Raw genomic sequence first — 1,029,296 nt, 5'->3', positions numbered from 1 at the left:
TAATAGTTTTGGCCCAGTGTTCCAGCCTGACAAGATTATCCTGAATGTTGGTTTTGTTTTCTATGGTGTTAGCTATACCTCCCAGCTTTGCATCATCTGCACAGTTGATAAGCACCCTCTCTACGTCATCACCATTTGATGTTGTGCAGAACAGGGCCAAGGATTGGACACTGTGGCACTCCATTCCACACCTCCCCTCCTGGCTGATGCAGAGCCATGAATACTCACTGGGAATGGTTGTTCAATCAGCCTCAGATCAACCTATAAGTAATACTGTCCAGCCTACATTTTAATCACTGTGTAAACAAAGATATGGGATGCGGGTGGCGCTGCGAGTTAAACCACAGAGCCTAGGACTTGCCGATCAGGTCGGCGGTTCGAATCCCCACATCAGGGTGAGCTCCCGTTGCTCGGTCCCTGCTCCTGCCAACCTAGCAGTTCAAAAGCATGTCAAAAGTGCAAGTAGATAAATAGGTACCGCTCCGGCGGGAAGGTAAACGGCGTTTCTGTGCGCTGCTCTGGTTCGCCAGAAGCGGCTTAGTCATGCTGGCCACATGACCCGGAAGCTGTACTCCAGCTCCCTTGGCCAATAAAGTGAGATGAGCGCCGCAACCCGAGTCGGCCACGACTGGACCTAATGGTCAGGGGTCTCTTTACCTTTACTAAACAAAGATATAATAGGAAATGCTTTACTGTTCTCACAGTATTGTTGCACACCACCCCAATCTCCAAGTGCTGTTAAGATTCCAGAGGTTCCAGGCACTTACCCAGGGTTCGTGTTTTCTTTTGGAAAAGAGGCAGAGTGGAGACTGTGGTGTCTTTATGATATATGGAGGCTACGATGGAGGAGCTCACAGCACCATCACCCCAAGGAGGTCTTGTTTCTCCCAAACATACATCAAACTTTGCTCTTTAACTTTGTTCTCCTCCTATCTCTCCAGCTTGCTGCTTTCCTTCCTAGATCACATAACTGCTCTTCTCTGGCTTTATCTGTTGAGTGGTCCCCACCCATTTGCTGTCTCACACCGAGCCCCTTAATGGCCCCTCACCCAGGTTATCACCCTCAGCAGGCAGCTACCTTGGCCGTTCCAAAAATTAAAAACCTTGATTAAATTCTAACACTTGCTTGATCCAAGGAATAGGAGAGCCCGGCACACATCTTAACAGCCCAAGCTTACAACACTATTTTCACTATCTACCAAACCTGTAAACCTTTCTCTAAAAAGAGAGACAAGAACATTCATTGGGCATGACTTATTCTTGATCAACCCATGCTGGCTCCTGGAAATAAATGCATTATTTTCTATATACTAAAAAAAACCCCTTAATTTGTTTGTATTCAGTGATGGAAGCAGGCAGACAAATAGCAGTGGGTACTGAAACCGTTGCAGTCAGGAGAAACAAATGGTAACCAACAGGATAGTGGAATTTTTAAGAAAGTATTGTCCTAAAGATTGAAGTGAGTGAATTACTTGGTACAACCAGTTACATCTATATAATGATAAAGTTACTAATACTGGATCCAGGGTAGGATTATGAAAGGTCATACTCCATCCTGGACTGCATGGAAGTTTTGCTTTGCTAAAGAGCCATAGGTGCAACATCTGGAACCGATGGTCAGAATGCACAAGGCATCCTCACAAATAAAAGGGTTGCTCTTGACATTCTGTGACCATGGCATGCAGGGAAAAAAGTGAATATGCATTAAGCATCAGTGAAATGGCTTGCAGCAGGGAGCTTCTCAGCAGTATGAGACACATTGAGCCTCAGGAGTTACATGCCTCATCCCAGGACATTTAAGAGTGACGAAGAGGAATCAAATGAAGCACCTTGTGATGATGGCCCAAGTATAAAGCTTTGCCCTTGGCACTCTCTTCCAGTCACATGTTGAAAGCAAGGGTGCCCAAGACATAGGAGGCAACAGCTCTGTCCACAGAATGGTAAAGTCAGATTGCACAATTGACCCTTGGCTCTACTTATAAGAGCACCTCTCCCAATATCAACCACCTCACATCCTTCAACTGGTAAGTGAGGCCTTGTTGGTGATGCTACCACTGGGGGCTGCCCGGTTTGCACTGACCTGTGAAAGGCCTCTTCAGTGCTGGTTTCCTGCTTGTCAGATGTCCTGCTTTTCAGATGTCTGTCTCCTTCATTATCGACTTGCAGGAAGAATTAGAAAACATTCCTGTTTACCCAGGCATTTGATGGCTGAAGAGATACTTTTCCCGAAAAACCCTGAAATCACTGGCTGAGAGAATGCAATTATTTGTAAACTGTTTAAAGACTGTTTTTAATGATAATTGTTTTAATGTGTTTGATGCCCTAGATTCCTTTGGAAGGATGGGTGGGATTTAAATAGGATACATAATAAAGTGGGGTGCATCTTATCGCATTAAGATTTTGGTATATGCCACTCTTAAACTTTGTAGTTCATTGTGGAAAAACTGGCTTAATGCATCAGTGCTGTCCCTGATTACTCCTCAGAAGAGCAGGTTCCTGCTACAGTGCATCATAGCAAAAGTAGACAAAAAGCTGTCCAAGGTAGGTCAAAATGAGTCCTAATGAAAGTAGTTAAATGTTTATGGACAACTTGCAACACCTCACCTCATTCACTCTTGTTGCTATTCATGACTTTACCTCAATTTTGTTTATATGTTTATGGTACTCTCATAATGCATCTCGTATGATGGGCAACAGTCACAAGAAGAGAGGGATATGCCAGCTCTCATTTAACAGTGTCATTCTGTACCTCTGTCTACTTCTCACTGTAGGTGCAAATTGGCCGTATGTTATGGCTGCAGCCCTTGTAAAGACAGAGATGAAATAATATTTATTGGAGATTTCTGTGTATCCTAACATCTCAATTCCCAGAGAGTCCTGGGTTGGGGATGAAAAAATATGAAAAGGAGGGGAAAGCCTTAAAGAAAACAAATGTTTTTGTATGTGTCTTAGATAGTTTCTAAAGAAGGGAAAGTTCTTCTGAAACCTATTGGGCATTTTATACAACCCCTTTCTCATCTGTTTTATTGATATGAAAATATGGAATATGGAATATTGAGGCTTTAAAGCAGAGGTTGAATGGCCATCTGTCATACATGATCTAGTTGAGAGTCTTGCAGGGGGTTGAACTAGATGATCCTCGGGGTCCCTTCCAACTCTACAATTCTATGAGTCTTTGATTCATGCCAGTGTGGTTAGTGATGGCCTAGGACTGAAAAGCCTGGGTTCAAATCCTTGTTTAGTCATGAAGTGCTGTGGGTGGTATTAAGCCAGTCACTCCTCTCAGCCAAACCTATCCCATAAAGTTGTTGTGAAAATAAAAATGGAGATGAAACCATATATGCTACCTTGACCTTCTTGGAGGAATGGCAGGGTATAAATTTAATCTAATTAATAAAAAGAAAACCCAAAGGGACAAGATATACTCTCAAGTTCTCTGTTTTCTGTTATGCAGAAGACTACCAAAAACTACTAAAATCAGAATGATGGTTTTATGGTTTTGACATATGAGAGTTGTATCCAATGTTGTGAGTAGACCCTCTGAAATTAATGAACATTGTGAACTTGAATTCATTAATTTCAATAGATCTGTTCAGAGTAACGTTTAGTTGGCTGCAACCCATATACTGCCATTCAGCAAAATCAACTGGATGAAATATAGCTATAATACCAAACACAGAAAATATATTTCTTCACTTGAAAATCAACTCCCCCTGCACAAAGTTTGGGATTGGTCTCATTTTTTTACAAGCTGCTATTAAATTCTACTCCCTGCTTGATAAACATAGCAACAGATCCATTATTGATAGGAAGCTCGGAAACAGGATTTTCTTTATATACAAGAACAATATATTTACAACAATCAGCTGCAAAATATGTACATACAAGAGGTGTCTCCATGGTAATCACTGTATAAATTAAAATAATAAATAGCACATTCTATTCTTAAGGCACGAAACCTTCTTCCCAAGACTGTACAGGATTGAAATGCCTCCCTATGCTTTTGACAGATCACTGGAATGGTTACAACACCCCTGAGGGAACAGTCATCAGTGGACAACAATACAGACATCAAATGACTTATAAAAACATTTTTCTTTCTTTTCTTCTTTTTTTTTTTACATCACAAATATCTGTTAAGATACAAGGAGTTTTGTGTAAACAGTATTTAATTTACCACACATACTATATTCACCTTTAAATAATACTCAAAAAAAACAATTTTAATATGATATAGGTGGTCAGAGCTTTTCTTTTCAAGAGATACTGGCACTAAGTGCCTCTTTACAGTTCCTATCAGAGATGCAAAATCTAGTGGAATTAATATTTCTTGAGTGTCCATAGACTGAAAATGTGAATATATCCCACTAAGATTAAACAGAATAAATAACTTTGGCTACAATCATCCTATGCACATTTACTTGGAAGAACCATCCGATTGAGCAGGACTTATTTCTGGAGTAAATATGCATAGGATTGTACTGGACATAAGTCTAGTGTTTAATAGCTACACTGAGCTAAAGATGGATATTTTGGGCACTAAAAAGTAATGTCAGCTTTAAAAAAAACACACTGAACCATGCTATTAAGATACAATCCCTTTTTTCCAAAGGAGTTCAGGATTAGCACTTTCTTGGATAAATTCTTTTACATATATTCAATATACCCTTAATGAAATTTAATGGACCCAATACAAAACACTAGCAGGTATGATTCCAGTGTAGCGCCAAGCAAAATAGGCATTAAACACCCTAAGTTTTGTATTTTTCCTCCATGTCTTGTTTCCAACTCAAAATATTTCAAAGATGTAAAATGTCTGATGACCAGATAGTAGGGTCACCTAACGCCTCAAGTGTCATCGTTTACAGAATCATAAACTATATAATGGAAGTTCTGAATTCTCACAGGTGAGATGTCTAGCTTGCCATGCCATTGTGAACAGTGTGCCTTTCCTCCATAGTCTTTTCAAAGCATTTGCTTAGCTAGCAGACACATCTTCCAATAAATACAATCTCTCTAGATACCAGAGGCACAACTTTTGGTAGTTACTCATTTTGCCAACCTGATGCACTGACATTTTTATAAAATGTCTGGGATCCAGGACTCCTGTTTTGCACAAAGAGACCACCATATTTCCAGTTGCAATTAATAGAGTTAGAATGTGTCTTGGAAGTTTCTGACCCTTAGACCCAAAATGCCAAGTGATCCTTACAAAGAAATGCATGTGCTGAAGGGGCAATACAAGTGCAGAAAGTTAATTCCTTGAGAGCACTGCAATGATGCAATCCAGAACTCCTTGCAAATATAGCTCTTATCAAAGGGTGATGACACCTAGCTGCAATACAGACTGCATCCGAGTCAAGGGACTATAGCCAAGCTGGTCCTCTTAAGCCATTTATCTACTCAGGAGCTAATAACGAGAGCATCTTTGCTTCTACATGAGATTTCTAGGAGAAGCACAGACACAAGCACTGTAGTTCATCCACAACAAAAGAATAGAAAATATCCATTTGTTTTGCTGCATCTTTCTCCCAAGTTATCATATGATGGTTTTGCTCCCTGAGAAGTTCGCCAGGAAATGAAAGAGGCTTCCATGTGGTTATCACCATTAATAAAGTGCAGGAATAATTTTTACTATCTTCTGTTTGATGGTGGCAAATGCACACCTACATTAGCATAATAGAAAATGAAAGCACTGGGAGACCGAGTTTTCTGGTGAGTGAATACCTGTGTGCCTTGCAATTTACAATCCTCCAGATTCAGTACAGGGAGAGTAATCTACACCATTAAGGCAAACTGTATCTGCAAAACTGTGGTAATGGAACAGAGCCAGAGATGTAGAACCCAGGTTCAAGATTTCCTCTGTAAATCGTATTACAAGTGTGTCTTCTTTATAGAAAGCTATAGTCAGTGTTCTCCTGTACTGTAAAAGAAATGGCCCAAAAGAAGCAAGACTTGATGGAATGATAAAATAACCACATAAGGGGGAAATCTGTAAAATTCAGTGGATCTACATCAGAATTTGGCAGTGGTTCTCCTAAAACAGAGAAAATGCTATGTACTGTATATCTTAAGCAACGATACACTGGCTTTGCAAAGTCTGGGAAACAGTGATGAAAAAAACACATTATTTTACCCTGCCTAAATCTATGCACAGAAACTTCCTTCATTGTTTCCAGAAGTGAGAATCCTATTATATGTTTTAAAAACTTAGTAGAATCAGAGGCAAAGCAATGTCATAAGGAATTAGTATATTCTCCCATGTTGGATGTACTTCTGAGATTGTTCAGTATTTCTAGGCACTTGATGTTTTAAGCCAGAACAACATGCAATCCCACTCCTTTTGCATCCACAAGCATTACAGAGCAGGAACACAGGAAACTGAGAAAACTTTCGTTTAAGGATAACTTATATCCTTGGAAAGGAAAAAGACTCTGCACTGATATATCACACCACTGTATCTGGCACCACTGAACGAGCACAGACTGAAAAAGAATCTTCCTAATTTGAGGTTGTCCCAAACAGTTAGCTTACAATCTTCTCAACAGCTGATTTTTATCATCTTGCATGCACGAGTGCTTTCATAGCTCTTAATATCTGGCACAATCCTTAGATCACAGGGTAACATTTGCTTCTGTGACGGTCCACAAAAAGTTTTTGGTCCACGGGCTAGTATATTGGGGTTGGCTGAATGAAGTCTAGCATGCAGTGAGTGTGCCCAGGCCTGAGTAAAGGTGTTGAGGAGGTGGTTGTTAAGGACAAAGTAACACTGGCTTTGAATACAAGGTACCACTTGAGTGGATTGTGGTGTACCCCACATCAGAATGGTAGCACCAAGAGAAGTTGGATTTGAGCTCTGAACACTGCTAGCGTTTGGCTGATCCCTTGAGACGATTCTGATCAAGTCTGCTCTGTGAGGTGTCAGTTGTGCAGACATCAGGGGGAATGGTAGATACAGGCTCTGAAAACAGAAGTTAAGCCTCGCTGGCAGGAATATTCCTGCTCAGTTCCTTGATCCCATGTAATATCCTCTTCATATGGCCCACTTTGGTCACTCCTAGGTCCTGAAAAAGAATGCGAATAATAATCTTAGCCCACAAAGAGCTAGTCAAGAGCAGAATACTACGCAGCTGAATATTAAAAATGGAACTCGAGATAAATGACAACATGACAAATGTAGTACCTCAAACACGAAGCAGTAAGGTCATAGAGCTTGACAAAGTAGCAAATAATTATGGAATAAGCTCGAAGCATCAAAAATCATCCATAGACATTCATAGATGCAAAACTCAGTTACTAGCTATGATGATTTGCACAAATCTTAGAAACAAATCCAGCACAACCAAAAACACAGGGCAGTAGTCAACTAAACAGTCCAGTCAGCGCAAGGATGACCACTACTGCAACAGGACTACACCACACCCCCACACCACTCCTGGATCTGCTCCAGAATGTTGGGAGAACTCCTGCAGCAGATTAAGGGGGACAACAGTCCATTGTACAAGGACAGAACTGTAGCCTTGGAACCACATTGAATACAACCCACAATTCAGAAAATCTATTTTAAAATACAGTTTCTCCTGTACCAGAGACACATGACAGATACAATATACAGTTTGTAATTACACACATCTTCCATTAGACAGTTCTACTTCCACATCAGAAGGGCATCACATTAATCTCCTCTAGCACAAACAGCATTTCCCCAATGCTAGATAAAGCTTAGAAGAATGCTTCGTTGGACCCAGTGTTGTATTGCCTAAAGTTGTGTCTGCAGTTTTTGCTGCCACTGCTTGATCATAAGCAGTGGAAGCAAAGCTTGAAAAGGTACTTTGATACTGCAGGGCATATGGTCCACACAATTCCTGAAACCATCCAGATCCTGGAACAATAAATCACATTAGCAGTTGTGCTGGGCTGCTGTGTGGATCCTGCTGCTTATGCAGGTTCGGTTGAACTCTGCATGCATCCAATCTGAAACTGTTCTACATAAGAGGAGCCAACGGCCCATCTAGTCCAGCATCCTGCTCTCACAGTGGTCAAACAGATGCTTGGTCAAACAGAACGGTCATGCAGGCTCTGAGCACAATAGCACTCTGTCCACCTGTGATTCACAGCAACTGTCCTTCTGACAGTGGGTGGAACATGACCATTGTGCCTAGTAGCTATTGACAGCCTTATGCTCCATGAATATCTCCAATCCTTTCTTAAAGCCATCCAAATTGGTGGCCACCACTGCCTCCTGGGGGAGTGGGTTCCATAGTTTAACTATAGTTTAACTATAGTTTAACTAGTTTAACTGGCCGTAGATTGCACCAGTGCAGACACTGCTGGCTCCAATGCCATGTATTTCCTCAGTTCACTCAAAACTGTATATAAACATTTATGAAAGAAGGCCAGAATATTGATATCTTTCAAGTAACAGTATTCAGAAGTTCAAATCGTATAATTCAATGATTAACTGCAGGCCTTGTCTACAACTTTAGAAGGCTTGGTTTGTGGATTTTAAAAGGCTTGGGTTCTGGATGAAGAGTTTTCCTGTCTGATCTGACCCTGCTAACCCACAGCTGTAAAATACTCTTGTTACTCTGTCTAAAGCCACCTAGAACGGAGAGTACGCAGACCAGCTCCAAGCACAGTCAGCACAGACGGCCATGCAAATGCAGATGGCTATTCTTGGTAAGTCGCTCATGAAGTACCTTGAGGTCTCTCCGTTCAAGATGCAGGAGCTCAGAGCCCCGGACGTCATGCCGGATGAAGATATCCTTATACTCACAAAGACTGAGGTGCTCAAGCCAGGCCGCAACCTCCTCCGTTCCCCAGAGGTGAACTGTCAGAGATGGAAAAGCAGGAGTGTGTTGAGTACCCAAAAGCCCAGAGGAGAGAAAAAAGGTGATCACCAGCAAACACCGAAGCAGATCAAAAAGAGAAGGGGAAACAATACTAAACCTCACAGTAGAAGGAATGACAAGTGATTCAACAATTCCAGAGCAAGAGAAAGGAAGCAAGATTACAAGCCAAGACGTGGTTTTAAATGGAGGCTGGATGTAGTGGAAGCTGTTTTTACCTAGGACTCATTTTATGCTACTGATAGTATGCCTGAATGGACGCTTGCCACACGGTCTGACCAGCAACTTAACAGGATAAAATGTGTGAATGTGAACTAAACTATCAAGTAATTCAGCTAAGGTGAATATCAGTTTGCCACAAGACAAATCTGGACATTCACAGAAATAGTGCAAAATCCCATCTTTAAAAGCTGGGATAAGAAAAAGTCTTTTGTCCATGAATATAGCCCCTTCCCCTTCCTTTGTAGCATACATGAATTAAATATGGAAACCGAACAGGGAAACTATGGCTACCAGCTTTTGAACAAGCCAGGATCTTAAACCAATTCCAAACTATGGTTCAGATCCTGGCTTGTTCCAGAGATGGTAACTATAGTTTCCTGGTTAGAACAGATGCTTCCTAATTAGAAGCTACAGTCAACTGGAGACTTGGGTATATTATTCTGGTGTGCTGTGAAGGGAGAAGAGAAGGGACTGCATGCATGGGGAAAGGGATCATTCACACATTCTCTCTCTCTCTCTCTCTCTCTCTCTCTCTCTCTCTCACACACACACACACACACACACCTTATTACGACAAGATACAATAGTCAGAACCCAATCCATCTGTTCCCTAATGCCATGCCCATGAATAAAGGAAATAGAAACCCTGATACTTTTATCACTTCTTTTCAAGGCAGTAAGTCTTGTTGCACATACTCTTGGTTAGCAAACTCATTTGCGTCCCTTATAGGCACAGTGGCAATGCCTTTTTGTTCCTCTAAAGGGAAAGAAGTTTTGTCATGATCACACACAGCCTCTCCACTAGCCTCGAAATAAGAGAAGAGCAAATAGAACCTTAAAGTCCAGAGGAAAGCGAGAGAATACGGATATGCCACAAAATTAATGGGAGAGAGGATGGTACTATTAGCACCATGGAACCAACAGAATTTACAGATGTAAAAGCCAGAATGTTTTCATAAGAAAGAATATAAGTCAACAAATCAACTAACCCAGCTGGAAAGGAAGTATTCTGATACCATTTGAATTATTGATTTCAAGGGGCTATTTTTAATACCATACCAATCAATAAGGATTAAAGCTAGGGATGCACCAGTGATGATGCAGAATTCCCAGACATTTAGACATGAGGACTTGATTGAAGACTGAGAGTGAATCAATGAGAGAAAATCATTAACCAAATCAGTGAGTATTAGCAGTGGAAGATCTGGAGTTATGCGGACTTGGGCTCCACAGTCCTTTTGCTATCTAAAGCTACAAATCCTTGAATGAATTGCCTTTGAAAGTCACTGAAGGTCTCTTTGAAGGATGTTCTCAGTTATTTTTATATATTTTAGTGCTGTACATTTTCTAGGAGAGAACCCAGCAAGTGTGTTATTTTGCTTGGGGATAGCTACCTGATAAAAAAAATGAAAGGGTCAAACACAAAAGAGTGTGGGAGGAGAAGTAGGGAGTGTTCAGAGAGAGGCAGAAGAGAAGGGTTTTTGCATTTAGTGGGGGCGCAGATGTGCAGGTGCACATATGGCTACATGTGTGAAGAAGGGCGAAGAGGAAATACACAGACTGGCGGTACCCGGCAATCCCAAGCTGCTACGAGTTTCTTTATTCTTGTTGTTCTTCTCCTTTTTAAACTTTGTCACCAGACGAAATTTGCCGCTCCGGCTGCGTTTAGAATAATCCAGCATTTGGTTCTGCAGGGCGGGGAGAATAACAATATAGATATTTCATGATAAGGAATGTCTATGAGTAAGTTTTTTTTAGGAGAGAAGTGAAAAATTGCCATCTCAACTAATTAAGTTTAATTCAATTTAGTTACATTAATTAATTAATTAGCTCAGGATGCTTTGAAAGAGGAAGGCACCAAGCCGATTATTCTCACATTCCTGTGCTATCCCAATAACAAATCACAATGAAAGGCTCCCAATAGCTCTACCCTCCTCATCTGATGTTACCTCTTCATCACTGGGTTCCATTAGCTGCCACAGCCAAGGAATGTCTGCTAGCTTCCTCATATGAAAGTCCATTTCTGCCAGCGCTGCTAGGAGCTGCTCCTTCTGTGGGGGATCCAACTGCTGCATCAGAAATAAAGCACACAAGCACACCTAAGAGCTGCACAGCTTAATGGAGAACTAACCACTATCAAGACAACCAGAGAGTCCCTAATTAACTGTAATTTCCTATTTTGTCTAAACAAGGGAAAATATGGTTACCAGATTCAAATACCCAGGATTTTATACCAACTTCAAGATCAGGCTTGTTCAAAAGTTGGTAACTATAGTTTCCTGGTTTAAACGAAACAAGGAACTATAGTTTAATTGCATCTTGTGTGAAGGAAGGACTGAAGGAGCTCTGTGCACAGGCAAAATATGATTGTCCAAATGTTAACACACGTCCTCGTGCTGTAATTTGGCTTTTAAAAAAAACACCCTTCTACTTTGTCAAGCCCAATTACAATGGAGATGTTATTTTGCTGGGTGAAGGGGTGCTGCAGCAGCTGGGTTAGACTTTCCCTTCCCCAGCTGTCATTCCTTCTTCTGGACAAAAGACACTTCTGCCACAATTAGGCTTGGAAGCTTTCTTTTGTTCCAATAGAAGCCTAATTGTTGCAGGGTGTGTGATCTTCCTGGAGATTGGAGTGGAGGAAAGGTTAACTCTGGACTTCTCAGCTACACTGTCCAAGAAGATCACTCCTCCACTACACTACATTTTGCAAAATACACACCCACTGAACCTAACTTCTGACAATGGGAGGAATACATGTGGTTCCAATGTGTGTGTGGTGTGTACACAGTTTCTATGGTTTGCAAATGCGCCCATGGCCCAAAAGGGTTAGCAATGAATTCTGACAAATGGAATTATATTTCTAGAATATATTGGTATCTATTCTTCTAAAGAGCTCTAGCATGTGCTGGCTGCATCATGGAAGATAAAACCATGGATCTAATGTTGCTAAATTGCAGAAATAGGAAACAACAATATTTAGGGACTGGATGAGGGAGGTAAAGGCACTGTCAACTGTGTGAGTGCCTAGCTGTGGACTTGAAAAAACAGGGAGAATTATGTTCTCAGCAAGGGCAAAAAAGTAACAGAAATAGCTAACAAACACCTTTCCTAATATTTATCACTTACCAGGGCCATTTTGCCAGCCAGGAGCAGTTCTGTTTCATTATGCAGGGCTTTAATATTATTCGCCATCTCTACAACAAGGTTGCAGCTCAGGCCCTGTGGAAAGACAATAAGCGTAAGGACTGGAAGTCTGAAACTCCAAACCAATATAAAACTAAATAACAGTCACAGAGCCCAAGCTACAGGAACAAGTTGGGTTCAGGCAAAGAGAAACCCGCCCATACCTCTGTAGACTTGGACTTGGCATATACTTTGTCCATAGACTTGGAGCTGGCATTGACTGCATGAGCAAGTTCTTGTTCCATGTCCTGGTATGACTGAGCTATTTCCCGAATGCTGTGGGTGGGAAGGGGAGAGGTGAAGAAAGCAATAGCATAAACTTTCTGGACTGTTGTCTCATTCTGGCACCACCACCTCCAAATGAACCCGAGAAGAAAAGAAAATGGCCTCACCTGTGAATCAGAGTGCCCGCTGCTTGGCAAAACTGATTGATCTGGGTGGACTCTTCTTCAGATATAATCTCTGGATGCAGGGAGAAAGAAGCAGGGCGGGGCAGCTCACATTTTTGTTTGTCTTCCCAGGACTTTAGGGTGCTCTCAAATGCCTGGAAAAAAGGAAGGGAGGCTATCACTATTCCATGCCATCCGTGATTAATTAGGAGAAACTGATATCTTTATATTATACTTTCTGCATGCAGAGAAACATTTCCCCCCATCTCTGTAAAATCTATCATGATTTTATTTACCAGATTTTTAGACCAACCTTCATCACATGTAGTGATTTCAGGGTAGTTTCTAAAATAACTTATTCCATTCAGCACAAATATATCACATTCAAGAACAATAATATGAAATGCTTAAAACCAATCATTAATAAAATACTACAGGAAAATCCTAAAATATTAGACAGCATCCACTAATTTCCCTTAAAGGCCTGGGAGAACAGATAAGCTTCCATTACCAAGTGAGAACATAGCAAAACTGTTTCCATCTACACTTCCTTGGGAAGGGAATCACACAATCAGGGTCCTCTCCCTCAGTATCACACAGCAGGCTAAGCCCACTGGCAGGATGACAAGAGCAGCCCTCCCAACCACAGAGTCCAGGACTGACGATATTCCACATCAGCCTTGGAGTGGAGGAGCTCAGATTTCTCTTTTGCTTGGCAGGTTCATCTCTCAATGTATAAGAAGGTTCCTCTTACCCTATCTCTGGTTAGTGTCTGTGCCCTGTTTTTATGAACAATCCAAATATATCCTGGAGGTTGGATCCAGGCCTCTCCATCAACTTGCACAGGAACTCCTTCGTCTCCCAAGATTGCTATCTTCACTGTCCGGCACTATGAGAAATCCTTGTGTTAAACGTATCCTAAATCATACAGCATGTCATGTTTTGTTTACAGCAGCCCAAGTATCTCCCTGTGTCCCACGGTAACTAACAGTTTCCCCAGCTTGTTTCCTCTGGTGCTGCTAGATGAGAATTTGAATTTGTAAGTTCTACCCAGCTCAGTGCAATACAGAGAAACCAGTCTATGCTGAATGCTGTTGATCACTGCCTTTATTAGCCTTGAACTATATCAACCACTGAATGCAGAGTTATAGGCTATAGACTTTATGGAACTGATAGTAACTTTTTGGTTCTTTCAAAGAAAAACAGGTAATGTGCAAAATCACCTGTGGACCGCAAGCCAAATAGTAAGCAGCATGGACTGGCTGGATGCAGAGGCAGGGTGGGAGTCACCAGCAGGGGAACCCACAAGGGAACCCTAGAGGAAGAAGGCTCAGAGCCAGGAAACTGGTGGTGGGACAACAATGAGTGGTCAGAGGGAGAAGAAGGGGCAGACTAGGAGAAGGTGGTGTCAGAAGCTGAAGAGGCAACAGGGTTTAGTGAGCAGGAAGAGGCTGGGGCAGAGATCAGTCCAGAATCAGAGGCAGAAGAGGAGGGAGGCCAGGAGACAGATATGAGGGCAGGCTGCTGAAGAATCCAGGGAATTTCTCCCTCCTGCTCCCCTCCCCTCTGGTCTCCCAGAACACATAGAGGAATGAAGAGAGTGGAGCAATGAGAGAATAGATGAAGGAGCCTGAAATTTATTGGGAAAGACCCAGGGGAGGAAGAGTCTTAAGGAGCGGTGGAAAGGCTGGGACCTTCAGTCCTCACAACTCCCTCCTTGGGGCAAGTCCTACTGGGAAGAGTTGCTGTGATCACCAAGCAACTAAAGAGCTAACTTCACTGACACTGGGTGCTTTATTGCTGACCTATGCCTGACTCCCGCTCCTGACAGATACCTGGGCAATTCGGTGATGCTGTAGGTTAATCACACGTGAGACAGCCATTTGCATACTACCAAACACTGCTACCACTTCCAGGATCTTGTCATCGAAAGAAGGAGCTGTAAATGTCTAAGAGAAACAAAGAAAGAGAAACTAATCCAGCTTGAGCTTCAGTTGTAATGGCCTCCTTTGCTTCTCAATAATGGCAAGATACAGCTATATATCCTCCTGGCATCCCTCTCTTCCCACACCCCAACCTAGTTGCTGCTAGTATAGTAATAAATCAAGTAGTGTTGCTACCTAGTGGAGAATAATAATAGTGGAGTAGATAATCAGCAAACATTGGCAATCAACCAAACGAACATATCAGCATTAAAAACCAGGAGACCTTTGGTTGGACTGGTGAATATATTCCCCTCAATCTGACCCATCTTGTGGAGGCAAGTGAGAGTGTGCCTGTACATCCCAGGATCATCTGCCCCAACTCTGATGACATCTGTGGATGTTACATTTGAATATGGTTTACACATACTGAATTACTATATATTCATATAGGGCAAAATTGTGCAACCAATTCCTCAGGAGAAAAACAACATTTGTGCAATCTTAGCCCATCACCATAGATAGCATTACAATGTGGTGCTCATGTTAAAACAAACATGTATCTAAAACCCTCTAGCTACGAGTGTTTCATTTGAAGGTTTTTGGTACTAAGAAGAAGAAGAAGAAATGGAAGGTGAATGACACCTTCATTTGCAAAAAAATTAAAGTACTCACATCATCTTCCTTTGTGCCCCCCCAGAAGTTGGTGCCTCCTGCATAGCTGGGAATGTTGAGTACGGCAATTCCCTGAAGACTGGGCAAGGGAATTGGACGTCCATCACACTGCATGATATAAATAATATTGTATATAGTGTGTAAGATTCCACAGGTTTCAAGGATCAGTAGGTTACTTGCCTTTAAAAGTGCTTAAGAGATTGGCAATTAATCAGAGTTTATCTCAGGGTGAGAAACCTCTTTCAGACACAGGACCTCGTTTTCTCTTGGCCAACCTTCCAAGGGCTGCATGACAGCGGCTTCTGTTGCTTAGACAAAAGTGGGTGTGGCCAAACCTCCCCCAATGCATAGGTATATACACACACAAAGTGTACATGCCCACACATACCACCCCCTGCCCCCCAGCAATTAGACTTGAAAAAAGCATGTATTTATTTAGAACATTTGGAAGCTTTTTAAAACTCAATAGCAAGGGGGAATATTGTTAGAAATTGCACCTGGGGGTGGTTATTCCCTCCATTCCCAGCTGTATTATTCAAGAAGAACCTTCCACCTGCAACAATTAGACTTAAAAACCCCTTTTTGATTGCAGTCCACAGAAGACTTATTTCAGACCTAACTGCAGTTGGGGTAAGGTGATCTGGGGTTCACAACTGGAAAGGGATAATTAATTCTCCCCTCCTCAGCTGTGACCACCACTGTCAAAACAGCTCCTCCACCATTACAATTAAACTTGAAAGAAACCTTCTATTGTAGCGAATAGAAAGGATTTTTAAAACCTAAATGCAGTATGGGGGTTTGGGTATGTGGGTACACAGCTGTGAAGAGTTCACAAGCAACAGGGAGCCCCAGCTGATGAAGTATCAGGGCACGTTAAACAACCAAGCAACAAGAGGCTAAATAACACCCATTCAATTATTTAATTAAAGCAGCTCAGACTAGTAAGAGAACAGTGAAGTTGCCGTGCTAGCAGACAAATCCTGTAATAACTCATAACTCAGGAGCTAAGCTCTAGGGTTAGGAAGCAGGGAAGCATGAATCATACAAGTTAGGCTAATGGTGCATGATAGCAAACAAATAATTTCATGTTTGCATAAACCAAGGAGGTTAAGGGCTACTCATTACCTCTAGCAAAACTTTTTGTTCTAAGTTTTTGTAAGTTCTGTGTAGCAGCTCCTTTGTTCCAAGAACTCCGTACCACATCATGTTCTTCGTACGACTTCTGAAAATGGAAAGCAAAGAATCAAGTGGTGCAATGGACCATAAATTGCACTGTAATTTATACTATGATGTTCAGATGAAACCTCACTGCCTGAAAGAAAACAAAAGCCAGACACTGAAATACTTTATCCACTATCCTACAGCAAGAAGTATTAAAGGAGCAAAAAATGTGGTAAATTATAATTGGTTTCTCTGGAAATAAATAACTTTGAAAAAATTTTTTGTTGGACCTAGCAACACAAATCATCAAAGCACTCAGCCTATGGTTTGCAGTTCTTTAGAAGTAAAAGTGGCCTTATAAGCACATCTGCCAAAGCAGTTGTGAAATAAAAGTGCTGCATCCAGTTCCTATCAAAGCCTGCTTGTTATGAAGAAGATGAAGAAACAAATTATCCAGTATGCTGACATTTCTTTTTAGTTAAATGCTACCATTGAATGGTGCATTGACACAGTCAAGTAGCTTGATGAAATGTGAAGGAGATTTATAACTGTAGTTGACACAACAGGATACAGGTTTTTAAAATGTATAAAACAGCTCCACAAATGATTGATTACCTGCACTTTTCTGGATGCTCATCACGCTTGTTGTTGAAGTCCAAAGAGATCTTTGCATCCAGTCCGATTCCAAAATAGTTATTCATCACACATTTCTCTACGTAACAATCACTATAAAGAGCAAGAGAGACACCTTTGATTTAAAGTGGTGGGATATTTCAGCATTCTCCATATGCCCCTGTGCCCAATATGGCCACTGTATATGAATGAGCTGTCCACCTGTGCACTAGGAATAAAGCCTGTCAGAGGGGGCCTCTGGATTATGTCTCCTATTTCAATAACAAATGACTCAAGAACCTAAAACAAAGAGAAGCAAAATAAAATTCCTTTCCATTTCCTTCTTGGGTACAAAAATAACTGGATAGCTCAGTTGGTTAGAGTGTGGTGCTGATAATACCAAGGTTGAAGGTTTGATCCCCGTATGGGACAGCTGCATATTCCTGCATTGCAGGCGGGGAAATAGATGATCCTCCAGGGTCTAGGAAAAGTTTTAGAAACCCCTCAGCCAGAAGAACATAGCCAGCTTTCTCATCACAACTAGCAGTTTCTGTCACTTAAAAAAACCTGAAACATATTACAGGCAACTCCTTATATACATGCGCTCTATTTTGTGTCCTCTATTTGTGAAGAGGGACGCGGGTGGCGCTGTGGGTAAAACCTCAGTGCCTAGGACTTGCCAATCGTAAGGTCGGCGGTTCGAATCCCCGCAGTGGGGTGAGCTCCCATCGTTTGGTCCCAGCTCCTGCCCACCTAGCAGTTCTAAAGCACCCCTAAGTGCAAGTAGATAAATAGGTACCGCTTTATAGCGGGAAGGTAAACGGCGTTTCCGTGTGCGGCGCTGGTGCTGGCTCGCCAGCCGCAGCTTCGTGACTCTGGCCACGTGACCCGGAAGTGTCTTCGGACAGTGCTGGCTCCTGGCCTCTTAAGTGAGATGAGCGCACAACCCTAGAGTCGGACACGACTGGCCCGTAAGGGCAAGGGTACCTTTACCTTTACCTTTATTTGTGAAGGTGTCCTCTTTGGGCTCTGGGGAGGGTCTCCGCACAAGCCAGAGGGGCAACAGGGCTTCCTCAACTGACATGCAGGGAAGTGGCAACTGTTGCTGTGCTATCCCTCACGTCAGCTGTTAGGCGGTGAGGCTGAGCAGCTCCACAAAGCCCTGCTGTGCCTCCAGCTTGTGAGGAGACCCACCTTGGAGCCCGAAGAGGCTCTGGGGTGGGTCTCCTCATGAGCCACTAGGACTCTCCAGGGTGCCCCCTATTATAGGCAGTTTTGTGTATGCTCGTGGGGGACTGGAACAGAACCCACACGTAATGTTTAATATGAGACCAGCCATCACGATGGAGGGAGGCTTTACTAGAATTCAGATAAGCACATTAGTAAGTGAAGTCATCTCTTTTAAAAAACAGGGCTGCTTTCAGTGTTACCACTTTCTGCAAAATCAAAATACTAGACAAGCTTTGTAGAGACTGTCTTGCCTTGTCTACACTGTAAGAAAAATGTTCCACTTGCTGTTAAAATGATTTATTCCTCAGTAATACAGTGGCAAAGGGAATTCAATTCCCTTCACTCTTATTTGAATACTCACAGATTTTCTGGCTCAGAGTTAAACGGGTCTGCATTGATCAACAACCGGCTGATGACAGAACCTCCAGGTAGAGAACCAGATGCCCCAGCACGGATATCTGTCAACAGAATACAAAACTTACAGGAAGCTGCAAGGAGTTTATGAAGCACACAGGACACAGCATATTTTCAATTGGCAAAACAGGATCTATTTTACCTCCAAAATCAACAGGATGTCACTTCTGGAGCATGAAACATTATCTCACACTTTCACTGTTGCTGAACAATGAGGAAAAAACAGGAATTTAGACCTATGAGTAACTCCAGCCTTAGTCCTTAAATCCTACACAGAAGCAGATTCAAGCAAATAAGTTTTCTAATTCCTATGAACAATTTATGTGTGCCTGAGAAGAAACAGAACTTTCTCTACCATATATTTTGATCTAATGATATCAACCTAGATGTGATATTAAATACGTATGTTGTTTACATTTAACATGCATATTTTTAGAAAATTTAGATTGGGGCAGCAGCTGATGGGGAAGGGGGAGTTTAACCCTTTCTTCTCCAACTGTGGTCCCAACAAAAATAATTTTCAAGCTGCAATGGGGGGAAAATCCTCCGCTGGTGCCAATGGTAGATTTCCTTCCAATACATATAGCAACTTCAAATGAAAAATTTTCTTCAAGACCACAGAAGGGACGAAAGGGTTAACCCCCGAATGACCCAAAATCCTTGTATGCTGCAACCCACATTTATCAGCCACCTTCCCTCTTCAGTAGCTATCCACATTTTAAAATGCACATTAAATGCAAACACAAATTTAAACTTACGTCTAGTTTGGTTAGAAAGCTAGGAAAAATATGCTCAAAATTTTGTTCTGAAGTGGGACCCAATCAGCTTCCCAACTCCTATAAGGAAAATCCTCAGAATTTATATGGAAGTGCATGAATGTGGTCCGAAAACAGAGATGTAAGTAAAATGGGCCACTATAAAGCAGAGCTTGTAAATATTGCTTCAATCCTGCAGTTATTGGCATGTGCCTTTAAATACTGAATAACAGACCTCATTGTTTGTATAGCATAGCTCTTGTTCAAAACCAGTTGGTTTACTTTTTTCTCTCTGAACAACAATTAGCTCTCCTGGTGATGATCAGTTCATCTTAGGAGTAAGATTTTGAAAATCTGGAAATTTTAAGCAGTATACCCTAATTTCATACTTGTTCTCACAGATGGGCTTTAGCTTTACCATACATGCCCCTTTTCCAGTGGTAGATAAAAGGAGACAATACAGAAAAGGAGACAATACAGAAAAGCTAACAAAGAAGACAGATATAAAAGGAGCAGGGGTTAAGTTTGAGAGAAAAGGAAAAAATGGAAAGGAACTTATTTATGTGCCCCCTCCGCAAGAACAGGCCTTTTCTGCAGTGGCTCCCCATTTGTGAAATGCTCTCCCCAGGGAGGCTCACCTGGTGCCTTCATTACATATCTTTAGGCACCAGTTGAAAACATTCCCAGGCCTCTATGGTCTTTTAAACAAAAGGGGGGATAACTGTTTGTTTGTTATCACATTATGTATTTTTGTGTTTTTATACTGCAAACTGCCCTGTGATCCTTGGACGAAGGGCGGTAGATACATTTAATACATAATGAATATATAAATAAAATAATAATAAAGAGAGAGAGATGCTGTACTGGGCAAGGCAGGGAACAAACTGGGAGCAGAGTCAGCTAACCTAGTCTAGGACCCAAAAGTTGGCTATGTGTTCCCTGCCTTTCTGGGGTGGTAGAAGGAGCTAATTTATCAGTAATGGATTACAGAAAAACCATGTTATGTCCTCAGTGCCAGAAGAGGTCATCTCTGGTTTAGCTAGACGGGAAGAGTGTTGTTGCACTCACTGGGGTAGATGATCTTTGCATTCAGCATTGGCAGATTATCCCGATTTCCTGCCTGGGGAGGAAGAGAGGCAGAGCTTCCCACTGATAAAGTTCCTTTACTTATTAATCTTTCACAAGGAGACTTGATAACTACAAAATACAACAAAAATCACAGGTACCATTAGAATGCTATGAAATGATGAACAGAGAAAACTTAGGTGTAGTGGGACATACTGTTTGTTAGTTACAAATTGTGCTATGAAAACCAACATTTTCAGCTAGGTACTCTTAATCTGGGCAGATTCATTATAGGTTTTTATATTGTAGCCAAAGAACAAGCCTTAGCTGGAATAAAGATGTTCTGAAGTGCTCCCAGTTCAAAATATAAAAGAAACTTAAACTAACAAATACTATGCAGTTCTCTCTGCCATAATTTCCTGTGCCCTTCTGTTATTTTCTAACATATTCTAGCCAACACTGAAACTGTTCCAAGAAAGACCCATCATGATGTTGAAGCCAATATTAAAATACTGTATATTCAATCTAAGAAATCGTTGTCATAATTAAAATATCTGAAAGTCCAAGGAGATCTGTAAGTATATGGAATTGAGGACAAGCTTCTATTAAAAACTAAATAATGGGTTCTTTTGGAAACTATACTAAGTTATGCTTTTAACGAAACAAAGGGACATATGAAAGAACTATTAATTACTTAAGTTTGTTATAAATATTTAGAATTCCACAGACTTTGTGAAATTTTGATGCTTTTGAAAAGAAGCTTTTTCTAACTTCTGTAGCTTCCTTTGCCCTACTGACCAATGCATTTTAAAATTACTTATGGTTATTCAGAATAAAGTGAGTCAATAGTATTTCAGGGAGAAACACAGCTGAGCTTATTAACAGCTGCTACTAAACTATGTACTGCAAATCCTGGATCCTAATAGCTTAGCTCCTAGCCCTATACTTAAGGTCATAATAACAACTACAAGCTGGTTCAGGAACTCAGGCTGAGATGATCTATTGCTAAAACAGCATAAAAACTGAGAATTTAAAGATGTATGTCATCCTTTGCTTATCTCACTATCCAACTGATAAGGGATGGTGTAACACTTGGAGCAAGATCTCAGACCCAGGGCTATGGAAATATTACAAATTCCAAGAAGGCTCCAGAAAGACACATATAAAGATGTTGCCTTCAACAAAGGTTAACTAAGGTTTTTACCTTTCCGATGGCTCCTCCCTTTTGGAAATCCATAGTTGCCAGTGTGCGAAGACTGTAAGGAGATTTTATTTTCATTCCTTAAGTCCTTTCCCTCTTCAGCGGTAGAGAGACCCAAGAGGAAGCTCTCCTGCTCTTGGGTTTGAGCATTCTGTTCATCTACAGCTAAACAGTAAAACAGTAACAGAGTCAGACAGACTTGCTAGGTATCACACTGCACTCGGGGAGGGAACTGGGTAAGTGGAAGACAGCAACACTATTACATTTCATCCTAGAACCTTCATCAAATGGCTTTCCCAGATTCTGTAAACATCAAAACACACAGGCCACTGCTCATCTCATTTTTGCAACACCTGATGTAAAAAACAACAGGAATTCAGCTGACTTGCACATTTCACACTTGTAGTTCCTGCCCACAAACTACATCTATGTTCAAGAATGAAGATAAGGAAGACTTGAAGGAGATAGGAGCCTTTCTAATCAAAATCAAAATGGTTCAACCAATGTGGAAAAAGGTGCAATGGTTGCACTTCCAATGATATATTTCTCATGTGACCAAACCATTTCCAGAAGACCTGTCTTTATTTGCAAGAAGCATTTGGTAACCAAACAAATGATACTAAAAATGGAAAACAAATAAAGGACACTAAAGGAACAAAAGGATTTATTCTGCTTATTTACCCTCTGTGTGATGACAGAAAAAGTCATGTGAACCTGGTCCTAAGCCAAGCTTAGAAATACAGTTCCTTAGTTTTCAAATATTTATTGTTAAGGTCAATGACCATCACAAAACAAATGGAAACAAAATAGGAAGCACTTAAACACATACTCCAAATATGTAGAATAGAGTAAAATAAAATAGACCCCAAAAAACCACAGAGCATGGTTTTAGCTACAGAAAGCCAGCATACAAATAAAATTATGCATGTATGTATGCACATCTGAAAGAAAGAAAAAAACATAAGCACTAATTCACATGTTACAATAAACTCTTGGTTTGTTACTCCCAATTTGAACAGAGTGAAATGGGAGTCATTCAGCTGCATGCACTAACATGCTGCTTGTTTATGACTTAGCATGACAGGTGAACATGGTCAGTCAGCTAACATGTTCGAAAACGGTGATCTGATAAATGTTTTTCTTACTTCTGAAAAGCTTTTGACATCAGAAAAAATGGCAGCTTCATGGTGAAAACCCTACACAGTCTACAGAATTCATTTCTGACTTTTGAAAGAATTATACAGCCTATTTAAAAACGCAGTAGTTGAATCCCAATTCTTGTATGTCTTGATAATACAGTAGCATATTTCCTTCCATATAGCACTTGAGGCGCACTCAGGATTTTCTAGTCCTTACCTTTTTCTGCATGCTCTATAATCTGACGAATAGCTTTTTTCAGACTGTTGGCTCTCAACATCAATTGCTCACGTGGACGAAATATCTGAGGACGGGCAGTGCAAGAGGAGCCTACTGAACGCTCACTAGAAGAATCACAAGCACTGCCTGAACCGTCACCATCTTCTGTCTCTTCTGCTATGGTAGGAGGCGGGTTTGGCAAAGATGACAAAGCTTGAGATTCTTCATTCAGTGTTTTCAGAAGGGAGTCGAGCTTCTCTTTCAAAACAGAGCACTACAAGTACAAAGCATAAAGTTTTATGGAAATTGTATAGTGTGTGTGCGCGCGCGTGTGTGTGTTGGAGAGAGAGGAAGGGAGAGAGAGATTTGAATTTCCTTTCCCCCCAAATACCTTTCTGGCCATGACTTCTGACTCCTCAGAGCTTTCTGGTGCTTTCTCGTAGGCCTTCCCTACTCGAGCCACAAAATCCTTCACAGTCTCACAGAGCACCCTAAGTGAAATAGAACAGGTAAGCAATAATTATTTCCCCAACACGCATAATATAGCAGACTTCTTTATACCACCTACCTCTGGAGTACTTACTTGGCTGATGAAATGACCACTGAGTGTTGGTCGGATGTCAAGATTTTGGATAAATGAGCAGCCACAGAATCTTCATAGAAGAGAATCTGCTGTACCTTGTCATAGTCAGAAATGGATAATTGTTATCACCTCATCTGGACTTGCACATTACAGGGTCAACATGGAGCAGTACATGCTGTATTCTTGGCTCCCCATAAAGGTGTAGCCATGATTTCAGTTTACTCTACAGTGAGCACTCACAAAACATACAAAAAAAGTCAAGCAACTTGGTATTCACTTCACTGTGGCATCAGACAAGGGAAATGATTGCAGTAAAACTTAACATTTGTTTGAGCTATGAAAACAATTAAAAATATTTTTTTAATCTGGAGAATGCTTTAGTTTTTAGTCTCTCTGAGTCCTTTCTACATATCTGAGTATAGAAGCCATGCCTTTCCCCATGTATCTATCTCATAGGTGTTTTGCTCTGCTATCATTAACTTTTCTTAGTTCATTTTCATGGTCCCCCCAATGTATACAACTACCTCAGAATCTTCACTGAAATCTTCAGTGACTGTAGAAGCAGATGCTTGTCGAGGAAGTTTTGTTTCATACACCATAATGCTCCACCTATTGAAAAAGAGACATCACAGCATTTAATACAAATTAGATACCCTTAAAAGGGCACACATGGTTTATGAAGAAGCAACAGGAAGTGGATGCTTAAGGCAGATGATTCTGGAAGGAACACACTTTTCCTTATTACATCTCTGTATTAAAAATGAACAGAGGAAATTGATCGTTTTGACTTTTTTTCTGGTTCAGGTGCAACATGTGCAATGAGGCAGGGCCAGCATGTATGGATGCCTTCACACAGAGACAAATCACATCTCTTCAAACTCACAAAAATACTCTTAAACTATTGGGAAGGAAGGAGAGCAACGTTCCTGAAAAAGCAACTCCTCTTAAAATTAGGGAATCCTGGGGTACATAGGAGGAACTATTCAGCACAGTTATTACTATATTGACTGATACAGAAAACAGCTGCTGTTAAAAGAATGCCATACAAAAATCTTTCAGAGATGCCTTCCTCTTTTCCACTGCTTTAGCACACAGCTCGTTAAACACCCACAACCCATTAAACAGACCTAGGGCAGAGTAAAACAGACCCACTGACAAAAACTTCAGACTTTGGGCCATATCTAGCACTAAAGCTCCAGAAGTGCAAGGGACTTCCATGTGCACATTTGGTGATTCTGACTATCACTGTGTTAGGGAACAGGAGCAGAATCATAGAACAGCACCTACCTGTCAAGCATTTTGGTACTGGCCCTTTCCAGCTTTTCCAGTATCTGAGGAAGTTGAGTGTCATCATCACAAGCAGATCCCCAGCCTAGCACACGGGCAAGATCATTGCCTGTGCCCAAGGGCAACACTCCCAACTGGCACTACATAGGAAGGGGAGAATAAAAATAAGACTAGCCCAAAGGGATTCACTGCCCACACCAACTCTGACCACTGAATGTTTTCTAGTTGATTTCTTACAGTAAAGACGATGTGAGAAAATTACACAGTAAAGAGTCCAGTTAAAAAGAAACTATGTCGTTAATATTTCACCCATATTGTTTCACCATTTTCAAATTATTTTGTTGCTTTATTTTTTGCAGATTGGAGTCGCCACACCCCAGATCCTTATTTAAGAATTCCTACCCATTAAAAATATATATATATATAGTTCCCCAGCTTTCCATTACAAGGAATGGTGGCTTATTCCTATTCAAAGCAATTATTTAAAATCTACTTTTTCTTCAAATCTTGCCTTTCAACATCTACAGATCTTTTTAAAAAAATATGGAGACCCACTGCTGGAGTTTACAACAATAACAACAAGAAGGATGCAATGTAGGGCTGGCAACAGTCAAAAATAGCTGATAAGAAATCTGTTTCTAAAAAGTTAAAGTGTGAGAAACAGAGTTCAATTACATCCTTGACATTGAACAATAGTTGAAGGCTTTGTTAAAGATCAGTATTTCAGTTAACCACAAAGTGGTGCTATTGCCATTTTGAAACAAGAATTATTTGTTATCATAAAGGCAATACTTCCATTCCAAGCAAATAGCTATTTCAAGAACTAGGCATGATTTATATGATCAAGTATCAGCCCAACGATAACTTCAAAACTGCCTGCACAGAGGCTACTCTACATGGTTTGTGCCATGAAACTGTGAATTGGAATAAAGGGTTGGAAGACTGCAGCGGCACAGTGAAAGCTGAAAGTTATGCATGGTGAACATCTACACATGAATGAGTTGCTATGCGGAACAGTTGCTATGCTGGACTTAAACAGGGCCTTGTGAACCAGCCCTAAGCAAACAAATACATAAAAGACTATACCATTTAAGACTTCCTGAGACCAGAAAGATATTTGGCTGGGGGAAGATATTGTGATAAACACTAGGTGGGGGCAACACCTACTGCTGCTCTCTTGCAAATGAACCTTACTCACATTCAGTAAACACCGAGTTGGGAATCCCATGTTTGTCATGCAAACTTTCAGTCTTAGATATTTTGTTATTCTAGGCAAAATTGTATTTCATAAGTTCCTCCTTGCTCTCTTTTGTCATTTAGCCAATACACACGTAGAATGGCAACTTAGAGAAATTACCTGTTTATGGAGACTAAGGCTGTCAATTTCAGAGAGAACCCATCCAACGCTTCCATCCCCACCACATACCAGAATTCGGAAGGTGTCGAATTTCTGGAATAAACGTAAACTGCACAGGAAAAAAAGGTGTATCTGCTGTAATGTATTATTAAAATACGAGAGAGTTTAACAACTAAAATCTATTCAACAGGAGTAATAAAGACTTCAAATTAATCAGAATCTGTATTTGCAGGGGCAAAGTAACAGCAGTGTACCAGTTAGCCATCTATGCAACACAAAGACATAAGTTTGGGTACTAGAGTATTTGGGTTTTTTTAAGCAGATACTTTCTTCCCAGAACAAGAACCACAGAGAGTGGTTTGCAATTCAAGAAATAAATGAAAGGTTCTATGGAGCTTCATAAGGGGTACCATATCCCTGCAGTAAATGTAACAGAATGAACACATATATTTTGAGACCATAGCTAAGTGGTTGAGCATGTGTTTACATCAAGAGGTCTCTAGGCTCACTCACCTGGCATCACCAGTTAAAGCAGCAGATAGCTGGTAATGTGAAGGACCTGTGCCCCAAATCCTAAAGAGTCACTGCCAGTCAGAGTAGGCAATAGTGGATTAGATGGACAAATAGTCTGACCTAATAAGGCAGCTTTCTAAACTTTAAATGCGTTCTTATTCAAAGCATAAATTATGGTAAGTCTGCAACTTGTGTGCATTTAACTTGTGCACATTCAGCTGTATGTGCATGCCCCCCCCAAAAAAAGATTTAAACATTTAAAAGGGGGTGGAGTTCCAAGAAAAATGACTTTGGCAATCCCACCCACCATTGACTCCAGTGGGCTCTGACATAATAATAATAATAATAATAATAATAATAATAATAATAATAATAATAATAAATTTTATTTATATCCCGCCCTCCCCAGCCGAAGCCGGGCTCTGGGCGGCTAACAACAATAAAACAATACAGCAGTACAACACAACACAACACTCTAAAATCATTCATTATAAAATTAATTCAAATCAAACCAATGGCAACCATTGGGCCAGAGCTCCGTGTAGATTGCCAAAGGAGGGAGTCAGGCTGTGCCCTGGCCAAAGGCCTGGTGGAACAGTTCTGTCTTACATTCTGAAGTTAGGCAAGACCCCCAGAATGTAACCCCAACTTAAGTTGCAGACCTATCATACAACACTCAGGCATCAAGACTTTCAATATAATTTTCACGCAAGGTACACAACAATCCTAAGTAGAGAAGACGTCCCTAGATATAGTAGCTTCCAAATCTACCTATAAAATGAAATCAAATCCTCATATATCACAAACTTACTGAGAACAGCAGCCTAACTTTTGTTGAAAGCAGCAACAAAGCATAGATACATGAATGTTAATCAATGTGGATATACAACAGATACCTACACCCCAGAATTTGAGAATACTGCCACCGATCACAGATGGATACATTAGAGGTTATATTCTATACCCACATTATAGAGAGCACTCACCCTGTGAGCATTAGGATTCTCTCTGATCCCCTCCTCCTCAAGTAATACAGTCAAGCCTCCGTTCTTCAATGGCTCCGTTTTCAAACATTTCGGCTCCCGAATGCCGAAAACCCGGAAGAAAATGCTCCGGTTTTCGAATGTTTTTCAGAAACAAACATCCCACGTGACTTCCACTTGAGCGCAAGAAGCTCTTGCAACCAACTGAAAGCCGCGCCTCAGTTGTCAAACGTTTTGGAAGTCAAACGGTCGTCCGGAACAGATTACGTTTGACAACCAAGGTTTCACTGTATACACATTCTTTTTCTCCAATATTGCCACATTATATAAGCTCATGCTCTGTCCCTCATGCCTGGGGCCACTCTAAGTATTTGCAGGCATCTGTACATCAAGAGAGCATCTCTTACCCGAGGTGAGGTCCTCCATTCATAAGATCAAAGACCTGTGCAGGATTCAGCAGTTGTTTGAATCTTCGTAGGAACTTTACTCCCTGGTTGTCTCCACTTTTTGAGTTAACAAAGACCAGCAAAGGGCTTGTGCAAGAAGGGGGACAAGTGGCTTTCCAGAACCCTGAAGGGAAAAGCAAAAATTAATAATAATTTAGCTCTATTACCACAGGGTGGCTAACAGTCTGCAGGTCTTTAAGTGATCTTTAACCAGAATATTACATGGAACTATACGGCTGTTTCAATATACTAACTGTTTTTCCCCCTTTTTTAAAAAATTGAAATATTCCAATGGTGACATTTTAATTCTGTCTTTTAAGATTTGGAGAATGGGTTCATTATTAGCACAGTGGCTGCACTAGGTTGCCTTTAGTACAGAATGTTGTAGCATGATGGCTGATAGGATTGAGATTCTCTCAGCATATGAAATTCCTGCTCAAAGATCTGCACAGGCTGCTGCTTTGTTACTGGGCCAAGTTCAAGGATTTACTAATGGCATATAAAGTCTTTAACGGTTAGTGGCCATGGATTGCATTGCCCCAATGTGGTTATTTGACTGCTTTGATCTGCGGACCTTGCACTTTTACAAGTACCTAACAGTTGTTCCAATATCTTAGTGTGACAACACCTATACTAAATTTGAGCTCTACAAATTTGCAGTCTAGGTCTCCCGTCTTTGTGAATGTAAGAAAGAAGATAAGGAACGAAACAAGGAAGAAGGAAAGAGAAAAAGATTATGGTGCACATAATGAGTATTAGGCGCTATAATGAGAATAACTGCGTTATGCCAACGTTGGTTTTTTGAGCTATTTGCTTGATTGGCAAAGTGTGAAACAAACACTGAAAAGCATTAGCTGATACCTACCATCCGAATCAATGCTGTTGAGAGCTGTAGGAGGGATGACAGAAACTTTGCAAAGGCCAAGCGGACATTTGGTTGGTAACAAGTCTCTGCATGAGGTATGTACCTGGGAGGAAAATATATTAGCTAAAGTTTTGCTTCTATTCAGGTGTTTTAATGAAGAAGAAATTCACAGGAATGGAAAGGAAAAGAAATATACACTGAAATCACAAACTAGCTTAATCTTGGGAGTCCAGTCCATGATCTGTGAAACACAGTGGTTACAAGTCCAAAATTAAACCACAGTTTCCAGTTGGGACATAACACAAAACCTGCCTAAGGAAGCCCACAAGGAAAGGAGCAGGGTGGGAGTTCCCAAAGCAGGGCCATTACATCTGAACAGGCTTTAGCCCTGTAGTGTTTTGTTTGCATGCATTTACAAACCTGTGTGCATAATACAGGATGAAATAGTTATATCAACCCTTAGTCTATCCAGCTCAAAGGAATATAAAATCATTTCCCTTCTTACAATACTTGGGACACTTGATTCTGAAAGTTGTATCCTAAGAATACTGACTTACAGATCAAGAGATTGGTGAAGAGTAGGTTTGTTAAACTGGAAACACTGATGAAAATGTAGGCGTAAACAAGAAATTCTACAGTCGACAAGAATAAATAATGAGAGCAGTACCTAAAACAGGCACAGAAAAACAACTGATCTTTCACAGAGGCCCATGGTTTTTTCAAAAGTTTTGCAGTTAATTGCATATCATTTTCCTTAAATAATTCTGTGAACAATTATAAAACATCAGAGGCCAAATGGTTTATCTGGATATCTTACGCTTCCCTGGCTATTTGCTTACATTTCAAATACATTTTCCACACACACTCATGTGCATGTAGAATGCCAAGAAATTCATTATCCTTAGGATTTACACTTAAGAATCAGTGAAGTATCCAAAATAATTCAGTGCTATTCTGCTTGACTGTCAAGGAAAGGCAGGCCTTGCCAAAATAATATACGGCTTGTTAATAAGCGATTCCCAGGATACAAGAAGAGCATATATTTAGGACTCTACATTCTGCATCAGAAAGATCTGTAATACATTTATTATTGCTTTCAGATGTGACCTTTATTTTCTGGCAAAGGACCAGTAAGCAAGCAATCTCTATTAATCTAATTCTGTTTATTCATCATAGTGAAATTTCCTTAGGCTGCTGTGGTAACATCATGAGAGATCACCGACATTTCTACCCATCTTAGAATCAGTGGATAAAGAGCCTATAGATGGCTACACATTTTGCTATGCTTATCCACGACTATGTAAAAGACTGGTAATTGGCAAAAGCAGCATAAAATCTTTTTAAAATATCTAACAGCTGGCTTATTTTAGTTGAAATCTACTAGCAAATAAATAAATAAATTCAGTGGGATGCCTTTGAAACTTTCTCCTTACATAGTAGCATTATAAGAATACACAGGCACAGTGCAGAAAAGGGGAGTAAAATTGAACAGCATTGCAACGTTAACTGACCATTGCTTTGCACCAGAGACAGCGCCAGTCTTGCAAGCGCAGTACACTGCCACATGTTTTATCACACACTGTGCATTTGGCACTCACAGGCAGGTTTCCTTCAAGCCACTGGTGTGGCATTGAAATCTGCAAACAAGCAGAAATTAAATCACTTTCATTATAGGGCCGTTACTAGACTCTATGCCCTTTTTGAAATATAGAGCAACACTCACCCTTCCCATTGCTTTATTATTATTATTAATATTTATTGAATTTGTATACCGCCCTATACCTGGAGGTCTCAGGGCAGCTCACAGAACAAAATCAAAATATAAAACCACAAAATATATAATCAAAATAAAAACAACAACCCAATAACCCCCCCGTACTTTAAAAGTAAGTATACATGTTCCTCTCTGAAGTCTCTAGAGAATCTAGAGAATCTTAGCAGAAGCAGAGGTGTATGTGAAATGCCTTCTATATGCCTGTTAACCTTCCCCACATGAGAAATGGCCTCATACATACCCCGTCTTCATCCTCAATTATATCCTTCCCAATAGATGCTAGTGTTGTCCATTTGCAGTTATTAGTTGCCCGGACAGCACACCTCTTGTGGGCTTTAAATTTGCAGACTAGACAAGCCAGGAGGAGAGGGAAAGGAAGAAAGAGAAGAGTAGATATGAGGTGAGCTGAGCGAACACTCAATTTAAATCTACATGAAACCCAGTGTTACAAAACCCATTTCTTTTCTTCTGCTTTTAGCAGTCTAATCTAAACAAGGCATGTACAGGAAATCTTAAACCTGTTCTAATTAGGAAATAATTATCCTCAGGAAACATTACATACACATTATCAAACTACAGATAATTTTATTTGAATCAGACGTATTTTCTGGAAAATATTCTAAAACAATCCAGTAGGGAATAGTTATGTTGATGAATTACCTGCAGAGAAAAAATAATTCATGTCATATTTCTAAAAGATTCCTAAATTTAATTGTGGACCTTAGATGTATTTCTCTCCCCTTATATCATGTAACACCCTCTAAGGATCTACATTTATTTAAAAACCTAACCTGAGAGAGGTTGCTGACCACAAAGCCCAACCACAGTTATCTTTAGTAGCCAGGTTTCTGCAACACGCAATGAAGATTTGTGAATGTTATATAACTAACTTAAATGTTAGATGCAGGTTTTTTGATTACTGATTTTATTGTACTGAACCCTCCTGGAATCTTTAATATATGCCAACAAAGTTTAGATAATTTTTTAAAAAAGAAGTTATCTTTCTCATTCATAAGGTTCTTAGCTCCTATAATTTAACAAAAGTTATGAAGCACAATAAATGTAGAATCAAACCTAACCAGTTTTATTTTGTACTGTAGCTAATCCTGTTTTGGTATAATTTTTCTCAGTCATTGCATAAGCAGGATTTTTAGATCAAGGCCTATTTCATTTGCAAGATGTCAAAGTCTGGCAGGGAACATTTCAGGATCATACGGTTATTCCCGTCTTGGAATGGTGACCAACCAATGGGGTGCAAGTCTGACCAATGCCTTCTTGGAAGCCTAACAGCTTTATGTTCCAAGCACAAAATAATGAAAGGATTTTACCTTCGCAGGAGAGTCCATGGGACGTGACTCCAGATAGTGCCTCCCGACACACATTGCAGTATGTTGGCCGAGCATGCGAACAGGCGTACCAGTTATGCATCCCTGAGAAATGGTCCATACTGTACTGTGTAGACTGAAAATGAATTTATGGTAAACAAATGAAGATGACATCCCAATGGGACACTGATATAGATATTAAATTGTGCAAACTATATATTTCTGAGGCAGAATCTACACCTGTATAATCTGTGGAGCATTGTAACCACGGAAGAACAGAGGAACAAGAATGCCCTGCTGTATGTGGTGGTAAGGAAATGAGCAATAATCTGAAAAGTACATCAAGGGGTGAAATTGTAAACTTCATCCCATACGGTACAAGCACAATGAGAGGAATGTAGTCTGGAGGCTGTAAGAAATGTAAATGAAATGCCCACCAAACATTTTTGCACAGAACTATGGAGTACAATCGGCTTGAAATGGTCTGGATTGGTAATTCAAAAATTTGCCAGCTATAAGCAAGAAAGATAATAGAATCATAGAAATGTAGAGCTGGAAGGGACCCAAAAGCTAATCTAGTCCAACCCCCTGCGATGCAGGAATCGCAGCTGACAGCTAAGTCCACCACCTTCCAAAGCAGACCAGTCCACTGTAGAACAGCTCTTATCATTAGAAAGTTCTTCCTAATCTTTAGTCGGAATCTCCTTTCTTGCAAATGGCAGGCATGAGGGCACCAGTCCTGACATGTCCTGCAGAGTGGGGCAAAGGCACCTAATCCCCACATCGAGGTTCTGAAATGGATCAGGTACTCTGCACCTGCAATTTGCTAACTGCATGCATGGAGTCTTGCCTAGTTTTGCCCTTATTAATAGTGAGAAATGGTGTCAATACACAATATTCAAATATTGTATTCTTTCTCATACATGTTAGACATTTTTACTATCTTAAGTATTTTAAGCTCTGAATTCTCATGGCATTTATCTGCTTGGAGTTTTTTCTGTGTGTTTACTGTTTTTTAATTTATGTAAATTTAATTTTTTATGATTTTTTAAAAAATTTATTTATCAATCTATAATTTTTTTCCACCGAGGGCACTCTAAAAAAACAGCAGCAACATTACAAAATTACATCTGTACCTTAGAAGTGGTGGTTTCCAAAATAAAAATAGTATTTTTGAAGTTCCAACTCTTTATCATAACTGTACTAATCACAGTCCACCTACTTTACTGTTTGTACTCTTGCAAAATCAAAGACATCACTCCACGTGGTACTCACTTACGGGAAAGTGCAACTTTCTTTCCTGATCTTGGATTACTCATGATGACAAGGCCTGAATGACTAAAGTGAGCAATCACTTTAAATTCAGACAGTTTATATACATGTTCTGATGACCACTGACTTCAGAGAATATTTAATTATAACTGCTGAAACAAGCAGCATAAATGAACAGTAAACAGTGTATGCGTTGGGGGTGAGGCTGTCACGGCATTTAAAAAATAAAGGGCAGATATACATCTATACCTAACCTATTTCATTACCTCAAAATGTTCACGATTCTGTACAGTCTTCAGTGCTGCAATCCAGTCCTCCATTTCTTTTCTATTATCTGCACACAAGATGAGTTTCCGACATGGAGTAATGACCTGTAAGGTAAGAGAATAGTCTGGTACTCTTAACTCCCTGAGATACCAACAGAAGAGGAGGATAGCAAAGAATGACTGTTTCATTCTGACTTAAAGGTTTCTAGAGACATGAGACTACTTCAGCAGATGCAGGAGAAGGTAGAGAACCAAGCTTTGCAATTGAGCAACAAAAGGGAAATAAAACCTAGGGCCTTTCCAGGTGACCAAAATAAAAAATCCTGCGCCAGAGACCACATCTTCCAAAACACTTTAAAAATGGTTCTCTGTGCTTTGATGCTATGTGGTTTATGGAAATTATGAGCACTGAAGGAGTCTATTCAAGTCTTCCAGATGTCCTAACTTTGAAACATTATTAAAATTCTTAACTCTAGCACAGATTTCCCCAACCTTGGTTCCCCAGATGTTGTTGGATTACAACTCCTATAAACCCTGACTACCAACTCTGCAGGCTAAGGATGATGGGAGTTGTAGTCCAGAAACACCTGGGGAATCAAGGTTGGGAAAAGCTACTCTGGGGTAGTTGAGCGACTGAAGAACTTGCCATACGCACATTATTCTCCTGATGTTTCTTAATCTAAGACAATGCAAGTTGGACATCTTTATTTCATAGTTAAGCTGCACACACACAGTCAACCTAGGATATTGAGCCAAGTGATATTAAGAGCTCTAGCAACAGATTTAGTTTGATTTGTTCTAAAATCTACCCATCAGTAATGCCACTATGGGTTTTTTGTTCTCATATAATGAATGGGAAAGCATTAAAACAAGGCTCTGGTTAGATTAGAGATTGTGCAAAATGTCCAGATTCCTAACTGCAAACAAGTCCTTCAAAAACCCAATGAGAGAGTTCTTGTGAACTTTCTCTACACACTTTATAGTTGGTAGCATTCATACCCTGCTCAGAAGTTTATTTCAATATTTTACAAAATTAAATGTCTTTTCTACCCAATATGAAAATGACAAGTTCTAAACAGCAGTTTTATATACACTGAAAGCTGAAACTTTCTAGCTCTTGGGTATGATTGCTGCTGTACCAAATGCCTAAATTTATAGGTCTGAGATGCTATGCAATTAAAAGTCCCTGCTGTTATGTGGGACAAATTGTCCAGTGTGGCCTAAGGAAGCATGGCTAGTTGGAGAATTAGTTGGAGAGGATGCCTTTTGTCTAATATGTACTCACAACATTCCCAGCTGTCCTGTGTCTTTTGTCCCATTCCTCCCCCAAGTGCCCAAAGCTTTCCCAGCCATTCCGAAGACAATTGGAGGCTTGTAATTAGCTGGAGTAGAGGTGCCTATTACACTTTCAGCTAAAACAGATTTAAACTAACAAACAATGAAAGAGGGGAAACTGTAATTGTGTAGACCTAACTAAAAACAGCAAAATTAACAGAGTAACCAAATTATCAGGAACACTAAAACAATACAATTAATTAACACCAACTATTATTGATAATACGGGAGGCTTCATATGGCAGGGAAACCATATACAAAAATACATTTTAAAAAAGAAAAAAATATATATTGAGGATATGGTATTAAGTCTGCATGCAAAGTAAGTGATCTACTACTAAGCTATTCTTCCTCCAGTGAGATATACTGGTCCTTTATAGGGTAGGGAAACACAAAAACTGTAACAGTCCCCATATTAGCTGACTTGAGTTTAGTTTTATAAAGCACATTAGGTACAAAACCCAAAAGAACCTAAACAGAATCGTGTGACCTAGTGGCTGAGGAGTATGCACTGTACCCCTCAAACCAGAAGTGAGCAGACTTCCGGTTTGTGGACTTTTCCCTTTATTTTTGCCACATGAACCAGGATCCACAAAATGCCAATCAAAGTTACCTGATCACAATGCAGCAAACCAAATCCACATCTCTGTTAATACAGATTAGGAAAGCCACACAAAACTTGGTCATAGGCAAACAAGTAAGATTATCATTTCATAGGTGCAGATCACCAACACTGAGAGATAAATGTTAAATCAAAGCCAAGAACTTAATCCATGGCAGCAGCCACCCCTCTCGCCATTTATTTTTTCCCCAGCAGCATTTTAAGTCAGCACTCTTATTTATAACTTAACAAAATTAAAACTGTTTATAATATCATGCAAAATATTTAGTGTTTCTTTTTAAAAATTTGTTGGGTTTGCATGGAATTCTCAGCATCTATGATAGGGCATTATGGGTTTAGCAACATCATTTTAGCCAAGTATGTTGAATGAAACCATGGCTACGAAAGGCAGACTAACACTTTTCACAACCTGAATTAAAGCAGCTACTGTTTCTTTTAGAGCTGTTAATGGGGTAAAGATAAGATAAATCATTGGAAGGAGTAGGGTAATAAATGCAAGGAAAGGAGAATACCTCTACAAACATAAGCAAACAACTCCCATTCAAAGGGTTACTAGTGCATATTGTGTGCCTGCTGCAGTAACATTACATTGAAAACTGAATAGAATGAAGAAAAGGGGAAATGGAAATATGCTAAACCACAGCCTGGAGAAGAGCAACCCTGGCCACAAAATGCCATCCACATAAGTACATCAGACCTGCACAATCAGAAAGCAGGATAATGCATACAGAACTGTATTTCTGTATTCTGTATAATACAGAATCATAGACTTGTAGGATTTGAAGGGACCACGGGGATCATCTAGTCCAGGGGTCCTCAAACTTTTTAAACAGGGGGCCAGTTCACTGTCCCTCAAACACTGTTGGGGGCCAGACTATAGTTTGAAAAAAAATATGAATGAAATACAGAGCTACAAAAACAATATAACAGCAATAATGACTAATAGTGATGATGCACATTAAACACAGGGAAGCCCATTTTAAAACCTGGTCATGGCTTCTAAGAGGAGTAGTATGTGCTTCAAATGTACGGTACTTTAAAGGCATTGCACATGGAGCTGAGAGACATTTAAGGATGAACAACATGCATAGGTGGCCCAGACCAAAGCCCTTTGAAGTCTCACGTGACCAAAAGTCCTTAAAGAGAATTTACATCCTCAGTTTGAGGGTCCAGGGACCCAGCGCTTGCAAGCGGAACAAACAAAAGGGGGGAAAACCCCACTGAGTTTGGACATTGTGTGAAAAACAGCTTTTAAAAAAATAGTAATTCTGGGAAGCGAGGGAAGCGGGCTTGGTGGGTAGAAGCGTATATTGATGACGGGAAATGGGAGAATGAAAAGCAAAATGTGGCGCTCAAAACCAAATGACTGTTGAGGGAATAGTTGAGTAAGAAACTGCCTTTGCACAAGAAAGACGAAGAAAAGGAAACCGGGGAAAGAAAGGGAAGCAAGAGGAGAGGCTTTTTGGTTGAAACTGCCAGGAAGCAAAGCGGGGAGGGTGGGAAGTGCCAAGTGGAGAAAGGAGCGTGGAGTGAGAGAAAACTTTGGGGCTCAGTCCACAACAGCCTCGCCGCTCCTGGGGCTCATCCATACCTCGTCAAGCTAGAGCAGCCTCTCTCCCGGCCGATGGGTCCTCGCCTTCCCCAGCCCTCTGGACCCGCGTGTTCCCTGGCACCGCACACCATGTTCCTGTGCCACTAAAGTTTTGGGCCAAGACCCATTAGACAGTGGCGGGTTCTGCACTTGCCGGGCGGGCTGGGTTCAGGACCCTGGTGTGCCGGATCTGGCCCACGGACCGTAGTTTGAGGACCCCTGATCTAGTCCAACCCTCTGCAATGCAGGAATCTTTGCCCAATGTGGGGCTCAAACCCACAACCCTGAATTTAAGAGTCTCATGTTGTACTGACTGATCTATATGATGGCTATATGCATATAGCCAATGCATATCATCACAGAATTCAGGACAAAAAACAAATTTTAGGAAATATTTTCCTGCTTTACAGATATGGAACTCTATGGCTGAGATTACTCTCAACGTCAGCATGTGAATCTATGATAGAAAACTCAAACATAAACATAACTGCCCTTTATCAGTATTCCCACTCCTATTTTCAGCAGACATCACAGGCACAGGAAACATAGAGACACAAACATTCTGCAGAATAAACACAATCCAAAACTAGCTGAAACTATCAAAAAAGGCATCAAAATAACCAATCCTATTATAATATAAATTATCATAATTTCCAAGTACAATTAAAATTCCAACCCTGTCCTGGTGAGTGCAGTAAAATTGGTGGGATGACACACTGTCACCTCTCCCACTCACGAGCCACTGCTGCAGCAGTGCGTGAGCAACACACATGCACACACAACACACTGATGAAGAGAGCTTACTCACTGTTTTCTTTGCCACTGTCTAGTTGCCAAGCTGCCGCAGTTCACTTCATTACTAAAATGTCCAGAAATAGCTCACTCTCCACTCACCGCTCACCCTGGCATCACCAATCACAGATAAGGAAGACAAGCCCACAACGCCAATCACAGACAAGGCAGCTTGCAGACCTGCCCAGCTATTGCTACCACCACTGCCACTAAGCTCAACACAGTATGTATGTGGGTTCTTCACGCAACCATATATGAATATAATAATAATAATAATAATAATATTCGTGTTTCACTTTTCCAACCACAATATTGATCTCAAAGTGGCTCACAATAATGCCAATAGCATTTGTTGCAATTATCTGACCCTTGCTGTGTCTTTGCAAGGGTCGGAACTCACATGAGATCAGGTTTAGGACAGATCACTAAGCATGATATGAGAGCTCCATTTAAGGAAGGGTCAGCAGTCTACCACAACTCCATCCTACAGTAAACCAGTGGACTGCCTTGCCCCTGTCTTAGGCAAAGTCCTGTCTCTCTAGATGGTGCCCACAATGAACTAATCTTCATAAATGTATGCACTAACAATTTGATTTTCTCACTTCTCCTGGCTAGATGTTATCTCTCAGTATTAAGACATAGCATCCTGCTCTTGGCAAAACTATTCTCATGTTAAAATAAACAGGTTAAGTGATCTGGATAACAACTAGCGAAAATAAGGAATAACTACGGTAATTTTACTTAAGAGCAGAAAAGGTATTCTTCACCAATGAGCCAACTGCAAGCATGAAAATTCATGAAAGCAGCTGTTTTTATTCCAAAACATTAAGTAAATCCCCATGCTTCAATCTCTCTGGTATTTGCTACCTTTTCCTTCACTCGTTTTCGCTATGCTGTTTATATTAATTTCCTCACTTGATTTATATCAAAAGGAATCCTTACCCATTGTTGTCTCCAGGTCTTTCCCAACATTTTTCAGCTGCCCTGAAAACTCTCAAAATGAAGCAGTGACTTTGGCCAAGCATGTAGTGAAATGTCCTTTTATCAGAATAGATGTCACATTGACCACAACAGACAGAAAAATAACTTAATGATACACTGGCTGGGTTTTAGATTAGCTTGAAATACACAGACACATACCAAGAGATAGAGGTGGTCTCAGTGCATCTGCTAAATATAGCTATCCTGATGCAGCATTCTTTTGCAAGCAGCCAACACTGGAGTGTGATAGGGACTGATAACTATAGCTGTTTCCTCTTTACTCACATCCTGCTTGAAAACAGCCCTATGAACAATTTGTCAACCTTGAGCTCCCCAAGAGACTGTCAAGTATTTATAAACAGCAAGAAGCATAACGGAAGCTGCTTATTTTTGTAAAAATAAAAAAAAATAAAAAATCAGTACATATATCCCAGTAATACTAATAGGGCTGAAGAGTTTGTTACTACAAGGTCAAAAACATATATATATGACAAAGCACTTTAATATCACTTGGGAAAATTTGCAGCTTCACTTAACATCGTGCAAAAGTTATGCTTTCAATTTGAATGCACCCCACTAAATTTAACCTTGATGCTTGTTCATAGCTGGTCTGGACTCTGACAGAATCCTATAAAACTGTGTAATATTGTCTTTCCGTATTAACTACTGTTCCTAGCAATGCAAAGCAATGGCAAGCACTGTTGTCACAGATAGAACTTTTATTCACAGGTGACATAAAAATCACATAGCTACTGGAGGATTTAAAAAGATGATACAAATACAATTAAACTGAATTTCTGTTTTCACAAGGCATGCTAACAGTGGATGAGACATGCAAGAGTTCTTTAAATAGCATGTATGAAATCAGTATTCAGTTCAAAATTTCACTCATTTGGGGCTTTATGTTCCAAGAAATATCAATCAGTTGTAGCGCTTAGATTCTTTCCCCCACTCCTGTTCACTTTATAGGCCACCCCTCTGTGCTACCACGGCACAAACCCTGATCCAGAACCTGTAGCTTGAGAACAGTACAAACATAATGGGAAAGAAAAAAGGGGAGCCTGGCTGTGTCTGTGGAAAAGCCAGATACGTCTGTTTTCCTGTTTCCTAAATACAGCTGCTTCCCTGGTTCTACGCAAGTAAAAAAACTGACCATACCAATTCACAGGCAGATTCTGGATTAGTAGTGTGTTTTACTAGAAAAGATGAAATAAAAACAGAAATTAAAATATAGGAGAATGGAAATGGCAGAGCATTTCGCAGTGGAATTGGATAGCCTGGATTGCCTCATTCAGGTTCAGTGATAGATACATGCCATTCTTCGTATCCCACCTAAGGTGGAGGCACTGCTGGTGTCAAGGGTCTTTTCAGTACTTGTCCCATATTGTGGGACACTTTGCTCCATGAAGCATGGATGCTCCCCACCCCCACTCTGCCTCTCCTCCTTTGGCTAAGATTTTTATTCTGGCAAGCTAGTTTGCTAAGGTCATTTGCAATCTCTGCTGTTGTCACTTTCAAATTTTGTGCGTTTTATTGTTGCACTTTAATTTTTTTTATTGCATCGCGATTTTAAGTTGCTGAACAGATGCATGCAATATATAGTAAGCCCTCAGTGTGTGTACATTTAAATTGTGGGCATTCAGCTTTATGCATGTGGGGGGAAAATAAAAATAAAAAGGGGGGAGAGGTTCTGGGGGAAATGACTTGGGCAATCCCACCTGCCATTTAACCCAATGTGTATACGTGATTTTGGCTTTAGGTGCAATCCCCAGACTGTAACGCCCATGCAAGATGTGGGCTTACTGTAAAAATAAAATAAAAGTAGAGGAAAGGTAATATTGGGAAGGCTCCAGACCAGGGCATGTGGTCATTCTACTTGTGGGCAAGAGGCTCCAAGCTGCCTCCTCTAAGAAGCAGCACCCCACACCTCCTAAAAAGCCTTCACAAAATTTGGGAGGCCCTCCAGAGTGGCATCTCATAAAGGATGTTATTGGTAGGCATCTGGGCCTGCACTGAGAGAAGAAGTGTTTCTGCTTGAAATGAGATCTCTCCTTATGTTACTCATCATTATTTATGTGGTAAGTGCTAGCTAACAGGTGCCCACAACAGCTTTTACACACATCTATTTCAGCACTGCTGACCACACACTGCTGCGAAGTAGTTTCATTTTTTCTTCAAGGCACTGCTTGAAATGCTGCATAAACTTGCAAAACTGGTTTGACTGAAAATATGGCGGGACAAAGGGGAAATGAATGTTTGAACAGTAAGTAATAAGGGCTGCACAATGCTACCTTCAGGTCTCTAAAAAGTTATCATCTGCACACTGGCAGAAAAACAAAGGCAGTTTTCTTAAGACATTCTAGGAACAAGTGAAGTAACTTTATGGTTGCTTCCCTTGCTAGTATTTATATGTCAGTCATGTCCACAGATAAAGTTTATATTCCATCTTGCTGTCTCTGTCTCTTTATCTTTTCTGAGGTTACCGTGGAACAGCTGACACGAGACTGCTTTCTCTGGGAAAAAAGTAATCTCCCAACCCAGGGTCAAATTCCTTTCTCCATCTGGAAATTTATTCTGAACAACTCAGAATTTCAACAAATCCAACAACAGATTCATATTTGCAAAAGTGCAATGAAAAGGGAGAAGTTAGCAAAGCAAAAAAAGAAAAGAAAAAAGCAACTGCACTGTTCCCTATCCATGGAAACTAAAATTTCATTTTCAAGTCCCCAAACTGTATTTTGCAACTCAGTCTGAGTAACACAGACCAATCAGGGTTTTTTTTAATGGACTTAGATGTGACATATTCATCATCACACTTCATAAGCATCCCTCCTGCATTCTCCTTTTAATCTCAGCCCTTGACCATGAGGTGGCCACCCAGACCGGTGATCATAATCTGAGGTCCTTCTTCTTGTGCAACACAAGAATGGGCCTTTTCTGCAGTGGCTCCCTGCTTGTGGAATGCTCTCCCCAAGGAGGCTAACCTGGGGCCTTTGTTACATATCTTTAGGCGCTAGGTGAAAACATTCCTCTTCTCCCAAGTGCTTGGCTAATTAAACTATCAATGGCCTTTTAAACTGTGGGGGGTATTGTTTTTGTTTGTTACTATGGTTTTTTGTGTTTTTATATTGTAAGCTGCCCTGTGATATTTTGGTGAAGGGTGGTATAGAAATTTAATACGTAACAATAACCTATTGCTTCCAGCATTCATGGCCAGCATTATAGATCACTGACATTTGTTTTGTACTTCCTAGGACAATGATTCCAAACCACTAGGCCACAGGATCTTAACAGATGAAGTCCTCTGGTACTGGTTATAGAAGGTTGCCTGCTGTGTAAATCAGGCATAACCAAGTGCTAGCAACTGTTGTTGAGCTATTGAAAACACTTTCACTGTCAGCACAGAGAAGCCGAAGCTCAAACATCACTACCGTTCAGAACAAGAGGTGTTATGGTATCTTAGATGTATCTTTAACTGGGCATCCTTCTTATGGGTAGTAGGTTTATTTGAACAGAAAATGTGGCAGACATAGATAACTCCTAAAATAATAACTCAGGACCTCATATTTGGGTTTGTGGGCCAATGGAGTATAAATGAATAGGTGAGAATGCAAAACAGACAATAGATAGCTGAAATGTGGAACATGAATATGGTATGTAACTTCAACCAAACTTTTGCAACAAAAACCACTGGGGCACGACATTTACCTCATTTGGACATAACTGTAAATAATTGTTTAGAGTGGTGATCTCTCTTCATTTACCCCATCCTGCATGGCCACAAGAAGATCAATAAGCATTTACTTCCATTTTCAACTGCTCAATTTTATGTCCAAACTGGGAACTGCAGGTAGTACTTACTACTGTTTATCTGAACAAGCCAGGATTGTAAACCAGTTTGAAGCTGGTTTGTTCAGACAAACCTTAATTAAACTAACAAAAATATGTTCTTGTTTGGAAATATTAATAAAATGGGGTTAGTTGAAACCAGGAAGCAAATGCTTCTGATCTCCTTTCCCTGCTTTGCTCAATCTTGTATTTTATGTAAAACTTTTTGGAGAAAAGAGAAATCCATTGCCATCATTGTAGCATTTCTGTCTCAAAATTCTAGTTGTTGCCTAATGAAAGAACTTCAAATTTTCATCACATTCACCTGTTCATATAAGCAAACAATTGGGACCAAATGTTTTGAAAAACTGAAGTACATTAAAGCAGATTATGTTGAACATAGGTTACCAACCAGCCAGCCATGAACAAAGGCAAAGATTGGGTGTTACATTATCTACCAGTAAAAAAACTTTCCTTTCCAAGAGAATAAAATCTTTCTACAAACAATCTCAATCTCCTTTTCCTTCCCATTTCTTTACTCAGCGCTGAATAACCATGATCCATCTCTTCTTCAGTTTGACGGTTCCTGAAATGTGCCAGAATGGATGATTCTGAGTTGCAAGTTGGATATGCATTCATAGTAAACTGTACAGAAACACCCTTTCAAAAGTAAATAATTCCATAAAGTACTATTGTCAGAGATCTAAAATAATCCGCAGAGCAATTCTTTGGTAAATACTGATTAAATATTTCAACCTTAACTCATGAAACTAGAATTTGTTTACCAAAGGTCTGCCTCTTAAGTTACAACTTCAACAGAAACACTGAGCTATTGAGACTATGCAAATGATAAAACAATATCTAGAAATACTCACATTTACCAGAATCTAAGCCACCTGCACTGAAAACAGTGTAAGATGAAGTCATCTATTTCTAGCCCTGTTATTTATAGACGACAAAAATATTGTGCATATCTTACTACTGAAGTTGTTAATGCTAACATCAAGGATTACCAACTTGGAAATCAAATCCACACCCAAAGGCAATTTTCTGTGGTTCCCAGTGGCTCTACTCTTTTTGAATTAAAGCCATTTTTCAGGTGGTAAGCAACTTTGCTGTTACATCCATCTTTCAAATTTGAATGCAGCAAGTTTGTAATACGTAAATATTTTTATTTTTAGGGGATGCGGATGGCACTGTGGTCTAAACCACAGAGCCTCTTGGGCTTGCTGATCAGAAGGTCGGCGTTTCAAATCCCCACGACGGGGTGAGCTTCCATTGCTCGGTCCCAGCTCCTGCCAACCTAGCAGTTCAAAAGCACGCCAAAAAGTGCAAGTAGATAAATAGGTACTGCTCCGGCGGGAAGGTAAACGGTATTTCTGTGTGCTACTCTGGTTTCGGTGTTCTGTTGTGCCAGAAGTAGCTTAGTCATGCTGGCCACATAACCCAGAAAAACTGTCTGCAGACAAACACCAGCTCCTTCGGCCTGTAAACCGAGATGAGTGCTGCAACCCCAGAGTCGTTCAAGAGTGAACTTAACTGTCAGGGGTCCTTTACCTTTTACCTTTTTATGTGTACACAATGCTATGCCTTACCACAGAGGCTCCAATGGCATCAAATTTATTATGAAACCTGGTCATTTTTTATGATCCCTCCCCACACTACAGAGGGCAGAATGTGCTCCCATCCAAGAATCTATAACCTGTCCATTACTGTTCTATATAACATTACCATATTGTGAAAACTACCTTACATCTTCTCTCTTTCTCCAGGAGAGACTATAATACATATTTTCTGGGGATAAAACACTTGAATGTTATTTTCACAGGAGTTTTATTTTCAAATGGAGAACTATTTTATGGACTTAAAAAGGAACAGGAAAATGTAAAAATGCCTCTGGCCTCTGAGCAGCAAGGGGCCACTTACTATCTCTACACTCCCAGAATTAGGTCAATTCACCAGCCAGCTCCACCCCCTTCCCTGTCCCCCTTCCCCAGCTCCCCAATAATATTTCCGGAGTAGTAAAACAAGTAGTTATACAAGCAAAAATCTTGTTTCATGGTGGCAGAGCCGATACTTGAGTCAAATAATTCTTCCATATCTATAGGTACAGCCTGGTAAACAAAGCTATTCAGGAGTAAATTCCACGAACTTTGTGCCAAACAAGCTGACCAAAACCAGCCCCAAAAACAGATTTGCTGAAGCCTGTCAACAGTGTGATCCCTACTCACCATTCTCCCTCGCAACAGCCAAGGTAGTGTAATGGTTAAAATTCACTGGGTGGCCTTGCATAAGCTACTAACCTACCTCACATAGTTACCCGTAAAGTACCCTAAGCTACATTGTAAGGGAGACTAGAATGTTACTATGAGTTCCTTGTAAGAATAGGATACAAATGTAACAATAAAAGAAAAGAAAAAAATGTAATATGTATAACCAAGAATAAACGAGTGTACTAATTTGTACAGAAATGTGCTCTGTTTGCAAGCCTGAAAACAAATTATCCAGATTTGCCAGAAACAATGGAACAAATCAGAACTTAATGCTCAGTGCTGCTATTTAACATAAAGAAAGAAACCTTCAGTATTTGATTTCTCTTCAAACAAAGCAGAACATATCCATTTCATCAGAGAAGTACTAAAGACCAAGGTCTAATTCAAATGTCAATATACTATATTGCCTACCTCATCCTTACCTAGTTAAATTACATTCAAGATAAGATAAACAGTGAAAACAAAAATGCCTAAGTCCAAGAATAAAGCAATATATAACTTATTCAAGATAGGGAGAAAGTAACAAATTTGATTGCTACAGCCCCTTACGCAGAACTAAAACTATGGCTACTTAACAACAAATGTGCAAAACAAAAGCAGACCCTCACCAAATAAGTGTTTGAACATAGCCAAGATTCTGAAATTGACAGACGCAATGCCTACCCCAATGTAGCAATAAATTAACACAAAAGTAGTCAAACAGTCAGACACCAAGGAAATAGCCTGTGTCACCTCATTGCTTATTTTTAGCATTTGTGAGTCATTTTGAAAAATATTTTCAAAGTGACATGCAAAAAGATAAACCAGTAACATTATATGATTAAAATACTAAAAATCAAGCATTATATAACAAGGAAGGAAGGAAGGAAGGAAGGAAGGAAGGAAGGAAGGAAGGAAGGAAGGAAGGACCAATTTAAACAGCAAACAGCAATCCAATCAAGAGTGGATATTAAAATGCACTAAAACCCTAGATCATTAGGGGTCAGTTAAAAGCCATGTTGAACAGAAAATCTAGTGTCTAAATTAAAAGAAAAGAAGGTACCTCACAGATCTGTTCAGGAAAGGGTAGGGCAGTTCAGCAATATTGGGGGGGGGGTGTCAAAGCCTACCCGACTCTGATTTATAAGGTGTCATCACTGAAAACAACCTCTCCATAGTAGCCACCAGATCAAGTGATATATACCACTGATCCCTACTTCTTAGCAGGTATATTTTAAGTATGTATTTTCTCCATATATTACAACAAGTGGTTATAGGTACCAGTATAGCTTTTGCCTCAGCCTGTTTCCAAAATTTGTTTCTCTCAGATTTCTCCCTATACTGCCCAGGGACTGTACATTTTCAAGATTATTAAGTGGGTAACTTACCAAGTCAAGGACTACTGATTGGCCTCTTAGCAGATTTTGCAGAGGATGAGGTAGGAAACTCAAGCTCAGGGGGTAGTGCTTCAATGGTGTGGGTGTGTTTCCTTCTTTCCTACAGAATATGGAAGTCAGCTAAATGCTGTCGAGATTGACTGGCTCTGTAGGCCGGATTGGTAATTCTGCAGGAAGTAGAAATGCACGCCCCTCCCTGTTGGCAAATATACAGGTATTGGAATGTGCATTATTCTTTGGTGGTGTACAGGATGTGGGCAGACTGAAGGATTTCAACTGACTGGCAACAGCTAGAATAAAGAATTTAGTATTCTGGCAGACATGCCACTTATATTAAAATAGGGCAAACTGCATACTATGGAAGTGGGTGGGTTCCCAAGTGTCTGGTAATAACGGAGGACTATTATTCTATCACATGTTACTACTCTTATCATCTCCCCCACTTGATGAATGTTGGGATTGCTTTCATTGCTGCAGTGAGATTTGGGCATACTGAGGCAAGCAAATTCTGGTCCAGATTTATACTTGAGTGCCATTGGTGACAGGTAAGGGGGTGAAGCACCTTACGGAGAGTGAATGACTAAGCAAGACCTTTCTTCCTCTATGTATCTTTTGAGGACTAGATGTATTCTCATATATCCTGCCACAGCACTTTACAGCTGGAATCATAAACTGGTAGACCTACTCCTGTCCGACAACACAATAGTCTACCCCATTCACAGTTTCACACCATCCCATTCCCTATTCCCATGCATACCTCAATGCCTGGCTCTGTCTTAAAGGGTCCAGCCCTACCCACATTCAGTGATCTCCAGGATAACCAACTTTGATCTCCAGGATAACCAAGCCCCCGAAATGCAATTTCATTGCCTTTCTGCAAATACAGCGGACGCTCGGGTTGCGAATGTGACCCATATGGGATGCACGTTCTCAACCCGCAGGGTTCACAATCCACGTCTGCGCATCTCTGCACGCGTGGGTTGCGATTCGGCACTTCTTTGCATGCACAAATCACGATTCAGCGCTTCTGCGCATGCGCAGCCACCGAAACCCGGAAGTAACACGTTCCAGTACTTCTGGGTTTCGGCGGTCCGCAACCCGAAAAAACGCAACCTGAAGCGTCTGTAACCCGAGGTATGACTGTATACCAATCTCTTCCTACAGCAAACGGTTAAAAGCCCTGAGTATACTCTCATACGGTAAAAGGTAAACGACCCCTGGACAATTAAGTCCAGTCAAAGGCAACTATGAGGTGAGGTGCTCACCTTGCTTTCAGACTGAGGGAGCCGGTGTTTGTCCACAGACAGCTTTCCAGGTCATGTGGCTAGCATGACTAAACTGCCTCTGGTGTGATGGAACACCATAATGGAAGCCAGAGAGCACAGAAACGCTGTTTACCTTCCTGCCGCAGCAGTACCTATTTATCTACGTGCACTGGTGTACTTTCGAACTGCTAGGTTGGCAGAAGTTGGGACAGAGCAACAGGAGTTCACCCCATTGCACAGATTCGAACAGTCAACCTTCCAATCCGCAAGCCCAAGAGGCTCAGTAGTTTAGACCACAGTGCCACCCACAAGTAGCTAAATAGGTACCGCTGTAGCGGTTTCCGTGCACTCTGGCACTTGTCACTGTGTTCCGTCGCACCAGGAAAGCTGCCTGTGGACAAACGCCAGCTCCCTCAGCCTGAAGTTGAGTTGAGCGCCGCACCCCATAGTTGCCTTTGACTGGACTTACGCGTCCAGGGGTCCTTTACCTTTTTTACCTTACTCTCATAGGGAGAGACTGACATGACAGTTTTTTAAGTCCCAGTGAGAGTAGCAAGGCACATAGCACACCCTATATTTAAAGCAGATAAATCTTTTAAACTAAGTCAGGCTTAAGGTAAACAAACAGTAACGAAGATAGCTGTATGCCTTCAGGTTTATTTTTAAAGAGGTAACGTATTTAACAATTTTGAACAAATAAGCAACCACTGATGTTGACTTCTTTTCTGCCACTAATGCATTACAATGCTACAGGATCAGGTACTTTCAGAAAACTCAGGCTGCAGTCCTATACAGTGGTACCTCGGGCTACATACGCTTCAGGTTACATACGCTTCAGGTTACAGACTCTGCTAACCCAGAAATGGTACCTCGGGTTAAGAACTTTGCTTCAGGATGAGAAAAATCGTGCTCCGGTGGCGCAGCAGCAGCAGGAGGCCCCATCAGCTAAAGTGGTGCTTCAGGTTAAGAACAGTTTCAGGTTAAGAACAGACCTCCAGAACGAATTAAGTACTTAACCCGAGGTACCACTGTACATAGTTACCAAGGAGTAAGGCCCATTGTTTACCTGGGACTTACTGTCAAGTAAACATGCATAGGATTGCACTCTCGGAGAGTGAAGTACAGTGTACTCACCCACTAGCCTCGTGGGGGAGGGAAACGGGGGACGGGACACAGCATGTCAAAGTACAGCTTCAGTTTCAAGTAAGAAAGCAGATATTTACTTGCAAGGCAGATATACCCACTTCTAGCACCACTAAGACTGTGGCAGACATTTTGTTTACTAGATTAAAGATAATGGGAAGCCTGCAAGAAAAAAGGAAGGGAGAGCAATTCCAGAGCAGGACCAACTCTAATGAGAAAATTCTAATGAGAGAAAACAACAGCCACATGTTTTTCCTTACACTTCTTTCCACAAATGAGGAAGCTCTCTCATCCCCAAGACTCTGCTATTTTATAGACACTTTCATACACCTCTAAATCTATAAAAACAACTCTTCTACTTTTATCTCATCTGTATGAGAGAAGAAACAAATAACACTGCATAACCACAGTGTTACATTATGAGAGACCCCAAATCTACAACCTTCCTGTGCTGGAAAATATGACAACATTTCTAATTTTACCTCGGGCAGCAAGGTCTGTTCCTGTGTACTTTCAGCCCAGAAAAACATTTACTTATGCAACTGTACAGAAGAGTGAAATGTGTCTCTATTATTAACTTCACTACAAATAAACAGAAAAGAGTCAGAAAGAGCCTGATCAACTTACTCTAAAGTATCTGAATTTCTGACGGTTTCTAATAATAAAGAGCAGTTGCAGTCTTCAGCAGCGTCCGGTGGAGTACTTTCAGTCCACTTCTCTCGTCTTGTTTGTTACCATCTCACACACAGTATTTTTCTAATCCACATGTCTGACCTCATCTATATCTCCTCTTCTTCACAGTGAGCAAGTTCCTCAGAATTTGATGCAGGTATTAATAGGATTATTCCTGCATTCAGCCAATTTTGAGGAATTCTGTGCAACTCCCCACAAGCTGATTAGCTGTCTGCTTAAGGAGGAGCAGGGACAGATTTGCTCCTACTGGCAGCAAACTCAGGAGACAGGCACTGACTGTGAAAACATGCTGTTTCCGTTCTGCGGTAGAGCTAAGAGGCACTTCCTAACTCAAGAGGGTGTATGGAAGTCTCCAGGAGTCTGAACTCCACCTCTTCACCAACTCAGTATTTAGAGAATAGGTCTAAGGTAAGAATTATGATTATTGACAGATCTGCTGCATGCCATGCATATGCAAACTCCAAATAGCACAGGAGTACCAAGCAAACTATCCTGCCCACTCACTTACTACATGTCTCAGTTTTTATCTGGGAACTTTCTCCTACATAATCTTCAACATCAGAGAATGTAAATGTGAAATTGATGTTGTTTTAAAATAGTTTATAATGGAGAGTAAACTGCATTCCAGACAGTATGTTTTGCTGAATTATTTTGAAGGAATCATATTTTAAAGTGATCGCCAAAAATGATTATTTCAGATGAGGATCTGATGCTGGATTAAATGATCATCTGGTTCACCCACTATTTGTAGCAGGTGCTTAAAAATATCTTATAGCTGGAAATATATTTAGCTGCACAAAGGTCTCCTGTTCTCTTAAACAAACTCTGCCCATTCCTCCATGCGGCCTCTTTTAACTAGAACTCCTTACCCAGAACACTTGTGTGGTGCACTTCTCATTTTGAATCCCAGTTCAAGAGTCACAACTTCTGTGAAGCCTTTAACCTATATCAGTGCCAAATGAAATGAAACCTAACTACATGCTACTTCTTAAACGAATTATGTCCTTCACTGTTACCTTCACTGTCCCATTATAATAAATATTACTCTATAAGTCTACATAGAGGAGACAACAGGTGAAGTGGAGGATAAATGAGAAAGAAGTATGTTCAATTCAATTTGACATAGTCAAAACAAAAAAATTTTTTTTCTTCCAGTAGCACCTTAAAGACCAACTAAGTTAGTTCTTGGTATGAGCTTTCGTGTGCATGCACACTTCTTCAGATACCTTCAAATCTGAAGAAGTGTGCATGCACACGAAAGCTCATACCAAGAACTAACTTAGTTGGTCTTTAAGGTGCTACTGGAAGAAAAAAAAAATTTTTGTTTTGACTATGGCAGACCAACACGGCTATCAATTTGACATATTTAGCCTAGGGAATGAGGAACTGGGGATTGTGCCAGAGGTTTCAGGGGGATAGTGGGTTCTGAGGAAAGATTTGAAGGAAAAAAGCATGGCAGCACCACACAGGTGTTCTGGGAAACAGTTTATAAGAAGGAGCAAAAGAGAAAAGGCGGATTAATTTGAGTTAACAAGGCACTTCCAGATGACTGAGGGTGGTATTATTATTATTTATTGAATTTATATACTTCCTATACCCAGAGGTCTCAGGGTGGTTCACAGAAAAGATCAACATAAAAAACGCAATATATATATAATCAAAATAAGAACAAAAACCCAGTAACAGCCCCCCCCAAGAGCCACATTTTAAAAGGGCATAGGATGTCAAGCAGATGGCCTAGCTAAAAGGGAACGCTTTTGCCTGGCACCTAAAGATGTATAATGAAGGCCCCAGAATTGGTAGAATGCTGCTCACGGGCAGGATATGACAGCAGAGAAATGCAAAGATGAAAGATCAAAGTACTGCCAAAGGTGGAAGGGATGAAGTACATAAATCACAGAAGTGATCACCTATCCTTTCCTTTATTGCTTCATGGGTGAAGAGGATCTTCATAAATCACATCACCTAAGTAAATTCAGAATCCCTACTAAAGAAATCTAAGAATGGCCTTTATTTTAGTCATTTAAACATATTTATATGTTACCTTTCTTAGTGTAACTTTTGCGATACATAGCATAAAACTGCTGCCAACACCCCATAATCAATAAGCTAGCAGTAAAACACATTTCTATCATAATAAAAAACACACTATTGCCACAATATTAATAGTTTGAAAACATCACAGTCAAGTGGATTCACTAAGACAGCATTCAACTTCCAGAATCTAGAAGTGGCTGTTTAGCATGCCGTATAAAGCTGAAATCCAGAGTTCTAATTTATTTTGCTAAGCTCACCAGTCAAAAAAAAAAAAGTAAGCTTGGTATCTTCCCCTTTCTCTCCACCAACAATTACTTCTAAGAGAGTCCCATGAACAGCAATGCAGTAGTAGCTCAATAAGAATATTCTACCAATTCCCAAATTAACACTAGAAATGACTTTTAATATCGAACCCAACATGGTGCCAATCAGTGCTCCTGGGCATCTCCCTCTGCACCTATAAAGCTCCTTACCCACCCACCCCATAAAAAACCCTTAAAAGTTCCTACTAAGCAGTCAAGGTTCTTACTTGACTGCTTCTTACTAAGCATAAAAAACCCTTAAAAGTTATTACTAAGCAGTCAAGGTGCACTGGAAAGTCAAGCACAAGCCTCTAGTCGCTATCTTCATTTCCCAAGAATACCTCTGGGCACCATGCACAGGAAGTAGCGGGAGTGATAGGGATCTAGAAGCAATCATAGTGGTGGGGAGGAAAGCTTGCTTAGGAGAATGACAACTTATGAGACGGGAAGGGAGAAGACAGAGATAGAAAGCAGAGTGGGTTTTTTGTGGGGGTCTGTAGTGTATGGTTCTTGTGTCAACAGTGTGTATGTTTGTGTCGGTTTGACTGGTTGTGCGAGAAGCAGACAACAGTGAGCCTAGGTTCTTGTGAAGCTGAATTCAATGCACTGTTATATTCACTTTTGGATTGTGAATGGTTGTTGCAACTGTTTGAGGACATGAGGGTTAATGTGAAATGTCCTATACAGATTTATCAAGACAACAGGTCATGTTTGCTAACTTCAGAGCGTTGCAAGCAAAGAACCAAGTACTTGCAGATAAAATTACTAGTCTTGCATGCTTCCCTCAAATAGGAGAGAAGGAGGAGGTGGTGGAGGAGGAGGAGTTTGGACTTGATATCCCACCTTTCACTCCCCTTAAGGAGTCTCAAAGCGGCTAACAATCTCCTTTCTCTTCCTCCCCCACAACAAACACTCGGTGAGGTGAGTGAGGCTGAGAGATTTCAGAGAAGTGTGACTAGCCCAAGGTCATCCAGCAGCTGCATGTGGAGGAGCGGGGAAGTGAACCCGGTTCACCAGATTACGAGCCCACCGCTCTGAACCACTACACCATGCTAGCTCACTCTCTCCCTCCATGAGCTTATTCCCCATCCCCTGGAGCCACCCTGTAGTCAACCACTCTATGCTAGATTTCAAAACCCCAAATGGCCACCCTATCCATATAATCAGGCTACAGCAACTGGCTCTATAGACTTGAACCAGATGTGCTCTGGACATGTCTTCCAGGTATGCATCAGCTTTGGTGTCACAGTTAACCAACAAAATATACTAACAATACAAATGCACAGTGTCACAGGATTATAGAAAAACAGGCCTTTAACTTGAACTATCCCTTAAGTATTCTTAGAATATACTTTGGTCTGTGAACCTCCAAAATTCTACATACTATAAAAATAGTTCCATCCATCATCCTTTAAAATACATATATACTGCACAGATCCCAAAGGCATGCAGAACATTCAAATGCAGCGGAGATAAAAACAGAATAAACTAAACCAATTTCCTGCCAGCATAAATGGAAACTAACAATATGGCCATATTGAACTGGCTGGAAAAATTCAAGTACCTTCTCTTTTTCTAGCTTATGCTGCCTACATTTGGTTATCTGTGGACATCAAGAAACTCCCAGAGGTTATGGCCAAATGGGATTGCTATGTCAATTTATTTCTGTCTCTTGCACAACCCAAGAAGATCCATCCAATATTTGCTGCAACAGAAAATGATGCTGTCCTTTTACAGAAGTGAATATCAGTACATTTTGGTCAAGCTTTTAACTCTTTTCATCTCACATAAAATCATCTGATATGTCACACTCAACATGCAAAAAGTATTATGTAAAATTCTTTGGAATTCATGTCTGTCTATTTGGAATTCATGACTAGCACTAAAGCATGGTTTATCATCGCAAAAACGAGCTTAGCCCTCCTCACTCCTCTGGCATGGCCACAAGGAGGTTGAAAGCTTTCACTTTTGACTTTCCAGTTATAGTGTGTCCAAATCCTAAACGATGGTAATTTTTACTACAGTTAGGTAAAATAAGCCATTTTCATAAATGATGGTTTGAGGTTAAGCTTGCTTTCACTAGCCATTGACCTGGACTCACTCATTTTTGCAATGCTAAAATGTGGTTTAGCGTTGCACCTGAACCAGAACATTCAGTGGCATACACAAAATTCCAGCTCCCATGTACAAAGTGGGGGCCCCAAGTAATTTCCAGGGGAGAAACAGCAGGTGTGTACTTGACCTTGGCTCATCTACTATTTTTTTCTTTGCAACTCTCTGCCCTAACCATTTTCCCTACCATCAAGTCTAAGTGTTTATTGATTAAAATTGGGAAAATTAGCTGGGAAAAGATATTGCACAAGGAAAATCTTCCCGTTTCTCCTGAAATGCTACCCCCTGCTCCCATTCTGCACATAGGAGGCAAACATCAATATCAATGCCACTTGCTCCCACTATCTCCTATTCACTCCAATAATATTTGCCCATTACAGCTTTGTATATTCTTTGAATAGTGCCTAAAATTCACTTTTACTTTATCAACAATGGAATTATTGTAAATAGAACTGAGATACTTTTATAATTTCATTCCACAAAGTGATGAGTAATCCTACCGTGAAGCTGTTGTTGACATTTTTAGTGCTGGATTCTGCCACGCTGGCATCTGTCAGATCCACCTCATCAAAAATGATTGACTGGGAAAAGGAAAAATAAATGTAAAACTTCAATTAGGTTGTTTGTTTATTTCATAACTGTTACAAATCAAATATATATAATGAAGGGTTAAAATAACTGCCTCTGGTGGTTGGTGCTGGCGAAGAATAAGATGGATTCTGCAAGACAAACAATTGGAGCTTCCTCAAAATCCTGCATGCTGTGTGTGGATGAGGGCAAGGCGAAGAATTTGCACAGCATCTCCCATAGAGGCAACCTATAGCACTCCATTTCCCTAACAAGCCACTGCCGTATGGGGAATTCCTGACATGACTAGCCATCCCTCTAAACTGGAGGGCCTCCTGCACTTCCCAAATTGCACAGTGAAGGTGCACCTTTTTACCCTGACCTCTGACCTCATTATATATATAGTTTTAAACTGATTTTAATATTGCATTTTTAAGTAGCCGTAACCCACCCTGGGACCCTGTGGTGCATGGTGGGCAAGAAATTGAAGAAATAACTATTCATTATTCCACAGGAACTCCAGAAATAAGCATCTGCCAGATGCTTTTAAGTACAGTGGTACCTCGGGTTACATACACTTCAGGTTACATGCACTTCAGGTTGCAGACTCCGCTAACCCAGAAATAGTACCCCGGGTTAAGAAATTTGCTTCAGGATGCGAACAGAAATCGTGCTCCGGCGGCGTGGCAGCAGCAAGAGGCCCCATTAGCTAAAGTGGTGCTTCAGGTTAAGAACAGTCCTCCAGAACGAATTAAGTACTTAACCCGAAGTACCACTGTACAAAGAAGTCCATTGATTAAAATTAAATTAAATTGGCTATGTAATTTTTGATCTGGGGGCATTTTAGGAGATGTCTATTTCAAGCATGGGGAGCCTCCACCCCATGGATCAAATTAGGCCTGGCAAGCATCCTGATTTGGCCTGTGAGGCCGTATTCTCAAAGGCACAATCACCTGTTCCCCATTAGGCATATATGATGTTAGGTGTGAGACAGGTAAAGACACAGCTGAAGTAGACCAATGGGGAGCCTTCAAATGTGCTCCTGACAGTTTGTTGGCAAGCAGGGTTTGCATTCAACACCTTTTAAATTTGGTGCCAAACACAAGCAGCCCTTGGCGCCAAACACACAGGCAACCCCTACTTGCAAGCAGGGCTTCTTTGTAAACATGGCTTAAACCCAACCTGCATGTGCAAATGAACATTTTCCCTTGCATCCTGGCTTGAACTCAAGTCACACTGCAAAGGAGGAGCAGGTGACCTGACATAACAGTAACATCAGGTGCTTGACAGGTGAGTCAATATGACCTACCAAGGGAGGGAGCAGGGAAAATCTCCTGGCTGAATCCTAATCCTCACCCTAATCCTCTGCTATTGAGGATCTCTGCTGAGAAGATAAAAGCAAGGGGCAGAAAATAAAACAAGAGAGAAAGCAGCAAAATGATCCTTGGGCTTGGTAATGGACACACTTGGTATACATAGTTTTGACTGAGGCTCTTTTGAGTACTAACTTTCTCAGTGAAATCCATGTACAGTATATCAAGTGCTTTCACTATCCAGTCACAAGAGACACCTATCCTTTCTGATCCTATGGGTGTTAGGATCAGTGTCAATCAATGTCATGTAGAAAAAAACTTTGGGGAGATCCAGCCTCCTTTTGCTCTTAGCAATATAGGCCCCCTTTAATATATGTAGAACTTCTACTACATATAGAAATGTGATGCCAGTTTTTATTATTTAGTCATATCTTTGTAATAATTTTGGCATCAATGTTCTGCTCAGCGGTAAAGCATCTGCTTTGCATTCAGAAGGCCCCAGGCTCAATCCCCAACATCTCCAAGTAGACTGAGAGAGACTTCATCTGCTGTCTGTCAGGGTAGACAACACAAAGCTAGATAGTCCAATGACTTGACTCTGTATAAGGCAGCTTCCTGTGCTTCTACCCCTCATGGACACAAAGAAAAACAATCTATCAGTACTTAAGTAAGGGATAACCAGTTCCTATTTTAGAATAGTTAATAGTTTTACCAAAGTAAAGCAACAATTATGAACTTCTGAGTAGCAGGTTTGTGAGTGTAAGCACTCTTAGTAGCTAGTAACCCTTGTGCTGTAGTCATACAAACTGGATGATTCCTATTCCTTATTACCCTCCCATAATTTCATGGAGAGCCACATACCTTTGCTGTTTTGGCATAGTATAGAGTTCGTCCTCGCAATTTGAAGTAACGTCTCTTCCAGCGCTGAAATGAGCTGGTCTGTTTCATCAGCATGCCCTCTTTTATAATAGTCTAGAAGTCAAGAAGATATCAAGTCATAGAATCAAAGAATTGTAGAGTCAGAAGGGACCCCAAGGGTCATCATCTTGTCCAACTCCCTGAAAAGTAGGGATCTCAAGTAAAGCATCCAGGACATAGGGCCATCCAACCTCTGCCTAAAAACCTCCAATGAAAGAAAGTCTACCATCTTACAAGGGAGTCCGTTCCACTGTTGAACAGCTCTTACCGTCAGAAGGTTCTTCCTGATGTTTAGTTGGAACCCCCTTTCTTGTAACTTGAATCCACTGGTTTGGGTCCTAGCCTCTGGAGCAGGAGAAAACAAGCTTGCTCCATCTGCCATGTTAGAGCCCTTTAGATATGTTAAGATGGATATCTATCTCCTCTCAGTCTCCTCTTTTCCAGGCTACCAGCTCCCTCAACTGTTCCTCATAGGGCTTAGTTTCCAGACCTTTGATCACCTTGGTCACCCTCCTCTGCACACATGAAGCATTTCTTTATGAACAGCCAATTTTTCTGATTTTACCCCTCCCCAACCACAAAAAGAAGGAAAGTACTGGCTTTGATATCAATATTCTTTATTGTTTGACTGCCCTCTGCTGGAAATATCCAACACATTCATAAAACTGAGCTGCTGATCTTATCTATACCCAAGTGCAATAAACAACAGTCAAACACACAGTGCAGAGATTCCTTTCCTGTGTGAGAGAGATATTATCTTGGTGTGAGAAGGATACAATTCTTCAAACTAGTCAAGGTGATCTTATCAAGCTTTGATGAAGATACAGCAAACATTTTAAGAAAAACCTCAGTGTCTGAAGTCAGAGCTCTGTCCTGTCCAATTACGGCTCTGATCTCACCTGTTTGACTAAAGTGAGCACACAGCAGCCTGTCTCCTGTAAAGCTATCAGCATCTGACTACCACAGGAAATGGTCTGCATATTTAAGGGAGTGTGGAGGGCAGTAATAAAAAGACAGGAATAATCCTTCCAGCTTTTATATTTGGTATTTTTTTTCAGATACTCTTGGCTCTGACTCACTGCTTACTGGCTGGCTGGCTGGCTGGCTGCCATTTCCCAAGGCTAAAGTGCCAAGTCTGTCTACACACAGTTCTGGACATTTTCTCACTGCTCCACATCTAGCCCCACACACTATCATTCACATAATATGCATATCCAGGCTACAAGGCTATGTTTAGCTGACATTCATTTAGTTGCTCTTTATGATACACATTTGTTAACCCAGCTGAAGAACGTAATAAATACCAAAAGATACATTAAAATGCTACCAACACAGAATCTTAACAATAACTGAAGGACTACAAAACGAAAGCAAAGGTTAGAGCTTTAATTCACTACGAATACATAGCTCCTGCCAGTAGCAAGTGTCATGATATGGGGTTTTAATGCTCCATTTAATACACCCCTTTTCCAAGGAAAGCACCATCTACAAGTACTTCAAGTAGTTCAGTGTGGGAAAACATCATTAGGAGAAACTGCTGCAGGGATATCATAAAGCTGTCTGTTAGGTCATTATGTAACCAAAGGCTACAAAAGCAACATACTGTATATAGAGCACAGCAGTGTTCTTAAATGTATTCACTAGAAGCCAGTACGACAATCAAGATACAATAATAACCTTGTTATACAGTCCCTACTAACTTAACATCCCACTTGAGTGATTTGAAAATTCTTCAAGAGATATTAAAAGCTGAAGTAGCTAAGCCTGCTGAAAAGTCAGATTGCACCCCAAAACCTTTGTTAGTTACTTGTTAGAAATCAAAAGTCAAGTTTTTTCCAACTTGCAAAAGCTTTCCTTCCTAGCTAGTCAGAGGCAATTCCTGTTCACCATAGATTATTAGGCAAATGTCTATTTGCAATCATAGGATGTCATAACTTAAAGTGCCTGCCCTCCCTAACAGTTGCAGATTTATTTATGCTTTTTCATATTTTCCTTTGCCAAACTGCTGTTCATCAGCAAAATGCTATATGCCAAAAAATGTCATCTTGGCCTAGCATGGAACTTCTCTCTTCAAAATCAGAATGACGTGAACTATAAAGTGGAATTGCGAGAGAAATTATTACTGTTTTCCTATGACTTTCAGTGAGATTCAACAGATATACAGTGAGGAAATAGGAAAGGTTTGGTACAACACACTCACCACACACTTTACAGAGAAAAATACAAAACAATTTGCAGACAAGTAAATTATAAAATAATATAGGAAGATAGAACCAATAATCTGTGGAGGATGGAATCACTCAATATTGGCACCTTGACTGTGGAATGCTCTCCTCTCACATATTTGACTAAGGTAAAGGTAAAGGTAAGTGAGGTGAGTGAGGCTGAGAGACTTCAAAGACGTGTGACTAGCCCAAGGTCACCCAGCAGCTGCATGTGGAGAAGCAGGGAATCGAACCCAGTTCACCAGATTACGAGTCCACTGCTCTTAATCACTACACCACACTGGCTCAGCAAACTCATCTTCCTACCTCCAGTGAAAACTGAAAGGGATCAAAAAGGATCATAAGTACCTCCCACAAGTCAGTCCACATAATGGCATGCCACAATCAAAGATCGGGTGTTCTACAAAAAAAACCCAGCTGCATGTGACTCAAGCAAGGGAGTGAATTGATGCACTACAGGGAAGAAGCAGAAGAACAGCTGAGCTTAACCATACCTAATTTTCCTATACCTGTCTCAAATCAGTCACAGCATGGCAGAAGAGTTTCACAAGAGTTTCACAATATCAAAGACAATAAATAAAATTAGGGAAAGTCCTAAGTGATCAGGAGAGTTTGTGCCTTCAAACTGCTACTCCTAGAAACATAATGAGCTGAAAGTAAATGAAAGAACTGAAAAAGTGGCAGTGATGGACTCTACCTAAAAGAATGAAAATGATAGGCTACTGGAAGTGGAACTGCCATTTTGTGAGTTCCATGAGGTATCAGGTAAATTACAGAGATACTACTATGGCAGGTTTGAACACATCTCCTAGTTCATACTCTACACCCATGAAAAAATGGATATCTTACATAAAAGAAAAGAAAAACGTATTGGGCAGAAATCTTGAGAATTTTTATTGGTGAGATCCTGTGAATATGTGGCTTCAGGAAATTATGCAAAGAGTCCCAAACTTGGTCTGCAGAATAAGAAGATAAATGCCACTGCGGCTCTTAAAGAAACAACTGAAAATTATTATCCAATAGTCCAAAGACTTAAAAACAGGCTAAATATAGGCAAGGTTTGTGTGGTAAACATGAATAATAGTTTGAAGAACTACTGGGAGTACAACCGAATGGTTCATGATTTGATGAACTAAAACAGAAACAAATACCAGCCCCCAAAAGGGTAACAACAGATCCTAAATTATACAGTTTAGCTTGTTTTCTGGAACTTTCCTACCAACGCATCCTGATCAAAGAAATATTTCAGGCTCAACCAGCAAACTGCTGGTTTGATTTTGTATTTAATCAACCTGCAGTTTAAGCACAAGTTTGTAAGACTGATGCTCTGTACTCAATTCCCATTCTATTCTTTTTATTCATATATTTGTGAACCGATACCCCAACCCTGTTTCCAGTCTATTCAGGGACTGAATTCACACCTACAGAACAAACTCACCTGTGCAAATGATGAGCACTCCTCCATCTCTTTTAAAGAATGCTCTTTCAAAGAAAACAACACCACCCAAAAAGGCTGCCAACATTCTTGTCCCCCAAAGTAAACCAATGCATTTTCCTGCATTAGACTATCTACAGGAACCTCATAGGTACACAACTTAAACATGAAAGCCTAGCAAAAAAAAACCACCTGACATAGTTGTTGGGCTGCCTCTCACACAACACAGATGCTGCTAGGGGAGAGAAAAAGCCTGTAGTTTACAGCTGCCCATCTCTGCAAGAGAGCTGCTTCTATTTATAGGCAGACAGCTTAGTAAAGACTTTGGTGGGTTTGGGCGGAAAGGGCTTGAGATAAGATCAAGATGACTTTATAGCATGTTTTCTTTTTCAAGCATTGCTGCTTTTCTTTGGCTTGATGTTCACTTCCCAGCTAGCATATTGCTCAGTCCTTTTGATACTGGTGAATGCTTCTGAGCAATGAGATCTGATGAAATGGTAACGGTTGAAAGCAACGTGACATGTTCCTTATCCTCCCTTTACAATCCTTACAAGAACTTAGAATCTATCTTCAACATCTGGTCATGTATCATTACGTGAACAGTGATCCACAGCAAATGGCTAAAGGGAGAAATCTTACTCTGCCTCCTCACTTAAAAATAAACTGTCTTATTATAGGAATTTATTCTTAAATCCCATAGCAACCAGTCAGTCATATGAAGCAATGATATTTTAATTATCTGCATCATTACTAGGAATAAATGCATGTACCAGTCAACTAAAAGTTATAACAATTACCAGGAATTAATTTGGAATTCTATAACCTCACTTCCCTCCCAAAGGATGCAATGACTCCTTAAAAGAGGAATGAGTAGTTGCAAAGAGTTGTTCAAACTGCTTTCTTTCCCCTTGCTGGCAGCTGAGTGTCCTATGTGAACCAAAAGACAGAGGCTGCATGGGATTTGTGCCTTCTACCACTTCCTGACAATGCTCAGGATCTATGGTCGCTTTCTTTATTTTATTATTGCAGGTCCATGAGGTCCTGCTTTCTGCCATCTGCACAGGAGTCATCAGGATAAACTTAAACTTAATCAAGTCAGATGGCTCTGATTCAGCTGGTGGTTTTTGTAGACCCATGTACATATTACTGGCTATACACATCTTATCAACAATATCCAGTTGAGTTGCAGGACTTTGCTTGTCCAGCTAATGTAGAGGCAACATTGTAGTGCTAAGAGGGAGTGTTGTAGAAAGGGGGAGGCAGATTCTGTATTCCAGCTGACTGCTGAAACCTATTCATTTTCCAGCCAAACACCAACCCTGAAGTCAACAACAACAAAAAGACTACTGTACTAATATCTAAATCATCATGTTTTAAGAAGAGCCTGTCCATTCAAACACGTGTGATAGATGTGTAAAATGAAACTGGGAATACACCAAAGTTGTGAATAAGCGTGTTAAAAAGTGAACATACTTCAATAAGTACTGCCTCTGGCATGCAGAGTGAGCAGCAAGCCTTCCACCTAGATGTAGAAGTGGGTGGAATCATTCAGGCAGTTGTGTGGCAATCCCTGTCATTTCCAAAGGTGCAAGGAAGGCTGGGGATTGTCCTGCACCTCCAAGGTGAAGGCTCCTGAAGATCCTTAGCTACACAGGGCCAAACCAGTAATTACTTTCCACTCCCATATTCCTGCTTTGGAGCAGGAAAGGTGTGGGGGGGGTATTAGGCACTGTGACCTGAGGGTGCTCTGTGTACCTTTGAGCACTGGCACTCAGTAACACACATTCCACAGTGGCCTTATCTTCAAGAATGAATGGATGCCACTACAAAGCACTTCTGGGATGCCTTATGCAAAAGCAAAGACTTTTCTCCACCACCCAGCTTCTGCCACTCAGGAAAAAATTAGGGTGGATGAGCTGGAGGCTACAATTTTTGGCTTGGCCAGCAAGACCAGCCAAAACCTGTGGACCCCGAGAGCTTGGAGCTGTGCTTTGTCCTCAAAACAACCCTTTAAAGTAAACTGACTGAGACATTGTAACTTGCACCAAGTTACCCACTGAACACTGTAACTTGGTGCTGAATTTGGGTTTTCCACATCCAAGTCCAACACTGTAGCAACTACATACACCTCACTAGCTTTCAATTGCAGTCATGAAAACAGCTTTCTTTCCCCTTTCTGCTAGCCTATGTGAACCAAGAGACAGAGGCTGCATGGGATTTGTACTCATCAATTATTTCTCAAGCTATCACTAAGTCTTCAGGCAATGAGGACCCATTACTCTAAGCATCACATAATCTTTAAAGGAGACTCACAGTCAGGATACTAACTGAAATTATGATAAGAATGTCGCTTTTTACAGTGTGGTAAAGATAAGTTAAATATTAGATTTCAGATATGATGACATCTTGGAAGATGTACTACAGATGAAATTAATCCGGTGGCAGCTTTTTTTTTTGTATTTCCATATTTAATGTTTTCCATATTAAGGAATAAGGAATGAGAATGCACACTATGAGCAGGATCCAGATTAGCTATGGATAGAACACCACAAGACGCTGCGCTGGAGGAGAAGCAATGATTTTTGCAGATTCCTCCTTCCCTCTGCAGACCCCTGAAAACATGCTCTGGCAAGAACAGCATGGGAGGTGGAGTTTTGGACTATAAGAGAAACTTGTCTTCCCTCCTTCCTCCAGCAGGAGCCTTCACTAAAGCTCAGTCCCTTCTGCTTTTGTTCACAGAAATGCAAGTCTGGATCCAACCCCATGTTGTTTGTGAGTTTGGAGGAATCCATTTGTGAACATAAAAATAAATAATGTCTGCTTCCAGACGACGTTTACTGTGCAATTGCTATGGCTTGTTAACTCATATTTAACAGGGGGTCCACATGATGCAGTCATCATTCCATAAATATACATTTTCCCAGTGCTCATTCATCTTTTTTCTTATCAAAAAAAATCTGACCTTGAGTAAAGGAGTGAAATAGAAGAGCAACCTCTCTGCAGTTGTGGTCAGAAAAAATTCGGATTTTGAGCCACATTGGGAGGAGCTGACCTTGGAGTAGGTGAAATGGCATGCTGGGAAAATCCCTCCTTTCTCTATCACAAACTTTACAGTTTCAGTTACAGAGTTATTTCTTGTCCTGCAATGCACGTCATTTTCCCTGAAGAACACAATTCCAATATTACACATTTTGTAAAATAAGTAAATGTCTTGAGGTGCTTAGAACTTCAAATGGGAGAGACACTGCAAAACAAGAGGAACATGAGAATTCTGTTCTCCCCAAACCACATGTCTAGGATTAGAAAGGAGAGATTCCACTAAAAATAGCAGTGTTTACTTCTGAATAAACATGTGTAGGTTCTGGCTCTAATCCTGTAAGGCCTCTTGCCCTGTGCTGCAGGCTTTAATTTTTTGTTGCTGTTGTTAAAAATAGTTTGGAATTATGGAATTGTGCTACAGTGAGTGGCAAGGCACAAGACCAGAAAATTAGGTACATTTTTATTGGAGCACCCATGTAGCAGCAAAATATTACAACTGTCTACTGCCCATTTGAGAAATCAAAGAATATTTTAGGGGATTGTTTCCTCAACTGAAATGAACTGTCCCCAAACTCCTTACTAGTTTGTTTTTTATGGTAGTAAGGGCATGGTTAGTAGGAACGCAGGTGGCACTGTGGTCTAAACCACAGAGCCTAGGACTTGCTGATCGGAAGGTTGGCGGTGCGAATCCCCACGACGGGGTGAGCTGTCTGTAAGCATTCATTTTTATTTCTTATGTAACATATAGCATTTATTTCTTATATAACATAAATGCTAAATATATAAATTTTCACATTTCTTTTTCAGGTGTGCAAGTTGGTGTCATAACCTTCTGAAGAGGCACCAAAACACTTTAAACTAGTCAGTGAATCCATTCTGAAGGATGTCAAGTTCCAAATGATTGTGATGTGCCCTGAAAACATTAATTGAGCTGCACATAAGGCAGGTTCATGTAATGCAGGTGCATGTTATGCATAATGTTAATGGATGAGGAAATCACCATTAGCACATTAAACACCTGGGAGTAGAGAAACATCTTCACCTGGGGCTGAAAAAATGACAAAGTCTGCACTAGGTGGGATCCACAGGTGAAGCATTCCACAAACCAGGGAGAAAATGGGACTACTGAAAAGGTCCTCTGTGGTTTGTTGTTATGTCTGAATTCATATACTATTAACAAATCAATTAGGATCATTGCTTTGCCTCAAAAGGCTGCTACAACAAGGAGGCAAGAGTGAACTTGTGAAGCTGGTTGCTGAGCCAGTGGGAAACAAGTGGGAAACAAGCATACAAGCAACCATGGTTTGTCTGCTACACATCTGGAAGCTCAAACCATGGATACTTGACTTTGGTTAGCACATACCACGGTTTCATATTATGCCTGCATCTGGTCATTTTTTCCACTTTCTAATCATGAATTGAAAATACGCTTCTACAGAAGAGGAACCATTTGAGAAAATCTGGAGCAAATATGACTGAATGTGTCATTGCTTCATTAGCCCTGGTCAACAACACACATACAGCAGTTTAAATAAAAGATATTGTCTGAACTACTTTGTCTCACATTTCTATTTTTAGCTAGCTGGCAACTAGTTTTAAGGTCTTTATTGCTGCTGGTCCTCACCACGTCCTGTTGCACTGCAAACTACAGGTAAACCGCACTGTTAAAAATAGGACAAAGTAATGATGTAAAGAAGACTTCTTCTTAATAAAACAACACAAGCTCCAGAAAACACAGTGAATTCTAAAGCAGCAAAATACTGCAGATTGTAAAATATTATGCAACATAATTAACTGGTTTAATTTTATTTAAAAATCTGCATTAACATTTCTCATTTATACATTTTAATGCACTAAAAGTTTCATAATATTTACCTTTCCATGCAAGGGAAGTAATCATTATTCCCACATTCTAGATGGGTAATTGACCCTCTATTTTGAACCACAGCCAAGACACACTTACAGAACACGTGATCTGCATGGAGAAGATCCCTGGCCTCAAATCTATGCATCTCAGCCATGGTGTGACAACATGACAACCTCAGTGCAATGGAAGCTGGCTTCTGCAACACATTGCCCATTTAAGTTAGACAAGCTCCAACATATATTGTGTTGTTGCTAAAATCTTTCCTACCTCCACAGGGTTTCTCGAGAGGCTTTTCCAAATACTTGTGGGCAGCATCAGATTTCCCTTTGGAAAATGTGAAGGCAGAAATGCTTTTGAATACCAGTTGCTGGGAACCACAAGCAGAGAGTGCTCTAGTGCTCCAATCCTGCTTGCAGATTTCCTACAGGCATCTGGTTGGCCTCTGTGAGAACATGATGCTGGACTAGATGAGCCACTGGCATGATTCAGTAGGCTCTTTTTATGTTATTATGAAGTGTTGTATCTGATTTATTTTGTTATATTTTTATTGTCGTTATACATTTGCTATGGTATTTTGTAATGTTTAGTAGTTTGTAAATATTCCAAATAATAAGTAAACTCATCCAATGACTAAAGGGAAGTCAGGAGCAACATGGAGCCAGTGTTGTGTCTATAACTAACTTTGTACAATTAGTTCCTAAACATTCATATCAATTCACAGAAATGCTTCTCTGGTTCCTGGAACCTGGAAAACACAGAGAGCCATGGGTGTCAACTTGTAAAGTGAACTCTCTTTGGGAAAATCTGAGTCTTTGCTGATCCTTTTCCCTCCAGCCCAGCTTGTGCATCAGCAAAGGTCAGTAAAGACAGGAGTATGAGTAATACTAAGCAGGCTGTACTACAAAATTCAGTGTTTCATAACACCTAACACCTCTCCCAAAATCCTGTCTCTCTCTACAGGTCTGCTGGAATAGTATAGTATAGTGCATAGTGTATATACACTATACACTATATATAGTGTATAGTGCATAGTACAGCTTTTAATGTATAATGCAATATTATGCTTTTACTGAGTCTCTCTCTCACACACAAAACTCTGTTATTAAAGTATTGTACTTCAGATTCACAGTTTTCTTTAACACAGCCAGTCTGCCTTCAGTTTACTGCTTCCATCACTAAGCAAGGCCTGGGCTTAGTCTAAAAGGATCTTAAGGAGCAATGTTACATGCTAGAGCAGGCATAGGCAAACTCGGTCCTCCAGATGTTTTGGGACTACAACTCCCATCATCCCTGACCACTTGTCCTGTTAGCTAGGGATGGTACCACCTGTTCTTTAGTGCACACTGCTAAATAACAGGAACCTTTGATTGCTTTGTGAGTGTGAATAAGAAACTAAAGTAAAAACAGAATCTTCTGGCTAGCCATGTTTCAGGCCTTCAGGATACTTTAGATCATCTTGCCAATGGTTGAAATGCAAGCAAAGCAGTGCCTTAGCACTTGAGATTTATTGCAATGAGCACTTAAACTGTAACTCACTGGATGATTTAGGAGACTAAATTCATAGCTGAGAACTAACACTATTACAATTCCAGAAACTCCTCAAGGCCAGTAATTGTTCAGAGTAACAGCAAGAACAAACCTAAGGTACCTATGTAGAAATATATGTTTAGAATATATTCTTGTGGTTTATTGGAAGCATACTGTCACGTGCATATTTCTCTTTTATTGTTCAAGATCTGTTGAACCTTCCTATATCTTAAATAGTCAACCTTATGTGACTGAGCAGCTATAAAACTCAAATTAACATCAGGGTTGTCCTTTTCCCTGGAATTGCCATCTTTTCTTCACTCACTTCTTACAGGGAATCCTCACAAACCCTGAAAAAACACTGGGCAACAACACAGAAAACAGTGGAATGTAATAATCTGAGAGTGGCTTTTTCTTTTTGCAGCAGCAGCCTGTTCATCATGCACAGGCAACATGCAATTAGAGCTTTTAAGGGTGACTGTTCCTTTAAACAGAAAGCTCCCGTCTGCAGGTTCAAGCCCATTCCATTTCTACCCTGGCCAGTGCAGCTGCAGGAATAGTGCTGAATTGCCCATTTGGCCAATTTCCCAACTCCCAAAGTGTACATTAAATTAGTGGTTTCTCACCATTCCCCACTCTTTTCTTTTCATTATAGTAAAACAGCAATACTTTACTGTAATGGAAAGAAAAGATAAAAAGCTACAATGGAAGAGAAGTCATTAATTTAACACATATTACCGTCAGGGGGTGGGGGCTAATTAAACAGGGAACAAATGAGTATTAGTCCCCAAACCACACTTCCCAGAAAGCAGTAACATGTCTGAACCAGCAAACATGAAGCTTGCCATTAGCAATGTAAAGCATCTTAGCTAGCTGAACTTAGATATGAGTAGACATTAAAGAAGTATCTTGGCCAAGATACTGGGTAACATAATGCTATATTGAGTGCTGTGAAGAATCTGCCTTACTTCCACTACCACCTAATTGCAGAAACACAATTCCTCAGCAGCACTGAAGAGTTCTAGCATGGAAGCAACCCAAGTCAGTTTTGAAGAAAACCCTCAAAATGACATGCACAGTATACACATTAATCATGCATTTGTCTTCCATCTCTCATTGGAAAAGAAAAGGTGATCAAAAGCTAGAGCGGAAGTAAATGAAGAAATGTATACATAATTAAGATAGAAAGTCACAAAATAGAGCAATTGGTAATTCTAAAATTGTTATCTTGAGAATCCAGTACTGCTTAGCTAGAGGTTTTTGTTAGATTAAAGCAATGGAAGCTTAATGGCTATACACAATTTCTGTTTATAATCCTTGTACTTAAAATGTTTATATTCACATAGCACAAGCAGAGTGTTTAGGCTTTTTACAACCACATTGACGTAGGAAATGATGCAAAGCATGGCAAGTGATTAAGTGGGAATTCAGAGCGGAGTTTGGCCTTATATGAACTATGGCAAAATATAAAACGTATCCATCCATGTCATTTCTCTAATTACTGCAATTAAAACATTCTAATTTGGGAAAGGCTCATTTGTTTTTCTCACACCAATGCTTAGAGTCCAAATTTGAGACTGCTGGATCCTTCCCTATTCCTAAGGGAGTCACTCCAAGTGTGCTATTTAAATATGATAAAAGCATTTAAGGAAGCAGAATTTCAAATGTCCATCTTCAAACAAGGTGAAGTTCAGGAATTTTCTCCAAATGTAAATGTCATAATCACCAAAGTATAGATAGTGGCTCTCCATATACAAAGAATTTGGCTACCTGAGGTAAAAAGCAAGTAATCAATTAACAGTTTATGATGTCATTGCCAGTGACTTTAAATCAGTACCCCAGAAGAAAATACTTCAGCATTAATACTACAATGTCAATAGTAGGCTTAACTACATGTTTTATGAGGTTTCCTCCTGTTTGTTTCCTTGTTTGATTAATCAATCAATCTATCTATATATATATATACTATGTATTCATAAGTTTGACCAATGCAGCAGAAATTAGAAGTGATTTTTCTATCTTAAACTTAAGGCTGTTTCCAGACTTAATTTAATAAAGAAAAAAATGTGTCATTCAGAAACTTAATATTGGTTGAAACCCACAGTTTCCCCACAGAGTTCTCTCCAAATATATGTTAACTACGGGGCTCTGCTCACCATTCCCTCACTAATACACTTCCATTTGCTGAATATTGTGCCTAATCAAGCAATCATCCCAGCCTTCTACTTCTAATCTGCAGCCCCATTTTGCACCAAATTTCACCTTTCCTCTCATGGCCATGCCTTCTCCTCCACCCTCCTTTTCTGCAACCCCTATCCCAGAGTCTTCCTCCTCCACACATTCTAACTATCAAGCACCCTTTTACCTTCACCCAGTAATGAAGCCACCGTCCCCTCCTTTTCTGCAGCCCCTTTTGTATCCCTGCTTTCATCTTCACTCCCATACCTATGCCAACTCCTCTTTCCTTTTTCTACAACTCCCCCTTTGCACACACCCTTTTTCATCCCTCCTCTACAGTCATTTCTTACAGTAGGCACTACCCACATTTCCATGCCTCCTCTTTCCTCCTATTCTGGAGCCCATCAGTTTCTGCAGAAACCAAAATCAACGTTTGAAACCAAGATCAATGGTTTGTGCGTAACAAAGAAATACTAGTGGAAAGTGAAACGTGAACACTGTGCAAGTCCTTAGTTCATCCATGTAGCAGAGGGAGAGGGGTGAGCGAGCCCAAGGCTTCACTCCAGCCAATTCCAAATCATGCACACAGCGCTAAACCATGCTGTTGGATTGTTGCAGTTTCCATTACCTCTGACCAAAGGCCATGCTAGTTGGGGCTGATGGGAGTTGCAGTCCAACGACATCTGGAGTGAAATAGGTTCCCCATTCCTGGTTTAGCATTATGTGTGAACCAGCTGAGTTTTTCTCCTCCTGGATGTGAAACACACTGCTGAGCCATTTCAATGTCACACAACATTGTATGATGTAATGAACCTTTACAAGACAATGATTTTTTCATCCTTCATTTTTGCTGTTATTGCTATGCAACCATAGTTGCATAGTTGCAGTACATATAACACTGCGTCAAAGATACAAGTAGCATCCAAGAAGCTTTGTAGGAAGCAAATGCTCCCAGGATTTTGAATGCTGGGTTCACAACTTGAAACATAACCCATTATTTGCAGACTTCTGAGAGATACCAGGGGTAACTCCAATAAGATTCTATTTTTTTTTTCTAGTATGGCTTCATAACCATGTTGCAACATGTAGAAATTCAGTGGTTGCAGGTTTTCCTGGCAACCAGATGCAGCAATAGGAAAAGCTTCCCTGGCTGAATTGCTGCTGGTCATTCAAAATAATCAAACCCGTGCCAGAATAACGGAAATGTTCATGAGATACACAGCAAGGACTGCAGATGCACAGTTCAAAGCACAAGATGCAACACTCTTCTAAATTTCCAAACTCATTAAGGAACAAGAGTTTTTGTGGTAGTAAAATTAAAATGGGTATGGGACACTGCAGGAAGGCCTAGGGAGGGTTAAGTGGGGACATTTAAGCAGCTCTAAGCATCCTGATGCAGCAGAGGAATCTGTGTGTGTGCACACATACAAAGTATGACAAAGACATAGGGCTAGCATCAGGACTCAGCGCTGTCGGGAAGGTGCCAAAGCCCCAACACACTTTGGGAGAGAACACGGGAATTGACCAACTCTCACTGAGGAGGAACTGCCACCTCTGACAGAAGGAAACCCCCTTGGGAGGTTTGGATCACCTTTGAATAGGTAGAGTCCCTCCTCCTTGTCTCTTTGCAGAAACACCTTATCTTCTCCACCTCTACACAGACCCCTCTGCCCAGAGTCACTCATGACTTAAAGCAAAAATGTGACAGTTGCAAGAAGGAGCCACCTCTGCTCACTCACCTGCTCTTTTTCTAGGCTGCAGTAGAGATTGGACCCCTAAGATACCTAGAGGGTGCAGAGCTGAAGTAGCTGTTCCTTTCCACTTCACCACCCAGAAGAGGGAGAGAGAGAATAGAATTGAGCTGGACTAGACCTACCATCAAGGCAGAGTGAGGTGACACCCCTCCTTCATTCCTCCTGAGCCCCTGCCATTTCCTTCCTTCTCAGTTACCAGGGAACAAAGCTTGCTTGTTTGCTAGGCTGGATGAACACTAGGTATCCATTGTATGCTAGGTGAGCATACAATGGAGGTCACATTAGTTGCTGCCACCTGAAAGGCGCACTCACTTCTCATTATCTGCCAGCTAAGACCCCCACCTTCTCTCTCTGGAATGAGTGCTTACCATAACTTCTCACCTCCACATAACTCATTTACCTGCCCTTTTACAGCCCGGTGAGATGAGACCATTGCTCCTTACCAATGTCAGTAGTTGCTCACCTATCCAAGTGATACCTCTGTTAGGCCTAATCACAACCACCATGTTGCCCAGAGAAAGATTGTGCCTCCCCTTGATCACTGTTTCTACTCTTTCTTAAAGTCCACCTCTGCCCAGTGGAGGGCAAGATAGCAGAGACGGCCACCAACTCCAATTAGTTGCTTACACTTTGCATATGGGCTGCACCAAAGTTGGATGCACTAACTTTGGGTGACATGGCAGCTTCTTAACTTACCACCTAGATAAGGAGAGTGAAGGAGAAAGAGATGGTGCCTTGTCACCTCTCACCTGCTTACCTAGTAGCCCCTCTGGGCAATATATTTGGGATATCACTGCCACGTCAGTGAGAGCAGGTAAATGGATTACTTACACTCTCTCTCTGGGTGGCTAGAGCTGAGCCCACCACACAACCCACTGAGAAAGAGAGTGAGAGACAGCATGCTCAGGTAAGAAAGCTGAGATGATGACTCCTTGCAGGGACAGTTGGCTTCACTCACTCCTCTGCCTTCTCCCTCAATTCAGTGTGAAAGCAAGGGCTGGGCCTATACTATTTTTTATATATGCAGCTGTTTTGTATATGGTTTTTTATTGTGTGGTGAAACCGCCTCCACGGGAAGCCATTCGTAAACGAAATACATAACTATCCTGGGCCCCAATCCCAACCACTGCATTACCCAGAGAGCAAGCGCAGTCAAGCACACTGAGCGGAGGTTGGGGTGGCGGCACGGAGCCACCCACCTCTATTGGCTCCCTCCTTCTGGGTGTCGCAAAGCACGCTGCCAACCCCTGCACCACTCAAGAAGGGTGCGCTCGCGCGGGAGGAGCAACAGAAGCATCTTCTCCCCCAGCCCCACCTCCACACCTTGCTCACTCAGGTGGACGAAATGCCAGGGCAGCGCAAGGACCAGCTGCTGCCTTGGCCCTTGCTCACCTGTGTGCCCTCTCGCCCTCCCTCATTGGGAGACCTAGCAACTGGGATAGATGGGAGGATGCAAGAGGTGGATGAGGGGTTCCCCACCACCACCACCACGGGCATATATTTTTTTTTGCCGAAGGCCCTAATAAAACCTGCAAAGCGCAGTAGCCATTTGGGGGGGGGGGGGTTGGCATAGACCATGAGGGGAAGGGCAAAGGGCGATGGAAGTGCCACCCCTGCTGCTGACGAGAGGGCCGGGTTAGGGGAACGCGCTGAAGGGCTGCTGGAGAGCCCAGGCCCTGCACGGCAGCGCCGTTTACCCGGGGCTGGTCTGGGGAGGAGAGAGTGGGAATGAAATGGAGGATGGGAAGAAGGCTGAGGGGAGGGGGAAGCGCATAACCACCTCCTCCTCCTCCTCCTCTCCCCTGAAGGCCCGACCCTTACAGCGCTCACCTTCTGGCGGATCTGGCCGGACGTGGAGACCTTGCGGATGAGTTTTTGCGGGGAGCCGGGCTCTTGCTCCGGCTCGCTGTCCGACGACTCCTCAGTCGCCACCGGAGGGGCAGCGGCGGTGGCCCCGGCCTGGGGCTGCGAGGAGCCCGCCGCCGCCGCCGCCATGCTGCACCGTGAGGAGCAGGGCGGGCAGCACCACCTAGCGCCGCAAGCGCCGCGGTGCAAGCCGGCAGCCAGGGAGGAGGGAGCGCGGGCGGGCGGGGAGCTTGCTGTGGGGAGCGGAGAGGCGTCCGCAGCGGACGTGGCCGCCCTCTGGCGGGTCGGTTCTGCACTGGTCCTGAGGCGACCTCCTCAGGCCCCTAAAGTCGCTTGAAGCGAATAGAGCGGGGAGGAAAAGGGATGCGACGGCGGCAGCTTCTCGGGCGGGCTGTTAGTTCGCACGCGAGGAATTAAGAATGCGCCCCCCCCCCCGCGAGCGCAAACAGACGCCCTACTCGCCCATCTTTTGCACGGCGGGTGTACTGAGGGGTTGCTGACCATGTTAAAATATTGTCGTGTCCTCAGTGAACGTCGCAGCACATCGATCTGAATCTGGCGTAGGAGGACTCAGGGGATAAAGACCCGCCCCATTTATTTACTTCACCCTGTCTTAAAATCTCCCCCCTGTGATAAATCATGCTCGCCTTTACAACTCAGTTCATATTAAAAACAAATATACATTAAAAAAAGACCTGGCGCATGAGGGGAAGGGGATAAAACGGACTAGAATTTGTTCTGGGTTTTCTTTTCTTTTGCTAACAGCAGCATTTTGTTTCGAACAGAAGGGAGCATTAAAAATGAAGTTATTGTACCTGTAATCTGCCACCTCATAAATATACCATATCATTTTGGTTTCAGGTACAGAGCATGTCACGACCACCTCCATTGCCCCACTGCCTTGTACACACATAGTTACAATAACTACTCTGCAAAATAGATATATGAAGGCATGGCACTGTACCCTGTGTTCATATGCTCATTACAGAACTTGTAAGTCATAATCTTTTAGCAAATAAAACCGAAAAAGCAGGCAACCTGCTTGTAGATTATTACATCCAACAACCAATACATGTTCATTTTGCAGTGTATGCAGCTATTACATATGCTGCAGGTTAGAAGTGCCTTCTGTGTAGGAATTTCACAAAGTACATGGGATTCATCAAACGGCATGAAAGGGCACTTGACACAACAGGCATTGTATGGTCCACACCATGAATACCACAACTTCTGAATCGGAGACATAAACCTGAATCATAGAATTGAAGAGTTGGAAGCAGTGGTTCCCAACCTTTTTTTGCCTGTGCACCACCTAAGCATCTCTAAAATCCTGACCCCCCCAGGTGACATATAATCCTTATTATTCAAAAAGAGAACTGCTATTTGCATGGAGGAAGCCTAAAAGGCCATTAACTGTTAATAACTCATTCTTGAATTGACCCCCTTAAAAATATAATTGCCCCCCTGTGAGGTGTGTGCCCCATGTTGGGATCCAAGGGTTTGGAAGGGTCCCAAGGGTAATCTAGTCCAACCCCCCACAATGCAGGAATCTCAACTAAAGCATCCATGACAGATGTTTATAGTGTAAACTATAGCAGCTCCCTAGTGTACATTAACCTGCTCACCTTCCCTCCAAACATAAAAAGGGAACATGGTGGCATCTGCTAGGGCTTATCAGTTGTCCCAATTTGGCTTGCAATGCCACTTTCCCCAAACCGTGCACATCCACTCCACTCCTGACATCATATGTTGAAACCACAGCATTTCCCTTGAAACCACTGCTAAAATTGAGGTTCTCAGGTGGGAGACCAGCATATTTATAGTACAAACAGATCAGATACAAAAACTGACATGCTGTGTTGTTGTTTTTACAAAGATTATTTTCCCTCCATTTATGTGCTACTAAAAAAACAGTGCATGCACACATATAATCTGTTTTACTGGATTTTATAGATCAGGCTTGTAAGGCACTGAATACAGTCATTCACCAGCGCATACATTCTTCCAGATTCTTGCATTTTACGCACAGTAAAATACTCCATACCTCTACCTCATAAGAGATGGCTGGGAACTAGGCCCAGAATGGTTGCATTACAAGTTAAATGGCAGCAAACCTGTATTTGCCACTATATGTACATAAAGCAAGGTGCTGTGGTCAATTGTTGCTCCCTCACACACACCGACAGATGTAATGCCGATGATCAATACAAACGCATGCTTATTGCCTCCAACATATTTAATATTTTTATATGAACACATACAAAATGTAATGGATGAAGCACTTTCAAGTTCCTTCTTGTAGGGTGAATGGTTTCCGTTCGTTCCTTTTTTTAAAGTTCAAGCAAACAAAGTAGCACCCCCCCCAGCCTTCCATTTAATTCAGGGACATGGGTTTGTTATGCTAAGCAGTTTTTTATTTTCTAAACAAATAATACTGGATTCACTCTTCACGCTGCAACTAGATGTTTATAGCGAGGCAACTGATTTAAATAAAAACCACCACCACAATCATCTCAAGTATTCCGTTTCTTTATTCTAAAAACGGGAGGGAAGACCAGCGTTAACTGACATAAAAAAAGAAAACTCTCCTGCTGCTTAATAGAATTACTTCCCTCTGTGTTTGCCATTAGACACAAATTGTGTGGCTTCCATAGCTGGCTCAGCCTCCTTTTTCTGTCATTCATCATTTAGTGATTCCGCCTTCTCATCCTCATCTTTCAGCTGCTGGCGAGAGAACTCTTCAAACATGAGGTCACTAAGAAAAGATAAAGTCTGCTTTCAAAATTGCATTCTTCATAGTATTTGGATACCTCTGCATTGTGAAGCTCTATTTTTCTTTGGAACGTTTAGACTAGCACACAGTCAGTTTACACTTTATATCATTCTCACACAACACAAAATGCATTTTAGCATCTCTTGCAGTATTCATTTATTTAGATTTATAAGACTCCCCTTCATCCAATAAGATCCCAGGGCAGAGCACTAATAGCAGAATCAAATCGAACAGCACTTGCCACTATATATGTAGTATATAGCATAAATAATAAAACAAAATGATTAAACCATGCAACCATTCAGCAGCAGACATAAGAATGCCCACATCAAAGCTTAAACATGTCCCCCAATTGCCTGTGTGAAAAGGTTTCTCATTCTTGGCTCAGCTTCAGTAAGGTTGCTGCAGCATTTCCTCACAATAAGCCATTCCCTGGAGCTTAGACAGAAGTTTAGCAGGTCATCCCACAGAACCCTATCTTCTGACTATAACTAGGGCATTGGGCAACTGGGGCAATATAAGACTAACAGTCCAATTCTATGCATATTTCCCCTATATGTAAATCCCATTAGATTTCATGGAGCACATTCTAAGGAACAAAATGTTTGTATAGACTTTTGTCAGGGAACTGCCATTGGAGCTAGAGGTGGAGGGAAGGCTCCAGAGGGATGCCGGAGTCACGAAGTGAAGGGCTGTCCAGACAGAAAGGGTTCAACCAGGTAACCTAGCCAAGAGTGGCGGCAACTTACGCACGAGCAACCCCTAGAACCATTACAACTTTTTACAGTCCAGTTCTATGCAATGTTAAGCATGATATAATTTTGCTATTTTACTGCAATTTAATACATGCTTACTTGTGAGTAGGTCCTATTTACAGGTACACATATGTAGGATTCCAGCTATATAATATCTATCAACATCTTGTGAGTCAATAGCTGCAAATACTTCACTCTGCTATATCACACAGCTGTAGCTTCTCAGTGTTTGTATAATAATAATAATAATTTATTATGCCTTAAATGCAGAAAGCTCTGAGCTGAATCCAGCTGAGAAACAGAATCAATTTCCACTGTCCTCATTCTGCAACTTTAATAAAGTTTGTTTATGAACAAAGTCATTGCTCATGAAGGAATAAGGATTTCAGGGCAGAGTTGGCTAGAAATATAATGAAACAATACTTACTTTTCTTTTCCTGGTGCGCATTGAAAAGAAAAGCAGGAGAAAGGCTTAACTAAATACGTTGTCTTGATTTTGATTCCTTAAAGTAGTTGGCAAATATTGTAAAGTCCATTTGAAGGGGAAAATATAAGTTACAGTGCCCTACAGGTACAACTATGCAACAGGTGTGTGACCTGGCAATAAGTCAGTGACCCAGGTTCCTCGGGCCATGCGTAAATCTTGGAAAGGAGAGATAACAATCTGTGCCTCTATGTGCACTGAGGTGAAAGGAGGAGAGAGAAAGAAAGAAAGAAAGTCCTAAGAATAAGCAAACTTTTAGCCAGAGGAAGTTTCATTCTCTTCAATGGATTTTCATTGAACCACAAATTTATGGCAATCATGAAGAAGAAGAAGAGTTTGGATTTGATATCCCGCTTTATCACTACCCTAAGGAGTCTCAAAGCGGCTAACATTCTCCTTTCCCTTTCTCCCCCACAACAAACACTCTGTGAGGTGAGTGGGGCTGAGAGACTTCAAAGAAGTGTGACTGGCCCAAGGTCACCCAGCAGCTGCATGTGGAGGAGCAGGGACGCGAACCCGGTTCCCCAGATTACGAGTCTATCGCTCTTAACCACTACACCACACTGGTGTAGTGTGTAGTGGTCTCAAAGCTTGTCCAGCTGCACTCATTGCACCAAAATATTCCTTACCATCAACAAAAATTCAAAAACCATATTTGGGCAATACCTTAATCATGCCAGCCAAAATATTACAAAACAAAGGTTCAGTTTAATCATTGTGCTAGTTGATTTGTAGTAGACCTCAAAATTATTGTTTTATTAGACTTTGAACATTCCATTCTGTTTTTTTGAAGCAGGAGGTGTTATTGTGTGCATTGTACAGATGCAAACTGAAACCTAACTGACTTGTCCAATGTCATACTAAGTTTTGGTACTAACTGTGGAAAGTAATTCTAGAGGAAACATGAAACAAGCTGGGATTGCTCATATGACTGGATTCCAAATTGATTGATTGAAGTTTGAATTCCACCAGCTCTGCGATGCAATTAGAGCAGAGCTAGAGAATTGTTGGCACTCCAAGTGCTGCTGAACTATGCCTCCCATATCTTCGATCATTAGCTGCGGCTGTTGGGAGTTGGAGTCCAACAACATCTGGAGCATCAAAGGTTCTCTGCGCCTTTCTTAATAAGAAAGTTATTGCAAGCATAAATGTGAGAGCACACATACACAAAAGATTTCAGGGTAGAGCAAGCCCCACTGAACTCAATGGGACTTTTGCGGAGACATGCATAGGATTGTGCTTCAAGAGCACAAGAACGTCTACTGGAAAATATGAAAGGAGAACCATCTAATAGCATCCCTCCTTCTACTCCATCTGAAAACACCCCTCCCTGTGATTAAAATCTCCCTTAGAGCTGCTTACCATTTCAATGGAAGAATAATCTTCTAGCTTTTCAAAAAGACTAAGGGTATCATCAGAATATTATAAACAATGCCCCAAGCAAGGGCAATGATATCCTACTGACCTGTTGTGTTTTCCTCCTCTCGCTTGCGGTGCATGAGACGGAAGGGCAGTTCCATGGCCACCTCGCTGTGTGGAGAGAGGAAAGAAAGTAGGATGATACCTACATAGCACCAAACAACCTTAGCAGTTCCCCACACTATTTGGTTTATCCAGTCATTAAAGGTAAAGGTAAAGGTAAAGGGACCCTGGCCATTAGGTAGAGTCATGGACGACTCTGGGGTTGTGGCACTCATCTCGCTTTACTGGCCGAGGGAGCCGGTGTACAGCTTCCGGGTCATGTGGCAAGCATAACTAAGCCGCTTCTGGCAAAACCAGAGCAGTGCACAGAAATGCCATTTACCTTCCCGCTGGAGTGGTACCTATTTATCTACCTGCACTTTGATGTGCTTTCGAACTGCTAGGTTGGCAGGAGCAGGGACCGAGCAACAGGAGCTCACCCCATTGCGGGGATTCGAACCACTGACCTTCTGATCAGCAAGCCCTAGGCTCTGTGGTTTAGACCACAGAGCCACCCGCATCCCTTTATCCAGTCATTACCCAGATCTAAATCTAGGGGGGCTATTTAACTCAGAGTAGTCCTGCTGAAATTAATGAACATGACTAAGTTAGGTCCATTAATTCCAGTGGGTCTGCTCTGAATAAAGCTTAGTTGAGGCATAGGCAAACTCGGCCCTCCAGATGTTTTGGGACTACAACTCCCATCATCCCTAGCTAACAGGAACAGTGGTCAAGGCATAAGAGTCCACGGTGCAGATGGGAAAGGCCCTAGGTCTATTTCTATCCCACCTTTCAATCAAATTGTTCCTAAGGTGATTGTTGCTAACACCTTTTTTATTATGATTGCTTTCCTCCTGCTGCATTCTTTTGCTATTAATTGTTGATGTAGTTTATATTTTTATTTGAAAGCAGTGTTAATTTTACTATAGAAAGGTAAGATATAAATGTATTAAGTGAGTAATAATGATAGAATACAAATACAATAATTAATGACCAGTGCCTGGTTACAGTTACTACGCAAGTGCTGACAATGGGTTAACAAACGAAAATACTTATTATCCAGCTAAATTTGACGAAAACCACTACTAGCATGAAGGACTGTGAATAACTCTGCTCATGCTAGTTTATTGGCAATTTCTTATACAGTAGGCAATTTGAAATGTTCCACCTTGACTGTCACTTTCACTTTTCCACACTGTCTGTAACCACTGAAAGGGCTGGCACTGCAGTTTTCATTTATTACCCAAGAAGCTCCCACCAGAAAATCGTGTCCTCTTGGGGAGGGCATGAAAGGCAAACACACTAAATAAACTCGCCTAACGACACTGGAAATCAATGATCTGGATGCTCAATAATCTGGATGCTCAATAAAAGGAAGTGAACAAAGGGTGAGAATTCAGAGAAAAGGTATATTGTAGAAGTAGTAGTGTTCACTCCTCTGTGAGTAAACATACCTCATATACAGAATATTGGGCCTAGTCCATGGTGGAAGCTCATAGTTATTAAGCTAAGACTGTGAACACATTGTACCTTTAAAGCACATTCAAAGTGCATTCTTTCCCTCAAAGAATTCTGGGCACTGTAGTTTAACTTTCACAGAGTTACAATTCCTAGCAACCCTTAAACAAACTTTAGTGCCCAGAATTCTCAGGGGTGGTGGTGGTGAAGAATGTGCTTTAAAAGGTATAATGTGTAATAAGAGTAAAAATGGAAGATCCATTTTCAGATAAGCCTAGCAATATAATCAAATGTTGCAAGAGCAATTGGGGAGGGGGACAGAGAAAATCTTGCAGATTTACCTGGAAATGAAATCTCCTAGCAGGCTAAGATATAATCAAATAAAATAAAAACAATCAAAGCTTACAAAATTCCTTAGCAAAGTCAGGCATATTTCATATCCTCTTCATGCAGAATGTAGCTCAGAATTATCCATGCTTGCAATGTAGCATTCATGCATTATCCCATTCCACATCACTCAAGTATTCCTTCTTCATTTGGCTTGGTAACATCTACTTACTTTTAAGAAACAACATTCATACAAATATTCACCATTTACAGGATAGCTAATTTATTAAGCATGGAACCAATGTGTTAGAATTATCTATACAGTGGTACCTTGGTTTGCAACCGCTTTGGATTACAACCGTTTTGGATTACAACCACGTCAAACCCGGAAGTGTGTGTCCCTTTTTTTGGATTAAAACCCATTTTTTTTGGATTACAACCAATTTTTGGGGGGGAGGCCCCATTGGCGAAAGTGCTCCTTAGGTTACAACCTGTTTTGGTTTACAACCGGACCTCCGGAACGGATTATGGTTGTAAACCAAGGTACCACTGTATAATCTAAAGCAATGAGGATGCCTTTTAATATATAAAAAAATAAAAAAATTGTCCAGTAGCACCTTAGAGACCAACTAAGTTTGTTCTTGGTATAAGCTTTCGTGTGCATGCATCTCTACTGGACAGTTTTTATATTTTTTTATATACTTTGACTGCATCAGACCAACACGGATACCTACCTGAATCTACACACTTTTAACTACAGGATACTGAAAACCTCTCTTACCCTGAGACAGTGAGCTTCACCTTTATCTTGTAAGCAACCAGGATCCCCAGAACTGTCTTGTCTAGCCCATCTTTAATACTATTGGGGATAAAAAGAGTAGGATTATGACATGCAGTTGAAACAACTTGCTGTCCAACTGGAAGGAGGATCCTCCCAGGGCAGTTAGACTAATTGAGAAGGTTCCAAGGCAAGATTGATCCTAGGGTGAATTCAGCTAAGCATACAGGAAGCTTCTGCACTTACATTTATTGCTTAACACGGCAATAGAAGACATCCTATTTCTATATTCCACAGGCTGTATACACGCAACATATCATTCCAGAATCAGTGGGGATTGAGTAATTGTTTTTTTTTGTATGTAGTACACAAACAATTTAGATCTATTATTTTGACCATGAAAAGTACTTCTGAGGAAACTGGCTTCATTTTGAAAATAAACATTTATTCTGCATTACCCTGCCGTGTGTCCATTTGAAAATGGATGTAGTCAGTACCAATGACGGTACCCAATGACGTTGTGGTCATATGAAGAAGAGTTTGAATTTGATATCCTGCTTTATCACTACCCAAAGGAGTCTCAAAGCGGCTAACATTCTCCTTTCCCTTCCTCCCCCACAACAAACACTCTGTGAGGTGAGTGGGGCTGAGAGACTTCAGAGAAGTGTGACTAGCCCAAGGTCACCCAGCAGCTGCATGTGGAGGAGCGGAGACGCGAACCCGGTTCCCCAGATTACGAGACTACTGCTCTTAACCACTACACCACACTGGCTCTCCAAGTGATATGCCAAGATCGTAATCATCAAGTCCTTCTTCCTTCATTTGGGGCATGTGCAGGGAGAAAAAGGTGTGGGTAACTTAAGGAAGGGGACGATTTTCAAATGCATATCAAGGTAGCATACTCAGGATCTAGAATTAATCTAGATGGAAAGCAGCACGTTGAGGATGAGCATGAATGAATCCAGACTGAGGGGGGAAACCTACAGTTTTCTGCTGCAAATGGGTTATATGTCTATACATATTCAACTCACATGGTACTAGAAGCCAAGTTGGTGTCTTCATCTTTTAACTTCCCATCCAGGGCTATGCCTAGTTTTACTCGATTGTTTGACAGCAAAGGCAGAACTGTTATAGTCTTTGAGATGATGCAGTTGGGCTGTATCTTTTCCCTGGAATGCACATTGCAGGGGATTAAATAGAATACAAGTTTAATTCTGGATCCTTTCACACTGGCCAAAATTCAACCTTCCAACTTCAATAGGATCCAGATGAGGGGCACAAAACATAAGACCACAGTTGAAGAAGGGAGGGAGGGGAAATATACATCTTAGCAGAAAGATGCAGAGTTAGACCTCTGTCAGAGAGAAATCAGGAAGCAACACAAAGTATAGGTGTGAATTTCTATGTTCTAGTGAGGTAGGCAGCTAAAGGGAATGTAACAGAGGGAAAAACTGGCAGAACAGCTTAGGATGCACTCACTCTGCCTCTTCCAGAGCTACTGTCTTGGTGTAGAAATCACTGGAGTACAGGACCACATTGGCAACTTGTTCCACTGAGGAGGGAACGAGATGGGAAATTAACAACTGGAAAACCAAGAGGGTCTAGCCTATTTCCTATAATTCTTCCGAGCATTCTGAAGGAAGCTGTCACTTCTCTTTATGCCTCTGTTCCCCTCTACTTTCGTTTGTGGCATCATATACTAAATTATGGACTGGTAGTACCGGTAATTTTGCTTTGGCAGAGCACAGGGAAACATGGTTCCAAGGCAATAACAATAGCAGTTCTTGGAAAACCAAGTGGAGATCCTTTCACACTGAAAGTGCTGAGTTATCCCAACCCCACCATCACTAGCTGTTATTATATTATGGACCCCTCTAGATTGCTGATTTGTTGCAGGTGTATTCTGCCACATATTCTTGACACGATACTGTAACAGTACATTAGTGGTGGATTGATTCTGCTTTAGTTTGTTTATTGATGCTTCCCTAGGGCTGCCCAGTGGGGCTGTAGTCCAACAAAAGCAGGACAAAAATAAACCAGAACATCTGTGGCATAAAATGTTACAGGATATCAGGAGGAAGTTATGGGATATACACTGATTGGAAATGGAGCAGTGTGACGATGACCCCCCCCCCAAGTGTTGCAGGTGCAAACCATATTGAAAGTGGAATTATGTGTGGCTCCCTCGATAGCATTGTGGGCATAAATAATCATGGATGCTCAATCCTTCTACCCTGCTATTCCCTGATAACAAACATATCATGGCATTATGGGGGAAATTAGCATTTTACCTGATACACTGATCTTCTTAACCACCTTATCTGAATTGTTGATCACAGTCACCGTAACAGGGATTGCCTCACCATGGTAAAAGACCTGGAACAATTGGACTGACTTAGCAGGAGGGTTCATCTCGTCTACATAAGACATCTTTCATCTTCTATGCACTTGCATGGTCAGCCTCTGTAGGAAAGCCTTGGGCCTTGTTTATATCTCCTGAGAGTCAGCAGAAGGCTTTAATACACTGGACATCCAAGGACTGATCCATACCATACATTTAAAGCATATCCCATGAATGTTTAAAGCACATGGTTTCCCCCCTCAAAGAGTCCAGGGAAATGTTGTTTCTCCCCACAGAACTACAATTATCAGCACTCTTAAACTGCACTTCCCAGGAGTCTTTAGGGGAAGCCATGTGCTTTAAATGTGCACTGGATGTCCTTTAAATGTATGCTGTGGATCTGTCCCCAGTTTCTCCCAAGAAGAACTGTTGTTGCAAATAGTTCCAAAGCCCTTGAGCAGTGGTCTCTTAAATAGGAGATCAAATAACTCAGAGATGTAAAATGCACACTTTTAAAAAGCCAGAGCATTAATTTCCAAATGCAAGACCAGCTCACCTCTTTGCTGAGGCATGCCTTCAGGTGCAATGGTTTCTTTGACAGGAAAAAATGCCAGCTGGTCTCTGCATGAGGCTGGGGTCCTGGCACTTCTGGAGCATACTGGACTTTGCGGATCAGCAGGCGTGCGGAGTTCCTAAAGGGGGGGGGAACAGGTTTGTTTCTATGCTGAACTGCTGGCGGTGGCGAGCAGTTGTGGAAGCAGTAGTGCCAAGCTGTGAAATAGGGATGAAAGAGGTAGCACCGAGGGCAGTGACAGAAGGTCTTTACTGCCATTACAAGTCATCCTTGGTAAAGCAGCAATAGGGTGCAGGGAGTGGTACACAAAGTAAGTAGCAGCTCCTCTTATTCCCCTACCCAGAGGTTCAGAGCAGGCTGTTAATTACCGGTAAATATAGCTCCTTATTCAACTGCTCCATTTCCCCCATTTTCCATCCAACATCTGCCAAAAAAAGTTACCTCTTGAGAACCTTCTCTTCCACATTTTCTGTCGAGAACGCTTTGACCTCAAAATCCACCCCGCAGCACTGCAAGGAAAGACGGGGTGACAGGTTATGGCTGTTGGGCTTGAGTGTATTAAGCATCAGCATGCAAAAGAACCCATCCAATAGCCAATTTAAGAGTCAAACTATGTGTTACATTACCTATGTAGCTGTGCTTTTAAGTGCAGTTAAACAAACAAACAACCAAATTGCCATTGTGGGAATCCCAGTAATGTCCGGACATATGGCAGCCCTAGTGGTGGTGGTGGTAGGGGTAAAGGTAAAGGGACCCCTGACCATTAGGTCCAGTCGTGACCGACTCTGGGGTTGCGCGCTCATCTCGCTTTATAGGCCGAGGGAGCCGGCGTTTGTCCGCAGACAGCTTCTGGGTCATGTGGCTAGCATGACTAAGCCGCTTCTGGCGAACCAGAGCAGCACACGGAAACGCCATTTACCTTCCCGCCGGAGCGGTCCCTATTTCTCTACTTGCACTTTGACATGCTTTTGAACTGCTAGGTTGGCAGGAGCAGGGACCGAGCAACGAGAGCTCACCCCGTCATGGGGATTCGAACAGCCGACCTTCTGATTGGCAAGTCCTAGGCTCTGTGGTTTAACCCACAGCGCCACCCGCGTAGGGGTAGGGTGCTTTAACTCTCTGCACCCCAGTATGGCCCCAGTCCATGTCAGGAGCCCCACACTTTCAATTTGCATAGGAATAAAAGCTTCCTATGCATCTGCCATAGGTCATATGCACAGACCTTTTCAATACAGGTGCACATTCACTGAGAAATCCCAACACCATTTCTGCCTAAAACAGGAGACATACCATTGGGCCTTAACTGGAAGGAGATAGGACGTATTTAAAAATAGGTGTGCTCACTTGGTTTTTATAAACTTGTACTCCACCTGAGCACATCACAGAGTACCTTCACATGAGCTTGTTTTGCTGGGCCTGGGAAGGTAAGAAGCAAACCAAACACAGTGAAAAGGCCCTTGCTTAGCTACGCTTTCCTAGGGAGACCCATAATATTATCTAATACAATACACAAACTTTCACACTACATGTTCCTTTTCAGCATTGCCTGATATTTTTTGTTAAGAGAGTGTTGCAAAAGTTATTGTCTTCCTTGCTATTTGTGTCTATTTCTGTGGGACCAGCTGCGTCCAACATCCACTTGGAAAACAGTTCCCCTGAAACAAACTTCCACTAGGGAGCATCATGTCACCTCATCAGCAGTGAGAAAACGTGGGAGCAGATGCTAATTCTTGGATTTTACTTTCTTAGTAAATATATACAATCCTGTTCCCACAGTTCTCACCTTCTCGACATCCTTGGGATGCTGCAAGCATACTGAGCAAGGTAGATAGTCTGGAATCTGTAAGGGTGAGGAAGACAAAAGACACTGGACACAGGTCATTCAACTGCATGCTACAGTTAGTTTAGCTGCTACAGAAGTTTAGTTCTTGAGGCATAGCCACATTCTCCACTGTCAGAAGCAGCAGGCAGTCTGCCTCTGAATGCCGTTTGCTGGGAATCAAAAGTTGGGAAAGTGCTTTTGCGCTCAGGTCTTGCTTTCAGGCTTCCAGTGGGCACCTGGTAGGCCATTACTAGAACAGGATGCTGGACTCGATGGGCCTTAGGCCTGATCCTGCAGGGATCTTCTTACATTCTTAAGGTGCTGCAAAGCACACTGCCTTAGGTAATACAAGAGACCCAGCTGAAGGTCAAACCTTACTCAAACCACCTCCTGTATTCTGCCCACCTCATGTATTCTGCTGCTAGATATGAAGCGAAGAGTTGATATGGGTCGGCGGGGGATGAATGTATGGAGACACCTAAAGTGAAAATATGCTGTAAAGCCACTTTCTAACCACTTTCCTTTTTCCCCACTTAATTTATTTATTATAAATGTTGCAATACATATATGAAATCTTTACATATTGATACATATACATTATATTCGTAAATTCACATTTTCACATTTCATTATGTAACAACATTTATCCATTTCTTATTTCTTACCCTGTGTCTTCCCTCCACCCGTGCGTGACTTCCTTGTTATTATTTTGTGATTTTATTATTGAGGTTGTAATTTTGTATCTTAATAATTAAACATTCAATCTTATATATCTGCTTAGCTTAATTTAACTTAACTTTGTGAAATCAGTCTATACATATCAATAAATTCTTGTTGGAGCGTCTTTTGGTCATGTATTTCTTCTACACATTTCCATTCCTGTTTGAGATTTTGATTAGATTGCATTCTAATTGTTGCCGTCATTTTTGCTAATTCAATCATTTCAAAAGATTTATTATTTCTAACCACTTTCCTATCAAATTGTCAAGTCACAGAACTGAGAGGAGCCCCGCAGAATACTTACTGTTAACACAAAAGGATGTGCGTTTTTACCCAGTTTATTCAGTAGGCATTCCTGCATGCTGGAGAGCGGTCTCTGTTTTTCTAGCGATGGGTATACCTGTACCATGCAAAAATAGAGGTCCTTCCGGAAAGTCAGGCCCATTATATCAATATCTTCTTGCCCATACCGAAAAGCACAAGTGAGTGTCACATACACTAGGAAGAATACACAACGAATGTTAAAAAACACTGTGCTAAACCAACTAGGGGTATCATCTGCTCACATGGAAAGTCTGTGCTTAAAGGTCTGAGAGTGGACACCTGCAAGCTGAGGGCCTGGGACAAAGCTCAAGGTTAAACAAGCTCACTTTATGTCTGTCTCAGCTAGCAAAAGACAGTCAGAAGAAGCTGGGTTCATTTGGTGGCTGTGGTTTTCCACTGCTCTCTTGGGGAGGGCAAGGTGCTGGGGTCAGTAAGCTTTTCGGGCCAGTGGGCACACTTGCAAACCAGCTAAAGTATCATGGGCACAACACACACATGCTGCAGCCAGGAACAATTTGCAATCTGTTATACTGGCTGCAATACAATGCCTCTTTCAAGCCTGATTTTAATAAAGATTCTGTCAGCATGCATCTAGGAGCAAACAGAAAATTGTATAAAATGGACATGTGAATGCATTTGGCACTAATTACTGTGGTTATACTAACATTTGGGACTAGAGGAATTATATATCTGGCCCAATGACATAACTCTTATACTCCTATGAAAACATGCTTGGTAACCAGCAGGGGCCTTTTCTTTTCCTGAGTGGAGTTTATTTGTGTAAATCAAGAGACATTTTAACTTTAAAGCTGGATATTAATACTTAAATCTCCAAAAAACCAATTAAGTCATCTGACCTTTTTTATCCTTTACAATATCAGGATCAAGCAACACCACACCATCTGTATTGAGAAAACACAGAAAGGAGCCATTCTGGGACACTGAATACTCAAGCTTTGTAAAAAGAAGTGTAAAAAAGATTTTTAAAATTTGAAATCACGCTGGGCTTACCCACAGGTTCCACCTCATCTACATGGTCAATGAAATCTCGCTTGCCTATGTAGATCGTAACCTGGAAGACAGGGAAACTCATGATTGGACAAGGCCGCTTCATAGCTCAACTTAAGGATGTCATTCAGTTGTAAACCAATGCCAAGCAAAAAGTGTACCTTCAGAGCAGACAAGACTACTCAAACCTCTTGATGCATCAGGACTCAGAAATGTAATAGAAGTAGAGTGTCTGGATGCATTGTACAAAACAAAATACCGCATTTCCCCATCTATAGGACGCCCCCATGTAAAAGACCCCCACCAATTTTTGTGGACTCAATTTTAGGAAAATGTGGGGAGATGGCCCAAAGTTGCTGAGCCTCTCCCCCCAAGCAGCTGCGGGCAGGAAACATTCCCTAGATCGTTTCCCATGCGCAGCGGCATCAGGGGATGCCACCAGATGCCACCATGTGTGGGAAGCGATCCAGGGAATGCCCGTCGCACACAGCGGCATCGGGGAAATTTGTGCTCCCCCGAGAGCGCAACCTCCCCCGATGCCGTCACTTGTGGGAAACAACCCAGGAAGTGCCCGCCGCAACCTCTCCCAATGCTGCCGTCGCGCACAGGAAATGACCCAGGGAGCGCCCGCCGCATGCAGCATCGGGGAAAGTTGCACTCCCCCCAACGAGCTGGCTGGCAGCGTGCCACTTCTCCCTCCCCGTGCCACTATCTGTGTATTGGATGACCCCAGTTTTTTGACGTGATTTTTGAGTCAAAGAACCTTGTCCAATACACAGAAAAATACAGTATTTAAAATTAAGAATCAGTGTCCAGGAAAACATGGTTAAAAATAGAGATTTGTAAGATGGTCATTACTTTCTCCACAAATTACTTGAGGGAGAGCATTTCAGAGGATGGGTGCTTCCACCAAGAAGGCCTACTTCCATGCTCTCATCTAGTGACAATCTGCTGGTTGTGGAATGACCAATAGATTCTCCTTGGAATAAATTAAAGAACGGCTTGGTCTGTACTGGTTTGGTATCAAAGATTGTCTTGGTCTGACATGGAGGATGAGGAAGCCTCCATTGGTGCCAATGGGCTCTCCCTGCTGCTGCCGCCACCAAACCTCCCCTTGCTGTACACTGAAATCTGAATGAAAATCCCCCAATGCCTACTATTTAATTTTTTTACAACTCTGGTGTGCTTCCAAGCTTAGCATTTGTAGGGGAAACCTACATGGAAGACATTTTGTAGCTTGAGGACATAGTATGAGTTTGTATGATTCATCCTCCCTGCTTATTGGTAGCTTGGGGCTTGGTTTGATTTGTGGTTTGGACTCCAGGGATAAGTAGCAGCAGAATGGGGGAGAGCAGAATGTGGTCTAGTTGCTGGCTGAGGGTCTGCAGGTAGCAGTGCACGAGAAGGCTGATTATGCTGACCCGGTATATTGGCCTAGCTTACCAGGTGGGAGGAATTGAGCTATTAGGCCAGGCCGCATGAGGCCACTAAGGGCCTGGAGTATATACACCATACTTCAATGTAGACTCTGATCAAAAGGGTGCTGTGTACTGGCCAACAGCCGTCTCTCTGTTCTCAAACTCTGGAGCTCCTGATAGCAGAAGTATACCATCTGGTTCTTGCTGTGTTGTTTTGCTTAAAGACTGCTTTGTTTGTGCTGTCTCTTTAATAGGAGCACCGAGGTTCCCTCCATTTGTGCTGCTGTTTGCCAGGGGTGGCCAAAGTCACTTTGTCTCCTGAGGTAAAACATACCCTGTGATGAGGGGACGTGATGAGGCTCTGCAAAGCCTTGCCACGGGGGGGGGGGGGGTATGTCAAACTCTACAAGTGCGTCTGCAACACCTCCCTCTTGCTGTATTGGGGAGAGAGAGGTGTTGTGGAGAGCTTTGCCACTGGCCTGCCTCCACCCCTAGCAATGGAGAGAGACCAATGGCAATGCTGTGCAGCAGAATGTTCTGCTGCCATTGAAGCCTCCCTTATCTGGATTGCTTCTCTGGCGGCAACAAAATTGGTGGGGCACCATGTCTTGTGTTTCTGCCACCTGAGGTGGCTGCCTCACCCTGTCTAATGGGTGAACCGGCTCTGGTTATTGTCATTGAATCCCAAAAGTGCCCTTGCATTTGGCAAGGCAGCATCGCATGTACTTTTGTCTCTTAGAAAGAAGCACTTCTGTATCAGAAGCTTACCACTGAAACAACACACTGCTTCCAGTCCAAACCATTTGTCCTGCTAAGTACTCACAGCTTTGTCATGAGAGGTCTTCTTGTAGACATGAGTCTTAAAAGGCATAACATTCTTCAAAGAAATTTCAGAAACAGAGACCATCTTTGGAGTGTCGGGGCAGCTCATCAATACGGTTATGTGACCTGGTAAGAAGGAATGTTTCTTGCATCAAGGGATCATTAGATCAGCGACACACAGCTACAAGACAAGCTGAGGGCATGCAGAAAATCTTACTAACCTTGTGTGGAGCATTCAACGGTGGCCCAGGAGTCAAAATAGCATGTAGAGCAGGAGTGGCTGGCCTTTCTTGGTCTGAGGGTCACATTTACTTGTGGCATGTCATGCCACTCCACCTCATTCTTGTACACATACTTGCATGCACACAATTCCCTCTCTGCTCCTTGGATGAGCAAGATCATCGGAAGGAACCCTCTATCTACTACACACACACACATATATATATATAATGTAAAGGGACCCCTGACCGTTAGGTCGCGGATGACTCTGAGGTTGCAGTGCTCATATATATAAATTTTATTTTTGATGCCACAACCAAAATTGGTGGAGTCTGGAGTGGGAAGACAGAAAAAATTGCTTGGGAAGTTGGATCATAATCCTTCGCTGGGATTAGCCAGCCCTGTATTAGAGGTTCAAGCTTGAGATTTGAGTGGTGCTGTTGAAATATTAACATAGGCTGCTTCCAGACTATCACTATTTTGCAGGATGGATTCAATAAAGCCGGCAAATGTAGGTTTGTGCCATTAAACCCATTTCATTTCCCCCCCCCCCCCAGTAAGGCAAGTGACAGGTGGCCAGCCAAATGTCCTTTCTGTGGTGTATTCCTGATGAATTGTGCTCATGAGGGTATTTGGGTGGTTATACACAATCCCACTTTCAATACTGGCTGCATTTGCAAATGTTTTGCAGAAAAACTGGAGAAACATTGAAAAGCAGCTTTCAAAGGAGTGTGTGGACAGTCCTGTACAAATCCATTACTAATGCGCTATTATTGCATCAATGACATGTTGCAGAATACGCCCACAGCTCCCCCCACCCCAAAGTCTGGAGGGGCTGGTAGAAATGCACTTGAATGTGTGGAATGGCAATTGAATAATGGAGAGTTGTAGAACCTCTGCGGCAAGAAATCTTAATAACTACTCAATAAGCAGGTAATGTGGAAGCAACCTTAAAAATTCAGTTATCCTGCAGTACTTATGTTCTGCTCCAATACCATATGAGCACTGTCTGTTTATAGTCTACACTACAGTGATAGCCCAGTCTGCAGAAGGGCTGGAGCTTGCCTATGACCCTTGTGCCGCCGCTTGGCACCAAGGGAACTAACTGCAGTGGTCAGGACGGAATACTGGAGCCAGGAGCTGCTGTTTTCACTATTGGCTAGCAATGGTTTGTCTAACAGCTATTCCTCCTTAATGAGAGCTATTTCTTGAGAGATGTCATCAGGCTGGCTCAACAATTATGCTCCAATTAAGGTCCAATTATGATGTAGAAAAACTAATTAAGCAATTCTGAACACATTATCTTTCAGTTACAATTCTATTAATTACAATTCTGATATGATTACATAATCTTATTAGCATACAACTGGTTAACCAAACAGTGTTACTGTCATAGCAATAAGAAATTGCGTTCGCTTTTAAAATGCATTTACATGCTTATCTCATACCTGCCCCGTATATATTCTTTATAGACTTTAAAAGCAGTTTAGATATTATAAAAGATACTCTTTTTGAAAAAGTGAAGTACAATGATTTATAGAATACGTTAATTGCCATCCCTTGTGTCAATGCCGTACATTCAGTAAGGGGGCGGGGAGAACCATTAGTACCTGTATACATGTTGTCATTTTCCCTCTCTCTCCGTCCCAAGATGGAAGCAATCTTGTTGGTTATCAAGGGCATGATCCTCAAGAAATGAAATGAGCTTCTCACCTCCTTTCCATCTGTCCAGGTGAGCCAGACAGGGGTGTCTCTGTGGGGAGTCCTTTGCCCCTGACTGATTCTATATTCACATTATCTTATAAATCAACTTCATCACAAGATTTCTTACAGAAGCATCCCATGCATACTTCTTCTGAAGTAAAGGTGTTTCTAGATTACCTATTTAGAGCATTCATCCACATTTGTTTGCAGGGAGGTTAGAAGACATTGTGTCAAAGCAAGTGTTATCCTACACTTCCCATGCATTTTTCCATCACTTTCCTTTTAGCAAAAAAGTCCAACCTTCTGAGGAAACAGGATTGTTCCACAAGGCCTTCCAAGCAACTATAACAGCCCAAACCTGACTTTGTCGGTATGTGGTTGAATGCAAATGGAAAATGGCAACAGCCTGGAAGCACCCAAAATCTCAATGGGTTCACTGGAGATGAGCATTGCTCGCACCAGAGAAATAAAGAGTAGGACATTTACAGGACAATCGTAAACACTGCTTACTTAGAAATAGCCCACTAAATTCAATGGAGGCATTCTTAGGAATTCTGCCTTAGGCAGCAAATTTGCAACAACAACAAAATATCATACCTGGTGGAATTCCAAATACCCCAGCGGTTGAGGGAAAGAGAAACTTCCAGGAGCAGTAAAATGAAGACCCAACCTAACCCAACATATAAAACAACATAATCCAGGCCGATAGAGCTTGCTTGGTCTTCTGTTCTCTAAGAAGGTGAAGCATTAGGCCCTTTAGAGGCCAGGGTGGCAATTTGTAGCGGATCTGGAAATGGGATTTTAGTGCTTAGGGGGCCAAGTTTCCAATAGCGAATCCAGAGCCAGAATGTTATACCTGGATTATCAGATTGGAAACTGGTTAGATCAGCGGTGCTGGGCATTATCTAAGGGACCTCAATTCTACAATGTCAAGCTTCCCGATTTCACAATGCACATAGACAACACACAGAAGATTTAGCAAGCAGGTTATTGAAAGCAGCTTTATTTTAAACCTCTTTATCTCTTCCTTACTAGGACTGAAAATCATCCAAGCCTGCTAATGAGCTAAAGATAAGCACTTGTTTGTGCATTACCGATTCTGTAATAGTTATAGCATGCCTTTATAAAATGCAAGCACCTTATAGAACTGTATGTGCCTCACTACCATCTCCCCAAACCAAAAATTCCCATTTTGTTTGTGTTTCTCGTTTTTCCAGTCTTAAATTCATTTATCCACATTTCTGCAGCAGTTTACTATGGAGAAAAAATGTGTATTCATGAAAATTATTTGCATTTTTTGTGAATTTCTCCTAATAAACATATTTTTATGTTTATGTACATTTATGTACAAATTTATGCAGGCAATTCCCCCAGTACAATATATCTTTGTATGTTATTTTCACACATATTTTCATTTTTATGCACACTTGCCTATAATGCATGTATTTTTGTGGACAGTGTTTGATTGGAGAACTGCATCATAACATCTGGGCAAGTGTGAAATATGAGAGAAAGTAAAGCAGTGTGTTTGTGGGGACATCAGGGCAAGAACTATTATGTACCTCATGGCTGTGTTCTCCCTGTTCTAATATGACTAGAACAGTAAGAACATTTCTCCTTTACAACTCAATGGGTGCTATGGAGAGCAAAGCCAGGCTCCATGTGCTAAGCCTACAATACATTCCATTTCTTTGTCTTGATAGGCTGTTACAGCAGAATGTGACAGAACCCTGGAATTGTTTTTAGTATATATTGGAAATGAATGTGGCACGTTTCTCTGTGAATAACTGATAGAGCATTTTGAATCATCTGCAGCCTCCTTGATATAGCTATCAGTTTGCCCACGCAACAGTGGATTTGGAAGCAAAGAACTGCTGCACATGTGCGGCACTGTCATTAGCTATGGGCCAGGGAGGGAGGCAGGGAGAAACAGAGAGCACATTCTGAAATACATCTTCTGCACGTGCATATTGGAGGCTGATGTGCACGTTAAGCTGAACTACAAAAATAGATCTGGGTGTGCTCAGCACAGACAGCATTTATTCCTCACCCCACATCATCTCATGTGGTCCCCGTTAACTGCCCCCTCTGGATGGTGTGCACAACCTGGTTAGAAATGCAATCTACTAATAACAGCCCAAATTTTCACTAAAAGAGGTTGCAGTGACATGTTTAATTTCTAATATTTATGACTGCTTGAGACAGTGTGAAGCATTCTGAGGAACAGAACGCACAGAAACTGTAAAAATATAATTCACTCTACTTGGGATTAGCTGAATAATAGCTAGCAACCCAAAAGTGATTGATAAGGAGGATGTCACATCTGAGAAGTACACATTAAACTCACCAATGTTTAATCAATTTTTCGGTGGCTGGAGTAGTATTTTGTATTGCAAACAAATTGGAAGTGGCATTAATGTTCAAAGATTATTTTGAGATTATTTCGAAGAAGTCTTTCACTTTAAAAACCCCACCCCCACATCATAAGGCTCACGACACTTCTATGGAAGGCAAATATGACTTAACTCATGGCAAAAATGTATTAAGCCCAGGGATGCGGGGAGGGAAGCTCCTTCTAATTAGTGCAAACAACAAAATTTCCATAGGGAGGGAGCAATTTGACATATTCCTAAGCATTCAAGTTTGTGCAGACCTCAATTCTTCTGAGTTTTATTCCAAGGCTTGTTGCTGGTATTTAATAAAATTTATAATTCAGTCATAATAAGGCTAAACAATAATACTGAACAATAAAATATGCTCAGTATCCCCTTTCAGTTTTAACTTTCTCTAAAATGAAAGCCGCAGCTCCTTAGTGAGGTGGTGTGTGGAGGCAGCATGTATAATCATAACTCTCCCTATGGAAGGTTGCATTGGGCCCCCATTTCACTAGATCCTCAGTTTTGTAGCACAAGACTAACCCTGCCTAGTTTATTACATTACACCTCACCACTCCCACCTCTGCCTGCACCATTCTCCTCCTTTGGAAACAATGCATAATCCTTAAGTAATCCTTCATCCCACTGATTCAGCACTAGGAACTGTCCTGGGTATTTGCTAGATCCCCAAGGTCAACTATGCAGAGTGCAGATGATAAAGGGCTGTAGCTCAGTGGTGGAGAACATGCCTTCCTTACAAAAGGTCAAAGGTTCAATTCCAGGCAACCCCAGCTAGAATTGAGAGAGCCCTCACCCAACCACACGAAACCCCCAAGTGCCACTACCAGTCAGTGAACAATAGCTAGATGGAGCAACGGTTTGAGGCAGCAATCTGTGTTGATGCTTTCTTAGCCAGGATACGCAATGTCAGATTTTTACTACATGAGGCGTCAAGGCACCAAACATACAGATTCCGTGGAAAGGAGGCAACTGCGGACATTTTGTTAAATCCATCTAACATTGTAACAGGTTTGTTGTCAGGGCTTGCATAGCTCTGTGCAATGCACTTTGCAAACCCTGACAATCCACTGAGTACACGGGTCTTTCCAGGTGACTGCATCTTCACCTGCCCCACGCCTGACATCCTGGTGGGATTAAGCTCTCAGGTCCAAAGTTCCCATTCCTCCTCTAGCAGGAAGAAGACGGAACCCCCAACCACACCCCCATGTTTCTCAGCAGCAGCACGAAACATTGCACAAACGAGAAGGGTGGGGGGGATCCTCTTGCTAAATGGGGAAGACTGGCATTCTCTTTACTACTGCGCAGCCGCTAAGGGCTCTGTGCACAATGGAAAAGCAACAGGCAGCCTGTTAAGCAGGTGAAAAGACAAAGGAGTCACATTGTGGGAGTCCATAGCAGCAACTTTGTTCCCCCGCTGCTCCTAGCCCTTCCTCAACCTAGAGGGTTTAATTCTACCAGGTTTAACTCTCTCCACTCCTAGCCACTGTTGCATATGGAACTGCTGCTGTGAGAAGACACCAGTCAGGTGCCCACCAACCTTGCTTACAGACCAGCTCGACCTTTTTTGCAGTGAGCAGCTTTTACTCTGGATGCTGCCATGTTGATGGTCTTTGGAAGAGGATGTGAAAATAATTCGGCAGCTTTGCTATGGAAACCTGCTGTACTCCAATTCGTAGACAAGAGGTTGTGGAGGTTTGGATCAAGGGAAGGTGCTCCAGGCTGTGTGTGTGGAATTGTCTGTTCCAGTAGACCTGAACTACGTCACGAATTTGTGTCAATTGTTAAATATCAGCTGTGTAGACAGGAGGGAGAGAAATTAAAGAGAGCCACAATGTGTGCAGACTACACTGAAAGGATGCTAAACCTCTGCAAGCTGTGATATGAACTTCCCCCTTTGCAGTATTAAACGAAAAACTCACCTGATCTCCTTACAAACAGATTTCTGGGTAGAATGCTTAGCTAGGCTGTTACATTCAGGTGAAAATTACCTGAGTCATCCCTTCTTCTGCCTCCAGCACCTTCCAACACCAGCAAGACACAACGGTCAGCAGCAACAAGCAGAGCCCACATGTAAAGAGTTTCCTGCTTCCCACCACCATGGTATCCCATCACAGATTTGCAAGCCACAATATTTAAGAGAAAGCCTTCTGCCATCTGTTCAGATAATTTTCTACACTTCCCCGGCCCAAACTGGTTAACAGAAGAAAGGGAAAGCAGCGTGGATTTAGAAGCAGGACACAGGTTTATTTATAACCGGTCAAGTACTAGTGGGCGGATTAATACAATAAATAAGATTTTTGTCCCGTGTCCTGTTTTCCTCTGCAGAAGTTGTCAAAACGAGAGGGGTCCCCTGGCAAAAACCCCGGACATGAATAATTCCTGCTCACCTCTGCCATTCGATAAATACTTCCCTACAAAAACAAGCTTAGGAAGGAAGCAAAATTATAAAGTGCAAATTAAAAGGCAATTAAATGCTGGTGGCTTGTCTCACAGCCCACTGGATGTGGAAAAAGTGTTTGGCTGCATCAATGTTCAGTGCCACAAGCTAGCCCCTCCCCAAACCATATTGTGCATTTGAATGCCGAGGGGCACAAGCCAACCACCCTGCTCCATGGCAGAGAAGAGAGAGAAAGAGAGAGAAAGAGAGCTCGAACACAGGAAGAATATTGCACATTTTCTCAGTGGCAAGTGATCTGAATTTGCCAGCACCAGGACATTTACATTCAGGGCTCTATCCCCCCACCTTTGCTCCTCTGCACTCAAGAGGCTCCAATACAAGGAGGACAGCAGAAGTAACCGTGTATTTGGTTTTGGTGCTGAAGTCTTGCTAGTTGTACATTCTTCATTACAGCAGCAGCGCTTATCATTCTAGCTCACAATTAAAACCCAATACAAACTGGGTCACATTAAAATGCTTCCGTTCCACTGCCACCTGGAAAGCCTTTGGAGGATGCAGCATCTCTGAAAAAAACAACCACCCTAGAACAGACAATTCCCTCAATGGCAAGTTAAGATGATACAGGGCGCTGCGATTTAGTAAATGCTAGTGTCTCCCTCGACGCAACTGCCAATGTCATGGGCTTGTTCATATGAGATTACAGCTGAGCCCCCACCCTTCCTATGTTTCAGGATCCTTCACATCGCATCTTAAGCCAGCCCACAGAAGAGAACACAGGTGACAGTACATGCATAACATCAGGACAAACAGGAACTCTGCTAGAACACTCCAGAGCTTGAAGTGCCACTGGAAAGTAAGGAATTGTTTGGCACTGCTGTCTGGTGTGGAAACTCTTTCCAATGCAGAGATGATACATCTTAAATGACTCCACCCAATGAAGTCAATCCTTGACGGAGGTTGAATGCTAGCAACGTACTTTCGATGGGAAGGGGTTTTCTTCCTTGGCTGATGCATCAGCAGCTCTTTCCCAGACCCAAACTTTTGTGTTTAGCAAAAGACTTTTGCCTGAAGTTAGGCACTGGACTTCTGCCCTGTCCAGACAGATGCGGACCACTGCCCTCCCATGCAGGTTTTTGGCATGCTGGTTTTTGTGCTTTCACGTCAAAATTCAGACCACAGCACAGCCTTGTTTCCTTTGTCCACACTGACCACATGGGCTCCAGATGGTGACCATGCCACAGCATTGATTGAGTTGCTGAAACGAAGCATGAAATCAGTTTATTAGATTGCAAAATACACTCAGAGTCCAGGTTAAAGAAAGAAATGCTATTCAGTCTCAGCTGATTCATTTTTTAAAGCGTGTGCTGCAACTTAGTTGAGCCACTCAAGTTTGCTCGGATGTCATTTCTTAATCTCAATGCATACCAATGATACACTGAAGTAGGGGTTGATCCTAACCAAGTCTACTCAGATTTAAGTCCTACTGAATTAAATGGGGCTTACTTCCAGGTAAGTGGGGTTAGGATCGTTGCCTTAGTCATTAAACCAATCACTGAGGGAGCGTTAAACTTCAGCTTACAGGCTTCTATAGGACTACCTCACCATCACACAAGATCTCTGGCATTCTGACAGCATCATCTTGGCTCACCTGTGATGCTTAGAGAGTACCCTCTCCACTTTCCCAGTAAGCACATTCCAAATATAGAGTGACCCGTCTGCTGAGCCAGCCGCCACATAATTTCCATCAGGGCTGAAGAATCATGAGTTTGGTTCAGGGAAAGAGCAGAAAAAGATTCATTTATTTACCTTTTTGTCAAGATACTGGCCTCCACCACTAATTTATACTGTGCTCATAATGCAAAATCACTATGTAAGCCCACGCACCCAAAGCCTCCCAGAAATGCAGCGCAACAGACATAGTTTAAACTAGAGCTTTGAAGTCATAAGCTAAACAGACTCTCTTCAGAGAGTCAGAAAGGACTATAGTAGTGGTGTCAACACAAATTATTCAACACAAACTGCAGTAGATGAAAGGTGGTAAGGTACCCATGTTGCAGATATTTGGCAATTCATCTGCACTATTTCCAAAATTCCACCCGGCAACGTGACTATGGTAGAACAGCTGCTTGTCTAGCCAGGTGGCAAAGTGTCATAAAGGAATAGAATGATGGGGACACCCCTTCTGTCAGCTTGGGGAAGTGGGGGAAAGCACACATTTAGTTGCAATGCAATAAAGAGTTGATGCTAAATTACTTTCTTCTTGTCTAGGGCACCATAGAGTGTGCTCCACTCACCAGCACTACAAGCTAGCTTAGGGGCTCTAGAATTCATAATTTTTTTCAGGAAAATTAGTCCAGTTTAATGAGACACTCAACCTAAAATCTCTTCTTACTAAACAGTGGGAACAGAATCTTGAGTCCAAAGCTTCATACAAGCACAGAACCCCTTATCTACCTTGAAGGGAGAGTACCAAGTTCATCTCTCCACTTTTGCTAATAAGTTTTATTATGTTTTTATATATGCTAGAAGCTGCCCAGAGTGGCTGGGGCAACCCTGTCAGATGGGTGGGGTGCAAATAAACAACAACAATTATCATCATCACCATAATCATCACCACCACCACCACCCATTGATCAGATCTTTCACTATGTAGCACCCAGTAATCAGCATGTGCAAAAATAATAACATTCACACAAGGAAGCTAAAATTCTGAAGCTAAAACTGGGTAACTTAATTCTTAGAATAAAAAATTATTTTGGAACTCTGGTTACTTGGACATGAAATGCAACATTACTTTTAATAAAGAGGATTACTCAGGATCTTGAGTGCATAAAATGAAAAGTATCACACATCCCTCTCAAGTGCCCTGTAGTTCAATCAACACTGCTGCTTACCTGAATACAGCTCTGTTCCAATCAGACCCGCATTTAAACCCTTGAGCACTGGAAGAAAAAAACAAAAAAAAAAACCCAAAAAGGTTAAATAAAACTCTATCTTTCACATTTTACTTTTAGGGCAGCTATGAAATAATTGACATTTCATCTCTACAGATCCAAATATGAATAACCCAACAACAAGGGAACTCCTCACAGCACCCCTTAGATACACAAACCTGGATCCCTCCTGGATTTAACAAGCTTCTATATTAGTATGAGATGTACAAAATAGAGGTTTTCCAGGACCAGACTAGCCTACTTACTACCTTTGCCAGTTATCATCATGGCTAACCCTGCAGTCCTAGTAGCAACACTACACATACAGCAGGCTTATAACTCCACAACCCACTTGTAAAGCAGTACTCACCTGAAAGTCTGTTTGACAGCACTGACTCTGAGATCAATAATCTTCAACAGGTCATCTCGTGAACAGGTGAGGAGTTCTGTTCTCTCTGGGTTGAGATCTAGAGCTGTAATCCTACCAAGCAATTCCATTTCCCGCACCACACACTCAGTTCTAAAAAACAGAAGGTGACAAGAGTTAGCATTTCTTTTAAGACTACTTTGCTCGGTGCTGCCAGGCATATGAGAATGCAAAGCCTCACTAGTTAGCAGCAGCATACTATAATAAGGGATGGAAACCAGATATCATGGTTCACATGCTATACACAGGATTAGTTAAATTCTGCGCTGTACCACTCGCAGTCTGGAACAGAATTAGTTTTTCCAAGCATGTGAGCAAGAATTTAAAGACAATCATATTTCTAATCTTCATACATGCAGAGGAGTATTTAAGTAGCAGCAGGTGAGCTCATCTCAGTTTGATTCAGAATTGGCTCAGCATCTAAGAATTTTCTTGGAGAATTCCAGAAAAACTCATCTATTTTCCAAGGGTTCTCTCCCTAGCTCATGTTGTTTTCAATAAAAATTATCACCTCCTTTTCATGCAACCCCTGACATTAATAACAACTCAGACACAGGTGCACAACATCCTGCAGGGAACTGTGCAGTCTGAACTATTTGCATAAATCACAGCTCAAGGAATCTCCCATGCCCTGGAAGCAGCGGAACTTCACTGATCACGCTACAAATGAACCAAAGCTAAGTCAGAGGGCCTTTTCAATGTCCCCTTACCCCAGCGCATCCTCCATCTCAAACTTACCTAATATCCCAAAAGCGAATTTTCTTGTCGAAGTGTCCACTCATCACACACTGTTCTGTGCAGACCAGATCATTGCAGCTGGAGCCAGCAAACACTGTTTTTATACCTTAAAAAAAGAAGACAACAACTATAACCCCCACACTCCAACCATACTCTTCTCTCAGCAAAAAAACAGTTGAACCCATCACTCATGCACCAAACACAATTACTGTCTTAATCTTACTGACCAGTAAGAATGCCAGCCCCATAAGCTAACCCCTCTAATCACAAGCAAAGTAGCTCCAAAGACGTTGTGAGCAACCTCACCCTGTCACAAGAATCTCAAGTAGAACGATGACGTGGTGCCCTCTTGCTGAGCATTATGGTAATACAACATGGTAGAACAAACTACTTTTGATTCCAAGTAGATATCAGAATCTTAATAGAAGGGTGATCAGTATCAAGCTTGTACACTTTTGAGAAATAACAAGTCAATAAAAGTTCTGCTCTTGTGCCCTTCAACACATGCGAGACACACAAAAAGCAAGGGAACTGCTATTGTATACGTGGAATAGCTTTCTTACAGACTTTGCTGCGCAGGTCCCACAGTTTGAGGGTTCTGTCGTGACTCCCAGATACAATGCGTGCATTGTCCAATAGGAATTTGGCCGACAAGACTTTTCCACTGTGCCCTGTGAGCGTGTGCTAGAAAGAGATTGACATCCTATTAGTGAAAAGGCTTGGCAACAGTTGCTCTCTTGAGCCATGCCATCCAACCATTTAGCAAGCACAGAACGCTGATAATGTTACCCAGACTCAAACCCGGTTTGAGATCTAAACAATCCTAGTTTGGTCTGTCAAATGCTGGTTTGCCAATCACCTGCTGTATAAAAGACCGCATCCATATCTCTTAGTTGGGTAAGGTGTCAGCAACCATAGAGGGTGGGCCTATGAGCCATGATTGCTAAATGGAAACTCAGCGTTCAGCGGGAGTATATTCCAAATTACCTGGTGCCAGGGATATACAACAGGAGATGGCTTTCACCATTTTGTCCTGCTTCCCAGAGATATATGGCTGGCCATCTTTGGAGATGGAATACTAGTCTAACTAGACTTTTGTCTGATCCATAGGGAACTGCCTTATACCAAGTCAGACCATTTGTCTATCTAGCATAATAATAATAATAATAATTTATTATTTGTACCCCGCCCATCTGGCTGGGTTTCCCCAGCCACTCTGGGCGGCTTCCAACAAAGATGAAAGATACACTAAAATGTCACATATTAAAAACTTCCCTGAACAGGGCTGCCTTCAGATGTCTTCTGAATGTCAGGTAGATGTTTATCGCTTTGACATCTGATGGGAGAGTGTCTACACTGAATAGCTGCAGCATTCCAGGGTTTCAAGCAAGAAACTTCTCCAGCCCTACCAGGACTTGCTGGGGATGGAACTCAGGCCCTTCTGCATGCAAGGCAGATGCTCCAGCATAGAGTCACAGTCTTTCAGGGAAGCAATTCCTAGAATCTTGAGGCCTCCCCCCACCCCCGCAAGTTCACACATATTAGTATTTACAGTAAAATGAAGCTTCTTCTACTGGGTCCCTTCGAGCCTCTAGTCTACTGTCAACTCCAACTAACAGTGGAGGCTATTGCAGCTATCCTACCCTAGAAGATTTTGAACTGGAGTTGCTGGAAGCTGGACCATCTGCATGGCAGAGAGGCAGCAAACTAGAGAGCGAAAGAGATGAACATGAAATGTGTCTTTATGCTTACAAAGACCAACTTCAAAATGCAAAGGAGAAATACGCTACTTTTATCTGATCACCAACCTAGAACTGGTCTGCTTCCACCAAAGCCAATATCATTCTTCAGCAGTGTTTTAATATTAATGTTAAGCAAAATTCTGCAAAGTATAAAAATTTCTCAGGAAGGTTCTCCTTCAGAACCTCTCCTGGTTTGCTGATCTCTCAAACAGTACATTCTACCCGTATCAGCAATCTGCATCTGCCAGGTTAACTGTAAGAGCTCTTTGTAAGTAAAAGAAGAAAAGAGATTAACGAGCCACTCAATTTTGAAAGGTTTCAAGAGCTGCAGTTAAAATCCTGCACCACATCCCTACAAATTTCTAACACTTTTTGATATTTAGAAGACAAGTGAGAAGCAGGCATACATGCCACACCTGTGGGGAAAAGATACTCACCCGTAACCGATGATCATCCACGGTCCAGATCCTACTGGCAAAGTCATTTGAAGCAGCTAATAAATAAGAACCCTGGGGAAACACAATTTTAAACTCTTTCAATTTGATCTTTCTTCTTGTAGAACAAGGATGGGGAACCTCTGGTCTTGCAGATGTTGTATGGACTACAACTTCCAGGTGACCTAACCCACTGTCCACGCTGATCCACCACCAACTGGAGGGCACCTGGTTTTCTCATTGTTGTAGAAATATTTTTTAGAACCACTACCACCTGCATGGTCATTTGCATCGAAGGAATATTGTATCCGCCTGTCGCCATCTTATTTCAGATCACTGCCACATCCTGCTACTTCTTCTTGACCTCCTATGAGGTCTCTTCCTGTCCTCTCTTTTGATGCTGAGACAGTGAGTACCCTTATAATTAAGATTCTGTATTGTCTTTAAGCTGCTTTCTGTTTCACCTTCTTACCTGAAGTTAAAGACCCTCTCATCCAATTTTCTTTACTCATCTACCACTGCTCAGTCTTTTCACACTTAGTGCCCCACCCCATTCCTGCTCCCACTTTCTTCCTGCCGCAGCTGATAACTTGACACGAGCTCTTGAGAAAGATGTTTTGCTGCAAAAGAGGTCTCAGCTAAAAATTTGAGATCATATACCCATAAAGTGGCTCCAATACCTCAAAAACTCCATTATCTGTTTATGTTGGATAACAATGTCAGTCACGTCTACCCAGTGCTCTAGAGTAACACAAACTGAACGTATCTCTATTTATCAGCAAATACTCCCCCAATCATAGCATGTCTAGAGTATGATGGAAGCGAAAATGCTGGGAGCTGCGATGGTAAAGGAGGCAAAACCACTGGGCAAATCAGACCTTTTACTGTTCATCACTGACCTCAGCAAAACACTGTTAGATCTCAAAAGAAGCAGAGATTTATGGCATGTGCCTCACGAGTTATGAAACTATGACATTTCATACCTTGGCAAAAAATCAGTGCATGTTATATACAAAAGGCGTAAGCAAGTCAATCTTACGAAAAGGACAGTATTAATCAGTGCTAAAATGGCTCTAATTTTGTACCTATTTCTGGACGATTGTGTCATTTCCTCCCTTTTGTGCTTACTTCAGAGACATGGGAAGTGCGGTGGGAAACAGTTGCAAAAAAAAAGGCTATAATAAATACTCACCGCACTATCAAACTCTATGCTTGTAATCCCTGCATTACTGCCAGATAGAGAGCCTTTAAGTTCACACTTTTCTGTGGTGCAAGAAAAAAGAAACAAGAGTTAGGAGGCAGGAGAAAGATTGAACCCATGTCTATTTCATTCAGCCAAAAGCAAGAGTAATGTGTATTTATTTCATTTCATTGTTTTCTTAGAGGATTTAAAACTAGTTCTTCATTCAAAGAAATGTCAGGGCAGGGTGCAACAAAAATACACAATAAAACGGCCTGAAAAAATATCAAACCATCACAATAAATCAATTTATCAAGTCATGTATGGAAGGATACTTTGGGATGATTTCTGATGTTGTTATACAGATATTGAAGGACAGTATTTGAAAAAAGGAACATCATAATGAAAAGACACAGATCTGATATTTCAGGATCAGTGACATACAACTGTAAGTCGTATACATTTTCTTGGTGATAGGAAGCTGATCTGCAAACAAGACAGACTACTACTTCTGGCTTACTGGTCCACTGTCTGACTGACAGTGACTCTTCAGAGTCTTGGTGAAAGAGACAGATAGAAAGACAGACAACACAGACAGACACTCTTTCCCAGTTCTGGTACCCAATAGCCTTTTCACTAGAAATGTTTGGGACCAAACCTGGAACCTCTTGCATCCAAAGCAAATGCTGTCCCACTGGAATGATCAGTTCTCCCTTCTCTGAGTAGCAAACAGTTCTGGAGAAGACATTTATCATCACAGCTGAGTGGGGAGTTGAAGATGAGTTTCCTACATCCAAACCCAACATCCTAGTCACCATATGAGAATGGCTCTTTCAAATGTTCTGCACTGTAGCTGCAGATCTTCACAATTATTTTGAAGATGTCAACTATGGGATCAGTCTTAGGAGGAAGCTCATTTGTACCTATTTAAGGAACTTACCTCCACAAACTTCCCAGAGTTTGACTCTCCGGTCCAGGCCTCCTGTTGCCAGTAACCGGGAGCCAGGGCTGAACTGCACCGCATTCACCTCCCCATCGTGCGCATCCTAGGGGGAGGGAAAAGAAACAGGACATGAACAGTTATAGATGGTATCAAGAGACACTCCAGCCTACAAGAGATACTGCAAGCTTGAAGCATGAACCACACTCACACAGTGTAACACCAAGTGGATCATTTGTCAAAACTACTATTTTCCTGTTTGATTTCAACTACATGAAAGCAAGCATATACAGTATAACAACCAGATCTCTAGAATAAACATCCCTAGAACAATGGCTGTAGTCTCTCAACCAACTAAGATGGTTAGGGGACTCCTGCCCATTATATTTTAGATGGAACGTATTTCTCCTCTCACCATTCACAATCACGAGGTCTCAGCTTGAAAACTAAAGATCATGCACATTAAGACACATCCCAAAACTACCGGCTCCTTGGCTCATTTTGTCAGATAGCAGTCGGCGCCAAGCCGCTTACACTTTGGCAGCATGCACTGACTTTATCCACATATTGTCAGCAGCCTCGTAACACCTCACAGCATTACTAAAGTGTGGATGGGAGACAGAAAGCAGAAAGCTGCTGGGAGCTGAGAAAGTAGTGGGTGTGCAATTCACCAGTGCAATCAGAGATTTATGACATCATCACTGACCTCAGCAAAATATCTATTAATGAACGAGTTTGTGACTTGTTTTAGAAAACTCTAAAACCGGGGCCCAATTTCGGGCTCCCCTTGTCAGCCAAGTCAATTATTGTGGGCATCGGGACCCTGCCTCTCCCTCTGCCATGGGCAATTACTTGGCTCCTCTTCTAGGCTCCAGGCCTGTTTTGCACAGCAGCCAGGTTAACCTCTAGCCTTCCTCCCAATCTTGGAGCTGGGGAGGGGTCAGGGATTCCCTCCCACTTCTGCTGCTCCAAAGTTGCGAGAAGGCAGGCTGGAACAGGTCGGGCTCACCAGCGGATGGCAGGACACTCACCACTGCAAGCACGGTGAGTGAAGATGTGAAAGCAAGAGAGGGACACCTACATAAATGGTTACAATTACATAATGACGACATCAGTAAACAAAAAACAGATTTACCTAGAAGTTAAGCTAAGACCTAAGAGCCTCGGACATAAGATTACCAGGTTGATGGACTAGATGGAATGGACAGTAAGGACTGACATAACCCGAGACCAGGAAGAAGAGACGTTGGATGAAGATTGGAAGAAAATTTAAAAAAAAATTATTTTGGGAATTAGTGTAAAATTAACGAGTATTAGGAAAAATGTTGGAATGAAACTATTGGGCTTTAGTAGAAATGATATAAGGAGATATGTACAAATAAATATTAAGTTTTAAGCTTTAAGGTATTTTATGGTAAGATAAGGTTAAAATAAATTAAGGTAAATTGAACGACAGAATATAGTGAAAGATGGAAAGGATTTGCTGAGCTAATTAATAGGTTAGACTGTTAAGATAAATTACCCAAAAAAATTGAGAAAGATGGAAAGAATTTGCTGAAACAAATAACTAAACTAGAATACAAAAAGGGAGGTGTGAGGAGGTCGATGAAACAAGTAAATGAAAGATAAAGATATGGAATATTGGATGTGTGTTTTTTATTGTTATTGTTGTATTGGTTTTTATGTTTTTTCTTTCTTTTTTATGTATTGTAAAGTATGTTTTGTAAATTTTTTTTGTAGTTTTGTTTTCTTCTTTTTTCTGTAATTTTTGAAACTTCTAATAAATATCATTTTTTAAAAAAAAAAAGCTGCCAAGTTCTACATCTAAAGATAATGTCTCTCAAATATACTTACAAAGACACACAGAGCGGTGGTAGGGACTCGCACCTCTTTGCCTGCGCCTGGATGTGCCTCCACGTTATCTTGAGGGGTGGGGCATGAGGATAAAGAGCGTCTCCTGAGAAAGGGCACAACCAATGCATATAGTTAGGCACAGGTGGGAACCAGCTCTGTCTTCAAATTATAGGCAAGGAGATGATCCCGACTACACAATAGGGTAAGAATGGGAGGGAAGGGGCAGAGAAAGTTCAGCCCGATTCAGGTATAACAGCAGTTGGGTGGTTACACCCACAGAGATGGCGTTGCATGGTTGGGACTTCCCTGACTGCTATAATCTTTGCAACTGGCTTCTCTCGTGGACCTGATGAATGGCATGGTAACTTGAGGTTGCTGTTGGCCTGGGGAAGGACTCACCAACATTACAGCAGCCTTATGGAGTCCTGAGTTAAAACTAATCAATTCAAAGATCACTGCTAAGACAAGTTCCTGCAGCTTTTCAATTTATTTTAAAGAAATGTTTATTTTTCTCCCATATAAAGTAAATCCCACTGAATTGCAAAGGTATATACTCCTCAGTCTAAAGCTCACATTGCATTTCTACACCTAGACATGGATGCTCAGCTCAGTGCAGGAAGGAACTACAATGAAAGGCCACAGCACAGTCATTGCAACTACAGTTAACTTAGCAATTAATTTTGCTCTTGCTTTTAACCCAGCCCTCATCTAAGAGGGTAAAGTGCACCTTTTAACAGGGAAGTCTTTTCACTGCTACGGTTAACAACATCAAAACAAGGCAGTTACTTCAACATCCCTCACTCACATGCTGGATTAAGTGTGAATAATTTCAAGCGAATTTTCACCTGGCAGTATCAGAAGAGTGATGTCCCAAAAGGGGAGACTCAGACAGACTGGAGGGAAAGATCAGAGGTCAGCACACAGCAGATGTAAGGAACAGGAAGTTGAAAACAAAAGAAAAAAAGGGGGTGGGGAGGCAGAAGCTAGAAAAAAAGGCTGAGATAAGGACAACTGTTTGCAATCCTTGCATCACCGGAATATTGGTGCATATTGTACTGATATGTAACAAAAGAGGCGAATGTATTCTAACCTACCCAAATATATTAGTGATAGAGTCCAGAAGGCCTCCAGCTGGCTGGGAGTGTCGCTTACTAAAGAGGAGGGGAGGACAGATTTAAATCTTGTTGTTCAAGCAGAGATCAAAAACACACATAGCCCACAGCATGCAACAAGGAGAACATTTCTCCTCGAACCCCAACTTCAAGCAGGAAATTCAAATTCAGGACAGTCAAAAAAGTCACCACGTTGGAACTGAAGAAAAAAAATGCTCGCATCACCAATTATGAATTGAGCGCAATTCATGTTGGCCTAACAGCAGGAAGAGGAGGCACCTTACAGAGGGTTAAGCCATTTAGACTTTGAGAATAAAATTAAGAATTTGTATTAAGAAATAAGTTTTCAGAGCTAAACAAAGCAATCAGGTGGTTATGATCCACAAGAGGAGCTTATACAGAAATATTTTCATAGCTGAATATGAAAATGAAAGAGTAGCTCCGTAAGAAAAGAATATATTTTTATTTGTAAAATAAAAATTGTGATAAGAGCGTTGGCCCACTAAGGGTGGGAGAGATAAAGATCTGTCTCCATCACTCTCTCTGTCCATCAGTCTTCCAAATACTTAAAGCCAGCCTGCTTCCTGCTTCCCTTCCACCTGCAGTTGCTGCCACTATTACAGGGCTTTGCCACACCCAGACACAGAGTGATGGGTTAATTACAGCTCTCCAAAGCTGTGAGAGCCAATTTAGGTAGCTGTGCCATGGTCCTTTCAGTCAAGAGAAGAACTGTCTGCAACAGCTCCACATCATGCCTCCTCTTCATTGGAACAGGACCACAGACCTGACCATACCGCCAGCTCTTGGCCTCCCTTGCATTAGCGCTGCAGTGCTCCCTCCAGTTCCAGGAACAAGAACCAGCATGGCAAAGGGAATTTGTGGAAAACAAGGCAGCAGCTGCTCACACTCTGTTTTCCTGGGAGAACTTAAAAGTCAGGAAATGGTAGTTCTGGGATACTTACATTAAAGTATAATGATATTGTGAAAAAAGAGAGATCTCCCTAGCTAAAAATGGTTCTGTGGAAAAGTGAGAGGTCACTCATACTAAAAACAATTCTGATACTTCACAGGGCTTCATAACTACTGACATTTTGAATGGCATGGGCATAGTTCACAGGACCTTTTCCCAATGAAATGAATGGGAACACAGAACTCCAACCCAACAGGGACTGCATAGGCAATATACTCAAGTACATTCACTGCTTCCTCAGATGCTGGCATTTGTTAGCCAAGAAATCACAAATACATCCATACTGGAAATAACAACTCTCTCAAAAGTATTTTCCCTTTCAGGATACAACAGCAGCAGTTCTCAAACCGCTACACCATTAAGGATATGTGCAATTCCTTCCCCCACCCTTGGAATTCTTTGTTAGCTTCTTGTGGGTCAGGGCAGAGGATCCATTATTTTATCCCCATTCTTCTTACCTGGCTGTTCGATTGACAGCGCGCACCGGAGATGTCTCATCAGCAGGGTCAGAGGTTTCATCCGCCAGCACTTCAATATCGTCATCCCTGGAGGACAGGATTGTGCCTTTTTTGAATCATTTGAGAGTTGAAGGACATTCAGGCATTTGGGCTAAGCAACTCCCTGCCCTCTCAACAGAATTCATAAGCTTGCTTCCTTATATGGCTAAAGGGAAAGTGCACTTTTACAGACACCTTCTTTATGCGCACTAAGGAATTTTGGGAATAATTAGCCTAACAGTAAGGAGAGTTTTGCCACTGATGTTTTATTTGCTTTTTTGTTTTTATTACCTGTTGATTTTTTGAGTATTTTTACTGTGAAGCGTTGGTTTTGCCCAATCCAAACCTAAGTTGCCTTGAGCATCTAAGTAAGGTGGAATTCTACCCATTCTTTTTAGTCAAATTTTGCCTTTGAAATTTAAGCTGAGCCCGCATACATTGCTTACATTTTACAAAGTGTGATTTCTGTGCACTCCAGGGATAATAAAATAAAATGAGAGAAAGCAAATTTGGACTCTATGTCGACGTAACCTCAAGCACAGAACTGATCAGCTTTCACATACTAGTAATTTAGATCAATATTTAAAAATATTTTTGATTGTAGGTTGTTGTTTTTTTTTAAAAAAAATGTAGTAAGTATAAACTAACAGTAGCTTGTTACTTTCCAGGAAAGTAGGAAATTCAATTTGATGTGGAAGCTTGAGGTGTCTTCCCTACCACTGCTTTGTGAATTCTCTCAAATCAGCAAGCCAAGGATAGCCCAGAATGGTTGGCTAGGGGTTCAGAGGTGTGCATGGACCACAGGTTAAGAACCCGTGATGTAGTGGAACATTTCCCGTTTCCGAAGAGGCTGCTGAAGGAGGAGACGCACCACAGCAACAGCTCGCCGGCTTGCTTTTTTGCTGGTCCCCCACTGCATTCCCTAATGCTCACAATGCAGGGACCTCCAGTTTCCTGACCTCACAGGGAAACCCTTCCCATCTCTTATCTATCTCATCCATTTCTACAATCAAGTAATGCAACACTGCCAACTTAAAAGTTATGAGCTTATTTTGCATTCCTCTGTTCTCTTACAGGTAAAATTAAGAACCTTTCCCCCTACTTGACCGCACACTTCAAAGTGCAGAATGCTATAGTCAAAATTTAATGAAGAACATTCAAAGCTTGAACAGACCAGTAATGTTCATTGTGGGGTCTGTGTCTGCTTCCTAGGACTGGCACATGTAAGAATGAGGTGAGGGAAGACTTACTGTTCAATTGGCAGCGGCTCTTTTGCAGCTTCTGCTAGTTCCTTCTGAAGCTTGGCTTGCCGTCTTCTATGAGGGAAAACAGAAATGCTAGGAAATCCTGTCACTGGCTGACATTCTCTGAAGGAGTGTGCAAATGATTCAAAAATATCAAGGGTCCAATAATCAGAGGCTGAAATCCCAACCATCTTACTGAGTTCAGCACAATCACCAAGAAGTGCTTCAGTAAATATCTCTATGTCATATTGATTTCTACTGCCTTTCGAATTCTCTCCCAAAGGAGGCTCAACCAATGTTCACAATTTTTTGCATTGTATCTTTGTGTACCATTTAAGATGTTTGTAGTCATAGAAATTGTTTAAATAAACAAATAAAAAGTACTCCAAGCAACTGAAACCACGTGTACCACCAGTGACATAGCTAGAACCAAGGATGCAGCCAACCTACACACTTGCTCTTTCAGGTAGAGTTCAATCCCATTTTCAGAAGGTCACCTGTCCAATTCTGGGACATGAGAATCACCAACCGACAAGGATTCAGTCTCAGTTTTTTGCCCCACCTCCAGCCCATTACAGTGCCCAGACATCAGTTCAGTATTCACACAGCCTTCCCTGACTCAGATGGCACAAAGAAATACAACTGGGTGTCATCAGATGGTACCCAGCTCCAAACTTCACCTAATGCTTTCACTCAGGAGACAAGATTAGCATTACAAGCATGCATGCAAACGAGGCTAGTGAGGACCAATTGAACAGACACAAGCTGTATTACATAAACCGTTCTTAAATTGCTCTACATTCAGATCGACTTCAATCTCAAAAAATGCCCTTCGCCACGATTCACTGAGTCGTTAAGTGGCCAGGATTACTGGAAAAAATACTGAGATCTATACACAGAGACAGAGTTTCTATGTTCACCCAGAAAAGATGGGGATAACATTTGGGGAAAATAAATTTTGGGGAGGGGCTTCTACTGCACATGTAAGCTCTACTCAAAGGTCTTAACTTGCTGGTATCATACCTGGAATCTTTCTCATTTTCTGCATTGAGCCGATTAGCTTCTTGAGCTTTCTCTGCCATCCAGCGTGTTACCAGCTCTTGGTTATCTTCCGTAGTTTTTCTCAGTTTTTCCTCAAGGGCAGTAAAGGTAATCTGGAGTGCATCATACTCATCCTTAAGAGTCTGATTGGCTCTTTCAAGATCTTGTAGCTTGTTCCGCAGGTCCTGGCACTCTGTCTCTAGTTCAGATATCTTCTGCAAATATTCTACAATCCTTTAAGAGAGGCGACCCATATATTTATTATTTAGGTGGCGCTGTGGGTTAAACCACAGAGCCTAGGACTTGCCGATCAGAAGGTCAGCGGTTCGAATCCCTGCGACGGGGTGAGCTCCTGTTGCTTGGTCCCTGCTCCTGCCAACCTAGCAGTTCGGAAGCACGCCAAAGTGCAAGTAGATAAATAGGTACCGCTCCGGTGGGAAGGTAAACGGCGTTTCCGGGCACTGCTCTGGTTCACCAGAAGTGGCTTAGTCATGCTGGCCACATGACCCGGAAGCTGTACGCCGGCTCCCTCAGCCAATAAAGCGAGATGAACGCTGCAACCCCAGAGTCGGTCATGACTGGACCTAATGGTCAGGGGTCCCTTTACCTTTAATTTACCCAGGCTAATGCTTAAACATGACTCAGGTAGAGCTCACTACACTTAAAGATCACTTAAATAGTATAACAAAACCGAAGGAAATAAAAACAGGCAGGCAGGCAGGCAGATAAAGCACAGTATTCAAAAAAAGACACCAGCTACCTGTCAAGGGCAAAAACATGTCAGAATAAAAAGGTATTCACCCACCAGTGATAGCAGGAGAGGTGGGCATCCAAATTTCACGAGGGCAAAATGCTCCACAAAGTTGGTGTGGCCCCTGAGAAAACCCTCTGACATTATTACAAACTGTGCTTCTGATGTGGGATATAAATAAGGGCTTCTTCACCTGTTCTTAGACAACAGGCAGGTGAGTACAAAATAATTCAGTCCCTTCACTTATGATGGACCCAAGACATTTAAGGCCCTAAAAATAGTCACCAACACTTTTAATTGAGTCCAGAAGCAAAATGGTAGCAAGTGCCGGCTATGCAAGGCAGGTGTAGTAAGATACCAAGGGCATCCAGCCACCAGCCTCCTTGCTGCCACATTCTGGACTACTGAAGCATCTGAATACTCTTAACAGTAGCCATATGTAAAGCACTTTGCAATAATCCAGTGTAACCAAGGCATGTGTTACCACAGCCAGGTCTGGCTTCCCCAGGAAAGGGCAGAGCACGTGCACCAGCCTAAAGTGGGCAAAGACACTCAGTTATAATGAGAATTCAACCAAAAATTGGCATCCAGCACCAAAATCAAATTCTGTAAGTAGTAAATTGGTTCTACTCACTTTGTATTATTCGTTTGCATCTCGCTGTCCTTTTGTTGTATTTGGTTTTTCAGGTCAATCACAGACTGGGCCAACTGTGAAGGAAACTATGTTACTGAGGAAAAGCAACTATTAATACAGTCTACTTTTTGTGTTTGATTTTCCTCTAACCTCAGTGTTTCATTTTTTTCCTGAACACCCAAGCATACATACACCTGCCAACTTAGCATAACATTTCATGCATGCTGAAATCATACTATTATTTATTAAATATTTATTAAAACATTTATTACAAATATTTACTCTAGTCTTTGAAAACATATGGAATATTTGCTAGACCCAAAGAGTTGCATTTAACTAATTTTTACTTAGAGTACATTTACCGAAAGTTATAACTATGACTTAGGTCTGTTGATTTCAATGGGTCTACTCTGAGTAAAAGTTAGCTGAATACAACCTAAGTGTCTTTATTCTTTTTCCTTGAAGAGATACCTGCGTAATTATTAACCAATGTCAGAATATTAGTATACAGTCAAACCTTGGTTCTCAAACAGCTCCGGTTTCGAATGCTTTGGCTCCCTAACACCAAAAACCTGGAAGTAAATGCTTTGGTTTCGAATGTTTTTTGGAACCCAAACAGCTGACGCGGCTTCTGTTTTGAGTTTCCCTATTGAACTGAGGCTTCCGCTTTCAGTTTTAGAACGTTTTGGAAGTCAAATGGTCTTCCGGAATGGATTACGTTTGAAAACCGAGGTTCTACTGTACAAAAGTTAAGTTTTCAAACTTCTGAATCCCACAGTAAGCCTATAATTACTCTGGTACCACTGCAAAAGAACAGTATTGAAATGTTACACATGGATACAATGGGTGCTCCTAACCTCGCCACGTTTCTTGTGCAGCTCTGTCAGCTCCTCTTGATGCTTAATTCTAAGCTGGGCTATTTCTTGCATGTGAGAATCATTCCTTGTACCATCATGTCCTGGACTGGAATTTTCCAGAGGATGAAAAAAGAAAAATTCTGAGTTTTTAATTCACAAAGCATTTCAAACTAGTTTTTATCCAATTTCCACAATCCATTTTTCTATCAAAATTTTTGTTTCAGATGGCTATCCCTATATTTAACATATTTCACTTCATTTAAAAGAGTAAAATTAATGTTTCAATGTAGAACTTAGATTACATAAGCAGAGCACTGTATCTCCATATCAAGATTTTCTTTTTTTCCTGTTCGGTACACCAGTGATTTTATGTACTTTGTTGACCATTTTAGCTATGGGTGAATTGATCTCCAAGATAAATGCCCACAGTTCCTGCAGATATAGTGAACATCCATTCTCTCTTCTAACCCTATAGATATCCTATATGGCTCAAAATCATACTAGCTAAACTTTTCAAAAACCTAGTATTACCAATACATTTAGCGTATCATTTCTATCACTGGATAATAAATAATATGTACCCTTCCTTGGGAGTAAGCCCAATGGTATTGAGGAGTTACATCCAAGAAAATATGTGCAGGGATCAGACAATAAGCATTATAGCAGTTCTTAACAGTACAGTGGTACCTCTGGATGTGAACGGGATCTGTTCCTGAGCCCCGTTCGCATCCTGAAGCGAACGCAACCTGCGCCCGCGCGTCATGATTCACTGCTTCTGCGCATGACGTCATTTTGAGCGTCTGCGCATGCGCAAGTGGTGAAACCCGGAAGTAATGCACTCCGTTACTTCTGGGTCGCTACGGAGCGCAACCCAAAAACGCTCAAGCTGAAGCAACTTCAACATGAGGTATGACTGTAGTTTTAATAACTGCTATACAAGAAAGCTAAAATATGTTCATATATTAAGAACATGAAAGCCTTGCTGCATCAGACCAAACACCCATCAATTCCAGCATTCTGCATTCAGTGTGATCAGCCGGAGGTCTATGGGGAAGCCCTAGAAGGACATGCATGCAACAGCACTCTCTCACTAATACTGGAAGCAGTACATAGCCATTATGACAAATAGCCATCGTTGGTGGAAAGGGAACAACACCAGACACAGTAACCATCACTTGTACTGATTCAGAAAGTACCTGATCTCATGCCGGCTTGGCAAGTCATATTTTTCCACTTGTAGCTTGTCAGCCAGCACTGAATGGAAATCTGACTTCTCCAGGAGCTTGTTATCTAATGAGAAGGAGTTCAGTTAAAAACAAAAGAAACCACCAGTTTTACAATCCAGCAATAGGATAATAATGTTTTACTTACTTTAACCTTTGCACCGGAAAACAACATTATAAAAGCAACGTTCTGCATACATGCTGTTATAAGTATAAGGCCATTAAAACAGGGCTGGCTACTTCAATATAAGAAAATTTCAAAAGACTTTCACCCAGACGACAAGTTGTTTACAATCCCGCAAAAATAACCTTCCTCACACACTATGGCCTCTCACACACAATCATTTGGTTGGCAGTCAGTTTTGAACAATGTATGCTGTTGGGGCTAAGCTGGAGACTTTCAAGCAGCCACCAAAACCTTTACTTACACTGCAAGATAATCTCTTCAAAGGCCTGTCTCTGCAGCCGGTCCCGTCGCCTCAATTCGTCCAGTATGTGCCGCTTCCAGGCGGGGAGGCTCGCTGCCCTGAGTCCAGAAGACATCTTGCCTTCTCAGCCTCCTCAAGAGTTGAGCCGCCGGCCTGGCAACACCTTCTCCCCCCTGCGAGGGGCTCTATGAAAGCGAAACGACGAGCCCTAAGAAACAAGCAGCCAGCGGCGGAGAAAATGAATCAAGCGGGCGCGGCGGTCGGTTCAAGGAAAAGAGAGAGAAAGAAAAGCGAAGAGGAAGCACCAGGAGAAGGCGGCGGGATGGGGAAAGCATGGAGGGTAAAGGGAGGCGTCCAGCTACCCTGAGCCGACTGGGGCGGCCAGCGGGAGAGGGACGGGCGAAGAGCTCACCGCCAGCTACTGAGGAGGAATGGCGCAGCCGCGGAGCTTCCCTCCTCTGCAGGGGCCCTTCGCCATTCTTCCCCCGGGCCGCAGCCCCCATCCAGCCCCACGGCAACTTCCCGCAAGCGCTCTGTCGGTCCCGGTCGTATGGCGTCAAGAGGGACCTTCCACCCCGGAGTCGCAGGTTAATGACGTCAGCACCCTAGTTCTTGCGCTTGACTGACCATTTCAGCGCCATTAGCAGCGTCATCCCACCGTATCTGCACGCCCCTGATTTGCTCTGTTATTGTGTATCCTCCTCCACGCACTCCAAACATCGCTGAGACTCTGCCTCATTTAGGAGAGTGGATTTAACAGACTGGCAAATGCGCAGGACGACTCTGTAAAAAAATGGCCGCGGGCAGAGGGCTTCCCTAAGCTGCTCCGTTTTTTGTTTTCTTTTTTAATAGTCTGTGCACCGACCTCCTTCTTGGGAACGGATGCTGGGAAGAGGCGTCTCCGAAGCCGCCATCTTAGGGTTGGCAAAACAGATTTTGAGGGTGTGGACAATTGCGTAATAGGGGCATTTCAAGCTCTTTTCGTTTGTAGCCATTGTGGTGAGCGGTTGGCGGAGCTTGAGTATGTCTTCCCACAAGACTTTCAAGATCAAGCGGTTTCTCGCTAAGAAGCAGAAGCAGAACCGGCCCATCCCGCAATGGATCCGCATGAAAACTGGCAATAAAATCAGGTACAACTCCAAAAGGAGACACTGGAGGAGGACCAAGCTCGGCCTGTAAAGAGAAGCAGCTCCAATCTTACCGGCACAACCCTGAATGGTCTCTTCCTACCAACCTGGCACATTATCAGGGCTGGAATTCTGTCTTGTGCTGTGCAGTCTCTCCCCTTTGTAAAAATATTTGTTATTACAAATATTAATGAACTAAAAACTGAATGATGGAGGGGGGGGAAATAGGGGAATTTCAACACGTTCTTCGCCTCGCCCGTATTCTGGCTGTCTGCAAATGAAAGCTGTGCCTTGTCCATCTCAGCTGAGCAACTTTTTCCCCATTTCAAAACATGCTTCTTAGTTAACAGCCCCCCCCCACCGCCCAAAGGCTCGGAGCCTAGACAGCTACTCCACTGATCCTCCTCAACAGAAGGAAGCAGTTTTTCCACCCCCACCCAGGTCATTTCACATCAGCCACACACTCCGGATGAGCACAGGCAATGTTTACTCAGAAGTAAACCCTAGTGAGTTTCATGGGACATAGTGCCAGGTAACGGGCTCCGAAGGCGTGACCAACGTGTTAGTCTCTTGCAGCAAAAGCAACAAAGAATCTCGCGGCACTTCAAAGACTAGCAGGACTGAAGTTTTCGTGGACTACAGTGGTACCTCGGGTTACATATGCTTCAGGTTACAGACTTCGCTAACCCAGAAATAGTGCTTCAGGTTAAGAACTTTGCTTCAGGATGAGAACAGAAATCGTGCTCCGGCGGTGCGGCGGCTGCAGGAGGCCCCATTAGCTAAAGTGGTGCTTCAAGTTAAGAACAGTTTCAGGTTAAGAACGGACCTCCGGAACGAATTAAGTACTTCACCCGAAGTACCACTGTACTGTGTACTGCACTTCATCAGATGTATAAAGTGTTGTCTTGAGTTGCAGGTACATACTTACACTAGGGAAGCGGGGGAGAGAGATTGTAAACAGTGTAGTCAGAAGGAAATGAAATGCCATAAACTATAGATGGCACTAACAGTGGCATTCACACAAAAACAGTACAGTTGTATCTCTGCTCCTGAATGCCCTGGGAGTTGAACGTTCCGGCTCCCGAACGATTGAAAACTGGAAGTGAGTGTCCCAGTTTTTGAATACTTTTTTGGAAGGCGACTGTTTGCCGTGGCTATTGGAAGGCTATTGTTGCCGGTGTGTCTGCACTATAGGAAACCAATCAGAAGCCGCGCCTTGGTTTCTGAACATTTTGAAGTTGAACAGACTTCCGGAACGGATTCTGTGTAACTTCCAAAGTATGACTGTAATGGATAACACAGGCGAACTAATGAACACCCATAGTGTAATAAAAACCTGCTGTGTCAATTCAAACCACAAATCACAGCATTGAAACCAATGGTGCACTCAATGGTTTCATGTCGCAGTCTCTCACTTTAATTTTTCTTTGGCTACCTTCAGGTCAGTTACAAAGGGGCTGATAGACGGTAATGTGTATGTATACAAAAGTATACATAAGTTCTGCATTATTGGCCTGAGGTTCCTGTGTGCGCATGACTTGGCCTGGAAGGCCTGGTTAGGCTCATAAGGCTAGAGGTTTCCCACTCCTGCATTAGTGAGTTAGGCAGTCATCTCAGGCAGCAGAAGCTGAGTTGCAGATAATGGTAGTGAGATGTTGGAGGACAGAGCTGTGTGCTTCTTGAGTTGGTCTGCTGCCCTCAAATGTGGTGGAGAACAGTGTCCCATTGCCAGTACTGAAAGAAGGTTCAGCTGCCAGTATCATGGGTTTCTGTATGTGGAATGGAGCAAAGGCACCATCTTGTTCTTTGCATGTCTTCAGCCATGCCAAGCCACTATTTGTAGGTTCTTAAGAAGGGACCAGGCCAAACATTTAATATAAAATGGAATTCTGTGTTATATATCCAAGCTTATTGGACTTGATTTAGGAATCTTTTTATAGGCGCACGCACGCACGCAAACACACACCTAGATCCTTGGCAACCCAGCATACACTTATGTCAGTGTAAAATGGTATACTAGAATTGTATTGTGCATGCATTTGTAATTTGCCAAACAAAAAGTTACCTTAAACAGAGGAAAGGGTGACACATTTCTAAAAGCATTGCCAAATGAGTCTGAATATTGCAAAATGAGTCCTGTGATGTGCAAGGAAATCTTAAAGTGTATCTGTTGCAAAGCAAGCCTCATCGTATTCAGTATACCCAGGTGTGGGTGAACATACTTGCACCCTATATTGATTTTGAAATCTTTGTAATTTCAATAGGACTCTGAAACAATGAAAATGTTTCCTTCCTCCAAGGAGCCAAACAGTGAGCACATGCAGTGGCTTTTGTAGGAATTAATGATGCTTCTAATTTTTAATAGGTGGTGAAAGAACACCATTTCAAGAATCATGACTCAGAGTGTATAAATAGCTCTTCTGAGAGCACAACAAAAGCATTGTCACTGTCTTGCACAGCAGAGTCAGAGTACATGACAGTTTAATGGGTGTTTAGTGCAATAAATAGCTAAATGCATGAGTACCATGAAGCATGCGCTACTTTGCATGAGTTTCAGAGGAGCTGGGGATTTTAGTTGCTACCTTCAGTCTATAATAATATTAAAATATGCTCCAAAAATACTTGTAGGCAACCTGCAAATAAAAGTCCCACATTTTAAAAAATGTCATGTTGGTATCAGAAGAGAGAACCTCACAGGTATTCCCACCTGTGTGAAGAAAGGAATCTTACCTCCTCCTAAGACATGGCAAATGTGGGGAGACAGCAGGGCCTTGTCAACACTGACCCCATTTTTCTGAATATTTCTGAAGCTCTAACATGCATGTTAACCTTAATAGAAGCTGCAGTTTGTTTACCTTGGAATAACTCCCTGGTCCTGAATGGGGTAACTGCCCCTCAAGGACCAGGTGAGCAGCCTGGGAGTCATTTTGGACTCATAGCTGTCCGTGTAGGCGCAGGTTAATTCTGTGTCCAGGGCAGCTGTTTACCAGCTCCATCTGGTATGCAGGCTGAGACCCTACCTGCCCGCGGACTGTCTCGCCAGAGTGGTGCATGCTCTAGTTATCTACTGCTTGGACTACTGCAATGCGCTCTACGTGGGGCTACCTTTGAAGGTGACGCGGAAACTACAACTAATCCAGAATATGGCAGCTAGACTGGTGACTGGGAGCGGCTGCCAAGATCACATAACACCGGTTTTGAAAGACCTACATTGGCTCCCAGTACGTTTCCGAGCCCCTTTCAAAGTTCTGTTGCTGACCTTTAAAGCCCTAAACAGCCTCAGTCCAGTGTACCTGAAGGAGCATGTCCACCCCCATCATTCTGCTCGGACACTGAGGTCCAGCGCCGAGGGCCTTCTGGCAGTTCCCTCACTGCGAGAAGTGAAGTTACATGGAACCAGGCAGAGGGCTTTCTCGGTAGTGGCACCCGCCCTGTGGAACACCCTCCCCACCAGATGCCAAAGGAAAAAACAACTACCAGACTTTTAGGAGACATCTGAAGGCAGCCCTGTTTAGGGAAGCTTTTAATATCTGAAGGACTATTGTATTTTAATATTTTGTTGGAAGCCGCCCAGAGTGGCTGGGGAAACCCAGCCAGATGGGCGGGGTATAAATAATAAATTGTTGTTGTTGTTGTTTGGGTCTGGACAATAAATCTTGCTTGGTTGGAAAAACGACATGCCCAGCAGTGCTAATATGGCACTGGAATCAACCCTACAGCAGTTCTGGGCAGATTTGGAGAGGGGGTAGAGCGCTGGAGGTGGAAAATTAAGCAAGGAAGCAACTCTGTAGCATCTTCCCCTTTGCATCCATTCCACTTCTGCATTTCACATTTTGGGCTGCAGCTGGATGAGTGTTTGCCGATTGCAGCATGAGTAACATAATTTCATTTTTTAAAAAAATAGGTCCAAGAAATTACAGACCTGTCAGCCTTAACCCTGGGGCTAGTGCTAGGAGGGAAAATCTAGATAACTAAAAATAAAGCAATTTGCAGATTAGAAGTACAAGATCCATAATTTATTTGCAACCAGAAATGAAGTGCTTTAGGAAAAATCTTAAAACCGAGGGCTTGCCTTACAAGTAGACTTCAGGGCACCTGGACTCACCTTTAAGTCTGATCGTGTAAATTAATTTAAGTTATCCATATTTTGACTGTACTCTGCTGATGACATGCCATGCCAATTAATGGACTGCAAATATATTGCAAATTCTCTTTTTTAGCCAAGTTCCTTAAAGGTAGTCTCCGCCATTATGGAGCTCTCATTTCACCAATGGATCTAATGGTAGGAGTGTAATGTAATGGTAGAAGTGTAGTGACAGAGGTGTGCGTGTGCATGTTTCAAATTTATTTATTTAAATCAATGACTAGGACAAATATGTTCAGGCATAACAGAGTGCTCCGTATGCTTGCTTATATACAGTTTAATTCTGTCAAAATTTAAGTGTTTTTTAACAACAGCTTTGAACTACACTTCCTTTTTATGTTAATTGTTGTGTGATTTTGATGATACTGAAGCTCTAGCATGCATTATATCCTTAATTGAGTTACTTGGGGCAAAACTGCTTTTGCTTGTTAGGAGCGGAAACAAAAATAAAAACAGAGAAAGAAAAGAACAATTGTAATTAAGCATAAATTCATGCATATCATTCTAAGCAAGGAGATAAATCTGTGTGGGTAAATGGCTTGTATTGTGTGAATGCTTTTATTGTCATTCTCACAGCTTTTGTTGTGCTGCTTATTGAATCCACTGTAGATGTGAATTATAAATAAAATTTACAAGGAAAAGAAGTACAAATTAGCAATTATAGTGTGGATTAGTTTTGTGTCCTGGCCTATGTTGTACTATACTGACTATATGCTTCTGCAGTATTTGACACAGAGCAAGAATACACCTTAAATTGGGGTGGGGACAGTGCTTTCACAACAATATATTTTGAACAAATGTGGCATAAGATTTGTCTTTTAAATTATGTCAAAGTTTTCCACATGCCTAAGAAAACTCTTTAATGCTTTCATCAACTGAAGTAAGCAACCAAGAGGAAGTCTCTGAAAATTACCTATACACTGAACTGTTATTATGAATAATTGCATAGCTTCTTGAGAGAAACTTTAAATGGAGCTCTTTACTAACGGAGAAAAGGGCTTGCTATTAATGGAGAAAAGAAATACTTCAGCAATCAGCTGGGAACAGTGGCTCTACGTGGATTTTAATATAGCACATTATTAATATCTATCTTCATGTCCAAAATCTTTCTATAACATTTTCTCGTCTCATTTAGCAAAGGTCCCCTGCAACGTTAGTTAGAAGCTTCCTCTTTCCAACTCCAACTCACCTGATTACTTCTGTTCAGCACAGTGTTCCTTAATTTTTCTGTAACTTGTCAGTTGTTTCTTATGGGGTGGGTTGTCAATTACTAGCTTCCAGACTTTTAAAAAAAATCATTCACTGCAAAACAGTACTGGTGATTAAAGCCCCTCCCTTCCCCTTGCACTGTTTAAGTCTCGCAGGAATAGCTGGCGACATGAATGCTTGGACTGGGCAACGACACTTGCCAAGTATGGGAGAAAATGGATTTTCCATCAGAAGAGTTTACCTCTTTCCCCATTAGGGACTCTGAAGAGCGCAGAATTAGTAAAATGAGAGCCAGTCTCTTTTTGTCCTTGTTTTTAAGTTCCATCTGTGTATTTGTAACGGGATGGATAGAGATGCAGAAATGGATCTTCCTGCATGTATTGGATGAAAGGGTAACAGTGTGGTAGATTTTTTTATTCTCTCATAGCCAGCAATTTCTTATTTTGAGAACTTCAAAAATTCTCACTAGGCCTGAGAGCGATCACGTGCCAGTCCAATAATAACAATTTTTTAATCACTTGGACTAATACCACCAGTGATAGTTCCTACAGATACAGTAGCAGTGTGTGTGGTGGTGCAGATGGGCCACTGCTGCTGCCTGGCTTCTGATCACAGTGGCCCTTAGCAGAGGGGAGGGATGAGACATGGGACACTTGGTGCTGTGTGGCGTGGCACAGCCCGTTTGACTCTCTTGCTCATGTGTCTGCACAGCACCTCACTCCCTACACCTTGCCCCTCTGTCTCCAATAAGTGCCAACAATATGCCATATTCAGAAGCCAGCAGAGCAGTGGTTTCCCCACCTACTTCACTGCATGGACTGCTACTGTAATTTGAGTCCAAGAAAGCAAACAATTGTGTTGAAATAGAAAAGTGGAAGAAGGAATAAACTAGCTTGCAATGTTCCCCGAGGATATTTTTCTTCGAGAACCATTTTTGACTTACCTGGAAATCGTTGACACAACAGCACAAATAATTAGACTCTTCATGGTTATCTCTAAAGCTGCCTACCCAGTTAAACAAAATAACAAAAGTGTGCTGCTCAGAAATGCACTTTAGCTGGAGCGATAAGGAAATGGGGGCAAGACGATTCGCCAGAAAATGTCACCTATATACATGTGCACAGAGGGTGTAAAAATTCATTGCAATCTACAAGGGATTTGATTTAAATCTTCTAAATTCAAAACATAGCCCCATGCTCTACAACTGCTTTGTCAAGTCTGGTATCTGATTTGGGAGACCTCTGGCATGCAGGGTCTCTGAAAAACTGAGTGGGAGTGGATATCTGTTATGTACTGAGTTGAATAGGATCCAAAAGGCAGAAGTCTGATTGGTCCTAGAACAACAGGATTCAGAATGCAGCAGTCTGAATTAGAAACAGAAGTGCTAGAACCTAAAACTAAAATTATGTCAAAAATGTATAACTTGCTGCTGAAATGGAATACACAGGATGAAACGGTTAAGTCAGCTATGATTAAATGGGAACAAGATGTTGGACACAACATTATGTTTGCTGACTGGGAACAGTTATGGACCACAGGTATGAAATTTACGGCATGTAATGCCTTAAGAGAGAATATTATGAAAATGATATACAGGTGGTAAATGACCCCAGTCAAGCTTGCAAAAATATATCATTTGCCCGATAATAAATGCTGGAAATGTAAGGAGGTTGAAGGTACATTCTTTCACCTTTGGTGGACGTGCCCAAAGATTAAGGCTTTCTGGGAAATGATTTATAATGAAATGAAAAAGGTATTTAAGTATACCTTCTTGAAAAAACCAGAGGCTTTTCTCTTGGGCTTAGTCGGCCATTTGGTGCCAAAGAAGGACAGAACTTTTTTTATGTATGCTACAACGGCAGCAAGAATACTTATAGCAAAGCACTGGAAGACTCAAGATCTACCCACTCTGGAAGAATGGCAGATGCAGTTGATTGACTGTATGGGACTGGCAGAAATGACCGGCAGAATCCGCGACCAGGGAGAAGAGTTGGCAGAAGAAGATTGGAAGAAATTTAAGGACTGTTTACAGAAATACTACAAAATTAATGAACTCTGAAAAGATGTTGGATTGAACTTTTGTGGTCTCTAGCTGTTATGATAAAGATAATAGGGATTAAAATTGTTTAAGTCATCAAATTTAAAAAGTTGAGTGGAAAATAAGGTGTTATTTTAATAAGGAATGTTAAGAGATTAGCATTTGCTGGATTAACAAGTTGAACTAGAAAACAAGAAGGGGAGGTATGAGGAAGTCAAAGAAACATGTTATTGAAAAATTGTTACTGAAATTGACTTGTTTTTAATATTTTTCTTTTTCTTTTTCTTTTTGTGTTTGTGTAAAATTGGAAAATCTAATAAATATTTATATATTAAAAAAAACAGAATGCAGCAGTCTGATTGGTCCTAGAACAACAGGGTCCAGAATGCAGCAGTCTGATTGGTTCACAGGAGCTACCCAATCCAGCTCCAGGTGGAAGTGACTCTGCAACCTGATTAGCCTACAGGTGGGTCCCAGAATTAGCCAATCATGTGGGGCCCATTGTGTAAATAATGTATATAAAGCAGACATTCTGGGGGAACTTCCATTCCTCCTCACCACTATAAGCTGAATAAAGAGCATGAAATCCACTCTCGACTCAGAGTATATTTCGATATCTCTTTGGAACTAAAGTCGTGAGATGGAAACTGGAGTTTTCTTGAGTAGGTAGAACAGTAAGGAATTCCCACAAAATTCTGAACCTGAAAAAAACAATGCACCAACTGTGGCATCTGTTGTCCTATAAAGGGTGGAGTTTTTACACTTTTGAACCCTACAGTCCAGATATGAATGATGCTTGAGTCTGTGCTGATCCACGCAACTTACAGTGAAAATTGTGGCAGGCTCCTACAGCGATTGCAGTGGTGTCCTAGGAAGAAGGTACCTGACTTATCTTTGGGACACTTCCTGCTTTTCCTGCCCTACATGCAGCACTCAGCCAGAAGTCTGGGCAAATAGATATCTAGATAGGACCTTGTTTAAGAAGACGTATTCTACCTAGCTCCCCATCCTTGAGTTTTAGATATGACTGTACAATCAAGGCAGCTCACAGATAAAGCTGATGGCACAGCTCGCATAGGAAATGGACCATTTAAGTGTTTCAGATTGACTGGCAATCAAATCTGGGACCTGCATTCTTTAGGACTGACCTGAGAGTGACAGGTAAAAGCTGTGCGAGCGATCTCTGCTGTGGGGGAAAGCAATCATGCTTTTAAAATGTCATTGCATTCTACATGTTACAAACTGTAGCTGAAAACCTTCAAGCATTCCTGACAGCTGGATCTCCATGGAAATACGGCACACTGAAAGAACACAGCTATTTTAAGAACTGGGCTAAAGTTGGGAAGTGTATCTGTGGGAAACAAACTGCGTTAGAGCACTCACAGTAATTTAACAGGGAAATGGCTGGGATAAGTGGTAGGAGTGTGTGGCAAAAGCGGCGATATTTGATCCTGAGTCTCCTCTCAATCAGATATGACCTTTCTAGGCAAAAAGCAGCAGGAAAGAAAGAAAACTGATTGTCCTTAATATATATTTCAGGTGGCACTTTGAAAGATTCCTAATCGATCTGCCAGTTGGCTGTTTACCTTCTTCTTTTCAAAGCCAACAGTGTATTAATAGGGCTATTTATAGATATAATGTTACTGGTACTGAGCCTTTGGCCCAAACTACATGTTTTGTGAGAGACCCATGGTTAATACCTTCCTCAGAAGAGCTGACTTTTGTGATCTGTGGGGTCTCTAAGATTCCCCATACCCCTCATTCCTCCAGAAACTACCTCCCCATAGCTCTACAGTTTATTTCCCCATGCTTTCCCCCAAGTTGTGTAAGCAAATGAAATAAATTTTAAATGAATATTGATCACCATCGGGGGGGGGGTGTCAATTAGTTTAAAAGCCATTACTTAGGAGGCTTATGGAGATATTAAATAATGAGTGCTAGCAAGAGGCTGCCATCTTTTGGTCTGAGGCACAAATGCTCAGCAGGGCTGGGAACTGATAGCACAGGTGACAGCAGGTTTGTTGAACCATGACAATATATAGCTAGCTGTGATCTTGATGCATTCAATTTATTTTGAAGTGGCATTCCATTTACCTCATTTCCCTTAATTTCAACATAACTTTTGATTTCCTCCAAATCAGCTAGAAGGGCTGTGCTGTCAAGGGGTTGGCTAGTCAATGTTGGTCCCACAAAAGATAGCATTCCCCTCTGAAGGAGCAGATATGTAGCTTGGGGGTCCTTCTGTATCCATCATGGTTGCTTCAGTCACTGAGTGCCTTCCCTTAATTTTGGCTGGTGGTCTAGCTATGCCTAGATTGTAATAGACTAATTTATGTTGTCTATGCTATGGTAACCTCTAGGTTAGTAAAGCAGCTAATTATTATTATTCATAATTTTCATGCCAGTCATTTAATTACTGGTGTTCACACTACATTTTCTGTTAATGTAACTTTTACATAGCCCGTTAGGTAAATGAACACACTCTCAGCATGGAGGACAGGGAAGATCATTGCCTTTTCCTTTCCCTGCCTTGGCATAGCTGTCAACTTTTCCCTTTTTTAAAGGGAAATCCCCTTATTCCGAATAGGATTCCTTGCAAGAAAAGTGAAAAGTTGACAGCTATGTGCCTTGGCCCTCACATCCTCTCTACCAGTATGGGGGCGTGGCATTAGCTAGTACTATGAGTCTGCCCCTCAAATGCTTTACCTAGAAATGTAGCTGTCCCACTTAACAAGGAAGACTGGCTACAGGGCTAGGTCTGGGGGATCACCTGAATGATGTGGGATAAGAAAGAGGGACAGGAAACTGTCCTCCTGTGAATTTCATTACATTGCATGCCTTAGGATGCAAGCCAATCCACTTCACAAAAAGTTGGAGAAGTGCTCCAGGGACAGGTTTATGATGGTTAGCCAGATGCCTTTTGGAAATCCACAGGCAGGACCCAAGCACAAGAACACTCTCCCCTCCTTTGGCTTCCAGCAACTGGCATGCAGAAGCATACAGCTTCCTATTATAGAGGCATGGATAGCACAGCTATCATAGCCTTTGATAATCCGCTCCTCCATGCTTCTGTTCCATCATGCAGAACCAGCTTTTCTCAAGTTCAGCCATGGAGAGAAAACAATTCATTTGGATAGAACATGGCAAGCGTGCTTCCCAGCACCCAAATAATGCTACACCTGTATTTACGTACATGATCATTCAGTATATTTTATATCCAACTTCTCTCCCATTGAAGAACCCAAGGCAGTGCACATTGAGTACCCAGGTGGCAGCTGCAGACCCTTTATAATTATCAGCACATAAAAGCAAATTATCATATTTTTTTATTTTAGCAACACATTTTAACAAAGTAGACATCAGAAACTGCACAATTTTATGACAAAGCTGTGCACAAGAGTCTGAGGGAGACAAGTAAAAAGAAACTAAACATTATCACTGACGTCATGTTCAATGAAGTCAGCATGTATCTAATGCCACTAAAACAACCAGGAAGACATTCTACTCTGCAGTAGGATTGATTTGTTAAAAAATGCTAGACTAACTTCTAGTGGTCATTTTAATTTGCTTCACATTTGTACTTAAAAATGATATTTTAAAAAACCTCCACATTTTTTCCTACTTACTAATAAAAAAAACCACGAGGACAGATCAGATTGCTAAGGCTCTTCTGGTATTAATACCTAGGAATCTTTCTGTACCTAGTAAGGAGCCCCTTTATCCCAATCCATGCTACCCGTCAAACTAACTGGAAGAAAAACTCGATGGCAGATTACTATTAATAGACCTGCAGTTTCAAGGGACACACATACTACCAGAAAATCCATACTCTTTCTGCCCTAATCCTGTGAAAAATACAAAGTTATAGCACTTTTGACAGCATTGTTTGCTCTTGCTTTTCCACTCCACTGAGGGGAGGAATGCCATGAAGCTCTGCCAATTTCAAGATGGTTCCTGCTGAGAAAGAATTGCCCTCATTCAGGTTTGAAATACAATAACCCACAAGCTTGTGTATGCAGAGCACTTTTTGGGTGTACCTAACTTGTGCTTTTCCCCCTTTTCCCATCCTTAGTACCTTTTGTAACACAAATGTTCACAACTCCTTTGCTCTCAAAAGAATTACCAAAGCTGCAATGTAAAAAAATCTATTATTATTATTATTACATTATTATTATTATTTTAACCATTACGGCATTTGCTGGTATCAGACATCTTCGTGTATCTTGGTCTAAAGTAGTCTTGCATGATGTCTCAGGAGATGTGTACTGATAGATAGAGATTATCTCTTTCAAAAAATTAAAAAGAATTCCAGGACTTCGTGAACCAGATCAGAGGATATAGACATGAACTCTCGGAAATGTCCATGCAGGTTCACTTCAGGACTCGTTTCAAGGTCTCATCTGTGAAGTTGTTGTTCACTGCAAAGACAAAAAGAACATCCACTCTTCAGCTTACCTACAGAATAATTATATAGCATTTACACTGCCCAAAGGCAAGGACCCTACATCTTAACCTAATTCTAAATGTTAAGCCAGGCCCTCCACTAAGACATTGTTTGCCTCAAGCAATATCTGCCTTGTAGATGACACTGGGAGCCATTGTTGGTGGATGCATTTTGCATTAAGCCCAAGTTACTGTTTGCTTTGCAAAAGCACTATCTGTATCTGCTCTGGTGATGCTCTTGTGTAATACCTCAGCAGGTACTGTATCTCTGTGCAAAGGGACCCTCAGATATAAGACTTTAGCTCCTAAAGTTTTAAGCAGTCAACAAATACTTAACAGTTGTCTCTGGTGTCATTGAGGCATACAGCTAAAAAGTATTCTCCTTTATCTTCTTCTCACTACCCCAAAGCTACCAGTGCAGCAGAAGACCTGAAATTGATTGGCTTGCAATCAGGATCTTCTCTAAAATCAAGGAAAGGACCAACACCAGCACTTTAGCAGGGTGCATTATCTTGTCCCTAAACTCGCTGCCTGTTACTACTAACATGTTTTTCAAAATAAGTTTTAACCATTGTGTTTCCGGTTATCAGTCTAATATTTGCATTATTAGTTTATTCACAACCCAAAACCACTTTGTTCGTTGGTGGTACAGTGGTACCTTGGGTTACATACACTTCAAGTTACACACTCCACTAACCCAGAAATGTTGCTTCAGGTTAAGAACTTTGCTTCAGGATAAGAACAGAAATTGGGGTCCGGCGGCATGGCAGCAGCAGGAGGCCCCATTAGCTAAAGTGGTGCTTCAGGTTAAGAATAGTTTCAGGTTAAGAACGGACCTCTGGAACAAATTAAGTACTTAACCCAAGGTACCACTGTAAATGAATTGGACTCTCATTTACCACCCAAAGGATTAAGTGGGTTTGGGTTTAGGGAACTGACTGCTTTTAATGAAAGGGCAGGTGTTACGCTGTTTTTATTGTAATTATTGGTATGGTTTTAATAGGTTTTATATATGCATATACAGTAGTTTTACTTCTATCAACTTTTTTCATGATCCCTGTAAGCCGCCTTGAGTCCTGAGACGGAAAAAGGCGGGATAAATATATAATAATTATTATAAAGTAACTATAAATGCAAACACTGTTGGTAAATGAGAATCAAACCTTTTGGTTCTGTGTGGCCTTACAGCAAAAGTAATCACCAAAGCACGGCAGCATCCTGCCCCAATTAAAATTTGGCCCCCAAACTTCAGCAGGCTGTTGAAGCACATTTTCAACAAATGGTAAGTCCCTTTTCACTACAATGATACAACCCTTCTAATCATGGCAATGCATCACACTGGCTTACAACAACAAAAAGCAAAGCTCAAACAAAAAGCTCAGTGACAGAGCACCTGCTTGTTATGCAAATAGCCCCAGGTTCAGCCCACAGCATCTTCATGTGGGGCTGGGAAAAATCTCTGCCTGAAGCGCACTGCATAGCAGCTGCCACTTCCTGCAGTCCTATTCTAAACGTACCGGCATCGTTGTCCGGCTTACAGGTCCATTGTCGTTTTGGTGCTTTCTGTGGTGTGGAAGTTCTGAGCTGTCTCGGTAATCTTTCCCCTTGGTGTTCTGCATGTCAAGCACCACTTGACTCTTGGATGGAAGAGGTGGCTTGCTGTGTCCTACTTCAGACCTTGAGAATTTGACAGGTTTCTTCAGTGGTGGCACTAGGGGGTCTAAGTTGGAACAGGGCTTCTGCTTGCCAAAAGTCTTTTCAGGCCCTGCAGTCTTTCCCTCGGTTTGGTTGGAATAGGTGTGACAACGAACTCTGGATGCAGGGACTGGGAAGGGTGGGGAGGACTGCTGCTTGGATGCCGATTTGCTACTGTCAGGCTCCGGTAACTTGGGGAAAGGGAAGCTCTGGTCAGGGATATTTGGGAGCTCTTTTCGAGACATCTTGGAGAATTCCTGCTCTCTCTTGGACGGCACTTTGTCCTTGGTTTTTGCAAAGTCATAAAGTGGGTTATCAATCATCTCTGGTTTAGGGTACATGTCATCTGGTAGAAATGGCTCTATCATGCTTTTCCTCACCTCGGCATACCTGCAATGGGAAAGGAGTGGGGGAAATATCAAAGGGAAAGCAAGGACAGGTTAAACCAAAGAAATTAAATGAGGCGGGGAAGTAATCAAAATGACTGTGATAAAATACATGAGAATAAAATGCTGGTGAAGACTGAACTTTATACAATAGCAGTGGTATTAAAAACCTGTTCACCACCACGACAGTGCTCAAATTTTAAAAAGTGCCTTCAGCTGGGCTGGAAATGATTTGTTGAAATTAGATGTACCAACTATGCACTTCAGAGAAGTTACTGTGTCTGCCTACCAGGAAGGTGGTGATGCTGGTGGCACCTCACTTAATATTTTCTAGTTTCTGTGGTTCATGGGTGAGGAATCTGATGTCCTCAAAATTTTGGACTACAGCTTTTCTTAGCCACAGCAAGCATAGCCAGTTGTCTGGCATAATAGGAACAACTGGAGTGTCTTAAGTTCCCAATCTCTGTTAACACCTGGCACCTACAACCCAGTCAATCTCTCAAACGCCGATGAATTACTCTGCTAAAGAGAAGGTGAATCTCTAGAGGGTGTGCAAAAACTCACACTTGATCCTTTCGATGAGTTGTAGACTGAGTGGGTGCTCTTGGAGATCCGGGGGACTGGGTGGAAGGTGTGGTGGGAGACTCTAGCCCCATCAGACAAGTACTGTCTTTGGATTGTAGGTCATAGTTCCATGCAGCAGGCAGTTGGTCTGGCGAAGGGATCTGCTTAAGTTGGCCTGTTGCAGGGAATTGTTGAGAGGCAGCCGCCATCCGTAAGTAGCTGGGATTATTGATATCTGTGGACACTGTACTTCTGAGGAGAAAGAGTTGCGGAAGATCAGTCAGGACCAAAGAATAGAGAGTTAGAGAAGTGAAACTCAACCCCTAGCATAGAATATCAGTAGCTGGGAAGTGCAGCTGGGCATGTTGCGCTCATGTCCAGTTTATAAGATTCTCACAAACATCTGGCTGGCCACTGTGAGAACAGGATGCTAGACTAGATGGGCCACTGGCTTGTATTGTATTCTTAATACAGAGAAGCAAGGTTTTTATCTAGAGCAGCTTTTCCCAACCTGGTGCTCTCCAGATGTTCTGAACTCAGCTCCCTATCAGCCCCAGCCACCACAACCAATGGTCAGGGATGCTGGGAGTTGGGAGTCAAGCAATATTTGGAGGCCGCCTGCATTTCCAGGCTCTTCTTCTAGGCAGGAAGAATTCTTTAGTGCATACAAGCAAAGCACACTAAGGTAAAAATCACTACCGCAAAGGATCAGTCTTGCTCGGTTCATCTAGAGAAGTTGTCGCCGTTCCTCGATAGCGGGCAATAGCTGCTGCTTCTTTGGCCATTATATGAGTAGATTTTCTGCTGGAACAAGGCTCCCTTTCAGGGGAAGACAGTGCGTTAGAAGGTTCCATAATCTGATAATTTTCAAACATAATGGTAGCATTTTCTCCATGCAGCCATTTCTCACATCTGTTACTTTATTTGGAGATAGTTTTCAATGCTCTTATTATATTCTCTTGGTGTGCTGGGGAATAATACATGTAAACAACTTTCTTGTTTATTCTGCAGTGCACACAAGCTCTGGCAGATCCATATCTGCCTGAGGGCACGTCACCAGCCAACATGTCAGTCATCTTTGCACACATAAATTAACTGCCTTTATCCTACCTATTCACCGGCTCCCACTCTTTGGCATAGTCTACACAGCTTGAGACCCTCACTGGTTTCTGGCCAGCAGCCTCATCCCGTTCAATCTTCACAAAGTCTAGAGGAAAGACACAAAAGAAATATAACAGTGCTTAGGGCTGCAGTACAAGTTTGTAACATTTAGGTTCTAAATCCCTGAGATGCAGTCTCCAACTAAACGGTTCCACAAGCACAAGGAATTTTAGCCATGCAGTGGAACTTCCTCAGCCTCTCCTCCCCCTGTGTGACTCCTAAAACTGTCCCAGGGGTCCCCACAGGCGGGTTTCAAGACCAGGCCCATCTGCCTCATTCTCTAGTAGAATTTGGGCGGTTAGCTGAATTCATCTCCCCTCACTGCCTACATAGGCCTGAGAGGGTCTCTGTACTTGTTAAGAGTTACATAAATGAAAAAAAAATATCCATTCATCCTCGTGTAACATGGGGGTGGGGTGGGCAGTGCCATTCTCTTGGCAGTACCAGGGCAAAGATGAAGCAATGTAGTGAAGGGGGCGGGTGAGCTCCAGGGCTGGCACTGCAAATAATAATCATATAATAATAAAATTTTATTTATATCCCGCCCTCTCTGCTGAAACCGAAGCCCAGTTCCTCAGTCCTCACCACCACCACCTCTCCTTGCCCCATCTCTGTCATGATGAGCACATTGCTGCCAGGAAAACATCACTGTCTCCACTACCCCTCACAAGCTACAGTAACACTGTGAGAACCACAACTAGTGAAATGGCCCTATGCTGGAGCCACTGGCACTACAGAGACAGGAACAGCTGCACCTTGGAAAAAGTCCTCCTCCAAGTATCTCTTGAAGGTACAGATTGAATATTCAAAAAGGTTTGATATCTGCAGGTCTTTCCAAGCACTATAAGGCATTTAAACAAAGATATTTCTTTTTCTCAAGAAGAAACAAAGCATAGCTACTTCTCTTCCATGAATGATATTCGATAGCAATGCTTTTCTATCAGGATTTTAATTCTATTTCGATTACGTTTGACATCCGGATCAACAATGCCAAAGACCACTAATGTTTTCAAAAAGACAACAGCGATCTGCATTTTAGAGCCAGTTTGGTACCCATTTTTCAACGTATCTGATGAAAAGGAGAGCGAGGGAGAGAGGGAGAGAGAGAGACCTGCTCCCAGAGCCTGATCAGCAATCACATTTAATTTTTCAAAAATTAAATACTACACCCTAGATTGCGATTGGCACCACAGCACATGAGAAAGTTGAAACCTTCCCACCCCAGCCAAATTCTCAGTAAAAATCATACACAGCTCTTTGCACTTGCAGCAATTAGTACTGGGGGTAGGGGAACATAGAAAAAAATCTTTTCAAATGCTTATTACCAGAAACATTCTTCAGGATTTTCACGGTGGTTACGGCTCTTCTCTTTCACACATTGATATTCCCATTACAAGGGGATTATCTCCATATCTCCCTCCAAATATCAAAATGTCTAAAGGGCATTGTGGGTTTTCCTCCTCATTCTAATTGCTGTGCATGGGTGTGTGTTATTTTTTACCAATATAGGTGCTGGGGAGGGAAAATTTAAGCCACCCCTCCCTTGTGATGCTGATGACAACCCACCTGCCCACCCACCCCCAGCACATGCCTGATATTAAATTTTTAAAAGCCTATGACATGGTTGCTAATCATATCATTCATATAATACAGAGTGGAAATTAAGCAGAAGCATGTGAAATCTATATTGCTGACCGTCAGGTAGAGGGCTCCCTCTCGCTGTTCATTTGGTTGGAAGCAGGAAAGAAGAGCTATAACTTTATTCTGTAGATCTCCTGTATATTTGTTTAGACCACAGTGTGGGGGCGGGAATTACTTTTCAACCCCAAAAGCCACAGTGGTTTGTTTTTTTAATGCTTAAACACTCCATTATCAGAGTCAATCTTCAGGATCTTCACAATAAGGCTTCTTCACACGCTGATACTCTCCTTACAAGGAGAACACACAGGAAAACATCTCTCATTATATATATATATATATATCAAAATATATAAAGGGCAACGTGAGATTCTCCTCTGCCATGTATAAAAGATTTTAGCAGACAAAGACTCAAGCTACCCATCACATATTTTCTGCTTATGGATGTAACACACAAACAATGGTTTACCATTTTGTGAATGAACCTTGGATTCATGGCCTCCCTAATTCCGTCTCCTCTGCTGGTGCAGCTATGAGAAGAAGATCAGAAGCATTCACTTCATTATTTTTTTTAACTAACTTTGCTTTGCATTATGTCTGAACCCAGAAAAATTGTGATTAGGCTTAACTATGGCTTACCAAAACAAGTCAACTTCAAGCTGTGGTTTATGAAGCTGGTTTATTTTCATAAAACCTTAGTTAAGATTAGCCACTGTTTAGGGTTTGGGCATAACACTAAACTATGGTTAACTGAAAATGAAGTGAAAGCTGATCTTCTTGCAGACAGGCTGAAACAGGAGAGGGGGGAGCCCATGAGCCCATTGTTTGTTCATGTAACATGCCTTACCATATAGTTTTTCTCTCTGTTTCCCTTCAGATGTTTGCAGCTTGAATTCGCCTTGGAAGATGCCTGTCTTTTCCCCATGGTGTGTGAGCATAGTTTGGATTGGGACTTGGGATTCTGTAGCTCCACTTCGAAGGGCAATGCAGCCTTCACCTAGAGAAAGACAAGGGAACGGATAATGCCAGAAGGACAGGTTTGCACAGGCAACTTGTTGGAGGGAGACTGGATAAATCCATAGTGATTATGTTCCTCGTGTAAAGAACCACAGTCCTCAGCAAAACTTCAAATTACATTTTAAAAATATATGCTGTTGTAAAACGTTGCTATCGTAGAAAAGAGATCCTAGAAACCTAGAAATTCATACATGCATTTTCTCCCACACATTAAACAACTTTGTGGGGAGGGGGAAATGTAAGGAGAGGTTGACTCATGTATAAGCTTTAGAGGCAAAGTCTTACCATAGGATTCATCACTATCTGATGATTTAATGCTGATCAGAATGTGCTGGTCTAGCAGGTACTCTGGATCTGAAATAATTGGAGTCAGCTGCAAGAGAAAGCTCAGAAAGGTCAGTAATACCAGAGAGGGGACTGTATATACAATCAGTGGCGTAGCGTGGGGGGTGCAGGGGGGGACGGCCGCACCGGGCGCAACATCTGGGGTTAGGGCAAATCCACGGGTTAGGGGGCGCAAATTACTTGCCTTGCCCCGGGTGCTGACAACCCACGCTACGCCACTGTATACAATATATATCCCAGAAAGTAGCACATTTCCCTTACAAATGCAATTGTGTTAAAGTTAGCCTCTGTAGTCAGTCAAAGCTTATGCCATCAAAGCTCAGAGTACTATAGGACTCCTTGCTATGGTTTTCGTTACCCTTTTGGAAATTGCAATTAAAGTTGCTATCCTACTTGCGCTTTCATAGGAGTGAGTCCTATTGTGATCAGGGGATTTACTCTCAAGAAACAATGTTTAGGATCTTAACTGAAGGGTAATATCAGAGCTGATTTTGAGTTCCAGTGTTACAACTTTTTACTTGCTGAACAAAAATTACAATGACTGAAGGACCTACATTTGATGGGGTGTTGTAGCCGGTCCTGGATCTCTGATTACTACATTTAGATAACATACAAGTTTTCCGATACGTTCACACGTTGCACTTTAGGTGTACATGCTTATAAATGTGCACCTAAAAATATGGGATATGAAGGAGCTCTCAGAGAAAGGAATGGTGGAAATCCTGTAAGGTATAGAGCTAGTGCAGTGGGAAAGAGACAAAGCTGGAAGATCCCAGTGTGAGCCTTGCCTCTGTGAGATGAAGTCACAAGGTAGTCCTAGGTAGAGATGTCAGGAAATGTGAAGTTCTTGGAGGGTTGCTGAAAATACCTGTACACCTAAAAGACAATCTTATTCACTGTAGAGGGCATTCTGCAGATACCATCTTATCGGGAAGACTGTTTCACACCATATTGGAATCAGGCCTTTAGTGCATTACCTTCCCTTTGGAACTCCTTCCCACTTGATAGCAGAAAGGTGTCTTCTCTATTGTCTTTTCAGCACCTGCTGAATACGTTCCTTCTAAACAAGGACAAGCCTTCTAAAATATTTATCCCAATTGATTTCTCTTGGATTTGAGTCACTTTGATGAATGTGCTGCTATTGTTTCAAACTGCTTTTATTTTTATATTTGTTTTTAACTGATTTTATATGTGCAGTTCTTTTAGCTATTTTTATCTATGCAACTATTATACATGCTGTGTAACCCTAATCTTCATAGGAAGTGATTTAATAGTAATAAATAAAAATAATAAAATAATAATTGACTAAGTTATTGTAACGTGCTTTGGACATTAAAACACACTATATGAATGCTAAGCAAATGTATTAGCATATTTCTGTCTGCCTTCTAAAAAACCACTGATACAGTGGCGTAGTGTGGGGGGTGCAGGGGGGGCCGGCCGCACCTGGCGCAACATCTGGGGGTTAGGGTTAGGGGGCGCAAATCCACGGGTTAGGGGGCGCAAATCCACGGGTTAGGGGGCGAAAATTACTTGCCTTGCCCCGGGTGCTGACAACCCATGCTATGCCACTGCACTAATACGATTCTTTCTGACTTTAATGACTTAGGATGATTTGCATGTGCACCTCTGATATCACAACTCTAAAGCAATTGTAAGTTAAAACATAACATTTTCAGTGAGACACAGTTAACGCTGTGATAAAATAATGCTAGAATTTCCCTGATGATATTGCAACACATGTATTAGCAAAGGTGGAAACAAATATTCCAGCTGAACAACAATGGTTTTCAAGGAAGAAATCCCTGTTATTTGAAGCCACATCATATAATCTCTTTCATCTTGTAGCTGCTTTAATATATTCTTCAGGTTTTTAGAACATCTGGTTACAAATACGGGTTCTGTATCTGAAAGCGATGCCCAACTCCAGTTTCTGAACTGAAAAATCTGTGAAGGTGAGACCATGTATGGCCATCATACATGAAAAAGACATAATACACAGGGTGTCATCATCATAACATCCTGTTAAAGTAGAAGGGAGAATCAGCCATAAGGTCTTGTCCCTTCTTATGCTTGTTATGTAGGAGTCCGGAATGTAATACACCACAAACGGCTAACTGGGGCTACTAGATTTCTCTTGGCAGCCCTTAGCTGCAAGTCCTTTTAAGGACACCAGCTGGAATGTCATTTCAACATGTTCTTCTAAACTATTTAATTACCCATATGTTCATTTAGTATAAGTATTTAGAGCAGGGCCCCTAAGAAAGCATTCTATAGCCTATCTAGAAGAGAGAGAGAGAAATTCAAAAATTGGGAGATCTGAACTTTTGATTATGTGGAATCATAAAACCTTAGTGTTAGAATGGATCTGCACTGTGGGTTGTTGAAGAAGATCTAGAAGTTTTTCTCCCAAGTAGGACTCCTGTTTTGGGGGAACTGCATTTTCACAGCAGTCAAAACTCAAAATGTTGGTGCAAGGAAAATGCAACTTTCACCCCAACCTTGTCATCCCAACACTTAGACGCACTGGGATGTGCTCATCAAGAGTGACTTAGTGACACAATAATATCTTTCCCACATGATTTCATGATTGTGTGTTAATTTTATTTATGTAACTTTATTGTGTACCTTTTATTTTAGTATATCCTCCATCTGGCCCTGCAATCTTAAAATGCTTCCCTGCTTTAGCACTCAAGCAATGGGGAGGGTGCTTGCTGAACTAACAAAAGTGGTGGTATGCACTCAGCAAAATGACCTTGTAATTTTGAGGATTTCCCCCCTAATTATTTTTTAAACTTCCTGTGCACCTCCTCCTCTGTTGCTGAATGTTAAAAAAGAATTTGGTCAATTCCACTTCCCTGCTGTTCAGCAGCAGGGAAGTGAAACTGACACAAACATTTCTGTGCAGCAAGATGATTCCCTTGTCTGTCTATTGAGTACTGGATGTAGCACAATCAGAGACACGTGGAAGGATTGTACAAGCAACAATGGTGACCGAGGATGAACTTTGCGCAATCTTTTGTGCTTTTATATAAACTGTAGCAAAGCTACAGATGGAAGACGTTTGTTAAAATAAGCATGAAACAAGGCTACCTTAGGAAGGGCTTCAACAAACTTCACCACCAGTTCGCCTTCGTTTCCTTCCTCATTTTCTCCCTCCTGGCTCTTTACAAAGCCTGCAAAAGTGTGAGAAAAGAAAAATCATTTGCCAGCTGAGAAATGCACAACAAGCACACACATTTGCAAAACTAAAATAAAAAAAACTTGGCAGCAAATGGAAACTGCTAATTATTCTGCTTTCTGGACACAAAAATGGGAAGCATTTGTGTGTACAAGAATCTGATTCTGCCAGAATGTTTGCAAAGTCTATTTATTGAGTCCACTGAATGACCTTACTATCTTGTCTTTTTATTATTTCCTTTCATTTAATAAAAGTGTTAGAAGTCTCAGTGCATGCGTGGACAAGAGGATAAGGAGAACATAACAGCTCTTCCTACGCCACTCAAGATAGCACATTTTTGAAATTCTAATTTAAGATTCCTAACACATGGTTTCCATAGAAATGTATGCAAATCTCTGTATATTCCCCCCCAATTTTTTGTGTGTGGAGCTGGATTAATCGATCTCTGTGACATGTGAATAAGAGTACAGTAGAGGCATGCTATTTTTCTTTGCAGAGGAAAGAATAGTCAACAGACTTTGGGCATGTACTCTCTCACTGCATAAATGGCTCAGATTCAGGAATTCATACAATTTCCAGCATTGATGTACAGTTCTGCTTACAAAACAAACAAAATGATTGTCTCCCAAGGCATCAACTGATTTTATTGGCTGCAATTCACAATGCGATTAAGCTGCAGCATTCCAATTTAAGTTCTGATAAAATACAAAGCAATTCTCCCAGTCTTGGGAGAATCCATTTACATGGCTACCCCTAATATTTTTCTGCCCAAGTTGCTCTGCGATTGTGACAAAGGAGGCTTTGAATTGCTTGTCATGAAGATAGAAAACTGATTTTGCATGCCACTGCAAGCCTTCCAATTTAAGGTAGAGAGGTTTTGTGCAAAGACTATGCAATCTGGAGACAAGAAAAGCAAAAAAATGACCTCTCTCTTTCTCTCTCTCTCTCATACACACACACGAGAGAGAGAGAGGGAGAGAGAGAGAGAGAGAGAGAGAGAGAGAGAATAAGTTCATTCTCCTACAGTGAATATTGTCATTCCACCAAATGCTGTGTACTACTATTGTACATCACAGAATTAGGTTTAGGACTAGAAATGACATCTGTTGACTGCACTATGCTACCTTGAATGGGTTCAATAACTTGGTATATGTCCAATATAACATAGCAATGATGGACTACACCCACATCACATTTTCTTCCAAGCTCAGACCAGCATGTATAGTATTCCCCCCTCTCTTCTTAACCCTCACAAGAACTGTGTGGTAAGTTCCAGAGCATGGTCTGAAGGTGCATGATGCAGCAACCAAGTTGAAGCCAAGTAGGTCTGGTGAGCGCCAGAATGGGAGGCAACCCTCTGAGAGCTCTCTATATATCACCTTCTATGGTATAACATAAATTAAAATACGTGATTTATGGAGAAATATAGGGATTTGCCATGCAGCAGCAGCAGACTAAATTGCAGGGTCTGTGGCTAGTCTCAGTTGCCTGGCTGGCTTGTGCCCTTTGGATAATAAAATTGTAGGGCTTTTTTTAAAGGTATACTGCATGTATGAAACTTAAGTGATAACAAGAGAAACAGCCCTGATGATGAAATTTCAAGGAAAAGCAACAAATAAAAATTGGCAAAATACAGCAATTAAAACCAAAGAGTTACTACAATAATGAAGTATTTCAAAAGACAAAGTGGATATATTCTGATTCTCTCTCTCTCTCTCTCTCTCCCCCCCCCCCCCGCTTTTGAGTTTGTCAATAGCCCCCTTTCTGCAATATTGTCCCTTCTTGATAACCTAAACGTCATTAGAGCTTCTGTATAATAAAGACAAAAGGTGGAAGAAACAGTACTTTCTAGGCAGCTGGAGTAGAACTCAATGTAGAATTTTGTCTGAGACTTCGTCTTAAGGGTGGCACTGCAGCGCAGAAACTCAATCTGTCCCAGGGAGTCTGTGTACTTATCATCTGGAGAAAGGAGGACACTTGTTCAGCTTAAAGATAATAGTTTTTAAGCAATGAATGAGATTATTTTCTACTACATCTTTATTAAGGGCAGGGAAAGCTTGCATGGCATTTGCTTACCATTCTTCGAGACAAACTGAGAGGTGACAGCAACCTCAAACGTAGCAAAGACCGGACTATGATCACTTGTCATGATGTCACTGGTGCATCCTAAGAGGAAAGTCAGATTCTAAGCACCTGTTTTTCCTGACCTCCCAAGGATGGAGAGAATAATGCAATTGTCTGTCCTATACTCAGAGTTATCTATGGAAACAAGAAGCCCCATCTCTTCAAGGGGGTTGTGTACTAGATGGATCAGTCCATCTAGATGGATCAGTCCATCTAGTACACAAAAGTTTTCTGATACCAGGCTTTGGACATGGTTACTTGAAACACCACATGTTCATGAACAAATCAGTCCAGCTGAGCCTTGGGGACCTTCTTCAGATTTCACTCCTCTCTGAAATAAGATAGGTGGTGGTGGCCAATTGCGGGGCCTTCTCTGTTTTGGCACCATACATTTGGAATCCCTTCCCTAGAGAGGTTTATCTTATACCCATTTTAATTTTCCTGTCATCACCAGGCCCAAATGACCTCAGATTGAGTGTTTGCTGTAGAACTATAGTTTTACGGCATTTCATGTTACAGTTTGCTATATATCATGGTTTTGATAAAATATTTCCTAACTGTGATTTTATTTTGTGTGCGTCGTTTTGGTAAGACTCTGACAGCATTTGCCGAAGAGCTGCTTATAAGCATTTGATTGGGAACACATTAAAAATACATTTAAAAGACAAACAAACCCAGAGACCGGAACTGGGAACCAGGATTAAAAAGCACTAAACCACCAGCAGCCCTCTAATGCTACACAGCTTTTGACTCAGGGGAAATGGGATATTCTACAGGTTACTGACGGTAATGAGGTTCTTCCTGCTTAGTGACAGTGGGCTAAGAAGGTGTTCTAACATCTGCAAGGTGCATTCCCAGTTATCACACAGCCGATTCTCTCCCCACTACACATCCAAGTTTTAGGAGCAAGCATTCCAAGACAGAAACGACAGGGTGCATCCGTTGCTGAGAACTTGGCAGCGAAAGGCAATGCTACAGATTCAGCTCTGAATCATTTCCGTTTAAACCAGCTTTGCTGCTATTCCCAATCTGTTCTCTACCCACCATAAGATTGACACACCACATGCACCAGGGGATATGATTTCCAGAGCACTCGATCACACCAGGATGGCAAATTGTATTTCACCTGCAAACAAAAGGACAATCAATATTGAAAACACATCACTCCACAAGAAGGAAAGCTCTGGTGCCAAAAAGCCAGCAGCTTGTTCCCAATTAGAGTTCTTTCACGGTGCTCCTCTATAGAAAGAGGAGCAGTTCTGGCAACAGACACCATTTGAAACATTGTAATATGCTGGAAGATATGGCATACCCCTGTTGCTTTCTGCTTGGTGTAGACATAATGCTCCCGGGTGTTCCTTTCAAAGCGATAGGTTGGGGCAAATGTTATTTCTTCCTCCTCTGAAAGAGACAGATGTCTAGTTATTGTTTTAACCAAAACCTGGGTACACATGTCAAAGCACATCACGCAGGTTACTTCAAATCAATGTATGGGGCAACTCCTAGAACACAGTTAGCTGTTAGTATATGGTCTCTTCACCATATGGATCGGGCAGTTTTCTTAATGCAAAGAAATCAATTGCATTGCAAAGAAAAAAAGGATTGTCACAAACAAAACATTTACCACATGTGTCAGTTTTTATACAGAGCAATTTAAAGCAGGTAATCACTCTCTCTACTGAGATTACTCTCTCAGTGATTACCCCTTTAGAAGGGTGTTTTTCAATGGCAGAGTAAAAAAAGGCAAAGGAATAGAAGCAGAACTTACCAAACTGCAGAAACACCTTTTGATCCCTCTTTTCAATGAGAAGCTGGTCGTAAGGCAGTAGCTCTGTGTACTGCATCTGTTTGATCTTATGGACGATATTGTCTGCTTCCTGATAACAAGGAAATGTCATAATGGCAGATGTACCACTCTCTTTTCTTAAAAAAAACAAAAAAACCTTCCTGGTTAATAAATAGCACACTAGCATCTGAGGCCACAAAAATCTGTTACTGAGGCCCAACTACATCTGATACTGCAACTGGATCTCCTGACACTTTGATTCTCAAAACTGGTTGATAGCAGCGGTACATTTTCCAATCCAATTTACATACATTTTTCAAAGTTGCTGCAAAGGCTAAGAGCAACTTGGAACAATAGTGATTTAGATCAGGAAAATGACATGAGGAAAATAGGATTTTTAAGTGCCTGTAAGACAGAGTTGTTCTGCCTGGCCTTTGGCTTGGAATCAATTTGATTCCCTCTCCCTCTTTCTTTCTTTTTTCCTTTCTCCTTCTGTGTTGGAACTCCTATTTGGGGACTTCCCTGGCTTTTTTCTGGCCCATGTAGGACCAGTCTGGATAGTTAGCCTTGGTGAAGACTTGACGTTTTCATCCCCAAAAAAGTTTTTAATTTGAGTTTCCACTGAAATGAGGCTGCATTTTAATGTTTTTATGTTGTATTTTAATCTTGTTTTTTAAGCTGTATTGTTTTTATATTTGGTGTTAGCTGCCCTGAGCCCGGTCTTGGCTGGGGAGGGCGGGGTATAAATAAAATTAATTAATTATTATTATTATTTAAAAGGATTTTCAAAAGCCACCCCAATGTGTTCCTGCTCTGATTCCATCTGAAGCTTCCTGTAGCAAGTTTTAAACAACAAACTAAGAACCTATCAGTTTTTCCCTGCGTTTTGTGTAGTTCCTATCCTTAGTTGCAAATACACCATCAAAAATGTTATCACCCTGGAATAGAGTTCAATGGGGCCAGGAAAGTGGATATAGGATTTCAGCCCTCAGGTGTTTAGTTTCCTAGGACCAAAATGTATTTGCTATATTGATCTCCTGATTACACTGCAGCCAGTATCAGCACCCATTACGCTTCTCGTAACTCCCCTAACCATCCCTTGGTGCTTTCCCACATATCCCTAACAGTCTTCTTCCGGCTTTTTCTTCCTGCTTGGTTACTCAGCAGCTGCAAATAGCCACGCTTTCCTTTAGGCTCCATGATACTTGCTTGCTTCAACTTCAGTAGCAACCACATATCCAGAGAAAACACAAGTCTGATTATTGGAAGAACAGGTTTCACCCAAGCTGAAGGGGGTGGTGTATGTGTGAGCAAAATGTATGGAGAATGAGTCTAACGTAGGTTCATCACTAAAATCATGAATGTCTGCATGAACCCTAAGAGTGTGACCTAATTGAAATCTCATCCCACCCAAAAACTCATTAGGTGACAGGGATTCTCTCAGTTTCAGACCTTTGCTTGCTATATGAGGATGGTGTTATATGTTGGGGGAAGCTCGCTAAACCCCAGAAATTAATAAATTGATTATTTGGAGTGTTGAAGGGAAGATTGTGGGCCACTGGAAAAATACAAGCAGTGCCTCACCTGGGATAGAGGCATTAGCCCTACGAAAGGTGTTGATGGCCCATCTAAGAGGAATCTTGCGCCCGGGCAGACAAAGATTGCCAAGGTGATGTTGTGTGGGTGTGAGGTGACAGGAAAAGAGTGCCTTTAGCAATGTGTGCTGGGAAGAAGGAAGAGAAGAGAAAGGGGTCTATCTTGGGAACAAGCCCCTCTTTGAGATGACCAAGCTGTAAGATGGGAACTCCCTCCATGCAGAGTGAAGGTGTAAACATATGAATAAACCACATTTTTAAAAAGTTACGACCATCTCCGCCACGTCTTCCATCCTCCAAAGGAGGATGGGTTCTGGGTGAGTGCCTGGAACCCCCTAGAATTTTGCTACTGCTCAGCAGAGAGTGGAAGTAGTGCCCAACTTTTGTAACAATATAGTAACAGAAGTCTACTTTGCAAAGTTATTGTAAGGATAGCCTGGTCCCCCAGTATGTATGTAGAATGCTCCAAACACTCACAAGAGTTCTGCATAAATGCAAAGTACTACTAGCTAGTAGCAGAGTGCTGGACTAGGACTTGGGAAACTAGGGTTCAAATCCCCACTCAGCCATGAAGCTTACTGGGGGACCTTGGGCCAGTCACTCTCTCTCTCTCTCTCTCTCAGCCTAACCTACTTCAGAGGTTTGCTGTGAGGATAAAACTAGGAGGACAAGGACCATGTACACCACCTTGAGCTCCTTGGAGGAAATGTGGGATAGAAATGTAATAATAAAATGCAATAGTAAATAAACAGGCTCTCTAACCGCTGTGGGTAACTCCAGGCGATAGTTCAGGTCTCCCAGCCAAAAGAGATGAGTAAACCGGTGGGTGATGTTAAATGGACTCAACTTCTTGTCTCCCAGTGACAGAAACCGCAGAATACTTGTGTAGTTCTGGTTCCGCCTATTAAAACACAAGAGCAACGTTCAGTATACCATTTTATTATATGGCCTCTCACCAGCAGCATTATCAGCAGAGACAGTTGGCTCAAGACAACAGTGGACTAGATAAGACCATGAATCTTTCCCTGTCTTGGCTCTGGCTAAACCCTCAGCAATATACAGCCAGACAATCAGTTCTGTATAGCTCATAGCTGTCAACTTTTCCCTTTTCTTGCGAGGATCCTATTCTGAATAAGTGAATTTCCCTTTTAAAAAGGGAAAAGTTTACAGCTATGATATAGTTACTGTATAGGAGTAACTTGTCTCTGTGCCTTACTATGGAACTATCTGATCCAACTTTGGCCACTAGCTTGGCATTGTACACATTTAAATGGAAGACGTAGCTGCTTGGTTGCCAGAAGAAAAGGTTTATGGGTTCTGTTTTTCTGTTTCCTACTGATAGTTAACCGACTGGTGAAACTGGTCTAAACTTGAAGGGTCAGCAGCTTGTGGTATAGTCCGTTTCCTCTAAAGGAAAGCTTTTTTAAAAAAATGACATTCACTGTAGAAAAAAGAGAAAGCACATACTATTTAAATGTATTGAATTAAAAGTAAGAGCTATTTAAATGCCAGAGAAAGAAGGAAACCTTGCACTATTTTTGCAGTATTTTAAAAGGGGCACCTTTAAGTGGAGATATATATATATATATACACACATTTCACTGTAGGACACACACAAATTAAGAAAAACCTTTGAAAATAGCTTTGTGTGTATATGTATGTACAGTCATACCTTGGATCCCAAACGCCTTGGTACTTGGACGTTTTGGCTACTGAATGCCGCAAACCCAAAAGTGAGTGTTCCGATTTGTGAACATTCTTTGGAACCCGAATGTCCGACGGGGCTTCCACGGCTTCCGATTGGCTGCAGGAGCTTCCTGCAGCCAATCAGAAGCCGCGCTTTGGTTTCCAAACGTTTTGGAGGTCGGACTTCCGGAACGGATTCCATTCAACTTCCAAGTTATGACTGCATGTGCATATTTGCCATCAGTAGCACTATACAACAGTTGTCTTAAACACCTGCATACAATGCATTGCAATAGTGCTAGCTGCATTTCTGAGAGCTTCTTGTATTTGCCTCCTGCTGGCTTCCAGGTATACCTTGATTTAAACTGATTGACCAGAGAATATGGTACAATGCAAAAAGAAATGCGTATAGCAGCAATTCAACATTATTGCTTCCAAATCTCTGTAAAGTTGTTGCCTCTACACAACCAAAAGGGCTCTGGGAATAAGATCCTCCATTCAAATGCCCTAATGCAATCAAATCTGCAGAAAAAGTGGCAGCTTTAATTTACCATACATACTGTCTCTGTGTGAATTTATTTATTATTTATTTGTATTTATTTTCTGCTAAGTAGTCAGGAGTGTTTCAATACCTTCAGAGCTACTGCAACATTGGGCCTTGCACAAACAAATGATACGGGACAACCGCCAAGCCTGGGGTACCTTGTTGCGATCTATGAGTGTGCCAGAGGACAGAAGGAAGACCTTGAAGTATGTGTTGCCATGGGAATTTGCAACTGCTTCAGGAAGCAAAAATTGGGGCATGTGAAGACGGAAAAGTACTGCGATATAACACAGCTCGACTCTTCTGCTTTATATTGGCATGTTTGCATGGTTTCTATTTCTGGAGCACACAGCAAAGGGAGGGCTATACATTGAGTCAACAAACAAGCGAGACCTGTAAGCACAAATAGTTACAACCCCTCTGTTCCTGTTTTACTGGAATGTTCCCTTCTAAACCACAGGAAGAAACAACAATGGAAACCCAATCTTCAGCTATTCACTTGTTGTTTTTAGAAAAAGAAGAAATTGTACAATCACAGTTACAGTTCTTCAACTATCTAGCTACAGTTTGTGGCCTGTGTCCATGCCCATGTCTGTGTATTACTGTTATGTTGCACATGGTGGGGAGATGCTGGTGCATTGAAATTTTCACCCCAGAAAATTGAAGACATGTTTCAGGTGCCTAGGACTTACTTATCTGCCAATGTTTGTGAATTTTGTTTACATCACCAGCAGGACTGCAGCCTCAGGTCTTTAGTCCAAATAACCATCTGAGCCAAGATAAATAATCTGTGCCTCTTTGTATAGAAAAAAAAAAGCTTTTTGAATACATTCTATATGTTCCATACTTCAGTGGGGCTTCTTGTTCCAAAGAATGCAGCTCAGGGTCATTAACAGCATGCTTAGCACTGGCCACTTTCCTTTGTCAGAAAAAGCAGCTGCACAGGGCCCCAATCCAGTTGGGACTGCAGTGCATGGGAATAAGTTTTTCTTTTAAAAAAAATCCCCTGTGCAAAATTCCACCCCACACCCTGGTGCTATTTGCTGTCCAAATGTGCTATTTCAGAAACCAGCACCTTTAGTGAAGAGGTAAACAGAGGAAAGGATTATCCCTTTCCATTGGGTTCCTCATCCCTGAACTAGATGGATTGTTGATTTGCTCCAGCTGGGGCCCCTTTATGCTATTATATTCTTAAAATTGGCGGGCGGCACTGTGGGTTAAACCACAGAGCTTAGGGCTTGCCGATCAGAAGGTCGGCGGTTCGAATCCCTGTGACAGGGTGAGCTCCCGTTGCTTGGTCCCAGCTCCTGCCAACCTAGCAGTTCGAAAGCACATCAAAGTGCAAGTAGATAAATAGGTACCGCTCTGGCGGGAAGGTAAATGGCGTTTCTGTGCGCTGCTCTGGTTTGCCAGAAGCGGCTTAGTCATGCTGGCCACATGACCCGGAAGCTGTACGCCGGCTCCCTCGGCCAATAAAGCGAGATGAGCGCCACAACTCCAGAGTCAGCCACGACTGGACCTAATGGTCAGGGGTCCCTTTACCTTTACTTACTAAATGCCTAGAGATAAGACATGCAAGGGTGACTATTTGAAATCCTTCCCATGTGTTTCTTTTCTTGTTCAAATAATACCCAGCACCACTACCAAGCTGTCACATCTAATTTGAATATTTGTACTGATAGGAACCTCTCTGTCAGCAACTGCAAGGCTCTCCAATGGCCCTCAGAATTTTACCTGTGTTTCTTCTCACTTCCTGAAGTCAAATGGCTGTTCACAAAACCAAAGGAGGTTCCATTAAACATGAATGACACCCCAACAGCTCCTTTGTTGCCTGAGAGGTAAAACAAAACAAGAAACAGAGAGATCAATCCAACCCCCAGGGCTAACTAGAACAGCAAAAGACTTCTAAAGTGGAGTAGCGGATGCAGAGAAGAGGAAACCAGAACAGCAGGACTTCACATGTGTAATGCAGAGTTCCACTGAATATTTTCTTCCCAAAGCTTAGGAAAGAAAGTGAAAGATGAATTTCCCTCTGCAACTGAACAAAGTTCTATTCTTCCAGTTACACATTTTTCAGCAGAGCAATAAACCCTACGGTTTTCATTGATGGGACAGTTCCTGCAAATTATTCCTGTGAATAACATTGTAGTGGAAAAAGGATTTATATATATTTGCAAGGATGCAAGGCATTCCTGAATTCCCATCATACTCACATCTGATCTGACTTATGACAGTATCAATGGAATGATTTGTGGGAGCACACCGATGAGCACACCTCTAACACTGAGAGTACATTATTGCATGCGAGTACACTAGCACAAATCACTGTAGGATTATATCAGCTATTATAGTACATTTCCAAAGGATACATACCATACAGTATCAGCAATTTTGCTGACAAAGTTGAAAGAGGAAGCAGTGACTTTCAAGAATGGTCATGAAAAGAAGCATATCTTATGATACTCTTTCATATTCTGTTCAGTCTTTGGCTTCCTCTCATTTATTTGAATGTATAACCTTTGAGATCCAATGTAGGATTTTATTTTATTTTTTTTAAAAAAGGATCTATGTGGCCAAAAAAAGGTAAGCCTGCCCTCCATACCTTCTGCCCCGGTAAGCCAGCAAGGCTTTGGAAGTGGTCTTGCCACTTCACACACAGAGACAACCCCAAATCACACCGTTAGAATAGTGCACAAATGAACCTTTGGCTCGGGTGCATGTTTTAGGGCAGGAAATCCCATCGTGGGAATCGGGTACTGGAAACACCTCTCTGCATATCTTTCAACCTTGGGAGACTTGTTGTGATGAGAGTGTCTGTCAAGTACATTTTGTCCAAGCCTTACCCAGTCTGTTTGCAATTCCTGTCTTCACGTTGTCAATGCAGAGGTGGCTTATGCGATTCTCATGTTCTGGCTTGGCCAGGACAACAATCCTGATGTTCCAGAGGGTATGGATTGCTACCTAATCAGGAAAAAGGAAGTCAGCTGTCACATAGTTTGATGCAGCTGAACTGTAATATAGCCTAAAGCCATAATACAGTGGTACCTCAGGTTAAGTACTTAATTCGTTCCGGAGGTCCGTTCTTAACCTGAAACTTTTCTTAACCTGAAGCACCACTTTAGCTAATGGGGCCTCCTGCTGCTGCCGCACCGCCGGAGCCCGATTTCTGTTCTTATCCTGAAGCAAAGTTCTTAACCTGAAGCACTATTTCTGGGTTAGCAGAGTGCGTAACCTGAAGCATATGTAACCTAAGGTACCACTGTAAAGGTTATTTGTATTATGACAGACAGAGTCTATACTAAATCCTCCTCAAACATACCTCTGGTTCTCATTTTAGGGGAACGGCTGTAGTTCATTGACAAAGTACCTGCTTTGTATGCAGAAGGTCCCAGTTTAACCCTTGGCATCTCCAGGTAGGGGTGGGAATGTCCCCTATCTGAAACCCTGGACAGCTGCTGCCAGTCAGTGCAGACACTATTGAGCTAGATGTACAAATGGTCTGATTCAGTATAAGGCAGTTTTCTATTGTCTAAGCATGCGACCCAAATGAGAACGCTACTGAGTTGTAGGCCACATCCACGCTAAAGCACAATTAAAGCACATGACTTCCCCCAAAGAATCCTGGAGACCATAGTTTGTAAAATGTGAATGAGAATCGTAGCTCTTCTTCAGGGGAAACTTTGCACTTTAAATGTGGGGTGTGGATGTGACCCTCATTGCATACAGAAATAAACTACTGAATGGAAGTTGGGTTCAATATATGCCCTGCTTTTGATAACGACTGGCATAGCATACTCCTCCTAATGAGGAACAGCATTTAGGGCAATAGCATAAATTCAAGTGAAGCACAGGGTGCCCTCCCCATATTATACCCAAACTATATTTTACCTAATATTAGAGATGAGAAGCAGAATCAATTTTGATCTTTAACATCCAGCGTAGAACGATAATTAGTGGCATAAGACTTTTGACCCCAATAAAATATGTGCTGTAGAGGTGGCTGGGGAAACCCAGCCAGATGGGTGGGATATAAATAATAAAATTGTTGTTGTTGTTGTTATTGTTATTCTTGTTCTTATTATTATTAGGTGTCTAATATATGTAACAGCCTTCAGAAACAACATCTAAATTTTCTTCAAGAAGCAAGTATGCAGGCAATGTGGAGGATATACATTGCTAGTGAAGTCTACTATCCCTGTTTTGCTTTAAGCGTCAGAATAAAAATGTCTTTCCTTACCACTTTGAAGCTGATACTTGTAATCTCTTGCAAGGATTGTCTTAGAATCTCTTGCCATTCTTTCTCTCCCAGGGAGTCCTCCTGTGTGCCAATCACATAGATGTCATGTGGAATGTAGTCAGCTGTGTCATCTCGGGTCTTCCCCTGCCCCTTAGAGAGAAACCAGGAGCTGATCTTCTTTGGTGGAGGAGCATCACCTAGATGGACAAATCCAAAACCAATATGAAACTGATCCATCTAGCGCAGTATTGTTTACAGGACGTTTCCCCAGCCCTTCTCAGAGGTGCTAATGACCTTCTGAATGCAAAGTAAGAGCTCCACCACTGAGCTGTCCCGCAACTCTCCACTAGCCCACGAGGAGATAGCTTTTATATGGTTTACTACATGCAGAATCTCACATGGACATACACACATGGATAATATGCTTTGTGCCACATTTTATCTGCATTTCTCTGATGGACAAGTCACCACCTCCTTTCCTAGCAGATATTTAATTCAGCAGAAAAATTACTGTGGGGTGGGTTGTCCTTGTTGATTCCCCCACCCTGTCACCCAGCTCTTAGAAATAGGATCCCCCGTCAGAAAAGGAGTAGCCATTGAGGTGCCCTTGAGATGTTGTTGAACTTCCAACTTCCATCAGCCCCAGCAACACGGTCAGTGGTCAGGGACCACAACATCTGGCAAACACTATGTTTGGAAATTGCAGGAATAGATGAATCTGCCTATCTGATTATTGTCTTATACAAAAGAAGGCAATACATTAAATGACAGAGATGTTCAAGCAATAAAGGAGTATAGCAATGAGCAAGCAATAGCTGGCAAAGCTGTGATATGGTTACGTTAGAACCAAGCAGCACAAACATGCTAAACTTTATTGGAAATTCATTGAGACGAAACTTGTAGGAATCTAAACAGCAAAGATTGGGACACAAAACTAAAATGTATACCCAGGTTCCAGGTCCCAATGAAGATGGTGATCATATCAGGCTCTGGCTGCTCCGAATGCTTATTCTTCATTTGCTGTAAAAGTTGGCAGAAGCCTTCTCTCTTCTAAAAATGGAAGAGCAAAATACAAAGAAACCTGGCTAATAAGATTGCACTTGTTACACGGAGGCTGGAGCAAATCCCTCCCACATGGTGGCGTGCCATGTGGCAAGGACTAGTCATGCTGGGGCTGAATTTTGAAAAATTCAGATTCTTCTGAAGTTAAAAACCAGGATAAGTATATGAATGCTTGGGTCTGGGGCAGCCAACATGGTGCCCTCCAGACCATCCAGTAGAGGTCTAATGACTATTACAGTCTGCAATATCTGGAGAGTACCACATTAGCTATGCATCCGTTCCAGTCATTCTTTTACTTAAACTACGTGAAGATTGAAGGCAGTTCAACTAATTTCCACTAAGCTGCTCCAGAGCTGAAGTTTGTATTCTCCTTTCATCTATTACAATGAATGACTGAGATCTAATCTGCCAATTTCCTTGACCCTGTGCAAACACAAAGGATAAGCATGACTCATATTACTGCATAATTTTTATTACAGACTCACTTATGCTTAGGAAACGTTCTCTGGATATATTCTAGCTTTATTTGAACTGAATGGATGAGAGCCCTTAAAAGACTTCACTTAGTTTTCTCTTTGGTATAGGGCAGGGGGAGCCAATGTGGTGCCCTCCAGATGTTGCTGGACGACAGCTTTCATGAGCCCAGCCAGCATGGCCAATGGTCAGAGATGATGGGAGAGTACTATGTTGCTGGCAAAGGCACCCAAAGATGCCAACATTCTTCTCCAGAAACTCACATATGGAATATGTTATTGAATACCATGTAGGGGTGCCATCTCCTAGGAACGGAACCTTTTTTGGGGGGCCCAATGTTTTTTTGGGAAGGGGCCAGCCCCACAGTGTTCAAACAGGGTGGAGGAGACCAAGCCTGGAACCAAAAGTGGTGTGGCTTCAGTGGCAAGCTCCTTCTCCTCCTCCCGGGGACTGGCAACCACCGCTACACCACTGGCCAGATTCTCTTACTGGGGATGGGGACAGAACTTGATTATTTTCTCTCTTTACTTTTTTCTCTTTTTTACAAAATAGCAAAATAATGTCATAAATAGCCTTGCCTGCGTTAAAGGGCTCAGTGTGCACAAGTACCCATAGTGAGGAATTTACCTTAGAATCAGCAAATACATATTCTTTTCGGTGTGTTTTCTCTTTTTCTGTTTCCAGTACAATTACAAGCTTGTTAGGAAACTTCTGAGACTTGATGAGCTGTAGAACTAAGAAGAAGCAAGAGAACACTGGTTCTGGCAGCACAAATTCTGAAATGAAATGTACTACAATGCTGATACATGTCTGTGTATATGAAGTTGTAAACTCCAGTGCTATTTATAACCTCCTGGTCTATGATGAATAAGGTTAGATTTTTTAAAAATGACAGCAATTTAAGACTGAGCCTGAGGTACAAGTTTGTTATGGTTTCAAGGCCTAACTATTGCTGGAACACTTTCTGGTCATGAAACACTGAAGCTGCTCAGCACAAAGGAATATTGTGTAGGCTCTATGGCCCCAAACGCTTGAAGGGCTTGCCCACACTAGAGTTTATTGAGTGTTTGCAGCTGTTCACTGAATGTTTGCATTCCTCTTTAATTTGCATAGTCCACATGACACCCTCAACCTCAACATTTCACCCCTGTAAAATTGGGTTTATCTGATATGCAGCTAATCCAATAAATTGGGGGAAACCAGGTGCCCAACTGCTCTATTCAGTGTCACAGATTATTTGTCAGGGTGGGGTGTTGGGGGCGGGACTTAATATTCCCTTTCTGCTCTTCCCTTTCCACTACTTCCTCAAAGCTTTCATTTCTTTTTCAGCTGTGTTTTTACCTATTTCCTTTGCACTCATGAATGAAGGGGTATGTGTGTGTCCCCCTCAGATTTGCTCAAACCCAGAAAACTCACAAGTAAACAACTTAAAAAATTGTGCACTGAGAATTTATAAGTGCCATTGTAAAACACATTTCCTGTACTGTTGGCTGCCAGATCTCTGGAATATCAGCAAAAATATTCAGTGAATCCCAGTGTTCTCACCCATCTCAAATGAGCCCAGTATCTTACTTTTATTGTGAGTATAGAACTTGTCTTCAGGGCCATCCTTAGCTTTCTTGATAATGAGTTTTCCTAACTCAACATCAACCTTAAGATGTATTTTGGATGGAATTCCAAGAGAATCAGTTTTCACCTATGAGAAAAGGAAAACATTATTCATAAGTGATCCCCCCTACCATTTTGAATAAGATAACTAGCTCTTAACACAGCATAATTACATGCAAACACACACACACACACACACACACACACACACACATCTATATATATCCAGTATGCAGATTTTCTTGCGGCACTGTACTGTATTGAGGAACTTTGGTTGAGTGAACATGGAATGTTATTTTTTTTAAGAAGCAGAGCACTGTACCCATGAATTAAAAACATGGGGTTAGAGTCAATGTAGGGCTAGGCAGATTGCTCCATCAGCATACAGATTTCTCATTATTCTATAGAATGACCTCCCCCTCTTCTCTCACCCACTACCTATTTGTTCTGCAGTTTTCTCCGAGCCTCCAGAACAGATTTGGGTCTAGCGCAGGACACACATCCTGGGGGAACAACGGTGGGTCCTCTTATGCTAGTCCTAATTCTTGTGCTAACCCACAAATGACATTTAATACCACTCAACGTGCTGTTCTGACAGTCATGGTGCTTCTCTATAGCATTATAAAAACTTACTATACTACTGGAGGGGGAAAATAAAATTCACCTCAAAAGTTACAGGAGGGATAAGTGAACGTCGATGTGTTGAGTCGGGCCCTTCAATCAACAATTTTTTCACCTGTAAAAACGCAAGCACATAGATTTCTATTTGAAAGTCCTAAACTGCAGTTGGAGAGATCCCAGGTTAAGACAATCCATGTCATAATGCGCAGATCAGCAACGATAAATAAGCACCCTGATTTAGTGACAGAAATTCAGACTGTCATATTAATTAGGAAGAAACTGAGACTATTATTACTGAGATTAAATTACTATATCACCCTTCATCCAAGGTTCATAGGGAGGTTTACAATATACAAATGCAAAAATACGCAACACAATAACAACCCCAGTTTAAAAGGCCATATACAAAAATACATACTAATGTAAAGTATGCATTAAAATGCATCTATTAATGAAACTAGAATACAAAAATTCATTACATTTCGGGAAACTGCTTTCCAAAAACGTATATATTACATAAAATGTATAGATTAAGAAAAAAATCACTAAAATGATGATGAATTTTCATGAGGACTTTAAAAATAATAGTGATCAACTGATGTGGAAATGTGGATAACTGAACATAAGATTGGAAAAAATGAGAAACTGAGAGTCATTTGCTAAGGATGCTAAGAGTGGTTAGGGGACCCGTTCACAGAGATGCAATTCCCAGAGCGGTTTTTAACCATCTATCCCTTTCCCCATGGAACTCTTGTAATTGCAGCTCTGTAAGAGGGTCAGTTCTCAGCACCCTTTAACGAAGTACAGCTCCCAGGATTCTTTGGAGGGAAGCCATGACACTTTAAGGTTGTATGATACTGCTTTAAATGCAGTTGGGGCCCAGATCTATGGAAAGAAGAAGCTTGGGGATTTGACCTATGCATTGTTTGAAAGGAAGGAGGCTAGACACCTTACAAGAACTTTTAGTTCCTGGCTAGCAGAAGAAAACAGATAAAGAAAACATAGACATAAGAATGACAGGTGTGTGAATAAAGCTACTGGAAAATAAAGAGGGAGCAATGAAGCTTATTGTTTCCAGTGTTGAACTCATCACTTGCCCTTCAGCAGCTGGTCCAAGAGTGGCTTATAACAGTTGAAAGTTCAGTGTTAAAAGCAGTTAAAACTAATTAAAACAAACATTGCCATACCTTGTCTTCAATGGAAGAAAGCAAGCCAGTCAACTGGACAAGTTTTCCACGGGTGGCGTCACAACATGGCTAATAGAAATAATGCAGAAGAAGCAAAGTGTTAGGTACCAGTGAAGTAACTCCCTCCCTCAGTGGAAGCTTGAAATTGTACCACAAGCATAGATCATCTGTGATACGTGTCAGAAAAAAGAAAGAAAAGCCAGCACTGGAGTGCCTTATATTATGTCAGCAAGTCCCCTGCATCCTGGAATTTAAGCGAATTTGCTGAACAGATAAATCAAAGACAATGCATTTCAAACTTGGCATGTTGAGGCTAGCGAGTGATGCAAAGGCAGTCTAGAGCCAAGCCATGTAGGAAAACTGAAATGGTGACATTTACAGAGCCACAGGTGGAAGAAGTACTTGGAATACCTGATTTATGTGGGCTGATGGAAGGAAAGTCTTGCCAGAGAAATGCAGAGGGTCCATCCAGATAACTGCTTATTTAACATGCATCCTGATTTGCTTACACAGAGGTTGGACCATACCTGAGGATGCCAGGGATTGGATCCAGAACCTCTTGCATGTGCTTTGTGTAGTCTCCAACTGCCTCGAAAATGCCGGGACTGTCATAAAAACCCTTAAGCCGCCATGGCTTCTCACTATGTCATGCAGAGTCCAAAATTCTGCAAGCGGGGAAAGGGAGTGGGAAAGGGCAGGGGCAAGGGGAGGAGAAGGAGGTGGCCCCTTGCAGAGGCAGTGGTCATAGCCGCCAACGGTAGAGACTACATTGCTGATGGAAGCCTCACAGTTTTAGCATATATCATCTAAGGCTCCAAGACATTTGCTGGTACAGTAGTGTTACATACTTCTCTTGGCAACAGCTACTGGGGCAGTTCAGCCAGCATACCCTTTTCCCTGTTCCATTGGCATTACAGTGGTACCTTGGGTTAAGAACTTAATTTGTTCTGGAGGTCTGTTCTTAACCTGAAACTGTTCTTAACCTGAAGCACAACTTTAGCTAATGGGGCCTCCTGCTGCCACCGCACCGCCGCTGCACGATTTCTGTTCTCATCCTGAAGCAAACTTCTTAACCCGAGGTAATATTTCTGGCTTAGCGGAGTCTGTAACCTGAAGCGTATGTAACCTGAAGCGTATGTAACCCGAGGTACCACTGTATATAGGGGCTGCATGGGGGCAACGGTGGAGCAAGCTGATCAGGTGCCTGGGGTGGCACGCATGCCGTGCATCCAGGAGCGGGGCCAGTCGCCCATGGGGCGGGGCGAGCTGGGGCAGGATGCTCTGCAGGGTCTCAGAGGAGTCTGCATGCCTCCTCCCACTCAGCGGCCCTACAGCTGAGGAGGAGAAGGCGGGTGGACCATTTGGGGCAGCGCAGAGCCTGCGGGCGCTCAAGCCACCATGTCACTCCCAGGAGAGACGTGTGGCTTGGGCGCGCTGCAGGCCCAGCGGTGAGTGCCACCCAGCATTTTGTCACCCCCCTCAATGGTGACACCCAGGGCAGTCCGCCCCCACTACACACACCCTTCCTCCGCCCCTGCATGGGGGACACTGTTGTAGAACAAAATGTCTCTATTTTCATCTCAGGAATGTTGGAAGGTATGCTGTATCCCTTCCCTTAAAAGGGTGGTGAAAAACTATACACTGAGAGATGTAACAACTTGCAGTCTTGGATCTGAGGAACCTTGATGCACTTTACCTTATAAAACTGAGGGAACTGAGAAAACAAATGCTAGCACAGTGCAGCTGACCCTGCTCCATCCCTTGGAGTCAAGAAACAAGTTGTTTGGCATAATTATGCAGTAAGTGCTTTCCCACATCCCCTGCCAGTTTGATGCTCTCATTTCAACCTGCTCCACCTCCAGCAGATCATACCTGAGAATGTCGATGGAGCCCTGGAGGCAGCTGCTGGTCAAACACCATCTGTAAGGACTCCAGAGAAGGAAGAGTCCGAGACACCTCACTGAAAGCAGAAAGATATGAATTTGAGATTTGTGGTCATAAGAACCTCTCTGTGTAGTGCTAGACAGACAAGCTGTTGCTAATCAGCCCAAAGGAGACTGCTTGAAATTATGCCATGCTGATTTTCAGTAGCACAAGCTGCAAAGGTCAGTCTTTAGAAACTTGAATTTAGTTCTAGGATGTATTGCTAAATAAGCAAGAAGCTCTAAAAAAATGCAGGTCTTCAATACAGGATGTGACTGTGTGGGCAGAGCTGCAGAACTGATAACAAGAGTTAAGCTGATAGTAATTCCCATGTGTGCTCAAAAGGGAAAGGAACATCTATATTTGTCGGTCAGATTCTGCAGCAAACAGAGTAGTCTCCCACCAGAAGGAACAAGGTTTACAGCAGGATTGCTTCAGTAAACTAGCCTTCAGGAAAGGCTTAACATACAAATTCTGTACACACAGAATTTCCCTGTTAGCTACCAATCGAAATGTGCCTCCAGAGTCCAGACTAACTTGTGTTTACCTGAAAAGTCCTTTGCAAAGTGTTGCAAGCAATTTCTTCAGCTGAGGGAGATTCCAAGGCGCTTGCTGTACTGTCTCAAGATCACTGGTGACATGAACTCGCAAATAATCCTGGATGAGTTTGAAGTGCTCTTCTGGAATACTGTGAAGGAAAGGGGAGAAACTGCTTGGAAGACCACTAAGGCTTATGAGCTTGCAAATGGGCAAAATATCCTAGTGAATGAGAGCTAGTGTGATATCAGACCTGAGAACAAAGGGGAGGGAGGGAAGCAGGGGAGGCAGCTGTGGCAGGGAGAAGGTCCCAATTCTGCTGCTTATCACTTAAAAATTGATGATTTTTTTCTAAGGAAGGGAGGTGTCTGGGGGGGGAAAGCTGCCAACACCACTTCTGTAATGGTAACTCACAATCATATAGTGATTTTGGGAGTGTTCAAACTACTTCGTTCAAACTACTTTTTCAAGGTAGGTAAATAATGCAGATAACAGGGGCAATAAAAAGTGAACAAAAAACTTCGTGCTGTAGGCAAGAATTAAAGCAGGGGCACCTTGATTTGTAGCTCAGCTTGGTCCTATGAACCTTTATTCAGAAGTAAGTTCTACTGAGCCCAATGGAACTGACTCCCAAGCATGTACACAGGCGACTGCAGCTGTGACCACGATGCTCCACCAGCTATTTATCTCTTTCTTGTTCATTACTATGTTATGTATGAGTAACTCCTTATACTGAGGGAAGGAAGGCGTCCTTCCTGTCTGCAACCCACACAAAAACAACCCTTCTAACCTTTTCCTGAGAGGACTCCCAGCCAGCTCATTTAGCTGCCATCTGCAAAATAATTTTGAGCCCCACCCTCTTATCAGGTGGCAGATTTTTGTGTTTGCAGTATTAGGGTTGACAGCCTCCTGTACCTTTTATATAGCGGGGGAAAGAGAATTCCACCGCATGCAAGGTCTCCTGTTACTGCAGCACCTAGTAAAAGGATCTCCCTTGGGGGCCCTATTCAAAATGGCTGTGATAAGCAAAACACAGTAAAATACGTTTCTAGACTTACTGTTGCTACTTCCTCAAATAAATGAATGGCTAGATCTCACCTGCTGGTGTCTTGGTGCTGTAATCGCTGGAGCAGTGTCTCAGAAAGGGATGGTTTGCTCACTTCCACCACCTGGGCATGTTCATTTGGAGAAAGATCTTCTTTTGCCTCAGTTGCCAGAGGTGGTACTGACATGCTGCGTGGAGGTAATAGAGGTGGCACAGGTATAGGATCTGTCGCAAAGGGGAAGGAAAGAGTAAGATCCAAAAGCTCTCCAGCTGTCTTTCCATGCTACTTTTAAATGGCTTTTTGAATTTTCAGTTGGGTGCTATTCTGAGGGTATCTATGCTGTACTCTGTGTAAATCAACAGAATTTACATTGGCTTAAACTAAGCCAGCATATGTTGCCCCGATGTCCTCAGCCTGGCAGCGGGAGAACAAACCTTTAAGAGTTTTACTTATACCACCCTTAGGCTGGCCTAAGTTCTGCTAAGGTTGCCAGGTCATGTGATAGGACTGAAAGAGCTTTGAAATAGGTGTAAGTCTCTCCTTAACCTGCCCCACCCTTGCCCCACCCCCAAAACAGTTACACCCATAGGTTCCACAGGCTTTCATTCCACTGGCTAAGCACTGGCTGAGCCAGACAGCCCAGTATCTGCCTATTCCAAACTCGCTCATCCTGGAAGATCTTAGGTTTTGATTGCACTGTTAAGAGGATTCAAATCCTCACTCAGCCATGAAAATCACTGGGTGACCATGGGCCAGTCACTGTCTCTCAGCTGGTTTATGCCACGGGGATGCTCTGAGCATAAGAGGCAAGGTCCCTTTGGTCCCCATAAAATATTTGAGGGGCCCACTGAAATGGTGTGCATGTACCACATCATGTGATTAATTATGTGGGGTGGGGCTTACCTGCCCCCCCATATTTTATTCAAGTTGGTACCCCTGCTCTGAGGATACAAGGACTGGGGGAACATCCTATGTACTCTTGAGCTTCTTAGAGGAAAAGTGGGATATAAATGAAATAAATCATTTTACATCTCATGGTAGATTGACATCAGCAAACACACCCACCAAGCAGTGGAAAAATTTACATCCTTGCAAAATACATTTTCTTGGGAACCAAATATCAGTGAAGAATTCACAAATTTCACAGCCAGAGCTAGTGCGGCTTTGAAGAGGTTTCACGTATAATGTACACCTTCTGACCACAGTGGAAGTATACAACCTTAATTATCAGCTTCCTTTCTTTATGCTTGCAGAGCAATCAAAATACAGCTGGCATATTAAGAAACTGAACCATTTAAATTTAAGTAGTAGATTAGATTTTTTTTTAATGATCTTGCTAAATTCAAATTGTCAAGAACTGCAGCCATGGTTATGAAAACTTAGCTGGAAGCAATATGGCATTTTTAAAGTAGTGTGGTATTACTTTTCAGACTCTCTCCCCAGCTAACTTTGGTTGCTTCTACCTTAGCTGTTTTGTCAGCAACTGCCAAGCTTCATTTACACACTTTTTACACAGAATATAGATGACCCATTTCATGCCAGGTTTTTCTGTGTTGTCGTTTTTCAGACCTGATTTGTGGTGCTTGCTATCACTTTAGATGCAATAGCAGTGTCAGCATCTTCATTACAGACTGGCAAACGGTTACTGGGTTTTTTCCAGGACTACTGGGTTTTTTCCAGGACTACTGTGCCTTTAACTATATAAGCTTTGTCTTTGTGACTTCTGATCCTGTAACTGCTTTCTGTTCCATGAAGGCACAGCAATACTGAATTGCCTCTCAATTAATCAGTTTCTCTTCCTCAAGTGGGAGAGGGGTGTGTGTGATTGAACTATTGCTTTCCATTTTTTTTTATTCTTATTATTTTGTTTTAAAATGGTGAAATAGTAACTGTTTTAATTGCAGTTCCAAATGACTGTACTGTATAAAAATTATGTTTTAGCAGTACTAAATGACTCTGGTGCGGAAGCTGCCTTCTGCAGCTTAGAAGCACAAAAGAACATTTAAAACTGAAGTAAGAAACTTTAATGAACAAAGAACAATGAGTGTGCTAAGTGAATGAGAAAAATCGGAAATAGGAAAAGAATTATAGATGCAACAAAAGAAAATTGAAAACGACACCTTTGTGGAAGTACTGAGCTAAATATGCCTTTGTTATAGAGAATTTAAAATGCACAGCCAATGAACCTTAAATCCATTATAGGATATGTAGCAGCTTATTCCTGTTACTTAAAGCAATTAGCTGCTGTATAACATTATGTATTACCCTAAGCAATGAGTCTAAGCAATGGTCAAGAGGGCAGATATTTAGAAAATTAAGAACAGTTTAAGCTGTTGTCCTGCAAACTTGCAACAACAACAACAACAACAATATTGCCTAGACCTGCACAAAACTTGTGCAAGGTGAATGCAAGCAAGCAGCAAAATCAGGACATTTATTGAGCCTCTAAGAGGCTGGTCACCATACATGGATGGTAGACTACCTTTCATTCAGTGAGTCAAAATTTCTACTGGCATGGCTTATAGATTTGTGGTACTGCCCACCTGCTCCTTGAAGTAAGTGTGTGTGTGTGTGTGTGTGTGTGTGTGTGTGTGTGTGTGTGTGTAAGAAAGACAGCCTTTATAGTGGGCAAAGGCTAAGAATTTACAATTCCTTCTTCAACTGATAGGTTTTATTGATTAGGTCTGGACAATTTAACACTGTTATTTCCAATAAACTGACAGTCTTGGGAGCACAATCTTCTGTGTTTTGAATTTCTTACCCATATCCTCCTCTGGCTCCTCTGCTGCCTCCTCCTCTTCCTTCTGGACTGGAAATTTAAGGCTCCGGATCAGACCCATATTCTCTTTCTTGTAAAACTCTATCAGATCATCCAGGTTATTGAAATACTGCACCGGAACCCCTTCAGATGCCTGAAAACACCCCACAAAGCACAGATGTCAAATATTGCTAAATATCATTCCCACCAAAAAAAAGAAAGCGCATATAGTGGTGGACAATAGTAAAATGAAAGCTCAGTCCACACAATGTCACATCCTTTGTCATCTTTCCAATTAAGTCTGTGGCACTACAGCAGCTAGGAATGATCAGAAATGGAAACAGAAACAGCCACTGCCACAATTCACATGTTCTAGAGTCAGGAATGGAAATCATGCAATGAATACAAGCAGTATTTGCTATCGTTAATTTTTTTTAGTCCATAAATGTTATGTAACCAATTATCTGCAGTTTGTTAAGAGTTGCTCTGTGAGGGATAAACTACAGTGCCCAGAATTCTTTGAGGGAAGGAATGTGTTTCAAATGTACTTTAAAGGTATGGTGTGTGTGTGTGTGTGTGTGTGTATGCAGACCAAGCATGACTATTATCAGCTATAGCCCATTGTCTCCCCAGGAACAGTTTTAAACAATGGGCAGCTGGTTAACTTACATACAGAGGAACTCTGTCTTCACAAGCGAATAGCAAGATCAAGAGTGTACCCCTCTGCCCTCTTTCGTTGGAAGCATAAAGCCCCATTAAACTCAGTGGGGCTTATTTCAGATGAGACATGGATAGGATTGCACTGTGGGTATATCAGACCAGACAAGCACTCCTGTGTTTCAAATGATACAAACCTAAGCAAAAGCTTCTCTTCAGATGGGCTACATATACAACAAATATTTAAGCACCCCCCAAAGAATCCTGGGAATTCTAGTTGCCCCCCAAAGAACTGTTAACAAACTACAGTTCCCTGGATACAGCCTAAGTCAGCAGCGTACATTTCCCCCTCACACTTGCCTATGCCTTAAAGGAGAAAAAGTAGAGGTTTCCCATAAAATTTTCTGGTACAAACAGATTATGGAACAGCCTTTATGTGCAGTGGAACCTCGACTTACGTACGGCTCTACTTATGTATGATTCCAGTTACGACCTTCAGTAGGTGCTTCGACTTATGAACTTTCCTCTAGATAGGAACAGAAGCCTTGCCGGCAGCCCAAAGCTTGCCCGGCCGGCTGCAGAGCAGCACTGGGGCCTCTGCCGCCGGGGAGAGGGCCCCCATCCCACCCCCGAAGCTGTGGAAGAGGTGCTGCCTGCAAGAGGAACAGCAGGGTGCACTGCAGCCCCAAACCCCGCCGAGGAACTAACCTGAGGAAGTCCAGAGAAGAACCTGGCCTGGCAAGAAAAAAAAGTGCCCCTGGCTGAAGTGAATCAGCTCTTTACTGACCCTTGCCCCACCCCCAGCTTGTAGCCAGGTAAGCCAGTCCACCCTCAGTGCACGTAAGAAAAAAATTAAATGTTTATTTTTTTCATCTACAATACTGTCTTATTTATTTTATAGTACAGTACATTGATCATTGCCTTCATTTTATGGATCTATGGTCTCGTTAGACAGTAAAATGTGTGTTAAACTGCTGTTTTAGGGGGTGTTTTTCATCTAGAACGGATCAATTCACTTTTCCATTACTTTCTATGGAAAAGTGCGCCTCTACTTATGTACGTTTCGAGTTATGACCAGACCTCCAGAATGGATTATGGTTGTAAGTAGAGGTTCCACTGTATAGGCATTTCATTTGAGACAACAATCACAAGAGTTTCAGTTTCTTCATTTCATTGAGAAGGGATTTACTTCCTTGTCCCTTAAATCAGATCACTGTTGTCGTTTCCTGGCTTTCAGCAAACAGAAGCTCATAATCTATGCACCATAATCTTTCTATTCTGGGAAAAAGAGTGCTGTGGCGGCAACCAATCTGTCTGGGCTGACTTCCATTTACTGCTGGCACAATCATTTACTGGTTCGCCCTATTCTCTCTCTCCCCCCCCCCCCGCCCCCTGCTTTTAGCTTCCATTTACTACTACAGTACTAGCATTTTCATTCCCCTTCCTCCATCACTTCTTTTAGACAACCTACTAGAAAAATTACCAGAGCTAAAGCTAGGAAGCGGATCCAAAAAGAAATCTCCTATTTCAGCCACTTCACACCAATATTCTTGGATCCTCTTACATTCCCACCACAAAAGAAAATTGTCAGCATTTGTACTCATGCATCTCCATCATATCTTTGCATTCATTCTGCAGAACGTAATTAATTTTGTAGCCAAGAGGCACCATCCATATGAAACCTTAAAAGAATTGTCTCTCAGACTTGTAGAAACTGAGTAGCTGCTTTCAGTGTGTGAAAATAACTTGCCACATTTCTTCTGAAATTACTGGTTCACAAATATTAACCCTTCTTAACCTTCAGTGTCAATCCCTTTCCCCTTTACATTGGTTCATCACTACATAAAAATAGCTTGTAGACTGTTGGCAAAAGCACTTTGGGGGATTTTAACCTTGACAATATTTTTTCTAGCACACATTCTTGATCTGCTTATGGTGTGTGTCACCTATATCAATCACTCCAACAGCAGCCCATCTATTATGGAAAGTAGGGTACTGCTCTACCAACCTCAGCCAGCCCCCATCTATCTTCCTTTCTTCTTCTTCTCTCTCTCTCTCTCTCTCTCATTAAGGCCACCTTCACACCATAAATTTAAAGCACTGTAATACCACTTTAAACCACCACGGCTTGACCCAAAGAATTATGGGAGCTGTAGTTTGTTAAGGGTGCTAAGAGTTGTTAGGAGACCTCTGTTCCTCCTCACAGACGCACAAATTCCAGAGTTCTCTGTAAGCAAGATGGACTTTTAAGAGAATTGTAATTTTGTGACAGGAATAGGCATCTTGTAAGTTAACAACCCTCAGCACCCTTAACAAGCTGCAGTTCCAAAAATTCTTTGTGGGGAAGCCATGACTGTTTAAAGTGGTATCATGGTGCTTTAAAAGTACAATATGAAAGTAACCTGAGTCTGGCTCCACCTCCTGTTTGGGCTCCCTGCCTTGTACCCTACCAGTCACAATGGGCACCAGCCACCCCTGAATTCCCACCCCCACCAGAGAGATCAGTCCTTCCTCAGTACGGCTTGGAGACTGGAGTGGACATAACAATATTTATCCCATACAGACCCAGTGAAAATACCAAAAAGTGCTATTAGTGTCATCAGGGCTGCAGCAAAATCTTGGGGGAAATATTGATTGCATTTAATATAAACCATCTACGTAGGAATGTGGAAAGTTGAGGGGAAAAGTGTACAACATGGATTCTGGCTCTGGGTGTTTTTACATTTTTAAATTTAATGAGGAACAGAAATGGAAACAAGCAGTGGAAGCAGAAGTGAGAAATGCACAACCGCAGAAAGCAAGCTGGGATGACGGCTGAGGTCCATGAGAGTCACTATCTTTAGTAGTCAAAAATCACAGTTTCAAAAGACAGTCTCTTTTCTCCCCCTCTGCTCATGTTTGAAATGCAAGCCCAAATACATGGGCACAGCACACTTGCTCAATGTGTAGAATAAGGCTTAAAGCTAACACAGAGCAGCCGGTCAGGGGGAATTGCTTCACCGATGTGTTTTAAGGTCATCTAGCCCAAGTAAGCCAGATCACACCATCAAGCACATGGCTTCCATCAAGGAATCCTAGGAACTGTATTTTACAGAGCTGTAATTCCCAGCTCCCTTAACAAACTAGAGTTCTCAGAATTCTCTGGGGAAAGCCATGTGCTTTAAATGTATGTTTTGGATGTGATCTGACTTATTTGGGCTAGCCATGTGTGGATCACTATATAACTGTGAAGGTCCACACTCCTTACCCAAGACATGCATAGGGATATTTGCCACATTGGAGCTGGGAGCCATTAGCAGAACCACTGATTGGCAACTAAAAAATCTCATCATTGCCCACTCCCAATATGCCCCTCTTCCACCACATCATGCCTACTAAGAGAGCTATTCAATAGCAGTCCCAGGTTTCCAGCTACTTACTATGTAACACCCCCCCTTTTCTACATGCCACTGTTTGCTCTCCAAATTCCCCAAATGCCAACATTTGATTCACTGGGTCCACTATCCATTATCCAGACCTTTCAATCTGACTTCAAACCAGGTTTTGGTACAGAAACTACCATTCAGTGCAGATGTAAAATGCATGGCTCCACACATTAGAGCACATGGCCCCCCCACCACAGAATCTTAGGAACTGTAGTTTGTTAAGGGTGTTGGGAACTGTAACTCTGTGAGGGGGAAACTACAGTTCCCAGAACTCTTGGGGAAAGATATGTGCTTTGAATGTACTTTAAATGCATGGTGTGGTTCTGCCCTTGTGGTCACTGGATGGATAGCAGGGGGAATTCCACTCTCTCTGTATCATTGAGACCTGCACTGTAAATTTTTAATAGAATGGGGCGGGGAGTTGATGTTGAGGTGTCCACTAACAGCCAGTTTTCATGGCCCCAAATATCATCTCTGTGGAGTGTAGCTAAACTGCCCCAGACAATGATGCTGTCAGAGCAGGACAGGACAGAGGTCAGGTCTTCCCCTCAACAGAATAAGCAGGAGGGATCCCAAATGCAGCAGAGCTGTCATACAACGGTTCTGAAGTGAAGCAATACACATTAACTTGTAAAAAAAAATAAAGAATCCCTCCCCGAGTAAGGCCACTGAGTTTAAAATTATCTTACTGCTCCACAGGCCAGAGAATGCACTTTAGACCTCAGTAAGCCCCTTGAGCAGAACCCCAAGAGCTGGAGAAGTGAGATCTCACCAAAAATAGCTGTCATAGCCGCTGCTTTGCAAGCACCACCCACAACTTATGTAAAGGAGGCTTTGACAGAGGGGCCTTCGGTGGTGTTGGGACAGCGGTGGGATGGCAGCTTCCTGTTTCACCTCAGGTGGCTAAAAGGGACAGGCCGTCCCTAGGTGCAACAAGCTCTGCCCCCTATTGTGGGTGGGAAACACTGAGATAGCATTTGATTGGAAGTGCTCGTGTGGGTGAACATGCACAAAAAACGCACATGCGCATTAGTAGTCTGGTGAGTGTGCGGCCTCAGTGTGTGTTTGAGTGGGTGAGAGGGAAGGAGCTATAGCTGCCTGTGAAGCAAGGAAGCTGGGGGGTGGGGAGAGAGAAAGCTGTTGGGGAGGGAGAAAAGGTTATGCAGGCCCTGCTCCCCCATCCCCTGCCAGATATGCTTTTGTAAACATCCTTTACTAAATCTAAAAGCCCTGAAACCCACTTTGGGCAAAGCAATTCCAGAAGCCTATCACAGTAATGTGACCTTAAGATGGGACTTGCAGCTGGAAGAAAAAGCTGTTTCCCAAAATACAAGCCAGCCGCAAGTTTAGACTATTTTAAATGCAACTTTGCGGGTGGAAAGGAAAGTGGAACTGAATGAGGATGACAGGGGGAGTGTGAGCTTTGTTGGTGTGGCTGACAGTAAGCTGTGCTCATTACTTGTACTGAGGTTTAGTTGTTCCTAAAAGCCAATGTGTTGAAATCTCATGTTCATGTTTCTACAAAAGTTCTCACTAACAGCAGATGAGGTAAACCTGTTTCTGGGCTGTACCACTGTAGACTGGAGGTGCCAGTTCTCATGGCTGAGTGCTCGAAAATGTCCCTTTAGATAGAAACCTAGCTTTCTAGAAAGAAGTCTAGGCTAGAAACCTTTCCTTTGACATCTATTTTTTTGATAGGGAGGGGATTTTTGTATGCAGGAAAAGTCTGTCATATGAACCCCCGACCTGCATGTACAACCTGAAGTGGGCACAAACGGGAAGCATTTTTCACCTCCTCTGCTGTTCATGGTAATTGGGATAAAACTAAACGCGATGTTTCCTCACAGTGCAAAATAGCACCAGGGGCTGGGCTGGGGGAATGTGATTTTAACTGGGACCGTAACCAGAGTGTGGGTTGGTAAGAGTTAAACTCTTCCTCCCTGTCCGCTGTGGCACCCAGTGCTCCTAGGATCCAGCTGTGATGAATACTTGCATTTTTTTAAAAAAAATGCTCACGTTAAAGAGGGATATAGGCAGCTGCCTTATACCAGTAAGACCACTGATCCATTTAGCTTAGTACTATCTACACTGACTGGCAGCAGCTCCCAAGGTTTTCTGATGGGGACCTTCCCAGCCCTAGTTGGAAATGCTGGGGTTGAAGCCTGGACATTCTGTGCATGAAACATATACCATACCTCTAAGCTACAGCCCTTCTCCATTTTAACATCATATTGAATCTGGGCCTGGTTTAGTCTCAGAGCTGCATTCCCTCCCTTCCAAAGGGCAGATGCGCGTGGGAGGCAAGGCCAGAGGCAAAAAGTGGTCTGAGCAACAGGTGTGCCTCCCACCTTTGAACATTAGTACCTTTTAGCCATGCAGAGGTTTCTGTCACCCATCCAGACAAGTTAAAATGTATTATCACAGTTCAAATATACATTCTAGCCAGGTAAGAGCACAGAGCAGGGATGGTGACTTGCCCAGAGAGATGAGACATGATCAGGGGAGAGTCTCGAGGGCCAGATCGAGAGGCTTGGAGGGCCACATCAGACCCCTGATGTTCCCCTCCACTGCTTCAAGCCTTCATCAATAGCGCTGAGTGATAAAAAGGTCTATAAATAACATTTTTCTTGGTAATTTTCTTCAGCTCCAGGGGTTTGTTTTTTTAATGCAATAAGTGTTTCTTTAAGGTATCAGTTCCTGGGTTTTGGTTTTATTTGGGTGCAATGGCGGTGGGGACACTCTTATTCCTAAGTCCTTATAGAACGCAATATTGAAGACACAAGCCATTGAGATCTTAGAGAAAGATAGAGAATGCAACAAACTCCCTTTTGATTTTGTTTGGGGACATAATTTAAAGGCAGTCACATTAATCTATCAATGCTGGTGCTGTTTTATTTTTTCAGTTATTCATAATAATCATGTTCACAGGATGGTGTGCAACGAAGCTGTACCATTAGTGCAATGATTTCTACCTGCACAATAGGAGTTCCTCTCCCATTCCTCTTCCCATGCCACCCCCTCTCCAGAGAATTCTATTCTAGTGGTTCCCCCAACCCTCTGGAGCAAATCTGGGGTGTGGGGTGCATGTATGGAGAATGGAGAGGGAGAAGTCCCATCACACATGGGTTTTTTTTGCTAGCGGGAGGATTTTGTTGGATACAAACCATTGTTTTCTACTAAAATAAACTGCATGTCATAATCTTCTATCATTTTCAAATTTCCTGTTAAGAGTACATCATGTAGAATATATATCTTAGCTAATTTCTCTTTTCACGGTTTCTCTAATATTGACGATTACCATCACTGCCTTTCCTTTTCCTGACATTAGAGATGCCCAAGGGGTAGCCACATGCAGCTGTTGTTAGTGGTACACACTGCATTTCCTCCCCATTCATAAATGCCAGAAATTTGCTTTTAAAATAAATGTTTTTCACAGGTTTCCAAACAACATCCCGTTGTTTATTGAAATGTTCTAGTTGCCCTGGGTTACCAGGAAAATGGGTGCTTGCATGCTTCTGATAAGCACCTAAAATTTGAAATTAAGCTATTTAGAACACTCTATTCTGTGTATGCCCTAAAACAGTTATGCAGGAGACTATGTGTGTAGTTGAAAAATAATTATCTGCCAACATATGCATTATAGTACAAGTGCACAGCATTTACGGAACATACCATGCCGACATTGTCTAAAATACTGTACTTAGGGAATGGGTAATTAATTTTTAAAAAACATACTGTAATTAAATAACACATGGTACTTCCTCTTTCCAACAAGTGTTGGCATAAAGACAAGTAACACCACTCTTTGCGTTTTCAAGCGGTTCTGTCATTTCAAAAGCTAAAATAGCAGTGGGGTGGTTTTTTTGGCATGCTGTTAATCTGAACTCCTAAATGCAAGACATGAAAAGATTTATATGTAGTAACAATAGCTGTAATGCACAGTGACATATGTAATAAATTGAATCTCCTAAAAGACAGAAGCATCTTCCGAAAGCACTTTGAGATTATTTACACAGTCAGTATCCAGAGGTTATTATTGCAAGATTGTCATACTGAAACAGCAGCCTAAATCTACATGAACCAGGATTGTTTGAGCTGTGCAAGGTTTTCTTTTCTTTTGTATATCTATCCCTAGGCCCCAACTGCACTGTGCATTTAAAGCACTGTTCCATGACTTTCAGCAGTCATGGCTTCCCCCAAAGAGTTCTGGGAACTGTAGCTTGTTAAGAGTGTGGAGAGTTGTTAGGAGACCCCTGTTCCCCTCACAGAGCTACAGTTCCCAGAATTCCCAGGCAGTGGCGTAGCATGGGGTGTGCAGGGGGGGCCGGCCGCACCGGGCGCAACATCTGGGGTTAGGGCAAATCCATGGGTTAGGGGGCGCAAATCCATGGGTTAGGGGGTGCAAATCCACGGGTTAGGGGGCGCAAATTACTTGCCTTGCCCCGGGTGCTGACAACCCACGCTACGCCACTGTTCCCAGGGGTTGATTGTTAAACCACTCTGAGAATTATAGCTCTGGGAAGTGAATAGGGGTATCCTTACAATTCTCAGCAAAAAAAAAAAAGGTGTAGAAAATGCATATGATTTTAATGCATTTTTGGTGCTTAAAAAAAAATCCCACCAAACCCAGGGTGGAACAGACCTATGATGGAGTGTATGCAGAAGTAACACAGAATGCAAACAATTTGATCCATCTATCCCCAACTGACATACAGGCTCATGGGGAGAAAGGCAATCCTCTTTGTATTCCTGCCTTGGGTCGTGCAAATCTTTAAAAGCCAAACTCAGCCATGCATTCTCTTTGGCCATTAGCAGGTCACTATGTTCTTCTATGGAACTGTGCATCACCCACCAGAGGGATGGATCCTACTCATCTATTACATGGCTATTTTCCCCAGGACGCAAGAGAGATAAGCCAGGGGTTCTTGGTCTTGCTGTGAGCAGGTGACTTTCTGCACTCACTTCAGTTCTCCTGCATGTAAGCAATTGTGCTTAACTGGTGGCTGTGTAAAAAGGCTTTCAAATGTGACATTTCCAAAAATGATGGAACAGAATGCCAATATGCACAAGCTGAAAACTGAATGAACTTGGGTTTCAATACTGAAAATATGAAACTGCTTAACACAGTGCTTCGGGCTCCCTTTGGGAGCATACCAGAGTTGTCTCCAGGTGTTTGTGCTCATATGGGCAAATATTGTGAAATGGAATTGGTACAGACAGCATTCTTGCTTGCCTGGGCACCATCTTATATTTGTCACCATGAAGGTGTGACAGGAGAGAATCAAAACTACTTGTATTAACAAATAATAATTGTGTGAGCCAACTCAGTTACTGCTCCTACATGCTGTAAGGTTCCATAGGGCTGCCATATTTCAAAAAGCCTTCGAGCTACAGTGGTACCTCAGTTTATGAACTTAATCCATTCTGGAAGTCCGTTCTTAAACCAAAACCGTTCTTAAACCGAGACATGCTTTCCCTAATGAGGCCTCTCGCCACCAGTGCTCTTCCACCGTTCGGATTCCGTTCTTAGACCGAGGTAAAGTTCTCAAACCAAGACACTATTTCTGGTTTTGTGGAGATTGTAAACCAAATCGTTCTTAAACTGGACTGTTCTTAAACCGAGGTACCACTGTATTTTGAACTATTATTTACGAGAATCAGCAAAAACGGCACTGTCAACATGGCTTGCCATATGTTTGGAATTTCGTGGACATATAGCTGATTTCCGCTCAGACACTGCTTTTGACCATAGTATTCTGTGTATGTCCAGGAAATTCTGGACATATGGCAGCCCTACATTATCTCATGTCAAACAGCCATCAGCTGTGTGCAGGATAGGTCACATAATTTTTAAACAATGGAAGGATAGCTTCCTAAGGTCATTATCAGATGGTTAGAACAGCAAGCTAGGGAGGGTGGACTGGCAAAAATTCCAGTGCACGAACTGGCACACTTCCCAGTATAGCCCTTATTCCCATTTCCACATAGAACTGACACTGGAGACCTGACACTGTGTCCCATTTGCACAGGAAAATAAAATAAAATTCTGTCTATGACGTCAGTGACAAGGTCAGTTGCAGGAAATACAGGATCAATTCCAAGCTGCCATACTAATCATACTAGGGGAATATACTACATATATCTGCACAGACAAGGAGTGGGGGAAACTGGTTTGATTGTTGACTGAATCTTTTTACTTAGGCAGGAGCAAAATTTTCTAGCTGTTTTGTAAGTTATGTTCTGTATGTTTTATATTTTAATGTATTTTGGTTTGTTGGTTTGTTTATTCCATTTGTATACTACCTGTCTGCTAAGGTACCCAAGGAAGTTTAAAGTTTAAAAATACTAAAATTAATAAATTGGAAGGGCCATAGCTCAGTGGTAGAAGGTCCCAAGTCCAATCTCTGGCATCCTACCTAGTGGAAGCTAATATTGATATGTCTGCAAGACCCTTCCAGGACTCTCATAAAACATTAGTTACAATGGCTGAATTCATGGCTTTAGCATCATGCTATCTTTCTCTTTAGCTTGTGGCTATATAGCTCAGTTGGTAGAGCATGAGACTCTTAATCTCAGGGTTGTGGACTTGAGCCCCACCCTGGGCAAAAAAGATGATGACCTTCGTGGTCGCTTCCAACTCTTTAATTCTATGCTTCTATGCTCTTACCTCCCTGTGGAGAGGCATGGGATTGAATTTATTTATTTTTTTCATAATTGGAATTAGTGCGCCTAAACCTGAGTTATTCATTTGGAAAACTCTCTCTCTCTCTCTCTCTCTCTCTCTCTCTGTGTGTGTGTGTGTGTGTGTGTGTGTGTGTGATATCCAAATAGGTTCTGAACACAAGCTCCATTTATTACAATGCGACTTGCAGCCTGGCCCTGTTAACACGCGGCACAGTTTTTATGTTTTCAGTGGGGACTCCAACAGGAAAAGCACCTTCATGTTTATCAGGCCCCATCAACTCTCCAGCAAGCTGATAGCTTCTAGTGTGATAAGAACGGATAAGCATCCTACAGTTTCAGCTTCATCTAGTGAGCAATGAGTCACAGTTGCTGGGCTGCTTTCAAACTATGCACTGTGTGTCATCGATTTCCTGTTACACAGAGTCCCAACCTCATAGGCGGAGCAGGAAAAAAAGTGACCAGATACGCAAAGCTTTCATCAGTCTGTGCAAGGCCAGAAACTACCATGGAATTTTGAGGTCAGGAAGTGCTGAAGGAGAGCAAAATCAGAGCCCTTTTATGCCAGTTATGGGAAGGATATCCTTAGACGACATTGGATGAATGAAGTGCTTATGAATAATGCTGGGCATAAAAGGCCCAGCATTCAAGTGTATGAGCAGCCCAGTCACATCCCTGCTTTAGGTCAAATGATGGAAGAAGAATGATGCATGGCAACAAGTAAAGTAGTTTCTCAACTTACATAAATGGACCAGACATCTGCAACTTTGTCATGCTTGAAATTAAAAAATAAATAAATCATATAATTTCCCCCTATACTCAATCACAGTATGGGATTGCCCTTAGGATGCGCCTCAGGCCTTCTCCTTCCCCCAGAAGACTCACTGAGCAGAAAAGCTGGACTATAAATGAGGCCTTTCCCAAAGGGAAGAAAATACTCCATCTGGAAATCAGAGGCCAAGCGTAGTCAGTGGTTTCTGATGTCCCATGTTGGGGAAAAGGTAGGATTGTGGATGGTTCTACAAGGAATGGTTGAAAGGATTGTGTGTGTTTAGCCCAGAGAAGAGAAGTTTATAGGCTGACATTTATTTATTTTAGACATTTATATACTGCTGAACTATTTGAATTTCTAAGTGGCATGCATAAAAAATTATCCACAGAAAATGGGAGAATAAGGCAATAAAGAATTATCACAAGACCAAACACTACCTTAAAATGCCAGCTGGAACAAGAAAGTTTTAGTCATTCACCTGTAGGTCAGCAAGGAGGGTCCCTGCTGTCAAATCTGTTGGGAGTTTGGGCCTAATTCACTGAATGCATGGCTTCTGGTAGTTATGAGCTGTGCACCTGAGCCATGGGAGACCACCATCAGAGACTGCCCTAAAGGTCTCAGTAGATCAGGAACAGGTGTCCCTTAAGATACCCTGGATCCATAACATTAAGGGCCTGGTTAATTTATACAAGAATGTTGATCCTGGCCTGGTAACATCTGGGCAGCCAGTGCAAGCTTTTATGAGAGCCAGTGTGGTGTAGTGGTTAAGAGCGGTAGTCTTGTAATCTGGGGAACCGGGTTCATGTCTCCGCTCTTCCACATGCAGCTGCTGGGTGACCTTGGGCTAGTCACACTTCTTTGAAGTCTCTCAGCCCCACTCACCTCACAGAGTGTTTGTTGTGGGGGAGGAAGGGAAAGGAGAATGTTAGCCGCTTTGAGACTCCTTAAAGGGAGTGAAAGGCGGGATATCAAATCCAAACTCTTCTCTTCTTCTATGTGCTGGTGATTGTCTCTCCCCATCAACAATCCAGCTGCAGCATTTTGTCCAGTCATAAAGTCTTGAGGTTACCAATGCATGAGTCACCACAACTGGGTGATTCCATGATAGCAGTCTTTCTACAATCACAGAATTATAGAAATGTAGAAGGGACCACAAGGGTCATCTAGTACAACTCCCTGCAATGCAAGAATGACATGTGAAAGACTGTCCTGCAGAAGACAGAGCTGTTTCACAGCAGAACATACTGCCTCAGGAGGTGATGGGCTCTCCATTGCATTATGCACTGAGCAGAGAGTTAGACTTGGTGACCTCAAAGGTACCTTCCAATTCCACGCTGTGCAGTAGAGTGTAAAATGAGACTGCATATGGCTTTCCTGAGCAATCAGCAGCATTTATTGCATAGCCTAGGAAACATTTCCATGGCAATCAGCCGCCCGCAGTTAGGGAATCCACTGTGAATAAAAATACCTAGAGCTACTGACACCAGGGCAACAGTGCACTTCCACTGCACTCCTCAACATTTTGTTTACCAACACACCACTCACTGTTGTATCTGGTTAGTATCATATTTGAGATCCCCCTACAACACGAATGGTTAATCTGTGGCCCTTCAGATATTCTTGGATTAAAGCTGCCATCACCCTTGTCCTCCCTCTTATGATATATTTCTCATATAAGACAATAGAATGTGAAACTAAAGTGCCATATTTAGCATTAAACGGGGGCTTACCTGGATAACTAGCTTATGTTCTTTATTTGGTAGAATCCTGTAGGTATACACACAGTTCCGATACCTAGGACACATAAGAGGAGAGGATGTTAGAAGAAGAAAAGGTAAATCTGGCAAGATATGTTGATCACAGTGTTTATTGTTGTGTTGATAGCCTGTAGGGGTAGAGAACCTGTGCCTCTCCCGATGTTGTTGAGCTCTCATCAGCCACAGCCAGCATGACAAATGATCATGGCTGATGGGAGTTATAATTCAGCAATGTCTGGAGAAACAAAGGTTCCCCGTTTCTGGTCTGAAGCATACACAGCCAACTTGATCAGTCTGAAAATTTTATTTTTATTTTCCCCTTGCTATCTAACTGCCTCGCCTCATTCCTGGCTCTTGAGGTTGCAAAAATAAGCTTGAAAATGTCACATCGATACGTAATCATCAGGAAGGTTGTACAGTGACCCCACATTTATTGTGTTTTCAAATGTCACCATTATTCAAGTCCATCTTGAGATTTCAAAGGCTGTTTCTAGGATTCCAAAATTCTTAGTATACCTGGAATATTGAGTCTGAAGGCTTAATCAGACTTTACAAGCTACAGAGCTGTCCAGTATTTCTCTTTCTCATTTCCACTGATAATGCCTAGTGTTACATCAAGTAAGAGTGGATGTCATCATGTTTCTCCTATGCCACAGATGAGAGCTAATGAACTGAGCTGGGGACAAGGAAATGTTCAGCAAGCTGTTAGCAGTAAGAGAGGAAAAGAGATATGGTGTTGGAATGGCTCCCTATGTATTAGTTTTAACATATTTGAGTTTTAACATCTTGTTGGCCTGGAATTCTATGGATTGGGGCTTCCAGGACAGATGGTTTCCGCTTTCTGGCTTGGACTTGGCATTTACCGGTATCTCTCTCCATCCATTTCCTTCTCTTTTAAAATTTCCATTTAAAAAACAGAACCTCTAAGGGCTTGTGCCTTTGATTGCAAAGCTATGATGCCCACAGACATGGGTCGGGGGGGGCAAGTTTCCATCTTATCGAAAAGTGGAATTAGCAGAAAGACAGATTACTTTACAAAAATCCACCAAAGAACCTAAGACCATTTTTGCATCCACCACTTTTTGGGCCATGGTCAAGCTTAAGGATAAAAGTATCAAATCACAATGTCACTTAGGACAGAAACTGCTGTTTAGCAAGGAGGTTATTTGTTTCAGAATGGGAAACTAATCTCTTACGCAGCAGAGACATACATATAATTGAAAAAATTTCTGTGGCTGCATCAATTCTAATCAAAATACTAGCTGTTGAATGTGCCACTTGTCATAAAGTACATCATCTGTCTCCAGCCATAATCACATATTTTGAAAGACACTGTCTTCTGCAAAAATTTTCAGAGGCAAAGCAGAATTTCTTCTGAGAATGACTAACTGTTCCGTAAAAGACCATGCTATTTGCTTCTTCATCACTTCCAGAAAATAAGAGCAAGCAGATCATCTCAGGATTTGTCAAGACAGTTTTCAGAAATGCCATGGGAAAACATTCTACACAGATATTTCTCCAACACTGCCGCTCTCCCAGTGTGATCGAAAACAGAGGCAAATCCACCAGGCTGAACACCTCAAAGCAAGGAACCCCTAAAAGTGAACTAGTGGTTTCACCTTCTGAGACTCGGGTAAAGAAAGGACTTCTCACACAGAAAGCATATCCACGCCATACATTAAAGCACATTTAAGCACATGGCTGCCCCCAAATAATCTTAGGAACTGTAGTTAACCTTTGCAAAGCTACAATGATCAGCACTTTTAACAGACTACAGTTCCCATCATTCTTTTGGGGGAAGCTATGTGCTTTAAACATATGGTGTAGATGTGGCCTTAATCCCCACATGAACCACAGCAGACTCTATGCCCACTTGCCCACTACTAGAGCATTCCCAACTGCCTGTAAGCTGCTGAGGTAAATGAGGGGAGAAGTATGGAAGGGTCTGTTGCTGTATACACTGGGAGGAACTAGAATGTCATTAAAGACTTTTGCCTCTTTCTCTGAGGTGCCTAATTAAAACCTCTGGCTGTTGAAAAGAAAAGGGCCAGAAGTCATTTGATAAGGAGCTACACAGGGGCCAGATGAAATCCCTCAGTGTATTTGTGCTGGTGCTTATTTTCTATGATAAAGTCATTTTGCTGCTGCTTCTTTCTTTTAAAAAAAAACTTCTCTAAATTCAAGCATTCTTTTCCTTGGGATTCACTGTAAATCTCTGTTTGTGATTGCCTACCATTAATTATTTTATTGCTTAAATGTGCTTTAATGTTTTGCTCTACTCAGGATTCTATGTCATTGAATGCAGTGGGGCTTATTTCCAGGTTTACAACCTTAGGCTGAGAATTAGAAATAATTCATTTCATTTAAATTTATCTCCCAAAGAACACAAAGTGGCATATATACAGTAGTTCCCCCCCCCCCATTATTTTCACAAAAGCCCTGTGAGGTAAATTATGTTGAGAGACAGTGACTGGCTCAAGTTCGCTCAGTGAGATACATCACTGAGTGGTGATTTGAACCCTAGCCTCCCAGATCCTAGTCTGATACACTAACCTATCCTTTTTCAACCTTGGGTCCCCAAATGTTGTTGGACTACAAATCCAACCATCCCTAGCTAGCAGGACCAGTGGTCAGGGAAGATAGGAGTAGTAGTCCGACAAAGGCTAGGGACCCAAGTTTGGGAAAGGTTGCTGTAACCACTACACCAGGATTCCTCAACCTCGGCCCTCCAGATGTTTTTGGCCTACAACTCCCATGAGCCCTAGCTAGCAGGACCAGTGGTCAGGGATGATGGGAATTGTTGTCTCAAAACATCTGGAGGGCCGAGGTTGAGGAAGCCTGCACAACACCATATTAGAAGTGGATCAATCTGTCGATCTCATTTTCTCTATTTCTCTCTCTCTCTTTTTAAATCTTATATTCAGTTCTCCATATTTCTGCATCATTCTGTGAATTTATTTTTAAAGTCCTCGTGAAAATGTGCCAGCATTTTAGTGCAAATTTCTCCCAATGGGCACGTTTTTGCTGGCATTTTTCCCTAATAAAATGCATTTTATATGCTATTTTCACTAATGTATGCACACTTCTGTACACATTATTTGGTTGGAGAATTGCATCATGAAATTTGAAGAAGTGTGAGTTTCAAAAGGTAGCTGTGTTTCGGTTTGCATATTGTTTCAGAAACTGCAAATTAGGTAGGTTCTTCTTATTGAAGTTCAAACCAAACCCAGTTTCTTCCCCATCCCTACTCCCCAACAGCTCATCAGTGGTGTTATGTACTGAGTTGAATAGGATCCAAAAGGCAGCAGTCTGATTGGTCCTAGAACAATAGGATTCAGAATGCAGCAGTCTGATTGGTCCTAGAACAATGCAGTAGTATGATTGGTCCGCAGGAGCCACCCAATCCAGCTCCAGGTGGAAGTGAATCCGCAACCTGATTGGCCAACAGGAGAATCCCAGAATTAGCCAATCACGTGCGGCCCATTGTGTAAATGTATATAAAGCAGATATTTTGGGGAAACTTTCATTTCCTCACTACTATGAGCTGAATAAAGAGCATGAAATCCACACTCGACTCTGAGTATATTTCAAGTAATATGACTGAAGAGTTGAGGACTAGGGAGGGAATTGGATTGCTCACAGGCCAAGATTAATTCTACCCACTGCTCTTTACAGAGAGACCTCCAAGTGTAAAGAACAACATGGGTGTGGAAACAGCATTGCCTCAGCCAGATCCAAAGAGTTTGGGCTGTTTCTGCAACTTTAAGAATAATAAAATGTGGATTGTGAGGTTTTAGGGATGCAACTATAGCAGGCATAGGCAAACTCGGCCCTCCAGATGTTTTGGGACTACAACTCCCATCATCTTTCATGAGTCAGTTTCCAGAGTTGTTGTTTTTAAGAGGATGTTGACTTATATTGGCCCATAACCCTAAGCACTTTTATCCCTGTGCAATATACTTCCCAGTATCAACACCAGACTTGGGGAGAAAAGGATTCAGAGAAATGGATTTCAGGAATATAATGGGGGTGGCGGTTCAGCTCCTTTCATCCACAGGACACTTTTTATGTAAAAATCAGACCTATTACCACCCTCCCTTTATATGCAGTCCTGGCAGATATGTGATTCAACAAATGCAACATTTCACATCTATTTAGGTTCTGAATGTGTGAGACTTAAACTGAATGTGTGTGGCTGCACTCTGTCAATTCAGATACATTCATGCTTTTGAAAAACTGATACAGCGCCTCTGGTCTGCATTGTTATAATGGTTATTTTCCTCGATGGATCCTTAACTGAACACAGAATCAAAACACCACCCGAGATTATTCCCCTTCTGTTCTCTTTCTGTTGTATTATTTTTTTAACTCAGTGCCAAAGATAGAGTTTTATCTGAAGAGTAGAAAAGATCAGAAAGAGCCATTAAAAAAAACCCCAAAACCAACAGCTTTTAGGCTTAATTTCCAGACTTCTATAGTAATGGGAGTCTCACCTCCAAAAAGGACAATTAATGGGATGCTTTGCTTGGGGCTGGAATTATTGAACCAGCATGATTAGAATATCTGAGGGATCTTCACTTTTGACTGTGGGCTTTGATGCAGACAGTTTTCTGAAGGTATTTTCAAACATGACAATTAAATATATTTTTGCAGTTACTGTGGTTCTGTTTGAAATGTAAACCCGCCCTTGCCCTAGAATGTCTATTCACTTTCAGATGTGGCCCTCTCCCATGCTCTGTTCTTTCCTGACAGCAGTGTAGTCAAAGGGCTAATGAATCTTAAGGGCATTTATAAATACATATTTTTAAAACAACAACCTTCTTTTATTTAGCTACAGGCAGTTCTGTTAAAGATAGGAAGAGCTCAGAGAACATACTAGTGCAGCTATCTGTCTCATCTGTCTTCATTCAAATTTTTATTTCCATCTCAGAACATGGTAGGAAAATTACTACTTCTTCCTCACGGTAAGCACTATAGGACCTTTATTCTCTCTTCGTTAAGCTTTGAACACTTTAGCTAGACAAACTAGTCCATTGAAAGGGTTTAGTTAGCAAGCTGTCTCATCCCTGCTTGAATTCTTATCAATAAGCTATTTTGACGTATGTTACGAAACCACATTTTTAGCTTACGCTTTGCTTGTGAACTTTTACAAGAACTGCTGCACTGAAGCATGATTTACGTCACAAACTGTTAAACACTGAATGTCCAGACAGTCTGTTCAGTTCCGAATATATTTGTGTCACTCATTTGCTATCATGATAAAAGTTGCCTACCTAATTCGCAGTTTCTGTAACAATATGCAAAGTGAAACACAGCTACCTTTGAAACTTCCACTTCTCCAAATTTAAGTATGCAGTTGTTTAACCAAATAATGCATATAAAAATGTGTGTATTGAGGCAAGATGTGCATAAAAACAAGTATGTTAATGAAAATAACACCATAAAATAACATAATAATAAAAAAATCATGCCTTGCATCCAACTAAGTCCTGCACAAAGTAGACCCATTTAAATTCATGAACCTGATTTAGACATGTCTGCTCTGAGTAGGGCTAGCATTGGCCACAATCATAGATGTAACCTAAAAGATCATATATATCCAATTCCACATGGGTGACCACATGATCACCCAGAAATTGCTGTTATGGTTGTACAGCAGCCAAGGCAAACATAGACACATTTCTGTGACTTCTTTGTTGTCATTCTAACTAAAATGCTAATTCCTCTGATTTTGCTCAGTTGATGTGCTCCTTCAACAGCAGGCAGAAGAAGCTTTTCTCCTGCTTCCTCACCACAAACACAGCATCTTAAGTTATACGGGATATTTTGATGTCCCATATCAAAAAGTAGAGGGCATAACTGAAACATAGCAATGTTAATCTAGACAGATCAATGAAATAATTTTGCAGTTCATGGTGAAGCTATCAGGAAGCATTCTTAACATTTGCCGTTAAATAAAGATCACCAAACAAAGATATCTCCCACCCACATCTTGAATTTAAGCAACTGAATTTAAGCAACTGACACATCAGAATTTAGAAATCTAGATATCTAGATAAAAGTCATATAACTTGACCACCTGACTAACAAGTAAGCAGTACTGGTTGCACAATCCAATTGAAACACTATGTTAAAACGATTCCTTGAAAGCTTCTCCCGGCCTTCCTAAGCCTGGTGCCCTCCAGATGGCTAGAGTCCTGGACTAGGCTGGAGGAGATCCAGGTTCAAATCATCACTCAGCCAAGATACTCACTGGATATCATTTGGGCAGTTTCTCCGTCTAATTTACCTCACATATGAAATATGAAATATCTTAAATCTATACTATTAAAAGTGACCTAATCATATTCTTATATTTACCAGAAGTACTCCCTTCATAATATAGCTGATGGGGGTACCCCCTGAATGCCAAAAATTGTGTTTAGCACCTTGTTTTGATTGAAATTATTGAAAGGATTTCAAGTGAGGAAGCCCATCAAAAGCCTGTGATTCTGTGGGTTTAGTTTAAGCTGCAGTTCTTAACACATATATTAGGAAATAAGCCCCATTGAACTTGGTGGGACTTGCTTCTGAAGAAACATGCATAAGATAGGTCTTTTAGTTTACAGGATTTTTTTAAAAATGAATTACTTACAACCCCCCATATGCCCTCTAACATTTCAGGACCCACTAATATACTGCTCATTGGATCAAGTTTTTTAAACAGAGATACCTAAAGCAGGGTCTCTATATCCACATTTAAATGTTAGCATGCCAAGAAGTGTTGATGCGTCAAGCAATTTGTAGATCATATGCTTATGTTCTGGAGTCTATAAATGGATTTCGGCTGCTAATTTCGGCCTTCTTTTTTTCATATCTTGACTGGAAATTTTTGTTTCAATGCATGGCTATGGCTGTACTGCAAAACACAAGAAAAGTTCCTGAGAAGCCCAGTTTTCCTTTTTTTAAAAAAAGGAATACTTTTAGGCTTCTACATTTGTGCAGGTAGGTTTTAGAAGGCATGGGGGGGGGATGGCCCACTTTGTAGACGACATTCCACTCCTTGAAAGAGTGCCCAGTCCAAGTGCAGTTTAAAGTTAAATAGCCACAAGGCAGGAGAGCAGGAACCTTGAAGTTCCTCACTTGGACAGTAGACTGGACACCTCATCACCATTTCCCCCCACTGTGGTAAGATATATTTGTAGTTTTATCATAACCATTATTTCTAAATTTGCATATATGCACACAAATTAGCATGTGCACATTTTATGCAAATCTGTGTCCTCATTCATCCTTTTTCTTCTTCTTTTTCTTGTAATGCATTTCCTCTTCTTTGGCAATCTGTAAGTGGCAGCTCTAAGGAGATGTGGTTATGCTGACATTTAAGATAATGTTTTCTCCACTTCCCCAATGCTACAGTGTTGTGTTTCATACGGATGAAAGAAAGTTTGTGGTATTTTTCTAATATTTGTTTTACATAGCAGAGCATAGTGGAAGCCAATAGGCATCTGCAGCAGGGAACAAATCTACTGACTGATCTCAAGATTCCCAAAGCAACAGGGTAGACTCACTTCTAAATGGTTTCCAGTCCAGCTGAATTCCAGCTCAGAAACTGACCAAGAGAAATGGATGCATGTTCTTTGCTGTGAGTAGCTGCTGAATTAAGGATATGAAAAGAACAGGAGAGATCAAAGCTGGGTCATCTAGGTGACTGCAAACAGGCCCTTCACGGAGCAGCTGATGAGCTGTCAGTCTATACCATCAAATAATATTCATATTTCTTTACGATTGGGGATTTCTCTCCAAACTTCTGAGACGCTACCTTCCAGTTTCCAAGGTCCAAGAAATTCTTAATTTAAACTCCCTGAATTTTGCCAAATGTCCCATTCATGCTAAGCCATGTTTTACCTCTGCAACCACAAACTTGGCTTGGGAAGTTTCTGTCTCTGCAACTCTAATTTGAAGTGCCTGTGATTCATCTCCATGCTTCAGCCTTTGCTGGTCTCAACTACTTTGCATCCCTGACAGCAACAGTCAGTTGCACAGTCCATATAGCTGATCTCCCAGTCCCACAGTAGGGTCATATCCAAAACATTCGTTTAATGCATTCATTCCTCTTTAATAGACTTGGCTCCCTCCCCCCAAGAATCCAGGGAACTGTAGTTTGTTAAGGGCGGTGAGAATTGTAGCACTGCAAGGAGTCTCCTAACAACTCTCAGCACCCTTAACAAACGATAGTTCCAGTCTTCTTTGGGGAAAGCCGCAGCTTTTTAAAGCGGCAAAAGAATGCTTCAAATGTATGGTGTTGATGTGACAAATAAATGGATTGCACTCAGGTCCTGCTTGCGGGCTTCTCGCAGGCATCTGGCTGGTCACTGTAAGAACAGGATGCTGGCCTAGATGGGCCATTGGCCTCAGCTTGCAGGCTCTTCTTATGTTTTTATGGATGATCATGAGGTAAACAGATTTCCCCTTCACATCTTCCCAGTTGTACACTGCAGCAGCAGTGGAGCGTATGCCCACACTGCCACAGTTCAGGGTAGGAGACAGGTGAGGAAGCTGCTGCCCAAGCGCCTACTGCTGTGCGCTATCCGGTCAGGCCTGACCCGGGGGCAGAGCTGCACCAGGCACAAGTGCCGCAGCCAAGGCGCCCCCTCTCAAAATTACGCCCGGGGCCGCAGCACCCACAGCACCCCTCACGCTATGCCTCTGCACTGCAGTAGCCTCCAAGACTACGTACATCCTCTAAATATGTCTGAGGAGTTATTCAGAAAACCAGCATGTTTGTAGTATGCAAAAAACCCCAACACACCTGTTATGGTTATATCAACTAGAGAAACAGAGAGGGAGAGAATGAACTGGTAGACTCCAAATTATCAGTCCAGTCCTGTACACGCCTACTCAGAAGTAAATTTCATTCAGTTCAATGGCGCTTACTGTAAAGGACTGCAGCCTCAGTGAATTAATGGAAACCTTTTTTTAAAAAAAAAACAACCCAAAACAAAGCAAACCATAGGTGCAACAAGATGAAACCTTACTACTACCTACATAATTGTTTAAGAAATTGCACTTTAGCCACTGTCTCTCTTTAAATCTGCTCATGTGTAGCAACTCTTCTCATGTAGCTTATTCTGTCATGCCAGCCATACACCCAAGTTCTTTTGCTGCCTCCAGTTGAGCACAGGCATCACCTGTCACATACAGAGAGATCAGACCGTACTTTAGCTCCATGCACGGCTTGCTGCAGAAGGAGGAGAGGAGCCGCTGAGTACAGTGGAGGCACAAGCCATACTTACAGCAAGCACAGGGCGTATGCTGAGGGGATGGACTCACTGGCCCGCACAAGGAAGCTTCCATCCTTGCCTACTTTAGAGAGCAGGTCCTCAGCTCTTGAGCGGGTGATGGTTCCATGGTACCAGCACTGATCCATGCCTTGACTCGCGAGGGAAGGAGCCCGTCCCGAAACGAAATGAAAACAAATGTTAATTTAAAAATAACGATAACCACCCAACCGGCAACTTGTGTGGAGATCCCAGAGCTGTCTGTGTGTAGTGCTCAGAAGCAGAAGCAGCTGCTCACTCAGCTTCCTGTTTCAAATTGTGCAGAGAGAGGGAAAGGAAACAGAGCTGAACTTCCTCATAGAAATCAAGAGAGAGAGAGAGAGAGATGCCACGCACACTTCCCTGGCCCCTCCCTCTGTGCCATGGCACAGCCCACATCAGACAGAAGCCCATTCTAGCCACCAGCTTTGCACAAGTTTGATGGGTACAGTTTGCATTGCAGCCTCATTTGTCCAAAAATGAATCCGACCCCAGTCAACATAGCATTCTTCCTCCTTTCCCTCCAGCCCACCCCCACCTCCATTTTGCATGTCTCTCTGTCCTTGGACACCTCTGACTTAAAACACAATTGTCTTTTATCTGCTTTGCCTGAAGAAAGGCCCAGTTTCAATTCCTGGCATTTCCAAGTAGGCCTGGAAGAAACTTCGGCCTGGAACTCTGGAGAGCCATGGCCAGTCAGTAGAAAGCAGGGGTGCCAGCTCCAGGGGGCCAAACCGTTTTGCCTCCCACCTTCGTATGGAGGCAAAGTGTGGAGCTGACTATGGTGCGGCTCCAGTGGCCGGCACCTTCTCCTTCTCCTCCTCCTCCTGCAACGGAGGGGAAGGTCTGAAGCAGCCTCCTGCTGCTGGCAGCGCCTAGAGGAGGAGGAGCCACCATCTCCTCCCGACATCGTGATGTCATGCGCGTGACATTGGGACGTCACAACATCCACATGTGATGTTGCCCCCCACCCCAAATTGCCCGCGAAAGCTGGTGCCTCTGGTATAGACAATACTGACTAGATGGACCTATGGCCTGACTGGTAAGTAAGCTGGTAAGTAAGCATAGTAAGCTGGTATAAGGCAGCTTACTATGTTCCCTCAGTACAGTGGTACCTCTGGTTAAGTACTTAATTCGTTCCGGAGGTCCGTTCTTAACGTGAAACTGTTCTTAACCTGAAGCACCACTTTAGCTAATGGGGCCTCCCGCTGCTGCCGCGCAGTTTCTGTTCTCATCCTGAAGCAAATTTCTTAACCCGAGGTACTATTTCTGGGTTAGCGGAGTCTGTAACCTGAAGCGTATGTAACCTGAAGTGTATGTAACCCAAGGTACCACTGTACACCACTGTACTGAATATCAGGGGGTCTCAGACTTTGCCGCAGCTAATTGTTGAGAGGAAAGAAATAGTTTAATCCTCCACAAATACAAGCTGTTGCTGGTAGTGGGGAAATTGTGCAAATGATTCTTGCCCTTGTCCTGAACATGTTGGAGGATTTCAGCATGTTGGTCAAGGCTGATATTAGAGGGCAATCTCAGGACCTTCTGGCTTTTGTGAGAATTGTGAATTATTCCATATAATAAATGGACTGACATACAGGTATGTGACAGAACATTCATTAAGTTGTGAAGGTGTTCTCCAATGATAGAGATGGGTGAATCTGACCATGTTGGTTGTTCCCAGCTTTTTATTTTTCACAGTCTTGTTACATTCTCCACATTTCCATATCATTTGTGGCTTTTTAAAAAAAAGTTCTCATGAAAATTCAGCAGCATTTTAGTGCAAATTCCTCATATTTTGCATGCGATTTCTCTTAATATAATGTTATTTCCATGAATATATTTTTATGCACAATTTACCCTAGTATATGCATTTTGTACACAGCAGGAGAACTCCCTGCAAAATTCAGAGAAGTGTGATTTTTTTGAAGGACAGCTGTCTTTTTGATCACATATTATTTTGAAAAGAGCAGATTCTGCAGGTTTGCCTTTAAATGTGAATTGAATTTGTTCCCTGTCCAGTGACTGAGGGTGTTTTGAGAAGACACTATTGTCAAGATCAAACTGACCTTGTGAAAACACAGGTCCCTACTGTTCAATGGCCCTGTCAGCAATGTATGGACTCTCTTTCACCCCTGCTCCCAACCATGCCTGTTTGAAAGTTTGGAGGATTGGTAAGAGGCCTTTAACGTCTTGTGGTCCCTTTGTGTAAGCTCCTTATATTTCTAGCCAGCTAATTATTTATGTATAGCCCAACATGGCTGGCATATATGAACATTAATTAGTATACAGCATTAGCAAATGAACCTTTGATGTAAAACCAACATATGCCTTCTGTGATAAACCTACCACCCACTTTTTGGGCAAAATTGCTTGTATATGGCTTGCCTGGGAGCTGCTTAATTACAGTATTAGTATTTGAGGTATCAGCCTTGCCTTGTTTTTAACCAATTAGTTTCAGCTGGTGTGCTTAGAGGGCTATCTGAACAGCCACTTATGAACCAGTTCCAGAATGTCCCTCCTACTGGTTGGGGTGAACAATGCATTTCTAAGAGTAAGAGCAGCCTCAAATGGATAGTGGATCCATGTATCCACTGTCTTGTTCAAAAAGCCGTATCATTATATAAATTCAGCAGCCATTTCATGTCTTCTCTCCAACTTTCCTTCTTGGGGGAGGTTGTGTTGGAATTAGAGCTCACCAGGTTATTGTTCGGATTTTAGATCTGGGCCCAAACATGGCTTGTGGGTTTGGTTGATGGTGCCCACCTGCCCTGCTAGATCAGACTAAGGCCTGTGCAGTCCAACCTTCTGTTCTCGCAGTGGCCTACAACATGCTTATAGGAAGCCCACAAGCAAGACATGCATACAGTTGCACTCTCTCTTTTAGACCAGTCTCTTGCTTTCAGTTCTCTGAACCATGAAGCCTTGGTGACTTGTCTGCAAGAACTGGCAGGTGTTTATAAAGTCACTCTTGATTTGAGAGGTTCCACAGTTATTCTTGGTAAAAACATCTCAGGGTTGCTGAAAGGCTGAATACTCATCCTCTCCCAGCAATTCCCCAGGTAAACTCAAGAGGCCCCATCTTATCCCTTCTCCTGTTCAATGAATGTATGAGGCTGCCAGGCAAGACCAAACATGGGTGAGAGCTTTGACAAAGAGGTTCCATAGTGTGCTTTGATTTTCAAGCAAACGTGCTATTTTGGGTATGGACATAGGCAGATCAGTAGAATTCATGTAAAATCTGAAGTTTCCCGGCAGATAGCAAAGACTCTGTGCATTATTTAGACATGTGTTTCAAACAGTGATTCCACAGCATAGAATAAAACTAGCTTTAAAAATGCTGGGGAGAATTTTGGCAAAGTATATTTAGTATTATCTCTGAGATAGTACAGCAACCTATCCAAGCCTGATCTGTCATTGACTCTCCTGTCAGTCACTTAAGAAACCCATAAAAATAATTTCCACAGAGAATTCACCCTTCTGTTTAATCGCTGCTACCAGAATGGAGGTTGCAAAGTATGTATATGTGTGTGTGCCTGTACGTTTGTGTATGTGTGAAACACCACAGTCACTATAGATTACTCACTGTTTTTATAGGAAACAGCACTGTACAGCAACAGACCAATTCAGTCCCTGAGACAGTGATCCGAAACAAGCATAAAGCAGAACACCAGATTTAGTTCATCATAGCACCTGTAATATTTCATTCTGATTGAGGGAATTAGGCCATACCTAGAGGTGGGGAAGCTCAAAACCTTGGGATAGTCTCTTTTCTGCAATTCAGTCTGAAGTCTCCATTGTCTGTTGACAAGAGCATAATGTCCAATTACTCAGAGAAAATGCGCAGAGCATCTTCCTGTGGCTGTCACAAGATTTAATAGACAAGATATACCTATGTGCATATGTATGTGACGTGTGCATGTATATATATACACACCCATATATAAAGCAGATACTTTTAAAGGAAGATTTTAGAATATTTTTGGTATTTTATTTTAACAAAATATTTACAGAAGCGTTCTGACGCTGAATAACTATTCTGGTACGGAACACCTTTTAAACGTTGAAAACAGGCTTTGAGAATTTCTACACAGTGGGACATCAACACAGGCATGACAATAACCATCTGGCCACAAGAGGGCGTTCAGACCTTTGCCCATATATGGCGAACTGTCATCCATCCAGCAAAGTACCATGTGTTATATAATGTATTTATCACCTAGCCCAGATTATAAATGGCTTCCTTGGGGAGAGCGGGGGGCAGACTGCTGTGAGATTAAACCATTATTCCAGGGGTGGTATAATAATGTAATGGATGTAATGCATCCAACAGCCTTGCTCATTCTGTGCTTAGATTTTGCTTTGGTTCTTTGGTAGAAATGGTGTTGCCAAGTGTTAGGCTTGGTCCTGTAGCTGTCCTTTGTGGGGGTATAAGTACTTTTTTTTAAAAAAGGGTATTAATTATTACTATTATTATTACAGTTAAAGTGAATATACAGTGGTACCCCAGGTTAAGTACTTAATTTGTTCCGGAAGTCCGTTCTTAACCTGAAGCACCATTTTAGCTAATGGAGCCTCCCGCTGCCACCGTGCCGTCAGAGCACGATTTCTGTTCTCATGCTGAAGCAAAGTTCTTAACCTGAAGCACTATTACTGGGTTAGCGGAGTCCGTAACCTGAAGCGTATGTAACCTGAAGCGGATGTAACCCAAGATACCACTGTAATCAAAACTAAAAGGGGGGAAGGGGGTGGGAAAAGGCTCCATCAGAGTCTGCTGGGATGGGAACCTCATGCAAACAATTCCAGGTACAGACCCCCACTATCTAAGTGTTTATTCTCTTCTTTCCACCTGCTGAAGGTAGCTTTTTTTTCTCCATATGTTGCAATAGTAGATAAGTCTTCTGACAGCTAAGCAATGGGGAGGGGGATATAGGATAGAGGTAGCAGCAGTTAGATCATCAGTTAACAAATTATAATGTCTGCACATTAAACCTTTGTTAAAGGCAGAGGAGCTGGCTAAGCTGCATATGTCCCATACAATTAAAGCACACCCACACACTCACACACACCCTGAACCCTGGGAACTGTAGTTTGCCCCAGAGAGCTGCAGTCTCTAGCACCCTTAGCAAACTACAGTTTTCAGGATTCTGTTGAGGTGCTTTAAATGTGCTTTAAATGTATGGTGTGAACACAGCCAACTGTTCTTTTTCTGGTCACCTGGCAATCTTGAGCAGAAATGGAGTTTTGACTTTTGTATTTTTTGCAATGCTGTACCTGTCTGTGTCTAATCAGAAGTAAGCTCCACTGAATTTAGTGGGATTTAATCCCAGGCAAGTAAGTATAGAATTGCAACATCAAGCTGCTGGCATAATCTGTTGAGTGTTAAATTGTTATTCATTTTTGCTTTTTGTTTCTGCTTTGATTTGTTAGGATTTTATCGCATTCTGCTTTTTTTATTGAGAATGCCCTGGGAACCATTGGTTGTAAGGCCAGTAAAATATGTTAAATAAATAAATAAATAAATAGATGTGGGGGGAATAGATCTAGCAGCTCTTTTATAACAGTTCTCCTGGCAGAGAATGTAGGGCTCAAACATTGCCTTTTAAAATATATGAATGTAATAAGGAACAACGGGGGAATAAACTGTCAAACACTGAGAAACCCACTAAGTAATGTTGATTGATGTACACTCAGACTTATCCCACATGGAACAATTAGTCTTATGTGAGGCATGGAATGGCTCCCTGTGCAGCAACCATGCTTCTTCATGTTGCAGAAAAGCAAATACATTCCCTTCTCCTGAACTTCTACTTAAGCATGTGTTATTTTAAACCATTCCGGGGAGGGTTGCCAAATCAGAAATGTAGAAGAAACACTTTGGGGGGAAAAACAGTAGGCTCCCCTCTCCCCACTGTCTTTGACACTGAATGAAACCTTATCTCATTTCCAACCTTTAAATCCTTGTAGCCGAGATGTTCCACAGTTTGTCTTCTCATTGCCTCTAGCATGCAGTGGCGTAGCGTGGGTTGTCAGCACCCGGGGCAAGGCAAGTAATTTGCGACCCCTAACCCGTGGATTTGCGCCCCCTAACCCGTGGATTTGCGCCCCCTAACCCGTGGATTTGCCCTAACCCCAGATGTTGCGCCCGGTGCGGCCGGCCCCCCCTGCACCCCCCACGCTACGCCACTGCTAGCATGCGCCTGTACTTTACTCAAATTAGAACCCAGTTAGCAGGATATCCTCTGCTTCCAGGAACGGGTGGTGGTGGTGGGGTCACGGCAGTTGGAGTGCTCCATGCACTCAGTGCCTTTGCCTGCCTTCGCATTCCTTAGGGAAGCGGGTGCCACACCTCAGGGCAATCCGCAGGTGATTGTCCATTCCTCTCCCACCCAGAGAAGAATTCAAAAAATGAATTTTCCCATCGTTCTTTGTTTATCTCTGTCTGTTTCTCCCTGCAATGTTGAGGGAGACTTCCATTCCTGGCGCAGGCAGAACAGGAAGCCCAGAGAAGGGTAAAATTTGAAGGATGGCTGCACTTTGCAGTTCATCTGTTGTTTCATACCTAACCCCAAGCCATGAAAGGTCTTAAAAGCCACATCCAATATCTTGAATTGGAATCCACACTGGACCGAGAGCCAGAGAGGATGATAAAACACTGCCATGAGGTGCTCAATATCCAGTGAGGAAAGGCAGGAAATGCAGCAAACTTATTTTCCCTCACCTGCATCCTCCATTTCATTTTAAAAAGGAAAAAAACAATACACACCCCTTTATATGTGAACAAGGCAAACATGTAAATCTTATAAAAAGCATTGCTGAACTTGGCTATGCATTTCTGTGCCAACAAGGAGAGGCTGATGATCAGACTGGAGGAAGGAAGCACATCAGGGTCCTCTAGAATAGCTTTCTCTAGTCTGTGGTTGTTCCTTTCCATTGGCCGTGATGACTGGGGCTGATGGGAGTTGGAGTCCAAAATGTTTGGAGAGCTCCAGGTTCAGGAAAGCTGTTCTATAAGGTTGCTGCCTTTGCACCACATCCTTTGTTTGGTTGCTATTGGCTGCTACACTCCCCAGCTGCAGAGCAAAAAGAAGACTTAAGGACTACTGTTCAACATATGCACAATATGTTGGTGCTCAAAGTCAGATATTACAAGGGGATGATGCACACAGGACTCTGTAAATATCCAGGTTGGTCACTAGATCCTTCATTTTTTCTCATGCAGGAAAAAAAATTGGCTTACAGTGGTACCTCGGGTTAAGTACTTAATTCGTTCCAGAGGTCCGTACTTAACCTGAAACTTCTGAACCTGAAGCACCACTTTAGCTAATGGGGCCTCCTGCTGCTGCCATGCTGCTGAAGCCCGATTTCTGTTCTTATCCTGAAGCAAAGTTCTTAACCTGAAGCACTATTTCTGGCTTAGTGGAGTGTGTAACTTGAAGCGTATGTAACCCGAGGTACCACTGTATTTGTAAACCAAGGTCTTTTGAACAAAGCATTGATGCTGCTTCTATGAGAAGCTTAGCTGAGCAAAATCCATAGTTACATGCAAAAGATTGCTTCTCTCTCTTTTTATGCCCAAAGAGATGTTCCATTGGGATTAACTAATTCTAAAAAGAGGAAGGCATTTTAAAACGTATTGGGAGCAATTAGAGCACTAATGTGCATCTGTAATGGATAGCTTGAATAAAACAAGCAAAGTGGTTCTGTTAATGGCTCGCATTTCCAACTCGGATAATTTCCTTTGTTCTCCTGTTCTTTTCATATGAATTGGAATGTTTGCTTAGTTCCCACCATCCTCAGCCAGCAGGGCCAGTGGTCAGCAGTGATGGGAGCTGTAGGGTATTTACTCACTCTTCGAAGTATCTTTGATGGTTTTACAGTTTTTCTGTTCTGAATTTTGGAATGTTAATTTGGAAGTTTCAATGTCTCCTGTAGACCTCAGGGACCCAAGTAAGAGACCCTGGAGCTTGGAAAGATTGAATTGATTGTAAAAAAGAGGAGCCATTAATATATAGACTGGAGTACCAATATAGCAGGAATTTCTGTTAATTAGCTCCACTGTCTAATATGAACAAAGCTACTCAATAGACTTCCCATTTGTTTTAATGGAGTTTGCACATAACATGTTCCCTGGAACTCTAATTGGATTGTGGTGTGAAGATTCAATTTGGCATTCAGATATGAATATGAGCTTCAAAAGAGTCCAGTAGGGTGTATTAGAGATAGTTTTGGACTTTGGCCAGGGTGATCATAGTTCAAATTCTAACTAAGTCCCAGTGACTTTGGTTCAGCCACACTCTTTCAGCTTACCCTACCTTACAGTGCTTCTGTGTTGATATAACAGGGGTTGCCATGAGCAATTTTGCAAACATGAGAAATCGTTGGGGGTATCCCTTACACACCACAACCACACATGCAGCCCAACCATGTGTGTATGCACACACACACACACACACACACACACACCTTTCCTCCACCCCCGTGAGCATTTAGGCTTGAAAAAATGGTGCAGATTCCCCCCCCCCAAGCCTGGGGAATAGGGGGATGTGTGATCTTCCTGGACAGTAAAGTTGGGGAAGCAAAAGTTAACTTTTCTTCCCCAGCCACAGTCTACAGGGTGATGCTTCCTGCTCTCTCCTCTGCCTGCCTGCAAAAATCAAGCTTGGGGAAAAATCAAGCTTCTATTGTAGCCGGTAAAAAATCAAGCTGAAACTGCAGTGGGGGGGGGGAGGGACCAGGATGATAGCAGGCCAGGCAGTCACAACTGGAGAGGATTTGTTAACCATTCCCTCTCCTGTTGTGACCCCTCCCTCTGAATCTCTCCCCACACTGTATGTTCCACATGCAGTTCCAAATTCAATCCAACACAGTTCCAAATTCTACCATCTTAAAATTGAGGATGCAGAGTTCCACACATTTTGGCTCTCTGTGTTAGTCAACCATTATTTATGGTCACCACTGACCCCTCTCCTACTTTGAGTCATCCAGAACACACAAGAAGACTTGGGGAAACATCTTGGTCCATCCTTCGTCTCGCTCCAGAATTTGAAAGCATTTGGAAGCAACAAGAGAGATTCTGATTCCCCTCTGAATGTTGACGAAGCACAATGCAAAACGAACATCTTCAGATGATCTCTGCATGCGCCAGAAAAATCAGGGGAGGAATGGGGGGGTCTGTTGCTGTGTCACCAGTCATGTAGTGAGAGACACAGAGAACGCTGGCAGAGATGCGAAAAGATTTTGCACTGTCCTTGACATTCACAGGCAAATGCACACTGAAAATAACAATGATATTATTATTATTATTACTACTACTACTACTACTACTACTACTACTACTACTACTGTTCAGTTTATTACTTGTCCTTCATCAATAGGTGCCATCTAGACATATGAGGATTCCTGCACGTACAGCTGAGTAGCACTCCAGCAACGGAGTCGCTTGCCTTCTGAAAGGCTCATCCATCCACATTCATCAGCTACTCCATTAAAGAGATGAAGTGAGTCTGAATCCCCTTGCCTTGTACACAAAAGGAAACGAGCAGCTAGAGTTCACAGAGATTCAACAATTTCCTTCGGAAGACCACCGACAGCATAAATCATCCCCCGTCAACAAGTTACCTTTCCTGCAAAAGAGCAATGCTGAATGCTGTAATTAGCCCTAAACTGTTACTTAAGCTGCTGAAAAGCAGCTTGGGCTTTCAGCTGTGGGCCTGACTCCCCACTTGCTTCATTGGCATAAATCAGGAATGAGTCATTTGGAGTTGCAGTGGCATGGAAGCCAAGTGAGTGAGGGCAGAATCAAGCCCTTCAACGTCAATTTGTTCCTCTGTTGTTCTTACATTATGGTAGTTCCAATGATTTTTTCCCCCACTTATAAAAATGCAAATAAGATGCGTGGGTGCACTAATAAAGGGATTCAGAAATAATCTGGAACGTAATATAATGACAGCACATTGAACAATGAAGCACTCAATTGGAATACTGTGTTCCGTTTGTAGTGTCACCTCTTATGAAAAAGGTATTGGTAGCTCCCAAAAGAAAGAAGTGGGCAGGGGTATGGATGTAAAGTATTGATAAGCATCTGGAAATAGAATAGTAACCTATTTAGAGACATAAAGCTATTTAGCTCTATAATACTGTTTAGATCCATAATGCACCATATCCCTCAAGTTGCATTGACTTATTTGGATTTTTCTTGGAACCTTTCAATGCTACAGATTTCTGGATCTAAGAGATAACCCTTACATATATTTACTCTGGTTGTATTATTGTGATGGCCATGTTTTCCAGACTGTTGTAGCACAACAGTCCCACACAGAGCTACAGTTGCCAGAGTGGTTTAACAATCCATCCCTCTTCCCATGGAATTCTGGGAAATGAAACTTTGTGAGGGGATTAGGCGTTTCCTAACAATTCTCAGCACTACAGTTCCCAGGATACTTTGGGGGAAGCTATAGGCATTTAAAGTGTCATGCTACTGCTTCAAATGTATAGTAGGGCTCATGGGGCACAGATGGGTGGCTCCAGATGGGTGCTTTTTGTGTGGGATCAGTACCACTCACCCATGCAAAATGCCTATACCCCCCACTTCAGTTTAATCTGGGTTTACGATTGCTGTGGAAAATCCACAAAGCGAAAACAATGTGTTGTCAACAACCTGCTAGTTGCATCTGAATAACTCAGTTGTGATATTAAAACCTCCATTTGGAAGCATGCAAAAGAGCGAAGCACTGAATAAACCTCTTGACTTTAGCTCAGTTGCAATGATGCTTACTCACTTCATGCCCCTATTCATAAAATGATTTTTTTAAATAAAAAAAGCAATAATCCTAATTTAAAGGAAGGCCTGACGATTTAAAGCCACTTCTGGCCTGCCCAGGAGGTAGGGTTGCGGGCTTCATGCCCACCCCACGTGAGCGGGGGCTGGTTTCAGCCCCCGTGAGAGCAGGGGAATCCCGGCCGCGTCGTCCACCCAGCCAGCCAATCGGGTGGCTGGGGGGGGCGTGGCCTGCCCTATTTAGGGCCGGCGCGGCCGGGGCTCGCCCTCTTTTGCCGGCTAGCCCCCACGTTTTCCCGCCCTCCCTCCCTTTAGGTAGGTTTCTGACTTTGCTATGGACTTCGGTCTGTCGCCACAAGGGGCATGGTAGGAATTTTTCCCAATTGGCAATTTACAGCCATTTGGTTTTTCGCCTACCTCGTAGCAACTCGTCACAACTCCTTGGCATTGGCGGTTAGGCATTGGTAAGAAGGGGTTAAGAGGATGGGGGGGAGGAACGCCATCACCTCCCCCCAGTGAACGAAGGGTGGTCCGATAAAGGACTCCGGGGGGCGTGGCCCTGTCCGAAGCCTATGGAGGTGTGGGCCTAAGGCACGCCCCCGAGAGGTGACCCGGGGGAGCTCCTAGTTGACGTGCCTCAGCAGGAGACTCCCCCTTTATGGTGTTAACCCTTCCCGTGTCTCCAGCAAATGGGCTGGAGCCGGATAGTCGATAAGACCAATGCTTAAGCCAATGGCTCTCATTCCTGAATTCAATAAAGTTGTGGCCTAATTCGCCCATTTAACCTTAAATTATGGTGTCTGGTGTCTTTATTTATCCTTGGTGGGGGGCGGGAACTCGCCACGCAAACAATCTAATTGCATAACTTTCACATGGCATAACATTAAGTGGCTTTTAGCCAACACTTTGCCACACCATAAAGCTCTTTACTCTTTGACTCAGTCATTTTGCAGCTGTCTGATGTCTGCACAAAGGTTTCAGGTCCTCACCCAGATATTTTTACTATGGGTGTTTGGCTTGACTAAGCCTTGTGGCTATACCTTCAAGCAGCACAAATGACAACTGGCATTGTGTTTGCATTAACGTGCCTGAATAAAAGGGATCTGTTGCTTTAAATCATGTTTGCTGTGACTCTGGAAACTAAGTAAACATTATCTTGGTAAAGCCTTGCATTCTAACACAGCAGGTTGGTGACAGAAGGTGCCGGGGCTGAAGGTCGCGGCTGTTTCAAGCAAGGATTTTCCCAGTCCAGGCCTCAGAACTTCACTGTAAGCTCCCTAAATCACTGTAAAGACGGGGCAGAATTTGCAACTGCGCTGTACTGGATACCCTGTTGGTAGAACTGCCAGGCTAAGAGAGTAAACCAATCGTACAACAATAGGTGAGTAGAACAACAAATGGAAGAAAGGTAAAGAATTATTTGTTCTGTGGGGGAAAACAATCATGGGGCGGAGGATGGAAAGAAGAATATAAATCTGGAAACCCTGGCAGAACATTTGGCGAGGTAAATGGGGCCACTGCATCTGATCGGGCACGGAAAGCCACTGGGAGTTATTCAAGCTGTGGGAATGTCAGATAAGCGGAGGGGGCACATCACTGGCAAAATTATAGTAACTGGGTCACCACGACAAGTAAGTAGAAGATCCAGTATTCACAAACTGGCCAGGATAACACAGTTCACCAGTTCATACGAAGGAGGGACAAACATTCCCAAAGAAACATTCCAAGAAACAATTTGCCACATTATTGTAATTTTGAAGAGACAACAGGATGACAAGCAGTGACTGTTCTTGGGTGCTCTTCAGCACATCTCTTTTTCAAAAGAAACAATTGTCCTTTTTGTTACGGAAATTATCTTTCCCATTAGGGAGCTACAGTATTGTTAGCCCAGCAACAAAAACCCGTTGATCTTCAATTGCCTAGGATCCTGTATAATACTTAATGCAAATGCAAAAATGAGACGTTCCATCTTTTTAAAAAATATTCAGGGATTACTTGGGTTAAAATAAATCAAAAATGGTTTGTTTTTGCTTTGTTGGGTCAAATGGGCTGTACTTTCAATATCTGAAAGCAGGAGGCGGATTTAGTATAAAAACAGAATTTTGAGAACATGGTTTTGAACCTGAGGCCAAAGCAGTCAGTTGAATCCAGATTAATTTTTGATATATGGGAGGAAATAGGCATACCTTCAGATTTCCCCCAAATGTTAGCATCTACCCTTGCTATTAAAGTCGATTTTATAGGTACAGAAGGCCATATATGTTAACAATAACATGTTAACTGACAGAACAGACAATGACAAAGATATTTTGAGAACATAGTGTTCTGACAGCTCTATGAATAATAGGGATTTTTCAGTCCACGCCCATTAACATTGTTAAATAACCCAAAGCCAGGCATGAAGAAAGCCACACCTTTGAAAAGCATTTGTCTGAAAGCAAAGCAATTTTAATTTTTTAAAAGGTCATTATTACTCAGATTGAAATTTTAAAACTGCACCTGCTTGGACAAGATCAGTTGCCAGCATCCTCTTAACTGTACCATTCATAAATCAAGATCGATTGACCAGGGCCACATAAAAAGGGTGCCCTTCCTTTGGGATCTTGCCTAAATTTTAAGCCCAAGTTCTTTCCTCACAAATGCTTTTAAGTGGCTTGTTTGGACAGGGTTAAACCATCCTGGAAACATTTTAATTTCTCATACCTTATTATATTTTGTATATGCATTTTATTCTGTTGGGAAGAAGTTTATTTTTATTTTTTAAAAAATCCAAATAATGAGATAAAAGGCCCACTACTATCCTGCTGCTTCCTTCTCCCTGCCCACCTGCCATGTGCCATCTTATCACCCATTTCCTTCTCCCTGGCACATCTCTCTGTGGCTGTGTATACACCATACATTTAAAGCACATGACTTCCCCCACATGACTGTCATTTGTTAAGGGTGCTGGGAGATGAGGAGTAAACTACAGTTCCCAGGATTCATTGAGGGAAACCATGTGCTTTAAATGTATGGTGTGTACAGTCCCCCCTGCCATCCCCTTCTCACTCATCTCTTTTTCTCCCACCTTCCCCTGTCCTCCTCTCACCCCACTGTCTTCTGCCTGACCCCTTTCCTAAGCAATGTGCTATTTGCAGCAAGGTTTCATTGCGACAGATTACCGTAAATGCAATATCAGAGAGATGACACAGATCATAACGCGATGTAGTCTAAAGTCTTGTCACATTAACTCAGGCATAGGCAAACTCGGCTCTCCAGATGTTTTGGGACTACAACTCCCATCATCCCTAGCTAACAGGACCAGTGGTCAGGGATGATGGGAGTTGTAGTCCCAAAACATCTGGACAGCTGAGTTTGCCAATGCCTGCATTAACTGATCATGTTTCACAGAGGGCAGCCTGCATTTCCCCAATTCATAAATTTAAGGTGCTGCTTATTACCTAAATGGCTTGGGACCACAGTACCTAAAGGACTGCTTCCTCTGGCATGGGTCAGCCTGCCTTAAAATATCATCTGAGGGGGCTGTTTTGTGTGTGCTACTGCCTTCCAGGGAGAATCAGTGGTAGCTACAACAGGGAGGGACTTTTCCATTAATTGGAACCAGTAGTTATGGAAGATCAGCGTGGGGCAGCCCGCATTCAAGCTGGTGTTCCATCATTGCTTGGAATTTTTTTCTTTTTCAGCAAGCTTTTGCTGCTTACATTTCTATTTTAGTCTGGCTCTCTGTTGATTGTTATGTTACACACAACCCCAATCTCCATGAGTAGTGCGAGATTTCCATAAAGTGGTGCAAAATTCTAAGAAAGACACACCTGTTCCAGATGCACATAAGAAATAAGTTAGTAAAGGCATTCAGAACAAATCTTCAAAGCAGATCACAACGCAATGACACTTTTTAACTCAACACAGCCCAGCAACAGTCTTTCCCTTTCTAGCAATTTCCAGTTCATCAAGAATTAATCAGGCTTCTTTCTACCTTCTTGGTGCATACTCCAGCCAGATCTGCATTTCAAATGCAGCTTTCAAACGCACCAACAGCAAATCTAAAAAACCTTTAAACCGACAAAAACCATAAAGCACAGTGTTTCAAAATCCATTGCTAAGCCTTGCAGGAAGAATCCCTGCAGCAAAAGTAAACAGTCTCAGAAATCAGACCCAAACCTCTGCTTCTCCTCCACCAGGCAGCTGCCTGCATAGCCCTTTGTCCTGGGGCTTCCGTGTTTTCATTGAGTTCTCAGTCCAAGTAAATCAAACAGCTACACAGAATTGCTTGTTGTGGAATCTTCACAAAGTTCAAGAAAATTACACAGCTACTTCTGGGCTCCACTCACAGGTTCAGATTCTCCGGAGCCTGTCTATTTCTCTTTGGCCTTCCCTTAGGTTGTGGGTTAGAAACTCTAAACTCACACCCCAGTCCCAAAACAGTTCCTGTAGCACAATTCCAGCACCAGATATCTTGTCTGTCGCAGTCGGCGTTTGGCGCCAGGACCTGGGGAGAGAGGTTGGGGCACTCTCAGGCACAGTGCACCCCCCAATAGCAGTTCACCCTCAAACGTTCAGCACCAGAGGAGGACTTGCAGACCTTCTCTTCTCACCTCTTGACTTGATGTCCGCTGCTCCACCCTCTGACATGGCTCAGTTTTGCCACCTTCCTCTGAGGCAAAGCGGAGATTGTGGCGTCTTTATGATGAATGATTTATTTTCACATATATACAACCTGAGCCTGCGATGGAGGGGCTCACAGCATTAACACTCAAGAGGGTCCTGTTTCTCCCATTGCTGCAGCAGCCTTGAATTCATAAAGAAGTACACCGTAACCCTCTGCCCCCCCTCCAGCTTGCAGTACCACCTTTTCCTTCAGTCAACTGCAATCCTAAACTTTGCTTTGTCTCTGCTAATTGTTTCAGAGCTGAGGGAGTGACCCTCCCTCTGTCAGGGACAGAGTTCCTCTTCACATCTTTCTTAATAGCTCACCACCTTGCTTTTGTTAAGTTAATGACCAGTACTTAGCAGCCATTATCAGGCTGGCCTGGCTATTCCAGCCATTTAATCCCCGCTGGATCCAGGGATTCAGGGGGCTTGATTAAATTATAGCACTTACTAAATCCAGGAATTATGGGCAGTGTGGCATCTCCAAACCCTGGCACTTACAACCCATAAAAATATTGTATTGGGCATCTCCAACTGGACCTGGAAAGCAGGGCATAAATTGTGTTACAAAATAATATAAATAAAACATACTGCAGCTATCATTTGAAAAGCCAAATATGACACTAGGATAAAAAAATGTGGCTATCACAACAACAAAAGCTAAAAGAAGAACCTCATATTTCCCGCATATAGTTCCTTGTGTTTTGTAATCAAAATAGCACGCCATTAAGATGACTCAGGGATGGTAGTTCTTTGAACATCTCCTCCCATTACGCTGCTGTGCCCTTTGTCACAATAACAATATGACTATTCATGAGGATAACTCAGGGTACTTCTAGCTTTGCAGTGTTACTGATAGGAAGGTTTGAAATATAATGTGTGTCCCGCTCTCACCCCCCTCAAAATGATCATAACCCTTTTCTGGCAAAAAAGAAGAAGAGGAGACCATAAGCCAAATGCAATATATAAGTATTCAGTTTGTCTGATCACAGTATAGAAAGGACCTGTGTCAGACTGGAGCTTCTCTGTTGTCAATACATCTTCCTGCAAAGGGGTGTTGTGGAGATAAATTAGATGACGTCCAGGGGGGATTTCTGAAAGGCAGCTCTTTGTCCTAGATCTTATGCAAGTCAATCAAAAAAACACGAAAGCTCAAGAATTTTTAGGTTTGTCTAAAAACAACTTTTGGGTTTTCCTTAAAAGAGCGCATCAATTCTGTGGGTTCCCTTGAAAAGGCACAACTACTTCTGGGGTGTCCTGGTTTTTACTCTTTGAAAATTAGCAACCCTAGGATATGGTCATCATCATCACTTATGTAGCACATTTGAAATTTCACAGTGCTTCACATGCATTGTCGCAGCAGTCTTTACAACCACCCTGCAAAGTAGGCCAACACAATATCCCCATGGTGCAAATGGGCTAAAAATGAGAAGAGTAAGCAGTTTGTACACTAATAATAGACTACAGAAACTACTACTGCCGTTGAAACCTTTTACAAGCACACATTAAGGATTCTGTGCTGCTCTGCAGAACAAGGAGCATAAAGAGAGACAAAACAGGAGAGAAGGAATGCATATGCCATTCCCCAAAGGCAACTGAGGCAGAAAGAGAGATTAAGACACTTGCTGTTGCTCCCAAAGGGTGCCAAACTGGAAAAATATCCACAATTTACAGGCCAGTGTCTTAATCACTGTCTTGATTCCTCTCTCCCTCCCTTTCTTATTATAGAACAAAGTATAGAAGAAAAATAGAAACTGAGGGTGTTTCTCAGAGGAACTGCCATGTTCTAAAAATAGGCTGAGACAGCTCCTAGAAATGTGCCGAAGAAATGACAGTAAAAAAGAAAGAAATGAGAGGCTCACTTGCGAACCTCTTGCCATTTGGGTGTCGGACTGGCAGTACAAATTCTGACCTTGGGAAATAACCCAGCATGACATTCAGTGGGTTGACACTATCAAATTTGATGCAGTCTAGCATCTCTACAGTGTGATCTTTCCACCATACTGAGCACCAGTTACTAAGACAATTCTCTGCCAACCTCATTAAATTTATACAATAGGTCACAGAGCCGTAGATGTTTGCTCTGTGACTGTGGCACTGTAATACAGGATGCTAGTTATGTCTATATCCACCGGTGCCTGTAAAATAGATAGATATTTTCCTTCAAATCATATTTGTAACACTTTAGAGATAGGCAAGCCCACACAAGCGAATTGTGCAGAATAATCTCCCAGGCCTCAATCAGATTGGGGGGTGAGTTGAGTTATTTCACAGAGTGGCTGGAGAATAAAGCCCCCCTCCCCTAAAATAGCCCACAAACCAGGCTTGCCTATAGAATGCTGGCATGCACCAAAAATATCCTACACCAAGGTCTAGGACTGTGGGATAAGCAGTCTCATATAACCAACATACTTAAGTGTAATTAATGTATGAAGGGGTTAAGACCATAAAGTAAACTGTCCTGCCAGGCTTAGCTCACCTTGGGAGAGACTAGGACCTAGGTAATCAAGCCTTTGTTCCACCTCAGTCTACCTGTGAAGACATCTGAGCTGGTTGCTCCAGGCTCAGACTGCATGCCTCTCACAAGCCACTCTTGACTTCCTATACCAATAATTTAGGAACTTTCACCACTGTGACTGAGCCATGTTTTATTGCCTGTGCAACTATTTCAATTTTTTTTATATAATTTTTGTATTTTTTAAAGCACAAGAACTTAAACTTTGGATAATTTGTAAGTAAACCATTTTAACTTACCAAGCATGTGGCCTTTTTCTATGCTGGGGATGAGGGCAAATTTGGAAGGAGCTTGGAAGGACATATTTTAAAGGTCTAACAGCCTATATTTCCACACTTTACTTTGCCTCATATTTTGTGCTTTAAATCTCTGCTGGGGTTCTCTCACCAAAGACTACTTGCCCCAAACTTGGATCTTGGCATCCAGGAATTCTCTTTTTGTACCTATTTTTTCCTTGAACCAACCTGGTGCCCTCCAGATGTTTGAGACTGCAACTCACAGCAATATAAGCTAGCAAGTGTAGTTGGTGAAGGCTAGTCTAGGCCCATCCTTTCCTGTGGTTCCCCCAGGAGTATACAAAGATGGGAACCTCCCATTTGCCAGACACTCCTAGACAGCTCAAAGGGCTTGGATGCTCCTATGTATGTGCACTATATTCAAGGACAGGACCATGGGAACTGTATATGTAGAACCCACTAAGTTTGTAGAAGTATATGATGGTGATAACTTATCATTTATATGCTGCTCGTCTGACTATGTTACCATACAGACTACAGCGGCTGGAGAGAAGAGGTAGCCAAAATGGAGGTGCCTCCCAGATATTTTGGACTCCAAATCCCATCATCCCTAACCATTGGCCATGCTGCCTGAGGCTGATGGTTGTGAAAGGCTGATCTACAAACATCTGACTCTTTTGTTATGGTACCATCATTGCTATTGTGGTTTAACATAAATGTAATATGCCCTTTCTGTTATGTTTCTATGACTCCCCAACCTCATTTTATCCTCTAAAGAAACCCTGTGGAATAGGCTAGGTTGAGAGATAATGACTTGCCCAAGGTCACCAAATGAATTTCCTGTACAAACAGTGATTTGAATCGGGTTCTTCCTAGTCCAGTGATTTATCCATTATTTCATTCTGGATTTCCCAGCCCCATGGCACTACAAAGCGTGCTCCAAAAAAACCCTGGAAATTCCTAGAAAAGTATTTCATCCTATTTTAAACTAAATTGTGGACATGTAGAGAGCCAGTGTGGTGTAGTGGTTAAGAGCGTAATCTGGGGAACCGGGTTCGCATCTCCACTCCTCCACATGCAGCTGCTGGGTGACCTTGGGCCAGTCACACTTCTTTGAAGTCTCTCAGCCCCACTCACCTCACAGAGTGTTTGTTGTGGTGGAGGAAGGGAAAGGAGAATGTTAGCAGCTTTGAGACTCCTGAAGGGGAGTGAAAGGTGGGATATCAAATCCAAACTCTTCTTCTTCATATATTAGAAGCACTGTACATAGTGGGCTAACTCCATGCCTGCTGGAAATTGATCTTTCTTGTTGATCTTTTGCGTGTGGTTTGGTGATTGTATACACACCCATCCAAGCATGATCCTTACAATTATGGGTGCTAGTGGGGGTGCATGGTTGCCGAGCTGCTTTGATTAATACAAAAATGGAGGCAATTGTGAAGAGTGCAAAGAGGAAGTAAAACAAGCATATTTGAGTATTGAGTAATCAACTCATAAATATTTGTGTGGTAGAAAGGAATGATGGGCGGTCAGGTACACACTCATATCCAACCTACCAACACTTTTTATCACAGGGGTGTGGACAGGGTGATAAGCAATAAGACAAAAGCATAAACTTTTTAATACTTTTTCTATCCAACTGCTACCAGACTGTGTGGAAAGAGAGAGAGAAACCAGGTTGAGAATACAACTAAACCTGTATAGATTTATATTTTTTAATTCAGTATATTACCTTCTTATAACAACTAGTCTGATTTTACATGTTGAGGACCATGCCGGAATAAACCAGCAAAACATTGTAAACCCATAGTTTCTGTTTGGTAATAATCAATATTAACAATATTCGATTAAATTGTAAAATGTAGTTTACTTTGAGGTGAAGTTCTTTTCTTTTCAAGTACTCTTTTAATATGCTGTATGGACGTAATTCAATAAGTGATGCTCAGTTTCGAAGTAGAACTTATCCAATTTGTCATCAACTCAACCTGTCTTTGTTCTTTTAGTCCAGCTTTCGCCAGATGTCTTAGACTACAAGGCCCATCATCCTAAGCCCCAGCCAATACAGGTGATGGGCATGATAGTCCAAAACATCTAGAGGGCACTAGGTTGGCAAAGGCCTCTCTAGCCTAATAAATTGTGTTGGTTCAGCCATTATGGCAAACACCCACACCTTATCAAGCCATTTCAATACATAATATTACTGACAGTCTCCACTTCCCCACAGAAATATGCCAGCAACTTTTTTTAAAAAAAACTTCTTTACATTCCCATCTCACCAGGCCTTCAACTAGTTCATTAAGAACATCAGAGCTAAAGAATTTTCATATCCTAAACATGCTTAGATGTTACTTAAGAAGTAGCAAGAAAGAGAAATAAAGTGACAGTTAATAACACACCTGTCTTCAGTTCAGAGATCTACGCCCTCCCATCAGATGTCAAACAGATAAACAACTATTTGACTTTTAGAAGGTATCTGAAGGCAGCCCTGTTCAGGGAAGTTTTTAATGGTTGATGTTTTGCTGTGTTTTAATATTTTGTTCGTAGCTGCCCAGAGTGGTTTGGGCAGCCCAGTCAGTTGGGCAGTGTATTATTATTATTATTATTATTATTATTATTATTATTATTTCATATACTTTAGCTTTTTAGAATTCTAATTCTAATTCTAATTATTGCTTATATCTTCTGGGACTTTTGCAAGCTGAGAGAATTGTTGCATTAAGGCTGGGGTGCTGAACCCCAGGCCTTAGGCCAAATGAAGCCCTCCATTTCTGTCTGTCTGACCCTTGGACTCTATCCAGGCCACACCTCTTCTTCCTCAAGTTACACCCCTCAGCAGCACTGCTTTGTATACTCCTTAAGAGCTTTTGTGTTGCTGGAATGTGTCACTGAACTCCAATATTGCCTCTTGCTTGCATTCATGGATAGAGAGGGGTGTGCAAAGGTAAAATTTGCATTAGTTTGCTCTACCCAGTTTTTGGCTCTTGCCTCTCCAGTACTGGCATCTGACTTCCAAAAGGTTGTCCTGAATGGAATATGACCTTCAGACTTCAAAAAGGTCCCTCACCCCTGCACTTAAGGCACAAAAAAATCCTATTTAATTGTGTTTTTACTAGATCTGGGGCATTGATGATGTAAGTTAACAGCAGCCTTATGAGAAAAAGGTGTTAACATTTGTCCCAGTGAAATCTGGAAATCACCTTGAAGTGTGTAAGATTGACAGCTCTGGCCAATTTAGATTGATTGATGTTTATCCACACAACAAGGAAAGAGAGAATGACATCAAAGCAAGCTGTTCTCCTGACAACTTTTTTATCCTTCTAAAATGGAAGTGGCTTATGCTACTGTAGAATGAGCCAGATCTGGGTTCTGGAATGCTATCATGTTTTACGCTGAAAAATAGGCAGAGGAGGTCAAAGCTTCCTTTAATCCGTCTTTACATTTCATGATAGATTCCCTTAGGTATGGGAACTCTTTACAGAGAAAAGGACCTTCAATCTTAGCTTATGAACTAGCTTTAGGAATGTGAATAAAATAAGGTTAGCCTATAGTTTAATTAGTTCTGAAATCGTATAATGGCAGTGAAAAGGCCTTCTGTTTTCCTTAGTTTTCAATATACCGAAGGCTGACTTTTCCGACATGACAATGACTGCTTAATAGCCCCAAAGGAGCAATCCTACTCTAAGATAACTGCTTTTAGCTGCTTCCCCTCGATGAGACTCATGAGACAAAGCACAGATTTGTGCAGGATGTGAATGATCTAAGTGAACTTTGATGTACTAACTATTATTGCAAACATGTTTTATGAACCCTGGATATCTGCTTTTATTACATAATGAATCAATACCAGAAGTGTGAAAAAGCAGTACTGTGTTAGCACAAATAGAGCAATTCTAACTATAATTTTGCCTTTAAATATGTAACACTTACATGTTCACTTGTTAGCCACATGTTCTAAGATACGACGTTTTAAGAATTCAACATTTTAAGATGGATTTTTAATGTACTATGTAGTACTGTTTACTTCCTTTGATCTATCAATTATGACAATCACAGGCACACATAACTGGCCGAAAACCCTCTAAGGAAGAGAATGTGAAGCACTTTCACAACAGGCTGTGTAAAGCTTCTGTCTGATCCATAGGCAGCATCATGGGAAAGTGCTTTCCCTGATCCTCAATAACCAGTCCTCTATGACTTTCCTTAAACTGCAGGGGAAGTAAAGCTCCTAGTTTAAACCAGGGGTTGGGAATGTGTGGCCCTCCAGAATGTGTGTCCCCATTAGGGATGACGGGAGTTTAGCAATATATGAAGGGCTACATGGCCTCTATCTTTGACAAAGTATCCTAAAAGGGCAAGGAAAGTTTGGGATTGTGTGCCATGAGGTGTGTGTCCGCAGACTCTAATTCCCTGCTAATGCACATATTGGAGACAGGTGTACCAATCCATTTGGGGATTAGGAGAAGTGCTTCCTGCCTAATCTCAAACTTTAGAAGTCAGATGTCTCGTGCTATGGTGCTATGTAGGGGGTGGGATTCCGTTTATACCTTCCAGGACCCCAATTTATACATTCCCAGGGATTGTATCCAAATAAGTCATTTTCAGAGCAGACCCTCTGAAATGAATGGAGTTGAAGTAATTTAAATCCAGTGATTATAATGAGTTGTCCATCAGACAATGAATCCAATGAAGATCTTCTAGTAACTGAAATCCAGCCACTTTCCTCCTCCGAAAGCAAGGACAGCTTATCCTTTGTTTTCCACATCCATGCACCTGACTTTGTCTTTCTTCAAGGGGTCCTTTTGTAGAGTTATTATAAGCCTTTTGATGTTTTAACTGATGGACAAGAGGAAGCCAATTCAAATACAGCAATACTTTCATTGAACAGTAAAGCATATACATTCTTCACATTCTTCAAATTCCTCATCCATTGCCTAGCACTGCATTAATATTTGACCTTATTAGCCTCTCTCTGTATATTATAGAATAACAACAAGAACATTTCGGTATGACTGTCAGCACAGGATTACTAACCCAAATGCAGTATAAGCAGTACAACACTCCAAATGTCATAATATGCTACTGGAGGAGGGGGTTCTGTTCATTCTCCTCACAATAAAATAATGCAGCTTACTGGTCCATAAAGTTCTGATTCTGTTCCTTGTATGTTAACACATTCTCTGGAAAAATTAGTCATATTTTCAGGGTGCAAAGGGAGCTCTGCCTTTTAAAAAAAAATATGACAAATTTCATTAATTTTTAAAGTATCAGTAGAATGAATAATTAATTACATATCCCAAAGTGTAGACATAAAATTATGTCTCCCATCCCTGGCCAGTCCTAACTCAATGTCCCACCAACATCAACAACAATAGAGGAATTTGAAGTGGGGGGTGGGAGGGAAAGGGCTTAGCAAAAAGAAGTGTGAGGCTAAATCAGAACCACACTTCAACGCTGCTTTCGTCTCTTGTTCAAATAGCTCAAAAAATGTCTTCCAGATTTCCCCTGCTTTCATATCTATAATATATATTTGCTCACTTATTGCTTGATCCAGTATGTCTTCTGTCCAACATTCTATTGTTGAGCCTCCTTAGATTTCCATTGTTCCCGTGACCTGATCAATTTAGCATTTGCTCTGGTAGTAATGTGTATGATGTGTACCACCCTTGTTCTCTTAGAATGGCAATGGCACCCAACTGAGAGGTGCCGAAACTGAGTTCCAACAAGTTCTGGCTGAAACAAAGCCCCGGCTTTATTTTCTTTCTCACACAGCCAAGGAAACCCTATTACAAAACAGTTTATATTTCTTGCCTTATTGCAGAGGACTTGTTTGAATGCTGTTCTGATATAAGACACATACTTTGCAATAGACCAACTTAGACATGCCCTCTCCTTTTTTGATCTCATACTGAGAATGTAGTAAAGCTAGGTCCCCTCAGCTATGTAGAATTATATATATATGACAGCAGCAGATTTTGAATGCAAGTCACTGAGGGAAGCAGCAGCTAACCAGCCACTTTTCACTCTGCAACTCCTTCCTCCAGCCACTTTTTTCCAATATGATGTCTGCTACTGGCTAGGGGTGGCTGTGTTAGGGAAGCAACCTTGAAGGAGAGGCTTGTTAAGTATAATTGGTTTAATTGACATTGAAATGGGGATGTCTATCTATTGTTGAAAAGATTTAACATAGGGAAATTCCACTGAAGCTTTAGAAAAGCAAGAAGAGTACTCTGAGCTCTTGGTGAGTTGATAACTAACTGATTGTTGCTTTCTGCTAGCTAACACGTGAGTGAATAACCTTAGATCAGGTGATTAAGGTACTGAGTTGCAAATTTGCCATCTTGGAAAGGTGGTGGCTGCTTCTTTGTTCTCTCTCAGGCTGCATGGAAGGAAGATTTAAATGAAGCTCTCCAGGAAAACAGATATAGGCAAAATGGATGCTGAAGGAGAGAGACCTTTACTTATAGGTCTGTTTGGATTATTTCATATTTTGTAAGATGCTGAGCCTACGACTTCGAATGGCATATGTCTTATGGAACTGTTTGGATGTATCATTGGATGTTTTAATTCTGTTATGAAGAAAGTTCTGCAAGTAAAGTTTGAATAATATTTTTATGATTCGGGACAAAGTTGCCTTCCAAAAGGAGTCAGTTCTTTTGCTTCTAGTCGCTTCAAACTGCACAATATTAATATCTGCAACAGGGCTGTGGTGAAACAGATAATGGAAAAAAGAGTTCAGTACCCCTCTTCTGCCCTCCCTCATTATTTTTTTACTGTGGTTTGACAGCAATCTACATTTGAAGATAAAGATCTTGCATCATGTATATTTCCACCCCCAGAAGGCTAATGCTTCCAAGTCTTCCAAGTTTGAATATTATACTCCCTTCAGCTGCGCCCTGTTGTTCTTCTTGCTGCATTTCTCCTCACCTCTCTCGAGAGCTGTTACACTGTTAATGAGTCATCTTCGCAATTTCAGCACTATTTGTTTCCTAGAGGTGAAGCAAAATGTCTCTTCTGAAAGCACATCATTCATTTTAGTCTTTATGTAGCACCTTCATGCCAGTGCAATTCACCTACTCAATCAGGCAACAGCATATTGCTTCCTATGAGGACATTTTTGGGCTGCCATATCCTACCGCCGCTCTTAACAGGATGAAAGCCACCACAAGCTGACTGATGGCATGGTGACTCATCCTGTGAATGCTCCAATTGGTTCCATCAACCGATGCCTAGCTACTGTATGAAAGCCCTCTCAAAATGTGAGTGGAAAGAGGAGATGAAAGATTATGGTCTCAATAAAGAACAAATAATATTCGCAAGGCCAGTCACAACATTAAAAAAATTAAGCTTGAGTGGCTTTTGCCAAAATGGTTGTATGAATGAGTCTTTTACTTGCTTTATGTTCCTCTACCCATGGCTTCCTAGAGTACTGAATGCAGTGGAAATTGACAATAAGCTTGATTACTATTTCGAAACTCCACAATCTGGTTTAATTTTTGTAAAAATAAATAAATCACTGAGACGTATCCAACTTCAGTTCTACTCAGAATATATCTATTCAATTAAATTGACTAACTTATGTACAGAATGTGGTTGGATACAACCCACTATGTGCAAAGCATTAATATGACAATGGTGGCAATTGTTTGTCACAATACATATTGTTTTGAAAACAAGGCTGGCCTCCCTGTCCTCCATTACCACAGTCACATGCAGTTAGGAAGCTTTTACTTCCATTTACTTGGGAGTAAGGCCTACTGAACTTGATGGGACTTGCTCCAGAGTGAGCCTGCATAGGATTGCACTGTTAGACTTCCATCACATTTGCACATTCTTACTATGTGCTTTCTCCACTGTACACAATCCTCTTGTTTTTTATGCCTATTCTGGACAATGAATGTCATTTTTGTTTTGTTCTGCTACATAAATGCTGCATAGTCCTAGAATAAATTTGATCATAGGGTTAGGGTGCCAGTGTTGTAGTGTGGCCTTTTATATCTCCCAAGGAATTAGTGAGATCTGTAACTGTTCAGCACGTGAGTGTGGGTGAATGTGTGCAGGTGTAGATTGACTGAGGTACAGAATATTTGCTAACCTGGGGCTCTGGGGGAGTGGCATGGCCATGGTTGGTCAGGGGGTGCCACCATTTTCCTACATGGCTGGAGGAGGAGATGGTCACTTGATGCCACCCACCCCTGACCACACCTGTTAAATCATCAAGACAGGAGTGAATTTATGAAGCTAGATTAAAAAAGAAGAAGCAAGCAGCTCTATGCCATTATTTACCTAATGCATGTAGGGAAACACAGATCATTGATCAATCCTAGACTATTTATCATTAGCTGAAACCACAGCTTGGTGTGATGTCTGAAATGAGCTATATTTACATACAGGTCCAGAAAGAAACAAGTTCTGCAGACAACCGAACATTGGCAAAAGTTAAAAAGTTAAAAAGAAGACTGGCTGTTTAGATTATAACTGGATTTAAAAGGTAATTTTTAGTATAAGTGTGTGTGTGTGTGTGTGTGTGTGTGTGTGTATGTATATATATATATAGCGTGTCTTAAGCATATAATTGTATAATTAATGTAATTGTATTCTGAGCTTTTTCTTGATGTTTTATATATTTACTGGAAATCTGTTATATTTAATTTTCAAAAAAGATTATTGAAAACCAGAAAGGGAGTTGTAAGAACCAGGATGGGTGGGTCTTGTTAATAAGTTAATGCATAACTATTTCTTGTTTGTATCTTGGTCTAACCCTCTACACAAGGTTATCAATGATAAAACTTTATTTTGTAATTAAATTTATATTTCACCCTTTCTCCCAAAGGAGCCTAGGGCAGCAAACAAGAAGTGATAAAGCTATAAGAATGCCTTAAAAACAATTCTAATAGAGATGCAAACTGGGAAAGAGCTCAACTGAAAAGGGTTGTTTAAGAAGGAAGATCTATAAGAGGCACTGAAAAGACAGCACTTATTGGCACTTGTCTAATATTTAAGAGAAGTGAATTCCTAAGGGTGGGTGGCTGTCAGGGAGTCTTGATGACGAACGAGCATAGTGGAAGATTTATTGATTTATTAAATAGAAGATTTATTGCAAAAACAGAGTTCAGTGGAATGGCTATCACAGCCATCCGTCTATAAATCAATGATGTAGCTTTTAAGGAGGGTGTTTCCAGCAAGACCAGAAACAGCCAACTTCCTCTTGTGACATATTCTGTCCCATACACCTATACCTTTGATTAAGGGGGTCAGCTCCCACCCCTTCCTCATTCTCTGAAACAGTACTTCCATGGTCCTTCCTGCTCTCTGAGCTGCTTTCGTTTCTAGCCCCTGCATTTTTTCCTTTACTAGCGCACTGGCAAGCTGCCGGCTGACTCTCAGCAATTCTGCTATCAGTTGACATTCCTAAGGGCGGGGGAGTTGGCTCTCTGCTATAACCATCCTGTCTTGCAGCTGGCTGTGGCAACTTAAAAGGATCCTTGTCCAGTTCTGCAGGTGTCAGTCTGGAGGGGAAAGAGGAGGTGCCAAAGGTCCTTCCTGAGTAGAGATGCTTGTAATTTCCTTAGGGTAGCATAAGGGGTCAGGTTCTGCGATCACTGTGCTTACTAATCTCCATCTAGATCCTTTTTGGTGCTTTCTGTTTGTACCATATGGATAGACAATTTAAATGAAAGTGGGAAATTGTGTCTTCAAGGGCGTCAGAGAAGACCAAATGTTTCCCATTCAAAAATAACTCTATTGCAGAGGAATTTGGAGTTTAGCTTGAATAGTTTTTCAAGGTGATCATGACATATCATGTCCCGATGCAGTTTTTTTGAAAGCGTGATAACTCTAATATCAACATTTAAATTAATGTTTCAGACAGTTTGATAACACCTGTGCCAATAACAATGAACCATAATCAGGAACATCCCCTAACCTTCACCCTTGCCATCTTGTGTGTTTATGTATCTCCAGCTGAAGAAGTAGACTTTAGTCCATGAAAGCTTGGGTCATAATAAAATTTGTTAGTACTTAAGGTGCCACAAGACTGTTCATTTTGCTGCAACAGAATGATTAATATGTCTCCCCTCTGGAAATTCTACATTGTTATAGATGAAAATTTTCCTTTTACTGTTTAAATAAACTTTCTTACACTTTGTTTTTAATTCTAAAGCCAAGAGACCTGATGGAATTTATAAAGGTTCCTCGTTGTCTGCTTTGGTGTTATTAAACAATCCAACTTGTTGCCATGGAGACAGAAGAACTAGAAGAGGTGGAAAGACACAGTAGGAAATCAGTCCATGGTCATTGGAAGGATAGTTCTTCGCAGGCAGTATCATGCGTGGACTTGATCTGCGATGATGAGTCAGAGGCTTCTGACCATGTGACTGAGAAGGAATCACAGGCGCACTACATTCCGATTCGAAGAAATTCCAGGTACTACCGCTCCTTCAGACTTCGGAACAGAGGGAAAGCGAGGAGCAGCAGAGAGGTTCAAACTGAAAGTGTTGAAGGTAAGTAGTCTAAGTAGTTACTCTCCCTTCCTTGCCCATTGAGACTGAGAGTTATGGGTAAAAGTATATAGCAAGGGTTGGGGGAGAGGGTTTACAGGAAGAACAGCAAGAGACTTCTTAAGACTCTAGAATCTGGGTCCCTGCCTTCGTACACCGGCTGCACCTACTGGATATCAAGTTGCTGCAAGTCTAAAACTGCAAAAACAAGAGAGGAAGCCAAACGGGATGAGATCTGATGCCATTTCACTTACAATGAAGCTCTGTTTGGTTGGCAAGACCCACAACTAAAGAAGGAACGAACAGCAAGAACAAGCAAAATATTTCATACAAATGATAGTGTCTACTGGAGCAAGAGACATATTAACAGCACAATGCTAGACAAGTTTACACACAAGTCCATTAAGTGCAATGGAACTTACTCTTTAATAAGTGTGTTTAGACTGCAACCTTGAGAACCAAACACAACAAAATAATTGTTGTCTAAACCACACAGCAAAGTAATTAATAATACTTAGCATGTCTATAGCACATTTTAACCATTCAAAATTCTTCCTCTACGTTATCTTGATGATTGTTGTGCTTCTGCCAATAAACTTTTCTTTGACGCCAGGTAAAGACAACTTTTGTTGGCGAAGAAATGGGTTTCTCCCCAAAGAGATAGCTGTTTTTTGTTTCTCCTTCTGGAAATGAGCTTAGATAACAAATTACCCCATCCTAATGCCCTCTCACAGAAGACTGGGCCCATTCTTTCTTGCAATATAACACACAAGGTAAGTCTCTTCCCTTTCTCCAAGCAGATATCACAAGACTAAAAACTTCTACTTAATATGCTGCTCCAGTCATCGTAGTATGGTATATGGACAAAATGAGCTCTTTTGTATGCTAGGGCAGACATTTCTCCACCCAGTGAATGCAGTATGCAGCAAGGCTAACAAAACAGATTTTCTCATTGGGTCACCTGAGCTCAAGAGAGCCTCTGCACCAAACTTGGTGCAGATGAGGAGAATGTGACCTACACACAGCACAGATTCATAACAACTGTAAAGAAAGACATCATTGCCTGTTTCAGTCCCAGCAGAATCTATTTGAAAACAAGCTGATCTGCTACAAGTTACAACTTAAATCTGTGTAGTCTGACCAGTTGCGGTCTTACCCACTCTCTGCTGTTCTATTGCTGAAGCAGCAGCTGCTCACCTAAAGAACTAGAAGAGGAATTCATGACGTCTTCAGAACGTAACAGGACTTTATGAAGAGCCAGGGAACCTCTCTTTCACCTAAGCTAACATTTATTCAGACAACTAGCAGAGAATTATCTTCAGCCTTCATACCTCAATGGGTACTGTGTGTTTCTGTAAAGCCTAAATCTTGGGCAAACGGAGAACCTCATCTTGCAGCACTAGCTAAAGCACACGGACAGCAACGATGGGTGAGCTCTTTTATCTTACATTTGAGATCTCTGATGTATTGTTTGTTTACAGAACTGCGCCAAGCTGATCCTACTCTGTTTATGTAGAACTGGGTCTGGGCATTTGTCCCTTGCACATGGGCTCTGTGTTCACTTGCCCCTTCTCTTATTTTGGGGTTCTGGTGAGAGAAAGCAGTCTGGAGCCAATTGTGGTTATGGGTTTGTCCTCCTATCCCACCCACCCAAATGAACCAGTGAAAAGGCTGAAAGGGCAGAGGTAGCAGCATGATTAATCAGCTGCTTCCTGGATATAATGTGCCCCAGTATCAAGGTCAAATGTCTCATACATCAAATAGCAGGCTGGCTCAGGATTTACACTTTGCAGGTAGAAGAGGGTAGAGAAGGGCAGACAGGAAAAAGCTCCACAATCCATTGGTAGAATGAAATTTGACACAGAAAAAAAGGCAGAATGGTAACTAGAAATTGTATGTAAACTGAATATAGTTATGTATCAAACAAATAGCAGGGGAAAGCTTATCACTAATTTCATCACAAAAAAATATTTACTTGGTCCCCATTAATCCCGTGTAAAAATGCTCATACAACCATGTTCAGTGCAGCAACCATAATAGCAATCAATGCACTGTCTGGGAGAAATGCTACATTTTCCAAATAAAAAATACTGCATTTGCGAAATGTGATATTCTTGCTATGTGAGTGTACCCATCAGACACGAAAGTGTGCAACAAATGAGGGAAAATGCATATTAACAGCAAAGTACTGTACATTATGCTGATAAAATGGTAAAGTGCATCATTTTCATTCCCATCCTCCCAAATTTTAACAAACAGCCATGAATCAGATGAGATCATGTCTGGTTTCTTGTGGGAACTTTTTCTGGCTCATTTTGATGGAAGCATGTAGGAATTTTATCATTCTGTTCCTGGAACAAAAAGCAAATTTAAAGCCAATGCCTGAGAACATATCTCTGAGCCTTCTTTCTCAATAATGAAACTAAGTTCTAGGAAAGCTTCCAGGAAACTAAGGGCTGGGATTTCTGCAAGGTAACAGCCACAAGCTTACCTATATATGTATCAAGTAGTCATGTTTTTGTTAAAAAAAAACAACACTGTGAAGAAATGAATCAGCCACAAAACAAAACTCTCAACCTCTCTTTTTTCTTAATTGCAAATATTTTATAGAACTGACAGAAAACATTTATTTCTTTATTTCAAAGCCTCACTAAAAAATGGTAATGCCAGAAATGAGCTTCTGAACAAAGACGAATTGTTACGCATATTTCACAAGGGCCTGTCTCTACATGTAAAACGAGATATGACAGCCGCAGAAGAACAATGGTTGCAAAGGTAAGGAAGAAAGCAATTTCCCTTGGGATACAGAAGGCAAAAAAAGATAAAATGGGTTTTAAATGAGTATCAAATGGATTGGTCAAATTGCGTGTGGCACTTTCACATTTATTACTTTATTCCGCAGGTTTAATTTTTCCATTACTCTATAAGTATGTACAGGCATCAGTTGCTTGTTTTCTTTTTTATGTAGCCTTTTTGGATAATGATGGCTATAGGCTGCTGTAGAGCTCTTTCTCCCCAGTTAAGAAAGGGAGCAGAGGAGCCAGAGGCCTTCCTGGTACAGCTATGGAAAGCTCTGTGAAAAGTATGGGACAAAAATTGGATTCTGGCATGAGGGAACACTCCACAAGGAAGGGTGTTTAAAAAAGGGTGAGGGGCTGCCAGCTCTGCAGGCAAGGGTTGACATAACTAAGCTCCTAAGCTCCACAGGGGTGCTGCAGAAAGAATGTAGGTGGTTAAGGGAGCCGTGGACTCAAAACAGTTGGAAAACCTCTGGTTTAGGAAGTGGCAGTTCCTTCTCAATGGAATATCCTCTCCTCCCTAACCTATGTAGACCACATATATTGCAGAACAAAGTGTTGGCCACAGACAAGCCTATCATCTATTTAAGATCAGAGAATGTTAGCTTTATAGCTCAATGAAAATGTTGACCCAGCGTGTGGCAGCTGTGGAAAAGGCAGATCCCATGCTAAGGGTCATTAGGAAAGGAACTGAAAATAATACTGCTGATACCATAATGCCATTGCATAAATCTATGCTGAGACAACATTTGGAATACAGTGGTACCTCGGGATGCGAACAGGATCCGTTCCGGAGCCCCGTTCACACCCTGAGAAGAACGCAACATGCGACTGTGTGTCTGTGTGTGCACGGGTCGCGTTTTGCCACTTCCAGGCATGCCTGTGACGTCATTTTGAGTGTCTGCGCATGTGTGAGCGGCGAAACCTGGAAGTAACACATCCTGTTACTTCTGGGTCGCCGCGGAGGGTAACCTGAAAACGCTCAACCTGAAGCATATTTAACCCAAGGTATGACTGTAATGGAATCCTCAAAAAGGATGAGTTTTCCTCGCTTCCTTTGAATAAAACCATTTGCCCACCTCATTTCTAATTCCTTTCATGGAAAAGGTTTAGAAAAAGGCAACCAAAATGATCAATTCCTCTATGAGGAAAGGTTGCTTTGGGAATGGGAGAAGTTCCATGTGCCCAGTCACTTGGTGGGTTTTCTATGAGTGCTAGCAACACTCTGCTTGTTCCCCTCCACATCACTTCTTGGCTGTTATGGGTCATGGAGTACAATCACCTTGTATTAAGATTTGTAAGCTGCTTCATGGCTAAAAGCCACCAAAGTCACATAAAATTAGATAAAATAATGAAGTCCCAGTTATCTGTTTAGTAAGGGGAAGAGAAGGGGACTCTGAATACTCCTGCAACAGAGGGTGGTGGTATCAAGGCTACCGTATTCTTGAATATTTGTTTGAAAAATAATTACTAAAGATTACAAATATTTGCAAAATTGTTACACCGTTACGGTGCAGAAATCAAGCCATTAACTTACTGGCACACTAGGTGAAACTATTAAGCCTAAAGTTAAAATACAGCAAAAAAAGAAGCAAAAAATAAACAAATTCTGCCCACACAGCTAAAAGATAAATACACAATATATATCATGCTCTGAAGGTCAGCAGATTTAGGCTTTATTGAATTCACCAGGGGCATTAATCCTAAAATAAAGCATTTGTAGATAAAAATACCATGCAGTATTTCCTTCTCCATTTCAGATGTCAAAATATGAGTGTCTGTGCCCACATGAACATGTTCTGTCTTTAAGCTGCTTCATCTTAAAGATATCTGATCCCCATCACATATAAAGTTTTGCTTTGATTTCAAGATCAAGGCTGGATTGGCATTCTGTTGTCTTAAACCCAATGGCCAAATGATGATCAAAACTCCATTTCCCATGCCCTTCCCATCTGCCTCACCTCTGTTCCCTCCATCATTTTTTTTTAAAATTGTGTTGCAAATAAATGTAATCTTAGCTATACTCTTCAGCATAAATGCTCAAACTGTTGCCGGAACATGAGAGAAAATCACTGCTAATTAGATTTGAGTGAACCCACGGATAGAAGTAATCACACCAGTCCCCCGAGTGCTTGCAAAGCTATGGGAACACGAAATAGGAAACTAGAAGCTAACTTCAAATTTGTTGCAGAGTTTTTGTCAGCGACTGGAGAAGTGCAGGTGGAGAGACTTGTGTTTCAACAAATTGTGAACACACTTATGTAGAGTGTCAGTGACCAAATTTTCACAGCCAGAGACAACTTTGCCATACAGGAAAGTCAAGTGTCCTGCTTCAGGCAGCACCATAGTGGGAGGATAAGTGAAGGCAGAAATTGGTGTCTGAGTGATCAAGCAAAATCTTTGGCCCAAGCAGGCAGATGGATACATTTGGGCCCTGCTTCTGGCAGCAAAATGTATTGATCTGGCACTGCACACACAACTTGTTTTAAATGATTGGTAGTTTTGTATTAGTCCTTATAAGGAAGCCCTATAACATGCTCCCTAAAAATCTTCTGTTCCTGATTTATTGACTAGTTGCAGGAATAAACAGTCCAAAGTTTAGCTGCATGTCACATTTACTGCAAATCCAGCCCAGTAACCGCCTGTCCCTGCCTTGAATTAAAGACAAAAAAAAAAAAAAACCCTCAGTGCCTTCAAAAGCAAAAGCTGATTCCTCCTGTGGTGTTTTTTAAATAATGTATTTGCCCACAAAAAAGTAAGGACAAGAAAAATGCTATTAGCCATATAAAATTCCTGCATGTTATTTTGAGAAATGGCAATGCCACAATTAAGTATGCAGGAATCCTCCTTCCCAATAAAGTTATGCTATATATCCCTAGCTAAATGTTTCTTTCCACATAATTCCCCAGACGTTTTGCAATAGCAGGAGTCTCCAAATTTGACTTGAACGTGAAGGCAAAATTCAGTGCCAATATAGGGTTATGAGTTGACCCACTCTGCTCTAAGGAAGTTCATTAGACTAAACACTAAAGTACACCATCTTGGCAAATCTTGTTTCTAACATTTCCTTTCTTGCAAGGGGAGGGGGCTCAAGGATGCTTTCCTCCAGCAGGGTTTACTTCAGGTTTCAGAAACAAGACAGCTAGGAGGAATGATTAAAAATGGCCTAAGGGCAACTGAAAGGAGACTTGGCAGGCAGGGAACTGCCTCCCACAAGCTGATTCTCCTCTGCAGTTTCCCTAATCCAGTCCCTATATTAGCATGAAAGGGGGGGGGGGAAGGGGCTAGGAATGTGCTGTAGCATCCTTCAAAATTCCTTAGATGATTCACTTGATTTGGACTGTCCAAATTCACCTCCAAATCCTGCTTTCGGCTAACTTTAGTAACAATCCTTGTTACATGATGTAGATGGAAATGTTCTCATTTAAAAAACAAACAAAAAACCCACCACAAATATTTTAGCATAATTTGAGGTGTATATTTCCTCTTGGTTTGAATAAAAATTCCTTAGAGGAAGTTTTTAACACCTTGTAGGGTGTTTTTTTCCACCCCTTCTAAAAAATTTTTTGCTATTATATCATGACAGATATAAATGAGCTAACCTCAGCTGCTAAGAAAGCTACAGCAAATTACATTTAGCAAATGTAAATAGGATTTTAAAATGTAAATAAGCTGTCAGTTTCACTTTTGCATTGGAAAGAAAAATCCCACATACCTGAAATACAGAGGAACTGATGTCAGAAGTAACCAAATTGTGAAGGAGCTTAAGGACTTACATGCAATCACTGGGGGGGGGGGGGATAAATGAAGATTTTAAAATATGTATTAAGAAAATTATTAGGAGACTTTGAGCTTCTCTGTTGAATTATTTATATAGGTCATATTTAAGCAACTGTATAGGACAGAACCCAAGCAAGAGCATCATAGCTAGTTCAGCTTTCCCATCTCTGCCTTACTCTTGAGAGCTATATTCATTCCCTAAATCTATTATGGATGGGTAGAATATCACATTAATGTCACTGACAAGTTACTTCATATATCATGTAATTGTGGGATAAGTCTGTTGATCATGCAAAAAGAGATGCCTTTGGCTTTGCATAAAAGGGTAGGGTAGATCTGGAGTCAAAGACAATCATTCTTCTAGAAGCACTAGTTATACCAATTTAATTACTTTTTTGAGGTGACTGCTATCTAACCTGCAATATTTATGTATAATAGAATTTAACAGAAAAAAATGCATTACAAAACCATAAAAAGGTCAACCAATTTAGTAGTACATAAACCAATTTAGCAGCACATTGTTAAAGAACTGGCCAAATGCACTGAATTGTTATAAATGTAAAAACTAGGCATCAGTGAATTGAATTTTCCATTAAAGTGTACTCAAGTGCAGAGATTAAAGTTAACTGATCACTTTGCTCAAAAAATGTGTTACTGGATGATAACACTGGAAGAAATAATGTCACAATTCATTATTATCCATTTGTGGTACAAAGGAGTAATAAGGCATTTTAGAAGTAATTTGTTCAAATGCAATGATGCGATAGAATCTTTAAAGAGATCAAGTATCCAAGGTCTAAATAATTTTAAATTAGGTATTGGAAATGATCCTGCTATACAGTGGTACCTCGCAAGACAAATGCCTCGTAAGACGAAAAACTCGCAAGACGAAAGAGTTTTTCGTTTTTTGAGTTGCTTCGCAAGACGAATTTCCCTATGGGCTTGCTTTGCAAGACGAAAACGTCTTGCAAGTTTGTCTCCTTTTTCTTAAAACCGTTAATACCCAGGGAATCCGTGCTTCGCAAGACGAAAAATTCGCAAGACGAAAAAACTCGCAGAACGAATTAATTTCGTCTTGCGAGGTTTCAAATCCAATCTTCTACTGTGTACATTTTTATTTCTTCCACTTTACTATTTCTTCCCTTTTAGCTGGCAGTCCATTAGCTCACAACTTCTATTACTACTTTTGCTTAATCAAAGTCTTCCTGCTTTCTTTTACCTCAGAAAGGAAGTGGTATACTGTACACACCCGTTTCCCATTACCCTATGCAGTACTCCTCAAAACCCAAATTCAGGTAATAGACATTGAATCCAGGTTATGCATTGCAGTCAGGTTGATTCCTGGTTCATCTAATTGGTTATTCGGTTTATTCATTTATTTAGTAGAGGATTCCTTTCTGTTTAGATTCTACATAACCTTTGCACAGCTTCACTCATGCCTATAATCTGAGGTTGGTTCTGATATCAAGATTGACCCCCACAACCCTCTCTTCCATCATATATGTGACTTAGCATTATCTCTGCAGGAATGCTGGCAATATTATGAGGGAGTCTTCATATCTTGTGACTCGATCATTAGGCCAAAATGCTGTTTTTCAGTCTTTTCTAGTAATCAGTGCTTTGAATTGACTGCCAAATTTGAGGTTTCTATATTTTGTGGAAACACAAAGAATTTGGGTACCTTCATCAGTGTAAGTGAAGCCCAAGCATCTGTATGGAGATCTACATTGAATTAATGTACAAATCAAGAAGCACAGTAGCCATATTCAATGAGTGTACAATTCAATATGTGCTACAAAATAAGTAATTACTTCCCAGTCACAGAACCTTTAATTACTAATACAGGGATTCATACAACCTTTTCCTTTGAGCCACCCTTTTCAAATATTAAAGACAGAGGAAATCTGGCTCTGTTCTCCTGCTGAAGGATTGAGGTCTACCACCACAATTTGTCTCAATCTGTCCAAAATTTACATAGGAACAGCCTGCTGGATCAGGCCACTGACCCATCTAGTCCAGCATCCTGTTCTCACAGTGGCCAACCAGAGGCCTGTGAGAAACCTGCAAGGAGGATTCCAGCACAAGAGCAGCACTCTTCCCTCCTGTAGCTTCCAACAACTGATACTCGGAAGCTTGACTGTCTCCAACAGTGGAGGCAGAGCATGGCCATCTTAGCAATACAAGACAAATACCTGTATTGGCATTGTAAGTTAAGACATTTAAAGTCTGTGGGATAAATTAAAAGGGACAGGCTATCGAGGGCCACAAGGCACTCAATTGTTCTGCTTCACCCTGTCTATTCCCTTGAGGGATGATTCATTAAGAACCCTTTCAGGTAAGATGGAGACAGGGCCATCTTTAGCAGATGCGGTGCCGGGGTGCAAATATCTGCCCAGCGCCCCCAAATTACCATGGACAGTGTTGGAGTGGTCATAGCTGCACACCGCCAGCCATCCGGGGGGGGCGCAACTCTCCCCCATGCCACTGCGGGAGAGCGATCCTCGCAGAGGCTTGGGAGTGAAGTTGCACCGCTCCCAAGCCTCCACGGGGATCACTCTCCTCCCAAGGAGGCTTGGGAGGGAAGCTGCACGCCCGCCAGCCTTATGGTTGGTGGGGCGCAGCTGGTGGGCATGTAGGGAAAGGGGAGTCGCCGGCAAAGCCACGCAGCTCCCCCACTTGCTGGGGCGCCCCTGAGAGGCCGGCGCCCTGGCGCAACTAAGCCCTATGGGAAAGACGGCTCTGGATGGAGATTAGATGGAGATTAGAAAGGAAGCCACTGAGGCAGTAACGTCCTTGTCCCTGTCCGCTAGGAGGAACCTCATCTGGCTCTGTCTCGGAGCTGTGGGTCGCAGGCCCAGCATCTTGCTCAGCATCTGTTTGCGGAGTTTGCTGCCACCTTAGCTAGCGTTCATCAATAGCGCTCTCCTCCATGAATTTGTCTAATTCTTTTTTAAAGCCATCTAAGTTAGTGGCCATCACTGCCTCCTGTGGGAGCAAGTGAAGAAAATCTACTTTGAATCCCTGGCCTCTTCATATTCTGCCCCTCATACAGGGTGAGTCCTTTAAAAGAGGCCCCGTGGATACAGAGTACACATGTTCCATGGGGCCTCTTTTAAAAGACTCACCCTGTACTAGGCTGTAGCTACCCACAAACTTGGGCATGCACATATGCCCCTCTATACATAATGCTTCAAGAAATGTACAATGTACCCACATGCTCATGTTTTCTGTCTTTCCTCAAATGCCCTTCCCACCTTACCATGTCCTAGGCCTAGGCCTAGGGTGAAGAATCTCAAGTTTCCCATCAGCAAGAATATTACTAGGGCTGCCTCACTGAAATTTCTTCAACTTAACCATCCAATATTTACTTCCATCCACTAAAATTAGCTGACTGGAACATAAAACTTGTCCAAATGCCCAACCCACCCTGCCCTGCCCCTTTTATGAGCTGCCAAACCCCTCAAGTAGCAAAATCATTTTAACCTCACCACCAACCCTTATTTCTCAATTGCACATACAATATGGGTCAAACTGTGTGCTCAAGCAATACCAGTATACAGCTAAATTGTTCATGTAACTTGACCCAAGTGGATACCAATTTAAGTGAAGTAATTTTATCCAAACTGTTCTAATACAGAGTGCGTGTGTATCTAAAATATTAAAATATAATTGAAAAATAAGTGACTTTTCTTTAAACCCAGGAACACAGATATGTTATGTAACACTATTGCCTATATTTCATAATTCTTATTTCCTACTGTTTGCATAATTTCCAAAGAGGCAGATGAGAACTAGCCATTATACAAAATGTGCCCCATTTCTGAGTTTTTCTTTCAGTTCTCAAGCTTGGAATAAATATCTAGAGGAAGATGTGTTTGCTTCAATTTGGCACATGAAATAGAAATTCAAATGCTGATGTTTGAAAAATATCCCTGAATCAGAACATATATCACTGAAATCCAAATCAAGAAGGGTTTTTGTAGCATGTATTATTTTCCTGTGTTTGTGTGGAATTTCTGCAGAGGTAATGAGGGAGGAGACTGCTGAGATTTTCTAAAATCCCCAGAATTGAAATGTCTTTCTGTAGTTTAGATCTAGTTATCTTTGTATTTTTGGATGACAGTGCATTCAATTATTAATTTTCATTCTGTAAAAATAAGTGCACCAAAATAGAAAGAAATAGAAGAAAATAACTCTACTCCTACACTCCAGCTTGCAAGAGAATGCAAACTGGACATCAGATGAACATTGTAATCTCTTTGCTGGATCAGAGCTAACATCCTTATTATAATCCAGCATTGTGCCTTCAGAGTGGTCAGGCAGATAGCCCTGAGAAACTCATGAGGAAACCTATCTATTGTTGTTTGCCTGCAGATATGTTCTCTTGGAACATGGATGTCTCGTTTTAGCTATCATGACTAATAACAAGTGGTAGACATCTATAAATTGCAGAGTCCTAATAAGAGGCTAACTTCATTCAGGATGAAAAGCCATGTCAATTCATGTGGCAAACGCCACAAACCGTATCTTTGGTTGAACTGCTGCAGTTGGAACATTTTTATATGTAAGCCACCTTGCGTTCCATCAGGGGAAAAGGCAGGGTATAAACAAATATTTAATAATAACTACCATTATTGCCCGATTTTCCACACGAAAATACAAAGGGGGATCCTGAACATAAGTGTGCAATGAAAGGGAGGGGGCACTAAAACCCTTCCTTTTACCATTCCGAGTGTGACTTGTAAGATCATTGAATCCTTTATAGGGTTACGTGTTCCCGTTAACAGCCTTATACAAGTTGTCTGTTGCACAGGAGAGATCTCGGGTCCAATCCCTGGCACTACAGGATCTCAGGTGGCAGAGCTGACTGTACTGACACCTTGGAGAGTCTGCCAGTCAGAGAGGACAATAATGGGCTAAAAGGGTAGGCTAGTTTCTAAGGAACGCTCACTCCCAACCCCTCCCAAGTGTTTCCCAGACTCCTGGGGGAAACAGGTGTCCGCTCTTCTGCGTGGAGATTACCTGTTTTGCAGCGGTGCGCGCGCCTCTCTCCGCCTAGAGATCTCTTTTTGGGGGCGGGGAGGGGGGGGTCTCGTTAAAGACCAGTGCGCGGGGGTGATTGGGACTTTCTCTTGAGTTTGGGGCGCAGCTGCTGCGAGGGACATCTCTGCATGCTGTTCTCCACCGTGTGCGCCCGAGAGAGTGGTCCTTGTGAACAGGACAAAAACTGAGGGGTGTGGGGAGGTTATTTCGCCTTCTTTAGGAAGGTGGCTGTTTGGGGATTGAGCGGAAGAAGTGGGCGCTCGGGAGCTGCTCAGGAGTAATAAGGCGAGGGAAAGCGCAGAGGGGGCGGCAGTGGCGGCGGCGGCCTCCCTCCCCCTCCCTCGCGCGCCACCGACCTTTCTTCTCTCTCTCTCTCTCTCTCTCTCTCTCTCTCTCTCTCTTTTATTTCCCCCTCCCGCGCAGGCTGCTCCCTTCCTACCCCGGTTACCGTGGCAACCGCCCGGACTCCCCCAGCCCCGCGCCTGCTGCGGAATCGCTCCGTAGCAGTAGCAGCCGCTCGCTGCAGGACTCGCTGCTGCTGCCGTCGCTTTCGCCGCCTCGCATGGAGCTCTTGGCTGCCGCGCTCAGCGCCGCCTGCGCCCTGGACCATGAAGGCTCCGCGGAGAGCGTGGCCGGAGCCCGCCCGACCGGCAGGTGAGCCAAAGAGGAAGAGAGCCGTTCGCCCTCCTAGAGCAGGGGGTGCCCCCTTCGACGTAGACCTAAAGACTCGCGAGCGGGAAGTTCGCTGGTCTTGGCGCCAAGCCGCGTGCCCCTCGTGACTGCCCGCCCCCTGTAGGGAATGTGGGGCAGAGCTCCCCTCTGGACTACCCCACAGGCAGGCACCCGTCGCCAAGTCCGGAGGGCTAGTTTCCAGGTCTCCTCGAGGCTGCCCTCCTCCATTTCTCTTCCCGTCCATTTCTCGGACGAGGGAGCGAGGGTTAAAGCAGCCGCTGCCCTCCCCGCCTCACCCCAACTCGGCCACTCACTCCCGCGCTTCTGAGTCGGGGCGTCGAAGTGGTTCCCTCCGCCCCTCCCCTCAGTGCTGTGAGGGACCGGAGTCCAGAACTTCCCGAGGTGGGGGGGGTATAGCACACCAGGGAGTGTGTGTGAGCCCCGGCACCTCTCCTTTTTGCAATGTTATCATTGGCTTGCACCTCCCTAGGAAAGGTTGATTCCTCATTTGCCCTCCTTTCTGTTGCCCCTCGTGAACCCCATCCTTCTTTTCCTTTCGCCTGCTTCACTTCAGCAGGGGCTTACTGGATTTTTCCTTCCTTTCTGGGAGGGAGCCCACTGTGCTCAGTTTCCAGGGACCGTGGCAGTGAGGGCGTGATAGATCCCGGGGTCAAATTTTAAGTTTGGTTTATTTACCTTGGTCCCTTTAAGAGCACTTGCAGCCCATGTAGTCCCTGCAGTTAGCCCGAACTGATTCTGCCAGTAGGGTGGGAAGGAAACAGAACAGGCATCCATACTCCTTGGTTTGTTTTTGTGGCTTTTCTCACCCGAAGTGAGTCTCCTTCCATGGCTGGACCAGTTTCTAGTTCTGAAGAAAGCCCTGTGCATCCCGACTGCCCGGCTGCTTTCCCCGAGGCTCTGCAAGTGATTCATCCCATGACAGCTGACTCTTGGAAAAACTTCATTGAGCAAATAGGTAAGACAAACACTCAGGCTGCAGCCGTGTGTGCTACTAGTTACAGTCAAATGTTCCTCCTTCTGGGAAAGTTATTTTCCTTTTTCTTTTAAAATGGTATTGGAGGTTCTAGTGTGTGTGCAAATGAATCTCACATGACCTTAGCCCATAAATCATATTCACCTCAGTAAGACATCCATAGGATTGTATGGATACATAAACATCCATAGGATTGTTGCTGTATTATATATAGCAAAACAGAGGGCAGAAGAAGTTGGCTTCACGTTTCCCACTTTCCATAAAACTGGATAACACTCTTTGTTTTTCTGTGGGTGAAATTAATGAGTATGTGTTCATATGTCATTAAGAAACATAAAACACACCAGAAATAAATTTGAGATCTGTAAAAACACCTTCCCCACCCCAAAGAACCTTGACACTTTTGAGCAGTATTTTTGGAGGACAAATTTTTCCTCCAAAAATAGGCCATCTAAGCAAGATCGTTTTAGAGCATTTTTCCTGAACTATTTAAGGCACCACCAGCAGCAGTATATGCTATCGTTTCTCATAAAAGAATTGAGCTGGCTGTCTTTGCTAGCATCTTACCAGCTCTCATCATCCTTTTGCTTGTTGTTATCACTTGCAGTGCAGTAGCGTTCATATTGGATGGTGTAAATAAAGGGGGCTTGTGAAGTGGGGACCAAAGCTTGTCTTTCCATGACAGCAGTATAAAAAACCCCCACCCCATTTTACATTCAAGAAAATGATATCTGGAATATCTGAGCAAACTGGTAGCATATATGAGTAGGTAATATCCTGCTTTTTGGTGATCTTCTGGTTCCATTCATACAATTGCAGAACTGGAAGGGATCCTAAGGATCATCTAGTCCAACCCCCTGCAATGCAGGAATATGGAGCTGTCCCATGAGGGGATTGAACCGGCAACCTTGGTGTTATCATCACCATGCTCTAACCAGCTGAGCTATCCATATCCCTATAGAGACATAATTATATCTTTTCAATATTATGACTTGTTTATTAGCTCTCTTGAACTTTATACTGCCTGACCAGCAAATAGTTAAGGTATATGCTTCTCTTTCAGAAAAGAAGCCTTCTCGTAGTCACTTGAGATAGATATATAATTACTGTCTCCAGCCAAAATCACTAAAGTATTATTTTCCCCCATCCCATTCCTTTACCACACTCATGCTTTTGTTTAATGTGAAGCATAGCCTTGATTATTTACAAAAAGAAATAATCAGCTTTTGAAAATATGTAATAACATAGTTCAAGTGGAATTATGCAAGTATAATTTCACTAGAACAGCACAATGCATTTAAGTGTAATCTCTCATTTTCAGTTAAGTGTGGGAAGCTAACAGGAAAGTACATGGTTTCCAAGGTACAGTTTCTCCCATTGCTATTTTAATCCCATTCTGAATAGTGTTCCAGAAAGAAGCGATTACTGAATATACTTACACTATGGGAAAAAGCTTGTTCCTTATACCACTTCCCCATTATAAATCATGTGTATTATCTAAGATTATAAGCTAAATATAGTTTAGTATACAGAAATATTAAAGTACTTGACACAGAGGTATGTGAAGCAGTTCGTGAGTTACAATTTTGATTTTCTTTACATTAGGTAAAATGTAAAATTGTACTGAAATAGATATACTTTTTAAAAAGTCCATTCTCTGCTTACTAGAGCTGAAGGGGAAAGCAATTTTAAATTGCATTTAACTTTCAAATGAAGGGAGTGGCTCGCAAGAAATTAGCACAAACTGGTGTTCTGATTTATTTAAAATAGGATTTATAGTTTTATCTGGTGCAAGATTTTATTCGCCTCTTATAGGGCAGGCCCAGTGAAAATCCAAAATAAATTTTGTCAAACGCTGTGGTATTTTTGAAATCCCATAGAAATAGTGGGATTTGGTTATTACTGTTACTATATATTATTACTATTTTCAGTGGCCTTGTATGATACTAATTGTGAAGTATTCCTCATTTTTCTGCACAACCTGATGCACAATTGCAGGAGCATTCTTGCGCTGCTAAAGTTTGTTTTTTGAAGGTAACGTAGTGTATTATGGGAAGACCTTGTATCTCATTGCGAATTATGGGATACTACAGGTTTCATTATATATTCCTTCATTGTCAACAAGTTGGTGAAGTTGCTGGATCAGATCAAGTGACAATTTGAAATTATGTGCTCTCAGTACAGTTATGTCCCTTGCATCTGTGACCAGAACATTGTTTCTTAGCAGAAACAAAGATTGCTTCCAGACTATGATTTGCAAAGCCATTTCAAACCATGGTTTAAAATAATAGTTTAGAAGCAATTCCTGTTTAGAACTAGCCAAAGTTTGTCCAATTTAGACATCACAGCAGGCTATAATATTGCAAACCATGAAATGGAAGAACATAAAAGGCAAAAGAGGGAAAGGACTATGTACCCATGTGTCCAGCTCATTCCTAATCTCCAAATTATACTCTAGATTTTAGACCAGCATGACAACTGACCTTGGCCTAAGTTGAGCTGTTCTTAATTGTATTTGGTGGCTTTAGCTAGTATGCAATATTTAGTCCTAGATATGTCTAAGAGACTAGAATATTGCAGCCTAAATGGGTGGGTTTTTTCATGCTCAGATTGAGCAGCATATTTGGGACTGGGGAGAAAATTTCCCAGGTTGGATAGGCTAATGACTCGTTTTGGCTTTTCTTTTGCTTGCATCAACTAGAGCTATTTGTTCTGCAGCGATCTTTCAATGGCTTGTATGATGATACTGATTTAAAACACAATCCTGGAGACTAGGTATTTGGAATCACTACTCTAACATTGTTTCAGATTCCAGCTTTCCTTTTTCTAAACTATTCTGGCTGAAGCAGCCAGGATATACAATATTCAAAATTTGTGCAGTAGCAACTACTGTTCCTCGATCAGGACATGGCTCTGGAGGAGTAGACATTCAAAGAACAAATCTGTGTGCTTTGGTGCTTTGTAGGGCTATTGTATCAAGAATATCGGGATAAATCTACACGTCAGGAGATTGAAACCAGGCGGCTGCAGGATTCACAGACAGATGCAGAAGAATGCACAGTTACTGAAGACACAGCATCACAGACAGAAGCCACAAATACCGAAGAAAGCAAGGCTGTTCCCCAGATATGCTTGCTCAGGAATTCCACTTCCAGGTTTAATTTGTGGCAAGATCTTCCAGAAGTCAGGAGCAGTGGTGTTCTGAATATTCTCCAGCCAGATGAGATCAAACTTCAAGAGGTAATACAGCTTCAGGGAAGGGTGGATGAAAGGAGCATTGCACTGTTGACATTTCAGTGGAAAACTCTGTGGGTTGACTCATTTAATACAAAATGACACCGTTTAATGTTAATTTCATTGATATTAGTAAAGCGACTGTTTTGTGAAATCTTTAATTTACTCTCCTTGCTTTTGAAAAGTCATGGCCATCCTGTTTTTTCTCAATCCCTTCCTGTTTCTGCCTCTAGTACAGGGTTGGGCTGCTATAGTAACCTTAATGGAAGACAAAGTCAGGGCTAAAGTTGCTAAAACTGATAATGCAAGTGTCTTTAAGTTCACCAAAAGCAATAAAGCAGACAAAAAGGCACGAGAGGGCTGTAATAAACTCTACAGAAGTGTGACTGAAGGACCATTGGATTATCTGTATATTCTTCTCCATGCGTGGAGATGGAGGCCTTCCTTCTCACTGTGGTATAAAAAAAGCTCTGCTGTCAATAGGCTGTTAGGGCAAGGGATGGGCACACTCCCATTCTCCTGGTACAGCCTTAACAGGCAAGAAAAACTGTACCAGCCCTGAAGGTGGCATAGCAATTTTGCTTCCCATTGAATGCAGGGGGGGCAGGGAATGAAAGAAAAAACCAAAACCAAAACTGATAACCAGGTACAAAGAAAGAGAGTGAAAGGAAAAAGCTACCTCTAAATTTGTGTCCTGGGTGGTATGCTTTTGAACTTGAACCTTCCCTTCCCTCTTCAACCTCTATAAGATTGCTTTTAGGAAGAGAGAAAGAAATTGCAGAGAATGAAAATTAATTAATTGCATCAGTCCTTATTGTGAAAGATGTTGGAAGAAACTCCCTTTCTTTTATTCTGAAATGACAGTTTTTAGATGAACTGAGAAACTAAACCATAATTTAGTCATTCAATGGGAGTGGATGGCTTTCACCAAAGAGTCCTTCAAAATCTCAAATGATAGAATTGTTGATCTTATAATCAAAATACTGCACATAACTTATCATTTAATTATTTAATAATTGGGAGGTAAACAATGTCATACCGTTTTTTTCAGAAGCATGCCAGAGGCTCCAGGAAATTATTAACCAGTCAGAAATTTCTGTGTAGATTGCCTTAATAGTTATTTCCACCAAACATCTATTCATTAATTTTTTTTCATTTTGGGCTATGCAGCTTATAATCAAAGTAAAAGCAATAAAATGTAAGCTATGCAGCAAAATAAACAAAGCAGAGAGCTAAAAATAGAGCCAGCCAAGAGAAAATAATAGAGCTGTTGAACGTATACAAGAAAAATCATTACTGGGGGCGGGGGGAATCAAGGGGAAGTTTTAATGTTCGATGTTTTACTGTGTTTTTAATATTCTGTTGGGAGCTGCCCAGAGTGGCTGGGTCAATCCAGTCAGATGGGCAGCATACAAATAACAAACAAACAAACAAACAAACAATAATGTAGCAATTTTAATACCTGGGTGAAAGATGCAATTTCCTCTCTTCTGCATAACTATTAAAGGTGCAGAAGCCCTGTTTTGTTTAGTACGTACCTCACCAGCTGTTATACATTGAAGTACATATGCTCTTCAATACGGATAATCCAGTGAGCACATTTGGAATACTCTGTATGGATGTAGTCATCTGAAGAAGAATATTTAGGAGCTGGAGGAAATACAGTCTGCAGGTTTTTACTGTGGTACAACGAGTGCTGGGCTAAACAGATCTTTGTTTTGATCTAATGTTCTTTGTTTTGATTCGGTAGAGTCTTTTTAATGTGTGGAATCATACATAGTGTAAATGCAGAACAGCACAATGCAATTGTTGGGAATTCAGAATTCAGCATCCTGAATATTTCAGCTGCTATCGTGGTTTTTAAAGGAAATTTCTAATCTTTATGGTTGTACACATACAAAATAGGCTTAAAATGGTCAGATTTCAGCTTTTCTGGACACAGCATTTTGGTTACCTTGGTGCATTATTTTTAATGGTGGAGAGTACGCATACTTCCACAAGGCACAAAACTGGGGCAATCACTATATATGTCCCCATGGTTGACATATAGCTGCAATCCTATACGCACTTACCTGGGCATAAATGTCATTGAACTCAATTAGGGTTATATTTGAGTAGTGGAATATGACTGGTGTTCATCTGATGTTATGCCTTGCTGCCAAAACTGCAGCATTCCTGCCACAGGGGCCTATTTTTTTCCTGTTTTTGGCTGATTTTATTAAGTCTAAAAATAGCTGAAGAGTTGTAGGAGTAATGACAGGCTCCTAGCTCCAAGAAAGGATTTTAGCTCCCAGGAAAGGTCAACCATTTCTTATTTACACTTTGTACGACCAGCCTGAGCGTTAGTATCATTTCCTATTTAGTAATTCTTAGTCTACAGATGTTTTAAGTTCAAAATCTGAGAGCTTTGAAAGGCAGATATTATGGAATTAATGATGGTGATTATTTTCTTCGCCTTGCTTTTCATATCATAACTGGGGCAGATTGAGCTGAAGTATGGCTTAATTTAAATAGCTTCGTGCCTTATGCTTGTTTATAGTATGTGCTGCAGTTGGAATAGCAATTTTTTTAACAAGTCTATTAAAGTATAGCAATTCAAAATGAATAAATGTCAATAGAGGCAGAAGAGATGCTAGAGCCATTTACAATAAATAGCAAAGTAATAATTGTGAAATAAATATGTATTGTATAAATATACCAAAAAATGCAACAACCCAAAAATGGTTGTTGAGGTGTTGATATTATTTTAAAAAACAAAGTTTAAAGATTTTTTAAGAAGGGGGGAGAACTTGACATAGAAGTATCCTTTTCAGTGACATCATACATAACGTGTTCCAGCCTAATGCATATGTCAGTCAAGAGACGTGGTTATACAGGTCCAATTTTTTTCAAGGCCATAACTTAAGACACTGTGATGGTCCACAAAGAACAATGAAACTAGAATGGTGGCCTATAGCAACTTTTAACAAATTTTTGTTCTAGATCAGTTGGCATAGGCAAACTGGGTCCTCCAGATGTTTTGGGACTACAACTCCCATCATCCCTAGCTAACAGGACCAGTGGTCAGGGATGATGGGAGTTGTAGTCCCAAAACATTTGGAGGGCCGAATTTGCCTATGCCTGTTCTATCTAGGACATGAGAGCTTTCTAGGATGGAGGATGAGGGCTGCTTTTTGTTTGGTGGGGGGGGAGAGCTAACTTTGAAAAAGAGCTATTGCAACGAAGTACAGTAATCAAGGGTACTGTTTAAGGTTTCATAGGGAGCTGCACATAGCGATTGGGGAAGTGGGTAAGATTCACAGCAAGGTGCAAAGGTATATATTCATAATTCAGGATTAAATTAAAGTTAAAAGCATTTGTGTTTTTTTTAAATATATCTTTATTAATTTAAGATACATACATATATGAAAAAACAGACGGACAAACAAGTAAACAAACAAACAAACAAACAACAAAAGAATCAAACAAACCACCACACTATAAGATACATCAAGATTAATATAACCATCATCATATATACTCCTGGTACTGAAATCAATTATAAAACTTATAGAGAAGAAAATTTAAAATGACTTCCAAGCATTTGTTATTTTTTATGCCTCATAATAACCAGATGTGGTTGCCATATGTAATCTGGCACATGTACAGGGGAGCTGACCCAAATGTTGGCCCTAATGGCAACAAGAAAGGTTCTGGCTACTCTGAAATGGGTCAGCATTGAGTCCAAGTGGTACATTTGACAGCACTGGCACAAGGAGGCTCTGGAACTGACTGATTAAAATGATGGGAAATGAGGTTTTTCTGGAGTGGGGTGGCAGTTTGCTTTCAAGCCTCTTGTATCCTATCCCACTAGAGAGTGCTGACTGCTTCTAATACTGCACCTATTGGTATTACCAAATTTACCATTGTTTTACGCAGGGTGGCATTGAAGCAATTGTGGCTCAGGCCTTTATGCGTACTGCAGCAACTACAGAACGAGACGGAATTGGTGTGCCCAACAAAGATTTATACCTAAAACTGTACAGGCCATTCTTAAAGCAACATAGGCAAATTTTGGTTGAACGAAGCTAAGAAAAGGGAATTATATAAGTGTTCTGATTTATAAAGCGTCAAAAGAGCATAGGCAACGAAAAATGAATTGGAATGGATGTTGTGTCCTCAAGCGATGGAAAAAGTAAACTGCTTAGAAAGTAAGTGATAAAGTTATTTTGAAAAGGTCGACACAGGTGAATCTATCACTATCCATATTAGATGAAATAGTGAAACACGCACAAAGGCTGAAAGAATTGACTACGCATCTGTAAAGAAAGCGAGCAAATGTTTGCTAGTACAATGTTCCTAAATCTAGATCTGGATCACCATATTTCTGTTTTTAAGCCTGTCCAAACAGGTTTTGGTGTGAGACAAAGCGGGGGGAATTAGGGATATAGGTTTCCAATAAACACAAATGCTGGTTCTAATTGAAAATTAGAGTAACTGCACAAGATAGTGGGCTGAAATATTTTAAACTGCTAGGGGTTATAAGGCAGGAAAAGGAAAACTAGTGGAATACTGATAAAAATGACTATATAAAACTAATGGAATACTGATAAAAATGACTATATCACTGATGGATAGCTTTAATTATCTAAACATCTGTTGAGAATGAATCACCAATGTCATTCTTGAGCTATATCGAAAATAATTGAAAGATGCAGAGGAGACAAGCCAGAGAGAAGACATTACTCAGGTTCTTGTACTGGTCTAGCATGGAGAATGTGACTGTAATGGAGAAGACTTGGAACAACTATCTAGCAATTATAAGAATTCATAAATGTATTACTATATCGTAAAAATACTTATTCATGATGATGCTAAGCACTGAGCTGTTCAAAGCAGTGAATGAGCTTGAAGGCCAAGAACACTTCTTTTGGCAATTCTAAATATGTTTCTTCCTTCTTGGTGATTTTAGTCTTAATACTTTGTTGTACCCTATTCCAGTTCACATGCAAACTCTGGTCTTTGCTGTGTGCTTTGATTTAAAACTTAGTCTCATCCTGGACTTGCAGCATTACTGTTTCCTGCCACAGAGGATTATCTTTGGAGGAACACATACATAAGATACTTCACCAGAATGAAAATCAAAATAGATTTTTGCAGGGAAGTATGTGAAAATGAGGCTACTAACAAAGACTTTCCCTCATACAAAAGTCATGTGCATTTTCCACCAGTATTTCACTACAGAAGACAAATGTTATGTAAGAATTGGAATTTAAATGTTACATTAGGAGTTGGTCTTCCTTTGCTGCTTTTTCTTGACTGAGTGCAGTTATGCAAGAAACTGATTAATATGAACATTTATTGAACGTTTTTGGAAGACAAAACTATTAGGGAAAATTGATATATTCAAAATGTTGCTTGTAGTGTTGTACCACATTTTTTGCACACCACTATTTGTTGAAGTGGAAAGTCGGGTGTCAAAAGCTCTTTTTTAAATGCCCTCCCTTGGTTGTTGTTTTTTTTTTTTGCAGTTTGGCACTATTTTTCCACTAGTAAACATGATAATGACGCAGCACCATATAGCCTGTCAGATTTAGCTGTGTGACAATGTCACTGACAAAGTCTTTGCAGTGCCGTCACTGATTGGAGAGGAAAGAAGGAATGAATCCCTGTTGTTGCCAAGGAGATTGGCAAAATTCACATTCCTTGCTGTGCTCAGTTTTGCCTCTGCCCCCCCCCACTGGCATGTGGCCCCCAGAATGTGGTGGCCCAGGACTTCCAGAGTTGGCGCCATCGGCAATGGCGGATTCCCTCTAATTTGGAGGGAGTTAGCTCTGCGGAAATCGGGTCTTGCCGCTGCGGCGAAGCGGGGACCCTTCAAAAAACCACAGGCGGGTGAAGCCTGTGACCGTGGGACTCGGCGGGCACCTTCAGCGCCCCCCCAATTTGCAAAGGAACCCAGCTACGGGCTCCGGAGCGAAACGGGGTGAGCGGCGCGGTGCTGAGAGTCAATTGCTTCTTCCGTGGAGTGAAGCCGCACAGCTGTTGTCGGAGAGCGCTGACTTTTTTCCTGTGACAATTTGGCCATCAAAACAACTACCGTGAGTAGGTTGAATTTAAAGATTTGAAAATAAGGGAAGAAAAAGTACTAATTTGGCACCGAAACGGGAAGGCGTAAACAGGAAGTCCGCCTTCCGTTTCTTGTAAACAGTTCAAAGCAAAGACTATTTAAACTAAGACCTGGAAAATCGCTTTAAAAGGACTTAAATCCTAACATCAAGACAAGAGATCTCCCTCCCTGAATTGCAGGAGAGGGGAGGGAAGAGGGAGAAGTATTTTTGCCTGCAAAAAGAGGGGAAAAGAAACAAAGACCACCGCTTAATGCCTGGGAACGGGCTGTCAAGTGTTAATAAGATTGCCGTACTGTGAATTGCGCTGTTTATGGTTATTGTAACCTTTTGACAGTTAACTCTGCAAGAGAGATACTTTTGATTCTAACTGGCTTCTCCGGACTTTAAGGAACTGTAAAGTAACTGAAATTGAAATTGAAACGGTTGTTTACTTTGTTAAATGGGGGACTTGGAAAAGCTTCTTTAATGCAACAAGAATTGACTGTTACTGTGTCCCCCTAGAGGAACTTTGAAATTGTTACAACTGGCCAGGGAATTTTCCACTCTAAACTGGCCAGGGGAATTTTCCACAGCAAAACAAACTCTGGCCGTGGCATTGACCTTGAGCTTCAGATAAAGTGTTATGGCAGACTTGCCTCAGGAAAAAACAACAAGATCTGGTAAAATTCGGCAGCAGCGAAGAGCATCAGCATCTGGTCCTTCTGCACCATCAGGGGCAGCATCTGTTCAAGTTGGGCCAAAAGGAATGGCATCTGAAGATGTTTTAGCTGTGGAATTAGGCAAAATTAATGAATCTTTGGAAAAACTGAGTAAACAAGTAGCTGAAGCATCAACTATAATTGACCAGAATACTACAAGCATCAATAATTTGGGACAGAAGGTGAATTCTAACACAGAATCTATTGAGAAATTGCTGCAGGAATGTACTTTGACCCGAAAGACAGCTGAAGAAGCAAAGGAAAAAGCACTGGCCGTAGAGGAAAAGATACCACCGATATGTAGGCAACTTGAGGACCACAGGTCGATGTTATCCATGATTGAACTGAAGGAAAGACAGACAAATTTAAGGATCAGGGCGGTACCTGAACTTGAGAAAGATAACCTAAGTGACTTTCTTATGCATGAATTTGCAGACTTTTGGAACCTAGACTCAGAGAACCAAGATATCAAGATAGTAAGTGCTTTCAGGCTCGGAAGAGGGGGGAGACAGAACAGGGTGAGAGACTGTTTGATTACCCTCCGAACAAAAGAGGAGAGAGACAAAATATTGAGTCTGCATTTTCAGAAGACCTTGGAAATACATCAATCAAGAGTGGAGATATTCAAAGACATTCTGAAATACCTTCTGGATCTTAGGTCTAACTACGGAGACCTGGTGACCCTGTTGAGAAGTAATAGAATTGTTTTCAGGTGGGAATTCCCTCAAGGCCTATCTTTTACTTTCAAAGGAAGAAAGTTAAAAATAAGATCAGTGGAGGATAAAGAAAGATTTTTGAAAGATCACAGAGAAGATTTGCAGAAAGAATCTGAAGAAGAGCTAAGAGCACTAAAACCAGGAATACTAGACATAGCATCACTATCCTTTGGATTGGACAACTCAGAGAAAGTGATACCACCGACAGAACAAGAACAATTGCTGGGTGCAGTTGGAGGAAAAGCAAAGTAACCACGCCATGGCTCTGCAACTATTAAGTTGGAATATTAATGGTTTTAACTCCCCGGAGAAGAGGAAAAAAGTCTTTCATTTATTGAAAAAGGAACAATTGGACTTGATTTGTCTACAGGAAACACATGTGATAAGGCTACACAGGAAAGTATTGATCAATAAAAGATTGGGTCAAGAGTTTATTTCATCGGATAAGGTTAAAAAAAGAGGGGTAGTGATTTATGCAAAAGAGAGCCTATCACCGAAATTTATGTTTAAAGATGACCAAGGAAGATTTGTGGCAATTGAAATTCAAGCACAAGGAGAGAAATTTCTGATAGTAGGAGTTTATGCACCAAATGAGGGGAAATCGGAATTTTTTAAAAAGTTGCATGAGACATTGCTGGACTATATGGATTATAACATTATCATGATGGGAGATATGAATGGAGTGGTATCCACAAATATGGATAAGGCACAGAGACAGGTAGTTACTAAGGATGGCAGACTACCAAAAACCTTTTTTGAGATGACTGGCAATATGGACTTAATTGATATTTGGAGAACAAAGAATCCCTTGGGTAGAGAGGGAACGTTCTTCTCTGAAGCCAAAATGACATGGACAAGAATTGACCAAATCTGGATAACTAGAGGACTGGCTCCTAAGACTCGAAAAGTGGAAATTTGCCCTAAAACTTACTCCGACCATAATGCTGTGAAAATGGAGATGAAACTAACACCAACTGGTTCCTTCAGATGGAGGATGAATGACACCCTGTTTAGAGATGAAGAGGTTTCCAAGAAGGCCCAAAAAACCTTGAGAGACTATTTCGAGATAAATATGAACACTACCATTGAAAAAAGAGTAATCTGGGACGCAAGCAAAGCGGTTATGAGGGGGTTTCTAATTCAACAGAATGTATTAAAGAAGAGAACTCAAAATGAGAAAAAAGACAAAATTTTGGAAAAAATAAAAGAGGGTGAGAAGAAACTGAGAGCGAAACCAAAGTCACAAGAGATTCTGAGAGAAATAAAGTTATATCAAGTTCAATATATGGAAATGATGAACCAGGAAATAGAATGGAAAATTAAACAGATGAGACAAAGGACATTTGAATCGGCTAATAAATGTGGAAAACTGTTAGCTTGGCAAATGAAAAAAAGACAAAAACTTAGCACCATTACTAACTTGGAAGTGGAAGGAAAGAATATTCAGAATCCAGTGGAAATTAGAAAATGTTTCCAGAGGTATTTTAAACAGTTATTTACACAAGGGCTACAGAAAGAGTTTGATATAGACCAATTTTTAAAAACAAATGGACTACAAAAAATCTCTCAAGAAAACAAGTTAATGTTGAACCATAAAATTACAGAACAGGAGGTAGAAGGTGCCATCCAGAATATGCAGTTGGGCAAATCTCCAGGGCCGGATGGCTTAACCTCAAAATACTATAGATCTTTGAAAGATTGGATAATTCAACCACTAAAGGAGGTTTGTAATGAAATTTTGGAGGGGAAAAAAGCGCCAGAGTCGTGGAAGGAAGCTTATATTACACTTATACCGAAAACTGAGTCTGAAAAGACACAACTTAAGAACTACCGCCCCATATCCCTGCTTAACGTGGATTACAAAATTTTTGCAGACATTTTGGCTAAAAGATTAAAAAAAGTATTAGTGGAGGAGATACATAAAGACCAAGCTGGCTTTCTCCCGGGCAGACACTTGTCTGACAACACGAGAAATATAATTAATATTTTGGAAAAACTGCAAGTGAACATTAATACTAAAGCAGTCTTAATATTTGTAGATGCGGAGAAAGCCTTCGACAATATTTCTTGGAGTTTTATGAAGAAAAATCTTCAGGGGATGGGGGTTGGTCAAGGTTTTGAAAATGGTATAGGTGCAATTTACTCAGAACAAAAGGCCAAACTAATTGTTAACAATGTGGTGACAGAGGAATTTAAGATAGAGAAAGGGACACGACAAGGCTGCCCAATTTCCCCATTGCTCTTTATTTCGGTCCTGGAGGTTTTGCTAAATATGATCAGAAGGGACCAACTGATTAAAGGTATACAGGTCGGAGCCAAACAGTACAAATTGAAAGCTTTTGCAGATGACTTAGTACTGACGTTACAGGAGCCAGAATCTAGTACTAAAAGAGTATTAGAACTGATTCAAGAATTTGGTCATGTGGCAGGATTTAAGTTGAACAAGTTAAAAACTAAGGTTCTAGAGAAAAACTTAACACCGATTGAGAAAGAGAGGTTTCAGAAGGAGACAGGTTTAACATTGGTTAAGAAAGTAAAATACCTGGGGGTTAATATGACCGCTAAGAACTTAAATTTATTTAAAGACAATTATGAGAAATGTTGGTCAGAAGTGAAAAAGGATCTAGAAATATGGTCAAATTTGAAGCTTTCCTTGTTAGGTCGAATTGCTGTTATAAAGATGAATGTATTGCCAAGAATGTTATTTTTGTTTCAATCCTTGCAAATTTTGCACAAAATGGATTGTTTCAAGAAGTGGCAGAGAGACATTTCTAGATTTGTTTGGCAGGGCAAGAAGCCCAGAATAAAATTTAAAATACTAACATGTAAAGGAAAGAGGTGGATTTGCCCTGCCAGACCTTAAACTCTATTATGAATCAGCAGCATTCTGCTGGTTGAAAGAATGGCTGCTTCTTGAGAACACAGACATTTTGGATTTAGAAGGTTTTAATAACGTTTTTGGGTGGCATGCATATTTGTGGTATGACAAGGTTAAAGCACACAAAGCATTTAAAAACCATATTGTCAGGAAAGCATTGTTTAATGTCTGCATAAGATATAAGGACCTACTTGAAAATAAAACCCCAAGGTGGTTGTCACCGATGGAAGCGAAGGCCCAGAAAAAGCTCAATATGGAGACCAAATGGCCGAAATATTGGGAAATTCTGGAACAAGAAGGAGATAAATTGAAGTTGCAGAGTTTTGAGAACCTAAAAGATAAAGTGCGAGACTGGCTTCATTATCATCAAATAAGGGAGGCCTACAATTTGGACAAAAAAATTGGCTTCCAGGTGGAAAAATCAAAATTGGAAACAGAATTGCTAGATCCCAAAACTAAGATACTTTCAAGAATGTATAACTTGCTGTTGAAATGGAATACTCAGGATGAAACGGTTAAATCTGCTATGATTAAATGGGCACAATATGTTGGACATAACATTGTTTGCTGACTGGGAACAGTTGTGGACCACAGGTATGAAATTCACGGCATGTAATGCCTTAAGAGAGAATATTATGAAAATGATATACAGGTGGTACATGACACCAGTCAAGCTTGCAAAAATCTATCATTTGCCCGATAATAAATGTTGGAAATGTAAAGATAATGAAGGTACATTCTTTCACCTTTGGTGGATGTGCCCAAGGATTAAGGCTTTCTGGGAGATGATATATAATGAAATGAAAAAGGTATTTAAATATACCTTCTTGAAGAAACCAGAGGCCTTTCTCCTGGGCATGGTCGGCCAATTGGTGTTAAAGAAGGATAGAACTTTTTTTATGTACGCTACAACAGCAGCAAGAATACTTATTGCAAAGTATTGGAAGACACAAGATCTACCCACCCTGGAAGAATGGCAGATGAAAGTGATAGACTATATGGAATTGGCGGAAATGACTGGCAGAATCTGAGACCAGGGAAAAGAGTCGGTGGAAGAAGATTGGAAGAAATTTAAGGACTATTTACAGAAACACTGCAAAATTAATGAATGTTAAAATGATGTCGGAATGAAATGAAGCGGTTTTAGCAACAATGTTAAAAAGGAGTATGTAAAAATGGCTTGTTAATAGATGAAAATATAAGGCTATAATATGTTAAGATAAAGAACTAAGATAAAAACAAAGAGGGAAAGGATTTGCTGACTTAATCATTCGAAATGGAATACAAAAAAGGGAGGTGAGAGGAGGTCAGGGAAACAAGTAAATGAAAGGCAAGACATTGAAAGATGGACTTATTTTTAATCGTTTCTTTTTTCTTTTTTTCTATTCTGTATTTTGTATTTTTTGTTTTCTTTTTTTCTATTTTCTTATCACCTTTGTAACTTTTTTTTTTTTGAAACTTCAATAAAATATCGTTTTAAAAAAACAACACAGAATGTGGTGGCCCAGGAAGGAATGTGGTCCTCGTGTTCCCCACCCCTGTTACAATATCTTCTGCACAATTAGAAAATTAAGTATTTCAGGTAGCATACTCAAGTTTCAGCTCTTTAGAAAAAGCATTCTGAGGTGGTTGTGGTTGTTTTAAACTTACATGTTCTGATTCAGCTGTAGCTGTACTTTGATTAGCAACTCCAGATGGGATGTTCAGTCCCATCTGCATCAATTCTGCACCCCAAAGTTCATTGTCATCCAGATCCATATGTTGTGGTCTGGCTTGGTAATCGGGGTGGTAACTCTATAGAGCTGTGAGCTTTTGCCCTGTGACTGTGAATACTAGACTTGCCTACCTGTCACTGAGGCTTTCAGAGGCTTCACTTATATTGTGCATCGTTCATGTACAATTTTGGAATTCTTCTGCAGGCCATGTTTGAACTGGTTACCTCAGAAGCTTCGTATTACAAGAGCCTGAACCTTCTGATATATCACTTCATGGAAAATGAGCGATTGAAAAAGATTCTACATCCTTCAGAGGCTCACATCCTCTTCTCCAATGTCCTAGATGTCATGGCAGTCAGTGAGCGGTAAGTCTTTTAGCGATTAAAATGTGTAGGAATTAAATCTCAATTTTGTTGTTGCTGTCCCTGGGGAGGCATAGGTGGGGCCTGTTCGTGTTTTCAGCTTCTGTAAATTATCTTTATAAGTTAGTGTCTCCCCTTTTATACTGTAGAGAAATGTACCATTGTCCATAACAACTATACATTGGTACCTCGGGTTACAGATGCTTCAGGTTACAGACTCCGCTAACCCAGAAATAGTACCTCGGGTTAAGAACTTTGTTTCAGGATGAGAACAGAAATTGCGCGGCGGTGCAGCAGCTGGAGGCCCCATTAGCTAAAGTGGTACCTCAGGTGAAGAACAGTTTCAGGTTAAGAATGGACCTCCAGGGCGAATTAAGTTTTTAACCTGTGGTACCACTGTACTGACTTAAACAGCATCGTTGTTGAATCCCATACATAATCCTTTATTTTGAACCAAAAGCGATTACATATAAAAGGCCTTAAAATCAGATGGAAACACAGTTCCCTCCCTATTATAGGGAGGTGATTGTCCTGGGTGGAAGATGTGTGGGTGTCATCGTAGTAAGTTGCGAATTTGACTGATCGCTGCTGCTCTTCGGCATTACAGTCATGCAGCCTTGCCTCCCATTTCAGTCCAGTGCTGCAGGCCTCTCAGAGCAGGCAAGATATAAAGGATGCCAGGATCAGAGGCCCAAGCATATTCTGTCCTTCTCACCTTTCTTTGGTAAATAGTAATGCCTAGGTATGCACTCATTTTGTGCTGTGGTGACTGGATAAATATGCCAGGGAGAAAATAGAGTACAACTGATCCTTCACATAGCAACAACAGTGTCATGGTTATTATTCAGGTTTGTCCTCATTTTTGGCATGATAGGTTTTGTGGGAAATCTCACCCTTTTCAAGGTAATAATACAGTGAGAATTCTGTGCATACAAATTCTGCTAACGTCTTCATTAATATATGTTTTCAGTGTATATTCTGCTAGTTAGTTGAGGACTAAATTAATTTCAGATCAGTGCTGAATTAGAGACAAGCCATAATATTTATTGCTGTTATGGCATGCAAAAGGCAAAGACAATGGACCCCTGGACGGTTACGTCCAGTCAAAGGCAACTATGGGGTTGCAGTGCTCATCTCACTTTCATGCTGAAGGAGCTGGTGTTTGTCCACAGACAGCTTTCTGGGTCATGTGGCCAGCACTCAACCACTTCTGGTGCAACGGAACACCGTGACGGAAACCAGTGCTCACGGAAACGCCATTTACCTTCCTGCTGCAGCAGTACCTGTTTATCTACTTGAACTACTGTGCTTTCGAACTGCTAGGTTGGCAGGAGCTGGGACAGAACAACGGGAGCTCACCCCATCACGGGGATTCGAACCGCCGTCCTTCTGATCGGCAAGCCCAAGAGGCTCAGTGGTTTAATCCACAGCGCCACCCACGACATGCATGCCGCAGTTGCTTGCATGCATTTATCTACATGCTTATTCCCTTCCTCACCTATACATAGGGAAAAGCTACATTCTCTTCCTGGAAATCAGTTCACTTTGTCTCATGTATACATTTAACTTAAGAAGAGCCTGCTGGATCAGGCCAATGGCTCATCTAGTCCAGCATCCTTTTCTCACAGTGGCCAACCAGACACCTGTGGAAAACCAGCAATCAGGATTCAAGTATAAGAGCCCTCTCCCCATCTGTGGTTTCCAGCAACTGGTATTCAGAAGCATTGCTGCCTCCAGTTGTGCAGGGCAGAACATAACCATCATAGCTAGTAGCCATGGTGTGTCTACAAAAGCGTACACATATAGCCACATATTCCCCATTTTGCCTGATCTCCATGGGGGTGAAGAAGGAATACAGTTTTCCTTCATAAAATGTCATTGCCAAGGATTAATCAATAACTATTTTCAACCACTTGAAATTCTCCACAATTCCCCTAGAGGGTAGCATGTCTCACTCTGAGAAGTTTGTTGTTGTGTTTGTTGGCTATGTCTGTTGCGGACACTGATGTCAATGATTAATTCTGGGTTTCTTATTTAGTTTCCTCTTGGACCTTGAGAAGCGAGTAGAAGAGAACATTGTGATCTCAGATGTCTGCGACATTGTCTATCAGCACACCATTAATCATTTCTCGGTGTATGTAACCTATGTCTCCAACCAAACCTACCAGGAGAGAGCTTATAAGCAACTTCTGTGAGTGCAATTATTCAGTCATGGCTTGCTTATTAAAACCAATCAACCGAGTCAGGCCAATTAGACAACAGATGCCAAATGGTTTAACACACCAGGGGTGGAGGGTGGGAGAATTTTCACCCATGCTTAATAGGAACTTTTCTCCAAAATGCGCTTGGGTGTTCATAGTGTAATCCCATTCCCCACTGGAAAGGAGAAAACTAGGCAGAAAGCTGGGATTTGGTATGCAATCAGTTGTGAGTTATTTTTGTCATTTTGCGCAATTTTCAAACATGCATCTTCCACTGGGTGACTAACTATGTCTAATTGTTATAAATGATCTATTGCACTGGAAGGATAGTTCTGGTTGATGCCATCCTTACAAGACAAATGTATGAAATTATCCATAGTTGTGTCTGTTCTAATGGTTTTCTATTGGGCAAGATCATTTTGAAGCATGTGAATGCATTTATGGCATGTGCAATTTGTCTAAAGATTTTTCAGTGTTGAACTGCCAACCTTTTATGTCCCCCTTGCTTATGATGAAGTGGAAGCAATTTAAAATTACAATCCACTTACAACCTTAATTTATTTCAGCAACCTCACTTCCTCCAAGTTCCATTCAAAGCCTTAAAAAAAAAAAGAAGTGCAAAAGAGGCAAAGTTTCTTACAATAAAGGGAATAATTTCTGATCTGTAACAGATTTCAGATGTGAAACTCCTGGAATTCTTACTTAAAGCTAAGCTTGCTCTTTGAATAATGAAGAATCTTGAGCAGTATGATCCTGTGCATGTTTTTATTCAGAAGTCTTACTGTATTCAGTACCGTTTACTCCCACCAAGTAAATGTGCATAGAATTGCAGCCTTTCTCCTTGCCCGTGCAATCCTGTGTGTGTTTACTTGGAAGTAAATCTCACTTTGTTCAATGGAACTTACTCTCTAGTAAGTGTGTTTGTTTATAGTCTAAAGTAAAGTAAGCTATTAAGCTACAACTATTCTAGTAAGGTGGGAAAAAACCTAATAATTCATCATGCAATTTAGTCATTCCTAGCTTTCATTGTATAGATAGAATTTTAATATGCTCAAAGGAAGAGAGATAAATCCTTAAACGAATTAATTCCCTATAGAAGCAGACCTTGGTGACTGCTTCTAACCAGCAGCTAGGCTGTTTTATGAATGCTAGGAAACGATAGCAATCTTGCTCCTTTTCTTCTCCTCGCCATTCAGTCTTTGTTCTCGCTAAAAGAACTCCTAGTCAATTATTTAATAGTAGGTGACTAGATCAGCATACTTAGAGGTCTGTGATGACAAAGGATTAGAATCCCATTTGCCTTCCGTTTGACAGACTAAATATAGACAACACTGGAAAGGAAGTATGGTGGAGAAGAAGGTGTCAGTAAGACCAAGCATAGACTTAAAAGTTAGCATAGTGCAAGTGCTTCAGCACTCTTTGACATCCTGGTCAAGGCACTGAAGGACAATGAATTGATTTTCAAATTGTGAATGTGAGAGGCACCAATCTACTATTGGGAGCAAAGCAGAAGTTCACCTATGTTCCAGCGTTAATAGAAGGCAATAGCACAACAGGACAGGAATATGGAGTCAGCTTGAACTCTTTCAGAAAAAGCTAATGTAGAAGTTTGGTTCAGTATTTTCTCAGTCACATATGTGGTGAATGGTCATACCATTCTCAGTTCCAGGACCAATTCAATTGCTAGTTCCATTCTTTCCTCCCTCTGCTCCAGAAAAACAAAAACCTTAGCTGGACCACACCAGGAACAGCATCCTCAGTGGTTATTGCTATGCTTTTAACAGTCTTGTGTGCCTCAGGACCACAATATCTCAAGGGCTGCCTCTCCCCACATGAACCCAGCATTCATCATTGGAGGCCCTTCTTCATGTGTTTCCTCTGAGGGGAGATGTGGATGGAGGCAACACGAGGACAGGCATTTTCAGTGGTGGCTCCTTGCTTGTGGAATGCTCTGCCTAGGGAGGTACTCCTGGCACCATAATTATCTATTGTTAGGTGCCAGGCAAAAAGATTTATTCCCCCCCAGACTTTCAGCCCTTAATTTGGAGTGTATCAGGCATACTTGTGCCCTCTTTGTTGCTTATTTTTTAGTGGGGTGTGTTATGTTGGACCTTCCTTTTTATATTTATTATGGATAGGGTTTCGTTTCATTTCGTTTTTTTCATACTTGGTTTTAACGTTCGTAGCATTTTGTGAGTTGCTGTGGGTCGCTTCTCATGAAAAAAGCAACTAATAAATGCAATAAATAGAGCTGGGGTCTGATTGTGGCCTGAGTTGTTTTATCATGCTGGTGCTCGGACCTGTATGCTTCTTCCTATGAACTGTGCTAATTAATCATTTGTGGGTATGGGGGTGTTCCAGAAGCTTCTAAATATTTGGTATTAGTTATGAATATTGGTATTAGTTATAAATAGAAAGTTCCCTCACATTAATAGCCTTTTTGTCAGTGAGAAACCAAATAATCTGAGCTAAAGAGTGTGTGCCTTTCTGTAGCACTGAATTCACACTAGCTGTAGCTGTGACAGATCCTGGCAGCTCTCCAGTAGTCTGAGATGCTTCCAGTTTATGCCAGATGAGTTTTTCCTCTTGTCATTTCCAGCTAGGCCTACCTCGGTTAAATCACTTGATGGAAGGCCTTGTTCCTATGACTCTATGTATTTCACCTTCCTGCAACAATCCGACTGTGTAAAGATATATAATTATGCCTCTTACTCATCTACTTGGACACACACCCCATTCACACCCACCCACACACCCAGCATATGCTGCTAAGTTTGTATGTGCTACACATGTAAAAGCATTACTCTGGCTTGCACATTAAAAGCCTATTTTTCCATTCCCAAATACTATTAATAGACCCAACTTTAAACCAAAATCCACTTAGTGCTAATATGCCCCTCCCCCAAATTGTAAAAAAATGAGAACAAAGCCAAATCCCAACCCTGAGGGGAAGGTAGTGTTGTGAAAATTAAGACACACATAGAACATGTCGGTTACTCACACAAGTTTAAAACTGAATGAAATAACAAAACACCACTCTCCATCTGTCTCTGCTGTCAGCCAGGACAAGCCAGCTTTCCGGGAGGTGATCTCACATTTGGAACTGGATCCGAAATGCAAAGGCCTGCCTTTCTCATCGTTCTTGATTTTGCCTTTTCAAAGGATCACAAGGCTGAAGCTGCTGGTACAGGTATAACAGGGTTTTACTCTTCCCATATATCAGTACCACCTTGCCATGTCTTCAATTGAGGTCACTGAGAGACTGAAGAGCTTTAATGGGGAGGGAAAAGCCACCAAGGAACATTCCTTGTGGGTAATAATAATTATTATTTATTTATACTCTGCCCATCTGGCTGGGTTTCCCCAGCCACTCTGAGCGGTTTCCAACAGAATATTAAAATATAATAGTCTCTTAAACATTAAAAGCTTCCCTAACCAGGGCTGCCTTCAGATGTCTTCTAAAAGTCTGGTAGTTGTTTTTCTCTTTGACATCTGGTGGGAGGGTGTTCCACAGGGAGGGCACCACTACCGAGAAGGCCCTGTGCCTGGTTCCCTGTAACTTGGCTTCTTGCAGTGAGGAAACTGCCAGAAGGCCCTCAGCACTGGACCTCAGAGTCCAGGCAGAACGATGGGGGTGGAGACACTCCTTCAGGTATACTGGACCAAGGCTGTTTAGGGCTTTAAATGTCAGCACCAACACTTTGAATTGTGCTTGGAAACGTACTGGGAGCCAGTGTAGTTCTTTCAAGAATGGTGTTATGTGGTCTCAGTGGCCACTCCCAGTCACCAGTCTAGCTGCCGCATTCTGGATTAGTTGTAGTTTCCGGGTCACATTCAAAGGTAGCCCCACATAGAGCACATTGCAGTCGTCCAAGCGAGAGATAACTAGAGCATGCACCACTCTGGCGAGACAGTCTGTGGGCAGGTAGGGTATCAGCCTGCATACCAGATGGAGCTGATAAACAGCTGCCCTGGACACAGAATTGACCTGCACCTCCGTGGACAGCTGTGAGTCCAGAATGACTCCCAGGCTGCGCACCTGGTCCTTCAGGGGCACAGTTACCCCATTCAGGACCAGGGAGTCCTCCACACCTGCTACCTCCTGTCCACCAAAAACAGTACTTCTGTCTTGTCAGGATTCACCCTCAATCTATTAGCCGCCATCCATCCTCCAACCGCCTCCAGACACTCACACAGGACCTTCACCGCCTTCACTGGTTCTGATTTGAAAGAGAGGTAGAGCTGGGTATCATCCGCATACTGATGAACACCCAGCCTAAACCCCCTGATGATCTCTCCCAGCGGCTTCATGCAAATGTTGAAAAGCATGGGGGAGAGGACAGAACCCTGAGGCACCCCACAAGTGAGAGCATGGGGTCTGAACATTCATCCCCCCCCCACTTTCTGAACATGGCCCAGGAGGAAGGAGCGGAACCACTGTATAACAGTGCCCCCAGCTCCCAGCCCCTCTAGAAGGTCCATATGGTTGATGGTGTCAAAAGCCGCTGAGAGATCCAGCAGAACTAGGAAACAGCTCTACCTTTGTCCCTAGCCCACTGGAGATCATTGACCAGTACGACCAAGGCAGTTTCAGTCCCATGATGAAGCCTGAATCCTGACTAGAAGGGATTCAAATGGTCCGCTACTTCCAGGCGTGCCTGGAGTTGTTCAGCAACCACTCGCTCAATCACCTTGCCCAAGAATGGAAGATTTGAGACTGGGCGATAGTTGGCCATATTGGCCAAATCTAAAGATAGTTTTTTAAGAAGCGGTTTGATAGCCGCCTTTTTCAGCGGGTCTGGGAAGTCTCCCTCACAGAGGGAAGCATTCACCACCCTGCGAAGCCCATCACCCAGCCCTTCCTGGCTAGCTTTTATAAAGGAAATGTATCCTTTTATGCCCATAATGTAATTGTCAAAAGGAAGAAGATTTTGCCGCCTCTCTCCATTTTTCTACATGTGTTCAAGTAGAGCCTGTTTATGGAAATGTATAATAACAACCTTCCTTCATCTTGTACAGAATATCCTGAAGAAAGTGGAGGAAAAGTCTGAACGTGAAATCACTGCCCTTGAGGCTCACAAGGAACTGGAAACAGTAAGTCTCATCTGCCTTGTCAGAATATTCAGGATTTTTCGGAGCAAATGGGACTTCTTCTCTTCCTCTGTGCCCCTCCCAAAGTTGCTGGCCATTGCCATTCAAATGGTGTGTGTGCGCCGTGTCATGTGATTGATTATGCAGGATGGGGTTTACCTGCCTCCCAGTATTTTATTTAAGTTGGCACCCCTGTCCCCCCCCATGTGTTTTGAAGAATCCCCCTACGCTCCAGAGTGGATTTGGGAGTGGGACATGTAGGGAAAGGAGAGGGAGAGGTAGTCCCACTGTGCAGGCATTAGTCCTTGCGTTAATAGGATGACTTTGAATTTAATGCTTAATCATATGTATCTGGTATATGAGGACATATCTGGAAGAAAATATCCAAGGAAGAGTTGCCTCAGATTTCAGAGTGCAAAAGCTGTAGTCAGACACTTGAAGGTGATAGATTCCACAGAGAGCAGTGATTTAATTAGCTGCCACCTGAAGCAGACTGTTAGTAGGTCAGACTTTATCCAAGAGTACAAACTTATTTTTCTGACCCAAAATCACGTGTGCCATAATATACCTTTTTATTAGTGCTTCAGCTCCTTTTGAACTCCATTTCTACGAGGCTTCTTATCATGTGTGTTGCCTGTCTAGTTATATATTTTGAGGTTAGGCCAAGTACAGTATACTTTTAACATGATTCTGAACCAGTCTTACCACATGCAGGGGATTGCATCAGCCCACATAAAGAAGCCACGCAACCTCCATTGTCCCTGCATGTTCACATGGAGACAGAAGATCTTCATACAGCCAATGCACCTAGACCAAACTCATATGATCAATCCCATGGAAATAATCTGGAATGGGCCACACAAATGTTTACTATACTTGGTATACTCACAAATGCAATTAGAGAGGCAACACACAAAGATGGTAAACACATGTTCCCCTCCATGAAGTGGGCCAGATCATAACTCCAGTCCAGTGTCATTGGGATCAAGTGGATCCTGATTCCTCCTGAGCCAAGTTTTAGTGGACCCTCATTTTCTATCTCTATCTGTCTGCTGAATTACATAGGCCCCAGTTTCATACATGAGCCTAGTAGAATTGTTCCTGAGTCTTCAATGGTGCAGCAAGCTGGGGTGGGAAGCCACTCGGAAATGCAGTTCGAAGTGAAGGCAACGCCTTTACCTTCCTTCCATCTGATGTCACAAATTATGCCAGGGGTGGGGCAGATGGACATGGTTTAGGGAAAACTATATTGTGAGCTAAATTAGGGCCCCTGCCCCTCCCCCGGCCCTGCTGTGAGGCTGCCAAAATGTGATGATGTCATCAGCAGTTGATAGCACAAATACCTCTAGGAATGTGAAACACAACCTGCTACATTGTTGAAAGCTTCTGAATTTGTGATAGAACTGATCAGTCTAGTAAATCTGAGTTCTATTCCATTTTGGCTTGGTTCCACCATTAGGACTATAGTAGAATTTGAAAGCTTCTCTAGGGTTTAAATTAAATCAGAAATGTCTTGACTGTATAAAACTATGAAATCCACTGAGCTACAGCCATTTCTCTTTCTAACCAGGAACCAAAGTAAGCATTAGTAAGCCTCAACTCAGGTGATTCTTGCTTACTATTTTATTCATAGTAATTAATAATAATTACTTATTAAGTAATAATAGAGTTGGAACCTATTCCCCTTCATCCGTGGATGCATGTCCTCCCTTATCTTACTGGGGTGAACAATGCTTTGATTTCCTTCACATGAGTTAAGCTAATGCCTCGTCAGTGACACTTACTTTGACGTGAACAAGTTTATTATTAAAATCTTGTCAACGTTGCGCTTTTATTTACAGAACCACTTCTGAATGAAGTTAAACATGCTTTTCTACTTCCACCTCATTCAATCTGTTCTCATTGGGGTTCCAATTTTCAACCCTGAGACAAGGAATCGTGTTTCTGATATACTCTCATTGCTTGGTCTCTTCTAGGTGGTGAAGGCATGCAACGAAGGCGTCAGGAAGATGAGCCGTACAGAACAGATGATCAGCATCCAGAAAATGCTAGAATTTAAGATCAAGGTAAACATGTAGGCTAAGTCCTAAGGAGAGGAACAGATATATGTTACAGGGCAAAATCATTGATGAATTTAGCAAAACGGTTGCCCCTAATGATTATATTAAACAATCACTGATCTAATTTAGTCAGTCCTAGCTTTGGTACCCTTTTTTAATGCAAGTCAGGGTTCAGCCTGCCTGGCTGCTTTACCAAGTTGCCTGGCTACCCATGTTTCCTGCTCCACTGACTGGATCATGCAGAATGCGTGCAGTGATTATGCGTGCTGAGCCATTCCCAGTCACTTGTATTATTTCTAACTCAGTGCTGACTAATATAGCTCTGTGGAGCTCTCCTCCAGCTCCTTTATCTGTTTTTTATTTGTATAATTTTCTTACGAGTGCTGCAGGCCAGCTGTGTGGTGTGAATTTTGTTTAAATTAACCTAAAGAGGCTCTTGAGGCAAGATATGCCAAAACATATCCCACTTGTCATTTTTGTCCTTTTGCTTCGAATGAGACTTCAAAGTTTCCAATGGATAATTTAATTTCCTTTGATGATCTGCAATGATCATGTATTTTGTTCTCATTATATACATCTTCAGAGAGCCAACTTTTAATGTTACTTTTATTAAGTATTTCACAGGTTAATAGGAGGAAAAGGGGGGAATATGAGCATGCCAAAAAGTTATAACTTTTACAATAAAGAAAAGACAACATGCAGTTGGCTGCTGTCGTTAAACTTCTCACTGCTGTGTTGAACAAACACCATCCACAAAACTATCTACTTGGCATTACTCCCTGAGCCTGATATAATTTGTAATTTTGGCAATCTCGGCTATTCACAGATCCTCTTTAAACAGATTTTAAGCCAAGGAGTGACAGCTTTTTTGAAATTCACTGCTAAACTAATTTTGGCTATGCACAGTTGATTTGTAGTAAGTTCTGGGTCACATCTCTGTCTTTCCCTTCAGGTCATACTGGGTCTAATAGTGTTTCATATACTTTGATTCATATCTTTTTAGTTGAATCTTCTCTTCCAGTACCTTGCCTGATAGATACTGCTAAATAGGAACGAAGTCATATTCTTCTCTTTATATATGAACGAAGTCCTCTGCAATAAAGCCACTTCTCCAGACTTTGACAAAAACCACTTTCTCATATTTTGGTATCTTAAAGGGATGCTAAATACTGCTGATCAACATTTTACATTTTTCCCCCAGTTGACAGACACAAATTAATTTTAAGAGAACATTGACAGTTGCTGGAAACCCCAGGAGAGGATAGTGCTCTTGTGTTTATGGTTTCCCCACTGGCATCTGTTTGGCCGTTGTGAGAACAGGATACTGGAGTCGATGGGCAGGCTCTTATTAGGTTCTACCTGGATCCATAGCTTCTGTATAGTTTATTTTTAAAGCTTTCCTTTGCAGTGAATTCAGAGAGATTGCCATAAGATGCTATGTTGCAGTGCTCTTAATTATTATTTTATTTCCTTCGTTAGTCTGTGCCCATCATCTCTCACTCCCGTTGGCTGCTAAAGCAGGGAGAACTGCAGCAAATGAATGGCCCCAAAACATCACGTACCCTCCGCACAAAGAAACTCTTCAGAGAGGTCTACTTGTTCCTCTTCAATGATTTGCTAGTGCTGTGCAGACAAATTTCTAGGTGAGTTTGAAACAGAGAGGAACAGAATTTGAGCTGTACTATGTTTATTCAGTCTCAGTTGAATCCTGCCAGAGATAGTTTCTGATTGTTAATTTAATCTATTGGTGTGCTGCCCAAGCAGCTGTAGACGAATTTTCAGTACTCATAGTAAATAATTAAGCAAAGGCGGATGTTTATTCTGTTGTTCTGGGTTTTTAAAATACAGTGGTACCTCAGGTTAAGTACTTAATTCGTTCCGGAGGTCTGTTCTTAACCTGAAACTGTTCTTAACCTGAAGCACCACTTTAGCTAATGAGGCCTCCTGCTACCGCTGCGCCGCCGGAGTGTGAGTTCTGTTCTCATCCTGAAGCAAAGTTCTTAACCCGAGGTACTATTTCTGGGTTAGCAGAGTCTGTAACCTGAAGCGTATGTAACCTGAAGCGTATGTAACCCGAGGTACCACTGTAGACAATTCTTTACGTTTGCATCCCATCCCCCCTTCAAATTGTTAGGCGGGGTGAAGAGCTTGTGATTCTGCAAAGGCTGTTGGTCTCAGCCAGCACGGAAACTGGTCAGGGTTGATGTCCAGCAACATCTGGAGATCACATGTTCCTCATCTCTAGAATAAAGATACGATGCATTCTGTCCTTGAGAAGAGAAAACTTGCATCAGAGGACGGTCGTGAGGGAAGTGTGTGCCTAACTTTCCCCCTTCTAATCACTTCATGTTTGTAAAAAAAAAAAAGGACTATGGAACACTGGCAGGGTGTTAAACAGCTGGCTTGGGGAAAGTTTCAGAAGGAAGTATATGACTCAAGAAGATTTAACTCCTCCTTTCTCTGCTGTCCTTTTTCAGATGCAAATAATCTCTTCCCGAGCATGCTTAGCAAGATTTTGTTATCCCCAGATAACAGTTTCAGGTGTAGTTTACTCCTTCGACACTAAGCCATACATTCTTCAGAAAGAATATTTTGCCTATGAGAAATGTAGTCACCTATATCTCTGCCCCATCTCTTAGGCCCTGCTTATACCCCAGCCTAGGCTATAACTGGTGTTTCTGACACCTTTCTTTTCTCTCTCAGTGACAAATATCAGGTGTTTGACTCTGCACCCCGAGGACTTCTACGGGTGGAGGAGCTGGAAGACCAAGGGCAGAGCTTGGCAAATGTCTTCATCCTGAGACTGCTGGAAAATGCAGATGACCGCGAAGTCAGCTACATGCTAAAGGCATCATCACAGTAAGCATAACGAGGCAATATCTGGAAAAATTGCAGATTGTGCGCATGATCCCATTGCACTTTCTTACAATAGATTCTGAACTATTATTGCTCTTGGGATGAACTTACCTATCTTTATAAGCAGGCACAGGTATTGTTCAATAGGCATCACGTTTGATGGAGACTGTCTTCTAAATGACAGTGTTGATTGTGAGTTCACTTGCCCCTTGTCAACATCCTGCGTAGCTCTGTCTTCTGCAACACTTTAGGGTAATTTGTTTCCTACCACAATTCTTTACTTATTCTTTACTTATTGGTGATTCTGTCATATGGTCTGCTTCAGTGGCTGCTTGTGTACAGGAAATGCAGTCTCCAGTCCCTCCCACAGAACTAGAATGAATTTGCCCTCCCTACTGCAGACAAAGAGGGAAAGGCAGGCTGATGTCACAGGAGGCTTCTTGTTTGTCCTATTAACTCATACTGTAGCCGTGAACAAAATATTCACGCCTCCACACACACTCCAGTGGTGGAGAAAACACCCAAGGGAGAGAATATATTGAAACACCCAAAGACTGAATTCTGGCCAATTGAACTAATGGCAAAAATATCGCCCCAGGTATGTTGACCATACAAATCTGCATTTGAATTCTGCCTTCCCTCAACTCTGTCCTCATTTTGTCCTGTATGAATGACAATTTGTAGATTATTAAATGCATGGACCCCAGGAAATACTGCAGTACGTTTTCAAGTAATCCTATAGGAATATAAACTGTAACTGCCTATGTGCTAAGCACAATAAATGTTACGTACATAAAATATAACATTGTGGAAGGTACAGAAGCTTAGAAACAGATGGTAGTAACTATCTTGTTAACTGCCCTGAGATCTTTTGATGAAGGACGGTATGTAAATATAATTAATAATAATAATATCCATCCTCCCAGTGTGCAGATGGTATATTCAAATGGGTTCATCCTTCATACTGTTACCCCAAATCCTGCATGATGCAAAACTTTGTATTTCTTTCCAGCACTTCTTCTTTGCAAAATTTCACACCTAGCAGTGCGGGAAGCATTGTTTCTGCTCCAAATTAAGCATGTTGCTAACGATAGATTAAGAAAAGTTGGCACTCGAAGTGTTCTTTCTAGTCCAACACCCATTTGAGCAGAGAATTTATTCAGTTAACGTGCATTACCGACAAACTGTTGCAGATGGAGGACATGGGAAATAGGAGAAAATATTTCTTCCTTTTGTTGTAAAAACCTTGTCCCCCGCTCCCTTCCTGGTTCCCTGGAGTAAGCGACAAAGACAACCACAACCTCAGCTGCCCCTCTGCTTAAACCCGGAAGTGCCTGGCTTGAGCAGAGAAGCAGCAGCAAAAGCTGTCCAGCCTACGCAAGTTGCTGCATGCTTCCCCCCCCACACACTTTTTTTGACCCTAAAGCTGCTCTTTAACTCAGAGAATGAACAAGGAAGGTGGTGTGACGTTAACATATGAGAGTGCTGGAGGTGAAATAGTTAAAACAGGTTACCCAATCAGAACCCAGGGGGTGGAGTCAGAGGGACTATAAAACCAGCTCTGGGAGGGGCGAAGGGAGGAGTTTGTTGGGAGTTGGGTGGTTGGTTGGAGTGGGAGTGAATTGGGATAGAGTCTGTGGGTAGGTTGAGTTAGTGTAGTGTAGAGTCAGGAACAGTTAGGGGCTAGGAAGACAAGTAAATATCTGAGAGGTGGTTTAGTGAGTGAGAGCAGGTAGCGGAAGTTATAGGTCTGGATAGGCACCCCATGAATGTAATTGACCGATACCATTTATGAAACCACACGCTTGTTAAACTGCAATAAATAAACAGAAGTTTATGTTCCAATTTAACCCTGACTGGACTCAGTATTGTACCAGGTAGGGCCTGGGTAGTGGCAGCGAGAAATAAAGTGGTGGCACAGGGATCAATAGACAGTGAAACGTCCAGGGACCCTGTATGATTGCCACGGATGGCTTCACCCCTTGAGCTCAAATTTCATGACTCCAAAAGAACATGGAGAACATATTCCTTTTCACTTTTGTCCACAAAGCTATTACTGGAAAGGGAATTTGGCTCAGGAAACCCTGCAGTCACTGAGACTAACCAGAGACCCCAAACCTATTGTTCTTTAAACTGCAAAAAGGGAGACAAAGAGGGGGTTAAACTTTCTTTCTTCCTGGACCCCTGTTCTTCTCAGGGACATAAGCATCCCAGATCTCCCATATCATATCCACTTTAACCCTAAGAAAGGGAATGACTGTTCCAGGTATTTATAGAAAATAATACATGAAAAACGAAGGTGAAAAATGGGATAGAGGAATGAGTCTTCTGTCAAGGGATTCTGAAACATGGCTGAGCTCTTTCAGTAGAGTTCATGGATTTGCCTTGAACTCCTTATTGTCTTAGCTTGTGCATGACTTTCTAACCAGTGAGTGGGAGAACATGAGTCAGTATGCGTGAATGAGTGACACTTAACTGACTTAGCTGACAGGAAAGGGAGAGAGAACACATGGATTTTACCATTAAAGTAGTGGCAGGGGCAGTAAGACAGAAATGCAGGAATGGCACAGAATGCAGAAAGTGGATTTATTTGTCCTTTATGTTTGTAAATTTTTGCAAGTCACTTGTAGACTCCTATGTGGCAAGTCAGATTCCACGGACCCTTTCCAAATTACATGGAAAACATTGATTGCCGCTCTCTCTCCTGTTTTATTCCCAATGCAGAAGTGAAATGAAGCGCTGGATGATCTTGCTGGCTCCGAATCGGCGAACCAAGTTTGTTTCCTTTACATCCAGGCTCATGGGTAAGGAGGGCAAGGGGGGAAAGGAGGGAATGATAGAAAGTTGTCATCCAGATGGATTCTAAGAGCACATCACTGCTCTTGGTTAGGTTCTAGCAATGTCAGTTCTAGTATGCAAAGGCAGATCAGGTCCTAATTGCAGAACAAAATTCCATTCTAAGCTTCATTTTTAAATTGTGTGCCCTGAAGCAAATTTTTGTGAAGCCGAGAAGTCAGCTGCATATCCCTTTACGGAAAGGTTCAGTAAGAGATTACATACCCTTTTCTTGTCTACAGAATTTTATGCAACATCACTGTTCCATATTTGTCTGCTGCCCAGTCATCTCAGTCCCCCATCAGTACCATTCCATGTTACACCCAAGTGCAAGAAGCTAATCTGAGATCCCTTCCCCTCTTGTATGAGATTCTATGCATTTCTCAAAACCTCTGACTGAGGATGTAACTGTCCCCAAGATCAGCCATTGCACTCACTGGCCCGTTGGTTGAATTATTTGCTGAGATGACACAGCCTAACTAGCTTACCTTTTTCCTCTAAGGTGGTTCCTTTATAGCTACAGTAATACAGGCAACAGAAATTATCAAGGTTATGCTACAGACTTTTGCTATTCTAAGCCCTTGACCAGAGAGGCAAAAGGCCTGGTCGCTATATGCTACAGCAGTTGGGGACACACACACACACACACAAACATTTTAGTAGCAGACACCCTCCCATTTCTCCCTTATAGTATTCATAAAGGGTCCTGCAAACTAGTAATTTCCCTTTTCCACTTGCAGATTGCCCTCAAGTACAGTGTGTCCATCCTTATGTGGCTCAGCAGCCAGATGAGCTGTCGCTGGAACTGGCTGATGTACTTAACATCCTGGAAAAGACAGACGATGGTAAGAAGTGTCCATATTTGGGTTTTAATGCAGGCACAAATGCACAACAAAATCATAACAGGGGAACTGTGTAGGAAGTAAATATCTTGCAGCATTAAGGACTGATTGTACAGTATGTTCCAGTGCTCCTCAGATGGTGGTATATGACCTGTTAATTGGGTTGTCAGGAAATGAATGAGGGCCAATGCATTTTTATTTTTTATTTTTCATACTCTCTTTTTCACTCGGATTGCCAAAGCATTGCGGTCCCAGTGAAGCAGAATTCTTATAAATAAGCCTTTGTAAATTGCAACATCTGCTTCACACGGAAAATATTATGTAACCAGCTTCCCTCAATATATTCTGATATGATTGTTGTATAACTTCCCTTCTTGTACCAGTTTTGAACCTTGCTTGCATTAACTCATCGCTCCTTTACTGAGCTGCCACTATTATGCTTTCTCCACCCACAACCCTCCTTTCTCAAAAAAATCTAGGTTGGATATTTGGGGAGCGTTTGCATGATCAAGAGAGAGGTTGGTTCCCCAGCTCCATGGGTGAAGAGATTATGAACCCCAAGATTCGATCTCAAAACTTAAAGGAGTGCTTCCGGGTACACAAGACAGATGACAGTCAGCGGAGGAAGATGGGCAGCAGGAATAGACAATGATCACTGCACACAGTTCTGGGCAGTTGTATTTCAGAAACAATGAATGTCAGATGCTGAGACAACAGAAGGTGGCACAAATATCATTTTTTGTCAAGCAAGTCCTCTCTCTGCCAAGCTAATGAACTTCTTTGCATACTTGATGCATCATGGATAATATCTCTGAAGAAAAACTTGAAAAGAGGTGAGGCTGCCGTGTGCCTGTACAGAACTAGGAGCTGTAAAATGTAATTTCCTATTGTATTGCAAAGAGTGTAAATCTCTTAACTCTGCATGGTAAGGAAACAGTGAATGCTGATCAACTGAAAAAAAGTACAAGGCCCAAGAGGTTAGCAGCCTGATTCTTTAATATTCCATCAAGCGGCACAAGGTGTAGCATTTGATTTTCCAGTGTGCAATCCAGGCGCACAGGAGCGCACCACCTTTGTGTACAGTATCGGTATCCACACTTCTACACTTAGGAAGTTTCTCTGTAGGAACTGAGTTTGGAGTACCCACACAGGCACATCAACAGGTATCCCTTATAAATAAACACATTGGTGATTCTTTAAATGCATTGGTGATTCTTTAACAGAGGTAAAAAAAAAATTATAGCAGAGCATAGTCTTCTATGCTACAAAATATTCCACAGAATTATTTACACTGCACTCTTGGGCTACCCTGTAGGAAACTGCAGAGGAGAATACTGATGTAGAGAAGCTGCATGGTTTCAAACAGGAGTGTGAGGCCTATCCTAGCTCAAGGGCAGTATTGCTTCATGAGCAACTTCCAGGGGGGCATACAACAAGGATGAACATGGCTATAGACAAAAGTGGGCAGAGCAAAAGCTGGGATGAACCTACATTCCAACTTTACAGAGGTCAGAGGTCCCCTACACATGCTGCGCTCCATCCAGGCAAGGAAGAGGAATTATCGCAGTTGAACATTTCAAGTCAGGCAAAAGCAGTCAAGGGGGCCATAGCTGGTGAAAGTCCCAAGGGTACAGAGGTATTCCACACACCCACGCCCACACCTAAGCATGAGGTTCTCCATCCCTGACCTAAAATAGGAAAGGACTGGAAATTCACTGTTTCTCATAGCCGTGCAATTCACCACCTGGACCCATATCCTAAGTGCAAACTATAATAATTACTAGCAATGCAATCCTATAGATGTCATTTCAGGAGTAAGACCTATTGAGTTCAATGAGCCTTACTCCCAGGTAAGTGCATATAGGATTCCCATCTGACTGCATTTTAGTTTTACAACAAAGTTCTTTGAGAGAGCCAATGGTAGGTATCGTAAACTATGTCTAAATATTGAGAGGGTGGCTGAGTGGATAGTACAGAGTTAGGCCATGAACAAATGCACTGGCAGTATCCCATAGGTATGTTTCACTACTCAGCTCTGTTGCACATACTAAGGAATTTTTCATGGGGGGGGGAGACAAAAAAAAAACAAGGAGAGGAGAGTCAGCTCAAGGCATGCATGACATTCTATAGCCATGCTAAATCTGGAGAGCTAAAGAACTCAGCTAGGGCCAGCAAATTTCTGTGTAATTTCCCTGGTGTATATACGGACTCTGATAACAGTATTTCATATAATATTTCTGTCCAGTTCAGAGAGTTTTGAATGAAATGCATCCTTGTCAATACAAGTGGATTAAACTGATTATGGACCAAATGCTCATTCAAAGAGGAACAGAGGCCACTAGGCAGCAACAACAACAGGCCTGAGGGACAAGATGGCATGCTTTTGTACTAAATGTTGTCTGCAAAAGTTTTACTAAAGCAATAGGAAGGCCTGTTGCATGTCAGCTGGGCATTGATTCTCAGCTGTACACATGAACTCTTATGTATAATACTTTCAAGCTGGTGTATATAAATGCTTACAAAGCCAGGAAATATCTTCTCCTTTGCAGCAAAAGTTACAACTGGCAACAAGATGCTTCTCTGGAAGGGAGAGAGAAGATTCACAATAGAGAACATTTGACTAAGGACAATTATAAAGTCAACCATGAGACAGAGATCGAGAAATTAAAAGATTGTAAAGCACTTTGCATATTAAAAGTGTTACATAAATAATAACGGATAAGGAGTATTTATTTAATAGCAACACTCCCCAATGCTCTGTGTTAAGAGGCTCCTTGCACAAGGGCTTGGGTACACTGCATTTTTCTTTTTCGAGCTAGTTCACAAGGTTATGAATGTATGAATCACTTGTTCTTATACTGTCTTTATACTGAGTCATGCTGCTCCACCCAGCTTTGTACTATCTGCTCAGATTGGTCACAGCTCCTCAAGGTCTCCTACATACCTGCCTTTCAGCTGAAAATGCCAGGGATTGGACCTAGGACCTTCTGCAAAACCTTTGATTCTGCTCAACTATTGCTGTTTTTTTTTTTAAAGATTGCCTTTCATCCCAAATCAGGCCTTCAAGGCAACTTGTATAAGCACATAAACTTAGAAATAAAGGTGCTATTTAGATTTGTTCACAAAAAAATGTAACCAATCAGTCTTCCCACATCTTTTTGGCCCAGGTATATAATCACCATTTGCCCAATGGATAAAGGCAGCTGATAGAAAATGGCAAAGCAGCCAAGGACACGTATCTTGTAAATTTCTATTGGGAACACTTTTTGAACCTCTTTCAGCTCTTACTTACATGCAACTAACTTAATTTAAAGTCAATCCAGTGTGGTGGTGACCAGGGTTCAAATCCCCACTCTGCCATGAAGCTCACCAGTCACTGCCTCTCAGCCTAACCTACCTCACAGGGGTGTTCTGGATATTAAACGAGAAGGTGGTGAAACCTTGTGCTCCTTGGAGAAGTGGTAGGCTAGAAATGCAATAAAATACATAACATTTAAGGCAATGATAGTAACTAACATTCCTGATCATTCAGTCATGCACAGCTTTCACTTGCACTGTTCAGCCATGCCCCTAGCATTACACTATTGCCAGAAATTGAGATTTTTTTACAAATGAATTTTTAACACCCACAGCCAAGGAGTAGCATATTGAACTGTACAAGGCTAAGGTTACCTGATAGCTGAGTTATGGAAAGCAAAAAGCTCCTGGCATTCACCAGACTTAAGCAATCCTGCTAATTTAACAAAATGTCTCAGAGAAACGCAAAAGCAGATTGCTGTAATTTTGAGTGCCGAGTTACACAGTGTACCAATTAACTTCCTCCAGTTACCAGAATTAGGTAGCTTGCTATATTTTTACACACAAGCATAGACCTTGGGATCACAGGCCATTATGACACCACCAGAATGAAATGTAGGAGAGGGAGGTAATATTTTTTCTTACTATGAAAACAGAAATGGCCAAACAAGCAGCTTTCAGTACTTTGATTTCTCCAGCAGCTAGCTCTCACCTACATCACCCTGTAGTCATAAACATGAATGTACTAACCACATGCACATACTGTCCACAGATTTAATTACATTGTATGGGAACGTGGCTTATTTTCCAAATCCGCTTCTTACATTCAGACCTTTAAAATAATATTTTATTGAAGCACAAGTGTACATATTGCAACATGACAAAACAAAGGTGGGTTAGCACATAACACATACAAATGACTGCAGCCACAAGTATTTCTAGACTAGAATGCAACATAATTACATTATAATCTTTCCAAAAGAATAAATACAATGATGGAAAAAGAATCCCTGGCACATATTTATTGACTTGAGAGATGAAAAGAAACCATGTTTTGAAGGAATCTCTTTAACTGCCCTCTCCTGCTGGTCTATTTTGATACATTAACATTTTCAGTTCTATGGATTCAGTTCTGGATTGAACATCTAGAGAAGCTTTTCCAGCATCTAGCAGCCTTCATTCTAGTCATGTAAACAGAATAGGATGATCTCCTTGTAGAGAAGCTGCTGCTAATCCTCTCAATATAATACAGGAAGAACTACTAACTTTTGAGTCAATCGGGGTTATCTATATGTACAATGTGCAATGTATAATCCCCAAAACCTCTTTGCAGAATGTTTTAACAGCTTTACATGTCTACATGTTTATCGGAGAATTTCTTTCCTTGCATCACTCTTTATTAATGGATGGAGATGGATGGGGGTAAGGCAACAACTCTATTCAGCTCGTTAACAAAGGGCCATGGAATCACACCTTTAGCCCGGCCCCCTTGTTGTACTTGTTCCTTCTGCCTTCGCACATACTCATAGCAAATGTGGTGGCGCAGGCTGTACTTATGAAGGCTGAAGGCAGGGCCACACAGACGCTTTGTACTTGAATAGCAACTGAACAGGGCTCTATATATGAGCTTCAATAAAGCTGAGCTGGACCTGAGCAGCTGCTTGGTCCATCCAGAAGACCAATGATGTTCTGCCTTTTCAAATCCAGTTGCTGTCTGCCATTGGGCTGGTTTTTTTTTTTTTTTTAATACACTCTATATAAACAAACATAGATTAAACAATAGACAATATATTTTGCTACCAAAAAAGCAAGAGCCATCCATGCATTTTTCCTCTTGTAACCTAAAAGCCATTCCTGCCAGTGTCATATAGTTCCTGAATTCTTAGCTATGTAGAAAATAAAATAGTGCCAAGCGTCTCAAAAGTCATTGTTTAGCCCCTGGCCTCTCTGATTTGCTTCATTCTTTTTTCTTTCTTTCTTTTTTTTGGCAATGCCTGCTTGCCAAATATAACCATACCATTTATTCAGGTGAAAATCCTCACTGGTTTTCCATGGACATCCAACAGCTTACCTGTCTGCCATCATAAAAAACAAACAAACACAGTAATTTGCTTTGTTGTTAATTTCTTTTGCTAAGGTTGATCTAGTTGAGGCAACATGTTCCTCAGCCACCCCTGTACTACATATTTGTATCTAAGTAAGTAGAGGTGCCTGCTTAACACAAACAGGAGTCAATGCAGGAGGCTTTTTAATCTCGCTTCCCCCACCTCCCTCAAATATTATATCCAGGTCATACTAATAAGGCTTGTTGGTGGCATGAGCCATTAAACGAAAGCCAGAGCAAACAGGGTACAGTGGACACTCGGGTTGCGAACGTGATCTGTGCGGGAGGCACATTCGCAACCTGCAGCGCTGCATTTGTGCACGCACGGGTCACAATTTGGCATTTCTGCACATGTGCAAAGTGCGATTTAGTGCTTCTGCGCATGCGCGAGCACCGAAACCTGGAAGTAACCTGTTCCGGTACTTCCGGGTTCGGCGCGGTGTGCAACCCAAAAACGCGCAACCTGAAGCGCTTGTAACTCAAGGTATGACTGTATTTAAAAGCAAAACAAAAACAAAACACAAGACCAGGCATTTCACAAATAAATAAAATATACCAGGCTCCCACCCCCAGCTACTGCTACAGAAGCTAAAAGTCAATAATCTGATTACAGTTTTATTCTAGCTGTAGCAAGAGCTTGGAAAGATGCATTCGAGGACACGTGCCAAGTTAATGTGACTTTTAAAACAATGCACGCAATTTATCGCATTTGGATTAGTGGCACAAATACATACATATATATATATTGGTCAAGAAACTCTGACTTCACAGCAGCTTCTCAATTTGTGTACACACATCCCTCAGTCCCCACTCTAAATCCCACTTGTGCCATCACTAATGTTTTAAAAGTATTTGTGTTAGAAAAGGGAATCTGATCCCAGGAGGTTAAAAACAGGCTATATATCCTATAACATTTGGAAAACGCAGGTGCTAGAGGAACTTGGTTTTTTCCTTTTCACAGACAGAAAGCAATAACTGCAGAAGAAGGAAAGGGCTCAGACAGGTGTATATTAGGAAAAAGGACCTTTTTTATTGATTTCAGGAAGCAGAAAACTTTCGCAGGGTGATGACGATCAGGGCCACAATCACAGATGTGCCCAGCAGAGCAGCGATCACTATGGCACCAATGGCTCCAGGACCCAGAGACCCTGCAGGTGACAAAGAGGAGGGGAGGGGAAGCAGACAGGTTGAGGAGAACAGAAAAGTGCCTCTGAAAAACATGGGCAGGAAATACACAGTCTTTCCCACCATGCACCTTTGCTAACAAGTACAGCACCAGGAAAACAACACTGGATTGTACTGGATCATTCTCTTAAGTAATGCCATGTATAAAGCCCATGTGCTAGATCCCCTAAGCCAGTGGTTAGCGGGTGGGCCAATCTAGGTCAGAGGATAAGGGGCCATATATGGCTCTTCCCCCTTCTTGACGCATTTGCTGACATCATGCATACTCTCAGTTGCTGGTTGAGGGAGAAAGTCCGAGACTAGAATGCTGCACTGACATTCCTTGGGGAATAGCTGCACAGGGAAGGTAAAGAAATGGCTCTGTTGTGTCATTCTTTACATCTACAGAAGAAACAGATTTGATTTTGGTTGCAAGCAGGAGTGAACAATGATCTCTAATTATACTAGGAGTTTTAAGAATTTAAGGCAGATATGCAGCAGATGACTGGGGTTGTATGTGTTTTGTTCTCTCTATTTATCAAGGATCTTACGTGATTTATTCAGAAAAATCCAAAATCCTAAGTCAGGTGGGTGGGTGGGGGGTTATTGCTTTCTTTTGTCAATGTTCTGGCTTTTATCGTGCATTTTTTGGTTTTATCTTGTAATTTTTCTGCTGTGAATCGCCCCGAGATCTTCGGATGAAGGGCAATATACAGATTTAATAAATAATAATAAATAAAAGTAGTGTCAGCTTTAGATTGCTTGTTTCCTTATGCTATAGTTAACACGAACCACAGTTTGGCTGGGTTTATAGTGAATAACTGTGGGTCATTTAAAGTGGCTGACCCAGAGGAAGTGAAGGAAGAACACGAGACTGAGATTTTTGCACATGAAGGATAAATTATGATCTGGCATTAAGAGTGAATGCAGCCATTATCTGACACCGGGAGTGCCAACTTGGCACCCCATGTTCTTAGGATGTCTCTTGGGCTTGCCAGTCAGAAGGTCGGCAGTTCGAATCTGCGCAACAGGATGTCAGAAAAGTTCCTTCACTGACTTGGGGTGAGCTCCCGTTGCTCTGTCCCAGTTGCTCTGTCCCAGCTTCTGACCACCTAGCAGTTCAAAAGAATGCCAGTGCAAGTAGATAAATAGGTATTGCTGCAGCGGGAAGTGTTTTCATGCACTCTGGCACTCGTCACAGTCCTCCATGCGCCAGTAGTGTTTCAGACACACTGGCCACATGACCAGGCGTTTGTCTGTGGTCATGCCAAGGGAGCTGGCATTTGTCTGTGGACAAACACTGGTCTGGCTTCCTTGGTCTGAAAAGCGAGATGAATGCCACACCCCATAGTCACCTTTGACTGGACTTAACCGTCCGGGGTCCTTTACCTTTTTATCTTTTGAGCAGAAAGTGAGTTTCTTAAATGCCAAAGGAATGGTATTGTTTATGGTGCATCAATAAAATGGAAATCTGTTTCTTTTGTATTTCTGCTTTACAGAGCAATGCAAAACTGCTAGTGGTGGTGGTTGTTTTAGTCATCCATTGCAGTATTTCATGAGACATTTTGCTACTCTTCCAAAATTGTGTTAAAATTTGTTGCATTAGAAGGAAATGGTGGTTTCCAATACAGCCATCCCAACATAGCAAATTTTTGTGACCTCACAGAGCGCCACCCCCCCCCGCCCAAAGCCGTGTTGTTTAGCACCCCATCTCCAATAACATGTACCGTTCCCATTATCCAGTTGGTGCAGATGGGTTGTGTCCTCTGGTTCATAATCAGAAGTGTAAGGTGGGAATCCTGGAGAGTCGGAGAAGCGGGCTGTGGTGGTGGTCTCTGAGGGCCCTCCACCCGATGGCAGCTCTGGTGGGTCATTCCATAGCGTTGGGAGAGGTCCTTGGGGGTATTCTGCTAGAGCAACACACACAAAAAAGCCCAGTTAATCTTTTCAGACTATCCGGACCACAGCCTCTTAAATTCTGGCACTAGAGATTCAACAGGAACCCTGTTTCAAATTCTGAACACCAGCTGTAAGCTTTTCTATTCCATTAGACCTATGCAGGCTTTATCCTTCCATAATAGTCAATTTCTGATTTTAACTATTTAATATGGATTTATGCACAATTATTGTAAAAAACCCCCCACCAAAAAACCCTTTCTTTTTTTTTAATGAATAGTGGTATATAATTAGGTTTGTAAAATAAATTAATTAATTAACACTGGGATGCTGAAAGGCTCATTAAGGCTTCCTACTTCCCTAGGCAATAACAAGTACATCTTAATAAGTGGTAGCAAAAGAATGGGTTGCATTGCCCTCTGCTGGATAAAATCATCAGAGCTGTTCAGTTCTCCCTTGGTTCTGAGCCTGCAACCTCCAGCCACACCTAATGGTGCTTTGAAATATTCATTCTAAACTTTACATCATCTCTGCCCATCTTCTTTCTGTTTGCTCTGTTGACAGTTTGACCAAAATTGGCCCCAGAAGGCTTGCCATTTGGGCACAGTCAGTTACGTTCATGTGGTTTCATGCTCTACCTTTCAATTACAAAAATACGTATTAGCATGATAATCTTACCCATACATGTTGTGGGGGGAACCTTGTTGTACTTGTATTTGCTTTTTGCTTAGGTGGAAAAATGGAGAAATAAGCACGGCAAAGCTGAAGAGGGGAGTACACAGTATTCATATACTTTAAAAATTCGAACCATCTTTTTAAGGGATAAAGGGAACCCCAAGTGGTCCATATAATGGCCACTAGAAACCCTTAAGAACCATAAATATAAAACTTCTTCTACCATGACATATCATGCTTTGCCCACAAACAGTTTTTAAAAGCTAGGAAAAAGAAGGCTGCAATAAACAGGAAATAAGGAAATATGATTGGATAGAAAAGGGTACAGCTTCAGGTAGTTGTGTTGTGTTGTTTAGGCTCAACTGTTCAATGTCTTGCACGAGTCCTTGGAAATCTAGATGGAACTGGAGGGCTTGAAATACACCTTTGATTGGTGGCAAATGTGTTTTTCCACAGGGAGGGGGCATATTTGTCACAACTTTTTTCACTGTAAATGCCTTGAGAAACTGGGCCCAGTCTTTCCATGCAAGGCCTACTTGCAATCTAGAGCCTGCTCTGATCACCTTAGCTTCTCAAGTTTAGACGATACAATACAACCAATTCTTCTTTTGATTTTTGCTCTTGGAGGCTTCTGCCCGCTGAAGAATTTACAGATTGAAAAAAGCTTGCAAATATTTTAAACATCTGGTGAGTCCAGGGAGAGGCCAAGCACTGAGCACAGTTGCAGGATTAATGGAGCCTTTGCGTTGTTGGCAATCTTCTCGCTGCCCACAATGTTAGCTTCTCACTCCCCCGACAGACTTTCCCTGCCAGGACTTTCACAGGCAGGACACACAGCCCTGGAACTAGGATAGACAGGAACCCAGACCCTCCCCTGACGGTGCCCCTCAGATGCCTTCTCATGTGAGATTCCAAGAAAACTACATTTTCTTTGATGTTGCCATTCATGTCCTGTTTCCCCCCCCCAAGCGGGCTCTGGAGGAACTCAAAAGGCCCTTTCTGTTTATATGTGGCTGGACCCAGAAGGCAGCGATCAATGCTCATTTTGTCTGAGCAGGACGAGGCAGAGGCCCCAGCAAGAACTGGAGACATTCTGCAGGGCTCTGTCAAAACCACTGGAAATGTCACACCAAACTGAAAATGTGGAGCAAAACATTCAAAGCTATCTAATCGCATAAGATGATCCCCAGGCCTGAGGGGAAATATAGCTGAGGGCCAAAGGTTTCAGTAGCTTGCCAGTAGACAAAGAACATACAGAAGTTTTGTTTTAAAAAACCGAAACAAAAATGCACAACGCTGTATAAGAAAGTGGGGTCAGGATAAGTCTCACTTCAGGCTAGTGGATAAAAAGACTTATCAGTGGTAGGACCAGTGCTACTTTTCTAGAAAAAGAGGTGCCAAAGCTCACCATTAACTTGTCCTTTGTTCTCTTAGAATGGCAATGGCGCCCACCTGAGCTCTGGCTGGAAAAAAAAGCCCTGGGTAGGACAGTCAGCCTTCACGTGTAGAAAAGCTTCAGTCCACAGCATTGCTGCTTGTAGACTCTCAAGTAGAGGGCTAACCGGTCAGGGTTGATAGGCTTGCATGAATTGCTGCCTTAGTGATCCTCATAAAGGGGTCATTTAGTCTGCCAACAGGACAGTCCGATTTGGTGCACCACATAGTCAATAAGTGTGAATTATACCAGTGGCATTTGGATCGTGCTGAAATTCCATCTCTAACCTACCTTGATTAGTAGGGAAAAACCTGCACACCACCGAGTATAAATAAAGCTGTGGTCAGCAACTGGCCAAACTGACAGCTACAAGTTGGCCTGCAAACTAATGCTGGACCCTTCTAGGCTGTGCCTCACACCTTAATGAAGAAACTACTGTGCACAGAGGAGACAAAAATCACAACACATGAAAGAAAGGAAAAGGCATCTCTAAAATCTCGTGGATAAAGTTTCTTCACAGTTCCCCTCACAAATAAGTATGAAGGTTACTGAAGCCATGTGTTGTGCAGCATCTGTAATAACGCTAGACTGAGGTGAGGAAACTGTGATCCAAGGAGCACATGCAGCTCTTGGTCTCATTTTGTGCATCCCTCAGCCTAGTTTCAAAACTCCACCCACTGCACAAGCCCCGCCCACTTTGGCTCGGCCCACATCACCTATGAGAGTGGTGGCAAACTTTTTAGAGACTGAGTGCCCAAACTGCAAACGAAAACCGACTTATCGTAAAGTGCCCTACGTTTTTGAGGGAAAACGCAGCGGTTCTCGCCATCTTTAAAGCCCTATATGGCCTAGAACCCTTGTACCTATGGGACCGCCTCTCCTGGTATGTCCCATGGAGGACCTTACAATCTTCAAATAAAAACATCTTGGAGGTCCCGGGCCACAGAGAGGTTAGGCTGGCCTCAACCAGAGCCAGGGCTTTTTTGGCCGTGGCCCCGATCTGGTGGAACGCTCTGTCACAAGAGACTAGGGCCCTGCAGGACTTGACATCTTTCCGCAGGGCCTGCAAGACAGAGCTGTTCCACCAGGCCTTTGGCCAAGGCACAGTCTGACCCCCTCCTTCTGTAATCCTCATAGAACTCTAGCCCAATGGTTGCCATTAATTTGACTCTGAATTGATTTTAGAATGTATTTCAATTAATTGATTGTGATTTTATGTAAACTGTGTTATTTTTACTATTGTTAGCCGCTCTGAGCCTGGCTTCAGCTGGGATATAAATAAATTGTTGTTGTTGTTGTTGTTATCATCTCCCTCCCTCTTCCCCCCTCCCGCCAGGCGCTCCCTGGCTAGCTCGCTCTCGGGCTGCTGCGAGGAGGACGGGGCAGCCCTGAGGCCAGGTGGGCAGCGGCGGCCAGGAGGAGAGGGAGAGCTCCCACCCCAGCCAGCCAGCCCAACAGCCGCGGCTGCCTGTCTGCCTGCTCCCTGCCAACAATCCCAGCATGGTCTTCCCCATTTTCCTCCCTCCCTCCAGCAACGTCACTGCAGCAAGGGGGTGAGGCTGGGTTGCACCAGGCACGTAGGGAGGCGGCGGGTGCAAGTGCCCTCCTAGCCCAGGCAGGTTGGGCCCACAGGAGGAGAAGGGCCTGTGGAGGATTGGAGGGGGGGCGGTGGAAGGGAATGGGCGAGGCCTGGCTTGGAGCGGGGAGCTGGGAACTACCATGCAGCACTGAAAAAAGTGCAGAAAAAAAATCACGAGGGTCAAATAATGATCGCTGTTACAACCAATCAGAAACAGCCACTGCCACAGCCAACTGAAAAACAGACCAATCGTTTGTATCATATGTGGTGGAATGTAGAGAAGTTAAAAAATTTTGGGAGATGATATATAACGAATTGAAAAAAATTATGTTTAAAATGACATTTGTAAAGAAATCAGAAGCGTTTTTGTTAGGGATTTTAGGACAAGACCTGCCAAGAAAAACAAAGAATTTATTTATGTATGCAACAACAGTGGCAAGAGTCTTGTTATCACAAGGATGGAAGAATGAGGAAATCCCAACGAAAGAACAGTGGCAAGAAAAACTGATGAGTTATGCGGAGTTGGCAAAGTTGACATATAAATTACATGAGAAGGACAATTGTGACTTTAAGGAAGAATGGGAACTTTTTGCAAACTATCTAAAAAAACAACAAAATGATTGGACTCCTTGGCAGGTTTTGAATAAACATCCACAAATTTATTAGTAGAATATATGATAGATAAGGCAATGATATGTACAATTTTTAACATGCAGAGAATAATATGTACAAACAAATCATAGAGTGGAGCTGAGGGAAGTCCTTAGGGGGTGGGAGAGGGAGGGAAGGGGGGAATAAAAAAGGGGGGAGAGAAATGTAATTGGTTATTGTGACTGATAATTTGTCTGGCTAAAATTGTTTAATAAAAATATATTTTTTAAAAAAGAAAGAAAAACAGACCAATTGCCGAACACAATCACCGGCCAACAGAAAAAATAAAAAAAGTTCCGGGTTTAATCAGTGGGTGCACGCAGTAGTGTGGGGAGGAGCAGGAGCACAAATGGAAAAAAACAACAAAACAGTGCAGATGGGCCGATGGCGTGCGTGCCAGCAGTGCCATAGGTTCGCCACCACTGACCCATGACTTCAAGCACTTTGGCACTGCCAAGCGGTCTAAATCTGATTACCTCAAGGATGCAGCCCTCGGGGGAGGGGAGGTTCCCTTCCCTGCGCCTTAGGCAATAATCCTCCAGCTAGTTAACAAAATTAAATCCTACCACAAATGATGTAAAATGCCTGTTAACTTGGTTCTTAAAGTGAGCAATATACAGTACTCACATTTGGAAAGGTGCCATTTTTGACAACCTTGTGAAGGATCGCTTTACCTCACATGTGTCCGATTGACTGCTTTGATCTGTGGAACTGCCACTTCTGCCAGTGCCACATAATGTTTGTTCTGCACTTGCAAGGAATTAGGCCTTCAGTGTGGCAGCCCCTGCACTCTGAAACTCATGATCTGTTAATATTAGGCAGGTGTCTTCACTGTAACGCTTTCAGCGCCTGCTAAAAACTTTTTTGTTCAAGCAAACCTACCCAGGTGTGTATTTTTTACATGGCATTTATCTTATAATGCTTTTTTAAAAATACTGATTTTATGTTTTGAAAATTCTTAGACCAGTTTGTTTTAAACATCTGATTTTATCAGCATTTTTAATGTGTATTTTATATTGTTTTATGTAACCTGCTTAAAGGTTTTGATGATTTAAATCCTGTTAACACCTATGTTTTTCAAATTGGTTGGGGATGAGTTCTCATTGCCAAGGAAAGGCATCCAAGCTAGGTTTTCCATAAGTAGGGTATTTGCTTGAAATATTTTTTCTGCTTTATTAGAAAACTTTTGTAAAAAAGACATCTGACATAGCTTCTCTCTGTTGTATATTATCTCACTGTGCTGTATAGAACATAACATTCACTTTAAGGATGTTCCTAGCAATATGTTCCCTTCAATCCCAGTCATGACATGATTTGCCTTATGATATTTACTTGCCCCGTGACTAATATATTGGCATAATTTTTGGTCATGAAGATTCATATTCTTTAATACAGAGTATCAAACAGATACTGATTAAGCAATCAAACAGACCTAGCTTTTTCTTCAAGGCTCCTGCTATCAGTTTCATTCAAGATAAACTTTAACTCACTCAGGAGCAACAGGTTGGAGCTGAAGCCTCAAGTGCCTTGGCTAAAAAATCTTCACCCAAAGCAAGTACAGCTGGTTTCAGGCAAACCGGTAGCATAAAGATCCTTGCCAGGCCACTGCTGCAGTTACCCTGAGGTACCTCAGCCTCAATTTCCCGCCTTTCCTTCCAAAGGAGCCCATGGAGGCAAAAAAGAACTGATAGAACCATTGCAATGCAGATGTAGACTGTACTGTTGAAGAGACGGTACCTGTCTAATATTTAAGGAGAAGGAATTCCAAAAGGTAGATGCCACAACACTTAAGGCCTGGTTCTTTACATTGTGTGGGGCAGATCTCCTGCTAAGATGGTATCTGCAGGAGGCCCTCAGTTGCAGAATTCAGTGTTTGATTAGGTATATAAGAGGTGAAATGATCTTTCATTAACCCTAGTCCCAAGCTTCATACACCAAAACCAGAATCTTGAATTTAGCCTGGTTGGCAGCTAAAGGCCAATGAAGAACCTGAGGTAAAACCTATTACTGACAAAATGTCCTTCCCTTGAGAATAAACAGCCATAGTCTGAGGTTGGGGGCTTGAGATATTCATAATCCTCTCCAGAGTTGTCAGAGTGTTTCATTAAATAAAAATTATACCCACTTGCACAGGAAGTAGCAATCTGACTCCTCCCTTTGAGTGATCTGCCCAGTTTGCAAAAGTACTGATATCCCTCCATTGCATGCTATAATGACCAAAGCAGGGGAAAGCAGCTGGAATGCCCATGCTTTCCTCCCTTGTCAATTATAGCAATAGTTTTGCTCAAATTCATAATGGTTGTACATTGAATTTCTTGGCTTGAAAACAAATGGGTCAGCAAATGGATTGTTAGGAGACATCTACACCCCTCAGAGCTACAATTCCCAGAGTTCCCTGGGAAGAGGGGTTGATTGTTAAATCACTCTGCAAATTGTAACTCTGTGAAGGAAAGAGGGGCCTCCTAACAACATTCAGCACCTTTCAAAAAGCTACAGTTCCCAGAATCCTTTGGGGGGGAAGCTGTTTAAAGTGGTATCATAGTGTTTTAAATGTATGCTGTGAATGTGGCCTTTAATTTGGAGACTTTCAAGTGTAACAATGCTTAAATCACAGTGCTGTGAAAAGTTTTGACTTGTGATTTCTCCTATAGATCAAGCAGCTGCTGTTCAAAGCCCAAGGCCAGGCCTGTTTCCCATCTTCATCAGTTAACAATCTTTTCCAATTTGAATGCTGTGAATATAATTTTCCTTCAGCCAAAGTGCTACTAACAAGAGACAACTGCAACAAGGGACGGTCTACTTGGAGTTTAGGCAGCATGTTTACATCAGCTCTCTGATCTTAAACAACTAATCTCTTCTCTCCACCACCCCCTCGCCTCACCCTGCGCTATGTGAAGTGTTGTGATTGGCATTTATAAGCACAGGATAGGAACATTGACTTTGTGCCTAAAGTCTGAAAAAATACATTTTTGTTAAAAATGGCCAAAGCCCACCAAAAGATGACATTTCCAACTCAAATTGCACCCAGGAAGAAATTATTTCCCACATAATTTAAAAGTAACAGAGTGGTTGGGATAAGCAAGAACCCCCACTCTCTCAAAGACTTCCTGATAAACAGGGATTGGTGTTTAATTAGAGTTGATATCGTCTCCCTTTAATTTGAAACTTGTCACAGGCCTCGAACACTGATCTAAGTTAATGTAGCTTGTCAAAGAAACTTAAACTGGGATGACAATTTAATAATGCTGGCAAAGAGATCGTGCTTGGAACAAAGTGCTAAAAGGTCCAGGTTATGTAATATATACTCTGCTGAGAAAACACCACAGTAGTCCCCATAGTATCAGTTTCAAACCAACCATGGTACAAGTAGTCTCTGAAAATGAGGATGCCTCTGAACAAACTGACATATTTTAGTCAAAAATGGGGGCGTTGCAACATACCAATGAATCATTTATAACATCTTGACACATGAACAAAGGCGAAAATAAAATGTCTGAGAACACATGCTTAGAGAACCACTGTGGCTCAGAGATAGTTTATTTTCACCTCACTTCTTTCTCTGGATTAGTTATAGGCTACTTTTTAAAAAATGAGGATCACTTTGCAGCAGCTTCTCTGGAGAAATCAACTCCTCTTCCAAAGCACATCCTATCTCCATAGCCACTAGTCCATCATCCATTTGTACTGGGATGAGTGAAAAAGGCAGCATGATTATTTTAACTGGGGCATTAGCAGACGCTATGACAGTGCAGAGTTGTCTCAGGCCATCTTGTCCCTGCTCTTACAAACATTAACGTCCCGGAAAGCTTGAAACTAATCTCCACTGCTGTCTTCCAAGTGGCCTGATTTAAACATGACCCATACGCAGATTTCAAATCATCAGTGTTAGCCTTGGAGCGTCTCCACCCCCATCGTTCTGCCCGGACACTGAGGTCCAGAGCCGAGGGCCTTCTGGCAGTTCCCTCACTGTGAGAAGCCAAGTTACAGGGAACCAGGCAGAGGGCCTTCTCGGTAGTGGCACCCGCCCTGTGGAACTCCCTCCCACCAGATGTCAACTACCAGACTTTTAGAAGACATCTGAAGGCAGCCCTGTTTAGGGTACTGTATTTTAATATCTTGTTGGAAGCCGTCCAGAGTGGCTGGGGAATAAATAATAAATTATCATCATCATCATCATCATCATCATCATCATCATCATCATCATTATTATTGGTTCAAGTCAAGAGACGGAAGCTTTCATCTGCGGCCGAAAAACTGGTTGATTCTATGCCGTGTATATATGAAGAAACATCTGCATGGCCTCCTGATTCCATCACTTTCATGTAGGTTTGCAGGAAAACTGAGGGGTTTTGACTGTTCTTTCCACATGGATAGTTGTGAGGGGAAGGTGGTCAGGGACTAATCCCTTGGGTTGGTTCTCAGCTACTAAAGATTTAAAACATCAGTAGTACTTGGGGGCTGAGATCAGTATCTCCCTGCTCACTTTGGAGGTTTCTGTTGTGGAAAGCCAGAGGCGCCGGCACAGAAAAGCAGGGACCCAGAAGTGCTCTCAGAGACCAAGAGTGGGCTGTACGGACTCAGGTAGCCCCAGTGGGCATGTGGCCAGTGTGTGGATGAAAGAAGCCCTTCTTCAGAGGCACAAAGGGAAGTCTGTGATGGTACAAGCTCAAGCATGGGTCTACACAAAGCACCATGGTTGCTCTGGATGTTAAATAAACTTGTTTACAAAAAAAAGGCCGGGGCTATGTATATAGCTAAGCACACAAGGGGACTGGCTGTACCCCTTTCATCATTTTGTTGGGACACATGGCAAGGAGTTTTCTTCCTGACTCGTACGTTGAAAGGCAAATTTAAAAACAACCTCCAAAAGGCACAATGGGAATAAAAATGAATCCTCTTTCACAGGGTGTGATATCCAACACACATGTCACTTTTAGAAAAGTTACAACCATATTATAGTATGTTCATTCACTGCCATTTTCATAAACTGAACTGGGCCGGGCTCCTCCTCCTTCAGAAGCCATCGGAACCAACCGCCTTGTGAAAGAGAGAACGTTGGGTTGGAAAGCTGTTTTTTTGTAGGTTCACAAAGACCTGTTGCAGAACTGTGAGCAGCCAACAGCAGCAAGCCCGTATGTTCTTGCCTTGTAACCAAGATCTAGTGCCCAAGTTTGCTTCTCCCTCCCCAATCCTTTTTCCTTTTGCGTCACATATTTTTAAATTGCAAGCCTTGGGGCAGAGACTGGTTCTTTTTTGTACCCTAAAAAGAATGAGGTAAAAATGCTTTACAATTATAAGTAATAAATATTATATGTTGACCTTCTAAGTCACCCTGAAAGCTTTTTAAGGACAGGATAAAAATGATTAACGTAAATTATCAAAGTAAATAAATAATGGAATTTTATCTGGGTTTCACCCATTACCTTTTTAAATGCTATTTATGTTCTAAGGCAGTTCTAAGGTAATAGGGAAATCTAAACAGTCCAATGCATTAACTGCCCTGAGATCTTTTGATGAAAGGTGGGTTGTTTGTTTGTTTGGCAAACTTATAAGGCAGAACTTTCATCCTGGATAAAAGAAAAAAAGGGGCAAGTTCCTAAATGCCTGCTCATTACATCACAAATGCAATATTCAAATGATGAATGACTGCGCAATCACAGATAAAATACAACAGAGAAATTCATTATCTCCTCCAGCACAAAGCACTTCCAACGGTCAGCTCATACATACAGCTGTGAGTCAAGTGTTGAAAAATGCGGGGATAAGACATCAAGGGATGTACCAACAATATGAAGAGAGAGAGAGAGCGCACAAAGTTGATTGTGTAAAGAAAAGTTATGAGATTGCCTGTGTTGAAAGGCTCATTGCTGGATACAGAGCTAAACCAAGAAATAAATTGCACTTTAAAGCGAAATGAAAATGCTAAAATCAATAGCAAGTCCCTTGGTCAATACTCCCAAATATTATCAGTACTGTGGAGACAAAGAAATGCAATGTGGCATCAAACAATGTTGTTGCAACCATTCTGCCAAGTTCCAATAAGGAAAACCAATGCAAATAAAATACTGCAACACACTGTAGAGAAAATGATTAACAGATTTATCACGTATGGGATTCTTCTACCATATATGAAAGCCAGGACGCACATTTTATGGTAAAAATATAATACCCTTTTTGGTCTCGTAAGCAGATGACTTCTTCTGCTGCTTCTGGAAGCGAAGAGTCCTCACACATTAAAACAATATATTTTATTGTATGAAGGGGTACAGATGATGTTCCTAAAGAGGCAGTGTTGTTTGTGCCAAGTCAAAGATGGGGAGATCATCTCACCTTCCCTGCTGTTAATTAGCAAAATATATGTTGACTCCTTTGATGCAACCTACCGAAGACAAAGCATTGCCACTAATGCTCATAGTTATGAATTAAGCAGCTTCGAAGCTCCAGTACTGTCAATCCAAATGCAACAAAGATAGGATGAACATATTGATAATGACTTTTCATTATGGCTTTGGAAACTCTGTTACCATTTATATCTGCAAGTGAAACACCACAAGCTTCTAACAAGCCCTTGTGGCTTGTGTCTGTCTAAAATGTACTGCAAAGGTCAAGAAGTTTTCTGCCCCTTTACTGGGCAAAGAATTTTCAGAGTTTGCAATGAGCAATCTAATGGTGGAATCCTAGACATACATGTCTACTCAGAAGTAAGTCCTATTCAATGGAACTTCCTTCCAGGTAAGGGATATAAGATTGTAGCCTATGAGCCTTGAAACATTAGCAGCAGCAACAAAAATCCCCCTTAATAGAAAGGATGCATGGACCCTATTTCAGTGGTAGCTGCTTTTGACTCAAGAGGTCCAATTTCTGGCACAATCCAGGTAAAGGATCTCAGGTACATTATTTTCCCACATAAGGCTCTGTTCTGCTCCAGGGGTAACCAATCTGGAGACTTCCAGATATTGTTGGACCACGGCTCCCATCACTGGCAGCCAGCAAGGCCAATGGTCAGATAAGACAGGAATTGTAATCAAAACCATCTTTAGGGCCACAAGTTAGCCACCCCTGTTTTATTCAGTTGTCACACGAACAGACTGCCCAATCCAAGAGTGTTTTTTAAAAGGGATTGGGGAATTGCAGTTAGGTTACTTTAAAGCTTACACTTTTAAAATCGTATTTTGCATAAATGTTTTTCTGACACTGAATTCCATTGGTATTCTCAGCATTGAACAAATAGGCACACGTGGATCTTTCCAAAGGGAACACACTGATTAGGACTTGTGTACACACACTATGTGTTTAATAATTAGAATTTTTAACTGATGACTCAAAATCAGCACAAAGAAAAATGATGCCCTACAATTTATGTATGATGCAAGTGATTTGTGATGCATCTTGTATATATGAATTTTGTAATGTTTGCCTACTTCACGTAATTTCTTCTACGAATCAAGAATAGGGGGAAAGACTTGGAAAAGACACTAAAACCTGTCCTCTGGACCACTGAATCTCTTATTCTGCCACTTGTGTAGAGATTTAACCAGTGCAGTATTTCCATACTTTTATTTTTACAGACAGGACTAAAAACTTCCTTTTTTCAAAAAATAATAATTCTCATGTTGCTGAATTATATATACACAATACCAAATTCCACATTTGTATGGTGCCAGCACAAGAGATACAGTCCTAAAAATGCTAATTCAAGCCTAAGTTTGCTGCTGACAACTCTTCAAGGTTTTAGGGCACCAATGTTTTTCCAGGTGCACACAAACTCACTGAAACCTGCTCCTCAGTCCATAAAATGCTACCCATAGCCTCTCTGTTTTGCCTAGATTTTAGATACTTCTCTTACACAGCACTAGCAATCAATACTCCGATTGAATTCCACTTTTTTTGACTGGAGAAGGAACACAAGATGCTTGGGAGAGGTGAGGGAACAAGTAAAGAGGTCAGGGCTGCAATGGTAGTTTGGAAAGAAATCCAACTTACCTGTTTCCACAAAAGGGACCAGAACTCCAGACAGTGTCAGCAGGATGAGACGAAGGACCTTGGTGTGGGGCATTGCCTCCTTCGGGAATGCTCAGGCTCTCTGAAGCCTTTATGAGGAAGCAACCTTTCCTGGAGCTAATGAAAACCTTGTCCAATTAGCTCTCAAGCCTTTTCACATGTGTATATGACAGAGAGAGAATTGCAAATACTCTGCAGAGGCTCAGCTCATTCACACACACAGATTCAGACAGACCTACCTCTTCATGCCAGAAGGCAGCTCCACCCATGTTGTCTTCCACCCCCACCCCACCCCAAATTCTACCGTTGGTCCTTGGAAACCAACCCTCCCCACCAGAGCAAAGCCCACACCCTCTGGCAGTTAGCTGCAAAACCCAAAAGGCGCCAAGGACTGCACCGGGTTTCTAACAACTGGCGTACACATCTAACATCACCATATGTTAAGGACAGTGGTGAATAACAGCATTCATTAAAAATTCTAAACCCGAAGTAGACACATATTTGGATAAGCTGCAGCGTACATCCTGCAAGTATTCAGCCCAACATTTAACTGGGGAATAATGATGACCACAAAACCTTTTGGGTTATCGGAAGTGTTCAGCTGAACACTAACACACACTCAAGGCAAACTGAGGTGAAAACTACTGATATTTGCTGCATTTTATGAAATCCCAATTGATTTAACTCTCCTCTGATCCAGGGTTCCGTAAAGGTTTCTTCTTCGTTCAAACAACTGAACAGTTTCTTCAGCCAGAGACATGGAAAGATTTGAACAAAGACTTGAACATTTCAGAGATCACTCACTGTTGCTTTGAGATACTGATAGGCTAATGATCGCACACATTCACTTTGAAGTGAAGCACCACTGATTAAGTATTTCTTATTCAATGAACACTTAAAATATAGAGACCGGGGGGCGGGGGGACATTTCCAGAGGCAAACCACTTCAGGTTTGAATAGCTACAGTGCCCAGTTTACATGTGATCTCAAAGCATCCAATAGTAGTTGGGCACTTTGAAATCCTTAGCAGCAACGAACAAGTTTGTCCTAAAGTTTACATTCAAACTGCAACATAAACATCTTTGCTCAGAGCATTTTACTGGAAAAACAAGCCAACGATTCAAATGGTTTTCTTTCCCGGGGCAACTGTAGTCCCTCTTCATTTTTGAAAAAAGGGGATGGGGAAAGAGAGAGAAATCAAGAACCAATCTGCAACCACATTATAACTTTACCTGCTATAGTTGTGAAAACAATTGGTTCTAAACTGTTGTTTAGAGGTATCTTTGTAGATGGGAAACCACATCTAGAAAAGTCAGTATTTACTTCATTATTTATATTTACTACAAACTCATTGATGATATATAGAGTTCCAGCTTGTTCTTTAAGAGGCTGCCAGCCCCTTCTGAAGCAACAGTACTATTATATTAAACCCAAATTGTGCAGTTTGTTTCATAATCAAGTATTGGATTGTAATAAAAGTTGCACATTGCAGTACAATGAAGAAGTAGTGTGACTGGGAGAATTTTTGGAAGGTGACAGATGACTACGGTTCTTTCCATCAATCAAAACTTATTTTCTGACAGGATAATTATGTGCACTGAGCCTGTCAATCAGAATACTTTGCACTGTGTCACATATGAACTTTTGGGATGGCTTTTCTGAGCTATGCTACAAAATGGAATTTTGCAGAGACTGTGAAAATGTCTTCCTTTAAATTTGCAAGCCAAATTAACAGGAATAAGGTTTTCTTAAATCCTGAGATTACCGGTAAATAGTATCTAGTGCACCTCATTTTACTCTTATGTATTTCACAGGAATACCATTATACCTTTCCAATGCACACAACAGTTTGAAAGCACATTGGGAACAAACAGAGCTATTAATGTAAACACAGATGGTCATTCGCCAAATTATAACTTTCCATTTTGTGTATGGAGCCACTTTGGGAAGCCCGTGTTGTATTTGGTAGTCTGTATTGCCTTGTCAAATGGTCACATCTGCACATACCATGTTATTTTAAACAAACAATATGAAGTGATTTTTTTATCTTACCCTTTGGACAAAACCATGTGGTAAGCCAGCCAACAAGGCCCTGCAAAGTAGTGATGATAATCTTGCATTTCTGAACCTAATCTGAAATTCAAGGCAGCAGGGGAGTGGTAAGATTTTCCCTACCACTTGGCAGCACAGTAAGAATGCCTTGATTTATGAAGCTGTTCCCATGCACAACACCATTGCATTAAGTTACCATTAAGCAAATCTTTAACACAGGCAGTACACTATAGATGGGCGTGCACAGACAACCATTTGCCTAGATTGTGCATATGACCAACAGTAAGCTGCACTGTCCTCTCCAATGGTAAGGAGATACTTGTCATTCCCATTTCCACGGATTTCAGGGGCAGAAATACAGTACAATTCCAACCAACACCATCATTGGACAAGACAATACAAAGTGTTCCAAGTGGCTACATGTACACTGGGGTTTTATATAATCTACACCCCAATTTTCTACATTAACGTGTACTCAAAGCAGCTTACAAGTTTTGCTTGAGAAAATGTTAAGGGACAAAACAATGCACTTAAAAAAGCCTTGTTATGCTTAAATTATTGAAAGGCAAATGGTAATCTGAAACCATGATACCTTGCCTCCCAAGTGATTTTATTCCCATTGTGGTAAATTACCACTGATTGACTCCAGACCAACATACACCATCAGCAAACAAAATCACCACATACCCATCCTTTCTAAAATGTCAACAAATGTGACACAGACCATTCTTTTCTTCTTTTTACAGCAAAGTGATACTCCTGAAAAAGCTATTCATATATTGTGATACCATTCCATCATGTCAGAGGCTGTGCATGTGTGTGAGCAATAGCAATCCTACAAAATTGTTGAGTTCAATTCCTCAGTGTTGGAGACCTAGGAGGGAATCGCCTGTAATACAACTATGTGTAAAGCTCAGCTCAGCATGTTAAGGCACCTGCATAAGCAGCTGACCATATTTGGTTGGTTTTAACCATGTCACTGTAGATACCCTGAAAGGAAGGGTTGCTCTGGGTGTTTAAAATCTGCTCAAATCCCGTGAGAAGCTGCCCACACAACTTACTACATGTCCATGCATTTACATTACAGGATGCTTTATGTACGAAAAAAGGTCTTGAAATAAGGCACATTTGTGTTCTTACCGTCAATCTCCCACCCTGCTGCAAAGTTTTACTAGAATAAATTTGATTTAGCATGAATTTTAAATTCTTCTACAGCCCAAAATTATTCCTATCCAAGTAAACAAAATGTGGCTACTAGAACAGGGCCTTGTTCTTAGGGATGGTAAAAAATAAGCTACACTTCAATGGTTTTCTAAGAAATAGATGACCAAGACAGATGTTCAGTTATAAACTTATAAATACTGGAGGGGAAGAAAAGAAAAATATACAGGTGAGAAATCTAAAATGTTTTATAGGAAGCCTGACACTTAGGGGTTGATCAATTTCATTTGGTTTGGGTCACTGATCATTTCCTTCACCCCATCGTCATATTTCAGTGTAATTATTTTGAAAACACAAAAGAAGCAATGAAAACTATTCTTGGAAAAAATGTGAAACAAGCTGCCTATGTCTATATTTAAGAGCCACATAAAATCCCCTCTGTCCCTAAAGGCCAGTGTATTCTGGGCTTGGGTTACAGAACCATTGCTTTGGTTTGCAAAAAAATAAAAAATGTTGGGGTTGGTATAGCACTTGCTGTTTTGTTCACAGTGGGCTTATTAATGTGTTTTTTTTTAACATGTTTACAGCTTAAAAAAGAACTAGCCAGGCTTAGTCCTCTTGCATAAACAACACAAGAACATGAATGGGTATGTGTCTGCAGATGAAAGAAGGGAAGAGTGAAGATTTGTCGAACATTTCCAATCTCAACTTAACTGATGTTTATTTTCACCTCTAAAATTATCAAGTAGCAAAACCACCAACATTCCTCCAGGGGTATGAAATAAAGCAGCTGCTGTCCCTCCATGTCCTGTGTACTTGATTGTTACTTGATGGAACAGGCACTGGTAGAGTTCCAGGTCAAGTTTAGCACCGGAAAGGATTGCCAAAGCTGGCTTTGACAAAAGCAAACAATGTGTGCTCAGGTATTAATACAACCAGGTTTTATTTAAGTTCTCTCTTCTTTTTTATTACCCCCATACTAGCAAGAGTTCCGAGGGAATTTAAAGTTCTGTAAACATTAACTACCCCCTTCCCCCCTTTGTAAGTTTACAAAGCAAAGGAGATCAGGAGACCAGATCTGTGACAGCACCTAGCCTCACTGAGCTACCAGATCCAAAAACTATATACAAATCTGCAGCTGTCTCTGTAAGAGTTACTGTACACGTTGGGGGTGGGGGAAAGGGGTAAGAGAGAAGAAAATCAAAAGAAATAAAATCTAAATTAATCTGCTCTGGAGCAACTTCAGTTGTCTTCTTCAGGCGATGATGGCAGACCAAGGTCTTCATACAGCAGCGCAGCTTCCGTGGGCACATTGCAGCCCTGTGCAAGTGGGAGCGTGGAAGGTGGGGGTTTAGAACTAAGTGCAATGGCCACTTCAGACTTTTTAACATTCTGGGGTAAGGAATGGAGAAGGTGGATTACATAAATATATAAGCACAATGGATTGGAAGTAATGGGAGAGTGTACTATATAGTAAAAACCAGCACACCTCGCTTTATCCCCCTCCATGTGATTTTTATAAAGAGACTCTGCCAATGCTCAGATTCCTTGCCTCATTTATTTCACTTTCAAGACGACAGCTCCCTGTTCCTTGGCGTTAATGCTGCTGCAGAACTTACAAAACTCTGAACCACCATCACGTGTGACCAGATGAAATCTGGCTCGGTTTCAGGTTCCAAAGGTAGTGTCAACTCCCACAAAAAAACCAACTGGTGAAGATACATATGGTAAAGATCCTATGCGTCTCTGAAACGAGACAAATTCACAGCAGAAGGGTCCAAAATAACTGGCCCAATCACTTTGGAGGAAGTATAATTAAAGGAGAAAATCAGCCTGAAGGAAAAGATGTGTGCCTCCTCCCACAATTTGAGTCCCCAATTGTTCAGGAAGGCTGGAGTGTGCTGAAGCATGAACTCCAGCATCTTTGACATCACTACCCAATGAAGACAGACTTGAACTCCTCCAAATTCAATGTGCTGAAGAAGGCCTGGCAGGGATGTGCATTGCCAAACCAATCCAAGCTGAATGCTGCCCACCACCACCATTCCCTGCTGTTGCCAGTTCTACAGTTATGAATGCACTTCCTGGTTCGGAAGGCATCTTTTGCCCTGATGGAGCATGGAAGTCAGTATCTGCGTGGCATTTTGGTTCTGAATTACATCTGTTAACCATGAGCTCTCCACTATGATTGCACCAGTTAAATGTGACGAGAATGACAAGAGAAGGAAAGGAAGCTACCATATGTAGACCTCCAAATGGCTTTACAAATAGCTTGGGAGAAGAAATCACAGCACCGTGATTTGCACTCGGCCTCATATATAAATCTTCTTTCCCACCTATCCAGAAGAGAGAACCAGAGGCTGATAAAAATGAAGGTGGTTGTGCAATCCTGGGCAGAAAAGGGCTTGGTTGAGGCTAGAAATAGCAGCCTGAGATGATTTGATTCTGTGATCCATTTGCAAGGCAAAGATGACTGCTGCAGCAGATAGAAAAGTCTCTGTCCAGCAGTGGAGAATGCATGGTTAACAGGACACAGGAAAAGCCAGGCGAGTTGCATATACTCAGTAGTCATCCAAAGTCTCTATTTCTCCCATGTTGAGCCGCTCTGAAGAGGCATTGACAGAGAAACCTACAAAACAAGACAGATTTTTTTAGTACACAGCTTATTCCCAGATCTTACATGTCTTCATAAAGTAATCCATATACATTAAAGACAATATTGAAGGCAGCACCTGCCATCAATCCAGCTATTTTTTCTAGTGCTTTCAGCTCCTGCTTTAAGGATATTTACACAATAAAAGCATGAGTGAGTAATCTACCCAATAAACCCCCAAGTTATACACAAATATTGAAGAAATGTTCATCTTTTATAAATCTGCTAACCATTTCCTAGCAATTTGAGAAACAAGAGAGAAACGAGCAAAGGGGAGGGCTAGTAATCAAGACTAAAATAGACTGACAGGCACGCACAAAACCTTCAACGCTTATTAGCCTGTCTTCCCCCACATATCTGAGTGTGAATGGAACTAACTAATGATGGGGCAAGCAGAGGTAAGAGCTGGAGTGGTGATGTCCAGGCAACACCTAAATCTGGCTACAGCTCCAAGAGGGGAAGAAAGCACCCATCAGCCATCCCTGATTCTGGAATCTTAGCTTTTATTTTCCCCTTCTGACTCTTGCCCCATTTATTTAATGTACCACAAAACTTGCCTAACAAGCTGGGATCTGCTCGAACCATTTTTTGTTTCTTCTTCTTTTTACCACTCTGCACTGCCTCAAAGTTGGATTGCTGGTTGTTGCTCTGATTAGTCTGAAAGACCGAATGCAGTGAACTGTGGTTCATCCCCCACACAGAATCCTGGAACACAAATAAATAACGTATTACAAGCTGGAATCATGCCTTGTGCACTCAGTAAGAGTAGAAAAATAACAATGATCCACTGTCCCAATCATAGGCAGTAGACCAGTAACATTTCTGTTTAGCACACTCGCTGATATCTCTGTTAATTACCTGAAGACACCCTCACTCTCATACCCCTATTCTACGTTATTTACAGAAGATTTTAAGGTCAGCTGCACATACAACACAATAGCTGTCTAATAAGCAAGGGGTGAGAAATCTTCTCTCTATGAAGGGCCTTGTCACAAGCCCCTTGGAGATGTCTTAGAGGGAGTGGTCTGATGGGGAATGGAAAGAGATTGGGAATTTGGTGCAGTCTGACCCTGGGGGCGGACCCAATGGATTGAGAGATGGTGATGAGGACCCAGGAGATCCAAGTGGGTTGGCAGGAGAACGCCCCACTTCAGTGCCACTGGACACCCCAAGTGTAGAGTCTTGGCTGGTTAATGAGGGCTCTGGCACCACTGAAGAGTCATCCCTTTCAGGGGCAGTGCAGAGCAACACATCTGATGGTGAATTGGCTCAATCATCTCTGTTTCCATAAACCAAGAACATGGAGACAACTGTGCTGGCACAGACTTCACACGTTCAGCCCACTTGGAGGATTGCTTGCTTGCATGCCCATTCCCAGCCTTGGTACATCAATCACACAAATGAAGGTGCCTGTCCCGCTCTTCAGAAGGAGAGTTCAGGGGCATCTCAGTTGTTGGGCCAACGTCTTAGTTTAAGTCTAACCATGTGTCTAGAACTCTGCTGTGCTTCCTGTCTTTGGAACTTATGTTTGGGCACTGTATTGAAGTTTGGAATAAAGCCTTTAATTCCAACAACCGAGTGGAGTTTCAGCATTGCATTTCTCTCTCTCTGCCATGCCACCTCACCCCTCACTCCATCCCATCCCACATTCCCTGTACTGCCCTCCCTGCCCTATGCTACACTCGTTTACTATGCAGTAAGTTTAATTGACCATAAGGGGACTTGCTTTCAAATAAATATGCTTAGGACTGCATTGTATATAAACATTAAGGCCACAATCCTAGGCAAGTAAGCTTGTCTAGGAGTGCACTGTCATAGGGAGAGAGTTTTTGTCCTGATGCTTAGATAGTTGTTGTTTCTGAGGTGGTTGCCTAACATTTTGAAGTGGCCATCTGGAGCATCAGTCTGCCCTGACAGATTGAATTTAGGTTTCACTGGAGGGATCCAAAAAGAAGAGCCAATAGCTTATTAGCAGCCTGTTTTGTCATTCAGCCAGTGCCACTCGTTTTTCTCAGGCACACTTGAGGGCAGCTTACCTCAGTCAAACAACATATACCCTCCCCCGCAAATTTTTGCCCAGGGAAAATCCTGCCATTTCTGGAGTTTCCCCCAACTCAGTGATCTCTCTCTCCCACATCCCTTGCTTTGAATCATGCTTCCAGCCAGGTACTCAGAATAGCTCCCTTCATCAGAATTCCTGGGATTCTAAAATTCAGGTCAGAACATGGGAGGGACTGGAAGAAGAAATCTATTCAGTCAAGTTGCAGTGAGAGAGAAGGGAGCACGTGAGAAAGAGACAACAGTCACAGTGATAGTACACATGGCAATCTCTCAACAGGAGTGCCCAGAGCATTTCATGGAAGGGCATTTTGTATTTTAGGATGCATCCAGTCTATGAGCCAGGAGTTCCCTGACCCAGCTGTAAGCCATTCCATAGTCAAGCTTGTCCTTGTTTCAAAACAGATTGCTAAACTCTACATCAACCAGAGAGACAGATCTGTTTTCTCCAGTAATCACAGAAATTCACTTGCAAATATTCTCCAAAGACAGAAGCACGAACCTGTTGCTGCCGCTGTTGGTTGGCTTTTTGTTTGGCACGGCGCTCAAGAAACTGCTTGGCAAATTCCTTGGCTTCAGGGGTATCTCCAAGGTAGGCTCTGATGTAATCATGGACCTCGTATGGAGATTCTACTTCCTTCAAGAAGGACACAAATGTGGGAACTGCAGCCGGAAAGGAAGACAAATCACGAGATACTTACAAAGCCTATAGGTGCATAAGCAAAAAATAAAAAATAAAAAAAAATCCAGAGCTTTTCAATATCATACATTTCCTTACAAACTTTATGTAATACGGTATTATCTTTACCTGCAAGAAAACAGAGAGCCCTTTCTCCTTATTCACTGAGATATGGGATGAATTAATTTCCTCACTAAGACAACAGTCTCTGCTGGATTCCTAATGATCACTTCCTAGTTAATCTAACTTTATAGCAATGGTGTATGCCTTATGGTACAACTTAACAGGAAAGAAAATATTAACTGTAGCATCAGCCCTGATCTGTGTAAAATCAGGAATTTTAAATATTTCCCAAGAATACTGGGGATACCAAACCTTTTGCAATTTCCCCATCTTCCTTAATACTTCTAAATACAATTTTGGACAATGTGCAGTAATGCATCACATGATAATGTGCAGCTATAATGCAGTTTCTCAATGTGTTAGCCTGAAACTTTCACACTCCTTTTTCACTGCTTACCATCCAAGTTGTTGGCTGTGTTGAGTGCATGAAGCATTTGTTCACACCATTGGGTGAATCCATCCTGGGCTTTATTAACCCCCTGGAACAGCTTTAACAACTTTTCTTCTTCTTCCACCTTCTTATTCTGCCTGCTTGTAACACCTATAGATTTACTAAGACAGGCAAAAAGGCAGTGTGTGAGGAAGAGACACGGGTTACCAGGAAAAAACATGCAAAGTATACAAGACTAGAAAATTCAAGCAGCTTCACAAACATTTCTGCCTTCTGTCAGAATCACAAATATGAAAGTATACTGAGATGGGAGCTAAAAGCAAACAGAGGGAATGGAACCATAAGAGATCCTGGCTGCACTGATACAGCACACTGCAGGGTTTGGTGGAAAGGTTCCATCCACAAGACTCCAGATGTTTTGGGTGACAATTCCCATCTGTCCCAGTCAGCAAGGCCAATGGTCAGGGATGGTGTAGCCAAGACATCTGGAGGGCACAAGGTTGGCAAAGGCTACAGCAGAATGATTTAGAGGGCCTGCAACAGGCCTGAGCCTCTACAATGAATTGAAGGGAAGCTCACTGCATCCCAGTTCCTACCTGATGCTAGCATTGCTCTTGTTTTTATTGGTTGAGTTACGAGGTCCAACTTCTTTGACTGCATCGTCCCAGAATCCCATGTTTGAGTTTTTTGTATCAGCATTGCTCCAAATGCTGCTGACAAGGTCTGATGCCCACTGGCTGCTAGGATTCGTGTTTAGAGAGCCCCATACTGAATTGCCAATGCTGGTGTGCAGATTAGAATGTTGCTGGAACAACAGTAATGGAGATACTGTTTATTATCACCAATAGAGGAAAAGCAATACAAATAAAGTTTTGACTTCAACAAGAGTATTATTATTATTATTATTATTATCTGTACTCACTGTAGTGCTGCTGCGGGACCTGCTTTGCTGTTGCTGGTGTTGCTGCTGTTGCTGCTTCTGCATCTGCCTTGCCTCCTCCTGCTGTATCTCCAAGAGGGATTTTGTAGTACCGGCAGGTTTGGCAACATTTCCCCAGCCAGCCAGTTTTTGTTGCTGTTGCTGCTGTTGCTGTTGCTGCTGGAGGGCTTTCATTAGTTCACGCTGCTGACGCCTTTGCTGGAAAACAGTCAATGCAGGACATTCCAGTTCTTAAACGCATACGCATACTTGATTATCTTCTACTGTTTCCCACACATTTTCCTCAAAGCTCGATAAATCTGAATAGGTATGTGTTTCACTGGGGGTACTGAAATTTGCCTCAGACACACTGATCAAAGCCTCTGGTCTTGGAAAGTGCACCTGGACACAAATGCTTTCATATTCTGCTTTGTTTTCCAATCAAGCAAACATTACTCATAGAACAAATTACTTTTCTACCCACCCCCTCATTTTTAAATTCCTAACTAAAACTAGATGGGCAATGAATCTAATTTTAGGCTTTACATTTAAAGAGAATCAGTAGAATTAGCATTTATATTAACCACAATTCTATGTCTTTAACATTGTATCATTAAACCAGGCAAATCTGCAAAAAAAGAAAGAGGCTAGCTTATGAAAATCTCTGCACTTTCAGTCTTGATAATCTAAGACTATGATAATATTTGGGCAATTATAACTTGGGTTTATTAAAATGAGACATGTGGAAGCTTTTTGCCTGCTTGTGCTCTCCCTTCTTCTCCCTTTGTAGCGCACAGCAGTTATACTCAGAAAATATTCAATTAAGCACAATTTCTACTTCATCACTGGGAAATCACAGTTACCAGGTTCATATTTTTTTAAAATGATATTTATTCAGAGTTTCAAAAGTACAAAAAAGGACAAAAAATAAGAAAAAAAAGGAACAAATACATCACAACAAACAAACAAACAAAAAGAAAAAAAGAAAAAAAGACAAATCCCATATTACATCTTTTCATCTGCTTAATTCTTTGACCTCCTCACACCTCCCTTTTTGTGTTCTAATTTAATTCGTTGTTTCAGCAAATTCTTTCCGTCTTTCTCAATTCTTATTTAGATAGTCTAACCTATTAGTTAACTCAACAAGTCCTTTCCATCTTTTGACATATTCTGTTATTCAATTTACCTTGATTTAACCTTGTCTTACCATAAAAAGAAAACCTTAATGTTCAAAATTTAAAACATATTTATACATAACTCCTTATATCCTTTCTACTAAAGCCAGATAATTCCATTCCAACATTTTCCCTAATATTTCATTAGTTTTACACTAATTCCAAAAATAAAAAGAAAATTTTCCTTTTATAGGCTTTTTTAAAAAAATTTTATCCAACGTCCCTTCTTCCTGGTCTCGGGTTATGTCAGTCCTTACTGTCCATTCCATCCAGTCCATCAACCTGGTGATCTTATGTCCGAGGCCCTTAAGTCTCTTCTATGCCTCTTCTGCAGATTTTCTTCTTCTTGTTTATGCTTACACTTTTCCTTATCTTTCGTTGGTTTCTTTCTTAATTTCTTCCCTTTCTCCTTGAGGAGTAGGTCTCTGGGGGATTCCAACCGATAGTTATATCCATCTTTCTTCATCAGACTAGCCCATTCCCCACAGTCCCACTCCCCGCCATCATCATTGTAATCCAAAAAGTAACTATCCAAAAAATAGTTGTCAGCATATTTCCAAGTCCCCCCAAAGTTAAGAGCCTCCTTAACTCCAGGCTCTCCCAGGCCCACTCCAAATTCAATCTTCCAAAACAGCGGCTTGTGCTCCTGCAGGGCTTCGGATCTCTCCATTTGTGTTGCTTGGGGTGCGATCGCAGCCTCCTCCATCTTCATCTGCCCTTGCACTTGCCCGGTCGAACCAATTTCCTGAGTTGGTCGCTGCATAATTTCTATGTTTCCTGTTAATCCATATTCACTGGCTACAGCAGTCATCAAGTCCAACTTCTCCTTCATCAAACCCGTCTTCTCATGCAACTGCTCCAGCAAAGCATTTGTCTTGCAAAAAGCAGACACCAAAACTTCCTCCCCACACATTTCTATTCAAGGTCAAACAGCTGGTCCCACGATCCCAATCTCGCAGCTGTGAGGTCTCCAAGTAAACTGCAGCAACAAATTGACAAGCTCCCTCTAGGGGACACAATTTCTATTTGTATCCATCTTTTTAAAACATGTCCAACAAAATAAAGTTACTTTCAATTTTCAATTTTCAAATACTTTGTTTCTTTAAAATGCAGAAGGCAGCATTGAAGTCAGTTTGGTTCTCTTTTTTAACTATCTGTCAAAATGTTCCACGTACAATCAATGGACGTCTCCGGCAATTTCTGTCCTGACACCCCGTTCCCAGGTTTGAGACGATGGAAACTTATTTTCCTTTACTCCCTTCCTGCAGGCTTAAACAGTCAGATTCCACCCCCCCTTTTCACCTGCTTCCAAGGGGGTTTTGTTAGTTGTAAATGCAGGAAATTCCAACCTTTAAAACAACTTTCCAGGCTATTAGATTGTAAGGTTTTTGCTTCAGTCTATTTACAAAAAGCGGGAGGCAGACTTCCTGTTTTGAACCTTCCCGCTTCGGAGCCTAATTCAAGTATTTCTTGATCCAATTTTCCGTTTTTACTCACGGGTACTTGTTTAGAGTCCAATTGTCAACAGGAAAAAGTCAGCGCTCTCCGGCGATGGCTGTGCGGCTTCCCTCCGTGAAAATAGCAATCAGTTCGCAGCACCGCGCTGCTCACCCCACTTCGCTCCGGAGCCCCAAGTTGTGGTTCCCCGCGAGTAGGGGAGGCGCTCCTGGTGCTCTGCCGAACCCCACATTCCCAGGCTCCCTCCGCCTGGGATTTCTAGCGGGTCCCCACCTTCGCCGCGGTGGGCAGACCCAATTTCCACAGAGCCCGCTCCCCCGATCGGAGGAACTCCGCCATTCGCCGATGGCGCTAACCCGGAATTCCCACAGTTACCAGGTTCAAAACCAACTAGGATTTTAACAATGCTTTGAAGTTGGCTTCAGAGCCTGCTTTGTTCTAAAACTGGTAACTAGTTTCGCAGCTCAGATGATACAGGAAACTATGCTTAATTGGCAACTTCAAGGTTTAACTGCTGTGTTCCATGAAGGGAGGTGAGAATGAGCTGTGTAAAGCCTCCTAGGTATCTTGGGTTAAGCTTATTAAGTGTTTAGAAATTGTCACAGTGACTCCTAGCAGTGACAAGCCACAACTGCACACAAATGAGCAAGCCATGGGCTGTCTAAAGGCAGAACGTAGTGGGAGTTCACCAGATGAATATATCTTTCACAATAGGTGAAAGAATATGTCTTTCATAAAGGTGTAATGGCAAGGAAATTTGACTATTCTATTTCAGCAGCAACCTAAAGCCTCTTTTCCAAACTATGAATTTTACCTCTTCTCGAAGCTGCCGCTCTCTCTCTTCTTCAAGCTTCTGGATTTCTGCTAATGATAACGTTGTTTGGGACTGACATGCCCTAGAATTTGATTGCTGACCCCATGTTGAAGAAGAAGGGAGCTGGGAAGAAAGACATACAAGAAACAGCACTTAAATTTTCTTAATGGAAAGAGTGAATACATCAGGATATATGCTGAATCAGCCACTCAAAAACATGCAAACAGTTGTTATTGTCTGCCACAAAAGCTGCTAATATGCCACAATCTTTATTTTGTCTCCTTGTACTGTAGAACTGCAACCTTTTCCTGCCAGGTGTGTACCCAACCTCCAATTAATCTTTATAGTACCAACAATAGTCATAATTTCTATAGCAATATAATAGTAAGATTCAAGCACCTGACTGTGCTGTGAATGAAATGGGAATTATTCAAAGGAAAGGAAATGAAGCAAAGAAAACAGCTGAGGGAAGAAGGCAGTAGTAGCATGGAGAAACAATGAAAAATGCATTTTTAAAAGTCTGATGCAGAGACCCATGCCATTCAAAACCAACAGCTTCAGCCTCTATTTTTACACGGCTCATCCTCCCAGGACTTGTGTACATGGTACTGACTTCATTTTAGCTTCACACCTACCTGGTGAAACAGATTAGACTGGCCCAAGTTTATCCAGTGAGTTTCATGACAGTGTAATGACTTGAATCCAGGTTTCTCTACTCCCAGTTTTATGCTCTAAATCAGGAGCGGAGAACCTTTTTACCCAATGAACCAGAACATTATTTTCCCCACCCCTGCTGGTCAACTCTGGCAGCGGGACAAGGGGCACCCAGCTTTAAATCATCCGGTGCCATTATGATGTCAAGTCACTGATAGCTGAGTTGTCTTCAGTTCAGTGGACAACCAGCAACACTCCTGCTAATGGTCTCAGTGAATGAGCTGAGATATAAAAGTTCAGGCAGTTGCTAAGGTACCCCAGACCTAAGTTGTTTGGGGCTTGTAAATTAACAAAAGGACCTTAAACCTGGCTCAGTAGTAGATGGGCAGCTAATGCAGATGTTTTAACAATGGTGTCACATGTTGTGGGCTATTTGCCCCCACCAACAGTCTGGCCACTGCATTCTATACCAGCTGAAGCTTCTGGAGCACAACCAAGGGCAGTCCCACATAGAGAGCATTGCTGTACAGTGGTACCTTGGGTTACATACGCTTCAGGTTACAGACCCCGTTAACCCAGGAATAGGTTAAGAACTTTGCTTCAGGATGAGAACAGAAATCGTGCTCCGGCGGCGCAGCAGCAGCAGCAGGAGGCTCCATTAGTTAAGTGGTGCTTCAGGTTAAGAACAGTTTCAGGTTAAGAATGGACCTCCGGAACGAATTCAGTACTTAACCCGAGGTACAACTGTAATCCAGCCTCAAGAATGCAACATGGACTACAGTAGTCAGGCAATCCTTGGTGAAGGATAGTTCCAGGTAGCACTCTGGAAGGGTTTAGCTTAAAAATGAGGCATTACTCAGGATATGTGCACCTATATACATTTTTGGTAGGGTGGCAAGTTGCTCCTCATTGTACTTTCTCAGATCTATAGGTATGGACAGAAATGCACACCCTGAGCAGGGCGGGGGGGGCAGGAATTATGATATGTGTCAAGGAAATCTTAATTTTTCTGTAAATTAGAGAGATTTGCATATCTATGCTACTTTCATGTTTTAGTTATTTATTATTGATTTCAACAACTTAAATATCACTTAGCACTGAAATATCTAAGCAGTGTACAATGAGGTACACTGAGCAGTAAAGAGATAACCTGGACAAACTGGGATGCCACTGATTGAAGTTAGAGCTGCCCATCTCCTGCTTCTGGTGCTCAATTCCAAGAGCGTTAAAAGGCAGGTTCTGGCAATGGTCATGTAAATTTCAGCACAGCTAACAGAGAGCTTCTCTGCTGGCTTGGGCTGTGAGCATAACTTGTGAGAGTGGGTTTGTGGCAATGAGAAAAAGAGTAACATTACGAAGAATCAGTACCTTCATCTGTGCAAGTTGCTGCTGCTGTTGCTGCTGCTGCAATCGGCGCAAAGCCTCCTGCTGCTGCTGCCTCTGCCTCATAATTTCTTTCTGGCGTTGGAGTTCCAGCTCTTTACGTTTTCGTTCTTCCTCTTCATGCCTCTGTCGGGCTGCTTCTTCTTCCATGCGCAGCCGGTTTTCTTCTAGCTGACGCTTTGCCTCTGCTTCTTCACGTGCCCATTTGGCAGCCTCCTCTTCCTTCCCAGAACAGAAAAAATATGAAGAGTCTCTAAAGTGGACTAACCTAGATTAAAATGCTTCCTTTTTGTTTGTTTCAAGATACATAGGATTGCAAAGAATCCTTTGCTTCTAAGAATGCAACCTGTGCTAGAACACAACAATTTGATAAAATATAGCTTTAGAAAATGCCCCAGAGCAGCCATGAAAGCTGTTTGAGCTAATAATGGCTCATTCACTTATGCATTATCACTTGATGTAGTCAACAAGTGAGCATACATGTGCGAACCACCCTCTGATTCTTGCAGGTCTTAACTGCAAAAGATTTCCCCTCTTTTCACCTGTTTACGAAGCAACTCTTCTCGCTGTAGTCTTTCTTCCTCTTCTCTTCTCCTCTCTTCCAGTCTTCTAAGTGCTTCCTCTTGTTGTTGCCGTTCTTCCTCTTCCCGCTGCCGTCTTAGTGCAATTTCTTGTTCCCTCTGCCGCCTTAGGGCTTCTTCCTGAACACAGAAATAAAAAGAAAGAAATTAGCTAAAAGTGTGGATCTGCATTGAAATTCCTATTTATGGTATGCAGAATAGTAAGGGTCCCCTGACCTGGCTGCTCTGATTCTGACCTGAAGCCAGAGGTCTTTTAAATGACATGACAGCAGTCTGGAATGCGTAGGGACAGGGGCTGACTTCACTTTGGGGGTGGAAGTCAGCAGTGGGCAGGGCCATCCTCTTTTCTCACTCTTTCTTTCTGCCCTCCAAATTAATACCCTACCCAGAGATTACCCAAAATCAAATTTTCCTTTTTCTGAAATTATCACCCAGGTGCTCCAAATTCAATTTAGTCCTCCCCCAAATTAACATCCCACCCCAAGAATACTTCTGCCCTCCTGGAAGGCAATACTGAGGCTGCTGGTGATGTGTGTGCTTGCTCTGGAGGCTGTTCATCAGGCCATAAGCCTAGAGCAGACACATGCTTGGTTGCCAAAGATAAACAGACAGAGTCCTTAAACTGTTTTTTTCCAGGTGTCTCCCCCGAGTCACAAAAGTGTTCTAATACAAAAATACAATCTGCCTCCTGTTGATGTAGGCAACTTAGAAGTAATAGGGTCCCTTCAAGGGAAAAACAGGCTTTTGATAAGCCTTGCCCTTGGCAGTAGCCAGGGGATGATGCTGAAGAATGCAGAACCATGGAGTTGTTGCAATGGCAAGAGGCCCCTTTAATGGCTCTCTTCCTGGAGTGTAAGGCTTGGGGGGGGTCATGTCCTGCATTGCAGGGGTTAGACTAGATGACCCTTGGGTCCCTTCCAACTCTACGCTTCTATGAGGAACAGCTCCTGGAACATAACATAGACCATACTTCCCCCACCTGTCCTAAATAAAATTCTTATTTATTTATGTATTTTCTTTATTATGAGCAATTTCTGCACATCCTTCAAATAAATCCCCAGGGTGGCTTCCAAAAAATAAACATGTATGATTGAGCTGAAAAACTGAATACATTTTGGACTTAAAAGGTGGAAGGAACAGGTAAAAAACTTATCCAGCTTCCTTCACAGGACCTGAGAAAATGTGTTCTCTTAAAGATACTGAAATAGTAATTTATGTATTTGAGATGTCACCTGCTTTCTGCGTGCCAGCTCCTCCTCTTCTCTTCTTTTTCTTTCTTCTTCTTGTCTCCTGATCAGCTCTTCCTGTTGCCTCCGTAGCTCCTCCTGTCTTTTCCGCTCTTCTTCTTCTCTTTTGGCCCTCAGTTCTGCCTCTCTCCTCTCCTGCTCTAGCTGAATTAAAGAAGTAACATTAGAAGTAAAGACCTCTTCAACTAGCACATTATTCCCACTAGTTCCATTCACTCTCCTCAGCATCCTCTTCTACAACTACCAGTTTGATTGGTCTTCCCTAAAGTGTGTCCTTGGTGTTTTTTAAAAAAGCCCAATTAAGAATTAGTAAGTTGTGTCCCAGTTACACTAAATCAGTACAGTATTAGGCAATTACACTAAATCAGTATAAGGCATGTCACAGTTACTCAGAAAACAAATGAAATGAAATGAAAAGCGGCAACTGGAATGGTTTCTACTGTTTCTTACCTTAGCAGTTTTGGCTTTTTCAAGCTGCTGCAACTGTTCTAGAGCTGGTCCCTGAGCTGTAGTGTCAATTGGGAGATCCCAGACACTGCTTCCTTCCCAGACTGCAAAAAGGGTGGAAATGTAGGCTATTCATTAATATTTAAATTAGGAGACCACAGAGCCAAGAAGCTAGCAATTCTGTGCACCCAAGCAAATTCACTGGTAATTAAAAAATATCACATCATAGAATCATAGAGTTGGAAGAGACCACAAGGGCCATCGAGTCCAACCCCCTGCCAAGCAGGAAACACCATCACATGCACTATATGTTTTGATCATTAAGACTGTTAAATGACCTCTTTTGTGTACCTTTGGTTTTTCCTTTTTTAGGAAGTAGAGGGGGAGGAAGCCTTCTAAGGATGTGTAGCTAGGCATAAATTAAGGAGGTAGAAATGAGGCTGCTGACAGAAAGAATGAGAATGAAGAGATCACCACTGAGGACCTCTAAGGTACAGCTTTTGTGTTTTATCTGCTTTATACTTGTATCTGTACCTCTCAAAACAGCAGCATCCCAAATCATGGTTAGTGGGCTTTGATCCAGGAGCCGACCATAGTTTTCTCAAGATGTAGTTTCAGATCCTGGTTTGGCAATTATTCACAAACCATGGTTTGTAAGCGACATTCATTTGGATGTCATTTCAGGGCAGTTTGTTTTGTGTCTGAATGCAGTCAATATCAAAACACTGTTTCGTACCTGTAGCTTGTGGGGCTGCTGACTGAAGCTCCCAAATTGAGCCAGTGTCTGGCACTGACACAGACCTTGTTACAGGAGTCACCATGTTCTGCTCAGCTTTCCTGGAATATAAAGAGGAAGATTCAACATGCTACATCAAAAAGCTAGTTCTACTTAGAGGTCACAGGGGTGTTTTCTTTTTATTTTAAAATACAATGCATCTCTTTTTTCTCCTTCTTCAGAACCAGTATTAAAGTGATATTAGGGCATAACTTCCTGACAATTCCAACATTGCTGAGCAAAATCCAGAACTCTTGAGATGCACAAAACTGTTCTTTAATACTGACCAGAATTTGAATGAAAATTTTTGCTCTGGTCAATTAACAGGCTTCATTGAAAACAAATATGAGATGATGACAAATACAACCAACATAAATGGACAAAGTGACAACAGATCTATTTCACAGTCTTAGTGACAGTGACTTGAGGCAATTTTAAACAGGCATAAACAGAGTGCTATATACTCAACAACCACTATCATAAGTAGACTCTATAAGGCCACTTTATACATTATATTCAGTGTTATATTACATGCCCTTTTGATAACGTGAAGTATGAACATGACAGTTATGTGCATGCCAACATTTCCAAAGACATGTTCTCAGGAAACCATTCATGCTGGCCTGAAGTTTACTTTCAAAGTACTGGATTTACTACTGCATAATGTGTGAAAATGGCCCTGAAACTTGCATTCTTACCTCATTTTAAGTGCCTGGAACTGTTGCAAAAGGAGAGCCAGCTGCTGCTGCTGCTGTGATGAGAGAGCTGCTTTTTGCTGCTGTGCCATTACCTGGGCATACTGTTGTCTGGAAAAGAGAATGGGGGAAAGTTCACTCTACTTAGTTACAGAATGACTATAAAAACCCAGAAGAGGAAAGAGCTGCTAGTTCATATCACAACTGACATTCATACACATCAGTGCAAACCAGCACCCACCCACCAAAAATAAGAAATTTTAAAACTGTCATTTGAAGTGGCTATTCAAAACAGCGACACACAACATTTACCTAAATTATAGATTGGATTCTAACTATCCCTTTGTCGTATAGGATTCCACCTTTCCATGGAAAGTTTTCACTGAATGGAGGATCACGATGGTGGAAAAGGAGTTTACTGGAGCCAACTCTCTCTACCCCACAAGCCCTCCAGGGGACACATGGGAATGGAGGGGGAAGGGGAAATAAGTGAACGTCACTTTCTTCCTTCCACTGGCAGGAGCATCCCATGAGCAAGTCTGCTCATGAAAACTCCTGCCAGCAGAAGAGAACTCAGGTTCCAAGCCTTTTATTTAAGAACTAGGCTGGCAGCCTTAAGCAACCAGGAGTTGCAGGCAGGCTGGAGGAAGAGGAATAAAGTGCTCCATCCCTTCTCTGTGCCCAGAATAGAAACCAAATAGGCTGTTAACAGAAAAATTGGACTACCCTGCTCTAGATCATTTAAACAAAGCAAAATGGCCATTGACAAATATTTCTATAGACCAGGGGATGCTAACCTGTGGTGCTCCAGATGCTGTTCCAACTCCCATTAACCCCAGTTGGCATGTGCAATGATCAGGGATGAAAGGAATTATAGTCCAACATCTGGAGGGCCAATGGTTAGCCACCCCTGATATAAACTTACTGTAACAAAAATTGCTGGTACTGGAGGTGCTGCATTTGGTACATGGCTGTGAATTCCTGTTGTCTAGTCAGTCGTTCCTGGTCCAACTCTCCCTGTGGTTGTAAACAAATCGATAGCTGAACTTACATCAAATGTTAGGATTCATGAGCATACGCACAACTCTGATTACAGTGACCTACAACATTATGATTATGAAATACCTTGGATTTGATATCCCACCTTTCACTCCCTTTAAGGAGTCTCAAAGCGGCTAACATTCTCCTTCCCCTTCCTCCCCCACAACAAACACTCTGTGAGATGAGTGGGGCTGAGAGACTTCAAAGAAGTGTGACTAGCCCAAGGTCACCCAGCAGCTGCATGTGGAGGAGCGGGGAAGCGAACCCGGTTCCCCAGATTACGAGACTACCGCTCTTAACCACTACACCACACTGGCTCTATATTTTTATATTAAAAGTTATTAAATGGAACAACATTTTTTACAGCTTACTGTGTTTAGTAAAAAAGTATAAAGGATTGTGTGAAGTGGAAAATAAAGGGGTGTATATAGTTAAACTGTGTCTAGGGACCATTCCTTGGCAAAGGAAACTGGAGCAAATATCCCCAGTGCATAAGATACATGCTCCTCTACCTCGAGGAAGGCCCTATGCTTTCCTACTTCACCTCTCCCAGATATGAAGAAAGAGGGAGAAGCTGTGTGCCACATGCTAAATCAAGCCACAGCGGCAGAAGCAAGGCAGGCTTGTTAGTGTGTGTGCTCCAATCCTTTGGGGTTCTTTTTACTGTCTCACAGCAGAGTTACCCAGAAAGTCTTCCTGTGTCTTCACAGCAGCAGCAGTCCAGCTCTCTATCGGTGCATGCCCGTGAAGGAATAAACACCTCACCCATTCAGTTCTTCTTCAAAGTATTTATTTATATTACAAGTTGCATAACTTTATATCACTACTGGTCTACATAAATAAAACAGAACAATATACAGAGATTTCAATTCTCTCTGCTCCCTGCAGCAATCCAGCTAGAGAGACAGGTTCAGAGACTCTTATAGACAAAGGCAGACACTGAATCTCTCTTCCCCCAGACATGCCTAGATAAAGACACCTGTTGCTGGGGAGAATTCTCGCTGCTAAGCAGAATTGGTTCAAGGACAAATCTGATTCAAAGATCGTCTTTGGACTACACCAACAAGGCTGGAGTCAGGAGGACCACAACTAGTAACATGCTTGAAAAAAGGAGTAAGGGTCAGGGGCCTCAGTAGGAGCTACCTTTTACTGATTGTGGCTTAATTTCCTTCTGCAATTTGCTGTGCATAGAAAGCAGTTCAGCCAGATCCAACTGAAGCAGCATTCGAAGGCTTTTAGGTAAGTGAATTAGTAGCAATGAGGGCTTTTGCTATTTCACTTCTAGCTAAAGTAAGCACTTTTCCCTTCCTGTATGGAAAGCCCGTTCTATTGCGGCTCAGAGTATATGTTCAACATACAGGCAGTCTCTCTAAAGGTCTTTGCTGCTCTGTGCCTGGTAGCACAAAAGCACACAAAACCCTAAAACTGGCATCTCTTAACTTTCTAATTTAAGGTTAACTTTTTTACACATTGTCATATTTACCAAATGCAGAGGTGGTGCTGGACCGGGAGTGAAAGGAACCCTGCCCCACATTTTCATGATGTCTCCAAGCGGCTGGAAGCTCTCATCACATGCTCTTTTCACCAACAGTGACATTGTGAAATACCCAGCCTGGAACCACTCTGTCATCTCTTGGTTACTGAATGGACCTGCAAAATCATCAAGGGATGAAATCCATGAAGACAAGAGTGAAACCTCTACTGAGTGTTGCACCCAACAGTCACAGCCCATATAGAGCCTGGTATCTGGGGGACTGCTCTAAGTATGTGCCGTATGTGTCTTGATCTTACTTATAGAGCTAGACATTTTCTGATGCCACCCTAAGTACATAGGCAGTGTATTGTAATTTCCCTTAATATTTCAGTGAAATAAAATGAACATAATACCAGACTAGTTTATACCTTAAGAGGAATTCCAATTTACATACCAAGCAAATACTTTCATAAAATTAAATCTTTGTTTAGAAAATGCCTTTGGGGCTCTTCAGTTACAAGAATATCTATGCAAAAAATGCAAATACCAATAAAAGGAGGAGGATTTGGGATCCCTGACTTAGAATTGTATCACCAAGCATATTCACTGTCAGGTAGACAATTCTGGAGACCCATAACTAAAAACAACTGTCCAAATTGGGCTTCTTTGGAATATTCCTATGTAGCACCTTTAGAAAGATGGGTAGCACTTGGGTCTAAATACATTAATACTCAAGATGCTATTGAAACAATAAGATTAGTTCGAATGATATGGCACCACATGTCCAGAAAATATAAATTTGACCTTTTCTTCCACAACAAATGACTTTGTGGGGAAACCTGTCTTTAAAAATTGGGAAAGAAATAGTTGTATGGAAGAGGTGGATGAATTTGGGTATATTAATGTTCGAACAGCTGATAAACAAAGAGGATGAATTTTACACATATTCTGTCTTAAGAGACAAATACAGATTACCTACAAATGCTCAATGGCAATATCTGCAGAAAAAAACTTGCTAACCACCATCTACGGACCAGCAGCTTTTACAGCCAGAGAGACCCCAGAGATATTGAAGCAAGTGATTAATTCTTACACAACAAAAAAACCCGGCCATCAACATATATAAATATATGTCACTAGCAAACCAATTTGATATACAGGTACTGAGGGAGAAATGGAAAAAAGAATTAGAGATCTCAACTTCGACCCCACAGTGGGAATCTGTGTTAAGTGCTATAACAAGGGTGTCTCTGGACCTTAAACTGAGGCTCAAAAAACAAAAAATAATATTTAGAATATACTGGACCCCATTACGCTTGTTTAAAAAAGGGCTATCTAAGGTAGCTAACTGTTGGAGATGCAACAGGGATAATGCTTCTCTAAAACATGTTTTTTCATTGTCCTATACTGAAAGATTTTTGACAGAAGGTACCGTATTTTGCGCCCCATAGGACGCACCTAGATTTTTTTTTGGGGGGGGGAGGGAAATAAAGGGGAAAAAATTATTTCCCCCCCAGGTGCGGGGCTGGAAGAACCAGGTCGGGGAACAGCGGGAAGGCGCACTCCGCCTCCCTGCTGTCCCCCGAGCTTGTGGGGCTGGCGATGGCCGCGCATAGCTGTGCTGAGCCCGGGACTGCAGGCAGCTCTGCGCGGCCATCGGAGCCGGTCTCCCGAGGGTTGCGCAGAGCTTCCTGAAGCCTGGAGAGCGAGAGGGGTCGGTGCGCACCAACCCCTCTCGCTCTCCAGGCTTCAGCGAAAGCCTGCATTCGCCCCATAGGACGCACACACATTTCCCCTTCATTTTTGGAGGGGGAAAAGTGCGTCCTATAGGGCGAAAAATACGGTAACTGAAACTATCAACAGAACTATATGGAACAACCTTACATTTACAGAGCAAAATATCCCTTTGAATTATATACCCAGCACATAGAACCTTACAAAGGGACAATATGAGTGGATTCTCCGTGCCCTTACCACAGCAAAAAGACTAAGACTGATGAATTAGAAAAATAAAAATGCGGCTCCCTTCTACGATTGGATGGAAGACTTATACAAACTCGCAACATATGAACAACTTGCATACAAACGCAGACTTGCCATGGACAGATTCAATGATATTTGGAATCCATTCTTACAAATACTGTAATAGGTTAATATCTGATGGAGTGCAATAACAACTTTGTAAAGTATACAGTATACATGGATTTCCCTCCCTCCCCCCCTTTACTTTGCCTTCTACATGGGTGGTGTTTCTTTTTCTTTTATTTATGTCTCACCCTTTTTTAGTGCACATATAACTAAAAAACAACATTCCAGTGAAATAAAAATAAAAAGCGGTAAGGATGAAAGCTTACCCTGAATTTCTCCCTGTGGATCTTTGTAGAACCACTTTTGCATGGCCTCATGGAGTAATGGTACTGAAGTACCCTTTACTCTCTGCTCCTGAAGTTTGGCTGCTAGCCTTTCATCATCCAGGGCACTGTCCTGCAAATACGCCACCATTTTTTCTGCTTGCTGCAGCAAGAGGAGGGGGGGGACATTAAGAACGACTGAGGTTACTACTGCCAGGTTACACACCGTCAGTGGAATAAGGTGAAATTCAGCAGAAAGCCTTATGAATAATACCATCATGGTTGGTGGACTCAGACAAAGGAATGAAAAGGTAAGTTTAAATAATTATGCAAAAAGATAATAAAGCTTGGCAGAACTGCTTGCCGGGAAGCAAGTCTTATTATCTGGTAAGCAGCAAGGATGGTCAGCTTCTGTAAACAGCTGAGGACATTTTCATTCCAACAGGCTTTCCCAGATTGATAAATGAATCTTTATCAAAAGTGTCTGCTTGTTGGGGTTTTAGTCTTGTTTGAAATGTCTCTGTTGCTTTTGTGTTTAACTGCTTTTCATTATTTTACGTGTAAATCACCTTGAGATGGTGGTTAATAGATTAATTGTAATAATTGTAATGATGTCTGTATACATCGTGGTTGGAATTTTACAAGAAATTATTGGTCTTTGGAAATTCAAGTTTCTTGCAACATGTTTAAGCAACATTCAAACTACTGGAAAACGAAGAATTGTTTCTGGAGTCATTTTCAGAATCTATGTTCAGAGTCTTTTTCAGTCTGCATTTTCACTCATTTTTCATTTGCCATTTTTACACTGAGGGGCTCCTATATAAAATCAGCAGACAGGGAAGGGCTCTGAAGATGATCATGTCTACATATCAATGCTTTACCCTTAAAACATATGTGACTGACATGGAAAAGGATTGGCCCTCTGTTCATTTGTATTTTGAAGGGGGGAATATAGTGTGTGTATATTTTATACTTGAGTATCAGCAGCATGAGGTGACTCTCATATTCTCTACTGCGTACACGCATTCTGTCACAATGCTCATGAATGAAGTCAGGTGATTATCTATTTATATTAATGTCGGGGTGTGTGTCCATTTTTCAACTTGATTCACTTAGTACTCACAAAGTTAACCTACTGGAGTTGCATACCAGACAAATATACAAGATAGATTAAACTTTATTTTAGAAAACAGGAATTCCCCTTCTTTAATTAACAAAAATATTAATTTTCCATTTTTGTTTGAGGAGGAGATGGCAGGAACATACAGGTTGAAACTGTTTTAATGAAAATTAAGTTGATTATCTGAAGTATTGTCAAACTGCAAAATATGTTTCATTTTTGCCCATTAATACATCAATATAGTTTTGCCCATTTTCATGATCAGTTGCAGGAAAACATTGTAAAAGCAATTAGTTGCCAGTCCTGCCCAAAACTAGTTTTCCTCTGCAGTTGCCAACTGTTGGTCTATGTGAGGGGTGTGCTAGTCTATAGTTGACTAGGTACATTAGCTCTAGGTTGCATCTTGAACTCCTGTCTCCACCTTGGGTGCATAAGCACTGCTGACTTGTAAAGGCTATTGCTATGATATTCTCAGCAACCGGTCTCAATCCCAAAGCTTTTGCCCACAATCACCTGGATCAGGTAGCTGCAGTTACAAGATAAGTATACAAAAGAATGTTTTCCTTCAGCCTTTGAAGCACAACAACAAAAAACAAACAAACCAGAATTCACGAAGATGCTCTACCTGTTCTAAATGTTTGAGGCCCTCTTCGTCATCAGGGTCAGCAGGAATATTACCCATCCCTGGAGCAGCTGTGACTGATGTCTGAACAGGCCTTAAGGCAGGAATTGGATTTGACTCTGGAGGAGGAAGATGAACAAGGGAAGCTGCATCTGGAGAAATCTGTGGTAAAGGCTGGACAGCAGAAATTGGATCTGGGGATGGGGAAGAATGGACATTAAATTTCTTTAAAGGCCCTTCTTTCTACCAGAACTGTTATTATGTGATAAAATGTATAATCAGACAATAAGCAAGATGGCATGCTTTCAACAATGCTTAAACAATGTATGAATGACCAGTTCATCCTTTCCACCTTGCTTTGTCACTACAGTCTTTTATTTTATTTTATTATTTTTGCATACTTTGCATATACATTATGCCAAACCTGAAATATGATTACCTTCTCTGTTGGGCACTTTGGCTGATGGAATATCCTCCATTTGGTTTTCTTTATCTTCTCTTTTTTCTATTACTTCTGGAACACAGTCTTCCCTTCTTTCAAGCAGGCTTGTAGGTAATGGCTCCTGTGACTGGGATTTTGGTGGAGTACCTGACCTGGTGGATGGTGAAGATTCTTTGACTGTTTCTTCTGTTACTTCTGAAATGATTGATAACTTTATTTAACTGAGCTGGAAGGTGGAAGCAAAACTTAAAAGGATAGACTTGAGAAATCCTCCTTACCTGCTGCTGCTGTATGCTCCGTCTTAACACTTTCCCTTCCATGTGTCTTATCTACTTCTTTGGCTTCTTCATTGTGACTTCCTTCTGAATCAGACCTGTCTTCCCCTTCCTCTACAGGACGGAAATCCATTTCCTGTTCCTCAGGAATTGGTTCCTTTTGAACCTTCTAAGGAAAACACACATGCAAACAACAAACTTTATACTACTGGTTATAAATAATACCGTTAATATTATGACAAGTTCACAGAAAGTTTCTCACTTTTAAGGAGAGGAATGCCCCAGATGAGTCAAAAGTCCCCATTTCTTCTTCTGCATCTTCTAAGCACCATTCAGGAAGGCTATCCCTATCATCATCCATACTTCCACTGCCACATCGCACTCTTCGATAACCCCGCTCATCATCCCGGTCTCGGAAGTCAAATTCAAACCTTCGCCGTCGCTCCATCTGTTCTCTCCAGCCTGCAGAACGAGGGCCGTCTAAGGGGGCGGGAAAGTAACTTTACAAAAGAGTCCCATAGGGCAAGAACTTGTTTGGAAGGAGAAAGGGATAGAGGAAAAGAGGATAGGGAAAAGAGAGGACAAAGTGACAGCACTTCAGAACGCCACTACAGCTTATGGTCCACCTTGAAACACGCATTTTATAAATATATCATCACTATTTCCCCTTTAAACCACAGGCTCTTTGAGCTATATAATTAATGTAAAGGACTGTACAACCCAACTCCATGCAAGTGGGCTTAAAAGAACAAAAACAATTTAACTATGAGTTAATCTCAGGGCAGCCTCACAATCTTTCTGAATAGCAGCCTCACAATCTGTTCAGCCACAGGGGGGCAGCCTTTGCTAGTAAGACCATTCTATGCGGTTCTATGAATCCAGACAAGTACCACTTTATGGGGATTACCATATTTTTATGCTTCTCTTTGAGATCACAGGCAGCATCTATTCTACTAACTCCATCAGTCCTAAAACATCTTCAAAACTGCTTGCCTTCACCCTCTGTCTGCTAGCTGACAATCCTCCTTTCTGGAGTTTGGAGTGTAGTTTGTAATCTGTGGTAATTAATTCTATTTATTTAATCTGCCCTTGTTTTGTATGTCACTATGGTGAAGTGGCCTGCTAGCACTATAATTCTGGGAAAGGATTTGTAGCCAACAAGCTTGTTTCTAAGGGCTGTGCAACTGTGCCCAAGCCTGCATGAGAATGAGGCAGGCAGGCACCAGCAGGTGTTGATGCACCTTTCTACAACCTGGGAGAGGTGAAGCATTTCTAAGCAAGTTGGTGTGAGCGATACTGGGGCTTGAAACGTGGTGATCTTCAAATGTGGCTTGGCATAAGCCACTTATTTTGGCTAACTTGGTTATACTAGATACAGGATACTATTTGTCATCCTGATAGAAATTGCCATTGGAATCAGAAGTCTTGGATGTAGCTGATAGGGCATCAAGCCTGCAGAGCAAAAGGAGAGGAGAGAAGTAGGGTTGCTCTATTACCTCTGCTGAGAGGCCTGCTGCCTTTGACTCTCCCTCCGCTGTCACCTAACAGCAGCCATTCTATCAGGCTAACTGTACTGTTTCCATCCCAACAATAATTAAAAGAACCGTAACCTTTAAGAACTGGTGCCTGAGATTGCTTTCTTCTCTTCCTCTCTCTTTTCCTTTTTCCTTGTGTGTCATGCCTTTCAGATGGCAAATCTGAGGGCAGGGACTGTTTTACTTACTTTGTAAGCCTCTCTGGGAGTCTTGGGTTGCACAGCAGATTAAAAGCTGTTTAATTAATTAATTAAAGCCTCCCTCTCTCTGTACACACAGAGAAAGAACAATACTTTGACCAACCAGTAAGGAACTGAGGGTTGTAGCCCAATACTGTTTTGTGTGACTTCACTTTCCTCTCCTCACTTACCCCAAAAGTCTTCCATATGCTCTCCAAAATCAGGAGTTTGGGAAGTCTCTTGAGATAGGGAGGCCTCTCAAGCAGATTTTTTTTTTGGGGGGGGGGGAGAAATATAAAGTCCTGTTGTATGTGGAAGTCTGTTCATGCAATAATGGATTCCACCTGAGACTACTGCAATGCCCACCTCTTTGATCGAGAACATTCCATTACACAAATGACAATGAGTAAGTGTTATCCTAAAACAGCTATATCTAAATTAAAGAGCAACTACAGAAAAACCCTCAGTATTCTACACAATGCGGCGTTTCTCTACACTTCCTTTAAAGTAGCAAAAATTACCCAATGATATTTCAGCCTCGGGACTTCTGTCAAAAGACAGATGGACTTATTGAGAACAAAAATTTTATTAGCTTGTTGTTCTTCATATGCTAAACAAGAAAATACTAAATGAACTGCAAGTACTTGTCCCTAAGTAAAATCTTCACATCTGATCATGTGGTGCTGGTTCAGCTGTTTCAATACTGTCAAAGTTAGACACACTGCTGCTTTATTGTGCATTTATCAGTTATGTCTGACGTCAGGAAGACACACAATGCTGTATTCTCCATGACAAACAGTTTTTCCACTTATATACAAGTAGCTGGAAGCATATGACAGAACCTCAGCCTCATGATTCAGAGTGATCACTAAAGGAAGCTACGTTTGGTGGAAAAGAAATCAGAACAGGTAAGAAGAGCTGCTTTTTTTCTAGACGTTCTGGAAAAAGTGGGTTAAACAAAACAACCCATTTAAAAAACTAAAAACGATTTTGCCATCATAGAACAAGCCTTTCAAATATTGTTTTAGGAAGTTTTCCTTCCAGACATTGCTGGCTTGCTGCCTCTGACCAGACTGTGCTGCACTTTTCCATATTTCCTCTCACCTGGACTATGAGGGCGCCATCTCTCACCATCCCTTCGCGAACCAGCCAGCCGCCAACCTCCATCATCATCTTCACCATTTTGCTCTTCCCTGAAGATGCGCCAGTTCTCGCTCTCAGAGCGTATAAATTCATGCTTCCTTCCTGCTGCTACGGTTCCAGCATCCTCAAAGTTTGGTCTCACTGCAAGCAAATAAATATGCAAGTATGTAACAGTCATTGTGAAGGGCACCTGGAATAGAATTCAGACCTTATGCAATTTAAGTCATAAGATACTCAGGTGAAAGAAAACAAGAACAAATATATATTGCTTTACTTTTCTTATAGTGATAAATGCTTTTCTTTAAGCTCTTCTTACAGTTTTTGTGGGCTAAAAAACAAATGAAGGATTTCAGACTTCAAAAAGGAGATTTACAAAACAGCTGTAACCATTTAAGAAAGTCAAAAGTTCAATTTGCAACAAGCGATGGAAGAGCATCTGCAAAGTTTGCATAAACAGTTAGATGCCACCTGATGTTCAATGAGAGATTGCTTTACCATAGTTCAGAGGTATCAAGGCACTATTCCTGGTCACATCAAAGTTTACAATGGCACAAGCATTCTGTTGTTGTTTGTATGGGAGGTGTTCTTAAGCACTGCATAATCCAACTCAGTAAAAATGTTCTATTTATCATCTTTAAAATGTAATTCAACATGGTCTTCTATTTACCCTAGAATAGTTAAAACCTACAAGCAGAATCTCTAAAATTTACATTTGGGTCAACAGCAATAAAATAATAATGACCAGTGCCAGATGACTAGCACTAAAACCTTCATTGTCATTAATTTCAAATAACAGAGAATTAAAATAACTGCTTCATCCAAAAAAACAATTGTCATAATGATGCTTAAAGAAATGATTGTCATTTGTGAGCAAACTAGGATAATTTTACATTCTATTCAATCACTTCCTTCCTAAAAAGTACAACCAATATTCACCCAAAGGGTAGATTTTGACTGGCAGCATGGGGATCATAGGGTTGGGCTTTGGCCCCTCTCCTGATGACAAAGGAAGGAGGAAAAATCCTTTGGGGCGTGGATGGCTCCCAATCAGTTTGTGAACTCACCAAGCTTGAACAATCATCAGAGTCTTGTAAGGAAAGCAACACAAAGGTGCCCATGTTCCCAAAGTAAACAAGGTGGCTAAAATGCCGTCAGGTAGAAGATATTGCGTCCCATAATATGGAAAGCCTGTTGTAGGGTGCTGCGGCCAAAGGCAGCTTCAATGGAGACACAAATTCCCATCTTGTAATGCATCATGAATGCACTGGGAGATACCCATGTGGCTGTCTTACAAATGTTCACTAGGGGCAATCAACCCTGGTAGAGTGGGCAGTCAAATTTGTAGGGTGAGATACAATTCACCAAGTTGTAGGCTATAGAGTTTCTACCTAGATAAGGTGGAAGGGTTAACCTTTTTGCCCAGTGAGTTAGGGTGGAAGGAAATGAACAAGGTTTCTGATTGTCTGATCTCTTCAGTCCTGGTAATATACACTTTAAGAGCTCATTGGACATAAAATGAGTGCCATGTCTTCTCTAATAGGTGAGAGGGGTTGGGGCAGAAGGTGGAAAGGATCAAGTTCCTGCTGAATATGGAAGCTGGAAATTACCTTGGGGAGAAAGGAGGGGTTCTTTCTAAGAACCACTTTGCGCTTGTGGAAGATACAGAGATGTCTAGCTATAGACAGGGTGACCAATTCAGAGACCCATCAAGCCAAAGTTATTGCTATTAGAAATACAGTGTTACCTCAGGTTAAGAACTTAATTAGTTCCGGAGGTCCCTTCTTAACCTGAAACCGTTCTTAACCTGAGGTACCACTTTAGCTAATGGGGCCTCCCGCTGCCACCACGCCGCTGCCGCGCAATTTCTGTTCTCATCCTGAAGTAAAGTTCTTAACCCAAGGTACTATTTCTGGGTTAACGGAGTCTGTAACCTGAAGCGTCTGTAGCCTGAGGTTCCACTGTAAGACCTTTCAATGTTGAGAAGTACTTCCTTCGGGGGCTCAAATGGAAGTTTCTGAAGGGTGGACAGCACTTTGTGAAGGTACCAAGAAGGGAAGTGGTGGGCATCTGGGGAACACTGTAGGATTGTTCCTTGTGGGAAGCATTTCATTAGGGGGTGAGAGCTGGAAGAGGTGGTGTGTTTGAGGAAGAAACAGCCGCCGCCTGATGTTTCATCAGAGTGTTGCGTTTTAGACTTTTGCTGAGGCCATTTTGGAGGAATGCAAGAAGATCCAGTACCGTTGCTTTGCATTGCTTCAGGAAGATCTTCCATGTGACTTTGTATATTCTTAGAGTGGATAGATAAGCGAGAACGTAAGATGGTGGAAAATACTGTGCTGGAAAACCAGAGATTCCAGACTATCCGGATATGTGTTCCAATGTGAGGCTGAGGAGGTGGTGTTTCGGTCACTGCATGAGGTGGAACATTTCAACTTGGAGATCCCAGGATTTGGTGATCCCCTGCTTGTTGAGGTAGGATTTCAAGTTAGAGTTGCCCATGCGTAGGAGCACGTTTGATGTGTAGGTGTGGAGAAAAGTGCATCACAGCCAGGTGGGCTGCTCCAGCCGAGTGTTCAGCTTCCTCTGGAGACTTTTGGGCATGGATTATCTGTCCCTCACAGCGAGACCCCAAATGTAGAGGCTGTCATCTGTGGTGACCACTATGAGGTAAGGGTCATGAAAAGATGTGCCCTTCTGCAAGTTTCTGCTAGATGCCCACTTCATCACTACCCACACTTTTGGTGGCATTTTGATGTGGTGATGTGGAATGTGTGTGATGGCCCACTGGTGGAGTACAAGAAACCACTGCAGAATTCTTGCATGCAATTAGAGAGGGTGCTTTGGAGCCAGACGGTCGATAGCCCTGCTTAACTCTGCATTCCAGTGGAGAAGCCATCAACATGGGATAAGATGTCTCTACCACTCTCTGGAAGCTATTTGGATCCATTAAGTGGTGGCGGCAAATCATTCAAATTGGTCCTACATCCCTGCAGAGGGGAAGGGTCACAGAGAAGTCCAGTTGCATCAGGAAGTAATCTGGTCATGGCACTACAGATAATATTAAGTATATGTCATAGAATAATTCCTCTCAGGGGGACTGGTTCGATAGCTGACATGTTGAGACAATGCTGTACACAATTACATATCACCTGTTACTTGAATGGACTGTTGGAGGATCAGGGATGGGAGGAACTGGTTTAGGGGTGCCAGACGTTCTATCATGTATCCATGTGATATAGTATTGAGAATCCAGTGGTCTGTAGTAATCTGACACCAAGAGTTGAAGAAGGCTTGTAGATGATCCCTGACTTGGGGCAGAGTAGCATCATTGGTTCTGCTGGTGGTTATTTCTGTAGGTGTTGGAGGGAGATATCTTGTTGTTCTGCTGCCTGGGTGGGTATCACTGCTGTTCCAGGAGGACTTCTGTCTGTAGTTTCTTCCTTGCCCCGGGGAAAGGTAGTTCTGAAAGGACTGGTTGGAAGATTGGTTGTAACCAGTATCTTTGGGTCACCAGTACCTTCCGCTTATCTTTAGTTTGATCAGGATATTCTTGAGGGCATCCTCAAGCATAAAATTGGCCCAGTCAGCAACTTTGGGCTGGAATGCCATGGCCCATGAATATCAGGTGGCGTGAAGTTGAAAAGTAATCAGGTGCTCAATGGCTTTATTAACGTCCCTGCCTGAGAAAGAGCAGTCAGAAGGACGGATGATAGTAAAGTGGAGATAAATTTCTCAGGTTTTTGTATTTCTGAAAAGGTACAGAAAGCCACAAAAAGGAGGGTAGGAAAGGGTGTGAGGCAGCCGATTAAGAAAATGGTGACAAAAGGTAAAATAAGAAAAATAACAGCCTGGTAGAAGTAGAGAAAATGGGGGCACTAGTGAAAGTGACTGTCCCAAAGAGTTTTTTCCCTCCTGTTTTCATTATCAGTGGAGGAGCCTAAGCCCAGCCCAATGACTCCACAATGCCAGGAGGAAATCATAGAAGAAGGGAGGGGACAGAATATCCATAATTAGGGTTACAGTTCTAGCATGCTCACTAGAGAGAAAGCCACACTGAATTTACTTCTGAATCTAAGGCTATTAACTGTGAAACAACACGGGTGTGTTTGTCAACAGGTAACAACATATTTCAAAGCTTAAGGGTACTGAAAAGAGAAAACACAGAACTGGATGAAATTATGTTTCAAATCCAACTAAGAACAGACCCAGGTATATTACGTTCTGAAGTTATTAAAAATGAAGAAGTAAATAGCCGCTCAGTCAACATTAGTACACACATACGTCAAAGTCTAAAGTATTCTAACGAGGAACGTAGCTTATAACCCTAGCATGTTCATTTCACTTGGTTTAAGTTACTTGGTGTGGAGGTCGGTGTTTGGCCATGATTTCCCAGGATGAAAAGGAAAAAGAAAAAGATCTGTGGCTTTGCCTCAAACTAATTGACTGGACTTCCTGAGGAGAAGGAGCAGTGAAAGGGCACCTGCATTCCATGTCTGACCCCAAGCCAGCAATGGTGTTTATGGAAAAGTTCAGATACAACAAAGACATCCAGCCAACAGAGTCTACAGCTATGTAATTTGAAGTTTTAAAAGGGACTGACTTCAAAGTACTAAAGTGGTGTTCTGGAATACAATCTTCTGAGAACTTGTTTATTGAGAAATTTTTTACTAGAATAGCAAAAAACAGTGTCAACAATCTTTCTATAAGACACTAAGGCACACTCACTCACTCACACATTTCTATTATAAAAATAAGTTTAATTTAGTGTCCGTTTTCAGGATCCTTCAAATAACTTTTAATTGTTGGCTACATAGTTTCTAAACCAAAGTTCCTCGAGTACAAGACAGCTTACAATACTGTGAAAGAGAGAAAGAAAATCACTGCACAACCTTGAATCATGACCACACACAAAGTGACTTAAGAAATCACTGGTCATCATTTTTAGGGTACAGGCAGACTAAAATGTAATCATATTTCATTTTAGTTTTGACCATCTAAACAACTTACCAGAATTTTCCCATGCACAAGTGCTTTTTCCTCCAAGAATTATGCTGTTTTCCTTACTGAAAGCTGAATTTGCACAATTGTATCCATACACATCAGTCTTCCTACCAAAATATTGCACTTCAATAGTCATGCCAACTATCCAACATTTCATGGACAGTATGTCTCACATGCGTTTAAGTTTGCTCTATAGTTCTGCATATGCCACTAACCTTTACAGATATGGCAGAACAGCTTCTTACCTGCATTGTAATATTACTACTCGCCACTCCAATCTTCACTGAAAATTGCATTTCTGAGGCAGAACACACATACTTCTAATATATGGTGAATCCAGTTTTTATTTTAAGATGTTAGTATAGTAATAGTAATTTATTATTTGTACCCCGCCCATCTGGCTGGGTTTCCCAAGCTACTCTGGGCGGCTTCCAACAAGTATTAAAAATACATTAAAAGTATAAAAGTATTTGTATATCATGATCTGTTAATGTTTCTTATAGTAAAAAGAAAAGGCACCATGCTATACTGAGTGAAAAGTATCCCCTTGTCTCCATACCCATGAAGGTCACAAATGCATGTTTCAATTTTAAGGTGCTGTGCCTCAACATGTATTACAAGGTTCTCTGCTAATGAAATGAAGAATTAATGTTTTGTATTTTGTGGAGAGTTTTTTAAAAGAAAAAACATGAGGGAGATTTTAGTTTCTAAGTAGCATTATATTGGTCTACATTAATAATTTTCACAGCAGGTCTTCAGTACTTTTACTGCAAACAATCACAGCCTTTGTTTCTCAGATCCTCTTAGGTCTGACGTTCGATCAAAGTCCTCACATCAGCAGCTAAGGAAAAATGTGAAATGCTGAACTGCACTACAAAGCTACCCTCACAGATCATGCAAGTGATTCTGAAAGGTAGACATTATGGGCCTCTTTTCGGCTCGTTTTTATTAGTCAGCTGTTACATTTAAATCTAATTTGACACAGCATAATGTAAACATCTCCTTTTGGTCATAACCATGTTACATGCAGCAATATCCTACATATTATTTGATGTAATTTAGATACAATCCTATGAGCAATGCTGACTTAACAGTAGAGGCAAAATAAGAGACGCAGTAAAGTTACAGGTCTTGCATCTAAAATTAGGTTGCAACTATGTAAACTATGTAAAACTAATTAGCAACCTTGATCTCTAGGATACCCATATCCTGTGCACCACATGGTACAAAAAACCTAAAAAGAGAAAAGTGAAACAGAAAGCACACCTTCACCTCAAACTGCCTGGTTTTGGTTAAAATAAAATATCAAAGAAATTGTGAACTCTAAATAGCTACCACAAGAAAACTTGAATGGAAAACAGTCCTGAAGAATTTCATTCCTTTGAACCTCCAAGTAAAACCTTTAAGTAAGATTATGCAAACCTAAAAACTCCATCCTGATTAAGATAAAAAATGCACCCCTTTCTCCAAGTAAGTTCGTGTGGATTTCTCCACAGCTGCTAGGGTATGTGTTGGGGAAAGAAAGCTCGAACAAATCAGCATTCTTTTCCACATGACCACAGCTAATTGGCCCCCCTGCAGACTGAATGACCAATCACATCAGCTTCATATGAAAGCCAACCCCCCACATTATAAACTGTGGAATGAGACCCGTAAGCCCATTTTGAACAAACATCCTTCCAAACTAGTTGTCAAAAGATTTTTTTCTTCCTTGGGATCACTATATACAGATACAAGATAGTTTGGTTCGTTTCCAATATCCAGGACATCCGCCTTCCTCCCTTTCCCTGCCAGGTAGATAAAAACTACAAATACACTGGTAAGTACATGATGCTAACATAGCATCACTTTTTTACATTAATATTTCCTGCTTTGTGGTTTTAGACTTTCAAAAACAAAAATGGAGTTTTGGAGGATTTAGACAGACCTGTTTTGAAAAATATCAATTGAAACACCAACTTCAAATATTGCAAGACTTTCTCAAAGGAGATTGTTTTCCAAACGAATATTGCCCAGTGACAACGTCCAGAACCAATTTCCAAAAGGAACAGTTCTGTATAGAAGATCCCTGGAAGTAACTTCAGCATCTTGCATGGCTCTTTAGCTTTTAATAAAAGGCATGAAGCACATCTTAGCTGTGCAATTCTAAAAGAGTATTTCTTTAAAAAGGTAACCATCCTGTGACCAGTCAGATATTGAAGACTGTGTACTTATTCCTGGAGATGTAGTTGTTGTTTTTAATAGTAATGTAGATGACCAGAGTTTTAAATTCAATTCCAGGTTCCAGCAATATCTCATCTTTCTATTTAAAAGTTTTGAAAAAATATGTTATTGCTTTAACTTATATAAAGCATGACTGATAGATGGTAAGTAATTTGCTAGCAATTTGTGTAGCAGTGTAAAGAAACTTCCACTTAAATTCAATTATTTAAAAAATCATTTGAGTGATTCTTTTGATTAGACACAGAGGTTTTCTGGTTGCTCACCACAGAATATCCATTTGAATAGAAATTAAATGTTATGTCACAAAGCAAATTTAAATTTTATTGGTTTCTAACCATATAAACAAACTTTTCGAACATGTTTCTTCATTTGTCTTACACAATGTCAGTGTTTAAGAAACACCTGATTGCTACCGATGTTAAGATTACTCGTTTGCCCAAAGCTATTTTATCTCCTACACATGGAAGATCCTATTTAAGGGGACAAATGATTGTTGTGAAGAATTAGGATATTTCATGCATGGTAATGTTATCTGGGGAATAGTTTTAAACTTCTAGAGAAAATTATAAATAGTCTATTCAATGAAAAAAAAATCAGTACATAATAAAATGTGAAAAGGATACCATTTTTATTTCATTGATACTATTCAAATGTATCACATTTGTGTTTTAAATCCAAAGGCACATGTATCAACCTATTCAGGTTTAACATACCTTCACTTATTTCTTCACTTTGTAGCTAGGTTACACTTAACCCTTAACTATTTTTGCCAATACTCATTTTGAGGCGTGAGACAAATTACAAGATCACACACACGCACACTCCCGCACATTCCATGTATATAAGTCAACAAGACTGCTGTTGGATACCTGCAATGGGGGAGGGCATTACCTGAGAGCAGCAGCGTAGCTTAGAGGTCGCAAGGCACACACCATGCTTTCAACATTTGCCGCCTGCCTAACGACAGACCTGCTATATTGGCACGAGTACACACACTCAACACTTCCTGCAAGCTTTAAGAAGAGTTTGAACAGGAACCTGTTCTTGGGGAGCACCATGGCAAAACTGCTTGACATCAGAAATGATGGGGGGGTGGCAGTGGGCAGTACCCCTTTGGTTGCTTCCTTGAAACAACTGTTACTTGCTCTAGAGCAGCCTTCCCCAACCTGGTGCTCTCCAGATGTTTTGGACTCCTACATCTGTCAGCCCTAGCTGGCACTGCTATGGCTGATGTGAGGGGTGGTCCAGAGCATCTGGAGGGCACAACATTGGGGAAGTCCGCTCCAAGCAAATGGCAAACTGCACAGCTGCAATGAGCAGCACCTAACACTGTTTCTTCAGACTAGTGCAGCATGTTATCTTTTACAAATTATAAGTGATATAATCTATGGCTTTAAACTTTTGCAAGTGAATTCAATTTCAAAGCCTTTATATTAATACTCTGTTAGAACATCTATGGAGAGAATGACTATGATATTCAGCAGTATAGAATACCTTATTCACATCAAATGGCAATATTTTCTAGAGGAATTAATGCACTATTCACTGTTACAAACAGGTACCAAAGTAAATTTTCTGAAGTGAGCTGGATGTCAAAACTACTACAGATTTTATAAGCAATCTGACTTAAATTGAAGGTGCCATTATTACAATGACTATCAATTAGGAAAATATCTACCTATCTATCATGGGATGTTAAACTTATATAACAAATATATAATTTAAGATACATACTTAAATGCTAAAGAAAGTGTATCTACTTTGCAAAAATGTAGTGTGGAAAATTTAAATACATTTGATTATTGCTGGTTTATATAGTACCCACCCTTCACCCTTAGGTCCCAGGGTGGGTTACAGTAGTAAAACACAAATGTAATAACAATTGCCAAATATCACTTTTAAGCAATGTTTTGTTGGCATTAAGAGTCATGTGAAAAATTTAATTGAATAGGAGAGTCCTTGAATCTTTACATACATCTATGTCTTAACTGCTCTTGTAACAAAGCAGAGAAAGCCAAAGGGACAAAAAAATCTGCAACACTGAAATACATTTTTGCTCAGTTATACAAATGAATAAATATTTTCAATTTACACATTTAAACTCCAAATCCAAATGCTTGGAAAACATTCATTTTCTAGAAATGGTTTGCAGTAAGGGGAGGGGGGAGTAGTAAACGGTAGGCGACAGAGTGTATAGGTCAAAGAAAAGTGACCAGAAGCCATGAAGTTGGTGAATGCAGTCAAGTGGAACACAGAAGCTCTATGTCCATAAATATCTGATGTCTTGTATAGATACTATCAATCTGTTTTCAAACCCATCTTCATGAACTCAAGGACTAAAGCAAGGGTAGCCAACTGGGTGCCTGACCACTAGAAGTTGTTTGACTACCGCTTTAATGAAGCCCAGCCAACATAGCATAGGGGAAATAGGAGCTGTAGACCAACAGCATCTGGAGGGCATTACATTGGTTACCACTGGACAAGAGGAGTTATTTTCTAATTGTTAATTAGAAGTTAAGATTCTCAAAAATTTTCACCTAATGCAGAAGCCTATGAACTATGTATAGAACTTGACGGGGTGTGTGTGTCTTATTTTTAGAGTTAGCAAATAAGTGGTACAGTATCCTTTAATAGGCACATATGGAAGTATAATGGTTTGCTAAGCTGAAAGTATAGTGCAGAAGTTTTTGTGAAAAAAGTTTTATTTTTAACTCACTGAGTTCTGGATACATTTGCTGGAGATAGCATCACAGCTCTACAGCTGCACACTTGAGAAGTCATAACTCCAGGTATATCCAATTTATTAAAGTTAGAAATACTTATATAATTCTCGCCACTATAATTTCTCCCCAGATTCATTGATTCTAAATATTTAAACAAGGTTACAGAGAGAAAGCAATGAATTAGTAATCCACTATTCTTCATTTGTTGATTTCTGAACTTTGTTCAAACCACTGCACACGTACAGCCTGTAGAATTTTCAATTTTTTTAAAAAAACACCATCAACTTGCAGGTCTATCAATTTGCACATAAACACATATCAATTCAAAATTAATATTAGAAATTCTCTTAAATGTCTAAAGCAGAGTATGGGGCAGAGCAAACCCACTGAACAATAATGTTAAGAAAAAGGGGAAATCCAGGCATACTTTATTCTAAGTCCTCTTTGTAGCATTTATACAACTATTGCCTTTAAGTAGTTGATTATGCCTATAAATTTCTGAGCACAACATGGTTGCATTCTTGGGAAGACAGAACTCCACATGTTTCAGAACTACAAGTATCCGAACTGGTTGAAATACTCCAGTATACTGAAGTCATAGTTGATTATTTCATTGATATATCTATGAAGTAAGTGGCAGAGACAAAAATGGAAAATTCCATGCTAGAGATTGTTAGGAAAGATATTGCATATAAAATGGTCAGAATGGTCCTTTATAAATCTACACTGCAGACACATTTGAAGAACTCTACAGTTTTGGTTACCCCATCTAAAAAAGGGTACTAGAACTAGAAAATATGCAGAATTGGGCAACAAAATAATACATAACTGAAGCACTTTTCCTGTAAAGACAAGTTAAAGAATTTTGAGATAGTAAAAAAAGGACAGGGCTATTCAAAGCCATTTCCTTTAAAAACAACCAGTTCCCCAAAGCCTGTTGGAATAAAACAGTATTTGCCTGCTGGCTTTGAAGCAACTCCTTTCTCTAGGAAAGGAGTTCCAAAGTTTCGGAGCAGCTACCAAGAAGGCCCTCTCCCATATAGTCCTTCAGATAGCCTGAGCTAAGCTGCATAAGGGCTTTATAGGTCATAAATAGGACTTTGAATTGTGCCTGGAAAAAGACTGGTGTAGCCAGTGGAGCTATTGTAACAAGTAAGGTTCATGCTCCCTGGCGTGCAGCTATTTAGGCCAGTTGGTTTCTGAGCACTTTTCGAAAGGCAGCCCCACATAGAGCATGTTACAGTAAACTATACAGGATGTAATGAAGGTGTGTTAAGTTTATATAAAACAATGTTCCAAAACAGACAGCTCTTGCAACTTTTGCATATGACTACCTCCTGGAAACAATAAATAAAAAGGAATGTTTGAAGAGTAACAAGTCAACTGTTTTTCTTGTCTGAGGAGGTGAATTAGCGGTAGATATAATCCTTTTTCCAACTTTCCCAGTAAGATAATCCTTTGAACACTAGAAGTTCCTTGTCCCTGTCTTTACCTAGTGCACTGGAATCCAAGCCCAGCAAGGCAAATAGCAATTTTTGTGTGCTTCAATTGTAGTTGATCAGGTACGTAGTGGAACTCTTAGCTCAAAAGTGCATTCCGCATACAAAATGAACATTAATGAACATGGGTCAGGCAGAATATCACTATTTCAGTAATAATTATTATGCGTTGTTATTATTTAGATTTCTTAAACATTATTCACTATAAAGTCCCAAGGTGGGTTACAGCAATGTAAAAATACAGTATTATAATCAGTTTTAAAAAATTACAATCAAAAGAACAGGGTGGGTCCTAAAAACACCTCAGTTGTCAAAGGCCAAGGTAAAGAGGTATGCTTTCAATGTATAATGAAACCTATATAATGAAGATGTTGGATGCCAAGTTAAGGTTGCTTTCATTCAGCCGTTAACAGAGATTACTATTAACAAAATTTTAAAGTCCAGAATTCTTACACAGGGCCCAATTATGCTGTTCCTTCCTTTAATTTTTTAAAACTGTGTTTTATTTACCATATTGCTAGTTATAAAAACAGAAACGCTTAAATATGCAAAATATAAATATATAACTACAAAATCTTAAAAAATAAATTCTCACAAAAGGCAATTTAGTGCCTATGGTAGGTTTAATACTTATTTCAAATACCAAGCATCACCTTCCAACAAACCATGTATAAAGTAGCATCTTTGTTTAAAAAGTTGAAACTGTCAGCATTACTATCACAGTAGGATAAAGAATCAATTCATAGGTCTGTATTTCAAAAAATTGTTATTTTTGACGCAGACCCTACCTCCTCTAATGAGGTAGGGACATATGCAGGCAGCTCAGCAGGCTATTACATGTAATACAAGGCATGTGCACACCTGCCACATCACAGTCACACTCAAGCCTTCCACTAGATCAAAGGATGCAATCTTGGAGTTCACGTTATTCCTCTGGTGATCGCTCTGGGCACCACACATGCAGTGGACTGGCTTGAACCCATAACATAAACTTGCATGTTTAGCATGACATTAGGATTGTTTGCTTTCATTTCAAAATGGTATTTTTCTCATCATTTTCTCAAGTCAAGAAAAGTTCTGCTTCTGACAGTCAAAAGTCATGTTCAAAGAGTCTCTTTTAAAATTTCAAATGCAAATTTTATAATTATTTTCTACCAGGGAACAGTTCAAAATGAATACTTTGTTGAACTCTAGCCACTTGCAAACTACAAGCCTCAGTTACCGTGTTTTAATGGGCTATAGAAACATTGTGCTTATATTTATATTTCATTGGCAGAAATAAAATATGATGACTTCACTAATACAATTTTCCGATACATTATCAGAACAGCCATTTTACTTGAAGTGCTCATATGACTTAACAGAATGAAATGACGGTGTGGAATTTTTCCCAAATTGAAGGGAAAAATCTCTTTTTAATAAGAGAGCTCATTTTATGCTGGAATGAAACTGAGGCACTGGTATTCAACTTTGTTTTAATCAGAGCAGACCCATCAAAATTATGAACATGACTTAGAGCCATTGATTTCAATAGGTCTACTCTGAATAAAATTTACCTGAATACTTACTGTCAATATGTTTTGCTAGTACAGCATGAGGGTGAAGAGACAGAGCTGTGGATCATGGAACCCACAGATCAAAAGTTGCCTCTCCGGTGAACAAAGCTTCAGGTCCCTACAAGCAGAATTGGAATAGAAATACTGACCTATTTTACAGCCTACAAAGACAATTACAATAATGTATGTGGAAGACTTTTGAAAAGTCTAAATACATACAGGCTAAGTATTATTACTAGCATTTTTCATTGCCCCATCAGCTTTATCAATCAGTCATGGCCTTGTTCACCAGTGCTCCCAAATCCCAATTATAGACACATCTTGCTCAATCCATGAGACTTCAACTTACTTTTGCTGTAAGTTTAAGCTTAAAATGTTTCTGTTGAGAGAATAGCAGTTCTACACTGTATATTGCATTATTTTTTCATTTATCATCATCATCAATAATAATAATTTTACTTGTTAGTCACTTGCTACATAAAGTCTCTAATCAACCTGAGACATAAGCATGGAACATAACAATAAAAACCATTATAATGACTCATGTGCAAGCTTAGCAAAACAGCAAAAACAGAGTTGCCAAGTACAACATATGCAGGAGATAAGCATCTGATTAGCTCTGCACAATCAGTGAACTCTACTCCACATTTTGTCAAAACTGACTGATTGTAAATATCTTAGGTGCTGTAGTACTATAAAACAGTGCAACTACTTTTGATGACTGGCCCATGACTAATTTGTGTGTTTTTTATTTAACACATTTTTTATATAGCTTGATTATAATTAATCTCAAAGCAGTTTAATACACCCCACCCCAAGGAAGCCACCCTACACATTTGTAAAGAATATATTTCAATCAAATTTATTATCATAACTATGCCTGTAGTAAGCATGTATCAAATTACAATGCAATCATTTTCGCATTTTTCCTGAAGGGGAATACTAATGTCTAAGTATTTGGAAAATGTGATAGCCCCCCACCAGAAGTTGTTATTTTGAAATAAGATATCTGGATCCCATTCAGAGAGAAACAAACAACACACAATGATTGTGCAACAAGATGGACCAAATATGTTTCATTTTACCATCAATATTAGATCAGATCTGCTGCTCTGTGACTATGTCATTCAGCAGTTACCCCAGTTTAATCTCTCTTTTCAAATATGCCAGCATCCTTTCTCTCACATTTTTCATTTCAACCAGTCTCTATCAAATAGGGAGACACCATGATTGAATATTTTGCTTTCTTTTATGTTTGTTAATTTTAAAGCTGTGAGCTTTTTCTGCTATAAGAGAAAAGCTCATAAAAAGCACAGGGATTGATCTTTTATTTTCCGAGATACTCAATATTTGTAACTCCACAGGAACCCAAGCTGCCACACTACAGTATTAGAAACATGATTAAGGACACATAACAAAAGCCTCACTCCAGTTTCCCCTTTGGCAAATTGGGTTTAGAGATGATTTTTTTTTCCTCAGGACTTCTCTCGGCTTATATAATTGCATAATATTTTCCGTATTATTCTCTATCCCCTTTTTAATACAGCTTTACAACAGCACTGGCCTGAGTATGTTCAGCAGAAGAGGCTATATCCCAGGTACCACAATTCTAGACAATAAAAATATCATGGTTCGTAGCAGTAAACATATTTAGGTAGAAAATCCCACAAGAGCTTATAATGAGGAAATTTTAATTTATTATATTTGATATGACAGCCTTCAGATGGCCACCAAAGGAATATATAGAACATTTATAATATTAATAATAGCTTTGATAGTGTGCTTTGCTTAAATATTAAACACATATTTGCTAAAGTTACAGAACACACCTCTGAATTTCAGAAAAGTAAGACTTGCAGTACTCCTTCACTATCAAACTAACCACTAGACCCACAAATAAACCTGAGAAGTCAAAAAGTTTGGCTTACGTTTCTAAATTATCATCAAAGAAGGATCCAACATTAATTTTTGTAGGTAATCATTATCGTACAATGGAAGCAGTGGCAAACCTGGCTCTCCAAAGTTACTTTTCTCAGAACTGCATGTTTAAAGACCCCCTTGGCTAGCTGCAGGTAGCGTCTGGTCCACTGCCAATGTGTCAGAATCTCTGAACATCATCTGAACTACAGATAAACAAGCATCCAACAGTTTTGTTTCTTTTCATTTTCAGAAGATGAGGACAGAAGTGATAGAAGGCAACAACACCAAACCTAGTGCTCCTCTCCTGGCCCAACGATACCCAAGAATGGTCACAAAAGATGGACACAGCACACTACAAATGGATGGTGCCCACGGGAAAGGCCTGGCATACCTAAAAGATGCTTGGGGAATCCTTATGGATATGCGCTGGAGATGGATGATGCTGGTATTTTCTGCTTCTTTTGTCCTCCACTGGCTTGTCTTTGCAGTTCTCTGGTACCTACTAGCAGAAATGAATGGGGATCTGGAGATCGATCATGATTCTCCACCTGAAAACCACACTATTTGTGTAAAGTATATCACAAGCTTTACAGCTGCTTTTTCTTTCTCACTGGAGACACAGCTCACTATTGGTTACGGCACAATGTTCCCAAGTGGAGACTGTCCAAGTGCAATTGCCCTACTTGCTATACAAATGGTACTGGGTCTGATGCTGGAGGCCTTCATCACAGGTAATTACATACAATTTCATAACCTAGTGCTTTTATGTTATAGTTTAAATAAGAGCTTTGTCATAAAGCTACAGCAAGAAAGCAAGGATAGGGCTATGTCACTCAGCATTCTGAGAAATACTGTTCTTTGATGAGGATGTATTTCCATTTTACAGTATGAAAAGAATTATTAAACAGCAACTTGTACTAAACATCTAAATAGGTGGTTCAGTTCTTCCCAAATGCATGCTTTAGTTCAGAAACCTTTTTTTACATTATTTTAAAAAGTGTGATTAGTTAGTAGAATTAACTGCCCATACACATTTGCATAGTTTAAAGCTAACAGATGAATCCTTAGCAGCTTAACCAAGAAATGAACATTTACATAGTTCAATGCAGTATTTCCATAAGTATGCTTAGGACTGCAGCAAAGACTTTTTACTGACAAGTTATCAATGACTATCAGAGAATTTTCAAACCCTGCTATGTTTTATTGAAAATAATTTTAAATGAGTTAATAAATAAAACTGTTCTATGTTACTGAAATAAAATTTGCTATATAATAAATGAAGCTTATAACAAAATAAACCTACTAAGAGATTACTTAGCAGACAATTAGCCTGAAATGCTAAATCAGAAAGCAGAGACTGTGGGTCTTATTTTGTCAAAAGCATATGTCATTATTCAAGTTCACAAAGATGGTGGAAAATATTTTAATGAACACCTGATTTAAAAAATATTTACTATAAAAAGTATTTTTGTGGTTTAGGAAATTAATGTGATGGACCTGAAGAATGTGGGAACATCATTAAAAATGTGAAATACTTATGCTAATAATAAATATTGTGAACCTAATACAGTGCAACTTGCTTTAATTGTGTTTCCTTTCAATATACTATAAAGGGAATTAGGAAACTATAATTACACGCACAATCTATATGTAAATTCTCTTTTTATTTAGGTGCATTTGTAGCAAAAATTGCCCGTCCAAAGAATCGAGCTCTCTCCATCCGGTTCACCTATTCTGCTGTAGTGACACACAAAGAAGGAAAGCCATATCTAATGTTCCAAGTGGCCAATACTCGCCCAAGCCCACTCACCAGTGTTCGGATTTCTGCAGTTCTTTATGAAGAACAAGAAAATGGTCAGTTGCATCAAACCAGTGTGGATTTCCATCTAGACAGCATCACTTCAGAAGAGTGCCCTTTCTTTATCTTTCCTTTAACCTATTATCATCCCATAACTCCATCTAGCCCTCTAGCCATTCTCCTGCAAAGGGAGGCTCATCAACATTTTGAGCTAGTAGTCTTCCTTTCTGCCACACAAGAGGGCACTGGAGAAACATGCCAGAGGAGGACATCCTATCTTCCATCAGAGATCATATTACACCACCATTTTGCCTCCATGTTGGTTCGAGGTGCTAAAGGGGAATATCAGATCAAGATGGAGAATTTTGACAAGACAATCCCAGAACTTCCAGCTGCAGACTCTAAAAGTTCAAAGAGGACTGACATGGAGATCCGCATCAATGGGCAGCACATTGACAGCTTCCAGATCTGTGAGACTCATCTGACTGAATAGACTTTGAATGTGATGCCAGCTTGTTTTCGTTTTCAACAATTGGATTAGACTACCACACCAATGTTTTCACTTTCCTCTCTATTTTATTGTGCTCTTTTTGTTCTCTCAATATCTTTGACTTCAGAACAGTTCACAGAATAAAGAGCATAGCATCCATGTAACTGGATGAGCCACTGGAGTAACTGCACAAAAACAGAGTCAGGGACAAGAAACACTGCACAAATTATGGGAAAACAGAACTGCTACCTGCTGAATTCACTAGACTATGATTAAAACTGCACTGACCCTGAAACAAGAGACTTCCAGACTCAGACAGCTTGTCAAAATTCTAATTAAATGACATTAAGGTAAACACTGTGGCATTGTAGTAGAACTAAGAAAAAATTCACCTGAAAAGGCCAAGATCCTTCAGATTTGTTGAATCAGTCCTCTCGTGCTATACAGTTACAACAGAATATGCTGATGTCTAAACATGCTATGAAGAATGTTGCTAGTATTTTCTGTGGCAATGAAGTTGCAATCCTGCTGTGCTTGTTTATTAAGGAAAATCACAAGCATTTGCTGAAGCTTTGTTCCAGCAGCTAAGAACAAGTTCAACACCCGTAGGCACTTTCGTGATGAAAGTGAATGGCAAGAATTTTTACATGTATTAGACTTAAATATTCTATATTGGAACTATTTTCATACGGAGAAACATGCAATAAATTTAGCAGACAACAGGAATTCATCGATCTCTATTTGCAATTCTCCTCTCAAGGATAATCAACACCTCATATCTCTGCCTTGTTGCAAGTCAAAATCTAATTACTCCTGTCATCAGAAAGATCCACTGCTTCCCACATTTATTGCAGTTTCTTTCCAAAATAACCATTCAGTTAATAAAAACAGAGATAAAATGCATGACTGTGTAAAATAATTGTACAAACATGAATATAATTATGAGACATTGAACATAAGGCTCTATGCCAAGTTGAATCATGATTATTACCAGAACCAATTACAAGAACTAATGGTTGTTGTTTTTTTTAAAAAAATTAAAATGAACCAAGTTTTTAAATGGTCCAGAGGACCACGTTTATGGCTTCTTCACATTTGTTTAGCTAAGGGCACTAACTACTCTGCACTCAAAACCAAGGAAGAGCATCATCAAAATCACTAAATACTTGTATGTTCAAGGATAATTAAAAGGCTCTTCTCAGAAAACATTGCATAGGTATCAATACTTTACTTTAATACTGACTTGTGGTTATGAAGAGCCTGGCGTTTTTTAGCTCTTGAACGTGGATAAACATATTTATATGCATATACTAGTGTGGATGTTAAGATTTGTTACCAAATCATAGAGTATTTTCTAAGAAACTCTCTCTTATTTCTCCCAAATCTAAAAAATGGTTTTGTGCCTGATTATAAAGATTTGGATGTTGTGGTCAACTGAGACATGGTGGGGCTATGGAACAATCAGCTGGTCCCAATGGTGCTAGCTGCCAATTCACAGCTGCTAAAAGGCAACTCAAAGAACCAGCATTTTACTAACATTACTAATGTTGATGTTCTATGTAAGCAATGCTAGAGTAGTCAGCATATACGCAGATGGGAATAAGTGTATTTTTGTAACTGAATGTAAGAAAGCAGGGGGTCATGCAATCTCTGTGTTAGAAATAGTTCGTTTTTGGAACATAATCACATCATAGCACTAGACCCTTGTGATCTCTTACACTGTAAGACACACAGGGTTGTTGAAGTATTTCTTCCCTTGTCTGTGCCGAGGCTTTAATCTTTTCATTCACAGTGTACTGTAATAATGGATTAGCCCAATGCAGAGACCGGATAGTAACAGCAATCACTACCTTGGATTAATATACATTAAATTGTACTTGTACTCACTTTATTCTTTGTCCAGCATAGTCACTTAAAAAAATTATCTCCCTTTTACAGCATTATTAACCTCACATAGTGAAGCTTAGTCTCCCCCCCCCATTCTCTAATATTTAAATTTTTGTGGGAGGTCCTACAGCTTAACGTATTCCATGTGCACAATAAAACTAATGCAAAACTTCACTCAAAAACTGAACAGTCCAGTCAGGATGTAATGTATTTGCAAACTTTTCTACATAAAAAAGGGTATGTGCAGTGCCATTATGGTTTTTTCCTGCCACGTTAGTCCAATTTCTGACTTATATATCAATTTAGAGGGGCAAATTATCCTTGTAAGCCAATAGCTTTGTCTGTAAGGTACTGTAGGACTAATATTATACTACTGCTTCAAAAATTCAGGAAAGACAAGTTGCATATATTTAAGTACAATATACAGCACAAGGTATGCAGTTCAGTTAGACCACTTCAGCACTGAGTACCATGCTAGAAATAAGCTGCCAATAGACAGAACCTACAGCTAACCATCCATATTAAAAGCAAGCATTTTAACTTCCAACAACCATCTGCATCCTACCTCCACTGCACTCTCTGTTGGGACACTGCAAATTGCAACAGGTATCTTACCCACAACTTACTGAAAAAACATGAGCATAGATTGGCAATGTTCACATGTATCACTCAACCATGGCTAAACCATGGTTTAGCATTACAAACTACAGCAAGCTTCAGACTCACCTCTCATCCTCAGGTGCAGCCATGAGGAAGGGTTCAGAAACTTTCATTTCACATTTAGACTTCAGCTTGTTGTGGTCCAAACCTGGACAAACTGTGGTTAGTCTTAGCCATGGTTAGTGGAAACAAGCCAACTTCAAACCATGAGTTATGAAGTTGGATTGTTGTCACTAGCTTCAATTAAGACTGATCACAGTTTGTGGTTCAGATAAAATGCTAAACTGTGGTTAATAAAAACATATATGGAAGCTTCCTCCTAATGGTCATGGAAGAGGAGAAAACACAAGCCCTAGGCTTGCCATGACTTGAACTCATACCACTAAACCAAGGTTAGCTTTACAAGCCATCTCTTGACAAGTTAGATGCCTATACAAAACCCCACAAAGTCCTACGGCTTCAGTGGGATGGACTTTGGGTATCATAATTTTGAAGATTAACCTATCTTATAGAAATGTGGAAGAAAAATTAGAAAAGGAATTGTAAATCATCTTTTGCCCTGAAATGCCTTATAAAAACGATATAAGTTACTTTTAGGAGCCTAAATATTAACTCATAGCTATAGAGAGAAAAATGTTACTAAGTTCAGACAGTGTCCAAGAAACAAAATGATTTAAATCTATGTATGATTGAAAGCCAGAGGAATTGGAAATATGCCTTCTAATTCTGTGTTACCAACGTCGTAAGAACTAAAATAGAACAGCACAACAACATAACTTAGATGCTTTAAAGGGGATTCAAAGGGCATTAAAACAGATGGCGATTCATACAATTTTCAAGTTTTGATCACCATAGAAATCTGGCACTGTTACAAAATTCAGAGTATATATATTAAAAGAATCTCCTAACAAAGAACAGCAAGCTGCAGTTAAGCACTCAAATCCTATTGACTTTCAGAAAGAGTGCTTGGTGGCTATTAGCACCTTTAAAATTCCTCAGAAAAGCCAAGTTCTTTTCTTCAACTTGAGAAACCAGTTCACCAAAAACATTAGGAAAACAACAGGCCCCTATTTCACAATACAAATGACCTAGTTCACACATAATGATAAACCACAGTTTAGCATGATGAGGATGAGCTGCAGTAAGTCTTGGGCTTGCACATTTTTATCTTCCCAAGCATGGCCACAAATAAATGGTATGAGTAATCTATGATTAATGAAAGTAAGCTAGTTTCATAGCTCATGGTTTGAAGTTGTCTTGCATAGTTAACACTAACTTGTAGTTTGTTCAGGTTTGAATGTCACCATAAGCTATAATTAGTTTAAAACAAAAGTAAAAGCCTGAGGCTCACTCTCATAGCACTGTGTAGGGTGAGGTGCAAGTTTCTCTTCTCAATTCCTTTCTCTTTTTTTCAGAGAACTAGGAAACAGGGGGAGAGGCAGGAAGCACAGGCTATCTGCACCGTAGGTTGCCTGTATATAATAAACCAACTCCTATAGACAGCATCATTTTTTGGACTACCTGATCCAAGCCAATGAGTTGTAACTTTTATGCAATTGGGTTAGGGTTATTATGGACTAACTAGGAAGGGGTATTAGAGAATTGTTTTTTAAAATGTTATCTTGCATTACACTGCAAAAATGCTCAGAAAGCAAACTACTTGAGACATAACATGGCATGATCCAAAACTTTACTTTGGTCTTATCACCACTGAATGCATCCAATGGCTTGCCAGAGCAAATTTCAGCACACAATTTAGCAAGTAATTTTTAATCCCATTGACCTCATTACAGCCCAAAAATTGGCTGTGTGGCAGAGCAATCTTGTAGCATGACCAGCTCTAATGGGCATATGATTCACTATGTACCCCAGCCAACTTGAGGTCATGTGAAATGACCCTTAAAATAGCCTGCTGCTTTCAACAAGATGTGTATTATGAAAAAAAAAATGAAAAAAACACCAAAGTTTTTTGGTCACTAAAAAGTAAGAAAAGTTCAGTATTGTGCTTTAAAATAATTATAATGTAACTCTAAATGAAGTAGTACACAATTTATAACTCCCCCCCCCCAAAAAAAACTCACTCTCTCCAATTCATACAGGCCAGGCTCTAATCCAATTCCTAAAAATGTTGGCCTATTTTGTAAAAGCACATATCTAATCCCATTTCCTAAAGATGCTGGCCTATGTTTGCATATGATTTTGATAATTTCAGATTTAGACACTGAATCTCAATTTCTTACTAATAAAACAAAATATAGATATCCATACCATTTAAAAAACAACCCACATACCTGGTTCTTTTCGGCCTGGTTTTTCAAACCGCCTGTCCCCCCTAAAAAGGCAAAATAGCAAATTACCAAAGCATTTGGAAACACTTAAGACAGGGTATGGATCACAATTATTTCTGTGATGTACGAATAACAAGTTGAAATAATGTTTATTAATAGCATACTCTGGACAGAATATATATACAGATATAGGCATCAGAACAGGTAACAAAAGTCATTCTGAAGACAAACCTGTAAAAACGTGTGTTACTGGTATATTTCTACTATCCATTTGCCCTAACGATCAATGTTTTGTTATATTATTGAAGTTCTTAATAATATTTGTTATTGTCAATGCATGCTTCCTATTTTAGTGCATACTAATGTTCCACGAATATCAATCTACATTAGCTTGATGACACTAATTTACTTGTCTCATTTTAAAAAATCTGATCTTGATCTGTCTTCTCATAAACTAGGGTAAGTTTATAAAAATATAACACATATGAAGGGAAATCCCCACTGGTTAACTAATATTTGCTTGTTGGAAAAATATAGCTGATGTTTTCTCTCTCAGCATTTCAAGAAGACATCAGGAAGAATTAATTTGACCTTTTTGAGTCACAATTTGTGTTTTTCCTTATGTGGATCAATTTATTTCAACCCATTAGAATATAGTTTAGTTGTTTTAGGTTAGAATCCACTGTGCTGCTTAAGATCATTCAAATGGTTTGTGCTAGCCCAATACAATTTGACTTGCCCTTGCTCTTTGAACACTTAAATCAAATGCCATTAACACAAACTGCTTTTGAAATTCTCCCTGGTTTCAAAAGCATTGCCTTGAAGCAGAGGCATTTGCTGTTGAGAGAAATAAGTCTAAAGTCCTCTTCTGATTACAGATCTAATTCCTTAGTTCTTTGGATACTGACCATAATCTCTTCTCTCCTAAGCAGGTTCAATTCTTCCTTGTTCTCTTAGTAATTCCAGATAAGTACTAAGCTATGATGTCATGAAGGCTACCAATTTCACATCTTTCTTAAATTCTACAAGGGATAATTATGTTTTGTAACTTGATTTCCTGAATCATCAATATCATCCAATAGTGCCCTGGTTCAGTTAGCTTGTTTAAGCATTTTTATCCAGCTGTTCTTATAGAAGGCTCTGTCACTCATTTTAGATCTTATAACTTCAAAATTTATCGAAATAGCTGGACCTCTGTAGCCGTTCCATACATTAAGCAAGGCAAAACTAGTTTGCTATTAAACAAAGGGGAGTTGCTGCCAACCCTGGCTCCCCGGCAAGTGTAGTATACTCATGCTCATGGCAAAATAGGTCAGTGCATTTGGTTGTTAACCAGAAGGTTGGTGGTTTGAGCCTACCCAGGGACAACTGTAGGCAGCATTCCTGCATTGCCAGGGGTTGGACTTGATGATCCTCAGGATCCCTTCGAACTCTACGGTTCTATGAAATCTATGCTCACAAACATGGTGGCTACATCTGTGACAAGACACCTAGAAGGACAAACTTTAGAGCAGCCAGGATTCTAGCAACATAACAAGTTATCTCAGCTTCACAACAGATGCAGTCCATGCCAATGTATATGTTTACTGAATTACCTTTCCTCCCAGCTCTGGGATCTGTGCATTTCTCTGCCCCCTCCTCGTCCAAATCCACCTTCTACATCATCAAAACTTCTTTGGTAGAAACCACTTTCTCCTCTACCTCTGCCTGAAATACAAAATATGGTTGAGATCTTATAAATTTTACCATTTTCCTTTGGAACCAACAAGACCAAAGCTGATTCTTGCACTTTGGCAAAGTGCCAATCTTCCTTCAAAGCGAGCTCTTAGGGAGACCAATTAGAAAATGCACATTGGTTGGTTTTTCATAAATCATAGGTTTATAGCAAAGCAGGTGCTGTCTTATATGACAGGTAACTACTGGGCCATGGGTGGAATCCGAACCACAGAGAACCATCAGTTGGTCCAGAGAAAGTGTTGAGTGCTCCTGGCACTTGTCCTATTATGACTGGCAATTCTATAAAACAGAATCAATAAATGATGTTTCCTCTTCCTCAGTCACCAGTAAATATTAAGAAAACAAAACTAATAAAGTGAGCAAACACTTAAACAAAACACTGAAACTACCTCTTTTACATCTTACTTGTATACCATTTATTATCACTCCACTTTAGCTGAAGGACTGCAACTTTCCAGTCATACTTGTGAGCTCAGTAAGAATTTAAATTAAAAAAAGGAAACGAATAATCATGTGTGCATTGCTAGGCAACCACAAGAACATTCCTTCAAATTTCTGAGTTACTCCCATTTTCTGCTCCCCCACCAGCATGAACCCTGCTGGAAAGTTATGCAGTTGTCACTTCTCTTAAAAGTAGTGGCAGAAACAGCACTGGAATTACTAGCAAAGGCGTATAGCCCAATGACAACACTAGTAGTACTAGACTGCCAAATACTGTTGCTACAGTACAAGGTTTTAAGTGAGGAGCAATTTAATACAAAATACACTTTTCCCAAGCACACAGTTAGGACACTCTACTTTAGGAACATTAGCAGAAAATACTACAAAACCAAATATGCCCTGGGGAACATCATCAAAGTATGCTTGCAAGATTGAAAAGTTAAGCATAATCACTGCTAGATCATTTCTTTTTCATATCTAAAGATCTCCTGCAAGAAGGTCACAGTAAAAATAAGTAAAGAACAGCACAAGCATGATTCTATAGAAAGCCTACAAAACTGTCATTTGCCATCATCCTTTAAATAAATGCCCATTGAATTTTTTTTTATGCTACCCAGTTTATGTAGACAATTAAGAAAACATATTTCTGCAACAGCTAGTTGATGGTCTATTATTTAAATGCTTACATGGTTACTATTGTGTACAGATACTGTTTTTTATGATATAGCGGATTATAATTTTTTTTTATAAATAAAGAAATAAAAACAATATTATTTAAAGCAGGGATGGTTAACTTATGGGTGACATACAGCCTAGAAGAGAGATACATAACTAGTAAAATGGCCTTCCAACAAGACCCACCAAAATGTTATTTTAAAAACCTGATTGCTCCTATGAATCCCTCACTGTAATGCCATATGGCAAAAAGCTTTTTGTGGCCCCAAGGCACTCTAAATTTTTATTTAAAAAGAAATTCCTAATTTTAACTTTTTAAAAAACCCAAACAAAATTAACTTAATAACCTTTTTTTACAGACTGCTCCCATAGATATCCCACTGTGATACCAAAAGGTTTTCTGGGCCTTCCAAATATCAACGTTTTATTATTATTATTACATTAAAAAAAAATACTGACTACTCCAACAGGTTCCCTGCTGTGATTCTGTGATGCTAAGTTTATAGCCCGCCCCACTACATCCAAAATGTGTTCATTTCTACAATAACAAAAAATGATCACGAATGCTTTGAAGCTCTTTACATTCTTTTAAATTATTGCCTTAAGTAGTTTTTGTTCTATACTTCTATACTACAAATATATCTATGACCAGCTCCATGCAGTCTGTTAAATGAATTCAACTATTATGTCTACATTTCTTGCAGGTTGTTGTAACTCTTTTACATCTGTTCATTCTACTACCTCACACTGCAGAGGAGGTCTAAGATGACTATGTGGGCCATTAAGGGCAGAAATTGTTGTCATTTTCCCGTTTTTGTAATATGCAGATGGCTTGATATATTCTACTTATTTATCCAGTGAACTCAAATATTTTATAGTAAGAGTTGTTATCTCAGCTCCTACCTTAAAATCCACTAAATATTGTTTTCCTTCACTAAATCCAGGAATATTGGTCAAACAAAACACAGGATTTGTACATATATTGAAACTTCCTTAATTACTTTGCAGCACTGCAGCCCTTACCTTCTCTCATGCTAGGCCCAATTCTATCCTATGTGTTTTTGGATAGGTTCTCTCTCTTACTGGCTTACATTTGTTTTTTGTAACATCTATCCCATCTTTCCTTCCAAAGAAAGAAAAGCCGCGGCAGATTATAAACCCCCAACATCTTCAAATGGGGTTAAGCAGTTTAATTCTAAAATGTAACAATGACACTATTTTACGTTCACAAAGCCTCTCACCTCGGCCTCTAGAGGAACTTCGACCTCGAGGAGCCCCTACCACCGTTCCTCCGCCTCGTCCCATCAATCGTAGGACAGCAGCACTATTTACAGACATAGAGAAATTTCTCTGCCGAAAAGAAGAAACACGGTGAGAAAAATATTTTGTAACAATACTATCATAAAATCAGACCTATCTCTCCCCCCCCCCCCGCAAAATTCTAATGTATTATTCAGCAATTTTCAAGTCAAAATAGATAACGCTATGTAAGTATTGCTGGTGAACTTCTGAGATCACAATTTCCTTCAATTTTCAAATATCAAAATGAGCGTTTTGCATATGAATGCTCTAGAATGTTTGAACAGTGTTTGACTCACTAGTAGAATATATGGGAAAGGAAAGAGCCCATGTTCAATCTTGTTTAAAAGGATCTCAGATATACAGCAGGGCTAAGAAATAATTCTGCCAAGAACTTGAAAAGTTGTTGCCAGTAAGAACAGCAAGTACTGGGTCAGATGGACCAACAGTCCGACACACTACAAGATGGCTTCACATGTTCATCATGTTTAGAATATTAATTATGCAGTTACTTTGCATTTGTGTATAGTGGATGTCCCTTAAGACACCAAGGAATGATTTTTCTTTTTCAGATTAAAGAAAGTGGCTTATATTTCAAGTTATAAGAATTACACAACACAGCAAAGCACTTGATTATATGCATATTCAGATACAATATTTGTATTAGGTTCAAGCCTTGGATTAAAGTGCTCCTCCCTTCTCTCCAGCCCTGCTCCAATATGCATAAAATGAGAAGATTGGATTCTGGTTTAAACTATCTATAGTTTGCTAGTACAGTGGTACCTTGGGTTAAGTACTTAATTTGTTCCGGAGCTCTGTTCTTAACCTGAAACTGTTCTTAACCTTTAGCTAATGGGGCCACTTTAGCTAATGGGGCCTCCTGCTGCCGCTGTGCCGCCGCTGCACAATTTCTGTTCTCATCCTGAAGCAAAGTTCTTAACCCGAGGTAATATTTCTGGGTTAGCGGAGTCTGCAACCTGAAGTGTATGTAACCTGAAGCATATGTAACCCGAGGTACCACTGTATGTTGAACTAGGAACTCTCTTAACTGATCTGTGTGTAACACAGTCCCTTATTACCTGTTGTATATGCTATTCATGAAGGGGTTGCATGGGTACAAATGTAGCAACATAAGAGGACACCTAAAAATTATTACTTGAAAATCCCATTGTGTTCAGAAGGACTTACTGTGGATTTTAATATTTATCGTTTAAATTATAATTTTCTAACGGCTTTGGATTTTGTATTTTTAATTGTGAGTCACCTTGAGCAATGATTTGGATCGGCAGGAAATAAATATATCAAATAAAGGAGAAAGAAAACAGCAATACAGAATTCAAGTATAAAACATTATGTCCTCCTGCAGTGTATTCTGCTGAAGCTTACTGTATTTGTGGGGGGTAGAAGGCAACCACTTAGCCTATAAACAGATTTTCAAAATTCCATTTCTAAAGTTTCTGATAATAATTAACTAGTAATTTCACAGCTTAAACAATGGGGAACAATACTTTTTTGCATGTTTCAAATATGTGTTAAAAACTCCCTGGTTTAACTTGCATACTTTGAATACCCTGTAAAATTCTCTCAGCCTAAGATTTCCCAAGCCATAGCAGACATACAGTGGTACCTCAGGTTAAGAACTTTATTCGTTCCGGAGGTCTGTTCTTAACCTGAAACTGTTCTTAACCTAAAGCACCACTATAGCTAATGGGGCCTCCCGCTGCCGCCGTGCCGCCGGAACATGATTTCTGTTATCATCCTGAAGCAAAGTTCTTAACCCATGGTACTATTTCTTGGTTAGCGGAGTCTGTAACCTGAAGCATATGTAACCTGAAGTGTATGAAACCCGAGGTACCACTGTATTTAGAATGAAGCATACCAATATCAATTCCAGTTGAGTATCACCCCAGGGCAACTGCTTTGTATTTTGAGTGCATCTCTCTAAACCTGAAGGATCAATGAGATACAATAGTGGAATATTCCACTTTTCCTACATTAATGAAGTATAAGGCTTACAGTAGTAACTTGGTTCTCAAACGCCGAAAATCCGGAAGTGTTTTCAAACATTTTTCGGAGGCCGAATGTTCAAAGCAGCTGTCAACTATTGTTTCTGGGGCACCTGCACTAATCAGAAGCTGCACCTTGGTTTTTGAACATTTCAGAAGTCAAACAGACTCCCGGAACAGATTACGTTTGGCGCTTTTGTTTTTGCTATTTATTTTGCGTTTTTGAGGCTTTCTTGGTTAATTTGTTTTTGTGACTGTGTGGAACCCAGTTCAGCTACTGATTGATTGATTGATTGATTGATTGTGTGACTGTGGTAAGGGATAAAAGCCCCCCATTCAAAAATGACCATCAGTGCAGGTAACAAAATAATAATAATTTTAATTTTTATCATCTACAATACTGTCTTATTTATTTTATAGTGAAGTATACTGATTATTGCCTGCATTTCATGCATGAATGCTCTCATTAGATAGTAAAATTCATAAAAAATTGCTGTTTTTAAAAGTCTGGAATGGATTAATCCATTTTGCATTACTTTCTATGGGAAAGTGTGCCTTGGTTTTGGAACACTTTGGTTTTGGAATGGACTTCTGGAACGGATTAAGTTTGAGAATCAAGATACCACTGTATAGAAATTCCAATTTTCTGTTTATTCAGAAACCAACCTGTTCTTCTTCTGTAAAAGGTACTAGTGCCAGGGGTGGTAAGGGCTCCTCCTGTAGAATAGGCAGAAACTCCTTATCAAGAAGGTCTGACGGTATCTGCAAGGGAAGAGAGAATGTAGCAAAATACATTGACCCTCAAAACATAAATGCCATGGACAATACCAACAGCCAAAAGAAAGTACAAAGCAAATAATTTTTTTTCTATTTCTTTTTCCAGGTCTCAATATCTATTCAGACATATCTGGAAACCAAAAATGTATACTAATAAAATGAATTATGGGCATAATTCTAGCGACTACTAAAAACGCCTTCAGAACCCTAAGCAACTAATGACCTTTCAAAGAAGTTTAGAGTTTTATGAGTTTAGCATTTTCCCCTTGGTTTCATTAGCATACACTTAAAACTGTGAATGGATTTGCAAGCAATCAGACAGGAACATTCTTCTCCTAACTTACCTTACTATCTTTCAGGAAAAGTGCTAACATTTCTTCTCTCCCATAACGATAATCTGCTAATTTATACTTTGGCAAAGCTGGAGAAAGGGGAGGAGATGTCACACTCCCACCACTAGACAGAGCTCGCAGCCTATAGGGGAACAAATAGGGAAGAGGAAATTAAGACAACCAGTTATGTACTCTGCTGTCAGGACAACAAACCTTCAGACTACAGTGATGTCAAACAGAAATCCCTTTCTATCCTGCAGAAGTAGCTAAAGAAAGCTATTTTTATATAGCTTTAGTTGAAAATGATTCACAAAAGACTCTTAGATGCACTTCACATAGTTTTAATGTGAAGTTCATATGGAGCCAACAGTTGGGATTTTTTTTTGTTTTTGTTCCATTATAACTGATGTTCTGAATTGGCTGTTGCTTAGGCCAATACATCTAAATAGGTCACTATGTCATTCACATTACAATTACAGGTGACACATGTGCAAAGGTGGTTATCAACATACTGACATTGAAGACCTGATACCACCATTCAGCACTGTCAGACAAGTGCTGAATCCCATGTGACCCACATGGACCTGCTTTATTTTTCATTTTTTCTAACGCCTGGCACAAAGGAGCACCAAACTGAATGACTAAAGGTGCTACCAGCTACCCTGAACGCATCTGGGTCCTTCCCCTCAATCATCACTCTGCAATGCTTCATGAGGACTCAAAGGAATTCTGGACAAAGTAAGATGGCAGTGGTTCTAATCACAGTATTCCTCCTGAGATGGGCAGTGCTAAAAGGCACTGCCGCCATCTCACCACAGGTCTCTGCTAGTGGCATTGCCACTGGTCCTCACCACTCCATCTCTCAGAGCCAGATGAACTGCCACTATTCTTGGTCCCATGGTCAGTCTTGGTCCTTGATTCCCAGGAACAAACCTGGCCTTGGCACTGTAATGCATATTCTGTTGATAGTCTATGACTAAATATACTGAAAAGAAAAGCCTACAGTTTGAAGAAGTTGTTGCAACATAAGTATAAGATATACAATGGGCCCAGATTAAAGAACTCTATCTGCCCAGAAGGGTTTTATACTTGCTTTCCCACTAACAGCATTCCTACAGCCATGCTGCGTGGCAAATAGCTTCTGGAAGTAAATGGACGTTTAAAAAAGCTTTGTGATACAGCATGAGAATGTCAGCTGCTCAAAGGAGAAAGTTCAACTTGGCTGGCAAAAACTCCTTGCCCATGTCTAATTAGCTTTTTTTCCAGGGCCTAGTCACAGAAAGCAGTATGCTACTAAGTACTGAAGGATGTACTATGATGACAAATTTGAAGATTTAATTCCCCCCCCCATTCTTTCTATTTTCATCTTCTCTACTTACTTCAGAGACCTGCTCTATACACAGGGAGGCTACTGTACTCTGAACTAGATGGGACCCTGAAGGCCTATCTACCACATATGAGCCTGTCAGAGAACTGTTTAATAAAGAACTATGTATACCGACCCTTAGGGTGAAAGGTTAGTGTGAAAAGCTTTCAACAACATCTTGTAAAAGTTACAGATACTAGCTGACCATGCAGGAAGCATTCCACAGTGCATAGAAATGCTATCCTCTTCCCTTCCTTTACCAGGCTGTTTACCCTCACAGCCTGCTCTACAGTGGATTGCAGCATTAAAGCAGCAGGCCTCCATCCTGCCTGCTGCTTCTTAGCTCTTGAAGAAGGCAGGGTATAGAAGCCTGAACAAACCCAACGTGTATAAAAATCATCCCATGTATTATGTATCCCTTATTCTGATTCTGCACATGTGCCACCACACTTATTCTGAATTGGAAACCAGAATTATTGGGGATGCAGGAAAGTGATCTGTTCTGGATCCACAGCAGGCTTTCAAATAACAGTTCCATCTTTTTTCTTTTTTTTAAGTTTCAGTGTGGTTTTCACTTCAGGTTCAGTTTGATTCTGAGTCACAACATGCATTTTCTAAGGTCTGAATTTTATTTTAGTTACCACAGTTTAATCAAACACAAATAAAGCTAATACCTTATTCAGACAACAACCCCCCCCAAAAAACAAGTGTTTGGAGAACTAGGAATGGGTCACAGGTTTTTACACTCCCTCCTCGTGAATGGATTCCCACCAGCATTTTACAGCTGCTCTAACCAGTTTCCCATAATGTCTCAATTGGGCAACTATTATCAGCACACAACACAATAAGTATTTGCATCTCAACGGCCACATTTTGGTGTGATGTGAAGTGGCCTTTGGCAGGAGGAAGAGTTTAGTTTTGAAGCCAAATAGCTTTGCATTTTGAATCCTAAACTGTGACTAATATTAACTATGGCTTATTTAAACAAGCTGGATTCATAACCAATGGTTGGACGTTGATCTATTTTAAGCAAACTGTTAAGACAATTGTAGTTTCATCAGACAAGATGACAAATGAGCCATTTTTATGCAAAAAAATGGAAGCAAACATAAATGCAGCTTTATTTACATTGTGTGCTTTATATTGTGTGCTTTATATTTTGACAATTCCGTAATTATGTGTCAGAGATCTCCAAGGACAGAGGTTTTCAGACCAATGGCATCATAGCTGCTGTCTGTAACAGTAACCAGTGACTAAGGATTGTGATTTGTTTCTGTGTATATTGTATAAAGTGTAAATTGTAGGTAAATGTAAACCTATCTAAAATAATACTGTTGAATTAAAAGGCAGCTAAACTGAAGTCCAGCATCTGCACAGATCTGAATCTCTTTACAAGTATTCAATAAAAGCTACTGTTAACTAGTGGAGAGCCAGCAATCAAAAAGTTACTCTGAAATATCACAAAAACTATATAATGCATGCAACTTTTCAGATCACTGCTGCTATTTATAATTTAGGAGGATTCAAGGCACTCCAACTAGCAATTTGGGATTAACTCTCATTGGTTTGCTGCCACCATGTGGTAGCACTTTTCATGACATTTAAATAAACATCACTTGTGAATAACCTTCCACTTTTATATGAACCAAGAATCTGAAAAAATAAGTACTATATAATGGATATGAAAGGTATCAAAACAATACTTTCTGAAACTCTAAAGCAGAGGTAAGGAACCTCAGGTCCAGGAGCCAGCTATAGCCCTCCAGGTCTCCAGGTCTTCCCAGGATACACATGCCTTCACCCTTTACTTGTCCTGCTCCACACTCTCAATTGCCTTAAACTGTGATGACTCCTCTTGCTTGCTTACCTAAATGGAGGATGGGGAGATGTGCATGTGGGAACCTCTGGTTTTTGTGTGGCTGGAATGTAGCCTACCGGACAAAGGCCAGACTCATTTCTATAGTTTCTAGCTGAAAGCTGCCCACGAAGTAATGTGGCCCTCAAGTAGACCCCAATCCTGCTCAAAATTAATGTGCCAAAAAGTTACTAAAGATTTTTAATTAAACTAACTGCTATTCTCCATTTTGCTACCGAATGGTTTTTAATGAACGGTTAAAAACAAAAACACACATTAAAAATTATCTATTAGACAGATAGGAAAAAAGAAGAGGATTTTCATAATATAATTTATTGAACAATGCCGTGCATTTGATATATGCCCATTAAAAGCTTATATATTGTCTTATATTGATTTGCTTCATAACTGGAATGCATTTATGGGAATCTAATGCTGAAACTACACATTACACGTAGTTCTTCTAGGGCCTGTTGCTTATAAAATAAAACCAACTGAGGCTGCAGTCTGAAGCAGAGGGGAGATGGAACAAGAGACTTTTAACTCTTTCTACTTGTTCCATTTTCCCACCAAGAATTGTTCCTTAGATTACTTTTAAAGTTTTTTTTTTCCAAAGTGGAAAATGAAACAAAGCAAAGTGGTTAAGAAACCCCCTCATTAGTCTTCCATTTCACATTGCTACCTTCTCAGCTGTTCTAATAGAGAGGCATAAAATGCATAGAGGCCTCCAAGCACTTGGTGACTTTCTTAATTCCAAGTAAAAGCAAGAATAGTGTTATAATGGTGAATTTACAGCAGCAGTTTTTGCTTTGTACCTTCTCTCTGACAAAAACTTCTGCTCAGCAGACTCTCCCACTGGTGGGAGGGGAAACGGGTGATTTCTGCCAATAGCTGCTTCCCTCTGCAGCCCCCTATGCTGCCCTCATCTGATTTTCATTGAGAAACATTTAAGACTAGGAAAGGAGGTTGGAAATTGTTTCAGAGGAGGGAGCAAGGAACGTGCATTCCCAAGATTACTTCCTGCTTTTCAAATCATGGTTTTCAAGAAGCAGGCATTATGTCTGCACCAGGCTAATATGCTTATTAGTAACAGAAGGATGAGAATGAATGAAAATATCCTGTTGAGCTGTGAAGTATTAATCTTTTGAATAATGTACTGTTAAGTATGCACGTTTGCACAAAAAAATGCCATTTCATAAAAAATATAGTATATGAACTATGTACACTTTTCCTGCATGAAGGTATTTTATCAACAGGTAATTTTAATACCAACAGTATTTTTACTGTAAGGAATGGCAAACTTTACTTGAATACGCAAAGGTGATCCTTATCCATTCTTTCCTGAACATCCATACTGGATGTTCTCAAGTCTGAAGATGCTGAGTAACCACTGTGAAGTCAAAGCCATGGGCAATTTCTTTGTAACAATGTCTTACTTGAGTAAGGACATGTTTAGGCACACTTTCAACATGGAATGTACAACACAGTGGGAAGCTCACTCCAATAACACATACACCCTGCATATCACTATGACCCCGAAACTGTATATGGTTGCAAGGAAGAGTGACAATAAGCAGCAAAAGTATTATCTGTCCGTGCTATCTCCTGGTGGGAAAGGAAGTAACTAACATCTATAGCCCTCAGTGCTCCTCTTAAATATTTCTCTCCCTTAGTATCATTCTGATTTATTCTAACTGAAATGTCCTCACAAAAGGGGATTTCTTCAACATTGTGACAACAGGCTCCCGCTTCTTAATTCAAACCAGGGATATAATTAACCAGCTGTAATTAAAAAAAGCTAGTTCAACAACTCAAATATGCTTTCTCATTCACCATTTGAAGCAATGCATCTACAAGCCAACTTTTGTCAAACTCATTAGTGAAAAGTTCACAAGACACAAGTATTATAGGTAACTCACCACTCAGGCCCAAAGTTAAGCGTCTGGGTTTCTGCTGCCATTTTTTTAAAAAAAGTTTTAACCTGAAAAAGAAATGCAAGAACATGAATCAGTAATCTTATATCAACATATGATAAGATAAAACTAGTTGTTCCAATCCAGATGTTCCCAACTGCATCAAGATTTAGAGCTGATATTTTCCCTGCTGATCAGGTGGCATAGGGAGCAGGGGGTGCCTGGAGTTATTTCTCCCTATTCAGAGGGGAAAGAGTGAGGGGCTGTGCCCTCATAGAATCATAGAGCTGGAAGCGATACCAAGGGTCATCTAGTCCAAACCCCTGCAATACAGCAAAAGCATCTATTACAAAAGGCCATCCAACCTCTGCTTAAAAACCTTTAAAGAAGGGCAGTCCACCACCTTCCAAGGGAGTCTGCTCTACTCATATATGAGAAATCCTCCTCCACTTATAGCGCAGAAGAGTTGCTAGATTCTCCCTATAGCCCTATATCCACAGCAAGTTCCTGAAACACAGCCCGAGTAATCCATGTACAGAAACCACTTTTCATTCACAGAACACCTCTCACTGGCCAAAGGCCAATCTTTCAACTTCTAATAAGCAATTAAAATTATTTCAAAATAACTCTTAACAACTTCAGTAAAATCCTGTATTATTACCAGGGGTCCACAAATGTTGGCTTGCCTTACAAGTCAGATATAATTTGTGTTCACCACCTATGCACCCACTCCCGTGTGTGCCAGTGTACTTGGAGGAGGGGAGCGTCACATATCATGCTGGGCTTTGGAGAAGGCAGAAGCAGCAAGTCTCTCATCATATTTCTTCTTGTTTCAAAGCTCAGCAGCATGACATAAGAAAATCTTCCCATGATTCAGAAGATGGAAGGTGGAATGAATGATGTTATTATTATATTGAAGAAGGGCCCTTGGCCTTGGCAAATGGATTTGTGGAGGCTTCAATATTACAAGTAATATTCCTAAATAATTATATTTAGACATTATACACGGCTAACAAAAAGCCACTAATGAGGTTGCTCGCAACAAGAAATGCCTCCAGGCAACCATAAAGCGAAAGCTATGAGACTGAAATAGAGTTCTTATTCCCTTCAAGCCATTTACATACTACAAATGACTAACATAAGAATAAGTGGGTGGGCAGTAACTTACAAGACAGACAGAATCAGTGTGATTATTTTTGCTTAAAGATAAAAGCTACGTTGTAAAACAAGCAACTAAGCATCTTCAGAGAGCTCTGGTTTTTGTAGGAAGCAACAATGCTCTATTAAATGCTATAATTTATTACACAGTATACAGTCCACTTTCCTGTTTTAAGTACAAAGATTATTACAGTGCTCCCTCGGGTTAAGTACTTAATTCGTTCTGGAGGTCCATACTTAACCTGAAACTGTTCTTAACCTGAAGCACCACTTTAGCTAATGGGGCCTCCTGCTGCTGCCGCGCCGCCGGAGCGCGATTTCTGTTCTCATCCTGAAGAAAATGTTCTTAACCTGAAGCACTATTTTTGGGTTAGCAGAGTCTGTAACCTGAAGCGTATGTAACCTGAGGTACCACTGTAATCTGTTTTGCTCTCCTGACCCCTGCACATCCTGCCTAGTAAAAACATTTATTTGTCCATAATGTATGTGTCAGAGAAGGCTGCACATGATCTGGAGGATTGTCTGGGCGCAATGAAGGACTGGATGAGGGCCAATAATCTGAATTTGAACCATGGGAAGACAAAGGCACTTTGGGTTGCTAGCTCCATGTCTGAGACTGGCCAGGTGCCTGTTCTGAAGGGGGTTGCGTTCCTCTGAAAGAACAGGCTTGGAGTTTGGGAGTGTGCTGCTAGATCCATATTTGCCACTGGAAGCTCAGGTAGCCTGGGTGCCTAGGAATGCCTTTTACCAGCTACAGTTGTGCATATAGTGTTGTGAACCAAATGTTATGGATCTCCCTTCCAGCTGAGGTCAGACAGACCTGCTTCCTTCTGAACCTCCAGTGCCTATTGAAGGCTATTTTATTCCAGCAGGCATTTTAATTGAAGTTTGATTTTATAGTTTTAACTAGTGTATCCTTGTAAACTAATTTAAAGACAATTGTAGTTAATTGGTATAAAATAAAATAATTTTTTTTAGAATGCTTTCACATTTTGAACTTTAATTATAGAATCATAGAATTGTAAAGCAGGAAGGGATCGCGAGGGTCATCTAGTCCAACCCCCTGCAATGCAGTGACTTAAAGCTTGCCCAATGTGAAGAAACACATATTGGGGTGTGACTGGAAGTCTGCTGGTGCAATGAGGCATTCCCAGCTATCCTCTCCTATAGCAGCCTCTTGAATCTCTTGAGGAATTGCTTCCAGTGGTTGAGAGATGTTCTGGAAGGCATGAAATGTGACATAGGGGCTGTAGAAGGAGGGGGAAATCAGAAGAAATGTGGGGGCAGAAGTATGTTTTTATTTCTGCTAGTGACTCTCCAAACAGTAAATCTTTTCCTCACACAGCATGTCCACCCAATCACGGCAACTTCAAACGATTACTGTACTTACACATACGAAAATAGTTACTACAAATCACTTGATATCTCATACTTTTCCCTTCCCTTCCCCAGTCATTTTTCTTTGCCCGCATCCTTTTCAATTCATGCCTCCACCTGTTTCTTTTACTCCCTGCTTTTCAGGCAACTAACCATTCTGTCCTAGTTTCTTTAACAACCCTAACTCTTGGGCAGTACCCTGCCTGCCCAATAATCCTATCACAGCCACTTTTCTGGGAAGAGCATGCAGCCTATTTGTCCTTAGGCTTGGTGTCAGCTTTTCGTGTGCATGCACACTTCTTCAGATACACTGAAACAGAAGTCACCAGACCCTATATAAGGTGTATCTGAAGAAGTGTGCATGCACACGAAAGCTTATACCAAGAGCAAATTTAGTTGGTCTCTAAGGTACTACTGGACAATTTTTTTATTTTTATATATATTTCGACTGCATCAGACCAACACAGCTACCTACCTGAGTAGAGAATATGTTTGCTCAGAAATGGAAGCTACTCTTCCACCAAACACAAAAGGCCACAACCATTCACATAAGGTCCCTCTGAAGACAAGTTGAAAGAGCCATCTTCAACTAGCTCTATCAAAAAGATATACTCCAATTTTATTACAAATCAACTACCTCAAATTATAACTACCTTTCCAATAATTTGTTCTTGTTTTTTATTTAAATAGAAGAACAACATATAACTACAGAAACTTGTCCAGTGGTACATTCTTATTAAATTTCATATGCAGTACACAAGCAATAGGTTTATTTATGTATTATCAATTCAAGGAGCCTCTCCACAGAGATTCTTGTGCTGATTCTAGGGTGAAAGAGTATCTTCCATCGCATAATGGAAAAGAAAAGAAGCCAAATCTCACCAAAAGTGTTGAAGTGCCTTTTACCCTTCTGTGGTAAGTAAGACTGTGATCATCAGTTTGATAAATCAGTGGCTGGTTGCTGCATAGACCAAAGCCAAAAGCTACCTGAAGACTGCTAGCTCAGTAAGAAGGCAGGGCGCCATAGCTTAGCACCATGGCTGGTGAGGCAGATGCCACCACAGGACGCCTCCTGGATCTAAAGAGGTGCAGAGAAGGAGGCAGGAAGGTGAGCTGGAAAGCCAAGACTCAGACAAGGCTGGATCTAACACAGTGGGGAATGCAGCAGCTGCAGCCTGTTCATCCCCCCTACCTTTGGAAGTCAGCGGCTACTTCGATCCCTCTTTTTCAGGAGAAATATCCAGGCAGTGAGAAAATACTGCAGGATCAAGCAAGAAAGGCTCTATTACAGTAGTAGCCCAGGCCCTAGCCTGATCTCACCCTGGGGGTGTCTCAACCAGGCAGGCAGGCAAAGCACAGTGCTGACTTGTGCTTGGTCAGGCTCATTTTGCGGCAGAGGATGTGCCACTGCTGAAGCCTTCACCAGTTCTTCCTCATCTTGTGCAGGGCCAGTTCACAGACCCTCTGGGATAACTCCACTAGGAACCACTGCTATAGAAAAAATATATTCAAATCAAAATTAAAAATGCACCATGGAACAGAAAAAGAGGCAAGAGGCTGCTGTATAATACTGGCTTTGCAAACATTCACACTAAGAAGAAAAATACATCAAAAACAGGAAGCATCCAAGGATGGTGTTTAAAGAGAAACCAAACTTACAGAAGCAAAAAGAAAAAGAAAAAAGGAATTGGTTCCTCATTTATACTCTGTGCCCAACGCATTTGGCCAAGGGCTTTTTTGTTGTTGTTTTTGACCGAAACAATCTAAGTTTCTGTTGCACATAAACATTCACACCAAGCAACTAAAATGACTTCTGTATCAAGAAGGATTAATTGAAACACAGTGATATAAATCATGATTTTTAAAGGCCAATTTAAATTAAATTTCCCATCAACATTTCTTCATATATTGCCTAAACATTGGTATAAACATGATAACTAAAACATGTACATTTACAACTAAATAGGGTATTATTTACAATATTTCTTCGTTCTTAAAACCAAGCTTTGCATCTTTTTGTCATGCTGCTTCTGTTTGCACATAACAGTAAGCCGTGGTCTAAAAAAACCCATAGCTTACCACAGACATGAGGAAACTCCAGCCTGTGGGCCAAATTAGGCCTACCACAGATCTTAATTTGGCCCACCAGGCCATTTCTCCCCAACTATGCCCACCTGCCCCATAAGAATGATCATAGCGAACATACTATTATCCTTGAAATTATGAAAAGTACGTATGATAATTGACCAGTCAAATATTGTCAACTGATCACATACCATTTGATGCTGGACAACTACTGTCAAAATTCCTTGCAAACATGAATGTCACCATGTAAGTAGCAGCACTTTTTTGTTTCACTTCATTATGGTGTTGTTTGTTACTTACTTCCTGCCTAGAAGCATAGCAAAGTTTCTCTCACAAGTCACCAGCGAAAACTATAGGCATCTTTAAACAAAATCAGGTCAGAAAGCAGACAGCAGCTGCAAAGGTCACCACTGCCTTGGATCATCTAGGACTCTATCTTGCATGCTTCAGGAACAATCTGCATATGATCTGTCCATTCTGTACAGGTTCTAGGGAGCCACTGGACTCCATTTTTTTTGTAAATGTTTTATTTTTCCATAGTAACTTAACAAATTTGTTTTTGCAATTATTGTAAGCTATCTATGACTAAACTTAATTTTTAACAACATTATCTGGCAATATTTGACCAAATCTTCTTTGCCTTCTTAAATACCCAGTCCTAAAGAGTTACAGGGGGCAGAGGGGGGAGACACATACCTTGATTTTATAATACTAAAATTAAACTAATAAGCCAGAAAAGCACATTACATCATATTCTGCATATTTCCACCCTCATCGTTCAGCCCAGACACTGAGATCCAGCACCGAAGGCCTTCTGGTGGTTCCCTCACTGCGAGAAGTGAGGTTACAGGGAACCAGGCAGAGGGCCTTCTCGGTAGTGGCGTCTGCCCTGTGGAATGCCCTCCCATCAGATGTCAAGGTAATAAGCAACTATCCTATTTTAGAAGGCAGCCCTGTTTAGGGAAGTTTTTAATGTTTAATGCTGTATTGTGTTTTTAATATTCGATTGGGAGTTGCCCAGAGTGGCTGGGGAAACCCAGCCAGATGGGCAGGATATAAATAATAAATTATTATTATTATTATTATTATTATTATTATTATTATTAACACTACTACTACAATATTTCTGAGAAACACAAGAATAGCCTTTAAGCCCCTAAAAAGCAGCCACAAAACATATACACAAATTTATCTAGAACATTATGTGCTAACCAAAGGAAAATAATTTATTTAGGGCAAGGAGTGATACAAGCAAAAAAAAACAAACCATGGCTTCATGTTCACTAGAGATCACGGGTCATTAGGGAGAAGTAAACCACAATTTTGGGCTCGGACAGAAGAACAAGTCAAGACTCCCCATAACTGTTAAATGACTTCAAAGAATTGTAATAATCCACACAAACACAAAACAGTGGTCCTTATGCATGAAAGTATCTCAAAGTTTCCAAACCAATAGTAAGCTTCTGTTCTAGCTTTCATGTTAAAAAAACAAAGTAGAACTACATAACAGAACGACATAAGCACGTGGGAGAATAGCAACCACAGTATTTCCTGGATGAGACATCCTTTATCAACCCATTTTCATCTGCCTTTAGACAAAACTTCCCACTCCATAGTAGGGCAATACCTTTATTAAGACCAACCAAAATGTCACAAAATAGTGAGTAAGCTTTCAATTCTGCAGAACTCTTCATCAGGCTATATGTTACTCAGATTGGCAGGGCCTGGAGGAGAGAGATTGAGGGAAAGTGAAAGCATGGTGGAAATTATTTGTTTGGAGGGTCATAGTGGAAATTTCAACCTGCTAATCCTCTCAAGACATTTACATTGTAGACCGCTACATTTTATCACCTTAGTTGCAATAACTTTCAGCCATCAAAGGGGAAGATATTTACGCTCTTACAGTGGTACCTCTGGTTACGTACTTAATTCATTCCGGAGGTCCATTCTTAACCTGAAACTGTTCTTAACCTGAAGCACCACTTTAGCTAATGGGGTGTCCCGCTGCTGCCGCCGTGCAATTTCTGTTCTCATCCTGAAGCAAAGTTCTTAACCCAAGGTATTATTTCTGGGTTAGCGGAGTCTGTAACCTGAAGCGTATGTAACCCGAGGTACCACTGTATTTAGGCAAATGGAGTTCCAGAATAGCCTTAGGCAATGCCTGCTCAGTGTACTGGATGCCAGAATGCAGTGTTACACAAAGGTTCAGTACTTAACTATGTTATTTAACATTTATACAAAATCACTAAATAAGATTAGTGCGAGTTTTAGAGTCCACTATCATCACTACGCTGGAAACATATAGAGCAGAGTGTTAACTAAGAATCCTATCTCTTTATCCAATTAAATGATTCGACGCCATGATCAAGAAGATGAGATTTAGAAGAATTAAGCTAAATCAGGCAGTGGTGGGCAAGCATGATGAGCTTTTAGAGAAGTTCACAACGGGGAACATGGGGTCTCAATCAATCAGGTAAACAGTCTAAAAGGAACTCGTGGAAAACACATTGGCAGCTGTGATCAGTGAGGCCCAGTGTTAGTTACATACGAACTAAAGATTCAGTCTTTGGTAGCAGTTAAGCATGCTTTTGTAGCCCAAGTCTTGAATGCTAATCTTATTATTTATTTCATAAAATTTATACTCTGCTTGATTTTTTAAAACTTCAAAGTGGCTTACAAAAAGTTAAAACAATAAAACTGAGGAAAAAATCTCAACTATACTTCAAAACATACAAACCTACTAAACCGAATTAAAATTACCTCAACTTTCTAAACATCTGGATAGCCATGTCTAAACAAGAATGCTTTTAGAAGGCACTGAAAAAACTACTGTGAAGACAACTGCTTGTTCTCAATAGGCAGGGAGTTCCAAAGTGCAGGTGCTGCCACACTAAACGACTGAGTTCTTACAAATATGGAACGGGTATTATGTGGCACCTGTAGTAGTGCCAATATGTGATCTATAATAAGTCATCCAGGTTGGACTTCTCTTAAACTTTTCAGAAGCTACTAATACCACAGCCCAGTGCCTGATGGGTGTGGGGAGAAAGAACCAGTTTTGCAGCAACTGAAGTTTGCCAGCATGTTTCTGGGCCCAATTAAGCAGCTGTCATTGGTTTGCAAAACTCTTACAGAATGGGTCTATAAACTTTGAGCACATCTCTTTTTACACATATCCCAGGGTTCACAGAAAGGATCCTATAATTGCAAGAAGAAATAAGTTAGCAGCACAATAGAAAAGTGCTTGTCTGTGTTCATCCCAAGGTCCTGGAATTCCCTATGGATAAAGTATATACAAATACCCATCCATGCATTTTTCCCAGAAATATATCATGTTTTGTCAGACATTGAGGCAGAAGTTTAACTGCTGCTGATCTTAATTATCGATGGCAATGCTAAACTGTCTGTGGATATTATTATTACTACAACAACTATTGTTGTTGTAGGTTATATTTGTTGGGTCTTTTAAAAATAATTTTTATGCTTTTAACACTATACACTATGCTGATCACTGAAAAATGGAAAATCAATTTAGCAAGAAGGGTCATTCCATACCAAGTGATCCAACTTCTTTACCTCATGACACCCAATTTTCTTAATATTCTGTACACTTGTTGAATGATCAAAACTAAGTTTAAATTTCAAACTTTCATTTTTTTAATCTCATCCTGTTTGTGAGTTATGAGGGTTTGAAATTTCAAAAAATTGACAATTTTGGCCTTGCCAGACTATACAAAAACCTTAAAAGCTCAGCCCAGAATTGAGATATGTCAAAACTACTAACACCAATCTCTTCAGAACATCATGGGCTTTAATATGATATGTCACATGATGGGTTTCCTTTATATTATAAATTTAAGTTACAAAATTAAAAATTCCAAAAAAATGTATCATTTAACATTTCTAAAACCTACCTGCAAATTTTCATCTTGAAATCTCAATGGGATCATATTCTAAAAAAATATTTTGTACATACATGTCTGCCTTATTCAGTTCTATTTAGGATAAATGGGTCTTCTTGAGAGTAAAATATAACAGAATAAACTAGACTTCAAACTGTAATATCAGTTACTTAGGGCATTTTTAAAGGATGTTATTCAATTAAAAGTTATCTGAAAAGCTAGTAAGGCTTTTCTTTTAAAAATGTGTTCCAATGCACATCACTTGATCACTCTTAGTTTTGATCATTCAACAAGTGTACAAAATATTAAGAAAATTGGATGACATGAGGTAAAAAAATTGGATCACTTGATATGGAATGACCCAGAAGTTCACTAAGTGAAGTAAAACTACAGCAACAGCCTCCCAGATGTGAAGTCAATAACACTTACCAGGAGAGTTGGTGTGGTCAGGGCTGCATGGGCACACACAGTGGGGAATGCCACACTGGTTCCACCAGTGCACCCACACAGCCCCAATCTCACCATCCCATCCCATCTCCCTTGCAGGCTATTGCTATAGATCCACCTTGCTGGGCAAGCCACTCCTGAAATTCAGTAAAGAAGTAAATGTTAATTCTCTGTCCATATTATCTCAAAGTAACCTGACAAGACAAAATCCATGAAATATAATCTTCCACATGCAGTTCCTAAACATTGAAGAACTGGACATTTAAACAAACTGCCCAGCGAGCCAACCAGTCAAGTAACAGTTTCTCTGGCAAGGATAACTTCAAAATGTGGTTATTGATCTAGGCTTTTTAAAGATAAACTATAGTTAAACAAGTGCTTTTTTTCTTAGAAAAAAGGGTGCTGGTACTCAGCATGATCCCCCCCTTTTCTCTCTCTCTCTCTCTCTCTCTCTCACACACACAGACACACACACTCTCCTGTCACCCCACAATTAATTAAAGCTCCACTTTGTGCACACCCTTCTTCAACCTCCCCCCCACACCTTGCCCAGTCCACTCGTCACACCCACCCTCCCATTTCTCCTTCTCCTCCCAGCCACCAGCCACACCATCCACACTCACCCCTACAGCTTGTCCCGCATCTAGGGGGAGAGTGTGCATGGGGGAATGGTGCAACCTGTTGACTGAGAGCAGAAATACAACCCCAAACAAGGGCCTCCTTTCCTTGCTGCCACCTCAGCCTCCTGCTTTTCACAACCCCCTTTTAGTCATGGTTGCTTGCTTGGTCTCACCACCCTCCATTTACCTTACTGCAAGGTTGCGGGGGGGGGGGAGGTGCCGGTACTGTGCACCGTTGAGTTCTGCTAGAAAAAAAGCACTGGTTAAAACTAATCATAGCTCCTGACTTGAACAGAATGGCAAATTGCATCTAGTATAAAACAAAACCAAATGCTTCTAAACTGCTCCTTGCTGCCTTACTGCTACTTAGTACATAGTTTGGATACAAGTAGTTTCTGCTGTGCCCTGTTCTCACTAGCTTTAGGTTCAGAGGAAAAGGTTGCTAGCAGACCTCTCCTTCTGTATGTTCTTATATATGTGATTGTTGTTTTCCAGAAGAGCTCTCCTTGTAAGAATAGCCTTCTGGTCTTTGAATCTGCTTGCTCAGAGGTGGGAACCTGTGGTCCTCCAGATGGTGATAGAATAGAATTATCATCATCATTGATCACTGGCTATGCTGGCTGAGGCTGATAGCCAATGTAGTCCAAAAACATATGAAGGGCCATAGGTTCCACATCTCTTCAGGTATCTCATAATACAGTCGTACCTTGGAAGTAGAACAGAATCTGTTCTGGAAGTCTGTTCGACTTCCAAAACTTTTGGAAACTAAAGCACAGCTTCTGATTGGCTGCAGGAAGCTCCAAAAATAGTTTGGAAACCGGAACAGTCACTTCCGGGTTTGCGGCGTTTGGGAGCCAAAACGTTTGAGAATTTAAGCTATTCGAAAACCAAGGTACAACTGTATCGCCATGCTTGCCTCACTTTTGCTTCCCGTACAGACATGTTGATGCTCATCCTTTGCATCTGGCCACAAACTTGTTTGTCTACCTGATTGGCGTTCTTGGTCCTAATTTTATTGTGCCTCTTGACCATTCTCCCTACAGCCAGTCCTGCAAAGTCTCTGTGCAACAGCTCCTGTAAGCTCATCAGCAAACACAATTATATTAATCATACTGCTATAAATAATGCAAAGGCCATTTATTAGACTAGTATTTTCTTCAGATCAGGTTATAACCACAAAGTGGCTCACTATCCTGAATAAGCTTCAGAAAACAAATCTGTCTTGCCCGTGTCTACTTTTATATTCTTTGCTTGGTTTATAATATCCAGTGATGGCCAGCTCCATCTTTAATGGCAATAACCTTGAATGTCCAACAGTTGAACGTGAAGTAAGAAAATCTGTAAGAGCAGTGTTTTTGTGGAACTTTGAAACATATTATCAGCTAAATAAAAAAAAACCCAAGATTAACAGTGATACAGTGATTCCAGTTTTTTTAAAAAAATTCAAACTGATGGGAAGTGTATTGGAAATGGATCTCTTCTGAAATTTCTTAAGAGTCACTTAAAAAAACAACTTCAGTGACAATAACAAAAAGTAATTTTGCAAACTAGTATCCCTGGAAATAAGGTTGCAAACATAAGACTTATCCTAGTAACCCATTTGCTAAGGACTAGTAGTAAAATATTTCTGGTCATTTAAGAAATTGTTCTGCTATACCATGTATTATTTTCCAACTGTAAGTAAACTAGCAATTATATGAATTGAAGTTATGTATCATTTGTTCATAACTATCTTCCAGGTTGCTTGTGGGCTTCTTACAGGCATCTGGTTGGCCACTGTGAGAAAATAATGATGAATCAGACAGGCCTTTAGCCTGAAGCACTAGAGCTCATATTTTTATGCACAAATCTCAATTCTACTTCACAGAGAGAATGAATAGTAAGAGACTATTCAAATTAAGATTGCTATCATGCTGTCTAGAACAGTTTGTTACTTGAGAAATGACCAATATATGTTTAACCAGAGTTTCTACATCTTCTACAACCCCCTGTATTTAGTGGAAGTACGTGTCATTTCTAGTGGCCAGTATATACCTTCACTGTCTGAAATCTCAGGAGTCACCAGATATTATCAGCTTCACTTCAAACACCACTATCACCCCACAGCTTTCCCCCAAAGTACACACAACCCTCCATTTGTAAAGCCCTCGTCATGAGTGCCGGTATAATGTGGTATAATGTTCAACTAACCGGCTCATTAGGCAACAGCTGCTGGAGCCTTCCTTCCCCCTTGGCGTTGACAAGTCATGGCCATGGAGTAGGAAAGGAAAGGTCTCTTTCTACAGAACGAGTTGAAGAGGAAATGGTCGCAGGGGGAAGCACACAGGGACTGGGAATAACTGCACGTTCCTCTGTAGCTGCCAGCCAAGGAGTAAGTCAGTATCACCCGCCCACCCGGACCCAGCAGTTCCTGCCAATATGCCGCATGGAGAAGGAAAGGCCCACAGCTGTCTTGTGTCAAGTCTGAGCCAAGGCAGCTCCTAACCCCTCAGAACTTCCTCCCACCCGCCCAGGCACGGCAAACCACCCAGCAGCCCACGCCACAGCTAAGGAAGCCCGACGCCACGCTCAAGCCCGTTTTCCCTCGCCTGCCATGCGCTTCTCCGGACACGAGACATACGGGAGACCGGTGCTCGCCGAGAGGCCTAGGCGTGTTCGCGCGGAAGGGCCGCGACAGAGGGGCAGCCACTTGGACCTGAGGGGAAAGCGGGAACTCAGCGAGGGAGTCGCGCCCGAAAGGGAGGGCGCAGGACGGCCAGGGGGTCGGTTTACCTGAGGTCGCGGACGGAGAGCCTCTCGGATCCAAAGCCAATCCTCAGCACCGACAACACAAGATGGCTGCCGCGCCGCCACGCAAGGTCATGTGACCTCGCTGCCGTGACTCCGCCCCCTTCCTTCCCCGCAGGCCGCGGACCGAGGGACCGGGAGAAGTCGCGCTCTCGAACGCGGGCGCCAACGGCGGCTCCGCGAGCGGAAGCCGCGCTCCCTCGTCTCGGTCTTCTCGGAACGGCGGAGGCGCCTGAGAAACGGGCCCGTGGTCTCACTCTGTGCTACCTACACAGGGATAGCTAGTGTCGGTGCGTGTTTTCTCTCTCACACACGGAAACGGAGTTGCTCCCTCACGCAGAGTCACTAAAACACTCATTAGAAGAACCTCGACCGTCCACAACCGACTCTGAGGGAAGGAACCGAGCCTTGTTCTTGACAGTCCAGAAGGATCATTGGCGGGCAACGAAGAAGACACTTTGATCTGTTGTCACAGGGACACCACCAGCGCCGTGTTTTACTACACGACCAAACACGGGACGGTGTGCGTGTGTTTGTGTCAGTGCCCAGAATGAGATGCCAACCTGCTAGTTTCTTTAAAATTCCTGTGCCACTAGAGGGCATACAATGACAGGAGGAGGAGGAGGCAGAAAAGGGGCCAAAAGCCCTCCTGCTAAATACTGTAGTCAAAGCACACTCCAGTTCAAGAAGCAGAGCGGAGCTTCCTTTCTAGGGCAAATACAGTCATTTTGTCTATCTAAATTTCTATCTTGCCCTTCTCTCAAAGGAGCACAGGGCAGCAAAGACAAAAGTGATAAAACAGTACTTTTTAAAATGAAATGAAAGCCATTTAAAACAGCTAAACACATTTAAGAGTACCTAAATAAACGCAAACATTATCTGACAGCTAATAATTTTTAAGGTTGCCAAGAACAGTGTCTTTCAGCCACCCAATGCCTGGCTGAGCAAGAATGCTTTAAAACCCCTCCTGAAAGTTAATAATGAGGGAGAGACACACCCACCACCAGGGAGGCCTTTCATCAGCTGGAAGCCACTGATAAAGATAAACACAGGTGGACAGAGTTAACCCCCTACTAACACACCCAGCATGGGGTTGATGGGGGTGAGGACCTTGTGGTTCTTTTTTTTTTTAAAGGGATAACAACATCTAATGATCACACATTTAAGATATTGTTTGGGATCAGGATTTTAGATTATCTATACTATCATAACTTGTAAAAATAAAGGCTTGATAGAAGCAGAAATGGGGTTCTTGTACAGTACATAAGTGTGAAGATACAGTATGACAAACTGGGCCTCTCATCCCATACATGACCTCATGTTGCAGGGGCATAGCATGGTGGGAACAGGGGGGCTGTAGCTCCAGGTGTATGGTTTTGAGGAGGCATGCCAACACAGGGATCCCCATCCTGCCCTGCCTGCCATCAGGGGTCTCTGGACCCCAAAGCCACCACACCCTTGGCCCCCTTGATGAATGGCCACCCGGCCAGCATCGGAGAGCTTTGCCCACCAAGGGTTGCATAGGCTGACCAGGTTCCCCTATGTATGGGCGGCGCAGGGCAGCCTTGTGAACCCTCTGTGCCCCACACCCACCCAGCGGTGAGGGTTGGGCACTGGCACAGCATATTTTGTTCACCCTCTGTGCCCTGCACCTACTCCTGCCTGGTGCGCTTATCCCAGGCACCGACAAAGGATGTAACATCTCCTCTCATACACACATCGATATGAGGAACTGTTGGAACGATAGTGCTTCAGGCACCACTAGTGTTTGAGGTAAAATTAGCCCCTACTAGAAATGGCAGCTTTCTTTGTGTTGGCACTTAATACAGTAAGCCCATGACTTATGTGGGGGTTACATTCCAGGAAAAGCACCTAAAGCCAAAATAGTGTATAGTCAGAGCACATTGGGTGCAATGGCAGGTGGAATTGCCATTTTTCCCACTGGACACCCACCCTCTAAAAAAAAAAAATTTTGCCAAACACATAAAGCTGATTGTGCACAAGTTAAATGTGTGCAAGTTGTGAGTGTACTGTACTGTGAATTTTCCTCTTCATTGAACTGGGTAGCACTGCTTCACTGCACGCTTTACGACATCTGTGAAGGTATTTTTTAATTACACCAGGTTTTCCCAGAGTGAAGATTGCTGTTAACATACATGAGGTAGATTGTTGGTGTGCATTTGGTTTTGGCTTTCTTAAGTTTTTTATTATGTTGTATTATTTCATTTAATTATAAGCTGTTTTGCGGGCCTCATGGCTAAAAGGTGCTCTATATTACTTAGGTAATAAAAGGATTCTCCCTGATTATATGGTGAGAATTTCTCAGTACTAGGAAAAGATCCCTATGTTTCAAGCACATTGGCAATGAGCCAGGGTCTGAAGAATCCCTGCACCTAATCTGCTCATTGTACCATACTTTACTCCTTCAGTCAACACCAGTGCAATTGCCAAGTTGCCACCTCTTTAAAAGCCCATTAAAAAACTTGCCTGGTAGCATTATAGGTGTTTTCCCTTCACTACCTGGAGACCGTAATTGCTTTGAAACCTTCTCATTGGTATGCCATGAGTGTAGCTCTTGGTTAAACCCATCTGCCCAACCTAGTTTTGTATCCTGTCAGCACACTGCTTAACTTGTGGTACCACCATAGTTTTTTATTGCTCACTGCTAAAGTCAGGAACTTGTTGAAGGAACTGTGCAGAAGTTTCAAACATAGGTAACACTTCTTAGGAGACACTCAAGGTGTCTAGTCTGAATTTACAATATATATATATTTATGTGAATTGCCCCGAGACCTCTGGGTATAGAGTGGTATATAATTTCAATAAATAATAATATTTACAGATTTCAGCACTGTGCATTATGGAATACACACACAGTCTAAGGGAAAGGAGTGGGGCAGACAGAAAACTGCTTGGACCTGTACCTAGAAAGCCCAGGACAAGCAGAAAACCATTCAAACCCGTGCTTTCTAGGTACAGGAAAAGCAGAAATGTGGATTGGCCCTAATTTCCATATGCCATAGTACTGAACTATACTGCATAATCCTAGCAAGATGGATACTGCCAACATCAGAAGAATACTGTTCCCATGTATGCCTCTTGAGCAGGAGGGGGATTGGAGGCACTGTGTTGAGGGAGCTGTGCTCAGACAGATAGGAGCAAGACCTACCTCTCTGGATTCTTATATTGTATTTCTTAACATTTGTGACAGTTCTGAGACCCTCCAGTAGGTGGTGCTTAAACAACAGGAATGTGTGTCCTTAATTTTAATTAATAGTGCAAAGCTGAAAACCCAAGAATCATTCAATTAAATGTCCTATGATTTACCCTTCATCCTGTCACTGATAGCCTTGTAGTTTCTTTTTTCCATTTCAAGCCCCCGTAAAGGCAATTGCAATAGGCAAGGATAGGTTGTTCAGTGCTTCCTTAACTGAAATTTCATTTTTCCCCTTCAAAATAAAGAAGAAAGTAAAAAGTCTCTTTACAGACTGACTGCATTTGAATGATCTTCTCTTAGCTTAAAAAGTCAGCGTGCAAAGAATAATATTGGCCATGCACACAGTCCCTTCACGTGAGCCAGCAAACAAACCAGGAAGGAAGTATTCCATTAGCTATGGATCTGATCATTGTACAGTATGATGTTTTCAGCTACTTCATTATACACTACCATTATTTGTTTTTCAGTTGACAGTTTATAAATATTCTTAAAAACAAATAAACATTTCCCTATTTCATCCAAACTAGGAAACAGGTAGTTAAAGGGCTTTGGAACAAGTCAGCCTATTAGCCCGAATCCCAAAGACAAGCAGCCACTCTCTCATCAAATAGAAAGCTCAAAATAGCTCCAAAAGTGGCATATTGATCTAGGTCATTTCACAGGAATTTTACAGAAGATGGCGGGGAGGGAAGTTAAATAGTTGGATCTAGGACATTGCCTATTCATAGACTCTCTAGAATAAGGAGAGGGAACTGTTGGCCCTCCATATGTCCTTGGACTCCTATCAGCTGTGTGGCCAGTGGTCAGTGAGAATTGATTTATTACCCCAGTAATCACTTTACACTTTAAAAAAGGTCTCAAATGGATTTACAATACAGTGGTACTTCGGGTTAAATACGCTTCAGGTTACAGACTCCGCTAACCCAGAAATATTACCTCGGTTAAGAACTTTGCTTCAGGATGAGAACAGAAATCGTGCTCCAGCGGTGCGGCGGCAGCAGGAGGCCCCATTAGCTAAAGTGGTGCTTCAGGTTAAGAACAGTTTCAGGTTAAGAACGGACCTCTGGAATGAATTAAGTACTTAACCCGAGGTACCACTGTATATACAATACAATAAAACATATTAAACAAAGCACAATATATATAAAGTAGCAAGTATATTAAAAAATACTAAATCCCGGATCGAGGTTTGTATCTAAAGTAGTACTAAATCACTCATTGCATTAGTGCAATGATTTTAGCTTGCACCACAGAACTCCGCCCCCTCCTTCTCCCATGAAGGATGAGACAGAATAAAAGGATTTCAAGTTAGCCTCCAGCAAGTTAGAAAAGTTTTATTTGCATAACTAAGCAACAGGGGAAGAAAAATCAAACTTTTGCATGTATAAAAACATTTATTATAAATATTTTAGTTAAAACATGTGATTTTTATCAAATATAATCTGTGGTCTTGCAAATACAGTTTTTAAAAATTGTTTAGCAATTTCCCCACCCATTATTAAATATCAGATGGGCTCCCTTTGTTATTCCACACTCACAGTTTAGTGTCACAGTGTAAAAAGCTAAAAGACAGTGAAAATAAAGTTGAGGATGAGAGGTCCAGTTTATGATCAGATGACAAGCTTGGCAAGGAAGAGGATGTTTTCCTTTTCTATACATGAAGAGATATATATATATACACACACAAGTATAAGTTCTGAATATAGTACAAGCTTTCTGAGCAGAGTAACATGCTGCTTTCTGCTTTTGGAATCTATTTTCTCTTGCAAGCAGAACTGGTTGTTTTATGTAAGTGTTAACTCTACAGAAGCTCTTTCATTTGCACCAATGTTTGCAAGAAGATTAAAAATTCCATGGGGTGGGAAGCCACTGTGTCCCCAAAACTGTACTAATCCACTTCACTGAACATCTTATTGATTGATGTTTCCTTGCTTCTTAAAATCCAATGGCTTTAAAAAATAAAAAGGAGAAAGTGGAAAACAGCTATGGACCTACACAGAGAATGCAATGGAATGTGGCCAGAACTTAGCAGTTCTATTTGTTGCTCAAAAAGTACAGTCGTTTGTATACATGGAAAGGGTAAAATTGAATGGTGACTGCTGTATCCCTGAACAGAATCTTTATGAGTTAAAAAATGGCTTGGACCCAGAAAAGCATGAGTAGAGTTCTGCCCACACAACAAGGTTTTCCTGCCACCTCTTTCAAGTCATGGTACCTTGTGTCCCCTTGAAAACCTGCTTGCAGGGGTCAAGGGATGATGGAGGATATGCAATGTGGGGGCTGCATTGGAGGAGTGGGGTGGAATTGGCTTGCAGAAGAATTTGAGGATTGAGTGCCTGCTATTCACCCAAGAAGCTCTTTGGATCTCAGCCAATATTTACTAACTGGGTTTCCCTTCATTACTGGGGAGCTGTTGTACCAGAAAGCTGTCGTCTTTTCCCTCCACCCCCAATAGTGAGCACAAAGACGGAAAAGAATGATACATGAGGAATTGGGGCATTTATTTGCACATGAAAGGATTGTGATCTGCACCTAGAAGAAGGGTCAGCTTGTTTAGAAGCAAGAAATGGTTTTGTAAAATTCAGGAGGAGTCAAAAGGTATACAGAAAGGAAGCCCGAGGGAAATTACAGAGCTATGACACAGAGACATTCAGAAGGACACAAGGAGTGTTTTCTGACCAAGATGCAAATGGTAAGCACTACTATCAGGTGCTTCAATCATCTGCCTCAGGCTAAAGCATTAGGACATTTTGATTCTTCTAAGCAATGCCTATTACAGAAATAAAGGGGGTTGCTTGAACCACTCCTGGTTTTGCATCCTTCTGAATGCCACTGTGTGTATGGCACCCCCCCCCCCCAGCATCTAGGTAGGAGGCTCAGAAAAAGAAAAGAAAAGGCTTCAAATCAGTTTTGTTCCCTCTCCTGGTCCTTCGCCTTGTCAAAGGCAAAACTTGTAAGATTGTACAAAGTCCCTCAGGTGGCCGATAGGTTGCCTCAGTTATTGACTGAATGCAGACTTGAGTTCTCGGAAGGCTGCTCTGCGGTGACGTCTCTCCTCTTCTTCACGTTTTCGCTCATCTTGCTCTGCTTTTATCTCTGCTTCAAACTTACTGGCTGAGGACAAAGCTTGAACCTAGAAATAGAGGAATAAAATTGTAACACAAAGGAAAGATTGAGAGATGGGTTTGTATTACATCTGGGGTAGGGGACCTCTGGCTTGTGCGACAATTTTGGCCTAACAGTGGGTCCAATTTGGCCCATGAGGCCATTTCCCCAAACCACACCCACCTGTCAACCAGTGGGTGCCATGGAGTGACAGCTGATGGGGCAGAAATTTAATTCTGTTGGCTAACTTGCCAAAGTTAGTCTGCAAAGGGCAGGGGAGATATATAAACATCTGGCTTGCAGGGTCAAAAGGATTCCTACCCCTATATTTCCATCATTGGCAACTTATTTCACTTATCTAAGACAGCTAGCTCTTAGCTGCCCTACAGGTGCTGTGAGATCACCAGTTCTAGCCAGAGTTGTACACAGTCAGCTTCCAGTACTGACAGACACTTAATTTCCCCTGAACTTGATATGGGAGAAAGGATGGTGTTTTAACCAAAACCCACAATGGACTCATCCACACATCCTGTTAATGTTTGCATCTCCCAGACTAGCAACAAGTTCAGAAGAGACACGTATGAAAAACTATATGCTGCAAACCATCTGAGCCCTCAGGTTGTTAAGCACAGCTATTTCTCTAGCCTGTACGATGTAGTTCAGAATATGGTTAAATGCCCTGACTGGTTGTGCTCACCTTGATTTGCTGTAAAATGAGAGGGTAATTTAATTTAGGGAGAAAAATATATTGTGACCAAGCACCAGGGGTACTACTATAGAAGAGTTATCAGTACTGAACTTAATAGATGACAGTTATCATCTTCCCTTGCTCTTGGCCCATGAGACTTTACCATGCAATTGGAATTATCTGCAGAGAGGGGCAGATCATGTTGTATATTCACAGCACAGCCTTCGCCAACCTGATGCTTTCCATGTGCTTTGGACTACAATTGCCATCAGCCCCAGCCAGCACTGGACTTATGAGAACTGTAGTCCAAAACACATGGAAAACACTGGGGTGGGGAAAGCTCCCACCATACAAAGATTTGGGGGAGGTGTTACACTACCTCAAAAGTAGCTGACAACATTGACTTGGTGGTTGTTGGTTTTTAAAAAAGAAAACTATGTGGGTTTTGCTTTCATAGTGAGACACAGGAAACGGAACAAGCATTCATTAGATCTGATTCATCCAGTTTCGGTTCCACTTGCACTTTCACCCAATCTGAAACAATTGCACTTTCAGCTTTTAACACAGCACTCTGGTTTACATTAAAGCAGGGAAATTTCCAGGTGCACCACTTTCCCAGTCTGAATCATTAACTTGTGCTCCAGGTGGTATCATTGAGTTGACATACAGCAGAATCCGACACATGGTTATTCAGAAGTAAAACTCCCTGTGTTCAATGGGGCATACTTCCTAGGGTGATTAAGATTGCACCCTAAGACTTATGAACCCCTCCATCACCTGATTCTAAGATATGTTTTTCCTACCTTTGCTTCAAAGAAGTTCTTGGCTCCTTTCACTCCCTCAAGGGCGACATCTATTTCGGAAAGTTTCGCCAAAGCCAGCAGGCCACTGTCTTCTTCAAGCTCCCCAGCTGCAGCTTTGTGGAAAATGAGTAGAAACTATACAAGAAAAAAAATAGTAATTTAGAAAAAAGTAAGAGGATGAGCACTTAAGCCTAAACTTTCATGACTGGGAGCTGTAACAGCTTAGGCAGGAAAATCTGTAATAAAGTACAGTGGTACCTCAGGTTAAGTACTTAATTCGTTCCGGAGGTCCGTTCTTAACCTGAAACTGTTCTTAACCTGAAGCACCACTTTAGCTAATGGGGCCTCCCGCTGCTGCCGTGCCGCTGGAGCACGATTTCTGTTCTCATCCTGAAGCAAAGTTCTTAACCTGAGGTAATATTTCTGGGTTAGCGGAGTCTGTAACCTGTAGCGTATGTAACCTGAAGCATATGTAACCCGAGGTACCACTGTAGTGAACTTATTTAAGGCAAAAATATGTGAGACTCAGGAATGTGCCAACATTTAATTATAACGTAAAAAGAGCTATAGGGGATGAATTTGATCAGAGCAACTGAGCTGGGGGAAGATAGGTTTAATCCGTCTGTAAATCCATTTCCCTGATCTGAAGTCTCTTCCTCACCTGTGCCAGTGCAAAGTCGGTGGGGCAGGAGACCAAAACTGGAGAAATGGCATGTTGTCTCCACCCTGCCACATACTCCACTTTTCTAATAAAACCTGAAGCCTTTCATGATTTAGGTAAACACTAAAATATTAGGAGATCTAATAATGAATTTCCCATATCTCTTCTGTTTTGTCCTCAGGATAGCTTATTTTATATCAATGACCATTTTACTATTTATGTAGATCATCTATATATGAATAATCTGAGTCCAAAGAAGAAACCAAAAGGAAGATAGCTCCACTGCCACTGCTCTGTGCCTACTTGTTTGGTCCGGGAAAATGTAACAACAGCCCTGATAGATCAGACCAAAAGCCACAAAGTCCAGCATTCTGTCCTCCCTGTGGCCAAAGCAATGCCTATGTGAAGTCCATGAGCACATGATGACAACAGAAATGCTCCCCACTCAATACAGTCAGTGTGTGTGTGTGTGTGTGTGTGCGCGCGCGCGCGCATGTGTGCTTTGACTCAGGCCCTTTCACTTGTCAAACAGCCCTATGACACTTGAAGAAACTAGACTGAGCTGGGAAAGCTGGGAGTATATGGAGGCACAAGCTTGTGTGTGACTGGTCTGAGAGGGAGATGTCTCATGCTGCCTCTCTTCCTAATATCTTGCACCTTCTTCATTCTCCATGTCCCCCCCTGCCCCCCATCCACCCCAAGTTACATTTAAAATGGTGAATTTGTGACATAGCACTCAATAGCACCTTATCTATCTGGTCTGCTCATTTCTTCAGGCTGATGCTGAACCCAGTTACTTCACCAGATCACTGACTTCTTGAGATGCCAGTGCACTGTGCCCTAGCACTTCTAATCACTCTGGCTTCATTCCTCCTCTGGCACAAGCAACAAGTCATGAAGCCTTGGCTTGTCATTATATCCAAACATGGGATGGTGGTGGGTTTCCATCTAAAAAAAGCGTGATCACTTTATCAGCATGAAAGGGAGGAGCAATCCCAATTTGGACCTAATGGCAAGCCAAGATTTCATGGCTCCTTGCCCCTACTCAGACCTAGGGGAAGGACCAGAGCCAGAGTGAGCAGGCAAGGTGGACTAGCATACTGCTCGGTCCCAATACACCACAGCTTACTGCTGTGTGCAAACTGGCCTAGTGGCTCCAAACTAAATAGCACCAATACTGCAATACCCCAACTCTTCTTCTATAGTCAAAGGACTCATCTAAGGTCCTAAATAGCATAAAACATCCAAACAGGGAATGCCAGTACTACAGTAATTCAGCTTTCAAATTTTGTATGTGTGTGTGATCAGAGTGGATTTCTATCCTCTGAAAAGCTCACATTCTCTCACTACAGGGCAGCATGCAAGATACCAGAAACTGCACCCAGCTTCTTTCATCAGGAAATTAGGCATCTGGCAGAACCCTTTGTTCCCAAGCTTCCCCCGCATGCCCCCCCCTGCAAGCTCCCAGCTGCTTACTAATTCAGCGTTTTAAAAAAAAACAAAGTTGAAAAATTCCCAAAGTCCCTCAGGGATGGGAGGGGGAGCATTACGAAACTGCTGGGCTCTTTTCTAGCAGCAAATATAGGATGGGTGTGTCCAGCCAAATGTTTGGTAAGTTTTGCTGCCGCAGTGTGCTTGACAGGTCCTTATACTGAATCACATTCCCAGCCTCAACACATCCCTCAAGAGTGACACCACCATGACACTGCCATGACTCACTCCAGAGGCTGAAAACTGGGAAAGGATAGAGGGAAGGGCTCTATGACTGGGCTAACACCCCTCCCACTAGATTCCCTTCTGAGAGTAGCATAATTTTGCTTCCGATACTTGGCAAGTGGCTAAAAGCTTTTCTGCAGCTGGAAAAAAGTATGTACGCAGTTACAAAGCTGCCTTTTATAGAGATACATTAGTCCATCTACAATACCATCTACTTTGCCTGGCAGCAGCTCCCCAGTCTCTAGCAGAGATCCATTTAACAGAGACCGAGGAAGGTGCCAAACCTGACTCTCCGAGTCCTGGGTGTATAAACTGGAAGAAGCTGGTTTTTAATCAGCTGTGCCCACCTGAGATCTTGGTGCAGGACCAACAGAAAAGGGTTGAGGTGATCTGTAATAATTCTATACCGCTTGGCTAGACTTTCTGTCCAGTCCATTGCCAGGTTGGAGGGCTTGTACCTGGTGGTGGGCGACTAGGTCCAAATAAGGATTCGATTACAGTGCCACCTACCCTGCCTGAGATGACAGCGATAATTATTATGGGTTTTCTGGACTTTACCCTACAGAATCACTACTTCCTGTCGAGGGTGGCTCAGGAATATATAAACTTCCCCACTTGACCTGTGAAACCATGCCCACCTGCCCCACACCTTATTGTCATATGTGATGTCAGGTGCTGGGCAAGTCCCAATGTGGCTGCAGAGAAACAGGTGAGAGCTGGAAGCGAGCTCTCAAAGGTTCCTTTGATAGAGCAAGGTGAAGTCCAACTTCTGTTGTCTATGCTTTGATAACCTCTTAGGTTAGATGACTGCAGCGCGTTATATGAAGAGGCTTTGGAAACTGCAGCTGGTGCAGAATTCGGCAGCAAGGTTGCTCAATGGGGCAAGACGGTTTGAACATATTACACTGTTCCTGGCTGGACAGCACTGGTTGCAGATTAGTCTGCGGGCCCAATTCAATTCTTTTTGACCTATAAAGCCTTAAATGGCTCAGGACTGCAGTATCTCAAGGACCGCCTCTCTTCATATGAACCTACCCGGACCCTGAAACCTGCCAGGGAACTGCCATCAGCTCAGAGGCGAGAGGTGGAAGGGCAGTTGTGTTACAGGGAGCCTCCGAAGATCTTGTGAAGCAGTTCTTCCTCTGGCGAGGAGGGAAGCCCTGCCTCCAGTGGGGAAGGGGCACAGGGATCAGAAGATGCTAGGGAGAGCCTCAACACCGAGCCTGAGCAAAGCAGAGGGGAGCCAAGTCCCCCTTTGCCAGCATCCACTCTGCGCAGTAGGTTTGGGGACAGAAAGTCACATGACTGTTATACTGGGCAAGGTATAAATAAGGACCGCCCACTCCCAGATTCTGCTAGCGACTGAGCAGACATGGACTTGAGATGCTCTGCACTGTAAATAGTTTTGTACAGATAATAAAGCCTGGAAAAGACAGCTTGGAGTCTTGCCTGTTTGCTCTCGAGCAACCACAGCAGCACCTGACAGCACCATGCTTTGGGTTGATTAACATCCTATATTCTTTTAAATGTGAGGTTGGGGGAGGGGTGTTACTGGTCTGTTCTTGTTCTTGTTTTTATTATGTATTTTGTTTGATTTTTAATCTTGTATTTTTATGCTGTGAGCCGCCCTGAGATCTACAGGTGAAGGGTGGCATACAAATTTAATAAATAACATCGATTAAAATAATAATAATAATACTAATAATAATAAACTCTGGCATGTCAATTACGTTCACCACCACTGAGCCATGGATCCTCTCAGTTTCAGTGGTGACCTATCAAAGTGATAAAGAAACAGTTACTATATTGAAAGAAGCCTGGTATAAGTAGTTGGTTTTCCGGCTTGTCCATTTTGGTGACCTTTGTGAGCCAGAAGCTATACACAAACAAATTTACGATTTATTTAAATAACAGGTCCAGCTAACTGGGAGTGCATCCCATTCAAGCCATTTGCACCCTTTCCTCAAACACAAGTAAGCACATCACATGCAGAACAGTCTGTTCCAAACAAACTGAAGCTGCAGTTGCAATGTCGCCAATGGAGATCCCCCGGGCTTTCAGATTTTCTGACGCTTGCTTGGATCACTATTATACTAGATATTACTTCCCCCTGTTCCAACAACACCCCCTCACAGAAGAAGCACCCAAAGGTCTATTACCAGCAAATGTTCTGAGATCCAAGACCTACTCTAGTCCAAAGAATGTCAGGTTGGTCCCTGTAAACACGTTGGCATGACCAGCTGTAGCAGAGTGAGCAAATGCTCCAGAGTCTTCTGCATTGGGCAGGTTCCTCCATTTGGCTGAGAAAGGAGGGAAATATGCTGTTGTACCAGCTGACATAGCCAGAAAAGGCATGTGGGAATGACTCACTAAACAGCTGGGAACAAGTCATAGGTGCAAGTTGCCAAGTCCAGATCATCTATGCACATGGGTAGAAGGGACTATTCTGTGTAAATGGCAAATGATTTGAGCACGTTCACATTGTCCGCATGCCTTCTGGAGAGATTCTTCACATTGCTACACAAACTTTTGGGGACATCATCCACAAGGCGTGGGTGTGTTCAGGTTTTGCAAAGTCGTATGCCTACTGCGTGCTCTTCAGAAAGTAAAGAAACCCATACATCCAGCATAGTAGCCAAGCCTCAGAGTAGTGATTTATAGGATGCTTTAGACCACTGTGTGGATGATGGGGCTGAGTCTATTTCCACACAACACAAATTTTTATAAGTAGGAAAAGGGCACGTCCACATGTATCATATACAAATATTGGCCCCATGTTACTAACAGCAGACACTGATACAGAGAAGTTGCAGGCATATTGCTTAAATGCAGAAACTTTCTTCACCTTGGGATCTGGGCTAGAATGGTGTGGAAGCAATTGGTGATATATTGATGGGTTGATAAGTACAAAATTAACTTTATTAAAACACCCCTTGGGAAAGGTACGGCGGAATAAGTAACCATTACAAAAGCAAACAGCTGCACAAATTTCAGAGGTATGAAATGAACCTCCCTGGGGAATTCTTTTTCCTGTAGCAAAGGGCACAAGGTGCAGCCAGAATCAACATGGAAATAAATACGATGCTCAACTGCTGTTGGTGGCCAACAGTAAGAGCCACACAGGCCAAGTAATAGGAAGTAAACAGGGACAAGTTGCTTATTTCTAGGTTGAAACTTCTAGTTGGCTTCAGCCTGTACAGAATCGCATATTCCCCCAGAGAGCAATTTTGCAGCCTTTTATAGGCTTGTTCCTCAGTTGCAATAGATCTGCACAAATCACTCTTTTCATCTACTTCCTTAATCCTATTTTTAAAATGCAGAGAAAGCAGTTCTAATTTCCTTGAATGTTGCATGTCTAATGAATCATCTTTTTTGTGCTGATCTGCAAGACCATGGTGGGCAAGCGAAATGCTCTCTTGCAAAAAGTAACTTTGCACTACACCCTCCTCCTGCGCTTTTAGCTCTCATGGTGCCATCATGATGAGATATAAAAAGTTTCAAACTTATTTACTGTCAAAAAAAGTTATTGCTCTTCCATTTCTTTCCCACTGCAAAAAGCATCACATATATGTTATACTGGAGAAGGAACTGGCAAGCCACTCCAGTATTTTGCCAAGAAAACTCCATGGACATCAAATAGGAGAAGCTTTGAGAAGAGAGAGTGAGTTTCCAAGGCATGCTTTGGTTCATGGCATCACAGAGAGTCGAACACGACTAAGACGACTAAACAACAACATATGTTATACACTCCATAGTATCCAGCGATCTACCTTCATACCGCCTTGCCATATCTCCTACCGCTCAGCTCCCAGCTCTTGTCTCAACACACAACCATTTTGCACCCCAGCAGGGACTGGTTTCACCAACCCCTAGGCATACCTTTAGCTCAATCTATGGTTTAGGCTCCCGGCTTTCTGCCCTACCAGTCACAACGGGCCCCAGCTACCACTGTGTGTATGCATATTCATGCATACAGACACAGACACACACACACACACAGAGAGAGAGAGAGAGAGAGAGAGAGAGAGAGAGAGAGACATATACACACACACACACATGAAGAATGACACATCCTTAGACTGCAGTTCCCTCACCAATCCTGAACCCAAACAAAATCAGACTTAGCCATCCCAATCATAAAACTAGCTGTTGAGTGAAAGTGGCCTTCATGAAGACAAAACAGGCCCCTCGATCACTTTTATTGCATAGTTTGTAATCCGACAAAAAGAAATAAAAGAAGAATGGTTATGACACCTTTCTCAAATTATTTCCGATCATTGCTCATTGTCACAGGTAGGTAACAGGAGAGGCAGAGTTGGAGAAAGCTGTTCTGCCCTACTTGTCCTTCAGTAAGTCAAGATAATACTTCAAGGACAAAGAATGAATCCTCACACATTAAATTAGAACAGCAGCAGCAAAGCAGGTGTCTGGGTTCCATTAAGAGAGAATTAATTTAGCATAATGAGCTAATCAGGGGGTGGTTTGCTGGATGCTTTGGGCATATTTTGAGAGGGTGTGTGTGGAAGGGCCAACGTCCCACAGCTCACATGGCCTGCTTGAAAAATCTTGCTAGAAGAGCAACTGGGGCGTCAGGTAGCACTTCTCTAAATGGTGCCTTTTGGGCCAAAATTGGCAAACAATATAACATAAAATAAAATATAAGCATAATAAAAACATTAAAACAGTAAAAAGGTAAAGGTACCCCTGACCGTTAGGTCCAGTTCCGGACGACTCTGGGGTTGCGTGCTCATCTCGCTCTATGGGCTGAGGGAGCCGGCGTTTGTCCGCAGACAGCTTCCGGGTCATGTGGCCAGCATGACTAAACCGCTTCTGGCAAACCAGAGCAGCGCATGGAAACGCCATTTACCTTTCCGCCGGCGCAGTACCTATTTATCTACTTGCACTTTGACGTGCTTTCGAACTGCTAGGTGGGCAGGAGCTGGGACCGAGCAACGGGAGCTCACCCCGTCGCAGGGATTTTAACCGCCGACCTTCTGATCAGCAAGCCCAAGAGGCTCAGTGGTTTAGACCACAGCACCACCCGCGTCCCATTAGAGCAGTAGTCAAGATTAAAGTGTCATCACAGAATGACATCGTATATAAACAACAATAAAAAACAGGAATTATAGTCAACAGTATTCTCTCTCTCTCTCTCTCTCTCTCTCACACACACACACACACACACAACCAATTTATCCACCAAAAGCAAAAGTAGACAGACTTTGCCTTGCACCCGAAAAGTAACAAAGGCACCAAGCGGATCTTCCTTGGAAGACAGCTTCACAACTGACATGCAACCGTATAACAGGCCTTCTCTCCAGTAGCCGTCTACCTAACCTATGAAGGTAAGGGAACCTAGAGAGTTGTGCTCCGAAACAAGATGGAAGCCAATGAACCTTTCTTGGGCACTATGTACCAGCCAGTCCACATCAATAGCTTGGCTGCCATATTCTGCACCAGATGAAGTTTCTGAACCCTTTTCAATGGTGTACCCACATATATTACAGCCTGAAAGCTACTAAAGCATGGCTAACAGTGGCTAGGTCATCCCTTTCCACTAGAAAAACACAGTTGGCAAGCCAAAAGTTGGGAAAAGGTACTCCAATGCGTTATTTTGAAAACCTATCCTGCCAAATCACACACTAATGAGAAACAATGTTCTTATTGATTAAGTAAATGACATGTTCAAAGATGGTACCACTGGAACTCTACTCCCTACACCAGGGACGTCCAACTCCCAATAGTCTGTGATCTACTCACAGTATAAAAAAAATGGCAGTGATCTATCCATTGTCGTTGGATGGACCAGAGTTGTTGAGCTTTTTTTAGGAAGCCACAGTCGTTTTCCCCTGGGGGACCAGAGATCTACCAGGATCTACCAGGAACACCCCACAATCGATCAGTAGATCACGATCTACCTGTTGGACATGCCTGCCCTACAAGAAGGGGAGGCACTCACACTGAGAAAGGATTACATCAGGCATCCCCAAACTTGGCCCTCCAGATGTTTTGGGACAACAACTCCCATCATCCCTAGCTAACAGGACCAGTGGTCAGGGATGATAGGAACTGTTGTCCCAAAACAGCTGGAGGGTGAGTTTGGGGGTGCCTAGATTACATTTTCTGGCTCTTCCGCCTCTTCAGGCAAGTGGAGCTAGACAATACCCATGTGGTAGTGCTTTAGTGCACACTTGAGAATGCCCCCTTCTATACCTACTGCTACAATGAGGGGAATAATTTATTACAATGTGGCCCTGAACCCCAGAAGTTGAAACATGTAATAGCATTGCTACTAGCAGGTGACATTTGCAAACCATGACATGAACAGCTGAGTGTAGTGTCACAAGAAAAGAAAATTGTTCAGAATTAATTCAGCTTTCTCTTGATTAGGAAAGAAGTTTTCATATAAGAAGAATGAGATGATTATTTCTTAGTTTTTCTACTAGCAACATGGAAAGTTTAGGTTAAAAGTTCTTCTGACCTTCAAGCCTCAGACTTTCAATCCACATAGCTTGTGTCTTACAGTATGCAGAGGATGTCTCTGTATCTAGTATCATGCCACAACACCTGAGCCTGGGAAATTGCTATCTGGTGTTCAATAAGCTGGAGTTTTCCACAGAAGTTAAAGCACAGCTGCTCCAAACAGCATAGGCTTAAAGGAGGAAGTGAGTTGGTGAAGGGACACATTTGTTGTGATAGCAGAAGTTCCACATTTTTATTCCCCATTTGGTTTTGCATTACATTTTATTTTCTGCTGACATTTACCTCACGGAAGCTGAGTTTGCCATCAAAGTCTTCATCCACTTCCTTGATCATGTTCTTCAGGCCCAGATGAGTCTGAGGTGCCCCAAGTTTCTCCATCATCAGCTTCAGTTCCATAAGGTCAATGTAACCATCCTTTCCAGAGTCATACCTTAAAAAGGAAGGGGAAAATGAGAGACATGAGAGATGTCAGAGACACGTAGCTTTGTTGGCTCAAAGGCCTTCAGTTTAAGGAGTGTTCAATGCTCCCTTGTACATAATGTAGTTCCAGCTAGTCAGTGCTGTCTCAAAACATTTTGGTGCCTGGTACTGATCCCCAATAGTGCCCAAAGAATGCTTTTAAAAGCCTCACTGGCACCATTCAGGCACAAATTCCTGCTTTCATCTGTTTACCCACTCCATGTTGCTGCCTGAAGGTGATCACTTTGCACAGCCACATGGCAGGGCCAGACTTGAAATAAGCTACTTCCAGAGCTCTCAAGTCTTTCACGACAGAGCATTCTACAGAGAAAGAGAAATGTAGGTTTAGGTTATCCAGAAAATTATCTGGCACAGAAATTTATACCATTGCCCATTTAAAAATAGTTGATACAGTCAAACCTTGGTTCCCGAACAGCTCCGTTTTGGAATGTTTCGGCTCCCAAATGTCAAGAACCAGGAAGTAAATGCTCCAGTTTTCGAACGTTTTTTGGAAGCCAGACATCTGACGCGGCTTCTGCTTGAGTGCAGGAAGCTCCTGCAACCAATCGGAAGCTTCCAAAACGGATTACGTTCGACAACCGAGGTCTGACTGTACCGGCTTTCCCCAACCTGCTGCCCACCCCCAGATGTTTTAGATTAAAATATCAGAGATGTAGTCCAAAACATCTGGAAGGGGCAAGTTGTGGAACGATGTTTCAAATGGATGAAACACCCATTCAGTACTATCCAAATGTGCACATACTTGATGTTTACTAATTTCTAGTGTAACTTCTATGTAGGCAGTCAAGTGTGCAATCATGGACCACAGACGACTTGAGACAAAAGTAAGTCAGATATCCACATAGTAAAAATAGCTTGACTTTAGAACCTATTTTTTTTGAAAAGATAGTTAAGAAGTGGGCACTCATTTCTGAAAGGAGTGGCTGAGATCCCTTCAACTAAAGTAGTAATATTGATGTTGAAATGCATTTTCCTTTTATCAGCCTATTACATTATTCCAAAGATATGAAGCGCCTTTTAACGGCAAGTGTCTGGCTTCTGATTGCAAAACATGTGCTCAATAGCATGTTCAAACACACACACACAAACAGCTGAACTCAATGGCAGTGAAAATAGATGAACTGGAATCTAAAATTGGATAGCACAGTTCCAAGCACAACAAAGGAGCAGTTCATATATATAAATATATATATGGAAGGTTCCTTATCATGGGGGATGGGGGTGGGATGGGGAGCTGAATAATTACTGAAGCTTCTCTGTTCTGCATTATCCTCCTAACTCTTTGCCACTCTCGCCAATATCCGGTTGCTGCCTTTTTTAAAAAAAGAAAAAGAAATGAATCCACAAGGGCAGAAACCCAGTTTTGCAGATAGGAAAGACCAATATAGAAGGAACAAAAAAGGGAGCAAGGAGCAATTAAGAGGGCCAAAATGGTGTGTGTGTGTGTGTGTGTGTGTGTCTAGGGGCTGGGAACAGACACTCCTCCCTGCCCAATATAGAAACCAAAGGGGCTGCTACAGGACTCCTCCTCCTCTGCACTGGGCTGCTTCAGAAGGGACAGAACTTATGGGCTCTCCACTACCAGTCCTCAGCAGACTAGTAAAAACAGGCAGATAAATTCTGACAGCTTATTTACAAGGCTGCTGTAAACTGTCATTATAACCGGAAACCCCACAAGCAGTGATAGGTACTTGGAGCAGAAAGAAAACGTTAAGCCCCTTTTCCTTAGCATGACACTCCACCTGTGGGGATAGGGGAATTGCAGCAAGGCAGTGCTCATAGAATCAGAGTTGGAAGGGACTCCAAGGGCCATCTAGTCCAACCCCCTGCAATTCAGGAATCTCAGCTAGATCATACATGACAGGTGGCCATCCAACATCTGCTTAAAAACCTCCAAGGAAGGAGAGTCCACCACCTTCTGAGGAAGAACGTTCTACTGCCCATGTTCAAGGCAAGGCTATAGCAGTCAAGTGGATTATTATAATCTAAGGAGGACTCAAGCACTTCCACCTACTTTGTTTGTTTCTTACCTGCACTTTGCCATGAGGTCTCAGGGAGGTTTACAATGATTTAAAAATACAGTATTGAAATCAGTTAAAACAAATTACAGCCACAATTCCAGCAAAGATGGTGGGCACTGCTATGCTCCGACGTAAAGAGAGAACAGATAGCGTACTAAAAAGAAATATATCATGGGGAGTCACAGCACAGAATACAAAGGTATTTCCACAAACATAGGCTTACTAAAGGTATTCTGGAACCTTGGAAGCTGCCTTATACGAAACCAGAACATTGGGTCCATCTGGCTCATTATTGTCTCTATGCCAGTAGTGAGGAACCTTTGGCCCTCCAGATGTTGCTGAACTAGAACTCCCATCAGCCCCAGCAAAAGGATAGCCTAGCAGTGGTAGCCCTCTAGCTGTTTTGGGACTACAATTCCCATCATCCCCGACCCTTGGTCCTGTTAGCTAGGGATGATGGGAGTTGTAGTCCCAAAACAGCTGGAGGGCCAAGTTTGGCCACCACTGGCCTATGAGCAGAGATGAAGGGAGTTGCAGTTCAGCAACATCTGGAGGGCCAAGGGCTCCCCATACCTGCTCTGCACTGACTGGCTGTCACTTTCCAGGATTTCAGATGGGAGTCTCTCCCAGCACTACCCAGAGATGCCTGGGGACTGAACCTTGGACCTTCTGCATGCAGAGTAAATACTCTGCCACTGAGCTACAGCCATTCCTCTAGCTCAAAGCAATGTTCTGAGAGCTGCCCCTTTTGAAAAAGAGGGGCTCGGATGCTGGTGCACAAGGAGGAAGGCAACTTTGAAGGAGGAGCAATAGCTCCACAGGGGTTAACCGAGTGTACTCAGGATTCACAGCCACCGGAGCAAGTCTCACGTATCTGTCATTCCAGCACACAGGCAGTACAAAGCAGGGATTGTGAGAAACTGGGTCTTGCCAGCAATGGCAAAGCAATGCACTATCCCGGCAGTACAATAGGAGTTTAGTGCGCCGTGCCAGAGGCAGCCTTCAAAGCACAGCTTCCCAAAGTTGTGCCGCCTCAAAAAGCAGAGTGGCTATGGAATACTCAATCTGTTCTCAATTCAGCAGGACCTAGGAAGCAGATGAAACAGCTCAGCACAATACAAAAGGAATTAGAGGGAGATAATGTTTCTCCTCCTCCTCCTCCACTGAGTCCTGAGAGGCAGCACTGAGACATTTAAATGGGGGGGGGGGGGAGAGAGAATCTCGTTCTGTGGGTGTGGAGCAAGAAAGACAAACTTGTTTTTCCAGAGCAGAAAGAGCTCAGCACAAATTCCTGCAGGGAGTGAAGGTTGCATCACATCGCTGGCCTGCAGCATTCCCCACAAAGGGAGAAGTTGTTTTAAGGCCCCACGCTCAGCCATTCCAGAGTGACACGGTACCAGGCATTATTATGATCGTACCACAGCAGTGCTTCATCAACTGCACTGGATCCCGGTCCATTTCAGGCCTCAATACAAAATGCTGGTTTGGGGGCTAGCACGCCCATCTTCAAATATGCCTGCCTAGATACTAAGACTTTGATATCTGAGGCCCTTATCTGGGTATCCCTGCCACCCCACCAAATATGCAACAGTTGGCTAATGATTTTTAACAGTATAGCTTCTGATTTTTTTTTTTATTTTGTAAGCTGCCTGTGAAATTGTTTGAAGGGCAAGGGGGGTAGAAGTTATAATAAACTAATTTGCAACACTCTCTTTTACAGGAAGCTGCATGTATAATTTCAGGCATATAAAGACGGCTGAGCTTCCCCCAGAGTTTCAGTAAAGCCTCCTGTGCTTCAATCAGTACCATGGATGAAATCTACTATATGTTTTGGAAAGTTGTTTTTTTGTCTGTCTCCTACGTATTGAACACCTCTTAAGATATCATAACCAAAATTTGCAAGATGGTTCCCAAGATCAAGGAGAAGAGTTTCCACATACGTTTGGATACAACTGAACATCATTTTGAATCAAGATGGCAGACTGGACTTTTCGAAAATGGACTTTTCTTAGAATTCCTGAACAACATTGGGTACAAGGCCTCTAGTAAGTCATAATGCCCTGAGCACCTTTCCTTTGCTAATGCCATCTTTGCCCACAAAGCATCAAGCCAATTCTAATCTCAACTTACGTGAAATTAGTTGTTAAGAAATATCTAGGATTCTAAGTGCCAGTATTTCCAAAGCCAGCCTCTCTTGAGGGATGTGACTGACAGTGCAACCCTAAATAGTAAAGGTAAAGGTACCCCTGCCCGTATGGGCCAGTCGTGACCAACTCTAGGGTTGCGCGCTCATCTCGCTCAAGAGGCCGGGAGCCGGCGCCGTCCGAAGACACTTCCAGGTCACGTGGCAAGCGTGACGAAGCTGCAACTGGCAAGCCAGCACCAGTGCCGCACACGGAAACGCCGTTTACCTTCCCGCTATAAAGCAGTACCTATTTATCTACTTGCACTTAGGGGTGCTTTCGAACTGCTAGGTGGGCAGGAGCTGGGACCGAACAACGGGAGCTCACCCCGCCGCGGGGATTCGAACCGCCGACCTTACGATCAGCAAGTCCTAGGCACTGAGGTTTTTCCCACAGCGCCACCCGCGTCCCATGCAACCCTAAATATCTCTCCTCAAAAGCACATTCTGAGTTAAATGGGACTTACTCCCAGATAAGTGGGCATGGGATTGCAGCCTAAATTTCTTTTTGTAAGGAAAAAAAGAGCCAGAATTAGGGGAGCAAAAACTGCTGGCATCAGTATAACATTGTAAGGAATGCATGATGCTTATCTGTTTAATTTGAGGGATGAAATAAAATTTGAAAAGCAAAACGGAATTTCTTCAGTGCTGATAATGTAAGATGCCACACCAACAAATTCATGCAGACGAAGCTACAATTTTGTTTCAGAGATAGCAATCAATGTGTTAACATTATGTGAAAAAAGAGGGCTTGACCCAGTTCAACAAGCTCCCAGTGATAGAGGGAGAAAAAATGCAGTTAGAAGCCACCCTTTTTGAATATGTTTGTAAGGAGTGTGCGAGAAGCCCTCCAACCAGGACTGATGAACCCAATGAACTGTATGTCCCACTCTAAAGAGGGAGGCCAAGGCTCCATCCAAGAGAGTTACGGTACTTGTTTCAGATGTAACAAAAAAGGACATATAACCAAATTTTGTGAAGCCCCAAAACTAACGAATTCCCCTTCATTTAAGCAACCAAACACAAGGGAATCAAGATAAAGGGAACAGGACAAAGAAATAATTTAATTTTTATCCCCCCCCCGACAAACCTAGTTGTACACAGCTGTGATACAGTATCAAAGGGCTTGGTTTCATCAAGTGTTTTCTTATCTCCCTTATAAAGAGAAAAAGCAATACTCAAAGGAAGTTGCTATTATCTTGGATTTTCAGTGATAGCCCAAACAGTTGTACTTTTTTAAAAAATGACATTAACACAGCAACAATAAAAGACAAGTCATTTATGATTGTAATGCAAAGGACAAAAAAATTTAGACCACGGGGATGGGTGTATGTCCATGTATTTGCAACTGCTATCAGATGGCACTAGGACTACGCAGGCACTGAACAGGTGGAGGAAGAAATGGAACATTTGCTGTCTCTGCCTCCATTGATGCACCTGTTGTCTCAGTCCTCCATGTGTTCAGCAGAAGTGTGAAAGGGGCTGTATGTATATAGAACTGTACACACATAGGATCCTCTTCCATTTGTTCAGGATCCCCAATGGCTCCAGAGTTCCCAAGCAAATGCACTTAACAGTTGTGTATGCAAACAGCCCATTTCAAGCTACACTGAAACCTGGAACATGATCCCACTCTAGGAGTTCAGAGAACCAGAGGGAACGTCTGCAAGGTCCTAAAATGACAGTGAAAAATATAGGCTGCCACCTAAACAAGGATATTATTGGCTTTGTAGTATTTGACTGTAGTACTTACCACATATTACTTTGAGAGTCGAATGGCCTGACCCTAGCAATGCAGGAGCAATTAGAGGCATTCCTGCCTCTTGCCACACTGACCACCTCATAAACGAAACTGAGCTAATGAAGCGTCGTTGCAGGTATCAGCAATGCAAGACCTGAAGGCAGACTCACAAGCTCAATCTTCAGAACTTACTGAAACTAGCAGCTTGCCCCGAGCAGAGAACGGTTTGAAGGTGAGCTGCAATACTGTGAAGAGTTTCTCCAAAACTGTGAGGAACAGGACCATAATAGTTCTGGAAGACTTCTCATAGTGAAACAGCCAGCTAATCACCATATTTTTCACCCTATAAGACGCACTTTTTCCCCTCCAAAAATGAAGGGGAAATGTGTGTGCGTCTTATGGGGCGAATGCAGGCTCCTTGGCTTCAGCGACAGCAACGCAAAGCCTCCGAAGCCTGCGCTCCAGAGGCTTCACGTTGCTTCTGCTGAAGCCAGGAGAGTCTGCTCTTTGAGGCTGGCGGTGGGGGAAAGCAGCGCTTCCCCCATCGCCAGCCCCAGAGGATGGGGGGCAGCGGAAAGGCGCGTGACGCCTTCCCGCTACTCTCCAACCCGGCTTGGAGGCTGGTGGTGGGGGAAAGCAGGCTTTTCTTCAAGGAGGGACAAGGGACTGACTGGCGGAGTCCGTCCCTTCTCGCTCCTGTGGGCTTTTGCGGGGGATGGGGGAATTCCCCCACCTCCCGCAAAAGCAGGCAAAAGCCGTGCGCTCTTTAAAGGGGCTGCGCGGCTTCTGCTGGCTTTTCTAGGAGGTGGGGTAATTCCCCCACCTCGTAGAAAAGCCCGTAGGAGCCGCACAGCCTTTAAAGAGCGCACCGATGAATATCAGGCATATTCATTCATTTCATTTCACATTTGCACAGCGCTTGATTGTAATAGAACCTCAAAGCATAGACCATAGAGGTGGGAGTTCGTATCCCACTTGATCAGGGTTAGCTGAGTTGGTAAAGCATGAGACTCTTAATCTCAGAGTCGCGGATTTGAGCCCCACATTGGGCAAAATATTCTTGTATTGCAGCGGGTTGGACCGCATGGCCCTTTGGGTCATGTCAATTCTGTGACTGTGTATGCTTACTGGGTGAGCTTGGGCAAACCAGCCCAGCCTTGTGACAGTAAAATGAGGGGGTTGGGGAGGTCTGCTGCCTTGAGCTTCTCAGAAAGGTGGTGCAAAAATGTGAAAAGAAAGAGAAATTACTATAGCACTTGTCAAGAACAAAGTGAAATACACCAGGCTTTCCAGCCTCACTCCTCCTACCCACCCTCCAAAAGAATTCCCCAGCATATGCCTCCTACATATCAGCAGACATTTGCTCTAGAAATAGACATATGGTTTAGAAATTCCTGTTGGTTCTTACTGTTGATACAAGAAATGAGAAGGCTGCTGGTCTAAGCAACAGCTACTAATTTTAACCAACAATTAAGGTTGGCTAAAGTGTGCTCTCTTGTAATGTTCCAACATCAGCAACTCAGATTTCATGCGCTCAATGTTGTCAATCTAGAAAATTTAGAAATACCTTTCTCTACTCTCTGTTTTCGAGGCTAGACATTTTTTGTTTCCAAACATGAAAAAACAAACCAGTGGCATTTTTATTTTATATATTATCTTATTTACTGTATTAACTATTCATTAAGGACCAATTCTTATTATGATTTTATTGCAGTTCCATCAGCATGGAATGTGCTTTACAGAATACAAGAGCCCAAGTCCAAAGGGTTTTTAATCTAGAATGCAACATGGGAAAAACAACACAGGAAGGGAAGGGGAACTGCTCTAAATTAAAGAGCTTACCAAATCTCATTTAAATAATCACCCTTAATACACGGAACAGATACCTGTAAATAATACATGAACTTAAACGATGTCAAGCTTCAAGAGCAGCAATATAGTATTCACCAGAAGTATACAAATTTTACACTAGAGAGTCCATTAACAACCAGAGGCATACCTAGGGGCTAGCAAAACCAACTATTAGATGTATTCCAAATTAAGGGTGTCTAATTAGCATAACAAGAAAGAAAGAGTAACACTTAAAAAAATAAAAAGGATTTGGGTACCCGGGCTGGTCCATTTATAGACATACATTTGTGTTTGTTTCAGGTGGGTGTGGGTGTATAAACAGTCAGGCAGCATCTTTGTTAGGACCAACAGAAACATCAGAAAAAGTGAGCAAGCTTTCAGGTTCTCCAGAAAGCTTCATCAAGCTAGATATTTTAAAGAATATCTAGCTTTGTCTTGCCAACCTAGTGCCATCCAGTTGTTTTTCCAAGTACAACCTATCTAGAGGGCAGCAGGATGAGGAAGGCTGTTCTAGCCTGAGGTGGAGTTCTGGGGAGCTTGAAAGTTTTCTCACTATTTTATGATGTTTTGGTTGGTCCTAATGAAGTTGTTGCCCTGCTGTGGATCTAAAGAAACACTGTCCACAGTGGAAAAAGTAGATTAAGATACCATTCCTAATCCCAGCTGAGCCTGTGTTCTACACTAGCAAAAATTGCCCATGAATTCTAGCATCTAGACTGTAACTCCTTTCACAGTGAGGACTTTTGACTATTTTTCAGTGCTTGCAAAACATCTGGAAGTGCTTGGAGGATCAACTACAACTTCCTTTTCTCCAACAGGCTGACACAGGAGGATGACTGATTGCAATGTCATACCACTGCTCCCTTCCTGGCATGCACTAGTGCTGAAAAGAGTCAGGCTTTGGGTGTGCAGATCTGGCACATTCCCTATATAATTAAAGAGGAGTGTTTAATCAAAACAGAAAAGTTAGCAGTAGTGGTGGTAGCAGCAACAGCAACAGCAACAGCAAGCCCTGCTCCACTCTTTCATACAGTGTGTTCCCCCCCCCTTCTCTCTCCCACACACTATCCTGCAATAATTTGACTGAAGGAATGTGCAAATCACACCAACAGTGTACAGAGATTATTTTCAGAGGCTCTCATAATTAAAGTATCTCTGCAGCCGAACCATCACTGTACAAACCTATCCCTTCTGACTATTGCACATGGCAGTCCATTGGTATCTCTGGCAGAGAAGAATGATGGATGAGGTTTTAAAAAGAGGCACTTCCCTTTTCGGTTGGGGACTCCCCCCCCCCCCCCGCAATCTTTCTTGCCAGATTAACACAGCAGTAAAGAACTTTATACTACCCAGAGCAGCTGGCTGAAAAGGCACAAAGGCAGTGGTCTGGCAGACAGGGAAGCAAGCCACAGCACAGCTGGATCACAGCCAAAGATAAAATCAAAAGACTAGGTATCCCTTCAAGAATATGCACTAACAAAATTGTGGCGGGGGGACGACGACTCCCATTTCACAGTCTACACATCACCACCCCCACTCCAAGAGGGTATATTTGTACATGCTAGACACCAGGGAACAGGTCTGCTTACTGAGTGCAGTAAAATCGTGTAAACACAACACAGATCAGTCAAGTTTTGCTGCAATATTTACACATCATGCCAGAGCCAGAAAGGCAGGGTGGCTGTTTTTTTTAAATATGGTCTTGGACAGGATACACCCGCATTGCTCTGATAGGGGCAGTGATTTCTCCTTACTCCTTTAATTTCTTGCCAGTCAAAGAGGATGAACATTTTAAATCACCAGAAGAGAGTAATTTTCTTTGGCGAGAAGCTTGAAACAAATCAGATCATTCAGGCTGAATGATTTCCACTAACAATTATAGATTAGTGATGCCCACATATACAAGCCAATAGATTTGAACTTCACTGGGATTCTGGAGGTTCAGGTTCCCAGATTCTGATATTTGGAAGTTGTTTTGCATGCTGATGCTTCTGTCGAGAAAACACGCAAAATGTAACATATATCTTCCCCACGCAAGCACCTGGAGAAGAATAATTACAAAGCCATTGCATTATTTTCCTAGTGGTATTAAGATTCAACATTGATTCACTCCTGCATATCCATCACTTGTTACTTTTTCAGATCATTATTACTTTAAACAAAAACAAGAAACAGATTCAGAAAAGTATTGTAGCCATTCTTTACAGATGAATGTGTTTTATTCTTCTAGCAATGAATATTAAGTTGTCAATGCTTCAAGATGTCATCCTTCCTTTGTAGAGGTAGGGAGATGGCACCCCCTGGCCTAATTCCAAATGGATGGCAAGTGGGGGGGGGATAACAGTAGAGATAGAGAAAGCAGGGTGCACAACTGACACTTGGTTCTGGCCCCACCCAACATTAATAGTAACCATTGTTTAGTATAATACGTGAATAAAGACTTCCTCCTCAGCTGTGGTTAAGCAGCCGTCACCCTCTAAAAGCTGCAGAGTAGCCTATAAAGAGGAAAACAACAATAACAACAACAACAACAAACAACAACAGCCCACCCTGAAACTTGGATGCTTTTTCTGGAGCTTTTAACTATTCTGTGGTGTAGCAAACCATAGCTGAAGTGGTTGTCTGTCAGACACCTGAACTTTAATTATGGGTTATCAACCATGGTCAACAATGTCTGTGGTTTAGCATCAAATGTAAGCCAACTTGCCATCATGTTAGCCACCAGCCTGAACAGCTTTAAAGGGGGTTTAAACAAATTCATGGACAAGCCAGATGTGTCTTTTGCTGCTGTGCTACCCTGCAGACCCCCTCAATTACCTGGCCAGGCAGGTGAAGATGCTAGGCACCAAAGGTGGTACCTGGACATCTCCATCCAGTCGCAAAAGGCCAGTTGCCAGTCACAAAATGTGACTGCTGCCCAGCTAATTTCTGACTATCCGTTGCTAAGAATCCTGAGTAGCAGAAGGCTATGGACTTCCCATAGGTATCTGGCTGGCCACTGTGAGAGAACAGAAAGCTAGATTAAATGCAGTTTTCGTCTAATCTAGCGAAGTTCTTCTTTATGTTCTTATGATCTGAAATCGCTCTTCTGGATGACTAGCAACGTTAGAACTAGAATGTGCTTTATTATGTTGACGTGCAGGGAGCAAAAGGAAATATTCTTCACAGCACACAATTGGCCTTTGGAGCTTATTTAGTATGTGGCAAACGGCCAGCGCTAGAGCTGGGTTCAAAAAAGGTCAAAAAGAATGAATGAGAACATTGAATGCTATTAACCAAGATGTTCAGGGCAAAGTATCCCACATTTATTCACTGATTGTTGAAGACAAGTCTGGGGAGTGGGGAACAGCATTTCCAGATACGACCACCTGAGACTAAACTATTTTGTTTGTTACTTCTGCTGTCAATCGCTTTTCCTACACTAAAACATAAAGAGTTGGTCACTGGCTTCAGTAGACCACCATGGAGGTTCTGTAAAACTGTTATTAAGTGTTTAAATACAAGTTGGTATAATAATAATAATAATTTTATTATTTATACCCTGCCCATCTGGCTAGGCTTTCCCAGCTACTCTGGGCAGCTTCCAGCAGAATATAAAAACAAGATAACATGGACGTCATTAAACAAAAAACAAATGGATGTTGGACTCTGAAGCCAGCCAAGTTTTCTAAAGCTAAAATTCTGCTGTGTGCATTTGTCAGGTTTTCTGGCAAAACTGAGGAAAACCCTTTTCCGTAGAATCCCCACGCTGAATAATAATTGCTTTGTTTTCCTAGGTGTTATTTGATCTGGAAGACACTCATAACTATTCTTTTCCCTCCTGGAATTATCCGCCGTTTCCCCACCCCAAGATGATTTTGTTTAATTAGCCGCTGTGCCTTCTACAATTTGAAAAATGGTTTTATTCGAAGGTAAAGGCGACTGTGAACAAAGCTTATCAATACCTAATTAGGGCTGAACAAAGAAAGTTGCATCAGCAGTTGTCTGCACTGGCAGATCTCCCCTGTGTGCTTCAAAGAAGCCTCCTCCCCACATGCTACAGTCCTCGAGGTCTCCAAAACCCAACCCAACCAGCTCCTGAGCTTTCTGACAGACCCAAGGTGGAAAGCCAAGCTTGTAGTTGCTGTGTTTGTCCTGTTGACATGTGAAGTGGGGGAGAGGTTTCTTCATATTTATATCAAAAACGCCCCCCTCACCTGCCTTCCTCCCCATACTCAGTTGCTTCAATTGCTTCTCTCAGCTCTGGCATCAGAGCCAGGCTGGGGAAAAGGCATATAATAAGGAGGTAAGCTGGAGGAAGGGGAAAGGTTTAAGCCTCCATCACCTTCACCACACATACCCTTTGAACCTACAAATGAAGATGCCATCCCCAATGTTATACACAACTAGAGCAGACACATCAACAAACAAATGTGACAGACACCTTCAGCTCTAGTTCTACAGAGCAAAATCTCCAAGGATCTGTTGACACAAAACACATTATACGTTCCTATGTTTTTACTAGGGGCTGCTGCCTCTGCTTTGCCGGGCCCCCATTCTCCACACCTGGCCAACCCCTCCCCTCTTTACATCTGATCAAATCCGTTGTCGTCACCCCCCCGCGTCACCCCAAGCCCCAACCACTTTTAAAGGTGGTTGGGAGGTGCTTCAGAGAGTGATTTGCCAAACTTCAATGCAGCCATGTTTAACAGAGAGTGGGAGGCACTTCAGAGAGCAGTTTGGCCTTCCCCATCTCTCTTGAACAGCTCACCTGGGCCATCCACACTGCTTGCTTGCTCACTCACCTGTTGTTCTGTCATCCCCCTGGAGTTGGCATAGCCGCCTACTGACAGCCTCAAATTGCAGCAAGACATGTTTATGCATACTGGAAGAAACGCATAGCCCACTTGTAATATAGTGCCTTGGCACTGAGGGTTGGAGATGTCCTGACTCTACATGGGAGCTGGACTGGAGCTCACCTCTAGGCAGGAAAGTCATGTTGGCAGAATGGGAAGACAGCTGTTACCTGGAAGGTGGAGGCCAAAATCAAGGGGGCATAGCCTGCAAGGTCTATAGCCCATGGGGCTCATATGCATTCAATATTGCATAGGAAAGCTAGATACTACTTTCCTGGTCGCTGCAATGTTCTTATGGGGAGGCGACGTCTCTCTTCTGTACTGTTACAGAGGTCCTTAAAAATCCTAATGAGGCTCACAGTGTTGACATGTAATGGAAGTGGGAAACCAGGCCTTGGACTGATGAGTGGTCTTAGTTAACACCCAGCTTATTTATATCCCTCCCATTATGGCACTAGCAGCTTTCCTTAGAATGGAGGCACAACTGCTACTGTGGTTTAAAGCAGGTGTGGGGAACCACTGGCCTGCCAGAGGTTGCTGAACTACAGCCCCCATCATTCCTGGCCATTAGCCACGCCGGCTGGGGCTGATGGGAGTTGTAATTTAGTTACACCTGGCACCCAAAAGTTCCCTACACCTGTTTTAAAGTGAAGTAAAATACACAGCATTTGCTTCTGTCTTTCATAACTAGCCCACAGACAGTGCTTGTCTTTTTGCTTCTGGTAATAAAGAATTCTGTTAATTCTGCCCTTGGGCTTTGCATTATGAGCAATGCAGTTGCCCTTCAGTGTACTGGTAAAAATGCAGTTATTTCTACCTACCACAAGAAGAGGCACGTGGATGTTATTTAAGAGCAGCGTGGTCTCAGAAGCACTTTCAGTGCTGGGATAGAATCATGGACTTGCAGAGTTGGAAGGCACCCCGAGGGTCATCTAGTCCAACCCCCTGCAATTGCTCTGTGCTGTAAGGCTCAGGTGGGTGGATTAGTAGCAATTACAGAAAATAATGAAGGGTGGGCTACAATTTTTGTTATTAAATAATAATGAAATGAAGTATCAAGCAGCTTCTCCTTAATTCTGAGGTTTCATGCAACCGTCTGATGGGGGCAATCTATTTCAGTTCTTTGTCTCAAGGGGAGTGGAACAGAAAGTGTGCCTCTTTTTCAGTTTCACTGGTTACACAATCTCCACTCTCTTGGCTTGGGATGTGCTTTATGTCTTCAGATTTCTATCTCAAGGATGTGATCAACTTTGTACTTGGTCCCTAGCTCCACCAACAGCCTCTCCTTAAACAAAACAAATACCAATCAGGGGAAAACCATAGTCAAAGTCAAGGGATCTTTGTTGCAACACTAAATGCTGATGGAGTTGTTATAGCTATACACCTCATAATGCGCTGTCCTGCCTCATTACAATGGCTATTTCAGCACCATCATAAATAGCTGTTTGGGGTCACATTTTCTTCCAGGACTACAGGTTTATGGATAAAACAAACCTTTATCAACTAGATAAAAGTAGTGCTAACATACTTAGCATAGTAATAAACAAAAACACCACTACCACCCCAGACAGTTTAAACTACTAGCCAATTACACTGCCTGAATAGTGTTTTTCTAGGAGACAATATTAAACTACAACCTACAACTTTCAGAACACATCAGCCAGTACACTTCCACATCCTACGCATGTTAGGAAGTAAGTCCCACTAAGTTCAGTGGGACACGTAATTGCAACACTGACTTAAGGAAGCTATGCTAGCATAGACTTACTAAGAAAAGGCAGCCCCAAAAGTCCCTTTTCAAAGGGTGCTTAAGCAAGACTGGAACAAGTGACAAATAGTCATATTTCACGACTTAAAAGGAACATGCTAAATATAACTGCAGTTGGCTTTGCAGAGATGGGGACGGTCAAACTTTTTTTGTTGTTGCAGTGTGGCTTTTGAGCATTGCTACCAAGTATAAACTGCTCCAAAGCTAGACCACAGAAGAAAAACAAACCTTGAGATGACTGATACAAGAGGTGCAGTTCACACACAGTGGTCCCAGTTCTGCAAGTTGAAAACGGCAACCTGTTTTACAACTTAGTGAGTGTAAACTTTAAAAATAAAATAAAAATAGAGATCCTTTTTCACTTTTTCTCATTCATAAGACTATACAGTACTGCAGGAAGAGTAGCAAAGGAAAGAAGTGCAGGCACCTGAATGCTACTAACCTGGGGGGTACTTAAAAGCTCTACTTTCCACAACGACCAGGGTAGATGTAGTTCTGCAAGGCTATTCTCAACCTGCTTTGCACAAAATAAGTGAAAACCCAGACTCAGGCGTCTCCAGAAAAGAGCTGCAATTAAAGAACTCCTAGTTAAGAAACCAAGCTTGACATCCATTCTACAGAAGCAGTTCTTGGGTTTAGCCTGCAATCCTATGCACAGTTACCTGGGAGTAAACTCCACTGAACAGAATGGGTCTTACTTCGGAGTAAACATACAGAAGGTCATAGTTCTCTTTTCATTTCATACAACCACTAAGAATGGGGGGGGGGGCGGCGGCGGACAAAATTGCTGCTTCTCAATAGCCAACCACTCACACCTACCCCCAGATCACAAGAGCTTCAAGGCACTTTTCCCGTGGCTACCAAACCAGCAGTCGTGTGAAATAGTACTTGACCGGATTCAGCCCGTGCTTCCAGTGAAGGCTCGGTTGCAGAACGTTTTACTAGTTAAAGGCCGCAACATTAAAGCTGCCATCATACATACATACACACACACACATTTACTGGAGAGTAAATCCTAGTGAACTAAACGGGTTGGGTTTTTTCCCCTGCCTAGAAAACATGCATGGCTTGCATGCAATCCCGATCTCCATCAGCAGAGGAGCTGCTTACTCCGTGGAGCTCAACGGGATTTTCTTTTTTTTACACCTCTGAACTAAAGGCGCTGAGAACCGCGCCGCATCCGTGCAACTCCAAGCGCACGTGCAGCCGCCCGGTTCTACTCCGAAGCAGGCGCCTTCCACTCCGTACAGGAACCCGGGCTAGGGAGGAAAGGAGGGCCGGGGACGGGGCGGTGCTTACAGTCGGAAGAGCCGCTCCATGTCCTTGATCTGCCGGCGGCTGAACTCCTTGAACTCCGTGTAAGGATTGAAGATCTGGGCGAAGCGGGGCCGCGCCGCGCCCACGTTGATGTCCTGCCTGCGACTCAGCTTGGCGCTCAGCTCCGGGTCCGCGGAGGCGTTCACGGGGTTCTGGTCGTCGTCGTCGTCCGGCTCCGCCAGGCTCGCCTCGGACCCCGCGGGCTCGTCGCCGTCCTCGGGAGGAGCCTCCGAAGTGCTGCCGTCCCGCAGCAGCCGGCGCTGCAGCTTCTGGGCCAGCTCGGCCGAGGCCATGTTGCGGGGCGAAGAACGAGCGGCGGCGGCGAGAAGAAAAACCTCCGCGGGGCCACTTCGCTCCTGCGCTGAGGAAAGAAGTCTGCCGGCCCCGAACTTTATTCTAAGACTTGGGCGAATTGGCGGGGAAGGCGAGTCAGGGCCAGGGGGCGGGGAGGCGGAGGGAGGCCGGGCCGGGACTTAAGGAGGCGCCGGGGAATTGGCGCGCTCCAGGCTCGGCCTCGGGAGACTCTGCCTTGCAGGGGAGCCGGAGGTTGTTCTCCATTAGTTCCTCTGCCCCCGCACCTGTTCGCTCTGACTCAACGTTTCGCCTTTATTTCTTCATGGCTGGAAGCCGACTTTCATTATTCCAGAGCGCATACATGCACTCACGCGCGTGTATATATATATATATATATGCAACCAGCAATGAGGTTATCCTCTTCAGTGGGGTTGTCCCAGGACAGTTCACCACACCTTTACACCATCTGTGCTACTGACTGACAAACTTTGTTGAAATATAAACACACACACAAAAATCAAGTTGAGTCGTGTAAAAATAAATAAATTAAGCAATGTACACTAAATTCGCTTCTAGGGCCCCTCTGGGATTAGGGGCCCTGAACTGTAAACTGCATCAGTTTTATAGTGGATGGGCCCCTGACACACACACACAAGCTAAGGAAGCAGCTGCACCTCCTCTAGCTGAAAGCATAAACTTAAACTTCCCTGGGTGAATGCACTCTATATTTCACACAAAGTGGTTCTGTTTACCTCATGCTTTGGATCTTTCTCTTTTCCTACTCCCACCCCCCTTCACTCCATTTTAAATCACCAAGTGAGCCGAGTACTATTTATTTGAGGGTTCAGGAGTGTCACTTCAGATTATGGTGAGGGAGAAGGGAGATTTATAGTAAAAGGTTCCCCTGTCTGGTGTTCTTCAAATGTAAGGTTGTAGAACAGTATGCTGTGGCTATTAGGACATGCACTTTCTCTCAGAAGTGAGGGGACCTGCACTTTGGGTATTCAGGTAAAGTACAAATAGACCCGTATGCAACAGGAACTTGACTGTGTCTACTTGGAAGTAAATCTGGCAGTTTTCAATAGGGTTTACTTAAGTGTGCGTAAAGGTAAAGGGACCCCTGACCGTTAGGTCCAGTCGCGGACAACTCTGGGGTTCTGGTGCTCATCTCGCTTTACTGGCCGAGGGAGCTGGCGTACAGCTTTTGGGTCATATGGCCAGCATGACTAAGCCGAGCCAGAACAGCGCACAGAAACACCGTTTACCTTCCTGACGGAGCGGTACCTATTTATCAACTTGCACTTTGACGTGCTTTCGAACTGCTAGGTGGGCAGGAGCAGGGACCAAACAACGGGCGCTCACCCCATTGTGGGGATTCAAACCGCCGACCTTCTGATCAGCAAGCCCTAGGCTCTGTGGTTTAGACCACAGCGCCACCCCCCTTTAAGTGTGCACAGGTGTGCAGTTTCAACACCTGCAACCCAGTACCCACAGAACTGTGAACTGGCCACAAGTAGAAGCTCCATCAATATATGGATCACATGTTGATCCAAACAGTGGAGGAGCTGCTCCCTGGTGGCCCTACCTTTTCTAAATGAAACTGCTGGCTGTGATTTCACCCTAGAATTGAACTAAATTTTCTCTTTCCAGTTCTTGGTGCATCAAAACACATTGAAGAATTTTTGTTTATTTGCTGTGATTTCAGCTGTTGAAGCAATAGCACCTTACATTTGAAGCACATTGTTTGCCCCGAAGGATTCTGTTAAGGGTTCTGGAATTGTAGCTCTGTGAGGCTTCCTGCTAATCAACCCTCTAAATACCAATTTATGATATATTATTTGTTCCGCAGCTTTGTTTTTAACATTTCAAATATAAGCCATCCTAAATAAATAAAAGCCAGGGTGCAAATTATGATTATGATAATGTTTATACAATTTCTAACAGGGCTGGGAAATAACAAGGAAGGAAAAGAGATCTGTGCATTTCCCACATGTTTAAATTATGAACACTTAAAGCAGTTATGAGGTAAATGTATAGTAAATGATCTACTCCAAAATATGGCATATAACAAGCTTTATTAGTTACGTCCTTGATAACATGTTTGACTACCTTCTAAGGCAGAAGATGGAAATACAATATTTAATTTGATTAAATGATTAAAGAAAGCCCACACTTTCAAAGTATATTTATGTATGGCGTTAGGGCTGTGATTATAGAAGCTGTGGGACCAGTTATTCCATGTTAATTCAGAATAAAATGATGTGATCCATCTTTTACATCTTGCCCCAAGCTACTGTCCAGCTCTGACCCTCCTGTATGGCCTCCTTTTTGTTGGGAAAATCTGCTTCTAATACTTAAGAGAAGGTGTCTTGTTTCCTCGCCCTCATGAAGGCATGAGGTCTTGGAATTTGCCCATCCCAGCATAGAGGAGCCTCCTTAAATTTGCAGTGGCACGCCTCCTCCCACATATCTCCTGGGGTCTAAAATAAACTAGAACCAAGTCCCAAGTACAATGCTATGCTTTGGCTCTCTGTTTTCCAAAAGGGAACCAGCAGAGGTTTTCTTTTCTGTGTGGGTGTGGTCATGTCTCTTTTTAAGTTCTTATTCCACTATTTCCCCAGAGATCTGTCTGATAAGAAGTGATTTATGTGTTCATTTTCTCAAGTGCATTTTTTGTCAGAACAGGAGCTAGTCAATTTGCATGATCAAAAGGGCTTTGTTTAAAATCCTAAATACTTGTTTGTGTCTGTCATGGGGAAGCTTGGCCAGGGGACTTCCAGGCTTTTCCTGCAGTTAAAAGAATATTCAGAAATCCTAAACCTAAGGGCTACATATAACAAACGTCCTTAGGGCTAAGATCAACATTTTTTTCTGACTTGAGTCATCCTGAATGCTTTCTCCCATCTCCAACCACTGCTCACATCTCTATTGACTTTATTTTACTCTGCCTTAGTGCCAAACCACTTGTTGGCATCAGTCTGTCTGAGAGACAATGGAGTGCACCTGTAGGGAGGGGTTGAAGTCAAACTGCTGCATTAGCAGCACTGAAGTGACCTCCTTGGAGGTCCTGGGCTACCCAGAGGACAATATCTATCCTCTCCACCTTGCTGATGTGGTCCAAAGGAAATCAGAGCAATACGTTTGACACCAGCTTAGCTACAGGAGTTGTCAGAAAAAGGTGTACAAGGCACTATCCAACTATTTTAGGGACTACACTCCAGATTTTTGTATGGTTTACTCCTTAGCCTTTCCTTCTCCCAAACATCCTGCAAGGCAGCAGAGATTTAGGATCAAAGGTTTCTGACTTCTAGATAGGTTACCTTCCCAGGTTGACGAGCCCCAACTTTTGATACTCATCAGCTACCCTCACCTGGTTTAGCCGGCCAGTTGAAGCCGTTCTTGGGATGTGGCTGCTGTCACATGCTGACAGTTTCTAGGATCCACAGGTGAGGGCAGGGTGGGGACCAAGATGGACAAACTACCCCAGAAGGAGAACAATGTGTCCCCAACCAGAGGTGCTACCAACACCCCTAACACCCTCCCACACTGTTTTTCATCATATGTGATAATCCCAGATAAAGTAAAAGTAGAACTTTAGGCTGAAGGAAAAACATGAAAGTCTTGTATACCTTAAAAGACTACTAACACATTCCTGTAGCAGAAACAAGTGTAGAAGCATACAAAAAGGACCAGGCCAGGCCATAGTCTGAGCAATCCTTCACCAGGGCTTAGCAATAAACTTGGGGTTTTTTGTGTTTGGCTTATCTCTGGAATATGTAAAGCAACCTGATACTGTCCCTGGCAACAACCAGGCTTATCCATTCCCATAAGTGATTAAGGTATAAGGCCTTTACCTCAGACAGAGGATGTGGCCTCTAGGCAGCCTGGGGGCTTTCCCTTGGTTGGTTGGTTGGTTTGCTTGTTTTTTTTTGCCAGTTAATAACTGAACCAGTCTACTTTATTCCTAAGGTTCATTTGAACAAGTCATCTCAAACTACCTGCTCTGTAAAATCCTTCTGCAGGACACCTAGCTGTACTTCGTATCAATCAGGCAAAATAGCTAGGATTGTGTAGGCTGATTTGTACAGATCATTCTGCTTCATGACAGAGATCTTGGTTAGATAGTCCTTCTAAGATTCCATTTGTATCAAAGCCCTTCTTTAAATACTATTTAAAGATGCAGTTAAATTTAAAAAAACCTTTTGATTGAAGGTGTTCCAATTAGCTGAGCAGCAGTTGTTTGTTTTTTAAGCGTTAATCATTTTTAATTTTATGTATTTATTTATACCCTGCCCTTCTTTATGTATTATCCTGGGGTGTGTCACAACAAACAACATAAACAGAGAAAACAGATACAAATTAATAGCTAGGAAAGCCTGCAGTCCTTCAGGCTGGACCTACAATTATTTAAAGGTATTCACAAAAATAAAATAAAACACCCTTCAGTTGGTGCTGAAGTTTGGAAGAGAGGATATTCCATAGCCATGATGCTAATGATGAGAAGGTCCTTTGGCAGGACAATGTTTTTTGACCTCTGCCAGTGATGGCATCCTCAAGAGGGTCAAGCAGGATTGTATGGGGAAATGTGTTACTTCAGATACTTGGGCCCCAAGCTTAATTGAAGTTTGTCTGTCTGTACCAGAATCCTGAATTAAGCTTGGTAACTAATAGGCAGCCAGTGCAGATAATTTAACAACAGGGGAATGTTGTCTCTTGCAGACATGCTTGTCAATTCACTCTTGCTGCAGTTGCCTGACTGTCTTCAAGGGTAGCCCCATGTAAAGTTAGTTGCAATAATCCAGCCCGTATGATACCAGCGTGTGGATAACTGTGCCCAGGCTATCTGTGCCCCCCTGTCCAGGAATGGCCATAGCTGGCAAACCAGCTGTAGCTGTAAAAAGCCATGCGTCACTGAGGTCACCTGGTCCTCTAGCAACAGAGCAGAATCACACACACCTCCTTGATGGAGGGTGACATTTTGCCTTCACTCTTGAGGCTTCCCATCCCAATTATAAAGGTAATGAAATTGCTGCTTTTTAATTCAGAACTTGTTTTCATCTTTGGCAGAAATGGGGGTAAGTCCTAATTCTATTTATTATCTACTTTCACAAACTTCTCAGAACCTATGTGATGTCCATACTACATGACCTAGTTTGGACATCCCAGTTCTATAAATAAGCCACAGTAATAATGTGTGTGTGTTTCTGCCCAGTTTCGAACAGGGGACCTTTCGCGTGTGAGGCGAACGTGATAACCACTACGCTACAGAAACTAGCCACAGTAATATTCTGGCAGATTCTCTCTTGGTTTTGTATAGCGCCATGAGCACTCACACAAGATCACTAAACAAAATTATTAACTCCTCTTCTTCAACAACTCCCCCATTGCTTCACAATATGGGAAGAATATAGGATTCTTGGATAGTTCTAAGGAGCTTCTAAAGGAATGAGTGACAATTATTGATTATCATGAGAACACTAGATCACAACATTTTGGCTATTAATAAATTATTAGACAAGGATTCGTAGTGTTATGATAACAAATTCAAATAGTGGGGAAAGTTTATAGTTTTACCACCCGGATTATGTGAACAAAATAATGGTTGGAATGTGCTGTATACATATGAATGATGATCCTGGAACATACCCCTGGAATCTTCAATGGGACCTTATGAGAAAATGTGGTTTTAGGATTATTTTATATGCTTGAAACGTTACAGCTCTTATAGCCAAGAAACAGTCTGCAAATGGGCAATTAAGAAAAGAAAAGAAAAGTTATGTCTAATAAACTCAGAGCCAGTATTTCCTTCCTCTAGTATAAAATCCAGAACTCCTAGAGCCAAGCTAAAAAACAAAATTCAAGAGAACTATTTAACATGCGTGCTAATAGAAGTGCCTGTGAGGGGCCAACTATTTATTGGCTGTGGGAAACAACAGTATAGTTGCTCATGTTTTCAGATAAATGTGAAACCCTGAAAGAGAGCCAAAGCTAAATTGCAAAAGGAATGCTGATTTACCCATATGTAAACACAGCTGTCAATGGTGAAATAGCAGTAGAAGTTTAAAATGAAACGCAATATGTTACAAGCAGACTTTGTTCTGATGTATTTGTTAAAACTACATCAACTCAGCTGCAATTTTGACAATGTCTAGCAGACACAGGAAATAGTTGCAACATACAATGATCATTTGCAGGCAACATACATTCATCTTTGAGATTTCATGTCTGGATTAGGAGCGGGGAAGGTTTGCCCTCTGCTGGATATTATATGCAATTTCCGATTCAAAATTTTAAGGATAGCTAACTCTTAAGAGCCTGCTTAAGACATTACACTCATCTTATGCCACATTCACACATCATGGAAAACCATAAATCATGGCTTGTGATGAAAAATATGTACCGGTGCACACACAGCTGAATGACTCCCTTTTTTGTTCCACAAATACTCAAGCCAGGAACAACAAACCACAAGCCTTGGTTTACAATGATGTGTGAAGCAATGCTCATGGTTTGTTTCTTTCCAGAAAAAACTAAGGTGGTAAGACAAGGTTTGTTCTTGGCATATTGATTGTGGTTTGAGGCATTAATGCTTCTTAATACTAGTAACTAGAAACTGTAAGAAGGGAAAGTGCTTACATCCTCATTGCGGATTTCCAACAGGTATCTGATTGGCTAATGTGAGAGCAGGATGCTGAACTAGATTGGCCATTGGCCTGATCCAGCAGGTCTCTTCTTGTTCTTGTGTTAGGATAAAAAAGTGAGTGCTGGTTCCTACATCACGTTAAGCTGATGCTTATTGTTTATTGGCCCTGGCTCAAGGAAGGGGAGAGTAAAATGGGAGTGATTTTGCAGCGTGCAGTATCATGCGGCTTACTCATTATGCCATGAATAATGCCTTATACCACGACAATGTTGTTTTTCTTGTGCGGTGCTACAGGCGGAATCATTGCTTCCCAGAGCGAAGGCCCTTCCCACTAGAAAAGTCAAATGCCACACAACACAGGCAGATACATGCTGATTCCTACGCAGAAGTGTCTTCCACTTAAAGTTGTATAACAATGAATTATTTAAAGTATTTTTTCTGCCTTCAATTTGATGAATGCAAAATAAACACTGAAAACATCATAATGGGGAGGGGGCTTCTTTTTCAAGTAACAGCAGCCTGAGTTGTTGCTAAAGTTAAAGAACTTCGGTTGTAGGCCTATGACACCAATTTGCATACGGTAAGTCATATATATACATGCAAATTTAGGATGACTTTCAAAAGGAAAGAGGAGAAGAGGCAAGAGAGCTGAGGACCCCTCTCTGAGCTACCCTCTAATAATGACCTGACAGCAAGCGTTAAGGAGAACAGAGTTTAAGGCACTATACAGAAAAGTGTATTTATTCAGGGCCTGTCTGGAACACAACTATGCCTTGGTTCTGTTCTCATGATTGCCACCTCACACCTAAACACACATTGAAAAAATATCTACTCTTTTATCAATGAGCTATCCTAATTGAAAATTTAAAAAAGGCAGATCGAATTAAATCTTTATTGTTATGGTTGATGACCAGCATTCAAAGGCAAGTCAAGTTTTTAAAGAGTTTAATAGTAATATTAATTTATATTGTGAATCCAGTTTCAGGTCTTGTCTGCACTGCAGGGTGACTCTCTTCTCTCTGCTGCAGATATTGGTACTGCCTATAAATTATTTGCTTTTGGGGTTGTCAGGCTGTTACTTAGTCTGTGCTCACACTCCTATTTACTATGCATTTACTGTATTTGCAGTGCGGGTTTTTGTTGCTGTTCACATGTTATCTGCGATGCATATGCACCCCCTACTTTGAAATAAAATACTAGTGTTTGATGCACTGTTTCTCAAACTATCTTCTCTAAGGCAGTAATGTGAACACAGTTTTAGAGAACATACATCTGCTTCGGTTCTGCAGAAGACAAGACACAATGGCTTCTTCTGCACGCCCCTCCCTTAGTTCTGTTGCCTGTGTGTTGTTGTCCTACCATAACAAGCAGGGCTCCACAGCAGGTTGTGAGTCAGGCCAATGGCCCATCAAGAACGGTCAAGAGAAGACACAGTAGCCTTGCTTCCTCCTGCAGTGGGGAATGTGAAGATATATCTATGTTTCTCTGAGCTGCAGCTTGGCAACTTTAAAGCTGTCTCATGGGCAGTAGTTTTTAAGGTCAAACAAGCAAATTTAACTGTGTCGGAGAGGAAGCAGGAAGTCACTACATATTTTGGAGCATGAGAGAAATGTGTTCCCAGTGCTCAATCCCCAGTCAGCAGGCCAGCTGCTGCTTTTTTTCATTAGTAAGAAACGTCTTCGTAATTATGAATGGCATCAAAAATAGTTGGATCTAGGAATGCCCCAATAATCTGCAACGTTTGCTTTCTGATACGGATCCATTAGAGTGAAGCAGGCAAGCATCTTGGACTCCCTTTATATCCAATTCTGTCTGATTCAATTTTAATTGGGCAAGATTATCTGTGACTGGATGAGCAAATGCTTGTCCATGCTGTTGGAGAAAAAGGTTGGCAATATAAACTTCCACATGCTTGCCAGAGAAATGTTGAATATGATTGGATGTGCAATTGCATGCAAAGAGAAGGATGCTTTCTGCCTGCCTTGTGCCAAGGAAAGGAGACTCTGAGCAAACCATGCCACAAGTACCTTGCAATAAAACAGACACTGCAGTCAGTAATTAGCCATGCATGGCACTAGATCAGACAGCCTCTGAGCATACTCAGAGTGCCTTGCCCCCCCCCCCAAGATATGTAGTCATGAAGTTGCCTGCATGGTACAAGGAAAGAAAGCCTTTGGGCACATGCCAAATTGAATATAACTAACTGAGTCTGCTTCTGGGCTTCCAGTATATCAATAAACTCATTGGGGGATGGGGTAGCAAATAAGAAGTGAAGTGGGTGTTGAAAACAGAGGGAGTAATGGGTGCTAGCCACAGAGGATACACCCTATGTGTGTACAGATGGCAATGATTTAACAATTGCTCATACTATCTGCAGATTGTGCAGGTATGACTGCTTGTGATGTCTACATTTAGAAAACCCCAAACTGTAATGCCTGAAATGTGTGCCTAGCCACTAACTGAAGGTGGCAGCAACACTTTATAGTATTATCTGGTTCCCACTAGTGAGAAGTCCCAGGGCTGAACAACCCAGTATTAAAGACTTGTGGCATTTGTGTAATATTTTGCTTATTTGCAAATATATAAATAGAGCTTCAGTGAAGGCAAGAAACGTGTGCCACTATCAGATCTGCTACCAGGTATCAGAACTACAGAGAGAAATGCCTTGAACCTAGTGATCTGGGGCATACATTTCCAATTTCTGAAAAGAATGGATGTCAACTGCAAATAAATAAAGAAACCTTGGTAGTTTCGAAGTGTTTAGCTTTACTTACTAAATGCAAATAAATAAGCATCACTCTCTGGGCTATGCAATTTACACTAATTCAAAACTTTCCAGAAAAAACACACCCCACTGAAAAATGCTTCCCATTCTTCAGCTAATCTCAAGTCTGTCTGGATTGTCCTTCACATTCTGTTCCCCAAAAGGTTTTATTTCTCCACCCAACAAACTTTTCTCCTCAGTTTAGACAAGGGTGGGGAATCAGAGGCCCTGGGGCTGAATGTGGCCCTCTGTGTCTTTCAACCAGGCCCTCTGGACATTCCAAAGCCACACCCCTACTCCTGAGTATTTTTACTCTGATTATGCTTTTTCCTTGCCTGGAAGGAGATCTGTGAGCAAATTCACATACCTTCCTCCATCCATAGGATGGGTATGTGTGTTCTGGTGGTTGGGTCTTGCTTTTGGGTTTCTCTTAGGCATCTGGTTGGCAACTGTGAAAACTGAATGCTGGACTAGATGGCCTGATTCAGCATGCTCGTCATATTTTCATGTCCATCCACTTTTGCTTCTGCCTCCTGGCCCCCAGCCCAGCATGCATAAGGTTACCAGATTTTTTTCAATGAATCCGGGGACACTTTTCAACTTCAATGGATTTTGCCAGGGGACTGATTGGCAAATCCGGGGACTGTCCCCAGGGAAGGACGTCTGGTGACCTTAATCATGTAGTCCCTGAAAGATTAACTAATAATAATAATAATAATAATAATAATTTTTTATTATTATTTATACCCCACCCATCTGACTGGGTTTCCCCAGCCACTCTGGGCAGCTTACAACACACATCAATAATTTCTCAATACAGGGCTGCCTTCAGATGCCTTCTAAAAGTCAGATAGCTGTTTATTTCCTTGACATCTGATGGAAGGGCATTCCACAGGGCAGGCACCACTACCGAAAAGGCTCTCTGCATAGAATGTGGCTCTGTACCAAAAAAGGGTTCCCTATCACTGTCACCTTCCAGCCCTCCTTGAACTTTGATAGCTTGCCTTTCAGTGATTTTGCATCAAGAAACCATTTTCTGGCAATGAGCCCCCACATTGACTGGATTGACTTAGCCCTTCAGGAAACACACACATCCCTTTCTCAACTCCATGACTGCTCAACCACAGAGATACAGTTATTCAAAAACTTACGTCAGCATTTCCTCATGATGTGTGAGGGAGAGAATGGACTCTAAGAGATGGTGACGAGAACAATATTTTTTTAAAAAATAAGAGGCATACAGTTCAGAGGTGCCAAGTTGAATGAAATATTGTGGGGGGCCAGGTAAGCCATGCCCCACATAATTGATCATACGGTGTGGTGCATGCACACTATTTGAATGGCAATTCCTATCAACTTTGAGGGGGTTGAAAACCCCACGACCCCTAGGAGTTGGCTTCTATGGTACAGTTCTTCTTATGACCCCCCGGGGGAGGGATAGAGAGGATACTAATCATTGATGAAAAAGGTTGTTTAGTCATTTAGTCATGTCTGACTCCTCGTGACCCCATGGACCAGAGCACACCAGGCACTCCTGTCCTCCACTGCCTGCCGCAGTTTGGTCAAACTCATGCTGGTAGCTTCAAGAACACTGTCCAACCATCTCGTCCTCTGTCGTCCCCTTCTCCTTGTGCCCTCCATCTTTCCCAACATCAGGGTCTTTTCCAGGGAGTCTTCTCTTCTCATGAGGTGGCCAAAGTATTGGCGCCTCAGCTTCACGATGTGTCCTTCCAGTGAGCACTCAGGGCTTATTTCCTTAAGAATGGATAGGTTTGATCTTCTTGCAGTCCGTGGGACTCTCAAGAGTCTCCTCCAGCACCATAATTCAAAAGCATCAATTCTTCTGCGATCAGCCTTCTTTCTGGTCCAGCTCTCACTTCCATACATCACTACTGGGAAAACCATAGCTTTAACAATACGGGCCATGGATGAAAAAGGAGAGGATGTTAATTCTTGATTGTGCTTTCCTTCCTCTTAAACCGGCTAAGCGAGAGGTTTTTTGGAACAGCGAGTCTCGGCTCCCGGCAAAAGCGCCGACTTTTGGAAGAGGAATACTTTCTTTTTTTTATTTATTTTTTATATAGATATTTATTAGATTTTCCAATTTTATATAAACACAAAAAAAGAAAAAGAAAAATATTAAAAAGAAGTCAACTTCAATAACAGTTTTTCAATAACATGTTTCTTTGACTTGCTCATACCTCCCCTTCTTGTTCTCTAATTCGACTTGTTAATTCAGCAAATCCTAATCTCTCAACATTCCTTTTAAAATGACACCTTATTTTCCACTCAACTTTTTTTAAATTTAATAACTTAAATAATTTTTAGTTCCCATTATCTTTATCATAACAGCTAGAGACCACCAAAATTCAAACCAACATCTTTTCAGAGTTCATTAATTTTATAGTATTTCTGTAGATAATCCTTGAATTTCTTCCAATCTTCTTCTGCTGACTTTTCTCCCTGGTCACGGATTCTGCCGGTCATTTCTGCCAGTCCCATACAGTCAATCAACTTCATCTGCCATTCTTCCAGAGTGGGTAGATCTTGAGTCTTCCAGTGCTTTGCTATAAGTATTCTTGCTGCCGTTGTGGCATACATAAAAAAAGTTCTGTCCTTCTTTGGCACCAAATGGCCGACTATGCCCAAGAGAAAAGCCTCTGGTTTTTTCAAGAAGGGGAAGAGGAATACTTTCAGTTTCCTTTCCTCGAGACAGAAATCGACGGGGAGGAGCTTTCCCTCATTCTCTCTTCTTTGTCTTTTATTGGGCGACATCCTGAGGCCGAGTCCATCTGTTTGCTTCAACCTGGTGGTTGAGGAAAAAGGGGAAAGGTAAGTCAAGGGACTGGTTGATCTGCTGCGCAAAGGAAAAGGCTCTGGGCGTCGCCTTCCTCGGGTCACCATTTTGTACTTGATAGAAGGGACCGTCTCTTGATTCCCACCGATCTGTTTTAAAGCGCGCGTGTCGTGCCAAGTGCGTAAAGTATCACTTGCTCCGGAGAGTCCTGGTTATCTCCGGCTCGTGGGCATGGAGGTCCCCTGTCTCCTCGGAGGGCGCACGGTCCCACTAGAAGCCCCTTGATCTCTCTGTCCATGAAGCAGACAAGCAGTCCGGGAGAAACGCGCTTCCAGTCTGCGCTCGGCTCCCTCTCGCCACAGACTCCGGAAGCGCCTCTTAACGCAGCAAACAAATTCGAATCGGTGCTGCGTCAAGAGATCGGGGAGAATCGAGCCTCTGCCTAAGTTTCGTGCAAGCAACTGGGGATGAGGGACGCCCAATAAACTGGGCTAAGGGCAAAACAAAATGAAGACACGTCTGTTGCGTGCAAGATTTGTCTGTCTGCGCGTCCGTCTACCCCTCCCGCGTCACTCCAGTACGAAGGGGCAGAAAAGGGCACCGCGCATCTGAACGCCATTCCCTCTTCCTGCTCTTACTTATGTGGGGCCAGAGCTCTCACATGCTGTTTCAGATCTAAAGAAACAAGTTGTGCTCACTTTCCTCAAGCGATAAAGTCAGTTTATTCCATTTTGGAATAAAAAGCGGAAAACTGCAGGGTGTGTTCATTTCCTGCCTCTGAGAGTACCAGAAGTCCGGTGGCTGCGGAAGTAGAAACACCCCTATCTCTGAAACTAATAAGGCACATCTGAAACAAAGCGAAGTGAATATCCTTGCACCTAGAATGTTCAGAACAACTCAGGAGATAATTCTGAGTAAGGGGTTGGGGGGATTTTTGATACATTTGTCACAGCTACCATCTGAAACGTCCAGCTTTTTATTACAGATATCTGGTCAAACACTAATTTTACTGGACCAAAGGGCTAGCTTCTGTTTGCTGCTGGCAATTCAGACTGCCAGTGTGCCATCAGTGGGCACAGACAGTTTTTAGCATCTCCAAGACCAGAGGGATCTGGTGGCGTGATCAGAATGTTGGACGGCCAATTGGTGCCAAAGAAGGACAGAATTTTTTTTATGTACGCTACAACAGCAGCAAGAATACTTATTGCAAAGTATTGGAAGACACAAGATCTACCCACTTTGGAAGAATGGCAGATGAAGGTGATGGACTATATGGGATTGGCAGAAATGACTGGCAGAATCCGAGACCAGGGAGAAGAGTCGGTGGAAGAAGATTGGAAGAAATTTAAAAACTATCTACAGAAATATTGTAAAATCAATGAATGTTAGAATGATGTTGGATTGAAATTAAGTGGTTTCCAGCTGTAATGCTTTAAGAGAATATGAAAAAAAGGATTATAAATAGGTAATAATATAGTGGTAAGGATTTGCTGAACTAACAATTTGTGGTGGAATACAAAAAAGGGAGGTATGAGGAGGTCCGGGAAACAAGTTAAAGGAAAATAAGCAATTGAAAATCTATGTGTTCTTAAATTTTCTTTATTCTGTATTTTTGTTATTTATCTGTTTTTTCTCTTTTTTATTTTATTGTAATATTTTAAAAAATCTTAATAAATATCTTATAAAAAAAAACAGAATGTTGGACGGCTACTGGGGTGGAGTCAGGCTGAAACCCCGACTCAGACATGAAGGCAATCTTGGGCCAGTCTCTTTTATCTTGACCTAACCTACCTCACAGGGTTGTTGTATGGATAAAATTAATGGTGGTGGAGAGCCTGGTATGCTACCCTTTGCTCCTTGGAGGAAGGGTGCAATTGAAATGAAACTCATGAGCTTTCATTCTTTCTGAGCACTGTTCACCCCCACCCCTAGTTTATTTGTGACTCTTGCTAATCTAAGTTAAACTGAAGCCATCCATGCTCCTAAATTCACATTGGAATCTCACTTTGGCCACAGCTGGGTACTCAAAGTAAATATAGAAGGATACCCATATAAGTTACTAATAGTCACACAGAACACCTAAAGCTGAGTAGAAGTAGGAAGTAGGAAAATAGCAGCACAATTCTGCAGCCTGATCTGAGGTTAGAGATTTATCAAGCCTCAGACATGTTTTTCTTCTTCTAATGGGACCTTTCTGTTTATATGCTATACAGTTCTTTACTTTGAGCTTGAAATTCTTCTTTAAATAGCCATGTCATTTATTGCTTTCATTGACTTTTTTGTGTTGTGTTACTTCTTGCTTTGTTTATAGCATGTCTGCTCCAGGTACTTCAGATGAAATTTTTTGGTGGTACAGATCCCATAAAATACAGATTTCTTTGGCAATCAAAGATACTTTTCCTTTTCTCTATCTCCTACGAGACAAGAAAAGAATATCCGAAGAAGATTTTAAGGTGATTATTATAGGCATTGAATTTATTTTTTAAAACCCTATCTGGACACATGAAGTTCATCTAAACTAAGAGTGTGAAATCTTTGTCCCTACAACCAGAAAGGTTTTCTGGTGGAGAACAGCATGAGAGGCAGTGCAGTATGGTGAACAAGGAGTCAGACTTGGATGCAAAGATCTGGACCCCAACTTCACTCAGTCAGGGTTGGACTAGATGATCCTCAGGATCCCTTCCAACTTTATGATTCTATGAAGAAGTTCACTGGGTGAACATAGGCCATTTGCACTCTCCCAGCCTCGCCTTCCTTACAGGATTCTGGGAGTAGCCTGCACTCATCACTCCTGAGTTTCTTTAGGAACAGTTGGTATAAAAATGTTCTAACAACAAAAAACTTTGCACGGAAGGAGAAACCTTACAAGTTAGTGTGGAGGTGTGAGCCACAGGAAAAAACAAAGAAGACAAACCCCATAACAGCAGCCGATTGTGGCTTGTTTCTGAAGAACAAGTGGCCAAATGCCTTGAGGCTTTCTCTGGCATTGATAAAAAGCATAGGAAAGGACATTAGCTGGTCTGAGGGATGCTAATTCTGCAGGGTATTTGAATCTGGGAAAGGAAGTTAAAACTGCCTTGACAATTTTTGCTTCCTTTGATTGTGCTGGGATAACCACCCAAGTAATCTGCTGTTAGATCTGGGGGGAAATAGGAAAGCTACTTTGCATTTTCTCTCTAAAAAGGTTTTAAAAGCCTGTATTGTTTCTTTCTAGAAATGGTGTGATAAGGTAATTGCACAACCAAATGATATTTCTAAAGTGGTATACGATGTCCTTGAGAGCATTCAGACCAATGTGTTAGCAATAAAGGAGATCTTCTGCAAGGAGAACCTGGAAGCATATCAAAATTTACAGCCATTATACAAAAGCCTAGAAAATGGTAAGTTATCTTGTTGGCTGTGCTAAACCAATCAAATAAGCCTTAAAGATAGAAAAGTCATCAGCATTTACTGAGAAACGGTAGTCAGTCAGTCTTTGGGCCACAAAATCCTGTAGAAGCCATGCATTCATTTTGCCTCAGCCCTCTGCCTGTCTCCTGGGATATAATAATAATAATAATAATAATAATAATAATAATAATAATGTATTTTGTTTATTTTTTCCAATAGATTGCCTTTTATTGTGAAAAATATCAAGGTGGTTTGCAAAGTAAAATGAGTACCCTTAAATAATTAAACATGAACCAGAATATTCAAAACTCAGTAAAGCCAATACTAAGAATTAGTGTCTAGGAATGTCTGTAGTTTTTACCAACAGGTGGTATGTCTGCAAGGGGAGATAATTCCATAATGTGGAGGCCATAGTGGAGAGGGTCTTTCCAGCCACCATAAGGTGTATGCTTGCAGGACATATAATGATTAGAAAAGGCCTTCAGCGATGACAGGGAATGGGCAGGCCCATATAAAAGGCGACACACTTTCAGGTCACCTATGTCAACAATAAAACCTCAATTCAGTAGCAAAAAGGCAACCAATATATGTATATTTTTATGAGCTGAATACAGTGAAAGATTAAAAGCCATGGGGATGTGGAGAGTGTGTGCATGAACTTAACAGTTCAAAGCTGGTGATGCCACCTTAGAAGAACCAAGCACACTGTTAAGATTGTGCCAACCTTACACCTGAACTTTACTTGAGGCTCTCAGCTCTTTTATAAGCTTCAAATAATTTACACTTCATTTTCTCCACTTACCGGTAATTTAACATTAAGGTGGCAATGCCCTTGTTTTCCTAACACGTGTCCTCTTCAGTTCTCCAGCATGCTCAGAATAGTCCTGCCGCAGTACCTGGGAGCAGCAAAGTACTCCAGGGAGAAATGAAGAAACCTGCGTCTCCTGGGGAGCAACAGAGTGAGTAAACAAAAGTCTGTAAATGAGGGACAGAGCATCCTGTTTCACTACTGCATTCTTGATTATTTGTGCTAATAAAGCTATCAGGACAGTCACATGTAATCTTGCTTTCAGTGAGTTTATGCCTGCAAAGGTTTGGGGCAGTCACAGTGTTTTGTTTTCACTCTGACATGAATGCACACTTCGTACCTCATCCTCTTAGCAGGATCATTAATCTGGTAAGACCACTGTCATTCTCTGGAAGGCCAAAACATGGGTATTGTAACAGCTGACATACATTTCTTGATTTCATCTAGGAAAAGGCATGCAGAATAATGAAATACAAGATTTGAGTGTTGAGGTCCGAACACTGAAAGTACGCTGTGGAAGAAGTAAAGGTGTTTTCTATAAGAAAAGATTCATAGCAGGTAACCATTGTGTTGGAATAATATAATTATACATGGGATTGCATCTGCTAAAGGAATGTGATACTAAGAGCAGATGAAAATATTTTGGTTGTGCAATAGCACAAGGCCTGGCCATGTTGCCCAGAATGCCTGGCTTTGAGAAGAAGGAGCCTCTTGGCCTTTTCTCCGTGTCCAAGTGCAAAGGAGATGTTGGAGAAGCCCTGGAGGGACCCCCACCCCACCTATCATTTAAGCTGCTTGCAAAAAGCACAATGCAGCTGCAGGATCAGTGAGCAGAGACTCCAATCCTGCCTGGTCTATGCTATTGCTTTGCAAGCAGTTTCTCTGCCGGGAAGCCTCTAGCAAAAGAGTGCCCTGCAGCACACAGGATAGGTGCTTCCACTGAATAACTGCTCAACAGAGGTGCTAATCCTGCTCCTTTGCAAGCGGCTTCTCTCAGGAAGCAGGCTCAGGTAGCAGGCTCCTTCCTAATCCCAGAAGTCAGGGTAAGTCAGGGTCTTTTATTGTGATTTTCCTGCACGATGTCCTCCTCTCCTTTCTGCCTAATGCCCCACCCCTTGACAACCACTGATTGCTCTGGGCCATCCAACCTGACCTCTAGTGATCTGTGTTTGTTGGTATCTGATTCGTCTGATGCCAGAGTCCCTCCTAATATGCCAGTTTTGGCCCGCGACTTGGTCAACTCTGGTGCACAGCCCTAGTTCATGACACAATCTTTGTTCATATCTTTTTTCCTAAGTACATATTGGAAAAGAATCTCCTGTTGGCGAAATTTCTTTCTCTCTTCAGTGAAATTTGCCAGATGGGATAAGTGAGTCACATTGATCTGACTTATCTGTTTGTCATAGGAGAGTCACGGAAATGTATCAAGGATTCCGATGGAAAATGGTTCACACCATCAGAATTTAAGGCTAAAGGAGGATATAAAAGTTCAAAAGGCTGGAGAAGCTGTATCCGCTGTGTTGGGATTTCCTTAGAAGCATTAATCAAGGTATGCAGTTCAGGTATAAAAATCTGTTGAAAAATCAGTTTTTACTTGTAATGCCAAAGAATTTCAGGTGATAACATCAAGGCTTTCCAGTTATCCACACATTGTATTTTTATGGCTGGTATAATATCCTGCATCACATGTGAATCATTTTCATGGACAGTTGTTGCATGGAAAAAACATTATTCAAGTATGGCCACCTTAAGATCAGTAGCAAAGTGTCCTGGCAGAATGACATGTCCTCCTACTGACTTTTAAACAATGAGTTATAGTAAGGTGCTACTTATGGATCTAATTTATTTTGAGTTCATTTTGAGTGCCTCAGAGTAAACCCAATACATGTGATTGTTTCAGTGGGGAGAAATACTGAAGCCACAACCGGAATCCTCAAGAATGCAGAAGGTAAATAATTACTAAACACTTACCAGATGGTTGTGTTTTCCACATATATGGCACACACATGCACACACATTATTCCTTAAGATATTTCTGTGCCTCCCTGTTGCACAACAGTGGGTTAGGCGGTCAGGTTTGCCACCCAAGGCAAATGGCTTGACCTGACCTCATGGATGGGCTTCACACATACAACATATGAGGGGAGGAAATCCAAAACAGGCAACAGAGAGATCCTCTTTACTCAGAAGCTGAAATGCCAACCATGGCCATTACTAGTGCTACCAATGGTGGTCTATCAGTGGTGAGAGCATTTACAAGGGCACACTTAATTACACACCCTCACCTTAGGGCCCAAGAAACGTTGCATGCATTAGCTTCCTGCGCCTCTCGTTTCCACAAAAAAAATTGAATTGATAAAAGAGAAAAGATCACCTTTAAAGGAAACTACTAGAGGTTATCAGTTGAAGCAAAAATAAAAAAGTCTGTTTCAAATTATTTTTTCTTCCTCACACCATTACATGTTTTGATGATGTTGATATACCTGCCAACTGAATATTCTATATTAAAGTATTTTTAAACCTCCTTTTGGGGAATATTGACAAGAAATACCACATATTACAACCTCTGTCTCTCTCTTAAGCTTTCAATAATTTTATTTTTCACAGTGACAGGTGTTGTATTTTTTTCTTCTCCATTTCAGCCAGATGACCTGTGTGCTGTGTGCTGTGAGGAGAGAGGTCACTGATACACTGCAATTCATGTCCCAGATCTTTTCAGGAAGATTGTTGAGAAAAAGTAGTTCACTTCATGTCACATTAGCAGACATCTTTATAATGCAAAGTTGGTTGTTGACAGGCGATGGTAAAATAGAACTAAATCAAGCAATGATGTCCATTTTTTCAAAGTGAATGTTCTAATATCTTCTCCCTTTAGGGTTTGGAAATTTCAGTAGATGGAAAAGTAGTGGAAGATAAATTTGTTAAGAAATTTTGGGAAGTGTTTTCTTTTCTGTAAGCATTTAGCTTCCTGCGCCTCTCGTTTCCACAAAAAAAATTGAATTGATAAAAGAGAAAAGATCACCTTTAAAGGAAACTACTAGAGGTTATCAGTTGAAGCAAAAATAAAAAAGTCTGTTTCAAATTATTTTTTCTTCCTCACACCATTACATGTTTTGATGATGTTGATATACCTGCCAACTGAATATTCTATATTAAAATATTTTTAAACCTCCTTTCGGGGAATATTGACAAGAAATACCACATATTACAACCTCTGTCTCTCTCTTAAGCTTTCAATAATTTTATTTTTCACAGTGACAGGTGTTGTATTTTTTTCTTCTCCATTTCAGCCAGATGACCTGTGTGCTGTGTGCTGTGAGGAGAGAGGTCACTGATACACTGCAATTCATGTCCCAGATCTTTTCAGGAAGATTGTTGAGAAAAAGTAGTTCACTTCATGTCACATTAGCAGACATCTTTATAATGCAAAGTTGGTTGTTGACAGGCGATGGTAAAATAGAACTAAATCAAGCAATGATGTCCATTTTTTCAAAGTGAATGTTCTAATATCTTCTCCCTTTAGGGTTTGGAAATTTTAGTAGATGGAAAAGTAGTGGAAGATAAATTTGTTAAGAAATTTTGGGAAGTGTTTTCTTTTCTGTAAGCATTTAGCTTCCTGCGCCTCTCGTTTCCACAAAAAAAATTGAATTGAGAAAAGAGAAAATATCACCTTTAAAGGAAACTACTAGAGGTTATCAGTTGAAGCAAAAATAAAAAAGTCTGTTTCAAATTATATTTTCTTCCCTACACCATTACATGTTTTGATGATGTTGATATACCTGCCAACTGAATATTCTTTATTAAAGTATTTTTAAACCTCCTTTTGGGGAATATTGACAAGAAATATCACATATTACAACCTCTGTCTCTCTCTTATGCTTTCAATAATTTTATTTTTCACAGTGACAGGTGTTGTTTCTTCTTCTCCATTTTAGCCAGATTACCTGTGTGCTGTGTGTGCTGTGAGGAGAGAGGTCACTGATACACTGCAATTCATGTCCCAGATCTTTTCAGGAAGATTGTTGAGAAAAAGTTGACAGGCGATGGTAAAATAGAACTAAATCAAGCAATGGTCTCCATATATATCAAAGTGAATGCTATGATATCTTCTCCCTTTAGGGTTTGGTAATTTCAGTAGATGGAAAAGTAGTGGAAGATAAATTTGTTAAGAAATTTTGGGAAGTGTTTTCTTTTCTGTAAGCATTTACTTATGTTCCGTCTTTACACTTGTGAGCCATTCACCCCAAAAGGTGCTAACTTGCTTGCTGTTTTTAAAACCTCTTAACTTTACCCTATGCTTTCATTTTAAAGTTAATGCCTATGACCCAGATAGACTGAAAACTTAGCAGTAACCTTGATACCAAGCCAAAATGTCCTTAGCAACTCTGTTTAGTGACAGCATAATAGAAAGGATGTGTATATGTGTATGCATTTGGAGGGGTTTTTTGTTTGTTTCCACGGGCTAAGAACAAAGAACTGAGCTTGGGGCTGGTAAATGAGAGGTGTGAAGAATCAAGTTGGAACTCTGAGGCAAGCAAATCTGGACTTTGCTGCTTGCACTGGTCTCATGAAACGAGGAGAGGACAACATTAGGACAACCCTGGATTTGGCCAATGGATTTTGCTGCTTTTGCAACATTATGGCATTCTAGATCCTGTTGGAGAGGATGTTGCTTCCCATCTTTGTCTATGTAAAACCTCTGTCTCAGTGCCATTTGGGAGAAGGCTACACAGCAAACCTCTATAGACAGGACCAGGGCTAGACATTTTGACACCTGAGGCAAACCACCAAATGGTGCCCCCCACTCCCTGGCCAGGGAAGAAGGGGTGAGTGAAGATGTACACCAGGAACAAGTGGGGAATAAATATTGACATTGGGATCTGCTACGCCTATGGATCCTGCCGCCCGAGGCAGTCATCTCACCTGACCTCGTGGATGGGCTGGCCTTGTCCATAGCGGCAAATGTCTGCAAAACCTTCTCATGCCTCAGTCTTTTTCTATTTTTGCTTGTTGCAAGGATCACTGGCCGGGATTCTTTGTATGTATAAGTATCACGCCATCCTTGGTATGTGTATGGATTAGGGTTAGTCTGCTTAGATAGGATGACTCCTTCATTCAAATTTTTATTTACCGTTTTCCAGGGTAAATCTCCACAACAGAAAGGATGCCCAGTCTGTAAATGTTTGATCAGGAAATAAAGCTTTTCAACTTTAGTCTGGCTTTTTGTCTATATACTTCCTTGCAAAGAGAGATCCTGGATTGTGTGTCTGAGGCCTGGTCACCTTGGCACACACAGCAATGCTGTTGTTTTAAAGTTCACAATCCAGTTCTGACCCCCAAACTGGGTCATAACAATATGAGCCCAAGGCAGGCTCTTATGCACCACCTTCTGCAGCTTAATCTACACCTTATGTCTGCAACCCACAGGCTGAAGGACCCACAGCTGGGTCATCAGGACCCACATCTGGGTTGTGAGGCCACACCAGGTGGGTCACAACCAAACTTACCACACCACCATGCAAAGCTGCAGCCTTCTCTTCTCTTTCCTATGTGAGGGTTTCCTCCTCACTTTGGACTGCTCCAGCTTTGCCAACCTCTGTTGGAACCATGCTGCTTGGCTTTGGAAGAGGCTATCCAATTTCAGCAGCCTCACTGAAACAGTCAAATCAAATCAAATTTTATTAAACGGTCACAGACCAGATTAACTCCTACAGCTAGTCAGCAAAGCATAACACCGGAAAAAACAAAGGACAATTTCAATACAGATTAGGCCATAACAGCAATTTAAAATTAGACAGCATAAATAAAATTAAGTATTTGCCTTCGCCTGCATATTGGCATTGGAAAGCTCTTGTTTCCGGCGCCTAATAGCGGCTGCACAGAATTTGGCAACATTGATCGTAATTTCAGGAACCTTATCTTCTACCAAGGCTCTCATACGTTGAAGTTCTGGTTCATTTTTAAGCTTTTGTAGAACTGGGGCAATAAAGGTCAGGCGTAGATCCTCGTAGTAACTACAGTGCAGCAATACATGCAGACTTGTTTCCACTTCCGATGAGCCACATGGGCAAACACGTGACTCATATGGTTTGCCCTCATATCTGCCTAGCAGCAGGGCAGAGGGCAGAACGTTAAATCTGGCCAGGGTAAAGGAGTGTCTGTACTTAGGTATTTGTAAATCAGCCAGATAATTTACGGGTGAGAACCCTCTCCCAAAGTCTCTAATTGTGGCATGTTTATCCATTTTGCCCATGTGACATTGCAGCTCTATGTCCCTAATGCGTTGAAGCACTTGACTTCTGGCTCTCTCATATCCTGCCGCTATCAAGATCTGCGGGGAGAATCCCAAGCTTCTTATCTTTTCAAACAGGGAAGCTTTCCAGGTAGAATGAAAGGTGTCTAAGAGTGTTAAAGGAGCCAAACCGGCCGGGGAAAAAATAAGTTTTAACCAGTAGTGTATCTTTAGAATCCACAACCGCGCGTTAACAGGACAGCTATATTAGATACACAGGGGGGGATCCCCAATAAAGACCGATAGAATTTTGTTTGAAATGCCTCCATAGGCGCAAAATTTTAAAAACTGCAAACCTGGGATCCATAAGTGAGTTGTGGGAGTATTTTTGCAGCAAAAACCTGGGAGGCCGCCGGAACGTATTTACCCCCTTTCCCGTGAAAAAATCTTGTAAGGGCTTTATTGGCCCTTCCTGCGTTGGCAATGGCGTTTTTCATCTGTTGGTGCCACGAGACCCTTTCCTGAAAAGTTATTCCCAGGTATTTGAAAGTTGCTACCTGGTCAATAAGTTGACCATTAATTCTCCATTTGTGTTTCCTTCTTTTTTTTGAAAACACCATAATTTTAGATTTACTGTAATTTATTGATAGTTGTTCCGCTTGACAATAGTCAGCAAGTGATCTCAAAAGCTTCCTCAAGCCAACGCGGGAAAAGGAGAGTAGGACTGCGTCGTCCGCATACAGAAGCACCGGGAGGGGCATACCTGCCAGATTGGGAGGGTGGGCATTTTCTTTCGCCATATTTACTGCTAGAGAGTTGATATAAAAATTAAATAACGTTGGCGCGAGGACACATCCTTGTTTAACCCCATAGTGCGTTTGAATTTCTTTAGTTAGATGGCCTGACCGATCGCATCTTACCCTCACCCTGGTGTTTTCGTATAGACCACGGATAAGGCGTAATAAGCCTGAAACAGGGTCATGGAGAGCAGGCTGTGGTGGGAAGCTGAGAAGCCACAGGTCACTTTTCTTCTCCATAGGTAAAAGCAGCTGGAATCAAAAAGAGGATACAACTACAGTGGTACCTCGGGTTACATACGCTTCGGGTTACATACGCTTCAGGTTACAGACTCCACCTCAGGTTAAGAACTTTGCTTCAGGATGAGAACAGAAATCGTGCTCTGGCGGCACAGCAGCAGCAGGAGGCCCCATTAGCTAAAGTGGTGCTTCAGGTTAAGAATGGACCTCTGGAACGAATTAAGTTCTTAACCTTGAGGTACCACTGTATTAAAAAGGGAAAAAATGTTTGACCAACAATACATGAAATAGTGGCTCCCATCTACTGAAAAGAAACCTATGTACCAACCACATATGTGATGAGTGCTAGCATTATTAGGCACGTTATAAACAACAAATTATGTTCCTGGAGGAGCAAAGAAGAACATTATTAGTAGTTTGTCTTGTGTATCCACAAGTCTTGTGAGTGCATGACTATACACAGTCCAGGGACAAAAATGTGTTGTCTTAAAAACTTTTCTCAGTGTTGCATGTGGAGAGGTGAAGTTGACATTTGAAGACAAGTAAACGCAAGCAGAATAAACAGGCTACATTGGATCACTCTCTGGGATGTGAGAAAGGATTATGATACAATTTACCCTAAATTCTGCATCACTGAAAGGTAATCCCATTCTTCAGCTAATCTCAATTTTGCCTGGATCTCATTCACACTTTGCCCCAAGGAGGTATTTCCCCTCAATTTGGACAGTGGATGGGAAACTTGAGGCCAGGGGATTGGTTGTGGCCCTCTATACCTTTCAATCTGGCCCTCTGGACTTTCCCCAGCCACACCCCTTCTCCCTAGATGACACTGCCTCCACACCCTTTTAGAGTTGTAGAATGGAAGTCCGAAATCTGGACTCTTGTGTAGGGGAAAAATACTTTTAAAAGCTATACTGCAGAAAAGCATCTGTCTTAAACACTTAAATGTTACAAAGTAACAAAAAGAACTAGCAGTGGTTCAGTTCTTTAAAACATTCTCCCTCTAATCCTCATCCCAGAGAGAATTTAAACATAGTTTTTATCGCTAAATTCAAAATGCACCTCTCTCTGTTCTCTGCATGCTGGCATCTCACAGGACCTTTGTCTCTCTGTGTGTTGTAAGCGGCTCTAGTTACACATTTACATAGGCAGGTGCTCAGATTTCAGACCTCTTGTTAAATCAGGAGGCTTATAGCTCCAGATGCAGTCACCACCACACCCAGTGGAAAAACACCAGTACTGTCCCCATACAAAACAACAACAACCCACAACAAACATAGCATTATATGTGCATTAAACATATAATCAGGGCTTTTTTCAGCCAGAAGTCGCTGGAATTCTCAGGTGGGCACCATTGCCATTATAAGGGAAGAAGAAAGGCATTCATTGTGAGTTCTGGCACCTCGTTGTCTAGAAAAATAGCACTGCATATAACTTTAACACAGCCCTCCATTGCACACTCCTTGAGTGTTTCTGCCAAGCCACAATGTGTCCTCGAACTCTGATAATGCTTCTTCCCTGCTTGGATGATAGAGAGGAGTGTGCAAGTAAATTCATGTATATATTGCTCCACCACCTTTCCCTCCGGCCTCTCCAACCAATGCATCCGGCCCCTGAATGGTTTGTCTAGCAGGGAACGCAGCTCATGGACTGAAAAGGGTTCCCCCATCCCTGCCAGACTTTTCTCAAACTCATGCAGTGTCTCCCCGTCTGTGGAATGCTCTCCCCACGGAAGTTCACCTGGTGCCTTCATTATGCACCTTTAAGCGCCAGGCAAAAACGTTCCTTTTTAACCAGGTCTTTGCCTGATTGACATCTTAAGGTAAAGGTACCCCTGCCCGTACGAGCCAGTCTTGACAGACTCAAGGGTTGTGCGCTCATCTCACTCTATAGGCCGGGAGCCAGCGCTGTCCGCAGACACTTCCGGGTCACGTGGCCAGCGTGACGAAGCTGCTCTGGCGAGCCAAGACCAGTGCAGCACACGGAAACGCCGTTTACCTTCCCGTTAGTAAGCGGTCCCTATTTATCTACTTACACCCGGGGGTGCTTTCGAACTGCTAGGTTGGCAGGCGGATTGACATCTTATACCCTTTTAAAATGTGGCTCTTTCTTGTGGAGGGGTGTTATTGGGTTGTTGTTTTTGTTTTGGTTATATATACTGTGGTTTTTATGCTGATCTTTTCTGTGAACTGCCCTGAGACATCTGGGTGTAGGGTGGTATATAAATTCCATCCATCCATCCATCCATCCATCCATCAATCAAGGTTCTGCTCAACCATCGCTTTAAGTTCACACCATAGAGATCACCCACAGTCATTCAGAGGCACTGAAGGAACTAGTCAGAAATCCCTGGACTGGATCCCACGCAAGTCCTGCAGGCTGTGGTCATGATCTGTGATGGAGGACGGGAGGGGCCTCTCAAGTCAGAGACTGACAAGAGTAATATTTTTTTTAACGTGAGAAATATCTTATGCACAGTTTTTGGCTCATGGGGCAGGGGGGGACTCATGGTTTATCATCAAGCGTTCCTCCAGTTTCGGTTTTCTTTTCTGATTTCTGTGTCCGTGATGATTTCCTTTCCATGAAACGGGCGGAGTTCCTCACTTCTCCCCGAGCGCAGCTCAGAGCAGGCAGCGCCAGCCCTCGACTGGAAGACGTTGAGTTTCCTTTCGTTTCCTCTCGCTCTTCTGGACGGCGAATTCCTCCTCCTGCTTTCTTCAGCCCCTTCCTCACAGCCCATCTCCGCTCAGTCAAAGCAGAAAGGTAAGTCAAGGGACAGGTCGGTCTCCTCCGCAAGGAAAAGGCGCTCCAGGGGAACCGCGCTTCCCCTCTGCGCTAGACTCCCTCTCGCAAAAGAGCGACAGACTCCGGAGGGACCCCCCTTCTGGCACAGCTGGGGACTCAGATTAAATGCAGAAGAAGACCAGGATAAATTAACCGGGCTGGTGTTATTCGCAAAGAACGCCTAAACCTGCGTCGAAGTGGAAAGAGGAAATCGCAACACAATTATTTCCACAGCCTGATCTAAAGCTAAGGATTCCATGATAGGGTTTCTCATTTTTGGAAACGGAATCATTCTAGATAAACGCTAGATAATGCTTAATTTTGCTTGTTTAAAAACCACATGATTTCCAAGGTCTTTAAAACATAGTTTTGTGTTGTTTGTAGTATGTCTGCTCCAGGTACTTCAGCTGAAATTTTGGAGTGGTTCAGAGCCCATAAAATGGAGATTTCTGCTGCAATTAGAGATTTGTTTCCTTTTCTCTATGGCCTACGAGACAAGAATATAATCTCTGAAGAAGATTTTAAGGTGACTATTGTATCTAACTGATGCAATTATTTTCTGCTTAAATTCCTACTTTGTTGCTCAATTCAATTTTTTAACAAACTTTTTAATGCATTGTAAATTTGCTGTTTTTAATTGATTATAATTTAGTGATGATTTCTTTCTATTGTTGAGGGTGAATTTCTGTTTAATTATTATTTCTGGATACTTTGGGAGTGTTGTGTTTTATTCTAACTGATTATCACATATTCCTTTATTTGATATAAGATATTTCTTTTAAGTCATATTTTTATTATGACTAGTTTGTTTTGCACCGGATTGTTATGTGTGTCCTTGTATATTTTGTTGTTTCTTCATATTGTAAACTGTCTTGTGTATAGCAATATAGAAAGATGGTATACAAATTAAAAGTGAAATGAAATGAAATAGCAGCAGCCTGGATAGCTAAGTTGGTTAGAACATGGTGCTGATAACACCAAGACTGCAGGTTTGATCCCCGCACGGGACAGCTGCATATTCATCCATTGCAGAGGGTTGGACTCAATCATTCTCAGGGTCCTTTCCAATTGTGCAATTCTACGATAATAATAATAATAATTTATTATTTATACTCCACCCCTCTGGCTTGGTTTCACCAACCACTCCCAAAAACACAATACAGCATTTAACATTAAAAACTTCCCTAAACAGGGCTGCCTTCAGATGTCTTCTAAGAGTTGGATATTTATTTATTTCCTTGACATCTGATGGGAGAGCGTTCCACAGGGTGGGCACCGCTATTGAAAAGGCCCTCTGCCTGGTTCCCTGTAAACTCACTTCTTGCAGTGAGGGAACTGCCAGAAGGCCCTTGGTGCTGGTTCTACAATTCCATCCAGGTTGTGGCTTGTTTCTGAAAAAGTGGCGTTGAGTCTTCCTCTGCCATTGGTAAAAGGCATAGGATAGCATATTAGTGTTCAGAGACATGTAAGCTGCCCAAGGTATTTGAACTTGGCAAAGGAGGATAAATGACAATTTCTGCTTCCTTTGATTGTGCTAGGATAAATATCTAACTAATCTGCTGTTAGATCTGGTAGGAAATGGGAAAGTTACTCTGTATTTTCAGTCTAAAAGATGTTTTGAAGACAGAGATCTGAAAAACCTTGTATTGTTTCTTTCTAGAATTGGCATGATTGGGTAACTGCAAATCCAAATGATATTCAACGAGTGGTGTACGAGGTCCTTGAGAGGATTCAGAGCGATCTGTCAGCAATAAAGGAAATCTTCTGCAGCAGTAACCTGGCAGCATATCAAGACTTACGGCCACTATATGAAAGCCTAGAAATTGGTAAATCATATTGTATTGGGGACTAAACCTACCAGTTGAGCCTTAAAGATATATAGCCAAAAAGAAACAAAAATCATTAGCATTTGAGAAATGGTATAGTCAGTGTTTGAGCCACAAAGCCTTGTTCAAGTCTTTTTCCAGCCATGCATTCACTGTTTCAGTCCTCTGCCTGCCACCACAAATGACATAAAGGTAAAGGTACCCCTGCCCTTACGGGCCAGTCGTGTCCGACTCTGGGGTTGCGCGCCCATCTCGCTTAAGAGGCCGGGGGCCAGCGCTGTCCAGAGACACTTCCGGGTCACGTGGCCAGCGTGACGAAGCTGCTCTGGCGAGCCAGCACCAGCGCAGCACACGGAAACGCCGTTTACCATCCCGCTATAAAGCGGTACCTATTTATCTACTTGCACTTAGGGGTGCTTTCGAACTGCTAGGAGCTCACCCCGCCGCGGGGATTCGAACCGCCGACCATGTGATCGGCAAGTCCTAGGCGCTGAGGTTTTACCCACAGCGCCACCCGCGTCCCAAATGACATACTTGTGCATTAATTTATGTATTGAAAATTATTGATAGGCTGGTGTTGATTGTGAAATATAACAATGTGGTTTACAAAATAAAACCAGTTCGCCAGAATGACGATAAAACATAAACCAGCATATTCAAAGTTCAGTAAAGCTGGTCCTAAGGATCATTGCCCAGGAGTGCCTATGCAAATAAGTAAGTTTTCACCAGCAGGCAGAGCAGCTGCATTCCCCTGTAATGTGGGGGCCACAGTAGAGAAGGCCCTTCTCTGGGCCCCCATAAGATGCACATTTTCTGGATGCAGCACGACTAGTAGGTCCTCTTTTGAGTTGTCGTAAGACACATCATGATTAGAAAGCTTCCAGAGATGACAGTGAGCAGGTTGCCTTAGGACTGCTGTCATTTGCTGGCAGCCCAAAATATGGGAATTGTAACCTTTGACATCCGTTTCTTCATTTCATCTTGGAAAAGGGACACAAGAGCAAAATCTGGATTTCCAGGGCACGACACTGCCCGTAACCTGTGGAACAGCACAAGGCATTTTACATACGGATATATTTGCAACAGGTAATCATTTGGAAGAGTAAATGTATAATTACATCTGTTTAAGGAATGTGATACCAACAGCAAATTTAAAAAATGGTGTTTGCATAAATGTGTGGTGTTGGGAGGAGGAGGCATCAATGTGGGTGGTATGTGAGTATCTTTTATTTTCTGGGAATACTTCAAATACTAATATCCTATAAAGCTCTTTAATTATATTCCACAGTATCCTGTGGACCTGGGCAAGCCTAAAATAATTCTATCAGTACCACAATGGTGCAATCAGTGCTTTTGAACTCTTTCCCTATTTATTAATGCATGATTAAATGATTTTATTTAGCTTTAAATGTTTTGTTTTTGTAACAGAACAGTGCCATGTTGATTCTCTTTATCATTAATGCATTAATCTACATTTATACATGGCAGTTATCACAACCCATAAATCTGAATGAAAAGTAATTGGCGATTGCTCCCATTTTTTTCAAAAAATATAGAAACAATTTATTGTGACCGTGTACAAGAGGGACAGGGAGGAAAGCAGGTGTCAGGGAGTCTAGCTGTGGTGATGGGCTAGTTCATTCTGAGGGGCCCTGAAGTTTGGCATTAGCCGTGATCAGCCTGAAGTTTCTTTCCGACTTCCACACCACCATCTTTGCTTCTTTCTCTCTTCAGTGAAGTCTACTGAATGGGATAGGTCAGGCATAGGCAACCTCGGCCCGCCAGATGTTTTGGGACTACATTTCCCATCATCCCTGACCACCATTCCTGTTCACTAGGGATCATGGGAGTTGTAGTCCCAAAACATCTGGCGGGCCGAGGTTGCTTATTGCCTGGTATAGGTGCATAACATTAATGAGACTGTTCTGTTTGTCAAAGGAGTTTCAAGAAAAAGTATTGAGGGTTCCAATGGAAAGTGGTTCACACCAACACAATTTCAGACTGAAGGAGGACGTAAACACTGGAAATGGTGGAGGAGAAGTATCCAATGTGGGAAGACTTCATTAGACACATTAATAAAGGTATGCAGTTCACTTGTAACAGCCGTAATTTTAATGCCTCGTTTTCTTACTTGCAACTCCAAAGGAATTTCAGAAGATACCATTACAGATAAAAATCCACATATTTTATTCTTAAAATGAGTATTTATTTTTAAGCTGCCTTGAGTCCCCTAGGGGAAAAGGTGGGAGATAAATAGATAGATTTATAATGATAGCTTCAAATTCTACACTATATAACTGGAGTTACCTTCATAACATTCTTACGCAATAAAGAGGGAGGAGAATAAAGAGAGAGCAAGAGGAACAGACGGAGCTCGGGTGCTTCATCAAAAACCACGAAGTGTACTTTCCCTGACTATCTGTTATCCCAACTCCACCCTTGCTGACGGGAGGCGTGCAAGGTAGTTTCCTTGTACCTGACAATGAGGTCAGAGGAAAATGAATTGCCATTTGTTTCAATTCAACCCCAAGCAGCAGGTTTTCCCTGGGGAAAGCGGTGGGACAAATAAGTGTGGATGAGCCCTTAGTAATAGAGTGGTACCTTGGGTTACATACGCTTCAGGTTACATACGCTTCAGTTTACAGACTCCGCTAACCCAGAAATAGTACCTCGGTTTTAAGAACTTTGCTTCAGGATGAGAACAGAAATCGTGCTCTGGTGGCGCAGCAGCAGCAGGAGGCCCCATTAGCTGAAGTGGTGCTTCAGGTTAAGAACAGTTTCAGGTTAAGAACGGACCTCCGGAACGAATTAAGTACTTAACCCGAGGTACCACTGTACTGAGTCAATTAACATTTGCAGTGGGCTAAGAAACCACTGTTTCTCTTCAGGCTCAAATGAATGTAATTCAGCAGTTTCACATCAGAACCAACTTTTACATATCATTGTTCACGCATGGCAACTTTAAGGTTAGCAGCAGAATGTCCCAGCGGAATGAAATATTCTCCTACTAGATTATAAACATATATCCGTAGTAAGGTGTCTAATTTCTTATGAGTTCACTTCCTAAATTCAGGTGATGTTTTGGGATTCTGATTATGCCTCACAGTAAACCTAATAATTGTGATGTTTATTTCAGAGGGGACTGCTACCTGAGCCACCACAAAATTCCAACAGGACAACAACGATGGTAAACATTTCCTTAACAGTTTTACTTGATTTAAACTAGCATATGCATAGTTTATTTATTCACTTATGTATTTAGATATTTCCTAACTTCCCCTCACCCAAAATGGTTGTACAGTGGTACCTCAGATTACATACGCTTCAGGTTACAGACTCCGCTAACCCAGAAATAGTACCTTGGGTTATGAACTTTGCTTCAGGATGAGAACAGAAATCATGCAGTGGCGGCGCAGCGGCAGCAGGAGGCCCCATTAGCTAAAGTGGTGCTTCAGGTTAAGAACAGTTTCAGGTTAAGAACGGACCTCTGGAACGAATTAAGTACTTAACCCGAGGTACCACTGTGCCACAGTTTACATCTAAATAAGGCAATACAAAACATAATATATAACAAAGAAAAACAAAAAATGAGAGAGAGGAAGCTTCATGTGTGAGTGAGATTTGCAATTCAATAGGCATTGTGGTGGGAGGCTCTTTGTCCAGCTTGCCTGCCCCACAAAATGATGGTGGCACACATGAAGGACAAAATCTAGTGCCAATGATGACAACGAGGGCTCAATCCCTTAGCCAATTATTTTTTTTACAAAACTCTTACAGTATTGAAACAAGACACGAGAGTGCAATCTTAGTCAAAGGCAGGGATCCTGCTCACAGTTTCTTTGAAATTTCCACTACAAGTGCTCACACTGCCAAAGAAGTAAGCTATGCTTTAAGCTAAGTAATGGGGTACCTTTCTGGCAAATTTTATCTGGCCTCTCCATGTGGGCCAACTTTGGCAGGTAGATGGGACAATCCACATGGCACCATTATGTCACAACATGATTGGCAGGCGGGGTGTCTCATCCCACTGCCAAAGCCCCTTGAATGGGGTTCCCAAGTGCTCAAAAACCAGCTGACAGTTGTGTGCTTGGCAACCAAGCTTAGCTACTAGTGTAGCTAGCCAGAGGCATGGGGGATGGTGGTCTGTGCCAGGTAGTGGCGGTGGGGGGTATCTGTAGGGTGGCACCTGGGTCTGTAGGGCAGCACGGTGTCTTGGGATTCTGGGTGGCAGGGGAGCCTGTGGGTGGCAAGGTAGTTCCTAGGTGTTTTGAGTGGAGCCACTTCCCTTCCCTGAAATTAGCGGCTGCCCTAAAAAACGCTGAACAACTCTGGTCTGCCCCAAGCCCTGGTGGGAGTTGCTACATTGCTGAGTGCAAGCAATGTTGCCAGTCCTGTGCTCAGAATGGGCAACTAGTGAAAGAAGCAGAGAAAGAAGCCTGTATTTTGCAGACATTGGAAGCAAATGGGGCTGCCCCACCTATATGGTATAAGGGGCTTTTCTATATATTTCCAAATGACACTCAGCATTCTGTAATTGATGTACATGTTTAGTCCTGACTGAGCTGATTTGGGGAGGTTTTGATCCTTTAGGGTTGTTCCCTAAATATTGTTTGTACTGCTGCAAATCCCAGGTTTTCCTAAACATGGTGATAACTTCCTCTTGTTTCCCAGTGTCCATGTTTTGGCACTCACTACCTGAGTTCGCTCTCCCCTAGGAGATATGGGAGCCATCAAGGTCAAGCCTATGGTAGCAGTCCAAATAAGGTTGGGGGAAGGTTGGATCAAGAAAATGCAGAATTCCCTGATAAAATAAGCTCAGTTTCACATATGCAACTTATAAAAGGAATAAAACAAAAACAGGAGAAAGAGGAATTATCTTTACTCAGAAGCTGAAAAGTCAGCCATGGCCAGTGAGTAATTTTACAAGGGTACCTTATCTAAACACCCTCTCTGCTTATTATAAAGGTAAAGGGACCCCTGACCATTAGGTCCAGTCGTGGCCAACTCTGGGGTTGCGGCGCTCATCTCGCTTTATTGGCCGAGGGAGCCGGCGTTTGTCTGCAGACAGCTTCCGGGTCATGTGGCCAGCATGACTAAGCCACTTCTGGCGAACCAGAGCAGCGCACAGAAACAAGAAAATGAAGAATGTCCTGATAAAATAAGCTCAGCTTCACATATGAATAAAATATAAACATATGAATAAAATAAAATAATTAAATAAAACAGGGGCAGAACCTGAAAAGTCAGTCATGGCCATTTATTACTGTTACCAGTGGTAGTCTAATCAACAGTGAGTCAACAGTGAGTAATTTTACAAGGGAACCTTATATAAACACTCTCTCGGCTTACCTTTTAGGGTCCAATAAATGTTACTTGTGTTAGCTTCCTGCTCTTCAGGTTGTCACATAAGTACTAAACCAAGAAAATAGGAAGATGCTGAGTATATATATCATGTAATAAACTGAATATATTTAAAGAAAACTACCAAAGGTTATTTGTTGCATCAAAAATAACAAAAGCTGTTTTTTTTTAAATCCAATTTTCCACACCGTTGTTTATTTTGATAATGATGATGTGTCTGCCAGCTGAATATCCTTTTAAACCACAATTCAGGGCTTTTGCCCTCACAAGGTGGTGTACAAGAAACACCACATATTAAAACTTACCCCCCCACGCATTCTGATAAATTTATTTTTTACAGTCACTGTTTTTTCCTCTTTAGTCTGAACATGATGATGTATGTATTGTGTGTAAGAAAGAAGATTCACTGATATGCTGCAGTTCATGCCCCAGATGCTTTCATGAAGATTGCCATATCCCGAAAATATCTGCTGAGAAAAGGTAGTTTCTCCACCTCAATTTCTCTATTAAGCTGATCTATGAAATAACAACATCAATATCTTACAACTAAAGCATCTGCTACATTTGCTAAGTAGTGCAAAGTCACACAACATGAATTGTAGCCCATGACTCAGGCTAAAACTGCATCTATTTGAAGCCCAACAATAACTTGTTAAGCTCTAGGCATCTCAACTGTGGACATCTGAATTAATGTTGGCAGTAGTGTGGTTTGCATTTCACGCCGTTTTTCATATTATTCATATTCATATTATTCTCATGTTGAGTTAAGGTGCAAGTCTGTATAAGGAAAACCGCACAGATTAAAACATCTTGTAACAGGTTAATGAATATTAGCCAAGGTAAACAAAACTATAACAGTAGTTTTCAGTAATATGTTATAGCCAACTGCGTAGCATTACTTTCTTTTATAGAACACCTATCCCATTGGTGCTTAATAAGAATGATTATTATGACTAACCAGGGCTGGCCCACCCAGGAGGTAAGGTGAGGCAACTCCCAAGGGGCCAAGCTGCCTTCAGCCCCCCCAGTAAAAGATGAGGGAGCCGGGCACCCCAAACGTTGATGGCCATTGCCATTCAAATGGTGTGGGTGCACTGAATCATGTGTTCGATTATGCGGACTGGGGCTTACCTCCCCCCCCCCCATATTTTATTCAATTTGGCCTACAGCAGGATCCACAGCGGCAGCTGACCTGGCTTCAAAGGAATGCTCCTTGAAGGCTGGTTATTATGTCCCCTTGGCAGCCCACCCTGTGCCACCTCCACAGCAGTCAGTGAATAGGAGATGCTGCTACTCTCCTCCCAAACCTAGGGAGGAAATGGCAGGGTCTGCCCTCTGGGGTCTGCTGGGGTCTGCACCCACCTGCCGTTAATCAGAGTGAGCCCCTTTCCCCCTGCCCCATGACAGCTTTTGATTTCGACTTCAACCAACAGGTAAGATTGATTCCCTTTGATTCCTATCAGGTATTCTATTTCAAGCATCAGATATGGTTGATTTGATTCCCTCCTAGTTCCCAATGTAGATATTCACTCACCCCTCAGGTGCCAAGATGTATTGGACTGGTCCTGTGACTAAGGCCTTTTCTTCTTATTTGTTCTGATGCTTATTCAGCCAAGGATCTGTTATCCTATGTCTTTTTGTCTGAAAGCATTGTTTGTTTAAGAACGACCTGGTTGTATGGCAAACTTACACAATTAATCATAAAACATTATAATCAACAGCTACCAGTGTGGCAGTATTAAATGCAAATTGCATTCAATGGTATTATCACACTTTGTTCTGCTTTCCAGAAATAGGTGGAAATGCACCTTTTGCCAATGCCCCGAAGCAGCAAGCGACCGTCACCGTGAAGAGCACCTGGTTCTGAGATGGAAGATGCGTGGCAGGACAATTGCGGTGAGCTACATCAACCTTTTTCTGCTTCAGTTAAATGACAGGAAACATAGCAAAAAGAGGGCTGTGACATTAATTGCTTAAAAATCTGGGATGATCGAAACCTTTTTTCCCATTCATTAAGCCTTAGAGGAAACTGCTATCAAATATATATAACTCAAGGTGTTAACACTAGCATAAAAGCCCTAAATGGCTTAGGAACCAAATATCTAAAAGATCGTCTGTCAGGGTTTATGGGTTCAGAGTCAATCCAAGTCCCCCAACAGGTAAGCCCAACAGAGACTCCATCTCCTCAGAGTACTGCAGAAGGATGATGTCAATCAACATTTGATGATCTCCTTCTACCTGTCAACAACAGAAAGTGTCCTTTCATACTGCATCATGGTGTGGTACGCTGGTTTGACATCAACTGATAGGAAGTGCTTACAGAGGGTGGTGAATACAGCATAAGATATTATGGGCTGTCCTGTGAATCCGCTGGATGAAATAGTGGAAGAATGTTGCCTCAGGAGAGTGAGGAAAATTCTCAGGGATGATTTACACCCTGGCCGGCACTTTCTTGATCTCCTGCCCTCGGGCAGAAGATATAGAAGCATGATTAGTTGCACCAAAGAGGGTAAAGAACAGCTTCTATCCGTGGGCTGTTAGGCTGCTGAATGAAAAGATAACAACAAGGCAACTGACTTTCAGGTTTGGTGGGTGTGCATCAGTAAACGAGGGGAATTAAGACTAAGAGAACTGAGTGGGGGGTGCTCGTGTAATCTCACTGTATACAAGTTGTACAAGTGACAATAAAGTATTTCAATGGTGCTACCACCCCCTTCTTACAGAGGATGCCTGTGGCTCACTGAGCCCTTATGAGATTTCAGAAAGTAACAGCTAAATTACCACTTTCTACTGCCTGAAGCCTCCAGCAAAATGAAACACTTACACCAGAGGTTTTCAACCTTTTTGGGTCCATGGCTCCCTTGACCAACTACATTCTTTCTGTGGCACCCCTGTGGGGCTCAGGAGCCCAGTTATGTCACCCCTTGTCTGCAGAGCCAGCAGCATCTCATCCTTTTTCAAACACCCTCCCTTCTGGAGGGGTCCCTCAGTCTCCTCTCCCTTCTCCTTGGGAGTCCTCCGGGCAGCCACTGCCGCTACTCCTGATCTCTGAGCTGCCCCCCCTGCCTCAAAGAGAGGTGCCTCCTCACACTGGCCCACAGGGGCCTGGGAAGCCCCCCCCCCACCAGCCAGCCACAAAGGCACCATTTGCCTGAGGAGCTTGCAGCCAGGGCTGCTGCAACAAACAGCTGCGCAAGCCTTTGGGAGGCAGAGACACAAGAGGGCATCAGAGGAAGGGAGGGAAGGCAAGAGGGACAGAGGCCAGTGTTGCCATGGCACATTGACTGAAAACCACTGACTTACACAAAAGCCAGATGTGACTAAAGAGATCTGAGGCACCGGGCTCCAAATCAACACACAAAAGTACATAATATGTATTTAAGATTACTAAATAGCAGTAATATGGACCAACATCGCTAGCTTTGCTTATGAAAGTTATTGTTACTGCTCTATTAAAAAACAAATATGATGGGCTTGCTAGAAAAGAGGGTCTTGGAAATCTTGGTTTTAGCACCATCATGAAATAGTTGGTCATGTGCTCTTTCAGTGTTGATATTACAGTGTTACCTCGGGTTAAGTACTTAATTCGTTCTTAACCTGAAACTGTTCTTAACCTGAAGCACCACTTTAGCTAATGGGGCCTCCCGCTGCTGCTGCTGCGCCGCCGGAGCACAATTTCTGTTCTCCCCCTGAAGCAATGTTCTTAACCTGAAGCACTATTTCTGGGTTAGCAGAGTCTGTAACCTGAAGTGTATGTAACCCGAGGTACCACTGTATTGCTTTTGCCAAAGTTCTAAAGAAAAACATGCATCAGAGTAAAATAAAATTCAAATTTTATGTTAAATTTTGTTTTGTACATATGCACATTTAATCAGTGAGCTATGCAGGTAAAGCATGATGATTATTTACAATTTCTTAATTGCTAATTAAAATCTCATTACCAAGGAAACATTATCTTGGTTGTGATATATATTAAGGACACTTCTTTGAATACAGATTTCATTGAAATTGCTGGGAGTTATTTCCAATATAACAAATGCATATTTATTAGCATGGGATCCTTATTTTATCTGAGCCCCCTTAAATATCAGTTTCTTTTGTTTTATAGAGATGCGAGTTCCTGCTTTTGAGGATCTCCTGTCAGCCTAAAAGTTTTCTTTTTGTTGACAATCCAGCTACAGTAAGTCTTGCTGACTACAATATTTGGGACATTGATGCAGAAATGGTTCTTTAAAATGTTACAAGTGCTTGAATTGAAATTGCAGGAAATTCTACAAATATTCTTTTCCGATGTGCTGATTTAACAGATACAAAATTGTAATGCCATCATAAAGAGACCCATGTGGCTCAAGCGCCTAGCCGAGAAGTTGCATAAAGAAAAATACAACACAGTGGGAGATTTCGTAAGAGATATGCGCCTGATGTTCAAAAATTTCTGTAAATTTTATAAGGTAAGCTCCAGTCTCTCTTTCCCCTACAGTTCCTTGCCAGTGCATTTTGAAGATGCAGGAGTGGGTAGAGAAGGTAAAATTATATTTCCATTCTAATTGAAATAAAAAACAAAACAATCAGGGTGGGGAAAAGCGAAAGGTGATTTAGTCCATTTTCCATTTCTTCTTTCCTCACACATACTCACAACCTCTCTCACAATGATCACAGTGTCTCATAGTCAGCAATCCAGTACGTTTCCAAGCACAATTCAAAGTGTTGGTGCTGACCTTTAAAGCCCTAAACGGCCTTGGTCCTGTATACCTGAAGGAGTGTCTCCACCCCCATCGTTCAGCCTGGACACTGAGATCCAGCACCGAGGGCCTTCTGGCAGTTCCCTCATTGCGAGAAGTAAGGTTACAGGGAACCAGGCAGAGGCCTTCTTGGTAGTGGTGCCCGCCCTGTGGAACGCCCTCCCTTCAGACATGAAAGAAATAAGCAGCTATCTTATCTTTAAAAGACATATGAAGGCAGCCCTGTTTAGGGAAGTTTTTAATATTTAACGCTGCATTGTTTTTAACACTTGATTGGGAGCCGCCCAGAGTGGCTGGGCAAACTCAACCAGATGGGCGGGGTATAAATAATAAATTTATTATTATTATTATTATCCTCATGCATTTCCCAAGAATCCCACCTGGCAGCGGCGGAGCAAGCCAATCGGGCGCCTAGGGCGGCGCGAGCTGGAGGAGGATACTCCTCAGGGCCTCTGAGGAGTCTGCCTGCCTCCTCTCACTCAGCCGCCCTACAGCTGAGGGGGAGGCAGCGGGCGGACCGTTTGGGCAGGGCAGAGCCTGCGGGCGCTCAAGCCACCATGTCACTCCCAGGAGAGACGTGTGGCTTGGGCGCGCTGCAGGCCCCACCGTGAGTGCCACTCGGCATTTTGTCACCCCCCAGTGGTGACACCCGGGGTGACCTGCTCCACCGCACTCCCGTTCCTCCACCACTGCCACCTGGAACCCCTTTTGTCTTTAAAAGCTTGGTGAATGTCTGTGGTTATTACAGTAAAAGTAACTCGTAACTTGTGTGCATTAAGCTTTATGCACTTGACAACAAATAATACAAAGAAATTAATAGGAGGTGGGCATCTGGGGGGAAATACTTTGGTAATCCCACCTGCCATTGAACCCAATGTGTTTTGACTATCCACGATTTTGGCTTTACGCTCTATCCTCAGAATGTAACCCTGCTGTAAAGTGGAAGTCATCTGTATAAATAACTGAGAATCTACTAGTTCATTGTACTGGTGCATAAGTTGCCAACCAGAACCTGAATTGTCTAGGAGAGCAGGAGAGCAGAAATATTTAAATACATAGCTTCCCTTGTTGTAAGTGTTTTGAAGCAAAATGGTAAAATTTAAACAAATAAAGTAACAAGCTCCAGACATATCAAAGTGAACATTTTAATTCTTTTTTTCTAGGGCAATGACATGGTGGAATATGGAAGAGAAGTGCAAGCTGAATTTGAAAATAGCTTTCGGGAAGTGTTTTCTATTCTGTAACAAATTTCTTAAATTCATTGGTTTTCAGACATGTGAGCCAGTTTCTCAGCTAACCAACTTTCCATGCATTATGTAAAAATTGGATTTCTGTATAAGTAATACTTCATGCCAAATTTTAAAAATGGTGCTTTATATATGTATAACTTAATTTTTATTACTCAGGAGGATACATAATGCTACCTGCATTCTTTAGGATTTAGAAATTGAACTGCCATGGGGATTTTAGGTGGGTTTGCAGGAAGTACAGGAAAAATGTATTCTGTGTATTCAAATTATTTGGCTAAATAGTTAGATTTATAACATGGCCATAGCAATGGTTTCTTCCATTTCCTTAGCTTAATCTAGTGCTTTTTTTCCTTAAAAAATGTTTAGGGGTACTCTCATTTTCCTCATATTGAAACACTGCCCCTCAATGAGGCCAAATTTAGATTCACAAAATGTTTAGGGGTATAGATACCCCTGTGTCCCCCCCCAGAAAAAATGCACTAGCTTAATTCCACCCTCTCCCAACAGCCACTAGCTGTGGACAAGGTGAGAAAAGCAGGTCCAGAGGTTCCAGCTGCTGCAAAACATTGCAGCTAGTGCTAGATTGTTGAGGGGAACAGATTCTCTCCCCCACATAACTGCAGTGCCCAAAAGTCTGCAGTGGCTGTCCATATGCTAGCAGGCCAGGATCAATATTCTTATAATGTAGGCATCCCCCTCACTTATGTGTGTGCCACCTTGTATATGTGTGGTGCTGGGAAATAAATAAATGAATGGAATCATGCCAGGAAAGGATGGGAGAGAGCTGGAGAGTCCTCGTGGCTCACCAGGAGACTCTCTCAGAAGCCTGAAGAGGACATAAGTGAAGGCAGAGGAAGCCCGAAGAGTGTTGAGATGCAGTGGAGCTTTGTTTAGGCTACCTAACAGCAGCTGCCTGCAGCCTCCAACCTATCCTCCAGTCTCCAGCCAGTCCCAACTCTAGCTGAAGAGAGAGTTGGGGAGAGAGAGAGAGATGTAGGAATAACGGAGGACGACAGGAGATTGGATGCAGGTGAGCTGTGCAGAAGCACGCTGGCAAGCATGCTTCAAGACAAGCTGCCGGCTAGCTCTGTAGAGGCTCCTTTTATTAGCACAATATGTAAAACCAGTCAGATACATTTTGGACTGTGACCTTTACACATCTTCCAATCCCAAGATCGAGGGGTGGTACAATGTTATTTTGGCACCTGTTCCCACCATGTCATTTCCCCCTTGAACAATGTATGACGAAGGAGACAAAGGTCACAGACAGGGCACGGCAGACCACTAAGAGAGCAAAGGTTAGATAGAGGGTATGATGTTCAGACAGCTGTGGCTTTGTCTGCGGGCGGAAGTGTGCTCCACACCCGGCGATCATTCATGAGAGAGAGCGCTCAGGAGAGCAGGGGGAAATAGACTCAACAACTTTCGGCTCAACAATTTTGGGTTTTCCTTAAAAAAACCTCAACAACCTTAGGGGTGTCCGGATTTTTACTACTTGAAATATGGCAACCCTAACTACACGAGGGCCCAGAACATTACCTCCGCATAAGTGGGGTGAAACCTAAAATTTACAAGGCCCTTAACAATTTGGGTTCAGGATACCTCCAGGACCACCTAATCCCTTATATCTCTGCCTGATCAGTGTGGTCTTCAGGAGTCACTGTTTATGGCATGGCTGAGATGCATGGCTTGGATTTGCTAGGAAACATGCATTTTGTATTCTGGGTCCAATTTTATGGAACTCCCTTTCAGTTGAGGTCAGACAACCTCCCCTCTCTTGAACTTCCAGCACATACTGCATTGTTAAAAAAAATTCCAGTGGGTGTATCAAAGTATGTGAAACTAAGTAAGAGAGTTAGGACAGCAGATAGAGAGAGAGACTTAGTGACAGAGGGAAGGCAAAAGTTAAGGGAACAGCTACCAGAAAGCGATTCAGCACAGAAAGTATAGAGAGAGCAGGAGGGTCAGAGGCTTAAGAGTTAAAGCTTGCTTAAATAAAGGTTTTTTGTTTTGTTTTATAGTACCCCTGCCTGATCCTTAGTGATAATTAACACCACTTGAAACAGTGGGCATTTTAACTGAAGTTTCAATTATAATTTCAATTGATTTTTATTTTTTTGTACTGCATCTTTGTAAACCACTTAGAGACTATTGTAGTTAAGCATATGTAAATTCTTGAAATAAATAAATAAATTTTTGCTATCTGGACAAACTTTATTTTATATGCATCTAATATCAATATGCAAGGACACCTATTGATTGGTGTCTCAGAAATATGAAAAGATTAAAGGTGATATGGGTGATGCATTTATTTTGTGTCTCTTGCACCAATTGATAATTACAATTTTTTCCCTTTTATTTCCTGTATATAATGCCCCTAGGAGTCCTACAGTGGGGGGGGATATAAATAAAATATTTTAAAATGAATTATGCGTGTCTACAATTCGAAGTAACAATGATAATAACAGACATTTTACAATAAGTGAACTAGCAAATTCACAAGCTATGAATTCCAAAGTACTTTCATGAAATGGAAATGGAATTGCTTCCAGTTAAGGTGCCTAAAATCTGTAGCCACTGCTGAATTCTTGAAAGCATCCTCCCTGCAAAAATTAATTGTAGGATAAATGCTAGCGCTGTGCAACTGATCATTCTGAATACCAAATAATGAACTGATTTGATTTGTGCCAGACCTGAATTTGGTAAACAAAGCTCTGTGCAATCTGAATCGCATAAATATGGAGCAATCTGTTGTGATCCAGATCTCAGAATGGTCTCCAAAATGTTGCACCACCATATTAATTACACCACCATATAAGGAAAATACAAGGGATAGGTGACAGGGGATAGAGAGCTGTACTGGATAGAGAGCTGTTCACTGAGAACTCTACTTTCCAATCCAGGGCTAGAATCTCACCCAACACTCTTCAGACACAAGGCTGGGGCGTGGGCTGAGGTGGTGGTGTAATTATGAATGTGGTGGTACACAATCCAGGGACAAAAATGTATGATGTCAAAAACTTTGGTCGGTGTTGCATGAGGGAAGGTGAAGTTGGTTTTTGAAGACAAGTAAATGCAAGCAGAATAAACATGGTATTATTATTATTATTATTATTATTATTATTATTATTTATTAAATTTATGCCACTCTTTATCCAACAATTGCAGGGCAGCTTACAGCATAAAAACACAAAATGCATAACATATGACATCACCCCACTTTAACATGCTTTGAAAAATACCTACCACCAACTTTACCACTTTTTAGATGCCCTGACAGTGAGGGAAAAGACAGGTGAAGTATTGTGAGGCTTTGCTAATATATTTAAGCACTCTTGTGAATCCACTCCCAGAACATGTATTGCACTGCAGAATACTTCATTTCTTTCTGGTGTAATGTTTTATTGGCACTGACGTGCAGCATTCTAGGTTGCCTAGTACATACACGTCAATTCTGCAATTCTATTATGGTTAATTCTGCATGTTTTTCCCTTCTGATATAATGAGCAGGTAGGAGATGGATCACTGGATGAGAGAATGTAAATACCTATTGTCTGCCTTGTAACGTGGATTTTTTTTTACATCTTACAATAGAATCATAGAATTGTAGAGTTGGACGGGACCCCAAGGGTCAACTAGTTCAGGCCCCTGAATCCTGCCCACAGGTGTCCAACCATGGATGGGCTTGAATCACCAATCTTTTGGCTAACAGGCAGACACCTGGGAATAATGTGTTCGCAATTACCAGATTCTGTCAGTATGCCAGTTGCGTCCAGTGGTCCTTTACCTTGCTGCAGTTTTCCATTAGCAAAAGTCCTCTGAAATGATAAAGGAGAGTAAAAATAAGCTGAAACTAGGGATGGTATTCAATGCTAGTCCTACTCTGAGTAGAGCCAAGGGCATGACTAACTTGTGTTCATTCATTTCAATGAGTCTATTCTGGGTAGGTCTGATGTTACTATTATTCCACTGCTGTGGACAAATATCCTTACATCCAACTTTATCAAAGTAAATTTCCATTGAAAAACAAATGATCAGCAGCAGGATGTGTAAATGTTTGGGCATTTGCTGGAGAAAAGTATATCAGCAACTGGAGGCATATATGTGTGTAGGATGGTCAGATTAAAGAAACAAACAGATGTGGTTTGATATGCCATAATATGCACAAGCTCAGATAATTATATGCATCACTTCAAAAAGTTGAGATGAGACTAGCAAGCTTTCTACACAAAAACACACCTGAGTGGAAGAGTCCTTTCCTGTAATGAGGAAAAGGCGAAAGGGAGAGAGAGAGAGAGAAAATGTGTTAAGTTTACCGTAATCACTGTTTTGCAGAACTGCAAAGGGGTGGAACGAAACTTAGCAGACTTTCTATACAAACATCGCTTGCAGGAAGTGTCATCAGGAAACAGACAAAGCTCAAGGAACAGAAGGAATTCATTTCAGCTTTCACTACTGCTTTTCATATGGGGACTAGAGAATGCAATGAGGACTAGAGAATGCAATTGTTGGTCAGCCAGTGATATTGTACCATAGCTGTCAACTTACAGATTTGAAAATAAAGGACCAGCAGCCTCGAAAATAAGGGATCAGCAGCCAAAATAAGGGATTTTCCGGGCACAGGTATGTTCAGCTTCTGAGCCCCTCCGAGCCAAAGGCAGAAAGCCCAGCCAGCAGCCAAACGAAGCCTCATCAATAAGGGACAGCAGCGGGACATGGCGCTGGGATAAGGGACTGTCCCACCAAATAAGGGACGCTTGACAGCTATGTATTGTACGTGGCTTTATGCATGCAAGATGCAGTCATGAATGTGCTGGCTTTCTGTTATGATGTGGATCGGCTATTCTAAGGTCTGGAAAGCAAATATTATATATGCACAACCCCCTTTTTCAGAATAGCAAGAATATTAAAGCCATTCTGCTACCTTCCTATAGTTATCCAATAATATAGTCAGGAAATACAGAAAAGGTCATTAAAATAAAGAAGCTAGTTTTGCACATCCTAACAGGCTCATGCAAAAAATTAACTAGTGAAGCTCTTTCAGGCATTAACCTAAATGGTAGGAGTAGCTTCACTTCATCTGCTTAATTTCTTTTCAGCCACAGAGGTAGGGACCCCCCCAAAAGGCATCAGCATTAGAACACACTACAGTCCTCCCCAACTTCAGATGCCAAATACATGTGTGAGTGCAAGTGATTGAAAATCTGGGAAATAGGGTGTGGGGAAGTCTTCTCAGCTTTCTCACTGGCTGAAGAATGTGTCAATACAGCAGTGAATCCATTAACATGCTAGTACCCTGACTGTGAGGGACGCGGGTGGCACTGTGGGTTAAACCACAGAGCCCAGGGCTTGCCGATCAGAAGATCGGTGGTTCAAATCCCCACGTTGGGGTGAGCTCCCGTTGCCCAGTCCCTGCTCCTGCCAACCTAGCAGTTAGAAAGCACGCAGTGCAAGTAGATAAATAGGTACCACTCCGACGGGAAGGTAAATGGCGTTTCCGTGGACTGCTCTGGTTCGCCAGAAGCAGCTTAGTCATGCTGGCCACATGACCCAGATGTGCTGGGCCCAGGGGTAACCCGAGTAACATGGTACAGGTCCGGTCCCAAATCCAAGGGTTCCGCGAGGAGTCAGTCCGACAGGGCCAAGGCAGGACACGAGGCAGGAAACCAGGCAAAGTCAGGCACAGGATCACAGGCAGGTCCTGGTAAACAGCAATGTTGCTCTCGCAACCTGGGGTGGGATCCAGCAGCCTTTTATCTCTGTTGGGGTAACGGCCAGTCCTGATCTCCCGGTGACTCCCCTCCCTCTCGCCCAAAGGCAAGCGCTCCTCCTGCGGGTACTCAGGTCTCTCCTTCTCTCAGACCTCAATCGCTGCAGCTCGGGAGATGTCGGTGGGTTACTAGACCCAGAGGCCACCTCAGCCTCTCCTGACCCGACTGGTAGTGGAGCAGCTATAAGTGATTGCCCAGCTGAAGGCAACGAGGTAATCCCCACATCTGGAGCCAAGGCAGGCTCAGGCCCCTGACTCGGCCCAGCTGGTGCTTGTTGCAGGGGAACCTGTGCAGACTGGGGCTCTCCAGAATCAGGCCCCAGACTAGGTTCAGCTGCTGCCTGAGGCAAAGGATCCGGTGTGGACTGAGACTCCTCTGGCTCCGAGTCCGACCCCGAGTCCCAGGCTATCACACCGGAAGTTGTATGCTGGCTCCCTCGGCCAGTAAAGTGAGATGTGTGCTGCAACCCCAGAGTCATCTGTAACTGGACCTAATGGTCAGGGGTCCCTTTACCTTTACCCTGAGTGTGGACAAACAGAAGAGGCTGAATGTGCAGCCAGTGATAACTGTGTCCCACTCTTTCCATCACAGTCAAACGATTTGACAAGCACCAGTATGTCAATCTTGTCTGTGTCAAGCTTCTTCAGCAAGTTCTTCTATAGTGGGATCATCTACAGTTCTGACAAACCAGCACTGTAAGACAGATAAAGTGAGAGAGATTAAAGACTTAGGAATTAGTACTGTATCATGATTCCCAAGGATGTAGCACCTTAGACACATACAGTGGTACCTTGATTCTCAAACGACTTGGTATTCAAACAACTTGGAACCCAAACACTGCAAATCCAGAAGTAAGTGTTCCAGTTTGCGAACTTTTTCCGGAAGCCGAACGTGCTCCATTTTGAGTGTTACGCTTCCGATTTGAGATCCATGCTTCCGTTTTGAGCGCCTGGGATCATCTGTATGTAAAGCGGAGACTGTACCACACAGCTGTGGCCTTTCCCTTTCCTGTGGTTGAGCTCTATCTCTGTAGAACCACTCAAAGGAAAAATATCCCAAATGGTGGGGAGAGAATATGCATAGCTAAAGGTACGGTACACTTGCACAGCACTATTATGTGGAATATATTCTTTTGTTGCACACATCCTATGACAGAACAGTTCTTGTTTCTCCGTCATCTTTTATTTTAAATCATTCCATACAGTTGAAATACCAGATCAAGTTATGCTGGGTAGATCAAGGGATCTTGCTGTAATGGACTGCTGAGTTTTAATGTTGCCTAACAGAGGAATCCAACGCAACAGCTGTACTAGTGGAAACTTGTTGTGCAACTGATTCTGCAATCTGTTTTACCGCAAAGTTACCAGCATCTTGCTTATGCATTTGCTTGCACAACAGCATCCTACCGTTGGAACCCAAACACTGCAAACTCGGAAGTAAATGTTCCAGTTTGCAAACTTGGTTCGGAAGCTGAACATGCTTCGTTTTGAGTGTTATGCTTCTGATTTGAGTTCCACCAGTGGCGTAGGAAGGGGGGTGCAGTGGGTACGGACCGCCCTGGGTGTCATCACTGAGGGGGGTGACAAAATGGCAAAAATATGTGTCTTTAAAATAAAACAAATTGGGCTCACAACACTTTTTTGAAAAAACAACATAATACTTATTGAAACTTTTTAGTTCAGTCAACAAACGCAACAAAACTGAACTCGACGGATGTGTATGTGTGTGTTGACTTGTTGAGGTTAATTAATTGTCAGATGAAGTTATTAAACTTGTTTTAAATATATATATATATTTCTAAAGTGTAATGTTCGGCTTCCAAAAAAAGTTCACAAACTGGAACACTTACTTCTGGGGTTACAGTGCTAAATTGTGTTTAACTGTACTTAAATTGGTTATATGTTTAAACGGAGTTATATGTTTAACTCTAAAAGGGTGTGGAGGCAGTGTCGTCCAGGGAGAAGGGGTGTGGCTGGGGAAAGTCCAGAGGGCCAGACGGAAAGGCATAGAGGGCCACAACCAGTCCCCTGGCCTCAAGTTCACCATCCATTGTCTAAATTGAGGTGAAATACCTCCTTAGGGCAAAGTGTGAATGACATCCAGGCAAAACTGAGATTAGCTGAAGAATGGAAGCACCTTTTAGTGATGCAGAATTTAGGGTAAATTGTATTATAATCCTTTCTCACATCCCAGAGAGTGAGCCAATGTAGCCTGTTTATTCTTCTTGCGTTTACTTGTCTTCAAATGTCAAATTCACCTCTCCACATGCAACACTGACAAAAGTTTTTTTAAGACAACACATTTTTGTCCCTGGACTGTGTATAGTCAGGCACCCACAGGTCTTGTGGATACACAAGACAAACTACTAATAATGTTCTTCTTTGCTCCTCCAGGAACATAATTTGTTGTTTATAATGTGCCTAAGAATGCTAGCGCCTCATCACATATGTGGTTGGTACATAGTTTTTTTCAGTAGATGGGAGCCACTATTTCATGTATTATTGTCAAACCTTTACCCTTTTTAATAGTCGCATCCTCTCTTTGATTCCAGCTGCTTTTACCTATGGAGAAGAAAAGTGACCTGTGGCTTCTCAGCTTCCCACCACAGCCTGCTCTCCATGACACTGTTTCAGTCAGGCTGCTGAAATTGGATAGCCTCTTCCAAAGCCAAGCAGCATGGTTCCAACAGAGGTTGGCAAAGCTGGAGCAGTCCAAAGTGAGGAGGAAACCCTCACTTAGGAAAGAGAAGAGAAGGCTGCAGGTTTGCATGGTGGTGTGGTGAGCTTTGTCGTGACCCACCTGGTGTGGCCTCACAACCCAGATGTGGGTCCTTCAACCTGTGGGTTGAAGACATAAGTGTAGATTAAGCTGCAGAAGGTGGTGCATAAGAGCCTGCCTTGGGCTCATATTGTTATGACTCAGTTTGGGGGTCAGAACTAGACTGTGAACTTTAAAACAACAGCAATGCTGTGTGTGCCAAGGTGATCAGGCCTCAGACACACAATCCAGGATCTCTCTTTGCAAGGAAGTATATAGACAAAAAGCCAGACTAAAGTTGAAAAGCTTTATTTCCTGATCAAACATTTACGGACTGGGCATCCTTTCTGTTGTGGAGATTTACCCTGGAAAACGGTAAATAAAAATTTGAATGAAGGACTCATCCTATCTAAGCAGACTAACCCTAATCCATACACATACCAAGGATGGCGTGATACTTATACATACAAAGAATCCCGGCCAGTGATCCTTGCAACAAGCAAAAATAGAAAAAGACTGAGGCATAAGAAGGTGTTGCAGACACATTTGCCGCTATGGACAAGGCCAGCCCATCCACGAGGTCAGGTGCCTCAGGCGGCAGGATCCACAGGCGTAGCAGATCCCAATGTCAATATTTATTCCCCACTTGTTCTTGGTGTACATCTTCACTCACCCCTTCTTCCCTGGCCGGGGGGTGGGGGGTACCATTTGGTGGTTTGCCTCAGGTGTCTAGCCCTGGTCCTGTCTATAGAGGTTTGCTGGGTAGCCTTCTCCCAAATGGCACTGAGACAGAAGTTTTACATAGACAAAGATGGGAAGCAAAATCCTCTCGAAAAGGATCCAGAATGCCATAATGTTGCAAAAGCAGCAAAATCCATTGGCCAAATCCAGGGTTGTCCTAATGTTGTCCTCTCCTCGTTTCATGAGACCAGTGCAAGCAGCAAAGTCCAGATTTGCTTGCCTCAGAGTTCCAGCTTGATTCTTCACACCTCTCATTTACCAGCCCCAAGCTCAATTTTTCGTTAGTTCTTTGTTCTTAGCCCGTGGAAACAAACAAAAAACCCCTCCAAATGCATACACATATACACATCCTTTCTATTATGCTGTCACCAAACAGTTGCTAAGGGCATTTTGGCTTGGTATCAAGGTTACTGCTAAGTTTTCAGTCTATCTGGGTCATAAGCACTTAAATTTAAAATGAAAGCATAGGCTAAAGTTAAGAAGTTTTAAAAACAGCAAAGACGTTAGCACCTTTTGGGATGGATGGCTCACAAGTCTGAAGACGGAACGTAAGAAATTGCTTACAGAATAGAAAACACTTCCCAAAATTTCTTAACAAATTTATCTTCCACTACTTTTCCATCTACTGAAATTTCCAAACCCTAAAGGGAGAAGATATTAGAACATTCACTTTGAAAAAATGGAGATCATTGCTTGATTTAGTTCTATTTTACCATCGCCTGTCAACAACCAACTTTGCATTATAAAGATGTCTGCTAATGTGACATGAAGTGAACTACTTTTTCTCAACAATCTTCCTGAAAAGGTCTGGGACATGAATTGCAGTGTATCAGTGACCTCTCTCCTCACAGCACACAGCACACAGGTCATCTGGCTGAAATGGAGAAGAAAAAAATACAACACCTGTCACTGTGAAAAATAAAATTATTGAAAGCTTAAGAGAGAGACAGAGGTTGTAATATGTGGTATTTCTTGTCAATATTCCCCGAAAGGAGGTTTAAAAATACTTTAATATAGAATATTCAGTTGGCAGGTATATCAACATCATCAAAACATGTAAAGGTGTGAGGAAGAAAAAATAATTTGAAACAGACTTTTTTATTTTTGCTTCAACTGATAACCTCTAGTAGTTTCCTTTAAAGGTGATCTTTTCTCTTTTCTCAGTTCAATTTTTTTTGTGGAAACGAGAGGTGCAGGAAGCTAATGCATGCAACGTTTCTTGGGCCCTAAGGTGAGGGTGTGTAATTAAGTGTCCCCTTGTAAATGCTCTCACCACTGATAGACCGCCATTGGCAGCACTAGTAATGGCCATGGTTGGCATTTCAGCTTCTGAGTAAAGAGGATCTCTCTGTTGCCTGTTTTGGATTTCCTCCCCTCATATGTTGTATGTGTGAAGCCCATCCATGAGGTCAGGTCAAGCCATTTGCCTTGGGTGGCAAACCTGACCGCCTAACCCACTGTTGTGCAACAGGGAGGCACAGAAATATCTTAAGGAATAATGTGTGTGCATGTGTGTGCCATATATGTGGAAAACACAACCATCTGGTAAGAATGTTTAGTAATTATTTACCTTCTGCATTCTTGAGGATTCCGGTTGTGGCTTCAGTATTTCTCCCCACTGAAACAATCACATGTATTGGGTTTACTCTGAGGCACTCAAAATGAACTCAAAATAAATTAGATCCATAAGTAGCACCTTACTATAAATCATTGTTTAAAAGTCAGTAGGAGGACATGTCATTCTGCCAGGACACTTTGCTACTGATCTTAAGGTGGCCATACTTGAATAATGTTTTTTTCATGCAACAACGGTGCATGAAAATTATTCACACGTGATGCAGGATATTATACCAGTCATAAGAATACAATGTGTGGATAACTGGAAAGCCTTGATGTTATCACCTGAAATTCTTTGGCATTACAAGTAAAAACTGATTTTTTAACAGATTTTTATACGTGAACTGCATACCTTGATTAATGCTTCTAAGGAAATCCCGCCATAGCGGATACATCTTCTCCAGCCTTTTGAACTTTTATATCCTCCTTTAGCCTTAAATTCTAATGGTGTGAACCATCTTCCATCGGAACCCTTGATACATTTCCTTGAAACTCCTATGACAAACAGATAAGTCACATCAATGTAACACACTTATCCCACCTGGCAAATTTCACTGAAGAGAGAAAGAAGTCCTGCCAACAGGAGATTCTTTTCTAATATCTACTTAGGAAAAAAGATATGAACAAAGATTGTGTCATGAACTAGGGCTGTGCACCAGAGTTGACCAAGTCACGGGCCAAAGTTGGCATATTAGGAGGGACTCTGGCATCAGACAAATCAGATACCAACAAACACAGATCACTAGAGGTCAGGTTGGATGGCCCAGAGCAATCAGTGGTTGTCAAGGGGTGGGGCATTAGGCAGAAAGGAGAGGAGGACATCATGCAGGAAAATCACAATAAAAGACCCTGACTTACCCTGACTTCTGGGATTAGGAAGGAGCCTGCTACCTGAGCCTGCTTCCTGGGAGAAGCCACTTGCAAAGGAGCAGGATTAGCACCTCTGTTGAGCAGTTATTCAGTGGAAGCACCTATCCTGTGTGCTGCAGGGCACTCTTTTGCTAGAGGCTTCCCGGCAGAGAAACTGCTTGCAAAGCAATAGCATAGACCAGGCAGGATTGGAGTCCAGCTTAAATGCTAGGTGGGGTGGTGGTTCCAATGTTGATCCAAGGTGGGTCAACCTGACACCCTCCTCCCAAAGCAGAGCTATGGGGCAGATCAGAGGGGCACAGCCCTAGAATGAATGCTGGAAAGGAATTTCAGCATAGGGCTTAAGCAGGGCTTCTCCAACATCTCCTTTGCACTTGGACACGGAGAAAAGGCCAAGAGGCTCCTTCTTCTCAAAGCCAGGCATTCTAGAGAACATGGCCAGGCCTTGTGCTATTGCACAACCAAAATATTTTCATCTGCTCTTGGTATCACATTCCTTTAGCAGATGCAATCCCATGTATAATTATATTATTCCAACACAATGGTTACCTGCTATGAATCTTTTCTTATAGAAAACACCTTTACTTCTTCCACAGCGTACTTTCAGTGTTCGGACCTCAACACTCAAATCTTGTATTTCATTATTCTGCATGCCTTTTCCTAGATGAAATCAAGAAATGTATGTCAGCTGTTACAATACCCATATTTTGGCCTTCCAGAGAATGACAGTGGTCTTACCAGATTAATGATCCTGCTAAGAGGATGAGGTACGAAGTGTGCATTCATGTCAGAGTGAAAACAAAACACTGTGACTGCCCCAAACCTTTGCAGGCACAAACTCACTGAAAGCAAGATTACATGTGACTGTCCTGATAGCTTTATTAGCACAAATAATCAAGAATGCAGTAGTGAAACAGGATGCTCTGTCCCTCATTTACGGACTTTTGTTTACTCACTCTGTTGCTCCCCAGGGGACGCAGGTTTCTTCATTTCTCCCTGGAGTACTTTGCTGCTCCCAGGTACTGCGGCAGGACTATTCTGAGCATGCTGGAGAACTGAAGAGGACACGTGTTAGGAAAACAAGGGCATTGCCACCTTAATGTTAAATGAAGTGTAAATTATTTGAAGCTTATAAAAGAGCTGAGAGCCTCAAGTAAAGTTCAGGTGTAAGGTTGGCACAATCTTAACAGTGTGCTTGGTTCTTCTAAGGTGGCATCACCAGCTTTGAACTGTTAAGTTCATGCACACACTCTCCACATCCCCATGGCTTTTAATCTTTCACTGTATTCAGCTCATAAAAATATACATATATTGGTTGCCTTTTTGCTACTGAATTGAGGTTTTATTGTTGACATAGGTGACCTGAAAGTGTGTCGCCTTTAATATGGGCCTGCCCATTCCCTGTCATCGCTGAAGGCCTTTTCTAATCATTATATGTACTGCAAGCATACACCTTATGGTGGCTGGAAAGACCCTCTCCACTATGGCCTCCACATTATGGAATTATCTCCCCTTGCAGACATACCACCTGTTGGTAAAAACTACAGACATTCCTAGACACTAATTCTTAGTATTGGCTTTACTGAGTTTTGAATATTCTGGTTCATGTTTAATTATTTAAGGGTACTCATTTTACTTTGCAAACCACCTTGATATTTTTCACAATAAAAGGCAATCTATTGGAAAAAATAAACAAAATACATTATTATTATTATTATTATTATTATTATTATTATTATTATATCCCAGGAGACAGGCAGAGGGCTGAGGCAAAGTGAATGCATGGCTTCTACAGGATTTTGTGGCCCAAAGACTGACTGACTACCGTTTCTCAGTAAATGCTGATGACTTTTCTATCTTTAAGGCTTATTTGATTGGTTTAGCACAGCCAACAAGATAACTTACCATTTTCTAGGCTTTCGTATAATGGCTGTAAATTTTGATATGCTTCCAGGTTCTCCTTGCAGAAGATCTCCTTTATTGCTAACACATTGGTCTGAATGCTCTCAAGGACATCGTATACCACTTTAGAAATATCATTTGGTTCTGCAATTATCTTATCACACCATTTCTAGAAAGAAACAATACAGGCTTTTAAAACATTTTTAGAGAGAAAATGCAAAGTAGCTTTCCTATTTCCCACCAGATCTAACAGCAGATTACTTGGGTGGTTATCCCAGCACAATCAAAGGAAGCAAAAATTGTCAAGGCAGTTTTAACTTCCTTTCCCAGATTCAAATACCCTGCAGAATTAGCATCCCTCAGACCAGCTAATGTCCTTTCCTATGCTTTTTATCAATGCCAGAGAAAGCCTCAAGGCATTTGGCCACTTGTTCTTCAGAAACAAGCCACAATTGGCTGCTGTTATGGGGTTTGTCTTCTTTGTTTTTTCCTGTGGCTCACATCCCCCACTCACTAGTAAGGAAGTAGCTGTCTTATTACAAAACAATTTCAGAAATAGACTGGAAAGAATTACAACTTATTACCAAACTTAAAACCATGGAGAGATCTGGTCTGAATAGAGACATTGGATTCTTATCTTATATACATGATAAAGCTATTTTCAGCCATCGCACGGCTTGCTTTTTCCTGTAAGACCAATTGCAGTCGTTAACAGTCGTCAACAGGTTTACCACACCTATCAGCCAATCACCCATTCCCACCACCCTTCTGAGTAATACCCCTCCCCACCCTCTCACTATATATAAGGTGACTTCTGTTTCAGTGTATCTGAAGAAGTGTGCATGCACACGAAAGCTCATACCAATAACAAACTTAGTTGGTCTCTAAGGTGCTACTGGAAGGGGGGGGGAATTATTTTGTTTCGACTATGGCAGACCAACACGGCTACCTACCTGTAACTAACTTGTAAGGTTTCTCCTTCCGTGCAATGTTTTTTGTTGTTACTAGAATATTTTTATACCAACTGCTCCTAAAGAAACTCAGGAGTGATGAGTGGAGGCTACTCAGAATCCTGTGGGGAAGGTTAGGCTGGGAGAGTGCAAATGGCCTATGTTCACCCAGTGAACTTCATCATAGAATCATAAAGTTGGAAGGGACCTGAGGATCATCTAGTCCAACCCTGACTGAGTGAAGTTGGAATCCAGATCTTTGCATCCAAGTCTGACTCCCTGTTCATCATACCGCACTGCCTCTCATGCTATTACCTTTCTGGTTGTAGGGACAAAGATTTCACACTCTTAGTTTAGATGGACTTCACATGTCCAGGAAGGATTTTAAAAAAATAAATTCAATGCCTATAATAATCACCTTAAAATCTTCTTCGGAGATTCTTTTCTTGTCTCGCAAGAGATAGAGAAAAGGAAAAGTATCTTTGATTGCCAAAGAAATCTGTATTTTATGGGATCTGAACCACCAAAAAATTTCATCTGAAGTACCTGGAGCAGACATGCTATAAACAAAGCAAGAAGTATCACAACACAAAAAAGTCAATGAAAGCAATAAATGACATGGCTATTTAAAGAAGTATTTCAAGCACAAAGAACTGTATAGCATATAAACAGAAAGAAACTGTATAGCATATTTCATAGATCACCTTCATACAGAAACTGAGGTGGAAAAACTACCTTTTCTCAGCAGATATTTTCGGAATATGGCAATCTTCATGAAAGCATCTGGGAAATGAACTGCAGCATATCCGTGAATCTTCTTTCTTACTTACAATACATACATCATCATGTTCAGACTGAAGAGGAAAAAACAGTCACTGTAAAAAATAAATTTATCAAAATGCATGGGGGGGGTGAGTTTTAATATGTGGTCTTTCTTGTACCCCACCTTGCTGAGGGCAAATGCCCTGAAATGTGGTTTAAAAGGATATTCAGCTGGCAGACATATCATCATTATCCAAATAAACAATGGTGTGGAAAAGAATATTTTTTTGAAAACAGATTTTAATGCAACAAATATCCTCTGGTAGTATTCTTTAAATATATTCAGTTTATTATATGATATATACTCAGCATCTTCCTATTTTCTCAGCTTAGTACATATGTGACAACCTGAAGAGCAGGAAGCTAACACAAGTAACATTTATTGGACCCTAAAATAAGCAGAGAGAGTTTAGATAAGGTTCCCTTGTAAAATGACTCACTATTGATTAGACTACCACTGGTAACACTAATAAATGGCCATGACTGACTTTTCAGGTTCTGCCCCTGTTTTATATATTTTTTATTCCTTTTATAAGTTGCATATGTGAAGCATAGCTTATTTTATCAGGACATGCTTCATTTACTCGATCCAACCTCCCCCCAACATTTGTGGAGGTGGTGAGAAGCCCTGTCTGAGCCCCTTATACCATATAGGTGGGACAGCCCCATTTGCTTCCAATGTCTGCAAAACATAGGTTTCTTTCTCTGCTCTCCATCACTAGACGTACTCAGCAATGTAGCAACCCCCACCAGGGCCTGGGGCAGACCAAAGTTGTTCAGCAGCTGCCAATTTCAGGGAAGCGAAGTGGCTCTGCCCAAAATGCCCAGGAATAGCCTCGCCACCCACAGGCTCCCCTGCCACACAGAATCTCAACCCCCTAATGCAGCACACACCGTACCACCCTACACCCACCCACCCACACCCCCGCTGCCTGGTACGGACCGCCCCCTATGCCCCTGGCTAGCTACATTGGGGCATAGCATGGGGGAGGGGGGATGCTGCCTTGGGGGCCATCTCTGAGGGGAGTGACAAAAAGGCACACCACGGGGGGCCCGCCCCACCACTCCTGGGCACGCTGCTCTGAGCCGCCACCATGCGGAGGATCACACCACCGCAGCTGTGTGCGAAGGATCACCCCGCCGCTACCGCAGCCGCGAGTGGAGGATCAAGGGATTTTGGCAGTGGGATGAGACAACCCACCTGCCAATAATGTTTTGACATAATGACATTATATGGATTGTCCCATCTGCCTGCCAAAGTTGGCCCGCATGAAGAGGCCAGATAAAAATGGCCAGAAATGTACCCCATTACAGTCGTACCTTGCTTCTCGAACGCCTTGTGACTCGAACGTTTTGGATCCTGAATGCTGCAAACCCGGAAGTGAGTGTTCAGGTTTGCGAACATTTTTTGGAAGCCGAACGTCCGACATGGTTGACATGGCTTCCGATTGAGTGCAGGAAGCTCCTGCAGCCAATCGGAAGCTGCGCCTTGGTTGTCAAATGTTTTTGGAAGTCAAACGGACTTCCGGAACAGATTCCATTTGAGAACCAAGGGTACGACAGTACTTAAAGCAGAGCTTACTTCTTTGTCAGTGTGAGCAGTTGTAGTGGAAATTTCAAAGAAACTGTGAGCAGGATCCCTGCCTTTGACTAAGATTGCACCCTCGTGTCTTGTTTCAATACAGTAAGAGTTTTGTAAAAAAAAAAAAAAAATCATTGGATAAGGGATTGAGCCATTGTTGTCATCATTGGCGCTAGATTTTGTCCTTCATATGTGCCACCATCATTTTGTTGGGCAAGCAAGCTGGGCAAATTGCCTCCCACCACAATGCCTATTGAAATGCAAATCTCACTCACACTTGAAGCTTCCTCTCTCTCTCTCTTATATATTATGTTTTGTATTGCCTTATTTAGGTGTAAACTGTGGTATAACCATTTTTGGTGAGGGCAAGTTAGGAAATATCTAAATACACGAGTGAATAAATAAACTGTGTACATGCCAGTTTAAATCTTGTAAAATTGTTAAGGAAATGTTTACCATCGTCGTCCTGCTGGAATTTTGTGGTGGCTCAGGTAGCAGTCCCCTCTGAAATAAACATCACATTTATTAGGTTTACTCTGAGGCATAATCAGAATCCCAAAACATCACCTGAATTTAGGAAATGAACTCATAAGAAATTAGACACCTTACTACGGATATATGTTTATAATCTAGTAGGAGAATATTTCATTCCGCTGGGACATTCTGCTGCTAACCTTAAAGTTGCCATGCATGAACAATGATATGTAAAAGTTGGTTCCCATGTGAAACTTCTGAATTACATTCATTTGAGCCTGAAGAGAGACAGTGGTTTCTTACCCCACTGCAGATGTTAATTGACTCAGGGCTCATCCACACTTATTTGTCCCACCGCTTTCCCCAGGGAAAACCTGCTGCTTGGGGTTGAATTGGAACAAATGGCAATTGGGATTCCTGAGGATTGCTGTTTGCTAAAGGTAAAGAGTGGGTTTCTCTGGGGAAAGCAGTGGGGCAAAGGCAAAACCTCCTGGCCCCGTGCTTTCTAAGCATGTGCTCTTCTTTTAAATACCCACAACAATGTATTCTGCAGGGAATGAATTGTTACTGTCTGTGGTTTCTCAATGGGCACGGCTGTTGAAAAGCATCACAGTGCTTATTTTGCACACTTGTTGTCTTGTATTATGATTTTATATTTGGAGTGTTTTATGTTTTAATATGTTGGTATTCACAATGGAAGGTAGCCTATGAATAGTGAAATAAATAAAAATCCCAGCTCTAATTAAATCATCAGTCTGTAGGTTTTACATTTCATTTTCCTCTGACCTCACTGTTGGGTACAAGGAAGCAACCTTGCATGCCTCCTGTCAACAAGGGTGGGATTGGGATAACAGATAGTCTGGGAAAGTACACTTTGTGGTTTCTGACGAAACACCCAAGCTCCGTCTGTTCCTCTTGCTCACTCTTTTTTCTTCTCCCTCTTTATTGAATGAGGATGTTATGAAGGTAACTCCAGTTATATAGTTATATAGTGTAGAATTCATTGTGAATATCATCACCATTGTTGTTGTTTTCGTCATTACACACACACACACACACACCACTTTCCCCCCTAGGGGACTCAAGTCAGCTTAAAAATAACATGCTCATATTGAGAACAAAATGTGTGGATAATTATCTGTAAAACCTTAATGGTATCATCTGAAATTCCTTTAGAGTTCCAAGTAAGAAATGAGGCATTAAAATTACGGCCGTTACAAGTGAACTGCATACCTTTATTAATGTGTCTAATGAAGTTGTCCCACACTGAATACTTCTTCTCCACCATTTCCAGTGTTTACGTCCTCCTTCACTCTCAAATTGTGATGGTGTGAGCCACTTTCCATTGGGACCCTCAATACTTTTTCTTGAAACTCCTTTGACAAACAGAACAGTCTCATTAATGTTATGCACCTATATCAGGCATAGGCAACCTCAGCCTGCCAGATATTTTAGGACTACAACTCCCATGATCCCTAGTGAACAGGACTAGTGGTCAGGGATGATGGGAAATGTAGTCCCAAAAACATCTGGCGCACCGAGGTTGCCTATGCCTGACCTATCCCATTCAGCAGACTTCACTGAAGAGAGAAAGAAGCCAAGTTGGTGGTGTGGAAGTCGGAAAGAAACTTCAGGCTTATGACGGCTAATGCCAAACTTCAGGGCCCCTCAGAATGAACCAGCCCATCACCACAGCTAGACTCCCTGACACCTGCTTTCCGCCCTGTCCCTCTTGTACATGGTCACAATAAATTGTTTCTATATTTTTTGAAAAAAATGGGAGCAATCGCAAATTACTTTTCATTCAGATTTATGGGTTGTGATAACTGCCATGTATAAATGTAGATTAATGCATTAATGATAAAGAGAATCAACATGTTACAAAAACAAAACATTTAAAGCTAAATAAAATCATTTAATCATGCATTAATAAATAGGGAAAGATTTCAAAAGCACTGATTGCACCATTCTGGTACCGATGGAATTATTTTAGGCTTGCCCAGGTCCACAGGATACAGTGGAATATAATTAAAGAGCTTTATAGGATATTAGTATTCGAAGTATTCCCAGAAAATAAAAGATACTCACAGATCACCCACACTGATGCCTCCTCCTCCCAACACCACACATTTATGCAAACACCATTTTTTAAATTTGCTGTTGGTATCACATTCCTTAAACAGATGTAATTATACATTTACTCTTCCAAATGATTACCTGTTGCAAATATATCCGTATGTAAAATGCCTTGTGCTGTTCCACAGGTTACGGGCAGTGTCGTGCCCTGGAAATCCAGATTTTGCTCTTGTGTCCCTTTTCCAAGATGAAATGAAGAAACGGATGTCAAAGGTTACAATTCCCATATTTTGGGCTGGCAACAAATGACAGCAGTCCTAAGGCAACCTGCTCACTGTCATCTCTGGAAGCTTTCTAATCATTATGTGTCTTACGACAACTCAAAAGAGGACCTACTAGTCATGCCGCATCCAGAAAATGTGCATCTTATGGGGGCTTTACTGAACTTTGAATATTCTGGTTTATGTTTTATTGTTATTTTAGCAAACTGGTTTTATTTTGTAAACCGCATTGTTATATTTCACAATAAACATCAGTCTATCAATAATTTTCAATACATAAATTAATGCACAAGTATGTCATTTGTTGGGATGCGGGTGGCGCTGTGGGTTAAACCACAGAGCCTAGGACTTGCCGATTAGAAGGTCGGCGGTTCGAATCCCCAAGACGGGGTGAGCTCCCGTTGCTCGGTCCCTGCTCCGGCCAACCTAGCAGTTCGAAACAACGTCAAAGTGCAAGTAGATAAATAGGTACCGCTCCGGCAGGAAGGTAAACGGTGTTTTTGTGTGCTGCTCTGGTTCGCCAGAAGCGACTTAGTCATGCTGGCCACATGACCCGGACGCTGTACGCCGGCTCCCTCGGCCAATAAAGCGAGATGAGCGCCGCAACCCCAGAGTCGGTCATGACTGGACCTAATGGTCAGGGGTCCCTTTACCTTTTTATGTCATTTGTGGTGGCAGGCAGAGGACTGAAACAGTGAATGCATGGCTGGGAAAAGACATGAACAAGGCTTTGTGGCTCAAACACTGACTATACCATTCCTCAAATCCAAATGAATTTGTTTCTTTTTAGCTATATATCTTTAAGGCTCAACTGGTAGGTTTAGTCCCCAATACAAGATGATTTACCATTTCCTAGGCTTTCATATAGTGGCCGTAAGTCTTGATATGCTGCCAGGTTACTGCTGCAGAAGATTTCCTCTATTGCTGACAGATCGCTCTGAATCCTCTCAAGGACCATGTACACCACTCGTTGAATATCATTTGGATTTGCAGTTACCCAATCTTGCAAATTCTAGAAAGAAACATTACAGGGTTTTAAAATCTCTGTCTTCAAAATATCTTTTAGACTGAAAATACAGAGTAACTTTCCCATTTCCCACCAGATCTAACAGCAGATTATTTGGATAATCATCTCAGTACGATCAAAGGAAGCAGAAATTGTCAATGTAATTTTCTTCTCCTTTTCCAAGTTCAAATACGTTGCGCAGCTTACATGTCTCTGAACACTAACATCCTATCCTATGCCTTTTACCAATGGCAGAGAAAGACTCAAGGCCACTTTTTCAGAAACAAGCCACAACCTGGATGGAATTGTAGAACCAGCACCAAGGGCCTTCTGGCAGTTCCCTCACTGCAAGAAGTGAGTTTATAGGGAACCAGGCAGAGGGCCTTTTCAATAGCGGTGCCCACCCTGTGGAACGCTCTCCCATCAGATGTCAAGGAAATAAACAACTATCCAACTCTTAGAAGACATCTGAAGGCAGCCCTGTTTAGGGAAGTTTTTCTGTATTGTGCTGTATTGTGTTTTTGGGAGTGGCTGGAGAAACCTAGCTAGATGGGTGGAGTATAAATAATAAATTATTATTATTATCGTAGAATTGCACAATTGGAAAGGACCCTGAGAATGATTGAGTCCAACCCTCTGCAATGGATGAATATGCAGCTCTCCTGTGCGGGGATCAAACCTGCAGTCTTGGTGTTATCAGCACCATGTTCTAACCAATTTAGCTATCCAGGCTGCTGCTATTTCATTTCATTTCACTTTTAATTTGTATACCATCTTTCTATATTGCTATACACAAGACAGTTTACAATATGAAGAAACAACAAAATATACAATCCAGTGCAAACACATAACATAACAATCCAGTGCAAAACAAAGAAGTCATAATAAAATGTGACTTAAAATAAATATCTTATATCAAATAAAGGAATATGTGATAATCCGTTAGAATAAAGCACGAAACTCCCAAAGTATCAACAAATAATAATTAAACAGAAATTCACTCTCAACAATAGCAATAAATCATTACTAAATTATAATCAATTAAAAACAGCAAATTTACAATGCATTAAAAATTATGTTAAAAAATTGAATTGAGCAACAAAGTAGGAATTTAAGCAGAAAATAATTGCCTCAGTTAGATACAATAGTCACCTGAAAATCTTCTTCAGAGATTATATTCTTGTTTCGTAGGCCACAGAGAAAAGGAAACGGGTCTCTAATTGCAAGAGAAATCTCCATTTTATGGGCTCTGAACCACTCCAAAATTTCAGCTGAAGTACCTGGAGCAGACATACTACAAACAACACAAAACTATGTTTTAAAGACCTTGGAAATCATGTGGTTTTTAATCAAGCAAAATTAAGCATTATCTAGCGTTTATCTAGAATGATTCCGTTTCCAAAAATGAGAAACCCTATCAGGGAATCCTTAGGTGTAGATCAGGCTGTGGAATTGTGTTGCGATTTCCTCTTTCCATTTCGACGCAGGTTTAGGTGTTCTTTGCGAATAACACCAGCCCGGTTAATTTATCCTGGTCTTCTTCTGCATTTAATCTGAGTCCCCAGCTGTGGCAGAAGGGGGGTCCCTCCGGAGTCTGTCGCTCTTTTGCGAGAGGGAGTCTAGCGCAGACGGGAAGCGTGTTTCTCCTGGAGCGCCTTTTCCTTGCGGAGGAGACCGACCTGTCCCTTGACTTACCTTTCTGCTTTGACTGAGCGGAGATGGGCTGTGAGGAAGGGGCTGAAGAAAGCAGGAGGAGGAATTCCCGGTCCAGAAGAGCGAGAGAAAACGAAAGGAAACTCAACGTCTTCCAGTCGAGGGCTGGCGCTGCCTGCTCTGAGCTGCGCTTGGGGAGAAGTGAGGAACTCTGCCCGTTTCATGGAAAGGAAATCATCACGGACACAGAAATCAGAAAAGAAAACCGAAACTGGAGGAACGCTTGATGATAAACCATGAGTCCCCCCCTGCCCCATGAGCCAAAAACTGTGCATAAGATATTTCTCACGTTAAAAGAAATATTACTCTTGTCAGTCTTTGACTTGAGAGGCCCCTCCCGTCCTCCATCACAGATCATGACCACAGCCTGCAGGTAAGGACTTGTGTGGGATCCAGTCCAGGGATTTCTGACTAGTTCCTTCAGGGCCTCTGAATGACTGTGGGTGATCCTTATGGTGTGAACTTAAAGCGATGGTTGAGCAGAACCTTGATTGATTGATGGATGGATGGATGGATGGATGGATGGACAGATTGATGGAATTTATATACCACCCTACTTCCAGAGGTCTCAGGGCAGTTCACAGAAAAGATCAACATAAAAACCACAGTATCTATAATCAAAATAAAAACAACAACCCAATAACACTCTCCAAGAAAGAGCCACATTTTGAAAGAGTAAGGTAAAGGGACCCCTGACAGTTAAGTCCAGTCGCGAACGACTGGGGTTGTGGCGTTCATCTCGCTTTACAGGACGAGGGAGCTGGCGTTTGTCCGCTTCCGCAGACAGTTTTTCCTGGTCATGTAGGCAAGAAGACCAAGCCGCTTCTGGCGAAGCCAGCGCAGCACATAGAAACGCCATTTACCTTCCCACCGGAGCGGTACCTATTTATCTACTTGCACTGCATGCTTTTGAACTGCTAGGTTGGCAGTATAGGCTGTCAATCAGACAAAGGCCTGGTTAAAAAGGAACGCCTAAAGGTGTGTAAGGAAGGCACCAGGTGAACTTCCCTGGGGAGAGCACTCCACAGACGGGGAGCCAATGCCTTTCTTCTTCTCTTATAATGGCAATGGTGCCCACCTGAGAATTCCAGTGAGTTCTGTCTGAAAAAAGCTCTGGTTATATGTTTAATGCACATATAATGCTGTGTTTAAGTCTGTTGTGGGTTGTTGCTTTTTGTATGGGGACAGAACTGGTGTTTTTCCACTGGGTGTGGTGGTCACTGCATTTGGAGCTATAAGCCTCCTGATTTAACAGGAGATCTGAAATCTGAGACCTTCCTATGTAGATATGTAAATAGGGCTGCTTACATCACAGAGAGAGACACAGGTGCTGTGAGATGCCAGCATGCAGAGAACGGAGAGAGGTGCATTTTGAATTTAGCGATAAAAACTATGTTTAAATTCTGTCTGGGATGAGGATTAGAGGGAGAATGTTTTAAAGAACTGAACCACTGCTAGTTCTTTTTGTTACATTGTAACATTTAGGTTTTAAGACTAAAGAGCAGTAATGTTTTTAAGTTTTTTTTCCTACACAAGAGTCCATTGTACAACACTAAAAGGGTGTGGAGGCAGTGTCGTCTAGGGAGAAGGGGTGTGGCTGGGGAAAGTCCAGAGGGCCAGACTGAAAGGCATAGAGGGCCACAACCAGTCCCCTGGCCTCAAGTTCCCCATCCATTGTCTAAATTGAGGGGAAATACCTACTTAGGGCAAAGTGTGAATGAGATCCAGGCAAAACTGAGATTAGCTGAAGAATGGAAGCACCTTTCAGTGATGCAGAATTCTTGACTTAGCGTAAATTGTATCATAATCCTTTCTCACATCCCAGAGAGTGAGCCAATGTAGCCTGTTTATTCTGCTTGCGTTTATTAGTCTTCAAATGTCAACTTCACCTCTCCACATGCAACACTGACAAAAGCTTTTAAGACAACACATTCTTGTCCCTGGACTGTGTATAGTCATGCACTCACAAGTCTTATGGATACACAAGACAAACTACTAATAATGTTCTTCTTTGTTCCTCCAGGAACATAATTTGTTGTTTATAAAGTGCCTAATAATGCTAGCATCTCATCACATATGTGGTTGGTACATAGTTTTTTTCAGTAGATGGGAGCCACTATTTCATGTCTTGTTGGTCAAACCTTTTACCCTTTTTAATAGTTGTATCCTCTCTTTGATTCCAGCTGCTTTTTCCTATGGAGAAGAAAAGTGACCTGTGGCTTCTCAGCATGCTCTCCATGACACTGTTTCAGTGAGGAAACTCAGGAGCGATGAGTGCAGGCTACTCCCAGAAAGCTGTGAGGAAGGTTAGGCTGGGAGAGTGCAAATGGCCTGTGCTCACCCAGTGAACTTCATTACAGATACCATAGAATCATAAAGTTGGAAGGGACCTGAGGATCATCTAGTCCAACCCTGACTGAGTGAAGTTGGGGTCCAGATCTTTGCATCCAAGTCTGGCACCCTGCTCACCATACTGCACTGCCTCTCATGCTGTGCTCCACCTATAACCCAGAAAACCTTTCTGGTTGTAGGGACAAAGATTTCACACTCTTACTTTAGATGGACTTCACATGTCCAGGTGGGGTTTTCAAAAAATAAATTCAATGCCTATAATAATCAGCTTAAAGTCTTCTTCGGAGATTCTTTTCTTGTCTCGCAGGAGATAGAGAAAAGAGAAAGTATCTTTGATTGTCAAAGAAATCTGTACTTTATAGCCTCTGAACCACCGAAAAATTTCATCTGAAGTACCTGGAGCAGACATGCTATAAACAAAGCAAGAAGTATCAGAACACAAAAAGTCAATGAAAGCAATAAATGACATGGCTATTTAAAGAAGTATTTCAAGCACAAAGTAAAGAACTGTAGAGCATATAGACAGAAAGGTCCCATTAGAAGAAGAAAAACATGTCTGAGGCTTGATAAATCTCAAACCTCAGATCAGGCTGCAGAATTGTGCTATCTTACCCTTCCTACTTCTACTCAGCTTTAGGTGTTCTGTGTGACTATTATTAACTTATATGGGTATCCTTCTATCTTTACTTTGAGTACCCAGCTGTGGCCAAAGTGAGATTCCAATGTGAATTTAGGAGCATGGATGGCTTCAGTTTAACTTAGATTAGCAAGAGTCACAAATAAACTAGGGGTGGAGGTGAACAGTGTTCAGAAAGAATGAAAGCTCATTCGTTTCATTTCAATTGCACCCTTCCTCCAAGGAGCAAAGGGTAGCATACCAGGCTCTCCACCATTAATTTTATCCATACAACAACCCTGTGAGGTAGGTTAGGTCAAGATAAAAGAGACTGGCCCAAGATTGCCTTCATGTCTGAGTCGGGGTTTCAACCTGACTCCACCCCAGTAGCTGTCCAACATTCTGATCACACCACCAGATCCCTCAAGTCTTGGAAAAGCTAAAAACTGTCTGTGCCCATTGATGGCACACTGGCAGTCTGAATTGCCAGCAGCAAACATTTGTATTGGAAAGCTCTGACTCAGCCACATTTTTTTTCAGACAAGGGAAATAATTCCAGCATACAATGTTTGTTGCAGATAAACATTCATTTATGAGACTTTGTGTCTGGATTTGAAGCAAGATGGGATTTGTGGCTTTCACATTCCAAGCAGAGAGATTTTGCATCAGGAAACCATTTAAATGAACCAGGCACACGAGTGGCTCTCCTCGGCCTTTCAGTAACATGTACATTCCTGTTCAAATCCTTGACTCCGCGCAACCATCCCTTTACATTCACACCGCAGACACACAGTCATTGAAGACCCACAAAAACATAATCTCAAAATCTGTTTATACAGGCACTGAAAGGAACTAGAGGGGAACTCTTAGGTCATACCAGGACTCAGGCAGTAGCCACAATCTGTGTGTGAGACAAAGGGTGGGGTCTCCAATGGAAGAGATTGTGACAAGGGTAATTATTTTAAAAAGCAATACATCATGCACAGTTTATAACATGATTCACAGGGAGAGGGAAGTTTTGATTTCCTAGTTTTTTTTAAACTTTCGATTCTGCCTTTCTTCCCAGAAATTGGCCAATTTAGAGGTTCCACCCAAATCCGTCTCCCAACAGCCAGTCATGGACCCAGTGGGAGGTCCGACGTGCTGAAGAAGCAATGTTTTGACTTTCATTTCCCTCTCGCCCTCACTTTTTTTCCCCACCTGGCGAAATTTCAAGGTCGATCCTTCTATTTAACCTGGTGCCTGTTCGTGCAGCCTCCACTTTGCGAAGGAAACGCAGAAAGGTAAGTGTCGCGAGCGGTTGATCTCTGCAAGGAAGAAGGAGCCTCCGACCGGCTTGGCGTCGCAGCAAAGAAATCCTGCGCTCGTTCAAGAGATCGAGGAGACTCGAAGCGCTGCCTGAGTTTCGGCAAGCGAACGGGGATGAGGGAGGAATGCCCAAGAAACAGGTCGCCTGCAGCAGGATCGGACTGATGCGTCTCCTCAGGGGGTCTTGGAGTGCTAAGGCTGCAATCCTATTACACGCTTACCTGGGAGTAAGCCCCATAGAACTCAGTTAGGCTTACTTCTGTGTAGAGGCGTGTAGGAGTGAGTAGACCGTTGGAGCTAGATTAGCATGGGTTTCTCACTGTAATGCCGCTTTCTTGTTGCTTCCCATAGTATGTTTTCCCTCCTCATCAGGGGTTGGAGAAGAAAATATTCTCTTCAGCTCTATTCCAAGGGCCTTCTCCTTCCTTGGAGGTTTTTGAGCTGGATGGCCACCTGCCATGGACACTTTAAATATAGCTTTCCCCTTTCAGAAATGGGATCTGCCTATTTTAATTCCATGTAATTCTAGATTTTGGTTGCGACGGTAATGCTAGAACTTTTTCTTCAAATAGCCATCACTTCTCTTGCTTTCATCGAGTTTTTGAAGGTATCTGATACATCTTGCTTTGTTTATAGCATGTCTGCTCTAGGTACTTCGGGTGAAATTTTGGAATGGTTCAGAGCCAATAAAATGCAGATTTCTGCTGCTATCAAGGACTCATTTCCCTTTTTCTTTATCCTGCGAGACAAGAAAATAATATCTGAGGAGCAGTTTAAGGTGACTATTCTAGACATTGAATTTGTTTTTTAAGATGTGCCTAGGTTTTTGGAGTTCATCTAAGCCAGGAATGGGGAATCTTTGGCTTCCCAGAAGTTGATGAACTGCAACTCCCATCAGCCCTAGCAAGCATGGTCAATGGCCAGGGGTGAGGTGATGGGAATTCTAGTTCAGCAACATCTGAAGGGCCAAAGATTCCCCACATCTGTCTGAGCTTTTCCTGGAGCAAAACCTGACATTATAGGACCATTGTTCACATGTCTGCCCAGCTAGTATATAAAGCAAGGGGTGGGAGACATCTTAATTTAACCATCAGCAATGCATAAGAAAGGGGATGTTCAACTCTCACTACCTGTTTTTTAGCTCCTTGAAATCAGTTACTTTTCCCTTTTCCTAATACTTGAAGCCAGCCAATAGGGGAGGAAAATAGCTGAAGGGAAGGTAGGAAGCAAGAGGTGGAAAGTTGCAGCAGCCTTCTCCCATGTGCTGTTTTTAATGCTGAAGTACCCATATTACAGGGACACGGGTGGCGCTGTGGGAAGAATCCCCGCGACGGGGTGAGCTTCCATTGCTCGGTCCCTGCTCCTGCCAACCTAGCAGTTCGAAAACACATCAAAGTGCAAGTAGATAAATAGGTACCACTCCGGCGGGAAGGTAAACGGCGTTTCTGTGCGCTGCTCTGGTTCGCCAGAAGCGGCTTAGTAATGCTGGCCACATCACCCGGAAGCTGTACGCCAGCTCCCTCAGCTAATAAAGCGAGATGAGCACCGCAACCCCAGAGTTGGCCACGACTGGACCTAATGGCCAGGGGTCCCTTTACCTTTACCTTTACCCATATGGCACAGGACAAATGGTTGCAGCTGTGGCATAAGGAGATGTTATACGTGACTCATAACCGGAAAAGTTTTCAGGGTAGCAGGAGGAACATAGCATGAGAGACAACCAAGTGTAGTGAACAGTGTGTTAGACTTGGATGCCAAGATCTGGGCTGAAACTCCATTCAGTCATAGTGTCCACAGAGTGAACCTACGCCAGTGGTCCTCTCCCAGCATAACTTCCCCTCTCCATCCTGAGAGCCTTTAGGAGAGGTTGGGATACAGCAGCAACCATTGCACAGGAGGAGGAACCTTGAAAGTTAGTGTGGGATGTGACCCAGCGAAAAAGTGAAGACGATGCACTCCTTAACAACAGCAGGTTGTGGCTTGTTTCTGAAAAACAAGAGGTCACATGCCTTGAAGCTTTCTTTGCCATTACTGTAATACAAAATACCGGAGAGGGGTTTTAGCTGTGCTGGGCCTTGGAATTTGAATTAGATTTGATTTCTTTGCTTATGCTAGGTTTACCATCTTGGATATGATGGGAAATGGGGTACTTACTATATATGAGTTTAAAAAATGCTTGTGTTGTTGTTGTTTTTTCTAGATTTGTTCTGAGCAGGTATCGTCAAATGCAAATGCTCTTCAAAGAGTGGTATACAGTGTACTTGAAAGCATTGCAAACAATGTGTCAGCAGTAAAGGAGATTTTCTGCCCAGAGAACCTGGAAGCATATCAAAATTTAAAGCCAATATATGAAAGCCTAGAAAATGGTAAGTTATCTTGTTGGTTGTGCTAAATCTACCTGGCAAACATAAAATATAAATAGTCAAAAGGAAAGGAAAATCATCGGATTTTATTGAGAAATGGTGTAGTAGTGAGTGTTTGAGCCACGGAATATTCCCAACCATGCATTCCCTTTGTCTCAGCTCTCTGCCTGCCATCTGCTGGCGAATTTATTATTATTCTGTTTATTTGAAAGTACTTATTGTCTGCTTTTTATTGTGAAAAATAATATGGTGGTTTACAAAATAAAACCAGTACACTAAAACAACAAGAAAACATCAACCAGAATTAAGTTAAGTAATGCCATTACTAAGGATCAGTGCCCAGGAATGCCTATTTAAATTGTAGGTTTTTACCAGCTTTCCCCATAAGTGCTCATTTTGTCTCTAAGGGAAAGTTAATTTGACTGTGTCAGAAGACGGTGCTGTATCCTAGTCATCATAAGACGTATGTCTGCTTGATATGGCATGTTTAGAATATCCTCCTTAGTAGAGGGGCATCCAATTTTGACAGTGAATGGGCTGGAATATGTGAAAGGAGGCATTGTCCTAAACAGTGGCAGAGCTTCATGCTCCAGCACTGGGGGGGGGGGGGGCTGGAGAGCAGGCAGGGGCGGGGCTGGCATGCGTCCTGGGGGCGTGGTGTGCTGCCTGCGGGGGCGGGGCGCCCAGTGCAGGTGGGTGGGCAGCCACAATGGCACCCCACCATAATCTCTCTGCCAGGGGCGGTGCACTCCCCCCGCAGCCCTCTTCCTTCGCCAGTGGTCCTAAACTGTTCAGAGCCTTACATGTCAACATCATCACCTCAAACACAGTTCAGTAGCAAATAGGCAATCAGTGTCATTCCTCCAGCACTGTTGATATAGAATCGTAGAGGTGGAAGGGATCCCAAAGGTTGCTTCGTCCAATGCCCTGCAATTCAGGAATCTCAACTAAAACATTCAAGAAAGATGGCCATCCAGCCTCTGTGATGTGTATGCATGGAAGGATGCTGTACTAAGCGTTTTGCACCAGCTGCAGTTTCTTATAAACCATAAATGATTAGATCAGCGATCTCGAATCTTTGTCAACTACTGGATACATTTTCAATTATGAGAGTGCTAGGGGCACTGGTCACAAAATGGCTGCCATGTGGGGTGTGTCTGGCATAGCACAAAATGGCTGCCAAGGGGAACATGGCATAACACACAGTTAGAGAGACAACCACCCCCAATAATCTCATGCTTAAAATCAGGACTGGCTCGGAGCAGTTTGCAGCTTTGGGCAAAACAGGAAATGTCACTAGCGCCTACTCTTTGTCAGCACCTTGTCACCTGCTCCTCCCCTGTATGCCACACACCCACCCCAAGCAGAAGGCAGCAGGGGAGCAGAAGGCCGTAGAGGAGAGGAGTGGGCAGCGGAGAGCAGGAATGGAGGTGTTGGGTGAGGGTGTCACAATGGGCAGGTAAGGAGGAGGAGGAGGCAGAGGGCAGGAGTGGAGGCTGGATGTACCACCTGATGCATTTGCCTCACCTTACCTCGTTGGCAGGCTGGACCTGCTTACAATGGGAAGTCAGCTGTGTCCTGATGGTACTGATTATGATTATTGATTTTACATATACTGATGCTGTTGCTGTCCATAGTATCATGAAAAATATACAAGGTAGCCCCACCAGTCTTGTTTGCTTAGAAAGCACCTGCACATTTTGTTGCATAACTTTTTTTTTTTAGGAGGACTAGAAACTTACTTAAAACAAGAGCAATGAAAGCTCAAAGTCAGAGGACCTTTCCCCGGGGCGCCACTGGAAGCCTTCCCAGGTGCCGTGCCATGTTGCTGACCCCTGAATTAGATGTTCACAACACATTTTATCCATTTAATTTAATAGTAAGGTGCTAATGCCCTTGTTTTCTTCACACGCTTTCTTTTCAGTTCTCCAGCATGCTACAAATAGCTTTGCCACAGGACCTGGGAGCAAGAACATACTCCAGACAAAGAAGAACAATTCTGAATTCTCTGCACCGAAAGGTGAATTTTACATGGGTCTCTAAATGTTTCTGAGGCATAGACTGTGGGAAGAGAAAAATGCAATAATATATGGCAGAACTCCTCAAACTTTCCACCTACAGGAACTACCTGAGATGGATGAAAATTAGAGACCCTCCAGGTAGCCTTTTTATTGCGCATTCCTGATGATTTGTGCTAATAGGGCTATTGGGACAGTCATGTGTGTTCCTGCTGTCAGCATTGCTTCTGCTTGATAAAGCTTGAGGCAGTTGCACTGTTTTATTTTAAGTCAGTGCATAGCCTGTAACTTCCTTCTGACGTTCTATAACTTTTTATGTCACAAATGTTCTGCTATATTTTTGTGATGCCTTTGTTGCGCTATAGAACCTTTGGACAGCAATAACTTGGTAGCATTAAGGAAACATCACACAGCAAGCTAAAGCAGAATAAATCCACCACTAGTGGACTATTATTGTGTCAAGAACGTGTTGCAGAATACACCCACAATAAAACATCTGCCTGGAGAGGCCCTTACTGAGGCCCACTAGTCTCAAAATGCTGGCAAATGGAAACAGAGTTGGCATAATCAGCTGCCAATTGCTGACATCATTTTCAACTGATACCTAATCCATCTTTGGAAATTGAAAACACCATTTTCCTTATGGGAAGGAGTTCCATATTCCAGCTTTCCCCAAGCCAAGTACAGTACAGCCATTTTCTTAGGAGGTATTGTGACTAGTCTTCTCATTTTAGGCAGAATTTGCTGACCCATAAGAACTAAGTGAGAAGGTTGTTCAAAATTTCCCTTTTTTGTTTCAGGTTTTACCTTTCTCCTTACACCCAAGTTTGATCAAGAAATGGCAGAACCTTATAAAAAAAAATATTTTTCAGAGGGAGAAGCCTCAACTAGCTATCAAGGTATTGCATAAAAATAGATGGAGCAGGGTGGGCACTTCTGAACATAATTTTATATGAAGAGGTTTTTCAGTTTTGATATTCATGTTTCATGGCAATGACGGTATATAAGCATTGGATAAAAGTAGACGAGAATATGTTAAATTTGTGGAAGGTATTATTGTCTTGGGAGGAAAAAGGATACTTTAGATAATGCAATTTTTAAAATAAAAATGGTAATCCAGTTTCCCAGGATCAACTAAGACTGGACACAGGAGATTTGGGTATGTATGGGATGGCTTCACTTACATCAGTTGAGTTAGATCCTGCTAAATCAGGGTATCTAGGCACCGGATCCCTTACCAGATTTGAAACTGTTCTGTTAAACCAAGGATCTAAAGGTAAAGTGTTGGTATAAGAGATTTATGGAGAATTGTTGGAAATTTCATTCAGCCCATTAAGAAGCACGAAAACTATCTGGGAGGCAGACATAGGATGTGAAATAGATGATATAAAACAGAAAAGCGTGTGAACCATTAAAACCAGCAGGGTCTATTTCTGCCTGCATAGTGCAGAATACCACACCAGAGTCTCCCATAGGTGGTACAAGGCTCCAGTTTGCTAGCTATCATGTATTACCCTTTCTCTAGCAGTAGTTTTTTGGCTGGGCTGTGGTCACTCGGTAACATATTTCAATCTCTGATGGGAATGCCTGATTGTCAAAAACTTTTATTCTGACATATATTAGGAAATCAGTAGTATTATTCAGGACCCAATACAAATTACACCCCAATTGTAACTATTTTTAGGACATTAAGATGAACATAAAACTAAACATTTTGCTAATCTTTCTGCTAGTTGCAGCTAGGCTGTCTATCACACAGTTGTGGGAAGCCTTGAAAGACCTAAATATTTCTCTTTGGTATAATAACATTTGGAATATAGTCATATCTGAGAAGCGAACATATCAGTTAAGAGTATTGAAAGGTATTGAAAACCCAGTGACTTTGTGCTACTTGGTGAAACTTGACACTGACTGATGCTTTTAGTATGGGATGCTTATATGTAGTATGTATGAACTTTATGAAGCAATGTATGGGTTTTTCCAGATTTCTCTTTTCCTGTTGTTCCCTGTATTGTGTTTCCTTCCATTGTTCTTGTAATTTAAAAACACCATTTTTAAATGCTTAATACACAACTGCACTGCTGGCCTGGCACTATGAAGGCATTCCATGGCATTTGGGTGGAATCTAGCCACATATTAAAAATGTTGTGAAAATGCTTAAAAAAAATTTTTTTTTTTGAAAAATAAGTTGAATTTGCCATAGCTCACCATCGCCATCTAATGCCACATTTGTACAATGCACTTTACAACACACTTAAAACATTTTATTTGCAGCTGTATAGCTGAGTCCTTGGTTCCTCTTTTTAAAATGAGTGAAAAAGGGATAACAATTCCCTACTAAATGGCTTCTTCTTCTTCTTCTTCTTTTTCAGGACTGAAAGTTGCTGGTGCGACAGAAAGCATGGCAAAAATGTCTCCAGGACCAACTAACACCTGTTTGAAAATGGGTGGTACTCCGAAAGGTAAAGAAGGTGCAATGGTATAGATTCCTCATAGGTTCTCCAAACTAACCCCTTCCACAGTTCTCCAAAAGCAGCTTTGGCATACACCCTACAAACTGGGCGTGGGCGTTGTCCATATGTCATTTACCTGCACCCTGGTTCCTAGCTGCCATTTTGCCCACTTCTTTTTAAATGCCTGCCTCCATTACCCAGTTCCCTGTTTTTGTAGTTGTTTTAACTGCATGCATGCAATGTTAGCCATTACCAATAGTTACAGAATCCTGTTATGATGACTATGGAGCTCCATTCTTGCTATGTCTTGAAACCTGACCCCTTGACCCTATGTGAGCTCAAGGAACTTGCTTCACATTGTGGTTATATGCTGCAACCTGACTTCTCAGTTCCCAGTTCTCTTAAGAGTTGGCACACATAGAGTTGCACCAGGGCATCTGCGCAGATGTGCCAGAATATCTCCATGGCGGAGTCATAATTTGAGTTATGCTGGCAATGTGGAGCTTCCACCATATCCTGTAGCTTTCTAGCCATTGTATCTGTTGGGGGCTGGTCTGAATATGATGCCAGAGACTGGTCTGACTCCGAAGATGGGGGAATGCAGTCACAGACAGAGCAGCCTCTAACAGAGGAGGAGGGGGAGTATTCGCCCCCCCCCGCCTTCCATGTTCCCAGAAACAGAGAGACCAGAAGATTCAGAGGCTGCACAGTCAGGGGAAGAGCTGGACAGCTTTGAGATAGTAGCTAGGCAACCAGGAGGGAGGGAGCATTTAGGAGATTCTTCAATCGAGTAGTGGGGAAATCCACCCCCCCGAACTCGGAGGACTGAAAGGGTCCAGGAACAACGAAGCGCAGGGGCGGGACAGGTGACCGGTAGCGTGCTTCTTGCTGCAGAAGCGGAGTGGATTCAGAGTGAGCAACTGCCATCCATGGGGAGGGTGGTTTGATGCTGCTCTCAATATGTCATTATAAATAAAACGGAGTATAAACCTGCCAGAGGCTCATTACTTTTTATCAGAAGCTACTGGAGGGAGGGGAAACTCCCTTGCCTGCCAACATACCTGACAGTATCTTTGGTTTAGAATTGTGTCCCAATATATTTTCAGGTGATATGAAATGCTACTTCATGCCACATCTTATCAGCAGGATCTGTAACTTGGTAAGACTGCTGTCATTTTCTGGAAACCCAAAATATGGAAATTGCAGCATTTGACATCAATTTCTTGATTTCCTCTAGGAAAAGGTATACAAAATATTAAAAAAGACAAGCCGGTTGTCCAGGGCTCAACAGTGCTTGTTACTTGTGGAAAAACTAAAGGTGTTTTATACAAGGAAAAATTGGCAACAGGTAAACATTGTTTCGAAACAGTTTAATTGTATGTGTAATTACATATTTTAAGGGAATTTTATAGCAATAAGAAGTTAAAATCTTTGTGTTTGTGCCCATGAGTGTGTTGGGAGAAAGATGCATCCATGTTGCAGAATGTGGGTGTAATTGTATGTTTGGGACCACTTAAATAGTCTTGTAGGAAATTGGTTTTTTATTTCCCACTGAATCCTGGGTAACTTGGAGTAATTCTATCTATATCACAATGGGATTTTCAGTACCTTTAAATCCTTCAAATTACAGTTCAGAAATGCATGCTTAAATGATTTTTTCAACTTAAAAAAATTATCACAAAACAGTATTGTATTGTATTCTTCCACTTTAATTGGTGCAGCATATCATTTGTGTATTAGACTATGTGTGGGAAAACTTTGGCCCTCTGGGTGCTGTTAGCCCTGATCACGCTTGCTGGGGCTGATGGAAGTTGTACTTCAATAACATCTGGAGGGCCAAAGTTTCCCCACATTAGACTGCATTAATGCACTGCAGTTACATCAACCCATAAATTGTGAATTGAAAATAATTGGCAATTCCTCCATATTTTAAAAAAGAAAAAAGACAACTCAATGTATTTGGTGCTACAGTTTTCAGGATCATTCTTATTGGGCGGAGAAAATTTGCCCCCGACTTAAATTATAATTATACCAAATGAACATTGGAAGAGAAACACATTTTACACTTCATGTAATTAATGCTATTTTTTACTGGTGGTATTATCAGGCCCAGTGCTTGTGGTCAGCCATGTTGGGCACTGGCCAAAGACTCCAGGGCCTCTGACCAGACCAGCCTTTTGCCCAAATACTCACCTCCATGCTCAAGTAGTGGTATGTGTGCACTGCTTACAGCAAAGGTTGTCCCCATCTACAGTGACTTGCTAGATACTCACCTCACTGCTCAGAGGCGTGCTCTGTGTGAGGTGTCTGAGAAAATGGCTGCACTGTTACAGTAGTTTGCCACTGCAGCTAGAAAATCTTTTAAAGTATTTGTAGCCACCATTGGGCCTTTCTCAGATCTCAGATGTGGAGGAGATGATAGATAATCCACCACCACTTATGCTACTTCAGGGGACAGGGAAGGAAGCAGGAGGGATGGGGGTAGCAAGAGGGAAAGAAGAAGAAAAGTTTGGATTTGATATCCTGCTTTATCACTACCCAAAGGAGTTTCACAGCGGCCAACATTCTCCTTTCCCTTCCTCCCTAACAACAAACACTCTGTGAGGTGAGTGAGGATAAGAGACTTCAGAGAAGTGTGACTAGCTCAAGGTCACCCAGCAGCTGCATGTGGAGGAGCGGGGAAGCGAACCCGGTTCACCAGATTATGAGTCCACCGCTCTTAACCACTACACCACACTGGGACTGGAAGAGGATAGTGTTGCTGTTGCCACAAAGAGAAGGACTGGGACAGGAGTAGAGACCCCGCTTCCCTGTAGTCTGGTGTTGGCCCTGAGCAGGTCCCGTGCTGAAATACATTTCTAGTATTGATTTTTCCCAATGTAAATATTGGAAAAGGAGCTGCTGGTGGCAATTTCTTTCTCCCTCTATTGAACTTTGCTGAATGGGACAAGCTTGCAGCACTGGTGTGACTTCTCTGTTACAGGAGCTACACAAAAATGTATCAAGAATTTTAAGGGAACATGGTTAACACCACAAGAATTTCTGATTGAAGGAGAAATTGGAGGTACAAACTGGAGAAGAAGTATCCGCTATCTGGGGGCTCCTTTAGAAACATTAATAAAGGTATGCAGTTCACTTCTATTGGCTATAATTTTAATGCCTCGTTCTTTACTTGTAATTACAAAGGAATTTCTAATAATGCCACCACGGCTTTCCATATATTTATCCACACATATCGTTCCTGTTACAAGGACAATATCCTGTATTGTAAGTGAATAGCAGTACAAATTGTTTTATGAAAAAGCCATTGTCTAGATTCTAGAGTGCTCTAAGACAAGAGCTGTCCACAAACAGGTGATAGGTTGCCTGCAAAGGCCACCACTGGTTTCCCTGAACAGACACTGCTGAGTGTTGACTTTTCATTTTTTGAACAGTAAGGCTCCAGCTCTTCTAGAAAATCAGTTATGGGACAAAACGTGCAGATACCTTCAAAGCAATTTCAGTGAAATATTTTGAGTGTGGTGTGACTACCTTGTATACATTTCCTGTTGCTGAGGAACGCTCTCTGTTGCTATTAGACAACAACAGCATCCATATGTCTGTAAAATAAAAATTATGTGATCTTCACAATCAGAACCAGTGGGACATAGCTGACTTCCTATGGTATTCCATCAGGTTGCTGGGGATAGCTATCTTATTTTGTTTTATCCCATTCTACCCCACCCACAATGGCAACTATTTTGTGCCCCTAGCACTGTCTCAAAATTTGAAATGTACCCACTGATTCAGAAAGGTTGGTGACTCCTGCCCTAACACAATGTAGAACTGAGCAGACATAAGGATTGTGCCAGCTAAAGGCAAGATCTGTATCCCATGGAACAATGATCTGTGGAAGTTTTATGATTACAATAAAGACTATGTGATATTTATTATAAAAATAACAAAAAAATCTGATGGCACAGACTGATTATAGTATCAGCTTTTCTAGACTGGAGGCCCCATTGTTAGATATGTGAAGTTCAATCCTCAGTTGCAGGGTAGGGTAGGAACAGAATTCTCAGTGGGAGGGATTGTAGGCAATGAGGTCAGTGGGAAATTAAATGCAAAAAGTACAGACCACGATAATTCAATTAGAGCTAGGATTGTTATCTATTTCATTACTTATAGGCCACCTTTCAAGGTTATCTTTCTCAAGGTGACTTTCAGCATACTAAAACACAAAATACTGCAAGCATAAAAATCATAATCTACAAGACAACAGGTGTGCCAAATGAGCACTGTGATGCTTTGCAACAGCTGTGCCCATTCATGAAACTCAGTAACAATCCATCTCATGCAGAATACATTAGTAATGCTGAATTTATTATTATCTGTGGTGGGGTAAGAAACCCCTGTATCTCTTCAGACCAAAATGGGAGTAATTCAGCTTTTCACATGGGTGCCTATCTTTGATGTTCGTTTGCTCAAACATGGGAAATTTAAGGTCAGTAGCAGAGTGTTCCAGCAGAATGAAATATTTTCCTACTGGATTTTAAACAAATATAAATCGTGAGGTGTCAGAATAAGTCTCATTTCCACCATCTAATTCAGATTATGTTTGGGGATTCTGTTGGTTCCTCAGAGCAAACCTAATAAATGTGATATTTATTTCAGGATGGCATGCTACCTGAGCCAGCACGACCTTCCCCAGTGAAAAATAAGGTAAACAAATTGTGAACACTTTTACTAGATTGAGTGTAGACAATGCACCAATCTAAATGGGCATCTACACATTTCATTTGTCTATTTATGCATTAAGACATTTCAGTCTTGATCATCTCCAAAAAAATTAATATTTACTTCAGAATAAGGAGGTACAAAACATAATCAACAAAAACATTAAAGCAGTACTAAGATTCATAAATAGCCTGACAAAAATGCTGAGTTTGTACCTGGTATCCATATGAATATAATAAGGTGGCAAGACTCACCTTAGTAGAAAGGTCATTCTACAGATGCAGAGCCACCACCAAAATCAATTTATTAATTGATTTATTCAGATTTCATAGGATGCATGTCGGTTAATGTACTATCAATATAAATGTATGCTGTACTTTAAACAATATTGTTCTCTGTCTCTTACTCGGAATCTGATCATATATTTGTGTGAGGAAATGCTGAAGGAAAATATCTGCTATCCCATGAAACCTTTTCCTCCTTTATATCTGGTTCAATATAATTTTCATACCCTAATTCAACCCTAATTCAAAAAAGGATACGGGTGGCGCTGTGGGTTAAACCACAGAGCCTAGGACTTGCCGATCAGAAGGTTGGCGGTTCGAATCCCCATGACGGAGTGAGCTCCCGTTGCTCGGTCCCTGCTCCTGCCAACCTAGCAGTTCGAAAGCATGCAAGTGCAAGTAGATAAATAGGTACTGCTCTGGCAGGAAGGTAAATGGCATTTCTGTGCGCTGCTCTGGTTTGCCAGAAGCGGCTTAGTCATGCTGGCCACATGACCTGGAAGCTGTATGCCGGCTCCCTTGGCCAATAAAGCGAGATGAGCACCGCAACCCCAGAGTCGGCCACGACTGGACCTAATGGTCACGGGTCCCTTTACCTTTACCTTAATTCAACCAATCCATCCCTTTCTCAACACCCAGTACAGAAACACAGTGAACTGTCAATGAAAGAAAAGACAGATGTCTTCTTCCATTGGCAATTTGCTGACAGGCCGGATTGGGAGCCTTAATGGGCTATGCCCGTGTCATGAGCACAGGTTCATTAACTTTAAACTGAAACTACTGCTTTAAACTGAGCAGTGACTTGCCTCTTGAACAGTTCCAGTAGCATCTTCAAGTGCCAAATCAGACAGGTAGGTGGGGCTGCCCACTTGTCAATCACAGGGTGTCATTATTATCCCACCCACCTGTCAAAATCTGTTGCAAGGTTCCTAAGCTTCTCCTGCTGCTGCTGTGGGAAGCACGAGAAAGAAGCCTGCGTTTTAAGAAATAAGCAGCTTCTTTCATGCATTTGCCACGCTGGCAGCAGCAGGGAAAGCAAAGAGGAAAGAATAACTTCATGCTTCCCTTTATCCCTCCCCACCCCCACTACTGCTGCTGGTGGCAGTGTGTGGGGGCAAACAAAGAGAAGAATGGTGGGCAGCTGGGAGCATGCCTTGTTCCAGCAAAGGATAAATTGGAAGCCCACTTTAATCTCCCAATTGTTTCTTTGAAGCCCCACCTGTATGACATCAGGTGTAGGGCAAGTGAGTGTGGCTTCCCAAAATGGACTGGGAGGCCAAATGGAGAGGCCTGGCTTGTGAGCCAGAGGTCGGTCCTCCAGCCCTTCTGTGGCCTCCAAATGTTGGACTCGTAACTCCCATCAGCCCCAACCAACATAGCCAATGGTTTTGAGTCATGGAAGTTATAGTCCCAACGATTGGAGGGCACTACGTTGCCTACCGCTGCTCTAAGGCTCTCAGACAAGGCATTCCACTATCCCTCCCTCTTTTCAATTTTTCTTTTCCACCTGATGCTCAACATGGTGCAGCTGCTCTGCATGCTCAGTCCTCATTGGGCTTTTGGGAGTTTGTGTGTTTGTTCCTTAAATATATTTTCTTCTTCTTCTACAAATCCCAATTTCTCCTAAACATGGTGACGGCTTCCCCTTGTTTCCCAGTGGACTTGTTTTGGCCCTCACCAGCTCAGTTTTCTATCCCCTTTCTCCTTCAGCGCACATAGGAGACTTCCAGACAAGCCTGTAGTAGTAGTAGTAGTAGTAGTATAAAAATATGGGTGTGGGAAGGGGAAGGTTGATCAAGAAAACAGGCAAAGCAGCCTGAAGAAACAAGCTCTTCTTCATGTGTGCAATGCATAAAGGGAGAAAATATAAAATGAAGACATTCAAAAATGTTCTTTACTTAGAAGCTGAAATGTTAGCCATGACTGTATAGTGCTACTACTGGTAGTCCGTCCGTGGTGAGTAATTTTACAAGGACACCTTTGTCTACACACCTAGCACAGCAAGATGTGATGCTTTCAGGGTCCAAGAAATATTACCTGTTTGCCAGCTTCCTACACTTCTGTTTTGCCAGACTTGAGAAAACAGGAAGATACCAAGTGGATATTGACTTATTAATTGGATACCTTCAATGATCTCTACATAAACCAAAGATAACTTCTACAAGTTATCTGTTGCAGCAAAAACAAACCAAGTTAGTTTTAAGTTGTTACTGCACACAGGTGTATATGTGGTTGTTGAAAATATTTTATGATATGCCTGCCAACTGAAAATCCTTTGTTAAAGTCTTTTAAAACCACCATTCAGGGCCCATTGTGCTCACAAGGTGGTGTACTAGCAACACCACAGATAAAAAAACCCTCTCACTCTACCGTTTCAACAAACTTCTTCTTTTTTTTACTTTAGCCAACAGATGGCATATGTGATGTGTGTATGGAAGACGGGTCTGATATATGCTGCAGTTCATGCAATAAATCATTTCATCTTTCTTGCCATGTTCCAGAAGAATTGGCTGTGAAAAGGTATTTGCTTTCCTACTCTGAGTTCTAGAGTAAGGTGAAATATTCAAGAAAGTCAGGTGTTGACAACATCACTCTGTAAAGCCCAGCAATAACTTGCTAAACTGTAGGCTAGCAAGATGTAGGCTAGCTCAGCTGTGAACCTTTGTATTATTATAGACTATAGTGCACTTTGTATTGCAAATCAATTTCACTATTTTTCTCACATTAAATAAGGTACAAGTCTATAAAAGCAAAACTACACTGTTTATAAAATCTTGTAATGATATTTCATCTCTCCTGTTTAATGCATATTAGTCCTGGTGAAGCTAAACTATAATAGAACAGTAGCTTTCAGTAATATAGCCAAGTGATATGTTATACCACCACTTCTTTTTGTTCCAGTTCAAGATAGTGTTTAATAAAAATGACTATTATGATTAGCCTTGTCATCGTGTTAGTTCTGGTGCTAAGTATTCTTCTAAGGAATGTTAGTTTAAGAAAGTCATGGTTATGGCAAACTTTCAGAAATGAATAAATAAATTTCTACCATGGCAATATTGTCTGCAAATTGCATCTAACACTACCATCATGCTTTGTACTGCATTTTTATAGGTTTTGGAAATGCACCTTTTGCAAATGGAAAGGTAGCCTTTACAACAAAGAAGACCAAGTTTTAAAGTGGAAAATGGGTGCCAAGCAAAAAAATGTGGGTAACGTAAAACCTTTTCCTATTTCAATTTAATGATGAGCAAAGTAATAAAATTAGGACTGTAACATCAATTGCTTTAAAATTCTAAATAAAAAGTGTCCTTTTAGCAAGGCCAGCCACCTCTGTCATAAGCTTCCCAATATTTTTACCACCAAGACAGCTCTACCTCTCCTTGTGACACCCAAAATTTGTGACCCAAATGTGGGAGGAACCCCTGGCATATTTAAAAGCAGTGCTGTGGCAGCTTTAAAGAGCTTCACAAGGCTTCATTTTCCAGTTTCTCCATCCAGTTCTTCATTGGACTTGGTTATCAAACAGCTTGAGTACTTGGTCTGCTAGACTGTGTGGCTGCTACTATTTGTTGGATGGGCAGTTTGTTTCATCTGTATTGGGAGTCAGGGCATTGCATCTGGCTGGCCATTCTACAGAGCAAGAATGCCATATTAAATATTTAAGCTATAATTAACAGGGAAGGGTGTTGTATAGGATTAGCCACTGATTGAATAATTTATTGAATGGACAGTGTCCTTTTATTTGGGGGAAAGAGGAAATATAGCTGACTACTGTCTTGAGGATCTTAGAAGTCAGGAAGGACCAGTTATCTTTGTGGGGAGGATGGAGGTGGGGGAAATGCTAATGACTGGCCACTGCTAGGTGTACACTGTGTACACTAGGAATACATAGTGATTGCAACTCACACCTTATTTCCTCCCATCTCACATTCGGCAGCTGTATTTTTAATTTTTTGTTTCTGAGATCTACAATGAAAGGTTGTAAATAGATAGCTAGATACGTTAGAAAAGAGGGTGCTGGAAATCCTAGTTGCATGGCAGCTAACTGGTTAATACTGTGTTGCTTCATATTTTTTTTCTTTAAATTCTTCTTTTTCCTTACTAGAACTCATTCAGATGAATAAAATAAAATTGATTTTTTCAGTTTATTTTGTTTGTTTTATACACATGCAAATTTAATCAATTAAGTAACCAACAATAGTTACCAATTACAATTTCTTAATTCCTAAGTAAAATCTCTAAAAGAACCAGTGATAATAATTTTGGTGAATTTGGTGAAAGTTTCATTCAAATAGCTGGGACCTGTTTCTAAATAAATATAATCAATTTATGTCTATCGGCATGGGCTCCTGATTTCATTTGAGGCCCTTGAACATTGGTTTCTTTTGTTTTATAGACATGTGAGTTCTTGCTCCTAAAGACCTGGTGTGAGCCTGAAGGTGCTGTTTTTGCTGATGAACCAGTCACAGTAAGTCATGAGGGCAAGAGTAAAATAACACAAACCTGGAGCACTATTGCTGAGATTGTAGAAATATTTCCAGTACTTATACTAATATTGCTTTCTGGTGGTGCTGATTTAACAGATCCAAACATGTGATGATAACTATCCAAATAACCCCATGTGGCTCAAGAGGATTAAAGAGAAGCTGCATTTAAACCACTACGAAACAGTGGGGGATTTCATTGCTGATATGCGTCTGATGTTCAGCAATTTTCTGATGTTTCATCAAGTAAGCATCAGTCTTTCCCTTCCCTTCAGTTTGTTGCCTATGAATGATAAACACATGCGAGTGAGAAGGTCAAGTTAGGTTTCTGTTATACATTGAAATTAAAAACCCCAAAAGAATAAGGGTGAGGAAAAAGTAAAATATGATTTAGTGTGACTCAGTTTCTCTCTGTCTCTGTCTCTCTCCCTTTCATGTACTCAAACACATAACTCTCATAACGACCACAGTCACTCAGTGCTAAACCATCTAAGCGATCCTCATGTGTCCCTAAGAAAACCCACCTGGCCCCCTTCTTGTCTTTGAATGCTTGAATAGCTGCAAACCTATGTGTGGGAAGATTGCAATATATTACTTGCAGAGAAGGAGTTCTCTTCCGGAGGTCTTGAAGCAGAAGCCAGACAGCTGTCATTGAAATCCCACTATCTTATTGTGATAATCTCATTGTACTTGTACATAAACTGCCACGATAACCTGAAATGGCTAGGACAACAGAAATATTTAAACGTTTCCACCTGCTGTAGACATTTTGAAGAGCAATGGTAAAATCTAAATAAATTAAGCAACAAGTCACACACATATCAAAGCTAATGCTCTATTATATTTCCCCTGCAGGGCCAGTATGTCACAGAAGATGGAAGAAAACTGCAAAATGAATTTGAAAAGAACTTCCGGGAAGCTTTTTCTATTTGTAATTAGCTGCTTGAGGGCAGCCCAAATTTACTAAACAAAATAGTAAGAGCAACTCAACACGAAGTATCCGTCCAGTAACAAAACATAGCCTAGATCAAAATATAAAACAAGTCTAATTTAAATTCATGTCAACACAGTCTCAAATGCAATCTATGTAACACAAGAACTCAGTGAAATGAGTTTTGGCCTAAATGTTCCCATTAGGAGTGGAGGGATTTGTCATTTTCGGTTCTCTTTTTGTCATTTTCCCATTCATAACTTCAGTTCTCCACATTTCTGTAGCAATTTGAGAATTTTATTTTTTTAAATCCTCATGAGAATTCTACAGCATTTTAGTGCAAAATAAGCACATCTTTGTAAGCAGTTTTGACCGAAGCGCATATTTTTGCAAGCCATAATGTATTTTTTGTATGTTATTTGCAATACTATATCCATTTTAATGCAGTTGCCCCTAGTATATGCATTTTTGTAAAATTTCTTTGGTTGGAGAACAGCATCACAAAATTCCCCACAGAAGCCACCTTGAAGCCAGATATTCATGTCCATGGGAGGAAGCTGCTTAGTCTAGAGCTGTTCCATCTGTCAATCCCACTCTGCTCATCTCTACCACAGCAGGAACGAGGAACCAGGAGCAGGTGTTACAAAAGCCTTTTGGTACTCATAAGCTCCTGTGGCCATCATGGCTCAAGGTATTCACTAGATGATTTATCCAGGGGTAGCAGGTCAAGCACCTTATCTCCAAGCCAACTGCTCATCTCTCTGGCCAGGCAGCTTCTGAAATAAGTACTTGGAGTTGGTTGAGACTAGCAACACGGCCTTCAGGTGGTATCACTTCAAGCCAGTTGCTCAACACTAAGGGCTCGTCCATTCTTCACTTGCCCCACATTTAGAAATCATGGGTCTGAGAGTTTTCTGCTTTCTAGGCATGGGACTGAGCCCTTCCACTTTCCCTGGGGAAACCCACTCTCTACCACTGAATCAGAGCAAACATCCATCCACGGGACTCATGCTCCCATTCAGTGGTAAGCAGCAGGGTAAATGATAAGTGGAAGTGTGGATGAGCCCTAAGTCAAAACAGTCAGGCTTCTCACCAACCCACCAGTGATTAAGGACAAGGCTTTCATATCAGAGGATGTGACATCTGGTCTTAGCTTCATTGTAAACCAAACTGACCCAAACCTTTCAGTGCTACATAAAGATTTGGCCTTCATGCCCATGGGAGCTCATATGAAAAAGATTCAGGGGCGCTCATGATAAGTGGTTTGCTTGACAAGCAATAGCACTTTCAGAAACACGTAACACAGCATAAAAGAATCATCAGATATGTCACAAAACATGACCAATTTGACAGAGTAAGGTTTCCATTTATATGTGGGATGGTTTATTGTCTACTCCACTGAGTGAAATACACTCAGCTTAAATGCCTGACTCACTGTTTTCAACCATGTATTGTTTGTAGGTATTTGGGAAATTACAGTCCACACATGTTATAGATAATTTATTACGGTCAAAGACCATCTCACATAACACAATAAAAACAGCGTTCATAAAGATAAAATATACAATCAGAGCAGATTGCAGCAATAGCTCAAGAGTTAAAATTGAGATATATACATACACCTGTACAACTGAGATTTGGGCTACCATAAAAATTGACCCTGGGGCACCCCAAAGGGCGACTTCAGCATTTCCCTAGTAAGCTATTTTATTCTAGAAGATGATCTGTGCCTACAAATCTGGGTGCAGAATCTGGCTACTGGCCAGGTCGCCTTGTGATCTTTGCCTAAGAGGAGAGAATTAAGTTTAGACTTGTCTGAAAGATCGGCGAGCCTCTTCAGCAAAGGATCAATGGTGTCTCTATGAATCTCAACATAAAAAGGACATCTAAAAAATATATGTTCGGGGCTTCCTATTTCCCCTAATGGACAGGCGCAAAGTCTCTGTGCGTACGGGACTCTTCTATAGGAGCCTTCCAGAACCGGTGAGGGCCAGGCCGAGCTTCTAGCAAGAGTGAAAGCCCTTCTTGTGTTTCTGGATGTGGGGAAATAGAGATATGTTGCTGGAGCGGCTACGTGTCTCCCATTTTCTATGATTTTATAATCGGGGACCCTTGTACAGTCCTGTTGTCTCTCTATGTCCATGATTCTTTGCCTAACCATGGATCTAGCTTGGCCCAGGTCCACAGTTATGAGGGTTTGGGGAGCAAGGTCCAGTTTCTGAAGAGTGTTTAAGACTGCTGTCTGCCAGACAGACTGAAACTAGTCACTCAGAATCAATGGGGCTATTCCTCGGGGGAGCAGTTTCAGAGTTAGCCACATATATTGAAGTTAGACTAATATGAGCTTCGACTTTCATCGTCCCTGTTTCTAGTCTGTCCCATGCATTTGAAACGCATCTAGGAACTTGTAGAAGGGCTCTGAGGAGTTTGGATTGCACTCTTTCAAGGGGAATGAACGAGGAGGGAGGCGGGCCCAGAAAGGAAATTACAGTCCACACATGTTAAGTGTTTGTCCTTGTTTCATTATTTTTTTATCACAGTTCTGAAAACAAATAAAATATTTGTTGAAAAGGAAAATGGAAAAGGATGTGGTACCAAAGCAGCCCAGGTCACTTTTAAAAAAATGAATTGTTGGGCCAGCTTCTGTTTTATTCCAAATACACATCTGCATTAATCGTCTCAAATCAATGGCTCCACTTTTCTTTAGTGCAGCTGTACTTTGAAGCAGATAAAAGATGGCTAATTTCTTCATATGAACTGTACTGTTTGATGTATCAAGCTTTCTACACTGCTGCAGGGAGTGGGAGAAGCCCCCTCCCTGCAACAAGGAAATGAATGACGCTCAAGAGAAAGGGGATTTTGCTAAGTTTAATCACTAGCTTTTGCATTAGGACTAGAAAATGTATTTTTTGTTGAAAATGTGAATTGGGTGAGCCACCTGCAATAAGGCACATACATTTGTGCATGTAAAGATGGGAAATATAGAATACTTCATGGAAATAAAATAGCTGGCTTTGCACAACTCTAGTTGACTCTTCTTTTCTTGGCCCTTTTATTTCTTTAGCAGCAAAAAAATTGACACATGCTTTCTCAGTGGTAAAGATAAGTGGCAGGAAGAACATCCCCTGCTTAATTATTCTTTTTAGGCACAGGTTCAGAGGCAAAAAAGAAGCATCTGCATTGGGACACCTTCCAGTCTTCCTACCAACTTGACATCTTGAATATATGTATGAGAGCAGTTGAAGTGAAAATATGGGAAGGGGAGAGTGCTTGTTGGCTTTCTCACTGCCTGAAGAATATGCTGTCATTGGACTATTGTAGGGCTGCAATCCATCTGGAATTTCCAGGACATATATGGAATATAGCTGTCTCTAGCAGTGTCCTGGTGGATATCTGGTAAATGTCCGGGAAAATACGGATGTATGGCAGCCCATGTTGGCAGTGCCGTTTTGGCCTATCTTCCATAAAAATAAACAGCATTTTTTTTGCATTTTTGCTGAAAAAAAATATCTGGGCAAAACTAAAAAAAGCTCAGCATCTTTGCCCCCACCCCAAAAGGACTTCCACTGAAAAGCAACAAGTCCATTAACTTGCCAGCCCCATGTGAAAGTTGAACACGCGAAAGAGACTGAATCCACAATCAATCAACCAATCAATCCATTCTCTCCGCAGAAGTCTTGCGCCCTGCCAAGCCTCTCTATACTCCGATCGTGGATCAAGCGTCTTCACTGAGCTCCCATACAGCGTGCTAACATCCATCGACAACCCAGTAGCGGGACTGCATAAACTAAAACAGTTTATAGAACAGATAGGAATTATCCGCGTCATGATTCTCAAGGCTGCAGCACCGCTTTGACGTATTGCAAGGAGGCAGGCACTTTGGCGAAGGAATTCGTGCGAGTCCTCCTCTGTACAGACGACGCGCACGCAGTGGAGTGTATGCTCAGTTCACGTGTCCTGGAAAGCCCTGGCGGACCACGAGGGGTGGAGGCAGAGCAGAGCTCTGCTAGAACGACACGTGTGCGTCTGTGACAAGAGAGTTCATAACGTTTCATCGAGGGAGACACGCTTTATGGGCAACACCTATTGCGACAGGTGTGGGAGAGCGAGGGAATGGGCATTTCATCTCCTGAGAGAGGGGTTAAGGGCAGAGCGACCAGTTCTCCGCCTCCCCGCGCTAGACGAGTCCGCAAGAAACAAATAGCAATCCTCGTTCAAATTCCAGTTACAGATAGGTAGCCGTGTTGGTCTGCCATAGTCAAAACAAAAAAATTTTTTTCCCTTCCAGTAGCACCTTAAAGACCAACTAAGTTAGTTCTTGGTATGAGCTTTCGTGTGCATGCACGAAATGTGTATCTGAAGAAGTGTGCATGCACACGAAAGCTCATACCAAGAACTAACTTAGTTGGTCTTTAAGGTGCTACTGGAAGGAAATTTTTTTTTTTTGTTTCGTTCAAATTCATTGCGGAAGTGATGTCTTCACTTTCGTTTCTGCTGAATACATCGGCCGAGAAAGACAGTTCGGGTAGTCTGGCGGCGCTCGGCTGTTTTCATGGAAGGTGGCGCTGGTCCCTCGGCGCCTCACGCCTCTGCTCCGACCAGTGCCAAGGAGAAAGAGGGAAGTAAGTGCCCGGTTCATTTCCATACAGGGGAAGGAGTTGCTGCTTCAGTCTCAGACGGTGTTGGCGGGGTCCCCGCCCCGTCCCATAGGCCGTTGTTTTGTAACCTGATTGGAAGCCCCTTATAAGGGGCTCCCTGGCCCTTGTGCGCCCACCATCCGCGTCCTAAGCGAGGCGGGAGCGCCCGCCGGGGAAGCCTGGGAGGCCCGGGAGGGATTGAGCGGGAAATTCGAGTTTGAGCGGGAAACTGGGGGCAGCAGCGAAGGAAGTAAAGCAGCCCTTCTCAAAATGCCAGCCTCCAGAGGATGTGTTTCATTAACAGCCACGTCACAGTTATTTGCTTAATATTATCAGACCCGGAAAGTGAAGATTCTCCTTACATGTGGTGAGCGAGCAATAGTAGAAAGGGCTGCTAATGTGTTTCCTCCAAAACATGGGGGCATTGGCTTCTTTTGAAAATAACGATCAGATTTGCATCCTTGTCACACAGTAAACCCCCCCCCCCATACACAAATGTACAGTACAGTGGTACCTTGTGTTACAGACGCTTCAGGTTACAGATACTTCAGGTTACAGACTCCGCTAACCCAGAAATAGTGCTTCAGGTTAAGAACTTTACTTCAGGATAAGAACAGAAATTGTGCTCTGGCAGGAAGCCCCATTAGCTAAAGTGGTGCTTCAGGTTAAGAACAGTTTCAGGTTAAGAACAGACCTCCAGAACAAATTAAGTTCTTAACCCGAGGTACCACTGTACAAGTTTTTCCTGCCTTCCAAAGTTTGGATGAGATGTGTAAGAATTATTATTATTATTATTATTATTATTTATACCACACCCATCTGGCTGGGTTTCCCCAGCCACTCTGGGTAGCTTCCAGCAAACTATTAAAATATAACAATTCATCAAATATTAAAAGCTTCCCTAAACAGGGCTGCCTTCAGATGTCTTCTAAAAGTCAGATAGTTGTTTATTTCTTTGACATCTGGTGGCAGGGCATTCCACAGGTTGGGCACCACTACTCTCTCCTTGGCGCTTCAAGCTGTGGCAATCTTAAGAGCAGTAAAATACGAAGCATACTCCTTTTAAGCATTTGTCATATTTACAACCTCCTGGGGGGTGGGACTCAAAGTAGTAACAGCTCAGATGGGTGTAGCCAGGATTTATGGTTGGGGGGGGCAGAACCGAGCTATCTGCGACACTGTCAGTTCATTTATTTATTTACTTGATTTAAGGGGGGCGGCTGTCCCCCCCCCTTGGCTACAGCCATGCCCAGATGGTCTTGCTTCTCCCATTGCCACAGCCTTGGATTCAACCAGAAACGAAGCATGGCTCTCCCTCTCAGGCTTCTGCCTGCAGCCTGCTTCTAAATCCTGCTCTCACATACCATGCTGACTTTTGTCCTTCTTACCACCCACTTGCAAAATGACGTCATGCGCAGAAGCAGCGAATCGCAACCTGCGAATGCACAGACATGCCGCTGCAGGTTGTGTTCCTTTCATCCCGTTCACAACCAGAGGTACCACTGTACTAACAACCCATGCAGTACTTTGGGGCTAGTGTGGCCCCTGCCTGGCTACTTCAACAAAAGAATCCTCCATTAGATTGCTGGATCCAGGAATTGGAAGGACTCAGGCAGGAGAAGAAATTCACTGTATTTATTTCCCCCGATGTGAATTGCATTTAATTTTCCCTGGTGGTGATTTCAGGTTTTTTTTAACGTTAATCATTTCCCACATAATCTTCAAGTCTTTATATGTCTTTTCCCAGGCCTTTTTAATAATTTTACATTGCCACCACATATAGTAGCTCTTATGCATTTTACCCTCCCTTCCTGCTTCTTCTCTATCACAGTCAAAGTCTCCCAAATCTCGAGTTGCGGACGTAAACCCTCCCGGAGGCACATCCGCAGCTCGAAGCATTCTTATCCAGAGCGCGTAGTGTTTCTGCGCATGCATAAGCGGGGAAACTGGGAAGTAACCGTCCCGGTACTTCCAGGTTGCCACGGGACGCAACTTGAAAAGACATAACCTGAAGCAGACGCAACATGAGTTATGACTGTAATATCATTTTTGTCTTGAACTACTCTTACTTTCCTTTGTATCTTCCTCATACCTTGTCTCTCTACCATTTTCACGTTGGTGATTTGTGTGTTTGCCTCTTTTAATTGTCTCACAGCCTCTGAAAGTACATTATTACTTTTACAGATTTGAGAAGCTGCCTTATTAACATCTTTTATCTGATCAAACAGTTCTCTTTTCATGACTAAAAGAAAATCATACAATTCATCTCTTAGGTTCTTTTGCATTACGGCCTGGTTAGTTTGTTTTAACATATGGATTTTTTCCTCTGCCATTTCTAGTTTGGAGTAAGGGGGGGCTAACTCCCTGTTTCCCAGCTTCCTCTAGGGTTTACTTTCAAAACAAAAAGTCCTTTCCCACCACTAATAGTGTTATTTTTAGCTTTGTCAGTACTTTGCCAAGGACATTTCATTAGGTTCAAAAGAGGAAACCAGTGCTTCCAACTTTATCCCTTCCCTCTCCCACCTTACTCACAAATATAATTTATAAGAGTTATATATTCAGATCTTTACATCCATTCACATCCAAATCATTTCTATATATTCAATATAATAAGCCTGTACAATTAAATTTTGATTCTAATTTAGGTAGAGGTAAAGGGACCCCTGATCATTAGGTCCAGCCATGGCCGACTCTGGGGTTGCGGTGCTCATCTGGCTTTACTGGCCGAGGGAGCCAGCATACAGCTTCCAGGTCATGTGGCCAGCATGACTAAGCCGCTTCTGGCGAACCAGAGCAGCGCATGGAAACACCGTTTACCTTCCCGCCGGAGCGGTACCTATTTGCACTTTGACATGCTTTCGAACTGCTAGGTTGGCAGGAGCAGGGACCAAGCAACGGGAGCTCACCCCCTTGCGGGGATTCGAACCGCTGACGTGATTCTAATTTAGTCCAGTATTAATAATGGATGTTCTAGTCCTCTTCTTTTGATCTTGATTTTAGCCAGCAAGTGCCTTTTAATAAATTAAATCACAGTTATAATTCCATTAGGTTAGATGTCTTCAGCACTTTTATAGAACATAAGTTTCTCTCTCAAAGTTATAAGATTTCCCAAGTGCTAATCTTCAAAAAAAATATAAAAATGCAGTTTTCTTCCTTCAAGAAACATTGTAATCCTTCTCAGAGTTATCCTGCATTCTACATCAAGTTCAGTCTCACCATAGGATCCAGTCAAGTTCAGATTAAGTTCAAGTCAATATCTTGTTTGAAAAGTCTTGAGATTGGTATGAACAAAAGCTATGCGTATTCCTTTTAGTCTAATCACTTATTAGTTAACTTATCTCCCAAAGTAAATTTCATCCACACTTCGCTTGTATGTATTTGGTGCTCACAGCACCCAGAATGGGAGTGGACTTTCTTTTATCACTCCCATTTTCTTGCCAGATTCGCCAAATTTTATGCTAAGAAAGCTGCTGCACAGGTGATGAGAGAAAGCAATACAGGCTTCACAATTATGATGAATATGCAGACATAGCTTTACAGATATTCAACATACATTAGATGCCATGCTAAAATGTTTTTCTATAGGCTTCCAGGTGGAAAAATCAAAATTAGAAACAGAACTGTTAGAACCCAAAACTAAGATTTTGTCAAGGATGTATAACTTGCTGTTGAAATGGAATACACAGGATGAAACGGTGAAATCTGCTATGATTAAATGGGCACAAGATGTTGGACATAACATTATGTTTGCTGACTGGGAACAGTTGTGGACCACAGGTATGAAATTTACGGCATGTAATGCCTTAAGAGAGAATATTATGAAAATGATGTACAGGTGGTACATGACACCAGTCAAGCTGGCAAAAATTTATCATTTGCCCAATAATAAATGTTGGAAATGTAAAGAAACTGAAGGTACATTCTTGCACCTTTGATGGACGTGCCCAAAGATTAAGGCTTTCTGGGAAATGATCTATAATGAAATGAAAAAGGTATTTAAATATACCTTCCTGAAGAAACCAGAGGCCTCCCTTCTGGGCATTGTCGGCCAATTGGTGCCAAAGAAGGACAGAACTTTTTTTATGTATGCTACAACAGCAGCAAGAATACTTATTACAAAGTATTGGAAGACACAAGATTTACCCACTTTGGAAGAATGGCAGATGAAGGTGATGGACTATATGGGATTGGCAGAAATGACTGGCAGAATCCGAGACCAGGGAGAAGAGACGGTGGAAGAAGATTGGAAGAAATTTAAAGACTATCTACAGAAATATTGTAAAATTAATGACTGTTAGAATGATGTTGGATAGAATTTAAGTGGTTTCCAGCTGTAATGCTTTAAGAATATGGAAGAAGGGTATAAATAGGTAAAAAAATAACTAAAATGGTGTTGGATTGGAAATAAGTGGTATTAGCAACAGAGTTAATAAGAATATGCAAAAATGAATTGATAATGGATGAAAATACTGAGTTATAAAATGTTATAGAGATAAGATAAATGAAAGAGGGTAAGGATTTGCTGATTTGATTATTTAAATGGGAATACAAGAAGGGGAGGTGTGAGGAAGTCAAAGAAACAAGCAAATGAGTTTTAAGTTATGAAAAATAATTGTTTTTAATTTTTCTTATTTTTTCTGTATGTTTACTTATTTTTTTATTTTTTATTATGTGTTTTTGTATATTTGTCTTTGTAAAATCTTAATAAATATTTCTTTAAAAAAAATAAAAATGAAATGTTTTTCTATAGCCAGGCCTTCAGCTGATTATGTAATCTATGGCTTTTAAAATGTGTTTATGCGAGGATGGTTATTGGTGTATGTCTGTTCTTTTGTTATGTATTTTGTGTTCTCATTTTATATTTTTATATTGTAAACTGCCCTGTGATCTTTGGATGAAGGGCAGTATGCAATTTTAATTAATAATAATAATACATTTTTAGTTACCCAGAATGCTGGAAATAACTCTACTTCAGAAGCGAACAGCAGTGAATTATCAACTTCCACAGATGAACATGATCCTGATTACTCCTTAGGAAATGGCCGTGAGTACCAACATGGATATGTAGGGGAGTTTAAGGCATATAGTTCAGGGATGAGAGGTTGGTCATGCAAAGAGCCAGCAAACAAACCATAAAGTCTTTCATTATTTATATTTCCATTTCATCTGAACCAGGAAACTATAGTGAAAAGCTTTGAAACAAGCAGAATATTAAGGCATTGCTTAATATCCTGGCTTGTTCCAAAGCTCTTAAGTGCTGTTTTCTGGTTTGGGTGATGAGAGAAGTTCCATTTAATTGAAATTTGGATAATGTTTCACCAAATTATGATTTAAAATGTGGTAGGGTTTCCAGAACAGTTCAAAGACTTCATGGAGTTCGTCTAGCACTGGGCACTGTCTTTAATGCAGAGTGAAGAAGGAACTAGAAATAAGTGTGTGTAATTAATTGGAAACATTTTCTTAAGGAACAACAAATGCAGTAAAGAGAAAGAGAAAAAGAAAGCATCGAATGCAATATACTGAAAGATGGAAGGGTAGAAGAATTCGAAAAGGTAAAAAGTTAAATGCTGTAGAATGTCACAAACTTTTCATAATGTTGTAAAATTACTAAATAAGCTTGCAGTTTTCTGCTGGCGAAGCCCATCCTTTTCCTCACTGTTTTCTTCATTTATCCTGCCACTCATGCCTTAGTGTTAATAGTTAAGTAATTCATTCCATCACTCTGTTCTAGAACTTCACTGGAGTGGACTGGCAGATTGTAAACTGCTTAGAGGTTTCATTACAACCAAGCAGTATATAAATTCTGTTGACTAGATGAATATAATTAATCTAGAATTATATCTTTTCACTTCTCTCTCAGATTAAAATTTACTCTTACTACAAGTGATCTGAATTACTTTCAGATGATATGAAATATTCTGTGCTGTTGGTGGTCTGGTCATGTTGGTGGTCTGGAGTTTGGTATCAGATTTATTTTCTAGAAGCCCAAAATATAGGAATTTTAACTATTTGACTTCGATTTCTTGATCTCATCTAGTAAAACGAAGGCAGATTGAAATTCAAGAGGAGGATTTGCTGGGCTCCACCCTTCCTGTGCACTGTGGACAAGTTAAAGGTGTTTTGTATAAGGAGAAATTGGCAGCAGGTAAACTGTTGGTTTTGAAGAGTATATCTGTGTGTATTAAATATGTACAAGGCATATAATACTAATGGCAGATTTAAAAATTGGGATGGGAAGGAAGCCATCATGTAGTTAGTATATGACTACCATTTGCATTTGGGGAAGAACGCTTTCTTCTACATATCTTCTCAAAACAGAAATAAGTCCCATTTCATTTATTTGTTCATTTAAAAGCATAAATTCAGTGTATTCAAACACACAAAGCAGGGTCTGGTCTTATGGGTCAGGGAAAGCTTGGGCAAAAAGCTATATCTTTACATGACATCGGTGTTCACTCAAAATCTGGCCACAGTATTCTTCACCAGCTTCAGATTCTTGCCAATCCCAAGGGAAGTCTCACATAGAGTGCATTATTGTAGTCCAGTTGGAAGGTTCCTAGGTAAGTGTATATAGAAGCCCCCAAATTTTCCCCAGAAGACAGTTTATTTTATATTATACATATCCCATTCTGCTTATGGAACCAGGGTAGCTTACAGCAATTACTTCAGTATCATAATGATATTTTCAGTCATTTGAATCCCTCTTAAAAGCACAAGTGATTTCGTCAGCTTTAAGTATTTCAGCATGTAATTTATGAATTTGACTAATTTTTTTTATAGTTTTCACTTCCCATATACTGTGAAGTGAAAAGAAATACCAGTACTTCTCTATTGTCAGAACCAAAAGTGTGCAGAAATGTGATTGTAGAGTTTTCAAATGGATTGCCTCTTCAACCTGCAATTTTACAATGGCTAGCCATGAGACGGTTGCAGTAGCTGCTGCTTCTGCTTCTCCTTTGACGATCATTCGTAGCTGAGTAATACAGCAAATAGAAGGCACCTTTCCTCAGACACTGCTCAGCAACATAGCCAAATAATGTAGACTGAAAAATTACTCAAGGTATCTTAGATTTAATCAAAGCCAGATTGCCATGCTGTACCATTAAAAAATGAGGCTATGCCTGATTCATCTTAAAAATAAGCAATCAAACAATTTTATATACCCAGCATGTACCGTATTTTTCGCCCTATAGGACGCACCGTCCCGTAAGGCGCACCTAGTTTTTTGGGGGGGAAATAAAGGAAAAAAAATTATTCCCCCCCCCCCAGGCGCGGGGCTGGGGAAGCCCGAGCTTCCCCCGACCCCAGCCCCCAGAACAGGCAACTCTCTGCAAGCCGCGGGAGCCCAGCGCCGGGCTCCCGCGCCTTGCGGAGAGCTGCGCGAAGTCTTCGGCATGCAGGCAACTCTCCGCAAGCTGTGGGAGCCCGGCGCGGGCTCCCGCGGCTTGCGGAGATCTGCGCGAAGCCTGGAGAGCGAGAGGGGTCGGTGCGCACCGACCCCTCTCGCTCTCCAGGCTTCAGCGAAAGCCTGCATTCGCCCCATAGGACGCACACACATTTCCCCTTCATTTTTGGAGGGGAAAAATGCGTCCTATGGGGCGAAAAATACGGTAAAGAAATACTGGAAGAGTTCAGCAGAGGAGCTGCTGAAGTATCAAGACAGACTTGTGTTCCCTGATCAGTGATTCTTATTGCATACCTATTTACAACAAAATCAAACACTAAATAGTTTTAGTCAGAAGCACCAAGCCCCATGCAGAAATTTATTGTAGTGCTTGTATCAGAATCTCTGTTCATATGGTTTTTTTCTAAAGTAAAAAGGTAAAGGGACCCCTGACCATTAGGTCTAGTCACGGATGACTCGGGTTGTGGCGCTCAGCTCGCTTTATTGGCCGAGGGACCTGGCGTACAGCTTCTGGGTCATGTGGCCAGCACGACTAAGCTGCTTCTGGCAAACCAGAGCAGTGCACCGAAACGCCGTTTTCTAAAGTATATATTGGATAAATTGTTGACAGATTTCTTACATGATTCAGTGAACTTTGCTGATTGGGATAGGCGTGTAACATTCATGTGACTTCTCTGTTTGTCATAGGAATTTTGCAGAAGTCCATCAAGGGTTCTGATGGAAAGTGGTTCACGCCACCAGAATTTGAGGCTGAAGGAGAACGTGAAAGCTGGAAATCCTGGAAAAGAAGTATCCGCCATAAAGGGCTTCCTTTAGAAAAATTAATAGAGGTATGCAGTTCACTTGTAATGCCTGTAATTTTAATGCTTTATTTTCTACATGTGATCTGAAAGAAGTATCAGATGATACTTTCAAGTTTGCAGACAGTCACGCCTTTCCTTCTTATAATCACAAATACAATATCCTGTCCTTATGTAATAATATAGTATTGTTGTACCTTCCTTGTACCTGCTACAACAATGGGAGGTGTTGGTGGTGAGATAGACACAAAATTAGACTAAAAGAATTGGAAACAAAGGAATTCCTTTTGCTTGCATTTTCTGTTACTTTTTATTCTTACACAGTGGTACCTCGGGTTACAGATGCTTCAGGTTACAGACTCCGCTAACCCCAAAATAGTACCTTGGGTTAAGAACTTTGCTTCAGGATGAGAACAGAAATCGTGCGGTGGCAGCGCGGCGGTAGCAGGAAGCCCCATTAGTTAAAGTGGTACATCAGGTTAAGAACGGACCTCCAGAACGAATTAAGTTCTTAACCCGAGGTACCACTGTATGTTGCTCAGGTGTGTGCCAGTTAAAGGCAAGAGGTGTATTTCCTGGAGCAAAGATGTATTAACATTTTCAGGCACCTATGACAATAACGCATATAAATATATATGGGAGTGATGTGAGCGGTATCTGTGCTAAGAAATAGAGCCAGCTTCTTATATACTGATGTCAAAAAATAGATGTTTCAAAAATAGTTCCCACTTCTTTGTGTGGATTCCCTCATTTCAAATACTATTTTGGGATCCCGCTAATGCATCAGAGTAACTAATTATGTCATGCTTATTTCAGAGTGGATATCTTCCTAATCCAAAACGAATATACGGCAGGAGGAAAAAGGTAACAGTTTATCAACAGTTTTACCATATTGGTGTGTGACAGCCATAGATATTGTCAATTTATTCGTATATTATGTTTTCCACAAATACACCTGTGCTCAAAGCAGTTGACATTTTAAAATATATATAAAAAAGGAACTGCACTATCAGCATGGAAAAAAAACCTTCAGACTATGGATGCTGCCTGTGGGCCCTGGAAAGATGAAATGGTTGAGCCCAGCACCACCTCCCTGTCAATGCTAGTAGACCTGTTGTGAATGGAACTGGAAAAAAGTGTTGTCTCTGGAAGATCTAGGGACTTCTACACATAATTAAGAGATGTGCTGCAATGACTGTGGCCTAACTGTGGGGCAGGCATGATGGCCAGGCAATAGTAGCCGTCACCAATTGGAAGCAAAGCAAGTATGTCCACCCTGAAACTTTTGCAGGCACAAACAGTATAGGAACTAGGGTTGTATAGAGCTGCCCTAATAACATCATGAGCACAAGCACTCATGAAAGCACAGTTAAAAGGATGTCTGGTGAGGGCTTCCGGTTTGGGCTGCCATGATGGTGGCTGCCCATTACATCAGAGCCATTTCGCACGGAATATTTTGAGGATGAGATGGGACTAATCATCCTCCCAACTGCCCCAGGCCCCGGGGGGGGGGAGCAGCTTCACTCGCAGGTCACTCAACACCTGCTCCCAATCTGGGAGGAATGAGGGGGCAGGGGGCACTAGGTGGAAAACACCATGCGTCTCTTTGGCAACTTTCCGAAGTCACTGCCATGAGCAACAAACTCCTGTTTTTTAAGATGAAAATTCAGACTTAATTAATGGGCATGCTCTGAGTGAGGGGAGATAAACTACTCTGCTAATTGATTCAGCCTCTGAGGTGCCAAAAGATTCGACTGGAAGAAGGATTACCAGTACGGGACTGGTATGTTGGAACAGAAGGGGGGTGAGCCTCCTTTGTTTCTTGTTTATATACTTCGTTTTGCTATTTTACTTGGCAAATCTCCCTGGAAGGACTGGCTGCCAGATTGTTTATGTACGCAAGCAGGACTGGAGAGTGCTGTATTCATTGATATAATTTTGGTCTAATTATTAACTGTTTGGAAAAGATTTATGAACTTGCAATTGTGGAAATCAAGGTTTCTTGCTAAAGTACAGGCTTAATTGCTTTGGAATGAGATAAAATGGAGAAGTTTGGACATATGCCTGGTACAACTGGCAGAAAGCCAAATTTCCTCCATTTTGGGATGTGTCGCAGTGGATAATCACAGGCGTGAGGAAGTGAAAGTGAAATGCCACGATCAGATTCAGAGTACAAAGAATAAAAAGAGAGAGAAAAGGAATATAAACACCCACACAGAAATATACTGTATTGATTTAACTCGCTTGCCAGACAAACTTGGAGGCTGTTAAAAACAAATGAAGGATTAACATCGGATTGACTTATGGGAACTACCTGGAAGAACTATGAAAAGCAGCACAAATGTGAGATGATCAGCACTCCCCGACCTCAGAGCATGGGAAGCCAAACAAAGATTTATAATTTGGCATAATATTTGGACTGTTTGATTATTGTATGATTTGGAATGTTTTTAATGTGGTTTTATTGGATTGTTAAAATGGAAAATTTAATAAATATCATTATAAAAGGATGTCTGGTGAGGCCACCAGAGAATGGGTCAGATGAAGAGCAGGATCCAGGGACCATGACTGATAACCAAAGAATGATTTATGGGCCAGAAAACACTAAGGCAAGCTGAGATTCTTGACAGCAGATGAGATGGCCTTTTACTGTATTTGCCCCAAACCAGAGCTTGGTAAACTAGGAAAGAGTATAAACAAAATGGGGATAGGCAAAAGCTAAACTGAGAAAAGGTAGTTGGCACAGGCAGTGCCAAATACACCTGGCTGAGATTAATTTTTCTTACTAATGGCTTCTGTGATTGGATGATCCTTGGGGTCCCATCCAACTCTAGAACTCTAGGATTCTATTATAAAAAATGCAAGACTTGTCTTTCTAGACTGCAGGTGCTGTGTTTTGCTGAATGACACGCAGTTTGACTATGCCTGTTGAATCATCTGTGCCTATTTTTATTTGGCAGGTAAAGAATCCATCGGTATCATTTTGCGAATCAGCTCAGTTCCAGTCATCAGGTCAGTGGAAACTTTCTGTGAGGTATGTATTACAAAGCAGTGAGAGTGTTGGGTTATATGTGGGAAGCCCAGGATCAAATTCATGCCTTTGGGTCCAAGGCTGGCTTTATAATGTGGTTGCACCAAAGGTTGCCTGGAATGCCCAATTTTGTATTGTGGTATTGTGATGTATGCCCTTTGCTGGGTGAATCTTTGATGTGCCTCTCACAGAGATAGGCAAAGTCATTCCCTGTTCCCATTAGAATGCTACCATAATTCAGGACATGGATTCCCTGGATGCCCACATATGCGAACTTCATTGAAGCTTTGACTCTTTGGGGAATGACATGGCTACTGTGAAGAATAGAGACAGTCAGTTACTGAGCTTCATCATCTCCCACCCTAGCTGTGGTCTGTCATGATGACCCAGAAGAGGCCACGCCAGGGCCATCAGAAGAGGCCATGCCCGAGCCATCAGAAGAGGCCACGCCAGGGTCATCAGAAGAGACTACTCCAGTGGCACCTCAGTCACCAGGCAGGACCCCACACAAGCACCTTCGAGTGAAGTTGAGGCGTCTCTCACCATCTGCACTCGCCAGGGCAAGGTGCAACCCACTGGATTCACCACAGGCAAGCCCACCAGATTCACCACAGGCGAGTCCACCGGATTCACCACAGGTGAGTCCACCGGATTCACCACAGGCAAGCCCACCAGATTCACCACAGGTGAGTCCACCAGATTCACCACAGGTGAGTCCTCCGGATTCACCACAGGCGAGCCCACTGGATTCACCACAGGCAAGCCCACCAGATTCACCACAGGCGAGCCTACCGGATTCACTACAGGCGAACCCACCGGATTCACCACAGGCGAACCCACCACCTGTGCTGAGGACACCACATCGGAGATGCCATTGGCGCCGGAGCATGAAGCCCCACACCATGTGTGAGTCTGATAGCCCCAGGCCCTACACCACGGGGCTACAGTTGCTGCATCCTCTCTGCCTTGATTTTTGGTGGGCATGGGGATTTGGGGGAGGTGGCTGGCAGAGGGAGCTGTCTGGGGTTGGATGGCAGATTTTCTCACTGGCATAGGAGGTGGAATTGAAGTAGCTATAGGACTAGGCAGCTAGGCTTCCCTCCACCCACTGGAATGAATGTCAGATGGGCATTGGCTCTGTCTGCCATGTCATTATTGTCTCAATCCTCCTTATGGTCTGGTCTTCGTTTCTGTTTCCCCTCAGCATCCAGCCTAGGACTTGCCATCCTGCGTTCTGTGTACAAAATGAAACGACTATTCCAAAACACCTTTGGGAATCGCAAAGCCTTGCAGGTGAAGCTCCAAGATATCAATGGCCACCTAATTGGCTTGCGGCATCAACATGCAGACCTAAAGAAAGCCCTGGACCGATGCAGTCGGCTTGATGCAGCCCTGGATGTTTTGACATTGCAGAAGCAAATGAACAGCATCACTGAGCACCAGATGCGACTGGAAACATTAGTGCAGGAGATCCTGACAACACTGGGTGTGGAAAGGTCCTAGCCGTAAGGGATGGTTCCCACCCACCCCTCCCCTGTAGAAAAGGAAAATTGTGAAATACTAAGTCTCGCTTGTCATTTTGTTGCCAATTCACTACTTGGAGCTCTTTTCAATCTTCATAAGATGTGATTTTGTTTCCTTCCTCCTCATCTCTAGTTCTGTCTTAGTTATTATCAAACTGTATTCCCATAAACTGAAGAGATGTTCCATGCAGCGTTTTACCATTCACTGATTTATTGGTCCAGGTTAGTAAACCAGTTCTAAAAGAGGTTGGATTTCCTATTTCACTGGTAAAGTATGGCAAAAACTATGCATTTTACATATTTTGCTAATTAAGAAGCAATGATTCATTTGTTTAAATTGCAACCCATCGTCTCCCAAAGGCGATTCCCCAGCTAACTAATGAAAGTTAAAAACAACAATATTACAATAAAATGTCCATGATATTCATGCACTAGAAAGCAATAAAATATTTGCTAGTTTCGCCTTACCCTCCAAATGCAGCCCAAATGGTTCTTACTGTTTCAAGTTGACTTTGGGAAAGCTTCCAGGAGAACAATTTTATCATTTAGGAGCAGCCATGACACCTTTAATGTTTTAACTCAGCATATAACATGAATTGCTACAAGGTGCTCTGCCATTAGTAGCCGTGAGAGACAAGCTATAAAGGACAAGCAGACTCACTCAAGGGCAGTCCACAAACACCTACAATATCACATAATCATAAGCAACACATATTAATTCATATTAGTAAACTCATAATAATAAATAATAATAATAATTTATTATTTGTACCCCGCCCATCTGGCTGGGTTTCCCCAGCCACTCTGGGCGGCTTCCAACAAGATGAAAGATACACTAAAATGTCACATATTAAAAACTTCCCTGAACAGGGCTGCCTTCAGATGTCTACTGAATGTCAGGTAGATGTTTATCGCTTTGACATCTGATGGGAGGGCGTTCCACAGGGCGGGCGCCACTACCGAGAAGGCACTCTGCCTGGCTCCCTGTAACTTGGCCTCTCGCAGTTATAAACTTTTAAGCCTGAAGAAGATTTCTTATATACCAGACATGGCTGGTAACCTGTGGGTTTTTGGATATTGTAGGACAGCAATCCCCATCATCCCTTACAATTGGCCACGCCACGCTGGCTGGCGCTGACGGCAGTTTGAGTCCCTGCCCTCTTGAATACTTTTGGTTCTATAATGTCCCCCTTAGGCAGCTTGGATTCCCCACATTTCAGTGCATCTGGGAAAATCTGCTGTGCTTTGTCTGCTTGTTACATGGTTTTTGCATAGTTTCCTCTTCATGCTGCCTAAGAACTGGAACCATAGCAATGGCTCCTGTAGAACCTCAAAAGTGTCTGATAATTTAATTTGCAGAGTAATAGGGAAAAGCTTCTGGTTAAATCTAGGCTGTAGCACACTATAGGAATGGCATAAAGTAATCTTATTGACAAAGGAAGCATGGAACTTGTCCAGGAAGAATGTTCAGAGGGACTTTGCTTTTGAAGCCCTCATCAAAAAATCTGTGGAAAAAAGAATATACTACAATTCAATTACTATCCCATCACTCAATTATTTGATGGGTGATTACGATAAGCTACTCAGGTACAGACTGAAAATATCAATTCTCTCAATTGGAGATGAGCAGAGAAGTATCAATTTAACAGAACTATATCATTGCGGTAATATAGACTACATGAAAGCAAGTAGTTTTGGGTGCCAATGTTTCAGCAAGAGACAATAGGAACATGTTTGACACAATAGCAAAACTGCCAAATCCAGAGTCCTATGAGAAAAATCCTTGAGTGTCTGACAGTGGACGAGGCATGCTCTGGAATGCCCAGTGCAAGATCCCATCAAAGGTATTCTGTAGGATTAGAGAGAAAAGAGGCATTTCTATTTGTTCACCAGGTCAACAGTACTGAAATAAGAGTAGCAATTCATAGGAGCAAAATGCAGGCAGCAGACAAATACAGAGCTGCTCTCCTGTTTTGAAGTACACAGACTGCACAGGTCCACCAGGCATAACTGATCTGCCATCCTTATTAGCAGCCCGGAGGAGTTTCTGCCGTGTTACTGGATGTGATGAAAGTGCTCTCAAGTTACAACTACTTGCAACTTGAAAGTGCAAAGTATTGAAATTAAGAACAAATTAATATCAAGGGGGACCTAAAATCTCCCAAATTATCTCAAGCACTGCGATGGACAGTTCCAGAATCCACAGACCTGTTCAGCACTGGACAAATTATAGCACAAGAAGATTTGTTTTCCATTACCTCCCCTAAGAGAGAGTCCAGATCATCCTTGTTCAGAAGGGGTTCAGTCCCAGCAGATTCTTCCACCACCTAGGATTCAAAATCTCATCTTACAGTGCAATCCTATGCATGTCTACTCAGAAGTAAGACCCAATTTGTTCAATGGGATTTACCCATTTATTGAATTGCAGCCTTAGTAATTCTCCATTATATAAATGCTGAATAACCTAGTCAACTCTAGGAAACTGGAAATTCCTTCTGCAGGATGTATGTAGCCTACAATCAGGGTAAAGACTGAATAATAGTAATAGTAATAATAATAATAATTTAATTTATACCCCGCCCATCTGGCTGGGTTTCCCCAGCCACTCTGGGCGGCTTCCAACAAAATATTAAAATACAATAGTCTGTTAAACATTAAAAGCTTCCCTAAACAGGGCTGCCTTCAGATGTCTTCTAAAAGTGGTAGTTGATTTTCTCTTTGACATCTGATGGGAGGGCGTTCCACAGGGCGGGTGCCACTACCGAGAAGGCCCTCTGCCTGGTTCCCTGTAACTTGGCTTCTCGCAGCAAGGGAACCGCCAGAAGGCCCTCGGCGCTGGACCTCAGCATCCAGGCAGAACGATGGGGGTGGAGACGCTCCTTCATGTATACTGAGCCCAGATGCAGCTTTCTTTTGCAGGGGAGGGGGTTGGTTTGATGGTAACTGACTCCCAGTGTTGTCCCTAAAAATGGCTCTGCCATCCAAAGTTAAAAGCTAGTGATGTTCAGTTTGCAACTGAAGGACAAAGCTAAGAACTTTCTTTTTATATTATTGCTGTCTTCATCATTATATTCAAAGGATACATACCATGAGATGCACAACAATATCAAATTCAACTCATGTATACTGCAGTTTCCTTTATCCATTCTCCCTTCCTTCTTCCTTTGGCAACTTTTAATCCTCATCTATTGAGGGTAACCAAGTTTTTTGAATGTAACTATTTGCTCACATTCACACCCTCTTCCTGCCTGTTTCTCCTTCCTTCCACTGTATTATTAACACACTGATGTTATAGAAAATTAGCAGGTATTAACAATAACAATGAGAACTCGTATAGTGTACGTCTGATTGTCAGACTTTGACTGGGATGACCCAAATTCAAGTCTCCACACAACCAGTTATCTCTCATCCTAATGGACCTCCACAGGGGAGCTGCAAAGATTAAACTCACTAGCTACTATAAAGTTGAAAAGATTTTGGAAAATCCAGACCTTTACCGCTCGTACTGTTGGGGTATTTGAGTTTGTAGCTCCATCCAAGCTGATGGTCATGGGATGGTTGCTAGTGCAGGATTTGCACATTAAGATTCCACTAGAACAAAACACACAAAGGATCTTACCCTTTGAAGTCACAAACCTATATTTCAGAAAGCACAGATAACAGGTTAAAGCTGGACTGGACTACTTCAGGTCAAAGAGGGGCCTCACACGGTTGAATGCTCTTCCATACAAAAATATTACACCCACATAGAAAACGAGATGTCAGGAAGAAAGTTAGGCTAGAACCTTTCTTCCTGAAACCTAGTTTTTCATATGCATGGATTCCTTTTTGTATGGTGGTTGAGATAGTCATGTGAGCCCCCACCTGTACTGGTACAGGCCAGCCATATGCTTAGCTACTCAACTACTCTGCAGTGAGAAAAAGCCCTAAGAGGAGAGGAAGGAGAAACCAAGCAAGATTGCCTGGTAAAACTCAAGGCTGATTCGTACAATTTAAACTGATGTTGACCGTCCAACTGTATGAGTGAGCCATGAGACATCACTTTTGCTAACATTAAGCTCATTATGCAACCAGGCCCAGCTTCCAGTTGTATGATTCAGATTTTCTAGCAGAGAGCGCCTATTTAAAAAGTAATATAAGGACTTCAACATCACCTTTCATTGGAGAGTAGCTAGTTGAAGTCCACACTGGACACTCCAGGATATAAACGTGGTAAAATGCATGCATTCGTTTAGAAAACTCTGGATTTTGTCTGCTTTGAGATCAAGATGTTGCTTTGAGTAAAATACTAGAACATCTATCTGTGAAGGACTTAGGGTGGTGGCTTCAGGTAAAGTGTCCCCGCCCCCTAGTAAGAATCACCATTCTGGCACACCTGACACCTGTTCAAACAATAAATAGGCCACTCTCCATGTTCATCCTGTTACAGGGTAGCACTATTCAGAAGAGCAGCACTTACATAAACAAAACTCCCATCTTGTGGTGCCTGTCCTCATTTCTGATCTGGTACTATGACACTGGGATGTGGGTGGCGCTGTGGGTTAAACCACAGAGCCTAGGACTTGCCAATCAGAAGGTCAGCGGTTCGAATCCCTGCGACAGGGTGAGCTCCCGTTGCTCGGTCCCTGCTCCTGCCAACCTAGCAGTTCGAAAGCACGTCAAAGTGCAAGTAGATAAATAGGTACCGCTCCGGCGGGAAGGTAAACAGCGTTTCCGTGCGCTGCTCTGGTTCGCCAGAAGCAGCTTAGTCATGCTGGCCACATGACCCGGAAGCTGTACGCCTGCTCCCTTGGCCAATAAAGCTAGATGAGCACCGCAACCCCAGAGTCGACCACGACTGGACCTAATGGTCAGGGGTCCCTTTACCTTTACTATGACATTAAACCAGGCTTAGTAAGCCACCATCTGGCTTACTCTCTCTCTCTCTCTCATGCTCTCTCACGCTCTCACAAACAAGAACTATAAAGTCTGGGGAGCTATGGATAGCTTAATTCTTGGATGTAAATGGCACCTGATTTGATCCGCATGGGCAGGAAAATGGCAGGGCCAGTGGAAAGCCCGGAAACACTTATTGCAGTAGATCAGGTCTCCTGCTTTCCTGCATACTCCACACTTCTCCCCAATGGTCAGCTTCTGTAAAGGGAAAAAAAGAAAGAATTTGGAGTCAGGTTTCTAGCAAATCATGGTCCTCTTCTTCTCCTTCAGAGCTACCATGTGCTGCATGTGACCGTCCCGTCTTATGCTTGTCTGGTCCACTGCAATTGCTTTGATTTCTAACTTACCACTTCCATTGGGGCCATTGTAAGATTTTTCAGGGCCTCAGAAAAATGAACTAAGCAGAGTATAGTTTCATCACAGCAATGTTAGGATCAAGCAGATACTTAATTTGAGACCTAATAGACTCCGCCAATACTACCAGCCCAAGGGTAGGGTAGGAGAAATAAGGCAACAAAATGTTTTGCAACCCACTGTTCTTATTTAAAGCATTTGAAATGGCTAAGCCCAGTGAATGGTGGAAAGTTCCACGGGAGGTAAGATACTGACCAGCTGTTTCTCTGTTCCCACATTCTGCACTGTTGGCGGTGCCACACCAGACACTGGGGTCACAGAGGGCAAAGGCTGCCTGAGGGAGGCACACACAGGTTCCTTGATGAGAACCCTCCTTCCATCTTCTGTTGTTCTCTGGAGATATACAGCTCCCTAAGCAGGTATGCAAAATAAATATATTATATTGACAGACTATATCACATCACTTGCATAAGAAGATTTGAGTTTGCCTTTTGTATTAAAAAAAGTGACTAAGTGTAATAATAACAATAATGGACACACTGAACTTCATTTTTACCATTTTACTTCTATTGCAATAATAAATATGATAGATTGTCCTACAAACGAATTATTAAAAAAAATAATTAAAGAGAGAAATGTCACACCGCAGTAATGGAAAACAGCCACAAGGGGTCACTGCAGGATACAATTTATATTTCAGCAGGGTTTTAGGGTGTTGGTCATGTGAAGGTCTTAAAACACCTTCAGAGACTGCAGTTTTGTTGATATTAAAGATTATTGCATTCCAAAGGTCCGGGCCATTTATTCTCCCTTTTCTCACAAAGGAAAAGTGGACTGCAATAAATGAGCACAAAAAGTCCATAAACAGCTGTTGAAGGAGACAAGAGCAAAAGAGCAGTTTCTTAGAGTTCCTTCATGGAGGACATTTTCCCGCAAGGCAGAGGAAAAGAGAGGATCGTGAAGAGACACAGAGAAATCAAGGATCATAATTATACCTGTGTTTGAGAAAGGGCATTCCTGCTGTTCTCTTCTCCATTGTTCCTGTATTGTTTCGATTGCCCGGAGGAGCAGGAATCGCACCTCCATGTCCCGCTGCTCAGTGTCCCGAGGGGAAAAAGACAGGAGCATGATCGTGAATAGCAAGTAGAGAAAGAGAGGAAGAAATGGATGAAACAAGTTAAGCAAATGTAAACAAAAACAGTCCCCCACCAACTCACCCAATGGAAAATGGCGTATCTACCACCAGTCTCAGACACACTATTGCAAGTGAGGGCAGGAAGACATAAACAAATTGCACACAGGAAAGATCCTGAGAAATAAAAGGATGGGTGCCTTTCCCTTTCCCTCCCTGTTCCTAGAAGAGAAGAGGCTCTGCGCAAGTCCGGTAATCATCTTCATCTGCTGTGAGAACTGTGGTTGGGGTTAGGCCAATATGCCCTCCGAACATGCACAAGGAAGATCAGCTGTAAAAACTGTCTGATCATGGTCCAGATACTTGTTTCAAGCCATTATATCCTGGATTTCTAGCAAGCAAGCATTTAAGGTGGCTTATAATCAAAATAAAACCTGTTCTGCACCCAGATCTTGATGTGATTCCAGGGGGCTATGGAAATACCAGCAGAACTGTCATTACCTGGGAATCTCTGTCAGTGGTGGCACAAGGCAGGTGAGATGAAAGGCCTTGGGGCATCCGTCACAGCAGATCAGCTCCCCACCATCCCTGCAGACGGCACATTCGTCATCGTTCTTCTGGCCCAGCAAAATTTGGGAGAATTGAAATAGAATAAAGACTCCATTTTCAGACGGATTCTCTCGACATGGCATGGGAGCAGCACACCTACAGCCACCTATCCAGATCACCAGCCTCTGCTACTTTCATCATCAACACTTAAAGTGCATAAAATTCATTAAATGCTCTACACAGGTTTTTTTTTTTAAGGGATTGCGAGACTCCAGGATTGGACACAACACAAAAGGAAAAAGGAATGGGGAGGGAAGAGGAATGCAGGAAAGTCCAGGCAACAATTTATGAAGTTACATAATCTCAAGTGCACACATCCACAACCACAACCCAGCCGCTCTAGTCCCACTTCCCTTACAGCTCTGCAGTCTCAGGGCAACAGGGAGTTAGAGCAGAGAGCTCTTTCTGGCAGGCAAGATCCCTAGAAATGGGTGAATTAATTGTAACACTGGAAATACATGAAACAGACAGAATTAAAGGGAGGTTTGCCCTTGCTCTGGCTCTTATTTAATCCTGCTTTGAGACAGAACATCCAAGAAAATAGCGTCAGAACTTTGGTCATTTGTGCAGCAGAGTCTGATGCAGCAGGAATGCTTGACAGTAATAAAGTACAGTGCTGCTTTCTGTAGGAAACAGGGCTTGTTTTGTCCTTTGCGCTTTGCTTCCTTCTTCAAATTCTGCTTTTCCAAAACTTGAGAGCCTTGGTGGGAGGCACAGAGGGCATGCAATAGACATTATAACTGAGCCTCTGCAAGTTTTGCTAATTTGCCCTTATTAAGAGAGATGGCTTCAGAAGCAAAACCCAACTGAGCAGGGGAAAGTGAGGACCAATACTGGCTTTGATGTGCAAGGTGTTCCTTGCTGTGCAATAGCCTTTAACTGTGAAATCTTTGGGGAATTCCATTCTGGCAGGAGCGGCACTAAGCTCTGCCAAGGAGAAATGATTCTCATGGTGAAACCTTGTCCCATGGGTGAATCTGGCACCAATCTAAGAAGCTGAGGAAACCTGGGACTTCCCAAGTGGGGTGAAACTTTCAAGACATAATGAACTATGTGGCTTGGTGGAGATTCATTTTCTGCTTAAGAGCATCAGAAATGCAAGGCAAATGGAAAAGAGGAAGGGTATCTTTTTATATGCGACGGCGGCAGCAAGAGTTCTGATTGCGGCAAAATGGAAGAGTAATGAAACCCCCTCTAGATAAGACTGGACCCAAAAGCTGACAGAATATGCCGAATTAGACGGTCTATCAGAAAAAAATAAAGAATAAATCAAAACAGGAATTTGTTTCAAAATGGGAGGTTTTCAAAGAATATTTGAAAAATAAATATAGGAGTTTAAATTCTGTTGCAGCATTCGAGGAACTTCAGTAATAGTTGCAAGGTAGATATAAGAAATTAGATATAGTAAGAAAAAGTTTAATTATGATAAAAGTGTGTATTGGCAATAAGTAATATGAAATCGAAATATGGAATAGACGGGAGGTTAGGTCTTCAGTGTTAAGACCAATATATGTTTTATTGTTTGTTAAGAAAATTATGTGTCTATGGTTATTCCTGTGTGTAATTTGGTATTTGTGTTTTTTCTTTTTTCTTGCTGTATCAATAAAAAGAAAGAAAGAAATGCAAGGCAAAGGGTAGCACTCAACATGCCTGTGTCAGATGTGCCTCTGTCTAGGACAGCTGGGATGCTCAGCACATCTTCTCTATAAAGAAACACTAGTTTTCAGGCCAAAAGACTGGCTTCGGTGTACTTCTGTCTGCTCCTGTTTTAGGCATGATCTGTGAATGTTGTGACATCTACACCATACATTTAAAACACAAGGCTTCCCCTCAAGGAATCATGGGAACTGTAGTTTACCCCTCACAGAGCTACAATATCCAGCAACCTTAAACTACATTCCCCAGGATTCCCTAGGGGGAAAACAATGTGCTTTAAATATACGGCGCGGATGTGACCTGGCTGTACTGCAGCAAGGGGCTTGCACAGTCTGTGACTCTCACTCTGTCCAGTCTTCATCGGTGTCCAATTTCTGTGGCTTTTACATTTAAAAAAGTGAAGACCATTTCACATTTTCTCTGGCAGATGTGTTTCCAGGTGCCACTGTGTGCATCTCACAACAAACATCACAATGTTTGCCTGCAGTAACCACATGGGGAAGTGTGTCTGTAATCCCAAGAGGTGATGCACCGGGAGTTACGATTGGCTGCCTCCTTTGCAGGTTTCCAGATGTATTTTCCAAAAGCTACAGTGCTGACTGCTTATATGTGGAGCGGCTACTTGGGAAATACACCTGCAGCATAAAAGCACAAGGCTTTTAAAAAAGTTGCTTATGCCTTCAACTTAAAAGTTGCTTATGCCTTCAACTTGTTTGAACAGACAAACTGCCCAACTACCCTCCTTCCACATTTTCTTTTTTCCTCTCTCTCTTTAAATTTAGCACAATGCTGAAAAGACAGGTGTTAAAAATACCTACATATCTGTCCCATTTCATATGTGTGTGCGTGCACATTTGATTATGTTTAATCTCAGGGTTTTCCCCTTCCTGACAATACCCAGTGTGGCGTTTGCCTGTTTGTTTAGAAAATGTCTGTACGGTGGGGGGGGGGGGGGGAGAAAGGGTTAAAAATGTAGACCAATAGGAAATCCGGAGGCGGAGCCTACCTGTTTATAAAGGGCTTAGCACCGAGGTTTGAGTTAGTTGATGGTGGGTAGTTGGTTGGTTTTAGTGGGTTGGGAAAGGCAGTTGGAAAAGCAGTTGGCAGGCAGTTGGAAATAGAGAGACAGTTACTGCAGTGGGTTCTTGTGTGAGGGGAAGTAGAAGCGATAGAGACAGGATAAAATAAGACTAAGAAGGTAAAGAGTAACAACGTTTGGAATGCACTTAAAGTTTGTTTGTGTCTACAGTAAACTACACTCTTCTTTGTTACCTTGAGAACCTGACTGAGACTAAGTGATTTTACCAGGGAGGACTTGGTTGGTGGCAGTGGATTAGTGGTGTATGGGTCAATAGTCTGTGAGACGACCGGGGGCTCCGTACGAACGCCACACCCAGCCCATGAGTTCTAAATCCCATAAGGGTGGAAACTCCACTTGCTCCTATTTGCATGCTTAAAAAGTGTTTGAGTGGATAGCACACTTGAACTGGACTGGGAAGACCCGAGTTCAAATCCCCACTCGGGCACAAAGCTAACTGGGAGACTTTAGGAAAAGTCACCTTTTATCTCTCTGTCCAACCTACCTCACAGGGTTCTGGTGAAGATAAAGTAGGATAAACAATCCTACGTAAACCACCTGAATTCCTTTCCAGAAAGGGTAGAATACAAATATGATGAATAACAAAATAAAACAACGTTGTGTGAACAATTTTCCATGTTACGGGGGGAAAAAAAGCAAGAAATCCCACTATACAAAGAGGTCGAAATATATGAAGAAAAGAAGAAACCCCCTCTGCAAAAAACATAGCCATATATGAAGAGTATTGGCAGAGGGAAGCTGACATACCTTTAGCACAGGAAAAGGAAAATGACATTATTTTTGTTACCTGCTGGGGAGCTGGATCCACAGTGTTGAAAGGGATGGTAGGGCACCTATTCTGCAAGTTTGCTTTTAAATCTCCGTTCTGAAAATCAAGGGAAGAATTATGAACCAAGGAGTAAGTCCACCCCACTGATCGCAGCAGTAGGACTGTCCCAGACCAGCCTTCCCTAACCTGGTGCACTCCAGATGCAGCAGGGGCTGATGGGAATTGTAGTCACAAACATCTTTAAGGAGGCACCAGGTGGGAAAAGGCTGCACTAGATGAAGGTCACAATGCATAGTGTTGGTGCTTCAGTGTGTTTGAAAAGCTAAAATGATGCTCCTCCCCAATGCCACTGGAGATGTTCTTCTGTCTCCTTAAGAAAACTGACAGGTATGGGTCATTCATGAGTCTTGCAGTAAAGTTATTAATTCATATTGTTCTCTCTGATGCTGCCTTTTACAGCAGCTGTGGTGATAACACACGTTTATTTATTATTTAAAAGCTTCTCTAAACAACTTAATATTTTTAAAAATCTCTAAGCAGTACACGTAAACAACATAAAAACAATAAAAGAGCGCCATAAAGGCTTTGCAACAGACATACATTAAAACTCAGCTGATCCAGAACCTAACGACACTGGATCAGCTATAAATTTCTCCTCCGTAGCCTTTGAACTTTGACTGGAATGTGCAGAAAACTCACACAAGCTTCCCCACAGGTAAAAGAGTCAAGCTGAGTTGTGAGGCAAAGAGGCACAAGCCACACCTGAAGGAAGGGTGTTGGTTGGGGTGTTCAGCTGAATAGGACTCCTGCATCTTTAGTAGTTGTGCAGAAGAAGGCATTTCAGCCGTTGTAGCTACCATTTAACCTACTACTCTTGTTGCAATTCCCTCTTCTAAGCAGCTATTAAAAGTGCAGGAGCCCAGCCCTCCTCGTTTCTGTTTGACTCTCAGGTGCAGTACCAGACTAAGGCTTCACTTACGCAACTGCTTGTTCTTTTCTACCAGTAAATTCCCTGAGTGAGGTGGGTGGGTGGGTCATGTGACTCGCTTGCCATGAGCCGAAGCTGCCGGGTTTGCCCCTTAATAGAGAGGTTGGTAATTGCACTCAGAAGTAATTGTGAAGCACCTGGCTGCAGGTGCTGCATAAACAAAAACCGGCAGTGTCTGCCCTTGGTGAAACCAATGCACTCACCTGGCTCTGAAGGACTCTGTGGCCCCCAAAGCTTGCTAGTAACTTCAAAGCAAAAGAGGCAGAGAAAATGTGAAAGGATTAGAAGTATATTGTGTGGCATATGTATTTACAGACCTGGGATTCTTTAGCTTTCCCGCTGGGCTTCAGATCCTGAGCTTTGTTCCTCTCTTCCAGTTTGTCTGCTGCATAAAACTCACCATCAATTTTGATGCATTTCTTAGTGTCACCTGGAAAATGGAAGATCACACTGGATTTATCTCATCAAAGCAGGGACACAGAATTCATACAGTCTAAATTTTTATATCAGCTTAATTGCCCTCGTTTTGATGTAGAACAGGGTGACAAACCTTTGCCTCTCCTGATATTGTTGGGACTTCAGCTCCCATCAGCCCCAGCCAGTGTAGCCAGTAGGCCACAATAATGGGAGATGTAGTCCAACAAAATATGGAGGGCCACAGGATCCTCATCCCTGAACTAGAATCTAAGTAAGAAGAAACAAAGTTTGGTCACTTCTGAGTGAAATAAGTGAAGGTACCGTGTTAGGTCAGTGCTGGATAGATACAAAGAACGGCAAAGTGCTGCACATACCGCCATGAGAAAGGGGATAATGCTGGGTCTCAACATTCTCTGACTTCTTCACAGATTTTGCCTTTGGAAGGGATCCTGTTGATTTATAGGACACGCATTACAATACTGAAAACAAGGCTCCCCCCCCGAATAAACAGCAAGTATGTGTTTAGGACAGGGGTCAGCAAACTTTTTCAGCAGGGGGCTGGTCCACTGTTCCTCAGACCTTGTGGGGGGCCAGACTATTTTTTGGGGGGGAGGGGAATGAACGAATTCCTATGCCCCACAAATAACCCAGAGATGCATTTTAAATAAAAGGACACATTCTACTCATGTAAAAACACGCTGATTCCTGAACCGTCTGCAGGCCGGATTTAGAAGGCGATTGGGCCAGATCCGGCCCCCGGGCCTTAGTTTGCCTACCCATGACCTAGCTCCTAGTATTGCAGCTGAGGTGGCCTCTCCCTCCCTAACCACCACCACCCTGAATGAGGAGAAGGAGAGCTGTAGCTCTGAGAAGAAGGAGATCTAGTTTTCAGAAAGTTCTTGCCTTGGCTGTTTTTTAAAAAATATATTTTTAAACTGATGCTCAGTTCGTTAGCATTGCATGGAAACTGCTTTGCAAAGCTCGCCTGAAAACTGGTATATCAATATCTTCAATAAAACAAATCAAGGTAGTGAAATACTACCAAAAAAGAGAATGGCTTGTGCTGATGTTCTTGAAACTGAAAATTCTCATTCCAGGTCCTTATTTCTTCCTGGAGGAAATCCATTCCTAATCCTCTTTGGCATGTTTAATATCAACTCTTGCATCCACAAAAAGCACAGCAAAACCCCAGCAAATAGTTCTATACCAAGGTGCGGGTCGCCTTTTGCTGAAAGTTGAGGTGGGTGCAAAGCATCTTTTTCATCTGTCGCTTTCCTCTTCCCTTGGGATTTGTGCTGAGTCAGTACCTTAGGACTGGCTGAGAGCTTCCTTGCCCTGCTGCAATACCTACTGAGATCCAGGTCTGAAAAGAAAGCAAATTCTGAGACTGGAGGCATGTCTAGACAGGGCTTAATATTGTAAATGAGGCAACAATGGGTTGCTAGCAACAAGCTTTTCTTATTCTTATATTTTCCCCATAAACGGTAAATACAGATTAAACAAGGTATGATGCAGTGGGAAATATAGGCTGGCATTTTGATGCCAAAGATATGTGGACACTGCAAATAAATGTGTATGCATAAGGAGCATGGATCCACAATAAACACTCATCCATAAGTCTGTTTTGTGGGATTCTCGCCTGATTATAGAAATTGTGCTTCAGGGTGGGGGAAATTGTCCCTGGAGCAGGAAAACACATTATATTATGCAGTAAAATAAACAAGCTAAACAAGAAAGGTGAATAAATAAACGATTCCCAGCTTTTAAACATGAGAGAGGCGTTTCTAAATCTATTTCCACTTATATTTCACTCATCTTCCATTTCTTCATGGCTATGATGACTTCAGCAAATACCTTTAGGAAAGCTGCTTCGAATGGACTGGAGCTTGGAATATCTCTCCAGGTTATAATCCTTGAAGAGAACCCTCCAGAAGTCCCGGATGGAAGAGGAGTCCTGGCTCAACAGCCACGTTAACATGGCATGGAAGGCCTTGTGGCAGCCATCCTTTTCCTTCAGATGGAGAGTATCCTTCGGGGAGAAAGAAAAAGCAAGGCTAGTCTACTTTCCAAACACTGGTAGATTTAACTGCTCCCCTAAATTGCTTAGGTACACTGCAGTCAAATCTGTCTTCTGCAGTTACAGCAAGAGTCTCAAATTCTGGCACTGCAGGTAAAGTCCCGGGGACATATTATAGACTGAAGAACAATAACTGTGAAGTGCCAATAATGCTGAAAAAAGGGGAAACCAATGAATTAAACATGGGCCATCACACAAGCACTCCAGAACTGCTCATCTCATGAACTGCTCACTTTGAAGGTCTACAAAACAATAGTGCTTCCCAAGGCTTAATATTGTAGCTAATGCTAGTGCTACTTAGAGTAGACCCATTGACATTAATAAAACTAAATTAGTAATGTTCATTAATTTTTATTTGGTCTGCTCTGATTGTTCACAGCCCTTAGGATTTTGTGCCATTTGCAAGGATTTTCATACAACACCCATGATCTTTGGTGTATAAAATAATATACGATGTACACTGAGATTCATGACTACAAATTGGTGCTATGATACAAGCAGTATCAACCGCAAATAAAAACCCCTCTCTTTCTACCTGACCTCCCTAACTGGGTTCAGAGAAACAAAATAAAACCACCAGATTAAAATTTCAGAGAACAATAAAAGAAATGAAGGCCAGGAAGGAGTCATAGTTCAGCAGTACACAAACAAAAAAAGGGCAGGTATATATAACTTATCCTCTATACAAATTATATGCATGCCACAAGAGATTGTTCTAGTAGTCAGTAGGAAAACTTGAAGTATATATCATCTCATCATTGTTCTTATTTCTCTCACCTTGAACATCTTTTCCGTGACAATGTCATGATCTGCCAGTCCGTGGAGCAATGGGAAGACATCGTCGACTGCCATGGCGATCTCTGTGCGATAAAGTTTAAGTAATTTCCGCAGGTCTCCTTCTCCTAAAGGTTTGTTATCAGAACCGAACATCCTGAGACAGGGTAACATTTACAGGATTGTTAGAAGCATCCATCTTCCATGCCCATTTCTGGTCACGGTGCAGCTGCTAACCCTTACTAAAAGATACCTTAATTTTGATGTACACTTTCTTGGGTCATGGCAGATGCTGTGAAGGAACATGCATCTTGGGTAGAAGTGACCGTACAAGTCAGATCCTGGCTTATTTTAGAAACCTCACTCTCAAGACCACCTACCTGTGGAAATTCAGATTTGCAAGTATAGCTTGTAAAAAGAAACTCATATTTATATCATTCCTTTTCTATTACGCATTGTCTTTCACTTCTTCAATGACTGCTGAACATCCGGATTAGATTTGTTTTGCTTGCTCTGTCTTTGCTAAACAAAGGAGGAAGGTGGTCTTATTGGCCTCACCTGTCAAAAGGAGATGTTATTTGGTATCTGTATTTCACACGAACCTGTTTTCTATAATTCCCTGTGCTTTTTATATGCTCAGTCTGTGGAGCATGGAGTGGGAGTGTAATGAAAAACCACCACCACCAAAGAACCCTGTTGGTGAACCAATAGAATCGCAGTGATGACCCTCTGATAGATCTGGGAAGCTGAAGCTATCTCCAATTAAGTCTATTTGGCTTGCTTCGTTTTCTGAAAATGCTTGAGAGATTTTCACTCCACCCTACACCATCTGCACACACTTACAGGACTGGAAAATGGAAGGATTATGGGAGGTACTTTTCAAAACAAGACATGGATTGGGCTCTATTGGCTCAGTGTTGGGGCTATGTTAGTGCTTTAAAAAAAACACAGTACAATGTATTCAAAGGTGACGACAATCCATTACACAGCCACCCTGAGTAATAAACCATAGATTCATGTTATGTCAGAAGATATAGTTACATTTGTCAATTTCCAATTTCCAAATTAAAGAACCCCTTGGGTGGGTCTAGAGCAAGGGAGAATCTGGGGTGATCTGGGATGCAGCCCTAATATAATCTAGCAGGTCAATGTCACGGGTGCAGCCAGCATGAAATCCACTGGATCATGATTGGCATTATTGTGGGTGGATCTTGATTTGCAGAAATTTGGGAAAACCCAGATTATATGGTCCATTGAGAGCCTGATATCAGTTTTCTGGTGGAACATGGCTCTACTAGGCAAACAAGTACATTGTTGACTGGCTGGCAGCCCGTAATATTTTCCATCTTTAAGTCAAATCAAGGGATCCTTTATTGCAGATTGATAGGGAAGAAATCCTTAGGTCCACAAATAAGAGTTGCTTCTCCAAATCATTTATGCAAGTAGCTAAGGATTGCTGGTTATGCTGCTAGTAAGATCTGTGGGTTGCCCCACCCTTCCAAACTTCAATGGACTTCCCAGAATTATTTTAGAAACCAAACACTTCTCTTAATTGTTCTCCAGTGTAATTCAGGATGGCTGGCAGCAGTTAATTACAAGCAGTGGGTGGCTTTGTTTACTTTTTACATGCTAAATCTGGGAGAACAAGTTCAGAGATGAAAACTCATGCAAACTCCCAAGCATACCACTGGCTTCAAAGCACCTTGAAACATTGCTGTCAGTGGCAGGATTTATAAACTTTGATACCTAGCTATTATCTCTTAACTGCATGGAACTCTTCCTACTGGATGAAGCTAAAAAAAGGACAAGGCTTATTTATAGTCACGTAAAATAGGGGTACACAACTCCAATTACTCTGTGGTCACTTTGGGGGGGGGCAAATTTAAACCCTCCCCCTTTAAAAATGTCATACTCGTTTAATCACCTTTTCTTCTCCATGGCCCATGGAACTGGCAGAGCAAAAAGCTGAGAGACCAAGTGGAGATGGAGCCAGAACCAACTAATTCTATGTCTGCCCCTATTCTCTTTACCATGGGTAGGCAAACTAAAGCCCAGGGGCTGGATCTGGCCCAATCGCCTTCTAAATCTGGCCCGCGCGTGGTCCAGGACTTAGCGTGTTTTTACATGAGTAGAATGTGTGCTTTTATTTAAAATGCATTTCTGGGTTATTTGTGGGGCATAGGAACTTGTTCATTCCCCCCCCCCCAATATAGTCCGGCCCACCCCAAGGTCTGAGGGACAGTGCACCATCCCCCTGCTGAAAAAGTTTGCTGACCCCTGCTCTTTACTATAGTGGTACCTTGGGTTACATACACTTCAGGTTACAGACTCTGCTAACCCAGAAATATTACCTCGGGTTAAGAACTTTGCTTCAGGATGAGAACAGAAATCGTGCAGCGGTGGCGCAGCAGCAGCAGGAGGCCCCACTAGCTAAAGTGATGCTTCAGGTTAAGAACAGTTTCAGGTTAAGAACAGACCTCCAGAACGAATTAAGTTCTTAACCTGAGGTACCACTGTATTGAAAATCATACATAGTAGGTGGGAAAGCTTATGTCTATGGAGGGCCACTGACTCACAAGTGTCATTTGGGGTCTGAGCCTATGTTGGGTGGAGCCATCTCTTCCTGCCACCCACTTTTTTCTTTCTTCTAATCACCAGAACATGCCCCTGCCCCAAGAGGTGTTCTTGCCTTGCCCCAGATCTCGCACAGCATCTGTGAAGTGCAGCATTAAGTCAGGGACAAAAGGGAGTGCCTCTACTATTCCCCTAAAGTCTGAAGCCAATGGGCAGCAGCAGAGACATGCCGGATTTCCGCCGCTGTACCTGTTGGATGGCTGGAGCTCCAAAGGAAACATACAATGTAGGGTGCCTTCAGACAGCCGCATTTAGTGCCCTAGTCCCACCCCAATCAGCATTTCCCAAGGGGAGATCACGGGGGCCAAGGTGAGTGAGATAGGATAAACCACAGTATGGCTGTTTGGCTCCATAGTCCACCTGTGGAGAAAGTGGTGCCAATGCTATCACATGCCCCTGAAGACAAGGAACAGAGCAGTGTCCATAGAGTGAGGCATTCAGCCACATCTCCAGTTTTTGCATTGGAGACTGTGCTTTGTGCAAAGAAGCTCCTAGGTTTAATCCCCAGTTATCTCCAGGTAAGGCTAGTTAAGACTCCCATCTGAAATCCTAGAACCAATGGTTTGACTTGGTATTTATGCACACCCTTGATGTTTCTATTTGTGAGGAAAGGCTCCAAATGAGTATATGGAATTCTCCATGGGAGCCACAGTCAGCTGCAGTTTTAGCTAAGAGATCAAAAGATAGTCATTCATATGCTTACAGCAGAAGGTTCCTAGCTAAAATTGTAATTATTGTTGAAAAGTTTTGGTCATCCAACAATCTTTTTCTAGGCACTACTCCCCCCCCCCCAAAAAAAGCCCCACTCCCATGGTGCACATCAAGATGATGTAGACAGCCAATTGTAAGTCTCTGAGCAGATCATTGCGAGCTTTTCTCAAGCCATGTAGGATTCAATTTTTTAAAACTTTATTGGGTAACAGAAGCATGCTATACCTGGAAGACGATAGATAGCCACAAGCATACTGTGACTTTGGTACAAGATATCTCCTGCTGCAAGAAGCAAGGCACCACATTTTGCAGCAAAGTAGATTTCCAAGTGGTTGTTAAAGAACGTTATTGCTGCCAAGGATCAAGGACATTAACACCTTATGTTACCTAGGCCTGGTGCTTGGCAACACTTTCAAGGCAGTGGGGCTATTCCCCTGTGCAGTTTAAGCCAAGTTAGGCAGCAACGGCAACAAGAGGGCTGGGGAGAGGACTTCTTATAGTTCTGGTCCCCCAGCACCTCCACCGAGAGTTCTGAAAGCAGAAGCTGCAGCTATCATCTGCCCACTGAGGCCTACAAGACGCAGGTGAAAGTGTTGCATGAATGTGCTTGAGAATAATTTAATTGCTCTCCTTCTAGGAGCTCTTGTTGGAAAATAGTATATATTGTAAATAAATCAAGTCATTCGAGTATGAAAGTAGGAAGAGAAGCCTCAACAGTGGACGGATTTGATGAAAAACCCTCAGGCAGAGCAAGAGGCTTACTAGTCTGTTTAGAAATGCAGTCTTGGTAATCAGACACTCCTATACATGCAGAAGCATCTGACATTTTATGTCATCAAAGAACACAAAATGTCAAAATTTTCAGAAGCAAAAACAATCAACACTTTCTCTTTTGCTGCTTCTTTTGAACATGACCAGTCTATCAAGAAAATCAACACGATCTTTTGGCCGGCCTGCCATCAACAAATTCCAGAAACCTTTAGCGCTGGGCCTGATTATTGGTACTTTTTAAAATAAAATAAAAAAGTAGGATTAATTCAGCAGTAATGCGACAATCACACGCTTACTACTAAATCATATATTCCCCCCCCCCCCCCATTACTTTGAGTTTTAAATGAACCTAACCAATCAATACGAACACATGGAAAAAGAAAAATTAGCTGCTTTTTTGCAATGTATGGAGCGAGGCATTTGTATGTATGCTACAGAACATATATCATTTGAATTACCCCTTCCAGGGAACAAAAAAGATTTTTGATCCCTAAAACATTAAACTCAGAGTGACTGAATCTCATTCTGACAATTTCCTTCATTCGAAGGTTCAAAATTTGCCTGTGCAGAAAATATATTGCAATTTGGGGAGGTATTTAATATTAGGACCAATGAGGGATGATAATTATAGGCATTTGGTTAACTTATCTTGACTGGGAATGGAAACACAACTTCAAAATTAACTATGACTATTGAATGCAAACATTTGGAAATATCCATCTAAAAACTTTAAAGGAGACAAATTTTAATGGAAGCACTGTCACTACCATTAGTGATGGCTCACTTGTTTTCCCGAAAAAAGGGTGCTTTTATTGCTTCAAAGATCCAGTGAAACTGTTTGCATTACTGACATAATGCACATCACCCAATTACATTACAATTAATTGCATTAATCGTCTCTCCAGTCAGCCTTTTTGACATGGTTTTAGAGCGGGGCTACTTCCCATATGGGAAATCAAATGTATAAGCAAGGGCAGATGTAGTAATAAATCATTGTTCCTTAGCTTGACACAACGTGCATATAATGCTGCATAAAGTTACATTTTTGGTCCATATGAAAAAAGGCAACAGTTGAAATAAAACCATTTCTGGCAAAGGGTAACAGAATGATGGCAATTTGTTATTAGGATTTTGGGCTAGACAGGTGCCCTTTGCCTAAAAGTAACCATTTAATATTCTGAAGTACTTGTATTTATGGAAATTATGTGAGCAAAATTTAGAAGAATATTATGGTAACTTTAACAGGCCAGTTATATCGCCCAACGTTAATTCCAACACACAGCATTTTGGTGCACAGTTCACACCTTCAGCCAAGAACCATTAGGTGGTGATAGATCAAGTGATGTACATATATCTGTAAACCATTCCCAATACCCCATGATTTCTAGGATTTAACTACTATACAGCCAATGGGGCAGTGTACTGAGGAATATACTCTTCCCAACATGATGGGAAACATGGGTATGGGTGTGTTGCCGGGTGTTTGTGACTTTCCAGAGATAAGATTACAGCAATTCCATATGTGGATGTCTGTGTATACACCATGTGATCCAGAGGTCATGTAATGTAACAGTACATGCACAGACCATCATACATACAATATGTTTGGATCTGAGACTGTGAAAACTAGCCATCTGTATGCTGGGGGAAAACCAGTGAGGAAAACAGAAGTTTTGCCTAGCTTTGAAAGGGCTGCAATCTGTACTACCAATGCTCACTGCAGGCAGAGCTACACATTTCTCAAGATGGAAGGACTTGCTTCTGTTTCATTATAACTGCAGTGCAGCTACGTCCTTCCACTGTAGCAAACATTGCAGTGCATTCATTTGCAATCCTTACTCAAGGAAAAGAAGAATTAAACACCTTTAAAATAATTCATAAGGCAGTTCCAACCCCATGCTGTTCAGTGCATTATACATGTTTATGTCTCAAATATTTTCAATTACAAATTCTACTTTTCCACATATATTTCTCACCACTGATATTTAATTGCTAAGAATGCAGAAAATATACAAATAGTTGTTACCACCACATTTATACCAAAAGCCATTTTTAAAATTTCCTGACCCTTTTTTTTTTCTTCTCACATGAGCCAATGCTATCTATTCAAAAGCTGCTTTTCAGAACTGTATAGGTATTTTAGGAACTAAATATCTGCAAGATCAAACAGAGGAAACCTATTTTCTTTTGCCTGCAAGCACCTAGTCCTGAAAGGCGCAGAACCCCTTCAAGTCTCAATGAAGTAATGGCAAATTGTATATGGTCAGTCTCTTAAGACCATACAAGTATTATCAAGTATAATACAAGTATTATCAAGGTATGGGGGTGGGCATTACAGGCAACTACTGTACTTTTTAGATAATTGAGCCAATTACTGTTTTCCCTTCAGGTGTGCTTACTTACTTACTGTTTTAACAGGCAGGAAGTTAGCAGTCTATTGTGAGTCTCAAAAAGATCCTGCATTGTGACACACAGCCCCACAACCAAGTTCCCCTTTTAGCTGCCATCTCACTAGTTACCATTTTTTATTTTAATTGTACATGGTCTTCCAGTCTTGGGAGACACAGAGGTTGGAATGGGCAACAGGTTATATAATATGACTCTCCTGCAGGAGAGTCTGCATTTTCTCCTCACACTTCTATTTCGGGCCACTATACAACATTTCAGCAAAATGTTTTTTAGGAGTGTCCAGCCCAACATGAAGACTGTATGAAATGGAGAATGCACCACCTTCCTAAGAAGTCTGTTCCAGTGGTTAAATTGTTATTATATAACATAACCTACTATTGTGCATTTGGTTTGCTTTAACATCCAAACATTGGTTTTTCTGTCTTCCTTTGCTACACTATAGCTTTTTAGTACACAGTACTTTCATCTTGTGAAAGTATCAGTACAGGCCTAAACAAATCTTACTTTCTCAGTAAGCTAAAAGCCCATTTCTACTGGTGCCATTGCTTTGGTGGTGTCGCTGTACATTAATGGAGCCCAACAAAATTATCTACATCAACTTCCAATTAGTCAGGGTATTAAGACCTCCCAAAACTTCAACAGAAACAGATTTTGAATGTTGGGCTAGCAGTTTTCATATTTGTCAAAAGTCTCATAGAACCCTGGTCTGACTTTTCTGATGCTCATACGTATATGTTGACATTCAGGTGCAACTGACTCGCTATAGCTAGTTGAAGATGCTGTCCCAGTAATCCAGCCAGAAGATAGGCGCTTTCTTTTTGCCTTATGTGAAAAGTTCCCAATTCCTTTGCTGCGTCCAAGGCAGGGGTCATCTTTCTTCCTACTGCTGACATCTTCAACTGGCTGCTCATCTCTATTGGAAGTCATTCCTTTACGCTTACATGCATCTTTCTCTTCTTCTGCAATCTTCCTGAAGTGCTCCAGTGATTCTACTTTTCTTCGTCTTTCTATTGTTTCCATTTGTTTCTTGTCCACGAAGTCCTCAAAGTACATTTTTCTTTCACTCCTCTGATCTTCAAGAAATTTCCACTCAATGTCAGTCATCTTCACACCACTGTATTGCTCCAATTTCTCTCTTGTACCTGTGTCTGTACAAAATATGTCAAAAAGCTGCTCTGAACTCCTGTTGAAATCATCCGCTTTCTGTGTAAACAACTCATTTTTTCTTCGCTTTCTGGACTGATATAATTTTGAAAATTCCTCATACACCTTAAGAATATGCTTCTTTATGCTTTGTGTTGCTATGGTATACAAATTGCAAAACAACCAGTGCTCCTGCAGAAGTTCAGCAAGCAACTGGGCAGCATCTTCTTTGGATCGCTGGGCTTGCCCAGCCCTTTTTGGGTGCAATAGATATAGCATGTTTTGAATGACATCCTTCTTGGTAGGCAGAATTCCTTGGGCAAATTCTGATGACTCCACATAATCAACTGTCCCCAGAGTTTTTTTTGCTTTTGCTTTAGTATCCAAAGCCGCCATCATTCCTTTCCAGTGTCTTTTTATACCAAAAGCTGAAATAAAGAGATAGACAGCTGAAATAGAATAGCAACAAGAACGAAAATAAAAACTTAATTATGTGAAGCTAAGAATATGTAAGTCAAGGTGGTCAAAGTGTTCAGGACTGCAGCCAACATAGACAAGTAATTTCTGGAGAGAGCATTACTTAGTTCCACCCATTTGGACTAAGTAAGCTCCTATCTGAAAAACAAAACTGACTTGTCAAGCAGTAAAGCATCAATAAAGTATTTTATTCATGTTAGCTGCAGTCTGAATTTCCCCCATGATCTGTCACTGGCACAGCTAAATCATTCACATATAATTCAGTATGTTCTTATATTTTAATATTTAAAAATATAGTGCAATATCACACAAGGTAGACCCAGAGTACTTGTCCGTTGATTTCAGTGGGTCTCCTTTGAGCATGATTAACATTAGATACCATCTATTAAACCCTATTAGGAAATTCACAAAAAGCCTTCTAGCAATGGCACAGGTGTTTCTCCAATTAACTACAAATCACCTCAACAAGCAGTCTTAATACTTGTATTCTGTCCATTATAACTCAGAAATCTATGGTGGCCAAATTACCTTCAAATCTTAAAATATTTATTTACAACATTTCGAGCCTGCTCTCCCGTCACACAGGTAGCCTTTAACAGATTGCACTGCAACAGTTCCAAGCAGCTGTACCTTTTCCTCAATCTTGCTTTTTCATAGCTGACTGCTGCAATAAGTGCCCTGGTATAATTACATTAATCTTCCTGTCAGTGAAACCTCATGCATATATATTCACAAGCAAGTTGACTACAGCATTTCCTCCCAGATGTGCATAGTGTTGCAATCTGAAAAGGAACAGTATTTTCTAAAGGAAACCTGAATCCCAGAATGGAAACAGGCAAATAAATACAAATAGCACCTGTCAGCATATATACAATGATGCTTCCAAGTTTTAGCATTCAAGCAATTTCCTATTTTCAAACTGTAAGCAAATTCTCAACTGAAGGGCTCAAAACTTGGATCTTTAAGGCGATGCAATCACGGGATTTATGCAAGTCCGCTCTAGGTCCTGGAAACTATGAGCGCAGGTAGTGCAGTAAACCAAAGAGGCTTGAGAGCATAGCGTCCGGGGATCACGTTCTGGAGGTCAACAGGGGGGATTAAAACAGCCCACCGAGAAGGAAGGGATCTTTCTAAAACCTGTCAAGCGGACCAACCCTGCACCGCCTCAAACCACGGGGCTGTCAAGAGCACCAGAGAACACCTGCGCGCCCCACTACCCGTCTGCAAGGCAGGGACCAGGCACTCCACGTACGGCAGTTGCCAGCACTTATTCCTGCCTGGAAAATAACGCCAATGAGGCGAAAGCCGCCACAGGCGCCATGAGGCGGATGGGGGTGGGGCCCTGCCGCCCTCCCTCTCAGCCCCGGCAAGTTCCTCCCCACTCCCAGGCCGAAGCCGCCTGAGGCCCAGGCGCCGTTTCCCCTGCCCGGCCGGCCAACCGTTGAATAGCCCGGCCTGGCCGGCTCTAATCCCGCCTATCCCGTTATCCCCAAGACCTGCCTTCGATCAGCAGAACCAGCCAGAACAGGTAAAGCGTCAATTAAAAGCCCGCGGCCCATCCTTCGCCATCTTGGTGAGAGCGAGCGAGCGAGCGAGCCCTACGCAGCGGGAAAAGGGAAAGCGGTGCCGCCGCCGCCATCTTGAGGAAGGGCAGCGCGAGCAACCCTTCCCCTGTGGTGGTCTCTCATGCCGACGTCTCTATGATCTCAACTGTCATTCACCGAGTTGCTTTGAAAAAATAAACTGGGCGTTGGTAGCTAATATATGGTCCCGTTTTTGCAGCTGAGGCGAAAACCGGGCCTGTGAGGCCTCCTTGTGGGAAAAAATAGACGAACAAGTAACGACGACGGCAAAAAAAAAAAAGACCCAGTCGCCAACTACCGTCAGGTGAGCAGAACCAGTAAGCGAAGCCAAGGCAAATGGACGAAGGGGTCTTGCTTCTTAAGGGGAAGGTCGGAGGCAGGTTATCGTCAGTGCGAGGCAACCGATTGGTTAACTAACGCAGCCGTGCCTTGCTGAGCGCCATTACGCACTGGCGGAGGAGGAAGCTGATTGGTCCTTGAGGAGGCGACCCGCCTGGTCGCGATTAAACTAATAGCCTTTCTTGGGCGGAAGCTGAAGCCACACCAGTACCAGACTCGACCATAGACCAATGCCCTCTTTCGGGAGACTGTCGTCATATTACTAATGATAGTGAGAGTGGGAAGAGAGAGTCAGCGGATGCCCCGGCTCCTGCGTCTACTACGCGTCAACCCGCCTTGCCACTGTCAGTCCGAATTGTGTGGCGCGGATCTGATTTGTCGGTGGCTGGAGTGTTAAGCAGCCTCAGCAGCCAATAGCTACCTGGTGAGTTGGAGGACGCGGATTGGTTCGTAGCTGAAATTATGCCGTAGTAGCCAATAGGTGCGCCGCGAAGTTTGTGTAAAAATGGTCGCGTTGAGGCGGAAGGTTGTGCAGTCCAGTATTCTGTTTTTAGGTGTTCTTGGATAGGCATCATTCTCACCCGGGGGGCGGGAGTAGTCGTATCTTTGCTTTGTCTCTATTAAGATATACGCTCCCTAGTCCAAAGGTAGGTTCAGTTTATGTCTTGTGGGCAAGAGCTGAGGAGAACAGTTCTCCATTTTGTTCAGCACAATTTCAGCAGTAAAAAACATATCAGTGTAAATAAAATAAAAGGAACCAACTTGGCGACTCATATAAATTGTTGGGGTTTTTTTGTATTAATGGTAGTATGGTGCCATCCACATTCATGAGGCTTTGCAACAAAACAAGAAGGAGCTGATAGGTCCCTGCCCCAAGGGGTTCACAATCCAGAAATAGGCAATGACAGAAACGGGAGGGAAGCAGAGACAAGGCTTAGATAAGCAGTTATTTCAGGTACATGTATTTAGGGTTAATTACAGTAGGCCATTGGGATTAGAAGGTTGTGCTAAAATCCTAATGGAAAGGGCGGGGTTTCAGTGCAAAAACAAAGCAATGATAATTACAAACGGAGAGGAACGATAACAACTGTGGATAGGACTGCAAGACATCTAAGGGTCTTTCATATAGTGTGAGGCTCTCCCATTCCACTCAACAACCCTCCATTGTTGAGTGATTAGCTACACAACAAAATTTTATGCTAGAAGCAGGTCTTTGCCCATAAACAGTGCCTATGCATTGAGCCTGTGAGAGAAAATGGAGTAGCAGGTGAAAATTGTAACGGAATAACTACCATCATGAAGGGTTAATCTCAATACTATCTGCACCTAAGCTAACTTCTGCTTTTGTGGTTAAGCAGCTAGCAAAAACCGCAATTGCAAGCTGTGAGCTACTTCCTCTTTGCAATTACTTGCGCTCTGCAAACCAGGAGCTGCGCTCTGCACATGCTCTTTGCTGCAGTAACGCAAGAGAGGAACACACAAACAAGGGAAGGAGGGGGGCTTAGCTAGCCATATGCCATATAAGGAAATAAGCTTAACCTTGCCAGCTGATTGGAGAATTTGAAGAGGTGGGAAGAGATGGGCAGACTCTCAGGTATAAAAATGCTTGTTTACTTGTATCGTTGTAGCCAGTCTTTGGAGAGGACTCCACTGGCTGCCTCTGCGCAGATCTCAATAAATCTCTTTTCTCTGACCAAGAAGTCTCTGGAATTGTTTTTCCCCTCTGGCCACGGGGTTGGCGGACCGCTGGACCTCCGGGTACTGCTAATCTAAGGCTTCATTTGGGGGCTCGTGTCCGGGATGGGTCCCCACCCCACGAAAGGTGGACCGAGGGGCCAGACTCGACCGGGTGAACAGCCCCGGACCGGCGTTTGCGGCTCCAAGTGCGCACCCCTGCCTGTTCGTGGGGGGAGCCGGCCACACCGCTCCGGAGTGGAGACACCCGGTCGAGGGAGAAAAGAGGACGGCCGAAGGAGTCCGCAGCGGAGCAGGTAAGCCCTAAGGGAAGGGCAAGGGACGAAGCCCGATCAGCTTCGCCTGGCAGTGAGCAGTAAAGTGCCGCCAGGAAAGGGTCTGGCTGTCAGCAGGCTGACGCCGGAAGGAGGACAAACAGGGGAAGGGGAAGGGATTTGTGTTTTGTGTGTTGTGTGCCAGATACTCCAGTGGTTGAATTGTCAAGTGTGGGCCGGGGCTTAGCGTCCCCTTGGCCGAGCGATTGCAGGGCTGTGCATTTCTTAGCAACGCGAGTTCGCTAAGTCACAGCCTGTAGTGGTTGGTGTGTGAAAGGATCTTAAGCCCGGTTAGGAGCGGAGTATCTGAAAAAAAAAAAAAAAAGGGGGTCTGGGGCAAGCTAACGTAGTCCTCTGAAATGCTTTTTAACCAACTGGAAAGCAGCTACGAAGCATGATGATTGGGTTCAAATTGAGAAGAGAGAGGATGTTGATTGGCCCACCCAAGGAACTAATTGGCCCTTGGAGGGCAGTTTTAATTTGCAACTAATCAACCCACTATATCAAAATAACTTGAACGTCCACCCAGACCAGATCCCTTATATTTCTACCTGGAAAATCAATGTAGAAAATAATCCACCGTGGCTGAAAGCCTGCCGAGGCGACGCCCCACAAAATACAATTTGTGCAGTCCGACCGGCAGGGAAGTCAGAAAAGCCCCCGGCGATATCAGAGCCGGAAGGAGAAGAAGGAGAAGAGGGGGAAGTCATTAAACCGCCGCCACCCTATGCTCCACCAGCTGCCCCTCTAGCGAATCCCCCAGGCCCAGGGCCCCAGGACCAGGGAGGAGCCGGCCCTCAGCCTGAACCCTCCAAGGTTGATGAATTAGAGAGCGAAGAGGAAGAGGATGATGAGGAGTTTATGAAGGGACTAATTGAGTTAGCAAAGAAAGGAAAAATGTGGACACAGTATCAGACAATTGAGATTGCAACAGTATGTACAACCCTATGCGAAAGAAATGAATAGAAGCAGCAACCAGGGCGTCCCTCCATAAGTCCCATAAGGCACAGAAAAAGGGTGGGACTGCAATGATGCCTCTACGCAGAGTGTATGACCCACCAGCCCCCCAGGACAGGGTGGGGAAGCACCACCATGCACTTATACAGTCCAACATGTGCCTTTTTCAAGTGCTGATGTGTGCAATTGGAGAAATTAGAACCCTACCTTTGAGGAGAACCCAGATGATATTGCCAACGCCCCATTATAAAGGCTGCCTTTGTAGCTCAGCAGCGTCCGATATTCGCCAAAAGAAAAAAATCCAGAAGCATGAGAGGTGCATCGGCCATGGGCTGGAATAGATGTTGAAAATAGCTCAAACCACTTGCAATCAGAGAGATGAGGAAGCCCAGAGAAAAAAGCAGAAGTATAAAACAAAGAAGCTGATGGCATTACAGGCAGCCACACCCACCCCTCAGAAAAGAGGAAGTGCCCGGGGAGGAGGGCGAAGCCGTCTTGAACAGAATCAGTGCGCCATCTGCCGACAGAAAGGACACGGGAGCGGCCAACTCGGTCGTCCCCACCCCCGTTGCTAAACCAACCCCTGAATCCATTACCATAATAGGAGCCACCGGAAAATCCCAGTGGGCATCGTTTCTGCAGCCAGTTACCTGCAAGTTGGGAGGCCAAGTGGTGTAACACAACCTTTTGTATATCCCTGAATGCCCTATTCCATTATTAGGAAGAGACTTGTTGGCAAAGTTGCAAGCCCAGATCTCCTTCCAACCGACAGGCGAAGTAACAATGACCACAGGGCCAGCAGGAGAGTTTTCCCTAGAGGTACCCTTGAGGGAACATTGGCGCTTGATGGTGGTAAAAGAAGAGGAGGGACCCATCCCCGCCAGTATTCTGGAACAAGTGAACCCCGCGGTATGGGCTGAAGGTAACCCCCCAGGAATGGCAAAGAATATCCCACCAATAATTGTGAAGCCCAAGCCATTTGTCAATCCTGTTGCAGTAAATAAGTATCCCATCCCACGAAGGGCGACTGAAGGAGTGTGGGTGCATCTAGAGCGACTGCTCCAACATAGGATCTTGAGGCAATGCCAATCACAGTGAAACACCCCTTTGTTACCAGTGAAGAAAGGAAGCAGGCTATTATCCTGATACCAGAACCAAAGAACTCCGTGGCTTTCTGGGGTCTGCAGGATTTTGTAGGATATGGATATTTAATTACAGCATCATTGCCAAGCCTCTACATGAGTCAACCAGAGGAACTGAGAGAGACCCCTTTGTTTGGGGCACAGAACAACAGCAAGCCTTCTGGATTTGAAGAGGGCACTACAGCAAGCCCCAGCGCTTGGCATCCCAAATCCTGAGAAGCCGTTCTCCCTGTTTGTGGATGAGGACCAGGGAACAGCAGAGGGAGTGTTGTGCCAAAAATTGGGAAGCTGGCAGCAGCCCGTGGCATACCTATCTGAGCGCCTGATGCCTACAGAACAAGGCTTACCGCCGTGCATGAGAGCAGTTGTGGCAGTAGCCACCCTACTGAACAAAGCAGACAAATTTACTTTTGGCCAAGACACTGTTTGTGTGACCCCGCATGCAGTCCCAACTCTGCTTGACATGAAGGGTACCTATTTTCTCTCCCAAGCGAAGATGAGAAAGTGCCAGATGTTACTGCTGCATCCGCGTTTGAAGTTTCAGGTCACCACCGCCCTCAACCCAGCTACCCTGTCCCCGGTAGGAGAAGGTGAGGAGCAGATGCACATTGCATTGAAGTAATGGATGAAGAATATTTTAGCAGGCCTGACCTTAAAGATGAAGCAAACCCCCACTGGCCTTCATGGTTTGTGGATGGAAGCAGCTTTGTTAAGGCTGGACAGCGAAAAGCAGGCTATGCAGTGGTAGCCTTGGAAGACCAAGTGATCGAAGTGCAGCCACTCCCGCCTGGAACGTCGGCCCGGCTGGCATAAATAACAGCGTTCACCAGAGCCCTGACCCTAGTAAAGGGACAGAAGATAAACATTTATACTGATTCTAAGTATGCCTTTCTGACTTTACATGCCCATGGAGCCTTATGGAAGGAAAGAGGTTTGCTTACCTCCAGAGGAAACCAGGTGGCCCACCCACAAGCCTTATTGAACCTTCTGGATGCCGTATGAGAACCTGAGGCAGTAGCAGTGGCACACTGTTATGGACACAAAACTGGACCAGGAGAAGTGGCCAGAGGAAACCGACTAGCAGACAGAGTGGCCAAGGAAGCAGCCCGGGAACCAGCCCCCAGCGTCAGTTATTGGAGCACTGGTCCCTGGAAGGATCTTGAACACCGCTGATAAGCCAATATACACCAAAAGGAGAGGGGCACTGCAGATGCCCAGGGGCTGACCATGTCCAAAGAAGGATGGTACCTTACTCATGATGACAGAATATGGATCCCAGAGTCCCTTTCTCGGCAGATTACTCAGAGATACCATGAGTCCACCCACATGGGACCAGATGCCGCAACCAGACAGCTGAAGCAGTGCTTCTACATAGCCCACCTTTATCAACTGGCAGCCCAGATTTCCAGGAAGTGCCCGCTATGTCAAAAGAATAATCCCAGAACCGGACCCTTGGCTCCCCCGGGGATCCAGCATATTGGAACTGCACCCATGGAAGACCTTGTTGTGGATTTCACTGAATTGCCCCACTGTGGACTATACCGCTACCTGCTTGTGGTGGTCTGCACGTATACAGGATGGGTTGAAGCCTGGCCTACCAGAACTGAGGGGGCGTCCGAGGTAACCAGCTGCCTGTTATAGAAGATCATTCCCCGTTATGGACTACCTAGGTCAATAGGATCTGACAATGGACCAGCCTTTGTCCACTCAGTTTTGCAATAACCCCCCCATGCTAGTCAAAATGTGCAGTTTAATAATTATGTGCAGTAATTCTCCCGAGATTTTCTCTCTGTCTTAACAGGTGGACCCAGGCCCACTGCTGTTAAAGTTGCTGACCTCACCCCTTGGGTCCACCACACTTAAGTGAAGAAGGCTATTTTAGATTGGACAGTTACACCAAATCCTGATGATCCTCTGAAGCTAACCATCTCCAGAAGAGCGCCAGACAACCGCCCTGCTGGACAAGTGGATGGGAGGGATGCCCGCGGGCAGCGTCCCCAACGTAGAGACTTTTTTTTCCCAGCAAATTCTGAGGCACCGCCAGGACTTTTGATATTGGGGCCAGAACTCTTTGATATGGTCACTCCGTGTGTCAGGCCTCTGCAAGGGTGGATATATTCCTGTGGGTATATGTTAATATATGTAGAGGGAGAAGCCCCTTTCGGATACAGTGTGTTGGGGAGAAATCATGAGAGTATTAAGCATCCACAAGGACAGGTGGGAAAATTGGTTAAGATAATAGGCTCCTCCTTAGAGAGGTGGGACACAACCTCCCAAGAAGCAAGGCAGCTGATGGAGCACGAGTATCAGTGGGCCCTTCAGCGATAAAATAGATATGTCCCAGATAATAATGTCAGCATTTCAGCCACCATTGATCACATGGAAACAATGATAGCCAGGAACCCGCTGAAAACTACAGGAGGTGATCTATGGGGTTGGTTATATTTCTGGCTGCCTCATGGCAGTTGGCTCAGGCATATTGTGGTATTATTAGCAAGGCCGCTATTAATCCTTTTGCTTCTTTGCCTCTGTATACCCTGCTTGGTGCAATGCTTACAAGGTGTGATGCAAAAAAAATAAAAATATCATGGCCCTTATTGTTCTTCCCCAGGATTATAAACCCAAGAGACCAGGACGAACCTAGGAGATAGGTTGTCCAAAAGAAGAGGAGGGAATTGAAGGGTTAATCTCAATACTATCTGCACCTAAGCTAACTTCTGCTTTTGTGGTTAAGCAGCTAGCAAAAACCGCAATTGCAAGCTGTGAGCTACTTCCTCTTTGCAATTACTTGCGCTCTGCAAACCAGGAGCTGCGCTCTGCACATGCTCTTTGCTGCAGTAACGCAAGAGAGGAACACACAAACAAGGGAAGGAGGGGGGCTTAGCTAGCCATATGCCATATAAGGAAATAAGCTTAACCTTGCCAGCTGATTGGAGAATTTGAAGAGGTGGGAAGAGATGGGCAGACTCTCAGGTATAAAAATGCTTGTTTACTTGTATCGTTGTAGCCAGTCTTTGGAGAGGACTCCACTGGCTGCCTCTGCGCAGATCTCAATAAATCTCTTTTCTCTGACCAAGAAGTCTCTGGAATTGTTTTTCCCCTCTGGCCACGGGGTTGGCGGACCGCTGGACCTCCGGGTACTGCTAATCTAAGGCTTCAATCACTGCAGATTGAACTACAAATTAGAATTTTTGGCTTTCTATGGGTTTTTAAACTGTGGGGAGTATTGTTTTTGTTTGCTATTATGGTATGTATGGTATGTATTTTTGTGTTTTTATATTGTCAACCACCCTCTGGATGAAGGGCGGTATAGAAATTTAATAAACAATGATACTATTTTCCCCTCTACTATGAGCTTCCTTGGGGACATTAGGCAATTCACCTTTGAGGAAGAGTTGTAGCTTGGTAGTGTAAAGCACATGCTTTGTATGCAAAAGGTCCAGATTCACTTTCAGTCTCTGGCATTTCCAGGTAGGATTTGGGGGGGGGGGATTCTGGAGAGCCACTGTCAGTCCTAAAATATATCTCCCATATACAAATCTTTTGACAATGTGTGTGACTCTTCCTTTGACTGCCTCCCAGCTGGAAACCAGGGAGGATAGCATATCAGTCCTAGGAAGACAGGGAATCTGAGAGATGGGAAATATTTCTTCTAACTTTCTTATGTCCATCTTTGGAAGTACCTCTACAGAATGGTAATGCAATATTCTTGACATAGGTGCCATCTCTATAGGATTGGACCCCCTCAATATTTGTAGGCAGGCCAAGCCCCCCCCCCATGTTGAGGGAGTGGAGGAAGCCTCCCAATGATGTGTATCTAGTCCTTGGGCTCCTCCCACCACCACCATCCTGCCTACAAATGCAGCTGGACCACCTCAAACCGCTGCCGCCTGCCGCCTAACCTCCGCTGGAGGCCTTGCAGAAGAGACCTTGGCATAGCTGCTGCAGTGGCTGTGGAGAGCCAGTGGAGGTAAGGCAGTGCACGGGTGGTGGCATTCTGGTCTGCAGTTGCAAGCAGGGGGCAGTGGTGTTGGGCTTCATTGCATACCCATTGGCCTCACACGTGTGATGTCATGATGTCACGTTGCGCTTGCGTGCAATGCTGGGCCCCTCCAATCTGGGGCTCAAGTCAGTGCCTCTGATTCCTGAAGATGCAGCAGAACGAGTAGTGGTGTCCTTTTGATTAATGGGCAAAGGCATGTCATAATTTATTTGCGTGCTATTTGAAGTCTAATGTTTCATGGAACAAAGTGGGTTGTGTTTTTCTTAAAATAGGTTGGTGGAGAATGGAAGAGAACCAAATGAAGAAAGTATTAGTGAACAAAGGAAATGAGAACAGAGAGAAAATTGACTTTGATGGGGAAGAGAACAACTCATCAAACAGGTTTGTAGCTTCCCTTGATTTTAAAAAAATGGAGACAATTTTTTTACAATGGTAAGTGCTGACATTTTGCTATTTTACCCACAATATACCTTGGGAATGAGTCCTGTTGAATTAAGTGGAACTTACTTCCAAGTAAATGTGTGTAGATTGGATTGCAAAACTCCAAGCAAGTAAAAAAATCTTAGGATTGAGCTCTAGGAACTGAAAGATTATTATAGTAGCCAACTTCTTAAGTGCTAGAATGCTGTGATTTTCAGCAAAATCACTTTAAAGATTAGCAAATGCATTGTGGCATATGCTTTCATGGGCCTGGGCCCACTCTGTCACATTCATGTGAGTGTGCCATATGATGTAGTCATCAAAACTGGCACCACATTTTAAAGCTTGGGGAGAGATAGTGATGTTTTATTTCAAAGCCCCAGTATCATCTTTGTGGTTGTGGCAATGACGACTTCAGAAGTGGTTTGGTTAGGGCAGCATTTTTCATAACCAACGATGCAACTTTGGCCCAAAGAGTGCTAGTGTGAATGTATCTTATTCCCTTTTCTGTTGTAACTATTCTTGCATTCTGTTCCCTTCAGGAAGATATACCTAGATTGCAATGCAACCACCCCTCTGGCTCCAGAGGTGATTGAGACAGTTACAGAAGCCATGCATGAAGCATGGGGCAATCCGAGCAGCTCTTACACAGAAGGTGAGAGCAAGCCTGGATGGAAACATTATATGAAAGCATCCATCTCATTTTTATATTCATCTTGCCTTTTTAAATTCAAGTTACTGCATTGAAATGGCCTTAAAGGAATGTATTACTGCATGTGATCCACTGTCTAGCACTCGCTGAAATAAATGCTCATGCAAAGAACACAGAGCCAAATCTGGCACTTCTTGTTACCAGAAATAATTATTCTGTATCAAAACAATTAAACTCTTCCAGAATTTGGGTGGACTTAATAATTTGTTTATTTGTCACTTTATTACATCCTGGAACTCAAGGCGGCAGTCTTCCCCTAATGCCACCCTTTGGAGACTTCCTCCCAGCTTGCCTTGATAATAAGATAAATGTGCCTTTGATTTCACAGGTCGAAGGGCTAAAAATATTATAGATGGAGCCCGTGAAAGTCTGGCTAGAATGGTAGGGGGACGACCCCAGGACATCATCTTCACTTCTGGTGGGACAGAGGTGAGATATGAGATGCTGCTAGCACTGTTTTGACCTGGCAGTCATTTAAGAGATCAACCCATAACATGCTAGCTGTCTTTTTTCCTAAATGGAGTCTGACTTTATTTGCTTCTCATAGCATTGGTGACTCCATTCTTAATTAGTGCCAAGTAAGACCCAGCAAACACCCATCAGATAAAAAGAAAGTCTATCCCGCTTCTGTTGAATGGCTCTATCTTTTATTTAAAACCTGCGAAGGAGCATGTATTGCAATTTGATTCACTCACATGGAGGTAATGACTACAAATCAGTCCTCTGCCTCTGATCCTTCTGAGACTGAAAGACAAGTCTGGCACTGAACTAGTTTTTGGGTAAGAAATTCAGCATTGTCTACTCCAGAGGACTGCACTGGTAAATCTGGATATTCATATGAACATATGAGATTGGGATTTGTATCCCTCCTTTTTCCATTCAGGCAAACAATTTAGTGATCCACACTGTAGTGAAGCATTTTAAGGAAAGCAACAAGCAAAGTTCTGATGGACCAAGAGAAGATAAACAAAAGACTCTGGGGATGTGCCCACATTTAATTACATCTTGCATTGAGCATGACTCAGTCCGTCTCCCTGTGGAACACCTAGTGAAAGAGCGTGAGGCTGGTGAGTATACTGTAGCGGATAGTCAGAGATTGCTGATAAATTATACGCACTTGCCAGATTCTGCTTAGGCAAAAGGTCTTTTTTTAGCAATTTTAGTTTCTGAGTAGCAAATACTACTTTTTATGGTATTGTTGTTTAGTCATCTTAGTCGTGTTCGACTCTCTGTGACCCCATGAACCAGAGCATGCCTTGGAAACTCTCACTTTCTTCTCAAAGCTTCTCCTTTTTTATGTCCATGGTGTTTTCTTGGCAAAATACTGGAGTGGATTGCCAGTTCCTTCTCCAGGTGGATCACATTGAGTCTAAACTCTTGGCTATGACCTGTCTGTCTTGGGTGGCCCTGCATGGCATAGCTCAGAGCTTCTTGGAGTTATTCAAGCCCCTCGCCACGACAAGGCAGTGATCCATGAAGGGGGTTTTGGGTATACTGTCTCTTTATTGCTTACTCCGAATGTGAGCTGTCTAAAGCTGGCTCAGCAGTACTTTCACTGTGGTGCTAATGTCCAGAATTGGGGGCAGTTCTGAACCTTTAATTCAAATTCATTTATTTGCATCATTTCCTTTTCCTTTTCCTATCCTTTCCTATGGTATCCTATCCTTTCCTTTCCTATCCTATCCTATCCTTCTCGCCTGTCAAAAAGTGACCAACACATGGAGTCAGAGATGGCATTCCTAATCTGGCTGATAAGTGGTCTTATCACTGCGTAGGGAGGGAGGAATATATAGCTTGTGTTCAAACGGTGCTAGGTTTAATCTCTGGTGCTTCTCCAATTGGGCAGGATCATGGCAGAACTCAGTATGAGACTCAGAGCTCTTTGTGGGGGCTTTTGCAAACTGAAGAGACTTAAACAGCATGCAGCATTTCCCCTCAGCTTCCTCCTCTCTTATCTTCCAAGTATCCAGCTGTGCTCCAGGAAAATCCATTTTTGTTCAGCTGCCTCTTTCATTAAATGCTGCTTCTAAGTCAATAGCCACTTCCTCCCAAATTCCCTTATGACAGCCATATCTTAATCTTTCAAGACTAAGGAGCGCTTGCCTGTTGCCTAGCAATAGGTCTGCTATTCCCTGTGACTTTCTCCACTGCTGCCAGATACATAGTAACTGCTGATGAACGCACTGAGCTATGGGATCAACATCTTTTTTTGCATCCTTATTTACAGAAGCCACTTTTGTACCCGTGTCCAAAGTGACAGGACAGGTGGAAGTAGATGAAGTTGTTGCAGCAATCCGTCCAACTACATGTCTAGTTTCCATTATGCTGGCCAATAATGAAACTGGGGTTATCATGGTGAGTTGTGCCTTCAGTTCTTATTACATGTTTAAGGATATGAGGTTCATATATGTGGTCAGATGATCCCAAGGGCCAATGAGAGGGAGCTGATGCTCCCCCAAAATATTTCCACTCTCCTTTCACTCCACCAACTTTCAATCTCAGTATACAGTAAGCCCCGCAACTCCTCCTGCCAACCTAGCAGTTTGAAAGCACGTCAAAGTGCAAGTAGATAAATAGGTACCGCTCCGGTGGGAAGGTCAACGGTGTTTCCGTGCGCTGCTCTGGTTCGCCAGAAGCAGCTTAGTCATGCTGGCCACATGACCCGGAAGCTGCACGCTGGCTCCCTCGGCCAATAAAGCGAGATGAGCGCTGCAACCCCAGAGTCAGCCACGACTGGACCTAATGGTCTGGGGTCCCTTTACCTTTTTAAGCCCCACAATTTACACAGGTGTTTAAGTTCTGGGGATAGTGCATAAAGCCAAAATCATGTATAGTCAAAACACACTGGATGCAACGCCAGGTGGGATTGCCGAAGTTTCCCCCCCCAGATGCCCACTCCTCTTTCTGCCCCCCTTTTAATTTTTTGTTTTTGCCAAGTGCCTAAAGCTGAATGTGCACATGTTAAATGTACATAAATCACGGGTCTACTGTATAGTAAAACCTTTAGTTCTACAATTTTTGTCACCTCATTGCTCACCCAATCTAGTTTGAAATTACAGGTTTTGCTCTCTGGAGACACAGAGACATAGCCCTATGCCGTGAACCATGGTCTCCCTGTGTAGGGTTATGTGTTCTGTGGAGTTTATATGTGGTATCCTTTGTTTGGATGCTGAGTTACACCCAATGCTATCTTCTACCTAGATCACCAAGGCAGGGTAGTTGTACTACATAACAATAAAGCAATATAATATCATCAATAAAAGTTCAAAGGCAACCATCAGCTTTCCATGCAAGTAATTCCACGAAGGCATCATATGCCAGCCAGTAGGGCAGTAGCAAAAGAGAGAGCCAGAACACTTGTGTTCCTGGTGAGATGATGCCTCTTGATGGTGCTTTCTTCTATCAGCCTGTCTCCGAACTCAGCCAACGGATTCAAGCTCTCAATCGGAAGAGAACGGCATCTGGTCTGCCACGGATCTTGGTACACACAGATGCAGCACAGATGATTGGGAAAGGTCAAGTGGACGTGCAGGATCTGGGAGTGGATTACCTCACTATTGTGGGGCACAAGGTATGGTGCTTCTCTCTTCAGTCTACAATGTAGTTTTTACATGCAGGGTAAGAGATGTCCATTCATCTAGGTCATCTCCCAACATGGTAAATCCAATACCCATTGAGCAGAGAGTTGCTGTCAGCCCATAGAGTCATCCTTTATTGTTGATAAAACATTTAGAGAGAGAAATAAGAAAGAACATTCCAGGGCTCCCTGAACACCAGCCATCATTCTGAGAACCAGACAGTGACCATAATCCAGAGGTGCTTTGTATGACAGGAAGCTGGCAGTAAAAACGTTTGGTGTTCATGATTGGTTCTCTCACTCACAGTTCTCATTGTGCAGGATTGCAGACTGGTTCTATTAGGGCGAAAGGTGTTTTTCTTATGTTGTTTAATAAATGTGTCTAATGCTATCTACATCCTGGTTTCCAAAACCTTTTTTTTTCATTTGAAAGTTTGTAAAAACAGTGCATAATATGTACACACAAAGAATAAACAATGAGGCCATCTCACTTTGGCCTTTTGTGAATTTTGGGAGATTCCATGTGCTAGAGCAGCAGTTTCTCAGGTTTTTTTTAAATTGAGAACCATTGTTGATTAGCTTGCTGCTGACAATTGTATTTTGCTACAGCTGCCATGCAGATTGTCATATGGTGACTGTAATGTAAACTCTGCCCTGAACAGTATCTTGGCCCTCTTCTCTGCAGCCCATGCATCTAGCATGGTTGCACAGGAATGCAGAAAGTGTTGTTTAAATTGTCTTTTATTTTCATCGTGAACTCTTGGAACACCTAAAAACATAGTGGACAGTCGATAACTCACTTCTTAGGATGCAATGCAACTCAATTGCTTCTCCACCAGATGGCAATCTGGGAACAATGTTGAGTGAATTTGTCCACATTTTCACATTGCGCAGGAGAGCATGACACACAGCAGGAGATGTCCAGTGTGTCAACATCACTTTCCATTACAGTATTCAAAAACAGCTTTTCATTTTTTTATTTATTTTGCCAGTAGCCAAGTAATGATTCAAGTTAATCTCCAGGCGTAATTAGTTAAATAACTGTGGCATCTGGGAACATGTTTGTCATGTATTTTTTGAAGCACACAAATGCCTGTCAAGTGACACAGAACAGGGGGAGAAAACACAGGAAACTCTTCTGTTATGTGTGAAATAGCACTGAGGGGTAGCAGTGAGCATAGGATTCACCCATATTTCTCTCCCATGGGCAACCATGATTTCCCCAAGGTTTAATGTTTGCTTCTCTGCTCTTGTCAGCCTTACTTCTGTGTGGTCAAAGTACCTCAGTTTCCTGTTGGACACACCTCTTAGTTCTTGTCTGGAGGCATTAGCTTTGTGATTTATCGTTGCAGTTCTATGCCCCACGTATTGGAGCGCTGTATGTGCGAGGCCCTGGTGACACCACTCCTCTCCATCCCATGCTGTTTGGAGGTGGGCAGGAACGGAACTTCCGCCCTGGGTAAGAAGGATGAGGGCACAGGGGGAGCCAGTTAATCCAGGGAGAGGCCAAGTAAGGTGGGAACCTCTCTTGGATGTGGGAGCAATATGTGGGTAGCCCATGTTCCTCTTCTTCACGCGGCTGAGGGGCTGCGAGAGAAGACACCAAGCAGGTTTTTTTGAAGATAAGTTTTCTTTGAGACTCCAAGGATGCATAGATTAGTGAGTGAAAGGCTCAGCTTTTGAAAACCTTCCCCTTTCGTATCATGTTTCTCATTTGGCAATGTGTGAAGAGTTTCAGGATAAGCTGCTGGGAAATGCAGTGTAGGGGTTACGTCATGGGCTGTGGCTGAGTGCTAGCGTGCACACACTTTGCATGCAAAAAGATTCTAGGTTCAGTCCCCAACATCTCAAGGTAGGGTTGGGAAAGACCACAGCCTGAAACCTTGGAATACTACTGCTGGGTCAGTAATACTGAGTTCAGTGGACCAGTGGTCTGACTTGATATAAGGCAGCATCTGAGCTTCCTAAGTCACATTCAGATAACAAGAAAGACCAGATCTCCTCCCCCCACAACTGAGTAACTCAGGAGCAGTAGCTCCTATCACGCAGTAGCACCATTTTCAGTCCCTGCATTATGCTAGTTACCCAAGTAGATATAGCCCCTGTGCTTGTGCCACTTTTATTATGCTTTAGGAATAAATACACACTGCACTTCTCTGTTCTAGGACTGAGAATACACCAATGATTGCTGGCCTTGGCAAGGTAAGCTCAGAAGTGATGAGGGCTAATAATGACAGTTATGGATTCAACAGGAGATGCTGTCCTGGTAGCAAGGCTCAGATTTCAACCCATCATTCTTCTTACAATAATTTAAAGGCAGAAGCAGTGCAACAGATTTCCCCGGGTTTGCTTATCTGTGCTGGTGCTTCTCTTCCCTCACACCCTCGCACTCTCATGCCAGAGGTGGAGTTGCTATTTGACCTATGGAGCAAAAGTTCTAAATCTGTGCACAGTGGGACACTGATAGGAGACAAGGATGCTTACAAATGCTTTACTGTAAACTTCGGTTGTTTCCCATCATTGTGAGGATCTGGTTACTGAGGACTTGTTGAAATACTAGAGGTGGTTCTTCTAGGCATATTTTTCAGAGCAAATAGCTAATCTTTACAGTTTTCCCTGTGGCTCTGTGTGAATAGCATGCCAGAACAAGAAAGGTACATCAAGTTGACCTATATATACACTGGGGTGGGGCGAGGGGAAAGTGTTCTCAGTAACTCAACACCCAGCCACTGTTTGAGGGTCTGTTGGAGAATATGTCCAGATTTTCTCTAGTAGCCCTCTTCATGTGCTGCTTTCACAAAGTGACAACAGATAGCAGGAGCTGTGGGTCAGCATCTTTAGCCCCATGTCCAAGGTTGTGTAGCTCCTCCCAGCTCCTGCTTTTTGGCCAAATGCCTCCCCCCCCCCCAAGTAGTAAACAATATATTAAAACAAAATGCACCATAGAGGAATAGGTTTTAAAGCAGGGAGCCTTTGCTACCTGTGTAGGCTGCCAATGCAATTTAGAACCCTGGTAGATCAGGTGAGTAAACATATGAAGAGAGCTTATGTCACTGAGGTTGCAGGTATATAGTTATATGATTAATGGGTTTTCTTTTAGTTGATTGAGAGTGGTGGGTACCTTGCAGGTGTGCTCTAGAGAGAGAGGCTCGTGCTAAATTGTGCCATGTAGACTTTCCTTGGTCTCTGACAAATCACTGTCAGACCAAAGGAATCACATTATGAGTAGGCACAAAAGGTGATTCCATTCAGATTTCCTACCCATGATCTGTTTTCATCTGTCTGGATGGGAACATTCTATGGGAATCATCATTCCCTTCATGGTTCTGTCTCTTGTTGTAGCCACTGAGAAACATGGTATGCTGATTGTCTTCTTTTGCAGGCAGCAGACTTGGTGAGCAGGCACTGTGAGGTTTATGAAGCTCACATGAGGAAGGTCCGGGATTACCTGGAAGAGAGACTTGAAGTGAGTTCTTTGGGTGATTGTTTTCTGGTTTCACCTGCAACCCTTGCATAGGGAAGGGAGGATTGACCTCTGTTTGTAGATAGAATTGTATGGCACTTTCTTCTTGCTGCCTTCCTTTGTAGGAACGCTAAGCTGGGGGATAGTGAAGTGAGGCCAATCATTAACAAACATTTCTTGAAAGTATTATTTTTGCACATTTTAGGCCGCGTTTGAAGAGCAAGGAGTTTATTTTAACTGCAGGCTGAAAGGCTCAAGGAGACTGTGCAACACCTGTAACTTTTCTGTCATGGGCTCAGGACTAAAAGGTATCGCCTATGGCTCTAAATTTTCACCATTCCTATATGGCTGCTGTCAGTCTACGTTAGGTGTTGTTGGGGGTTTTTTTTGCCTACAGCTTCCTCGGTGACCAACACATGTGTTAATCCTGTCTATAGATCTCAAGACTTCATTGCTGTTAAGATAGTTTCAGAGCAGATGAAAACCAGACTGCTGCTGTGTGAGGGAGAGTGGGGAGATGCTAAAAAATGGTATTGGAAATTGGTTTTCTAGTTGCTCAAAAAAATTACAAATTGTGAAATTTTGAAATTCAGTGGAACCTCGGGTTACGTACCGTCCCCCTTATGAACGCTTCAGGTAACGAGTTCCGCTAACCTGGAAGTACAGTGGTACCTCTGGTTACGAACTTAATTCATTCCGGAGGTCCGTTCTTAACCTGAAACTGTTCTTAACCTGAGGTACCACTTTAGCTAATTGGGCTTCCCACAGCCTCTGTGCCACCGCCGCATGATTTCTCTTCTCATCGTGGGGCAAAGTTCTTAACCTGGGGTACTACTTCCTGGTTAGTGGAGTCTGTAACCCGAAGTGTTTGTAACCCGAGGTACCACTGTAGATACTCCTGGTAGCAACTTTGCCCTGGGATGCGAGCGGAAGTTGTGCGGCGGCGGCGCAGCAGCAGTCCCATTAGCGAAAGCACGCTTCAGGTTAAGAACAGTTTCATGTTAAGAATGGACCTCCAGAACAAATGAAGTTCGTAACTGGAGATACCACTGTAAACAAAGGAAATGAGTTTTAAGCTTTGGCTTTTTATAATTTCAGCATGAATTTCATATTTATCTCAGGAGGGATTCTAATTGTAAAACCCACATCCTGATTTTATCTATTAAACCTTTTTGTCATTAAAACCCTACTTTGCCTGTTCAGATTTGCATTTGACAATTTTGTATGTATGATGTGCATTAACTTTTGCATTTGTTTATTCCCCCCCCTCCAGCTTTAGTGAGAAGCCAGTTCTAGCAAAGTGTAGGTGGGATAAGCACTGAATGGAGTGAGGGGAGGTTGAAAACCGATTTTGTGGGTTCCTTCCTCCCAGTGGCGTAGCGTGGGTTGTCAGCACCCGGGGCAAGGCACGTAATTTGCGCCCCCTAACCCGTGGATTTTAGTAGGGACAGAGAGCTGCGAGTGCGAGCGCCCCCCCCCAGATGTTGCGCCCGGTGCGGCCGGCCCCCCCTGCACCCCCCACGCTACGCCACTGCTTCCTCCACCAGGTCCTTGGGTGTTTCATGGCACGCCTATGTCTTGTGTTTTCTGCAGGTCGGCTGGTGCTATCTCACTGTAGGACTTTGCTTGCCAGTGTTGGTGCCGCATGCCACTCCGAGAAGGGTGACCGGTAAGTAACCATGTTGGGAAACTGGGCATTCTGTGGCTGGAGGGAACAGATCCATCTGATGTAGAAAAGTGAAAGCAAAGGATGCAACACCTGTACTCACCCACCTCCTCAGGGAACTCTGCTTCTTAATGGTAGTAATAGTGTGTGTGACAATAGTAGGATTCACCCAACCTACCCTCTCAGCAGCAGCCCTGCACAAGGACTTGCACTTGCACAATGAAACTTTCCCATTTCCCACTGTTTGCCCCAAAATTGGCTCGGGGAGGGCAGTCAGGAGAACCCCACAACAGTGGGTGGAGATGGTGGGATCGTTTCATCTGGCAAGCTGAAATGCTTGTGCAGGCAGAATGATTGGAAGAGCAGAATGTTGAATTCCACCCTATGACAGTAACACCAGCCCTTACATCTTACAGTCTTCCCTCCTGCCCCCCAAAGATGTACAAAAGGAACGTTTTCCATTTTCAATCGTGAAATCCTCCTGCTTTAGGAGAAGACAGCCAGAGGCATGTGACACCGCCTCCCACAATCTCTCACCCTGCATCCAGGCCATGCCATTTGCCCCTGGACAATGGGCAGACTTAGCTTGTCCCTCCACTTAGCTGTGTGAACTGCCCTTCTCCTGGCTTTAAAGAGCTACTGGTCCAGGACTAAGAAGTGGAAGGGGTTGTATAGTTGCCACAGTGCCAGTCCCACTTTCCCCCCAGGTGGTAAGGGCAGCACAGGAAAGGGTGCTAGCAGTAGGGGGTTACTGAGATAGTGTTGCAGACTGTCGCCGCTTATTCAGGAGCTGAGCTTATTATGGAAGCTGGTCAATCTTAAGTTCATAAGCTGGTTAATGTATTTGTATCTTAGTGGAAAGTGTTTTCTTTGCACTTTTGTACAAGCCAACATTTGCATAAGCTGTGGCCTTTCTACCTTGGCATCCACTCTTTTGGAACTCACAGGGGATAGTTCCAGCTGGGCAGGGAAATAGGTGATCAGCTAAGTGCCTAGGATTAGGATATCATCAAGTGGTTTTCCTTTGAATAGAGAGAGCAGTGTAGTGTGACAGATCATGTGTCTGAGCAGCAACTTGCTCCCCTGCTGTTGTGCGCTGCTTGTTTCAAATACTGGAGAGAGCAGTGGAAACCTAAGTGCCTTGTATTGTATTTCTTTCATCTAAAGATTTTCCTAGAATGCTTGTGGTTCAATTTTATGCCTGAGACCTGCAAAATCATATGAGCATATTGGTATGACAAGCCTTGTGTCCCAATTGATTAGCTGCATAATGCTGGAGCCAAATCTGAGAACAGAATGTGCTAGAATTGAGGCTTTTGCTCACATGCCTGCTCCAGAGATAATACATTTCACTTCCATGTTTCCACATGGATGCGCACAGGATCCCGTTCAAAAGCAGGTTCCTGAATAGCAAGCGTGAAGGGCCAAACAAAATTCAGATGCCGTTCACACAAGTAACAACTGCAGGGATGAGGGGCAAGTCTGGACTGGCACCCTGTTATTGGGGGAGAGAACTGAACCACTCCTCTCCTGCCATGGTGGCCCCAATCTGGATGGGACTGCCTGTGCCTCCTATATGCATGGGGGGAAAGCTTCCACTGGAGAAGATAGAAACATTTCCCCCCAATGTGATTAACAGGGGCAGGGGTCCACAGCAGGGTAAAAGCTCCCTTACAGTACCTCCATGCCAGGGTCCCCATCCAGCTCTTATTGCTAACACTAGATGGTCTTGCATCTAGTTTGGGCTTAAGTCAGATTTATTTGTTTGTTTTTTTACATTTCTTTCTCATTCTTTGATGAGTTCAGAGCAGCATACACAGTTCTTTGACCCTCTTTTGACACCCAACCTGTGAAGAGGTTAGCTAGTCACTAGCTCAAGGTCAGTTAATTATGTCTGAGCTGGGACCTAGGCTCTCCCCAGTTGTAATCTGACACTCTAACCACTCTACATACCAGTAGATGGGGAACCTTTTTTAGCCACATTCCCTCCTGGGCAATATTTCAGAGGCTGCCTGCAAGAGAAAAGTGTTGCCTATCATTTAAAACCAACACTGCAGTGGATCTGTACCTAAGCTGGGGTGACTGCAGCATTCTTAGGAAGAACAGTGATGTGAATGTGCACTACAGAGGCAGAGTTCTTTGTGGCTTATATTGGAAACTAATGAGACTTAGAAATAAGTATAGGACTGCATAATTTTTATTTCCTTCCTCTGTTCACTTCTTGGAACCACTGTAGGGAATTTTAGGAGGTTAAACTTGACTTACTTTATCTTTGTTCACCAGGCCATCCTCTATCCTGCTTAGCTGCGGAATTCCTTATGATGTGGCACAGAACGCCTTGCGTCTCAGTGTGGGTCGTGCTACCAGCAAGGAGGATGTGGACCTGATTGTGGAAGATCTGAAGCAGGCTGTGGCTCAGCTACAATAGGCCAGATTTTCAGTCACCTAGTGAGACAGTTTTGCCCTCTAAAACCAGGAAGTGAGCTTACCTGACCCTAATTTTCCATTTCTCTAGGTGCTATTACATTTAACAGAATGAGGCTAGATAACATTCTAGTCAGCTTCTGGCCTCTGAATTCTTGTTGAATAATCTCTAGTGATTCCCCAGCCCTTGAATACATCAGGCCAGAAATCTGTGCTCCCTGAATGTAGTCACTATGCTGAGCCGGCTCTGCCAGCAGTTTTTACTCACTGAAGTGGGTAAACATTTCTAGTTGGATGTTTAGATCTATGATTGAGGTTTTTGTGTGGGTTCAGGAAACAAGCCTAAATATTATGGTTTGAATGGACAGGTGAATCCCAAAATATTGAAAAATTGGGAGCTTGCCTTGGTACCTGGAAACAGCCACTCTTTTGATGCCACCCTTCTGGGGTATTCCTTACTGGGAATGAAAAGCAATTGCCCTCCATATAAGCACTGAGGGAATATGAATATTTCTTCTTGCTGCAGCAGCAGGTTGTAGCTGCTATAGTATTGCACTGTGTTTAGCATTGAGATGTGCAGTGGGACTAGCATGTGCATTCTTCTAGAGCTGAAGAGGAGAGAGAGAGAGAGAGAGAGAGAGAGAGAGAGAGAGAGAAAGAGAGAAACCTTCATTTCACATTGCTGTGTTTTGTGTTATGAAGGCTGCATAGATACCAACCTCTCTAACCTAGGGCTTATTCACACTTGCATTGTCTTGCTGCTTTTTCTAGAGAAAACTGCTCTTTAGCACTCAATCAGAGCAAATGGCAATTTGGGTTTTTCCTGGATTGCTATTTGTTCTGATTTGTTGCTAAAGAGCGAGTGTTCCCTTGTAAAGGAGTGGGTCAAGCAGAAAACTACTCAAAGGTTATACTTTCTAGGCACTGCACAAGTAGAAGTGTGGATGATCCCCCTACTGTTAAAGGGCTATTTAAGTTATGAAAAGAATCCTACTGGAAATGGTGATAGTGGGGGATTTGAACCAGGAATTGTTACTGCTACTATCTGCCCTGGTTGCCAAGAGGAGGAAATCAATCATAGCTGTCATCTCACGTAGCTCTTGCAACAACAGATCCTGGTTGTAGCTGTTGCTGCTGGTTTACCCTAAATGGAGAAATACTCCAATGATGGGGCAGGTGATGTCAAGAGAGCCAGCATAGCAATCATTTTCCATCAGCAAATTTTAGACAACTGCACGCTGCTTCTCTTGTCTTTGCCTGCCCAGCTGGCTTGCATCTTGATCAAGCCAACAGCAAGGATCTGACTGGCAATGGTTTTCTTTCCCATAAGAACAGGTGGTGGTGAGAATTCTGGCTTTCCAGGCAGTTCTCTTCTGCTGCTCTTTGTCCTGCCTACAAGGCATTCTGAATACCCTGATCTTCCTTGTCAGGATGCATGGCAGGGGTTGCTCTTACAGTGACTTTCCCCCTGCAGGGAAGGACAGGTACCACATGGACCCATTGCTATAACTGCTTACCTTGTCTGTGAGAAGGAGGCACCTATATGCAAGAATATCATGGGGGTTTTTGTCATTTTATATATAGAGAGAAAGTTACAAGCCTGGTGAATCAAGGGGATGCTGTGGATGTAGTGTAGCTTGATTTCACTAAGACTTTCGACAAAGTCCCCCATGAGATTCTTACAGAGAAGCTGGTAAAATGTGGGCTGGACAAGGTTATTGTTAGATGGATTTGTAGCTCCCAAACCCAAAGAGTGTTCAGTAATGGTTCCTCATCATCCTGGAAGAAAATGACAAGTTGGGTGCCACGGAGTTCTGTCCTGGGCCCATTACTGTTCAAGATCTTTATAAACGAATTGCATGAAGGAATTGAGAGGGTGACAGTCAAATTTGCAGATGACACTAAACTTGGAGAGGTACCTAATGCTGCAAAACACAAAATTGGGATTCAAGATGACCTTAACAGATTAGAGATTTGGCCCAAGCTAAAAAAATTTCAATAGGGAGTTGGGCTAGATGACGCTCAGGATCCCTTCCAACTGTATAATCCTATGAAATGTAAGGTTCTGCACTTAGGCAGGAATGGGGGACACCTGGCTTGCCAATAGTAGTTGTGCAAATGATCTAGGGGTCTTAGTAGATCACAAGCTTAACATGAGTCAACGGTTTTGACAAGCTTAGAAGAGGAACTGTTGAGGGAGTTGGGTACGTTTAGCCTGGAAAAGAAGAGAATGAAAGGAGATATGGTAGCCATTTTCAAATACCTAAAGGTCTGCCACCTTGACCTGTGCAGCCTTTCCTAGTTGCCACTGCAGGCACTGTGTTTGGTAGAATGGAGAGTGAGGAGGATGAAGGTTATGACTTCTCACTTATATAAGCAAGTTTGCACATTAAGCTACCATAGTCCATCTCTGTGCTAAACACTGTGTTGCATGGTGCTCTCTTTTCTAGCATGAAAGAGCCAGTACTTTTGTTACAAAGGAGGGAACTGGAGAAGGGGGTGGGGCAAGGACAGAAGAGTGGCAAGGCAAGCAGAGTTCAGATCCTCCCTCCTTTTGGTTAGCACCTTCAGATCTTATCTGGGGTCCCTGGATTGCTGCAGCCTTGATAGGTATTATAAAATAGTAATTTAGTCAGGATGGATTGTATACGCCATAGTGTTAAGGTGAATATTCTGTTGGTGCAAGAACTTCTCCTTGCGCAGCAGAACATTCTCCCCCTGTGTAACACTGAATCTGTTATGGGGGTTCACCCAACCCTCTGGAGCAGATTTGGAGGGGAGGCACAGGGGGAGGAGAGGGGTGGGGTCCCATTGCACTAATGCAACTATTTAGCTGAATACTGTCCTATATTATTTTGTTTGTGGGCAGGAGAAGGGACCAATACATATATATTCAAAGTCCCAGGTGAGGCACATAGGTAGGCTGGTTATATTATTGGAGACAATTGTTAGCACCAGAAGCAAATGCTCACATGCAGTTCCTTAGTTTTGTGCATGGGAAGCTAGTAGGTCTAATTCTACAAGAATAGGAACGATTTTACTCAACTCAGGGAGACAGGAATCATTGTATTTCCTTAGACTGACAAACTAATATTTGTTTCCTGTAAAAAGAGTTCAGAGAAAATAAGACTCTTGCCTAGCATCCTCTTTCCCAGTAGAAGGTGCCTAATGCTTTTAGGGGATTTGTCACATCTGTAGGAACAAATGCTATATTTTTTAACTGGTTAGCCTTTTCCTTTGTTTTCCTGGCACGTAAGCTGATTTTGTAGATCTGTATCAGCTCCCTGAACTGTCTTTTGTTTGTATCCATGAAAAGAAGACCCCAAGGACTACTTTTCAGTTAACTGTCATAGGAAAACATCAGACCTGCTGTGAAGAATGTCTTGCTGGCCCTGTTGATGGGGAAACACTGATAAAATGAAACTTGCTGGATTGGGGAGGACAGCCAGGCACAAATATATGGGGAAAAAATGTCTGTCTGGAAATGTTATGTGTTATGCTATATTATGTGTATTTCTTGAAAGCTTTTGAGTTTCAGAACCATTGTGGAAGGAATTCAAAGAAGGCAATTAAGTAGGGCCCAGGATAGACTTACATCTATTTCAACTTATTTTGCTACACAGATGCAGCCAGTCCAGCTGATAATAGGGATAAGAAGACAAGATCAAGGGTTAGTTTCACGATTCTGTGGCTTTTTATGAATGTGAAATCCCAAGCTATTTGCTGACCTATCAAAATGTTAATCTGGTATGCTGCTGTTTGTCACCTTGTTCTGTGGAGCCAAGGTGGGTAACACTGTAAAACAGATATTAACTTAAAGTCTAAAATACATTAAAATGTGATAAGTTAAAAGTAAGCCTGTATCAATGCCAGCCTGATTTATTTATTTTTTAAATCTTGCTATGACATAGCCTTTTTCGTTATTCACAGAAGTGCAGATTTTACATTGTGAAAGCTTCAGCCAGCCAGTGTATCTGTACTTACCGTATTTTTCGCTCTATAAGATGCACCTAGTTTTTGGAGGAGGAAAACAAGAAAAAAAATATTCTGAATCTCAGAAACCAGAACAGCAAGAGGGATCACTGCGCAGTGAAAGCAGCAATCCCTCTTGCTGTTCTGGCTTCTGGGATAGCTGCGCAGCCTGCATTCGCTCCATAAGACGCACACATTTCCCCTTACTTTTTAGGAGGGGAAAAGTGAGTCTTATAGAGCAAAAAATACGGTACTTTTATCATACTTTAGGGCTAATTTGAAGATTCTATTCTCATGCACCCCCATACTTCCTGCACTGAATACCTCAATTCTCTCTGCTTTGGGGCACTTGAAGAGAAGTAGCCGGAGAGCTGTCAGCAGGATATTTGTGAGCGTCTATTTAGTCATTCTGCAGTCTCTGGGAAAGCCAATCACTCCGAGATCCCTCAACACTTACCTCTTCTCCTTCTTAAGTATGAGTGCTTCCTGTTATTAGCTTTGACCACAGGTCTAGAGACCTGGAGTTCAGTCTTACAGCACCTTGCATGACTTGCCCAGATTGAAAGGATGGCAGTTTCCCTTCTGTCAAAAGGCTGAATTCCTCTTTCTGACTGGTACCACAGTCAAGATAAAGGCTGTATTTACCCACTCATTACTTTTGTGCAGCTGTTCTGAGCATTGCATTTATTGCTCCAGCTGAGTTATTGTGCACCAGAACTTTGTAATCATAGTCCATTATTCCAACCTGATCACTAATAGGGCCAGAGGTCTGGAATTCTGGCCACCTGTGGCTTGTGTATGTGTGTGCGCTCTATCTGTAAAACATTTCATGTCAAAGGCCATCCATGACTATGCATCAGAAAATACATCTGCCCCCTTGGCTAGTGTCTGGAAGATGAGAGTAGCCCACAAGGAGGTGGAAGATGGCTGTCATTGATAGTGTATGAAATTGAAGAGGAGAGAATTTTCCAGCATTAATCTACTAGACTTCAAAAATGTGTGTGTTTGTGGAATTTACAGAGACTTCTATTATTAAGCTTCATGTAATGGTGTATATTCAGCCCATATGCAAAAAATCAAAAGAAGTGGGCTCCATAGTTACCTGCAATTCTATGCTTTTCCTTTGTATTTTTTTAAATAACAGGGTGAAAGACTTCTAGGAGGAAATACACATACTAAGCCACACAGCTTATTTGCTCTACTTGAGGAATTTATTTTATTTATTTGTTTCCTGTCCTTCACCAGCAGGTCCCTGGATGACCAGTATTTAAAATTCAGTATTAAAAACAGTCAAAACAAATTGCAGTTGAAGGGCTAGGGCAGGTCCTGAAAACACCTCAGGTGTGAAAGGCCAGAGTAAAGAGGTGCATCTTCAGCGTTTGTCAAAACCTGTATAGCGGAGGTCAGCAACCTTTTTCAGCCGTGGGCTGGTCCACTGTCCCTCAGACCATGTGGTGGGCCATACTATATTTTTTTTTGGGGGGGGGGAATGAATGTATTTCTATACCCCACAAATAACCCAGAGATGCATTTTAAATAAAAGCACTCATTCTACTCATGTAAAAACACCAGGCAGGCCCCACAAATAACCCAGAGATGCATTTTAAATAAAAGGACACATTCTACTCATGTAAAAACACACTGATTCCCGGACTGTCCGTGGGCCGGATTAAGAAGGCGATTGAGCCACATCCGGCTCATGGGCCTTAGGTTGCCTGTCCCTGCTGTATAGTGAAGCTGACAGGCGCATCCCTGTTCTCATAGGTTGACTAACAACCTATGTCAGGCTTCCTCAACCTCGGCCCTCCAGATGTTTTTGGCCTACAACTCCCTTGATTCCTAGCTAGCAGGACCAGTGGTCAGGGATGATGGGAATTGTAGTCTCGAAACATCTGGTGGGCTGAGGATGAGGAAGCCTGACCTATGTTTTACATGCAGAAGTTTACAGGGTCAAGCTTTGGCATCTCATAACTACAAGAATTTGGGGTAGCCAGCCTAGGGATGACACGGCCTAAGACCTTAAATTGCTGACAAAGGCAGCTCCATGTGTTCATGTATGATCTAGCAGGTGTGGCATAGAATGCACTTTGTCATATAAGATACTGGAAGGGGTAGGTGTCCTATCAAAATGAATGGGGATTTGGGTTTGAAGCCCGTCTTAGCTCAAGTAAAAGTGAACTGATTTGCACAATTATAGGGGAAATATTAGCTTTCCTGTTTACAGCTGTGGTTTTTACAAATTTGATCTAACTCATAAACCATCTCACAGCGTATTTTCTGTGTTTTATCAGTCAATGCAGGAAAATACAGTAGGAACTGAAACACATGCCAATTGCATCATAGAGCTGTTGCTCCTGAAAGCCTGGCTCACATTTTTCAAACGAACACCAAGCTTACTTTATATTTTATCACACTACTCTTTATAACAATTCAGGGTTCAGTGCCACAAGTGGAAGAAGAGTTAATAACATCCCTGATTTTGCCAGGAGCTTTTAGCTGTTGTCTCTCACCGGCCATGTGCCCCTTCTTTAAAAAAACAAACCCTGCAGTACATATGCTTTCTACAGCACCTTACCCGGTAACTAGAGACACATAGCACCTGGCTGATACATAAAACAAGAGACTCTGCGAAAGTAGGACCTTCCAGTGAAGACAACAGCAAGGCTCCCAGAGATGGGAGACCAAAGGGCTATTTTAGCTGCCAAGGAAGGAGACTTGCCTATGCTGGAGCAGCTGCACATCGATGGTACTCTGGACCAGAACATCACTGACTGCTCGGGAGCAGGCCTGGTGCATCATGCGTCACGAGCAGGCAGGCTGGAGTGCCTCAAGTTCCTGGTACTGCAAGCAAAGCTTCCCGGGAATCAGAGAGCAAACAATGGTGCGACCCCAGCACATGATGCAGCAGCCATGGGCAACTTGGCTGAGCTGAAGTGGCTGATCAAAGATGGAGGCTACAGCATGCAGGTAAGGGGTCTGACAAACAGGGATCTAAACAGCGGGAGCAAGGTAGAACGCTGGTTGCAGCTAGACATATTTGCCGTGAGTGGTATTCAATAAGTTTTCCTATTGGGCTCATTTAATTAAGGTAAGTTAGTGATGGCCATTAATGACAATAGGTCTACTCTGAGTAGGAGCAGCATTGAATACCACCCAGTGTTTTTACACAGGTTGCTGCTCTTAGATTAGACTTGGGTGGCAGAGAGTGCCGGCACCCCTTGTCTACAAACAACCCTTGTTGGACTACCAACAGCATTTAACTATTCTTGTCCAAGGGAGACTGTGGTGTTTAGCAAGTCCTTCTTTGTGGTGGGTGTTGTGTTTAAAGTGGGCTTGTTCATTGCCAAAAGTCTGAAGTGAGTTCAGTATACGCTCTTCATGGAGACACTTATTATTATTATTATTATTATTATTATTATTATTATTATTAGGCTTACAGCATATAACGATACATAATAAAACATCAAAAATTAAAAACTTCCCAATACAGGGCAGTCATTGTATCTCCCGCAGGATATTTGTCACTGAGTGCTGGATCACAAAGTGTTAATGGGAAAGGGCAAATTTTGACCCCATGGCAATGTCCCCCAAGTTCAGCTCTTTCCCTACTCCCACATGGAGAAAGCAAACAAGTGTGCTTGGGGACATCATAGGGGTGGAGCATTAACTTGCTCCCTGCCCCTCTTGCTCCAGCTATTTAAAATCAAGCTCCTTGTCTGTGTAGCCGACTTCATGAGTTTTGTTTCTCTGTAACAATGGATTTTTGGGAATTGGCTTTTTGAGAAACATAGTGTCATGGGCTTCCACTGCAAGCTGCAGCATATGCTAGCAAAGGATGCAAATGAAAGTATAACACTGCAGTAACGCTCAGGAAAGCTGGTGCTTGTATTTCTAGTAATAATTACTGCTTCCAGATGTCACCACATAGGAACACTGTATTAAAATCCCATTCACTCATCCAGGGAATGCATGGAGGGGGTCAGCACGGCTGTGCCTGAGGGCTGCCTACACTCATTCAGGTGAATGCATGCCATCAGTGCCACATCCTGTGGACATGGCCCCTCTCCCTCCTCCACTTGTTGAATGAACATGTGGACATAAATGAGTGAAAATAGAGGCAAAGGCCAATTCATGTGCATCCGATTGCACATGCATGCATGGCGCCGAACCCGGAAGTGACCCAAAAATGTACCTGGAAGGGGTGGAATGCTTTACGCAGGCCACGCCAATGCGCATGGGAGTCCAGAACGTAACCCCTGCACAAAGTGAGCATTGCCTGTAGCTTAAAATCATTCTGGGTTCCTGGATCTTTTGATAGGCCAGCTGAGGCAGTTTTTGTTGGGATATCCTGATCTCCTTCAGGATGAGGACATACAACACAAGTACGAACGTATAAAGACATAGCCTGATTTAGCTGCTTTACTTATTTATCAAGATTTCTATCCCGCTTTTCCTCCCAGGGGCTCAAAGTGGCAGCATATGTGGTTTCCCATATTTTATCCTCACAACAATCCTGCGATGTAATTTAGGTCTGAGGTCTTAGTTGCTTGACTAAGTGGGGATTTGAACCCTGGTCTCACAGACCACAGACCAACACTCTAACCACTATGCTACATTGGCTCTTTAATGGTTCTGGCTAGAGGCAGGCTCACAAAAAGGCAACACACTGAAACAATCACCTCATTACTTGCTTTCTAGGGAGATGCTGGATTGAGAGTAGATGACGGAAGTCATGTTTCCTTTTGCCCCACCTATACCCCTCTATGGTTTTTTTAAAAAAAACAAAAGACATGCATTTGTACAGTACTACAGTTGCCTTCTTCCATACAAACTATTTACATCGTTTCCAGGCCATATTCACACTAACACTTCCATTTTCCAAATCCTCAGTATACTTTAACTTCTGTTGTATTCTAATGAAATGGCTGATCGCGAGTGCAGCAGCTTGCTAATGGAGGAACGTAAGAAGCTGCCCAAACTGAAACAGCTCAATATTGTCCACGCAGACTGGGAGTGATTCTTTCATGACGCACTATTGTTACTTATTACATTTATATAGTCCATCAGTAAATATTCCACCTCATTAAGTTTGTCAGTTGTAATTGTGACCCAGAGACCACTTGAAACAGCCTCCTCTGGGGGATGTTGAAAAAGGCCCACAAACCCATTTACCAAAGTGGTCATGAGATGGATGTTAAGGAGTGAGAGTGGGTGGGGAAGAGTTAACCACTACTCCTGAACTGTTTCTTCTCCTCTCCATAGGAGCAGGATGCTTCAGGGGCTTCTCCCCTCCACTTAGCTGCTCGCTTTGGACATCCAGAGGCCATTGAGTGGCTGGTCCAGGCAGGCTTTGACACTGCAATGAAGACAAGGGAAGGTGCCGTGCCAGCTCATTATGCAGCAGCTAAGGGTGATCTCACTTGCCTCAAACTGCTGGTTGCTGCAGACCACAGGTAGGTAAAAACACAGCATACTGATATTCAGTATACTGATACTGCAAGGCACTGTTTCCTCACTTGGAGCTGTCACTCAGGCCTGCACTATGCACATGCAATGCATGGGGATATTGTTTTCTGTGTTTGCCCCAGTGCAGCTACATTTACCACCTCTTTCTGCTGCATGCAATGATGTTCTCAAGACAGGACTTGGGGGCAAAAGTCCAGGGTCCCACTCAGAGGAGGGCTCCCAAGCACAGCAGGGCTAGATAGCCACATTTTGAAGTAATACTACACATAGTCATCTAAGGAACAAATGCACGCCAGTACAATCATTGACCAGAGTTGCTGTGCTACTGCCTGCCTGTGTGGTCTAGAGAACACACACTGTTGATATAAAAATTATTCAGTAAAATGAAATCAGTGTAGATGACCATGATGGCAACACACCCCTCCTAGGCCATTCATGTGGTCAGGGCTGATGGGAGGTATAGTCCAACAACCTCTGGGAAGGGCACAAAACTGATGGAGAAAGTGCTCTGGGAGCTGGGTATGTTTTTGCACAACTTCTACAATTGCAGCTGTGCTTTCTGGTGCTGTTATTGTGCTGTGATCATGGAAGATGCTGCGATCGGGAAATGCTTTCCAGGGCAGAGCATACTGGTGTACTTGCTCTTTGTGCTGGACTTTCTTCCTGCAACAGTACACTGGGACAGCTTGTATGGAGGAAAAAGCAGCTGACAGCAACCATTTTCAGAGTTCTGAGAGTACATAGCTAGGTTAGCCTAGCAGCGTAGAGTTTTCCTTAGTGTTTTGTTTCCATGCCACGGCATTTCCCAGATGCTCTATGTTTGTTTGTTGACAGGACAGAAGGCAGGCGCTTAAGATCTTTGCTGAAGCGGATTGTGTTTCCAAAGGCAGACGCCTCATAACCATCTGCCTGAGTGCATTTAATCTCTTCCCTCATCTACTACAGCCCAGCATCTTTTCCTCCCTCTCTCCCTCCATATATATATATTTTCTCATTTATTCTGCAAAGCCATGCAGAAGCTGTACAGTGCAAGAATGACAGATATGAAAGATTAGCAATGCAAGTTGTGGGTACATAGGGAGCTGTTATAAGGTGGTCCTTTTGACAGATTTTTGCATGGCATCTGTGTGTGCAAATTTAATATACTTAGATACAAATCTAGACATAATTACTACAACGTACATAGAAACACAATGCATCTCACTGTAGTGGGGAAGACCATGCTTTGTATGGTTCTTTATCTTGGACCAGGGAATATTCTCTCCTTGGTCAAGGACACATGGTCACCCTAGTCTTATATCAGGTCAGACTATTTGTCCATTTAGCCCAGTACTGTCTACTCTGACTGCTCTCTAGGATCTCAGGCAAGAGAGGTCTTTCCCATCACTTGCTTCTACCTGAGCAACTTCACTAAAGATTCCAGAGTTTGACATGGGGACCTTATGCACTCAAGCAGGTGCCTTCTTCTCTTGCCTAAATCATCCAGAATTCAAAGAAGTCTATCTGGGAGCTCTTTCCATTCCCTTCTTTCAGTGGGATGTGACCCCACTCAGAGAAACAGGTTCCGTCTGAGGGGCATCTGGTTCTTTGTGTTTATCTGCCACCTTTCCACAGTGAGCTGTGCCCAGTGCGGCCTACAGCAAACACCCACTTATTATCATATACAAAACATTGGTTGGTGAAGGTTGGGGGAGAAAACCGTTAACAAAATGTATCACTAAATTCAAAGAGAAAGATCAACAATTCAGCAAACATAAAGTAAATTCAGTATTACAAAAGAAACGATCTAGACTTAAATGCTTAAGTACAAAGCAATGTGTTCTTGTTATGCTTGAGGCTGTTGCTGCCCAGTCAATGTCTTTCTGATGTGCTTATCGTTTGGGTGGATTTTCCAATATATCTCTGATAGATATTCCCAAAGGGTCAGATTCCTAATTTCTAGAGCCCTCGTGTGTTGTTACAATTCCCTCAAGCTCATCTTTCACACAGAGCCCCCAAAGGCTTGTTATCTGTTAGTATCACTAGACTCCCTCAGCTGTTTACTCTGCTTCCTCTTGGGGAAACATGAGGAGCAAAAATGCTGGGAAAGACAGAGCTAAGGGAGAGGAAAATGTAGAACAACTCATCAAAGCACAGTTGAGGCAGGCTGTGGAGTGCACTAAAGCCATTGGGGTCAATATTTAAGATTGGCTTGTTTGCCCCAAAGGCTGAATACATTGAGAGAAACCTTTTTATACTCACTGTTAGGGATGGAGGAGAAATTAGATAGGCTAGTGTGTGTGTTAAAATGCATGTGTTAGTAAACATGACATACACAAATGCATGCTATTAGAGGAAATTGCTTTGCAAAAATGTGTAGATAGGCAAAATAGAATATAAAGATGTGTAGAAAAGGACAAATGTGCCCTTGAATGCTGATGAATTTCCACGATGACTTTTTAAAAAAAGAAATTCGCAAACTAGTGTGAAATTTTTCAAGAAATGAATTTTAAATTGAAGTGGGGGGGGGAGAAACTAAGAGAAACTGAAATTGACAGATTCACCTATCTCTACTCTCTCTGTGTGTCTTTTCCCTTTTACAGTAGCAATATATAAGGGCAGGCCCTTAATTAGGCAGAGTGAGGCAACTACCTTAGGCAGTTTATTATAGGCATGATGAAAGAGCAATAGTTTGTTACTTATTTATTATTCTAGTATTTTTTTTATTGCTAGGGAGGGGAGAGAGGCTTGTGGGATTTTCTACCTCAGGTGCAAGAATAACATGACAGGCCATGCACCTTGGTTTGTTGGTGGGGCATAGTTGATATTTGCTGCTGTGCCTCAGGCAGCAAAATGTCTTGGGCTTGCCCTGGTACTATGAAATATTGGCTACAGGAGACAGGTCAGAGGGAGGGAAGCTCACTGAGAGGTGATAGGAAGGCTGGCCTAGGCCATTATCACATGAAGGGCGTAGATCACTCTAAGCATTTACCACCTTATTGTTGTTGCTGTGGTGGAGAAAGTGGTGAGGAAGCATTTATAATGAAGCATTCTGGCCAAGAGCAATTGTCCTTTGCATTAACAGCTATTGAAGTAAGAGCCACTTTGAAATCCTGGGTGCAAAAATGTCTTAAGAGTCAACAGCACACCTCTAGTCCAAAGAAGCTTTTTTAATGAATGCAGCCAGCAATCCTATATCCCCCAGCCCTTATTCAGGAGGCAAGAGGAGAGTGATATAAAATAAACATGGTTGCCCTCTGCTGGTAATGGCAGTGACTGAAGTCCACTATAAAACCCCTAAAGTAATTATGTGAACTGCTTCCAATCTGTTCCCTTCACTTCTTGCTTTTAAAGGGTTAAAATGTTTCAGTAAAAAAAAAAGTTTATCTACATGTATCTGAAAACTGTTATTTAGTTATTACAATTTATTCCACTCTTTTTTTCAAGAAGCTCAGGGCAGCAGACGTGGTTCTCTCCTCTCTTCCCCAGACAACCTAATTTTATTTTCACAATAAACTTGTAGGGTAGGTTTGGTTTAGAAGGAATGACGGGCCCAAAGTCACCTGGTGAGTTTCATGATAGAGTGGAGATACGAACCTGGGTCTCCCTTTTCCAACATTAGCTGTTGCACTGCTCTAGTTCTTTATACACACGAGCGTTTTCACATTTAATTCAATATGCATTTTTTGTGTGCGCCATTTCCCCCGAGATACTAAGTCCTCTTGATTAATCATAGGATTCCAATTCGACGACAATTTTGCATTTTTTTGTCCCAAACCTCTATTTCTGCATTATAATAAAGTTACATTTTTGCTGCTACCCCCACCGTGCTGCAGCTCCTTCTGCTGCTATTTCTGTTATTGCTGCTGCTGCTGCCTCCATTTCCACTCCTTTATAACTTGTGTCATATTCCATGTACTATACCTGGTGCCCGGTACATTTCTCAGTGATTTGGGGCTTTGTTGCATTTGGGAAGTTCTCTTTTTTAATACAGCTTTTCAGTTTTCCAATCCCCCATTTCCATCAGGTGCTCCCCTTTGCTTTCATGTTAGAGTATTTTCCCCAGTGTCTTCAATAAGTTATTTCCCTTGAAAAACGTCAAAATACAGGGAAAGTTCTGCTATAAGACATCTGGCTCCTCAAGCTCTGCCTTTCAAATACAGCCTTCAGCCTTGCTCTCAGATGCCCTCATCACCTGGGCTTTTGGCTTGTCACCTTTGACCTGGCAGAGAATCTGTGCCTCTGACAGCTTCATGATATATATAAATTCCATGTGTCACTCTGGGAATGTTCCTGTGTACATGCAAAAATACATTAAGTAAGGAACTATGTAAGTATCACACAGAGGCAATGAATTCCCAACCCCCATCACTTCTAATATTGGCATAATTCCTCTCCTCCAACAGTTGTGTGAACAAGCAAACTCAGAGTGGAGCTACCCCGCTGTATCTTGCCTGCCAGGAGGGCCACCTGCACATTGTCCAGTTCCTGGTGAAGGACTATGAGGCTGATGTGCACCTGAGAGCACATGATGGCATGACAGTGCTCCACGCAGCTGCCTGTAGTGGTCATTACGCTGTTGTCGTCTGGCTGGTAAACCTGTACTTTTATATTTTAGGTAGCAAGTGTCGTTTCTCGACAAGAATATGTTCCTCTGGATAACTGTGCCACTGAAGGCCCCTTCATAATTCCTTTTTATTGCACATTCATGATGTTTTCTGTTCCTTATGTTATTGGGACAGTCACACACAATCCCACTTTTTTCCTTTTCTTTTAAAAAGTATATTCATTGATACTTGTCCAAAGATATACAAAAATTCATACCCATTGTGAACTATCTTTTTATAATGAAATAATATAAAAAAGAACAGAGGCAGAAAGAGTATAAGAAAGAAAAGGAAGAGAGAGAGAGAAGAAAGATAAAAGACTTCTGATTCTCTGTCCTGCAGCTAAATATAGTATTCACTGATTAACGTCCAACCAGTCTGTCTTCCATAAACCAGTATTTTTTTCAATCTTCAAATCCAGATAAGCAAGAAACATTTACATTTTAGCAATGGGAGTATATTATTTGAATCAACCATGACATCATTTTGTCCACTATAGATTGTTCTGCAGTCATATGCCAGCCATGGAGCTCAATATTCCTTTTTTATCATTCATGTTCTTAAATGCTGCATTGTTAACTAATTTGATTGCCACTCATATCTTTAATAATCAGAAACTTCCAGAATACAGAGGTCTGCCACCAAAAGGTTTAATTGCCCTTGTACATCCTTCTGTATTTAATATAAAAGGTTTGCAGTCTTAGTTTCATTAATTTCTAACACCCCTCATGTCAGGCACAATTCTGTGGTATGTATGGCATGCAGTGTATATAGAAAACAAATTGCAGAAATGGAGGGTGCTTCCACGCTATTTATGTGTTTGCAAATTCCCTCTGCTTTCTGTGCTAAAGTACCCAAGGCAGCTGTAGAAATAGGTGAATGAAAAAACAACAGCTCATCTTAAAAAAAACCATTTGGCTTTGATTCCTATGTCACCCTCCTTTCCCCCCCTTCATGTAGGTTACCTTCACTGATCTCGGCCTCACAGCACAGGATGCAGAAGGAGCCACTGCACTCCATTTTGCTGCCAGAGAGGGACACACTGCAATTGTTGACAGACTCCTCCTTATGGGAGCTAACGTGGTGCTGGACCATTGGGGAGGAACCCCACTCCACGATGCAGCTGAGAATGGGCATCTCGAGGTATTTGGTGATACCATGTAGCGAGGGAAATGAGTATTGGATCAGAACTCAATTGATGGCACAGCCGTACTCACACGGTGTGTTCAGCCATGGTTGATCATGACGTGTGCATGCCATCACTCCCCTCTCCTATGTGGCTGACAGGAGGATTTGAAATAATAATAATAATAATAATAATAATAATAATAATAATAATAGTAAAAAGACCTGGAACTGCGTTCTGGTGCGTTCCACCAGAAAAAAGCATTGCTTTCCCCAAACATTTACTCTCCCCCCCCCCCCACCTGCCTCCCAGGAAACCATCCGTGTGGTTACTTAACAGATTCAGAGTAGCCCACTCTTGGCTGTTTAAACAATCAGCTCATGCATCTTGTGTTTGTGTCAATCCAGCATCCATAGTGTTTAAACAGCGTAGGGAGGATTTTTTAAATGGAAGCACAAAATGAACAAATGATGGAGTTCAGTGGGAATGGTTTTTTAAGCAACGTCAGCCTACCTTCTTCAGTTGATGCAAAAAGCTTACCTTGAATAATTATTGATTTATTTGACTATTCTTTGACTGGCAAAAAAAAAAAATAATGAAGAGAAAGCCCCTGTTGCATTCATGATTCCCTTATTTGCTATAAATTGGTTGTACTGATTAGGGTGATGGTGGTTGTTTATGCATTTATTTGCAGTGCTGTCAAACCCTGATCTCCCACCAAATAGATCCAGGCATCCATGACAGGGATGGTTACACAGCGCGAGACCTGGCAGAATACAATGGACACAGGCAGTGTGCATGTTACCTACAGGAAGCAGAGAAGCTGGTAATCTAAACATTATATTTTGATCATGTACAAGTCTTAGTGTTCATGTGAGTCACTGGAGACAGAGGCTTCTGTACTGTTTGCCCGGTGAGCTGGATATGTCACCACAAGGCAGAAGACCACCACACGAGAAAGGTAAATTATCCAGGCTTCCATAATATTATGTATCCCTTGTTAAAAATCAAAGCAGAAACCTTCTCAAAACATTACTCTAAAAAAAATGAGCAGTGTGAACATTTTCAGCTCATGGTCATTGAAAGCTGACTTCCATGAGTCATTAACATGCAGCAGGCCAGTGGACAAGCCAGGGCAGATGTTCCTGATGTTCTAGCTTGCTAGGAGCAAGAGGGTTTGTTTCTTTTCTTTGTTGCCTGGTGCAGTGTTCCGGTCCACTTGTTGAGTGGTGTTCTGAGCTACAAGCACTCATTGAAGCAGGTGGGCAGTGGAGGGGTGGGGAAATAGAGTATCCTGAACGAAGGTATGGCTGGTTGGCTGGCTGGAACACTGAGCAGGAGCAGAGTACATTGCAACTTTGCATAGCAGGCTCTGCTTGTTAGATATATTAGTCACTGGGTGACTAATTAGTCACTGAGCCTGTCCCCTCTGAATCCTTAGATCTGTTTGCCTCATACCCATTCAATCCACATAAATTTATCGCCCTATCTCACCAATCGCCATGTGCCAGACAAATATTAGGAAGTTATGTCATTGGGCTTCCACAATCTCCGCTCTGAAACAAGTGGTTGGCTCCCTTCTGCAGCCCTGATGGAATTCATTCTGTGCTCCTCTTGCCTTTGCAGCTATTTTTGGCATGCTGTTGAGCAGAGTGGAAAATTTCTACCTATTTATGTCCCTAGCACGGGGCAACAAGTGGGCAAGCATGTTGAAGAGCCTCCTGGATTCCTCTGCCAGTGTGAGGACATGGATACTAGACAGCAATTAGCCAGCAACTGATGGTGAGATAAGAAGGGTCTGAAGGAGGAGCTCAGAGGCTGCTGAGTGAGAGCCTTCAGTAGGGCAGCGGCAAGTTTCCACGGCTGAGGCTCTTCAGCAGCAAGAGAGAAGCACCATGGGGCATCGGAATGGCACTGTGGCTAACTTGAGAAGCTGGCTCTGAAATCCTAATCAAGCTCTTAGGTTTCACCGAACAAAGCATAGTAAATCCTTGCCACAGCCCGAGATTTGGAATGGGAACTTTTGAAACCAGAACCTCTTCCCATCACTCAGTTTGCCATTAAAATATTAATGGGGGGAAAAAATCTCTCCAGAACACTCTTTGGCGATGACTAATTAACTCAGTGCTGATGCCCACATGTGGGTCGGGGTTCTGGAGACACAAGGGCCTGTGGACCTCTCTTGCTCAAGCCTTATGGGCTGAGGGAGGGGTAAAGACTAAAACAACTTCAGTCACGGATGAGCGCAGTCAGTTCTGTTCATGCTGTAATTCATAGGCGACGACTCCTAGAGGCCGAGGCAGTTTTGGGGGCCCCCATGTATTTTTTGAGGGGGCCCAGCTCCTCATGTTTGGAGGATCCCCTTTGTTCCTCCTTTTGCACAAGCAATGACTAAGCCAGGAAGTCCCAAGCTAACCATAGTTTCTTATTGTCCAGGAAACGTTTACCAGCTCTGGAACATAAGATTCTGCTTCGTTCCAAAGCGGGTAAACCATAGTTTGTATAAAATGGAAATATATGGTTCATTACACATTTCCTCATTTAATTGCAAGCAGAGACTGAAGGCTCAGGCAAGAGACATGTGCATCTCTTGGGTTAATAAACTAAGATATCATCATTGAAATACTGTTGCTAAATGTGCTAAATGTAAATATAGGTATGGAAGTACTTTCAAATTTCAATCTTCTCCATTTCTAGATTTTCCAATCTTAGTTCAATTCTCCACACTTCTGGATTTTTCTATGTTATTTCTACTACAGTGGTACCTCGGTTTAAGAACAGTCCTGTTTACAAACGATTCAGTTTACGAACTCCGCAAAACTGGAAATAGTATCCTGGTTTGCGAACTTTACCTTGGTCTAAGAACCAAGGAGTGCCTGGCGTGCTCTGGTCCATGGGGTCATGAAGAGTCGGACATGACTAAACGACTAAACAACAACAAAGAACGGAATCTGAACAGTGGAAGGGCACTTGCGGCAGGAGGGAAAATGCGCCTTGGTTTAAGACCGTTTCGGTTTAAGAACGGACTTCCGGAACAGATTAAGTTCGTAAACCGAGGTACCACTGTAATATATTCATTTTCAATGCACGTGCTTTCTGAAAATATACATTTTTCTAAACATTGGTTGGAGGACTATATCACTAAATTTGGATAATTGTGAATTTTGAAGGATGGCTGTGTTTCTGTTCTCATATTGTTTCAGAAAGTGAGAATCTGATAAATTTGATTTCAAATATGAACTGAACCATATTTCTCCTCCATCCCTTATGTGTACATAGCCAAAGTCGCATAATGTATAGAGTGTGTTAGGATGAAATCAACTTTATTTCCCCACCAGCTGTGAGTGTAAGATGGTGCCTGGCTAAGAGGTTGGCTTTTTATGTGGTAGACATTTGCTGGTGTTCTGTTCTCTGCCTGTAATTAGCACCACTGTACATAGTTGCCTATGCTGAGAGAGGCTTTGTTCACTAACATCCTTGGTTAGAATTACATGTCCTTCTCAGCACCTTTGACACACATACTTTGATCCAATTTCCTCCTTGCAAGCACAACCTTTGTTCCTTTATGGGCCTGTTACTTCTTGCATTTGTGCAATGTCTTACAGTAAATGTTAGGGGAAACCTTTTGGGAGGAAGCTGCAAGAGGAGCGAAGTGTGCCAGAACGCCTCCTTCTGGAGAAGTCATCTTTCTCAGCCATGCTCAGAGCTGGAAAGTTAACCCAAAGCACGCTCTTTATCAAATGGCCATCAAATTGTTACTGTTTTAATTTAGTGTTAATGTGACATTTTGCATTTTTACATTCCCCAAGAGTTTGAGATGGGCTTAACACTAGCAGTAAAGTCGGATTAATAGATCAAATGTTTAGGAAACGGAGAGAAGCATTATTTTGGAGTAACACTTGAAAACTTCATCCACTTGAAAACTGCTAGCTGGATGGGGGCAGTAATTATCTCCCTGAACTCTGCGAATAGCTCTGAGTTCATTAGTCTCATAGTTCATTATTTTATTCTAGCCCTCTACTTAAATTACACTTTTGTAATCTATCACTGCCAATCCATTATATCCATATATAATGTATGGAGGCTGATCTGATGAGAGAAGTTATTCATGTAAAGACCATACCACACAGGACATGGGCATTCCATGGTCAGATCTCTCAACTTTTAAAAAAAAGTCATTGAGAGGGCTCCCATTTTGAACCAAGCGATGATGATGAAGAAGAAGGGAAGTTTAGCCCCTTTCTCTCTCTGCTATTCTTCTGAAATAACTACTCTGAACCTGCCATTAGCTCTGCAGCTTTAAAAGAAACAGGCATGATATAAGTGCTCCTCTCACCCAACTGCATAGTTTATAGCAGCTTCAGGCTGGGGGGTAGCAATGTAAATGTACAAAATAGCATGAGGGGAAAGAAAAATCAAATACTCTCTCCACAGTGCTGCTGCTGTGATCAAAATTGCAGTGCTGTGTGACTCCTTTAAGGTTTATTTTCCTTTTTAACAAAAGTCATCACATGATTTATCTTAAGGCTTTGCAGAGGAATATGGGAGAATTCAGGAACTCATTTTCCTCAGGATGCCTGCGGAAACTTGGAACAATTCAGGCAGCCTCTGGGCCTAAATATTTTCTTGACCCTGCTGACCTCTAGGGCTGGCTACCAACAGACAAACGGTTTCTCTCTCTCTCTCTCTCTCTCTCTCTCTCTCTCTCTCTCTCTGTGTGTGTGTGTGTGTGTTGGCTCCACTAAACCCAGCTGAGCACTCTCTTTCCATACAAAACTTATTCATTTTAGAAAATGAATGGAAAAGGAAGAAGGGTGCAGGCAGTTCAGTCTCCTGGTTACAGCTAAAGGTTCTAGACCCCTTGGGCTGCTTTGCCAGTTGCCACCTGATGCCCAGCCTTCAAATATTAATGCAATGCTAATTGTGACTCCCTGACCTCCACCCTTTCTCCTGCTGGCATTTGCCACACAATGCAGTTTCTGGCTGCCTCTAGACCGAGTGGGTTCTCCAGTTTCTCCTCCTATTAAGAGTAGTTATTAATATTCCCTGGTTTGTTATGAAAGTCTGATCTCCCTAAGGGCTGGATCTAATCTGAGCAGCGTTTGTTCATCTTTTCCCTTCCGTTCCAAATGGACCCCACAAAGGACAGGAGGTGAATAACTGGTATGTACATCTTTGGAGCAGTTCCATAAATTTCTGCCTGTCATTTCTGCCTGGTGGATGATATGGGGGCCCCCTGGTGGCAGAGAAGAATTCAGGGCAGTGCGACCAGTTATGCCACACTGGACTGCAGGGCATCACAACTATGACTTGGTGAATTCAGAAGAACGGAAGGGGGGCATGCCAGATTTTGGGCTCACACAGGGCACAGGAAATTTGAAAGACCAAAGTTGACCCCTGCTGGTTGTGGTAGAGTTGGGGGTTAGCACTTTGGGTGTCAATTCAAGAAATACAGAACAAACCTACAGCATGTTAATGTCTTGAACTCCAGCTGTGCTGTGCAATGTTTGTTTTCGACTGATTTTCTGAAATGCAGTGTCACTGATGGAATGTTTCAATATCGGAACACATGTTTCTGTTGATTTAGCTGAACATATCACTAATTTAATTCTAATGGCTTTTAATTCTTTTTATTCTAATGCCTTTAGAATTAAAGGCACACTTGTTTATATTTTTAAGAATTAAAAGTACTAGTGTTTTAGTGTAACAAGTAGAAATAGCATATTATCTCTCACCTCTTTTAATGCCTTTATATTGAGGTCCTGGTGATATGCAAATATACGCCAGTCAAATGAACCAGTTGGTTGTTAAAAGGCAGAGTATTATCAACTAAGCACCTTTGCTGGCGTGGTGTAGTGGTTAGAGTGCTGCATTAGGACCTGGGAGACGAGGGTTCGAATCCTCACTTGGCCATGAAGCTCACTGGGTGACCTTGGGCCCATCACTCTCTCTCGGCCTAACCTACCTCACAGGGTTGTTGTGAGAATAAAAATGGAGGGGAAAATAAGTGTGTATGCCATCTTGAGCTCTTTGGAGAAAAGGTGGAATATAAATGTAATAATAATAATAATAATGTACTGTAATATTTTTTAATTGGATGACAGCCCTTATGTTAACTAAATGCATAAGACTAATACTAATACCAAGCTGTAAAGGGCAAATAGCACAACCATTCAATGGACACGGATACAACGGCAAACTTATACTGACACAGGTCACCCCTGACAACTGTACACAGTCCTCTAAAACAGATCCCCATACATACTCTCCCTGTGCCTAGTCACAAACCAGAGAGTGGACTGCAAACAGCAGAAAGTACAATTAAGCACAAATTTAGTGAATGACAGCATGGTAGATTGAATGATAGGATGCCAGCTAGCTTGTAGGCAGGAGCGCATCTTAGATGCAGTTTGGGATCAGGTTGTGAAGCCAATATATACCTTTCTATCTTAGTTTCTTTAACTGTATGGTTACTGCTTTGCATTTTTCTATCACGCCATGTAACTGAGTCCTTCAGCCCTATGCTTTGCAATTCCTTTCAATGTTTATTCTTTTTCTTCTCATGACTTGTGCTATTGTGCTCTTATTCAGAAAGCTGTGCATCCCATATTGTTCACTACCACCCCCGCCGTACAGCAATGTTTTTCCTCAGGATCATACAGAGCTACAAGGGAGTACTATGTGATGATTTGTTCTGCTATCCTCTACAATTATTGATGCTCTGATTGACTAGAAGGGGAAACGGCAATACAGCCATGCAAATGTGCAAGAAGCTTTTGTATTTAGAACCTCCTGGATGCTTTCCATGGGGCTGATGTAATGATTCCTCTCTTATTATCTATAGTCCACAGTGGATAACCAAACAAACCTCACTGTACACAGACATGCACTTAGAAGCTTGTGCGTGAACTAGTGATCTAGGCCTAGACATGAACTTGCTCATACACAGTGTTCAACATTTTGAGGCCCTGCTCCATGTTCTGCCAACTTTGGAGGGGTGCTTGGTGGGGGCACAGGAACAGGCTTCTTGGTACTGGCACCCAAATTGTGGGACTCCCTCCCAAAAAGGGGTTTGATTGCCTCCTCTTTTGAGCCTTGCAAGGGTGGCAAAGATTTTTTGATTCTACCATGCCTTTAAGCTGCTTGAACTTCCAAACATATTGCTCTGCTTTCCTTTGATCCACATCAGTGAGGCCAAGGAGTGGGTCTTGTCCTCTGAGCACCCCAGGACCTCCATACACACTGCCTGGGCTTGCACTTTGGTGCTGCTAACACAGCAAAATCAATATGGGCGGCAGAGTTACCAATCTCTCACCCCTGGGGGCACACTCCATTGTCTCTCGAGACAGATGGATGCCAACAACAGAACAAACCAGGCCAGAGACAGAAAAAACGCTTTTAGTTTTCAAAGGTTACATCTCTAATCTTCCCTTGTGTATTTTTAGATCCAGCAGCCAATGAGACCTCTTCAATCAGATGTAAGTGCTGCATCAAATATGCAGAAAAAAGATACTAACAGCGCTCTTCATAGAGCACCTGGTGAGTAACGCCACCCAATTAACTTTCTCGTGAAAAATATAAAAACTGAGCATCCCTGAAATTCAGTAGAGTAGACTCTTTCACATGTTAAGTGACCTCAAAGCATTCATATAAAGCTTGAAACTTGACCTTCATAATAGGAGAACCTGCCTTTTACAGGGTTCCCAGTTGTGCAGAAAGAGCCTATGTGTATGCAGGAACCTCATTAGACCTTTTAAAGAAACATGGGGGTTGGTTGTGGAGACAGAGTGTTAGATACGGAGTGTTAGATATGTTCTCTGAACACCTGCAAAAGGCTAATGTGGAGGGGATGTTGTGGGAAAGCCAGTCAGTTTATGCCACAAAGCAGACTGTTTCTTCTCGCAATTTGGGATAGGAGTGACTGTGTAGACCTACATCAGTATCCCATTTGCCACAGAGATGTTAGAGGAGGGGTTATTTATTTATAAGATTTCTTACCCACCCTCCACCATAAGTTCCCAGGGCAGGTTACAACTATAGAATATCCAATTATAAAATCAATGATAAAACACATAAAAATGGAGCAGAACAGTAGAAATTCAACAAGAGGTGGGTCTCACAAAAAAAAAGGTGAGACCTTAACTGTCAGAGGCCGGGGTAAAGATGTGTATATTAGTAACCACTTCGAGTACACATGTATATATGAATAAACTCATGATCATCATCATCTCCAGCATATGGCAAAAGCTGTACAATGAAGTGGCCAAAATGGTCTCCTCTGGATCTTGCTGAACTACATCTCTCATCATCCCTGACCATGCTGGGTGGCTCTGATGGGAGGTGGAGTCCATTCCAGAGATAAAAAAAACTTTGTTTGCTTGTGATTGAGAGTGTCCTTGAGAAAGATTAGTTTAAAACACATTGGATGAGATCTAATAAGATATATTGGATATCTCAAAGAGCAACTTTCCGTGGAAGGTGGTTTCAATCATGTCAAGAGATGGACGATCCCCTGCAGTAACTCCTTTGCTCTTTAAAAACAACAGCGTGGGAGATCTTGTTAACAGATCTCCCACATCATGTCTAGTTTGCCCTTCATATTATGGGGGTAGGCAGGCGTAATTGTGCAATGTTCCTTTGTTTACGTCCTTTGCTGGCATGACAAATACTGTTGTGTGGATGTCTACATAATTTGGAAGGAAATTAACCTGTTCTCAATGGTGCAGAGCAGAAATGTCTTAAGCTTATCAGTGGTCAATTCAATCTTCTAGCTCTCAGTGTGGATTTTGGTGCGTCACTGTAGGATTCCACTATGTTTGTCTTTCTTCCAGCTTCAAAGTCCTTCAACATGGTGAAACCCACTGAATCAGACAAATCACTGATACCCGAGCTGAAGATCAATAAATCTCTGCAGAAGGCGAGAATCACCACATTGTTCTCAAGCTCTGTATGTTGTATGATAATCTACACCTCTTTGTCTCTCATTTGTTTTGTATTCGTAATCCCCACGATCTCTCCTGCGGTTCTCTAATTCCTTTGTTTTACTTTTCTTTCTCTTTTCCTGCTAGATTTAGCCATTTGGCTGACCTGCCTCCAAACACATCCTTTCAGAAGGGTTAAAAATAACCCACAAATGGAGATATATAGCTTTATGTTCCACAACAGGGACAGGGAACCTGTTGACCCTCTGGACTTAGGTGGACTACAACTCCTATCGGCTGACTGAGGCCGGTGGGAATTGGAGTCCAGCAACATCTGGAGGGCCACAGGTTTTCCAGCTTTGCTGTAGGTAGCCCTTCTAATAACTTTGGGCTTCCTGCCATAATGTTTTGAGGATCAATTGTGGTAGATTCATGAGCATCTGTTCTTCTTTAAACTCCTTAAAAGTCGCTAACGTTAGGTGTCCTCCACGCAGGGTGAGAAGAGAGAGACACCAGATGCTGCAGTACCAGGCAACCTGCTCTCAATGCTGGATGAGCTAGGAACATCGGACATTGATGCCTTGGTGCCTACTCATGATGAGCAAGGTTGTTCAATTCCAGAGTGGAAGCGGCAGGTGATGGTGAGGAAATTACAGGCGCAGCTGGCATCCGAAGAAGGGATGGGCAGGAAGGTACCGTATTGAGCCAATAGAAGGAAACTGTGTCACTGTACTGTCTTACCTGGTTCACACGCTGGCCTCCGTTTTGACTGCAGTTAGGTTGCCCTAAGAGCAGACGGGCAAATAATATACACATTTCTGTGTTTTGTAAATGTGCTCTGCTAAGATCTAGGGAATTTGGATTTCAGAGTAATTCCCAGCACTTCCTTTTGCATGACTCCATTGCTCCCGGATCAATAAATAACCAGACAAGACAGTGAATGTAAATTTGGGATCAAATAGGCCACAACTTTATAGATTACAGATGGGAATGGTTTGGTCTGAAGGCACATAAGTTCCTAGATGGGGGATTGTCCAGGAACAACATGTAGTATTGACATCAGGTATACACCTTCGCTGTACTCTTTTTGGTGCCTGCTGTTTAGGCAAGCCTACACAGATATGTAGAATGCTGATATGTATTTTAATCTGCTTTTATCACTGAATTTATTTATTTTTTTTTATTATTTTAAATAGCTGGTTTTAACTGCTTTTACAGATATTTTTATTGCTTTATTTCTTAATAATAATAATAATAATAATAATAATAATAATAATAATAATTTTTGTAAACCACTCTGAGGTGGGGTTTTTTTGAATAGTCAAGCAGTATATAAATTTTATGGAATGAATAACTAAAATAAATAAATACATTGCCTTGGATTCAATGATAGACAAAAGGCAGGTCACATTAGTAAGTAAGTAAGTAAGTAAGTAAGGTATAAGTGTAGGTGATGGTAAATAGTTCTGTGAAAAGATGAAATTCTTTGTTCTGACTGAGGCCAGGACTTGATGATCTGTTCCAGCCCTATATTTCTATGAATCTGTGATGTGCTGAGTCACTTCTCTGACTCTTCATTTTTGGCAGGCTAGGGAAAGGGGCCTGAAGTGATGTCTTTGAATTTAACTGATGGCAGTCTTTCTTTCTTCCCTGCTGCCCCCACCCATCTAGAACAAGGAAAGTTGCACACTGGAGATGGATGACTGGCAATATTCTCAGTCTTACAATGCCATCCTGGGCCCTTTTGGGGAATTGCTCACTGAAGATGACCTGATGTACTTGGAGAAGCAGATTGAGAAACTGCAGATGAAGAAGAAATGCCAGGAGTATGAGAGTGAGCTAGGACGCCTGACAGAGGAGCTGCAGACTGTTCTCCCTGCTCCCGTCGTCAATATTACAGTCAACCGTCAGTTTCTGCAACAGGGCTCAGAGGATGGCAGCCAGGGGCTCCCTGCCTGGTGCAGTCATGTGTCTGGACTGGTAAAAAGCATGTCCATGCTGCTCACCAATGTCAATGGCATGAAAAAAGCAGCTAATGAGAAGCCAGCTCTAAGGGATTCCCATAAGTCAAGCAAGACCAAGTGTATTTCAGGTGGCACTATCAAGAGAGAAATCCTGGAGTGTGGCGTCTCTGTCAGGAATCTGAGGGGCAATTTTGAAAAGCAGGATCTTTGGAGACAAGACAAAGCTTTTGAGCAGCGAGGGTTGAATGCAATTCCCTGGGAACAAGGGACAGCCAAGGAGTCATCCCCTCAAATGTTTCTAGGCACCTGTAAAAACAAGAAGCAATTGGTTTGTGAGGAACATGAGTTTGGAGACATGGAGAATGCCAGTGATTCTGGCATCAGCTGTGAGGGAGCTTCCTCTATGAGTGGTTCTTGCGTCTCAACAGCAGAGTCTAGCAACCTCCGAAAAGAGCGCATTGTGCTTCTTTTTCTCAGTCACTGGAAGAAATCTGCCTATATGCCTTCCTTGAAACTCATGGCCAGGAGGACTCTCGACACCCAGCTGCCTGGAAAAATGGGACTGGTAGACGTGATGGCAGAGCTCAAGAAACAGCAGCCTCCAATGCAGAAGCCCTTGATGGAAATGAACAAGCTTGGCCATTTAGTTCAACAGAGATACACTATCAAGAATCTGATTAGTCACTGGAAAGACATAATCTCCCTTGTACCATCTCGACAGATCAGGCGCCTCAATCACCGGCATGCAATCTATTCTCCAGAACAATTCCTGCCATATGTCAATGGTGAGCCTATTGACTACAATAGCTTAACTCTTGACCTGTTTATGCTCGGCTATTTCCACATCCTAGAGCTGGACCTCTCTCCAGAAGAACGTAAGGCTAGGCATCTCCTTTGCTTCGAAGTTTTTGACCACTTGGGTGGGCATCGGTGGGAAACAGTGCGGGCCTTCCACAAAGCAGTGATTGATGAGATTGCTGCAGGCAAAAGAAGCTGGAAAGACAGTTTTGAGGATATTAAGAAACAATTTTTTGGTAGTAACAAGGACCCAGCTGTGAACATGGAAATCAAAAGATCACCAGTGGAAACAAATCTGAAACCAGTACCCAAAACAAGAGTCCCAAGCCTCTCTCTGGAGGAGGGAGACTCTGCCCCTGGAAAATGCTTTGAACTAGACACCTTTAGCAATGATGAGATCTGCAGGTATATAAACAGGAGTTTTGCTTTCTGGAAAGAAAAAGAAGCAGAGATCTTTAGCTTAGAGGGATGAGGATCTTTACATTAACAGTCTTCATTTGTGAATAGGTGTCTATAAGATTCAGAGTGCACAGAGTGGCCTGTCAGCACTATGACATGGAATAGACAGACATCGACTGTTCATTTTGCAAATGGCTACAAATGCCTGCAAGATTAATTTGCAAAGGGGTAAATGACAAGTGATACAGATGAAGGGTCAAGCCTTCACTTCTTCTCCGTTGCTTCTTCCCTTTAAAAAAAGGAGCAAGAAGTGTCAGTGCTTCATTACATATGGCTTCCCTTGACACAAGCACCCTGAAAAGGGCAAAAAGACTATGCCCACTCTGATGTCAATGCAAGTTTAAAAAATAAATAAACAGAAGGAGAACTTAAAGAAAAAAGAGTGAAAAGCTTTCCTCCCACCAGAGCATTGCTGACAGGGCTTAGGAAGTGATGGGTTCTCTGCCATGAAATATTCACCTTGGGATTGCTTAGTTTGTATTCAGTGTGTCTTTGTAAGAGTTCAAAAAGAGATAATGAGTTTTCCAGATATTTCCATTATATCTATATTTATAAGTTACAAACAGTGTATCAGCAAAATGATCCAACTTGGGAAGGCCCCCAAGCCTGTTTCTTTTGCTGTTTCTCTTCTCACATCTTCAAAGGACTCACCAGAGATATCAACTCTTGTTATTCACTTTGGGCATGTATTTGAGTCTCTTTGGCATCCGCTGCAATTAATCATTTACTGCTGAACCTGACATGCACAGGTCTCATGTTCTGCTACTTGCTTACTAGGCTTCATGGACTTAAAACACCTGAATGGATGTCCAAGTATAAATAATTTCATTTTGTAACTGTACATACATTTTCTATTTTAAATTAGATTGCATGTTTAATAAAAACATTTCTCTCAGTAGAAACAAAAGGTATTTCCATCAAATTATTACTTAGAGAAATCACTAGGTTGTGTGTGTTCTTAAAAAAAAGATCAGAAATGATGCAGAGTTTTTTTACTTGAGAATCTCTGTCTAGAAACACAAAACTAGTGTCTTACATTTCTTACAGAAGGAAATATAATGGGCTTGTTTAGGGACTGCATGAAACCACTCATAGTATACATTTAATAATGATGGCAAATGAGGTATTGCCTGCCCTTCACTCTCAAGGCCCCAGGGCAGGTTAGAACAATTTAAAATACAACACTAGAAATGGTTTAAAAATGTACAATTTAAAATTATGAAATGTAAGGAACAAAATTTCTGTGCTTATCACTGCAGTAACAATTGCTAAGATATACAAGGAAGAGACTGATCCAGTGTGCTGGGAATGGACAAATAGAAGAGATCTCAGGTGCACAAAGCATCAGTCAGGCTGAGTCACCACGGAACCTCCATACATTTCCTTTTGCCTTCCCATTGCCACAGTCAGACCCTTAATTTATGGCGTGATGTGGGACAGTAAAAGTAGCTCACTCTTTACTGTAGGTGGAAATGCTACCCTCTGTGACTGTTGCCCTGGTTTATTTGTGGACATTCTTGGGAAAGCAGCAGGGCACTACATAGGCAACCCACTGCAAGCTCTAGTATAAGCTCACTGGACTATATTTAGCAGCCAACAGTGTGATTGGCAGAAAGGTTTACAGAATGAGAGTGAGTGCTTGAATCATTGTCACTGAATAAATGTGGGGATGAGGTACCTTTCTTTACATTGCTATCCTTTTGTACAGTTTCTAATTAAATAACAGGACATGTGTTGAATCTTATTTCTGGCAGTCCATGGCTCATAAGCTACCCCTCCCCTCCTCCTGAATTTTGCACTTTAGACTATTAGTTCAAAAAGGCACACATCTATAGTGCATTGGTCAGAACCATCACACATTCTCATGTGCTTTTGCATTTCTCCCAGCCTGCCAAACAGGTGTGTGTGAATGTGTGAATGGCTTCACCCCACACTGCCTCTGGCCTCTCTTACTGGAATGCAGACCCTTTCAGGGGTCCAGGGAGGCCCAAATCACTTCCAGATTTTGATGCCTCTAGCAACAGCAACGGCGGCGATGAAGACAGCAACACATGACAACAAACGAAAACAATATAAGGCACGAAAAAGAGTGAGTGGTTTATATAATCATACATTTTGAAAGGGCATGTTTGTAACCCAACCTTGTGCCATCTAAACCAATATATATTTTTTTTCTTTTCTTTTCTTTTGACATTCTTAACTCTTAACTATGACTATGTATCCGCTAACAAAAGAATTATATCTTTTGCAAAACTGAATCTCCTGTTTGCTTTAATTTGCAGCTTTAAGTGAGGCAGCGTGTCACATTTTGATCCAATGCACACAAAAACAAGTTGTGAAACTTACCAGATGCCAAAAGAACCCCAGCAAGTGTCTAAATCTGAGGTCCCTTTGAACATGAGGCCCAGGCCCAGTGCCACCCTCCGCCCCGATTGGCCCTGGGGGCATGCAGCTCCCACCCACTACTGCTGCTGGCCTCAGAGATAAAAAGATTGCCCCCAGCCCCACTAACCACTGAGGCCATGGTTTTAAGTTGGTTTAGCTCCTTTTAACGGTGGTTTGCTGTTACACCTAAATCCAGTATCCTGGCTTAATCCTAATTTGCTGAGTCACTCCATCCCTGCTGCCCACCTGGCTACAGGGGCACAAGTAATGAAAATGCCCCTGCTGGTCCTTTCTGGTCCCTCCAGAACAAGCTCCTTTTTCCCACCCACTTCCTCTTCACTGACAATGGCTGTGTCCACATTACGTTTTATGTTAGAATCAATGGAGACTGAGTACTTGGTTTTTCTGTGGAATCAACACACAATGTAGATTTGTTGCATACTTTTTGCCCCTGAAATGCACTTCTTGAGAAACTGATTTCATTCCGAAAATAAAAACTCGTTGCAGATTGATTCTGCATTATCCCCACAGTGTGCCTATTTGAAAACAGATGTAAGCGCACAATCTCTTGAGCAGCTTCGTATCTGCTTCCCATGGGCACATGACATGCTTTCCTTCCAATGCCCTCGTCTTCTTATCTCTTCGTTGGTGTGTTGCTTTAAGAGCAGGTGGCCTGGAGAGAATAACCGTCAACACACTTCCCAGCCCTCTCTGGCTGTAAGCCTCAGTCTAAATATATATATACATACAGAGAAACAAGCATTGGTTGCCTCCAGCCTACAACGGCCTTAAAAAAACACACCACCCAAACCAACTCAGGGTAACTGCCTCCTCCCAGGGTCAAGGCAAGCCATTCCCCAAGCATTATTTGAGCTCCGACTGTCTGGCTGGATGTAAGAGAAGTTAACAAGGTAAGAACCGGAGGCCAGACGGTTTTGATTTCTGGCAGGGCTGAATGGGACAACATGAGATGAGAGGGAACAAGCAAACTGGATTTGGGAAGGTGGAGCTGTCAAGTCAAAAATAGTGTACAGGCCATTAACATGAGGCATGAGGAGCTGCCTCAGTTATAAGCCATTATCTGCTAGGAAGCTAAGTATCAAACTTTTCCAGAGATCAAATACCAAGAACTTCTTATCAATGCAGCACTGCTGAACAACAAACTACTGAGAGGCAAGTTTCCTGGATATCGGGAAGGAAAGGGGGTCAATATAACCACTAACTAAAATGAGAATATAACCACTAATATTGTTACCGGGGATTTTATTATCGGTAGTGTTTTGCTACTTAATATGGCATAAGTCCGATATTCAATTACTTTCTAGGTCAGCACCAAGGACCCGGTAGAGTAGATTGGGAAGGCAGGAACAAAAAGATACTGACCTGCCTCCCCCACCAAATTTCATTGCTTATGAACTACAAACTGTTCCTTTATTAAGAATGACAACTGGAGTAAGACTGCTTACAATACTGTTTTGTCTCCACACATCATATAGGGGACTGTGTGTGTCATGCTTCTGTGGAAGCTCATAAAAGCACCAAATTTGTTATTGGGGTCATAGGGGAAGGAAGCTTGATAGCAAAGCAATTGCTTTGTGTACAAAATGCCCCTGGTTCAATGCCTGGCATGTCCAGGTAGGGCTGGGAAATCAGGAACCCTGGAGAATTGCTGCCAGCCCGTGTACACAATACTGAGCTATACAGGCCCCATGGTATAAGGCAGTTTCCTAGAAACAGAATTCATCAGCCTTCTGATAACTTTAGTTTTCATTAACACAACAGCCCACCATCACAATGAAGATGGGAATGAAAGTCTTTGGGCAAGGCTGATAAAGCCCTAGATGCCATAGTGGGCTCCTGGAGGGACTTTTGGTGGCCTTCCTTCCTTATAACTAGAAAAAGCAGGATAAATTATGCAAACTAATTTACAGTGAGCAAAGGTAGCTGTATTGGTCGGTAAGTACCTTTATTGGGAAGAACAAAAAAGTCACAAAAATGTGGCAAGCTTTCAATTACTCAGAATGCTTCATGAAGCAAGATGCAGCTTTCTCTGTTTTTGAGAACACCATTTAAGAAAGTGGAGTTTCAGAACAGAGAGATTTGAATAAGGTCTGTAGCTCATTCCTCGTCCTATGCAAGGAAAATGGACAGAAGTACTTTTGGTCTGGAAGCTTTCAGGGGTGGGGGACATCAGTATAGATTTTTCCTTGGTTATCCCTGCAAGTTCCTTGTAGATACTTCGATCAGGACACACACATATGGCACTGGTTATATTCAGTTGTTTTGGGGTACGGGGTTATATGCCTAGTGTTATTATTTGGACCTACTAGGTCACAACAGTTTGCACTTCCTTTCAAGGAGTTCCATTGATCCAAAAATGTCACTAAGGAGATTTCACTTCAAGTCATAGGTTGAGGAAAAATATTTCCGATTTGAAGCACAAAACTTATTTACTTCTTTGCTTTCTGATTAAGACTAGGAAAAGTTTGTTTTCCACTGAAGTCATCTAAGGCCATTTCCCACGACAGGAGTGGAGGACCAGCATGGTGAGGAACATCGATGACTTCGATTTTTGCCTTCCATCCCACCCCCAGTCTATTCTGGAAGGACTTCAGACCCTTCGCTCCAATCCAAAACTCTCAGATGTCACCTTGATAGTCGAGGGACATGAATTCCCCTGCCACCGCAGTATCCTAGCCCTCTGCAGCCACTATTTCAATGCCATGTTTGCTGGCGACTTCTTGGAAAGCATTTCAGCTCGTGTAGAGATCAAAGAGGTGGATCCAGCCATTATGGAGACCTTGATTGACTTTGCTTACACAGGGAAGGTGACCATCAACCAAGGGAATGTGGAAGCCTTAATTCGGACATCCAACCAACTCCACTTCCCCGTCCTCCGGAAAGTCTGCAGTCGGTACCTGAGGCAGCAGATGGATGCGACCAACTGTTTGGGCATTTGTGAATTTGGGGAGCTGCATGGTTGCCCAGAAGTGTCATCCAAGGCCTGGTCATTTCTGCAGGAGAATTTTGAACTTGTGTCTCAACAAGAGGAGTTCCTGCAGCTCTCCAAAGAGAGGCTGGTTATCTACCTGTCCAACAACTTGCTCCAGGTACAAGAAGAGCAGAGTCTAGTTGAGGCTGTGCTGAGGTGGGTGAAGTATGAAAAGTCTGCTAGAGCCATGCACCTTCCAGAACTCCTTGATCTAGTGCATCTGGTTTCATTGCCAGATCAGTACCTGCAGAACCTCTTGTCATCAGAACCACTGATTCAAGAATCGGAGGCTTGCAAGACCATCATCACTAGACATCGTAGCACGGTCAGTTCTTGGAGGCACCACAGTACCCTGATTAAGCTCCAGTTTCAGCCCCAAAGCTAGAAAAGGGGTGCTGTGGTCCAATAGCTATAGGTGTCCTTAACTGGCGTGCCTAGAATCTGTGACTGTTCATCTTGGTATGCCAACTTCTTGTTTGAGATAAGTTTTCATTTCTTAATTAGCTATGAACCGTCACCTTTGATTGGCAGTGGAAGAGTTCCTGACCTTTCCCCACTAGTTCCCCTCTTTCTTCTCCTCTTCCCACCCGCCCATCCATCACTAAGTCCATTGACTCAGGAGGAACAAGGGTGTGTGTGCATGCAGTTTTCCTAGAGATGCCACTGTGAGGAGCAATGACTGACTCCTTGGTGTACATGGATTATGGTTATGTCTCTCCCAAAAACAGTTATAATTGGATCAGTACCAAAAAGGATAGTTTATTTAGATGGGCCTATCTGAATTTAAAGTGATCACAATTCCAGAGAAACACGTTAAATACTTTGTTCTAGCCCTTGTATTTTAAGAAGAACGTTTAAAGTATGGTCCAAGTGTGCCTAAATCAGTGCATCCAAATTAGTCTAAAAGACAGTGGAAAGTGGCAACAACCATCTGTGAGGAAAGCAGCTAGAAGTCCCTGCCATGGTCAGGGTAGTATTTGCAGTGAAGTATCCCAGAGTTTTATCTGAGAATTTTGCTTTACTGAATTACATCATACAAGGTCATTGTATAAAGTGTTGGAGAAAGGGGAGAGGTGTTTGGCTTCCAGAATCATTGTTTTTCCCCTCTTGTCTAAGTTGGAGAACAGGCCATTTGTCCAGCAGAGACTGAAGGCCCTGCCACAAAAGCTTGAGGAGGTGCTAGTGGTGGTGGGAGGCAGAGCTCTGGAAGAGAATGAAGAAGATGACCAGCAACCACTAATCTCCAGGAATTTTGCCTTTTATAACACTAAGACTAGTAAGTACCTGTCCCCAAACAATGTCAGAACTGCACTCTCCAGCTCAGAGCATCTTTACGTCAGGGAGCAACTAGGCTCATGGTACTAGGCACTGCAAGGGGATGGCAACAACTGAAGTGGTATAGCATTTAGAGGTAGGGGAAATACAATCTTCACCTTGGTACCTGTTGCTATCATCTTTATGAGTTGGCCTTTACAGGGTAGATCATGCTTGATGGTGCCACTCTGTAGTGTTTTGGGGAAATGCATGTTTCCAGACCCTTGGTGGTGGGTGGATGGAAAAGATGAGACCTGAATCCCTCAGAAACAAGACAGAGAACTAATTATTGCAGAACAACCAGAATATGAATACAGAGGGCCTAGTATACTTATTAAAGGTATTTAGTTGTATTACATATTAATATTTTTGTAACATTTAAAAGTAAGACTCTAGTTTAGTGCAAGGATAGCCAACATGGAGCTCTCTAGGCTACAGCTCCCATCAACCCAGCAAGTACAACCAATGGTCAGGGGTGATGGAACCGGTATTGCAACAAAATCTGGAGGTCCTGCCAGCTATCTCAGTGATTTTGTGTACACCAGTCAAGTTGTTTTAGCTCCTAGCGAGCAGTTTGGTAGAATATTATGCGTGCTGTTGTCTTTCTATCACAACCCCCCCCCAAAAAACACACACACACACAATGGGCTGGAAGTTTAACTTCATTTGCTCCTTTTGTTTTGTCTTCCTTTACGGAATTCCTCTGGAATCAAGAATAAAACCTCTCACCCTTCCTCCACAGAGTGGTTCCACTCTTTTATTGTTATTTATTTATTTGGTGATTATCCAGTTCTTACATTTGCCTTTATCTTGTGGCTGTTAAACGAAGAAGTTTGAAAAATATAGGTATATAAACATTTAACATTTAGACTTGCCATCTCAAGACACCTACCATTATCCAAAGCCACTTTCTGTAGCAGAAAGACTGTTGAGGGCAGAAGCAACCATGCCTTGGACTTCGACCTAGAATAATGCAGGCACCGACAAACAAGGATTTCAGTATGATGTAATGCTCTGTGCTCTTTTGGCGTTGGTGACTGCTGAGCAGCTGCATTCATCTCAGGCCAATGTTGACGTTGGAAGCTGTCGGGCAGGCCTGCAAATGCAGTGCATTGGGTAGAAAAACTAATTTGGAGAAGAGGACCTTTCTCATCGTTGGCATTATCTACGCAATATGATGCAATCGGAATGCATTCTGATAACACTGTGAACAATGAAGCAGATAATGACCATAGATAATTACCTTCAAACACACGTAGGTTTGAATAGGACTGTTTCAATATGGAAATGTTCCATGGAAAAGAAGTGCATTTGGTCTAATCATATCACTGTCATGGGTCATGGTCTTGATTTAGGGTAGTACTATGGAGTGATGGAACCCACAGGGGGCAAAGTCTCTTCACCTGAGAGCAGTAAAGAGTCTCAGAAAAACTAGAGCGTTTACTGGTTATACTGGTTACCTGGTTATAACACTTTGAGGGCCACTTACATATTTGGTTCTATTATTTCAGAAAGATGGAATGCTCTGCCTGATTTTCCAGACTACAATAAATGGGGTTTTTCTGTGATTGCTCTAAATAATGATGTTTATGTCACAGGTAAGCATAATACTCTCTCCAAGTCTATGTTGTTACTAAGCCTTTGAACCTTTTTGGCGTGTTCCCATACTAAGACATTCTGCTGAGATCTTGGGAGGATGGATTTAGTTGTTTGGCGTGTGTTCTGGTCTAAAACAGATAATTTAAATCAGGGCAGCCAGATTGCATAGTTATCTAATAAAATGTAAACCGAACCACAACCCACCATTTTGAGTCATATTTTGCTGACAGATTCCACAAGATTTTCAAGAGAACCAGAACTCCTAACAAAAATATCATGAGGGTGTTAAAACTGGCAGAGGAAGAGGAGTGTGGGGGCAGCGTGATCCCGGTGGGGTGCCATCATGGCTCCCCCTCCTCCCACGCTGGGCACCATGCCCCACCCCTACCTGCTCTCCGCCCCCCGGTGCCGGAGCATGAAGCTCCGCCACTGGGTGTTAAGCCATAATAATGTATTAAGCCGTAATATTGAAGTGCTTGTACAAAAGTGGCCACTAGGACTCTGTGTGAGTATGATGGCTATTTCCGTTTTCAGGTGGCTCCAGAGGATCACGAAATGACACATGGTCAACAACTCAGTCCTGGTGCTTCTGCCTCAAGGATGGTGCCTGGAAGCCCATTGCACCAATGCTGAAGCCACGAACCAACCATGCCAGTGCTGTCCTCAACGGAGAGATCTATGCCATTGGTGGTAGGGAATGAGATCTGTAACATGGGGGACTCTTGCTTTACGTGCATGGGAACAACAGGCACTAACAAGGATGAGGCTGGTTTAGTGTGGACAATATCATAATGTGCCTTCTGGCCATTCCAAATCCCTATACTACAGCTTGAGCAGAAGAGCCTGCCTTTGTAGGACTGAATTTCATACAGAAGGTTGTGTCATTTATATTCAGAGGACTTGGATGCTTAAGAGCCAGTGTGGTGTAGTGGTTAAGAGCAGTAGTCTCGTAATCTGGGGAACCGGGTTCGCGTCTCCGCTCCTCCACATGCAGCTGCTGGGTGACTTTGGGCTAGTCACACTTCTCTGAAGTCTCTCAGCCCCACTCACCTCACAGAGTGTTTGTTGTGGGGGAGGAAGGGAAAGGAGAATGTTAGCCGCTTTGAGACTCCTTCGGGTAGTGATAAAGCGGGATATCAAATCCAAACTCTTCTTCTTCTTAAGTCCATCAATTTCATTGGTGTACTGTGACTATGATTTAGTTGGAGACACAACCCAGACCCTACATATTAGACTTGTGGGTTATTTTAGCACTAGTGTTGCTCAGTGCAAATATCTGTAGGCCTTGACTGTGCTCAAACCTCCTTTCCCCCCACTTCTCACATTGTCTGTAGGCACCGCGGTGGACGTTGTGGAGGTGGAGTGTTATGATCCTTATAATGACAGCTGGTGCTTTGTGAGCCCTGCCTTGAAGTACGTCAGCAACTTCACCATCGCCGGGTGTCTTGGGAAGTTGTACCTCATTGGCTCTTGTGCTGTCAAATACAACGCATTAACCCTGCAGTGTTACAACCCTGCAATAGGTAAGAAGGAACAGAGGGGAACGTGTATGAATGGCTTTTCCAAAGCAGGCCATGGGCTCACTGAGCAGGCCAAGGGGGTGGGGCAGGTGCAAAACCAGAATCCTTTCTATTCTGCAATCTTGGAAATGGGCCCTGTGGCAGGGGCTTTGCTAGGTACTTAAAAGACCTGGGGCATAGACCCATGCAAAAATCAAAATGGCAGATGTCGGGTCTCATTGGCACTATGCTTTGTAAAATGTCCAGCCACCCTGTTTGCAGGGTGTGTGTGATTGAAAGGGGGGGGAGGGGCAGGAGATCAAGGGCCCAGGGCAAAAGGCCCAGAGCTTGGGCAGCTAGGAATAGGGGAAAAATTTGGTTCAGTTCATACTTAAAAGCAAACTTTGTTTGTACTTTCTGAAACAATTTGCAAACCAAAACGCGACGATCTTTTGAAATTTGCACCTCTCCTAATTTCACAATGCAGTTCCCCAGCCAATAGATGTGCATGAAAATGCATTTACTAGGATAAAATGAGCATATAGTTGCATATATTGGAGAAAATAAATACAAAAACACCTTGCATTAGGCAAAATTGCTTGTGAAAATGTGTATTAGACAAAATTGCATGAAGATGTATATTTAAGGAGAATTTTATACAAAAATGCTGAATCAACTTAAGACTGGAAAAATGAGAGGAAATGAAAGAAAGTGAAACTGATGTGAAAGTGAATTTGCCCATTCCTACTTTTGCCCATTGCCTCCCTTCCCATGCCCAGCAATGCCCCCTGCTCTGGTTTAGCTCTAAATTCCTTGTGAAAATGTTTTTGTCATCATTAGTATTGAAACTGAAGCCATTACTTCCTACCACATGTCCTTAGAAGAATGGGATGTGTGTTGAGGGACACATTACTTTTCCTCTCCCTCCCATTGGATTAAATACTATAAATATAAAACTGGCCGGTTGTTGATTTGCAGGAGAGGCCCTTTTGAGAATGCCATCACTTACAGAGTTTCACTTAATGGGCATGAGGGATGTATTTTGTGTTGCTTGCAGATTGTGAAATGCACCCCCTTCAGAGCTACGATAGTCCCCACTCTCTCTGTTTCTAGAAACAGTGTCAAGAAGACACATACTTTTAATTTGACCTTTTAGATTGCTTTTAGTACCGCTGTTGCTTGTGATGTTTTAAATGAAGCTTTATTGTTTTAAGGTTTTTATGATTATGATGTTGTTTTCATTGGTTTGGTTTGCTTAGTTTGTTTTATTGTTTTGAGTTTTGTTCTCCTTGCAGCTGAGCCACCCCTACCTAAGTGCAGTGCTTTATTTTTTCATTTCTGAGTGAATGCCAACTGTGTTTCCTCCCACTTAAGAATAAAGGTGTGCATTCACGCATGCCTGTGAAGTGGGGCCTACATCTGCTGCCAGCCTCTGGTGATGACAGCCCTTGCGAATCATTCTTCCCCCATCCACAGAATAGCCCCATCTTTCGTTCTGTTTCTTGGCCATGCCAAAGTGTTGTGGAATGTGGGCAGCTCAGTTTTATGTATGCAAATATGAACAGTGGGCTTGCTGTTAATTTCCTGCTGCCCATTTGACCTGTTTGAACCCTGATGCTGCTTTGGTATGGCTTTTTATTTCAATTTGTCTTATGTCCCAAAAGCTAATTTATATGGGGCAGAGGGAGAAGTTGTTAATGGGGTGTGACTTCCTGTACTGGCTCACAGCCCAGAGTATCTTCCGGCAGCTAATGCTAGACTTCATTTGTGTCTTTCTGCTGGAGACACAGCCTACTCCACTTCCTACTTCAGTTTCTGGAGTTGCTCCTAGTGCTCCTTGATCCAGCTGCCTATACAGTGGTACCTCGGGTTAAGAACTTAATTCGTTCTGGAGGTCGGTTCTTAACCTGAAACTCTTCTTAACCTGAGACACCACTTTAGCTAATGAGGCCTCCCGCTGCTGCTGCCGCACGATTTCTGTTCTCATCCTGAAGCAAAGTTCTTAACCTGAGTACTATTTCTGGGTTAGCGGAGTCTGTAACCTGAGGTACCACTGTACTTAGATGTGCAAGTGATCTATTTGCCACGTCTTTTAGAAAAACTCTCAGCTAGCATCAATTTGCTTCACGTAATCAGGAAAGATATTTGGTACGATGTGACTCAGGTTTAGTTGCCTGTGGGGGCCATGTGACAAACTGCAGCACCTTCCATTTTTGTCTCATGATGTTATGCTATATAGGAAGGACGTCGTTGATCCGTTTGCCATGTCAGCTCCCACCCACAAGCCCATCTCAGGATGTTACATAGCAAACACTAATAGTACCTTGGTATTCTTGATACCTTGGATACTTTTAAATGTGGCTTTTACTCATGTTCTCTTACACTGTTACCTGCCAGAAGACCTCATATACTCCTTTGGCTATTAACACAGAAGAGCTGTGGCTCAGTGGTAGGGCTTCTGCTATGCCTGCAGAAGACTCCCTGCCATCTTTAGGTAGGGGAATGCCCCCCTGCCAGAAACCCTTGAGGGCCACTGCCAGCCAGTGCACGCAATACTGAGCTAGTCGGACCAATGGTCTGACTCAGTAGAAGGCCGGTTCCTGTGAACCTATGCAGACGTTGTTTTCCTGTGATTCTCTTGCTTCCTAGCCCAGTAAAGGCAGCAGTGATGACGGGAATGATGTGATCAAAAGTACAACAAAGTGTGTTGAAAACTCACATAAACACACATGTCTATTGCAGCCAGGCTGAAATCAGGACAGGCTGTTTCACTGACGCTGGTTTTACATGTAAACAATCCTGACCTTTGCAGGACTAATCTAGGGCAGTCTCTTGTGACAATCTGCCCCTGCTCCATTTCTTGTCCATCTTCCTTTTTAGCTCCCCCATCCCCTGAGATTCGTATGTCATTCTAATATAGAATGTTTTTAATATATAAAATTATTATTATTATTATTATTATTATTATTATTATTATTACTACTACTACTATTACTGTTATCTTCTAGATGTGTGGAGTGTAATTGCATCCCCTTTCATCCCCAAATACCTCTCTGCTCCTCGATGTGCCTCTCTGCATGGAGCCATCTACCTTATTGGCGACAACACAAAGAAAGTCTATGTGTATGATCCAGATGCTAATATATGGCAGAAGGTGGGTAAGGGAGTAATGTTCTTTCACCACTATGTTTCAGGGAAGGTCTGTGGCTGTAGCACCCATAGAAGTAAATACAGATTTCTGTGGCCTATAGGTTTGTTATGGGGAGCGGGCGTTTTAAAATGCCGTATTTCTTTCCCCTGCTCCCCCCCCCCCCCGGCACTTTTCCAGAATGCGTAACCCAAAGTAATATGTGAACAATGCCTGAAGGATGAGTGCCCATGTTCCAGCATGGCAGGAAGCCTATTCCTTGAGTGAGGATACCCCTGGTAGCAAGCACAGCATGGCCTGTTCCTCCAGCCTGTTTGGCTTCAGTGAAGATGTGTGTAATGTTGTTGGAGGGTTGGTTTACGCAGCGTCACCCTCAAACCCTGCGGCAGCTGTTCGCATGGCGTCAGTGCTCAGCTGACTGTGTAGCGCCCACTCCAGTCCTCAGGACAGGTGCAAAGAATGCCCTGCCAGTCTCTCCATCCCCGTAGATCTATGAATAATGGTTAGTGCCGTCAGTTTCCGGCCTTCCATTGGTTATGCTCTTGAGGGCGGTCTCTTTAACACTTTCATGGCAACATCTTGTCATCAAGCAGTTTCTCAGCAAGCGTTCTGCCTGGTTGGACCCAAGAACTATTCCTCTGCAACCTCGCCCTGCGATCTTTTCATGGTGTTCTGCAGGAGAGGTGGACAGACGTTATGACAAACAAGAATAAAGCCCAGCCTTGTTAATAGTGTAACTACATACAGTTGAGGGAGGGAGACAGAGAATAAAGGAGATGGCTGACTTTTACAATTCAAGGGACTACACCTCTGGTGGCCAGTCTTTTCAGCAGGTGTAAGTTCGCAGTATAGCAGGGGCATTATAGTACACACACAGCCTCCCTTTGTGCTTCATAACAGTTTAGCATCTTCTCTACTAAGCTGGGAAGCAGACAGCAATGTAGTATTAAAGAAATCAGCTGGCGTGCAGCCCTGACCTTGTGCCACAGGCTCAGGGGTCAGCCTGCTACAAACTCCTGCTGCATCTACCACTTCTGGCATATGCGCCCTACTAGATTGGACACCCATTGCTATGCCATATCAGGGATGGCATGTCTATACATGCCTAAACATAGGCAACAAGACCAAGTGAACTCAAGTATATGTAGCATTTCAGATTTGCTTGGCTTAGTAGATAGAAATAAGTAAATGTGTCAAAAATGTATAGTTAAAGTGTGCTTAAAAATGCATACATTCAAGAAAATAGAAGGCTTTCTATTAGGGGAAATTGCTTTGCGTTTTGAGGTCCCCAAGCCACCCCCAATAACTCACACATCACATGTAATTTTTGTTTAAGGTTTTTGGCATAATTTTGGCCACAACTTTATTTAAATACATAACTGTGAGTGGTTGCTTAGGCATTGGTTCCGACTATCTGTCCCACCTCCCAGCGACAGAACTGACTTCCAGATTCCAGTGAAAGCCAGTCAGGGAAAACAATATTGGGGAGAAATTAAGCTGGGCACCAGACCCTCACCTCTCCCCGCATGCTCCCAGAGGCCTTGCGTGGCCCAAGCCCGATGCCAGGGACTTGGACAAAAGCATGGCAAGCCCCTGGATTCCTTTAACGGAATTGCCTTGCAACACCAGCATTTGGAGGGGTAGGCACTTACCCCTCCACCAACCAATTTTTTAACCAATGCCTAACCGCAAACCTTACAAGTTGTGACGATTTGCTACGCAGTAGGCAAAAACCAAATGGCTCCAGCCAATCAGCCAAATGGACAAAATTCCTACCAGGCCCCTGCCCCAAAAGCAGGCAACCCCATGACAGGCATAGCAAGGTCAAGCACAAAATCCCCATTTCAGGGAGGATGGGCGGGTGATCCAATGCACGCAGCAAAAGAGGACGCTCAAAGCTGCGTGCCCAGTATTTAAAACCTTTGAGCCCAACCCACAAATTGGCAACATCCAAATCTCCCCAGAAACACAAGCACCCAATCACATCCTATGGCCATCCAAACAGATCAGCCCAGCAACAGTGGGGTGGCCTGCTAGACCCCACCGCAACATGTGTTCTCTATTAGTGAGAACACGCTTTGTAAAAATGTGTGTATTAGGCAAATTTGCTTACAAAAATGTGAACATTGCAAGAAAATTACACTAAAGTGCTGAAGAATTTCCGTGATGTCTTTAAAAAAAATCTGCAAACTGAATTTAAGCGTGGAAAAACAGAGAAACTGAAATCAATCAGTTCATCCATCTCTAATCCTACAATGCGGTACACACTTACCTAGGAGTCAGTCCTACTGAACTTAATGGGACTTGCTTCTGGATAGACATGCCTAGAATTGCACTGCTAATGTCTTTGGAATTAGAGCTCTTAACTGAATAACGTTGTTAATATACAAATAAATATATCCTGCATTCATGTAATTGTAGATATGTTACTCGCTGCCATTGCAAAGAGCCTCATCCTCCAATCTGAGGATGGTTCACATGCTCCTCCATCACACACGTGTGTCTTGGCCTGTTCTCTGAAGTACGGGCTGCTATAATCAAACTTTTTGCACCCCACATTTCAAGCAAGAGATGCAAAAAGGACCCCATTTGGACTTTTCTGCTGGACAAGGTATCTAAGGCTAGTGTGTACCAAATCCAGCTTTTTTACCTGTTATAGAAATACCCAGACAACAACTTAATAACTCTGCTAAGGAAAGGGTGCAAGGGGTTTGATGATATTAACTTGCACTATATATTTCAGCCACTGGATGGCAGCACAAACCCCCGTCATATGATTCCATCAAGGAACTAGGTGCAAACTGTATGTTGCCAATCTGCTGTCTTGTTTACAGCGGTTTGCTCTGCGGTTGTTGTATATGATTTGCCACATAAACACAGATCCAGATCATGTCCACTCTGTTTGCAGGTGCAACAGCTTCACACCCTCCATGAAAATGGAGGGATGGTACCTCTTGGAGGAAAACTCTTTGTCACCGGAGGATACTGGAAGGGCATGGATGGTGACTATCAGGTGGAGATGGAAATTTATGACTGCACTAAGGATGTCTGGAGAAGGGAAGGAGCCCTCCCATGCTTATGGCTCTACCACAGCTCCTCCTCTATCTTCATGGATACTTCGAGGTGGAGGGAACCTTTCCTAGGAGACCATTTGTGAACAGAGGGTGGAACAAGGCCTCACAGCACAGCAGTTCCTGCCACAAGTTCGGAAAAGGAACAGAGTTTTCAGTATCACACTTGTACACTTCCTTTTGCCTTTTTTGTTCAGACCGTTTGAATGGTTCTATCCCCCCCCCCCCGACTACAGCTCTTGTTGGGCTGAATCACCTTGCCCCCACATAATTAGGATGGATAACTTTGGTCACAGCACTAGCACGAAAACACCAGTGCAGAACGTGAAATGATAACCTGCCTTTATAAATTGCAAGAAGCGAGGGGTTAAAACAAAAAACCCTGCAATGGGCATATCGTCAGAAACAAAAGACTGTGTTAACCTCTACGGTTACACATAGTGCCAGGCTGCCTTGACAAGCGTCTACCAACATAATGTGTGAATTAGGAACTTACAGAACTTGGCCAAGAAAACTTGGCAATTTTAAAAACATTGTTCAGTGTCCGTTCTGGAACGATGCCGCAGCTGAGACCTGTGAGATTCCAGTGCACAGCACATGATGAGTATTATGCTCATTATGCTAGAGAACCTGACTTCCCTGAGCAATGCTACCCACAGTTAAGTGTGCATAAGTCCATTGATGTCATTGATTGCTTCACTCTTTTGGGCTGTGGCCAGAGTCCAAAAGGGGCCAGATGTAACGTGAGCCAGCTGTAAATTAAAACTAGAAGTCTCTCAGTGCTAATTTGAGATCGTGGTGACTAAGATCGATGAGTGACATTAGTGACCCATTTATCACAAGTTTCTCTGGTTTCTCTGGAATTCTTATTTTTATATCTGTTTTTATTGCCCTAGGATTCTTTCTGCACTTCACGAGGCACATTTTCTGTTCAGTTTAAATATCTTGCATGTGGACTGTATGAATTTTACCTGTAAAATGGAGACTCACCTCTTCCTGTTGATTTCTACAATTCATCAGTATGGTCAAGAAATCTGACAATAACTTCATCATCAATTATGTAGTCTTTTCTTTCTACTGTTGGTGCTTGATTAAGTAACTATTTTCTTTTAGGTAGGTTTTAAATGCTGGACAGTCACAGAAGCCCCCTTCCATCGTCATTATAGGAGTGTTTTATATGAATCATACGTATGTAGCTGACACAAAATGCAAAGGAGAATTCAGTATAATGTTGACAGGGGACACGGGTGGCGCTGTGGGTTAAACCACAGAGCCTAGGACTTGCCGATCAGAAGGTCGGTGGTTCAAATACCCGCGACAGGGTGAGCTCCCGTTGTTCGGTCCCTGCTCCTGCCAACCTAGCAGTTCGAAAGCACGTCAAAGTGCAAGTAGATAAATAGGTACTGCTCCGGCGGGTAGGTAAACGGCATTTCCATGCACTGCTCTGGTTTCACCAGAAGTGGCTTAGTCATGCTGGCTACATGACCCGGAAGCTGTACGCCAGCTCCCTCGGCCAAAAAAGCGAGATGAGCGCCGCAACCCCAGAGTCAGTCACGACTGGACCTAATGGTCAGGGGTCCCTTTACCCTTTACCTTTTTATAATGCTGACAAAATTGAGATTGTGGGGTTGAGCACAGCAAGATGAAATTCAATAAACACAAGAGTTCATTCTGGCTTGGCCAGGTGACAACTTAGGAAAAAAAGGGGACATTTCTATTTGTCCAGGTTAGCCTGGGGGAAAGCTTACTTCTATGAAAGCTTGTAGGGTAGCTCTCTAAATTCTTTACCTTGGCTTATGAGATGTTTATGAAATTCTTACTTTGATTTATGCATAGAGCCCCTCCGAATGCTATGACTCATCAAATCCTAATAAAATAATAATAATTAATAATAATAATCCCACATCAATATGACTGGTTTTACTATTTATGTAGGGTTGCCATACGTATGGGAATTCCTGAACATGTCCTCTTTTGGGTGTCCTACATGCCAACCCAGGAGGAATTTTACATTTTAAAACAAATGTCCTGGATTTGGGGTTTAAGTGTGGGTGGGTGACTCTGGCGCAGGTGACTGGGCTCTGCCATGGGTGGAGAGGCTATCAGACAATTGCCTTAAAAAAGCTCAACAGCTTTTTGTGTCTGCATTTTTACCTCTTGAAATATGGCAACCCTAATTTCTGTATTAAGTCTGACTTTTTCAGGGTGGATAACTACATTCTTTTAGGTGGTTTATCTTTCAAACAAACCTATGAGGTAGGCCTCTATCTTTGCTAGTTACAGGTGGAGCAATGTCTATTTATACCCCATCCCCCATATCCTCACTCTTTCATCAACCAAGCCAGGTGGGGTACAAATGATATAAGAATTGTTGTTATTATTATTAGCTGCATGGTGTAAGTTTTCCCCAGTCTCCGATTGGCTTCCAAACAGCTGGAGCCTTTTGATAATATTTATTGGCAGCCACCTGCTAACAGCTGCCTCGCAACACCTGGCTGTGTTCTAACTGGAAGGGAGGAACAGCTGCTGAAGAATCTAGCAGGTGGAAAGGCTGGCTTGTCTTTCTCTTTCCTCCTGACGTCAAAGGACACCCAGTGGATGGGTAAGAAGACCTCTTGCTTTGCTCCACCCCACCCTGCTCCCTTACTTTGAAACTCAAAATGCCAGAAAGATTGAAATTATGTCCATAGTTGTGGTTGTTGTTGGCATCTGTCTGTCTCAAGAGATAATGGAGTTTGCCTCCCTTCCCTCTAGAAACCACCTTTTTGACCATTGGGCCCTCTGTTGGTCTCGTCCACTCAATCCTCCGGAGCCTGTCTTTGCATGCAGGAGAAGTCCCTAACTCTGTGAGGGTTTGAGACCCATCAGCTACCCTTTCTTGGTTTAGTTGGCCAGTCAGAAGCTGTTTGCCAGGGTGTGGCTGCTGTTGCATGCTGACAGCTTCTAGGAGCCACAGGTAAGAGCTGAGTGCAGGGTGGAGGCCAAAGGCGGCCAAACTTGCACATGTTGGCACATCACTTGCTTTTAACTTGCTGAGATAGAAAAACAGGAGCATGAAAAGCTAGGGTAGTGGAGGAAGACATATAAGCTTCCTTGCTGATTTGGTTGCACATAATGTTCCTATAAAATCCTGTCCGGTGTTGTGGTTGTTATCATTTATCATTGCAGAATTATTTAATACTGTACAGTAATCTGTAAACTTGCATCCAGTTTATAAAAAAGAATCATTTTAAGAAGAAAAGTCCTGGGAAGTGCTTATTTTACACTGTAGTTATAATACCGAGCCATATATGTGTTTGTGTATGTACAGTATATGTATACTTTACTCACACCTCTGTTATACTGAATATCATTTTTGCTTGCAGTCAGCTGCCTTGGTGGCCTGAGATCAGGCAGGAAAGGCGGAATAGAAACATTTTAGATAATATGTACAAAAGCAAATTATTTGTAATCAATGCACAGGCTGCAGGGTGTGGCCTTCCAGATGTTGGACTCTACTCCCATTGGCCCTGGCCAGCATAGACAATAGTCAGGGATGATGGGAAGTGTAGTACAACAACATTCGGAGGACAACAGCTTTCCCACCCTTGTCTTACTGGAACAGGCACTTTCTGCCACACAATGGAGCACCAGTGTAAAAATGATTAGATGTGGCTGATGTAACAGAGTTTGCAGTTTTCCGGCAATAGAATACAAGTTATCAGGGAATCTGTATACATTGACAACCCTTCTACACTACATTTGTTTTCAGGAACAGATGGAGTTTTCATTCCCATGACTTCATCCGTGTGGTCCTTCCCTTCACGGAAAAGGAGAGTGAGAGCGAGAGAAACAGCTTGGTTGCATCACTCTGCTGGGAACAGGGGGCCAGGGCAATGACATGAGAGCTCAAGAATGAAGCACAGATTTCACACAAGCGTGGAGAGGAGAGTTGATTTCGTTTCTCCTCTCCCCCCTTCCCTTCTTCATGGTAGTTCTACATCTATATCCCATCAGTAAATTCCCAGCATTTCACTTAAACCTGACCCTAAAAGAACGAGGAGCTGACATCCCAGGCAAAACAGTCCTGTGCATCCATCCTTTAGTTTAGAACACTCGCCTAAGAATGGTAGGTAGATGTGGTGAAGTAGACGGAGTGCTGGACTTGGAAGTCCTGGCTGCAAATCCCCACTCAGCCAGAAATCTCACTGGTGACTGAGGTTTTTGAATGTATGGTCCCGTTCAAACATCACAGTAGCTGGGTTTGTACACGGCACAAAGCAGCGGAGGAATGACAAGGGTGCTGGGAGTTGTTTGGAGAACCTTAACAAATTACAGCTCCCAGAATCCTTTGGGGGAAGTCATGCAGCGGCAGTGCATACCATTTCGCTGCTTGAGGCAAAACAGGAAGTGCTGCCCTCTTCTGCACCACCTCGGCAACTCACCTGCCACTGCCAGCATTATCTCCCTGGAAATCTCACAAGACTTCTCACGCTCTGTGTGATCTCATGAGATTTGGGCAAGACATCACAGGAAATTGGTGCCAATGCCAGCTCCATTTCTCCGCCAGTGGCAGGTGGGCGGGGCACCTGTGGGGGCACTGTCTCGGGGGCTTCTGCTGCCTGCGGGGGTTGCCTCACCCCACATCATGGGTGGGTCTACCCTGAAGCCATGACTGTTTAAAGTGGTATGGTCATGCTTTGGTGCAAGTATGGCCTAAGCTATACTTAGAGCAGGCCCATTGAAATCAATGGTGCTTAAGTCCATTGTTTTAGTGGGTATTTCTCTTGAGTATGGCTCTTCAGAGGAGATCACTTCATGTTTCCATGATCACTTGAACCAAAGCAGAAGATTCCTCCATAGACTTTCATCATTCCATTCTCTAGCTTGTGTTTTAGAGATGTCACTATATGTGCATTTATTGAAGGTCTAAATCAATTTGATCTGCTGGCAACTCTTTTGTTATCATTAATAGTTCTAATATATATATGTACCAGACATGGACAAAGAATTGTGATATAACCTCCCTTCTCCTCCACCCCTTTGGCCCCCCTCAGCATAATGAATTAGGGCTTTGTGTCATTCCACGCACATAAACAAAATTGCTTTGGTGATACCTGTAGAGAATTGTTCTTTTTTTACTAGGCATTTTGCATTTGTGTTTAACTGAGACACAGCCATACAACGTTCTTCTTGTTTAACATTCAGCAGAAATATATTTCCACAACGGCCTTGAAACTCAAAGCTCCTCCAGTTGACCTGTTTATTGAGCATTCAACCAGATTTGCTTGGCCAAACCTTATGTGGAGGTTAATCTGACTTCTGCTCGTCATTGAGCATTCATCCAGATTTGTTTACAGGGAGGTCATTTGGCAATGGAAATTCACCCTTGTTTTCGCATGCAATCGAGTCCTTCCTGCAAAATAGCAACAGTCTGGGGGCGACCCTAAGAATCCTTCCTTCTAAATGCTGTGGTTATCAGAGCATTTTGGTTTTTGTGTGGTATGAAACTCCTCCATTCACTAGGCAACGAAAAGTTGTTGTTTCTTTAAGTGCTGCGAAAATGTGGTACCTCGCAAAGAGAGAGTGAAAGAACATGAAGCGTCAGCTGTTGCTTTTGCTGTTTTTATCGTATTTTGCTGTTGCTGTTTTTATTGCTTTTATTTGCTGTTTTGTTTTTGTTGTTGTTTAGCTGTATTGCCTATATTCCCTCTATGGATTTTAAATGTTGGCATATGATGTCTTGGGAATGGAGGCAAGATATGGGATATAAATATAATGATGATATGTGCACCATAAAATAATTTCACATGTACTGCCCCCCCCCCAAATAGAATTTGAATAGAAGGCATTAGGGAACATAAAGATGTGGCGCCAGATGGGTACAAGTGTGTAGATGAGGTATAGACCCATCCTCCAGAGTCCTTCAGGTAATGGGCGCCAATAATGAGAGCCAACATGGTGTAGTGGTTAGAGTGTTGGACTAGGACCTGGGAGAGCAGGGTTCAAATCCCTGATCTCTTTAGTCACAGTCTAACCTACCTCGCAAGGTTGTTGTGATTAAAAAATGGGGGCGGGGAGGAGAGCCATGTACTCCACCTTGAGCTCCTTGGAGAAAAGGCGGGATATAAATGCACCAGCTAAATAAATGGAAGGACGAATCAAAATAATTAACATTAGAGAGCATAAAAATGGAGGTGGCGCAGGATGGGAACACGTGTAGAACAGGTGGGGAACCTCTGGCTCTCCAGGTGTTGCCGAACTCCAGTAATTAATCTGTATCTCCCCCAGCCTCTCCCTGAGCAGACACTTCCTATGGGAGAAATGGAAGAATTCCTGCTTCCTCCTCCCGCCCCGCGGCATTCGAATTACAACGCGAGCTCCGCGAGCCTCCGGTTGTTGTAGTTGGCGATTGCTGCCCGTAGGTGGCCCTCTAAACCCTCGCCTCAAGTGGACAGAGGCGGCAACTTCTGTGAGGCGGGGAATTCAAGCTCTTTAAAGGAAGGGAAAGCAGCGGCGACCTTTAGAGGGGCGAGGTGGACGGAGGGGCAGCAGCCCGAGGCGTCTCGGAGAGGGCACTGGAGGGGGTGTTGCGAAGAGGGCGAGCCAGGTGCCCCCCAGGCAGCCAGAGCCGCCAGCCGAAAGAACCGCAGGACTTCGGCAGCCTTGATAGGAGAGTTTTGTCCAACAGAAGACCCAGGAAATTGCCCTGTGTCATTTGGTTGGAGCTTTTCAGTCGAAGGAAAAATAGTTCCCCGAGTCCCTTGACTTGTAGGGGACCATCCCATGATATTTTTTCTGCCCGTCCAAAAAGAGGCAATTGATAAATCCACTGGAAATTCCTTGGTGAGGTGTGTGGGTACCATAGTATTTACTTTTCTTTTCATCTTTTTCTATTATTATTATTATTTAATTGAAGAAGCCTGACAGTCTTGATTGGGTCTGCCCTGAAAAAGTAAACAAGCCAGGCATTGCTGGAAAGAGCAGTGGATAATTTCTTCCTGCACTCCATTCTTCCTTTCTGGAATCCCCCCCAGGAATATCGACTGCTGCCCATCTGAAGGTCCGCAGCTTAATCTTTGCCCTGTTCTTCGTGAGGATCTTTTGCCAAGGCCTAAATCCAGGAGTCTGTCTCTATAGAAACTACCAGCGTGCTTGTGTGCCGGAGGATGGCTGGACCCCTCCTTTCCAGCTGTCCACTTCGATTACTAGCCATGGGACTGCTAGCAATGACTTTTTGTGCCAGCTCTATGGAAACCGAAAAACATGGAAACAGAAGGAGCCAGGAGAAGAAATCCGGATGGAATGACTCTCTCACGGGACAAAAAACAAGCAGCCCTCCCTTGTCATCATCCAATGACCCGGTAAGGACAAATGCTACTCTCAGCTCACTATTTGGGGTGTCTTTAACCCATGCCTTAATTGAAGTAAACTTTCCCCTTTGAATTTAGCCCACAAGGGCTAAAAATGGGGGTAGAGAACGGAGAAAAGAAAGTTGTGCCCAAGTAAGAAAGAGTAGGTTTTGCTTTGGAACGTCATGTAGGGGAATATTTGCACAGGCAAGTGTGAATGTGTGTCTCCTTCTTTTGCAAATAGTCTACTCCTATGTGATCCTATGTGCAGGTAGTTACTTGGTAATAGTTCCCACCGAGCTCAGTGGAACTAGGTATGTATAGCCACAATCCATTTTACTTCTGTTTTATGTGTGTTGCCATTTCAATGTGGGTTAAAATACTTCTGTTTTAAAAAGTGGTGGCCCTAGTATGCCCACATGCTTATCTTTCACTGAGTAAAGGAAGAACACTTTGCCCATTTTCCAGCTAGTAGTAACACTTTGAAATACCACTCCTTTCTCTAGATTGTTCAGATGTACAGCTCAAGGGATAGCAACCTATATACTTGAGCAGAAAGGAGAGAGGGTGCTAACACTTTCCTAACTGCCCCCTCGTCCTGCAACATGGGGATGCTCCACTTTGACTGGTCTTAGTCTACAGCAGAGATGGGGAACCTGTGGCCTTTCATCTGTTGCTAGACTACAAGTCCCATCATCCTCTGACCATTGGCTATGCTTACTGAGGAGCTAGAAGTCCAACAACATATGGAGAACTGCAAGTTATCTAGCCATCCTTGCAGGGGTGCCAACTTGAATAATATACTGGGGGGCAGGTAAGCTCCACCCTGCAAAATCAATCACAAGGCCATTTGAACACACACCATTTGAATGGCATGGTACACACACCATTTGAATGGCAATGCCCATCAACTTTGGGGGCCCTGGCCCCTCAAATATTTTATTAGGGGGCCAAAGAGACCTCAGCCCCTAGAAATTGGCTCCTATGCATCCTTGCTTCACAGCAATCGCAGTAGACCAACTATAGAAGATATGTGAATTCTTGGAATTACACTGAATTCTACTAGCAAAGAATGCAGCTGGCCAATCTACTGGCATTACAGGGGGTCAGACTAGATGAGCCTTGGAGTCCCTTCCAACTCTACAATTCTATGATTCAAAGATGTTTTGAAATGGAGCTATTTCCTCTGGTATGAGAGAAAGGCCCAAGACACTTGTTAATATGGAAATCATATAGTCAAGCATGACAGCAGTATGCACTTCTTAACATGTTACCCAGACCCTCTCTGGCCATCTCCCAACCATTCCCTTTCCTAGGGAACTGATTAAATCAATTAAGCAGGGGCATTTGCAAAGACCGAGGGCATCTGCCAGCACAAAAACATCTGGCAAAGTATTCTTGCTGCAGAATAATGTAACATTCAGCTTTCTATAGGCACCTTCAGCAGTAAACCAAATCACGGCAAGTAAGGCAGATGATGGAGTGTGTGTATGGGTTTGTGTTGTAGGAGGGAGGGGGAGATCCTGTAGGGTGCCCCTGCCCTGCCTACTTTCAGTGCATGAGGAAATGCGGCTGTAAAAGGTTCCCCTTCTCTGATGTTGGCTGAAGGAAGCACGATTGACACATGGATACAGCAGACCTTACGAAGATGCTGAGCAAAGATAATCCTCAACGTATGTTTTTGGGACAATGTGGGGTGTGTGTGTTCGTGTTCCTGGTTGTCTCTGCCTTTCACATGCCTTTTCTTTTACTTCTCATGACATAAAGGAAACTGCTGCAGGAAAGATTCGCAGGGATGAATCCCGGGCTGCTTGGATGCTTCTTATGAACAACGGGGTGAACAATAAAAAAAGAAGCAAAAATAAAGCCAAAAAGTTCAAGGTAAGCAATATTAACAGTGTCCTCATCTTGACTCACTTGTCTTCAAAGTCTGTTCAGATAAGGGATTCTGAGACTCTTTTCATACTCTGTTTTCATGTCTGCTGTGCACTCACTGCGTTTCCAGCACAGCTCTTTAATCAGTGTTCACATGACATTATCCAAAATGGATATGTATAAAATATCACTGTTTGATGAGTTGTTTCTCAAACCAGGCTCATGCTGATTGAAATCTTAAGCGGTTCCTAATTCATCTCCAGTCAGGGTGTAAACACCTTTGCATGGGGGGAAACTACAGAAATGAATCTGACACTAATGAAACTGTGCTGATGTGTACAGTGGGTGAGGGGGGCGACTGTGGGTAACCCCCCCCCAAAAAAAATAACCCTTCACTGCACTGCACTGTAAGGTGGTAATGCAAACATGTCCTCAGATTGACATTCTGAGCCTTCCTAACTGTTGGAGCCTCCCTAAATTTAACCAAGACAGTTTAAAGTCCCCCTCCTCAAGCAGTGGTTCATGGCTGCATGCACTTTAAGAGACACAGAGAAATTGCTGCACAGAAATTAAAACCTTGTGAAAGAAAGACTGCTCCCTCTAGTAATAGTGTTTCACCAAATCCCACTCATAGGATCTCCAGCATACAAATTCCTAGAGTATGGTCTGACAGGGATATGAGGAGTGTGTGGGAACAACATATACACCATCTTTGGTTCCATGAGAGAAGAAAGGCCGAATATAAATGTACAAGGTCTGTTGTGTTGTGTTGTGTTGTGCTGGTTAGAGTGTTGGACCAGGACCTGGGAAATGAGGGTTCAAATCCCCAGTTAGTCATTAGGTGACATTGGGTCAGAAACTGTCTTTCTACCTAGCATACCCGACAGAGTTGTTTTGAGGATAAAACAGGAGAACCTATGTGCCGCCTTGAACACTCTGGAGGAAAGGTGGGATTAAAATGCAATAACAGTAAAATAAATAGAAGGTGAATATTTATTTCATGAATGGTTTGGGGAGAGGGAGTCATGTTGATGTTGATGTTGATATGAGACGTATCTTCCCATGTGAACCTTTGCAAGTGAAAAGGACCTTTCTCTTCCCTCCTAGTACTGGAGCCCCTTTCAGGTAATTAAATAAAGCATCTTGAAGCAAGAGCACATCAGACCAGCAGAAGCAGCCTTTAGGAGCCCAGAGACTGAGAGTTGATGATAGCTAGGCAGACAATAGGTTTGGTGGTTGATGTGAATAAATATGGATCTAAAATACTGTCCTCTATTTCTTTCGGTTCTAGTTTGGCATTCCAGGACCCCCTGGTCCACCAGGACCCCCTGGAGCCTTAATCACCCAGGAGGAGCTGCTGAGAGAATTCAGATTGCTGTTTAAAGGTATGGAGGTTGTTGCTCTCCAAGCAAACATACCTTGTTTGCCTTAGGCACAGAATAATGAATTGGGCCCTTAATAATAGGTGACATTATTTTATTTGACATTATTGTTGTCTTAATGTACCTGCTGGGTTTTGATGGAGACTTTACTTTTGGAGTTCTACTCTTGAGGACTAAGATACGCTTAAAATATGATATTAGATTCCTGCATTACAGGGGGTAGGACTAGATGACCCTTGTGGTCCCTGCCAACTCTACAGTTCTATGATTCTCTGTTGTTGGGGTTATTTGCCCTGGCTTTGGATTTCTTTAAACCACAAACATGATTAAACTTGCAATTAAAACTGTGGCTGTTGGCAAGGTCAAGAATATTAATCCAATAAAAATAATTTATTATTTATACTCCGCCCATCTGGCTGAGTTTCCCCAACCACTCTGGGTGGCTTCCAGTCGAGTGTTAAAAACAATACAGCATTAAATATTATCCAAGATTGCAACATCCAAGTTAAAAAGGTATATTCTAAGAGGAGTGCAATCCATGCCACTTTTCTGCTGTTAGAATTCAGATTCAGTCAGTGTTTTGTGTGTGTGATGGTACGTATCACCAGTATAGATTACCAGCTCCCCTTCTTCTGCCGCCCATGGCAGCCATTATGCAGATTCCAAGTGGACCTTCTAGGATACTGGTTTTCATATACAGGAATTCCTCCAAGAATTCTGCTATTACACAGGCCTCTAAGACACCCCCTTCAGTAACTTCAACCTTGCATCTTCTCCAGCCAAAGCTGGTAGGGAAACTCAGAGGTGAAGCATGGGGGTGGGTGGGCAGGGGGCCATGGCCCTGGGCATACATGTCTGATAGGGCACAACCAGGCGCCCCCACTACAGGTTCCTGTGGGGAGGCAAGGTAAGCCAAGCCACGTCCGCGCTGGGCCTTCGGAGCTGGGGCAGTGGTAGTAGTAGAAGAAGTGAAGTTTGGATTTGATATCCCGCTTTATCACTACCCGAAGGAGTCTCAAAGCGGCTAACATTCTCCTTTCCCTTCCTCCCCCACAACACACACTCTGTGAGGTGAGTGGGGCTGAGAGACTTCAGAGAAGTGTGACTGGCCCAAGGTCACTCAGCAGCTGCATGTGGAGGAGCGGGGACGCGAGCCCGGTTCCCCAGATTACAAGACTTCCGCTCTTAACCACTACACCACACTGGCTCTCCTCCTCCTCATAGTGCCTCCTTCTCCTCATTGCCGGTATCCTGATGATCCCCCAGCCCCTGGGGAGGGAGGGTGTAGCATCTTGTGCTCCCCTTTGCTGTCCAATGACTCATCCCCTGGCCACGATGCTGCCTCAGCTCTTCTGGGGCTCCCTGGGGGCTGTGCCCTGGCCCACTGGTCATACTGCTTGTGAGTTGCAGTCCACCATCTAGATTGCCCCCCCCCGTTTCTCCACCCTTGCAATCCAAATTGGATTCTGCCATAACATCATCATGCTCAGATTCACCACTAAGCAGAAGTCAATGAAGGGGAGCCGACTGAGGATGTCATGCACTAGACATTAAGGAGCAGGTGTGGCCTAGCAGTAGTCACGTTTTCCCTTTCCCACCCATGGATCTGAGCTACAGTCACCAGGATCCTAGCAAAGATTTCCACTCTTAAACTGTGGGATTTGTTACCACAAAGATGTAGTGATAGCCACCCATGGAGGTTGCTTTAAAAGGGCCTTAACTTCCATGAATTTGCCTAACAGTTATCACTAGCCATGATAGTGGCTACATCTGATGCTGGTGCCAAAAGTGTCTGTGAGTACCACTTGTTGAAAATCACATGGGAAGATTGCTGATCCTGCCTGTGAATTTCCCTTGGGCATCTAGCTGGCCACTGTGAGAACGGAATGTTGGACTTGTTGGAGCTCTGGTCTGATCCTGCAAACTCTTAAGTCCAGTATTTTTACTGCTCTAGAAACAGGTGAACATACATTCCAACGAGCCAGCTGTCCAAAATAATACAGATTCACAAAGTCTTGGGACTGCCAGTGTTAAGATGGCTATAGGCATATTGACTAGTGTGACCTTGTTGTGTTTGAAAGCAAGTAGGTGCAGGTTTGGACTTACAGAGAACGTGAGTGGGCCCACCTCAGTAACAGGGCTTTGTGTTTTGGCTGTTCAGGTGTAATCAGGGAACGGGAAAGGATCAGTCAGAAAGCCTGTGACAACTGCCAAGAAGAAGATGACAACAGGTCCAGAGGAGAAGATAACTTTCTGGCCCAGATTAGTGGACCACTTCTAGAAAGCAGGGAGCATGGGCGAGTGCAGGCAGCTTTCCACTGTCGGACCCGGAGAAACATTTCAATTGAACGGCGGTCATTGCAAGAACTTCAGTTCTATTACATAGTGAGTAGCTTGGTGTCATTTCTTCTTGCAAATGTCAGCAAAAGGGAAGGTAGTTTTTGCTTCAGTATCCCTAACAAGACAACCAACCCTATAAATCCTGTCTTAACCCCCCCCCCCATCTCGTGATTTCTAAGGGTATTACGAGTGTGTTCTGCAACTGATGATCTAAATAACTGAAACCTGGTTTTCCAGAATTTAAGTTGTCCCTGGAAAAAATGTTTAGATACACAATAAAAACTCTGGAAGCTGCCACCATTGATGGAGAAATATCTGTGCACCAGGCTCTGAATTTGTTTGGCCAAGCTAGACATATGTCCCGTTATAAAATATTGCCATATTTTGTTGTTCATCTCATAACTATGCATCCCTCTTAAGTATGTTCACAAGTGATCCACGTTCGGTCCCTTTTCCCTTTTATGAATGTCTGAACCTTGGTTCTTGAAGGGTGTTCTTCAGCGCTCTATTTCCATGCACCACAGGGAAAGCTGGAACAATTTTCTCCCCCGCTTCATAATCCTTTTGTTGTTGTTGTTGTGCGTAGCCTAAAAAAGAAGAGATGTTCCACCGCGGCCTAGGGCTAAACCTTAACAATGGACAATACATAGCACCTTTCAGTGGATACTACATCTTCACTGCCACGTTGCATATTGGTAAGTGTTTAATTAAAGCAATACCATGTTGGATTCTTCAAGATAGAAATGCTAAGTAATTTGGAGCTGGCAGTTAATTATCCCCACCCCACTCTCTTACCAATGTTTTTAAAGAAAAGTAAAGTGCACATTCTAGAAATAAGAACCTGGAAGCACTATGGAGTTTGACATTATCAACTCTAGATCTGTAAACATCTTGGGTAATAACGTAGCCCTGAATTCAAGGAGAAACGTAGCAGGGGAGGATTCTGTAAGCATCTTTAGTAATGACATAAAAAGTTGACTTTGCAGTGTAATGTTAGTGTTGGAATTTGCTTATCAGTTTCAAGTGGATGTCTGATTTCAGCTGAGCATTCTCTGAGGCAAGCTGAATAGCAGCATAAAGGTTGCATATTGAACAGAGCAAAGTTCAGTGAAGCTCTGAACCTTGGGTAGGCCTTTTAGACACTGTCAGATAGCCTCCAGCTGCTGGTGTCAAGGATTGCAGCCCAGCAGCAAGCCTCCTCTGTCCTCCGGCCTGACTAGTTGCTGCCTTTTGTAGTTCCAGAGGTTCAGCTAAAGAAGAACCAGCCCCGCACCCGCGAACGCCTGCGCTTGCTGATCTGCGTTGAGTCCCTCTGCCGACAGAACATGTGAGTGTGTGGAGTAGAAATAGTATTGTTTAGGAAAGCAGCCAGCTAGAATTTCTTTCAGTTCCAATTCATTTCTACTCTGCTACATGCTCCTGCTTTCTCTGTTTTACCGTATGAAATTCACATTTAATTTCAACTCTGTTGTAAGCTACCCTGAGAACCCTGGGGTATAGGGCAGCCTATAAATGGGGAAATAGTAACTTCCTTCTTGACCTACCTTCAAGGCTGAATATGCAGATTTTCATATATATTCTTACTCTCCAAGCAAACTTATTGGGCTGGTTATGTGCTAAGCAACTAGTAACTGCCTGCAGAGGATCCAAACTATACCTGCAAGCTGACTTCAGAGGGGCTCACTGGATTACAATGAGCCTCTTTGAACTTTGACAGGTGTTAAGGTTGGTCCAGGGTAGGATGAAGGATCTGGCCGCACTCCTGAACTAGTCCAAATGATACACAGTGAACACTGATGAATGAGGTTTCTGACCCACTCACCCACATCCAAACCTAACTCTTTCCAGTGCACCCACCATTCATCAATTAAAGTGATGAACAGCCTACCCTGTTATTTTCTAGGATTGTTCATGTTGATGAAGTTGTCTTTTGCTTTCAGTTCTCTGGAAACAGTGAGCAGGTTGGACAGAAACAATGAACATTTCACAATTTCAATCCATGGAATTCTATTCCTGCAGGTGAGTAAAAGCCATGAAGGAAAGTTGTAAGATGTTGTCATAACCAGCAGTGCTTAGAGACACAAATCTGGCAAAACACCTGCATTTTGTTCTCTCCTGAATAAAAAATGCAGGCTTTCCTATAGCTGTTGAGTAACTGGAGGCCTTTAGCATGAAATTATAAAACAATTTGCTACAAGCAAAGTATGCAACCTCTTTAAAAGGTAGCATAGGCACTAGGTATATCTGAACAATCCTAGGGACGGCACCAATTTTGGCACAGAAATCTGCTTTCTTTGCTTACCCACCTTTATCTTCTCTGTTCCAGGCTGGCCAGTATGCTTCAGTTTTTGTAGACAATGCAACAGGATCCACCCTCACTGTTCGAAGTGGGTCTGACTTTGGTGCTGTCCTCTTGGGCATTTGATCGGCTCACAGCCAACTATTCTGAAGGTGAAACCTTGCTTTTCATCAGCCCCTATGCTACATTCCTCTCATTCAATCAAGTGCCTGGAGCTGGTAAGCACCAAAACAAAGCACTATAGCTGTTGATGCAAAGCTAGCAAACCTCCACTGCTGTTTACTGGTTAAGCATACCAAGGTGAAGAATTGGATTTGAGAAAAATGGCCCAGCATCTAGTAAAACTGATTAAAAGGATGGTGAACAAACTTATAAAAGGAAGCATCAAGTGTTAATGGGGTTGATGCAACTCAGCTAGAAGTTCCTCCTATTCCTGAATGTCTGTTGTTTGATGCTTAAAATTATGCAATCTGTTTGCAGTGGTTCTCAAAAACTAGGTTCTTCATGGAAGCATACATGCTGTTTTGTGCTCAACAGAAAAGCCTTTAGCAAAGGATTATATATTTTTTGGAATATCTTTTAGTATCTCATTGGTTCATAAGTCTTCTAAGTTAAAAGTGCTAACTTTTGTTGATTTTCTGCCTGTCTGGTGACTTCCTCAACCACAAGCAGAATTTGCCTATTGCTTTGTGCTGCATGGTGCCCAATATCCATTGCTAACTTTCAATGAACGGTGGGTAGATTGGCTACCATATTTAGAGCAGGGTTTTAAAAAGAAAGGGAAGAGATGGTAGGCTATTTATTGAGTCCACTGTTAGCCAGAGGCTTTCTATTGCCTTAGGTCAATTAGATTGCACTGTCCATTTAGAATGAAGCCCAATGGACAGAGTGCCCAGCTTTAGTGCCACTTATTTTGAACCTAACTACGTGACGAGGGAAGAGATGGTTATTTCCATTTCTTAGTAACTGTCCTTATTTTCTCTGAGGCTGTGTACACCCTAAAGTACGATATCCAAGAATTGCGAATGCAGCACCACCCTCTTCTTCTATTATTGTAACCTTGGGCACGTAGGCAGGCATTAGAACTGCTCCTGTGTGGTTTTTTTAAGTGTGTGGGATGAACACATACCCTTATCTATTTTAGCCTGAGAAGTTACTTGTGTAACAGGTTGCCCCAGCTGCTCTATTTTATATAATCAGTCCCTGCAAGTCATCGTGGAAATTTTCATAAGGGAGTACCACCTCTGCTTCAACAAGATTTGTTTCTTTGATAATTTCTTACAAGATCAGTTTAAATAGATCAGTTTAAAATAGGACAGTTCAGAATGCAGAAAGCCATGTTTCAGTCAGTACATAGTGCTGTGGAAAAACTGACTGCATCAAGAAATCTAGCAAGGAGTTCTTGATAGCTGAATCTTTCTACATGCAAGGATTAGTTTTAATATAGAGTAACACTGACAAGTAAGCTGCTCCCCTTGCCCTTCATTCCTTTTTCCTCTCGAAGAATAAGGAACAGGGAAAGTTTATTTCCCTCCAAGCCAAAAAAATTCTTAAGAGGCAGAGCATACTGAAAAGGATTCTGGGCAGCCAAATATTAAGTTGTTAGGTTTCAGAAAAGGCAAATTCTCAGTAAACTGTATACACCCACCCCTTTCCACTTTGGAAATGCCACACGGCCTGATAAGGCCACGGTGGTGCCCTGCCCTGCAGCACAATCAGCATTAGCCTTCCCACTGAAGCTTCTATTATAAGCAGGTCTATTTATTGCACTATATTAAGAAATATATTTATGCACTGGCTGTTAAATGCATTTTATTTACTTAGAGAAGGAACATACAAAATAACCAAGGCTGTAAGAGAAAAAGTGGTGTTTTTTCATAGACTTGCAATACAGAATAGTGCTGGAGAAGGTCACACGTACCACACACCCTTAGTTTTAGAGCTGTTCTTGCATTCTCAGACGTGTTTATCTTTCGTTCCGATTGGCTGGGTGTATGTGCATGCACTGACACAAACTGTTGCACCGTGGTGTACTTTCTGTAAATTATAATGGATTGGTTTCAAGACAGTTTCTAATTAAAAAATATATGCTTTCCCTTGTATTAATTGGCTTCTTTTGCTAAAGCAACTGCTACGAACTGTTTAAGACAACAGATCTATGATCACAGAGGACATCTGGTGACTGAACTCAAACATGCTCACCACTTGACTGAAAACATCAAGTGGCGACTTGCATAGGAGTGTGTGCCATTGCTTGCCCAAAGTCAGCTCATTCAAGGGCCAGTGACTCAGTGTAGAAGCCTCAAGTCATGTAGATGCAGTTATAAAGCAGCCTTAAAAACCTCCCAGAGTTCGTGTTTCATCTTTTGCAAACTGCAACCTTTTAAACTCATAATGACATAGCCCTTATTTGCTATGAAAAATATTAGACCCCTCCTCCCAAAAACGTCACATACAAGTCTCAGCATCACAAAAGTGTGGCTTACTTTTCTATCCCCATCTGATCACATAGCAGATGTAGAATCTACATCTAAGAGCCTGGCGTATTCCCATTTACTCAGGAGTGAGTATACTGGTACAAGTGTGCACAACCTTTACTGTCTATTGACAGATGACAACCAAGGTACATACCAGCTTTTCACCATCTTTTTAAGTTTAGCTTTTGATACCTACCTTTTGCCAACAGCAAGAGTATCCCCTCTAAAGAGGTGCAGAGAGCAATCCAGTGGGTTTTGGTGTGAGATCACACCCCAAAAACTTTCCTGCGTCATCCTCTTTTAGCAATTTCCATGCAAAATTTACAGCTGCTTTTTAAAACTCCAGATGGATTATTACAACTGCCTGAAAGGGAAATTCCTGAAAGGCAACTACGAATGCATAGTTAGTTCTCTCAAGCTGTACTGAACTGTTTTGAAATCTGGAGCATCTTTTAACTCATGAAGCTCAATACATCATTTCCTTCCTCTACGTAACCAGCACAAAATGCATGTATTTTGTCCTTAAGGTGCTGGAATACAAAAAACAAGGTGCCTTGTGCAAGTCAAGCACTATGAGCATCAACTGTACACTATTTTATCTAAGAAGTTAGATTAGACAGCCCCATTCCATCCAACTGTGATTCTATGAAACAATGAACCAACTTGAACAGTTAGAAAAAAACCCTTTTATTTACAAATAAGAGCATTCGGGGAGGAAACACAACCGAAACCCTACATACACACATACACACTCACAGGCACACTAACTTGTTCCATTAAATCCACTGCATGCTGCTAAGGACCTCACTTGCACCTATTCTCGGCATCACTGCTCAATCCGGACCACCACAACTGTGACGTTATCTGCAGAGCCTCGCTGCACAGCCTTGTTGGCCAGCCTGTTACAGGCTGCTTCATACCGAGCATCAGCAGCTGATTTGGCATCTCTCGTGGGAATCGTTTTGTCCTGTGGGGAAGCAGAATACACAAATGCGGGGCAGTTTCTTTTCACTTCATTTGCTGAGAGCACTTCAGTGCCCATGTCTCATTCCCAGAGTAACTTCTAATTATTTACAATGTTTGTATATCATTCGTTCACAAAAAAATATCTGGGAAGTATAGGGACTTGTTTCAACACCCACAACCCCTGGTACACTATAAAGTACAAAAATGGGCATAAAGTTAGAAACCCTTTTTTAAAAAAGTATTGTAATAAAAGTAAAATCAGCAGCCAAGGATACAGTAGTGCCAAGTATCTATTAAGCACTAAAAATATGGCTTTAGAACTAGAAAGCTGGGGGGGGGGGTGTATAAATGTCTTCAGCTGGCTCTGAAAAGGCCACAACATAGACGCCAATGGAGTTTTTCTGCGGGGAAGGCATTCCATGGCTGGGAAGTCACCAGTGAAGGGGCTCTTTCCTTCACAGCGAACAACCTCATCTCATTTAAACAAAAACACTCAGAAAAGGGCCTCTACTCAGTCTTGCAATTAGCTACCTGCACTGTCATCTGAAAGGAATGCTTTGGTGTGTTTTTAAACTCGCCACAAGCCCCCCGCCACCTGCTGCTATGGGGACAGAGGGACCATCTCTCTTCTGCCCCCTTCCCACCTGAAACAGCAACTAGACATATATTAAAGTTTACACGGTCCCTGCTTGGTTGAATCAGGGCACGCAACCCATCAAGTGGATGTCTTACATGCCAGCCAAGGAACAAGAGTGAGTTCCTCTTCCATATTCCTTTCCTAACAAGCAGCCCTGTCTCTTCTCACTCAAGCCTATCTTCCCCTTACCTCCAAACAAGACATAATGAAGTTCACAGCTTCATCTGGTGAGAAGACTTTGAAGAGACCATCACAAGCCAAGAGGATAAACCTGGAAGAGCAATAAGTGATAAGTTTTATGGGGGGTGGGGGGATTAGGACCTAGAAACAAAACAGAACACAAGGAGTGATTTAACGGTTTATTCTAAAGACAGCCCACTTGCATTCTCTGCATTTGTGTACTTGTGTCAGGTTTTACCTGTCGTTGTGTGTAAGCTGGCAGCGCTTGACATCTGGCACAGAGATGACCCCAAAGCGCTTGTACTGCCCATCCCCAATGGAGCGAGAGACTTCCAGGACACCCAAGACACGTCCTTCCCTACAAAAGTGGGGAGAGAGAGCCTATTTCAGCATGCCACTGGGTTTAATCCCCAAAGCTGTCAGGCTAGAACAGGGATGCGGAACCTGTGGCCCTGCGGTGTTGTTGCGAGCTCAACTCCCGGCAGTCCCACACAGCATTGCCAACGTTCAGAGAAGATGGGAGAGATATTCCAACAGCACCTGGAGGGCCAAGGGTTCCCCACTTCTGAGCTAGAAGTATTTGGGACCAAGGTGAGTCCAGTTTACTACAGACTCTAGCTAGATGCTTCACAAGTAGTCTACACAATTCCTTTTGCAACTTTACCATATAATTATAGAACTCAAGAGAAAGCAATATGTTTTGATCCCAAATTGGCACTTGAATGTTAATTTGTTAATATGATCTGAACACCTGCCCTAGTTATGCATTCACTTAAAATTTGGTTGAACTTGTTCAGTATGGCAAATTCCCATGTGCCATTGCAGGACTTTTTCTGAGAAATTTAGTCTACAGCTAACAGTTAATAAGAATTTTCCACGGTTCAAATGAGCATTTACATTGGGCAGCCGGAGGGGGCGATTGCAGCTAAAAACCCCAAATGTTGCTGAAGGGCTATTGGAGGAAGAGAAGAGAAACCTGTTACCTGACATTCCCTCCAGCCTTTTGGATCCTCATCCGCTCGTCGTATTGAGTTGGGTTATGTTCTTTACTGAGACTTAAGGCTGTATGTTTCTGACTTTCTTCATTGTAGCGACACAGAAGCGCCTGCACTGACAGAAGAACCCTCATGAGCAAGTAGCAAGGATTGCAAGTCTCTGCTTGGGGCAATATAGGATAACTTTCCATTAAGCAAACCCTTAAACAATTTCTAAGTAAAGGTAAAGGTAAAGGGACCCCTGACCATTAGGTCCAGTCGTGACAGACTCTGGGGTTGCGGCACTCATCTCGCTTTATTGGCCGAGGGAGCCGGAGTACAGCTTCCAGGTCATGTGGCCAGCATGACTAAGCCGCTTCTGGCAAACCAGAGCAGTGCACGGAAATGCCGTTTACCTTCCCGCCGGAGCAGTACCTATTTATCTACTTGCACTTTGTCGTGCTTTTGAACTGCTAGGTTGGCAGGAGCAGGGACCGAGCAACGGGAGCTTACCCCGTCGCGGGGATTCGAACTGCTGACCTTCTGATTGGCAAGTCCTAGGCTCTGTGGTTTAACCCACAGTGCCACCCACGTCCCAATTTCTAAGTAGTGTCACTCTATTGCATGCCTCCAGCCATAATAATAATAATAATAATAATAATAATAATAATAATTTATTTTTATTTATACCCCGCCCTTCCTGGTTCAGAAAACGGGGCTCAGGGTGGCTAACAACAAATTTCAAACACAAAATGGCCAGAGCCTGAAATTGGCTTGAGCTGAGAACATCTTAAAAATTGATGGAAGACACCACCACTGAGTCTGTAACGCCATCTAGAGTTCATCAAGAAAATCCAAGGGATCACAGAGCTGCTCCAAACCACGTTTCCTCCCAACAATAAATTTGGTGGTGCTATAGCATCTTTTGGTGGAACTGAAAAGATTAGCCTCACTCAGTAACAAGAAAAATGTATTAAAACTGGACCCACAACTTCTAGCGCTGCTTACCCTGCTGTCTCCAAGGTTGGCAATATACAAAGTATTATCAATCACCAGCACACAGGTTGCTGTGGAGCCATCCTTCCAGGCAGGCTTCCTGTAAGTACAAGAAAGGGGAAACAAAAGTGAGTTCAAGCAAGTTCCAAATTGTTCCAAGAGTCATGCTGCACAAATATAGAGACTGATAGCCCAATGCAAAAAAGAGGGGGAATTAATGGACCACTCACCAGTTTAAGAACACACCTGTGCTATAGCCCCCCCTTGCATTTTGAAATGGTTGAGTTCACATGGAGGAGTGTACAATTGAGTATGTATACACCCACCCACAGAGACTCCTGCAATGGAAAAATAGTTATCAAATTATTACTATTTATTGCATTTATAGCCCACTTTTTTTTGCCAACGTGCTCAAGGTGGCATAAATGGTTCTCACTGCCTCAATTAATCCTGTGAGGTAGGTTTGGCTGAGAGACAGTGACTGGCTTTAGGTGAGTGGAAGTGTGTGAGGATCTGATCCCAGGTCCTAGTCTGACACTTTAACCACTATACCACACTGGCTCTGCAAAAAAGGCGGGGGGGGGGGCGTTATGAAGGTGGCTTTGTTTTAACGCTACTTGGCAACTTTCTTTCTCATCTGTAGGGAACATCTGACAAGGGGAAACATCTTTTCTGAAGTGATACAGTCCCAAATACGCTTAACACAATGCCTATATCAGGCATAGGCAAACTCGGCCCTCCAGATGTTTTTGGCCTAGAACTCCCATGAGCCCTAGCTAACAAGACCAGTGGTCAGGGATGATGGGAATTGTAGTCCCAAAACATCTGCCTGGCCTATATGCTTGGAAAGTTTACACTTACTGGCTGGAAGCCTGCTTGAGAAACTCCTCATCTGTGTATTTGAAGGTGTCCAGAAGGCATCTTCTTATTGTTTTCTCAACACTGGGCACATCTCCTGTTATGAACACGAAAGAAGTGATTAGCTACTTCCCTCAAAACATATTCTGTGCTAGACAAATCAAAATTCCTGCTCAGGATTACCTGAAATGTTGCTTACAGAACATATTATGACTAAAATACTTATTTCCAGTGTCTGCTAACAACATTCCTGTTTGGCCAAGCCTACCCAGATGCTTAGAAATGCTGGTGTGAACTTTAATCTGTTTTAGTATTTTAACTTATTGTATGTTTTAAGATATTGATTCCCCCCCCCCCCGATTTTGTGGTTTTATCCTTTTGTAAACTGCTCTGATGGTTGTTATTGGTTTTTTCTTTACAATCAAGCGGTGTATAAATTTTATGAAATAAATGAAAATCTGCAATTCAGATTAACCGTTCAGGAAGGGCATTTTGCAACTGGGGTATCGCTGCAAGGAAGGCTGTCTCCCTAGAGGCCACCCACCATCCTTCACTTGGCACAGGACAGGACTGCAGAATAGGACTTCTGAAGGCAACGTCATAGTTTGGTTAAATATATATTAGAGAAGGCACTCCTTCAGATAGCCTGGCTCCAATTTGTTTAGAGCTTAAGCAGGACCCCAGGACTACGGTGTGAAGGGACATTGTGTTGAAGCTCAGCAGGCCTGGGTCTGTCCAATGCCTGAGTGAGAGGCCACCCTGCAGTCACATGTGTGCCAGCTTGGCTTTCAAGGTGGAATAAAGGCAGGATACAATTTTAAGGAAAACAAATAATTGAAACCAGGAGTTTTAATTGGGTTCAGAGACAGACTGGGTGCCAGTGCAGCTTATAAAATTACTGGGCACTGGGCACCCAAACAAGCACATAGTTAGTTTCTTCTGAGCAAGCCTCACTAATGTGCAGCAGCAGCAGCAGCAGCAGCAGCAGCAGCAGCAGCAGCTACACTGCTTTAAAACTAGCGCTCAGGAAGCAGGAAACCCCAGAGAATGATACTGCACACATGCTGCACTCCCCAACCCCCAATTTTACCTTTAGGGAATTTTCTGATCAGGTTTTGATGCAGGTTCTGTGCTGCATACTTTGAAGCTCGAACTCCTCCGTGGCCATCAAAGACAGCAAAGTATGAGACACGGGTACTGTAAAGGAAGACAAGATTGACCCCACTCTCTGAAAGTGGCCAAGAAACTGACAATGTGCTGAACTTGCATCACTAGCGGATCTGCAAAAAGCACAACCTTCCCTCATCCATGTACCACAAGGATAGGCAATCTTGTGTTTAACAGACGCTGTTCGACTCCCAACATCAGCCCCAGCCAGCATGGCCAATGGTCAGGGATTACCGGAGTTGAAGTCCATGAACATGTGGAGAGCAACAGGGTCCTCATTCCCGACATGGATTGCCTACGTACAGGTTTCACATTTCTCTTTAAATTATGAATTTGTCAATGTGTGAAGCAGCCCCCAGTATCAACAAGGACCCAGATCCTAGGTTTTCCAATGCCACTGGTAGAACAGTTACACAATTTGAGATCTTGCCTCTTTAGAAGAATACAGAATAAAAAGGATGGAAAGCATATATCTGACGTGCTCTTTTAGGATAACTTGGGCCCAATTTTCTGCTGTATCTCCCAGAATTACACCTGCAAGGAAAGGTGCATTGAGGTGTGAATGTGTGTGTTCAATAGGAACAGAAGAATCGCACCGAGTCATACCAACTGCCCATTTAGTCTAGCATTCTGTGCCCACAATGGCCAACCAAATGCTTTCTAGGAGCCCAGAAAAAAGGCCTAAGTGCAACAGCACTCTTATGCCAGTGTGACACTCAAAGGCATGTCATCTCCAACACCAGAGCTAATTTATTATATAGATATTATGTCTAATAACCATTGCTAGCATAACACATTTCAAAAAGGAAAACACTATTTCCAGACACCAAATCAACTGGAAAGCAACTTTAAAATTATTGTCCACATATGGCAAAACAGGCTATCCACAGCACAAAGTAGGACTAGGACAGACACACACACACACACACACACAAGTCAATATGCTCATATGTAAATATAATACTCACATCTGAGAGGGGAGGGGGCTGCACTCTTCTGTGATATCATTCAGAATGACATGGGCATCCTGCATCTCTTCTCGCTCTCCTTTCCTCTCTGCCACGTAGCCCTTCAGACCAAGGATACCTGCAGAATCTAAAAAGAAAGCAAAAGATACACACAGGATTCAATCCTTGAGCTCCCTTTTGCACAACATCCCATTAAGTGGCCATTTTGCTTAAGACAGTATCATTCTGAAAACCTCTTGGTAACAAACTACATGTAAAGCTTTAACTAGACTACTGGACAGCAACATTATAGAATAGAACACACCAATTAAGAGTACACTAGCAATGCCAATAAAACAAAAGACTGAAAGCCCCATTCAAGGCAATGTAGGAGCATTCCCAAGTTGTATTCACATTCATAAAGAATCTGCTGGCAGAATACATTCTAATACGAAAAAGCTGTTCAACTGGGGTTAGAACCCTCTGAATATTCTTAATTTTTAAACCTTGTGGCATTACTGTGTTAGCCACAGCACTAGACTGAACAGCTATAGCTTGATCAGGTGCACCAGAGAATACGTCAACATGGTACACTTCTGGGATTTCTACAAATGCAGTTGATGTGAACAGAAGCAGATGTGACTCACGTCATGCCACTGTTGCCACATTACAATTCAGTTGGGAGATCGAAAGATGTTTTTGCTTCTACACTCTAGGTTAGCTTGGATAATCTAAGAAGCCTCCTACCCGAGGCAGATGAGGAAACAGATGGAGGCTGTATGGCATGGCAGCAGTTAGGCCATGTTGCAAAGAGCACCAAGAAAAAAAGCTTTCGTGGCAGTGGATAAAGAGACATGGACACAGGCCTGTCTTCAGATCCTCGTTCATCTTATTAGGCAATTCTTGTTTTGAATTGTGCACAGCACCTTGTTATTGTGAGCCACATTGAGGACTCAGCTGCCTGAAAAGCAACCCAGAATTGTCATGAAAAAGCTACCACCACCAGCCTCTCTCACAAAGTTGTTCTGAGGAGAAGAGGGGGTAACAGACACATACATTGTCCTTCACTCCTTGGAGGAAACATGGCTTACCGATATAATACAGACACAACAGTGTCTGCAAGGAAACAAGAATACCCTTAAAAGCAGGAAACTGCAGAGGTGAGACATTTGCTCATGAGCATCTTATACTCCTCCCCTGCTCATTCCTAAAAATGATCACAACAGGAAACAATCTCACTTTTGCCCTAATTTAAGGCAGCGGTAGAATAGAAAATATGTGGCTTCAGAGTGTCTGAAAACCTTTACAAACTTTCTTTTCCACAAGTTCTTCACTCCCATTCTTCTCTCCCTCTGCGGATTTCCTCTTCTCTCCCTTCCCATGGCTCACGGGAAGAGAAACTTGCTCTGCAGGATGTGAGGCTGAGGAACAAAATGTTGGTCAGTTATTTTATTTATCCAAGTCATTTACTCAAGTGATACTGTGACAGAGTACACAATCCCTGACTGGCTGGGATTATGCAGCCAGATGAGATGGGCCAAATTATGCTGTAATTATGCTGTAACACTGGCTACACTACCCTTGATTTCTCCTTTATATAATCCTAGCTAGAGGAAGCTCTAGTATCAAAAGCAATAAAAGATGGTACCAAAACAGTTGCCAGCTGGGAAGTGAACAACAAGAGCTGAAGAGACAAAGAGGGTGTGGTGTGGAGGGAACACTCCACCTCCTTCAAACCACTACTTTTGAGCCTGAAAATGTTCACCTGTGACCATTTGATGAAGCCCTTCAGTTAACCAACTTCTGAAGCACTCAAGCATGTTTCATTCTCAGGTGTGATCCTATTACAGCAGTGCAATCAACAGCAAAACAGAAATCTTGAGACTACTGCTCACCTGAGTTTCCGCTGCTGGCAGGTGGGAGGTCGTCAAAAAGCAAAGAGCCTCCAGTTCCTAAAACACAAGGAAACATGTGTCCAGAATCCAGGTCCCAGAGCAAACAGATTTCTCAGTTTCATAAAGAACACACAATCTATAAAACAGCACTGCCTAGCTAAAATGTCTGTTCTACAGCAACCAGCCTTTGTATTATCAGCAATGTCTCTGTAATCACTCTACCATTAAACCTGAGTGCGATGTAGAAATGCTGCTTGTGTAGCAAGCTGAAGAACAAAAGTAAACTTAGGCATGTAGCTACACATTACAAATGCAGGCTTGGATGGCCAAGGCCCTGTGCTACAGGAATGGCGCCCATGCTAAACAAAGAGACAGGATTCAGACAAGGGGTAAATCACAGTTGGGACATTAGCACAGCATCTTCCCAATCCTACAGGCACCTTGAGTCAGAGAACTCCCCCAGCCAGAAGCAGCAACTATATCCATCATTATTCACTTTTAAGTGCCAGTCAAAAATGTTCCTGTTTACTCAGGCATTTGGTTCTTAGTGGGGACCATATATGATGATACCCTACCCACATTTTGGGAAACTTTTAGCCTCCAGGCATTACTGAACTAAAATGCCCACCATCTGTCTGGGGCTCACAGAAGATGTAGTTCAGCAACATCTGGAGGATCAAAGGCCCTGCCCTAGTGTGTTGTGGTGTTCAAGCTTTTAGTGAGCCAGGGTAGGATTTGTTTTTTTCTATAATATTGCAGGATGAGCACTTTTGAGTAAATAGCTGTTTATTCTTTTTTATGTTTTAACCTATGTATTTGTATGTTTTTTTTTACAACTGAAAGTCACTTGGAGACATTTTACATAGCAAGTAATGAATGCACATTAATAAATAATAAACACAACTTCTTGCCCAGGAGTAAAGGCCCACTTTGTGATGGAGTTTCGACGTAAATGTAGTAAGTTGGGGCTGGGACAAAGAGTACATATGGCTTAATGAACTGCCATAAAGAAAAACGTTAATCAAGGAGCAATGGTGTCCTGCTTTTCTCAAAGCAAGTTACATACATGAAGAGGATTAAGAGTGCCTGCTAGTCTTCCCCTGAGGCATAAGGAGGGCACATCACTACATAAGGGCCTAACGAACAAAACAAAAGGAGAAAAAGGAGATGACCATGCTAGTCAGCAAAAGACATGATGTATACAAGAATCATACCAAAGTCAGTGCTGCTGACTGACGGAAGTTCATCAAAAAGCAAAATTCCTTTCTGCCCTTCTTTCCCTGAAAAAAAGAGCAACAACAACAGACATCAATTAGAGAACATGTGACTACAAGGGACAGATTGACGACTTCTTTCTTTCTTTTTAAAAAAATAATCATTCAAAGTGTAAATCTCCTGGGGGCAGAATCAGTTGCTCCTCCTCCCTTCCTAGCAGCTAACAGTCAAAACAATACAGTACTGGAAAGTCACGGAAGCAGCAGCAGCAATACCTACAGTACCTCGGAAGCCGTTACCCATGCGTGTGTATGTGTGAGTGCGCGCTAGGGCTTTCACCCAAGGAAAGGACGCGCGTGCGCGCATCCCGGTGTCAATACGCGACGCGTGCATCCGTGTACGAGTTCACACGCGCATGCGTGCTGCACCGTGCTTAGCAAAGCGGGGCTAATCCTGGGCATGAAAAAAACAGCACAGCCCGTGCCTGCACCCACCTGGGGCCTTGGCCGCTCTTCGAAGGGACCATGGCTGCGCAGGTGGCCCCGAGTGCAGGCGGCGCCTTCCCTTCCCCGCCAAGAAATGAGGCGAATTCAAGGCTCCGGGAAGGGAAGGCGGGCGGCTAAGGTCCAGCCCGGCTCCTGCGGCTCCCGGGGACTGAGGCCGACAGCCGAAGGCTCCTTTCCCCCCAAACCGGACGGCGGAGTCCAGGCCCCGAAGGGCGCCCGGGGCGCTTACCTGCCACCGCCTCCACAGCTGCCGAAGGGGCCGCCTCGGGAAGGTCCCCGAACAGATCCATCCAGCCTCGCACTCGGCGGCGGCCGGCCCGAGCCGCGGCGACCTCCTCTTCCTCCTCCACTCGCAAAGGCCCACCTGGATGCCAATCACCGCCGTGAGGCGGAGCTCTCATTGGCTGCTCGCCTCCCTCGGCTAATCGCTCCTTTAGAGGGGCGTGGCTAAAGCACCCTCGCCAAAAAACAACCAAAAGAAACGCGGGCCTTTTCATAGGCCAGCCGCTCTGGAGGGCGGGACTAGAAGGTTGTAAGTCAGGCTCCGTTATTCCTATGGCTCAGGGATCAAGGAGGAGTTGGCGCCTGCCAATCATCCTTAGGGGCGGGCCCGCCAGTTTTTCTTTCGAACGCTCTGATGACGCGCCGCGTTCTGCTACTTTGCTTCCCGGCAGTGAGATGCTTTTTGCAATAGCGGGAGGCGGAAAAATATTGACGGGGCACCAAGAGGACGAGGGTTCTGCGGGGCGGGGGATCTTGCCCCTCATGTTAGCTTTCTAAGAGAGACACGGCCGTGTAGGTCAAATTAATGATGCTCCACAGGTGTGCTTTGAAACAACTCCTCCCCCCGCCGCAGGGATGGCTTGGTTACTTCTTTGTAACAATATGAAGCTGCCACTAGATGATGCCTGAGCGTGCTGCAGGGCAAGAGGAAGTGTGGATGATATGAGACTTGATTTAACGATAAAAAGCGAGTGTTATGTTTTTTTGGCGGGGTGGCAGCAAAGGCATAGCCGCTGGGATCAGAGCATAGCTGTCAACTTTTCCCTTTTCTTGCGAGCAATCCTATTCGGAATAAGGGAATTTCCCTTTAAAAAAGGGAAACGTTGACAGCTATGGATCAGTGCCTAAAAAGCACGAGGCAAGTGGGAAAGTGTGCTTTCTAAGCACAGGACAAGGCAAAGAGAAGTGTAGACAAGGCCCCTAATGGTGGAGGAGCACAGGATGCGGAGTAAACGGGAATCTCAGCAACCTAACTGAGAAGGGGGGAAGCCCATTTTGGTTCTGACCGATCGAGACTCAAAATCTTTGCTGATGAACTGGAATTCTCTCCCACAGAGATCGGTCAGTTGATTCCGATCTACCTTTTGCCCATCCTTGCTCTAGCCGGGCAGGTAGAGGCAAAATAAGACATTGCTACTGCACCTTTAGTAGTTGTGTAGAAGAGGGAATTGAAGTAGCTCTTGTATCACCTAGTTGGCCACTGTCAGAAAAGAATTCTGAATAAGACGGATCTTTGGTCTACTCTAACAGAGCCCTGTCCTCTTTTGCAACTCTCCACCTACCCTACATTAAGTGAATTATGGTTAGAAAAAATATTTGCTCGTTATGTCTTTCAGCTTATCCAGAGGTGCCATAGGCTGCAAGGAATGGTGTCCTGTGATGTTGGGTTGGAGGGGTATTTAATATTGACAAAGTGGTCCATAGGCTCAGTGGTAGAGCATGTGCTTTTATTTATTTATTATTAAATTTATTTCCTGCCCTTCCTTCCAAAGGAGCCCAGGGTGGCAAACAACAAGCAACAAAACAGTAACATATTTAAAACAATTCCAACACAGATGCAGACTCTGAAAGATCTCAACTTAAAAAGCATGTTGAAAGAGGTAAGTATTCATCAGGCCACAACTGCTCTGATAACCCCCATGCTTTCTGTTCTCCTTTTGCCCTAGTTAGCGGTCTTTCCTTTCTTTCATCTCCCTGTCATCCTACATCTTCCAGGCTTGCTCTGACCCACATTGGGTCACATAGTACATAGCCAGGAACTAGGAGAGACCACATTAATGTTAAGTGCCAGTTTTAAAGTTAGTAAAGGTAAAGGGACCATTAGGTCCAGTCGTAGCCGACTCTGGGGTTGCGGCGCTCATCTCGCTTTACTGGCCGAGGGAGCCGGCGTACAGCTTCCGGGTCATGTGGCCATCATGACTAAGCTGCTTCTGGCAAACCAGAGCAGCGCATGGAAACACCGTTTACCTTCCCGCCGGAGCAGTACCTATTTATCTACTTGCAGTTTGACGTGCTTTTGAACTGCTAGGTGGGCAGGAGCAGGGACTGAACAACAGGAGCTCACCCCGTCATAGGGATTCAAACCGCCGACCTTCTGATCGGCAAGCCCTAGGCTCTGTGGTTTAACCCACAGCGCCACCCGCATCCCTTAGTTTTAAAGTTACTTTGCCCCAATTTTTAACAGTATAATATCATTCTTTCTCTCCCCCCTCTTTTAAGATGGTCTATATAATATATAATTGTGCTGCTTGTGCATTTGCTGACCATGGGTGAACGACACAATGGAAGTGTTATAAATAAAATAAATTATTGTCTTAACTGCTTTGGAATGGCGAGTCATATGTTGTGTTAATAAGTTGTAAGCCATGTTGGAGATCGTTGGACATCTTTAAAATAACACCAATGTGTAGAATATGACTCTCATAACTTCTGAAAGCAATTTGAAGGTTAAAAAAAGTGTGTACCTTTGATAAAATTTGGTGGGGCTGCTTAGGGTAAGATAAAATTGTCTTCTGTGCATAAGAAGAGCACCTTTCTCACCTGGCATGTGGACTGCAGGGCATGGACACCAACTGGCCATCAACGTTATAGACACAGAATATTTAAAGGAAAGCTCTCTCGTACAACTGGGAAAATAGTACTTTCCATATTTGTTTACTTCTGAATTGAAATCCCCCCCCCAAAAAAAGAATGCTTTGTTTTGATGAAACAATACAACATTTGGTTAAGAGAACAAGCCAGAGGTCAAGAACAGAGTGTCCACTATTTGCATAAATGCCACATTTATTTCTTTAACTGAACAATGCCTTAAGTGTACACAAACAGTTGAAGACCCTAATTTCCAACACTCAATAGCTTTAAGACATCAAGAAAACTAGACTCGATTACTTCAGTATTGTTATTTATACAGTGGTACAGGGTGTGCCCACAGCAATCACATATATACAAAGCAAGAGAAATGGTCTCCCAGCATTTGGAGATGATGTCACAGGAAGAACTCATTTGGACAAACTAGATAATGGAAGCACAGGCAAAATAAGATTAATAAAAAATAAAAAGTAACCACAACCTTCATTTTTATACAGTAAGTTCTTGATATTGAGTCACAGCTCATGAATGATAGTGATCTTCCCTACAGTTCATTGAACACACAACAGAAAGAAACGGTAAGAGCATATTAGAGAGTTATACATCTTGTGTTGTCACTTTTGCATGTTACCATATGGATAAGCAATTGCCTCTTAGGCCCACAGTTATTAGCTAATTGTGCTGCTTTTACTTGTCTCTCTGCTTTCCTGTTGCTCCTTGATAATTTATAAGACTACTTATACTGGGCTCTGCTATCCCCCTACTGAAGGGCAGTTCAGAGAGCATTTGATACTTTAGGTGAGCTCCTTATTCCCCAATAATTTATTGGAATGGGAAAGAGTTTTATGTGAACAAAATAACGCTGGCTTTTACAGTTACTGAAGACCAGTCTCTAACCAATATATAATCTATGGAATAGGATAAGTATGACATAATCTGAAATTATTTTTCTTGTATAACATTATTTTCTCTCACCAGCCTCCACCTTGAGATAATTATAATGATATGGTTGTGTGAAACAGAGCAGAGATGGAAGTCCATCCTGTCAGTATTTTATGCTTCATTTAATAGGTTCCTTTTCCTGCAGGACTTTCCAAAATATGCTTTATTCAGAAATGCTGTTTTTTGCCCCCTAACAAAGGTCTAGATGATACTTGAAATTAAACAATTAATAAAAGGATCATTCAAAAATCTTTACATCTCAAATTAAGTAAAATGACAGTAAATCAGTGGAGACTCTTCTCATTTTGTCTGAAGAGTGGTTGATAACTATATCAACGTGGCTTGACATTTTGGCAATGGATAAAGCCATAACCAGCAGAAAATACGCCAAACATAATGATATGCTGGGTTATCTAAATAACACTATGATGGACCATTAGATCTCTGTTTAATATTCCAACCAAAGTACTAAACAAACAAATCCTTTCAGGATATCCATGCTAGCTGGAGACTGGATGATCTCCATTAAGCTATTGTCAATTTGTTGAGTTCACAATTCTTTTTTTTTGTGTGTGTGTCATTGCATTTAAGCCCTGATTCAAACATTGCCTTTCATTTTTAGGGGCTTTGGGTCAAGCCTTTGATCCCTAACTCAAGTCAGTCATGTTGTCTGCAGGTTTGCTGGCCCCAGAAACATGGAACGCTTGAGCAAGACCAGACTGTAGCCCAATATTCACACTGTCAGGAACATGGTCTTCAGGTTGGCTGACCTAAGCCATGCCTCTTATCAATCTATCACTCCCCATAAAATGCAGCTCTTCCAAGCTCTACTTCTTCATTCACAAGGCAAGGTTACATATACATTTTTGCATCTCTTGATTGTATGGACAAGGAAGGTACTGACACAACTTCTTCATCCATTGCCACTAACATAATTAAATCTCTTGACAATTTGATATGGACATAAATGAAGTAAAATATTTTTAAAGTTGTGTTTTTGTATGAAAGATAAGTGTTGTGATCCTATATATGACTTCCTTGTTCTAGGACAGCCTTCAATCCTGTGCATAATTACTTGGGAGTAAGCGCCACTGAACACTGAAAGACTTACTTCCAAGAAACATGTTCAGAGCTGTACTTGTCCTGTTCTTTTTTAAAACAAGTTCAGATGATTTCTTCAACATAGCCCAAGGTAGCTTTGAACTTACAGCATGACAATCACTCAGGACATTTCAGAGAAATTCATTAGTTGCTTGCTGTCTGACTGCAAATTTTGTTGTTGAAAGGCTTCTACTAGATCAGACACTGATAAGAGAGTAATAATCACCACTGATTAGAAACAGAGAATCAGTTACGGATTTTAATTATATAATAATTAGACTTAGGCTGGGAAGTTAAAATGAATCAAAGTTGCCACCAAGGGTATTTAATTTTGCTGTTTATGCATAAAGGGAATGTAAATCATGGGGATTAACTACCACATATTGATTTGAGTAGGCTGTAAAATAGGATCCTATATATAAAGAGTTAACAGGAGATGCTTAAAATCAGATATGAGTCATGCTTAATTGATTAGTGCCAAAAAACTATTATTTGTTTTACTCTGTCTTACCCAAATTTGAAATAAAATTGACTATTTGTTTTACCAGAAATAATTAAGATGCAGGTGTATTTTTGAAGGAGACTTTTAACATATCACTAGATACAAGAGTGAAAAGAGGTCTCTTTTATAACACACTGTTCCAATCTTATACAAGGGTCCTATCAGTCTTGCTACATAAAGTAATCTATTTCAAACCTACTTTTCCCTTAAAAGAAAATGACAATGGGTATTTCCAGACAATCAGTTTTGAGTGTAATAAACATACAGTAGTTTTTCACTTATTCTGGGAAGCCCAGGGGTTGTCCCTTGAAGATGCACTTCTGCTGAGCAGATATTGTATTTCTCCCAAGTGTTTCCTAAATACTGTGAGAGTTTTTTATTAAGTACCTTGGAAGATGCAATTCTTCTCTCAGATAGTGCAACTGTTACTATTTCAACTGCTGTGTAGGATGTGGTTGTGTGAGTGTCACAGGAACTTACTGAACACTGCCTGCAACCAGAATGGTGATAAAGTGGCCCAACCTGTTCATCCGATGCCATGAATAATTGCCGATGGGGAAAGGGTGAAGCAAATCCCCCTCCCACCATTCCTTTCTTGGGAAAACATGAACTCACCTCCAACAAAACATCCCTATTAAGATTGAAGGTCAATTTCAATGTTACATGCAGATGCGTGTAGCATCCCACTAATAGATTGGGGAGGGGGTGTTGACTGTTTCTTTAAATGAAAAGCAACCTTGGGGGGTTGCTCATGGGAACAAATAATGCTAATGGAGAGGTCGTTTAATCCCTTCCCTACCAGCTATTCCTTCTGCTCAAAATGGGCATCTGGAAGAGGCTGTTTAGAGAAGAAAAAATACAATGGGAAAAATTCGGTACATGCTTCACCACAAGCCTCACTGCTATTCCTTCACTTCTAATCACAGTCTCCTGAAGCTAGTTTTCATTATATAAAGAAGATTGGGGGAATGTTATACATATTTGCATGTAACATGTAGTTCGGCCCTTAGTTGAACAAAACAAACATTGGCTAGGTGACTGAAAAGAAGAAGAAACCTGCTAGGCAGCAAGCACAGTATTTGAAAGAAAACCAAGATAGGCTCACAGAAAAAGCTGACAGGGCCCTCTCCCATCACTACACTGACTCACTTCCACATCTTTTCTTTTAGCAGAAATGAGATGCAGCATAATGTATGTGCGTAGGTGGAAAAAAACAACACCACATGATAAACAGAATGTACATTTTTCAGTGAAGTAAATAGAAATAAATACTTTATAAATATAATCTCATCCTACTCTTTCTTGCTCTATCAAGTAAAATGTCAATAAGTTATGAATTAGCTGAACACAATCCTATCACTTTTATCTCCTTTGAGTAACATGTTTTATAATGTTCACACTTTTACAGATTCCTTTCTCCTTAAATTGAACAGTTGCTTTAAAAATTAAATCATTATAATTTTTTAAAAAAGACTCTTGCTTTGTTGGTGGTCATATGTCACCTAGGTCACCCAGTAAAGAGATGGGCGGAAGATCACATGTGCACAAGGATTCCAGGGTGTACCAGGCTTCTAAAGTTACAACAGAAATGAATTTGGCCAATGAAACTGTAACTTGAGATGGATCGCTCTGTGGTGCAGGCATCTGGCGGGATGAATGACAGAAGAGATCCAAATTTAAAATGGGGACCGTCAAACAGCACCCATTATTTCACTTGGTTTGATGAGATGGGCGGCCCTTTAGGCTAAATTCTGGTTTGGGCTGTCCTCCGCCTAGACAGTTTGGACCTGTCAGAGAAACCAAGGAAGAAGAAAAATGAAAGGATAGGGAAAAGAAATAAGGTAGAGGAATCTTCAGAATCCCAACCCATGTTCAAAGAGACAAAAAACAAACCCAGACTTCTCAGCTGAAGCCTTGAACGTTGTTCTTATTCTAGATGGTGTTCTTCAACATTGGATCCTCTTATTGTTGGACTACAACTCCCATCATCCCTGACCACTGGCTAAGCTGTTTGGGAATGACGGGACTTGTAGTTCAGCAACATCAGGAGCCCCAAGTTTGAAGAATTCTGGTCGAGAGGGGTTTGGGATTTTAAGCTATTCAGTTACCTTATTGATCCAGCCAGGAGAGGATTAAATGCATACAGCCAATCATGCATATCCTTGTCATTGCTTGCCTGCAACAGGATCCCACGATGTTCAGTGCACACTGCGAATGTGTTGGGGGTCTAAAACGGGTGTAAAGTTGCATGTGAGACTCAGTTGTAGAGGAGAAGCATACAAAGAGGCATACAGTAAAATGCAATGAGTGCATATATTACAGGCCAAACCAGATGGTCCCAGATCCGATGACTGGCATTGCAGCAGCCCCCACCCCCAATAGTTTGTAAGACAATTCAACACTTTCTCTAGATGTGTAAATCACAGTTCCCTTTACAATTGTAGGTGTCAGGCCTGGCTCTCTGTCCTCATCCTGGAGGACACGCCCATTCTTCAAAGTGTTCACTGCTATTACTTACATGGTCTACCTGCAGAATCATCCTGCCCAGATGTTCACTCCACTTCAGCCTTAGACTCAGCTCCTATTTATACTTAAAGCACAACTGGACAGGAGAGGGATAGGATCCAAGAGTTCTTACCTCCCACATCCCTCCTCCTCCCTGCAGGACTGGAGAAATCATGAGCATAGCAACGTCATTAAAGGAAAAAATATATACAGATGTTAAAGAAGTGGGGGAGAATCTCAGATCTGGGGACCAAATGTGGTCACCCAAACCTTTCTATCTGGCCCTCAGGACTCTCCCAGGCTACACCACCCCACATTTCCTCAGGCTCTAACCTGCTGGGCTGCAATCCTGCCTCAAGTTCTTTGCTTGGCTGTAATGTGGGTAATAGCTTGCCTAGGTGTGGAGAGGAAAGATATGTGGGTGTAGGTGACTTTTGTGTGGCTGGAATGTATGCTGTATAAAGAGATGGCCATCTTCATTGCTCTGCTCACTTTTTGTCTTTGGTCCCACTCCTACTCTAAGAAGCAGCAGCACTGCTGTCAAATCATGGCTGAGGATATAAGGATGTACTATAAACCATACTTAAGACATCAAATCTGTTGTCAGTTCATTGGTTTGTTTCTAGTAGACCAAAGTATTAGGTTAACACTAACAGCAATACCTGCAGAATGTGTTTCTAGCTGTCTTGACATGGCTTTGCACCCCTGCACATTCAAGGGAGGAGACTCTGAAACCATCGGGGCAATTGCCCTCAACAGTCACGCTAGATGTAGCTTGTTCAGGAACAGGTCTGGTTATGCCACTTAAGATTCTCTGGCTCTGCTGTCATTCCTTTCTCTGTACTTCACACTCTTCCTGGATTTTAGCCATTGCCATGGCCTCTTCTTTCCCTTACAGCCCAGTCTCCAATAAAGCACTAGCTGCGGATTCTCTGATTTTGCCCAACCTATGAAATTGTCCTTACTTTCAGCATCGCCTGCTGGTCTTCACTGTATTCCACCTGAGCTGATGAGAGATTGAGGACTGCTCTCTCCACAGAGTCCTTGTCGGTGTTGTAGATGTAGACATAGGGACGTCTCACAACCACATAGCGCTTCACCCACCCATTTGTGTGGGGCTCCAGAAAGTGCAGGTAGCCTTTCCTGGAGACAATAGGGCTGTAGAGGAGACACATTGGCATCATGCTTAGTAAATGCATAGAAACTGCACCACACATATTGATTTCTAAAGAGTTTTAGCACCACCAGAATTGTGCCTTTGTTCCTCCCTCTGCCCCAGAAGTTATACTCCTGTGGATGCTCTTGACTTGTTTGCTTCACTTCTCTTTTTCTACATGGAGATCCCTATCATGTGGGGAGGTGCACATGTTAAGTGAGAAGGCACATGTGATGCCATTACTGGACTGTGCAGTTCAGAATAGAACATTATCCACTGACATTGCTCATCCTCCATATGATGTGGAATGTTACACCCCTGAGTTACATTCTAGTTTGGATGTTAATCTGAGCCAAAGAAGAACTCCTCCATTCCACAACCTGCCCTACCAGTGGCTGCTGCTGCTGTTTGGGCAGCAGCAAGGCGGGGAATATAATAATAATAATAATAATAATAATAATAATAATAATAATAATAATAATACCCCACCCATCTGGCTGGGTTTCCCCAGCCACTCCGGGAGGCTTCCAACAAAACACTAAAAACAGAGTAAAACTTCAAACATTAAAAACTTCCCTAAACAGGGCTGCCTTCAGATGTCTTCTAAAAGTCAGGTCATTGTTTTGTATTTCCTCCCCTTTCCCTCCAGGCCACCTGGTTCATTGGCATGGTCATATTCCAGGTGACAGGAAGGGAGGAAGGGAGGAGGGAAAGAAAAGGAGAAAGACACCCCATCCTCTCCAAGCCACCCCTGCCAGAACAGAAGTAACAGCCACTATAAAAAGGTATTAGGGAGCTCATAGGGAGAGAGTGGACACTGTCCCTCTCAAAGAAACAATGGGGTCCAATTTTAGGTCATAACAAAACAAGCTATTTTCTGATCTATTGGAGGAATTGATTTGCTTGCAGGGTCTTGCCCAGAACCCATTTTCATTTCTTAGAAATAGCTCTGCTAAATTCAAAAGGAATGCACTCCTGTTAATTATTGCATTCTTCACCGTGCAACTGCTTCCCTCCCAAGGGAAGAGGCACAGAGGAAAAGAAATGTACCATGTACTTAGGTCAACGAACCCTTCAGTTTAGTCAAGAATAAGATTCTTTCCACAAAGCCCATAACTTGTACCTGACCCGGATCTCTTGAATATCAGGGACCAAAAGGCGCTGGGTCTCCTTTTCATCTTCAGGCCCACAGGTGGGGGATTTCTTTTGTTCTCCTTCAACTGTGGGCTCAAATTCAGGGCTTTCTGCCCTTGAAGAGAGCTGCAGAGTTCTGCAAAGGAAAGGCGGGTAGGTATGTAATTTAAACTCAACTTTGGCCTCCTTAAAAAAAAAGTTGACACAGCGTCTGAAACTGTGCTCATAAATGTGTCTGTAGACTGATCTGAAATTCTTAGCTTTGCCATCTTCCTCACCTGGCATCCGTGCCACTGTACCGTCCTTCAACCAATGATGGGCAGGTGGAGGAGGGGGTCAAGGTGGAGCCACCAAGGGCTGGCATGGAAGGGTCTCTTAGCAGAGTCACTGACATTTCAGATAGCTGTACACGAAAAGAATTAATCACTGAAGCTGCTTGCTTTACCGCAGGCCTCTCTAAACTAAGAAGTACAAGGTGAGGATGAGTATCAAAGTCAATTTCTATTAAAAGTTAATGTCTACTATTTTCAATGGGTATACTCTGAGTATGACTACTTTTGCATACAGCCCAATGAGCTATTGCGGTACCTATGCCTTTTATTTTCCCAAACGTGGCACTGTGGCAAAGGTTTCAAGGTGCATAGGAAGCTGCCTGATACAATTGATCCACCTAGCTCAGTATTGTTTACACTGACTGGTAGTGATTTCCCAGGGTTTCAGATGGGTCTCTTCTAGGCCTACCTAGAGATGCTGGGAGTGGAATATGAGATGTTATACATGCACAGGATGAACTCTACCAGTAAGCTACAGCCCTTCCCCTTCTGTTTGTATGTTCCCTTAGAAAGACATAGTCATGGGGTGCTTTTTCAACAAGCACTTTTATTCCCAACAATTCTGTACTTAAAGAGTCAGCTCTTTGCACCTGTCTGTTCCTGGAAGAAAAGTGCCACAGCTAATTGGCCACTGTGGGTACAGTTTCATACCACCATTTCCATCAGTATTCACACATCTTTGTTGAGTGACAGGGCACCCCACGAAAGCACAGAGTTTCTCTTACCTTGCTCTCACTTGCGCTGACACAGACATGGCTGTGGGTGTACTCTCTGTTGAATGTGTGTGTAAGGAGGCGCAAGCACTGTAGAAAAGATGTTTGGGTGAGGGGTTGGAAGAGAGAGATTAAGAGATACAGGTTGTAATAAGAGGCTTGGCCCTGACCAGGACAGAATTACTGTAACTATTATACTAAACATGCTGTAGAGCAGGAATAGTTAACCCTTTTTCCAGTCTGAGGACCACATTGATGGTCCACTACATCTCTAAGGGTGCAGTATATACATGCATGCACACACATACTCACTACATATACAGCACACATACAGAACACACACACAGTCGACACACATACAGACCACACATGCACCCTCACCATATATACTACACACACAAAATCCACATCTTCATGTATCAATCTACTTAAACAGAGCTGGGCATCACAGTGCCGCCTTGTAACTAGTTGGATATAGATGAAGTGTGGGGATAGTGTTATTATATAGTTTAGCCATAAGGTGACACTGGATCTAGTTGGATCTGGATGGAGACGGGAATTTCCTGTTGCTGTTTTGTTCCTGTCAGAGGGAGACCTTAAAACCCTTGCCTAGCTTTGTAACCGGCATGTCCTCTAAGCCTCCCACGGCAGACAATATCGTTCATGTGAAAAATATAAACCAGCCCAGATAAATTTACGGCAAGACCACAATCTCCTCTGCTCAGAAATCTCATTTTCACTCCCTCTCTCAGCTCCTGCCCGCACTCAGGGAAGACCATCTGTTTCATAAACAAAAGGCAATGCTGAGACCAGCAGTTTAGGCACCATGAGAATGTAGGTTCTAGCGATGCCATTCCCATGCCATGCCAAAGACAAAGATGTAACTGGCATGGTGTTGCCCCAGAATAACATATACCTTGACGGCAAGTTCTTTCTGCCTCTCACTGGGGGTGTCCAGTGGCAAATTCCTCCCCTCAGGGGTACCATCTGCTGAGATTGGAGAGGAGACACAAGATGTACTGCGGGAATCCGAGTCTTCACAGGAGCTTGAGGAAAGGGAATCGAGACCCAAGCGCTGGGTTGTCTCTAGTTTCTCACGCAGAAGAAGGTAATGCCTTGTTTTCTCAACCTGCGGAAATAAACCTCTGGCTAAGTAAGGTCACAGACATCTGCAGAGAGTCATCTCACACAGAGGTCAATCCACACACCTCATGTCTTCCCACCCTTCCCGCCAACACGGACATGGATAAGGACCACTGGGCTTGAGTCTTACTTCTTGCAGGAGGCTCAGTTTCTCCAATTCCCATTGATGATCCAAGATGAGACTGTCGCTACGGGGCCGCCAGCCTGCCAGGTTCTCCTCACCTCGCACATACGCCACAGATGTGTCAAGCACACGCCTTCGTCTTCTTTGCATGCCTGCAAAGGACAAAGTTGCAGGTTGCATTCAGCATTGCTCATGCCCAGTCTGCAAAGCATGTGGGCAGTGTTTCTTTTAAAGCAGATTTCCCAACTTCACATATCAAGACACTCCACAAATAAAAAAGAAGAGAGAAATGAACACAAAGCATGCTGTACTAGTGGTAAAGCGGTTTCTACATAGGAGTCCGTAGTTCTTCTCTACTATACAATAACTAACAGAACAAATGCCTTTGCACAGATTTAAATCCTCATTTGGTTGGCAAGGTCAATTTGACCAAGCCGTGCCCATCTGCCCTCATCAGGTAAAGATGCAACTTTGCAGGGGCCAATGATCAGTTGATTGTCTCTGCTTGCAAAGCATTGTCACCTGATGTTGTCATTGACAGGTGGGACAGCTCAACCTACCTGTTAAAAATGGCCTGTGAGGGTTGGGAAGGTAAGGGTCCAGTCCATTGGCTAGATCTACACCCCTGTTTTAGGGGATCATATTGTTTAGGCATACAGCCTTTCTCTCCCCCTCTGCCCCAAATCCTCAAAATGCAACCAGAGGAATGGTGCATTACTAGTTTTCACAACACTTAGTTTTCACAACACTTCCCCAAAAAAGCATGATGTTTGGGCAGTGTTCAAGTTATGTTGCACTGACATTGCAGACACATATGTTTCTGTGGATGTTTACGATTCAGGTATTAAGATGCAAAGGGCCACCCATATTCATTCAAGTAAAATAAATAAGTCTCATGGCAACAGTCAAATTGACTCTCCTAATGTTACATTCTTTTCCTCTTAGCACAACCCCAGCATCCCCTATGGGCCTGTCATGATGACAGTGCTAATTAGAACCATCAGAAAGTGAAGCCAAACCAAAGAGAAGTTTCTCACCTGGACTGCCAGCATCAGCCACCCGACAAAGGCTGAGTTCATACACCCCAGTTACACGGTTACTACAAGGAAAAAGAGTGAAACATCAGAGCATGGTGTTGCAATAAATGACCTTCATGTGCATGTGGCACATTAAATGTAATGGCCAAGGTAACATCAATTTTTAAAAAGGAATCCAGAGAGGATTCTGGAAATTACAGTCTAGTTAGCTTTACATCTGTCCTAAGAAAACTGGTAGAAAGTACAGCATTGTTAAAGAAGGAATAACCATATAAATATGAGAGAACAAACCTCGTTGAAGCGTAACCAGCATGGCTTCTGCAAGGTTAAGCCCTGTCACACTGGCAAAGGAAAGTATTTCTTTACACATCACAGTGTTAAATTGTTAAATTATGGGATTATTTCCCACAAGGGGCAGTGATGGCCACCAACTTGGATAGAATTAAAAGACAAATTCATGGAGGATAAACCTATCAGTGACTACCAGCCACAATGGCTATTGCCTCCATGGTTGTGCAGGCAGTATGCTTCAAAATACTAGTTGCTGGGAGACTGCTGTTGTGATTTAGTCCTGCTTGTGGTCATTCCATGGGCATCTAGTAGGTCACTGTGAGAACAGGATGCTGGACTAGATGGGTCACTGACCTGACCTAGCAGGACTATTCTTATCTTCTTAACTATAAACATTAGTTGGTAACCCCTATGTTTATATCTAGACTTATATGCATTCTTTCCAATAAATCAAAAGTTTTTCTTCTTTGAGGTATGCTCTTATTCTGCCAGCAGAACGGGAAATGAGACTTCTTTACCTTTCTGAGGCTCGAAGGCTCCCACTTCCAAAAAGATTGCGGATGGACCGAGAAGCAGGGAGTTTGGCATCTCTGGAGTAGAAGACCATGCAGAAATCTTTGGTGATCACAGCTGGTTGGGTGCAGTTCTCCATCTAAAATAGGAGGATACTTGCTAGGTTTTTTTAATTTAAAAAATGCTTTCCTGGGATGCTCTTGGCTGTTGGTACACAATGAAAGGCTCTCAGATGGTGTGAGTTTGCCTTCAAGAGCAAAATGATGTTCTGCAGCAGGTTTCCCAATGATGTCATGCATGTATCCTTAATAATCCATAGATGTTTATATCATTGCTATTTGGAGCTACTCTCATAAAACTACAGTCTTATATACACTTTCCTGTACATACAGCTACATGGAATCCTTGCTTTAGAAACCTGGCACCTAGCAGAGTACTAGTATCCCTTTCTTCCTGTCTTTAGTTAAAAACAACAATGCATATCAGTTAGGTATACTACAGGCAGCAGCGCTTCATTGGTGTTACTCACTGCCTGCCTACCCTTACTCTGCTCCAATAGCAAATGCCTAGGTAGGTATCATATATCATAGAGCTATCATCCAGCATGGCCCACTGTTATAATTTGGATTTGCTAATTTAAAAGATTTTTTTATAACAGCCTTCATTCTTTTTAGAATTTCAAGGCACTCTACATTCAGTTAGATCAAGAATAAAATACAACAATAAAATCATTGTTTTATTGCACTTCTTATGCCAAGAAATATAAGGTCAAATTACACATGATGGTGTCAGAAAGAAAACAAAATTCCCAATAAAAAATAAAAAGCAGTCAATGAAGTCCTCAATCCTTAGCAGAAGACAGCCAGGTAGACAAGAGGTACATAACCCTTTCCCTTCAGGCTCCCTCTCCAAAATATATGTATCTTTCATCAGGGCTTTTTTCCAGCTAGAACTCGCTGGAACCCAGTTCTGGCACATCTTAGGTGGGCACCGTTGCCATTCTAAGACAACGAGGGAGGTGTTCATAATGAGTTCCATCCAGTGGCGTAGCGTCGGTTGTCAGCACCCGGGGCAAGGCAAGTAATTTGCGCCCCCTAACCCGTGGATTTGCGCCCCTAACCCGTGGATTTGCGCCCCCTAACCCATGGATTTGCCCTAACCCCAGATGTTGCGCCCGGTGCGGCCCGCCCCCCCTGCACCCCCCACGCTACGCCACTGGTTCCATCACCTCTTCTTTGTTGAAAAACAGCACTGTCTTTCATCTGAATGACTAAAAATCAGCTGAGAGCGGAAGAGATTTCAAGAAGAAAAATGGCCTGGAGAAGTTTTAAGGGCCTCCCCCACACGCTCTGCAGCCCACCCATTGCAGCTGCATTTCATGTTACTTGCCACAAAAGCAATTATGGGAAATCATACATCATTTTATCATTACATTTAGAGCTGTACTATATTTTAAAACAAGCATCCACTTGCAAAAAGATTTCCGTTGGGAGCAGGGTGGTAAACTCCCGCAAAAAGTAGAACAAGACTCCGAGGAGCTGCTTTCCCTACAAGTGTTATTAAAATAAGACAAGTTTTGGAAACAAGCAGACAGTGACATTTGCTAAGAAGTGCTCTGCTAGGAAGGATGCTCACTGCGTACTAAAAATGGTCCCTCAGGCTCTCTCCCCTGTCAGTCACTGGCAGTCCTTTCTATTCTCTTGACAAGCAGTGGCTTTGGTGACTTCATTTGGTGTGGAGCTAGCTACAGTTTAAGAGTCTACCCTGCTTTCCAAATACTGCTGCTTTTAGTAATAGTTTCAGGGACAATACATTATGAATGCTTTTGTCCAACTTTCCTGTTTAGGGGAAGACTTTCATAAACAGATGGTGACAATGCCCATCATTTATAGTTATCCAAAAGTAAGAAAGTCTTGTGGTCTAGTGGATAGAACAGGAATGGCCAGGTGTTGTTTGACTACTATTCCCATCGTCCCTGACCAATGGCCAAGCTGATGGGAGTTGTAGTCCTGCAACATCTGGAAGGCACCACACTGGCTGCCCCACAGATTGACTTGGATGAGGGAGATCCGAGTCTGAATGCTTGTTAAGCCATGAAGCTCATTGGATGATTTTGAGCAAGTCTCTGTAGGTCCATTTAGTCACTCTTCTATATGTACCTTAAATGCATGGAGGGAAGGACAAGACTGCTGCACATGCTGCCCTTGCTCCTGATGTTGTCCCACCTCTATACATTAGTCTGAAAGAGGGATCTATGTAGCTGTAATTGTGGGCAAGTAGGCATTCTACATGACCTGGAACCCTGTGCAGTTTGAACCCTGCTCAATCAAATTGCATGGTGACCTACTCATGCATAGGAGGTGTGCACCCCATTAAGACCTTCTAACTAATACATGGGAGCAATTCATTAAGACATTCCAGCTCCCCCAAACAAACTTCATGTACACACAGAAACAACGTCTGAATGGATTTTATCACTCAGGGTAAAATGCTGGGCTGGGGCTGATGTGAACTGTAATCCAAAACATCTGGAGAGCACCAGGTTGGCAAATGCTGATGTAAGGGCTTCTTGTATTGCTATGTTAGCCTAGTGTCATCCAAAACCCCATATTAGTTTGAGAATCACAAGGAATTATGGGACTGCTTAAGACAAGGGAGGACTGGAGTAAATCAAGGTGGAAGCCCCTTTCTAAAACTCAGGTCTATTTATAGGAAATGACACTGATGGGTCTTGCCTCAATGTACGCCGAGAGGGTCATGTAGATTTTCTCTCTGTATGGGGTGACACGATTCAGCAGCAAAGAGTTGTGCATGGAGCTATCCCATGCCGCTTCAAACTGGTAAAACGTCCTGCAAAGAGACAGCAAGATGGTTGGTTAAAAATAAACACTACCATCAACCACCAAACTGTGAGAATTGCATCAGCAGCAGTACGCAAACATGCACACACAGAGAGACATATTTGTGCTGAATGGATGCAGCCATCCTGGAGTGCTGTGGCTCAAAAACACCCCTTCATTATGAACAGCAATAGTGAAGGCATCTGTGGGAATCCTCAAGGGAAACTTCTGTGCTGTGAATTCATGGTTGTTGTTTTAAATATTGCATAAGAGCAGAGGTGATTTGGGGTATGTTTTAAGGTTAAAATTTAAGCCATGAGATGATGGGGTGCCAGAAAGACATAGAAAGAGGGACACAGTAATAGAAAGAAAGTTGCATGCAGGTGGCATTCTCTCATCTAGAATTGGCAATAAACAAGTTTCAAGTTGTCTGTAAATATTATGGCTTAGCAGAAAAGTCACATGTTTCTGCTTACATTGCCATGGTAAAGCCAAAGATCTGTTCCATACTTATCGTGGGGTGTAATTTAAACATGCCCTCTGAGAGTGAATGTGGGCAAGGGGAAAGGAAGCAAGAGTCGGGGGAAAGATGAGGAAAGCAATACGAAAACAGAGAGCTTCTCTTGATCCCTGAAACAATTGGGTATTTTCAGATTTTGTCTAAAGCACTCCAGGGCCATATCTCTTCAGTCAAACATAGCACACAGACAATCTATCTTCCTTCCACAGGAAGGAGGTACTAATTTTCAGCAAGCATGTTCAGAAAAGAAAAGAGTGAGGATGCTCAGTGCTGCAGTCAGTTCCATCTCTCCAGAAGCATTTGGCATTGCAGACCTTAAAAGTTTGATATGTTCATAAAAGTGCTTTCAGTGGATTCTCTTTGAAGTTCGTTTCCCACATACAGCTACAGTCACCAAAGCTCCAGAAGAAAACTGACTATTCCACCAATCTCTGATTTATAGGGAGTATTGTGACTCTGAATGATAGGGAGATATAATTCTCTCCAGACCTATCTCACCCTAGCCTTTTCCTGTTTGGTTACTGATATCTCAGAACTACTTCTTGCTTTGTGAAATTAGGTACATAAGGTACCTGAGTTTAGCCCTTTTTTGGGGGGGGGAAGTGTGATCTTTTAGCAGGCCCTATTAAAAAAACACCCAGATTGTCTTTTGAGAACAATAACTGAGATTGTCTACCAGTACTGTGACATACTATCCCACTGAGGAAGCCAGGGTTTCCAGAAAGATCACCACATATGAAATAGAGGTTCAGTTCTTTGCATAATGGAAGCACCAAAGCAGATGTAAGCTCTGATGACATGCAGCAGCAACAGGGCTTCTCATGCCTGAGGGCTGAATGTGCCCCCCCCAAGCCTCTCCCTCAGATTCTCAGGATTCTCCCCAGGCCACACACCCTCTTCTAGTATCTTTGACTTCCTGGAATGTTTATTTGAATGATGACAATTCCTTGTTTGCCTGGATGGAGGATGGAGAGATGGTTGTGCGGTGTTTGTGCATAGAACCCTCTGGCTTTTGTAGCCCATTGTAAAAGTCACAACCATGGTTCCGCCCACATCTGCCTTTGGCCCTGCCCACCACCACTGGAATGCAGCCCCCAGAAGGCCGCTCATGAGCTAAAACAGATCTCATGCAGAAAATGGTTCTCCATTCTGGATATACAGACACCCAAACATGACTCTCATCCCCTTTCAGTAGCCTTTCCCATTATGATGGCATTCCTTTGGTGGAACCTTTTTGGCTCAGCATTTTTGTGCCACTAAACAACAGAAAAGGGTGACCAAAATATTGGGACTTTAATATGTGTCTGAGCATCCTCATGATTCAAAAACATTTCCACATGGACATTCCACTTTCACAGCTCACCAACACTCAAATCAACATAGTCAGAAGTCTCTTTAAAAAAGAAGCCAGGTCTCCTCTTGGGAAAATTGCGCATTATAGTAAGTCCACCTCTCAGAAATAGTTGTTGACTCTTGTTAAAGAGGATCTGACTATTAGTTGATGATGCACAGTTTCTATCCCATTCTAAACATTGCATCTTGACACTGAGAGTCGCAGCATCTTGCCAAAACCAAAACTGAAAGAGCTGAGACCAAGATCACAGAGACACAAGCCACGGGAGAACAGGTAACTCCAATAGGAAGGAAGGAAAGAAGATTAGGAAAGGAAAAGGAAAAGGGGAGAGGAAACAAGGGAGAGGAGAAAGAGAAAAGAGAAGGAGGGAATAGATCAAGCAAGTGTGTGAGAGTAAAGTGAGGTAGAAATACCTAGTGTCATTTCCCAGTGAAATGCTATAAGTGGAAGGCAACCCAAGACAAACACATGTACACATACACACATACACAAAGAAATCAAAATGTCAGAAAGCATTGTTTATATGGTGCCCTGTGGAAAGCTACCCAGAGAGGCAGCTACATGGGGTAGATGGTGATTTGAACAAAGTGCAGCCTTAGATTGTTGTGAATTTGGTAAAGGTGGGCAACAAATGAAAAGCAAAAATACTATTGTCCCTTCACTCTGGGAGCTTCCAGACCAGCTGTTTGTTAAGCATTGATCCTGACACGTTTGCACAGAGGCTTTACAATATTGCCTGTTTATTGAGCATTAATCTTGACATGTTTGCATGGAGTTTATACAATATTGCTACCTAGTGGTTGTTATCCTGCACTTTCCAGGGCAATTTTCTTATCAGACCTTTTCTGGTGAGAAAAGTGACAGGATATTAGCACTAGAAACTGCAGGATAACAACCTCATCTTGTATAAGTGAACAGTCAATCTGGAAGTGCCCTCTCTTGGTAGAAGAATATGGTCACAGAATGAAATTCAGAACATAGTTGTGCATATTCAACACTCTCCTTTCACTTTTTAGTTGAATTTCTAATATCTGTGTCCATCCAGCTAGGCTCCCTTGCACTATTTGTAGGCTTAAGGATCAAGACTCTGTTTTCAGTAGAGCGTGATTCTTATCAAGATTTTGATTCACAGTGTGAAAAATGGACTAAAATGACTTGAGCAAGGCAAAAGCAGAAAGGGGTTCTGGGTGAAATTCGCACAATAGTTTTCAGCCCTCTTCCAAAGAAAACATGCCAAATACAAATGAATAACTGAAAACACATTGCTAAGCAAATATTGTATGTGGTGGGGGTGGGAAGGTGAGATTGTGGGTTCCTTAAAAAAAATAAAATACAGAATTTTGCACTTAATGGGAATGCCACTAGTATGACTTTCAAATCTAGAAGTTAAGATGAAGGAATGCTATTTGGGGGGGGGGGGCTAAGTGCATAGAATTCTGATTATGTCACTTCATTCATTGTTTCGTGATATTTGTACTGAGAACGTTGGGTGTTCATCCATTGCCCTAGACTCATTCACTCAACAATAAACTTTAACCCTATTCCATAGGTTATGGGCTTGTCTACACTGATAAACTAGAAAAAAAGAAATGTGTATGTGTGTGCTCTTAATTATTGGATCTCATGTACCTATCCTTTGACAACACCAGAAATATATATTACTAATACAATCACTTTCCTAAGCATCTGGTATTCAGTTTGGAGAATTTAGAATATATTATCAAGCAGAAGTTGCATATAAGCAGAAGTTGCATTTTTTTCAACAGGCAATTTAGCTCACACATAATACATTGCTAGTCAGATGGTAGGGATGAGAAAAAAGCTTTAAATTCTGTAATCTAGTCTAGAATTTACACTCAAGTATCCAAGATAGTGAGTTAGGAAAATGTATTATCAAAAGTTTCTTCAATTGGTCATTTGCAGGTCACATTTTAGAGAAGTTACTGAATCAAAGCCAGTCTGAATTATATAGAGCTGTTGTGGTGGATCTGGAAAGCTATGAGTATGAACTCGTGCCTCAACCTCTTGAACAGCCTTACTGTAGTGCTACACAAAAACGCCTCCGTGTTGAGCCAGCATAAGAATCGTAATAGGGAGCATTCCCACTGTTTAACCCATGCTGCCAGCTACTGCTTTAAGCAAGGGTGGTTCACGGCACAGGAGGGTTCCTCTAGCAATAGAGTAAGTTGCTTCGTAAGGCAATACAGGACTAGGACAATGTGGGGCATCCTTGCTGGTCCCTGGCAATCCATCCTCCTCAACTGGATTTGGGCCTGAAAGACCAAGGAAATTTGAGGGTACACGGAGAGCAAGTCGTAAGCAAGCACAGTTTGTGACACTGCACAACATTGTCACTGATCACAGAGGCATGCTTGTGAAGACATCTGGCATCACTTCCTATTTCCCAGCTTTGTGAAACTGAAGGCAACATGAGATAACCTTCTGGTCTTAAACCAGCAAGGTTTAGGAATCACTGAATTAAAACATACTATACACTGAACTGTGACGAGTAATGTGCTGCTAAATTGAAAAAGATCAAGTTTTCTGGTCCAGATTACAGCATGCCCTGATAAAGAAAGAGAAGAAGCAAGCAAGGTGTGCCATGCAAAGGTGCTATAGCAAGATATGGAATTCAAGATATAGCAATAATTACTGGTAAATACCAATTGTTGGAGGAAAATCAGCTGGTGTCTCAATTTACATAGAAGTGCTAAAAGTCAATCTGACCTGGGAAAGTTCCTTCCCAACACCAAATACACACAACAACTGTCAAGTTCATCCCAAGGAGAACATTACCCAAGCTCACACACAAACCAATAATGGGACACAGTTCCACCATGCTACCTGGAACAAGCAATAGAACGCAGTGGACAAAACAAACAGAACTGCTGAAGAAGGAACTGAGCTCTGGAATGTTGTTACTAAGGCTAGGGTTGGGGAGCAATTAAATCCACTTCCCATTTAAAGCTGAATTTATCAAATTCACACTTTCTCGAGCAGTATGAGAACCAATATATAGCCATCCTTTGAAATGCACATGCATCTCAATTTTGAGATGCCGTACTCCAACTAGCTAATGCTTACAACAATTCATTTACCTGCAGGTATAGGGTGGTATACAAATTTATTTATTTAATCAATGATGATGAGGATATGCATAAAATGAATATATTCATGAAATTTATACATAAATGCATTATATTAGGAGAAATTGCTTGCAAAAGCCTTACATTAGTCAAAGCTGCATACAGAACTGTGCTTGTTAGGAAATATTGGCTAACTTTCATGTGGATTTTTAAAAAGAAAATTTGCAAATTGCTGCAGAAATGTTGGGACCCAAATTTAGGAATGGAAAAAATGAGAAGCTCAGAGAACTGAAGCTGACGGATCCTTTCATCTCTATCCAAGACGGAAAGGCAGAATCTGAAGATTGAATCTATTTATTAGTTAACACTTATTGATATCTATTGTTATTTAAAAATAGATAGACCCCTGCCTTAAGCATGGGCTGCCTAACTGCACATGTCTAATTTGGTCCTTAGGTATTTGCCAAACACTGACGGTCTCTGAGTTCTGGAAGTACACTTATTCCCTGGAGTTAAAGGCCAGGATAGTGATAACAATGAATGACTGGATGGCATATCATTATTTATTGGACTGCTATACCTCTATAATGACTACCTGCACAAAACGGTGCCTGGCACCAATCAGAGAGCCACATGCAAGCAATAAACCACATATTATTGCTTTGCAGCATCATTGTACAGTATACAAGAGTAGTACAGTGGTACCTTGGTTTAAGAACAGCTTAGTTTATGAACAACTTGGATTAAGAACGCTGCAAACCAGGAAGTAGGTGTTTTGGTTTGTGAACGTTGCCTTGGAAGCAGAACATGTTCCGCTTCCTGTTGAGTGTAAATTGAGTCCCCCACTGCTATGGGAAAGCATGCCTTGGTTTAAGAACACTTGGGTTTAAGAACGGACTTCCGGAATGGATTAAGTTCATAAACCAAGGTACCACTGTATCTCCAGTATAGAATGTCTATTGATTTGGGGGGTTCTTTTCCAATTTGCCTTGTTCTCAGCTACTGAAATTCAATACTGCATCTCTCTCATGATCTTAGAGTTGAAGTTGTTGAAATTATGCAGATATGTAATAGGATCTCTCATATCATTACATTTGAATCAATAGAAACTGTGGGAAGGGGGTAGCTGTAGTTGAATGGCACTATGGTGCTGAGAATTGGGGTGTTCAGCTTTCTTCCTAGTGCTGTTTGCACCCCAAGCACCATTTTCATACTGCCCTCAGGCAAACAGCAACCTGGTGTGTGATTTTAATCAAGAAAATGGTGGTGAGGGAAGGTTTTCCATTCTCCCACCTCCCTGATGCCATAGTCCAGATCACACATCTTGTCTCATCTACTTTGGCCCTCAGGCTGGAGTCACATAGAATTCTTTTCAGAGCTTGAAAGAGGTCTTGTTGCTTATGATATTGTTATAAGTTGGAGGGGGGCAAGACTCCCCTAAAATATCTGGATTCAATATAGGGCTAGAATTTAAGCAAGTGCGGGGGGCAGAGCACGAGGTGGGCCATCTGTTTCATGCTGCAGAGAGGGTCAGACACAGTGTTTGGAGTCTCTTGGAATCTGAGGATGCAGCAATGGAAAGAACAGGACCCTCTTGGGATGTGAATGCTCTGCACTCTCTCCATGTAGGTTCAGGCAAATAATCCGTATATCATAAAGACACTGCAGACTCCACTGTGCCTCACTGTTCCAAAAGGAAAAACAGACTCTGGTAAGCATGAATGGTACCCCTGGAATCTCACACAGCTCAGAGATTGGGGTGGCTCATCCTACTCATTTCATTCCTGAATAACAGGATTTTGTCGTGTTTCAGAATCTTGCAAAATCTCTTTATGTAGAGGTGACAGTGGGAGAAAAAGAAGGTGTGTGCATCCCATATGAAACATCTCTCAAACTCTCTGAAAAGGATGGACTGTTACCAAATCAATCTATCTATGTATCATCACCAGCAGACTGAATAGTTACTCCAGAGGAATCAGAGGACACTTAGCATAGTCCAGTTTATTCCATTTACTCCATGAAGTTTATTTCTTAGCCTATCTACACTTCCCTGAAATGACAACTTTTGTACCAGACTTTCTGAAATAGAAGCTCAATAAGCATGTGCCTCAACATAACCACAATCCCTAGAGACACCTCAGATCAATCAAATACCTGCAAATGACTTGCAATCAAGGTAAGCAATAAAGGTCTCATTTTATTCCTATTCTGCCCATGCTGGACTATTGACTTCTGCAAATCCAAGGCAGCCAAGAACTAAGTCCTGGGCTCTCAATGGAATTCATTCAGAAAAACCAGTAAACTAAAACAAACCTTGATATCCACAATCCCATTTTCTCAGCATTCTCTTCCTTGGCTCTAAATAGAAAGGGAAATCCCAAACACACCTTAGGGGAAGGAGGAAGTCTTCCAAAGTTAAGTACAGTTTTCAGATTGTATGTAAAGATTGTCCACCTTGGATAATATTCTAAACGTCAACCATTCCCGCTGGCTTGGTTTGCATGCAGTGCTAGGCCAAACCATGGCTCAGTGTGAATGCACAAGTGTGCAAGCTTCTGGAGAGGAGGTTGCAGCCACCTTGCTCTTCTTCCAGTCCTGCTGCACCTGTGAGTTAAGGTTTGGTTTAGTGTGTCATCTGAATCCAGGCTCCTGGTTTGTCTCCTCCAGAACTGCAAACCAAGAACAGCTCATGGTTACAGCTCATGGAGTTTTTCAAACCATGAGCTAAAGGTTTAGACAGCATGCTAAGTCAAACAATTGCTTGGCTCAACAGCAGTGCAGCAGCAGGACTGGAAGAGGAGCACATGTGTGCTAAACCACTGTTTGGCTTAGCATTACGTGCAAACCAATCACTGTAAAACTTGCAGACCATTTAATGCTTGAGTTTCTTGGGCTGCGTTTTGCCACACAGTTTTAACAGAAGCTGTTATCACAAGTCTCCTTCCCACGAAGCCTGTTAAACTAGGTTCTTCCCTCATCTCCCACACGGCAATGGCTCTCCTGCACCTCCTTCCCCTTCTTTTCATCACACCCAGCCCAGCTTCTCATGCAGCCTGCATCAGCACACAGCTATCCAAACTTCCTTCGTGCCAGAGCTGGGAGCAAGGGAAGGAGCTTCAGCATGGACAAAGGGTGGGGCAGCATAGTTTTGGCAGATGTCAGAAAAAATTACAACCGCAGCAAAACAGAAAGTAAAACCAGCCAAAAAAAGAACATAGATTTACAATAATATTTTTTTTAAAAAGAGAGCTGTTTAAAAAAAAAAAATAAAGGAAGAAAGAAAGAAAGAAGAAAAGGAAACCAAACAAGGGGTGGGGAGAGAGACCCAAGGAACAAAATGGAACAAAAAGCCCAATGATACAGAAGAGAAGGAGAAAGAAGCTGGTGTATTTGAGTGGGTGGAGGGAAGTTCCAACTGTAGCATTGGTGACCACAATGCTGACTTGGGTAGGGGCACCAGGGAGGAGGTCAAATAAATAAATAAATGGGGAGGGGAACAAATAATACCTAGGCATATCCGAATCAAGAAACTGCCTGCAAAAACACAAACAATCACATGGTTAGTGTGGGTTCAAATGGGTGGTAACAGCAGCAGCAGCAGTAGCAGCAGTTCCATAGTGCAGCTCCTCAAAAGCCCAAGCCCTATAAACAGCACCTCTCTCTGCCCACTGGCAAGCCACAAAAAGCTGCAGTAGAAAATAGCAAAGCATCCAATATCACTACCATTATGAGTAAGTGGAGTGAGTGAGTGAGTGTCCGACACTGACACCGAATATTGGGGCCTGAACTGGGGAGAGCTGAGCAAATCCTGGTATAGTCATGAAGTCCAGTGGGTGCATCACTTTTTACATGCCTACCCAATTTCACAGTGGTCTTGTGAGCAAAGCCCAAGTATGCCACCTTGAATACAAACGTAGTAAGGAACAGGACTACCCTCTTGGTATTGAGATTTGAATCATGTGATGCCAGCCTCATTTATTGCACTAGGATTTACCTTGAGTTCTTGGAACATAACTGCATCAACCATCACCCAATAAAGTTATTAAGGCCCGAATGAGCCCCCGAGGCCATTCTGTCCATGTTAATTCATGCTTAGCCATTACACATTGGGGGGCGGGGGTTAATGCCATAGCGACAAGGAGTTTCCAAGTTCTTCACTGCATTTATAAGAATGAAGGCAATGGAACCTTCTCTAGTATCATAGAGGTTTCAGTGGCCAGGGGATAGAGGGAATGAGACCAAAATATATTGTTATTTAGTCTTTGGGAAGGCAGCTAGGTAACACACAATAGCAAAGCAGTGAGCAGAAGCAAAAGGTTCACATGATGGGTTAGGTAGGTTCCCACCCTTCTCGCTTCAGCAACATCAAGACCCAAAGCAAGCCCCCAGAGCCCATGCAGAACTGAAGGGTGGAGACTCTGGCAGATGGTAAATTGTCCATTGTCTTCCTAAGTTGCTCTAGATTGTCCTCCTCCTGCAAAATCTGGCCATCTTGCTAGCAAACTCTGAGGCATCAGCCAACAATTCAGTTATCATCCATGCAGGCAGCTGAGAATAATGCTCTTATGCCAGGCACAGATCCAGAGAGAAAGAACCAAAACATGAATGCTCTGTATATGTGATTCCTATCCCTCCCCAAGCAACCTGACAGGTGGTTCATGACCCAGGATAAACCTTTTTATTGTTCCTGACACTTTTGAGTTTTAATTGCTTTCTTCAAAAAATGAATTTTAATGAGTTATGCTGCTTTGCCAGAGAAATTGATAAATGTTGTAAATGAAACAAGCCAAACATGTCCTAAAGCATATGAATGCTTTGTTAGTTGATTTGAAAAGTCATGTTCAAGTATTCTGCTGAGAGTCTGAGTAAGACAGAAGCAGAAAAATCCCTTCCCAGAATATGCAGTATAGTGGGGTGGGCAACATGTGAGCTTCCAGTGTTGCTGGACTACAATTCCCATCAGCCCCAGCCAGCATGGCTAGTGACCAGGGAAGATGGGAGTTGTAATCCAGCAACACTGGAAGGGCCACTGGTCCCGCATCCCCACAGTAGAGATATCCAATCCAATATGCAGAATTACCTAAATGGACTGCACATCCAGGATGACTCGGTTCTTTTACTGATCAATATCCACCATACACCTACAGAAAATCTTTAATGTCAGCTTTATTCAGTGATCCTAGAACTTTTGCAGGTGGCTGGCATGCCGACAAGCTGGGCACTTGCAACCCAGGTTTGCTGTGCTTATCCCTAATAGCCAAATGTACTCCCAAGATTGTCACAGGGGGAGCAGCAACTGTTGAGCAAAACTAGGGATGATCACTTTTAACACTCATGACAGCAGTTACTTTTGCTGTGAGGTTCTTCCTATTTTGCTTGTGCATGCGGTGTCTGTTGCTAAAGAAACTGCCATTTGGAAATACTTTTCCATAACTGCATCTCCTCCCTCTTAATCCATGGAGCAGGTCTTTAGCAGCTACTGTTTCAGAGAGGCACTGCTGTATGCTGGTTGGCCCTCCTTTCATTGATTTTTCTGGGCTGGGTTCACTTAATCAGCCCCATCACTGGAACCCCTGCACAATGACTTCTGCTTGTGCAACAGGCTTCCCCCCCTCCTCATCCCACATACCCCAAAATTGGCTCAAGGGGGTCAGGAAAACTTCCACAACAGCACATGGTGGGGGGCTTGCTCTGTCTGGCAAGCTGCAATGTTTGTGCAGACAGAATGTTCATCATAGCACAACATGGAATTCCACTCCTCGGTTTTTTAACATTTCACTTTATATGTCATTTATATATTGCTTGCTTATTTGGAAGAGAAACTCCATTAGAGCTGAATACTAAAAAGAGTCTTTGCTCATTTGTTAACATTAGGAAGTTCACATGCCAGTCTTCCTTGCAGTGTTGAAAAAAATGGGTGAGGGGGTATAAGCTATGGGCTAGCCTTGCCTCCATGACTGACGTGAGCCACAGCTAAGCTGATGAAATGCTTCCCCACCATCCAAACATTCAGACAGCACAGGAAAAGGGCAGAGCTAGCCTGTGTGGCCCCACAACCCCTTTCACCCATTGTTTCAGCACTGGAGAGCAGGCTGAGTGAACCTCCCTACTGCATAACTTTTGTCCTAGGGTAACTCACCTCAGACAATCTGTCTTCTCTTCCAGCATTTCTTTGGCAGCTTCTGTTTTTCACACATCACATACTAACACCTTGCCTCGTCCACAACCCGCATTTTAATTGTTCACAGCTCAACCATACAAGCTCGTGGTGAGTGGTTTCTTTTGCCAGAGGGTCAGGATAAATGATGTTATGTTAAATGTCTGAATGGAGATGAGTATTGAGGGACCAGCCTGGGATGCTTAAGTAAAAATGGAGTAGCCACACAACTACAGGAGACATGGAAAGGGATATTCCCTACCCGCCGCCCAAAAAAGTGAAAGAAACTGAGATTGGAAGCCATGTTGCCTCTTGCCTGGTGTTCTCCTGACATAGTAGCATGAGTAGCCCATCCATGGGACCAAACTCAGTCCTTCATCTTATGAATTATAACTGTTACAATGCATTACCATCTTGGCTGTCTTAGTGCAGACCCAGGTCATTGAACCTGAGCTTTCACAGCTGTCTCCCACAATGAACCACCATTGACAGGATGGGCAGCAACAGCAGCAGATATGTTCTATGCTTATGATAATATTTTATTTTCTTGCTAATTATACTGTTTTATTTAATGTGCATTTTATACTTGACCTCCTTTGTAATGTTTTGTTTTGAAATATTTAAGATAATTACATTAAATTGCTTTGCATCTATACTTTATATTTGACTTTCTTCAGTAATGTTTTATTCTGGATTCTTTTATTTGATGTTTCAATGTGTTGTAAACCGCTTTGAGATATTTTTGTTTAAATATAAAATGATATAGAAATGAAATGGATAATAATAATAGTAATAATAATAGTAATAATAATAATAATAATAATAATAGGTAAAGGTAAATGACCCTTGGTTAAGTCCAGTCAAAGGCACTGTGGGGTGTGGAGCTTATCTCACTTCAGGCCGAGGGAGCTGGCGTTTATTCACAGACAGCTTTCCAGGTCATGTGGCCAGCATGACTAAACTGCTTCTGGCATAACAGGACACCATGACAAGTGCCAGAGCACACAGAAACGCTGTTTACCTTCCCGCCGCAGCGGTACCTATTTATCTATTTGCACTGGTATGCTTTTGAATTGCTAGGTTGGCAGAAGCTAGGACAGAGCAACGGGAGCTCACCCTGTAATGTGGATTCAAACCACCAACCTTCCGATCGGCAAGCCCAAGAGGCTCAGTGGTTTAGACCACAGCGCCACCTGCATCCCAGCATATTCTGAATTTGCCCTGGTGATAATGTGCTTGGTGCAAGTACTGCTATTCCAGCTCCAAGGAAACAAAACATTTCCAAGCAGCTGGTGCCAACTTTCAACAGTCCTGTTCTATCTTTTCCCCAGAAAACCAGCTCTTAGTGCATGAACAAGGAGCAGTGATAGGCAATAATGTGATTTTTGCTAATGTATAAGGAACAGCATACCACAGGCAAATCCAAAAATTCTGTATGTATGGGGTAAGACCATTGATTATTGGTAGAGCACAATATTTGCACACAGAAAGTCCCGGATTCTATGTGTGGCCGTTTAAAATATTGGTTAGCATGTGGTAGGAGAGATCTCTGCCTCAAACCCTGAAGAGAAGCTGTCAGTCATAGTAGACAATTATGGGCTAAATGGACAAATAGTCTGAGCCTAGTACAAAGTAGCTTCTGATATGGTTCTAATTCACTGGACATTCAGTGATAAGGTGATGGATGTTCATGGCCAAGGCCAAACAGGGAAAATTAGGCCTGTTTGGCTGGAATCTTTGCTACCAGCCTGGTAAAACTCTTCTCAATCAGAGGGATGCTTGGGGAAAATATTTTGGACCACTGTTGCTTTCTCTTTCTGCTACTTGGACACTGTAGTCTCGTTACTTAGCTAGCCTCAGCATGGCTTTAGCTCACTGGCTGTCCGTACTGCAGTAAAGGGGTGGGGCTTTCAGAGAAATGACCCCCCTCAATATATATTTAGGTGCATACACTCCCTGAAGATCTACAGGGAGGTCATGTTTGCCTCAGGTTAAATGAGCGGAGCATGCTTTGTGGCCAGACTCACCGATCATCCTGGGAGGGGCGGATGTATCCTGATGACAGGATGTTCAGAGACAGGATGTTGGGGTCAATGAGGGATTCATCTCCTTCTGGGGTGTTCCGAATCCGACCTAAAAGCAGAAAACACCACATACAGTTTATTCCCGAGGGAACTCAAACGCAGGTATATTTTTAAGCCTATCAATGAGGTGATCCTGTCAAGCTGTAGCTATTAAGAAAATCATATTGCTGTGACATTTTTGTTTCTCTCACTATACAGATCCATGCTGCCCTGGAACAAATAAGAGGCAGCAAGCCTACCACACCACTATAATTTGGACACTTCTCAAAATCTGCCTGCATAAGCAACATAAATTCCCTGATATAGTAGCCTCACAGCCCCTGAGGTTCTAGGGGCAGAATAGTTCCTCACAATATATAAATACCATTTTGAATGGTTTTCACTGCACCACATACCAGAATAAGACACAGATCTCCAGAGTACAGACTGTCTACAAGTCAGTAAGAATGCTCAGGGGCCTACTTTGGGTCTCGGAGCACTGCTTTTGATACTCAGCACATAGCATTTGTGTCTATAAACCTCTCTGGAGTCAATGGGAGTGAGGGGCTGCTCGGTTCAGGCAACCATGTGGCCACAACAGGGGTGGAGAACCATTTTCAGACTTAGCATTGCATTCCCTCATGGGGAACCTTCCAGGAGCCACATGCCATTGGTGGGTGGGGCTAGAGGCAAAAATTAGCAGAGCAATGGATGTGACTCTTACTTCTGTACTAGTGAAGGTTGGAACATTTGATCAACTAGGACACTGCCCCACTAACCTCCATCTGGCCTCATCTAACCCCCACCTGCCTGCCTTCTTACTTACAATCAGTCCGAGGAATGGCACCGGCTATCAGCTTTCTATTCCTTAAGACTCAGGGCTGCCCTTGTAGAATTCGGCAGGGAGGAGAACAGAGACAAAACTAAAGCGAGTTGGTTCTGCCTGCCATTGGCTCTGTCTCTACTTCCTGTTGGCCTTCCTGCCTTCTGCCCTACCAGTTCCAATGGAAGTGAACCACCATTGCCCTGTTCATTCCAGCCGCACAAAAGCCACGAGGTTTTCAGCCCTGCACATACAACATCCACACATCTTCACCCTCCATCTAGGCAAACCATCAGCATTATCACATCCAAGCCCATCACAAAGCCAGACCCATGAGACGACATGACCCAGGGTGCATTTTGAGAGGCCCAGGAGGTCATTTTGCACTCCTGGGCCTGAGACTCCAAGCTCAGACCACACCCAGAAAAAAAGGGTAGACACAAGCTTTACTTACCCACAACCAGCTCCCGCACTTCTTTCCAGCGAATGTGGCTCCCTGTCTCATGCACCAGGGTGACGGTGATCCTCCTCTGGATACCCTGTCATCCACCATGCCCAAAGAGAAAGGAGGCAGCAGTTATGAGAACTTCAGCTAAGCAATGAGCAGCACTGTGTGGGTTTTGCCCTTTGCAAAAGGATATGTGCATGAACAGGGGCAAAACTATTGGCCAAGAGAGGGAGAAGGACATGGCTCCTACAAAAGGTCGCCTCTTATAAACTGGCCCTTAAATGAGGTAATTTACAGTGCTAGCCACATAGTTCCCACACCCTCTACTTGACAAGTGCTTTGCCAAGATAGGCAAATAAATACAGTTTGTCTTGAGGATAACCTCATTTAAAGGGGTCATTTGGGCACTGCTCTATTATGCGTATGAGCAAGATATACAGCATGGGACTTCCTACAGGATATCAAAACTTTTGGCTGCTTTCAATTTTGATTCTGTGTTACTCCTCTTTTATTGCACTTTGCTGCATCATAGTTACTAAGGGGGAGGATATATTTTGTTGCATATGTGCTGTTGTTTAACCTATAAGAAGAAAAGCAATAAAAAATACTTTTTTTTAAAAAAGGAGGCATTTTAAAGGAGGTAATCTGCAGTGCAGAGCACAGTTGAACCTCTCCCGTTTCCTTTCCTGACAAAATATTCTATGTACTGCTCAGCATGAAAAACAAATGTATGACAAACCAGTAGAGTGAGAGGGTAAGGTGCAGCAGTGAGCAAGTGCTAACTCAGTCTCATGGCTCCCACAAATGGAATGAAGAAGTTAACCGAGCTAGGAGCAAGGCCAGATATCAGTCCAATATCAGGACACAAAGTTCTAAACCCAACATTGCCAAGATGGGACACACACCTTATTAGCAAGAATTAGTTTTGCAAAAATGTGTAGCCTACAGGTGCACACTCCATAGGGGTTGGTGCACCTGTTCTCACCAGGGGAGGCATCACATGGCTCTGGGAGATAACGCCAGAACCTCCTGCTCCTCTGAATCCTGTTTAGCCACCCCAGGCCATGGCTCTGAGCTCTCTCCAGTCTCTGGCAGCAGTTGAGATTCCTGTTTGACAGGAGAGAGCTTTTTTCCTAACTGTCTTAGCATTCCCACCCCATTCCATCGCATGCACCTCTTCATGTGTCTCCAGAGTCTGCCATTCCAAGTCTGTGCCCAAAGATGCTTAGTTAAACATTTCAGGAGGCTTGTATTTTTATTGGTGTTTCACTACCCACTTCCAGAAATTTTTGGATGTAGAACTAAACCTAACAAAATTATCATTACAGAGAAGAGCTAATGGGCTTGGATATTGGGGCAGAAAATACCTGGTGTAGAAGGAATGTTCCATGGCAGGGCATTCCTCCACGATGATCCACAACAGCAGGGATGTAGCTATAAAAGAAAGCAACAGTGAGACAGGATGTGGAATGTCAGCCCACAGCACCAAGTCCCCCAAACAGTGTAAGTGAAACACACTCTTAGAGATCCTTGCCTGTGTTGCCCATGCTACCATGCCTGTATTTTTTGAACAAGTTCACTGAACATTGTATTTGCACCAAATGCATTCAGCCTGTGTTATGGGATGCCCTGAGCCCATCAAAGGCCCCACATTGCAGACAGGGACAATTGCTACAGAACACACCACAGTGGTCTCCACAACTTCAGGGTCAATGCTAGGTTTATTTGCATCAGTCTATCCTTTGCCTTGCAGGAGAAGGGCCAAAGCAGATAAGAAACAGGGAAACACAGAGAGAGAGGCTTTCAGACTGCTTCGCAGCAGGAGGGCATGCAGGATTAAGGCAGCAAACTGCTCTCGATCCTGCACAGACCACACCCAGAAAAAAAGGGTATGATCATACTGTGTGGCATGTAGGGATGGTGGACAATTTTGATGCAGTATGCATTTAAAGCTGAATCTATCAATTTTGCAATTTCTGAAACAATATGTAAACCAAAGCACAGCTAACCTTCAAAACCTGCATTTATCCAAATTTTGCAATGCAGTTCTCCCAAGCAATGTTTACAAAAATGTACACATTAAGGGAAGGGGGGCAGGGAAATGAAAATCTTAGGGGGGGGGGAATAACACGCAGAAATGCATTATACTGTATTAAGGGAAACTGACTGCAAAAATGTGTATATTAGTCAAAACTGCATACAAAAATGTATTTCTTAGGAGAAATTTGCAGTAAGATGTCAATGAATTTACATGAGGGTTATTTTGGTGGGAAGGAATTGCAAATTGCTGCAGAATGTAGAGAACTGAATTAAAGTTTGGAAAAATGAGAAACAGAGAGAACAAAAATTAAGATTCTTCTATCCATAATGGCATAAGAATACTCAGTTCAATTATTTGTGATGTACAGTAATTATTTGTGATATACACTCTTTTCTCATTAGGCAACTATTCACTCACAGCTTGTTTCTAACTTGCAGCCTTTGGATCAATCCAGTAGGGCTCTTCTTATGCATGTGCACGACTCAGCAAAATAAAGAATGAGAGAACTAAATGAGCGTGTTCCTAAGAAGTCTCCTAAGTCATTCCTAAGACAAGTTGCAAGTAGGATGATCAAATTTTGTCTCCTAGAAAAGAAAGCTATCCCCATCCCACTGATCCATTGACAAATATAGACACTTACTCGCCATTGGCCTCAAGCTCACAGATCTCAAAGAAAACCATCAGATCATACTTGCACTGGCAGGGGCCAATGCTGGGCCTTGTCATGGCACTCAGTTTGGTTGCAGGCACTGCAAAGAAAAGAAATTGGAATTAGAGGCCAAAGATAAGGGCAAACAAGCCCTATCTTCTCAGATTGTAGACTGGCTTCACAACTTGGGCTTGTCCACATTGGAGTTTACAGTGTGTTTGCAGCTGTTTGCATTCCCATTTGATTTATGTAGTCCACATGATGTTACCTTTAAAGAACACCAATCTCAATGCTTCCCCCCTGCAAATTCAGGTTTACCTGAAATGGGGATGATCCAATAAATTGGGGGGGAAGGAATCAGGCTCCAAACAATTGCACTTGGGATTTCAGAATATTTGTTTCAGGGCTTGGGTGTAGGTGGATCAATCATCATTTTCTGCTACTCCCCTTTTCACACCCGCTATTTTCTTAATGCTTTCATTTATTTTCATGCCCATAACTATTTCTGAAGGACTCCTGAATGCAGGAGCATAGCCTTATCTATATTTTTTCTTTGGAACTCTCAAATTTGCACAAAATCACAAGCAAACCACATAATTTTTTTATAGCATTTAATTGGCATAATAGAACCAACAAAGCAGAAGGTGGGGGCAAACACAATAGGGAACTCCTATTGGTATGAACTGAAAAGGCAGAGGTCTAATTCAAATGGCGGGGGGGAGTGGATTAACAGCTAAATAATGCACAAATATGGACAAGGCCCACAGCACAGCAAGGGCAGGACAGCCAGTTCCACCAACACTTACTGTCTAAAATTTAGAAAGAGTCAATGGTAAGATCCATTAATGTTTGAAGAAGGCTTTTGGACCCAGATATACAAAGAAGAAGATGGATGGGGCTCTGTAAGCAAATGCATAAGCACACACAAAACACATCTTCTCCTGCATTGAGATCAGCAGACCCACATATATGAAAACAAAGTCTTAGTTTGTTTTCATCAGCAATGCAGTCTCTCTGAATGACAAACAAGAAGGACTGGGCTTAAAGATTTTCATGAAAGACACAAGACACACAAAGAAAGGGGGATGGTTAATGCTCACGGCATTGTTAAGTGGTGTAAAAGAATAACCATGTATGTAAATAAGCATATTATTAAGAGCTAGAGGCATTTCTTCTGGAGTGGATGTTTGGAAAATATTGTGGTTGACTAGCATACATATAGACAGCAATTCTGCATGCCTGACCTTTGAGACACCCTGAGGAGATCTATTGTACCATGTCCTAGGACTCCCATTAGGCATCTCAAGTGGAACTTTTCATTTCCCTCTACTTGTGTCCCTCACTGGTGAAATTGAAAATGTCTCAAGTTAGGAGCAGGTTTTCTGTCATTGCTTCCCCCCAATGCTATTCTGTAAGGTGCTGTGTACAGTTATTGATTTATATGCATTTATATCCCTATCTTTAAGCATTTTCAAATCTATTGGGAGTGGCCAAACATTGAAGACAGGTATGGGGAACATGGAGTACAGCAGCATCAGGACAGCCACAATTCCCATCAGCCCTAGCCAACATCATGGGAGCTGTATTCAAGCAACATCTGGAGTGCCACAGGTTTCCTCACCCCTTATTTAAGAGAGGAATGAATGGCCCAACACCATCACTGAATCCCCTGAGCTGAACTAACAACCCATAAATAAATATAAGCACACAAGACACACACACAGAGCCCAGAAGAAAGAGGTAGCAGAAAATCACATAGAACACTGCACACAGCAGAATGGAATATCCCGTTGACTCAGGGATCAAAGTCATCCTGTGAGGGACTCACGTATGTTGTGGATTCATTCAAGACACTATACAAACTAAACTTGGGAACAGAAAGCAATGCAATTACACTGCTTTATGGTGTCCCCTTTTTTCCTGTCCTTCTGAGTAGTGCATTGGTGCTTTCTCAGGAGCCCTCCAAGTCAAGATCCCTGAGTCTGGGCCTTCCAAAGCTTTGTCCAGGGACCAACCAGGCTTCTGAGCCTTTTTCACAACACAGTTCCCAAGTAAGAGGGATGGTGTGGTGCTGGGATCCTCCCCCTCTCTGATGAGAAAAGAAGAGGCTGTGCTGGCAGCATACAACATGTGTCCAGAGAATGTTTCCAGGAGCTGGCCAGCAAGCACGTTGGGTATCAGACCCTTAATCATCAGGAGGGATCTCTCTTGTTCTTCACCGGGGAAACAGAGAGGCAAACAGAGAGCACAATACAATATGAAACGATTATGCACAGAAACATGATGCAGCCTAAACAAAATACATAAGCAGCTCATCCAGTGCTTGCAAACCCCTATGCAAACACACTATAGAATGTAGTGTGCCATTCAGAACCACAATGTGGAAGAATGAGGAAGCCAGACAAGCATTTATCACGTTAGACAGATACTCAGGAGTGGGGGTGAGACATATTGGTGACAGTAATGCTGTACGTGGATATCACCGTGTTATCAACAAACCATCTATAGTGATAAAAGAAAGGGATGGAGCAGGCCTAGACAGCATGCACACCATACATTTAAAGCACATAGCTTCCTCCAAACAATCATGGGAACTGTAGTTTACCCCTCATAGAGCTACAATTTCCAGCACCATTAACAAATTAAGGTCCTATGGATTTTTTTGGGGGGGGAGGGGAGTGACTTTGTGCTTTAAGTGTACTCTAAATGTATGGTGTGTGCACAGCTCAAGTTTAGCCTCGCTGCTAGAGAGAGCTGTGGAAAAGGCAAAAACTTAGAAACTTGCTGAAGATGTATATTCCATTGCTGGAACAAAGCAGCATACAGCTTCTGAGCAAAAAAGAGGACACCCCTTCCCCCACTTAAAATGGAGGGTATTCAATATGCCACAGCTATGGGGATGCTCAGGTCACTTCGCTGGCTCTGCTGAGAGACCCGCTCCATCACATTCTTTCATCCCTGGCAGCAGCCATTCCATGAGACTGCAGCTGCTTCTCCTATCCTTTTGGTTCCCACATCTCTATTTACAATCATGCTAAATGAAAAGCAATTTCTCTCCTACCTGGTTTGGATAATGGCATGACCCGAGGGAAATGGCGCCGGGATGGTCTTAGGGGGCTGTAGAGAAAGAAACACTAATTTTAAAAAGGGAACACAGGGAGAAGAAATTAGAATATATCAACGTAGGCCCAATAGGAATTTGTGCTTGGTCAAATAATAGGACCTGAACATGAGCTGATAGGGTACTAAGCAGTTGCTCCAACTCTTTACCCACCCAAGAATCAGAAGTTGCAACCAAGACTTCAGCATTGATTCGTCTAGTCCAGTGTCAGACTTGTACTCTTTAACCAGACCAAGACTTGTTGAGCTCTAACAATGTACCATAATTGTAACAGCAGCATCTGCCCTTATACAATTCCCTGGTTTGGATGATATACCTGAGCATGCTTTAGTTGTTCTACCACACAACAAACTGCAAGGCAGTTCTGAAAATGCACCATCGATCCTTGCCACTGAACACATGAACCTGATCAAAATAAGGCCAATGAAGAGAGCCCCAATGTCCTTACTGCTGCAGCCACAAGCTTTTCGTATTATGGACGTAATCTGGGCTAAGGTAGGGTAAACTCCAAAGCCAGTAAGAGATTAATTCTATGACAATGGCAGTTGTTGTGGAGGTGACACTTACCTGAGGACATCCTTGCAGAGCGGCGGGAAAGGATGCTGTTGATAGTGTCCAAATACCTCAAAGACAATTGGCTGGCTCTTGATATACTCAATGAAAGATTTGGTAACCTCCACTGCAATCTGAGAGACAGGAAAGAAAAGAAGAAAAGTCATTTGAAAAAGAATATCCACAAGGTCCCATTCACTTATTTATTTCAGCAAATTTTATGGTTAACATTGGTTACATGGCAAATGAAAGGCACTCAGTGCGACTACTGCTACTACGAATATCCTTAGTAAAATTATAAACTAAAAGCGGTACTTGGGCGCAGATATTTATTACTTCATTTCACAGATTCATACATGAACTAGATGGCCATTGGTTGAATTCAGCAGGGCTCTAGTCCTGTTTTTATGTTAGGTTCGCCATAGACTGAGCTGGCAAAGTGATGGCCTCTCAGTTCTCTAGCTGTGTGATGGTAATGATGTTGACTTATGAGGGTGAACACAATAAAGATTGCAAAGCTCTTTGCAAATTCTAAGTGTTTATACCAATGATAAACAGAAGCAGCAGCAAGTACAGCATGTGACACAGGGCATGATGTGCTGGTGCAATGGTTGTGCCTCATCTTGAATACTTGTTTGCTGTTGCAGCACATAGAATTATGCAATACAGATTATAGTTAACAAGCTATAATATGCCTACAATACAGCTTTCAGCTTGAATGGCAGTCATTGTTATTGGTGGCTCTTTTTCATCCAGAAAGAGGTCACCAATTATCCACAAAATGAAAAGCTTGCTTCATTCTTCGTATAAGGATGGGACCCTGAATCCAGAACAATGTATTTTTTCATATCCTTGTTAATCAGGCTGTTTCAAGTACTGTTGCCTGACATTAAAGGTGTCACCATCTGCTCTACCAGAGGCTGTTTCCACCCTGGATGCAGGTGCTGCCCATGGAGTTGTCAAAATGAAGCCTTCTCAGATTCTATACTTACGTTTTGTACATGATAGAAGCCAAGAGGTGGGCCTCGGCCAGTGTTCTTCAAGGGTTCTGTGGAAAAGGCCTCGTCATGGCGGTGGATAAAGCTGTGAAGAAATACAAGTTTTGTTGTTGTTGTTGTTGTTGTTAAATATATTTATCACAGGTATGGTTCCATAGTTGCATATTGCTACACAGGCAGAAACCATTAAACACTAGCTCAGTTGTGGTCTGATGGTCACCACTGAGGCTTCCTATACTTTGAGTGCTACATTCCTGTTGGGGGCACTCACATACTGAAAGGCCAGTAGGACAAGGACCTGAGGGGGGATAATCCTCAAAGGGTTCCTCACCCCATCATGCAGGGATCCCTCATAGTTCTTTGCTGTCCTCCTCTTCTCCTGTAATAATTAATAGCTTCCACCAAAGGAAGGTCTCCATCCTTTAGCCTTTTAAATGCTAAAACGTTTTGGCTGTCAGGAATCAACTTCTGTCAATCTAGGTTCTCCCATCTGAAAAGAATGGGATAGCCACCGAAGGGCAAAGGGAGGAGAAACCACAATCTCCTAAGGTTATCTGAAATGGGTAAAGGGCAAATAGAGAAGGAAGGACTGTAACTCACTTAAACTGGCAGAAGATGTCTGCATATTCTGCTGAGATGCTAGATGCCTGCAAAACTGTCACTCTGAAAGTGAAGATGCTGCCCAGCTTCAGGTGCTCAAGGGCTGCCTCTAAAGGCCCATCCACCACAGACTTCTCTGAACTGTCCAGGAGAAGATCCTCAGGGGTGGCTGGGGAAATAGAATATTAAAGTTATAGAGGACATTTCCTCGTTGGTATAAAGCAGATGCTTCCTCATATCCTAAATGGTGCACACATCAAAGTGAGAGCAGAAGAAGACATCCTGGACACTGGAAGGAAAAAGCTTGCTTGTCCCATTGGTGGACTTTCCTGTACAAAATAGCACGGTGGGCACAACAGCTGAATTCTATGGCTTTGCCAGGTAGGGTTCGAATGATTCCTGCCTGAAACCCTGGAGAGCAGCTGCCAGCCAGTGTTTACAATATTGGGCTAGATGGCCAAAGATCTGACTTGGTAGAAAGCAGCCTCCTAGGTTCCTAATTCTCACAAGTGGAACTTTCAGTAACATGCTGTAGTGTCTAATCATCTCCTAGTAGGAGCATTCCTGTCCATGTTTCCTGCTATCTGGCTAACTTTCCTCCAGGATAGCAAAAGCTGTAGCAAGCTCAGTCAGAGCACTCTACTCTCTCACACCAGTTCTCTGTTTACTTTTCCTACTGGAACCTAATATTCTGTAGTTATTGAGCATACTCAGTTCTCATTGGACTGTTTGGGGAACAGGTTGCCTCCGTGTGTGCGTGTGTTTTAAAAAAATGTACTTCTGTTAACATGAGGATTTCCCCTAAAATGCTGATACCTCCCTATTGTTTCTCAGTGGCCTACTTGGGCTCTGTGTTTGTCAGCATGCACCATTAGTGCATTAGTGTTAGTGGGAGTGATGCCAGGAAAAAGCACATCAAACATAACAGAAACACGGCCACACAATACAATGTTTTTCCTCTCTCAGTCAGTATACACACTAGGTTTTGCTTCCAGACAACCTGTTTACTGTGCATTCATACTGATTTGTTTGGACAAAGTCTGCAAGGTTAGACCACACTGACTGTTTATTGAGCATTTATTCCGAGTGATACCGTGTAGTGTCAAGCAAATGTTATCCCACACTTTCCATGCATTTTCAGTCACTTTCCTCGCAAAAAGTCAGATTCCGAGGGGAAGCGGGTTTGTTGAGCAAGAGTGCCAAATGAACTTTAATTGTGCAACCTGAATGTCCTGGCATGTGACTGAATCCCACCCCAAAATAGCAATGGGCTGGAAGTGTCCTGGAAGCCTTATCTTTTTAAAAAACATTCTTCTTCTTTTTAAATCTCATTTGCTTCACTGTTTTCAACCACAAGAAAATATAGAGTGGCTGTTGATGTAGCTTTCCAATGCTCTTTATGAGGAGCTCCAAAAAGGGGCTCAAATCTTTGGCTTTTGCTGCTATGCACATAGTTCCTCAACCCCTTTCTGACCTAAAAAAACCCCCTTCACCTGCACAGGTGTTGTTGTTGACTTCATCTGCAGATGGTCCTATGTCAGTTACTTGTCCCTGTCCCTCTACGATACGCAGCTCCTCCTGTGAAGTTCCAGAGCGGGACATTCCCACTACAGGACAGGACTCAGACTGGAACTACAAGGAAACAAAGGATAGGAAAAGAATACAAGATAAAGGTATGATGGTTCTGGGTGGTGTCATTAGGTTTCCCTTGCAGTGGTGTATTTTGCTGTTCTCCTTTTTAAACTGTGAGGTTAGGGAGATGCAAAGTCAAGCTTAAGATGCAAGTGAAACCAGCTGATCTAAGAAGAGAGGAACTTCTGGGCTATGAAGCTCCATTATTAAATAACTCAAAAGAGTAAGATGAGAACATATAGGACTAACTTATCTCTTCTTAGCTGCTAGAATTTTATTAGCAAGAGAATAAACACCCATTGTGCCATCTATTGAAAAATGGCACAACAAAATATGAGATTATACATCAGTTGCCAAATTATATTATATTTATCAAACCTATAGGCAGGATATTTTCTTGTCTAAATTGATTAAGTTTGTAGAAAACTGTAGTTAATTGTAGGAGATGTTAATTCACACTGTTTTGAAACTTAGCAGTGCTGTTGGAGTTTCTTCTGTCCCTTATATTGCATCTTTCCTTTTTTTCTCAGTTTTTGTATCTCTTATTCTCTTATTCAGACAAGGTAGAAATAAAATACAAATATGATCAAGGAAGAAAGGGGAAAAAACTTGAAAGGGGAAAAAACTTTATATTCATCAATAATAATCTGATATAGTATTTGCTACTAAATAGCAAACATTTCATAGAATCTGGAATGAAATCCAAGACTTCAAAGGTTGCTTATGTCAGTTTCCACGTCACTCAGAAGAAACAAACCAGCCTCTCTGTTTTCCATATGTTAATATATGTAAATTCATGTAAATTTAAGCCATCTTTTGCTTAGCTTTGGGCATAAATTACAAAGAACAGAAGGTATGGCATACAATTGAGCAGGGTAGTTGAACAGAACAGAACAGAAGAGACAACAAGCTTTGTTGTAACTCAGACTCTAAGTAGTCTCTAGAGACCAACATTACTTTGCCACACTACTGAGCCCTCTGAAACTTCTGAATCTGCACAGCAAATTGGTTAATTAATAACCATTTATAACCAGTTAGGTTGGGGTCCAAGTGCTGAGTGTGATCAACGATCTGGCATGATGCTCAGCTAGTTCTGTCTTTCATAGCATACCTTTTCAAAGTGCTGATCATCAAAGGAAATTTTGGCTGTTCCAGATTGCCGCACTCCTGAGCCATAATCTGGTGCTTCCTCATCAGCTGGAAACAGGAAGGCATCAAGAGGTTATAGTAAGGAAAGAGAAGCTCAGACTCCCCAACAGATTGAGAGCCATAGCCAGGAACTCTTAAGCTGCAGTCCTATATCCACTTCCTCATTGGACTCAGTGGGATTCCCTTCTCAGTAGAAATGCCTAGAATTGCACTTTTGCTCACTTATCTTTTCCCATTTATATTTTCTTATGAATACATTTTATCCCACCTTTCCTCCAAGCAGCTCAAGAGGGCATCCAAGGTTCTCCCCCTCACATTAAATCCTCACGGTAACCCTGCGAGGTGTGTTCGGCTGAGAGACAATGAATAGCCCAAAGTCACCCCAAGAACTTCATAGCTGAGGGGGAATTGAACCTGAGTCTCCCCATTCCTAGTACAACACTCTAATCCACAAGAAGGCGCTAGGGCACAGTACAGGGCAAATACAGTCAGCCACCAAGTGTGGTTGCATTTGGACTGGCATCACTCAAAGTTTATTTTTGCATGTGGTAAATTTCTTCTCTGAATACCATTATCCAGCCACACTGTGAGGAAAGAAATATAAAAAGTGGGGATGGTTGGTTATCTGGATGCACCTTGAATCATCCAAATGAATGAGAATGAGGAAAGGTACTGCTGGAAGTCAAACAGTAGATGGTCTAAGTTTCACTACCTCAAGGAAGAGCAAATGCCTCTGCTAAAATTAAGCATGATGCTGAAAAACGTGGAAACAGAAAGCATCAATTAATCCATCTCTTTGCCATCAAAGTTACAATCTTTGGCCAAGCTGCTCTGTCCTTATTTTAGCCCAGCACAAATGTGATTGCACCTCCAGAGAAATGCAGTTGGTTCCCTGTGAAATTTTGCAGGATATGCTTTGACCGATGGCTCCCTGTGAAATTTTGCAGGATATGTTTTGACCGATGGCTCCCTGTGAAATTTTGCAGGATATGCTTAAATTGCACTTTCCTTGTATGACAGAGACATGGGGTTGTGCATTTCTATGTACGATGCTTTGAAATATATATGTTATGTAAACATTTAATTTAAAATATTTTATAGAGTAATAACAAACACCCAGTCTATACATGAACAGGATACAGAGAAGGCACACCTACACAGCCCAGGAACAGTCTTTTGGGCATAGAACAATTATTTAAAACACAGGTTCACGTCTGTTATAGTTGCAAAGGTGTAGATGGGTATGTATGAATTCAGTAAAATCCATATATGCAGTAATACGACAGCATGAGCTGTGACATGCTGCAATGCAGAATAACCCTAGAAATCTTTGAAACAATGTGCCTATGTTTGTACTAATTATAGATAGAGATACGATATACATTCCTACATTCCTATAGATCAAGGTGAACCCAACTGGTGCAGAAATACAATGGACACTGAGGATTCATACCAGTGATTTCTGCACTTGAAAAACAGCATATGTAGCAGCAGTTCCCCACTCCCCCATAATTTTTGATGTTAATCACACTGCATGTCTGGGCTATGCATGGGAGAAGCTCACAGCATACTAGCTTGGGATATTACACTGCCCTGGTGTAATAACTAAGGTATATAAGGTAAAAAGTAAAGGTAAAGGTACCCCTGCCCGTACGGGCCAGTCTTGACAGACTCTAGGGTTGTGCGCTCATCTCACTCTATAGGCCGGGAGCCAGCGCTGTCCGCAGACACTTCCGGGTCACGTGGCCAGCGTGACAAGCTGCATCTGGCGAGCCAGCGCAACACACGGAACGCCATTTACCTTCCCGCTGGTAAGCGGTCCCTATTTATCTACTTGCACCCGGGGGTGCTTTCGAACTGCTAGGTTGGCAGGCGCTGGGACCGAACAACGGGAGCGCACCCCGCCGCGGGGATTCGAACCGCCAACCATGCGATCGGCAAGTCCTAGGCGCTGAGGTTTTACCCACAGCGCCACCCGCGTCCCTGTGGTATATAAGGTAGGGATAGGCAATTGGATGGACTCAACCTGGTCCCTAGAAGCTTCTCAATTGGTCTGAATTCCAGGGACCCGTGTTATTATGTATCGCCTACAAAGGCTGAAACACAGGGCTGCTGTATATTCTTCACTTGATGGCTGCATGTGTATGCTTCACTGGATGACTGCAACTAGAAGTGGTGAGCTGTACCTATTTCTTGTTCTCTCAGAAAACACGATCTTCAATCATTTGTAAGGCCACCTTCTATTAATGACTGTGATTAATTAATTGCTACTGCTCAGCTATAAGGGAGTTTGACTGGATGATTATATTATTACACCTTATGAAATTTTGCACACTGTCTTGGAAGGGCAATCATTGCCTCCAATGCAGTTTATAAAATCATATAAAAATAAAACAATATAAATGTGTGAATAAGTCATTAGAGATTAAGTACCACAGAGAAAACTTATACAACACCTCAAATACAATGCTCTTCAGCGGAGTCAGTTCACACATTCAGTTGTAACCCTTCAAATGCTGCCTAATCAAATTATGTATGAACTGGTCTTTGGTCAAAGGACTTGCCTTACCCACGGTGAACAGCAACAGGTGATTTGGCAGAGCCCTCCCCTTAGTACTAAACACTATGTACCTTAGTTAATAATTCCAACAAAAGGCAAAGGGCTCTTCTGCTCTCAAGCCCTTGTTAAAAATGAGCTGCTTGCCAGGAGAAGAGGGAATGGCTGTATAAATGCAAGTGCCTAGAACAGGCAAGTCCTCTAGCCTGATGCCCTCCAGATGTTTTGGGCTACAATTCGCATCAGCCCCAGCCAGCATGGCCAATGGTCAAGGATGATGGGAGCTGTAGCCTAAAACACTTGGAGGGCACCAGGTTGGAGATGGCCAGCCTTGGCTGTCCCTCCTTCTCCATCTCCAGCCATCTCTTACCTGAGATGGCCTGAACAGCCACGCGCAGGAACCCTTTCACTTCCCCCTTCTCGCTGACAATGGCGACGCGGTGCACCAGAGGTACAGGATACAGCAAGTTGCTGAGATACACAAAGGCTCTGGAAAGAAAAGTGACATAGGAGAGTGGTCACTGCGCCTCACGCACGAGCTTCTCCAAACATACTCCATAGCCGATGGTAGCTGGGACCACAGTTCACCGCTCACATCACAACATGGTGCTGCAAAGCAAAACTAAAGAAAGGCAGCCATGGCCAGCCGGACAGAGAGGGGGAATTCAGCGTGCTTAGAACAGAGTTCCTGTGCTGAGCAGTGAAGCGAAAGTGTAGTGAGTTAGTGAGCGCTAGCATAGCGTACCTCTCGTTCTGTCATCTCCCATGGCTGAAGGGAGGGGAGGGGGCGGTGCTGGTGCAAGAAGGAAACTAGGAAAAGGACCTCTGGCAGGAGAGACTAGACAACTAGTACCCTGGGTGCTGTAATTCGTCCAAGGTCCTGCTGCTGAGTAACAGTGGGGCAAAAGGGACAGAAAAGAGGACAAGCAAAGACAAAGAGGATTAGAGGTTTAAGGCAGGGAAAGCAGAGGGGTGGGGAAGAAAAGGGAAGGAAGGAAGGAGATAGGTTCCTTCTAGAGAGGAAAAACTCCCCAGGACTTGAGAGACACAAATTGTGCTGAATTTTAGGCCTGCTTCAAAGGAGCTGTCAACTAATCAGAGTTCCTTCGTGGAAAGGAAACATGCCTTTAAAGCAGGGGAAGGAGACCTGTGGTATTCCAAGTGTCCTTGGGTTCCCATCAGCTCCTGGTAGCACAGTCAATGGTCAGTGATGGCAAGGAATTGGAATCTAGCAGTATCTGGAAGACTACAACCTTCCCACCTGTCATAAAGAGTATAATATGCTGCAGCCAGCTTCATTCCACCCACTAATCTTAGGGCACCGATGGTTCCCCAAGTACCTGTCTTCCTTGTAATAAACCCATGAACTGGGTGGGGCAGTATCCAATATCCTTGATATAAATAGAACCCCACCTTCCCCTCTCTTCCTGTCTCTACACACACACACACTTACTTTGCTTGGGTTATTTCAGTTTGGAGAAGACATTTAATAAAAATTATAATCTATGGGGGATATTGAATCTTTGACATGAACCTGTGTAGCCTATGCTTAAATATTTACAGTGAAAGTTGTTTTTTGGGAGGGGAGTTTACTGCTGCTGCTGTACTGTTGCAACCAATGGCTGCTACCCAGGGTCATTATGGTCAAGTTGGAGGTAGTACTCAGTGTGAGATGCATGGAGCCAGATACCTGTGTCCCCTAGTGAGCTCTATTTCTCCACAACATCTGAATTGGGAGAGGCTATGCAGGCCCTAGATTAATGACTGGACTCAGTGGTGGGGTCAATACACTGAGCTTGAATCTGGGCAAGATAAAGGCTCTATGGGTGTGGTTCTGGAAAACTGGTCAATTACCTGCACTGGGAGGGGTTCTACTCCCTCTAAAGCAGTGGTGGCTAAACTTGGCCCTCCAGCTGTTTTGGGACTACAGTTCCCATCACCCCTGACCACTGGTCCTTTTAACTAGGGATGACGGGAGTTGTAGTCCAAAAACAGCTGGAGGGCAAAGTTTGGCCACCACTGCTCTAAAGGAACAGGTTCATAGTCAGGGGGTGCTCTTGGACCTAGCTAGCATTATCATTGGAGGCACAAGTGTCTTCAGTGGCCAGGAGTACCTACACCTGCTTTGGCTGGTAAGACAGCTTTGGTTGTTCTTGGACCGCAATAGCTTACACACAGTAGATCACGCACTGTTAGTGTCAGTACCTGATTGCTGCAACATGCTTTATGCAGGGCTACCCCTGGGTTGGGTTTGGAAACTTTAGCTGGTACAGCATGTCAAATTCCTGGCAGGAGGGACTTTCCAACAGCATGTAACACCTGTGTTGCAGGAATTGCACTGGCTGTCTGTATGCTATCAGGTCAGCTTTATAATGTTAGTCCTAGTGAACAAAGCTCTAAACAATGTGGGACCAGGGTACTTACTCCCTATAGGTTGGCTAGAGCCGCTAGAAATTATCACTGAGATTGTCATAGGCTGAGCTTTTAGATGTGCCTTATTACCCATACTCAAATCCCTCTTTACTGAGAAAGGAGCACTCAGTGCAATAGCCCTTGCATTATGGAAGATCTCCCCAGCAGATGTGAGGCAGATATTATTATTATTATTTCAGCAAACATTCCAGTAATGTTAATTTTTATCTGATCACTTTTGCAATAATAGCAATATATGTTTATTTATATTGAATTTCATGTTGGTTTTAGTTTAGGCCAGTGTTCCCACCTGTGAAAATATCATTGAACCTTGTTTCTGTCTTCTCTGATATTACCTATCCCTCCCAGTTACGTGTCTTCTTAAAGTTTGACAAGCATCCCTCAATGCCCTCATCTAAGTCTTTTCTAAAACTTTTAAGCAGCACAGGACCTAGGACACAGTCCTCTGGCACTCCACTCAAAACTTCAGGTTTATGCTGAGCCATTAGTATTGTAAGCATTTGTTGGGTACAATTGCTCAACCAACTATGAATTCACTTAGCAGCAGTATCATATCACTCAACCAACATTTTCTCATCTTGTCAACAAGATAAAATGGGAGACCTTTTCAAATTCTTTGCTGAAATTAAGATATATTGTCTTTGTTGTTCCCATGATCTACAAGACTAATAACTTTATTAAATGAACACATATTAAGAGATTAAGAAAGAACCCATCCAAGATTAGAAATTTATAAACAGCCTTACAGTATTTATATTATTATAACGGTATACAATTTGTTGCATTACTATAATTCTTCACGTCATGGGAATCAATAGGAAGTAACTAGTTAAAGGACTGGGGGAATAAGTCCCACTGAACCAGATGATACATGTCTCAGAACTTGTTGGTAGGGAATGGTGGGCATTCTGGCATTGATTTGGGGTATATTAAGTCTCATATTTGATTCACTTCCCATCTAACTGTGAAAGAGAAATGCACCAGCCTCAATCTGGAAGCAATTCCATTCTCTTGGTGGCATGACTAGTAATGTCACCAATAAATGTGTTGGCATTTCTTCAACCAACATATATCATAGATCAACTTCACCAACTACATACATAAATTTGTCAGGAAGGTTGCCGACACTGATAAACCTTTTAAACTGCTACTGAATTTTTGCTCTGCGGTGTTTTTTTTAACGTAGGGAAGACATACATATGCACTAGGAACTAACATTAGAGATGCTTTCCCCTTGGTCTTAGCAAAATAATCAACATTGAAATATATCTATACTGCAATCAGGCCTTTAACTATGAAAATGTTTCCCCTAACGTATGTGTGATGGGATGTTGAGCTGCTTGTGCGTAAAGTTCCTAGTCCCTCAGTGTTTGGCTAAGTCCACAAACCACTGTCTGTAACGGAGCTCCATAAGCATGGCTCCGTCAGTCGCTGGCAGAATCCGACAGTGGGCGTTTACGGAATTTCTTCCAGCATAAAAGCTCCTTAACGGAAACACGTCTTCTGGACTCTCTACGTGACAGTTTCCGGCGAGGAGTGGGTGTCCCTATAGGAGGTTCTGAAACCTCCCCGCTGTTCTCGCTGGAATTGTCTCTGAGCCATTCTTCCGACTCGCTTTCCCTTGGAGCTCTTTCTCTCCCCCTGCTGGTTCCCTCCTCCGCTGATAAGTCTCTCTCAACCTCTGGGAGCCCTTGCACCACCGGTTCTTCCGATGACAGTTCCCTGACAGTATGTGACAATTGTCATTGTTTCAAGCCATTCTCCTAAATCTGTGCTCATAAGAATAATTTAAAAATGATCATATTACATCAGAATCAGTTTATAGTGTGACTCTCTGGGAAATGTGTGGGTGAGCATGATCCTTAATATTTTGAAAAGTTCCCCTGCAGATTAACACTTTAACTTTAAATCTTGTGAACAAGTGACAGCTCACCTAATACTCACAAATAGGGGTCTGTGCTTGGAAGGAAGAACTGTTAAAAAGAAACCAGAAATTGCTTTCTTCAGTTGAGAGAAATGACCGGCGTAATCTAAGTATGGACTTGTTCTGCACAGCTCACATCCCTGATAAAATAGCACTTTAATAGGTTATTATTTAATAGGGGTAGCCCTTGAAATGCTGCTAGACTGCAACTACTATTACCCCAACCATTGGCTATGCTGGCTGGAGGGCATCACGTTGGAAGTGGCTGCCAGTGAGTGGAGAAAAAGGTGGCAACAACTAGACTTGTTTTAAGTTGGCTGAGTCACTGAAAAAAAGGACACAGCTGAATTTATCTGGGGCATTCAGAATATGAATCCTATTGGCCTCAAGCCATTATTTATTTCACCTTCTCCTTTCTGTTTATCTCACCGTCATCCCCAAATTCTGAACTCTTAGGAACAGCATAGCATAGAATAGCATCATCCCGTAGCATTATGAATCTTACTAAGAAGAAAGTATCAGTTTATTCTTTGCTTTCTGTTTGAAGAGAAAGAAACAACTACTATATTTGAGTTGGGTTTTTTTGATTGATTGATTTTACACAAGAGGCAAGTTTCTATGTATCCTTCCAGATAGCATCACTCAAGCAGCAGTAAATGGGCCTGCCCATAACATGGTTAAGAAATGCCTAGAGCTGGGGTTGGGAACTTGATCTGGCAGGTGGGTTGGTCACCTGTCAATCACCTGATGTCAGGTGACTTTTATGCCTTGCACATGTATTGTACAGTGCATTGAAAAGCACTTGGTAAGACCCAGTAATCAAAATGCCAAGTCTTGAGAAGCCCCTTACAAAGTGCTGTTTTGCACAGAACAGCACTACCCAAATGGGATGGCCTGGTGGACTGAATCGGGCCTATGGGCCAGAGATTCCCCACACCTGGCCTAGAGAAAAGCAATGAACCCACAAACTTCCTTGGAACTGCAAATCTCCTTGATGCTCAAAACCCACAGGCAGATATTCTGAAAGAATTCAGATAACATCACCTTCTCAAATCTAGTCTCTCTTTTATTCAGCATAATCTTCATCTTCTTCATATGAGGTCTGGAATGTCTTGTTTTGAAATTGGATGGCTAAGAGGAAGCAGGAGGCATACATCTGTTGGAGTGCTGTTATGGTGACAGCCAACAAGGGCCCATTATGAAACAGGCCTGAAACCAAGAAGAATGAAGGAACTGGCGAACTGGAGAGGTGGAGAGGCAGAAGCAGTAAGAAGAGAAAGGGGTCAAGTCAGGGACGTTGGGAGGAGACAAAGAGGTAGAGGGATTGATAAAGGAAGGCCGAAAGAGGCTGTGTGTCATTAAAAGAATAGAGTAGGATAGAGGCACTAACCACAAGATTGGTGAGGTGCAAAGATGGCATGCTCAGACCAAAGAAAAGCCTTTCAAAAGGAAGACAAAAGTGAAATAACCCCCAATTTTGCTAAAGCTTTGGAGATAGAGCCAGCAGCTAAAAAAATAATAATAATAAGGAAAAAGAAAAAAAATCAAAGACAAAGATCCAATCAAAGCACACTTCATGAGAAATGTGAACGGCACAGCTGCTGCATGGGGGGAGTCAATTTTGTCTGACTCAAAAGACCCCCCAAGAACAGTTCACAGGATTGGGGGAGAGGGTGTTCCCTCATTGAGCTATTTGGTAGTTTGGCCTGTTTGTTGATTTAAAATCTCAAATCCCCCAGAAAAAAAAGGAAGAAGCCAGCTCTTTCGGTCTGAGACTGCAGGACTCTTCCCCAATCTCCCTCTCTGCCTTTTCTAGGCCCTTTTCCTCCCTTGCTGGCTCCCATTTTCCTGACTCCTACTTAAAAGTGAGGAAACTAAAGCTTAGGACCTCTTGCCCAAATATCAAGGAAAGATCCTCATGTTAATACAAAGTTAAATTAATCCTAGTATAAAGTGAGCAGCTTCTGAGGTGCAGGTTTATGAATGTGGGCCCGTGAAGGGCAGGGCTTTGAAGGTAATGATGAATATTTGGTTCTGCCTGAGCAAAACAGACAAGGATATTGCAAGGACCCCAGTAGGATCCTGCCCCCTCATTTGTACAGAGTATGCATCCATTGCCAGAACGTGGTTGCTTTTCTGCCTTTGTGAGAAAATTGAATAGTGTGATGAAGAATCGTATCTTTCTTAACAGCAAACTCAATTTGCAGTCCCAAAGGCACAAGGATGAAGCCTTTCGCTGCCAAATATGGAAATTAAAACTAACCATGTTTGCTTTCAATGAATAATTTCTCTCCAGTGCTTTTCTCTGCCAAATTGTAATGTAGCAGAAATAGCTTCACTCACTTACTAGGTGGGACAACAAATGGCACTGGTTGGTAGGGTCATCCCAAATCATTATGGTGAAGGACAAGATGGCATCCCACTCCAGTTCAGCTGAATCTTACTTGAAGACTGGTAATGGGACAGAGTCCTCCAGAACAGGCTACATGGCATACACAGCTCTGTCCTTCAGCACCTGCTGCCTGAGGTAGCTGCTTCACTCTGCCTACTGGCAGGGCTGGCCCTGCTGGGTGGCCATACAAAAGCAACTGTACTTTCAAGCATATTCCAGAATTCGTTCCCAGAACTTTATTCACTACCCACTGATCCTGTGTGCTGAAATCCTAGTTTCTATCCTTTGTCAAAGTTAAATACCCCAAATGCCAGTCTTCAGCATTTGCTGAGCAATGCAAACAAGATAAGTTTGCCTAGTTTCTTAATGTTTTCAGCATTTATTTCCTGTTTCTATATTCTAGTCCAATCAACTATCCTTCTCTCTGGAATGATGCCCTAGCGTTCCTTTATTCTAGAGCTAAATCTTAGTTCCCTCCCTGTCTCCTAGATCAGAATTATCAGGGAACTGCATTAAATGCACACTCCTCACATCATACTGTACAGGAGCAGACAATGAAACTAGATTATCCTCCTGTTTTTGAGACCATAGGTATAAAATACGTTTTTTTAAAAAACAGTCCTGAGAGAAGGCGCATAATTGCAGAAGCTTTAACTCTGCAGGCAGGTTCTGGACATTCACTTCTAAGTTGTTTTCTCACAGTATATCTGATTCCTCCTTAGGTATGCTCAGACCCTTACTTTTTTGTTTTGTTGGTTTTGTTGCCCCCTCATTTCTGGAACTTGTTAGAGAGCTCACCTGTCCCTGAGTGCCTTAACATGGGAACAGTGTCAGAATGCAGGTCTCTTATGCGAAAGAGCTAGTTCCTTCCCAGCATGCTCTCCTAAGACCTCACCAACCTTCCTACTAAACTGAACAGGGGGGAGCGGTCGTAAAATGGATCCTGGCCATCATACAGCGGGTACTCCGGAAAGATGTCTTCCTCCAGGTCATCCTCCTCCTCCTCCTTCCCCACGTGCTGCTCGTCAGCAGGCTCGGTGATGTCGGAGTCAGGGTTCGAGAAGGTGGGGGAGGGGGTGAGATCAGCCATGCGCTCGCTCATGCATGTGTTGAAAATAGGAGAGCTGTTGCAGCCAGAGATATCTGAACTAAGGTTAGTACAACAAGATAGGAGACAGGTTAACACCAGCTATTCCAAACACACAGAGAGAGACTAGGCTTGCTCTGCCTTTTCTTTTAGACCAAGCAGCAGTGTTAATAAAGAGGAGGGAAAGGAATGGAAAACCTCCCAGGCCAGATACATCTAACAGAGGAGCCACCAATGCCATCAGCTAAAAATGGTGAAGACCCAATAAATTTGATGCGAATTCCTCCAACGGTTCTCACCAAAACAACTATGGAGCTTGATAAGGTTCTTCTGACTCATTGGTTTGGGAAGAAATTCCATTGTGAATCCTGACAATGGAATATATAATGCCTCAGATGTACCCAGATTTATTAAAATTCAGTGGGAAACCCTTTCTGCCTGGCCCCCAACAATTCCCAGCTGGTGGCATCACATTTGTTTCTAACAGTTGCATGGGAAGCACATGATAACACACATTATATACTGGGCAGTATATAGGCAGATACACTCCAAATGACACACACAAATGTACAAATCCTACAGCAGGGTTTCTTAGCTGCATTCCATCCTACAAGCTATTTTGTTCTTCAGGTACAAGATCATATTACCTCCCCACAGCCAGCCAGAAGGATCTTCTGCATGGTAATACTGTACAGGTGGGTGGCCACAGTCCTCTATGGCATCTATTTGTAATGGTTCCCACCAATCCAGAGGTCACAATCGGCAAGCAGGGAATCCTGCTTGAAGGGCTACAATTTAAGACTTTAGAAGCTAAGGTGGTCCATCCTGGATCATGGAAAGACCAGGCTCTAAAAGCCTCTTTTGACCTTGCTGTAGGAAATTTCAGCCATCAGTGATGGTATTGAGAAAGAGAACATAACTTTGGACACCATGCACTGGACATCATGCGTAGCTTTGTGAAAGGGTGGTGTCAGCATATATGTGCGTGCATGTGCAGCTCACAGTAAAAGAGCTTCTGCACCAATATAAATGGGAAGACAACCCACTCCAGTACATAAATCGGGAGAGCAGAGAGCGATCCCTACAAAAAGGGTGAGATGCTGTGCAATTATCTTGTTGTGTGATCTAATCTCTACCCAACTGTGGAAGGAATGCTAGTGCAGCACAACATCAGTTCTTGGGCCATTTCCTTCCTTGGGTCTCTTCAGTTTGGCATGATATTTTGACAGATCAAAGCTCTCACCTGCCAACCAGCCTGAACCAAGGGAAGCGATCATAAAAGGGGTCTCCGCCTGTCACCACATTGTCACAGTCTTCTATAACACTAGAGGGCACTTCAGCCGCCCGATCATACATCTCCCGCATCAGGTCCAACCTCTGCCTGCAATGGCAGAGAAAACAAATTAACTCACACAATGGTGGCTGAGTAAGCAATTCTCCACTAGGCTACTTGAACCTAAACCATTATCTTACCTGTGTGCCCTCAAAAGCTGGTGCTGAAACCTGCTCTGCTCACTAGAGGCACATTAATACATAGGAGAAATTCCCATCTCTCTTGGGACTGGCAAATAAAAAATGCTTCTCAAACAATAGTGGGAGCCTGTTTATACTGATTTTTGGCTTTTTCACTCAAGCACTAGTGCATGCTCAGAGGAAGTGGATGCATGATTATTCTGGCATGTGCAAAAATCAGAATTTGGTCCAGGTGATGAACTTGTCAAAATGTAGACTGATCAGAGGCATGTCAAATGCAATCTAGCTTTGATACATGTCAAAAGGTTTCTATGAGATTTCTGCATATATAATCACATTGCATCAAATAGCAATGTAAGATAAGGTGGTCATCCTGCATTACGGAGACCATAAGCTAAAATTTATCTTTTGACTTTACCTAGCTATTTCAGATAGTATTGCGAAGGAGTATGCTTTGGAAACCAGGCACAGGTTGTGTTATTTTGCTGACACATGCACAAAACTTAATTCCCATTTCCATACTCGACCCACCTTGCCAGATCATGGCATACTTGAATGCTTATGTATATAAGTCCTAAAATAACCTGTGAAGGCAACATTAACACGTTTATAGATATACAGTCGTACCTTGGTTTTCAAACAGCTTAGTTACTGAATGTTTTGGCTTCCAAACGCCGCAAACCCAGAAGTGGCTGTTCCGGTTTGCAAACTATTTTTGGAAGCCAAACAGTCCGACAGGGCTTCAGCGGCTTCTGATTGGCTGCAGGAGCTTTCAGCAGCCAATCAGAAGCTGCACTTTGGTTTCTGAATGTTTTGAAAGTTGAACGGACTTCCGGAATGGATTCTGTTCGACTTCCAAGGTACGACTGTATCTCCCTTTGTCAAGGGCACAATTGGCTTACTGTGAAATAAGAGGGCTCACTACCATGTCAGACAATCCTATATTCTGTATCACCTTCCTTCCAGATAATCGAAGTTCCTTGACTTTCTGTTGGCCAACTAGTTGCCCATGGTGCTATTAAAATATATTTGCTTACCTGAGTTTCTCCAGAGTCCAGTAATGGGTTGCTCCATTCTTCTGGTCCTGCACCTCCACTGCCACAATAGTCCTTGGGAAAGGACGTTTCTCACGGTCTTTGGCAGCATCCGGAGGAAGCAGGTCTGGAGGCAGAGGTGAGTACAGGGTGTCTGTAAGGAGCACAAACTGAAATTGAACCTGGAAGGGAAAGGAAGGGAAGAGTCATTGTTGCTGGCTAGTACTTCCTCATGCACAGAGGTCACTACTCAGGGCACCCTCTTCTCTCACACCACATATAAATTATGATAGCAGGATCTTCACTCAGACAAGAACCCTCAAAACTTACTTTTCTTTATCCAGGTCACTTGCAGTTGCAGCCAGCTGGTCTGTGGTCACTCCATTTCATATCTTAAATAATTTAATAACAGCAGCAACCACCAGTCCCTGTCAATGGTTATGCAAGGATACTTTTTTGCTAATGTACCTGGGTGAAAATACTCTGGTAAAAAGCTGCTTTTCTGGTAAAATTCCTCCCCCTCCCAAGCTTTTTTTAAAGAGTAACTGCTAGTCAAACAATGTAATATTTCTCTTAACTTCAAGGCCCTGTGTCCCTCCTCTCATTTATATGTTGGTTATTTCAATAACCATAAAAATTACCTTGTAGGATCAAACAAAAGTCCATTTAATTAGTTTGGTTTTAAATCACAGGTAGATGCTTTTGGACATTCACAAATCTGGCATGGCCTTTTCCTGTTCTCCAGAGCATCTGGTAATCAGAGATATTATCGGTTTGTACACTTAAGTTCAAAATAGCTGTCATGGCTAATGACCAATTAATCAGGGCCAGCCACACCATTGGGCAGGGGGATGCTACTTCCTCCAGTGGTAGATGTGGGGGAGTACAGGGTGTTGAGGGTACAGTTGTATGTGCCCAATTCCATCTGGAATACTATTTCATCTGAAGAAACAGCAACAGAATGCGGAATAGACAATGCCAATCACCATTTGTCACTATGACAGAACCTGCTCACCTTCTTCTTCAGCTCCACACTGATGGCATTGGCCTCCTTCAAGAAAATGGCATTGCCCCACAGCTGGTCCCGAAGAGATGTAAACTGGTACCATTTCCACTTCCTGAAGGCCCAGAGCGCCTGCTCAAACTCTCGCTCTGTCCATTGTACTGGTGAGATAAACACTCCACATGGTCACTCTCTTCAAAGAGCAAGTCCTTGCTGACACCCCTTGATTATAGCTCACATTATCTTCTCCTCAAACATACTGTCTACTGCAGCCTTCCTCAAACTCTGCCCTCCAAATATTTTGAGACTACAATTCCCATCATCCCTGACCAGTGGTCCTGCTAGCTAGGGATCATGGGAGTTGTAGGCCGAAAACATCTGGAGGGCCGAGTTTGAGGAAGCCTGGTCTACTGGCAGATGGGCAGAACAAAATCCTGGGTGCAATGGCCTTCAGACAGATCCCCCAAACTCTTTTAATACCTTGGGATACATTCTAGCATGCCAAGCTTGAAAAAATATACTCTAAGGACTGGTTTCAGCGAACCACATTCCCTAGCTAGTTAACTTCCCAGCAGCCCCCCTACAAAGGATCCAAAGGAAACAAGAAGACATTATTGCAATGTGGTTGCTCAGCTTGTTTGCATGAGCCCAATTGCCATTTATTTTCATACCTACCTGAACCTCTAGTTCTGGGGCGGCTAGCACTGTACCCCACATATGTTGTGAACTACAACTCCCATCATCTCTGACTACTGGCTGTGCAGGCTGAGGCTGATGGGACTTGTAGGGTGGAATTCAACATTGTGCTGATGGAACCATCTCCCCTCTCCTCTCCTCCCCCTGTACACTGTTCTGGGGTTCTGCTAACCATCCAGAGTGGATTTTAGAGGAAGGGGGAAATGGGGAAAGGAGAGAGGGGAAAACCCCATTGCACTTCCACTAGAGCACCAGGTTGGCTGAATTCGGTGCCAAATCACCTGGAGAGCACTGGATTGGGGAAGACTGTTCTAGCTCATATTTGATTTCCTGGCTCTGCTCTGACTAAACTTGCTTCTGACTGAACAAGTACAATTTTTTTACAAACACAGCTTGTTACACTATGCAATCACAATCATTCAACAACATGACAAAACAGCAATCCTAACAGAGTAGTCCACTAAACAATGCAGTATTTATATTTATTTAGTTCTTGGAACTGGGTACAGCCAGACTGTAGCAGACCCCTGTCCTGGACAGCCACTTCTAATCAGTGTACTGTAGACATTATTCAGCTTGATGAGCCAAAGGCCTGACTCAACAGCTTATCTGGAATGTATATGCCACATAATCAGGCTTCTATGTATGGGAATAGAGACCTAATCCCAGTGCTTTTTTCCTTAAAAAATAGATGCCAGTACTCCCAATGAAGTTGTTACAGCAAGTGCCACACTTTTTAACAAGAAGAAGAGGTGCTGGTACTTTGTACCCTTGAGAACCCCCTGAAAAAAAGCACCGCCTAATCCTTTTCAATTTATTACTTCCATATAGTGAGTGAGCAGTTCAAAATAACAATAGCTTGTTTGCACTTTATATTAGAATATAAGTAGCTGAATACAACTCACTGAATGATAGGTTTAATAGCTTTTTCTTTTCAATGAATTATTACCTTCATCCTCAGGTTCCTCCTCTTCCTCATTAGCCTCAGGATAATACCTTGAGTCCATCTGCTTCTGCAAAGCCTCCAGTTTACTCTCATAATCCTAAAAGAGCAAACAGATGAGCAGTTAATAATCCTATTGCCTGAGTTTTGATATTATGTGCTGAGTCCAGGTAAAACCAAGAAATTATTCCATTCCCTGATCAATACTTTCCATTTCCTTAGTAATCACCATTTCAGTTTAGTGGTTTGTGAAGTTTCCTGAGATACAGAATTATAAGAAACTATACCTACATAGATTATTCATAATCTTAAACAATGTGGGACATTAGGTGGGGACTATTATGTGGAGTTCTTGACCTTTTACAAATGTGATTATATAAGAATCTGGCTTGCTGGGAGATGCAAATCCTAGTCATTGTTTCTCTTGCAATTTAGGTGGTATAGCGCAGGGGTGGGCAGATAGATTTTATGTAGATAAAGCAGGGATGTCTGACTTCCAACTGTTTGATAATGGAAACAACAAAATGACATCCCCCCTCTAAATTATACTGTAGAAATGGGGGGCGGTAGCACACACAAAGACCAGGAATGGGTGTGTGTGAAAACTGTGAGCTCAATTCTCTCTAGTACTCAAAACAAATTCCTGAGCTCAGAATTCTTTAATTTTTTGCACTTGGCTCCAGTTACTGCTTCTAAGGACACTACTAAAATGCATACACACAGTAGATCCTGCAAGCCTGTGCTATATAGTGTCACATCCTGGAAATGATTGTCTCTCCTACCAATTACAGTACAATTTGTCTGCTTTATGCTACTCTCGTAACATGTGCAAAAAGCAACCTGTTTATTACTTACAAGTCTTTGCTGCTCCAGAAGGTAATTGGCTTCTTCTCTTTCCTTCCGGTACTGATCTTCCAGTTCCTGAAGCCTACATAGAGAAAGGAATGACAGAATGTCCATGCAGTACTGAAAATTGCAGAGAACCATTACATTTCCTATTCCCCTGCCATGTTACGTTCTCCATATCCAACCCCTGCCCCCTCTCGTGTGCGTAAGTGTGAAGTTGCCTTATACTGACTTAGACCATTGCCAGCTAGTCCAGTATTGTCTCCTCTGACTTCAGGATTCTCTGGCAGAGGCCTTTCCTATCACCTGCCAACTGAAGATGCAGGCATTGATTCTGGGACCTTCTCTGCATTCTCTGCATGCAATGCATGTACTCTGTTACTGAGCTACCACCCTCTGAATTATGCAGCCCTGTCAATGAGCTCTTCTGCATTCTTCCTTCCACTCACCTCTGTTCCATCTCCTGCTTCATGTCAATGCCTTGTTTCTCCAACAGCTCTCTTTGGGCAAAAGCCCAGTCCACTGGCTCAGCTGGGGTCTCTGCACATGGAGTTCGCTCCCGCTCCTGGCGTGCCTGCTCAGGGTGGTTAAATCGAAATACATGGCTCTTTCCCATGATTATGCGATTTCCTGTGCAGAGAGGGGAGCATATTTACTAGAGGGGTTGAAATAGGATGGGATTCCAGTAACTGATCAATGCATTGCTAAGATGATGAATTTATGTCCAACTGCAAAGCTTCTGTCCCATGTCATATACAACTCATCTGTCCCTAATGACTTCAATACAAACCATGCTCAACCACCAGTCCATTCAGGACAAAGAGGCCCTCTTTCAGAAAACTATTTCCATGAGCATTATTTTATCAGGGAGAACTTTCCAACCATAAGTGCTGTTTGAAAGTGGAATGGACTCATTCAGAAGTTAGTGGACTCTCCTTCATTGGAGATTTTTAAGCAGAGTTTGGATGGCCACCTGTCATCTCTAACTGAAATTCCTGTATTGCAGGGGGTTGGACTAGATGACACTCAGGGTCCCTTCCAACTGTACAATTCTGTGATTCTATGATTCCACAAGTCTATCCCTCCACGGTAGAGAGCTACCTGATTTTATGGAGTCTCTTACAACACTTTTCGCCTATTCCTGATTCCCTTCTACTGGAGAACGAACCTACCTGATCTTAAGATGCTGGGCTCTGTTACTTTCTTTCCATTGACATAGGTGTCTGCTCCCTCACAAGGTTCTAGAGTCACCACTGCTATGGAAAACGCACAAAGGGAATTGGGAGAGGACAGGGAATAAAACAATGTGTGAGAATTACAGAGAACAACCTTCCCCACAATCTTCTTACAAATACAATCAATAAGCTTGCTGAGAGGGGAACCAAAACCTCTGCATTAAACCTTGATGGGAAGCAACATACAGAAAGCAAGGCAATGCCTTCATTCCAAAAAACAATTTTTGTTAGATATGATACTTTAGACTTGAAGGCATCTGTTCATAATAACACATCAAGATATGGCCCAGAGGCTCCAAAGGAGCTATAGGGATAAGGTTGGACAAAAATATTTGCTGCTTGAGGCAAAGGATAATATTATGCTCATTCCCCCATTACATATACAGATGCAGGCTGGACTAGGGGTTGAATCTTACTTTAACACTCAATGGGACAGTGTCCTCTAATGCTGGGAAGGGGAACCTGTGACTCGCCAGAAGATTTTGGACTCCAACTTCCATCAGCCTCAGTCACCATAGCCAATCAATTATTATGTGAGTTGTAGTCCAACAATGCCTGGAGAGCCACAGGTGCCCCATCGTTGCTCTATAGCAACCAAGGACAACATATATGAAAAACTAGAATGTGTTTTATTCAGTCTTGTGGCAGGACTGTTGTGATTAAAAGCCTGCAGAGGTCAAACTGAGCTGATACAACCGAGAAGCAAAGAGACAGCACTTCCCAATGCAGTTACTTTCCAAAGTGCTCCATTTTGAAAGGCAGGTAGGGAAGAAAGTGGTATTCTGCATACCCATTGGCAGCAATGGAGACAAATGACTTAGAGAAGCTCAGTTCTAACTAGGTAGAAAAGGAAGCCCAAGAATCGTGAGGCTCTCTGTATGGGGATACCTTCACTGCCAGCCTTAGTGTCACTTCGGAATATGCAGTGCTCTTCTTTGATGAAGTGACCGCTAAGAACAATGTCCTGCCTCCTCTCAGCATCTTCTCGACCAACCCTGTTGGGGCAAAACACAGTTGCTGAGGTTTCCAAAACAGCAAAACGTTTTAGGTGCTTTCTGATTAATAACAGAGCTCCTTGGACCAACCCTATTAGGGTCCCAATGGACAGGAAAGCTAGAAGAATGCCTTTGCAGAAAGCATCACACACACCCCAAGTCTTGTTTAGCTGCAGTAGTTATTGGTTTGCTTCTAGTCACAATTCAAGATGCAGGTTATATAGAAAGCCTTAAGCAGGTTGGGCCAAGTCTATCTTAGTGAGCACCGTCTCTCTTATGAACTACTGTGTCCACTAAAACCAACAGATGATGGCCTGTTGGGGATCTCACTTCTGCTCCATATCCATAAGGAGCAGGGCTGTTTTTGTAGTCTTGCTACAGCTCTGAAATGTCCTCTAGGCAATGACTCAGGCCCTAGTCCAGATCTAGTTACACAAAAAGGTACTTAAGAATGAGTCCTTTACCAAAATGTGGGTGAGGTTCAAATACACATCCCACTGAAAGCAAATCTAGGCAGCATTTGCATTCACATGCTTGTGTGATTTACACTCATAGTTACTGTTCCAGCAAATTATATGTATATGGACTGCAGAAGCCTGCTTCCACACATGGGTCTCCTTAGTCTAGCCTTCCCCAACCAGGCGCCCTCCAGATGTTTCAGGCTACAACTATCATCAGCCCTAACCGGTACATAGTCCAAAGTATCTGGAGGGCATCAGGCTGGAAGGCTGCCTTAGCTGAATGGATGTATGAAAGAAGAACTTGATCTGTGAAATCCTTTTAGTTTTGCTACTTTCTGGCTCCTAAATAGTTGGATGGTTTTGGATAATCCATCCTTTTGCTGTACATTTTTGTTGTTGTATTTTTGTATATCTTTTGCTGTTTTCCCTCTTCTTCACTGCTAGATATGCATGCACAGACTTGGAGAGTCACTAAGTTTGTTTTATTACTTTTAGTATTTGTTAATGTTTTGTGCTATACACTGCCTAGTGGGGGTTTTCTTTAGATGGAAAGGCAATGTAGAGATGTTATAAATAACCATGCACACATACAAAAAGGTACAGTGTGCCAAATTCAGTCTGTGACATCTCCAGTTGACATTTGAATAAAAAACTGCTGGTGAAAATCACATCAATGTCCATCTTCTCTGCTAATCCTGGCAAAGTTGTAATTGTTACTGTCATTATTACCTGGTTATTCCATCTTTAATGTAATACAGAAGGCACTCAGACATGAGTGGGTCCTCATTTAGGTTGACCAGATGTGGTGTCTAAGAGAGACAAGAGAGAGGTAGGGCGGGGGAGAGAGATTAACACCCTTTTCTTTCACAGGCCAAGGCCTAGCCTTGCTCTTCTGATAAGTCTGTCCTTTTTCAGAGTGACCTAAATGTGCCACAGCATTGATAGCCCAAGATGTTTTGCTGCCTGAGGAAGGCAAATCCCACCCCCCCACCCCCCACACATATTCCACATATGTGTGGGGGGCTGATGAATCTTACCTGAACACAGGTTGATAGACAGTGCCTGCCACCAAATTTAAGGGGAACAGGCTAGTTCAGCGGGTGCAGGGTAGGCCTGCCGCCGCCACCGCCATGCCTCCGCCCCCACTGCTCACCCTTCCCAACCACTCACTGCTTGCCTGTGCTGCTCACCCTTGCCCCCCCCCCTTCCCACCCACCCTCCCACCCAACTCTCATCCGGCACTCTGGTGATCGTCAACAGAGTCACACCAGAGTGATGAACCAGAAGCCGCTTTGGTGCGACTCTGCTGATGATCACCAGAGTGAATGTCTTTTGGTCAGGCACTCATGACAGAGCGCCAGACCAAAAGAACAGGACATTCCAGGATAGAAACAGAAGCCGGGACTGACTTCTGTGATCTGGAATGTCCCACTTAAAATGGAACAGTTGGCAGGTCTGCTTGTGGCACCTTAAAGACTTAACACATTTAGTATGGCTTAAGTGTTCATGGACTACAGTCTATATCCTAAGATTCACTTCCTCAGTATGATCCAATGGATGACATATGGGGACTCCTCCAATCACAATGGAGAACCTTTTTCAGGCTGAGGGGTGCATGGAAAGTTGTTGGGAGCTATGTCCCAGCAGTAGCAGGGGCCAGATCCATACACCCTTTACACACACTCACCTCCCATGAAAACAGCCATATTTTTAATTCTCAGTAACTCAATTCAAGTTGCATCTTCCATTTTCCTCACATACTTTATTTATAAAATTTATAAGAAGAGGGAAAGCTCTGCTACACCCATTTTCTGTCCTGACTGTGCAAAAAGCAGAACGAACTCACTAATCCCTGCAAAATAATGCAATTAACATCAATGTGTAACCAAACTGCAAGCTCCACCTTAGTTACTCAAGGCCTCAAACTTCAACACGCATTTACATTCCAAAAATGTCATGTATGCAGTTACAAAAAACACTGACACTTTTCGTATTTGCAAGGGCCAGATGTTCACCTCTCTCAGACCCTCCAAGTGTCCCTATTTTCCAGGGACGTCCCTGATTTAGAGAAGCTGTCCCAGGTTCTGATTCAATCCTAGAATGTCCCACTTTTCCTTATGATGTCCCTATTTTCATTGGAGAAATGTTAGAGGATATGGAGTTATCCGACCCCAGAGCCATCTGAGCCACCTTCCTGTAAAGGGAAGGGTTTTTTTAATGTTTAATGTTTTATTATGTTTTTATATGTGTTGGAAGCTGTGCAGAGTGGCTGTGGCAACCCAGTAAGATGTGTGGGGTATAAATAGTAAAATTATCATTATGGAATGAGACGTCCCTATTTTCATTGAAGAAATGTTGGAGGGTATGCTCTCTAAGGTTTTTTCACGTCTGCTTGAGATTCTTGTATCAGATCTTCTTGCAGAGTAAGGAGCAGCAATTGCACAACATCAAAACTCTCCTCCTGCCCTGCCTTCAAACATATAGCTACTTGTCTTAAGAAGTTTATTTCCTTCAATTTCTATGTCTCCTCTCCGAAATGGAAATAACGAGCCATTTTATCAAGCATTTTCCCACACAATACAAAGTGATATAAAAATTATTAATAAAAATGTGATTCATCCTACTGAAACAACATGCTCACGTTACCAAGTGTTCAGAAAAGAAGTACATTTTAATTTTAAAGGTCTCACTCTGCCATGTGCAAGGTCCTAATTTTGGGGGTTCAACAGATGAACATTATGTTAGATCAAATGACTTACAGAACATTACTGCCATTGCCATCATGGAATCCCTTCTTGGAAAGATATCAGCATTGCAATTATCACAGCAATCTGAACACCATGCAAAGTGGACCAGATACCATTTACTCATGCAAGGATTGGAATTCCACAAATAGCAAACATGCGTCCATGCAGTTTTCCACTTGTCCTGTGATTTCTAGGCACAGGTCTGAGCAGTTTTGCCTTTGCCCCACTGCTTCAGCCCCAGAAAACCTGCTCTTGGGTCGGGGGAGGCAATCTGCTAAAAACTCAATTGCCATTTGTTCCAATTTAGCGCTAAACCATGGGTTTTCCAGGGGGGAAGCAGATGGGCAAATGGAAGTGTGGATGAACCCGAAGTTTCAGCAACTGTTCTCAGTATGAAATTATCATCTTCACTGAAAAGCTGTACCTATGCACTTTAAACACTGATCAATCAGTCAGAAGTAAGGCAGTGAAATGATTACAATCAGTTGATTGACAGCCCTGCTTATAAGTATGAGCAGTTACTGGAGCAGGCACGCAGATGCAACCGCCATGCTGAGCTCTGTTCTCCTGCCTCTAAGCAATCAACACCTGAGGCCTCTCTCCAGAGAGGAGGCAGTATGATGCAGAGCTCTTTCCACTACTGAATTAGGCACCATGTAACGTAACATACTTTGCTTGTGACATGGGGCAGAGTCATGGGTGAACAAACAAGCTTATTACATCACCCTTTGTAATGATTTCAATTATGTAATTCATAGAAAACATGCTGAATGTCGCTGTGCCTTCCTTCTCCCTGAACTACTTCTAGTCACCATGTACAGAATTCAGAATGTTTTCTTGGCACCAGGCAGTACAAACCAATTGTCTGAAAAGGAATCACACAGATCACTCCAATACAACCCCTTAACTAACAAGACCAACCTTCTTAGGGGAAAACACCCCTAGACTCTCCAGGAAAACATCCTGGGGTTTAACTGGGGGTTTAACTGGGAGTGGCTACGTGACAAAGGAAGAAAGAAAAGAAAGAATTCAAATGTGCAATATGTCAAAATAAATCATTATCACAAACATATGAATCAAAGTGTTCTACTATAAACTGTTCTAGTAATCATATGTAAATTTTGAGAAATGAAATAAAGACCTAAGGAACTAACATTCATGTTCCTTGCTAGAGTGTTGAGTTCCCCACTCCTTGCTACCTTCTGAAATATGTTGTGCTATTGGACCTGTAATAATTTCACACATACCCAGGAGAACAGGGGTTGATAAACTGTATTAGAATCAGGACAAGGCTTCTTTTGGCTCTGCCTGAGCATAACTAATATGATGTAAGAAGACTAGTTCTAGGCAGTTGGGTTATAGGGTTGTACAAACACCATTAGTTCTACTTCTTGCCTCCCTATGCTGTTGGGTGGGGAAAGTGCCATCAAACAGTCCTCTTTTCATGTTCACTGTACTGAAGAAAAACACCTTTAACATATCTATGTGTTTTAATAGCAAGAGACTTTGATTTAAAATATCAATGAATGAAGAAAGAATATGCATTCATAGAGTTCTTGGTCCTCCAGCAACTAGAGTGGACTGTTAGTGGGGATTAGACACACGCATAGAAGATGGGTCTATCAATGACTATTAACCATGAAGGCTAAATGGGACCCTGATGTTTGGAGGCAAGATGCCACTGACAACTGGTTGCTGAATATCTGTCATGCTCTCCTTGTGGGCTCCCTTGTGCCATCTTGTTGGCCACTGAGTAGATGGATCTCTTCTTATGTTCTTATGAATAAGGGAGTACCCCCAAGTGTAATTACTCAGCAGGACAGGCCTAATTCTGTTTCTTTCAAGCAGCCCAATGGAAACAGAAACAAGCTACTGCTGGATCTTCTAATAGAAATTTAATATGGACTATTGCTATATGAGTACTAATTGTGTAGCAGCAGCAGCAGCAGACAATTCAGAAAGGGGGAAAACATTCATTCAAAATGCTAATGTAAACATCTATGCATCACCAGAGTCTCAGGTGGAGTTTTGTCTCTATATTTATTTGATATATATATTTCGCCATTAGCAGATATCAAAATGCAATTGAGCACAGTGGAAGAGGCAGAAAAAGAATCCTACCTTTTTAGGTGAAAATACTCCCAGTGTACCACCATCTTCTCTCATAGCCACTCCCATTTCTGCAAGCAAAGCTTCCCTGGAAAATACCAAAGGATACCAAAGAATTTAACAACTCTGCCAAGGCCTGGATCTTGTAGAATTCAGAAAGAGACTGCACCATGTTCTCTAAACAAAATTGATGGTAGCAGACGTAAATCATTAAAATGCTGGTCTTGGGGAAGTTTTGATGTTGGGGAAGGATAAACAGGGGTGAGTGGAATAGTAGCAAAGGTAAGTGTTAACAGCAGGCTCTGAGGCACAGAAAGAGCCATGCTTTTGGGGGAAACATGTGATGAAATGAAAGATGAGCCCTCTTCACTTGGCTTTCTGCTGAACTTGATGGGGCAGGGAGAGATTTCTTGCACTCCAACATGCACCATGCATTTTTCAAAAAGTAACATATGAAATGGTTCTTCCTGGTCCAACAATTCTCAGCCTCTCAGGATCTCTAGTTATCATAAATGGGGAGTCTATGAGTTGAAACAGCCTCCATGTGGCAATTGCTCCTCATGATGACTTTAACAAGTGGCTCTCTGCCCATACATGGAGTGTTTCTCTGTTATACTGAGGCCATACTGTGATGAAAGAAAATGTCAAGCCACATAGACTCAGGTGTGAACTTTTATATGAATATAGCCCTCATAGCTTGACTCCTACCTCTCCATACGAATTGCTTCTGTCCTGCGCAGCTTTTCTTCCCATGTTTCATTCAGCTCAGCAATGATCTTCTCAGTTTCCTGCAGTGGGAAAGTTGAACATAAAACATTGAACTAGGAATATATTGCCTGCAATGCATTATGCAGAGCTTATCAACCTTTCTCTAGGACAGGGATGGTAAATCTGTGGCCCTCCAGTTTTGCTGAACTAAAACTCCCATCATCCCCAATCAATGGCCATGCTGGCTGGGGTTGATGGGAGCTGGAGTCCAAGAACTTCTGGAGGGCTTCAGATTCCCTGTCCAGGATGCAACAATCAGAACAACTTTATTCCACTACTGGAATATGCACAGTGCACTTTCACATTTGACCTGATCATAGTTAACAGGTGGCTTCAGATTCTTTCCAACATCATCTGAACAAAGTTATAACATTTAAAGGCAACACTGGAGACTAACAATTTTTGTCTCTGCTATGGTCTCTTTCTACCAAGTTTCCCACCATCAGTATCTCTGTAGTACAAATATGGCATGCATGATCTTGGCTCTTACCTTCAGTCTCTCAATGGCTTCTTCACTACCTGGAGCAAACATGATGCGTTCGTGGAGACTGGAGACCGAAGCAGCTCGGCTGGACAAGGCTGAGAGTGAGGAGGACGGGCTCATTCCTACCAAGGCATTGGTCACTGTGGAGAGATTGTCATGGCGTTGACTCATATCTGCCACTCTACGATTATCATTATTGTTCTGAAAGTCGGACATGTCTAAGGGGTTCGGGAGGGGAGAAAGAAGAGGGAAAGACACAAAGACAAGAAGGAAGGAAAAGATAGAGAAAAGAAATGCAGTTGGGAAATAGCAACATGATGCAATGAGGAGAAAGGTAGAAATTCAACGAAGAGATACACAGACAATAATGTGGGTATAGGTGCCAGGGCAGGAGCCTAACATCAGCTTATATTAAGTCTCACTTTGCTCATGCCTGTGCCTTGGGGGAAATGGACAGCTTACTGAAGATCTTGTCTACAACCACTGTGGACCCCTTCTCCTCTAGCATCATAGGCAGGGGATAGAAAAATTCCTGGATAACATGTCTATTAAGGCCATGCAGGAGAAGATTTCAGGACAGATGGGATCTGGAGTTTAACAAAATGTGGAAGGTCATGGGATCCCTACCCCTGCAACACATGTTCTAGATATGTAATATAGACATCTGCTCTCAAATAAAGGTTGGATCTTTGGCTGGTGTCAAATGCTCCAAAGCTTCCTGTCATTCCACATCTGTTGCATCATTACTATTGATAAAAACCAGAAAAGGCCCCAAAATGAAGAGCATAGAATAAATAAACTTTTTGGGTCTAACAGGAAATTTCAAACACTGTTGAAACAGGTAAAATTAGTATCAGCGTTTTTTACATCCAAGGGTATTGCATGTTAACATCACATTAGTTTTATGAGGTTCATGTCCAAACTAAAACAAATAAATGTTTCCAGCAAAAGTTTAGTGTTTTAAGAGTTAGTGTTAGCATAATATTAATGAGCCCAAGAGCTTGAATTTAGAACCAAGTTTTCAACTTTCCATCTGTTTGTGAAGGTCAGAATGGAAGTGTTGCTTGAAAAAGCAGGACCATAGACACGGCATCTTCCCTATATGGCTCAAAATAGTCATTGAGTATCAGCCATTTCGGTCAAAACTCAAAGAAAAAAGGCAAAGTAGGAGGTTAGCTGTTGGGAATTCTCAAGGCATTTCTTGTTCATTCATCTAGATCACGATAAGATGGCTGCTGTTTCAGTTTTTTTGGCATCATCTAAGATTAGGACAAAAGCTGTGCATATTCAGAGACTCTGAAATGAGTGACCTTCCTGCTCAAAGAAGTCCCCTTCTAATTTTTACCTTTTCACTGCATTTTAACAAGGAATAGGAAACTGAAAGAGTCCAGGGCATGCATCTTTGTAATGCCAAAAAGGCCAAACATACCTGAGATGCATGAAATCCAGGAGAAAACTCAGAGAGTTTTACATGATGTAAATCTCATTTTCTGCTTCCCTAAACATTATAAACAACAATAACCAGGAACACCTTTCTCAGACTGTCCAGGTAAATCTTTTTGCAGCAATGTATAACGCTCTGGCCTTGCAATACAGTTGTCCTCTCCTCTGCAGCTAAATTATCAGCCTCTGTTCAGAGGCCTAGCTAGCAGAGGCCTAGCATGGGGGGGGGGGTTGCTGTCACCCTGGGCATGGTTTTGGGGGGCGGAGTGCCCTCCTGCTGGTCATGATCTGTTGCATCCTTCTCAGGCACTCTCCAGCAGGACGAAGCCAAAGGAGAAGGAAACAGCTCAGGCGTCCTGCGAGCCCTGAGCTGATCACAAAAGGAGCGCGGGGTTGGCGCTTGCCTGTTGCCTCCTTCTCAGAGGCTCTCCACCTGGAGTCTGGAGGGCACCTGAGAAGGGTGAAACAGCTCAGGCATCCTGCAAGCTCAGTGCTGAGCATTGGAGAAGCAACGCTCCCCCTCTCCAATGCTGGGATCCAAGGCTGTGAGCCGGCCGCGCCTCCAAGCATTGGAGATACTGGAATGATCCAGGGCTGCGAGGGCACCCAGAAGGAACACGGCAGCTCAGGCACCCTGCAGGTCCTGTGCTGCCTGCAAAAGCAATGTGGGATTGGCACACGGAGCTGCTTTGTCTCTCCGGTGAGGAGAACGCAGTTGCTTCGGTGGCACGCCCCACCTTCATGGCGCGGCGCTCTCTCTCTGGCATGTGCCCACCAGCCCCGGGGCTCCGCCGCCGCTGGTTAGCCAACACAGCCTGGCAACCAGGCATCACTCTCACACCATTACAATACTTTGTCTGCTTCCCCCATTCCCCACCCTTACAAAATCTCTTTGAGTATGGAGAGCCAAGACTATGGCTCTTGAGTAAAGAGCAGAGTAAATATTGATGCACTATTTCCCGAGGCTATGTTTTAGAAAAGGGCATTGGCAAACAGGTTGGTAACTCAGCATAATTGTTAAATTAGTAACAACATCAGAAATCCAGGTGTAATCAGGTGAGCAGCACTGTTAACTACTCTGATTTGGGTTGGATTTCTGGTTCAATAAATCATATGTTCAATATGTTTAATAATATAAATAGATGTCTTGGGCTTTGTTCAGCAGATGGGCGGAGGGAAGGCAGGACCTGTGCAATCCGGGGGGGGGGCAGGCCCAGTTGGGTTTTTAATGCATGGACACTGGGTGGTTTCTGAGAATATACAAGCCCTAGGAAATTTGGTTCGCCTGCCTGTGGTTTAAATGGGTGTTTTAGATCAGAGTGTAGGCTGCACTGCTCACAAACAAGGCACAGACTGCAGCGCCTTTTAACATGCCAGCAAAAGCCAGTTCATTCTGTCACACCCATCAGCCAATTAACTATTCCAGCAACATTCCTAACAGGTACAACCATACAATCAGCAGGAAGGCCAAATAGGATCACCAGTAACAACTGTGCCACCTGTGGCCTGAAGCAGATACCTTAGTTTCCTTCCTCCTTCCTCCTTCCCTCTCCCACCCAGAACATATTCGTTAGACCCAGTCCCAGCAGAAGCAGAAGCAGCAACAGCAGCAAAAGCAGCAGGAAACACAGTTACAGCATAGAGAAAGGAAACCTCAAGAGCATAGACTGCCCAGAAGATTTTAGCAGGAAAAGTTTCCTGGATAATAAGATTGTGAAAGACAAAGTCAAGGTATGGTGAAGAGCTGCAGGACCTCCAGCTAAGGATGCAGGGCAAAATGGCCTGGAGGAGGTATAGATTGTGAAGTTTATTTTGTCTATGGGTCCATGTGTCAGTCAAGCCCAGAAAAGATCTCATTACAGGATTCTCAGGGTTTGGGATAGATCTTCTCCAGTTGTGAGGAGCAGTCTCACACCTGGGCCTCTTCATGGGAAGAAAGACCATTTCTATGGAACAAGGTTATAATTAGAGTGCAGGACTCAGCACAGCAATCTCTCATTGGTGCTGTTGAAAGCAGTGGGTGCCCATCAAGGTTATGTTTAACACGGTGACTGGATTATCGCTGATGCTTCTTTTTTCCCCTCCTCCCTACAGGAGACTGTATGAATATCAGGTTGGGGAGCTATGAAGGCAACCATGTTCCCAATAGCCTTGCTGAACTGTACTTGGGGAACTGTCTCCTTTCTCATGCTGTAGTTATGTTCCTTAGCTATGACTGAGCCTGTCAGAAGCAGAGAAGCACACAAAATATCAGCAATGGGGAATACACACATTTAGGTCCTCCTGGAACAGGATTGGCTAAGAGAGATAGGAGAAGGGTGCGGGGGGAAGACAAAGAAAACAAGAGTAGGTTTATCTCATAGGTATAAAGAAACAACACCTGAGGGCCTTTCCACATTACCAGAAACCTGGAATTTGTTCTTTTGTACAGTATGCCATGTATTTCCATGGTGCAGGATAGGAATCAGACTGACTGCAAGGGGATAGTCTTCTATCAAACTAGTTTAAATGGGAAGATGTGTGAGCACCTTTTCAGGTGCACACAACATCCAAGCAAATATAGGGGTGTGGAAAATGAAACTAAAATGCTAACAAAATGGTGGTTTTCAGCAATGACACAGTCACCATCCAATAAAGGAAACATGAAACTTATAAGCCCACCTTCTCTGCAGCACTTACACGCTGTAGGTGGTAGATTCCATCTTCCTAGCATCAAAATACTGCTGTTTGATTGCTGTGGGATAAAGAAACCAAAATCCCTACATCTCACAACAAATGTGCTATCTGAGAGAAAGACATCTGGATCCCCTGCATCAACTGAACTTTTTTATTGCTCAATTTATATTATTGGCAGGAAAGGCCCTGAGATGCATATCCTTCACGTCAAACTATTTCTCCCTCATTCACAGCGTAGGAAGCTACCACAGCAATATAATGTGGTGACACAATTCTCCCAAGTCAGACAGCAGGAGAACTGAAATACTGCTATGATCCTGTGCAGTGGTTTTTCCCCCCCTAAAAAAAATGATTAGGGGTACTCTCATTTTCCTACTCATATTGAAATACTGCCCCTCAATGAGGCCAAACTTAGATTCACAAAATGTTTAGGGGTATGTGTACCCCTGCGTACCCCCAGAAAGAAAGCACTGATTCTATGACTGGGCCTGTAAAAAGCTATGGGTCATGTAGAGGGATGTGCCTGAAACCAGGTGTGCAAAGACGGATAATACTTTTAGGGAATCAGGAGGAAACAATGGGGAAGGAAAAGATAAGCAAGTCCAGTAACAGAGCTGCCTTGGGGTCATTTTCCATATTACCTCCATCTGGCAGGTGTGACAACACAGTGAGCTATTCACTTGCAGTAGCTCCATACTTAGATTGAGCAATTGTCACCATGTGAGAGCACATCTTTTGTTCAACAGTTTGTAGTGACACAGCCATTGTATGCAATGACTTAGCTTCCACATGGTGGCTATAACATGTGACCTGACCCTTATACCTTCTTATTGTCACTTTGCAGTAGGGCAGGAGGGCAGGAGGGCTATCAAGCAGAAAGGGAAACCACACAGAGGGTGGATCTTGTTCTATTCAAGGTGGGGATAAATGCCAGTCCCAGTCCAATGCGTAGAAATGTAACATACTGTCAATGATGTCTCCCAGGCCCTGGGCGTACAGCAGGTCTCTCAGGCGAGCCACTTCATCCTTCAGTTCTCTGATCAGTTTGTTGTTAGGATCCTCATTAATGACGGCGTTGCATCTGATCTGCTTAGCTCGGTCAGCATACCTGTAGGAGCAAGATTCATTCTGGGTAAACTAGGAAGGGCTGCTGACAGTGCCATACTGTGTGGCTTCTACGGAAGCACACTGAGGTGAGCTTCCTCATTTCAGTCTCAGAAAACCCTCCCAAAGTTTCCCTCCCAAACTCAGAAAATAGCTCACTTAATTCCAGTCCAATTCTGAGCTATACAAGACCTCGTTCCACACTCAGTTTTGGTAACCAAGGACACACAGAGATCAATTCTTTCGCACATCACCCTGGTGAGCCTCCAACCCCACACCCTTCCATCTACCTACCTGCCCACCTGCCTCCATCACTACACACACACAACACACACATGCCCCCAAGCTGGAGAAAAACATTCAGGGCCATGCCACTTTTTTAATTTTATTTGCAGATTTGTAAATTGCTTCATAAACCAAAGTTACAAAAATGGTGTATAATAAAATAAGATAAAATACCAATACAAATGAAATATTTGAGGTAAGAACTGAAAACTGCCAATATTATTACTTCTACCAGGAAATACAAAATATGATTACACCGCTAGTATAGTAGAGAGATTCTGTAGGGCCCTGGATAGGGGAGCATACTGGGACTTTCCCGGCCTCTACTGCACTCTAAGAGAATCGCCAGCAGAGCTCTTTAGAGTGGTGAACCAGCTGGCCCAGACCTGGGTTGTATCACTGAAAACAGACCAGTCACTAGTCTGCTGTGAGAGATTTGTGGACTACCTTGAGGGCAGAATCACTCAGATCCATGCTGAGCTTGATGCCACAATTGGTCTGGCTCCATTGGAGGTCCCTGGAGCACCATCGAATGACCCCTTGGGGGATTGGTTTCAGTTGCTGCAGCCTGAGAATCTGGCCTCCTCAGACACATCAATAAAGCATCTTAGTCTGGCAGTCTGAATCGAGAGGGGTTGCTCACAAGTGAACAGGGATGTTTCATCCCTCTTATGCAGAGTCAAGCTGATAATAATAGCACAGTGAAATCCCTGAAGGACAATGATATGGACGAAGAAGTGGTGGAACCTCAGACTGTTCCTGTGGCAACAACATTAGTTAACAGCAAAGCATATTCAGTGCCTTCCATAGGAAGGAGCTCTGCTACACTATTAGCAAAGAACTGTGGTGATGTTATTAACGGTGGAAATAGATAGGATGTTAGGAGGAGAACATACATGGATACCTTCATTCAACTTTATTTGCATAGCTCCTATAATAAAGTCAGGCTGTTTTTTCACCATGTGAATTTTCTTCCTGCTTGATGTATCTGATCAAGGTGTATCAGCATGCTTTTCCAGGCTCCAAAAGGACATATTCACCACTGCTGTTATTGTGAAACTACTGTGGGTTAATCAAGTGACCAAAGTGGCAGTAAGTTAATATACGCTCAGTGCTTTTCTGTGGAACCAACTTGAAATTGTTGTGATATGAACATTATATGCAAACCTGCATTTCCAGACTTGGAGGATCCAGATTTTCCATTAAAAAAAATTTTTTTTTTTACTTCATATTCCCAAAATAATCCACTGGGAAAAAGAGTTCCTGTTTACTCAGTATCCAAACATGTTTTCCTCCTGGAACATCTTGAGAGTAGTCTCATACAAGCAACATAGTCTAATTTCAAAAGGGGAATCTTTTACCCCTTGGCCCCATTCAGAGTGTGAGAAAACTTGCATGGGACCTACCTTAAGGTGCTGAGAGTCTCATCATAGTTGATGTCAGCTGGACTGAGAGCAGCAACCATAGCAGTCCGAGAGTTACCACCTGCCCAGGAAATTAACACAGAAAAACAGTGTCTGGTACAAATATAAAGTTACATACCACATCTCTCCTTTGGTTCCCTTCCTTTCCTTTCTAACACTCTTCCTCTATATATAGTATTTCACTCTCATGTTCACCATATCATTTTGCTCACAAGGTATGAGCAAACAATAAAACTGCCCCAAGCACCATGATAGCCTCATCAGTCACCCAAACGTTGTGCAAGTTGGAGAAAAATTGGGTACTAGCAATGCACTATCCATGCTTGACCATATTGATGCAATGAAATTTCTGGCAATGGTGCTGCTTATTGGAGTGTTACCCACCCCTCCAATAGAAGGAGTCTTACAATAAACAACCTGCGGGGCCACTGCCAAGAAATCAGAGATTAAGGATAGATCTAAGATAAGTCATGAGAACAAAGTACCTAGATTTTCTCGGAGCAGCCAGGTAAGTACAGAATCCCGGTATGGAATAAAGTCTGTTTTTTTCTTCTTCTTATTCTACAGGGAGGACAGAACACAATTAAACATATACTTCTGATTCTGAAATTGTTTGCCAATCCAAGGAAGACAGAACATTAAGCATATGTACACCCCTGTTCTTTGAATCCATGTACGTAGTACCCAGAATTCACTTGTTTCTTCTGAAATTCTGCATTTTGTTGCAGTTTCCCCAAAGCCAGTTTCACTCTGCATTCAGCACTGTTTGAGTGGTCAATCCCAGGTACACTCATATGCATTGGAACTGTTTCCTGGGGGTGGTCCTACATGACTGATGACGGGGGCGATATATCGTGAAGGAGCCCCCCACTTCCCACCCACCGCCTATCCTCAGCACAGAAGTAAGCCCCACTGAATCCATGGCAAGTGTGTTAGGATCTAGGTCATTTTATGGGGTGGGAGATAACAATGGGCTGGATCTGTCTCTTCTCGATCACTTTGATTTTATTTAAGGTTCCAACTACCAGGAGAAACAAAGCTGAGAACTTCAGGCAGGCACCATGGAACACATGGGAAAACACCTATGCCTCTCTTGCTAACACCAGCCCTGCTCTCTGCACAAGAGCCCATTAGTTGCACCAGCTGCAGCTGACCAGAAAAAAATATGGTTGGCTTTTTTAAAGGTTACATGGAGTAGCCAGGATTTCTGTTAGGGGGGCAGAACTGACCTGATTGGCCAGTTAATTAAGTATTTCTATTGTTTTACTTAACCGGGGGGGGCAACTGCCCCCCTGCCCCCCTCCCTTGAATACACCCATGCATGGAAGGAAGACAAGTATGTGTGTGTATGTGCAGACCAGGGGTCTGCAACCTTTAAGACAAAAAGAGCCACTTGGACCCATTTCCGAAGAAAAAAAAACTGGGAGCCGCAAAACTCGTCATTATAAAAATAACTTTTTTGTCACTTTTTATTATTTCTTTGTTTGACCCCTCAGAATTACTCCTCCTCATAGAAATAAATGTTAAATTAACAAGTTACCTTTTTTGTGTGTGTGTTCTTCACTCCCCTTCAAAACAGTGACCAGCGTACATGCCCCTTTCAATGCAGTGACCAGCGTACATGCCCCTTACAATGTAGCGGGCGGGCGGGAAGGTGACGTCGGGACGGTGCATGACTAACGCACGCACCGCCCCCATGCGACGTCACAGCCAGTACAGCGCCCGCCACAGAGGGGAGTGTCGGGGCGCACAATGCGCCTCCTCCCCTCGCTAGTATCCGCCCCGGAGCCGCGGCAAAGGTGTAAAAGAGCCACATGCGGCTCCGGAGCCGCGGGTTGCTGACCCCTGGTGTAGACAAAGGAGGGGATAGAAATGCTAACAAAGACTTAGCATGTCAATTCTGTGATGTGCTCATATAGACTTTTCCTCTCTTGCTTGGAAGTAAATTCAATTAGTGTCGTACCTTGGAAGTCGAACACAATCCAGTCCGGAAGTCTGTTCGACTTCCAAAACGTTCGACTTCCAAAGCACAGCTTCTGATTAGCTGCAGGAAGCTCCTGCAGCCAATCGGAAGCTCCGTCGGACATTTGGCTTCTGAAAGAATGTTCGAAAACCAGAACACTCACTTCCGGTTTTCAACTGTTTGGGAGCCGGAACATTCGACTCCCAAGGCATTCGAGAGCCGAGTTACGACTGTACATCTGGAAGATGTATAGGATTGTAACTGCAGCCACAAGAAGATGTGGGCCTCCACAAAACCAATAGGCAAAGTTGAAGCCCTTTGTTGCAGGCACCCACAATCTTTGGCATGAGGTGGCACCTATGTCTCCAAGCTAGTTATGGAAGAGAACAAGGGAGATCAGCTCATTCCTATAACCCCCTCCAAAGCACAGGTATTATTTACCTTATTTGGTCCTGAATCCTGGGGGAAAAAACAAAGATACTGATTAGAGTTGCATAAACATGTATTACCAAAATGGGTCAAATAAAAGAACAATTGGATTTGGGGACTAACTGAAATAAGAAAATGGGGCCAACATCCTGACTTCTCACAAGCCAGATATAATACCCACATGCCCAGATGGAGAGCATTTGCGACGCAATCCTAACCTAGTTCTGTGCGAATGGGAGGGGTCAGGATAAGGTGCAGGGAACTCTCTGACAACTTCCACTGGTGAGGAGAGCTCTGTACTCAGTGTGGCAGGAAACTACCAATAGCAGTTCTCTCTGGCCATCCGTAAAGTGTGGGAACGCCCTGAGACAGAAAATTTGGGGGCAGGGCGATCCAAAGTCCTGAAGATATCCCAACCAATCCTGAGGCCTCTCTGCTGTGCCAGCCTCAAGCTGGTGTAGCAAGAGACATATTCTGACCTAGTCAGCACAAGCAGCAGAGTTTGGGAAGTAGTGGTTGCTCCACCTTGATACTCCCCAACCTAGTCTTATGCTCTGCCCATCACGGTTCAGAGATAAGGTTCATAGAATTACAGTGGTGTGGAAGATAGGGTGCTAGACTTGACAAAATAAGGAGCATATGTCAACCATACAAAGGTTTTCTCCCGCTAAGATCCATTCCTGAAATGTTCAGACCTTTCAGCTCAAATCAACTACATCTTGTATGATTAAGAGCTGCCAGAATGTTTTCAAACAAAAATAACTATTCTTTACAGATATTGTTCTCTGGCGTTTTAATTTTTAAAGAGACAATTAACAAAAATGTCCTGTCTTTGTTTTATTTTTCACATAACATTTTTGGACATTAGACTTAATTTTAGAAACTTAAATGTATTGGAAATTTCCTGTTTTGATTATCACATTCCCTCCCCCCCCCCCAAAAAAAAGCACATAAGGAGACGGGGGCTTAAAAAAAAAAAGCCTAATTGCACATGCATATCTTCCACAAACTGAAACACAGGGCATCTCCCAAACTTTATTCCTCTTCTCTCAGGCCTTTGGCTAATTAAACAAGCTATGGCCTTTTAAACTGTAGAGGGGAGAATATTGCTTTTGTTTGTTATTATGGTATGAATTTTTGTGTTTTTATACTATAAACTGCCCTGTGATCCTCAGATGACAGGCAGTATAGAAATAATAATAATAATAATAATAATAATAATAATAATAATAATAATAATAATAGAAGATTCATAGCCGCTCCAGGGACCAAATGGCTGAGCAATTCTAGTGAAGCATTGCAGAGTATGTATTGAGAGATGTAAACTCTGTATATAAACTCATAACTATCAATCCTTACCATCTCAGCCAGAGCAGAAATCACCTTCCCCAGCGTAGTGAGTGATTTATTGATGTTTGCTCCTTCCTGTAAGAACAAGACAATCCTTATTTGGAGCAACTAATTCCAACACAAACTTTTCACAAAGAAATTTCAACCGCTGAGGACATTCTGCTTCACACAACCATCAGGATTAAGAATTACTCCCTTGAGAAGTTACCTCCTCAACAACAACAACAACAGTAACAATAATAATAATTTGGTGAAACTCCTCTCCCATGCAGTGACAGACAGCTTTGCCTGTTTCTCAACCAGAATGAGCAATATGGGGTGGCATTAATACTTAGGCAATAAGGAACCAGCAGTAAAATGAATGAAATGGAAAAAAATGGAATATGAGCAAGTATGGACTGCAGAAAAGGAATGGTACATGGATAGTGATAATTACCAGGACACTTTCATACATTTCAGGGGTTTTTTGGTATTTTCCAAGAGATAACCTTATGCCATAGTGTCTGAGAGGCTTGGTGTACCCAATCCTACATACAATAAAGACACATGCATCCATTTCTAGTTTAATTTGGTCTCTTCTCTTACCTTCAGTCTTGTGCCTTTTGCTCCTGTGGAATCAGCTCGTTCACTCCCTGCAAGATCCACTAAGCTAATTTTGCTGACCTGAAATCAGAAAAACAGATGAGGAACTTGTTGCCTATGATATCTACCACCTGAACAAGAGGCCACCTAGGTACTGACATATGCCACTTTTGAGTCTGATGCAAGAAAGGCAGGAAAGAAATAGAACGCACGACCACGATGATGTTTCATAACAAGGCACAACAGTTTAGCAGCAAATGCTTTGTTCAAATGAAAGTGTTGGACTCATACCAACTCTTGCTTGGCATGACACTAGAAGGGCCACATGCAGTCGAGATGTTGGAAGCTTTAAGAGTCTCATTCGGAAGGAAATCCTTCACTCTACTCATCACACAAGTGCTGACTAGACAGGCTAAACTGAGAACTGTTTCTGTATTTTTTCCAATGTTTTTTAAAAATTAAAACTTGTTCATTTCCTTTCTGTCTATAACAAAACTCAAGGCAATGTACAATAAAACAACCAAGAAACCATAACAACACAAGATGCTTGCCCAATTGGGCTCCCCATGACGACCACATTTGTCCCAACTCTGGCAGCAGTCCAGAGGATCCAGTATCCAGAGCATCCAGACCCATTAAAGGTGCATAGGCCTTAAGGCTAATAACCATGATGGCTACATGGCACTTCCATAGTCAGAGGCAGCAGCAGAGGACTACTGCCATTAAGCTCTGCTGGTAGGCTTATTGAAGACATCTGGTTGCTGGGTTAGATTGATCTTTGTTATGATCCCACTCTTTTTACATTCCTAGTATTCATATATTTTGGTGGAAGTTCTGACAACACAAAGCTGGAGCATATTTTGATTATTATTTTTTACATTCCTAGTATTCATATATTTTGGTGGAAGTTCTGACAACACAAAGCTGGAGCATATTTTGATTATTATTTTTATTCCCAGACCCAAGTCTAATTCAATAGTGGATGGAGGGCTTTGCAAAGAAAATGTAAGGAAGATTAAAGAATAGAAGGTTCGTTTTCTAAGCAATCCCATCAAGCTATCCTCACCTCATTTTTTTGTACAATGATGATCTTTGCCCCCATTCCATTGAGTCATGTTGTTTAGCTAAAGAGCCAGCTGAGGTTAGAGGCTGAGTCATGGCCGTGTAGTTATAACAAGGAAGGTGGCAGGAGGCTGCACCCATTCCACCCCTAACCTCTTGTGGTGCTGGCAGGAACACCAACTTTTACTGGTCTGCCTACACTCACCTTCTCAGTGGTAATGTCAGTCTCTGCATCATGCCGTTTCTGGGTGAAGATAATGTTGAAGACGGCATGTGAGCGGCTGCTGGTTTCATTCATATTGGTGGCAGCCACCGTCCTGTTGAGCAAGAACAACAGTGAAGTGTTAAATTTCTATTTCTGCTTAAGTTGGGAATCCAAGTTTCACTTTCTACTTGCAAAGATCCAATGCTATAAGGAGGTCTTTCTCCAAGGTCTCAAAAGCCTCATTCAATTGGGAAGCAAGGCTGACAAGGCAGGAGTCCAGGCTGCAGGAGTCCAGGAATTAAGATTCTAAACAGTGCTCAAGTGCTTAAGCAATTCTGTAAAACAGGGATGGGAAACCTGTGAACCTCCCTTCAGCTGCAGCCATCATTGTCAATGGTCAGAGATTTATAGTAGTTGTAGTCCAATGACATCTGGAGGGCCACGGGTTTGCTAGGGGGTTGAAATATACTCAGAGTCGCAAAGTGATTTCATGCTCTTTATTCAGCTCATAGTGGTGAGGAGGAATGAATGAAAGTCCCCTCAAAGCATCTGCTTTATATACATTATTTACACAATGGGCTGCACATGATTGGCTAATTCCGGAATTCTACTGTAAGCCAATCAGGTTGTGGATTCTCTTCTATCTGGAGCATGATTGGGTGGTTCCTGCCAACCAATCATACTGCTGCATTGTTCTAGGACCAATCAGACTGCTGCATTCTGAATCCTATTGTTCTAGGACCAATCAGGCTGCTGCAGTTTGGATCCTATTCAACTCAGTACATAACACCCCTCCCCTCTAAGTTCCAGTCCTGCCCGGGAGGTCGCATTCATAGTCCTCAAGGTACGCCGGCGGCCTACGTGTGCGTTGCGGCCTGGGGTGTTCCCTGGTCCGGGGTTCAGGTTCTGGCTCGTGTTCCAAGGATGCTGGCTGTGATGGGGCTGTTTGGTCTGGCACAACCAGCTCGCTCAGTCGTGGTCCTGGTTCCGGTGTCCTTTCGGCCTCACGGGTCCTCTCTGTATTTACTGATTCTGCCTCTCCTGCTTGCCCCTGCTGCTCTAGGGGCCTCACTGCCCCACTGTTCCCTTGGGACTCCTCTGACCTGTCCTCCTCCTCCTGGTTTTCTCCCGGGAATCGTCGCCGTATCTGGTCGCAGTGGCGGCGCCAGCATTGTCCCCCATCTGTTAGCACCTCATACGACACGGGGCCAGTGACCCTGGTGACTGTGGCGGGTACCCATGCAGGGCCTGCCCCAAAATTCTTTGCGTACACTGGGTCCTGGGCTTCGAAGGTCCGGGGGTTCCTGCCTTCCCCCACCACTACCTCATCCTGAGCTCTATCGGGGTGAAGGCGGTCCAATCTGATTGCAAGGCGCCGACCCATTAGTAGTTCAGCGGGGCTCCGGCCAGTCGTTGAGCTGGGGGTGCTGTGCTGTGCTAGAAGGAATGTGGCAAGGCGGTACTCCCAATCCCCTTGCGTCATGCGGCGAAGGGTGTCCTTGGTGGTCCGCACCATGCGTTCTGCTTGGCCATTGGTGGCTGGGTGGAATGGCGCCGAACGGATGTGGTGGATGGCGTTCTGCGCTGTGAAGGTTTGGAATTCTCCTGACGTAAATGCAGTCCCGTTGTCTGAGACGAGTGTGTCAGGGAGCCCGTGGGTTGCAAACAGCCTGCGTAGTACTCGGATGGCTGCGGACGTAGAAGTGGACGGTACCAGTGCGACTTCCAGCCATTTGGTGTAGGAGTCCACCACTATGAAGAATGTTTTCCCCTGAAAGGGGCCAGCAAAGTCCACATGCAGGCGTGACCATGGTGCTCGGGCGGACTCCCAGGACTGGACTGGGGCCCTTGGGGGATCTGGGCGGGATTCTTGGCAGGCCTGGCAGTGTTTGACCCAGGCCTCTATCTCTCCGTCGATCCCCGGCCACCACACGTAACTCCTGGCAAGGGCCTTCATTCTTACTACCCCTGGGTGTGTCTCGTGTAGGGCTGTGAGGACCCTTTTGCGAAGGGGCTGGGGAACAACGACCCTGCTTCCCCATAACAGGCACCCCTTGTGGGCCGACAGTTCATGTTTGCGGGTTGTGTAGCCGGCGAATTCTGGCCTGGGGCTGCTGCTGGGCCATCCCCTCCACACCCAGTCCAGGACCCAGGAGATGACCCTATCTTTCTTGGAATGGTGTGCAACTTCTTGTGCCTGAATGGGGCGGTCGGGAAGCAGCTCCAGGCTCATAACCTCTTGTGCGGGTGCTGGGTCGGGGCCTGTTTCCGGTAGTGGTAGCCTGCTGAGGGCGTCCGCATGGCCCATCGCCTTCCCAGGGCGGTGAATCAGTGCATACTGGTAGCTGGAAAGGAAAATTGACCACCTGAGGACGCGAGGAGACAGCACTTGGGGGGTCTGCTTTTCAGGGGCAAACAAGCCAAGCAACGGCTTGTGGTCAGTCACCACGGTGAAGGGCCGCCCGTACAAGAAATCATGGAATTTTTTTACTCCCTTCACGATTGCCAGACCCTCCTTGTCGATTTGCGAGTAGTTCCGCTCGGTTGCGTTGAGTGTCTGGGAAAAGTATGCCACCGGTACCTCTCTTCCATCTGGGAGTTGGTGTCCCAGGACAGCGCCAATGCCATAGGGCGAGGCGTCGCATGCTAGCACCACCGGCAGCCTCTCGTCGAAGTGTGCCAAGACCGAGTTTGAGACAAGCAAGTCCTTGACTGCCTGGAATGCGGCCTCCTGGCGCTGGCCCCACACCCAAGGGGCCCGCTTGTCCAGGAGTCTGTGTAGGGGCTCCGCTACCGCCGCCTTGTGGGGAAGGAAGGAATGGTAAAAGTTCAATAGTCCCAAGAAGGCCTGAAGTTCAGTCTTGTTCTTGGGCGCTGGGGCATCACAAATGGCCCGTACCTTGTCCCCAGTCGGGTGGACCCCTTCTGCGTCCACCATAAATCCCAGAAAGTCCACCTGAGGCACTCCTATTAGACATTTTTCCCGCTTCACCTTGAGACCCGCCGTCTGGAAACGGTGCAGAACGGTGCGGAGGCGGTCCTCAAACTCCTCTGGTGTGGGCCCGGCAATCAACACATCATCGAAGAAGGGGGTGACACCAGGAATCCCTTTAAGTAGAGAGTCCATTAGATTCTGGAATATGCCTGGTGCCACGCTGACACCGAATTGCAGCCGCTTTACCCTGAACGCTCCTCTGTGCGTCACAATCATCTGTGCCTCTGCTGTGGCCTCATCTACTGGCAGCTGTTGATATGCTTGGGCCAAGTCCAGCTTGCCAAAAATTTTCGACCCAGCCAGGGTGGCAAGGACATGGCTGACCACTGGCACTGGGTATGCATGGGCCGTGAGGGCCTTGTTTATGGTACATTTGTAGTCTGCGCAGATGCGGACCGAACCATTAGGCTTGACGGGTGTGACGATTGGGGTTTCCCAGGGGGCATTAGGCACCGGCTCCAGCACTCCTTGCTCCACGAGTCGGTCCAATTCCTCGTCAAACGGGGTTTCAGGGCGAACGGGACCCGGCGGGCCTTGAGCCTGACCGGTCGTACTGCGGGGTCAAGCTGTAGAGCAATGGGGGGGCCCGTATACTGTCCCAATTTCCCATCGAAAACCCCCGGAAATTCCTTGCATATGGCGTCCACGTCCACTTGTAAGCTCGTGTGGTTCACCCCGGTGACGGCTAGCCCCAGTGGTCCAAACCATGCCAATCCCAGTAAGCTAATGTAGGGGCCCTTGACCACAAGCAAGTCCAGTTGCCGCGTCCGCCCTCGGTATTGCACCCTGAAGGTCCCCACCCCCATTGTGGGGACCTTACGTTTCTGGAAGTCCCGGAGGGTGAATGGGGCTGGCCTGAGCTTGGGACCCCCAGTAGGACACAGTTTCCTTAAGGTCCTTGCCGAGATTATGGATAGAGTTGAACCCGTGTCAAGCTCCATGCGGCATGGGGCCCCCTCTATCTGTACCTCTACATAAATTTTCTCTACGTTGGGGTGGGGCAACTGGTATACCTGGAAGTCCGTGAGCTCCGTCGAGTTGCCTTGGTGCGTTGGGCCCCGGGACCTGGGGCTCTTGGATTGGTCATCTGATGCCTGACACGGGCGATGTGTCCCAATTTTCTGCACTGCCTGCACTCTGCGTTGCGGAAACGGCAGGTCCTCCTCTTGTGACTTTCTCCACAGCTTGCGCAGTTCCCTCCTTCTCGTCGAGGCAGCTGTGGTATGTGGGCTGCTTGAGTGCGCTGCTGTACTCGGTGCACCTCCTCCCTGTTGGATCCTGAGTCGTCGGTGAGGTCTTTGTGGTGGACCCTCGGTTGGGACGGCTGGCTCAGCCGTGCCTCTTGCGTCGACCTCTCGGCAGCTTCCGTTGCCAGGGCCTCCTCCAGAGTGACCTGGAACGTTAGGTTCTTCTTAGCGTAGAGGCGTCGTTGCAGCTTCTCATCCTTCAGGCCACCGACGAGGCGGTCACGAAGCATGTTCTCCAATTCTGAGAAGTTGCAGAACCGGGCGGCTTGGCGGAGAGAGGTCACAAACCCAGTTATGGTTTCCCCAGGGGCTTGCCGCTTTGCGTAGAAGGCATTTCGACGAGCCACCACTGAGGGCTGTGGCGAAAAGTGCCCCTTCAGCTGTTCCATTATGTAGCAACGTCTTCAGGCGCAAGGAGAGCCCGGGCGATTTCAAACGTCTCCTCTCCGCAGACGCTGAAGAATATTGCCCTCTTCTTGGCGTCTTCTTCCTCGGTGACCCCTTTGGCTTCTAGGAGGAAGGTAAAACGGGAGGCGTACGCTTCCCAGTCTCCAGATGCTGGGTTGAATGGTGAGAAGCTGCTGTCGGTTGCCATTCTGAGTTCCTTGTGTCCCGGAGCTGAAGCCTGGATACACGGTGCGAGGCAGCGGTGCGGCAGGTGGCGGTGCTGCGGTGCTGTGTGTGGCAGTCAGCTCAGCGGGATCCCACCTTCGTCGCCAGTGAAATATACTCAGAGTCGCAAAGTGATTTCATGCTCTTTATTCAGCTCATAGTGGTGAGGAGGAATGAATGAAAGTCCCCTCAAAGCATCTGCTTTATATACATTATTTACACAATGGGCTGCACATGATTGGCTAATTCCGGAATTCTACTGTAAGCCAATCAGGTTGTGGATTCTCTTCTATCTGGAGCATGATTGGGTGGTTCCTGCCAACCAATCATACTGCTGCATTGTTCTAGGACCAATCAGACTGCTGCATTCTGAATCCTATTGTTCTAGGACCAATCAGGCTGCTGCAGTTTGGATCCTATTCAACTCAGTACATAACAGGGGTCCTCATGTCCCAGTACCATCAACTGTCCCCTTAGGCAACCTCAGCTCCCCAATAACCCCCCTTGCCACAAAGACCTCTGGTGGAAAGAGCTCTGAATAACAATTATGTTCATGACTACATGGGAGAATGAGGTAGGCCTTCCTGCAGTTGTTGTTTTTTACCTGGCTTTGTTTCCAGAGTCCATTAGATCCTGGATGTCATTGTAGGATGTGACAGCTAGTTTCGAGAGATCTTCGACGTATGGTCCAAGGAGTGGGTGCTCTCTCACCCTCAGGTTTCCTTTGTTCTTGGGGTTCAGGAGGTCACGCACACGCTCACAGTATATTTCCATGTAGCTCACCTGTGGGGCACAGTGTGCAGACAATGAGAATTATGCACTGAAAAATTGGATCTATTTGAACATAAGCACAGCTGCATAGGAGAGGGCACATCTTGTGGACACTACCTGATACACACATAGTGCAAGTTATCTCTTCAGAACACAATAAAACAAAACCCCTCTGACCTGAGCCTACAATATATTATTTCTAAACAGTGAGTTGGGGAGAAGTTCTTTGGGAAGAGCTCACAAAGAAAATCTACAAACAAATCAAAGGGATTTAGGAACACAATTAAGCAGAATCCTGGGCACACTTATCTGAGAGTAAAGCCCATTGAACACAATGGGACATACTTCCAAATAATTAAGCACCTGATAGTTCTGTGTTCTACTGATAGCTCAAACTTTCTTTGGATTGCACTTTTTACCCAGTGCTCTCTTCACAAGCTTTTCAAACCCTGAAGACAGATGTGTAAAAAAAAATATGCACAGCAGATAGTGCTAACATAAACACTGGAAGCAGATTTTCAAAAGGGAGCTGCTTTGTGAGCAGAGTTGCATATTATTCATCCGATAAGGGGAGGAGGGAGCACAGCTGTGCAGGATCATCAGGTTAACACTGAAAGCTGACTAAAGGCTTGTCCACACTGCTGCTTATCCAAGCAGTTTTGCATTTGCCCCACCATTTCCCCCTGGAAAACCTGCTGCTTAGCACTAAATAGGAACAAACAGCAATCCACAGAAAACGCAACTGCCATTTGTTCCAATTCAGTGCTAAACTACGAGCTTTCCTGGGGAAAAGCAGCATGGCGAAAGGAGGTGTGGGTGAACCCTAAGGCAGCTGCTGCCCACTAAATTTGTACCTAAAAGTAAACACGGTGAACCCCTAGGGTGGAGAGATAAAAAGAAGAAGACAGGGCTGCTTCACCTAACAGTTGTGTAGAAAAGGGAATTTCGCATTAAAAAGCCATAGCTGCTGAAATCCTTTCTTCTAAACAACTATTAAAGGTCAGGAGTCTTGTCTTCTTTTTTACCTGGTCACCCAAGAATTTAGTAGAACACTATTCTGTAACTTTTGTTGTTGTCAATTCATAATCCAATGACTTTGTGTTTCCACACGCTGATACAACTTACATTCATGCTCAGAGAACCCATCCTATATTCCATCTTGCCTCAAAGGAAGTATGGACTATGACCAAGTACCAGTTCTTACCTCCACTGAGTATGACATGTTGTCATTCGTTGTGTCATTGATTCGAGAGAAAAGATCCTCACAAAGCTGCATAACATCAGAAGGAAAGAAAAAGAGCTGCATTTATCTATGACAATAGTACCATTTACTCAGAATCTATCAATAATCTGGCAGCTGCCTAGATTTCCATCTAGATGTTTGTTGAACAAGAAAATCTACGTCACTGGGATAGCTGGGATATAGCTAGGGTAGCTCCACATATAAGTTCATCCCTTCACTGAAACAAAGACAATTCTGGTAGCTTTGAGTAAATTTTCAGCTAAATCTCTTTTAAAGGTACAGGCTGCAGGCAGGTAAGCCCTGCTTGTCCAGCCAGTAGGCCTGAGCACCCTCTCATTTGCTCCTTCCTTCTTGGCTCTCTCCCCGCCAGTCAATGGTTTACTTCAGCCAACTGATGGACAGAGGTGTCAACAGAGGCCCTTAGCCTTGTGCTGCTTCGCAAAATAATGAAATGTATCCTCCCTCCAACACCCATGCTCTCTCTTTCCCTGTCGTCCCTCATGGTTTCCTGGGTTCCCTTATGGGTTGAATCAGTAGCTGCTGCTCTTCAACTCAGTTATGGCCTCCCAGAGATATTATTGGTGTCCCCTTTAACTCACCTACCACTAGGTGGTACTACATCTTTCCATTTTCTCGATGAGCCCATGGACTTCCACCCTCTCTTTATTGCTGCTCAGCAACTTAACTGTTCCACACACTCCTTACCTTTCTTATAGTTATTCACTTTCCAAATTCCACCCCAAACATCCCTTTCTTGGACCTCCTTGTTAGTTTCTAGCTGCATTCTCTTGTTGTTATAGTTACCTGGGGGATTATGCCTTGTTGATCCTTCTCCTGTCTGCCCATCATAGTGTAGGACTTGCCAGCCCCAGTCTGGCCATAGGCAAATATGCAGACATTATAACCTTCAAAAGCATGCTGCAGCATCTCTTCTCCAATGTCCCGGTACACTTGCTTTTGAGAAGCATAGTTGATGTCTTCAGGCTATTAAGAAAAAGATGAGGGATACTGAGAAAGCATCAAAAGAGAAAAGAAGAGAACTTTTCTCCCCTTTCCATGGCATGCTGTTCATTTGTTTTTTAATCAAGAATTATTCTAAAAACATCTCAGAATTAATACGACCTCACGTTGGAACAGTTTGATCAGAATATTTTTGTGTGTGCTAGTACTTCTGAGCAATTATGGAAGCAAAAATAAGAACTCAGGATGGAATTTGGAGCCTTCCAGCAGAGGAGGATCTTCTCAAACGATTTATTTCAAGCCTTAGAAGACATAATGCATAGCGCTATGTAGCCATTTGGAAAATGGCAACTCAAACTGCCCTGCAGAACTACGCAGCAAAGGGGCCTTGGGCATGAATTCCACTAAAGTGTACAGCATAATAATCATCCTATATTTGATCTATATTTAGTTGACCCACTGTTATGACATGGTGGGTCTCAGAAAGATTTCTATTGATGTTATATTAGTATTGTACCTGAAGTAATAACTGAGGCATCTGACTCCAGCTTACGTAATGTTGAACAGCACTATCCTGATGAATATCTCCAATGCCGCACTCAACACTTCCCTGTCTTTTGGAGCATATATTAGGCAGATAAAATAAAAAGGCCCATAAACCCAGCTGTGCAAATACAGAGAGCAGCTGAGTCACAGTTTCCCCACTATTTGTCCATGAATTGCTTGTGATTACTCCTCAAAATTATTTCTTGTTCAAAACCACTTACTGAATAATTGCTTTGAATTATTTTTAGACAAATATTTATTCAGGAGCATCTCACTATGCAGTAACTTCAAAATCCAAGCCCAATGCTAAGCCAACTTAATAGTACAGTGGTACCTCTAGTTATGAACTTAATTCATTCCGGAGGTCCGTTCTTAACCTGAAACAGTTCTTAACTAGAGGCGTGCTTTCGCTAATGGGGCCACTTGCTGCCGCTGTGCCGCCAGCACACGATTTCCGTTCTCATACTGGGGCAAAGTTCTCAACTCAAGGTAACTCTTCCAGGTTAGTGGAGTTTGTAACCTGAAGTGTTTGTAACCTGAGGCATTTGTAACTCGAGGTACCACTGTATGCAAAAGCAAATGCATCCCCAGTTGTAGTCTAGTGTCTACTTACTGTTGTGTGAGACCAATAGGAATAGTCGAAGCTGAAACTTTTTGGTGTCTCCTTGGGCTGCTTTGGGTTAATGATAGCTAAGAAGAAACAGAAAGGGAGAAACCATGATATGATATGAACCCTCAGCAACCAGCATTTCTACATTTCAATAGAAGAATTGTTGCTTTGAGGCATCCAGGTCCCTAAAGCCATTCAATCCACTGATTTGGAGCACACGTTCCACTAGCACTCACTATCAGGCAGCTGGTGCTCCACATGCTCCCACAGATGGATCCCCCAATAGGCCAGGCTACATCAGACAGAGTCCTGCCCCTCTTGAAACATGTGAACTAGTCAGCTACACGCTGCAGGGCAGTGCCTTCAAGTACTAACTAGGCTTAAGAAATAGCTAGAGAAATACTCAAGCATAAAACTAGAGTCTCTTCTATCCTTGTACACCTAATATATTTGAGGAAGGGCCATAGCTCAGTGGGAGAGCACATATTTTGCATGCAAAGGATCACAGCAGCCGCTGTGAGCTGCCCAAGAGAGGGGGCCGGCGGCAGCAGCCGTGGAGAGGCCATGGAGAGGCAATGGAAGCTCTCTCGTGGCTGCTGCCATACTCGTCTCTGAGCTCAGTGGGGGAAGCAATGGCGGGGGAAATATGGGCATTCCAGGATCAAATCAGAAGCTGGGATGAAGCATATAGTCCCCACAACACAGAGACATACATTCAACTATTATGTTCTTAAATTCTTCCATCCAGCGATATCCTCCCACAGAAGGCAGATATGTTGACTGCTGGGCCATTAAAGCCATCTACAGCTGCTATGAGTTCTTGGATGATTTCTAATTACCAGTTTGGTTTAGAAATGTAAATCATGACGCAGCCAATGCAGGTGGCTCTTCACATCCAAAGAGACCTTAGCATGATGTGATGCCACACTGCGGGGACACGCACATGAATGACATAACTACAGAAATAAGGCTGACTTCCTGGGTCTTTAGGCTGCCCATTCAATGGGAAAGACCTATGGAACCAGTTCCATCCATTTGCCCTTCTTTTTATCCCCCCCCTCCTCTCTCTCTCTCACACACACACACTCCTGATGTGGGATCAGATCACATGCATAAGCTCCCACTGCATAATATCCACAGCTCGATATAGTGTATTTATTTAGATTTTTTTAATGTGGTGTTTTTCCAATGCATAAAACAGCTTACATAAAAATACAAGAAAACTTGCTTAAAACAACAATGCAAATTGGAGGGGGTGGGGACAATGATTTCATCCACTGAACATGATCATAAACAGCCTACAAATGAGTCAGCAGCCAAATGCTACTCAGCATAGTTGGGTTTCATGTCCCTTGGGGAATGCAGATAGGGAAGGAAACAGCTCCTGACCTTGCAAGGGGGGCTATTTTTATTTAAATGGTTTCAGCAGAAGTTTCAAGAGCAGTTTACAAAAGCACGATAAAATACAAAGAAAGCATGAACAGCATACTTTAAAAATCATTAATACATTAGAATGCACATAAAAGCCTAGGGAAACAAATAAGGTTATTCCGCAACCTTGAGGCATTATCTTTTTGATTAGAAGCTTGTGGGTAGGAACATTGCAGGTCCCAGCCCAGCACACAAGCGCCTGCATGCCAGCTGGGGGAGGGATGCATAACGTGACGTGTAACGTGACGCATCATGTGATGTGCCCCCGCAATGTGGGGGGCAAGTCAGCCTTTGGTAGGAACTCTGTATATTGTTTTCTACAGCTGTTCAATGTAGGCACTACATCATGTTATTGTTGTTGTTGTTGCATGTGCATTAGACTTTCAGTTTCAGTGTGCTGCTTCCTATCATACATAGGAAGGAGTGTTTGTACATCCATCTGCAGTAACAGTATGCCTCCATTTACAGCAACCAAGTGCTTCTCTTTGCTGGTATGCTATGCAGCAACAAAACAGGCCTAAAACATTCAATGCAGTGCTGGCCTGAGTAGAGAGACATGGAATGAGTGTATAGCAGAGCTTTGCCTTTGTAGCAAGCAGTGCTCTTAAGACCACAGAAGGGTCATTAACCATGAGTCTTGATGTAAGGGACTCAGAGGTAACTGATAAGCATAGCTGACAGCAAACATGGGAAGGTCAGTGGTTATGTGCACCAATTACTAGAGCTAGCTGCAGACACAGCTATGACGAGTCTCCCACACGTCAGAAACAGCAAGTGGCAGAGTGTCCTTAATGTGAGCCACTCACCCTTATTATTCAGCCAGAAAGCTATCATGACTCATATGTACAGCAACTAGCTAACCAGCCATCTAACACTTCCTTATGGACTATAGAGGGATGGCCCTTGAGTCAGAGAAGGCATGAGAGATGTCTGTCCCTCCCCAGCAACAATTCATTCCACTTTCTCCCAGAACTGTCTGCATTTTAGGGTGCATAGAACTCAATGAGACTAGCTTCTAAGCAGGAACACATAAGATTGCACTCTTGATTTATTATTATTATTATTATTATTATTATTTTTATTGGGTTGCATCCAGTGCTGTCATTCCACTTGCTCAATGCAACTTCCCCATTCTCTCCTCTGCCCTGCAACTCACTGTGCATCCTCAGATTCTGCTCTAGAGGGTTGGGGATCCCTCAAAACTAGATTTGGCGGGATCTTGGGCAGAGGAGAGCAACAGGGAAGTCCCACTGTGCACAGTGTTGGATACAACCCTAATTTTTAGTTGAGTTTTGTTATTAATCAATGAAACAAAAACAAACTACTATAACCTCTGAATAGAAAATGAGAGGAGTGGGTAAGCATTCCTAGGTTGTGTTCATTTTCAGTTCACCGGGGTGTCATAAAATGCTTTTACATTCAGCTAGGGATAGAATTCAGTACAGGTTTGGCATCAGTTGGTGGGGTGGGGGTGAGGTGGCATTGCTCACCCAGCTTGCCAACATGGAGGCTGCTGCTGGTAAACATGAGGGAGAGGGATTAGGTGGAGGCAGAGGAGCCAGCTCCTGGAAGCCAAGGTCACTTCGGCCCCGCCAATAAAATATTTGAAGGGGCCACCCCTCCCAAGTTGCTGGGCATTGCCATTCAAATGGTGTGTATGTGCCACATCTTGTGATACAGGGCAGGGCCTACCTCCCCCCCCCCCATTTTATTCAAGTTGGCACCTCTGGGTGGAAGGGAGTTTGGTGTGGTGCGGGCACAGTGGTGGAGCCAATCCAATGCTCCTGCCCCTACGCCTGTACCATGCCAGCTTCCTTGACATCTTGCCCATCGCCTTCTCAGATCTCTGCTTTGGGATGCCATGTGAACAAGGGCTTCCCCTACCCTGCTCAGCCCCACCAACTGCTGCTGCTTCCTGTATAGTTCAGTAAGTATAATACTGAACTCTTAGACACATGTATAATTTATATATATTCTGGAGTCCTTACCATCCATTTTATTCTGAATTTTAAAAATACATACATGTGTGGAAATACAGGCAACCACCCCACCCCCATTTATGCAGAGGTTATGTTCCAAGACAACATGCATTTAAGTGAAATTGCGTGTGTGTATTTGAAACACCACTGAAAACGCCTGAAAACACCCTGTGCCACCACCACCCCACCCCTTTTTGATGTTTTTGTGATGTTTGGGGTCACTCCCAAGTTCGAAGTGATGCGTGTGTTGGGGGTCACACACATATTGAACATTTGTAAATGAGGGGTTACCTGTACTATAGTTCTGAATCCATACATTTCTAAATTCTTAAAGACTTGCTATTTTCCATAAATAGAAAAAACAACAACATGCTCTTCTTCTCTCTCTCTTTTTTTAAAATGCAGTGCTTAAAAAGAAACCTTATTGAGATTGACTTTCGGCAAAGGATACAAACTTCTAAAGAGAGCGATAATTGCTTTTCACCCTCCCACGTTGCAGAGCTGTCATACAAATGTTTCACCACTCAGTACCAAACTCAGTATGGGATGGGTTGAGAATTTATGCCAAATTATCGTTATAACACTTCAACCCTGCAAACTGTCCCATGAACCAGAAGGGGTATCCTGTCCATTGCGGGCAATTTTGAAGTGACCACACTTTCAATTTTTAGGACACCGCTTCTGCTGCCAAGGAGGCGGCATTCCAGCATGCAGTGTTGCCATTTGTCTTCCTTGCTCCTGGGTGGAGAAGCCAAGAGAGCAGCAACTCTTGGAAGAGTGCCCTGACGCCCACCTTATTTGGTGAGAGCCAGGGAGCAGCAGAAGAAGTGAGGTGCAGTGGTTGGAGCCAGGAGGCAGTGATTCCCATTTTGCCTCAGGTGGCGAAATGGGATGGGTAATTGTGGCCAAGCTATCTAAATTCAAGTAAGGTCACAGCTGGCATAAAAGTTAAAGCTGATAAAAGGCACTTGAAGCCACAGAGAGGCTACCTAAGTCTTTAATTAATGATGGTGCAGGATAAATAAGCAGTTCCAGACTGCAAACTTGATGCTTTAGGGAGAGTCCAACCACATCTAGAACAGACTGGGCATTGTTCGGTTGATAAACCAAAAGTACCTCCATCTTGTCTGGATTGACATAAGTTTATTCATCTTCATCCAGTTTCTTGCTGCACCCAAGTACTGGTTCAGAACAGCCATTTAGTAAAGTGGTATGGAAAAGAAATAAAGATTCAATCCAGATAGACTGCATTGTAGCTTCCATAGCCACACTTCTACAGTACATTGTCAGGCACTAGAGAGACAGAGCTCATTTTTTTTGGTTTTGTTTTGTTGCCGTTGATGAATGGAGCATCAAGCAAAGTGCTTAGGTCGTAGGAACAATCACAGCTTATAGTGGCAGAACATATGGTTCCATGTTCAATCCATGGGAAATCTCCAATCAAACTGACTTCGATAACAGAACTGGAAAAGCAAAATAGGAATGGGTTTGGTACAAGGAAACCATTTCATTATAGGAGTCTGGATCAACTGGACTATACTTCTGATGACCCTTCCAGACTTTTGATTCTAACCAAGCCAAAGAACAAGGATTTCACTTCAGTGTCATTTAAAATCCAAGTGCAACAAACATATACTTTTGAATTCTGTACCACACTTCTCCTCTGATGTGGAGAATGTTACCATGGCAATCCAAGAACTGAGACTGGCTTGCTCTGTCACTGTTCCTTAATTGTTTATTGCATTTTAAAATAAGAGACAGCAAACAGAGGCACAAACACAGAATAATGGCAAACCTTAAAATAGCAAATCTATACGTTTAGGCGTCATTCAAATGACCTTTCAGAAGAAGAAGATGGTGCTAAGTGAAGAATTAGCAGGCAGCTGATGTGCCATGCAAATAAAAGAGGCTCAACTCTCCCAAGAGGAGGTTCTTTTATTGCAGAAGGGAATCAAAAAAAGTAAGTGACGCAGAGGAAGGCATGGAAGGGTGGCAACAAATTACAGCAAAAGATGGAAAAGACTGGGATTGTGTATACATTAGTGGTTAAAAATGCAGCAACATTCTTTTCCTCCACTGTGTGCTGAGATGCATCACATGTTGCTGTACACACCACACAGTGATAAAATATGGCACACAAAATATATAGGGAGAACAAAAGACTGCATCAAGGATATGCGGTGTTTGATGTAGAGAATTCAATGGAATTGTGACAAGAGGAAATGTTGCAGCAAGAATCAAAATAAATAAGGTGGGTATCTAGCAGCAACCTTAGCCATGGTGTATGCTATTTGCTTACACACTGATCTTGTGTGTATTGCTTTCATAATAAAAATACATACATACATACATACATACATACATACATACATACCTGGGCCAGTTAAGCTAACATGTATTTCCTATGAAGGAACAATGCATGAGATTTTCTAAAAGCTCCCAGGTGCACCATATTTAAATGCTTGAATCTATTCTAATGAGTCACTTAATTCTTTGCACATCTGCCCTGCAGGAAGTGGTCTTCTCACCCATGCAGTGGTGCTAGCAAATTAACTGTACCTATAACAGTATGTTATTTGTACAGTAGTCCAGAGGGAATGAACCCCACACAACTATTTTCTGATGTCTTTATTCATCCTGGATCCTAAATTAATGATAAGCCTTCCTGCAAAGAGTGGTAGTTGCTAGGGAGACTGCCTAGGGATATAAAGTTGGTAGGTGTAGCCATCAAAAGCAAAGGCAGTGCAAACCATGGAATAAGTGAACAACATGCAAATCAATGCAGAAATAAACACAGAGCAAGCAGGGTGATGCCTTTACAAGGATCAAATGACTCTCAAAATGCCATAAGTGGGCTGTTCAGTTAAAACTCCTTCCGGCCTTGAAAAACAAAATTCATGACTTTACTTTTTTTCTGACCTGTTTTTTGCTTAAGTGTTCAACATTCAGTATTATGGGCAGTTATTCACCTACACTTTTAACAGCACAATTCTATACATGTCTGCCCAACTGAGATAACCACAAGGAAAGTGGATATAGGATTGCAGCCTAAACATATTTTTTAACACTTATCTCAGTATTTTTTTACAACACTTCTGTTAGGCAGAGGAAGCTAAGAAGCAGAGACGCACCTGAGGTCATTGATTAGCGTCATCCCAGGTAGGGAAAGCAAAGCATAACAAAATTAATCATCTTACATTTTTATGCGGGATTATTATTTGAATGCAAATATTAAAATATATTCACTTTATATTTGTTGTAGCACTGAGAACAAGAAGGGGACAAGGACTTCTAGACAGGGAGAGATGGCAACTTTTGAGAATCCTAATAAGATAGACAAGTACAGGGAGAAGAAAGGCTGCAGTAAAAGGCCAATCTGCATCTTCATAACTCTGATGCATAAACTATGCATCATAGTGTGTTCCTTTGTGTCACAGCTGATGCAATTCTCTGTTTTGCACAAATTGGTCCCTTAGTGACAGATTACATTCAACCTTTGCCCCATAAGCCTGCTGAGTACATGGACCCAGAAAAAGGCTTCATTCCCTTTGTAATTCAGAGGGCTGAAAATCATGTCCATACACAGCTAACAATGGGCATTTCATTTTTAAGAGAAAATTTTTAAACCAACAAAGCAGACAACGCCCCATCTCTTCATCAGAGGTTTTACAGCCAATGTCTCAAGACTCATATGTCTTTGTCTGTTGTGGCAGCCTCTTGAGATTCCACCTAGCCCTGCTCTACTTTAAGCAGGTCTATGGCAAATACACAAGCCTTTGCTATTAAATAATGCAGGGAGCTTTGTGAATTTGCTTACACTTTTCTGACTTTGTGCACTGAATTCCATATATGCCAACTGTTTTATTGTGTAATGAATTTTTGCTTGTTCTGAGTCTTTTGTTCTCTTTCATTAATGACCCTCCCCTGCCCTGCCCCCTAAAAATCAAGTGCTGCGGGGAAATATTTACAATTTTACAAGCCTTTATTGTTTTCTATTTTAGCTGAATTTTCTTCCTAAGCTAAAAAAAGCACCAAAACTGTTTAAGCTCTCCCTCTAGAACAGAGGATTACCAGTCTCCCTGGTTGCATTAGTTGCCCTCTGTTGCTCCTTCTCCAACTATACTATATCGTTTTAAAGATAGGGTGAGAGAAACTGAATACTGTGACTGAAAGAACACTACAGCTAGTTCCTTGTTAAAGCCATGCTAAAGGAGGCTTTATTATTATTATTATTATTATTATTATTATTATTATTATTATTATTATTAATCGCCCTTCATCTCAAGATCTCAGGGCGGGTCACAGTTAAAATAAAAGCAATACAATAACCCCCCTCCCACAAACAAATTTAAAAGGCTGTAGAATATTCATCAGCCTTATAAAACAAAAAAATACAAATTAACATACAACACTTAAGTACAATTTAAAACAACTCCACCCTGCTAAATAAACAACACCCAACCAAGTTAAAAGCCCATCCCCATTAAAACCATAATTTTAGCACAAGGGGCCTGGTACTTGGTCTGCACTCTCATTCCACCCTTGAAGCACCTCCCCCAAAGAGATGACCCCCCTTTGGTGTCTCCCCTTCAGGGGCGGCCTCTCTGGGGGCAGGGGTGGCCCCCCAGGACAGGCAGGCTTTATAGAGCTGTTCCAGCAACTGGTGCACACCTAGCTGGGGCAGCAGGTGTTTCAAATGCCTGCCAAGGGCACTGGTCCCTGCCCTGCCCACACAGTTTCATCAAACACCAGCTCTCCATGCTTTTTTTTAAAAACCAAACAAAGAGATGAGTTTCAAAACCTTATTGTGGTGTGGCACGTGGGTTTGCAGTTCAAAGGGGTGAGGAACCAAGAACTCACCAGGGAACGCCCAAACCCATGGGTGGTAAAGTAGCATGTTGAATCTCAGCCTTTTATTTGGATTTCAGCCTCAACTGTGAATGTGAATTATATAATGGAATAATGATCTTCAGTGTCTTGTTTTCAGTGCCTTCCATAATCATTTTCTTTTTAAAAAATATAAACTGGGCATGTGCCCCAGCAAAGCTCAGAAGATAAGAGCTGGTATCTTTCCAAGGATTCATTTGAGCATCTGAATCACTGTACAGCTGAAGTTGAAAGACCACATACACAAAAAGGAGCACATGCACAGGATATTAGTATGAAGAAATCAAGAGAAGATGAACAGGACAAATTCAGAAATAGTCTCTGATTTATAATATTCCCAGAAATACCATTAAGGGTCTCAGCTGTTCTCCACAAAGCAGCCAGCAGTTCTGTTTGATTGAAGCAGTGGGAAACAGTACATTCATACAACAAATCAGCTAATTACCAAAATGTCAGCAATTGCGTGCTTTATGCAGATGGTCTCCAGCAGAGCTTCCCAGAGAGCTATTTCAAGATAGCCCATAAGTCAGGGCTAACAAAGTAAAAGACACACACATCTATATGCCAGTACCAAACAGCATATTTAAGCCGCACAGTATCACTCCCCCTAATAGTGAAGTCAAATGGTGAGTACCAACAGGATTGTAGCAAAAATAGAACTCTTGGAAAACAAAATGGAGTATTAGCATACTTGGGGAAACCTCAAGGTTTGCCAAAATACAATTTATTTTAATGAAGGGCTGAAAAATCTGAAACAAGCCGAAGCATGCTCAGGATTTAGATTCTACGTTATAGAGTGTCTGTTGGAAAAGAAAATGGAAATCAGGGATGAGGAGTGAAATGCCATTTGTGGTGGGAACTACTAACTGGCCTTTTGTTTCTAGAAGAAGAAGAAGAAGAAGAAGAAGAAGAAGAAGAAGAGGAAGAAGAAGAAGAAGAAGAAGAAGAAGAAGAAGAAGAAGAAGAAGAGGAGGAGGAGTTTGGATTTGATATCCCACTTTATCACTACCCGAAGGAGTCTCAAAGCGGCTAACATTCTCCTTTCCCTTCCTCCCCCACAACAAACACTCTGTGAGGTGAGTGGGGCTGAGAGACTTCCGAGAAGTGTGACTAGCCCAAGGTCACCCAGCAGCTGCATGTGGAGGAGCAGGGACGCAAACCCGGTTCCCCAGATTATAAGACTACCGCTCTTAACCACTATACCTCACTGGCTGGAATAACCTGGAATAGCCCTAATAATTAAGACCCATTGTCTCTGGATAGATTGTATAAGATTTGAAAAGGATATCCAGGTGATATTTACTTAAGGGTAAGATATAAAAGAGGGCTATTCATTATTTGTATAAATGTATATATAATAAAAAGGGAAGGCTGTTGTCATACAACAGTTTGCTTTGTCACCAACAGGCAGTGCTGTGAACTACAGCATGATAGCAGCCTTCAGAAAATTGCTGGGGAGGATAAGAAGAGCACTGAGTTGCGAGACAGAGGAGGGCAGCACAGGTGAGCCATGGAAGAACAATTGTAGGGGAAACGGGAGTCGTTTGGAAAGCTCTAAGGGGAGGTTTGGTTATCTCTAAGGAAAAGGGTGGGTTTGGCAAAGTGTATGGGAAGGAGGTTGGTGGGGGTGAGGATAGGTGAGGTTGGCAAGAGGAGTGAAGTGAGCAGGGGCCCAGCCTCTAGTACTTATATTATTTGTGTAGAAAGGGGAAATGCAGCAGGTGCCATTTTCCTCACATTTGTGTGACAAGTGGTGGTTGTCAAATTCTCTGTCTCTCTCTGTCTCTCTCTGTCTCTCTCTCTCTCTCTCTCTCTCTCTCTCACACACACACACACACACACACACACACACACACACTACATCCATGAGGTACAGGGCCCCTGTCTTCCTTTGCATCTGTTCACCCTACTTAGAGGTAGCATCTAGATGTCTTTGGCAGTGTGCTGCTTCTTGGCCTGTGTCCTGTTCCAAACCTCTTTCAAGTCTTGAAGCAAATCCAGCACAGCTCACTAGAAATCAAAAGCTGCTTCCTTCTCTGATTGTTGTTGTAAATGGCACTCTCACAAACCACCCATTGAAATAGAGTGTGTTTTCAGCATCTCTTCAAAAGCTAAATCATTAAACGATGGAGGGGGTACCAGCATGTTTAGTATTAAGCACTTTGGAGAGCTTTAGTGAAGCAGATCCTAAATTAATGTGGATTATTTTGTGATTTCTTTTTTTAAAAATGTAGCCTTATATTGACATTTTTCTCCAAGTGATAGGAAGTGAGACAGCCAAGTGAGCAGAGCCTCATTTTCCCACTTGGCTGTGTGCTCAGCTGTGCCCTTTGTTACTGAGCAGCATCACCCAATATTTCAGATATGAAGCCACTAGGATAGTATCTCATAGAGACGGGCAAACAAGAAAATGTTACAGCTGTTGAAAGACCCTTAGGCATGATCTCTGTAGCAAATCTACACATTCAAGAAAATAACAGGTGGATACAAACTAATGAACAGCTAATATAGAGACCCCTTCTAAAATTGGTGACAAGCCTATCATATATGTGCTCCCACTTTATTAGAATGACATTTTGCAACATGCAGTTATCTGGTAGCTGCAGTCTTTGATGCTGCTACAGTCACATGTTGGTAGAACTCCCTAAATAATGAAATACTAAATGAATGTGGACTGCTTTGAGGATGTTAAAAACCAAATTTGAAAAGTATAGATTAGGGATAAGGATTTTATAACCTCCCTTCCTCCAAAGGAGCCCAGGGCAGCAATAAATAAGAGATAAAACACTCTCTCACTCTCTGTGTACATATTTAAAACACCTAAAAAATAATTCCAATACAGATGCAGACTAAGAAAAGCCTCAGTTTCATAAGTGTTTGGTAGATGCAATAATGGAATACTGATTGGTAGTTTTTGCAAAATATGCTGGGATTTAAGATATGTAAAATGAATCATGGGAAGAGAAGGGAAGTCATTGATATCTTAAGGATGTAAAATGACTATCTGAAATTGTAAAACAGAAAATTTAATAATATATATATATATAGAGAGAGAGAGAGAGAGAGAAGTCTCAGCTTCAAAGCAGCACCCTGTGAAAGGTCAGTGTTTGGCACCCCTGCACCTCTTGCCTTTCGTTTTGCTCAGTTCACTATGTCATAGTTGTGACACCCTGTGGCACCCAGTGCGATGGAACCAGTCGTGCTGCTTTAAATCTGCCTCTGTTTAAAAGTTTTATTGAAAGAGAAATCTATCTTCAGAAATGGCACCTATCTAATATCCAAGGGCAGGGAATTTCAAAGAGCAGGTGCCACAACACTAAAGGCCCAATTCCTACATTGTGTAGAATGGCGATAACTGTAGGAGGCCCTCACCTGGAGCACAGTCATCAATGGAACAAGTCCCATTATTCTTGACCATTGGCCATACTGACGGTAGTGGAACCCAATAACATCTGTTCCCCATCTCCAACATAGAAACAGGGTCAAGAAATTGAAAATACCAAGTGGTTAACAATTTTCCACTTACCAATGTGATGCATATATTCCATGAACCATCAAACCAGGCCAGTGATGTGGAAAAGGACATAATTGTTCTTGTTCTGAATTTCTTTAAAAGTTTATCTACCTGAGTAGTCTATTTGAATTCTTGTATATTTCAGATTGATGGATATTTGTGACATTGGACCATCACATAGCTACGTTTTTCTTATTTGAGAAAAGTACATTTTTAAAGGCTTCTGGCATGCACATTTTAAGACAGATGAACATATACTTTGGAAGTCAAGTATAATTCCCCAAACTACCACACATACCCCAAAATACCACATACTCTGCCCAGATTCATGCTAATACCCTTGTTGCAAACCTGCATACATCTAACTCTGGTTTGTTGTTCTTTTCTTTCCAGTAGCTATAAATGCTGCAATACATGTTTTAAGGAAAGATAGCAGTGGCTGATTTGGTGGGGGCCTGTAAATTAAATGTTCTTTTCACTCTGAGAGTAGAAGCACAATGCACAAAGTATCTGATAAAAATCACAATGTATAACTGGCTTAGCGCTGCACATATTGTGACAAATTTGCTGTCCAGTGACTATGAATGGATGTGCTTTTGCCTTCAAGTAACTATAAATCGGAGTACAGAAATTTTGTTGTTTTTTTAATGTATTTTTTATTAAAGAGTTATTGGTTTACAAAAGTATGTGCAATGTCTCTTTTTTCAAGTTACATTTTCTACATGTCAGTTTCATTTGCTGAGACATTAGTGTTACATTAGGAAGAAAAGGGGGGAAGTGGTGGAAAGGGCCATGATGGGTGGGAGTGGGGTCAGGTGGCTATATTTGTATTTTACTTAATATATGCATGGGGTTTTGTGTCAGCATCATTTGTGCAGGTTCTCTTTGCTATTCGCTTGTGTTTCTTTGTTGTTGAGAGAAGTTGGGGTTGGCCTAGGCCAGGGGTCTGCAACCTGCGGCTCTGGAGCCGCATGTGGCTCTTTTACACCTTTGCCACGGCTCCGGGGCGGATACTAGCGAGGGGAGGAGGCGCATTGTGCGCCCTGACACTCCCCACTGTGGTGGGCGCTGTACTGGCTGTGACGTTGCATGGGGGCGGTGCGTGCGTTAGTCACGCACCGTCCCGACGTCACCTTCCCGCCCGCCCACTACATTGTAAGGGGCATGTACGCTGGTCACTGTTTTGAAGGGGAGTGAAGAACACACACACAAAAAGGTAACTTGTTAATTTAATGTTTATTTCTATGAGGAGGAGTAATTCTGAGGGGTCAAACAAAGAAATAATAAAAAAGTGACAAAAAAGTTATTTTTATAATGACGAGTTTTGCGGCTCCCAGTTTTTTTTTTCTTCGGAAACGGGTCCAAGTGGCTCTTTTTGTCTTAAAGGTTGCAGACCCCTGGCCTAGGCTGTGGTTGCTTGTTTGTGATTGGCTGTGGTGAACTTTGTTTTCATGTGTGATAGGGGTGGGCGGGTGTTTTTGAATCAGGTTAGCCATATTGATTTATATGCTGTTGGTGGATTCTTGTCGTTGTCTTGTTGGGCTGTGTATGTGATAAAGGGGAGCCATGCCAGGGTGAAGGCATCTTCCTCTATTTGTCCCCATGTCAGTTTCAGTTTATTGGTTAATTTTTCTAGTAAGCCTGTTTCCCATACTATTTTGGTACAGGTCTCTTCAGGGTCTGGTTAAGATGTTTCTGGCTGCTGAGAGTAGGTGAGTTATGAGTTCTTTGTGATGTGAGTGGGCATTATTGTCTTGGAAGATGTTTAGTAGGGCCAGTTCTGGGGTGATTTCTAATACTTGCTTAGTTATTTTACATTTGATAGAAACATTTAAGGTGTCTTAGTGGCTACAGATGGTCTCCTAAATGGATAATTCACCTGCAGGATTGGATCTGGCAGACTGTGAGAAAGAGAGGGTGGTATGTAACTAAAAAGTGCACTAACACAAGGATTAGCACTAGTGCAGCAGGATTGTCTCCCCCTCCCCATGCATGCCCTATTCCATCCTCATATTTGCTCCCCAAAACAGATTGGGGGTGGGAGGGGGGAAAGAGGAGGAAATTATTCTGCTGCACAAACTGAACATTCGTCTTAGCACACATTGCATACAACCCTGAGTAATTTTGAAAACACAGAACCAACTCAGGCATGGTGGGACCTTTATTTATATGTCCACCTCATTCACATACAAAGTGGAGTGGTGGTGGAAGATCTTAGTTTCACAATAAAAGGAGTGTGGGTAGAGAAATGCTGAACCAACTCCCACCCCTCACCTAACCTCCCCTTCAGTCCGACACTCCAGCCATTTTTCTCTGCTCAGTTAGAGCCAGAATTGAGAAAAGTAGCTGGAGCAACCAACTGCAAGAATGCTAATGTGCCTCTGGAAGTAAAGCAATGCTCCTTTTTTCCTCTCAGGGAAGGCACAGCATGCACCAGAAAGAGACTGCCCCATGTGTGGCTCTTAAAAGGAAAAAACAAAAACAAAAGATGGACTGGGGGATGAAGGACATTAAGACTGATTCTTGAAGCTGTTTGAAAAGGCTGAATTGTGGTGTCCATTCCAGAAGTAACAGAGAAGAGTGAAGTTGCAGGGACACTGTGGTTGATGAGCTCTAGGGAGGGTGATTGTTCAATAGAAACAAAAGTGTGATGCTGGGAACCAACATTCTGCATCTGGAGCCAAGAGGCAGAGCAACAGGAATGCAAAAGTATTTACACTTTCCTTTTACTAGTTGAACCAGACCATGGAAATAACACTTGGAAGCAGTGCTTTTTTTCTAGAAAAATAGGTGCCGGTACACACCCTGAAGTTGTTACAGTAACAGTCAGATGGACAGGGTATGTATGTATGTATGTATGTATGTATGTATGTATAAATAAATAAATAGTAGTAATAGTAAGTACCACACTTTTTAACAACAACAAAAAGGTGCCGGTACTGCATACCTTTGAGTACCTCCTGGGGAGCACCACTTGGAAGAAACTGTGGCTGTGAAGTATCCCACTTATTTGATGGATTTAAAGGGGCAGAACTAACTTCTGGATTGTTGTGACCTAGTCGCTCTATCCACAGTATCAAAAGAAAATACTTGTGGTCTGTGCTAGTGTGAGCCAACAACAATATTGGTCGGCTCCTTTTCCTGCTCACTGTGAAGAACATCTAGAATTCTGCTCACTACAGCAGTTGGGGAAGTTGGTAGGTGGAAAGACCAAAGGAGGAGCTCAGATAGGGGGAGAAATCACAGTTGCCACATGTGCAGCTCAATCAGAAGTTTTTAAAAAGGCAGAGCAAATATCTGGATTGTCATGAGACAACCAAAACTGAATGTTCAGAGACGTGAAATGGACTCTGCATGTAAACAAATACAACAACAGTACAAAAGGAATTTGTGGTGGGTTTGCATAAAGAAAGCAAGGGTTCCTTCTGCTGGGACAGGAACCTTGTGGTGTCATTCTGGAAGACGTTGCCTGCAAGACTTAGGTATTCCACAAAATACATGAAGATCCCCAAGTGGAGTCTACTTGAAACTCACCAACATGGGACAACAGTTTCTTCCATTTCCAGTAGGATTATTTTGAGTGCCATAGACCTTTCTCTATTATGGCCCATACTCAGTTACATCTCAGCTTAAAAACTTTGTAAATAACGCTTTAGGGGACAGGGCAGCTCAAGTGCCCACTTGCCTATAGATGTGCACTCTTCACCACTTCTATGCATGTCCACTTTATGCTCAAATTAAGCCATCAGTACACCAAGCCCCAACTCTTCAATGACATTTTCTGTCCCCATCCATGTTTCTTTATTTGCCTTCCTCAATAAAAAAATAAGAGGATTGAGCAATGTGTGACATTAAATCTGTTGTTTGTAAATATGTCAATGTTTGTTTGTTTAAAGTAGAACTGAAGTAGTGTCTGGGTGAAGAATCACAGCGCATGGGGATGGTTAACCTTTCTCCCACCCACAGGGAAGGGAAAGTTAGCCCTTCCATTCCCTGGCATGTTCCTGGAAAAAAACTGTCTCACCTCTGTGCTGAAAACAGCAAAGGGGAAAAATCTCTCATTGATTCCAATTAAGTGTAAGGTAAAGGTCCAGTTGTGGCTGACTCTGGGGTTGCAGCGCTCATCTCGTTTTATTGGCCGAGGGAGCTGGCGTACAGCTTCCGGGTCATGTGGCCAACATGACGAAGCTGCTTCTGGCGAACCAGAGCAGCGCACGAAAACGCCATTTACCTTCCCACCGGAGCGGTAATATAATAATAACAATTTATTATTTATACCCCACCCATCTAGCTGAGTTTCCCCAGCCACCTATTTATCTACTTGCACTTTGATGTGCTTTTGAACTGCTAGGTTGACAGGAGCAGGGACCGAGCAACGGGAGCTCACCCCATTGTGGGGATTCGAACCACCGACCTTCTGATTGGCAAGCCCTAGGCTCTGTGGTTTAACCCACAGTGCCACCTGCGTCCCCCCAATTAAGTGTAGTTTGTTTCTTATCCCTATTTGTAGCATGGGGATATTTTTTTTCCAGGGTCCTGGTGGTGGAGGAAAATATTAATCCTCTCCCCTCAGCATGCTGTTGCCCTAATCTTGATCAGACTTCCTGCACTTGTTTTGTTTTGTTTTGTTTTGTTTTTGTCCTGGCACTTTCCCTTGGAAAACCCTCGTTTTCCCACTGAATTGGAGCAAATGGCAATCTGCAGAAAATCTGATTGTCATTTGCTCTGATTCAGTGGTTAAATATGGCTTTTCCCAGGGAAAGCACCGTGGGGTGGGAGTGGAATATTCTTGTAGCTTTAAAGCGTTGACCTGTGCCTCAAAATATGACACAAAAGAAATCTGGGTGAGCCCTTGGTGTATGTATGTATGTATGTATGGGTGTGTGGGTGTGTACACACACACACACACACCTTGAGGCATTTGACATCAAGTGTTGTTAGGCCTGAAGCAAACAGAACTGCTGAGCTGTTTGGAGTCCTTCAATTCAGTGAGACTCAAAAAGGCAAAAAAGGAAAAAGAACCAGCATTCATGTCCAGCTGAGGGGATTAGCTACTCATTTTGCTGCTTTGGTCTTCAATCGCTGCTTTTGTCTTCTGGGCAATAGAAACCTCACTGTCAGCAGGTCTCTGGGTCATTGGCTCTGGGGTCACTGTAGGCTTCTATTAGCATGGAAACACCAACAGCAGCAGCACTGTTCAGAAAATAAGATATGCCCTTAAGAGGCTCATTGGGAGGGCAAGAGCCTCGCATCTCCCCGGTTCCTTCCTACTTGCTGTTTTATATTTGAATGTCTGTAAGAGCAGAACAGCGCATCACAAATGAAACACAGGGCTCCTATTTCTCATGTTTTCCTCATAAGGCAAACGCAAGTGTAAGGGGGCACCTCTGGGGAGAACTGGAAAGGGATCAAAGTCTTAGTCAAGGTCATTGCTAGGCACTTAAAATACTCAGGGTGCAGGCCCATGACACAAATCTACATATACTTTATATGTAAAGATGCACATTTTCAACCAGCTTTCAGGGAGAATTAATTAAGGGAACGTTAATTAAGGTGGTGGGTGAAGTCTCACTGGTACTGTGTATTGCAGTGTGCCCAGCTGCCCTGCTAACAAAGCTTTTTTTTTTTTAATCAAAAAAGTTTTTAGAAGTAAAAAAGGGCAAGAGTTGCTGGCCTTGTAGAAGAAGACCCACCACTCAGATCCCATGGGTAACACCTTCCAAACAATGCCTTTCCACCACCAAGCCACTTTTGCGGGCTGTTTGGTTCCAGATCTACATTTGTAAGATAAATTCAACTCCAGAACCATGGTGAAGATAAACCGATTTAGGCTGCAATCCTAACCTCACTTACCTCAGGCAAAACCCCATTGGATTCAATAGACAGAAGTAGTTATGTGTATGTGCGAAATAGCTGGTGGGGGTGGGGGGGAAGTCTTCTCCAGGTCCTTCACTTTCTACAAGTGTTGATCCCCAGCCCTCTCCCCTTTAATTCCCATGTAGGCAGCTCATGCAACTTAGCAATCCCTCTAGGAGTACAAAGGAAATGTTTTCCCCTTGGCAGCTTCTAGAATTCTATGGAGGGAACATATGGGCTAGAGCCATGGTAAAGACTCAAAACATTAGACTGTCCCATGAACCATGACCCTGAAATAAACCCCACCCCAGCTGCTTTTTCAGAAATAAATATTAATTTGGGAGTTATGACTACAGCATTTATGCAGTCAAGAGTAATTTTTTAAAAAGTATTTTTATCTACAAAGAATTGGTATCACCCTATCAGGCCATTTCAGAAAAGATTGTTTCTATCTATCAATTGTTTCTATCTACTGGTTGGTGCATTGCTGAGCTGGTTGTCTTTTTTCAATACGTTGCTGGCCTACAATTCAGATGCTCACATAGCAATATCAGATATTATGAGGGAAAGCAAATCCTCGGGGTAGAACTTGTCTGAAGCCTTCATAAGCAAAATTCTCTCCCGCCCCCCAAAGTGTACTCCCAGGTAAGTGGAGTTAGAAATGCAACCTAAGTGTTTCTATGTTCTGTAATGCAATCGTAAAACCTCAGCGACTAGCAAGTACAATTGCATTATCTCTTCCACATTCTTTCCTGGATTATTGATCAGAAATGATAGAAGTAATGTGAGAGACACTCAAACCCACTCTGAAGTGTCTTGCAGAAAAATATGCAATGATTACTCACTTGTGGTGTTTCCTGTCATCTGTATGATACATTTGGAGTCCTTGCCCATTTCTCGGGAGTTGAAAGGACGCACCCGCACTGCCACCTTTACAGAAGCTCCTGCCATCCTGATGGTTTGAAGGTTTTACTCCTCTTGCTAGGATTGTACTCCTGAAAATGCCCTGAAGAAACAAGAAAGAGATGTTAGGAATGGCAACCTGGCCGATGAATTCTGCACCAGCTAAGGTTTTGAAATCGTCTTCAGAGGCAGCCCCACGCATTGCAGTAATCTAACCTAGAGAGTGCCAGAGCATAGACAACAGAAGTTAGGCTATCCTGGTCCAGATAAGGGCAAAGGTGATGGAAGTCTCTCCGCATCACCAAAGCCACCTGAGCATCAAATGACAGCAGTAGATCAAGAAGTACCCCAAGGTGAATATCCAAACCTTCAGAAGGAGTGTAACCCCATGAAAAGCAGGCCACCTCCCATACATCTGGACTAGGAAACTGCCCACTAACAGTGCCTCAGTCTTATCTGGACTGAGCTTCAGTTTGTTGGCTCTCATTCAGTCCATTACTGACATAAGATAACAGTTCAGCACATCTGCAGATGTTAAGGAGTGATTTGTCATCAATATATAGCTGACAATGTATTCCAAAGCTCCAGATGTCCCTACTTGCATGTAGATGTTAAATAGCATGGGGGGGGATGAACTCTAAGGAACCTCACATGGAATGCTCCACAGAGCTGTAGAACCATGAGCGGAGGAAGAGGAGTGAGGGGAGGAGCCCCCCGTCCCCGGCAGCGCGATCCTGGTGGGGTGCCATGGCGGCTGTCCCCCGCCCTCACTGGGTGCCACACCACTGCCGGCGGCACGCCACACCCCCAGGATGCGTGCCAGCCCCGCCCCCACCTGCTCTCTGCACCCCCAGTGCTGGAGCATGAAGTTCCGCCACTGAGTAGGACAGGAACCACCACAAAGCAGTGCCACCCACTCCTAACTAGGACAGCCCTCCAGAAGGATACCATGGTTGATGGTATGAAAAGCTGCTGGGAGGTCAAGGAGAATTAACAAGGACACATTTCCCCTGTCTCTCTCCCAAGAGAGGTCATCATACAGGGTGACGAAAGAAGTTTCTGTGCCAAAACTGGGCCTAAACCCCAATTGCTTTCTTGGTTGTCGGAAGATCTTAACTGTGATATGCTCTTAACTCTTAGTTTGGCCTTTGGTCCTGCACCCTGATTGCCCTTGGCTCCTGGCTCCTAGCTCCTGACTCTCTCCAGGCTGTTGCCTGTATCCTGGCCCAGTCTTAAGTCCTGATCAAACTGGACCATCACTGTGGATTAATGCCATTTTTTCGGCATGGAAAATTTTGTAGGTTCTTATTTTTCGTAGGATTCATTGCCTTCTAAATTTGACAGGGTTTATCCCTGTTGGGTGCATGAGAGCTGATAAGAACCCTGCCCCAAGGAGACTGATGCATATTTGAAATATAGCTAATAATTTTTGTCAACTGGAGAAGCAAAAGGCCCATCAGAAAGCACTGGTTAATCCTGGTGGATCAAATTAATTTAGCAAGGCTTACTTAAACAAGATTTTCCTTAATCTGTGGCACTATCTACTTTGCCACATGACCTTCCTTTTTCTGGAGAGAACCCGACCACCTGACAGCTGGCCATCTCCTTGCCTAAAATTCAAAAGGATTATTGACAAAGAAGGCAGCAGCTTTTGCTCTGCTTTCAGACAATGCAAGTAAAGAGACAGATAGTGCCCCCTGCCATGTATTTGTTTTATGGTAAGTTTTGAGAAAGACAGGCTGTGTGGGAATAACTGTCACATCACAAGACATCAGAACTAGTTCCCATGAGATGATGCCCTAGTAAAGTTGTACAGTATATGCAGGCCTGGATCTTTGACTTGATTTCTCCTCAAACTCATTGGTTACCCCCCAGCTTAAGGTGATGCCATTGTATTCCACAGTGAACAGAGGCTGCTCAAAGGGAAGGAGGACATTTTGGAAAATTCAAAACCAGTTTGAGTGGGATCTCCCCTCATGTTTTCTGCTTCTACTCTCCATAATTGGTATAAAATCACATCAGCCAGGCTTCACTATACATCTGAGTAAGAGAGCTAAGCCTCCCGGACCCACCCTAGTTTATTTTCAGTATAAATAATTCAGTGAGCTAAGTGCAGTGCTCAGTTCAGCACAGTCACAGCCCTCAGCTACATCTAGGATTCTCTCCTTACTGGCGGAAGATACAAAGCACCAGAGAAACCACAGCGGAATTGAGAGGGAATGTCAGATGAAAACCCCCACCCCCGGCTGCCCTTTTTAGTGCTTTTCTTCAGTGTGATCTGCCAACTGGAATATTTGCTCTGCAACAAACTCAATAGCTGCTCCAGATTTGCATAACTATTGTATTTCATTTCATTTTAGTCATTTTAATATTTGTTAAGAGAAACAATCTTTCCTTTTTAAAGGGGTATGTTGTGATTTGTCAGGGAAATTCAGCATTCTAAGTTTCCTCATGTTATAGTTTATACATATATGTCCAAGTTAATTTCTATTTCTGTAATCTTGTTTTACATTTATATTCTTAAAAGCCTTGTTCTGCAATGGTCCAATGGCTAGATAAAAATAACTGAATCTGATCAGAATAGCTGCTGCTCTGTTCTATATAGTCACAGCCCTGCGATGTATAAACATCTACAATCGCTCACTTTTTATGAGGCATCCACACAACACCATCATTTATCCATTCTCATCTTGTATTTTCCTTGTGGTTCTTCCTTCTTTTCTCAGACCATGGAAACGTCACTTCCAGACAACCCCTTTATTGAGCATTGGTCTTGATATGTTTGTGTAGAGGTTATACAATTTCCCAATAGTTGATTGCTATCCTTCAATTTCTAGTGCATTTTCCCATCACTTTCCTTACTGCAAAAAGCAAATTTATTGTACCAGAGCACTTTAATTCTGCAAACCAGGATTTGCTGGTATGCCATTGAATTCCTTCCATAAAATAGTGACATTCTGGAAGTGACCAAAGCGTGGCTCCACACACACACACACACACACACACACACACACAAAATCACTCCACATACAATCAATGCTATTACCCCCGTTGGTTAAATTGGCCCTACTGCTAAAACATTGAATATTTCAACTCAAAGGGACAATATTTTCATTATATTCACATGGGAGCACATTTTTCCTTCCTGTACTAATAAAACGGCTTTCTGCTACTACAGCTTAGGCTGTATGTGAAAAAATGAGTGCTGGAGCCACACACAGAATGCAGTTATTAAGTGATAGCCTCAAAACTGCCCCATCTAAACATCACACAATATTAAAAGGATTGTCAGCAGTGTGCATGTCTGAAATTGTGAGAACTGGACGGAAATTAGTTTTTGCAGATGCAAGTCACCAAGCAGATATTAAAGATGAAGATAAGCAGTCAGTATCTGCCTTAGTTGTTTGTCTGTTCATTGCTCATTTCTGCTCATACCCAAGAGCTGTCTGAATGTCAGGAGCTGTGGAAATGGGCATATTGAATGAGAAGACTTAGATATTGTGGTGGGAAAACACGTTTTCTAACCCCATATTTCCTTCCTAATGCTTGGCTAGGTGGGGTGGCAGGGATGGAGATTTACAGGGGAGAACTGGCAGGTGAACCAGAGCGCTCGACCTTTCTCTTGAACACTCAGTGGTTTTGTTCAGTCCACATTTTTAAGCAAACTGACCAGAATATCACTTCCCAAACTAATTCATGGATCAGAACAGTTATCCTTTGGCTTTAGCACTCCTCCACATTATGTAATATTATTTGGCTCAAGAAATGCACCACAACATTTATAGAAAAATGCATATTTTAGCCAAAATATATTTAAAACAATGAAAATATTTATGTGGTTTTTAAAGTAATCATTGCAGATTGATGTAGAAATGGAACAAAATGGAAATCATGAATGAACGTATGTGAAATAGATCAGAAATGGATTCCATCTCTACTCCTGCAAATGTCGCCCCCCTGGCACGCCATTTAAGAGCCCAACTGGGGTGGGCTGGAGTTACCATAGGGCAGGGAAAAGACACCCCTCCCTCCTACCTGCCAGTTCTTCCCTGCAAGTTGTCCAATCCCTGTGTTTGCATTACAGTGGTACCTCGGGTTACATACGCTCCAGGTTACATACCCCGCTAACCCAGAAATAGTACTTCGGGTTAAGAACTTTGCTTCAGGATGAGAACAGAAATCATGCTCCGGCAGCGCTGCAGCAGTGGGAGACCCCATTAGCTAAAGTGGTGCTCCAGGTTAAAAACAGTTTCAGGTTAAGAACGGACCTCCGGAACGAATTAAGTACTTAACCCGAGGTACCACTGTACTGTAACAAATGCATATTTGCTCACATAATGCATAGCTCTACCTGAAAAGACAGTTTGCTGCACTGCTGATTGTATGATTTGTGCTACACCAGAAATGCATGAGCTGAAGGAGTAAAGGAAGAAAGAGATGCAAAACTGCACACAATGTTCCTGGAGAGTACATCAACTGAACTGTGTTTTCTGCTAGGCTCACTAATCTCTTAGTGTGCCAAAATGGACAAGCAGAGACACCATAGTCCCCAGATGGCTTGTGGCTATTAGAGTGCTTACTTTAACAGCCAGAAAACACCCCCATCTGTAAATGTCTCGAATGCTGCCTCTATATTGAAGATCCATGTATTTAGTTCTATCTTACATTTATGAGTTTCTTAAGAACACTCTCCCAAAACCCTTCGTAATTTTCATATAATACATTTTCTTTAACTAATAGATTTTTACTAATATATTTATACTCTGCCTTTCTTGAAAATAAAAAAAATCAACTAGGGCAGCTTACTTATATAATAAACTACAAAAACATGATAAGCAACCCCAAATTACAATACTTTTAAAATGGTAGATGCCATATAAAAAGGCATTGGGGAGGCATGTTTAAATAAAGATGCTTTAGACTTGCTACAGCTTCTGCTTGAAAATAAAGGTTACCCTTATTAATTCACAAGAATGCGGCTTCCAGAATGCAGAACAGAAGCTGTGTGTTTCCCAGGGGAGCCAATGCAACAACAGCCTTTTTTAAAGGAACAGAATACTTCAAAATGGCGAAGAGAGTGGGTGAGGGGGGAGGGCAGACCTCATTAACAAGTCAAAGGCATCCGAGTCCAAGATACGTCAGCAACATTGCACTTACTGCATAGGAGCGATACTAATATACATCACACAGTGATCTGGCTCTGGTTTTAACGGTTGGAATCCTACCTACAAATTGCAAACTCTTTCTCCAAGTGTGGATCCTTATGCAGCTATAATGGCATCATCAGTGGGCTTGGGGCAATCCTACGGTTTGCAAAAGTACCAAAAAAAAGGGGAGGGGAGACAAAAATAAAGATGAGGGGGACAGGAAAATACCCAGCAATAAATGAGCATACTTGGTAGGCACAGAATGCTGACTGTCAGGATAAATGAAACTGAAAACTAAGAGAAATGTCCTAGAAAAGAGCATGGCTGGCTGGATGACTGGTACCCTGAATAGCAATACAGTGGTACCTCGGGTTACAGATGCTTCAGGTTACAGACTCCACTAACCCAGAAATGGTACCTTGGGTTAAGAACTTTGCAGCGGGAGGCCCCATTAGCTAAAGTGGTGCTTCAGGTTAAGAACAGTTTCAGGTTAAGAATGGACCTCCAGAACGAATTAAGTTCTTAACCCGAGGTACAACTGTACTTCACACTCCAGCATTTTCTTGCCAATCCCACATGTCATTTATAAAACAGTTTACTGGAGCTATGTTTGTGCGAGGTGTTCTGTTGTTAGGCTTAATGAGACAGTGCTAGGAGTGCCTCTTGACTGATGTAATTCTTCTAGAGACTAAGGTGACAATTTCTTGGTCTCACAGGGAATTTCATCCGACTTAGCCAATGTGCACTACAGTGCATCACCCTCTCAGTTCCAGCCCACTGAACATGACAACCAAACCTTGAGCATTGGGAGCAGCTTGTTCCCTCATTCGCCAAACCAAAAACAGTAAATAGATACCATAAACGTTCACCCTCCGCCTGAAATTCAAAACACAGAAAACAAAACTAACAAAGAAGCAGAGATGTTAAAAGAATACCCATGAAGGAGCCATAGTAATTAGTAATTAAGATAATCACATGCATTTCTAATAGAGCTGTCTCATTGTGCAGTTCCCAACACAGCAAAGCTGTTACACTGCTAGAAAGGTTTTGGAGTGAGTGAAGCATTTTTGTCTGTGGTACAGGGCAGGCTTCTGAAATATAATCAACAGCCTGAATTTGCTGCCCTCTGGACTGCAGCCCCAAGATAGGATAGGTGGATATACGAGGTGCCTTCCCAAAACTTTCAGTTATTATTTTTAAAATGTAGTTTTCCAACCAACCAATGTTTACAAAAATGCATAAATCTGGTGAAAGAAAGTGTGCATAAAATTAATATATAATTGAAAATAACATACAAAAAATGCATTATATTAAGAGAAACTGCATACAGATCTGCATCCAAAATATGTTAGTTAGAAGAAATTTGCACTAAAATGCTGAAAAATTTTCATGAGGATATTTAAAAAATCCTCATATTGCTGCAGAAATGCAGAAAAGCAAATTTAAGAATGGAAGAATGAGAAACTGAGAAAACCAAAATTGAGAGATCCTTCCATCCCTACTCAGAAATAAGGCCCACAGTGGAGCTTATTTCCTATTAAGTGTGTTCAGGATTACAGTCAAACTCGCTTTAGCATATTAGACTACCTATATTTAGATTCTGATTCGTTCTGCATTGAGTTGATAGCCCCACACACATAACATGCACCCTACATCAGGGATGGGGGAGCCTATGGCCCTCCAGATGTTGCTAGACTACAACTCCCATCATCCCTGACCTCTGAGCATGCGGCTGGGGCTGATGGGAGTTGTAATCCAATAACAGCTGGAGGGCCACAGGTTCCCCATCTCTGCCATATGCATTTGGCCTGCTCACCACAGAATTGCCACTATAATTCTGTTTGGAACCATTCAGAGTAGGTGGATTTGACTGTCAAATATTCTACCATTGAGTGAAGTAATATTATAATTAAGAATTTCCAGAAGACAAAAGTTGCAACAGTAAAGTTGCATAACACCAATGCACTGCTGGCATTTTGTGTCTCTATCTTAGAAAGGACTACAATGCATTTATGTCAGGCAGCAAAGAGTTGACTCCCATTTTGCCTTTGTTCTTCAAATGACATACATTTTACTTATTTACTTTAAATATTTATAAGCTTGCCTTCACGCAGCAAATTCTATTTTCCTTGCTGGTTTGGAACTTCCTTAGTTTGTTGTACACATCCTGCTTCAGCAGTCATATATTCAAGCAATCATATGACCCCTGTCTGAGGTTTTTTTAAAAAAAAAGTGGGGAAGGCAATTTTTGTTTTTAAGCTGAAAACCAGCTTTAGGTGTGTGATGAGGGAGGCTGCTTGATGATGACACAGATGCACTCTTCACAGTCCCTTCTGCTTCATATGGGCGAAACATGTTGCTCCTGAACTCAGTCCTCAAGAGAAGATTGAACGTGTGGCGAGTGTGCTTTCTGGAGCACAACAGTGCCTAGAAATACAACTGGGAGGGTATTTCTTGACCTCAAAGGTACTTAGGAGATCACAATAACTCCAAAGCAGGCTCTAACAAAACCTAGACAATAGGAATAATGTTCATAGGATTGTTAATATGGGTGACTCAAAGAGCTGTCTAGTTGAACCCTGAAAGATAAATGAAATTTTGCAAACTAGCTCCAAGAGATGGTACTTTCACCACCCACTGAAAACCTTTAGAGAAGTAAATTCTATAATTTATTTTAACATGTTCCTCCATTGACAGTTCTGGCAACCCAGTCAGATGGGCAGGGAATAAATAACAATGTTGTTGTTGTTTTTCCTATTCTCAGTACTTCATCTGTGACCACCAACCTCGCTGCTGTCCTGAAATTCTGGGTCTTACATGGTGCAATTTCAACTCCCCATTTTTGTCTTCCCTCTAGTCATCTTGATCAATAGTTATTCTCCTTTATATTCACTGTATTCTTTTAAATACTTCACAAAATTTTGCTTTTCATAAACTTTGTTCATCTTTCAACTGTCTACAATTTTGCTTGCTTTTATTTATTTAATTTCATTTATGAATTAATCATGTCCCATAAAGCACGCCAAAGCGATTTAACAATAAAGACAGTGACAATAATGACATATACAATTTCAAGTCCAATACAGATGCAGACTAGGGTAAAAATCTCCACTTAAAAGGTTTGCTGAGAAAGGAAGGTCTTCAAAGGGCACTGAAAAGACAACAGAGGTCTCTGATATGTAATGAAAGGGAGTTCCAAAGACTAGGTACCGCCACTTTGAAGGTCCAAGTTCCGCATGGTACAGACCAGATCTCCTGATGACCTTCTGCTGCAGGATGCAGTGGTCAGATGGTTATGGAAGAGGTGAGATGATATTTTAGGTGTCCTGGCCCCAAGCTGTGTAAGTACAACACTACCAGCCCCTTTAACTTTGCCCAGTAATTTGATGGTGATATTCTGCCCTAGTGAGCAGTCAAGCAGCTACATTTTGTACTAGCTGCAGCTTCCAAACCAACCACAGGTCCAACACTATATGGAGTGCATTGTGGTAATCCAATCTGGAGGTAAAAGTACCTTTTACCAGCTTCAGCTGTTTCTTGTCTGGCATAGCTTGATTGCTGTTATCCACTGTGTTCACCTGGCCTCTAGACTACTAATATGCTCTTTCAGGGAGAATATGACTCCATTCAAAGTGGGCAACTGACCAATTATCTGGACTTGAGACCCACTCACCCACAGCACTTTCATCTTGTTGTGATTCAGACTCAGTTTGCTGGCCCTCAGCCAGCTCACCACCAAGTCCAGGCACTGGTCCAGGGTTGACATGGCCTATCTTGATTCTTATGTTACAGAGAAACAGATATGTGTATATCACCAGCATACTGATTATACTTTGCCCCAAATCTCTTGCCAACTGATCTCAACAGCTTCATGTAGATGTTAAATAGCATAGGGGATAAGATGGTACCCTATGGCACCCCACAGCACAACGTACAGGGAGCAAAAAAAACACCCAATGCTATTCTGCGAAACCAACCCTGGAGACAGAATCAGAACCAATATAAAACATTGCCCGCAGAAGCCATCTCACCCAACCAGTTCAGTTGGATACCAAGGACGATGGTGTCAAAAGCCGCTGGGAGACTATTTAAGAATAACAGGGTTGCACTCCCCTTGTCCTTCTCCCATTAAAGGCCACCCATCAACCAAGGCCGGTTCAGTCCCATCAACCCAGAATGAAATGGGCCAAGATTATTATTTGAGGATTTGCAACTGTCCCACCATGACTCTCTTGATTACCTTCCCTCAAAGGTATTTGTGACAAACTCAAGGGTCCAGTATGAGGGGTTCCCCCCCCCCAGAAGTGATTGAATCACCATCTCTTTGAAGACAGCCAGGACCACTCTCTTCTGCTAGGATACATTGACTACACTCTGAAGCCACCTTACCATACCTGGTCAGCAGGCTTTAATAAGATAAAAGAGGCAAGAGGAACACATGGTTGGGTACATCATTGCAAGCAGTTTGTCCACATAATTAGGCCATATAAACTGAAACCTATGATTTCAAAGTAGATGTTGCACTGGATACCTCATGGGAGAATGCAGTAAATGTAGCATCAAGATAGCTATGGGGGTGAGCCACTTTGCTCTCAAAGTGCCTTGCAAACAAATCGTAGTGGGCTTCCAAATGGTCAAAAACCCCATTGCCTGGAGCAGGTATTAAAAAGCTTCAGGCAATACAAAACAACCCCTCTGCTACACAGGTACTTGAAGATGTGATGGAGGCAAAGGACAATCTTCACTGCCCTTACTGCTCCTCAATAGACACGAATCTTTGCAAAATGGCATATCTGGAACTGGACCCCATCAGTGATAAAGAGCCTTTTGTGCAAATAATCCTTTTGTTAATGCATTTCAAAATAGCACTTGCCTTTTCCTGCAACCATCTCACTTTGTTGACTCATTCAGATCATGAATCATTTTTACTCAGTGTTATATAGCTTATATCTTGCACCTTTAAAGACAGAGGAAGGACTTATACTTTAGTGCCACTTTGTACGTCATGGTTACCACCTATGCCTGAGGCGGCCTGGATTCAAATCCCCACCATTGTCAGATCTTGGGGTCTCAAATTTCACCAGTGCCCTGTACAATGCCAAAATTCAGTGCCCCTGTGCCTCTAGCACTCTGTTCTAAATCATAGTTGTAGAGCCCCCAACAGCACCCCTGAGGTTCTGTGCCCAGTGCAAGTGATCCGGTCGTGTCCCCTTAAATCTGCCTCTGTCCCCACTCAACCACAAAACCTACTGGGTGACCCTGGGCCAGTCAGCATCTCTCCAGTGGTGAACTTTGGGCTTTAAAATTTCAGGGGCACCTTGTGCAACGCCGAAATTCAGCGTGCCCCCTGCCTCTGGCTTTCCATTGTTCGTCATTGTTGAAGTGCCCCTTGTGGAGCCCTCCCAGTGCAGGCGAACCAGTCAGGCTACCCTAAATCCGCCTCTGATCTCTCAATCTAATATACCTCACAGGTTGCTAAATAAAGTCTAGAGTGAACAATGCATACTGCCCTGGACACTTTTGAGAAAGAATGGGATAATAATACATGATTGTAGTGTGTGTGTTTTTAGGGCTAGGGGAAAACTCTCCCACTGGACCCTTGCTGCTAATGGGATAATGCAAGCATGGGTCATTCTTCTAAGAGAGTATAAGGCAGCATTTTACATTCTTACTGCTTTTTGCACTTCGTTCTGTTTTCATCTTTAAAGTAGCCTTTTGATTATTTTTATCTATTTTCTGTATTTCACTAGATTTAGATGCCTCTTGATTGTAATAAAACCTCAAAGCAGATTACAAAATATAATAAAGCAATAGAGTTATCAGTTTAAAAAACAGTTAAAAACAACTCTTTAAAACATTCAAACAATAATTAAATGCACTAATAAGCTAAAAGAAAAAACACATGTCAACATTCTACAAATAGGGGAAATCAATGTGAGCTGAAGAGTTTGCATGGAAGAGACAAAGGAAGATAATTTGTGGGAAATGGAGCCAAGAGCTCACAAGAAGATAAAGGGTAACTATATAATAACAGTTGTGAAAATATGATCTGCAAATGCAGTGATCCATACACCCCCTCACCCTTTGTCAGAATGAAGTTGGCTAAGAATTGAATATTCCGTAGTATCTTAGCTTTTACTCTGCCCTCCCACCATGTTGTCAGTGACCTTAGTCCTCCCCCATGAGCTATGAAATGGTAAATGGTAAACTATTCAGAGGATGTAGAAGACTGGGCCTGGCCTGGCTAGGGTTGCAAGGAGATATATCAAACGAAACCCATAGCAAATCATAATGGCAAGTCACAGGAGTCACACTGTGACCAAAGCAAACTAAAGCTGAGCCAAAAGAAATGCTCTGAACTTCTGATTATTAAAAACTTCTGTGCCCCGGTTTGCAATGGCAGATGTAGAAGACAGGCCATAACCTTGTCAAAAGGCCAGTGTGGATGAACATGTGTTTGCATCATCCAGAAAACAAAAAAGCATGTGACCTGCTCCCTATTATTTCACTGGAAGCTAAAAAAAGGCAGAAGTAAAAAAAGGGGGCGTAAATGGTGATTATCTAGTTTTGGAAATTTTGGAGCGTAATCCAGATCATATGTCAGCACTTCCTCTTCAGTGGTGCTGCAGGGCAGGACTTCAGGTACTCAGCAGAATGAACAGAAGGGCCCCCAAATGCAGCAGGCCTGGCTTACAACATTTTTAAGTACTGTAATGCAGAAGATTATCTAAAGAGGGCACCCCACCCACAAGACTATGAAGCCCAGAGCCCAAAATTATCTAATTGAACCACAGGTCCTGTTCCCTCCTTATATGAACTATTTCATGAGGCTTACAACCCTAAAACAGCCACCTCATCTCTTATTAATAGTGGCAAAACCTGGTTGTTGTTCTGTGCCCTAAAGGAACGAGCGTTGCAGCAAATTCGTATTCCTTGAGGTGCTGTTTGCAACTGCCTGCCTTGAGGACTCATGCTATGACATGCACAGATTCCTTCCACTTCTGTTTCCAACTCTGAATTTATACTGCTGAAGTATAAAGGGTTCCTTTTCCTTAGCATACTTCATAGAGGACATGCTTTAGGCTGGGGATGGGGGAAGAGATGTCTCTTGCTCAAAGCCCTTGGCACAATAGCATAAGTCATTATATTCAGCCATGTTGTCAGCAGTCATGTTGCTCCTAAGATGGCCTCGGTTGACTTCCAAGCAGGCCACGCTAATAGCAGGGCCCCCTCCCTGCTTATAGTCATCACCTCTGCCATGTATCTAATGCCCGCAGGCCCTTTTGTCTTTTCAATATCATTCAGGAAGATGCACCGTTTCTATCTGACACCCAAAAGCATTATGGTTTTACTCTGCTTGGGATTATAAGAGAACTAGTAAAGGACCTTGTGGTGCTCAAGGCAGGTGCTAGATTTAAGCATAGAGTCGGTGTCCATTTTTCACACCCTCTCCTTTACCCAAACAAACCCCCATCCAGGACATATTTAAGACCGGGGGATGCTATAGTACAAGCCTATCCAGTGATACTACAGCAGTGTGGGCTCTAAACCCTATAAAATGGCTGACACCCAGATAGATTCTCCACCCACATCAGAGCAGTCATATATATATATATATATATATATATACACACACACACACCCCTAAAGTATTGCCCCTAGCTAAAAGCTTCTTTCCCCTCAAATGTGACAGATAACAATGTACCCACCTTTGTTTTGCTGCAGCCAACATTGTTCCATCTTCATCAAACAGGATTGTATTTTTATAAAGATATATGCCATGCCACAGGTTCCCAAGGTTCTCCGCACACCCACACAGAAATTGGGAGCCATGGCATGTGCAGGAAATGGAGACTGGAATGTTATTGCTACTGCTACAACAGACATAGTTCCTTCTCACCCTCCCGCCCTTGTCTCTCAAATGTGCTTTCATTAAAAGGATGCAGGGTTTGGTTCGAATCAAATAAGTGTGAATTATGGGGTGCTCAAAACATAGGTTATGCTGGCTGGCTGGCAAGCCCTCGCCCAGTCCCCATGACTCTGCATTCTTTCCATGGTCCCTGTGTCACAGCCATTGGCGCAGGGGCAGGTGGGGTGGGGTGGGGTGGTGTTTATTAGCAATGCATTTCTGTTGCCTAGCTGGACATTTTTCAGAAGCTTGCAGATTGGTTTGAAAGACAATAAGAGGGTCTTTCTTCTTTCTCACAGAGCAACACAGACTGATCAAGGAGGAAAGGCGTCTGCCCTCTCTATGATGGATTAGGAAAAATAAGCAAGTGGAGAAAGCACAGGAAACTAGTCAGGCATCACAATAAAAGCTGTGCCTGGTGGGTGTTTTTGTCTTTTGCGTCTGAGCAAATGGGTTATCATTGCAATCTAAACTGAATTTTATTGGAAACATCACATTTCCTTTTACAAGGGATGGTTCCTGTCTCCATTAATTCCTAACAGCATTTTCCAGTCTGACTGTTCTCTTACCTGCTACCATTACTGGCCATAACACCCCCTCACACTTCACACACACACAGCGCTTTCCAACGGAAAGAAAAATAGATAACAGAACCTGTGTTGTCACTTAAATCTTGCTCTTTCCTTAATAGCCTCACACATCCAAGGGACAGAAACAGTGGCCCGATGCTGGGGCCCATGATTGGACACACGCTGAGCGCCAGACACACACCCGTGATTGTTCCCCCAGAGAATTCAAAGCAGCATCGGCTGGAAACTGGTGTTCATTGTCCTTTCTTGAAACCCAGCCAGCCGCAAGGGAGGGGGAGAGATGCGCAACTACCAGCTGCATTCAAAGCAGAATGAATAGGACCTGCGAGAGGACCTGCGAGGGCTCCCGAGGCCTCTCTCCCGCGGATACGGGCCGCTAGAGGGCCAGTGCTGCAAAAGGCGAGGCAGCTCCAAGGGCGAGAGAGGAGGAGGAGCGGGGGGTACCAAGAGAAAAGGCGATGGAAGGCTGCGGGCTTACCTTTTGCGGGCTCAGAGGCTCCGTGCGGTCCGCCCTCGGTTGGGTAATGCGGGCGCTGGCATTGGCGAGGCTCCGGGATGCGGCCCCTGCCTGCGCGCCCGCTTGCCCGATGGAACGAGATGCGAAGAGACGCGCCTGGCCGCCTCCCCGGGTTTGTGGTGCTGATGCTGCGCTCTCTGGGGATGCTCGATTCCTGCAGGTTCACTGCGCGCCCCGCCCCTCGCCCCTGTCAGCGCGCTGATTGGCTGGCGGAGCAGAGGAGCCTGTCGACCGCAGCCGCCAGAAGGGCGGGGCTGGCGCTCGGCTTCTGCCGCTGTTGATGCTGCCTCTCCGGAGGGAGGGAGGAGGGAGGCGCGCCTGCTCTGGGCGCTCCAGAGGCCGCCGACCCGCTCACTGCGGAACTGCGATGCGTGGCCCCGGGGGAAAGCCGGCAGAGGCAGCCGTCTTCGCCCTGGGCAGAGCACAAGCGCCTCCCCGCCCACTCCGGGTATGACTCCTCAAAGCAGCGAGCGAAAATGGAGACGGCAGGCATCCGTGCCAACCGCATCCATGCACTTGCTCTATCGCAGGAGATCTGACTCATCATCCCCAGCCTGCGCATCCACACAGGGCCAGACCAACGCGCTTTTGGTGCTCGAAAATTGCATTCCTCGCCGCCCCGCTGCACACACGTTAGCAAGGAAACTAAATCAGGGTTATGACAAAAACAACCCAAGAGTGCCAGCCATATATATATATATATAATCGGCGTTTTTGGTCTTCATTGCTGCAAAGTGATCACATGTGAATATAGCAGGTGTGTAGCAGAATCAAATAAACACAGCTGATCTCCTGCCACGTTTGTGTGCTCAAATCTTTTTGCAGAGTTCACATTTTGGGATTGTATGGAATTGCTTGCATTTCCTGGCTTAATTTTTATATTGTACTGCTTAGTATTTTGTCTCCAGATTTTTATTCTGTTATTGAAAGTACGTGTTTTGTTTTATTGGAATTTTCACTTAATGATTTTAGGGTGTCATTTTGTTAAATCACAGATTGGAGGTTTTTATGTATTAAATGAACTATATACGTTGGTGAAATAAATATTCCATTGACTGCTTTAATATATGGGTTTTTTAGTTTTGCTATATTGGTATTGGTTTCAGCCGTAGTGTGTACAGTGGTACCTCGGGTTAAGTACTTAATTCATTCCGGAGGTCCGTACTTAACCTGAAACTGTTCTTAACCTGAAGCACCACTTTAGCTAATGGGGCCTCCTGCTGCTGCCGCGCCGCAGGAGCACAATTTCTGTTCTCAACCTGAAGCAAAGTTCTTAACCTGAAGCACTATTTCTGGGTTAGTGGAGTATGTAACCTGAAGCGTATGTAACCTGAAGTGTATGTAACCTGAGATACCACTGTACATGCATTTTTAAATTGTAAACTGCTTTGTAAATTAAATTTGGCAAATACTGCATATGAATAAACAATACTGTATTCTGTGGATAATTGTTTACATTTTTGTTTTACTGTATTTTATGGACCTTGGGTTTTTAGTTCTGTTTTGTAATTTGCCCAGGGCTCTCATAAGCAAAGCAGGGTCTTACCCAAGAACAACCCCCATACCAGTGTTAATCTTGGCCACGAGCCCAAACAAGATCTCTTAGCACTTTGGATAGAGTTCATAGATTAATTAGGTAAATTAAATCAACTAATGTTTATAGTTGAATAAACAGTGGGGGGCAATTTTAATTAGTGATCACTTATTTTGTTTGGTGTTACTACAAGTTAAGCAGTGTTATGAGCTAAACCGTTTATCTTTTGTAGGGTTATTTTGTTTCTGTAATACTTTTTTTTAAAGTTGGCCCTTGCTTTTAAACTGTATCTGAAAGCTGTTTATTTCTGTTTGGTTCAAAAATATTAGCAATAACTTTCAACATAAATAATCCACTTGATACAGGAAAAATGTATTTAATAAATGACTTATTTTTCTAATTTCAGGAAAATAGCATCCTATGCCCATCCCGGCATCAATTATTGTGCGCATCCAATAACACCTGTTACTTTTTGTCCCAAACTCTTCATCACATCTAATTACTTAATTTTCCACTTTGCTTGCTTACTCTACCATTTCTGAATCTCAGACATTTCCCCAGTATTCTAAAAGTGAGGACTATATTGGTCCATATTGAAGCTTTTTGTTTGCTTGTTTTATCTCTGTCATCTAAAAAGTGTATCCACTTCTTGTCTTTGCTGCAGACCTAACTGCTTACGACGTGTGTATCTCCCTCAGCTGAAGCATGCATGTCACTATTTACAGCAAGGGCATATGAGGTTGGGCTTTGCATCTTTTTAGCTTTATCTCCAATTTTACTCAGGCTGGCATTTGCTAGTTAGAACACTGACCTTCCTGCCAGATGGAAATATTCATTTATACCAATAAGAAAAGAAGCTTACATCCAAGTTTCCTAGCTAGCAGATGTTGAAAACAGCATACGGGTCATTCCTTGGTCACACTCTCTTCTCATATATTCTTTTTGAACGAAGTTACCGCATTTCAAAAGCAAACTACAAGGAGAAATTCTATACCTTATCTTGCTTTCTTGTGATATACAAAAAAATTTTTTACTATCATTATCGGTCCCATTAAAGGTACTGTGACCATGTAGGTTTTGAAGTTTTTCCTTATGGCTGCCTTTTAAAAAAATAAAATAATAATAAATATCATTGTTGTTTAAATTTATTACCTGCCCTTCATCCTAAGGTCCTAGGGCGAGTTACAACAATTAAAACACGTTAAAAGCAGTTAAAACAACTTATAACTAATTTTAAAGCAACTAATTTTTGCTTAAAAATAAATAAAAAAGCAGTAAGAATTAAATACTCCCAGAAGTTATATGTTTCTGAATATCAGTTGCTGGAAACCACAGAAAGGGAGAGTGTTGTTGTGCCCAGACAGTGCTTGCAGGCTTCCTATAGACATTTGGTTGACCACTGTGAAGGAAGAAAGCTGGACTACACATATATTCTAGGGCCAGCTTTTTCTGGTATAGCCTGAGATTTCATTGCTTCTATAGCCTCATGCATTTATCCTCAAAAAAATGAACCAACCAAAATGGTTTCTCTGGAAAGAAAAAATACAATTGATCTTTTTCTGAGGAAGCAGCTGAGTGAAGTCATCTGATAAGTGTATCTGTCAGGAAAAAGACTTCAGGGACATGGGGAAACCTGACTGACTTCACAGGAGAAAGCACATTTGTATCCTCTCATCACTAAAACATATCTCAAAACCTTTTATTTGTCAGTGGTGGCAGATTTAACATTTAGTTATGAGTTAATGAGTGGTGAGCTATTCAATTAGATGATGTGCATTGTCTGACTTTTGTGTCCTCTAAGCCTTCCATGACGTACATGCATTTATGAATCCACCCTAAATAATAAGTCTGCAGGCTCAGAGAAACTTGGGTTTAAAAAAGTATGGTCTGTCTCCAGTCAGTATACTCAGATAAGGATTTTATCTGATAACCCTTCCTACCCAGATCTTAACACTCAGGATCACTGCAGCACACTAGCCTTTTGAGAAGAAGCATTTGTGGATTCCCTTTTGTGTTCAGGGCTGCTCGGGTTTGCATCATGCACCTTCTGCCTTTATTCCACCCCCATCCCCTTATCTGGAAGAAGATTGTTTCCCTGCAGTTCACTAGTCCCAGCTGGAGCATTTCCTGTTTGACTCAAGCCCTGCTGGAATATATCCACTCCATTGCTCTGTTGTTATCTAATGCCTGTTTGGCAGTGTTGCAGAACTGCTGTTATGATGGCATGAAGCAGAGAAAAGGAAATTAATGTTTGCACTAAATTGGGTAGGATATTGGAGGTGTCTGCTTTCGAGAATTCATTACCAACATTTAGGATAACTGCTTACACAAGAGCACCTTGGTTACAGCAGGACTCATCTCCATATTACTGTAAAACATTTGTCCCAGGACCCAGAAGCCACAGAGACAGCAATGGCTCATATAATCAGGCAGCCATGGTGCATGGAAGCAAGCCATCCCTTATTGCCAGCAGTAGGACATAACTTTAGCATTAATAAAGACCCTGGTGGAGCCATCCAAGCAATTTTTCCAGAATTTTCTATTCAGAAATGGATGGCTTATGCAGGGTTAAGGGATAAGTGCATTGTCAAATAAGGGGCACAGTTGCTCCATAATCAGTTGATTCCATAATCAAGCATTTTTAAAGTTGGAAGATACCTTGGAGGCCTTAGAGCCTACCCTCCTGCTCAGTTGCAGGAATTTTGCAACTACAAGATCCCTGAGAGGTAAACATGCAGCCTCTGCTTAAGTATCTCCAACAAGGGGTCTTAATTGCTTTCAGAGTGGGATGGGATAGCCTGGGCACAATGCTAGCCAGAATTTAAAGGGGATAGGCATTTTAAAGGCAAATGCAGTACAGGGTCTCCCACGGCAACTTTTCAAAATGAATTGGATAGATTTGGTTCAAATCCCATTTCAATTCTGAATTGTTACTGGATTGTTTTTATTGCTTGTTACTCTGTGTCACTTGCTATGCTTAAGATTCTCCTGCAACTGCCACAGAACAAATATCTGTTTGGTCCTTGTGAACCAAATTGCCCATCATCATCATTATTTATGAACTACTAGTGAAGTCGCACTGGACAGCCAACGTTAAAAGTAGCGACATTCAGCTGAGTGGTGGCAATGCCACTGTCCACCTGTGTTTCTTGGCAGAGGCATATGAGCTTCTTTTTGCAAAACCCTTATTGTATTTTATTTTTGTAACACCTAAAATATTATAGACTGTGGACAGAAGAGATAGTCCATTGAACACTTAGTGATTGATTGGGGGGGGGGGTCATTCATGAAAGAAAAGTAACTTTCTATTTGCAAAAGATTAAGCAATTAATGATTAACCCCACCAGTTCCATCACTAACTTCCAAGGTCTCAAAGTAGGACATGGGAAATGTATTTATTTGTTTGATTAATTCATACCATTTGAGTTTTGGTCAAGACCAGGTCCTCAGCAATCTACTGTGAGGTTCAGAAAGTTTCTTTTCTTGTAACACTTCATGTCAATGTTTGCCAGAAAGCAAGAGAGAAGGAACTGAATGAGAGCCAAGCAGGCAGCAATACTCAAGGGTTTGGATCCTTGTTGCCAATCTTAACATGTCTAAAAAAAGCAATGCCACTCAGGCAGGTAAGTGAAGGGCCGCTGGGTACAGGGAGCCTAAAATAATTTGATAAAGAGCCTCTGGATGGAAGATTGCATTTTGAATTAATAAAGGAAGCAATAACAAGTAAGGATGGATGAATATGTCAATTTTGTTTTCTCTCTTTTACTAATTCAGTTCTCCACATTTCTGCTGCAAACTGCAACAACTCTCATGAAAATTAGTCAGTATTTTAGTGTGTATTTCTGCTGAAACATAGATTCTTGAATGCAGTTTTGACTAATATGTACATTTTTGCAATTTATATTCTCTAATATATTGTATTTTATTATAATTGCCTCTCTGGATAAAAAGCAGGATATAAATTTAATAAATATAACCTTTTTTAAAAAAAAGGTATTTTCCACCAATGTATGCATTTTTATGAACACTTTCCCGTAATATATGCATTTTGGTACACATTGCTTGGTCAGAAAACTCCATCACAACATTCAGAGAAGTGCGAATTTTGAAGGATAATTGAGTTTCAGTTCACATACTGGTTTAAGAAGAACAAATCAGGTAGTTTCTCACTCAAATGCAAACAAAATTGGATTTCCCTCCCATCCTTAATATCAAGCTAGCAAGAAAAAATATTAAACTGGGAGTAGGTTTGTTGTCTTGCCTTGTCATGGAGAATACCTTCTAGTCAGCAGGACTCATCTTCTGTGTTGTGTTCAGAGTATAATTATAGAAACATCTGTACACATGGAGCAAACTGAAGCAATTTCACAAGGGTGTAAAATCATGCTGAAAGGAAGAGAAAATGTGGTATCTTACTATGAGTTTATAACAGAAACAGTAACATCAGTTGCAGAAGTTTGATTGGTTTGTTTTTGCTGAATTCTGCCTCTCTACTAATTTAAATTAAGGGCCAGCCAAAGTGGAAGTAGGTTCAGAGATTGTGACTGTAAGAAGCAACAGGGTTGTGCAGAATAATACCATTGGCCCAGCGGAGATTGTCATCTGTGATGGAAAGATAGCTGATGTTCTTCCAAAGAGAAACTGGGCCAGACCCAGTGGAGAAAAGGTATGAACTCATTTAACACTTTAATTTTTTGTGGATTTCTATACTAGCGTTCAGGATCTGTTTCTAGCATGTTTCACAAATAAAACAGTAAAATTAAATAAAAATGCAATCCCATACAAAAGCAGCATAAAATACAGATAGAGGACCAAAATTCTTTTAAAAGCCTGGGAGAATAAAATATAACTGTGTAGGTGCTAGGCGTCTCCATAGGTATCCTGGCTCCCCACATTTGAACTTGAATTGATATAATGGCTGAAAGTTTTGGAAATTTTATTAATGAAGTCAGTAAAGTATCCCAACATGGGTCTACAGTTTACAAGCAGGTAAAGCATCACAGTGGACATGACTAGGATTAGCTAAATATTATTGTTATAGAAAGTCTTGACCATTGTATGTGGAAATGAGCATGCAAATATATTTTATAAACAGGTTCAATTTCCAATATATTCTGAAGTATTTAAAATGTCAACAGTGCTGAAAGTTCAGCATTTAATAGTGCTGACATTTTGAAGCACGGTTTTATATGCATAAACCTCCCAGAATGGTTCATTGTTAATCTGTGCTGATGAAAAATTCTAAGACAGCTCAAGGTTACACTGATCCCTTTCTTAACTGTGGTTCTAAATGAAAGCTACTGCTCTAAAGAGTGACACGCGACATCTTTCATATCTGTTACATCTTTCCTACACATTACAGTTTTCACAGACGATGACAACAACATACAAGTGCAATTAGGGGGTCCTGTGTAGTACTGCACAGTGGTGGAGTTAGATGGAAGTGATTTCAATTAAAATCCCACTTTAGCCATGAATCTTAATGGGTGACTTTGGGCCATTCATAATCTCTCAAGCCCAGGGTCCGCTGCAAGACTCTTGTGAAAATTTAACTGGAAGAAAACATGTATGCCACCCTGAGCTTCTTGGAAGAACAGTGGGATACAAATAATATAAATAGTAACATTAAAATTGTGTTTATAAAAAAGAATAGAGAGAGACTGACCTGACTTGCAGGGACATGAGTCAGGAAAGCAATAAAACTATTGTCATGAAATGCAATATGAAATGTATATAAATCACAGAAGCAACAGCCAAGAAACAGCAAAATCCAACAAGCATAAAACAAAACACAAAACAGATCAGGTATAAGACATGCTGGAATGTCTGGGCAAATAAAAAAAAAGTTTTCAGCTGGCACTGTAAAATGATGAAGATGAGTCCCAGGTAAACTTCTTTGGAGAGGGCATTCTGTACATGAGGCACTATTACTGAGAAAGCCCTCTCCCTAGTCGTTATCCTCTTAACCTGAGATGGTAAGGGAACCTGAAGAAGGGCCTCTTATGATGAATTATTTGTTCAGGCAGCATCATGCATTAGTAACCAACTTCAGATAACCAAGCCTCAAGCTATTTTATGAACGAGAAAGGAAAATATATTCTGGAGCATGGTATTAGGAGAGCTTTATGCGGGAGCTTGTGAAAGTGAACTATCCCAACACAAAACATCACATCCCTGGGGGCTAATTCTCCACTCAGTTACACTAGTTTCACGCCATCATGATTCCATTGACTTCACTGTAACTGAGTAGAGAACTAGACCCTATGGTCATAATGCCAGTGCGGAGCATTGAACCAAATTCACCGTGAATGCATTGGATAGGGGCCAGGGTAAAGTGTTCTCTCTTTTTTTATGTGGTTTTCCTTCTGGGTTAAACTTTTAGTTGCCTGACCAGTGACCTTTAGCCAGTGCCTGTTGCTGATCACAGCACACTCCACATTACCTCGACTAATAATTAACGCAACTTGCTCTGTCTGTGAATTGTCCATGAGCTGCGCATGATATTCTCTCACTGCTTGGTTCATAGGGTAGATTTTGGCAGAAAAGCTATTGGTTCTCTTTCTGTCCATGTAAATCATCTGTGTCAGATATGGCCAGTTGCTGGAACATAGGAAGACCCTTAATGGAGCAGAACAAAGGCCTATCAAATCCAGTATCCTGTTTTCAGGAAACCCACAAGCAGGATATGAGCGCAATGGCCATTTCCCATTACAGTGGTACCTCAGGTTACAGACGCTTCAGGTTACAGACTCTGCTAACTCAGAAATAGTACCTCAGGTTAAGAACTTTGCTTCAGGATGAGAACAGAAATCACGTGGCGGTGGCATGGTGGCAGCGGGAGGCTCCATTAGCTAAAGTGGTACCTCAGGTTAAGAACAGTTTCAGGTTAAGAACGGACCTCCAGAACGAATTAAGTTCTTAACCTGAGGTACCACTGTACTGTTACCCAGAAACTGGTTTCCTGAAGCAATCTCCCTTTGCCCCTGGAGGTAGTGCGCAGTCATCACAATAAGCAGTAATTGACAGGCTACTCCTCGATTAATTTCCCTAATTCTCTTTTAAAGCTATCCAAGTTGGTGGCCATCACCACATCCTGCAGCAGGAAATTCCATATTTTGGGAAATTCCATATGTACTGTGTTGAATTGCTATTACAAGATGAGACTACGGCTCTGCATTGCCTGCTACAGGGGCCATTATGAATGAGAAAACTTGTTCTAGATACAACCTTAGCTGAACTTGGATGGCCTTGTGGCAGTTATCCATGGTCTAGTAATCTACCAGCTAGACTATTGCACTGCATTATATGTGGGGCTGCCTTCAAAGATGGTCCAGAAACTGCAGCTGACCCCAAACAAGGCAACAAGTGAGGATTGTAAGATATCAGCGTATTATGACACTGGCTATGTCATCTTCGCTGGCTTCCAGTCCATTTCCAGGCCCCAATCAATGTGCTGGTAGGAGGGACAGTGATAGTGATTTAAAAATGAAACGAAAAATGAAACAGAGAACAGTAGTATTTTTAAAAATTAATAGAAAATACTGAATAGGAGTACAATGGTACCTTGGGTTACGTACGCTTCAGGTTACATACGCTTCAGGTTACATACGCTTCAGGTTACAGACTCCGCTAACCCAGAAATAGTACCTCCGGTTAAGAACTTTGCTTCAGGATGAAAACAGAAATCGTGCTGTGGCAGCGCGGCAGCAGCAGGAGGCCCCATTAGCTAAAGTGGTGCTTCAGGTTAAGAACAGTTTTGGGTTAAGAACGGACCTCCGGAACGAATTAAGTACTTAACCCGAGGTACCACTGTATAGTAAATACTAGATGTGGTCAATGTTTATTAGATCCTTGTCCTTGTTACAGTCTGGACTTCAAAGATAGTGAATACTCTTCTGAGAGACAGTTTGGTTCCTGCTGCCCTTAGAAAGGTAGGAATTAGATCTCAACTGGAGGGGAAAACTAGATTGGAAACTTCTCCAAGTAGCCTCTCAACCTGAGTCAGTCTTGTTATTTCTGCCTCTGTCCCTTTAAATCTGAGACCTCTTTTGTACATTAATGCAGGGTGAGTCCTTTAAAAGAGGCCCCATAGATACAGAGTACACATGTTCCACAAGGCCTCTTTTAAAAGACTCACCCTGTACAATCTAAATAAATGTTTGTGTCTTAAAGCATCTTAAGAGAATGAAAAATGACTGGAGATGAAAAGAGAAGTCGGTGGAAGAAGATTGGAAAAACTTTAAAGTTTATTTACAGCAATACTGTAAAATTAAGGAATGTTAGAAGGATGCTGGAATGAAGTTACATGGCTTTAGCAGAAAGGTTATAAAGAATTAAGTAAAAATAGATTGTTAATGGGTTAAAGTGGAAAATTTAGTTAGATTGGGTTAAGATAAATTATGGAACAAAAATTGAGTAAGATGGAAAGGATTTGCTGAAACAGCTAATTGAACTAGAATACAAAAAAAGGAGGTGTGAGGAGGTCGATGAAACAAGTAAATGAAAGATAAAGATAGGGAAACATTGGATGTGTTTTTAAATGCTTGTTTTTCTTTTTTCTGTTTTACTGTATTGTTTTTTTGTCTTTTTTGTCTTTTTTCTTTTTTATGTATTTAATTTTTCATTTTTTCACTCTTCTTTTTTTCTGTAATCTTTAAACCCTCAATAAATATTATTTTTTTAAAAAAAAAGAAAAGAGAGACAAGCCTTCCTAATTAGGAATGCCATCAGATGCAACATAACTTCTGAAAGTCAATGTATTTCCAAAAAGAAGGGAAAAGACAAAACAATGGCTATGCCTGAATTCATCCACTCGTGCAAAGCAGCTAATGAAGCATACTGTACTCCTTCTTTAAGGAGCTGCAAGACTATTAATTGCTTCCAAGTAACTTGAATCTAACTTTCTCTTAGGAAATTTGAGAAATGGTTGAGCTCTCAATGCACATGCAAGGAAGATGAGTGTCTGATGAATAATGGTTTGCGACAAGATGCAAGTGTTTTGTTTCGTTGTTTTTTTAAAAAAATACAATTCCTGGCATGTTGAAATTATGACAGATCTCTTACTGGATGAGTGTTCTAATAAGGTAGAGTGAGCAGGAAGCCTAGCAAGAAGTCCAAATGATCAAATCAATTATGAAGCATTCTTAGAAATCTCAACTGTTGTGGGCCACAATCCAGCAGAGAATGAATGGTTTTAAGAGCTCTTTTAGTCTGCAATGGATTGTGGCTGTGAGTTTTTAAAGTGTTCCTCCAAGCTTTCTATAGCGTTCCAAAAAGCAAAATACTAAACTGTGTTTTGAATTAAAATCCAGAGTTTTTAACAAGGAACCTGCACAGGTTACAAGCATTCTATGGACCACACTCATGATGAAGGCAACTTTAGAATGTTCTGCAATTAACCTGCAATTAACCTTCTGCCTACAGATCTTAGATGTTGGAGACCTCGTGGTCATGCCTGGAATAATTGACCCTCATGTGCATATATATGAGCCTGGACAGCCAGCTGGTGAAGGATTTACATCTGTGACTCAGGCCGCAGCTGCAGGAGGCATCACCACTGTTGTTGACATGCCCTTGTATGTTACCAGAGAGCTGGAGGGAGGGAATAAAGGGAGAGAATAAGGACTTTCCCATTTTAATGCAGAATTCACAATGAGATTTCCCAGGTCAACTCATATAAACTACAATGTAAGAGTTTATATGTCTCTTCCTAATATGATCTAATCCCTCATCCCATTGTAGGCCCTTGGCTCAAATCCTAAGACTTTCCTGAGGGTCGCTTGACCCTCAGGAATTGCTTTCCAAGGGGTTTAGGATGAGTTGAGAATCTGTGTGTGTGATGTGTGTTTTTCCAAGCAAGTTTTTAATAAACATTTCCCCAATAGGAGACTAAAGAGGTAAAGAAGGGGCAGGGAATTATGCATAACTGAGCATTCTTGTGCTTGCACTGCATCTAGTAAAAGCCACTGTCTTTGTTGCTTTTTATTTATTTTCTTGTAGTATTATTATTCTGCCTTCCATCCCACATGGAAACCAAGCGGTTCTCTGTATCATCACATTAACTTTCTTTGCACACCTATGTGCTCAGGCCTGTCTTACAGATTCCTAGCACCTGTAGAAAAAGAACGCTTTGGGTGGAAGGCAACAGCTGGAGCAGCTTCTGCAGGGCAGGATTTCTGAAACACCATATATAGTCCTGCAGTGTCACCTACTGGTCATATTCAGATACTGTAACCAAGGGTGAATTCCCATGCTCAATTTCCACACCAGAAATCCATGGTTGGTTGGTTGGTTTTCCTTTTTGAGGCCCCACCAAATGTCTAGACATAATTATACCACACAAACAAAACACACACGGGACGCGGGTGGCGCTGTGGGTAAAACCACAGTGCCTAGGACTTGCTGATTGTAAGGTCGGCGGTTCGAATCCCCCCGACGGGGTGAGCTCCCGTTGCTCGGTCCCAGCTCCTGCCAAGCTAGCAGTTCAAAAGCACCCCAAAGTGCAAGTAGATAAATAGGGATCGCTCTCCAGCAGGAAGGTAAACGGTGTTTCCGTGTGCTGCGCTGGTTCGCCAGAAGCGGCTTAGTCATGCTGGCCACGTGACCCGGAAGCTGTCTGCGGACAAGCGCCGGCTCCCGGCCTCTTGAGCGAGATGAGTGCGCAACACTAGAGTCGGTCATGACTGGACCTGATGGTCAGGCGTACCTTTACCTTTAAATGTCTAGACATAATTATACTACACAAACAAAACACACACACACCAACAGCCCTGAGTGTGGTGGTCGTAGTTACTGATTTATTTATCAAATGCATAGCCTGCCTTTCCTGATCATTTGAGGTGGTTCACTATAGGAGAAAAATACCAGACCTATCACTCCAGAACTGGAAATACTGATGTTCAAATCCCCACTCAGCCATTACACACACTGGGCAACACCTAGCCAGTGTCTGTCTCTCAGCCTCACCTACTTCACAGGTTGCTTGTTGAATGCTGGAATGTATAGTATTTTGAGCCCTTTGCTAAAAGAAAGCCATGATAGAAATATTATTTATTCAATCAATCAATAAATAAACATTTATGCCTGGTGCAAGCTCATATGGGAATAGGGAAATCCATCATCTTTGGCATGTAAATAGGATCCAGTGGCAGAAATTCAAATAGCTACCACAACCTAACAGAGGCAAATTTAAACTAAGGTAGTGTTTTTGTTGGAATCAGTTTGCACACGGTTGGTACTGCTTTGGTTACATCAGGAGCCACACTTGAAGAATGAGGTCACTAGTATAGAGGATGTATTAAAGCTGTGTTACAGGTTGGCAGCCAGACTGGGCTAGAAATGAGCCTGGACAGTGGACACAGTTTAGTTTCCTTCTAGGTAGGAATGGTTCTACAATTAGGCAGAATGAGGCATTTCTCATAAAAGGGCAGGGAGTGAGGAGACATGCTGAGACTTCTTGTTTCAGCTGCCATCTGCTCCCTGACTTTGATTATGGTGGTAGTGGTGGTGGAGGAGGAAGACAGGTATCATTTGCTGCTCTTAGGCAGCAAAATGTGCTGGGCCAGCCTTGTTTCCAAGTAACATCTTATTCTACTTCATCCCCTTAACTCAGGTACTCCAGTCCTCCAACAACAACCTTGTATGCCCTTGAGAAAAAGCTCCAGTCTGCCAAGGGAAAGTGCCATGTTGATGTTGCATTTTGGGGTGGCATCATTCCTGGAAATCAGGTTTGTATCCAGCAATGAAATGGCATCCGCTCCCTTGTGTCTTATGTACTTTGGAGGGGGGCCATGAAGGCAAGAGAAATAGAGAGGGCTGCAGAAATGAAAGTGTTCCTTTAAATAGCATGATCCATTAAAAGTAAGAGGCTGCAAATGGATGGAGGATTCTGCCATGTTTTTAGTTATACTAGGGTTGCTATATTTCAAAAAGTGAAAATCTGGCCAGAAACGTTTTTGAGCTTTTCAGCAATTTCCATCCAGACACGATTTCCGATGACCGATTGCCAGCTATGTCCAGGAAATTCCGTACATATGGCAACCCTAAGTTACACTGCACCCTATGCAAGAGCTCTGGAAACAGTACAATACAGTACACAGTTTTGAAAATAAGAGATGTGGCTTGAAATAAATCACTTGGCTTGAAATCCCAGTTCTAATTCCATATGTGTATGAACGAATTGCAGCAAATTGTTGGAAGTGGGAAATGAACTCTGCTCATCCTCATAGGGGTAGGTGAAAATTTAGATTCAGTTTGCATTTAAATTGAAAACTCAATTGAAGCTGAATATGTGCAGAAATTACAAGAGAGCAGAACTTAATTCACAACTCAGCCATTCTTCTGCTTTCTTCATATTATTAGCAAACTTTCCAAGTGCTTGTCCTTGTGCTATCTCTTAGGCTGAGCTCCTACCAATGCTGAAGGCTGGGGTTCCTGGATTTCAGTGCTTCCTAATGGCCACTGGTGTGGAGGACTTTTCCCATGTTTGTCTACATGATATTCATGTGGCAATGAATGAACTGCAAGACACAGACTGTGTGCTCCTGGTAAGGAGCTGAATTCCTACTCTTTTACTCGCTAGCACCTTTGACATTAAGTACCTGTTTTCCATTTCTCTACTCTCTTCCAGCGAATCTCCAGTATGGATGGTAACATTTCACACTTTCTCTCCTTGGGCTTAATAATAGATTTATTGCATTAGCCGTGTGGCCATAGCATGATATACATAGAAATAACAACATAAAATGGGGGTGGGGAGGTAAAGGTAGATATCGTCCTGGGCAAATACTTAAAGGGAGGGGAAAAAAAATAACAGAAGCAACAGAGGATTTAAAACATCGAGTGACCGAATAGTACAGAAACAAAAAGACAAAAAACTGCTGAGGCTGGAGAAGGATCGTTGAAGGGGTCCTTCAGCTCCTCAGATTTGTCCTAGCTCCATTGTCCTTGTACAATAAAGCTACTTGGAACTTCGTTCGATTGTGCAGCGTATCGACTGCAGCTGTGGTGTTAAAAAAGAAGTTAGTGTCGCTTTCCTCTTCATCACACTGAGCAGGAAGTTAGCTGTCATCTCGGTAATCCAACAATCAGAGTCCTGCAAAAAAAGGGACACTATCCAGGGCTGGATTGGGAGATGAAGCTTGTTCATGAGAGGAGTTAAAAACCGAGATCTTTCATTTGACCAGTTAGGACAGAAGAGCATTACGTGTTCCATAGTCTCCAGAGCCATATCATTACAGGTGCATGTTCTGTTTGCGATGGGGACTCTGGAATAACGACCCGACAGAACTGCTGTAGGAAAACAGTTGAGACGGGCACAAGTAAAGGCCCTTCGCTTAGCCTCCGAAGAAATTGTGAAGCAGTATAGAGGGATTCCTTCAGGGGGAGGAATAGCTAGGGCTAGGCCTGAACACGGCCCTCTTGCATTGGCAGCTGTGTTAGAGAAGTCAAGTTGCTGTAGCTTCTTTTTACTTGAAGGTAGGGCCGCCGGACTGATACACTCTAATTTAAGAACAGTTTTGCAATTCAGATTAAAAAGAGAGCGGAGTTTGAGGTTAATTGTAGTTTTCCAAGGGGAATTATGAATATCTCTTAGAATCAGATTGGAAAAACCACCTCTAATTCGAGCATCCGATGCTAGTAGGTGGGAGCTATAGGAGATGGCTCAACACCATGCTCATTTTACAATTGAGGGCTGGGCAAACTCAAGTCGTAGGGCTGCACCTGAGACGCATCTCGGAACACCGGAAAGAGATCTCAGAAACATATAAAGTGGGCGATCCAAGTTACCTGATATTGCTGTAGTCCATACTTCACAGCCATATAATAGTTTAGGAACAACTTTGGCATTAAATATTTGAATTGCTGCTGGAAGGTGTTTGCCGCCCTTCTGGTGGTAAAATCGGACAATGGCATTGGAGGTCGTGGTTGCGGCGAAAAAGGCAGATTGTAGATGGGTGGTCCAGGAGAGATTATAAGTGAATATTACTTATTACTTACTTATTTTTAATTTTTTAGGGGCATTACTTATTTTTAATTTTTTATGTATATTTTATTAGCGAATTGAATTATTGTACATACTTTTCCCCAGTAGGTTATTCAGGTACTATAAATGACACAAAAAAAGATGAATAAAGATTAGTACAATAATTAAAAGAATTTGCTAATGTCCACATATTAATAAAATTAAGCAATGCCCCTTCATAATAAACCATTAATTAATATTAAATATACCAAATTAAAATTTAATTGTGGTATATTAATTCATGATCTGCACATATTTTAAAGGTGTGAGAACAACTTCCCTATTTCCTTTCTTTTATTCTTATGTGTATAAGCTAATTCTTAGCTTATTCTTTATTCTTATGTGTATAAGCTAATTCTTATTTTAATTATTGAATTACCAAATCCCAACTTCTTATAACCTGCTTATATTTTTTTCTATCTTTAATCGTTGTGGTTTTCACTTCTTTGGATTATTTATACCTGCACTTTCCATCTCAAAAGAGACACTTAAGGTGGCATACATTCTTCAGCAAACACAGAAAAATCCGCTCTTGGAAAACTGGCATCCAACATCCCACAAAAGATTCAAGGGAGAAAAGAACCAGAACCCACCTTTTAGCTAACGTGTAATATACTGCTATAGACTATATTAGCCTGAGTACCTGGATTCTAGGGCAATAAGCAGTTTCACTGTTAAATTAGAGCAACTCCCTTCTCAGCACTGAGTACTAGAATGAAAAGGTGCTGTTATGATTTGATATATCGCAATAGTGTTTTGTTTTTTGTTTTTTAAAATTTAACAGGCAGTCTTCCCTGCTTTAAATTAAGCACTCTTGGTGACATTTAGCTTTCATAGGCTTGTCTGAAACCAGACCACTGGGATGGGGTGGGGGTGAGAAGGAAGCAGATGTATTTTTAATCTTTGTTGGAAGCCGCCCAGAGTGGCTGGGGAAACCCAACCAGATGGGCAGGGTACAAATAATAAATTGTTGCTGCTGCTGCTGTTGTTGTTGTCACATTGTTATATCTTCCTGTAGAAATTTTTTATATAAAGTTAAACTTTCCCCCCCCCCCCATTTGGGACTCTCTACACAGTTCCATCCAGAACAGGAGCCAAGTCACTCCCTGCCTGTCCAAGAGGGTATGTATTATGCTAACCAGTACCTTTACTTTTACCCCACCACATATGTCTGCCAGGAGACATGGGAGCATTTCCCCTCTTCATCACAGGACCATGGTCATCCTTTTGTGTTCTTCTGAATGGAAGTGTTTGCTCAGCTTAGAATTTGTTTTGCACCAACAAAGAAATAGATAATAGAGACCATCAATAGGGCAAATAAAGGAGAGTAGATAAGAGAGGAGACAGCAAGGAGTCTGGAGCAGCCCTGGGCAGTGAACTGTCTGAAGAAAAATACCTGAAGATTTCAGAATGGCCTCCCTCTGGGAGACATAGGAGGGAGAGAGATTTCAGTTGCACAAGAAATGGGCACAATCTTTCTAGGATGTGAAGGGAGCTGGGAACCGTTCCCCTAAGGACCTTAAGTGCATTTTAATATACTAAAACACTAGAAATAATCTTGTTAGAACCCACTTGGTAGGGGCACCGGTATTAAATGTGTGCATCTTTATATTTTTCTCTCCCTTTCCCCAAACAGACACCATGGAGTACAGCACTTTATTGGACACACGCCCTTATACCATGGAGGTGGAGGCCACCATCACCATTGCTGAACTGTGTCTCCAGTATAAGTGAGTGTTTCTTTCTGTTGAGCTGGAAATGAGAGAGCATGCTAAGGACATAAAAAAGCCCTGCCGTATTACACCAAAATCCCATCTAGTTCAGCATATTGTTCTCCCAATGGCCAACTAGATGCCAATGGGAACCCACAAGCAAGACCTGTGTGCAAAAGCTCTCTCCTGGCATGTGCTTCCCAGCAACTGGTACCATACTCCAACTGCCCCAAAAATACCGGGATCGTCACAAACACCCTTAAGCAACCACGTCCCGAATTCCCAAGGGTCCTTCCCTTCAGTACTGGAAGTTCAGACTGTGCGTCCCTCTAGGACATTTCTTAGATCTTTGCCTCCCACTCCCTTCCTTCTCTCCTGACTCAATATGGCCCCACTTCCTGTTTATATGAAAACAAGATCCGGGTCACTTGAGGGCCCCTAATAAAGTTTTTCACTGTTTCCTTGCTCCTCGGTCAGCTGGTCTCTCATAAAGAAACTGATGAGAGGGAGCTAAGCGGGCGAGGCCTTCCACAAGGTCACTGTCCACATGGTTGCGAGGGGTGCCAAGAGGTCACAAGCACTGAAGAGCAGCTGTTACAGTCACTTGGCTCTGGTTTGCTTCGTTCAGCCACTGCATCTGAGTCCCTGCCCCAGCCTCTGAGGAGAAGGCAGGGTGGGGGGCACTGATGTAGAATATGTCCCTATTATCATCTGATGGATGTTGGAGGGCATGTGGTATTCAGAGGCATACCACCTCCATATAATCATATGCTTTTAACTTTACAGGATACCATGCCACATCGTTAATCTCTCCTCTGCTCAAGCCTTGCCCATTATCAAGGATGCTCGTCAGAAGGGAGCACCAATTACGATAGAAACTGCACACCACTACCTCAGCCTGGCATCTGAATGCATTCCTCCAGGAGGCATCTACTACAAATGCTGCCCTCCTATCAGGGACAAGAACAACCAGGTAAGAGCTATGGGAAATGGAAGTGGTCCAATCAAATGGCAAAAAATAAAAAGATAAAATAAAAATAAAGTGATGACAGAGAGAGGACATATGAAGTAAGATCTGAGTACTATTAAAAAGAAATGCTTGATAATGTCTGCAATAATTCAGTAAGAAGAATAAGATAAGACAGGAACTTTATATGATCAACAGACTCCACTCATGTTGAAATTATAGGTTGTTCTGGATGAACAAAGTATGACAGGTTATTAAAATGGCATTCAGAAAAGAGTGAGTACACATACACACATACACACAATCTTATGCAGTTGACTCCTATAGATAATACACAGATCCAAACGATTGTCTAGAGACATATCAATGCAATGTTCAACTACTTCAATCCATCATATACATTATGAGAAACAAAAAGACAATAAAAACAAATAAAATATGTTAAAATTGACAGTGCAAAGTGCATTTGTGTCACATCCAGACATGTTCAAAGAAATGGTAGTTTAGTGCTTAATGTAAGTTCATTGTTCTCTAAGGACCGGTTTAATGAACTCAGCTTAATAAACCATGCTTGAGGACAAGAATCAGACTATATGCTACCTCCTTGTCCCTCTCTTCTTCCCATGATGCTCTGGCTTCAGTGCCTCCATCATGGTTAATTCAAACCACAGTTCCCTGTTACATCTTAACTAGGAAACGATCATGTAATCTCAGACTACAAATACCAGGATAAGATGTTGGTTTTGCATCGTATTTGGTAAGTTGAGGTAAAACAGATGTAACTGGAAATTTTGGTTTAAAATAGCCATAATAAAAACACTGGATCCAGACAGGGGGGGGCAAACACATGGGTGTATTCTCAGTTTAATAAACTATGGTTTATTGGCCCTAATAATTTGCCCAAAGTACGAGGCAGGCCTTCCTAAAGAAATAAGGGCACTAGAAAGGAAAAATGTCAGTTCCTGCACAATACATAATACAAGTGAATTAAGTGTTATTGTGATTCTTTATTGGGCCAGGATGCAAAATCCAGGAGTGGAATCATTGCAAAGCAATGCTCCTGTTCCCAGTTCCTTAAAACATTCCAGAAGGATTTGGTGGTGGTGGTGGTGAAGAAGAAGAATCAGCATGGCCAGAAGAATCAGCATGGCCACACTATCCTTATCTGTTTCTAAATGCGGATCTTTAGTCAAAGAAATTTCCTTTCCATTCTAAGGAGAGCTAACTTTCAGTGGCAGCTCTGTCACTGTTGCTTTGGTCGGTCTATTTTTGAGTTGAAAGCTGATCCTGGATCTTTGGTACAAACTACATGACCTCTGTATGCATCAATAGATTAATGCAGGGGTCACCAATGTGTTGCTTGTGGGCACACATATGCCCACAGAGGCCTTTCCTGGTGCCTACGGGGTCCCCTTTCCCACTCCACTGAAATTAGTGTTGAAAGAAGCATGCTCCTGTCGCTACTAGAACAGGTTGTGAAGTGTGCTTGGCTGTGGTGCCCACAGCTGTGTATCCAGTTTGCAAATGTGCCACTGGCCCCAAAAAGGGATGTGACCCTTCCTTGATCATTCAGTGGCTTCACCTTACTCAAGGAGAACTACAAAAGTATTTCCTTGGCATAAACTCTTCCTCTCATGTCTCCAGGAGCAGCTGTGGGCAGCTTTGGAAGTGGGAGAGATAGACATGGTTGTCTCAGCCCATACTCCTTGCTCCCGAGACTTGAAAGATTTGAACAATGGAGACTTCCTCAAGGCCCCGGCAGGGATTGCTTCACTACAGTTTGGTAATATGTTTATGAACTATTTTATATATGCTGTTCTTTTTCTTATCCTCATCCAATGAACATGTACTGCTAAGAATGGAAAGGATGATATCCTCATATCATGACTCAAGAATATACTACACTGACAGGCAGTATCTCTCCAGAATGTGGGGCCTCAGAGGTCTTTCGCATTACCTGCTAACTGGAGGTGTCTGGAATTAAAACAGTAACCTTCAGGATGCAAAGCATGTAATCTACCATTGAACTATGGCCCTTCCCAAAGAATGACCTGTCATCCTGTTGTTCCAGGTGCCCTTAGTGTCCTCAAGCTAAGCCAACCAATACCCCATTCAAAATGCCCCATTTCATTTAAATTACAAATACTTTAGTTTTTCACTATGTAAATTAAAGTAATTTGTTTTAAAAAGCATGTTCAATAAAGCAAAGACTGGATCCCAAGCATAGTTACTTCAAAATAAGTTCCACTGAATGCAGAATAATTTTCTTTTAGGTAGGTTATGGCTTTCAGACAAAGAAATCTTAATTGATCAGATCACTTTTCATAGACTAGCCAATTCATTGATTAGATTTGCATATGTTTACATTCAAAAATTCTGAAGAAAATAGCATGAATTTACTTCCCTTGTGCTCCCCCCCATACAATCACACAATAGTGTGTGCGATTCAATGTGTGTATGTTTGAATGAGTGTGAATGAATGGCAATGAATGTGTTTATGGATGACCCAACGTATTGCCACATGTGGCCCTCGCAGGAAAGGACTGCTCACCCCTGGTATAGAACTTTACCAAATGTTCAAGTCTCCTTTTTAAGTGGCATCAAGTGATATACTTTGAGAAGAAACCAGGGAAGAGCAATCTTCTTAACAATAAATTCCTCCACTAATTGTGACTGGAAAATTCATAGGTCTCCCTCTCTTCTGGACTTCTGCAAAATCCAGAGGGTTCTCCTTCCATGACCTAGTGCAATTGATGTGCAAAAATCCTGCCATTCTGAGCAGGCTGGAAGACCGTAAAGGATCACTTGGCCCTGGGATGGATGCAGATCTGGTGATCTGGAATCCAGAAAAGGAGTTTGAGGTAAGGATGGGAGAGGATATAGGTCATTTTTAAAATTTTGTGAATCACCTTGGGAGTCTGATATAGAGCCAAAAACAGGATATAGCAAATCTAATAAAATAAAGAGTTATAACAAACAAAGCCCTTACAGACAACAATAAAGTGACCTAATACCAAATGAAGAATTAAATGTGCCAGTTTTATGAGACAGAAGTCCAAAGTGTAGTTGTTGTTCTTTGGATTTCTTATCCTTACTTCACCATAAGGTCCCAGGTAAGATAAAGCTATATAAAAATAAAATGTTAAAATCAGTTAAAACACTTTGGTCTTGAATGTTTCCAGTATAAAAAGGCATAGCAGAATGGTTGTTTCAATGACCTTAGCAAGAGAGTCGTCTTGACACACTTAGGGTGTCAGCTGGGGCATTATTTTTCTCAATTTGGATCAAAGATACATCAAAACACTTACTATAGTTATGGTTATTAGCTAGAGAGATACAAGGTAGATATTGATTGTGGCGAACATCATGTGTATACCACTTCCCAAGCCAGCGGTGGTAGCTCACTGGATGCAGAGTAAATGGGATTGTGTACTCAAGTTCTGTTTTCACCCTGTGAAACTAACCTTTCTATGCTTTGAAATTTTTATAATTGATGATCTGGAAAGTGCCAGTTCTGATATTACCATTCTCTTTGATACAACACAGGGACAATAATATTAGGTTGTATACATTATCCTTAGTAAGCAACATTCCCCAAACTAATCTGTATTATAATTATTTTCTCTCCTTCTTTCTCTCTCAGGTGAATAAAAACATAATTCATCACAAGGATAAGGTATGGGAAGGCTCATGTTTTCTGCATTCTCCTAGTGTTCCTATTACTGCCCCCCGCCATCCTACCCTCAAAACACCTTACTGTAATTTACTGTATAATTCATTACATTTTTGGCCTCTGCTTAGGGCAGGCTTTGCTGTTAAGCAAATGGAACATCCCAAGTGTCATTTCTGTGGTGGTAGAGGCTATAATGAACTGACTGTTTAGTAATCTTCACCTCCATCTATCACTTTGCTTAGCAGGCAAAAACCAACAAGCAAAATACCACCAGGAGGGGCGAGCACAGCCGTCGGCTTTCAACATTCCTTGCCTTTTTGCAGCCTTGACATTTATGGGCTATTCAGTCTTTATCTTTTCCAGGTCAGAAGTTACTGGGTCAGAGGATCTGCCTCATACAAATTTAAATAAGGACTGGCCCTAGTAGGCACCCAACAGGACGCATGTCTATGCTGAAGGAGTGTAAATCATTTTCACATCTGGTATCTTAGATTATTTATTAGTTTCATGGCCCTAACCTCAAGCTCAGAGTCAGAGGAGGATGAGCTGGCTGAGGCCAGGACTGCTGCACCACCAGGTTCCCTGGAAGTGAACCTGAGGCTAGTGGAACCTACAGAACCTGAGCCAGAACCCTCACAGATGCCTTTCGCCAAGTCCCATTTGCCTGAAGAGTCAAGTACTTCTTGCTCTACAGGCCTACCCAACAAAATTCACCAGGCCAGCAAGCCATAGAAGAGAAAAGAAGTGCTCCAGGTTAGGGAGTTGGCCCTTTAAGGATACCTACTCTTTGGGCATGGAGATAGAGCTTGACAAAGGTAAACTGGATGGAGGGGTTCATAAGGCCTCAATTCACCTCTAATCTTTGTTGTTCACTTAGAGCTTTCTACACCGCTGCGTCTATTTTGCCTTGTGAATATCTGCTATGGACAGATCAGAACCACCATAAACAAAAACACATTTACCCAAAGACCTTTGATTCTGCATTCTGTTTATCCTTACTTTTCTCTCTCTCCCCGCTCCCTACTTTAGCTAACCCCATACTTGGGTTTCCAGCTTTATGGTGAAGTCTTTGCCACTCTTGTACGTGGCAGGCTGGTTTATCTGAATGGGAAATTTGCATCCAAGCCAGAAGGGGACCTGCTAGTGACAGAGAGAAAGATGCCTACAAGAGTCTCATCACCCTACTACTAATGAGGAAGAGAGTATGACAAATGTACTAGCTAAACACAAATCTGGGCAGAAGAGAAGCTAGAAGAGTAGAAGAGGAGAGTGGAATCTACACACATACAAAAAACGCTGTGAAAATGCTTTTTAAAAAAATGTTTTGAAAAATACATTAAATTTTGCACTGTCTCACTGTCACCATCTAGTGTCACATATATTGCACTTTACAACACATTTAAAACGTTTTATTTGCAGCTGTATATCTGAGTCCAAGGATGAGTAACATAAAGAATAAACAGCAATCACATAGTCTATTGTCTCAGTGAGAGCAGCTGCTACACTTTCTGAATTTTTCAATAACTGCTGAATAAATAAAATGAGGTCAACAACTCCAGCTGATATGTAAAGGATATGCAATAATGGAACAGTAAAAAGTTATTGGAGCCACTCCCTCATGCCTTCTTGCTTTCCAGAAGTATAAATAAGGCTAATAAAAAATCAGGTTGATGGGGGAACAGGACAAAAGGTCTGGGTGATCTTGCAGCTCTTGAAGCTTCATCTCAAAGTGTTTATTTTGCAAATCATTGATCTGATTTTCAAATTTAATGTAACACAGTGCTCACAGTGAATCAAACAGAAATATGCCAAAGTGTGATGAGTTCTGAATGAGTATTCTTTCACTATGGCTATGACCTCAGAAATTAGATAAAGAGGCTTTCGATATAACTCTTTAATCAAAGTATGATCTATTGATTTCCTGATCAGAATATGATCAAAATGGGATGTCAAGTAAACGTGTTTGAATTGTGCATTTTTTGATTCTTGCAGTTGCTCTAACCTTTAGAGCAAGGATGAGAAACCTGCAGTCCTCCAGATGTTGGACTATACCTCTTATCATTCCTGACCATCCTGGCTGAGTTTTATTGGAGTTGGGAGTTAAACTACCCCTGAATTAGAGGGTTACATATTTTAAGTCCTCTCTCAGACAAACTATACTAAATGCAAAACTAGGCACAGTGCTCTGCAACATCCATGAGGCTTTAAGACTGCCACTGCCAGCCAAGCAATCCTGAATAATTTATTTTTCTCCTATTTGACTTAATTTGAAAATCCATAGAAACAAAGTAATCACTTTGTCAAAACTAAAAGGCAGCATTTCCCTTTGACAGTGCTGTGCTAGAACATACATCCTGCCAGAGCATTTGGACCTTGGTGTTTATTAGCTGGCAAGGGCTCGTGGTACATAAAAATGCTAAACAAAACATTAGAGGGCTTAATATCACAGAAATACAAGTTGTCCCAGTAAAAGGGCAGATTCTCAGAATGAAGTACAGTATATGGTCTGATACAAAGTGAGCTTCCTTGAAAATGCAAACGCTACAAAGGAAAATTGTGGAAAAGGGTAGAAGGGAAGTACCGTATTTTTTGCTCCATAACACTCACTTCTTTCCTCCTAGAAAGTAAGGGGAAATGTCTGTGCGTGTTATGGAGCAAATGCCTACGGATGGCGGGGGGATCTGCTGCAGTCATGAGCAGAGGATCCATGGTTCCCCTTCCTTCCCTCCTCCGTGGCTCGCTTTGCTCTGTTTGAAACAGCAAAGCGGGAGAAGAGCCACTGAGTGGGGAGAAGAGAGGGACAGAGAGCCTGGTTACAAAGCACGGATCCACATGGATCCTCAGGATTTTTGCACTGGGTCACCCCAAATTCACCATCAGATCACATAGCATGTCCATGGCTACAGCTTGCACCAACAAAACCACGCACCCACTGTTGCCTGGGGCCGCAGTGGTGCAAAAACATGGTTACAAAGCATGGATCCACATGGATCCTCAGGATTTTTGCATTGGGCTACCCCAAACTCACCGTCAGATCACATGTCTGTGGCCACAGCATGAACCACAAAAATCATACATCCACTGTTTCGTTTAGAATATTTTTTTTCTTGTTTCCCTCCTCTAAAAACTATGTGCGTGTTATGGTCGGGTGCGTGTTATAGAGTGAAAAATACGGTAATTCAGTCACTGAAACCAGAGAAACTGTTGCTATCTTCTGGTGGGATAATGGCATTCAGATGGTGCAATTGAAGATTATTGGTGCTCTTGTGAAACAAACCTTCCTCCAAACTTTTTGCAAAAAGGAAAGTGATGAAGAAATGCGCTGGAAAAACAATTGTTTGATGCAACATTGTCTAACCTCCCCTCAGACAAATCAGAATGAATGTTGAATAAATAGCTGGTGTTGTCTAACCTCCCTGCCATCTTTGTGAAAACCAAATCAGGGTGAATGTTCAATAAAATGGCTGTCTGGAGGTCCCATTGGCCCCAGTCCAATCCTCATCATAGCCAGTAGATATACTTGGTTTCATCACCTCAGTCTAGAAATAGGACTTTGCCTTGTAAAGGAATTTTACAGGGATTCTGGTGAAGCAGAAAGAATTCCACTTCTCTTCCTCTCCCCTCATTGTGCTGAGGTTGCTCAAGCTCAGCTACTATTTACACTAATTGCATTCATGAAGTTAATGTCTAGTCTGGCCCTCAGAAGTTCAAACTACTGTATTACAGAATTTGGCCAGTTCTGCCCCCTCCTGTCTGGTCACCATTGTTCTATTACTGGATTGAAGCTAGGGGCAGGGGGTGGGAGGTGGCGGGGTTGCTCAGCAATCATGAGAGCTCTGAAAACTGTAATATGGACTTGGCATGACACAAATGCATGCATCTCAGCTACATACATTTTTAAAGCACAAAAATAGTTGTGGTCTAACCATAGAGAAGTTGCTGCACTGCACATTTAAACTCTTTGTAGATTAGGAAATAGGAAAGCAAGATAAATATATTTACAGTGGGCTATTGTCTACTGAAAGGGACGCGGGTGGCGCTGTGGATTAAACCACAGAGCCTAGGACTTGCCGATCAGAAGGTTGGCGGTTCGAATCCCCGCAATGGAGTGAGCTCCTGTTGCTTGGTCCCTGCTCCTGCCAACCTAGCAGTTTGAAAGCACATCAAAGTGCAAGTAGATAAATATGTACCGCTCCAGCAGGAAGGTAAACGGCGTTTCCATGCGCTGCTCTGGTTCGCCAGAAGTGGTTTAGTCATGCTGGCCACATGACCCAGAAGCTGTACGCCGGCTCCCTCGGCCAATAAAGCGAGATGAGCACCGCAACCCCAGAGTTGGTCACGACTGGACCTAATGGTCAGGGGTCCCTTTACCTTTACTATTGTCTACTGACAGCTGAAGGTGCTCTACTGTGATCTTAAGGAACATGTGCAACTTACATTTTTATACTACTCGGCCCAGGGGAAAACAATTAGTGAAGTTGTAGCATCTGTCCCCAGACTACAAGACAGTCAGGACACAGTTGTGTGTAGTGAATTGTTGCTTGTCTCCTATTAATTGACTTTTGCCACTTTCAGCTTTACCTGGTTACTTCAACGTTCAGAAGCTGGTACACCTCTGTGTACCAGCTGCTCTTACAATATGTCTGCATGGTACTTATTTCAGTTATTAGATGCACTCACCTGCAGTTCCCATACATGTCAGGGACAGGCAGAATGCTGGCAAGTGTGTACAGGGAGAAGGGGGGCTGGTGTCTGACTCGGGAGAGGGGGCTAATGATTTGTGGGGAACTGTACCAGGCAGGAGGCAACAGTCGGAGGCAGAGGAAGCTTCAGAGCTGAAGGGTGGATCACAGGATGGGTTGGAGGGAAAAGAAGGAGCAAGTCAGGCAAAAAAAGGAACACAGAATAACACACAGGTCACCCTATTTCTTGCGGGGAGGGGGGATTACTTCAGTCAGGCTCTGCCAATAAGCAGGCAGGCACAGTTACTTGTTAACCCCATTATTAATCTAGAATTCACTGTTCCTGGCAAACAATAACCAGCGAGTGCTCAGCATACCAGTGTTAGACAACTACAATAAAGAATAAAGAATAAAACTTCAATTTTATATAGTTTCGGGGATTTCGGACAGAACCAAACATAATGGTCCAGTTGTCCAGTTTCTCTTCATTCTGTGAGGGAAGCAACTTCTACAGAAGTTGAGACAGCATAGGAAGCTTCTCTGTGTTGCCCAAAGAACAAGGAAAATACGTCTCCTTCAGATCTTTGTTTGCATGATATTTAACTTTCCAGCTTCTAACAGGTGTAGAATTCCCAGGCAAGGAAGGCCAAAGGCATTAGAAAGCACAGAACTCTCTGGGAGAAAACCAAGGAGTAAGTAAGTTGGAGGCTGTGTTCTAAAGATAAGCTCATATTCACAAGGAGCCTGGAGACCAATGACAGTCACTGGAAGATTTTTCAGAAGAGGAGAGAAACAAGAGGGAGGTGTGCTAGCATTTATCTGATCTAAGATCTGTTTGTTTTGCTCAACCCCAGCTTGCCATGTATTTAAGGTCAGGGGTGAGCAGTGTGTTCCCAGTGCTGCAAGCAGCAGGTTGGACTCCTGTTCGGCGGCCTCTGGTTTTAACTCAGTGTTGCCGCACCATGGCTTCTCAAAACCTATCTCTGCCACCTCCAGCACCTCTGCTACAGCCACTGTCTGTTCCAGACAGGTTATTGCTGGGCCCTGGGCCCTCCAATTGCCCTCCCCGGATCTTGTCTGCAGGCTGTCGACAGCTCATAGGACATGTCCACAAAGAGATGATCCAGGTAAGAAATAAAATCCTAATTCCTTGTGTGCTCCTACTTCAGCTTCTCCTTAATGCTTTTCCAGCTTTCAAGTATCACCTTGACTATTTATTCATTAGTCTATGGATTAATTTTTTTAATCAAAAGTAATGTTCTTAACTAATACATTTATGGAAAATCATTATTATTTAGCCACAGAATTTCTTGATAACCAGAAGCATGATTTTCTTCCTCTGTGATGGGACTATTATTTCTGGTTATTTCCCCATTTTTAAGAACTTGAGTCCACTGAGCTCATGTGAGTCTCAGGCTTTCCTCTGATCTAGATCCACTAAGCATATATAAAACTTTGAAAACCCAGCTCTTTAAATCTAGACAAACTTCTGCTAATTAGATCTCATGGTGCTTATTCCTCTGTATATCAGTCAGGAAGACAGATATTCCTTTGAGATCAAATACTCAGAAAGGATTGCTAACTATTCATGGGAGTGATCTCAGGCTTAGTAGCAGGCAAATATATCACTAAATTGGAGGCATGTAATTTCTGTGTATAATCTGGCTAAGAGCCATGTTAAGAAATAGGGGAGTTCCACGCTGACCTGCATTTTGAGGCCCATGTGAGAGGACTTGTATATAAATACAGACACCTTCTGTGTTTATGATGCTTGAAATCTGCTCTATCAGAAAACCTACTTAATTATCACCAGGGTGTGTGAGGCTTTAGGATTCAACATTTCCACATGGCTGTTCATAAAGTGAGAGTAATCAATGTATTATATGATGCAAAGAAATAAAGAAGCAAGAGCAGGATCTCAACTGCGGCTGAGTAACTCTACTGTGGGAGTATTCTCTTCCGTAACAGCATTTTGGACTTTGTTCAGCCCTTTCTGGATGTTGTCTTTTGTCCATCATAGTGTATAGAAACTTTTAATGGGTGCCACACTGTTATCTCTTCCTCCTATGAATGCCACTGTCACAATCCACAGACATAAATACACTTGCACTGCCAACCTTGGGAAAGTTTCTTTGAACACTGATTATATTCTCTGTTGCCCTCAGATAATGGATGAGATCAAGCTTGGAATCCAGTATGCATTTCAGACACAGAACCCTCTCACATTGGCTGTCAGTGGCACAGGCCATTGTGCCATGGAAGCAGCCTTCTTGAACATGGTGGAGCAGGGAGACAAAGTGCTCATAGCTATGAATGGATTTTGGGGTGAACGTGCAACTGGCATTGCCAAAAGACTTGGTATGTTTTTTGGAACCTTTTCCTTCAAACCTAGCATTCCTTTATAGTATTATTTATATCGTTTATTCATTGCTTACTGCATAAAATGTTTCAAAGTAACTTAAGAGTTGTAAAACCATACTGAATGCGAAATTTGCAACACCAACCACCACCACTCATGTAAGGGTGAGAATAATGGCTGTATAATATGAAATCCAGTGCAACAGGATGTATTGGGGCTACTGCAATCTGCTGTGCAACCAAGCCACAATAACCTTCTCTGCTACTGCGACTTGTACACCACTATGCAGTGGCGTAGCGTGGGTTGTCAGCACCCGGGGCAAGGCAAGTAATTTGTGCCCCCTAACCCGTGGATTTGCGCCCCCTAACCCTAACCCCCAGATGTTGCGCCCGGTGCGGCTGGGCCCCCCTGCACCCCCCACGCTACGCCACTGCCACTATGGGACTGTAGCTTAACACTAAGTTGAATTCCTCCCAATTTGTTTTTAATAATCAAATGCTTCTTTCCTGCTCCAAGTTTAATCATCATATACTCTGGAGGTTCCCATGGAGCTTGAATGGACTTTGGCAAAGGTGATGTTAATACATGACCCATTTCAAACAGAAGCGTCTGTGGCTCTCTTAACATAACTTGTTGTGAACTGCTACCAAGTGAGAAGTGATTTGCTGTCTTCCCATCAGTCCACCAGGAATGGTACTCCACCCCTAAACCTAAAACTTGCATTCTCATGTGTTGGCTATTTTGGTGGACTTTGTTGAGCTCAATCAGGGGTAGGGAACCTTTTTCACACCAAGGGTCTGATCAAGAGCTGATTCATTCCCTGCAGGTCAGTTTTGACAGATGGGCAGGACCATACACCTCTCAAATCACCTGACGTCTTAATGCCATCAAGTGAAAATGTCAAAGGTGCTCACTGTCATAACCAGTCAGTTGAACCAACAATCCAGAGTCTTCAAACTGTGTCTAGATCAGGGGTGTCAAATTCAAATTCATCGGGGGCCGCATCAGCAGTTTGGTCACCCTCAAAGGGCCGGTTCGAGTTTGAGTGTCTTCAAAGCCCATGACACCTTTAACAGCTGGATTAAGTAATGCAGAGCTTCTGGCTCATGGAACACTACACCTTGATTTCATTTGAATACATATATGAATATAAAAATTGTTTCCTGTTTGGCTTGGTGTTTAAGTTACACAAGATGTGCAGGTTTTAATTTTTCTCATTCCCCAAATTTTAATCGAGCATTTGTTTGGATTTTTTCCCCTTTGCTACCTACCCTAAACCTTTGAGGAGGGCGGGAACTGATGGCCGGACCCTGTAATAACATTGAGGAACAAATTGCATGAAATAAACCAATTCCTTATCAGCGTTTTTCCCATATATAAACCAATATAAACCAATTCCTTATCAGCTTTTTTTCCTTATATAAATTTTTGCAACACGCACCCTGCGGAAGCTGCACCTGACGTTATTTACGTATCGAATTTGCTTTTGAATCGCGAATCCCCAGAGGCAAAGGATGCTGTTCATTGGGCAGCGCGGAAACGCGCCTAAAGAAATAAATAAAGGAAAGCAAAGCAAAAGCACGCTGCCCCAAGTATTCACAGGGCGCGCTCCTGAAACACAAGCGCGCTCTCAGTCTCCCTCTCTCCAACACGCGCGAAGCCGGCTCTGCCCTTTTCCGTGTTCCACCTCACGCAGGCGCGCTGCGCTCCCGCCGGGACTTATTTCACCCCGGCGAGCCCGAAAAGAAGTTGAGAGCAGCGGCGGCAGCCTCCCATATCCAACCCCGCCCTCGCCATGTCAAATAAGTCTCGGCTAGGTAGCTGGAGGAGGGGGAGGTCTGCGCCTGCGCAGAAGGGACCCAAGGCGCCCTGCACGCGCGCCGCAGCCCAAGCTTCCCTCACAGATATATATAGACCAGGCTACACGGGCCACATGACGAGGTCTCGCGGGCCGGATTCGGCCCGCGGGCCTTGTGTCTGACACCCGTGGTCTAGATTGTAATTTCTCCAAACCACTTTTCAAATATAGTTTCAGGGTGCACTGAGGCATACTCAGTCCTTATTAGCCACAATAATGCACACATGTCTCATTCCTTTTCAAGGATCAGCAAAATCCAAACTAGTCAAGTGAAGCCTCTAAAAGCTGCTTAGTCAGGCCCTCTTCTTTTAAATCCAAGGAAACTGAAACCCAGTGAAATTACACTCTATGAGTGATTTTGAGCCAGCCACTATCTGCCAGCCTAACCTACTTCAGAGGGTCATTGTGAGGATAAAATTGAACTACCAATGAGGGAAACCATGTGCATCACTTTGAGCTCCTTGGCAGAAAGGTGGGATATAATAATAATAATAATAATAATAATAATAATAATAATAATAAAAATATAGAATATTTTATCCTACCTTCCCCTAGAAGGGCTTTATTATTATGTAATTGGAATGAATGTTGGTGCTTCCCAGGAGCCTTAGGTACAATTTTGTCCTTTGCTTCTCCTTTAACAAAGTTCAAGTAACATGATTTGTAATCCATTACCTTTTTTAGGAGCAGACGTTCATCAGCTAGTAAAGGCCCCTGGAGAGTGTTTCACTCTAGAAGAAATAGAAAAGGTGAGTTATGTGAGCAAAGTAGCTGAAAGTAGCAGCAAAGAGCATGTTTATTGGGAGAGTTTGTATTCTGAAAGGCAGGATATTATATAGATAATTTAGATACATAAATACAGCTCTGAGTGAAACCTGCAGTCTATGTCTTTCTTATGTAGATGGTTGGGACAACCAGTTCATAGCAATTTAGCCTCCCACCTACTAGGAGAAGATTACTGTTCACCTACTCCTCCCCTGTTTTTTGTCTTGTCTGACTCTTTCCCCCCCTGTTGCCTCTCCTAGGGTTTAGTGACACATGCTCCCTTTTTATTTTTCATCACACATGGAGAATCCTCCACTGGAGTGCTTCAGCCCCTGGATGGCCTTGGAGAACTCTGTCACAGGTCAGTGGGTCATGGAGGTCAAATACTTATTTGCCTCAGAAACAAAGGCCTCAAGGCTGCAGTCTAAGCTGCTTGATTTACCGTGGGCCCACCCATATCTCAGCTTAGTGTGGATTGTGAACCCCTTGTGCCTCCATTAATTCCCCTTGCCCATGTGGCATTCTCCTTCAACTACTGCTGTACCACACTTTCTTTTCCCTAAATCCAAAGGTTCCCTATGCTTAGAAAATCTGAATAAGAGAGCTGTTATCAATTGCTTAAACCAAATGAAAGACACAAGGAGCTCCACATCTACTATATCTTTTGGAAAGTTGTTTGTTTGTTCACTGTGCATTTGGACCTCTCTTAATATAGCATAACTAAGTTTTCTTCTTACTCAAACATCAGTGTTTATTTTTGTTTGTTTGTTTAGAATTAATATTCAATCAACCACAGAAAAAGTACAAGCCTCCATTTTGCTCATTGTGAAACATGGTAACTGGTTGGATAAGGATACTAACATTTACTCTTACATTCTTGTGCACTTCCTGGATACCCACATCTGCCCAGAATGGAAAAGAGAGAGCAGCAGGGGAAGACCAATTGAGTGGGGAGAGAGAGAAACCCAGCCCAGATGCATTCGACCAAGCTCTGCCAACTGGCATCAATGGCTAACAGTGAAATAGCATATGACTTAAAAACAACAGAATGTGTGGTAGTGCACTTGCACACAGAGAAATCTGATCTGGATGACCTGTTTGCAAGTTAAGCCCTGCCTTCCATAGCATGCTAAATCTCTATTCTTTCCTTCCTCGTTTTAGATATAATTGTTTACTACTGGTGGATGCCGTAGCATCACTGGGTGGAGCTCCAATTCTTATGGACCAGCAAGGTGAGCAAGATGTAACAATCTGTCATAGTACCACAAATGTTTACCATTGATGTAGAAATGGTTTGAGGTTCCTAATCAGAATAACTTGCATCTTTCCTTCATCATCACTGGAGAAGGCAGAAAATAGATGTGTGTTTGCTAAGAGAAGAGGAATACAAAAGATAGTATAGGAGATGCTCTCTGGCCTTTGCCACATTCTAGAGGACAAGTAGGTAAATCTGAAACTAGTGTCCAAGCTTCTCCCTAAGTATATGAAAGCCTTCTCCAACTTGGTGTCCTGCAGATGTTCTGGATTACAACTCCCACCAGCAAGAATTGCATCCAAAACATCTGGAGGTCACCAGGTTGGGGAAGTAATTTATGACATTAGTAATAAACAAACAAGTATCTTGCTTAACTTCTCAAATTTTCCTCCCATGGACTACTTGAAAATTGCTGAGGGTCTTGGCAGACCACTTAATCATTTTCATGCCTGTTATAGCAATTGTAATGCACTGTGTTAGGTGCTGTATGATTATTTGTGTTTTTACAGACATGCAATGGAAGCTTGTGGTCCACAGGCCACCATTTGGGAACCATTGCTCTATACATATTGCACTTATATTGGCTTTATTTCATTTTTAATTGTCATGACTTTCCACAAAGAATCCTGATAGTACAGAACTGAACAGGACATCTGCCATAGTGAAGGAACACTTATTAACATTTTTTCTCCCCTGTTGAGCACACAGGAATTGACATCCTCTACTCAGGCTCACAGAAAGTCTTAAATGCACCACCTGGTGCTTCACCCATTTCTTTCAGCCAGAGAGCAAGGTAAGCAAAAAAATATTTGTTTTGGGGAGATGTTATTTCCAACTGGATGTTACGCAAGTCAATGCTTTATAGAAGAGATATGGGAAATGATAGGAGGCTCATTTCCCTCCTAAAGACACTGAGCTGGATCAAAAAATGGATTTCCATGTGCAAAAGGGGTCCTCAGCTAACCAAATAACTGTTTTATACCTTGGCACTAAAGTGTTGTGAGCGAAGAATGAAGCTCATTCAAAAATGCTCTTCAGCTTCTGCAACAGCTTGTTTACACTCTACATAAACTCTACAAATTATCAAAAATGTCATGGTGTTTTCCTACCATTCCATTCTTTGGGTTCAACTCACTGAACTAAGTGAGCCCCACATCTCACAGAATTCAACCTCTGTGCCTTCTTGCAAGCTCCAGGTTCAAGCACCTCATATTATCTACATTTTCCTGCTTGTTTCTAACAAAGGGGCTAAGTGAGGCCACATGGCATCTTCCAGGTTCTGTTCTGGCACTGCCACTCCATTGCTCTTTCACACACACACATTGGCACTATTTAGTCTATGTGGAAACTAAATATGTTGTTGGATTCCAACCCCCATCAACCTCAGCCATCATGGCTAATGGTTAGGGATGATAGAAGCTGAAGTTCAACATCTGAAGAGCCAGTTTCCTCCCCCCACTGACCTGTGCGGTTTACAGCAAATACACTAGGGGTAGGAGGTGCACAAAGAATGTGATTCATTGGTAGATTTCCTTCAGGTGACCAATATTTGCATTTCCATTTTGTCAGGAAGAAGATTTACAGTAGGAAGACGAAACCAATCTCCTTTTATCTGGACATGGAGGAGCTGGCTGAATACTGGGGCTGCAACGATCAGCCAAGAAAGTGAGAGCGAATTCTATGGCTTCTCATTCTCCTCACTTTTAAAGTATTTTCCTGGCCTCCAGAAATGGATTAGGCCCTGGACCATTATTGAGCAGCAGATCTGCACTACCATTCCTTCCCCCAATCTTTCTATCATATAGCTGGGAAAGCAGGTGGGGTAAGAGAAAAGGCTTTGAATGGAAATATGGCAGGGAACAGCTCATTCTCTCACATGCAACTCTTGGGGGGCGAGAGAGACAGAGAGCACACTTGCTGCTTGCTTACAATGAGTGATTCAAAGCACAAAAACAAGCACTGGGCAGCACCTAGTTTGACATAGGCTTCAATTGAGAATATGACAATACTTCCTCGCTTCACTTTCCTGTCACTATTTTGTTTTGGCGTAGGGGGGGTGTTGATAGGTAGGATATATATTGTGAAGCGGTTTCTGATAGATTGGTCCATGCAAATTGAGCATCACCCTTACATGTTGCATGTATCTTTGCAGGTATCATCATACTGCACCCATCAACACGTTTTTCTGTCTGCGAGAAGGCTTGGCAATTCTTGCAGAAAAGGTCAGTCAGTGTGGGAGACTGACAGGCCTACAGGCTGAAGTAGTAGAGAAACAAAGGAAGATACTGAAATCAAGATATGTCTGCTGCTTAGTTAAGAATGGGCATATTAGAGTGGATCCAGATATTATTCAGCAATCATATTCACTGTGACCTCATTAGTAATAAACTTAAAGGTAAAGGTAAAGGGACCCCTGACCATTAGGTCCAGTCGTGACCGACTCTGGGGTTGCAGCGCTCATCTCACTTTATTGGCCGAGGGAGCCGGCGTTTGTCCGCAGACAGCTTCTGGGTCATGTTGTCAGCATGACTAAGCCGCTTCTGTCGAACCAGAGCAGCACACGGAAACGCCGTTTACCTTCCCGCTGGAGTGGTACCTATTTATCTACTTGCACTTTGATGTGCTTTCAAACTACTAGGTGGACAGGAGCAGGGACCAAGCAGCGGGAACTCACCCCGTCGTGGGGATTCGAACTGCCGACCTTCTGATCGGCAAGCCCTAGGCTCTGTGGTTTAACCCACAGCAAAGTCAATGTGTTCCTAAAAGGTGTAGTAGATTAATTTTTGCCGTGAATGTCCATCCAGGACTTCCCAAAATATCTCTCCCCTATATGATTTTCTGGAAGCAATAATGGTTATAACACTTGTGAAATTATGGGGGGGGGGGAGAGGAATGCTGCATAATGTATGAAGCACCTTAGTTCTCATAGAAGGAACTAATATAGAACCAGTATCACCCTTTCTTGACTGGAAGCAGAATAAGGACTACTGAATGCTGATGCCTGCCTGATGCAATCCTAACCCTACTTACTTGATCGTAAGCCCCATTTTATTCAACAGGACTCACTTCTGAATAGACATGGTTAGGTCTGCAGCTTTACTTTCTAAGCAAGCCCTTGGTTTATTCACAACTGGTAAGGAGTATATTACTTTGTATGATGTGGACCCGAAGAAACAAATGAGTGCCATACTAATTTTAAAGTTTTGGATGCTAACTGGTCAGAACTGACAAAGCCAAACTCAATTACAAACCTATCATTTTTAAAGATGAAAGGGTAGTATCCAATTAAATAATTCTGCTAGCACATACACTTTGGGCTGCACAACACAACTTCCTCTCCCTGCTCACCAAATAACATATTTAGGGGGCACATGAGAGAGAGGAAATTCCATTGCACAGTCAAAGGCACTTGTGATAGCAGAACTGTTTAGTTGGATACCACCCACTATGTCCATTCTAATATAATATGCCTGCTATGTAGAGATAGTTGCATTTGAATTAGTTTTATTTTCTACACATGAAAATAAAAGTGCATTTTGTATACAGGGGCTAGAAAATTCCTGGAAGCTTCACAAGGAGAACAGCCTGGACCTGTGTGCAGGGCTACAGAAGTTAGGCCTCCAACTTTTTGTGAAAGAACCGGTAGGATGCAAACCACAATAATTAGCTCCACATTCTGTGCTGAGTAATCACCATTAAGTGAACAAGAGAACTAAGTTGTATGTGTGCTGCTGCATTTTATAGGACCTGCATTGAGATGGATGGAGAAAGGAATAGACAATGACAGTAATTGCAGGCCTGTTGAATATTATATACCGAGGGTAGTGAGGTATGAGAAGGGAACCAGAGATAAGCCAGAGAGACTTTGTTCTAGCAACATTAGTCTATTAACTTAGGCTGGCTCTAAGGCAATAGTGTTTCCACAGCTGAATGTAGTTTGAAAGCACGATAGTTGATCATTTACTGCATGAGCATCTCACTTTTCAGTACCAATCAACATGTAATCAGAAATGATAGGGAAACCAAAATGTACAGGATGGAATGTGAAACATATATGAAGCCAGCTTTTAACACTCAGAAACCATTCTCTCTAGCCTTGCACAGAATCAAGCTCACCACAGACAAATGGTCAGTGAGTGCAGATTCCTAGTGTGAGAAGGTCCCATGCAAGCAAGGAGAGAAATCATTAGGGTGAGGGCATTTCATCCAGGTGGTGCAGCTTGCTAGAAATCCTGGGAAATTGAAGCATTTACATGCATTCAGAAATTACCTGGGTGCCTTTGACTCATTCTCTTTGTTTTTCAGGATGCAAGGCTTCCAACAGTCAACACTGTCTTTGTACCTGAGGGATATGACTGGAAGGAAATCACTGACTACATTATGAAAAGGCATGGGATTGAGATTTCAGGAGGCCTGGGTGCTTCAGCAGGCAAGGTAGATATTGCCTTGGGGCAGGAAATGAGAAATAAACTAAGGTGTTTGAAGACAGGACTGTCTGGTTTTCAACAAAAAGCAAAGCATTTTGTAAATATTTTATTTCTCCACAAACCTGGCTTTTACTACTTTAGCTTTGTGTGTGAAAGCAGATGAATATTCAAACATGTAATCCCCCACCCTAGCCTCTGATGCAGAGGAATTGAAAGAGAAGTGAATCAGTTATTTATACTTCTAATTGGAAATAACCATATTTACATGGTTTCCATGCCATTGAGATGCTGAACTCAATCACTTTCTCATTTAGACTAAGATGAGGGCTGGGCCCTTCTAAGAGAATGAGTTCCAGAACACTTACTCAATTTTTTATATTATCTCATCACTAGGTTCTCCGAATAGGATTGATGGGCTATAACTCCACTAAATACAATGTTGACAGAGTCCTCCATGCTCTGGAAGATGCTCTCCAGCACTGTCTCAAGAACAAGCTATAAGACCTCACCCCATTGTTTTTTACACAGAAGATCCAGAATAGTCAGTGACACTTAAGACATGCAAGGTATCATTGGCACATTCCACATAAAGTGCTTTCCCTTTTCATTATTCCATAATGTACCTATAGTTTACAATTCACAAGAGTAAACTTTGTTTTCCCTGCATGCTATACTGTGCACACTTACTAGTGCTGTTATGCCCTTTGTATTTTTCTTCAACAAATGTGTGCTCCCGTTGTGCAAGTTGTTATATGCTCATAAACTCACACATATGTCTGGATGTATGTAAATAGAAGAGTCTCTGTAGTTTCTGCCTCTCATTTTGCTGTTGAATCATTGTGTGAAAAAGTCTTGCAAGGATAAGGAAAGAAACACAAAGGCTGGAACCAGATGCCAGTTTTCAGAAGAAAAGCCATAACTTACTGTGAAGTGCATGCACTTTCAGTCTGATCAAACAGCTCTTAAACTGTTTTTGAAGAGCTTAAAAAATGAGTACACATGTGCCTCTAGTGTCAATGGTGTGATTATGCCACCTACCAATGTCTGAAAAGGCTACAACATGTACCTAGCCTACTGACAATAGAGTAAATTGGATGAAAGCTGGGAGGGGGGCGGAATCACCCCAAGATATGATTGCATGTTAGCTTTAGACCAAGTTTAAAACAGAAGACCTATCCCTAAGCTACCTGTACAAAGTACAAGATGATAAAGATTAACTCTCCCACCCCATGCTGCTATTAAGAAGTTTGAATACACAACTGATGCCTAGTAGTCTAAGTCATTTACACCTTTGGGACTTTCCCATGAATGTTAAGCTATTGAAAACGAACCAGACACTGTTTGTGTTCTGACCTGAAGTGCACTTTAGAAGAGAATTTTCTTCATTTCATGTTTTGCCAGTTCTCTCTGAATATAGAAAAGCAAAAGGAAGCTGTTCCTCCAAGAGACACTTAACTGCAAAAATTCATCTTCCCAGCCTAATACCTATTTTACTCAGAGGTACTATGTTCATTTGCCTTGATAGAAATGAAAAGCCTACATTTGTAGGTCGTGGAGGTGGAGAGCGCAGCAGTAGCTGCTCTTTCTGCATCTCACTCTCAGTCCTACTTAACTTAGCTGCTGCTGCTAGCTCAACCTCTGGAAAAGATTTTCCTATGACTTCATCCTGATCAAGAACTATAATATGTCTCTCCTCCATTCATTCTACTTTGGATTATACCTGGCAATCAACTCTACACATGCAAAATGCATGTTTACAGAACAGTGTGATTGCATTTTTCTTATCTGTCCTACGAATCCAATTTTCATTCTATTCTAGGAGCATAATTCTTTATAGCAGGCATGCACATCACCACTTGGATCTGGCTGATAAGAAGGGCACTCACTGCTGGATCAGATCACAGGTTCATTCTGTTGCCTATAGCAGCCAGCCAGATGCTTCAAGGAAACCCATCAGCCAGTCATAAAGACATTAGCCTTCTCTGGTTTGTATGTCATGGTAAACCATAGTAAGTTTCTAATGAATGCAACTTTCTGTGTCATTTGCCTCCTCCCTGCTAACCCATATAGCAGGTGGGGGAACTATTAACTCCCATCATCCCTGGCTATCTGTTCCAAGAGTTGACCTAGCACCTGGGGCCAAACGTTCCCCACACCTGAAAGATACCAGCTGTGATCCTTGGCTTGGTGCCATGACTGAATCAAGAACCCTAGTTTGTTTCATTCCAGATTGACTAGAGATAGTGGTTTGATGAGGTTGAAACAAAACTACAATCCCTGATTCAGTCATAATGCTAAGCCAGGGATAATGGTTTGTTCCCTCCATGTACTAGTAGGGAGACAAACAGCACAGAAAGGTGAATTCAGAGGAAACCTTTACCATTGTTTAGCTCCAGTAGCAATTGGTATTCAGATTACTGCCTTACCTGAAACTGGAGGTTCCATTTGCCTGCCATAGGTAGAACCCATTTGTTAGGTCTGTCCTCCATAATATTAATTGCTTTCCAAAAGCAGGGAAATACACAAATATTCCTGCACCCTTCTTCATGACTTACTCCTAGCCTCACAGGGTTGTGAGGATAAAATGGAGAGGACACCTACATACATTACCTTGAGCTCCTCAAGGAAAAGGTGGGCTATAAATGCAATCAATCAAGGCTTATAGTTTAGAAATTGGTAATTCTTACCATGAATTTTTGTTTGGGGATCCAGATGGAGAATATTCCTCTGATAAGGATGACATGCAGAGTCGTATAGTTCTCTGCCTCCTCTCTCAGGGGATAAGCCATCTCCCTCACCAAATCAAGTGGCAGAGCAGACAACACCACACCCCTAAACAAATTCACTCAAATAGGCAATCAACAGAGAAAACATGAGAACAGGAAGGAAAGGATACCCCAGGCCTAGAAAACGCAACTAGTCAAATAAGGGGCACCAAAACCCTAAAAAGCACCAAAGACACACACAAACACACTGATTTGGGACAACCCTCCAAAACCCCTTACTTCCAGCAAAGGAAGTGAGAGGAATGTCCTATCTCTAGACATAGTCCCCCCCCCCCAAGGCAGAAATGTTGGGAGTCTAAATAAAAGTTCACCCCCCAAAAACTCCTGTAGAACAACCACTGAGGGAGGAGTAATGACAGAAATAAAAGAGGGGGCAGCATGTGTCCTCAGACCAAAAGAAATAGTGCCCACCCAACTTGCCTCTGCTGAGTGTTAAAGAAGGGGGTCAATGAGGCCAATAGCCCCCAAATGGAAGCAGACCCACTACAAAAACTAAGGGAACTGTCAAATACAGAGCAGAATGGAGCATAAAGGATGGCAGGTGTGTGTGGAGAAAACCCTGCTCCAAAATGGAACTCCCACCTAGACAATTTATCAAGGGACCCTCCTCACAGCTGCTCCACTTCCTCAAAATGTGTGGCTGAGGTTGCCAAAAATACGGGGACAATGGGTGATCTGGGTAGTGGGAATAGCTGAAATGCCCAACAAAAAAGGCAGGGGCCAAAACTGGGTGATCTAGCAGAGAATATGATTATCTGGAAAGCCCAGGCATATGGTGTAGGAGGCTGCAAAACAAACCCCCCCCCCCAGCACTCACAGATATTGCGCAAAGCCTGTTCTAAAAGTGCTGCTGCTACTTAGTTTATTTGCAGGACATGCCAAAAACTCCAGAAGCTGCTTCACAGAAATGTGGCCAAGTAGACACTGCACACAAAAAAACAAAACAAAAACACCCCTCACTCTGTAGCCACCAGAAGGGACTAGAGCTGGAATGAAAAAAGTGAAAATGTGCTGAGGTAAAAATATAATCCAAACACTCAAAGCAAACCAGAAACACACTCACAACAACAGTAAAAAGAAAAATGAGAGGAGAGGTGGGTGAAAAAAGGCAGGAAATTGACTAAAAAACACAGCCAAAGAAACGGGAAGACAAGCCTCTATGACAGCCAATCAGGCCCAAATCTTCATGGAACACAGTCAGGATCAATTTGGGGAGGGAGATGGCGCCTCCTCCTGTACAGAAGGCAGAAGACTGTGTAGGACCCACCCTGTCAATATCAGGGGAAGAGGTCATTCCTATCAAAGGAACTGTTTACCATCTGGATCCAGCAAACATGCATTTTATTTGGGATTGCTACATGTCATTGTTTTATGTTGCTTTTTTAAATGTTTAATAGGCTTTTACATTTTTAATTCCTTTCAGTAAGATGCTGGTTCCTTATGCATGAAAAACAGAATAAAATAAGAACTAAATTATTAGAAGACTTAAAAGTGAACTTATGGTAGTGGGGCCAAGACTATTTTCTCTTTGAAAGGGTTTAGATTAATCTCCAGCAACCTAAGTGTATACTTGAAGACAAAAAAATACTGACCCTCAGGTCAGTTTCTCCACCATGCCCAGGATCTAGTCAGTTTCTTCAACTGGATCTCAGCCTCTGGAATGGACAGAACACCTCTTTCACTTTTGTACCCTGCTTTCAGGATACTATAGTTTGGACTACTATAGTTTGGACTATATATACGGACGTGGGTGGCGCTGTGGTCTAAACCACAGAGCCTCTTGGGCTTGCTGGTCAGAAGGTCGGCGGTTCGAATCCCCACGATGGAGCGGTCCCTGCTCCTGCCAACCTAGCAGTTTGAAAGCACGTCAAAATGCAAGTAGATAAATAGGTACCGCTCCAGCGGGAAGGTAAACGGCGTTTCCGTGCGCTGCTCTGGTTTGCCAGAAGCGGCTTAGTCATGCTGGCCACATGACCCGGAAGCTGTACGCCGGCTCCCTCGGCCAGTAAAGCGAGATGAGCGCCACAACCCCAGAGTCATCTGCGGCTGGACTTACTTGTCAGGGGTCCTTTACCTTTGCCTTTTATATGTGTTCAGTCGAGTTGGAATAAATATAATGGCTCGAGCAGCCTGAGGTGTAAGTGGTGGACCAGAAATTTTTGGGGTCACTTCAAGTTCCTAAGATTCTTCATATAAAAATGTTTTCCTTAATAAAATGATTATTGGGTCTTGAATTATCATGCATATTCACAAAGCTTAGCTCATCTGTAAGTTTCGCAAAGCTGAGGAGAAACAGCTTGGATGTCTGTAAGAGGTAAATGGGGGGAATACACCAGAGAAGGTGTAGTATGGATCAGAATAGAACGAACAGTGCTTTTTTTCTTTAAAAATTGTTTAGGGGTACTCTCATTTTGACTCAAGAAAATCACCATTTTATAGTTCAAATAGGGAAAAATAAATACACTAAATGGATAAAAATACAAAGATTCACAAAATGTTTAGGGGTATGTGTACCCTGCGTACCCCCCAGAAAAAAAGCACTGAGAACGAGTATGAACAGCTTTGCGACATGAATCAAACTTTGTTTTTTAACTCTGTCCTACATTACAGCACTCCCCAAGCATTCAAAGCATTTCACCACCCCAAATCATGAAGACATTTACACAATTGTGACTCCTAGTTTCTCAGCAACTATAAACAAAGCATTTAAAGTAAAAAGCAATAATTTTCACTCTGTGTGTCAACTTGTAGTTTTATGACCCCGAACATCATGACATTTAGAAGAATTTGAGATGAAGCTATTTATCCTTAGAATAGTTGTCTAAGAGACTAAGTGTATAGCTGAGTTTGACTGCCTTTCCTAAGACTGTAATCTTTCCTTCAAGACAGGAAAAAAACCATATCAATAGGGCCAAGTCATTTTAAATATGTTCTCCAGTAAAAGGTCATTTTTTATTTACAGTGTTTTCTATTTGTACATATTTATAGCAACATCAAAAAAGTATTCACAATGCTTCACTGAGTGCAAAATGCCACTTCATTATCACCTACCATCCTAATATTTCACCCACCTTTCCCCAACATTACCCAGATTGTCTTAGCATAGTTTATATCCTTCTCGCACATATCGGGCCACACTATTAAAAAGCAACCTTCAAGTGTGAAGATGAAAATTTGCACATCTCAGCTGTATTCAACACAGTTTTAGGCATATCTATATTTCAAAGTAAATGGATATGCACATGAGTGATGGAGGCATGACAGCAATATCGGAAGTGCAGGTGTAATAATAATCCAGAGTGCAAAAGCAGCAGCCAGGCTAAGGGAGCCTTCCCTTCTTCCCACCCCTTTATTTCTAAGGAGTGGCTTTGGACAAACCCGACAAGGAAGTGATTTTTCTCAGTATTATTAAGGCTACAATCACGTTAATGACTTAAATAAGGCTTTATTTCTGAGGTACTAGTTGGCAGGTAGGCACACACCGTGCAGACCTGCAGAAGTCCAACCCCAAGAAGCTTGTAGCAATGACACTGAGAAATGGCATCACTTACTACTATCCCTGAAATCACTATTACTTGCCTTTCAGAGTAAAGCAATACATTAAAGACTTATATAAAAATTCTGGTGTTGTTTTGTAGCCTCCTTTCAGTTTATTAACCTTCCCAGCCAGAAGCCCTAACTCTAACCTTTGCTTTGACTATAAATGCGATGTGCCTAGTTATTAATTATAAATAAAAGTTTGGGATGACCAAAGCTGGTGAGTGAAATGAGATTAGCCTCTGACTGGTTCTCTTGTCCCTTGACATGAACAACTTTGGACTGAGCCCACAGAAAACTTACTGGTGAACCAAGAGGCCTGAAAAAGATAGTAAGCATTTTTGCAGAATTGAAAACATCCTACTAATCATTTTGTACTTTTGCTGGAGGAAGCGTTTTGTCCCATCATCATGCACTTCTGGAAAAATAAAAAAGTAAAAAGATTTGGTGTCTGTTTTTCACCCAGATCTTCTGTGGAGTTGTCCTCTCACGTTCATCACTGCACGGTTTCAAACAGCAGCCGCCAGTTGTTGTTTTTTACTTTAATCAATCTACCATCACAGCTTCAAGTCATCTAAAAACAACGCAGAGCTTTTTAAACAAGTGTAATTTCTCTGAGGCAGCAATGGCACTGGCACGGGGACTGAATTTTTCTTGCTGGGTAACCCAGCAGGTATGATTTCCACAAATTCAACCTTGGTATCAAGTGTACTTAAGGCTCCACCTTGGGTTCTCTGAATTTTGCTTTCCCAAGTCCAGGGAGCTGGCGCTAGTAACACACGGCAGTAGGAGGCTAGCGTTAGTCACATTACATGTGCTACCAGTCATCTAGATGTCACTTCATTTTGTTTCAAAAGAGGAAGTACAGGTACATTAAGCTGAGGTTTAACAAATGCATATATTTTACTTAAAAACATTCATCTGATCAAAATAAACTTCATGGGACAAAACTTTTTAAATAACATTTCAATTCAAATCGTATATAATTCTTTAAAGTTTTCATACAGCAAAGAATGGTTAACCCTTGAAAATCTGTAGAAAAAACACAAAAAGGAAAACAAAAGCTCTGAGGTATCACACCCACCCAGACACAGCCACAACTGGCTGTGGTATAAGCAGAAAATTGTAGGCCCAAAGGAAAAAAGATGACTGATTGTTCTAGTAGAGTTCAGGTAGCTCAGGAAAATAATCCCAGAAGAGTCCTCTGAGTAAAGGAACTACCTCAAAAAAGTCCTCAAGTGCATTGGAGACCTGATCACTTAAACTGCTCCTGCCAAGCAGCTCCCTGCACCTGAGAGAAATGCAGCCCAAGGTGCCTTGTGCAAAAGATAAGGAATTAGGTGCGGCTATTTCCCGTTATTCCTTATTATATAGCTTTGAGAGTTGTACGGACAGTTCGACTTGTCTTTGATCATGCAAGGTACTGCTGGAGTGCTGTCTTTGCCCTGTAAGGAAAAACACCCGTCAGCTACTGGGATGACAAAAGTACACTTATAAAATACAGGATCTTTAACGGTGTCACTATGCAAATAGCCAACTGCAGTAGTGGAAAACTGAGTCAATGAAGTTTCTCACAAAATTAATCAGCATTTCTTCTGAAATTCTCTAATGGCTTGTCAAAAGTTTGTTTTGGATTGAAATCAACAACTATAAACCAAGAATCCCAATAGTATTTCAAGCAAGTGACTGCTTTAGGAATCCAACGATACTTCAGTTAAATATGATAAATAGAGGAATAATAGAAAGGGATACTTCCAATAAAGCAGGTTTTTAGATCACCCTTTAATAATTTGTACTGCCCATTTGCAGTTTGTGGAGGGATAAAGACATGCCAGAAAGGTATATAAATTTCAGCCTTTGTTTGAAAGAGGAAAAGCCCAAACTCTCATGCAGAACTTGTCCCTGTAGGATATGAAATCAAAGTTAAATCTTCTGTGATATTTCAGACCTGTTGATTAAACTATTTTTGAAAGACAAGGGGCAACTCTAAAGTTTGCAGGAAAATAAACAGTAACAATATCCCATTTACAAGAAGTGCATTTTCACTAATAGCTCTGCACTGTCAAGTCCAAGTATCTAATCTTATCTGCATAGACCACTGCAATGAGTTTTAAAAGTTACGAAGCTCCATAAAATTTGGTTTTGGAATAGTTTTATACTTACTTATCACAAAGATTTGGATCTGATGACTGACTCAATTTGTGTAGAATATCTACTATTCCAATATCTCTGAGTTTATCCTGACGGTCTTGGGAACCTAAGACAAAAACACTGCATATTGTTAATGATGTGTTCTTGCAGTTTGTCAAGAACAACTAAAAAGTTGCAAGGAATGTAATACAATCCTATGTAAAGAATTCTTACAGTCAGAATACCACTTAGCTCCAGCTCCCACGTGCACACACAAAAATTCAGTATCTCATCCCATGTGTTCACTATGTGAATGAGGATTAGGAGATGAGGACCTTCTTTAATGTCATCATCCATTAGGCAAATCAGTACTAGAATGCAGGACCTTCTAGTGGCAGCCCCTTATTTCTGAAACTCCCTTCCAAAGGAGATAAACCAGATCTGTGCCACTTGGCCAACTAAGAGAATTGTACATTTTGCAGTTGCAGTTTACTGACTTTGAGAATTATAAACTTACAATATTATTAATTTCCATACACATTTGACAGTTGATTACAGTAAATGAAATAAGTGATCAACAGCTCCTTGGAGGAAGGTGTAATATAAAAAATAGAAGAAATAGAAATAGAAATGCATTTTACTCTTCCAATAAACAATAGCTATTCCATGCTTCTAATTTAGGTATTTCTTTCTAATCTCCAGTATTTGGCATATATGATCATTGCTGTTGTAATAATGAAGGATAATTCTTGATAATTCCTATTTAACAAAAAAATTTCAAGCCAATAATACTACAATGTCCAAATTCAACTACAGTGGTGCCTCGCAAGACGAAATTAATTCGTGCCGCGAGTCTTTTCGTCTTGTGAAGCACTGTCCGTCGCAACTGCGCCTCTTCAAACGGCTTTAAGAAAAAAGAGAACAAACTCGCAAGACGTTTTCGTCTTGCAAAGCAAGCCCATAGGGAAAATCGTCTTGCGAAGCAACGCAAAAACCGAAAAACCCTTTCGTCTTGCGCGTTTTTCGTCTTGCGAGGCATTCGTCTTGCGGGGCACCACTGTATACAATAATTCTGTAGAAAGCATTTCCTATATTTAACTAATGTGTTTTATATGTGACTTAATGTGAACATTCCTAGCACAGATTTGGATCTCAATATTGTGTTGTATCTAACCCTGCATGAGTGGAGTTTCATATATGCAAAAGGACCTTCCCTTCCTCTCCTCCTCGCTCTGCAGCACCGAGAAGAGGAAAGGGAAGTCTGCTCTGTGCACAACTGCAGCATTGGATATAATGCAATGGAACTACTTAGTGCTGAATATTCCTGTGAGCAGATTTATATCAGAAAGAATTTTGCTGCTGCAAATCAGCCTCTGCTTGTATGCAGCATTTGGTAGCCCTGATGAAAATCTTAACATGAATGGCTGCTTTTGCAACACTTCCATTTTCTGAAGACAGTGCAAATATGACTCCAGACTCAACATCTTGATTTCTTCACCTCAAGATGTTTCATGTTTCAGTCATAATTTAGCTACTGGCATTTCCACATTACTTTAATTTTTCCCCAGTCAGTATGTCTTCATAACTTCCCTTGGTATCCAGGGAAGGTGAATATGGTTGTTCAGTTTACCTTTCTTTTAATCTACTCATCCCCATACTGAGATGAAAATGAATTCCACATGCTAAACAGCCTATCTTTGTTTCTTCTTACATAGGCTAAATTGGGGGCACCCCCCCCCCCCGTGAAATTAAGAGTCTTTCAATGGTTTCCCTACACCTCTGGAAGTAATATACAAGGTTTGAAAAACATTTTAGGGACAACACAGGTAAGTATATTTTACCTTCTTCTTCATTCCATATAAGATTAGATACACAAAACATGGCAGCCAGCTGAAGTTTAGCATTCGAATGACTCTAAATATGAACAGAAAGGGGTTTAGATATTAGAATTAAATGTTTAAAAATGTGTTGTTTCTCTCAAAATTACCCCCTTCAAGCAATCAGAAACAACATTCACAGCGTGAGGAGGGAACTACTGCCCTTCAAGAGGAGGGAAAACATTACTAAGAGGGTGCATCTTGTGCTCTGGAAAATTCTGCAGACAGCTGTTAAGTTCCTATTGTGCAACTAAATGAGAGCCACAAAGAAAATCAGTATTTCACTCTGAACTATTAAAAAGGTAGAAAACCCACCTTTTTAACTGAACATATGAAGCTGTCTTGTAGTATGTCAGACCCAGCTACCTGAATCACTATTTGAACTAGCAGCAGCTATCCAGTCTCAGATAGTGCTCTCAAGTCCTATCAGAGAGCCTTTTAAATGGAAGATGCCATTATGTTAGATCACATACAGAAGGTAACACTGAGTTGTGGCCCCTACGCAAAGGATTTTGTATATGGCAGAAATGCCTGTTCAATGAAATTACATACCATGTAATATTTTATTTTTTGCAAGATGTCATCATTTGTCATAATAAGTTCTTTAGCTGTTGTTCCATCTGCTATGTTGGCAAGTATACATAACGTCTGGAGGGGGAAAGGGGAGGACAAAAATAAAAGGCATTGAAAAAGCAGTCAATTGTAAAGTTATAATGACAGTTTCAATAGTTACTTAACTGAGGCCACACAGTGTACCTAAAAGTAACTTAGTGTGAGATCTTGTCCTGGGGCGAGCACACCATTTTACACCTCCTCTAGAGACCCCTTGCCAGCCCCCACAATGGGTTCAGGACGAAAAGGGAGAGAGGGGACTTGCTCCCTGTCCCATTTGTCCCTTGCAACTATCATCAGGGCTTGCCTCCTTCCTCACATCTCTCCCTATAGCTCTATAATTCACTGCAGGGTTTTGTTATTTTTACTAGGTTTATTAGCACACTGCTTTCTTTCTTAACTTCCTGCCCCAGCGAGCTAAGAGCGTCAACCTGCTTATTTCCTTTTGCTGTCTCAACATTTCCCTGGCAATATGTATGTCAGTTTTAGAAATTTTGCCTGTGGGATATTTTTTTTCTTAAGAAGGATGAGGAACTCTTCAGAACCCTTAAATCTTCACCTTCAAGGTCCACATGTCAGGAAGTTACCAATAAGATTTGTGCAAACATCCTTAGAATGCTCACCAAATCCAGGTTTTCTAGACATAATATTTCTTTGTTCAACAAAGGTATACACCATCCTGCCTATTATGTTATATATGTATGATCAATACAAACAATGCATACCTGTTCTTTGACTTCTACGTTGTGCTCTCCTTCCAAAATGAGGGTCACTGCTTGCATGATTTGCTTCCCATGAGTACTTATTATCTGATCTATGTGCTGCCAAGTTTCAAAATATAGCATTAGAAAAAACCAATTTTTTAGAAGTCGACAATTTACTTTTTTTTTTTTTTTTACAAAAAAGCACGCCATAACAGAGTTCTTATTGCACATGCACTCAAGGCTGGGCTTCCCTCGTGCTTGATCCGGAGGCTGCAGTTAGTGTATTTGGCAAGGATTGTCATAAGGAAATGTTAATAATGCTGGAAAACCACATCCCTCTACCGTCAAACAAATCCTACAAAGTACATTTAACAAATCAAAGGAATTAGAAACTTCTCCTAGAAACTGGTCAAATTTAAAAGTGGGATCATTACACAGAACAGCTTTCTAGAAGCCGATGAGTTTTTTTAGGTTAAAGATGACTTTAAAAGGGATATATAAAGGTGAAACACAAAAAAAAAATATCCAGCAGACCCACTGAAATGATCATGACTAAGTAACAGCCATTAATTTCAACAAGTCTACTCTGAGTAAAGTTTAGAATGCCATTCCTAAAGTTTAAGTTGCACTTCGTTTAAAGACTAAAATTTCTCACAATCGAATTAGTCAGATCTGGAGATATTGGGTGGCATTCTAAGTATAGCTAAGGAGATCAATTCCTCAAGGCAAGAATTTCTGCTTGCCTGATGGAGCAGCCTCCTCTCTTCTTCCCCCATGTGCTGCTCTAGGGGTTTTCCTGACCCTCCAAGAACCAGGGGGTGGAGAGCAGGTAGAACCGAGGGAGGGAAAGCCCTGCTGTGCTAGTAGGACTCATTGTGCTGGCTCCTGCTAACAAAAGTATTTGGTTGAATCTGGCTCATTGCTTATAGTTTTAAAACTAATCTGAATAATTTCATAAAGAGTAGCTTGTGGCAACTTTTATTCCCATACCTAAGAAGAATGTTTCTGTTTAACTACTGTACTTTTAAGATCCCTCTCAACACCAACATTCCATGAAGGATCCAAGTGAGCAATAATCATGTGTAATTTGGTGTGTAGATTAAGATCATGTACCACTTCAACAACAATTTGTGCTATTTTTCAGCATTCTACCAATATTTCCACAGTCTCTACCATGGATATGTAACAAGTCAAAGATTGACTTCCTTTAAAGATAAAGATATTTGTATTTACAGCCTGATTCACAAAATACTGCATCTCACAAGAATGATCCCTCTGTTTATTACTTTCAGCTGAGAAAGCTTTTATTCCACAAGGCTCAGAGGATGTGGTACTAGGGATTTAGGAAACACTTTGCTCTAGTCATTGCCATGGCTTTCTTTATATTGTAGTCAAAACAAAAAATTTTTTTTCCTTCCAGTAGCACCTTAAAGACCAACTAAGTTAGTTCTTGGTATGAGCTTTCGTGTGCATGCACACTTCTGAAGAAGTGTGCATGCACACGAAAACTCATACCAAGAACTAACTTAGTTGGTCTTTAAGGTGCTACTGGAAGGAAAAAAATTTTTTTGTTTTGACTATGGCAGACCAACACGGCTACCTATCTGTAACTGTATTTATATTGTAGGTTGATCAAGAACTGTTCTCAAGCTGTGATGAAGGTGAGTGCTGTGACCTCACTCCAGTGCCAGGTGTATGTAACCATATGAGTGATATCAATTTAAAGGAACTGTCCACTAATACTTTTTTTAAAAAAATAAATCAAAATGCTGTTACATTATTTTACTTACCGGGCGAGTAGACAAAAGATTTCTAAGTAGTCCCAATGTCTTCATTAGTACATTTACATCAGAATCGGAGAGTAACTGGAATAATTGCTCTGTACTCAAGCCTCGTAAGATGTCTGCTTTGATCTTCTGTTCTGCTTGAAATGCCATATTCTAAAGATGATAGATAAAAAATAATCATCCCATTTTTTTTCCACAAAAGGACACAATTTCATTACAAAGACTATTGCAATCTGCTACATACATAAAAACAATTATAATGTACAAGGAACAGCAAGCAAGTTTCTCCATATCCTTGAAAACATCCTAGGGCTCAACAAGACTTTTAGTTTAAGATTTTCCCACTGATCCCATTTTCAATATAATTGTGGTGTCATCTTGGGGAAAGGAAACAGGGTGCAGCCATAGCTATCGGATTAACATTAATTCTTACCATTAAAGCCCAAACTCCATTCACCCTCAAGGCAAGATTGTCGCTCTGGGTTAAACTACAGAGAAGTTCTATGGCTCCTGATTCTAAAATAGGCTATCAGGACAAAAACAAAACAAACAAAACCACAATCATTTTGTTATAATCTCACGTTATAAATTTGCCATACATGCAAATACAATTATGCTACTTTTAGGTGCCAATCCATAAAATGCACACTGGTTTTTAAGTTGTTTACTTGCAGTTTGGAGATTTATCACACAGCTTAGAAATACAGTGGTACCTCAGGTTAAGAACTTAATTCGTTCTGGAGATCCATTCTTAACCTGAAACTGTTCTTAACCTGAAGCACCACTTTAGCTAATGGGGCCTCCCGCTGCCGCTGCACAATTTCTGTTCTCATCCTGAAGCAAAGTTCTTAACCCGAGGTACTATTTCTGGGTTAGCAGAGTCTATAACCTGAAGCGTCTGTAACCCGAGGTACCACTGTATGGGGTGATAACCAACTAAGTTGTGCTAAGAGTAGATCCACTGAAATAAATTTAAGTGACTTTAAGTTCATTTATTTTGATGGGCCTGTGGAGAGTATGGCTAATGCTGGATATCACTCATGATATAAATGTAGCTGAAGCAGGTGGATAGACTACCAGAGAACTGTTAGGATTCTTGCTCTGTGTTTGCAGTTATGGGATTGTTTTATCACATGACAGTGTGTGTTTTCATTCCACAGTGTGGGAAGTGATGGAGACAGGATGTTTGGTTTACTGTGTTTCCGTGATGTGGGACTATTGTCCTTTGTTCTCTCTCTTTGCTGTCTGATCAGAAAGAGAAAGGAGCTAAGTCAGAATGCTCCGAGTGTATTATATGTAAATAAAGTAATTAGCCAAAATGCTGTGCTGCTGAGTTGGTTACGCAGACTGCTAATACTCTGCTGGTTCCAAAGCATGCCGATGCCTCTTGACATCCGTCACTATGATGTTCAGTCTGGAGAAAGCTTTTGAAGCTCCCAAACGACCGACCAGGAGGGGGAGAACATGCCAGTCGGGCAGGTGTTTCTGCCAGGGTCCTACATGCAAGTAGTGCCATATCACCATTAAATTATATTTAGAAGCATTATTCCAGGTGCTGAACAGCTTGGTAAATCAGGGCTTTGTGAAAAAATCCTTTAAAGCTGGAAATCAAAACTGGAAAGGACCACAGAGACTTCAAATCCCAAGAAAGAACTCTATCCACATCAGTCCAGTGCCTGTTGATTCAGGACACACTTTTTATGTCATAAAAAAGAACATAACACCAATATATTTTTCTGGTTAAAAAAACCAAACCTCTTTGCTTGGAGAAAATTCCAAGAGAAGATTGCATAGAGTGGAAGATGCTACCACTAAGATTTCATCTGGAGCATTCTGTAAAACCTAAGGAGAGATGGAGGGAAAACAACACTATTGTTATAGTGCAGAGTCTAGACCTGATTGTGGGCTGGGTGAGGGGCTTATACCCTGAAGCTGAATCTTGGGAAGATGGGGGACTTGCAAGTGAGTAGTTCTACTGTCCAAAATACAGGTAAGTTATCTGTTTTGGATAGGGCTGCACCTCACCTGAATATTCAGGTATGTTAGTCTGGGAATACTGTACTCCTTGATCTATTATTGTCACTGGAGGCTCAAGTAGCCTCAGTGACCAGGATGGCTTTTTTTTAGCTTTGGCTGATGCATCAGTTATGACCATTCCTGGACAGGGATAGCTTGGCAGCAGCAGTCCATACACTGGTAACCATGTGATGGGAATATTGCAGTGTGTTCTGTGTGGGCCTGCCCTTACATTTGGTCTGAAAGCTGCAGCTACCACAGAACGTGGCAGTGCCCTTGTGGCCAGGGTTGACTTCCATCAACAAATTAATATCAGTTAAAAGACCTGAACTTGCTGCTAGCATGTTACTAGGTCTAATTTAAAGTTTTACTGCTAGTGTATAAAGCTTTAAACAACTTAGAATCAGCATTATCTGAGAGATCATTCCCACCCACCCCTGCAATGCATGACTGTGGTCATGCATTGGAGCCCTCCTTGTGGTGACACACGCACTGGAGGCTTATTCCATGATGGCAGTGTAGAAAAGCACTGTTTTATGGACCCCGCTGCCAATTTGAGTTACACAGGCTCTGACATTATCCAGATTTCATCCAATGCAGAAAAGCTATTTCTATAGGCTTTCTCAGAAGGATGCTTTGATTTGCAGGCAGTCTCTGACTCCTTTTTCAGAACTGTTTTAGCTGGTTTTACATATTGCATTTTTATTGCTTTACACCACTATGTTATTTCATAATATCCTAGTAAAGTGCACTCCTGATTGTTCAGTGGCAAGCAAGGCTTGCTGTCAGTGTCAATCAGTTGACAGTGAGCCCTTCTGAAGCTGTCAACTGATATAATAAAGAATAACAAACACAATTATTTTTCAAGTGTACATGTACCTTCATTAAAGGTTTCCATACAGCATGGTCTTGGAAACTAGTTCGGAGCTGCTGCACGGATCGTGACAAACTGTGCAAACATCTGCAAAAGAAAAAATGTAGTATTAATTACAAGGAAGCCTTTTCCAAGGTTCAGAGGATCCCTGTTCAATGGGGTGAGGACAGAGAAAACTTTTACCAGCAGTAACTCAGTTTTCAGAAGCCGTTGCCACCCAATTTTCAGGAATTCCCCCTTCCTCTCACTCACTACAGCCAGGTCCCTCAACCCTTAAGAAAGGCTTTTTGGGTGGCAGACAGAGAGAAGAAAGGGCAAGAAAGTCCACTTCTTCCATACTACTTCTACAAGTTTAGTGCTGAAGCCAACCAACTTCCAAGATAATTTTCATTCCTCAGATAACCTTGTGAGAAACGTTTACAGAAAAAGTAATAACACAAAAATTACTGAGAATTATCTGAAAATTAATTCATCTTGCTTTTCAAGCGATAGTTATTGCGGATTTGTAGTTTTAAATGTTTTAAAATCAATGTATTTCCTAGCTAATGAAGTGAAAAATAGTAAGGCAAAGCACCCTGGATGTAAGTCTACTCACATAAGGTAACTTCATACCTGACTGCAGCTAAGCGCACCTTGATGCTAGATTCAGACAAGCCATTCACAATCCGATCCATCATATTTTCAGTTTCAATTATCTGAGGGAAAAGTTATGAAATCAAATCAGTTAGCTGGAACATGTGGCAGTAGAATAATTCAATCTCCAAAACAGAACATGGCATCTGGTACATTTAGCTCAATCTTCTAAACTCTACAGAGAACGTATAAAAATGTTAACTGGAAAAAATGTTATTTCCCCAAAATAGAAATTTCTGGGGGAAATGTTTCGCACCTGTACAATGACACTTAGTAATGCAGATTTACATTTTAATATGTATAATATTTTCACAATATTTTTGGAATATTTTCAGCCATCACCTTTTCTTTTTTTAATAATATTTTCTATTAAGTTTACATTTTACCATAATCACAATCCATTAAATAATCTCATCACCAATAACATTGCTCAAACTTAGCTTCGACTTCCCCCCCATCCCACTCTCTGGCTTTCATAAATATTCACTTACATCTTAGCATTTCTATAACCTCCTATTTACTTTCTTTCTATCTTAATAAAATTTACCTTATTAATTGTAAACCAGCTCCCAATATTACCGTATTTTTCGCCCTATAGGATGCAACATCCCATAAGGCGCACCTAGTTTTTTGGGGGGGAAATAAAGGGAAAAAAATTATTTCCCCCCCAGGCGCGGGGCTGGGGCGGGGGAAGCTCGAGCTTCCCCCGACCCCAGCCCCCAAACAGGCAGCTCTCTGCAAGCCGTGGGAGCGCTCCCGCTGCTTGCTGAGAGGTCCGCGAAGCCTGGACGCGCTGAGCTCAGCGCGCGCAGGCTTCAGCATGCAGGCAACTCTCCACAAGCAGCGGGAGCCCAGCGCTGGGCTCCTGCTGCTTGCGGAAAGTTGCGTGAAGCCTGGAGAGCGAGAGGGGTCTGTGCGCACCGACCCCTCTCGCTTTCCAGGCTTCAGCGAAAGCCTGCATTCGCTCCATAGGACGCACACACATTTCCCCTTCATTTTTGGAGGGGGAAAAGTGCATCCTATAGGGCGAAAAATATGGTAACATTACAAAATATTTTAACTCAAACCTACAAACGTTTTCAGGTGTTTACAATGTTCTTCCATATATTGTATAAATTTACTTCAGTCCTTTCAGCCATCACCTTTTCATATGAAAAACTTCATGCTGCAAATAGCATGTCTGGGCACAGGCTGCGACCATTTTTCATGGGGGTTCCATTTCTGGCTTCCGGGAGCATCAGTGGAGCACGCATAAATCCACCTTGCCCTGTTTCGCCCTCTTCCGGGTACAAAAGGACCCACAGGCTTGTGGTCAGGCATCAATTTGACACATGCAAAAAGGTCACCACTTATACTATGTTTTCTTTGTGACAAAGAATGTGGTAAAAAGGTAAAGGGACCCCTGACCATTAGGTCCAGTCGTGGCCGACTCTGGGGTTGTGGCGCTCATCTTGCTTTTATTGGCCGAGGGAGCCGGCGTACAACTTCCGGGTCATGTGGCCAGCATGACTAAGCCGCTTCTGGCAAACCAGAACAACGCACGGAAACGCCGTTTACCTTCCTGCTGGAGCGGTACCTATTTATCTACTTGCACTTTGACGTGCTTTCGAACTGCTAGGTTGGCAGGAGCAGGGACCGAGCAACGGGAGCTCACTCCATCGCGGGGATTTGAACCGACGACCTTTTGATCGGCAAGTCCTAGGCTCTGTGGTTTAACCCACAGCGCCACCCGCGTCTCTAAAGAATGTGGTAGGGTCTCCTAATTCACTTCCTTAAAGTCACATATCTATTTGTGTACAGAGTATTTCCCAGATAGTGAAAGAGTAATGTTCCATACCGGGGGTGGTAACCTGCCCCATCCCCTCCACCTCCCCTTAAGGGCTGCACTGCCTCAGGAGAAAGTGATCCCAGGGCCACATACCAACAGTGGGTGAGACCAAAGTATGTAAGGATACACCCTACTTAATTACTTAAATACTTACTTACTTACATTCATTTACACCCACATACACCCACACCTTTGTCTCCATTACTACACACTGAAAAAGCAGTGCCTCCCTCCTTAGGCAGCTGCATCACTGTTTCCTACTTATCAGCCAAGGGAGACTTTAGGAAGGGGAGATTTATGTCTCCTTTCCTCACAATGCATCCCTAACAGCACTGCTCAGCTAACTGGAGGGAAATAGCGCAGTGGCTGGAAAGACGGAGCAATGCCTAGAAAGAGAGAAGCAGACCAGCTGGGAAGGCTTTGCAAGAAAGATGCAATTGTCCCACAGGCCAAAGGTTCTACACCACCTACGTAGTTTACCTAGTAAATGCAACATTACTTCACAATGCTCATTTGTTACTATTATTTTTTGCATGCTGTTTCCTGAGTGTCAGACGTTTCTGTAGCTATTATTACATTAACCAGTAACAAGCGAGACACACCAATGGAAATACTTTCCCTTCTTAGGGTGTACTCTCCCACCCCAACCTCACTGGATATGATTCCACATTCACACAACTTTTCAGGAGTGACAACAGCAGAATGGCTATCAGCTGCTAAGAATGGTGACTCTTGTATATATCTAGACCCCTGTCCAATAATGATGCAGAAAGTTACGGAAAGGAAGAATAGCAAAGAAGGGTTTTTTAATGTGTCTTGCGAAAGTGTCTGAAGGTGAAAAAAAACTGGGGTCTGGCTAACTAAGGATGGAAAGCAAGTTCAGTAGAGTTTAAACAAGCAAGAAAAAGGAAGACCACCAACCTGTATCTCAGCGTTACTACAGTAACTCAGCATTACTTAACCTCGGGTTAAGAAGTTAATTCGTTCTGGAGGTCCATTCTTAACCTGAAACTGTTCTTAACCTGAAGTACCACTTTAGCTAATGGGGCCTCCTGCTGCCGCTGCGCTGCTGCTGTGCGATTTCTGTTCTCATCCTGAAGCAAAGTTCTTAACCCGAGGTAATATTTCTGGGTTAGCGGAGTCTGTAATCTGAAGCGTCTGGAACCCGAGGTACCACTGTAAGTCTTTTGCCAAGGACACACAATCGCTGTACTTGTCTGGAAGGTCAGGGCAACTGCTTTGACTGGAATATACCACTTCCTGTCTGCAAGCTATTGGTATTGGAAAAGCCATTCACACCAAGACTCACCTTCTTTCTTATATCTTCATCATTCGCTCCAAGTGCAGCATAGAGCTTGAATGCAGCCTGGCGCAGTTCATGAGCATGCTTTAGGTCATGATCAAGCTATTAAAAAATAATAATAATCAAATTCAAGTTATACTTAAATTGCAATCTTTTGGCTGTTGATAGAACAGTGTCCACTTTCCAATGTCTAAGTAACAAGAGAGTGAAATAAACCAAAGCCTTGGGCAATATACTTTTTAGGCCCCTTCTGCTACCACCTATTAAGAGTCACATTTGCACCTGTCAATGTTTGCTGCGTTTGTACCAGTGAATACTGTTCACAGTTTATACAGCTGGGACTATATTCTGTGTCTTGCCCCAAGTAGTACTCATTCTGTTTTGCTTAGTGATCCAGTTGGGATCTTACAAAGAACGTACTAATTAAAACACTGAACAACCCAGGCAAAAAGGCATTTGATTACAGCAACAAAGAAAACTGGGATATCTTATACCTCCTTGCATCTAATTATTAGCCAATCAATGAGAACTGAGTGCCCAGCTACTATATATTTTAATCTTTCACACACAATCTCCCCACATACTTTTGGGAAGTTTCCGAATTTATTGATGACATACCCTTTTTATATCAGTGATGGCACTCACTGAACTTGGATATTTGAAGTAGTCAGCAAGCATTGCAATAAGGTGGTCAGTAATACTGGCGATTCTTTGTAGCTCAATATCTGCTTCAATCAAATAGGCAAGAGTTTCTGCTCCATCTACTCTCTCCTCTAGTAGCCTCTCCTTACTACACATCCGCGCCAAACATGGTAGTGTCTGGAAAGTACAAAAACTTTGATTATTATTTTGAAGTAACTCATCTATACATGCTTTTGAAATTTGTTAGGTTTGTCATTTAGATCAACTTTCAGATAAAAAAGACATTTTCTAAGCATAGATCTTCTCAGAGATCTAGACAAGTCTCTGTACAAATGCAAAATTTAAAATAGCCACTGCCATTAGTGTTCCTGTACCATCAAAGTAACTTGTACAAACAATACAAATTTATATGCAGCTAGAAACCTGCAAAAAAATTTAACTGTCTAATATCCACTTAGACTTACCAAGATTTACTTCATCTGCTGTACACAGCTTCATGATTTAAAGGCCAAATGACTTAGCACTGAGATGGAACAAAGTTATCCAAAAGCAAACTGGTCAATAATTCACTTATGGTAGTGGTCATAGGGACTGAAACAATCTACTTCCCCTGCAATAACTTTGAAAAATAAAGTGACACCAGAATGCATGGTAATTTCTCTCCTACAGGGAGCCTTCACAAAATCAAGACCAAGACAAGTACTAATCCTTAAATATTAAGAGATACAAAACATCATTTTTCTACTACGGGCCTGAATTTAATGACTGGGCTGCTAGCCACAGATAACCAGGCTGATGGAAGAAGGATGGATCTGTGCCAGCCATATAGGAAGGGAATCCCTTTCTCCTGTGAACACCACAAAACTGTGTGGAATGGCAGAGGAAGAATACATCACTTTGCCCCTCTCAATATACACCCTATTTCCTCTTGACTTCTGTTGGCCTAGCCTAGTTTTTGGTAGTATGGTTCTGAAATATACACATCTAAGTACAGCTATATGCTTAATCAACTTACCTTTAACACAATGCAGGTATCATCAGTGCGAATTGCTCCAGCTCTGCACATGTAAGTAAGGCTACAATGAAACATCAAAATGCTGATTAACTGACTCATGTAGTATATACAGAGAATTGTTTTTTTTTTAAAAAATCATTAGAAGGCTTACACTACCTTAGAGAGAACTACAGACCTAATTTACCCACATTGTCAGAAGTATAAAGTATGTTTTAGATTTTGTTTTGTCTCATTGCTGGATGAACCATTCAGCAGTTAAGGGGACACGTTTTAAAAACAAATGAAATAGTAAAGCTCTGGAAAGCAGAAGAGGAGTATCCTGACCCTTGTTAGAGCAGCTATAAGCTGGTGGGGAGGAAAGCTATACTAAAGTGGAACGCAGGAAGCTGCCTTATAACAGGTCAGAGAATTTGTTCATCTAGCCCATACAGTCTATACTAATGGGCCACCAGAGCTTTAGGCAGAGACAGCCCACTCCCATTATCCCCTTTAACTGTAGATGCCAGTTACTGAAGCTGGAACTTTTTTCATGTAAATCTTCTACTCCACCACTGAGCAAGAGCCCCTGTTGGTAGTGCCATAGTAGTGTGTGTGATCAAGTGGACACAACTACATAGTTTAACTATGTGCTCTGTGAAGAAGTACTTTGTTTTGTTGGTCCTGACTCTTTGCAACATTCAGCTTCACTAGATGTCCCCGAGTTCTAATGTTATGAGAGGGAGAAAAATTGCACCTGTGCGTGGATCCAGGAGCATTTCAGAGAAAGCTACCATCAGCATCCTACCTAGCAATCTAAAGTTCACTTCCTGGGCCTCATAACTACATTTGCCCATGTCATTGTGCCAACATGCACCAAGATCACCAACTCCTACCAGGCTAGCTAGACAACAAGCAACATCTGCAACCTTCACATTAGGTGGGCAATCTGCATGCCCAGGTATTTAATGCTGCTGTTGTGTGAGCAGAACATAATTCTTTCCCTTCCTCTCCTGCCCACCTTCAGCACTTCTTCACGCCCTTATCTACTCCAGAGGCTTGGAGGACCCTCTTGAGCAGTCCCACGGTGAGAGTGGAATACAACCCTTTGATTTTGCTAATTTGCTGTATGGGTTGACACAGTTGTGTATTCATAATTTCTTGTAACAAGTAAACATGTGTAGTATTTAAAGCAGGTTTCCTCAACCTCGGCCCTCCAGATGTTTTTGGCCTACAACTCCCATGATCCCTAGCTAGCAGGACCAGTGGTCAGGGATGATGGGAATTGTAGTCTCAAAACATCTGGAGGGCTGAGGTTGAGGAAGCCGGATTTAAAGTGTTACTTCTTCTTGAGCCTGAAGAATATTACCATTTGGCTGATGTGAGCTGCATTTCAATAGGCTTGTCTCTTTGTAACATCTTCACAAAAATCTGTGGTAATAGTTCTCCATCAACCAACACTGAAAATGAGAAAATCGAAGTGTCAGGAATTAACTAAATTGTAATTACTTAGCAAAATTGCAATTACTTTGTGAATCTGTATATTGACAGCAAAGTGCTCAGCTTACCATTTACGAGAGTCAATGATACCTGGGGGTTTTCAAAGGCTAGAACTGCAAAGCATTTCAGTGCTTGCATTCGAACCTGTATAAAAACACACATTTATAAATTTATGTTTTATGTAAGGTCAGTCAAAGCTACTATCACTTAAATATTTGCCCAAAGTCCACTGAAAATGTGGTGGAAATACAGAGGAAGTCCTTTAAAAAAGCTAGGAGGGCTAAGTGATTAGAACCACAGTTCTCAAACTGAGAGGTAGCCCTGCCAAAACAGAATCTGAATCATCACTAAAGCAGAAGTCATCTTCTCCTTCACTCTGAAACTTTTGTGAACTCTAGTTTGCACAGAATGAGTGTTCACCCACATCTCCCTGCTCCTTCCCAATCAGTATAATGAACGAGTCTCCTTTTTTCTGAACAAGAGTTAACACTGCCAGTCCCACGTTCTTCATTCTCCTCCCTTCCATTTGACATGCTGCAAGGGCCTGTCAATCAGCTTCTTCTTTGACTCTCTACCCTCCCTTGCATCATAATTGCATTTGATACTTGGGCAGTTACTTTCCCACATAATGTAAACAGGCTCAGTGCAGCCTAATTTGAGAAATGATCTTTGGCTACTTATAATGAGTCAAAATAAAATGCCCACAAGGTTTCTCACTGCCAATTAATATAAGGCTAAGCGCACAGGGGATTTTCACTTTCCAGAGCTATCAGGAAACCCCCTTTTCAGGGAAGTGTAACTCTACGAGTCAACGTCTAAATGCACTGAACAGAACATATTTCTGATTAAAATTACAGGATGTTCCATTCCGAAAGAATGCAACAGAAGCCTTAATATTTGGAACTTGCAGAGCATTTGTATCCAGTGAATTATCCAGTGAATATTTATTATACAATTTGTAGCACAGGTCCTCACATCCTTTTACTCAATTTACAGATAAAATCAGAGTTGCCAATGAACTTTGTATAAAGCCGATTTGGCTGGTTCAAAAAGATCATAGGAAGCTACTTTCTACTAAGTCCTTTATACTTGTCCATCTAGCTTAGTATTGGCAATCCTGACTGGGAGTGGCTCTTCAGGGTCTCAGGCCAGTCTTTTACTACACTTGCCACCAAAACAACCAAACTCTTCCAAGAGGCCTCTTCATCATAGCACGTCCCCAATAATATCTGACATGGACCAGGTTCCATGCTAGGAGAATGATCCAGAACTATTCTAGATGACATGGAATGTTTTCAAGCATCACAAATGGTTATCTAAGTAATTAATCTAATTTTTCCAGGTTAATTTTAAAACTGACCAGAGGAAGCAAATCAAGACCTTCCTACAGAATTATGTGCTGGGAGATGCCAGATACAGAGTTCTCCCAAGCAGTCTCCCAAGCAGCATGCAGCGGGGATTTACTTTCAATTCCCTTCCTCCATTTCCCTAAATATTAAACATAAATACTTGAATTCAATAAAGTACAACTTTATTTTCTATATTTCAGAAAGTTAACTTTGACGAGGTCTAGTTTTCTTTTATTACTTCATGTTATGTACTAAGTAGTCGTCTTGGGCCAAAGTTAATGTTATTCACTGAAGGTAGAAATGACTCAACTCAGTATATACTTTGCTTTGAAGAATTTAATTGTTCGAATCTTTTCTTAATTCTGCCATTGGCCATTTCTGCCATATAATTAATTTGTAATTTGAAGTTTCAGGCACTAATTACCAGTGCCTGTTAAAACTATCCTCTCCCAGGGCACCTGATGGAATAAGATGAGCTGGTTTGCCATGGTTTCTTTGTTGGTGATGTTCTGAGTAGTTCATCTTATATTTGTTTTCTTTTTGGAGGTTGGTGTCCTTTTCAATGTTACAAGGTTAATTGCATATAGCCATTTTTAAACATTTCTACATTTTAAATTTGCTACAAGTAGTTGGTATTAGGAGAAGAACAAAACAATTAAGTAATGATTAAGCATGCTACTTCATGACAGGAATAATGTTGCCAGGAAGATGCCATCAGAGATATTTCTTCAACTTCACTTTCCTCTACCCCTTTCCATGATGTTCCCTTCTACTCTCCCACTTTCTTCTTTTTTTATGCGTCTCAAGTATACAACAGAAGAGCCCTTTATAGGAAAATATGCTTTGTGATGTTTCCCCATAGCTGTACACACACTGCTAAAAGTGAAACGCTTGCAGTCTCTTCTGTGCCAAAACAGCAGCTTCTGTTGCACTTACTTCTTCACTCCAGCAATGATGCTGCATCAAGATTCAAACTAATGGCTTACTTTATAGAATAGAGGTTATATTAATGCCTTACTTTATAAGATGTAGAAGTTAACAGGTGAGCAATATTCTGCACTGCTCCATGGTTAAACAGGACTGTCTGATGGTCTGGACCCTATTAAAAAAGAAAAAAGCCATTGCTCCTTAAATGTAAAGGGAGAAGAAATAATTATTTACTGTACATAATGCATACTAAATTGAAAGGTTACTCATTTTCCAAGTTTATTATTGTTCATTCCAGGCTAAGAATAGACTGGATTTTTACAGCATCTTCCAAAATTGCTACCAAAAGAGAGTCAAGCTAAATTTTAAAGAAAGAATCCAGCAACTCCAGTAAGGGCTAAGATGCAGAGTTTTCTGTTGTGCTGCTTTTACATATAAAGTAGCAGCTGATTTGAGGGGGGCAGTGGGCCAGAACTGCAGGGAAATGTTTAACCCTCCACCAATATCCCAGGAAACTGCCCCCCACCACAGCTGTAATTTGCTATGGAAAAGTAGCTCCGTGGCAGCTGGGTGGTGGTGGCTTCCATTAGAAAAGCTGTGGTAACTGCTAATTTAAAAAGAAAAAACCTGAGACACATACCCAAAACTGCACGTTTAATGCAATGTGCAGTTTAGCTGTAACGAATTTCGTTCATCAAAATTGTGCTCTTTCTCATATTAGACTCAGAAAACATTTATTTTCTTTTTAATCAGGCACTATAAATTATTCAATTTTTGTATTTTCAAAAGACAAGCAGCAAAATATGAAAGCAAGCGTCTGATAAAAATTCAGGCTTGTCCAAAGTTGTCTCGAACAAAGTGCTGCCATTCTCACAAGACAGCCCTGCCAAATTCTTCCAGTTTCCCCTTCCATTGTATGACACACGCCCCCCCCCCCATTATCTATCCCATGCTACAGAGTGGCTTCGGGAGAGCACAAGGGGTGGAGGGGAAGGGAGCCTGAAAAGACAACCTGTGCAAGTGGCCTTTCATTCTCTGGATCCAACCCATACACCAAATGTCACACGGTACAATGCACTGGATTACCACCTCCTATAATGCTGAGGTACCTTGAACACTAAGGTCTGATGCTGCAACAGAATTAGAGCCTCAGCTTTCCCTTTATTGCAGGAATCAACTCTAGCTATAGTGGCTAGAAAGAAATTTTGATGGCATGGCATATCCTACAGCAGACACCAGGATCTAGTGGTTTACTCTGAGTACATGAGATTTTGAGTGAGCAGAATAGCTTCTAGAACCCCACAGGCCATTTTCTTACTTGCATTTTAATATCCTGATTTAGTAATGCAAGAATGTACAGACAGACTAGGAGTTGTAAACTGAAGAAGAGATCCAAAGTGCTTTGTAAGATGTGCATCTCTAACGGACAACTGATCATTCCAACTTCAATGACAACTAATTTTCATAACTCTACTTTCTGATAATGCTCCCCCTCCCCCAAATGTAATGGTAACAATATAGAACAGGTGACGATACTCCCATTTTTTGTGTCTAAAGTGGAAGCTCCCAGCTTTTAAGCTGTGCAGTTCTTGGGGATGACAGCCGGGCATCAGAGCCTAAAGAAATATTTCTCAAATACCAAACTGTGGTTGAACATGACCAACAGTAGGCAACTCTGCCGAAACCATATTACTACTAAGCACTTTGCCCAGCAAAGTTTATCAGATCCTGGATGGGCTTGAACTGTTCAGGGAAAGGGGGGGGATGTCTGGCAGTGGGTGCAATTTTTGGAGGAAATAGATGCAGAATACATGTCCATGTGTAGCCTCAGCAAGCTTCATGAAGTTAGTAAAGACAACTGTCAAGTAGAGACAGAAAATACTGCAAAAGAAGGCTAAATCCACAAGATGGAAAAAGGAACACAGATTGCAAGAACTTTGTGGGAATGTAAGAAAAGAAAGCCTTTGAGCTGACAGAGACGCAGCAAGGAACAAGGACGGACAGGCATATATATACTGGGAATATTAAAGCATTTGTATCCTGCCTTTCCACTGAAAAATGCTTAAGAAGGTTCATAATTTGCAATTTCCCCCCAAATGTCAGATTGTTTAATAAACCTATTCCCCCCCCCAAATGAAAGGCACAGGCAATAATTCTTCTCACATGTGTCTTACATCTAATATCACAGAATGGGAAGCCTGTAACAGAGTTTAAACCCTGCAGGAAATATCCTGCCAGCTCGTCTACCAACTGACTTTTAAAAGCAGAATCCTTAAATAGGAAGACATGAAGAAGAGTCAAAATAAATCCCAATATATATGAGTATAATTAAAGCATAGTGTTGTTCATTTGTTGTTTTGTATTTCCTGTCTCTCCCTCCCCTCAACAAGTCGGTGTTTTAGATATTGTAAACATTATGAAAAAGTTCAAAAATATAAATTTATACAAAACAGTCAGATTTTAAAAGGCAGAAAATTGCATTTGAAAAACATGGGCAACTAGATGGCCTCAAACATACTAGTCATCTTTTCACCTGATTCGTTTTGTTGCAATAAATATCAGAAACCAAAAGATACACAACTCCAATATGGTGGTGGTGGCTGCTTAAAAAGAAAAAAAATGTTGTTTGGCTAGTTTATCTTTCCTGTCTCTATTCCTTCAACCTCATCCTAGAGCAGGCTTCCTCAACCTCGGACCTCTAGATGTTTTTTTGGCCTACAACTCCCATGATCCCTAGCTAGCAGGACCAGTGGTCAGGGATGATGGGAATTGTAGTCTCAAAACATCTGGAGAGCCGAGGTTGAGGAAGCCTGTCCTAGAGTATCTTTTTTAATAGGTAGGTTGTAAGCCTATGGCTGGACTTTCAAAAAGAAGCTTCTCCCTAACTATGTTTTTCCTTGATGATCACTCGTAATCGAGTAAGAATATTTTACACAATACAACTGAACATGAATGATAAAAGATATGCCTAGTCCAAATTTTTATGATACAGATAAACAATTAGATTTCAGAAAGACAAGGTAAAATACCTATTCACCCCATCTGAAATCAAGGCACTAATTATGTTACTTTAAACCAGGGGTCAGCAAACTTTTTCAGCAGGGGGCTGGTCCACTGTCCCTCATACCTTGTGGGGGGCCAGACTATATACTGGGGGAAAAGAACAAATTCCTATGCCCCACAAATAACCCAGAGATGCATTTTAAATAAAAGCACACATTCTACTCATGTAAAAACACGCTGATTCCCGGACCGCCCACGGGCTGGATTTAGAAGGTGATTGGGTCAGATCCGGCCCCCGGGCCTTAGTTTGCCTACCAATGCTTGGTTGTAGTCAAATTAGACTAGTGCAGAGTTTCCACCAGTTTCCATCACAGTTTATTTTTGCCACCCACAACGATTGCCTCTCTCACAACAAAAGGATTAAAACTTTAGAATAAGTTGAGGACGTTTGATTCCTCAGTTCTGCTTTGTGTTCAGAGTCTAATGGATTCTCATAATGGGATAAGGGAAGAGCTCCTTCCCTGGCCAGTTGACTACTGAACCCTCCCACCCCAATTCTGCTCTAATGTGCAATTAGGTTCAACTGACTAAGTCACCCAAAGTCATTTTCCGTAGAAACCTACAGAGTGATGTAAAGTTCTGCTCTATTTACAGTACATTGTGTGGGGAGTAGATAGCTGGAAAGTCTTGGCTTGAGGTTGACAATTTGGACTATTTGTACTCTTCTGGTGCTATGAACATCAACATCCATACTACAAAAACCAGCCTTACTTCATTTACCACTCAACAGTATTGTTTCTGCCACAATCCTCTCATAAGGCTGGTGGCTCCAAATCAGAGCAGCAAAACTTTTCTCTTACTATTACAAAAAATATGACTCAATTAGCCAATAAAATATATACACAAAATCTGGCTCAAGTAAAAATCTGACGTTATGCAACAAGTAACCAAGTTAACAGCTGTGAAAAATCTGGACTTTTAAGACAGACTTCAGCTACTACCACTGACAATTTGTTTAGATAAAATGCAATTAATATACCATTTTGAAGGAGGAAAAAAAAACTTACATTGGCACATAGAAGTGGCTGAGGCGAGGATTTAAAGCCGCAGCTATGCCAGTGTCGGAGCTGAAGAACAGATATTAAAAGATATAAAATTAAAGTCAAGTATCATTTTCTCCTTTTTAACCTGCAACTTATCTGAGTACTGTGGGCCTAACTCCCTTCCCCTACCACCCCGCCTCCCCACATGTTCTCTCAAATATTGATATATAAACTGAATTTTGATCTTTATCAGATGGATCTATGTCCAGTATTTTATACAGTGGACCAATCTAGGCCCCTGTGTGCATTCAGGAACTACTACTGAATATACAAGACAGAAAAACATTTCTATAGAAAAAGAGTACATAAATTTCAAAAATCAGATATACACAGTGATTGAAAACTAGTGTAAAGGCTATGAAACAGAGTAGGAAATTTAAAAAACACCTACTTTTAGCATAAAGTGTCTCGAATCGGGGATTAACAAAAGGTAGATTGGAATAAACTGGTAGATCTGTGGGTGAGGTACAGTGAGGTAGAATTTGTCCTCCTTATTCTACTGTTTGTATTAAAATTTGTTATGTCACTTTGAGACTTTTGTTTGCATACAATGACAAACAAATAATAATACATTTCTCAAGAGATAAAAAAGAAGACTTTTAAATAACAAAATTCTCTACAAGACTGGGTTAGCACTAATGGATTACTATATTTCAGCCTCAATGTTCTTCACTAGTAAAATACAAGTATAAATTGGTTGCCTTTGGTCAGGTTTTTGTGCAAACTCTATTGCTCAGTTTTAAAATCCTTTGTTAGTATCCCCAATCTGTAATTACTCAGGTGTAGATTTGCATGTGTAGTCTCCTGAAGGTTCAATAAGATAATTGGCATTGCTCTACAATTTTGCAATTGATTTCAAATGATTTAATGGTTTTAGTAAAAACATAAAAGACTCTATACAGCATTAAGCTGTATAGCTGTAACTAGTTTACCCACTTCAGTCCCCAATTTGCAACATAGGGAAAATATTGACCTACCTTCCTACAATATTTCTATTGTAAGGATTACAATGTAAATGACATTTGGAGACTCTAAATGCTAAATAAATGTTATGCATTATTACAGCACACCACCAGCTGCTTGAGACAGTCTGTCCAAATATACTGTCTTGAACTATTTCTGAAACTCTGGAGAGCACAGTTGCAGAATAAAAAGGGGGGGGGCTTGATAAGCAGCAAGATACTAAAAACAGATAAGCTGACTTTCCCCAGTATTCTAATAATATTTCTGGAAACTTTAAAATGGTATATTGTAACTCTTGCAATTTTCTGTATGACCTCATCAATTCACTACTTTTTTGTTTGTTTGTGCTAAAATAATCTATATGCCAAAACCGAAGATTTAGGGTGCTAAAAATTGTATTTTGATCATTCTTATTCACACAGCATTCAAAACGTCACAATAAATTATCTCATTTGCCAATGTTTTGGGTAAACATTGTAGGAAGCATTTTCTGTTCAATTAGTTCAGAACATCAACATACACATTGTTTATAAAAGTTGTATTTGTGTATTTCAGGAAGTAACCTCTATGCAACTGCCAGACAATATATGGAAAACTTGACCCTGGAAATTTGGGAGTAGCAACTCAAGACTCATTTCTAATATGATACACATTCCTTGAAAAAAATACTTAATTCGTGTTCCAGTCAGACATCAGCTGCTACAGTTTATTTGCGCTCTGTAACCTTTGCATCTGTTTGAGCTATAATTGCACAAGACCCTGAACAGCAGGACATTTTGTATCTGTCACACAAAACGGGTGATACAGGCATGCAGAAATAGCAAGGGGTAGTAATGTTCTACTTCCATGATACCACTTCAGACTGCAGCAGTGAAATCATGCATTAGAATGCCCCCTCCTTGCCTAGTTTTCCCACAACTGTGGATTTAGGATTGCCTCTTCCAAAATTAATCTGGTTCTGAATGCATATGAAGAAGAACAATGGCATAATTTGTGATTTCTGGATTGTCAAATCATCTGCTCCACCTCAGACAATGCAATAATTTATCTTCAGTATCAAGCATGGGCTTTTCAAAGCTTGGTGAGCTCATTCAAGTTGCCCTAATCACAACCTGCACTAGTTCCAGACACATGCGGGGCATAGGAAATGGCAGGGTGAACGATAAGAAGAGGAGTTTGGATTTGATATCCCACTTTATCACTACCCTAAGGAGTCTCAAAGTGGCTAACATTCTCCTTTTCCCTTCCTCCCCCACAACAAACACTCTGTGAGGTTAGTGGGGCTACAAGACTTCAGAGAAGTGTGAGTAGCCCAAGGTCACCCAGCAGCTGCATGTGGAGGAGCGGGGAAGCGAAACCGGTTCACCAGATTATGAGTCCACCGCTCTTAACCACTACACCACACTGGACACCTTTATAGGACAGAGATGGGAAAGAAAAGGATAACAGCCCAAGTTTTAAACCAGGGTGGAGCAAGGATATGGCTATGCATGGTTGTGTCACTTTACTCAGAAACCTTGGGACAATGGCTACATCTGTCACACATTTGTAGGTGTCAAATACTGGAGACACAGATGAGATAACACCTACAGAAGAGCAGACAGAGTAGGAACAACTCTCCAGAAAAGTATTTATATTGTTAAGATTTTGGACTGTGAAAATGAGGTTTGAAGCATGTACCACATAATTTCTGTAGATAATAACTGCCAATTTTCAGGCAGTCAATTTCTTAAAAAATAGACAGACAGACAGACAGACAGACAGACAGACAGACAGACGCACGCAGAGAGAAGTTTGTAAACAGAAATAAAGCTATGGTTGGTTAAATCTGGAATATATACAAGTTCTGAAATACTGTCCAAACATTTAACTGTTCTACAGAGCAAAAAATTAAGGAGTGGTTCATTCACGTTGTGCTGATTGGAGAGCTTTAGTGAGAAACCTTTATATACAGTCACCCTGAGAAAGGCTTGTGCCTTGCTAATTTTTTAATGAAATGTGTATCTTAACTCGTATTTTCTCCTTTTATTTTGCTTTAAGAGCAACCCTGCTTAGCCCTGCAAGCAAATCAAAGAAAATATTCTACTACGTCTGGCCCACTGTTTCACTCACACACACACTTATCTTAACAAAACAGTATTTTTAAAGCCCACCAAAAGGGAATACTTGGTTTTACAGACCCCAGTAGAATGTTTCATGCTCCTTTCTTACTTTGCAGCAATGTGAGAAGATCTGACATATGTATTCTTGAGTATATCGAGACCTACTGAGCAGTGCCATGAGGTGGGGAATAACTGTAGCATCCTAAAAGAGTCAGGAGAGAAAGCTGAACATTACAACTAAAATTTTCAACACCAGCAAGCAGTTATTGTGTATACACTACATGCACTGGGTTATTCCCTTTTTCTATTGAGATTCACAAGGAAACAAACAGCTTGGAGCCTTATAATGGGATTTTTTATATATTCATAACTGACCATCTCTAACCAGTGATTTTCGAAATCTATACAGCTGTGACATTGTTCAGAAGAAATCTAGCAATAGCAGAGAATACAGTAACAGTCTCAGAATACTGACATTTCGGCTCTGCTTATAACAGACTTATAGCCTTCAGCATGGCTAAGAAATGTCTGGAAACAGAATCTGTGAAGGTAATAATAATAATAATAATAATAATAATAATAATAATAATAATAATTTATTATTTATACCCCGCCCATCTGGCTGAGTTTCCCCAGCCACTCTGGGTGGCTTCCAATCAAGTGTTAAAAACAATACAGTGGTGCCCCGCAAGACGAACGCCTCGCAAGACGAAAAACCCGCTAGACGAAAGGGTTTTCCGTTTTTCGATGCGCTTCGCAAGACGAATTTCCCTATGGGCTTCCTTCGCAAGATGAAAGCCCATAGGGAAATCTCCAGGACAGCGGGGAAGCGCAGCGCGTCTTCCCCACTGTCCTTGGACCTCCTCCGAAGGCTGGCGGTGGGGCGGAGAAACCTCCTCCCGCCGCCAGCCTTCGGAAGGCTGCTCCGAAGGCTGGCGGTGGGGCGGAGAGACCTCCTCCCGCCGCCAGCCTTCGGAAGGCTCCTCCGAAGGCTGGCGGTGGGGCGGAGAGACCTCCTCCCGCCGCCAGCCTTCGGAAGGCTGCTCGGAAGCTGGCGGCGGGAGGAGGTCTCTCCGCCCCACCGCCAGCCTTCGGAAGGCTGCTCGGAAGACTTGCGGCGGGAGGAGGTCTCTCCGCCCCACCGCCAGCCTTCGGAAGGCTGCTCGGAAGGCTGGCGGCGGGAGGAGGTCTCTCCGCCCCACCGCCAGCCTTCGGAAGGCTGCTCGGAAGGCTGGCGGCGGGAGGAGGTCTCTCCGCCCCACCGCCAGCCTTCGGAAGGCTGCTCGGAAGGCTGGCGGCGGGGCGGAGAGACCTCCTCCCGCCGGCAGCCTTCGGAAGGCTGCTCGGAAGGCTGGCGGTGGGGCGGAGAGACCTCCTCCCGCCGGCAGCCTTCAGAAGGCTGCTCGGAAGGCTGGCGGTGGGGCGGAGAGACCTCCTCCCGCCGGCAGCCTTCGGAAGGCTGCTCGGAAGGCTGGCGGTGGGGCGGAGAGACCTTCTCCCCGTGCCAGCCTTCGGATGGCTGTCCTGAAGACTTGCGGTGGGAGGAGGGTTTTCCTTCCCACCGCCAACATTCAGAATGCTGTTCTGAATGTTGGCGGTGGGGAGGAAAAACCCTCCTCCCACCGCAAGCCCCGGGAACAGAGGAGAAGCGCTGCGCGCCTTCCCCTCTGTTCCCGGACCTGTCCTGAAGGCTTGCGGTGGGGAGAAAAGCCCTTCTCCGCACCGCCAGCCTGGCAAGCGGTCTCCATAGGAACGCATTAATTGATTTTCAATGCATTCCTATGGGAGACCGTGCTTCGCAAGACGAAAAACTCGCAAGAAGAAAAAACTTGCGGAACGAATTAATTTCGTCTTGTGAGGCACCACTGTACAGTATTAAATATTAAAAACTTCCCTAAACAGGGCTGTCTTCAGATGTCTTTTAAAGAGAAGATAGCTGCTTATTTCCTTCACATCTCAAGGGAGGGCCCCTGTTCCACAGGGCGGGCGCTACTACCAAGAAGGCCCTCTGTCTGGTTCCCTGTAACCTCACTTCTCGCAATGAGGGAACTGCCAGAAGGCCCTCGGCGCTGGATCTCAGTGTCCAGGCTGAACGATGGGTAGGTAGGGTGGCCGCCAACATTTTTGGGCCCATTGGCACCACCAGCTCTGGTTCCTTCTCTCTCCCAGTCACTTTCCCGCTTTCCCCGAAGTCTCATTCAGTAGAATTAAAACGGATTGTTTTGAATTTGCATGATTTGACACGGGGTCCCCCCCAAAACACCACAAAATTAAAGCTTACAATGAAATTCACCGATCCAGTGCTTGCTAGCATCACAACACTGATCCAGATTTAGTTATACAAATGAATATAATGAAACCACCAACTTATAAAAGAAAACATCTGCGGACACTGAGGTGACCTATGCTTCATTGCTGGTTTTTAGGGAATCCCCTGCAAAAATCATGTGAACCCATAATACCATCTTAAATATTTATCAGGAGGACTATCTCCCTGTTAAAGAAATTTGAGTTAAGTTTGATTTTAAGTCTGTATACTGCCCTTCATCAAAAGATTGCATAAAAATACAAGAACACAAAATACACAACAAAACAAACCAATAAGCCCCCTCCCTCAAATGTATTTTAAACATATTTTAAATGACACAGAATGTTAATCGGTCAAAGGTCTGGTTAAAAAGAAACATTTTTGCCTGGCACCTAAAGGTAAGTAATGAAGGCGCTAGGTGAGCCTCCCTGGAGGGAGCATTCTGCAAATGGGAAGCCACTGCAGAAAAGGCCTCTTCTCAAGTTGCCACTCTCCAGATCTCTCATGGAGGAGGCAGAAGGGCCTCAGATGATGATCACAGGGTCTGAGCTGGTTCATATGGAAGAAAGATGGTCCTTGAGGTATTGTAGTCCTGAGCCGTTAAGGATTAATAGGTCAAAACCAGCGCTTTAGTTTGGGCCTGGAAACTAATTGGCAGCTAGTGCAGACGAGTCAGGATCAATGTTATACGCTCATATTGTCTTGCCCCAGTGAGCAACTTCCATCTAAATTTGTATAAAAGTAAAATCAATGGGAGATACCCAATATCGCATGAGCAGACTTCTACTCACACAAAAGGATTTCCCTTGCTCTCTTCATCTCTGCAGCCCTTCATGCCCCTTCCAAATCTCCTCTAGAGGATTCCCCAGAGAAATGCTCTGCTCCTCCATCACATACCTCTGGCTGGAAAATTCCCCAGCATCCAATCCCAGAAACAGGCCCAGATCTTAGAATAATGAATATTTATTCACTTCTGGCTGCTCACTTAGCACCATAGCAAGGAGAAGATCTGCTAACAGTAGCAACTCAGAAAAAGCAGACACACAGGGAAAAGTGATCTGGGGCAACCTAGCCCTTCCTTTCAGAAATGGAGTTTCTCAGATTTCTAGTAAGACTCTACAAGCTGCACGTTGTCCCCTGTTTAGTAGTTTTCTTTTGAAAATGAACATAGGAACCTTTAATCCTATAAATCAAGAGTTTATTTTCTCAGATATCAGTATTACACTGGGTTAATGTTAACCAATTTTCCCACTGCAACTGAAACAGGTTTCTTACTAGTTCACATAAAGAAATAATTGGTGAATACATAATCTAGTAATAAATATCTCCCAAAACTTAACACTGAATAAAATTGCCAACAGTTTGAGTTAAAATCATTCAAACTCATTTTACAACACAGATAACATTGCAGTGCAATGTTTATTTGCTTTTCTTCTTGGTGTTTATAATATAATATAGTTTATAATATAGATTTCATATATTTCATAGTTCTCTCATATGGGCGAATAAGAAAAGGTCCCACAAATTTCTGCTGCAACAGATGGCAGTAGTGACAGGCACTTACTGCAATACAGTTCACTTTTTGAATTGTCTTATATATTAGGATGGCAGATATAGGTCCTTCAGGGTGGTTGTTGTTGTTTAGTCATTTAGTTGTGTCCGACTCTTCGTGACCCCATGGACCAGAGCACGCCAGGCACTCCTATTCCACAGAGCGGCAGAACTTTAGAAATTCTTTTCTAGCTTCCAGTTCCCGTGAAGCCAGTTCTCCAACACACATATGCCATCGTGTGGAATCCTTTCACAATCATCATCGTTCAAAATTCTTTCAGCAACACACACTCTCATACACAAGTGTGTTCTAAATGTGTGACAAGCTATTGCAGAAAACATACCTGTTGCATATCACTTACCGTGTACAATAGTTCTTCAGGAGTTACAGGGCTGGTAAAAATGGTGCGAAGACATCTGAGGCAAGCTTCAATAAATTTAAGATCTGGTGACAGTAACCCTGTGAATACAAGTTGAGAAACTTTTTCCAGTTCTCAAATGCTGTGCAAACAAGAGGATAACAATAATGAAAATGAAGGTACCTTGTAATAAGGCTGGTATGATATGGCAGTCCAGAAGAGATTTAACATTGTTTTCTGTACCCATTGCAAGGCTTCCTAGCACCACTGCACATTCAGTTTTCAGCTCAGTGCTGGAGGTTTCTTGCTGAAGCAAGTATAGCAACCTATATACGGAAACACAAAAGAAAAGTTTGACTTAGCAAAGCATAATTCAAACAAATAACTATTTTATGTTAAAAGTAAGCAGGTACTATGGAAAGGGGAAACACTGCTCTACTCTGTGTTAGCCCAAGTCGTGAGTTAAGTGTTATACACAGAAAGGACACAATCCTACGCTGGAGACTGTCCAGTCAACATAAGATGGACTAATGGGGATAAGGAGACAATATCAGATACCAACACTAAGGAATAGGTGTGTAAGAACCAAAAGAAAATGGAAGACTGGTAAAAGCAGGGTAATATCTAAGGAATCAGAGTATCTCTCAATTGTAATTATATTGTTCTATAAGAAAGCATTAAGCAAAATAAGTTTGAAACCTTAGAACAAATCTAGAGCACATTGTCAAAAAACAAAATCTAGTATTGGGAACCTTTTACCTTCCTAGCCTCCTCCCTGCTATCACAACTAAACGGGACCTGCAGATGCCCATTTATAAAAAGGGATATGCTGTAACACAACCCTAAAGAGCGAGTTGGAATATTTTTTCCCCTCCCACTTCTGCTGAGGCATATGCAACTTGTTAGACAACAACAAATCTTAGCCCTGCCCAACATGACAACATGCAACACTGGTGGAGCTGTCACATAACCTAGAGAAGGGGTAGGCAACCTAACGGGCCACATGCGGCCCAATCGCCTTCTCAATCCAGCCCACGGATGGTCCGGGAATCAGCGTGTTTTTACATAAGTAGAATGTGTGCTTTTATTTAAAATGCATCTCTGGGTTATTTGTGGGGCACAGGAATTCGTTCATTCCCCCCCCCAAAAAAAAATACAGTCCGGCCCACCACATGGTCTGAGGGACGGTGGACCGGCCCACGGCTGAAAAAGGTTGCTAACCCCTGACCTAGAGTTACAGTCGATGCTGCTGTTCTGCTCACAAAGCAGACTCTCACTCATGGAACACAACTTCGCCCTCCTCTCCCCTAAAGCTCCCTACGTACCCTCGAAATTGGCCATGCCCACCTGCCAATCAGGTGATCAGATGACATTTAAATTGGGCCATACCACTTGCCTGATACTGATCTGGCCTTTGGAACCAGAAAAGCTCCACACCCTGATCTATGAGATTCTTTCACAGACATACAGAAAGTACTCCTTTATTCTAGACATCAAATTCCATTAAGACTTACACTGATACAAATGATCTGTTCACTACAGCTGGAATTCACTTTAACTGTAGGCAATTGATCCTACTGCTTTATTTCATTCTATCATATGAATTCTGTCTTTATTTGGGAAGATGGTGCAGTTATTTCATAAAATGTTCTTTCAACTGAAGGACTTTTAAATCTAAATGTATTTTCAGATGACTACTTTATCAGTCACCATGAATAAGGATCAGTTTTACGTCCCCATCTTCTGAGATGTATTTCAGAGTTTTGCAATGCAGTCTTATCCATGTTCACTTGCAAATCCTACTGAATTTAATGGGTATGACCCCGTGGTAAGTGGGGTTAGGATTAAAGCCTTACTTTATTAGGAAAGTATCCCATTTCAGAAGATCACACAAGTTCGCCAGAATGCCCTCTTCCAGAAACAGCTCTGAATGCTGCCTGAGGTGCCTAATTCAGTAGCTATAGTGCCATGTGCACAATCCTTGTATACAGCCAAACTGACCAAATCAACCAAATTAACATAAAAATATGAAACACTGAATTAATATTCATGCCATTTTTAACTCACAAGAACTCAAAGTATCACTGTCAAAGTGGCTGGCTTAGGTTTGCTTGTCTAAAAGCATACAGCTAAATGTGTAGTTTGGCTGTCAGTATCCCGCCACTTCAGACTAAAATAAAGATTGGGGATGGAAACTGAAAAGCAAAAGCTGTTGCAGGTAGAATGCCACTACAAGATACCTAACACCATACCATTTATCCAAGCTTCTTAGTCCTGTGCCACCTCACTACTTCTGAAAGTCACCTGTATGACTTTTCCCCTTTAACGTGGAAGGAAGCCAGAACTGAGAGAAACTTCAAAACCTTTAAGACTTAATCAGCCCCCTTTTTGCCCAAAGAACTAGATAGGGATGCAGAACTTTGTTTGGCCTATATTCTTAAGAGAACTAGCCTAATTTGCACTTCCCAGACTAATACATGGACCTGAACACAGTACTTTGGATTTTGCACTTCTCAAAATTTCGTGATACAATTCACTGCTCAAGATTTACACTAAAATGTGCATTTAGGATGAAATAAGTTTAGAAATACATACATCAAGATAATTCATATCTGCATTTGGATTTATTTTGTGATAATAAAATACATATTTAAATTTTCACAGAAGCTAATAAAAATGCAGATTAATGCAGAAACAGAAAGGAACAGAACTGATAAAGACCAGAGAGACTGATCCATTCATTGAACTAGAACATACAGTCATGGCTCTCTGCCACCTTCATCTATAAGAAATGCTTGTAATACATCATTTATCCTCCTAAAGCCACAGTTTCATCACTGAGAATGGTACACTGAGGAATACAAAATACAGTGGTACCTCGCAAGACGAATGCCTCGTAAGACGAAAAACTCGCAAGACGAAAGAGTTTTTCGTTTTTTGAGTTGCTTCGCAAGACGAATTTCCCTATGGGCTTGCTTCGCAAGACGAAAACGTCTTGCAAGTTTGTTTCCTTTTTCTTAAAACCATTAATACCCAGGGTGCATTGCTTGAAGAGGTGCAGTTCCGTGCTTCGCAAGATGAAAAATTCGCAAGACGAAAAAACTCGTAGAACGAATTAATTTCGTCTTGCGAGGCACCACTGTATCCCAACAGAAAGTGATGATGAGGTCATAACAAAATCTGACCCATCTGATTAAACACTCAGAGGTTCAAGGGTTTAGAAGCAGTAGTCACCAACTCAGATCCACAAGGCACTACACACAGTCTGGCTAGATAAACTGCTCAAACTACTCTTAATGTGTGCCAAGAATGTGTGCTACTCTTAACGTGTATGTGTGCTACTCTTAATGTGCATCAAGAAGATAACTATCTACAAACATTTGAAAGGCTGTCATATAGATTACTCTAATTTGTTTCCTGCAGCCGAGAGGAACCAAACCAGTGGGTGCACAATTATAAGAAAAACAATTTAGACTGAATATTATGAGTAACTGATGTCTTAACAGCTTGTACAGTGGAATAAACCATTTCAAAGGGCTGCAGATTTTTCCTTAGCAGCAGAGATTGAAAGTCATGTATCAGGGATATGGTGGTTGTAGATTCCTGATTTGGCAGAAGGTTAGACTAGATGACCATTAAGATTCTCTTAAAACTCTATAATTCAAAGCCCTTTGACAGTTTTTTCCTTACAAACATTAAGAATACAAACATAACATCCTTTAATCCCTCAGACTAATAAATTACTTCAAGAAGGGTTTGGCCTACAACTCCCATGATCCCTAGCTAGCAGGACCAGTGGTCAGGGATGACGGGAATTGTAGTCTTAAAACAGCTGGAGGGCCGAGTTTGAAGAACCCTAGTTTAACTCAAGATATCAGAGGAATATTTCCTTGACCCAAAGTTTCTAAAATCATTTTTCTGCAACAATCTGAATTTGCCATTTCCCAGGAAGATTTTTTAAAGAGAGTAATTATTTAGGCCTTTTGCTTTGTCAAGGTATTTTATTCAATAAAAAAATAAACCACACAGGTAACAGTCAAGAAAGCACAACACAAATAAAACAAGTATGATGAAGTATATAATTCCAACTATCAGTAGTTCTACAAATTTTTGTTCCAACCACTGTCTTAGGGAGAACTGCTCCATAATTTTACCCTTCTAAATGGTTAAAACATGATTTCCAAGCCAGATTAATATTTGATCCTATGGATCGTTTAACCTATGTAACTACCATACTCTTGTACTCATATCCACAGAAATGTTAACTATTCAAGCATTTGACCAGTAAAGAGAGATTTGGTCAACGTACTTGTCAAATAATAGATAAGGTTTTTTGTTGTTTTATTTTAAAAAATATTAACAAAAGATACTTTATCCATTAAGTTTGATACTTTCATTTTTTACACAAATTATTTTCAAACAACAAATGTATATGTTTCTAGACTCAAGTCCAATCCGCTACTTGACCTTTACAGAACAGATAGCCACAGCAGATTCTCAGGATGCTGCAATAAGTAAGAGGGAATCAAAGAGAGAGACTTATGGCCCCAATGACTGCTTGCGATCCTGTTCAGAAACACCTATGGTTCTACAAGGTGGCTAGTAGAAGCAGCCTTGATATGTTGTTATTTTTGATAGTAGTCAACTGACCTAATTTGGACCAGTCAACTGACTGGCAGCCTCAACCTTACATGTATTCAGACATTCTTCCTCAACTTCCTTGTCCTATACTAATTACTGCAAGTACTTAACCACTTCGTATTTATGTTAATTATACAAACCAACCTCTTACTTTACATCCCATGCAGAGACTACAGAAAAGAACTTTCCTTAATAGGATCATGAGATTCTGTTAATTAATCCTCTTCAGAAAGAATCTCAGTAGCACATTCCACACATTTGCTTAAGACTGAACACAAAAGGTATGTAAAAAGGGTATCCCTCACCTTTGCAAACACACACATTTTAACTCTTCCAAGCAATATGGAAAAGTGGTCAACTGGATCTCTTACTGAAACAACTGAAGATAATTAAGTACAGTGGATGCTCGGGTTGCGAACGTGATCCGTGTGGGATGCACGTTCGCAACCTGCAGCGGCGCGTCTGCGCATGCGCGGGTTGCGATTCAGAGCTTCTGCGCATGCATGGCCACCGAAACCCGGAAGTAACCCATTCCGGTACTTCTGGGTTTTGGCAGGTGCATAGCCCAAAAAAAAGCAACCTGAAGCGGCTGTAACCCAATGTATGACTGTACTCTTAATGACATTTTTATATAAAAAAATGAAAAGATGTCAAATAGAAAAAGTCACACTTACCATACTTGACGTTATTCATACTTCACTATTAAAATTTTAATATCACACATATCTCAAAGTGTATACTCAATGCACTTCACAGTGAATCACACTTTCAGGTGAGTGAACTTGTATAATGGATGTGTTTGCCACATTCACTACACTACACTTTAAGTGCAAACCTAAAACATTGAAAATATGCACAGAAAATGCAATTACTCAGATTTCACTACTACAGTGGTCTGGTTCACATATCATGGTAAATCATAGACTGAAACAAACTATGATTTACTGTGAACCATTTGTTTTCTCATGCGTACAGCTCAAAAAAGCTAGATCACATGTAGAGACAAGTCAGTATTATGGTCTGTTCCCTTCTGGCTTGGGTAAAGGAAGGAGTGAGGTAAGTGGGATTTGACCATAGCTAAACCACAGTTTGTTTCACACTATAACTTACCATGAAGGCAAACAGTGCCAGTATTATTAGTAGTAGTCCACAAGTAAACCCATCCAGCTATTATGCTGAACTTGTTAAAACTCCTATGGCATAAAAGACTGAACACAAATGCAGCAGGTCTGTGCTAACTCATATGCTCTGGGTACATGAACATGTGCTGCAGCATTTAAATTCTTTGGCTCAGGTAGGTATAACTGCACAGCCTTTCCCCAAAACCCACCCTGCACCCCAAGAGTAAGGAACAGTACTTGAAAAGAAGACTGTCCTAGGTGGTAAAGGGAAGAAAATTCAATATTACAGCAATTCCAAGCCATCACTTCTGCAGGTAGTCAATCTCAATGCTTATTCCAGAAACAAGAGTTGAAAAGGTTGCCTGTGATTATCTTTTTTTTAAAAAGTAAACTTTAGTATCTGCAGCAGGTCCAAACAACTCCAAACACTAAGAATGAACAAGCCTAACAGGATAAGCTTAATGGAAGAAGTCACTCTGTTTATCACTATGATCAGTTTCTCACACCTAGCATATCAAGTAGAGTCTTGCACAAACTACATAATGGCATTATAGGCTTTGGTCATCATAATCAACTACTTTGAAGTCATTAGAATCAATAGTATTATCATTTTTAGGTATCTCCCATAAGATTATTTTCTTTGTGAGGAATCTAAAGGCACTCTGATCCTCAGAAGATTTTCACGAAGAGTGTGTCACTTAAAATAGAATCATCTGCTTGAAGCTAAGCTGGTCTGGTCAGCACCAAGATCACCTGGGAATCACATGCACACCATTTGGGTTTCACAATGGAATAAAAGTGGGATATAAATGTAATAAAGTTAAAAAATAGAGAGTATTTGAAGACAGAAGTCCAATGTTACATATGCACTGCAGGATTCCATTCACCTGCTAATCAATTTGAAGTATTAGGCAATCATACATGACACATACTGACAAATTGCCCTAGAGCAGGGGTGGCCAACTTCCAAGAGACTGAGATCTACTCACAGAATTAAAAACTGGCAGTGATCTGCCCCTGTTTTTTAGGAGTTCAGGTCAAAGTTGCTTAGCTTTTCTTAGCGAGTGGATAAGCCCCATTTTCTTGGGGTTCAGGGTCAGAAGTGGTGGTAAAGATGGGGGGGAGCCCAATATTTTAACCTCTCTTTAAAATGAGGGTCAACTACATGTATTGTAAGCCAGTGTATAAATGTACACAGATGCAAGACCATTTCCTTATGAATCCTGTTCCCTTACATACCATTCTTCTTTCTCCTACACTGTTGTTGTTTAGTCGTTTAGTCGTGTCCGACTCTTCGTGACCCCATGGACCAGAGCACGCCAGGCACTCCTGTCTTCCACTGCCTCCCGCAGTTTGGTCAGACTCATGTTTGTAGCTTCGAGAACACTATCCAACCATCTCGTCCTCTGTCGTCCCCTTCTCCTTGTGCCCTCCATCTTTCCCAGCATCAGGGTCTTTTCCAGGGAGTCTTCTCTTCTCATGAGGTGGCCAAAGTACTGGAGCCTCAGCTTCAGGATCTGTCCTTCCAGTGAGCACTCAAGGCTGATTTCCTTAAGAATGGATACATTTGATCTTCTTGCAGTCCATGGGACTCTCAAGAGTCTCCTCCAGCACCATAATTCAAAAGCATCAATTCTTTGGCGGTCAGCCTTCTTTATGGTCCAGCTCTCACCTCCATACATCACTACTGGGAAAACCATAGCTTTAACTATACGTCTCCTACATTACTATACAACAATTAGGCCAGGCTTTTTAACCAAGAATGGATGATCAACTCCTATAATTTGCTTCCACTTCTGCTGACAAGTGTCATTTGTGCTTACAAATTACAGGACACAAATTAACACACCTAAAAAATTTATTTTTTGCATGAATTTTTCTGCTAGTAATGAACTTTGAACATTTGCCTGTTTCAGCACAGCTTCTAGATGCAATCCTATGGTATTACAACGGATAACTGCGTCTCAGGTGTTTCATAGAACTGTAGAGTTGGACAGGATCCCACTGGTCATCTAGTCCAACTCCCTGCAAAATACACAAAGGTGCATTCTGTGTGTATTCTTCACAGAAAAGCAGACACTACTAGTACTACCCTTCCTCACCATTGCATGATTCTTTTGCCTTCTTAGCACTAAATCTGCACCGTGCAATATTAAACATAGTTTGATACCAAGATTAGAAGTAGGTATGGTTAATATTTGACAATGTACAGATGCAATGTTAATCACAGGTAGCAATGAGTGGGCAGGATGAGGAATGCACCAATCCAAGAGGGAAGAGCACACCTGTCAATCACTGAAAATTCAAGTCATAGCCTACCAAATATTTAGAGACATCATTAATTTGAAATCTGATCAAACAGATGCCATGATTTCCAAAAACAGCCTCCTTCCAGTCTGCTCCAAATAAACCTCAATGGTTATGAAAGAAGTTGTGATTATGAAGAAACTGACTGATGAAACCAGCATAACTCAGGGTCTTGGGCACTATCAACCTCTTTACTTCCATCTGTCGTTACGGTGGAGCCCCAATTCACTGCTCCAGAAATATTGGACTAAACTTATACTCAGCACTTTCAAAACAGTTTTTCCAGAAGACTCATGATGTACAGTTTCCTTAATTACTTTTATATTCTGGTAAGCCAATAAATCATTAACAGTGAAAAAATAGAGAGTATTATACATTAATATACATTTGCCATTGGATTCACAGCTGAGTTATGCCAAATAACACTGCCTTTCTATAAATTGGTTTGTTTTCAGTGACTAAGAATTCATAAGAAATAGTCACTGACAGTCTGATAAAAGTTATCAGACACACAAAATTCCTTCCAGACAAACAGCCATCAGTACCTTCTGTCCAATTTATCAAAACAGAGATACACATAAATGAGGGGCGTACTGCATTTGTTTTAGTAAGGCTACAAGAATTCAACATAAGGAATCAAGTTGTGGTGGCTGTGGAAATTGCACTCCTGTACAGTGATGCTACAGCAGGAAAGAAAAGCATGAAGATTACAAGAAAAGTCAACATCCCATAAGCTGTACACATTTCCTTTGCCCAGCACAAGTCAAGAACCTAAGTGGCAGCACTCTTCTTTTATAAGTAAATTGAAACTGCACCATGTGATACAGTACATTAGTTTAAGAGTTTGTCTTGAAAATTTTCCAAATAAACTCTTGTCTGAAGGTAAAACAAACCTTCTTGAAGTGAAAGATATTAGAGGAACTTTAACATGGGTTGATTTCAGAAGTCATGCCACATTATGCAGAAATTATGTTTGTTTTTTAATGATAACATCTAACTCATACAGAGAAGGCAGTGTCAGCAAAACCTGACAAAATTCTGAAAGATGGCCTAGTAAATGTGTGTATTCCATGGAAAAGAGGCACAATTCAGTTAAACTTGCATATATAAAAATACATGCTCATGTGTCTTTAAACATCTATTTTTTAATTATCATAAAACTTAAGAGAGATTCATGAAGTGCCTATACCAAGTAGCTGAGGTATGCTGATTATGTTCATAAATGACAGTTACTGAAACTGATGTTTACACTTTTATGGGAAAAATTAATACAGTCATACCTCGGGTTGAAGTAGCTTCGGGCTGAGCATTTTTGGGTTGCGCTCCGCAGTGACCCAGAAGTAACAGAGCGTGTTACTTCCGGGTTTCGCCGCTCACGCATGTGCCGAACATGACGTCACGCGCATGCGCGAAAGCGGCAAATTGTGACCCGCGCATGCACAGACTGCATTCGCTTCAGGATGCGAACGGGGCTCCGGAACGGATCCCGTTCGTATCCAGAGGTACCACTGTACATAGCAAAATCTAATACCCACAAAACAGAAGAAAAAGACGCCAACCAGTAAAAATGCTAAACAATGTTCTAAGAAATTATGGGGATAATCAGCATCAGGTAGACAGACTGAAATGCAACTATTTTGATGTTTTACAACTAAAGGGTTTTCCAGAAGAAATCAACCAGTTTCCAGTCTTGTTTGTTTTTTTGTTTGTTTGTTTTTTTAATGCAACATGAAGCTAGGAATTCTAAACAAACTGCAAAAGGGATGCAATACAAGACTAACAGTCAGCAGGTCTCAGAGTCCTTATGTTTATTCAGGGCTACAAAAAAACATGGTATGACCTACAAAAGGCATTAAACTTTGTAGCCCAAACTGAAACATCTTACAGAAATACAAAAATCATATGTTTTGTTATACATTTCTTATTTTTGGTAAGTGGGATACAGAGAAAAATTAAAGCTGTTTCAAATTGCATTGAATCTTAAGAGGCTTTACTAAGCAAGTATGTTTGGGAAAGTATTTTCTGAGAAATGTGGGTATCACCCATAAAACCCAACTTTTGTAGTATAAATGTGTCTGCATAATTAGTTTTATACTAGGAACTGGACATACTAATCTCAGTTACAGTGAAGAAAAGACAAATGAAATGACAGACAGTCAAATTAAAGTGCCAGTATCTTAATAGCTTAACTTGAGACCTGCTGTGAATCAGTGAAAAGGAGAGTAGCAGAGGACATACCTTGGAACTGCTCCCAAAACAATCAAGTTGGCTTTTTGTTTGTTGTTTCCAATTACAGCATTTTTCATATCTCTGTAAATCCAGAAAGAGAAAGACCCTAGTAAATTATGCTGAGGTACTAAGGGCTCAATTTTGCAGAATTCAGTTCCACCAAAATCAATAGTCTCTAAAAAAGCTAAGCACTAAAAAAAAAACAAAAAAAAACAAGCAACAGTCCCCACGACTTTCAGTAACAATTTGAATCTCTGGTATTTTTCTATGACCCAGTTATTTAAATAACAGAGATGTTCATTCTCACATACTGGGGTGAGCTGAGGTAAAGAAATCATTGACGAGGACAGTTATCAATATCAAGAAAATAAGGATGTACAGAGTCAGTGCACAGTCAATGAAAAAATGGAAAAGAAATATGTAATAAGATGAGAACCTATCTTGTCTTGAATTTAAAATCACAGTAGAATGAAATACTGAAATATTTTCCTCAGTGGAAATTACAGTCATACAAAGCTTCCTTGATGCTAATCTTTATGCCAACCATCAACTTTCAATCATATTTATGATGCAGCACCACACACCTGTAGCTATTCTCCTCAAACCTTTTCTAGTCTCCTCCAGCAATTTCCTCATTCCAACTTCAATTCAAACATAGTGAATGTAGACTTATTTCCTATCATCATCTTACCTTTTCTGCATTTACAAAAAGGCTATTTCCTACTTCTCTCTATATTTTTATCAGTCAATTTGATACTGAAAAGGAATTAATCTTTTGGAACCAAAGAAAGTGATGATGTTAATAAGAATTTTAGAGGACGACAACACCGTTTGTTCCTCTAAAAACAATTGACAGTACAATTCAAATACCCCTTCAAATATTATGCAGAAGCAACAAAGAATGCTCAAGTGACTGTCTTTCCACACTTTTGAGTAAAGAGGAGATGAACATTTAGCTATGATATCACATTTATCTCCCCAAGGTGACACTGATCTCTTATGAAGACCTTATTAACTTTGCATTGGAAGAAGTTTACCAGTTTTAGATTTAAGTAAATATTTTAATAATAAAATTACAGTGCTAAAGTTTCCAACTGAACGACTACATATTTTTTAGCACGCCATTGTTAAATTCCGTAGAGTTGTGAATTAAAGAGATTAAGGTTGTAAAATTAAACACACTTTCAAGGGAGAAAGCCTCATAGACGGAAGTCCCACTGTGCTCAGAGTAAGCCCTGTACTGCAAGTCTTTGAATAACATGCAACAGTCATGAGCTTTATATCATTGAAGTAGGTCAGCCCTGGCCACCAACCACAGGGCGAGAAAGTAATGTTACTCACTAGCAATACTCTTAGCCTCACTCCCACCCCATCTGCCCTGATACTGAGGCCCCCCAAACCACATGGTACCTATAGAGGGACTTTTGAATCCCAGCAGAAGGGGAACACATGGGCAGGGAGTCCTGTAATCTGAAATCAGCCCGTGACATGCCAGAGATTGTTGTAGCCAAAATTGAAAAATTGCAATTCCCAGCAATTGATCTTTGGAGCCATACTACCTCCCATGCTGCAAGCAGAACAATGCTTTTGATTATCATAAATTTCATATTGTTTCAGAATGTAATAAGGTGCAATATTATGCACAACTGTATCAGTAACTGGGAAGGTGTGTTGATATGTCGATGTCAGCTGAGAAATTTATTAAATAGTTTTACACTTAACTGCTTTAATTTTTATCTCCTTCGATTTTAAAATTATATTTTATACAATTTATATATGTTATATTTTGGATAACAGTAACAATACTGATACTATTATGGGTGACATTCAATGATGTCTGCCCACTTGTGCAACAGAAATTTGCTTGTTTCTCGTTTCCCTCTCCAGCTCCCCATGTACTCCCAAAATCTGCTCAAGGGTCTACTAATCCTCCAAATCTGATTCTGGGGGCATGCAGGGAGCTGGGAGCAGGAAGGAGAAGCCGTGTTGCTTGAGTGGACATTCACAAAGTTGCATCTCACCATATGCAACTAGGTCACTGAATATTACTTCGTTCAAAGTCAACTATTGAGTTCATGGCTAAAACAGGATTTGTTTCTGGGACCCTCAGCTTGTTATAGGCCTGGGACCTAGATAACTAAGGAAAAATTGTGTCTTGTTCCATGAAGATGATGGAAGACATGTGGCCAGAATGAGCTCCTTTTCTTCCTATGTGATAGAAATCCACAAAGATCAAATACATTCTGGATCTGAATATCAAAGGAGATGAAGGAAGTACCAGGATATTGTTAGGATTCTTTCCCCGTGTTGCAATCATGGGATTGTTTTTATCACATGACGGTGTGTGTTTTCATTCCACATTGTGGGAAGTGACGGAGACAGGATGTTTTATTACTGTGTTTCCGTGATGGAGGATTTTTGTCCTTTGTTCTTTCCCTTTCCTGTTTGATGCTGATGAGGAAGGAGCTGAGTTAGAATGCTCTGAGTGTATTATATGTAAATAAAGTAGTTTAGCCAAAATGCTGAGCTACTGAGTATGTTACACTGCCTATACTCTGCTGTTCCTGAAGCGTGCTGATGCCTCTGAGGCATCAGCCGCTGTGATGTTCAGGATGGAGAAAGACTTTGAGTCTTCCGAACGACTGACCAGGAGGGAGAGAACATGCCAGCCAGGCATGTGTCTCTGCTGGATTCCTACTTGTGTGTAGGACCTCCTGACAGATATACAGTAGTTTTACCAATGATCAAACACAATTTTATCTGGCTAAGTACAGCAAGAAATCTCTATTCTGTATACTGATGAAGCCAGAATGGCCATTGCACAAGTATGAAGTACAATTTAAGAGAAAAATGACAGTTGCAAGTTCTGGCACAAACTGAGATGCATCCCCCAACTCCCCCCCATTCTATGAAGAAAATGGAGGCATTTAATGCATACTAGATATAGGCAGGTGCTGCTAAAGAATGGTGAACAGAAGCCATCTGCTTCTGCATTCAGTGCTATAACCTTCATTACAAAACCTATCTGCAATATACATTTCCTAATATCTACCTACTGGCAATAAAATATATCCTTTTAGTCTTTCCCCATGCCAGTCCCTCCTCCCATCTTAAAAAGTAATTTGACAGCTCCACTCAAGTAAAATTAGTTGTAGTCACCTTGTGAAACCATAGCATTATATTTAAACCAAAGTGACACCTTCAAACAAAGCATTTTGCAGTCCTAAAGAATGTAGATCCAGACAAGCTATGCTCATATGCACTTGCAAATACGGCACATGAATACTGTTTCTGAAGGCTCACAGGTGAAAATCTTTGGAGCAAAAGGTTCCAACTAGACCAATTAAGAGTTAAAATGCTTTGTTTTTGGAACACAGACAGCTAAATGTAGGTGAAATCAAAGTGGTGTCCTAAAGGGTATTTTGCTTAACCAAAAGGGAAGGATTTTAGAGCAATAATCTACCTTAAAGAAGAGTGGCCACCATTTTTACTCCATCATAAAATGGGATATGATAACATATGTAATACTTTTCTAGTTTTATAGCAGTATGGCATATACACAAATTAATTAACAAACTCGTTGGTCATGAAAGTGATTACATGCTCTTCTAGACCAAAAATGGAAATATTTTCCCCCAATATACTGCAATTTTTGTTCTACTTCAGATTTTTTTCTACTTCTGCAGATGGAATTTCACATGAGGATAGCAATTTGGAATTCAGTAAGTCACTAAAACATACAGAATTCCACAAACACATATGACCAACATCACAGAACAAGAAAAGGCAACAGAGAAAAGATTGCATTATTCAAATGCTTATGAACAAAATCTTCTAAGTGCTCAACAAATGCCAAATATATTTCTGTGTTCAGAGAAAAAGACATGGTGGTCTTAAGACACTACACTCCCAAGTTTACAGAAAAGTTACACGTATGTGAAAAAATAGTGTCATATAAATAAATCTCTTCATTATAGGATAGCTATACTTAGTTCTGATAGATTAATAAGCATGCACTATCACATATCCCAAACAGGGAAGCTTCCACCATCCAAAGTAGGAAATTCAGTTTCACTGACAATCACAGAATACCTATTAAACATTTCAGTGCAACGAAAGCTGACAAATATCACCTTCTTTCAGCATACCTGCCACAAAACTAGTTTACATTGTCAGTTTAACAGAGGTACATATTTTGATGTATATGCACTAATCCCTTATTAAAGTGTCTGGAGAAACTGGTTAACAGATTAATATACTAAAACAGCTGTAACTACCTAAAGTACAAGGCTTGGGAAGGAGAGGAGCATTTGAATTGTTCTGAGATTTGCAGAAAGAGCTGGAGAAGGGTCAGAAGATTATATATTTTAGGGCATTTGTACCTCACTCTTCAGCCAAAAGGGCTCCCAGTTTACATACAATCCAACAAGACAGTCCCTACTCATGGGTTCCAATCTAAAAAAAACACAACAACACACATAGGCAATGAACAGGGAAAGAAGAGGAAAATCAAAATCAAAACTCAGGCACCAATTTCTAAACAGTTGTTCCTGGCAAATTTCAGGGGCAGAAGGTGTTTGATGGAACTGGACCTCCAGCAAAGCTGATGGGATGAGCCTCCTGCTTCCTATCGCTTCCACTAAGGCTGCCTAATGCAATGGCTGCCCCAAGGTGACAGTTAAGGGGAGAGGACTGATGGAGTTGGCCTGTCACAGCAAAGCTCATGGAATGGCTCGAAAGCATTACTCATTTGAAAGCTATGGGTCAAATCATGTGGGGGACATAGAATCCTCAGTCACATATGCTATTAGTTTTCCTCCTTTGTGTAATAGTGTTATTTGCAGGAGTGAGATTATTTTTTAACAGATCGGTGAAAGAATCAAATTGAGAAATTTATTTTCTTGGTTTACTTTTCCTGTTCTGAAAAGCCCAGCAACTTTTGTTTCAACCTCTCACTGAAATCTTTCAAATTCAGATGGTTACTACAAGAATGCTAACTAACAAATGGTGGCAGAATTAGATTCCAAACCCCCCCCCTTCCCTCCCAATTGCCTTTCCTTGTGTGTCATGCCCTTTAGGCTGCAAGACTGAGGGAAGGAACTGTTTTATTGCTGATATTTGTAAGCCACTCTGGGAGCCTTTTTTGGCTGAAGAACTGAATAAAAATAGTTTAAATAAATATACATTGGTTTGCTACTAAGAAGTATCTTTGTACAACCTAGAAGTATAATCCAGACCCTTCATGGTCATGCAGCCCACAAGCATGAAAAATTCTATCTTCTTAAAGATCATTTACTTGGAGTTTAATCTTTCTGTCCAATGCTGCACCTGTGGGGTTCTGCTGCTGAAAAAGGACTTCTGTCCCCTGCCCCCGCCCCAGCTGGGGTCTTCAAAATCTGTTCTAGGCCGTTCCTAACACTGGAGCGCTTATCTTCAGAGTGCAAGGGGATGAACGTGACAAGAGAGGAAGAGGAAGCTCCACGGAACACATAAAAGTCAGTTGCACCAGCAGAGCTGCAGCACTGGACACAGTCCAGAAGCAAGGACTAGCGGATACTAGGCAATGTTGTTTTACCAAGATGATGCTTGGCTTCTAGAGTCATAAATATCAAACTTTGAGAACCAAACAAATTGTAGAGCAGAGCACATGATTTGGAGGGTATAGGAAAAGAATACAAGAATAGTTTCTCTTTCTCTGACATGTGACAGAGATGCTAAAGCTTGAGGCCTGCCATATCGAATTCACAACAGAGGAAGAAACCATAGTTTCCTTCTTGTGTCTGAACTGTGCTAGTATATTATTTATAATAATCAATTTCATAAATCAGAGTCTCCAAAAAACAACACCACAGTCTTAGCTCAATAGCCTCATTTGGACTGTATGCTGAATCAATTTAGCATTATGAGAAGGATCCTATGTGAGTGTCAAATATATGAGCTCCCTGTCCCAAATGGCTTTTTTGTTTTTGTTTCCCAGTGCATATAAAAGTTATGCTTACACTACTATAAGCCAGGCCCCCCTAGCTGCAGAGGCGGGAGGAGAAAAACCTGGCTCCAGTCCTAGCCAGCTCTGCTCCTGTGGCTAGAAGAGGGCCGGCAGTGTGGGGCTTTCTTCCCCTGGAAATGGTCGGGCTGCTTAAAGCTGCATCCATATTGCAAAGTGCAATAAGTGTGTCTGTATTTTAAAATATTCTATGTAGGGATTCTCATCCCAAGTGCATGTGAGTACTAGCATGGGACAGCAAAGAAGGAGATTTATATCAGGCTTGGAAGATAAAGCAATAAATACAATTCAGAAAGTAACTTAGAGACCTTCATACTATCAAAAGAAAAAGATTAACAGTGTTATCCTAACCATATCTACTCAAAAGTAAATACCTCTGACTTCAATGCAGTCGGTACTGCAGCCTTAGTAAAGAAGAGAATTGTTACCTATTCTACATGAAGGTAGTATCAAAATACATTTCATCGGTAACACTTCAAGTAAGTGATGCATAGCTATACACCTGTAAAAGCAAGCTCTGGAAAAGCTTCACACAAACCCACAGAACTAATGGCAAGATAACATACAAGTAGATATTACTTACATGACACCCTGCAGGACATTTTGGGGATCAGGATCAAATAATCTGTCAACATAGTGGCGACTGCTAGCCGTGACTTCCTGGAAGCAAAGACATTTACAGACATTTAGCATTCTAAAATTAAATACTCAAGGAAGCAACAGTACATAGGAAGCTAACACACCGATATAATTTAGTATTTTGTATGCATTTCCAACAAATGTGAGCTCAGAACTCAGAACTCACAAAACTTCTCCTCCCTCTCTTCCCAGGTACAGACCCCACACACCAACCTAGTAGGGGGCTTCAAGGGAGGACAGGAATTCTGCTCACAGTGTTGCATATCACCCCATTTATAAATACATTGGTGAGCATGTTTTGATTCTTTGCACTGAAATAAACCATTATGCGTAACAATAATTCCTGTAAGAAATATAAACCTATGCCAGTTTAAGCACAAGCACTATAGACACTCAGGAGCCATGCTTAGTTATAAGCAATTATCAGAAATAGTCAGATATTGCTTTCAGATTTATTAGATGAACATCATCCACTAGTGAGCTACTGTTCAACTGAAGCCCTTTTAAAAACATTCCCTATGTGTACTTTCCAAGTTCACAGAATAGATATGAAGAACTAACTTCAGAATGTGCATAAGTATTTCCGGCATCTTAAAGACATTTTGCTCTGCAGAGAAATAACGTTGTAACCTGCTTTTTTGCTGATTTTTTTAACCCCTAATTTGATATTAAGTCTGTCAACATTTCCTAGCTTATTTGCATTTCCAGTCAGATTCTATATGTGTATAGTCAGATGGAAACCCTACAAATCCAAGCAACTTGTTCCAAGCAAACATGTACAAGATTGCACTTTAGTTCCTCCTGGATTGTTAGCAGGCTCTGCATAATTAGCTGGGCTCTTTTGGGTGAGAGGAGGAAGTTAGGCTTAAAGCAGGGGTCACAAGGTTTACCTCGCCTGGGCCGGTTCAGTGCAGCAGAGATCCCTCCGTGGGCTGGATCGTGCGCACCCGCGATTTCCAGCATCTGCACAGACGCGATTTCTGTCACCGCAGAAGTTAGTCCCCACGCTGCACTGCGCCAGTTTAGCACAGTGCGTGGGAACTCACTGAGCAGGCGGCTCAGTTCGGGAGTGGCTCAGGGGCTGGTTAAATGACCCCCATGAGCCGCTTGTGGCCCATGGGCCTTAGGTTGCAGACCCCTGGTTTAAAGAGTTGGTTTGTGTGCTTGCAAGGGGTTACAGGTAAATTGGCTGCAGACAGCCACTCTCCTTATTTCTCAACAAGGGGAGGGCAAACAAAGCAAGGAGAGACAGTGTGAAAGATAGAGTTTGCTGGTTTGAGGGAGGGCTTTGGAGGGAGGGAGGAGTGAGAGAGCAAACAAAACAAAAGAGCTGCTGCCTGCAAAGTATCCATTCAGCTGAGCTACCCCCTGGGAAGCTGTCAAGTCTCCACCTTTTGTTCACAGGTACCGTATTTTTCGCTCGATAACACGCACCTGACCATAACACGCACATAGTTTTTAGAGGAGGAAAACAAGAAAAAAAAATTCTGAATGAAACAGTGGATGTATCATTTTTGTGCTTCATGCTGCGGCCACAGACATGTGATTTGACGGTGAGTTTGGGGTAGCCCAATGCAAAGATCCTGAGGATCCATGTGGATCCATGCTTTGTAACCACGTTTTTGCACCATTGCAGCCCCAGGCAACAGTGGGTGCGTGATTTTTTTGGTGCAGGCTGTAGCCATGGACATGCTATGTGATCTGATGGTGAATTTGGGGTGACCCAATGCAAAGATCCTGAGGATCCATGTGGATCCATGCTTTGTAACCACGTTTTTGCACCATTGCAGCCCCAGGAAACAGTGGGTGCATGATTTTTTTGGTGCAGGCTGTAGCCATGGACATGCTATGTGATCTGATGGTGAATTTGGGGTGACCCAATGCAAAGATCCTGAGGATCCATGTGGATCCGTGCTTTGTAACCATGTTTTTGCACCATTGCAGCCCCAGGAAACAGTGGGTGCATGATTTTTTTGGTGCAGGCTGTAGCCATGGACATGCTATGTGATCTGATGGTGAATTTGGGGTGACCCAATGCAAAGATCCTGAGGATCCATGTGGATCCGTGCTTTGTAACCATGTTTTTGCACCATTGCAGCCCCAGGAAACAGTGGGTGCGTGATTTTTTTGGTGCAGGCTGTAGCCATGGACATGCTATGTGATCTGATGGTGAATTTGGGGTGACCCAATGCAAAGATCCTGAGGATCCATGTGGATCCGTGCTTTGTAACCATGTTTTTGCAGCATTGCAGCCCTGTTTTTGCATCAGATCATTGCTATGTGATCTGATGGTGAATTTGGGGTGACTCAATGCAAAGATCCTGAGGATCCATGTGGATCCGTGATTGGAACCACGTTTTAAGTAGGGAGGGAAGGAAAAACATAGAAGCGACAAGGAGAGGGGTGTGCAGAGAAGCAGCTGGCTAAGAATGCAGGAGAGGGGTTTTACCGGAGGGAGGAAAGGAAGGCAAAAGTCCCCCCCCCCCACAAGCCAGCCAGCTCTCTCTCTCTCCCCCCCCCCCAACCTGCATGTTGCCTTCGAGTCCCAGACGCACGGAGAGGAGCTTTCCACTCTGCTTGCCTGGAGGGGAGGGGTTTTCTCTGCTCTTTGTTCCGTTTGAGCAAACACAGTAAGGAAACAGAAGCCGGTGGGCAGTAAGACCCTGAGGCAGAATGCAGGAAAGCAGCAGCTTCCTCTTTCCTCCCTTCTCCGGACGATTTGATATTTGCCTGATTTTTGCCTTCACTCGCGCTTGTCAGCTCCAGGGACCACACATTCGCTCTATAACACGCACAGACATTTCCCCTTACTTTTTAGGAGAAAAAATCTGCGTGTAATAGAGGGAAAAATACGGTATATTGCCTTGTTGAAACACTTATCAGGATATCATTTCAATGCCATTTCAATACCAGCGATTTCTTGCACAGCCCTATGGCTGGCAAGCTTTTTCTTACTGATCTTCCTATAGGTGAATCTGGGATATGTTCTGGAGGGTTTCCACAGAACACAGTTTAAAGCCATTGCCCAATAGCATACAGATTATACTCCAGTTTCACTTAAAATCCAGTGATTTCCCCAACAAATGACTAGATTTCTTTGCCAAAAAATTAAAGATTCTGGACAAAACGTTAATGCGGAAATATGTTTTTTCTTTCATATTTAATATGCACATGGCTCTCATATATATACTTTCAAGACCAAGCATGAGCAGAGGAGTTGGCTACTGAATTCAGCATGCTATATCTCCAACTCCATCATCTTCTTTATTTATTATCTCTCACACGCTAAGTCTGACCATTACCTGTACATATACCAGGATGCATCTCCCTTTTCAGGTGCCATGAACTAGAATAGGACATTTGATGACTGAAGCAACTGGAAAACTCTGAAGCTGGCATTACAAATTTAAAATATTTTCCAGTGCTTGCTAGAGCTAGCACTTCAGCATTTGGTGCTGCTGCCTATGAATCTGATTGTATTGAGTTATTACATACACAAGCCCATTCACTCCTAAAATCAAAGTGCTCTTTTAATTTTACTTAATATTTGTATACTGCTTTTCCAACAAGCAAGCCAACCCTATCTCTTACCTAGGGTATATGAACTCCCCTGCCATCTCTCACCCTGTGGAGGTGGGGGTGAGAGAGAGACTGGTTCCACCAACAGGCTCTCTCACCTTGGGGCAGCCAACATACTGAATAGTCATTTAATCCCATATTGTAATAACAGAGCCTAGAGAGAAAATGGGGAGACACCCTCACCCCGATTCTCATTCCTGTCACCTATGGTGGAGGAGCAAGATCCACAGGAATGCAGACAATCTCATAGTGGAAGGAGTGCCACCACAATGCTTCTAGACTTCCAATTTGTTGCCATGCAGCAGGAAGAAAAGATAAAAGGTTCTGCCAGGATTCTGAGGTGGAACTACCCAGAAAACTTGGGATGCAGCAGAAGAAGAGATTTTCTCCAAATCTTTTAATCCAAGTAGCACTTCTCCATCTATGTGGGTAACTTAATTAGGGATCCAGTTCTCCCAATAACTGACCAACAAGCTCAACCTTGATGGATAAGACTTCAAAATAGAGAGAGGGAGACAGAAACCAGCCTATTCAATGCAGATAGGTGTTTTATAGATATTGTTTACAAAAAGCTTTTGACAGAAAAAGCAGCCCTATTAAATTTAGCATTAATAAAAATTGCACATAATTCAATTTAAGCTATTATTTATTTCTCTGCAGCTGATACTTACCTGTAAAGGTGGCTATATGAATACCTGACTTATACTTGTCTGCAACTTTTAGGGCCTCCATCTGACTGTCTAAGGTAGCAATTTGTAAATGATGGCTCATTTTTGCTGGAACCAAGAGATAGGTACCAAGATTGCCAGAAGTGAAAAAGCATCAAGTAAATAGAAGATCTGCAATAGTCTCAAGCAACAAAGTATGCAGCATCTCAGAGACTAAAATGTTTGGTGCAATTAACACTTTGTAAACTGTACCACCCTGTGACAACTTGCAGGAGATGTGGAATGTTGTGCAAACTGCTCTTATTTTAGGGTTTCACCATCCAGATAGAGAATCATAGAATCAGAGTTTGAAGGACCCCCAAGGCTCAGCTGGTCCAACCCCTTGCAATGCAGGAATGCAGGAATCTCAACTAGATCACAGAAAGACACGATGAGAAACTAAGTTTAAAAGCTTTACAAAGTTTGTTCAACTTGACTACCCTGATTTTTAGCTTGGATCAAGCATTGTTTTACACATCAGAACTATCAAAATGAAGTTAAGATCACTACTTTAGGTAATAACCCTTTTCTGCAATTAAGAAATATTTTTCTTCTTCTACCAAACTAGGCAATGCTTTCTGTCCCAATCTAATTCAAGAGGGAGATCCTAGAGAATTCTAGCATTTTGTCAGAAGAGTAAAAAACTTTGATATGGTTTGTAATCAAGCCTGACTGCTGCCAGGGAATGAGAATGGAATCATAAATGAGTCCACACAAGCAAGAGACAGCAAACCAGGATTGAACAGAACAAGTTGACAGAAGTTGACACAGGTCCTGGCAAATGTAATCAAAATTTTCAATTCAATTTCTTACTTGGGTGAGTTGAAAGAAAGCTTGTATACAAGCCTCAATCCAGGTAAGTTAGTTTAAATTCATTCATTTCTATTGGTTTTGACCTCGACTCACTTCCTGTGCATAAGGTTCAACAAGCAACAGAACATGTAGCTACTTTCTTTTCTCAGGGTGAAAGTAGGAGGAATTGCCAGTTTTTGTACAAAGGCAGCATCCCTATGGATGGATACTGAAACTGGAACAAACTTTTTCTTTAAAAGATCTAGACATACAAGTCCAACAAGTTAAGTGGCCAAGTTTGCAATGATGCCTAAGTCGCACAGTACACCTCCACTAAGACTGGACAGCTGCAGCAGGACCTTCATGAACCTGGCACATGGGCAAGAGAACACGAAGGCAGAGTGGGCATTGAAAAATGCTACATTTGGAGGGTACAGTCGCGTTGCAATGTGGACTTTCTTTTGTGCATTGTGAACTACAGTAAAAAATTAAAAAGTAGTAATAACCACGCAAGGCCATAAGTACCGTAGTACAGGAAAAGAATGCAGCTGGGAAAGCTATTCACTCCCACAAGAATCCAACGAGGCCGGTTGCCATCATGCCTGTGACATCTGAGCAGGGATTAAACGCAGAAGTGGTCTGACGCGGCACGGCTAGCCGTCGCCCTTCCTCCGAGGAGCCCTCTCTCCCACCCCGGCCGCCCTCTCCTTCCCACGGACGTCCGCCAAGGGGAAAGGGAGCCAGTGCGAAGACGAGGCCGCGGGGGGAGGCGAGGGCGAGGACGGGACGGGACGGGCAACCAGCGAGGGCGGGACCCGCGACGGGCAACCTAAGGAGGCAGTCCCTCGCTCGCCCCGCCAGGCACCGCACGGCCGGACCCGCCGCCTCCAGGCCGAGGTAAGGGAGAGCCGCCCCACGGAAGCCTCGCCGCGCCTCACTCACTTCCCCCGGACCGGCGGCTGCTCCGGCTGCCGCCGTTGCCGCGCCGCCCCAGGCCTCCACTCACCGACAAGACACTCATGCGGAGCGGCGTCTCCAACACACACGCCATCTTGGTGCGCGCCAGAAGTGCTAGCCGGTCAACCCCACGCGAGAGCCGGAGCCACGACTGCTGTTGCTGCTGCCGCCGCCGCCGCTGCCGCCATGCGCGGCCACATCGCCGGGAGAGGAGAGCGAGGAGAAGGGAGTACGCCCCGCTCGGCTCGAATCAGCTAACGAAAAAAACAAACTGCTTCTTCGTGAGGCGGACACTGCGCACGCGCCAACGGGGACTGGGAGGGAGGGAGGGATGGTGGGCGGGATTATTGCCGGAAGTAGATGGATTTACTCCCACCTGCTTGCGGAATTTAAGGATGAAGAAGAATCGTTACGCGCCAGCTCTACTTTTAGAGACGGTTCGGCGCTGGGCCAATGAGAGACGCAGGGAGGCTAGCGAGGCTTCCTGCTTTTGCGCGTGCGCAGAGTCGAAACCACCTGTCCGAATCTGTCCTTGGCCGTGAGTGGGAGGAAAAATTGAGCTATCGCTGTTTGTGTGCGAGAGACAGAGAATTTCACCAACCCCGGACCATAACCCTATAAACGCTTCCACTGACTTTCACTCGGTGTTCCTTGGTTATGGTTACATGCACGGTAATTTTCAGAATCTATACATCCCCTTAAATTTTATGGTTAGACAGATTAGGTGCTGTACAAAAGTGACATAGACTGCGTTAAAGGGCTGCATCAACACTAGATGAGCAAGGGAGGGAAAATGATCAAGAATTTCCCCCCAAAATAATTTTTATTAGTTTTCATGTAAATACAGCAACAACATACAACTGCAGTAACTTGCCCTGTGGTACATTGTTTCATATGCAGTACACAGTACACAAGCAAGATGATAAAGAATTTGATGAATAGCAGAGATAGGCCAACAGTGGAAAGAGAACAATCCAGTCATGCACTCTTACTCTGAAGTGAATCCCATTGTTTAATGGGTTTCACTCTCAGGTGAGCGCACAGAGATTGAAATTCTAGGATCCTGGAAGATGAAAAGATAGGTGCCAGGTGTTCTAAAACGATAAAGGGCTCATCATCTGTATGGCTGCCTGGATCTGGCTGGTCAGTTTCTAAGACAGAGCAGCAGACTGCACTTGAACATATAAGGAGTCTATTGACAGGCCTGTTGCAGAATGCAAACAATTAGCTATTACTAAACAAGCAGCTACCAGCAAAAATGTCATTTAAAATAAAAAATAAAACACCCTTTTGCACAGAACTCTTCCTCAAACAACTGTTTTAGAACTAAAGTTTGTCCTTGCAGATTCAGGTGGGAAAGGAAGAGAGGGTGAAAGGAAGTGGCAGTCTTCATGTGTGTGATTCCAAATTGTTGTCTGGCTTGAAGCAGCAGACAATCTAAAATTATTTAATGCTTTTTTGCAAATCTGGCATATCAAAAAACTTTTCTTTTAAAAAAATGTGCATGTACCCTATCTAGCTAGATATAACCCCAGCAGCTCAAGCAATGTAACCAGCATAGTTTTGAACATATGAGCAAACAAAACCAGCTGCAAACATGTGCTTAGCATAGACCTGGAGTGCAGAGGTGCAGGGAATAATGATGATACGACTAACAGAGATGTGGCCAATTTTCAGTTAGTCAGTCTTCAAGATCCCAAGACAAAGCAGGGCCCCTTTTCCTGCTCTCTTTTGTAAATGGATGTGCCAACCCATTTTTACTGCACTATTCAAATCTAGTAAATTTTAAAACTTTCAATGGCCACTAAGCACATGCTCAGTCTTTTTGGGTCTGTATTGTGGGAGGCAGTTTTTTTTTGCTCCTTTAGTATTTTTTCTTAAAGATTTTTACTTCTGCAAACTTTGGGGTTTTCTGAGCATGCTGATACTTCCTTCTTGTTTCTCAGTAGCTATATGTTGGCTATAGAGCCACTGTAACTCTAATTTGCTATTAGAGATTCTGACATATAGCAATTTACCATAACCCATAAGATTACCACAGGCAGATCTTACTTAGCTTTGCTACTTCTAAACTGGTACAAATATTGAAGATCCTGAAAATTTAAAAAATAAAATAAAACCAAGCTATGATATTTTGCTATATTGTGATTGGAGAAGCAGATTGTGTTTCGGGTAAGGCCCACAACATGCATTATGTCACAGAACCTTATGAGAAAAGCACAAGCAAGCCACTGAATTTAAGAGAAAGCAGAAGTTCAGACACAACAATGTGACAAGCAAAACTTTCTGAAAGCTAGGTATCATTCTTTGCTACTCCCAAGAAAGGGAATCAAATGAACTTAATATAGTTTTGGTACCCCTGAACTAAATAATTAGTTTCTAAACAGATGGGAGGTCCTGACAAATAGTTGGTTGTTTGGTTAAAAAAAAATAAAAAATAACCAACCTTGCAGGTGGGAGATCTGTGCATGTAATTACATCTTGTTATTCATAAGCCTAATGCAGGCATTCTCCCTAAAATGTGGACCAGAGAAAGTACAAATGAAAAGGTAGGACATCCTGACAATAACGTTATAGTGCTGTTTTTAAACCTGCTATCATTATATGGTATACCTACAGTTAATGTTCTTTGTATGAAACTAAGTTAAATAATTTCTCACAGCATGCAATTTCCGACATATCACACACATGGTGTTTCTACAAATTAACAAGGTGATACTGATTTACTGTTTTTTTGTTTTGAAAACCAGCTTTAATATTTTGTTATATGTGGACCAAAAAGGCAGATTCTGTTCCAGAATTCAAACATATATAAATTTTTGTTAATCCACGAGACTGGCACAAGTGACCCCATGAGCCTTGCAGTGCTGTTGGGATCAGGTTTGGATTGGCAGGCTCTGATGCAGGAGGAGGAATAAACAGGAGAACTGAAGGATGGAAACCTGGGCTGGAGGCATGAGGAGATCTCCCCTTTCCACCCCAGTTTGAGCCCCTTCAGAAGGGGGAGCAAGGTGCCAGCTCTCCTCCCCAACTTTCCTGCCAAATGGAAAGCCTCGTTAGAGCTTGGGGAGGTATTGGAACAGCCAAGGGAAGAGTGAGCTGTGAGTAGCAGGAAGGTGCAGTCTTGTTGCCTAGAATTGGGCCTCACCTTCATACATGGGATCAGACCCCAAGGAGCAATCCCAAGATTTCCACAAGGCAAGTGAGTGTGCCATGCCTCATCTTTAAAAGCTTGGTGAGCAGGACATGGAAAGTTGAGAGATCTTTGTTGCTACTGTCCCATTCTGAACTTCTTGCTCCGCTCTTGAACTTCTGAACCACGACACCTGAGCCTTGTGTCTGCTGCTGAGACAGTACTGTTATTTGCCTGAATAAAGTTTTGCTTACCAAAAAAAATGTCTCTTTTTGTGTGTTTTAGTGGCCAGGACAGCCACTGTCTTTTTGCAATGTTTGAACTACTAGAGAATAAGCTACTGTCCCACAGATAGATACTGAGACAGGGTGTTTTTTATAATATTATTTTCTATGCAACAGAAAGGCAAGCTGAGTTTCCAGCAACAGATCTTTACAGATAGCAGTTCCTATCAAATCATAAACCGGCATAGTATGTTCTATATGATTTTGCAATACCTAGAGCTAATACAGGAAATCCTAACAAGTAAAGCAAATGAACAAATACCAGCTGTGATGGTTGCTACACATAGTCTGAGAGAGAACATCTTAACAGATCCTGAAACATTTTTATTTATGACCAGCTGTAAAACCAGTACAAGTGCATCCTATCTAGATTTGTTATTTTTGGACTGGAGCAGCAGCTATTGTCTAGACAGAAATACTGACAAGCAGGGCTACTTCACAACAACTATCCTGGTTTGGTTCACCTGGACTGGAAAGGCAAATAATGCCCTAGGCAAAAGATCCTACGGTAGCAATTTCTCACAAGCCATGAAACTCATGAGCATTGTCTTGCTCGGCTACTTTGGAACTGGAGAATGAGGTAGGCTATCCTCCTGACCAGTAGAATTCTCAAAAAACCAGCTATCATGATGTTGCTTAGCAGTTTGGCCCTCTCTCTGTAATTGCCTCATCTTGATTACTACTTTGGTTTTGCTTTAAGTGGTCTCTGATGGAAGTTAGGGTCTTGGCAAAATAGTCTTTTTGTTTCTTAATGAATGTGGATGCCTTCCTGGTGGCCTGAATTAGGATTTCCTTTAGATTTAGAAAGTAATACGAGTTTAGAAGATAATACACCCCAGACAAGAAGTAGGCTGAGAGTCAGCTAAAGGCAGATTTGCAGTTTCAGCTGGGATACTAGTCAGAGATTGTGAATTGGCTGAAGCATCCCTGAGGTACAGTTGTTATCTCTGATGCTGCCTTTGGAAGAGTGCCTCTTTTGCTTCTCTCATCCAAAGGAAACTAAACCTTGCCCATAGAACTTTAACTGCTTGGGAAAGTGGCAGCATATAACAAAAACTTAAGAATTAAGATAAGAGATAAAAACAATACACTAGGCAGGAGATCCTGACAAACAGCAATTTCTGAAAACCCATGAAGAAAGGTGCAGCTACTCACCTATCCACTTTTGTTTACTACTGAACTTGAAAAGGATAATTTTTTCTCATTATATCTGTGCATGTATTTTGATAAAATGTAATGCATATCAAGTGATTTACTTCAATAGCCCTGAGCTGGCCCAGTGCTTATTTGTTAAATATTGGTGCTCAAACTCCAGTTCTTCATGCCTAGGTGAATTACTGAATTTTTGGAAGCACCAAGCTTGAGCATTGGTCATGATCTGGACTAGCCTACAGCTTCTTTCAGGACACAGAGCTAAATCAAACCCAAGTTCCTTCTTCCTCCCACTGAATGGAATAAAGAACCAGGAGCCTATTCCAGCCCTATGGGGAAGGAGCTGATGAGTGAGTATACAAGATGGGTGCGGTGAGTCAAGCAAGTATGAGCCAAATAGCATAGGGCGGGTGCACTTCTGGAACAGGCCTGGAGTCAAAAGAGTCAGGAAACTGTAGCTGGCATTTCTCAGATGCCAGACTCAAGGGTTCCATAATCTGGACCCAGAACTCCAGAGTCATGTGGTTTAGAAGCAGATAATGAAAAACCCGAGTTGCTTTCCTTCCCCTCCTGGTTTCTGAATCTTTCGAGACCCGCCGCGACTCTTCCGAAACTTTCCTCTGCTGCAGAGCGCGCTTCCAGCCGAACTCCACATTTTTCTGCTATCGAGGGCGTTGGCCTTTTGTTTCAACGCCCACCTAAGAGCCTGAACTCCGAGAGAACAGCTTGTCTGAATCCTCAAGGCCCTCGAGAGGGCGGTTTCCCTTGGACGGAGCAGGGCGAAGAGGACGCGGGGCTCGGCTGCAGAAGTCTCTCCCACCCCACCCGTCGTCCCACTGCCGCCTGGGGCTTAAGGCACGGGACACCGAAATAGTTTCAGGCGGGAGCTATGCGCGGCGGGCGGCGTCCCTAGCACGAAGTCGCAGTCGGGCAGGGCTCTGTTATGCTGTACCCGTGGCCCGGCCCTCTCTTGGAAGGGAACCGCCGCCTTCGCCTCTCCCCTCCCCTCTCCAGTCCCACTTGAGCGCGCTCGGCGGGCGCCCCCTTCGTCGCGCGGGAGGGACAGGAAAAGAGGCAGAGTCTCCCTGGGCCCGGAGGAGGGTGGAGGAAGGAGGAGGAGGGCTGCATCCGAAGAAGAGCGCCCCACGATGGGAGAGGGAGTCGCCCCGGCGGCGGGTAGGTGCTCAGCTACTGTCCCGTCCGCCTCAGGCGCTGACGGCCAACTGCTCGTTATGAATTGCGCTCAACAACTTAGCAAAGTGGCGCCGAAGAGGCAGCTTTTCCCTCCCTCCCCCCCACGCCCAAGCCTCGTCCGCGGTCTGAATCCATGCTGCGTTTTACTTCGGTGGGACAGGAGGCGGGGGGGAGGGAGCGGCCGGGGCCGAAACAAGAGGCACCTCAATAATTCCCAACGCCTTCCGCGGCGCTCGGGCGCCTCGGCTGTCCCCAGCAGCTTCTGCGTCCGCTGGGCGAGCGGGTGACAGCCGAGGCTCAGGGAGGGAGCGGGAGCCGCTTTTAACGCCTGGGGAGAGCCGTCGATTTGCCCCTCGGTCAGGGCCGGCTGCAGGTTTTGGTGGGCCCTCGGGCACAGGTGCCCATGGGGCACGGTGGTTGCAGCTCGTTTCTTGTTGCGCCCTTTCTCCGCTCTCTTTCTTCCTTTCTCTCTCCCTCTCCTCCCGCCCATCGCAGCTCCCTTCCTGCCTTTCCCCTACCTCCTTTACACTCTCTGCCTTTGGGTCTCCTCTTGACACAATCCTGTGATTGCTCCGACACACACGCACACTTTGCAGCTCCGTTTCACACACCAACACCCGCTGTCTTTTCTCTCTTTGCACCAGGTCTCCCTTTTGCCCACCTATATATCGCAAGGACTCTGGGCAAGTTCTCATTGGGGGGGACGGCTGGAGGAGAGCTGCAACTTTTTCGTGCTCCTTATTACTATCTCCCTTGGTGCAGATGAGGCAGAAGTATTGTTTTGCTTTTCCTAGGCGTCTCTCCCAGCTTGCAGAATTCTCTGAAACAAAGTCCCCATTTTCCCTTGACAGAGCCGCTTTGAGGCCACAGAGAATATTTTCTGAGAGTACTGGGATTTTTGGAGCTGGATGGAACCGTTGCTCAGCTCCTTGCAGGCATCTCAACTTAGGACATGTATGATCACCCTAGAGGCTCTGATGATATCATAGGAGCCTCTGGAACAGTCACCCATTTCGCTGCTTCAGAGATGCCAAGAAGGAGCTGAGCAACAACACCCTTGTGATTGAAGAAGCCCTCAGGGCTCAAAATAAATGTGCTACATTACTTTTTCCTACACTCCACCCAACAAGAAATAGACCTTTAACCAAGAAGTCCCTGTGAATGTTGCTGGAGCTTCTGGGGCAGCCTCATTTCTTGATTTGAAGCTGCTGGGAGGAGTCAGATGTTTGCTGCTGCCATGCAACTCTCCCATTGAGAAGTGGGAAACTGGCCCAGCATCTCAGGTTAGCAATGGGTCCTCTGCCACGTTGTGGGCCTTTGGCAGGTGCCCCACCTTGCCCATTATTATTATTATTATTATTATTTGGTTTGAAGCTTGGCTACCAAATAGTGGTATTCAGGATAATCCAAAATACGATGATGAGTCATAGTGAATACAAATAATCTGGGACTGCCAGCAGGCCTGCTAGGCAGCAGAAGCAAAAGCAGCCTGACAGCAGTGGCACAATAATCAACAGCCTGTTAAGTCTTGTCATGGCAGTGGGTGGCGGTGGCAGAAGTGACGGCAGCTTGCAAGGCCTTGTCGTGGCGGTGGCAGTAGTGGCCTGCAAGGCCTTGCGCTGGTGGCAGGAGACAGAAGCAAAGGTATCCTGCAAGGCCTTGCTGAGGCAGGCTGCCACAGCTTCTGCCACTGCCTCCAACTACTGCCGGGAGGAATTGCAGGCCTCAGCTACTTATTGCCACCACGGTGAGGCCTCACAAGCCCCACTGCTTGTGTCGCCACAAGGTCTCACAGGCTGCCACTAATATTGCTGGAATTTCCTGCCACTGCCGCAAGGCCTCGCAGGATGCAACTTTCGTCACCTCCTGTCACTGCCGTGAGTCCCTGCAGGCATTTGCCGCGAGGACTTGCAGGCCACCGCCGCTTCTGCTGTCAGATCCTGTCGCCGCTGCGAGACCTTGCAGGAGTACACTGTAGATTTGTCTACAGCATGTGCATTGTATTTTATAGAAGCAAGGAGATACGAAGATAAATAGGCAACAGGTGTAGTAAGACAGAGACTGGTGTCTGAGTTCAGGTGAGGAAGAACAGGTCATGTGTTTTGAGCCTGGAAAGAAGTGCTTGAGTAAGACTTGGGAAATTAGGTACTGTGTCACAGATTGTAAAGAAGCAAAAGGCATCAGTATTCATAGACCACATGTGTTTTAAAGTTGAGCTGCTAGAATCTCTGGGATTCCTTGGAAACTTAATAAGAATGCATTTGTGCTCAGGTTCTGCTTGTGAACTTTCCATGGGCACCTTTGCTAGGCTTTGCCCAGGGACCGTTGGCTTGATCTTCCGATGTTCCTTGATCAGCAAATGTAAAATACTTTGTCCTCTTATGAGTCCTGCAACATGTAGCTACAGGGACATTTAGGTAAATATTCCAAATATTCCACAGGCTTGGCCAGTGTTCAATGCAAACCGGTCATGAACAGTCACAGTGTCATAGAATCATAGAGTTGGGAGAGACCCCAAGGGTTATCTAGTCCAACCCTCAAGAACTACAATATCTAGGAGTAGTCCTGGTTCAGCTCCTTCTAACTTTTTTAGTTGATAGTAGGAAAAGGAAAGCCAATTCACATATCCACAAAAGTACAGCTGCATTCCTGCTTATAGCCATAGAACAAGAGATTTTTAAAAGGAATGTTCAGACTGCTAGTTTTCATGTGATTCTCCTTCCTCATAGGAGAGAATGCTAGTATTTATTTTCATATTTCCAAATTACTTCACCAGAGTGTCTAAAATGCAAGAGTCAACACTATGAACTAAGTAAGAAACATTTGATGCCTCAACACAAAAATGAAGTCTTGTATTCACACAAATAGATTCCTAATCTGGTATCTTCATTTATAGATTTAGAAGCACACCCCCCCACTTCTGCTTCCTGTTATTCTTATTTCCCTAGAAAAATGTGTAGCAAAAGAAAAAAAATAGATAATGGTGATCCTTGCCTATATTAATAGTTATTTTGAGGGATGGAGATGTATTTATATATAACCTATGTTGCCATGTGAATATAAATTCTAATTTACCTGTGGAATACAATATTGTAACACTCTTGTGTTTCCTTCTCAATTTGCTTTCCTTTGGCTTCCTCTATGGTTCATATTTACCTTGGCAGAAAGAGTTGTGAACATGTTGAGCACTGGAAAAGAAGAAGCAGAGGATGCATCATGATCTCCAGACTCATTGTCACAAAAATCTGGTGTGTGTGCAGCCTTCCTGCCTATAAGGTACTTTCCTGGCCCTCAACATGCCTCCTTGCCATATTTGGTGTGGGAGCTGGACATGGGGCAGAGGAACTAGGGCATTGAAAGTACTGCAAGGAGGTATGCTGATCGGCAGGAAAGTGGAGAATGTATGTTTTGCTGGTGGTCATTAAACAGTAATGAGAGGGACAGTAGAGGTAGATGAAGTGGAATGAAAGGAGGAAGACAGAACAAACAAACATACATCCATTGCTGATGCTGCCAACTGATTATTGGCAACTACTGGCAATGGAATATGAGAGCACATGATGCAGCCACCTTGCTAAGCAAGATTTGGGCTGGTCAGTGTCTAGATTGAGAGACCATGAGAACTGCTTTGAGCTCCATGATGGAGGAGAGGCAAGACAGAAGTGCACTAAGTAAATAAATAATTAAATATACACACATGAGCAAGAGGAGGCCATAATCAATCCGTCCCCAGGCAGTAGACTCAGAGAACTGTAGAATTGGATGGAACCATGAGGGTCATGTAGTCCAACCCCCCGGCAGTGCAGAAATCATTGCAGTGCTCTTGGTCTGTTAGGGGGAAAAGCAAATAGGGATAATAACATTATGACTTTGTCTAACCAAAAACTGCAAAGCATTGAGCAGGCTCTAGAGTTTCACAGAGCGCTTCCTCGTGCTAGATGTTAAACAATAAATAATAAAAAGGGTAGGACGAGATTTAAAAATGTTACTAATAAATAGCCTGATATTAGTTCAATCTGCAGGTTTGTCACAGTCTTAAAATGATGATTCAGGAAACACTTTGGAGACTAAGGCTACTATACAGAAGTATCTGTGTCAAAGGAAGTAATAGTACCACTTTATTCTGCTTTGGTCAGACCACACCTGTGTATGCTGCATGACTTATCATGCACCCCCTAGACAAGCCTACCAGACTCAGAGGCAGTGGAGGATGCTATTGCATTGCCAGTTTTAAAAGTCTAATTAGGCCAACTGTAATAAGCATGAATAAAATTATACACTATTGCAATAATATATGTATAAAAGATAAAGTAGCAGGTGAAGTCCGATGGCAAGTTTCACATTATTTTTACAATTTGTCATTGCAGGTATCTTCCACATTAATGGAAGAGTTGGATTGTTTAAGCACACTACATGCTTTTTGCTTCTACATGGCATCTGAAACTCAATACAGCAAATCAAGAGAAAACAATTCCTTCTTTTTTCTTCAAGTGGGCTGAAGTTCTACAGTTCTACCTCTAACATTTATTTAGACTGAGAGAAGGGGAGCAATTTTTCATCAGTACGGTACTTTTTGTGTGGGAGATAACTTTTCAGTATCTCAATAAATAATGAAATGTAATCAGTGTGCCATAAATTAGCCTTGCACATTTCACTGGTTAAGTTAAATTTCTCACAGACAGCAGCTACCTTACAGTTGACAATGGATTACTTTTTCCCCATTTTAAGATTATTTTCTTAGTTAACAGAATCATTAGCTCAGTTTATAGTGCAGCCAATTAAAATTATCATTATGGCAGTAACCTATAGACGTGTAATAACAACAGTGAATTGTTATAGCAGTGTTGTGATAGATTGTCGACTTCAACATGCTGTGCATTACTGTACAGGGGCATGTCAGGTATTTAAGCAAGGAGTTGCATGCATAGTAGCCCACCACAGTGTTTGTGCAGAACTAATTAAAGTCCCTGCACACAACCTTAGAGGTTCAGATCTGACCCACAGACTTTCAATGCCTGAAAATTCCCTTTCTTTGGCTGGGGATGAAGATTATCATCAAATCCTTCCTAGTAACCCAAGGCTCAAAAAGGGGTCTTCAGTTCAAAACACTGCAAGTCTGAAAGATATCACTGGAGAAGCCATAAATCTCGCTAGTGGGAAAATAAAAGAATTTTCATTTGAAAAACTCAGAAATTCTTCCAATCAAGTAACCTATAGAAAGGGAAGAAAAGTTAAGTCAGACCCATTCAATAGAAGGTCACTAGATTTTGACTTGATCTATGGCCATTTCAGCAACGATGAAAATTCCCCTCCTCCCTTTGGCCTGTCACATAATTCCTCAACAGATGAGAAATGGCAGGTCAGCAGCACCTCAGTAGAGGGAAATGTGAATTCTACAGTTTCCTTACCAATGCAGACTCTCTATGAGGATAGCTTTCTTGCACAGATTTTGGAAAAGCACAAGCTGGATGGTTCTTCTAGTGGAGATATTAAGATGTGCTTGGACATCTTGCTCAAATGCTCTGAGGACTTGAAGAAGTGTACTGATATAATAAAGCAATGCATCAAGAAGAAATCTTCAGGGAGTGCCAGTGGAGAAAGTGGTAATGATTCCTTAGCCAATTCTGAAATGATATATATGAATTTGATGTCAAGATTTTCTTCTTATATTAAAAAACTGCCTTTTGAGTTTAGACAGTCTGGGCTAACTGAGCCTGGTGACATGGTAGAACTAATTAATAGCCTATCTGCTTTGCAGCCGTCTAATTTTCCTCCAGTATTTGGCAATGAACAGCCACCTAGATACGAAGATGTTGTGTCCTCCCCATCCTTTGGGCCAAGGCAATCTCTCACTTCAAACTTACGAGGTAACCAGAACAGCACTGACACAAACTCCTCAGCAAAACTTACCCACACTCCAATAGAGATTTCTTCAAAAGTTTTGCAGGAAAACTTAGAATCTACAAATGATGCTTGTGCGCTACCTCAGTTACTATCTGTAAACCCGTCAGACTGCATTTCTCCCACAGAAACTCTGTACATTATGGAAGAATCAGATAGAGAAAAGGCATTGGGCAGTGTATCAAGTGTTAAGAGGAGAGGAAGACGGGTTAATTCAGACAGCAATGAGCAGAAAACAGAAAGGGCAGACTCTGCTGGAAATTCAACTAAAACATCACCTACTTTATTTCAACCTGTAATGCTGCCCCAAACCTCCACCCAAGCAACCTCAGACACTCAAGGATTTGATTGTACTGTTCAGATTTCTAAAGGTGAATCCAGAAAAAATAATCAAGAGGAAATAGACAAACTTCTCCTGGATTTGGAACATTTTTCACAGAAAATGGAGGCTACTCTGAGAGACACTACCACTAAGACTAATCCTGCATGTTTGAAGCATATTAGCCAACCTTTGACTCTGGAAAATAAAGGCAAAGTCTGTTCACCTGTAGACAAAAGTCCTTCTCCCTCTTTATCAAAACTCATGGAAACCAATGGTCATAAAATGGAGGATGAAGACAAAACCCTTTTATTGCGAATTCTGGAGAGTATTGAAGACTTTGCCCAGGAACTAGTAGAATTCCGAATGGGCAAAGGAAGCTTATCAAAAGAGAAGGAAGTGATGCACATTCTTCAGGAAACTTTGGCTGCTCCCTCCATCACAGCTGCTCAGCAAAGCTACATAGGTACATCTGCCAAAGAGCCTGTCCCAGCACTTATTCAACAGATGCCAGAGGTTATAAAGGTAAGAATGCAAATCTTTATTTATGTAACAGTTACGGACCATACACATGCAACAAATTTCCCACATGAATATCACTTCTGCATAGAAAAGTACATTATACTCTATATATGTTTATATACTCGTTATGTATGTATGTGTATACTTGTATGTTTCACTCTGTGTACATACAATGTGGAATTCTGCCACCTTTTCACACTTCCCATTGTTTATCCATATGGCAAAATAGTCACACATGTTTGCCATGTGTGAAAGTGTGCATGTAGGCTGTCTGTAGATTATAGGGGTTTTTAGCTAGTTGGTGATACTGTAAAGCAGGCTTCCTCAAACTCAGCCCTCCAGATGTTTTTGGCCTACAACTCCCATGATCCCTAGCAGCAGGACCAGTGGTCAGGGATGATGGGAACTGTAGTTTCAAAACATCTGGAGGGCTGAATTTGAGGAATCCTGCAGTAAAGCAACAATTGCCTATGGGGTACATTTTCATTTTTATGTCCTTCCATAGCCTTACTAAATCCAGTTTCACATGGTTTTATAGTACTTCAAGCTGTACCCTGCAGAACAACTTCCAGAAGTGCGTGGCCACTACTGCTGCAACAGATGTGTGTAAAGTCTGTTGTAAGTATGGCAGGCTTCACTTGGATAATTCTCACTATGGGCTTATCCAGACTTGTTTTGTGCTGTTTTTCTATGCACAAGTCCACGTTTTAAAGCTCCATGTCCAAGTGCTCCCCCACCCCCAGTGCTTTCTCTTTGAAAACCCACTCCTTACCACTGAACTGGAGGAAACAGCAACCTGCAAAAAACCTGAATTGCTGTTTGTTCCAATTCAGCGGTAAAGACAGGTTTTCCTGGGGAAAGAAAAAGCACTCTGACACTGACCAGGAAAGCACTGATCTGTGCCTAGAAAGTGCAGGGCAAAAGGTAAGTGGATGATCCTAATGTTCTCTCTCTCAGCATCCAGAACACATTCTAGAATTGTCTCAAAAGTTATTTTAAATTATTTTCAGTACTGTACATGGAAGTCACTTACTAACTTCTGGTCTAGTTTCATATCTCCTTTAAATTGTATAAGAGAGGCTGGAACTGGAAAAATTGAGTGAACATGTTCCCCTCTCCCTGGAAATGCTTTTCCCATTTCTTTTCCACTGTTATGACTATATAGTAGAGTAGGATCACTAATTTAAAATAATTGAGTTGAGCTGAATTGTTTACTTTAGCTAAAATGTGAGTAAGAGGTGGCATGATAGAAGTTTATAAAATTATGCATGGCATAGAGAAAGTGGATAGAGAAAGGCTTTTCTGCCTTTCTCATAACACTAGAACTCAATGACATCTAATGAAGCTGAATGTAGGAAGAGTCTGGATGGATAAAAGAAAGTACTCATTTGGGCAGTGCATAGTTAAATTATGGATCCTGCTCCCTCAGTAGGTAGTGATGACCACCAACGTGGATGACTTTAAAATAGAATTAGATTAGACAAATTCATGGAGGAGAGGACTATCAATTGCTACTAGCCATGATAACTATGTTCTGCCAGCACAGATGGAGAGAACAATGCTTCTGAATACCAGTTGCTGGAAACCACAAGAGGGGAGAGTGCTCTTGTGCTCAAATCCCTCTCGCTGGTTTCCCACAGGCATCTGGTCGGCCACTGGAAGAACAGGATGCTGGACGAGATGGGCCATTTCCTTAATTCAGCAGGCTGTTCTTATGGATTGTGTGATTTCAAATTTATGCGCTTGGCAGCCGGCTAGTTGAAATCTCAGCAATTAAATGCCCAGAAGACAAAGAGCTTTGAAGTTATTTTGGCACAGAAATAGCTTTTAAACTTTCTGCTTTGCTTACCGGACTCTGGGAAATGCTTGTGCGGGCTCTGGTGGTGTTAGTGAGGTCTTGCGGGGCCGTCCAAGATCTCACGAAAGCCTCCAGAGCCCACATGAAAGTTTCCAAGATCCCAGTAAGCAAGACAGAGCGCTTAAAAGCTCTTGATTACCAGGCTCTGGGAAACTCTCTTGCGGTCTCTGGAGGCTTTCACAAGATCTTGGATGGCCCCAAAATACCTTGTGCTGGGTCAGGAAGGTAAGGTTGCTGGTGCAGGGACAGTTCCAGGGGGTTGTTTTGACTATACATGATTGTGACTTTGCACACTGCCCCCCTGGAATGTAACCCCTGCACAAGAGCAAGACACAGTCTTACTGTATAATACTCAAGCTAGTGATTCTGGATTTGGACTAGTGTCTCATAGCGCAATAGAGAATATTGCTTCCATAGTCCAAAGTAATATTTGGGAAGGGCCATAGCAAGTGTTGGGCTTCAGCTTTGCCTACAGAAGGGTTCCGGATTCAATCTCTGGTGTCTCAAGGTAGAGTTGGAAGAAACTCCTGCTTGATATCCTGGAGAACCACTGCTGGTCAATATAGATAACACTTAGCTGAATAGACCAGTGATCTGATTCAATATAAGGCAGTTTCCTATGTTCCAATGATAGACATACTTGCTCGTATACAGCCACAGTTTCCTGTATGGAAATGTTATCAGACTGTGGAAATTGATAATGTGTGATGATCCTATTTCAAAACACAGGGATGTTTTCAAAACACAAAATGCAATTGCTATGTGTGATGATTGAAAAAAGAAAGTCATTGAAGCCAATTTTAATTTTTTTAAATAGCTGGGTAATATAATTTTATAATTCTAGCAAAAATGTTAACAAGGAATGCCATTTGAAATGAAAGGTGGTATACAAATACTTTTAATGAATAAGAAAGAAAACAGAATCACATTGACAAATACATTTAGGATTCCTGGTATAAACAAAATATTTACTTTATCAGTCTTGAACAAAGCTAAATAAATTTCTTGAATACCATAGTCTCAACTGCTGATATATCTATTCCTGATCCAACTGAGACCCCACATACCTTTATGAACCTGCTGGCCATCATATCACTTCTTGGAACATGCGATTGGGTGACCTAGCTTTATTATCCCTTTTGAAACAGTAAAATAATAAACATGTGAAACTTAGTTTTTCATGTACCAAATCAGAGTGCCACTATGAAAAAATATGCATTTCTTGAGTTTCAGAGCAAACTGTAATTGCAGACAGTAAATTCCTTGTAAGTTCTGAAATAAAAGTTTTATATATACAGTAGTGGCAATGGTTGTTAATATTTTTCTTTTTTTAATAGCATTAATTCTCAGGTTTTGGGAAGAGTACACTTAATTAGACTTTCCAAATTGCTTTACCTTCTTGAGGATTTTCGAAATGTCGTATAGAGAGGGGCTTAGTTTCTAGTACTGTGTGTTACTATTTAAGAGATTTTTGAAATATTGAACAGTGTATAAATGCTTTAAAATAATTAAATTTAGCATAAGGATAAGCCTTTGACTGAAAAGTGGTGTCCAGCAAAAATAAGTGAAAGAATGTAGCATTAAAGGAAATATTTAAATAATTGCTTTCTTATGTTTGAATTGATTATCCTGATACTTCTAAAAAAAACAAACCACCTGCAGCACAATCCTAAGCACATTTATTACAGAGCAGGTATCAAAGAACTCACTAAAACTAATTTCTGAGTAAACATGTATAGGAATGCATTGTTAGCGCTTTCGAATGTGGAAGAAAAATGCTTGATAACCAGCCACGTATTTTTTTTCTTGTGCAGTCCCTTTGGACTGTAGGAAACAGCTATGGTAATTTTTCCTTAGTAAGAGAGAAAGGTGAACAATTAAAGAGTCCCGAGTGTTTTATTTCATAGTTCAAATTAGAAAAATGTGTGATTGTGCGATGGGCACCTCATAACACAATTTTTCACACAGGACTAAGCTGCAGCATGTTTTTGCTTCCAGCTTAGGCTGATGGCTGTACATTCGCACCTCAAATTTCACCTCTGAAGCTCATAAAATAAGAACTATCTGGGAAGGTGATATATTTAGCTACTTCTGCAGTATGTCTAACTTTAGCACCACTGGTAGTAGTGGTGGGTGCTTCCCTTCCCACAATACCTCTGCTGTATCACAAGCCAAGGACAGATTCTCTGACTGTCATGTAGCCAGCAGGGACATAGATTCTGGTGTAGATCATGTCTCTTGATAAAGAATTGCAAAGAGACACCCAGAAGTACTCATACTCGGGGATTATTTGACTGTCGGGGCGGGGGGAGGTTCTTTGGCCTTGCGTCTAGGTACAGTGACTGAACAATCCTTGCTGTAAGTAAGAAGAAGGCAAGGTATGTTTCGCTTAGAATTTGTTGGCCATAAAAAAACCAAACTCCAAATCGAGGAAATAGCTCATTGTGGCTGAAGTGATCTCCCGGAAGGACTTGATACCTCTGCTGGGAAGACAAAAGTTTGCTCAGGAACTAAGCCAGGATGATGATCAAAGAAACATCTCTGCGAAGGGACCCAGATTTACGAGGAGAGTTAGCTTTCCTTGCAAAAGGCTGTGATTTTGTTCTTCCATCCCGCTTCAAGAAGAGGTTGAAGTCATTCCAGCAGGCCCAGGTTTGAACGTGCTTTTCTCTTTATACTTCTTTGTATCTTTTTATTGGATATGGGGACAGAACTGTGTCTCCCTCAGGCTTTTCTATTTTCAGAAGGTTATTTGCACCAGATACCCATAGGTTTAAAAATAGGCCTTCCCGGCTTAGCACACAAATGTCCTATTGGTAAACAAGAGGAAAGAGTCGAAAACTATTTTTCTCTTGAAGATAATAATATTAACACTAATAAAGATTATTAGTTGAAAATAATTAAAACTTGTCTGCCACTTGCTGAAGAAAGAACTGCTCCAGTGTGTTTCTGTTTGTTATATGCTACATACTTTCCTTCATGACCCTAAATGTCAGCTGCGTTGGGAAAGCTTTGTTCTACTCCACTGCTGAAAATATGTTTTACGGATTAAAACCCAATGACTGTGGGAAAGGTCATGTATGATTGGGCTTCAGTATTCTGTGTGTTATCTCTAGCTGCTAAAGTGCCTTCTGATAGTAACAAGCAGGAAAGGGGTCTTAAGTTTTTGCTGAGAGCTTAGCTTGACATTGTAATAATAATTTATAATAATTTATTATTTATACCCCGCCCATCTGGCTGAGTTTCCCCAGCCACTCTGGGGGAATGTAAATATAAGTCTTAGGATGCAGACAGGCAGTTTTTGATTCAGTCTGGCACTGAGACACCTGCAAGGAGATGGATATGCAGCAAGCTTTGCATCCCCTATTATTATTTGTGCATCACTTCTTGGTGCTCTCATAAAACATTGGCACAAGTGGTGTGAACCAAATCATCTTATTGGCAAATTTGTTCCTCTTCCACTGTTCCTCCTTCACAATTGGAGCCTCTTTGGGAAATTTTGTAATTCTGTACACTCACGTAGCCATCTTACTAATTTCATTTGCACATAGAAACCAAAACTTAGCTACCCAGTGATCTTGGAACTGAGCAGCTTTTGTATCCTAACTTAACAGTTTCCCAGACAGGATCCAGTTACAAAAGAAATCCTGGAATAAACTCCTAAAAGAGGGGGAATCCCTCAAAACAGCTATCAAGGAGAGGCACTTTTCACTGCCCATCACCAGACATCCATCCCACAACAGAGGTGGCAGAAAACATAAGGGGAGATGGGCAGGACACTGCTTGACTGGTGAGCAGAAGCCAGCCTGACTGAGGGGCACTCCAGACACCAGTGCCTTGTAGCAGAAAGATGGGGTATAAATCTTCTAAATAAGTACAAATGTTCTCCTGTCAGATTATTATTGGAGCTCAGTGACTTCTTTAAGCTACAAGAAACCTGTCCACTTCCTCAAAGAACTTTGAATGGATGCTCTTTTAGGAACTTAGGAAAGTGTGGTACCTGAATGTGCAGTACTAACAAAAAATTACGCATAGATCAGAAGTATACAGAGAAGCTTCATTAGGCCAGCTCCGCTAATCCTATGTGTTTCTCCAGTATGTGTTTATATATAGCTATTGTTGCCAATTATCCAAGGTTTCAGGGGTTGTATTCCCCTGAGGGCCTTTTGGATTAATTAGGTGGTGGCACATATGTACAGCTTACTTTAGATACTTGCTCATTAATTTCTGCTTATCTAAAGGGATACACGCACACACATACACACGAACATTCTATTGTACCAAAAATAATTTTTATGTGTTATCTTTCTAGGTCCAAAATAAGCAGGAGAAGAAACCTGTGACTACGTCCCCAGTGCCTGCAATTTCAGCAGTCAGCTCACAGGCACTTCTGCCTGCGAATAAAGTAACTGTTGGTACGCCCTTGTCCATAAACATTCCACGTTTCTACTTCCCCAACGGACTTCCTAATGTCTGCAGTAGTCATGAGGAGACCATTGCCAAGGTTGAGGCAACCTTTTCTGAGTTTGAAGATGAGAGAGTACCACTTAATGAAATGGGGAAAATTGCAAAGGTAAATATCATTATTGCCAGGCTTTTAGGACTTATGGAAGGTAAAGGCTCAGTACAATATCAGCAAATGGTTTTCAAAGAAAAAGCGTACTCTCAGATGAAGTGGCTTTTAGCTGAAGGGATGAGATGAAGTAGTAAACAAAAGCAAAACTTTTCCAAAAGGAATGTTTCAGTCTATTTCCAGTCTCTGTCAATTTCACATGTATTTATTCATAACTTCATTCTACCCTACTTCCACATTAATCTACTGCCTTTAAAACTGTAAATAAATTTATATTTAAATATGTATTTAAATCACAAACTATGATTTAAATATCTATTTTACCTCAGTGTACTCACTTCTAAATGTATTTTATCTAAAAATACACATTTTAGTTTGATAATATTTTTGAGTCAAGAGCAGTATCATAAAACTCAAGAGAAGTGCAAATTCCAAAGGATAGTTATGTTCCAACCTGTACATTATTCTAGGAGGTGTCAGGTTAATTCATCTAAGAATGTGGGCTGAACAAAAGTTTCCTCCATCCATTTGTCTAAGGGTGAAAGAATATAACCGGGCCAGCTTGATGTTGTTCATACTGCACATGGTCTCATTCTGCTTTTAAGTGGCTCATATGAAATTAGTCATACTTACTTCAGAGTAAAAAGAAAAATGGATTCAGATATTAATGTATTAGGTCCAATTTTTAAAAAATCCGGTTTAGTTGGATTTATTATTTTTTAAAGCCAAAAATTACATTTTCTTCATATTATTTTCTGTTAAAATGTCATCATAAAGAAGAAAAAATGCCCCTGCCTGAATGCTAGCTAGCTACATTCTGTCTTATTGTGTTGTTCACAGATATGCTGCTGCCCTCTGTACTGGAAAGCTCCCATGTTCAATGCGTCAGGGGGAGAGCGGACAGGATTTGTATCTGTACATTCATTTGTGGCCATGTGGAGAAAGTGAGTAAACTGTGCAAAAATATTCTTCTGGAAAAACCAGCACAGTATGCCTTTCTTTTGCATGTTTATTTATTCTTTTCTGTGTTTCCACTGTGCCCTTTTAAATACAGCTCTCCTTTTTAAAAAATACTGTCTCCAGTTTCTTCCTGCTAATGTAGTCTGTATTTATTGACAAATGCTAGTCCTGTTTGTTGGGTAAATCTTGTAGTCATACAAGTTTTGCATATGTATTCATAGTTTTCTATGCCAGAAAGGCCCATTGTGGCAGGAGTGGGCAAACTTTTGGCTTGTGGGATCTGCCTTGTTTTTCATCCTGTGGTTCACCAACCAGAGCCAGGTGCAAAATAATGGACCAGGAATGGTGTAGAATTGAGGAACAAGGTGCTTCTGAGCACATGCTCATGCCAGAATTTTGTTTTTAGTATAAGAACTGGAGCTCCCACACAGATCCTTTCACACATATATCTTCCCCTGTTGTCCCCCAGCTTTCTTCATCTCAGCAGCCTAACTTAAGCGGGAGGACACTTTTAGTTATTTCTATTGTAAAAAATTGGAATCTGCAAACCTATGTTGATCTACCACCCATAGATCTACCAGTAAATCCCAGAAGGTGATATCTAATCATGGCATCCTATATGCCCAGTGGACTTCCACTCCTGCAAATGGGACTTCCTCTCCTTCCAGAAAATTGGCAGAACCTTCAAAGCAGATGGGGTGGGATAGGAAGGGGAAGTCTGGTCATATCTGCTGGTGCCTTGTCGAATTTCACCAACTGGTCATAAATTTTCTCCCAGCCATTCCTACGCCTGCCTTGGAATTTCTGGTTTAGTTATAACATCTGTCAGAAACACATCCAATCTTGAGTGAATACTTCAAGTGAGGGAGCTCTGGTTAGCAGTGCAGGGCTTAACCATTTTCAATATTTTAAAAATTGAATTGGACCCAGAGTTAAGCATACACAACAGCTGTTGGAAGTTGACTATGTCACCCGCTCCTCTCTATGTCAGCTCCTCTTGCCCCCAGAAAATGTTCCACCAAGGATCCTGGGGCCCTTCTAAATGGCAGAGGGGGCAGAGCTGAGGGGGAGACGAAATCTCTGAGGCAACTTTTGCAAGCAGAGACTGTGCTTGACTCTGGATCCATAGAGAGTCATTGAAATTAACAAGAGCCTTACTGTTAACCTCAATAGAATATAGGCTATTCTTGTTATTGAATGTCTGTCTGAAGTTGTATTACTTTTACTTAACAGTCAAGAGAATAAATTGAATGCTACAGCATTCTAATGGATCTGTGTAGTACTTATTGAAGACATTATCACAAAATGTGCTGTACATTATTTACGCTTATATACCAAAGAGTATATATAAAGTACTGTGAAAAATGATCAAAAGAGTACATGTACAGTATATTTGGGTCCCAATTTAATGAATTAGGAAACAAATCCACCTGGCATAGAAGCCAAAACATTCATGTGTACAACTGTTCTTACATTACTTTATGCGTGCTTTCTGGTGCATGAGGATGAATCTGTGTACATTCCACATCCACAATCAGCCTTCAAGGCTGACCTAGAAGTGGCACTAAGTATATCACTGGAAATTGCACCTCTCTCGTTTTACTCTAGTTGCCATTGTGAAGCAACTCCCAAATAACTGCAGGTGGCTATTTTTGTTGGACTACAGCAGAAGGAAGTGTTAACCTTTCTTTTCTTGTGCAGTGCAATCATGATCCCAGTTGGGACCCTTGTCATGGCTATTTAGAGTATAAAAAGAGAAAGTGAGAGTCAACTTCCAGAGATGTGTTTAGCATTATGTCTACTTTGATCCTTAATGTTAATACTATTATTATTCACCGTATTATTTTTGCTTCATCAATGTACATGATGCTTTATATGGAATTTCATAAGCATAAAATAGTCAGATCCCCAGCCCCAAGAGGTTTACAGTATAAAACAGATGATGTGAAAGACAAATAGAGGTTACAGAGGGTGAGATAAGTGTACAAATAGGTGAATGTGAACAAATGCAGTTGTAGCTGGGAATGAGAAAGCCGTGTGATTTTGATTCTTTGGGAATCCAAATCGATAGGAGTACTTTTACAGTCTTATTTCTCCTTTGTAGGATACTACACAACTGCCATGATGATGCATCAAAATTCATTTGCCTTTTAGCAAAACCCAGCAGCAACTATTTGGAACAAGAAGATTTCATCCCTTTACTGCAGGTTTGTGTGACTTGCTAATAAGTGTCATTTTATGAATTAGAGGAAAAAACCCTTTAGATAAGCACCTACATTTTTTTGAAGAAGTCATCCCTTTCCTCCTCAATATACTCTACCCAGAAAGCCACAGCTTAATTCACTCACTGTGATCTGAAGTTAAGCAACATGCAAACGAAAGCCAGTCTGAGTCTGCATAGCAGGATGCCCTACTGAGAGAGGCACTGACAGGATCTTCAGTGTTTGTAGGGGCACAACTAAGACAGTGAGGAGGAGGTTCCATGTGAACACACACAGGGAGTACTGCTTATGTGGCCTTTTGTGAATGTGGACTGAAAATACATTGTTGCCTGCTTACTGACTTTTATGTTTTATTTTTCTGTCTTTTAAAGTAACTCAAAATGGTAGCCTAGCAGGTGTGCATTACCTATGAATCTTAAAGGTTTCATTAAAGACGGTAGCTTTTATAATGCTTCTATGAACAGTTGCCTGCACAAGTTCTCCTTGTGGGCTTTCCATAGGCATCTAGTTGGACACTGTGAGAACTGAATGCTGGACAAGATGGACCTTTGGTCTGATCCAGCATATGTTCTTATACTCTAACTGCTGACAGTGTTGTATCATTTCTCTTAACTTTTCTGTGTTACATAATTTGGATATCTTTCAGGATGTAGTCGAAACTCATCCTGGGCTGACATTTCTGAAGGATGCTCCAGAATTCCATTCCCGCTACATTACTACGGTAGGTTAACTTCATGTACGAGATGTCAGCATTTGTCTAAGAAAAGGTTTGTGATTCATTTTGAGTGTTACAAGGAAAGTAATTCACATTGTCAAATGGCATAATAATGTTTACCCCTAGCATCTTGTTCCCTTCCCCTACAGTCTTTGTTGTCCAAAGTGATAGGCTAGTAATACCCTATACAGTGGTACTTCGGGTTACAGATGCTTCAGGTTACAGACGCTTCAGGTTACAGACTCCGCTAACCCAGAAATAGTACCTCGGGTTAAGAACTTTGCTTCAGGATGAGAACAGAAATTGTGCAGCGGCGGCAGGAGGCCCCATTAGCTAAAGTGGCACCTCAGGTTAAGAACAGTTTCAGGTTAAGAACGGACCTCCAGAACGAATTAAGTTCTTAACCCGAGGTACCACTATAGTATGCAGGGCTGTCTTTGAAAACTGCTTGGAAATAGCAATCAGTCCAAAACACAGTGACTAAGTTACTAACCAGATCTTCTGGAACTTATATTGCTGCACTGACTCCTGGACTGTTTCTGACCACAATTCAAAGTGTTGGTGCTTGCCTTTAAAGCCCAACATGGCTTTGGATTTGAATATCTGAAAGACTATCTATACCCATATCAACCTGCGCTTGTCCTGAGATTACCTTTGGGTATTTTAGATCCCTCTATGATTATATACATATTTTTGTTGTTTACATGTAGTCTGTTTTGTTGATTTTAAATATTGGTCACTGACTGCTGTCAGAAACAGGATGCAAGACTTATGGGACTTTTTGGTGTTTTTTTTAATCACTCAGAATAAGTCCAGTTTTGAGAATTGTATTTAATCTTTTTCCAGGTTATTCAAAGAATATTCTATACAGTCAATAGATCCTGGTCTGGGAAAATATCCCTAACAGAGTTGAGGAAAAGCAACTTTCTGCAGGTATGCTATTTTTCTTTTTTATTCCTATGAGCAACAAGTATTTCTAAAATACTTTCCGTGATATCCATTGTTACACAGAGTAGACCAATTGAAGCAATTGGACTTAAGTAAATAATATTAGTTGTTCCCATAGCTTGTTCAGTGTTTTCAGTTTTATAGCTGGATTTAGCAAAAGTTAATAAAAGAGGATCTGGACAGATTTGTATATTTCTAGTGTTGAAGGATGATAGATATGACACAGTAAGGACTATAGTAGCCACATGAGCACATGGTGACAAAACTCTATCAAGTATTAATTTTGCTTGTTTGTGGATTTTTAAAATAATCACAAAGTAAAAGTTTAATGTTTCATACAGTTCTTTTGCTGTTTAAGATATTTATTGAATAATAACAAAGACTGACAAGATATCATTATAGTCACAGTCCTTGGTCTGCACCTTCTGCCTATGGAAATTAGAATGAATTTATTCTCATTTTTTTCAGACCCTAGCACTCTTGGAGGAAGAGGAAGACATAAATCAAATCACTGATTATTTTTCCTATGAGCACTTCTATGTTATTTACTGTAAATTCTGGGAACTGGACACTGACCATGATCTCTACATCAACCAGAAAGATCTGGCTAGATACAATGATCAAGGTAAGCAGAGCAAGAGAGGCACTGGAGGTTATATTAAACTAATATAAAATAAATATTCTCTAATATGTACTTTATGGGCACCCCAGATTACCAAACTTGATCTCTCTTTCTCCATGTTCTTACAAAAAAAACCCTTGCATATCTCTTGCTGTGCTTCAGTCATGTCATTATTATGCAAAATAGGCATGCAATAAAGTAGTCCATGCTCTTGGGAAAATTGGATTGGATATAGCTTTTCCCTGTTCAGTTGACAAGGCTGTGTCTATTATGCCATAAGCTTGTAGGGAAAGAGATGTAAAAAGTTAAAACTATGAACAGGCACCATGTCCTTTACCATCTCAAACCTTGCTGTAGCGCTATGGGTTAATTTTGGCCTGAATCTTCTGTGGATTGAAGCATTAAAATGTTACAAATTGCCTTTCATATAGATGCTCATCTGTCCAACACACCAGGCAGGGCACACTCTTGATGTGATCTTTGCCCCCAAGTGATATGAGGATGGACTAAAGATAGAGGGGCTGATGGTGGCAGTTCTTTCCTGTAAGGGTGATGGGCCTGTTTGGGTGGTCTGCCCTCAGAAACTGATGGAACCTGGTGTGTTCCTGAATGCTTTTTTTTTGGGGGGGGGGTCCAGTGGAGAAAGCTGGTAATCTTGTCAAAGATGTTTTGTGAGATCAGGTTCACCTTATGCAATCAACTGATGCACACAAGATACTTGTGGCAATGCATCCGGCCACATGGCCCCTCGATTCTTGCCCCTCCTGACTTCTCAAATCTAGTAGAGTGGGGCTGACTGGTTGGGTCCAGAGCGTAGTTAGCGCTTTGCTATGTGATGGTGTGGTCCCTGCTGCGTTGAAAGAGGCAGTGGTGCAACCGCTCCTAAAGAAACCAGCTCTGGACCCTTCAGATTGGAACAGCTATCAGCCAGTTGCCAATACCCTTTCTGGGAGAGGGTGATGGATAGAGCCATGGTGGAGCAACTGCAAGCATTCTTGGAGGACCCAGGTTATTTAAATCCATTCCAATCTGGATTCAGGCCTGGTCATGGAATAACCTCTTACCCGTATCTGGGAGTGGGTGGCGGTTGATGTGGCCCATTGCATCCAGCCATCAGGAAGCAACAGAATGACTAGATCAAAAGTATTCAGAATCAAAACTATTTTAAGGCATTTATTTGATACATAGTAAAAACATGGCCACTGAGGAAAATCATTTTTCTGTTGTGTTTTGCACATGATTGAAAGCCACTCACTTCTCATATGATTATTCTTCTGCACAGATATCACTTGTGTATAGGGAAAAGCAACAATTGTTAGAATGATTGCAAACACATTCAAGAGCTGAAACTGTTCCTAATCCTTATTTCTTCATCTACAGCTCTGTCAAACAGGATTATAGAGAGAATATTCAGTGGAGCTGTGCTTAGGTAAGAAAGTAGGGAACAATTAAGATCGAAGGAAGAAAATTAATTTTTGAAATAACAGTTAGAATGGGATTCAGGAAGTTCAATGTAGGATATAATCACTTTGATTCCTTGTCTGGGGGTGGCTTCAGATGTGCAGCTTAAATTGGCTTTGTTTTAAATCATTTAGAGAAGGGAGGGAAAGGTACAAAACTCAGTGGTAGATCTTGCTTGCAGAAGGTTAAAATCTCTTGACATCTCCAGGTGGGGCTAGGATTGTCCCCAGGTGGAAACCCTGGAGAGCCACTGCCAGTTAGTGCAGAAAATACTGAACTAAATGGAACAATGATCTGACTCAGCTTAGCTTCCTATGATCTCGTTTCCTAAGGCAAATGTAATGCTCACATTGGCTGCCATGGACATTATTTCTCTTTTGAAATATCTCTACTCTACAGTGTTGAGAAACAAAATGTAAAGCTCAATTGCACTTTTTATTGTGATGCAAAATTTCCCTGACTCTTTCACATCATCCATCAGAAAATCTCCAGGAATGATTTCTGTCTTCAATCCAGAATAAACTGTTTTCAGCCTGAGATACAGTGGATTGAACACACATGCCGTTACTGAACTATAAACCTTTCCCAGTCTGTATTTTAGATACATTCATAAGAAAGCTTTATCTTCCTGGAATGTCAGGGAAAGGTTGCCACGTGGAGACTTTGTACAACATAAATGATTATATAAACAGCCCAAAATCTTGATGCTGAGAGAATGTGGTCTGTTTTAATTTAAAAGTTGTTATGTTTGGGTTACAGATAGGTAGCCGTGTTGGTCTGTTAGTGTTTGGGTTGTTAGTTTGCAGTTTCTGATCTGTTCTAGGGTACACTTTCAAGTTAAATAGTATTGAACTTCAAAGAATCAGGGAGTGGGTAACCAGCACTAACACATCCGTGGGGTCTCTAAGGAACTGAAAGTGCTGAGGTGTATTCAGACATCTGTTTTTTTTAAAAAAATTGCCATGTGAACTTCAGTGAGTGTTTGAAATCTGTCTGTTTCAGAGGAATTCAAGTGCACAAAGAAAACCACATGAGCTATGCAGACTTTGTATGGCTTCTAATTTCTGAAGAAGACAAAAGAAGTCCCACAAGGTGAGATTAAGTCATCCAGAAATTTGGAGTAGGTGGAGTGAAGGAACATATATACGTTTGCAGGTTGTTAAATGCATATGTTATGTAACTCCAGGGGCAAATAGCAACTGCCAGGAAGGTATTCTTGACAGGAAAATAGGGGGAAAGGATAAACTTCTGTACAGTGATACCTCGGGTTACAGACGCTTCAGGTTACAAACTCTGCTAACCCAGAAATAGTACTTCGGTTTAAGAACTTTGCTTCAGGATGAGAATAGAAAGTGGGCGACAGCGGGAGGCCCCATTAGCTAAAATGGTGCTTCAGGTTAAGAACAGTTTCAGGTTAAGAATGGACCTCCGGAACGAATTAAGTTCTTAACTAGAGGTCCCACTGTATACAGTACAGCTGCAGCCAAATGAGACTGCCCCATGGTTGCTTTTTGTTCTTGTTACTTGTCCTAACATTTCCTGTGCACTCTACACACATATACAGCACTTCCATAGGCTTACAATCTTGGCCTCATGTGTCACTTGCTAATCATGCGCTGGGGATAGGGAGGAATGAGAAGATGATGATATTGGCAGTCACAAGCATGCTGTTTAAAAAACACAATGGAAATGATTCAGTTAGTGAGTCCTGCTTGTGGAAGCCAACACAAGCGTCTTCCACGAGTGTGGTGGGGCTTTTTGCCCCTCCTTCTCCTCATGCCCCCATGCCCAATTGACTCTGGTGGGGTTGGGGAAACACTCAGAACAGCACTTAGGGGAAGGAGGGGGAGATTGTTCTGTCTGGCAAGTGAAATGCTTGCACCGATGTGATGGTCTCCTTAGTGTTATGTTGCATATAAAATATAAATGTAATATGAAAAAACAAATGTAATATGCAGGTGTGTGGTAGAGACTGAGTGCCCTGGCTGTCACTGGATGAAGAACTTGAACTAGGAGTAACTTCTGCTCCATTGCAGCCCTTAGGACCCTGCAACCCCAGGGAAGCTTTTTGGGAAACATAGAGGGCTGTGGTGGGGAGGTGGGGTGGGAAACTTCCCTTGTCCAAGCGCTGTATTGGATACCACTTTATGTTCAAATCACAAAACTGTCCAAAATATATTTCATAGTACACTCTAACTGTAGAGCTAAAACAATACATGCAGGTGCCAGGGACATTTACATAAACTGATTAGTGCTACCGTAGGAATGAGCTGCAGTGTAGCTCTTTCCGCATGGCCCAAGAAGGCTTTACTTTTGTGGTAGAAAAAGGAGTCACTCCCCAGTGGCTACCAAGCCGTGAAGATCAGAAACACATTGTTCTGATAGTTAGCCTCACTGCTATAGCATCACCTCTGCTTTGAATTTATGTAGGCATCTTCTTTATCCTGTATTTTGCTGCTAAATGTGAACATCCCAGTTTGTAATTTCTCTCAAGGACGGAGAACTATTGCAGTTTGAGTCCCTGAGCAACTGAGGGTATTATATATCTTAGCTCATGCTCTGAATTTCTAGATTGAAATTTCCAATGAAAGGCATTATAAGGAAGGAGTCTGGACAAAGCTTCACTGTGCATATGAAAGCTGTCTCAATAAGGGTTCTTTGTTAGAACTATTGCTTGCCCCAACTTTGCTACAAACAAATCTTATTCATTCCCCTTTCCCTAGTATTGAATACTGGTTCCGCTGCATGGACTTGGATGGGGATGGCATGCTCTCCATGTATGAACTGGAGTATTTTTACGAGGAGCAGTGTGAGAGGATGGAATCCATGGGCATTGAGCCACTGCCATTCCATGACTTACTGTGCCAAATGCTGGATCTAGTGAAGCCAGAGTGTGAGGGTAAGACCCATTTATACAATAATATTCATCTACGCTGCTGATCATTTCTTGCGAGTATGATTATCTTTGATCTCTCAGATATATTTGATCTCCCAGACCCCTTTGAAGAGTTATCTTACTCTGTCTGCATCACTTCTTTGGCAGTCACCAGCAGGACACTTGATCCAAGTGGGTGATAAGATTCTTTGTGTATGGGAGACCCAGATCCAAGTAGTGGTCTTTACCAACCTCCTAGGCTTTGCATCCTCAGTCAATTCCTTAGTTAACATTCAAAGTAATAGCAAAAAAATGGTAGAGATCGGTTCCCACCACCACCAAACAGGCTTTTATTTTCACTCTCCGGGCATTTAGAGGTGGCTCAGCAAGTAGGTGCAGAGCCATGAACTGCTAATGCCACTAATACAAAATGGTGTTATAAGGTTCTCTAAATGCATGGTGAGCCATAATGTATCTGTGTGATCTCTCACCCACAGACCTGATAGTGATGCCGATCAAGGCAGTGCACACTTGAAAGGCCTTGCCCACAAAAGTATTTGAGAAACTTACCGTATTTTTCGCTCTATAACACGCACCTGACCATAACACGCACGTAGTTTTTAGAGGAGGAAAACAAGGAAAAAATATTCTAAACGAAACAGTGGATGTATGATTTTTGTGGTTCATGCTGTGGCCAGACATGTGATCTGACGGTGAGTTTGGGGTAGCCCAATGCAAAAATCCTGAGGATCCATGTGGATCCATGCTTTGTAACCACGTTTTTGCGCCATTGCAGCCCCATGAAACAGTGGGTGCGTGTGTTTTTTGGTGCAGGCTGTAGCCATGGATATGCTATGTGATCTGATGGTGAATTTGGGGTGACCTAGTGCAAAAATCCTGAGGATCCATGTGGATCCGTGCTTTGTAACCACGTTTTAAGTGGGGAGGGAAGGAAAAGAACTCAAGGGACAAGGAGCACGCGTGGGGTGTGTGGAGAAGGATGCTGCTAATAATGCAGGAGAGGCTCCTCTCTGGCTTTGCTCCTTTAGAACAAGCAGGCTCTGCGTCTCTCCCTCCTCCCCGGCAAGGAAACCATGATAGTAACCACTCTGAGACAAATCAAGAAAAATTGCGACCAACACTCTCCCCCAACAAGCGCAGTGAGGTCAAAACACACACACACGCAGAGAGAGAACTGGCCCTAAAGTCACAGGGGTGCTGGGGGAGTGAACGGGAAGCAAGAAAAGGAGAAGGAGCCCTCACACACACAGAGACACACAGAGTGTCGATTCTAAAGTCGCAGGGGCGCAGGGAGAGTGAACGGAAGCAAGAGAAGGAGAAGGAGCCCTCACACAGACACAGACACACAGAGTGTCAATTCTAAAGTCGCAGGGGCGCAGGGAGAGCGCAGGGGCGCAGGGAGAGTGAACGGGAAGCAAGAGAAGGAGAAGGAGCCCTCTCTCACACACAGACACACACAGTGTCAATTCTAAAGTCGCAGGGGCGCAGGGAGAGTGAACGGAAGCAAGAGAAGGAGAAGGAGCCCTCACACAGACACAGACACACAGAGTGTCAATTCTAAAGTCGCAGGGGCGCAGGGAGAGCGCAGGGGCGCAGGGAGAGTGAACGGGAAGCAAGAGAAGGAGAAGGAGCCCTCTCTCACACACACAGAGTGTCAATTCTAAAGACGGAGGGAGAGCGCAGGGGCGCAGGGAGAGTGAACGGGAAGCAAGAGAAGGAGAAGGAGCCCTCTCTCACACACAGACACACACAGTGTCAATTCTAAAGTCGCAGGGGCGCAGGGAGAGTGAACGGAAGCAAGAGAAGGAGAAGGAGCCCTCTCACACACACACAGACACACAGAGTGTCAATCCTAAAGTCGGAGAGAGAGCGCAGGGGCGCAGGGAGAGTGAACGGGAAGCAGGAGGAGGAGAACGATAGCTCAAGCACACACACACACAGCCCCTACAGTGGCTAATCCAAAATCGGACAGCAAAAAACTGCAGGCAGGGACAGAGAGCATGGGGTTGTTTTAAAGCAGCCAACCCCGCTCTGCTTCTCTCCCTCCTCCCGGCTAGGCTGGCTGAAAAGCTTTGCTGCTACTTAGCAGCTCAGTGGGGAGGAGAGAGGAACATAGAGGACGGGGTTGTTTTAAAGCAGCCAACCCCGCTCTGCTTCTCTCCCTCCTCCCCGGCTCCGCTAGCTGACAGGAGCCGCTTACTGTTTCAAAGCGAGCCACGGACTGCTCACAACTACAGCAGATTCCCCCGCCATCTGTAGGCATTCGCTCCATAACACGCACAGACATTTCCCCCTACTTTCTAGGAGGAAAAATCTGCGTGTTATGGAGCGAAAAATACGGTATTTCAAAATACCGTATTTTTCGCTCTATAACACGCACCCGACCATAACACGCACGTAGTTTTTAGAGGAGGAAAATCCGTAGGCATGCCACCCGTAGGCATTCCCTCTATAACACGCACAGACATTTCCCCTTACTTTTTAGGAGGAAAAAAGTGAGTGTTATGGTGCAAAAAATACGGTATGTTGGCTTTTTTTGGGTGAACACATTTGAATTTGCTCCTGGTGATCAAGCACTAGGGGAAACTTTGTTCACAGCAACTATCTTGTTGCAAACTGCTTTTGAGCACAAATTTGTAAAAAAAAAGTGGGGGGCTTATATAAACTCATCATCATCTCACTTCCATGGCATACAGAACTTGGATTTTTGCATGCCACTGGTACATACTGATTCAAACTGAGTTAACAGAAATGTCAACCTATGTTGAAAATAGATCACTGAAAAGAATGGGTGAATCTGGCCTGAAAGGCCATCTCCCATTTCTTCATAACTTTTTAAATACTATTTACCACATGATCTGTAACCCAGAAGCCTTGACACCCCAGTCCTACTGAGAACTGCTAGACCGATAATAAAATAATGTGTTCTGGTTTTGCAGGAAGGGTAACTTTGCGAGACTTGAAAAGATGCAGAATGGCTCATGTATTTTACAACACATTCTTTAACCTGGAAAAGTACTTGGACAATGAACAGCGGGATCCCTTTGCTGTGCAGAAGGTATAAAGCAGTTCCAAAATAGTGATTGCTCTGAGAGTTCTACTCTGGAAAGGAACAAGAGATGGATACTTTCATGAAGTTCCCAAAAGAATTTACTAGGAAATATGGTGGCAGTGGTCAAAATGATGTATTTAGAACAGAAATTTTCCTAAATGTATGCTTAGTAACCCCAGAAAATATGAGGGAGAAGAGCTGATTAAATTTGCTTAGTATCTGGAAAGGTTGTGTAATATCCCATTATATTATTCTTTGATCAGGTACTAGGACAAGTAATGACAAGACATTTCTGCATCTTCAGCAGAAATTAAATGATTAAAGCCCTGCTTGCTTGGTGTCATGAGGCCTTTGTACATTGGCCTATTGCACATTATTCTTCCTTAACACTTAAAATGATTCTGATAAATGAGCAGCATACATAAATGGTAAAATCTATATGTAACAGTAACAGTTTCTTCAGTACATATTTCAGAGGAACAGAAACATAGACTGTTATCACTTATCTTGAATGTGATCTTTGGCAAGTTTATCCAATTCAGGGACAATTATTAGATGGGATATATAGTGTCTACAAATTTAGAACATCAAGTAGGATACAAGAATCTCTTTTCCGGGCTTAAATAGCTAATGTTATTAGAACTCTTTGAACTGGAAGGGACAACAAGAGGTAGCTAACTTATCCTTTCCCCTCATATAGCAACCCCTGTATCCTTATTCACCTGATTAAAAAACAACTATTGGTGAAGAATTTGCATTACAAGTTTATACAGTTTCACAGAAGAGAACTATGTCGCTTTTATTTCCCTTCTGAAGTCAATGGTCTACTGTAAACAAGAAATGCCTCAGTCCAGTGTTCTGAGGCATTAAGTTAAAAGTGTATAAAGAAATGTACGCGTATAGCGTATGAAAAATAATTTGTTTGTCCTTTCTATTTCTAGTTTTTAGTAGTTGTACTCTTCAGAGTTTGAATTTCCCAACTGCAATGAGGTTCCATTCAGTTTACCTGGAAAGTGAATGGTCATTGCCCTGAGACTGTGTGTGTGTGTGTGTGTGTGTGTGTGTGTGTGTATTTGTTCAAAGGCATCCTAGTCATTGCAAATATGTATATTGTGAAAGTGACTTGGTTTGTTCAGTTTTGCTTGTTTCCTTCTCACATATTTATTTAGGATGTTGAGAATGATGGTCCTGAACCCTCTGATTGGGACAGATATGCTGCTGAGGAGTATGAAATTCTTGTTGCTGAAGAGTCTGGCAATGAACAGTTACAAGAAGGGTGAGTGTCAATATCTGCAAAATGTGGTTATAATTGCTACTCCCAGAAGCCTCAAAACTCATATGTTTGAAGATGAAAAGTTGTTTTGAAGCAAAATGAAAAAGATAAACTGTTTAAAACAGAGAAACATGTTTATGAACAATAAAATGAGTTACTAAATAACTAATCTTGGAATGTCACTGCAAGCCTGTTTGACTATGACGATAAACACATATGATATAGTCATTTAGGGTGTCGTTCCTTAGTTGATAGTTATACTGTTTGCTACTGTATCTACAAAATGTCAAAGCAATTAGCTGAACTGTTCCTAAACTATGTTGGCAGAAATGTTACAATCTCTTTTTCAACCAAAGGATTTGTGTATTATTGATGAATTCATATTGCTAACTCTTTGTAGATGAAAGCTTCCATGGCATATTAAAAGAATGCCCTGAGGCAACTCAGCCTTGGCAGAGAAAGGATAAGAGCCTTGCGTTCTGTATGTTTTAGTTTATAGTACGCTACCAGGCACTGACACAGAAAATTGCTATGACTTAAAATGTGTCTTTCAGGAGTTGGCTTTGGTAAGCAAGATTGAGTGAAGATAAGCAATGTTTTATGGTAGTATGGTTATTCTGGAAGCACCTTCACATCAGCGAAAGCACTTTTCTTCTCCAGGGCCAAACTCTGAAAAAAGCCTGTTCTGTATTTCCTGTTCTGTCCAGCATACCTCTGGAAAAAACTGCATTTTAGGGACCCCTATTTCTCCCTCTCCCCGGCAACAGTCTCCCACAATGAGCAGCACAGATGCACTTGCCTACACCTGGAGATTATCTCCAGCAAAAGAGGGTGTTCCTCTTTGCGAACGTTTTTTTGAAACCAAACGTCTGACGCGGCTTACGCAGCTTCCGATTGCGTGCAGGAAGCTCCTGCAGCCAATCAGAAGCTGCGCCTTGGTTTTCGAACCGTTCCAGGAGTCAAACGGAGTCACAGAATGGATTAAGTTTGACAACCAAGGTACCACTGTATAAGGACAGAGAAATCGGCTTCTTTTGCATGTTGTTTTGAGCCTTCTACAAAATGTATAAACCTATTAAGGTGATAAAGTGAAAAATTCGTAAGCAGTGGTACCAAATGCTTTAGTATGTTATATGTTTAAGATTTAAATGGAATAATCATGGCCATTTGGATCCACTACTTACATTTCTGCTCTCTACGCCTGTATAAATACCTCAGATTTATAGCTGTTTTACTTACTGAAAAATGATCCAAGTAAAAGACCTCAGTTATAACCAAACATGTAAACCATCTGCGTTCTTAATATCTTTCTTCCTTTTTGTAGATCTTTTGATGACGACTATGAAGCAGATGAACTCTTATCACTACCTGAAATTGAAGAAAAGTCAGATCACTTAGTTATCTCAGATCTATCAACCTAAACATATTGAAGAAGTGTCTCCAAGGTCTGTTGATACTAAATGGGAGAATCCTCAGTTCTTACATTTCAGGAATTACTTTATTCTTTTCCTTGAGAAAATAACCAACATTTGAAACCATAACACCATCTTTTTTAAAAAAATATAATTACTTGCTTCTGCGGTTTGGAAACTTCCAGCAGTATGGTAATGTGTGTGGATATGGGTGGGCTTCCGCAGGCATATTTAGAAACTGCAGAGAAGCTAGAAAGGCTACACTGTACAACGAAGCATGGAAAGGGTTGAAAAGAATCCATGGTTGTAGAAAACCAAAGAATTTAAAGCAAGTTGAAGAAATTATTTCCTGCCTCATGGATTCTTTTCTCTTCTTTTTATACTTAGAAACTGAACCTTCCGCTTCCTTCTCACCTTGCTACATAATTGTGACAAAAACTACATGTTTTTCTAGAAATATTTTCAGATTACTCCACTGAATAAGCATCACAGGAAGACTGTCAATGAATAGGCGGGGGAGGGGGTGTCCCAAGAGTTTATTCAAATCCAATATAAAGCTACTGGGTTTGTTTGTTTTTTAAAGTTTATTCTAGAAAAATACAGGCTATTTGATCTTAATTGCCTTTCTCCACAGGATGAGCTTTCCTTTCCTTACGGCTTTTCCAACCAAGTACAAGAGCCCCTCGTACATGTTTAGTCTTAGCGAATGCAATACTCCTACAAATCTCTGTAGAAAGATCATGGCACATATATCCCCACATAATCAAGCGGTTACTGCAAGGAAATAACCCAAAACACTGCTGCAAGAAATACCATAGCTCTTTCCTGCATTGTTCACCATTGTTTTTAGCTTTTAAAACTAAAATCTAGGGTGTGAACCTCTCATGAATGAGAGGTGCAGGGTATATGCCCTGCCAAATATTAAACAAAAACCCTGATACAGCAGCAAAATTGACTGGAGCTCAGAAAGCTCCATTAAAATCAGTGACGCCCTCACCTCCCCCAAACTTCGCTTGTGGTTCTTGCTCTTTAGAAATTAAAACGCTAGATTATGGTGTTTCCTCATTTGCACAATGGGGGAATGTTGTGTGGCACTAAAGCAGGTTTTAGAATTAGGCACTAAATTTCTTTGAAAGCCACTGAGATTTGCATCCCAGACTTAAAAGCATTGCCTTGGTTCAAACCCATTTAATATGAATATAGTTTGTGCAGGCTAAACAGTATGGATTGTAAGTTTGGATACTTTGGTATTGAACTTGCTTTTGTCTTAATTCTGTAATAAAATGTGTTAAAATAATAGGAATAATCATGCATTGAATTATAGGAAATTGTTTGCACTTTTTTCAGATACAAAATCAAATTTAAAAATTCCAGCATACCAAATTTAACTTCCTCTGCTATAGGTTAAAACTGTATTAGAGTTTTGGAACCTAATTTCAGTGCCAGTCCTGGAGCATGAATACTGCATTGTATAATAACAATCTGGAAGAGTGTATTTGAGCATCTGCCTGGATTGTTGATGCAGGTGTATGACTCTCGCTGACGGTGTGAGGGCTCTGAGGTTCATCTCGGTGATTTGCCTTGGTCACAAACAGAAGGCAGCCTGTCCTTTACCCTGTGTTCTTTATCTGTACACATGTGTACACATATACACCGTTTTATGGAAGTGCCAGGTGCAGTGACTGAGCACATGCTTTGCATGCAAAAGGTCCCAGGCTGAGTCTCTGGCATCCCCAAGCAGGGCTGGGAAAGAATCCCATGTAAAAACATGAAAAACTGCTGCCAGACAGTTCTGAGCCAGATGGACCAATGATCTGATTCAGCATAAGGCATGTTCTTGTGCAGAGCGTTTTTTCCGCACTACTAATTACTTAAGCAAAACCGTTTGTAGTTGGAATTAGAGAAGGGGAAGTTTTTTGGTCAGAGGCTTGGGGTGCTCTCTGTAATAACAACAAATTAACATTTTTAAAGCTGGTTTTCAATAAATATATATTTTAAATAAATAAATAACCTCAATCAAGTTTTAATTCCCGACCAGGTATTAGCAACAGAGCTTATAAGAAGGGTTCTAGAATGAAAACCCCTTGACTTACAGTCTGATAAATGGTGCAAATGATAAAGAAGTATGGGATTTATCACTTTTTAAAAAGACTGCTGATGATAAAGATAAAAGACAGAAAATGTTTTCATTTCCATGTCATCTATACCATTTATATTCACACTGATTTTTGGGGGGAGGGGATTTGTAATTTTAGGAAAATTGGAGGATCCCATAATTCTGAGTTGTTGGAAGAAATATTCAGTGCACAGCTCATTTCCCCCAGAGTATTAGATTTTATCTCATAGCATTTGTGCTAGCTATACAGTTCACAAGATTTCATCCAAACCTTTGATTCCATCCAATTCTTCATTAGTACATCAGTTGGTTTTATATATACTATTACATATTATAGAGCAAACATTGGAGAAAGGAGTTGGTAAAATGCAACTTTTTTTTAGTATTTTTAGTGGAACTGACACTATGATTTCACCAATATTTGTGAGCAACTATTTTAAGTTAGCATTATTCCACATTAGAGTGGTTATTGTCATGCTGCACCTGCGACGTCCAGCCTCCCAACGCAGCTGCGTACTGAACAAAACTTTAGACTAGTCTCATGCAAGTTTCTAGACTGGTCTGCTGTTTGGAAAGGTTTACTGTATTCCTGTTACAATTCCAATCAGGAATGGTTTAATTTGACACTATGTTCCTCACCCTCCTCCACCCACGCCATGTAGTTTGGGTGAATAACTGTATTCTCTAGAGAATCCAAACATAGCATCTTAAATAAGCACAGGCTTCGCATAAAGTGTTTCCTTGGTGTTCCCAGGATCTATTTCACACCATTGCTAACTCATTTAAACTGTTGTTCCGCTACGCTGGTGCTCTAGAGGCACCCCGTTTTAAAATTATGCATACTTCTTTGGCTAAACACAATTATGCTTATTTTCATTTTTGAAAAAAAAAACGGTTAACTTGAGCTGCCATATCTTACTTGCCATAAAGTAAATGGCAGAGGCAATTATTAGCATCGTTTCACTTGAAGCCAATAGTGTAGATATGCAGATAACTTTAGTGAATAATTTTATAAGTGGTAATCCGTTAGGTTACCACTTACATTTAGCACTACATTTGAATAGGAATGATGTGTCGACAGGTCAACTGTATGCAAATTTGTATTCAAAAACACTGTAAAAAATTCTGTATTGTAAAAATAAATAAATGTCCTTATGGAATACTTGTAGCCTAATTGGAGCATAACTAGGAGCTAGACTCCCTATGTTTTATTCCCAGTTTTGCAAAACACCTGCTATGCACCACTAGTAAAAGCTTGTTGAACTTTTGCATGTGTGCAAAAATACCTTTTGGACAACAGTCTGTAAAGGTTTTTTTAGTCAAATTTTGAACGTTTGTTTTTATCTGCTCTTAATGCTGTATATCGGATTTCTTGTCTGAAGAGTAGAAATAATAACACCTACCTCATATGAAAGGGGTTAGTATAATTCAGACTGCTATATTGCAGAAATTCCTTTCAATAAACTAATCAAGCAATACTTGTTTGGTGATGCATGTCCTTTAATGCTTATTGGGACAAAGTCTGTCTTCCACTGGTTAAAGTGGAATGAGAGAGAAACATGGTTACTAAAAATGAATGCTGCAATTGGTATCAAGTTTTTAGGCAGTGTTCATGTTTTGGAGGTGCCTCACGCACTTTGTAACTGATTTTTCTACTTTATTTGGGCCGCCACTGAGAGGCAGTATTGTGCAGAAGGCACAGAGCTGAGCCGAGTATCAGGTTCATTGGTAAGAGTGGTTTTTTGTAAAATTGGACAAAATTGTCTGGATTTAACACAAAAGCTCTCCCAAGATCGCTCCAAGAGCATCTTGCGTTTAGCTTAAAATATATAGCCTTAAAAGACCAAAAAGTTCATCCACAATGCCAAAATAACTCTTGGGTCTAAGAATATCTTTGAGTATCACAGTATGTGAAGTCTATGCAAAAATATTTTTTAATGAAGGTCACAGAGACTATAAACACTAAATAATTTGGAGAAATGCTTGTAATTAATGTTTATTCATGTATTTTAACATGCTTTGTTGTTATGTGTTAAGGTTTGCAGGAACTAAGATGTACAAAAAAAAGTGTGAAACTTGTTTGACACAGTTGTCCGAGGATTACTTGTGCTGGGCAAGGCTTTGCCTTAGCTATTTTCCTTTGTATTTCCTTTTTTGCAATTAAAAATATTTTTAAAAATAGTGAGTCTCATTAATTTCCCCCTACAAGATAGGAATTAATGTGCTGTATCTCAGAAACAGAAATAATTAAAAAGAAAAGTTTTAGAATGGAGTCTGAAATAAGTGACGTTGTACGCTACAGAAATTACTACCACATTTAATCAGTTGGAATAAAAGCAAGGCTACAGGATAGCAAATGAGCAACCCAATCTGGACTGGTGTGTAGTCTGGTCTTTGTGCCAAATCCAAGCTATTTCAACTTGATTATGTAATAATTTTTTTGAATTGCATGCTTTTCATCAGTTTCATTTTGGTCACACACAGATTGCTATTAGTATAAAACATTAATGCCAATCAGCTTGCAATTCTAAAACATCAAGCCCCATTTATCCCATAATTTGGAGCATAATTAAAATAAACATGCAGAGGATTGCAATACACAGGTTATTACATTGAATGCCATTTCTCAAAGCAGCCCTGATATCAAAGGAGTCAATATTTGGAATACTTCTTATTTGTTAGGAATGTGTGCCACTGATATATGTAAGTCTGACCACCTCTCAGTCGTTAAATGTGGTGGCACAGCTTTTAAAAAGGGCTCCGCACTTCTGAGGAAGTGAATAGGTTCCAAGTTAATTTTAATAAGCTGGAGGTACATACATCCAGCTTTAATAAGCTGGAGGTACATACACTATTAAATATCTTTTTTAAAAAAATCAACTGTGGAAACATGGGACACGGGTGGCGCTGTGGGTAAAAGCCTCAGTGCCTAGGACTTGCCGATCGAAAGGTCGGCGGTTCGAATCCCCGTGGCGGGGTGCGCTCCCATTGCTCGGTCCCAGCACCTGCCAACCTAGCAGTTCGAAAGCACCCCTAAGTGCAAGTAGATAGATAGGGACCGCTTACTGGCGGGAAGGTAAACGGCGTTTCCGTGTGCTGCGCTGGCTCTCCAGATGCAGCTTTGTCACGCTGGCCACGTGACCCAGAAGTGTCTTCGGACAGCACTGGCCCCCGGCCTCTTAAGTGAGATGGGCGCACAACCCTAGAGTCGGACACGACTGGCCCGTACGGGCAGGGGTACCTTTACCTTTACCTTTTTACATACACCCAAGATTCAGAGAGCTCTTCCCTGTGTTTCAGATTCGCTGTTTCACTCTAAGATTTGGTATTTGGGAATATATATTACAAGGAATCAAAGTTATAGAAAGTCAGTTATGGGAACGTGTGACAACAAATTAATAAACATGTAGTTAGATGGGGAAGAATCAATCTTAGTATCAGGGACTGTCTAATGGGACTCATGATGCTTATTTTTTAAAACATTATTGTATTTCTTTCAAACCCTGCCAGTTTGGGTCCCCAAGAAGCAGCTTCAGAAATGGCAAAGGAAAAAACAATTATCTTTGGTTCAGCAATTGCCATTGATTAGGAAATCCATTTTATTTAAACCAGCTCAGGAAGGGATGCCCTTAATGTTGAGATTTATTATGAGGTGAACCAAATAAGAAATGTGGTATCAGTCTTTTATTTTAGAAGACAGAATGAAACAGTGAGCCCAACTAGAGAGCCAGGTTATTGGGTGAATTAACATAAATTAGAATAAAACAGCATTCGTTGTGTTAGTTCAAAGACCATAGCAGAAGGAATCCCGATTAAAATCCCTCCTTCCTGAACGCATAAATTGCACTCACTTTTCTAGATCATAAATCATTTTATTATGGCAGTGTTCAGAGTCTGGAAGCATAGGGCAGGGTTGTTAATACCGAGGTTATCTCCCATGATTTCATCGGCATTTCAAATATTAATTCCTTCTGAAACTGGCAGTCAAGAAAGAGTGCTACTTGCCAGCTCATGCAATTTGAGCAAAAGCTGTTTGATAGTCTAATAGCGATGAGAGATACTGTATCCAATATATAAAAATGGCAATTGATGCTGTTCATTGGTATTTAAAAATATTGTGTGCCAGATTTTAAAGTGTTTCTTTTTACAGTTTGTACACTATTAAATATATTTTTTAAAAAAATCAACTGTGGAAACATGGCCTTAACATCATAATCAAGAGGACTGTAATACATTGTAGTCTAAGCTGCCCTTTAAATACCTGGCAGCAACTGCTAGGAAGGCATAATTAAAACTTCTCCACTGACAGTATTTAAGGAGATTTATCTTACACGTACCCAGACTTCCCCTCTAAGTTGGAGTTGACATATGGGCACTTGCCTCCACTTGTAATGGAACTGTAAAGAGGTGCGGGAATTTTGGGTGCAATTGTTTCAGGAACTTAGTTTCATCACAGGCCAATGGGTTCATCTCATGCCACAATTGGCCTTCCAGGCCAGTACTTACACTTATAATGGAAACACTTGTTAGCCATAATGGAAACAATTGTTAGCCATTTATTAGTGGCAGCCAGATCTCATGTGGCTAGACACTGGAAGGATTTGAAAGAGGCAAATACTGAGCATTGGTACCAAATCAGGCAAATTGTACTTCTAGAAAAACTGACCCAGACACTTAGTGTGGAGAGGTCAAAAGGGATTTTTAAAATTGTTTATGAAGTAGAATAAAGTTACTCCCCTCCTTTGGCATACACTCATCTCTGGGTTCTATACTTTGACGGTTTGTCTACAGTCGTGAAAATCTCTACAAGGCTCTGTTGTTGGACTGTTGAACATGTGAAGAGGAAAAATAATCAGACCGTTACCTTGATTGTGATACTGCTTGCTCTCTTGTAGTTGCTCGGTTGTACTTACCGATTTCCTTTTGTGCTCTCCCCGTACCTGAGATATGCAATATCAGAGGGTTAATTACATGTTTGAATGTAAATTGGGGGGTTATTATCATTGTCATTATTGTTTTCATTTATATTTTCATTTTGATGTTTATGTGAGGTCATATTGTCACTTAAGTTTTCTGAAAATTAATAAAGATGTTTATTATACTATTCTTCCTTTCTGGAAGGTATTCAACTATGTTTTGCTTAGGGTAGACTCATTGAAATTAATGAACATTCTAAGTTAGGTCCATAAAACTTAGTTGCATACCACCGGTAAGCACTTCCCAAATAAGCACGTAAAGAATTGCTCTATAAATCTGGTCAAGTTGGATTACTGCCTGTGACTGCACCATTAACTGCAGATAAAAAGGTAAAGCGACCCCTGACCATTAGTTCCAGTCATGACCGACTCTGGAGTTGCGGTGCTCATCTCGCTTTACTGGCCGAGGGAGCCGGCGTACAGCTTCCGGGTCATGTGGCCAGCATGACTAAGCCGCTTCTGGCAAACCAGAGCAGCACATGGAAACACCGTTTACCTTCCCGCCGGAGCGGTACCTATTTATCTACTTACACTTTGACGTGCTGTCAAACTGATAGGTTGGCAGGAGCAGGGACCGAGCAACAGGAGCTCACCCCATCACAGGGATTTGAACCGCTGACCTTCTGATCGGCAAGCCCTAGGCTCTGTAGTTTAACCCACAGCGCCACCCGTGTCCCTTTAACTGCAGATGCTATTAGCTTATGATAAAGGACTTTATAAGCAAGGCTTCCAGGTTTAAATTAACTGGAGTTTCTTGTTATGACCTGGGAACTGTGGTTAAACTACGGTTTCTTGGAACAAGCCAGGATAAGAAACCATGGTGTGACCCTGGCTTGTTTTAAGAAACCAGAGATTAAGCAGTTTGTCCTTGATGGATATAACAACAGACCAGGTATTAAAAATGGAAGCAGATGCTTCACATCTCCTTGTGGCTGTGCTGCAAGAGGAGCGTTATGTGACACCAAGGCTCATCCAGGTTTATTCCTGTATGACTAAACAGTTCCATTTACACTGGACTATAGCATCTCTCAGCATCACAGACCATCAAAGAACCTAACGGAATTGGCACTGCTTTGAGATGGTTGTTTTTACCTACTGAAGCATGCTCAGAGCAACTGTTGTCATAACCACTCGTAGCCTAATCTAAGATTTCTTTCTTGCCCTCCCTGCTATTTATGTACAGTGGTTGGGTAAAATGATGTTAGTTTGGAGTGAAATGCCAATATATTAGCAACACCCTGTTGTATTTTTAATTATTAAATTTCTTCAATTTCATCAAATCAGTGAAAAGTCTTGGCTCAAGCAGGGGAGGTAGGTTACACTGCCCTAGAGAAAAAATTGCACCATGGAGTACGTCTCCTGGATCTACAGCTCAGATAGCAATGGGTAGCAGGTGTGCTGCTTTTGAGCAATTAGGAATGTAGCAGCGACTCTTCTTCAAGAGTGAGATTCGGCTACCATCTATAATGCCTATGTAGTACCCTTTCTGATTTTGAAGTATTTACAATGTATTAGGTAAGAGCATATTAATATAAATGCCTGCTGGATCAAACAAAAACCCCATCTCGTCCAGCAGCCTATTTTCACAAAGTGGCCAATCAGAGGGCCATGACAGCGTAACAGCATTCTCCCTACCTGGGTATCCAAGCAACTGGTACTCAAAAGCAGTGCCTGAAATGGAGGGAGAACATAAATAGTCACTGATGACCTTATCGTTCATGAATTCGTATAAACCTCTTTTAAAGCCATGGCTACATCCTGTACTGTGTGCTGCGTAAAGAGGTACATTCTTTTGCCTGTCCTGAATCTTGATTTCTGCACAATTGGACTTCTTTTGGGATCACACAAACCTGGTCCGATACATAAATCCAGAATTAAAAATGTGTTCAAGTGCTCACAGCTGCTCCAAAGTGCCTTTTTCTGCCTTCTTCATTTGACTCCATGCTTGGGTTTTAGTAATTTTCCTACGTGGCAGTAATTTCTGTAGTGCAGTGCAAGTGTTTTTTATTATGGGAAAAACACTTGTGTTGTACTTTACAAACACTATTTTTCAACCAACATTTTTTTTTTAAAAAAAGAAGATAATGTATATGCAAAGCAGCCCAAAGTGATCCTCTTGTTCCTTCTGGCAAATGACTATAGAAGCACCTCTTTGCTAAAGCAGTCTAGGAAGCAACATAGAAAAAATGGCACCTAAGCATAGGGATGCAAGATCATTGATTTGACAGTCCTCTTATTACCAACATGAGTTATCCCCATTGCTTTATTAAATATTTGAAGCTGCAGGAAATTAACAAAACAACTTTTAATGAAATGAAACAAAAAGTCTCCTTTAGAAACCAAGTATTCAGAGTATTAAATGGTATCAAATTGTTTCCCTGGGTAGTTTAACAAAATAAAAATTAAAAAATGGCATTTATTAATCAGCTCAATTTTTAATACACAGTTTAAGAATGTTGGCAGTGTAGAAGAAAATTAGTTTTTAAAACAAACCTGAATTTACCACCAGCAATACATTAAAGATCTGGAATCTCCAATAAGCAGTTCCAAAGAACAGTTGATTTTAATCACCAGCTACTGGAATACTGTTTAGTATAGCTGTGAGATAGATTGAAATCATTCCCACATTTGGGGACCAAGGCATACTCATGACATATTGGAGCTCCAGAACTATACTAGTAGCTGTCTTGAAAAAAAACAGTTCTACAGACATTTGCAGAAAATACCCAGGCAGTGGGAATAGCACTCCAGGCTTTTGGTTTGTTTGATTAGTCTTCTTACAGATACTGAAATAATAATTGGATTTACACTAATAAGTAAAGGTTAGAACACTGAAGAAGATAACGGCAGATCCCATTTGGTCCACACAAAAATCACAAATATTTAACTAATTATGTTTTAATAGGACATAGTAAACCTCAAAATTAAACACAGAATTCAGGAGTTTGGGCTGGCAAAAAAAAGAGACGAGAATACTAAAGAGCATTTTCCACCATTTACTCTCATTATCAAAAATATTTTTCAACTCTTCTTGCAAAACAGAAACAAAAAAAGTACATACGGAACACGTACATCACATCCTTCTTTCTATGGCTTTAACCCCCCCCCCAAACACACACACCCTGTCCTACCCACAGAAAAGACAGGGGGGAAACAAACCAAAAAGCCAACAAAAACGCTATTTGACCACATTCACATAAAATGACACCATGGTACACTACAGAACAAAAAGGAGGCATCATCCAATTGGTGTCCAAAACCTTTTGCTTACTTTTCAGACCTAGTAACCATCATTGTACATGCTTTGTGCCAAATCCAAAGTGTCTAATGTCATAATTCCCTGGCAATGTCACTTAATGAACAACTAGATGGCAAATGTAAAGGAGTTTTAGAAATCCTGGCATCACTTCTCTTCAAACAGGTTATTGAACTATTGTCCTTAAAATAGCAGGGTAATCTTTTCCATTCTAGTCAGCCCATAGATACGCAAACTGAAGAACTTACATGCTAGACCAGAGGCAGCCAACATGGTGACCTTCAGGTGATGTAGATCACAACTCCCATCAGCCCCAGCCAGCGTGGTCAATGGTCAGGAATGATGGGAGTTGCAATCTAACATCGGGATGCTACCACACTGGCTAACCCTGTTCTAGGCACACATCTCAACAATAGGAGGATTGATACAAAGCGGTATATTTTCAACTTTATGGTTTGCTGTTTCTTTCATGGTATAATTGGAAATAAGCTAAAGACAAAAGCTTGTGTGTGGAGCAGAAGGTAGAACAGCTCCGATGGGCTCCAAGATTAACTTGCAACATCCACCACACCAATTCCATGCTTGGCACATCCCTGCTGTTCCAAACTTGGGTACACAGCAGCATGTTAGTCACTTTCAACCAATGCCCTGCTGTGTCTCTTCTTGGTGCATCCAGCTGGTGTCTAATCCCATCCAGGACTCCACCCAGATAGGAGCAGATTTATGCAAGCAAGACTGGGGAAAACAGGCACTAGGCTCTTGAAGTAGTAGCTGCATGGGAGGATCTCAGCAGAATGCCAATGCCCTCACAGTGTCATCATGCTGCTATTATTCCAAGCATGTTTGTGTGAAGCGGGAGGAGGTATGCTCTTGCCAACAGCTAGAAACTAACATATACAATGATGTCTCAGTAATTTTGGCATGAGAATTAAATTGCTTTTATTTTGTAGCTAACTAGCACATTCCAAAATATACATTACCTATTTCATAATGAACTCCACAATAATATCTTGAAGATTAGCGTTTACAGTATGACACATAATGCAAAAGACTAGTGACATCAATCTGCAAATTCTTCCAAAAATAATAATAAAATAATAATAATAATGTCTTCAAAGGCTGCTTCATGACAATGGAACTTCTATTACTATTTCTGAAATATTACTCTAGAGAAAAAGAAACATATATTTGAGAATCTTGAGTGTTCAAATCTGACAGGAGGGCCCAGTTTCATAGTTTTCTTTGCTTCAGGACAACATACACTAGATGGAAAATTAAAATGACTTTAATTTTTGAACAAGTTTAAAGTGCTCAATTACTAATCTCCCTATCCACAATAACGTGGTATGAGAAGACTGGCTGTGACATTTTTACTACAACTGCAGCATGAGCTTGACGCCGATTTCCTGCGACACTGACTCTAAACATGGGTACATAATAAATTACCACAACTGTGATGGACTGACTAGAAACCATTGCTGTATATTCAATCAATCTCTGATTAAGCACAAAGCATGAACTGGTACAAGGTCAATATTTGCCCAAAAGTAATTGTGTATTATAAATCATTTACATTAGCATTTGATCTGAAACTATGAGGTGCTGTAAGAACTAAAGACAGTTTCAGGGTAACTCCGCAATTACCGTCAAACTATTTCCCAGACACTAACACACAACATAGCAATGAAAAACACTTGATACAAGTGATCTATATGCAGGAGCTCCGGCAAGTTAAACAGAACCATAGCTGCCCTCAAAATTATAGCAGTCCCCCTACCAAAGGCAGGAGAGAAAGATCAAAAAGAAAAAAATTGACTCAGCAGTCATATCTCATGTCTATAGCTTCGTCCAAGTTCTTATCATCGTTTGTACTGGCAGCTAAAAACGTTGCTACTGGTGACCCTGTCATATTAATTACACTGGTACTTGTGCTGGCATTGCGCACGGCAATGCTTGTCACATTAATGCCCAAGGTAAGCCTAGTCTGCTCCAAGGCCTTTTCTGGCACTGCAAATGCCTCCAGTTTCTTCTCCCCATTAGCCATATATGAATTTTGGCAGCCACGGCATATGCAGTCTAAGCAAGCTTTACGGTTCGAGTAACAAGGACAGCGTTGGCCACGACATGTAAGAACACTTGGATTTTGGGTGGCTCGACCACATTTGCACCCCTTCTTTTCCTGTGGCTTTTTGTACACCGTTTTTGTTAGACCACCTGGCACATGACTGCCAGCTCTTGATTTTTTCAGCATTCCTGTTTTGGATTTCGGGTGGGGTTTCTTGGCGGTGTGGTCTAGAGTCTTTTTCATGCCTTTATTTGCTAAGAGTACAGTTTTGCCTATTTTAGGAGCGGTGCCTCCATTTGGTACAGCTGCTACAGGCTGCAAAGACATCTTTGTATCCTGTTTCACTGTTACCGGGGCTGAGGCTCCCAGCGTTGGGCCACGAAGGATGCTGGAAATGGGAAGAGGCTGAACCTTTTCACTGTCACTTTCGGAACGCGATCGCTTTCTATTTAATTTTACCGCCTTCGGTGTCACAGCTGTACATGAAATCCCATAAGGTGAAGCACCCATTGACATGAACATGCTATGGCTAGGAGGCGGAGGGCAAAGCTGCAAAAAAGGGCCGTTGGATATATTGGTTTCCAAGCTATGTTGAAGATTAGGACCACAGACCTCTGTGTTGGAGTCCAAGCTCCGTAGCACTTCCTCAACACTAAGTAGAAGAGAATCACCAGGTTTGGTGGTGTCTTTGCTGAAACTGCAGGTATCACTGCTTGCCACACACAAGTTACTAGGAGAAACAGCATCACAGATAGGCTGAAGACTGCTGGAAATAGCTTCAGTTTTTACATACTGTCCAGGCTGAAGATTGCTAGAAATATCGTCACTTTTTAAGCACTGGCCAGGCTGAAGATTGCTAGAATTATCGTCAGTTTCTATGCACAGTGCAGGGCTACATACATCAACTGTATTTGCTTGTTCAGGAGAAGGAATATTTGCTCCAATTTTATCTACTGACAGCCCATTGCAATTGGGCAACCCATTAACAGTGGAGCCTTTCACATCAGACTCCTGTGTGCTTTCAGGAACAGAAGAACGGCATGCTGGAGGCTCATTAGCATGCTCTGAGGTTGAAGGTGATGGGGAATGTGTGATACACAATGCAACGGCTTCATCAGATGTTTCTTCTGTGTCTTCATGGAGTGCAGCGCCATCTTTAAGCAAAGTCAATAGATCTGGAGAAGTCTCAGCAGCTTTTTTAATATCCCGTGCTAGTGGTGTTTGTGTAATGTACTCACATAGTTTTTTATAGCAATTCACTAGAATGCTTAACTGTTTATTTTCTTCAAACTGCTCATAGTCCTTGCACCAACTACACGATGGTTTCATCATCATCTTCTGGCCCTTACAGGTTTTGCATACATAATGCTGGCATGTGGAATTGGTGGGTGCAATTGGATCTTGCAGCAGATCTCCTAAAATAAAAATAAAAAAGTATTTTAAAAACTCAGATATGTCACCAAACAAATATTCTCACTCTCAGTGCTCCACCATATTCACTTGGCTTTGTTACAATTAAAGCAAAGCCCAGGAGATTCTATACTTCTGCAATCATTGACAAATATTTCCTCATATTACAGAATTCTTGCAACCATCAGCAAATGACTGATCAAATCCCGCTCCTCCCATGTGTTCTTTGGTAGTTGCACCAAACCAGTGCTTACTAGAGTGGTATAAGCCCTTGAAAAATGCCCTGCACTTTTTTGGGCAAGGCATAGTAAATTCTTTGGCAAAAATTAAGTAAATTCAGCAAGGTGGCACAACTCTTTTAATATACTTATACCTTGGCAGCAGAAATGTACTGCCCCTGCTGGAGAACTGAAAGTTTTTTGAATTAAGAATTTCACAGACTTTCACCAATCCTATTTTCAAATGGGAAAGGAAAAACACAACACTGAGTCACAAGTAAGAAAAGAAGAACAGAGGGCTACTTCCCACATTAGTTTTGTCAACAGAGATTAACAATTGGGTGAAAAAACCATGTATTCCTTAATGTTCAAAAGGTGGCAAATTAGTGGGGTGGTTTACATATGTTTTTTAAATTACTTTTTTCAAACATAAATTATAAAAATAACACAAAGAACACAAGGTCTGTCCATCATCACTTCCACATCTTCCTTCACTCAATCACTACCTTGCAGCTCAAAAACCAGGAGACAGTAAGAAAGAGATTACCGCACACATCTGAAAAGCTATCAGATGTATCGGCTTTTCAATACTTTCAACATGTCAACCAAAAGATACCTGTACCTGCTATTTAATACTTTAGCTATAGTTGTGATATAAAGCTGAAACGTTCTCATAAATTCTTCACGTGAAGCTTTGCTATTTGCTACGCTTACCCCATGAGTGCAGTCCCACCATGCAAGGCTGCTTTAGCTGATGAGAGTTCCAATGGGTCCACAACAAGGGGATAGATAGTTGGAAGGGGCAGAAATCACACAAACAGTGAAGGATGAATTGTTACTCTTTCTCCACTTAGTGGCTAAGTTCCACAGTTCGTCTCTCTTTTAACCATATCATAGGGATATGTAGCAAGCAGCTAAGAAGAGAGGAAAAAGGCAGAGGAGAGGAGAGGACAGACAGAAAGAGCCAGTAGTATCTATCTTCAAAAAGAAATTACCATCCCCTCTAATGTTGCTCTCTGCCTCTTGGCAGGGAATCCTTCAGAATACTCTACAAAAAGAGCTCACATGTGACAAGTATAATGTGTAGCTAGGCAATTAATGTTAAACAAACAATAAGAAATAGCAGTCATCTGAGCAAAATGATAAAAGATGCTTGAAAATGGTCTGTGTGTATCATATAGTGTGTGTTCACACACACACACACACACACACACACACACACACACACAAACACAGATAGATATACAGAACTTGATGGTGCAAGTCAAAGGACCTAAAACCCTTCCTCAGAAAATACAGCAGAGGCAATTACCTATTCTGTATTAAAGAAAGGAAGGAAAATAAACATAAATGAAACTGCAAGTTATTAAAATGAGAAGAGCTTGACATAAAAGAAGCAGCAGGCTAAGAAAAATTGCATGTATACGCACAAAAATCAATTAGAGACAATTCAGTCTCCTGCTGCATCCTCCCTCCTGTGCACACACAGTTTGAACATGTGCATTTCTGCACATAGGAACAGACGATCATCCACTATGTTATTAATTTAAGGGAAAACAGTACATTTACTAAATGCCAACCGTAAGTTGAGCAATATAATTTTTAAAGAAAGCCGGCTTATTAGCAGCTTGCAATGCCTGAGCACAATCTCCATCCCAGTTTACTACATTTATAAAAGTATAACCACCACAAAAGTAGTAGAGATTTTGTGAACAAAGATACAGAAAAGCTCTATACCTAACTTTTCTAAGAGCATAAATGAGCCGGAAGCAATCTTAGACAATACTACTATTAATGACTCACGGAATTACAAACAACAAAACCCTGCTAATTGAGAGTTGAAATTTTAATGAAGGCAAATCAACTCTCAACTTAACACACTTAAGGGCAACCTGTGGACCACAGGTTACCATCATGGATCTTCTTCTGCTGTTATTTAACCGAATTTGCTGCTCCGCAGCCAATACAACCTTCAAATCTGCTGTGATGCCAATGATTACCCCAACCAACTATCCACTGATTTCAACTGCCCACTGCCTTTATTTGATCCAGCACTATTTCCTGCTGCCAACCAGAGTGCATGTGGTAGAGTGTCTACATCAGGGTAGTCCAATTTTTCATACCAAGTCAGTTGCAAGCGTACTTTGACACAGAACCCGCAGGCTGTGCACGGGGGTGAGAGAGGCAAAAAATGTACACACAGACAGACAGACACCCCGGGCCCTCATTGCTGCCTTCCCTTAGCCAGCTAAGCAAGGCTTTGGGAAGGAGACTCAAGGCTCTGTGGCAGGGTCCTAGAACCCCATACCTCCTTCCCAAAGCTCAGAAAGTGAAAACTAAGCTTTGGGAAGGAGGCAGGTGTACTCTAGGACCCTGTCTGAGTCCTCACACCTTCCCAAAGCCCAGTGCCTCTTTACCTAGCTTCGGAAAGGCAGTGGGGAGTCTTTCCTGGGGGTCGGGTTGTCAAACGTTGTTGATGACTGCCAATAAAAGGCTTTGAGGGTCACATGAGGCCCTCAGGCCATGGGATAGACCACCCTGGTCTACATGGTGGTCTACCAAACACGCTCTATGGTCAGACATTACAGCTGACTCAAGATCCCAACCGTTATTGAGGACAAACTAGGGAGCTATGCCGTATTGTAGTTCCCCAGTGGGTGCTTACAGTGGGTGCTGTCCCATCATGCACCCCACCAAGATAATACGGTTTAGGAACATGTGCAGAGGAGGGTGACCAAGACGAACAAGCCTTATGAGGAACAGATGAGGGAGTTGGGCACCTTTAGCCTGGAAAAGAGGAGGTTGAGAGGGGATATGATAGCCATCTTCAAATAACTAAAGTGCTGTCACATGAAGGATGGAGCAAATGCCCACAAGAGGTGGATATAGTGTTGGATCAATCCATCAACCTCTGATGGATGATTTAGAAGGATAGGGTCCAGCATCACTTTTGCTGCGTGTGTGTGCCTGTATTTATACTCAGCAGAGTTACATCTCAATGCAGCTCCTTCCTTGGAAGTGTCTTCGGGGTTGAAGGTACACACAGTAGGCAATAAACACTCATGGATGCCATAAAGATTCAGTCAAGTGTAGAAGTTTACTTGACAGGCATAAAAGCATATTGGTAGCAAATATATATAGACATTCACCACTGCTGTGGTCAAGGCATGCTTAGAGTCCAACAAGAGTCCAAGACTCACTCTCTGTGTTTCTCTCACCACAAGACACAAGCAAGAGACTCACAGCAAGTTACAAGTTACACAGAACCATAGTTATCAGTACTTGCTGTCATACTGCGCAAGACCAAAGAACAATTCCCACAAAAAATACCCTTGCATCAAAACAAACTCAGCCTTCTGCTGCTTCTTGAAATGACTTATCTGTTTCTGGAACAAATGATTCTCCCTCTCTCTCTCTCATTCACACACACACAGAATATCCAACATATGGATGCCCCTTCCTTGGAGTTTTTAAAGCAGAGGTTGGCTGATCATCTGCCAGATATGATTTAGTTATGTATGACTGCACTAGATGACCTTCAGGGTCCCTTCCAACTCTACAATTCTATGACTCTATGTCACAACATCAATTAGCCAGCTTCAAAGGAAAGAAACATGAGTGCACACTAACTGTGCTCCCAGTTCTTTATTTTCTGCCTTTGAAGCCCGGCTTGAACTCAAGCCAGGTTGCAAAGGAAGATCCCTTTGTAAGCATGGACTGGCTACATTGGGATGTTCAATTAGAAACTTTTTTTTCCAGTTGATTTCTGCAAAGTTGCTGCCTCTGCCAATTACTGCTTATAGCTGCAGCCTCCCTCAGTGTACTTTAAGACTCCTGATTGTCCCCTTGTCTTTACTTTCCCCATACCTGCTGTCAGTTAGGCGTGGTTTTCAGGAAATGGCCTCACAAGCCGATAGCACCCCTGCTAGGTCTAATCTGGCTACCAGGTTGGAGGTTCCCCATCACTGACCTAAAAGCAGACTGAAGGAATGATGTGCTAAATTGTTCACTGTACAATGATGTGCTAAACTGTACACTGTATCAAAGTTAAGTTGGAACTTTAATAAAAAGCTGAAAGCATATAAATCAAGTGAGGACACCAGACTCTTTCTGGCCCAAAACATACATTTCTCAGTGCCTTCCTCAGAGGAAGCTGTGAGCATAGCAGCATTCCACTCAAAGAGGAGAACGGGATTTGAGACTGCCATCACTATGATCTGAGCACTTATACGTACTGAGGAGCTGACTTGCGAGAGAATTCCTAAAAAGGGTAGCAGGAGGGGAACTAATGGAAAGTGAGGAAGTGAGAGAAATGGAGCTGGCAGCTGTTAAGGAAAAGCAGTCTTAAAATCGGTAGTAAGATTCAGTGCAGGACAATCGCATTTAGTATCAAGCATCTCCTAAAAATATATTATATAGTTTTCTATGCAGATTCTAATTCTGGTTGTAAAAATGATCCTTATTCTGGTTATAAAATTTGAGTCCTGAATAAGAGCATTTTATAAAGTTGAGACTGGAAAAAGTAAAGTTGGAAAAAATGTGAGAGCCGCAAGCCTAGCAGACAGGGAAAGTGAAGATCTAGGAGTAAAGGTAAGCACCCTTCAGACTTGCCTTATCAACTTTGATTTTTTACTAGAATCCTAAGAGCCACCAATTGGATCCATTTGCAAAAGATATATACTTAGAACGAAAATATTCTGAGTTCAAGTTTGTTTTGAGTACCAAAACTGAATTCAGCTCACAATCCTATGCAATAATTGATTCTAATTACCCCACCACTCGATTTTTCTTCATTTCAGCAGTATAATTTTGGGGGTCATTTTGCTGTTGCCATTGTTAAATGACGGAGTCAGAAATCCTTACCAATCTACTGTGTCATCCAAATATTTTACAGTAGATCTGGATTTACCTTCTGCCTACTCTGGCAGTACAGAAATCCCCCTCTCAATTGCTGCTCAAGGGACTATTTTGTTTTGAAGCCTTCAGGAGACACTGACCACCCATGCAATAAAAGATGGATTTTCCTCTAAAACTACAGGAGCTTGTATTTTTTAAACAAATACAATATTGATGGAAAATATTGCACCATATCTTACATCATATGAAACAAAAGGAAAGCTACCTATTATGCATGCAATCCCCCTAATTGCTCATACAGTATTGTTTTCTTTTAGCTTGAAGTTTTACAGATTCCAGGCTTTGTTAAAAACTGATACCAATGTGAGAACATCGACTTCCTCAAATGCCACTTTAAAACTTCTCTAGAGCACTAAACTTTCCTCCATTTGCCCCATTTGATTGAAACAGACCCACCAGTAAACCTCCTTGTGCAGGATAATGTGACATTATGAAGTTATAGCCCTGCTGTAACTAACACAATGGGTTTTGCAGCATGATTGAACTGTCATGTTTGCGTAGCCATGTATTGTAACAATGTAACAATTGATGCTACATCACCACAAAATTGTCACTGTTGCAACTATGACACTGAAAGGTTAATAAGCAAGGGAATAGCAGTCACTAGGTTAATTAGGATCCTCCCCACCGTCTGAGGTCACATTTCCACTCACAGGGAAAAAAAAAGGTGTCATATCTACTACATTCAATGAACAGCCCTTGACACAAATCTGACACTGCCCTCCTCTCACACATTGCAGCACAGGATTCCAACCAGTTCATTCAGCAACCACAACACAGAACCAGCAGTATATGAGGTGCGTGAGATCTGGGGATCAAGATGCCCAACATGTGCCTACATCACTCTGCCCTTGCACATATAATATGCAGTAGATTAAGTGTTATGGTGCAGCTCCACATAGACCATATTACTCTAAATCCTAGAATATATTTTAGGCAATTGTCTCTAATCTTCCATTCTGTGTAAAAGTTTTTTTCCAGTCACCAATTGAACCAAACTCTCAAGAACAAAATAAGTACACCACCAGTTTTTTTAAAGACATCACAGATTAACCATGTATTCACTTAGAAACAAAGCTATGTTCATATGCTGCAAATCAGGCAACTGACACACTGGTCCTGTTCACATGTCACAATAAACAGTTAAATCATGGCTTATTGTGAAGGGTAAGCTAAGAACAAACCTTAGCTTTTAGTTGCGGCTTATTTGGAGAGACACAAACCATGAATTCTTGTTCACATGTAATGTTAATCTAAGCCTTGTGGTTTGTTTCTGCAGCAGGGTTTCCATTGTTGCATTGGATTCCTCTGTTGTGCAACACTGTATACAGCCTCATAATTCCAAATATAAAATATTGCCCTTTGAGTGCTAAACAAATAAGTTCCCTCCCCTACAGGAAGACATACAGTTGTACCAAATGACAAACAAAACTGTTCATTTCACAGAGAGCACATTCTTTGATTCTGTTTTATTAAAATTTATATCCTGCTTAATCAATGTGTGTTTCTGTAACAATAATAGCCTTTGAAATTTGGTTCTAACATGCCATCAATTCCATTCACCTTACATTTTAAACTGCATCCAAATCTCCATGACATACCATGCATCCTAGGCAGAGACCTATGCATTAGCACTTCCTGAACCCGTGTTTGAGGTGATGATTTGCAGAAGAGTCATTATTTCATCTTGGACTTTGTTCAGTACCAGGTTAACTATCATAAAAATATTGTTTGTGTATGAACAGTCATTGTAAACTAGGGAAGAGCTGGTATTCAACACATGTTTTTACCAATCAGTCCCAAGCAGAGGGTCTTCTCTGTAGTGGTGCCCTCCCTTTGGAACACCGTCCCATCAGATGTCAAGGAGATAAATAACTATGGAAATTTTAGAAGACACCCAAAAGCAGCCCTGTATTGGGAGGTTTTTAAGATTTGATGTTTTATTATGTTTTTTATGTGTTAGAAGCCACCCCCAGTGCCTGAGGCAACCCAGTAAGATGGGTGAGGTTTAAATATAATATTATTATTATTAAGCAATTATGGCTACGCTATCATACAAATTATCAGTTCTTCCAGTTCTAAGAATTATGTCTAATTTAATTTCATTAATAAAAATCAATGTATTTCTATTTACTACCAGAATGTCCAGCTCCAACACAAATACCTTTCCTTACTAGTGTTTCCAACTTAATTACTTTGAAACCATCTGGAACAAAAGGGAAAATGTGTTAACAGACTTGAAAAAGGAGATACCTGGGAACTTTCTTATTGGCAGCAGGCCCAGTCCCAGTGGCCACTCACTTGGGGTCCCTTCCAACTCTACAACTCTATGATTCTAGGAGAACCAAAACACCTCAATTTGTTATTCTTATGTCCAATGGCAAAGGTAAGGTCAGGACCCTCCAGTCTATGGGCCAAATGTGGTCCCTCGGTCCCATCTATCAGGTCCTCAATCCTGACCTTTGCCACTGGCATGGACTAGAAGGAATAACATGGCATGAAAACATGGAAGCTATGTTTAACATAGTGAGCATTACTGCAAGTATATAGCAGTTAAAACTGCCCTTTTAAAGCAACCACAATAAAAGGAGACCACATAGGATTTCGACCAACAGTGAAAAGCATGATCCAGGTAAACTTGATCCTGTCAGCAACATCAAACAGAATGTTCATACTGATCCCAAAATTGAAGCATTTAAAGTTTAGCAATCCTACAGTAGATAGGGAATAAAATTTACTTTCAGAAAAGACCACGGAGCACTTGGTGTACAATGGAAAAAGTAATTTTCTAAAATCAAATTCAAGCCAGCTGTTTCTACATCAAGCAATGGAGTAACAGAATCTCAGTAAATCAAAATACACCATGTATTAATGACTAAACAACAACAACATTCCAGTCAGGGGTGGAGCTACCTGCCCTAGCACAGGGAGTGGCGTGGGGACAGAGCTAGCCGGCCCATGGAGGCAGGGCTAGCCGCCCGCCGCCCCGCACAGAGCGTGGGAGGGGCACCGCTAACCGCCCGCCGGGATAGTGGGGGTGGCGCTGCTAGCTGCCCACGCAGCGAGCATGGGGGGATGGCATGGCGATGTCACCCACCCTCACGGCTGACACCCGGTGTGTACCACACACCCCGCACCCGCCTTCCTTCGCCAGTGATTCCAGTCAGGGTTATTGCTAACCTACATTGGTCTGAGTCTTGTGCTTTTACAGTCATACCTCGGGTTGAAGTTGCTTCAGGTTGAGCGTTTTCGGGTTGCGCTCCGCGGCGACCCAGAAGTAACGGAACACGTTACTTCCGGGTTTCGCCGCCTGCTCAGACGCTCAAAATGACGACACGCGCATGCGCAGAAGCGGTGAATCGCAACCCACGCACGCACAGACACGGGTTGCATTCACTTCAGGATATGAACGGGGCTCTGGAACGGATCCCATTCACATCCAGAGGTACCACTGTATATTCGTTTCCAGTAGGTTTGTGCCAGCAAGAGCACCTGAACCCACAGAAACAACAAACTGGATGTCTAGAAGGGTTTTTCTTGCTCTCAGATCAATTTCTCTTTGCTCTCTGGCATCTACCAAAAGTTTAAACATGCCCCTCCCCCTCCCATCTCATTGGTCACTCTCCCTTCCCTTCTCAAACTATCCACAAAATGATGGAACAGTGAACTGTGGTGGATGTGCCATCGTGGCACAAAAATAAGGCTCCATTGCAAGAATCATTGTGATTTTTACAAGATATGCCCTTTGGAGAACTAGAGAGCTCAATTGGTTAGAGAATGATGCCAAGGTTGCAGGTTCAAGCCCCATATGAGACTACTGCATATTCCTGCATTGCAGGGGATTAGACTAGATGATCCTCAGGGTCCCTTCCAACTCCACGATTCTATATTCCACGCAACACTGATTCTATGATTCTATGTCGGCATCTGTCTGTCTCAAAAGACAATGGAGTGTGACTCCAGGGATGACGTCAAACCGCTGCATTATTAGCAGTGAAGTGACCTCCCCAGGCGCAAGCCTGGGCAGTGTGTATGGAGGTCCTGGGCTGCCCAGATGACAAGACCCCCATCTAGGCCTCACTGATGTGGTCCAAAGAAAAGAAAAGCAATAAGTTTGGCACCAGCTCGGCTGCAGGAGTTGCCAGAAGGAGGCATACAAAACACCATCCAACTGTCTTATTAGAGACTCCACTCTGGATTTGTGTATTGTTTACTTCTTAGCCTTTTCTTCTCCCAAAGATATCCCTATGAAACATCATTAAATTACAGCCAATATTGGTTTCTACTGATTGCACTGTAAAAACCAACTACCTAGTGCTTGCCAGAGCTACCATGGGACATGGATTTGTTCTGAAGATATCCATTTTGTACCATGGTGGCAGTGACAAGCCTTGGATCTGTGTAGGCCCTTCTTCATGTGCCTCCACCACGAGCAATCTGGAGGGTGGCAGCACAAGAATGGGCCTTTTTCCGGTGGTTCCCTGTTTGTGGAATGCTCTCCCCAGTGAGGTTCACCTGGTACCTTCATTATAGACCTTTAGGCACCAGGCAAAAACATTCCTCTTTAACCAGGCCTTTGACTGATTGACATCCAATGCCCTTTTAAAATGTGCTTGGGGGGGGTTATTCTTTTTTGTTTTTGTTTTTATTTTGATTATGTATTTTGTGTTCTTACATTGTGATTTTATCTTGTGAACCGCTCTGAGACCTGCAGGTATATATACAGATTTTAATAATAATAATAATATAGATTAATAATAATAATAATAATAATAATAATAATAACAACAACAACAACAACATAGATCAATCCAAGGAGACATATATCATCCAACATTTGATGGTGTCCTAGGGGAAGTGCCATGTAAAAATCATGAAAATACAAGAGGATCTGTTTTTAATCCAATTTCCATGTTTTCTCTTTTTCCATGCCCCACAGCAGCTATTTTGAGACTAGTGCCCACAAAATTCTCTCAGGATTCCACATACCCACAAGTCCAAAGGGTTTAGGATCACTGACCCATGTGCTAGCTTTGTCAGATTTTTCACCAATGTATCAGTTGTGTCAAATGCCAGCCCTATCACAAGGTTGAATCAGTTGCCTCAGGTACAAAGAGTTCCATGGACATAATGAAAAGGACAGGTATTTAACCATATAGGGTGAAATCCAACATAGCATTATGGCAATCATTCTGCCAGTGCAATTATTTCTGCTCGTGCAACAAAATGTTCTTCCCCCCTCTCCTCCCACCACACAACCCTGAAACCTGCTCTAGGTGTTCCAACCCTCTGGAGCAAAAGGGGGGGAGGCAGGGATTGCCACAACACAAGCATAAATCCTTGCACTGACAGGACAGGTTAGTAGAAAATCACCCATATTATTCCCCTTTCACAACAGAGTTTAAACACAGAACTTATGTTAAACTTTGTTTAATTCAATGTAAACCAATGGCTTTAATAGAATGCTTGATCATAGCAATAAGAAATGGATGTGTCGACTAAGTTTTGGGAATGACAAGTTATGCACTGCAGAGGACTAGGAACTACCTGAATTCTCTGCCTGAGATGCCATGGTGCCTCGAGTCAGCTCCATTCACTTATTCACTGGAGATGAACTTCAGAAGTTATGTTTTATTTTAAATTAATACCTTCAACGTAATTGATAATTCTTTTTTTTTTAAAGGAATATGTGAATGAAGAGCTAAGGACCTGACACAGTCTAAAATTTGTTCCCTCTTGCAAAAAGCAATCTCACAAACTCTGTTCTAAATGGTAGCAGTTAAAATATTTAACCTATTTCTGCTAATTTTAAGATGCAATGACCAGAAGTTATCAGTACATTAATAAAGAGTGATTACAGAATATGTTACAATGTCCCTATGCAATTTAAGACTGTTTACATTTTTTGAAGTCTGTACTCCTATGCTCAACCTTACAATGCAGGTTGTTCAATACTCTGGTTAGAGTGTTTCTTCACGCGAACGTCTGTTATCCAACTACCAAAACAAACTGAACACCATCAGTACAGGGATGACCTTACCCCTTCCTCCCAGTATACAAACATTTTCCCTCAAGCTCTACTGCCTTGTTCACCAACTCAGCGAACATTATATATATACATCACTTCAAATGTGTTGCTACACAAAGCAAGCACACTTTACATATTTAGCTTCCCAAATGCACTACTGCCAAAACTTTTAACTTCACAGAGTAACAGACCGACTATACACATATGCAAAACATTCTCATCCTCAGTCTAAACTTATGCCACACTAAAAGTGTTCGCCTGATATCTTATGCACGCCTACTTGGGAGTACAGGACCATAATAAAGCTTACTTTCAAGTAAGCATACACAGTTGGTCTTTAAGGTGTTAGGAAAAAAAAGTTTGCCCTAACAAATCAACATAGGCTATTCCGCTTGAGCGAACAGGCGAAGTATGGAACCCCATTAGGAAGAGTTATAAAAAGATCAAAGTTTTCAGAAGCCCATCTCGTCCACAGAGCGGCAAAGGAGGGACATGTGACTCGGGTTCTTGTTGTTGTCTGTGTCCCCCTCCTTCCCGGGGTGTCCCTGTCAGTGACAGCATTTACTCAAGGAGCCGGCAAGCCCATTTCCCGGTCAGTTTCAAGGAGGCCGGGCGGCGGGGGGAGCGCGGAGAGGCGTCTTTCACAACTCTCGGGCGGGAAGAGCGAGTCGCCCTGCGGGGCGCGCGCGCCTCTCGGCTGCCAAGCGAGGTTTACCCGAAAAGGCGGCGGAGGCTTTGCTCCCTGCCCATTTCCAAGTGGGTGTAGCGAGTGAGGCGAGCCCGAGCCAAAGGGACGGACGGAGGGAGGGAAAAGGAGGGTGCCGGCTCGCCCGCGGCCCAGAACAATAGAAAGCGCCTCACTCACCGCACACACAGCAAGAGAGCGACTGCCGGAAGTAGGGCAGCAGCTTGCCGATCTCGGCCAGGCACTGCGGGTCCTCTCCGGGGCCGTAGTTGAGCACCAGGCGACTGGCGGAGATGTACAGGGCTGTAGCATTCACCGGGTTCATCGCAGACGCTGAGGCCGACGGCTCCGGGCTGAGAAGAAAGCGCGGCTCCGCGCCCGGGCAGGGCAGGCAGGCCGAGGGGCGGCTGCGCTCCTAGCCCCGCATCGAAGCGCCCTCACAGCCAGGGCCGGAGCCGGGGCCTGCTGCTCCTCCTCCGCCGCCGCCTCCCCGCCGCCACCTCCCCCGCCGCAGCTCCTCTTCGCGCCGAGCGGCGGCGGCCCAGGCGGCTACTCCAGGCGGCCGGCCATGCCGGCCTCGCTCGCTCGCCCTCCCGGGGCGCCTCAGGCGGAGGGGAGGCCCCGCATGCGGGGGAGGGGCCGAGGCAGGATCCGCGAACCCAGCGCGCAGGGCGACGGCCCGGGCCCGGCTCTGGTAGGGGCGGGGGGGGGGAGGCGCCTCCGTCCGGAGTTTCAGCGCCGCCGCATCACCGCGCGGCTCCCAAGGCCTCCTCCGCGGGGCCAACGGCTTCGCTACTCCCGGCCGTTCTCGGCGTCAGAACCATCCACCGCACCCCCCCAGCCCCAACGTCAATAGCAACCGTTAGATCCAACCGTCACTGCGTAGCCATCACCGCGGCCGCCTGGGTTCGCCACTGCGCATGCGCGGCCATTCCCTCTCTCTTTCCCTCTCTCTCAGCACACCCACCCCCTTCGCGTCTCGTCGGGCGCCCGAGCCGTCTTTCCCAAGCGAGCTGGGCGGGGCTCGGGAGGCGCTGAGCGAGCCCGACCAAGGCCCAGTGTCTTCCTTAAAGCCGGTTAGCGGTAGCGCTGCCCCTGGAGAGACGCGGCGATCGGGAACGTCATCCTCTCACCATTATCAAAACAAAACAACGTTCAGCGGCCCTGCACGCTCCTTACGCCGGGCCTTGGCGGAGCTCCCTCAGCGAACGCAGAACCTGTTTTGAATCTCGGCGCCCAGATTGGGACGCGCGAAGGACGGCGAGGGAAGTCTCTGAGCGCCCACAGAGTGTTGTTGGCCCGCCGCCGCTGCGAAACTGGCAGGCAGACGCGGCCTCCCTGGGCGGACTCGTTATTTTAGTAAGGAAAAGCACTGCCGGAATAACCAGATTGGCCTTCTCTAAAGAATCCAAAACACCCTCGACACTTGCACCGTTAATGAATACAGTACTATACTCTCCAAGTAAAAACACAAAAATATTGCAGTCCTTCAACAGGACCCGATGCACGTTCACTCAGAAGTAAGTTCCGCTGAGTTTAAGGGGATTTACTCGCAAGTAACTGAAAAGCCTTGTTTCACTCGAGAGTATATACACGTACGTACAGTTGGGCAACACCTTTATTAGAACCAAACAAAATCCCACAAAATTGGGGCAAGCTTCGAATCTCCCCAAACTCTTAAATTATTCAATTTGTTACGCAAAGCAGAAAAATGGGAGGAGGGGGAATAAAAGTTAAAAAATCAGGCCAACTGTCAGCTTGGATTATTTTTTAATTTTAGAATAATCACTTTTGGGCACAATCCAGTCTACCATAGTCACCACCCATCTGCAGAATATTCCCATAGATGAAGTAGAACCAGATTGCCATAGATGAACAGAATGCTATGTGAAGGCAGAAGATTTTAAAGTGTTATGAACCGCCCTGGAATCCATTTTGAAGGGTGGCATATTAATATAATAAATAAATTCAATAGGAGGACTACATTTCCAAAATTGCCAGCCAGCCAGCTGTTTATCTCCCCTCAATATCCATTGTAATGCTCATTGAGTGGAGAAAAGTAACTGGCTGGGAATGTGGGTGGTGTACCCAGACCTCCCTTAAAAGTTCTTTGGCAGTCTTCCTCAAGAAGCAGTGATAAAACACAACTTGTGCCCCCAAATCCTTTAGCTTCCTACCCAGAACCTTGGAGATCTGTTCAATATTTCTTCTGATTGCAGCATTGGCTCACAAATGGATTGGCAATAGATTTCAATCAGTGAGTTTTATGAGTTTAATCAACCTTTCCATCATTTCTTGAACACATATTCCAGGAAGGCAATATACCTCCTGAGATGATATATCAGGTCTGCACACAACTGCTTCTGACCCATTACTTGGTGGACTTAGAAGTTTCGCTGGCTACATATAACTTGTGCTCTAACCTGTGTTGCTCAGTATATGCAGCTTGTCTGACAGAGTAACAGCCCTATTCTGCTGCTCCATTTGATCCTTGCCTGTCCTGGTTATGAAGTGAAAATGGTGAGAACCTTGGGGAAATGTGAGCATATCATATTGGAATATATAATAGCAAGGGATGTAAAAACTGAGCATAGTCAGATATATACACTAGACTCTCGGAAAATCAGTATCAAAAAGCTCAATATCAAAAAATCGATGTCAGAAAAGTTGGATAGGCACAATGACTATAAATTCTGAAGGTGTTCCAGAGGGATGACAAATTTTGAAGGCACGTTCCAGAAGTATTCTAATGGAAAGGAAATTGGAGACATCTAACGAAGCCTATGTGACTGTATAGGCCTACAGGGAGTTCTCTGATGAGCTGAGGCAAAAAAAACCCCATCATATATAGGGGATGAAAGTCTGGGAGAAACGCGGAAGACCACTGTAATTTCGAGGAGTTAGAGGACATGTCTTTTCCCCTTTTACATCCCCGGTTTAAGATTTGCCGATTCATGACAGTATAATTTGTTTTTCACACACCTACGTCAGGAGTTTCCCGGGTCCCCTGTGTTCTAAGTGCTGATTGGCTAGTAGGGAGGATACCCAGTTGCAGTGAATTGGGCTGGAGACTCTCAGCTACTCCGCATTAGTCACACCCAGTATCCCGGGCTGATCATGAGTGATGCCTGCTGACCAGGTGCAGTCAATCAAATCAAAGTTGGCAATAAAAGCTGTAGGCTGAAGGGACTCAGGGAGCTTCTTCATAGACAGAGGTACCAGATGCTGTGAGACTGTCGGCCAGGGTCTCTCTTGCTGCTTTACCTGGAGCTCCGGGCAGCTGAAGGGGAGATTGTGTGTGACTTCTGTCTGGTATGCTATAATTTGTGTTTTGTATGCCTGCTGCTATTTGTTAACCTTATGCAAATAAATCATGACTTATTCTTTATCCACTGGTGTGCTTATTAGCTCCAGATCCAGAAAGAACCCTACCCTTGGCAGAACAGAAATGAGGAACATATAATCAAGGATGAATAGCCTGAACCTGTAAGGATGATGTCAGATATGGTATGTCATGCGCTGGCTTGGTTTCCTTGTTGTTGGAATATAAAACGGGGGATTTGGAGGAGATGGAATTTGCCTCAGGGCCAACCCTAGATGTTCATATTAAGGCAGAAGCACGTATGCAAAACGAGCCCACTGAGTAACTTCCAGTCTGAGGAGGTCATCTTGGCTGTATTTTTCTGCAGGCCCAGATCATAGAGCCTCAGTTTTCACAGTCATTGCCCACCCTGGACAACCATTAGCAGGACTAACAGCAGCAGCAGATATGCTATATGCTTATGATAATACTTTATTTTCTTGTTAATTATGCCTGTTTGAATGTTCATTTCATATTTGACTTGCTTTAGTAATGTTATCTTTTGAAATGTTTCAGATATTTTTGGTCACGTTTGCCATAATAATAATAATAATAATAATAATAATAATAATAATAATATTTATACCCTACCCATCTGGTGGGGTTTCCCCAGCCACTCTAGGCGGCTAACACGTTTAAGTGTGCAGTCCATAATGGGCCTCCTTTGTAAGGTTTTATTTTGACTGTAATCATTATATTTGACTTTCTTCAGTTATGTTTTATTCTGAATTGTTTTTGAGATTTTTTGCCAATTGCTTATTTTCCATAATTTTAAACAAATTGTCACCAAATTAATATAAATTCAATACAAATTTAAAAACTAACCCCCCCAAATGTCCCCTCTATTTTCCACTCTCCTTTGCTGCTCCTAATAAAATAACTTTTCCAACTATTATTTCAAAATGCACTCATCCTTTCTCCCTACACATCACCTGTTCAATTACCAATTTCTGCTATGGCTTTTATACATTGTCATAACCTGTCCTCAAAATAGTTGAGTAGAGTAAATCTTCCATCTATCTATAACATACACACATTCCTCCTTAACATGGCCCTGAACATTGCTGCCTGACATCTGTCCCCAGTAATCAACTCAGCTGCACGGGTGTGGCATGCAGAGGGTGAAAATGAAACCCCTAGATTTTTGGGGGGTATAAATATATAATAAACATTCTCCCCCTCTAACACTGCCAATCTCCAAGCATCACCCATCCTTCACATTTCGCCAAATTTAATCCTCAGTTTTACATACAACCATCTCATTAATAAACAATCACAATCCATCTCTCTTCTGTCTGAAAGTCTGTCAAGAATGGTATACACTGTGGTCCATCCTGTCCCTTTCACTGTTCTTTTTTCCAGCTTCAAGTTTCAAGGGGGGTGGGCTGATGTAATCGCAGCAAAATCCAGATCTCCTCTCCATCCTTCCCCCTAAACTAATAAATCTTCCTGCAGTCCATCCTTCTGATCCTCAGTTCCATTACATCCAACTCCAGTTTATTCTCTTCTGAGTGCTTAAAGTCAATCCAGTTGTTACCCATCTTTTCTTCTTTACTATTTTCATTTCACAATATGAAGTTCCAAGGGGTGGTCAAAATCCCTCAAAAGTCCCTCAAGGTTATTAGTCTCCATCTTCTTTCAGGCAAAGTCCTTAGTTATAAAATAAATTAATTGCGAAGAGGTGTCTTTAAAGTCCACTCGTCCTGAAAACTTTGCATTCCATTGCTTTAGATAAAAAAAAGAGACTTAAAATATTGCCTCCCCTCCGCTCCTTCCACCGTTCAAGCAAAGCAAAAATTAGCGTCTTTCATTATTTCCAAACCTTTCGAAACCGATGATTTTCTCCTCCAGCATAAATCAGGATCTTTTCAGCGGGGTGCCTCTTGTCCAAATTCAAAGGTGTTCCACAGCTTACCACGGTAGCTTGCTTGGGCTGTCCTTGGATGAAGCCATTGAGCCCAGTGCCCTTACCTTTTTGTCTGGGAGACAGGGATTTCCATCCCCGCTCACAAACAAAGAAAAGGCATTAACGGATGACAGTGGGTCTTGCCCTTTCAATACCCTCAAAAGGTTAGGGGAGACATGCCCCTTACCCCCCATTAATCTCTGTCTGGGACCCCTCCTGGGGCCAGAGCACCAGGTTTGATGCAAACAGGAAGTCTTATTCTGGATTCTTTTAGTTGATGTTTTTATGTGTTGCAAACCACTCTGAGATTTTTTCTTAAACATATAAAGTGGAATAGATGATGATGATGTTTCCTCCTCTGACTTGAAGAACTCCAGCTTGGAAGCCTAGTAGAAGCACGGTCTCCCCTTTCCGTCAGAGGTGACAACTGCTAAAGCAGACTGGACCCCTTTAATATATATATATATATATATATATATATATATATATATATATATAAAATTTATAATTTCAGGAACTTCACATCTTATACAATCTTTTTTATCATTTCTTCTGCATTTCTTAAATTCCTATTGCCTTTAATTATATTAACTCACAATCCACCTGTTTAACCATTTTTGCAATAATTCAAATAATTTACCTCACAAAACTTCCTGCAAACCTACAAACGTAATCTGGTCATCACAATTACTTTTCAAATAGTCCGTAAATTTACACCAGACTTCTGTGAATCTCTGGTCCCGCAGGTTTTGAATTCTTCTAGTTTATCCAATTCTGCATAGTCCATCAATTTCATCCTCCATTCCTCTTTTGTCGGTAATTCTTCTTGCTTCCATTTTTGTGCCAATAATATTCTTGCTGCTGTCACTGCATATAAAAACAACTTACAATCCTTTCTGTTTATATCATCTCCTACAATGCCAAGTAAAAATGCTTCTGGTTTCTTAATAAATGTATATTTCAACATTCTTTTCATCTCATTATATATCATCTCCCAGAAGTTTTTCACCATTTTACATTCCCACCACATATGATAAAATGTTCCCTCTTTTTCTTTGCATTTCCAACATTTATTGCTAACTTTGTACATTTTAGCTAATTTAACGGGTGTAATATACCATCTATACATCATTTTCATCACATTTTCCTTTAAGGCATTGCATGCAGTAAATTTTAAACCTTCATTCCATAGTTTCCCCCAATCATTCAACTGTATATTATACCCAATATCTTTGCCCAATGAATCATTACCCGACTTTACCTCCTCATCCTTCAAATGCCATTCAAGCAGCAATTTATACATTTTGGACAAAATTTTATATTTATTACTTAATAGCTCTACTTCAAACTTTGATTTATTATCATCAGATCCTTTTTCTTTAAAATCCTGTTTAAACATTTCATTGACCTGGCAGTAGTGGAGCCAATCATTCACATATTCTTTAACTTCTTCATATGGCTTCATCTTCCACTTACTCCCTTCTTGTATTCCCCATAAGTTATCCAATTCCCACCCATATTGATCCTTTTCACACTCATTGCTTCTAATGGAGATAACCAATGTGGTGTTTTAAGTTCCAGTAGGTTTTGATACCTATCCCATATTTCTATTAGAGATCTTCGAAATATGTGGTTTCCAAATCCTTTGTGGACTTTTGTTTTGTTATACCATAAATATGCGTGCCAACCAAATCTATTATCATAACCTTCCAGATCTAACAATTCTGTATTTACTAATAACATTCATTCCTTTAACCAACAGAGACAAGATGCTTCATAATACAATTTCAAATCTGGCAGGGCGAAGCCTCCTCTTTCTTTAACATATGTTAACAACTTATATTGTATTCTCGGCTTCTTTCCCTGCCAGATATATCTTGAAATTGCTTTTTCCCACTCTTTAAAAATTGTTGCTCCTTTGATTATTGGAATTGACTGAAACAAAAATAACATCTTTGGTAGCACATTCATTTTGATAGCAGAAATCCTTCCCCAAAACGACAATTTCATCCTTCCCCATATTTCCACTCTTTTAATTCCATTCCACACCGGTGTATAATTATTTTGAAAAAGATCAATATCATAGAATCATAGAATCATAGAATCATATCTTTAGGCGTTAACCAAATAACTAAATATTTAACTTTTTTTACTGCTTCTATGCCAATTTGTTGCTGCAGTACTTCCACCAAGTCCTGTTTCATATTTTTAACTATCATTTTGGTTTTCTTTTTGTTCAGTTTAAAACCTGCCACTTGCCCAAACTGTTCTATCTCCTCTAATACTCCTTTAACACTTGTAACTGGATCTTCTATTGTTAGTACCAAGTCATCGGCAAAGGCTTTCATTTTATACTCATTCCGACCAACTGAAATTCCTTTTATTGTTTCATTTCTCCTTATTATCCGTAGAAAGACTTCCAGTACCAATATGAATAATAATGGTGATAATGGACACCCTTGTCTTGTACCTTTCGTAACATCGATACTTTCTGTTACTATATTATTTATAATCAGTTTTGCTCTCTGTTCTGAATATATAGCTTTTAATCCTTTTAAGAAGAATTTTCCAGTGTCCATTAATTCCAAATTCTTTAACATGAACTCCCAAGATATATTATCAAAGGCCTTTTCCGCATCCACAAAAATTAACACTGCTTGCTTTTCATTTCTGGCAGTCAGATATTCAATTATATTAACTATTTTTCTTATGTTGTCTTTCATCTGTCTGCCAGGTAAAAAGTCTGCTTGGTCCTTATGAATTATCTCATTCAATATCTTTTTCAAAATATTTGCCAGTATACTTGCCACTAATTTGTAATCATTATTTAACAGCAAAATCGGCCCATAGTTCTTGTGTTAAACCCGAATCTTGTTTTGGTATTAATGTAATATATGCTTCTTTCCATGTTTCTGGTAATTCTCCTTTTCTTAATATATTGTTCATCACTTCTTTCAACAGTACAAGTAGGGCGTATTTAATTTCTTTATAATATTTTGCTGTGAATCCATCCGGTCCCGTTGCCTTTCCACTTTTTAGTTCTTTTATAGCAACTTTAATTTATTCTGTTTCAATTAGGTCATTCAGTCTGTCTTTCTTTTCTGTCGGAATTTTTTGCACCCCTTTCTGTCTTTACATCATTCTCTCCAGCTCTTTTATATAAATGTCTATAGAAAATTACGAATCCTTTTCTAATTTCTTTCAGGTTATCTACTTCCTTTCCTTCCACTACAATCTTATTAATTGTATTCTGTTCCTTTCTCCTTTTGATCTGCCATGCCAGATTTGTTAGCATATTCAAAGTTCTTTTGTCTCATTCTTTTAATATTCCATTCTACTTCTTGGTTTATTATAATTGCAAATTGACTTTGCAAGATTTTAATATTCTGATTTATTTTCACATTATTTGGGTTTTTAACTATTTTTTTTCTCATTTTCCATTATTTGTTTTAGTACTTCTTTCTTGCCTTTTTCTCTGAATATATTTCTAATACTGTTTTGCTGTATAAAGAAGCCTCTCATTACTGCTTTGTTAGCATCCCATACCACACTTGTTTTTGTTCCTTTATTACTATTATTCACAAAATAATCCATCAGAGTCTTCTGTGCTTTCTCATTTATTTGATCATCTAATAAGTTCTCATTTAGTCTCCATCGAAAAGTTTTTTCCTCCATTTCTTTTATTTCACATTTTATTGCATTATGATCCAAAAGTATTTTTGGTTGTATTTCTATTTTTGTCACTCTTGGTGTTAACTCGCTGGATATCCAAATATAGTCAATTCGTGACATTGATTGATTTGGTTCTGATAAATAAGTAAATTGTTTTTCTAATGGGTGTCTTAATCTCCAAACATCTATCAAATTACAGTTCTCAATCATTTAAAAAAAAGTCTTAGGTAGTTTCCCTTCTTTCGATTTTCCTCTTGATCTCAACCTATCCATTTCCATCGAAACCACTCCATTCATGTCGCCCATTATTATGATTTTCTGATCCACAAATTCAAATAATTTTTCTTCTAAATCTTTATAAAATTCAGTTTTACTTCCATTTGGTGCATACACTCCGACTATTATCAATTTTTTGCCTTGCCATGTGACTTGTACTGCAATTATCCTACCTTCTTCATCTTTAAATACCGTATTTGCCGAGCCTCAAATTTATTTTTTATATACAAAACCACTCCTCATTTCCTGCTTCTGTCTGATGAAACAAATTCATTTCCCAATTTTTTTAATCAATACTCTTCTATGTTTTCTCACCACATGAGTTTCTTGTAAACAAATAATGTCCAAATTCCTTTTTTTAAGGAAATGTCCAATTTTATGTCTTTTCTTTTTATCATTCATTCCATTAACATTCCATGTCCATAATTTCAATGCCATTTTGTGTTCCCTTTACCAATAAGAATGTAAAAGTCTTAAACTTGTCTTTCTTCCTCTTCTTCTTCTTCTTCTTCTTCTTCTTCTTCTTCTTCTTTACTATCTATTTCTTCTTCTTCCAATCCTGCTGCTCCTGCCACAATTGCTTCCTCCCCTTCTCCCAACTCTTTGTATCTTCTCAAAAATTCATGTGCTTCATCAGCTCTTGTAAACTTAAACTTTTCCCCTTTATAGTGAAAGGAGATACCTTCTGGAAATTCCCACATAAATTCAATTCCATTTTTTCCGTAATGCCTGTCTCAATGGTTTGTAATGGTCACGTTTTTTCAATAAACAAAGTGGGACGTCTTTAAAAATGATTATAAAAGCTCCATCAATGCACAGCCTTTTTTCTCTGTTTTTCTGTAAAATCAAATTCTTCATTTCTCTATCTTTAAATATACCGTATTTTTCGCCCTATAGGACGCACTTTTTCCCCTCCAAAAATGAAGGGGGAATGTGTGTGCGTCCTATGGGGCGAATGCAGGCTTTCGCTGAAGCCTGGAGAGCCCCACCGCCAGCCCCACAAGCTCGGGGGACAGCGGGAGAGGCGCAGCGCGCCTTTCCCGCTGTCCCCCGACTTGGTTAGAAGGCTGGCGGGGGGGAGAAGCCTGCTCTTCCCCGTCACCAGCCCCGCAAACTCGGGGTACAGCGGGAGAGGCGCAGCGTGCCCTTCCCGCTGTCCCCCGACTTGGTTAGAAGGCTGGCGGGGGGGAGAAGCCTGCTCCTCCCCATCGACACCCCTGCAAACGCTGGGGACAGCGGGAGGCGCAGCGTGCCTTTCCCGCTGTCCCCCGACTTGGTTAGAAGGCTGGCGGAGGGCTTCCCCCTCCCCCAGCCCCGCAAGCTCCCAGAGCGATGCCAAAGCTTCGGCATGGCTCTGGGTCCCGTTCTGGGGGAGGGGGAAGCTCCGCTTTCCCCGCCCCCAGCCCCGCAAGCTCCTGTTCTGGAGGCTGGCGTCAGGGGAAGCTCGGGCTGGGGGGAAAATATTTTTTCCCCTTTATCCCCCCCCCCCCCAAATCCAGGTGTGTCCTATGGGCCGGTGCGTCCTATAGGGCAAAAAATCCGGTAATCAAACAATCTCCTGGAAATTTCTTTGCCTTAACAGTCCTTGTTTTAATTCTAAAAGCATTCTGAATTGTCTTTCTGACATCTCCCACTTCCATACTTAATCATTGTGCAATCTCCAATGTTAGCCTCTCCAGAATATTCTCCCCTTGTACTTCAGGCGCGGATCTCAATCTCAAATTTGATTCTCTTTACCTCAATTCATTCAATTCATGTTGGAGTAGAAGGACTTTGATTTTTTATTTTATGGTGCTGGACTGTGTTCCCTGGGGAAGATTAGCTTTGTTTTTGCTTTGGGAGATTTATGGCTCTGCTGCTTTGGTGAAGATATATATATATATATATATATATATATATATATATATTTCTCTTTCTCCCTTTTTTCCTCTTTTTTCTTTCTCCTTTCCCCCCTTTTTTTCTCTCCTGTTTTCTTTTTACTTTTTTTCTGAATTTGTTTTTAGGAATAATGGATTAAAATTTGGTGTATATGGTTTTGTTGGAACTTTGATTAAAGGATTGGATTGGCCAGGCAAGTGGTGGAAGAAATTTATTTATTTATTTATTTATTTATTTATTATATTTCTTTGCTGTCCCTTATTGTGGTTTTTAGATTTTGTCTCCCTGATTGTATTTTTTTGTTGCTCTTCTTTTTAATACTATCATTATTTTTTGTTTATCCCATTTGACTATTTTATTAGGCTACTACAATGGATTAGCCAAACAAGAGGCAGAAAAAGCTCCTTTCCTTTTTTAGTTGTTTACTTTGAAGAAATTTGGTGTCCCAAAGATTGCTAATATAGTGGATTGGCCAATCAAGAGGCAGAAGGGTGTTAAGTTAAATTTGTGGGTGATACTTAGTGGCACGAAAAGAGAAATAATGTCTCAAACACCGAAGAAAACAGGAGAAGGTGGGACACCTTTGGAAAGAAGAGGATCAAAACAAGATATTGAATTTAAGGGACACATTTTAAAAATGTTTACAAAAATTAAAAAAGATATTAAACAACGTGAGAAGAATTTGGAGATGAGATTAGAATCGATGAATGAAAAATATGACATGACAGTTAATGAATTGAAGGGACAGATGAAGGACATAACAAAAAGAACGCAAAACCTGGAAGAAGAAATGAAACGAATAAAACAGGAATTAAAGGAAATAAGGAAGGAGCAAGAAAGGGTTAAGGGAGAAGTTGCAGAAATTAATAAGACACAAGAAGAATTATGGGATGTGATTGCTGGACTCCTTTAAATTAGGCGGTTTCTTTCTGAGAAGGCAGAGCTAACTGCTCAAAGCTGCAGCTCTTATTTAAGGTTCAGTCTGACGTTGACTGATACTGAAACATTTGAGTTCTGCTCTAGTGGAGTCTCCAGCCAGAACCCTGCATAGAACTGTCCAGGGAGCTGTTAAATCCTGAAGTCTAGCCCCACCCTGCCCAAACCTAAACTCTTACCTTGAGTCAAAAACTCTGTAAAACTGAGGTTGTTCTTGTTGCAGAACCATTTTTTTTAGTCCAATTGTGTGTGAAGGAAGCCCCCTGGCAGCAGAGAATTAGGTGTGCTACAAGCATAAATTGCACAACCGATGGCGGAGAATACAGCCCTGCAAGGTCAGCTCCAGGCAGCCCATACTGCTGCCACCTCCAGTCCAACCCAAATACCTCCTAGGGGAAAGTGTCTCATTAGCCTCCCAGACAAAATTGTTGAAAACCCAATTAATGTTTCTTAGCTTTTTGGTCCAATGCCTTCCAGCTGATGGATTTTCTGGCAGACCAAATGGAAACCTGTTTTGCCTGCCATATGTGTTGGAGCCTTGCCTGCTTCCTTAATGATTATGCCACCTTCCTTGTGGAATTTAAATGGGCATTTGAAGAGCCACATCAGAAAGAAGCACCCAGTTGGTGGATCTGCCCTTTATGCCAGGGAATGGAGTTTTTTACAATTTATTTATTTATTTACGGCTATTAGCCCATAAAATATGTACAAACATAAAAACACAGGGACATAAAAACAGATATATCCGACAACAGGAGGTGAACACCACGATGCAAGGGTGGGTCATTGAGCAGAGCCAAGTGACAGCTTGGGGCCAGGAGAGCTCCAAGGGACAGATCACAGAAAAGGAAAACTGAAGACGAACTCCGACATGCACTCTCATCATAACAGTTCGATTAGTTTTGATGTTGTTGTTGGTTTTTGGTGGTTTTTGAGTGTGAGATAACCGCATTCAGAAATCTCGCCACCTGCAGAGTTACAGAAGGATCTGTATCCTGCAAAAGCAGTGCGGCGTGTGACTCAACAGGCCTGCCAACCAAGCGCAGCAAAGCAGGACCCAGGAATTTAGCCCTGGCTACGCTATGTAGGGGACAGTTGAACATTATATGTGAAAGAGATTCAACAGTTTCCCCGTCACACACACATAGCGGAGACACCAAACACTTGGAAAATCTGTGGTTCAGCAGGTTCGATGGAAAGACATTGAACCTTGCACGAATAAATGCACGTCGGTGTGGTACTGATGAAAGAGATGGCATATATGATGGAAGGCCAAGTGGTGGGGTTATTCCGTGATACCTGGGGGAGCAGACACCCCCACCCCTGGCGAGGTTGTGTTGATTTTCAATGTCCGCTAATCTTTGCTCAATAAGGCTTTTGGCTGAGCGTAAGTTCATCTTTAAGGAGTCCGCTGGGGAAATTCCGATGCTCAGAAGTTTGGCATGGATTTTCCCTACCCACGGATCGACAAAGACGTCCCGCCAGAGGCACTGAAAAAGGTAATGGTCGGGAAGAGGGAATGGAGTTTGTGCTTGACTGTGTCAAGTACTGTCCAGCATCTAGAGTAGAATGGGGCAGCCTTCACTGATCAATTTCAGGAGGGCCTAGGGGGATCACATTCAGGATGAATTTACCGTACTTAGATTGATGTACCTACACACAGCAGTGAGTTGGGGGTCACAGCAATCTCTTTCTGAGTAGTTGACTATTGCTGTCATGGGTAATGTGTGTGGGGGGGTATTATAGCATTGTTATCGGGATGTTGTGCAGTACCTGTTGTGGTACAGGTATGTTTGCTTTTGGTTTCTGCTGTTATTGTGTTGTTGACCTGCTGAGTGTGCATAGGATCTTAGTCCAGGTATAGTGGCAAAGGGTCAGACTGTTATACTTTTGAGCAATCTGTTAGTGTTTTTAAGAAAGCAAGTCTCAGTTCAGTGGAAATTACTCTCAAGTAAGTGTGCCTAGGATTGCAGTCTTGAATGTGTGATTTTTCCTTAGCCAAAAGCACACTGGAAATAAAAATTATTATAAATTGTTGTGCACACACACAAGCTTGTTGCTATTTATTATACCAGGTGGTTGCCCTTTGGTTTCTCAAATTGCAAGAAAATTAATGTAACTGAATGTATTTAGATAACAAAAGCTGCAGAAGAGGGCAACATTGTGAGAGTGCAATCCCAAACCCCAGGTACATCACATCCTAACCTCTCCCAGCTGGTCTGTCACTCACACCTCACCCACAAGTCAAACTTGCTTTAAACCAGTATAAATTATTCACCTCAGTGCATCTACTTATGCCAGCTGCTAGTTTAAATTAAGCCAGCACAAGGTATACCAGTGTAGAGGGCAAAGGGGGATATACAAAGGGTGGGAATGAATGTGCTGGGGGAAGTGAGGGGGGTAAACACAGTGATGCTACATCCTAACTCAGTTCATTCACTGGTCCTGCTACAGATCCCAGTGAAACTAAATTCATACTTTCATTCCACTACCACCCCCAACCCTGGCCAGAAGCCAGTAGGACACAGCTAAAATTTCACAAGATACATGCCAGTGTTCTGCTAGTTGGGGCATTTATTTGAGGCATTTTTACTCTGCTGTCAGTTGAAATTGATCCCAGAATAGCTTAAAGGTAAAGGGACCCCTGACCGTTAGGTCCAGTTGTGGCTGACCTTGGGTTGCGGTGCTGATCTCGCTTTATTGGCCGAGGGAGCCAGCGTACAGCTTCCGGGTCATGTGGCCAGCATGACTAAGCCGCTTCTGGTGAACCAGAGCAGCACATGGAAATGCTGTTTACCTTCCCGCCGGAGCGGTACCTATTTATCTACTTGCACTTTGATGTGCTTTCGAACTGCTAGGTTGGCAGGAGCAGGGACCGAGCAACGGGAGCTCACCCCATTACGGGGATTCGAACCACTGATCTTCTGATCGGTAAGTTCTAGGCTCTGTGGTTTAACCCACAGCGCCACCCGCGTCCCCCAGAATAGCTTACAGATAAAAACCAAAGACACACAGCTCTCAGGCAAGGGGGGGGCAACAAACTCAAACATCAGTTTTTATTGTGGAATGGCTGCTGTTTGCCAATGGTAAAGGAAGAGCCAAAGATAGCTAGTCTTTGAGAAGAACCAATGGAATAGCCCTGCTTCTCTTCTCTCCCTTTTCTGTAGGATGATGGTTCTAAAGAATGTATTAATCCATTTGCAGTGAACTGTTTCTCTTGGAATAATCTCTCTAGATTAATCTTTCTGTGCTACAATATGGACATGCTGCTCCATCAGGTAACAACAACATTCATTATTGTGCAAGTGGGCTTCCCCATCTTCTCACCTTGCTGCTATAGGATGAATACATTCAGTCAATGGTATCTATTTCACTGGCAGAGATACATTTCACCGACAATTTATAAGGGAAATCTCTCAGTTCAAGTATAAACCTCTTAAATGTTTTTTAAACAAACAGCAAATAAAACAATTTGTTATGGCTGTATTGTATGCACCTGTCTTCAAATGGCGAGAGACTCCAGAGTTCCCAGATCTTACCCAGGGTTCTGTTTTCTTGAAATGAAAGTCGCTGGAGTTAGTAATGTCTTCAGGATATATGGATTTATTTTATACATATATACAACCTGAACATAGGATGGAAGGGCTCACAGCATTAACACTCCAATACATCTTGTTTCTCCATTAGGTTTCCAGGGATACTGCCTGCCTAAACCATGGTAAAGTCACACTGTGTCTTCTCTCAGCATCAGCCCAATCTCACACACAAAACAGCACCCCTGGCCTATTTTTCTCCTTCCTAAAATGACAATGGTATTCAGTGAGGTGAGATGGGAAAAGGCCTACCCTCTGTAGGGATGGGGGAGGGCCTAAGAAAAGCCTCTGCCCTTGTTCTTCAATTTCTTTGGAGGTTGTTGCCATCATGAAATATACTTGGAGTCGAGTGTGAATTTCATGCTGTTTATTCAGCTTGTAGTAGCAATGAATGAAACTTTTCCCCAAACATCTAGCTATATATACATTATTTACACAATATGCCCCGTGTGATTGGCTAATTCCGGGCTGCTCCTGCAGGCCAATCAGGTTGCTGATTCACTTCATCCAGGAACCTGATTGGCTGCTCCTGCAGGCCAATCAGGTCGCTGATTCACTTCCACCTGGAGCTGGATTGGGTGGCTCCAGAATGCAGCAATCTGATTGGTCCGCAGGAGCTACCCAATCCAGCTCCAGGTGGAAGTGAATCAGCGACCTGATTGGCCTGCAGAAGCAGCCAATCAGGCTTCTGGAGGAAGTGAATCAGCAACCGGATTGGCCTACAGGAGCAGCCCGGAATTAGCCAATCACACGGCACCCATTGTGTAAATAATGTATATACTGTATAGCTAGATGTTTTTGGGAAAGTTTCATTCATTGCTACTACGAGCTGAATAAACAGCATGAAATTCACACTCGACTCGGAGTATATTTCACTGTGGTACTCCAGATGTTAGATTACAGCTGTTATCATTTCTGGCAATTGGTCATGCTGGCTGTGGCTGATCAGAACTGAAGTTCTAACAACATATTGAAGGTTACAGGTTAGCCTCCCTGATTTAAATAAGACTTTCAATTTGTTGTGAATAATACCTGAAGAGATTGGTCCAAGAGCAATCTGTATAAAACACTTGCGAAGAGCAGTTCCATATTCTATGTGACAAATGTGTTTGCTGTATGTATACCGGTTTCCCACAGCAAACATGTAAAGTGGGGAAGACATCTTAATGTGAAAATGCATCTTTTAACAGCTGTGCATGTGCCCGAGTTCCCGACAACCTGCACTTTAAGTTGTTAAATGTACAAAGTAGTAAAAGGAAAAAAGAAAGGGAAAAAATAGTTGACAACTGAGTCATACAAGCCCTACTTATTTTTCAGTAAATAATGCCTGGGACTCTGCTGGATCCACAGCTAGCTGAGCAACACAACCAATTGCTCACAGCAGCAGTATTTTTGTGACTGCCATTAGAGCACGTGATTATGTGATCAGAGAGAGAATCTCTTCCAGGGTGAAAGTTGTAGATTATACAAGGCTGTCCATGCTTCAAGGTTTGGGCCCCGCATCTTTATATAGTTACTGGATTGGAGTGCACAACAGTCAATTGTGGAGCAGCAAAATATATTGGACTGCCTCTAGCTGGGGCAATGTTGGGAATGGTGGCTAATGACATTGTGTAAGGGTGTCATGGGGCTGACAGGCACAGAATGTGCAGAGTAGATACGGTAATTCTATTGTTAAAAGTACACTTACAAGTTAGGGAAAGGCATGTCCACCAGTCTAACGTCTGCTGCAACAGAGGTTCTGCTGCTGACCTTTGCTTATGTATCTATCTCCTGCATCTGAGCTGCACACAAACAGGTGTAGACTCCACTTGCATGTAACCACCTGCTCCTCCCAATCCTTGCCTGGTCCTGGGAGACAGTGGAGCAGCAGATGGAGGCAAGAGGAAGAGGTGTGTGGGAGCTCTTGATTCTACACCAGCCTGACCTATTTCTCCCTCCTCACTATCCAATCCTCTGCTGTCCATGATTAGAGGAAAAACATATTCTAACAACTATTGTAAGTTACTGGGGGCGGGGGAGACTAAATAAAATATGATCCTATTTACAGGTTATATTCTAACCGGGCTGCAGTATACAACATGCCAGGAGTGCAGTTATCGGTTCTATGTATTGTTTTAAATATATCAACCTGAGGACAGAATATTGGGTTTTGATCACAAAGCCTGAGTGATATACAGTAATCTGTTCTTAATCATTTCCCAGCCTTCGGTAGGTATAGCCATGTTCCCAAAATATCTTCTTTATTTCCTTGGTAGTTATTAGCTCAGTCACCTGGGACCATTTCTGATTCCCTCCCTCAAACCATACTTTTCATGAAAACGTTTGAAATTAATGCGGGAAACTGCTAAAAATAGAAGTTCTTCACTTGCACTTTAAACGAATAACGAAATGCCCTAAATATGGCTTTTGCTAAAAGAAACGATCGTAAATATTTAATTTCTCTGTACGCATCCCGCGTTTCATGAACTGTAAATCACATTATAATAGCGATTAAAAATAAATAGCTCTCCGTTTGCGTTAAACGCTTTGGGCCCGTCATCCACTTGCGCAGCCATAAAGCTGTCGGCTCCCTCTGCTGTTAAGCTCGCGAGCAGCAACACAGCTCGCAAACACTGGAGCGCTTCGGGGACGCGCCTTAACCCTACCCGGAGGCGCGCATAAAAATGGCGGAGAGGCCGCCCGACCAACCTCCTGCCAGGACGGAAGTGTCACGTAGACCACTTCCGTCCGGAGGTGGACTCGCTGCGCGCGCAGACAAAAGGTGTACGGTGAGTGAACAGGGCCAGAAAAGTATCGCGCACGCGCGCACATTTTCGCGCGAAAGCTGTTTTGGGCGCCTTCCCCGCCGGGCGGGGCCTGCTCGAGTAGTGTGCGGACGCGGCCGGCAGGAGGCGCGCTGGGTCTGGTTGGCGACGGCGGCGGCTGCGCCATTGGCGGGTAGGAAATGCCGCCAGATGGCGGTTTAGGATTGCGGCTCTACTGAGGTGCGGCCCCCGGCACCGCCGCTTGTTCGTTCCGGCCCGGCTTGGCCCCGGCCCGCCTGGACCCTTCTCCCGTGGCACCGTAGGATTCCCGGGGGCGCTGGCCCAGCTGAGGTAACGCAGTCAGCGCGGGCGGAGGGAGGGGGGCTCCGAGGCTGAGATCCAAGATGGAGGCGCGAGGGGCGGGGGCAGCGGGCCCGCTCTCTCTCTCGCTCTCCCGCTCGCGCTCTCTCCCTCGCTCGTTCGCTCACACTCTCGGGCCGGGCCAGCGGGCGGCAGCCAGAGCGAGAGCGGGGAGGGAGGGAGGGAGCGAGCGGGCGGCTCTCGCCCGAGGAGGTGGCTCCTCCCGGGTGGCGGCCCTCTTCCCCTCCCGGCTCGGCCCTTCTTTTCCCTCCCTGCGGGGCCGGGGTGACAATGGAAGGGCGGCGGCCCCACGGGGCGGCCTCGCCTCGCCGACCCCGCCAGTGCCTTCTCTGGGCCCGGAGCCCGCCGCCGTGCGCCCGCCCCCGCGCGGGGCCTGCCCGCCTTCCCTCCCGCCCTCGAGCGCGCTTTCCCCGGCTCGTTCTCGGCCGGGCGGCGGCGCTGAGCGAGATAAGGGTCGACCGCGCTGCCCTCGCTTTCCGGGGGTGGGTGGGTTGTGTGCCACGGGCGACGCCGTGGATGAGGAGCCGGGAGAGGCAGAGGGCCCACATAGCGGGGACACGGGGGTGGCGGCCGTGAAAACCGGTGGCGGGCGAGAACGCCAAGGCGGAAATGGGGAGGCCATTTGGGGGTAGCGCTGATCCCCGAGGGGGTTGGCCGAGGCGGAATCAGAGTAGATGCCTAAAATAGCGGGACTGAGTTGGACTGAGCCGTTGCGGGAGAGATCAAGTGTTAGCTCCTGGTTGCAGCTCTGGTTCTTGAGGAGGGAAGAGCTTTAGGGGCAGATTTCTGGTCAGTATTGTAGGGTGATGGGTTGACGCTAGGCACAAGTTGGAGTAAGTGGAGAGTGGCCACTTAGGATGTTTCGGTTTTGGGGGAGTGGAATAATTGGTTGGTAGGTGACGAAAGCAGTAAGCACCAGAAGTTCTGTTCTGGTGTTTAAGATCACCTTGGATCTTTGTGTTCCTGCCTCGTGACATAACTTAAGAATGTTCTACAAGTTGTATTGACTGGAACACAGGTCATCTTGTGCTAGACGGCGTAGCCTGCAGGAAGACTAGCTGTGACTATGGGACATGCAGCAACTAGTGGATCATATAACAGCAGTAGGGAATGCTAGAATGTGGGGAGGGGGGAGGGACATATTACCTTGCAGGGTGGTTTTCATCACTGATTTGAATAGGCAATGCCCTGCTCACTTGAGAGGAAAACATGTGAGTCAAGAGATAGGCCAATAAAAGTTAGCTTACATTTTTGTATAATCTTACAACCTTGTACCAAAGAATAATTTATCTCCTTTGTATTATAGAACATTTTGTTCTTGTCAAAGAGCAGAACATCAACTCATATACACTATAAACTTATTCACCACACTTTTTTTTTTAGGTAGTGCTCTTCCTAAGGTTGAAACATTGTGTGTGGTTAAATAGTCAATACTTTTGAACATGTTGCAGAATCTCAATGAATATTGGGAGTTTTGATGTATAGAACTAATATAGATGAGCGCTTTGCAATTAAGAAGTTGATTGCAATGTTCCCTTTTTGTTCCACTGGAGGAGGATATTTTTAGATTTATTTTCCTTCACCAGAAGGTCCTAAGGTGGGTCACTACAATGTAAAATTCAAAAGTAAAACAGTTTAAAACAAATTACGACCAGACCTAGAGTGGGTCCTAAATAAATACGTCAAGTGTGATAAGCCAAATTAGTAATACAGAAAAAGCTGTTCATGTAAGAACCAGAATGGTTTCACCCAACTCTTGAACTGTTGACGTTCCTCTGAAAATGATTTGAGCAACCACCCATTGGAATAATATAATACATTTAATCTTCTGAAGATTTGCTTAAAATAAAATTCTGGGAAACTTGCTTAAATGCAATCTTGGCCATTGCTCAAGATCGCATATTAATTAATTTTATTTACAGCTTATTTGTTTAAAACATTTTAACTTTGCTTTTTAGGACAAAAGGTTTTCCCCAATGGTCTGCTCAGAGAAGATCTATTGAAAATAATGGACATATTGGGACCGTTAATTTCAAACTCTTAAATTGGATACAACCTAAAGACCTTACAAGATGTCTTACAACCAGCAATTTAAGAGCAGTACAGCGAACAATTATAGAACAGTAAAAATTGAATATATAATGAAACATCATCTGGTCAACATAAAAACATTAAGAGAAAAGCTAAATATGGGAAGGGACCTTAAAGGTAATCCAGTCCAGCAATTGCCAAATATAGGAAATCTGCTACAGCATACCTGATAGGCTGCTATCCAGCCTCTGCTTAAACTTCTAATAGCCACTTTCTAAGCAGTCTGTTCCACTATCAGACAGCTTGTTTCATTAGGAAGTTCCTGACGATTAATTGAAATCCCATTTCATGTCATCTGCACCCATTGATTTGGATCCTGCACTCTGGGGCTGCTTCTGGAGCCCAACTGGAGCCAGTGTGGTGTAGTGGTTAAGAGCAGTAGTCACGTAATCTGGGGAACCGGGTTCGCGTCTCCGCTCCTCCACATGCAGCTGCTGGGTGACCTTGGGCCAGTCACACTTCTTTGAAGTCTCTCAGCCCCACTCACCTCACAGAGTGTTTGTTGTGGGGGAGGAAGGGAAAGGATATTGTTAGCCGCTTTGAGACTCCTGAAGGGGAGTGAAAGGCGGGATATCAAATCCAAACTCTTCTTCTTCTTCTTCTCCCAATCTGGTGCTCTTCAGAGGTTTTGGACTTCCACCAGGGCCCCAGCCAGCATGATCAATGGTCAGGGATGATGAGGATGCAGAGTACTTGATGCCTGGCACTTTGATTAGAATACCAACAGGAAATACAGTCAGTCAAACAGATAATATTCGATTGTAACATGAGCAAACTATTAGGCTTCTACTACCATCTTAGTAGTCAAATCTTGAGCAGATTTGAAGTTCCTGAAATTTCTTTAGAGGCATACAATATGCTAGATTGAATGTAACCAGTGTGTGTGTTTGGGCAGCATCAGTGTTAGGGCTGTGGGTGGGTGGTTGCTGTCCCACACGTTGCCGAGCTCAGGGGGCGCAAAATTGAGAAGATCCATAATTGAGAAGATCCATTTAGGGGTGCCAAATTTTGGGCTCACACAGGGTGGCATATTATGAAAGATTACCAAAGTCCACCCTTGGTTTGGGGCCCAGTCAGCTTCTTTGAGAGAAGGGTACAGCTGGCTAGTGATATATAAAAACTTGGTTGAGTATGTTGTTCTTATACTTAAAGCAGGCATGTCCAAAGTCCATTTCAGGACTTTAACCTGAATACTTAAGTGTGTGTATGGCTTGAATTCATTTCAGTAGAGCTTCAGGGGTTTTTTTCTGCATTGTGCCAAAAGGATGCAGTCTGGATTTCATTGAAATTACCAGTTCACATTGCCATTTATGGAGCTGCATTTCTATTTTCCCTCTCCCTCAACCCTTCAGGTGTGTAGAAGTTGCATCAGTGAAAGCAGTACTAGATGATTTTGGGCCAGAGTTAGCTGAAATGCTAAATTATATTTTTGTTGTTACTTAATTTGCTTCCTGTTCAATCCAAAGAACTTTAGAAGAGCCCTGTAGGCCAAAGGTCCATCTGGTTCAGCATTCAGTTCTCATAGTGGGCCAAAGAGATGCCTATGGGAAGCCTGCAAGCAGGACCTGAGTGCACTGGCCCTCTCCTAGCTTGCAGTTCCCAGTAATTTGTATTCAAAGGCATACTGCCTCTAGCAGTGAAGGTAGGACAAACTCTTTGTGGCTTGTAGCCACATTTGGATGTACATTCCTGGGTGGGTAAACCATAGTTGAGCAAACTAGGAATGACTGTCAGCCTCATGCTCTTTTCTTATCTCTTCCCATGCCTCTTGCCTGTTGGAACACCAATCATGCTTAGCTTATAATACCATTCTCTTTTATGTCTAAAATGAGGAACTGTGATTTTAATAATCACTTTATTAACCAGAATATTAAACCATTAATATTTTGTTAGACTTTTGGGCTGCTGCTGTTGAATAAGCAGCATCATTCAGCAGGGGATTGGCAACTACAATATGGTTTGTTGGTTTCTGGTGGATATAGAGTGGTACCTCGGGTTAAGAACTTAATTCGTTCTGGAGGTCTGTTCTTAACCTGAAACTGTTCTTAACCTGAGGTACCACTTTAGCTAATGGGGCCTCCCGCCTCCACCGCGCGATTTCTGTTCTCATCCTGAAGCAAAGTTCTTAACCCGAGGTACTATTTCTGGGTTCGTGGAGTCTGTAACCTGAAGCGTCTGTAACCTGAGGTACCACTGTACCTGATACTGTTACTTATTTGTCTATCAAGATGTTGCTATACCACCCTTTGCCAAAATAGTTACAGGGTGTTTTCCATCAGAACAAGGTAATACAAGAAACACAATACATGAAATACAAACAAATAAATGAGTAACATAACTAGTAAATTCAAACATGTTTGAGCATTTCTTTTACACAGTCTTCTAAAGGAATCTGTTTGGTTCATTTTTTGAACTACATTGTTGAAACACATTATGGGAAAAGAAAATTATATCTATCATAACAACTTACTTGATTTAATTGAAAAATCTTTTTTGTAAAAAAAAAACCATCTAAAATTTTGACACATAAAGTATAATTCAAAAGACATTACATGTTTCAAAAGATATTCAAAAGCAATTATAGTGAAACTTATAACTCAACTTCATGCACGGGAAGAGATACCTATTATATGATTTGTTTAATGATGATTAGTATGAAAAGAATTGACCAAGACACTAATTAACTACGTAGCTGTTCCCACAACATTATTGTAAAGATGAGGTTACCAGCGGTCACAAACCTTCTTGGACGCATGGGTGCATTTGGAAATTTGAGAAACTTGTGAGCCCCACCACAAAATGGCTGCCATGGTAAGTGTGCCCAGTCAAAATGGACAATATATGACACAGATGGGGTCTCAGCCCCAAATGCCAAAAAGCAAATATTTGGCCCCACTTCATATAGTAAACTACCAATTTCACTGGTGGGGTTCAACTTGCCCATGAAACTGAACACAAGGCTGCAGTCCTATGCATTCTTATATGCAAGTAAGGTCCATTTAACTTGGTGGGATTTAGGTCTGAGTAAAACTTCATAATATTACTCTGCATTTCTCATCCACCTCTTGGGTGGCCAGATGCAAAGTACAGGTCCTGAACAGCATTAGAAATTCCCCAGGTGCCAGGTGTGTTTTGCAACAGGCGTGGGTCCAGTTGTGACCACTTGGGACATCTCTGTATGCCAGGTAGGCAACTGACATTTCCATCTGGCTGGCCCGCCCAGCTTTCTTAAGCAGGTAAGCAGAAGGGCTTATTTATTGCATTTATATTCCACCTTTTTCTCCAATGAGTACATGGTTCACTTCCTCAGTTAATCCCTACAATGACCCTGTGAGGTAGATTAGGAGGCTGTGATTGGTCCTAGGTCACCCATTGAGCTTCCTGACTGAGTTGGGATTTGAACTCTGATCTCCCAGGTCCTAGTCCGACACTAGAACCACTACACCACACTAGCTTTCTAGAATACTTCTGCTGTGGGGCAGCTATACAAATTAAGCAGGTAAATAAATACGGGAAAAGTAAAACGTCACTTAAGACAAGGATCTGAAATATTTTCCTTGAAGCTTGAATTTGTTTTATTCTGGATTGTTTTATTTGACGTTTTAATGTGTTGTAAACCGCTTTGAAATTTTTTCTTTAAAATATAAAGCAGTATAGAAATGAATACAATGATAATAGTAATAATAATTATTATTCGTTCCAGAAAAAAACGGTTCTTATATATTTTGTTGTGGCAACTGTAACTGAGGTGCCATTTGGAAATTACCGGTAGCTTATATATCTGAGTTTCTAACAGTAGTGTTGAACCTTGGACAGTTGCCTAAGTTCCATGACAAGCAACATCTGCTGAAATTCCTTCTCCTAGAAAGTATTAAAAGTGAAGGAGTCCTGTCTTACTCTCCTATCTTCATCTGTCCCCCTCTTTCCTAAGGCTGGAATCAAAAGCATGCTCACATCGGAGTAACTTAGTGGGGCTTGCTTCTGAGTAGACTTATTTATAATTGTTATGTTCATCCTAGCCACACACAGTCCCTTCTACACAAGCATACTTTTTCTGTGCAGTGACTAGTGATGTTAAATTCTTGAGAATAATCTTTTGGAGAATATTCTCAATTAAAGAGGTGTCTACGTTTAAAGCTGCTGTGTAGACACAGAATTTACAGTTTGTGGAGAATATTCTCTGGAGAATTTTCTAGCAGAGAATATTCTTGAATATTCTCCAGAGACTATTCTCACCTCACATCACTAGCAGTGACAGAGACATACTAGTTTAACACTGATTCATTTGCTTTTTCTCATCACTTTTTCTGTGGGTTCCAAAGCTTGCCCAATCAGAAAGGAAATGGAGTGGGTGCAGACAATGAAGGCTGAACAAGGAGGGACTGGGCAGTCAGGAGAGTAATTGATGAGCAATTCAGCACAGAGAAGAGTAGATCACCTGCTGGGAACCATTGCATGCCTTTGGGGTGCTGTGGTGCTTTTTCACATCATGTTGGCAACTCCAGAAGTTAACTACAAATAAAATGATCGGTTGCATGTTGGCTTAGTCTGGAGATCTGCTTCCACTCAGGGATAATTGTGAAAGTACTTGATATGCCTTTTTAAAAATCTAGATATTTATATTGATATGCCTCCATAGGTATGAAACAAGTTTATACTATGTTGCCGTCAGACACCAGCTGTACATGCTATTATTATGCATTAACAGGTTCACTAACACAACTCCCCCTCCCAACCCAACTCAGCAGCTGATTTGCTGATGCACTTACCTTTACCTGCTGAAACAGTGGCCAGGAAATCCAGAAATGCGGAGGTGAAGCCATCAATTGCACTGCTTGAAAATTTACTGATATGTCTTGTCTTTTTTAAAAACTTGAAAAAAGAATCTTTCTGCCTCCCTTTCTTCGAGTCGGTGCTTATTCCTGTTGCCTTTTCTTTTCAACCAGCTCTCCCCTCTTCCCATTTGCTCTTGCATACTTCTACCTCTTCTGCATCTTTATTTTTGCTGTGTGCAGTGAACTGTGCAGTTTACTCCTAACAATTCATTCTAGTAGGTCTTTGCAAGTGCCAGTAAGGTTTTTGCCTATTGCAGGCAAAACTTAAAACCAAAGTATGCCACAAGTTAACTCAAAAGTATGGTACATTGCCATAAGTCATATGCCATACACTTACAAATAATGCATATACATTCATCCCTTCTGCTGCTCAAGTGCCTTGGTGTAGTTTTGCATCTGTTCTAATGAGCCAGAGAACATGCTGCAACATTGAATGGAAAAATCAGGCAAGAGCACAGCCTGACTGTGATGTAAATGGGTTCACAGGCCCCCCTACCTGCTATCCAGTTGTGCTGCAAACCCCAGCTGCTTGCACTATGTATGATGAAGCATCCGCCACACTAAAAAAAATCCCAGAGTAGCTTTTTATATCAGTAAAAACTGAAGACAGTACCTGTATGAGGCTTGCAGTCTTGAAGAAAAGGGGAATGGGGAAGGGGGGGGGAAAGCAAATTCAGGCATAGTTCTTAAATTTATAGTTGTTTGATTGCACCTTTGTCCAAGGCAGTGGTATCCAAACTTTTTTCAAAGAGGGCCAGATTTGATGAAGTTAAGGGCCATGAGGGCCAACCAAAATTGTTGACCTTTTTTTAGGGTTGAAATTGTTGAGCTTTTTTATGGAGTTTTTTTCTGGGATTGAACATGTTGAGGGTTTTTTTGTTTTTGTTTTTAAAGAATTTTACCCCAGGATTTTTAAAGAATTTTACTGCCAGATTAAACAGACCGGCAGGCCAGATTAGGCCCCCAAAATGACTTTGGACATGCCTGGTCCAAGGAGTTCAGGATGATGGCTGTGAAGTTAACCCACTTTGTTCATATAAGAATGGGGCAGGTTAAAGAGAGAGAGAGATAGTTAATGGCCTTGGGCCACCTAGTCAGCTTTATGGCTGAGCAGGGGTTTGAACTCCAATCCCTCTGTTTTCATACTTAACTCACAATATCAGAGATCAGAGCTGCATGTACATGTACACTGAGTCCAATACTACATGTGAGTACTGGATAGTGTCCTCCACGCAATCATGATTTCACCATAGTAGTGATACTGGTGTTGATAGGATGGTTCTGCAGCACTACACCATACTAGCTGCTGATGCTCAATATTGTGTGCTACATTTGCAGTTACAGTGCAGCTATATATTAGTCATCTTAACATGTTAAATTTCCCCTTTTCTCCAGTTAAAATTAAGCTTCATCTACTGTTCCCTTAAAAACAGCCTTTAAAAACTACATGCTGTATCTCACAGACAGTATCATGTTCTACCATGCTGCATTAAATGCTACAGTGAAACAAACTAAACGTTTTATCTCAGGAAAGGTGGTAATTTAACAAAAGCAGATGGCTTTGGTGGGTAAGAATCCTATGTACAGATGTACTTAACATATGTAAGCTGCACTTTTTTCTAATGCGAAAAAATATATAACTAATGAAAACTGAAAATACCAAACTAATTGATTGTAGACTGCTGTTTGTTCTTTTGTGTTTACCCCAAAGCAGCAAGCTAGTATACTCAAGGTGTATGAACATTTACTTGGTAAATCAGCCTGTTTTAAAGACTGCATTAACATTATAGGATGCAAGGCAAATTTGAGGGAAAAACACTTGCTTGGTGACTTAACTGATGATGTTTATTACCAACATGTAACTGAAGTGTCATAGCTAAGGGGTAAAGCACATATTTTGCATACAAAAGATCCAGGGTTCAAGACTTGGCATTTGAGGTGGGATTTCTTTCTCAGCCTACCAGAAGCCAAAGAGAACTGTTGTCAGCCAGTGCAGAAAATATGGAGCAGAATGAACCAATTGTCTGATCCGATGCAAGGCAAATTCTGTGATATGTCAGTTGTTCCTAGCACCAGTACTGTGCTTCACAGTTCAGTATGAGATGATTGTATCAATTGGGAGGATGCAATGTGCTAGACTACAGCCCTATAATGTAGTTACCCTTACACAGGGAACAGACGTCTGTGTGAATTATAACTAAAAGATCCTGTTTAGTAAAATTCAGAACATACCTAAAAGTATGTGGCTAGAGCTCTTAAGATAACTGGAATTGGCTTCTCTGAGTAACCAGCTATTCTGGACTGTATACTTTGCTGTTGCCAGAAGGGGTTGAAGGGGTTAATGGAGGGAGGCTGACATTTTAGCTGTGATTGAATAGCTATTCAATGTTGTAGAGTCAAAAGGCCACTGCTTCACCAAAGAGGACTGTTTTTCCGAAAGCCGTCCTTCTATTAGCAAAGAAAGGGTCTTGCAGAATGATTAGTGGGTGCTTGGGGAACACCTTTTTCAGTTTTTAAAGTTTCTGATTGAGACAAGTCAAGAAATAATCATTAATTAGAGGGCAGTTGAGACTGTGTTGTGAATTTATGTGCTGACACAGGAGGTTTAGGGCATTGGACTTGAAGGAAGATTACCCTTGGCAGTTGTTTATGCCATTTCATTCCTTGGTGTTTTGCTACCTAATATTAAGATATACAAATGTAAGGAAAAACTTCCAGCATCTTAAACAGTGGTCCTCATCTTAAACAGTGGCCCTCTACTTTTTCTCTAATATATGGAAGGTATCTTATTGTTACACAGGATTTTTCTGTATTTCAAATCATGAAAGGGTCACCTTTTTTAACATTTACATAACATTCAGAAACCCTTGTAAAATGCTGCGGGTTGAAGCACTGCAAGTACAAATGTGCATGATTCTGTAAGAAGTGCAAAACCTGATGGCTGAATGCTGGATGAAAAGGCTGTTCTAATTATTTTTGTTGGCCTGAACCTCTGATTCCTCCCTGCTGTTCTTGTGGGGAGAGAAGGTCTCAAGAGCAGTAGGTGGAAAAAAACTCATTTTGGTGTATAATTTTGTATTGCAATTCAGCATTTGTTGAACCAAATTGATATGTTAGTTTCTCCAGACTCTGGATCATATTTCAGGCAATGAGTCCTGAGGGTAACAATATCTGTTCAATGTTGCATATGCGCCCGTATTACAATCATTGCATTTTAAAATTTTCCTAAAATAAACAATCTGAGGCAGATTATTCTCTTTTACAGATAAAATGCTAGAACAGTGAAAAAGATCAAATTGCTTAGACATGGGCTTTCCAAAAGGGGTTCATGACCCTCAAAGCAGGGTGGATTGATTTCCTGTATTTTTTCGTGTTTAAGACGCCCCCATGTATAAGACGCCCCTTATTTTTGGGGACTCCAAATTAAGAAAACACCCTTCAGCACTATCCGTGTATAAGACGAGCCCCAATTTTAAACCTAATTTTTTGGTAAAAAAAAACCTAGTCTTTAGATACGGAAAAATACGGTAAATCACAGTTATCTAAATGAGCAAGAAATGATGCTGATTTAAATCGACACTATTCCTAAACAATTCCTAAATCTGACCACTAAACCATGTTAATTTACTAAATAAAGTACTGTTACACTTAACATATTTTTGTCTCACTGTAAAAATGTTTCCATTTTTAACCTGTAGAGGTAATGTTTTTTAAAATATTCCCCTAACCATATTGTGCCTTTTTTACAATGGGCATCCATGACAGTTTAAGGTTAACAGTGCAATCTTGCCTACTAAGAAATAAGTCTCATTGAATTTACTCTCTGGCAAGTGAGTGATTGCATCTTAAGTACGGGAATATAAGAACATGTACAGTAAGTTACCTTTCCCCCGATTGTTACTACTTTCTGCATTACTCTCTCCTGCCCTAGTTCCACCCTCTCAAACAAAAAATGAAATATCCAATGATTGATAAAGTAAGGCTTAGTAGCTATTTGAGAGACAAGAGCAATTCCGTTTTTTCATGTGACCATGAAATGCCCATGTTTGGTAGGTAGAATATAAATATTCATGTTACGGGGAATTGTTGGTTTTTTAAAATAGAAAAATTTCATTTTGCTTTGTGTATCTGGTAGAGATTGGTTCACTTTAACCCCTAATGGTTGGGCGAACCTGCTTATGTCCAGACATTTTTTTTATTAAGCTATTATAAGAGAAGCTTAGTGGTTAGTTTTATTCATTTTAAGTTAAATTTTAAAGATTTATTAAAAACATAAAAGCAAAATGCTGATTTATATCTATGTGCAACAAATGCAACATGAAGAACAAGGAGGGGAGAATTAGTAGTCAAGGAGAATGCCATTTTTGTTGTACAGTACGTCTTTCACATTTTAAGCCTCACTGAATAGAAGTTTCAAAAGCAAGGTAAGATAGGCGCACCAGACCTTAGATGGTCACTATGTACCACATGTGTGTGTAATGATTTTCAACAACTGAATTGTGTTCAGAAAATGCTTTAGCTTGTGGTTTCTGGTGGCATGTGCAGAGAATATTGGTTAATGTGAAGTCAATCTCGACCTTGAAGCTCACTGTGTGGTATTGGACACAATATGTCTAACTGACCTCACAAGTTTGTTCAGAGGCTAAAAGACTATAGCGAACATTAAAGTAGCAAAATGGTGTCATAAAGGAATTGTGTTATAGCTGGAACAACCCATTATTATTTTTCTTAAATTGTAGCATGTCAGTTTTTTTTGTGCTATGCAGATGTGAAGAATTGCTTTGGAATACCGTCAGTAGTATTTTTGGTTTGGAGGGCAAAAAATATGGCAGGCTAGATGTAATCAACCGGTAGATAGTAGTTGATGTTCTTCTTATCCCCATGAATTAAATCAGGGCCAAGAGAAATCACCCCCCCAAGTGTACTGTTTTACAAGGTCCTTCTTCATTAAAACTTTACAAGCTGTTTCTTTGAATTATTACGTGTTAAGTATGGAGTCAGAGATTACCATCATCCCATATGCTAATAATGAACTCAGTCTCTAAGTGCCAATCCTTATGTACCGTATTTTTCGCCCTATAGGACGCACTTTTTCCCCTCCAAAAATGAAGGGGAAATGTGTGTGCGTCCTATGGGGCGAATGCAGGCTTTCGCTGAAGCCTGGAGAGCGAGAGGGGTTGGTGCGCACCAACCCCTCTCGCTCTCCAGGCTTCAGGAAGCTCTCCGTAACCCTTGGGAGACAGGCGCGACTTTGCACCGGTCTCCCCAGGGTTGCACAGAGCTGCCTGCATCCCGAAGCCTGGGGCGCGCTGAACAGCGCACCCCCTGGGCTTCGGGCAGCTCTCCACAAGCCTGGGGAGACCGGCGCGACTTCCCGCCGGGCTCCCTAGGCTTGCGGATAGCAGCCTGTTCTGGGGGCTGGGGTCGGGGGAAGCTCGGGCTTCCCCCGCCCCAGGCCCGCGCCTGGGTGGAAATAATTTTTCCCCCTTTATTCCCCCCCCCAAAAAAAACTAGCTGCGCCCAATGGGCCGGTGCGCCCTATGGGGCGAAAAATACGGTAGTTAAAACAGCACTGTCCATGCGTAAGCAGAAGGTATAAGCAGGCTTTGAGGAACCCCAAGGGTTACAGAACTCTTAAAACTCTTAAAAATACTGCCACAAAAACAACCTGGTGAGAACTGAGCAAACTAAGTAGCCACATAATGCTGTGTGAACCACCGAGCAGGGGGAACTGAATTGAGTGGAATGGAGAGACACTTCATGCTTTCTGAAACCCTCTTTTTTTTTTAAGGCTTTGACCCCAAGGTAAATGGGCTAGTGTGAGCATGATGAACACAGGGTTAATTGTAGTAACCAGTGCTTATTTTATATATGCTCTGCAAACAGATTCTCTACTAATTGCTTAATAAAAATTGGTCATCCAATAATTGTACAGACTGATTTCCCACTGAGGTCCTTAAACTGAAATTCTGAATCCTTATAATCCATCAAAAAATAAGAGGTGATAGTTAATTCCTGACTCCTATCCTTTCACGCTTGGATGCTCTGGGTTATAGACCAGTTTCCTTCTGAGTAGGTCTTTCTGGTATATTGTCACTTCCTTCACTACTGAATTGCACCAAATCAAGAATATTATTTCCTTAAGATTAGATGGTGAAAATTTGCAAGAGCACTCGTGCGTAAGAGTTTCCTGGTTACTTGTTAGAAACATTTTAAGAAACTTTGAAAGCATCTATACACACTTGACCAGAGTAAATCTTAAAAACCTTCCAAAATTATTGACTGTTAAATAATATAAAGCTGTCTTGCAATCACATTACAATGTATATTATGACGACATACTTGAACATATGGTTTTGCCTTATTATCATGCTACCTCTGCCTGTTACAGCTGGATGGGATAATCAAGGAGATTTTTGCCAGTCTTTTTAGATGATTTAAGAAAAATGTTATGACTTTGGATTTGGTGAAAAAATGTACTATCTATGTAGTATTGTCCCATCCTACTACTACAGGGTGTAAAAATGGGGTGGGTGGCACTGTGCTCTAAACCACTGAGCCTCTTGGGCTTGCTCATCAGAAGGTTGGCAGTTCGAATCTGCGCAACGGGGTGAGCTCCCATTGCTCTGTCTCAGCTTCTGCCAACCTAGCAGCTCAAAAGCATACCAGTTCAAGTAGATAAGCAGGTACCACTGTGGTGGGAAGGTAAGTGGCGTTTCAGTGCATTCTGGCACTTGTCACTGTCCTCCATGCACCAGTGGCGGTTTAGTTATTCTGACCACATGACCTGTGGACAAACAGCGGCTCCCTTGGCATGAAAAGCAAGATGAGCGCCGCACCCCATAGTCACTTTTGACTGGATTTAACTGTCCAGGGGCCCTTTACCTTTTACCTACCTACATGGTGTACGTGTAGTATTTTGATTTATGTGGAATGCCTCCCATTGGGAAATATTAATCTTTAAAGGCTGGTTTATTGTACATGAACAGAATGCTGGTGTATGTTGCTTTAAAGCATATGTTTCATTCCTTCCTTGCTCCTGCTGATGTTGCACTTGGGGAAGAAACAAACTAGAATCTTGAGCTTGTGGGTTTTTTTGCACCCTGCTTGTAGTTTTCTTTGGGGAAACAAAACTTGAACCCAGATTCACACATAGCAATAAGATGTATCATGGTGGGGCAGGAGTGTGGGCTTTTTAGCAATGTGCAGAATCCCACTGCTTGTAGACATTGAATCCTTGTTTGCTTTAACCATGGTTTAATGTGATGTAGAAACCAGGCCAAAACACATATATAGCAATTCTGTTTAAATATTCCTTATATAAGCAAGGAATGATAACTTTATTCTAGTAATAAGCAGCCTGGAAGTTAGTGGTATCTGAATCTTTGCTGATCCTGGTTGGAAGTCTAAGAAATGTCTTTTTTCTTTTTACAAGAGTTGTTTACCATTTCTTGAAATATAATTCTTCATGTACCTACTCCAACAGATGTTTGGAAGGTGGCAGTGAGAGGATGAGCCTTCTCTGTGGTGACTTCTGATTGTTGAATTCCTTCCCCAGGGAGCATTGCTTGGTGCCAGAAGAAGGATGAAGATTTATTTAATTTTATGCCCAGGCATTTGGACAGCTTTAATGGTTTGGCTTCTGGTCATTTGTTTTTGTTGTTGATCCTTAAGTGGCTGCAGTTATAAATTTATGCAGTTGGGTGATTTTTGTGGATGAACGCTTTTAGTATATAATGGTACCTTGGATTGCAACCGTTTTGGATTACAACCAAGTCAAACCTTGAAGTGTGTGTCCCTTTTTTTGGATTACAACCCATTTTTATTTTTATTTTGGAGGCCCCATTGGCGAAAGCGCACCTTGGGTTACATCCTGTTTTGGTTTACAACCAGACCTCCGGAATGGATTATGGTTGTAAACCAAGGTACCACTGTATTTCACTTCAGTGGATTTCTATTGTATATTGTATCTTTCCCCTGCAGATTGTTTTTGGGATGCCTTTTGAGGGAAGTCATATATAAATTGGATCTAATCTAATCACAGGTGCTGTTGAAAGTGTCAATTTGATATTTGGTAGTTTGGCCTTTGGGTAGGAAGGCACCATTTCCTTCTGCCTACAGAATATTGTTGCAACCTTTTTGTATCAAAATTGGTAAACTTTTTACATTTTCGTGGTGCTCAAAAGTTTTGACAGGCTGAGGTAGAGGTTGGTGGAAAGTATTAAATAAATATGAAAGCAAATAATAATATAATACATTGACCACATAAGCTGCAATGAATAATTAACATTTTATTTTATTTTATCAAGAGATGAGGCAGGTTTGGCTTTTTCAGCTGCGCTATTTTTTGTAAGCATTGAGCCTCTTCCAAATATTAAAAAGGAAGATAACCCATATAAGATTGGAAAATCTAAATTGTGCATATATGCTAATTTAAGTAATTTCAATTGACGATGGAGATGATTCTATATTAATATTGTTATAGTATAACTCTGTAGTATAGTATCTGGTTGACAAATTGAAACCAAAATCAGATTAGCAGCAATCATTATTGATAGTAGAGCAGACTCTTGGATAAAAAATATGGTAGTAATCCAATTACAAAGGAGCTAGAAATGCATCTCATATTTAAAATGGCAAATGTTCTTAAAACCTGGTGTTTGGATAGCTATGGCTGGTGATTTGGTGCATGAAACAGGATAAATTAATGCTTTACCTTCAAAAATTCCTATTTGTATTCAGTTTGATAGTCATCAGAATTCCTTTGTTGAGATGCTACAGCAGTGATAAAGAATATTCATGCATTCATAGACCCACAGTAGAGTCCTAATATTAGATAATATTGGCAACAAAAGGTGGGTTGTTTGTTCCTAATTTAAAGATTTATTATTATGCTGCCTAGTTAGTTGGTCTTCTGGTTTTTGAAAAGAAGAAATAAAACTTGTGGTTGAAGCTTGGACAGAGTACCATTCCAACTCATTGAAGTTTATGTTATGAATATTAGAGATTCGCTTAGTACAGCCAAAAATAATTGTCAAGGAATTGGGGCACTGTAAAGAATAAGACTATAGTTTCTTCAGTGCTTCCCAACTTTGCAGAGTTTTTGACCCCCTCCCCCTCATTTACTTTACTGCTTGTCATGGATGGCTTTGTGGAAGCTAGTTTGATAATTAGAGAGGGTTCTGCAGTACTGCTGGCTTCAGCAGTAACATATTTTCCCAGTGACTGCATGTTTGGATTATTTTAATTTGAGACACACTTGTAGTCTCTTTCGGCATTATGGGAAAATTGGAGAAGGAAGAGGATTCTTGCTCCATGTTGGGTGGGAAAAACACCCTTCCCTTTTTCTAATTTTTCTCACTTGTGTAAACAATTCAGGAAATGATCGGCCTTTCATTTCATGCTAGGCTTGCAGGAATTCTGGAATTCAACAGGAGGGGCAGGGGTGGAGTCTAACTTCCACTCTGGAACAAGCATGGAGGCATTCAGAAGAAGCAAGAAAGTTGCAAAGTGAAAGTCTTGACATTTTCATGAATCCTCTGTACATGAGAACTTGAAAGGGCTAGAATGGGGTAACTTCAAATAACAGTTGGCTATTTAAGAGAACTTGAAAAGAGGTTTCAAGAGTTAACTCAGTGGAAATGCACCCTGACGCTAACTTTTTATCTACAGATGAAATTAAAATGGGCTTAGTAAAAATGGTTGTTGAAAATATTGGGCTCCAGCAGATCTGAAATGTAAGACACTGCCTACCTTGGATGAATACTGGTGAAACAGGTCTGTGTTAAGGGATTGCCCTAGTCATTTGCACTAGTCATTCATCACAGATAGATACACTTCTAATTATTATAAGCATGAAATATTTAGTTTACTGTAGAGGATATACTATATTTTTATACTATCTGTGTTAGATGCAGCATTTTATTATGTGCAAACTTTAAAAATTGCACCAAAGAAGATGTAGGTGAAGATTACACCATAGCTTTCTTCAGAGCTAATCATTTTCAGTACAGTTATGTCTTCTGTGTCATGAAAGAGACTGCCCTACTTTATCAAACAATTCCTTTCGCTTTGATTTTGTATCGGAGAGTAAATGACGTGTGTGTGTGTGTGTGTGTGTGTGTGTGTGTATTGGGGGGTGGGGGGAAATCTTCACAAAATAAGGTGCTTTTTGTCCTAGTTACCAGTGCCTGAGAAGTGAAGCATGATTTGCATATGAGAAAACATCTGCTTGCTTTCATGATACGTTTAAGTCTTGCTTGCTTTGCATGCCTTCTAGCCCCCACACAATCATGACAGATTTTATGTAGGCAAACTGTAGACCAGAGGTTGGTTTTTTTTAGAGTTCTGGTGGTAATGGAAGAAATACAGTAACAGTATCAAATGCTCAGAATCCACCATGCAAGTAAAAGAACCAAACCGAAACAAAAAACGCCAGAAAACAATGATAGCCTTTTAAAAAAATATTGATGATCTTAAGGTATTGCATATAGTTTTAAAGCAGTGTCCTGGTTCTTTGTTAGCCCAACAATTTATAAGGCTCTGCTTGAGCTAGGAGGAAGGAGGCAATTTTCCTGGTGATAAATCTGCTGAGTAAATATAATCTTTCTATTGAATGTGTTACCCCTGAATTACACTAAATGTTCCGGCTTATTTTACAAAAGCCAAAGGCAAGTATTAGACTTTTCCAACAACGTTTTGGTCTTGAAGCGTTAAGCAAGTATAAAGAGGCAGCTTGCATTCCGAATCCAAAGAGTTTAGCAGTATTAAGTAATTGAAATTATAAACTTTTGAACAGATGTATCAAGACTTTGAAAATATTATGCCTTCCCAGAAAACCTGTGTTTCATATATACACAGTCTAAGAGTCCCATGAACTAGGATCTATAGTAAGTGATGGCGGCATCTCTTGACAGATTTATCCAGTGACTTACTTCTACACAGATTTTTACTTGGGGACAATTCTTATTGAATCTACAATCATAATATACAGAGTTAATACTGCCCTGAGGAGTTGCTGAGCAAAATATATATGAACGTTTGAATGAATCGCAGCGATGATGGCCACATCAGATAAAAGCGAGGTTGAAGTTTAAATATTCAGCAGATGTGCATCAGCAGTTGAATACACAGGAGTCTTTGTCTAAATATGCTGTGTACCTTTGAAGCAGTGCTGTCTCCAAACTAACTGCTATCTTCATTTCAGTGTATCACAGTTAAGGAGAGGCATTAAACATTTTGAGTGAGTCTTCTGTTAACTTTAAAGACAAGTAATAAAACAGTCAGAAAAGCAACATCAGAACAATGGGAAAAACATTGCAAATTCTGCTTTAGCTATTTGAACATGCCTTCCAATAGTTATCCTAGCTTTTCCTTGTTTTCTTAGAAGTTTGGTTTACTAGAGTGACATGATTAGAGATTATGGAATGTTATGACTTGGCCCATAACCTACCAGACGTGGGCCCACTATCTGTTGGGGCTTCACCACAACCAGTGTGATCAGCAGAGAGTGCACAACACCAGCATGGTCTTCCAGCAGAACACCAGAGTTTTTCTGCTTTTTAGTAGTCAGCCTTTTCCAGAAACCCCAGTTATGAAAACTCCTTTCCCACTCAGTTGAGTTTAAAGTATAAAGTGTTCATTGTGTCAAGACATAGCTAAACATGATTACTACTATAATAGAGTTCTAAGAAGTAAAGAAACAAATATACAGAGAGATCCACTAGCACTTTGCCATGCTAGCTCACACTGCTATGTAAAATCCACCGAACATGGTTTCTCATAGACTCCCCCCCCCCCGTTGCCCCCAGACAGCGAATGCAATGCAGTCTTGGTTTTTATACCCATCTCTGCAATTACACAGATTCCTGAGCTAAAGTGAGGATGGATGAGTCAGCAAGCCAGGCTTTCAGCCTTGTACTGTTGCTAGGCTACCCAGTGCACCTGGCATTCTATCTCTAAACAAGATCCAAACAAGAGGGATATGCTAGCTCAAGAGATAGACCAAGCAATTAGTGTAATTTCATTCCCTTTTCAAATTACACCAACATGGAAGAGCATTGATGGTAGCATGCATGTTTAGGTACTTACATAGTATGTAGAATTAAGGTCTATTGACCTCTGTTAATCTTCTTTCTGTGTAATGAGTTTATAATTGTGATACAGCTTTTGTAGCCCCTCTGCTCTGGCACATTTCCTTCCAGTTCAAGGAGCTAGTCCCAGTATTGACTCCACTGAGTGAAACACCCTGGTCTAAGTAAGTACATATGCTTGCACATCCTCTGCACATATAGCTCATGGAGCAGGAGGAACTGGAGCTAAATCTGTTGTCCATACAAACCTGACTCAGGACGTACAGTCATACCTCGGGATAAATACGCTTCAAGTTGAGCGTTTTCGGGTTGCGCTCACGCATGTACAGATGCTCAAAATGACATCATACGCATGCGTGGAAGCGGTGGAACGCGACGCGCAGTTGCGTGTTACATTCGCTTCAGGATGCGAACGGGGCTCTGGAATGGATCCCGTTCGCATCCAGAGGTACCACTGTATCTCTAAACATATCTGCAAATGGCTTCTCTGTGTTCAAGGAACAAACCCTTCTGGAATGTGAATGCTGGGGGGATTTAACTCAAATGTTGTGCTAGGGGAGCTACTTCCTGAAGGAACCAGTAGAAGTTGAATTTTTAATTATTTTTTTTGCAGGTCCATACTTGTAGTTGCCTAAATTGCACACATGCTTGCCTTGTTTTGCCTGCTTGTAGGCTCCAACATAGTATATTGTGTTGCATAATATATCTGTCCCACATGTTAGCATTTAATAATCCTAGACTGGTATATGCACAGGAAAGAAAACTTTCTGGAGTTCTTTAGAATATATATTTACCGCAGCCCAACATGTATTACATTTTTACTCTTAACTCTGTATTTACAGAGAGTATGTAACTGTATAGGTGAGATTAAAAGTGGAATCCAAGTTGGGCTGCAATAAATATATTCACATCTGTTCCTCATACAAACATTTGTCACTCTCGCTTTTCTTCATCTGTATGAACAATAGGGTAGTTCCATTTTATATATATATAAACTTAACAAGATCCTATTATTGGTCTTTAAATGAATGTAAAATACATGCTAAAATGTATCTGGAGTATTGTAGATTTCAGAGAATGAATTAGATTAGAGAGCACACCATGCAAGGCTTTTTATCCCCTATTTTCTACATCTGCAGGTTTAAGCAGCTGCAGTAGATTATCAGCAGTTAAGCTGAATAAAGATGATGATATTTGTAGGCTGCCCTTCTGACTGGGTTGCTCCAGCCGCTCTGGGTGGCTCCCCAGCAGAATAGTAAAAACACGATAAAACATCAAACATTAAAAACTTACTACACTAAAGAAGTGTGGGCCAAACAAAATAGTAAAATAAAATGTGGGAGGATAGAGAAAGGTGTCTTTAGAATTTATGGCTGTTACATTACCTTGTTTTGAAATTACTATGGAATGAAAGTAACAAACTTGGGCTTAAAATATTTAATGTTGAGGAGAAGGAAGTCTGTTTCTAAAAAGTTGGTGATAAATTCTCCATACTCATCTACTGAAATTGAGATTAGAGGATATTGTGTTGGAAGTAATTCAGTGGCAGACTAAGAGGTAGTTGCCAAACCTTAATTTGGTTAACTTCCAAAATTTGGGCATTGTGTCAACTCAAAAGGTCATGATTTTTTGTAATTTTATTTGTTGAGACTCATGGGAGGAAACTCCAGCAAAATAGTTAGGATACTTTAGCTTTCCAAATGGTTGTGATGTTTGCTTACATATGTTAATCAGTGTTAATTTGCTCTTCCATCTTAAATCAGGTGATAGAGGAGGTAGGGTAGCAGGAAAAAATAAGCATTTTTCTGTGTGCCAGCATTAACATTTAAGGCATCTTGGGTCTTCTTGCCAGTGTGGTGTAGTGGTTAAGAGCAGTAGTCTCTTAGTAGTAGTAATTAGTAGTAGTAATCTGGGGAACCGGGTTTGTGTCTCTGCTCCTCCACATGCAGCTGCTAGGTGACCTTGGGCTAGTCACACTTCTCTGAAGTCTCTCAGCCCCACTCATCTCACAGAGTGTTTGTTGTGGAGAAGGAAGGGAAAGGAGAATGTTAGCTGCTTTGAGACTCCTTCGGGTAGTGATAAAGCGGGATATCAAATCCAAACCTCCTCCTCCTCCTCCTCCTCCTCCTCCTCTTCTTCTTCTGCTGCTGCTGCTGCTGCTGCTGTAGAAGAATGCTGACACACAATTCCTGGCAAATTTTCAGTAGTTAAAAAAGTTGAAATTCATTGCTTTGCCTATTTCTGATATTGGAAGCACAAAATACAAGCATTATGTTGAGATGGCAAGAAGGCTGCATTAGGCACATTTCATGTAAAAATACAGGTTAATAACCAACACTAGTCATATGCAGAGTAGACCATTGTAATTAATGAACCTCAGCAACTTAAGTTCACAGATTTCAATAGGTCTGAGTATGACTTGTTTGGAAAGTTTTGGTTATAGAAAAGCATGTACAGTGGTAACTTGGGTTACAGATGCTTCAGGTTACAAACTCCGCTAACCCAGAAATAGTACCTCAGGTTAAGAACTTTGCTTCAGGATGAGAACCGAAATCGTGCGGTGGCGGCAGTGGGAGGCCCCATTAACCAAAGTGGTACCTCAGGTTAAGAACAGTTTCAGGTTAAGAACGGACCTCCAGAACGAATTAAGTTCTTAACCTGAGGTACCACTGTACATACTCAAAACGTTCTGTCAAATAAATGACTCAGTTGTTGAAACAACAAACCATCATTTGGTGCATACTCCATGGCCATTTTATATGCCACTTCAGTCAATCAATGGCAGAATATTATGGGGTTGATCTGTGTCTTGGACTGACAAGACTACAGGAGATGCTTTCTGACTCTAGCAGGAGAGTGCACTGTGTTGATATTGGTATGCTTTTCCTATTTTAAGACTTATCTGTTTAATCTGTGTAAGTTATTCAGTTCTGAAACCATGAATATTCTCTTTTGATGAAACATAGATATTTACTTTTAATTTTTTGGAAAAACTCTCTTCCTTAGTGTTTGTTTACTTATAATATTTATGTCAGCTACCCAGTAACATGGAGGGGACGCGGGTGGCGCTGTGGGTAAAACCTCAGTGCCTAGGACTTGCCGATCGTATGGTCGGCGGTTCGAATCCCCGTGGTGGGGTGAGCTCCCGTCTTTCGGTCCCAGCTCCTGCCCACCTAGCAGTTCGAAAGCACCCCTAAGTGCAAGTAGATAAATAGGTACCGCTTTATAGCGGGAAGGTAAACGGTGTTTCCGTGTGCTGCGCTGGTGCTGGCTCGCCAGAGCAGCTTCGTCACGGTGGCCACATGACCCGGAAATGTCTCCGAACAGCGCTGGCCCCCGGCCTCTTAAGTGAGATGGGCGCACAACCCTAGAGTCGGTCACGACTGGCCCGTACGGGCAGGGGTACCTTTACCTTTTACCTTTACCTTTACCCAGTAACATAGTTCTCTGGGTGGCTTACATGCCTGAAACAAAATTCAATGTTAAAATGCAAATATTACAAAGAAAATAGCAGCATACTAATTTACATTTAGAGAAAAACTTAAATATTAGTTCATGGTATAACTGAAAATATACAACATAGAAAGAAGGGATTAAAAGTCAAGATTTTAAGAACACAGATTTTAAAGGCTTTGGAGAATGAACTCTGAAAGATGACTCTGGGAGGCCATTCCATATCTAAGGTGCCGCCACTGAGGCAGCTCTTCCTTTGCTAGACATCTGTTTCGTTTCACTTGGGGGCATCTCTGGTCCTCAGGATCTGAACAGCCAGGTAGGCATATGTGGGAGAGGGCATTATTTTCAGTTCATGTGAATAAGCATCAATGAAAATGGGTTAAACCAGGGGTAGGCAACTAAGGCCCGGGGGCCAGATGCGGCCCAATCGCCTTCTCAGACGGTCCGGGAATCAGCGTGTTTTTACATGAGTAGAATGTGTCCTTTTATTTAAAATGCATCTCTGGGTTATTTGTGGGGCATAGGAACTCGTTCATTCCCCCCCCCCCAAAAAAAATAGTCCGGCCCACCACATGGTCTGAGGGTTCCCAGGGCTGAAAAAGGTTGCTGACCCCTGGGTTAAACTATCAAATTGCCCAACAACATGTGAAACAGAAACTAACAATTTAACTCCTCCAGCTCTGCTAGGCATACTCCAGCTTGCTGCCTGTTTTAGCCCAAGCAAACAGCCTTTCTCCAGCCTCCCACCATGCTTAAGCCTCATTTTAAAAATCATGCTGTTCTTACGCCTCTTTACTTGCTAAGGGTTGTACGCAGTGCTACACTAGTGGGGTCCCACTGGAGCAGTGAGACAACCATTTCCTCTCCTCCCACTGCATGCCTCCAAAATCTTCCCCAACCATCTGCAGCTGATTTTGAGAGGGGACAAGAGAGGTGGAAGATGATTCTTTGTTGTGTGCACAGAAGTCCCTTGTGCCAGTGTATGTTGCATACGGCTCTACGTTTTTAGATCAGCTTCTTTCCTTATTCCTCTACTTACCTGACCCTTCTCTTTCTTCCTTGATCTTTTCTTACCTCTATGACTTATGCAGAAAAATCCCTGACTAAGACAGAAAATCAAAGAATAAATTTTAAGAAAAAAAGGAGCAAACAGCTTAAGACTGATAGGTTCCAAGGCTCACAAAAGATGCTTAATATGGGTCTCTTTGATTACCAGTCCCAATGGATCCATGAAAGGGCATGCCCAAAAGAAAAGGCCTTAGTTAATCTGGAGGCATATTCTAGATCAGATATGGACTTCTCACTTTTTGATGAGACAGTCTGGAGCAGAGCTGCTATTTTAGCATGGCTGCTGTGAAATCTGGTCCTTGGGGAAGTCTCCCAAACCTTCTCTTACATATATTAAGGCAGTGTCTGTTGTTTTGTATTTTTAGTTACTGCTAGTGTGAGGGTGGTGTTTTTTAAAACTGATTTTATTGTTTTTGTTACTGCAGTTGTATAGTGCATTGAGTGTAAATTTCACAAGAAAAACAAACAGATTTTTAAAGTACAGTGGTACCTCCGGTTGCAGACGGGATCCGTTCCAGAGGTCTGGCCGGATCCTGAGGTTTTCACAACCAGAGGACCGCTTCTGTGCATGCGCGCGCGGCAAAACCCGGTAAAATACTTCCGAGTTTGTCACTTTCTCATCCCAAAGTTTATGTAACCAGAGGGTTACGTAAATGGAGGTACTACTGTACATGCAGTAACTGATGATGTTACCATTGCAGGTCTTTAAAAAAAAGAAATTTGAAAATACTGCAGCACAATTCTTCCTCCATAACCAAATGGTGTATAGTCAGCTAGTCTCTTAAAAGTTGAGGTGGGCCTCCCTCCTTTTCTGATCTCCTTTTCATCCGTTGATTGTGATAGATTGCTTGATGGGCTCCCAATAGGTAATACAAAATGCAGGCCAGGAAATTGTAGTATGCTGTGCAATGTAAGTGCCAGGCAAAAACATTTCTCTTTCACCAGGCCTTTGGCTGATGAAACATTATGTGGCTTTTTAAATGTGTTTGTGGGAGTAGGGTTTTTGTTTTATTATGTATTTTGTGTTTGCATGCTGTGAACTGCCCTGTGATCTTTGGATGAAGAGCAGTATACAAATTTAATAAAACATGAATTATTATTATATTAAGGCCTCTGATATCAGATCAGCATTCCAGCTACATTCAGGTATTAATGAATTAACTCCACCACTTGTTTCCATGTTTCATTTTTACTGGCTTGATAAGATCCTTTACTCTCAGTGTGGAAGATGGTCAGTGCCGTAGCAAGGTTGTACCTTGGAATTTAGAAGGACCATGTTCTATGATGACTTGAAACTCTAAGTTAGGAAGAGAAAACTATTAATATATGCCATGTGGATCAGGAACAGTTGCATGCATCTCCTTTTCTACATGTTTGCATTGCAGATTGTCTAATTTCATTTGGCCAAGATCATTGCAGTTCATAATTACCGTATATATTGAGTTTTGCTTGTGCAATGTCCTCATTGCAGAATTCTTGCAGACCACATTTAAGACTTTGGTGTCAAACCATTCTTAAACTCTTAGATAAGATCTCACTACTAGAGAACCTTTTTTGACTTATTGTAGATATTTTCTGTTTATATATTTAACTTTAGCAAAAAGACATTCTTTTCTGTCTTAACAAATTATAATCCCAATAAGTATTGTCACAATAATAAAATAATGCATACATTCTAAATAATATTTGTGCTGCACATGACATTGCTATCATAGGAATTCAAATTTAGAAATTTAGAAAGCCAGTAGGCTTTCTCTTTGTTTCAAGCATAGTTGCCAGGATAAGGCAATCAGTTTTTGATTCACCTAAGTTAGATTTGAAGGTAGCTGATAGATGACAAAAAGAGCACCAGCAAATATTCCCATCTTTTCCTCTGGGGAAACAGCACCACAGCCAAGACATCAAAAGGCCAGTTCTTGTCACTGATGATTATTACATAGGGAAAGAAGGGATTTGCGAAGAGAGGCATAAGGGCACAGATCTTTGTAAGTGGCCACTTGCAATAGATAGGTGTGTATGTTACATGTTTTGTGCTGTGATGCAGGTGATGTTAGGATTAAAGGATTACCACAGTGATGGTAACTACAACGTGTTCATTTAGCATTGTGTTCAGATGCCCCAATAGGCAGAAAGTTCTGTGCTAGGTATCTTAGGAGACTGAAAGGAGGCATTTCGTTTAAGACTTGATTGCTAGCTCAAATTTTGAAAAAAAATAGGAACTAAATTTACTATATTTGTTACCTGTTTTAGACTATGTGGCAATTGATTTGAAATCTGTGATTTATCCGTGATAAATTGAGAAATACTTAAAGTAAACCTGAGATTTATATTCAGGGAGGTTCCAAGAACATTGCTGTGCAGAGATAGAAAGCAACATTGCATTAGTAAAACTGCAGAAAAGTACTTACAAGATGATTTAATTGATTTTCATTATAATTTGGGTTTCTTGCCTTTTGGCTTTTAAAATATTAACTTTAATAATACAACCATTGTTCCTGCTTCCAAACAAAAAGAGGATTGAACAAATTGTGTGCACCATGTTCCTTGAAGAAAAGAGGAGGATTATACTGGATGCCATTCAACTAATTTTACTCAGAGTAGATCCATTGAAATCAATGAACATGACTAAGTTAGGCCATTAATTTCAGTGTGTTTCCTCTGATTAAAACTTAGTTGAATAGTACCCTATGAGACCAGGATTTAACTTGGAGTTGTCATCTTCCTCCTGTAAACTGTTGACTTTGGTTGTTACCGTTCTACTTATCAAAAAGACTGGAACTCAATGGCATCCCCTAAACTTGGGAACACAGCAATAGGATGGCCACCCTGTACTAAATGTCCCCTTTGCTGTTCATGCTAATGTAAAAAGCACTTCTCTTCAGAGTTGATGTACGAGGTTATAGATGCCTGTAGTCAATAGCTCTGATTGCTTTGTTTCTGGGTTGCCTCCTAGTAGCATGGTCACTGTGCAACTTGGGGCCTGAGTACTTGAAGGACTTAATCTCTCCCATATATCTGGAAGGAAAGTCCTGTTGGTGGTGCTTTCGGTGGGTGAAGCCTGTGTAGCAGTGGCATGAAGCACAGTGGTGGCCCCTGGCTTTTTCCTCCTGATTGCGATTTGGTTACCTCTCACATTAGCAATGTTTAGGTATATTAAAAACATTTGTATTTCGCTAGGCTTTTCTTTGCTAATTGCTCATCTTTAGTAGAATGCATTTTTTTAAAAAAGATTATCATTGGTCTGTTGATGATTTTAATTATTATTTTTTTAAAAAAATAATTATGCTTTAAAAAGTTGTAAGTAATTCTGGGGCAGGAGGAAGGCTGGGTATGATGAGAAAACAATTTTTAAAATAAATTGTATCATTAATCTTTCAGTGCTTATATAGAATACAAACTGATTTAGGGCTGTATCAGATTTGTTCCATCTTTATCCTTAGCTTAGAACATTGCATTAGAATATATGTTGGAAATAACAAGCTTCACAAGATTTCCACATGCAAAATATACTTCCTGTTGGAGTATCTTTCATTTTGAGCTATTATGAGTTGTGCTTGCTAATGACAGGCATGTTATATCCACTCTGATGGTACTTAAAATGCATAACATGTATTGCAGAAAGCAGTGGTTGCTATAGCAACTTCCTAGTAGGTCACAGGCAATGTTGTGTATATATGATCTGGCTGTTAATGCACGCTAATATGCCTGATGGAGAGAGAAGAAATATAGAAGCCAGGAATGAGAGTGATGAAACCTCATGGAATTCACATTGGAAATTACTGTAATTTCAACAGCGATGGTAAATTGATCTATGGAATGTGGTATGTTAGTAGAATTGCTGATGCTTAAATACAGAACCAAGATTTTCTAGAGTCTCCCCTGCAAAAAAAATAAATTAAAGCTATTGGAAATGAAAGGATAGTATGCATTTTATGTGTATCTGGTCATTTATTTTTGGTTTTTTTGTTCTTAGTGGTTCAGTTTTCTTTTTATCTTAGTTTGCTCAGCTTGTACATTGAGTTAAAACTATTCTTTTTGCTTGACCCCTGAAGATCAAAGTACACTGATTCAGTGCGTGAGATGCTATGATGTTGCATTTTAAAAATTGAATCTGGGCCACTGAATGCAGAAAACTGCATGATTGAGCACTTGATATATAGAGCAGTTGGTGTCCTGGAACCATGACATCTATTTGTTTCATAAGCTAGATATTAAAGCAGGGTTATAAATAAGTATGAACCTTCTAAGGCTGGCTGCAGAGAAAATGAAGCTCCTTCCTCTGTAGCCAACATAGAAATACTGGTCTGATTTGCAGAAAAGCTGTGGTTTGTTTAAACTATAGTTAACCATGAGTTCTCCAACAGATGATCAAACAAATCATAGTTCATTTCTCCAAAGTTTTGTTTTGTTTTCTAATTGCTCTTGCCTCATGCATTTGTTGGTGGTGAGCACCTGGGGTAGGACTATGGTTAGGGAAGGGTGATGGATTTACATGTAATATCAAGTCATACTTAAACCAAAGTTCATAAGTCAACAACAAAACATGCCTTAAGACTGTGATTTGTTGGCAGTAAACAAAGCATAGTTAAGGTGTTGGACAGGGTTCACACATAGCACTTAGCCATAAGTGTTCAATGTAAACCAGGCCATATGTCTCTTATATTTATATTTTAAATGACTTTTTACTCTACTGGTGATAGAAGAAGAATGGATCACACCCCCTCTCCTCTGCCAGTTTGCTTACCCACTGTCTTGGAATTCATACGCCCACTTGCATATGCTAGTCCCCTGTATGTAGTTGCTGGGTGAATTGCTAAATGCAAGGATTTATTAAGATAACTTTGGCATAGGCACCAAGGAAAGGGCAGCAATATTTTCTTCTGAGAACTCTATTGGACTGTAGTCATTGGTATGACTTGATCTTCCATTCTAAATTTAGAGCTCTTGATTAAGGTGCATAATGCTAACTTTGTGATGCAATACTTTCCTCAAGAAAATACTTTTCTGCAGTAGTGTTACATCTGAAACCAACAAATAGTAATTATTTACTGTCCTCTGGTCATTGAGAGGGGTAGCTTACCATGGGGGAGCATAGCCCCGTGATATTGCCATTATTTTCAAAAGCTGGACGTGTTGCAAATTTAAAGTTTTAGCTTTCTGGATGTGGCCTTTACATATATTTTTTTTTCATTTGGGCATGTTTGAATGGTTAGATATATTGTTACATTAATTTTAATGAATAAATACTATCTGTAGTTTAGGAGGAAACAAAAATACAGCAACATTCAATAAACTTTCCTGAGATGAAAACAACACACAATTGTAAATCATAAACAAAGTAGAGCAGTTTCCAAAACAAAGAATTAAAAATTAAGAGAGTCCAGAAAAACTTGGGTATACCTAGGTTTTTTACTGGTGTTTAAAAATCATCACCATCTCCCCCACAAAACTGAGGGAGGGTGTTACCACTGAAAAGGTCTCCTTCATGGTTTCTCCAGGTGTCAATCCATTAGTTGTGAAACAAACAATGTGTCTCATCAGAAGTTCTTAAATGATCAGCTTCTACTGTATCAGGGGAGGGCTCTGCTTAGGTATCCTGGTGCCAAGTTATTTAGGCCTTTAAACGTCAACAAAAAAAACTTAAACTTGGCTTGACATTACATAGACATCCAGTGCAGATATTTCAGCAGCTGTAATATGTATACTGCCGGGTGTCCCTCTAAGAACTCTAGCAGCCACACTTTGCACTAGCTGTGGCTTCTGAAGCAGGTGCATTGCGGTTTTCTAATAATGAGCTTACCATTGTATGCACCACTATGGAAGGGTTATCCCAGTCCAGAAACAGCCATAGTTAGAGCACCAACTGAAATTGGTAATGGGTACTCTGAACCATGTGGTGTCACCTGGGCCTTTGACAACAATGGATCCAGGACCACCTGCTTTTTCAGAGGGAGTGTACCACTATCCATTGTTACACTATCCAATTCTTGGACCTCGGAATCAATATTTATTTAATAGCCCCATCTAATGCATGACAGCATACAGGCACTGGTTTAGGACTTACTTCGCCAAACCTTTATTAGGCATTACAAACACAAGCCATCATAAAACATCCATATATGAAATTTTAAAATAGATACAAATAAACAGCCATGTAAACCTATGTAATAATGAGGATTTTCGTTGGAGTTTCTTCCCGCTAAATAGTGCCATTCACCAGTCTGAGAGATACTATTGATAAAAACTTAGTCACCTTTGCAGTTACTTCTGGGTTAATGTCAGACAGATAGCATCTGATACTTCCATTGTGTCGCGATGTTAGACTACCCAAAATGGGGAATAGCATAGCTGGTTGCACAGTGGGCAGTAGAAAAGAATATGTTATACTATGTCTGGCATATTTTAAAAAATCTGCAATGCCTGTCGTTTCTGAGGATGTTTAAATATCTGCCCTTGACAAAAGCCGAGGGGAAAATATCAGATGAGTGAACATAAAGGGCCTGCATTGGACTGGAATTATTAATTTTGAAATAAGTGCCCCTGCAGCCCCAAACTCCAAGCGTCCTCCGGTATGTGCAGCTCTGGAAAAGGCATTTCCCTTCTTCTCCAGTGCGCTTCAGCAATATATATCAAAAGATGTATGCACACTAATCTTCTGGCATAACACAGCAAGAAGCGTGAGACATCGTAGAGCTAATCTATGTATTTATTTTATGTATTTATTTACACTATGTACAGTCAAAGGAATCATGGCGTCCTCTCTCCAGCTCCAAGAGGGAAAATAGGACAAGTAAAAGCAAAAGTACAGTACAATAGTACATACAGATAACTGTCTTCCATTCCCACACTATTCCCAGTCAGGCATGTGATTTACACCAATCACATCTGCAGCATCGGAGGCGTGAAATACTAACGATGATCTCTGGTCAATGATGACAAAAGCTGCTAAGAGATTTAGGAGAATTAACAGGATCACACTACTCCAATCCCCCTTCTGAAGGAGGTCATCCATCAGGGTGATAAAGGCTGATTCTGTCCCCAAACCAGGCCTGAACTCAGACTGGTAAACATAATCAGTTTCATCCAAGACTGTTTGATGTATGGTGTATAGATCCATTCTTATATTGTGGAGGTTAAATTATTGTGCTAAGGTCAAAAATAATATAACAGCCACGTCATTTTGAATATCTGGAGGGAGCATCAAGTGTTGCTGTTGGACCACCCTATTATAAAGTATTTGATACAATACTGCATGGGAATTCATGGAACTAGAGGGGAAAGAGCATTAATGCAAGCATTGGAAGGTGGAAGAAAGGCAAAAAAGAATTGCAAAATGAAAGAAAACAATAGTTTTGCTACAAGGCAAACAATGCTTTTGCGAAAACCTTAAGGAATTGTTGTACTGCTTCTGGCAAGCTAATTAAGTTTGTGGTTGATTGTGGTTATTGAATGGTGATTTAAAAGTATATGTCACCAGGCTAAGCATTCTTCCTACTTGCCTCTGAATAATTCCCACCTGCCCGCCCCCCCCATAGGCCATATCAGAAGTTTGAACTGTGCAGTGTCCAAATTATGCTGACGAAGTGGCCTGGTTATCATACTATGATAAACCATAGTTTGTCTTAAATCAATGGTTTAATTGTGAATGTGTCTCTCCCTGCTGTGTGGGTCCCCATGTAGTGCCAGCATGGCTCAAACAGGCCATAATGTTTCTTGTTGTATTATTCAAACCCAGATCATGGTTTGTTTCAAACAAACCACAAACAGTAAGCCAGAAATAAAGGTTTGCTGTTGGTTTACTTTTGGCATACCATTCGAGGTTTGGTTGAAACAAACAAGCTACAGTTCAAGTTCAGTTAACATGACAAGCAGTGTTAGAAACTGGGATGGAAAAGCTAGAAGCCAAATGGCTTCTGGGACCTGGATTGTGGGCACCAAACAGAATGTCTAGTCGCCCCTTTGGGGGGCAAGTGGGCTGGCAACACTATTTTATTTATTATTTTGATAAGCATGAACTAATACGCAATTCACACAAGTGGCACATTGTTAATATAACATTTTTAGCAGAAATTGTCAATACATGTTTAATTTGGTGTTTACAATAAAAATATTGGTACCGTACCTCAGTTTTCAAAACACTCCACTCTTTATTGTTAAACTCCTTAACACATTGCTTATCCTTAACATATGTGCATACATTTCAGTAATCCTTGAATGTCAGCCAGGTGCAAAAAATGGCACCCAGACTTTTTGAGGTGCTTGCAAATGGAGAATCTTTAGCAAAAGGCACCTGGTGCCCTGCGAATTTTGAACCCTAGTGACAAACCATACTATGGTTTATTAGAACTGTACGGCCACCCTGCGGCAGGGAGAGAAGCCATGCAAGTTGCATGGCGAGGGATGGGGGGTTCACAAAAGACACATGGCTTAAGACAAACTGTGGTTTATCATATGCAAACCAGCTATATATACAGTAGTTCATTTCAACGCCTAAAAGCAGTACTATTTTTACAGGCCTTTTTAATTTCTGATATGCTGTGTTTTTATGTGATTGTTTAACTCTGGAACTTTCGGCCTTGTATTTCTACTTTTTGCAGTTTTTAAACTATTTCTTTTATTTAAAATTATTGTTTTAAGTGTGCTTTAGATTTTTATTTATTTGGATTTGTAAACTGTTACCTTTTTATATGTCCTCCAGTTAACAATTGATAATGGACATTTCATATATAAAATGAACAATTGAATATACATTTTTCACATGAGGTTATGATTAAGATGCTGTGAAATGCTTCCCATTGGATTTGTGCATTCAGAACGCTAAATATTATATTGGCCAGAGCTAGAAAAACATGTATAATCCTGATTGAGAAATCCACCCACTTTTTGTACATTCACAATATGGAAGATCCTCTACCTCACATTTGGAAAATACACATGACTTTGATCGAGAGAGTCTTCTCCCTACCCTCTACCCTTTGGTTTATTGAATCTACAATTTCATTTCAGAATTATGGTTCTTAACTACCTTTTTTATTTAATAGGCTGGATTTGGAGATTTCTTGAAAATAATTACGAGATTGGCTGATAAAGACGTCACCACAAGATACTCGTTGGGTTTTAAAACGTAGTGGCCTACATCATGATTACTTCAGAGTTACCAGTCTTACAGTGAGTAGTTCATTTTCTTTCTTTCTTTCTTTTAAAAAACCAACAGCCAAATATTCAAAGTGCATTGCTTACCTTGTATGGTATTAATTGAAGTTCTTACTGTGTGTTTGGTATCTGATGACACACAGCTCTACTCCTCCATAATAATCTTGAGTGGGCTGGGTGAGGGCCAATGAACTGAACTTCAGCCCTAGGAGGACGGAGGCACTTTGGGTTGATAGTTCCTGTGTCCACAAGATGGGCCAGCTACCTGTTCTGGATGGGGTTGTAGATCCTCTGAAAAAACAGGTTTGGAGGGTGGCCCTGGATCCATCTTTTTCTCTGGAAGCTCAGGTGACCTCTGGTTGGAGTGCCTTTTACAGCTGGTATGTCAGCTGCTGCTGTTCTTGGTTAGGGATAGTCTGGCCACAGTGATCCATGCATTTGTAACCTAAATACTTGATTATTGCTATGTGCTCTATGTGGAGGTACCCTTGGGCCTGGGTCAGAGTCTCCAGCTAGTACAAAATGCTTTTGCTAGACTGTTGAGAAGGCAGACTATCACCACAGATAACTCCAATGCTCAAAAGTCTGCACTGGCTGCTTAAAAGGTATAAAAAAGAGGTAAGGCTGCCTATACACTGTTGGGCCAGGTTGAAGGTCCTTGTGTTAATTTACAAGGCTCTTAACAATTTGAGTCCACCTCAAGGACTACCTGATCCTTTATATCTTTGAATGATCACCAAGGTTTTCATGGAAGTCACTGTTAGTGGTCCTCTATCGCTTGGATGCATGGCTCGTGTTCACCAGGAGCTGTACATTTAGTATTGTGGGCCCAAGTTTACGGAATTCCTTTTCAGTTGAGTTCAGGCAGGTCCCCTCCCTACTGAACTTTCCAGTACCTACTGAAGTCCATTCTAGCAGGCATTTTAATTGATGTTAGATTTTATAGTTTTAAATGATTTTTATTTTTTGAATTTTTGTAAACTGAAGTGAAGTGGTTATATATATTGTTCAAATAAATAAAATAAATAATCTGAGTGAGGTTTCTGAGAAATAGTAACCTTGGGTATGGTGCTTGTACAAAGGACCAAGAGTTTCAGCTACCAAAATCCCCACTTCTGTACTGTAATTTTTCTTAGGCAGGACGCCATTCATTGTTATCTGTGAGATGGCCTTCCAGGACAGGGTTATATAATGTGTTTGATGTGCTGCAATTGGCCGTAAAGTTGATTGGAATCCTGCTCTGTTGGGGTGGGGAAGCAGGAGTTTTTGACTTTTCATGGATTTCAGTGGGACTCTTCATCTTTTACCCTTTCTGCCACTGTATCTTTCTTTTATATGATAGCTAACATTAGGGAAGTCAATCTGAGCTGTACCTATACGACCCTTGGGTAAATAGAAAAACATATAGAACAGTTGCATCTTATACACACTTAATTTGTGTAATTTCACCAATATGCAGTTGAAGGCAGACTGGTTTAAATTGCGCACGTTAAATCTAAGCAAGGCAGCAAGCTTAAAAACTCTTTATGCACTGGGTACGCTTGGGCTACCCGGCACATGAAGAGCTTTTAAACTCTTTGCCTTGCTTGGGGGGCAAGGCCCACTTGACATGCCAGTTTTGGCATGCTTGTGTGAGTTTCTGCAAAATCTTGCATGTGCATCCCTGACCTCCCAGAACCTGCATGCTGGTTGGGCATTGCCCTGGAAGCAAGTCAGAGAGCTCAAAAGCTCTTTTTTGTGTGGGAAAGCCCATGCTGACCTGACACGAAAAGAGCTTTTAGGCTCTCTGCCTTGATTGCTGGGTAAGGACAACTCAGCACACAGTACAGCTGCTAGCTGCCATGTGGCTGCAAAGCTTTGGATATGCACAATTTTTTTGTATGTGTGGAACCCTTGGAACTGAAACTCCACGTAAAATGTGATTGTAATGTATAAAGAAAGTTTGAAAATAAACTCATCAGCTTTGTAGTAAACAAAATTCCATTATCTGAAACAGATGATGCTGAAGTCTATTGCCTTGTAGAGATAGAAGAAACTTGCATATGTTTTTAAAGGTTCAGAAAAATAAACATTTTTCGGATGTACCGTATTTTTCGTCCCATATGACGCACCTAGTTTTTTTTGGGGGGGGGGAAATAAAGGAAATTTTTTCCCCTTTATTTCCCCCCCCCCCAAAACCAGGTCGGGGAATCCAAACCAGGTCGGGGAACAGTGGGATGGCGGCGCTCCGTCTCCCCGCTGTCCCCCGAGCTTGTGGGGCTGCCCGATGTCTGCCCAAAGCGCGAGGCGCTCTGCTTCAGCGCGCCCCGCGCTCCGTGCAGCAGGCTGCTATCCGCAGCCTAGGGAGCCCTGCGGGAACTCCCCGCGCTCTGGGAAGCAGGCTGCTATCCGCAGCGAGGGAGCCCTGCGGGACCTCCCGCGGGGCTGCCTCGGCTGCGGATATCTGCCCGGTGGCGAGGCGCTCTGCTTCAGGGCGCCCCGCACGCCGGCCAGCAGGCTGCTATCCGCAGCAAGGGAGCCCTGCGGGGCTCCCTCGGCTGCGGATATCTGCCCGGCGGCGAGGCGCTCTGCTTCAGGAACTCCCGCAGGCTCCCCAGGCTTGCTGATAGCTTGCTGAAGCCTAGAGAGCGAGAGGGGTTGGTGCCCTCTCGCTCTCCAAGCTTCAGCGAAAGCCTGTATTTGACCCATAGGACGCACCCAGATTTCCCCTTCATTTTTGGAGGGGAAAAAGTGCGTCCTATTGGGTGAAAAATACGGTAATTAGGACGTGAAAATACATTTGGATATTAGTTATACACAGTTTGCTGTCAGTCCCAGGGACATCAATAGGAATTGCAGCTTCCTCCTGTGCATGTTAATATGAAAGCTATGATTCCATTGCAGGGGGTTGGACTAGATGACTCTTTTGGGTACCTTCCAACTCTACAATTTTATGATTATATGAAATGTCCTAATTGCAGTATCTCCTTGGGTGAGAAACAGAGGAAGTGACTGCAGTGAAATCCTGCTTGTTCTCCTTGATCTCTCCACAACTTTTGTTATTGTTGACCAAGGTATCCTCCTAGAGTGGCTGAAGGAAGTGAAGTTGGGGGCACTGTATTACAGTGATATCATTCCCAGCTTTAAGGCCATTGTTAGAATGTGCCGGGTGGGGGGCACGAGTATTGTTTGGTGCCCTGGGAATTGGTACCCTGCAGAATGCCACAGAAAATTTTGTCCCCCTTCTATTTAACAATGATGATAAAACTTGTAATATTTAATACATGGCATCCAGAGTTCTCAAATTTGTTTCGTTGATCTACCGTCAGATAAATGAACAAATTTTGATACTTAACCATTGAGGCTATATATCACAATTTATTAATCTGTTCCTTTAATGTAGGGGTTCTAGATAGTCTTCATTTCAAGAATGACTTGCCATATGGAGCTGCTGTTTAAATAGCACAAGTGCAAAGGTCTCTCTAGGAGCATGTTAATCAGGTTTTGGACATTTGGGATCCTGACCATAACATTTTAAAATCTCAAACAACTATAATGGACAAATTTTTCTGGCTTAACAGCAAATTTACCAGTGTTTAATGCTTAATTTCTGAACCTAGTAGGACTAATTTCTTTCTTTATCTAGAATCTTATGCTTCTTTTTAATTGGGTTACTGGTGTTTAATTCATCTTTTTATTATTTGTAAGCCACTTTGATTATTTTTATTGCAAGGCAAATAGAAATACAAAAAAGGAAGAAATATATCCTTAATCCAAAGTGCCTGTTGATGGGTAGTGGTTGCTCAATAATGTGAGGGAACTGTACTCAGATATTGATTCTGAGACCTTTATTTTTTGAGGTCAGAGCTGTTTCCATTCCCCGCAGTTCAGTTTCTGCCAAATAGTTAAGCTATTTGTCTTGCTGTCTACCATTTAACAAAGCTTAGAAACTGTTATGTAACTTATGCAAGCTATATTCATTTCACTGTAAAGGAAACCCTCAAAACAGTGTTTAAAAAGTGCCATTAATTATTTTTCATTTATGGACTTTAAAAACCCACAACAAAAATGTGAACGAGTACTGATTGTTTGACTGATTTCTGTTCCTGACCACAGACAAACATGAACTGCAGCAATTTCTACTTCCTTTTCTATTGGAAATACGAACATGAATAATTAGAGATAAAGAGTGGGCACCTAAGTTTTAGGGCAAATGTACCTGCTGTGTTTGGGGCAAGTAAAAAATCGCAAGTCTGTTTTAAAGGTATATTATATGGGCGCAGCATCTCAGTTTGTTCTGTTCCTTCTGACTGAATAGCCAGACTAGATATACTTGCTGGATGGACTATGGTGAGTTTCTCATGACTTTCAGTAGAACAGTTCAGTAGACAATGCACAAATCATTCCCATTGTTTATTAGGTTTCCCTGCGTAAATATGTCGTATTGGTGTAGCCTTATTGGAGAGAGAATTCCATGAGAGATTAGAGATTAGAGAATCCAGTGGTGTGAGTTTGATACTCCAAAACAAATCATATACAGGGTGAGTCTTTTAAAAGAGGCCCCGTGGAACATGTGTACTCTGTATCCACAGGGCCTCTTTTAAAGGACTCACCCTGTATATACTGCTGCTTAATACTAATAGTTAATGGTACAGAAGTTGGCAGAGTATCTACCAGCAGATAAACTAGGGAATAAAATAAAATTTATTGTCTAGGCAGGTGTATATAGACCTGGATTCTCATCAGAACTGCAAACATTTGAGATACAGGAGCCACAAAGCCTTTAATACTGCTGTGAGGGTAGGTGAACTGCAAATTGAAATAAATGTTCCTAATCGCATGTGTGATTGTGCACTTTGATTGTGATGAAGAAATTACACTCAGTTCAACCATTTAATTTTTTTTATCATTACATTTATATTCTGCCCATCCTCCCAAAGGAGCCCAGGCAGCAAACACTTCTGTAGTTAAAAACCAATACAATTAAAAAAACAAACATTTCAAAACGGCTAAAAACATCTAAAAATAAAATTTATTGGAAACGTGCCATATATATTCATTTTTTCTTCAGAATATGGGAATTTAAAATCATGTTATTTGTGTTGCGTAAGAGAATAGCAAGAATATGGTTGCTACAAGATTCTGTGCTCCACAGTGCATTTTTGGTTTTGCTTGGTGTATTTCTTCAAGCAACTGCAACTGGTGATGGTTACTCTGGAGAATATATAAGCAATTTATTTTCTGCTAACAGCAGAAAAATGCTGCTATTGGACAATGAAAGACAGCAATCTGCCTTTCTTCAACTATCAGATTGCAGTTTCCCTACCCTCCCAAAGGAAACCCGTTAGTCCTATTAATTGGTGATTCTAGTCAAAAGGTTTCTTGATGTACAGTGTGCATGCAGTATATGAAGTAACTGAGAAGGTAGTGTATGAGCTAGTTTAAATACTTTAAGTGGGAATCTGCTCTAGCTTTTGATAAAAATTAGAACTTGTGCCTGTTAGCAGAATTTTACCCTGGGGCATTTAGTAATAATGGATGTCAACAGAAAGTCTCTTTGGTGTTAAGAAGTATAGGTTCTAATCCTGACTCCACCCACCTTTAGAAGTGCCCCAATAGGTTTTCAGGACCCAAATTGTTATATTCTATTTTAGTATCCTATGAAACTACAAGCTGCCAGAGACATATAGTCATAGGTATGGCGCTCATAGGATATCACTCCCTGTTGCTTGCTTCCTAGCCTCATAACTGCTTTAGTCTTTTAAATTAAAAGCTGCTGTGATATTTTGAATTAAAAAGTCTTAAATTTAATAAGCTAAGCTCTTGGTTAAACAAGTTGTGAATTTACTTCTCTGCCCACCATACCCTGTTGCTGAACTTGAACAAGTGCAGAACTTGCCTAGTGGTTTGCCACTGCTGCTGTGATGATTTGTCACAGAGGCTCCTCCTGTTCACAGAGCTCGGATTCCCTCACAGACTCCCCCTAAATATATACCCTTTACCTTCTCCATCCAACTCCTACTATAGTGCCTAGATTCAAAGGGTAATATAGGTAGATAGCTTGCATTCCCAGGTGACTCAGCTGAAAAAATGAACAATCAAATGTGTGAACTAGAAGTGATTAAAGGTCAGGTGAGTTATTTGGGAAGCACAGCATGGACCACTTTTGTCTAAACCTTACAGTTTTCATTATTAAACCTTTTTTATGTTTTCCCCAGGGATTGTAACTTCATCATTTGCTTACCAAGGTAGTCATACCAAAAATTGTGACTGCCACAACACTTTGTCATGGAAGCAGAGATCAGGCTTATTTTTTTCCTTTACTCCTCAGTTTCTAGTTCAAAGCTGGGAAAAGTGGCGGGGACTTGGCACTATGCCACTAAGGTGCTCAGCAACACAGCAGACAGCTCCTAGCTTTCCCAACTATGGTGCTAGGGAGCGGGTTATGGTTGCTGCACCTTTGTTGGGACCATCCCCACCCACTCAAACTCTGTTAGGAGGAAGCCAGGGGCTCATTGGAAAATGGCAGCATGCTTTCCATGGCAAGTGTGGTAATGAATGAAAATGTGGACCCTCATAAATCTGCTCTGAAAGCCTCCTTACTGCAGCATTTTCAAATTTAGTCTGTTTAACTTTGGTCAGACTTAACAGCTAGAGCATAACTGAAGAGGATGTAACTTGAGATATTGTCTCCTCAGCTCTTAAAGTGCTATTCTGTTTGTTTTAATGACATCAGGAATTAGGTGTTTATGAAGTAGGCATGAATGCAAAAAAATATTTTTAGAGTTAATAAGGTTGGATTCTTCTGTAATGTCCCAATTAGTCTTGTATGCTCCTTACTGCCTGACCTCTTTCTGTGAGAGTAGTCTTAAACGGCTAAGCCAGTCTATTTTGCTGATAAAACAATTATGTGGCTTTTATAGCTTAAACCTCTATATTACAAGCCTTGTCTGTGAATAAAATATTTTTTACCTTACACATCTTCCAAAAGTGACATGAAAGTTACAATACCCTATGTAGAGGGTTTTTTTTAACAAGGGTTACACTACATGGGGGTGTAGCGAGGTAGGCTTATGCGTGCTCTGCTGATGTGCACAGGAGTCAAGAACGTAAAAACTCAGAAAGTGTTCAACTGGTAATCCATCATTAAAGAAACATATCTAACAATGAGAATAAATTGATCTACATGGGAAACATCAGGGGTTGAATCTACTGATAAACTAAAATAACCTGTCTGTTTGATGTTGCTCAGTATTCCTTCTTGATGTGTATTAACCATCAATTGGATAATCACATATGGTTTTGGAAAGGACAATGGCTGACCAGAGCCTTTACCTACTGATTTATGTGAGCACACAGGAAGGGATCAATTTTGGCAATTAATTCAAACAATCCAAGAAAGTTACCATTGTTTGCTGAACCAAATGCTTCATCAGCTCCCCTAAACGCAAAGCCACGTTCTGCCAAATCACTACAATAACTCACTGAAGTATGTGCCTCCAGTAATCCTGCTCTGCTTTGATTTGCTCTTCAAGTTTTAATGTGAGCGTTTGACCACGCTTTCTTGTTAAGTTGGTTAGCATAGAGTTCATATGATTTTTAGAGCTTCCTTGGGTTTGAACAAGATAAGCATGATGCTAGTCATCAAATCCAGTAGAAGCTAAAGCTGTAGTTGAGGTAGTTTGGTTAAAGAAAAGTTTGCACACAAAGCAGTAGACCTTTCATTTTGTGGGAGAATACACTAGCCATTCTCAAGGGTAGGCCATTTACTTTGGTGGAATAGAATAAATTATTTGAGCAGAATTGGGCTTGGTTTTTGTATGTTCACTTTGAAGTGCTAAAAGATCCATCCAGTGCTGATGTTCCGATGGACCTTTCTCAATCCAGAATAATATTTCCTTGTTATTTAGCGTGGTCCAGAAGCCCATGCCATTATTGTCTCTGAAATTACTATTAGTATGAACGGTTGGTATTTTTGTTTCTGTAATGCTAGGACTTTCGCTGAGATCATTTACTTTGTTTTCCCATTCTTTAAGACGGTAATGAGCTTGAACTGCTTCTTTCAGTGTAACTATCTCATGGCACGTTCCCTCAGTGCCTTGTGTTATTCCTTTGGCTGTAGGTCCTGTCGCTTCATTGTCACTTTCTCCAGAAGTTTCTGTACTTGTAGTGGTACTTGAAGTTCTTGGGAAGCTGTGTTCTGTATGTGAACTGTTTGTTCTTCAGTATGCTCAGACTGCTCATATCGTCTACCTGATTTTCTTCTGTTTGTAAAAATGAATGTTCTGTATATGAGGGATTCTGTAGGGCTGTTTCTGCATGCTGTACAAAGCCATATGATGTGATTGGCTTTAAACATTGGAGCATTTCCTTCTGTTCTGTTTTCGCTTTCATTTACTAGCACCACTTTTATATCGCTTACTCATTATTTTCACAAAAGTCAAATTTAAATGTTATGATTCACAATGATATAAAATAATCCTCCCTTGTTCTCAAAATGCACGCTGTAATGATAGCCAGTGATCTGAGGACTTGTATTGCTTCATAATTGACTTTATCATTTGATTTTGAGTAGCTTTAAAGCCTCCATGAACTTTATTAAACAGTAAGTAGGCACCTGTGTAACTGTTATGCAGTCATAGACTGATAGATCATGTGTTTAATGTTGCTAAGCAACTGGGCCTAGGTAGTAAAATTTACCTGTTTTTTTTTTAATGGCAAGAGGCCAAGTCCTCTCCAAATTACGATGCTTTGGGCTATAGCCCACTCAGATTGCATGTAAATCCGGCACTGTTTTCAACTGCGGTTTAATATGATGTGTGAATCAGAACAAAGTCTCCTTTAGATAGCTCTCAATGCCAGCATTTCTCATACTTGTCTTAGAAATTTTATACATTTCCCAAGATGTTACATATCGTACAGAAGCCATTTTGTAGCACTGCTCTCTGAAATCCAAATCAGCTATAGATCATTATTCTCCAATAAACATTTTCAGATTCTCCTTTAATTTCACACTGCCAATCTTCACCTGCTTTTAACAAATGAACATTTCCCCCTCTCCCCTCCCTTCTATTTTAGTATGAAAGAGTTTTCTTAATTGAGGTACCAGTTACAGGCAAGAATGGTCTTTCCCGAACCCTTTACTTAGGCATTCATGAGTGCTGTGGCATAGATTTATATTGCAGGTAAAATACCATTTTGTTTTTTGACTTTGGGTTAGGAACAGCTTGCAGCAATGATGGAGCATCCATAGCTCAGTGGTAGAGCACGTACTTCACATCGAGAGGGTCCTAGGTTCAGTACCTGGCAGCTCCAGTTAAAAGGATCTCAAAGCAGGTGATGGGACAGACCTCTTCTGAAACTGTGGAGAGCTGCTGACAGTCAGAGTAGGCAGTCCTGTACTATGAGAATAAATAGTCTGACATGTTATAAGGTTTCCTAAATTTGTGCTAACATTTGATGTGTGAATGAATGCCTTGAAGGGCTTTCTCCAACCTACTGAAACAGCAAGTAACAAAATCCCTGGAATCTCTGTGGCCCTCCAGATGTTGGTGGACTAAAGCTTCCATCATCCTTGGCACCTGTTCTGTAGGATAACATGTTGGTAGACATTTAACCTGGGCCTTTTCACCATTTTCAGTTTTGTTACTTTTAGTTGTTGGTTATTGTTGTTTGGAGGTTCTTAAACCAATATTTGCTCTGGGCAAGTACTGAACAGTCTCATCACTTCTGTATAATCCTAATGTTGTCAGCTGTAAAATGAGATGGCTTTATTTTTTTACTGTGTATGCTATTTGTGAAAGTTTTTATCAGAGAAAGAGAGGGAGATACAGTGGGAGTTACGGTATATACCAGGCATAGGGAGCAGCATGGTAGAAGGCAGAAGTAGGAGAATGTAGCCAAAGCAGTAGTAACCTCATGATTCGTATGGAAACTTCATTTGTTTTGGGTGAACATTCCATGTTTCCACAATGCTATTAACAATAATGTTGATTTCGATTTCAGTAGTTTGTTGGTTTTTTTAAAGTGAATTTTTTTAAGTAAGAGAAAAATGTGGTTAAAGATGTATAAATATTCATCATGCCCTACCTGTCTATTATCCCAGTCAATTTCCACCCCATATTCCAAGCATTTTAATGTCATGAACACAGAACTGATCCAGTTGCCTGCTGCATCGTCCACACTCCTTCCTGTTAGTAGTCATCCTGTGAGCTGAAAGCTTCACTTGCTTGACAACATGCATTTTGGGACCAGCTTTACTAGCCCCTTAGTTGTGTTTAAAAAGTAGAGTTGGGGCCAAATATTTACTCAGTTATGCATTAATAATTTGTTTACTAATTTATTTTTAACTGGCATTTTCCTTCAGGGATTCTACAAATGAAACTACTGCACATTCAGATGCTGGTAGTGAACTGGAAGAAACTGAACTGAAGGGGAAAAGAAAACGCGGTCGTCCTGGCAGACCTCCAGTATGCCACTTATTTTTTCTTTGAATACCTGTTTTAAGACTGTTCTTGCATTTCATTTTCTTAATTTCCACATGAAGTTTTCTTTATATATTAATCTGTATGAAAGCTTGCCATGTAATTGGTAAACAAGTTGTATTGGATGCTTTAGTGCAGCAGAAAGCCAGCTTGTAAGAGAAGTTAACCCTACATATTTTGTTTTGTGTCACATATATTATTTTAAGTATTCAAGCAGGTTTGATACGCAAAATGTTTGAATTTTTTTTTTCAAAATATAATGTTTGCAAAATATAATAAGACTGTTTTCTGAAAATTTCAAGAAAATATTTTGCTTTTGCTGGATGAATTGTTTACCAAGGTTGTTAAAAACAGGGTGGCATACCAGCATCTTGCAAGTGGATTTCTGCTTATGCTTATGTTCCTCTCCTCCACTCTGCAGTCTCTTGCATGCCTCCAAAACCTGCTCTAGAGCAGGGGGCTGTCAGACAGAGAGGGAATGCAGGAGGCTGCGTGGAAAGGAGAGGCAGAAGAAATTGCATTTCACAAGTGGAATTCCGTTGCACAGTTAGTTGGGTATCATTGGATGTCACCTATAGGATAATTCATGTTGCTTAATCATTATAATAAACCTGTTATGGAAGATTTGGTTTCTCAGTTGTGCAGGAATGCTAGAAAATGGTTCTTAGTTAAAGGGTCTCTAGAGCACCATTAAATCAGCTATGCAGATAAACCTTTACTCTCATGAATCCAACCTGCTCTTGCTACTTTCAGTCTTTGCCACTCTTTTAGATTCTTATAAATTTCCTCATCACCCTCTCTCTTCTTCAACACCATTTCTTCCTGAGCTTTTTTCTGGCACATGGTGGCTTATTGCAAGCTTTGCATGCTCCTAAAAGCCAGATTTGTAGTAGTGTGATGTTGAATTCCACCATCTGTGTCCCCTATGTACATTTCAAGATTAAATACTCATTTCAAATTAACAGATTAGTGTGTATGGTAGCATGCCTAACTTTGTAGTGTGGAAAATGGCATTTATTGGTGGAGCAGAGAAGGTTTAATTGATTGTTAGTGGAGAATACAACCCCTTTAAAGACTCTTTGTGTCATGGAATAGCTGACTTATTTTGAAATGCAGTTTGGGATTGAGACTTTTTTCTTGCACTAGAATCTTTAGAGGCTAATTTACATTTTTTGGCATTGAATATTACAGACTGTGTAATGTGCTAAGTTTTTAATATTGCAAGCAGCTACCTTTATTTGAATTCTATATGCACTATAGGCACACACACAAGTTACAGTTGCTCTCAGCATCCTGATACATGTGCGTCCAGTGTACATAATGACTTTTTTAAAAAGGCATGTACTTCCTTCAAACGTATATGCTGTGATTTCATTATTTGGTCTTTAAATTGTTTTAATTTGGGGTGGTTTAAATTGACACTAAAATTTCCATACTAAGGCATGTCAGCATGTGCCTTGATAAGAGTTAAGCAAATGTACTCAGTACTTGCTGGAATAGCAGTTAATACAGCAAAAGTTGAGGGCTTCTAAGTCCCAAAGGTCTCAGTGGGAGACTTTCAGCATGTGCTGAAGTCTGGTTTGTTGTTTCTCCCCAGTTAGTTGTAATAATGTAGTCTGAAATATAAAAGTATTATTCAAAATGTCTACTCCTTGTCAAGGGAAAGAACAAAGTTTGCTTGTTAGCAGAAGGGAAAGCAGATACTTCTTTCATTTGTATTGAAATTAGTAGCTGATCAGGAGTCAACTAAGTTTTACATGACCTAGAGTCTGCACTACGTCTGAACAGATGCAATTAGTGCAAGATCCTAACAGTCTCAAAGTATCTCTTGCAAAGAAATATCAGTATACAGTTCAACTTGAGACAACTGTTTTTTATAATGGTGGTATTAAACTGGCTTAGAAGTAGAAGTTGGTGTAAGAAAAAATCCAGGACTCTGGAAGATGACCCTCTTGTTTAGTTATCACTGCTAAAATATAACACACAACGCTCTGAAGAAGCTTACTGTGCATGTTTTAAAGACTTTCCTAAAGAGCAGGCTTTGGTGGGCAGTTGTTTATAATTATTGGTTCAATCCATTTGCATTAGAATGTCTTGATGTTATCATTTTATTGTTTACACAATATTGCACACAGTGCAGGGAGAGTTCTGGTGCAATTAGTGCCAATAATAAATGTCATTTAAGAAATCAGCTCAGTGCTTAAATCTTACTTGACTTAAGAGACATGACGTGTGTGTTTCCAATTAAAATACACTCGGTGTTTAGTAATAAAAGTTGGAGATGAGAAATAAAGTCATTTCAGTTGCTAGCACTCATGCATGCACTGTTAGCTTCCAGGAAACATTGATGTAATATAAAATAATGCAACTTCCCCCCTTTTGCAACACATGTATTATGCAACATGTATGTTCTTTTAGTGAATACAGGTGTTGTATTTGGCAAAGTGTGACAAAAATAGAAACAGAAAATCTGGTTACCACTGGAAATTCCCAGTCTCTGCTGCCAGTAATGGTTAAACAGGGAAAGGAGAGATGCCATACAGACCTTTAGAAAGACTCTGAGGGCTTATTTGTTTCAGGAAGCTTATACATAATGTATATTTTTTGCTACATTGCTCTGTGAAGTAGATTACTTTGGTAAATTGGTTTTTATATTCTGGGGTGGGTGGGTGTTACTGCTGACTAAGTTTGTGTACATGTAGAAATTCTTTTGTATTAATACTTTTACTGTTGCATTTCCAAGTTTTTATTATGTAATCTGCCTTGAGAGAGCTTTGCTTGGAAAGACAGCCTATAAATATTCAAAAGAAATCAATAAAATGATACAGAAGTCCCACATTTTCAGATATGTCTTCCTGGCAAACATCCCATAAAAGGCTTTTGCCAGATCGCCCCCTCTCAATTTCACATTCTAATTTGGAGAGCCTCACCTCACCCTCCCAAACAAAAATGTGTATGAATGATCCAGAGACTAAAATGAGTAAAATGGGAGAATTTAATTCTCATGTGAAAGCATGTAACAAGGCAAGTGATACTGTATCAAGACTTTGAATTATCATTTGCGTAACTGAAATCTTGAATATCTGGCCAGTGGTCAGCCTTTAAGCCTTTTGGGAGGAAACATCAGCTTAGTGATAGAGCATATCCTTTTCATTCAAAAGTTGCAAGGTCAATCCCTGGTGTCTCCAGTTAGTAGGTGATTGGAAGAGCTTATTTGAACTTAAAAATCAGCTACAAAGGTAGCTCTCTTGGTTTATAAGGGAGGGGGAATCCAAAATCTGCTGGGTGATACCTTTATTAGGGCTAACCAAAATGCCGCAAAAGTGTGGAAAGCACTAAAAAAGAATATTAAAAAAGAACTTTTACTGATGATAAAAACTTATAAAATATCTAAAATTTTCTGTATGCCCAGACACCATTTATTCCTTATATTGAGCTCTGGCAATGAAAGCAGGATCTGTGGTAAAGCCCAGACTTGAATTAAATTGGTAAGGAGAGGGAGACATATGTGAATTTCTTTGAAAATAGACACTATCTTTATTTTGTTGTTGAGGGAAAATGCATTTTGTTGCCACTTGTTTCTCAGTAAACTTATTAAAATGAACTTAATAAACTTATTAAATTATTAATAATATTTATTAGGCTAAGCCAGTGGTTTTCAACAAGTGTGCCATGGCAACACTGGCCTCTGTCCCTCTTTCTTTCTTTCCTTCCCTCCCTCCTCTGATGCCCTCTTGCGTCTTTGCCTCCCAAAGGCTTGCACACCTGTTTATTGCAGCAGCCCTGGCTATAAGCTCTGCATGTGAATGGTGCCTCTGGGAGGCATCTCCCTTTGGGGCAGGGGGGCGTAGCTCCGAAACTAGGGACGGCAGCGGCAGCAGCTGCCCAGAGGACTCCCAAGGAGAGGGGAGAGGAGGCTGAGGGACCCCTCCACAAGGGAGGATGTTCAAAAAAGAGTGAGAGGCTGCGAGCTCTGCAGGCAAGGGGTGACATAACTGGGCTCCTAAGCCCCACGGGTGCCACAGAAAGAATGTAGTTGGTCAAGGGAGCCATGGACTCAAAAAGGTTGAAAACCTCTGAGCTAAGCCATGGTTCAGCAGTGTGGTGGGGAGCTGCCATGAGCTTCTAAGATCTTTCCCCCTTTCATCCTTCTGCATAGCTCAGAGGAAGACTTCTGCCAGGTTTAGTCTCTCTTTCAAAGAGGTTTGGCTTAGTGTTATGTATGAACTTAGAATCCTGGTTTATAACCCAAAATGGTGAGTTACTAAACAAGCCAACTTGAAACCAGTAAAGGAACTGGCGACACCTGGAGCTCTAGAATCTGATTTGTGACACCATGGTAGGAGATGGTAACATTTTGCTGTGTTGCCTATAGAGCCAGAATGACACATGAAGGGCTTCAGTAGCTGATGTGTATTACTCATGTACACTGAGTGGAAACTTGCAATTCAAAAACCAGCAGAGAAACAGCTTCTTCACACTGTGAGCTTTCAAATAGGAAAATATGCAACGCAAAATGCTTCTTTGAGACTTTCAGAGGGAGGAAGCAAAGAAGTAATACATTTACTTATTTCACATGAATCTTTTACAAGTTAGCTGGGAACAAATCTTTTGTATTGGAAATCTTGTGCATACTGATAACAACAAGAAATTTCCTGAATAAATATTGGGGTGAAGATGGCGATGATTAAGACTACTTGTCTTTGAACTCTGCAGCCTGTTCAGGTTCTGGTTTGTTTTTATTTTGCATCGTCAGTTGATTCAGCAGTGTTAATTGCAGCATACAAGCAAGGAGCCCATCTGTCTTACTTTAACATGGAATTAAAAATCATGTATTTTAATTGGAGTGAATATTGTTTATGGGAAGGCTAGTTATGTATTATTAAATTTACAGTTTTTCGTCAGCTGGCTTAATTTGTTCTGAATTGTTGGTCTTGGAATGACAAGGCAGAGCAAAGTTTGAGATTTTTGCAAGTGTTGTGAATAGATTGGAAGTAACAAGGCTTAAAGTGAAGAATAGCAAGCAGAATGAGTCGGGGGCCCAAAGAAATGGAGGCAGGGATATTGATGGAAGACAGAACTCACAATGTTTAAGAGGTCTGAGTTGGATATTTGTTACTTATGAGCTGGAGTAACTGAAAACAATGTATCCTAATGAAAAATGCTCAGTAACTTTGATAACCCTACCTGCCCTTATTATATGCATGTGCTTTAAATTGCAGTTTAAACAAACACTCTTTTAATAGAACACAAGGAAGGAAATTATGTATTGAATAAGTGTAACTATCCTGCTGTATTTTGTTATGCTGAAATGTAGTCTTCGCATACTTGATATATATACTTGCAATTGTAAGTGCTATCAGATACTTAGACCAAACACTCTACTGCCACCACTCTGTGAGAGGCTTTCATCAGATAAATAATATCCAAGGGAATATCCTTTTCTGGGTTTCAGTCAGCATGGAATTGGATTGGGTAAAAATACAAAAGGGAGGGAGAATAAAAGTATTTCAAACTGAAACAAGAAAAAGTAATGTTCAAACTGAAAAGAAGCATGACAAAAATAACTATACCATTTATAACAAAGAATACATTTGGATCTTGGAATCTATTCTATACCCAGGGTATATAAGGAATGGCAGGAGCATATAAATGTTTGGAGACGAAAAATGATATCTGCTGATAGATTGTTTATGTATGCTGGCATGTTTGCAGACAATATTGCTTTATGGCTTTAAAAAATGAGTGATGAGTGGGTATATGGTAAATATGAATATTGAATAAAATGATGGAAATAGTGGAGAAAAAAAGCTTGTGTTTAGAGCAACATACAGTGGTACCTCCAGTTGCGGACGGGATCCATTCTGGAGCTCCAGTCGGATCCCAAGGTTTCTGCAACCAGAGGGACCACTTCTGCGCATGTGCGTGATGCGGTAGAGCGCTTCTGCGCATGTGCGCACGGTGAAACACTTCTGGGTTTGCCGCTTTCGCAACCCAAAGTTCACGTTACCCGAGGGTAGCGTAAGCCGAGGTGCTATTGTATATTCCACCTGAAACCCCCAACTTGTCCCCAATCAGGTCATGGATGAGGAAGATCTTATTCATAGCCAACCTGGCATTCAAAATCAGCAGCTGCAGACTCAAGGGCTGGCTGATAGGACAGCCACAGTTCCCTAGGTTGGAGTGGGGGCTGGCACATGACACACAGTCACTAACTGCTTATGCTGTGTACCCCTTACTGGGGCTTTTTAAATAGAATTTTAAAAGACTTTTAAAAAGAAATTTGTGAAAATTGACCACATCCACTTTTATACCTTAGGCCCACCTCTACACCTCAGCCACACAGCAACTTTGACATGCAGCCCCCAGAGAGTTGACCCTAAAAAGGTTATAGATGAAGGGCGGTATATAAATTTAATAAGTAAATAATAAATTGAGTCAGTCTGTGAAAGGCAGTATAAATATAAGGTGTATTGCAAGGGTGTGAAACCCACTGCCTGCTTACATGATTAGGCCAACCAGGCCTCCCAGCCAAATCACACCTACCTACAGTTAAAAGCATGAAAGTGGCTTGGCAGGCATCTGATCAGCTGATCAATGGTGCTTGAAAAGCCCCAAGTGCATCATGTTCCAGGCACCTGACTATTAGTTAATTGACAATGATTTGGAAGTACTGCTCAGTGGGCTTTTGCAATATTCCTTTGGACACCACTTTGGACAGTTTCATACAGTGTTATACAAGCTTTTAAAATACATGAATGTTCTGTTTTTTAAAGGAGTATTCTTTTTTCCTCTTCAAAGGAAGCAGTTCGTATTCAAAGCCCTTCCCCAGCACTTAGAATATAAACTGCTGTCTCTGTAGAAGGGGAAATAATTGCACTTTTAGGAGCATTTCTCACTCTGCAGAGACTTCTAAGGGCCTGTCCCTGACTGACAATGAGCTGAGTTAATGGGAGCCTCTTTGAAGGCATGCTCCCAAGGCTAATAAACTGCTTGGCATGTCTTCAAAGAAAGTTGTTCTAAACAACAATTAGCTAATCAGTTATGTTGACCTTCTTTGAGCTTTGACAGGTGTTAGTCACCTGACTGTAACACCAGGTGATCAACAGGTGTGTGATCCTGCCCATCTCCAGAAGTTGGCCTGTGGGAGATGGGAATGGGTAAGGATCGAGCCTGGCAGCTGGATCCATTTCCTTACCCCTAGTTTATTGATAGGCAGCCTACACAGTAGAGTCACAAGTTGTGCAGACCTTGCCTATATTTTAGCACCACTTGCCGTGCTCTTTAAAGTCAGCTTGTAGCCAATTATGATAGAAATAATGGGACAAAAAGTAGAATTTGTCTTTGATAAATTTGGGATTTCGCAGATTGTGCTTGAGTGGCTCAGGGCTGAAGTACACATGCATGTACATCTCTTGATATATGATAACTGCCAACTCTGAATGGACAGTAGATTATACAACCCAGTTTCATTGAAGATAATTGTTTTTGAGGAGGTGTAAAAGTTCTGCCTCATGTTATCTGTGGGTCCATTCACACATGCAAGGCATCACTTAATGCATGGGCCACCAGTCTTTTTAGACCAGTGGACACATTTTGGTTTTTTAGAGAGTGCTGTGAATGCTAATCATAAAATGACTGCTATGGGAGGCATGGCATAAAATTAGAGGGAATACTGTCATAGTGGAGCTTTTCCCGTGATAGTATTTCCATACTGGGAAGACAAACTGTTGAATTTCTGCCTGTTGTACAGCTACTAAAGGCACACAAACCATATTTCCCCCCAATGACAAGCCTCAGCCAAAGTCTAGGTTACCATCCTGTACCCACTTACCTGGGAGTAAGCCCCATTAAACACAAATAGATGTCTGAGTAGACATGTATCCTATTGTACTATAGGTTAATTATACAATGAATTATTAATAACTGCAAAGTCTTTAGCTACTGCAAACAAATCCACCACAAAAAAGATGCACCCTGGTTGCTTCGGGCACAAGTACAGTGGTACCTCGGGTTAAGTACTTAATTCGTTCTGGAGGTCTGTTCTTAACCTGAAACTGTTCTTAACCTGAAGCACCACTTTAGCTAATGGGGCTTCTCACTGTCGTCGCGCCGCCGGAGCACGATTTCTGTTCTCATCCTGAAGCAAAGTTCTTAACCCGAGGTACTATTTCTGGGTTAGCAGAGTCTGTAACCTGAAGCGTATGTAACCCGAGGTACCACTGTACTACTATAGAGTTTTCAAGAACTAAAATATGACAGTAGCAGGAAAAGAAAGTAGCAGGAAGAAATGGCAGTTCTTTCAACCCCAGGAATTCCCATTGCCTGGTGTCCAAGCAGCTCACTTATCAATGACAGGTTTGACTTACTGACAAGTAGAAGCAGCCAGATTGACTCATTTCAAAGAAATTGCTTAGAGTACCTGCATGCTTTGCTTCATAGCCTTGTTTTTAGGAGGGCTAGACACCTTCTTTAAAAAACAGTTGAACCCCAAAAGTTCAGTGTCTGGGGTCTCTGCCAATGAAGGCATTTACAGGCACCGTGGCATCTATGGGCACTGTACTGATGACTCCAATTTAATGTTTCAATCATCAGTCTTTTAAATCTCATTGCTATTGCTGTGCTAGGCATCATGCAGATTGCAAATCAAAGCAGGCAAGTCCTACCAATATTTCATATTACAACAAAATAAGATGACAAGATGGGGGATGGGAAGGGGAAAAGAATATTTAAAGTATCATCAGCATAAACAGAAAATTATCGCATTTGTCAGACAGCAACAAAGTGCTGGTTTACATGTATTAAAAATGCTGTCAACAGCAGAAAGCCCAAGAACAAGCTGTGAGTAGGGAAGGAAGAGCAGGAATAGAGAAGAGTTGGAGCATGTAATGGTTAAGAAGTAAAGATTCAATCTGTGTTAAGTGCAAGATTGAATAGGCAGCCAATGTGAAGAACAGGAAAGAGGAGAGAGATCATTGCAAGACCTGGGAAAGGTTGGCAATGCTCCAGAATTAACAAATCAAAGGCTGAAGGTGAGAAACTGGAATACTTGCCCAAAATACAAAAATCAATGTGTGAAATTAAGCCTGACCTGGAGTTTGGCAGTATTCTTAGGAAAAAAACTGAATAAATCTTAGAAATATTATAAGGAAACCACAAGATTTAGCACTAGAATGAATCTGACCAGGAAAAGACAATGTTGAACCTAAAATAAAAGGAAAACTAGAAGGTGAAGAGAAACATTGCCAATATCCTTAGAAAGTGAGACATTAGAATTAGGTTAAATAAATAGTAATTCTGTCAGTAGTCTGTTGCTCAAGTTCATACAGAATGGCCAGGCTATGATTTGGCTGTCAAAAACCTTGATGTCAGCTTGCAGGCTCCCTCCCTCCCTCCCTCCCTCCAAAGTCGATTTGCAAAATATAGTTTGTCAGCTTTGATCTCATGTGACATCCAAATTGCCAAACCATGCTTATGGCTATTACTCTGCCTAGAGAAGTGCCACACAGATGAAAATCAAAATCAGACAGACTAGATCTAACACATGCTTTGGCAAAATATTACAGGAAACAGAGTAAAATACAGGGACAAGAACTTGAAGTAACTTGAGAAGATTTGGTAAGAATGCCAAAATAATAATTGAAATTGGGGGAGAGTGAAAGGGAAATGGGAGATAGAAGTTTCTGAAGCAGGTAATTAAAAACATATGCTTTGAAGAAAGCAGGTGGCGCTTGTCGGAATCTCCGCTACGACCAAGCTGATAAAGCTCATCCTTCGACGATAATTAACAGCCTGAGCCTTTGATCAGGCTCCAAGCACGCTTCCCCATTCAGCAGAGTGTCCAGCACGCAGGGAAGGATGAGAAACACAGGCTACATTGCTAAGAATTTTATTCCTAACTACGCAGACAGAAAACACATGCTCTCTCTATGAAAGGCAGAGAGCAGCTGAAACAAAGGAACAGGAAACAGTAACATCACATCCATCTCCTGTCTTCCGTGAGACTTCCAACAGTCTGGAATGTGTGGAATGCAAAACAGAGTCTTGTGACTACAAAGCACTGCACAGTGGCAACACAGAGAAACTAACAGCGCTGTGGTCTAAACCACAGAGCCTAGGGCTTGCCAATAGGAAGGACGGTGGCTCGAATCCCTGCAACGGGGTGAGATCCTGTTGTTCGGTCCCTGCTCCTGCCAACCTAGCAGTTCGAAAGGATGAAGTGCAAGTAGATAAATAGGTACCGCTCCGGCGGGAAGGTAAATGGCATTTCCGTGCGCTGCTCTGGTTCACCAGAAGTGGCTTATTCATGCTGGCCACATGACCCGGAAGCTGTCTGTGGACGAATGCCGGCTTCCTTGGCCTATAGAGCAAGATGAGCGCACAACCCCAGGGTCGTCCATGACTGGACCAAACGGTATGGGGTACCTTTACCCTTTACTTTGAAGAAAAAGCAGAAGCATAAACTCTAGAAGAAGAAAAAATAGATTGTTCAATGAGAGCAAGGACAGAAAGAAAATCAGCATAGGAAAGAGAGGTACCATAGACTTTTGGTTGCCTTGGAGCAGAATTGGAGATACCTTAAGCTGGTAGTTTGACTAAGATGAAGGTAAAACATGATGGAGAGCCAAACAGTAAAGAGATTTAAAAATACCTCAGCTACCTAAAACCTGAGTAGGCTTGTCCGAACAAAAATGTTTTTAGCAGACACTGAAAAGTTTTTATACCAGAGGAGTATGTTTTCACATTGCAAAGCAAGGTTTGCTTTGCAATTCAGACATGAGGATGTAAAGTGGACATGCTTGAAAATGATTGGTGCAAATGCCAATGCATAACTACTTGCACCTCAGCTACGGGAAGGAGGACTTAGGAGAAACAGGAGGATATATCAGGATTTTTATTTCTTAGTTGAAAACAGCCCCTTCATGAACGGAAGGGGGGGGGTTTGCTCACAGAACCTTTGAAGCAATGCCAGAATACACTATTTGTTGTATTGATTGTAATACCCCTGTTTGTTTTTACAGTCTACTTTTTGGGTTTTGTAACTGGAAATAAGGCCATAACACATGACCAAAATGTTCAGCTCAAATTCTGCAGCCTTTTCCCAATTTTCTTTTATTTTTAAACTTTGCAATCATGGGCGTTAGCTACCTAAACAAATTTAAAATAGTGCCTCTTTACAAAGTACTTCAAGGTTAGAGGAAATGTTGAACTGGGAGAGCTATCTACTGTGTGGCATTCCATTAATTCACACATATATCCATCTATCCGGGTTCATTCATTTAGTGTGAATGAACCAACCAGAGTTGTTGAGCTTTCTGCAAAATAGCTTCTCTTCTTCGCTGTGCTGCCTGCGGCCTCTGGTGCATAGCCACTACACTACAGAGGTGCTGGAACTCAGTTCCAGTGAGTTCCGGCTTGAAAGAAGCCCTGCATCTATCCATCCATTCTGCTCTTCTTAGATGAGCAAAGCTGCTTATGAAAATAATAATAAAATACATATATCTGTTTAAATGGCTTTGATCCAGAGCTAAGCATGCCAAAGGATTGGCAGAAACAGACTTTCCTTGTCCTGCTTCTCTCCCCCAGAACTTCCTCCCAAGAGCTAGAACTAAAGAGTGGGGAACCCTGTTATTCTTTGCTGAGGAGGGCTGGAGAGGAATGGGGATTTCTCAAAAATTAGGAGGCGATGCTTTTGTGTGAAAAGCTGCCTCATCAAGGATCCCTGCCATACTCACACCATTCTATAAGGCCCCCTGACCCTTGAAAGAAGCTTTTTTCGGAGATTGAGGAGCTAGCAGCAGGAGGAAAAGTCAAGTTCTGTCGGCTTCGTTTGGCATGTTTATCTCTGGATCCAGCCCTGTAAACTTAAGGTAATCAATTGGTGTGTCATGTTTTGCTAATGTCTTGAGATTTTTTTCTTTAAAACATAAAGCCATACAGAAGTGAAATGAATAATGAAGATGCATATTTAAAATGCACTGTTTTTCTTGCTGATAATTCAAAACTCTGGACTCTCAGTAATACAACTGTAAGTATAAGGATCTGAATGATATAAAGGCATCAAGGTTCTTTCTCCCTGCTCTTCTGTTTCCCAGTCTGCCAATAAGAAGCCTCGAAAGACTCCAGCAGAAAAATTCCGTTCTGAAACTGGAATAAGAGGAACAGGTCGAGGAAGAGCTAATGGTCACCCACAACAAAATGGAGAAGGGGAACCTGTCACTTTGTTTGAGGTGGTGAAGTTGGGCAAAAGTGCTATGCAGGTAAAATTATGGGTGCCCGTTGAAGGCTCTGTTAAATTTTAAAAACTAGATTCAGAACCCTAGTACATTTCCAGAAAAGTTTTCTGGTAGTTGGCACACAAAGTACTTGAAGGAACAGCTAGGTAAATTCCCACTAAGGAAATGTATTGACCAAGTACAACTATCGTGGCTTTATGTGGAAGGGTGGGGTGGGGTTATCTTGATTATATGGGAATATGGAATCTTAATTAGTAATGAGTTTTAAAGGTATTCTTAAGAGATGATTTCTTTTTGTTACCAGATTACTGGTTGTAAACCAGTATTTGTAACTTACTGTTGTTTTCTATTGAGTCCCTCCAAGTATGTATTTATATCTTAAATAAATAACAAATTCTGTGATTGTTGGCATTCACTGCAGTTCTTAAATCATTATGTCAAGCAATTAAAAAAACAAAAAATTGGTTGTGAAGGACTTTTTTGTAATCCAAACCAAATTAAAATATACTGTGGAGTAGTAAAATGCTCCCCAACAAGCCCATGTTATCTAAGTCTATTTCCTTAGATTAGTTTTTGTTTGAAAAACCCCATGGGACTTTTTAGAGAATCCCAATACTGTACTTTCTATTAGCTGGCACAAAAAAGTACCCCAAACATAGGAATTAGTATGAAATTTCAGGGAATACTTTTTGTCTCAGCCATTTTTCAAAATTGTATGAGAAAAAAGCAACTTGCAATGGTAAATGGCTGAACTTCGGGGATGTTATTTACTACTGTGTAGGTGACTGTATTGTGGGTTTACATATGTGTAGGCCAGATTTTCGAAAAAAATCATTGGATGAAACTATCAACATTTTGAGAGTACAGTAGAGGTGGGGTAGTAATTGCTAAGGTACACAGCAACTGAGGGCTAATGTACACAGTCTTCCTAAAGAAAAGAGCAGCTGAATATACATTTGAAGCACCTGTGCAGACGTATCAAAATTAATAGGTGGGCATGCCACATTCGAAGAGATATTATTAGGCCATAATATACTTTCATTAACGTATCCAAAATGCTCATCCGCCAAATAATGGGAAAGCTTTTAAATTTGACACTTGGACTCAAAATACTGTGTGCACAGAAGTAGAAAAATTGGAAAAGATGCTAAAAAAAATAGTTGCTCTAAATATGAGCTACAGTTTTAGTATATGCGTGTTGAAGCAGACACTGTGGGATATGGTTTTGATCGCTAGGTTGTCCAGTTTCTCTGTGTGACGGAAGGAAGACTAAGGGTGATATCCAACCCAGTCATTCTCAGAGCAGACACATCAATGACTTAAGTTGGATATCATCTAAATACACTTACTGAAATAAGATTGCTTCCTCTCTTTTTTCTTTCTTTGAGTTACTGCTGACAAATTAGAACTATTCCTCACATGAGTTCTGCATGCTTATAATATTGCAATTCTCTGAAGTCTGACCTAAATGAAATTAACTGGATTTCTGGTGTACACTCAAATTTATACCCCCCCAAGAGTTGACTAGGGATAAATGTGGCCTTTGAACTGAGAGGGCTAGCCCTCTTCCCCTCTAACAAGGGGTTCTGTTTATACAAACTTGGGATGTCATGATAAACCACCTGGATTTATATGCACTTTTTGAAGAAAACAACTAAAAGTTTTTTAAATAAAAAGTTCTGATATGAATATCTGAATATACCTTCTATTTTATTGACAGTCTGTAGTGGATGACTGGATTGAATCATATAAACAAGATAGGGACATAGCACTTCTGGATTTAATCAACTTCTTCATCCAGTGTTCAGGATGCCGAGGTAAGGATAAGTGATAAGAGTTTTGTAAAACTGTTCTAAATCTGTATAACTCATCATCCAATGTGTTTCTTGAATGGGGAATATAATATGTGGTGTGTTACCTAAAACCTGGATAGATAACTTGTATATCGTGTATTCATGTGTTTTCCTGTATGAACATATCTATACAGAGAATGGTAATAAAGAAGCAAGATTTTTGAAAGAATAATCAAGCTTAGGTATTAATGCTTAGGTACCTGGTAAATATATAAGAGCTTTATTTAACTAGAATTGAGCTGCCATATTTTGTAATGTTCTTTCTCCATAGTTAGGAAACTTGTTCTTCAAAGTTAAAGAACCAATGTATTTTAAAGAGCATGGAAAAAAATATGGAATGAAGTATTTTCATATTTGTGGTTATGCAGCCAAAGTTACACCACCACTGCACAAGAGAATTATTAGCAGATTACTGGCAACCCAGAGATTGTCAAATGCTTTAAAAAAAAACACCCTTTAGTAAAACCCAACAACAGGGGTAATAATAATAACAACAATAATGTCCTTTAAGAGGTCAATGACATGAAATCTTGTGTGAGCAAGAGTTTTGAGGAAACTGACGTTTTGGTGGAAAGAAAGGAAAAAGTGGCACATAAGATATAAAAATGTCACAGTAGAACTATTTCATTGTCTAGATATGCCATTTTCTGGTCTGTACTGAGAAGCTATTTTAAAATGTCCCCAGGGAAGGAACAGAGAGCTTTTAATGCAAGATTTTAATGTAGCTAGGACTGAACCCAGTCCTCCGTATTCCCAAATGGGCTACTGAGGGTTGACCCTGCTCAGTGGGCAGACTACTGAGTGACTTGGGGGCGGGGAAGGAAAACTAGGATAATGAGGATGGAATGGCTGGGAAGCTAAACAGAAGCACTTCAACGTTGCAAGAGTTTTGTGGCAAAATAACTTTTGTTGTTGTTAATTACTATTCATTCGTATGACAGACAAATCAGCATATTTAGATAACTCTGATGTAACCAAAGAGGGTCAGGAGCTTTTCCAGAGTCCCAACATTAAAGGTTTTTTTAATCTGCATTTCAAAGTCAAAAGAGAATAACAGTCCCTTGTAGTTTAATTATTATCCTGAGAATGTGCATCCACGTGCATTATAAACAATTCACTCTTGGAACATACAATTTTCTGGACGGTTTCTGGTATTTTTCTTTTCCCCATTTACAACGTCTTGTAATTTTACGAGTGATGGTTTTATTAGTTCGTGTGTTTTGTCCTCTTCTTCCCTCCCCTCCTCAGCACATTAGCTGAGTTTGTCATGCTGCTTCACATGCCAATAAAACCAGGTTTTATGGCATACTATATTTTGAACAATGTAGATTTAAATCAATTTAATTTAGAAGCTTCAGAATTCTCAACCATATTAGCTGAGCTAAAATTATCTGGTTGAAGCTAGGGCTGTAACAATCTGTCTGCCTTATTAAGTCTTTTTGTTGTTTTCGTTTTGTGTTTTAAACTGCCTGGCCCCTTTTTAGAAGTAAAGGAAAATACAGTTATCCCAGGATTGTTCTATTTTGTTGAATTATATGACTGAAAGCATACTGAATAAGATCCAGTATGAAGGGCGGGGGGAATCATAATTAAATCTATATATCATTCTATAAACTAATCTTAAATCTAGGCCATTATCTTTTGGCTAGTATTCTCTGATAGTTTCTGATTCCAGTGTCTGGTAAAGGGACACCCCTGTATCTGCAAGACTTGGAATTAATTCTTTTGCTTTGCTGGAAATCAATGAATAATTGTTTGATTATTGATCCTATTATTGCTTTTCTATTATTGATAGCTGGTCTTGCTACTAATATTTGAACATTAATAATTGTCCTGTATTATTTAAAAACAAAATAATACAGTTTTACCTAGGACAGTTAGTCACTTTTATGGTTCTCCAAGTTATGTAGCACTAATACAGACTTGGAAAGAGAAAAATTACATAGAATTTGACTTCTTAGAAGCCAGACACTTAACTCACAGCTAATTTAATATAACCAAGCTCATGTTCAGAGAAAGGTCATTGCAAGACTGCATTTTACCCAGACAAAATCATTTTTGTAAGGAATATGGTAACTTTTAAAACATTTTATTAAGAAATCCCAGTGGAATAAGACATGAGCAAATACCTGAAACCAGATAAAGCTAATAACAGAATATGAAAACATGATGGCTGTCACATGATTTTATACCCATTATAGTATACTCACTTTGCTTAAGGGTAAGCACTGTGGTGGTTGGTCTGTGTGGTTTTCTATGTGATGTTCATACATTACTGATTGGTTTTTGAGACTAGCACATGTTGGACATAGAGAAAAGCCCGCAGAAGGGAATTGGCAGAAACTGACTTTGCTGTTTCTCCTTCCCCAGCACCCCATTCAGTCTCCAACTCCTGTTCAATGGAGTGAGTTGTGGTGTAGGGGGGGGGGAAGGGAATTCCTCTCTCCCCCAAATCAGTCACAGGTAACTTCCATGAGGAAGGGGGAGGGATATCTGCTTCTTCTAGCCCCCTACTGCAAACCTCTGCAAAATCTGCCGTCCCAGATGGGCTCAAACCCAGGGAGTGTAAAATGCAATTTGTTTGTTCAGAGGGGACTCTGGGATTGCCAATACTATATAAGCAAGAAACTAGCTGGATATGTGCAGCCCCTATACATGTTTGGCTGACATAGGACTGAAATGTTTAAATCTAGTTTTAGAAACATGACTGTTAATTCTTGTACACCGCCCACAGCACTAGAGTTGTATTTTTACTCTTGCAATGTAACTGCAGTTGTTTTCTCCTCACATTTATCCTCCACAATTCCTGTTCTGTCAAGGTAACCAGAACTTCCGAATGTTTACAAATATCAGTTGAGATTCAAATCCTAGTGTCTTTCTCTGGTAAATATAGAATGCTGGGCAGATTGCCAGGCTATAAATAGTGATCACCAAGTCAAAGGAGAATATGTAAATGGAGGACTAGGCAAACCAGAAAAGCAAAACAAATAAAAAAAGCCTCACAAAATGATAGCGATAATTTTTTTAGTAAGCTTTTTATTAAAGATTTTTCATAATTCAGTAAGATAAAATAAACTAAGAAAAACAGAAACCAAAACAGAGACAAAGAGAAAAAGAAAACACCAAAGGAAGACTGAAAGAAAAAAAGGGGGGAAATAAAAAGGACTTCCAATTTTCCATCTCTCAGTTACATAAAAGAAATCATTCAAAATATTAACTCTAGAACGACATCCAACTGATCTATTATCTGTTAGGCAATATTTTCCAACTCTTTCAACCCAGATGTCTTAAAGATTAATTCATTTTCTGTTTTACACAAAAAGCCCAAAAGGGGTTCTCTAATTATTGTTATTAATAAATCTAAATTTTCTCTAATCGAACATATCAGCTTTGTCTTCAATAACTTCAACAACCATTCCTCCATATTAAACAATAATAAGTCCTTCCATCTTTATTTCATAATTCTTTTCTTACTTTATATTCATTGGCACCCAGTGCCATATCTTCCATTCCCATTTCCTGCTGTATTTGCTGTGGTTTTCCATCCAGATTTTTTTTTAAATGTCCCTTTCATTTACACTTCTTCCATTCTTTTTCTTTTTCCAAGAAAAGCGCCAGAGGTTTGGTAGGTTTCCCCCCTAAATTCACTCCAAGATGTACACAGAGTCCTTTATCTCTACCAGCTCAGAATGTCTCTAGATTTCTCCATTCATCCATGGCTTCATCATTAAGATTAAACTCTAAGCAGACAAAATGTGAGAGCCTATCAAGAAAGTTCAGCATTTATAGTTGCTCATTTTGCTTTTGTGTGCAATTCTTTGTGCTCAAAGTCGTTCTCCCCCCCCCCCCCCATTTATTCTAATTAGGGCTGTGTCTTGAGCAGTGCTGGCATCCACTTCCAGGTTCTTTCAGTTAAGAGGTTTAATGTTTGTCCAAATAAGCACATACTGGGGAAAGTTTGGGACTGCTTGCATGAAGAAAATGCCTTCTGATTGTTACTTGACCATTTCCTTTCTTTATATTATGGCAGATTTTGATGCTGTAGAAATCTGGTTGGCTCTTTTCTATCTGTAGAAGCTAAATTAGTGCATTTGGACAGACATTTGCACTGGAACATCACTTGGGTATATTTTTCTACACATGTAACTTCAAAAACCTTGATACTAAACTTTCTGTCATCATGATTGTCATCCACTTCCTGGGATGATACTCTTTGACCTGCTTCTAGGGTTCCAGCTTCCAGGGTCAAGAAAGATACATTATTGAATATGCCTTCCATTGTAAACTGCTTTTCTCGCTGGCCCTTTAATGTGCTGCTAAGGCAGCTTCCTAAGATTTTAAGGACTTAAGTTCAATTCCCCCTGAGTTTATTTTAATTAATATGTTCCTGAGTGCGTATTTTCTCAGGAGATTATCAGATTCGTGTGCTCTGTCTGTGGAACCAAAGTGGTGCCAGTTCTAGGACTTACTGACAAATTAAAAACTGACAAATCACTGGGCATCCATCCAAGACTTCTCAAAGAACCCCAGTGTGAAATTGCTGACCTTCTAACAAAAATAAGTAACATCTCTAAGATTGCTTCTATAATTGAGGACTGGAAAGTGGCCAATGAAACATCATTTTAAAAAAGGGGAGAAAAGAAATGCAGGAGAGATTTGGAAAATTACAGGTCAATTTGCTTAATGTCTATTCTAGTAAAAACTAGTAGCAAACATTGTTAAAGATAGAATTATCAAGCATGTAGAAGATTGAGTCTTGCAGAAGCAGAACCAGCATGACTTCTGCAAGGATAAGCCCTAAGGTTTTTTGAGAGGGTCAACAAGCATAGAATCATAGAATCACAGAGTTGGAAGAGACCACAAGGGCCATCGAGTCCAACCCCCTGCCAAGCAGGAAACACCATCAGAGCACTCCTGACATATGGTTGTCAAGCCTCTGCTTAAAGACCTCCAAAGAAGGAGACTCCACCACACTCCTATATATATAAAGCATATATATTGATAGAGGTGATCCAGTCACATTTCAAAAAAAACTTCTGATAAAGTCCCTCACCAGTAACTCATGAGTAAGCTCACTAGTCATGGGAAAAGAGAGGGTGTTCTCTTGTGGATCAGTAATTGGTTAAGGCACATGAAGCAGAGTGATGATGATGATGATGATGATGATTATTATTATTAGATTTTATATACTGCCCTATATGTAGAGATGAGTCCTCCAAGTATCAGTATTCAGACTTGCTCTTGTTAACTTATTCATTAATGATAGAGAATTAGGAGTGAGCAGTAAGGTTGCCCAATGACACCAAATTGTTCAAGGTGATACAAAAAGTGATTGCAAGGAACTCCAAACTGGGTGAATAGGCAGTAAAATGGTAAATGCAGTTCACTGTGTGCAAATTGAGGGGATGTACATGGGGCATTTCACATATATGCCAATGAAGTCTAAACTAGTGGTGATTGACTAGGAACGAGGCTGTGGGACTGTAGTGGATACCTCAATGAAGATTTCAACCCAGTGTGCTGAGCTGTGAAAAAGGTGAATTCCATGTTGGGGCTAATTATTATTTTCATTCCATTCCATTCACGAATCATTATTAAACAGGATAGGAATTGAAAATAAAACTGCCAATATCATAATGCCGTTATACAAATTATGGTGAGACAACACTTGGAATATTGTGCACGTTTCTCATTGTCTCACATCAAAAAGGATATGGTAGAGCTGGAAAGTGTTCAGAGAAGGCCATCAAAATTATCAAGCGTTTGGAGCAGTTCTCCTATGAGGAAAGGCTGCAAGAATTGAGGCTTTTTAGTTTAGGGGAAAAGGCAACTAAGGGAGGATATGATAGAGGTGTTAAGATTATGCATGGTTTGAAGAAAGTAGATAAGAAGAAGCTTTTCTCATACTGGAATGTGGGGGCATCCAATGAAGCTGAATGTTGGAAGATTAATGACAGTACTTCTTCACACGATGCACCCTTGAAATATGCTCCCACGAGATACAGTGATGGCCACCAACTTGAACTTAAAAGAGGACTAGGCAAATTCATGGAGGATAAGGTTTTCAGTGGACCATAGCAATGAGGGATATGTTCTGTTTTCACTATTGGAGGAAGGCTGCTTCTCAATACCAGTTGCTGGACTCACAAATGGGGAGAGTACTATTGCATCCAGGTCTTGCTTGAGGACTTCCCATAGCCATGTGGTTGGCCACTGTAAGAGCATTAGGTTTGGCCTGATCTACCAGGGCTTTTCTTTGGTTCTTAAACATTAAAACATCAACATTTTAAATCAAGGAGCTTCAAATAGAATATTAGAACTGCAGCAGTTTAAAACAGATTCAGAGTAATCAAATATTAGTTTAAAAGCAGCTTTGAATAAGGAGGTCTTTAAGTCTGGTTTAAAACCATCCTGATGACAGGCCCTTAATCAGGGTATCTGGAGGCAGTATTAAGGGCAAGTTTATATGGATGCAGATAATCCTTAGCATAACTTGATCTGAAGCTATTTAGAATGTTAGAAGTCCGCACTAGCACTTTAAATTGGGCCTCAAAACCAACAGGTAACTAATGTAGCTGGTACAATATAGATATTATAAGCTCTGGCTTCTCGGCCCCAATAAGCATCTAGGCTTATGGCGGCCAAGTACCAGCCAAAGCTTCTTTAAAGGCAGACCCACATAGAGCACATTAAAGTAGTCTAGTGTAATCAGGCTGTTTCATAAGCTTCAGTATTCTTAGTAGAGAAGAGGAGCAGCCAATCCTCAGAAACAGATGCAAGTCCTCTCTTACTGTTTCACTGGTGAAAGGCTGCACTTCTATTTCCTATCATACTCAAGTTTTATTGCTGGCTACCAGACATAATCAGTACAATGGGATTTGATGTGGCTCCTCATTTGCCATAATATTCTTTAATAGGTAGTTCAGAATATCAAGATATGCAATATAGGAAATCTCTTAAGCAGAGTAAAATATGTATGTTATGCTTATTCATTTTATTACAGGCACTGTAAGGATTGAGATGTTTAGGAACATGCAGAATGCAGAAATAATCAGGAAAATGACGGAAGAATTTGATGAGGTATAGTATTAAACATTCTGAAATATTTTGAGCTGTAGGTAAAAGTGTGCTAAGAGTTCTCCAGGATAGGACCGGATTCAACAAGTCCTGCTGACACAATGTGGTTCTCCTTCCCCTACAACCACCACCCCAGTTGCCTGGTGGTGATGGTTAGAAGACACACACACCCAGAACAGTGTGCAGGTGAAGGAAAGGGGAGACAAGCAGAAATGATTTCGCTGTTGGAGCAATCTCCCTAGCACTACTATGAACACAGAGTTTTATTCTGTTATTAAATGGCTTCTGTTGTGTCTACCCTCCAAGCTCCAGATTGAGATGGCACACAGAGAGCGTTTTCTGTAGATGATTTCAGGCACAGGTATAGTATTGAGGTTCCAAATCTTGTAGAGCTTCATAGACCCAAACCAGAACGTTGAATTGGGTGCAGAAATAAATTGGAAACCAGTGCAGGTAAAATAGGTCAGTGTGAAGTGTTCATAACACCTTGTCCCAATTAACATTCTTGCTAGATTTTGCATCAGCTGAAGTTGCTAGATCATCTTCAAAGGCACCCCCCCCCACACACACACACAGTATTGCAGGAACTAAAAAATGGAGATTGCCAGAGCATGGATCACTGCAGTCAGGTTATCCACTTCAAAATAGGATTGCAGCTGGGATACCAGCCTTAGTAAAAGGTACTTTCTGCCACTATCACTATTTGAGCCTCTAAGGATAATGGTGGATCAAAGAGCACCCAGGTTGTGACTGGTGCCCATTGGGACTGATAGAGCAGAAGGCAGGGAGACCAGCAGTAGGTGGAGTCAGAGCCAATGACAGGAAGAGCCACCTTATTCTAATTCTAATTTTGTCTCAAGCATCCTCCCTGTTGAAAGTTTTCTAATCCAGAAACCTTTGTTTTTGTCTTGATACAATGTGAGTGAAATGTGCTCTTTCCCCTTAAAACAGGTTTCTTACACATAGCATTCTCTCAGTATAGTAGTTGTATGTAAAAGATGAAACTTCTGAAATCTAAACTTGTGTTAAATATAGTATGTGCATTTTGTCTTCCTTCAGGACAGTGGTGATTACCCACTTACGATGCCTGGGCCACAATGGAAAAAATTTCGATCAAATTTTTGTGAATTCATAGGAGTTCTAATACGACAATGTCAGTACAGCATCATTTATGATGAATATATGATGGACACAGTGATCTCACTTCTGACTGGTTTGTCAGATTCGCAGGTCCGAGCTTTTAGGCATACCAGTACACTTGCTGGTAGGTACATCTTAAAGGAAAGTATAATGCTCCTATGCATAAGAAGCTAACTTGTCCTTTTATGTATATGAAGCTAATTATGTTTTGTTTGGGAGCACAGAGAAGAAAGGCAGATATAAGCACTTTAAATAAATAATAAAAGACTGTAAACATACTGAAGACAGTACCGCTGTATGAGCTGGTCATTTATTAGCAATTGTTTTCTACATTCAGTTTGAGCCACTGACTATCTTCAGTGACTATGGGAGAAAGGAAATGGCAGGGACAACACTGAAGTGGGGGGAAAAACTTGTTCTATGACCAGACATCGCCCCATTTCTACTATGTGTTCACTTACAGGTCCTTTGTTTTACCGGACAATTTACTACTGCTTGGAGATTGAGGTGGAATTTGAATGTAATGACAAAGAGTGTTTTGGGGGCTTATGCCTCAGACTCCCACACCCATTACTTACTCTTCAGGCAGAGGCAGGAGATTAGAAGATTCAGTTTCTTTATCAGTAAACCGTAGTTTGCCATTACCCACAAACCAGGATCCCAAATGGTTTGAGCAAACCAGTTTAACATGTTTGGTTGCATCCTCAAGCTATGGTTTGTCACTAAGTAAAGTATGCATTTCTAGACTCTTTTTCCACATGAAGGAAAGGGGGGGTGGAGCACATGGGCTCAGAGTGCATACCTGTTTCTTCCTTATAACCACCAGCAATTAATTCAGCCATAGATTTTGAAATTTAGGAGCTATAATGTCTAAAATGTAAAACAGGTCTGCTATTGTCTATGAAAAGAAGGTCAGATATATATATATATAGGGTAGATTTCACCTACAGTTCTTTGATGACATTGAAAGAAGTCTTTGAGTGGAGACTGGAAGAAGCTATATATGGTAGTCTTGGTTTTTATTTTTGAAAAATGAAGTTATTTTAAGCATGGAAACCAAGTAAAGACAAGCAATTTCCATCTGGTTTCAGGGACTAAAATAGCTGTCCTTTTTATTGCACATTACTTCTAGCTATGAAGCTTATGACTGCTCTTGTGAATGTTGCCTTAAACCTGAGTATTCATCAGGATAATACACAGAGGCAGTATGAAGCTGAGAGAAACAAAATGATTGGTAAAAGAGCCAATGAAAGACTGGAGCTTCTCCTTCAGAAACGAAAAGAGGTAAGTTAATAGACCAACACTGTTCTCCTTGTGTAGTACGTTTCCCAGAAAGCTAGTTGAAGAAGTTTTTTTATATTAAAATCCTCTGAAAAGAATTCCATGCACAGAAAGGAGAAAAATCATTGCAATGGGTTAGACTTGTGAGGAAGTATCTGACACATTTGCATTGTGTTTCAAGAATTCATATGAGCAGTGCATGTAAGTTATCAGCATGGAACACCAAATTAATTTTTCCATACATCCTGTTCATTTGGCAGAACGCTTGAATGAACTATTGAATAGTAACAGAACAAATGGTTTTTTAATCAGCTCACCAATTAGCACTGAGTGGGAACAGTTCATTTTTTAATGCCGTGGACAAGAAATAGAAATTACACTCACATGCTCCCTTCTCGGCTGCTAGGCTGACCTAGTCCTCTCAAGGGAGCAAACAAGATAACTTAAGGAGCAGACACAAGACTACCAGCAGGAAAGAAGCAGGGAGCTTTCAGACAGCCCTTGCACCTCTTGTTTGAACTGAGCAGGATTTAACCTTCACTCATCAGCTGATGAGCAGAAATTAGACCCTGCTGCCTTGGCTGTGCAGGTGCACAGCCAATGTGTAAGTTAACCCTGTACTCTCACCCAACAACTGATGTCACCAGTGATGTCAGCAGGTGGGCATGGTTATGGGGAGACTGGCCCGTGAGCTGGAGGTTCCTCATTCCTGATATATAGCTTGGGTCATATCAGTGTTCAAGAGATCAGCTAGGATATCAATAGGAGCACTGATCCAGTTCAACAGGAAAGTCTCCAGGGAAATATTGGGAAACCAGATTCAGAAGTCTACTATGATAAACTAATTTAATAGGTCCTCCCATCTCTGCAGAGCATAGAGACAGCTTCTGCCATAACCTTAAGCATGTAGTGATTTGAACATAACAGAGGAGCCACCTGATTTCTCCCACTCACAAATCATCCTCCTCTTACCCAGAATAGAAGACAGAGTCACGAATATGATCTACCACGTGCTTCAGGCCAGATGTTATTTAAATTAGGCCCATGATTTACAGGTTTCATTAGACAAGGGGGTCCCTGGTTCAGATATTCAGAAAAAGAATAAATCTAGGAACCAATTTTCTATTGGAAATGATTATGTTATTAATTTGAAATTAATAGGTAACCTTAATTTGCATTTCAGCTGCAAGAAAATCAGGATGAAATTGAAAATATGATGAATTCTATTTTCAAGGGTATATTTGTCCATAGATATCGGTAAGTGGAGCAAGTGCATTTTAGATGTAGGTAGTAGTAAAAGATGTTAAGTTTCCATTTTTGCTTAAAATTTATGAATGCATTCTACAGTAAAAAAAGAAGAATATAATTTCAGTTATGCACACACAGGCTTAGTTATAATGGGATATGGAGACTAAGGGATCAGGCCAAAGGCTTCATGGAAAAGTTACATTTTGAAAAGTAAGAAATGGCATTATTGAAGTCTTAGGGGAGACAGTTTTCAGCATGAAGAGCAGCAAGGGTTAAAGGGCTGAGTGACTTTAGGGGCAAAATTGTGAGATTAGAGAGGGTTAACATTGTGCAAAATCATGAAAAATTGCTCTCTCTATATATATGTACACACACAGAGAAGAAGCAGGGAGACAAATTATTTTCTCGCCTTTTTTCACAGTGATGCTATTGCTGAGATTAGAGCTGTTTGTATTGAAGAAATCGGAGTATGGATGAAAATGTACAGTGATGCCTTCCTGAATGATAGTTATTTAAAATATGTTGGTTGGACGCTTCATGACAGAGTAAGTTTTATATGCACTAACATAGATCTCCAGAAGCATGCTCTTTTCATGTGCTGTGTTCTCGTTTAAATGCAAAAGAAAATTCTGCATTCTTCATATTTCTTTCTAGCAATATTGATTGTTAAATTATATTCAGTTGTACCTGGTTTTCCTGATTTATTTATGTATAACATTATTCATAAGTGTCTTTCTTCATATTACTTTTCCTCATCTCTTGAAAAGCTGTGAAGCCTTGTTATGGTCAGCATGAAAGAAGCTACTTAAAATGAAATACATATATTTATGTGGAATCTTCATAATTGTCAGAAAGAAATGTAGTGATAGTGATGGAATTTATGTTCTAATTTAGGCTAGTTCAAATTTTCCCCTTATGACTGGTTCTACTAACTTACAGTGGTGCCCCGCAAGACGAATGCCTCGCTAAACGAAAAACCCGCAAGACGAAAGGGTTTTCCGATTTTTTAGCGGCTTCGCAAGACGAATTTCCCTATGGGCTTGCTTCGCAAGACGAAAGCCCACAGGGAAATCTCCGGGGACAGCGGGGAAGCGCAGCGCGCCTTCTCCTCTGTTCCCGGACCTGTCCTAAAGGCTTGCGGTGGGAGGTCCGGGAACAGAGGAGAAGGCGCGCAGAGGAGAAGACATTATGTGTTGTCTTGGTTTATAGTCTGCAGTTCATTAGCACAGTTCTTTATATCTGGTATTATAGCAGCAATCCCCCCCAAAACTGGCAATGCTTCTGAAAAATTAAACTGAGGCTCTTGCCAACATGCATATTCTGTCTGCATTATTGGCCAGCAACATTATCCTGTTGGCTAATAATCATGTTCTGACAACCTGAGGATGTTGATCCATGTTTGAAACTAGATTACAGGCAGCAACCGCTTTAGGCATGTCAGATATGTGCATGGCCACACACACAAGCATCACACTGAACCTGGAAGTGACTCAAAAACGTTACAAAGAGGGGCGGGGGCAGAACAGGTGTTTGCAGGCTTTTTCAATGGTTTCAAATACACGTGATTTCTCATAAATGTGCAGTACCATGGAATGTAACCCCTATGGTAAATTGGGAGTTGCGTGGTGACAGAACAAAATTTTGAATACCAGGTTGATTAGTCATACCACCTTCCTTACAGTGCTCAAGCACCCATGCCCTGAGCTGGTTGTAGCAGGATAATTCAAACAGTTGGTACTGGTGGTCTATTATTTAAGGTGTAGATCTTCTAGCAGCCCCCTGTTGATCCCCTTTAATCTGGAAGCAGTAAAGGAGCAGTTGGCTCCTTACGTCTCTCGCTCTGACCTAGCCACTGTGATCCACGCGACAGTCACCTCCAGACTGGATTATTGTAACTTGTTCTACGTGGGGCTGCCCTTGAGACTGAGCCAGAAACTCCAGCGGGTGCAGAGTGCCGCGGCGAGATTCCTTACGGGGTCCTCGCTGTGGGATCACATTCACCCACTGCTATACCAGCTGCACTGGCTCCCGGTGGAGTACAGGATCAGGCTTAAGGTGCTGGTTTTAATCTTTAAAGCCCTATACGGCCTAGGACTCTCATACCTACGGGACCGCCTCTCCTGGTATGTCCCACGGAAGACCTTACAGTCTTCAAACAAAAACATCTTGGAGGTCCCGGGCCACATAGAGGTTAGGCTGGCCTCAACCAGAGCCAGGGCTTTTTTGGCCGTGGCCCTGATCTGGTGGAACGCTCTGTCACAAGAGACTAGGGCCCTGCGGGACTTGACATCTTTCCGCAAGGCCTGCAAGACAGAGCTTTTCCACCAGGCCTTTGGCCAGGGCACAGCCTGACTCCCTCCTTTGGCAATCCTCACAGAACTCTAGCCCAATGGTTGCCATTTGATTTGAAATGATTTTAGAATGAAATGATTTTAGAATGTTCTATCATTTTACTGTTGTTAGCCGCTCTGAGCGTGGCTTTGGCTGGGGAGGGTGGGATATAAATAAAATTTTATTATTATTTATTATTATTATTATTTCTGTGGTTACTCAGCAGCTGTATCCAAAGTTAACTGAAAATATCTGGAACTAAGTTGCACTGTTGCTGTAATTGCTGCTGCCCGCTTTACCTTTACCCCTTATATTAAAATGATGGCTATGGCTGTTTTCGGCATGGTATCAACTGACAGACTTTCCGTTCTGATTCTTCTCGATGGCCGCAGTTGCCGCAGTCTGTCTTAAAATGTGGATGGAGGGGGCCAAGCTTTCTCTGTATTTCAGCCATAATCAAAAGCTTGAATATTGTTCTGGGAAAAATCTTGTAGGAGTTTGAATTAATATATAGTAACAGTTTTTCCTGATGGTACATATTTGTTTCAGTTAGAGAACATGGCATTTCAATTTTTAAAAAGAGCAGTAATCATAGCAATAATGATGTCGTTGCCAATAGTGCTGCTGAGGGAAGCAATACCTCAGGAAGGCAAGACTTAGGAATGGTATGTGATACCCAAGCTGTTGAAATGATACTGCACAGTTCCAAATAAAAGAATTACCCTTCCAGTCCTTGTTAGTGTATAATATTGGATTGCTTTTAATAGTTACTTTTGGAGAGATTTATACACCACACTTCAATAAAATCTCCAGGGCAGCAGGAATTTATATATTTTGCCAATCCAATTATCCTGGGAGGAAATTAATTTGTTTGTTATGAAATCTGTAATCTTAGTGGATAGATGTGATTTTAGTGTTGTAAGTCATCCCAAGTACTTGGTGGAAAGATGACTAATATAGAAAATAAGTTTACAATTTTCTATATCATTAATGTTTAAAAATTTCATTCTGTAAATATTATATGAAATGAATGGTTAGGTCATTGGTGCATGATTTTCTTGAGGATTTGATTACTTTTAATGCTTTTGAATATGTTTTTATTTAGCAAGGCGAAGTGAGGTTGAAGTGTCTAAAAGCTTTGCAGAGTTTGTACACCAACAGAGAGTTGTTCCCCAAATTGGAGCTATTTACGAATAGATTTAAGGTAAGTGTGACATACTATGACTGCACAAAAGTTAACCTTCTTTAAAGTTATGTACAAACAAAATGTATCATGAAGCTTACATTTGTATAAATTGTTCTGGTTGCTGAGATGAGCATTTTTGAGCACTGTTAGACAACTGGCCTTTTAAAGTTTAAAATCTCATATGGAGCGTACATGACATAGTGTGTTACAGTCCAGTCTTGGTACTTTATTACTTCCCCTCCCCCAAAAAATGTGTAGTAAATTTCATTGGCTTATGAACAGGAATTTGCTATGGTCCACATGCTCTAGCAGGGCCCAGTAGGGTTTATATATTGCCTAGCAGCCTCTGTACTGAACATCCACTTCATATATACTGATGTATGACTTTTCTGTTCAATTTTTGGTACACCATTGCATGCAATACTTTTGATATATAGCTTTCTGAGGATGCTTTCATGTTGTTCCTACAGTGTTTTGAGGGGAAACAGCTTGTCATGTTTTACAGAAAAGTTTGCCTGTTAAGACTATTTAAATGTCTTCAGCTGTTTATTCTGAATTCATGTGTGTTCCGTCTTTCTCAGGATCGCATTGTATCAATGACACTTGATAAGGAATATGATGTTGCTGTAGAAGCCATTCGATTAGTCACATTAATACTTCAGTAAGTATGTTTTAAAGAAATACAATTCCCGTTTGCCAACAATATATTATACTTGCATTGTGTGATATAAAGTAGTGCATTGTCTAAAAAATAAGAGTAATAAGAATAATAATTTTACACACTGATGCTCCACTATAGCTATTTTTGTATTACAATAATCCTCAAATTTTATTTATTTATATTGCATAAAATGCTCTTTGAGTATCTCTGCCCAAAATGTTCAAGGCAACAGGCTCACCCTGTTTGTGAAAAGAGATCATACAAATGAGAGTGTACCTGATGCAGTTCCATCAGTTTTCCATGCTGTGTTTGACGTAAAATTACTTACTTAGGGAGCATAATAAGTTTAATTGCTGTGATCATTTCTGCACATCGGCAGGTACAATTCTCTCCCTTTCTGATGCTTAGCAATTAATTAAAGCACCTTCCTCGGGCTACAGCTTAGGCCTTGTTCATACATGGATGTACTTGATAATTTTAAGGGATGTTTTGCATTTGTAAGAGTCACTACAGATAGCAGTGTTATGTCCTCTCAGATGAAATACTTCTCAGTGGAGAACATTTGTGCCGTCAGCTGCAAGGCATTGCTGTATTTATACCACTTGATTGCTTAGTGCCTTTGTAATCAGTGCCTGCAGGATACTCGCCTGAGTTAATTAGCTACATTCAGTTAAATTCTACATCACTTTGAGTATAAATGCTGTCTTCAGGGGAGCCATGTCTGCTTAGGAAAGCCAGCACCTGTTCTGTAAAAGTACTTTGAGGCAATAGGCTGTGTCCAGAGAACTGAAATGGTAGTCCCTAAGGCTGCTAATGTACGAAGGAAGTAACTTTCACCGATTCCCTTCCCAGTGCGGCCCCTTGAAGCCCTAGATTCACCTGGACACTCATACACCTGGTGTATTCTATAAAACTAATTTTTACATGGGAAATAATTGTTGGTTTTAAAGTTGCATGGTGTATTTAAGCATCCCATGTCATTCATGTTAAATACCTTGGTTGAATTTTGAATAAGACCTAGTTAGGTTTTCATATATTATCTGTTCCAAATGTAATTTTAGGCAGATAGTAAAGCTGTAGCTGAGTGGTTTGATTCAGGAGGTATGTTTTGTTTTTTTCCAGTGGAAGTGAAGAAGCTTTGTCCAATGAAGACTGTGAGAATGTTTATCATTTGGTGTATTCTGCACATCGGCCTGTTGCAGTTGCAGCAGGGGAATTCCTTCACAAAAAGTAAGCCTATCTAATTTGTCTGAAGAAAATAGCAAAATATTGAGGAGAATCTAGAGAACTACCATTAAAGGCATGGTGCTTAAATGACTAAATTACTTTTATGCTACTTGCTTTTAGGTTATATTTAAAAGTTCTTTTCTATAAGACTTTATTTTAACAGAAAAGTGGCCCAAAATGTTATTTGTAAAACTGAGCCAGAATATGAAAAGTACTATCTTCTGTTTCTAGACTGTTTAGTCGGCATGACCCTCAAGCAGAAGAAGCACTAGCCAAAAGGAGAGGACGGAACAGTCCAAATGGGAATCTTATTAGAATGCTCGTTCTTTTCTTTCTTGAAAGCGAGGTAAAATTATGCTTTAAATTCCTTAAATTTTGCAGTCTCTTTCTTTATAAAAAATGTGTCTAATAAACTTGTTAATTTCCAAAACTATTCCGAGTCTCTTGCTTATTTAGTTCTGGCACTAAGATATGCTGACTTTGTTCCCACCTCATGTTAAGCTACGAATATTGTTTAACTATGGTTTAATGTGCACTATCAGCATTCTAGTATACGTGGCTCAGAAGTCCAAGCATTGTTTCTCCCTTGCAACAGAAGGGACAGGTTCCTCACTACAACTTTTTTCTCCTTCAGTTTTTAAAAAATCATCGCCCCTGTAGAATTCTGTGCAACTGAAAGCTGAAAGCTTACTCATTGCATTAGACATATATATTAATAGAGGTGGTATTCTATTATTTTGTTCTAATGAGCCAGCACAGCTACCTGTTTTTGATCTGCTAAGTAAAAATAATTTTGAAACTAAATATACTGTTTCAGTAACATCATAGTCCCTTTTATAGTATACCGTGGCTAATATATGAATGGCTAATTCATTTTTTGTCTTCATAATTGCACTAAATTTAATTTTTGTTTAATTTATCACAGAAGCAAATGTTTTCTTCAATCAGAAAGTGTTTCTCACAGATTGCTTAAATCACATCAGTTTATGAAAATGTAATACATAATACATGACTGTCATTCTGCCCCATGATTTCTACGAATTAACTGAAGCAAAAAAATTAATACATTAATTCATAACAGTCAGGCATCCTTAGTGCCTCACAAGACCCATGCACAGGGCTTTTACAAGCAGTGCTATCAAACTCCCTATTCTCCAGCCATGTTGCATCAGCTACAGCAGGGTAGGAATATAATGTCCGTATTCTTAATTATTGCACCACTTACATTCTTATAGAGTACTACTGACAGATATTGATTGGTATATGTGTCTGGGAGACCTTCTGGTCAATTATTATTCATTATTTCTAGTTGCATGAACACGCAGCTTACTTGGTGGACAGTTTATGGGAGAGCTCCCAAGAATTGTTAAAAGACTGGGAATGCATGACAGAATTGCTGCTGGAAGAACCTGTCCAAGGTGAAGAAGGTACGTATCACATTGATTTTATGAAATCAGCATAGCGTAGCCTGCTCTCTTCCATTTTGGGGCTCTGGAAAAATGAACACAAGTTGACAGTTGCCGATAGTCAGCAGATTGCTATATTTTTACTGCAGTAAAAGTTAAAATTTATCGTTATTTTTAAATACTTAAGCTTTCAATTGTACTGTCAATTCTGACTAAGTGCAAGGACCTTGTTTTGTGAAGTAGCTTGTAGCCTTCTGGGATCTTGAGAAGAATAATAACAATTTATCAAATCATATCCCACCCCTCTAATGTAAACACATCCCTTGGAATGACTTAAAAGACATGGTTGGCAGTTAAAAATAAATAAATAAATAATCCTGTAATGCAGGGTGGTCCAATTTTTCATACCAAGTGGGCTGCAAGAGTAATTTGACATGGAACCTGAGGGCTGCACACTGCCTTGTCGTACGGGGGGTGGGGGAGAGAATGACACCAATATTTGGCAGGGTCCTTAAGCCCTCCCACCTTCTTCCCATCTTGTGATAGGTGAAAAAGTGACTTAATTCCACCTTATCTCGGTGGGTCCATGCTTGCATTTCCCTAGCTTATTAATTGTAGTTCCTTCCAGTCCTTGTTAAGATAATCACTCACTCAACCATAGCTGCTGCTACTAGGACAGCATATGCCATTGTGGTGCCTTTAGAGGTGTGTAAAGCAGTTACCTGGACTCCTCCCAGTACGTTCACCAGGCATTAAAAAATTGATGCCTATTCTTCAGTTGAAGTAAAAGGTAAAGGTACCCCTGCCCGTACGGGCCAGTCTTGACAGACTCTAGGGTTGTGCGCTCATCTCACTCTAGAGGCCGGGAGCCAGCGCTGTCTGCAGACACTTCTGGGTCACGTGGCCAGCGTGACGAAGCTGCTCTGGCGAGCCAGCGCAGCACACGGAAACGCCGTTTACCTTCCCGCTAGTAAGCGGTCCCTATTTATCTACTTGCACCCGGGGGTGCTTTCGAACTGCTAGGCTGGCAGGCGCTGGGACCGAGCAACAGGAGCGCACCCCGCCGCGGGGATTCGAACCGCCGACCATGCGATCGGCAAGTCCTAGGCGCTGAGGTTTTACCCACAACGCCACCCGCGTCAGTTGAAGTAGCATTTGGTAAAAGAGTGCTACAGTGCCCTTCCTCAGCAGTTTTCCTTTCACAGTCATATATCCCACCTTTGTTAGGGCACTATTATACTTCCCAGCTAGATCACCTTCACCAGTAATGAGAAGGTTCCATTGGTACTGATCTGAAAGGTGGTTTTCCATTGCCGTTTTCCATTGTAGAAGATCATCAGGACTTCACTCTAGTTTTTGGCTGCAAAATTCACTTTTCAGTTGGGATAAGTGTTCCCTATTTTTCACGTACTGCTAGCTATGGTCTTAGCCAGGCATAGGCAAACCCGGCCCTCCAGATGTTTTGAGACTACAGTTCCCATTATCCCTGACCACTGGTTCTGTTAGCTAGGGATGATGGGAGTTGTACTCCCAAAACATCTGGAGGGCCGAGTTTGCCTATGCCTGCTCTTAGCTATATTTTTTCTTAGCAATATAGGTATTTTTTCTCTTTAGACATTGGTGTATCATTCCTAAATGAACTTTTCAGGTTGGGTTAGTAGATAAACTGAATTGTGGGAGCTGCCTACTTCCCTCAAGTTCTGTTACTACTTTCAACTACTAAGCGGAGCCATTTCCCAACCTAATGACCTTCTATAGGCAATGGAGAGCCACCTTTCAGATGAATACCAATGGATTGGAAAAACATCAAAGAGTGAACTAATCAGTTTTAAAATGCTCACGATGTTAAACAAAGATTCTGGGTTGTTGATTCTTTCATAGACTAATTGTCTGCATTTCATCAGCCCACTTTTAAATTCTTGTTATCTCTTTAGCGATGTCTGATCGGCAGGAAAGTGCACTTATAGAGCTGATGGTATGTACCATTCGACAAGCCGCAGAAGCACATCCTCCAGTGGGCAGGGGAACTGGGAAGAGGGTAAGTTATATTATTTTTCACTAAGTTCTTTTGTTCAGCTGAGTTATATTTATTTTATCGACATGCAAGTAGCTCCCCATTAGAGAACCAATAATTCAAAAACATGTGTTGAGAAATAGTATTTGAATAAAGACTATTAACACTTAAAATAGTACGTCATTGTCCTTTTACAAGGAAGCTCTTGTGACATGCGAGTTGTTAGGATTGATTTCCATTGACCAATGACAATTCGGCATTGTTTCTCTTCAGAATTCCCAGGGAGATTAATGACAGGAGAATCCTGGGGGATTTGCTGGTGGCAGCAGTAGAGATGGTTGCATTGACAGAGGTCTTGCATATACTGCTGCACCATGTAACCCATAGGCCAATATATTTGTTGGTGCAGGAGTGTAAGTGGTCAGCTATGCATTGCAGCACCAATGCACTCCAGTATGGTAGTTTCTTTTTGATTTAAAACAGGTTTCTGTAGCTTATGTCTTTCAATGCCAACAGCAGAATCTCTCATGTCCTCTGTCATGGTTTCTGATATGCGTTCACTGTCCTCCCTAATACTGGAAACAATGTAATGTTTGTGCTATGTAGAAACATCATGTTTGTCCAGCTCATAAGGAGTCTCAGCAACCCTGTTTTTTAGTGGTTTCAACTTAGTCTACAACTCACCACAGACTATCTGTTGTCCTCGAGTTCCTAAGCCTACCTGCTGTGGAATAGACTGGGACATGGGGCATCCCCCTTGACTGGAGGGCAGACTGCTCCATTAAATGTTGTGGCATCTTGTGAAGCTCACTTTGCCGGTTTTCTGGGGGAGAATCCTTTGATGCTGGTCAGGAATACTCTGAATTGTGTAGGTCAGAGTTGCGTTCCTCTGGTCTAGAAGAATAGATCCCAGCTTATTGGATAAAGGCATAATTTTGGGTTGCACTCTCAAGCATTTGTTGTGAGTGACCAATTTTCTTGAGATTTTTTTTCAAGGCATTCATTTTCTCCCTTCACTGGGTCGCATTGTGGGTGGTAGCATTGCTGGCACATCTCAGAAAGATGACATATTTAAAATTTTGCTCTTAACGTCTGTGAGGCTGTCTGCTAGAAATCAAAGGGTACAAGGGACTGGATATTCTGGGTCTCTTCATCATATTGGGCCATGCTTACAAGTGCTACCTTTGACATGCAAGAGTGCCCTTGAATGCTGACTTAAAAAAAATATCTCTGAACCTCTAACACTGAATTACTGCCTTAAAAATAATCCAATTTAACATGTACTAACATTAAGTCAACAGGGTTAGGCAAGGGGAGTAGGGTTGGCACAAAAATCATGAGACTTCAAGGCACCACGTTAATGGTTTGCCATGTTATTGACTAGAAGGTGCTAATTACTCTGAAGTAACAAACAGCTAGCAACAGGCTTTTTTGTCATGCTTTGAAGGAGCTGCTTTTTAGCTTCATGGGATTTCATGGTGTTACCATCAGAAGTGTGATTTTTTAAAAATCTTAGCCATTTTTAAACATGTTAGCTATGACAGTATTGGTTCCTCCCAAAATCTTATTATTTCCCACCTCTTTGACTGTTGCTGTGCATCTCTCCGCTGTACTTTGTTACTTTCCTATTCATCCCCTTATTGATACTATAGATGTTAACTTGACAGAGTATACTGCAGTTGCTTTGCCATGCAGTGCAGCAACTGTGAAACAAGGGATTCATTTCATTTTCTAGCCAATTTTGCCTCTCAGCTTTGTAGATTGGCAAGTGACTTGAATGGTGCAGTCAAGCCATGGTTAGGGAAGATGCCTCCTGCTGGAAGGATCAGTCAGGGTCCTCTGAAGACTGACCCTGCTTGTGATAGTTGGGTCATTTTTCTCTGAAAAATATTCTTCTCATTTGTAGCTTTTCTGGTGTTTGCTTTGTGTCCATTTATGAGTTTAGTGACCTTTTGCTTCCTCTTCCCACCTATCCTTCTGTCATTCGAACTGCTTTCTCAGGGTCTTCAGTGTTTTTTCCTTCAGTTCTTTCCCCTCAGACTTTCCCCTCCATCTCCCTATCTACTTCTCTTGTGTATGCCTCCATGCTTGTTTTTTTGTCCTCACCATTGCTGATCACTGGTTGACGAGGGAGAGTGTTTTGATCTACCCAGCTGGGTGCAAGGAAATCTGCTATTGGTGACTTGTAGTGCCCAGAGTTTGGCACACCCCATGTATTAGAGCAAGGTCACCATTTTGAGTCTTTGTGGGAGAATCAGCAGCATTGGCCACAATAGATCTGTGGTACCGTGTTATCTTGTAATGCCTGGCCAAAACATAACTTCATTTAATGGTTTGTTAGAAGTTAGCAAAACTTAGTTAAGCTACTGAGCAGGAGTCCGATGATCAAACAAGCCATGGGTTAAGAAACCATGGCTTAGCATACTGTGTAAACCAAGCCAATATGACATTGGTTGCTAAACACACTCTCTCTCTCTCTCTCTCTCTCTCTCTCTCTCTCTCTCTCTGTGTGTGTGTGTGTGTGTGTAGTGTGTGTATAGCTAGTATAGCCCTCAAAACAAGAAACTGAAAGGTGCACTTATAAGTTACATTGACAAGTGTTGCTGTAATAATTTACACTGCTGTAGTTGACCTGGCATTATTACAGTGGAGTCAGCTTTAATGCCATTTTAATAACTTAAAAGATTTTTTAACAATTTAGATGGTTGTCTCACTAATATAGTGCCTTCCCTGGTCAGTAGGTGCATTTTGTGCCACTTAGATTAAAAGATACTAATTGAAAAAGTTCCACTGATGCCTTTTTAAAATGACTTTGAAATGTTGCAGTCAAGAATTGTACTTTGTTTTGTAATATACTTCTAATTTTTATAGGTTTTAACAGCAAAAGAAAGAAAAACTCAGATAGATGATCGAAACAAACTAACAGAACACTTCATTATTGCACTTCCCATGCTACTGTCAAAGGTATATTCGCTAAAGTGTTATTTCTTAATGCTAGTTGCATAATTGCTTTTTGTCACCTGGGTATTTATTTTCCCTTTTTACTTCTCTCTGTTTCCAGTATTCTGCTGATGCTGAAAAGGTAGCAAACCTTCTTCAAATTCCTCAGTTTTTTGACTTGGAAATTTACAGTACAGGAAGAATGGAAAAGGTAATAGTATACCCAAATAGCTGTTCTGTTTAACTTTCAGGTGCCTGAATACCACTGATTTGTATTGATGTGTTTGTGTTAGATAAGCTGTCTAATGTTGCTTTTAATGTATGATATATTCTGTTGGAAGCTGCCCAGAGTGGTTAAGACAACCCAGGCGGGGCACAAGTAATTAATTGTTGTTGTCTTGTGGTACTTTCATGTTTAACTAACATATAATAATTTATAATACTATAATAAATGACCAGATTTCCTCTCTCTCTCACAGCATTTGGATGCCTTGTTGAAACAGATTAAATTCGTTGTAGAAAAGCATGTGGAATCAGATGTTCTTGAAGCCTGCAGCAAAACATATAGCATTCTGTGCAGTGAAGAATATACCATTCAGAACAGAGTTGACATAGCTCACAGCCAGCTCATTGATGAGTTTGTGGACCGATTCAACCATTCTGTAGAGGATTTGCTAAACGAGGTGCATTTGAAATCTCTTAATTATGTACCTTTTTTTTTGTATCCCAGAAAGCCAAATGAGAACTAAGTTAAGTATTAGGGGTGTAAAAAGCAAAGGGTCCAGACACAGAGGTGGGTGGGGGAAAAAATGAACGTATTTAGTTCAAAGCATTTAACTTTTATATCACTGCCCTTCTGTGATATAAAGTCTTATGGAAACCGTATCACTCATGAATCCTTGTACCTGAGATGCAGCCATGGCAGAGCTGAACATCTCCTGGGAGTTCACAGTGAGGTCTGCCAACTGTAGCAGTGAGTTTGAAGGGGAAAGGGAATGGGCAGCTTTTGTGCTTGGCACGTCTCCTAGTGAAGTTTTGAACTGAAGTTCAAAGCCTGAAGTTTTGAACGAGTTTTGACTCAGTTTGCAATGGATTCAGGCATTTGGAACAGGAAAATTTAGTTTCCAAAATGCACAGGATCTCAATTCTAATCTTAGTTGCCATCACTAATTGTAGGTAGGCTATACATGTATGGATTTAACCTCTTAACACTGTACCACTGTAAATTAAGCACAGTATAAAGTGTTCAGTCCTTGATCCAGTATGTTCTGTTTCCAGGGAGAAGAAGCCGATGATGATGACATATACAACGTTCTCTCCACTTTAAAGAGGTTAACGTCTTTCCACAAGTATGTGCCTTTGACATGTTGTTAGCCAAATCAATTGATGTAGTTACATAGCCAAGTTACACGTGATGCACAACATTAGAGAAGATATGAAAAAGTGATATGTAGAACAAAGGCTGAAAAGTGCTAAAGAAATTGGAAGGTTTCAAGTCATGTGTAGAACTTAAGCACATATTTTGGAAATACTTGATGAAATGTTCAGTGCCACTGAGCAAGATGGTTCTGAAACATACCCATTCTAAATCAAATCCTTGCTTTAAGAGATGATGCACAGTTGAGTTACTAATCCACCTAATCATAGCAATGATTTTATTGTAACAGAACAATTTTTGTTATGTTTTTATTTGGTATATTGATATTTTTTATTTTATTTTTACTACTACTTTCAGCGCTCACGATCTTACAAAATGGGATTTGTTTAGTAACTGCTACAGGTTACTGAGGACTGGAATTGAACATGGAGCTATGCCAGAACAGGTAATAATGGCAATGTGTGTTTAGTTTCTACTAAGGAACTTAAATTCCCTCTTCTAAAAATAAGTGCAAGAATAAGATTAATTGAGAAATACAATCTCATTTTTTGCAGAAATGTAATTTAAAGACTTCTGAGTTACACAGTACTTCATAAGGAATCCACAAGCATATAAAATGATAATTTTTTGTAGACAAGGCTCCAACATGGAATGTGTCTTCCCTGACTGTAGCAAGTTTTAACTTTGCATTCTTAGAAGAGAGCCTGACTCATTATGATTTATATTTTGCGCTGCTGATATAGCAATAGGCAGGGTTGTCTTTATCTGTAATAAAGAATTTGTCAATACTTCACAATTAAATGTTTCTCCAGCCACCTAATGCTTTCTTGTAATTCTGTGATGCCTCCTTGAGGTCACTTGTGGTGACGTTGATGTTGTGCTCTAGTAATCATAGCAATGTTCATATTATCGAACTAAAGCATTTCTAGTTTGGGAATCACCTGGCTGAAACCAGAAGTCAGAATACTCAGTATATGTTTCTGTACTGTCTAAAACTTGATCATTGTTTTAAACTACTGTGAAAGTCTCAGTTTTTATTTTCTAGCTTCAAAGATAAGTAAATGGCCCCTAAAGTATACTAAAATAGGGGGGATAAAATAACAACACTTTAAAAGTGGATTATACAACCTGTTGTTCCCCCACAAAAAACTATTTATGTTCCAAATTGCATAACTTTGCACTTCTGTCTTCATTTTATGTCCATTTTGTTTCAGATAGTGGTGCAGGCTCTTCAGTGTTCCCATTATTCTATTCTCTGGCAGCTGGTAAAGATAACAGAAGGATCTCCTTCAAAAGTAAGAAACATTTGGATTCTAATCTTTCTGAAGGTGTTGTTACTCATTTGATTCTGCTGTGCTCTCCACTTTGTGTCCTTCCATGTATCATTGCATGGTTAGTTTTGTTTAGTATTTCTACAGTGTAGCAACTCATATAGCTGTGAACAGGAGTGAGGTAGATAGAGATTTTTAAAAGGAATTAATTTGAGTCCAGGATTTTCCCTATATATTAAGTGAAATATTAATGCATTTGCACTTGCTTTTGCTAAAAGAGCAGAGTTTCTCAGACTAGCATCTCATCTAGACACTGATAGAAAATGTATCCCAGGCTGAAGCAAAGTTTACATGTGCTAGTTTGCTATCTTAGCTGGAACAGAAGAACAAGATTTAACTTCTTGAATGTGCTTCAGAAGTTATTGTTAAGCCTTGTCAATTTGATTTATCCATCATAATCTCAGATTCTTATATGAAGGCCTTGCAGCTTCCTCACAGACTCACTATAACTACCCTCTGCATATCAAGTTTAGGAATAGTTACCATGGAAAAATCAAGATTACAGTGCAATTTTCTCCTATTACCATACTTCTTCATGTGAATTACGGCCTGCCTCTAAGGGAATGCTTGATAAGCAAATCAAGCTACCTCTTTAGTCCTTTGTACCATCTGTTATCTTTTGGACACTAAGTGATGCCTGTCCTGTTCTCCCGTGCTTTTAAGAGGTTTTTAAAGAGCCTGTTCATGGTTGCAGCTCTTATATTCTTACCCTTTCACTTTTAACTTGCTGGCTGTGTTTTAGAACTATAGATTATTCTATTGTTTTTATTGATGAAGCACCCTTGAAGCAGAGGATCTTTCTGTTATTTTTGTTTGTCTGAGCGCATATGTAAAGGTATGAACTTTTCAATCAAGGTATTAGTCATATCTGTTCAGTGAGCTTTCTGGTCTGCAGCAAAAGTAACATCCATTCTCTGTGTTATACCTCATTGCTCCCTGATGTCTTAACTTGCTAATTTTGAGAATGTATGTGATTATGATGGGCTTCATGGATAGTAAAGCTTCCTATTTTTGCAGAGTTAAGGCCAGAATAAGTGCATCAACAGTCTCAGAGGAAAAGATTCATGATTCTCATATTGTGTGTGTGGTGTTTCTATTTTGATTTTTTACCTCATGGGGAGCAAAGCAGCTTGGGAAGGGGAGAGGATTGAGTAGCCCCATCTGCTGAAACTGGCAATATTCCACAAATTTTTCACTTTAAAGAAACACACACAAAACTCCCAAATATTGTTTTGTTAGATTATACAAATTAAATTTTCCTGCCCCCTCATACTATATGCCTGTTACTTGGGCTTTGGTTTTAACAGATCTCTGTAACTTACTGTTACATTTTTAAAAAGTGATTCTGAACCACCTTGCAGGCCTTGTCTAGGCCAAAAATTACTTTATTTATAAATAGTGTAATTTGGTTTAGTTTTCTTTTGTCTTTCTGTCTGTCTCAATAGCTGTCTTGGTGGACTGGGAGTTTATTCAGTAATCCTACTATAATCCTTTTTTATTTTGGTCTTGACTAGACAAACTTTGATTAATATGTAAACAATTAATTTCTGTTTAATATTTGCTCCAGGAAGATTTGTTGGTGTTGAGGAAAACAGTGAAATCATTTCTGGCTGTTTGCCAACAGTGTCTATCAAATGTAAACACTCCAGTCAAAGAAGAGGTAAAAGAAATTTCAACAAATTTTCAACATGTCAAACTTAAGTAAATATTTTAAAGCTGTGTTTTACACCGTGTTAAAACAACACACACATACACACACACGCACACAGTCCTTGATTAGCATGAATAATAAAATCACAGACATGTTAAATTTTGCAAAAGTGTTTTGTTTTTTGCCTACCAAAATCATTTTTGTTTGTTGGGGACAACTTTCACAGAGGATGAATATAATTAGCCACAGAGTCAAAGATGCTTTAATTTTATGTGACTGGATTCTGGATGAAGATTAAGTATCTTCATTGCAAAGAGCTTGTTTTTATCATGTCATGCAGCACAAAAATTAGATTTCCTTTATTTTCATCAGAACTTTAAATGTACTGAAGGAATTAATTAAAATTACTTGCAAGTAACCTCAAGAACTAGGTGTCATTTCAGAATTCAGTGGACAATTCATTCCCTTGCCGCTTCCTTCCTTTTATCTCCCATAAGCACTCAAGTTTAATGTAATGTCAAAACCACTCTCATTGAATTCAGGAGTTCACACTGTACTTTTAAAAAACAACTAAGTGTACAATCTAGAATAATTCATGGAAATGTGACAACACCAGACACACAGATATTAATTTGTGGAGGCGGGGAAGGTAAATTATGCCATTAACATCTTGATTGGTTTGGTTCATGAAATCTATGATATTATTTTTAAGCTGCTCTTGAATGGTGCATAGGCATTAGGATGGAATAGGAATCTCTTTCTCGATATAGATATAGATACACACACGCACACACACACACACCTATTTATAGTAGCTATTACACACCTTTTCTTCAGCTCTCTGGGAAGTAATGGCAAGGATTTATTACCCATTCAGTTTTGAACCTTTTCAACATGTACACCCCAGTTATTGCTGAAGAATAACTTAGAGAAGTCAATAATAACTTGCTGCTTCATCTAAAGCAGCTTTCCTTAGTTCAGCATTGCCCTTTATTAGCAGTTCTCCTCTGCAACAGCTGAATTGTGTGATCCACCAAAATACTTGTGTTGAAATCTCATGCTTCAAGTTGTTCATTTGGAATCTGAGCCTTTCTTGATGTCTACAGAGTGATTGATTGCAGTTATTTTGTATTCCAGGCTTTCATGCTGCTCTGTGATCTGTTGATGATTTTTAGCCACCAGCTAATGAGTGGAGGCAGGGAGGGTCTTCAACCTTTGGTGTTTAATCCAGATTCAGGACTCCAGTCTGAACTCCTTAGCTTTGTAATGGACCATGTCTTCATTGACCAGGATGATGAGAATCAGAGCATGGGTAAATGTTTGTTATCTTGATTTATACTTGCACATAGCTTCAATAACAACACGCCTTACCCATTTATCATGTTTATTTCATTTATGGGCTATAATTTCCCCATATTTATCTTTCCTTATCAGTGGTTTTGTCTTCTAAACCCCGTTTCTAGGTTACTTTATGGGAGTGTGAAATGTGGTATCATTAGTAATTCTTCTGTTTCACAGAGAGGATGAGCATACCACAAGCTTGTAAATTAGAGATTGAGAACCTGTGGCTTTCCAGATTACTCCAACTCCCAATAGACCTAGGCAGTATGACCAGTGATCAGGAATGATGGGAGTTGTAGTCCAGCAACATCTGGAAGGCCACAGTTCCCCCATCATTGTTGTATATGCTACCACTCATTGCACACCAGTGTCTTACAAGTAATATCAGAAGTGATTATATTGCATTGATAGTGTTTTGGTGCATTCAGTTGGAGTATTGCTTAGGAGGGGTATCTTTATTTTTAGATCTTATGATTTATGTGGAAATTGTTCAGTTTGGTTGTGTATTTTTTAGGTATTTTTATTTATTGTCTATGACTGCTTTTATTTGTGCTTATATAAATATTTTATGTTGTAAGCTGCCTTGGTCATAGTTTTAACTATAGAAAGGTGGCAAACAAATAAAATTATGATTAGTAAAAGAAAACAATTTGAGATTGTAATAATTTTTCATAGAATTTCAGTTCGCTATCCTTCCTTTAAAAAAAAAACTTGCTTGATATTCTTGCCACCTTCACATGTAATAATAATCTATGGTTTCTCATGATGTGCATAAGCTATAGGAAGCCTTGGGCTCACATGCTTTCCCATCACCACTTTCCATGTAATGGATGAGGAGGACTTTGAAAGCATTTATTTTCAGTTTCATTTAACAACAGGTCATTGTATCATCCAGATGTAGAATTGTGTTCAAACTAACCACAGCTAGTTCAAACAAGACAGCTCCAGTAAGTAGGGTTTGAAGTTGGCTTATCTGAAACTGCCCACGGATAACATTAACCACAATTTGTTGTGTCAGACAGCATGACTGTTATCTAAAACTCAAACTAAAAGCTTCTGAGGACCTCCTCCCAGCCACAGGGTGGAGGGAGTGTGTGAGCTAAAGCCTGCTGTTTCTCATGCATATTTCACTAAACCATGCTTTATTATGATGTGCAAATGCAACTACTAGACTAGTCAAAATGTCAAATTTGGGGCTTGGTTACAGTGAGAGCTCAGCTTCCAGAGTTCAAACTCCTACCAATACTCATAATTCATTTTCACCAAATTGCTGTCTGACTGTGATCCCACTTAAACCATCCAGTCATATTTTAGTGAATTGTATTGAGTGCCAGCTGAATTTGTGAAGTAGAGTTCAATGTCAGTTTCAAAGGTAACAAATATTTTTATTGCTTTAATGTCTAGAGGGAGATGAAGAGGATGAAGCTAATAAAATTGAAGCTTTACACAAGAGAAGAAACCTTTTGGCTGCCTTTAGCAAACTTATAATTTATGATATTGTAGACATGCATGCAGCAGCTGATATCTTCAAACATTATATGAAGGTATAGTTCCATAATTGTTTCATTTCTCATAATAATATCAGATTTGTGCTGTGAACTGCATTAACTTCCAGCATGTGGTTTTGCCTTGTTTTGAATGATACTCTTATTGGACAGCGTTAGTACTTTGTCTAGTCTTAATTATCCTTGAATCCTGCATCGCAGGGGGTTGGACTAGATGACCCTTGGAGTCCCTTCCAACTCTATAATTTTATGTTTAATGAATCCTGCAAGATTTTTAGTAATAATACAGCTGAAATATATTGGTGTGTGGGAGTGATTGCTAGCTCTTTGGCCCAAACAATGTGAAACCGACTAACCCTATCTATAGGAAGCTTCCATTCATAGAAATAGAGTGCCACTCATGGAAACAGTCCTTCCATGAGCAGAGTTCTTATTCTATGTATGGAAGCTTCTTCCATTGAAGGGGCAAAGAGTGTGAATTCAGCCCTCTGATTGACATCCAGTGACACGTTAGGGCTTCCTCTTCCTCTCCTCCCCCACTGCAGCACATCACAAATCCCTAAATTCACTATAAAGCATTGTCAACTGAAGGGGAACAGAATACAGTGGTACCTCTGGTTATGAACACTTTGGGTTACGAACTCTGCCAACCCAGAAGTAGCTGCTCCTAGTTGTGAACTTTGCCCCAGGATGTGAAGAGAAATTGCGCACCGGGAAACCCCATTAGCAAATCACGCCTCAGGATGAGAACGGTTTCAGCTTAGGAACGGACCTCTGGAACAAATTCAGTTAGTAACCAGAGGTACCACTGTATAGAAAGAGTACATAAAATTGAAGATAGTCAAGACTAAATGTTACATGTCACAACTAAAAGAGTGTTTTTTTTCTCTTTCTTTTAGTACTACAATGACTATGGGGATATAATTAAGGAGACACTGAGTAAAACAAGGCAAATTGATAAAATTCAGTGTGCAAAAACCCTCATTCTCAGTTTGCAGCAGGTAAGAATCTTAGGCATCAAGAATTGTAACTTGTGATATTTATTACATGGCAGCTGACACCCATGTATATGCTGCAGACTTCCATTTGAAACACTTGTGTTTAAAATTTTAACCATTCAATTCTTTCTTTCGTTAGCTGTTTAACGAGCTTGTTCAAGAGCAAGGTCCTAACTTGGACAGGACATCAGCCCATGTCAGTGGGATTAAGGAGTTGGCCCGAAGGTTTGCTCTTACTTTTGGCCTGGACCAGATCAAGACGAGAGAGGCTGTAGCCACGTTACACAAGTGAGTGGCAAGGGATACATTAAAAGGCACTTAACCTGTGTGAGAGATTTTTAGTGTGGAATCGTGTCAGTTTGTCAAATAATAACAGCAATTTGCTGTTCTTTCTATTTATGAATTCAGCATATATGCTTATGAGAAATATGCTGGTGTTGGAGAGAAACACAGAAATTTGTTTGTATTAGGTTTATATTTTAAAATCCTTGACTAGTCTGCCTCATCAAGGATGTGGGATGTATAGCAATTCCATCTCCCTCTCTAGACTCGGTCAGATTGGGTGGTAAACATTTGACTTCTGGTGCCTAAAGTGACAGAAATTGTCTCAGTGGCTTGGGGTGCCTTTTATCACCTTTGACTAAGAGCTCAACTGTGGCAGTACATGGACAGATAAATGTCCAAATAACAATTATTCATGCCCTGTTGTCCTACTTAGATTGCAGCAGTGCATTATATATGGTGATGTCTTTGAAAAGAGTCTAGAAACTTCAGCTGGTCCAAAACCAGGCAAGATTTATTAACAGGAACTGACCAATATGCCTATGTTACGTCCCTCATTTTTCATATGCACTGGCTGCCAGTATGTTTCCCAGTCCTATTCAAAGTTTAGGCATTACCTTTTAAATCCTAAATGGCTTCGTGACACAGGGTACCTGAAGGATTGCCTCCTCCTATGTATACCAGACTCTAAAGTCATATTTAGAGGCCCTTTTCCACATTCCCCTGTAGAATGAAGTTTGATGGGGGTGGGATACTTGAGGGAGGGCTTTTTCAGGGGTGGTGCCCTGGTTGTGGAATGTCCTCTGTAGAGAGGCTCACTTGACACCTTCATTATACTTCTTTTAGTACCAGGCTTTTAAATTTCTTAAGCTCCTTTAGTTCTTTTTAAAAAGTTTGCTGGTGGTGGTTCAATTATTTGTTGTGGCTATTTCCATTTCCTTATTTTGTTTTGTTTTTTGAAATATGGCTTTTATGTTGAGCTGTTCACTGCACAGAGAGTATTAGTTATTGGGCGGTATAGTGTTGCAAATAAATCAGTTATGTCCTTTGAATTTTATTACAGAGATGGCATAGAATTCGCTTTTAAATATCAGAATCAGAAAGGCCAAGAATATCCTCCTCCTAACCTTGCTTTCTTGGAAGTACTTAGTGAATTTTCTTCTAAACTCCTGCGGCAGGACAAAAAGACAGTGTAAGTACTGTTTTGCTGATTGTATGCTTATTTTGTTGTTGTTTATTCAATTTATATACCACCCTTAATCTGAAGATTCCAGGGCAGTGTACAACATTAAAAACATGGTCACAGAAAAATCATAACGCCCCCCACCCCCCCTTTTAAAAGGCCATTGATTAATGGTTTAATGCCTAGCTAAAGAGGAATGTTATTGATCTGTATACAGGAAGCTAAGAATTATCTGCTGTTTGAAATTACGTGTAATGGCAATTTCTGTAATTGGCTTTGGAATCCACAAGGGTTCAAACTGTTTGGATTCTGGGAACTATGGATTATCTATTCTTAAAACCATGTTCCCATAGCATCCTGTCTCATACTCTGAAGCAATGTAGGCAGGTAATAAACAAATAATGTACCTTGACTCTAGAAGAGGAGGCTGTCCTCTTTGTGAGGGTTTGGGGAGCAAGAACTGGCAAGATCTCGTGAGTTGGACTGCTTCTACAAGCTAGGTCTTCAGGCTCAAGTCCCTTTAGTTTGTTTGTGTGCTAGCTTGAGGATGCTGAAATTGTATTCTGACTATGCATAATGCTTTAAAAATGGCTTCTTCTCCCTAATTTAGATGATAAATTATTTGCACATAGGTTTTGCAGATTTTTAGTCCTTGTATATATGCTTAGTACATTTGTGAACACATTGTAAATAGTAATATTAAAAGGTAGTTTGGCTTCACAAAAGCAATACAATGGTACCTCGGAAGTCAAATGGAATCCATTCCGGAAGTCCATTCGACTTCCAAAACGTTCGGAAACCAAGGCGTGGCTTCTGATTGGCTACAGGAAGCTCCTGCAAACTGAAACACTCACTTCCGGGTTTGTGGCATTTGGGAGCCAAAATATTAGACTCGCAAGGTGTTCACGAACCAAGCTACAACTATATTGGGAATAAATCTAATCCTTATGTAGCAGCTTTGGTTGAAAGAAGACACTGGGCAGTTGACGAGGATATACTGATCTTTAAATAAATATTATTCTCTTGTATAACCTTGCACAGCCCGAGCCTGCATATTCTAAATCTGCATATAAATATTGCCAGCTGCAACAACCAGAAAATTTCTGCTGCTCTTGTGGATGGGGAAAAAATGAAACCAAGTAGCTAAGGGAGTCTTATTTCATAGTGTTTGTGTGTGCAGTTTTGTTAATATGTTACATGTGCACATGGGAATCCCTATATGTGTCCACCCCACATAACCCCACCCCCCAAATACATCAGTTTTTAGCTATTGGCAGGAAAACTTTACTCCCTTACAAACAGTCAGGGTAAATTTCCCTCTGAATGTACATGACCCTAGTATTATGCAGAACATCTGATGGCTAATTAAGGCAGAAGTGATACTGTGATTACAAAAGCTATTTTATTCATATTTTATTTATTTATCCTCTCGCTGTCTTCTCCTGCCACCAGTCACACTTACCTGGAGAAGTTCCTAACAGAACAGATGATGGAGAGGAGGGAAGATGTATGGCTTCCACTGATTTCCTACAGAAATTCATTAGTTACAGGTGGGGAAGATGATAGGATGTCCGTAAATAGTGGAAGCAGTAGCAGCAAAGCCTCTTCAGTGAGAAATAAGAAGGGCCGGCCTCCGCTTCACAAGAAAAGAGTTGAGGGTAAGTAGGGGTTTGAAGAATGCCTGTTACTTTGTGGACCAGATTTGCACCTGACAGAAAAGTGAAACTTGCTTTGACTTCATGCTGTTGAAATAGACCTCAGGATATGAGAGTGGCATCTCTTTTTGGAACATAATTTGACAGCAAGGGAGTTAAGGGTCAAAATTTAAACAACCCATTATTTAGGCAGAAATAGAAAAAGCAAAAAATAAAAAACCTTCCAGGCCTTTTCACAGAAGTTAGTCAAAGCTTTCCTGGAGATTCTAGTGGCTTTGAATCTCATTAAAAGTCCTATTTTTTCATTGTATGAATAAAGCACTTTCATAAAGTTACTTCATATTGTGCATAGGTAGCTTCTAGTACACAGATCTTTCTTTCTTTGTTTATAAGATTTATTACCCACCCTTCACCATAGGGTCTCAGGGCCTGTTACAACAACATATTCAATTATAAAAACAAGTAATACAGTTCTAAACAAAAAGAGAATAAGATAGATTAAATCAAAGAGATGTATCCTACAAAACCAAGTAACTGTCAAAAACCAGGACATACAGGTATCTTCAGCATAAGTGAGAACTCTGTAGGGAGTTTGTGGGAAGTTCCACAATTTATGGGTTGCCACAGAGAAATCCCTCTTCTGGGCCACTATTTCCCTGCACTTGTGCAGGTAGCAGAACTACTGAGAGAACCCTTCTGCTGATCTTAACACCCAAGAAAGCTTGCCGGGATTAAGGTGGTCTTTCAGATATTTGCAGTATTGAGTTTGTCCGATCTTTTCGTATTTAAAGGTTTTATTGATATAGAGAGCAATTGGCAGGTCACAAAACTATAAAAGCAAACATTGTGGCATATAAATTTTGTTTTCTCTTAGGTAAGATTCCCAGGATGGGGAAATAATCTGTTTAGACTGAGATTAGGCTGGGCAAGACTGCTTGCAAGTTTATCCTGTTTCCCAAACATCTCCGCTTGAGATGTTTGAAAAACTGACTAGACCAAATCTTGTAGGGACCTTCTCTTAGTGTAGCAATAGAGGTAATTGAGTAAATGTGTGTACACATGCTTCTACTGAAGGTATATCAGATGGGTTTGTTTCCACATGCGAGAGAAGGAGGAAGTAAGAGCAGTGAGAATGTAGAAAGCTTTGCAGATTTTTTAGAGTAATCCTAAAAGGTCAATATACTGCTTGTATCAAGAAGTCAGGCAAATTAGTGGATTTGGGGGAATGACACAAAATTCACTTGCCAAGATCACCAGATGCTATATTTATATATTAAACAGATTGGTATGAAATATTCAAAAAAAATATATCCTGCAGAGCATCTTGCTTAAGGTTTCACAATCAGTTGGGTAGGAGATTGGGGTTCCTCAATTATTATTTTGTTATTTTGCAACGTCTATGCAGCTTTTCAAAACCGGTTTATTATGAAAAGGTTATAAACAAAGAACACAACAAAGTAACATAATTAGAATCTAGCACAGTAAGTTTAAGAAACAAAAAACATAAAAAACATAAACACTCTATCAGTCAAAGGAGATAAGTCCTTTGGTTCATGTCTCAAATTAACCAAGAGATTTATATAGTTGTAGAGGTGGGAGGAACCATGATGTAAACACCATATGAAAAAAATCCCCTATAATGCTGAAATCCTAATGCCTACAATATGTCTGTGAAGAAAATAGATTATGCAATAAACATTTCTGTTGTAGAGCTGGTGTCTTTTTAATGGCACAGAAGTAATACATTAGAGCTCAACCTGAAGAAAAATGCTAGATTTATTAATCTTCATTTGTTCAATGTGACAGAAAACTAAATTTTTATAAACTGTTTAAAATAAATGGTATATTATCTGCACAAGTTAAAAATGGGCAATAGCACTAAACCTTTGTGGTGTGTAATAGTTTATTATCTTTTGTTAGATGAGAATATTGAAGGCTCCTGGCTGAATAGAAATGACAGCATCCAAACTCCAGGTGCTCTACAGACTCCACAACTCACATCAACGGTGCTGAGAGAGAACACTCGGCAAATTGGGGAGCAAATTCAGGAACACGAGTCAGAACCTGGATCTGAGCAGGATTTTTTGCACAAGTATGTACCAATGAAATGCTTCCATTGTAAAAAGAAATTCCTATTTAAAATGCTGCTGGAATGAAAATTCTAAAGCTTAATTTAAAAACTCACTTTCATAAAACTAATACAAATGCAGTCTTCCTATTCTTTGTGTTTTTGAAATGAAACAAAGGAATTTGGCAAGGGGGAGTTTAGTGCAGAGCTTCCCAAGTATTCTTTATTGTTTGTTTAAAATTATCACCAAGTTATGACTGGCAGCACAACTGTCCCTTTCTTCTAAAAGACAAAACAAAAGATTTCCAGACAAAAACAGAACTTGTGATAGATAATGCAATCACATTCCACATGGCAAAAACAACCAGGGTAAAGTATTGTATTTTTCTGAGGCACAAAATATTGTGCTTTAAGTGCTGCACCCTGGAAGAGTGGAGCCAGTGTAAAAAAAATGAGGGGGGGGTATTCTACTTTACTATTACGTTTTTATCATTTCATTCCTCCCAGGAGCTAGGAGTGGGATACATTGTTTTCTTCCCCTTGCCCTTTTTATCCACACAAGAACCTAGTGAGGTAGATTAGTCTAAGAGATGGTAACTGGTTCAAGGTAACATCAAAATATGTCGGGCATCCATCCTGTGACTGAATGACCATATTCTCCAGTCCTCAGATGCAGATATCTTGGCTGGGCCAACAGAAATTAGAAGACTTAAGTCGAAAGGACAGGACGGGAATGAGCTACATGAAAGGACGAAGTGGTGTAAGGCATGCAGTGTAAGTATTCAGATCCCAGTGCTGAATTAAGTTAGATATACACTAATAATTCAGTGATCTGTAAACGAAATTTGGTTAGTTGTATTAGTAGCCACTTGGCTTCCAGCAACTCTAGAAAGATATACAGCACACACAAACAAAGCTATGATGTGGAATAAGGCTTGCCACAGTATGCGTAGTAACTGACATTTGGATTGGTAAACACCGTTGAGCACTACAGGTGTACAGTGTACTTGTGCAACAGTGATGGTAGTCTCTTCTGATGGTTAAAAGTTGCATTAATGGAACTTGTTGCAGGCCCTAGTTCATATCATGGGTTGGCTTATCTTGGGTTGTTTGCATGTGATTGGTGCTGGAGTACCTAAATTATAGAGCTGAAATGGTGTGCAAGCTTCTGTTTTCTGCTGAACAGAATTAAAGTACATTAAAAGTATCAAGAGCATACCTAAAGGCTTAACCACAGGGGTAAAAGGGTAAAGGTAAAGGTACCCCTGCCCAACCACAGGGGTACAGTAGGCCAATTGTGTTGAGCAAGTGCTTTAGCAAATATCTGCATCTCAGCGGTAAAAAGCTTTTCTTTTTTTATTATTTTAAAATTGAGATGAGGCATTTGCACTTATGCATCAATTGTGCTCCTTCTGGGGTAGTTTGTCCATCTTTGGTCCCCACCCTGCACTCAGCTCTCACCTGTGACTCCTAGAAGCTGTCAGGCTGTGTCAGGAACAGCTTTGACTGGCCAGCTAAACCAGGTGAGGGTAAACTATGGGTCTCAAACCCTTGGTGAGTTAGGGACTCCCCTGCATGCAAAGATAGGCTCCAGCAGATTGAGTGGACAAGACCAATAGTGGGTCCAGTGGTCAAGAAGGCAGTTTCTCCACATGCTGTAGAGGGAAGTGAGGGGCAGGTGGGGCTTGTCAAAGATGTGAAGGTAGCCCATGTACGAGAAGGAAGACTGTTCCTAAATCTCTGCTGCTTGAGGGATATCCTTGGGAGAAGAAAAGGCTAAGGGGTAAGCCCTACAGAAATCCAGAGCGGAGTCCCAAAAACAGTTGGATGATGCCTTATATTCCTCCTTCTGGCAACTCCTGTAGCCAAACTAGTGCCAAACGTATTTCCCTTCTTTCCTTTGGACCACATCAGTGAGGCAGAGTAGGTAGTATTGTCATTGGGGCAGCTGATGAGCTCCTTAAGACTCTGCCTAGGCTTGCACCCCAGGGAGGTAACTTCATTTCTGCTAACACAGTGGTTTCACTTCAGCCCCAGAGCTGCACCCCATTGTCTCTTGATACAGACAGATGCCAACAGTATCCTATGCTTCAGTCTGTATCTACCCAGGAAGACCAGCAATTATATGTTTGATCTCATTACCAACATATTCATATTCCTTTTTTCTCCCAACAAGGCGGGGTCTAATGGAGGATGATGCTGAGCCCATCTTTGAAGATGTAATGATGTCTTCACGAGGCCAGTTAGAGGACATGAATGAAGAATTTGAAGACACCATGGTCATTGATCTGGTCAGTAAATACTCACTTAGTGGCTTTTCAAAGACATCTGAAGACAAGCATGTTTTAGGAAGGTTTTAATTTTTGGTGTGTTCCTTTATACTTTGTTGAAAGCCGCCCAGTGACTGGGGTACAAGAATTTGCTGCTGTTGTTAGTCACATAGGAGTACTGTAATAGAAATTAAAAATATAGAGCTCGTTTGAGCTCTAGGACACCTCCTCTGAGTTGGCTGCCACGGTTTTGAGATGAGATCGTTCAGAGGGCTTGCATGTCCAAACTTGCCTTGGGGGTTCACAATCTGTTTTTCTCTCTCTCTGTATTTGTGCTTTGTTAGTATGCTCTGTCTTTTTTCTTAATTTTATTGCTTGGTTGTTGTTTTTTCTATAGTAGGTTGGGCTCCCTGCCCCCCTGGTCTCCTATCCTGAGCTATCTCTCACTTCTATATTCAGGGATCTCTTCTTGTTGGTTAAGTGTTGCTCCTGAATTGGCAACAAAAGTTGCCATTTACACCACTCACTGTTCAGATTGCTCTTAATTCACATTAGTTGCTGTTAGTGCTAGGAATAGACAGAAAGTCCTTCCTAACGCTTGCTGTCTTGGCTGCTCCTGCTGCCTCTGACAATGACAAAGTATTTTTTTTCCAGCCCCCTTCAAGAAACAGACGAGAAAGAGCTGAATTGAGGCCAGATTTCTTTGACTCCGCAGCTATCATTGAAGATGATTCGGTAAGATTTCACAAGGTATTGTTTGCCACTTGGAGCTGCAAAGGATTCTTCTGTGCGTAACTTTTGTTCTCAATTATCTTTCCCAGGGATTTGGAATGCCAATGTTCTGAAGTCTGGTGAAGACACTATACAAATGTGGAACTCTGTTCTTTAGAGCTCAAGGCCTATATACTGTGATAGCTTATATGAAAACCACATTTTTGATGTGATTTGGTTTGATTTTTAACCAAATTATTAAGGTCATTTCCTTTTTGTAATGAGAGAGAAGAGGAGCTTCTTAATGAAACAAGGAATATTGGCCAGTCACCTCAGAAAGGCTGACCTACAAATCATTTGTTTCCCTGTCCTTGACAGTCCTAATGCAGGTTTTTTTTCCTGGATGGGGAGAAGCTTTTAAATTAAAACAGTTAAAAAATAAACACTGTTCTACACATTTTCAGAAAACATTGAATGAAAACAAAACTTTTTAACTTTATTTTTCTGCTGTACAACTTCAAAATGTTTTAACATTTGCCTTTTTATGTTTTAGAAGCTAGCCATTTTATTAAATTTATGCCTGTCAGCCATTGACCAGCAGTGATGCTATCAGCAGGCCATCCTGGCTGGAGAAGTGTTGTTAAACGCACTGGATGTGACTAGCAGTATGGTACACTTCTAGATCCTCTCTGACCATTGAAAGTGGAACACTCTTGCAAAAGAGGCTAGAAGTCAGGTGTATGCATCTCTGCCAAAAAGTCAGATTCTGAAAAGAAAAAATCCCCAGATTTTATACTTCTGAGAAGATTTATTTTTTATTTATAAGAGGGCATAAAATAAGAGATGTCCATAAGCCACTTTTCCAACAGACGCTGTGTAACATTCATTTTATATAGCACTAGGGGAACACACAAACAGCACATTTTCTATTGGTACTTGTTCTGTGCATTTTTAGCAACTTATACCAGCAAATAAAATATTCTCAGAAAAACAAACCAGTGGTTCTAAAGTAATCTATTTGCTGTTTCTACTACCTATCTCATGGCCTGTCAGATCTGAGGTACAAAAGCAGCAACTTTCCTGAGGAATGCAAATCACCGGGTGGGGTGGTGGGAGGAGGGAGACAGAAGTCACACTTGCATTTTCAAAGCAATTTTAACTGTACCATAGAGAAGTGTCTAACTTTCCATGCCGTAAATACCCTTTTGTGCTATTTTTGTAAATTAATTTTGCCAGTTAGATTTACTGTATGTGCTGCATAGAAACTTGTGCTTAGATGGTGACGTTCTTAAGCTTACAATGGAATACAGCTACATTCTCAGTGTTAACTGTGCATTATTAAGAGTAATTATTAAATGATTTTCTAAAAAGCAGAACAATCCAAAAAACAATCAGCTAATTATTTGTTCTAAGATATTTTCAGTGTCTTCAATGATCTGGACTTTCACTCTGCTTTGATAGTATGATTCTTACTGGTAGCTGCTAATGTAGTTAAAGGACTGATTTTGTTCCTCGGAGGTGAGCACAGCTCCTGTTAATAAGACCATTTGTAAAAATGAGGCCAAACTAGTCTTCTTTTTGGAGTTTAAATGTTAGTGTGCTTTAAAGCAGATCTAAATTGACCCAGTTCTAATATACCTGCTTCAGAGGTGTTTTTTGATAGCAGTTGCAAAATAACTCTGACCTACCTCCCATAAAGGTCCTTTTATTGAATCAAGGTGCATCCAATGCTTACTTGCCTTTTGGGAGACAAAGACAACATTTAAATCAAATCATTTAGTTGGGATTTCCCCTCCTAAAATTGTACAGTACTCAAATTTTGGTTGCCAAAAACATCTAATAATTCAAGCAAGGCAGTTGTTTAGGAATTGAAAAGTTGCTAAAGTCACTGAGTTGGTGCTTCAGGACAAAGTACAAGTTCTCGCAAAACAGTGGACACAAATGGTGCAGTAGCACATCGGTGTAGTGGGCAGAGTGGCATAGCTGCTGGTGGTTTAAATCCATCAGAGACAAACCTTGTGTTCCACAGCCCTTCATATGGAAAATTGAATTTTAATTGATCCTTATAGAATTCTGTAAAAGAAAAGCCGTTTACAAGTAAGTTACCTCCAATGGGTTTCCAGTTCAGTTTGCGGTCAATAGGTTTTTAAAAATGTGTCTCCTTGATTGGTTTTGCTAGTAATTCTGTAAATTGTACATTTACAATTTGAGGTTTTTTCCTTTTGTACAATTTAAAACTGATGCTTCACTTTTCCTTTAATAAACTCCTCAAAATCACATGTGCAGTGGAGTCCTTTCCACAAAAGCATTTGAAAATGGGTGCTTTCTGTTTGGTCTGTCTTCCACTAAATATTTTCCTATAGTGAAGCTTGAAAGTGTGCTAATCCTGCTGCTTGCCCAGCATTCTGGGCAGATCAGACATTGAGGGTTTTTCCTTCTGCAGTAAGAGTGAACATGTTTCACCCTTAAGTGAAACATTGCAGCATCTTGAAAACCTTACATTTCCCCAAGCAGTTGCTGTTCCTTACCCATACCTAAGGTGTAATTCAAGTAAATAGATTCAGAGCATGTGGAGTTGAGATTGGGGCTGATACTGTGACCTGTAACGTGCGCAGAAAACTTTGCAGAATCCAATTGATGGTACAGGATTCGGAAGTCTCCTGCTTTCATTGAAAGAACCACCACCTCATGACTGTGCAGTAGGTGTGTACAAAAGCCCTCCAGAATTCAGTAGACATTCCTCATTTCTCCTGTCAATACACTTATTGCCCAAGCCTCTCCTGCCACCACTTTGGTGGTTATTTATACAAAAGCATAACAAGTTCAAAAATAAGCATTTAATAAATCAACTTGGAAGATCTGTTGTTATGCTGCACATTGAAATGGGAGTTCCTGTAAATGAAACCTTACTTGACAGTGAAAGAAAAAGTACAGAATTCAGCCAATCTTTTTTACTGAAATTGGACAGAAACTTGAGTTGGGTTTCCACAGTCTATCTCCTTGTCTGAGTTGATGAGGTGAAGCACTTTGTTTGTTCTTTTCTCTACACCTGGCAAACACCTGAGAATGGAACAACTTACCATCACACGATAGATTGTAGACTGGCTTTAACAAATATTATATGGCTTCTGGTTCCATGATGTAAGATTGGTTGGGTGTAAATTAATATTTATTTTTTTATTTTTTTTAAAAAAGATCTCTCCAGATATGTGGTCTCCTATATTTCTTATTGACAGAATGCCTGTAGCTCCTCTGTATCTTATCTTGGGTGGGCAGGGGTAGAAGATAAGTGTCTGGATTTTAGCATTTTTGGCTATTTATTTCTACCAGTAGAGTCCAGAAGCCATGCAACACATTTGTACAGCAACTTGATGTCAACCACAGTTGATTCAATAGGTCTACATAAAGTACTGTTATCTCTTTGGACTCTTTAAATTCACCCTCTGACAAAGGAAACTTCCTTGCCCAAAGGGTGCAGCAGCTTTACACTGAGCAAGGAGAAAAATTATCCAACTTCTAGAAGTAGTAATCAACTTTTCTATTGTGACCCTATCCAATCTATTCATTGGCAAACAATAATTGTTCTCTTAAACACAGATTATAGAACACACTTCGGAATTCTGTACAATTGTGAAAACCCATACGAAAAAACAGCGAGTGTCTGTTGTACAGAACATCTGCTATTTTTATAGGGTTGTTGAACCCTGGACTAAATATTGATACTTGAGTGATAATAATATTGGAACAGCAATGCAGTGGAAAATTTGTGGTTTAGTGTCCCACTTTTAGTCATAATTTTCTTTTCTTGGTTCCCTAATAAGTACAAATGTCCTTAGGTTTAAATATTACTTGTAATTTTCATGCCCGCAGCTTTAGTAGTAGCATACATGTCAGGTGCTCTATTGCTGCAAAATCTCTCTGCCCTAAAGGGCTGCCAACCATAGACAGGAAAATGTGGATAAGGTTAAAGGAGTTAGTCACAAAGATGCTCTAGTCTTAATAGAGCTCATGTGCTTCGCTACCTTGATACTTGAAGTTTTTGCCTGGCATTACTAATACATCGGGTGTTAAGGTGCCTGTTTGTTGTCTTGGGAGATGTCATTTAGAACAACTTGTGACAGTATTCTCTGGCTGCATCAGCCAGCTTTATCTTGCCTTTTTGATATTGTCCTGTCCATCACTAGCTGCTACTCTTATTAGTTCAATTAATCTTGAATGGTGCAAGTATGCTGGCAGGTGGTCTTGTCCAAATTAATTATCCCAATGTGTTCATTAAAATGCTCGTAAATGGTAATCCTTTCTGTTATTGGAACAAGATGAGGAATGCATCCACCTTCTGCATACCAAACAGGAATATTAACATTGCTGACTTATGAACCTTGTTTCCTTCTGACCTCAAATACATTGTTATGAGTCCATGCTGTTCTTGTTTCTAGCATATCCACTGTCCCTAACCATGTCAATTACATAGTCTCTTTTAACCCTGTTTTGTCTATGGTTAATAACCATTACTTACCAACACACTTGTAAATGTGTTTCAACTGCTGTCTTAACTCACCCTCTCAATTACAAGAGCTCTGCAGAGATGAGGTGGACTTAAAGGTGGGACTTGTAAATACTTAGGGCTACATAAATACCCGTTTGTATAGTTCTTCTCTAAATTGTTTGTATTGGAAATTTATTGTAGTTTTACTAACAATTACAGAAGAATCTTGGAACAGATTACTCCAATATAATAAACAGTGACCAATTTTTTTCCAAATTACCTTTTCATGGTCTTTGTATTGTGTGCACTAAATATCTACTTCATCTGAACCTATGCACGTAACACAGGAGGACTTCTAGTCTGTCCATTATGGGTTAGAACTATTGTTATTACTACTATTCTGTCAAAGGCTTTGAATATTTGTTAGCCCAGTTTTCTAACTATCTTTTCCCCGTGGACAAATCCCAGTTTGGTCCTGGATATGGATTCTGAAGCTCCATTACTGGCTAAAATTAATTTTCTTCCCGGTAAGTCTGGCACCCTTGATTTTAATTGTCAAACATGTCAAACAAAATGGAAGTCCTCGCTGCAAAAGAAACTGAGAAGTCTAGGGTTCACACTGCAGGCTCTGATATGAGAGAGCCACATCCACAAGTAAGCAACGAATATGGGGTGTTGAGCTGCAATGCCACATGAGTGAAATGACAAAGTATCTAGACATTAAAGATAATGGGAGGGGGTTTACTCCAGCAAGGTATTTTTCCAAAACAGAAATACACAAATTTAGAAGAGCTCTTACCCTTGCCAGATTTAATATCTTCCCATCAGCATTACTGCAGGGCAGATTTGAAGGCAAACCATATTCACAGCGAACATGCCTGTGTGGTTTGAAGGAAGTTGAAACTGCTACGCATGCCCTGCTACACTGTCATTACTACAATGCTATACACATTATATTTATCACGCCAATCATGCAGTAAACCCCAAGCAGAACTGATGATTAGTACTTAAAATACTTAATAGAGGACAGGGAACCAGAGATTACCTTAAAAGTGGCTAAATTCTGTGCTTCTACTGTAAAATTAAGGATACAAGCTTTGAATGAATCTAACGGCCAATGTCTTAATATGTTTTAAATTAGTGCTTAAGGTTTTAGCTTACATACTTTAGCTGTTTTATATCTGAATTATTTATTATGTATTAGCTCATAGACCTTAATTTTAATCTATTTTTGTTTGTATGCTCTCTGCTGTTATATGTGTTGTACTCTGGTCAGTGACCGAAATAAATTGATTCATTCATATTTTCCCCTCAACCACAGTCCATCCCATTAAGGAGTGTCCCTTGACCCTCAGAAGAGGAAGGAAAGTAATACTTTCTCCATCCGGCTTCCATGGGTCTCTCCCTGCATCTAACCCAATGAATGATTTTCTATGTTACTGCTGCTTATTAAAAGAAACTACCAAAATTTTAAAAAATGAAGCAGGTGTGTTGGAGCACTTCAGTGGCGCAAAGCAATCTGAACTACTCCAGAAGCTTTGGGTCCAGTTCAAAGGATGCAAAAACAGTCTTAAGAAATGCTACAATTCACCACCACCACAAAAAAAAAGGGGAAAGAAAAAGTGGGTATAGAGTTGGTATTGGCCCAGAAGGATGAATGTGGCACTGCCCCCACCAACCTCAGCCTGCCCTAATCAGTCAAGAGTTTGGCACTTGCATCAGGGAAGAAGATGGGGACAATTCATTGGTAGGCACTGGCTCTGTGTTCACCTGCTCTTGGCCTCCTGCCTTATGGTTTACTGGTCCCAAAAGACACCAGCCACTACTGAGGTTGCTACTGACAGCTCCAGCTTCCAACCGGGGAATAACTTTACCAGGATTCTCCTTTTTGTTCTGGGGATAAATGTGAAGTTGTCAGTTGGTGTTAACTGAGCAGAAAACAGTATCAAAAAGCAGCCTCACTATTTTTTGTTCATCATAACTCCCCAACAACTTTGTTTTATTTAGCTTGGTGTACCTCTACACGCGGGTGGCACTGTGGGTTAAACCACAGAGCCTAGGGCTTGCCGATCGGAAGGTCGGTGGTTCGAATCCCTGCGACGGGGTGAGCTCCCGTTGCTCAGTCCCTGCTCCTGCCAACCTAGCAGTTCGAAAGCACATCAAAGTGCAAGTAGATAAATAGGTACCACTCCGGCGGGAAGGTAAACGGCATTACTGTACGTTGCTCTGGTTTGCCAGAAGCGGCTTAGTCATGCTGGCCACATGACCCGGAAGCTGTACGCCGGCTCCCTTGGCCAATAAAGCGAGATGAGCACCGCAACCCCAGAGTCAGCCATGACTGGACCTAATGGTCAGGGGTCCCTTTACCTTTTTTTTTTACCTCTACAGCTATGTTATGTACCATTTTCTTCATACAAATCACATACGTGACCCCCCCCCCCCACCTAAAAAAACCCCACTACCATCTTTCTGCCTAGAATTCTGCTGGATACTTTCTGTTAGAAGGGGCATCTATGCCTGCAAACTTCAGTTCTGTCAAAAAGTAAAAATGTTATATACCTAAGTTGTTCATTTCCCCAAATATATGAAGCACTGGATTGATAAAAGCAATCTGCTTCCTGAAGTGGGATCAGAACAGAATTAATCTCTGATGTGCAGCTTTAGTTATAGCTTTACAATACAGGTTTGTTTGAAAAGCACCACACCTGTATATTACTAGTTGGGACAGGGCAACCCATCCTTAAAAACAAAAACAAGACAAAACAAATCATACTCATATTAGTCCCGTTGAAATAAATGGATTTCAAGTGGATATCACCTGGTGTTTACTAATCAGTCACCTTTTCAGGAATCAAATTTAGCACACATCACATTTATAGTCTGAGCACAAAATTTAATTTTTATAAACATCCAAAATGTTTTCTAAAAAGGTATGAGACCTCTGCTTGGCTTTGTAGCTATGAAAGAAAGGGATTTAAGGTTGTAGAAATTGGCAAAAGGTGCCTGCATTAATAGAGACAACAGAGAAATTTTGAATAATATCCAGTTTCAGATGGCAGGAGACTATTTTCAAGGTATGTAAGGTATATCAGGCCAGAATGAATGAACTTATTTTGGCCTGCTTCGTTCTACCTGGCATAAGGGCTCCTCAATTAGAAGTATTATGCATAGGCACAAAGGAGAATCGTTTCCCACAAGCCTCTCAGAGGCCTAAAACAATCTCTTGCGGTAGGAGAATAGTCTTGTTAGGTAGCTGATGAGACCAGAATCTGACAGCTAAGAAATTTATACTGAATAACATCTGCATTAGAAAACCTTGAAATCCTGTAATATTTTCTTGCGATGAATCCCATGCAGGTAATTTCCATCTCCCCTTGCAAGAGTTAAATCCTGTTTTGCATTATTATCCTCTGAATCTAATCCACAAATAATCTCCCCACAGACAGTCTTGTTTAAAGGAAACAAAATAGTTTAATTCCATATTCTCTTAGACTTCTGTTGCAATATGCTGGCCTTACATTTATGTATGATTATCCGTTCTGTCTTTAGACTGTCAAAGATCAAGTTACAGCATACCGTGACAACTTCCATATGTTGTACCTTTTGCTTAAATGTACAATTGATTCCTTGTCTACAATCTCATAGTATCCCAACCCTTCTAGAATATAATCCATAAAAATTTCCACATACTTCCGACGATTCAGAGTCAGGATTTGAGTTGGGCTCCACTGCTTTCCTGGCAACCTATCATCCCTTTTCCTTAAAACAAATTCAGAGAGGAATATTGGCATGCTTCTTCCAGGGGTTGGATTGTCTTTTGCTAGCCAGGACTTCCAAATCACGGCAGATTCGCAGTCGAGTTGAAGAAGGTTGGATGATGTCATCAACAAACCCTGTTATAAAACAGGTTTGACAGTTTATTCCCATTGCTCTGTAACTGCTTCTGCAGCAAAAAGCATCATGCAGTAGATAATCCTTTAATAGGTTCACATTAGCCTTCCACCAAATCGAAGTTAATGTTTTGTGCAAGCTGCTCCAGAGGAAGCCATGAACTGCTAAAGGGTTGCATATCTTATTCATCAACTTAAATACAAATTCCTCTAAAAAGGGGTAAATCAGGATTTTAGGGTGTACTGATCACCAATATTTGATTTCATGATTTAAGTCCACAGAAATGTTTCATTTTTCCAAACAAGCAAGGGAGGAGAAACAATCTGTTAAGCCAAACATCTGGAATATGGCTTTGCAAAAACATTTGCCATCATTCTGATTACATTTACATATGAAAACTGAACAATTTTACTGCAATTCTGCAAGTTCCCATCTCTCTCTTGTAATTTTTAAAAGAAGAAAACCACTTCAGAAACACTGCAAATTATGCTGTTCAACACAGAGATAATTTTACTTCAGAATTACTATAATAAGTTTAAGGTCTCATCTAGTCACTGAAGAGTGACTAGTGGGGTGCCACAGGGTTCTGTCTTGGGCCCGGTCTTATTCAACATCTTTATCAACGACTTGGATGATGGACTCAAGGGCATCCTGATCAAATTTGCAGATGACACCAAACTGGGAGGGGTGGCTAACACCCCAGAGGACAGGATCACACTTCAAAACGACCTTGACAGATTAGAGAACTGGGCCAAAACAAACAAGATGAACTTTAACAGAGAGAAATGTAAAGTATTGCACTTGGGCAAAAAAAATGAGAGGCACAAATATAAGATGGGTGACACCTGGCTTGAGAGCAGTACATGTGAAAAGGATCTAGGAGTCTTGGTTGACCACAAACTTGACATGAGCCAACAGTGTGACGCGGCAGCTAAAAAAGCCAATGCAATTCTGGGCTGCATCAATAGGAGTATAGCATCTAGATCAAGGGAAGTAATAGTGCCACTGTATTCTGCTCTGGTCACACCTCACCTGGAGTACTGTGTCCAGTTCTGGGCACCACAGTTCAAGAAGGACACTGACAAACTGGAACGTGTCCAGAGGAGGGCAACCAAAATGGTCAAAGGCCTGGAAACGATGCCTTATGAGGAACGGCTAAGGGAGCTGGGCATGTTTAGCCTGGAGAAGAGGAGGTTAAGGGGTGATATGATAGCCATGTTCAAATATATAAAAGGATGTCATATAGAGGAGGGAGAAAGGTTGTTTTCTGCTGCTCCAGAGAAGCGGACACGGAGCAATGGATCCAAACTACAAGAAAGAAGATTCCACCTAAACATTAGGAAGAACTTCCTGACAGTAAGAGCTGTTTGACAGTGGAATTTGCTGCCAAGGAGTGTGGTGGAGTCTCCTTCTTTGGAGGTATTTAAGCAGAGGCTTGACAACCATATGTCAGGAGTGCTCTGATGGTGTTTCCTGCTTGGCAGGGGGTTGGACTCGATGGCCCTTGTGGTCTATTCCAACTCTATGATTCTATGATCTCAGATGCATAACCTCTAAGCAAAGGGATCGTGGATCTTAAATAATGCTCTGATTAAACAATCATGCCATAGCTCTCAAAGGCAGAGGATTTGAGTTGTCTAGAAGCAGGGGATACAACTAAAAATAAGTGGCTCTGATCTGGGCCTGATTGTGAAACACATAGCTATAAATGTTAAAAAGCATTGGTGGCCTAGTAATTTCTGCTTTGCATTCCGAACAATGCACCGTAATACATATATACCAGCTACCTGCCCCCAAATGGGGTTTGCAAGCTCCATCAATCAGTTGATGGTCTGTGCTTGCAAAGAAGGGGCTTTGCAAGACCTGAAGATCAGCTGATTGTTGGTGCTTTACATTCTGTGCCTTTGCCCACATTTCGAAAGTTCTAAGAACGAATAAATAAATGTAATGAATTGTAATATGAAAATATATTCCCCTTTGCTCCACATGCCTGAAGTGACTTTCTTAAATGTTCAATCTGCCAGGAAGGTAGTTGGCTAGAGTTTATATACACTTCAATTTTGTAACTATGCTTTGCAGAGATCAATGTTTAAGAAGGGACAACCCCTTCTTAAGAAAGAATTTTAGTTAAAATTTAGAAAACCAGTGCTCTATGCTTTGAATTTTTTTTTAAGCAAGTAACCACAGTATCTCAATTCAGATGAAATGGGAAATGATGATTACTTAAGAGACTTCATGGTTTGATTGCCTGCATAGAGGAAGAACAAAGCGGCTGGCGGAGGAACAAAATTCTAATTCATATTAGCTTATTAACCTCATACATGATCATCTGAATGCAGTTAAAATAAACACCCAAATAAGAAGTGAAAGAACACTGAAATCACAATAAAAAACTTTACTTATGTATCTGAAATTTCAATAATAGACAATCTCAAAGCCACTACCTTTGGTTGCTGCAGGGAAAGGATTTGCAAACTTTTCCACATACTCTGCTTCTGCATGTGCCCCCTTCCCCCTGAAAATTATCTGCACGGCTCCCTAAGAAGAAAATGTAAGAATATGATATTATTGCAACCTATAGTTCTAAAGGCCTTTGGAATGGACTTGGTCATCATTAAACCATTTACAAGAAGGGTGGGGAACTTCCAGCTTGCAGGCAATCAGGCCCCTGCAAGCATTCCCCATTTGGCCTCCAAGGCTATTTTGGCTAAGCCACACCCACCTGCTCTACACCTGATGTAGTATGCTATCAGGTGTGGAGCAGGTAAAAACTTGTCTCAGCCAAAAGGGGATCTGAAGGCACAGGAGATCAGCTAATTGGCATTGCTTGCAGAGTGCTGGGCAAGAGAGCACTTTGAAAAGGGCTTCTGCAGACTCCTGTGGGCAAACAAAAAAAAGTTGTATGCCATCAAGTGATTGACCCATGCGGGAGGGTGGTGTAACAATCTGGCCTACCTGCCAGACCCAGATAAGCTGAGTGCAAATGGGGACAAAGTGAGAATTACCTTGGCACCCATCACTGCTACCTCTGCTGTTGGCCATGCATAATTAGCATCTCCTCTTAAATGTTTTGAACTCATCACATCATAGGCCCCACCATAAGCCTGGAGCAGGAAATAAAAGTGTCAACAAGTTATGTACTGTATTCAATCATTATGTTTATATACCAGGATAGTTAGTCTCTTAATATTAAGAGTATGAAAGCAGACAATTCCTACTATAACCATTCAAAAATTATGTGATATAGTTATCATGAAGCATCCACTCTCACTTATTTAAAGCATTTTCAAATTCCAGTAGAATGGCCTAGCTTTCCTTCTCTCTTTCCTTCATCTTTCCCTTTCTCCACTTACAGACTTTTTAACCTATATAGTTTATTCCTTTATATCTTGATATCTTAAAAAGGGCCATAGCTCAGTGGCAGAACATCTGCCTTGCATGTAGAAGATCCCAGGTTCAGTCCCTGGCCATTTCCAGGTAGGGGTGGGAATGTTCCCTTTCTGAAACATTGGAAAGCCTCTGCAAGTCAATGCAGAGAATACTAAGCTAGGTAGACCAATAGCCTGACTCTGAATAAGGAAGCATCCTACATTCCAAAACGTGTAATGTCCTCATATTTATCCTCCGCCATTGCCAGCCCTAGAACTATTTAAGAAATTTGCAAAAATAGTTAAATACTTGGCAATATTAGAATACAATAACTAACTATACATAAGAAAAGAGCAGCACATAAAACAGATGATAAATCTCATGCAGCAGCTTCAATGTTAAAAGTGTGGGCCTATTAAAAGACTTGGCCTGGTGCCTAAAACTCATCAAGTTAGGCATCAGGCAATTAGCCCTGGAATGAGTGTTCCCAAACTAGAAATAACATATAATCCAAGACTTCAGGTTGAGATTGTGTATGTATAAGGCAGTTATATTCAGATTCTACTTATGTGAGAGTCATTAGGTTAGAAGTGGATCTGAAGGCAGTATTTGTTAAGGGGAAACAGGCTTGATTGTGAGGTATCTAGAGAAATTAAGCAGTATTAGTGAAGCAAAAAATGATGTTATATTATGATAGAAAAAATTGAAACAGCTTGGAAGAACTGGTGTTGATGAGGTCAGCTGAGCTGAAGATAAGACAAATATCTTCTATGCATTCTCAACAGCGTGTGGCAGCTAGCAACTATAAAATACAATTTTACTTCACCTTCCTTGTGATAATAGTGATTTTTGGCACAGTTGCTTCTGCAAAAGCGAAGAGCAGTTTTGCTCCGTGGCGTATAATCCCACCATATTCCTGAGATGTCCCTGAAAACAACAGGAACCAGCAAAACATGGTTAAAGGAAATTTACTACATCCAAGAATGGATATTTAATAAGAAACTATACGCCCAGCACTAATTAAGATAGCTGTTAAAAGCCTCTACAAGAGTAGAGGTAGACTGCATGACTGCATCAAACATCAACCAGCAGGCTGGGTATCGTGGAGCGTAAGGCTATGTTCTACCTCCACTGTCAGAGGCAGTATGCATCTATAGAAGAGAGGCTGGGAATTTCATGTGGGAAGAATGCTGCTTGCAGGCATTGCACAGGCATCTAGTAGGCCACTGGGAGAACAAGGTGGTAAGACTAGATGAGCCTTTGGCCTGATCCAGCAGGACTTTTCATATGCTCTTATAATAGATCTACATACAGCCTTGTAGCAAAGCCAACATAACCTTCTACATGGCAATTCTTGGTTTGACTGAAAGGGATCCACTGAGCCAAAACCTTTTATTACACCAAAATCTTATCCTATTTCTACTGTTTTAATTATATGTGATTAAATGGCACCAATAAATGCGTTCTACAAATGTCAGCCTCGTGATTCAGCACTCGCGTGAAGCACAGGCAAGCAACAACTACTTAAGGAGAGCAGGTATCCCTATTGCCTCCATAATATTCACCAGCACAGGAGCTAAAGCTATAAACGCAGGCTATATAATGCAGCTTTATTTAATACAGGTCAGTGCCATGAAGAGCTGTATCCACGACACTCATTCACATTTGAAAGCTATAGAGCCCCCACAGAGAGATCTAAAAGACTGCTTCCTGGTGTATACAAAGTACTTAAACTAATTGTGTACTTAAAGAAGGATGACACAGGGCAGTTAAGTTGGATGAAAAGACTAATACTTTTTCTTTCTCTAGTGTTTTTCACATACTTTTTATTTCAGTGGATTTCGCACCACTACTAAACTCTCTCCGGGAATAAAATCTCTGTGAGAATGTTCAATCTCACAATGATAAATGTTAAAAATGCGACTGATGTCATTTTACACATGTAACAGGAAGGAGGAAGCTGTGCAAAGGACAGAGTAATGGCTTTACCTCTGCACTTGAAATAAAAAGTAACCCCACCTCCCAATTCCTTGAATACAAGGACTATTTTCAGTTCAGTAAGAAGAATCAAGTGAAATATCTTCCACTCAATTCATTTCCATCTTCAGTCAAATAGGATGCAGAAGAAAAACCTACCTGGTAAAAATCCAGGTACATCTACAAAAGTTATCAGAGGAATGTTGAAAGCATCACAGAAGCGAACAAAACGGGCTCCCTTCACGGAGGAGTTTATGTCCAAACAGCCTAAATTTCAGACAAAGTAGACAAGATTCTTACAAGGCTTTTCAAGAACATTTTGCAGTTGCCAGTGTATACAAAAAGTGACATTCAATGTTCATCATACTCGGGGTACTCATTAAAATTGATGGATCTACCCTGAGTTTACTTGGTTAGATATCACCCAAACAGGCAACACCAGCAACATTTTACACACCCTATGCAAAAGAGCGTTTTCTACCTCCTTGTGAAATACTGAAAAGAGTTTATCTAACCTGCATAAATGTTCACGAAACACGTACTTTTCTCAGGAAGCTGTTATCTATGACTACATTTTAGCTTTGTAAGTCGTTTACATTAATCTGTGGTGGGGAGGGAATCAAAACAAGTAATATCAATATGGCGGCTGAATTCTATTCCATTCTCTAAAATGCTACTCGCCCCAGCAAACGCCAACAATTTAGAGACCAAAACACTTACATATAAATCTTGTAACAACATGTGTTATGTTGGTAACCATGACCACCACTGGATGTTTCAGACTGAGATGCCTGAAATCCTGGTATAATTGCAGGACTAATCCTATAATTCACTGATGCCGAAAGATTTCCAACATCTTCAGCTGACCAAGGTTATCAACATAAAACATTTCTTTTTACGGGATGTATATCCAAGCACTTAGTCTTGGAAGTCGAATACTTTGCCAGAAGCGTAAAACAATCTGATGGACTGGAGGGAGGAAAGAAGAGAAGGAAAGAAGCTGGTGACGTGTGGGTGGGTGTACAAAAGGGATGCCAGGAGAGGGAAATGGATTCCAAACGTGTACAGAAACGGTGGTGTTATGATAACACCACCAACACACCACATATTTACACCTAAAAACACATCTCGTTTCATGGTTCTTTGAATACTGGCCAGCGGTACTTACAAAGCATGAACAACACAAGGATGTAAAGCAGGTTTTACTCTATTTGCAGTATGCACAGAGTGCCAAACCTTCATCTTAATTGCAAAAGAACACTAAACTACCTTAGGACCAAACTTTTTTTAGAGAGAACATACCGAGCTATTCAGCAATGAGGTTTTAAACCGATGCAACATGCAAATGTAAGTTTTCCAAGCTTTCGACATAAATTGACATTATAAAGGTTCCCAGCCACTGCCACCCTCCTCTTACCTGATGCTACTTTGGGCTGGTTGCCAACTATTCCAACAGTTCTGCCGTTCATTCTGGCAAATCCAACAATGATATTTCTGGCATAGGAGGGCATGATCTCAAAGAATTCTCTCTCATCAACTATCTACATAAATGAGATTCAAATATCTTACTGTCGCGGAGCAGTGAAATACACACTCCTATAGATATCTGTATCACACAAAGGTGATTTAAAATTTAAGATAGTTGAAACAGTATTTTAAAAATCTTTTTCAATATACTGCTCTTAAGCAGTGCCAGATTTACGTATAAGCTAAACAAGCTATAGCTTAGGGCCCCACTCTCTTGGGGGCCCCAAAAAAAATTAAAGGGGAAAAAAAGCTGGATGTACATTTCCAATTGTATTTCAGTTCAACAATTACTTTGATAAAATACATATTTTGTTATGTGCAAATGGCTTTAGATACCTATTAGGTCCATCAATTACCATATAGCACATATTTAGCATAAAAAACAGCGACAATTTGTAGTTGACAAAGGACAGCTGGACATATAAAGGGCTCTTCCATACAGCACTAAATTTAAAAATGTTAGTAAGATTCATTTTGAAATTCCTGACAAATCCTGGTTAGATTTATGGTTCCATTGGGTAATATCCAAAAGACACTTCACCACCCTAAATTTGGCATGTGGCCCCTAGAGGGTTTGCAACAAGACCATATGGCCCTCAGACCAATAAAGGCCCCCCTGTTTTAGACATAGAATGAGGTCAAAGGATCCTCACACCAACATAAAATCTTTATTCTTTTTTACAAATGGAGAAAGATCAGTGACTCACCCTGGAGCTCAGCCACTATTATTACAACACCTCCAAAGCATGGTATCCAATTATAGTTGACTCTCAAAACAATGAATATTGTAACCATATTTTACACTTACTATATGGAAATCAAACACCATGGAAATAATTAAAGCTATACATCTTCTTTATATATGAAATCAATGAAATCAATGGTAGTTAATATGGGCATCAAGACCATTTCCTCAGATACAGTGATATAATGCAATTTAGAATCAAGTTTAACCCACAGGTTGCATAACCGTTTGTCAAATGGTGAGAATAAAGGCAAAGAACCCTTTTATATATCCAGTTATATTCCTTTTACTACTTTTACTAAGGAACACATTTCTAAATAACAGTATTTTTGCAGTGTGCATACATACAAGAAAATGCACCGTATTTACAACTTGTAACAATTCTCAGAGGCAATGGATATTTATGCATCCTGTGTAAACACAAAATTATCGCAACAGCTGTAATACACTGGTACACAGAGCTTACCGAGTGCACAATATCCACCATGTCATAAGCTTTAGTAGATTCCATCGGGACAATGGTATCCAACTCAGGAACCAACCGGTTGCTTTAAACACAGAGAATGGAAAGGAATAAATTTACATCGTATAATAATTCATATGAGAAAATTACTCATGTTAGGAGACATGATTACAACCTAGGACTATTTGACTGAATTCCAGAATTCAGAATTCAATTCCAGAATATTGAGAGAATGAAGGAGACTCCCCCCCCCCCTTTTTACTTTATTCTCCATGTTTACAATAAAGGACCCTCCAACACTGAGATGGATCCAAATATGTATCCTGCTTGCACTGGAGGATGGAGAAGAGCAGGCAATTTTTGTTAATTGCTCCTTTCATCTGCAGTCCACTGTGCCCCCTGAAAAGCTGTTCCAGAAGGTTAGGGGATACTCCATATTAGCATGGAACATATTGCTGGGGCTGGTGGGAACATCGACAAAAACATCTATCCTACCCCCTTATGGATCAACCAAGAGCCTTTTGCTGGATTTTGGCTGCCTTCAAAAATGGAAGGGAAATCTGAATTCAACCCATTCTCTTTAGTTGACTTGTTGCATTTTCAGTTACTACTCAGGAAAGAACAACCTCATTTTGTTAACCAGCAAAAGGAAGTGATAGGAGGCAAGTGTGTAAAAGAAAATATCCAAAATCTGGTCCATCAACTGAACGGCAACATATATCGTACCATACCGTTCCACTGCTGTTAAAGGAGAATTTTTGTATTCTACTCTTCTGACCTCCAACAGGAATCTCTCTGGAGGAATATCTATAACACATGGAAACCAAAGTCCCACTGCATCCCAGTTCACAAGACTTAAATGTGAATCTAACCAAGAATAATAAAATCACCCAGGAATTTTATTTCCTAAATGGGTTCAAAGAGATAGGTGTCTCCTTCAATGATACAAATCGAGAAAATCATACAAGCAAAGACAGAATAACACACGTCCTAAAGATGCATGATGGTACACGCACGTATGGTGCCGAACCCAGAAGTTACCAAATACATCACTCAACATGTCACAAAAAAGGCAGAACGGGGCAGGGTGCCAACACGTGGGGCCCTAGAACAGAACCCCCACGTGAAATGGGCATTGCCTGTAACTCTGCAGACATTTGACGGGATAAACTCTGAAACACACTTTGATTCTATGAACATCTATTATTTGTAAATATAACTTACATAGGGTCATGGCATTCTCTGACAGGAGCTGGATCCTTATTGCTAAGCGGTAGGTAATTAAAAAACTCTCTGAGATTGAGCAAAGCATCTATGTCATTCTCAAAGGCACAGTGTGCAACCCCTATAATGGAAAAAAACAAACATCCATCTGACTTTGCAAAGATTCCAATGAACTTTCCAACAGGACAAGAAACAGATCTTCACAGCAAATTCTTAAAGCTCTGAAATGTCATAGCATTAACTGAAATGCCAGTGGATATTTATTCTTAATGTCCACCAAAAGAAACAGTGTCAGTTCAGCAGTCATATTTGATCAACAATGCCAGTGTTTTACACACATCTACTTCCACCTCGAACATCCATCCTTATCTTGTTCCACTCCATCTTGCATTTCAAGGGTCATACTGAACCCCTATTTTCAGCCTCTTCGCAAAATAAATAAAGCAGGTGTTAAATGGATCTGAAAGACTGAATGTGTCTGTGGATGTATATGAGTGAGTGTGAGAAAAAGAGATGTGGCCCTATCTACCACCAGCAGCAGCCCCAGGAAGGTTAGTTACAAGGGAACGTAGCCATCAGGCTAAAAACAGTTTTGCACCCATGTTATTGAGGTTTACAAAGTTAGGAAAGTGGCAGAGAGTGCCTCCCCTCTCAGTACTAGAATTCATGTTCAACCAATGAAAGTGACTAGCAAGAAAGATAGAAGAAAAAGTATTTTCACAGATAGTCACATCAGCAACTATGAGCCATTATGGCTAAACAGGATCCCCATGCATAGAAGCATGCTGGGTACAACATGGACAGGGATCAAATAAGGCAGTTCTAATGGTACATTTCCCCCTTGACGCTTATTAGACAGGAGCAGCCCCAGTATCTCCCTCTCTCTTACACACATTCTCTTACAATACATCTAGTAACAGTCTTCTGTCACCCCCTGCATTGTAATTTTCAGCCAAAGACAACCAGCAGGTACTTTTACTATGTTCCAAACCAGGCATCCCCAACCTTCGGCCCTCCAGATGTTCTTTACTACAATTCACATCATCCCTAACCACTGGTCCTGTTAGCTAGGGATCATGGGAGTTGTAGGCCAAAACATCTGGAGGGCCGAGTTTGGGGATGCCTGTTCCAAACTAATCTGCAAGACTAATTTTATATGACTGGACTACTATGTTCTTCATATTGTTCTCCGTCACTTCATAAGGGGACTGCAAACAGGAGCAAATGTTAATTATAAGCAACGTAACCATTTCTGACCTGATACTGCAGTGTGGGTCTTTGCACCTCCAAGTTGCTCCTGAGTAACATCTTCATTGGTGACTGATTTGACTACATCAGGGCCTGTTATGAATAGATAGGATGTGTCCTGCAAGAAACAACAACTGCAAAGTATGAGGTGCAAGATGTGACATTCTCTGTGTTTGCATTTTTCATCCCTTAGTGCTTTCAAAGTAGGAAAACTTAATTTTAAAAGGTCCAAATATTTCAATTTCATATTTCAAACTAACAAGGCATTTGGTTGGAATTGACTCTAATTTAACCATAGTCCTCAAAAGATCACACAGCTGGTACATGGGATTCCCAGTAAAGCATTTACATTCCTGTATTTGCAAAAAAAAAAAAAAAATACAGCACAGAGTGTGCCACCTTAACTGCAGGCCCAGTACTACTGAAATTTCCAGTTTTAATATCCTCTTTCATTTTTCATTTCCAAGCAAGACAATTTTTACAGCTCAAAGCCAACCAACTCAATAGATATTTAAGACACGGCATAATTAGAAGATGTGAAAGGTGACAGCTACAGCCTGAAATAGCAGGGCAGTTTAAAAAAAGATGTTATTCCTTAAGCCAGAGCTTCTAAAGGAACAGGAATACATCCATTTTTAGAGTCAGCCACCACTGGCAAGAAACTCCTTGTAACAACTGCTCTCATAAGACTCACTCTCTTCATGTTTACTCAGAATTAAGTCCCACTGTGTTCAATGCAGCTTACTCCCTAGTAACTATGTTATTATTGCAGTCAAAGGCAACTAACATTACATCCTTACCTTTACCATGAATGTGAAATCTGTTAAAGCAGGAGAGTAGACAGCCCCTCCTGCGCAAGGGCCCATAATAAGAGAAATCTGTGGTATTACCCCAGAACATAGTACATTTCTCTGTAAAAGAAAGCAAACATCTCCATTGCTTACACATTTTATACCACTTCCAAGTCAAAGTTCCCAAAGCGCTCCTAAATCTGTGTTAAACTTTTGCAACAAACTATTTCATATAAAAATATGAAGTATGTTGTAGGAATATATTAGCCAACAGAAATAACATTCTATCTGTTCTAGCTTCATTGTTCATCCACTAAACGGGATCTTAAACTCCCATCCAAATTAATCCAAGTTCAAAACCCTGTGCATCAGAACAAATATGGCAAGGAAAAGGGAGAAAAGCACAAGACAGAGGCAATGTCAGAGAATTAAGTATCCAGGATCAGATTCATGAAGCAGGCTCTAGCTGGAGTCCCATGTGCACTGAATGCCCCATGTGTTGGTGGCAGCAGCAGCTGCTGCTTCCGACAGCTGGTACAGACAGATGCATATGGAGAGCCGTTTTCCAGCCCTCTTCTAGCTCCAGGGTTGTACTCACAAGCAAGGAGAGAGATGCTGCTACTGCAGTTCATTCACCCATATAATAAAAATTATTCCCTTTGGCTGCCTGGAGAGCTTCGTGAATGCTGATGGCTGCAGCAGCTCTCTGTTTGCAGGAGAGGGCAAGGAGAGGGCTAAAATGAGGAACTGAATATGCATTACAGTCTTTATACTTATGGGGAGACGTACTGATCCAACCAGGGGAAAGATCAGGGAGGTCTCACTGTGCCTAAAGAGTAACAGTAACTTACAGCAACTGCAAAAGAAATAACCTCCTAAATGAAGTATACTAATTTCAGGGCCTGTTCCCCCTTAATTGTGACTTCTAGCAGCAACACCTAGAAACAACAGCATCTCATGAAAAGAATATGAGAGAGAAAATGTGCATTTTGCCCCTGTATAAAGGAGAAAAGCCCCCTCCCTGGCCTCTCGCGTAAGACCTGGAAGCAGCAGGAAAAGAAATGTTGTGTCACTCATGCTTCCTGTTTCATTATTTTTTCAGAATGTCAGAAATGGCTCCTAGGCTATTCATCTGTAGCGTCAAGGATCAACTTGCTTACCTAAGAGGTCTCTTACCAAAAATATATCAGCATAACCAGCCAGGGACTCTACTCCTTCCTGGATCCGGGCCCCTCCAGAATCATTCAACCCAATAACAGGAGCACCAACCATAGCAGCCTGATCCATTATCTGAGGATACAGAAACTCTTGATTTACTAGTGAAGTCCTACCACAAGCTTAATTAACATAAAATAGTGAGTTCCTATTATAATTAATAATCATATTATAAAATAGGATCTCTTTTCATTTTTTATCAGAATGCATCCAAGTCCAATGTCTGTTTCGTGTTACGACATCTACAGATAAACCTCTACTGGCCAGTCAACCACCCCCACATGGCACTATTATTATTAATACACCTTCATGTTCAATTAACTCTTCTCTTTAACATTTGTGCTTCACCATTTTAAACAATGGGCTACTTCACACATAACGCTAAGCCATCATTTAGCATCATGAACCTCAGAGATCCTCAGGGCTTTGCTCAGCTCACTGAGGCTTCTCTATATAGTTTTAAAACCATAGTTTAGAGTGACATGCAAGCCCGTCCCATCTGATAAAGGGCACTTAAGGATTATAGAGTGTGACAAATGAAAAACAACAACACAAGATCACAAAAGCACCATAATACAGCAAGATCAAAACTTTATCTAAAAATCTTGGGAAAGTAACAATATATTTGATACCCAAACAACTTTGGTGTATCAAACTGGAGGCAGGTATTGGGCAAACCTTTCTGAGGAAGGCCTCACCCATTTTTAACCATTATACATCTATCTTCTAGAAAGGACTATCAAGAGAAGTACATCATCAACTATTTGTTATATTCAGGAAATGTCAAAATTGGGTGCTTCTCACAACTCATATCACCACTTATCAGGAACTATGACTTCAAATGTACTCCTGAATGAATTAACTGTGAGGTATTTTATCCTAGCAACATCTTGGCTTCTGTAATAACAAATGGACTTCTTATTATGAAAAAATAGGTTATGTTTGGAGAGAGGGAATTCAGCAGTACTGGAGCTGAATAAGCAATAGGCTATTAAGATTTGGGGGCTTGTACAAACTGGGTGGCTTAGTTAAAAAGGAACTGCCATGAGTTGAATAAGATGAGATTTCTTTGAAATTCAGGAGTGTTTACACTTATTCTGAAAATGTATCTATCTGTATTGTGTTGAAAAAAATTGTATCTTAAGACTTGAAGACACTAATCAGGAAAGGGGATGAAAGAAACTTCAACGTAGCAAGGATTCGTGTGAGGCATAACATACTTTTAAAAACACTCCATTGTCATATTTTGCAGGCTGCAGGCACTTAAGAATTTTGTAACTATTGTCTTCTAAAATGCTTACCTTGCAGATCTTTTGAGCATGTGCTCCAGATAAACTGCCTCCAAACACAGTGAAGTCCTAAATAAAGATTGTATTTCAAAGATCAAATATAATAGTAGCTTAGAATGCCAAATATATATACTAGACTTAGATTTTTCCCCCTGCCTTGCCCTTGAGCACCAGTAAAACAGACTTTTTTGCACTCCCAATTATTCAGTGTAATTGTCTTCAAGCAGGTTGAAAATATCAACAGACTCCACCCTCATGGAAGGAGTGCAATCTATCCCTACACAGGCAGAGCATGCACATGAGGAGGGACTGAGATACAGCTTAATAGCTTAATAGTTGTTAGTGGAGTTCGTAACCCAAAGCGTTTGTAACCCGAAGTGTTTGTAACCCGAGGTACCACTGTGATACCAGAAATCAATGCAAGTACAAAATATAAAGATCCCACAAGGTTTCTGTAGTGCAAGTCTTTTATTCCCAATGGACTCCTGCAACTCTTGCAGCATGGAAAATACTGTAGTCAGGAAATATTGAAGTTGCAGCCTTACATCATCTGAAGGGCAATGGGTTAGTCACGCTTGTTAAAATGTTGTATTATAACCAGTTCCCTGTTGTTGTTGTTGTTTTAAAAAAAGAGAGACAAGGCACTGCAGTATCAGAAGTAAGCTTCTGCAAAGCAACTCTATTCTTACATGTTATAAGGATTCCATAGTCCAAGAACATGCTGTGAAATACTGTATAAATAGCCAAAATGGACAGATGTAGTCATTTTATTGACTGTAATTAAAATTCTATTGAATTGCAGGCATAATACATTTCTGCAAACTAAATGCACTGCAAATGAAAAGCAAATGTAAAGAAATACAAAAACGAAGCCTTATAACTTCAAAGAAAAAGTTCACAACTGAAAACACAAAATAGCAATACCTGACTGAAAACATATGCCAATCTGCCATTAATTCTACCCTGGCCAGTTACCACACTGTCTCCAGGGAACTGCAAAAGAGAATAAAGAATGTACAACTCAGAACAGCAATATGATTAAATAACGAAATCTAATTCTTATAAATGACCAAAGCAAGTATTTGCTAACCAGAAAATCAAACTCTTTATTTAGGGCAGAGTATACATTTCAATTATGCTTGTATCATTTAAAACAGGCTGACTTCCATATTCTCCTTTAATGCTGAGTATAATTTATTTACACTCCACCAACCACAAATAAAAACAAAAGCAACAGAATATAGAATCTATAAGATCAATAAAAGACAGGAAGAAAAACAAGAAAGTAGTCCTAGTCAAAGCAAAATTGTGTCATTTAAGAATTATGCAACTTGCTCTGTAATTTATAAATTAGAGCCATTCAAGAAAATGATCAACAGAAACTCTGATGAGCAACCTGGGAAGTACTGTGTAATAGGGTACCGTATATTAGTTTCTGTAGCTGGCTTATTAAAAAAAAGCCCGCATTTTGAAACGTACAAAACTGATTCTACCTTTTCATTATTACAAGAGCAGTATCTATTATTTAAAACTTTATTTTATCTACCTTCTAAAACTTTGAAGGTAAGGTTAAAATATCCCAAGGAAAAAGCTTTCCTGTATTTAGGAACAGACAAACAATTCAAATAATGCATCCCATTCTTAGAATTAGGACATGACAAAAATAGCAACCAGAGGAAATGAGGCGCTTGGGCTACCCCATAAGTCAATCTCCATTAAAATCTCTGTTTAACAATATCTTTGGCTTGCTCAGTTTATAAATAACAGATGAGAAGACAGCCCAACTGAAACAACTGTCTGCCATAATTCCTTCATCCAGACAGACTAACACAAGTCCATCATCACCTGGAACACAAATGAACTGGAAGTAAGTAAAATACAACCATGAAACTGAAAGGGAATGTAATATATCCAAGTCAGGCTCTGTCTCTAAAGCACTACATATAGAATGATTGGGGATGAACCAAGCAGAGGTAGAGCATGTATAGAGGAAAGAGATGAGAACCATCCATTCTATTAGAGTAAACCATCCACCATCCAGACTCAGGCACTAGAATCAGCCAGATATTTCCAAACAGTTCCAAGAGTGCGAGCAAAATATATACCAGGTACCTTGTTTTTCTCAGCCTCCATCCCAAAATCTGCACATCTGTGTTCCACAAACATGTCATATTCTACAAAACTGTCAGGATCCAGTAAAAGAAGAACACGCTCCCTGGCTGTCAGCTTTCCCTGAAGTGCAGGAAATAATATGAACAAGGTAAGGTTTGGAGATCATTTCAGTACACCAGAGCCAAGCATAATTACAAATATAAAGAGAAAGTCAGATACTAATTTAAGGTTTTATTCAAATCCATAAATTTGCTCCTCAGAAAGCAGCTGCCTTAAACTCAATATTGCAACTGAATTCCTTTTTAATTTCACCTTCCCTTCAAATACAGAAATTGCTCTCTTCTGGAACGATCATTTTGTCAGAGATTTATTGATTAATTGATTTTTTAAATTTTCGTCCTTTTAAGTAAGCAATACTGAGTTATATACGTATGTTGAAGAGAATAAAACCCATAAAGGACTAGTACAGGAAGGGGCTAGCAAAGAAAAAGGATTGTATTCACATGTTTAACAGTCTGACTTCAGTGAAACTATTAAATGTAGTATCAGAACTTACAAATGTGCTTTTCTAAGGGTAGATAGAGCAAGTTAAATAAATCATACTTTTTCTTTTTGATGTAAGGTATGATGTAGTACATCGGCGGAGTCGAAAAACCAATCACAAAAAGCTTATACAAGTTTATTAGTAATCTAAAAAGTAAATGTATAACCGGGCTATCTTTCAGCCTCATCCTTTATAAAACTTAATGTATGTACATGAATCATACACTGAAATTCCTACATTTTATCTTAGCCAAAAGGCCGAGAAGCGATACACTGAAATTCTTGTCAAAGAGAAGCTCTAATCCCAAAGGACATATCTTCTCTAATTTCCTAAAAATTTCATTCTCAGCAGTAATTTAAGTCAACATGCAAAAGTCATTTTAAGAAGTGAGACAGGGGCTCTAAATTACCATCCAACTATTTTAATTTCCCCATTATTATTGCTCATATATAAATAGGCATCAGACACAAAAATAAATTGCTGAATAAATTGTCACATATTGCCCACACCTCAAAATCTTAAGAAGCCTGCAAAAATGTTCATCTTATATTGATTCAAGCACTGAAAATGTTATAGAAGCAGCACTTCAAAGAGAGCCTTATAAAAGGCAAATGCATAGTAAAAGAAGCTACAAGCAACAACGACAAAAGAAATAAAATTACATGCCTCTGATTTAGCCTTTCATTAGGAAAAAGAAGGGTCATTTAGGCACCATCACCTTCACTGGCCACATGGCCACTTGTAATCTTGTCCTGCTAATGACCTTTGCAGAAATGGCTGCATTGGCTGCCAAATAAACTACCAGGTCATGTTCAAGGTCTTGTTAGTGACATATAAAGCCCTGGACAACTCAGGGCCAGGTTATCTGAAAGACTACCTGACCCTGCCTAGATCTGTAAGATCACTTAAATCATCTGGAGAAATTTTACTTGTGGTAACACATCCTACAGAATATTACAGGCAGAACATCACCTGAAAGGGGATATTTCTTGCCAGTGCCCTTTACACTGTAGAATACCCTTATTTTATTTATTTACTGAAATATTTATAATCTGTACTTTCATCCCTAAAAATGCAGATTAAGCATCATCTGTCAGTTGCTTCAGTTGTAAATAAATATATTTTTGCCCAAGCTTTCCCTGACCCATAGGGATGGACCAAGTTATTACTTAATTCCTGTTTTGATATTACTCTTTTTATGTTGTATCTGTTTCTATGATACTGTCTTATATTTTAATATTACTAAGCTATTTTAATAATTTAAATAAATGCTTTACCTTAGGTCTCCAAAACATGGTAGGCAAAGAAATATCCAACACATGGTAGGGAAAGGAATTATTTTAAGATACTTATTTGAGCCTCAGAAAACAGTTCAGATTAATTCCTAATTCCACTGCAAGTTCAAAGGGATCTTCAAGCCATAACTGTCTGCCCTGAATTAAAGCAAAGCAAGGTGGCTGGTAACATGTGACGATTCTGATGATCTTCAGCATTACAGATGCAGCTACAGGACGCAATCTGCAAAGTGATTATTCATTCCTCAACAGACTGAACTGCTGAGGGGGTGGGGCACAGTTAATATAAAACTCCCTTGCCAGATCACATCAGGGTCATCCCATGACTTGGTTATTTCATCCGCTAGCAACCTGAAGCCTTGAATTCATATACTTTTTCCTCCCCTTGCACTCTATAATCAGAAACTTCTGACTGTAGTTAGCAACAAACTATACCTTGGAATTGTGTCCAAAGCCAGAAAACCATGGTTTGCACACAAACCAGATTTGCCACTAGCCATGATTATCACTAGCTTCCAATTGCAAAGGCTGAGGGAGCACATGGCCCACAACTGTTCACTCATGTAATACTAAACCATGGTTTAGTGTTACATCTGAACACAACCGCTGTCTCCAGCAGCAGCCAGCCCAATTCTTCCAAGTGCCCACAAGCCATGTTTCCATTTAGTTATAATGACTCATAATGTTTGGTACATATATCCTTCATGAATACATCCAGTTTTTTGAGCTATCAAGGTTAGTGGCCATCTAGATGTGAATCCAATAGCTTAATCACGTGCAGATGAATATTTTGTTTTCTGTATTTCCAACAATACAACTCAAACTGAAGACATATGAAGAAAAAATATATACCCATAATATATCTGCTGACATATCTATATACGTAATATGGGAATATTAAAAAAAGATCCCAGGAACGCTGCAAAACATATGCTTCTGATTCACATTTATCCACACTCCCTCTGTGCATCCATAGTTAGGTACCCCCAATCATTATATTGCTGCCTTCCCTTTCTGAAAATGAGAATGAATAACATCTGAAGGTAACTTCACATGTGTATCAGTGTTTTAAAAAATGTGAGACACGACAGTCAGTGTAGCTTCAAAATATTTGGGAAACAGTGCTTTTAATGGGGGCTTCAGAACTTTCTTGACTTTGCATTCCTGTAGAAGTACTTTCAAATCCTCACATATGTGGCCTTAAGTAGACAAGATGAACCAGGGCTAACCTCAGATCAGGGCTGCTTATTTCACACACATTCCCCACCCCCCAAAACAATTCTGGGAATTGCAGTTTAACCCTCAGAGAGTTACAATTCCCAGCTACCCCTAACCAACTCCAGTGCCCAGAACTGAGGAGGGAAATTGTGCTTCGAATGTGCTTTGAAGATAGTAGTTTGTAAGTAGCCCCCACATAACCCAATTTGAAATTGGGGGCCACTGGAAAGGGTCTCGGACCCCTGTCCCATCTTATTAGAATACGGGCAGAGGCATATTAAACTAACTAGACTCTCCAGGCACCGTCCCCGCTCTGTCAGGAAAGCGAGTGTGGGACCTTCGTCCCTCCGAGGGTCGCCCGGGAGCAGCCAGCTGGCTTCCTCGCTCTCTCTCTCGCTCACCCGCCGGTGCTGTGCATCTATGCGCGCCTGGCCGCCGCCGAGCAGCGCAGCCCGACGCTTCTCCTCAATGCGCTCGGGCACCGTGGGCGCGCGCCGAGGGGGGCTGTTGCTGAGCCGGCGGGAAAACGCCAGGGGAACCCTCGGCAGCCGAAAGGGCAGGATCCGCAGGGCGGCCATGGTTGTGGACTGCTGGGACGCATGCGCGCACGGGGCGGGGGGGGGGCGGATGAGGCGGGCAGGTTCCTGAAGCGTGAAAACAGCAGCAGCCATTTGCCCCGCCCAGCCTCCCTTTATATTTCTGTTACGCCTGCCTCGCCGCTTCTCTCCTCACGCTGTTATGAACTGTGTCAGAGCGCGCTTTCTTTTCTTCTTCCTCGGCGGGGTGCACACTGCGCATGAAGACGCCCCCGCCGACCGCTTAAAAGCAGTTTTTTTTAATACGGTACAATGTGGTTGCACGTCACGCTGCTGGCATCTTCATGCGCTGAGCATTTTGGTGTTAACTGCTGCGCAGGCCCGAGACCTCTTTTTCCCTTCAGGCTGTGTTTTTATTGCAAGATGTGGGCTATCGCACTAGAGTGCGTCTCCACTAATTTGCGGTGCCCCGATGTGAGTGCACGTTACGGGTTAGGTTGGAAATAAGGTGAGGAGCTCTAGCAGAAAGGACTTCTGCACAGTGCGTAGATGGCTGCAGAAGACCGAATTTGAATAGGTGCGTTTTGGCAAGCCACAGTGCTTCTCCGCGCGTGGAGACTACCTATGCTGATTTTTTTTTACATTCAGCTATTAAAGATACAGACATCCTTTGTTCTTAATTTTTACCTTTTGTACATGTGCAATGACTACTGTCACTATAGGACAGGCATCCCCAAACTCGGCCCTCCACATGTTTTGGGATTACAACTCCCATCACCCCTAGCTAACAGGACCAGTGGTCAGGGATTATGGGAATTGTAGTCCGAAAACAGCTGGAGGGCCAAGTTTGGGGATGCCTGCTATAGGACTTCCTCTGCAAAAAGTTTCCCTCCAGACTGGTGTTTTTCTTACCGGAGTGTTCTGCAATACGTCTTTGCTGCAATAATAGTGCATTAATGGTGGATTTATACTGGACTGTCTACACATCATTCCACTTCATTAGCTGCTGTGCAATGCTTTCCACTGTTGCCATATTATAGACATCTGGAGAGACACGCTTGCACTATGGTGTTAAGAGAAGTGGGACAAATCATCACCATCAAACCTTTTATTGGCATCACATACAAACATCCATAGCAAATCAATACAGAATTCCCGCCTTCTCAGTGACACAAAACATTTGTCAAATGAAAGAGGCAAAGCAGTCTAACATTACATCTCTAGGTCTCCAGGGAGATCAGATGTCTGCCATGTGTTTCGATGACAAAAAACCAGATAAAGATATTTAGCCACTAACTTGGTGAACTCCTGATTATTCCCCAATAATAGAAAATGTATGACCTCGAACTCTGGTCTCCATTTGGGGATGCAGAGTTGATCTAGGAACTGCTGGCGGAGATCAACATATAGTTTACATTTAAGAACCATATGTGTAAGAGTTTCCACCTGGTGGTCTTCACATGGGCAAATTCTTTCTCCTTCCACCATTCCCGAGAACCTTCCCCATAGGAGGGTTGAAGGATTTGAATTAAACCTGGCCAGCAAAAATGCCCTTCTTTCTTGAGGATTAAGCAAAAATTCAAGATAATTGTGGCTAATTTCATATGCCCAAGAA

The 1,029,296-nt window shown here is 41.9% G+C and overlaps 29 protein-coding genes and 3 long non-coding RNA genes across 124 annotated transcripts; 16 read left to right on the top strand and 16 right to left on the bottom strand.

The window, feature by feature from the left end:
- Positions 1–3,814: 3,814 nt before the first annotated feature.
- On the bottom strand, positions 3,815–73,069 carry DGKD (diacylglycerol kinase delta). Of its 14 annotated transcripts, none has more exons than XM_083615079.1 (30): positions 72,709–73,069; positions 56,797–56,907; positions 54,556–54,636; positions 33,706–33,810; positions 32,171–32,303; positions 31,084–31,190; positions 30,580–30,705; positions 29,069–29,171; positions 28,165–28,327; positions 26,262–26,370; positions 24,905–25,044; positions 24,139–24,226; positions 23,618–23,712; positions 23,426–23,525; positions 23,035–23,308; positions 21,682–21,843; positions 20,481–20,609; positions 18,605–18,701; positions 17,017–17,127; positions 16,366–16,462; positions 15,241–15,348; positions 14,479–14,592; positions 13,398–13,532; positions 12,647–12,798; positions 12,419–12,530; positions 12,198–12,290; positions 11,021–11,140; positions 10,642–10,759; positions 8,700–8,830; positions 3,815–7,064 (listed from the first exon to the last, which is right to left on the bottom strand). In XM_083615079.1, exons 1-30 carry the CDS (start codon positions 72,871–72,873, stop codon positions 6,975–6,977), a joined length of 3,669 nt encoding a protein of 1,222 aa, XP_083471205.1. In that variant the 5' UTR covers positions 72,874–73,069; the 3' UTR covers positions 3,815–6,974. The 14 variants fall into 14 exon arrangements, with proteins under 14 accessions (XP_083471205.1, XP_083471212.1, XP_083471217.1 ...); XM_083615086.1 differs by having other exon boundaries at positions 24,142–24,226; positions 72,709–72,930; XM_083615091.1 differs by lacking the exon at positions 72,709–73,069 and adding an exon at positions 60,517–60,785 and having other exon boundaries at positions 24,142–24,226.
- Positions 73,070–74,832: 1,763 nt separating this feature from the next.
- SAG (S-antigen visual arrestin) lies at positions 74,833–89,998 on the bottom strand. Its single transcript, XM_083614945.1, has 14 exons — positions 89,811–89,998; positions 87,573–87,633; positions 87,419–87,463; positions 86,542–86,735; positions 85,479–85,535; positions 84,137–84,204; positions 83,678–83,813; positions 83,072–83,156; positions 82,260–82,332; positions 81,812–81,949; positions 80,784–80,861; positions 80,017–80,040; positions 78,222–78,286; positions 74,833–75,499 (listed from the first exon to the last, which is right to left on the bottom strand). Exons 1-14 carry the CDS (start codon positions 89,916–89,918, stop codon positions 75,462–75,464), a joined length of 1,170 nt encoding a protein of 389 aa, XP_083471071.1. The 5' UTR covers positions 89,919–89,998; the 3' UTR covers positions 74,833–75,461.
- Positions 89,999–96,347: 6,349 nt separating this feature from the next.
- On the bottom strand, positions 96,348–116,108 carry ATG16L1 (autophagy related 16 like 1). 8 transcript variants are annotated; one of them, XM_083615008.1, is made up of 20 exons: positions 115,944–116,108; positions 115,532–115,739; positions 115,077–115,170; positions 113,881–113,986; positions 113,024–113,097; positions 111,621–111,872; positions 110,604–110,669; positions 109,315–109,401; positions 107,869–107,925; positions 107,620–107,667; positions 106,775–106,877; positions 104,921–105,026; positions 103,993–104,063; positions 102,804–102,875; positions 101,188–101,308; positions 100,625–100,730; positions 99,830–99,979; positions 99,421–99,468; positions 98,175–98,276; positions 96,348–97,781 (listed from the first exon to the last, which is right to left on the bottom strand). In XM_083615008.1, the coding sequence occupies exons 2-20, from the start codon at positions 115,644–115,646 to the stop codon at positions 97,688–97,690; spliced, it is 1,872 nt and encodes a 623-aa protein (XP_083471134.1). In that variant the 5' UTR covers positions 115,647–115,739; positions 115,944–116,108; the 3' UTR covers positions 96,348–97,687. The 8 variants fall into 8 exon arrangements, with proteins under 8 accessions (XP_083471134.1, XP_083471135.1, XP_083471136.1 ...); XM_083615009.1 differs by having other exon boundaries at positions 115,894–116,083; XM_083615010.1 differs by lacking the exon at positions 107,620–107,667.
- Positions 116,109–116,494: 386 nt separating this feature from the next.
- LOC310763198 (large ribosomal subunit protein eL39) lies at positions 116,495–116,870 on the top strand. Its single transcript, XM_083615022.1, has one exon. It carries the CDS (start codon positions 116,555–116,557, stop codon positions 116,708–116,710), a length of 156 nt encoding a protein of 51 aa, XP_083471148.1. The 5' UTR covers positions 116,495–116,554; the 3' UTR covers positions 116,711–116,870.
- Positions 116,871–127,358: 10,488 nt separating this feature from the next.
- On the bottom strand, positions 127,359–188,004 carry INPP5D (inositol polyphosphate-5-phosphatase D). The gene is made up of 29 exons (XM_083615007.1): positions 187,988–188,004; positions 184,235–184,370; positions 174,933–174,996; positions 161,671–161,821; positions 158,962–159,133; positions 157,874–158,014; positions 157,276–157,363; positions 155,404–155,472; positions 154,260–154,331; positions 153,560–153,683; positions 152,615–152,721; positions 151,399–151,501; positions 150,452–150,648; positions 149,058–149,175; positions 147,949–148,045; positions 144,747–144,885; positions 142,372–142,480; positions 141,916–142,004; positions 141,648–141,729; positions 140,556–140,645; positions 140,325–140,438; positions 138,392–138,474; positions 135,239–135,326; positions 134,784–134,933; positions 132,248–132,344; positions 131,837–131,956; positions 131,138–131,389; positions 130,010–130,577; positions 127,359–128,467 (listed from the first exon to the last, which is right to left on the bottom strand). Exons 2-29 carry the CDS (start codon positions 184,366–184,368, stop codon positions 128,465–128,467), a joined length of 3,621 nt encoding a protein of 1,206 aa, XP_083471133.1. The 5' UTR covers positions 184,369–184,370; positions 187,988–188,004; the 3' UTR covers positions 127,359–128,464.
- Positions 188,005–196,209: 8,205 nt separating this feature from the next.
- On the top strand, positions 196,210–260,532 carry NGEF (neuronal guanine nucleotide exchange factor). 5 transcript variants are annotated; one of them, XM_083616331.1, is made up of 18 exons: positions 196,215–196,416; positions 210,827–210,924; positions 212,596–212,935; positions 215,578–215,707; positions 224,324–224,434; positions 224,977–225,207; positions 226,059–226,201; positions 229,185–229,459; positions 241,775–241,935; positions 243,971–244,123; positions 247,194–247,323; positions 249,153–249,227; positions 251,201–251,290; positions 252,764–252,927; positions 253,988–254,143; positions 256,865–256,944; positions 257,716–257,820; positions 258,297–260,532. In XM_083616331.1, the coding sequence occupies exons 3-18, from the start codon at positions 212,671–212,673 to the stop codon at positions 258,467–258,469; spliced, it is 2,442 nt and encodes an 813-aa protein (XP_083472457.1). In that variant the 5' UTR covers positions 196,215–196,416; positions 210,827–210,924; positions 212,596–212,670; the 3' UTR covers positions 258,470–260,532. The 5 variants fall into 5 exon arrangements, with proteins under 5 accessions (XP_083472459.1, XP_083472460.1, XP_083472457.1 ...); XM_083616332.1 differs by having other exon boundaries at positions 196,223–196,416; positions 212,491–212,935; XM_083616333.1 differs by lacking the exon at positions 224,324–224,434 and having other exon boundaries at positions 196,210–196,416.
- A 2,556-nt stretch (positions 260,533–263,088) lies between these two features.
- SNORC (secondary ossification center associated regulator of chondrocyte maturation) lies at positions 263,089–278,879 on the bottom strand. 10 transcript variants are annotated; one of them, XM_083616383.1, is made up of 4 exons: positions 272,744–273,273; positions 266,110–266,292; positions 264,243–264,366; positions 263,089–263,189 (listed from the first exon to the last, which is right to left on the bottom strand). In XM_083616383.1, the coding sequence occupies exons 1-3, from the start codon at positions 272,817–272,819 to the stop codon at positions 264,257–264,259; spliced, it is 369 nt and encodes a 122-aa protein (XP_083472509.1). In that variant the 5' UTR covers positions 272,820–273,273; the 3' UTR covers positions 263,089–263,189; positions 264,243–264,256. The 10 variants fall into 10 exon arrangements, with proteins under 10 accessions (XP_083472509.1, XP_083472511.1, XP_083472512.1 ...); XM_083616385.1 differs by lacking the exons at positions 263,089–263,189; positions 272,744–273,273 and adding an exon at positions 278,602–278,879 and having other exon boundaries at positions 264,225–264,366; XM_083616386.1 differs by lacking the exons at positions 263,089–263,189; positions 272,744–273,273 and adding an exon at positions 278,602–278,877 and having other exon boundaries at positions 264,225–264,366; positions 266,110–266,289.
- On the top strand, positions 272,280–274,123 carry LOC310763741. Its single transcript, XR_014548783.1, has 2 exons — positions 272,280–272,389; positions 273,270–274,123. It is a non-coding gene; the product is annotated as an uncharacterized lncRNA (long non-coding RNA).
- A 3,879-nt stretch (positions 278,880–282,758) lies between the features above and the next one.
- Positions 282,759–355,756, bottom strand: GIGYF2 (GRB10 interacting GYF protein 2). Of its 3 annotated transcripts, none has more exons than XM_083616330.1 (28): positions 354,874–355,756; positions 342,519–342,580; positions 337,391–337,520; positions 336,936–337,031; positions 334,206–334,314; positions 331,707–331,818; positions 330,115–330,155; positions 308,028–308,207; positions 305,472–305,689; positions 305,213–305,378; positions 304,932–305,129; positions 304,496–304,686; positions 302,754–302,913; positions 300,409–300,575; positions 298,810–298,901; positions 297,888–297,995; positions 297,151–297,251; positions 296,418–296,518; positions 295,953–296,111; positions 294,682–294,840; positions 294,125–294,361; positions 292,103–292,225; positions 288,659–288,874; positions 288,333–288,541; positions 287,743–287,897; positions 287,046–287,206; positions 285,043–285,190; positions 282,759–284,461 (listed from the first exon to the last, which is right to left on the bottom strand). In XM_083616330.1, the coding sequence occupies exons 2-28, from the start codon at positions 342,557–342,559 to the stop codon at positions 284,394–284,396; spliced, it is 3,846 nt and encodes a 1,281-aa protein (XP_083472456.1). In that variant the 5' UTR covers positions 342,560–342,580; positions 354,874–355,756; the 3' UTR covers positions 282,759–284,393. The 3 variants fall into 3 exon arrangements, with proteins under 3 accessions (XP_083472456.1, XP_083472454.1, XP_083472455.1); XM_083616328.1 differs by having other exon boundaries at positions 304,932–305,120; positions 305,195–305,378; positions 354,874–354,983; XM_083616329.1 differs by having other exon boundaries at positions 304,932–305,132; positions 354,874–354,982.
- KCNJ13 (potassium inwardly rectifying channel subfamily J member 13) lies at positions 305,703–330,106 on the top strand. Of its 10 annotated transcripts, XM_083616360.1 has the most exons (5): positions 305,703–307,831; positions 314,798–314,886; positions 322,615–322,666; positions 323,239–323,719; positions 324,660–330,106. In XM_083616360.1, the coding sequence occupies exons 4-5, from the start codon at positions 323,242–323,244 to the stop codon at positions 325,277–325,279; spliced, it is 1,098 nt and encodes a 365-aa protein (XP_083472486.1). In that variant the 5' UTR covers positions 305,703–307,831; positions 314,798–314,886; positions 322,615–322,666; positions 323,239–323,241; the 3' UTR covers positions 325,280–330,106. The 10 variants fall into 10 exon arrangements, with proteins under 10 accessions (XP_083472486.1, XP_083472492.1, XP_083472483.1 ...); XM_083616366.1 differs by lacking the exon at positions 314,798–314,886 and having other exon boundaries at positions 323,242–323,719; XM_083616357.1 differs by lacking the exon at positions 314,798–314,886.
- A 2,103-nt stretch (positions 355,757–357,859) lies between the features above and the next one.
- Positions 357,860–474,793, top strand: LOC310763727 (nuclear body protein SP140-like protein). 3 transcript variants are annotated; one of them, XM_083616341.1, is made up of 15 exons: positions 452,791–452,824; positions 454,281–454,497; positions 455,159–455,300; positions 456,723–456,888; positions 458,810–458,905; positions 459,704–459,802; positions 461,276–461,365; positions 462,594–462,704; positions 464,340–464,479; positions 466,010–466,057; positions 468,761–468,876; positions 469,468–469,561; positions 470,753–470,824; positions 470,940–471,086; positions 471,696–474,793. In XM_083616341.1, the coding sequence occupies exons 1-15, from the start codon at positions 452,806–452,808 to the stop codon at positions 471,777–471,779; spliced, it is 1,641 nt and encodes a 546-aa protein (XP_083472467.1). In that variant the 5' UTR covers positions 452,791–452,805; the 3' UTR covers positions 471,780–474,793. The 3 variants fall into 3 exon arrangements, with proteins under 3 accessions (XP_083472469.1, XP_083472467.1, XP_083472468.1); XM_083616342.1 differs by lacking the exon at positions 452,791–452,824 and adding an exon at positions 454,134–454,166; XM_083616343.1 differs by lacking the exons at positions 452,791–452,824; positions 454,281–454,497 and adding an exon at positions 357,860–357,880.
- Positions 359,425–388,314, bottom strand: EFHD1 (EF-hand domain family member D1). Its single transcript, XM_083616380.1, has 4 exons — positions 387,739–388,314; positions 371,844–371,991; positions 362,702–362,836; positions 359,425–361,238 (listed from the first exon to the last, which is right to left on the bottom strand). Exons 1-4 carry the CDS (start codon positions 388,047–388,049, stop codon positions 361,104–361,106), a joined length of 729 nt encoding a protein of 242 aa, XP_083472506.1. The 5' UTR covers positions 388,050–388,314; the 3' UTR covers positions 359,425–361,103.
- Positions 400,141–407,373, top strand: LOC310763738 (nuclear body protein SP140-like protein). The gene is made up of 8 exons (XM_083616379.1): positions 400,141–400,289; positions 402,566–402,707; positions 403,469–403,634; positions 404,505–404,603; positions 404,900–405,010; positions 405,859–406,001; positions 406,353–406,400; positions 407,095–407,373. Exons 2-8 carry the CDS (start codon positions 402,567–402,569, stop codon positions 407,137–407,139), a joined length of 753 nt encoding a protein of 250 aa, XP_083472505.1. The 5' UTR covers positions 400,141–400,289; position 402,566; the 3' UTR covers positions 407,140–407,373.
- On the top strand, positions 414,033–429,896 carry LOC310763732 (nuclear body protein SP140-like protein). Its single transcript, XM_083616355.1, has 11 exons — positions 414,033–414,484; positions 414,890–415,031; positions 416,166–416,331; positions 417,322–417,417; positions 418,270–418,412; positions 419,468–419,518; positions 422,054–422,172; positions 423,483–423,588; positions 425,801–425,872; positions 426,000–426,143; positions 427,598–429,896. Exons 1-11 carry the CDS (start codon positions 414,192–414,194, stop codon positions 427,676–427,678), a joined length of 1,413 nt encoding a protein of 470 aa, XP_083472481.1. The 5' UTR covers positions 414,033–414,191; the 3' UTR covers positions 427,679–429,896.
- LOC310763726 (uncharacterized protein) lies at positions 436,506–450,518 on the bottom strand. The gene is made up of 14 exons (XM_083616340.1): positions 450,229–450,518; positions 449,686–449,827; positions 448,374–448,539; positions 447,388–447,483; positions 446,404–446,546; positions 445,153–445,200; positions 443,028–443,146; positions 442,711–442,852; positions 441,346–441,511; positions 440,397–440,495; positions 439,990–440,100; positions 438,923–439,065; positions 438,524–438,571; positions 436,506–437,827 (listed from the first exon to the last, which is right to left on the bottom strand). The coding sequence occupies exons 1-14, from the start codon at positions 450,501–450,503 to the stop codon at positions 437,783–437,785; spliced, it is 1,743 nt and encodes a 580-aa protein (XP_083472466.1). The 5' UTR covers positions 450,504–450,518; the 3' UTR covers positions 436,506–437,782.
- A 1,433-nt stretch (positions 474,794–476,226) lies between the features above and the next one.
- LOC310763729 (uncharacterized protein) lies at positions 476,227–489,643 on the top strand. Its single transcript, XM_083616345.1, has 9 exons — positions 476,227–476,393; positions 481,351–481,452; positions 481,874–481,960; positions 482,446–482,553; positions 484,501–484,643; positions 485,430–485,477; positions 487,574–487,625; positions 488,011–488,550; positions 488,849–489,643. Exons 1-9 carry the CDS (start codon positions 476,324–476,326, stop codon positions 489,145–489,147), a joined length of 1,449 nt encoding a protein of 482 aa, XP_083472471.1. The 5' UTR covers positions 476,227–476,323; the 3' UTR covers positions 489,148–489,643.
- A 534-nt stretch (positions 489,644–490,177) lies between these two features.
- On the bottom strand, positions 490,178–504,176 carry AIRE (autoimmune regulator; the record flags this gene model as incomplete). The annotated part of the gene is given in 14 exon segments (XM_083616344.1): positions 490,178–491,016; positions 491,426–491,494; positions 492,665–492,758; positions 494,179–494,300; positions 494,712–494,867; positions 495,452–495,548; positions 496,090–496,205; positions 499,740–499,817; positions 501,027–501,139; positions 501,501–501,575; positions 502,334–502,489; positions 502,981–503,155; positions 503,981–504,149; positions 504,151–504,176. Coding segments are annotated over 14 exon segments (1,527 nt in total). The 3' UTR covers positions 490,178–490,935.
- A 5,885-nt stretch (positions 504,177–510,061) lies between these two features.
- LOC310763737 (uncharacterized protein) lies at positions 510,062–514,378 on the bottom strand. The gene is made up of 2 exons (XM_083616378.1): positions 513,623–514,378; positions 510,062–512,073 (listed from the first exon to the last, which is right to left on the bottom strand). The coding sequence occupies exon 2, from the start codon at positions 512,042–512,044 to the stop codon at positions 511,166–511,168; it is 879 nt and encodes a 292-aa protein (XP_083472504.1). The 5' UTR covers positions 512,045–512,073; positions 513,623–514,378; the 3' UTR covers positions 510,062–511,165.
- On the top strand, positions 514,326–538,273 carry SCLY (selenocysteine lyase). 9 transcript variants are annotated; one of them, XR_014548781.1, is made up of 14 exons: positions 514,326–514,468; positions 522,428–522,536; positions 523,118–523,230; positions 523,616–523,716; positions 524,171–524,354; positions 525,515–525,642; positions 526,694–526,858; positions 528,217–528,323; positions 529,030–529,066; positions 530,247–530,330; positions 530,533–530,635; positions 531,921–531,996; positions 534,277–537,139; positions 537,251–538,273. XR_014548781.1 is itself a non-coding variant. In XM_083616347.1 (13 exons), exons 2-13 carry the CDS (start codon positions 522,439–522,441, stop codon positions 534,419–534,421), a joined length of 1,341 nt encoding a protein of 446 aa, XP_083472473.1. In that variant the 5' UTR covers positions 514,326–514,468; positions 522,428–522,438; the 3' UTR covers positions 534,422–538,273. The 9 variants fall into 9 exon arrangements, 8 of the variants coding, with proteins under 8 accessions (XP_083472473.1, XP_083472478.1, XP_083472474.1 ...); XM_083616347.1 differs by having other exon boundaries at positions 534,277–538,273; XM_083616348.1 differs by having other exon boundaries at positions 514,385–514,525; positions 534,277–538,273.
- Positions 538,274–540,685: 2,412 nt separating this feature from the next.
- On the top strand, positions 540,686–578,766 carry LOC310763724 (kelch-like protein 30). 3 transcript variants are annotated; one of them, XM_083616338.1, is made up of 16 exons: positions 540,686–541,356; positions 543,652–543,842; positions 548,241–548,427; positions 549,402–549,584; positions 550,262–550,393; positions 557,013–557,106; positions 558,399–558,514; positions 558,983–559,180; positions 560,160–561,506; positions 566,623–567,411; positions 568,203–568,362; positions 569,912–569,998; positions 570,534–570,689; positions 571,334–571,522; positions 574,507–574,652; positions 577,555–578,766. In XM_083616338.1, exons 1-16 carry the CDS (start codon positions 541,063–541,065, stop codon positions 577,801–577,803), a joined length of 4,518 nt encoding a protein of 1,505 aa, XP_083472464.1. In that variant the 5' UTR covers positions 540,686–541,062; the 3' UTR covers positions 577,804–578,766. The 3 variants fall into 3 exon arrangements, with proteins under 3 accessions (XP_083472464.1, XP_083472463.1, XP_083472462.1); XM_083616337.1 differs by lacking the exons at positions 540,686–541,356; positions 543,652–543,842; positions 548,241–548,427; ... (4 more) ...; positions 558,983–559,180; positions 560,160–561,506 and adding an exon at positions 564,766–565,005 and having other exon boundaries at positions 566,569–567,411; XM_083616336.1 differs by lacking the exons at positions 540,686–541,356; positions 543,652–543,842; positions 548,241–548,427; ... (4 more) ...; positions 558,983–559,180; positions 560,160–561,506 and adding an exon at positions 564,790–565,005 and having other exon boundaries at positions 566,574–567,411.
- Positions 578,767–579,283: 517 nt separating this feature from the next.
- On the top strand, positions 579,284–595,046 carry ERFE (erythroferrone). Of its 4 annotated transcripts, none has more exons than XM_083616377.1 (9): positions 579,284–580,319; positions 584,734–585,060; positions 586,816–586,929; positions 588,215–588,308; positions 590,467–590,690; positions 591,232–591,340; positions 591,882–591,972; positions 592,586–592,664; positions 592,972–595,046. In XM_083616377.1, exons 2-9 carry the CDS (start codon positions 584,866–584,868, stop codon positions 593,068–593,070), a joined length of 1,005 nt encoding a protein of 334 aa, XP_083472503.1. In that variant the 5' UTR covers positions 579,284–580,319; positions 584,734–584,865; the 3' UTR covers positions 593,071–595,046. The 4 variants fall into 4 exon arrangements, with proteins under 4 accessions (XP_083472503.1, XP_083472501.1, XP_083472502.1 ...); XM_083616375.1 differs by lacking the exon at positions 579,284–580,319 and adding an exon at positions 584,070–584,168; XM_083616376.1 differs by lacking the exon at positions 579,284–580,319 and adding an exon at positions 584,086–584,117.
- A 1,046-nt stretch (positions 595,047–596,092) lies between these two features.
- ILKAP (ILK associated serine/threonine phosphatase) lies at positions 596,093–606,206 on the bottom strand. The gene is made up of 12 exons (XM_083616356.1): positions 605,992–606,206; positions 605,256–605,321; positions 604,042–604,098; positions 603,448–603,567; positions 602,168–602,294; positions 601,123–601,229; positions 600,036–600,129; positions 599,187–599,274; positions 598,188–598,309; positions 597,443–597,562; positions 597,214–597,295; positions 596,093–596,388 (listed from the first exon to the last, which is right to left on the bottom strand). The coding sequence occupies exons 1-12, from the start codon at positions 606,161–606,163 to the stop codon at positions 596,248–596,250; spliced, it is 1,296 nt and encodes a 431-aa protein (XP_083472482.1). The 5' UTR covers positions 606,164–606,206; the 3' UTR covers positions 596,093–596,247.
- Positions 606,207–608,810: 2,604 nt separating this feature from the next.
- KIF1A (kinesin family member 1A) lies at positions 608,811–728,165 on the bottom strand. Of its 20 annotated transcripts, none has more exons than XM_083616195.1 (51): positions 727,548–728,165; positions 713,366–713,526; positions 694,857–694,933; positions 693,542–693,721; positions 692,699–692,764; positions 691,328–691,506; positions 685,870–685,981; positions 684,606–684,683; positions 684,030–684,095; positions 682,683–682,700; positions 680,764–680,839; positions 680,261–680,339; positions 678,431–678,573; positions 677,061–677,087; positions 673,353–673,564; positions 672,803–672,882; positions 672,107–672,182; positions 667,968–668,047; positions 666,671–666,777; positions 665,720–665,800; positions 664,997–665,177; positions 664,557–664,629; positions 663,708–663,801; positions 662,075–662,223; positions 661,063–661,241; positions 659,796–659,933; positions 658,365–658,613; positions 651,087–651,205; positions 648,122–648,207; positions 646,872–647,010; positions 645,379–645,547; positions 644,773–644,863; positions 643,796–643,914; positions 643,169–643,224; positions 640,099–640,207; positions 638,785–638,851; positions 637,424–637,508; positions 636,111–636,216; positions 631,434–631,460; positions 625,254–625,277; positions 622,862–622,976; positions 620,132–620,265; positions 619,323–619,384; positions 618,292–618,437; positions 617,935–618,147; positions 617,031–617,108; positions 616,252–616,376; positions 615,963–616,109; positions 614,649–614,841; positions 613,287–613,405; positions 608,811–612,965 (listed from the first exon to the last, which is right to left on the bottom strand). In XM_083616195.1, the coding sequence occupies exons 2-51, from the start codon at positions 713,469–713,471 to the stop codon at positions 612,923–612,925; spliced, it is 5,478 nt and encodes a 1,825-aa protein (XP_083472321.1). In that variant the 5' UTR covers positions 713,472–713,526; positions 727,548–728,165; the 3' UTR covers positions 608,811–612,922. The 20 variants fall into 20 exon arrangements, with proteins under 20 accessions (XP_083472321.1, XP_083472334.1, XP_083472338.1 ...); XM_083616208.1 differs by having other exon boundaries at positions 658,365–658,589; XM_083616212.1 differs by having other exon boundaries at positions 673,353–673,486; positions 727,548–728,163.
- A 4,356-nt stretch (positions 728,166–732,521) lies between these two features.
- LOC310763695 (allantoinase, mitochondrial-like) lies at positions 732,522–751,107 on the top strand. The gene is made up of 12 exons (XM_083616310.1): positions 732,522–732,743; positions 733,629–733,786; positions 738,544–738,695; positions 740,732–740,846; positions 741,519–741,665; positions 744,220–744,265; positions 744,780–744,873; positions 745,642–745,828; positions 747,467–747,605; positions 748,511–748,683; positions 749,466–749,498; positions 750,525–751,107. The coding sequence occupies exons 1-12, from the start codon at positions 732,713–732,715 to the stop codon at positions 750,684–750,686; spliced, it is 1,437 nt and encodes a 478-aa protein (XP_083472436.1). The 5' UTR covers positions 732,522–732,712; the 3' UTR covers positions 750,687–751,107.
- LOC310763715 lies at positions 743,143–767,896 on the bottom strand. The gene is made up of 3 exons (XR_014548774.1): positions 767,529–767,896; positions 759,070–759,125; positions 743,143–743,224 (listed from the first exon to the last, which is right to left on the bottom strand). It is a non-coding gene; the product is annotated as an uncharacterized lncRNA (long non-coding RNA).
- Positions 754,617–765,637, top strand: AGXT (alanine--glyoxylate aminotransferase). Its single transcript, XM_083616311.1, has 11 exons — positions 754,617–755,304; positions 756,343–756,535; positions 759,079–759,143; positions 759,420–759,520; positions 760,321–760,391; positions 761,123–761,207; positions 761,984–762,079; positions 762,567–762,636; positions 763,961–764,056; positions 764,720–764,848; positions 765,235–765,637. Exons 1-11 carry the CDS (start codon positions 755,038–755,040, stop codon positions 765,340–765,342), a joined length of 1,281 nt encoding a protein of 426 aa, XP_083472437.1. The 5' UTR covers positions 754,617–755,037; the 3' UTR covers positions 765,343–765,637.
- A 2,657-nt stretch (positions 767,897–770,553) lies between the features above and the next one.
- ARMC8 (armadillo repeat containing 8) lies at positions 770,554–824,886 on the bottom strand. 4 transcript variants are annotated; one of them, XM_083616272.1, is made up of 23 exons: positions 824,752–824,886; positions 818,612–818,688; positions 812,034–812,105; positions 801,910–802,052; positions 801,730–801,827; positions 797,618–797,710; positions 794,408–794,467; positions 790,429–790,509; positions 788,130–788,205; positions 787,931–788,021; positions 786,586–786,646; positions 785,547–785,747; positions 784,935–785,030; positions 781,777–781,859; positions 781,170–781,251; positions 780,030–780,116; positions 778,708–778,800; positions 778,278–778,427; positions 776,509–776,604; positions 775,724–775,819; positions 775,136–775,208; positions 773,328–773,421; positions 770,554–772,609 (listed from the first exon to the last, which is right to left on the bottom strand). In XM_083616272.1, exons 1-23 carry the CDS (start codon positions 824,794–824,796, stop codon positions 772,576–772,578), a joined length of 2,082 nt encoding a protein of 693 aa, XP_083472398.1. In that variant the 5' UTR covers positions 824,797–824,886; the 3' UTR covers positions 770,554–772,575. The 4 variants fall into 4 exon arrangements, with proteins under 4 accessions (XP_083472398.1, XP_083472399.1, XP_083472400.1 ...); XM_083616273.1 differs by lacking the exon at positions 794,408–794,467; XM_083616274.1 differs by lacking the exon at positions 812,034–812,105.
- A 4,969-nt stretch (positions 824,887–829,855) lies between these two features.
- Positions 829,856–863,496, top strand: PPP2R3A (protein phosphatase 2 regulatory subunit B''alpha). 5 transcript variants are annotated; one of them, XM_083616241.1, is made up of 15 exons: positions 829,856–830,447; positions 833,630–833,713; positions 834,833–837,210; positions 843,378–843,638; positions 844,479–844,582; positions 846,703–846,805; positions 847,467–847,541; positions 848,382–848,468; positions 848,952–849,108; positions 850,486–850,534; positions 851,569–851,658; positions 853,290–853,465; positions 856,402–856,520; positions 857,684–857,790; positions 859,112–863,496. In XM_083616241.1, exons 3-15 carry the CDS (start codon positions 835,258–835,260, stop codon positions 859,206–859,208), a joined length of 3,378 nt encoding a protein of 1,125 aa, XP_083472367.1. In that variant the 5' UTR covers positions 829,856–830,447; positions 833,630–833,713; positions 834,833–835,257; the 3' UTR covers positions 859,209–863,496. The 5 variants fall into 5 exon arrangements, with proteins under 5 accessions (XP_083472367.1, XP_083472369.1, XP_083472366.1 ...); XM_083616243.1 differs by lacking the exon at positions 833,630–833,713 and having other exon boundaries at positions 830,311–830,447; positions 859,112–859,232; positions 859,834–863,496; XM_083616242.1 differs by lacking the exon at positions 829,856–830,447 and adding an exon at positions 831,115–831,748.
- Positions 856,426–885,326, bottom strand: MSL2 (MSL complex subunit 2; the record flags this gene model as incomplete). Of its 5 annotated transcripts, XR_014548758.1 has the most annotated exons (6): positions 856,426–856,564; positions 859,027–859,155; positions 866,229–866,255; positions 867,927–867,962; positions 872,225–873,027; positions 885,051–885,326. XR_014548758.1 is itself a non-coding variant. In XM_083616291.1 (3 exons), one exon carries the CDS (start codon positions 872,945–872,947, stop codon positions 871,364–871,366), a length of 1,584 nt encoding a protein of 527 aa, XP_083472417.1. In that variant the 3' UTR covers positions 869,275–871,363. The 5 variants fall into 5 exon arrangements, 4 of the variants coding, with proteins under 4 accessions (XP_083472417.1, XP_083472415.1, XP_083472416.1 ...); XM_083616291.1 differs by lacking the exons at positions 856,426–856,564; positions 859,027–859,155; positions 866,229–866,255; positions 867,927–867,962; positions 885,051–885,326 and adding exons at positions 877,108–877,210; positions 878,554–878,572 and having other exon boundaries at positions 869,275–873,027; XM_083616289.1 differs by lacking the exons at positions 856,426–856,564; positions 859,027–859,155; positions 866,229–866,255; positions 867,927–867,962; positions 885,051–885,326 and adding exons at positions 877,108–877,210; positions 878,363–878,568 and having other exon boundaries at positions 869,275–873,027.
- Positions 885,327–886,252: 926 nt separating this feature from the next.
- Positions 886,253–898,945, top strand: LOC310763709. Its single transcript, XR_014548764.1, has 5 exons — positions 886,253–886,390; positions 888,285–888,377; positions 896,326–897,109; positions 897,170–897,555; positions 898,425–898,945. It is a non-coding gene; the product is annotated as an uncharacterized lncRNA (long non-coding RNA).
- Positions 898,946–903,225: 4,280 nt separating this feature from the next.
- On the top strand, positions 903,226–1,002,028 carry STAG1 (STAG1 cohesin complex component). 4 transcript variants are annotated; one of them, XM_083616235.1, is made up of 35 exons: positions 903,812–904,102; positions 930,116–930,310; positions 936,204–936,330; positions 946,661–946,763; positions 958,874–959,038; positions 960,735–960,831; positions 967,871–967,947; positions 969,004–969,208; positions 970,217–970,368; positions 971,549–971,622; positions 972,035–972,158; positions 975,050–975,148; positions 975,712–975,791; positions 976,914–977,021; positions 977,250–977,364; positions 978,328–978,445; positions 980,359–980,462; positions 983,310–983,402; positions 983,500–983,589; positions 983,858–984,061; positions 984,657–984,727; positions 985,114–985,201; positions 985,971–986,051; positions 987,655–987,747; positions 988,876–989,050; positions 990,484–990,623; positions 991,484–991,585; positions 991,722–991,870; positions 992,928–993,056; positions 994,500–994,705; positions 996,623–996,794; positions 997,434–997,544; positions 998,947–999,061; positions 999,695–999,775; positions 999,862–1,002,028. In XM_083616235.1, exons 3-35 carry the CDS (start codon positions 936,302–936,304, stop codon positions 999,883–999,885), a joined length of 3,774 nt encoding a protein of 1,257 aa, XP_083472361.1. In that variant the 5' UTR covers positions 903,812–904,102; positions 930,116–930,310; positions 936,204–936,301; the 3' UTR covers positions 999,886–1,002,028. The 4 variants fall into 4 exon arrangements, with proteins under 4 accessions (XP_083472360.1, XP_083472359.1, XP_083472362.1 ...); XM_083616234.1 differs by lacking the exons at positions 903,812–904,102; positions 930,116–930,310 and adding an exon at positions 903,226–903,263; XM_083616233.1 differs by lacking the exons at positions 903,812–904,102; positions 930,116–930,310 and adding an exon at positions 903,248–903,590.
- Positions 1,002,029–1,007,685: 5,657 nt separating this feature from the next.
- On the bottom strand, positions 1,007,686–1,027,749 carry PCCB (propionyl-CoA carboxylase subunit beta). Its single transcript, XM_083616305.1, has 15 exons — positions 1,027,547–1,027,749; positions 1,024,089–1,024,208; positions 1,022,901–1,022,969; positions 1,021,989–1,022,045; positions 1,020,649–1,020,762; positions 1,019,482–1,019,592; positions 1,018,691–1,018,799; positions 1,017,434–1,017,554; positions 1,016,213–1,016,294; positions 1,014,892–1,015,015; positions 1,013,634–1,013,741; positions 1,012,324–1,012,424; positions 1,011,134–1,011,232; positions 1,010,573–1,010,666; positions 1,007,686–1,008,130 (listed from the first exon to the last, which is right to left on the bottom strand). Exons 1-15 carry the CDS (start codon positions 1,027,721–1,027,723, stop codon positions 1,008,009–1,008,011), a joined length of 1,608 nt encoding a protein of 535 aa, XP_083472431.1. The 5' UTR covers positions 1,027,724–1,027,749; the 3' UTR covers positions 1,007,686–1,008,008.
- Between the last annotated feature and the right edge of the window lie 1,547 nt (positions 1,027,750–1,029,296).

This window comes from Podarcis filfolensis (genome assembly GCF_964270895.1).
Source record: "Podarcis filfolensis genome assembly, chromosome: 5".
In the NCBI taxonomy this organism is placed as follows: domain Eukaryota; kingdom Metazoa; phylum Chordata; class Lepidosauria; order Squamata; family Lacertidae; genus Podarcis; species Podarcis filfolensis.
This window is presented reverse-complemented; position numbering and strand designations above follow the sequence as displayed.

What these genes read in the sequence shown, in the direction of transcription:
- LOC310763727 (XM_083616341.1), top strand. An exon ending in TGCGAAGGAAACGCAGAAAG is followed by an intron (nt 454,498 to 455,158) that starts GTAAGTGTCGCG and finishes CTTTGTTTATAG; the next exon opens with CATGTCTGCTCTAGGTACTT. An exon ending in CTTCCCCAGTGAAAAATAAG is followed by an intron (nt 466,058 to 468,760) that starts GTAAACAAATTG and finishes TTTTTACTTTAG; the next exon opens with CCAACAGATGGCATATGTGA.
- LOC310763695 (XM_083616310.1), top strand. Translation starts at nt 732,713, where the DNA reads ATGTCTAAAAAAAGCAATGCCACTCAGGCAG. An exon ending in AAGCAATGCCACTCAGGCAG is followed by an intron (nt 732,744 to 733,628) that starts GTAAGTGAAGGG and finishes ATTTAAATTAAG; the next exon opens with GGCCAGCCAAAGTGGAAGTA. An exon ending in ACTGTTGTTGACATGCCCTT is followed by an intron (nt 738,696 to 740,731) that starts GTATGTTACCAG and finishes CCCTTAACTCAG; the next exon opens with GTACTCCAGTCCTCCAACAA.
- AGXT (XM_083616311.1), top strand. Translation starts at nt 755,038, where the DNA reads ATGTATTTAAGGTCAGGGGTGAGCAGTGTGTTCCCAGTGCTGCAAGCA. An exon ending in TCCACAAAGAGATGATCCAG is followed by an intron (nt 755,305 to 756,342) that starts GTAAGAAATAAA and finishes TGTTGCCCTCAG; the next exon opens with ATAATGGATGAGATCAAGCT. An exon ending in TCTTTCAGCCAGAGAGCAAG is followed by an intron (nt 761,208 to 761,983) that starts GTAAGCAAAAAA and finishes CCATTTTGTCAG; the next exon opens with GAAGAAGATTTACAGTAGGA.
- ATG16L1 (XM_083615008.1), bottom strand. Translation starts at nt 115,646, where the DNA reads ATGTCTTCTGGACTCAGGGCAGCGAGCCTCCCCGCCTGGAAGCGGCAC. An exon ending in GAAAATGAGAAAGATTCCAG is followed by an intron (nt 110,670 to 111,620) that starts GTATGATACCAG and finishes TTTCCCTCATAG; the next exon opens with AAGACGGCAAGCCAAGCTTC. An exon ending in GTACTCTCTAAGCATCACAG is followed by an intron (nt 97,782 to 98,174) that starts GTGAGCCAAGAT and finishes GCTTCGTTTCAG; the next exon opens with CAACTCAATCAATGCTGTGG.
- ARMC8 (XM_083616272.1), bottom strand. Translation starts at nt 824,796, where the DNA reads ATGGCGTGTGTGTTGGAGACGCCGCTCCGCATGAGTGTCTTGTCG. An exon ending in AGCCACTTCTATGTGCCAAT is followed by an intron (nt 790,510 to 794,407) that starts GTAAGTTTTTTT and finishes CTTTTTTAATAG; the next exon opens with GGTCCAGACCATCAGACAGT. An exon ending in ATGAAGATATAAGAAAGAAG is followed by an intron (nt 781,860 to 784,934) that starts GTGAGTCTTGGT and finishes CTTTTCCCTCAG; the next exon opens with ATAATTGAAACTGAAAATAT.
- EFHD1 (XM_083616380.1), bottom strand. Translation starts at nt 388,049, where the DNA reads ATGGCCTCGGCCGAGCTGGCCCAGAAGCTGCAGCGCCGGCTGCTGCGG. An exon ending in GCAAACTCAGCTTCCGTGAG is followed by an intron (nt 362,837 to 371,843) that starts GTAAATGTCAGC and finishes TTTCTTGTATAG; the next exon opens with TTTCTACTCATTTTCCACAA. An exon ending in AGAACTTCTTTGAAGCAAAG is followed by an intron (nt 361,239 to 362,701) that starts GTAGGAAAAACA and finishes CTCTATTTCTAG; the next exon opens with GTTCAAGCTTTGTCCTCAGC.
- PCCB (XM_083616305.1), bottom strand. Translation starts at nt 1,027,723, where the DNA reads ATGGCCGCCCTGCGGATCCTGCCCTTTCGGCTGCCGAGGGTTCCCCTG. An exon ending in ATGCTCAAAAGATCTGCAAG is followed by an intron (nt 1,020,763 to 1,021,988) that starts GTAAGCATTTTA and finishes CTGTATCCTCAG; the next exon opens with ATAATGGATCAGGCTGCTAT. An exon ending in TGGTGGATATTGTGCACTCG is followed by an intron (nt 1,015,016 to 1,016,212) that starts GTAAGCTCTGTG and finishes TCATTTATGTAG; the next exon opens with ATAGTTGATGAGAGAGAATT.
- SAG (XM_083614945.1), bottom strand. Translation starts at nt 89,918, where the DNA reads ATGAGCTGCCCCGACACTCCAAAGATGGTCTCTGTTTCTGAAATTTCT. An exon ending in AGGCATGCCTCAGCAAAGAG is followed by an intron (nt 83,157 to 83,677) that starts GTGAGCTGGTCT and finishes CAATTGTTCCAG; the next exon opens with GTCTTTTACCATGGTGAGGC. An exon ending in GTGAAGCTCACTGTCTCAGG is followed by an intron (nt 80,041 to 80,783) that starts GTAAGAGAGGTT and finishes ATTATATCTTAG; the next exon opens with CCTGCTAGGAGATTTCATTT.
- GIGYF2 (XM_083616328.1), bottom strand. Translation starts at nt 342,559, where the DNA reads ATGGCAGCAGAAACCCAGACGCTTAACTTTGGGCCTGAGTG. An exon ending in TCCCAGAGCTGGGAGGAAAG is followed by an intron (nt 330,156 to 331,706) that starts GTAATTCAGTAA and finishes TTGCCTTTTTAG; the next exon opens with GGGGGACAGGCGGTTTGAAA. An exon ending in AGCGGCAGCTTCGAGAAGAG is followed by an intron (nt 288,875 to 292,102) that starts GTAAAATTCATA and finishes ACTGTTTTCCAG; the next exon opens with CAAAGGCGTCAGCAGCGTGA.
- INPP5D (XM_083615007.1), bottom strand. Translation starts at nt 184,368, where the DNA reads ATGGATCAGTGCTGGTACCATGGAACCATCACCCGCTCAAGAGCTGAG. An exon ending in AACATAAGCTAGTTATCCAG is followed by an intron (nt 161,822 to 174,932) that starts GTAAGCCCCCGT and finishes GGGTGTTTTCAG; the next exon opens with GCATCTGAAGGGGTTCCGGT. An exon ending in CAGCACCAAGACACCAGCAG is followed by an intron (nt 158,015 to 158,961) that starts GTGAGATCTAGC and finishes TTTCCTTCACAG; the next exon opens with TATTCCAGAAGAGCACTTCA.
- ERFE (XM_083616377.1), top strand. Translation starts at nt 584,866, where the DNA reads ATGGCTGGACCCCTCCTTTCCAGCTGTCCACTTCGATTACTAGCCATG. An exon ending in ATAAAGCCAAAAAGTTCAAG is followed by an intron (nt 586,930 to 588,214) that starts GTAAGCAATATT and finishes TTTCGGTTCTAG; the next exon opens with TTTGGCATTCCAGGACCCCC. An exon ending in ATGGAATTCTATTCCTGCAG is followed by an intron (nt 592,665 to 592,971) that starts GTGAGTAAAAGC and finishes TCTCTGTTCCAG; the next exon opens with GCTGGCCAGTATGCTTCAGT.
- LOC310763729 (XM_083616345.1), top strand. Translation starts at nt 476,324, where the DNA reads ATGGAAGGTGGCGCTGGTCCCTCGGCGCCTCACGCCTCTGCTCCGACC. An exon ending in TAAGGAGAAATTGGCAGCAG is followed by an intron (nt 482,554 to 484,500) that starts GTAAACTGTTGG and finishes TGTTTGTCATAG; the next exon opens with GAATTTTGCAGAAGTCCATC. An exon ending in TATACGGCAGGAGGAAAAAG is followed by an intron (nt 485,478 to 487,573) that starts GTAACAGTTTAT and finishes TTTATTTGGCAG; the next exon opens with GTAAAGAATCCATCGGTATC.
- LOC310763732 (XM_083616355.1), top strand. Translation starts at nt 414,192, where the DNA reads ATGCACAGTTTTTGGCTCATGGGGCAGGGGGGGACTCATGGTTTATCA. An exon ending in TCTCTGAAGAAGATTTTAAG is followed by an intron (nt 415,032 to 416,165) that starts GTGACTATTGTA and finishes GTTTCTTTCTAG; the next exon opens with AATTGGCATGATTGGGTAAC. An exon ending in TACGGATATATTTGCAACAG is followed by an intron (nt 417,418 to 418,269) that starts GTAATCATTTGG and finishes TGTTTGTCAAAG; the next exon opens with GAGTTTCAAGAAAAAGTATT.
- ILKAP (XM_083616356.1), bottom strand. Translation starts at nt 606,163, where the DNA reads ATGAGAGCTCCGCCTCACGGCGGTGATTGGCATCCAGGTGGGCCTTTG. An exon ending in GGAAAAGAAAGTTTGTAAAG is followed by an intron (nt 602,295 to 603,447) that starts GTTTTCAGACAC and finishes CTTTCTTTTTAG; the next exon opens with ATTCTGCAGGTATCCTTGGT. An exon ending in AGCCCCCTCCCCTCTCAGAT is followed by an intron (nt 601,230 to 602,167) that starts GTGAGTATTATA and finishes CTTCCTTTACAG; the next exon opens with TACCCGTGTCTCATACTTTG.
- DGKD (XM_083615079.1), bottom strand. Translation starts at nt 72,873, where the DNA reads ATGGCGGCGGCGGCGGCGGGCTCCTCGCAGCCCCAGGCCGGGGCCACC. An exon ending in CAACAGCATTGATTCGGATG is followed by an intron (nt 28,328 to 29,068) that starts GTAGGTATCAGC and finishes TTTTCCCTTCAG; the next exon opens with GGTTCTGGAAAGCCACTTGT. An exon ending in GCGGGCACTCTGATTCACAG is followed by an intron (nt 12,531 to 12,646) that starts GTGAGGCCATTT and finishes TCCCACCCACAG; the next exon opens with CATTCGGGAAATAGCTCAGT.
- SNORC (XM_083616383.1), bottom strand. Translation starts at nt 272,819, where the DNA reads ATGGAGGGATATCAGTACTTTTGCAAACTGGGCAGATCACTCAAAGGG. An exon ending in GATTGCTACTTCCTGTGCAA is followed by an intron (nt 266,293 to 272,743) that starts GTGGGTATAATT and finishes GTGTTGCTCTAG; the next exon opens with CAGAATACCCCCAAGGACCT. An exon ending in CCAACTGGATAATGGGAACG is followed by an intron (nt 264,367 to 266,109) that starts GTACATGTTATT and finishes TGTCACCTGCAG; the next exon opens with GGTCTCTGGGTCCTGGAGCC.
- LOC310763198 (XM_083615022.1), top strand. Translation starts at nt 116,555, where the DNA reads ATGTCTTCCCACAAGACTTTCAAGATCAAGCGGTTTCTCGCTAAGAAG.
- LOC310763726 (XM_083616340.1), bottom strand. Translation starts at nt 450,503, where the DNA reads ATGGGGCAGGGGGGGACTCATGGTTTATCATCAAGCGTTCCTCCAGTT. An exon ending in ATTCCAGCAGGACGACGATG is followed by an intron (nt 443,147 to 445,152) that starts GTAAACATTTCC and finishes TTTCCTCTTCAG; the next exon opens with TCTGAACATGATGATGTATG. An exon ending in ATACGAAAGCCTAGAAAATG is followed by an intron (nt 440,496 to 441,345) that starts GTAAGTTATCTT and finishes TGTCCTCTTCAG; the next exon opens with TTCTCCAGCATGCTCAGAAT.
- LOC310763724 (XM_083616338.1), top strand. Translation starts at nt 541,063, where the DNA reads ATGGGAGACCAAAGGGCTATTTTAGCTGCCAAGGAAGGAGACTTGCCT. An exon ending in ATGGAGGCTACAGCATGCAG is followed by an intron (nt 541,357 to 543,651) that starts GTAAGGGGTCTG and finishes TCCTCTCCATAG; the next exon opens with GAGCAGGATGCTTCAGGGGC. An exon ending in GTAGTAACAAGGACCCAGCT is followed by an intron (nt 561,507 to 566,622) that starts GTGAACATGGAA and finishes TTCCCACGACAG; the next exon opens with GAGTGGAGGACCAGCATGGT.
- KCNJ13 (XM_083616364.1), top strand. Translation starts at nt 323,242, where the DNA reads ATGAGGACAGAAGTGATAGAAGGCAACAACACCAAACCTAGTGCTCCT. An exon ending in GCTGGAGGCCTTCATCACAG is followed by an intron (nt 323,720 to 324,659) that starts GTAATTACATAC and finishes CTTTTTATTTAG; the next exon opens with GTGCATTTGTAGCAAAAATT.
- LOC310763737 (XM_083616378.1), bottom strand. Translation starts at nt 512,044, where the DNA reads ATGATGGCGGCTTTGGATACTAAAGCAAAAGCAAAAAAAACTCTGGGG.
- STAG1 (XM_083616234.1), top strand. Translation starts at nt 936,302, where the DNA reads ATGATTACTTCAGAGTTACCAGTCTTACA. An exon ending in GCAGGGGAACTGGGAAGAGG is followed by an intron (nt 980,463 to 983,309) that starts GTAAGTTATATT and finishes TAATTTTTATAG; the next exon opens with GTTTTAACAGCAAAAGAAAG. An exon ending in GAGCAGGATTTTTTGCACAA is followed by an intron (nt 996,795 to 997,433) that starts GTATGTACCAAT and finishes CATATTCTCCAG; the next exon opens with TCCTCAGATGCAGATATCTT.
- SCLY (XM_083616346.1), top strand. Translation starts at nt 514,705, where the DNA reads ATGTCTTGTGGGCAAGAGCTGAGGAGAACAGTTCTCCATTTTGTTCAG. An exon ending in TCACTATTGTGGGGCACAAG is followed by an intron (nt 526,859 to 528,216) that starts GTATGGTGCTTC and finishes TTATCGTTGCAG; the next exon opens with TTCTATGCCCCACGTATTGG. An exon ending in CATGGGCTCAGGACTAAAAG is followed by an intron (nt 530,636 to 531,920) that starts GTATCGCCTATG and finishes TGTTTTCTGCAG; the next exon opens with GTCGGCTGGTGCTATCTCAC.
- NGEF (XM_083616331.1), top strand. Translation starts at nt 212,671, where the DNA reads ATGGAGACAGAAGAACTAGAAGAGGTGGAAAGACACAGTAGGAAATCA. An exon ending in GAAGAACAATGGTTGCAAAG is followed by an intron (nt 215,708 to 224,323) that starts GTAAGGAAGAAA and finishes TCTGTTGCACAG; the next exon opens with GAGAGATCTCGGGTCCAATC. An exon ending in ATGAGATCAAACTTCAAGAG is followed by an intron (nt 229,460 to 241,774) that starts GTAATACAGCTT and finishes ATTCTTCTGCAG; the next exon opens with GCCATGTTTGAACTGGTTAC.
- PPP2R3A (XM_083616241.1), top strand. Translation starts at nt 835,258, where the DNA reads ATGGCAGTAACCTATAGACGTGTAATAACAACAGTGAATTGTTATAGC. An exon ending in ATTTCATCCCTTTACTGCAG is followed by an intron (nt 846,806 to 847,466) that starts GTTTGTGTGACT and finishes GATATCTTTCAG; the next exon opens with GATGTAGTCGAAACTCATCC. An exon ending in TTCAGTGGAGCTGTGCTTAG is followed by an intron (nt 850,535 to 851,568) that starts GTAAGAAAGTAG and finishes TGTCTGTTTCAG; the next exon opens with AGGAATTCAAGTGCACAAAG.
- LOC310763738 (XM_083616379.1), top strand. Translation starts at nt 402,567, where the DNA reads ATGTCTGCTCCAGGTACTTCAGATGAAATTTTTTGGTGGTACAGATCC. An exon ending in TATCCGAAGAAGATTTTAAG is followed by an intron (nt 402,708 to 403,468) that starts GTGATTATTATA and finishes GTTTCTTTCTAG; the next exon opens with AAATGGTGTGATAAGGTAAT. An exon ending in ATACAAAAGCCTAGAAAATG is followed by an intron (nt 403,635 to 404,504) that starts GTAAGTTATCTT and finishes TGTCCTCTTCAG; the next exon opens with TTCTCCAGCATGCTCAGAAT.
- KIF1A (XM_083616195.1), bottom strand. Translation starts at nt 713,471, where the DNA reads ATGGCAGGAGCTTCTGTAAAGGTGGCAGTGCGGGTGCGTCCTTTCAAC. An exon ending in AACTGAGCCTCCTGCAAGAA is followed by an intron (nt 618,148 to 618,291) that starts GTAAGACTCAAG and finishes TTATTTCCGCAG; the next exon opens with GTTGAGAAAACAAGGCATTA. An exon ending in TACAGTGGCACGGATGCCAG is followed by an intron (nt 616,110 to 616,251) that starts GTGAGGAAGATG and finishes TTTCCTTTGCAG; the next exon opens with AACTCTGCAGCTCTCTTCAA.